Below are 1,153,433 nucleotides of genomic sequence, written 5' to 3'. Positions count from 1 at the left end.
TTCTGTAAATTGAGTTTGTATCTTTATATGCCCTGTTTGTGAACAGAATTCCCACTCACCTGAAGAAGGGGCTTAAGGCTCTGAAAGCTTGTGGCTTTTGCTACCAATAAACCTGTTGGACTTTAACCTGGTGTTGTTAAACTTCTTACTTTGAAATAAAAGCTACCATAAAATGGCTATTCCAAATTAACTTTCGATAACAACATCTACAATATGCAAAGCTCAGTTTTATTCATGCCCTTGGTACTTGTCTTCTGGGTACATTTCCCTGTCATAGTGCTCTTATGCAGCGTAAGGCTGTTGACTTTCAGATGGGGAGACTGCACTTGGTCCTGCTGGATGGTGTTGAGCAGATCTGGAACTTGAAACCCCAGCTTTAAACTGCACCCTCTCTACATAGGCAGCAGCAGTCAGGATTGTTTGACTGATGGACAACAGCAAGGACAGGCAATAGTGGAAGCACAATTGCTGGCGTCCTAAAAGAGGAGCACTGGTTGAGTCTGCAGCAATCCTTATGGAAGACAGATTACTGGACTACTGAGTCATTGTAAACCCCTTTGAGCATTGGTGTCTGTAACCATGGTGACCGGAATCTGATTCTGCATGGCAACAAGCTGACATTGCTTAACATCAGTTTGACATTGAGTGGCTTCTGCTTATGCTGTAATTGAAGCTGAGATGTCAGCCATCGGGTACTGTGTCATGGGGGCCTGCAAATATTCTTCACAGGGTTGACCATCACTCCCACTGGGAAGGATAGTGCAAGCTTTGCACAAAGCCCTGTAACAAGTGGTGCTGTGCTCCTTTATGCTCCTTGCCAGACTACAGGCTTTCTGACAGGCCTGTCAAAGAACCAACATCTCAGTGTGCATACCTTTCAGTCTTTGCCTATACACCCTGTTATGACCTTGGTGCAGACCAATAACTTTTAAAAATAAATTTGAACTACTAGACAACTAAAAAGACCACACAACAAGATTTCATGTTTTGAACAAAAAACATTACTGTACAAGAGCTAAAAAAACAAGTACTATTGATTTAACACTGTTTAGTAAACACTCATTCTTTAAACCTGAACACCTTACTGGACACTCCCCATTCTACTTTTATTTCCACCCAAGAGTTCCACTATACTTTGCAGCAGTGATTCTTTAGGTTAAGGAACCCTACAACATATCGTGAAATTCTGTGGAAACCAACATTCTCTCCCTCCTCCCCTCTTACTATATAAAACAAAAATGTAAACAAAATACTATTGAATGGTTATTTTTCATATCTTGACAATTTGAAACATTTGGTACAATTTTCAAATGATTTGAAAATTGCGTGGAACTCCTTAATGATGCAAGGGGAATTCCTGGATTCTGGGGAATCTTGATTGAAAAACATTTATACAGGGTCCTGAGGGTTCCTTCACTTCTCTTCGGATCAAACTAAAGTGTGTCACAGCTTTTGATCTCTCAATATTCCTGCTAATCCTCAAGGTTTGAGATTTTTTGGGTCCTTCCAATAGCATCTATTTTAGCTATGTGGTTGCACATTGCATTTGTTACCTTGCATTGTTTGGACTCATTGAGCAGAAATAATAGTAACTTCAATTGATTTAACCATCATCCTCTGACATTGTACATTCCTCACAGAATCACAGAACTGTTACAGTGTAGAAAGAGGCCATTTGTCTCATCATGTTTCCATCTGCTTTCTGAATGTGCAGTTCAACTACTGCCACTCTCCTGCCTTCTCCCCATAACCCTGCACGTTGTTCCTTTTCCAATAACTGTCTTATTCCATCTTGAATGCCTCGGTTGAACCGTCTCCACCACACTCACAGGCAGAACATTCCAGACACTAACGGCTCACTCTGCAAAAAGGTTTTTTTCCCGTATCGCTTTTGCTTCTTTTGCCAATTACTTCGAATCTGTGCCCTTTCATTCTTGATCCATTCACAACTGGACACAATTTCTCCTTAGTTTCTCCACCTAACCCCTTCATGATTTTGTATAGCTCTATGAAATCTCCTCTCAGCCTTCTTTTCTCCGAGGAAAACAGTCTCTACTTCTTCAGTCTATCTTCAGAACTGAAGTTTCTCACCCTTGGAACCATTTTCATAAATCTTTTCTGCACTCTCTCTAATGCCTTTGCCTCTTTCCTAAAGTGCAGCACCCAGAACTGGGCACAATAATTTAGCTGAGATCTAACGAGTGCCTTATACTAATTCAACATAACCTCTTACTCTTTTTCACTATGCCCCTCCACATAAATAGGATACTGTATGCTCTTTTAACCACTCTCTCAACCTGTATTGCAATGACTTCAATGGCTTATGCATATATACCCCCTGGTCTTCTGTTCCTGGGGTGGTACAGGGGGTGGACATGGTATGGTGTTGCTGGAGGATGGTGGAGTAATGAATGGACTTTTGTACTTATAGAAGAGAAGCCATAATGCTGTTGAGTGCACAAGGACTAGCGGTGGGGTGGCTAACCTTCTCATCCTAAGCAAATCTGAGATGGATACCTTTGAACTGGAGTGCAAGCAGGCACCAATCATAAGTTACAGAGAGGCAGGCGTCTTGGTGGAAGATAAGAGTCCAATGGACAGAAGTGGGACAGGTGGAGAGTGCAAACAATGTAGGGTAGTCTCATCACACATGAGGGCTTCTAAACAAGAGTCCCTCATTATTCAGCAATCATGAAACCACCATGATGCCATTGATATGAGTGTCACCCGGCTGCCTAGTATGTACATTGACTCAATGATGAGTGATAATACTGATCGATCGTCTTCCTTCCTCAGATAAGCCATCCTCCAGAGCCAGAATTGCAATATCGAATGATGCAATTGGAACGCACATCCAATCTCTTCTCATGCAATTTCACATTCTTCTGGGTCAGTCACACGCCCAAACATAATGTGTAATATTCTGGCCAGTGCCTTTGCAGTTGTAGCTGTTTGCTTTCCCTTTAAAAAAAAATCCAAGACAGTATATCAGCCAATGAGACTAACAATTAATATTCCACATTGCATATGACACATCATCGTGACACTTCACATAACAGTTTTAGCGAACAATACATCAAAAATAAATTTTAAAAATTTCATCCTTGTGCATCCCCTTAGTACCTGTCTTGCGGGTATCCTGATCTGATCTAGTATTCCTACTCAGTGCAATCCCAGTGGTTATAGCATGGTGGATGGGCAGCCTTTAAAGTAAATTTTATTTGAGTCACAAGTAGGCTTACATTAACACTGCAATGAAGTTACTGTGAAATTCCCCTAGTCGCTACACTCCGGTGCCTGTTTGGGTCAATGCACCTAACCAGCACATCACTCTGACTGGGAGGAGACCAGAGCACCCATAGGAAATCCACGCAGACACAGGGAGAACATGCAAACTCCACACAGACAGTGACCCAAGTCAGGAATCGAACCTGGGTCCCTGGCGCTGTGAGGCAGCAGTGCTAACAACTCTTCCCCCAGTGCCGCCTTGGAGACAACCTTGAGTAGCTCATGGCCTGGAGCACTCAGCTTTGGGCTGCAGGATCTCGACACGGGCAGCAGTCTGGGCTGGCTGGCTGAGAAGAAACAGCAAGGAAAATGGCAGCTTGACAGTGGTGGAAGCACAAATGCAGTCCTTCTGAGAAATGATTGTGGTGAACCATCGTTGGTTCCCACTGGATAGTACTGAGCCAGGGTCTGGCCAGTACTACAAGGATGTACATATGTTACTGTTGGGTTGTGCTACTTGTTGCTGTTGGGATTAGGGTGGGGTTGTTACACCTTTGTACTGTAGTGTTGTGGTACATCCCAGTCGGGCTCCGCCTCCTGGGAGAGGTATAAAAGTCCCTGCTCTGGCTGGGACCCCTCAGTCTGGGGTCATGTATATAATTATTGGCTGCTTCATTACAATAAATAAAAGCCTTTATTTCCCGAGCATCTAGCCTCGTGTTTGATAACACGCATCAATTTTATTTACTGTTGTTAAACTCTCGTCGAAAAAAAAAAGAGAGTACGGAGCAGATCCTGAAGCCGGAACGCCTTACATTAGATCCACGTGCGGTGGGCGCCTCTAACACCTTCGACCACTGGCTGAAGTGCTTCGAAGACTACCTGGCAGCCTCCACAGCGGTCACCACAGATGATGACAGACTCCAGGTCCTCCATGCAAGGGTAAGCGACACTGTCTACCTCGCAATCCGTGCGGCCACCGATTATACAAAGGCCCTCGAGCTTCTGAAGAAGCGTTATATCAAACCGCCCAATGAAATACACACTCGTTACCTCTTAGCCACTCGACGACGGCAGTCTGGCGAAACGATGGAGGAATATGCGAACGAGCTCCTACAGCTAGCCAGGGGCTGTAACTGCAAAGCTGTGTCGGCTGAGCAGAGCATGAACGACCTCGCCCGAGATGCGTTTGTGGCGGGAGTCGGATCGTCGTACATTCGACTTAAACTATTGGAGAAAGGTAACCTTGACCTTACCCAGGCAATCGAGCTAGCAGAGATGCTGGAGACGGCCTCCAAAAGCTTAGTATTGTATCCGGAAGACCACGTGGAGACAACGTGGCAGGAGCAGTCGCCAATCCCTCCTCGTCCCTCGGGTTCGAAATGCTGCGTAATGGCGTGCTCACACTCGGGCCAGACAACGGCAGCAGCTCTGGGCGGCCCGCAGTGTTACTTCTGTGGGGGAGCGGAGCATACTCGGCAACGGTGTCCCGCTAAGGCTGTGTTGTGCTCCGCCTGCGGTAAGAAAGGGCACTATTCGAAAGTGTGCCGATCTAAATCTAGGAACGGCAGTGCGGCCTGCGATTCTTCAGAGCTCGGCTCTTCGTCGTCGAAATCATCGAGGAGTTCGTCCACGTGCGAGGCCAGGACGACGCCATTACGGTCGACGGAGTTGGAGGTGTGTGACCACCAGGGGTCGCTGAGTTTGGCGCCATCACCCACGTGCGACTTATGGGAGCGGCCATGTTGGTCGGCACCGACCGCGAACGACCAGCAGGGGTCCTCCTCATCGATTTCAGCTGCCTGCAGTGGCGCTCAGGAACCAACAGTGGCGTCGATCATCCTGGACCAGGCCAAGCCTCATAGACTTGACAAATCTATGATGAATATCCAGGTAAATGACCACGTGATTTATTGTCTGTTTGACAGCGGGAGCACTGAGAGCTTTATCCACCCAGACACTGTGAAGCGGTGTGGACTCCGGATTCAACCTGCCAAACAGACAATCTCTATGGCATCGAGGTCCCGGTCTGTCACCGTGCTAGGGAGTTGCGTGGTAACTTTGACGGTGCAAGGCACAGTTTACGAGCGTTTCAAGCTCCTAGTGTTGCTGTACCTTTGCGCGCCAATACTTCTCGGACTAAACTTCATGGTCCACTTGAGGAGTGTAACCCTACAGTACGGTGGGCCACTCCCTTCACTGGCAGTGGGAGAACAGCAGCAGCCTCCAAATTGCCCAACGCACCCCGCCTGTAGTCTCTCGACGCTGAAGATCACCACACCCTCCCTGTTCCAGAATCTTGTGCCAGGCTGCAAGCCCATCGCGACTAAAAGTAGGCGTTACAGCGCTGAGGATCGGATCTTCATTAGATCTGAGGTTCAGTGGCTCCTCAAAGAAAGGATCATACAACCCAGCGCTAGTCCGTGGAGGGCGCAGGTCGTGGTGGTCAAGAGCGGGAACAAACTCCGGATGGTCATTGACTATAGTCAGACCATTAATCGATATACGCAGCTGGATGCGTATCCTCTCCCGCGCATATCTGATATGGTCAATCAGATTGTGCAGTACCGGGTGTTCTCCACCATAGACCTCAAGTCTGCCTACCACCAACTCCCCATTCGCCCAGAGGACCGACAATACACGGCTTTTGAGGCGGATGGTCGCTTGTATCACTTTCTCAGGGTTCCCTTTGGTGTCACCAATGGGGTCTCGGTCTTCCAGCATGCTATGGACCGAATGGTGGACCAGAACGGGCTGCGGGCTACCTTCCCGTACCTGGATAATGTCACCATCTGCGGCCATGACCAGCAGGACCACGACACGAATCTCCTGAATTTCCTACGCACTGCATCTCGCCTGAACTTGACCTACAACAGGGAGAAGTGTATGTTTCGTACGCGCCGTTTAGCCATCCTAGGATACGTGGTGGAAAACGGGGTCATTGGCCCTGATCCAGTCCGTATGCAGACCCTTTCTGAACTTCCCTTGCCTGCTAGTGCAAAAGCACTGAGAAGATGCTTAGGCTTCTTCTCTTTTTATGCGCAGTGGGTTCCCAATTACACGGACAAAGCCCGTCCGCTCATTAAGTCCACGACTTTTCCCCTAACGCCAGAGGCCCAGTTGGCCTTCGATAAATTAAAAGCCGACATCGCGAAAGCCACAATGCACGCTGTTGACGAGCCCATCCCCTTTCAGGTGGAGAGCGATGCATCTGATTTCGCCCTGGCCGCCACACTTAACCAGGCGGGCAGGCCCGTCGCATTTTTTTCCCGCACCCTCCAAGGCCCCGAAATCCGGCATTCAGCGGTGGAAAAGGAGGCCCAGGCCATTGTGGAGGCCGTCAGGCACTGGCGCCATTACTTGGCGGGAAAACGGTTCACCCTGATCACGGAAAAGCGGTCCGTGGCGTTCATGTTTAATAACATGCAGAGGGGCAAGATCAAGAATGACAAGATCTTGCGGTGGAGAATTGAACTCTCCACCTATAACTATGACATCATGTACCGTCCAGGGAAACTCAATGAGCCCTCGGATGCCCTCTCGCGTGGAACATGCGCCAGTATACAGGAGGACCGTTTGCAGGCTCTCCATAATGACCTATGCCATCCTGGGGTCACTCGGCTTTACCACTTTATAAAAGCCCGCAACCTGCCCTACTCGGTGGAGGACGTCAGGTCCGTAACAAGAAGCTGTCGGGTTTGCGCGGAATGCAAACCGCACTTTTACCGACCTGACCGGGCACAATTAGTCAAGGCCACTCGTCCCTTCGAGAGACTGAGTGTCGATTTTAAGGGCCCCCTTCCCTCAACAGATCGGAATGTGTACTTCCTCAATATCATTGACGAGTACTCTAGGTTTCCTTTTGTTGTTCCCTGCTCTGATACATCCGCTGCCACGGTTATCAAGGCATTCCGTGATCTCTTTACCCTGTTCGGGTACCCCAGCTACATCCATAGCGACAGGGGCTCGTCGTTCATGAGCGATGACTTGAGGCAATTCTTGCTCTCATACGGGATTGCCTCTAGTAGGACCACGAGCTACAACCCTAGGGGTAATGGACAGGTGGAACGTGAGAATGCTACAGTCTGGAAGGCTGTCTTACTGGCGTTGAAGTCAAAAAGTCTTCCAGTCTCCCGTTGGCAAGAGGTGCTCCCTGATGCCCTCCATTCTATTCGCTCCCTCCTGTGTACGGCAACCAATCCTACTTCCCATGAGAGGATGTTTTCATTCCCTCGGAAGTCTTCCTCAGGGACCTCATTACCGTCTTGGTTGACGCACTCAGGACCTGTCCTCCTGCGGCGACATGTAAGGGCCCGCAAGTCTGACCTGTTGGTCGAACAGGTCCATCTCCTCCACGCCAACCCTCAGTATGCCTATGTGGCATACCCTGACGGGCGAGAGGACACGGTCTCGATCCGAGACCTGGCGCCAGCAGGGGACGTAGCAACTCCTGTCGCTCCCATAACCCCTGTTACAAACCCCTTAACTCTTGTTTCTCCTCCGGACACGGCGCGGGCAGGATCGGGACCATTACTTAACCCTTTTACTCCCGTGTACAGCTTGCCTGAGTCCAGAGGATGGTCGCCACTTCAGGGCGTGTCAGGACTCCATGGACTACCGTCACCTCAGGGTCAACCAGCCTGTGAGTCCGTGGAAGAACAGCTGGACGCCGCCTTGGGGAGAACGCCACCGCAAGTGCCTACTCCGGTGTCACTGCCGGTATTGAGGAGGTCACAACGACGGTGCGGTCCCCCTGACCGTCTGAACTTATAGACTGATGACACTTTATTCTGTTTTTTGTACCCCGCCGGCCTTTGTTCTCAAAGGAGGGATGAATGTGGTGAACCATCGTTGGTTCCCACTGGATAGTACTGAGCCAGGGTCTGGCCAGTACTACAAGGATGTACATATGTTACTGTTGGGTTGTGCTACTTGTTGCTGTTGGGGTTAGGGTGGGGTTGTTACACCTTTGTACTGTAGTGTTGTGGTACATCCCAGTCGGGCTCCGCCTCCTGGGAGAGGTATAAAAGTCCCTGCTCTGGCTGGGACCCCTCAGTCTGGGGTCATGTATATAATTATTGGCTGCTTCATTACAGTAAATAAAAGCCTTTATTTCCCGAGCATCTAGCCTCGTGTTTGATAACGCGCATCAATGATAAGAGATTCATGTTCCACAAAGCCTCTGCCATACTCAGAGGATGCCACCTCTGCACTTCTCATAATCTGCTGGAGCACAGATTGCTGGACAGATGTAGGGGCTGGTACGTACCTTTGAAAACTGAGATATACGTCTATAATGACAGCAGTCAAAACTGATGGTAGCAGCCAGGGATTTTCTGATTCTGTCTGAACTTCTACTGAGACACTGGACATCAGCACAACTCTCTGCCTGTGCTGTGATGAAAGCTGAGACAGTGCTCATCACGCATATCATCACTGATCAGTCTGCCAGTGCTACCATTTTCACGATCAAAAGAATGGGCTCCAAGCTCTGCCCATTGTCCTTTGCCATGGTGCAGCCAGGCTTTGCATGCTGCTAGCCAGTGACTGTTATTATCTATCAGACCTGCCCAATCATCTCAGTCTGCATATTCATTTTATTTATGTCCTTGCTGTAGACTGTTTGTGCTTGGTAACTCACCGTTTGCAGATCCCAACTCTAAACTAGGCTGTAAGGTGATAGTACCAGTATCTGAACTGGTGGTTGCAAGTGTTGGATTGAGTGAAGGTGCTTCTCCCGCAGAGCTCTCTTCCTCTCCCCCCTTTCGACATGAGGTTGTAGGGGCTAAGCAGCTGGCAGTTCTTATCTAAAAGCATAAAGGGAGGGTAGTGGTGAGGGTTGGGGAGGAAAGCAGTAGGTTCATTTTCATAGCATGCACCTTTCAGAATGAGTGGACAAAGTGCATCATTCAACAATTTACCATCTTCCAGGTTGCCCTCAGCAGCGCAGGGTGCCATGATTGGCAGGTGTGTATGGGTGAGGTGCAATATATGGATATCAAGGGTCAGCACTGAGTGTCAGGATGTGATACTGGATGAGTGATAGGGCAGCAATGTGATGGGCAATGTGAAAGGCATATGATGTGGTGGGTGAGAGTTCTGCGGTTCCGATGCACTCACCCATCCTGACCACCAGAATAAGGTCACTAATTTTTTGTGGCATTGCTGCCAGATTTGTTGTGCGATACTTTGGCATTCATTACCCTCACCACCTGTGCCAATTCTTTCACAGAGGTTAGCCTGGAGGAATTTCTGTCTCATGTCAGAATCATAGCCTCCTTCGGTGTATGGACCTCTCAACAAAGTGTATTCAGGGTGATATCATAAATTCTGGGATCCCTCTCTTGATTTGCCAATGCTTCTCTCTCAGTGGCAAATAACTAGCAATCAAATGCCTGCAATCAGCTCCAGACATGACTGAGTATGGAAGCCCATGTTTAACAGAATGATCCCCCCCCCCCCCGCCGCTCGCTGATTGGTTCCCTGGGTCATGTGGCCCTTACTCTGCAGATTGATCCTTAAAAGGATAACCACCATTTTTTCATTAATCATTTGGCATTTCTGTGGAGTCCCAGTAACATTTGAGACATTTAACCCCCAAATTATAACACTTATTACATTTTATTGATAAATTATCATGAATATTTTTGTTGCTCTTTCTCAGAACTTCAATGTTCCATGTTCACAAATCTATTATTATTTTATGTCAGAAAGTAATGAATTAGCTTACACTTAGATTTGTTTTAATATAATTTGTGTAGTTCATGTAACACAGTTAATGGGAAATAATTTTCTTCTTAACCTACTGTTTGATTTTTGTGTCCTTATTGTAACATGGCGTTGGACTGACTGGATGGTGCAAGATATTCTGTTTTGTGAATGCTATGATTTTTTAAAAAGTGCAATGTAAAATGCTACTGCGGCTATGCTTTGATTTATAGCCAATCTGCATAAAACCAGTGGAGGGCCCTTTTTTGAGGAATGATATTAGGGGTTATCTGTTGCATTCCTTTTTATTCTTTGTTGTGTGTCACAGGCATTGATTGCTTTGTTGGAGGCTAAAAATCTGCAGCATTACAAGGGTTAATGTATGGTGACGTTACTGCATCCAATCACATTCGGTTGTTCAGCAGCTGGGTTAGAAAAAAAAGCATTCATGAAGCAGAGTGCAAAGAAATGCCCCAATCCCTGCAATTTACATTATTCATGAGAGGGGTAAAATCAATTTAGCTTATCATAGTAGCCCTACACAGCACCATAGTTTGGGCGTGGCAGATCATTTCATTAATTATAAGATGGACTCAAACATTTTGACACCATTTCAAAATGTATTGCAAATGAAATATTTTGCTTATTCTTATGAGCATACATTTAATAAAGAAACGTCCATAAATCTACCGTTTATGCTTTCTAATATGGTATTCTGACTGTGCAGAATATCCTTGTTATAAATACTGGAGAAGATATTTGAATGTGAACTACAAGATGTTGAAAGAAATTCAGTACTTAAATTGTTAATACTCCAGAAACGTGCACACAGACAGTGGCCACTGAGGGTACGGAAGAGGCGCTTAATATTTAATGAGCTGTCTGGGAGTGGTGGCACGGATGGGTGGGGAGGGAGGGGGAACTGGTAGGAGAGTATGCTGATCAGCAGCAGTTGACTGTGCAGCTGTCGGCAGTGCCTGTGTGAGCAAGAGAGGGAGTGAGAGACAGGGAGAGAAGGAGTGAGAGAGGAGCAAGAAAGAATAGGAAGAGAAAAGGAAAGGGATACAGGAATCATGTTGTGCTGCATTAGAAGAACTAAACAGGTACATTTTTTTTCAGTTCTTGAAACAATTCTGCAGTGATCTTTTCACAAGTTGAAATTGAAATACTTTGAGGAATATATAATTCAATATAGCATTTAAGCAAATGATTGACTTAAAATTTTGGGACTCCCAAGATATGAAATATTTGCATGAAAATATAGGGAGTTGACCATTACTTGACTGTAGAATAAAATGTGAAATGAAAGATATACAATGTTTTTATGTTATGATATTTTAAGCTTTGATAAAACCTATTCTAGATTAATGATTTAATACTTTAATGACTACAATGAACTGGAAGATTGTTATAATTCATGTTTGGCTCTGAATTCATGACTGATGAATTTTATTTCTACAGCTTAAAAGAGTTAAAATACCTGAAAGCATCAGGTTCAGTACAGCATTTGGATTCAGCCAGTGTTCCATTTGAGAATGCCTTTTCATTTGATATTCAACAAGCATAATTCTAAATCTATGGGAATTTAGCCAGTGCCCAGTTTAAATTACATTTTATTTGAAACAACTATACGATGGAGCAAATTAACCTAAAAACATTCACCTATTGATGCATAAAGGTCAGGGCTGCTGGATTTATAAAAAATAGAGTAATAGTTACAACAGTGAGTTAGTGTGTTGATAGGGATGAATAGCCATTTTAAAAAAATATGGCCAGTTGTCAGTTAATTAATCGAGTCTTACCCACTGGAATTTCAGCTTGTGATAATCGTATGATTTGGCTGCAGAGGTAGAGCTTTGGGAGTGGCACCTCCTATATAAGGCTAGCTAACACAGAACACTGGTCCTTGTGGTGGAGTCTTTCCGAACTCTCCTTTGTGTGCTGAATATATTTTTAAGATGGGGTAGTTTTCAATTAATAAAAGAAAAATGCTTTAAATTTGAACATGAAAATCTTGGAGGATAAATATAAATTGAACATTGCAAAAAACAATGTGGATAAAATCATTTTAAAAAGATGTTCCAACCTTTTCATGTGTTTTTGACACAGAAGGAAAAAAAACCTACAATAATTCTGTCATATTAAGTAACGATTTTTGCAGTAAATCTTATGGATAATAAGGTTTTGGAAAAATGCATCTGGTGGATAGGTAACCAATGCCAACTTTATAATGATTCGAATGGCTGATCACGGCATGAGCAACAACCTTATGTCTCAGCCTAGTTATTGGATTGGTGGATGTAATGGCCACATATGACATCCAATTATTGTATCTTGTTTACAGTAATTGTAAGGAAAGTGAAGAGAGATATTGCCGAAAAGCCCGACTTGCAATTTAAATGGTGTGGATATTCTGATTGTTTGGTTACAGATTACAACTGTTGTTTTCTGATTTCCCTTTTCAATAAATGTGCATTTATTAGAAAGCACAACAGAAGTTTCATTAATCAATGTAGCCATAATGGTATAATTGAGTTATAGTACAATTTATTTTAAACTGATGGATAAGATGAAATTAAATTTAGACTCTGATGCTGTCAATGTAGTTCAAGGTACATCCATTACCTCGCCCCTAAATTTGGATGTTATCTTTGAAATCAAATTTGCTGAGAGATGCATTACCGTACAGATATCAAACCTCCTAAATCTTTCCTTTCAAACCTGAATTGTAAATTGCTGGAGGAGCTTTTTCCTAAAGAAAATGAAAATTTACAACTGGATAACACAAATTTTAAAAAATGCATAATCCTATCTACTAATTAATGGATCTACCACTAAATGGGAACATAAACATTTTATTGTGCATTGACTTTGCATTCTACATAGATTAATAGAAATTATTTGAAAAGGTGTATTTTGCTAATCGTAGAGTATTCCCATAAAAAGGCTTCGACTGCAATAGGGAGTGTATGCTGGGTGGCTGGTCTATACTTCATGCCTGAATTAATCTCAGTATTTATTAATCATCAATAATGCACAACAGTGCGTTCATTAGTTTCTAATTCAATTCATCCCCTATGGTTTGGCCTGGACTCATTTCAGGTGGTTGAAATGTCCAACCAATACTTAACTGCCCTAAGCGTTGCCAATCCATCTTTCCAAGAAAGCTTTATTCTGAGTTGGAAAATTTCCTTTTGATTGTCTTTCTCTGTTTAGAGACAGCAATGTTAGGGCGGGGAGCTATATTAGTTTAAAGCACCCAAATAAAATGATGACTAGTGAATTTTTAAGCATTCCTAATATCTACAGTCCTCTACCAGCAATGAAACAAGAAGGTTTGATTAAGCAAAAAAAGGTTTAACAATTATTTATTACATAGTTGCAAAATGGGAGCACAAGCAGACAATAAAGGACTAACTTCTGGGCAGTCTTAATTATACTACAGGGTAATTGTTATTCCTGTTAAGACTGAGGATGGTGGGAGTGCTCTCTGTATCTGAAGAAAGTGGGTTGCCAGTCCTCTGGAGAATTTACATCATTTCTGAATCATGCTGATGATGTAAACCTTTGTGCTATGTGATGAGCTTTTGTTACACAATAGACCTAACATGTTTATTGTAGATACTATGTTAGAAACTAAAATGCAAGTGCTGCTTGTAAGAAAAAATAAATGAATTATTTTGTGTCAGTGCAAGCTGTATTCCAAGCCAATGAGAAGTGAAAAATATCTGGTTTCCAATATATCATAGTGTGGTGTTCTGTATGATAAGTCAGGATGGTATAGATACAATATTTATCATTGGAATCTTTACCTCAAGGCACTCAATTGCTTAAAGTCCATCAGGATTGGAATCGTTAAACACTTGCAAAGTTGTAAACCCATGTTGATCCTTAGTAGTTTTCTATGAAGCCTTGGTCCACTGGCAGACAGAAGTAACTGTCTCATTTTTTTGCCATTTAGCTGAATGGGAGAGGCAGTCTAATATGTCCCAGCACCGCGATTGAGTCAGACTTTCAACAATCTTAAAATAATTTCAAATTATTTCCTCTTGGTTACTTTTCTTGCAGTTATGTAGCTAACTATATCAGTGTTTACTTTTGTAATGTATTTCAGCTGCAATCTTCCAAAAATAAACCTATGAGACTTATTAGCCTTACAGAAAATATACAGATAATGCACACCCTATCATGCATCATTGGATGGCCATTCACAAGAGTTGACCTTTCACTAAAAAGGTAGTCATAAAAAGGAAAAGCTACGACTGCAATAAACTCTATTTTATGTCTCTGATTTCTAATTATATTGGAAGGCACATCCCTGTTGAGGGCAGACGCCTCCCTGTGGGAGGGCAAGAAAAGTTGGTTGTGTGCCTTCTGGCAGACAGCCAAGACGTACATTATTGGAGATCTGGAAGCATATTGCTTTTTAAGGTGTGTCCTCCAGGCAGTGCTAGTAAAGGAAAAATATTAGGAGGACAAAGAGTAATAAAGCTTTAAAATGGTGCGTACTCTTAATTGGGGGGAAAACGATGTGCATTTCAAAAATGGTTACATATTTATTGACATGTTTTTCTGCTATTAATGTTATTAAATAAATGGTGTATTTTGATACTGTTAATATTTTAAACTAATGAAATCCATCCTCATCCTTCAAAGCTGCCTGTTTCTTATTTCATAAATCTTTGATTTTTCTTAAATTCAAAATTCCTTGTCAAGGTAAGTTGCTTGAACTGGTATTTAAATGTTTGCAGAACAAGATGCACCTCGGTGATTGCAAAAGACTAAATTACTGCACAGTGTATTTGGAAGAAAGCATAATGCTGACATTTGTCTCTGTTAAATGAGACTAAGCAATTCTTAGCAGGGTTAAGATCAGGATTTGCTAAATAATTCGAGCTTGTGCCAGGATGAAAACTGTTCCTCTGCACTTCCCTACATTCATGATTAAGCAAGTTTTATTTCTTTATCACTATTGTAATACATTGAAGCTTCTAAATTTTTTTGATCTCAGACTCTGCAAATGATACCCTGAGCAGATGCTTCCTGCAATATTTAAAGCAAGCAAATTCTAAATTGCTCATGATGGACCCGACAGACCCCACTGTCATTGAGACTTTTTTCACTACTCTGGTCATGATTTAAATTGTGTAATACTTTTAAAACACCAGATCACTCATGATGTCACAGATATACCTGATGAACACTTGGCATCTTGTGACTTCCAACTTTAGAGTCCAGAAAGGTGCTAAACATCCACCTCTAGTCTATCCCATCTGACTTCAACTCAATCCAACTCCACTCTGCTGGAAGAACAGCCACTGCTCTTTTCTCCCCCATTTACTTGTGATGTGTGTCCTCAGTTAAAGCATGGACTGATCCTTTTTTGTTTTAGCTGCAAGGGGCTTCAAACTTGTTCTACACCCACTCAGCAGAATGTTGGAAGGAAACTACAACAAAGAAGAAATTTGGGACAGGCAGACAGTATCTAAAATAATAGAACACCCATTTCTAGTAAGCAGACACTCATTGGTATTCCAAAAGTAATCCAATTTCTTTCATGTATTTGTACAAGTGCAAGAACTCCTCACTGTCACTTTACCTATTCGCGTTCTGTTTTATGGTGAAAGTATCTTTTTTGCAAAAGATTTCCAGTATATAAACTATTGTCTTTTGTATTTTTAATTTTGGGGCCATGCCTGTTTTCTTTGTTTTTGCCCGCAAACTTGAATGCACTGCACTTGTTGCTTCATTCCATATTCTCAGCTGGTGATGAAAGAGAACAAAAATATACACATTACCTTCAGCATCAAGCAATGAAGGCCTGGTAACATTTGACACACTGGTCTTATCTTGCAGCAAAATCACCCTTGTACAGCTGAACAGTGAATGATGATGGTGTTGAAAATTACATAGAAACCCATGATCCATTCACACTTGTGCTCGCTAAAAATGGATATGTGACAAGAGTTGTAATGATGGAATGCAGAAATCCAATTTGTGAAAATGGTGCGAATATACTCAGTTTCTTAAATAAATGCTATTAGAAGAAAAATAATTTGATTCCAATTTTACCTGGGAACCAATTTTCAGTAAGTAAGTTGATATATGGATTAGGACCTCACCCACAGCTCCAGAAGTAAATCCCAAGGTCATAACTTCTAGGCCTCACATCCTACTCCAGTTGGGAAAATCATTAGCTGCATGTCAGCAACAAGTCATTGGCTGGATTGTTTGTGGATCATCCTGCAGGGCTGCCCATGATTGAGGAGGGTTGGGTCACAGCCGAGACCAGGTTGAAGACTCCAACTGCACCTTGCCTCAAAATAATAATTCATAAAATAATTAAAACCTTTCCTCTTCTAACCCAATCAACTTTGTGCAGGGAACACTATCACTTCCCATGTAGGCTACCAATTAAACATTACAGTCAGGTTCTGTTTACATTCAATATGCAAATTGCATCTGCCCGCTTTGGATGGGTATTCTTGCCATCTGCTCAGGAGACTAGGTGAGAATCTGAATCCAGCAGCTCCGGATGGCCTCTGGTCAGGTAAGTAACATGGAACCATTTTAACTTGAATGGTTTCTGTCAGGTGGGTAGGGTTTAAATCACTCTTTATCTTTGAGTACAGAATTAATTAATCGTATAAGTTGAGCATTACTTCTGTTTGACAACCTTCTCCGATTTGCAGCTACTCTTACCAGCAGATCTACAATCATTGTATATCACGATCATCTGTCTTGTGCATCCATTGTAACTTGTGATGTCTGTCATCCAACTACACTTAGGTTGACCCTGTTTTCTGCTGCTCTCCACTTTGCCCTAGCTTTTTAGCTCTGACCAAATGGCCAAAATGCTGACTTTTTTCAAGATGTCTCTTTTTGAATTCCTATTACTTTCGTAATTTCAAGCAGCTTTTAATTTGTCTTGTGATCTGTATATTAAATTTTAAGATTTTCCAACACTGAGGCAAAAATGTTTCAAATAACTTCCTGAGTGAAGTATTTTCATGTTAGATAACATGAGGACAAAAAAAATCTCATTCATTTTTGGAAAAATCTGACTTGAGCAAACCCAAGCCACCATTAATTCAGCATGAAAGATATGTAATGGGTAAAATCATTAATGACTATCAGCCCATTCCATCATCTGCCAGATAAGTATAGAAAGCATTAAAACTATTCAATCCTCAATCAAGACATCATTAAGATGCACTCTTTGTGAAAGTTAATCACTTCATAATCTTCCCCATGGACACTGCAAAGCATGAAGATAGACCCTCGACAGACCTGAGCCTTGCCAGAATTGTCGGCCTCATGGAGATGCAGGGTATGATTGACTACAAATTGTATGCTTCATTGGAAGAGTGTCGAGTCTGTATAAAAATAGAGGTTTTTAGTCACTGAATGTCCAGCTGTTGTGCTGACATGACTGTGCAACATGGAGGTTTCAACATATACCAGTTTTCAATTCCTCTTCTCCTTGCCACATCCTCTGCAACAGTTGATGTGAACTCCTGAAGCAATATCACTTTTGGGTGATAGTGTAAAACACTACATGAATCAATGTCATCTATTTTACTCATCTGCCAAAGTCAAAATTATCCATTGTCTGTTCGAGATGGTCACATTGCCTTGGCAGCTGATGAAAGTACATAAAAGTATGAAGTCCCTCCTCCAATGCAGGTTGTCTTCCTGGCATTATGAGCTGCTTTGTCCTGCAAAAGGAAGAGTCTGTTAGTAGTATACTGGAGAGTTCCGAACATCTGCGTATGAGGGTAGAAGAGTTTGTGTAGGTAGTACTTGGCAGACTTTGGAAGTGGCAGCTGCAGGTATCATTGAAGGTTGCTGCAATGAGTGGATGAGGAGAAAATGAAATGGGTTACATCAAGATTTTAATTGCAGTAAATTGATGGGAATGGAAGTCTTGCTTCAGATCATTCAACATGACATTCAAGTCCAAAGGGTTAAAGTACAGGGATTGGTAATGTGGTGGGGCAGCCTTCTCCCATTCTTCAGAAATAAAATATTCCTCTTCCTCATTTCCACTATTGAAGGCTCCAGGACATTGATGGAGAATCTGGGCACCCTCCCTGTCTTCAACACAGATATTAGTTTCAGCTGAGCTCCACAATAAGCACTCATCATCCCCTTTAAGAGAAGCCAGCAGTGAAGAGACATTCACCCAAAATCTTCCCCATAATGGACAAGTTGTCCAATAGCCAATGTGAGGCAGAGCCCTGAAAAAGGGTCATGGCTTGTGTTGACATCATCAGACAAGCATCAAGTAAGTTGAAAGCTAACTCCAATGTCTCTTTATATCATTTATTTTTTTGTATTTGTTGTTCCATGGAACTTGTGTTTGGATCCATTCTAATCGTCATGTTACTATCACATAATGATAGAACAAACCATTTAATCAAAATTAGATTAAAAGTGTAATCGTTGCCTGGAGACAATCTTTTGCAATAAGGCAGCTACGTTAAATACCAGTCCTGGAAATGAGCATATAGTCTAGGCTCACACTTCAGTTCAGTACTGAAGAGGCATTTTACAGGTGAGCTCTGCTTCATGAAGAGTAGGGAGCTTTCTGAAAATCCTGGCTACCATTCAGCCCTCCAGAAATGTGATTTTAAAGTACAAATAGGCTAACTATTCATCTCATACACTGAGACTGTGTGCAAATTGATTGTTTTATATTCATGGAATGCAGCTGTTGCTGGCAAGGCCTGTGTTTGTTGCTTCGTAATTACCCTGTATTTACCTACAAAACCTGTGACAGCATTTAAGTATCTTAAGTTGTCCTGAGGATGTGAAAAGCACAATATAAATCTTAATCCAATGATGAAGCCCTTTCTGGTGTGTGTGCACAGCTCTGGCATTTCCAGGGAAGCAATTTTCATTTTAATTTGCAGAGCTTCCAATTATTTGGTAAAATATTCGAAATGTAAATTAAACAAGTCAAAATTTTAGAATATAGTACCTGGGAGTTGAGCTTTGGTTTCAGGAAGATTTCTCAGACCATCAGGGGATTCTTACCAACTTGTAAGCATGTGGTAAGATTTGGTAACAACATTAAAGATGTGCCCATAAACACTAGTGTGTTAAAATGATGCACCAGAATATGGCATCTAGCCATGGTGTGGGGTATGATTTTCCCACCTCTCTGCACATGGTGCAGATTGCACCAATCCCAGAAAATAGCATGCGGGCCTAAAATGAGCAGCTTTGTACCCAGCGCCAATGTTCTGGCCTTTTTTCTAATGGCGCAAACTGGATTGTGTATATAAAGGGTGCGAGGCCTATTAGTATAAAGTAGTATTTAAATATGCGTAGCCCTTCAACTCCCAGTGCGTGGGATCTTCCAGCCTTGGGGCACGCCCGAGAACAGCAAAAATCACTGGCGTGATGTCTACTCTGGGGGCTCGGAGGCCATTGAAGCCCCTGGGTGGTTGGGGGAATGGTCAAATAGTGCTCACCTGGCAATGAGCACTGCCAGTGTACCAGAGACGGTACCAAGGGGTGGGAGCCTATCGTGCAGGGGCAGATCATGATTTGGGGGGTGGGGGGAAAAGGTGAGGGCATGTCAGGGGTCTGGTGGGGGACCCATCTGCAGGGCCCCAATGCTCCTGCCCCGATGCTGGCGACCCATGTAGGGGAACATGCCGCCGATGGGGGAGGGTGTCCCGATATTCGTGGGGGGGAGGGAAAGAGGGGAGAGAGAGAGGGGGGGGGGAGGGATAGAGGGGAGAGAGAGAGGGGGAAGGGTCTCCTCGTGCACTGAGATCAAGGCACCCTTGTGCAATGGCATCTGAGCGCTCTGAAGCCAGACACAATGGCGTGTTTAGTCCCAACCTTCCTCCCCCCCCCTCCCCCCCCCCCCCCCCCCCCCCCCCAATACCAGCGCAAACTCCGTAAAAGCGCAATGCAGGACGTGCCTGAGAGACTGGCATAGACCACTCCATTATTCTTGCTGTTATGACACTTCAGTTTTTTTGGGGGTGGGTGGGGGACTACGCCTGTGATTTTTCAACGGACTTTTTTATTTCTAGATATAAAAAATCTAAATAAGACAGAACAGGGATATTCCCAGAGAATCTTTTCAGTGAAACAGGAGGGAGAGTATCTGAATAATTCAGGAGACTGAAGTCTTTGTTTAATTTTGTGGTATTATTTAAGAGGGCAGTTTTTGACTTGCACCTAAAACCTGGGGGTGGCGGGGTGATGGCAGAACAGTGACACTACCCTCCTGAAACCAGCTTCTGGAGGCCTAAACCCCAAATTCCTTTCAATTGCTCAGCCCCCTTTTTTAAGTCGAGTGGGCCAAGTTGTGGCAGGGCTGGTTTCTGCTCAGCAGCAGTGCAAGAGTTGAGTTGTCATAGCAACTGCAGCAGTGTGGGGAGAGGGTGCAATCAGACAATAGGCATATGATCAGCTAGCAAACAGAATCAAAATCTCCAAAGTAAAGTTCATTTGCAGTGAGACCAGGGTGTATTTGTGATCTGGTTGCATGTAAACAGGCATTTAAAGGATCGGAAAGAGCACCATGGTTCATCTGTCTGGTCACAAACATGCCAACGAGTCGGTCAGGATTTCACCATGGTGACATCAAGATGCTTGGAATACATTTCATTAGTAGACATGGCCAGGTGTCGTCAGTCATGTAAAGAATCTGCTTGCAGGTAACTTGGGGGGAAAAAGCATACCCTTCACAAAAGTATGCATTATAGCAACAGGTGAGAGGAGCTTTGCCAAATCACTAAATAACCCTAGGATGGTGTCATAACATCAACCCTCTTTCCCCACCCAAATTGTCTTTGTGTTCTGAATCGATGTTCAAGTCCATTATGATTTGCAGTCTGTATCTGAAATTATTTGGGCATCTACGAGGCTCTGTGGACTATCAGCAGCAGCAGAATTGTAATCTATAACCTCATAGCCTAGCAAATCCCTCCACTTGGCAATCAGCATTATGTCAAGGGATCAAGTCTGGCACAATTAGCACGGCACAGTGGTTAGCACTGCTGCCTCACAGCGCCATGGTCCCAGGTTCGATTCCCGGATTGGGTCACTGTCTGTGGAGTTTACATGTTCTCCCAGTGTCTATGTGGGTTTCCTCTGGGTGCTCCGGTTTCCTCCCACAGTTTGAAAGACGTGCTGGTTAGGTGCATTGCTCCGAACAGGTGCCGGAGTGTGGCGACTAGGGGAATTTCACAGTAACTTCATTGCAGCGTTAATGTAAGCCTTACTTGTGACTAATAAATAAACCTTAAACATTAAATTAGCAGTGCAGAAGAGCATGCCAGGAGCAGCACCAGGTATAACCAACCTGATGAAGCTACAACAACAAAATTTGCATTTATCTACTGTCTTTAATGCAATTTTCCAAAGTACTTTCACAGGAGTGTCATAACTCAAAGTAAAACCATTTCAAAATTGTTAAAATCTGGTACCATTGGCATCAGTACTCCTGGAGTTTCATGTTCAGGTGTACAAGACCAGTTCAGCCAGTACCAGCCATTTCCCAGTTGGAGAAGCTGAGAGGTTTTGGGGGGCAATTCTAGAGCTTCAGGCCTATAAATTAAAATATGGCTGCCAAAGGTAGAGCAATTAAAATTGGGGATGGTCATGAAGCTAGAGTTAGTTGAGTGCAGATATGAGGGTTGTGGGGCTGACGCAGATTAGAGATAGGAAGTGGGGGGGAAAAACCATGGAGGAACTTGAAAACAAGGATGAGAGTTTTTAAATGGGGATGCTGCTTAACTGGGAGCTAAAGTTCATCAGTTGGCGATAAAGAAATGTGGTTTAAGTAAGAATGAGCAGCAGAGTTTTGGATGACCTCCAGTTAACAGAGGATAGAATTTGGGAGGTGAGCCAGGGAGGTGCATTGGAATAGTCACGCCTAGTTGAAAAAGGCATGCGTTAGAGTTTCAGCAGCAAATGACCTGAGGTAGAGAGGCAAAGTTGAAGGTAGTAATAGGTCTTACTGATAGAGAAGATGTGTGGTCGGAAGCTCAGCTCAGTGTCAAATATGACACCGAGGTTCAAACATTTTGGTTCAGCCACAGATATTTTGTCAGTGAGTGGACTAGAATCAATATCTGAAAAATAGAATGTGGAGCAGGGATTGAATCAATGGCTTCAACCTTTCCAATATTTAATAGGAGGAAATGTCTCATTATCCAATCCTGGATGTCAGCGAGGCAGTCAGATAATTTAGTCGAGAGATGTGGCGGTGAGGTTGAGCCGAATGTCCCTAATATTCATATGCAAATAGCATAGGAATACATTCGTGCTAATAAAACAAAAGCAGTATGCTATGGAAGGAGCTAAGTGACCCCACATCCAATAATTCAAAGCTTACACTTCTGTTGCATTCAGTTGTAAATAGTGGTGACAGGAAGCAATCACATCCCTTTAAATTAAGGTTCATGCAAAAGATAGTGGTTAAAAAATAAAATTAAGACTCTTTATCTGAATGCACAATGCATTTGTAACAAGATAACTGACCCAGTGGCACAAATACAGATAAATGGATTTGATATAATGGTCGTTTCAGAGTCATAATTGCAAGGTGACCAGAGTTGGCAAATATTCCAGGATACACAACATAGATTAAAAAATGAGGAAGAGTATCACTGATAAAGGTTAGCATAAGGACAGTAGTAAGAATCTCAACTCAACAGATTAGGAAATAGAATCACTCTGACTGGAGATTAGGAATAACAAGGGTGGAAAACAATGATTGGAGTGGTTAATAGGTCATTGAACAATTTTTTTTTGAGGTAGTCTGGAAGTTGAATTTGCTCAATGCTTTCACAACTTACCAAGAATCATTCTGGGATAAGCTATTTTAGATCTGGCATTGTATATGTGACAGGGTTAATTAATACATTCAAAATTGGTTTATATAGGTGTGAATCAGCCACGGTTGATTGGGCAGATAGACTAAAAGGTATGGTGGGAAATAATCAAACTTTTTAAAGAAATATTTCAATGTTCAATAAACCTACTTCCCATTTAAAAAGTAAATAAAAGTTCAGTGATAATCCAACTAATCTTGCTAGGGAAGGAAAAGCTTATGTTGTGAAGAATAGTAAGCCTGAGAATTGTGAAGCTTCAGCAAACGGCATATAAAAGATTGATAATGAAGAAAATAGAATATGGTGATAAAGTAGTCAAGGATATAAAAACAATTTGTAAGCATTTTTATAAACATTGGTCCCCATAAAGGAAAGACAGGAGAAAACATCAAGGGGAATGAAGAAATGCAGAGACATTGAACAAATATTTAGTGTCTGTCTTCACAGTAAAATACACAAGTCACATACCTGAAAGAGTGTAACCAAGAGGCTAACGAGTGAGAAACTTGGTCATTTAATATAATCAAGGGAAAAGTATTAAAGGAACTGAAGAAACTAAAAGCCAACAAATCTCAGTAGTAATTTTCATGTGTTTTCTGACCCTTGTTTCTAATCTCCACCCATGCTAATTCGACATCCTGACCTTGAGTCGAAGTCCTTTCTTACTATTGTAATGCCTACATCCTAGGATTCTAAATGAGGTAGCTGCAGGGATAGTGGATGTATTGGTTATGATTTTCCCAAATGCCGTGGTTCCAGAATGTGAGTTCAGAATTGTAATGCTGCTATTCAAGAAGCGGAAGAGAAAACAGCTTTTTTTTTTGAGGGTGTAATTGAAGGGCATTCAGTGGATGAAGTATACTTGGATTTCCAAAAGGCATTTGATAATTTGCCACATAAAAAGGTAACAATCAAGGTAAGAGTTTGTGGACTTGAAAGTAATATATTAGCTTGGATAGATAGTTGGTAATAGACAGGAAACAGGAGGAATAAACAGGACATTTTCAAGCTGGCAAAGTATAACTGCTGGTGGGCCACAGCTATTTATAATCTATATATAAATGACTCAGATGAAGACACTAAGATATATCTAAGCTTGCTGATATACAAAGCTAGGTTGGAAAGCAAGCTGTGAGAAGGATTCAAAAAGATATAGATAGTTACATGAGAGGGGAAAAAGGTGGTGGATGGAGTATAAAGTCAAGTGTGAAGTTGTTCACCTTGGCGTTAAGGATAGAATATTTTTCAAAAGGTGTGATTCATGGTCAGGGGAATTTGTGTGTCCTCATAAAAGGAACACAAAATTAGCATGCAGGTACAGAACTGGGAAGGCAAATGGGATGTTGGCCTTTAATGCAAGGGAGTGAGATTACAAGAATACTTTGCTAACATTGTATAGGGCTTTGATGAGAGTCCTGCGCACAATTGGGGCAGGATTTTCTGGCTGTGCTTGCCCCAAGACTGCAAAATCCCGCCCAAGGTCAACGGACCTCTGCATGTTCCTGTCCCGCCCACTAGATAGGCAGAACGGGAAAATTCCACTCTTGGTCTCTGTTTTTGAGGAAGGATCATAGAATTCACAGAATCCCTACAGTGCCATTTGGCCCGTTGGGTTTGCAGTGACCCGAGTCATACCCAGGCCCTATTCTTGTAACCCCACATATCCCTACTAAGGGGCAATTTAGCATGGCTAATCCACCTAACCTGCAGATCTTTGGACTGTGGGAGGAAACCGGGGCACCCACACAGACACGGGGAGAACATGCAAACTCTATACATCACCCAACGCTGGAATCAAATCTGGGTCCCTGATGCTGTGAAGGCAGCAGTGTTAACCACTGCCACCATTCTGCCCCTATATAGGATATACTTGCATTGGAGGTGGCACAGCAAAATTCTCTAGATTGGCTCTTGGAATGAAAAACTTAATATCCCAGGAGTTTACAAAGATGAGAATAGGTTTCATTGAAATATACCAAAGGGGTTTCACATCATAGACATAGAGAAGTTGTTTCCTCTGACTGGGTAATCTAGAACACAATGTCAGTCATATTAAGAGAACAATTCAGGATTGAAATGAGGAACAACTTCTTCACTCAGAGGGTTGTGAATCTTTAGAATTTTTGGAATTTCCTATCCCAGAGGGTTGTGGATGCTCCTTTGAGAATATCCAAGGCTGAGTTAGATTTTTGCTCTCCTGGGGAATCGAGATATGGGGAATGGGTGAGAAAATTGAGTTGGGGCAGAAGATTTGCCATGATCACATTGAATGTTGGAAGAAGTTCAATGGGCCAGCTCCTATTTATTTTGTCCTTGTGACAAGAGGAGGAGGTTGCATGAACTTGCCCATCCTCAATGATGGTGGAGCCCAATAAATTGAATGAGCTGCAACACTGGCATCTATCCAACAAAGCATAAAGTTATCCAGTGTTATCCTGCCTAGAAAAAGTGAGATAATTCCAATTTGAACAATGACCACATCAATGTAAAATGGATCATCATCAAAGGAAGAGAAGGTATTGTTGGTGTTGCTATCAAGTAGGGAATGGTGACATATTTCCAACCCAAAAACAGAAAATGCTGGAAAATCTCAGCAGTTCTGACAGCATCAGTGGAGAGAGAATAAAGCCAAATGTTTTGAGTCTGGATGACCCTTCATCAGAGCAAAGAAAATCAGACAAGATATATGCTGAGAGGTGGGGAGTTGCGGGTGGAGGGTAGTGCTGTGATCGGACAAAGGAATGTAAATGATGATGAAGGCAGCTGAGAAAGGTGTTAAAAGTGTCCATTAAGTGATCAGATTGTGTGAATGGTAGGACAGAGGTGCAGATTGTTAAGGGACTATCTGAGGAATGTGGCAGTTGCCCTGGGGTTGGGGTTGGGGGTGTGGGTTTGAATTCAAGATGGAGAGCGAGAACGGAGAAGTGGAAAACAAAAGTGAGAATGAAGGGTCATAAAAATGGATGAATGAGATGAAAAGAAGAAATGAAATAAAATAAATGGACATGGGGTGAAGGTAGAGGGGAGAGTTCGTGCTCTGAAGTTGTTGAACTCGACGTTCAGTCTGGAAGGCTGTACAGTAGGACCCAGACCTTCCTGTTGCTTGTCATGTCAACACAACACCCTGCTCTCCTATCCACAAGTCTTCCCTTGGCCTGTTGCAATGCTCCAGTGAACCCCAATGCAAACTGGAGGAATAGTACCTCATCTTGTGATTGGGCACTTTACAACCATTTCACTTCTATTTTCCACTTTTCCATTCTTGTCTCCAAACTCCCCACCCCGCTTCAGGGCAGCTGCAACATTCCTCAGGTAGTCTCTTGACAATCTGTACCTCTGATCTGCCATTCACACACACTGATCACTTAATGGACACACTCAGTCTTCATCATCATTTACATTCCCATTCTCCTATTGTAGTCCCTCCCCCTGCCGGCTCTCGTAGCATAAATCTTGTCTGATTTTCTTTGCTCTGACGATGGGTCATCCAGACTCAATGTTGGCTCTATTCTCTCTCCACAGATGCTGTCAGACCTGCTGAGATTTTCCAGCATTTCTATTTGTTTCAGATTCCAGCGCCCACAGTATTTTGCCTTTATCGACATATTTCCAAGTTAGAGTGGTGTGTGACTTTAAGGGGAAATTCCAGATGGTGGCGTTCCCACTGTCTGCTACAGTTGTCCTTCTGAATCATAGAATCCCTACGCACCTTGTAGTTGGTACACACTGCTGCCCCTGTGTGTTGGCGGAGTGGAGGGAATGGATGTTTGTGGATGGGATGCCAATTGAGTGGACTATTTTGTCCTGGATGATGTTGAGCTGCTTATGTTGGAGTTGCACTCATCCAGGCAAGTGGAAAGTATTCCATCACACTCCTGATTTTTGTCTTGTAGATGTTGGGCAAGCTTTGGGGAGTCAGGAGGTGAGTCATTTGCCACAGGATTCCTAGCCTTTGACCCCCCCCCCCCCCCCCCCCCCCCGGGCCAGGATATTAGTACTGGGGGTTCAGCGACGGTACTGCCAATGCATGTCTAGGGGAGGTGGCTGGATTCTCTCATTTTGGTGTTGGTCATTGCCTAGCACTTGTGTGGCACGAATGTTACTTTGATGAATGAATTAAAGAAAAACTTTCTGGTGTCTCGAGTTGAATGTTCCTGTTTTAATGCAATCTGAGATCACTTGCATTGATAAAACTCATTTCAAGTCCTCCAAGATGTCCCAAAGTGATTAACTGCCAAAATAAGTGCAATAGGCTCTACAAACAATCTTAAACATTGCAGTGACATTGTAATTACTTCGTGAGATTCTAAAGAGCATGTGTAAATGAACTCATAATTTTAAAATTATTTCTTCCACAGTATAGGTCTTTCATGCTTCAATAAAGTGTAGAATTGGGAACAATGGGAGTCAATAAGATCGTCATTATTTTGGTCTGCTCTATTGATACAGAAATTGACCTGGATGTTACATGTTTATTTCCTAGGCTGTCAGCCAGGTGATGAGGAATATATTTTATACCAGATCCTAACCACACCGGAGCTGAATAAATTACTTTGGACATTTGACATTTAAGTGGTGAACTTTTCATTTGTGTGCTGCTAATTTGCCATCCTAAAGACCTGCTCTTTTAAATCTGCCTTTAGGAGGTAAACCCTCTTAAAAAGAAATTCCATCGAGAGTGAATCATGGTGGCTGCTGCATGAATTAAACAAGTTCACAGTTTGGAAAGGTGGCTTTCAATTTCTTTTTATGCTGCGTTTTCTAAAGTTTGTCTCGAGGAAAAAAGAGTGGGTGTGTGGGGAGGTGTGAATGTTTGAATTGTGTTTGTGAACTTTGTTCATGTGTTTGTGGGTGTATGTTAATGTGTGTACACATGGGGTCATAACTTTCTCGGAGTGGTAATTAGCATTGGATTGCCACTTTGTGTCCAATTATTTATGTGAAGTTTCTTCTGCGCCTGCCCTTCCAACTCAGGCTGGGCATGATCCAGGCAGTGCAGCAGTCCAGCTCCATTTTACAGCACTAGCTGCCATAAACCAGGTAGTTTAGACATCCATTGAAATTGACAGACCAAGGAGTAGGTAAGTGGATAGGATTTGCAAGGTGGGGAGTATGAGGTCAGATGAGGTTGGGATGGGGTGTTGAGCGGGCTAGGATATCAGGAAGGTCAGACATTGGTGTCGGAAGGATGGGGAATGTCATGGGGTGGCAAGTGGGAGAAATCCCATGGGTGTGGGGGGCAGGGGGAGAAAGTAATTGGATGTGGGGGAACCCGGTGTGGGAGGATTCCCATTGGGAGAAGTGACCGGAAGGGTCAGGGATGGGGGCCGGTACTGAACAACAGTTACCCAGAAATTAGTGTTTTTCTTCTTTTCATGGTAACTGTGGATTACATCCAGAACCATCAGAAGTTTGTGATTTAAATCACATTTTCAGATACTTCTTAGTGCAGGGTAATTGCTCAAGGGAAGTTTGCACATCTGGGCAATCGCCTTGCAAATCCTTACCTTTGTTCCTCAGAGGTGATTCCCTAGTGCATCTTTTGAGGCATGTATTTTCATGTGTGGTCTGAACATATGCGTATCTGGGTGGGGAGGGGGGGGTGGATGCTGTGTATTTGTATGTGTGCAAGGATTGTGTGTATATTTGTGTGCCTGTATGTGCATTTGTGAACATGTCTAATATTATATTTGTGGGATATATATTTTCAATATACAGGAATGTATGTGAGACGACGAGTGTTGAGAAATCTCCCTCCCTCATATCTATGAGGACTGTTCAATAGGTCTGTTCATTACTGCCCTGCCTCCTAGACTGGGCTGTTAGTTGGGGTGAGGTATAGTAGGGATTGACTCTCAAATCATGCTATGAAGATTGAAATGGGGCACTCAATATTTTATGTTCAGGGAGAGTATAGTATACCAATAAGATGTAGTTTGGTCTTGGTGATGGATTTATTGGCGGAAGCCATTTGTTAAATATTTCATGGCAGGAAAATTGAAACGCAATAGGGACCCTCTGAAACTCCATTGAAGGGAAATTCCAAAGAGCTCAGCAGAAGTCTGCCTGCTCAAGGAAACATAAATGTTTCTTATCTTCATTCAAACAGGCTGCCTTCCTGTCAGACTGACTCAACCCCAACCCCCCTCTCCCAAATTCCAAAGAATAGCCTTTTAGTAATAAGTTAGTCTGCATATAAATACCTTTTGCTGGAATCTCTCTGAATCATTGCCATTTTCAATATATAAATGTAACAATCGTGAGTACTCGCCTTGAACCTTTAAGCACTGAATTCCACTTTCCACATTTGCAAAATTTGTTCATCTAGTAATGTAGCATAACTTCTATGGAATTATAATATTTTTAAAGTTTTCATTCCTAAATTTTTCAGACTTTTTTTATTTTGGGGACCATAAAGGAATTTGAACCCCCAAGATTAATAATTGTCACATTTTCCTGTGAAAAGGATGAAACATTCAAAAATCTGGAGCCTGGCCCTAATCCATCTCCAACAGTCCAACTTCCAGTTTAAGTGCAGGCCATTTGAGTGGGGGAGGGGTTGCAGGTGACTAATCCCCCACACATGATGGGATTCCTCTGCAATTGGACATCCCTTGCGATTGGATCATCCTTAGATTGAACTATTCAATGTTCAACTCCCTCCCCAATCTCATCCGAACCCACCCCTCCCTTGCTCACCAACTGTGGCCAATATCTGTCCATTTCCATCTTACCCCCTACTCTGGAACCTAGCTGCCTTCTCACCTGACAGTTAACTAGCCTCTCAGTCTGGCTGACTGTGACTGGGGAACCCGTATAAAAAGCTTGAAACAGGTTTTGTTAAATTTGATGGAATTTCCACAAAATTTGTATTTCCAGTTTTCTCAACCACTAAATCTAACACCCGACTGGTTCCTGCCTCGCAGGTGTTATCGGGGCCCATATAGCTGTCAACATCACTGCAGAAAGTAAGAAATGCTGTCAGAAAATGAGAAGATCAGATTTCAGCAACTGTCAAACACCTTCCCAAATGAAACATGAGCTTTTTGTGAATTGGTCTGTTTCCTTGAATATCTACAGTAAGAAGTCTCAACACCAGGTTAAAGTCCAACAGGTTTATTTGGAATCGCAAGCTTTCAGAGTGCTGCTCCTTCATCAGCTGATCACCTGATGAAGGAGCAGCACTCTGAAAGCTTGTGATTCCAAATAAACCTGTTGGACTTTAACTTGGTGTTGTGAGATGTCTTACTGTGCCCATCCCAATCCAATGCTTGCATCTCCACATCTAGAATATCTAGGCAGTCTGATCATATTTATATATAATATAGAGATTTGTATATCGACTAGAAGTTATTTGCAAGATGTAGAAGATGCGTGGCATAGTCCAAGCATTCTTAAACCATTGGTGGCTTTATGCCAGAAGTGCAAATCTCAACTCCACACACAATGTCAACCTTGTTACAAGGCTGGCTCGAAAAGGAGAAAAATGCTTCCCAATATGGTTGAGGTGTTTTATGAAGGTTCAGGTTGAAACCTTGAAGCATAGTAGAAGTTGGTTCACACTGCATCTGATCTACTTAGCCTGATCGTATTCGATGCTAACAGACAGAGAATGGCAAGCTCCGGTACTGAGATTTTTCATTCTGCACTTGTGGAAACAAATGACTAGTTGCTACACAATCTTTACTCGCACTAATTGTCACATTCTATTTCATCTAAATGACTGCCTAATTTGTTAATCCAGACACTAAGTGCTGGCAGTATATTTGACAGTGGGATTGGTTACAGCAAGGCTTGATCATCTATAATGTACTATGCCCAGAGTGATGTGCAGAAGTCTTGGCTGATTCTATTGTAGAAATTTCATGTTTATTCTGCAAATTAAGGAGATCTGCATCTTGCAACATATTCTAATAACTTGTAAACTGTAATGTTTGTGAAATCCTTTTATTTTGTACTTTATATATTTTAATATATAACTTATGAATTGTGATTACTTTGTCACCATGATGATTTTTCAATAAACCAGTTCTATCTCCAACTGGGGGAAAGTCCAGTGGCAGAAGTCAGCTAACTCGATACAGACATACTAGAAGTCATGGGTTGTATCTTGTTTTAGCACAGTGCACTTGCCAATTGAGCCATTGAAAAACCTGCTTCACACCTTTTTAAAATGAAATAAAACTTAACACTTTCTAATAATAATGGACAAACTATTTTCATTGACTTCAATGGGAAAGTGAACTCAGATGAGATGTAAAAGGGGGTTGGCCATGTTGCCTGTTTTAACTCCCTTGCCAAAGTTGGTTGTTTTGGTGGTATTCCAATTGAAATATGATGAGGGTAAGTATTATAAAACCATGAGGTTTAAATCTTCTCCCTTGCCTTGAGAAATCCTACTTCTTAGAATTCAATAGCCAATTTAAATATAGATCATAAGATAGCATAGGAAAAAGGGGCTGATGGGTATGGGGGTGTGGTGTAACTGAGTTGGAGCACATCTCCAGCCTATAATCTTTGTCGGATTATCTTTGGATGGAATGTAAGATAGGCTACTGATGCGCTAAAGTCAGACAAATTTCATCCCCAACAACTCTGCATAATTTCTTATCAATTTACTGCCTTCCAGTTACTGATTGTTGCGGTCACAGGCAGATTTCAGAAGCACCTCTCACATCAATATGTGGCTGAGAATGATAGACTAGAAACGCATAAGTAACTATGTCTACGAATTAGTCAGTTATCTGACACTGAATAGCACTTTAGCCTTTGAGTCAGAAGGTTGTGGTTCAAGTCCCAATCCAGAGACTTGAGCACAAAGATCTAGGTTAAGACTCCAATGCAGCACTGAGGAGAGCTCCACTGTCAGAAGTCCCATTTCAAATGAAATGTTAAACTAAGACCTTATTTGTGATGTCAAGTGGGGATAAGATATACCATGACACCATTTTGAAAAAGAGCATGGGAGTTATCTGGTCATTATCACACAGTAGTTTGTGGGAGCTCGCACTGTGCAAATGAGCTGTCATTCTTGATTGCACTTCAATATGTTCAAGCTGAAATGCACAGATTTTTAAGTACAGCACAGAATAATCATTCCACGCATACATACAGAAAAGGTCAGCAAATATGACAAATGGCTTGGATTATCAATTACATTGTAAGTGCCAGGGACCCAGATTCGATTCCCAGTTTGGATGACTGTGTGGAGTTCGTACGTTCTCCCTGTGTCTGCATGGGTTTCCTTCCACAGTCTGAAAGACGTGTTGGTTAGGTGCATTGGCCATGCTAAATTCTCCCTCTGTGTACCCGAACAGGCACCGGATCGTGGCGACTAGGGGATTTTCACTAACTTAATTGCAGTATTAATGTAAGCCTACTTGTGACACAAATAAATAAACATAAATCGTTGTAATTGGCACCTGCCTTTGCACGGATAATGAAAGAATATTACAATGAATGGGGAATAACAGGATTGTACCATGAGCACGTGACACTTTGGGGCAGACCCATGCCCACAGTACAGCAAGAGCCAACCTGCACAGTGTAAGGGAGGCCGTGTGGGGTCAAATACTACCAATCAGTGCCTAAAACAGCACTCCAAATCTTTCTCAAAATCAGGGGAGACCTCAAAAAGGGGTGCACCAAGAACTCCAAACACAAGACGTGGCATTACAGTGTACACTCTCACACAGGATAACAGAAGCAGAGCTATACAGCCTCACGGGAAAAGTGCAGATAAATCAGAGCCCAGGTATCTAAACTTACCCTCAGGCCTCCTTGGAAGAAGCAATGACAGTATGGTTGAATTTAAAATACAGATAGAGCATGAGAAGGTAAAATCCAATACCAGTGTCTTGTGCTTAAACAAAGGAAAATACAATGGGATGAGGGAGGAGTTGGCTAAGGTAGACTAGGAGCAAAAATTTTATGGGACAATTGAGGAACAGTGGCAGTCTTTCACAGTGCTCAACAAAAGTATATATCAGTGATAAGGAAGGACTGTAGAAAAAGAGATAATCAGCCATGGATATCTAAGCAAATAAAGGAGGGTATCAAATTGAAAGAAAATGCATACAAAGTGGGAAAGTAGAGGATTGGGAAATCTTTGAAGGTCAACAGAGAAAAAGCTATTGAAGTAAGATGGATTAAGAGAACAAACTAGCTCGGGTAGCAAAAGTTTCTACAAATATATATTAAACAAAAGAGTGGCTAAAGTAAACATTGCTCTTTTTGGAGGATGAGAAGGGGGACGTAATAACTGGAAATTAGGAAATGGCTGAGGCATTGAACAGCTATTTAATGTTGGTCTTCACAGTGGAAAACACGAATAACATGCCAAAAGAAGGCTATGGCGGGGAGGACCTAGAAACAATCATTATCACTAAAGAGGCAGTGTTGGGCAAATTAATGGGGCTGAAGGTAGACCAGTCTCCTGGTCCTGATGGAATGCATCCCAGGGTACTAAACGAAATGGCGGGGGAAATACCAAATGCACTAGTGGTAATTTACCAAAATTTGCTGGACTCTGGGGTGGTTCCCGCAGATTGGAAAACAGCAAATGTGACGCCACTGTTTGAAAAAGGAGGGAGACAAAAGGCAGGTAACTATAGGCCGGTGAGCTGTTTCTGTACTAGGGAAAATGCTTGAATCTGTCATCAAGGAAGAGATGGTGAGACATCTAGATATAAATTGTCCCATTGAGAAGACGCAGCATGGGTTCATGAAGGGCATGTCATGTTTGACTAATTTGGTGGAATTCTTTGAGAGCATTACATGTGCAGTGGACAATGGGGAACCTGTGGATGTGGTGTATCTGGATTTCCAGAAGGCATTTGACAAGGTGCCGCACCAAAGGCTGCTGCATAAGATAAAGGTGCACGGTGTTATGGATAATGTATTAGTTTGAATAGAGGATTGATTAACCAACAGAAAGCAGAGTGGGGGTAAATGGGTGTTTTTCTGGTTGGCGATCAGTGACTAGTGGTGTGCCTCAGGGATCAGTGTTGGGACCACAATTGTTTACGATTTACATCAATGATTTGGAGTTGGGGACCAAGTGTAGGGTGTCAAATTTCGCAGATGACACTAAGATGGGTGGAAGAGCAAAGTGTGCAGAGGACACTGAAAGTCTGCAAAGGGATATAGATAATCTAAGTGAGTGGGTGAGGGTCTGGCAGATGGAGTACAATGTTGGTAAATGTCATCCATTTTGGTAGGAATAACAGCAAAATGGACTATTATTTAAATGGTAAAAAATTGCAGCATTCTGCTGTGCAGAGGGACCTGGGTGTCCTTGTGCAGGAATCCCAAGGAGTTGGTTTGCAGGTGCAGCAGGTAATTAAGAAGGCAAATGGAATTTTGTCCTTCATTGCTAGAGGGATGGAGTTTAAAAAGAGCGAGGTTATGTTGCAGCGGTATAAGGTACTGGTGAGGCCACACCTGGAGTACTGTGTACAGTTTTGGTCTCCTTAATTGAGAAAGGATATACTGGCACTGGAGGGGGTACAGAGGAGATTCACTAGGTTGATTCTGGAGTTGAGAGGGTTGGCTTATGAGGAGAGACTGAGTAGACTGGAGCTATACTCATTGGAATTCAGAAGAATGAGGGGAAATCTTTTAGAAACATATATTATGAAGGGAATGGATAAGATAGAAGCAGGGAAGTTGTTTCCACTGGCAGGTGAAACTAGAACCAGGAGGCATGACTTCCAAAGAAGGGCAAGCAGATTTAGGACTGAGTTGAGGAGGAACTTCTTCACACACAGGGTTGTGAATCTGTGGAATTCTCTGCCCAGAGAAGCAGATGAGGCTACTTCATTGAATGCTTTTAAGGCAAGGATAGATCTATTTTTGAACAGTAAAGGAAATGAGGGTTATAGTGATCGGGCGGATAAGTGGAGCTAAGTCTGTGAAAAGATCAGCCATGATTTTATTGAATGGCGGACCTTCCACTAGGAGTTCCATCTCCATACCTTTCAAATATGAATTTGCAAAATAGCTGCTAGCCTTCCCTCCCTCAGAAAGGAAGAGATATTGAGACAGATAAAAGAGCCAAAAAGCCAAGGATGCTTGCATGTTTGGGCTTGCAATAAAACTAGCCTCACTCATTCATCTCCAGCCACACTGGAGGTGCCACTCAAACCCCACTATCAACTAGAAAATGTAATCCATTTTCAACCAAGGAGACCTCACCAACAAGAAGAAGAATCATCAAGACATGCACAAATGGAATATCTTGGAATATCGTCCTGACAAGGTAAACCCTGTAGGACTAAATACCAACAAGTAGGAGCCTATATCAGCACCTCACTAACCAAGAGAATGAAAGCAAGCCTTAGGGTTTCCAACTGGAGACCAACAAGGTTTCTTTAACCCCAAAATACCAAAGAAAAACCGAACACCATTAGTTCTAAAGGAGGTTTTCCTCACCCACTATGTCATACCCCACCACCTCCATGCCGAACTGCATGCCCACTATCCTTCTGTGGTGTTACTCGTATTATCCGTAGTTAAAGTAAAGGGTACTATACAATGTAAACCTCCATTCGAAATGCCACGATTATGACCCAAAATAACAGATAAATATTGCACAACCCTGATGCCATTCAGACATCCCAGCACGTGCCCCAGTAGAATGATGGAGACCCATTATCAGTCCACAAGCAAAGGAAATATCTCCATATTACAAACTTGGGACCCGAGGGATTTGAATGTTACACGGCCAGAAGCAGGGTGTGCAGACTCCCTTACTCTGCTCCTCCAGTACCACATGGAAAGACCACACTTGAATGTAAAGTAACACATCTTAAACTAAGGTCCCCTTTGTTCCACGGCCAGAGCATACCGATGGATGAATTCCATTATAAATAAATGGATATCCTGGCTTTGAAAGGATAATAGGTGACTTATGCCTCAGTACTCATGTCGGGATAAAAGACAGCATCGCAAAATCAGGATTATAATCGCAAGGGGAGTTCAGGACTAATGATGAACTGTGGGATAATATAGCCATCCACAGAGCTTGAATAGCCCTGATGGGATTGTCGAGCAACATCAAGGATCCATCCATAGTTTCATCGAGGTCTCCTCACCTCCATTGTGTTGTCACTAAGAAGCCCCAGCGGCCTGATGTCACATCGTGTCTGGCCAGTCTCAGCCTTTCTCGATGAACACTGAGGTCAAGACAAAAGAATTGTGATCGGGATGGATAACGAACCCCAGATCTTGAAGACTGGATACAACATGCCTGTTCAAACTTGAAACGCCCAGCCTTCAAATCGATTATGAAAGCAAGGCAGCTGGTTCTCAGATCCGACTGGGAATTTATCTTCAGCCACCCTCGGGTGTTTGGATGCACAGACACTCCTGCTGTGCCCCCCATCTTCCCAGATCAACCAGGATGTCCGACATACCATTCAGCAGGATTGAAGGTGAGCCCCCACCGAGGAAACTGTCCTCTCTCCTAACAAGATTATTTCTTCCGCTTCATCATTCTTCTTTTCGATATCTCGCAGCTCGTCAATGTAATTTGCCCAGGTGTCATCCACAACTTTGCTCACAATGGCAGAAATCCTCTCAATTCCTACAACATCACCAGAGCTTGATTCTGCTCGCCAGTTAAACTGCCATTCTGAACAACGTCCCAGCTGTCTCCGAACACCTTTAAACAAAGGAGGATTTTCTTGACTTTGCTTGGATCCCCATCACCCAACGTTAGCCAGGAATTTCCAGGGACATAGCACAGTGTATACACTCCAAGATTAGATTATTATGGGCTGTGCATCAAGATCACAAAGGATTAAAAGATGAGTAGCAGCCTTTCCCGTGCTTACATCGTGACAGATTTTTAATCTGTAAGGGAATCGAGGGTTATGTGGATGAGGCGGGAAAGTGGAGTTGAGAATTATAATATCAGTTCTGACTTGAATGATGGAAGAGACTTGATGGGCTGAATGGCCTACTTCTGAATGCCAAAATATCTTGAAATAATGTGAGTAGAATCAAAAGAACTTCTAAAATCAGCGAGCACTCCACTTTTTTTCTTGCACAAAAGACCAAGGAATAATCATGCTCTGTGGGCTCCCAATACTACTTCAAAAGCCATAAGATGATAAATGTGTTGCAGTCTATCCGTTAATCAAAGGATTAAAATTGATATTTACTACAGATATTCACCACATGTATTGTGTTCTATTCAGGTTTTCAACCATTTACTCCTGTAAACACCCTACCATCTGTTACTTCAGATCTATGAACTGGCTCGAACTGAATACATTGGGTTACCACTTTCGCTCTTGATGTCATTTAGTGACTTTGAGAATCGCATTATAGGGTCATGATTTGATAGACTAAAAGCTTTAGGTCATGTGGTAAAATAATTTCATTCTGTTCGACAGAAATTATTTCCTTTCTTAGATAGAACCAATGGGTTACAATTTCCATGCCTATTATTTCAAAATAAATTTACAGTTCAAGTTATAGCAGGTGCTATTTTCTTTGGGCTTTCATCATATTGACATGGGCTTATTTCTAGCTTTGTATATCTTTGATAGAATTTGGTGATCTTCAAGTCTTGCTAAAATCCAAGTGGCCTACAGTTGAAATGGCAACAGATTGTGAGGATGCAATATGCCGAAATCTACAAACAATATTCTATTTTACACTCCTGGATGTCAGTATTGTACTAGTGCTCAGATATAGTTCCCCAAGTGAGTGCAATTTTGCAAAAAGAAAATGTCAAAACGGAGTGATCTGTGCTGGTCCATCAGGCGCGTTCTGCACCGCAATTGTACCCCACAGTCAGTGGGGGTGGGGGGGGCGGGGCGGGCGGGGTGGTGAGGGGGAGCAGCTAAACACACCAGTGAGCCCAGTTGCAGAGCACGCAGGCACTGTTTCACGAGCAGACCAATCTCTCGGTGCTCTGGGAGAACCCCCCCCCCCCCTCCCATTGGCGGCATGTTCCCACACCGCCTCCCTGACACAGGTCGCAGGCATTGGGGCCCTCCAATGGGTCCCCCTTCATGACTCCATTCATGACCCACTCCCTTGATACTGCTTCATTACTGCGGGATGTGCCCGATGAGCAGTACCTGGCCATGGCCCCGCCACCCACAAGTTTCAACTATTTCCGTCCCCCCACCCCTCGGCATGGCCATCGTGCCTGATCTCCTCTCGTGGAGGCCTGCACTAATTCACACCATTCTTGTGCCACACCCAAAGGTTGGAAGATTCTGCTAGCTGGGAGAATCTGGGGTCAAACAGGTTATGCAATTTTATAACATAGAAAAAAAAAACCCAGCACACAAGTTGTGCCGGTCATGTCCCTACCTACCTAGGCTTATATATAGGCTTAGCTCTAACCCTCAATCCTATTAAGTCCCATGTACTCATCCAGAAGTCTCTTAAAAGACCCTATCGAGTTTGCCTCCACCACCACTGACGGCAGCCGATTCCACTCACCCACCACCCTCTGTGTGAAAAACTTACCCCTGACATCTCTGTACCTGCTCCCCAGCTCCTTAAACCTGTGTCCTCTCGTAGCAGACATTTCAGCCCTGGGAAAAAGCTTTCGAGAATCCACCCGATCTATACCTCTCAACATCTTGTACACCTCTATCAGGTCACCTCTCCTCCTTCGTCTCTCCAAGGAGAAAAGACCGAGCTCCTTCAGCATATCCTCATAAGGCATGCCAACCAATCCAGGCAACATCCTTGTAAATCTTTTCTGCACCCTTTCAATCATTTCCACATCCCTCCTGTAATGAGGCGACCAGAATTGAGCACAGTACTCCAAGTGGGGTCTGACGAGGGTCTTATAAAGCTGCATCATTATCTCCCGACTCCTAAACTCAATCCCTCGATTGAAGGCCAGCACACCATATGCCTTCTTAACCACCACCTCTACCTGCGAGGCCGATTTTGAGGGTCCTATGGACCGGACCCCAAGGTCCTTCTGATCTTCTACACTGCTAAGAGTCTTACCCTTGATATTATACTCCTTCATCCCATTTGACCTGCCAAAATGGACCACTACACATTTATCCGGGTTGAAGTCCATCTGCCACTTCTCTGCCCAGTCTTGCATCCTATCTATGTCACGCTGCAGCTTCTGACATCCCTCCAACCTATCCACAACACCACCAACCTTCGTGTCGTCGGTAAACTTACCAACCCATCCCTCCACTTCCTCGTCCAGGTCATTTTAAATGCAACTTTAAATATGTTAATCAGGCTTGCGTCCTTGTGCCATCCAGTTTGCACCATTAGAGAGACCAAGATGATTGCAAACTGATAAAAGCAAATTACTGTGGATGCTGGAATCTGAAACAAAAACAGAAAATGCTGGAAAATCTCAGTAGGTCTGACAGCATCTGGGGGGAGAGAATCCAGTCAATGTTTCGAATCTGGATGACCCTTTGTTGGAGCTCAGATGCAGCTCTGATGAAAGGTCATCCAGACTCTACGTTGGCTCTATTCTCTCTCCCCAGATGCTGTCACAATTGCAAACTTTGGCACCGGGTGCGGAACTAATATTTAGGCCCATATGCTATTTTGCGGATTGGAGCAATTCATGCCAGGCACAGTGAGATCAGAAAATTACCCCCTGTACCTGGAATGTATTTAGCCCCTAAATTTAGATTTAAAAATTCAAGGACTTTATCAAAGGCTTGAGGAAAAGGAGAGATTGAGAACTTTGGCCAAAGAGGGTTTTAAAAAATTTTATTTTAGTGTCACAAGTAGGCTTACATTAACACTGCAATGAAGTTACTGTGAAAATCCCCTAGTTGCCACACCCTGGCGCCTGTTTGGGTACACTGAGGGAGAATTTGGCATGGTCAATGCACCTAACCAGCATGTCTCTCTGATTGTGGGAAGAAACCAGACCACCTGGAGGAAACCCACACACAGTGACCCAAGCCAGGAATCAAGCCCAGGTCCCTGGCATTGAGGCAGCAATGCTAACCACGGAGCCATTGTGCTGCCCGGGTGGGGAGGTTTGCGGGGGTCCTGAGGTAGGAGCAAAAAATGGTTCAGGACGTTACTTCCAGAGACCACGCAATTGATAGATATGGTGCGGTTATAGGGCTAGAACATTGCAAAGACAGGAACAAGTGAGATGTTTTTATTTAGTACAATCATCGAGATTTATATGACTTAGCACTGATTAATGTCATGCTTGATTTCATTTCGCTAAACATGAAGGAATATAATGAGGCAGTTGTCATATATTCTTCCTCAATAAACAGTAAAAGTCCACCACTTTGTTTATTGACAAACAGATCAGGAATTTTCAAAAGTAATTACAGTCCTTCGTGTTGAATATTGTTTGAGTTTGCTGTCTTTAAGTTGGTGACTCTGATTTTAATTAGGGGGCCAGCTTGGGCCAGATATATTTTGTAAAGTTTATTTATTAGTGTCACAAGTAGGCTTACATTTAATACTGCAATGAAGTTACTGTGAAAAGATAAGCTGAGGTGTGAGTCAGAGCAGAGTTTTCACCCTCAGAATGGAGGCGAGTGGATGTGTAACTTCGCACTGTCTGCCATTGGCTGGTTTGTTGTCAGCATCCTGTCACACACATTTTTCCCCATGGTTGGGGATTAGGGCAGTAGGTCTAACCTTCTCGCAAGCAGTGGCAGCCAATTGAGGTAAGCCAAGGTCAATTAAGACCAATTATCAGAGGTTGACTGCACACTAGCTGTATGGAGGCAGTTCCAATGGCTGACTTGGGGTGGCCGGGGGTGGGGGGGGGAACCATTATTCCAGGCAGTCTCTCTGCCCCACCTTGCCGACCTGGTTACAGCTGCAGCATAAGGGTGCCTGAAAAAAGAGTTGCTGTTTACCGAGATCGTCCAGAAGCTGTGGTCATTTTTCATTTTGCTCTTTTTAAAAGTTGCTGAGAGGGCACCAAAAAAAAAATGGAGGCACCTTCTCTCTCCCCTACCCCCTGCACCAGCACCTGCAGTTCTTTCCATGGTGGAGAGCCTCCTATTAGACCTCCAGCTTTGAGAACTTGCCTGTCATCCTTAGTTGAATGGCAAGTGCACCCTTTGGCCACTAATTGATCAATGGAGGCAAAATCACTGCTGGGTGACTGCTCCTGATGCAGTGCAGAGTTGGATCCTCCGTGTGATCCTGACATCAGATCCCTAACCTGAAACACAAACTTGTGCTCTGAAATGCATTTGAGCAGATGATAAATCCAAACTGGCCTAGCTACTCACATCAGCTTCAAGGCAGGTATGTAACTATGACAATTTTAGTTACCCACCTGTCTGCTTTCCATTTACCTATGAGACCTGCTTTGTTAAGTGCGCTTGTAATTAAATCTTAATTGTTATACCAAAATAAACTGAGTAGGAATTTTTAGCCACAAGTCATGATTGTTTGAAACATCTGTCCAACTGTATAACAGCATGAATCATCTTTGAATATTTAGACCTTGAAGACTTTCAGAACATTTTTCAATCTTATTTGGTTAAGTTGGCTACTCAAATGAATCAATCACCAAACTCTTGTCATGAGTTAAATTTATTGATTTGGTGTGGTACAATTCTTCTTGAGTAAGCATGTTTCTGATTGGTCAGTCATTTATTTGGTCAGCTTAGATACCTGCTTAGCTAAGAGTTTCACTTCAGATGTCATTTTAACCAGTATAACTGTTACTTTTGACCTTATTCCAGGTTCTTTGCTTAATAAATTTATTCTGACGTGAGTTGAGAGTTCCTCAGTTTGCATATTCTTTCCTCTCCTCCGGGTGAGCCCTGCAACATGTCAGTCAGATTTAGGTGTTCAATGAGTGACCCTATACCAGACTAATGTTTGTCACCAGCTGATAACTGAAAACATTCTTTCCTTTAATGACTGAGAGAAAAGACTTCATTTTTGTTAGGCACTTCATATAGCTACAGGGATGAAATCAGGAATTCATACTTTGAGGTGAGGTTTTTTTGCCTCTTCCTTTACATTAGATAAAACTTAACAAAGTCACTCTGAACAGGCAAATTAAAACCTTTAACATATCTGAGCAGGGTTTCATGAGAGAGGGGAACTGAAGTTAATCAGTATTAGTAGGGAAATGGTGTTGGGGAAATTGAGATTTAAGGGTGATAAATCCTCCGGGCGTGATAATCTACATCCCAGCGTACTTAAGGAAGTGGCCCTAGAAATAGTAGATGCATTGGTCATCTTTCGAGATTCTATAGACTCCCTACAGATTAGAGGATAGCTAATGTAACCCCACTATTTAAAATGGAAGGTAGAGAGAAAACCAAATTACAGACAAGTAAGCCTGGTGTCGGTAGTGGGGAAGTCCATTATAAAAGATTTAATAGCAGGGCACTTAAACAGTGGCTGGATCGTACAGAGCATGGATTTACAAAAGGGAAATCATGCTCAAAATCTACTGGAATTCTTTGAGGATGTAACTAGTAGAGTTGATATGGGAGAACCAATGACAACAAACAAATACAGGAAGATTTCCTTTAAATAAATTTCTGATCTGATTGTGGTCTTTTTGAAAGTGCTTTTTACCACTGGTGGCCTTCTACCTGCCATCCAATTAAGATGGCGGGCAAGCTCTTGATGATCCCAGCCAAAGTAGAGGACTGACTGAGGTCTCACCAGTGCCACTGGGAGACATGGTCACTGCTGAAGAATACAAGGAATGTCAGGTCTACAGCAGGTTCGGAAAATAAATTAAGGGAGCCAAGTGCTGGAGGGTAAATTCCTCCAAGGGAAGTGTTGGGGTTGTGGAGGTTTCCTTCCCTGTCTGTGTCTCCCCTTTACTCCATAACCTTCCCAACCATCCACATGCACTCCCACTCCAGGCAGGCTGTCACTTGGAGGCTACTCCCATTTAGTTGGCAGCTTCTTCACACTGTGGGGAGTTGCAGCGTCATCAGCAAAATGCTCATAGCAACATAAAATTATCCTTAATTGGGCCTGTAAATGTGGAAATTGGCTGTCTCATTCCTTGGAGTGAACAACCTGTCCTTCTCCCGTCCCTTTGTCAGTAAAATGTTCTGATTTTATTGACCACATCTGTCGTCTCTCTTTTCTCCTCTTCCCCCCCCCGCCACCCCCCCCCCCACCTCCCCAAACCCATTATATGATGGATGAGTAGACTAAATCATTGCTTTAGATGATTAGCCTTCCACTTTTCCGTAATCAACTAAAGATAGGTAAAGGAGGTTGAATCCATGAGCTCGGTACCTTTTTACAGCACTTGTGGACCAGGAGAAGCAGCAGTGTTTCCTCTAGTTCAAACATGCTCTCCGGTAAACTGATGATCCCTCATAACACCCCCCCCCCCCCCCCCCCCCCCCTGCCCGTCATCTTCTCCCACTCCATTTTTTTTCCCCTCAACAATCATTACACACTCTTGTAAAATTGCCAAGCAATTGTGGGCTTGGGACCTGTTTTAGACCCTGAAATCAGGACCTCAAAACCAATCAGACTATTTAGCCCTTTGTACAGGGAGAGAGGTGACTCTTCACTTACAAGGAAGAATGAAAATTAGTGGATTTAACACCAGTCTACTATTTTCTATCTTCCAGTATCTAGGTCAAGTGTGGTGAAGACTTGTGAGCAAGTGGAAAGTTCAAAACCCGGAAAAGTACAACTCAGGATAAAAGTGTAGTGGTACAGCAACATGGGGACATTATCCTCCCTTCCACATACCCCACAAAAATGTTGTGAATTTTCATTTTGTATTATATAGATTTATTTGCAGTTTTAAGTCAATTATGTTTTATTAATATCTACTAGTGATGAAGCAAGTTTTGGATTTTCAGTTTTTTTTCAGTTTGGTAAAACCTTGCTTTTGTATGAAAAATAAAGTTAGCAGCTACTTTATCACGAATGAATGTTCTTTTTAAGGGTAATATTTTTCAGATAGTCACAAATACTGACTGATGCCAGAAAATAATGCACTTTCAAAGGAAAAGCATAAAATTGTTGTATTGTAGTTTGAAATATTGCCTAGCTTCTCTAAGAAGAAAACAAAACAAAAGGATACTTACTACCTTGGTTAGGTTTTAAGAATGCTGTCATGGCCCTGTAATAAGAATAAGCTTGATGTTGGGCGTATGTTAGCCTCCTGAAAGACAAAAGTAATTGCTTGATCCCCTGTGTATTTGGAAGATCATATTTAAGGTTGCTAGAACATTGGCCTGGGATTTTAGCCCAGAGGTGAGCTCCAAGCCAGGAGAGGCTGGTTTGAAATCGGGAAGAATGGGTTTCCTGAATGTCTTGTGATCTTTAATTGCAGGGTTTCTTTAAGAAATTTCAGTCAATTTCCTGCCCATATGTAGCTTGATAGGCTGGATGCCTCTCAAATTAGAAACCTGCAGTGCAATGCCGCAACCGTGAAGATGTGGGGCGGGGGGAAGGAAAAGAGTGCTGCGGGTTAAGGGTGCAGACGTGGTCTGAATGTCTGGTGGCCAGGGTGGCTCCACTATTGGTTGAAGGGTTGGAGTGGGAACAGATCGTTGATGGTGGAAGGGAGTATATGTGGTATTATGGAGGGTCTGATCTTGGAGTCAGAGCAGACAGCTCACAGAGGTTAGGGATTTACAAGAGAGCATGTTGGGCCTGGAGATGAACCATAGGAACTGCTATAAATCCACTATCTTTTGCTTCAGCCTTTTCACCTTCTCTCCCAATGCTGACATTCTGCTGTTTGTTTTTAAAAAAAAATACCAAAGGCGGAATTTTACGAGATTTCTTTTCTAAATGTCAAGCTAGTCGGAAAATAGCGAGAGTTCTAGATCCTTTTTTTTCCGGCGAGTTTTCACACCCAATCTTATGCACTCTGTCTCTGAAAAGATGGGCTAGTCAGATTCCAGCCAGAGAGGCTGTGGGTGGGGCTTAACTCACCAGACAGCCTGTAGAGGGAGAGTGTGCGCATGGCAGACCTCTGATGCTGCACATGCGCATTAACAGTAGCAGGGGTCTGACAGACAGAGAAAGCTGTCAGGCCCCTGCTGCTGTCAGGCCCCTGCTACTGCAGGCAGCCTCAGCTAGCACCCAGCCCTCCACAACCCCCGGGCCCATGGCCCAAGATGCAGCCCCTGCCACCCAGACTGATCGTGCCCCCCCCCCCCCCCAAATCTCCCACCAATCATATGCAGAGTGGCAGTGGACCCCCCTCTCCCAATTGGCCCTCTGCCCACAGGCCCTGGCACTGTCCAGTGGGCATTGCCCAAGTGCCAGGGTGGCACTGCCAGTCTAGCACTGCCCAAGGGGCACTCCTTGCACTTGGCCTCTCCGGGTGGCCTCAATGGCCTCTGGTTCCACTGGCGAGGCCAACACAACTGTTCCCTGGTCATGGTGTGCAGGTGTTTTCCTCGCCAGACAGAACCTCTCCCGGCAAGGCCATAAAGACGAGTGAGCCCAGATGATTGAGTGCCGGGCTCACTAAATTGAAATGAACATTTCCATAAATTAACCAGCCTCTCTCCCAGTTCTGACGAGAGGCTGACCATGTGGAAATCCGGGTGTCATAAAATCGCGACTGGCGCCATTGGCATTAGCCACTTCACACCCGTTTTTTTTACAATATTTTCCCACCGCAAAATGGCGTAAAGCAGCTGTAAAATTCCACCCCAAAGGTAAAATTTAGCTTTTGGAGAAGTCTGGTGGAGGATGGGAAAGTTGGCATCATTCCTGCAGAATGGCAGGGTGGGTGAGCACATGCAATCTTCTACTTTTTAGCTTATTAATTATACATCAGTGAGGAGCTTGGTGAATCTTGTGATGGGCATGAAGTCACCAGTCCCACCATTATCTCATGGGATCGAATGTTCTGGCACCATTTTTAAAGGGCACCCAGGCATGCATTCATTCTCTGCAAGACCGGAGCTCTGCGTTACTCCTCCCAGAGTCCTTGTGGCTGCAGCTTGTAGTGAAAAAGCTGGCAGATGTGAGCAATCCCAGGACATTTGAGGGAACCTCTGGCATCAACTTCTGCTCATTTCTAGATAAGAGCACATACAAACTGTGGCCAGGCCAGTGCTCATCATGGCAGCCTCTGGACCTTCTGGAGGCCTTGTTGTCTCTTGCTGCTCATGCCCTTGCTCCTCTTGACACTGACATTTGGTGATGGACCTCCCTCATCATCTGAAATGTGAGCCATTACCAAAGCAGAGTTGCCTGCACCATCAATGCCTCAGTTTGATGTGTGAATGATTGGAGAGAAACATTAACAGGGTTCCCTCCTTCTCAAAGCCAGCAGGCTGGTGCTAAGCCATTCACTTGGCCTCTGTCTAGACATGGCATCCTCAACCCAACCCTCCCAGGTGAAGGACATCCTGGAGGACCAGAAGTGGGTATTTTCTCCTGTTCATACACAAGTGTATGGAGACATTGCTCTTTGACCAGAGTAATCCGGGCCATGGGCTTGCCAGAATCGTGATTTTCCCCAACCAAATTAAGTGCCCCACCAGCAAATAATTAGAACGGTCTGTTTTGCAACTGTGTGGAAGTGGTGTGCATTTGATCAGCCTTACTTTATCTATGACTGGGAGGTCAGTTGGCACTGTATTTAACATTAACTGCTAAATATCACATGCCTATTGCACAAGCTGTGCTAACACTGGGCACAGGAGACACCACCACAGGAGAGGGGTAAGCAGAGGCATGACTAGAGGGAGGGGTGAGATGGAGACAGGAATTGGGGGGGGGGGGGGGGGGGGGCGGAAGAGACGGAGATGGGGCGGGGTCAACAAATAGAGCGAAAGACTGTCCAGAAGGCTCCGACACCGTTCTGGGTCTGAAGCCAAACTACTGGGGTCATATTTCACTGGGAGGAATAATTGGGGAGTTTGGAAGCTGGATCGTACTTACAAATGTGATGAACATTATGTTTGCTTTCAGTGATCAATGATGAAGTTGGAAAGCCAAGCTTGAAAAAAATCAATATTGGGGGGCTCTCGAGGCATGTGGAAGGAGTTCAGTGCAACAATTTTGGCTGATTGAAAGGGCACACTATTAATTTTCTGCTCAAACCATGGAGAATATGGTTCAGCTGAGTGTGCAGGACGCACAAGTCCATCAATGAACGAGCTTTGCTTCTTTACTAATGGTGCGCATTCAGATGAGAATCCATTATGTTTTGGTGCTGCAGTGCAGTTGGTCTTGATGACAACCTGATCTTCTTAAAGGAATGTGAAAAGAGGAATCAAAAAGAAAAGAGAAAAGAAAAGGCTGCAGCTCAGAAGCTAAATGGAAACTACAAGCCTCCGTGTTCAATGGCTTGAAAGACACCATGCTATAGTCATGACAGAAGTACAAGGATTGGTTATTGATAGTTGTCTAGGTTACTGTAGACGTATTGACAATCGCCTGACTGATCGTTATAGCACATTAGTCTATTGAGCCTAATGCAGACCCTCATTGTAAATGTGCAGTTACACCTGAATCACTCATTGCAGTCAGGAATGACTCGATTCCTGACTTTATGATGGAATGGAGGGACACCATTCAAGTGGAATGACCAATGATTGTACCTGTGAATTGAGCAAAGAGGAGTGAAGGCGGCAGGCAATGCTACCTTGTGAATAATGATGATTAGAGAGGAGAAAAAGAGCATGTTGTTGATTGACACAGCTTGGGAAGACCATCACCTTGAGGAGCAAAGCCAGCAAGGCCCCAGGAACACCCAGATGCTGGTGAAGAGGGGCAAAATCCATGATATTTGGCATGACTAAGGGTCTATGGAAGATGAGTCAGGGACAGTGCAGCAGATGCCTTTATTGTCCAGGGATGTGGTAACTTACATTGCCACATTCATGAAGAACACAAGCCACATAGGCTTGGAGGGCACCCAAATTCAGTTTCTTTGCAGGTGTTAACCACACTGAAATGTTTTGCCAGCAGATCATTCCAGTCCACTGGGGACTTCTGCAGAATCTCAATTGGCAATATATATGTATAGCGGAGGTGACATATGCCCTATTTGATAAAACTCACCATTGCATTCCACATGGATGACTTGACAGGCTGCCAATTGTGGTTTTGCTGTGATCTCGGGTTTCCCACGACTGCAAGGCCCCATTGATTGCACACACAAGGCCTTGAGAGCTCTTTGGCAGCAGATAGCAATTTACTAATAGAAAAGGAGTTTGCTCTTTGAACCTCCAACTAACTTGTGATCTCAGAAAGCAAATCATGCATAATTATGCTACGCACTTGGGCAGCTCACAGCTCTTACATTTTGACCCACTCACGGGTGTCTGAGATCTTTTGAGAAGTTAGCTGTCTCCTCAATGTCAACAAAATGAAGGAGATTGTCATTGATTTCGGGAAGCGTGGAGGAGAACATGCCCCTGTCTACATCAACAGGGAGAAGTAGAAAGGGTCAAGAGCTTCAAGTTTTTAGGTGTCCAGCTCACCAACAACCTGTCCTAGTCTCACCCCCCCCCCCCCCCCCCCCCAAACAAACACTATAGTTAAGAAAGCCCATCAATGCCTCTACTTTCTCAGACTAAGGAAATCTGGTATGTCAGCTACAACTCTCCAGCTTTTACAGATGGACCATAGAAAGCATTCTTTCTGGTTGTATCATAGCTTGGTATGGCTCCTCCTCTGCCCAAGATCGCAAAGAACTACAACAGGTCGTGAAAGTAGCTGAATCCATCTCGCAAACCAGCCTCCCATCCACTGACTCTGTCTACACTTCCCGCTGCCACGGCAAAGCAGCCAGCATAATCAAGGACTCCATGCACCCCGAGCATTCTCTCTTCCACCTTCTTCCGTCAGGAAAAAGATACAAAAGCCTGAGGTCACGTACCACCGACTCGAGAACAGCTTCTTCCCTGCTGCTGTCAGACTTTTGAATGGACCTACCCTGCATTGAGTTGATCTTTCTCTACACCCTAGCTATGACTGTAACACTACATTCTGCACTCTCTCCTTTCCTTCTCTGAACGGTATGTTTTGTCTGTATAGAGCGCAAGAAACAACACTTTTCACTATGTTAATACATGTGACAATAAATCAAATCAAAGATGAGGAACATGTTGAAGGAGATGTTTATGCAGAGGGTGAGGATTCAGATTAGCCAAATGAGGATGCAATTCTGCCAGATGTGCCTGTGACAATCTCCTATAAGACAAAGTTTCTCTCAATTCTCTTCAGTCTCCAGTGCAGGGGATGCACCAACACTTTCATTGTTAGCTTGGACGTCTTAGGAAAGGTCAGAAACCTCATCATGGATGTAGCATTTGTCATCTTCTGCGCCAATAGAATACTGGAAGACCTGGATAGAGTCAACGTGGGGAAGATGTTTCCATTAGTAGGAGAGACTAGAATTTGATGGCACAGCCTCAGAGTGAAGGGATGACCCTTTAGAACTGAGATGAGGAGGAATTGCTCCAGCCAGAGGGTTCATGGAATTCATTACCACAGAAGGCTGTGGAGGCCAGGTCACTGAGTGTATTTAAGACGGAGAGAGAGGTTTTTGATCAGTAAGGGGATCAAAGATTATGGGGAAAAGGCGGGAGAATGGGGTTGAGAAACCCATCAGCAAACGTTGAATGGTGGAGCAGACTTGGGCAGAATGGCTTAATTCTGCTCCGATATCTTGTGGACTTGTGATGGGATCATCCTTGGCAACATGTGGCTGCTGTGGAATATAATTAGACTGGAAACCATTCCCCCGCTCGGTGAAATTGACATCTCCTCTCTGTCAGAGGACAGACTGAAATGCTGCAATAATTTTAAAGCTTGTCAGGTGACTGGGGGGGGGGGGGGGAATGAAGATTAAAGCGACCTGAGCACTTCAGAATTTTCACAGCCAACAAGCAGGAATGCAGATGTTGATCACAGGACTGCCTGAAATCGCCAAGCCAGGGATGATCTTCAGAGCTAGAAGAGGCAGTCCAACCACAAGACCCAGACCCCCATCCTGGCAGAGTGGCAAGGTCAAACACCCCCCCCCCCCCCGCCACCTTGTTCCCAGTCTGAGCCCACCCAACCCCCAGGATCCTTGAGGGACCCTTCCTCTGCAGCCTGGCAACAGCAGAGGGACAAATAGCCACTGGACCTACCTCCTTGAGCCCCCTTGGAGCCTAAAGTTCCAGACCCGGATGCAGTGCATTATTGGCACTGCCAATGTGCATTGCCTGCAGGGAGGTTGAGTGGGGGTGGGTCTGAGGAGGGTTGAATGGGGTTTTTGAGGGGAAAGGGGGGAGGCTGAGTGGGGAAGGAGGGCTGAATGGAGATTGAGGGAAGGGGTACTAATTAGGGTTTCTGCATGAGTGGTGACCTGTGATTTGAGTTGTGGGGGCAAGATTGTCCCTCTTTTCTGAGGGGTTGGTGGTGCTCCCCTGGACCTTCTGGATCCCAGCACGTCATGTTCCCACTTGTGGGTAACACATGTAAAGCTCTGCCTGGTGCTGACTCAGCCTGCAGGAACAATGGCGGGAGGCTGGTGAACTGGCTGTCAAATCCACCAATGACATTCAAATTAGTGGATTTGCATAATTATCGGGTTGCCATCCGTTCTGGACAGGAACCCAATTTGGACTGGCAGGGCGGGATGGGTGAATCCCAAGAAACCTCGCGCACATTGGGAATCCCAATTTTTGGCGAACGTCCCATTCACTGGGACATCGGGATTCCTGTGGGCCATCTGAAGAGTTTGAAGAATCGGGCCCTTTGCCTCTACAATGGAAAATTCTACCCAGTATATAAGTAACTGGACTGCAGAGAGCAGAAGTTCCAGGTTTGATTTCTTAGCACACTTCCTGGTCTCATGGCTTTTTGATTTACAGAAGGGGGGGAAAAAAAATCAGTTACAGTTCTCACCTTTAATCATTTTTCACTGACCCCTACTCGAATACACTAGCACCTGGATATGAAGTGAAGATGTGACCAGCCTTGGTTATAATGCCCTTCACAGTTGAGTAAATTGCTGACATTCAAACTATTAAGCTATCATCTGAAGAATGGGATACTTAGACAAGATAGCAGCGAGTGTGTTTTGCACTGTGGAATTGTCCCACAGCAGGATTCACTGTCTCCAGGAGATGAAAAACTGTCTATGAACATTATTACTGTACTCGAGCCACAAAGAGCAGTTTGTTCATTTGACACTTGTCATAATGCAGGGACACGCATCCTGGGATGGGCACAATTTAGCAAGACACAAACTTGGATGCTTTTGGCCTTAAACACACACATTGTAATGGCTGGGCATGGGAAATGGGGCCGCAGATGGAGACATAGATGTTTTCTTTCTCTGTACATATACAGCATTGCTTTGATTTTGTCAGTTAACTTCCAATCCACACTGACCCTAATTAACCATCTTTGGGTCATGTAGAATCAAATTAAAATGCTTCAACTTAGGCCACATCTGGCCTCCGATTCAATCTGTTGCTCATTCTATTTCATTTGTTGTTTTATTTAATTGCATTGGAAGAAAAGCTTTTCACTTCGCAGCTAGAATTGTGGACCCTTCAATCTCCTGTCACTTGGGATTATATGTAGAGCAGCTGAGGAGTCCTCTTGGAATCAGAAAATACATGACAAAAAAATGTTTAAAAAGCAAGGAGTTGAAAGTTTCTGTATTGTATCCTGCTTTACCTGATTGTGGCTAAATTCAAACTGCAGCCAAATGATATTTTAACAAGTAAAATGACATGACAGTGCAAATGAGAGGAGATAGAAAGCAAATGTATACCTGTGAAAGAAAAATAACTTCCATTTAAAGAAAAATAACTTCCATTTATATGGTGCTTTGTCATAACCCCAAGACACTGCAGAGTACTTCATATTCAATTAAATACTTTTGAAGCCATGGATTTGATTTAGCAATGACGTCCTACTGTGTTGAAGTGAGTCTAAGGCAGGATTGGGGCGGCATGGCGGCAGAGTGCCTCACAGCACCAGGGACCCAGGTTCGATTCCCGGCTTGGGTCACTGTCTGTCTGTGCAGAGTTTGCACGTTCTCCCCGTGTCTGCGTGGATTTCCTCCGGGTACTCCAGTTCCCTCCCACAGTCCAAAGGTGTGTGGATTAGGTTGATTGGCCATGCTAAATTGACCCTAGTTTCGGGGGGCGGTGGGGGGGAATATATGGAATCACAGGGACAGGGTGGGGTTGTTGTTGATGTGGGCTTGATGGGCCAAATGGCCTCTTTCTGTACTGTAGGGATTCTATGATTTTATCTCCTCTCCATCCCCACTCCTCCCTTTCCCACCCCCCCCCCCCATCCAGTGGGATATTATGGTCCCGCTCAAGTTTTTGGCAATTTAAATGGCCTACTGCATCTGCTGGGGGAGACGCACTATGGGAGCCATAAAACCCTGGCCTAAGTATGGTCAATGGTGTAAATGAAGGCAACCACACCAAATAGTCATGACCCACAAATATTAAGCACTATCCATGACCAGTGAATCTGCTTTCAATGCTGTTGGTTGTGGGATATATATCCAGTGCAGGTTATTGGGAGAATTCTTCTTCCTGTAGTTGAATTATTTAACACCTACCTGCACTGGCAGGAGATTACTCAGTTTGATATCTCACCTGAAAGATGGATTGGTGTCCAGATACTGAATGCTGTGTCAAAAATGATTTTTAAAAAAATGTTTTATTCACCAGCTGATTTCTTAGTTTCGTTTCAGGGAGATTCCAGCAGCTCATAGGATTCTTTTATTATAAAGGCAAAATATTGCGGATGCTGGAATCTGAAACAAAAACACAAAATGCTGGAAAATCTGGAGAGATAAGGGTTATCCTGACTCAAAACGTTGGCTGTACTCTCTCCACAGATGCTGTCAGACCTGCTGGGATCTTCCAGCATTTTCAGGGTTCTTTTATTTCTCTCTCCCTCTCTCTCTCTCTCTCTCTCTCCCCGCCCCCCCCCCGAAATCTTTAAAAATAAGATTTTCAATAGGTTTGGTATTGCTAAACCAAATTTTGTTTGAATTGAAGGATCCTCTTGCTGCAACGGGAGATGAGGTATTAATGTGGTGGCTCCTGGTAAACCTCTGAAATAAGGATGCTAACCTCAGCAGAGTATTCTCATAAATATGTAGATACTCCTACAAAGTGTTTTGAGACAGGTGGCAGTTGAATTCATTACAGCAAAAATAAAACATTAAACAAAAAGTTTACAATCTGCACCCCGGACATCTTTTGAAGTGATTTACCTGGATATCGTCTTCTTTTAGTCAACACTGATTTATCCTTGTTAGTCTCAGTGAAGTGCTGGAAGGGATCCCTTCACTCTATCCTTGAGTATTCAGCCAGCAAAAATTAATCAATGCTGAGAAAAATGAAGATGTGTTGTTTCCACTACCTGTAGCTACATTGACATGAGTAAAGGGGCCAATTAGCTAAGTCAGGTTGCCAGTTTAAAAGGGATGAATCACCAGGAGATCCTGACTGGCAGTGCGAAACTTCTGTTTACACATACTTGCACACTGTGATGTTGATCGCGCTCTGGCTTCCAGTTGGGGCAGTTCAAAGACAAAGCAGCAATGGTGAGAACCCAAACTATCTGATAAGAACAGCCCAATGATCTGATCCCAATCTCACTCGCCAGCATGTGACCTTTCCTTGTCCGTAGGGTAACATGCTTACCCAGTGATTGTTGTTTTTGCCAGGAATTAAATACAACTCATTCTCTCCTCCTCCAACTGAATATTCACAGGAAACACAACATATGTTCTGCTATCAAACAGCTCGGAGCTGAGATTGGGTCCCTCCCTAGACTGGAAAAATGAATAAATTGTTCAGCTTCTGTCCCTTCAGTCACTAGTTTTTATAAATTATTCCAAAGAATGTGAGTGTCACTGGCAAAGCAAGCAATTTTTGCTCATCCCTAATTTCCCCCTGAGAAGGTGGTGAGAGCCACCTCCTTGAACCACAGCAGTCCATCTGATGAAAGCTGACGGCAAAAGCTTCTGGCAGATTTGTTTCAGCCCATATGCACAAAGAAGCTTCCTATACCTCTTCACATGCATGCTGTCTTTTTTGCATGGGGGGCGGTGGGGAAAAGCAACCTCAATTCAAATATTAATTTCTGCTCATTTTAGGGGCTGATGGATTACAAATTAAGGTTTGCTCTTTGCTTCTATTGATAACAAGGTTCTCACACAATGGCCCGTTCTATTCAAAATGCTTTTAACACATTCTCTTTTTTTATTTTATAAGGTAGTCCATCTCTGCTGTTGTGTCCAATTTTCTTGTACAGTATATGTGTTCATACTGAGAATCAAATTACCCTAAATACAATCACTACAATAGCAGCTGAGGTTTTCCCTGAAAAGTGCACTCCCTCCCCCACTGTGTCTTCAATAAGTCGCCAAGAACTCTGACAACCTGCAAATGAATAGAACTCCCAGCAGATCCTAGCCTTTTGCAAAGGTTTCAGTCTGTGATCCTGAAGATGTGCAGATATCTTTCTCTCGCAATTTGACCATTTTTCTCTAAGTTAATTCTCTTCTGACAATTTTGGATCCTTGGCCAAAGACAATCAATCAACAGCACCACAATTGAAGCGCCTGTCCTCAATCTTTGTTTAAAAATGCTTCAGGGAGATAGTCAAGCTTTCCTTTTATAGGTCAGATTTTATTCACGTCACATTCATTGATTTTCTTTAAATCTATGAGGGCATGACATTTTAAAATATCACCGTTCATACTATGGGTCTTTTAAAGGTTGTTTTGGTCACAATAAATGTCTGGGCATTTTAACATCCATGTTTATTATAATTCGGGTACTATTATGTACAAAATGCTCTTTCTATGCACTTCCTAGAAGCTTTACAAATTTTTTTTTCCTTTGAAGAAGCTGCCGCCTTTTGTTTGGCTTCTTTCAATTAATCTTTTATGAGGATCAATGATTTTGATTTTGCCTTTCGAGTTCTTCTCTCAATAGACTCGGTTGTGCTTTTTCTATAAACAGTGAAATACTTTTAGATTTAACATGCCTCTAATCATGTATTAGGATTGCATTTTGCACATGGACAAGCCATGAAACAAGACTCAATCAATTATTTCTATTGTATGGTTTGATATTTTTTGAGAAACAAACATGCAGCACATCAGTACTGTTAGGAGGAAAACACCATGACAAAGATTAGTTGGAAAAGTGGATTTATTACATTGGTTTACAGCTTGGAAACAGGCCCTTTGACTCAACTTGTTCATGCTGCCCAGTTTTTATCATTTTAAGCTAGTCCCAATTGCCTGCGTTTGGCCCATATCCCCCTATACCCATCTTACCCATGTTACTGTCTAAATGCTTTTTAAAAGACAAAATTGTACCCGCCTCCACTACTACCTCTGGCATCTTGTTCCAGACACACTTCACCCTCTGTGAAAATATTGCTCCTCTGGACTCTTTGTATCTCTCCCCTCTCTCCTTAAACCTATCCCTTCTAGTTTTAGACTCCCTGACCTTTTGGGAAGAGATGTTGACTATCTACCTTATCTATGCCCCTCATTTTATAGACCTTTAAGATCACCCCTAAGCCTCCTATGCTCCAGGGGGAAAAAAGTCCCTGGGTACAAAATAGGGAGGAAATAGAGGGATACAGACAGAGTAAGACCAGAAGGTTTTTTTAAGTTAGAGCATCGCAATCAGCACAGGCTTGGAAGGCCAAAGAGTCTGTTCCCATACTGTACTTTTCTTTGTTCTTTGCTGCCCAGCATCTCCTTATAACTCAAACCATCAAGCCCGGTAGCATCCTAGTAAATCTTTTCTGTACTCCTTTTCTCTAGTTTAATATCCTTTCTATAATAGGGTGACCTTAACTGTACACAGTATTCCAAGTGTGGTCTTACTAATGTCTTGTACAACTTCAACAAGACGTCCCAACTCCTGTATTCAATGTTCTGACCGAAGAAACCAAGCATGCTGAATGCCACCTTCGCCACTCTGTCCCCCTGTGATTCCACTTTCAAGGAGCTATGAACCTGTACCCCTAGAATTATAGAATCCTTTGTTCTATAACTCTCCCCAACACCCTACCATTAACTGAGTAAGTCTTGCCCTTGTTAGATCTACCAAATGCATCACCTCGCATTTATCTAAAACTCCATCTACCATTCATCAGCCCACTGGCCCAATTGATCAAGATCCTGTTGCAATCCTAGATAACCTTCTTCACTGTCCACTATGCCACCAATCTTGGTGTCATCTGCAAACTTACTAACAATGCCTACTATATTCTCATCCAAATCATTAATATAAACGACAAATAACAGTGGACCCAGCACCAATCCCGGAGGCATATCACTGGTCACAGGCTTCCAGTTTGAAAAACAACCCTCTACAGCCACCTTCTGTCATCAAGCCAATTTTGTATCCAATTGGCTACCTAACCGTGGATCCCATGAGATTTAACCTTATGCAACCTTCCATGCTGTACATGATTATATAATCTTTGACAATTACAAATGTTGTGTGCATATACTTTTGTACTATTTTACAGCATAAAAATGAAGTCCTTGGATACCATGAAAGTGAGTTTAGTTGCTTGCTATTTGTTTTTTTAAAAATATTTTTAAATTTCAAATTGAATCTTGTTGGTGAAGCTGAAACTGTCAGAATTCATGGTGACAGTTGCACAAATTTAGGAAACAGTTTGGAGATCCTCATAAATTTTACATTTTATGGCCTGTAAAATGCTGCACATTCCCACCATCATGAGGGAACAGCCATGTTGCCCCCAGCCTTATGGTGAGGAGAGTGTGCAGGAGCATGAGGAGGAAGGGAGTAGACCATCTGGACAGCCCTTTTCAAGCAAGACTATCCTTGACTAACTCGCTCGACTTCTACTGCAACATCAGTAACTACAACCTCTGTCACTGAACCTTGCAATGCATTGGATTTTACAGGCGCAGTATTCCCTGATTGGTTGTAATCTCTGTAGTCCCTGCAGTGCCAGGATTGTGTGGTGGCCACTGCTGGGACTACAGGCAGTTCCCAAAGAAGAAGTGGGGAGCCGGAACATCAAGGTAAGTCTAAGATTTTGGATGGATCTGGCTGGCCTCTAAGTGGCACGAGGACCCATGCAGTAAAAGTTGCCAGGCGACCCACATTGCCTCTACATTCCCCTACTGTGGGTAAAATAGCAGTGGAGGTGGAATGAGACCCTTAAATAGCCAAGAATCAGACAGGTAAAACCTCAATAGGCCCAAGGTAAGGTGGGCTACCCTTCATAATATGGGAAATAGGTTGAGGATGGATGGGAAGGCATTGAATACACAAGGTAAAATCCAGCCTAATGTTTCCTTGACCACGATGCAAAAAATAAAGCCGCTGCACAGTAAACATTTAAACCAAATTTATAAGTTCAATCTTGCCATGTTGCTCACAAGTCAGCTCATTGCCATAGTGCTTTGCTTTCGTCCCTTTGCATATCATAATTATAGCGCTACTCTGGCAGCTAGTGTGGCTGGTGCAACGCTGTTGACTCAGTGGAGGAGACTGCCGATGGCCTTGGAGCAGCACTAGAAGCCTAGCTGCTGACTACCATCTCACCTGGATGACAGCAATATGGGCTGGCTGAGAAGTGTATGGGCACTGGCAAAGTGATGGGGGTAGGAAGGTGGATGCTGACTTCCTGAGAGAGGACAGCAGATTCATGCCATATGGAGCCACTGCCATGGCCCATGGCGTTATCTCACAGTCCCATTATGTTTTGGAGGATAGATTGCTGGACTGCTGTGAAGTCCTGTTGCTCATTGTAATCCACAGCCATGATGACAGCAGCCTAAGCTTGCGTGGTACCAAGCTGACATTGTATGATGGTAGTCTGAGCCTCTGCTGCAACACAGATTTGGGTGACTGCTCCTTGTGCAGCAATGGAAGCTAACACATCAGCTACCATATGCTGCATGGTTGTTGGATCCACAAATGTGCAAACTTTCACACCAGAAATAATGAGTTCCAAGTCAGTTCTGGACTCCTCTATGCTCCTTGCGATTGATCACAGGTTTACTGGCAGGATTCCCAATGCACCAAACATTTTGGTATGAAGATCCACCCATAAGTGGTGTTCTGCTGGTTGCCCCATTGAAGTGCTCTGCAGCGAAAGTCATAGCTGACTTTGCCCTCTGCTCTGGCAACCTATTCCTAACCATTGTCTCACCACATCCAGATGCTACCTCTAATTTCTCCTCTAAGATATACGCAGTATCAACACCTGAGCTGGTGGCCGAGAGTGAAATCAAAAAAACGTTGCTACGTCTTCATCACTCTTGGTATTCCTCCACTTTCTGTGCAAGTTGGGAATCTAGGATAAATGAAAGGGAAAAGGCTCAAGAATATGTTTGTAGTGGCGAGGGGAAAGGGTAAATGCTTACATCATCTGCAACTTATAAATAGAACAGTAGAACACAGAACAGTACAGCACAGAACAGGCCCTTCAGCCCACGATGTTGTGCCGAGCTTTATCTGAAACCAAGATCAAGCTACCCCACTCCCTATCATCCTGTTGTGCTCCATGTGCCTATCCAATAACCGCTTAAATGTTCCTAAAGTGTCTGACTCCACTATCACTGCAGGCAGTCCATTCCACACCCCAACCACTCTCTGCGTAAAGAACCTACCTCTGATATCCTTCCTGTATCTCCCACCACGAACCCTATAGTTATGCCCCCTTGTAATAGCTCCATCCACCCGAGGAAATAGTCTTTGAACGTTCACTCTATCTATCCCCTTCATCATTTTATAAACCTCTATTAAGTCTCCCCTCAGCCTCCTCCGCTCCAGAGAGAACAGCCCTAGCTCCCTCAACCTTTCCTCATAAGACCTACCCTCCAAACCAGGCAGCATCCTGGTAAATCTCCTCTGCACTCTTTCCAGCGCTTCCACATCCTTCTTATAGTGAGGTGACCAGAACTGCACACAATATTCCAAATGTGGTCTCACCAAGGTCCTGTACAGTTGCAGCATAACCCCACGGCTCTTAAACTCCAACCCCCTGTTAATAAAAGCTAACACACTATAGGCCTTCTTCACAGCTCTCTCCACTTGAGTGGCAACCTTTAGCGATCTGTGGATATGAACCCCAAGATCTCTCTGTTCCTCCACAGTCTTCAGAACCCTACCTTTGACCCTGTAATCCACATTTAAATTAGTCCTACCAAAATGAATCACCTCACATTTATCAGGGTTAAACTCCATTTGCCATTTTTCAGCCCAGCTTTGCATCCTATCTATGTCTCTTTGCAGCCTACAACAGCCCTCCACCTCATCCACTACTCCATCAATCTTGGTGTCATCAGCAAATTTACTGATCCACCCTTCAGCCCCCTCCTCTAAGTCATTAATAAAAATCACAAAGAGCAGAGGACCAAGCACTGATCCCTGCGGCACTCCGCTAGCAACCTGCCTCCAATCCGAAAATTTTCCATCCACCACCACCCTCTGTCTTCGATCAGACAGCCAGTTACCTATCCAATCGGCCAACTTTCCCTCTATCCCACACCTCCTCACTTTCATCATAAGCCGACCATGGGGGACCTTATCAAACGCCTTACTAAAATCCATGTATATGACATCAACTGCCCTACCTTCATCAACACACTTAGTTACCTCCTCAAAAAATTCAATCAAATTTGTGAGGCACGACTTGCCCTTCACGAATCCGTGCTGACTATCCCGGATTAATCCGCATCTTTCTAAATGGTCGTAAATCCCATCTCTAAGGACCTTTTCCATCAATTTACCAACCACCGAAGTAAGACTAACCAGTCTATAATTACCAGGGTCATTTCTATTCCCTTTCTTAAACAGAGAAACAACATTCGCCATTCTCCAGTCCTCTGGCACCATCCCCGTGGATAGCGAGGACCCAAAGATCAAAGCCAAAGGCTCTGCAATCTCATCCCTTGCCTCCCAAAGAATCCTAGGATACATTTCATCAGGCCCAGGGGACTTATCGACCTTCAGTTTATTCAAATGAGGAAGATTGTCTCTACCTCCTGTTATAAATAACTTGAGCTCAATCCCTTCCATCAGGATTTCAAAGTAGAGATGCATGGCTTGCTGTTTCCCTCGAGGATGGTCGTTCATTATGTTGTTCCTCAAGTCAGCAAAACACTTTTTTTTTTCTATTTAATCTAAGCAGAGGGAATGACATGGATGACTGATTTAACCGGAGCTAGCAAGTTGCAGTATTGACACTACCTGTTTCACCCAACCTCCACCTACACTCAATTCTCCAGTGACGTATACAGTCAACAAATGATGCAGTTAGTGCTGGCTACACATTACAATCATTCAAATGAACAAGCAGAACAAAGTTGCTGTGTGGCCTGTAGCATTACATTGAAGAGGTGCGAGCTAATCACACATCAGAATCCTCATGTGTTTTTGGCCTTAATTAGTTTTGTCTCCCGCAAATACTATCACTCTAAAATTACTCGGGTCTGAATATTTCATAGAATCATAGAAATCCTACCATGCAGAAGGAGGCCATTTGGCCCATCGAGTCTACACTGACAACAATCCCACCTAGTCCTTATCCCTGTAACCCCACATTTAATCCCTCTAACCTATGCATCCTGGGGCACTAAGGGGCAATTTAGCATGGTCAGTGCACCTAACCTGCACATCTTTGGACTGTGGGAGGAAACTGGAGCACTCAGAGGAAACCGACGCAGACATGGGGAGAACATGCAAACTCCACATCGACAGTGGTTAACGTGCAGATTCAGTCGGCAGTTAGGAAAGCAAATGCAATGTCGAGAGGGCTAGAATACAAGAGCAGGGATGTACTTCTGAGGCTGTATAAGGCTCTGGTCAGACCCCATTTGTAGTAGTGTGAGCAGTTTTGGGCCCCATATCTAAGGAAGGATGTGCTGGCCTTGGAAAGGATCCGGAGGCGGTTCACAAGAATGATCCCTGGAACGAAGAGCTTGTCGTATGAGGTGCGGTTTAGGACTCTGGGTCTGTACTTGGAGTTTGGAAGGATGAGGGGGGGATCTTATTGAAACTTACAGAATCCTACGAGGCCTGGGTAGAGTGGACGTGGATAGGATGTTTCCACTAGTAGGAAAAAACTAGAACCAGGGGGCACAAGCTCAGGCTAAAGGGTCGATCCTTTAAAACAGAGATGAGGGTGGTGAATCTGTGGAACTCTGCCGCAGAAGGCTATGGAGGCCAGGTCATTGAGTGTCTTTAAGACATAGATAGGTTCTTGATTGATAAGGGGATCAGGGGTTATGGGGAAAAGGCAGGAGAATGGGGATGAGGAAAAAATTCCTTATGGTCTTATGGTGACCTGAGTTGGGAATCGAACCTAGATCCCTGGAGCTGTAAGGCAGCAGTGCTAACCACTGCCACCCATTTCTGCTGGCATCCTTCACAAATTCTGCTGAAGGCAATAAAATATTAAAATTACATGAACAAATCAAATGGATGTGGAAACCAGTCCAGTTTTCAGCAATCGGCTTCTTTTGTAGATGGATGGATTTTCTCGTTAGCATAACCTAACCCCTTACCCATTACTGCCTGCTACATATATTGATCTTTAGGTCCTGTGAATGGTTATAACTGCATGTTACCAGACAGATCTCTGCCCAACCATGCTCACAAGGAAAAGTAATCATAATTCTCTGTAGGAATCAAGCAATTGACGAGCATTTACACAGCATTCTGCTTCTGGCAGTATATCTGATATGTCAACTTTTAATCAGCCCCAGCTCTGAGAAATACTGAAGAAGCCCAAGGGCAGTAAAGTGAATCTCCATGAAATAATTCCTTTAATTTTAAGAGGGTTTGTGGCATATATGTCTGATTATTGATTGTCACAATAATCATTGAATTCTCTATATACCGAGTTAACATGAATAGGAATGACCATAATGCTTAAAGGTATAAGATGTGACAGCAACCTTTAGTCTTTCAATTTTATTTGGACTCCATGCTTTCTCTCTGATTCAGTGGCATTCTCTCCCTTGCCCAATGTGGTTAGGGGTACACCTTTCCTGCTCAATGTCAAACCAAATGATAATGTGATCCGAGTTGTAGCAGCGCCGTGCTCGAATATAGCATTTACCCAATCAACTGAGAGTCAGTTAACCATTGTATATGCTTACATGCACCCACTTAGATGAAATTGGAACAAAAGCATGTGTTACAGTAGATGGAAACCACTTTGCATTATTGTCATGAAGAATTTCATATTCTGCGGTGAGAATTGAAGACCGTCCATAACTCAATTTCTTCACATTGGCAATTTATGCCAGACAGTAAATTCCACTTGGGACTACCGTGGTTTATTGCCTCAGATAACCATTGATCCAACACATGTTCAAGGATAGTTAGAGATAAAATTGCTGAGATTTCTATATAATACCATATACATATATCCAAGTGGAAAATGATCATTTGGAAATGCAAAACCATTCTACCCACTGTCTGTGACATTTCTACTACACTAATTTCATGTCAGGCTCACAGCAGGTTAAGAGAGCTGGATGCTGCTGCATTTCCTTACCAGTTTAGTTATCCAGTGAGCTGTTCCTTAATAGCGTCTAAAGCTATAGTTAATGCAATGGTGTGGCACACATGACAATTCCTAAGAGCATTTGCCTAATTAAAAATGCAGTGTTATTCAAACTGCATAGCAGGTTAAACAATATGGACCAGAAAGACAAAGATGAGCAAAGTAGAACTAATCAAAATGGATGGATTGTATTTAGGAGAGACAGTGGTGTAGTGGTAATGTCACTAAACTAGTAATCCAGAGGTTCAGGCTAATGTTCTGGGGTCATGGGTGCACATCCTACAACAGCAGAAATTTAAATGAATAATTTTGGATCTAAAGCTAGTCTCAGTGTTGGTGACATTTTATTGTTGTAAAAACCCAGTCGGTTCACGAAGAGAGAAATCTGAAAATCTTACCTGGTCTGGTCTGTGTGACTCCAGGCCCACAACAACTTCTGCTGCCCTTGTCCTTCTCGATGGTAGTGGTCATAGGTTTGGGACGTGTTGTTTAAGGAGCCTTGGTGAGTTCCTGCAAAGCATCTTGTAATGGTACACATTGCCACTGTGTGTCATTGTTGGAGAGAGTGAATATTTGTGGAAGGCGTGCCAATCAAACGGGCTGCTTTTGCCCTGGATGGTTTCGGCTTTTTGAATGTTGTTGGAGTTGCACTCATCCAGGAAATTGGAGAGTACTCCATCACGCTCCTGAATTTTGCCTTGTAGCTGGTAAAAAGGCTTCAGAGACTCAGGAGATAAGTTACTTGCCGAAAGATTCCAAGAGATTTTCTGGTCCCATCCGCCACAGGAATTGTAACAGGTGGGACAGAATTTCTGTGGATCATTTAAAGCTCCATTGAGCTCAGGCAGGAATTCCCAGTCTTAGGACACACGACCTGAAAATCCCACCCTAAGCCTCTGACCCATCCTTGTAACCACAATATTTATATGCCTAGTTCAGTTTCTAGGCAATGGTAACACTCAGGATGTTGAGTGGGGATTCAGCAATATTAATGCCATGTCATTGCTTGGCACTTGTGTACCATGTATGTATGTTATATGCCCCCTGTCAGCCCAAGCTGGATATTGTCCAGGTCTTGCAGCATTTGGACATGGATTGCTTCAGTATGACAATCACAAGAATCACAAATGGGGCTGAACATTGTGCAATCATCAAATATTACCTCCATCAAAAGGTCAGAAGTGGCAATGTCATTGACTAAGCAGTTGAAGATGGTTAGTCATAGGACACTATCCTGAGGAACTCCTGCTGTGATGCCCTGGAACTGAGAAAACCACAAGCATCTTCCTTTTGTGCTAGGAATGACTCCAACCAGCAGTGGGCTTTCCTTCTCATTACCATTGACACCAGTTTTGCTGAGCACCAAATTCTTTATTACATAAAAACATACGAACTAGGAGCAGGAGTAGGCCATCTGGCTCCTTGAGCCTACTGCGTCATTCAATAAGATTATGGCTGATCTTTTTATGTACTCAGCTCCACTTACCCGCCCGCTCACCATAACCCCTAATTCCTTTACCGTTCAAAAATGTATCTATCCTTGCCTTAAAAACATTCAATGAGGTAGCCTCAACTTCTTCATTGGGTAGGGAAATCCACAAATTCACAACCCTTTTGTGTGAAGAAGTTCCTCCTCAACTCAATCCTAAATCTGCTCCCCTTTTAATTTGAGGCCATGCCCCCTAGTTCTAGTTTCACCCGCCAGTGGAAACAACTTCCCTGCTTCTATCTTATCTATTCCCTTCATAGTCTTGTGTTTCTATAAGATCTCCCCTCATTCTTCTGAATTCCAATGAGCATAGCCCCAGTCTACTCAGTCTCTCCTCATAAGCCAACCCTCTCAACTCTGGAATTCTCAGTGGCAGGCATGGATGTGATTGGAGAATCCTGCCCCGTGTTTTTCAGAGCTTCTTCAGGCCTAGAGCAATAACAATGATGGAAATCCTGTTTATTCAGATGTTTCTACCAAGGTTACAGCAGATCATAGAAACCCTACAGTGCAGAAGGAGGCCACTCGGCCCATCGCGTCCGCACCGACCACAATCCCACCCAGGCCCCATCCCCACATATTTTACCCACTAATCCCTCTAACCTACACATCTCAGGACACTAAGGGGCAATTTTAGCATGGCCAATCAACCTAACCCACACATTTTTGGACTGTGGGAGGAAACCGGAGCACCCGGAGGAAACCCACGCAGACACGAGGAGAATGTGCAAACTCCACACAGACAGTGACCCGAGCCGGGAATCGAACCCAGGTCCCTGGAGCTGTGAAGCAGCAGTGCTAACCACTGTGCTACCGTGCCGCCCAGAGAATTCCCAGTGTACGAGTCATCATGTTGCCCAGCATACTTCCTTCACTGTACACCACCTGCTGCATACATTTGCCTGGGTTTTAAAATTCTCATTTTTTTGAAAGCTGCCCGTGGTCTCGCCCCTCTATATTTCTGTAATCTCTTTCAGACAAAGCCCTCTGAGATTTCTGTCCTCCTTCTCCTCCTACTCTGGACTCTTGAACATTCCTGATTTTGAGCATTCCATCACTGTCAGCCATACTTTCAGCTGCTTGGGTCCCAAACCTCTTCACCTCTTCCTCGTCCTTTGAAACACACCTAAAAATGTCTCTCTCTGACCAAGCATTTGATGAAGTGCCTTGGGATATTTAAAATAGCTTGGTCTTTTATCTGTCCTGATTTGGGATGCCAAAGTGGCGTGGCCACATGTGCCATAGAGCAGTTAAGCAGTGTTCCCTTCCTCGAATCTGTGATATGCAAAATTAAAAATACTTTGTCGCATGACATAATGAGACGAATTTTCTCATTCTGCCCGCCACAAGAATCATAGCAGGCGAGGGGCAGACCATGGAAAGGTCCAGTGGGATTTTCGGGGTGAATGTGGCCAGAAAATCTCACCCAGCAGCTCCTAATATGGGGAAGTAGTTGACTTGAGACATGAGATTTTAGTGGAAATTTGCCAACCTAGTTATGTCAGTCCTTAATTCAGCATCTCCTGTTTGAGTTCCATGTGATTGCAGTCATTTTATAAATTTTTACTTCTCCTACAAGTGCTGCATGTTATGAAGAAAACCCTCCATAATGCCACAATGTGGCATGGAAATTGACTGCTATAATTTGCCCCAGCAATCAACTTTCAGAGGCATAAATAAGCTTAACATTGCATATTGAAGCACTAACATTGTTTAATTGCACTTATTTTCCCCATATCAGCCATTCTATTGATTTCATTGAATAAAGTTACCAGTTCAGATCAAATGATTGGTTATGTTGTGGAGTTGTGCCCTCCAGGATCTAACTTTACGTTGCCAAAACCCATTCTGTATAAAACTCGAACAGCTGACAGTGAGGCACATTTTCATCCCATTTGTCTGGATAGATTTGAATCTAGTCCCGGATGTGATAGGACTGTAGTGAAATTAACAGTAACAGCTGCAAAACGTTTTGTTAAACTGCCTTCACCTTCAGGAATAACAATGGTCATTTGACTGATCCTTGGTGTCACATCATTTTGAATAGCCAATTTAAATGCACAGTAATATGTTTAATGGCCTGGATTTTGTGATCAGTGCCAAGGTGGTGGCACTTGCAGTTGACCTCGAAGAAAGCTGCCATCAAAGATCTAACAGTCTGTACTGAGAGTTTCACCTTTGCAATGTTTATTTAATTCTGACATCTAACAATAGGGGATCTTTGATATTCAACAACAATGGCTGCTTAGCTTGTCTAATAACATCAATCATATTGAAGAATTTTCTCAGACTACAAACAAGGAGGTGTATCCTTTATTTTCAATTATTTAGCAGAGTGAAATATAGGTTGGGATATAACCATGGGATTTAAAATAGAAGCTGAAATATCAAACTATATAAAATTATTTTAATAATCGAAGTTTGACATTCCTCAAACATAATTAGTTTCCAGGAACAGTGAGGCTGTTCAGCGATAGTTATAACAGCATGCTGTGACCTATTTATTTATTAGTGTCACAAGTAGGCTTACATTAACACTGCAATGAAGTTACTGTGAAAATCCTCTAGTTGCCACACCCCGGCACCTGTTCGGGTACACTGAGGGAGAATTTAGCATGGCCAATGCGCCTAACCAGCACATCTTTCGGACTGTGGAAAGAAACCGGAGCACCCAGAGGGAACCTAGACTCCGCACAAACCGTGACCTAAGCCAGACGTTGAACCTAGATCCCTGGCGCTGTGAGGCAGCAGTGCTAACCACTGTGCCACCCAGTACACCTAAGGCAAAACTTTATCAAGCGTTTTTACAGCAAGATCGATCATGCAAAAGTGCAAGTTCACATCAATTCATGTGATATCCATGATTTCCACTAGTAGGGACTTCAACAGTATGTCCTGTGAAGCATAAGGGTCTGGCTTTCCATGTTTAACATATGCAGTCACCAGAGGTTGCTGTCAGTTATAAAGTGTAATGATGTTGAATCTTACCATCAAGGCCAGAGCAAATCAATACTACGTAACTACAAATTGTACATCATATAGTTTAGTTTCCAAAAAGCGCAACCATTTCCAATCAAATCCACATTGTATGTTTGAAAATCTTTAGCCGCAAGTCTGTTTTCATTACATATGAATTTAAAGGGTAATGAATGCGCAATCAATATTAAGGTTCTGCTTACTTAAGTGAAGTCAAACATTAAAATATTCTGATTTCTTTGGAGTCATTAATTAAAGCCTGAATGATCTGTTTGGGCTATAATTGGATTACACCCTTTGTTGGATTTGCGGATTATGAAACACTACCAGCCCACATTCATTGCCTTTGAGGTAGTTTGATGCCATCTCCTCATTTAACTGATTGTAGCATTCATCTGAGTGAGGGACCCATGCTGCTGACTGCCTGAGCATCTGTCTGGGTGACAAAGTTTAAATACGCTCGCTCTGGCTGACAGCTCTCCAAGACGGTACTTCCTTAGGGTGAACAGAAGTCCCAATTACTTCCAGACATAGAAACTAGAAGCAGGACTAGGCCATTCAGCCCTTTGGGCCTGCTCCGACTTTCATTTTGATCATGGCTGATCATCGAATTCAATATTTTGATCTCCCCCCTTCCCCTCCTATCCCTTGATCCCTTTAGCCCCAAGAGCTATATATAATTTTTTCTTGAAATCTGATAATGTTTTGGCCTCAACGACCTCTGTGGTAGTGAATTCCGCACATTCGCCACCCTCTGGGTGAAGAAATTTCTCCTCGCCTCCGTTCTAAAAGGTTTTCCCTTTATCCTCGAATGATGAACCCTAGTTCTGAACTCCCCCACCATTGGGAACATTCTTTCTGAACCTACCCTGTCTAACCCTGTTAGAATTTGGTAAGTTTCTCTGAGATCTCCTCTCTTCTAAACTCCAGTGAAAATAATCCTAACTGACTTGGGGTCTCCTCATATGACAGACCTGCCATCCAGGAATCAGCCTGCTAAACCTTCTTCGTTGCACTCCCTCTGTCGCAAGGACATCCTTCCTCAAATAAGGACACTAAAACTGTGGTCTCACCAATGCCCTGTACAATTGCAGCAAAACATCCCTATACTCAAATCCTTTCACTATGAAGACCAACATACCATTTGTCATCTTTACTGTCTGCTGTACCTGCGCACTTACTCTCAGCGACCAATGCGCGAGGACTCCAAGGTCTCAATCGAGTGTGAAATGGCAGTGAGCCCGCTGGAGTCGGCATTTACATGTTCGCACCAACTCAGGGTGGCGAGCACTCTGCTTGCCATCCTGAAAATTCAGGCCCCCCACTTACATCAGCAGTATTTCATACCCTTCACTGAGAGACTCCTGTCTTAACAATACTTAATCTATGCATCTTTGACGTATGCATTACACTTACCAAGTATTCATTACATAACAGGTGGCAAAAGGATCACTGCTTTCATTCTGCTAAATATTAGCTGGACTTTGGAAACAATCACTTTCTCCTACAATGCAACTTTCAGCTTTACTTCATTAATTGGAGTGCATCACCACCTTTTATTTCTGAGTGTAAGTTTGAGTGGCAAGTAAGCAGGTGCTAATTCATGATTGTCATTGATTTTAATGGCAGGGTGTGGAAAGATATGATCACTAACTTTTGTGTCTTGTCCAAGGGTAATAACAGTGCAGCACAAATAGCCCAAGAAATGTTGGTGTGGAGTAAAATGTAATGTAACTTATACTGTCATTTCCGGTCGCTTCAGCAATAGAAAAACATTGTCTGTGGTAGATATGTCAGTACAATACTGGAAGTTTTCAAGAAACTGCAGGCCATAGTTTGATGTCAATTCAATTTTACAAATGTATTCAAATGATCTCTTTATGGCTGAATATATTTTTGAATCCACTGGTCATTTGTCCAGTTTTGAACTTGGGATGCGGTTGCCAAATTCAGACTGTTGCCCCTGATGTTGACTGTCGACAGCACTGAGCACTGTTTTAATTGAGTTCTCCTTCAGGAGACCCGTCAGGAAGGATTTGATTCCAGAACATGAAGCTGCAATGTGAGCAATCCCATGTATGCAAAATGGTGCAAACTGCAAACTCTATGGCCCACTTTCACTTGTGTATTCACTCAGTGGTACTTGAGAGAGAAACATCCTGTTCTTGCAGAGTTCAGGATAATCCTGAAGCCAACTATTTTACCAAACACAGGATGTTACTGAATTCAAGTGTTTTTTGATATTAAGGACCTCCAACCTCATTGGAAGTTTGAAAACAAATAAAGCAGCTGCTGTTTGCATACCCATGATTAACCATAATTGTTGGCAGAATTATATAACTGTACATGCTAAGTGCCATTATGTCTAATTTGCTCTTCTCCCCCCTAGTGATCATTTTAGAAAATGCAAGTATTGCCACAGCTTTGGAGACCATCTTTCGTATCACAAGATTCACATCTTAAAATGAACAAACTAATTCTGAAAGCAAGGCACTTTGTTATAAAAATATAAAGGACAAAACAGGAAAAAACCATCCATATTAAAATTTTTCATCGGTAGAACACCGGTATCATTGCTTGGCCTGCCACAAATACAAGTTTAACAGCACGGTGCTGGTTATTGTCATAGTTATTGGCCTGGATTTTCACTGAGTTGCAATGACTCAGGAGCCCTTTTAAAAATGGTGGGTGGGTTTCAATTCTGGCATTCCTGACTCCTAATTATCAGGAGTGCCTTGAAAGAGTGGTTTCTGTCAAAAGCCCACATCTGGCACTTCCAATCTTGGCTGACTCCAATATGGGGAAAGGTATCTCTTACTCCCCTGCAATTTTCATGCAGTCAGGCCGGATTTTAAAGAGTTATCATTCATTGCCCCTCAGAGGAATTGTGAACGTTAATCTGCATGAGGAATCCTCTTAAAAGATGAGTTCAAAAGATCTTCCTTCTGCTCCCCTTGCCAAACTCTGTCCTTCATCCAATCCTTTATGTCCCCTCTGTTAAGCTAATGCACTTCTATGCCCAATGACCCATTATACACTGTCTGGATCCAATAAATCCTGTAGTGACAGTAGGATGTGTTTTTAAAAAACTTTGAAAAACTATTTCATTCAAAAGAGGAAGTTATGTTGAAAAAAGTCATTTTACTGCATGCTAACAAGTGACAATCATCCAAACCCTTTGAAATATCAACATCAAAAATCATAAACTCTTGAAACCACTTAACATTGTGTAAATAAATATTGTGAAATTCACGAGATCAGAGAGTCTGAGCTGTTTTCTCTGGGGCACAAGTGTTTCAGCAAGAGTACTGTTGTCTGGTCCCTCAGCCAAGCAGACATAATGATGATAGACACTCCAACTTTCTTTCCATTACATCTGACCATGAGTCATATTTTACACAGAGGGTCGTGGGGGCCTGGGATGTGTTGCCGGGCAAGGTGGTGGAGGCGGACACACTGGGAACGTTTAAGACTTATCTAGACAGCTATATGAACGGAGTGGGAATGGAGGGATACAAAAGAGTGGTCTAGTTTGGACCAGGGAGCGGCGCGGGCTAATTGTTCTTTGTTTCTCGTTTCAAGGCTTCATTCTATGATCATCTTGCTGGTGCCAGTACAGAGCGAGACTGCGGATAGTTGGGAACCTGTCTCGGGGGCAGGGAATTCAGATGGTGTTCGTAAAGCAGAAGTGGAAATGAATAGGGTTGGGAAGCATTTTCTGATCAGGGCCAGTGTGATCTCCTGGACTCGTTTCGATCGCCACAGGGGGTCGGAGAGGAATTTCCCAGATTTTTTTTTTCCCCATATTGGCCCTGGGGTTTTCACTCTGGTTTTTCGCCTCTCCCTGGAGATCACATGGTCTGGAATGGGGGGGTGGGGGTGAGTTAATAGGTTGTGATGAACAAAGCATCGTAGCTGTGAGGCACAGCTCGGTGGATAGGATATTAGGATGTAGATAGGCTGGAAAATTGGGCAGGGATCCTGGATTCAGGATTCAATCCTGGACCGGGGAGCGGCGTGGGCTTGGAGGGCCGAAGGGCCTGTTCCTGTGCTGTATTGTTCTTTGTTCTTTGTTTGTTTGAGTCCCTCACACTCTTACTGCCTGACATTGGCACGTGTTGGAAGGATTTACGGATTAGTAATTAACTTGTTTGGCCACACACAGATGTACCTTCCTTAGCCTTCAAATCCTGGGATAGGACTCAAAACCAGAATTTCTGGTTTGGAGACAGGGTAATGGTATTAATAGAGTGAGGGGTATGCCAAGTTCTAAGAGTTATAAATTGTGAATACATTTCTGCTGCTGACAGCCCCAAGACATCACAAATGCCCAGTTTGAGCTGTTCAATCTGCTCCTAAATCTATCCTGCTCAGCATGGTGGTTCTGCAACATTTTGTACAGCATGTCCTCGGTGTGAAGATGGAGTTCATCGCCACACGACTGCGTGATGGGCACTCTTACCAAAACTCTCATAGGCAGATATGTCTGATAGATCGGTTGGCGAGGGCATGGTCTTGGAATAGGCCGAGTCTAGCAGCTATGTTATATTGATAGACATTGATGTCACCCACCCAGAGGATATTCCGTGTTCTTGTCACTCTTGATGCTTCCATCAAATGGTGTTCAGCATGGCGTAATAATTCATCAATTAGGGAAGGTGGTAATCAGCAAGAGGTTTTCCTGCCCAGATTTGACCTGATGCCATGCGATGCCATGCAATGTCATGAGATCTGGAGGACACTCAGTGTCACTCGACTGTATATCCGCTCTGCCAGTGGCACAGGACATACTCTGTGATGTTGGCTGTAAGTTATGATTTGGTACGTCTGACTATATCAGATGTTGTTTTGGGACGAGATCTCTAAGGGCCAGTTCTCCAAACAATGGCACAAGTCTCCACATGTTATTTGCAGGATCGATGGGGATTTGTCATCTGAATCTGATGACTAGGTTCAAACTTTATTTACTCTATTTATTATAATTATACCTTGTCACAGCTGTTTGCTACCACTGAGTGGTTTTCTAGGTCATTAGGTCAAGAATCAGCTACATTACTGTGGATCTGCAGTCATATATAGACCAGAAGTGCATTAGTGTGTGTACCAGATGGATTTTTATGACAATCTGCTAGTTACATGTATAGCTTTTTATTCCACATTTATTTAATTAACTCAATTGAAATTCTCCAGCTGCCACAGTTAGATTTGAACTTGGATCTCCAGATGATTAACCCAGGCTTCTGGATTACTAATCCAGTAACATCAGCATTCCTGTTATTAGTAATGGTGAACCATTAATAGCAAAGGCAAAGAGAAGAATGAGTGTTTTCAGCATTAGCAAGCCAAGGGGTTGCTTGTTCTGCAATGTGCCAAAGCAGAGTGAAATCAAGGCAAGGACATGAAAATCATAAGAATCAGTGAGCAGACAATCATCTGTACTTTGAAAGCTGTGAATTTAATTTGGTACTCAAGGTTTTCCTATCAATCTGATTCTCTGTAATAATCTTTGCTTTAATTGTTTATTTAAGGTAATATTTTACAGGTGGTTTATTAGAATAATTTAATTCATTTGAATACGTCATTTATTTTGATTCTTCTCCCTTTCTCCGATGGCTTCATTCTAAGAAAAACAACATCAATTGATTTTGATTTACAAATTCTGGAGAGACCTCAGAAAACAGAAGTTGTTCAATTGAATTAGAATTAAGTAACTATAAAATGAATGGTTTTATTCATAGAAGGACAATGTACACTGTGCTCTTTCATAGAACATAGAAAAAATACAGCACAAACAGGCCCTTCGGCCCACAAGTTGCGTCGGTCATGTCCCTACCTACCTAGGCTTGTATATAGGCTCACCTATAACCCTCAATCCTATTAAGTCCCATGTACTCATCCAGAAGTCCCTTAAAATACCCTATCGAGTTTGCCCCCACCACCACTGACGGCAGCCGATTCCACTCACCCACCACCCTCTGTGAAAAACTTACCCCTGACATCTCCTCTGTACCTACTCACCAGCACCTTTAAACCTGTGTCCTCTTGTAGCAGCCATTTCAGCCCTGGGAAAAAGCCTCCGAGAATCCACCCGATCTATACCTCTCAACATCTTGTACACCTCTATCGGGTCACCTCTCATCCTTCGTCTCTCCAAGGAGAAAAGACCGAGTTCCCTCAGCCTATCCTCATAAGGCATGCCAATCAATCCAGGCAACATCTTTGTAAATCTTGTCTGCACCCTTTCAATCATTTCCACATCCCTTCTGTAATGAGGCGACCAGAACTGAGCACAGTACTCCAAGTGGGATCTGACGAGGGTCTTCTAAAGCTGCATCATTATCTGCCAACTCCTAAACTCAATCCCTCAATTGATGAAGGCCAGCACACCATACGCTGCCTTAACCACCTCTACCTGCGAGGCCGATTTTGAGGGTCCTATGGACCCGGATCCCAAGGTCTTTCTGATCCTCTACATTGCTAAGAGTCTTACCCTTGATATTATACTCCTTCATCCCATTTGACCTGCCAAAATGGACCACTACACATTTATCCGGGTTGAAGTCCATCTGCCACTTCTCCGTCCAGTCTTGCATCCTATCTATGTCACGCTGCAGCTTCTGATATCCCTCCAACCTATCCACAACACCACCAACCTTCGTGTCGTCGGCAAACTTATCAACCCATCCCTCCACTTCCTCATCCAGGTCATTTATGAAAATGACAAACAGCAAGGGTCCCAGAACAGATCCCTGGGACACTCCACTGGTGACTGGCCTCCATTCAGAAAAAGACCCATCGACAACCACTCTCTGCCTTCTGCAGGCAAGCCAGTTCTGGATCCACAAGACAACAGCCCCTTGGATCCCATGCCCTCTCACTTTCTCGAAGTCTTGCATGGGGGACCTTATCGAACGCCTTGCTGAAATCCATGTAAACCACATCTACCGCTTTTCCTTCGTCAATGTGTTTAGTCACATTTTCAAAGAACTCCACCAGGCTCGTAAGGCACGATTTGCCTTTGACAAAGTTTTCTAAACATTTGTTTCCATGTAATGCATGGCCACAGAAACTTCTGTGACCCTTTTCTGCTGTAATGGTTGGCAACGAGTAAGTATCTGCCATTCTGTGATTGGATTATAAATACAAATGACCATCTTTACTGATCAGCTGTACCATTGTGATAAAAGCTAACCTGAACTGTTGTAAATGCCACTTTTATGGTAAAACTGTTCACATATAAATGAACGGATTACCTATTACAACTTTGCTCACTGAACCATGCTTGTGGTATTGAACCTTATCCCCCCTCCCCAATTGTCCATTGGTTTGCCACAAGCTACCCTGTTAGACATTATCAAAGAGCATTTCAGTAACATATTTTAATTTTCAAAGACATCACTACATTTCAACCACTCAAATGTGCATTAAAAAAAGTCTAACTGATAGCTCTTTGTCAGTACCCTTTGTACTAGTTAAAATCATCTTGTTAATTTCAATAGTTTGTGAATTTTAACAATATTTCTTTACCACTTCTATTAAAATTCTGTCCTAATTAATAAATGCCATAAATAATATGAAGCTAATCTTATAGTTTTCTCTCCTATCTGAAATTATCCTTTGGAAATTACTCAATGTATCTAGGATTTCACATATCGTTCTCTTGTAATTTAAACATATTTCTGATAGTGCAAGCAGACAGAGTTGGTCAATAAAATACTTTGTGTGCTGTGCCTCGTGACTACATGCTATTTACCGAAGTACACATTCTGTAATCTAGATCTTTTTAGTTTTAATAATGTTTTATACGTTGTTTTGGCATGCTGATATGTTTTCCATTTATTTGTACATTGCTTTATCAGCAACAAGCAAGAGAAGAAAACAAAAATATATAGTTTCATTAATCTTAAAATTAGAGCAAGGAGATTCAGGAACTAAATCAGGAAGCAATTGTTTTACACAATGGGGCAATGTTGGATTTTTGGATGGATTCCAGTTCACTGGTAATTCATTTTAACTCTTCAGTATAGAACAAGACTTGAAACACTAGATAAGGCAATACTCTTCAGATAGTGAATTCAAGGAAGTTTTCTCTAAAGAAAAATAATACAGTTGTAATGTAGAATTATGAAATTATAATACACAACTGGTCAAGTCAAAATATATAAGAATCATAGATCAATACCATTAAGCATTCTCATGAGTATCATTCTTTGTCTTTCCACACAAAACTAATTTCAAGTACAGCACCCAAAGAACATAAGCACACTCATCTTGTGCAAAAGACCTCTATTGCTTTCCATGGATGATTATTTCCATGAAAATGTGCATCATCCTCTTCCTTTTGGATGAGTATCTTCAGTCAGATTATGGATAACTAATGGAGACCTGGAGGTGGGATTTTTAATCCTTGGAGAAGGTTCAAGATCCCTCTCCTCAATGGGAGCTTGTCACCCACTGGCTGACATTCTTTAATTTAACTTAATTGGTCTTGGCTGTTCATAATTAATCTTAAAAATCAAACAATGAGCTTGTCCAATATGTTCTTTTAATCTTACTTCAGACATGTGACTTTATATTTTGTCTTACCTTTTGGTTTCTATACTTATAATCAGACTCAGATGCATTCTTCTGTAGCCATTGTGTGTCTCCACTTTAACTTGTTTTGTAAGAAGACTTTGTATCAAATGTAAAACATCAAACACTGGAATTCTCCAGTCCCACCAGCAGCACACCGCCGTTCGTGAGTTTCCCGCTGGCGTGGGGCAATATTAGTGGGAATTTCCATTGACAATGGTGGGACCAAAGAATCTCGCTGCTAGCCAACAATGCCCCACCTCCCGCCGACGGGAAACACGCGGCTGGGAGGCCGGAGAATTCCAGCCCAAATCTCTTTAGGAACATACCTAACAGTAACCTGTCTAAGTTTAAAGACCAATCTTGGGATAAAACTATTAATAAATTATTTAATTATAACTGAGGCTCATTCTTAGTTTTATTTGGGCTGGAGTCCAATTATTCAATATGAGTTGATGGGTCAAGAGCTCAGTTGGCCTTATCTGTTGTTTCCATAGTTACATACATTCTAATAGTGCAGATTTGTCTTGTTTGTTTCCAAACTACAAAAGTGATTCTAGCGAGTTAAGCTAACTTTAAAGGCAACATCACATAGTTCACCTTTGATTGGTATATACGTTTAGCTATCAATGCCCGTTCTCTTAATGATCAAGGGTTAAATCTGATATTACAAGGCATACTGCTTGTAATTTTGATATTAATGGCTCACTTTTCAGTGCATTGTAAAACATTATATCATTGTAGGATATATGTAGTAATTATGCTGAAATTAAGGGAAGCTTTTCGATATTTGTTAAAAGACTTGGTGCAGAATTTTCCTGTTCTGCCCGCCAAGAGAACCATAGCGGGCAGGACACAGACTATGCAAAGGTCTGCTGACCTTGGGTGGAATTTTCTGTCTTTGGGGCAACTACGGCTGGAAAATCCCACCCTTTCTTAACAAAAAGGGGTATTAATGCCATCAGGCCTCTATCGACTCATCTAACATCAAATTTGGTTGAGGCTCACTATCTTAAAAATGATCTGTTGCCAGTTTGTTTAATTCATTATCAGTATAACAATGTTTAAACTGATTTACCATCAAGGAATCACACATTATTTTTAAGATGACTTCCTTTGGTCATGAAAGGTCAGGAACCCCATTACCATAATTTAAAGATGCTTTATAAATGCAAGTTGTTCTTGTTCCAGATCAGTCATGATCTAATCAAATGGGGGAAGAAGCTCAAGGAACTGAATGGTGGCAAACCATAGATGCTTAAATAGGCTGCCTCTTAGCGCTCACTTTAGGCCAATAAGACTTGCCCAATGCACATTAGGGTACAGCAGCAATGCTAAGCTCTTTATGCTACCTCGCTGCAAAGGACATGAAACATGATCTTATGTCCGATCGCTCCTTTATTTTATTTGTTGGCAGACTATTTGAATAATGTCCAAATAATATATAAAAGATCTCCCCATTCTGATTTGAGTTGTAAGTTAGACTTATTGATCTAGGATTACAAATCACACCAAATTGAAGTAAAGTATTTTAGAAAAGGAAAACTCCAACCAATGCAGACTGGATTTTTGTCTTGTCTAACCTTTATCCATTTCTGATGGCCAAAACTTGATCATTCTCTTGATTCTTTCTAGTTATCAGAAATTTATCAGCAGAGGTTCTTTTATGTGCACAGTGATTTAAGATCTTGATTCTTTCTTGGCACCTGTTGCTTCTAGAAGTGTAATATTTTATGGGAGTTAACTCTCCTTGTGCTATTATATATTTGGGGCCATTTAACTACTGCCTTGTAATCTATGCTGGATATTTCCTAACACTAGCAACCAGTATGTGTAGTATGCTGTGGATGTGGCTTTTTTAGAAAGTAAAATGTTTAATCATTCACTTGTAAACAATGTTTACCTCAGTCAAAAAATATAGTTACTGGAAGCTGCTCTTGTTCATAAGAAAAAAATAAAGGATATGAAGAAAGCCTTGACGGTGTTATCTTCGTTAAAGGGTTAGGTAGTGACACCGTTCTATTGTTAGCTTTGTAAAAATGACGTTGTCGGTCTCACCAATGAAATTAATTTGAATGTTGTGCATTTGCAGCATTTGTATGCTATGAAATGAAATCACAGATATTTAAGGATGGTAATTAGTAGTGTAAATAAACTTTTAACCCGATAATTATTAACTACCATGCAACCTTACTGACACTGAAAAGTAGCCAATACAAGTGTGGAGTCTCATTCTGTCAGCTCTTGAATTTTTTGTGGAAATTTAAAATTTGTTGAATTTTATTTTATTTCTATCTCATCTCTCTAACTTTTCTTTCTATCTGTTTATTTTTCCTTCCCTGATTTGACATTGAATTTGCCCCCTTTAATTTACCCTCCTACATTTTCTCTGTTTGTTTCCCAATCCTTAAATCTGGTGGCACAGTAGTTAGCACTACTGCCCCACAGCACCAGGGACCCGGGTTTGATTCCCGGCTTGGGTCACTATCTGTGCGGAGTTGCATGTTCTCCCTGTGTCTGTGTGGGTTTCCTCTGGGTACTTCGGTTTCCTCCCATGATCTGAAAGACGTGCTGGTTGGGTGCATTGGCCATGCTAAATTCTCCCTCCGTGTCCCGCACAGGTGTCAAAGTGTGGTGACTAGGGAATTTTCGCAGCAACTTCATTGCAATGTCAATGTAAGCCTACTTGTGACACTAAAAAATAAACTTTAAAAATCTCATTGATTACCTTGTTCTCTGAGGTCCAGGTGCTCTCTAGCCCTCGCTGTGTTATTTTCAGCTTAATACTTCCGGCAACTTTGAACAAATTGATTGAGGTGTAGGACAAACTGACTTCAGGGTAAGTCTAATGAATGGGAGTAGCCTCCCATTTTAGAGAAATTGGTCACTATTTACATCCTGAAACAACAATCAGAATGTACATTCAAATCTATTTTGCCCACAGAATACTTCCATTCAGAAGAGGAAACACCAGTTTAAATAGAAATGTTTCGCTATTGAGTTAATATTTCGAAATCAAATATTTTGCCACTTAATAAATTTTTCTACATAATAGTGCATTTAGACTAGTGCTAAAGCATTAAACTTTACTGTTAAAAATATTGCTCTGTTAAGATGGTAATTACTATTTTTGAGACTGAAGCAATAATGAGATTCTTGACGATGAGCATAAAATAGTTAATGTAATTACCAGTGCCTCTTGTACTGAAATGGAATAGTGGTACAAAATTGAAGTAAGTTGAGAAATGACACGAGGAATAATTGGAATGGAAAATAAAGGCAATGTGGGAAATACAGAAGAAAATAAGTGACTGCTATTCTGATATTTAATGAGGATGAGCAGTCTTGTATGGTAATGAAATGCATATGCTCTGTAATGCCCCTCTTGTGTTTATCGCTTCTTTAAAATTATAAATTAGGTATTATTAAATCTCATGTAAACTTTACTGTTGCAGCATGGCCTTCTGACAATAGACATTCTTGTAGTGTCACTTAATGATATAATCAAGTTAATACCAAGCCAGTTGACGCTTGTAACAAATGAGCACTTGGTTTTAAATGAGTTAACTACTACGTTAAGAATGCAGACAGGAAGTTGAGACAAATGCATTAAACTATGTGCACTACATTTATGGCAGAGGAAGAAAAAACACAAAGGGACATCAAGATGGGATTAGATTTGAAAGTCTGGTGTGAAAATTGAAATCATCACTCGAAATCAATAGCAGTGGTGGCACAATTATATTAGCACCACGTTACAGGTACAGTTGATGAAGTTTTGGAGAGGGATATATAGGTTGTAAAATTTGACTCCATAGCACAGGTAGTTTTGGCACTATGGGTTTAGTGGAAAGCTTGCAAAAGTGTTGTTTCTGCCCACTTCTGACATGGTTCACACTGAGCACCATCTTGCATTAGTTTGGGCATGAGTAGATGGAGTGGGCAGATTTTAATATCCGTCAATGTCTAATGCTGATTTGATGCCTAACTTGTCATTTTGGACCTTGCTGTTCTATTGCTCTCCGTTAACTATGCACAGCAGAATATGCATCAGCTGAAAAAGGCACCCAACCCTCACCAACAACCATTTTTGTTGTGGTGCTGTGTGTGGGGAAGGCATTGGTTGCTACTGCAACGGTTCTGGGCATACCACTTTCTCAGTCATTGGGCTATAGTAGCAGATCCCCTTGGGCTGCAGCATCAGAGGCAGCAAAGAAAATGAGCAGCTTTCCGATGGAGGAAGAGGGTGAGGATAGACTCGAAGCTTTGCACAAAGCCCTATCCCAAGTCTTTTTAGGCAGTAGTTTTTTTTTTGTATAATTGGTGAATGGCAGGCAGCTCCGGCCTCTTGCACGAATAACCTGTGCAATGTCAGAACATCAGAATGCTTCCCATGTGCTCGATAGCCATCTGTGCAGGGAGCATTCTGCGTTGCAGCAGCTTGAGCTCCATCCAGATTTCAGAGCATGGGCAGCATCTGGTATCACTGCATCGTGCAGTGGTCAAGGGTGCCATGGGCTGCAGAGCACTTGAAGGAGGGAGGGTGAATAGTCAGCAGTCATGGTCCACATCAATATCAATGACAGATAGAAAGAGAGATGTGGTCCTACAGTTGAACTTGAGGAGCTAGGTAAGAAATTAAAAACAAGAGCTGTAAAGTAGTAACCTCCAGATTACTTCCACTGCCATGTGCAAGTGAATATAGAAATAGAAGGATAAAGCGGATGAATACATGGCTGGAAAGATGGTGTAGGAGGGAGGGCTTTAGATTCCTGTGATGTTGGGACTAGGTCAATTAGCGATAAAGTCAGCGGGATTAAAATTAAATATAGCCAGGACCAATTACATCGTGGAGCAATTTGTTATTGCTATTGGGGACAGTTAAAACTAACTAGGCAAGGGTATGGGAACTAGGAGATAATACCAGAGAGGAACACCAAGGTGCACAGAATACTGGGAGGGACAGACCACACCAGAGTAGGAAATAGGTTGAACCCATCTATTACCTTACTAAGGGGGAAGGTTATCAGGAGCAAATATATGTGAATATATGGACTGTTGTGAATGAAGTTGGTGAGTTGCAGGTGCTGATAGCCACATTAAAAATAAGATGTTGTGGTGATAATGGAGACCTGCCTCAAAGGAGGAACGGGCTGGGTATTAAATACAAGTTGGATATGAGTTGTTCAGGAAGGATAGAAAATGAAGGCATTAAGAGGGGAGGCAGTATAGAAAGTTGAATGTTCTTTTTTTTCAGTTATCTAGGTGTTTGCTCAGGGGCAGGCAAATTCATTTGTTTTAGTGTAGACTGCTTCTCACTGGATTGACAGTCAACAGGAGATAATTTTTCATCAAGCCTGCATTTTAAGTTGGGAAAATATTAACATTATTGTTCACCACATGGAATGTGTGCATGGCTTAAGTTTGGTTTGGAATTCATGCGGGGAAAAGAAACCATAAATTTGCCTAGCTCCATGTTAGAAGAAGAAATTCACAATGATCTTCACAGAGTCTTTTGGCAGTAGGCAGGTTGTAGTTAGCTTGGAAGCAGTTGACTTGGCCAGTCAGCTTGGATCAGCCAATAAGAAATCATCTGCCAGGTACTAGAATAAGCTGTGGGGCCAACAACTGTATAGAAGCTGTGGGAGCATTAAGATCCATTCGGAATCGGCAGTGTTCCTGATGTTTAAATCCCTGGATATGAAGCTGAAGTTTGGGCTCAGAACATAATCATGAGGCTTAGAAGAGAATTAGAAGGAGTATCTAGGCAAAAACTAATGGAAGGATCTCCATGAAATTTCATGCCTCTGACAATAGCCGGGAAACTGAGGAGAAATCATAACTACTTGTGGAGGACTGTGGCATGCCATTGGGTTGGTCCCAGGAAAAGTGAATGAACTTTCAAGAATTTTGTGATGTATAAGAAAGCTGTTGGGGAGAAGGATGTGGTGGGGAGGGAGTAACAAGTGGAACTGAGTCTTTATAAAATAGTGCTGTTAGTGGTGCTTGCATTGTTTAATTTATTTTTGTGTACAATAAATTTTGCTTTTGTCTAAGTGTGAAATTTAGTGTTATAGTTCTGTCAGTCAATTACTGGATGCTTGGATTATTCTTTAAACATTAACGGTCATGAACAGGATTGTGACACCTGCATCATTCGGTGTGGGATAATCGCAATCCTGTACCTGATTGAGAGTTTCAAATCCCCCCCCCCCACTCTTATGCCAGGTTGCTACAATTGTAAGTATGATCTGAGTTTTGTAATCACTCTTACACTAATTTTATAAATGGATTTGAGTCTGATCTAGCAGAGCATTAAATCTTCCAATGTAATGATCCTACCGTGAAAACATAACTTTTCAGTTCATAACTTGCACATTGCTTTGAATATGAATCATAAAAAGGTATGGAACTGATATTGAAACCCCAACAGTGTTTTTAATCTCCGTGGAAGTGAAGATGCAAAACTACTGACTGCATCGCTGTTTAACCAATGCAACTGTCAGTGAATATAAAACTGAAGATCCTTTTGCAGCTACACAACAGGTCAACTGTGTCTCTAAAGCATACTGATTCCAATCTAAGAATAGCATAAAATAAACAGATTAATTATGTTACATTAAATGAGCATAAATAAGGCTGAAGTCTGTGACAATCACTTCCACATACGTACTTACCAGAAAAAGGCACCTCTTAATTTAGATCAGAAAAAAGCTTTAAAATTACATAGTCTGATAACTGATGAAGGTGATTGATTCTTAGTTTTGTGCTGGGCGGACGCAAATTAAAGCTTACAATGTCATCTGAATCAGACTTGACCAGATACACTGACAAGGAACTGAACTGAACCAGCCATATAAATACTGTGGCTACAAGGGCAGGTGAGAAGCTGGGAATGCTGCAGTGAGTAACTTGCCTCCTGACTCCCCAAAGTTTGTCCACCATCCACAAGGCACCAGTCGGGAGTGGGATGAAATGCTCTCCACTTGCCTGGATGAGTGCAACTCTAACAACACACGAAGCTTGACACCATCCAGCTCAAAGCAGCCCACATTGGCACCCCCCTGCCTTCTGGAAATCCAAGTACTGTACTTGAGTTTCCAGAACGCATTTGACAAAGGGCTGCATAGAAGACTATTGCACAAGTTTGGAGCTCATGGTGTAGGGGTAACATATTACCATGGATGGAAGATTGGCTGGCTGACAGAAAACAGAGAAAGCACAAAAGGGTATTTCTCTGATTGGCAGGATGTGACTAGTGGAGTCCCACAGGGGTCTATGCTGGGGCCTCGGCTTTTTACAATTTAAATTAATTACATAGATGAGGGAAGCCAAGGTAGCTAAATTTGCAGGTGACACAAAGATAGATAGGAAAGCATGTTGTGAAGAGGACATGAGGTTGCAGGCAAATATAGATAGGTCGAGTGAGTGAGCAAAAATCTGGCTGATGGAGTATAATTGGGGAAAAAGTGAAAATGTTCATTTTGACAAGATGAATTAAAGCAGAGTATTACTTAAATGAAGCACAGCTGCAGAATTCTGAGGTGCAGAGTAATCTGGAATTACAAGTCAAATGATGACTATGAAACAATTGTCCATGGTTATTAAAAACCCATCTGGTCTACTAATGTCCTTTTTGGAAGTAAATCTGCTATCCTTGGTCTGGCCTACATTTGACTGTAGACCCACAGCAATGTGATTAACTCTTAACTACCCTCTGAAATGGTCTAGAAAGCCATTCAGTTCAAGAGCAATTAGGGATGGGTAACAAATGCTGGCCTTGCCTGCAACGGCCAAATCCCATGAAAGAATAAAGAGTAATGCTTCAGCTATAGTTGGTGAAAACAGGAGCGGGATTTTCTGGTCGCGCTCACCCAAAACTGGAAAATCCCGCCAATGGACCTTTGCATGGTCCTCTCCCCTCCCGCTACGATTCCTGTGGCAGGCGGGACGTGAAAATTCCAGTGCACACTTCAAATACTGTGTGTGGCTTTGGTCTCCTTATTTAAGGAAGCATGTAAATGCAATAGAGGCAGTTCAGAGGAAATTTCCTAGATTGATAGCTGGAATGAGTGGGTGGGCTTATGAGGAAAGGTTGGACAGACTAGGTTTGTTACCATTGGAGTTTCAAAGAGTGAGGGGTGACTTAGCTGAAGTATATTACATCCTGAATGGTCTTGGAAAGGTGTACATGGAAAGGATGTGGGTGAGTCCAGAATGAGAGGGCACTGTTTTAAAATTAGGACTTGCCCTTTTAGGACAGCGATGAGGTGAATTTTTTGAGGATTCTGTGATTTTGGAACTTTCTGCCTCAGAAATGGGTGAAGGTGGGTTCATTGAATATTTTTAAGACCAAGGTAGGTGGATTCTTAGAAACACAGAATATAGGAGCAGGAGTTGGTCATTCGGCCCTTCAGGCCTGACCTGCCATTCAGTGGCTGATTCTCTCTCTGCATTATCCCTCCACCCACTCCCCATATTCCTTGATGCCTTGAGTCTGGAAATGCATCTATTTACTCCTTGAATATATTCAGTGAGTTGGCCTTCACAACCTTCTGTGGTAGAGAATTCCAAGTTCACCATCCACTGACAGAAGAAATCTCTCCTTTGCTCAACTCCTGTTTCCAGCTAGAGGAAACAATATCCCTACATCCAGTCTGTTCAACCCTGTAGGAGTTTTATATATTTCAATTGGATCGCCTCTCATTCTTCTAAATTCCAGTGAATACCTGCCTAGTTGACCATATTTCTTCTCTTGTATGAAAATCTTGCCATTCCAGCAATCAGTTTGGTGAACCTTCACTCTACTCTCTGTGGCAAGTATATCCTTTCTTAGGTAAGAAAACCAAAACTGTACACAGTATGCCAGATGTGATCTGACCAGGGCCCTGTACAGTCAGGCATCCTTGCTCTACTCAAGTCCTCTTGCAATGAAGACCAACAAACCATTTGCCTTCCTACCTGCGCGCTTGATTTCAGTGACTGGTGTACATGGACACTTGGGTCCCTTTGTACATCAACATTTGTCAATCTCTCACCACTTAAATAATATTCTGCCTTTCTATTTTTCCTACTGAAGTAGATAACTTCACATTTATCCACATTATACTGTTTCTGCCATGTATTTTGCCCACTCACTAAACTTGGCTAAATCACCTTGAAGCTTCTTAACATCCTGCTCACCATTCACATTCCCATCCATTCAGTTCTCTATTTGCTTGCTAAGCAAGGCAGCTAGAAAATGAAAGCATCTAACTATGAAAAAGCTGGGGGTTCAATGTACTTTACATTTGAAATGCCTTTTCTCAGCTCATTCTAAATAAAATGTAAAGGGATCTATTTATAACTTTATGAATAGAATTATACTGGAATTGATGCAATATGTAAGCACGTCTTGTTGTTTTTACTGTAAATACGGAGGCTAAGGGGAGGGATAGAGGTCTACAAAATTGAGAGTCATAGGGTGGATACTCGGGCTTTTTCCCAGGGTGGAAGTGTCAGGTGGGGCACAATTTCAAGGTGATTGGGGGAAAGTTTAAGGGAGATGTGCGGGGGAAGTTTTTCACGAGTGTGAAGGGTGCCTGGAATGAGCTGCCAGAAGAGGTGGTAGAAGCAGGTACATTAGCAACATTTAAGAGGCATCTGGATGGCTACATGAATAGAGGAATACAGATAAAGTAAAGGCAGAAGGGTTTTTTTAGTTTAGTGAAGGCATCACAATGGGCTTGGAAGGCCTGTTCCTGTCTGTACTTTTTTTTTCTTGATCTCCTACAACGGTCTTGGCATCTCATGGTTTTAGTGCCTCAGTCTCTTGAGTTATACTAACACACTTCTAGTGACTCACCAAATGTACATTGCATTGTGAAAATGGAAATAAATCTACAATCTATTTCTTTTCTGGCACTTTAGCTATTAATGCTTCCATTTACTGATTAAAAGAAATTGATAGTGACTTAAATCTTCTCGATGGGATTGCAAAGTAGGATAAACAGTGGCTTAAACAGACAAAATCTGAAGCATAAATATGTGTTGGGAACAATGGTAGGGGTATATAACACCAGTGACCCAAAGAATGTTTCTGCTATGACTTCATGGCTATGTTTTCCTGTGACTTTGATTTCTAGGCTGAGAAGAATGATGAGGCCAATGCGAAAGCTGAGCAAGAGACTACCAAACCCGAAGACAAGGCTCACAAGGCTGCCACCAAAATCCAGGCTAGCTTCCGTGGCCATATAACACGGAAAAAGCTCAAGGGGGAGAAGAAAGGAGAGTCCGCTGTGGCAGCGAAGGTGGAGGGTGCAGAAAAAAAGGACGACGCTAAAAAAACAGAGGCTATCAAGGAAGAGGAGGCAACGGCAACAGAACCAGCCGCATCTGGTTCTGAAGGGAAAACGGAAGAGGCAGCAAAGCCAGTAAGCAATCCTGAAGCAACCCCCTCCGATGCTGAGAAGGCCTCGGAGGCAAAGGAAGCTCCCACGGAAAACTTGGAAAAAGCAACGCCAGCAGCGAAAGATGAAAAGCCCGCAAATGGTGAAAAGGATGTCAAGGAAACAGGAAGCGCCGCAAGTACTGCCACTGAAAGTACCCCATCTTCAAATGTAACCTCTAGCCAGGAAAAGGAGAAGAAACCAGTGGAAGCACCTGCTGCAGAGGCCAGTGAAGCAGCAACAAAGGCCCAAACTGAGACAGCTGCGAGTAGCACAGCACCAGAGAAAACAGGTAAGGAACGTACATAGTTTTAAAAAAACAAACACCTTAATATGCAAACTGTTTCTGTAACTAGTGGTGAAATATAGGTCTTCTCGCCATGTTATCCTACTTATATTGGTTAACATTAAAATTCTAAATGATCCAGCAATTTTAAATGCCTTTGAGATTTTCAATGTAGAAACACACACAAGTATATTTCTTGTTGATTCTACTGTTAATGTTTTCATCAATAATTCTTCAAGAAGCCAATCATCAGAACTAAATAAATTATAAAATTATACAAAAACTGCTGACTGTTCAACATCGAATAATCATTATCAATTTAAATTGCCAACCCTGCATCATGGTAAGTGTATCCATTCAACAGCCTTATTGAATTTTTGAGTCCACCTCAACTGTGGAGTGCGAGAGGGAGGTGTGTATGTATATAAACTCCCATACTGTAACAACACTACTGGCTTTAATTAAGGATTCCTAGTCCTGTACCTCTTGCTTTCAGTCTACAATATAGAGCAAATCGGTATTGAAATGCAACAGCTGTCATTTATTTCAAAATGTTTTCACAAAATCTCCAATGCTAGTAAAAACAATGCAAAATCAGCTAAGGGACAAGCATTAGTATGTTATTATCAAGACCACCAACTTGTTTGAACAGTAAATGATGCCTTAAAGGTTGTCCATGAATCACTTATGATAGATACTTCAGAAGCTGGTTGAAATATGCTCCTATGAGAATCTGAAAATCTCCTGTAAATAAGGATCTCTAACATTACCCATTATGTTGTTTCTATTTCATGTGACCATACTATTAATCACAAAATACTTTCTCATTTCCTCATTCAATATCAGCCACGCTCCACCAGCTGAAGCATGGAAAACAAACTTGTGTATACAGTATTCCAGGAATAACAAGGATTCAGGGTATCCAATTAGATTGGGCCTTCGGCACATACATGAGTAAATACAGCAGAGTAAATTCAATGAGGAAAATCGACACTTGCAATTCACCCTGGCTGTTTGGCATTCTCCATGTAATTTGGTACCACTGAAATCCAAAACTGCTTTTGTAATTTTTGATACTGAGCTGGCAAATGACATTACTTCTAAAATCAGATACCATTTGTGGAATCCTATCATTTTAGCATGTATTTTATTTCTTAAAAATACATTGGGCTTGAGCAGCCTTCCTTACTTAAAATTGTCAGAAATTCCAAAGAACTCCACCTTGTTCAGACTGCGTTCTTGAATTAAGGAGACAGACAATTGCAAAAGGAACATCTCTGGCAGGAGATAGTAATACATTCTGATCTGAGGCCAGTAACCATCTAGTTGCGGATTGAGACTATAAATCTCTGCTATGGCAAAACATATTCTGCCAACTGTTAAACCAAGATGTGCACTTGCACATATTTTTGAAAAATGCAATTAATTCCCACATAGGGCGGCACGGTAGCACAGTGGTTAGCACTGCTGCTTCACAGCTCCAGGGACCTGGGTTCGATTCCCGGCTTGGGTCACTGTCTGTGTGGAGTTTGCACATTCTCCTCGTGTCTGCGTGGGTTTCCTCCCACAGTCCAAAGATGTGCAGGTTAGGTTGATTGGCCATGCTAAAATTGCCCCTTAGTGTCCTGGGATGCGTAGATTAGAGGGATTAGCGGGTAAAATATGTAGGGATATGGGGGTAGGGCCTGGGTGGGATTGTGGTCGGTGCAGACTCGATGGGCCGAATGACCTCTTTCTGTACTGTAGGGTTTCTATGATTTCTATGTGAGCAGGAAAGGAGGACAGTGGTGCTGTGGTGAATAAAATTATGGTAGATTTGATGAATTTTAGCATTGGCGCACTCAGTAAATGAACATTTAAGCATTTTGTTACATGGGTGGACAGTGGGAGATTTGTTTTTGATAACTGATTCTGTGCAGCTGGTTTTCTGAGTTGAGAATAATTGACCACCTGTTTTTTTTTAAAGGCTGTTACCAGCTGTCACTGAGAAATAGGTACTTTTGTTTGAATATTTTAGTGACATTGAACACAAGCATTTGAGGTTTTAGGGTTCTTATTTCTGAATAAAGCTGTTTTTTCAGAGCTACTTTGAGAGATCAGAAAGGTCTAACAGAATTACTCTATCAAATGATGATGGTTTTAAAATGAGTGGAAGTATATTATCAGAGCAAACAGCACAATGTAATGCAGCAATTCTTCAGTTAAAAAAGCTGTTCTACAAAGGCTGCAGTCCAAACTATCAATAGCCCTCTTCAAAGGCCATAGCGACAAAAGATAGCTTATTGCAAGCTCCACAGTATAAATTTATCACCGTTCCTTCACTGCTTCTGGGTTAAAATCCTGAAACTCCCGATAAGTACTGTTGATCCTGCACCTCGGACTGCAGTGGTTCAAGAAGGCAGCTCACCACCACCTTCTCAAGGGCAACTAGGGTTGGGTAATAAATGCTGCTCTAGACAGCGATGCTCACATCCTATGCATGTTACTTGCCAGGCAGGGTCAGTTAGCTCGGATGGTTCATTTTATGATGTGGAGATACACCACATGTGTGGTTTCTCCCATACTGACTGAGAGAGGGCCCCACGTTCTCAACTTTGTCTCTTCCCTGTGATGTAGTGACCCTCGGGTTAAATCGCCACCAGTCAGCTCTCTCTCTCTCTCTCTCTCTAAAAGGAGGAGAGCAGCCTATGGCCCTCTGCGACTTTGGTTATTTGTCAGGATCCTCTATTTATTTTCATAGAATCCCAACAGTGCAGAAGGAGGCCATTCAGCCCATTGAGCCTGCAACAACAACAATCCCATCCTATCCCCTAATCCCACATATTTACCCTGCTAATCCCCCCCGAAACTAGGGTCAACTTAGCATTGGCAATCAACCTAACCCACACATCTTTTGGATTGTGGGAGGAAACTGGAGCACCTGGAGGAAACCCACGCAGACACGGGGAGAATGTACAAACTCCACACAGACTGTGACCCAAGCCGGGAATTGAACCCGGGTCCCTGGCGTTGAGGCAGCAGTGCTTGCCACCGTGCCGCCCCCTCTAGTTTTGTAAAATTAGCTGTCCTTAAAACTCCCATCTGAGATACTGGGTAGAAGCTTCTGTGTCCACCAGGAGTGGGAAGAAAGGCGTGAGGGCAAAATTTAACTTCACAACATCGGGTGAACTTTAGCATTTAAATTCTCAGAATTTTAAAGGTGAGTCCAGCTTCCCAATGCCACGTGTTGCAAATACATACAAAAGGATTTCCCATGTCATGCATGCTCATTTACAGGCCAGCTCACCAGAATCAAGTTACCCCTCTGGATTCTGTGGCAGACTATGATTGAGTTTGGGTATCAGTTTTCCAAGGTGACCTAGGGAGGGAGGATGGAGTCTATTGGGCAAGGGTGAAGGAGGCTGAACATGGGAGGCAGGGTCAGCAGAGAAGGATGGAGCTCGGACCTGAAAAAGGTGCAAAGGTGAGCGGGGCAGAGTGAAGGGTACACGGGGAGGGAGATTGGCTGGAGTCAGGAAGAGAGGCAGGCTGTCAGGGGCAGGGTGGAAATGACGGAGGTAGAGAAGGACCTGACATGTTGGGTGGGAGGGAGTTTGGCAGGGATGGTGGGAGACGAGGTGGGTTTGGTGCTGTCTATGGTGGGTCCTGGGGGTTGAACTGAGCCTACTGAACAGTGGATGGAACAGTCACAATGAGAAGGGTATGTGGGATGCTGTAGGGTGGCAGGTCCAGAGTTATGATCAGGTAGCAGATTGTCCCCCGTGAGGCTAAGTAATGGACAAAACAGGTGGCATGGAGAACAGGAGGAGTCGGGATCGGGATAGGCATGGGTTAAGGATGATGGAGAAATTGATAAGTGACAGGGGAGTGTAGAACGTGGGAAGAAATTGATAAATGACAGGTGAGTGTGGAAGGTGGTGGAGTGGGTCTGGATAGTTAAATTTTAAAAATGTTTGTTAAAACCCAGTCATTCTGAAAGCACGATTCCTCAAGTGGGAGAAGGGATGTCTTTGAGGGTAGAGGTAAGGGTGAGCACAATTGGCTGAGTGTAAAGGGACACCCTATAATCATGAGTCAAATGAATGAGGACCATGTTCAGTTCTGTTCGCCTCTGTGGTGAAGTCTACACAGTAAGGAGTCTAACAACACCAGGTTAAAGTCCAACAGGTTTATTTGGTAGCAATAAACCAGTTGGACTTTAACCTGGTGTTGTTAGACTCCTTACTGTGTTTACCCCAGTCCAACGCCGGCATTTCCACATCGCGAAGTCTACATGGCAGCCTGATCTCATAATATTGAGATCCCAATAGGAACTGCAGTAAAATCTTTGCTAAAGGACAGCTTAAGTTGACCGAAGGTGAGTTGAAGGATGGGGGTGGCAAGGGATGCGGATAGAGGGAAGTGAGGTAGGGGTTAGCTCCTTTGTGCCTGGTGGGGTGGGGGCATGGGGCAGGGGTGGAGGGGGGTGGTGATGAGAATGTCCTAATTTATTTCCTAGACTGTCCCAGGTCTTTAGCTAGAAATTGATATACTAGTTGAGTATACTTAATGACAAAGCCTCCACTGCCCTATCGGATGGAGAAATCCAAACATTGACTACCTTCTGTGTGTAGAAATTCCTACACATCTCAGTCCTAGATAGCCTACCTCTTACTCTGAGATGGTGTCCCCTTGTTCTGGACATCCCAGCCATGGAAAACATCTAGGACTGAGATGTGTAGGAATTTCTACACACACACAAGATAGTCGGTGTTTGGAAGCCTCCATCCCATAGGGCAGTGGAGGCTTTGCCATTAACTATACTCAACTAGTAGATCCTGCAGAGCCCCTTCAAAATCTTTTTGCTTCATATAGATAGTCGGTCAGTCTTCTGCACTCGAGAATCTAGGGCCATTCTTCTCACTCTCATCTCATAAGAAAATCCCACAGTCTCTGAAATAAATCTGGTGAACCTTGTTTATAATCCCTTAATGGGAGGTCTATCCTTACCAAGCTAGTAAGACAAACAGGACACTTCTTAATTCCTATATTCAATCCCTCTTGCAATCAAGAGCGATTTGTTGCCTCCTTATTTGCTGTCTGCACCTACATGTTGGCTGTCCACACTTATTATCTTAACCCCTCGGACAGACGCTGGTTTTCTATTCCTCAGACCTCAGTGGCCAGCCTCATGATTTTAACCCTCGTACTCTATCAGTCCTGTTTCTGTCTAACTCTCCTTGAGGCGTCTTTGCATCCTCCTCAAATCTCGCATCAGGACACCAGCAGGACATGCAATGACATGGCTGTAAATGCTGAGGGGACAGCATTTTGAGGGCTCAAGACTGGGTGATCAATACCTGCTGGGTTGCCTGGTGCCACAAAGTCATAAATGATGGCCAATAGTTAAATATACTGCTGCGGGGATTCTCGATACTGACAGGACTGATGATGTGGGACGATAAATTGTGTATTGGTATTACCACATCATTGGAATCTGATGGGGAATGAAGTTTGATGCCTTTAAATCCCAAGACCAGTGCAGCAACTGGCAACATAATGAGAATACAACAAACTTAAACACTGCAATTAAACATGTGTGTAAATCATATGTACAACGATTGGAAGTTTCTTTGTAGCCCCATTATCCAGAGCTGAGGTGGAGGCAGCCAGCTGACTGCTATGCCTGTTGACTTTGATCCTGGAAGGCATCTCCTCATGGTGTGAGGCCTAGAGGGCTCCAGCCTGCTGAGGGTCACATGCACCGATGCAGGTCTACCTTCCTCGGGCTGACCTGCAGGAGGCAATGGTGTCACTGGTAGTGGGGAGGTGAAGCAGCAGGATTACGCCCTTTTGAGTTTTCTGGGATGATACCCCTAGGGTGCCTGGCTGGCACTTCTCCATATGGGTGCCCAAATGCACCTCTTCGACTCCTTCAGGAGAAGGGGCACCTGGAGGGACACGGAGGTACTTTGTGCCCTTCTTTCCTTGCCATTAATGCCCTGCACCCATGGTTGGAGAGAGGGAGTGCAAGTCCAAGCACACATCCGGCAGCCACGGTGTGTTCTGTTGACTTGGGCCTCCAAGGCAGTTGCCACACTTTCCATGGCCACAGCTCAGAGCTCATATGCTGGAGCCATGACAGCAGACAGATCATGGATGGACTCCTCCACCTAAACTAGGGACCAAGGGGCTTAACCTATCATACAGTAAGTAGTCTCACAACACCAGGTTGAATGCCTCACCTGATGAAGGAGCAGCGCTCCGAAAGCTTGTGCTACCAAATAAACCTGTTGGACTTTAACCTGATGTTGTGAGACTACTTACTGTGCCTACCTCAGTTCAATGCTGGCAACTCTACATCATGGCTACCATATAGCCCACAAGAAGTATTTGTGACAGCCGGTTGCAGACTTTAGCACACTATTTGAAAATGTATATTTGGTGAAAATAAATACTAAAAATGGACATTGAAAGATATGTGCAGCTTTGTTTATTTGAGGCATTCAGTGGCCCAGTATAACACATCTTACTGTTGACAACAGCTCAGTAACGTGATTTGGCAGTGCTTGTATCCTGTATATGACCTTTAACTTATCAATCTGATAAATCTGACAATATTATGTTGAAACTTTTTTGCTTTAAATTAATAATATATAGTAAACGATACCTTTAAAAGAAGAACAATTTACTCTTTAAAATTACATTTTGATACTTTATCATTAACAGAATGGTGAAATATACATCGCAGGTACTGAATTGCTGATGTTTAGTATGTTGTTTCTCATGTTAGTGTGACATTTCTTATTATTAAGGTTAACGAGCATAGGCATGTTTGAGTGTCTTAACCAACATGTTACAGAAGTCGTATTTGAATTCCGTCATATTTTATCCTTTCTTCGATTGGAATTTACTTTTTGCCTGTTTTAACCAGCCCACTAGAATTATTTAGTAGATACCAAAGAATGAAAAAGGACAAATTCATGCATTTGTTGAGAAAAATAGCAAGGATCTTGGTAGAAATTATTCACAGTTTTCTTTTAACACACAGCAGGCAGAATGTACTGGAGGAGTGCTATTTTTCTCAGAGTTGTGAATTTTATTCAAAGCAATACAATTTTAGTGATATTGAATTTCTATTTTAAATTGCAATTGTTCCCTTTGGTGACCAGTTCCATAACTTAAGATTCTGAATAATATAACAATATTTGCTTGTAAATTAAAAGTCCGAAGGAGACAAGATAAATATCATGTATTTTCATGGTGATAGTAAACCATTACATGTGAGCAATAGTTCATCTTGTGAATATTTGATGCTGATATTTTTGAATAGAAGCCAGACCTTTTTCTAACTTAAATATATTTTGTAATCTCTAATTCCCAGCAATGAGTTTAATCATTTTGTACTGACTAAGTTTCATGTTCAGATGTTTGAACATTGATATTGTTTGATGAAATATTTGTTTCTCTTTGAATATTGGAAATTGTTGCAAAGATATAATGTTGAAAGTAAAATATTGAGAATGATGAAAGTAAAATAAGAGGTTTTAAGGAAAATAATTAAACACTTGGGACCAGATTAAAAAAGGAGGCAAAGATGTCTGTCTGACCTTGAATCATGGTTCGTACTGGGACGGTCTGACTTGGAATTGCATAGTTATTCTTACCTGGTAAATTCCCAACCTACCCTGTAACAAAGGGATAGTGCAGAGGACTGGCAGACAGCAACTCTTCAAGAAGATGGAAGTCGTCCAAGGAACTAGAGGCCACATAGTCTATCATCAATGGGAACAAAGATACAAGAACCTTTCCTAAAAGACTGAGATTAACAAAAAACTAGAAATAAAAAATATAACAGATCAATCAGCATCTATTTTATAAAAGGAAGATTGTTTATCCAACCTATTTCAAGTAATAATAGAAGCAATAGACACCAACATTCAGATGTTTGAAATGTTGATGAAGAAACCCTTCAATATTTTGCCACCCAATATATCCATGACAGTTGTCAGAGGCTAGGGCACAGAATGGATTGAAAGAAGGCTACAAAACCAAAAACAAACAACAGAAGGTAAGGGAAATTCCTCTGACTGATGGAATTGGAGATCTATCTAAGAATCCAAGCTGGGATCATTGCTGCATTCATCAAAATGATTTGGATTCTGGATTAGAGGTATGGTGATTAAAAATTTGCAGATCTTACCAAATTAAGTGGCATAGCTAATCATAAAGACTCGAACAATATAAAGGAAGACATAAACAAGTTTGAAATTTTTCTCTGTGAAAGTTGCTTGTTCTGGATGCTATTCAATGGAAACAGGCTACAATTCCATTGAATGGACAAATGGACTTCTATTCACCATCCATTGGGCTCATCAAACACCATCACATTAGAAATGCACATAATTCTTTTCAAGTGGTAGTTATTGAAAGACCCATCATCATGGTTATTATCAGAAGTAGCACTATTCCAGAAATAGCAAAACACCTTGGCTCAAAACTAATTAAAGCTTTCCCTGAGATAATTGAAGGACTGTTTAAATACCTCCTGAAGCATATATTTAAGTACTTGTATTGCAGGGAGGGAGGGTATTAGCATAAATGTCTGAAGTGAGAATTAACACAAGCTTTTCCAAAGCTTTTAGTAGTTATAGAAATCTACAACTACTTCCAGAGTAAAAGACTGCAGTGACCAGGAATCCCTTGTTAGTTTCATTCCAGAGGTTTATGACTAATCTGTTTTGATGATCTTGGTTGAGGGATGAATGGGACCATGGGATCTTGTTTGTCCAGGTGAACAGGCAGACAGAACCTCTGTTGCATTCAAAAGCTATCGGCTCCAACATTGCAGCACTCTCTCAATTGTGCACAAAATGTTGGCCAAGATTACCTCTGATTCAAAGGTGTGAGTGCTACCAATTGCACCAAGTTCACATTTCTAAATTCTGTATGTTTTTGCATTTCCATATTTTTGCACTAATTTTCTTTGACAATATTCTGTCTTCTCTCATTCTTCAGGCATAGCAGTGTATAAAAATTATAACACAAACAGGTCATTCATCCCAATCAGTTTGTTTTGATGTTTATTCTCCACTTGAGCACAGTGTTAGTCCCATGTGCCCATCCTGTTCCCATGCCATTTGATCTAAATGCTAAATATTGACTATCTCTACTTCAAACACAAATTCTGTAACACATTGCAACATTACAACCCTTTCATCAAAGTGTTTGTCCTCTGTTTTGCTGGGTTTTTTTGTTCTGGTTATTGATAATGGTAATACCTATATCATTGGATCCATGGGATGTAGATGAATTTGATTTGATTTATTGTCACATGTATTAACACAGTGAAAAGTATTGTTTCTTGCACGCTATACAAACAAAACGTACTGTTCATAGACAAGTAAATGAGAGAGTGCAGAATGTGGTGTTACAGTCATAGCTAGGATGTAGAGAAAGATTAACTTAATGCAAGGTAAGTCCATTCAAAAGTCTGACAGCAGCAGGGAAGAAGCTGTTCTTGAGTCAGTTGGTACGTGACCTCAGACTTTTGTATCTTTTTCCCGATGGAAGAAGGTGGAAGAGAGAATGTCCTTAATTATGCTGGCTGCTTTGCCGAGGCAGTAGGAAGTGTAGACCGAGTCAATGGATGGGAGGCTGGTTTGCGTGATGGATTGGGCTACATTCACGACCTTTTGTAGTTCCTTGCGGTCTTGGGCAGAGCAGGAGCCATACCAAGAATGCTTTCTATGGTGCATCTGCAAAAGTTGGTGAGGGTTGTAGCTGAAATGTCAAATTTCCTTCGTCTTCTGAGAAAATAGAGGCATTGTAAAAGTAGAATGCATTTCATAGAAAGCAAGTTCAGCCATCCTTGGCCGAATCGGGTTGGAAAAAGGGAGCATTATTGGCCCTTGTGTTCCTAGGCTGAAACTGTTAATTACTTCCGATTCAAACTGGAGGGCAAAGACCTGTGTTTTAAAGGAGGATGCATCCTTCATTTTCATATCCCACAATAAGTGCGCGTTAGTTCATAGGCTCCTTTTATCATCTGAGATTATTCATTCAGCTGCCTCTGCTGCTTCACCTCTTCCCCTTGTCTACCAAGTCAAATCACTCCTCGGGCTTTTCTCTGAGCCATCCATTATTCTGTGTTCTTTTCCGGTCAGTGCAATCATCTCCTGTTGGTTCTCTTAATCCAATGAGATACAGTTTACAACTTGACCAATACTGTAATTGCCTGCTATGAGAGACACTCAGCTAATTTAAACAAAAGAACATTCTACCCCACAGCCCATTTCTATGACAACAGTGTTTTGGGATGGTCTCTCAAAGAGAAATATAAACAAATGTACATTTAATATTTTAACCTCCAACCTATATGTTGCATTCCCAAAACTAAAAGTTAATCTAAAACATATGAATTATGAACTATATTTTAACAATCCTAACCAGTGGAGAAAATTCTGACTTTCTGTATAAATTAAAATGAATAATATTTCAAATGCCTTCAACTTGGTGACCTCCGAATTCACTGGCGTTTTCATGTTCTTAAACTACCTGATTTTCATTTGTGCAAATATTAAGACAGTCATTACGACTTTAAGGAAATTCTGATTTGAAATATTACTGCAGGAAGTCAACGGGCTCTGACTTTTTAGAATAAAAGCAGATAAGCAATTCAAACTTTGATTTTGAAACAAAATAAATAGGAATTTTAATTCATAACTATCTGACTTTTTTTACAGCGAACCTAAGGATTGTTTTATGTTTATATGTAATATTTCATCAGGGCCACTTATCTATGGTGATCAAATAAGTCATGTCATCTTGAAACAAAATATACAGGAAGTTTAAATGCATATAATCCATACATAACTGATTTTAAAATAAATCTAAGGATTTTTTATGGTATATGCAATATATCATGGCTACTTAACTGTGGTGATTAAATAAATCAAATGTCATCACAACACATTGTAAGAGGGATATTTTTAGTCCTATTTTCAGACTCCACTGGCATGATGTGTATAATTGGGTGCGAGCTATATATCAATATCCTTGATTACTATCAAACTTTTGTTTTGAATTTTAACTTGCAGGATAGAGAAAATGGCATTGAACATCTACCAGCTCGATGGAGTGTGTTGCAGGTGGTACCTGTAGCAGGAGTTAGACTTTGGGGAGGTATGAGTTTGTAGTGATGGGTACATAGTACTGGGTTTAGGACTCGATGCCATGCAGTGTGGGAATAATAATCAAATGGTATTTAAGGTTAAGGAAAGTTAAGCATCTTCTGTAAAATAGGGAATACGTTTGAAACTTTTTAAAATTGATATTCAGTTTCCTTATTTAAAGGACATCAATGCTAGATAAACTATTTTCATATCATTCACCTAAAGCTTATGGCAAACACATTCTGGTCAGGTATAAGTTAAAGGCAAAGCTTCCCCTCTCGCTTTTACCAAAATCATGCCTTAAATTCAACCTCAAGCAATACACCCAGTGTGATTTTTTTTTTACACTCATGGGAATCGTTTTCTGACTATTTGAATGAACCCATTCTATTAAAAACTAAGTTTCTGAGCTGTAGTTTCATCTAATTTAAAATTTGCATCTGTCAGTTTGCAAATCCTTTCATTATCTTGGGCTGTGTTGAATTCAAACTCTCATCCCAAAGTGGTCAGGCAATGTTCTTGTCATCCAGTCTCTAAAGTTGTCTCAAATTTCAGATCAGCACATTCCAACCGCAACAACTTGTGGTGTGATTTATATTTAATTATCATTCCAGTATTGCAAATTCCATTTGAAGTGGCAGATGTAATTCTTTGTTTTTACTGGGTGCTTCTTCTAAATTGAGGTGAATGTTGACCCATGTTTCCGGATTTGCAGCATAAAACAAGCTATTGTATCTTTGGAATAAGTGATATCCTGCTGATTTACATCATTTCTAAATATAAACTTCAGAAACATTAATTCTGGGTTATGGGCTAATGTGACATGACACTAGAGATGGTCAGGTCGTTTTGTTTAACTTTGTATGTGGCTGTGAATGTCTGGTAACTAAGATCAATGGCAAATACTGTAAATGTCTGGTGCTACTGTATTCATACAAACCACTTTGCGAGTCCCATGTGTGGTTGGATGTTGCAGCTTTGACCTTGTAAATCCAATGCCTCCCAGACGATACAGTAAAAAGTCTCTCAACACCAGGTTAAAGTCCAACAGGTCCACCTCATCACTTCTAGGAAGGTATGTTGGCTAGTCTTTGCATAATTAGTTTTCCTTCTACAGTCCCCAAATATCTCCTTCCTTACTTGGTGTAACCTAAAATTATTCCAATGTTTAAAAGTTACTTGCAGTCCAAGAGATGTTGTCAATATGATTGGAAGTTTTCTTGGGAAAATTCTGAACAATGTTTACAGGTCAATGTTTCATTTTTAAACTTGGAAACTTTCTCTCCATCTTGAAGGTGTTTTCCTATAAATTCTTTAACAAGGAAATATTTAAACTGTGAAAAATATGATGAGAACAATACAGCACAGGAACAGGCCCTCTGGCCCACCAAGCCTGCATTGATACAGTTTCTCTCCTTCTGTTGACCACCTTATCCATCAGTGTTGCCACTTTCAGGGATCCATGGACCTGTATGTCCCTCTTTGCGTCAATGCTCCTAAGGGTTCTGCCATTTACTGTATAATTCATACCTGAATTTGATCTTCCAAAATGTATCACCTCGCATTTGTCTGGACTAAACTCCATCTGCCATTTCTCTGCCCAAGTCTGCAATCTATCTATATCCTGCTGCATCCTTTTACAATCCTTGTCACTATCTGCAACTCCGTCAACTTGTGTCATCCAAAAACGTACTAATCAGATCACCTACGTTAACCTCCAGATCCTAATATATATACAAACAACAAAGCAAACATACTTAGTCATAACTAACATTCTAATTATGTTCATGAGATTGTCAAGCTGTTTATAAGTGAAGAGAACCTCGTCTTTAAGTCATTGTACTGTAATTGAACCTTGCACATCCTATAAAATCATTTTTGTTTTATTTCCACGCAACTATTTTCCCTCCATTATGACTCCCCTTTGAAGTGCAATTCCATATGCAGCAGTTGCTCTTTGATATCCTTACAAAGTGACCATGATTCTTGTGTGGATTTTGACTGCAAGTAGCAGTGGATATTCAATTGAAGAGGCATTATAGCAGATCTTGTTTCTGTCGTCAACTTGTGTCCAAGCATGTTTTGGTCACTGAGTTCACACCTTCCCCAATCCTTTCAACTTCCCATTCTTCATTTAAGGCCATCCTTAAAACCTGACTCTTCAAAGGAACATACTTCACCCAATCTCTCCTTTGGTGTGGCATCTCCTGCTTCTGTACCCAACTCATACTTTTATGATGTATCTTGGGAACATTCTTTGTCATTAAAGCACTATATAAATATTTGTCTGAGGGTATCCAGATCAGCTGGATGGGCTAAAGTGTATTAAAATCATTTAATGCTGAATGTTAATGTATAATATGTATACACAGAATGAATGTCTGTTGGAAAGGGATTTGCACAGTAAGAAGTCTCACAACACCAGATTAAAGTCCAACTGGTTTATTTGGTAGCATGAGCTTTCGGAGCACTGCCCCTTCATCAGGTGAGTGCTTTGTTTCACAACCAGGGCATATATAGATACAAACACAAGTACAAGATAATGGTTGGAATGCCAGTGTCCCGAGGCATGATACATTGGCGGGACCATGCAGACGCTACGACAATGGATGAATGGACACCTCTCGACAATCACCAGGCAGGAGTGTTCCCTTCCTGTCGGGGAACACTCCAGTAGTCGAGGGCATTCAGCCTCTGATCGTGGGTAAGCATTCTCCAAGGCGGCCTTCATGACACATGACAACGCAGAATCGCAGAGCAAAAACTAATAGCCAAGTTCCGCACACAGGAAGATGGCCTCAATCGGGATCTTGGGTTCACGTCACACTATCTGTAACCCCCACAACTTGCCTGGGCTTGCAAAATCTCTCTAATTGTCCTGGCTGGAGACAACTCGCACCTCTTTTAACCTGTGCTTAACCCCCTCTCCACTCACATTGTCTGTACCTGTTAAGACTTGCATTCCAACCATTATCTTTAATTGAGTTTGTGTCTATATATGCCCTGTTTGTGAAACAAATACTACACTCACCCGATGAAGGGGAAGTTCTCCGAAAGCTTGTGCTATCAAATAAACCTGTTGGACTGTAACTTGATGATGTGAGACTACCTACTATACCTACTCCAGTCCAATGCTGGCAACTCCACATCAGGGAAAGGGATTTAAATTTGGGTTAAAATTCATCAAACATATCTGGTTAATACAAACTGTTATCACCAAGGCTAATCATGGACTGTTACAATTGTAGGGCATTTGGTTGCAAGTGAATGATTTTTATTTAAATAACACCTTCAGAGTTATGTTTTTGAGTCTGACATAGGCTATTAAACAATGAAGAAAAATAAGTTTTGCACTCATTAGCATGAGACAATTCTTCCTGCTGGAATACATGGATATTGGATGTGATGGAATTAAGTTGAATGTGATACCTTCTGCAGCTGAATAATTTGTCAGGATCAATCATTGAGGCAGATCCATGGTGGGCATGGTGTCAGAGGACTGCAAGTGCTCATGAACTTATACCCTAGCATGGGATAGTTATAGTGATCATGGGGGACTTCAATATGCAGGTGGACTGGGAAAATCAGGTTGATGATGGATGCCAAGAAAAGGAATTTGTGGAATGTCTATGAAATGGCTTTTTGCAGCAGCTTGTGGTAGATCCTATTAGGGAGCAGGCAATTCTGGATTTGGTTATGTGTAATGAGGCAGATTTGATAAGGGAGCTTAAGGTGAAGGAACCCGTGGGAGGCAGTGACTATTATGATCGAATTCACCCTGCAGTTTCGGAGGGAGAAGCTGGAATCAGATATAACAGTATTACAGTTGAATAAAGGCAACTACAGAGGCATGAGGGAGGAGCTAGGCAGAGTTTGATTGGGTAAGGAGCCTAGCAGGAAAGATGGTGGAACAACAATGGCAGAAGTTTCTAGGAGTAATTCCGGAGACGCAGCAAAATGTTATCCCAAGGAGAAAGAAGAAGCATGCTAAGGGGAGGATAAAGCAACCATGGCTGAAAAGGGAAGTCTGAGACAGCATTAAAGCAAAAGAAAAAGCATATAATGTAGTGAAGATTAGTGGGAAGCCAGGGGATTGGGAAGACTTTGAAAACCAACAGAAGATAACTAAAAAAGAAATAATGGGGGAGATGATGAAATATGAGGATAAGCTAGCCAGGGATATAAAAAGATTGCTGGAAAATGCCGCTGGAGAAGTCATAATGGGGAACAAAGAAATGAAGGAATTGAATAGGTACTTTGTGTCAGTCTTCACAGCGGAAGACACCAGCAATATACCAAAAATTCAAGAGATTCAGGGGACTGAGTTGAGTATGGTGGCCGTTACTAAGGAGAAGGTGCTAGGGAAACTGAAATGTCTGAAGGTGGATAAATCACCTGTACCAGATGGACCACACCCCAGAGTTCTGAAGGAGATAGCTGAAGCAATGGTGGCGGTATGAGTGGTGATCTTTCAGGAAACACTGAAGTGAGGGAGGGTCCCAGAGGACTGAAAAATCGCTAATGTAACACCCTTGTTTAAAAAGGAAGGGAGGCAAAAATGGGATATTACAGGCCAGTTAGCCTGACTTTGGTTGTTGGTAAGAATTTAGAGTCCATTATTAAGGATGAGATTTCGGATTACTTGCAAGTACATGGTAAAATAAAGCAAAGTCAGCATGGTTTCAAGGTGAGGTCATGCCTGAGAAATCTGTTAGAATTCTTTTGCGAAGGTAATGAGCAGGTTAGACAAAGGTGAGCCAGTGGATGTTGTCTCCTTAGATTTCTAGAAGGCCTTTGACAAGGTGCTACACAAGAGGCTGCTGAGTAAGATAAGAGCCCATGGTGTTAGAGGCAAGGGACTAGCATGGAAAGAAGATTGGCTGACTGGTAGAAGGCAAGGAGTGGGGATAAAGGGGTCCTTTTTAGGATGGCAGCTGGTGACTAGTGGAGTTCCGCAGGGGTCAGTGTTGGGGCCACAACTTTTCACTCTAAACATCAGTGACCTAGATGAAGGAACTGAGGGCATTGTGGCTAAGTTTGCAGATGATACAAAGATAGGCGGAGGGACAGTTAGTATTGAAGAGGCGGGGAGGCTGCAGAAGACTTGGACAAGTTAGGAGAGTGAGCAAAGAAGTGGCAGAATACAACATGGGAAAGTGCGAGGTTATGCACACTGGCAGGAAGGATAGAGGCATAGATTATTTTCTAAAATGGGGAGAGAATTCAGAAATAAGTGCAAAGGGACTTGGGAGTCCTAGTTTAGCATTCTCAAGGTTAACTTGCAGGTTGACTTGGCAGTTGGGAAAGCAAATTCAATGTTAGCATTCATTTTGAGAGGACTAGAATACAAAAACAAGGATATACTGCTGAGGCTTGAGAAGGCTCTGAGACCACATTTTGAATATTGTGAGCAATTTTGGGCCCCATATCTAAGGAAGGATGTGCTGACCTTGGAGAGGGTTCAGAGGAGGTTGACGAGAATGATCCCGGGAATGAAAAGCTTGACATATGAGGAGCGTCTGAGGACTCTGGGTCTGTACTCGATGGAGTTTAAAAGCTGAGGGGAGATCTTATTGAAACTTACAGAATAATGAAAGGCCTGGATAGTGGGGAAGATGTTTCCATTAGTAGGCAAGACTAGGATCTGAGGGCACAGCCTCAGAATAAAGGAATGACCCTTTGGAACTGAGATGAGGAATTTCTTCAGCCAGAGGGTGGTGAATCTGTGGAATTCATTGCCACAGAAGGCTGTGGAGGACGGGCCATTGAGTGTATTTAAGACAGAGGTAGCTAGTTCTTGATTGGTAAAGGGATCAAAGGTTATTGAGGAAAAAGTGGGAGAATGGGGTTGAGAAACTTATCAGCCATGATTGACTGTAGGAGCAGACTTAAGGGGCCAAATGGCTTAATACTGCTCCTGTATTTTAAGGTCTTATGGAAGGGTGAAAATATATAAAGGACATTGAAATGTTGATTATTCTGGAGTCTTATGCTCTAGGTTGTGAAGAGAGTCTCATTGAACGTCACTATTTATTGGATGACAGGATGTCGGAAGGAGATCAATCTTGATTTTTCACATTTGCAATCCCAGCAGGTACATCTATCAGGAGCACAATTTAAAAAATCAGTTTTCTGATCCAAGCTTTTACATGAAGGAAGAATGTTACCTAGAATATCTCATATGTGGTCTTGCATGTGGAGCCTTCAAAGGCACATGATGCATTTCCCCTGAAGTCATAATGGGCACAGGCACCAGTTAGTGTAGAATGAATACAGCATAAGAAGTACCAGACACACGCATTGAAATAGCAATGCAAAAACAAGTTATTTGCTTATTATCAACACAGAACTAGTGGACATGAATATAAAATTAAACAAACCTCTATGAAGAAAAGGTTAGGAGAAATCAATTGCCCTACTGAATAACTACTGTCTCTCAACAGGTTAAAGTCCAACAGATTTATTTGGTAGCATCAGGTGATGAAGGGGCAGTGCTCCGAAAGCTCGTGCTACCAAATAAACCTGTTGGATTTTAATCTGGTGTTGTGAGATTACTTACTGTGCCTACCCCAGTCCAACACCGGCAACTCCACATCATGAATAACTATTGAGTCTCCTGTGACATTGCCCGTGGTGATAGACTTTTGTATAATGACACGGGCATTCTACCAGCTATCAAACATATCAAAATATAGTTGATTTCATGTAACATTGTTAATGGACCAAAAATAAATCTGTCCTTTCCTATCATCATCTCTGCATCATTCCTACTCATTCATTCTTTTTGTATCACCCACTCTCTTCCAATCTTTTCTCTTTTTTCTGATTTATTTCTTGCTCTTAATTGCTGACATATATTTTTCTACTGTGGTAAAGGCAACATTCAGTGTGATTTCTTTTCTTATTGTTACAGTCTTATATTTTGTGTGTGTTACTTCCCTCTGTCTCTTTCTTTGCATCTATTTAATCACTTATACACATTGTTAATGCGGCCAACACACCAACACACTTGGTAAATCTTTTTTTTTTAAATCAAGAAAATGTTAAAAACTGGGAGGCAAAATGTACTGAGATAAAGGGAAATGAGAGACTATTGGAGAGATGCTGAGGGACTCCTCCATAACACCAGTCCTGGTTATGTGCTGTTCCACAGAGAGCACAGACTTACCAGAGGTGGTAGCACAGTAATACACAGTCAGGAGGAACAAGGGCACAAAATATATTCTGGGTGTGAAACTTCAATGTCCATCACTAAGAGTGGCTCATTAGGACCACTACTGACTGAACTGGCTGAGTCTGGTTCCACAGCAATTGATAAGGGAACAAATAAGAGGGAAAATCCTACTTGACCTCCTCCTCATTAATCACCCATTGCAGACGCACGAGTCCATGACGGTATCAGTAGGAGTGACCACTGCAAAGTCTTTGTGGAGATAAAGTACCATCTTCACATTGATACACTCCATGTTGTGTGGCACTACCAGCATGGTAAATGGGAGAGATTTTTAACAGATCTAACAACTCAAAACAGGGCAACTATGTGGCATTAGAGGCTGTCAGCAGTCTTGTATATAACCACAATATGTAACCTCCATGTCCCCCACTCTACCATTATCATCCAGCAGCACCATGTAGCTGACTGTCTGGGCCCGTTACTTAAAATGTACTTTAAGAAATACACTATGCTCTACGCACCTAGACTCTTCAGACTTTTGTATGTGTGAGAGAACTTGGATTGGAATGTCTGCATTATCTTCTACAAGGGGATCAACCTTGGTTCAATGAAGGACATGCCAGGAGCAGCACCTAAAAATGAGTAAACATGGTGAAGTTACAACAGACGGCTACTTGCATGCCAAAGAGCAAAAGCAGCGAAAGGTAGACAGCACTAAGAAATCCCACAACTGTTGGATCAGGTCTGCACTCTGCAATGCTGCCACAGCCCATTGTGGACAATTAAACAACTAAAAGGAGGATATCCCCATCCTCAATGATGGGGTAGCCTGCACATCAATGCGAAAGACAAATACTAGAATTCTCTGGCTGTTTATGCTGGTGGGATTCTTTTGGTCCCGCTGGCGACACATTCTGTGCTGCGGGTTTCCTGGTGGGATGTCATGATTTCAATGGGAATTCTCCGAGAAGAATAAGCCTGTATTTCTTTGGAACCCCGCAGACAGCTTTGTCAGGTTTGGCATAGAAATCTCCCAGGGTTTCATTGTTGACATCCAGAGCTGGGGCATATACACCAACCACGGTGGTGAACTGACTCCTTGTTTGTTTGGGATGAAAAATCATGAGGTGCTTATTTCCTCCAAGAGGAAACTCATGAAACTGGTTCACAAGTTCCTGCCTGATGGAAAATCCAACTCTGTGATCTTCTAATTTTCCTTTTCCAAAAGAAAGCTTTGGAATTCCTTAAACTGCCCCTCTCTGGCTTGTCTGGTCTCTCTTTAGAACAGCGAAGTTGATGGCAAGCTTGAGTGTTAGACGACCATCTTATAACTAACATCCCTGTGCCAGATCATGACTAGAAGCTTCCAAAACAACACACTTCTGCTCCTGTTGCCATTTCCTAGCCATTGAAGAGCTTGGGCGATGTACTCAAAGAAAGATTCCTGCACATGACATCTTTTAACCTGGAGAAACCATTGCACCCCAGCTTTAACGCATGTCTTGAGAGAACCAATGGCAATGAAACCAATACAACTGGAGATTTCATTTTTCTGCAGCATTCGTCTGCCAGAACAGTGGTTGAGATATTCCAGAAGGCACATCTTCCTCTAGCTGTTCTGTTGAGGACATATTTGGTATATTTCCTGTTAGTAGTTATTATAGGAAGTGTGGAAGCCAATTTGTGCTTCCCTTTTTCTTTTCGAACAACTTCAATGGAAAAGAAACTGAGTATTTACAATGAGCAGCCAATCTGCTGCACCCTTAAGTTTAACGTTATTTATTAATGTCTCAAGTAGGTTTACATTAACATTGTAATGAAGTTACTATGAAAATCCCGTAGTCGCCACACTCCCGTACCTATTCGGGTACATTGAGGGAGAATTTAGCATGGCCAATGCACCTAACCAGCACGTCTTTTGGACTGTGGGAGGAAACTGGAGCACCTGGAGGAAACCCACGCAGGCATGGGGAGAATGTGGAGACTCCACACAGACATTGACCCAAGCCGGCAATCGAACCCGGGTCCCTGATGCTGTGAGGCAGCAGTGCTAACCTGGTTTGATTATCTGGTGTGGTTGAAAGATTCTTCCATAATCTTTACTATTTTGACATGAAAAATAATAACCCTCTGCTCTCAGGATTTGAGAAGGCTAGAAATTATAAACTATGCTGAATTATTCTCAGTTGTATTGACAGGCATGATTTTTGATCAAGACTCAAGGACTCATTGAAAACATCAGTGATATGAATTGGTGTGTAACTGACTTGAATGGGCATTGATGACCTGTAGCAATTACCTCCTCCCCCTTGTCAGGTTGATGGAAGCACAGACAGCTGTAATGTTGCAGAATGTGCTAATTCTGTGATTGACAACAACAAAATTGACTAATTGTTGACTCAAAAAGTTAAGCTTTTGGGTTTCTGCAGCGGTAACTAAATTAACAGAAATAGATGTGCTGAAATACAGAAAGGTTAAAGTCATCTTCTGGCTCTTCTGGGATATACAGGGTTTCTTGATGAAATTTTGTAGAAGATAATGCAGACATTTCAATCCAAGGTCTCCCACACATACAAAAGCCTGAAGAGTCTAGGTGCGTAGAGCATAGTGTATTTCTTAAAGTACATTTTAAGTAATGGGCCCAGACAGTCAGCTACACGGTGCTGCTTTTGAGTGCTAAACCGTCTTCTAAACTCCAATATGGTGGACAGGAAGTGCATATTCATTATGAGCTGGAGGTGTGCTGTCCAATTTTTAAAAGCCCGTGCCAGAAACATGTCTTGGCCCTCTTATTTGCAAATTGCCTTGTGCATATTTCAGAACTCTACTGCAAAATTGGCTTGCCCTGATGCAGCTAACACTGCAGCAGATTGCACATCAGAAGACTGGGTCTGTATCTAGCCAATAGACATTTCCTTTTGGGCTTTAAGCAACAAAATAAGCTTTTAATGTATACTCCCCTGAAGTGGACTGATGGAGTAGGAATGTTCCTTCCAATCCACATTCAAAGAACATGTGCTGCTGCCAAAGGCCGTGAACCCCCTCCCCTTCCCTATCTGTCACTGTTAGTTGAGCAAGAGTTTTAATAACACCAGGTTAAAACCTGGTGTTGTTAAAACTCTTACTGTGTTTACCCCAGTCCAACACCAGCATCTCCACATCATGACTGTTAGTTGACCCATGATTCATTACCTCTACATCCCCTACAATCTGTATCCCTCAGTCGTCACTGATATCTGTCATCACTTCCTTCCTGACTCAATTGACACTGTTTCGCTCCCATGACATCACTGTGCCTGCTGACATCAGTGATTTGACCATCGATCCTACATCAAGCAGCTTGCCACTTCAATGGTAATAAAGCTTAAGGCCCACTTTTAGGTGCATGTCCAGCCTCGCCATTCTACAATTGGAGCAATCCCACTTTTGTGAAAGAAATACTGTTCTTTTATTTGTTCATAAGATGTGAGCATCACTGGCTAGGCCAGCAACATGTTTTATTGCTCTTGAGAAGGTGGTGGAGAGCTGCATTCTTGAACCACTGCAGTCCATGTGGTGTAGGCACACCCACAGTGCTGTTTGTATCATACTTGTGCTGTGCCATGAACTGAAAAATGTTATGAAATTAGAGGTGGAAAATCTGTTTAACAACCTGCTCTCAGATTTGAATTCACTTGGATATTAATAACCTGAAGGCCACAAATAACCATGATGAAATCCTTTAATGTTTTGCAATTCTGCCACAAGACTATGCACCCAGTGATCAAACTTCCAGCCAACAAGAACTAGAGTGAAAACACCAGCTGTGTTGAAGTAGCTCATCAACTGTCTTTTCACAGGTAGAGAGATATTTCAGATTGGGAGAAACATCAAGCCAGTGCTTCTGAACAATAACAACATGTAAAAGATAATGGTTCAGATTTTTGGCAAGGGCGAGTCTCTTTTCTACAATCTCACCAGCCATCTCTCACCCTCCAACTCCACAGGGCTCTCATATGACAGTTCAACAGCCACTTCACCACTTGCCCGCTGCGAGTGAAAGTCTTTGAGTTCTGTGATTTTTTTTCAATCTACTACCCACTGGCAGGAAATCTGATGCCAGGAGTTAAATGAGGTTGATTCTTGTATTGAACATCCGTATCCACCCGATACTGCCAGAGGAACTTCCATCATCAATTTATTGTTTACTCGAGAATTCAGACAAAACTCCAATAATGGGAAGAGGGAATGATCTCAGAAGACCAATGATATTCGAAAATAATTGTGCAGAAACACAGAAGAACTTCAAATGCAGAGTTGATTTGAAGTTGGTTTCTTGATGCCACTGATCCCTGCTCAACGGCCTAGTAACCAGTACCTAAACGTTGTTGAGGAGACTGAAAATATTTTTGTTGTTCCTGAGGAACAATCTGCCTGATGTGTGAAGAGCACACTGCTCTATGCTTTTGAGTGTGTTAGATGTTCTTCTTGCCAGATTACAAACTCAGACTTGAGCAGTTATTGTGAACCAGAAAAAAGTGTCACTCCAAGGACTCTGAATCTACATTCACATTTGGTTTTGTGTCATGCTGATACCAGCTCCTGATGCATGGGCCCTGCAAACCAGAGTGTGTGGAACGATGCTGGCTGTTTAAAAACCAGACTTTTCTGCTGTGTGAGCCAAGCCCAATACGCCTGCAGAAGCATTTCAAATCCTCCGCTATGTACTGGAACGCTGAACTCTAGAGTGGGTCTCGTGGCCCCATTAAAGAGCAGCCAAAAATTTTCAGTAATTCAGTAATGCCTGACATTGGAATGGAACCTGGATTTGCCAGATTGCTGCCCTGTTTATCCATTTATGTGGAAAAATAGAGCCAGTCACATGCTTAATCCGTAATCTTTGCATCTCAATTTCAATTGTACCTACTCAAAGTTGCTATGCCAAGTATTTCCAAAGACTGTCCCAATACTTTTGGAGTACAAACATTGTTTTTTTTAAAATGCGTCCACTTGTTCTTCAAAATTATTTTGGGAAAAGCTACTGGGCGATGTTCCAAGCACTGACTGAACAGAACTGAGGAATTCTGGGAAATTAGGCAAGCTGCACAAGCTCAGATTGTAGAACAGCTCTGAGCAAAAATATCAACCTTCTAGTAGCATTGACCTTCGAGTAAAGATTTTAAGGCAACATTGTTTTTATTCTTTCATGTGTTTAAGGTTTGAGTTTTAGTGTCACAAGTAGGCTTACATTGACACTGCAATGAAGTTACTGTGAACATTCCCTAGTCACCACATTCTGGCATCTGTTTGAGTACACTGAGGGAAAATTTAGCATGGCCAGTGCACCCAACCAACATGTCTTTCGGACTATGGGAGGAAACCAGAACACCCGGAGGAAACCCACACAGACACAGGAAGAACGTGCAGTCTCTGGACAGTAACCCAAACCGGGAATCGAGCCTGGGTCCTTGGTGCTGTGAGGCAGCAGTGCTTGCCACTGTGCCACCCACAATTAGCACTATCATTTAGATAGATGTTTGCGTGCGTTACTTCCACCTTTTAATCAGCCATTGTTCGGTCGGCACCTATTCTGCCTCTGAATTAGAAATTTGTGAATTTAAGTCCCACTCCAGGACTTGAACACAACAGTCTCGGCCAACGCTCCAGTGAAGTACAGAGGGAGTGTTGTAGAGGTGCCACCTTTTGAATGAAATGTGAAACTGAGGCTGCCTCCTTTGTCTTCTCAGCTGGTCCTGTGATGGATTGAAGGTGGTTGGGGCGGGAGTCAGTACTATAGTTAAACCAGGTGTTCAAAGTGAGCTAATTCGTCTAACTTTTCCTGGGTAACGAAACCTGTTATACAGTCGGAACCATCCAAACTTGGTGATTTAAATGGAGCTTTCGGATGATTCCGTTTACTCAGCAATTGCCCAATGGAAGTTTGGATTTCCAAAAGCTTGCATGGCAGACTTTTGGAAAGCCTGCCATGCAGGCTTTACTTGGGGACTTCCAAGGGAGGTTCCTCAGTGAATCTTTGGGATACACCCCTGTTCTGCTCCGCCCCTGGTTCATATACCCTGGAGGCTGGCAGTGACGTACCAAAATCTTACACAATCCAGTACAATCAGGCAATCTTTTCAGACATAATTTAAACATTGCTAGAGAAGCTTTTACTAATACAGGCATATTACTATTAATTTATCTAAAAGGTATTTTAATCAGTGTCTAGTCAGTCTGCTGTGTAACATGATTTTAAATAATTGAAAAATACTTTTAAAAAAAAACCAACACAGAACCATTTGAGTTTAAAGGGAAAATGCTGGAAAATCTCAGTAAAACCATTTACGAGTTTAATTTGCTTACAATGGTTTGTTCCTTTGTATTTTTTTGTAAATTGTGCCTAAACATGCTTATTTCTGTGTCTTTTCACAGTCCTGCAAATGAATGCAATTAGTAGAAAGTCACAATGGTATTTCATTGACCCTGAGACCGTGGTCAGTTTCGAGGGCAGGGCCAGCTTTCAGCAAATTGTTTTTTTTAAAATTAGTGCAAAAGATCATCAAATCTCTGTTTGTGCTGCATGTAATTCACGCTTCAACTTAGTTGATTGCACCAGTTTGACTGATCCCAGGGAAATAGTGTAATCTAGCAGAAACTCCAAATCATTATCTAAAGACAAAGTGTAGTGTTTTGAAAATTCTGGAAGTATTTTGAGGGTCGAAAATATCCCTTCGCTTTACTGCAACACTTCCCTTTAATTATCCTCACCCCTGCCAGTTTCACTTCTTATCAGCCTTTCGCTCACACGACTTGTTTGCTCCCTGTACCTGTCCAAGTCTGTTGCTGGAGTGTGAATCATTATGCAAGTGAACTGATCCACAAACTTGAGTGGTATGGCCACATCATTGTGCTGATGGGATTAGCAACTGCTCTTAAACATTCCTAGCTGATTTGCATCACTTGATGAAAATCAGGCCATAAGCATCAGAAGTGTTATCAGAAATGTGGGGCGTACTCTTTGACACGGAGTGAAATTGCTCTAGATGTTCCCAGTCATAATTAATAACAAATTTCTTTCATGGGTTCTTGTTTGTGTTATTTCTGCTGTGCCTTGGGGTTATGCCACCTTATATAAGTTTTATACAAATATTATGAACAGGTGACCGACTACAGGTCTCATTGTGTTCACTTCTTGTGATATATCTGCTAATTGCTGTACTGTTGCTGGCAGTAGTCGCTCTCCGAGAATTGTAGCCATTATGAGGGTGCACAAAGGAAAACGAGAACGATGTCACAAGTTCAAGTTAACTTGTGACAAAATGCAAACTTGGAGAGGTCAAAGACTGGGGAGATATTCTATATTTTGCACCTTTCATGGAGCAAATTACTTTGAGGCGCTTCATTGGCAGTCATTTGCATTAATGTATTCTGTTGAATCTGGGACACAACAATATGCTGGAGTGGAGCAGTCTTGTTTTTCCCACGTTTTATAATGAAAAATTTCTGGAGTTGATGGGCCCTATGGACTGTTCACTATATTTTCCATTGCGCAAAACAAGATTAATCATTCCCCCACTTAACACAGGTATGCTGCAAAAAATTCCACCAGTTCAGCCCTCCAGTGGAACATGGATCTTTCTACTGTGATGTGGATTACTTAACGTTAGGTTGACATCGCTGAGAAGAGAGTGTGTGTGTGTGTGTTTGTAGTCAGAAGAATAAAGGCCCAATTTTAAAATGGAGTATTAGTGTGGTTAATGGTGGCGATGTCGATGGCCAAGCATGTGGCCTAGAAGATTTTAACTCTTGAATCTAATTTAAATTTTCCAACACCGACTTGCACTAAAAACTGGTGCAAGTGGCATCGTGGTCTGTGGGCAAAAGTGTGAAATCCAGCAGGTCAGGTCTATACGGGTCATGAAGGAAATAATTCCCAGCAAGGTTTAATGACTTGGAGTTCAAACTATAGTCAGTGAGGAGAAGTTCAGAGCACACGTGGTTACCTTTGGGTCCGTAGGAATGCCCTGTAAGAGGCAGAGGGAGCAGTGTACACATTTGGAGGCATGGAAATAATTTTCACCTTCATTCTCCGGGCAGTGAGCTGGCGGAATGATTTATCTGCTCATCAGAGAACCAACCTGCTTTTCTTCTCATTGAGTTCAACAAATGGACAATCCAGTTCACCAGATTGCTATATAGGTGAAAATTTACCCACTAAGTAATTGAGGACCAACGTATTCTCTTTTTTTTTTCTTGTAGTGTTTTGCTGATTCATATGCTGATCCAATAAATATTTTGTGAACAGTCCCACACACGTAGTAACTAAGTGGCCGATTTGTGCAAGGTCTGCATGAGAACGTACAGGTTGCTGTGAGGTCTGCAGCTTAAGTGGAATGTTTCTGAGGGCAAGAGGAAACTGCAAGGGGGTATTGATTGGGCAATGAAATGGCAAGAAAGGGACAAATGCCCATAAATTTTTTTGGGGAAAAGTATAACTTTTTTTTTCTGGGTTTTGACAGCGAGACCAATAACATCCAAGTGTGTATCAGTTCAGCGATTTCTACTTGATTGCAGCTTACGAGGACTTTAACAATACTCCCTACACAGCAGCATGGAATCACTGACAAACGTTTGAAATTTTCTGCGATTTAACGGAGTATGTGGACTCCAGAAGTTGCTTCAGTTTCAGAGGAGTAATGAAAAACCAACAGTTTCAGACATCACTAGCACAAACTCCATGCCCACGCTTCTGTGATCTCCCAGGACACCAGAAAAATCCATGTATCATGCGGTGTCTGAATCCACCAGTGTAATCCCCATTGAAACATCAAAATACACCTAAGGTGCCTGGAATTATTTGGGTGGGAGGAGATGTTGTGTCAACATAGACTTCCTCAGGTTTCAATGATTGTTGTGCGTCATGCTGCTGCTTCACTCTTCTTAGAATCCTTACAGTGCAGAAGGAGACTATTCGGCCCATTGAGACTGTACCAACAAAGATTCCACTCCAGGCCCTATCACCATAATCCCACATATCTACCCTGTCAATCCCCCTAACACCAAGGGGCAATTTAACATGGCCAATCCACCTAACCCACACATCTTTGGACTGTGGGAGGAAACCGAAGCACCCGGAGAAAACTCACGCAGACACGAGGTGAACATGCAAACTCCACACAGCCAGTCCACCAAGGCCAGAATTAAACCTGGGTCCCTGGCCCTGTGAGGCAGCAGTGATAACCACTGTGTCATCACTTCAAAAAGATATCTGATCAGAGGTCTAAGTATTCAAGTAAAGAAGAACAGGAGGAGGAGGAACTAGAAATAGCTGCACTTTCGAACTTGATTCTGATTAGAATTTAGAAAGTTCTGATATAGGGTACTGCTCCTTAATTGAGAATACAGACACTTTATTAACGGCCCTATTCCAACAGAAATTGCCCTTCACCTGTAATGTCTTAAATCATATTAAATCCACAAATATCACATTCTTGCCACCTAATGAAATCTCTACAAGAACATTCTGCACTCACACCTATAGTACAATAAGATTTAATGTCAAATGGTGTGTGAATGACGAGTGTTTACTTCCACAGTACTTCTTGGTGACAACGTGTGATGAATACACTCTCTTAATTCTTGCCTTATGCTTCTTTCTTCTAGTTTGACAGGGTATGTGAGGTGGCTGGCAGTTACGTGCATATATGACCCTGTTGGAACTGAGACAACTCTCGAAAGATCAACCATAGGGGGCGGAGAGGATAAATGCTGGGAGGATATTTCCCCTTGAGGGAATCTAGAACTAGGGACCACTGTTTAAAAATAAGAGGTCGCTCATTTAAGGTAGAGATGAGAAGGCATTTCTTCTGAGGGTTGTTCATCTTTGGAATTCTCTTCCCCAGAGAACAGTAGAGGATGGGACATTGAGTACATTCAAGCTGAGTTAGACATATTTTTGACAGACTCCCTTGTCAATCTTATTGAATGGTGGAGCAGGCTCAAGAGGTCAAAAGATCTCTTGGCAGTTGAATCATAAAATGGACTAAATTCAGGATGAGCTACTCTGCTACTGCATGGATGAACAAGCCTTCTGTGCTTTCTGTCACATCGACAGGCATCAGGATCTAGAGTTGGATAGGGAAATATCTATATCCCTATGTGTGTCCACCTATTTTATAGAAATAATACCTCTTATTGATTCAAAGTTTGCATTTTGAATTATTGAGAGTACTTTTCCAGTATCCCAGCTGAAACCTGATATCTCCCCCTAAATGAAGCTTCACCACCTGGCTTTACCTTGCCCCCCTTTCCCACTAAGACCATTGTGGTGGCAGGGTGGCTCTTCAGTAAATTGCACCTTGATATTATGGTATTTTCTCTTCTCACCTGATTCCAGTCCTCTCACCCCTCATTTGAAATCATTATTCTCTACCAGCCACCCAAGCTCCTTAAACCTTTTCTCAACTAACTATTGCCACTAAATCCCCCTCTCGGCCTCTGCACCAAGTGACTTTTCAACCTCCCTTCTCAATTCTTCATGTTCTCTCTCCTATGAGTTTATTGTGATCTTATCCTCCCTTAATCATTCCCTTCATGTAAACTCCCCAGTCCATATTATTGGTCACATTCTTGACTTCACCATCTCGTGGATGCTACTCCCTTGATATCAACCACTGAATAAGGCTACTTGTAACCACTTTGTTGTATTGCTGTCCATCCCCATCCCCTTTCCCACTCCCATTGGACTTGCAACACAATTGGTTCCTGAAAACTGTGCCTGAAGTCAAAACGCCATAACTTGGAACCAATTTTCCCTTAAGAACCATTATAAACAGGGGGAGGGGTTTCTCCAAATTAGCCCAGAATTTTTACTGAATCAATGATAGACGTAGCAATGTTTTTTATATATATGTTGTAAATAGTAATCATACTGACATACAAAATTACAAAATAATTGAATAAATATAGAAATATAGTACCATACTGAGTTAGAGAGGTGGGTGGTGCAGAATGTTAATATCCAGATTTGAACTTATTCACCGGTGTGAGCATTGCGTCAGTGCGAGCATCGTAAAGTTGAAACCAGTATCAAAGCCAAAACAAGGTAAGTGCAGTTTGTCATAACTCAAGTGTTGTAAAGTTGCGAAGGACTGTTTGTTAATAAAGTTATGAATGACTGTCGTGGAATACCCCAGATATACTGAATTGGATACTGTTGTGGGAGATGCTTTACCTGGGACAAGCTGCGACAGCCGGAACTCTGACACGGAGTTTGGTTCTACAGCGCAAAAGGGTGGGATGAAGAAGAGGAGAGCAGTAGTGATAGGGGACTCAATGGTCAGAGGTACGGACAGGAGGTTCTGTGGTCAGGACAGAGACTCCCGCATGGTTTGTTGCCTCCCAGGTGCCAAGGTCAGCAATGTCTCTGATCGCATGCACAGCATTCTAAAGTGGGAAGGTGATCAGCCAGATGTCGTGGTGCACATTGGTACAAATGACGTGGGAAGCAAGAGTCAGGAGGTCCTAAAGAGTGAGTACAAAGAGCTTGGAAGGAAGTTAAAAAGCAGGACCCCGAGGGTAGTAATCTCAGGATTGCTACCTGAGCCACATGCCAGTGAGGGCGGGAGTAGGATGCTTGGGCGGATGAACACGTGGCTGAGGAACTGGTGCAGGGGGCAGGGTTTCCAATTCTTGGATCATTGGGACCTCTTCTGGGGCAGGTGGGACCTGTACAAGAGAGACTGGTTACACCTAAACTACAAGGGGACCAATATACTTGCAGGGAGATTTGCTCGTGTTATTGGGGAGCCTTTAAACTAGATTTGCAGGGGGATGGGAACCAGAGTGCCAGAGCAGATAGTGGAGCAGGGGTAAAAAGACAGGTTAGTTCAAGCAAAATCACAAATGGAAGGGTAGAGTGTGGTGGAAATAACCTTTTGAGGTGTGTCTATTTCAATGCCAGGAGTATTGTGGGGAAGGCAGATGAGCTGAAGGCGTCGATAGACACATGGAAATATGACATTATAGCTGTGGTGAACCATAGATGGTTACCACTATGGGTACTTGTACATATGTTACTCTTGTTACTGTTGGGGTTAGGGTTTGGGTGTTCCACCTGTTATTATTGTTTATGTGGTACACTCCGTTCGGCTCCGCCTTCTTACAGGAGTATAAAGGTCACTGCTACTTCCTAGCAGTCTTTAGTCTGGGATAATATTGTTAAGTAGTGTGCTCCTATTTGTCGTGAATAAAAGCCTTTATTCCCGGGTACGTTCTAGCCTCCCGTGTGAATTAATCGCGCATCAATAGCCATTAGTGAAACTTGGCTACAGGAGGGGCAGGACTGGCAGCTCAATGTTCCAGGGTTCCAATGTTTCAGGCGGGATAGAGGCAGAGGGATAAAAGGTGGGTGGGTGGCATTGTTGGTCAGGGAAAATGTTACAGTGGTACTCGGGCAGGATAGGTTAGGGAGCTTGTCTACAGAGGCCCTATGGGTGGAGCTGAGAAACAGGAAAGGTATGACCACATTAATGGGCTTGTATTATAGACCACCCAATAGTCAGCGAGAATTGGAGGAGGAAATCTGCAGAGATAGCTAACAACTGCAAGAAACACAAAGTTGTGATAGTAGGGGATTTTAATTTTCCACATATAGATTGGGACTCGCATATTGTTAAAGGTTTAGACGGGGTAGAGTTTGTAAAATGTGTTCAGGAGAATTTTCTACATCAGTATATAGAGGTGCCAACTAGAGAGGATGCGATATTGGATCTCCTATTGGGAAATGAGTTAGGGCAGGTGATGGATGCGAGTGTGAGGGAACACTTTGGATCCAGTGATCATAATGCCATTAGTTTCAACCTGATCGTGGATAAGGATAGATCTGGTCCTCGGGTTGAAGTTCTGAACTGGAAAAAGGCCAAATTTGATGAAATGAGAAGGGATCTGGGAAGTGTGGATTGGCACAGGCTGTTCTTTGGTAAGGATGTAAATGGAAAGTGGGAGGCCTTCAAAGGAGAAATTTTGAGAGTGCAGAGTTTGTATGTTCCTGTCAGGATTAAAGGCAAAGTAAATAGGAATAAGGAACCTTGGTTCTCGAGGGAGATTGTAACACTGATTAAGAGGAAGAGAGAGTTGTATGAAATGTACAGGCAGCAAGGAACAGATCAGATGCTCGAGGACTATAAAAAGTGCAAGAAGCTACTTAAGAGGGAAATCAGGAGGGCTAAAAGAAGACATGAGGTTGCTTTGGCAGACAGAGTGAAGGAAAATCCAAAGAGCTTCTATAGGTATGTTAGGAGCAAAAGGATAGTGAGGGATAAAATTGGTCCTCTTGAAGACCAGAGTGGTAGACTGTGTATGGAACCAAAAGAGATGGGGGAGATACTAAATGGTTTTTTTGCATCTGTATTTACTGAGGAAACGGGCATGGAGTCTACGGAAATAGGGCAAACAGGTAGAGAGGTCATAGAACCTTTACAGATTAAAGGGGGGGGGAGGTGCTCGCTGTCTTGAGGCAAATCAGAGTGGATAAATCCCCAGGACCGGACAGGGTATTCCCACGGACCTTGAGAGAAGCTAGTGTTGAACTTGCAGGGGCCCTGGCAGACATATTTAAAATGTCAGTATTCACGGGGGAGTTGCCGGATGATTGGAGGGTGGGTCATGTTGTTCCGTTGTTTAAAAAAGGTTCCAAAAGAAATCCGGGAAATTATCGGCCAGTAAGTTTGACGTCGGTGGTGGGCAAGTTATTGGAAGGTGTGATAAGGGATAGGATCTACAAATATTTGGATAGACAGGGACTTATTAGGGAGAGTCAACATGGCTTTGTGCATGGTAGGTCATGTTTGACCAATCTATTACAGTTTTTCGAGGAGGTTACCAGGAAAGTGGATGAAGGGAAGGCGGTGGATGTTGTCTACCTGGATTTCAGCAAGGCCTTTGACAAGGTCCCTCATGGGAGGTTAGTTAGGAAGGTTCAGTCGCTAGGTATACATGGGGAGGTAGTAAATTGGATTAGACACTGGCTCAATGGAAGAAGCCAGAGAGTGGTTGTGGAGGATTGCTTCTGAGTGGAGGCCTGTGACTAGTGGTGTGCCGCAGGGATCGGTGTTGGGTCCATTGTTGTTTGTCATCTATATCAATGATCTGGATGATAATGTGGTAAATTGGATCAGCAAGTTTGCTGATGATACAAAGATTGGAGGTGTAGTGGACAGTGAGGAAGGTTTTCAAAGCTTGCAGAGGGATTTGGACCAACTAGAAAAATGGGCTAAAAAATGGCAAATGGAATTTAACGCAGACAAGTGAGAGATATTGCACTTTGGAAGGACAAACCAAAGTAGAACGTACAGGGTAAATGGTAGGACTCTGAAGAGTGCAGTTGAACAGAGGGATCTGGGAATACAGGTACAGAATTCCCTAAGTGACGTCACAGGTGGATAGGGTCGTAAAGAGTGCCTTTGGTACATTGGCCTTTATAAATCGGAGTATCGAGTATAAAAGTTGGGAGTGTTATGGTAAGGTTATATAAGGCATTGGTGAGGCCAAATTTGGAGTATTGCGTACAGTTTTGGTCACCTAGTTACAGGAACGATGTAAATAAGGTTGAAAGAGTGCAGAGAAGGTTCACAAGGATGTTGCCGGGACTTGGGAAACTGAGTTACAGAGAGAGATTGAATAGGTTGGGACTTTATTCCCTGGAGCGTAGAAGATTGAGGGGAGATTTGATAGAGGTGTATAAGATTTTGATGGGTATAGATAGAGTGAATACAAGCAGGCCTTTTCCGCTGAGGCTAGGGGAGAAAAAAACCAGAGGGCATGGGTTAAGGGTGAAAGGAGAAAAGTTTAAAGGGAATATTAGTGGGGGCTTCTTCACGCAGAGAGTGGTGGGAGTGTGGAATGAGCTGCCGGATAAAGTGGTAAATGCTTTTAACATTTAAGAAAAACTTGGACGGGTTCATGGATGAGAGGAGTGTGGAGGGATATGGTCCAAGTGCAGGTCAGTGGGACTAGGCAAAAAATGGTTCGGCACAGACAAGAAGGGCCAGAAGGCCTGTGTCTGAGCTGTAATTTTCTATGGTTTCTATAGTTTCTATTGGTGTTGCGACCTTTGCTCTTCCTAATGTACACCATGTCTAGCTCTTTAGTATACATAGCACAATTATAAAATTTGAGGATGGTATCGGTCTTGGCAGCATTGTGAGCTGTGAGGAGGATAGCAAAGAACTTCAAAAGGATATGGGCAGATTACTGGAATGGGCAGACAAGTAGCAGATGAAATTCAATGCAGAGAAGTGTGAAGTGACTCTTTTTGAAAGAAAGAACATGGTGTGGCAACACAATATAAAGGGTACAATTGTAAAGGGGATGCAGGAGCAGAGGGACCTGGGGAAATAGGAAACCCACGCAGACACGAGGAGAATGTGCAAACTCCACACACAGTGACCCGAGCCGGGAATCGAACCCGGGACCCTGGAGCTGTGAAGCAGCAGTGCTAACCACTGTGCTACCGTGCCGCCCGTGCCGTCAGTCAAACTGGCATTGATAAATCATCACTTAAATCCTAGTATGTTTAGTGGGAATTCCTTCCCTTTTCTGGAGGAGAAATTTAATATTCATCAAGCTGAAGATGCTGCTACTGAAAATCTTTCCCCGATTTGCACTGATCACCAATATTTCAAAACACTGCCTAATTCTTGCTGGTGTAGGAGATTCAAGTATAGACTTCCATTTTGAAACCAAATTTTAAGTTTTTTGCTGCAATTCCACTTCTCTTTTATCTCTATCATTACTTTTTCCTCTCTAGGTGTCCCAATATGCTGTTGTCCCTCTCTACAGGCCCCAGTATGCAGTGTCACCTCCTCCCATCACAGGTCCTGATGTACCATACCCCGTTTTGCTGCTGTATATGACCCAGACTCCATTTTGCTGCCACTTCTCCACACTTCTTCCCTGATCTGGATTCAATGTGTTACATTTTTAATGTTTCCCATTTGACTTGTTCTTATTTTTGAAGTATTCTTCCATGCTGCTTTCATTCTGTTTCACCACTGAGGAACCCCACGGACTGCCACCACCTGTACTATAACCATGTCTGACCTTTCTCTCATGCATGCTAGTTCCCGAATCTCACCAACTTTGGAGGCCCAGTCAATTGAGGTGATCTGCATACATCGAATAGCCAACCCAGTGTTGCTCGCCGGTTAGCTCAACATCTGATAGTCCAGAGACTAACACATTCAGGTGGCAAGGAGAGTAGTATAAGGGGGTTAGTGTTAGAAATGTCATTTTCATGTGGAGCCCAGAGGAGTCATTCTGCACTTCTGGCCCCACAATTGTTATTCCACCAACTACCTTTCTAGACCGCATCTGCAGTGCACAGAGTTTACTAAGTTGACGTTCCTTGATGGATGCTCTTTCCTGTTGGGAGAATGGCAATGGGTTCATCAGTACTTAATTGGACCCTGGTTTATATGAAATCACAAAATTGTTGCTTCATTTAGGCCTTTGCTGCCTCTGAATATATCAGATGAAGTTTAGCAATAAACAGGAGGCGATCAGTCCCCCACCAGAATGTGAATATCACCTTCCCATCCAATTTTTGCTAAGTGGTTGGAGCTAAAATAAACTCCATAGTAAATGCCAATCCCAACCAGCATTTAAGTAGGGTACACCTTAAGAAACACAGACCATCTACAAAATCTGATTGCAATACAAAGATATTATCTTTGAGAACAAAGGCTAAATTCTGAAAATAAACATTTTTTTTTTACATTTCAAATACCATTTTGTGAGCTATTTGTTTCCAAACCAAAGGCTTGCAATTCTTTATAATATTTGATTGCAGTAACTCTCTTTTCTAAATGCTTCACATGGAGAATTATTAATAAACATAGTCTTGATTCAAATCAAAATGACAATATTGGGGTGATCTTGAGCCTGTGTTTGCTGTCCATGCGAATGCCAGCGGGGACTCAAGATCCTGAAGTCTGAGTTCTGGCTGGTGAGAATGGATTTTTGGATCTTCCCCACTCCCTGGCCAGTGACTGATTTAGAACATAGAACAGTACAGATATTTTACAATATTTAAATATTGACGACCCCACCCCCCCTATATTGACACAGTGCAGATGACATGACATTACGTCGGCATGGTTTACAACAGGTTCACACAGACCTGCCTGGGTGCACACCGGTAAGTATAGCCCCAAGGGGAGAAGGATGTGGCCAAACAGTTGCCTGGCAATGCCCCTTGGCACTGGCACTTCCACCAACCTGACAGTGCCAACCTGTGCCAAAGGGTGGGCCCCAGTGAGAGCCTCATGGGGGAGAGAGGGATTCATTTCGATGAGGTGGTGGCTGGGAGAGGACATTGGAGCTGGATATGCTGGCAATGGCCGTTGGGGGCGGGGGAGAGCGGTGGGTGCTGGCGCAGAGGGTGGGGTGGGGGAAGGGACCGATGATCGGAGGGGAGGGGCTGACTCCAATTGGGAAAGAGGAGAGCTCCATGATGTGCTGGGGGAGAGGGAGGGGGGAGATTTATATGGGTTCTGATTGGGGCAACCTTTAATAATGGCACCCCTGCAGCGGGATTTTGCCAGTGGGTTGACGCCCTATCCCTATGTATGACTGTGAAACACGCCCCTTGATTTCTTTTTTGGCAGTGTATCAAAAGATCTGGAGAGAAAACCATCCAGCTTCTCTGGAGAGAAACATGTTGATTTTTCTCGTCGGAAACAACACACTGCCATTTTTTGGTAACATTTTAGCCTTCTGACTTTCCCATTTTATACTTGAAAGTTATAATTTAATGGGGATGTCTGTCTGATTGATTACCTGATGCTACAGAATCAGTTTATATATCAGAGGTTGTCAGCTTCTCCTTTCTTCTAAATTAAGGCCTTTGCGAAGATCACAATAGGATAGTTTAATAATTATATGTTGTTGCGAGTCAAAATTTCAGTTGATTGCGTAAAAGCACAGAGATTGATGTTTACAGGGAGGGAACAGAGGAGTGATAGCACTGGGAAAACCCAGCAAGGCTAGGGATGCAAAGGGCCTGCCAAATCTGATGGTAGAACTTCATTTTTTCATCTGGTTCTAATCTATTAAATAGCCTGCTCGGTGGAACTCTCCCACAAGAAAGTATGTAAAACAGCACTTAAGAGCTGCTGTGCCTCTTAAGCCCATTGAAACCCTGCTGAAACTGAGTAAATTTTAATCAGGTTGCCAATTACACTGGGGAAGTCTGATTTAAATAAAGAAACCCCCCCCACTTGCATGGGCAGAACACTCTCACGCTGCCCCCACCGTCATGAAAAGCAAGAGGCTCATGTGAGGTGCAATTCCACTTCTCTTTTATCTCTATCACTACTTTTCCCTCTCTAGGGGTCCCAATAAGCTGTTGTCCCTCTCTACAGGCCCCAGTATGCAGTGTCACCTCCTCCCATCACAGGTCCTGGATTTGGAATGTGTTCCCAGGTTTTAAATTTTTATCCACCCCCTCCCTCCCCTTGACCCTCTCCTATGCCCCGACTGGTGGAAACTAATATCAAGTTTGCAAGTCTTAAACACAGGAATAGGCATTAGAGCCAACCATCCTATTCTTCTATCCTTCTCTTTAGAGGAAAGCTGTTCATAGGCATTGTTCATTTCCTGCAGTCAACCCTATCTCATGCTAAGATTATCCATTGCCTAAAGACACAACAAATAGATGTCTAACAGCACGATGCTATTTGGGCAATATTTTCTTTGCAAACTGACAGATCCTTAACCCTTGGATTTAGTAACTCATTCTGGATGCAATAACATTTTTGAAAGTGTTCCGCAAGAATGTTTTTCAATTGTTCGTATCGAATGAAGATTGTCAAATTATTGACTGTTATCATGGCACATAAGCAAAATGGAAATACTATAAACGTGTGCACTTTTTGACAAGATAAAATTTCTAACTGTTGAATACAATAGTTCACCTGTCAGTCAAGTAATATTTGTAAAGAAATTGCAGCTTTCAAGAGCAAGACTAAATGGATCGTTTACAACTCATGTCTGTTGTTAAAACAGTGGAAAGACATTAACAAGTGCATCTAGCAGAACCTGCAGCATCTTTTTTCCAATGCAAACCATACTGCACTAATTAGCCACATAACCATGGTGCAATCAAGGAATGATGTGGAGATGCCGGTGATGGACTGGAGTAAACACAGTAAGAAGTCTCACAACACCAGGTTGAAGTCCAACAGGTTTATTTGCTAGCACAAGCCACTAGCTTTGGGAGTGCTGTCCCTTCTTCAGGTAAGCGGGAGTTCTGTTCTCAAGCAGGGCATATAAAGACACAAACTCAATTTACAAAATAATGGTTGGAATGCAAGTCTTTACAGGTAAGATCAGATGCCTTCAAACAACTGCACAACCTCAAACAGACCATTGTCCGCAGCAAACTACCCAGCCTTCAGGAGGACAGTGACCACGACACCACACAACCCTGCCACAGCAACCTCTGCAAGACGTGTCGGATCATCAACCCGGATGCCATCATCTCACGTGAGAACACCATCCATCAGGTACATGGTACATACTCTTGCAACTTGGCCAACATTGTCTACCTGATACGCTGCAGGAAAGGATGTCCTGAGGCATGGTACATTGGGGAGATGCTACGACAACGAATGAATGAACACCGCTCGACAATCACCAGGCAGGGGTGTTCCTTTTCAGTCGGCGAACACTTCAGCAGTCATGGGCATTCAGCCTCTGATCTTCAGATAAGGGTTCTCCAAGGTGGCCTTCACAACACACGACTATGCAGAATCGCTGAGCAGAAACTGATAGCCAAGTTCTGCACACATGAGGCCGGCCTCAACCGGGATCTTGGGTTCATGTCACACTATCTGTAACCCCCACGACTTGCCTGGGCTTGCAAAATCTCACTAACTGTCCTGGCTGGAGACAATACACATCTCTTTAACCTGTGCTTAACCCTCTCTCCACTCTCATTGTCTGTACCTTTTAAGACTTGATTACCTGTAAAGACTCGCATTCCAACCATTATTTTGTAAATTGAGTTTGTGTCTTTATATGCCCTGTTCAAGAACAGAACTCCTATTCACTTGATGAAGGGGCAGCGCTCTGAAAGCTAGTGGCTTGTTGGACTTTAACCTGGTGTTGTGAGACTACTTGCAATCAAGGAAACCAGTGAAGGGCCACAGTTCCTATTTATAAACCACCTTTCAATAAAACGTCCCAGGGCACTTCTCCAGAGCATTCTTAAACAACATTTGATACTGAATCACATATGGAGATGTCACGAAAGATGACCAAAAGCTTAGACAAAAGTCGGTTTAAAGAATCCTCACAAAGGAGGAAAGTGTGTAAGAGGTCAACTTTAGGGAGGTGGTTCCAGAGCTTCAGGCCTTGGCACCTGAAGCCGCAGCTACCAACTGTGGGGAGATTGTAATTAGTCAAGAGGCCAGAATTTGATGAACACAGATATCTGGAAGTGGAGAAGATGACATACTTAATGAGGAACAAGGCCAAAAACGATCGAAGCATTGGTTCATGAGTTTCTGCAGGTTAGCAAGCACATAACTGCAGGTGAGTGTGATTGGTGTGAGTTAGGACATAGGCAACAGAGTTTTGAATAACTTCAGTTTCATGGAGGATAAAATGTGAGAGGCTGACCAGGAATGCATTGGAATGATCAAACCTACTGGGCATTAAGGCCCACATTAAATATGATGAGGTTTACTTGATTTCACTCTTTTGTTCATCAGTAGCCAGAATGACACTTTTTCTTTTCCTAGCTCGGCACTGTTAGTTGTGGAGTCCCCCAGGATTTATTCTTAACCTCCTGCTCTTCACTATATGGTGCCTCTTGGTGACATCATCTTCAGATATGAGATCAGCTTCCAATTGTGGATTAATGACTCACAGTTCTACCTCTCTAATACTTCTCTCAAACTTTCCATCTCTTTTCAGTTGTCAGGTTGTTTGTCTTGCATTCAGTCGTGGATGAATCTGCACCACAATCTCCACCACAAATCATGTCCTTCAGCTATTCCCCCTGCTCCTAAGTGTCTCAGCAAGATTATGAACAATTTGATTCGGGCTGTATAATTAGGCCCTGAACTTCAGAATCCCATTCCTCTTGATCACAAAGCCACCTACCTCTACCTCCAAAGCATTATCTATTTGCCCCTGAAGCAGCCTACATGCTGCTACAACCCTCTTGTCTCCAGCCTCAGCAATTCTACTGACTGCTCTCGTATTACCCACTGTCCATAAATATCAAATCACCCAAATCTCTGATACCTATCCCACATTACATCCTGCTCAGCCATAACTCCAGTCCTTGTTCACCTAATATTAGCCCTCAATTTCCAGTGCCTTCAATTTTAAATTCCCATTCAGTTGTTTAAATCCATCCATGACTTACAAGTCCCCTCATCTCCATAACTTCCAGCCCTACAAACCTGCTCCCTTGGCCTCCACATTCCTTGTTCCTGACACTGAATTCTAGTGCATTCCACCTTTCCTTCAACCAGCGATTTGTGCCGATAATGAGCCGAGATCCTGATCTCTGGAATTCTCACTTCGAGAAACTTTTGGTCATCCTTCCTAATATCTCTTTCCTTGACTTGATGTTCATTTAGCCTTTACCCTCCTTGAAATGTTGTAGGCAATATATAACTGCAGGCTGTGGTTGCTACCAGAGTTAAAATTACATAGCTCCACGATTAGTAATGGTGCCTGGATGTTGATAAATTAAGGCTATATTGTTTTAGACCGATCTGCAAGTCTCTGATTTGTATCTCTGGAATGCTGACCACTCACTCCCACCTAGTTGTCTTCCTTTTAAGGCGCTCTTTAAAACTTACCTGTTTGATCAAGCTTTTGGTCATCTGACCAGTAACTTCCAGAAGTGGCTTGGTGTCATGCTTTGTTTCTGTGAAGTGTGGAAATTAAGTTGTAATTCCAGCTATGGCCAAACATTTAATTCACTTTGTTCTGCAAGATTAAAGATGCTCATTTCAAATAAAGCACCATGAGGTTGCTGGAACCTGTGAAACTATAATTAAAAGCAGTTTGAAAACTGCGGATGCTGGCACGGAAAAATTAAGTTACAACAATTGTGGAAATTAAAGTTATGACAAACAACTCTGTCAAGTAATGGAAAACGCTTATTAGCAATCAAGTCCTTCAGTGAGGCCTGGGCTTGCATATTCGGGATAAGTGACTAATCTAAACCTTGTGTTAGTTTCATAAACTGTTTCCAGCCTTGGCCAAATGATGAAAATAAGACCCTTTCAATGACAAAATTCCAAAGAGCAAGATACAGTGAACTATAACTCTTACATTTTTTGTATGAATTGACAGTGAAATTCACGGTGTCTGTTCTCCTTGCTGGAGGGTAATAAAAGCTCAAAAGATTTGAGTACTCACTGCATTGCCCAGTTAATGCTCAACAGAAGCATGTTGGCCAGTACAAAATGTCATTGCAAGCATTTTCTGTTTTTCAACCATTAAATTGTTTCAGGCTGGCTGTGCCCATAACAAATAACAACAGAAAAGTTGACACAAGATATCGGATGAGATACTGTTGAAAAGAATAAAGCTGTCTGAACAATACACATCCTTATCCCATATTACATCCTGCTCCACCATCACTCCAGTCTTTGTTCACCTCTACGAACCCCAAGTTCCCAGAGTCTTCAATTTACAATTCTCATTCAGTTGTTCAAATCCATTCATGGCTTCCAAGTTCCCCAATCTCTCCTCCAGCCCCATAACCCCACTCCCCTGGCCTCCTGTGAATTGCAAATCATCACAAATTGGTGGCTGATTTGTGCCATGCCACAATTGGCGCCTCTTGCTCGGGATGAGTAGAATCAAGTGTGGAATCTCATCCCTTTAGATCGTGGATTGGCTTAGAAGATTTTTTAAAAGTTACATTTTTAATTTTTTCTCTTTCCTCCCTCTTCCTGAATCCAATTTTACTTTGTATTTATTTCTTTGTTGTACCTGATTTTGACTTTGAATTTACCCACTGTAATTCACTTTCCTGCTCAGTTTTTCTGTTTTATTTCTCAATCCTTAATTCTCATTTGGTTGAGGAGATACTGTTTGTCCCATCAAGGTCCCGGCTGTCTCCTTGTCAGTCCATTGTCACTTTGTACTTCCATCAACTTTGAGCAAAACATGTGTTAATGAGGCATGCCGCCTTGCTCTAGCAAGATCTGGCTCAATAATCTTATTCCTACAACATAATTGGAGTTAGTTTTATGATGCGCTCCATATTTATAGGTCAACCACCTGTATACATTTCAGATGAGTGTTTGTATCTTATGTGCAATAAAGAACAGATGAGCAGCAGATTTGCACCGGGCACAAATCGTTCGCTCGGTAATTTCATTTGTGTAGACATTAATTTCAACCCAGACATTTCATGCACTGGATTGTGGCTGAAAATTAAGTGTTTGTCATTTATTTTCAAAGTATTTGAAAATATTTATCTCAGTGGTCCAGAGAAATAATATTGTCTTATAATATTGGCACTTGTTCAAGAGGAAGTTGCATTAAGTCCCTCAGCCTTGTCAGCCGTTTTGACAGGCAAAAGAATACTCATACACTACCAACCAGTTTAAAAATACTGGTACTTGCAGCAAACAAAGCCGCTTTTATGTCCATTTGCACAGCAAGTTAATTTTTGCACCATGTTGCTAAAAAAAAGTACCAGAAAATTCAGGATGTTTCAGTGACAGCTTTGAATCATTTTATGCAGCATTGCTATTTTATTTAAATTCTTATTTTATTTTGACTTGATGAATAATTTATATTGTTTCATTTTCATTTTATGCAATTAATAACAGTTCTATAAATGATTTTATGGATGAAACTACAAAGCTGTTCTCGGGGGAAATACAATGTTCAGAGCCTTAAACTATCTGGCCTTGGGATTTATTTTTTTAAACAGATTTTTCAAGGCAATTAAAGAAAGCTTTTTTAATTCTACTGCTATTTGTGCTCATTCTACCATCTCTCCTTTTACAGAGCTACTACTCCCCTTTGGTAAATTAAAACAGCTTGTCAGAACAGTATAAACAAAAGTACATACAACACAACAAATGTTCCATTGCTACCTTAATAAAGTCAAGTATAAAGTACGTTATTACAAAAAACATCCAGCACAGAAGAAAGATTATTCCTAACAATGCTGATCACTGACCAAGTGATAGTACGCCAACTGAAATTTTGCAGAAAGCATGTCTGAGTCAAACCTACCCAATATCTCCCCATGAAACATTATGACCTCTAAATCGGAACCACAGCCTGGGGGCAAGGATTGATCTATACCACATGATGGGAAGGCTCGAAGCTCACATTATATTGGGGTTTAGCCCTTATTTTCCCCAAGTCCAGAGAGTTGCAGATATCTTCTGGGTATCCCCAGGTAGCTCGCCACCAAAGGTTATTTGCATTCTGGGGCACTGCAAGTGGTGCAGGCAGGTCTTGCGTGATGATCCTCAAAGAAACCGACTAACTTTTAACGGGAGATGAATTCCCCAGTAAACAACAGAAATGACTGAAGGACAAGATTTCACATGTTTTAAGACTTTTACTGTAACAAACTAAAATCGCACAGACTAAACATGAATTAACAGACACCTATGCAATAAATTAAACAAAAGCTACTTTCCCAATAACTAACTAAACAACCAAAATATTCTTTGATGATTTTTTTGTTACATCATGCTTCCAGCAATGTTGCCTTAAAGATATGCTCCCCCAGCTTTTCAGCAGGCTGCATTCTCTCTGCCACACTAGATCAATCTTCCTTTGAAAGTCATTCATCTGACTATCTCCAAATGGGCTTCTAGCACCAAGGCCCATTTTGTTCCTAAAATTGCCAGAAGTCCCATCTCTGCAAACAGAGAATCAATTCTCACTAGCATCTGACTTGATGGCTAACACAAAACAATTTGTTTTTTCAAAACAGTGCACAACCTGTCAGTTGATGTTCAATGGTTTTCAGTTACACATCACATAGGCCTGTCTCCAGGCAAAGTTAGTATGATCACTTCCCCCTATTGAGGACATTTAACTGAGTGACAAATATAAACATCACTGCCATGTAAAGACCCAGATTTGTAAATCTTGCAAGAGAGATAATCGTGAGGGGGTTATGATAGAGTTTGGGAAATTGGGTCAGCAATGGTTGGCAGTGGAGCATGGTTTTCATATGAATCTCTGAGGAAAATTTGCGTACCTCCTGCTCTATGTTCTGGTGAAAAGTTAAAACCCTTTTGGCAGCCTTCCACAATCTATTTAAAGACCTCTGGTTAGGCTGAATGTAGACCTGATTTTTTTTTTGAATGCAGCCTGCCTGATACTGGATGAAAACGATGTCTATTTCAGAGGCGAGCCCAGAAATGTTCCTTTTGGCAACGCCTTCCAGTTCAAAATGTACCTGTGTACACTGCCCACTTTATTGGACACTGTACACCTGTTTTATGCCTATAAAATTAATATGGCTTTATCCAATTTCTGAAGTTTGAGCCCACTCTTAATGAACAATTGCACCATTGTAGTATATGGTACATACATAAAATAGTTTTTAATGTTTGCATTTTCTAAAAGATTTGTTCACAGGCTATCAAATTCTAATTTAAGTTAATATCTCTTGGGTGTCCTCCGAGATGCATGATAATCCATTAAGTGTGTTCACATGGCTGTTGTATATATTAATGCAGTATTGTTGCATTCTTCATGATTAGTAAATGTCAGATGCAGTGGCCTAGTCTAGTACTTGAGTGTATATTTGAACAAGATTGAAGAGGTGTCGAAAGTATTTCAGTGAATTAGTCAACCCTGTAAGATTTTGTAACTGGCATTGGCCGAAGTGTTCAGATATTGCCCATTTATACATCTGCCCCCATTGTTAAAATCGTGCATCCTATGGAGTATCTGGGAAAGTGGATTATATAAATAAAAAGAATCAACAGTCACTTGAGGTATTAGTTTGTGTTAACCTCCCTGCTGCTTTGTGTGCAAGGGAGAATAACACTAAAACACTTAGGTAATTTCAAATGTACTGCAGACATACACCTTGCAAGACTTCTAACATGCTCTATGTAACTTTTTGTGGAAGATTAGTATTTTTATATTTGCAATCTGATATGCTTGTATAAAAGTAGGTCAACTGGTTGGGTTTAGTCTATAGAAATTTAAATTTAGCAGCTCATGCACTGCAGATTGTCAGAATATGAATTATAAGGTAAATAAAATAGCCTATTTTGTTTCATAAATCTCACTGCTTACTGAACAGGAAGCCTTTAAGCATAGTGCGACACAGCAGTTAGAAGTGGAAATCCAGATATTATTGTATTGTTAAGTTTATGACAAAGCTTGGTCTTTTTAGTTTTTCAAATGGTACACAGATGCCTTTTAAATCATTTCCTATAAAGGTTTTGGTAGGTCACTGTCCTGTTTCATAGTACTGCACATTGTCTTTCTTCTCCTTTTCAGTTTACATATTTTAATACATGTTGATTAAAATGTGCATTTTATATCACAGACTTGAACAACAGTGAGCAGTAAGCTATCTCCAAAATAATACGTAGCTTGGCTATAATTTTAAAATATTCATTCCATCATAATGAACCTTCCATCTATTTTCATTTACATCAATAGCTTACATTGATATACTTTTAAAATATATATTTTTTAATAAATGGAACAGTGCTCATCATTTAGGAGCAGGAGTAGGCCATTGAGCTTGTTGAACCTGCCCCAACATTCATTTAGATCATGGCTGATCATCTACCTCTCCACCATTTTCTCATGCTATTCCTTGATGTCTTTAGTATCCAAAAGTCTAACAATTTCAGTCTTGAACGTGCTCAATGATTATGTTTCCACACCCAGAATTCCAAAGATTCACCAGCCTCTGATTGAAGAAATTCCTCCTTACCTCAGTCCTAAATGGCCTACCCCTTATTCTGAGACACTGTCCCCTCATCAGCCAGGGGAATCATCCTGTCTGCATCTACACTGTCACGCCCTGTAAGCGGTTTTTAAGTTTCAATGAGATCACCTCTCCTTCTTCAAATCTCTTGAGTTTCCTCAGTATCCCCTTACACTCACAGGCATTAGTCTGGCAAACCTCTGTTGCACTCCCTCTATGGCAAATACATCCTTTAGATACATAGTAGCGGTCTCCCCAAGGCACTATACAATTACAGCAAGCCATCTTTATTGCTGTACTCCAATCCTCTCACAATGAAGGTCAGCATTCCATTTACCTTCCTAATTGCTTGCTGCACCTGCATGCTAGCTTTTAGTGATTCATCATCAAGGACATCCAGATCCCTTTGGACATCAACATTCCCCAACCTCTCTCCATTAAAGAAATACTCTGCTTTTCTGTTTTTTTTTCTACAAAGTGGATAATTTCATACATATTCACATAATATTCCACCTGCTCTTGCCCATTCGTTTAGCCTGTCCATGTCTCCTTGAAGCCTCCTTGCATCTCCCTTACAAGTTGCATTCCCATCTAGTTTATGGGGTTACCAAAGCTTTTCAACCACTTCAATTGATCTATTACAATCTTTAACTTATTTTGTTAGCCACAATTCCTGATGGGATTATGTGCTTTGAGGAATGTAGATTTGTTGTAGACCATGTAATACTTTAAATACTAATCATTGCCTGTCTATTGTCCAATTTGTGCAGGTGCCACCTGCCCCAATGCCTCAAATCTGATGCCCTCCCTCCCTCCTTCAATTCTCTAGCCATATGTTCAATTGCTCAGTCCATCTATTCCTGTGGTCACTGGTATGAGGTACTGGGAGTAATCCTGTGATTATCGTTTTTCACGTCATGCTTTTGAATTTCTTTCAAATCTGCTTTTGGACCTCATCTCTCTTCCTACCTGTGACATGGTTCATATAGGTAGGATATAGCATATATCCTACCTTTTATGAACCATGGCCTCTGGCTGTTCACCCTTCCGCAGAAGGATGTCCTGCCTTGACATCCTTGACCTGGTAAAGTACCATCTTGAAGTCACATCTTACTGTTGAAACACCTGTCTGTTCCCCAATGTAATACACTTTCACTATTCCTCTTCCACTCCTCTCTCTCTCCCTGTCTCTACAGCTGAATCACTTGTGGTGCCATGGATTCGGCTCTTGCTGCACTCCTCTGAGGCACCATCATCCTCATGAGTATCCAAAATGGAAAATCAGTTAGCAACTCAGGGGACTCTTGTACTACCTATCTGGTTCTCTTCGACTACTTGGCGGTTACCCATTCCTCCTTTGCCTGCATACTCCTAACCTGTAGCGTGACCCCTTTTTAATCGCAAAACACTTGGGAAAACAGTGACAGGATTAGACAGAGTCAGCATGGATTTATGAAAGGGAAATCATGTTTGACAAATCGACTGGAATTCTTCAAGGCTGTAACTAGTAGAGTTGATGAAGGGGAGCCAGTGAATGTGGTTTATTTGGACTTTCAGAAGGCTTCGACAAAGTCCCACATAAGAGATTAGTGTGCAAAATTAAAGCACATGGGATTTGGGGGTAGTGTATTGAAATGGATAGAAAACTGGTTGGCAGACAGGAAACAAAGTAGGAATAAACGGATCATTTTCCAAATGGCAGGTAGTGACTAGTGGGGGTACCGCAGGGATCAGTGCTGGGACATCAGCTAATCACTATGTATTAATGATTTAGATGAGGTAATTAAATGTAACATCTCAAAATCTGCAGATGGCACAAAGCTGGGTGGGAGGATGAGCTGTGAGGAGGATGCAGAGATGCTTCAGTGTGATTTGGACAAGTTGAGTGAGTGAGCAAATGATTGACAGATGCAGTATAATTTGGATAAATATGAGGTTATCCATTTTGGTAGCAAAAATTGGAAGCAGATTACTATCTGGTCATAAATTAGGAGAGGGGAATGTGCAAGAGACCTGGGCGTCCCCATGCATCAGTCACAAAGTAAGCATGCAGGTGCCGCAGGCAGTAACAAAGGCAAGTGGCATGTTGGCCTTCCTAGCGAGAGGATTTGAGTACAGGAACAAGGATATCTTGATGCAATTATACAGGGCCTTGGCGAGGTCACACCAAGAATAGTGTGCAGTTTTGGACTCCCTACCTGATGAAGAATGTTCTTGCTCTAGGAGTGCAGAGAAGGTTTACCAGACTAATTCCTGGGATGGCGAGACTGACATATGAGGAGAGATGGAGTTGGTTAGGAATGTATTCACTGGAGTTCAGGAGAATGAGAAGGGATCTCATTGAAACCTATAAAACCCTAACAGGACTAGGCAAGGTAGATGCAAAAAGGATGTTTCCAATGGTTGGGGTGTCCAAAACCAGGGGTCACAGTCTAAAGATACATGGTAGACAGTTTAGGACTGAGGTGAGGAGAAATATCTTCACCCACAGAGTGGTCAGCTTATGGAATTTGCAACTACAAAGTAGTAGAGGCAAAAGCATTGAATGTTTTCAAGAAGCAGTTAGATATAACACTTGAAGCAAAGGTGATCAAAGGATGTGGACGGAAAGCAGGATCAGACTCTTAGAATCTTAGAAACCCTACAGCACAGAAAGAGGCCATTCGGCCCATCGAGTCTGCACTGACCACAATCCCACCCAGGCCCTAACCCCATATCCCTACATATTTACCCACTAATCCCTCTAACCTACGCATCCCAGGACACTAAGGGCAATTTTAGCATGGCCAATCAACCTAACCCGCACGTCTTTGGACTGTGGGAGGAAACCGGAGCACCTGGAGGAAACCCACGCAGACACGAGGAGAATGTGCAAACTCCACACAGACAGTGACCCAAGCCGGGAATCGAACCCAGGTCCCTGGAGCTGTGAAGCAGCAGTGCTAACCACTGTGCTGCCCAATAAGTGGCAGAAGGTATGGAGGGGATCATCCAAACTATTGTTTGGATGATCAGCCATGATGATGAATGGTAGAGCAGGCTCAGAGAGCTGAATGGCCTCTGTCACCCTATTTTCTTTGTTTCCAGGTTTCTACCTCCCAAAACATGCTATTCACACAGTTTTCAGCTTCAAGGCTGCAACATAGCAACTCCAACTGCAGCTCCAGTCCAAAATCCAACTTCCTGCAGCCATGACACTTCCTGCAGATGTGTTTGTCTAAAACACATGGTTGCCCATGACTTCCCACGTGCCACAGGTTGCACAGTCCAATCAGCCAAGCTGCCCAGCCCTACCTTCACAAACTATTTATTCTAAGTGGAATAACCACTTATCCGCCAAACAGCTTCTTCCCCTGTATTGAAGTGAGAACCAAATACTGGAGGCTGAAAAAGGTAGAAAAAGAAAGGGACACCTCTTTTCCCCTCTTCACCAAACTCACTCCACTCACCAGAGTGTCAGCTATTCACTCTGTTAAGTCGCACTCAATGTATGTCACGCTGAGCACCCTGTAATTATAACAGCTAGAACTTGGATGATTAAGCTCTGCTAGAAACGTGCTCTGCTAGCCAGCGTGTTTCGCTTCAAAGATGCTGGGTTTTCTCTCCAGATGCTCTGACACTTTGTCAAAAAAAAACAGGTGGGGTGGGGCCTGAACATGCTGGTAAAGTCGGTTGCACTGACATCGAGGCACCCTTTTATATAGGGTGATCAGGGGGAAAAAAAATAACCCCTCCTGCCCACCCCACCATGGTGGTCTCGGGGCCCACCCCCTGCCCACGATCAAAACTGGCATCACTCCCCCCCCCCCCCCCCCCCCCCCCAACGATCAAAACTGGCATCACTTTCCACCCGGGCACTGTCCCTCTCCCAGGGACTATATTCACCTTGATCCCTCCTGGGGGATCCTCTTGGCAGGTTCACGTCTGGGTGAACCTGTTAAAAATATGTGAGTGGTCAATATATGGTGGGGGGGAGGGGTTCTTTAATATTGAAATTTCTTAACGTATTAAATCCAGGATCATACCAGTTATCTTCAGCTCCCACTGCTGTTCCCATGGATGGAGATCGCTTTCTCTCTCTCTCTCTCTCCTTTTCCAGCCCCCCATGATTTTTAGAAAGGGATGAATCCTTAAGGTTCCCTCACTTATCAAACTCTCAGCTGCTCTTTCTATCCAAGCAACACTCTGTTCTCAATGCATCACTTCTATGGTCCTGAGATATATTCAGATTTTGAGGTAGTTTAGAAATAGCCTCTTCGTACTCAGGATGAGAAAGGTCTAGATTGTTTTCCAATGAGTCATGCTGGAAAGTGCCCATAATTTGCCATAGAATAAGGATAGAACTGTCCTCGGATGAGTTGCCTGCACATTGGCTTAAACATGTGGATTAACCCCTTGGTATTAAACCATTGGGAATTTGCTGCGCAGAAAGAGGCCATTTGGCCCATCTTGTTCATGCCAGCCTGAAGACAACCAGCCACTTTCTAACCTCACCTTCCCGCACCTGACCCATTTCCCTGTAGCTTACAACACTTAAGGTGCAGATCCAGGCAGTTTTTAAGAGTTTAGTGCCTCTGCCTCCAACATCAACTCGGACAACGAACTCCAGACACCCACTACCCTCTGCGTAAAAAAGTACTTCCTCGCGTCCCCTCCATACCTTCTGCCACTTATCTTGAATCTCCATCTCCTAGTCCTAAAATTCTCCGCCAAGGGAAACCATTTTATCCTGTCCACTCTATCACTTCCCCTCATAATTTTGTACACCTCCATCAAGTCGTCTTTGCGCCCTGACATAACAGGTAGAGAAGGCCTGCAAGTGATCTCTCCCCACCACTCTCTCCAAAATGGCGATTCCAGTGCCCCTAAGCAGTGTATACCATAGAAGGTGCTGGCTGCCTGAGCGGTCACCTCCAAACACCTTCGGAGTTGAAGGCACCAGCTTCATGCTTGCGTAAACCTGGTGTAAACGGCACTGGCATGACATCACGCCAGCGCCCGCTGAATATCCAGTGAGGGTAGAAGTCCTGGAGAGAGTGCTCGATTTATTAAAATGAGCTCTCTGGGGTCCCATGGCATGTTTCACTCCACTCCACCCCTGAGGGGCTGGGAAGATTGGAACTCGGAAACTCGCTGCCGTGAATTTCAGATTTTGAACACGCCCCGCCATTCCCTCAGATGGAGAGCAAGCTCAATCATCCCCATTGTGTAGTACATGAGTAACTATACAGCTGACCCATCCACCCTGACTCTCTCTCGATCCTCCAACACCCACCCCCCTACTAATCCCCCTCCGACACCCTCAACCATCAACTCCCCCATGACCATCTGATGCATGACACAACAGTGCACTGTTCTGTCAGCTACATATGTCGAAGAGGAACAGTCAACTGGAATTTGAATTGTGCATTTTTCCACCCCACCCTACTATATTATTCCATTGCATTGGTATGAATTTGAAACTTTATTTCTTTCAGGGGAGATTTTTAATACAACTTGCAATTGCTGACCTAAACCATACAGCACTTCAATATGAAATACCCTTCAACCTAAAGGGCGTGGAATAATATATGCACAGCAGCAACAGTGAATTCTGTCTTATAACCTACCGTTAAACTCAAGGAGTTGGTTTGCAGGTGCAGTAGGTAATTAAGAAGGCAAATGGAATTTTGTCCTTCATTGCTAAAGGGATGGAGTTTAAAAGGAGCGAGGTTATGTTGCAGCGATATAAGGTGCTGGTGAGGCCACACCTGGAGTAGTGTACAGTTTTGGTCTCCTTACTTGAGAAAGGGTATACTGGCACTGGAGGGGGTGCAGAGGAGATTCACTAGGTTGATTCTGGAGTTGAGGGGGTTGGCTTATGAGGAGAGACTGAGTAGACTGGGGCTATACTCATTGGAATTCAGAAGAATGAGGGGAGATCCTATAGAAACATATAAGATTATGAAGGGAATAGATAAGATAGAAGCAGGGAAGTTGTTTCCACTGACGGGTGAAACTAGAACTAGGGGGGCATAGCCTCAAAATAAGGGGAAACAGATTTAGGACTGAGTTGAGGAGAAACTTCTTCACACACAGGGTTGTGAATCTGTGGAATTCCTTGCCCAGTGAAGCAGTTGAGGCTACCTCATTGAATGTTTTTAAGGCAAGGATAGATAAATGTTTGAACAGTAAAGGAATTAAGGGTTATGGTGAACGGGCGGGTAAGTGGAGCTGAGTCCATGAAAAGATCAGCCATGATCTTATTGAATGGCGGAGCAGGCTCAAGGGGCCAGATAGCCTACTCCTACTCCTAGTTCTCGTGTTATGTTTTCAACATAATTGTACTTAGCTGTGATAAGAACTTTGTGAAAATGTGTCATTCTTTTAGTGGTGCTTCCTGTAATCATTTAATGTCGGCTAACATTCGTAGCTTTTCTATCACTAAGTCACAAGCTTGAATCCCATTTCAGTCAGCCCTAGTGACTGGATACGACAGGTGTGGTCACTGAATGCTGGTGTTGCTCCAGTGGAGTATTTGGGCCAGATTTCCAATTGCTGACAGGATCAGGAATGTATGATTTAAAAATGATGTTCCTGGAGTGTGTCTCTGAATCTCAATGCCTCTGGGATGTGCTGTGATTTTCGATGAGCAGGGGTTGGGGAATGTGGAGTCTGCCCCTCTACAATTAATAGCCCATTAAACTGCTTGCGGACTGATTAATGGGCTGGGAAATTTTCAATTGTGCATGCGATAAATCTGAGCAGTATAGTGAATGTTAATACGGAGAGGAGTGCAAGTCATTTCTACGTGATGATATCTCAGGATCTGGGGCATTTTGGCTGGATTGTACACTTAACTTATTTATTTGGCCATATGGCCACTTCTGTATGTTTATGCTGCTGGCCTTCAGGGAGCTGAAATTTTTGAAATGCAAGTGCTGTATTTGGACCTGATTTAATGATGCCGAGCATCTCCAAGAGGGAGGAGCTTTTCAGCAAGGCAAGCATCATCATGACTACATTTGCCTTTGCCGCTTGTGCTCTACAGGCAACTCCCTTCCTTCCTGAAGATGCTTGGCACTACTAATTAGCCCAAATAGGGTATCTACATTTTAAAATAGCATTGCTGTCTACAGTGAGAACCCAGAAATTATGCAGGCATTGGGTTCCCAACCCCATTCTGAAAATCTAGCCCTGATGTTTAACGCTAGTGGAGTGGTGACTCTTTATTGCATCGAGCTCATTCTCCCAGTAGAGAATGAGAGTCTTGCCCACGTTTAAAAAGGTGATTTGCAAATTACTTGGAGCAGAATCTGCTGGATGTGACATAGCAGAAGAAGTCGATAGTCTTGTTTCCTCAGGTACAGAAGAATTAAAGTACGTAGGTTAACTCCACATAGAACTCCTTTTTTCCTTTCAGCAGGATATGATGATATGATTCCTCGAACAGGAACACTGAAGTCACAGCTATTTTTGAAAGCATCAACTAGTACTTATGTAGCCCCTTTAAAACCATCATAAAATATTCCAAAACTGGTCCATAGAAGTGTTACAAAGCAAACTTGACACTGAGCCACTCAAGGAGATGGTAGAGAAAATGACTAAGGGTGGGATTTTCTGGCCGCACTCGCCCCAAGACCAGAAATTCCCACCCAAAGTCAATGGACTTTTGCATGGTCCACCAAATTTTCTGTCCCGCCCGCTACCATTCCCATGGCCAGCAGGATGAGAAAATTCCAACCTAAAAGTTTTATTGTAAAGGTAAGTAGTTTTAAGGAAAATTTTAAAAGGAGGAAAGAGGTAGAAAATTTTGACAAGTGATTTCCAGAGCTTGGGTCCTTGGCAGCTGAAGGTATGGTCACCAATAGTGGAGCAATTAAAATTGATGTTCAAGAAGTCAGGATTGGTGAAATGCAGAAGGATTGTGGGGCTGGAGGAGGTAACAGAGATGGGAGGAGTTTGGCTGTGGAAGTACTGGAAAACAAGGATGAGAATTTTAGAATTGAGACATTACTTATTTGGGGACAAATGTAGATCACTGAACAAAGATGTTGATTGGTGAATGTGGTTTGTTGTGAGTTAGCACAGAGGCAGCAGTATGTTGGTTTTCCTCCAGCTTAAGGTAGGGTGGAATGTGAAATGCCAGCCATCGTTGCCTCTGGACTTAACGATTCTGATGGAACAAAGACACAAATTGGGGTTTCAGTAACCGTTGAGCTGAGATGGAGGAGAAGTCAGGTAATATTCCAGAAATGGAAATATTGTTTTACTGATGACACACTTATATGGTAGGGAGCTAATCCGAGATTTCAGTTTTACACCACAGTTGTGAACTGTTTGGTTCAACCTCCAAATCATTGCTCAAAAGCGGGATGGAGTTGTTGGATAGAAGTCCAAAGATGTGCAGGTTAGATGTGAATTGGCCATGCTAAATTGTCCCTTGGTGTCAGGGGGATTTGGCAGGGTAAATGTGTGGGGTTGTGGGGATGGGGCCTGGGTGAAATGGTTGTCGGTGCCGGCTCGAAGGGGCCGAATGGCCTCCTCCTGCATGGTAGAGATTCTGAGTTGGTCACCGAGATTGACGATAATGGTTTGGGGCCTGAAGAGGACCTTTCCTAATTTATTTATTTAAAGGTCCCCTCATGCTGACTATGGTTCATGAATCCTTTACTCATGGAGTCTTTAAAAATCTGGTTCAACTCCATGAAAATTGCAGAGCAATAGGAGCTGCCTATCTCCCCCCAATGGAGCCGGCCAGGTCAGGTGTGCCGTAAGCGGGCTTTTGACTGGGCCTAGCATGTATACTTCAAAGACCCTGCCAAAATTCTCGCAGCTCAGGATTGGGTGGGGAATCTAGCCAGCCACTTTTCAAGGGGTTCTAAGCTAACTTGACTTAGTGAAAGTCTAGGCCAGTGATGGGCAACCTAGACTAATCAGTAGGTTGCATGAATGGCCCTCCTTCATCTCCAGATTAAAATCAGGCATGTTCACTTGAATAAGATTGAATACATTTAATACATGCCAAATATTTCACCATTTATGGAAAATGCTTAATCATTCATATATTAATAGAACTGTCATCAATTTCAGCTGGTTTGGAAAAATACTTATGCAGAGGGAGCACATGGCTCTCTCGGTCAGTGCTGTATACAATGAGCGCACACCTCACTTCACTTGCCCTTGCTTTACATTTGTATCACTTCAGTCATACCGGTAGGAAAAATACTACGGGGATAGAAACCAGCAGAATGTGGCAATTCTACACGTGGGCAACAGTCAACAAAATGTCTTGTGGGTTGCACTCAGAACCTTGATGGGCTGCATGTGCCACCCCCGGGCTGCATGTGCCACCCCCAGGCTGCAGGTTGCCCATCATTGATCTAGGGTCAATAAGTCACCAGGCCTGAATCAGGTACATCCAAGGATACTGAAGAAAGTAAGGATGAAAATTGCAGTATCACTGGCTAAAACTTTCCAATCTTCCTTGGATACAGGCCTGGTGCCAAAGGACTGGAAATATTATATCCTGTTAAAAAGGGAGTGTAAGGATAAGCCAAGTAACTATGGGTCAGTCATTTTAACTTCAGTCCTGGGGAAGCTTTTAGAAATGATAATCCAGGACAAAATTAACAGTCGTTTGGGCAAATGTGAATCAATTGAGGAAAGTCAGCACAGATTTGTTAAAGGAAAATTATATTTAACTAAAGTAAGTAAAGTTGATGAGTGAGAGCAGGAAACGGCCTGGAGAAAGATGTGAAGGAATGGGTCTGAGTTGGACTAGAACAAAGAATGTTCCACATATCTCTCGGAATGGCAAATATAGCTAGGACCCGTGTGTGTACCCATAGCAACACCTTTTATTTGGAGGAAGTGAGTGGAGTTGACGAAGTTGTTCAATGTTGGGGGGGAAAAATGTTCAGCCAGGCAGAAGAGGGTGGTAAGCTGCCAGGATAGATGCTGTGCTGAGTTGACTGCAGGCTTTCAACTATGAATGCTGTCAGCAAATTACCCTACGAAAACATAAGGAAAGAGAACAGGCTTCTGGATTATCAAGCCCATTCCCAGCAGATCATTTAAAATCTATCCAGATTCAATATACAATCCTAGGCTACTTACTTCATCAGCTAAGGAAAAGGTCTGCAACATTTCTCCTCTCCAGCCTTCAAGACAGTGAAACAAAATCGTACAAAGGAAAAACAACCACTATTCAAACCTGGTTAGTTGCTTTCAGCAGATGTTAATGTGATGGTCCCAGTAGCACAGGAACTGCCACATTTCATCTTGCAGTATTCAAATGAACTGTTAATTGCATTCACGCACTTTGAATCTCACTGTGAAACTTGTGATATTATGTGCAAGCCATCAATGAAATACAAGTCGTATTTTTGAGGTAATTAATTACAGTTCAATTATGGATTTGAAGCGCACATTCCTGTGGAAACTATCAAACTAAAGCAATGAAAAAAATTCCAAATTTATGATTTTTTTTAAAACAAGTATTACATTTTCTAACCATCTAGTTTTGGCTGAATTTTTTAAGTAGCTATGCATTAAAATTACACAAGTTCAAGTGAGACTTTCTGATATGTTGGAGTCACTTCATCAATCTTGCAATTTCAGATGTGAGCCACGCTCAAAGGCAACATTGATCAAAGAATTGGCATTTTAGTATTGCAGCCCCATCTCTCCCATGCTTCTTTCAAGTTGGCTCCCAGTTGAATAGGATTTTAATTTGACATGAACGCTCTTGTCTCTGGGTTTATAGGTTGTTAGTTTAAACTCTACTGTGGGACTTGAGCAGGTAACTTAGACTAATGTGTCAGTGCAATATTAAGGGAGCAATGTATTGTTAAAGGCACTGTCTTTTCAATGAGATGTAAAACCTAAGAACAATCTGTCCATCTGGGTGGATGCAAAATAACTTGTCACTCTTTGGGAGTTTTCTCTGTGTCCTAGGAAGTATTCAGGCCTCAACGAACATTACTTTGGCAATTTTTTGCTCATTTGTTGACCTGTGGTTGCTTAAGTATATTGTGGAGCCTTTATACCGTTTAGGATAATGTACTCACATTGACTACTCCACCCACCATTATGCCCGAGGAAAGGATCTCTGTGTAATTGTGTTGTCCAAAAATTGGCTGCTCTGCCTACGAAACAAGACTAAATGAATTTATCAGTTTGTCTTAAATGGGACAGGAGCTTCAGTTTAACATTAAAACAATGAGTGCACTCACATTAGCCCTGAACGTTCATGCAGGATAGATGCAATCTAATTCGTTCTAAATTGGTTATTTTTCTGCTTGATTGTCACTGTAAAATAGTCACAATGATGTTGCATATAGACCCTAAGCAATTAATAGTTTTAACATATTCTGTGATCATAGAATCCCTACAGTACAGCAGGAGGCCATACGGCCCATTAAGCCTGCACCGACGACAATCCTATCCTATCCCTGTAACCCCACATATTTACCCTGCTAACCCCCCCATGAAATTATGCTCAATTTAGCATGGCCAATCAACCTAACCCGCACATCTTTGGACTGTGGGAGGAAACTGGAGCATCCGGAGGAAACTCACGGGGCGAATGTACAAACTCCACACAGGCAATGACCCAAGCTGGGAATCGAACTCGGGTCCTTGGTGCCACCGTGCCACCCAATCAGTTTCGAATTTGAAAAACCCTAACTGGAAATGAACAGGAAAATGAAAATTATCAATCGGAGCTAGAAGCCATAGTGTCCAATAAAATTCATTTTAAAGCCATGAGAATATGTATTATATTTTAATCAGTACAGATTAATTAAGATGAAAGTCATTGTTTAGCTCCTTTCCTCGAGCATTGTGGTGGGTGGAGTGGTCTATAGGTAGCTAAAGACCTACCAAACTATGCCCAACACTGCACAACACAAATTCAAAACCTCAGACAGAAATTAAAATCCTGGAAAACTAAAGGAGGAAAAAAAAAAATCAATGAAGCATTCTGACCGGAAGAAAATCTCCAAGTGAATGCGCGGAAGGAAATCACTAGAGAAAAGCTCCAAAGAAACTCTTGGGGGTTTAAAATATAAATTAAATGCCTCGCTGCAACAGAAGAATCTCTTGAATCCTGTAGAAGTCCAGTTTAAATACTCAGTGCGCGCAGGGTCAGTGGACCGAGCAAAGGTGAGCTAAAACATTTAAATTCCAGGACAACAAAAGTTCTGGGATAAGTTAAATATTACAGTGGTCAGAAATTGACATTTAAATCATAGCTAGGAAGCCTGATACCTGAGCCCTCGCCTGAACACGAGGCAGCCGAGCTCACTGAATAAGAGGAAAGGAAGTAATAAAAAATTGATCGCAACTGAGTAAGCAGTTTTAATAACCCAGAAAATGTCCAAACCCTTGAACATTGTGCTAAAATGGACAAGACTCTAACCAGTTGATTAAGGCAGCCAGTGTTGAAAAAGTTTAAATGCTGAGATCACAAATGCCCTCTGTGGGAGTCTGCCAAAACCAACAAGCACAGGAAAGTCTTTTGTGCAGAATCGTGCAGTGGTGTCATCTTGGATTTTCACAAATCTCTTAAAACTGCACGTGCAATTTGAAAATTTTAATTATGGATCAAAAATCCACTCTTCCAGATCAGTTTCGACTCGTGCAAAGGCCAACCCTGGCTCAAAATAGGGATGTTTTGCTAAAAAATATACAAGGCACTAACTAGACCACACCTGGAATACTGTGAATAGTTTTGGTCCCCATATCGAAGGAAAGATGTACTGGCATTGGAGGCAGTCCAGAGAAGGTTCACTGGATATGTAGGGATTATGATAAGAGAGGTTGAGTAGCTTAGATCTGCACTCATTGGAGTTTACAAGAGAGGTGACCTTTATTGAGATGCATAAGATTCTCAGCAGGCCTGACATGGTAAATGCTGAGAGGTTGTTTTCTCTTGTGGGAGAGTCCAGGACCAGACAGCATAATCGGAATAAGGGGTCACCCATTTAAGACGGAGATATGGAGCAATTTATCTTGAGGGTAGTGAGTCTGTGGAATGCTTTATCACAGAGGGCTGTAGAGGCTGAATTGTTAAGAATGTTCAAGGCTGAGATACAGATTTTTAATCAGTAAGGTAATCGAGGGTTATGGGAATAATTTGGGAAAGTGGAATTGAGGATTAGCATATCTGATCAGTCATGATGTTGTTGAATGGTGGCACAGACTCGATGCGCCAAATGGCCTACTTCTGCTCTTACTAATTGTGGTCTCCTGGGGAATTTTTTTTAAACTACTGGACTACATCAGGTAGAAGTAGGAATCGGAAGAGGGCTAGATTAATATATTGTTAAACTCTTTCGGTGAATTGGCTGATGAATTAATCCTAATGCAATGCCTTAATGAAATCTCAACATCTTCGATGAAATATTAAAAGTCTTTGAGCTTAAGAGGGCTGGAAAATCCCCTCAACCTACAAAAAGGCAAAATACACTACCCAAGCAAACCGCAGGATGACATCAGAGGTAGAGAAACTTCTAGAACTCGTGAAGATGTACATTTCTGAAAATGCTGTCACATTTCCCGAACTGAAACAGAGGTAGGAGTGCTGAGCCAGCTGATTATGGTCAAGGGGAAAGTGAAAGACCATTCCAATGCTACAAGCAGATAGATAATGATTCAACATGCAGCACCATTATAGAACTGGAACATGTTAAGACTTTACCGGAGGTGAAACCATAATGAATGACGAGGACAAAGTTCTGTGGCAGGTGGAGAAAGGAAAAAGCAGAAGATCGGAAAATATCTATATCATAGCTGAAGCAGAAGATTTGAAACACAAGGGCCAAGATCTTCCAAAAAAAACTAACTCACCAATGTGCAGGAAAATGGCTTTTTAAGCAGGATTTCCAGAATGAATCAGTGTCCTAGAGTGATTCACTCTGCAAATCAGGGGGTGGGGCCTATTCCATAGCATAGTGCTGACCAGGCCACTGAACACACGCTGATTTTGTCATAGCGGAGACTGGCACATGCGCAGTGGCCCCGCATTGCTGGCCAGCCTGATTGCTGGGCAGCACCACAACTCCTACCTCGGCCTACCGACCACCTCCCTCTCCAATTGTTGGCCCCTCAGACCTTCCCGGGCCAGCCACGATGTGCCTCCCCCCAACCTGGATGGCCAGCCTCGATCACCGCCTCTTCCCACCCCAATGCAGAGAGTGGCACACTGCCTGATGTTCACTGGGCAGTGCCAAGGTACCCCTTAGGCATTGCCAGTTTTCTCCTTGGGCAGTGCCAGTGTGCCTGGGGGGGCAGCCCCTCTGCCCCTGACCTCCCGGGCATGCCTCAATAGCCATGTGTTTCCTGTTAGCGGGGAGCAGGAGTAAACCCTGCTGGAGGGAACCACTCCTGGTGGGGGGGAGAGAAGCTAGCGGGTCTGGAGAATTCAGTCCCAGGCCCGCTAATGAAATGCAAATAGCGATTTCCGTATTGAAATCCGTTCTGTGCCGATTTCCGGCAAGGAGCTGATTAAGCTGGAAATCTTAGTCTTGGAGAGTCGCAGAGGTCATGATGCCCAGTGAGAAGCCCGCGAAACAGCCCCCACTGATATTTCCTGGCTCACTGCGCTACTTGAGAAACTCAGCGGGCTGGGAGAATTGCCCCTAAGATTCAAGCTGCTTTTTAACCTTTTCAAAACGCATAATGAACTAAACTGTTCAAGATATGAATAAATGTGAGGTGTCACAAAGACACAAGGAGGTGTTGAAAGCTGAGGAAGAATTACTTATGCATCAGAATAGTTGCTGGAAAGCAGAATTGATGACATTCTTGAACTTTAATCCAATCAGAACGACATGCAGGATTAGATGTGCAGTATGAAAGTACAAATCCAGACTTTAAAATGAGTTAAGGAAAATTCTCAAACGGATTGAAGATCTAATGAATGAATAAAATGAAAGATAGTAAGGAACAGTCAGTGATCAAAGAAGAAAGATTCCAAAAGGAACTGAACGTCCAGTTATTAAAGTTATTAAATTTATATTAGATATGCAAGGATTACTCTTAAATAAAGACAACTGAATTTAACAATAGTTGCAGAGCTGAATGAAAGGATTTGTAAGTCAAAGAAGCAACTGGAAAATACGAGAGTAATCAAAGATTTGGGCACAATCGTGAAACAAGTGGAAGTGAAGGTTCCATTTTTGAAATATCAGTCTCAATGTGCAGCTCACTGAGCCCCACAAAGGAAGGAAAAGAAAACGCACAATGTAAGAGTTGAGAATTTGTTATCTCCGTAAAGAACAGGATAATCCCACAACATCTTTTGCAATAAAAAACAAATCAAAAAGAGCAATTCAACTCCAAGGAATGGAAAAAGATGAAAAGATACCCAGATGCTAGAAGAACCATCAACTCAAAGTTTACCTGCAGTGAAAGAGCCAACCACTCCTCGGCAACAGTAATGCAAAATAGATACAGAAGGGTTACAAGGCCTCCAGACTCACTGAACTTATGAATTTGGAGACTTAGTGAGGAGAGGGGGGAGAATGGGATAATAATGTAATACGAGGGGTAAACTGGGATGACTTGCAAATATGTTGGATAAAGACTTGGGGGATGTGGAGTATGTAAGGATCTGGACCATAAAGGAGTGGTGTGGGACTGAGTGCAGTACCATCCATGCAAGTGATGCAAGAGAACACATGACCCACATCTAGGAGTCAGTCTAGTGTTGGCAGAGCCCTGTATAGAAGCAAATGTGGGGACAGCTCTTAGCTTGGACCTTTACTGTACCCATGTGTATAGTTTCTAGTACCTAATAAATATTTACTGTTGAACTACCTAAGATTATGAATATTTTACTAAGATCTACCAAACTATGTCATTCATACTACAGTGGAGAGGGGCATGCCTATGAATCTGAATGGACTTCTAAAAATTACTTGCAGACAAGATTATTAGCAATGATTGGAACATTTAGAATTGACATGGGTTGATGATTGGTGGAGAGGTAGGCGATAGCGATTAGGGGTATAGGGAATATTCTCTGAATGATGTGTGTGACAAGTAGTGTTCCCCTACTATAGTGGTGTTCCCAACTTGTAGTGGTGTCACAGCTTTTCACCATATTTGTTAATTGCTTTGATGAAGAAAGAGAGTTACATATCCAAGTTCCTGGATGGTACTAATTTAGGAGAAACAGTATAAATTGCGTGAATAAAAAATGCTTGCATTTAAGTAGAGAGTTTCATGATTCTGGGTCACAGAGTGCTTTACAGCTGGTGATGTACTTTATTCCCTTTTGTATTTCCTGTAATGTAGTAAATGTGGCAGCCAATCTGTCACAGCAAAATCTGAAAGGCAATGTGATAATGACTACACTTTTTTTTTAGCGCTGTCTTTGAGATAAATATTGTTCAGGACAGTGCAGAGAATTCCCCAGCTGTTCTTTGAAATAGTATCATGGGATCTATTATGTCCACCTGAAAGGGCAAATGGAGTCTCAATGCGCTGGAGTGTAGGTCTAGATTTTCTGCTCAAATCTCTGGAGTAGGGCTTCAGTGGTACAAAGATGTATAAGGCTGACAGACTGAGTGTACAAAATTCTCGAAGATGGAGTTCGATATAGGAAAGTCAAATGACATCTACTTAGGTTCTGAAAATGAGAACTCTGAATAGTTTCTTGATGCTGAAAGACTGTAAGCTGTAAAGAAGCAAGCCACTAAAAGCTAGTGCACAGATACAAAAAAGTATTAAAACAGTTGACTGGAATGTTGACATTTATCTCCAATTTAAAAGCAAGGATGTGAAGCTGTGCCCTGCTACATTGATCATACATTTTAATCCCATGAAATGGGAAAACCATGTTTAATTCTGATTCTGTAATCTTGTATGAATCTGTAATCTATATCCCTATGATTTATGGCCAAGTAAAGAGGAGCGTATTGGAGAAATCAATGCTGGAGTTGAGTAAAGCGTGGATAGAGTTTCAGCAGCAGGTTGAGGAGAATTTTTATCATGCAGACAGTAGAAGGGGTCTGGAACTTATTGTCTGAAAGGATGGTAGAGGTATAAACCCTCATCATATTTAAGAAATGGGTGATGTGCACTTTAAGTGATGTGCCCTTTAGGCTATGGGCTAAGTGCTGAACGTGGGATTAGGCTGAATAGCTCTTTTTCAATTGGCAAATATTACACAATGGGATAAATAGCCTCCTTGTGTGCTAATGTTTTCTGCATTGAAAGAGATGTAGCTGAGTAATACACAGGGTAAAGATCAGAGGAATCATCGACTGTTATTATTCACGTCATTTAAACGCTTCACTAGTTAAATCTATCACCAAGTATAGCACAAACATGGCAGAAATAATTTCTACAAATCAGCAAAAACTATATTTGGGAAAATTGTATAGGTGAATGTTTTCTAATGCTTTTCAAGAGAGAAAAATGATATTACCCGATCAATGTGGTAATAAATTGAATGTCAGGAGTACCCTTACAGGCTGGGGACTGTGTGCTGCTGACTAACTGCCAACCATGATGCTTCATGGGGAGGTTCCACTTTTATCTGCAACCTACAAGATCTGGAGTGACTCCAGAGATGTAATATGGAACAATATAGTCTAGCATTAACTGGCTTTCCCCAATTCATTACAGTTCATTTCCAACCACAATAATCAGCTGATTAATCAGCTAATGGAGACTCAGTGAAGCTATTAGAAGATTAACACAGTACGATGGCACATCATAGCAGAGATCACACTCAGTGGCACAAAGCAGTGGGATACCTATTCAAACTCTCTTTATTGCCAATGTCAGCTTGCTTGTATTGAATAGAACCATAGAATGTTTGCAATACAGTCTGTGCCAGCTCTCTGCAGTTTGTCCCACTCCTTGGCCTCCCCACATTGGCCTGGAATGTTTTCCCCTTCAGGTACTTATCCAATTCCCTTTTGAAAGCCACAATTGAATCTACCTCAACCACATTGTCAGGCAGTGCCTGAATCCAAACCATGGACTACCCTTTTGCCAAACATCTTGGATCTGGTTCTCTAGTTCCTTCCTCCAATGAGAAGAGCTGTATACTCTGTTTTGTCCTCTTATGATTTTGAATACCTCAATTAAAACTGTAAAATTAAACCTCTTCCTTAAGAAGAACAACCCGAGCTTCTCCAATCTATCCAAGTAATTTTAATCAGTCACCACAGCATCATTCTCCTGAATCTTTTCTGACCCTCTCTAAAGCCTTTATGTCCTTTGTAAAGTCCTGGGCCCAGTTGATATGCAACCAGTGTTTCGTTAAAATGCATCATAACTTATTAGCTTTTCTACTCTGTACCCCTACTTAGAAAGTCCAGGAGCCCATGTGCATTTTAACCACTTTTTCTACCTGCTCTTCAATGGTATTTGCCCATAGGGCTCCGTTTTCCTGTACACCTTTAGAATTCCCCCCTTTAATTTCTATTACCTATACTCATTATTCTGACCGAAATATATCACTTCACACACCTTTGCAGTAAATATCATCTGCCACTTGTCTGTCCATTGCTCTACTCTGTTTACTTCCTCTTGAAGTTTACCTCAATCTTCCACATAATTCACAATACTTCCAAGTTTGTGCCATCTGCAAATTTTGAAATTATGCTCTGGATACCCAAATCTAAGTCCTTAGTATATATCAAGAGAAGCATTGATCTTCGTACCAGCCCCACTCTGTACAATCCCCCAGTCCAAAAAACAACTGTTCACTTCCGATATCTGTTTCCTGTAACTGAGCCAACTTCCTACCCATTTGTCACTGTCCACATGTGCTACAAATTTCCTGCAAGCCTATTACATGGCAGTTTTTCATATACCCTTTAGTAGTCCATATACACCGCATTATTGTCATTAAATCTTTGTTACTTCAAGTGTCAGTGGCATTTCCAAGGCTATGATGTGGAGATGCTGGCACTGGACTGGGATGGGCACAGTAAGAAGTCTCTCAATGCCAGGTTCAAGACCAACAGGTTTATTTGGAATCACAAGCTTTCGGAGCTATGCTCCACTCACCTGAAGAAGTAGCAGCGCTCCGAAAGCTCGTGATTCCAAATAAGCCTGTTGGACTTTAACCTGGTGTTGAGACTTCTTACTATTTGAAGGCTAGTTGTGAAGAAGCTACTGAGGCTAGAATGCTTTGGTGGAGATTGTTTATAGCTTGTCACAGAACTCCACCGGTAACCCCAGATACTCAGTGCTAGCTCGTTCATGGACTCCTAGATTTTAAGTAGGGTGAAGAGTAGAAAAGCAAGGAAGTTATGATAAATTTTAATGAAACTGGTCACACCTCAGCTGGAATATTTATGTCTAAATTTTGGCCCAGCAGCTTATGAAAAATGTGAAGGCTTTGAGAAGTGCAGAAAAGATTCACAAGAATGGTGCTGGGGTGAGGGATTTCAATTATTTGGATAGATTGGAGAAGCTCAGGTTGTTGTTAAAAATTCACTGAGTCATCGAAAAACTCAATCTAGCTAGTTAAACACAAGTTGAATTTAATATATAGCTGCTGGATTTCCTTAATTAAACCATAGCTGTCCGGGTGGGTGCCTGTCAATTTTAGCCTGGATCATTGTTGCTGAAAGCTTTCCAACCACAAGTTTAAATTTACTGGCCTACAGTTAATAGGTTAATCTTTGCACTATTTTTTTGAACAAGGGTTTAACATTTGAAATTCTCCAGTTCTCCAGCTCCACTTTTGTTGTTAGTATCAAATAGGTCCTGTAGATGGACATTAAATATCTATTAGTTTAAGTGAACAAGTGTTAGGTATTATAGATCATTGAATCCTACAGTGCAGAAGGAGGCCATTTGGCCCATTGAGTCTGCACCAACCACAGTCCCACTCAGGCCCTGTCCCCATAACGACACGTATTTACCCTGTGAATCCCTCTGACACTAAGAGGCAATTTAGCATGGCCAATCAACCTAACCTACACATCTTTGGACCGTGGGAGGAAACCGGAGCACCCAGAGGAAACCCATGCAGACACGGAGAACATGCAAACTCTACATAGACAGTCATCCAAGGCTGGAACTGAACCCAAGTCTCTGGCGCTGTGAGGCAGCAGTGCGAACCACTGTGCCATCATGCTGCCCAGTTGATTAACTCATGCTAATTATGTGGGCAGCCACGGTGGCACAGTGGTTAGCACTGCTGCTTCACAACGCCAAGGACCTGAGTTCGATTCCCAGCTTGGGTCACTGTCTGTGTGGAGTTTGCACAGACAGTGAACCAAGCCAGGAATCGAACCTGGGTCCCTGGTGCTGTGAGGCAGCAGTGCTAACCACTGTGCCACCATGCTGCCCTAGTGACACCAAAGCTGGAGGATACAAAGCTACAAAAGTTTTGAGATCTTTCAAATATAGAGCCAAAGTCTCTGTACGAAAGAAGGATTTGAGGACAGAGACAATTATGGAAGGAGGATGAACCTCGGTCACAACAAAGAGCTGGTTAACAGGTACTTGTATCATTATGCATGATATTATTGCCCAAAAATGAAACACCGTGTCTTTGAGACAACACGTGACACGGAAGGGTAGGACAACACTGACTAATTAGAAGGAATTGTGTCGGTCACCAGAAGCTTCAGTCCAGTAATGAGTTACAGATTTATTCTTTTGTATGGGTGTTTAGAGTTGAAAGGTTAAAATGCTGCATGGATTCTTTAAGGCATACTGAAGTAAAGTCAGTTACAATCGGAGGGTTTATGGCACAAAAAGAGGCCACTTGGTTCATTGTCTGTCCTGGTCAAAAAGTGTGCCACCCCACCTAATCCCACATTTTTTTGACATCATAAGAAAACTTATTACAACTATGGATGGAAGTGTTGCCATTCCTACCATGAGATTTTAGGATCTTGCTTTCATATGGTAAATATAACAGGTTGCTGCACTTAATTATTTTCTACTTGTTTCAGTTTCAGTGGTAGTAACACGTTGAAATCTAAAGATGAACAATGCTGTGTAAAATAGCAGGGGTAAATCACTTTCTCAGTGATGTGGTATTGACTTAAACACCTTTCCTGCTAAGTAAGGCTTCAATGTAAAAAACCCAAATGAAGTTGGGACATGAACCATGATAAAGAGAGTGTTTTAGGTAAATCTGTTGATGTGCATTTTATACAGTTAGGGCATTATTGTGTTCCTTTTAAGGCCTATCATCTTGAGACAGAATGTTGGATAGGGATTTAAAGAAGAAGCAAATTATCAAACTACGTGGACAATTTGCACCTCATTTCAACCAATGACCAGAGGATTGTAGATTCTATTAAAGGATGCAGAGGTACTGGATGAGGAATACATAAGACTTGTTGAGGACACCAGTGAAGAATGTGATATTTGGTTACAGGAGGATGCCATCGGGACCAGTAATTAGTTTTCCATTGGTGAGAGACTGTAATGACACCATAGTGATTGACCTCAAAAGTATGGAATAAAGAAAAAAAAATACTTCTATATTTTGTAGACGTAACAACTAGATTAAGGGTAATGTTTAGTAAAGACAAAACAGTGATTATTAAGATAATGGAAAGATGGTTAGGGATGGGAGCACCAGCTTATTATTAATGGACAATGGAGGGGAATTTGTCACTGGATTCAGAAGTATGTGCAAAAATTTAAATATTTGTAGCAATGCACATAACAGCAGAAAGCCTTTTTAGCAATGGGATACGTGAGAAATCACACTGACAAAATTCTGTATAACCAAGGAAGGAGTGGATCAATTAAAGTGCTTAGTTGGGCAATTCAACTGGTTACGTACAGAAACTGGAATCCGAGCTCTTTGAATCTCCCCTCTGCTCTCAATTTATCTCTGGCCATTGATCTTCTGGCACGCTTTTTGAATGTTTGTTTTGCTTCCGCTCTTTTGTCTCCTGATGCTCTCTTTTTGCAATGGCTGTGTGCTAAATGAATTGCCCTTTTCAGGAAAAAGGCAAAGGGAACAAATTAGTGTGGGAGACTTTAACGAGTTGTTCTCATGATCTTCTTGGACACAGTTTGCCTAAGGTGTCCAAAGAGGGTGAGGCTAGTGATAGTGGGGGGAACCATGGAGATAAAAGAATAAGAGACAAAAATCCCTCCAATTTAAACACTGATCCAAATGACCTTATTTAATATTAAGCTTGCATAATTCTTGAATAGTTTCTGGTTTAGGAAAGCTGATGATTTCTGCATCATGATTCAATCTGTACAGTTATGGGAAATGGGCATCATTTACCAGTCAAGGTCAACAACTTTCTAACTTGACAGCACTCTATAGTCAATTATGGCTTCGGGTCTCTTTCTGTGAAACTGGATAGAGATGTTTATAGTTCAGCATTTGTCCTTCATTTCTTGCTTTCTCTCATTAACCTATTAACAAGAAGAATCTTTGGAGGGTAAATATTCAAACATGGGTTCTACAAGATGCATAAAGGAATAATTGAGAATTGTGGCTTCATAATCAATTAGCTCGATTTAAAGAAAAATAAAAATCACTGACATTTTGTTTTGAAATGCCAAATTTGGTTTAGACTTGACATTTATATATGTGACTCAATTTTGAAGTCATTACACAGGAAATAAAGTTTTCACGTGGATTTCATTTTTAGTTGCCCCCTTGTCAGAGCACAAACCTATCACTATTTTTCTCCCTCAAAATCAAGTTACTGCGACAGCTACACTTTGTCTATTCACTTAAAATAGAGTGCTTATCCTTTCCCCAAGGAACACATCCTTCTTAATGAGCGCACGAAGCTTTCATGCAGTTGGCAAATGCAAAACCTAGGGACCTCGAAGCACATTTATATCTTTCTAGAAGCAACATATTCTCCAATTGGGATGCTTTTTGAGCCAGCCATGTGATGAACAATAAAGCTGTTGACTGTTGCTTCTGCTACCACTTTCATGTCTGCCCCACCCCACAAGTCTCTTTCTTCCCAATCTGAAAACTCACTGAAGTTATTAAACATTGACTCCCTTCAAATCATTGGGATTACAACCCATTTCTGAAATGTGGTTGCAATCCTTATGACGGTATTCAGAAAACCTTAGGGATTGTTAATTTTTCTGGCAGATGTCAGTTGATTTGTGCATCAAAAATTTAAATAAGATGAACATTTAATTACGTAAAATCATGCAGATAAACTAGTATAGAAAACCCCCCATTGATTAACTAGCTTGGACTATTCCATCCATGAGGACATTGCCTTAGTGCGTTATTTCTTGTCTGATGGCAAGGACTCCAGCACCCCATAATAAGCCTCCATCTGCAGCATCCATTAGTAAACCAGGCTGGGCAGCTGTAATCAACATAGTGTGGGAGAGGAAGGGGCCCATAAGAGGTGGTTTAGCAAATTGTCGAGAAAGGGCAAGGCAATAGCGCAGGGTAGCGATGTAGGTAATGATGAGAGTGTGTTTGGAAGGGATGTGATAGGATCCATATAAAGAAATCGAGTGATAATGAGGGGATATTGGGTTAAAAGAAAGGATTCATTTTTTTTAAAAGGTAAAATATAATTCACATCCCATTGCCATGGGCCTCTGCATGAAAAAATTTGCCCCTCTCCACAGTAAGAGAACCCCCAATAAGAGAGATGCACATCCAAAGTCAGAGTAAAATACTTTTCTGCAAACTGTGAGGGAAGTTACCAAAGTGTAGTATATGATGCATTGACAGTACATTGATGGCCCCAAACCACAATTAACTGACATTTTATATAAAGCTAGCCCCAATGCAAACTACATTATAAATCTAAAGGACAGCCAGATGGCTGTTGAAAATTGGCCATCACGTGCCCTCTCAACCTGACTTCCTTTCGAATTCTTAGAATCTTAGAATCCCTACAGCACAGAACGAGGCCATTCGGCCCATCGAGTCTGCACCGACCACAATCCCACCCAGGCCCTACCCCCATATATTTACCCACTAACCTATGCATCCCAGGACACTAAGGGCAATTTTAGCATGGTCAATCAACCTAACCCGCACATCTTTGGACTGTGGGAGGAAACCAGAGCACCTGGAGGAAACTCATGCAGACACGAGGAGAATGTGCAAACTCCACACACACAGTGACCCAAGCCAGGAATCGAACCCAGGTCCCTGGAGCTGTGAAGCAGCAGTGCTAACCACTGTGCTACCGTGCCGCCCCATTGAGGAATTGAGGAGGAACAGACCTTTGCAGGAAATTAATAGATAAGCTTTGATAGAAATCAAAGAAGGCTGCATTTACTGAGCAATCAACAGTGATCCAAATTTACTTGGGACATGGAGGCTGAAATTAATTAGAATTAAGATATCAACCCCATTCTAAAAACTTAATTATGCAGCCTCAAGTTGCACTAAACATTGAGAACACACATGGGAATTTTAGATTCACTGAATTTGACTCAGAATCTCGGAATATAAATATTGGGACTTGGAGATGATAATTCTCTGCCTAACTTGGACAGAGTCACCTTGCTAATTCTGTGGTCTTTCCTGGGGGATTAAGGTAAATGCTACTTTAAAAATTGATATGCTATGTAAAATATTTTACTGTGACAATAATTGAATTTTAAAAGCTGGGTACATCACTCAAGATTATGGGTGCAATGTACTCGACTGGACTCTGAACTGCTCCCACCAGTGGGAAAATTGGAATGTTCCCCACTGGTGTTAGCAGCACCTGTCAGTTGGGATTCTCCCACATTTATCATTTTAAAATATGCATAACATGAAACACACCTGCCAGTCCGGCTTTACGGAGAATTGAGAGCCCCAATCTTAACGATTGGCTCTAATTAATGTCATAAACTCCAGGTGTTAAATAACCTCTTTAAAGTGGCCATGTAAAAAGGACCTGTCATTTCACCAAGGAGATCCGCTTGCTTTCTCTCATAGGGCCCAGGTACTCTGAAACCTCTTTTAAAATTGCTTTTATGGACAGCAGGCTCTTGGATTCGGAAGGGAGATTCCTTTTTAATATTGAAAGAGCTGCATCTGCTGCCTGGCTACTTTGGCAGCAGGGATTGAGTTTTGCCGCGGAGTTCCCCTTTTCCCTTGCAAACAGCATCCTCTGGTATCTCGTCCCTTCTGAAGTGCTTTGCTTGTTAAGTTAAATCAATTACCCACTAACCAGGAGCTTTGTTTTTCTTTCCCTTCACGGTTGAATGCACCTCAAGTGCTTTGTGAACATTGTGAATAGAAAAGAGGAAATGAAACCTCATGGCGAGTGGGTAATTGATCCAACCTGTCGATCAAAGCACTTCAAAGGGGCTCAACAACAGATGCTACTCTTTGCATACCCTAGTCAAATGCCTTGATGTCAATCAAGGGTAGTTACTCTTACCTCACCTGTAGGTTATAATGAAGTTAGGAGCTGAGTGCCTTGACAGAACCCAAATGGAGTGTTAGTGAACAGGTTATTGTTGAGTAAGTGTCTCTTTATAGTGCTGTTGAAGACCCCTTTCATCAATTTACTGATTATCGAGATTAGGCTGATAGGGCAATAATTGGCCAGGTTGGATTAGTCCTGTTTCTTGTGCATAGGACATACCTGGGCAGTTTTTGATATTGCCAGATACATGCCAGCGTTGTAGCTGTACTGGAACGGCTTGGCTAAAGGCATGGCAAGTTCTGGAGCACAAGTGTTCTGAACTAATACTGGGGATGAATTAGAAATGGTCAAGAGTTTCAGGTTTTTAGGTGTCCAGATCACCACCAACTTGTCCTGATCCCACTGTGCTGACATGAAAGTCAAGAAAGCCCACCAATGCCTCTAATTACTCAGGAGACTAAGGAAATATGGCATGTCTGTTACAACTCTCTCCAACTTCTACAGATGCACCATAGAAAGCATCCTTTCCGGATGTATTACAGCTTGGTATGGCTCCTGTTCTGCCCAAGACTGCAAGAAACTACAAAGGGTTGTGAATGAAGCCCAGTCCATCACACAAACCAGCCTCCTATCCACTGACACTGTTTACACTTCCTGCTGCCTCAGAAAAGCAGCCAGCATAATCAAGGACCCCATGCACCCTAGACATACACTCTTCCACTTTCTTCCATTGGGGAAAAAGATACAAAAGTCTGAGGACACATACCAACCAACTCAAGAACAGCTTCTTCCCTGCTGCCATCAAACTCTCGAATGGACCCACCTTGCATGAAGTTGATCTTTCTCTACACTCTAGCTATGACTGTAATGCTACAGTCTGCACTCTCTCCTTTCCTTCTCTAGGTACGATATGCTTTATCTGTATAGTCACAGAATCACAGAATACTACAGTGGAGAAGAGACCCTTCAGCCCATTGAGTCTGCACTAACGCATGAAATGCCCTGACCTGCACACATAATCCCACTTGCCAGCACTTGGCCCATAGCCTTGAATGTTATGGCGTGCCAAGTACTCATCCAGGTACTTTTTAAAGAATGTGAGGCATCCTGCCACCTCCACCCTCCCAGGCAATGCACCCTCTGAGTAAAAAGGTTTTTCCTCAAATCCCCCCCCCCCCCCCCCCCCCCCAAACCTCCCACCTCTCTCTTTTAACTTGTGTCCCCTCGTAACTGATCCTTCAACTAAGGGGAACAGCTGCTCCCTATTCACCTTGTCCATACCCCTCATAATCTTGAACACCTCGATCAGGTCACCCCTTAGTCTTCTGAGCTCCAGTGAAAACAACCCAAGCCAATCCAGCCTCTCTCCATAACTTAATTGTTCCATCCCAGGCAGCATCCCCTCCAGTGCATTCACATCCTTCCTATAATGTGGCGACCAGAACTGCACACAGTACTCCAGCTGTGGCCTCACCAAAGTTCTATACAACTCCATCATGACCTCTTTGCTTTTGTAATCTATACCCCGATTGATAAAGGCGCACATGCCATATGCCTTTTTCACCACCCTATTTTCCTGCCTTTCCGCCTTCAGAGATCTATGGACAAATGTGCTAAGGTCTCTTTGTTCTTTGGAACTTCCCAATGTCAGACCTTTCACAGTGTACTTCCTTGTCAAATTACTCCTTCCAAAGTGCATCACCTCACACTTTTCAGGGTTAAATTCCATCTGCCACTTATCTGCCCATTTGACCATCTCGTTTATATCTTCCTGTAACCCAGACACTCAACCTCACTGTTAACCACCTGGCCAATCTTTTCGTCATCGGCAAACTTACTGATCCTACCCCCCACATAGTCATCTATGTCATTTATATAAATGACGAACAATAGGGGGCCCAGCACAGATCCCCTGTGGTGTGCCACTGGTCACGGGTCTCCAGTCATTAAAGCAGCCATTTGTCACCCCCTCTGTCTCCTACTGCTAAGCCAATTATGAATCCACCTTGTCAGATCACCCTGTATCCCATGTGCATTAGCCTTCTTAATAAGTCTCCCATGTGGGACTTTGTCAAGGCTTTGCTGAAATCCATGTAAACTACATCATCCACACACTTCGTTACATGCTCAAAAAATTCAATCAAATTTGTTAGGCATGACCTCCCACTGACAAAACCATGCTGACTATCCCTGATCAAACCTTGCCTCTCCAAATGGAGATAAATTCTCTCCTTCAGAATCTTCTCCAGTAGTTTTCCAACTACAGACATGAGACTCACTGGTCTGTAGTTCCCTGGCTTGTCTCTACAACCTTTCTTAAATAGTGGGACCACATTAGCTGTTCTCCAGTCCTCTGGCACCTCCCCAGTGGCCAGGGAGGAATTAACAATTTGGGTCAGAGCCCTTGCAATTTCCTCCCTTGCCTCCCACAACAGCCTGGGACACAATTCATCTGGACCTGGAGATTTGTCAACTTTTAAGCCCGCCAATCCCTCTAATACCTTATCACCCCCTATGACAACCTTGTCACCCCCCCCCCCCATTGAATTCATGGGTTTATTAGATTGTTAGAGATGTTTTTCTCTCCATGCTTTGAAAATAAGTTCTATTGTTATCCTATGACTCCTGAGAACTGTACATAACCATGAGATGAATGGCTATGGAGGATAAATGAGGGACATAAATTTTGCCTAGGTAACTTGAAGGGGCATGGTGACATGGGAAATGTGAGGGAGCATGGAGTGGCAAGGGAAACATGAAGGATGTGGGCTGGCATGAGGGAATGTGAGAGGTAATGGTGTGTCATGGGGAAATAGAGGTTGGGTGAGGGTGTGGAGGATGAAGGTTGATATTTAGTGGGCTTTAAAACAGTGTTGGAATTTGGACTGTTGTGTTGGAGAACTGAAGTGGGCCTTCTGAAACTGGTCGTCCACACTTCTCGCGCAGTCCATCATGGTTTTGCAAAATACACTATAAACTAGACCAGTACATGAAAAGGCAAAAATCGCTCAAAGTCACAGATGAATTGGATGTGCATTTCGTGAGCTGTGAAGTATGCAGGTCAGGTTTTCCCAAGCCTCGGTGAAAATTTGGCCCCGAGTTCTTTGTTCTGTCACTTCATGCCTTTCTCATAAAATCACCTATCTTCGGTAACATCATGCCTTACCAAGTGAAATAACTTTGCTTGCAAAGAAAACTGCCAAAATTAAAGCAAAAGTTCCTATGAATTGGAAATTCCTCGAAGCTGCTCCCTCTCTGCTCTTGTTACTTTACATGTTGTAAATGGAGTAGCCAACACATGTCTATAATGTAGCCTTAGTGGAGCAGGAGCAGCTTGAAGACATGTCTGATTTATGACTAACCTATTCTCTCAAAATCTCCACATTCAGTTTTCAGTTTGCTTGACAAAATAAAACTTAGTGGAAAGGATTGAAGCAGTCCTGGGTTGAATAAAAGGTTATAGCTAAAATATCTAGTGCTAAACTTAATAATTCTCTTTCAGTGCAGAAAGCTGATTATTTGAACAGTCCTCAGTTGTCATTTTCATTTAGAATATCTCAATTATGTAATAATGGTGCAGCATCAAATTAGATATTAGAACGGTAAAGAGATACCAGAATGGTATTTAATAATACTATAGGAAGTATGTGAAATTTAAAATGGAGTTGCTATTTTATTAGTACCTTTCATAACCTTAAGATGTTCCAAAGCAGCTCATAGCCAATGAAGTAATTTTAAAGTGTAGTCACTGTTGTAGTGTAGGAACACAGCAACCAATTTGTGCACAGTGAAGCCCCACAAACAGCAGTATGATAACGGTTTACATTTTGCAGTAGCATGATATCTAATGGCATCTGCTGTTAGGTAGCTTGGTGCCTGCAACCTCTAGTTCAAAACATTTTTGTCCAGTAAGTTGCTGTATGTGAGCAAGTGCATAGCATTGAGGGAAACATGACTTCTGGGAGCCCCTGTAAGAGGGACAAGCAACTGTGTACCTCTTTAATCAAACCAGTTGAAGGATTGAGAAGTCAATTGTACATGGATTAAAGCGAGTGAATTCAACAGCAAGTCAGAGATTTTTTAAAAAGCGTTGTTAGTTAGAGGCAGAAATAAAAAGTAAAAGCAAATCTAAATATTTACAAAAATTTTAAATATCCCAACAATTAGTACTGTACCTGAAGGAATGTGACCCTGACACTGCTAGTCTTTAGAGCCAAAGGGATTGATTGTCAGTAATTAACAATTAACTAGTTAAAGGGTGCTTATGTTTGAAATGACAAGGCTTAACTTGTTGAAAACTTAGTTTGTATCCATTGCTCAAATCGAGGAACTTCATGACAGTCGATGCATGGTAATGGTGAGGGAAAAAGTGAAATGCTATTTTCGCAAAGCCAATAGTGCATCTTGCACAGCAACCATTGGATATTCACACTGAACATGTGCATCTGTTTCTCACTTGAAGTTGTACAGTTTACACACAAACAACAGAGCTCTGTTAGGCTCTCAAAGTAAAAAATTAATTAGAAAGACAACTTTCTGCAAAAAATTCTGAAGTAAACCATGCTGGTATCTCGGGTGCACCCCACATCCCAATCTTCAACTTCAGAGCATGAACTCTCCACTCAACCTTCACCCCATTTCCATGTATTTTCATCTGACTCATCTATTTTTTTCACTTTTTTTATTCTTATTTTTATTTTTCCACTTTGATAATCTTGCTCTCCATCTTGTCTCCAACCGCCCCCCAGGGCCAACTGCCACATTCCTTCAGTAGTCCCCCAACAATCTGTACCTTTGTTCACAAATTCCAATCTCTCAATGGATGTTTTTGGAACCTTTCTCAGCCTTTATCATCACCATTTACATTTCCTTTGTCCAATTACAGATCCCCAACCCAACCCTCATAGTATAAATCTTGTCTGATTTTCTTTGCCTTCAGTTCTAACGAAGGGTCATCCTGACTCGAAGCGTTGGCTCTATTCTCTTTCCACAGATGCAGTCAGACCTGCCGAGTTTCTCCAGCTTTTTCTGTTTTTGTTTCAGGTTCCAGCATCTGCAGTATTTTGCCTTTATCAAGAGATATGAAAGTCTTGCCTCTGAAAATAGCTAGAACTGAAGAAAATTAAAGTAGTCGCAAAAGGACTGGTATAATTTTGTCAGGTCCCAATAGAAGCACACAACTCTAAGATCATTGGGGGAAATAAAAAGTAAAACTGAGTGCATAGCATGTGTTGTTAGAAAAATGTTAATGGTTGTTTGTTAAGTCTTTTACATACTGGTCCCCCCCCCCATGCTGACACTATAGTTAAGAAAGTCCACCAAAGCCTCTACTTTCTCAAACTAAGAAAATTTGGCATGTCAGCTACGACCCTCACCAACTTTTACAGATGCACCATAGAAAGCAATCTTTCTGGTTGTATCACAGCTTGGTACGGCTCCTGCTCTGCCCAGGACTGCAAGAAACTACAAAAAGTCGTGAATGTGGTCCAATCCATCACGCAAACCAGCCTCCCCAATCCATTGACTCTGTCTACACTTCCTGCTGCCTCGGAAAGGCAGCCAACACAATTAAGGACCCCACACACCCCGGACATTCTCTCTTCCACCACCTTCCTTCGGGAGAAAGATACAAAAATCTGAAGTCACGTACCAACCGACACAAGAACAGCTTCTTCCCTATGGCTGTCAGACTTTTGAATGGATCTGCCTTGCATTAAGTTGATCTTTCTCTACACCCTAGCTATGACTGTAACATTACATTCTGCACTCTCTCGTTTCCTTCTCTATGAACGGTATGCTCTGTCTGTATAGCGTGCAAGACACAATACTTTTCACTGTATGCCAATACATGTGACAATAGTAAATCAAATTAGAATAAAGTTTGCTTTGGTTTAAAAATGTGAAATCTTATGACGTAGTTATAGTAGATAAAATTAGCTGTTCAGATTTCTCTAAATTTGAAAGATCCCTAATTGGATCGTAACAGTGAACACAGAACTTTTATATTAATAAAAAGAATGGTTAAGTAGTTAAAGGCTATTTAAAAACTGATATTATAAATGAAAATAAGGAAATGTTAAATAGGTACTTTGCATCAATATTTATTGTAGAGAAAGAGGATAGCATGTCAAACATCCAAGGAAACTAATACTGAATCAGGGGCACAGCCTCACTTGAATTAACAGTCAAATTGACAGTATTGGCATATGAAATACAAAACATCCCTCAATTCCCTTCAGTGTCAATAATTCTGAATATCGAAGATTCAAATTTCTTAGAAGAAAATTCTCCTTATTGCAGTCCAAAATGGCTGACCCCTTATCCTAAGCCAAGTTCTGCAGCCCGGGGAAACAGCCCATCAGCATCATGTTTCATTTGAGGCACCCCCTCATTCTTCGTAACTCCAAAGAACACAGGACCATCTACCTAATCTTTCCCCAAAGAATAGCCCTTTTCATCCCAGGAATCAATTCACTGAATTTTCATTGTAGCCCCTCAGACCATTTCTTTCCTCGGGTAAAGAGACCAAAACTGTGCACAGTACTCCAGATGTGGGGCAGGATTCTCCAGCCGTTGATGCCAGTGGGATTCTCTGGTCCTGCTAGCAATGTACCCCTGCCCACATATTCCCGGCGCCATGCTTCAATGGGAAATCCCAAATGTCAATCTGGATCTTTTTAAAAGATGATTGAATAACATTGGCAAAATTTATGGGCACCAATTTGCTAAATTGACGACAAAATACCATATTGATGGAACAAAAGTCAAGAATGAGTTGCTGACTGTATGCTGAATTGGTGCAGACGTTGCACACAAGTAGCTATTCTTATCTAAAGGGAATGCATTTTTGACTCGCACTGTGATGCTGATTGATTCAATAGAAGATAATTAAGAATTAACCAAGCCTTATTTCCTTAATTACAAACAATTTGCCATGACCCACTTGCAGTAGAAAAGCTACTGAGAATGCAGACATGATGCTGACGCATTAATGCATTAGTATGAACTATAAGAATTCTCAAAGTAATTAACAAGATTTTAGTTTACATTTCTCCAGCCACACCCTAGAAAATGTTTTTAATGTGTCAGTTAGACTGCAGAGGCCCTTTTGGAAGCAAATCTGTAGCTATTCGCTCCTGCGGGAAGAACAGAGCTGCTTTCACCTACAGAGGTGAGAAGTGGATTCCATCAACCATCTTGCCTCCTGCCAAATATAATCTCTCTCTTCTATGCCATCATAAAAGTGCGTTAAAGTTCATTTGCCAGTACTTTTCCAAATCCACTTAACGGCTGAGTTAAAGTTTGCTTGTTAAAATAGTTTGCTTGTTAAAATTTTAATTAAAATCTGTACATACTAACTGAAGTGCAAATGCATTTTGTGATTATTTTTAAAAATCTGATTTTAGCTATTATTTCGAATAGTATTAGGGAATGAATTACATAATGCTTCTAAAGTTATTTAGTAGCAAGAAAAGGAGGAGCTTAAATTAAGTGGACTAATAGCACCTTGCTATTTGTCACCAAAATTTCTCTCTTCGTCCCTAGTCTATTTAGAGCAGTGGGAAATAAAGTCAAACTTCACATCGCCGGGCAGAGACTTTTGGAATAAAAACTTCACAGAAATGTTTATTCGTAAATTCTGGTCAGGCCCAAGGATGGGGAGTGATCAACCTCTGGCAATAACTTATTTCCTTGGATTTCCCCATACTTCCCCGAAGGCCTCATTCCACTGGGGTTTGTACTGGGAGTGATCCTGGTCAAATGAGAAAAATTTTCAAACATGCTGGTTTAAGACTTCAGCAAAACGTGCAGCCAACAGCTTGCGTGATTCTTATTGTGGCATTCTGAAGGGCGAGTCCAACTGCTCAGATCAGTAAATAATGTGAAATGTGGTCATATCCTGCTCCTCATCAATCTTGGCATGAGTGTAGAATCTGCCCAACAGGATACAACTATCACTTAATTGACAAGTGTATCCAAGGTCAGGTGAAGTTCCTTATTTTAAATCTTCATGGCAATGCCCAAATGAGCATATCTTGGATGCCAACCTTGTAAATGGGTTGATTCCTCAAAGATGCCAGCCTTTATCTTTGCTGGGGAGAAGTCCAAAACAAGCCAGGGCTGGACTCCAGATGGGCTCCACTACTTCTGATCAGGAAACCAGTATATCTCCTTTCATTCAGAATATCAGCTGCCTGGTGAACCCTGTGACATGGGAGACCATTTTTTTGGTAACATCAAATAGAAACACTCTGATACCAGGGTATATCTGGATTCCAGCCTGATTCACATCCATCTGTATTTTGCCTAACTTGCAATCGGAGACATTTTTAGATGTTCAGGGCCAACATATGTAGGTAAGTATGTGATGCGCTATTCAGACACGAGGCTTGAAGCTCAGTAAATGAAAGGCTTTTATTTACTGTTAACGAAGCTACCAGAACTTATATACACTATCCCAGACTGAAGGGGTCCCGGCCAGAGCAGGGACTCTTATACCTCTCCCAGGAGGCGGAGCCCGACTGGGATGTGCCACAACACTACAGTACAAAGGTGTAACAACCCCACCCTAACCCCAACAGCAACAATAGCACAACCCAACAGTAACATATGTACATCCTTGTAGTACTGGCCAGCCCCTGGCTCAGCACTATCCAGTGGGAACCAACGATGGTTCACCACAGTATGTTAGACTAGTTTTCTTTTGAAATTTGACATACTCATTCGGAAATGCCTGGAAAACAGGAGACATACTGCACGTACTCCCTTATGAGGATGGCCAAAACATCCAATTGTATGACTTCAGTGTGAGCAAATTGTGCATAAAGGCATTGGAGTTAGAAACAGATCATGCATCGCTTCTGCTCTCGTTTGCCACTGTAAACAAGATATTAGCTCATTAGAGTTTTTGAGAAATAATTTTAAAATGTCCATATTGTTGAGACTGGAGTAAGACTAATGCCCTTTGGCCCTGGAATGAATTTCTGCCAGTTTTATTTTATTAGAGGAAAGAAATGGCTGATCAACAATAGCCTCATTCCAAGACCTGATGCAAAGGGAAGCAATTATATTCAAATTAATTAGCATTTCTACCATGTCGAATAAAATAACTGAAGAACTGGCATCAAATCAGCCACAAACTAATGTCTTTCTTTGTTAAATTTACAATTTGTCATGTGGATTCGAGTACAACATATTCATGTTACTTCAAACATCAAAAGAGCACCTGAGGGCAGAATTTTCCCAGATATTGGCAAAGGCTGGTAGCAGGTGGGAAAAACACCATTGAAGCCACCGGCAGCAATGGCAACTTTATCCGGTGTGATGCAGGTAGGGCAAGCTCTGATCCCAGCCCATCAGCAACTTAGTCCCTCAAAGATCAGAGCACCATTTTTAAAGGCTGCCCCAGCACGTCTGTTTACCAGGAACAGCTGCCATGCACCTCCCCACCTGCCAATGCCAGGGGCAGTGCCTGGACAGTGCCCAAGCATGGTGGTCTTCTTGATGCACTCACCTGAACTCCTCTGGGAGGTCTCCTCACCAGTGAAATGCGCTATGTTACTGACCGAGGGAGGGGGAAATCACCCATATGTTTACATTGGCTTGAAATGTGATTTGGATTTTTGTGAGAATTTTTTACTCCTGCTGCCAAACCCACCTGACAACAGGACTGGAAAATCAAAGTGTGTAACAGAAATTCAGCACAGCAAATGGTCACTGGTTTAGAGAGGCTTGGAGTATAATCAAATGATGATTAAAAGTGAAAAGATAAAGGTAATTAATATCAGAAGAGAAAAAGTATTGGAAAAACTTAATGGAATAAAAGCTGACAAATCCCTAGGGCCTGATGGCCTACATCCTAGGGCTTCTTAAAGAGGTGGTTGCAGATATAGTAGGTGCACCGGTTATGGATTTTCCAAAATTTGCTAGATTCTACAACAGTCCCAGCAGGTTGGAAGCTACCAAACATAACATAACTGCTCAAGAAAGGAGGGAGAGAGAAAACGGTGAATTTCAAACAAGTTAGCTTGACATCAGTCATAAGGAAAATGTTGGAAGCTGAAACTGGTATCCTCCTCCTCCTCCTCTGCTCTCCATACTTGTTCCATCCTTTAATGTCCCATTATGCCAGCTTCTTTCTATCTCTGATTACTGACTTTGAATGCCGATACATACTTTGGAAGGATATTCCTGACTTCACAAGCATTTCACCCTCCTATATATAGAAGTGTTGACTCTCTGAAGGAGCAGCATGAATAGGTAAGAACTAGGGAGTAGTGCATGCATCTCTCAAAGAAATCCCAAAAGCTTACTACATTTTGCACCCTTTTTGGACAGTATTGTCAGTCTATCTATTAGCCAGAATACCTTTCAACCTCACAGACTGCATTAAGATGCATTTATATTATAAATACAGCTACAGATTGCTGTTGTGGGAAGAATGAAGCATGACAGTGATATGCACTTACTGATGCAGCAAATAAAGAAGGATTGGCGTTCAACATTCTGAAATGTAACACAGCTGTGATTTTCGAAGATGTCCAGCTCTCTCTCTTATTTGTTTCCCAATTGTACTCAAAAATCATTTTCACTTGGGGGTATTGTTGAGAAATGATGTGCTTTCTTGTGGCACCGAAGACCACCACTACCTCTTTGAAGCACTGAAACAGTCATTATCAAAAGCATCAACATTGCCATTTTACAATCTAGAAAGACAACCACCCTGGAGATAGATGCCTCATAGGCTGCAAGTACGCATACTACAAAAAGGCAAACTTATTGCATTTGCCTCAGAATCTAATACAATCCAACCACAACATTGAGCAGGAAACATTAGCTTTAGTGTTTCGAATCGTGCATTTTCATACCTTTCTATTTGGTAATAGATCTGCGGTAGAGACCGACCACAAGCCACTAGAGATCATTTGGCAAAAAACCATTGTCGAGTGCACCACCAAGATAGAGATTTGAGTTTTGACTGAGATTAGGTACAAGCCAGGTAACTTGAGCATCACATTGGATGCTCTCAACAGATTGCTTAACCCAGTGAAGACAGAAGATATATTCTGAGAACTACAAGTTAACTTCTTTGACATTGAGTTTGAAAATGTTCTCCAAATTAATCTGGTACGTTTTTGTACAACAGAAATGCCAGCAGCTACAAGAAAAAATGGCAAATGATTCTACACAACAGAAACTGGAAAACCATCATCAAAGGATGGTCTAATCCAGCATGCCCATGAACATGGGAGACTATTTGTCCTTATTGGGATAAGATGGACATCTCCTAGGAAGCCTGATGTTCTTCAGTAACTTCATCACTCTTGCAAGGGCATAGATCAGATGAGAAGACTCCCAAGACTCTATTGGCTGGATATAAACAAAGATATTCAAGTCGCCATTAAAAAGTGCAAGGCATGTCGAGAACATATACCCAGTCAGAACAAAGCATCACTGATTCCATATGAATTTTTTATCCATCCTTGGTCAAAAGTCACATCCAACCTCTTTCATGTCCATGTCACTGACTTCATCATTGTTGACTAATTTACCAAGTGCCCCATCATTTGACGATTGCACAATACGTCAAGCACAACTGTCATGCACACTCCCAAGTGCTATTTTCCATTTATTTGATGTGCCTATTGGTAAGTCACTTCATGATATGAGAGAGAAGTGGAATATTACATTATCTCTTCTCCTCATTGCCCCAGATCTAACACCTAGCTGAAGGAATAATTCACATGTGAAATCCCCAATCTCAAATGTAGATAGACCAAGCAAGATTTATATATTACAATGAGCGTGATACCTTCAAATGCAACTATTCTATCACCAGCAGAGATTATGTTTAGCAGACCTGCAGGCACTGATTTACCTACTCTTAACCATTCAATTCACAAAAAATAGAGAATAACTTGTTAGAGAAAGCTTGGTTTGAGCCCAGACTGGCAGTTTGACTGTTTTGGGTTTTTTTTTGTTTTTCGTCATTGGTGTTGTTTGTTTTAGAGTAGAACTAACATTGGGGAAAAAATAGTTTGGCAAAAATTCCTTTTGTGAATCCCGAACAAGTGACCAGTTGCACAGAAAGCAATCAATTGTTGTGTAATTGAACTTGACCAATATACATGATAGAAATGCAGGTACATAATTGCCAAGCATACCATATGGGACAACATATTCATATCAGGATCCCACAGAAGACACGTGACAACCAGCCGCAGTGACAAAGATTTGTTCAAAACGGAGGTCCATTGAAGTCATGACACACACACGGGCATAACAGTAATGTGTAACCAAGCGCAAATCGGATCCATTCCAGATCCTCAACCACCATACAGTACTATTGCATGTAGGACAAGATCCCAAATGCAATCAGAAACAACATCCAATAATGAAAATCCCACTGATCACTGAGCAATTGAAGAAACCTCAAGGTAAAGTTACCATGTCAAGATCTGGGCATATTAGCAGATTAGCTTTACACTTTAGAGGCTCCCATAGTTTCATCAGTTGTGCACTAGTAAATTGAACATGTATTGTAAATAATTATTTGGAACAGGGGAATGTGCCTTTAAAAAGAAAGAGTGATGCCTTTAAGGGCTATCAGGATACCAGCATAAAATGACTAAAATGGAAATGTCATCTGATCCAGGCTTTGTTTCGCTTTTGCTTTAAGCAGCAGAGAAAACAACAGCTCCTAGTGCTTCAGGCTTTACAACAATGTAAGACTGTGGGTGAATTTATTATGACTAGGTCAAAGTGAACAATGTATTTACCGAGTCTTTATAAGTGATTAGTGCTTTGTGTATTACAACGCAAATAAACTCAAGGACTTGAATCATTATAAGAACATGACAGGTTTTGGTCATTTGTTTTTATTAAATATGTTACATAAGTCTGCCCATCTTTTAATTCCTCATTGCAGTCTCTGCCTGTTATCAACCATGAGGATGGGATGGTCTCGGTCAAAAAAATTGTTTCAAGGTCCGTATCAGTGGAAATTATAGTCAGCTTATATAAATTGCATATCTTTGATTAGCTTTTCTGCATCTTTCTTCCAACAAAGGTCTGATGTGGTAAAGTGGCTTCCTCCATTCAATAGTCTATCTGAGAACGGTCAAAACTCAGCCTATAATGAAATAGAATGATTCCCCAGATTAAGAGGCTGCTTTTGGAATCAAACTCTGTGTTTATTTAGCTGTGATTCCCTTATAAATATTCTCCTTGCAGATTGTGATGCAAATATTGAAAGCTTTGCTTTGCACAAGTGCAAAATATCAACGTAGGTTTAAGGTTAATGCAGTCCTTGAGGCATTGCACAAATCTGTTTGTACTCTTTATGATGTGGAGATTCTGGTGTTGGACTGGGATAAACATGGTAAGAAGTCTCACAACACCAGGTTAAAGTCCATCAGGTTTATTTGGTAGCAAAAGCCACTAGCTTATTAAATAATTATTTTGTAAATTGAGTTTGTCTTTATATGCCCTGTTTGTGAACAGAACTCCCACTTACCTGACGAAGGAGCAGCGCTCCGAAAGCTAGTGGCTTTTGCTACCAAATAAATCTGTTGGACTTTAACCTGGTGTTGTGAGACTTCTTACTGTACTCTTTATGTCAATGATGATGATTAAGCTAACTCGGAGCTACAGGATAACAGCAAGATCCCAGATGCATTTGATCTCTTGCTCACATTTCAAGAAACCTTGTTGGCTCTAACTGCTTCCTGAGGTATTCCCCAGTGTTCTTTTACAGATTGAGCCACAAATTCAGAGCATGTCAAATATATAAAATCATTTAGGAAGAACCGAGTAGTGCAGTGAAAGCAAGAGAAATGTTTTTTATTGCGGAGGCAGTGATTTGTTTTCTGAAGCTTTCTTGCATTGCTCTCTGATGTTTTAACTCCAAAGGCTCCAGTTACAACAAATGCTTTTTAGGTAACTCAGCATGATGGAGGTTAATAAACTCTTCACTATTATTCGCCAGATGCATGTGAATCTCAGTGGAGTCATACATACATATTCATATGAGCTGAGAAGTTACCAGATGGTTGTCATAATAAATATACAATATATACAGATGAAGGTCCAAGATGATATGAGCCTTATTACTAGTATAAGTAAACTGAATATTAGAATAGCTGCAGGGCAAAAATTCTAAGTACTAAATCTGGCATACAAGATGAAGCATCAAAACTGCTACATTGGCATTTTGACCCAAATCGCTGATGTTTCTGGAGACGCATCTCAAAATATTTGAATTGTTCCTTAGGCAAAATATCATTACCTGTGTATTCTTGTGTGACATAGATATATATAATATATACTGATGTGCTGAAAATGAAAGCACATTTTTGTTTCAAAATCAGAATTAGGTCTGTACTTTTGTTACTTGTTCCAATCAAACGTAATGTTACACAGTTCCGTCAAACTGCCAGAAAAATTCTCCCATTTATTGAATTACTTCAACTATTCATTTAAATATTTTACGAAACAAATATTTTATTGTAGTGTATTTAGATGAAATCGATGGGGCTAGAGATCAAATGTGGGAAGTTATGGTATATCAAAGAGTAGAGACAAGGGGTATGGAGCATGGAGATTAAAGTGACCTGGCCACTTCAGAATTTGCACAGCTGATGGGCAGGAATGCAGAAATTGATTTCAGGGCTGCCTGAAATCACCATAAGTAAGAGTTTTAACAACACCAGGTTAAAGTCCAACAGGTTTATTTGGTAGCAAATACCATTAGCTTTCGGAGCGCTGCTCCTTCGTCAGATGGAGTGGAAATGTGCTCTCAAACATCACCATGCCAGGGGTGATCTTCAAGTCTGCTAGGAAGAGTGGTAAGGTCAGTCCCTGAGCCCACCCAACCCCAGGACTCTGAGGGACACTTCCTCTGCAGCCTGGTGGCAACAAAGGGGCAAATGACCACTGGACCGAACTTCTTGAGCTCCTGGGGGCCCAAGACACCAGGCCAGTGTCAGTGCCAGGGGGCAGTGCACTGTGGGCACTGCCAGGGCACATGGACTGAATAGGGGGTCTGAGGGGGAAGGAGGGGCTCAAAGGGCTCAGGTCAGGTCACACTCGTGCCTACATAATGTGGGTGAGGGGTTGATCCATTATTTGTGAGTGGGGGTGAGGATGCCCTCTTTGAGGGGTTAGTGGTGCTCCCCTGATCAGTGGAGGGGGTCTGGGACACAATTTCATTTTTTGGGTGGAGGGGGATTGGTCACCAAGCGTGGAGATCAGGTGCCTGGTCTTGGAACAGCATGGTTGGCCAGTGGGTTGCTCAAAATGAGCTCACGTGCATCGTACAGGTGGGTGAATCCCATCTGAAAGATGCTGCCAGCACCAGTGGAAAGCACTCCTGTTTCTCGCCGACGTGGGCATTTAGCCTTAAGATGGGAGAGACGGGCCCAAGATATTCATTTTGGCAGGATGAATAAAAAATGGTGAGAGATTGCAAAGCTCTTGAGATGTAGAGGGATCTGGGTATTCTAGTGCATGAATCATGGAAGGTTAGAATGCAGATGCAACAATTTTAAAAAAACAAATTAACAATATTATTGTAATATATTGCAAAGGGAATTGAATGCAAGAGTAGAGAGGTTATGCTTCAGTTATACAGGGCACTGGTGAGGTCACAAAAGAAGTATTGTGCACGGTATTGGTCTCATTTAAGGAAATATGTAAATACATAGGAAGCCGATCAGAGAAGGTTTACTAGATTAATACCTGGAATGGATGGGTTAAAAGAGTAAGAGGCAACTTGACTGAAACAAGAAAGATCCTGATGGGACTCGACAGGGTGGTAGTGAGAGAGATGTTTTCTCTGTGGGAGAATCTAGAACCAGGAGTCACTGTTTAAAAACAAGGGGTCGCTTATTTAAGACCACAATGAAGTAAAAGAAAATCTCTGAGGGTTAAGTGACTTTGGAATTCTCTTCCTCAAAAGATGGTTGAGGTAGAGTCTTTGAGTATATTTAAAGCAGAGGTAGATAGATTCTTGATAAGCAAGGGGGTGAAAGGTTATCGGGCATAGGCAGGAATGTGGGTTGAGGTTAAAATTAGATCATCCATGATCTTATTGCATGGCAGAGCAGGTTCAAGTGGTCTACTGCTGTTCCTAAATTGTATGCTTGTATGAAATATACCCACAGTTGAGCCACTTGTTCTCAGGTAACAGTTGTGCATTGACTCGGCTCTATGTAATTGCATATTAGTTAGTGTGAGTTCAGTTTCTCTGGAATCAGCTCTGTAGTGGGTTCAACTAGTCTCCTTTTTTTAATTCATTCGTGGGACATGGGTGTCGTTGGCTGCACCAGCATTTATTGCCCATCCATAGTTACCTTGGGAGGGCAATTGAGAGTCAACCACATTGCTGTGGCTCTGGAGTCACATATAGGCCAGACCAGGTAAGGACAGCAGATTTCCTTCCCTGAAGGACATTAGTGAGCCGGATGGGCTTTTCTCACAATCGACAATGGTCTCATGGTCATCAGTAGATTCTTAATTCCAGATTTTTTTTTATTGAATTTGCCGTGGTGGGATTCGAACCCTGGTACTCAGACCATTAGCTGAGTTTCTGGATTTACAGTCTGGTGGTGATACCACTAGGTCATCACTTCCCCTACTACAAAGCAAACAGAAAGCCAATTGCAGTAGGCTCTTGGCTTTTTCTGGGAGTTCCCTATTTGCCTTATAAGGGTGTCACCTCTGTCTGCCCACTGATGTCAAATGGTCAGAGCCAGGGTGGAGTGTACACGCCAGAAGTTCCTGTTCCTACTTAGTCAATATCTGACATGTCAGCTGTCAGCATGATGGATGGAGCCCCATCTGTGGGTTTCAGAAAATGACCTTGGGCACCCAAAAACACTTGTTTAATTTTATCTTTTGTTAAGGATCAGACTAGAAACTACAAGGTATATTACGCAGTTAGCCTAAACCCCAACTGTTGCATTTGATTTTGGTATTAGGATGTGCATAAGGTGTTTTGTTCCAGGTATGATTCAAATGATCCACTAGGAAGACTTCATCACAACAAATTTTCTGAACATTTACCAATCAAAATACTTAGACTTGGCAAAGTGTGACAGCTAACTATCATTGTTGTTCCAATTTAAAGCAATACCCCATGGACAAACACCCTTCTTCAGAATTAGCTGGCACAAAAACCAAAGATACTTACATGATGCTAGATTTCCAGCCTTTTAACACTTTTGGATAGAGATCCAGACAGCAGTTTCCAGAGAAGGATATATCCTCAAAACAGTAAAACTTCAGAGAAGTAAACCTAGTCTCTGGCAGCTCCCAATCTCCAGACTTCAGAGACAGAAAGGAGAAACACTGTTCTCAATTCAAAAGCAGCATCTAAAAATGGCAACAGAACTGGAATTCTCCAGGTAAGCCTAGCTTCACCCTGTCAGATGGCCATACCTGTCTATCATCCCAAATCAAGCCCTACTCTGCAAAATCCCAGGGGAAAAGACTCAACAGCAGAACAGCATTAGTTCAGTTTAAAGCAAACATTCTACCAGTTGGCAGCAATTATGCTACTGCATTAACAATACAGGATGCCAGTTGTAGAAAAAACAGCTCCAACTGCATAGAACTGTTCAAAAAAGATCCTGAACGAAAAAATGACTCAAATACATTTCTTACAGGCTTTAAAGTACACACTTTCAAGTACAGCTTACTCAGGGGTCTAAGGGGAAAGTGGCCAGGATCTGGATTTGCACCGTTGCTAATGGCATACAGGCATTGAAATTTCTGGCTACATGGGGCTGTGGGACATTAATTTATTGCATATTAATTAATATCCCCCCACTGATTCTGAAATTCTGGTGGGTGAGCACTGAAGTTGCAATTCCAGTATAACTGCTGGGGTGAGAATATTCACCTCTGTAAAGTCTAAAAATGAGGAGGCTCCTCTGAAAGTGACAGAGTTAACAGGTCAAATAATCTTAACAAAACCAAATTGTGTCAAAATGCAAATTATTGCTGATCCCAAATGTTACGACTTCCATTTTAAAATATGAAACAGTAAAGCCTATTTTCGGGAAATTCAGCAAATTCCTTGAATGTTGGACTGAAGTACTGAGCCTGACAAATGTCCATTTTGCTGCTGAACAGCTGTTATGTGTTGTGAGTTATGACTGAGCTCAAGTCCTCAATGTTATCTTTCAAATCATAAGAACACCAAAATCCATGTGTGTTGTGAACAAAAATATATCATGGTAATGCCTCAAAATTGAAACCATCTTTGACAAGTGTGCAATGACAAAATGCACTGTTTTTATAGGGCTACAAGAACTACAGAAATGCCCTATGTTTGATTATAAAAGCATACACAGTTATCTAAATAGAAATGCTAAAATCAACAGTGTATTATGGCAATCACCTCCACTTCTGTTAGCTGGCATATTTATGGGGAGATGGTAGCATAGTGCTAACGTCACTCGACTACTGATCCGGGGTAATGCTCTGGGAACCTGGGTTTGAATCCCATCACGGCAGATGGTGAAATTCAAATTCATCAAAAGCATCTGGATGATGACCATGAAACCATTGTCGATTGTCGTAAAATCCCACCTGGGTCATTAATGTTCTTTAGGGAAGAAAATCTGCTGCCTATGTCTGACCTGGCCTACATGTGACTCCAGGTCCACAATAATGTGGTTGTCTCTTACAATGTCCTCTGAAATGGGCTGACAACCACTCAGCTGGAGAGCAAATAGCAATGGGCAATACATGCTGAACTAGCCAGCGACACCCACATCCCATAAATGAATAAAATAATTTGGGACACAGCAGACAACTTTTTAAAAATTAACTTATGGGACTTGGGTGTCGCTGGCTGAGCCAGCATTTATTTCTCACCCTTAGTTGCCCCAAAGAAGGTGGTGGTGGAACGCTTTCTTGAACCTCTGTAGTCCCTGAGGTGTACCAACAGTCAGCATCTCAGGCGTTTAATATTATCATAGCGGTTGTTGGGACCTATAAAGGAATTAAAGAAATATACAAGAAAACAAGGCATTAACCAGCGACCACTGTTTTAAATACTTGAAATATATACCAGAACCCTAGTTCAGCATGTGATCATTTGCAATGAAATTGAAGTGAACAAAGGATTACATTCAAGGTAGTCACCCCTGGAACAGTGTTCGAACAACTGAAGATGCAGCAGATGCAAGTACATGGCTGCTGTGTTGTGCAGATATTTTTACACTGTAAATGCTACATCAGTCTATCACACATTAAGAGAACCATCAACTCATGAAAGTAAAGCATTAGATATGGCCTTATGACCTGAGCTGATTCAAGGAATTAAGTGTTGTGTTTTCTGGAGATTTCTACAACTATATCATCAGGTGAAGAGAAATTAGAAACAAAAACAGAAAATGCTGGAAAATCTCCAAGTCAGATCGCATCTGTGGGGAGAGAATAGAGCCAACGTTTTGAGTCTAGATGACCCTTCGTCAGAGCTGCTCTGACGAAGGGTCATCTAAACTCAACATTGGCTCTATTCTCTCTCCACCAATGCTGTCAGATCTGCTGAGATTTTCCAGCATTTAGTTTTTTTTTTCAGATTCCAGCATCTGCAGTGTTTTGCTTTTATCGAAGGGAAATTAGAATTTGCTATTTTTCTCTCTGAGACTGTGATGGGGGTCGGAGTGGAATTGCACATTCAGGCTTTTTATAGTATTTGAATTAAGTACTGGTGGCTAGAAAAACTATAATTCTGGAAGACTACTTTTTCTACCACCTTCCTTTAGCAATCTGCAATTAGCAATCTGTTCCAAAATAAATCTGCTTTCATTACAAGTCACAGTGCTTCCATAGAATTGATAAACAGCTCCTTCCTCCCCACAAAGCTGCAAGGAAAAAATACTTGATGTACGTTTCTCAATAGTTTGCTTAGTAGATTTGTTTGGCACTAGATTTTTGGGTTTCTCAGCACAAACAAAAGCTGGAAAATCAGCAGAAATGAAAAGCACAGCAAAATGGAATGCATCACTAAAGCAGGACAGGCCAAGAAATAATTGCAAGTTAAAATGTTCTCACCATTTTTAATGTCATTCCTTGGCCAATGAGACAAACTTTTCCAGTGGTAGAAATAACATCATACACTGAAAGGACATTTTTCCACATGTATTTATTTCCTTATCGTTTTAAAGGAATCTTTACTTATGAATATTGTGTGCCATTGCTACAGTCTGTTGATCAATGCTTATCTTTATCTTCCTGTAGATCTGCGTTCTCTTTGAACTCTCTAGCTATAGAGTTTTCAGGGTGAGAAATTGGTATCAATGGTGCCCAATTTTTTGGGCTCTATAATTGACCTTGAGAGTTCCAAAGTGCCATCTGTGGCATGTCCATATGCTTCTGGGGCACATTGTGCAGGATGCCATATTACTGAAGGTGGTAATGCATGCTTACTTAATTGCCACTGAAAGCAGTCAAAGCAGACAGACCATGATGTCCATCAAAGCGCAACACTGACATAAGTCGGCCATTATGAAACTCAGAGCTTCAGCTGATGCTCTCTTATAATCTTGCAGAGCTGAACACCATGTTTAGCAGCAGGTTGGACCAGGTTTATAGAGTTATAGTCGTACAGCACAGAAAAGGCCCTTCGGCCCATCAAATCTACACTGACAACTACCACAAAAGTCGGGCTAATCCCATTTTCACTTGTCCCATATCCTTGAATGCTATGATGTTTAAAGTGCTCGTCCAAATCCTTTTTAAAGGTTGTAAGATTTCGGTCTCCACTATTTTCCCAGGCAGAACATTCCAGATTCTCAACACCCTCTGTGAAAATTGTTTTTCTCAAATCCCCTCTGAATCTCCTGTCCCTTAACCTAAAACTCTGACCTCTTGTGAGTGACCTCTCATCCAAGGAGAACAGCTGCCTCCTATTCACCCTGATTATACCCCTCATAATTTACACATCACATTCATGACCCACCCTCCACCCCCCAGCCTTCTCTGCTCTAAAGAAGACAATCAAAGTCTATCCAGTCTCTCCTTTATAGCTCAAATGCTGAAACCCAGGCAACTTCATAGAAATCATAGAAACCCTACAGTGCAGAAGGAGGCCATTCGGCCCATCAAGTCTGCACCGACCACAATCCCACCCAGGCCCTACCCCCACATATTTTACCCGCTAATCCCTCTAACGTACACACCCCAGGACTCTAAGGGGCAATTTTTAACCTGGCCAATCAACCTAACCCGCACATCTTTGGACTGTGGGAGGAAACCGGAGCACCCGGAGGAAACCCACGCAGACACGAGGAGAATGTGCAAACTCCTGGTGAATGCCCTCTGTACTACCTGTAGTGCAATCCTATCCTTTCTATAATGAGATGACCAGAACTACACACAATACTCCAGCTGTGGCCTAATCAATGTTCTGTACAGCTCCAACATAGCCTCCTTGCTCTTATACACTATGCCACATCTGATAAAAGCAAGTGTCCCATATGCTGCCTTAACAACCCTATTCACCTACTCGTCTGCCTTCAGGGATCTGTGATTAAATACTCCAAGATCCATTTGTTCCTCTGGAGCCTCCTTGTGTCCTGATATTCATTAAATACTCTCTTGTCTTGTTACTACTTCCAACATGCATCACCTGGCATTTATCAGGGTTAAATACCATCTGCCACTGCTCTGCTCATCTGACCAACCCATCTATATCTTCCTATGACCTTCTTCACTATTAACCACCCTACCAATATTGGTGTCATCTGCAAACTTACTTATCATTCCCCCACAGTATCATCAACAACATTTATGTATATAACAAACAATAAGGGTCCCAGTACTGAACCTCACGGTACGCCACAAGATACTGGCCTCAAGCTGCTCGACCAGCCTTCTACCACTGCCAAGGCAGTTTCGGATCTTTCTCACCAAGTTTCCCTGAATTCCATCTGCTTCAACCTGCTCTGTCAGTCTCCCATGTGGGACCTTGCATGCTTTCCCAAAATGCATGTAAACTACATCAACTGCACTTAATCACTTTTTTGAAACATTCTTTCAAATTTGTGAGGCATGACCTCCCTCTGACTATCTCTAGTTAGTCCATGCCTTTCCAAGTGGAGATTAACTCTCTCCTTCAGATTTTTCTCCAATAGTTTCCCTACCACTGACATGAGACTCACCGGTCTATAATTTCCTCGTTCATTTCTACCACCCTTTGTGAAAAGTGGAACCATATTAACTGTCCAGCCTGTCGCCAAGCTGACATTGGATGACAACAGTCTGAAATGGTTAGCACTCTGCCTCACGGCGCCAGCGACCTGTGTTCAATTCCAGTTTTGGATGACTGTGTGGAGCTTGTACGTTCTGTGTCTGCGTGGGTTTCCTCTGAGTGCTCTAGTTTCCTCCCACAGTCCAGAGATTTGCAGGTTAACTGGGTTGGCCATACTAAATTGTCCCTTGGTGTTCAACAATGTATAGGTTAGGGGGATCAGCAGGATAAATGTGTGGGGTTACGGGGATAGGGAAAGGTTTTGGGCCTGGCCTGAATAAGATGGGGGAGATGCTCTGTCGCAGAGTCAATAGGCAGAAGGACCACCTTCTGCATTGTTTCTGTGATTCAACACTGCAGCACTCTGACATTGGGTAACAGCTACTTGTGCTGCAATGATAGGTAGGACATTGACAACCCGGCGGCATTGAGTTTGTAAGTGTTGTGAATTACTTGCATGCTGGGAAGAATGGGCGTCAAGCTGCTTAAAACCTTGTAACAAATTTGTGCTGGATTCCTCTGTGCTATTTGATATTGACTGCATATTTTTAACGCACAAAGAATTTTCTTGCACAAATCCATCAGCTTGCCCCTAAAGGCTGCCTCATTGAAGTACACATCTAAGTCCTTGAGATGGAACTCTCATGTAAGACATCATCTTAAGCTGGTCCCTGCATTATCCTTGTTGTATGCCTTGGTTGCAGCTCACCAATAGCTGGTGTCTCACCGTGTGCCGATCCTGTCTCTGACTACCCTTTAAATCGTGTGTAGTCATTACCTGAGCTGATGGCGGAGTGTGAGTGATGGTATTTTTTCTTCAGCGCTGTCTTCTTGCTGTTCAATTAGTGCCTGGCCAGGTTGCAACTTTTGAGATACATAAAAAGAGAAAGGATCAAGGGAGGTTTGTAGTGTAGGGAGGGGATGATAAGATGTGCATACTTGCAACTTTGCAGCTGATAAATCTGAAGAGTGTGGGATGAGGGGGAGGTGATGTGTGAGAAGGAGGATTAGATGTGATTTAACTTCAATGATTTTTGCTCCATTTAAGTTTGGGAGATCTCCTTCACTAAAGGATATTAATGATCCAGATGGGTTTTTAACAACAATCGATGATGGTTGTCAATTCTAGATTATTAGGTATTGAATTTAAATTCCTTCAGCTGCTGTGATAGGATTTAAACCCATGTCCCCAGAGCATTAGTCTGGGCCCCTGGATTACTCATCCTGTGACATTATCACTACGTCACCATCTCCTCTTCCTTGATGTACTTGATTGATTTTTACCATAGGTCCTGATTAATACACTGACACAATAATTGTATAAATTCAGATTAAATTCATAGTGTTATCAAGGATTGAAAGTGTGTGGGGAAATTAAGATCAACTTGCCACTCACCTATGGACATTGCATGAGAGAGGGCAGAAAGTCAGTGATTGCACTGTGTTTGTGATGAGCCTGTCAAAGCTGACTAGCTGGAGGTATGTGGTTGCAATGAAAGCTATAAGCAGCCGTCATTTGGAATGTACACGATGGATTATCTAGATATCAGGGTGCCATTGGGTAAGAGGTGGGGGTGTGGTGCATTGACAAGAATGAGATGCTGTTGATGTGAAGAGTTGAAGATGTCAAGTCAAGATGAATTCACAGATTGACTATCTGCATGAGTCATTAGACTTCTTGTGCTGCCAGATCCTAGGATCTCGACCAATCCAGCTTTGTAACCAGATAGCACCCCAAAGGTTCCCATGTAGGCTGTGTAAACATTTTTTTTTCCAAGTTGTATCACATGTGCAATAGTACAAAAAATTTAAAGAGACTGTATGTTTAAACTAATTCCCCAAGCACTCTGTTATGATCCTGTTAGAGACCCTGAATGTTTTTTTTAGAATATCTTTGCACACTGTTTTTCCCCATTGGGGAATAGTGGGGAAGTGGTGGAAGAATTCCCCAGCTGATTATCAGCCCATTGAACCATGTTGTGAATGAACACACCTTCTGTGGCCAACAAAGCCTGCCATTGGACTTGAAGTCCGAGCTTCTGGACTAGAGGTAGGGGCATTACCGCTGTGCCACATGGCCTTCTGGTGTCCTAGTGAATGAATCTCCCAAGATTAGTATGTAGGTACACCAATAATTGGGAAAGCTAATATGTTATCAATCAATGTTAGGGGAATTGAATACAAAAGTCAGGAGGTTATGCTTCAGTTGTACAACACGCTAGCAAGTCCACATTGGGAATACTGTACAGCATTGGTCACCTTATTTAAGGAAGAATGTAAATGTGTTGGAAGCAGTTTCGAGAAGGTTTACTAGAGTAATACCTGGAATGGGTATGTTGTCTTATGAGGAAAGGTTGGGCAAGTTAGACCTGTATCCGTTGGAGTTTAGAAGACTAAAAGGTAACTTGTTCGAAGGGTCTTGACGGTTGATATAGAGATGTTTTTTCTTGTGAAAGAATCTAAAACTAGGGATAACCTTTTTAAAAATAAGGGGTCGCCTATTTAAAACGGAGATGAGGCAAAATCATTTCTTTTGGAGGGTTGAGAATCTTCAGATCTGTCTTCTGAAAAAGTGGTGGAAGCAGAGTTTTTAAACATTTTTAAAGCAGAGCTGAATAGATTCTTGGTAAAGAAGGGGATGATAAGGTTTTTGAAATATGCAGGATACAGATTTGAGGTTACAATCAGATCAGCCATGATCTTATGGAACGGCGGGGCAAGCTCAGGGGGCCGAATGGTCTAATCCTGCTCCTTGTCCATATGTTTGTAAATCTGCAACTGCCTCTGTCTGTTCCCAAGCTGAACTGCTCACTTCTATCAGTGAACATACACGGATAAATTAAGCAAGTGAACCTTCTAACCCCAGCAGTCAACCTCTATAGCTTTGGGTTGTTCCAGAACAGAAATGCAAACCAATTATGTTTTACTGGATATAATTGCTCCCACTTCACACTCCAACTCTACCAAGAGTTTCAGAGATGGGTTGTGCAGTCTTTTCACGTTTCCAACTTTCGCAATTCCAATGCTGACCTTCTAAGATAGCAAGTTAATTGTCCATTTCTCTTGCATTTTCCCCTTTAATTCCTAAACCTAAAAGTTGTATTCTAAAATATACAAATTATGGACTGGAGATTCACAATAACTCCAGTAGAAAATTAGAGGCTGCATTGGTCGAGACACGAGGAAGTGACTTTACTGGCCACTTGTTCCTTATCGCTTTTGAGTTGTCTTTGCATGCCTGCTGTCTCGACCCCCTTCTGTTATACATTAGTAGGGTCACAAGATCCTGCCCATCTTCACCACTAAGCACTTCAGCACCATATATCTGACCCCAAATTCCCCTCTCTTCCTTGGTATTTCATTTTTATTGTTTAGAATTGCAGCAACCCCCTGACGTTGAATACAGGTCCCGTTTTAAAGGGACAAACCACCTGTAAGAACAGGAGGCTGGCTACAATACTTGCCAGCAGCTCAACGCCACCAGGTTCTCTACCAAATGCAAAGGCACTTCACAGCATGGAAGCTCTTCGGCCCAATGCTACAATCATGTAAATAATTTGGCAGTCATCAAATCTGTGTGCTGCCCACCTTCACTGGAGCCAGTGGGGGCAGGACCCAAATTGTGACCCTTGCACTCAAATAATGGTATGATTCAGGTTTTAACCCCATTTCTTACAGAAAGAGAATTCGGAGAAGGGTGCATAATAAAATTAGAACAAAGCCATTTGCTGCGACTAACTGAGGCGGCTGCATAGAAGGGAAGCCAGAAGACTTTCAGAAAATGCTGGACAATTTCAGCAAATTTGGCAGCAGCTGTGGAGAGAGAAACACAGTTAATGTTTCAAGGCCACCTGACCTTTCTACAGAACTGAAAAGAGATAGAAATGTGATGAATTATATACTTGGAGAGGGGTGGGGGCGTGAGGCAGAATGGTAAGTCAGTGATGGTTTGGAGTTGAGGAGAGATTGATAAAGATGTCAGGGGGCATGAGACAAAGGGTCTGTTACTGGTGCTCCTACTCATCCAATTGTAACCAGCTGATTGCAACAGAAAAACAAGGTGATTACCTCTACCCAATGATGGCACTGGCAGCTGTTAATCTTTGTTGCGAATAATACTGTGCTCCAGCAATGCCAGAAAAATATTATTTTTCAAGTGGCACTTCGTATTGCCTGAGGCAACAGTGCCACACTTACATTCCTGCTGTTGTTGGGGTTGTGTCAATGCTGTAATGTAAAAGAAGATTAATATATTAAATAAATAGCTGTGGTTTCCACCCCCTTTTTAAATTGATTACACAAAATACTGTAGTTGCCCAGTACAGTTTTTCACATATATAGTGAGTGACAATATTTAAACAACAATATGCTTTAAGAGAATTGTGTAACTAGTTTAGATATTATGCTTTTGGCCAGACATTGTACTGTACCGTTTATAAATTTTAGCTCCTTGTTTGGTTACTGTCAGCCAATTTAATAGCATTAGAGCCTTATTAATTCGGCTATAGTCATGAAAAAATGCATTAAACACGGGTGAATATTACAGCCTCCCGATGTATTTTAATGCAGGGGGCCAACCAACCGTCTCACTGCCCACCTTTAACTTGTCTCTCATGTTACAGTGGGCGGATAAGGTATCAAGCAGCCCTTCTCATAGACCCATTGAGGCCTTTAAGTGGACAATTAACTGAATTAATGGCTTAATTCTGCCTCAACTGTAAGTTTTCAGTCTATGGGGAAGGCGAAAATAAGGCAGGCAGTCCGACAGCTTGGGTTACTGTCAGGCAGGAAGTGAGGTACCTCTTTTGAGCAGTTCACTCTGCCCATCAAGAACAGCCCTCCCCAAGATGGTTACCCCCCCCCCCCCCCCCCCCCCCAACCCCAGCAATCAACGGGCCTTTTTAACCAGGCCACCAACCTATCACTTTCCCCTTTGCTGGGGTCTCCAAGTGGTGCCTGTCGAAAATTCCCAGACCTACCTGAAGTCTAGCAGCCATTTTCACTTCACGGGCTGGTTGTAGTCCCACCTGATTTGGTCAATAGCCATCTAGGCTGGGTTTCCTGTCCCTGAAGAGCTGAAGTCCCACTCTACACTCATTAATGCTGTCTCACCGTAATATCACTTTTGAGCAACTCCTGGAATCGGGGATGGGCAGAGTAGATAATCCATCCCTTCATAACCATGTCCTCCAGGCCATGATTTATATCCTAATGACACAGCTGAACCTGATAAATGCATATATGATGGAAGATTGAAGGAAAGTGCATTTTCTGATCATTTGGTTTCCAGCTCATGCAATAAGTGGCAATTGTGACTCCAAAGATGTGCGGGTTAGGTTGATTGGCCATGCTATAAACTGCCCTTAGCGTCCTGAGATGCGTAGGTTAGAGGGATTAGCGGGTAAATATGTAGGGATATGGGGGTAGGGCCTGGGTGGAATTGTGGTCGGTGCAGACTCGATGGGCCGAATGGCCTCCTTCTGCACTGTAGGGTTTCTATGGTTTCTATGATGATCCAATTACACAGTCCCTCCCACTCCTATGACGAATAGGTAAATCAATTGCAAATAAATTTTGTGATCAGTATTATAATTGACTTGGAGCTTGTATGTTGTGAGAAATAAATAGGAACCATACCTTGGAATTTGGATTCGATATGCGCTTAAGTAGACTCTGCCATCTGTCATTGAATAATAGCCCCACTATAAGCTTTGTTGTAGGTAGTTAGAATATTTGTAATACAGGACCACATCAGTTCATTTCTTCAGTCCAACAACTCAAACTGCAGAATAAATCCATTTCCATCTGATATGAAACAACAGTCATTTGATATACATTTCTAGATTTTATGTTTTAATATTGTGGGGTGGTACAGTGGTTTGTATTGCTGCTTCGCAGCGCCAGGGACCCGGATTCAATTCCAGTCTTAGGTGACTGTCTGTCTGGAGTTTGCACATTCTCCCTGTGCCTACTTGGATTTTCTCCGGATGTTCCAATTTCCTCCCACAGTCCAAAGATGTGCAGGTTAAGTAGATTGGCCATGCTAAATTACTCCTTAGTGTCCAAAAATGTGTAGGTTAGGGAAATTAGTCGGGTAAATACGTGGGGTTACAAGGATAGGGCATGGGTAAGATGCTCTGTCGGAGAGACAGTGCAGACTCAATGAGCTGAATGGTCTTTTTCTGCATTGGAGGGATTCTATATTCATGTTTGATCAAAGCTTCCAAATCTTTTGAACCTCTTATCAAGTTAGAATACTCAGCCGATCTCCAACATAGACCTTATGTTAATCAAAGTACTATTTCTGAACCTTGCATATCAAAAGACTTAAAAGCATAAAAAATTACGTGGAGTTGAGAATTAGGAATGTCATTTCAGAATTTGTTAAAGATGCAGTATCCTGGTTTTGCACCAAGATTTGGCAAACAGCTATTAGGATAGAATATGTTACCAGAATAGCAGAGGGATTTTAATACATTTTAATGTAGATGTGATGAATTTGTGGAACTCACTGCCCCATAACGCGCTGGAGTCTGAATCATTAAATGGTTTCCAGAAGGAGATAAATATATTTTTGATTAAAAAATGGATTAAAGGGATATGGGGAAAAGGTGGGGAGGTGGATTTGAGACCATGGCGAGATCAGCCATGATTTTATTAAATTACAGAGCAGGCTCGAAGGGCTGAATTGCCTACCCCTGTTCTTAATTCCAATGTTCCTATGCGCAATAGTGTGAGGGACAAAAACAATCAAGGAATGAATGTGGCTAAACAGAAAGGTTGGGGATCATCTATATATCTTATTCAATTTGCAAGTGCAGGTAGATAAAGCAATAAGAAAAGACACAGGACTTTGGATTTTATGAACTATATCAAAGAATGTACAAGTTTAAAAACTGATACCCATTATCAAAAGGACATTAAAGCCATCACTAATACATGATCTGGGGCTTCCAGTTCCCTGTCATTTCAATTTTTCCACGTGCTCCTGCTCTGACCTTTCTGTCCCTGACCTGCTACAGTGTTCCAGTGAAGATTAACGCAAAGCTGGTGGAACAGTACCTTAGCTTTTGACTTGGCACTAAGTCCTTCTGGATTCAACACTTGAGTTCAACAATGTGGGGTCATAACCTTTGCCTCAGTTTTGTTTATTTTATTACTGGTTTGACTTTGTCAAGTTTCTTTCTTCAATCACATTGATTTGGATAGCTGTTGTACCATGAATGATGAATTGATAGCACAAATAGAAGTGAATGAGTCTGATATGATAGTCATTTCAGAGACATGGTTGCAATGTCACTACAGCTGGGACCTGAATATTCGAGGAGAATTTGGAAGGACGAGAAGAAGGGAAAAAGAGGTGGGATAACTCTGTTAATAAAGAATGTGATCAGGACAGTAGTAAGAAAAGATCTTGGTTTAGAGGATCAAAATGTGGAATCAGTTTCATGGAGATAAATAACAAAGTCCCTGGTGGGAGTGGTTTATAGTCCCTGACAATTGCACTGTAGGACAGTGTATATAAATCAGGAAATAATGAAGACTATAAGAAAGATGCTGTATAAATTGGACAAATCAAATTGGTAAAGGCAGCCTGGAAAATTAGTTTTTTGATTTGATTTATTATTGTCACATGTATTAACATAGTGAAAAGTATTGCTTCTTGCGCGCTATACAGACAAAGCATACTGTTCATAGAGAAGGAAATGAGAGAGTGCAGAATGTAGTGTTAGTCATTTTTGGAGTGTTTTCAGGACGTTTTCTTTGAACTATGAACCAATCAGGGAACAGTGTATTAATCACTTGATACTAAAGGAACATCTAGGTAAGAGTGATAATAAAATGATAGAATTCCACATTCAGTTTAAGGATGAGAAATGTGGATCTGAAACCACTCAAGGTTATGAAGTTGGTTAAAGTGTGATGGGGAAAAGATGGAAAAATAGTGGTGGACGTTCGAGGAGATATTTCATAACTTTCAACAAAAATATATTTCATTGAGAATGAGTGACTCTAAGGGAAAGAAGAGCCATCCGTGGATTACTAAGGAATTTATAGATGTTATCAAATCAAAAGCAAAGACTGGCAGTAGACCAGAAGATTGGGCAAGTTTTAGAAACCAGTAAAGGATAACCCCCAAAAAAAACAAGGTATTGGAGTATTAGAAACAACTAGCAAGAAGTATAAAAATAGTAAAAGCTTCACAAGTATATAAAAAGAAAAGAGTAATGACATTGAGTGTTGGTCCCTTACAGGGTGAGACTGGGAACTAATATGGGAAACAAGGCTATGGCAGAGATTTTGAACAAGTAATTTTTTTATTTGTCTTCACAGTGGAAGGCACAAAAAGCATCTCAACAATGGCAGAAAAGCAAGTGACAGAAGGTGGGAGGAGTATAAAATCTCAATCACAAGAAAAAAGTTAGAGGAGAACTAATGAGACTCGAGGCTGACAGCCTCCCTAGACCTGTTGGCCTGCAAGTTGAGGTCTTAATCGGAATGTGGCTGCAGGGATGGTGGATGTAATTGTTGCAATCTTTTGAAATTTCTTAGGTTCCGGAAAGGTCCCCGCAGATTGGAAAGCACTAAGTGTAATATCAAGAAGAGAGGCAGACGGGAAGCAGGAGACTATAGGCCAGTTCGGCTAACATCTGTAATTGGGGAAATGCTCAAACCTATTACTAGAGAGACTGTAGCAGGACATTTAGAAGTACATGTTATAAGCAGGCAGAGTCAACACGGCTTTGTGAAAAGGAAATTGTGATTGATAAATGTATTGGAGTTCTTTTGAGGAAGTAACAAGCAGGGTGGATAAAGAGGTACCAGAAAATGGATTTCCAGAAGGCAAACGTGGCACATTAAAAGTGCACAAGATAAGAGTTCATAATGTTCGGGGTAATATGTTAGCATGGACAGGAAGCAGTGTGTAGATAGGGTATTTTCAAGTTATCAGGCTGTGACTAGTGGAGTTCTACAAGGACCAGTGCTGGGGCCTCAGCAATTTACAATCTTTATTAGTGACTTGGATAAAAAGACAGCCACTGGCCCAGATCATCCAATGTCCAGATGGTCAGAGATCGGATGTTTGCTGGAAAACATGCTACAGTCCCCTTGGAGGTCACGATGCAAGCACTCTTTTGGAAATTTTCTTGGGAAATTTGAACTTTGGGCAATTTCCCTGTTCTCTGCGAGCTTTTGGAAAAGTCTCCAACTCTGAGTTAGAGGTTTTGGACAGTTCCAATTTAATTACCTGGCTAATTACCCAGGATATGTTGGACAGGATCCCTCAACAACTCACTGATCCATGCCATTGAATGCTCTTAGCCACTTACTTCTTCTCTGTAGCTTTTCGAGAAAGCTTTGGGACATTTTATTTGCAGAATAAGGTAGCGTGTGTGGTAAAAGAGGGTGTGACTTGTCTTCTGATGCTCCAGTGTTACAAAGAAGCCCTTTGAGGCACGCATGTTCTGCATTTTTGGAGAAACCAGGATCTGAAAAGCCGGAGCTTCAGTGTGGAGAACAAAAGTCGGAGCAGAATGGAAATCTGACTCTGCCACTCATCAGAAGATTCAGGTCAATGTATCCAGGTTTTCTGATGATACAAAGCTGGGTGGAAATGGAAGCTGTGTAGAAGCTGCAAAAATAATTAGATAGGTTAACTGAGTGGGATAAATTTGCAGATGGAGTATAATGTACTAAGTGAGAGGTTGATAATATTGAACGCTGTCTCAATGGCCCTGTGGCCTTTGCCTGCTCCCGCTTCTTATGCTGTTAATTCCAACAGTTTCTGTTTTCATTTCAGATTTTCAGCATCTGCAGTATTTGCTTTTGTATTATTATTCAGAAGCCAATAAGGTTCATGTAATAGAGGGTTTGAACAATATAAATGAACTTCCTAGTAAATGGGGAGGAATATTTCCTCTGATTATAAGTCAGTGTTGAGAGGTTATTCATTTAAAATTGTCAATGTGAGGGAGGTTAAGAGAAATTTGTTTGCACAGTGAACTTTTGGGAATGTGAAATGTCTTGCAACAGGGAATTGTTGAAGAGGAGACGATTCCATCTTTTAAGGGAAATATGGATATATATTTGAACCATATGCAGATATACAGCTTTGAGAAGAGTTTTAAATTGCTTTAGCACATAGCCAACACAGATATAATGGCCGCCACCTATCCTACAAGTATTTGTGGTAATCTCAAATCATAGCAGCGCAAGTGTAGTTGGCGTAGAAAATAGCATTTAATAAAAACAGCAAATTCGACCCATTCAATCCAAGCACCCTCGGCTACTTTTTCATGAAGGGAAATAAGAAATCATTGCTCCCTGTTCTGGTCAGTGGCTGAGAAGCACATTTTCCCTGACCATCAATGAGCTAGCATTAATGCCATAGTTAGAATTTCACATGACCACCACAGAGATTAGCATGTGGGTGTTTTAGCGCTGTGCATTGTCTGACCTGTAAGTAGTGTTAACACTGCCCATTGACTGAACTGTGGGGTGTGTTTCTGTGCATTGTCTGAACTCAGGAATCCTGCCTGCAGTGCCACTCTACGTTAATAATTATCTTAACAGAGCTTGAAGGCTACACTCCCAGCCAGCAGCCCAACTGACATTGACTGGAGCAAATTATATATTCCTGGCAGAATCCTGGGTGATTGATGTTTAATTATGCCTTCCACTTCCTTGAGTTGTCGATATCTGTGCACGAGAAGAACGACATTGCCCAGGGACACATTCTTTTTCAAATAGCTCTTAACATGGCAACTGTGGAAAGGCTGTTTATTTTCAAAATCAACAACACATCTTGGTTTGATATAGCTTGAAGCATAGAGTTTCATGACCTTCTTGCGTCCTAATTATTTTTTTGTTGCTTCCGTACTGCCTTCTGATTGAAACATTCAACACAATGAGAGAAACTTTAACACCCTATGTCAGGTCGGTTAGAGTTGGGTGGGAAAGAAATTTAGAATATCTTTAAGCTTTGGATCTGCCACCAACCGCCCACTCTCACACACACTCTCTCTCTCTCTTCCCCCCCCCCCCCCCCCCCAACACCACTGCCCCAATTTTCATTTGAGCCAATTCTGCCCCGTCCATGATTTCTGCCCCACAAACTGTCTAAACCCCTGAAATCAGGCCAAAACATTTTGCAAGTAGCCCCCTTGTAATCCTTATCTTCAAGCACAGGAAATCCATGTGTTCCTGGAAGGCTGTCTCCACTGCAGTGTTCCCAATCCAGGCAATCAGGCTGGCTTCCAAGTGGAAATATCAGTGAGAAAAACTATACATACTGTGGAGTTAAAATTCTACAGCATGACCAGAACTCTTCCCTGCTTCTTAAAAAATTGGGGCTAATGTTTCACTGCTGAAGGGACTGCTCCACAATTTTAGGTCGCACTTCAATCCAATATTATGCTCTTCAGCCTCAATGTGGGAGTGGAGATGAGAGGGCAGTTTGGGTCTCCAACTGGGCCTGGCCAAGTTAATCATCCACACATCTGGTTGGACATGCTGTGGATGTCTGCCATTTCCATGGCACATGCCCGAAAAAGAGCACCCATTCAGGACACTTTAGTCCCACCAATCCCATCGGTTGCTGAAGGTCTCGAATGCAGTCAAAAATATTCTGATTTAATTTGCTTTTTTTTTGTTCTGCTTATTATTTGGATGTTGTTGCTTCCTGCTGAGAAGGGGGACACTTGTTAAATTATTTTTGATTTGGGTTGATGACATTCTAGCCAGCTTGACTTGACAATTAAGACTTGTAGACACAATGCATGGGCTTTTGGGAAAACATTCCCTTTCGGGAAAACAGTCACTAACAAAAATAAATTTCAACTAACTATAAATAGAGCAGATTTACAGGATATGTGCATTAAAATACAGATCTGGGCTGTATGATATAAAGAGATAACATCAATATAAATAACTTGACGGCCAAATGGCTGGTATTTAGTGTTACCTTGGTAACAGAGCCTATGAATATGTCAGCAACACCTCATGGCAGATGCTTCTACTGTATCTTTAAGATTAAATTTGAAAACTAAATGAAGCACCCAGTCTCTAGAGACTCCTTAGCTGCCAACCAATGGTGTCGTGTCACCATGGCAACTGCACTGTCTAGCCAGTATGAGACATAGACTGCAATTAAACTACAGTTTCATTCCCTTGCTGCCTTGCTTTCTGATTTATTGCTAAGATGTGCAGTATAATGGTGTTTCCAGACGAGGATTATAGAGTACTTCATTTCAATTCACAAATTACACCTCCGGGTTTCCCCAAAATCAAACTGGTTTCTGGAAATATACTCGGGAATTCTTTCATGCTATTTGAACGTACATTCCAAAGATGAGATGAAATGCTGTCGACTTAAAATAATGTTTTGCAGTCAGACATACATTTCTTACTGGGCATGGTAGGATGATAACGGCATTTATCAAACTCCCATTTCCTGATGTAATTAGCTTGCAGTCTGATTAATGGCATGATCTTTGAGATTTGAATTTAATAGTGCTAAATCATCAACTTTACCTTCGTTTTTTAACTGACTGTCATTTCCAATGTGATCACAATGGATTGTTTGGTCCTTAAAGTCTTAGGATCACAAAGGTTCAATAAAAATAAATGGTATTTAATACGAAAGCAATTTTAATCCCAAAATACTGTCAAGAAGATCATGACTAATTGGAAGAAAACACAATCAATTGACCCATTTAGATCAATAATAATTATTAAAGATTAAGATGGACTTCATGATGTCACTTGGATGGGTTACTCTTCTCGAGTTCATGCATCTTGATTCACCCATAAACTCTAACTCTTGCCTGATCTCTCAACCCTCTTGTTTAAATCCTCAAATATGGCAGCCTCACAACTGTTTACAGCTCCCATAGGTAATCTTGCCTATAACACCAAGACCAACCTGATCAGAGTCATCAGTGATATCCTCTGTGGGTGTGGCCAAGCCACTTGGTTCCTCCTTGACCTATCTTGCAGTATTCAACATGATTCATCAAGCAGTCTGTGCCCTCCAACTCGGATTGGGAAGAAAAAAAACAGGGAGGGGATAAGATAGATGTATTAGTTAAAGATGATACAATGGCAGTTAAAGAAAAGGATGTAATTGACATTAAGATACAAACCACATGCAATGAGATAAAGGATAAGAAGGATTGATTAGGTTAATAGGGTTAATTTACAAACCACTCAGTAGTGGAAATAAATTGGAATAAACAAGAGAAATCTATGAGATGAATAAAAGAGATAATAAGTATGGGAGATTTTAACTACCTCAAATTAACTGGCAAGACATAGGGAAAAGGGGGAAATGGTGGAATCTTTAGAATGCATTCAGGATGCCTTCTTTATCTAGAATGTCAGAAGCCCAAGAAGAGAGGACTCAATGCTGTGTCCAGTAACTGGAGAGCAGTAAAAGCTAGCAAATGCACTATTACAGGTGTATAAAATTACAAAAGGGAATTGTGCCTGAGGACTGGCAGACAACTAATGTTAATCCTAAATTTAAAAATGGAAATAGAACAAGTCAGTGCTTGAAAAGTTAGTGGAATCTTCACTCAAAGATGACATTGAAAAACTTTAGAAATCGAAAATAAAATAAAACCAGCTAGCATGATTTCTAAAGGGAGTGCTAGATTTGACAAACACTACTGAATTATTTGAAGGAGTAACAGTTATAGTGGACAATAGTAGGTATAATATATTTGGATTTTTGAAAACCTTTGATAAGGTATCACATTGTCAAATTGTCTAAGTTGGAATCAGGGGACTGGAAGCAAAATGGACAACAATCTGTATTGTAACAAAACAGAAAACCAGTGCAGGGATGAGGGGAAAACAGAAAATGCTGGAAAATCTCAGCAGGTCTGACAGCATCCGTGGAGAGAGAATAGAGCCAACATTTCGAATCAGGATGAGCTTTGTGCTCTGACAAAGGGTCAGCATTTTCAGTTTTCCTGTTTCAGATTCCAGCATCCACAGTATTTTGCCTTTTATCTTGGGGATGAAGGGTATTTAATCTGACTAGTAAAAAGTGAGAAGTGTTGTTCCAGGGATTGGTGCTTGGACAACTGTTCACAATTTATATTAATGATTTCAACCCAGGAATTAGGAAGTGATTTCAAAATTTTCAGATGACACTGAATTGGGAGAGATAGTTAATACAATGCAGTAATGCAGCACCATAGAGGAAGAAATTAACCAGCTCAGAGTAGCACATAATTGGCAAATTAATTTCAATACAGATAAGTGTGCATTTTGATGGGAAAAATAAGGAGAAAATTTAGAAGTTGGATAATAATTGTCTGAATGCAGTAGAGGAGCGAAGAGACCTTGGAGGTACAGCTACATAAATCATGAAAAGTAGCAACCCAAGTTAATAAGTTCATCAAAAGAAAGCAAACCAAGCACTTGGGTTCCTTTGTAATGGGATAGAACTATAAAGCAGAGAAGCTGTGTTAAACTTGTATTGAAATTTGGTTAGAATACATTTGGAGTATTGTGCATAATTCTGGTGCCCATATTATACAAAAGATTCAGGGGTATTTGGTGCAAAAATGATTTACAGGGAAGGTGCCAAAAATCAGAAGATTTACTTTTTAAGGTTTGTTTAAGAAGATGGTTCTCTAGAAAAGAGAAGGCTGAATGATGACCTAAGAGATATTGAAGGCAACGGAAGGGTTTAATAGGATAAATGTTATTTGATAAATCAAATTTGGAAATTCAGGAGAAATATTACCTCTGGAATGGTAATCTAGAACTCATTACCATGAAAATAGCAAATGGATACATTAGAGGGGAAATTAGAGTACATGAGGGGGAAAGGAATAGAAGTACACAGAACTGGGGTCGGGTTAAAATGGGTGAGAGGGGACGTGTATGGAGTAAATGTGCCAATATGGACCAGGTGAGATGAGTGGCTGGTTTGTGTGTCCTCTCTTGTCGTCCTCTGATGCAGGTCATCCAGACTAGAAATGTTAGCTCTATTGTCTCTCAGCAGATGTTGTCAGACCTGCTGAGATTTTCCAGCATTTTTGCTTTGGGCTGGTTTCTGTGCTGTACATTTAATGGCACCTTACTCCTGTAGTCAAACCTAGTATACTGTTGTTCTATGGTTCCAATCCCAAATTACCAGTGCATTTCCAGCAATTCTTGCATCTGCTGAAGGATCAACATTTGGAATTCCTCAAAGATCTATCCTTGGCACTCCCTTCTTCCTCATTTATGTGCTTTCCCCTTTGTGCCAATACCTGTAGGCATTGGCTTAGTTGCTACAGCTGATGCTATCCAGCTCTATTTCTTTATGGCAATCATATCCATGACCACCTGTCTGACATTAGATTGTGAGTGAACCAATATTTACTGGATCATGTAGGCTCTTGTGTCGACTCAAATTTCTGCACCATTGCCATCAATTCCACCCCCTCCAAGTCTGTTCTCTCAAAATGAACAAGACTATATTCAATCTTGGTCTATTTGCTGTTCAACGTAGAACTAAGCTTCAGAACTTGTGTCCTATCTGGTACAATGATCAATTATTTCCTTATTTGCATTATGTCTTGCCTCCTCCCCTATCATTCATCCACTAACCTCCTGCATTCCCAATATCCACATACTCCAAATCTCTTAAAACATAGCCACCTACATCTACCCCACAGTAAGTCTCAAACCTATTTTCCACATGCTTGATAACTAGATTAGTTTCTTGGTGGATTGAATTTAAAATTCTGGGCCTCAACTAAAGATTCCTTGGCCATAATGTTACGGCCATTCACGCAGGTGGGATTTTTCCATCCCGCTGCAGTGAACGGAGATTTGGCTGGGTGTCAAATTCTCTGACCTCACTGCAGTGGGAGCCTGGAGTGGATGGCCAGTAAGATCATGCCCCTCCAGGGTATTACTGTATGTATTTGAAATATTTTCTAACTATATGTCCACTTTTGCGCTCTCCAGTTCTCTGGCCTACACTTTCTATAAATTGACACCCTCTGTTTTGAAGCATAGGAACATAGGGATAGGAGCAGGAGTAGGCCATTTTGCTCCTCGAACCTGCCCCACCATTCAACTAGATCATGCCTGATCTAAATCAAAGCCATTTTCCTGCAGTATCCCCATCTCCCCTTTGGTGTCTTTACCATTTAAAGATCTATCAACCATTGTCTTGAACATACTCAATGACTGAGCCTCTACAGCCATCTAGGGTATAGAATTCCAAAGATTCACAACCCTCTGAGCAAATCAATTCTTCCTCAGCTTAGTCTGAAATGACTCCCCCCCCCCCCCCCCCCTTATTCTGAGCCTTGGTGATAGACCCCCAAGCACGGGCAAAAATATTTTCTGCATCTACTCTGTCGAGCCCTGTAAGAATTTATGTTTCAATGAGATCACTTCTCGTTCTTCCGAGCCATGAACAATTACACCAAGGTCCTCCTGGACTTCAAGACTTCCCCAATTTTCAACATTTAAGAAATACTCTGTGGGCCCGATTCTACCAAAATTGCTAAATTGGCGAGAAAACTGGTGTAAATCATGACTCTTCTTTCAGTGCAACTTCAGACCCGAATCTCCCACACTCTGTGCAATGCAGAGGTCACAATCGTGAATATCATTAAAAGCTCAGGGGCGGAGCCTATTCAGACCAGAGTTTGACAGTCAGATCTGTCAGATCGCAGTTTGCTGGCCAGCTCAATTACTAGCCAGCCTGGGACCCTCACTGGGTGCTCCTCCCCCCCCCCCCCCCCCCCCCCCCCACCCACCCACCCACCACCACCAACCTTCCCAATGGCCCAATCGTGGCCCACACAAGCATCCCCTGGGCCGCACCCGACCCCTCTACTCCCCCAGCAGTGGCAACTCCCCACCCAGCAGAGCTCCATCACCACTGGAGGCAGAACACCCCCACCCCCCTTGCCAGACCATACCCTGCCAGCCCGCTCTGATTGCAAGCCTCCCTCCAGCCCTGACCAATCTCAATGCAGAGTATCAGCAGGACTGATCGTCCCCTTGACACCACCCCTTTGGCACTGCCCAATGCCTGATGGACAGTGCCAATGTGCCCCTGGGCATGGGCACTTTGCCCCTTGGGCAGTGCCAGGAGGCACAGGCTGGCACTGCCAGAGTGCCCATGCCTGGAGCCCCCCCCCCTCCACTTCCTGACCCCCTGGGGGGTGGGGGCGGGGGTGCTCTGATTGACCCCCCCCCCCCCTCACTTCGGCAGGGTCTCCCGCCAGTTCCCCGCAAGTGAGGAGCTACTCTAAACCCCGCTGGAGTGAAATACTCCTGGTGTGGTGAGAGATGCTATCAGGCCTGGAGAATTCCGTACCAGGCCCGATAATTACTTTTAAAATACATGAAAAACAGATTTAAATTGCTTGCGTTTCTCAATCGCTGGCCAGCACCACGATCCCGCATCGCTGGGTGTGTGACCGCATTAGCTGGGAAACCACTTGTCTCTCCTTAGGATTGTGGATATGTATTTAAATAAAACCGCAAGCACTCCAAGTAAAATGATTGATTTCTCCCATTGAATACACCTTCTGGGAAATATATTTATATGATTGACGGACCTCAAGTTATGCATCCAGTGAGGATAAGTGATGTGAATGGGGTACGCTTTTGTGATTTTGAGCAAAAAGAATTAAATTGGGGTCCCAAGCTGTGGTAACTGAGTAATATTTACTCTCCTGCTAAGTAATACACGTGCAGAATATGAATGATTTGGCACTGGTCCTAGATTCTGCTTCATTCCCATCTGACCTGACAACTGACATGGGTTTCAGAGGCTGCAAAATTCAATCATTTATCGTATATAAAATGTTAGAGGTATTCAGTCTAATTTTAATGGAAAAGGCATGTTTAATTAACACTTCAAGATCACTCTGTTGTCATATTTTTGTTTTTATAAAGCTAGTGTTTATTGAAATGAAGGATACTGTGGAATCTGCTTTTCTTTAAAGCATCTGGTTGTCACTTCCAGATGCAGCATAGTGAGTCAAAAGTAGTGTGAAAACTACACTATGATACCAGGCAATCTCAGAAAGATACTCCTACACCACTAGTAAGATAATTACATGTCCCACACAAACCTGATTGTCTCCGAGTGAAATTACCAATTAGTGATAAATGATTGGCAGTTTTGTATTTTGGATGCATGTGTATGGGAAGGTATGTTGAGACTACCCAAGCTTATTTTGCTTAACAGTTATTGCTGACAGGAGAAGAGAATTTCATCCCATCAGGCTTGGTTAGATTTAAACTCTTGCTCTCAGGATTGATAGAAAGGTGCTATGACCAACAGGACCACTCAATCCCATTACCACTGTAAATGCTTTAGTCCACTAATTTTACATCAACTACATGAACAAGGTATGTTTGTGAATTCTGTGCTAGCACTGTTAGAACCCTAAAGCGTGAATCCAACATAGCTGCAAACCAAATGTAAAACTCACCAGTCAGGAGCAAGATGGTTTTATTATCTGTTTGCTGAAACATGTAGGGAAGTGGTTCCACAAGGCTGGTAATAGGACCACGGCTGCACAGAGCACATCAGATAGTTGCTTCATGGCAAATTGGGCATAGAAGCCTAACGTCTTCAGCAATCCTGGAAGCATTCATCATGCTTCAATGAAGGCAGTAAACTCAGACATCTGAAAATCTGCACACCAGTTATACACAAGGCTCATTAGGCAGTCAGTAGCCCTTGACTAGCTGCTAGGACCCAACATGATGCCTTGGTTCATAAAATGTATGCTCAGGAATTTCCCAATCAGTGATTTTTAATGATATGAATGTATTTCATCTCAAAACCTAGACATGTAAGGCAGCTGAATTAAAACAAAATGACAGAACTGCTGAAGTTTACTGAGTTACCAGCTATATCTATATAAATATTTACTGCACAAAAATCTTGTCCCTGAGAGAAAAGGGAATGTGCATGGACCGTGGATTCCAAAGGGAGGTAACTCAGCTCGGGTAACCTCTGACCCACGCTATTTTATCATGTTGACTGAATAATCCAATTTTTTCAAATTTCACCATGAAATTTTCACCACAATAACTTGGATTGGTTTAGATACTAACTGATGTAGGAAGATGTTTCTGCATGGGCAGCTTTACTTTGTTTTAGCTTGCCTTTGGCATGTGGGAGATCCTTCAGAAATGGGTGTGGTCTAACTCAATACAATCCATTCAGATTGTCTTTGGAGTGATCTAAAAGGCAGAAAATTCTCTCCAATAAATCGACATCATAGAGGAATAAGACATTTTTTGGGGAAGGTTCGTTATAGTTACTTTCATTTTGATAACATTTGTATATTCTGCTGTTTATTTAAAGTACAGACTAGTTTGAATTTTGGTTACTTTAACCCTCCGTAATAGGAATTCCATCATTTAATGTTAGGATTGCACTCATATTGGTACCAAATAGATCAAATACCATTAGAATAATCAATTTTATGCAAACTGCATATTCTACTTCTACCATAAATAAATTGCTGCATTCACAGAGGAGATTCGATTGGTAATTTCCAGGCCAAACATGAATAGCAATAGAGATCTTTAAAAAAAAAAGTGTAAGTGATGTAAATTGGTGTCACAAGAAAAATAAAGCAATAAATTAGATTATAATATTTTTATTAGACTTCAGTTTCTGGAACAACAGTGAATGTAAAAGGACCTTTTGATAAAAGACAATATTCTGATGTATCTTATTGCGTAATTATATTGTTGGCATAGAACACCAGTAATATTTTGAATCATTGTGAATGGCTAGTGTAGAAAGAACCATGAGGGTGAATTTTACAGTTCCAGGTACAAAGTGTCATTTGACAGGAAAGAAGAATCAAACATGAAGAGCAGTATGTCAGATTGGAGATGCTCTAGATTTTCCAGCCATGAAAATTAATCCTGAAAGATTGGCAGCACTGTAACAAAGTGGTTAGCACTACTGTCTCACAGCACCAGGGTCCCGGGTTCAATTCCAGCCTCGGGTGACTGCCTGTGTGGAGTTTGCATGTTCCTTCCTTGTCTGCGTGGGTTTCCTCTGGGTGCTCCGGTTTCCTCCCATGGTCTAAAGATGTGTGGGTTGGGTTGATTGGCCATGTTAAATTGTCAAGTGTCAGGGAGATTAGCAGAATAAATATGAGGAGGTAGAGATGAGGCCTGGGTGAGATTATTGCCGGTGCAGGCTCGATGGGCCAAATGGCTCCCTTCTGCACTGTAGGGATTCTGAGAGTTCAGGAGCAATGAGCATTGGATGTGTTGATGTTTGTGCTTGATTCTCTAGTCTACAATAACATCAAGGAAGACTTTAAATTAAGAACAGATCCCCAAAAATTGTATTTGGTATATCCTGGTTTGCACTCTTGAAATAGCGGACAGAACATTCCTAAATAGTTTATCAAATATTTTCCAGTATTTTATTGGAACCTGAAATTATGACATATGATATTATATGCAAAGGCTTTTCTCTCAAATTTCTCTCTTCACTGCTCTAACAAGAGGCATCTATTTCAAATGTGTTAATATTTTGCTAATATAGCAGAGAAAATGAGACTATTAAACATTTATAGTAATGTTTCATGCTGGGAATTCAAGGCATTGAAGTTAATAAACCGTCTGAAAAATTCTCACTAGATTGGCTAAGACAGGAGCATGCATTTAGGAAAAGATATTTTTGTAGAACGGCTATCCCTTCACTATTGTGTCATCTATATGATAATGCAACATTATTTTGTATATAATTTGATCAAATAGTATGGGCATTCCAGAAAACTGAACCCATGTAAAATACAAAACAACTTGGTTTTCAAGAATCATATTATACATGTGTCATACTGACCTAGTTTGTCGTCTTATTGTATTTCTTGTAGCCAATGCATATTACAGAACTGCTCTCTGAAATTGTTCTCCTGTGCTGGCTCCCTGCCCTGCTGCTGTGGGAACCACTTATTTATATTTCATGTAGACTTTATAATAGCTGAGGTGGAAGAGATGGCTCAAAAAATATGCACAGCCGTTCCCACTAATGTTGGTTTCTCGTTTCTCTAATGCCTTTTCCAATGGTTGAGAGAAATCCATTATAAGCCTTGGCAAATCTGTTTTGAGGAGAATAAATACTTTAGCATCTCAAATCTGTATGAGTACTTGTACGCATTGGATGCAAAGCTGGCAATAATATTGTTGTATATAAATCAGGAATTTACTGTAAATAACAGTAATGCTACTGGTGGTATTTTCCTGGTATAAATGTGGTATCTCATTCCAAAGAATGAAACAAATACATGCCTATGTAATTTATCTCCAATGGTCTGTAGAACAGAAAAGGATGGAGAGCAATGTCATCAGCTTTATTTCTCTCTATACTTGGTTACTTTGACTCAATTGCATTATAAAACATGAGTTCAAGTTTTTAATGTGTTATGATCGCTGTAGAGGCTGAACTTATCATAGAATAGATCATAGAAACCCTACAGTACAGAAAGAGGCCATTCGGCCCATCGAGTCTGCACCGACCACAATCCCACCCAGGCCCTACCCCCATATCTATCCACTAATCTCTCCAACTTACGCATCTCAGGACACTAAGGGCAATTTGTAGCATGGCCAATGAACCTAACCCGCACATCTTTGGACTGTGGGAGGAAACCGGAGCACCCGGAGGAAACCCACGCAGACACGGGGAGAATGTGCAAACTCCACACAGACAGTGACCCGAGCCGGGAATCGAACCCAGGTCCCTGGAGCTGTGAAGCAGCAGTGCTAACCACTGTGCTACCGTGCCGCCCTTGTAAAAATATATTTGAACGTCTGGTGACTGACTGGAAGGATCACACAAAATTTCAAGTCTTAAGACTTTAATAAGCAAGCTCACTATTTTTGTCAAGAACTTTTACTTCAAACTGCAGAATAGATCCCACATATGACTTTTAACATGATGGACAATGCTGTGGGAACTTTGTCCCTTGAGCGGGCAGTTGATTCTGCTGGATCCAATACAAAGGTATTCTCAGCTCCTGGTAGCCTACTTCATTTTGCCTTTCCCAGCCAGCTACCTTCTAATCCCAGGACTGACTTTCATGGTATGGGTTACCCTGAAAATTTCTCCTTTTAGCCAAAGCTAGGCGTACATTTCAACCTTGTTCCTTCAATCTGGACGAGTTCCCACCCACCTACTTTCCATGTGGTGAATAATAAAGACATAATTCTCTCTGTTTCAGATCGTGCAGGACTGGCTGTCTCAATCTGTATTCTCTCTCTCTCTGTCTGTCTTCTGTCTCCATTCCCTTCCCTCCCCCCACCCTCAGATTCTTGCATACTCCCTTGTCTCTGAATTTTGGGGATATTTTAGAAATACACTGTAATCCAGTGCATTTCTGTAGACCCTTCCCGTCTTAAAGCCCATCTCCATGGCAGCATTAATCACATGGGCCTTATATCAAAGTAGAAATTATAATTACTCTGGATACCTCTGCTCCATTCTATCTTGGAATTAAATGGACCGTTTAAAGCATAACCACTTGCATGTCTTGACTTTTGACTTTGGTATCCATCTGCTCAGATGTATGCCTCTTCTGTATTGAACATTGTCTGTTGTGGCTATGAGGTCAATTCATGAGTGGCAGTCCCTTCCATTGCTGGCACAAATGAATAGCATTGTCCCAAGGTCAACTGATTTTTTTTTTCCATCTGGTGGCATTTCTTTTCTGCCACCTGGGCATTTCTTTGGTCCCCTGCTTTTTCCATGCTCTTCCTGACTGCTTGTCGCTGGGCACTGAAGTCTGGGCTTCCCATGCTATATTCCCAATCCAGTCAGCTTGAAGTCTTAGTTGCAGAAATCCTGGTTTTGCAGACGTGGCCAATCTAACCTGTTGATCTTGTTCCAATAGCAAGTTCTCCATACAGCATGTCTTTGGGAATGCAGCCATTATACATTTGACTCTCATGACCCAGCCAACAAAATCAGTGCTGATTCAAGAGGGAAAACAAGGTGGAGATCCTTGCATGCCAATATACTTTCATATTTGGCACTGTCTTGCCAGGGACTGCTCTTGTGCCTGAGGCAGCAGAGGTGGAAGCTGTTCAGCCTCATTTCCTGCGTATGTTATATTTGTTTCACGACTGTAAAAGAGGGAGCTGAGAACACAAGCCCTGGTATACACGAGGAGCATTGGATTTTCCATTAGTTTGCTGTTGGTCAACATTTGGCTTCTCAACTTTGACACATGGCTGCAGCCTGGGCAATTGTGGTGCTGATTTCAACATCAAGGGAGAGGTTGTCGGTAATTGTTGATCCAAGATTTGTGAAGCTGTCAACGACTGGCAGAGTGAGGTTGTCAGTCGATTGATTGCCTGTTGACTGCACTTTTCCTGTAACTGTCAAAGTGAGAAAATCATGTCAACTGTGGATCTGTCAGCTCTGAAGATGCACTGTGACCCTGGGTAGATGCATGACGGCAAGATCTGCAATATAGTCTGAGCAATATAAGCAATGACATTCTCAACAATACTTAACAAGGACATGCTTCAGTCACTGCGGTCCCTTGTTTTTGTACAGGGTGACTATTTCTTCATCTTGAGACACAGGGCTTTCCTTTGAGCAGAGGTACATAAGTCCACTGAGATACTGCAGCAGTGTTTTTGATTATTGCAGAGTTTCAACCAGTATTGATTGCCGAGCAGTCTATTGAGACTTGATTCAGGCAGCTCTGAGAGCATCTAGATTTTGTTTGCTGGATCTTGCTTGTAGTTCATAAGGGCTCTCCTCTTGGTTGTAGTAACTGGTTCCATTTCAGTCCAATAAACCTCAAACCAGTCAGCATGCCTCTGATTTCTTTTCCCATATGCAGTGATTCCAGAGTTAGCGATGGTGTTGTATAGATTATCCCACTTTGACACTGCATTCTGCCTTGAATGTTGTTATCTGGAGGAACCTGTTTGAGGATGTTGGAGAATTCCTGGGTCCTTTTCTGGGTCAGTGGTGAAGCAAGTGTTGATCCGAGGATGACCTTGGAGTAGTATAGTTTCCTTTGCTGAAGCCAGACTTTGCCACACACTGGGAAGTGGTCAGTGTCACTGTCAGTGCTGTGATAGCTATGTGATGAGAACACCTTTTTGAGGGTGGTACATCTGGTGGTGATAAGGTCTAGCTGATGCCAGTGGATTGATCTCCGATGCCTCCAAGACAACTTGTGGCACAGATTGATTTGAAAGTAGCTATTCCTTACACTGAAACTATGTTCACAGCATAACACCAGCAACCTCTGTCCATTTTCATTCGCCTTCTCAATTCCTTGCTTTACATGTTGGCCAAACTGTGTAGTCGATGCCCACCTTTGCACTGAAGTTCCCTAGAAGGTACAGTCCCTTGGTCCTGGGAATTTTGCTGATGGCAATGTCAAGTGTCTCCTAGAATTGACCCCTGACATCTATGGTGGAGTTGAGTGTTGGGGTGCAGATGCATAGGAGGTCAACTGGCCCCCATGCTTGAGGATGAACAAAGTGTGGGAAGTGTCTTTAAGCTTTCCGTAGTGCACAGAACATCCTCTGTCCACAGCCTCTGCTCCATTTCCCCGCAGTGCTGCAGACCCAGAGTGTGCCTCTAAAGCCCACATATTGGTTGCAGCCTTTGTGTGGACAGCTCACTAAATTCTCTGCCCTTCCTATGAGGATGCAGTAACAGTCTGCCAAATCCAGCAACTCACCACAACACCTTGAAAATCACTGCAAATTGCTTCCAGAATCTTTGCAATATGATAATTTAATCTAATTTACCTTACCTGCAAGTTGGATGCCTGGCCCTTTAAATAATGCTAGTGACAGGTCCCTCTTGCATCTGTGTGAATCTTCTTTGGTGAGTGACAAGTGAATGCATTGAATGGACTTGCATAGCTCTTGCTTGTATGTAATGCATCAGATCAGCTGAACAGCTGTTTGACTTCACAATCTGGGAGGTTTCTGGTGCATTTCTTGCTGTGTGCCCTTCCCAGCATAGTCTGCAGTGGAAGCACTGTGCACCCCAATCAGAGGGTCTCTAACATCTGGAGTACTGGCCACAGTGGCATTATAGAGCTGAATATTTCAGCCAGTAATTCCTATCTGGCAAGTTGATTGCTGATTATTCATAAAGTAGCCATACAGAAAATGAGAGAAGTCCAGAGTCAACAAAACTCGGTGAAATGCAAAACCAAAGCTCAACTGTAAAAGAATCAGTCCTCATTTCAATTTTGATCATAGAATCCTTGCAGTGCAGAAGGAGGCCAGTTGCCCATTGAGTCTACACTGACTCTTACCCAGATTTACGCCATAATCCCATGTATTTACCCCACTAATCCCTCTAACCTATACATCTTGGGACACTAAGGGGCAATTTAGCATCATCAATCCACCTAACCTGCACATCTTTGGACTGTGGGAGGAAACTGGAGTACCCGGGCAACACCCACTCAGACATGGAGAGAACGTGCAAACTCCACACAGTCACCCAAGGCTGGAATCAAACCTGGTGCTGTGAGGCCACCGTAACACCCTGTTTATGTTTCCAAGTTTTATGGTTTTGATCCTCATTTGTGTTTTGAGCTGTACTTTTTTAATGTACTCATTCAAGTGATGTGTGAGTCGCAGGCTTGGTCAGCATTTATTGCCCATCGCTAATTGCCCTTGAAAAGGTGGTGATGAACTGCTCAGTCCATGTGGTATAGCTACACCTGCAGTGCTATTAGGGAGGGAGTTCCAGGATTTTATCCCAAAGAGACTAAGGGATTTGCCATAAAATCTCATAACAGGTAGAACACAATATGCCCCATTCCTGTAAAATTGGTGGCAGATACCAATAATTGCTATGGTGAATTCCAAACTGCTAATCCATGGCTTCGGACTGTGGAACCACAATGAGATGGATGGGATTTTCCAACCACCTTGTGGCATGTTTTCCGGTGGCGGAGGCAGCTTGCCATATGCCACCAGCGGGATCTTCTGGCAATGTCTACGGCATTTTGTGTTGCTCACCAGCCATGCCGGGGTGGGGGTCACCTTGGGCATGACCACAAGATCCCGCCGGTGGGAAGGGCAGGAATATCCTGCCTGATTTGTATAAATGTACCTCCCTCAGAACAAAAAAAAGCTGCTGCTAAAAGCATAATTTAGTTACTGAGCAGACTGACATGTTTAAAAAAAACTCTTTCAGATTTTTGATAAGATAGTATAAAGAATTTTTTAAAGCCATTGGTCTTGATTCCATTCTCGCATACATCTTGAAGCAACTACAATGATGGAGGTTGATCTTCATTAGACATGAAATGAATGCCAATTTTTGTACAGCACACATCCACTCATGAATAGACTGCGAATATCGCAACAGTGTGATCAGCATTGTTCAGTTCCCATAGCATTTTACATTCTTCCCACATCCCAGGATACAGTGATTTATCTATCTCGGATAAATGAAAGCTTGACTGAATTCTTCTGGGATTCAAATCCAAGATTTTCACGTACTAATCATGATCCATAAGTACCTGAGCTATCTAACCTCTGAAATGTTCATGACCTCACCCGTCATTGTTCGTGGGAATGGAGTGACGTTCCACTTTCCTTCCTACCATCAGATGTGCTACAAGAATCAAAGTACTAAATGGCTATTTTGATCTTTTTTTTGGATGACATGTATTTCTGCCTTATAACAGAAAACAACTCTCTTTGAGGAAAAGCATGTGCATTGGTACACAGCCAGGGAAGACAGATACACCTTCCTGTCTCTCCCCTAGACCACCAAAGTTCAGACGTATATTTATTTTTAACACCACTTTAAGATTCAATATATAGTCATCACTGCACTAGTACAGACACGGTAAGAAATCTCACAACATCAGATTAAAGTCCAACAGGTTTATTTGGAATCTTGAGCTTTCGGAGCACTGTTCCTTCATCAGGTGAGTGTAAGGGATGGTGTAGGGGGATATCTGATCAGAAACAATTGGGATCAAGACTTCCTCACCTGATGAAAGAGCAGTGCTTCGCAAGCTCATGATTCCAAATAAACTTGTTGGATTTTAACCTGGTGTTGAGAGACTTCTTACTGTGCTCACCCCAGTCCAATGCCGGCATCTCCACATCACTAGTACAGACATAATCACTCCGCCTTTACCTATATTCAGCACTAAACTACCAAGAGATTAGATTCATTGTTGCTTATAAACCACTTGATGTACTTGTTACTATGAAGCTTGACCACTGCCTTGTACCATTCATACAAATCCCCCAAAATAATGCCATGCACCACCACACTGTACTTACTAAACAACCGAGTATCAGATGCACACCCATCTCTAAATCACCAGGAATTGAACGTTTATAACTTAGTGCTGCTGGGTAACAGAGACACAACCTTGAACATCGCAATCTCCCAAAATACTACTGAGGATTGATACATTGGCATACCATATCCAGGGAGGGTGTGGGAAAAGGCGTAAACAGCCAAAAAACCTGGCAAGGCTGGGGCCCTCCATAGCAGGGCATCAATATTAGTTTTTATTGTTCTATTTCTGACTGGCTGCCAGATAAATTGTTAGCCCGATAATGGAGCAGGGCCTGAAGGCCACAGACTTCAGCAACCATGGTAGATGTGAGTGAAGGTGTGGGATGGTGTAGGGGGATATCTGATCCAAAACAAGTGGGATCAAGCCTTCCTTAAGGAACTCGAGAGCGCTCCTGCCAATCCTGACCCACTGGAGGTATTGGAGAAGACACTTATTTCATGGCGCAGGCAGCTCCCACCTCCCTTTCACCACAGGTTTTCCTGAGCCCTGGAAATTCCCCACAATTTTAAATGGACCCCCACATGCAATGTGGAAGCGTGATTTAAGTATCTTAATAAAGTGACCCACCTCCTCTTGTTGTGACACTTGGGCACCCTAATCTCTGCTGCTGTAAAAAAGCATATGAATGGGGCTGCATTCAAATACACAATATCCTTTTATTCCCTGTATCCTTCTAGTATTCCAATTGCAAGATCACTTCCAGGCCAGAAAATTACTCATTCTGATGATACAGTTGGAGAGGCCATACATGTAATTGACCTGAACAATGTCTCCCACCTATGTGTCAGTGATGTGTTACATCACTAGTCTGAGATTACCAGCATGTATGCTCAGCTGACACCTCAAATTCAGTACTGAAGGAGTGCTGCATTATCAAAGGTACTGTCTCTCTAACCAAGACTCTACTTGCCTATTAGAATCCATACAATGCAGTAAGAGGCCATTCGGTACATCGAGCCTGCATCAACAACGATCCCACCCAGGCCCTATCCTCGCAAACCCATATATTTACCCTGCTAATACCCCTGACAAGGGGCAATTTTGCGTGGCCAATCAACCTAACCTGCACTTCCTTAGACTGTGGGAGGAAATCGGAGCACCCAGAGGAAACCCATGCAGACACTGGGAGAACAATCAAACTCCACGCAGTGACCCGAGGCTGGGATTGCACCCGGGTGAGGCAGTAGTGCTAACCACTGTGCCACCCTTATTCAAATAAACAAAACAGATCCTATTTGAGGTTTTTTTCCATAATCTGGGCTCACATTCATCCCTCAATGTCACAAAAAATTGATTAACAAGAATAAGTTGAATTATTTAGCGAGTTTAAAATACAGAAGGTTCTTGACGGAAGTGCAATTGGACAAAGATTAACACGGAGTCAAAGAAGGAAAGACGCATGTATATTGCATTTATATAGCACCTTTCAGACCTCAGGATGTCTCAATGCACTTTCAAGCTGATGAAGAACTTCTGATGTATTGATGTTGTTGTACTGCAGGAAACCTGGCAGCCAGTTTGTGCACAGTAAGCTCCTACAAATAACAGTGTGATGGTCACCATATAGGCTATTTTTATAATGTTGATTAATGGCTAAATATTGGGCAGGGCAGCTGGGATAATTCCCCAGCTCTGTTCCAGAATAATGCCATGCGGTCGTTTATGTCTACCTGACAGGACTGACTTGGTAAAACATTGATTTACTCTTCTGAAAGATGGTACTTCCAACAGTGCAGCACTTTGTCAGGAGTACATTGGGATGACAAACCTAGATTTGTTAGCTCAAGTGGGCCTGGATAAGATGCTCTTTCAGACAGTGTGTGCAGACTCGATGGGCCAAATGGCCGCTTTCTGCACTGTCAAGATGCTATGGTTCTAACACAGATTTATGAAAAGGAATAATGCCTGGAATCTCATGAAGTTGATGACAACCTTGACTACTGGCTGGAGAGCTGGTGAGATCCTTGTGTCACTTTTTTTTCTGGAAGTACCTACTGGATCATGTGCCACTGAGGCACTTGACAGGCCAGTGCTGGCCTTTTCCCTTTGATTAAGGATCCCGATGAGCATGGAAATCCCACCCACTGAGTTACCAGTTAATCAAAGGCCAGCATCTGTATTGAATGGCAGTACCATGAGGGAGCCAGTGGCTGTTGCTGGTATGACACGAACACAAGGACTAGTAGGATCGTTTACTGGATCCCACGCCGTAGGTGGGTGATGGTGGGGGAGGGAATTGTGGGATAGCAGTCACAGGAGAGCTAGGAAGGAGACTAGCAGCAAGGACATGGGGCTGATTATCAGCCGGCTGGGTCCCTCAATCAGACATTGAGTGCCTTTGAATGGGGGACACCCACCTGCCCCCCAGGAACCCATAAGCAACCTTGAATGGGCTTCCTTGTCAGGTTCCCCACATGGGCAGACCCCCACCAGTGGTGGTAGGGTGTGACCTTAAAATAGCCATTAAATGGCCACTTAAAGACCTCTGATGGCAGGTGGGAAGGCCTGCTCTGTTGCCATGGGCCCTCCCACCAGGGACCTAATGAAGGTGGCAGTACCCACCCAAAAGCCTCCACCCCCACCAAACATACCATGGAGCACAGTAGATGATTCCAGCTACTGTTTCACAAACCTGTCAAGCTTTTGAGGATCAATCATGGAAAACTAGGTCGCGCCCTTGGTCCCAAATCGTGATAATCTTATAAATAAATGATATGGTCCTAAGATGTAATAATCATCATCTCAACTGTCTGACTATCTCCTGCACCATTGCTCCCACCCACACCCCTCCGTCCCAAGTTCAGGACAAGGTCCTCCTTGTCCTCACTTTTCACCCCACCAGCCTCCATATTCAAAGGATCATCATTCGCCATTTCTACGAACTCCCGCATGATGCCACCACTAAACATATCCTCCACCCATTCCTCCATCTGCATTCTGCAAGGACTGTTCTGTCTGGGACACCCTGGTCCACTTCCTCCATCTCGCCCAATACCGCACCCACAACACCTTTCCATGCAATTGTAGAAGGTGCAAAACCTACCCCTTTACCTGCACCTTGCTCATCATCCAAGGGCCCAAGCATTCTTTTCAGATGAAGCAATGCTTCATGTGCATCTCCTCTAATCTGGTCTATATGGTGAGGTGATTCATTTTGGTAGGACTAATTTAAATGGGGATTACAGGGTCAAAGGTAGGGTTCTGAAGATTGTGGAGCAACAGAGCGATCTTGGGGTCCATATCCACAGATCTCTAAAGGTTGCCACTCAAGTGGAGAGAGCTGTGAAGAAGGCCTATAGTGTGTTAGCTTTTATTAACAGGGGGTTTGAGTTTAAGAGCCGTGGGGTTATGCTGCAACTGTACAGGACCTTGGTGAGACCACATTTGGAATATTGTGTGCAGTTCTGGTCACCTCACTATAAGAAGGATGTGGAAGCGCTGGAAAGAGTGCAGAGGAGATTTACCAGGATGCTGCCTGGTTTGGAGGGTAGGTCTTATGAGGAAAGGTTGAGGGAGCTAGGGCTGTTCTCTCTGGAGTGGAGGAGGCTGAGGGGAGACTTAATAGAGGTTTATAAAATGATGAAGGGGATAGATAGAGTGAACGTTCAAGGACTATTTCCTCGGGTGGGTGAAGCTATTACAAGGGGGCATAACTATAGGGTTCATGGTGGGAGATACAGGAAGGATATCAGAGGTAGGTTCTTTATGCAGAGAGTGGTTGGGGTGTGGAATGGACTGCCTGCAGTGATAGTGGAGTCAGACACTTTAGGAACATTTAAGCGGTTATTGGATAGGCACATGGAGCACACCAGGATGATAGGGAGTGGGATAGCTTGATCTTGGTTTCAGATAAAGCTCGGCACAACATTGTGGGCCGAAGGGCCTGTTCTGTGCTGTACTGTTCTATGTTCTATATCATTTGCTGCTGCCAATGTGGTCTACTCTACACTGGAGAGACCAAACACAGACCGGATGACCGCTTTGCAGAACGCACTCTGCAACTGGACATTAACCTTCCTGTCACTTGCCATTTCAACGCACCATCCTGCTCTTGTATCCATCCTTGGCGTATTGCAATGTTTCGGTGAAGCCCAACCCAAACTGGAGGAACAGCACCTGAACTTCTGATTAGGCATTTTACAGCCTTCTGGACTGAAAGTTGAGTTCATCAACTACAGACACATACTCTCTCCTTCTAGGGGGTTTTCACAGTAACTTCATTGCAGTGTTAATGTAAGCTTACTTGTGACATTACCTCCATTCCATTTTATTTATTTCATTTTTTTCTTGTTTTATATTATTTTCAATTTCAATTTCTTCCATCATTTCATTTGTCCACTTCTTAAAAAGCTCGCTTTCTATCTTGTTTTCCACCTTGTTTTCCCACCCCCACCCTACTCTGGCCATCTGTCACTTGCCTCAGGTTGTCCTTTGACATGCTGCACTTTTGTTCTGCCATTAACACAATCTCTTAATGAGCTGCTGTCAACACCCTTCTTGATGTGGAGATGCCGGCGTTGGACTGGGGTAAACACAGTAAGAAGTTTAACAACACCAGGTTAAAGTCCAACAGGTTTATTTGGTAGCAAAAGCCACAAGCTTTCGGAGCCTTAAGCTCCTTCAGGTGAGTTGGAATGCGAATACTTAGTATTCGCATTTCAACCATTATTCTGTAAATTGAGTTTGTGTCTTTATATGCCCTGTTTGTGAACAGAATTTCCACTCACCTGAAGAAGGAGCTTAAGGCTCCGAAAGCTTGTGGCTTTTGCTACCAAATCAACCTGTTGGACTTTAACCTGGTGTTGTTAAACTTCTTACTGTGAATACCCTTCTTAGCCATGATCACAACTATTTCCATTCCCTTTGTCCTTTTGTCAATGACACATTTGTCAGTTACATCCCCCCTCCAATCCTTAGAGTATAAATCTTGTCCTATTTTCTTTGTCTTCAACTTTCATAAAGGGTCATCCAGACTCAAATGTTAGCTCTGTTATCTCTCGAGAGGTGGTGTCAGACATGTTAAGACTTTCCAGCATTTTTTGTTTGTCTCTCCACACCTACTTTGTCAATCCCTCTTATCATCTCGTACACCTCAATTACATCTCCTCATTCTTCTAAACTCCAGGAAGTATGGGCCTAAACTGTCCAATTTCTTCAAACGGTCAAACCCCTTGGCCGGAATTTTACTACCCCGTCTGCCACAGGAATCGGAGCGGGCGAGGGGCGACAGTGGGAAGGTCCGTTGACCTCGGACAGGATTTTACGGTTTTGGGACGAGCGAGGCTGTAAAATCCCACCCCTCATCTCTGGAATCAATCTAGTGAACCTCCTCTGAACTGCATCCCTCATCAAGTAAAGGGGGCAAAACTGTGCACAATAATCTAAGTGCGGTCTCACTAATGCTTTGTATAGTAGCAGCAACACTTCACTACTTTTATATTCTATTCCTTTAGCAATAAATTCCATTTGCCTTTCTTATTACCTGCTGTCCTTGCATACTAGTTTTCTGCGATTCATGCACGAGGACCCCCTCTGCACCGAAGCACTCCGAAGTTTTTCTCTATTTAGATGAATTTGCCTTTGTATTTTTCCAACCAAAATGGATAAACCTCACACTTGTCCATGTTAAAACTCCATCTGCCAAATTTTGCCCCATTCACTTAACATATTCATATCCATTTGTAAATTTCTTATTTCATTATCGCAATGTACTATCCCACCTATTTTGGTGTCATCCGCAAATTTGGCTGTGGTACCTACTATCCCTGCAGTGCCCAAGCACTGAACCCTGTTTCACCCCACTAGTTACATATAACCTTCACAACCATAATACACCAAAGTGTTAAATGGCTGCATATCTTTAAATCCCAGCAACTGCCTTCTCAGGGCTGCCGACATGTTGTACATTCATGTACTCCAGTTTCAGCAAGCCCTAAATGTGAGGCCTAATCCACAAACTCACCTTGAATATTAAATGAAGATACAGCAAGTCTCGCATTTCCATAATGAGTGTACAAACACCCACCCTGCATTCTTCCTCCAGCCTCAATGAGCGGAAAATGTACTCGTATGTGGTGCCTTTGAGAAAAAGTGTACCAAATTATTTTCTGGAAAGTTTAACTAATATTAATGAACCTGTCAAGTAAGGAATATTAAAATTGTTTATTTGGAATGGAAAATTATTTGTTTATAAACCAAAGATGATGAGAATCTATGTTGCAATTGTTTTTTTAGAGATGAAGAAGGAACTAAAGTGGTTCATTCAAGGACTTTAAATATTATTGATGAGGGATTGGATCGTTTCATTTTTAAGAATAAGATTTGTATGGGAAATTTGAAATGAACATGGTCCAATTCTACAGACGTATCGGACACATACCAGGAATAAATCTTTTAGACATACCAACGTTCTGGAATGGTAACCATACACCATGCCAAAAAAAGGTACATTGTATCTGGCTCCTCTAAGAAACTATAGGCTGTCACATCCAGACTCCAAGGCATCATATTCATGAGCTGGAGAATCCCTCTCGAATGTTCAGAGGAATTGCTGAGGTGCAAACTTTCCCAGGGTAATTGCCCTGTGCTGAGAACAATTCGAAAATGATATTTAAATCACAAACTTCAGATGGTTCAGGATGTTTCATAAATAGTTACCCACAAAAAGTTAGAAGGATTAAACCCAATTCTAACTTCTGGACAGTTATGGCACAGACTCGCCCTCTTTTTCCCTCTCTTCCCCCACCCCCCCAAACACTCCTCATCCCATTTCTTCTCTTTCCCCCCCCCCCCCCCCAGAACTCTCCCTACCCTCAAGACACAACAATGCCCAACAGGAACTCCCAATCCATCGCATTTTCCACATCCCAACTTAAATACTTGCCTACCTGACCCCCCTCCCAACCACCTCCACTGGCCAAGATCAGTTCTCTCAAACCCCACGGTTCACCCCCTCCTCCCCAAAGGTCCAACCTGACCTGACTGCACACCACGGTTCGCCCCCTTCTTCACACCTCTCCACCACCTCCCCAGCCACCCCATAGAATCCACATCACCAAATCCCACCCACTTACCTCCTCCCTGACCTCTTAAGGACTTTTAAACTTGGCTGGACCTTTTAAATGTCCTTGGTTTATGGCCGCTGGTGATATACAAAAGGAGGCATGGCCTCCTTGCCTTCGACAGTTACACATGATGCTGCACTGCCTGGATCTCATCAGGCCTGAGTCGGAAGGTTGGACCAGACAGGATGGAAAAATAATTCCAGTTGAGAAAAGTAGGAGTGGAGTGGCAATCTGACAGATTTCCATTCCAGGGAAGTTCTGGCCTGATATTTATTACCTCCTTCATACCAAATATGCTATAGTATTCTAATAAAATTGCATTAGAAGGCAGTATTTTTATAAGGATGTTGCGAATGACAAATTCTATCTGGTTAACATTATCCAGGTCCTGTGTAATCAATACTGCTTGCTGGACTAATTGTACTAATATAGCTTATTATTAATCAAACTAAATGGCCAAACTAATTAAAGTACAGATCTATGAAACACAATAAAATTTTATAGTGACAGATTAAAGGATCTCAACAATTTATTGCCTGTCATTTTTCCCCAGGTTTTACTTGCTCTTGCAGGCCTTCTCAAGTCTGAAATAGTTTTTTTTCTAACATTTCTGCTGTGATTGGTTGCCTAGTGTTGCAGTTCCTGTTAAATATCATTTATGTAATCCATCTCTCTACCACCTCTTGCGCTGAGGTTTGCTGAAAAAATAATTAATCCTCACATGCTTTGCTGTTGAACAAATTCCCCTTAGATTAGATTCTGCACAAAATATGTATGCAGTCTAATTTCAGTGATCTCATTCTTGATACATTAGCAAACAGGGAGTTAGTAGTGAGTACATTGCTATACACCTTTATAGTTAGAGACATTTAAGCCCTGAAGGACTATTAAAATGCTGTCTATGGCCATGGAACGCTTGATTCCATCATTTGATGTCAGGAAGACTCTCTTTTTTTGCAATAATTAGCATACTGCCTCAAAACATTTGGATTGCAGAGGTTCCTGCGTCACTTCTGACAAAGAAACTTCATTTCAACCACATAAGAATACCATCCGCTGCATCAGCTATTCTCATTAATCGTGTAAAAGTAACCATATGAGCAAGGCGATATCACTAGTGCCTTGGGATGTTTCATGAGGCAGCTTGCGGTGTTTGCAAAACATAGCTTTTTAAAAAAAATAAAAAGTGCCAATTTTCTCCCCTCCTTCCCTTCCTCTCCTCTCCTGCTGACTCCTTGCTCGCATATGGCACATAAACATCAATCGCATCTTCACTCTAGTCACTATTATTTGTGTCTGACCATTGACAAGGAAAGTGGGCAGGTTGTTCAACAAAGGGGAATAGAGAGGTCTCAAAAGCAAATCTAACAAGTGAAGAGGACACTAGTACAACATGTTCTTATGCCACACTCTGTTAACTCAACATGATTACAATTACGTAGCCCTTCCTTGAAGTATTTCCCTACCTGTTTGATGCTCTGTAACTACAAAACTGAATAAATAAATACTTTTATTAAGAGTTTCCTTCTTGCTGAGGAGGCTTTAGGCCAATCCATGTCTAACAACCATCTCTGAAAACTCTGCTCACGTTTTGATAGCTGTGACAAATTCTACCAGAGACACTGAGATAAACCTCAACATTCTAAAATCGTCAGTGAAAAACATTCAACAACAATTTTGGGTGGGGGGGGGGACTTTCGTGTGTCTGTGTCTGTCCCAACCTCAGCATTTCCAGTCCTGCGCTGCCGGTGTGAGTCACGCTTGCAGTATTGTTATGCTCAAAGTGCTGCACAAGTGCATCTGGCCTGGTTTCTCAGCTCAGCCTCCACTCTGTGCAAACAAGGGAAAATTCTGCCCGTTATGTGTGGCCAAACCGACTAAAGGGATGACAACATTACTTCTACCCATCTTTAGTGGGTGGAAGTAATTATCAGGACCCACTGTATAGTAATGATTGGCAATTTTGGCTGAGTTTCCCCTCCTTAACCCAAGGACCCTGGGACCGAAACTAAAATCTGTCACTCTTGCTTATGATACCAATTTAGCATACACTGTGTGGATCATGTCTGGAAACGTCTTGGTTTTTATGGTTCTGCTATTGACGAGGTAAATTCATTGAGCACATCAAAGATGGTGCTGACAGCTCAGTCTGGTCCTGATCACTTTGCAAACGTGAGTAGGATGCAAGTACTTTAAATCAGAAAAACTCTTCAAAAGATGTAGCATGTGTACTGAGAATTCTCACTACTTTGTAATAGCACAAAATTACAGGGTAGGGGTTCTGCTTCTGGCACAATCTGTGTTTTTGCTGAAAACTGCATCCGTTTTGAGAATTCGTTTTTCTCAATTTATTGCTAGAAATTTGAATATCATCTGACAGAAAATCTGCCGTGAACCAGCACAGTCACAGTTCCTTGATATATTGAAGAGTGGTGACCTGTGAAGGTTTAATTAATACAGCTGAAAATGGGTTTAATCACAAAAAAGCATTTTGAATAGCCCTTAATTCACCACCTATCACTAATATATTTTAAATTGTACAAAATTGCTTGTTTTAAAAAAAAAAATTCACGCCTATTTTCCAGTTAGATTGGGGCAGAGTATTCAGATACATGGGCTAGAATTTTCCAGCTGTGCTGCATGGCAGGGCTGGAAAATGCACCACGCCAACCAAAACTCCATTGACTTTGGTGAGACCAGAAAATCCTGTCAGCATCGAGGATATGAAAATCCCGCTCATTATAATATTTCTTCAATTCATATCATACAAAATGTACACAGTTGGCAGGATTTTCCGAGTTTTAGGCAGAACAGCACAAGTGGGAAAAAGCAGCGTGGAAACCAATGGCGACTTGGACTGGACCTTTCCTGCCATGGGTAAAATAGAGGTGGAGTGTGGAATGGGACAATTAGGTGGCCTCCTTAAGGCCTCAATGGGCCCCAAGGGTCAATAGGCCACCTGACACCTCCACTTCAGCCCGTAAAATAGGAGACAGGTCAGAATGGCATTGAAGGAGGTGGGCAGACCACTCGCTGCATTTTACGAGCTCCCACTTTCAATTACGCAGGTGAAGAGCCAAAAGATCCAGCTCCTTTCCACACGCCAGAATTCCCACATTGTTTGGGGGTAGGTGCATATTACATTGGTCTGCAAATGGACAGGTAGATTATGATCTACTTCAATTAAACTCATTGCATCCGATGACAAATTTCCCAGGATCAGCACTCGCTCAATGCTGGCTATAAGAGACCCCTGACATTTCTTGACATGGATATTCCATAGCCTACTTTTTCCAAATGCAGAGGATCACACAGCAATTGATTCAATCCAGATCTGACTAGGTTTAATACAACACTTTTTTAAAAAGCAGCACAATGGGCAGCCTTGTGCTGTGTCAAGGCATAGCAATGTCATTCCACTTGGAAAGTGGAGTGCCCCAACCTCCTCCACACACACTCCTGGATTTTCATGCTTCCATCTGTGTTAGACAGGTGGGATATCAAATGGTGGATGGAATCCCTGTCCCATTTCCATCATATGGGATTTATTGCCACTGGGATAACAGTGCAGGAATTAATCCTACCCTTGTTTGTTCCATTGAAGGCATGAGAATTTTAGGCCATGCAGTCAAGCATTTTGTCAGGAGACATGATTTGTAACACCTCAGAGGAGTTGTGTGCTATGGGGCAACCCAAGTCTGAAATTGGGATCCTCTTGACAATTAAGTTGAAAAGGTGTTGGCAACTTCATATGTCATAATGTAATGGTGTATGGTAAATTAAATGTTTTTTACTTATGATTAATGATATGGTTTTGTTTAGAATTATAAGTGACCATTAAATTGAATAGTATTATGAAAGTGCATTAGAGTATTGTGTCTGCTTGATAAAATGCTCTTTTGCATTTGAGCATTGAGATTAAAATTTTAATAGATCAATTCCCTCTGTGATTTAATATTTTATTGACAGTCCAGTCATTTGCTTAGCCTTTTGAAGCAACAGAGTAGATAACAATCTGCTTCACTGCTTCAAAATGTTTTCATGTATTTGGCTCTGGAGGCTTTGATGTGCTTTGGATTCTAATTATGAATGTTTGGCAGAGTTCCAAACTTTACTAATGGATTCAGCTCAACAGGGCTTGTTGATGCAGCTGATTGGGCAACTCTAATATTGACCCAGTATAAAAGATGGAGAAAATGCAAAACAAGTGGTTTGGAGTATAACAAAATTACATTGAAATTTATTTAATATTTCATACTGGTTTGATTGATTGCACTGAAAACTGCACCAATCCAATGGAAAGAAGCAAAAACTCTATGGCTGGTATTGCTTCCCTTCCCCACCCTCCGTGTATGTGGCGAGCCATTGGCTGCCAGTGGGATCTTCTGCTTACACTAAAATCTGAGATTTTGTGTTACTTGCCCACCCCACTCCCAGGGAACCCTAGCAAGGGTCAATTTCAGTGGAACTGGAAGATTCCACCAGTGGGAGGGGCTGGAAAATCTGTCACACAAAGGATAGCCCAGATTAAGAGGCTTCAAGGGCAAAACATAAATTTTGGGAATGTAATTATTATCTATTTTTGTGAAATTGAAATCACCTTTTGCTCCATGAAATTTGCCATATCCAATCGTTTAAAGTTTATTTAAATAATTTGGCACAGGGAGAGATTCTGCATGATGTTAATTTGAATTAACAGATTATTTAAATTGAGCAACTTTGAATTAAGAGTAGACTTATCATTTGTTAATCTTGTGTTGTGTGAAAAAACTAATATTCCAAATCTCTACTCTGAAGGGAGTTTCAGGCAGGAAGGTGGTCTCATTTATTTCTTTTTACAACATTTCTTAAATGAATTATTAATGCTTTATTGTGTTCTGGTGGTTGATAATGTAAGATTTAAACTGTCATTGCAAAATATAGACTGCTTTAATTTCTTAAATTTCAAAATGACAGTAAGGAGAAGAGATGGTCAGTAAACAAGGGTAGCTTGCTAATTTATACATTATACTGGATATGGAGATTTTGTTCCTGATATATACTAATTTATGTATGTTCATGACATCAACAGATAGTCTGAACTCGTGTTAACTTTTTTGATTTATTATTGTCACATATATTGGTATACAGTAAAAAGTATTGTTTCTTGGCCTCTATATAGACAAAGCATAGAATACTTGGGGGAGTAGGAAAGGAGAGGGTGCAGAATGTAGTGTAACAATCATAGCTTGAGTTTAGGGAAAGATCAATATGGTCATTGCTGGCAAGGCCAGTTTTTGTTGCCCATCCCTAATTGCACTTGAACTGAATACAGTCAGAAGTCTCAATACCAGGTTACAGTACAACAAGTTTATTTGGTATCATGAGCTTTCAGAGCGCTGCTCCTTCACTCGGGTGTGTCGGGTGGGGGTGGGGGAGCACTCACCTGATGAAGGAGCAGCGCTCCAAATGCTCTTGATTCCAAATAAACCTATTGGACTTTAACCTGGTGTTGTGAGATTTCTTACTAGTCCAATGCCAGCATCTCCACATCTAAAACTAAATAGCTTGCTTGGCCATTTCAGAGAGCAGTTCAGAGTCAACCATATGGCTGTGGGTCTGGAGTGACATGTAGGCAGATCAGGTAAAGATGGCAGATTGCCATTAACATTGACCAATGCAATTGCCACAATGCCACCATCTCCTCCCACCACTCCTTTTCTGCTGGTATTAATTGATATTTGTGAAATAAGTGTACCGTAATCGATCAATGATTTGGACATTCATGAAAATAGATGATGGTGTTTTTCTCATTGTAAATAATAAAATTGTATTGTTTCATATTTTCAGTTCTCAATGACGTGTTTTTAGTCATTATAAATTTGTCCTTTTCAGATTCTGCAGATGAAAGTAAACCTTCCGAAAGTGCCCAAAACGAAGAGGTTAAAGATGATGAAAAGAAGGCCACCGAGGAAAATGCCTGAAGATGTAAGGTCCCCAGCCCCAGCTATTCTCTCCCCTTTGATGTGTGGACCATTCCCCATATGGCTAAAGGCGGGAAAGTTTTCCAGTCAAACCGTGTGGCTTAATTTAAATGTTCTTGGTGTTGTTCTGGCAGTTTGATGACCATCATTTGGAATTCTTGCACTGTACAAAATTTCTCTGGCTCTCTGTTTCACTGTATGCAATGTTATTTTAAGAAGTAAAAATGTAAGTGAAAATGGTATCCTTTAAATGTGATGGGAATGAATATACATTTGTTTTGAGAATAAAGCAACGTGCCAATTATTGGTGGGTAAGGCCTCATTGTGACCCCAACCTTGGGGTTGTTCTTTATCTTAAACACTATCTCCATTGAATTGATTCAAATATCTAATATTTAATTGCAGTCTAACTAATTAAACCTTATTTTAGTTTATCCAATGATTCATGTATATTTGATGATTATGTCATTGTCTCATAACCTTAAACAGAATTGTACTGATGACATATGTTGCATGACCTTTGGCAAAATTACATTATGCATTAGGGAGAGAAATGCATTGATCATTTATTACTAACCAACTATATTCTGCAGCTATAAAATTTTATGACCAGCTGACTTGTATATTCCTCTTTCTGTGGTGTTTTCTGTGCTGCCCTATGTTCTGCTGCAATCTTCTTGTTGGTCCATCAGAAAATTTTCACAATTGATCTTCACTATTTAGATCTGAATTAGAAAAACAATATATCCTAATGTTAATGGCAAAGGCTAACATTCCCCGCACTCGTGTTTATCAAGAGAAAATGTCACACTAAAAGTAGAGGTTCCTATGAATTTTATGGGAGCAGATTTTTTAAAAAGTAGAAAAAATGGCAGCTAACAGGACAGGACAGAATTCAAGTACATTGGATAATTCGACTATTTTACATTGTTGTGATTGATGTATTATGGGATTTTTGCATGGGTTGTACCTCATTTTACATATACTTATTGCCTCTGTGCATCAAATGCCAGTCAAACTGCATGTTTTTCCAGAGTAGTGCATTTCATTTATTAATTGGGATTCACACTTAATAAAAGATCGCACTTTATTGTGTGATGCTTGATTTCCAGTGTCAACAAGGCTATAAATTCATAAAAGTATTGTTCTTTGCCATTAGATCTCATGTGATTCCTAAATAGGTTTCCAATTCCAGATATTCCAATACTTAAATTTACTCCACATTCCAGAAGATAAAATGTGCATTTTCTTATAACAGTGCTAACTTGCTTGGAAACTGTCTCTTGTAATATATTGCAAGGAAGCTGATTCACAATGCTGCCTTAACTCCAGGTCCTCACATCATTCCAAAGACACATCCATCATCACATGCAGCATGTATGAATGAATTAGTAGGAGCACTAATCTGAACAATGGGAAAGAGGCTGCTCTTCCTTTCACAGACAGGTCAACCATTTACTGAGTTAAGTTGCCCACCCATATGAAACTATCAGAAGTCAATGTGAGGCCTAAAATCTAAAGTTATGTCTGTGCCTAAGAGAAAGCTAGTCACAAGTGAATTCATTTTGTTTCACCAGCCATTACCCTTCATTATCTCTGAAACCACCTGCACTTACTGACATGTAAGATTGGAACTGCCTGGCAGGGCTGCTAGTGATGAATGAACCAGTGCATGTTTTTACTATAATATTTGTTGTCGCACTTGCAATAGTATTCATTACATTATAGAAATGTTGTAGTTACAACCTTCATTCACAGCTCTCTCATATTGAATTTTTGCACTTTTTCTTCAAATTTGGTCTACACTGCCATCTGCAAATATTTTGGCACAATTGTGTTCGGCAGCTGAGAATTGCTGACAATGATTAGAAAACAAAATGTTACAGTTAGGCTTGATAGAACACTTAGGTTTTCTTTAATATAGGGTTGTTTTTGTGGTTTGAGCATGTTGGGAAAATGTACTAAAGCAGTCACATGACCAAACATTGTTAGCACATTTGGGTCTTTCCACTAACTCAAAGATGTCCTTAAGTAATTCCTTTCACTTTTATTCACACCAAAAAATTGGCATTGAAATGCAAAGTGACAGAGAGCGTAAGCCCCGCGTTAAAGTGATCAAACAAATTAACTTAGATGTCAGTAAAACTAAACAATTCAAATTCCTAAGGATTTAATCTGTTATGTTACATGAGAAAACATTTTTTAAAAAATACACATTGATTATATTCACAATAGATGCTTTTGCGATGGAAAGTTAATTTCAAATTCAATCATTTTGCCAAAAGAAATAGTTTAGTTGCAATACCTTCACATGGCTCTTACTATGCAATTGTGAATGTAATTGTAACATTAATCTGGCTGCAATTTCACTTTAAAAATGTAAAGACCACAAAGTACAAAAGTTTTTTTTTAAAATGAAGTGCAGTGGGATAACAGCATTTAGCTAATGTGTGCAGCTTCTGAAATAATGGTTACTCTTGATTGTAACTTTTGCGTGCAGACCTAATTAGGGATCCTTATATTACCTCAAATGAACTTTTAATCTAAATGAGCATCTTTGTATAATGTGCCTTTCCACTTCACTGAAGTAAGCTCGATCTCTTGTGTGCCATTTTTTGACAGCTGCTGCCATTGAAATCTCAAATTGTAGCAAAGTGCGTCAGAAAAAGCTACCATGTCATCTTCACAATTTACGCTAATTACACATTATAAAAATTAGTGATTTTCTAACCATATTTCAAAATGCATAAACATTAAACAAAGAGCATGCTGTGTAAGATAGTTTGTTACTCACAACCAATATGTACATTGTGTAAATCTGTATTTTGATGACCATTCATCTTAAGCATCATTATTACAGATCCAAAGGTGGTCTCATTATATATTGATATCATACAGAAAGAATTTTAAATTATCAATGCATTAAAATAGGCAGGAACTAGCAGTCCACTTTAAATTCTGATCTATTTATCACCACTTAACAGAAGCAAAAAACTCACTTGGCTTAGATTGAATACTTTCCCGAAAGTGTGAACTTTACTTTGATGAAAAATAATAATTGAGGCGAGCAGTTTGGTTACAGTGATCTTAACTGTTGATGAATAAAAGGAAAATCAAAGCACAACTCGCATAAAGGAAATTGAGAAGTAACTTTTTTTTATTCATTGGTGACATCAGTGCAAAAAAGACAATTGCTAAAAGATACCCCCATTTCTACTCCATGCTAAACCATTGCCTGTTGGTATTTGAATTTGCTGACCAATAATGCCAAGTCAACTTATTCAGAAAGTGACATTAAATAGTCAGAAATGCTCACTACATTATATAGAAATGACCTTCTAAAGCAAATTCTTGATGGCTAGATCCTTTAATCTGAGAAGTGTTCCTCCTTTGACAACACCAAAAGATTGTGGTGCAGTTCCTGCAAAGCTGTGTAAATTACCTTAATGCCTACATTTTCAACTAGCAATCAGCAAATAGCAGCCAAGGGATAATTTTTTTTTTCGGATTCACACAGGACCACATTCATTCACTTTTAGTTTAGAACAACAAAAGCAGAAAATAAGCTTCACTGCACAGGATGGATTTTTTTTTCAATAATGAGCAGCTGTTAAGTTTTTGTATTAAGCACAAAACAGTCAATCTATTTTTGACTTTGTAAACTATGGGATGGAGATGACATCTGCAGAGGACTTCACAAAATATTGCATTAAATTGAAAACTAATTGAAAATAAATAGTGATTAATTTTGTGCTAAGGTTGACCATACAGATAAATGCAACTCTCAGCAACTTTGGAAGTACTGTTGATTGGGATTACTTCATCAGACATCATGGGGTAAATGTTCTGATAACTTTGTACTGTGATCTTCAATCTCCACATTTTTATCAGGGCTGTGAGATAATGAAGCGAGAAAAATCACATTTAATAAAAGTGCAGCATAAAAACATAAAGATAGATCCTTATCCCGACCAAGTGATTTAAAAAAAAATGGATATTTAATTGGAACATTGAAAAGCTGAAAAATGTCTGTCTAAAATTCTCCTTAACACTATTTGGCTAAAAGTTATTAAATTTAGTGCCCTTTAATATGTTTACCATCATACTCTGAAATCATGCATTGTCTATGATGCACATTGGCAACCAATAGTTACTGTCTGACATAGTAGTTGGATTTCTTGTAATTGTATGTTTCTAGTTTGTATTGACAACAAAAAGTTGTGAAATTATTTTTTGTTACCAGTCCATTCTTTAAGCAAGATTGAACATAGATAATTCTTAATTAGTTAATGTCCTCCATGTTGACTGTAATTGTGTGCCATGATTACAACCAAAGCTGTTGCCATATTGTCCAGTTGCAAAACTGGAAAACTAGCCTGTCACTTTGAACATATTGTCAAACTTTTTGAAACTGTTCCACTTTTCTATTGCATCTATAACTAAACATGATTGTTTTATGTAGTACTTGTCACCATTTTGAACCACGTGTATTAAAATGCAATGAGCCCTCTGGAAAGAAAAACCCTATGTAGGCCAGCAAAGGGTTACTGTCTAATTAACTTTCTATAAGAAATGTAGAAATTTAAGTTAAAAGTCTTGAAGGCACAACACAGTCTGCTTTTCTTATATTGGTAACATAGGTAAGTATTGAAAGCTTTGTTGAGCTTAGCACAGATAGGTTTTTTTGATATAATGGCAAGCTTATTGTACTTCAGCATGTAGGCAGACATCACTAAATCACCAGATCTGTTTTATACATACCACCAAAAGCTTTCACTTTAAGCAATCACTTGTATTTCAGTATGTGTCAGACCTTCAGTAAGATGGCATTTATTTTATTGTGTCCTTGGTGAAATAATGTCATCTACTTGAATATTTTCAATGCTTACTGTTATTCAGTCTTGCCTCAGAGAGGATGGTTGTTCCTAATATCAGAAGTGAATAGCTTTTTGCTTGATTGTTCTGCAAGGTCTCTTGCTGAAGACTGTTGTTTACTAATTAGATTTGATAGGGGATTGAATTAGCGGGAATTTCAGCTTGTTTTAATAATGATTCTTGCCCGAAAGTAAAAGCATTTAATACATACACTGGTACAGTGTGATTTCATATATCACACCAAGCAACAACATGGCTATTTAAAAAGGATGTTTTTAACCTACCGTTTTTAAGATGAACACAAACCACAGGAAACATTTAATATTGTTCTTGAAGTGACTTTTTATAATGCTGTATCAATATTCTCCTAATTATCAATGTGAGCATGTTATGCCTTGCCATTTGACAGACCGCAAGCTTTTGCCATACCAAAAACTACTGCATTTGATGTCTTCTTAGAATGATATAGTTACAGAGCTAGCAAGAACTAAATACAAAAGAAACCTGTATTATTAAGTGACTACTTTCCAATTTTAATCATGTGGTCTCTTAATCCTCACCAAGACTGAATCTTTTCCATGGTTAGATGACTAGAAGTGGGTGTATTTTGTAGCACATATATTTCTATTAGTCTAAGTAGCAATTTTCAGGTTTTACTCATCAAAACAGAGCAAAGGGGACCACTACAGTTATAATAGTGTGCAGCCATTAACCATATTAGTATGTGATTGCTTAATAAAGGCTTCACTCGCCATACATGTGGAAAAAGTAGTGGGATTGGTGAAACAGGCCATTGAATGCAGGTGACTGCTTAACAGAAAAAACTGCTTGTCGGGGAGGGGGGTTTTAAAATGGGGACACATGCAGGCCTGTTTTAACTGAGTTTAGAACTCTTGGTCACTATCTTTTTTAACTGTGCTAAGGGAGTGTCCAGATTCTTTATGCATGCTGGTCATAGGTTTCAAATTGTACTAATGTTGTATTTGCTGGAGCTGTACTTTTGACTTGGAACTAATTGATGCTTAGGCTAAAATAATTTTTAAAGGCTGCATGTATATTTCCAACTATCTTGCCAGAAAATGAAACTCCAGCAGATAAAACCTGTTGGCAGTGCAATTGCAATGGTTCATTTTTCAACATGTTGCCCTTCTTATAGATATGACAGGTCTGAAGCAATTAAATGACAGGTGGAAGCCATCATTAGCCACCTTATATGTCAAATAGTCAATTTTACCTTCTTGTCTCTGTAATTGTGTTTCATAGGATGTCATTATATTGCACTGGAACCCTTGGTTGGTATTTCAAATCCACTGCAATATGGTGCCAATTAGGCTTCAAAGATATGCAAATCGAAGTACAGTGAATGGTAATTCATGAATATAATAAAAAGAAAGTCTGAGTGCCCTGGGTTTTGGTAAATCTAATTGAGCATCATGAATATCAATCCCAATCATGCACAAGCATGAAATCGCAGACAAAGTACAACTCTGTGTTTTAAATGTTGACCATCCTCCGAGCACGAAGTTTGTAGTTGGAAGCATACATTTCTTTCAGCCTTACAATGCATTTTTTGATTGCCTTCCTGCCTACTTGATTGGCCACTGCCTTACGCAATCCTGATCTACTTGCTTGGTGCTGTTGAGTCCTTGTGATGTTCTGTAGTGCTTGATTGCTGGTATTTTTGTACTGGTAAATTATTTTTACTCAGCAGTAATGATATTCTGAATTTGTGAGTGTGTGTAATTGGTGTGGCATCTAAGATGGCTGATGCAGAATGTGGCCTGCCTTTTTTCACAAAATGTCAGAGAGACAGTGGGGAGAATGAAAAAAAAAATAAAAGTCACCAGTCTTCACAAAACTCAAGTCTTTGGTGTTTCCTTTTCATTATGACTCCTTGGTATTTTATAACGCATTTAAGGGTACCTGATTGCTATAAGAGTATATGTTTATCAGCAAAAAGATAGATCTGTGTCAGTAAAATCCATTTAACTTCTGTTTAACTTACCCTTTATTTCTGTCGCGTGATGAAAAGCTGAGCAGAAAAACTAGGGAGTTGATTATGGGACTATCGGCAATAGCAGATGCACAAAGCTAAACTTTGTATAATGGAAACTAAACTTGTACAAGACTCTTTGCCCCTTGCCCTTTCAACTAAATTAACATTCTTCCTGCCAGAGTTTCAGATACAAGTCAACTGATCTTGTGTCAGTTTGTCAACATTTCAAAAGAAAAGCAAAAGTTATCAATATGCCATAATTAAATCAGTTGGAGCATAGGTTTATTAGAAAAAAATAAGTCAAATGCTGCTGTTCGTGCATCAATGTTAGGGGGAAAAAAAAGCTTGAGTTGATGGTTTTTGAGACTTCCAGAAAGTGCATTTTTGTTCAACATTTATACTCCCACTCAGAAATATATCAAACAAGCTGCTGATGTAAAGCTTAAAAACATTTTCTCCTCAAAGGAACAAAGAAAATTACAGCACAGGAACAGGCCCTTCGGCCCTCCAAGCCTGCACCGACCATGCTGCCCGACTTAACTAAAACCCCCTACCCTTCTGGGGACCATATCCCTCTATTCCCATCCTATTCATGTATTTGTCAAGACACTAAGTCACTACCGTATCCACTTACACGATCTCCCCTGGCAACGAGTTCCAGGCACCCACTACTCTGCTTTAAAAAAAATCTGCCTCGTACATCTCCTTTAAACCTTGCCCCTCGCACCTTAAACCTGTGCGCCCTAATAATTGACTCTTCCACCCTGGGAAAAAGCTTCTGACTATCCACTCTGTCCATGCCTCTCATAATCTTGTAGACTTCTAGCAGGTCGCCCCGCACTCTCCATCGTTCCAGTGAGAACTTTCTGGAACATCCAAACTGCTGTATGTAAATGTTCTGTCACTACGTGTGTGGGATTGCTAATGATTATTTAGAATAAGGAGAGGGATTGCAGTGACGATGAATGTAAGTGCCATTGCATCTGAAAATAAATCTGATAAAATGACTCCTTCAGAGCAGCATAGGTGTCAGCCAAAGTCTTTGAGACGCTTATAAAGTTGCCTTGAAGTACAACTGTTCAGGAATTTCAAACTTGAAATGCCAGACAACAAACGTTAGCACAAGATGGGCATTAGAAATCGAAACGCTCAGCCAAATATAGTGCCAAACCAATCCTTTTCAAGTATTATATTTTGATTATCAATCACAGCAAAACACTCATTGCTTGAATGAATTGGTTCTCCCTTGATTATGTACGCCTCACTGTGGCATAGCTATGGGTAAGTTAATGCTTTGGCATACTCAATGGGAGAACTTATCAATCTAATCAATAAACATCACAATTCATGCTCTTTGTAGCTTACATTACAGAAATAATCAATTTTTTTGAATCACATTGGGAGGAAGTGACACATTTGAGTGTTTGAATGTTATGGCTGGGATTCTCCTTGACACATTCTAAGTCCCCAATTTGTGGGAAAATGGGAGTAACTCCCACTGTTTTGATTTTTCAGCATGATTTCCAGAGCGAATCTCTGACACTGCATCATAGAGTGCCCTAGAAGCATTCTCTCTGAAAATCTATGGGCGGGGTCTATTCTCACCTGAGATGCTGGCAATGTCACGTTGAGTGGGCCACTGCGCATGCGCCAATCAGTCAGCGCAGAGATTGGCACATGCGCAGTGGCCCCACATTGCCGGCCGATCACTGGCCAGCCTCGCAACCCCCCCATTGCTGGACTTGCAGAGCCCCTCATCCCCAGATTGCTGACCCACCCCAGGCCAGCCCCTGATCTCCACAATTTCTCCACCTCCCCCCCGGCCCCCACCTAGATGGCCGCTCCCCTCCCTCTACCTACAATCCCGATTGCAGAGTGGCAGCAGGACCCTACCCCCACTGATCGCCCACCCAATTGGCCCTGCCTCCAATAACCCCACCTCCCTGACCCCAACCCCTTGGCACTGCCTGATGGGCAGTGCCAAGGTGCCCTTTGGGCAGTGCCAGGGGGCTAAGCTAACACTGCCCAAGGGGTATCTCTCCTAACCCCCTGGGAGCCTCAGTGGCCATTGTCCCCTCCAGCGGGGTCACCACCTCTTCCCCATTAATGGGGTGCAGTTGTAGATGCTGTTGGAGTGAACCACTCCTGGCAGGGCTGGGGGCACGAGCAGGCCTGGTTAGTCCTGGGCCCGCTAATGAAATTTAAATCCCAATTTCCATATGGTAATCAGTTCCAATTTATGGCACGGAGCTGATTACTCTGGAAATGTTAGCCCCAAAACTCACGGAGGCCATGGCACCCAGCGGGAAGCCTGTGAAACGGCCTCAGCTGATGTCTCCCAACCCACAGCAGGCAGGGAGAATCACCCCTATCTACATGGGAACTGAGGAAACTACCTACAGCTTCATAAAAATTGACACAACCCAAAAGGATGACAACTCATAAACTTCCCTCATAGTTTCCCAGACACATCATGAAAAAAAGGGATTGAATTTCTGTGGGGATTCTGTCCTTCTCCACTGTCATAAGTTCGTTAGGTGAAAATCCTAGAGAAATGCGATAAATAAGAACACAACAGATTAAGGAACAGGAGCACAGTTGGCCATTTTGTCCACTCAGTCATTCAATTTGATCACGTGAACATTTACATTAACTCCACTTTTCTGCTCTATCCCCATATCCCATGACATCCTTAATATTTGAACCCAAACTTGAAAGTACTCAATAAGTGGAATTCTCTGCCCCAGGGAATGGATGCTCAAAGATGCACAACCCCATGAACTTTCCCCTTATCTCATTCCTAAATGTTCAACAATTATCCTGAGGCAATGGCCAGAATTTTACCGCCCTGCACACCACGGGAATCAGAGCGTGTGGGGTGGGGGGGCTGCTGTGGAACATGGAAAGATCCATTGACCTCGGGTGGGACTTTTGCGACCAGCAAGGCTGCTGTCCTATGTCTATGTTATTTAGTGAGTCATAGAGGTTTACAGCATGGAAATAGGCCCTTCAGCCCAACTCGTTCATGTCGCCCTTTTTTTTTAAACCACTAAATTCGCCCCAATTGTCGCATTTGGTCCATATCCCTCTATACCCATCTTATCCATGTAACTATCTAAATGCTTTTTAAAAGACAAAATGTACCCGCTTCTACTACTACATCTGGCAGCTTGTTCCAGCCACTCTCCACCTTCTGTGTGAAAACATTGCCCCACTGGACCTTTAATATAATAATAACCTTTAATAAAGACGGGTGGCACTTGAATCCCAGGGGGACCAATATCCTGGCGGGAAGGTTGGCTAAGGCTACTGGAGAGACTTTAAACTAGAAAGGTTGGGGGGAGGGAATCGAAATGAGGGGACTGAGAGCGAGGAGGTTAGCTCGCAAATAGATAAGGAATGTAGACAGGGTAAGAGGGAGGTTAGACGAGTGATGGAGAAGGGAAGTGCTCAGGCTGAAGGTCTGAGATGTGTCTATTTTAATGCCAGGAGTGTAGTGAATAAAGTGGATGAGCTTAGAGCGTGGATTGCTGCTTCGAATTGTGATGTGGTGGCCATTACGGAGACTTGGATGTCTCAGGGACAGGACTGGGTGCTTCAGGTGCCGGGTTTTAGATGTTTCAGGAAGGACAGGGAGGGAGGCAAGAGAGGGGGGGGAGTGGCACTGTTGATCAGGGATAGTGTCACGGCTGTAGAGAAGGTGGACGCCGTGGAGGGATTGACTACGGAGTCTCTGTGGGTGGAGGTTAGGAACAGGAAGGGGTCGGTAACTTTGCTGGGTGTTTTCTATAGGCCGCCCAATAGTAACAGAGATGTTGAGGAGCAGATGGGGAAACAGATCCTGGAGAGATGTAGGAATAACAGAGTTGTTGTGATGGGAGATTTTAATTTCCCAAACATAGATTGGAATATCCCTAGGGCTAGGGGTTTGGATGGAGAGGAGTTTGTTAGGTGTGTCCAGGAGAGTTTCCTGACACAGTATGTGGATAAGCCTACTAGAGGAGAGGCTGTACTTGATCTGGTGCTGGCTAATGAACCTGGACAGGTGGAGGATCTCTCGGTGGGTGAGCATCTTGGGGATAGCGATCATAATTCTATCTCCTTCACGATAGCATTGGAAAGAGATAGGATCAGGCAGGCTAGGAAAGTGTTTCTCTGGAGTAAAGGGAAATACAGTGTCATCAGGGAGGAAATTAGACGGGTAAATTGGAAGGAGGCATTCTTGGGGAAAAGTACCGAAGGAAAGTGGAGGATTTTCAAGGAATGTTTGTCTGGAGCTCTGCATGACAACGTTCCGATCAGACAGGGGGGTGTTGGTAGGGTACGGGAACCGTGGTGCACGAAGGTTGTGATGAACCTGGTGAATAAGAAAAGAGAGGCGTACAGAAGGTTCAGAGAGCTAGGAGGTGTTAAGGATTTAGAGGAGTATACGGGATGTAGGAAGGAGCTTAAGAAGGAAATTAGGAGAGCGAGAAGGGGTCATGAGAAGACCTTGGCGGGTAAGATTAAGGAGAATCCCAAGGCTTTCTACAAATATGTCAAGAGTAAAAGGATGAGATGTGAAGGCATAGGACCCTTAAAAGGTGAAGGGGGAAAAGTTTGTGCGGAACCGTTAGAAATGGCGGAGCTGCTTAATGAATACTTTACCTCGGTATTCACAGTGGAAAGGGATCTGGGTGGTTGTACTGCTGGTTTGCGGTGGACAGAAAGGATCGAGCATGTGGACATAAAGAAAGAGGATGTGTTGGAACTATTGAATGGCATCAAGGTTGGTAAGTCGCCGGGACCGGATGGGATGTACCCCAGGTTACTGTGGGAGGCGAGGGAGGAGATTGCGGAGCCTTTGGCGATGATCTTTGCATCGTCGATGGAGACGGGAGAGGTTCCGGAGGATTGGAGGATTGCAGATGTGGTCCCTATATTCAAGAAAGGGAACAGGGACAGCCCGGGAAATTACCGACCGGTGAGTCTAACCTCAGTGGTTGGTAAGTTGATGGAGAGGATCCTGAGAGACAGGATTTATGATCATCTAGAGAAGTTTAGTATGATCAAAAGTAGTCAGCACGGCTTTGTCAAGGGCAGGTCGTGCCTTACGAGCCTGGTTGAGTTCTTTGAAAATGTGACCAAACACATTGACGAAGGAAGAGCGGTGGATGTGGTCTATATGGACTTCAGCAAGGCGTTCGATAAGGTCCCCCATGCAAGACTTCTTGAGAAAGTGAGAGGGCATGGGATCCAAGGGGCTGTTGCCTTGTGGATCCAGAACTGGCTTGCCTGCAGAAGGCAGAGAGTGGCTGTGGAGGGGTCTTTCTCTGCATGGAGGTCAGTGACCAGTGGAGTGCCCCAGGGATCTGTTCTGGGACCCTTGCTGTTTGTCATTTTCATAAATGACCTGGATGAGGAAGTGGAGGGATGGGTTGGTAAGTTTGCTGACGACACCAAGGTAGGTGGTGTTGTGGATAGTTTGGAGGGATGTCAGAAGTTGCAGCGAGACATAGATAGAATGCAAGACTGGGCGGAGAAGTGGCAGATGGACTTCAACCCGGATAAGTGTGTAGTGATCCATTTTGGCAGATCCAATGGGATGAAGCAGCAGTATAATATGAAGGGTACCATTCTTAGCAGTGTAGAGGATCAGAAGGACCTTGGGGTCCGGGTCCATAGGACTCTTAAATCGGCCTCGCAGGTGGAGGATGCGGTCAAGAAGGCGTACGGCGTACTAGCCTTCATTAATCGAGGGATTGAGTTTAGGAGTCGGGAGATAATGCTGCAGCTTTATAGGACCCTGGTTAGACCCCACTTGGAGTACTGCGCGCAGTTCTGGTCACCTCATTACAGGAAAGATGTTGAAGCCATTGAAAGGGTGCAGAGGAGATTTACAAGGATGTTGCCTGGATTGGGGGGGCATGCCTTATGAGGATAGGTTGAGGGAGCTTGGTCTCTTCTCCCTGGAGAGACGAAGGATGAGAGGTGACCTGATAGAGGTTTACAAGATGTTGAGAGGTCTGGATAGGGTAGACTCTCAGAGGCTATTTCCAAGGGCTGAAATGGTTGCTACGAGAGGACACAGGTTTAAGGTGCTGGGGGGTAGGTACAGAGGAGATGTCAGGGGTAAGTTTTTCACTCAGAGGGTGGTGGGTGAGTGGAATCGGCTGACGTCGGTGGTGGTGGAGGCAAACTCGTTGGGGTCTTTTAAGAGACTTCTGGATGAGTACATGGGATTTAATGGGATTGAGGGCTATAGATAGGCCTAGAGGTAGGGATATGATCAGCGCAACTTGTGGGCCGAAGGGCCTGTTTGTGCTGTGGCTTTCTATGTTCTATGTTCTAATATCCTTTCTATAATAGGGTGACCAGAACTGTACACAGTATTCCAAGTGTGGCCTGACCAACGTCTTGTACAACTTCAACAAGACGTCCCAACTCCTGTATTCAATGCTCTGACCAATGAAACCAAGCATGCTGAATACCTTCTTCACCACTCTGTCCACCTGTGACTCCACTTTCAAGGAGCTGTGAACTTGTACCCCTAGATCTTTGTTCTATAACTCTCCCCATCACCCTACCATTAACTGAGTGTGTCCTGCCCTGGTTCGATTTACCAAAATGCATCACCTTGCACTTACCTAAATTAAACTCCATCTACCATTCATCAGCCCACCGGCCCAGTTGATCAGGATCCTGTTGCAATCCTAAATAACCTTCTCCATTGTTCACTATGTCACCAATCTTGGTGTCATCTACAAACTTACTAACCTTGCCTCCTAAATTCTCATCCAAATCATTAACATAAATGACAAATAACAATGGACCCAGCACCAATCCCTGAGGCACATCGCTGGTCACAGGCCTCGACAACCACTCTGTCTCTTGTCATCAAGCCAATTTTGTATCCATTTGGCTACCTCACCCTGGATCCTGTGAGATTTAACCTTATACAACAATCTACCTTGTCAAGTCCTGGACTCTACGGTCAGGAAAATAGCTTTTCCGCACCCAGCCTGCCAAACTCATTATCATAGGAGTGTTTCTCTGCTGCAGCCGGGATTGCTGCTGGGCTGTTGAATCGGGCGTGTGGGCCAAAACTGGATTCTTGCTGGGCATCAAACCCATTGCATGTCTCCTTGCCTGCTGTGCAGGTCCTGACCAGATTCCTGCCCAGAGCAGGCACGACCCTGTCATTTCAATACAATTATCAGGTTTGAGGCTGGCTTCTCGAGCCTCTAGTTATGCTTCTGCCTCTGTAACAGGAAGTCCGGTAGGCACCAAATAGTGCAGTCCTAATAACTGTTGACCTGTCGCCTTGGACTCACAGGGCGGTGACAAGGAAAGTTATGTGCTGTCCTCCTCCACTGTTGCAAGGCTGCAGAGTGACGGTACCCCAAGGGACCTGGGGGTTGGGTGGGCTTGGGCTGAGGGGGAGGTGGTAGACCTCAGAACATTCCCGGCATGGGCAACCTGTGGCTGGATTGCTCTTTCAAGCCCTGGGAAATGTACAGGTGACTCTTAGCTTGGTGATCTCAGGCAGCTTTCAGTTAAAAATCTTCACTCATGTCTGCATACAGTGAAACCTTTGAAGTGGTCTGGTCAATTTAATATCCATGCCCTCTAGACACCTGGAAGCCTTAAAAAGCACTGTGAGGCAGCAGTGCTAACCACTGTGCTACTGTGCCACCCATTTAGCAATGCTCTCACCTACCATAGCATGGAAACAGCTTGTGCAACTCCACTTTCCACATCATCTGAAGGTCAAGAACAGAGGCCACACCATCCCCAACTAGGGAAAAACCATTTTAGGTTTAGTATTGTGTAAGACGACAGGACGAATTAGTCATCTCATGATGAACGATCGTCTGGAAAATATTGATCATAACACAGTTGAATTCCATGTGAAGTTTGAGAGTGACATACGTGAGTTCAAAACACAAATCTTAAACTTAAGGAAAGCCAATTGCACAGGTATGAGGTGGGAGCTAGTTATGTTTGACTGGGTAAAGTGAACAAAATTTATGGTGATAAACAATACGTAGAAAACATTTAAAACATAATTCAATATTTTCAAAAACATATGTTCCATTAAAAATAAACACTTCACAAGAAATATATATCTGTGGCTTTCTGGGGAAATCAAACATCAAATTACTTTTTTTTACACTTATTCAGTCATGGGAAGTGGCATGCTGGCTCGGCCAGCATTTTTTGCCATCCCTAATTGCTCTTGAGAGGTAGGTGGTGGTGAGCTGCTTTCTTGAACCACTGCAATCCATATGTTGTAGGTACTTCCACAGTGCTGTTGGGGAGGAAGTTCCAGGATTTTAACCCAGAGACCCTTGGAGAGGAACTTGCAGGTGGTGATGATGTTCCCATACATCTTCTGCCCTTGTCCTTCCCAGTGGTAGAGGTCGTAGGTTGGGAAGGTGCTGTCGAAGGAGCCTTGGTGGGTTCTTGCAGTACATCTTGTAGATGATACACACTGCTCCTACTGTGTGTCAGCAGTGGAGACAAATAGCCGAAAGCTTGAGAATTGGGAGTGTTAATTTTCTGGTTCCATCAGCAGCAGACATCATGGCAGGTGGGACAGAAAAATACAGATTATAACTAAAAGTCAGTATCCCGCTGACGTAAAAATGGAACAAAATTTTCCATTCCCAGGTTTCATGTCAGGGACCACATTTGCATTCATTTGAATATCATGAATACTTATTAAAAAGATCACCAGAATTACGCCTGAACTCCAGATCAAATGGCTACACTGGCAGCAAATTAGACTGGCTGATTCACAACCGGATATGAATGACGTGCACCTGGCAACCATGACTTCACTCCTGTCCTTGAGAGATGTTCTCCCACCTTTCATTGCACTGAATTCACTGTGCTCTGCACCAAGACTGCTCAGGCAAGCCCAGCAGGAACTCAATTAGGGGTCAGAGCCAAGGCTAACCCTGCCAGACAAGGGGGAAAACAGGTTGGGTGGAAGGTGCTGGAGACAAAGGCTTGACTGGGAATGGGGGTGGGTGTGTTCTGAGAGAAGACAGAGGCAGGGAAGGGCGAGAGAATGAAGGCTTGGTGAGGGCAGGGGTGCTGTGTCTAGACATGTCTAAACAGAGGCAAGGGAAGAGTCTGGAGGGTAAAGTCTTGACTGGGGATGATCAACAGAAGAAGGGAGCACAGAGACACATGATTGGGGGCAGGGGTGAAATAAATTGGCTCCAGAAAGCAAAGGCATCCCTTGGCAATAGAGCAATGGATAGTCGGGGTCAGAAAATGTAGACAGTCCTGTGGATCTGCACCATAATTTATCAGTCTATGCTTGGCTCATCTTTCCCGGCCCCAGTCCAGGGAGGGCGAGACCCTGTCAGACCTCTGCCAGCCGTCCCCAGCCTGGTGGGCAGGGTAAGACCAGTTCCTCATACGCATTGGTCCTGGGGGTTGATGGCTTGATATTGGGCTACTGATGGCACAATCATAGTCAAGGGAGTTACCTGCAGCGTAGATGGGGAACTGATAATGTGGACAGGATCTTGTGCACATAGTCTCTGTGCGCGAGATCGCTGCAGAAGGCTCAAACTCTGCTGAAAACTGGAAATTGCAAATCTCACCTGTGACATTGTGAACACTGGCGCACACCCATAATGGGAATGAACCTGATTTTAATATATTTCAATGAATTTAAATACACCTCCACCAAATTACCCCCTTCACTAAATTTTCATAGCTCACATAGAATCTCTCCTGTGCCATTTGGCTCATCGAGTCTGCGCGACTCTTCAAAAGAACATTTTAACCAGGCCTCACCTCCCTGCCCAATTTCCATAACCCTGTGCATCAACGTAACCTACATGTCATTTGATGCTAAGGGGCAATTAAGTATGGCCAATACACCTAACCTGCACATCTTTGGCATGTGGGAGGAAACGAGCACCTGGAGGAAACCCACACAGACTCGGGGAGAAGGTGCATCTCAACATAGACAGCCAACCAAGGCCAGAATTGAACTGGGTCCCTGGCGCTGTGAGGCAGCAGCCCAAATGTTACCCTGTCGAGGGATCCCTCTTGGGGTGCAAAGGTCAGTATAGCTCCCAGGGAGAGGGAAATAGCCAGGTCGTGCTCTGACACTGCCTCTTGGCACAGTCTGCCACAGCTAGGTTGCCTATGACAACCTGGCAGTGTCAATTTGTACCGGGGACAGTGCCATGGGGTAGGGCCTAAGGGGAGCCTCATGTGCAGGGAATCATCTTAGAATCATAACCGGAATTGAACCCAGGTCCCTGGCACTGTGAGGCAGCAATATTAACCACTGTGCCACCGTGTCACCCATTGGAGTTTGCACATTCCCTCCGGGTTTCCTCTGGGTCTGCTGGTTTCTCCTACAGTCCAAAGATGTGCGGGTTAGGTTGATTGGCCATGCTAAAAATTGCCCTTAGTGTCCTGAGATTTGTAGGTTAGAGGGATTAGTGGATAAATATATAGGCATATGGGGGTAGGGCCTGGATGGGATTGTGGTCGGTGCAGACTCGATGGGCCAAATGGCCTCTTTCTGTACTGTAGGGTTTCTGTGATTCTATGATAAAATCCCTACAGTGCAGAAAGAGATCATTTGGCTCATTGTGTCCACACCGACTCTTACCCAGGCTTACCCCATAACCCCATGTATTTACCCCACTAACCTATAAACCTTGGGACACTAAGGGCAACTTAGCATGGCCAATTAACCTAACCCGCACATCTTTGGACTGTAGGAGAAACCGGCAGACCCAGAGGAAACCCGGAGGGAATGTGCAAACTCCAATGGGTGACACGGTGGCACAGTGGTTAACATTGCTGCCTCACAGTGCCAGGGACCTGGGTTCAATTCCGGTCTCAGGTCAATGTCTGTGTAGAGTTTGCATGTTCTCCTTGTGTCTGCGTGGGTTTTTCCAGGGGCTCCCGTTTCCTCTCAGACTCCAAAGATATGCGGATTAGGTTGATTGGCCATGCTAAATTGACCTTTAGTTTCAGAGGGATTATCAGGGTAAATATGTGGGGTTACGGGGATAGGGCCTGGGTGGGATTTTGGTCGGTGCAGACTCGATGGGCCAAATTGCTCCCTTCTACACTGTAGGGATTCTATGATTCTCCACACAGACAATCACCCAAGGTCAGAATTGAACCCGCTCCCTGGCGCTGTGAGACAGCAGTGCTAACCACTGTGCCACAATGCTGCCCCATTTATGATGGAGGAGGAGCGGACACTAAGGATGATGGGAATGATTGAGTGGTGTGGGATGGGGGGGGGAGGGAGGGGGGGGTGGGGATGGATACCTCCATGGTGACTGAGAAGTCACCTGAGAAGGGGCGCAGGGGGAATTTATTTTTATTTGTGATCGGGGCATCCTTTGGTGATGGTGTTCTGATCTCAGTGGAGCCTGTTCTCAACTCTAAGAATCCCCACCCCACCATAGTGATAGCGCAAGCCATGCCCACTCTTATTTTTTAGATCTTAAAGAGTTACGGTCTGGCGAGAAAGCGGACGAGAGAGTTTCACACCAGTTTTCTCACCAGAATGACAGTTTGACAAATTCTGGTAAGATCACCCCATGCATGCATGCGCGCGTGTGTGTTTGGGCAGTGTGGGGAAACACTCGATGGTCTCATGGGGGCCCTTAATAAGTCACAGCACAATGGGCTTTAAGGTAAGATGGGGAGCAGTCAGATCCATGTGGAGCATCAGGACATCAACATCAAACAGTTCAGAGGGCAAGAGAGAGATTTCCAGGATGATAGCGATCAAGTATTAGAAGGGGAGGAAGAAACTGATTGGAGGGATGGAAACCTGTACATGACAGGATTAATGGTGAGGCAGTAAAACCTCAGCACCACCATTTGTTAAGCTGATCCCATGATGCAGTTCAAAAGAAGCCAAGAACGAAAGTGTCAGGGGAGGGCTGTCAGGTCTTGTGGGAGGAGTCGACTCCTGCACTTGTGGGCCAATTGAGGGGGTACCCTTCACATTCCTGTTTTACCAAATGGAGAGGAAGGCACAGCTGAGACATATTAGGGAATGTAACATGCCAATTTAGGGAATGTGGCGCCTTAACTCATGAAGCACATTCTTGCAAGAGTACAAAGTCGACTGGGATTGGAGGATTGACTTCCAAAGACCTTTTGTCCCCCCAGTGGGAAAGTGTCAGAAGAAACCACCTGAAAAGGGGCTAGTTGCGCAAATGCAGATGCCTAATGGCCTGAGCAACTCTAAACATTGCAGCAGGCAGTTCAAGATTTTTAAGGCTCCCTCCCCCAGAAAGCTCTCATGAGGTGAATGAAAGTTGGGACCGTTCTGTCATCCAATAGATATCATCTGGCAGTGCCCTGCCTGAGGTTTCTCTCAGCTGGCAAAGCTCAGTCACATCAAGCTCCTGTTTTAAAGCCCTCTCTTGCCTGTGTCATTAAGGGTGGGGGGTCATGGTGGGGATTGGGAAGTTGTGTGTCCTTGCAATGGTCTAAAAAGCTGTAATAGTCCTCGAAGGGACTCGGTGGTGAAATAATAGTTGCGATGAAAGTGACCTATGGGCTCCACAATGACTCCAGTCACATGGATAGACTGGAGAAGCTGGGCTTGTTCTCCTTAGAAAATAGAAGGTTAAGAGAAGACTTGATAGAGGCATTCAAAACCATGGCGGGTTTTAATAATAGTAATTAGAAAGTTGAAGAACCATAGGATGCCGATTTAAAGTAATTGGGGCAAGAGCCAATGGTGACATGAGGAAAAAAACTTTTACACATCAGGTGATTTGGACCTGGGATGCACGACTTGGGAGGATTGTGGAAGAAGATGCAATCACTGCTTTTAAAAGAGAATTGGATGAATGGCTGAAGAGAAAAAATTGCAGGACTGTGAGGCAGAGGAATTGAGACTCGCTGAATCACTGTTGCAGAGAACTGGCAGAGATAGAACAGGCTGGCAGGCTGCCTGCTGTGCTGTAACCATTCTACAAGTTTGTCAGTCCACTGGCACCATTTCCATATTTTAGGAGGATTATGGCCACTGCTTATTTCCTTATTCACCCTTATTTCCTTCAGCAACCTAGGATGCATCTTATCTGGATCTGGTGGCCTATTTACTTTAAACCTGTTTCTTAGATTCGCAATGGAACGTACACCTTCTCTTCTGTTCAATGGAGGGCATAAGGGTAGGAATTCTCAGGGGAGCCTGGTTATATCTTTAGTCATCCCTGCCAAAGTTGGCTGTAGACCTAAGGAGGGTTGAGGGAAGAATTACCCCCAAACTCCTAAAACACATTACTCGCCACAGCTTGTTTGGGGATTGAAACCTTTTCCATGGATTGCCACCTTGACATGGTGGAGAGGCTTGTGTGCTGTTGATGATCCCTTGAGGGACTTGCTTGATGGTAGGGTAACCCATAGAGAAAAAGTTGGTGGGGGGTGTGGGGTGAGGCGTGCAGACAAAGTGTGGTGAAAATGTGTTCAGCAGCAGACCAGGCAAAGGAAGATTGTGACTCTCACCGGTTGCAATGTGGGGCACAATTCTCCCACTCCACCTGCGACAAGTTTAGTGGTGAGCGACAGCAGTGAATTGAACAGGAGCCTGAAAGTCAGAAAGCAGAAACCCCCCGATGTAAAAACAGTTTGAATTTCTCCCAATGGTGGATTACTGACAGCTTGGTTTTCCTGCTGCACAGTAACATGAACACTATTTGCACTCACTTGCACCTCATGAATGTTCACTAAAACAGCTGCCTGCCAAAATCTCCCCATACCTTCCAATCCTTTCCAACCAGCAGGAAATTACATTGGCATCAAACCTTTTTGCACGAGTGGCATGCACAAGACGGACCTCAGTTCACTTATGACTTTGAGGTGAGTGCAATATACAGAGCCTGCCTGATCTATACACATTTCAGTATTCTACATGAGATTGTATTTCTGCTTCCCCACCAGATCTCAGTTATAGAGTCATAGAGATTTACAGCATAGAAACAGGCCCTTCGGCCCAACTTGTCCATGCTGCCTTTTTATTTAAACCCCTAAGCTAGTTCCAATTGCCCGCATTTGGCCCATATCCTTCTATACCCATCGTACCCACGTAACTAAACACTTTTTAAAAGAGAAAATTGTAGCCCCCTCTGACAGCTTGTTCCAGACACTCACCACCCTCTGTGTGAAAAAATTGCCCCTCTGGACCCTTTTGTATCTCTCCCCTCTCACCTTAAACCTATGCCCTCTAGTTTTAGACTCCCCTACCTTCGGGAAAAGATATTGACTGTCTAGCTGATCTATGCCCCTCAATATTTTATAGACCTCTATAAGATCACCCCTAAGCCTCCTACGCTCCAGAGAAAAAAGTCCCAGTCCATCCAGCCTCTCCTTAAAACTCAAACCATCAAATCCCGGTAGCATCCCAGTAAATCTTTTCTGCACTCTTTCTAGTTTAATAATATCCTTTCGATAATAGGGTGACCAGAACTGTATACAGTATTCCAAGTGTGGCCTTACCAATGTCTTGTACAACTTCAACAAGAGACATCCCAACTCCTGTGTTCAATGTTCTGACCAATGAAGTAAGGAGTCTAACAACACCAGGTTAAAGTCCAACAGGTTTATTTGGTAGCAAACACCACTAGCCAAACGCCACTACCAAATAAAACTGTTGGACTTTAACCTGGTGTTGTTAGACTCCTTACAGTGTTTACCCCAGTCCAACGCCGGCATTTCCATATCCTGACCAATGAAACCAAGCATGCTGAATACTTTGTTCAGCACTCTGTCCTTCTGCGACTCCATTTTCAAGGAGCTATGAACATGTACCCCTAGATCTCTTTATTCTGTAGCGCTCCCCAACGCCCTACCATTAACTAAGTAAGTCTTGCCCTGATTCAATCTACCAAAATGCATCACCTCGCATTTATCCAAATGAAACTCCATCTGCCATTCGTCACCCCAGTGGTCCAATTGATCAAGATCCCATTGCAATCGGAGATAACCTTCTTCACAATCCACTATGCCACCAGTCTTGGTGTAATCTGCAAAGTTCCTAACCATGCCTCCTATATTCTCATCCAAATCATTAATATAAATGACAAATAACAGTGGACCCAGCACCAATCCCTGAGACACACCGCTGGTCACAGGTCTCCAGTTTGAAAAATACCATCTGGCTTCTGTCATCCAGCCAATTTTGTATCCATTTAGCTCCCTCACCATGGATCCCGTGAGATTTAAACTTATGCAACAACCTACCATGCTGTACCCTGTCAAAGTCGAAGTAGGCACATCGACTGCACTGTCCTCATTTACCTTCTTGGTTACCCCTTCAAAAAACTCAATCAAATTTGTGAGAAATGATTTTCCACTCACAAGCCATGCTGACTGTTCCTAATCAGTCCTTGCATCTTTAAATGCCTGTAGATCCTGTCTCTCAAAATACCTTCCAACAACTTACCCACCACAGATGTGAGGCTCACCGGCCTGTAGTTCCCAGTTTCATAGCAATGTGATCGCGTCATAGTTACATCAGTAATTATATCAGCATCAGATGCTCCTGATGTTAACCCTTTACTCTACACCTCTCCCCAAGTCTTTTTCCAAGCTTTATACATTCTCCTACATCTCCCCACAAAGTCTCAGATTTCACATGGTGGGTGGGATTTTCCAGTCGCGCTAATTCCAAAACTGGAAAATCCCACCCAAGGTCAATGGACCTTTGCATGTTCCAGCAGTCCCCGCCCGCTACAATTCCTGTGGCATGTGGTACAGAGAAAACTCCCTGCTGTGAGTCTCTCTGGCGCCTTGACCTCCCTGATCTCGTCATGATTCCACTTTGAGGCTGAGAATAAACTGCACTCTCTCGTCATTCAATAAGAGTGCATACAATCTGGGCAGTTGTAGTCTTTCTACTCGTTCCTGGCTCCGTGTCTCCATCTGGATCTAAATGGTATGTCTGAGGTTCGATTGGTTTTCTTCCTAATGGCATCAAGGTTCTTCAGTTCCTTCTTATATTTCTCTGGCCTGTCTCAATTCTATAAGATCTCAGCTGTGGAGTTTCTTCTATTACTGTGCCTTTGAACTCTGTCCCTGGGCTGTAGCACTTTCAGGTCTTGGGCTCTGTGCCTGAAGTTGAAATTACGAGCATGACTGTTTCTTTGTTGCTCTTCTTACTTCCTAACTTTCTCTTGAATCTGAGATAACGTCAGGTTGTAGTGTTTGTTGTTCAGCTGGAAGCTATGTTCACAGCTGTCCTCCCATCAATAGTTCTGATGGTGAGAACGTGTTTTTCAGCAGTCAAGTTCTGTAGTTAAGAAGAGCTGAGTTATCTTTGTTTTTTTTCATCAATTCCTGGATTGTTTGAGCTCTTTCTGAATTGGAGACAAACATGTTGCCATGTGGGCGTCACCATAGAGGCGAGAACAGAACTTAGTGCAGTTGATATCCAGTTGTCTCATAATTATTTGGGTTCACTCTATTTGTCCACTTTTGTTGACCTTGAACTCCATCCAACTGAAAAACTCTCCTTCAAGAGATTTCACTTACTGACAAACTGCATGATCAAGGTCAGATTTTAAAAATGGGGTTGTGCATCACCTTCCAGACTTCATCCACCGTCTTCTACCCTCACCCTGTCACCTACTAACTCCCGCCCTTGACCCATCCAATATCACCATTCCTCTCCCCTCTGTCACCTTTGAATCTCTCCCCCATCATGATGGACATTGCTACAATATTCAGGAAATCCAAGTATACTACATCTATTTTATCTAAGCTACTGTTACATGCTCAAAAAAAACTCCAATAAATCTGCCAAACAGGATTTCCCTTGCGTAATACCATGCTAACTTGTTATAATTATACTATGTTTTTACAAATGCATTGTTAAGACTTCCTTAATAATAGATTCCAGTACTTTCCTAGTTACTGATGTCAGATTAAGTGGCATGTAAATGCATTCAAATTAGGTTCCCAAATGTCAGGAAATATGACCCGATACTGACATGGGGAGGGAACAATCACGTCATGTTTTCATGCTGGTGTAAAATGCAACTTTGCACTTTTTTTGATTTGATTTATTATTTGATTTGATTTATTATTGTCACATGTATTAACATACATGAAAAGTATTGTTTCTTGCACGCTATACAGACAAAACATACTGTTCATAGAGAAGGAAACGAGAGAGCGCAGAATGCAGTGTTACAGTCATAGCTAGGGTGCAGAGAAAGATCAACTTAATGCAAGGTAAGTCCATTCAAAAGTCTGACAGCAGCAGGGAAGAAGCTGTTCTTGAGTCGGTTGGTACGTGACCTGAGACTTTTGTATCTTTTTCATGACAGAAGCAGATGGACGAGAGAATGTCCGGGGTGCGTGGGATCCTTAATTATGCTGGCTGCTTTGCCGAGGCAGTGAGAAGTGTAGACAGAATCAATGGATGGGAGGCTGGTTTGTGTGATGGTTTGGGCTACATTCACGACGTTTTGTAGTTCCTTGCAGTCTTGGGCAGAGCAGGAGCCATACCAAGCTGTCATACAATCAGAAAGAATGCTTTCTATGGTGCATCTGTAAAAGTTGGTGAGAGTTGTAGCTAATATGCCAAATTTCCTTAGTCTTCTGAGAAAATAGAGGCGTTGGTGGACTTTCTTAAAAATAGTGTCGGCATGGGGATACCAGGACAGGTTGTTGGCGATCTGGACACCTAAAACTTGAAGCTCTCAATCCTTTCTACTTCATCCCCGTTGATACAGGCAGGGGCATGTTCTCCTTTACGCTTCCTGAAGTCGATGACAATCTCCTTCATTTTGTGGACATTGAGGAAGAGATTATTGTTGCCGCACCAGTTCACCAGATTCTCTATCTTATTCCTGTACTCTGTCTCGTCATTGTTTGAGATCCGACCCACTACGGTGGTGTCATCAGCTAACTTGAAAATCGAATTGGAGGGGAATTTGGCCATAGGTGTATAAGTCATAGGTGTATAAGGAGTATAGTAGGGGGCTGAGAACACAGCCTTGTGGGGCACCGGTGTTGAAGATGACCGTGGAGGAGGCGTTGTTGCCTATCCTTACTGATTGTGGTCTATGAGTTAGGAAGTTCAGGATCCAGTTGCAGAGGGAGGTGCCGAGGTCCAGGCCATGGAGTTTGGAGATGGGTTTTGTGGGAATAATGGTGTTGAAGGCTGAGCTGTAGTCAATAAATAGGAGTCTGACATAGGTGTCCTTGTTACCTAGGTATTCCAGGGTTGAGTGCAGGGCCAGAGAGATGGCATCTGCTGTGGATCTGTTGTGGTGATACGCAAACTGTAGTGGATCCAGGTAGTCTAGAAGGCTGGAAAAGATTTGTGCCATAACTAGCCTTTCGAAGCACTTCATAATGATGGATGTCAGAGCCAACGGCCGATAGTCATTGTGGCACGCTGCTTGGTTTTTCTTAGGAACTGGGATGATGGTCATCTTCTTGAAGCAGATAGGGACCTCAGATTGTTGTAAAGAGAGGTTGAAGATGTCTGCGAATACTCCCGCCATCTGGTCCGCACAGGATCTGAGTTCTCGTCCGGGCACCCCACCCGGGCCAGTCGCTTTCCGTGGGTTGACCTTCAAGAAAGCTGCTCTGACATCTGCAATGGTGACCCCAGATACAGGTTCATCCAGAGCTGCCAGGGTGGGGGGAATGCTCTCGCTGACCTCTGGCTCAAAACAGGCATAGAATGCATTGAGCTTATCAGGGAGGGGCAAGTTGGAGCTGGCGATTTTACATACCTTCATCTTGTAGCCTGTTAAGTCTTGCAGACCTTGCCATTATCGCTGGGGGTCAGTGTGGCTAACCTCGGACTCTAGCTTGGTCTGGTACTGTTTTTTGGCATCTTTGATGGATCTCCTTAGATTGTATCTGGCTTTCTTGTATAGGTCAGTATCACCTGACTTGAACGCCTCAGACCTGGGCTTCAGTAAGCAGTGGATATCCCTGTTCATCCATGGTTTCCGGTTGGGGAACACACGGATTTGCTTCGTTGGCATACAGTCTTCTACACACTACTAGTGGAGTCTGTTACTGGAGTGGCATACTCGTTCAGGCTGGTCGCAGAGTTTTTAAATACTGACCAGTCCACTAATTCCAAGCAGCCCCATGGGAGATCATTCAATTCCTCAGACCAACATTGCATGACTCTCTTTGATGGATTCTCCCGCTTCAGTTTTTGCTTGTAAGCACAGCCCTGGTGGTCTGATTTGCCAAAGTGTGGGCGGGTGATAGAGCGGCAGGCATGTTTGATATTTGTGTAGCAGTGGTCTAGGATATTTGCACCTCTGATGGAACAGGAGATGTGTTGGTGGTAACTTGGTAGTATGCTCTTGGGCTTGGCCGAATTGAAGTTCCCGGCCATGATGAACAAGGCCTCGGGATGTTTAGTCTCAAGGCTATTTGTAGTGGTGTATATTTCGTCCAGCACGATCTTCATGTCCGCATGGGGTGGGATGTAAGCTGCCATCAGGATAACAGAGGTGAACTCCCGCGGAAGGTAGTAGGGGCAGCATATCACTTCTCGTGATATGTTCTGCTCCATTGGTGACGTGAATGGCAGTGGAAAATTTCAGCCAATGTGATGACAACAGAAGTGAACTATGCCTCCCCATTCTTCTCAACATAGCCATTGTGATAATGAACCATCCACACAATGACTTCACACTGTCATCCTGGTTTTATTCTTCGTCAGCTAATCATAGCCAGAGTACCACTTGCAGTGATTTCTCCTTCAGCTTTGTTCATAGGTTTGTTAGAGAATATAATAGGTTTGTTAGAGAATATAAAGACTGACAAATCCCCAGGGCCTGATGGAATCTATCCAAGGCTGCTCAGGGAGACGAGAGGTGAAATCGTTGGGCCTCTGACGCAAATCTTTGTCTCGTCACTGGACACAGGTGAGGTCCCAGAGGATTGGAGGATAGCCAATGTGGTCCCGTTATTTAAGAAGGGTAGGAAGGATAACCCGGGTAATTATAGGCCGGTGAGCTTGACGTCCGTGGTGGGGAAGTTGTTGGAGAAGATTCTTAGAGATAGGATGTATGCGCATTTAGAAAGGAATAAACTCATTAACGATAGTCAACATGGTTTTGTGAGAGGGAGGTCATGCCTCACTAACCTGGTGGAGTTTTTTGAAGAAGTGACCAAAATGGTTGACGAAGGAAGGGCCGTGGATGTCGTCTATATGGACTTTAGTAAAGCGTTTGACAAAGTCCCTCATGGTAGGCTAGTGAAAAAGGTTGGATCCCATGGGATAACGGGGGAGGTGGCTAGATGGGTGGAGAACTGGCTTGGTCATAGAAGACAGAGGGTGGTAGTGGAAGGGTCTTTTTCCGGCTGGAGGCCTGTGACTAGTGGTGTACCGCAGGGCTCTGTATTGGGACCTCTGCTGTTTGTGATTTATATAAATGATCTGGAAGAAGGAGTAACTGGGGTGATCAGTAAGTTTGCGGACGACACAAAACTGGCAGGACTTGCAGATAGTGAGGAACATTGTCAGAGGCTACAGAAGGATATAGATAGGCTGGAAATTTGGGCAAGGAAATGGCAGATGGAGTTCAATCCTGATAAATGCGAAGTGATGCATTTTGGTGGGAATAATGTAGGGAGGAGCTACACGATAAATGGAAGAACCATAAAGGGTGTAGAGACGCAGAGGGACCTGGGTGTGCAAGTCCACAGATCTTTGAAGGTGACGTCACAGGTGGAGAAGGTGGTGAAGAAGGCATATGGCATGCTTGCCTTTATAGGACGGGGCATAGAGTATAAGAGTTGGGGTCTGATGTTGCAGATGTATAGAACGTTGGTTCGGCCGCATTTGGAATACTGCGTCCAGTTCTGGTCGCCACACTACCAGAAGGACGTGGAGGCTTTGGAGAGAGTACAGAGGAGGTTTACCAGGATGTTGCCTGGTATGGAGGGGCTTGGTTATGAGGAGAGATTGGGGAAACTGGGGTTGTTCTCCTTGGAAAGACGGAGGATGAGGGGAGACTTAATAGAGGTGTATAAAATTATGAAAGGCATAGATAGGGTGAACGATGGGAAGCTTTTCCCCGGGTCGGTGGTGACGTTCACGAGGGGTCATATGTTCAAGGTGAAGGGGGGGAGGTTTAACACAGATATCAGAAGGACATATTTCACACAGAGGGTCGTGGGGGCCTGGAATGTGTTGCCGGGCAAGGTGGTGGAGGCGGACACACTGGGAACGTTTAAGACTTATCTAGACAGCTATATGAACGGAGTGGGAATGGAGGGATACAAAGGAGTGGTCTAGTTTGGACCAGGGAGCGGCGCGGGCTAATTGTTCCTTGTTTCTCATTTCAAGGCTTCATTCTATGATCATCTTGCTGGTGCCAGTACAGAGCGAGCCTGCGGATAGTTGGGAACCTGTCTCGGGGGCAGGGAATTCATATGGTGTTCGTGGAAGTGGAAATGACTAGGGTTGGGAAGCATTTTCCGATCAGGGCCATTGTGATCTCCTGGACTCGTTTCGATCGCCTCAGGGGGTCGGAGAGGAATTTCCCTGATTTTCTTTCCCCATATTGGCCCTGGGGTTTTCACTCTGGGTTTTCGCCTCTCCCTGGAGATCACATGGTCTGGAATGGCGGGGTGGGGGTGAGTTAATAGGTTGTGATGAACAAAGCATCGTAGCTGTGAGGGACAGCTCGGTGGATAGGATATTGGTATGTCGATAGGCTGGAAAATTGGGCGGGGATCCTGGATTCAGGATTCAATCCTGGACCGGGGAGCGGCGCGGGCTTGGAGGGCCGAAGGGCCTGTTCCTGTGCTGTATTGTTCTTTGTTCTTTGTTCTTTGTTCTAGCTCTCACACCTGGTAACTCCCATGATCTATCCTTGACTCCCATACTATTTCGCATGTACGTGTTGCCCTACCTCACCATCAAATCTTCTACTAGTGCTAAATTATCTGACTGCTCATCCATCATCCAGTACTGCATCAACAGAATTTTTTCCAACAAAATATTGATTAGATTAGAATCATTGCTTTTTAGCTACCATTATAAATATTCTTCCCTAACTACCCATTCCCCTTGGCAACGACCTAGACTAAACCAGTCTGTTTACAATCTTTTCATCTTATTTTGACCCTGAGATGAGGTTCTGACAACATATCCTTACCATCATTAAGACAGCCTATTTCCAACTCTGCAACATTGTCCAACTTCACCCCTGTCTCAGCTCATCTGCTGCTGAGCCCTCCTTTATTATCTCTAGATTTGACTACTCCAACATACTCCTTGCTGGTCTCCATATTCTTATCTCACACCAGGACCCACTCATCTCCTTCACTTCCAATACCTCACCTCTTCCTATCTTTCCTATCTCAGTAATCTCCTCCAGCCCCGCAACCTTCTGAGATATCAGCACTCTTCTTGTTCTACCCTGTCGAGCCACCTGATTTTAATCACAGCTCCACTGGGGGCTGTGCCTTCAGCTCCTTAGGCTCTGTGCTCTGGAATTCCCTCCCTAAAACCCTCTGCCTCCCTCCCTTGCTTTCCTCTTCTTAAGTCATTCATTAAAACCTACCTGTTTCCGCCAAGCTTCCAGTCATCTGATTATCATGTACTATTTGCTCATGTTTCTTGGTGTGTTATTTTATTTTATAATACTCCTGTGAAGTAACTCAGTGTGTTTTATTATATTCTGTCAGCTCTGATGAAGGGTCATCCAGATTCGAAACATTGGCTCAATCCTCTTTCCACAGATGCTGTCAGACCTGCTGAGATTTCCCAGCAGATTCAGATTCCAGCATCCACAGTAATTTGCTTTTATGTTTTATTATATTGTTGTTCACATTGGTTGTCCTGGTCCCTCACCACCACCTCTCCCTGCACCCCCCCCCCCCCTCCCCCCACCACCCCCCCCACCTTAAATAATGGAGCGGCATTTGCAATTTTCTAATCCATTTTCCAAACCTTGAGAGCTTTAAAAAATATGGCCACCATATATCCTATTTCCCTTAGAGTGAAAACCTTCAGGTCCTGTTGATTTATCTATCTTAATTCCAATTATTTTCTCCATTATCATTTGCTTTACTTATTTTAACTCTATTAAGATCCTCTCCTTGACTTAATGGACTGCTGGGATTTTGTCTTCATCCACTGTGAAAATGGATACAAAGTTATTCATTTAACAAGACTACAATTTTCTTATTAGCCATTATAGTGCAATCTGCACCTGCTTTTAAAGATCCAAGTTCCTCTTACCATTCCCTTTCTCTAACATTTATATTTAAAAAAGGACTGTTATCTTTAATGTTGGTGGGGAGGTTTTTTTCCACTCTCTTATGCCCAGTGTTGTTTTTTTTTATCCCTTTCTTATTTTATATTGCTCTCCCAATAGCCTGGATTTCCTATTTATCTTGCATTTGCATGTGACTTTACTTTTAGCTTGATATTGTGTCTTATTTTGTTTGTTGACCATGGTTAATTAAATAGATAAATTGAGCTTTTCCCTTTCCTGGATTTGTATTGTGCCCAAAACGTATTTGTATACGTCTAATTTTTATGTGGATTTATCTAGTAATGGGTCGATCCAGCTCATTACAGTCAATGGCCAATTAATTTCACATCACCTTAAAGTTTGCTTTCCTTAAACTTAAAACCTTAGTTTATGACTCTTAATTCACCCAACAAACTGTACATCAAGCTTAATTGTATTATGGTCGTTATTGGGCGGCACGGTAGCACAGTGGTTAGCACTGTTGCTTCACAGCTCCAGGGACCTGGGTTCGATTCCTGGCTTGGGTCACTGTCTGTGTGGAGTTTGCACATTCTCCTCGTGTCTGCGTGGGTTTCCTCCGGGTGCTCCGGTTTCCTCCCACAGCCAAAGATGTGCAGGTTAGGTTGATTGGCCATGCTAAAAATTGCCCTTAGTGACCTGAGATGCATAGGTTAGAGGGATCAGTGGCAAATATGTAGGGATATGAGGGTAGAGCCTGGGTGGGATTGTGGTCGGTGCAGACTTGATGGGCCGAATGGCCTCTTTCTGTACTGTAGGGTTTCTATGATTCACAATTGATTGACCTGTGAGACAGAAGTCTAGAGCAGATCCTGAAGACTAATTCACACAGATGATTTCCAGCATTTTCTGTTTTTACTTCAGATTTCCAATATCCACAATAAACTGCTTTTCAAACAGATGATTGCTTGACTTCTGGAAAAAGAGGTAACACATCAAATGAAAGGGATGTCTAATATCATCCTGGATATTAATTAATGGCTTTAGGACTTGATTATCCATGACTAGTGGATTTTTTTTAAAGGGTCTGAAGTAGTTAATGGCTGCTGTTTTGCTGTATTTTCCAGGAGCTGGGTGAGGGAGGGTTGGTACATAAGGATGAAATCAGATGAAGTTTGGTGTGGGTGGATGAGCATGGGTGAATCTGATGACCTCACCTTATTCTGGATACACAAGCACACATATTAACTGTGACTAGTAGTAACACAGCTAAGTTTTATTGAAAATGTTTTTTTTGGATATAGATGTTATTATTGCTCATCCCTAGTTGTCCTTAAGAAGATGGTTCTATAACCAGATCTTAGGGCGGCACGGTAGCACAGTGGTTAGCACTGCTGCTTCACAGCTCCAGGGTCCTGGGTTCGATTCCTGGCTCGGGTCACTGTCTGTGTGGAGTTTGCACATTCTCCTCGTGTCTGCGTGGGTTTCCTCCGGGTACTCCGGTTTCCTCCCACAGTCCAAAGATGTGCGGGTTAGGTTGATTGGTCAGGTTAAAAATTGTCCCTGAGATGTGTAGTTAGCGGGTAAATATGTGGGGGTAGGGCCTGGGTGGGGTTGTGGTCAGTGCAGACTCGATGGGCCGAATGGCCTCCTTCTGCATTGTAGGGTTTCTATGTTTCCTGACCAGGAGCCTGTGAGGAGGTTCTTCTGGGTTATTGTGCCTGGATCTGCTGATGCAATTAGTTCCATTGTGGCAGATCCAAACAATTCCAGTTCTAGTGCCACCTGATTTCCCTGGCATGTGGTCTTTGGCCTCTTTAGTGAAACCCTATCTCACAAAAGTATGTTTAATTGAAATCATAGTGTACCTTTAACAATTTACATCCTGACAACCCATATTAAAGTATCAGCCGTCTTTAATGTCCTCTTGAATGCAGCATAGAAACTTACAGGGAATTTAAAGCTAATCTAATGCTCTTGTTTGCTTGTCTTAGCATCTGTACAAAAGCAAATAATAGCAGTAGGAGACTCAGAATGGTGCTGCATTTCACATCTGTACATTCACGCCAGCCTGGAATGTTTTCTTAGCTGTCATTTCATTAGAAATCAAGATCAGAATTCTTTTGAGGAGGAGTGACCTTAGATCCACCAATGTTTGGTCCCATAACCTTCACTATCCACAAATAAAAGCAAAATACTGTGGATCTAAAATAAAAACATTAAGTACTGGGAAAACTCAGCAGGCATGGAGCATTTGTGGAGAGAAAAGCAAAGTGAATGTTTCGAGTCCAATAGGAGTCTTCTTTGTAGTAGAGACATATTGGATTCAAAACGTTAACTCTCTCCACTGATGGTGTACCAGGAAAACCCACTTCTTTCATGCGCTACCACTGGGCCCAAGGGAAATAATTTTTTGGTGCAGCCTGTACAAAACTGCAGCTATTTAAAAGGTACCATCACTTCTCAACAGAAAGGCTAGAAAGCTGCCTCAGACATCAGCAGCTGGAAGGAACCTAGAATTTCCAGTGCATCAGTAGGGAAGGCCCTCTGTCCCTCGCTAATGCTTCCGACACATGAAAGGTTGTTAGGCTTTGTCTGAGGATGCACAGAGTGCATTCTCCATCACCGCAAGACATGTCACTGTCAGGAAAACTAATGTAGTTTCAAGGAATTTATATTTTTATCGGTAAATATTAGAAACAAGGCATAGTTTTAAGTGGGTTTAATTTAGTGTTTTTGTGTAAGGAAAGGTAAACCTATAGTTAGATTTCTGCTGGACAAAGGTGTTTGTAAGTGTGGTGGTTTTGGTTTCCATTCAAACCATGCTTCTATTGTGCAAAGAGAGGTTATGGTGTGAAGAGTAGATAAAAGTTGGCAGAAGCATGAAGTAATTTCTTATCAACTGGGGGCCCTTTTAAGGTAGGAAAACTTTTGAGTTTAGTTTTAGCTGAATTGATTTGCAGTTGGAGAAAGAACACCGGGGAGTGAACATCTCTCAACTCTGCCAGAAGAAAGACTGGAAGGACAAAGAGGCTGGAAAAAAGTAGACTTCTAAAAGAACCAGATAAAGTCCTGAAAACTAGGGAATTTGGACAGAAAGAATATCTTAGGAAAACTGAAATTAAGAGAACAGAGATCAAGAGGCTGAATAGTTGAGGAGAATTCAAGGGAAAATCAGGTAACATGTTCTGAGTTAAAGAGACGTCTACAGTACCCAGATTTAAAGTGAGAAAGCAGACTTCAGAGGTAAATCAAACATTTGGTGCCATCTTAATACATTCTGGGAATCGATAGTTAAAGTAATTGTGAAGAATTTGTGTAACAGTCAAGAGAAATAAATCCTGAAGGAGGAGATGCAAAACCTGGATGCTGGCTTCCTTGTTAAAAGTGGAGAAGAAGCTTTGTTTGAAAGAGTAATTTGGAAAATTTGAAGTGATTTTTCTTGTACAACCAACTGAGGGAAAACATTGTTTAAAATAAAATTTGAAAGGGCGGCACGGTGGTTAGCATTGCTGCCTCACGTCGCCAGGGACCCAAGTTCAATTCCAGCCTTGGGTCACTGTCTGTGTGGAGTTTGCACTTTCTCCCCGTATCTGTGTGGGTTTCCTCTGGGTGCTCCGGTTTCCTCCCACAGCCCAAAAATGTGTGGGTTAGGTGGATTGGCCATGCTAAATTGACCCTAGTGTCAGGGGGATTAGCAGGGTAAATGTGTGGGGTTATGGGGATAGGGCCTGGGTGGGACTGTTGTTGGTGCAGACTCGATGGGCTGAACGGCCTCCTTCTGTACTGTAGTGATTCTATGATTCTAAGTGTGTGAATTTGAAATCGCTTGTGTGGAATGTGACTGTGACTGTGCCATACCATCGTTTCTCACCTTTCTCAGCTTCTCTGCAACCAGACCCTCCTCCAGTGGCTCCCCTCCAATGCAGCGACTCACTTGATTCTGTTCTTAGCATTGGTGACCTTTCTTTGGCAATCTGTGCCATCTTCCCACATTGCCGGCATTTTTTCGATGATGGAGTGAACCTGCGCCACAAAGGGATGGAGGTGGGGATGGAGGCTAGGTCCTTCAGAGCTGAGAGCTTGGCCCTGGCAGCAAAATGAGGTGTCTCCCTTCCCCTAAGAAGGCAGCTCTCATTACTCGTTACTTGTTGCTTCAGCCATTAAGGTCTCTCCCAGAGGCTTCTGAGCCTCCGAGCTGGCAACATGGGGCACCTGTTCGCTGTCCTTCATCAGATGGCAGGCCGGAAGCCTGTCTGTGGGCTAGGCCCCCCATCCCCTTGCACACATCCCCTCCCCGCCAACTACCCTCCCCCCCCCCCCCCCCCCCCCGCCAACACCCCTCCCCCCCTCCCGCCAACCACCAACCCCGCATTCCCCCCCCCCCCCTTTCCTCCTCAGCCTCCTATTTAGTCCCAAAGTCATAACTTACCCACTTCTGGCAAAGTCCTCCCCCAATTAGTCTCTCCACCTTTCTATCCTCCTTTAAGCCTCTGTTTATAAACACCTGTTTGGCCAAATGAGCTGTTTTTGCACTGTAAATTCTGCTGTATGACTAAGCAAGCTTCTAATCACCTTTTCTTTTTTGGCTCGGTGTCAGTTGTTGTCATTAATTTTCCATGAAGAGGATGTTTTTCTCTGTTAAACATGCTTTTTAAATGTACCCGGGGAATTGGATGATCAGCCATGATCAAAATGAATGGCGGAGCAGGCTCAAAGGGCCGAAGGGCCTTCTCCTACTTCTATGCTTTTATGGTTCTATGTTTCTATGAAAGCCAGAGTTCAGTTAGACAATGGGACTCATCTGGGGGGATTCTAAGGAGAAATCCACAGACATGTAAGTGAGGCCAATATAGCCTAAGATATACTTTGTAACCCGCATTAACCTTAAACTTTGTGTATATTTGTGAAGCTAAGGGGGGAATAAAGGTGTATTGTATCATAATCAATCTTTTCATGTTCAATAAATGTTTTTTCTTGTCATTAAACCTAATAATCCTGTGATTCTGTTCCTCCACGTTTTCTAAAAAAAGTAAAAGATATAATCTTTTGAGCCAGGACTCCATTCTGGGAACTTCTCATGCAGTTATAACTCCAAATGGGATCATAACACCACACAATGCAGATAGAAGTTTAATGGTCTCACAAGAGTTGTCAAAATAAATCAAGACTGTGCTGCCAATCCACTATTCATATAATGCACTCATGAATGGAGACTGGGGGTAAAAGTTGAGAAATGGCAATTTTCATTGGTATAGCATTATCATGACTTCTAGAGTATGACTGTTTTGGGTACAGTTCAAAATCACTTCAAAGACAAAGAAGAGGGAAATCGCCTGTGCTGACAACACCAAGATTTCTTGGGATCAGGATGTGTACCATGTCCTGTCATTCAGACAGCTTCACCCAATGATTCTCTATCAGAATCTGTGTAGAAGGCAAATTCATTTCTGCTGTGGGAAATCTCTCCAAAAACCCGGACCATAGCTTCAAGATATAGTAGGATAATGGAAAGGGGGACCTATCAGGGAGGACAGATATAAAGAGGAACTAGGAACTCAAAGGCTCATCGCATATAGTTCTTGTGCTCTCTTAAAGTACTCTGTAAGGTTTTGAGAGTTGTATTGATTTTTAGAATCTGTAGTATCTGTGGATTGTATTCTGTCAGCACAGTTTAAAATGAAGTGGTTCACTTTTGACCTGTTTTTGGACAATTAACAATTAATTGGGAAACAGGAAAAACAGGGGGGGCACAGCGGGGCTGGGAGACATATGCGGAGGCAGCTTCCCACTGGCCTCCACGGCCTCCGCACATCTCTGGCCGCCGGAATTCCGGCATCGTTAGCTCTGTGCTGGAAATCGGCATGGAGCTGATTAAAATATTTAAATTTGAATTTAAATCTTATTAGCGGGCCAGGGACTGAAGTCTCTGGGCCCGCTAGCCTCCCCCAACCAGGAATGTTTCACTCCAGTAGGATCAGGCTGCCAGCTCCCCTTTAGTGGGGAGCTGTTATAAACCCTGCTGGAGTGAAAGGGGGGGAGGGCATGGAGGTCCATCCAAGAGGTCAGGGTTAAGGGGGTGCCCCCTGGGCATTGCCAGTCTGGCAGTGCCAGCCTGGCCCCCTGGCACTACCCAAGGGGCAAAGTGGCGATGCCTAGGGGTACCTTGGCACTGTCCACCGGGCATTGGGCAATGCCAAGAGGGCAGGGCCAGAGGGGGTGGGGCCTAATGGGGCAGGACCTCTTGGGGGGAGATTGATGGGGTTGGGGGGGGTCCCATTGCCACTCTGCAGACAGGATCGTGAGCAGAGGGAAGGAAGGGCTGATCAAGACTGGCCATCGGGGTGTTGGGAGGGGGCGTTGGGACTGCGGGGGGGGGGGGGGGGGGTATGTTGGGACTGTGGGGGCCGGGGCTGCCAGTGGGTGGGGATGGATCGGGAAATCGGGTCTGCCGGGGAGTGTGGGGTTAGATCAAGGCAGGCCGGGGGGGCGGGGGTTGTGGCTGGCTCGGAGACATCCGGAAGGACATCCGGAAGGGGGTGAGGGTGGTCGCAAGGCCAATGATGCAGGGTTGTGGGGCTGGCCAGTGATCGGGAGGCTGGCAGTGCTGGTCTACTGCGCATGCGCTGATCTCCGCTATGACAGATCGGCGCATGTGCAGTGGCCCATTCAGCGCTATGCTGCCGGCCTCTCCAGCGGGAATAGGCTTCACCCCCAGCTTTTCATTGAGATTCACACTAGGGCACTCGGTGATGCACAGAGTGTGGGAAATTCACTTTGAAAGTCCCGCTGAAACAAACAGCGTGATTTACTCCAGTTTTTACACAAATTCGGCACTTAGAATTTTTTTAGGAGAATTCCATACCAGATGCTTGATATGAAACAAATTCATTATTATTTTATGTTGGAGTTGACTTGAGTTGAACTGAAGATGTCTCAATGGCCAAAAGATAATTAGGTGTTTGTTTTTACGTCAGTTTGAAGGAATGGCTTAAAGAATGTGAACTTAGGATGACTCTGTTTAAAAAAGTCATTCATTTCTTTAATGGATCTATACCAGAGAGGAGAGCTTTACTCTCTGATATTATGATAAGAAGTTGTCTAAACCATTAATTTTAATAGCTTTGGTGTGGGGCTTAGTTGACAAGAAAATATAACTATTTGTGACTTTTCTGTAGGTAGAAGGAAACGCACATTTGTTTGTGATGGAATGTAAACTTCTGGAGTTGTTGCAAAGGTGGAGTGAAGTGAGATGAATTGCATCGTGTAGCCATGAGGAGGAGTGAATTTGAACCATCACCAACAAAGGAAGGAGAAACGGGAGACTGGAGGATAAAAGTTGAGAAATCGTAATTTTCGTTGGCACAGCATTACCATGGCTTCTGGGGTATGACTCTTGAGAGATGAGAAACTTCTGTTTTCTTCACTGCTTCTTGTTAAGTATATGTAAAATCTTGCTCAGTAAATTCCACTTGATTCATAAATACTAGTTATTTACCTTGTAGGTCAAGCACAACTGAGGACCCTAGTGTTATAAATTAAAAATTCAGCTCTTTGAGTTTGTTTTAATTAGTAGGGTTTTATAATTCAAGATCCTAAACCTTACAACTGCACTGCCCTTAGACTCAGTTGTCAAATGATCAATGTGCCCATGTGCTCAGCTAAACAAAGTCTTCTGTCTTTTATATTGTAGGAGCATTTTGGAAGAAGAGGCTGGCCATTCCAATGATCACCTCGGCACTCCTAGGAAAACTGCTGCAGCCACTTCTTCATTATTTCCAACCTAGCAGCTAACCTGCCAAACACCAGTGCAGCGAAATGAGTTCGACAGTTAGGAACATTGTCAGCAGGAGTCATTGAGCACTAATAAAAATTAGGGGCCAAAATATCTCAATCCAAATGTCTAATCCTAAACTAGCTTGCTATTAGGATATCATGAGCCAGAAATATGCCAGGCCCCGTTACACTACATTCTGCACCCTCTCCTTTCCTTCTCTATGTACGGTATGCTTTGCATAGCGTGCAAGAAACAATACATTTCATTGTATACATGTGACAATAATAAATCAAATCAAATGATAAATAATGCATGCTTGCAGGTGTTGGTTGCCTCGCATTAGACTACAACTCCCAGAGTTCTCAGGTGCCAATGAAATCCATGTTCCAGTGAAAATGAAATATGTCGTTGAAAGATCTTTGCTAGCCTGTTTGTAATGAAGTAAACACCAGTAGTTGTTACCTGTCTGATATTCTGCGGGCCTTCTGCTATCCTATTCACATATGTATGTGGCAGATTGTTGCTATAGTCTGTCTTTGATGAAGTGGATCCCTGTTGACATATTTGTTTAGTGAAACTGCTGCCATTGCCAGATTGTCACAATGGCACATCTACACTAATCTGTTTAATTTCTGTCAGCTGAAGTTTTTGTACCCTTAATTCCACAAAGAATTTATGCAATGTTTGCTTAAAGATGAGAAAAGTTATATTGCTGCATCTAAAATTACTGAAGCTTAAAGTTCAACATATTAAATTATATGTGCCTTCAAAACATGTCAAGCTCTTTGCTTATTTCAAATGTCAAATGGCTATTTTACCATTTATGTAAGATTTTGCCATCCTTTATCCGAGTAATGTTAAACCCGCATAAACATGGGTGAGCTTTATCTCTTTCAGCTATTATAAAATAGATTATATTGATAATCTTCTAAAGTAATGCATAAATAATAATTTGGTATCAAAGAACCTTACAGCTAATAAGGAATCCAGTTGGCTTATTGTATTTTCGCTGGCTCTTTAATAGAACTATTTCATAAATATCACTCCCCTGTTCTTTCCCCATATCCCTTCAAACCTTTGCTTTTTAATTATAGCCAATCCCCTTTTGAAGCTGCGTATACTAATTGTTTGTTCTTTCTGTCTCGTGCTTAGAGTCTTCAGGAGCAACTCTCCCAAAAAAATTCTAAGTGTCAAATTCGCGTAAGAACTGGAGTAAACCACGCTGTTTTTTTCAGCGGGAGTTTCAAACTGAATCTCCCCACACTCTGTGCACTGCAGAGTGCCTCAGCGTAAATCACTCAAAAAATCAGTGGGCAGGGCCTTTTCCCACTGGAGAGGCCGGCAGCATAGCGCTGAGTGGGCCACTGCGCACGCGCCGATCTGTCATAGCAGAGATCAGCGCATGCACAGTAGCCTGCACTGCCGGCCTTCCGTTTGCTGGCTAGCTCAATCGCTGGCCAGCTCTGCGACCTCCACATTGTCGGCCTTGCAATCCACCCCCCCCCAAAACATGCCTGGGCCAGTCTCGACGTGCCCCCCCCCCCCCCACCCCCAGTCTGCCTCAATGCTCCCACCGCAGCCCTGATCTCCTCCACCCACTTCCCTCCACCAACAGCTCTGACCCCTCCCACAGTCCTGACCCCGCCCCCAAGCAGGCTGAACCCCACCCTCCCACCCCAATGGTCAGCCCCGATCGCTGGCCCCCCCTCCCTCTGTCACTCAGCCTGGTTGCAGCGTAGCAGTGGGACCCTCACCCCCACCAATCACTCCCGAGGCCCCGTCCCATCAGGCCCTGCCCCCATTTGGCCATGCCCCGTTGGCACTGCCTGATGCCCAATGGGCATGTAGAATAATTACAAAGCAATTAAAGACAAAGTCAGTTTTCCATATTTTCATCATATCACAAAGCGACCTTGTTCCAGTACATCTAATATTTTATTGGAGCAAGTATCTCTCTTCGTTAAACAATTTGACAATTGGTGATTTGCATCCACCCATTTTCTTTGGAAATCTCTCATCTTCCCAACATTTCCTTTATGCTAGCAAGATCAATCCTCAGCTTTTTTTTCTGTGTCACCCTTGGTCAATTGACCAATCTCTGAAAGAGAGCAGTTATCCACATGGCATTCAATGAGCAAACCTACCTGAGATTGCTCTTGTCTGGATTTCCTTCAGTATATTAGATAAGTACACCCCATATTGATTGCTTCTACGAACACCAGTGTTTCAGCAGCTAAGGGGCTTTTAACTACCCTTTCTATTTTCTTTTCTTCCCTGGTCCATGGACAACATTTATTATTCTTTCCCAGCAATAATATGATAAACCATATTGTACTAGAATATCCATCAGGAAGATTGGCATGTGAAGCACCGCTACAAATGACTAACCTCATTTTCTGGATCACCCAAGGCTGGGAACTTGAGTGCACATTTCTCTGAATTTAATTTATTCACTGTTCTATTTGTTCTCAGAACTTCCTAACTGTAATACGTTTCATCATAATAGTCAGTTCCAAAACATCATAACTAGCATCAGGTTTAGTCTAACTGCCCAATCAAACTTCTTAGTTGGTCTGTTTCTTCCATGGATGGAGGATCCTCTTTTTATGAGGACCTGGCCTTATTTATTGGAATGCAAATGACATTTTCTGAGGAAGGCTGTTGATTCAAAGTTACTCCCGACTTATTCTACTTATGATTAACCTTGCACCCCGAAGCCTAACTTTCAACTTCAAATTATTTTCTTCTTTAATCGATCACCCATTGCTCAAATTGTGCAGAACCATCAATATGCATTCGAAAGATGTCTGCCAGTATCTCCTTGTGATAGCAGTAGAACATTTCTGGGTCTGCCTTTAGCTGAATAGCACCTGCTTTCAACAGAACGGACCTAACAGAGAAATATTACATATTTGATGCATCATTCAATCCATAAACACTCTTGTTCAATTTCCAGTCTCCCTTCAATGTCACCAGCTTTTTTAGGTGGTTTGAAAGTCATTTCCATGAAAATTCTCGCCCTGCAAAAATGCAGCTTTTATATCAATTAAATTACACCCCCAGGAAGATGTTGCTGAGAGCTAAGAAAGTCTTCAAGGTCACTTTTCCTGCACTTGGAGAGCCCACCCTGACATCTTGATCATCAAGTTTTTCTTTGAAACGCTGAGCTACTAGTTTAGCTTCAGCCTTATACGTTCCATCAGGAAGAAACTTTTCTGTGTGAAAGCACTTGTGTGATAAGGCTGGCTGTCCTCTACTGGTATTTCAGTGTATACACCAAATTCTTCCCATCTTTTGTTTTTGGCATCTTTTAGCAACCAATATTTTAATTTGTTGGTGGTCACTGAAACTTCTCAAACTTCCTGAGAGTGTGGTGGAGGTAGATCCGATCAAGGTATTCAAAGTGGAATTGGACTGCTATCTGAAAAGGGAGAATGTGCAAGGTTATGGGGATAAGGCAGGGGAGTGGGACTTGGTAGAATGCTCTTTCAGAGAGCTTGTACAGCCCTGATGGGCCTTTGTAGGAGTTTTTCAGAGACCTATGTATTATGCTGGCTTCAATGTGAGAGATTTCTCTTTATTAAGTACAGCTCAGCAAACACAAAGAACTCACGAAGACAGTAATTCTGGTTGAAGGCGTACTTTATCGCCCAGGCCTGGTCCATGTGCATAGGAGAATGATTTGGGGAAGCCCAAATTATTGTAAATTGCAGTTATCAGTAGTACAATTATAATTTTGACTTGAGAACTCTGCACTAATGGGGTACGAGCTGTTGCACATGGGTGGTCTGCAGGCACCCCACCCTGACCAACTTCCTCTTCTACCTAGTCTCTGGCCATGTCTTCTAGCTGTCCCTGGACAATCCCACTCTGACCCTGATGCTGCAAACTATCATCCTGTACCCTCCTTCAGTCACCTTTGACCTTCCCTCTGTTACCTTCAATCCTCCCTCCATCAACCTTGCTCTGTATTCAGTGATCCTTGAACCTCCCACCATCACCCTTGTTCAACTGCTCTGTCAACCAACCACCCGTCATGCCTGACCAGCTTCCCCTGCATCCCTATCACCCTCGACCTGCCTACCATCAAACATCACCCTCAACCCTCCCTCCACCCTTGATCTGTCCTCAGTTACCCTTGAATCTTCCAACTTCACCATGACTCCAATCACTCCAGATCTCCCCTCTACAATGCATGATCTGCCATTGGTAGAGATTAACCTTCCATGTGTTGGCAAGTTCCCTCCCTCTGTCCTCCACAACCCTTCTGAGGGCCACTACAACCCACCCTCCCTTCAATGAACAGCCATGCTCGACCTCCCTGGAAAAGGACCACCCATCCTCTCTCAGACAGCAATGCCCTGACCGCCATGGACAGTCCTTATCCCCATTTCCATGGACAGCAATACCTTGACCTCTCTGGACAGCTGATACTGGAACTCAACAGAACAGTTCAGCCTCCTTTTGCTTGATTCAGCAAAGTTCTCCATACGAATAAAGCAGCTCTTACTCAATCAAAATTCACCATGAGGACTACTTCATCTGCTGCACACACCCCTGCACTCCCCCCCCCCCCCCCCCCCGCCCCCCACCTTTGCCAGTCATCTATCTCAAGGCATGAATTTCTCATTCATTTCCAACTTAATAGTAAGGGTACAATTTAACCTGATGAGCATGTTTTAATAGTATGCAAGACATGCTCGTCCATTACAAAGAGGTTCCCACTGCTGGCCATCTGGGAACCCAATCCACCTTCAATCCAACACTGACTTAGTAGTCACCTTTATTGCAGCTGTTGGGAAGCTGTGTTTTGACTATCCACACCATTAAGATCGTCTGCCTTGTTTCCCACTCCTGGAAGCAATATTAAATTCTGCACAATGTGTCAGATGTTTTTAATAGAATTTATATGCAGAAGTAGATTCTAAGAAATCTGAGAACATGTACAGTGGATAAAAGATCACACTTTTTCAAAATCCTTGCATTTGGCTCCTGTCATCCTCGCAAAATAACATATACTAGATATGACTGAACAATACGATTTAATGGACTGACTCAGATTAGATGGGGGAGGGGGAAATTGTCAAGATGGATTGCAGACGATGAGGGCCTCGCTTCATTTCACTCACACATCATGCTTCACTAATGGGAGCGTCATTAATGAATGTTTTACATTGTGCCATTTCCACTCAAGGTTTTGAAAGCATCCTGCTGTATTGGTCCCTGGAGTCATTTAAGAAGAAACTTGTCTCATGGAGCATATGCTGGCCCAGATAATAAACGCTTTCTCTGGCCACTTGGTGCATTGCCAACAGACTTTTGTCCTAAATCCATGAACTGTAAGTGTTTTGTGTACTAAGTGATGTTACGCAGCACTTATAGTGTGGTATGGAACAATGGACAACACGGGGGAATGCCATTCATTCTAATGATTTTTCACTGAAGTTTGCTGATAGCTTTTATGTTGTATGGAAATCCATGGCATACAAAAAGTAAGTTTTGTGTTAATGGAGTAGGTTTTGAATTGTTTAAGCACGTTAATGGAATTATACAATGAATATACGACTCCTTCATTGTTTAGGATTGGTCAATGAATTCTTTTTAAAAATACAATTGATTTTTGAAACAAAGATTAATCTGCACTGCAGTTTGACATTTTTGGAATAGATTGAAGTCTAAAGGCAGTGACCTTGTGACTTCTGGCTGTAATGTCACCTTGTGCTTTAGTCGGTTCATCGTTCCACAATCCAATCAAAAGCATGCTGGACCGTTCATCACAGTTTCATTATTGGCCCTTGATAAATCTTACTTTCTATATTTGCCGCTCATACGCTTATATGTGTTGTTGAAGTGCAATTATTTTCACTTACTTTAGACCAATATCATTGATCTTCATCAACTGCAGTAAAATGCCACTGTCAGGTCAATAGTAAACATGATTTGTACTTTGTTGCATTTCTGGCAATTTGGAGTTAATCCCTTGATTGAAAGGCGGAGGTTACTCATTTGTTTCATGGGTTTTATGTAAGTCATCCCTCAGTTATTCAACGCTTAAATCCAGAGTACACCTTCCATTCAATGATTGGAAAAACTAGCCAGATCAATGGATGTGTGTATATTGAGCATGAGGCATCATTTTTAGGCCAAATTATTAGTGAATTGGTTGCTGTGCTTGAAGTATTTTTGTCTTTCCCAAGCCATGTTGGTTTATTTTCCATACACAGATGTAAATAAAAGCAAATCAAGTCTTCAATGGTAAGTCAAGGGGGAAAGATTCAGTGGAGGTGTGCGGGGGAAGTTTTTTTACACAGAGAGTGTTGGGGGCCTGGAATGCACTGCCCAGTGAGGTGGTTGAGGCAGACACGTTAGCGACATTTAAGACTTATCTGGATAGACATATGAACAGACGGAATAGAGGGATACAGGCAGTTGGCCTAGATAGGACAATGTGATCGGCACAGGCTTGGAGGGCTGAAGGGCTTGTATTGTACTGTTCTTTGTTCAATATTTGTAAAACTGGGAGTGGAGATCAGAAGGGTGATTATTAGGAGGAAAATATTTTGATTTGATTTTGATTTGATTTATTATTGTCACATGTCTTAGCATACAGTGAAAAGTATTGTTTCTCACATGCCATACAGACAGAGCATACCATTCATCGAGAAGGAAACAAGAGAGTGCAGAATGTAGTGTTAAAGTCAAGCTAAGGAGTAGAGAAAGATCAACTTAATGTGAGCTAGGTCCATTCAAAAGCCTGATTGCAGCAGGGAAGAAGTTGTTCTTGAGTCGGTTGGTATGTGACCTCAGACTTTTGTATCTTTTTCCTGATGGGAGAACATGGAAGATAGAATGTCTGGGGTGCGTGGGATCCTTAATTATGCTGGCTGCTTTGCCAAGGCAGTGGGAAGTGTAGACAGAGTCAATGGATGGGAGGCTGGTTTGCGTGATGAATTGGGCTACTTTCACGACCTTTTGTAGTTTCTTGCGGTCTTGGGCAGAGCAGGAGCTTTACCAAGCTGTGATACAACCAGAAAGAATGCTTTCTGTGGTGCATCTGTTGGTGAGAGTCATAGCTGACATGCCAAATCTCCTTAGTCTTCTAAGAAAGTAGAGGCGTTGGTGGGCTTTCTTAACTATAGTGTTGGCATGGGGGGGGGGGGGACCAGGACAGGTTGTTGGTGATCTGGACACCTAAAACTTGAAGCTGTCAACCCTTTTCACTTTGTCCTCATTGATGTAGACAGGAGCATGTTCTCATCTACGTTTCCTGAAGTCAATGACAATCTCCTTCGTTTTGTTGACATTGAGGGAGAGATTATTGTCGCCGCACCAGTTCACCAGATTCTCCATCGAACTGAAGTGTCCAGAGTACAACGTCCTGTCAGAAGATATTAAGGAAACTAAAATACTGGTATTAAATAGGAGGGACATTAAGAGAAATTTTCAGTGGGCCATTAGAAACAAGAAAGATAAAACATCGGAGCCTTCATTAGTTTCCAACATCAGTTAGGTGAAATGATATTGAAAATTAACACAATCAGGAGAGGTTGTGAAGAAATTGTAAAAATAAAACAAAACCTCCTCTCCACAAAGGTGAACAACAAAATGTGCCAGAAATCCAAAGCAGGAACATGAACATCCCAAAATAATAGAAAATATAGGTTAACCTTTTCATAGAGACTCTCTCCGGTCTCATACCTGCCGCTGTTGCTGCCAGTGAGAATGCAGCATTTGGTGCTCAGCCAAGCCGCTGTTCACAACAGCGGGACTGGATAATCCCAGCCATGGGCGAGGTCAGGGAATTCCGGCCTGCAGGTCCTCCTGGTCTTATTTGTGTGGAAATGCTGGAGAAATGGTGTCAATCGGTATTTATGTTATTTTCCTGGCATTTCTGCCAATCTTTTTCTCAATTTGAAGCTTGAGGTCAGGGACAGTCTTTAAAGATTTTACAATTATTTCCAAAATGTTGATGAAAGAAAGCTACCCAAAAAACATAAAACCTTTTTTTCATTTAGGGGCATTCCCTAAGGGCCATGTGGTCAGGCTGGACCCTATGGAATGTCAATGCAGGAAGCTGAACCAATCAAGTGTGAGGGGGCATCTCCCAGGCCGGTGGAGGATTGGCAATTGAAACAAGGGCGGATTAGTGTTGAGTCACATTGTTATTCTGCCTGACCCTGTTGTAGATATAGGGTGGGATTTTCCGGCTGCGTTCGCCCCAAAACTGGAAAATCCCAAGGTTAAATCCCAAGGATAACAGACCTTTCCACAGTCCACCCCTCGCCCACTAGGATTCCTGTGGCGGATCTTCATAATTCGCCCCATAGTTATTTGTTCATAAACCTTTTGTTCTTTAGCTTCATTGAGTCACCCTGGATTTATCATAGAATCATCATAGAAATCATAGAAACCCTACAGTACAGAAAGAGGCCATTTGGCCCATCGAGTCTGCACCGACCACAATCCCACCCAGGCCCTACCCCCATATCCCCACATATTTTACCCACTAATCCCTCTAACCTACATATCGCAGGACACTAAGGGGCAATTTAAGCATGGCCAATCAACCTAACCCGAATTCTTTGGAATGTGGGAGGAAACCGGAGCACCCGGAGGAAACCCATGCAGACACGAGGAGAATGTGCAAACTCCACACAGACAGTGACCTAAACTGGGAATCGAACCCAGGTCCCTGGAGCTGTGAAGCAGCAGTGCTGCCGTGCCGCCCCATACTACTAGGCCATCGCCTCCCCTGCATATTTACCCTGTTAGTCCCCCTGACACTAAGGGGCAACTTAGAATGGCCAATCAACCTAACCCACACATCTTTGGACTGTGCGAGGAAACCGGAGCACCCAGAGGAAACCCACGCAAACACGGGGAGAACGTGCAAACTCCACACAGACAGTGACCCGAGGCTGGAATTGAACCCGGGTCCCTGCGCTGTGAGGCATACACTGTGCCACCATACACTTGGTGATGAGGAAATACATTCCAAGCCCCTTGGGGGTCTCAAGAGACTGGAGCATTAAAAATAATAAGAAGCAAGTTGCAGGCGCATGGTAAAATGCTTTTGATTGGGAAATTAGAACAATTGACCCTGAAGTAAAAAACTAGGGGGCAGTATATTGAAAGGCTACTTTACTTTTTTGTAGCAAATGAGATAACAACTGAAGAAAAGTGAAAGGTTTTACTGCTCACAATTTGTGACCTACAGACTTACAGTTCAATCAGAAATTTAACATCATTTGATGCTCCAAACACCAAGGATGTGATCCTAAACCTTGTCCCGCCCATTGTTCAGCAAGACGAGCTGGCAAGACGAGCTGGTAAGATTGAGTGAAAGGTGAAAAATCAGGTTCGCTCTCAGTCTATCGCCTCTCCCAATCAATGAGGCCCAGTTCTGCCAATGGGTGCGAAGTTGATTTGAATATTTATGAGATGTCTAACATGTCATTAGTGAGTCCTGGATGTTGTCGTCTGGGCTCATTTGTGTTAACCACCTAGCCAGTCAAGTTTCCAACCTTCCAGAATCGCGGCTGGTCTCCACCAACAGAGACTAGATATGATTGCCTCACCAGGGGGATCAGAGGCCATTGAAGCCCCTGGCTGGTCAGGGGCAGTGTTGGGCTGTGTTCATGGGGCAGTGCCAGCCTGGAAGTGCCCACCTGGCATCCTGGAAGTGCCCACTGGGCCCAATGGCACGGCCCACTGGGCACCCTGGCACTGCCCAGTGGGCCCCCTGGCATGCCCATTGGGCCCAATGACACTGCCCACCGGGTCCAATGGCACTGCCCACTAGGCACCATAACTGTGTCGGGGCAGTACAAAGGAGGTGGGGCCTGATTGGGGGTCGAGCAATGACAGGGGAGGCAAGGGGGAGCTCCACAGGGAGTGAGGGAAATGGGATTTCTGCAGGGGGGGTGATTGGGGAGGAAAGGGGAATTCTGCAGGAGTGGTGAACAGGGAGGGAAGGGGACTCTAAGGAGTGGTAATCAGGGAGGAAAGATGTGGGTGATTGTGATTGGGGAGCTCTGCAGATGGGGGGGGGTGATTGGGGGTGGACCCTGCAGATGGGGGTGATTTGGGGAAGCACAGGGAGCAAGCAGCCAGTGGGGGGAGACTGGTGTCTGTGCTGGGGGGTGGGGTGGAGGCATGGGTGTGGGGGAGGAGAATGGCAGGAGAAACCCTCCCTGCCTGTCTGGGTATAGAACACAGTAAGAGTTTTAACAACACCAGGTTAAAGTCCAACAGGTTTATTTGGTAGCAAATGCCATTAGCTTTCGGAACGCTGCTCCTTCGTCAGATGGAGTGGATATCTGCTCTCAAACAGGGCATACAGAGACACAAAATTAAGTTACAGGATACTGATTAGAATGCGAATCTCTATAGCTAATCAGGTCTTAAAGATACAGACAATGTGAGTGGAGGGAGCATTAGGCACAGGTTAAAGAAATGTGTATTGTCTCCAGACAGGACTTGCAGAATCTCACTGGCTGTCCAGTCTGGAGACTATACACATTTATTTAACCTGTGCCTAATGCTCCCTCCACTCACATTGTCTGTATCTTTAAGACCAGATCAGCTGTAAAGATTCACATTCTAATCAGTATCCTGTAACTTGATTTTGTGTCTTTGTATGCCCTGTTTGAGAACAGATATCCACTCCATCCGACGAAGGAGCAGCGCTCCGAAAGCTAATGGCATTTGCTACCAAATAAACCTGTTGGACTTTAACCTGGTGTTGTTAAATCTCTTACTGTGTTTACCCCAGTCCAACGCCAGCATCTCCACATCATGAGTATAGAACAGCCATGGTTCCCTGGAGAGGTCATCCCCTGAGACTGGTGGCTTGGCAGCAGAATCTAATTTTTGGTTGAATATTTTTTTAAAATTGAAGAGAAGGCATCTCCATGTTAAAGCAGTCTTGCAATCCAGTCCGTTCTGCACCTTTCAAGATGAAAGGGCTGATTGGCACTTCAGCTTTGGGATCCTTAAGTGGACAATTAACATCTTGTGGGTTACCATTGACCAGAAACCCAACTGGATTAGACATATAAATACTATAAGAATGAGTCATTGTTTCTGTGGCAAATAACACCTCCTGACTTCCCAAAGCCTGTCCACCATCTACAAGGCACAAGTCAGGAGTGTGATGGAATACTCCCCACTTGCCTGTATGGCTGCAGCTCCAAAAACACTTAAGAAGCTTAAAACCATCCAGGACAAAGCAGCCCGCTTGATTGGCACCCCATCCACAAACATTCACCTCCTCCACCACCGATGCACCGTGGCAGCAGTGCGCACTAACTACAAGATGCACTGCAAGAACTCACCAAGACGCCTTAGACAGCACCTTCCAAGCCCACAACCACTACCGTCTGGAAGAACAAGGGCAGCAGATACATGGGAACACCACCACCTGGAAGTTTCCTTCCAAGTCACTCACCATCCTGACTTCGAAATAAATCACCATTCCTTCACTGTCAATGAGTCAAAATCCTGGAACATCCTCGCTCACAGCACGGTGGGTGTATCTACTCCACAGAGACTGCAGCAGTTTAAAAAGGCAGCTGACCACCAGCTTCTCAAGGGCAGTTAGGAATGGCCAATAAATGCTGGCCTAGCCAATGAAGCCCACAAACCCATAAATGAAGATAAATATGTTAAAAAAACAAAGCTGCCCTATGGCCAATAATTGGCTGCTCCAGGGAAAATCACTTGTGAATGACTATTTCCCTCTGGGGGTCTGTTCAGGACTTGCAAACCAGGTCTGACCACTGCGTCCTGCCTCTGGAGGGAAGATCTGGCCCTTGAGCACATCATTGAAGGTGACATGTCAATGCAGTACGAATATCGTGTTGCAATACCAGGGGTGCCATCTTTAAGATGAAATGCTATACCAAACCCCAATTTGTTCACCCAGGTAAAACATTTTTGAAGAAGAGCAGGGAGTTCTCTTGGTGTCCTGGTCAATATTTTTTCCTCAACCAATATCACTAAATAGATTCTCTGGTCATGTATCTAATTTACTTGCTGTGCACAATTTGTTACTGAGTTTCCCCACATTGCAACGATGACTACTCTTCAAAAGTACTTCATTAGCTGTAAAGCACTTTGGGACATCCTGAGGTCAGGAAAAGCACTTTCAAGAAAGTGCTTTCTTTTCACCAATGTTTAATGTTTTATTATTTCCAATGCCAGGAATACCATTACATAACAACAACAGGCTCAAATCTTCTCGTCTCTGGATCATCAGAGACTGACCGTAGAACCCAAGATGTGTGTTGGCACCTCTCGGAAGTCCTGACATGTTGCTGATAAATGCTTTTTTTTTGCCCCAACTGCTCCAATAACAGATTTACTTGGGTGTTCTGTTAAAACATTACTTTGAATATTGATGGATATTCTTAATTTGATATTCACTGTGGCATTGTATTTTCAACATTTTATTGGATTCTGTATTAGAGCTAAGACCTTGCTTTTTGTACCTTTTATAATCATGAATGATGCAATGTACTTTTTTAAGTTTAAAGTTTATTTATTAGTGTCACAAGTAGGCTTACATTAACACTGCAATGCAGTTACTGTGAAAATCCCCTGTTGCCACACTCCGGCATCTGTTCGGGTACACCGAGGGAGAATTTAGCATGGCCAATGCACCTAACCAGCATGTCTTTCGGATTGTGGGAGGAAACTGGAGCACCCGGAGGAAACTCATGCAGACACAGGGAGAACGTGCAAACTCCATACAGTCACCCAAGGCTGGAATTGAACCCGGGTCCTTGGTACTGTGAGGCAGCAGTGCTAACCACTGTGCCACCGTATTCATTGACTTTAAAGTGTATTGCATGTTACATAGTTCTGGAATAAATTTGTAAATAAACTGGTAAAGTATAGCATCTTTGGTGGTTTTCTGCATGCATTATAAGAACTCACCTCTCTTGTATTTTTAAAAAGTGACAAGATATAGGGGGCAATTCTCCCAAAAAAACTCAAAAGTGTAAAATTTGTGCGAAAACTGGAGTAAATCACAATGGATTTTCAGCAGGAGTTTAAAAGTGAATCTCCCACACTCTGTGCACTGTAGAGTGCCTCAGCGTAAATCCCGTTGAAAATCAGTGGGTGGGGTCTATCCCCACAGAAGGGGCCGGCAGCATAGCGCTGAGCGGGCCACTCGGCATGCGCCAATCTGTCAGCACCGAGATCGGTGCATGTGCAGTGGCCCCTGTCTGCCGGCCTCCCAATTGCTGGCCAGTTCGATCGCTGGCCAGCCTCGCAACCCCTGCATCACCGGCCTTCCAACCCCCCCACGGCCCAGTCGCTGGCCCCACAAACATGCCCTGGCCCAGCCTTGACCTCCCCCAGCCCTCTGGCAGACACTATTTCCCACCCCTCCCCCCAAACCCCCCACTGCAGTGCTGACCCCACCCTGTGGCCCCAACTCTCCCAGCAGGCTGCCCCCCCCACCCCGATGGCCAGCTCTGATTGCTGGCCTCCCTCCCTCCCTCACTGATCCCAGGTGCAGAGTGGTAACGGGACTCCGCACCTCCACCAATCGCCCTCCCAGAGGCCCCGCCCCCTTGGTAGTAACCCCACTGCACCGATTTCTGGCACAGAGCTGATGGCGCTGGAAATCCGACACTGGGAGACGCACTCAGGGCCAGATACCCAACGCGAATTGCACAATTTGGCTGACACGTTAATCTCCAGCCCACTGAACTAAAAAATCAATGCAGCGGGATGGAAGAATTGCGGCCACAATTTTTGAAGAGTGACCATTGGACCCTAAGTTATCACGACCTGTATCCAGGTCGTCATAACTTAGTCAACAAATTATTTAACAGGCTATCTGCAAAAGATAATGGGTGCAATTTTCCCCCCAAAAAATGGAAGTGCCCAACGGGCAGGGAAACTGGAGGTTCCCCACCTGTTTTTTGTGTGATCTTAGTTAAGTGAAGTTACAGCACTCTGTGCAGCACAGAGGCCAGCAGCAGATTTACACTTGTGGGGGGTGGGTTTGCGAAGTCTAATTCTGCCTGAGGGACTGGCATCAGAGTACTGAGGGAGCTAGTGCTCAGACTGAGCGCCTCCCCACGCTCTTCCCCTCAACCCGGTTACCAGCCTACCAATCGCTGGCCCCGGCCCCACCCCCGGACATCACCGGCCTCAGCCCACCCCCCAAGCTTCGGACATCGATCGCCAACCCTGATTCTACCCCGCACTCCCACACATTGCCAGCCCTGATCCCTCCCCCCCCCCCCCCCCACCCCACCCCACGCCCGGATATCACCAACCCTGACCCCTCCCCCACCCAATGGCCAGGCCTGGTCTCCGAATGCCGGCACAGATCAGCCTCCATGCAGAGTTCCCCCTTTCCCTCCTCTCCTTCTTCCTCTGCCCTGTCTGACCCCGCCCTCTATTAAGCCAGACTCTCTGGCCCAGCCCCCTTGGCACTGCACAGTGCCTGCTGTGTGCTGCTAGTGTTTCAGGCTGGCAGTGCCAGGGTGCTCAATGGGCAGTATTAGGGTGCCCCGTGGGCAGTGCCTGGGTGCCAGGCTGGCACTGCCAGGGTGTCAGGCTGGCTCTACCCAAGGGGCACCCACTTCCCCTGACCTGCCGGGGGGCCTCAATGGCACCCAGTCCCACCAGTGACACCATCACACCTGCTGAGGACCAAATGTGATCCCCGCTTATGTGCATCTCCACAGGCAGGGTCAGAAGCATTAGCGAGCCTGGCAATACCACCCTCGCTAAAGAGATGTTAATCAGTATTTGCATATTGTAATCGGCCTCGCGCTATTCCCCGGCGCGAGGCTGGTTTTGTTAAAAGAAGTGGCTTAGGAGATTCACAACCAGCATCCGGCTGGTTATGATTCATATTTTTAGCCACCTGTTGACATTTCCCAGCCTGGGAAAATTGCACCCAATGTCTCCTAATAGTCGCTCACCTTGGGAGAAATGTGGTTCACTTTCTCAGAGCTAAGATAAGTGTGTATTAATGCTGATCTGCTCAACCTGTGTAGGCCTTCATCCCCAATTGCTAGCTAAATTTTTCTGGCTTACTCCTCTGGTTCAGGCACACCCAAACCTGGAAGCCATTGCTCTGTATGTTGGTTAAACTTTTTAAATTTGCAGAGTAGGTCAGCTACATCCTAATTCAAATTGGAAAATTTTGTGGACATTCTGACAATATCCCTTTGAAGTTCCTCCTTGTTTCATTCAATTTATTGTCAGTAATACCCATAACCATCTTGAAGGGGATTCTGATCCGAGCTCCTTGGATGATCATTCTCACTTAAGAACGTGGTTGGAACAATTTTGCAAGTTGCTCAAATGACAGACACAGAGGATTTCATCACATACATTTAAAATGTGTCTGAAGAACTTACTTAACTTTCCCCAAAGGACGGGAACCACCAGAGAATATTTCTGTCCTCCAGGTAGATTTTTAAACATGTTTTAGCTGGATTATAATTATGCAGATATTGTAAGGATCGAGATATTTCTTCAGTGATGTGCCTCTCTACTGAAGAATGTATCTTCAATACAGAAGACTGGATGAGACAATATACTTTGTAAATTAATAATTTATTAAAGAACCAAACATTCAATTCACTTTTAATGTAATTCAATCACACCATTGACAGTTTGAGGAAAAGTAAGTCAAATCTTATTTTGAAAATAGAATCAGGTCTTATTAATATACAGAGATATATTTATGATATCTGTCAATATTTTAAGTAGTTTTTACCTAAATCCTTGAGGAGAAAGGTACAGAGTCTAGCAAGTTCTACCCCAATTATAATAACTCCACAGAGGAGAAGGTCCCAGCACCAAGTTGCTTTATTTACATCATACATCTGTACACAGCCAGCTCTCCAGTTGCTTCCTGCTGAATGCAGGCTGGGAGACTGACGCACCTGCTTTAAATAGTGAGCATGAGGCTCCCTGATTTAACCATCAATGAAGACTCATCAGGTATTTCTTTTGAATACCAAACAAATAAACGAACTCAAATTAACTTCGGGGTTCATACTCTAGCAAGCCAACCTCATTAGCCTGGCTGAAATCATCACACCAATTAAGGGGAGAACAATCATAATTACACTACAGCAGCTACCTTAGCTTGAAAGACACTGAAATGAATCCAACAAATCTAAAAAGTCATATCATGTAGTTCCAATATTTATACCCTAACAAAACTAAAGATGGATAAAGCATGTTGAGCACTTATGTTGGAGAAAATCCATCAACATTCTTCAATCAAACAGAATACCGAGAGGACAGACAGTTGTCACTTTCTTTCAATGCCTAGTTTCCAAGATTCAGTTAACTTTAGGGCATAGAAACATAGAAACTAGAAGCAGGAGTAGGCCATTCTGCCCTTTGAGCCTGCTCCACCATTCAATATGATCATGGCTGATCATCAATTTCAATATCCTGATTCCCCCATATCCCTTGATCCCTTTAGCCCTGTGGTGAACCATTGTTGGTTCCCACCAGGTAGTGCTGAGCCATGGTCTGGCCAGTACTATGAGTCTGTAGATATGTTACTGTTGGGGTTAGGGTTGGGCTGTTCTACCTGTTAATATAGTCCTATGGTACACCCCAGTTGGCTCCGCCTCCTGGGAGAGGTATAAAGGTCACTGCTCTGCCTGGTGACCCTTTAGTCTGGGATCGTATACTGTATATAGTAGCTCTGTTATTGTTGGCAATAAAAGCCTTTATTTCCCGAGTACATCCAGCCTCTCGTGTGTTATATCGCGCATCAATTTTATTGCCAACAAAAAAAACGACAAAAGAAAACATGGAGCAAATGCTTAAACCCGAACGGCTTACGTTGGACCCACGTGCGGCGGGAGCATCAAACACTTTCGACCACTGGTTGAAGTGTTTCCAAGATTACCTCGATGCCTCCACAGCGGTCACCGACGACGCTGACAGACTCCGGGTCCTCCACGCGAGGGTAAGCGACGCTGTATACTTAGCGATCCGTGGGGCCACCGACTACAAAGGGGCCCTCGAGCTTCTCAAGAAGCGATACAACAAACCGCCGAATGAGATCCATGCTCGATACCTTCTAGCCACTCGACGGCGGCAGCCCGGCGAAACGACGGAACAGTACGCGTGCGAGCTTCAGCAGCTAGCCAGAGCCTGCAACTGCAAGTCAGTGTCGGCAGACCAGTACATGAACGACCTCGCTCGAGATGCGTTCGTGGCGGGAATCGGCTCGTCGTACATCCGCCTTCGGCTGTTGGAGCAAGGTAACCTCGATCTCACTAAAACCATAGAGTTAGCTGATGCTCTAGAAACGGCCTCCAAAAGTCTGGCGATGTACCCCGACGACCACGTGGAGACAGTGTGGCAGGGGCAGTCGCAGACTCCACTTCATTCAGCGGGACCGAAAAACTGCACGATTGCGTTCCCAGCCTCGGACCTGACGACGGCAGCAGCTCCAGGTGGCCCGCGGTGTTACTTCTGTGGGGGGGTGAAACACCCTCGGCAGCGATGTCCAGCTAAAGCGGTGCTGTGCTCCACCTGCGGCAAGAAGGGGCATTATTCCAAAGTATGCTGGTCCAAACCTCTATCCAAGAACAGCAGGGCGGCGTGTGACTCCCCGGAGCCGGCCTCCTTGTCTTCTGTGTCTTCAAGGTCTTCTACCACGTGCGATTCCAGGACGTCGCCATTCCGAACGACGGAGTCGCAAGACATGTGCGACCTGCAGGGGCCGCAGGTTTTGGCACCATCGTCCACGTGCGACCTATGGGGGCAGCCATTTTGGTCGGCACCGACCGCGAATGACCAGCAGGTGTCGTCATCAACCATCTCAACTGCCTGCAGTTGCACCCACGAACCAACGGTGGCGTCAATCATCCTGGACCAGGCCAAGCCTCACAGACTCGACAAGTCCATGATGAACATACAGGTAAACAGACGCCCGATTTATTGTTTGTTTGACAGCGGGAGCACGGAGAGCTTCATTCACCCGGACACCGTGAAGCGGTGTGGTCTCCAGATTCGGACTGTCAAGCAGACAATTTCGATGGCGTCAAGGTCCCGGTCTGTCACCGTGCTGGGGAGCTGCGTGGTAACTCTGACGGTGCAGGGCACGGTTTACGAGAACTTCAGGCTCCTTGTGTTACCGCACCTTTGCGCGCCAATACTCCTAGAACTAGATTTTATGGTCCACTTGAAGAGTGTAACCCTGCAGTACGATGGGCCACTCCCTCCGTTTTCAGTGGGAGACCCGCAGCCTCTAAATTGCCCAACGCGCTCCACATGTAGTCTCTCAACACTTAGGATTACCACACCCTCCCTATTCCAGAATCTCGTGCCAGGCTGCAAGCCCATCGCAACAAAGAGCAGGCGTTACAGCGCTGAGGATCGGATCTTCATTCGATCTGAAGTTCAGCGGCTCCTCAAGGAAGGGATCATCCAACCTAGCGCTAGTCCTTGGAGAGCGCAAGTCATGGTGGTTAAGAATGGGAACAAACCCCGGATGGTCATAGACTATAGTCAGACCATTAACAGATACACGCAGCTGGATGCGTATCCCCTCCCGTGCATATCTGACATGGTCAACCAGATTGCGCAGTACCGGGTGTTCTCCACCATCGACTTAAAATCTGCTTATCACCAGCTCCCCATTCGCCCAGAGGACCGACAATTAACGGCCTTTGAGGCGGATGGTTGACTGTACCACTTTTTAAGGGTTTATTTTGGTGTTACAAATGGGGTCTCGGTCTTCCAGCGTGCTATGGACCGAATGGTGGACCAGAACAGGCTGCGGGCTACCTTCCCGTACCTGGATAACGTCACCATCTGCGGCCATGACCAGCAGGACCACAATGCCAACCTTCTTAGATTCTTACGCACTGCATCTCGCCTGAATCTGACCTACAACAGGGAGAAGTGTGTATTTTGCACGCGCCGCCTAGCTATCCTCGGATACGTGGTGGAAAATGGGGTCCTTGGCCCTGATCCAGACCGTATGCGTCCTCTCCTCGAACTTCCCCTGCCCACTAGTGTCAAAGCACTGAGAAGATGTTTAGGCTTCTTCTCATACTATGCACAGTGGGTTCCCAATTACGCGGACAAAGCCCGTCCGCTCATCAAGTCTACCTCTTTTCCCCTAGCAACAGAGGCTCGCTTAGCCTTTGCAAGAATAAAAGCCGACATCGCGAAAGCCACGATGCACGCTATCGATGAGTCCATCCCCTTCCAGGTGGAGAGTGATGCATCTGATTTCGCCCTGGCCGCCACACTTAACCAGGCGGGCAGGCCCGTCGCCTTTTTCTCTCGCACCCTCCAAGGCCCTGAAATTCGACATTCGGCGGTGGAAAAGGAGGCCCAGACCATTGTGGAGGCCGTTCGGCATTGGCGCCATTACTTGGCGGGAAAACGGTTCACTCTACTCACGGACCAGCGGTCCGTGGCGTTCATGTTCAACAACACGTTACGGGGTAAGATCAAGAATGATAAAATCTTGAGGTGGAGAATCGAACTCTCCACCTACAATTATGATATCATGTACCGTCCAGGGAAGCTCAATGAGCCCTCGGATGCCCTGTCGCATGGAACATGCGCTAGTATGCAGGAGAATCGATTGCAGGCTCTCCACAATGACCTCTGCCATCCGGGGGTCACTCGGCTCTTCCACTTCATAAAGGCCCGGAATCTACCTTACTCGGTGGAGGATGTCAGGTCCATAACCAGAAGCTGCCGGGTATGCGCGGAATGCAAACCGCACTTCTACCGACCTGACAGGGCACACCTCGTTAAGGCCACTCATCCCTTCGAAAGACTGAGTGTGGACTTTAAGGGCCCCCTTCCCTCGACAGATCGGAACATGTACTTCCTCAATGTGGTTGATGAGTACTCACGATTCCCTTTTGTCATTCCCTGTTCTGATATGACCACTGCCACAGTTATCAAGGCATTTCGTGATCTTTTCACCCTGTTCGGTTACCCCTGTTATATCCACAGCGATAGGGGCTCGTCGTTCATGAGCGACAATAGGGCAATCACTCTTTTTAACCTTATAACTCCTTATTATTAGCTGGATTCAATCACAACTCTGTCTTGATCATTATATTCCTTCACACCCACATCTTGACCAGCACGAGTGCAGGCAGTGAGGGTAGGAGATTTTAAGTAAGTGATGTTCACAAGCGAGAGGTTCAACAGAGTACAAATGCCTATCAAAAAAGGTCTTAAGAGTACAATAAAGAATTTCAATATGGCACCGTCGACAGTAAGTTAAGCATGCACTACAGCAGTGCTCCTCTAAACCACCTCTAGGCTAATCTTTAGATTCAATGCAAATCAAACAAATCTTTCCACAATGTTGAGTGGGATGAAATGTCATGAGTCTGAGACAGCAAGGTGAATCAAGGTCAAGTCTCAATGTCTGATGAACTCAGAAATGCATCTACAAAGGTTAACAAACAACAGTTGAATGCAGGTGATGAAGTGGATGATTCAGATGAGTCTTGAATGCCTATTGGTAGGCTAACAACAGACTGTTCAAAGCTGTAATTAGATGCCATTCTCAAATTTGAAGAAATCTATATTTTCAAAAAGAAAAATGTGCTAAATATAATGACACTCATTTAACTGTTGAAGAGAAGTTGCTGCTTAATAACCAAAGTGAGGATCATGATCCCAATCACAGTGAGTACTGGAATTATCTATGAGAAGACACCAAAAATATTTCCAAATGCTGCTGAGACAGCATCAGTGATCCATTCAATTGCAGGTTTAGTAGCAGGAGCTGATATTGTCATTGCCTCTGTAACACGTTGACCAAAAGCCTGAAGTCTATCTTGAAGCTGCCAAATATTATTGAACCTAATTTGTGACAGTAAGTGTCGTGCTCTTCTAACAGCAACCTCGAATGAATAATTGGTATAGGTAGGAATTAGTTACAGGCCCTGCAACTGGCTAAGAACTGTATTCAGCTTGCTAACTTTAATAGGTGTATGAATGAAAATATCTGAAAATAAGAATCTACTGATGACCATGAAACCATTGTCAATTGTCAGAAAAACACATCTGGCTCACTAATGTCCTTTAGAGAAAAAAGAAAGAGCCCAGTTGTGATTCTCGCCAGCAGGGGGAGGGGGCGGAGTCCATTCCCACTGAGAAGCTAGCTGCTGAGCTCTGGGGACACCATTGCACAGGTGCCCTGATTTCCCAGTGCACTGTGTATACAGTGCATTGGGAGATGTCAACCCCCACCCCCAGCCCTCATGGACATCGCACCTCCCCCACCCCGCTCGGCGCCCGGGACATTGTTCTCCCCCCCCCCCGATATCGCTGCCCAGAACATCACACCCCCACCCAACTGCCGCCCTGGATATTACCCCCATATGATTGCTGCCCTTGACATCACACCCCGAGTGCCACCTCGGCTGATGCCGATCTCACCGATTCCAATCCCCACCCATGCCCGATGCAATGTACCACCTTCTTCTCCCCATTCCCTTCAGGCGCCACCCCCTTGGCACTGCTTGGTGCCCGGTGGGCAGTGTCAGTGCTAGGCTGGCAGTGCCAGTGTGCCCAGTTGGCAGTGCCAGGCTGGCATCACCCAAGGAGGCACTGCCCAGCCCTATCCCCAATCACTCAGAGGGCTTCAATGGCCTCTGGTCCCACCGATGAAGCCATCACATCAGGTCCCCGTTGGTGCGGACCATATGTGATCCTCGCTGGTGAGAATCTCAACCGACGCACAGGTAAGTGTAAGTGAGTCCGAACGATAGCGTCCGAGACTCACTAATGATATTTAAATAAGCTCATAAATATTGAAATCAGCTTCCTGCCCTTTATAGGTGTCAAGCTGATTTCACTGACAATTCAATGCCAGTAACATCGTGAGAGGCGACAAACCGGACACAAACCTGAGTTTTCGTCTCTCGTTTGATTTTACCGGCTTGCCACACTCATCGACCGGCAGGGTGAGCTGGTAAGATCACCCCCTACTTTTTTTTACTCCATAGATAAGAGCTAAAATGTTTACCATAATTATGATTTCATGCTCTTCTGCTAAATTTATGCAAAGACATTAAGTTTTATATCCCAATTGTGATTATGTAATGGAAAAGCTGTGAATTGTCTCTAATTATAAAAAGACTGAATATTCCTAGAAACTGGATTGTCTGTTTATTTCTGGCATCGTAAACATACTGGTGCCCTCGCCCTTAAAGCCATGAGTCTTACAATAGAAGCAACACATGGTGCCATCCCACTGAGCTCAAACTTAATGAATGCCAAAAATGGCCAGCTGGCAGCATGATTGCGTTCATACTTTAATTATATGGCAATTTACCTTGCTTAGACTGGAAAGAGAAAAATCCAACCAAAGTTAATATGGATTGGTTCAGCAAACAATTAACATGTCCAATCCTGTCTGGTTTAGTCTAGACTGCTGGATTCTATAAAACTGCAAAAATCGGATAGAGTGAATGAGCAGCATGATGAATATTTGCAACAGGTTTCACTAGTTGCTAGGTTACATAATCACAATACAGTGATTGCTTAAAACAGCGCTGACACATTTCCAGCAACATACGTCACAATTTCAATTTAATCCCTGCTATCTCCGTGCACACGAATTAATTTAGAAATGGGATTTTGCTAAATGCAATACCCCAAATAAAAATCAATGAATAGACAAACAATCAAAGCATAACTCTGGCAGGCCCAATAAAAGACATGTGCTGAAGCATTAAAATTTGCCTTATTATGCAAAGAATGGTAACAATTTATCAGCGGGATATTTTTTTCTCTGCACCAATAAACATCAATGATAGTTTGTGCTCCCTGGTTCATTATTTCCTCACTGGCCATCTAAAGCTGCACCAATGCACATTGCTGTTCATTATTGTACTGTAGGATCCTTCCTCAAGGTAGAGACGAGATTAAATCATTTCACAATTTCATGGTCAAGATTATAATAAAATACATTAAAAACATATTTAATTTTAATTTGTTATCTTAATTATATAGCATGTTAGACCTATATTTATTTACATGTTAGTTGCGTTTTCTTGCGTTAGGTCTTATTATTCATGTTTAGCATCACTAGACATTCTCAGGATTGGAGGAAGCACGAGGTAGAGTGGTATATTTGTCTTTACTCATTTACAGGATATGGACATCACTGGCTACACCAGCAATTTTGCCCATTCCAAGTTGCCTTCAGAAGGTAGTGATGAGTTGGCTTCTTGAACCGCTGCAGTCCCTGAGATGTAGGTACACCCACAGTGCTGTTAGGGAGGGAGTCCAGGAATGTGACCCAGCGACACTGAAGGAACAGCGATATATTTTAAAGTCAGGATGGTGAGTGAGTTGGAAGAGAACCTCGAGGTGGTGGTGTTCTAAAGTATTTGCTGCTCTTGTCTTTCTAGATGGTAATGGTTGTGGGATTATAAGATGCTGCCTAACGAACCTTGGTAAGTTCTTGCAGTGCACTTTGTAGATCCATTGATTGTGGGACTACTTAGCTCTGTCTATTACTTGTTGCTTGTGCTGCTTGACATGCAAGTAATCCTGTCTTGTAGTTTGACCAGTTTGACACCTCATTTTTAGGTATGCCTGGTGTTGCTTCTGGAGTGCCCTCCTGCACTCTACATTGAACCAAGGTTGATCCCCTGGTTTGATGGCAATGATAGAGTGGGGATATGCCAGGGCAGGAGATTACAGATTGTAGCGGAGTACAATTCTGCTGCTGTTGATGGCCCACAATGCTTCTTGGATGCCCAGTTTTGAACTGCTAGAACTGTTCGAAGTTCATCCCATTTAGCATGGTGGTAGTACCAACAACACAATGGAGGATATCCTCAATGTGAAGAGGGGGCGATAGTCAAAATATTTCTGAGGCAGCCAACAGCAGATAATCGCCAACAACATTAAGCTCTGAGCAGACAAACTGAACTGTGCAGTGTGAAAAGGCAATCAATACCACTGGTGAAATTCCGCCATGTTGGGTGATCTCAGTACATGGTCAGTCAGCTGATTAAATTTACCAAAGCCACAAGAAGCAGAGGACCCTAATTTAAATAAGTTATTCACCATTTTAAATGCTTCTACTGAGTACTTCCGATGCCACCAGAGAAACCCATTCCAATATGGTAGGTGTTGGATTTCTAGGTCTTCCCTCTTGCTGGCCACCTAAAACATTTGGATGTCATTTAGTGACCAAAAAACGTACTCTGCACAATCTGGTTTCTAGGTTCTCATGGTCTTTTCATTCTTTTCACATGTAATAATAATCTAGCAGCATTTGTGTACTTTAAGAAGTGCACCAGTGGCATCTACTGGTATAACACAATATTACACCATAATTCTTTGGTAATGCTTATATTGTAACATAACAGTCATAAATGCACAGAATATGTAATTCATAAGATTTGAACACATTTAAACACAATTTTAGACTGTTTAATTTACATAAATCTATATTATTATTTCATTGATCAAATGCATCAAAACTACTGGAATTATAGTGCATTATTCATTAGAATTTAATGCAATTTATTGAGCTGTAATGAAAAATAAGTGGCCAATAAACTCAGTCATTTTTTCAAATATGGTATAGAAACCTTTAGACATCGATAGCTAAATTGATCTATACAACTCCCTTTTTTCTGCTGTGTACCAAATAAGACCTGAAATTGGGTCTGAGATCTGTCTATTCACTTCTGAAGGAGACACTACCTTGGAAAATTGGATAATGCAAGCACATTGGCAGCATACAGAGTAGCAAAGTGATGGTGTGAAGCAGTCTGGAAAGCTGATTTGAAGCCGCCACTGTCATTTTTTAACTGCACACTTCAACCAATGATGTATATTAATTTCATATGACTGAACACATGTTCAACTCTCAATAATGCTATTTAAGGGATCATAAATGATTCATGGATTAGTGGCTGGATTATTTCTTCTGATTCCTGGTGCAAGTGCACCCATTTTTAGAGGTTTCCGGTGCTTGGTTGAAGTTTGAATACTCTACACTTGACTATTTGGGTAATTAGTTTTCCGTTGTGCAAAGCATTGAGTTGAAAGAAGTTGCTTCCAGGTGGATGGACAAGTGGCTTTGTAGGGCTTCCTCTGGGCATGACTGGGAGATTGAAGAGAGGTCATACAGAGCAGGATAAGCTGCTGGAAGATGAGGAGAAAGGTGCCCAGTGTGGTACTCTGATCCTGCTGGTCAGTTGGAGAACTGACTGATGAATGCAATGCCTTGGAAGCCTCTTTGAAAAGTAGTATCCACATCCATGAATGTAGCATCTGAGCTCAGAAAGCAATAGTCCACTACAGTGCTCATACCTCTGATAGATGCTGGGAGAGCTGCAGTGGAAGCTATTGGTGCTGCAATGGAACTGTGGCATCAACCATCAAATGCCATGTCGTGTTAGGTTGCATGGATGTGCTGATGGAAGCGATTACCGATTCCATGTTGGATAGGATGGGCTTCAATCTCTGCCCAGTTGGAAATGGAACCCTCCATTTTCCATGCTATTCTGGATGGGTTTCCAGTGCATCAAACTTCTGCTGTATATCCATCAGACTTTTTTTGAAATGTGGCCCATCAAAATCCTCATCTTACTTCTCTGCAGCAGAACCGGTGTTCAACCCTACGCTCCCACAAGCTGCCATTTTCATTATCCTTTCTCCTCTGCCTGGCTCCAGTACACTGTGCCCAGTGCGTCATCTCTCATTTATCCTACCTGCTAAAGTACATGCTTTACCAGCATGTGCTTTAGGGTGGAGTGCAAAATCGAGTGGTGGTGTCTCTCTTCATCCTCACTCCCTTCTTCCTTTTCCAACTGAGAATGTTCATAGAATCCCTACAATGCAGAAGGAGGCCATTCAGCCCATCGAGCCTGCACCAACAACAATCCCACCAAGGCCCTATCCCCGTAACCTCATGTGTTTACCCCCCCTAATCCTCCCTGACACTTAGGAGCAATTTTGCATGGCCAATCCACCTGACCTGCACATCTTTGAAGTGTGGGAGGAAACCGGAGCCCCCGGAGAAAACCCACGTGGAGAACGGGGAGAATGTTCCAGTTTCTGGGTATCTGAAATGAAAAAGGGACTAGAGAGGAGAAAGGGAGAAGTGCATGCTTACGCAATCTGCAACTCTTGAATCAGAAAAGATAGTGGATGAAGGCAAAATGAGAAGCAACAGGGAGGATTAGGTCTGCAGGTAATTTCAGTATTGATACTTCCAGCACCACCAATGGCCACAGTTTCAACAGTGCCCTTCCCATGACGGCCTGTCCTTTGTTCTCTGTGGGAATTAAAGTATGTGGACAAAATTGTCCTTCTCCAACTCTTTGCTGCTGATTGTTAACATCCTTCTCCTGCAAAAAAAAGGAAGAACAGCATCAGTACTTGTCATGCAATATGATTGGGTGATATGGCTGTCATGGTTGAATAGCTGCCATTACGTGTGAGCTGTGAGTGTGAGGCTTGTAACAATACTAATTGTGTGAGGATGAAGTAGACCATATGAATTGAAAGGTGAATAATAATTGTTGACAAAAAGGTAATGGGGATAAGGCTAGCTGTATATGAAATGCCATTTGAAGATTGAACTCAATTCCGCTGAAAACCTGCATAAAATCATTAAACTTCCTCCTGCACTGTATCCATTTTTTTGGAGCTGCACTCCTGTCTTGACCTCTGCCATTACTTCTTCCCACTGCCTCCTGAGTAATGCCTGAAGGACTTCGGTCCTTCTTGAAGAAACAGGATGTCTCTCCTTTCTACCAAGACCTCTATGCATTATCAGAAAACCTTGGTGTACAATCTCTTTCAACTGTAATGTTTGACAGCACAAGTTCAGTTTCCAAAGGTCACTTTTCACAGCCACAATGCACTTAAAGAAATACAGACTATATTTAACTAACTCGAGATGTCTACAAAATGGGTTAAGCTGCAGAGCCAGTGAACAGCACAGGGAGTGATGGCTTCATGCAGTTAAGATCCAAAACACAGCACAGCTGTGTGCAACACAATGAGTTAATTATCTATATTGATTATCTATGCAAGTTCCCTAAACTTAGGTGTTTTTTATTCATTTACCAGATGTGGGCAAACCTGTGGTTAGGCCAGCATTTATTGTCCATCCTTAATTGCCTCTGATAAGGTGATGGTGATCTGCTTTGTTGAACCACTGCTGTTGTTGTGGTGTAGGTCCACCCACAGTGCTGAAGGAACAACAAAAGTGGGATGGAGGCGATGGTGTTCTGGTGTTGTCATTGGACTAGTAATCCAGAGACCTAGGATAATGCTTTTGGGACCCAGGTTTGAAAATACAACAGATGGTGAAATTTGAATTCTATAAAATTCTGATGACCATGAAATCATTATCAATTGTTGTATAAAACCATCTGGTTCACGAATGTCCTTTAGGGAAGGAAATCTGTCATCTTCACTCCTGATCAGGCCTACACGTGAAGTCAAACCCACAGCAATGTGGTTGACAAGCTGATCAGTTCAAGAGTATTAGGGATGGGTAATAAATGTTGGCCAAGCCAGTGTGTGCCCACATGCCATGAATGAATAAAGTAAAATATATTTCCAAGTTAAGAGGATGAGAGACTTGGAAGGGAACATTTTATGTGTCGGGTGACCATGTCCTTATAAATGGTAGCAGTCATGGGTTTGAAGTTAGTCTAAATACAGTTATTGGAAAAATATTAGAATTAGTTATTATGGCGAGAATAGCAATGCATTTGGAAAGTCACAATCTGATCAGAGTCAGCTTGGTTTCATGAAGGGGAAATCATGTCTGACAAATTTACGAGAGTTCCTTGAGGTGATATCAGTCAGAGTAGATAGAGGAGAACCAGTCAATGTTGTATATTTGGATTTTCAAAAGGCATTTGATAAGGTGCCACACAATAGGCTAGTTCGTAAGATAGGAGCTCCTGGTGTTGGAAGTAATATTCTGGCATGGATTGGTTAACTAGTAGAAAGCAGCAAGTAATGATAAGGGGTCTTTCTCAAGTTGGAGGGCAGTAACCAGTGGAATGCCACAGGAATCAGTGCTGGGACTGCAGTTCTTCATATTATATATTAATGATGTGGAGGATGGAACAGTGCACTGTGGCCAAATTTGCGGATGATGCAAAAGTGGGAGGGAAGATAGGTTGTAAGGAGGATATAAATAGCTTGGAGAGAGAGATTGACAGATTAAATAAGTGGGCAGAAAATTGAAAATGGAATTCAACTTGGGAAAATGTGAGATGTTTTTCATTTTGGAAGAAAGAATGAGAAGGTGGATTATTATTTAAATGGAGATAAACTATAGAAAGCTGTAGCATAAAGGTACCTGGAGGTCCTTGTACATGAAACCCTGAAATCTAGCATACAGATTAAAAGCTTAAAGTTAAAGTTTATTTATTAGTGTCACAAATAGGCTTACATTGACACTGCAATGAAGTGACTGTGAAAACCCCGAAGTCACCACGCTCCGGCACCTGTTCGGGCCCACTGAGGAAGAATTTAGCATGACCAATGCAACTAACCTACATGTCTTTTGGACTGTGGGAGGAAACCGGAGCACCCAGAAGAAACCCATGCAGACATGGGGAGAACGTGCAGACTCCATACAGACAGTGACCCAAGCCGGGAATGGAACCCAGGTCCCCGGCGCTGTGAGGCAACAGTGCTAACCACTGTGTCACCATGCTGCCCTATATAAATAGCTTAGAGAGAGATGTTGACAGATTAAATGAGTGGGCAGAAAATTAGCAAATGGAATTCAACATGAGAAACTGTGAGATTTTCCTTTTGGAAGAAAGAATGAGAAGGTGGGTAATTATTTAATAAGAGATAGACTACAGGAAGCTGTAGCATAAAGGTACCTGGGGGTCCTTGTACATGAAATGCAGAATGAGATGCAGAAAGGCAAATGGAATGCTGGCATTTATTTCAAGGGGGTGGGAGTATAAAAGTAAAGAGGTGTTGCTGCAACAGTACAAGGTTCTAGTGAGGCCACATTTAGAATACTATGTACAGTTTTGGTCCTCTTACTTAAGGAAGGATACATTATCATTGAGGGCAGCACAGAGAAGGTTTACTAGGATGATCCTGAGTATGAGGGAGGATGAGTTATTTGCTTCAGGATTCCCTGCCTCTGACCTGCTCTTATAACCATAGCATTTATATGGCTAGCCCAGTTCAGTTTTTAGTCAATGGTAACCTCCAGGGTTTCGATAGTGGGGGATTCAGCGATGGTAATGTAATTTAAAGTCATGGGGCGATGTTTAAATTCTCTCTTGTTGGAGATGGTCATTGCCTGGCACTTGTGTGGCATGAATGTTACTGGCCCCTTGTCAGCCCAAGGTCCTTCATGTTTTCCAGGCCTAGCTGCATTTGGACATGGCCTGCTTCAATATTGGAGGAATCGTGAATGGTGTTTGAACATCGTGCAGACATCAGCAAACATCCCCACTTCTGACATGATGTTGGAAAGAGGTCATTTCTGAGGCAACTGAAGATGGTTGGGCCCATAACAGTGCCCAAAGGGACTCTTCTAGTGATGTCTTGGAACGGAGATGATTGACCTCCAACCACAACAACAACTTTATTTTCTGCCAAGCATTACGCCAACCAGGACACGATATTCTCTTTGATTCCCATTGATTCTAGTTTTGCTAGGGCTCCTTGATCCCATACTCAAGCGAAATGCTGCCTTGATGTCAAGGACAGTCACTCTCAGTTCACCTCTGGCATTCATTTCTTTTGTCCATGTTTGAACCAAAGCTGTAATGAGGTCAGGAGCTGAGCGACCCTGGCGGAACCCAAACTGAGTGTCAGTAGACAGGTTATTGCTAAGCAAGTGTCACATGAGAGCCTGTCAATGACCATTTCCATCACTTTTCTGATAATCAAGTGAACTGAGGAAAGGTAATTGGCCAGGTTGGATTTATCCTGCTTTTTGTGTATAGGATATACCTGGGGAATTTTTCACATTGCTGGGTAAATGCCAGTATTGTAGCTGTTCTGGAATAGATTGGCCATGGGCACGGCAAGTTCTGGAGTACAAGTCTTCAGCATTATGGCCAGAATATTGTCAGCGCCCAAAGCCTTTGCAATGTCCAGTGTCTTCAGTGGTTTCTTGATATCACAAGCAGTCAATCAAATTTACTAAAGACCAGTATCTGTGATGCTGGAGGCCTCTGGAAGAGGCTGAGATGAATTATTTGATTTGACTTGATTTGATTTATTACTGTCACATGTATGAACATACAGTGAAAAGTGTTGTTTCTTGCACGCTATACAGACAAAGCATACCGTTCATAGAGAAGGAAACGAGAGAGTGCAGAATGTAGTGTTACAGTTATAGCTAGGGTGTAGAGAAAGATCAACTTAATGCAAGGTAAGTCCATTCAAAAGTCTGACAGCAGCAGGGAAGAAGCTGTTCTTGAGTCAGTTGGTGTGTGACCTCAGACTTTTGTATCTTTTTCCCGATAGAAGAAGGTGGAAGAGAGAATGTCCGGGGTGCGTGGGGTCCTTAATTTTGCTGTCTGCTTTGCCGAGGCAGCAGGAAGTGTAGACAGAATCAATGGATGGGAGGCTGGTTTGCGTGATGGATTGGGCTACATCCACGACCTTTTGTAGTTCCTTGCGGTCTTGGGCAGAGCAGGAGCCATGCCAAGCTGTGATACAACCAGAAAAAATGCTTTTATGGTGCATCTGTAAAAGTTGGTGAGAGTCGTAGTTCACATGCCAAATTTCTTTAGTCTTCTGAGAAAGTAGAGGCATTGGTGGGCTTCCTTAACTATGGTATCAGCATGGGGGGACCAGGACAGGTTGTTGGTGGCCTGGACACCTAAAAACCTGAAGCTCTTGAATATTTCTACTTCGTCCCTGTTGATGTAGGCAGATGTTCTCCTTTACACTTCCTGAAGTCGATGACAATCTCCTTTGTTTTGTTGACATTGAGGGAGAGATTATTGTTGCCACACCAGTTCACCAGGTTCTCTATCTCATTCCCGTACTCTGTCTCATCATTGTTTGAGATCTGACCCACTACGGTGGTGTCATCAGCAAACTTGAAAATCGAATTGGAGGGGAATTTGGCCACACAGTCATAGGTGTATAAGGAGTATAGTAGGGAGCTGAGAACACAGCCTTGTGGGGCACCGGTGTTGAGGATGATCATGGAGGAGGTGTTGTTGCCTACCCTTACTGATTGTGGTCTGTGAGTTAGGAAGTTCAGGATCCAGTCGCCGAGGGAGGTGCCAAGGCCACAGAGATTGGAGATGAGTTTCGTGGGAATAATGGTGTTGAAGGCTGAGCTGTAGTCAATAAATAGGAGTCTGACATAAGTGTCCTTGTTATCTAGGTGTTTCAGGGTTATCCTCTCTGCACTTCTGGCTGAAGATTCCTGTGAATGCTTCAGCCTTATCTTTTGCACTGAAGTGCTGGGCTCTCCATAATTAAGGATGGGGATATCTGTGGAATCTCCTTCTCCAGTGAGTGGTTTAATTGTGCACCCCCATTGGATGTGCAGAACTGCAGTGCTTAGATCTGATCTGTTAGTTGTGGGACACAATATCAAAATCTTCAGATGTATGATAGACATCATGTGGTCATAGATAGCTGGAGGAATGGATGGACATGCAGCAGATGAAATTCAATGCAGAGAAGTGTGAAGCAATAGAATTTGGTCGGAAGAACAAGGAGAGGCAATATAAAGGGATATAATTGTAAAGAAGTTGCATGAGCAGAGGGACCTGGGAGTGGGTACCTGCACACAAATCATTGAAGGCAACAGAACAGGTTGAGGAAGTGATGTAAAAACTTATGGATTCCCGAGCCTTAAAAAATAAAGGTATCAAGGATATTGTGAACTTTTATAAAACACTGGCTGAGTCTCAACTGGAGTATTTTTGTTCAATTCTGTGCAAGATACTTCGGGGAGGATGTGAAGATATTTCAGAGTGCGCAGAAAAAATTTGTGAGAAATGAGAGACTTCAGCTGCATGGATAGATTGGTGAAGCTGTTATTGTTCTCCTCAGGCTAGGGAAGTTTGGGAGGAGATTTGATATAATGGGCAGAATTTTACAGCTCTTCCACTAGCAGGATTTTCCAGTCCCACTGAAGTCAATGGATTTTTGAATGGTTTGCCAGATTTTAGGCATCATCCCCACAGCCACAGGGCCATAAAATACCACCCTGTGAAAATATGAGGGGTCTGGACAAAGTAGATAAAAAGAAACTGTTTTCATTGCAGGAACGGCCAAGAATCAGAGGGCACTGATTTACAAAAGGTTGGCAAAAGAGCCAGAGGTGGCATGAGGAAAAACCTTGCACAAGAGTGGTTAGGAGATGGAATGCACTACTTGAGTGTGGTGAAGGTTTTCAAAAAGAAATTGGATAATTGTTTGAAGAGAAAAGATTTGCAAAGCTATGGACAAAAGGCAAAGGAGTGGAACCAGTTGAATTGCTTTCACAGAGAGCTGCATGGGCATGATGGGCCAAATAGCCTCCATTCTATAATTCTATGAGTGTACACTGTGATCTTCATGCCCATATTTGGGTTATCTAATTTAATGTGCTTTTTTTTTAGTTATTGTTTCATTTGTGTTACAGGGTTTCAATCTACAATACAATCTCACTGAAGTATGAAAGAAAATAATTATAGATAATGTCTCAGTGTTCAAGAAGAAGTCTCCAAATGACGTCCCTTCATATGTTATACTGAATTTAACTGGTTGAAAATATAAATGCATTAACTATTCAATTCTTGATCTCAAGCTGATTCCCCTCAAAGAAATAATAAGATTAACAATTTATTAATAGTTTCCTGAATCAAATTAAACTTGTTGTAACAAATCAGAATTGTCAAAATAGAGTGGGGTTAAAAGGAATCAAAATTCAAGTCCTGCCTTACATGCACTGCTTATATAATTAGCAGTTTTTGAAGAGAACATTTCTATAAACATTTTCCTTGCTTGTAAAGAGGAGTGTGGGTGTTCCAAAGGCCAACTGTCTTTTCAAGCACTGTATTGCTATACAAACTTATTCATTGACTGAGTCCTCTGTTATTCACAATGAATAAACGCATTACTTTCATTACCCATGCTTCTTGGTTCATGGTCATACGTCTGATACATGGAGGTAATGTGTTATTAACCTGCAGATGGGTTTGAAATAATGAATGGAGGACTTCAAGGATACGACATAAACTACAGGAATAATTATGTACGTGGACTGTGAAAAAGAATGAGAGCTAACTATACAGTAAAATTATTCTGATGCAATGGCAGATAAAGCACAAAGTGGAGCTTTACCTGACCACAACTGTGGTTAGCTGTACTTTCTTTTACATTATTCATTTCAGGAGCTGTTCAGTTTCAGAAACTTGGCAACAATGACTAATGGAAGGCAATTTTAAAAGGCATTGTGTCACTTCATCAGACAATTATTAAACTTTAATTGATAGGCTCCAAGTTTAAAGACTGTCAGGAATGGTCATTGTATCATTTAGATCTCTTGTCAGTATTTTTTATGCGATCCAGAGAGATGGCTCCCAGTTCCATGGAGGCCTGAATTAACATATTAGTATGGTTTAATGAACACTAAGGCTGATGCAAACCTCGGTAGATAAGGTGAACCTGGCATCTGGGCAAATATTTGGATTGAGTAAAAGGAACATAGGAACAGAAGTTGGCTGGTTAGTCATTCAAGCCTGTTCTTCAACGAGGACATGGCCGATCTTCAACCTAACGCACCACATTCCTTAACATCTTTAAATCTATCATTTGCAGATTTAAAATTAACAATTGATCATCGATCACAAAAAAGAGCTCCAAATCCTCTGTCACCCTATTTCTAACTTTCCTCCTTAAAGATCTGTCTCTAACTTTTATATTTAGCGAAGTGGTATTAGATTAGCAAATAGTTTCTCTCTATTTACTCTATCAGTTCCCTTTAACAGCTTGAAAACTTCGACCAAATCATCCCTTCACCTTCTAAATTCCAGGAAGTACACCACTGGCTTCTGTAATCTCTTTTTGTAATTTAAGCTGGGAGTCCAGGTATCCTTCTAGTAAATCGACACGGGTGGCATGGTGGTTAGCATGGCTGTCTCACAGCGCCAAGGACCTGGGTTTAATTCCCGGCTTGGGTCACTGTCTGTGTGAGTTTGCACGTTCTCCCTGTGTCTGCGTGGGTTTCCTCCTGCACTCCAAAAATGTGTGGGTTTGGTGTGTTGGGCATGTTAAATTGTCCTTTAGTGTCAAGGAATGGTAGAGTAAATATGTTGGATTATGGGGATAGGGCCTGGGTGGGATCATTGTCGGTGCAGGCTTGATGGGCTGAATGGCCTCCTTCTGCACTGTAGGGATTCTACGATTCTATGACACTGCATTCCGTCCAAGCCCAATATATCGTTCCTAAGGTGTGCTGGCCAGAATTGCTTCCTGTACTCCAGGCCTAAACTAAGTTTGGCCCTTTAAAAATGCAAATGTGGGATCTCATACCTTTCTGAGGCTCCTTCTCCAAAATTGTGCCCTTGAAAAATTTGGCACAGCTTGCACTGTGATGGCTGTGCTAATGGAAACATTGAAATATAGAAAATAGGAGTTGGAATGGTCCATTTGGCTCTTTGAGACTGCTCCGCCATTCATTATGATCATGTGTAATCATTCAACACAGTAACCTGTTCCCTCTTTCCCCCTTTGACCCCCTTTCACCCCAAGAGCTAGACCCAACACCTTCTCGAAAGCACACAATGCTTCGGTCGCAACTGCTTTCTGTGGTAGAGAATTCCACAGGTGAAGAAATTTCTCCTCATCTCAGTCTGAAATGGTTTACCCAGAATCCTCAAACTGTGACCTGCAGTTCTGGACTCCCCCGCTAAGGGTAACATCCTTCCTGCATCTACCCTGTCTAGTACTGTTAGAGTTTTACAGGTTTCAGTGAGATACTTGCCCATTCTTCTAAACTCCAGCGAATATAATCCTACCTGATTCAATCTCTCATCATACAATAGTCCCACTATCCCAGGAATCAGGTTAGTGAACATTTTCTGCACTCTGTCCATGGCACGAACATCCATCCTCAGATAAGGAGACCATAATTGCACACAATATTCCAGGTGTGCTTTCAACAAGGCCCTGTATAACTACAGCAAGATATCCTTGCTCCTGTACTTGAATCATCTTGATATGAAGGTGAACTACCATTTGCCTTCTTCGTCTCCTGCTGCACCTGCATGCTACCTTTCAGTGACTGGTGTACATTGTCATCTCTCAATCTATAGCCATTCAGATAATAACCTGCCTTTCGGTTATTGTTACCAAAGTGGATAACCTCACATTTATCCACATTATACTGCATCTTCCATGCATTTCCCACTTACCCAATTTGTCCAAATTACACTATAGCATCAATGCATCCTCCTCATAGCTCACCTGGCTTGATGCCATCTACAAATTTGAAGATATCACATTTAATTCCCTCATCTAAAACGTTAATGTACAGTGTGAATAACTGGGGATCTATCTATGATTCCTGCATTACCCCACTAATCACTTGGAAAAAGACCCATTTATTCTTACTTTTTGTTTCCTGTTTGCCAATTCCATCTCAATACACTACCATGCACTTTAATGTTACACGCTAATCTCTTATGTAGGACTTTGTTGAAAGCCTTCTGAAAGCCAAAATAAGCCCCTCATCAACTCTATGATTTATATCCTTGAGGAATTACAGTAGATTTGTCAAGAATGATTTTCCTTTCGTAATTCCAAGCTGACTCTGTCCAATCCTGCCATTATTTCTCTCCTATTAAATCTTTATAATGGATTCTATATTTCCCCACTACTGATGTCAGGCTGACCGGTCTATAATTCTGTTTTCTCTCTCCCGTACTTTTTAAATAGTGGTGTTACATTAGCTGTCCTCCAATCTGTAAGAACTGTTCCAGAATCTTGCAAGTTGACCACCAATGCATCCATCATTTCTCGGGCCACTTTCATAAGCACTCTGGGATGCAGATTATCAGGCCCTTGGGATTTAATCAGCCTTCAATTTCATCAATTTCCCCAACACCATTTTCCTAGTCACACTTATTTCCATCAGTTGCTCTCTCTCACTAAACCAGGTGTTCCCCAACATTTCTGGTACATTATTTGTGCCCTCCTTTGTGAAGACAGAACAAAACAGAACAAAATTAATAGTTAGTTGGTCAATTATTTCTTTCTTCCCCATTACAAATTCCCGTTTCTGGCTGCAAGGAACCTACATTTGTCTTCACCAATCTTTTGCTCTTCACATTCCCTTTTACTGTCAATTTTTATGTTTCCTGCAAGCTTACTCTTGCATTCTATTTTCCCCTTCTTAATCAATCGCTTTGTACTCATTTGCTGAATTCTAAACTGTTTCCAGTCCTCAGACCTGCTGTTTTATCTAGCCAATTTGTCTGCCTCTTCCTTACATCTAATACTATCACTAATTTTCTTTGTGAGCCACGGTTTGGTAACCTTACCCATTTTATTTTTGCGCCCGACAATTGTTGCAGTTCACCCTTTGAATGTTTGCCATTGCCGAGCCACCATTATCCCTTTAATTAATATTCCCCAATCCATCAAAGCAAACTTGTGCCTCAGACCATTCCTTTATTGAGATTCAGGATCACAGTCTCAGAATCAATGTTACTTTCCATCTTGATAAAAAATTCTATCATGTTATGGTCATCATCGCCAAGGGGTCTCGCACAACTTGATTGTCAATTATTCCTTTCTCATTGCACAATACCCAGTCTAGGGTGGCCTGTTCTCTAGGTTTGTTCCTCAATGTATGGTCTAGAAAACTACCCTGCACACACACCAAGATTTCCTCCTCCACGGTATTGTGACTAACTTGATTTCTCCAATCTACATGCAGATTAATGTTATTAAAGGCATCCTTTATCACATGCATCTAATTTCCTGTTTAATGCCATCCTGAACATCACCACCACAGTTTGGGGAGTCCATATGGAACCCCCATTACTTTTCTTGCCCCTTAGTTTTTCCTCAGCTTTACCTACAGATTAAATATCATCAGAGCTAATATCCCTCCTCACTATTGCATTAATTTCTTCTTTAACCAGTAATGCAACACCACCACCTTTTCTTTGTGGTCTGTTCATCCTAAATATTGAATACCCCTGGATAGTCTGTTCCCATCCCTGGTCACCTTGCAGCCCTGTCTCCATAATTGTGACTATATCATACCCGTTTACATCTCTTGTGCAATTTATTCATCCACTTTATTGCGAATGCCCCATGCATTAAGGCACAAAGACCTTAGGGGTGATCTTATGAAAAAGGTTTGAAGTCCCGAATGAGCTTAAAAACAGGAACATTTCAGGTGCGCGTTTTTGGCAAGGCCACAAGTCCAATCTTATGTCACTCTGCAAAATATAATGCTCAATCTGTTTTCTGCCAGAGGGCAGGGCCACAAAGCTGGCAGCTCACAGTAGAGGGCACAATTGTACATGTGCAGATCTCTGTTCTGTGCAACAGAACCCCCTGTCAGTCACCACAACCCCCTGGATATCATGCACCTCCCCCCTGTGACCACTGGCCTCCACGGCCGATCGTCTCCCCCCCGCCCCCCGCCCCCCCCCCCCCCCCCCTTCCCCAACCACTGGCATCTGCGATTGATCGCCCTCCCACCCACGGCCCAGCCAATCACCCCTCCAGCTTGGTCGATCGCCATTCTCCCTCCAGTCGATCAGTGGTTGCAGAGTATGCAGTGCTTCTCTCTCCCCCACCCACCTCCCCACCCCCAGCCATCCAGTCCTAGTTACAGTGTGCGCAGCTTCCCTGCCTGCCTCCTCTTAGGCTCTGCCTCATCCATGCCCCATCCTCCTCAGGCACCGCCCGCTCCCATTAAGCCTTCTACCTTGGTACTGCCCAGTGGGCACTGTCAGTGTGCCAGGGTGTGAGGCTGGCAATGCCTGGTAGAATACCAGCATTTTACTGCCCTCTCTGGCTACCCCTGAATAGGTGATGGTGAACTGCCTTCTTGAAACACTGCAGGTTCTTGAATCCGATAGTGCCTGCATTGTCCATCGTTACAGCATCAGCTAACTTTGCCCATACTAGCTGGTTTACGTATTTTACTCACTGACTTGTGATGGGGACCCATACTGTTATGAACTCTGTAGAGATCCATGACATTTATTAAATACTTAAACATCTAGTTAATAGCTGAAAAAATGGCACATCAAGATTTCACATGTTAAACATTTACTGTAACAAATGACTATCAGCATTATTGACAAAACACATTTTTTGTAGACAACCTATACTTTAAACTACAGAGAGGAACATTTCTCTTTTATAATAATTATATATCACACTGTCCATGAAATTGCAGCTCTTATAGCAAACAGTCCAAATTTGCTCCCAAATTCCAATGGATTCCCATATCCCCACTTCGCTGAGTAATAACTTTAAGTGAATGTTTCGAGGTGTTTTCCCTCAGTTTTCGGAAAGTTTCTTACATCCATTACCAGCAGTAAAGCCTGTTCCAATGATTCTTCTTCCCCTGACCATACCACAACAAATCTTTTGCAATACATAGAAGGCATCTCTTCGACTAGAGATTGTCTCCCTCCTGTATCCCATTATGAAAGCTCAGAAAATCAAACAGCCTTTCCTAATGACATGGAACATACACTGCCATCTATCTATGATATTCATTGATTTGCAGGGAAGCCTGTAACCTGATCTCAAAATGGCTTCCTCTGCCCCCTTTTCAATGGCAATGTGAAACAATTAGCCATGTCTCTGGGTAGAAATGCTAATTAACTAGACTTGGCCTGAATTGCCTTTCACTTTAGAAGTAAATGGATAGTTTACAGCATAACTGTTTACACCTAGTATCTGTAACACCTTCCTGTGACTTTGGAAGACTCAGACTTTGCTCATTGCAAACTTACAAGACTGTTGCCACTGTCTCCAAACAATAATGCTTTGCACATCCTCATCTGTAAGGTAAACTAAGCTTTCATTTGATCGATAACTATCAAACCATCTAGATTCATTGTCGGACAGACTTAAAAACAGGTCACAAGACCATTTTATTTCCACTACAGTCCCAAAATATTATAAACTTTCAAACCTCATAATTGAGAATGTGAAAAGATTTTTAAGCCTGAACCAAATACCAAATACAATCGATGGTGCAGCACAATTACATTAACAGTATCGCAAATCAATTAAATTCCTTCATATGGTTGTTCTCAGTAACTAAAGCCAAAGCCCCAAAAATATCATTGGCAATCATGGGTTATAAAAAAATCCAATTATTAATAGAATATGAGGCAAAGTAAAAACAAACACTAATGTTGATTCTTTGTTATTATTTAATTTGTTGAATGATGAGGCATTTACTTGTGGCTGCAATGTAAATTGAAAATTATTCCACTGGCTGCTTTTTTGCTAGCATATGTAACATACATGTCTCATAAGAATGTCTTACCTTATTGCCAGCATCGTTACAGGCAGATTACCCTTACAGCAATTTACCCAGCCAAAAGATTGCACAATTAACTTGTTAGTATCAAGTAGTAACTTCAGATAATTCAACTGAAAGTTAAAATGCAATCAAAATCATTTTACCAGGCAGATGCAGCTGAAAGAAATGCAATCAAATAACCTTTTAAGTTCCTATATGTCAGTGGTTAATGAGACACATTGACCAGAATCGTATTTGTCGTGTACAAAGTGAGCAGGGACATTACAATTGGTCTCAGCACTCAAGCTACAGAGGAGGAATTTAACAGGGTTATGACTGCTAACCACAAACCTGCTACAGCTGCTGGACGTGTTTTTGTGTGGCCACTGACAGAGGACATGATTAGGCTAAACTGTAAAATGCACTTATGGCACTTATAACTGTTTATGCTCTCACATGGAAAACAGTCATTTAGGTATAATACTGGAGGATGCTGAGAGACATAATAAGGCTTTGGAACAACAAGGGGTTAACTGGGGTTCAGGGGGGGTAGTTGTTGTAGATGGAAATCTCCAAAATAAGGGTTACCCTGGATCCACTGAAGCACGGTTTTTAATTTATTTCTATAGGAGGCAAGTTCTTGTGGGAGGGCTAGATCATGAATGTCATGGTTAAATCATAAAGTCTGGGTAAATCACAGGGAGGTGTGGAGGCAGTGATTGATCAGAGGGTTCGTGAAGCAGTTTACCTGTCGGACTTGAAGGAAAATGTCCTGCTTCTCCTGGTCCATAAGCAGTGCTGTCACTGTACTAACCTTATGGATTTGGCCCTTTTCATCACCTTTTACCTGCAGATTTCCTGAACCTGGCTGGCATTAGTTGAAAATAGAAATGAAAACAAAGGCCCAGGAAGGTGTTACAGATATTAGGTTGTAAATAGAAATTAAAGCTGAAATCGTAAAGATTTAACATGCAATATTAAAAGATTTCAGTAACTGACTCAGTTACTGGGTGTGGATTTGGTTTGTGCTGCCTGTCTTTGCATTGTCAGCAAATTTGGCTGCAATACATTCAGTCCTTTCATCCAAGCAATTAAAACAGATTGAAATTAGTTGTGGTTCAGCACTGATCCCTGTGCACTTTACTAGTTACATTTTTCCATCCTGGAAATTACCCATTTCTTGGCTCTCTGTATTCTGTTAATTAGCCAATCCTCTATTTACCCCAACACCATAGGCTCTTATCTTGAATAGTAACTTGTACAATATGTAGCACACTATTGAATACCTTTTGAAATCCAAATGTACCATGTACTGGCTCCCTTTTAGCCAACCTACTTGTTACTTCCTCAAAGAACTCTGATAAATTTATCAAACACAATTTCCCTTACACAAAACCATATTGACTCTGTCCACTAGTTTTATGATTTTAAAAACTTCCTGTTGTTGCTACTTTAATAATGGTTTCTAGCATTTTATCAATGACAGATGTTAGGCTAACTGGCCTATAATTTCCTGCTTTCTATCTCCCTCCTTTCTTGAATAGAGGTATTGCATTTGTGGTTTTCCAAATTACTGGGACCTTTCCAGCTTCTCGGCATTTTGAAAGATTGCAACAAATGCACCCACTGGTTGCGATCTTTCTGCCCCGCTACACTGATCCATTAGCGTGACGAGGCCGGAAAATAGGGCAGGAGCCAAAAACCAGATTCGCACTTGGCGTCAAGCAGTTTGTTATCTTCCCAGCTACATTTTCCTGGTGTGAAATGCTTCATACTCAAAATGGATTTCAATATTGAATGGGTTTCATTTGAATGTATTTCAATATTGTTAGCGAGTTCGGTACGGCTGGTTCCCCCCTCCTGTACCTTTCTCACCACTCCGGCGTGATGTTATGTCGGTGCAACTCATAGAAGGCCAACAAAAGTGTGAGCCAAGCACAGCAGTAATGAAGGGAGCGAGGAGGGAGTACCACTGAGCACCAATCTCTGGAGTGTGGTGGGGGTCAGGGGGTGGGGGAGGGAAGTGGATTCTCAGCTGCTGCCATGTTGTAGGGTGGGGGGCTTGCATGAGTGGGGTTTGGGGGTGCTCGTGTTGGTCTGGGGGTTCTCAGGTCACGGTTTGCTGGTGGCCCAGGGCTTGTGTTGAATGTGTTCCCTCTAGCAGCTGACCAATCCCCAAGGGGTTTCACAATGAGGTTGACGACCAAGGCCACGAATATCGCTCTGGTTGTCCTGCCAGCTGTCCGCTGGACAGGCTCCATGGTTTCTCATGGATATTCTTCAACAGGCCCTACTCTTAGTGACAAGCAGCAGCTCTGTCAGCTGTTGCCCCAATCAAGGGAACTCGGCAGGTGTTAGCACGGCTCCTCACATTGCACAGACTCTGCAGCGCTATCTTCGATGGTAACCCATCCTGTGCAAGTCATGAAGGTGCCAATTCCCCCATCTGTCTGAACTGCTAGCCATTCCCAGAAGCCACTACACCATACATTCAGGTGGGTGTATCCATGTCTGCACTTCAAGGGTTCTCAATGAAGATGTCCACACAGCCACTCATATGCTGTCCGTGCCCACCGTGGCAAGGATATGTCAACAGTAGGCAACCCATTGAGGTGACGCATGGCACCAGGGATGGTGTCGAGTTGCCAGCGCCCAGACTCATGTGGTCATTGGTTGCTGGGAGCAGGGTGAGTGAGAGGCCTGGGATGGATAACCTTATTACCAATGTTACTCCGCCACCCAATCACAAGTATAAATTTCGGATTGGGAGCAATAGAGATGGTGATCATTGTAGCAGCCATTGAGGAGGAGGAGGAGGAGGAAGATGTCTGGCCACTACAAGGACAGCCCAGGTCACAGGTGGCAACAGGAAGACAGGGGCCGCCAGATGGGGCCAGGACGTGGCTGCGCATCTGCCTTCAGAGGGGGGGATGGAGGGAAGGGTGGGGGGGGTGTTCAGGGATGGGAAGGCAGAGATCCAAGGTCTACAGGATGGGCTGGTGGAAGCTGTGTGCCGCCACAGGCTCTGCCTCAGTAAGGAGACATCTGGGGCATCTGTGCCAGGCACCTCATGGAACAGAAAGACACCTGCTCCCGGTGGTAGTGAAGGACACGGTGGCTTTAAATTTTTACACCACTGGGTACTTCCAGGCCTCCAGTGGAGGCATCTGCAGCATCTCTCAGATCTCCATGCACAAGTGCATCTGTGAGGTGATGAATGCCCTGTTCGCCCAGGCAGACAATTACATCCACCTCGACCTTAGCCAGGCCCAACAGGAAGCCTGGACTGCAGGCTTTGGCACCATTGCTTGCATGCCCCATGTGCAGGAGGCTGTAGATGGCATGCATGTCACACTGCATTCCCCGCACAATTCGGAACTGCGCTTCATCAACAGGAAGGGGTTCCACATTGTCTGTAACCAGAGTGCAGAAAAGATTTACTAAGATGCTACCAAGACTTGATGGTTTGAGTTATAAGGAGAGGCTCGATAGACTGGGACTTTTTTCTCTGGAGCATAGGGGCTGAGGGATGATCTTATAGAGGTCTATAAAATAATGAGGGGCATAGATCAGTTAGATAGTCAATATCTTTTCCCAAAGGTAGGGGAGTCTAAAACTAGGGGCATAGGTTTAAGGTGAGAGGAGAGAGATACAAAAGGGTCCAGATTTTCATACAGAGGGTTGTGAGTGGAACAAGCTGCCAGAGATAGTAGAGGAGGTTACAATTTTGTCTTTTAAAAAGCATTTAGACAGTTACATGGGTAAAATGGGTATAGAGGGATATGGGCCAAACGTGGGCAATTGGGATTAGCTTAGTGGTTAAAAACAATGGGGTGGCATGGACAAGTTGGGCTGAAGGGCCTGTTTCCATGCTATAAACCTCTATGACTTTATGACCACAGGATGAACATCATGCACGTGTGTGCATGGCACCCAGGAATCATTATGACATATCCTCTGTAGTTCAGACATCCCTGGCCTCTTTGAGGACCACTCCAGGCTGCCGAGATGGTTCATGGGGGAGAAGGACTTGGATGAGGACTTGGCTGATGGCATGTGTGGAGGCCTGAGACTGATGCAGAGACCTGTTATAATGAGGCTCATGCGGCCACCCGGCCCATCGTCGAGCGGTGCTTCGGGCTCCTGAAGATACGGTTCCGCTGCCTGGGCCACTCTGGAAAATCACTTTTCAATTCACTGAATTTAGCCACTTTCCAGTTAAGTATCTGCACATTTGATTTCTTCTTCTCCCTTTTCCATCACTATGCTAAATCTAATGACACTGCAGCCATTCTTTATTTTCTAGACACTAAAAATAATTCTGTTTATCAGTGTCCCTTTTCTTTTGCTTGTTCAAGTTTATCTATATAACTCACTAAATTTGTTAAGGTTGATTTTACACACATATCTTCTGGAAAATATTTTGAGTGTGGTCTTTTAGTTTGGGAAGTGCCACTATCCAATCAATTGCAGGTAAATTGTTCTATGTTATTGACTTACATTCCATTACTCACTACCTTTATTTGTTTTCAATAGCATCATCAGTATGGGACATTAGAAGACAGTTGGGTAAATGTTTCCTTTATTCTAAAGAGAAACAGTACAGGCAGAATTCTCCGATCTCATCTGTTCCAGCCCCGCCATTGCTAGTGAGAATGGAGAATGTGGCGTTCAGCCAAAACTCCATTAACTGCAAAGGCATTGAAGAATCCCAGCAGCGGATGAGGTCAAAGGTTTTCAGCCAACATCCTGATTGGAGAGGCGGGGGAAGGGTGCTTGGTGATCATGCTGAACCTCTGCCTGGAATCAGGTCTGTGTGATCTTGTTGTCATGTGGAAAGAAACTTAGATTAAAACCTATTGAAATTCAAGTGAAAATTTTCATATCTTGATTAAAAGAGGGACAACTGTTTTTAGGACAAACAGGGTGGGATTTTCTGACCCTCCCCCACAGTGAATTCCCCAGCTGTGGGACGGGCGAGCCATGCCAAACACCGCCAACATCGGTGTATCTGGCAGATCCTGGTGGCGGCCAATGGCAAGCTGTCTCTGCCATCAGGAAACATGCCGTGGTGGAGCCGGAAAATCTCAGGAGATAGGAATTATTCTTGTGAGGAGAAGCAGCAGCTGGAAAGGAAAGGGACTGGACTAATGGCACTTATAGAGATTTAAGGAACAAGGCGTCACTGAGGTGGCCCTTAATGCTAAGAGTTGCTGCTGGAGTACTCTGACAGAGGGAAATTATTTTCAAGAGATTTCAGAATATTAGACAGGGCATTGCAAGGAGAAATGAGTCTGCTGGAAGCTGCGAGCTTAATCTTGCAGTGCTACCCATCTGCCAGAAGTGTGGTGCACAGCAAAAGGAGTTAAGAGAAGAATCTTGATTGAGTTAATTAGTTAATACAGAAGTCCCTTTTCTTCAGTTTGGTATATCAGCTAGCTGTTAATTAATATTTGATCTGTGCTGATTTTAGTTTGTTTGTTACAGTAAGACTTAAATGTGAAATCTTGTCCTTCAACAATTTGTATTGGTTGTTGGGAAATTCATCTGAAAGTTATTGGTCTCCATAAGAATCATAACAGTAGACATCTGTGAAAAAAAATCATTCCCTTTATTAAAGATAGCACAGCTTCACAAACCAACTAAAATACTCCAGCACTGACAGCCAAGGATGACTATAGGAAGTTAATATTTCCAATAATTCTTGTCTGACAATTTTGTAGTGGAAATATTACCCAATCACAACACGAGTGATGCTGCTGAAATGCAGGACCTGATCCATGACAATACATGACAGATACTGAAGTTACTTTCCAGCAGCAAGTAACTGGGAATGGCCGCGATTCTCCCAAGAGTGCTGAATTGGCGGGAAAACTGTTTTAGATCCCGACTGTTTTGTCAGTTCAGCTTCTCACCCGAATCTCCCCATTCTGTGCACTGCAGAGGTCCCAATCGTGAATCTCATTAAAAACCTGGAGGGGTGGCGCCTATTCGCGCCGGAGTTTGACAGTTCTGGAACACTGCCCTGGCGCAGTGGCCCCAATCTGTCAGATTCCCCATTTGCTGGCCAACTTGATCGCTGGCCAACTCAGGACCCCTGCAGTGCTGCCCCTCCAGCCTCCCCCACAGCCCAATCGTGGCCCCCACAACAATTCCCGGGCCAACCCTGACCCACGCCCCCCCCCGTCCTGGAGCGCCCTGATGTACAGCCCATCCCCCCAGCAGTGGTGATCCGCTTCACCCCAGAAGACCCCCCCCTCTGCTGACCCCCCGGGGTCAGACCTCCCTCCACCCCCAGGAGGCAGGCCCCCCCCGGCAGACCACCCCCCCAGCCCGCCCCAATCGCTGCCCTCCCTCCATTCCAGACCGATAGCCGTGCAGAGTGGCAGCAGGACACCCCACTCCCACCGATTGCCCCTAGGCCCTGTCCACAATAGGCCTCTCCCCCTTGGCACTGCCAGGATGCCCATGCCCAGGGGGCACCACCCCCCACCGCATGACACCCTGGGTGTCCTGGTTGCCCCCCCCCTCATTCCAGCGGGGTCTCCCACTAGTTTCCTGAATGTGGAGAGGTACTCTAAACCCTGCTGGAATGAAGTACTCCTGGCAGAGTGGGAGATTCAATTGGGACCGGTAAGTTCCCAATAATTACATTGAAAACATATTTAAAATACATTTAAAACAGATTCAAATGGCTTACCTGCCTTCCCGCCGGTTTCCAGCGTGGTCTGACCAGCGACTGTTCACCGGCTCTGGGAGATGTGCATGCGCAAATCCCGGAACAAGGCTGGCGATGCGCATCTCCCACCCCGACCTACCAGAAAAGTTACAGGTCGGGAGAATCGCAGCCTATATTGCATACTAATGTACTTCATCATGATTATAATCTTATAAATTTGCTCCAACAATATTCTTTAAAAAGCGGCATACATTTTATTAGAATTAATTCCATATTTCATGGATCATTTATTTGCAATTATAACCAGAATAATTGTACACTATTGGTACGTGCAACACTCTTTTTAAAAGAGCAAATAGCATATTTTGCATTTGTCTCGGGCACAGATTACATTACATCAAGTGCCAGACAGTATTGTGCATTTGATTCAGTTACAATGAGTTGTCAGAATAAAATATGAGACAGATATTTTCACTTAAAACAGGTTTTATTCATGTTAGCAAACCCAAAGCAACACAAACTAGTGGAAAGCAGTAAAAGTAGAAAAAGTCACTCACTGGAATATGTTTATAATCACACACAAAATATACATAGGATTCATCAACACAATTTTACAAGTGGTGCAGCAGTACAGAGTGGGTCACAGCAACATAGAGCTAGGAGTAAGTTTGGCAGGAATTGGGTAAAACAGCAATGAGCTTGTTTTTCTCATTGCTCAGAATAAAAATTAAGCACATCATGAACCTGAATACATAGCCAGAGTTTTCTTTAGCTTGTGTGTGTGTGCATGTGTTTGCGTTTATCATTACTGCTGCTGGAACTTGGTGACCAACTTGTCAAAGGGTAAAGACACAATCAATTAGGGATGGCACAATTCAACATATTTCAATGTATTTCATCCACAACAACTATAGATATACTGCACCCTCTGCCAATAAGGGGGATAGGTAATGTTGAAAGTTTTCAGGCACCAGGTTTACTTTATTTATTTGATTCTTCTTTAACATAATGGGACAGTTATTGAACATCCAAATACTTGCAATCTAACAAACATTGTTATTTCTATTCATGTTTCTTCAACTGTAACTTATCTAAAACATGAACATTTCAGCATAATGTATTGCAGATTCAAAAGTATTAGATGACTGAATGTTCCTAACAGTTTAGAGGTCACAGTATTTGCAATATAAATGATCATGTTTACAATATATTACATACCTTGACTTTAGGCCTCAAATCAGATGTATATATAGCTTTGCAGAATTTCAGCCAAATGCCCAGTCTTAACTATTCTAACACACTTCCTGGCCCACCACCCATTTTCTATCTTCCTTAAACAACTTTGCTGTCTGTGTCTTAATTTTCCCATTCAACCTGTGCTCATATTGACTACCAGTTAAGCAACACCTCAATTTTAAAATTCTCATTACTGTTTCCAAATTCCTACCTGGCTTTGTCCTTCCCTTTCTCTGTAACCTCCTCTAGTCCTACAACCCTCCTAGCTATCTGTATTCCTCCAATTCTAAAACCCTGAGCATCTTTAATTTTAATTGCTCCGTCAATTGTCAAGTGTGCCACTAACTGCCAAGTCCCTAAGCTCTGGAAATCCCTCTCTAAATCTCACTGCTTCTCTACCTCTTTGTTCTCCTTTAAGGCACTCCATAAAACTTCTGTCTTCAACTGATCCATTGGTAATGCACCACAATATGTGGCTCAATATCAAACCTTGTTTGGTAACATTCCTGTGAAGCATCTTGGGAATATTTCTCTGTTAAAGATGCTATATCAATGCAAGTCGTTGTTAAATGGGACGTTCAAAATTTCACTGTTGTAAATAACGGTGAAGGGCTTGTCTCTTTGATAATTACAATTAGTTATGGGCGATTTATAAGTGCAGAATATTTTGCGTATAGAACTGGCACAGGCGAAGGCAAATGGAGGCTTAGTACAATCATTTTCAACACCTTTTTTGTCTTCTGCAGGCTTTTTTTTAAACCACCTTGCTTTATAAAAGTACCCAGCAGGGAGATAATTATAGAGTTTCAGACATTACCTTAAAGAGGAGATCCTGACACCACAGGGCTCCATTAAAGGTCTACTGATTCCTGGTGTAATGGGTTTTGCTAGCTAGAAAACTACTGTTATTCATGTTTAGAACATCCACTGTGTTTAGAGTAAAACATTTAATGTAGCAAACTAATTACAATGGGAAGGTGAAGAGGTGCTTTACTACAACTAAATTCTCCAAAATCTATACCACATTCTTGATTTTTGTCTTGTCTCATAGGAATAAAAATAAAATTATGAATACTCACATTTGGTTGTAATTTTGGTAAATTTGAGGGCAATTCTGGATTAATCATAGTAAAAAGAGCAATAGTCCATAAATCACAGTGAACATAATTGTTTTTAAAAACCACAGGCTTTGTGGAGTTGTTCTCACTGCCATTGTAGGGCTTACATTTGGGGAAGAGTGCGCTGCTTTGGTTTGAATTGGGAACTGTGTAGTGCATGATGAGTGGGACTACTAATAATTTTTTTGTGCATTGGGGTATGACGGTCTTACTTTTGTCCTGGTTGCTGGCCGTCAGACAGAAAGTATGGAATTTTGAACAGGTTTGAGGAGACTACTAGGCTTTGGTATAGCAATCTGTGAACCTTGAAGGATTACTCTGGAGTTGGGAGAAAGGGGTATAAATAAATTGTCCATAAATTTTACAAATATCCCAGGCATTTCTAGTTGAAGAAAAAGGATAATAATGGGTGTTATGGATTTACAATCCTATTGTAAGTGGTTCTCCTTGTTATAGCTGAAGTAATCTCTTTATAAGGGTTACACTAATCTGACAGGGATTTGGACTAGAACTTGAAGTAAATTGTTTGGGATGCATTTAAAATTTGGATCCAATTTTTAATATTTTCTGTATTTAATCAAGTTACTCTGTTCTTGCAGCCCCTCTCTTCTGCTTTTTAAATCAATTGGCAGGAAATACATAATGTGGTAGAAATATCAGGTACAAAACGAGCAAATATAAAATGGTTTCCACAGGAATTATTTTGATTAATGCTCAACGTCAACTCTATTTGCGTAGTTACCTTTCACAAAGGTTTTATCTTGGATATACATAACACTCAAAATATTTTCATGAGAGTTGACACTAAATATCATATTTCTGTCAACAGTAAAGCAGATCCAATTAATAGAAAATTTAAAATGATTTGCAATCTGGCATATATTATTTATCCAAATGTTAATATTCTGCACTAGCTGATATTTTAATGGAATAGGGATGTCATTGGAGTTTCACATCAGTCCAATTACAAATCCTAGATCTCAAATGGACACTTACTTATATAATCACAGTACTTGGTCATTATTGTGAGCATCAGAAAATATAGCATAGACATTTTGTTGAGATCGATTATATTTGCTGGTATCAGTCACAAAACATTTAAGGGGTAATTCCCTGTCTCCATTTTATGTCAGTGAGGAAATAAAGCCAATATAGAAAAAAATGCGGCACCTCTCATGCTGAAACACGTCAAAGCACTCTTCATAATGTATTATTTTTTGAAGTGCTGTGACTCATGTCACATAAGACATTTGATTGTAACAGTGAAAGCAAGGTTATCTAAAAGTGTAAGAGTATGAAATTTCATCAACTTGAATGGATGGAATACATTCATATGTGCTTCACCATAATTATGCCATTCCTAATATTTATAGATTAACATCAATATAAAGACAATGATGGGGCAGTGTTTTTTAAACATTAGCACAGTTGACTACAACATATTTAAATGTGTATTTTGTTATTTGCCTGAAGATGTTTTTGTTACATAGATCTCAACTGTGTAACACTAGAATCATCTATTTGTTCTCAGTCACAAAAATATTTGGAAAAGTCTCAGAATCTCATAATTATTGTGTATTGTAATATCTGCACTTTTAGTATTTTCCCAAAGCAGCAGCATATTTTTCACTGCATTATAAAATGTGTATTCACCTATAGCAATATCTGGTTACTTTTTGAATGAGAAGTAATATGGTGATAGTATGATGATAATACATTTTGTATACTATGCTCATCTTTTGAAACCTACAGATTCTTTCTTCAGGGGTCAAACATTGGGGTTGATTCTCCGGCCCTGTGCACCCAAGCGTAAATTTTGCTAAGGCTGGAGGGGCCACATCGCAGCCTGTGCTGGCAAGAACCCCTTTTGGGATTCTCCCAGTCCCTGTGCCCCAACGTAATCTGCTTCACACCCAATGAAACATCCATTTAAATATGCAGGATCGGTTTGGAGCCGGATTCTCCCAGCTCCTGCAGATTTCGAACCTCGGTCACAGCAGTAACCCAGCGCAAATCACTAGTGGTCTCCACAAATGGAGATCAGTCATGATGGCTACACCAGGGTGGCAGGGGGGAGGAGGGGAAGGGGGTCTCATAGGCCATTGAGGCAGTGCCAAAAGGGAGTCGTGAAGGAGGGCATGGGGGGAGGACTCCTGAAGGGGTTGCTCTCCAGGGTGGGGGGCTTAGGCAATCCCATAGCAAGGTGTCGCTCACTTGTGGGTTGATGGGGATTGCTCTTAGCTGGAGAGTAGTGGGGTTGTCTGAAGGTCAAGGCACCCTTTAAAAATTACGTCCTGATCTCTGAGGAGCCAATCTCATCTTTAGGTCCACACTCCAAAAACAATTCTAAGTGTTGGTGAATTCATTGTTCACAATTTCCCCAGACTCCAAAAAATATTCCAAATGTGGGTGAATTGCGAACGGAATTGCACCAAACCATCAAATGGCAATCTCACTGGTTTTCCCGCTAGGGACAACACTTAGTAATTTTTTGGTAGAATTCTGCCCACTATAAATAATAATGCGATCTGCATATAATAATTGCATTAACTTGATATAAAAGCAAATTACTGCCGATGCTGGAATCTGAAACAGAAACAGAAAATGGTGGAAAATTTCAGCAGGTCTGACAGCATCTACGGAGTCAGAACAGAACTATTGTTTTGAGTCTGGGTGATGATCCAGACTCAAAACATTAACTCTATTCTCTCTCCACAGATGCTGTCAGACCTGCTGAGATTTTCCAGCATTTTCTGTTTTTGGCACAAGTATCTTTACTTGTCTTTACGATGTAATTGACTGAAAGTAATAAAGGATGGGGTATTTCTCCTTGCATCTGGTGACAAGTATTCAAAACTTTTAAGGTAGACCATGTCCCAGTCAGTAAATTAGACCTACTGTTGCACAATGCAGACCAATTAAGTCCCCACATTTTAAATGTATCTGATCTTTAAATTAGGGAAACTAAATTTTGAAGTACTACCCAGCAAAACAGATAAAACTGAAAAGTAACTAGATAATAAAAGGGAATAAATAAGTAAAAAGATCAAAAAAGTGACGAAGGAAAAAAAGTAAGAATTTACAACATTAAACTTTTCTGCCATGTTGGACTAAGTTGGACATTAGAACGAGGTTACAGTTGCCGTTACTGAACAGCCTTAGCAGACAAATAACTTTAAGTTTTGAATTTCTAAGCAACTGCGCCTAATGATTGACGTGATACTGAGCAGAAATGATATGCAGATAGTGAGTGCTGTGAAGGGAGAAAATTGGTAGGTCAATCAATGGACTGCAAAACTATCATTACTATAATGCAAAGGTGCATTTGAGATGATTAACACTCAATGCAGAGGATAAATGTAGTCTCCAACATTCACTTCTTTAAATCTGTGGTCTTGGCTGTTCTCCATTTGTACATACCTAGAAAATAGCTTTCAGCATCTGTGGTCCCTCAATTCCTAACATGGATTCTGACTTGGCTCTTCAGAATGGCAGAGACAAATTTCTTCATTGAGCTTGCTTATGTACAGGTGGGAACAATGTGTAGGGACGTAGCGTAAATTGGAGCAGAAATAGGCTATTCATCCCCGTGAGTCTGTTCTGTCATTTAATTAGATCATGGCTGATCTTCCACCTCAATGTCATTTTCCCGCACTATCTCCATATCCCTTGATGTCTTTACGATCTAGAAAATTACTGTCAGTTAACAAAATATTTTGTAACTGGAAAATGAAAAAAAAAAATCAATGTACCCAAAATGATGGATTACACTAAGCAAACTTATATAATAAAACTACACTGTGGCACAGCTATCCAGTAACAGGCCATTTAATCAACCCCTATTTATCAAATACTCAGATAGTTCATAATTCACAGAACCGCAGAATCCCTACAGTGCAGGAGGAGGCCATTTGGCCCATCAAGTCTGCACCAACTCTCCAAAAGAGCATCCCATCAATGCCTTTCCCTCCACCTTACCACCGTAACCCCACACATTTACCATGGCTAATACATCTAACCTACACATCTTTGGATAATAGGAAAAATTTAACATGGCTAATCCATCTAACCTGCACATCTTTGGACTGAGAGGAAACCGGAGCAAAACTGATGTCAGTGAGGATCAAGAGAGAATTCTCCAATGGCTGGAATCAAATTTACCAAGAATGAAGATGATTGTGGTTGTTGAAGGCCAGTCATCTGCCCCAAGGATACGATAGCAGAGTTCCTCAGAGCATTGTCCTTGGGCCAACTTCAGCTGTTTCATCTCTCCATCATAAGGTCAGAAGTGGGTCTGTTGCTGATGATTGAACAGTGCTCAGCACCTTTCACAATTCATCAAATAATGATGTAAACCATGCCCATATGCCACAGGACTTGAACATCATCAGGCTTGAACCGATTAATGGCAAGTAAGATTAGCAGCACACAATTGCCAATCAATAGTCATCTACAAGAAGAAAGAGTGTAACCACATCCCTGTGATCATAGAATCCATATGGTGCAGAAAGAGGCTATTCGGCCTATTGAGTGTGCACCGACTCTCTGAAAGAGTATCCCACCCAGACCCTCCTCTCTGCCCTATCCCCGTAATGCCATTTACCATGGCTAATCCCCCTAACCTACACATTTTTGGACACGAAAGGGCAATTTCCCATGGCCAATCCACCTAACCTGCACATCTTTGGAATGTGGGAGGAAACTAGAGCACCTGGAGGAAACCCACGTTGACATGGGGAGAACATGCAAAGTTCACACAGTCACCCAAGGCTGGAATTGAACCTGGGATCCTGGCACCTTGAGGCTGCAGTGCTAACCACTGTGCCGAACCCATGAGTGGATTTGTTTATAAATTAGAGTTTGCAGACCGAACATATCAGATAAAATTCTTTAAATCAGTCAGTATTTCGTAGTCAATAAGAATTCACCTTCCTCTGTGTCTCTTGTCCTTTCCAAAGTGCTGCTCAATTAATTGGAGATGTTTAAGTGGAATGAGCTTTAGCAATTTCATCTTCCACCAATGCGTGCACTGATATAATTGGTTGAATGGGACATTGCTGCCTGATTCTTGTTGGTGATGCCCATCATTTGTATTGGATTATTTGCCACCTTTCTTTGGAATTTCTATTACTGTTATCAGATGCAAGAGAAATTTTCACTGTCCACCTTTACATTTTATGAGCAACCTAATACAAAAAAATGCAATCCTTATATTGATACTGTCCTGCTGGCACAAAACATTGGGCGGAATCTTACCAAATTTTTTCAGTGTCAGGCTCAGACTGAAAACTGGCCTGATGCACTCCAGTTACACAGACCATTTTTGATTCCAGATCTTCAGCCTCCGAGAATAAAAAAATAAGTGGGCGGGGTAGGGGCTAGTCAAGCTGGCAAGGCCAACTTCCTAGAGGTTGGGAAGCCAGCTTTAAAGGGTGCCCTGATCAGAACTAAAATTAAACTCTCCCCCCTGCCCCCATCACGGAACTATCTGGGGTACTCCCCAATCACCCCCCTGACAATCATCGGAGTCTCCCTGTTCCCCCACACCCTGAAAAATCATCGCTGTCACTCCCTCCCTCCACCATCCCCCCAACAATTATCACTTTCATTCCACCCCCCACCGCACTTATAAACGAACCTCACTCCCATGGAGCTCCCATTAGGACCTGCCCTCGGCATAGGCTGGCACTGCCTAGGTATGTTCTTCTCCCCTCTGGGATTATACTTACCTCTACATCCCGGAGAGACGTGATGTGATGTCACGTTGGCAAGGTATGAATATTTATTGAATATTTATTCATACCTCACCGGGGGCCCGTGACTAATATTTAAATTCATTGAAATCTAATTAAATGAGGTTCCCACCCTTTGTGGATGTGAACCTTGTGATATTGCTGGCAAGGAGTCGGGGAAATCGGGAAATGAGGTCTCTCTGGAGAGAATTGCATTTCCTGAATCTCTCCGGATTCACCCGCTCGCTCGCCTCCACCCATAATTTCTGGCTGGGATTTTCTGCCCATTCTCACCCCACCACTGCTGCAAGCCAAATTTCTGTTCACTGCAGTGGGACCACAGAATCCCACCGGCACGAACGGCCGTTTGTCTTTGAAACTCTCATTGGTCAGAAAAATGTCACTTGTCGGAACTAAATAGCAATACTCACAAATTTGTTTAGTTAAATCATGGTCTCTAATTCAGTGTTAAGCAGTTACGAGCCCATATTTGATTTGTTACTGTCAAAAAGTGAACATTTGTTTCAATGATCAGGTAATGCGAAAATCTAATTTTATTCATCTGTATCATGACTATGTCAAATAAATAATACTATTACATATCACGGAATTTGAATGGCACCATAAATCAATTAAAATTAATTTCAATTAGAAATTGTTTAGCATATTACTATTCTCAAACTTTTCAAGCAGCCGGATGGTCACAACAGTTTTACTGAAGTAGTGATGTAGGTAATTGCTTAAAAGTTTTGAGAAACAACCCATCCCTGCCAGCCTTACTGAAATTCCTCAACATGTGACATTAGCAGGATTCAATCAGCCATGGCATGCTTCAAACAGCTTTCTGCATTTTACAGGCCTGCTTAATCCTTGTTGCACAGAAATATTTACAATACAATCCTTCAATCACAATACTTTACAGAGACTCCACAGTTCAAGCAGAGCATCATGGGATTGCTGACCATCAGAAACAACATTGCCACAACACAGTTGTTGGAAAGAACCAGATCATTTGCTTTATGAATGGGAATAAATCATGTTAATTCAGTAACTTTTTGTTATTGTCCTGTTCACAACCAGGGAGGAAAAAAGTTATAAACATGGTACTTAACAATAATAGGGTGATAATGAAAATGTTTTGAATTAATTATATTCCGGTCATAATGTTAATAGGCAATCAGACATAGTTGTTCGCTAGTATCTCAGAACATTGTCTGCTTGGGCACTCATCATGCTTGGAAGTCTCATCCAGTATTTATTGAAATAATACATAAAACATTTAGCACCCTAGCCTCTTGGTTCAAAGAAGCAATAAAGCAAGTAAAGTAAAATCCTCAACTTTTGGGTTTTGCACATTGTAACATTCTTAATAATACTTGCAATGGTCAATATTTTAGCTCTAAAATGCAATTAATATTAGTTTTAAGAAGTCGTTGTTATAATTTATCTGACATATTGGTATAGATCTCATTCCATGCAAAGTTTAAAAAAAACTTTTCATTGAACAGGTTATTAGTAGGATAAAGTGGTAAAAGGTGCCAGTAATTATCATAGTTAGTTGTCTCCTTTAGTACAAGCCTGATAACTGTTTGACCATCAACAAGCACTGATATCTATAGATATTTTGGGCTTGTTTTATGATAAATTGTTTGGTATAATTTTCAGGCAGAAAGATCTCAGCTATTTGTAGATGACAAAAGGCTATTGTTGCCCAAGAAATGGGCAATCATTAAAACATATAACATTTTACCATTTAGTTTTCAACCTATCTGGACACAGTATTATTGAGGGTGAAATTAGTCCACATAAGGAGCGTAACACGAGTTCATAGAGAATTGGTTGCTCATTTTACATCATGCCCAAAGAAAGTCAGACAGTTCCCATTGCCCAATTTCATTCCTATTTGCTTTAGCAAATGATAGCTTTTCTATATTCTAATTTGCACCATTGTGACCTAGTACAGTGGTGTGGAATTATGTGCATAATGGATGGAGTTATTAAATCTGAGGTTGTGGTAATGTTGGAAACCATGTGGCAGCTTCAAGCAGTTGTGCAACCGACTCCTAACCATGGAGTCACCACAAGAACATGTCCAAGAGCTCCCATTATGTCAACTTGTTTTCCTTGGGTTAACATTTGTCAGACAGGCTTCTAGGTGTGAGGCCTTTTATTTTTGGATGAGTGGAGAAAAGATTTGGCAGATTCTCATACCACACATCAGACAATCAGCAGTGCCAGTTCTGGCCATGAGTAAAGTCCTCCCAACAGGAAGATGATGCTTGCAGCAATGGTATCCAAGGAGAATGAGAAAAGGGAAAAAAGGGTTTAAAGTCACCGTGGTAAAGTTGCTTCTGTGGAGTTTCTGTGCTAATCCCATCTTTAATGAAAGCTGTACAGAAATCATATTGAGTACCCATCGCCTAATCAAGAAACTTGCAAAATATTAGACTTAACCGACTACCACAGTATTAAAAACAGGAACCACTTTGGAATTAAATCAAACTATAGAACTCAAATTAGAGCCACACACCATTTTAATTTTTTTAAGCTTTTTTGTACAGTTATGCCATATAAGTTATTTGCATCCAGTTTTGGGCAACCATTAAAGAAATAATGTATTAAAATGATTTTTCCATGTTTCATTGCGATTTAAATCAGCTTCACAATAACAAATTGAAATGCTTGAGGAATGTAAATTTGTTGCATGTTGGAGGTGGTGACTCCTATTTGGAGTGCTCCTCCACACATAGATTTATAATGGTATTACAGCAGTGGTTTATTGAGCCAAACTTTGTTAATACAGATTTTATGTGATCACCATTGTACATAATATTCATCTTATTTCAAGCAAGTTAATCTATTCTTTTCCATACCGCTTTATTATTCCAGTAAAATCTGCTTTTGTTGAACACAGCAAAGAATTACGATCAATGAATAATGTATTTTCTTTCACCTTTTACCTTAGAAACATCCATCTATAGAACTGCAATGCTGAATATAGTTTTATAAAGATAAATGCAAAAAAATACAGTGCACCACAGTATGTTATAGGACTGTTATTAACTGAGAAATCAATTAGCTTGATAAAGTGGAGCAAAATCCTACCACTGTTCCCATGCCTTCTCTTCTGTATGTACACAGCACTTAACTGTCACAAGGAAACCTAGCATGGTTTAAAGCTAGCGACATATGTAAATCCATTCATGGGCACTGGTCTCATATATACAATGAGAAATGAAGAACATGTTTAGCGTCTGAACTGCAATCTTGCTTTATAACTCTTATAAGATAAGCAATTATTATGACCCATTGAACTGGTGCTGTGTAGACTCATTCTAAGAACTTTTCACAAGTGAGTGAACTTGGAGTGACATGACTCACTGTATGCCCCAGGGGTTGCAGTAGTTATTAGAAACTCTTGTTAGTTGTGATCTATAGCATCTCATGTATTATATTTAAAATTAGTATGTCACACCCAAAGCTTAGCGAACAGTGGTTTATGACCAATGATGTATCAGTCCCTCGGACCACAAACCTCAGGCCCAATGCTCCTATAATAACCATTCAAATTTGATTTAATATATCTACCTTCTCTTGTGAAACCTATAATTCTCAGAAAGGACCCCTCTTTGAACCCTATGAAGGGAATGATCGCTTGGACTTCCCCTCAGTAACAAGCAGATTCTCACAAAAAAAGGTGTTTTGCAAGGGAACATTTTTTAGTTGCTTAAGACTAATACATATTTAATAAATAAACAAGAAATGTACGTTATCAATAGAACACAATCATTGAGCATTGTGCAACAAAATATCCCATAAATGACACAGGGCATGTAATATCATCAGCTTTGTAATCTGTTGGATGAGCCATTTTCAAAAACCACTGCAGATTGATATATATCTTGTAATTTGCTAATGATGTCCCCTTATATTCACTAGAACAGTATAACAGGCCAGATCATCCAAAGCTTCAATTAACTGAAGTTACTCCCTTTTGAGATCCCTGTTTTAAAAAATAAATGACAAGTCGCATGTTCTCCCAGTAATAAATGGAAATGAGTAGGTTTTTAAAAATTACACCTTTTTTCCCCAACGGATTATCCGTTTCATTAATTAAGCTAGAGTATCATTAATTTAGATAGAGTAATATTGACATTGTTTTGTGATCTGGTCAGATATATTGGATAGATACACTGATAATGGCATCTTAAGTTCTACTAATAATTTAAAGAAAGTGTTCAGTAGGCTTTACAATTTTTTTTCTGAACCTGTTTGTTGAAGAAGAGGGCATCATCTAATTCACATTTTTGAGCAAATCAATTAAATTGGTCAAGAATTTACCCTTTGATCCAGGCTGCTGCACATCAGTCCGTGTGCCTAAATATTGTGGGTGATTCATTAAGTCATTATCAATCCATTTATCAATGAGCTCCAGCCTCACTCATCACCCCCAATATTACTTCAGTGATGTATAATTTTTATATGGTGAATGGGTCACTTGGCACCAACAAATACAGGGTTGTGTTTTGCGTTGATTAAATGTCATCATTCAGACCCAAAACAAAGGGTTAGATCCGTGTGAATGTAAACATTAGCAAATATGACAGGAGAAAGAATTTCTTTTTACACAACATTTGAAATTCATGAGCAAACGTTGATCATTTTGTATCTAATACACCCTCGATCTTTTGTTTTGTTTCTATTCTAAAAGCTTTTCTAGCAATACTTTTGTGCGATGTCACGCACTGTGTTGAAATACAAATAGTCTCCTCTTCCTTACGGTCAGTTTTCGTATTATTAACATTTGTAAATTAGACAGACTAGAGTTGCCGCTAGCAGCCACAGTGATATGGTGACACCTGCTAATCCGGTGCCTGAGTCTCGCATGGAACCTGGCCCTGTATGAATGAAAAAGAGAAACATTATTAATATTTAAGCAATGACTTAAGTTGAACATAAGCAGCTGTCACTTTCACACATTTTTGTTTTTTTCATCATTAATGGCTCTGTTTATTTTCTCTGAGTATTTTATTACAATTAATGGAACAGAACCCATTTCCAACAAGCCGGGCCCCAAGAGTAACTCTCTTTTGCCTCTGAAATGTCCCCATGTAGGACATGCCTTACTGTAAAGTTGAAATGTTATGAAAGGTGCTGACAGAGCAAAGCAAAATGAATGTGGCATCCTTTGCCATCACTGGCAGTTCTAACTCAAGTTAATTGTGTGCCAATATCATGAAGTATGCGCTCTTCCAGGAGATTCTAGTTACTGAAAAGAATAATACATCAAGATAGTACGAATTAAATTCTGGGTTGTTTTGCAGATAAGAACAATCAAACCTGAATATAATAAAGAATAACTCATGAACAGCATCCACAGTGATTAATGGTCAACTTTTCATTAGTTAAACAAACTTTTGACAATAATTGACAAAGGAAAATTTACAGATAAGGTATTGGAACAATGTGTAAATTATTTAACATATAATGACCTTCAAATATATAGTTATAATAGTGCACGTTGAATGTAAACTTTTTTGTTGGAAGCAAACAGAAGATATTAATCATATGGGGTAAAGTTCCTCTGATTGTTGCTTCCAGTACAAACTTATTGACTGGTTTTGATAGAAATAAAGAATAGTATGAATCTCTCTGCGTTGTTTACACTGGCACGAACATATCTGGAGGAGATAATCTCTAGTAATCAGCACATTATTTTCATGATTGCGTAGACAATGAAGTAACAAGGTGTCCACTGCACTGTACACAGTTAAGTACAACTATTATACATGTGTGAATTAATCACAGCATTTTCTTTGCTCTGAATAAGCTAAGGGATGGAGCATGGACAGGGTCAGCCAATACATTAAATAATCAGACTGTAGTTCAAGGAGCAAGTAAAAATTCATTATCTGAACTACAAGATGCTTTCTGCCCTTTTTATAGGAAGTGCAAAGCAAACACTGGGCTCATCAATCCCATTTGAAGGCCAAAATACTTTCTGACCTTGAAACAACTGCTGGTACAAGGTATCATCCTCTAGAGTGACAAACACATGTAATCTGAATTTATGTGTTATCACATCATATTACTTGAACTACAGTGATTCTATATTTTATTTCACTGCACATTCAGTAAAAGTAGCATGAAGTAGTATAATCAACAAGAGAAATCAAGAGGGTTTAAAATCAATATCAAGTCAGTTATCGCAGAAACCCTACAGTGCAGAAGGAGGCTGTTCAGCCCATCGAGGCTGCACCAACAATAATCCCACCCAGGCCCTATCCCCATAACCCAAAGTATTTACCCTGCTAATCCCCCTGACACTGAGTGCCAATTTAGCATGGCCAATCAACCTAACCCGCACATCTTTGGGGTATGGGAAGAAACTGGAGCACCCGGAGGAAACCCACGCAGACACGGGGAGAACGTGCAAACTTCACACCAAGGCCGGAATTGAACCCGGGTCCCTAGTGCTGTGAGGTTAACCACTGTGCCACCGTGCTGCCCCTTGAAAATTAAGAGATTTTGGAGCTACAGGAGATCTTACTACTAACTGTCATTAAAATTGAAACTGTTTTTCTGTTCAACTTTACAATATAAATTTAGATCAATTATTTGAACTATGAGGTATTTCAGTCACACTTATAAAAACACATCGGAATATATCCATAAAAAAAACAAAAAACGATGCACTAAATGTTTCTTTCATTCTGGCCTATAACATTTAACATTTCAATTCACTCATATCAGTTTTGTAGATGCTATACAGTGGAAAGTATGCACATATTTTAAACTGTCAGGTTCATTTAGTACTCAAAAGCTTACACCAAATCCTTCAGTATCACAGTGAATATCACAGTATCCCACACACCCCGGACATACTCTCTTCCACTTTCCTCCAGTGGGAAAAAGATACAAAACCTGAGGACATGTATCAACTGACTCAAAAACAGCTTCTTCCCTGCTACCATCAGACTTTTGAATGGACCTACCTCGCATTAAGTTGATCTTTCTCTATACCCTAGCTATGACTGTAACACTACATTCTGCGCTCTCTCCTGTCCTTCCTGATGTATGGTATTGTTTTGTCTGTTTAGTGCACAAGAAACAATACTTTTCATTGTCCTCCCTTATCATCATCATTTCAGATGGTTAAGATGTTATTAGACAATGGAGTTCAGGTATCACTTATCCACATGTAATTTGATAATATGTGACAATAATAAATCAAATCAAAGGGAAAACTTTCCCCACCCTCCTTGATTTATGGAAATCAACAAATATTGAAGTTACTATCTGAAGATGTCTAACTCTAAACTTCCAAAGCCAAGCTGGTTTGGTCTTTTCCAGCATATCCTAACTGCTGCAAAAATATAGATCACTGTTTCGGAGAAGGAAAGGCTGCAAGAATGAAAACGTTCATCTCGAATTTAGTTAATGATACAGGAGCTTTGTCCACTAAGTTGTCAATCCTTAAGTAATCTTAATGTCAAGAACCTACTTTTTCATATGTGAGCAGGATGTCTGCTCAGTCAAGTCATCTGCTTTGCTATTATAGAATGACACCCAGATCCTCAGGTGATGCAAGAAGCCATCTTCTCATAAGGGTACTTGGTAAGTTTGAAATTGCATACGTCAGTGCTGTACTATCCCTGCATAACTACTTCACATGTGAATCACCATTTCGCATCAGAAATGAGTTTTAAAGCAGCGGGTTTATTGTTGAGAAGAAGTATTGAATCGAGCTTTTTAGAATATAATGCATTAAAAAATAAAGCTCAAGAACACAGGTGAAATTCAATTTGACACAGAAGTTTTGCAAATCTACATGAGGAATAACCTCAACCAACAGCTGCAACATTATTCTTCATCCTTTATTGGTTTGGATCATAGTTCCATTCAAAACTGAAACATGTTGCATTTATTCAGGTAATTTATCTATCAATAAATTTCATTCATTGTTCATGATAGATTACCATATAGATATTGAATGTCACTTGTACATTTCTATGTTTATCTGATGTGAATTTCCCACCTGTTTTTGGGCGTACTTACCTGAATGAATCTCCGATACTCTGTGCAGCTCAGAGTGTCTCAGACTGATTCACACTGAAAAGTGATGGGTGGGGCCTATTCCTGCCCCAGAGTCTGGCAGCATACTGCTCAGCGGGCCACTGCATGTGTGCCAATCTGTCAGTGCGGAGATCATGCATGCGCACACTGCCTGCCCGCACCCCCTCCCCACCATCATCGGCCTCCTGATCACTGACCTTCCCTGGAACTCCCCTGATACCCATCGCATCGCTGGCCTACTGGACACCCCTCAGGCCAGCCCCAATCTCTCTCTCCCCACCCCGTGACCAGCCTTGACCACCGCCCCCCCACCCCTCCCCGGTAGCCAGACCCGACCCCCTCCACCCCCACGCATGGCCAGCTCAGACTCCCCCCTCCCCCCCACCCCCACGACCAGGCCTGAAACCCCCTCCTAATGGCCACCCTCCTCCCTCCCTTTTCCACCGATCCCAGTGCAAATTGGCTGCAGGTCCCCCCACCTGGCACCACCCTCCTCCACCCCTCACCTCCCCCCCCCCCCTCCACCCCCCAACACCGATCGCTCCCCCAATAGGCCAGCCCGATCGCTGGCTAGTGCCGCGACCCCACATCACTATCCCTCCAATCCCCCCCCCCCCCCCCCCTCACCCTTCGATCACTGTCCTCCTGGACCTCTCTGGGCCAGCCTCAATGTCTCCCCGCTCTTCCCCCCTCCCATGTGTCCACTCCGATTGCCCCCCCCCACCCCCCCCCCCCCCCCCCGCCGCCACAGTTCCAACCCCTGCCCCCAGCAGTCTTGGCCCCACCCTCTACCAGGCTGGCTTTCCCCAACCCAGATGGCTAGCCCCGATCACCCGCTACCCTCCCTCTGCTTGCGATCCCTATGCAAAATGGCAGCAGGACATCCCATCCCCACTGATATGCCTCCTATACCTGTGGCCCTGCCCCCTCTGGCCCTGCCCACTTGGCACTGCCCAATGCCTGCTGGCACTGCCCAGGGGGCACCCTCCTTGCCCCCAACCTCCTGGGGGTGCCTCCATGGCCTCTGCTCTCTCCAGTGAGATTGGCCGCCTGTTCCCCATTAGTGGAGAACAGGAGTAAACTCCACTGGAGTGAACCACTTCTGGCGGGTGGGGAGATGCAAGCAGGCCCAGAGATTTCAGTCCTGGGCCCACTGATATGATTTAAATTGAAACTTAAATATTGAAATCAGCTCCATGCCAATTTCCAGCATGGAACTGATGACTCTAAAAAACTTGGAGCTGGAGACGCGCGGAGGCCGTGGTGCCCAATGGGGGGCCCCGCTAAACTTCCTCCACTGATGTCTCCCAGTCCGCTTCTCTGCTCTGGGAGAATCGCCCCCACATGAATTTATGGAAAAAATGTGAACTCTCTCAAAGGATAGATAAGGTCTGCTTAAATATCATGATCAGAAGTCATTTAAATCCATTGTCCTTTTCAAATGAGATAAAAAACAGACTGCAACTTCCCATTGGAATAAAAAAGGTACCCACAGACTATCTAGTTAGCTTCAAAAAAAATTGTTAGCCACCTGTTCTTGCAGTTTCAATGGGCTTCTTTGTTGACATTTCTCAAGAGCATTTTATTTTAAACAGCCAAGCCTATTACGAATGCTTGGCTGAATTTCAAAAGCTCGAGAACCATCTATCTCATTAGGAGACTGAGCTCCTGATTGAAAATTTTAAAAGGATTTTGAATGATTAGCTGCCTTTGATGTAGCAAATAGAAGATTGTTTGTTTTTAACAGATTGACCACTTGAGGGGATTTAAAATCTTTAAGTGAGATTCATAAGTGCAAGTTTTTTTACTATCAAGTATATTTGAGTGAGAGTTCATTTTGATGGTTATGTCTTTTTTTTCTTCTCCTCCGAGCTCCTGTGGCCTGCCCATAGTGGATAATGGGCAAAGGTTCTGGAGGTGTCATGGGGTTCGTGGTAGGCAGATAGGTAAGGAATGAAGGCTAAATGACCTAAAAGCTTTTTATAAAACTGTGCAAGGTCTCATAAAACACGGGTTTGCCTTTTAATCAGACTACCTTGGCACTTGCCAGCCTCCACGGCAACCTTGAAATTGACTCCGGAAATTTCAGGGCAAACTCGATCACGCCCTCGCCCCCATCCCCAGAGTAAAAATCATGCATACAGAAGTTACTTCCACAAGACTGCCCACTCAAGCTTCATACATTGATGGTGAGAATCCAGTCCTGGTGTATGCTGGAACTCAGACTTTCTGATAGACTGACCAGCGCCAAGTGCCAAGAGTGCTACCATTATCAGAAGAAAAAGAACTGAGGGTAAACAGGAAAAGCTTCTGTATCCACTGAGGATACAAGATGTCAAATTCTACAGGGGATGCAAAAAACCTTTCCTTGCGAACTTGGCAAGCTATCCTTTTACAAAAACAGAAAATGCTGGAAAATCTCAGCAGGTCTGACAGCATCTGTGGAGAGAGAATAGAGCCAACGTTTCGAGTCAGGATGACACTTCCAGCATCCTGATTCCAGCGTCCGCAGTATTTTGCATTTGCCAAGTTATTCTTTTGGTAGATAGATACTGACAAAAGAGTAACTAATCTTATTACAGAAAATAATAAGCTGGTCTTATTAAAGAAAAACATCCATGTTATGGTATAGATGAGGCTAATTGCAATGCATAGGTTGCTTCTGGAATAAAATAGATACCATGTACATCTAAGTAGTTTGATACTTTGTCACATTATCCTAGAAAATAAACTCAAGGAAGGCATATTCAGATACTGAAAAAAGTCCTGATTGTTTTAGATGTCAATAATCCGTGAAACTTTTTTCCTTTATTCCCCCAATTAAGATCTCCTTATTTTGCATTCCTTGGGAAAAATTAAAGTCAAACAGACAGGTAGTAAATAACGAATTATTTGCTTTACATGAACAAACTTAGTCATCCAAGAAGACCTAATAGGTGAATGAGGTATTTTTTTCTTTTCACACTCAGTCATGTGACAGAGCAGATCATCTGCCCATTTTAGAAACAGCGTGGTTCTCATTCTATTCAAAATAATTTACCCAAATGCCACAATTACTCCAGCAAAAAAAGGAAATGATCAGAATGACAACATTTTTGCAAGGCATGCACGGTTGACCTGAAAGAGAATAATCATAGAATCACAGGATCCCTTCAGTGCAGAAGGAGGCCAGTCGGCCCATCGGCCCATCGAACCTGCACCAATAACAATCCCATCCAGGCCCTATCCCTGTAACCCCACTTATTTACCTTGCTAATCCCCCTGACACTAAGGGGCAATTTAACATGGCCAATCAACCTAACCTGCACATCTTTGGACTATGGGAGGAAACCGGAGCACCCGGAGGAAACCCTTGCAGACACGGGGAGGACGTGCAAACTCCACACAGACAGTCACCGAAGACTGGAATCGAATCCGGGTCCCTGGTGTTGTGAGGCAGCAATGCTAACCACTGTGCCACCATGTTGCCCACAATAATGTAATCAACCCACTTTGTTTGATGACTTTCATTTTCATTGTGCCTCTGTTACAACATGAATGTTATTATGGCTAACATGCCACAACATTTTTAGAAAAGGCTGCTGCATATGTTACAGGAACTGCGTCAACACTGAAAACTCTCTCAAGCAATGGTATTTTCTATTTAAATGAACTGTACACTTTGTAACAGAACAACTAAAATTCATCATTAATTTGATGATGTAAACTGCATCCAGGCAAATATTTTACTTTTCGGTAACAGCTTAGTATATCAAATAATCAATACGGTTTCACTTAATGAATTATAACGATGCACAGGACTTGATACAGGCAACAGGTGTTCCTCTTTCTGCCAAAATAATATACTACATTTGATTCTAAAAAACGAAAGAAAAGGCATATTTTTCAGAAAATAGGTGATCTTTAAAAAAATGAATAATGCAATTTGTTGCAGCATAATCTGAGTGTTCCATCTGAAGAAAGAAATAAGGAAACATTATCTGTGGAACAGTGAAAAAGATTGATCCACATTAGTTGTAAAATGGATGCGCTAATTCCAGGAGCATAAAGCTTCAAAGAATTTGGAGCTTGAATCTCCAGGAACATACCTTGAATTTTAAGAGCTTCAGAGTCTATAACTTGGGGCCAGCAAATTATATTCATGCAAACTAGATCAAATTTCCACAGATCCTAACATTATTAATTTCTCAGATCCAAATGCAGAACACAAACTTAAATTGCCTTGGCCAAAATTTAAGACTTTCTTTTAATCATTTTTACATGGTGGGCGGACACCTCGGCATAGAAATAGGTGGAAATTTGACCCTCAATTGGCTGGCTCACCCTGCGGCCATTTGACAGCCGTCACCAGGCTGTTGATTGGCTTGAAGCAAAACCTCTGCACTACCAGGAAGAAGTCCTGCCTTCAAGCACTGATGGCTAATCAGTGATCCAGCAGTTCTCTGGTTCCAGAGTGGTAGTCACTGCTGGCACTGTAGCAATCCCAGAGGGAAGCGTGCTGCACTGGAGTCAGACTTAAAGGTAATTCTGAGGATTCTCTGGAGCCGGGCTAACAGGCACAAGGGAGATGGGAACCGTGGAACGTGAATACCTTGAGAGGGGGTGAGGGGGCCAAAATGGAGGCACCGCCTCCTTGCCTAGCTACCATTCTACCAGGTTTCACTTAGCTGGGTGGACAGTTGGTGCCAGCTTCCCCCTTGCGGCTAAAATCCCAATGATAGCAGAGGGTGGCCATGAATAAGTGGACTGCCGCTGGTAAAATTCAAGCAAATTTGGACAAAATATTGGAGAGCAACCCACACACAATGAACCAGCCACAGCATGAATGGTGAAACCACATCTGCAAACTTTATACTTCACTGTTAGACGTGCCCAGTATGAATTGGTTAACCGAATGATGAGTAGCAGGAGACACCCTGACAATACCAAAGGAATGGTGCCTTGCACTTAGGGAAGTTTTGGAGAAAGACTTATATTTGGGAACAAGGAGAGCATGAGGCAGGGGAGACCTGAATACTTGCTCTTCCAGACTATACAAAGTAAGTAGTAAAGAAAAAGCACTGATCTGGGCATCTCGTGGGTCTTGCTTCTCTTTCTCTTTCTTTCACCTTGATCTTTCCTCCATGATCCAAAGTCGTCAAAGTGACTGCGAAACAGCCTAGACATCAATGTGCTGCACCTTGATGTTTCAAATATAAATCTTGAAATAAATCTTCAATGGCAAGTTCCCTCCAACTAACACTTTTTAGATCTAATATTTTAAGAACATTCCTCATTTTCTCAGTTGCACAAAAATAAGAAAAAAAGTCTTTGGGTTACATGTATACAATTTCTTTTGCGAATGGCTAGAGGCCGGCTAAAATTTGATGTTGCTCTGTCAGCCTGCAGCCAGCATATCTTGTTTCAGCTCAGCACACAGTGACATGTTTCAGAAACATCTGTGCCTTACACATCCCCCTCCTCACTAAAAGAGGCTCCATTGGGAAAATCAGTTTGGCCCTTTGCTCTTTAGCATGCTTTATTAAAAAAAAACACAGCTGTTGTGAGGACTGAGTGGCTTTTTACCTCCGGGACTGATTCCAGCCTGGACTGATAGGATATAAGTATACACGTTCCAGTATTTGTGAGAGTTTGAAATAAATTCATGTTGGCAGCCTTAACTCAATTCCTATTGAACACAATTTCACCAAAACAAAATTCACAGGAAATCCGCACCCAATGTTACAAACCTGCCAGTCTTTTTTTACATTGGCCACCGTGGTAGTTGGCTTGGGTAATGGAAGTGCCACATGGGTAAGTACAGTAAGAGCTGGCAAGGAGTAAAGGCTCTTTGGACGTTAGGATGTGGCTCATCAGTGGTGAATCTCCACTCTGTATCGAACCAATAATATATTCAGCTATTTGCATTTGATACTGAATGAAAGTACAAATCCAGAGAGATCCACTCCCAGAGTTGACACCGATCATGTGGATAAGCACGGTTAAGAAAAGCTACTGAGAAACTAATTCTTACAGAAAAGCAGCAGATCAGAACATTGTTTAGGTATCATTAAGTTCACTCTTCCTCTGAAATGTTTTAAGCTATGAAAAGTTCAGCAGGATGCAAAGCTGCTGCAGAATGCAAATGTAACGATCTCAGAATCACCAGAATCCTCCAATGCAGAAGAGGCCCTTCAGCTCATCGAGTCTGCACCGCACATGAAATGCCCTGCCCTGCCCACCTAATCCCACTTGCCAGCACTTGGCCCATAGCCTTGCATGTTGTAGCGTGCCAAGTACTCATCCAGGTACTTTTTAAAGGATGTGAGGCATTCCACCTCCACCACCCTCCCCAGGTAGTGCATTCCAGACTGTCACCACCCTCTGAGTAAAAATGTTTTTCCTCACTCCTCGCTAAACCTCCCACCCCTCACTTCTAACTTGTGTCCCCTCATAACTGATCCTTCAACAAAGGGGAATAGCTGCTCCCTATCTTTCCTGTCCATGCCCCTCATAATCTTGAATACCTCAATCAGGTCGCCTCTCAGTCTTCTCTGCTCCAGAGAAAACAACCCAAGCCTATCCAACCTCTCTTCATAACTTAAATGTTCTATCCCAGGCAGCATCCTGGTAAATCTCCTCTGCACCCCTTCCCGTGCGTTCTTTCTTATAATGTGGCGACCAGAACTGCACACAGTACTCCAGCTGTGGCCTGACCAAAGTTCTATACAACTCCACCATGACCTCTCTGTTTTTGTAATCTATACCCCGATTGATAAAGGTGAGTGTCCTATATGCCTTTTTCACCACCTTATTAACCTGCCTTTCCACCTTCAGAGATCTGTGGACAAACACGCCAAGATCCCTTTGTTCTTTGGAACTTCCCAGTGTCAGACCTTTCATAGTGTACTTCATTGTCAAATTACTCGCTCCAAAGTGCATCACCTCACACTTTTCAGGATTAAATTCCATCTGCCACTTATCTGCCCATTTGACTATCTCGTCCATATCTTCCTGTAACCCAAGACACTCAATCTCACTGTAAACCACCCAGCCACTTGTCCAGCTTATATGAATTCTAAAGTTAATTAAGGATTTTTATTCCATATTGCTTGGACTATCCCTTAGCTGTTTCATTTTTACAAAGTGTCTAACTGATATGAAGGGCTTTGTTGCTTTAGCGAAACTGATTGCACCCAAAGCACCAAAATCATATCCTGTATTACAGTGAATATTACAATGTGCCATTTAGGGAGATTCGTAGTCAATGCAAGCTGACGTATATTCAAATATTTTCATTATTTTCCAGTGAAATTCTGTTTCATGTTTGTGCCACATTTTTCAATTGGTAGGAGCGAGTGAAACAAGGCATCAAATGAATGTGATCATTCACCAGTCTCAGGAATAAACCCACAAAATGTCAATCACGATCGGATTGCCACTTCAATTGTATGTTTACCTCCACTCCAATATCGCTCTGCATTTCTGGTCGAGCCTTCCGATCCTGTCTTCTCTAAATGTGCAAAGCGTACAGTCACTAAACTCTATCACAGTAGATTGGTGTTAGGGGAAGACAGGAAACCCAACCATTTCATGACACCAGCTGTTATTCCAATTCCAATTCTCTTCACCCACCTAGTGGTGCACTAAGGCAGACTTTCCTCTGCTTCCATAGCTAGTAATTCCCAGAACAGGTCACTAGTCTGTTGCCAGAGGCTTAAAGCTTGATGGGCCCCATTCCACATCAAGTGTGGCTGACTAGGAGTCTCTCTCGCTCTTACTGCGAGCCAATGGTGTGTTGGAAGGATTTGCAGGTTGACACACTCAATCTGTTTGGCCGCGTTATGAACACACATCTTTGGCCATCAGGTCCTGGGCAGGGAGTCGAACCCAGAGCTTTTGGATCAGAGGCGGGGAGGCCACACACTGCACCATAAGATTTCCTAGCTGTTGTTAAGTAAGTTTGAATATCCAGTCTGAATGTTAGTAAATGGGTGAGTGGATGGATAGAGTGGTAGGTTGGGTAAGTGGGTAAGGAAAGTGAGTAAATCGTAAGGTGGGTGATGTAAATGGGTAGGCTGCCAGATGGGTGAGCTTGGAGAGGTGGCAGGTGGGAGAGGTGGCAGGTGGGAGAGGTGGCAGGTGGGTAGGGTGGCAGGTGGGTAGGGTGGCAGGTGGGTAGGGTGGCAGGTGGGTAGGGTGGCAGGTGGGTTGGGTGGCAGGTGGGTAGGGTGGCAAGTGGGAAGGGTGGCAGGTGGGAAGGGTGGCAGGTGGGTAAGTGGCAGGTAAGTGGCAGGTCGGTAAGTGGCAGGTGGGTAAGTGGAAGGTGGGTAAGTGGAAGGTGGGTAAGTGGAAGGTGGGTAAGTGGAAGGTGGGTAGGTGGCAGGTGGGTAGGTGGCAGGTGGGTAGGTGGCAGGTGGGTAGGTGGCAGGTGGGTAGGTGGCAGGTGGGTAGAACGATAGTTTGGTGAGGTGGGTAGGCAGGTGAGGGGAATTTGGGTTGTATTCAGAAGTATAGTCAGGTCAGGGGGTAATCAGGTCAGTCTGGGGAGGGGGTCAGTCAGGTGGTGGGCGGTAGTTGTATCTAGTTGAGGGTAGCTGGGTCAAGTCATGAGGGTAACTGTGTGGTTGAGGGTTAACTTGGTTGAGATAGTTGGATGAGATGGGGTTAGTGAGATGTCGGAGTGGTGGTCAGACTGTTGAGGAGGAGGTCGGGGGTTGGGGCGGTCAATGTAAATGATTGGGGGGAGGGGCAGAGGTGTGGGGTGGGGTTATTTCTGTAGATACCCAAGAGTTAGACTAGGATTTTTCTGTCTATTTTTCTGGGTACCTTCCCAGGTAAATACATTTGTCCAAAGTCTCTGTCACGAACTCAGAGTCAGAGGCTTTTCTGGAGGGTCTTGGGGAACAGAGGAACTGCCCATTGAAAGTTCAAACTTCCCAGGTAATTCCTTGGTAACTCAGTACTCAGGATTTCTGCAGGGTCTCAATACACATCTTGGCTTGTACATCTGGAGGTCGGAAGATCTGGGCTCAAGATTTATGCAAAATAATGGGCCTCAATTTCAAAATATGATACTTCAAATGCGCATAATCACTATGTTAGTTCCATTAAACAGAATTCAGGGGGATCCACTTAGAAGCGGTGATGGAATGATATTACAGTATCATTGGCATCCAGTGAGATGTTTTATATAAAATTCATCAACAAAAATTTTTTTTTGTTACATAAGAGAAACAACTGTACTCTTCTTTCAGCTTCTCCCATTTTATTGGGGTCACCACAATTCTGGCTGATCATCTACTCCTGTCAGTCACTCATTCTTCGTTCAACCCTTCTGTGTTTAAGACTCAAAGCATGGCAACTTTCCATCAGGTCTTAGGCCTTCCTCTTCTGCTTGTTCTTCGTAGTTCCATTGTTGACCCACCACATTTCCTCTCTTATCTCAGCAGGAGATGACTTTCCCATTTCAATCTCTTCTCGGCTACTTTCTTCAATGCTTCCACAACCTTCACTGCCTCACTGATGTACTGATGCTTGATTTTATCTTTTCCCATCATGCCACACGTCCATCTCAACATCTGCATCTCATTAATATCCAGTCATCGTTCCTCTCTCCTTGATGTTGCCCAAGCTTCTGCTCTTTATAACAAGGTTGGTCTCACAATTGTCTTGTAGTTTCTTCCTTTCAGTTTCAGAGATGCTTTTCTGTCGCATAACCCTCCGCTGAACTTCTCCCAATTACTCCAGCCTGAGCTAATCTGTTGCTTAATTTCCCTTTCCGTATTTCCATCTTCCACCACCACTGACCCCAGGCACATGAAACTATTCATTTTCTTCAAGCCTTCACTCATTATTTTTTTTTACACTTCACATGTGGTTGAACATCTGTGGAAGGTCTTTCATCTCCTGCCATGATAGAAACTAACAGAAACCTTAGAGAAAAGGATATAAATAAAAACCTATTTCGGAGTTCCAGCATCTGCAGAATTTTGATTCTGTATTGGTGTAAATGGTCCTATTGATGTTATGGTGGGAGCTTGGAAGAGTCCCCATGGGAATTCTAACCCCGGTGAGCAAGGGTTGGACTTTTGCTCCTGGGACCTGACTCTGGCATTGAGTTGAAATGTAGCTCGGAGAACGAGGAAATACCAGCAGCACAATCCTGTGGGAATTTTGGAAGATGCACCTCTAATTAAGAGGGCACCTCAAAGTAAAACTAAAATAAAAAGTGATCGCATTGTCATGCCACCTTTGTGAAGGAGGAACCCTGCCATAGGATGGCCTGGAGCCTAGAGACTGCCCTCAACATGTACTCCAGTTGGTCTAATTGGCCCCTTGCCTCTGCTGGCTAGGAGGTCCTCACCATCACCAGCAGCAAATCCCCGCACCTCCTTCACACTGTGGCAACTGCCATGACAAAACACAATATGGCGACAGAGTGGCATGTTAGCCAGCAGCAAACAATTGCCGGCACACCTGCTTCACGTCCCACATCCTCAGCACAATGAAAATTCAGCCCTTAGTGTATGATTGATTGCTTTTTTAAAAAAGATCAATTGCAGATGCCAGTGACAAGCAATTCTGCCAATAACAGCACATGGTTTCTCAGAGACAGAGGTCGTCATGTTCAATATTCTAAGAGGGTTGATAATGATTTTATGTGGCCATAATTACAATGCAGAACTAGAACAGAGTGTGCTAAGTAATACAGCAATTCCTAGAGGGCATGTTCAGACAGCACCCAGGGCTAATCAAATTAAGGGAGCACAGGACTGGGTCAATATTCCTGTCTCCAGTCACCATTAGTTCAGCTTAGCGTTTTATGATTTGTGTACCCATGTGGTCTTTAGTCTGCTGCTCGTAACTATCGAGAGATCGACATTTTCTCACTGCTCAGTTCAATGAATCAGTTAGATCAAATCCACCTATTCTGGAGCATGAGTAACCCATTTACCTCCAGTGTCAGAATTCAGGACTGCAATTTTCCAAAAATAAAACAAAGGGCGCAATCTTACAAAAATAATTCCAAGTGCCAAATGAGTGAGAAATGGGAGAGAATGGCCCCTTTTTTTCAGTGAGCCATGAGTCACAGTCTCATGGCACTCTGTGTAAAAAGGAGCCCCAATACAACTCTCACCAGTAGAGGGGCGGAGCCTAAGCTCGCTGGTGAGCCTGGCTGCAAAGCAATTGGGTGTCGATTTAGGAGGGCACACTGATATTACATTGCACAGTGAGACCCCCTCCCTCACCCATGAACATTAGGATTCCCCCCTTACTGGTGGCATGTTTCACCACCTCCTCTCTGACACTGATCGAGGGGAATTGGGGCCCCTTCAATGGGTCCCCTTCATGAACGCTGACATGCCCCCCCATCATGACCCCCAACATGTCTCCTTTCATGACCCCTGACATGTCCCCCTTTGTAACCCCTGACATACCCTCTTCATGCTCCACCCCTGCACAACACTCTCCCCACAACCCCGCTCCGAAATCCCCAGCTAGGTGTATGTATCTGAGCCTTTGTAGGGTATACTGAAGTCATATGACTGTGCTTCCTCAAAGTGAATGAAATCCTCTGAGGGGCCTTTGCTTATCTCTTGCACCTATTCTTTGTGATGCATGAAGGTCCTGGGGCCTGCAAAGGCCTGTTGATTTTACAAGCGGTGGGAGAGACCTCAAGCACGCTGCTCACCCACAGCCCAGATAAGACCCTTAATTGGGCAATTAATACCACTGAAGGTCCTTATCCCATTGTCACTTGGATTTAACATGCAGCGGGAGAAGCCTGTGTCCAACATGCAATCCGACGGGTTTGACTCCGGGGGGCTGCTGGACATTGAAGGCAATTGCCTTTTTTCTGAGTCCCCAGTGCCAATTTGAGGCCCTCTACCCAACAGTTTCCTTCCTTGAGTCCACCATCCCTTTCCTCTCTGCCCAACGTGTAACCTCCTCAACCATCTCCGATTCCCGAGGTCCTGATCCATTGCTCAGCAATAGCTAGTTGGCCTAGCTGCAGTACTACCAGTAGCCACCGCTTTGAATGGTGCTGCTGAGCTGCAGGCCTCCGAATGGCTGGCCACTCTCTGGGGCAGAACGTTCACCTCACAATAACTGAAGGCCCGCTTCCACATGGCTAACCCCTGACATTGTCTCTGGAGTGCGTGGAGCAGCCCTCAGCATATAATACAGTCCCGTTGTTCAATCACTTCAATATGTTTTTGCTTGTGATCCTCCCTACAAACAAATGGGCACATTTGTCCCACCAGGCTCAAAGTCCAGAAAAGGGAGAATTGACAGAGATGCAATGGAGCTTATCCCCAAGCTCTGCCTCCCATTATCTGCCCTGGATTCAGAACCAAGTGTGTCATTTAGTTTATCTGCAGTAACAAATGGACAATTGGCCAATTTCAAGATAATTTCTGCTTCTGTCTTTAATTGATTATTTTATCAATGCAGTCTTTGAATTTTTTACAAAGGGAATTATTTTCAAAAAGCAATACGCTGAAATATTTGCGAGTTTTGAGAATTAACATTTCATTTCCTCACTTACGATCGAAAAGCCAGCTTTTCACCTGATTAGATGAATAGCTGAGAACCTGTGAAATAATTTAAATGTACCTAAAACATGCACAGTCTCAATCTATCATCAGGCTTCCTTTCCAGTGGTAGTGCAGAGCCATTTTAATAGCCTTGACGTACAGCCCAAACAAACTAACAGAAGAAAGGATTCTCATCTCTTTAGGTGTATTGAAATTCCAGTCACTAAAAACTGTCTCTTAGAGTCCAGACACCATCTCCCTCTGGGATCATTAATCACTACAATCTAATCAATAAAACACAGAACCAGTCACCACTCTGATCATTTACTCAGGGGATTGAATTAATCATGTATTCTGTAATAGGGGTCCACGATACCTTGCCATTTACTTGGTAAATCAGGAAATGTTTTCACATTGCAACAGCTTTCAACAACACAAGCCTGCGTTGAGGAGAAACAGAACCCATGCTCAAAATAAATTAATGCATTTATATTTGGTTTATCCTCAGTTCCTTTTCAAAAAATGTTTTTTCCTCGTAAAACTTATGGAAGCACTATCATTTTTAGAAGGGAACTTTAAATAATTAGTAAGATTTGTGTGCGTATTTTAATGAAGACACACACAGTATCTACCATCTAACATAGGGAGGGCATCATCTTTTAATGTAAGATGTCATTTTGTAAAGAACTGCTGGAGTCCCACTACAATACAGTTGGTCCCACTTTCCGGATAACAAGGGTAAATTATAGGTGGGGTATGCAGTGACAGATCTGCCCTCATTCAGACAGGCAACCCTGGTAATCAGGGTAGCAGCTTGGTGATAAATACTTCGTAAAACTTTCAAAGAGCAAACTATTCTGATTTCTTAAACTAATGATGCTGAAATATTGGCCGGAAATTTCCAGGCATTCATATCAGCAGGATCTTCCAGTCCCGCCGATGGTGCACCCTTGCCGTCGGTGTTTCCCGATGACAAGGGGTACATTTAACAGGAAACCCCGTTGACAGGGGGGGGAACCAGAAGATCCTGCCGCCGGCCAATGGCGGCCCATCTTCACCACCATGAAACACGTGACAGGTTGCACAGAAAATCCCACCCATCATGTTGATTAAATGCAAAGCATTGAGACCACACTTGGCAAATAGGAAAAGTTGCCAATCAACAGTAACCAGGCACAGCAAAACCAGGCAGTCAATTCAACTATCTTTTCAAATCTAGTAGCCAAAAGTCCTCATCTCCCTTTAGCTGCTAGCTTTTCCAAGGCCCAGGAAATCTGGCCAGCCAGTCCAGGTGAAATTTAACATGGAGATAAAATATGGGACATATCGCTTGGTTACCTACATACTGTCTTGCCTGCATTAAAATGGGACATGGGAATGTTCCAGGTGAGTTAGGTTTGGGTTTGAGATTTTAAAAGTTTTCATCCTGCCTAAACACATTCCATCTATGTGGTTAGATTTTGTGTGTGAGGGGGAATGCAATGTCATGGAATCATAGTTCACATCTTATTACTCAGGAATAACAACATCCTGAGTGCCCCATGACAACATGTGTCCCGTGACAACCAGACAATAAAACTTACACCCATAAGATACAAACAGCAAGAAAAGAAATCATAATTTTATATAATGCCAATCAACGAAATAAATGAATCGTTCAGACAACCAAGTTGTTGATGCCTTACAGATTGAAAAGTTAAAGTAACGGTCATGAATCACCAGTGCCAGTGTTTTTAAAATATACTAATGGGCTCCACTTCCCTGACTTGAGGAAACTCCATGAATAATGTTGAAAACAAAATCTTTCTGAGCTCTTGCACTGATTTGGGGGAAGAATAGCAAAGATTGGCTCCTGTCGGTTGCAGTGGTATGTGGTCAACATGTTGCTAAGCAAGTGATGGGGCTTGCTGGGCTTTTACTATCAGATTTGAGAGTTCTGCACCAGTGAGGTGAATATTCAAACTGACCAGAGCTGAAAGGGTTGGACAGGTTTCAGGGCTACAATGTATCTAGCTGGATGATGAAATGGAATAACCTTCCACTTTGTCAAATTGACAACCTCTGGAATGGAAGTGGCTACACTGACAGTAAATAAGTTAAGATTATTTATGCTATGTTGATGTTTTAGGAATCGTTGCAGCTTTAATTGGCAACATTTCAATTAAAACACAACAGTTGATTATTTTTGTCAATGTTTGTGGCTTTGCTACAAAGATACATAAGCAGGAAAGCAGGGAATTCATACTGACACAGCATGTTGTGTCTATTAAACATTGTCACACCATTCATTACAAGATGTCTGCATCTGTGAAGCTCCATTCAATGAATTCTCTGTCTCACAGGAAGGAAGGAAAGAATGCCAAGATTGGCACTCAGTGCAGTGCGATTCTTGTGTAACTTGTTGTACACGTATATATATATAAAATCTCTCTTTTCATTTCCTTCTTCTGCCCTCTTACCTTCCTCATTTGTTCTATTTCCTTTCTTCCACCCTTGCATTCTGCTCTCTGCCACACTATCTCCCCTCATTTCCATGTTGCCTCTCTCATTCTTCCTCTCACTCCCCTCAAGCCTGACCTTTCTGGCTGTGCTTACTATGCCTTCCATTGATATTACTGTGACTGCTGCACAGAGACTGATGTTCTATGGCAGCCTACAATTTCCTTTTTCCTTCCTGACCTCCATCTCTCATTTCATCCCCTCCTCCACTCTATCACCGTCCTTCCTTCATCAGCTTCTGACCATTCAATACCTTTCCTCATCCCCCAGCCTATCATTCTCCTCTCCCCAGTCTCTAACCTTGTTCTATCTTCTTCCTTTTCTTCTTTCTTCAACATCTCCTGGTCTTTAGTCTTTAACATTTTTCTTCCTTTGGCCTTTAATCCTTTCTCAGTTTAATCTGGCTCCAACTTCTAGCTGGGCCCCATCCTGTCCCATCTTTAAACTCCTTTCACTCTTAATTGGTTAGAAATGGGCTTAATGGTCAGAAATCATGAGTTACCTGAAGCAATATGGGTATACCATATCGAAACCTTTCAATGTCTTTATAGTGATATCAGCGAGATGATGATTAGAAGTTCTGTACAGTAAAATCTTGGAAGAGATAATCTTCTGGGATGTTCTGAGAAAAAGTATTGAGATGTTATCAAAGAATAATATCAGTAAATAAAGTGGATGCCCCAGGGGAGCAACAGGTACTGAGGGGAGATGTGATAAGGTGGACAAAATAAAACTGCTCCCATCAGCTGAAGATTGAGGATGAAGGGACACACATTAAAGGTTTTGGACAAGAGAGACAGGTGAGAATATGAGGAAGAACCTTTTCATGCAGCAGGTGATGATGAGCTGGAACTTGCTGACTACGAGGGTGCTGGAAGTGAAGACCATCAATGATTTCAAAAGGGAATTGGAAGGACTCTTGAGGGAAATAAACATATTGGGAAATAATACAAAAGTCTGAGGTCACGTATCAACCGACTCAAGAACAGCGTCTCCCTGCTGCCATCAGACTTTTGAATGGACCTACCTCATATTAAGTTGATCTTTCTCTAAACCCTAGCTATGACGGTAACACTACATTCTGCACTCTCTCTCCTTCTCTATGTACGGTATGCTTTATCTGTACAGTGTGCAACAAAAAACACTTTTCACTGTATACTAATACATTAAATCAAATCAAATCCATCTGGAAATTGCTGGTGACGTGGAAGTTGCCTGTAAGTTGCCTGTAAGTTGCCTGTAAGTTGCCTGTAATACACAGTGGGGCACAAGCAGCCTAGCTGATTACATAGTGATTACATATCTTATAAATGGAACATTCCCATTGACTGAAGCGCCTGTAAAACATGGAGCGTTTTTTAGTCCTTGCACTGCGAGGCTTTTACTTCTGTCCAGTAGTGCACAGGTTAACACACAGTGAGCTCATTTGTTTCAAACATTGGTTCAATGACTACATTCGAATGCTGTACGTATATATTTTACTTCAAGATGTTAACCATTGCACTCGTGGGGTAAATTCCACCCCTAAATATTAATGAAGAGAGAAAATAAAAGTTACGTTAGTTGGTGTTTGTAAAAAGATATTAAAGCAGGCTCCAAGAGTTGGTGATGATGCATTTTCCCTTATCCAATCTCAAAATATTGTTTCATCTTATTATGCACACGAACAGTCAATCACATCATTCACATACGGCTAGACTTTAAAGGCAAATTAAATGCAAAATCTTGCAGCACAAAAATAAATAAAATAAACTGGACAGCATACAAGCTCCTGAATCCAATTAGTTGGCCCAGTGGTCTGGCATTCAGCCAACCTGCTGCATTTTTAACTGTCACATCGAGATCACACTGGTTTGCACATTCTTCTTTGTTTTGGAGGCACGACCAATGAAGAAATTAAAACATGAAGTCCAACTTCAACAAAACCAAAAGAAGAAACATGTGACACAAAAGTCATATTGGCATTTTGTGCGTCGATAAGACAAGTTTCCCTTCTGTACCCACTGCTCACATGAGAAACCTCAAACATAACAAGTGAACACAGTATGCCTCCTTCTCCAGGGTCACTGGGGCAATGACCATACTGTGGAACAGAGGCAGGCAGGAGGCCAGGGTAATCCCTCTCACTCCCTGACGTGCCCTTTCCCTCCTTGAACTTGCGAATTGGCATCTTATCAGACCCACAGGGGACAGACCCACAGGAAGGCGATCCAACTGCCGCATTCCCTCCCCTTTCAGGAAACCTAAACCCTTAAATGTTGTTTCAGGCTGATGAATTTTTCATTCAGCCTTTCCGATGTTTTATTTCAGTGGAAAGAACATTTCGAGATGATGTCCAAACATTGAAAACACGGGAATATTACTTGCAGCTGCCCCAGTGATGCATGTGATTTGAGTAATAGTCAACGGGAGTGCAGCCACATCAGCCACAATATCCACAGGAATCAGATACTGTCCGCCTTCTGCACCAGACCAGTCATACATTCAGATTAGGTAAAAGAAGAAACCTCAATGCTACTAAATTAATTGGAGCTGCAGTCTATACAAGATGCCGAGAGGACAGTTGCACATTCACTTTTGCTCTCCACACGTCAATGAACAACAATCCCAACTTTAAGCTATGCATTTATGCTTCAAAGGCACAGGCCCTTTGATGCAGCTCTGCTGCTAATCTTTCCAGCCAGTTTCACCAAATTTGAAGCACTGTGGTTTCCATGGACACAGCACTACTTCCTGGGATTTTCAATCGATTTCTTTCTTCACTGAGGTCTGAGGTGAAGTGATTCAAACATTTCAATGGGACTGTCTTAAAGCAGCACCTTCCATTTCAAGCGGCAAGTTCATCCACACTGCTTATCATTTACGTAAATAACATGACACCAAGTGCAATCTGTACAGTCAGTGCTCTCATTAAAACAGCATGAAGGACACTCAATTCTAAACATTCCCGATAGGATATCTTGTTTGGCAGAGAAAAGTGCCCAAATACTGACCTCTTTTTTTTGAATGCACAGTGGTTTCAATTTGCTCTAAAGGAAGAAACATAAAGATTACATTTGTGTGGAAAAAATGTTTTCAGAATAAAAATCACAGCTTGCGCTGCAACAACCCACTTGTCAGCAAGTGGTAGGGATACACTGCCATCTGCTGGGTAATGGCTGATACTACCCAACAGAAGACAAAGTTAAAGCGATAATACATAATTCAGGCAAACCTGTTTATTCTCTCCCCTTGTTATACACCGTTTTCATATTAGCTGCAAAAAATTAGATCGTCGAATCTGAAATCGTTTGAAACATCTTATGATCCTGCCAAATTCACAAATATAGGTCTGCTATTGGGAAGTCACACAATGAAACGGATGTGATTTCAAGTAAAATGGTCAAAATAAACAAGCATCCAGAAAAAGGAAATGGGGCTCCATCACGGCTCTGACCTTCCTTTATCTATTGCAATGGCTCGTTCCACTTGCTGTCATGGCTTTTTGGTTGTGTATTTCACTATTTTGTTTCCTTTCTTTCTTTGATGCACCATTTCCCATCATTTGCTTCCCCGTTTAAGTTTCTCTGCTTCTTATTCTTGCCTCCATTACATTTTCTCATTATCTCTGTTGCTTAATTTCTCACTTTCATTATTAATACTGTCCTTGTTAATTATTGCCTTTTTACTTGTTTTCTGAAATCTCTTTCCTTTACTCCCCCGACTGCTGTGGTCTTTTCTGTTAAGTTGAATGGTACCTTTGAAATGTCTTGAAGCTTTTTCCTTCTCCTCAAATGGACATCCAAACTTTGGAATTGCCCGCTCTTGTCACCTGCATCTTTCACCTCCAGCTCTAGAACTGACCAAGTCACTGTTAACACGACAGAGCTGTCACTTAACGAAGAGAAGTACTCAGTAAAACCAACTGAGAAGGAGTAGAGCAAGTCAATGGAAAAATCAGAAAGACTTATTGCCTGAGCAAGATTTTGAAATGATAGAGAGGGAAAAAAAATCATATTTGGTAACACCCGAGAGAAAAAAAACCCTGGTTCTACAGTTCCACCGGTGAAAGCTCGTGATCCAGTCAGCAGCTCGTTCACCCAGTGCAAGGGCAGTGCAGCATAGGGAGTTTGATAAATAATTAAAATGGAACAAGGGAGTTGTTTTGCTAAATGCTGGGAATACGTGATGATTTGGTGAGCGGTGCTTTTCATTAACGGGGTAGCCAAGGTAACTGGATGCATATTTCTGCCATCAACATAGGCAGCCATTGATTATATTACGATAGCAATTCAGGAATTCATACGACTGATTTCATTGGTAAAGCTAATCTTGTGACGTACAATACTGTGCAAAGTTTAGAGATAAGCAGGGAACAGTGATAAGCAATTCCTTGTGAACGGCTGCAATGAGTCAAGTCAGGAACTAGGGTAGAATGTTGGGGTAAATTAGCAAAGTGCATTATCAACAGCACCATTCATTAGCACTGGGAAGGGATCAAATGTTGTTTGTTCCATTCTTCAATCCCACACGTGAATATAATTATGGCATGATTGAAGGATGAGCACATCCCTGCAGGAAAGCGGGAGAACTCAGGGGAATCATCTGATAAAGGTCGGTAACCTCCCTATGGTCAGTTTTACAGCTGACTTGGAAGAGACCCAGATGCACATCTCTTGCCCAATTTCAGATGAGGAATAATGATTGTCACAGAGGCCATCACAAGGCAACAGGGGCAAAATAAAGTCAAAATACTGTTCTAAATTCAGTGTAAAGATATTGGCCAGTGATTCAGTACATTTCAGCACTAAGCCTTTGTTTCATGAAATTGTGAGATGAGGTCTTATGACTTTGAACCTCTTCAGTACTGAACTCCTATTCTGCTCGCAGCTCTGTTTAAAAACATTAAGTGAAGAGGCAACCACTTTTCTAATGGCATGGAGGTTAGGGAAATTGTCTAGGCAACCATCATGATTTTGCTTTTTCACTCTCGGCAATGGCTGGTTCAATGGAAGTCTGGCTGTGGGTCAGCCTGTGTGCAGAGAGCAGTTAGGCGAAGGAACAGAAAATAAAAAAAGTAGGAGATGAAGAGAAATAATGCATTAAAAAAAGAGAACACATACTGAACACGCTCGGTATGTAGAAAGCCAGTCAAATCGTACTGTCTGCCACCTTTCAGGCAATGATAAAACGCACCAGCCAGTGCAGCTTTCGAGCATATCAAACTGCTATAGTTTCTTTGTAGATTTTATTTCACTCAGTTTCACAACTGAGCAGCAAGTGACAAAAGTGATTCTTATTTAATGAAGAACTGAACTGGAGAAAGAAATGTGGGAAAATCAAGGCTGCAACGAGTACACTGTGTTGCAGGCTGTGCAGTTTTAGTGTGTACTGGTCAGAATGAGTTGTTTGGCAAGTTGCACGAAACATAGCTTTTTCAAATAGGGTTCCATGAAGGGAAGGATTCCAATGGACTGTCAAAGTGACATTTTGTCACTTGGGAGAAGGAGAATGTTGGTACAGCATTTGGGAGAGGGACTGTGAGGTTCTCGAACAGTTTGGCATCGGGAGTGAGGAGGTATTACATAGAAACATAGAAGCCAGAAGCAGGAGTAGGCCATTCAGCCCTTCGAGTCTGCTCCTCCATTCATTTTGATCATGGCTGATCATCAAATTCAATATCTTGATCCCCTCTCCCCCCAATATCCCTTGATCCCTTTAGCCCCAAGAGCCATATCTAATTTCTTCTTGAAATCAGACAACATTTGGCCTCAACTATATTCTGTGGCAGTGAATTCCACACATTTGCCACCCTTTGGGTGAAGAAATTTCTCCTCGCCTCAGTTCTAAATGGTTTACTCCTTATCCTCAAACTATGACCCCTAGTTCTGGAATCCCCTGCTATTGGGAACATTCTTTTTGAATCTACCCTGTCTAACCCTGTTAGAATTTTATAAATTTCTATGAGATCCCCTCTCACTCTTCTAAACTCCAGTGAATATAATCCTAATCGATTTACACTCTCATTGTGTGACAGACCTGACATCCCAGGAATCAGCCTGGTAAACCTTTGCTATACTTCCTCTACAGCAACGACATCCTTCCTCAGATAAGGGCACCAAAACTGCACACAATACCCCAGGTGTGGCCTCACCAATGCCCTATACAATTGCAGCAAAACATCCCCATCCCTACACTCAAGTCCTCTCACTATGAAGGCCAACATGCCACTTGCCTTCTTTAGTGCCCGCTGTACCTCCGTGCTTACTTTCAGCAACTGATGCACAGGGCACCAAGGTCTCGCTGAGTATCCACCTCTCTCAATTTACATCCATTCAAGTAATGATCTGTCTTCTTATTATTGCTACCAAAGTGGATAACCTCACATATATCCACATTGAAGGTTTTGAAGATGTTGAAAGATTGGACTCTAAAGTGGACAAATGACCAGGTCCAGATAAGTTGTATCCCAGGCTGCTGTGGGAGGCAAGAGAGGAAATTACAGGAGCTCTAATCCAAATTTTTAATTCCTCTTTGGCCACAGGGGAAGTGCCAGAGGATTGAAGGACAGTTAATGTGGTTTCACTTTCCAAGAAGGGTGGTAGAGATAAACCAGGGAATTACAGACCAGTGAGTCTCACATCAGTGGCGGGTAAACTACGAGAGAAAATTCTGAAGGAGAAAATTAATTTCCACTTGAAGAGGCACAGTTTGATCTGGGATAGTCAGCATGGCTTTACCAGAGGAGGTTATGCCTAACAAATTTGATTGCATTTTTTGAGGAGAGGACCAGGTGTGTAGATGAGGGTAGTGTAGTTGATGTAGTTTATACAGTCTGAGTGGACTGGGGCTATACTAATTGGAATTCATTGGAATTCAGAAGAATGAGGGGAGATCTTATAGAAACATGTAAGATTATGAAGGGAATAAATAAGATAGAAGCAGAGAAGTTGTTTCCACTGGTGGGTGAAACTAGAATTAGGGAGCATAGCCTCAAAATAAGAGGAAGCAGATTTAGGACTGAGTTGAGGAGAACCTTCTTCACACAAATCTGTGGAATTCCCTGCCCAGTGAAGCAGTTGAGGCTACCTCATTGAATGTTTTTAAGGCAAGGATAGATTAATTTTTGAACAGTAAAGGAATTAAGGGTTATGGTGAGCAGGCGGTAAGTGGAGCTGAGTCCACAATAAGATCAGCCATGATCTTATTGAATGGCGGAGCAGGCTCGAGGGGCCAGATGGCCTACTCCTGCTGCTAGTTCTTATGCTCTTATGTTCTTATGTTATATGGATTTCAGCAAAGCCTTTGACAAAGTCCCACATGGAGGACAGATAAAGAAGATAAAAGTACGTTGGATCCAGGGAAACTTGGCAAGATCGATCCAAAATTGGCTTAGTGGTAGGACCTTAGTGGTAGGATACAGAGGGGTTGTCTGTCATGTGGTAGAAGGCTGTTTGTGTGATTGGAGGCTGGTGTCCAGTGACATAATAAGAACATAAGAATTAGGAGCAGGAGAAGGCCATCTGGCTCCTCCAGCCTGCTCCACTATTCAATACATACCACAGGGACAAGTGCTAGGTTCCTTCTTGGCATGATATATACAAATAAAATAAATGAGAATGTGGGGAGATGATAAGTAAGTTTGGCAGGGCGGTTAATAGGAAGAAGGTCTGAGGTTGCAGGAAGATATAGTTGGGTTGGTTAGATGGGCAGATCAGTTGCAGATGGAATTTAACCCTGAAGCGAGAGGTGATGCATTTTGGAAGGAGTAATAAGACGAGGGAGTATTCAATGAATGGCAGGACACTTGGAAGTTGAGAGGAACAGCAGGATCTGGGGCTGCTTGTCCACATATCCCTGAAAATGATTACTAGGGTAGTTAAGGCGGCATATGGGACACTTGCCTTTATCAATCGTGACATAATTATTAGAGCAGGGAGGTACTGTGTGTAGTGCTGGAGCTGTGGGTAGTACTGAAAGCTGGACTACTGTGTGCAATTCTGGTCATCTCACTGTAGGAAGAATGTGATCGCACTGGAGAAGGTGCAGAGATTCATCAGGATGTTGCTTGAGATGGAACATTTGAGCTATTAAGGGAGGCTGGATAGGCTCGGATTGTTTCCTTTAGAGCAGAGGAGACTGAGGGGTGATCTGTTTGAGATGTAACAGATTATGAAGGGTATGGACAGGGGGATAGGAAGCAGCTGTTGGCCTCAGTTGAAGGGTTAATAATGAGGGGCATAGTTTGAAGGTGAGGGCCAAGAGGTTTAGAGGGTTTTTAAGGAAACTTTATTTTTACCCAGAGGGTGGTGGGAGTCTGGAATGCACTGCCTGGGGAAGTTAACAGAGACAGGAAACCTCACAAACTTTTAAAAACTATGCAGATGAGCACTTGAAATGTCATAACATTCAAGGCTATGGGCCAAGTGCTGGAAAGCGGGAGTAAGTGTAGTTTTGTTGGTGCAGACTCTATGGGCTGAAGGGCTTCTTCTGCATTGTATAACTCTTATTTTGATTTGCATTTCTCTCATTATATCTTACTAAGCAGAGATCCCACTTCAGATTAACAATCACACAATTGGATTTGAGGTTCAGGTCCAGGATGTTTCTAACAGTGTCAGCCTCTCTGGGAAACCACACTTGTCTCTTTGAATATAATTACACAGCCCAAAGACCCACGCTGCCAGCTGTCTGCATAATCCAAACAGGGACATCATTGTTTAGAAACAACAAGTCAGAACTTAAATTTCCTGTTTTCAAACAAGAAAAATGGGTTGGAAATAAATCATTTAAGGTAGGATGAAGGAATTAAACAACTTGTTCAATTTGTCTTCAATATCAAACAATTAGCAAAGGACCATTGCTATATCTTAATTCTTTAATATCAAGAAGATAAAATCTGTACTATCGAGTGGCACCGTGAGCTAATTTTCCCAACCTGGAGCTCTCACTGAGGAATCTCACTCAGGGAGATTTGAGATCCATGACTCTGGCTGGAACTCAGAATTATAGCTGAAAAACCACGAGCAGTACCCATCTGAATGTCAGGAATGCTCTGCAAGTGAGTCCACTCGATACCATTTCATAACCACAATTGGGATTGACTGCATGATTCATGACCAATGCCATTGTTACATTTATGACTAGACATGCCATGGAAGTGCTACAGCTTCCCCAACCCTACAGGCATGTTGAACGTTTTAAGGAAGACCTTTGTTTTTTTAAAGAAATAAGTCAAGACACTGACCTGAAGATGGCTGATATTGCAGTGGCCACTTTCTGGAGAATTCCTAAGTGGGTTATACTGACAGACGTCACAGGAGGACATGGAATTTCACACCTGAAAAGGTGTCAAGGCCAACTTCATACGCTGTCACTTGAAAGAAAAGTATGGAAAATGGAAAAGGCTGGACTAATCTCCTAGATTTGCGGGGACAATGGAGACTGTTACACACATCTCATTGGACATTCAAGAGCACTCGTCTCTTTTGATTTATCTCTCAGAATGTGTAAAAGGTTTTGAGGTGAATATGCAGGGAAAATGGGTTAAAAACTGGCTGACGACCAGTGAGAGTGGAAGAACAGGGAAGCAGGAAAGACCTCGCTCTCTCGCTCTCTCTGTCTCACTGGAGACTAGTTGTCTTGCAGGCACAAGCAGAGAGAAACAGGACAGCCTCTTCAATTAACCTTGCAGAGGCAACCAAGTCATCTCTCCCCATGGGACAAGCCAACAAGTGTCTCCAACAAACTGAGAATCTGCCGAGGTCAGATCTACTGAAATCACCCAACTTATCATCCACAATGTATCACCATCTACACCTCACGGACAAGTGTAGGGCAGATGTAGATGTTTATTTGGATTGTTAATGTGCGTGTTTGTGTGCGTGTGCGTTTTACACTATTAGTCATTTGAAACAGATTTGAGCTAAGCAAAATGCTCATTAGCACAAACAGAATTTAATGTTTCCCTTTTTTCTCTACCCTGATTGTAAATTTGGAGGTGGGGCATTTAATCTGGTGGGAAGATGCAGATGGGAACCTGCTGCCTTCCTTCCTCCACTCAATTAATTCTGGACAGGAAAGTCTGTGAATGTCTTTCTCCACTGGATGCTAATTGAGGAAATTGGAGAAATTAAGGCCACTGCAGGGCCTCCTCCTGTTCCCCTGATAAAATCAACCAGAGGTGGTCGAAGAATTGCCATGTCTGAAACCCAGACATGGATCATGGGTACTGCTCATGGTTTTTCAGCTATAATTCTGTAGTTGCAGTCAGAGCCATGGATCTTTAATCTCCCTGAGTGAGGTTCCTCAGTGAGAGCTCCAGGTTGGAAAAATTAGCTCACGGTGCCACTCCATAGTACAGGTTTTATCTTCTTGATATTAAAGAATCAAAACATATCGTGACTTTGCGACTTCCAGGAAGGTCTCACATTCAAAGTCATTCAGTGCCTGATTGAGGGACCTAGCATCAGGAAGTGGGGGGAGGGACACACTGATAGCCACCAATCTTTCTCTTTCTTCTGAACCCAACCTCCCGCTAGCCGGCAACACGCTCCCCACAACTGATCTGGTTCCCACCCGTACTGGGCGGGAACCAGATTACATCCTGGAGCGGTGGGTGGGAAGATATCGACGAAAGCGTTAGGCCACTGATCCGCGGTTCTCTGGCCCCTCTCTGCCTGAACGCATTCTGCGCCAGGCGTGACACAGCTGGAAAATCGCGGCCCTTAACCCATGTGGACTTAAGTCTATGTAAGCATGGATTTCTGTTATCGATTTGTATGTGTTAAATGATTTATTATTTAATTTACAATATCAGTGGGACAGACTAAAATGTGACCTGTGACAACAGTGACAATTTCAACTATTTCGTGAAGGCTTCTGTGAATACTCCTCAGGAGTCAGGGAGTTACACAACCATCTGTGTCTCCAGACAATGTTGAAAAGGCAGTCAAGCATCTGATGAATGTGGCAAACCCATTTTTTGCATTGACAACCATGAGCAGTTGCCTCTTTGCTAGTTCAGGCACATAGTCACCTGTGATGCAAAGCAGATTGTACTGAGTTTGCAAAGTTTTGTTAAGAGGCTTTGGATCATTCCCTTTGCTCACAACCACCACATAACTGACCCATTGGGACACTGACCAGGGCAAGAGTGACATTCCCGGCTGGCTTCATCAACCGTGCCGTTGGGCAGCGGAGAGGGCCGCTGCCCCGGCAGCCGCGATTCCCCTCCCAACCACTGACAGTCCTAAACTGCCCCCCGCCACCTCTGTGCTCCTGACACCTCCAGCAGGCTGCCCCCCACCTGGATGGCTAGTTCCGATCACTGGCTTCCCTTCCTCCCCCACTGAACCTGACTGCAGAGTGACAACAGAACCCCCCCACCCTCATTGATCGCCCCTCCCCAAAAGGCCCCAACCCCCATCAGGCCCCGCCCCCTCATTCGACCCTGCTGCCATTAGGCTCCACCCCCTTGGCACTGCCCTATGCCCTATGGGCAGTGCCAAGGTGCCTTGGTGCATTGGCACTTTGCCCCTTGGGCAGTGCCAGAGGCTCTGGCTGGCACTGCAAAAGTGCCAATGCTAAGGGGCCATACCCCTGGTGCTCGACCCTCTGGTGGACCTCACTTGCCTCCCCTTCACTCCAGTGGGTCTGGCCATCAGCTGGAGTGCAGGGGAGAACCCTGCTGGAGTGAACCACTCCTGGTGGGGTGGGGGGCCTACAGGGTCCTAAGACTTCAGTCCCGGGCCCGCTAATGATGTTCAAAATATATTTAAATTAGGCTCGGCATGGATTAGGCAGTTCTGCATCGATTTCCAGCATAAAGCTGATGGCGCCGGAAATCTGGCGCTGGGAGACATGCGGAGACCCATACGCCCACTGCGGTTTGTGCGAATTGGACACTGCTCAAGTTTTCCGCTCTGCAGGGCAGTGGGATAGGAGAATGGCCCCCAATTGTTCCTCTTGGAGATTTTTTTAAAAAAGGACGGAATGTTACCGGCTTGTCCCGCCCATCCATGGGGGGGGCACGAGCGTCGAGAAATCAAGATCACGCTCAATTCCTTGGCTCTTGCGATCTTAGGGGAGCTGGGTTTCCAGCAAGGTTAACCTCTCGCTGGAAATGGGCGATAGGCTGAATAAATTATTCAAATTTATTGTAATACTTCCGCTGCACATCTGTAATGTTTGGTAACTTTGGTGAAAATTGCATGGACTGAAGGAACTGTCTTTTTGTACTTTAAACATTCCTTCTCATCGAACCATTCTGGTCAAATCACCGTACTTGCATTTTTAACAGCATGTAGTGATTGTTCCGATGATCAGTAATATAGGCAATATTTTCAGACTGAAATTCTTATGCTCTTTACAACTCATAATTCTACACTGCAGCAGTCAATTGTAGTTTGGGAATTTTCTATGAACTACTGATACACACTTTGAATTCGTTATCAAAAGAGATAATACGGAGCATGAAGATTCCAGTCGGAATGTATTTAGCTGCTCTTATTTAACTATCCACCATTTTAATTAATTATAATTAGTGTAAAATGGAGTCAGTGATCTCTGCGGAAAGACGAGAAGCTATGTGGTATCAGCACTCAGCCAACTGACGGTCTATGAAGTATTATTTTCTGTTATCTCGCATACTTGAAGTCCTCTCTGCATGTCGGGAGGGAAATGATTCCTTTAAAATGAGGCTGCCATCATGGAGATGAATGGAGTAGGACTCCTTAAAAATAGACAGAGCATTTTTAATCTTCACACAAAGTAGAGGGGAGATCATGGAGTGTCATTAACCTGTGATGGGGAACTCGCAAGATCAGATCCATCATTGAAATCAAAATCTACTCAAGCCCTAAGATATTATGCAGCAAAATGGAGTAGGGAAGTGCCAGTTTCAGGAAAATTAATAACTGAATGTCACAGAAAAGAAAGGTTCTCTTCTGTCAAGCGAATATTTTAGGAGACAGTTAAAAATGATTGACTTGTGAAAAATATTAATCTGTCCAACACAGACAGAAAGAAAGAAGCTTAAAAGGAACTATTGGGTGCTGCACTTCTGTCTTAAGTCAGATTCAACAATGTCAGAAAGTTCATTATTTTTTGAAGAGCTTTAAGTACAGACTAAAAATAAACTTTGCCGTTGGTAAGTATCAGATATCCATCAGTTCAGATACAGAAGAACAATGATGAAAGGTAAAGAAACTAGACAAAAATGAACTGGCAAAGGAATAACTAACCCATAACAGCTAAAGGTATGGCACAGGAAGATAATTAGAGCTGAATTATTTGTGAAATTCTTCAGAGCAATTCACCAGTAAGATTAATTTCCTTATTCAAAAGCAAAATATTGGATGTTGCAAATCTGAAAAAAAATTGGAAAATGCTGGAAATACTCAACATGTCATGAAGAATCTGTGCAAAGAGAAACAGAGTTGACTTTTCAGATTGATGGAAAGACATGGGCCTAAGACATGGTTCTTTCTCCATAGATTCTGAATCTTTTCTCTAAAAAAGTGGCCAATCTTTGGAATTATTTTTTCCAGGAAGCTGTGGAGGTCGAGTCCTTGAACATTGTCTAGACTGAGTTCGATAGGTTTTTAATCAGTTGGGGAATTGAGGGTTACAGACTTAAGGCAGGAAAGTGGACTTGGATCAACTAAATGGCAGAGCAGGCTCAAAGGGCAAAATGGCCTATTCCTGTTCTTACTTCTTATGGATCTGTTTCCAACATTTTCTGATTTTGTTCCTTACAGAAGGATTTCACCAGTACCGACCTGAGAAATGGATTTAAGGTTTTCACTTGATAGTTGTAATTTTAAAAATGTAATTTTGCTGATGAGCGTATCTGTTGTGTTTTTTTTTTAAAACACTCATCAGGCAAGTTAAAAGGATTCACAGATTTTTTTTAAGGAGATTATGTCGGAAGTTATACTTCAAAATAAATCTAGACAAAACAGCAGATTGATCAGCATCTGTAAATATAAAATATCGGGTAATAAATCAGATAGAGATCTCTTATCAGAACTCATCCTTTTTAGCTGAAGGGCCTGCTCATGTTGCAAGCATTTTTATGTTTATTTCAAATATTTAGCATTTGTATCTCTGGCTTGTATTCTCAGATTTGCTGAGAGTGCCATCCAGTGATGTCACCTTGTCACAGCAAGCTAGATATTTCTGTTCCACTTGGCAATTTGGAGTTGCTGTAAACACTTCAATTTTCTATTTTAATTGGTGCAAGAAATCACCTGCTTTAGCATTCAGCAAGTTAAAGGTCATTGGCAATAATGAACTGTCAGCTCCTCTCTTTCCTATGTGATATGATCCGTTGTCAAATGAATGTGACTGCCACTAATAACTGTGCCACAATATCTTTGAAGCAAGCAGCTTGCATCCTGTTTCTATTGCTGTGCAGCCAGGGAACAGTAAATTGTGCACATTATAGTTTGAACAGTGATATCATTGGAGATGCAAAGTTATTTTGCTCAAACCTGGTGTCCAGATATACATTAAACATTAGTTAGGATCATTTATCAATTCCAGAACCTCTGCTGTGCAACGTAAGCTGAGAATTGATTTAATAATCCTTTCCATTGTGTATTCAATTGGCAATGATTGTGGAAGTGTAAATCCTCCTGTTGACTTCTCTTTTGGTCTCTTTTAGTTATGTAGCTCGCTCTCGGGTCACAGTCAACTTAATATTACTGTGTGTTGGCCATTTTAGAAGGTAGCTGCTCAATAGCATCCCAAGGATGGCTTTGATGCATATTTACTCTTTCTGATGTAGAGAGATATCAGGCATCTGCTTTGTGTCTCTGCAGTGAAGTTGAGCAGTCAGCAGACTAAGGAATGCAACCAAAATCTTCCAATATTTTACATGCTGGTTTTTAAAAAAATTGCAGTTTGTTTTCCTTCACAAATTTTCTTCATAGAATCCCTACAGAGCAAAAGGAGGCCATTTGGCCCAATGAGTCTGCACCAACAACAATCCCACCCAGGCCCGATCCCTGTCACCTCACGTATTCACCCTGCTAATCCTCTTGGTCAATTTAGCATGGCCAATCAATCTAACCTGCACATCTTTGGACTGTAGGAGGAAACCGGAGCACCCGGAGGAAACGCACGCAGACAAGAGGAGAATGTGCAGACTCCGCAAAGACAGTGATCCAAGCCGGGAATCAAACCCAGGTCCCTCGTGCTGTGAGGCATCAGTGCTAACCACTATGCCACCCATGTTTCCTTTAAGATTCCCCATTAATACGAGACATCATCATGGTCCAATAGGATAAGGTAGGACAGCTTTGTCCAAACTTCTTGGTACATTGCTTTTGAGGTGAATGCTAGCTTGTGAGTGGCAGCATTGCCAATACTTGTGATATATCTGCACATCATGCAAATTCAAATGCTTGTACTACATAAGGGAAGTTTAAGTACATAGAAAGCTCAGTTTAAGTATCAGCTTGAAAAAAAGTGAATCATGAGCGTATGGAAAGCCAGAAAGGTGAAAGAGATTTCCATGCCGATTGTTCTCTTTGTCCTTGTGATGCGTTGATTGAGTTCTACTGACCCTCCCTACTGCCACGTGAAGCAGTGAAGATTAGGAACTCATTGGGAGGAAAACCGCAGAGAAGAACTGGCACCTGCAGCACAGAGTATTCCCAGGCTGCCAGTATAATTCTGTTTAATGCCATTTTGAAAGCTGTTTTTGAATGGTAGTCATGATGTGGAGATGCCGGCGTTGGACTGGGGTAAACACAGTAAGAGTTTTAACAACACCAGGTTAAAGTCCAACAGGCTTATTTGGTAGCAAATGCCATTAGCTTTCGGACCGCTGCTCCTTCGTCAGATGGAGTGGATATCTGCTCTCAAACAGGGAATACAGAGACAAAAAATCAAGTTACAGAATACTGATTAGAATGCGAATCTTTACAGCTAATCAGGTCTTAAAGATACAGACAATGTGAGTGGAGGGAGCATTAGGATGGCCTAAACCGGGATCTTGGGTTCATGTCACACTATCAGTAACCCCCACAGCTTGCCTCCTGGACTTGCAGAATCTCACTGGCTGTCCTGTCTGAAGACAATACACATTTCTTTAACCTGTGCCTAATGCTCCCTCCACTCACATTGTTTGTATCTTTAAGACCTGATTAGCTGTAAAGATTCACATTCTAATCAGTATTCTGTAACTTGATTTTTTGTCTCTGTATGCCCTGTTTGAGAGCAGATATCCACTCCATCTGACGAAGGAAAACTAATGGCATTTGCGACCAAATAAACCTGTTGGACTTTAACCTGGTGTTGTTAAAACTCTTACTTTGAATGGTAGGACAACAGTTTCAATTCTGTGCATAGAGGGATAGAATCACTGTGTTACTCTCATAAGCTTTTCAGCTAAAGAGCAGGACTGGTAAAAAAAACACACGAACAGATAAAATGCATACCCTCTTGATTATGAAATAATTTAGGTGAATGGAGTTGTCTATTAGAAAATAACTTGAAAAATAGAACAAGAGAAAATAGTTTTCACATCTGACCAAAGTTGTGGTCACATGTGCAGGACACCTTCCAGGTGATTTGTCGGGATGCAAGAAATTCAACTGGAACCTTACCAGTTCAGAGTTGTAAAAAAATCACAGAACAAGAATTAATAAGGAATACTTACTTCCCGCCCAGCTTTATGCATATACCCGGAATGCAGTAACTTTAAAACATATTGGTTCAATTCAAATTTCTGCAAGTTGGCAAATATTCCAGAAACCGCAAGTTTTAGAGTTCGTGATCTGAACGATTATTTATCGGCTTGGATGCAGATTTGCTCATCTGTAAGTATCATGTTTGAGTTGGAGTCAGTGTTCATCTAGTTAATGAAGCCACTCTTCCAACAAAGCCATGCAGAAAGTAATTATCATTTTCTTCATCAGTAAATCTTATTTTTTATTCAGCTCCTTCTGGCGTTTAATTTCCCTGTTTTGTTTTGTTTAGTTTTCATAGTACATACTGTGCAGAAAATGCCGTGGAAAAATGTATCTGTCCTACAGCACACACTCGGCCACTTGTGGAGGAGGTGTAGACCTCTAATATTAGATTATGCATTACTAATGAGGCTGCTGCGCATATCTGAGCTGGTTGATCCATAAATATTCCCTCATTTATCACCAACAAAACTTGAAGTTTTTTTTAAATTTTGAAACAAATTTATAATTTTCTTATATATCCATCGTTCTCTTATTTAGCCATGACTGATTGATCTTCTATAGTATATGTTCCAGAAGTCCGCATCAAGATATTATGAACATATAAGTAAAAGAATAACTAAAGGATGGATCTGAAGGGGGCATCTTGTGCTCGAGTGTGAAACAACATTGGAGGTGCTTACTAAATATCGTACCTCTGATTTTATACAGGAAGGCAAAAATAGACTAATGCAATATCTAAGAAAAATGTTGAAGGCCCAATGCTGGAGACTCAAAAAGGGAATTAGAACATTTCATTAGACTAAAAATAGAAAAGTCAGCTGAATACTGAATGAGTTCAGTGAGGAAAACGGAAAACTGTGTCAGCAGACTGGGAGGTGCCACACGCCTCTGTTTAAAAAAAGGGGTAATGTATAGAGGAGGAAATTATGAATTAGTTACTCTTAACTTGGCTGTCTACAGGGGAAGTGGTGGGGTAGTAGCATTGACAATGGACTAATAATGCCATGAGGACCTGGGTTCAAATGCTCTCTGATATGGCCTAGCAAACCTCTCAGGGCAATTAGGGATGGGCAATAAATGCTCACTCAGCCAGTGACACCCACATCCCCGAACGAATAAAAAAAATGTAAACACCAAGAGGTGTGGAGTATGCAGCAAATTTAAAAACACGCAATAATATTCAATTTGTTTTGTGATGCAGTAACAAAACTAGAACAGGTCTCGGTGATGATAAAATCTAAAATTCTGTGCTTATTTTTACACACATTTTGAACCACTTGCTGGAAATTTGTGAATATGCCTTTCTAGACTGGAGGTTGGGCCATTTTACTGAGACAAAGTTCATTCAGGGGAAGAGATGGACAGATTCGAAGGCTGGAGAAAGTGGGGAAATTTCAGTGTTGTGTCATTCCTCAGTCTTTATCACAAAACACGTGTAATTGCTTTATGCTTTACCACACATAGAGTCATAGAGGTTTACAGCATGAAAACAGGCCCTTCGGCCCAACTTGTCCATGCCGCCCTTTTTTTTAAAACCCCTAAACTAATCCCAATTGCACGCATTTGGCCCATATCCCTCTATACCCATCGTACCCATGTAACTATCTAAATGCTTTTTAAAAGATAAAATTGTACCCGTCTCTACTACTACCTCTGGCAGCTTGTTCCAGACACTCACCACCCTCTGTGTGAAAAAATTGCCCCTCTGGACACTTTTGTATCTCTCCCCTCTCACTTTAAACCTATGCCCTCTAGTTTTAGACTCCCCTACCTTTGGGAAAAGATATTGACTATCTACCTTGTCTATGCCCCTCATTATTTTATAGACCTCTATAAGGTCAATCCTCAGCCTCCTACGCTCCAGAGAAAAAAGTCCCAGTCTATCCAGCCTCTCCTTATAACTCAATCCATCAAGTCCCGGTAGCATCCTAGTAAATCTTTTCTGCACTCTTTCTAATTTAATAACATCCTTTCTATAATAGGGTTACCAGAATTGCACACAGTATTCCAAGTGTGGCCTTACCAATGTCTTGTACAACTTTAACAAGACGTCCCAACTCCTGTATTCAATGTTCTGACCGATGAAACCAAGCATGCCGAATGCCTTCTTCACCACTCTGTCCACCTGTGACTCCACTTTCAAGGAGCTATGAACATGTACCCCTAGATCTCTTTGTTCTGTAACTCTCCCCAATGCCCTACCATTAACTGAGTAAGTCCTGCCCTGGTTCAATCTATCAAAATGCATCACCTCGCATTTGTCTAAATTAAACTCCATCTGCCATTCGTCAGCCCACTGGCCCAATTGATCAAGATCCCGTTGCAATTGGAGATAACTTTCTTCACTGTCCACTATGCCACCAATCTTGGTGTCACCTGCAAACTTACTAACCATGGCCCCTATCTTCTCATCCATTGCTGGGCACAAATTCTCAGCAGATTCTCCCGACTCCAGTCCATAATATGAGATGAAATTAATAAACACATTGAAGTAGGCTAATCACAAATAGTGGGGATAGACTTATAAAAGGACAAATTATGATTGCTATAGACCGAGTGATCACATGGCCACTGGGATGATGTGGGTGCCAAAGGAGTCACATGTCTGTTGTGTGAAAGTTCTCACCCTCGCTCACCACGAAACCGGAAAATCCCGCCCGAGGTCAACGGACCTTTCCATGGTCCGCCCTTCGCCTGCTACAATTCCCGTGGCTGGTGGAACAGGAAAATTCGCCCCATCGTATGTAAGAATTGCTCAGTATATTTGCCAAAGAGAGCGAACTAGTGTTAATGTCTCATTCAAATGGCGATAGATACCTCTGATAGTGCAGCGCTCCCCAAGTACTGCACCGAGGATGTCAGTCTGGGATAAATTCTGAGGTAGGGCTTGAACTGACTCAAAGGTGACCATGAGCCAAGGTCATAAATAAAGATGCTTAACAAACTGGATGAAGAAAATTACATAGGAATCTGGGTACAAATGTAAAAGAATGGAGTTTTGTAGAAGGAGTGATCAATTATAGACAATAGTGAACCCCCGGTTGATAAAGTTTATTGATTAGTGTCACGCTCAGGCACCTGTTTGGGTACACTGAGGGAGAATTTAGCATGGCCAATGCATCGAACCAGCACGCCATTTGGACTGTGGGAAGAAACTGGAGCACCCAGAGGAAACCCATGCAGACACGGGGAGAACGTGCAGACACCGCACAGACAGTGACCCAAGCTAGGAATCGAACCCAGGTCCCTGGCTCTGTGAGGCAGCAGTGCTAACCACTGTGCCACCCCATAGTTGCATGTAATTCTGGAATCATGGAAAGATTACAATGAAGATGCCATAGAATGAGTCCACGAATGAGACAAAGTGGCTATGAAGAAAGGCTTGCAAAATTGGGACAGTTTTCATGTAACCAGAGAAGATTAAGGAGATTTTCAAAATTATAAAAGGTTTTGAGAGAGTTAATAGTGAAACATAATTTCTATTGTTTAGCAAATCAGTAACAAAGGAGCATAAATGCACTGATAAAATGAAAGATACTTTGGAACACAGGATATGGAATGCTGTGCCACATGTAGTTTCTTTAAGTCAATACAGTGGCATCATTTAAAACAGAATTGGATGCATATCTGAAATATGGAAAGACATTGAGAAAAGTTCAGGGAAATGGATTGGAATAGATAACTCCAGTTGTAGAACTGGCACTGACACCAGCTTAATTTAGTCAATCCTTCTGTACGGTAATTTACTTGATATTATGCAGGTACTATACAGTCACAAATGCGAAATAGCAGTTTTTACTCTATCTTCTTTCTGATGCAATAAATGTGGTCCCCCTCCCACTGGATAACAGAACATCCGTTTTAAATGGAAGTGATTGATAAACATTTCTTATTTGTTTTCAAAGGTAAGAAATAGTGTTGAACAGGTGACATGAAGATATTTTTGGTGCAAATTACATTATTGCATAATGTGTTTGCAAACAAGCAAAAAAAGTGTAAAATGTTTGCGCACATGTCAGGCAAGCAACGCGATCCAATGTGGCTGTGATGTCTTTTGAAATGGAGTAGTTTGCCAACACTAACTGCCTGCACAATGAACTGAAAGGTGACAAGCAGCCTTGAAACCGTATTTTAGCAATAGTTAGGACTCTAGGATTCCTTGCCTTTTTCAAGCAAGTCAGTACATGGATTCTGACAGTCGGTGGCAGTGTTTGCCATTACACAGCTAACAAGATGACTGAATGGGGAAACAGGTTTGAGGTGCTCAGCCGGTGATTAAACAAATGCAAAGTGTTACTTGGCTGAATCTGAGATTGGTTTGCTGTTTGAATTCACAGATAGACATCATAAATGATACCCTATGAGTTTGACAAACCTAAATTTTCCCTCCTCATCCTTCTCAACCTGCCTGGAATAAATTCTGAGGTAGGGTTTGAACTGACTCAAAGGTGACCGTGAGCCAAGGTCATAAATAAAGATGCTTAACAAACTGGAAGAAGAAAATTACATAGGAATCTGGGTACAAATGTAAAAGAATGGAGTTTGTGTAGAAGAGGCGATCAATTATAGACAATAGTGAGCCCCTGGTTGATAAAGTTTATTGATTAGTTTCACACTTAGGCACCTGTTTGGGTACACTGAGGGAGAATTTAGCATGGCCAATGCATCAACATGGTTAACCATACCATCCTCCTTCAACCCTTTTGGATGGCACAGTGGTTAGCACTGCTGCCTCACAGTGCCAGGGACCCGGGTTCAATGATGGCTTCGGGTCACTGTCTGCGTGGGTTTCCTCCAGGTGTTCCGGTTTACCCCCACACTCCAAAGACGCGCAGGTTAGGTGAATTGTCCCTTAGTGCCAGGGGAATTAGCGGGGTAAATGTGTGGGGCTACGGAGATAGAGCCTGGTGGGATAGTTGTCGGTGCAGTCTTGACGGGCCGAATGGCCTCCTTCTGCAATGTAGGGATTCTATGATTCTTTTATGAACCCCTCCCTATAATTGTCCAGCAAAATGGGATTTCTCTCATGCAGTTTCATTCATATCTATCTAGTTGTAGGCAGAGAATCGCTTGCATAGCTGGTCTTCCTGTTCCTGCATGATTACCTCTGGTGTCCCCCAAGGATCAATTCATGGCCTCCTCTTATTATTAATCCACATGCTGCCCTTGGCCGCATCATCCTTAGGTATAGAGTTAGTTTTCACATGTATGATGACAAAACACAGCTTTCCCTCACCATCACTTCTCTCAAATCCTTCTATTGCTAAATTATCAGACTGCTTATCTGACATCCAGTGCTAGATGAGCAGAATTCCTGCAATTAAACACTGGGAAGGCAGACACTGTTGTTTTTAGGCTTCATTCCAGATTCTATTCCCTAACTAACGACTCCATCCCGCTTCCTGGCAAAAATTGGAGATTATGGCAGTCTGCTTACAATCTTATTGCTGCATTTGATCTTGAGATGAGCTTCAGACATCCAGGTTTATACCATCTCTAAGACCACCGATTTTCATCTTGGTAACATTGCTTGACTTTAGCCATGTATCAACTCATCTGCTGCTGAAACTTTGATCCACACTTCCCTTACCTCTAGTCTTGACCACTTCTGTACATTCCTGGCTGCTCTCTCACATTCTGTAAACTTGAGGTCATCCAAACCCTGTCTTAACTTGCAGCAAGTCCCATTATGCCACTATCCCTTTGCTCCCTGACCAACATCGATTGCCAGTCAAATAACTTACTGATTTTAAAATTCTCATCTTTATTTTCAAGTCCTTCCTTGGTCGTGGCCCTCCCTCTCTCTGCAAACTCCTCCAACTGCACAATCCTCTGAGGTATCTGTGCTCCTTTTGGCTTCTTGTGCATTCCCAATCATGGCTGGTCCACCTTTGGTGACTGTGCCTTCAGTTGTCTGTGCCCCAGGTTCTGGAATTACCTCTACACTGCTCTCTGCCTCTCGAATTCACTTTTCTGCTTTAAGACACTTCCTAAAGCCTACCTCTTTGATCACGCTTTTGACCATCAGAACTAATTTCTCCTTCCATGGCCGGTTGTCATACTTTGTTTTATCATGTTCCTGTGATGTGCCATAGGATATTTCATTACCTTAAGGGTGCTATATAAATACAGGTTGTTGATGCTGATTAACTATAAAGTTTGATTGGGAGTAAGCAGTGGAATTGAAAAAATAACACTCGAAAGGTTTACTTTGAGTAACGAAACTGTAAATGTCCTTTTTCTGAAGAGATTTTGATTTTACACCTAGGACAGAGGTAATTTAACAACCCCTGTGAGTTTTTCTGGGTCTACGTTGATGATGTAGATACTGTTGTCACATTACACAGGTGTTGCAGAATGTGTTGTTCTTTGTAATATATATCTCAGTTTATAATTAACTAATGTTAATGAGCTGAATGCTGAGCCCACCTGCAGCTAGAACAATTGGTTTCTGGCAACAGCCTGTGCTGGCAGCATATATGTGAGCAACGGGAATAAAACAGATGTTGAGGTGCCTTGCTTTGTTACTAGTGACAGCGGGACTTACATTTACCTATTTACCTTATAGCGTGAACTCTAAAGTCCTGGCTAATGGCAGCAGCACTGCTCAGGTTAAACACAGCATTAAATGACTCATTGAAGATGTCAAAGGAAGTTAATGTTGCAATTGTGATTAAAGTGCTGTCACCTGTATCGGATACATTAGTTGTTGGAATGAACAAGTACCCTGTTATAGGAAGCAATGGGCTATATACTTCTCCTTCCCAAATAACTTATTCTATACATATTCGCTGCATTTGAGCCATACTGTGAGCCATGAGGAATATAAGTAGATATATTGATTGTTCCCCATGTAAATTCATTTGCCTATTGCATTTACATTCTCCCGTATCCCCCAGCCCCCAGAATCTCAGACTTTGCCACGTTAATCACTGAGGTGCCTTGACCATTCTCCCGATCTTGTTCTGATCTCTTTGTGAGCTCGAGGATATTCAAGTGTTCTTTTCCTGGATGGCTGTAGAGCTTGTAGTAAGTCTTCCTTTTCCTTCATCAGGATCTGAGTAGTAAGCCCACATTTTTGTTGGCTTTTACTCCAAGGATATTAAGGCACTGCGGTTTCTCCTTATTACACCCTGGTCTCTTTCAATGATCTTGGTTGTGGAGTTTTTTTTCATTTCATTATGCTTTCCTTCTGCTGGGCTCGAACCCATCCTCTCTCCCTGGGCTTCAGCAGCAATAACTCACGTGTCCAATGTCTGTGATCAAAATTCCGAGAGTGGTTGATTCTGTGTTCATCCTTATGTTGTTTTACCCAATTATGGTCATTCATGTAATATTGGTTTAGGTTTTTGTTCCCGGTTGCTTTCGACACAAGAAAGACAGTTAGAAATCATTTCTTCTTTGGAGTGAGTGGTGCTTATTCTCCAGATTGATTGCTATACTCTTGCACAATATTTTGCTATTCGTAGACGACCTTGGTAAAGTCTCTGAGGACTGTCAAGCAGAAGGAGGAGATGGTGGTGTAGTGGAATTGTCACTACTGGATTAGTAATCCAGAGACCTAGGGTTCAAATCCCATCATGGCAGGTGGTGAAATTTGAATTCAATAAAAAAAATCTGGAATTAAAAGTCCAGCGATGGCCATGAAACCATTGCCAATTGTCATAAAAATCCACCTGGTTCACTAATGTCCTTTAGGGAAGGAAACCTGCCACCATCTGTCCATAGGTGACTCCAGACCCACAGCAATGTGGATGACTCTTAAATGCTCTCTGAAATGGCCTAGTTCATGGGCAATAAATGCTGGCCCAGCCACATCGCTTCAATGAATAAAAAAAGGTATGATTATTCTCTTGTCAAAGACTAGTAAGACATCAATGATTGTGAGGTGTCTGTACTGCTTATAGTCTGGATTTGGGACATTCTTCATCTTATTGCTGGGCTTGCTTTATTTTCTGCTACTTTTTTGCAGTTGCTGATAAATGCCGAGTGATTAAGGATGTATATGCTTCAACCTCCTCGAAGTGTAAATCCTCTTGCTTGCTTCCTTCTGATGGTATTTGTGACAATTTGTATGCTGTTATTCGATACACATCCCTTTTGCATACTCTGTTATGGAGTCATATCTCATCAATCTGACTCTGAGCCATTATTAGATTCTGGGCAGCATCTCACAATTTCTTTCATGTTCAGAAGGGTTACTAATGGTTTATGAGTCTGTCTCAATAATTCTGGCTGGTAATTCTGGGTCGTAATGGGATGAGATTACAGAAGAGGTTAACAGTTGTTTAATCCCTTTGAAAGCATTTTTCTGGTCCACATTCCAGCACCACTGTTGGCCTGTCTCAACAGTTGTCTCAAGGACTCATTAACCTCTGCTAAATTTGGGAGGAATTTGCCTACTTGGTTGAAAATTCCAAGGAATCTTTGAAGCTCAGTTATGTTCCTGGATTGGGGAAATTGTGTGATGGCTTTTGTATTTTTGTGTATTAACTGAGATTCCAATGGCTTGTACTCTGTGATGCAGGAGGTGCTCAGGGAGAGGTGGTATCTCTGTGGAAAGATTAGTCATGCTCTGAGTAGTTCACCTGCTTTGGTTCCCAACTGACACCTAACTTTCATCTGTGGCTCTTAGAAGTTGCTAGCAATGGCCACAACATGGGCAACTGCTTCAACAGGCGGGCTAAACCAGGTGAGGGTAGGTGACGGGTCTCAAACCATGAGTGAGATTGGGAATTGCCTATCTCCAGCGTGCGGAGACTATTCTGGGAGTCTGGGCAGAAGAAATCGCTGGATTGATTCAAAGGTCAAGAAGGCGCCCCAGCAGAGCACGGTGGCGTGTAAAGATCATGATAAGGCAAAATATACATCACTGCATCCAAACAAGTCTTCAGTATTAATGTTTCTCTATGCCACTGAACCTAGGTTTCTGTGACCGAGAGAGTGGGATTGCTCCTGTTCAATGGTTCTCCAACATTAAAAACATTCTTACACAAGCTTTTTTGCAAACTCATCTTTGTTTCTTTCTTCTTCTGTAGCGATCGGGGTGTGGCAAAGCGCCGTGTGGAGGTGACCACTAATAGTCGTAGTCAGAAACCTGCACTGACTGGTGGTCGCTTGATTCTGTCCCTGGGGTAGCAGAGCTGTTCAACAATATCCAGGGTGACTGAGCAGCCCCTTTTAGGGCAGCACTTCCCACCCTTTGTGAAGGAGGGAGTTAGAAAAGATGCTCCAAACATTGCTTGCCCTACTAATGTATGGCTCGTTTACCGCAGCTGGCAGATCATCCAGTAATGCGGTCAAATAACATCAAAATCAAAGAAGCAAACACAATTTATCATTGGTTCCTGGAATGTCCAGACTGGATAGAAATACAAAGAAAGAAGAACAAATAAAAGTACAGTACAGGAAGAGTTCCTTTGGCCCTCCAAGCCCATACCAACAATGATGCCCTAGCTAAACTGAAAGAAACCTTCTGCCCTTATCCCTCTATTCGCTCCCTATTCATGTACCCATCCAGATGCCTCTTAAATGTCGCTAATGTGCCTACTTCCACCACCTCCTCTGGCAGCGCATTCCAGGCACCCAGCACTCTCTGCATGTAAAACCTCCCCCGAACAGCTCCCTTAAACTTTCCCCTTCTCACCTTGAATCTGTGCCCCTTTATAATCGATACTTTCACATTGGGAAAAAGCCTCTGACTCTCCACCCTGTCTATGCTTCTCATAATTTTATAAACCTCTATCAGGTCTTCCCTGAGCCTCCATCTTTCCAGTGAAAACAACCCTAGTTTATTCAACCTCTCCTCATAGCCAATGCCTCGAGACCTTCTTTGCACTCTCTCCAAAGCTTCCACATTCTTCTGGCAGTGTGGCAACCAGAACTGCATGTAATACTCCAAATGCAGCCCAGCCAAGGTTTTATATAGCTGCAACATGATTTGCTAACTCTTGTATTCAATGCCCCTATCAATAAAGGCAAGCATGCCATTTACCTTCTTAATATCTTGGCCACCTGTGTTACCACTTTTAGGGAACTGTGGACCTGCACACCCAGATCCCTCTGTATGTTAATGTTTCTAAAGGTGTTGCCATTCACAGTATAATTCATATCTAAATTTGATCCTCCAAAATGCATCACCTAGCATTTGTCTGGATTAAACTTCATCTACCATTTCTGTGTCCAAGTCTCCAATCTATCTATATCCTGTTGTATCCTGACAATCCTCTGCACTATCAGCAACTCCACCAAACTTTGTGTCATCCACAAACTTGCTAATCAGGCCATCCATATTTTTCTCCAAATCAGTTATATATACTACAAACAGCAGAGGTCCCAGTACTGATCCCTGTGGAACACCACTAGCTATAGATCTCAATTCTGAAAAACACCCTTCCACCGCTACTCTTTGTCTTCTATGACCAAGCCAATTCAGTATCCATCTCGCCAGCCCACTCCAAATCCCATGTGATTTTATTTTTTGTACCAGTCTGTCATGCGGGACTAACTAAAATCCATATAAACTACATCCACAGCCCTTCTCACATCAAATGTGCATATATCCTGCCCCTCAATATCTTCTCTAAAAGCTTCCCCAAAGCCTCACCGGTCTATAATTTCCTGGATTATCCCAGCTTCCTGTCTTAAACAAGGGAACAACACTGGCTATTCTCCATTCCTCTGGAATCTTGCCTGTGGTCAAAGTGGATGTGAAGACATCTATTCAGGTCCCAGCTATTTATTCCCTTTCCTCCCACAGTAACCCGGGATAGATTCCATCCAGCCCCGGGGACTTGTCTACCTTAATGCAATTTAGGATACCCAACACTTCCTCCTGACACAACCAGATCTGAAAGGAGAATAGCTCTTATATCCAAAGTACTAACATGCTACCTCATCAACATTGTGGCACTGAGTGAGATGAGAGCTCAGTAAAGGAAGATGGGGGTAACTACACTTTTTTCTGAAAGGGTAAACTGGAAAGTGAGGACAGTATACTTAGTGTAGGATTCTTGATCAAATCACTTTTGATAAAAGAGATACTGCATTTCCTGTTGGGATCAACGGGTGCCTCATAAAATTATGTTTTCTACTTGATCGAACACACCATGTGACCATCATCAGTGCCTGTGCACCAACTTTCAACAGCCCTGAGGACATGAAAGAACAGTCTTATAAGGATCTGGATTAACCCCACTAAATCCACATCTGTCACTGAGAAGCTCATGGTCCTGGAGAACTTCAATTCCCTGTGTGAGGAAAGTCAGAGATAACTGGAAGGAGTTCTGGGTAATAACAGGGTTGGAAAATAGCCTGTTAATCCAGAGTGAATGTGCTAAGCACAATCTTTTCATTTCCAATACAATTTTCAGACAAGCTGGTGAATATAAGACTACTTGGATGCATCCATGGTCAAAACAATGGTACGTGGTCAACTGTGTCAAAAGGATCTCCAAGATGTGTGAACTACCCATGTAATCTGAGCTGCAGAATGTTGGACAGGTCACACACTTATCAGAGCAATTCTCAATTTGTGAATTGCTCTAACCAAAAGCCTTCATAGCTCCTTTCAATACGGCTGCACTGAATATGGTCGCTGCAACCAGTTTCAGAACAAAGTTGATCAAAACTCAAAGCTGGAATACCTGCAGTTGGAGACTGTGTCGAGAAGTGGAGCACATTTAAAGATATTGTCACTGAAACAGCAAACACTGTTCTTGGACTTGAGAAGTAAGTGCATCATGATTGGTTTGATGAAAATGACAAAAACATCTCTCAAACCCTACAGACCATAAACAGAGCGTATATGGAGTGGGAGAACAATGCAACCTCTACCTCCAAATGAGACAAGTTTCAACGCCTGAACAGCCAAATTCCAAGAGAGCTGCATGTGACGTATGGCAGATGGTGGGAAAGGAATGCTGAAGAATTACAACAATGTGCAATCTCCCACAACAAGTTCTTCAGTTCTATCAAAACTGTATATGGACCTTTTAGGACACATTCCATAACATTGCTCTGGGCCGATGCGTCATCCTTGACCAAAAGTCAGACAGAAACAAGAGGCAGATGAGTGGAACACTTCAGCAGCCAGCTGAACGGACCATCTCCCATCATTCCCACCATCCTCAGCATCCACTAGCAAGATCGGATCATAATCATTGAAATCTTAGACTGAGTTCAGACCACAAGTACTGAGGCAATGCTCCTGAAAGCCCAACTGCACTGAGTAACTCATTTCATTAGAGTGAAGGATCAGCACATTCAGAGACAGCTGCTGTATGGGGAGCTAGTGTCTGGCAAAAGACATCAAGGTTGGCCATGCAAGCACTACAAAGTCATGCTTCAGGGAAATCTGAAGCGATGTGGCATCAAAACGAAGGAGCTGAATAATCAGCACGAGAAGGAACTGGCTGGAGAGTCCTGATCTGCAAAACTTCTGTCAATTTTGAAAAAGATTGATGCCTGTGAGGTTTATCATTGATGAGTTTGCACACACAACGCCTTCTTTGAAGGACAACCATCATCATCATCATATTGTGTGACCTAGATACTTGATTATAGGTTTGGCAAACTCATTTTTTCATTCAATGTTAGGCCTGCATCCTGAAGGATCCTGTAAGACTCTCGAGACTGTTCTGACTCTGTGATAATGCTCTTCTCTCCTGGATCCATGCACAAATATGTTGTATGTATGGCATAATACTCCATTCATGCCTTCAATTTTCTAGACCCGTCACTACTCCAGAGGGCAATCCAGTGAAACAATAACAACTGGATGGCATTACAAATGTAGTTAGTAATCTTGATTCTTTGTCCAGAGGCAAATGCCACAATCTACTGTTTGCATCCAATTTGATAAATAGCTGGCTGTGTGGCCACTGAGGCCATCGGGTGGATCTTACATTTCACTGTTTGTTTATTTGAGTTAATCCACACAGATTCTTGCACAGCCTTTTGGCTTTGGGACCGTAACCATACCTGAACACAATTTTGTCGGCATGGTGAGCAGTGAGATAATCCATTGCTGTTGTATCATTCAAAGTTTACCCTTGACTTTATCCAACCCTTGACTTTATCCAAGATGGCGGGGGCGGGGGTGGGGGGGATTTTCTTCGGTGTAAGGATACAAGTTGGTTTAACATTAGCTCATCAGGTGCTATGGTACTCTGCTTTTAACTTCCCTCGGCCTATAAACAACTTCAGAAATTCATTTGAAAATGTCTACTGTAGTTCTCATCAGCAACTTCATTCACTTCATGGATTACTTTCAGTCTCGAATAAGCTTCTGCTTATTTGAAAGCACTGTTTATTTGGATTAATTTATACCCCAGATGGGATTAACACTAAGAGACACAAGGATTTCTCAGTCTTTATCATTCAGCTTTGTCTTTCACTTTTAAAGTTGTCCCGCCAGTACCTTGTAATTTAATAAATGAGGGTTGCAATGGAATCTGTTTGTATCATCTGACTTCATTTGATAATGTGGAGATGCCGGTGTTGGACTGGGGTGAACACAGTAAGAGTTTTAACAACACCAGGTTAAAGTCCAACAGGTTTATTTGGTAGCAAACACCATTAGCTTTTGGAGCGCTGCATGTATTCTAATCAGTAACTTGATTTCTGTGTCTCTGTGCCCTGTTTGAGAGCACATTTCCACTCCATCTGACGAAGGAGCAGCGCTCCGAAAGCTAATGGTGTTTGCTACCAAATAAATCTGTTGGACTTTAACCTGGTGTTGTTAAAACTCTTACTGTGTTCATTTGTGTGGCTTTTGCTACCAAATAAATCTGTTGGACTTTAACCTGGTGTTGTTAAACTTCTTACTGTGTTTACCCCAGTCCAACGCCGGCATCTCCACTTCATTTGATAACACAGAATCCCCTGCTCCTGTGTTTCGTTTTAAACGCTGTGGAGCGTCCATCCAGTTTAATATCCCAGTACTTGTTTTCAGTATCATTTAGCTCCTCCAGGTAGGTTAGTTCCTTGTAAAGATGTCTCTGTAGGTGTCATAACAAAGGCATGTTCATCTTCTCTTAAGTAATGAGGAAAAATATTTATATTTGAATAAATGAAAGAAAATCAACTGGCACCGGAAGTTTTATTTTGAACTGATGTGGGCTCCCACTGAGGAATGGGCCTTCTGGAATAAAAGAGGTAAGATTTTGGCTGAGTGCTGGTACATACATCATTTGGGTGACACGGTAGCACAGTGGTTAGCACTGCTGCTTCACAGCTCCAGCGACCTGGGTTCGATTCCCGGCTTGGGTCACTGTCTGTGTGGGGTTTGCACATTCTCCTCGTGTCTGCGTGGGTTTCCTCCGGGTGCTCCGGTTTCCTCCCACAGTCCAAAGATGTGCAGGTTAGATTGATTGGCCATGCTAAAGTTGCCCCTTAGTGTCCTGAGATGTGCAGCTTAGAGGAATTAGTGGGTAAATATGTAGGGATATGGGGGTAGGGCCTAGGAGGGATTGTGGTCGGTACAGACTCGATGGGCCAAATGGCCTCTTTCTGTACTGTAGGGTTTCTATGATTTTCTATGATTTGCTTCTCTGTTCCTAAGTTTTCAGTTTGAGAAAGCAGACATGCCAATGTATAAAATTAGCAAAATCGGACGTCAAAAGAGTAGACAACTCAAGAACAACCCTATTACAGACCTATGACACATGAAGAACTAATTACTTTTGACATGCGGTCGGGAACCCAATGCCCAGATCATGTTCCGACAATGCTCCGCATCTGTGTCACTCACTTGATACTATCTTCAAATGTAAATGTCCTAATTGGACTGGTGGCAAGCTTCGTGCCCAGTTAGTGCTGCTGAATGCTGCCAGGAGGCGGGAACTGACTGCTGAGCACAATTCTGAAAGTGTCAAGCCAATTTGACCACATTTGTATTGTGGACAACAGGAAGTACACAGAAGTGATTTGTAATATTGGTGTTCACCAATATTACTGTGTACGGCTGACAATAAATGCTGGGGCTTGGCTTTCAATTGCTCGTGGGGTGAGGATGAGTGCAGCCGTGCTTTGAAGATAACATTCCCAGATGGCGTGTCTGTGTCTCAACAGCCTTGGGCCATGCTGCTATTTTTAGTGTGTGGACTGGTGAGTGGGCTGGACTGTTGGAAAGCTACTGGCCTCCAATTAACCGCCCATCAAGTTCCTCGAAGAGCTTATTAATGGGCTGCGGAGGACCAGAAGGCAATTTTCATATTGCAGATCAGCAAAATAATCTGGGGTCATTAGTACACAGCTGAAAGATGCAATGCAGAGAGCCATCAAATAATGTTCAATCTGAAAAAAAAGGCAATAAAGGGTACGGTGACAGATCAGCTGCATTTATCATTGGCTGTTTGGTAATTTTTCTGCATTGTGCTGCTGGCCCTCTGATGTCCTGCTTCCTCTCTTCTGCAAGGTAGCAGCAGATTGTATCATGACTGTCAACTGTCTTTGATGAATGTGCTCAGCAGTCAGTTCCCGCCTCCTGGCAGCATTCAGCAGCACTAACTGGGCACCAAGCTTGCCACCAGTCCAATTAGGACATTTACATTTGAAGATGGCATCAAGTGAGTGACACAGATGCGGAGCATTGTCGGAACCTGATCTGGGCATTGGGTTCCCGACCGCATGTCAAAAGTCAAGCCCCTGGTGTCAATGCATACACATTTAAATTCAGAATTCTAAGGTTATATCAGTTATATCCTGCTCCACCACAGGACGCACTGTTGTAGTCATCGCAGATGAAATCATTAGCACTCAACTGATTTGTTACGAACCTGAACTATTTACACCGCATTCTGGCTGTAAAAATTGAAAATGTTAAGCCATGTTTAATCATGATTAACTGAATTTTTGATCAGTGTACCTTGTTATAATTACTGGTGAACAACCCTTCTAGCCTCAATAAAATAATTTTACAAGTGTTGAATCTCATTCTCTTGGAAGAACATTAAAAATTTGATCAAACAAGTTAAAACATGGATTTCAAAAAAAGGTTTAGGTTTCTCTTTTAATCCCACATATGTAATGCTTATGTTGTTTGTACCATACTTTAAATGTAATTCATAAACTTTTTTTACTTCCTGTTTTGCCACCTGTTCTGAGAATTTTCAATTCTAATTGGCTGACCCACTGCCTACTGTCTGACTGGGTTGCAGGACACTACAAATGGAATTCTCCCTTTCTACCCACAGTGGGTTTGGTGGCGGGTGGAAGCGGATAATCTAACGGGAGCCATAATGTCGGAAACCAGCCGGCATAAAATCACGCTGCAAGTCTCAAAGTGTTGGCCTGAAGAAACACAGAAACTAGAAACAGGAATAGGCCATTCAGCCCTTCGAGCCTGCTCTGCCATTTTCTTTGATCATGGCTGATCATCAAATTCAAAATCCTGATCCTCTCCGCTCCTCCCCATATCCCTTGGTCCCTTTAGCCCCAAGAGCTATACCTAATTTCTTTTCGAAATCTGACAATGTTTTGGCCTCAACTAGATTCTGTGGTAGTGAATTCCACACATTCGCCACCCTCTGGGTGAAGAAATTTCTTCTCACCTCAGTTCTAAAAGATTTATTCCTTATCCTCAAACTATGACCCCTAGTTCTAGACTCCCCCACCAGTGGGAACATTCTTTCTGAATCTACCCTGTCTAACCCTGTTAGAATTCTATAAGTTTCTACAAGATCCCCTCTAACTCTTCTAAACTCCAGTGAATATAACCCTAACTGACTTACTCTTTCCTAATATGACAAATCTGCCATCCCAGGAGTCAGCCTGGTAAACTTCGCTGTGCTCCCTCTCTCGCAAGGACATTCCTCCTCAGATAAGGACACTAAAATTACACACAATACCCCAGGTGTGGCCTCACCAATGCCCTGTACAATTGCAGCAAAACATTGCATGCTCAAATCCTCTCGCTATAAAGGCCAACATACCATTTGCCTTCTCTACTGCCTGCTCTACCTGCGTGCTTACTTTCAGCGACTGATGCACGAGGACACGAAGGTCTCACTGAGTATCCACCTCTCTCAATTTACACCCATTGAAGTAATAATCTGTCTTCCAAATTATTGCTAACAAAGTGGATAACCTCACATTTATCCACATTATACTGTATCTGCCATGCACATGCCCACACACTCAGCCTGGCCAAATCATGCTGAAACATCTCTGCATCCTCCTCACAGCTCACCCTCCCATCCAACTTTGTATCATCTGCAAATTTGGAGATAATACATTCAGTTCCCTCTTCCAAATCATTAATATGTAGTGTGAACAGTTGGGGTCCTAGCACAGATCCCTACAGAAACCCACTAGTCACTCACTGCCAATCAGAAAAATACTATTTATGCCAACTCTTTGCTGCCGATCTGCTAATCAGCTTTCTATCCATCTCAAGACATTACCTGCAATCCCATGTGCTTGAAGACAAGGATAGCAATGTGGAAGGAAGGCTGTGCAAGGTGGTGGGGGAGGAGAAGGATAAGTGCACATGATGGTAAGCAGAAGGGCAAGGAGGTGGAAGTTGAAGATGAAGAATGGAAAGCAGAGGGAAGACCAAGGCAAGGGAAGCCGCAGCCCAACAAGGCTGCATGAAAAGCTCACAAGCAAGGGGGTCAAAGTTTACTGGAGGGGGATACACAAAGACTCCAGATGTTGTTATACATGGTCCATGTGGAGCAGGTAATGGGCTCAGGGGAAGGATGGTTGAATGTAGGAACAGATTTCTTCTTGAGGCTGCTAGCCTTTTTCCTCTGGGTTGCTGACATTCTGCATAGTCTGATGAAGACAGGTGAGCTGGAGAGAGTGATATGAGTGTACTGGACTGATATTTATATATGGTGCTAGGACCTTTGAACCCACCAGCTAACAATGGGTGGACAAATCAGATGCCAGCCTGCCTTGTGACTCGGAGGGGAACTCGCCTGTGCATAGTTAATCGGGTTTCAAGTGCAGAACCTGGTGCAGGATCCTGCCATTCTGGCCAGCAGGAAAGTTGCCACCGGAGCTACCCACCACTTCACTTAGTCCCAGAAACGGAGAATTCCACCGGACGGGCCATCTGTAGAAAACATCAAATTGAAACTGACTTCGGAAAAGAAGACACCTATGCTTTTGAGCCTGCTAAATTTTACGGATCAATTATTCAAGGTAAACGGTGGCCTTTTGCTGCTGGTAACAAACTTTGGTCCAAATATTTATTTATAGGGGCATACACATGGAAAATTGAATATTATCTGGTACTTTTTGTTTGGTACATTTACCAGCTTAATCAGTTCAGTCAAGTTCAATGGGATTGCATCAGCTGCACTCAAAGCCCAGTTGAATTTCCTATCCCAATTGGCCTCTCCACCAATGAATAGAATTCAGTCTTTACTTATTGCCTGCAGCTCAGACAGCAGCAGAACTGAAAATAACTCGATGCTTTTGTGGAAATTGAAAAAAAAACATGACGTTGGTTGTCCATGTTGTCTTCTCTGGAAATGTGACCAAGGCTCACCACCTGTAAAATGTTAGGGTGGCACGGTGGCACAGTGGTTAGCACTGCTGCCCCACATTGCACAGGGACCAAGGTTCAATTCCCAGCTTGGGTCACTGTCTGTGCGGAGTCTGCATGTTCTCCCCATGTCTGCGTGGGTTTCTTCCAGGTGCTCCAGTTTCCTCTCACAAGTCCGGAAGATGTGCTGGTTAGATGCACTGGCCATGCTAAATTCTCCCTCAATGTACCCGAACAGGTGCTGGAGTGTGGTGACAAGGTGATTTTCACAGTAACTTCACTGCAGTGTTAATGTAAGCCTACTTGTGACACTAATAATTAATAAATTAATTATTAATATTGATTGGATGTGTAAATTTTGAATGTATAAGTTCATAAGATATAGGAGCAGAATTAGGTCATTCGGCCCATCGAGTCCACTTTGTCATTCGATCATGGCTGATATGCTCCTCATCCCCACTTTCCTGCCTTCTCCCCATAACCCTTCAACCCATTACCAATTAAAAATCTGTCTAACTCCTCCTTAAATTTACTCACTGTCCCAGCATCCACCGCACTTTGGGGTAGCGAGGGAATTTTCTGTATGCCTCAGTTTTCAATCCAGGCCAGAGGTTTGTTGTTGAGTATTTAAAAGTTTGAAGACCCGCTGAGATTTTCACATGAAAATGGTGACAACTGATTTATTTTGGGAGTTACTTTTTCTGAAATGCAAGTATCAAACTTTAAATGGCAGAAGATTGGTTTAATTTAGTTAATTGTGTCCTATTTTATCTTCTGTACTACATTGTTCTTCTCTCTCCCTCCCCCCCACCCTAATACAGCTTCAGTCACTGTACTCCTAAAAGGATTGTGTGGTGTTAGACCTATTTCAGTTGGCTAGTAAGCAAGTTGATTCAATAAAACATATCCAAGGTGTTTATTTTCCAAAATGGTAAAACATGAAGATACACCAGCCCTCGCCTGCCACGTAATGTCCACACATAGGGGAAATTTTAATCCCAAAGAACAGGTGGGTTTGGGTCAGGAAGGTAGATAGTTTTTAAAATCTGAACCTCGACGATGCTTCCAATTTTTAATGAGGATGGGATATGAGGATGGGTGAACAACCTGCTCCCAGGAAGTGAGTCGGCAACTTAAATATTAAAATAAGGCTACTCACCTCATATTTAACTACTAATTCTAACTTAATTCCAGACCACCATGTTTCCTAAATCTTGAGAAATCTCACAGTTATAAAGAGGTGAGAACTGCTGCACAGGCAAGTGCCTGTTCACTTATCTGCTCAATCCAAAGTATCTGCTTTGACAATATTCCTCCTGCGCCCCTCTTCTCCTGGAGAATCATGCCTCGCCCTTCTGATCTCCCTCCAATGCCAACAAAGCCCATGAGGCCACTGACCTTTCCCCTCGCCTCCCTGAAGGTGTCCAATCTACGTGCCTCCACCTTGCCCCAATATTGCCCCTATGCCCCCAAAAACAACCTGGATATGGTTCCTCCCACCATATCCCTGAGCTCCCCACCAACGTCCCCCCCCCCCCCCCAGCCCCCCCCCCCCCCCCCCCCCCCCGCCCCTACCCCCGCTGGGTTGGGACTCAGACCTAGCTGGTCAGAGATCCGTTCGCCATCATTCCCTGCCTGATTGGAAGCCAAATTTATCAATCAGGCTGACTTGTGGATGAGGGAACTGTCAGAGAATGCAGGAAATGTCATCTCCACCTCCGCCCATTCCCCACATCCAAAAGGTTAACCCCCCCCCACATGTCTTCATAGCAGCATGGTGGCACAGTGGTTAGCACTGCTGCTTCACAGCACGGGGACACAGGTTCAATTCCGGCTTTGGTGACTGTGTGGAGTTTGCACAATCTTCACCTGTCTGCATGGGTTTCCCCGGGGTGCTCTGGTTTCCTCCCACCGTCCAAAGATGTGCGGGTTAGGTTGATTGGCCATGCTAAATGGCCCCTTAGTGTCAGGAGGACTATCAGGGTAAAGATATGGGGTTACGAAGATAAGGCCTGGGTTGGATTGTTGTCAGTGCAGGCTCAATGGGCCAAATATCCTCCTTCTGCACTGTAGGAATTCTAAATTTTAGGTCTCAGGCAGAATCCCAATGCTGAGCTGTATTGACTTTCAGTACACTACAAACCAGCATTGTGCTGTGGATAAAATCATAATTTCTGCTCAGTACGAATATATGCAATCCCTTGCCGAGATTTCTGTTTTTCTAGCAGAATATAAGAAGCAGGTAAAGATCAAACAACATGTTAAGAATAATCATGACAGAGAATTAATTTGAGAATTAATTTAAGTGGAGAATTAAATGAAGTAGAAAATTAATTTGACAGAGCAGAAAGTCGACTCATTCAATTAAAAAAGGAAAAGAGGAGGACAGCTTTGGTCAGGCCTGACACTGAATGACAGCAGTAACGCATTCTGTTTATACGAATATATGATAGAATAGAAGGAGTAGGTCACTCAACCCCTTGAGCCTGCACCACCATTCAATAAGATCATAGCAAATCTAAATTTAACCTCAACTTCACATTCCCGCCTATCCGATAATCTTGCACCCTCTTCTCAAGAATCTATCTATTTCTGCCTTAAAGATATTCAAAGACTCTACTCTCAATCCTTTTGAAGAAGAGAATTCCAAAGTCTCACAACCTTCAGATTTTTTTTCACCATTTCTGTCTTAAATAGACGCCCCCTTATTTTTAAACAATGTCCCCTAGTTCTAAATTTTCCCAATACAGGAAACATGCTTTTCACACCCAATCTGTTAGATCCCCTCAGGATCTGACATGTTTCAACCAAGTCGCCGCTTACTATTTGAATTCATATTCAACTATCGGGAGGCTTACTGTACCTGTAGCAAAGATGCAGTAGCATGATGCACCATTTGGTAGAACTCCGCTAAATTTAGTGAAAGCACTCTATTATCTTGCCATTATCAGCTTGAGCATTTGTGAATACTGTACAGGCTATTTTTGTGTCCAACAAACCACAGATATCACCATGCAGAGTGCCTTTTCACTGTCTTCATCTTCAGTAAGGAGAGTACACTTATTTTTTAAGTGGAAAACTGCTGGTGGGCAGCTATGCATCTTTTAAGTGTTAAAGACATTGAATTATACTTTGTTGCAGAAGTTGAATTCAAAAGATATCTGCAGGCAGAAGTAGCAGTGTGCTTAGCTCCTGTTCGGAGGCCAGGACAGCACATTCACCTCAGTCTGGTGAATTGATGAATTGCTCTCCAGACTTGGGATCTAGAACTTCTCATGGAAATGCGATACTTCATCAGAAGAGGAAAACAATGATCAACAAGCATAATAAGCATGAAGTTGGGGGCCAGATCATGCAACCTCTTCGTTAGAGGATATGCTGCTGTGACGTATCTCTGTGAGGAAAAGGGAAAAAGAGGAGCACAGTGATAATTTCCACAGAAAATTCTGTCCACCAGGAAAAACTCGAGGGCAAGTCGAGGTTCTTGCCCTGCATTTCATTATGTGCTTAAGGTACAAGGTGCGTTTCTGAATGCTGACAAGTTGAGCTTTGGGCATACTGAAACCTTACCTCACTTTCTTTCATGTGATTAACATAGAAAGTAAATCTGAGGGAATATACTTGTGTTAATTTAGGCAGTGGACTCCTGTTAATATTTCTACTCTCTTCTGTGTCTTCCTCTCACTCTGACAGCTCACCATAAGGTAAAATAAGTCTCGCTAATTATGGTAAAATGGTCGATAGATGTAGCATTGATTTTTCGAAGGAAAACGTCTGAAATTCTTAGAAAGGCAACACTACAGACCAAGGTTAAAAACAAAAATATAAAATGTTGGAAATACTCAGCAGATCAGGCAACACTCATGGAGAGAGAAACAGGGCCAAAGTTTTAAATCAAAGGCCATTCAACAAAACAAAGATTGAGACGGTTCACTTCTAAGTAAGCAAATCATTCAAGTGTTTGTGGGATGCATGGATGTCAATTCTCATCTTCATGGTGTTGCAGCCACATTTAACAATTGGGATATGTTTTTAACAACAGATAAAATCTAAGGATTGAAGTGTACCAATAAGAATTAATTTAAATTTTGTTTCTAAACTATAGGGGTTATCTAAATAAGAGATTTAAAGACATTCACGGTAACCCACCTGTGAATAGACTACTAACAGTGGTTTCAGTGAATGACCTAGGTCTTTATTACACCCTTGGGCTAGAATTTCAATGAAAGACTGACTAAGTCTACTCTACTAAAGCTTTCACAATCACTTGCTCCAGGCATCAATTTTGACTCAGTAGGATTTGTAGGTTCGGACAACAAAGTAGAATTGTTCGAATCTAATCTCTCCTATGACATAGATCTGCAGCGAGGTGAGAAGGATACCATATTTGGTTGATGATTTAGAAGCATGGGGACATGTGATTACTTTGTATAATAAATCTTCACATCTATGCATGAGGACATGAATAAAGATCATGCAAAATTCTGCGTTTGGACGGAAAGAGTTCAGTCAATTGGAGGCACTGACCTGATTTCATTGTATGCTCTCTGCATGATGTTCTCGATATTTTGTGAAACTAGATTTGGGATTTCTTATCATTTATTTAATGGCAAGACCTATGAACAGCAAAAGTTTGATGCCATTTAAATGTTTTAAAGCAGCAGTGATAATGCCAACTTTGGAAGACTTCCTTCTGATTTTCTGAACAGTTTTGGTGGGTGCAAATGAGTAAAGTTTAAGATAAGATAAAATGTAAATAGTGACCCCAAAATTAATACTTTTTTTAACAAAAGTTCCTTCTAATATTAAGAAAGGTACAATGAGAATGGAAATTATTCTTTCCAATTTTGCATACTTCTGGCGTTTTCAAGCAAAGTGCAAGATAGGAAGAGTTTTTTTTTCAATATATAGGTGAGAGAGAGGCAAAAGTAGACATTGGACCACTGGAAAATGAGGCTGGAGAAGTAATGATAGGAAACAAAGAAATGGCAGAGGAACTGAATAGTTACTTTGCATCCGTCTTCATGGTGGGAGATACCAGTGGGATACCAGAGTTCCAGGAGAATCGGGGGCACAGGTGAGTGTAGTGGCCATAATTAAGGAGAAGGTTCTGGGGAAACTGAAAGTTCTGAAGGTGGATAAATCACCTGGGCCGGATGGACTACACCCCAGGGTTCTAAAAGAGATAGCTGAGGAAATTGTGCAGGCATTGGTGGTGATCTTTCAGGAATCATTGGAGGCAGGGAGGGTACCAGGGGACTGGAAATTAACTAATGTAACACCGCTGTTTAAGAAGGAAGGGAAGCAGCAGACAGGAAATTATAGGCTGGTTCGCCTGACTTCGGTCATTGGCAAGATTTTAGAGTCCATTATTAAAGATGAGATTGTGGAGTACTTGGAAGTGCATGATAAAGTAGGACTGAGTCGGCACTGCTTCATCAAGGGGAGGTCATGTCTGACAAATCTGTTAGAGTTCTTTGAGGAGGTAACAAGGAAGTTAGACAAAGGAGTGGACATGATTTCTTTAGTTTTCCAAAAGGCCTTTGACAAGGTGCCACATAGGAGTATGCCACATATTAAGGGTAAGATCCTGGCAATGGATAGAGGATTGGCTGACTGGCAGAAGGCATAGAGTGGGGATTAAGGGGTCTTCTTCAGAATGGCAACCGGTGACTACTGGTGTGCCTCAGGGGTCGGTGCTGGGACCACAACTTTTCACAATATACGGTAACGATTTGGAAGAAGGAACTGAAGGCATTGTTGCTAAGTTTGCAGATGATACAAAGATATGTAGAGGGACAGGTAGTATTAAGCAGGGGGGCTGCAGAAGGACTTGGACAGGACAGGAGAGTGGGCAAAGAAGTGGCAGATGAAATACAATGTGGAAAAGTGTGAGGTTATGCACTTTGGAAGGAGGGTTGGAGGCATAGACTATTTTCGAAATGGGAAAATGCTGAGGAAATCAGAAACACAAAGGGACTTGGGAGTCATTGTTCAAGATTCTCTTAAGGTTAACGTGCAGGTTCAGTCAGCAGTTAGGAAGGCAAATGCAATGTTAGCATTCATGTCGAGAGAGCTAGAATACAAGAGCAGGGATGTACCTCTGGGGTTGTATAAGGCTCTAGTCAGACCCCATTTGGAGTATTGTGAGCAGTTTTGGGCTCCTTATCTAAGGAAGGATGTGCCAGCCTTGGAAAGGGTCCAGAGGAGGTTCACAAGAATGATCACTGGAATGAAGAGCTTGTCATCTGGAATGGTTGAGGACTCTGGGTCTATATTTATTGAAGTTGAGAAGGATGAAGGGGGATCTTATTGAAACTTATTGATACTGCGAGGCCTAGATAGAGTGGACGTGGAGAGGATGTTTCCACTAGCAGGAAAAACTGGAACCAGAGGGCACAACCTCAGGCGAAAGAGCTGATGCTTTAAAACAGAGATGAGGAAGAATTTCTTCAGCCAGAGAGTGGTGAATTTGTGGAACTCTGTCACAGAAGGCTGTGGAGGCCAGGTCATTGAGTGTCTTTAAGACAGAGATAGATAGGTTCTTGATTAATAAGGGGATCAGGATTTATGGGGAAAAGGCAGGAGAATAGGGATGAGAAAAATATCAGCCATGATTGAATGGTGGAGCAGACTCGATGGGCCAAGTGGCCTAATTCTGCTCTGATGTCTTATGGTCTAAGATGGTTGGATATATTATCTGCTTCTTTTCCTTATCTTGACAATCTGGTTGCTCCCTGAGGACAGGCGGAAGAAACTTCCAATCATGATGAAACTGTCCAACCATTAGCTGAAACTGACTTCCAAACATACCGATTGAAACCTCAGAATGTTTTGACTGAGTCCACTTCCCAACAGGATGACCTGAACTAAAGGAAGAGGATAGTCCTGCTTTAACAGGTAAACATCACCGCAGTACTCCCAGGTCCAGATTACCCATGAGCAATGCCACAAGAAAGCAGCTAGTGACTTAGAATATTGGGGATGCACCAGATGGCATCGTTATTGATACTTGCAAGGAACAGCTGTGACGCACAGCAAGTGGCATCACACTATGGCTCATAGGATTCATAAATGAGATAGTACATGATTTGTATGTACAGAACATCATAAGTTTATACTCCACTGAAAATGTGTTGGCAAATACAAAATAGCAGTGAAGGTTTTCAATATTCACTTTGGACTGCCTTCTTAATATGCAAGTACCTAATTTTCTAGCCCAAGAGTATAATAAATCAAATATTGATTGCTGTTAAAGAAAACAAGGTTAAACACCATGCCCTTGTATAACAAGAGCTCTGTTAATTATAATCCACAAATGCTCCTCCTTGTATTCCAAGTGCAATGCCTCATTCCATCAACAGAAATCAGTATTTGTCAAAATACATCTTTGGTATGTTAATAGTCTACGACACAAAGCCTGCTAAAAGATATTTTTAGTGCCATCTAGTCTACCAAAAATGACTAGAATCATGACTAATCCATACTGACCTTGAATGGGGTTTGGAATAGTTGGCAGGATACTTTCTATGGAAGGAAACGTTAAAAAAAAATTGGGAAAAGGATATTTACACATACAGTATGCTGCTATGATGAAACACCGAACACAAATAAACAAAGAAGGGCCTAGTTTTACACAATGCTTTTAATTTGTGCAATTTGCCAGTTCATAGAATCCATGGAATCATAGAATCCTTACAGTGCAGAAGGAGGCCACTTGGCCCCATCAAGTCTTCACCGACCATGAGCCCACGCAGACCCCAGCTCCAAAACCCTACATATCTACCCTGCTAATCCCCCTGACACTAAAGGTCAATTTAGCATGACCAATCCACAGAACCTTCCCATCTTTGGAGGGTGGGAATAAACCGGAGCACCCGAGGGAAACTCACGCAGACACAGGGAGAACGTGCAAACTCCACACAAACAGTCACCCGAGGCCAAAGTCGAACCCGGGTCCCTGGTGCTGTGAGGCAACTAACCACTGTGCCACAGTTATTGTGCTCAAGTTCTTCTTGCCCCATTTGCTGCTGTTATGTTGTTTTATAGTTCAACCTGGCACAAAGTAAACATGACAACTAAACACTGGTGTCGCTTCTGCTGGAGTTAAGTGCCAAAATCACTTTGGTATGCCATGCAGAATAAATAGCCTCTGAGCTACGAAGTGATTACAGGTCTGTACACATGGTTTAAATGGTTATGTTCCTCTAAATTTAAAATATCTTTATGGAGGGAAGGGTGGACTACAAATTGGTGATGTCGCACCTTGATTTGATCCTGAGAACTGGTCAGGGAAACCCAGTAAACAGCATGAAAGGTTAAAACAAAAGTCTTGCGATGCTGTCAGTGACAATTATGAAAAGCTTGTACTCCACCTTACTCCATAATTCTCTATTGGTTATAAAGATAATTTTTTTTCGTGCTCTGCAGATGGACTACATTCGTGCTTCAATCGACAACCTATTGCAGCTGAACAACAGTGCAAACAATATTAAACCAGGCCCAGGTTTCTTTATACACAATCAGAGGGTGGTGGGTGCCAGGAACTCGCTACCGGTGGAGATAGTGTAAGCACATGTAATAGTGACTTTTAAGGGGCATCTGGACAAATACATGAATAGGATGGGAATAAAGGGATATGATCCCTGGAAGAGTAGGGGGTTTTAGTTCAGTCGAGCAGCATGGTTGGTGCAGGCTTGAACGGCCTGTCCCTGTGCTGTAATTTTTTTGGTTCTTTATTTAGTCAAACTTCTGATCCCTGAAACTTATGAAACCTCCTCCGTGAAAGTCCATATCATAATTTTGTTTTTAACTGGTAAAAAATCTGCCACATTTTCCAGTGGGAAGATTGCCTAAGATATTCTGCAATGAGGTCATGAACAGTTTGCAAAGTAATTAATCGCCATTCAGGAAAATGGAAGATGCAAAGTGCCAGACTGTCTTTAATTGAACCCAAATATTTAAGTTTTACAGACCCTCAAAAATACATCCAAATTGTTCTGTTTAAAGTCATTGAGATTTTCCTAAAATTGATTGTTCTGTGCATACCAGAGAGTGTATTTTAATATTACACTAATAGTGTCATCACTTGGTTCCCTTTTAGAAACAAAACATTTTTTCATCTTTTTAGGCTATCCCTTGTTGCACTTCAAAGTGCACAGCAACCAGTTAACTAGGTCAAATAATTGTGCATCTTAATCAAAAGATGGCAGAGGTCTGTTTGATCAAGACAAACAGCAGATAATACATCAGTACATTGCACAGTGACACAATAATGGAACAATCACCCGTTAATTCGACTCAACAGCCACTTAATATTTTAATATTATATTAAGTTATTAATGATAATGAAGCCATGAGCTCAGGCTGAATGCAAACTCAGCATATCGGTGTCTTACACGAGTCGCACTTGCCCTCCTTTATGGAGCCCTGGGTCACCCCTGCGAACAGTCTGCAGACGGGCAAGATGACAGCCAAGAGTATTTCCAGTTGCTGTCTGCATGTTCTACATCAGTGCTGTGAGTGGAACTGAGCACGTTATAAAGGATCATCATGCTTGATTTGACCCAGCAATATCCAGACACCGTTCTGTGTGAAATGGAGCCCTGCCAATAGAATATTCTGAAAAATCATTGTTACTTAAAGAAAACCCCGAAAGATAATGTATGGTTAATTACTAGTCATCACTAATACTGAGCCACTGAGTTATTTCATTTAACACTGCTGAAATAAACTCTTCCATGTCTGTAAAATTGTAAGTCAGAAAAGTCAACCTGTGCTCCAAATGTATCAATAATATAGACACTTTCAGTGGAGTAACTATCTGTTATAAATGAATATTTGTGTTAAGTGAATTGAAATTGAGAATCTCAATACATTTTCTATCATCAGCATTCTTGTTAGATGAATCATTATAGCTCTAATTTACCAGTAAGTGAATATCATTTCTTCCAAAATACATACTACAGCATGTTCACAGCCAAAATGATTTACACAATTACATTTCAGCATATCTGTTGCATGACTTTAATTATTTGTCCGATGTGCTGATTTGTAGAAAGTTAAATGCAATTAATTTACTTGGGCAACCCTTACACGACAATTAAAAGTATGAAAAATGAGGGCCTCATCTCTACAAACCTCTCATCTCATTTGTAGAGATGAGGGCTATTGCCCTCAATGCTCCATAGCGAGAGAGGGGGCTTGGGGGGGGGGGGGGGGGGGGGAGCAACCAAGGTTCTAATCCCTGATTCAAGTTTATTTATGAAGAACACTATAAAAACATAATAACATAATTTATTGCCAATGACTCTGGCTGGAATGTATGTGTGGTGACTGCAGGGTCAAGCTTAGCTGTGACACTCTGACAGCTGAACAGCTTTGGCCACTCCCCTTCATTGCCTCGGGCTACATCCATGGTAAAGGAAGGGAACTAATACCAATTATCCCATATTTCAACATAGGTCAACACTGAGAGCAGAAAAGATGCGAAACTATCTATTTATATTCAGTGGGTGGAATTTTGAACCAGCATCTGCCGTCAGCATAAACGTCGACATGGGCCCAAAATCTCGTGAGAGTTGGCAAATGAGATTCTCACCGGCGAGATCTCATTTCCCGATTTTCCATGCCTCTCGCCAGTGACGTAATGAAGTTCCTGCCCAAAAAGGATGGGAACCTAATTTTAATACATTAGCATATAATTAGCAATCCACTCCACTGGGACTTCCAACCTCTTTGAATATTCATCCCACGTAGCTCTATCAAAACATGAATCTGGCGGATATCGCAGATCATCATTACCCACAAGGAAGTCAAATGGAGAAGGACACTGGAGAAAATGAGAAGGACCAACTAAGTCACTGTCAGGGCTTGGGGGGGCGGGGGGTTTGGGTCTGGGTGGGGGGGGGGTGGAGTTTGCTGCTCACAGACTTTCATTATTGTGGTGCTCTAGGGTCTTCAAGGAGTGTGCCGCGAGGTGTGGACTTTGTGTTTCTTGGATCCCCCTTGCTGGAAGCAGGTAAATTCTCAGGGGCGACTGTGAGGTCCCAGCTGAGGTCCGGTGAAATACCAGGCTGCATGGGCAGTGTGGGGCGCTTTGAAATGGGGTGGTGATTAACTCCATGAGGGCAAGAGGACCCTAACGCAGAGGGGATGAAAAGGCCAGGCACAGCTATTTCCCCCAAGCACTGAACTTCATGGTTTGCACTCACCTCCCAATAAGAAAGCGGTGACGCAGGTTTAACCCCCAAAACAGGGGGCAAAACTAACAGAGCTCAGCAGGCAGACCTGAAACGAGAAGTGTTGTGGCAGTATTTCAGCCCACCCAGGAAGTCAGCACACAGGTCAAGACATTGAACGCAAGTGCCCTCAGTCCTCACCCTTGGGGGTTCTGCAGACCAATAAGGCTATCGTAGGTAGAGGCTCATCGTCCAGACAGAGTTGGGAGAGGTTCATATGGGGACCTGGCCATTGCGTTAGAGGGTAAGGGAGCATAGCTCATTGGAAAGGGGCAAATCTAGGAGAATGTGCATGGGTGAATGTCCCGTGTGTTGATAGGGTGATGGGTCAGGGCTTTGACAGGACTCCTCATTGCTCAGATATCTGTTTCCTCCCTTTCAGTTCTTGGAGTATGAGGATGATGGAAGCAGTGGAGCTGGCTGTGACTTTGATCACAGTGGAGTAGGAACGAGGACATCAGCATGAAAAATGTTTGTTTTCAAAGTGGCTGAAGATACAGCGATATTTCTTGTTGACAAGGCTGGCAGGATTCTCTCCATTTGTCTCACTGAAATCGACATTTTGAAAAAGTATTGTAAAATTCTGCCCAGTGTATGCAGTGACGATTGTTGTGTAACTAAATATAACATTTATTTTGTGCAAAACAAGCTCTCACAAGCAGTACTTGATGAATAAATCTTCTGTTGTAGTGTTGAGGAAAGGTTGTAGGCCAGAAAACCAAAGAAACTCCTGCTGTTATTAGAATCATAATAGGGGATATTTAATGTTCATAGAAGTTCATAGAATCCCTACAGTGCAGAAGGAGGCCATTCGGCCCGTCGAGTCTGCACCGACCACAATCCCACCCAGGCCCTACACCCACATATTTTAGCCGCTAATCCCTCTAACCTACGCATCTCAGGAGTCTAAGGGGCAATTTTTAACCTGGCCAATCAACCTAACCCGCACATCTTTGGACTGTGGGAGGAAACCGGAGCACCCGGAGGAAACCCACGCAGACACGAGGAGAATGTGCAAACTCCACACAAACAGTGACCCGAGCCGGGAATCGAACCCAGGACCCTGGAGCTGTGAAGCAGCAGTGCTAACCACTGCAGCTCAATTTTGAGATTAACATTTAATATCAAATGAGTTCTTTCTGATATTGAAACACCCATTGGAGGGTGGCAAATGTTGTGCCCTTGTTTAAAAAGGGCTGCAGGGAAAAGCCTGGGAACTACAGGCTGGTGAGCCTCACATCTGTGGTGGGTAAGTTGTTGGAAGGTATTTTGAGAGACAGGATCTACAGGCATTTAGAGATGCAAGGACCGATTAGGGACAGTCAGCATGGCTTTGTGAATGGAAAATCATGTCTCACAAATTTGATTGAGTTTTTTGAAGGGGTAACCAAGAAGGTAGATGAGGGCAGTACAGTTGATGTTTCCTACATGGACTTTAGTAAGGCCTTTGACAAGGTACTGCATGGTAGGTTGTTGCATAAGGTTAAATCTCACGGGAACCTGGGTGAAATAGCTAAATGGATACAAAATTGGCTTGAAGACAAAAGCCAGAGGGTGGTTGTAGAGGGTTGTTTTTCAAACTGGAGGCCTGTGACCAGCGGTGTGCCTCAGGGATCAGTGCTGGGTCCACTGTGATTTGTCATTTATATTAATGATTTGGATGAGAATATAGGAGGCATGGTTAGTAAGTTTGCAGATGACACCAAGATTGGTGGCATAGTGGACAGTGAAGAAAGTTATCTCAGATTGCAACGGAATTTTGATCAATTGGGCCAGTGGGCTAACGAATGGCAGAAGGAGTTTAATTTAGACAAATGCGAGGTGATGCATTTTGGTAGATTGAACCAGGGCAGGACTTACTCATTTAATGGTAAGGCATTGGGCAGAGTTACAGAACAAAGAGATCGAGGGGTACAGGTTCATAGCTCCTTGAAAGTGGTGTCACTGGTGGACAGAGTGGTAAAGGAGGCATTCAGCATGCTTGGATTCATTGGTCCAGAACATTGAATACAGGAGTTGGGACGTCTTGTTGAAGTTTATAAGACATTAGTAAGGCCACACTTGGAATACTGTGTACAGTTCTGGTCACCCTATTAGAGAAAGGATATTATTAAACTAGAAAGAGTGCAGAAAAGATTTACTAGCATGCTACCGGGACTTGTTGGTTTGAGTTATAAGGAGAGGCTGGGTAGACTGGGACTTTTTTCTCTGGAGCATAGAAGGCTGAGGGGTGATCTTCCAGAGGTCTATAAAATAATGAGGGGCACAGATCAGCTAGATAGTCAATATCTTTTCCCAAAGGTAGGGGAGTCTAAAACTAGGGGGCATAGGTTTACGGTGAGAGGGGAGAGATATAATAGTGTTCAGAGGGGCAACTTTTTCACAGAGGGTGGTGAGTGTCTGGAACAAGCCAGAGGTAGTAGTAGAGGCGGGTACAATTTTGTCTTTTAAAAAGTATTTAGATAGTTACATGGTAAGATGGGTGTAGAGGGATATGGGCCAAATGCAGGCAATTCAGATTAGCTTAGGGGTTTAAAAAAAAGGGCGGCATGGACAAGTTGGGCTGAATGGCCTGTTTCCATGCTGTAAACCTCTTTGACTCTATGACACTCTTGCTCTCCATGGAATAGCAGTCTAGATTAGGTATCCATACGTTGGATAGGGAGTTGAACCCAAAGCCTACAGACTCAGAGATATGAGTGATACCAACTGAAGCAAATTGGTATAGTGTTAGTTCGTTCACCATTCATGGTAATTCCAAAAAATGTTACAGACTGATACGCTATTCAGACACGAGGCTTGAAGCTCAGTAAATGAAAGGCTTTTATTTACTGTTAACGAAGCTTCCAGAACTTATGTACACTATCCCAGACTGAAGGGGTCCCGGCCAGAGCAGGGACTCTAATACCTCTCCCAGGAGGCGGAGCCCGACTGGGATGTGCCACAACACTACAGTACAAAGGTGTAACAACCCCACCCTAACCCCAACAGCAACAATAGCACAACCCAACAGTAACATATGTACATCCTTGTAGTACTGGCCAGCCCCTGGCTCAGCACTATCCAGTGGGAACCAACGATGGTTCACCACATTCACCCCTCCTTTGAGAACAAAGGCCGGCGGGATACAAAAAACAGAATAAAGTGTCAGCAGTCCATAAGTTCAGACGGTCAGGGGGACTGCACCGTCGTTGTGACCTCCTCAATACCGGCGGTGACACCGGAGTAGGCACTTGCGGTGGCGTTCTCCCCAAGGCGGCGTCCAGCTGTTCTTCCACGGGCTCACAGGCCGGTTGACCCTGAGGTGACGGTAGTCCAGGGGATCCTGACATGCCCTGCGGTGGCGACCATCTTCTGGGCTCAGGCAAGCTGTACATGGGAGTAAAATGGTTAAGCAATGGTCCCAATGCTGCCCGCGCCGTGTCCGGGGAAGAAACAAGAGATAAAGGGTTTGTTACGGGGGTATGGGAGCGACAGGGGTTGCTGCGTCCCCTGCTGGCGCCAGGTCTCGGATCGAGACCGTGCCCTCTCGCCCGTCAGGGTATGCCACATAGGCATACTGAGGGTTGGCGTGGAGGAGATGGACCTGTTCGACCAACGGGTCGGACTTGCGGGCCCTTACATGTCGCCGCAGGAGGACGGGTCCTGAGTACGTCAACCAAGACGGTAATGAGGTCCCCGAGGAAGACTTCAGAGGGAATGAGAACATCCTCTCGTGGGGAGTAGCATTGGTTGCCGTACACAGGAGGGAGCGAATAGAATGGAGCGCATCAGGGAGCACCTCTTGCCAACGGGAGACTGGAAGACCTTTTGACTTCAACGCCAGTAAGACAGCCTTCCAGACAGTAGCATTCTCGCGTTCCACCTGTCCATTACCCCTAGGGTTGTAGCTCGTGGTCCTACTAGAGGCAATCCCGTATGAGAGCAGGAATTGCCTCAAGTCATCGCTCATGAATGACGAGCCCCTGTCGCTATGGATGTAGCCGGGGTACCCGAACAGGGTAAAGAGATCACGGAATGCCTTGATAACCGTGGCAGTGGATGTATCAGAGCAGGGAACAACAAAAGGGAACCGAGAGTACTCGTCAATGATATTGAGGAAGTACACATTCCGATCTGTTGAGGGAAGGGGGCCCTTAAAATCGACACTCAGTCTCTCGAAGGGACGAGTGGCCTTGACTAAATGTGCCCGGTCAGGTCGGTAAAAGTGCGGTTTGCATTCCGCGCAAACCCGACAGCTCCTTGTTACTGACCTGACGTCCTCCACCGAGTAAGGCAGGTTGCGGGCTTTTATAAAGTGGTAGAGCCGAGTGACCCCAGGATGGCACAGGTCATTATGGAGGGCGTGCAAACGGTCCTCCTGTATACTCGCGCATGTTACACGCGAGAGGGCATCCGAGGGCTCATTGAGTTTCCCTGGACGGTACATGATGTCGTAGTTATAGGTGGAGAGTTCAATTCTCCACCGCAAGATCTTGTCATTCTTGATCTTGCCCCTCTGCGTGTTGTTAAACGTGAACGCCACGGACCGCTGGTCCGTGATCAGGGTGAACCGTTTTCCCGCCAAGTAATGGCGCCAGTGCCTGACGGCCTCCACAATGGCCTGGGCCTCCGTTTCCACCGCTGAATGCCGAATTTCGGGGCCTTGGAGCGTGCGGGAAAAAAATGCGATGGGCCTGCCCGCCTGGATAAGTGTGGCGGCCAGGGCGAAATCAGATGCATCGCTCTCCACCTGAAAAGGGATGGACTCGTCTACAGCGTGCATCGTAGCTTTCGCGATGTCGGCTTTCAATTTATCGAAGGCCAATCGGGCCTCTGGCGTGAAGGGAAAAGTCGTGGACTTAATGAGCGGACGGGCTTTGTCCGCGTAGTTAGGAATCCACTGCGCATAATAGGAGAAGAAGCCTAAGCATCTTCTCAGTGCTTTTGCACTAGCAGGTAAGGGAAGTTCAGAAAGGGGGCGCATACGGTCTGGATCAGGGCCAATGACCCCGTTTTCCACCACGTATCCTAGGATGGCTAAACGGCGCGTACGAAACACACACTTCTCCCTGTTGTAGGTCAAGTTCAGGCGAGATGCAGTGCGTAGGAAGTTCAGGAGGTTCGTGTCGTGGTCCTGCTGGTCATGGCCGCAGATGGTGACATTATCCAGGTACGGGAAGGTAGCCCGCAGCCCGTTCTGGTCCACCATTCGGTCCATAGCACGTTGGAAGACCGAGACCCCATTGGTGACACCAAAGGGAACCCTGAGAAAGTGATACAAGCGACCATCCGCCTCAAAAGCCGTGTATTGTCGGTCCTCTGGGCGAATGGGGAGTTGGTGGTAGGCAGACTTGAGGTCTATGGTGGAGAACACCCGGTACTGCGCAATCTGATTGACCATATCAGATATGCGCGGGAGGGGGTACGCATCCAGCTGCGTATATCGGTTAATGGTCTGACTTTATCAATGACCATCCGGGGTTTGTTCCCGCTCTTGACCACCACGACCTGCGCTCTCCACGGACTAGCACTGGGTTGTATGATCCTTTCCTTGAGGAGCCGCTGAACCTCAGATCTAATGAAGATCCGATCCTCAGTGCTGTAACGCCTTCTTTTAGTCGCGATGGGCTTGCAGCCTGGCACAAGATTCTAGAACAAGGAGGGTGTGGTGATCTTCAGCGTCGAGAGGCTGCAGGCGGGGCGCGTTGGGCAATTTGGAGGCTGCTGCTGTTTTCCCACTGCCAGTGAAGGGAGTGGCCCACCGTACTGTAGGATTACACTCCTCAAGTGGACCATGAAGTTTAGTCTGAGAAGTATTGGCGCGCAAAGATACGGCAACACAAGGAGCTTGAAACGCTCGTAAACTGTGCCTTGCACCTTCAAGGTTACCACGCAACTCCCTAGCACGGCAACAGACCGGGACCTTGATGCCATAGAGATTGTCTGTTTGGCAGGTTGAATCTGGAGTCCACACCGCTTCACAGTGTCTGGGTGGATAAAGCTCTCAGTGCTCCCGCTGTCAAACAGACAATAAATCACGTGGTCATTTACCTGGATATTCATCATAGATTTGTCAAGTCTATGAGGCTTGGCCTGGTCCAGTATGATCGACGCCACCGTTGGTTCATGAGAACCACTGCAGGCAGCTGAAGTCAATGAGGAGGACCCCTGCTGGTCGTTCGTGGTCAGTGTCGACCAACATGGCTGCCCCCATGAGTCGCACGTGGGTGAGGGCGCCAAACTCAGCGACCCCTGGTGGTCATACTCCTCCGACTCCATCGACCGTAATGGCGTCGTCCTGGTCTCGCACGTGGACGTACCCCGCGACGACTTCGACGACGAAGACCCGAGCTCTGAAGAATCGCAGGCCGCACTGCCGTTCCTGGGTTTAGATCGGCACACTTTTGAATAATGCCCTTTTCTACCGCATGCGGTGCACAACACAGCTTTAGCGGGACACTTTTGCCGAGTATGCTTCGCTCCTCCACAGAAATAGCACCGCGGGCCGCCCGGGGCTGCTGCCATCGTCTGGCCCGAATGGGAGCACGCCATTACACAGCATTTCGAACCCGAGGGACGAGGAGGGATTTGCGACTGCTCCTGCCACGTTGTCTCCACATGGTCCTCCGGATATAATACTAAGCTTTTGGAGGCCGACTCGAGCATCTCTGCTAACTCGATGGCCTGGGTAAGATTAAGGTTACCCTTCTCCAACAGTTTAAGTCGAATGTACGATGATCCGACCCCGGCCGCAAACGCATCTCGGGCGAGGTCGTACATGCTCTGCTCAGCCGACACAGCTTTGCAGTCACAGCCCCTGGCTAGCTGTAGGAGCTCGTTCGCATAGTCCTCCATCGTTTCGCCAGACTGCCGTCGTCGCGTGGCTAGGAGGTAACGAGCGTGTATCTCATTAGGTGGTTTGGTATAGCGCTTCTTCAGAAGCTCGAGGGCCTTAGGATAATCAGTGGCCGCACGGATCGCGAGGTAGACAGTGTCGCTTACCCTCGCATGGAGGACCCGGAGTCTGTCATCATCTGTGGTGACCGCTGCGGAGGCTGCCAGGTAGTCTTCGAAACACTTCAGCCAGTGGTTGAAGGTGTTAGAAGCGCCCACCGCACGTGGATCTAGCGTAAGGCGTTCCGGCTTCAGAATTTGCTCCATACTCTCTCTCTTTATTTTTCTCGACGAGAGTTTAACGACAGTAAATAAAATTGATGCGCTATTCAGACACGAGGCTTGAAGCTCAGTAAATGAAAGGCTTTTATTTACTGTAACGAAGCTACCAGAACTTATGTACACTATTCCAGACTGAAGGGGTCCCGGCCAGAGCAGGGACTCTTATACCTCTCCCAGGAGGCGGAGCCCGACTGGGATGTGCCACAACACTACAGTACAAAGGTGTAACAACCCCATCCTAACCCTAACAGCAACAATAGCACAACCCAACAGTAACATGTGTATATCCTTGTAGTACTGGCCAGCCCCTGGCTCAGCACTATCCAGTGGGAACCAACGATGGTTCACCACACAGACACACGAGTTATTCACTTCTCAACAAACATTTGCACAATACTGATTGGTTTGTTGTGCAGTTTAATCTCCAGTGTACTTCACTGAAATGGACAGTGAGCATTGTCAAAAGCCATATGTGAATTGATCAATTGATTATCCTCAACGTCAGTGTCCCACAAGGCTGTGTCCTCACCCCCTTACTATACTCCTCATACACTTATGACTGCGTGGCCAAATTCCACTCCAACTCGATCTTCAAGTTTGCTGATGATACCACCATAGTGGATTGGATCTCAAAAAATGATGAGGCGGAGTACAGGAAAGAGATAGAGAATCTGGTGAAAAAGTGCGATGACCATAATCTCTCCCTCAATGTCAGCAAAACAAATGAGATAGTCATCATCTTCAGGAAGCGTAGTGGAGGACATTTCCCTGTCTACCTCAATGTGATGAAGTGGAGATGGTTGAGAGCTTCAAATTTCTAGGTGTCCAGATCACCAACAACCTGTCCTGGTCCCTCCACGCTGATGCTATAGTTAAGAAAGCCAACCAACACCTCTACTCAGGAGGCTAATGAAATTTGGCATGTCTGCTACAACTGTCACCATTTTTTGCAGATGCACATAGAAAGCATCCTTTCCAGATGTACCACAGCTTGGTATGGCTCCTGCTCTGACCAAGACCACAAGAAACTACTAAGGGTTGTGAACATAGCCCAGTCCATCACGCAAACCAGCCTCCCATCCATTGACTCCATCTGCCTCAGAAAAGCAGCCAGCATAATCAAGGACCCCACGCACCTGAGACAAACTCTCTTCCACCTTCTTTCATCAGGAAAACGATACAAAAGTCTGAAAACACGTACCAACTAACTCAAGAACAGCTTCTTCCCTGCTGCCATCAGACTTTTGAATGGTCCTTCTCTATACCCTAGCTATGACTGTAACACTATATCCTGCACTCTCTCCTTTCCTTCTCCCTACATCTATGTACTCTATGAACTGTATGTTTTGTCTGTACAGCGCGTAAGAAACAATATTTTTCATTGTATCCCAATACATGTGACAATAATAAATCAAATCAGGATGTTTTAAAGGAAAGGTACAGTAACAGTGAGGCACCTTTGACTTCATATCTTCATGATGGTAAAACAAAACGCTGTAACTGACGTGACATCTCAGTAAATCAACAATCCAGCCCCCAGACAGAGCTCTCTAAGTGAAGTGCACAATTTGGTGGGGGGGTTGGGGGCAACCTGGCAGGATGTAAACATTGTAACGTTCCACTCCGGAGGAGTCAGACAAAATCCTTGCTCTTTTGATTGTTATACAGAAGATGGGGAGACTTTTAAATTTCATCCAATACCACAGTTACCTCTCTTGTATTATCCATCCAGACATTTAGGAGGATATGCAGATGTAATCAAATATCAGCAGTCTTTTTCTGATTGTTGCAATTGTGATAGTCTGTACTCAACAGGAATCAGTGAATTACATTTTCATTAACATTGGTGAACACCTGAGGAAATGTACTTCGATCCATCATATCCTTTACCAAAGTTCAATGCTCAATCCTTGAATCTGGAACAATATAGATGTTTCTGTTTCCATTTTCCAGCTCCCTTCTGTGATCGAAGAGAACCAGCAGTCTGGCGTGCAAGCTGTTGCAATCTGCAAGCATGGCACAAAATCCAAAACTGCCATTCAATGAAAGAAACATTTTAGCATCTTTTATATGAAATGTGCAAAGCCTATGCTTTGCAGAATTTTTGTTTTATCTTGTCTTTTATTGGCACATTAAATATTAATTGAGCTAAAGCTGATTACAACTGGCTATTAGCTGACTAGAAATCTCAGGCATCTCCAGATTTTTTCCTTTACAGCTCTGCCTGAAGGTACAGTATCAGAACAGTGAAGAATATATTTCACGAGAAACTGTCAAAGTTTAAACATTTCACAGAAGTATCAGAGAACATATTTTATTTCATGAGTGTTTTCCTTCCATTTTCAAGAGCTATCAGTGGCCCAGTATAAATCATTTATATCAATTCTCAACTTCAATTATCCGGCAGTAGCCCTCACTCTGCAGAATTGGCAAGTCAGTAAGATTTTAGTGCTACTTTCTGTATTTGTTGAGGCCCTACCCATTATAAATTGAGCCCCCGACCCGATTAGAATTTGAGTTATGAAGTAGGAATGCTCATTTTCAGGCGGATAACCAATGTTGCACTTTCAGCAACTGATCCTGAAGCTCAACAGAAAGTGGGCCTCAGCCTCATTCCGATAATTGCATTAAGGTGTCAGTGCTGGTCACATTTCCTGAGGCAGGTTGCCATTTTGCTGCATGTGCTCCAACTTATGCCTCCACTTCACTGGAAGAGGTCTGCAGTTAAGTCTGAGAGAAGCATGGACTGGCAAAGGCAGTATTGATGACTCCTGCAGTTCCTTTAAACCTGGGAAATAAAGTAGCTGGAGTTTATGCAGCACATCCACCGATTGGACTTGGCTACTTTCACAAACAGGTCGAGAAATGAACGCTCAATATTAAAATGAGGCCTTGGGTTCATGTCAGACAGCTGCTGGGATATAAATAAAGATGCTGACAAATTCAGCAATGGCCTGAAATTGTGCACAGACTTTGCTGTTGCACTGCTAAATTACAACCGTATAATGTGCAATGTTGCTGATTTTCTCCTCCAACGTATCAGGTCTTTTATAATTTACTCAAAAACAACTCTCCAATACAAATCTTTTCATGGGTAATAATCAGAATAGAATGGATGGTTAAAGTGTGTTTGATACTCCCCTCAGTTCAAATTAAGTTGGTTTCAGGATCTATTGCAGCCAGATTTATAAAAACATATACATCACTAGCAAGAGTAGGAGTAGGCCATTTGACTCTTTGAGTCTGCTGTAGCATTCAAATAGGGTCCTGGCCAATCTTCAACTGCAAATCCATATTCCCACACAATCTCCATGTTGAAATCATAGAAATCATAGAAACCCTACAGTGCAGAAGGAGGCCATTCGGCCCTTCGAGTCTGCACCGACCACAATCCCACCCAGGCCCTACCCCCACATATTTACCCACTAATCCACGCATCTCAGGACTCTAAGGGGCAATTTTTAACCTGGCCAATCAACCTAACCTGCACATCTTTGGACTGTGGGAGGAAACCGGAGCACCCGGAGGAAACCCACGCAAACACGAGGAGAATGTGCAAACTCCACACAGACAGTGACCCGAGCCAGGAATCGAACCCGGGACCCTGGAGCTGTGAAGTAGCAGTGCTAACCACTGTGCTACCGTGCCGCCCCTAAGTGAGTCCAGAAACAAGGGGTGGGATTCTCTCATTTTTAGGCAGACTGACACAGCAGACAGGAAAAATAATGTTCCTTAATTCTCTTAATACCTAAAGGCCTATTGGTCTCAACTTGATTAATCTCTACTTAATAACAAAATATCCAAAGATTCACAATCCCCAGTGAAGAAATTTTTCCGTCAACTCAATTCTAAATTACTCTTTGAGTGAGTCCGGGGGGAGGGGCCGGGGGGGCGGGGGGGGGAGTGATGTCACGGGGGATGGTGGGAGGGGTTGGGGGGGTAATATTTCCCATACACTGTGTACACAGTGTAATGGGAGATTGGGTGCCTGCACAATGGTGCCTCCAGAGCTCAACAGCTCGCTTCCTGGCGAGAATAGGTTCTGTCCCCTCCCCCTGCTGGCGAGAATCACATCCGGGCTCTGTTTTTTCTAAGTGCTGTATGATTGTGTCTGGGAACTCGTTCAAAAAATGGGTGCAATTCTCTCCCGTTTTCACACTCGCTCGGCACTTAGAATCTTTTTTGTCAGATCGCCCCCATCCCTCAGAGCTTTTAAGGCACACCTTGTCAATATGATAGCAACATTTGGGACTTCAAAGATTTTGAAGAATTGAAATTTCATAGACTTCATAGGACATATTTCACACAGAGGGTCGTGGGGGCCTGGAATGTGTTGCCGGGCAAGGTGGTGGAGGCGGACACACTGGGAACGTTTAAGACTTATCTAGACAGCTATATGACCGGAGTGGGAATGGAGGGATACAAAAGAGTGGTCTAGTTTGGACCAGGGAGCGGCGCGGGCTAATTGTTCCTTGTTTCTCGTTTCAAGGCTTCATTCTATGATCATCTTGCTGGTGCCAGTACAGAGCGAGCCTGCGGATAGTTGGGAACCTGTCTCGGGGGCAGGGAATTCATATGGTGTTCATGGAAGTGGAAATGACTAGGGTTGGGAAGCATTTTCCGATCAGGGCCATTGTGATCTCCTGGACTCGTTTCGATCGCCTCAGGGGGTCGGAGAGGAATTTCCCAGATTTTTTTTTTTCCCCATATTGGCCCTGGGGTTTTTCACTCTGGGTTTTCGCCTCTCCCTGGGGATCACATGGTCTGGAATAGGGGGGTGGGGGTGAGTTAATAGGTTGTAATGAACAAAGCATCGTAGCTGTGAGGGACAGCTCGGTGGATAGGATATTGGTATGTAGATAGGCTGGAAAATTGGGCGGGGATCCTGGATTCAGGATTCAATCCTGGACCGGGGAGCGGCGCGGGCTTGGAGGGCCGAAGGGCCTGTTCCTGTGCTGTATTGTTCTTTGTTCTTTGTTCTCAAAATTCTAGTTTGAAGACTACCATGTGTAGCACAATAGCAATATTTCAAGTGTAAGAAATAAATCCCCCAGCTTTTTGAAGGAAGGACCATCAGGGGATTATCAGATTCAACTTGGGACTATACCAGCAGTCTACATGGGAAGCAGAAGCTGGCAACAGAACTCTGAGAGATGAAGTACAATCTGCAGCCAGTACTGCACTGGATACAGTGAGTAACTATACAAAGGGGTTTCTGGATCAATAGCAAAAGGGTGCAATCAGTTGATTTGGATCAGGCCAGTGGAGGTTGATTGAAAAGCAGGCTTTAAAAAAAGCTGAAAAAAACCATTGCAGCCATTACAGCTAGCTGGGGCATTAAGGTGCCATTCACATGAAAAACACTGCATTATGGGTAGGGCCTGAAAAAGGTCAAAGTGGAGCCACAGCACCACAGACTCCCAGTGCCACTGAGTCCAGAAACAAGGGGTGGGATTCTCTCATTTTTAGGCAGACTGACACAGCAGACAGGAAAAATAATGAATTCTAACTTTTCAAACAAAGAATAGGGTTGTGGTTCTTTGATTTGGCTGTAGGAGCACCAGACAAACAAGCAGTCAAAATGAAGATAGCTATCAGAAACAATGAGTTACACGGACTGAATAACTCAGGCTCACCTGAACAGGATCAGAAAAACCCAATGACAATATTGGCAAAGGAGAAGACCAAGTACGCATGTAACTCTATTTTGGGATACATCAATGGAATTTATGTCATATAGGCAGCAACCAAAAGAGACAATCAACAAGTTGTCAGTTGCTGCAGGAGGGGGAGGCGATGGCCTGGTGGTTTTATCACTAGACTATTCATCCAGAATCTCAGCTAATGTTCTGGGGACCCGGGTTCGAATCCCACCATGACAGATGGTGGAATTTGAATTCAATTAAAAACAATATCTGGAATTAAGAATATATCGATGACCATGAAACCATTGTCGATTGTCGGAAAAACCCATCCAGTTCACTAATGTCTTTAGGGAAGGAAATCTGCTACCTTAACCCGGTCTAGTATGTGACTGCAGAGCCACAGCAATATGGTTGACTCTCAATTGCCCTCCAATGGCAACTAAGGATGGGCAATAAATGCTGGCCAGCCAGTGATGCCTATGTCCCATGAATGAATTTTAAAAAGTTACAAAGGCAGGGACTGCAACTTTCCTGAAGCCACGTTACCTGAAATAGCTCAGAGTGTTGACAGTTACTGAAGCTTCTGGAAGAATCAAAGGTCATGACATTGAAGTTTTATTACAAGATGGGTGTAATTACAAAGCTATCCTTGCAGGCTGACAGAGTTGCAAGCACTATGTGGCTACAACTGTTGACAATATCAAACAAGTCACGAGGAAGATATGGACTTCTTCTTTCATCAAGAAGCTGTCCAGCATACCAGGAAAATAAGTGACAGCCAATCACTGACACATTCCTCAGGTCAATGCCTTCACCAATCAGGGTCAGGCTGTCTGGTAAAATTTCAAACAATGCTTGGCAATTAACTATCAGTCACCATCAACTGGTGCAAATTTCAGGGTAACACCTCTACCAGAGTCCACTTGCCAACCAGTCAGCATTCTTAAGACCGTTGCGATAACAGCCAGAGATCACAAAGAAGTTACACTGTGACCAGATCATGTCATATTAACAGACCACAAACCACGTTTAAGTTCTAGAGACTTGTAAACTCGTAAAGATGTAAACTCACAAGGCATGAAAGTTTTGCTGCAATGTAAATTGGGTTACGATAAATAAACAAATAATAAAGATGTCATAAGTGCATCATCTGAATTTCAGTAAGAAGGGGATGTTGTACTATATCTTTAAGTGGGTATGTACGTCCGTAATCTGCATACAACATCAGAAAGGATATAATGTCATCTGACACATGCCATTGTAGATGAAATGTAATAGTTGATCAAGCAAAACAGACTAATAAGAGTTCTCCATTAATGTGTATATGCTACTGTAACATTTCAATAAAGAACTCAATATATTTTATCAGTCCTGCTTGAGTGATTGGTGAGTTTGTGTTTGAAAGATAGAAGGAAATAAAACAACTATTACAAGATATAACCGTGTGATTTGATTTTCAACACTCAGGGGTTGAAAACAAAGAAGAGGAACCAGTTGAATGTGCATGACATGAGACTGGAGCTGTCCAGCTTGGAATTAAACATCACCTCATTGACATTTCAGCAAAAGCAACACCATTCTTCCTATGATTTCTGATAAGGTTTTTTGAGCTGACGAATGCAGGTAGTACAGGACCAGTCGGTGGTCTGTGGGGTCTTTTGACCCACCTAATATTTGGACCACTACTTACAATTCCAGTCAACATATTATGAATAAAAAGAGAGTGTGGAACTATACTGGCTGCAATAAATATTTAGAAAGATGATGGAAGAAATGCAGGGGCATATCTCACGGGAAAGGATGTATAGGCTGGGTCTCTTTACTCCAGAAAAGAGAGGGTTGAGGGGTGACTTAAGCGAGTCTTTAAAATGAAGGATTTTCATTTAAATATGGAATGTTTTAACTTGTGACCAAGAGCAAAACTAAAGGCCATCAATATAAGACCATCACCAAAAATCAATCAGAGAATTCAGAAGAAATTTCTTTACCCAGTGAGTGGTGAGAATGTGGAACTTGCTATCATAGAGAGAGGTTGAAGTGAACAGTATGTTCACATTTATGAAAGGTTCAATAAGCATATGAGGGAGAAAGGAATAGAGGTTTATGCTATTAAAGTTAAATGATGAAAGGCGGGAGGAGGCTTGAATAGAGCATAAATGCCAGCTGGACTGTTTGGGTCAAATGGCTCATTTCTGTGAGCTGTATATGCTTTGTAATTATTTATAAAGAAATAGTGCCTGTAGCAGAAAGCTATTGGCCAGCGTGGAAATGCCACAGGAAATAGTGGCTTCTCGAAAGACGGGGGTGGGGGGGAATGAAAAATAGAAGGAATAAATCTATAACACAGCTTGAGGTTAAAAATAAACATTTGTGTTTTGCTCATCAAAACTATGAGAATGTTTCCACTCCATAAAATGAACAGAACGTTTATTCTGGTATCTTTTTTGGATCACAAGGTACAACATTACAGTTCAAACTATGGGTGTCAATTGTGAAATCTTTCTGCTAGGATCAATACAGGTGAATTGCAACAATGTGCAGTCATGGAATGATACAGAGTAGAGTCTGCTTGAAGGAAAGAACACATCTCAACTTGACATTACATTGATAAAGTACTCCAGCATTTCTCTCTCAGTTCCTGACATCATATAACACCTTCAGTGTGAACGCTTTACTGCCTCATAACTCAGTTTCAACATGCACTGGAGCGCTGCTTTGGGCTGCATTAGAGTTCTTAAGTTGGAGTTTGGTAAGTGAGGAAATTCAGTGAAGTGAGGAAGAAGGTGCTTCTTTCATTTTCTTCCCTTCCTCACAAAAAGGGGTGATGGCCTTGGTAAATAGGACTTGTTGAGTATTTCTACTGTCCTTAATGTTTTCTTTTACTTCCTCTAGTTTAAAACAGGGAGTAAGTTGAGGGTAAGTCATGGAAGGGCAGGTTAGCAATGTGGAATGCTTCTCTTGTGCGATGTGGAAAATCAGGGACAGTATCCAGGGCGACCACATGCGCAGGAAGTCTCTCCAGCGGCAGATACTCAAAATCCACATTTTGGAGTTGGAGCTGCAGCTGGAGTCACTGTGGAGCATCCACAATAACGAGATCTTCATGGATAGCATATGCAGTGAGGTAGTCACACTGCAGTTAAAGAATGCACAGGCAGAAAGGGAATGGGTGAGTGCCAGACAGAGTATACACACTAAGCAGATAGTGTAGAAGTCCCCTGGGTCCATCTCTCTGACAGATTCTTCATTTTGGATACTGCTGCGAAAGTTGGTTTCTCAGGAGAATGCAGCAAGAGCCAAGACCTCCCCCTGCTCCTATTCCCTATGTTTCTATGTCAAATGTTATCTCAAAACATATAATTCATGATCTGCGATAGTGGTATAACAGTAACTGAACTAGTAAATTTACTTAGCATACTACCAAACCCAATGGGTAAAAACCCCATGGACTTTTGTAAATCTACAATAAAAAGCAACATGCATTTCTTCAATTTCTACAGTATCTAAATCCGTCATCAACAGCAAATCTAGACCTCCATCAAGATTGAATCACTTTCTTTCAGATAACTATTGTTCTTTGGTAAATATTATTTTCTGCTATAAGTGCCCAGTATCCTTATCTCTCAATTCAGTTGCCGAATGAGTAAACATAGGTTCAAGCTTGCTATTCTCAACTCCAAGAATGTGTGTAATCTGAATCTCAGTGGAATATCCTCTATTACACATGTGTCAATTTGCCATTTCCAGCAACAGCTATCCTATGGCCTCTGTGACTGAAGCCACAAATTTAGTAACAAATTGCACTGAATTGGGGGCATATTTTTCAAGGAGACTTTTTTGCCCGTTAATCCAGATTACAGGTTGCATAGGCAAAAGATGTTTTTTTTCTTTGTGGTATCCTGGAAATGATACTGGTGCAGAGCTTTACTGGACCCAAGTGTGGGTCAGAAGCCTTATAGCTCCAATTTTCTGATTAATGCTTGCTGCTGGTGAGACTCCTGAGGGCCTGTAGAACCTTGTGAAATCGCCTATCAGTTTAAGAAAACATTATAAAAATTTCACCATGAGGCAGAGAACCTGCTCCATTAGTAACAGATGGTGTGATTTAGTTTGAAGAATAATAAAAAGTTTATGATATAGCTGCCAGATGTTTATGGCATCATATGTCTAGTGCCAGGACATTATTGATTTACTTGTTTCAGCAGAACACAGAAAAATACACAATGCACTAAAAACATATTAAGTAAGTGACTTACTTATTTCTTAAATCAAGGTCTCATAAAATGGCTCAGAGATTTTCGTTACCAATAAGCATAGAACATGTTCACATGACATTTTTGGTCTGCTATTTTAGTGCAGGAGTTAGCCCAATTATTATAAACTGCTTAATAACCTCCATTAATGAAAAGGACAGATAAATGTAAACATGCTATGAGTTTGCCTATTCATATTGCCAAAAATAATTTCTGGGCTAATGTCTTAGCCTCATAATTATTTTATTGAATCAAAGCAAGTCGGTATTACTTGAGATGCAACATATCCTTTTATGAACTCACGACACTGGTCTGTTTATAATACATTAATTAAGGCATAATTGACCAGTTTAGTAGCAAATTTCTGTCTAAGAATCTCACCCAAACTTGAAAATCAGTGCAGGACCTGAATGTTTTCCCAAACCCACAGCGTGAAGATACACAGTGCTGTATTAATAACTAATGTCTTCAATCCTTAGTCCAGTTAGAGTGAATAGATTAACACATTTGCTAAGGAAAGAGGAATTTCATACAAATGAGTCCATTGGAGGAATTTTAACACTAGGTTAGTTGGGGGTCAGGTGAGTGGTAAAAAATTTATAATCACTCAAACCCACCATCAACCCATTCACTTCTGGGTTTAATGGAATTGGATAGTGCTGGGTTGGGTGGGGAGTGGGGGGGGGGGGTGCGGCGAAGGGGGAAGTGTGCGGAACAGACAGCCAACCCACTGCCAGAAGGCAGGTTAGTCCTTTAAATGCTACATTGAGGCTGTGTGCCAAGTTTAATCTTGGCCACAGGGTTTCCCAAGAAATAAGAGGAGGCAAGAACTGTTGCATAGGAAAGATAAATGCCTTTCCGGCACGGCATCTGGGCCAGAAAGAAACAGAATTTTCCTCAGCACCCAAGCTTATCATCTTCACTGGCCCTCCACTGGATCGGAGATGGAACCCCATCTCCCACCTGTTCCTCCCCCCATAATCAGAAACCTCACCCGCCCAAGGATCAGTGAACATCCCGGCACCTGTCCACGCTACCACTATCCAAACTGCAGGCTTGCTACCAGTTCCTGGAGCTTTGGCCTTCTCCAGAGAGTTTCCTGCCCAGTGGGGAAACTAACCTGCCGTTCAGGTTAGTGAACATACTGGGGGGGAAAAGATGTAAACTGCCATGTTAAAACTGTGTGATGATGACTAAATTTCTTCCCCTCCACTCAAAGCCCACGGCAGTAGACATCGGGGTCAATATGTCTGCTGTTAATATTATACCTCGTAACTTTAACCTACATGTCTGTTGCAGACTGAGGCACTGTTTTGCAATTTCAGTGGCTGCAAATGAGTCATGTGGAATCAACCAATTAAAATTACTCAGAACATGCACTGATCCCCATGACGCCAACAATACTGAAATGAATGAAAACTGACTGTATTTATAATGTGCTGACTCATAAAACTATCTTTCTTTGCACTCTGATTGAATTGCTTATCTTGCTTCTCCTGGACTTGCCAACAGCCCTCCAGTACGGTTCCTCAGCCAAGTGTCAAATCTGCATTAGTGCGCTTGGATATCAGTGATATCAGTTGACTGATCAATTACAGAGAGATACCACATTCAAGCCTGACTTTCTTATCAATCAGGCACCCAGTCAGCCAATCTTTTGCAATTAATTTTTTTTCATCAATTTCAGAACAGCTCCACTATGATCAAAATATGGAGGTGACTTGATAAAATATAAATTTTGAAAGACATTAAAGTTTTCAGAGGGCATTTTTTCACACCATGCCAACTTTGAAAAAAGTGAAAGTGACATTGATTCAAATGTTCAAGTTATAGGCTGTTATTGCTACAAAAATATTTCAAATAACAAAATGCAGCAATAACAAACTCAGTATAATAATGAGCAGCAACTCTGTATCTCTTATGCACCAAATATAAAACCAGGCTGCTGTTTTTCACTTTGGAACACTTGATAATCAGGCATTAGTGCTTAATATCATTATCATATTTAGCTGAAATCAGTATCGTGTGCATCAAAATTGGTCACAGCCACCAGCAAGCAAATCAAATTAATCCAAAAGATTTAAAAAAACATGCAAAGTAATTGAAGAAGAAATATCTGTGAGAACCTTAAAAGCTATTTTACAGAGCTGTTTTTGAAGCAAATAACGTAGTTTGTTTTAGAAAATGAGTTCTTGTTATATCATACGGTTACTATTTCCTATGAGTGGAAGTGAGTGGCAAGCTGCCAGCAATCCAATCACTAAAAGCTGTTCAGGTATGACCATTTCAACCACCAGTACCTCATCATGTATTCACCAGAGGACTGCCTGTCACTGAGCAAGTGCATATGTTGATAAAATGCTAGATCGAAATGCGACAATTAGTGGTCAGGTTGGGTGTCTGCAACTGCTTAAATCAAAAGACTCAAATCTGCCCTTTGCTGCGAGTGTATCAGCTGTAGAAAAACATGCTCTCGCAGTTAGAGTCAAGTGAAAAGGGGGTTTGTGTCAGCCTAATCCAAAATACAAGTTGCTCCTACTATCAGATAAACAGACTCCTTGGGTCAGATAAACATGCAAAAAAGTGTCACTGAAAGTATGTCAATTTTGTCTTCAACATTCCTGAGAGAAAGGATTAAAGTAGACATGTGTAAATGTTTTGAGTGGCTACAGGTCTTAACCCAGAGTTGTAGCACCCTAGCACTGCCTAACATGGAATTACATTGAATGTACAATACAGAAATAAACCATTCAAAGCTGGTCAGTGACAATAGGCCGAATTTTCCATCGAGTAGAAATCACTGTCACCACTCTGGTCCTAATTTTTTTCCCAATGCCAGACCTCCACATCCCTGGCCCAGACTTCTGAACCAAACTTTTTCTGAAATTTAGAGCCTATCTATTCTGGGAGTCCTTCGCAGGGCAGAATCATCAGGGGAAGAGCCATGCCCCATGTTACAGCACTAGCTTCTGTACTTTGGTAAGTCTTCATTCAATAACACATTGAAAAACTTGGGGATATTAAAAGAGTTTCTCAGTTTGTTAGTGAATGAGTGTGAGTGAGGCAAGTGGGCAAGATGGGTAGGGTAGAAGGTGGGAAGGCTGGCAGATTGGGTAGTGTCAGGGTGGTGGGTGAATATGGTAGTTAAATTGGATCGGGTGAGGGGTGAATTGGAGGGTGGGGGGGGTCAGACGTAGAGGGTCGGAGGTGTTGCAGTGTCTGAAGGGCTGAGCTGGAGCATTGGGGGGGTGGGGGGGTCTGAACTTCGGGGGGCAGAAGGTCAGAAGGGAAGTCGGAGGATCAGGGTCAATGGAAAGTCGGAGGGTCAGGTGGATTTGCAAGGTCGGGGAGGAGCTGGAGGGCTTGTGGGAAGTGGGAGGGTTGGGTGGGAGAGTCAGAGGATCGAGGGGAGTTGGAGAGTCGGAGGTTCAGGAGGGGAGTTCAGTGGAGATGTGCTGGGGAAGTTTTTTTACACAGAGGGTGATGGGGACCTGGAATGCACTGCCAAGTGAGGTGGTTGAGGCAGTTACATTAGCCACATTTGAGACTTATCTTGACAGGCATATGAACAAATGGAGAATAGAGGGATACAAGCGGTTGGTTAGATAGTTAAACAAGATGAGGCAGGTTTGGAGGGCTGAAGGGCCTGTTCCTGTGCTGTACTATTCTTTGTTCTTTGAGATGGAGGAACAGGAGCAAAGTTGGAAAGTGGGTTGGGGGGGGTGGGGTTGGTGTCGTAGGGGTTGGAGGGACAGCAGGCATGGGGGTATTGCAGCTACATAGTTACCCAGGAGTTAGACATTGTTTTTTTCCTGTCTTAACATTTTTTGGGTAATGATCCATGAAATCCAATCATAGAATCCCTACAGTGCAGAAGGAGGCCATTCGTCCCATTGAGTCTGGACCAATCACAATCCCACCCAGGTCCCATTCCCATAACCCCACCTATTTACCCTGCTAATTTCCCTAACACTAGGGTCAATTTAGTATGGCCAATCAACCTAACCCGCACATTTTTGAACTGTGGGAGGAAACCGGAGCACCCGGAGGAAACTCACGCAGACACGGGGAGAATGTGTAAACTCCACACAGACAGTGACCCGAGGCCGGAATTGAACGTGGGACCCTGGTGCTGTGAGGCAGCAGTGCTAACCACTGTGCCACCGTGCCATATGTGGGCATGGTCTACATCATCATTTGATGAATTGTGAATGGTGCTGAGCACTGTTCAATCATCAGCAATAGACCCACTTCTGACCTTATGATGGAGAAATGAAGCAGCTAAGTGGGCCCCAGGACAATGCTCTGAGGAGCTCTGTAATCATATCCTAGGGGCTGATGACTGGCCTCCAACAACCACAATCATCTTCATTTTTGGCAGGTTTGATTCCAGCCATTGGAGATTTCTCTCTCGAGCCTCACTGACTCCAGTATGATAAGTGCTTAATGTCACTCTCACTACGCCTCTGGAAATTAGCTCCTTTGTCCTCATTTGGGCTAAGCTGCAATGAGGTCTGGAGCAGAGTGGTCCTGAAGGAGCCCAAACTGGCCATCAATTACAGGCTGTTAGTGAGTAAGTGCTTCTTGATAGCACTGTTGACAACTCCTTCCTTCACTTTGCTGATGATTGAGAGTAGGCTGATGGAGCAGTAATTGGCTGGGTTCAATATTGCCCAAAACCTGACAATTATTTGCATTAAAGTCAGCTCCAAAGTTGTCAATTATAGTGAATTAAGTATTCCATCTCTTTCCAGGAGAAACAGCTGTGTTTACTACTTTGTACCATGTTAAGATGCACTGAATGTAAAAGCAAATGTAAGTAATTAAATACGTTCATAATACCTAGTTAATATCTCCTTCCCAAATCTTGGCTTTTTGGTTAAAATCAGATTAAGCCCTTTTGCGGCCGGGTGTCCCTGGAGAGGGAGCATGTGGTGTCTGAGGGCACCATTAACTTCTTCCATCTACGCTGAGCACCGCAGGGACTGGGGTGCATTATTGACCCGTTTAATCACATTTTGATTTGATGTTTTAAGTTTCCTTTCCACTTTGTCTTTTGTTTCAGGCGGTTCCCTTCCTTTTGGGAGATGCCCCTTTTAGTTTGTCCCCTTGTTAATTTGAGTTAGTTTATTTGGTTGGCTCAAAAAGATTGATCAGATTAAGCCCAAGATAAAGTGTAATGTTTTATCTTGTCAGCTTGGATCTTGTTTGTCTTTCTTGTGGGGACCACGAATTGGATTCAATTTGAATTTGTGTTTTGGAGCAAGCAAGGACCTGGCTTTAGGTCTGCCCAGTCTACTCTGAGCATTGACTTTGTAATGCAGTAAAAATGTAAACAACAAACTATCTATACATGGTCCCCTTGATAGTTCAGGGGTTCTCAACCACTTTGGTTCTGAAGACCTCCTTCCATGTTATTAACATTCAACTGGTCCCTGGTTACAGAAGTATATTTTCCTGCATAAAAATAAGTTAAACAATTCAATATATACACATATTACTTTTTTTTCTACTTACTGTGAAACATGTAGCTGATACTGAGTCGCTCCTATCACATGGTAATACTCACAGCAAATACATGCACAGCAAGATCCCACAATAGTGAATCAGATAGATCACCATAAATGATGTGCACCTAGTTCAGTCAATTCTCCTACTGCAAAATGGTGTGTTTTATTTATAATAATGGTCATGCTTGGATCTTTAAACAGATGCCATGAAGAAACTAAAAGTGAAATCAGCCACACATTTGCCGACACTCTTTGGTCAATTATCTGCTTATTATCCCACAAATAGATATTAAATTCTCAAATAGCAGTGATCCACAAGACGATGATTCTCTTACATTGTCTCCGAGTAAAAGACCAGGGAGTATTTGAGCAGCTCACACAAGACATGTCAATGTTTGACGTGGCAATAAATGCTTTCGGAAAATATTTCTGCCCAAAGAAAAGTGTGATGATTGAATGATGTACATTCTGCCAGAGATACTAGGGAACCTATCACAGTCAGACACCACCAAACATGTGCCCAAATTGTGGAAGTGCTCATCGATTCACATCATCATGTCTGGTTCGATGATAAAAGTGTAGCTCATGCTTAAAGTGGAACCATTTTGCAAAGGTATGTGGGTCAGAGGAGAGGATGATTTCATCAGTTCAACACATAGAGGAGTCTCTTCCTGAGAGTGAGGTACACTATGTGTACACCATCACGAATGGTAAAGCATCAGATCATTTTAAGGAATGCTCAGTCAAGATTGTGGAGCTCTCAGGGTTGCTTCTCATCAATGTTGGTGTGCATGGATCTACATTGAGCAACACACTGTACCATCAACATTTTACTCAACATTTTCCTCAGCCCTACATAATTCTTCAAGCTTATTAAAACTCAGTTATTTTGGTCTTGGGATGATTACAGATCCCATATGCGACAAAAATATCGGCCTAGATAGGGTCATCTTCAATGTGGCCAATTAAGGCAGAAATCTTTGTATGTCTTTTGGATAGGCTTGAATTCCAACTTGAAGACCACTGGAACAAAAGATGATACTGACTATATCTAGCAGTATCCTTATTTACTGGATTTAGGTAAATGAAGGGATACTGTCATCCTCCTCGCATCAACATGTCAATTCGGCCAGTTTCATACAATTTCAGAAAATTGCCATTTATAATCTGCATTGAAATATCAGAAGTGCAGAAGGAGGCCATTTGACCCATCGAGACTGCACTGACCACAATCCCACCCAAACTCTATCCACATAATCCCACATATTTACCTTCGCTCGTCCCCCTGACACTAAGTGGCAATTTATCATGGCCAATTAACCTAACTTGTACATCTTTGGACTGTGGGAGGAAACTGGAGCATCTGGAGGAAACCCACGCAGATATGGGGAGAAAGTGCAGATTCCACACAGTCACCCGAGGCCAGAATTGAACCCAGGTCCCTGATGCTGTGAGGCAGCAGTGCTAACCACTGTGCCATCGTGCCGCCCTTAAGTAGGTTAAGGCTGTGTTTATCTGGGTCAGGTGGAAGGTATGTTGCGAGGGAGAGTAGGTCACCCTTCCCTGAGATGTGCCCTTTTGGAGGCTTCTGGACTATTCTCCTGCTTGAGACCTGGTTCTCCTGGGAATGTAGAATTCAGTTGCCTGCAGGGCCTGAGTGCAAGTGTAAGTGCGTCAGTTCAGTGTTATTGGAGTCTTTCTTTGGTTGAACATTAGGCTGGATGGAGTAGTAGGTCGCTCTCCTCCAAGTGATCTTATATAGGGACTTCCAGACCGTCCTCCTTTTCAAGGCTTGGGCTCCCATGGGGCGCAATATCCTGTTTCTTATGAGATTATGCTGTTCTGTTTCTGGTATTCTTTTTGCAAAAGTATACACTGCTAGACCATGTCTGTATTTATTGGCTAATTGTGGTGATCTTATCTCTATGGGGTTTCCTTTCTTTATCTGGGTGGGTGTAGTGCTGATACAGGCTCTGATGTGTTATATTTAATTCAAAAGGATTTTTCTTATCTTATCGGGAGAAGGAGAATTGTATCTCTCCCTGAGATTTCCTATTGATGGGTGTCTTGACGACTTTTCTTCTCCTTGTTTGTAGGGATACCTTGGTGGAAGATGGTTTAAGTTTTCCAGTGATGATGGGGTCTGAACGGTGCCCCTGATGTGTCTGGAAAGGAGTGAGGTTTGTTGTGTTGCGAATCTCGACGTGGTGCAAGACTCCTTGGCTTCCTGGTTCCTAAGGGCAGCACGATGGTACAGTGGTTAGCACTGCTGCCTCACAGCACCAGGGAGTCGGGTTCAATTCCTGCCTCGGGTCACTGTCTATGTGGAGTTTGCACACTCTCCCCTTGTCTGCGTGGGTTTCCTCCCAGTGTTCCGGTTTCCTCCCACAGTCCAAAAATGTGCGGATTAGGTTGATTGGCCTTGTTAAATTGACCCCAATGTCAGGGGGATTAGTAGGGTAAATATGTGGGGTTACGGGAATAGGGCCTGGGTGGGATTGTGGTCGGGCAGACTCGATAGGCCGAATAGCCTCCTCCTGCACTGTAAGGATTCTATGATGCTATATATGAGAATGTACAATACCACGCCACATCTTGTACCAATGGTGGTATCCTGATGTTTCCCTTTTTCTGTGGTATCCTTTCATTGCTTGGGGGTCTTGAGATGCTGAGTTAGGTCCCGATTGGTCATATTTTATCCCATAAGGGATCCTGTATATTATGTAGCTCTATCTTTGTTATTCTGTGGAGGAGGGCATGCATCATGGTGCCATGGCTTTATCCTGTTATCCTGAGACCCCCACTCTTTCTGGCATCTTTTCAGTATCTGTACAAAAGGACACACTGACTATGATTGATAATTTGCACCATTTGGGTGAGCATTTGCTGGTCTTTTGTGAATATATGTGCAACAATAATCACTCTGTACTGTATGAGGCTTTGGGGGTTTGTTGCATCTTGTGGTAAAATGTAAGATGAAAAACCCTCGGTAAAAACATTCAATAAAAAAAACTATCATTCCAGACAAATATCCACTTTCTATAATCCAAGAACTATCAGCATCATTTCATGATTCCATCATCAAGTTCATCTAATTCGAGAGAATGAGAAGTATATAGACAGTAGCTTTAGGGAGGTAGGTACACCTAAGCAGCAGAGCACAGGAAATTGGGTTACTGTAAGGAGAGGAAATGGAAATGTGAAAGGACAGGCAGAGCAGGGTTCCCCTGTGGCCATACCCCTCCACAACAGGTATACTAAATTGGATACTGTTGTGGGAGATGCTTTACCTGGGACAAGCTGCGACAGCCAGAACTCTGATACTGAGTCTGGTTCTACAGCGCAAAAGGGTGGGAGGAAGAAGAGGAGAGCAGTAGTGATAGGGGACTCAATGGTCAGAGGTACGGACAGGAGGTTCTGTGGTCGGGACAGAGACTCCCGCATGGTTTGTTGCCTCCCGGGTGCCAAGGTCAGGGATGTCTCTGATCACGTGAACAGCGTTCTAAAGTGGGAAGGTGATCAGCCAGATGTTGTGGTACACATCGGTACAAATGACGTAGGTAGGAAGAGTGAGGAGGTCCTAAAGAGTGAGTACAAAGAGCTTTGAAGGAAGTTAAAAAGCAGGACCCCAAGGGTAGTAATCTCAGGATTGCTACCTGTACCACGTGCCAGTGAGGGTAGGAGTAGGATGCTTGGGCGGATGAACACGTGGCTGAGGAACTGGTGTAGGGGGCAGGGTTTCCGATTCTTGGATCATTGGGACCTCTTCTGGGGCAGATGGGACCTGTACAAGAGAGACGGGTTACACCTAAACTACAAGGGGACCAATATACTTGCAGGGAAGTTTGCTAGTGTTATTGGGGAGCATTTAAACTAGATTTACAGGGGGATGGGAACCAGAGTGCCACAGCAGATAGTGGAGCAGGGGTAAAAAGACAGGTTAGTTCAAGCAAAATCACAAATGGAAGGGTTGAGTGTGGTGGAAATAACCTTTTGAGGTGTGTCTATTTCAATGCCAGGAGTATTGTGGGGAAGGCAGATGAGCTGAAGGTGTGGATAGACACATGACATTATAGCCATTAGTGAAACTTGGCTACAGGAGGGGCAGGACTGGCAGCTCAATGTTCCAGGGTTCCAATGTTTCAGGCGGGATAGAGGCAGAGGGTTAAAAGGTGGGGGGGGTGGCATTGTTGGTCAGGGAAAATGTTACAGCGGTACTCAGGCAGGATAGATTAGGGAGCTTGTCTACAGAGGCCTGATGGGTGGAGCTGGGAAACAGGAAAGGTATGACCACATTAATGGGGTTGTATTATAGACCACCCAATAGTCAGCGAGAATTGGAGGAGCAAATCAGCAGAGAGATTGCTGACAACTGCAAGCAACACAAAGTTGTGATAGTAGGGGATTTTAATTTTCCACATATAGATTGGGACTCGCATACTGTTAAAGGTTTAGACGGGGTAGAGTTTGTAAAATGTGTTCAGGAAAATTTTCTACATCAGTATATAGAGGTGCCAACTAGAGAGGATGCGATATTGGATCTCCTATTGGGAAATGAGTTAGGGCAGGTGATGGATGGGAGTGTGAGGGAACACTTTGGATCCAGTGATCATAATGCCATTAGTTTCAACCTGATCATGGATAAGGATAGATCTGGTCCTCGGTTTAAGTTCTGAACTGGAAAAAGGCCAAATTTGATGAAATGAGAAGGGATCTGGGAAGTGTGGATTGGCACAGGTTGTTCTCTGGTAAGGATGTAAATGGAAAGTGGGAGGCCTTCAAGGAGAAATTTTGAGAGTGCAGAGTTTGTATGTTCCTATCAGGATTAAATGCAAAGTAAATAGGAATCAGGAACCTTGGTTCTCGAGGGAGATTGTAACACTGATTAAGAGGAAGAGAGAGTTGTATGAAATGTACAGGCAGCAAGGAACAGATCAGATGCTCGAGGACTATAAAAAGTGCAAGAAGCTACTTAAGAGGGAAATCAGGAGGGCTAAAAGAAGACATGAGGTTGCTTTGGCAGACAGAGTGAAGGAAAATCCAAAGAGCTTCTATAGGTATGTTAGGAGCAAAAGGATAGTGAGGGATAAAATTGGTCCTCTTGAAGACCAGAGTGGTAGACTGTGTATGGAACCAAAAGAGATGGGGGAGATACTAAATGTTTTTTTTGCATCTGTATTTACTGAGGAAACGGGCATGGAGTCTACGGAAATAGGGCAAACAGGTAGGGAGGTCATGGAACTTTTACAGATTAAAGGGGAGGAGGTGCTTGCTGTCTTGAGGCAAATCAGAGTGGATACATCCCCAGGATCGGACAGGGTATTCCCACGGACCTTGAGGGAAGCTAGTGTTGAACTTGCAGGGGCCCTGGCAGACATATTTAAAATGTCAGTATTCACGGGGGAGTGCCGGATGGTTGGAGGGTGGCTCATGTTGTTCCGTTGTTTAAAAAAGATTCCAAAAGAAATCCAGGAAATTATATGCCAGTAAGTTTGACGTCGGTGGTGGGCAAGTTATTGGAAGGTGTGATAAGGGATAGGATCTACAAATATTTGGATAGACAGGGACTTATTAGGGAGAGTCAACATGGCTTTGTGCGTGGTAGGTCATGTTTGACCAATCTATTAGAGTTTTTTGAGGAGGTTACCAGGAAAGTGGATGAAGGGAAGGCAGTGGATGTTGTCTACCTGGATTTCAGCAAGGCCTTTGACAAGGTCCCTCATGGGAGGTTAGTTAGGAAGTTTCAGTCGCTGGGTATACATGGGGAGGTAGTAAATTTGATTAGACACTGGCTCAATGGAAGAACACAGTAAGAAGTTTAACAACACCAGGTTAAAGTCCAACAGGTTTATTTGGTAGCAAAAGCCACACAAGCTTTCAGAGCTCCAAGCCCCTTCTTCAGGTGAGACTCACTGTGTTTACCCCAGTCCAACGCCGGCATCTCCACATCAATGGAAGAAGCCAGAGAGTGGTTGTGGAGGATTGCTTCTCTGAGTGGAGGCCTGTGACTAGCGGTGTGCCGCAGGGTCGTGTTGGGTCCATTGTTGTTTGTCATCTAAATCAATTATCTGGATGCTAATGTGGTAAATTGGATCAGCAAATTTGCTGATGATACAAAGATTGGAGGTGTAGTGGACAGTGAGGAAGGTTTTCAAAGCTTGCAGAGGGATTTGGACCAACTAGAAAAATGGGCTGAAAAATGGCAAATGGAATTTAACGGAGACAAGTGTGAGATATTGCACTTTGGAAGGACAAACCAAAGTAGAACGTACAGAGTAAATGGTAGGACTCTGAAGAGTGCAGTTGAACAGAGGGATCTGGGAATACAGGTACAGAATTCCCTAAAAGTGACGTCACAGGTTGATAGGGTCGTAAAGAGTGCTTTGGAACATTGGCCTTTATAAATCGGAGTATCGAGTATAAAAGTTGGAGTGTTATGGTAAGGTTATATAAGGCATTGGTGAGGCCGAATTTGGAGTATTGTGTACAGTTTTGGTCACCTAGTTACAGGAAGGATGTAAATAAGGTTGAAAGAGTGCAGAGAAGGTTCACAAGGATGTTGCCGGGACTTGAGAAGCTGAGTTACAGAGAGAGATTGAATAGGTTGGGACTTTATTCCCTGGAGCGAAGAAGAATGAGGGGAGATTTGATCGAGGTGTATAAGATTTTGATGGGTATAGATAGAGTGAATGCAAGCAGGCTTTTTCCAATGAGGCTAGGGGAGAAAAAAAACAGAGGGCATGGGTTAAGGGTGAAAGGAGAAAAGTTTCTTCACGCAGAGAGTGGTGGGAGTGTGGAATGAGCTGCTGGATAAAGTGGTAAATGCGCTGTCACTTTTAACATTTAAGAAAAACTTGGGTGGGTTCATGGATGAGAGGGGTGTGGAGGGATATGGTCCAAGTGCAGGCAAGTGGGACTAGGCAAAGAATGGTTCAGCACAACCAAAAGGGCCAAAAGGCCTGTTTCTGAGCTGTAATTTTCTATGGTTCTATGGTAATATGTGGCAGAACTGTCTCCAGATACTACCAGCAGAACAAAGCTGATATCTTATAGTTTTGTTACTTAAAAAGGTGTGTTTCAGTAACCCAGAACACAATGTAATCTAAGTTTCATTCCAGTGGATCAGTTCTTGTCAGACATTAAGGGGACGATAACATATTTGATAATGTTGTTGTCGAGGGAAGGGTTGAAGCAGAACATGATCAATGGTTATTACTGGTGCTCACTCCACTCATACAACACAATTTGACATTCAACATGGGCAAGTGCACATTTGCAGCATCCAACATTGACTTTCAAGGGTATAGGGTGACAACAGCGAGAGTAAAACCTCCACATGATAACATCAAAGACATTCATATGTTTCCGAACCAGTCTAACATGAAAGAGTCGCTGTTGTTTCTTGGTACTACCAACTTTTATCACAAATTCATTCTGAACTGTGTAGAGATCACTTTGAAAGTTCCTGCACAAGGATGCACAATGGGAATGGACAATTGCACAGCAAGTCATATTTGACATATTAAAGGCGAAGATAACATTTCCACCAGTTCTCACACATTTCAACTCACACATAGAAATGTATGTCACAACAGATTCATCAGGAAAATTGGAACCTTATGATACATTGAAGGAAGCGAACAAACAATCACTTATATGTCACACCCGTTACTGGAAACTTGAACGCAAATACTTTGCTGGAGAGCGGGAAGCACTAGCCTGTATCTACGCTTGTGAACATGGGCACATGTATCTCCACGCTAGAAAGTTAACTCTCTGCATCGATTATCAAGCATTGATTACATTGTTAGCCACATCAGGGTCTGGTCATTTACAGGTGATCAGATTGTCCTCATCAATACAACTTTGAATTGAGCATCTCGCAGGTTTACACAGTCAGGTAGTTGCCATACTCAGCTGTCCTACTATCTCAGACAGCGCTAGCGATATCGAAGCCAATTGCAATGTCAAAGGCTACATGATCATAGTGATCTCGCATGTGACTGCAAACCTTGTTATGAGGATGGAGTTGAAGACAGAATCGAGGACAGTGTGATGCAGAAAGTAAGTCAGTACCTAAGTGGCCTCACCAAATAGAGGAAGAACTGGTACCAATCTGCAGAGTATACAATGAACTAAAATTGTTTGATGACAACTGTATTGTATGTAGAACTGGAGCAGTTATCCCAAAAGTGTTAAAGCAACATAGAGTCATAGAGGTCTACAGCATGGAAACAGGCCCTTCAGCCCAACTTGTCCATGCCGCCCTTTTTTAAAAAAACCCCTAAGTTAATCCCAATCGCCCGCATTTGGCCCATATCCCTCTATACCCATCGTACCCATGTAGCTATCTAAATGCTTTTTAAAAGACAAAATTGTACCCGCCTCTCCTACTTCCACCTCTGGCAGCTTGTTCCAGACACTCACCACCCTCTGTGTGAAAAAATTGTCCCTCTGGACACTTTTGTATCTCTCCCCTCTCACCTTAAACCTATGCCCTCTAGTTTTAGACTCCCTTACCTTTGGGAAAAGACATTGACTATCTAGTTGATCTATGCCACTCATTATTTTATAGACATCTCTAAGATCACCCCTCAGCCTTCCAGCCTCTCCTTATAACTCAATCCATCAAGTCCCGATTGCATCTTAGTAAATCTTTTTTGCACTCTTTCTAGTTTAATAATATCCTTTCTATAATAGGGTGACCATGTATTACAGTTTGCCCATGAAGGACATTTGGGTGTTGTTAAGATAAAACAATGAGGGTGGGATTTTCTGGCTGCGCTCACCCTGAAACTGGAAAATCCCGCCTGAAGTCAACGGATCTTTCCATGGTCTGCCCCTCGCCCGCTCTGATTTCCATGGTGGACGGGAGGGTAAAATTCACCGCTGATCCTGTGAAGCAATCTGCTAGCCAGCAATAGGACACCATCACCAGAGACCTTCACATTTCAAAGACTATTTCTGCACTTGAGAGTTCAGTTTGTCTGTTCTCACCCAGAAATTACTCGATTTACATATGTTTGGTGTTTAGGATGTTTTAATTTAAAATAAGGCCTTTTAGTTTTATTTGGGGGCAAAGATGTAGGCCATGATTTCCACTGTGATGAAGAACCTTGGCATGTTCCACTTTCATGGGGGCCAGAGTGAAACTGGGCTGGAATTCATGCATGTGTGGGGTATGGAGGCAACTGGCCTCTCAATTACCAGCTGCCTCCACTGAAGTGCGAATTTGGTAGGCCAGGAGTGTGAAATTTGGACTTTGCAGATTGGAACAGTCAAAAGCTTGTGTGAACTTGGTGGATTTGGAGAGGTATGGATCTGTTCCTGGGACACTATTGCAGAGGTAAGGCACCTTTGGGAGAGGTAAGGCACCATTTGGGATTGTTAAAAGTGAAGATGATTGTGTGTAAAAATGTATAAACTCATTGGAACTGTCAAGCTATCAAGTAATTGTCAAGCTGTTAAAAATTTGCTGAAGGACTGTCAGGCTATGAAAAAACTGTGAAAGGACTGTTAAGTTTTCAAGGAACTGTTAAGCTATCAAAGAATCAAATAATAGTCAAACTGTCAAAGAACTGTCAAGGTATCAAGGAACTATTAACAAATGTAAGCTGTCAAGGAACTGCCAAACTGTGAAGGAATTGCCAAGCTGTCAAGGAACTGCCAAGCTGTCAAAGAACTGTTAAGCTGTCAAAGAACTGTCAAGGAATGTCAATGAACTGTCAAGCTGTCAGAGAACTGTCAAAGGATACTGGGTGAATTGGCATGGAGGGGGTAAGGGCAAAAGGTGGTGGGTGAGGGGCATGGGTTGGCATGAGTTGATACAAAGCTGTCATAGATAGGGCCATGAGGATGTGGGCACATTGGAAGTATAAGGGCATATGGGTGGTGTTTGGAAGTCAGATGTTGGCACAGGGCTATGAAGGGCCATGGTGAGAGTGGAAGTGGGTGGGAGTCATGAAGTGGCATAGGTTGGCATGGATGCGGAACAGAACATGTGTAAGGTAGTTTAATTCAACACAGTGGTGGAGCATAGGGGCAGACCTTTCGCCTAGCCTGTCTCTGCACCCAGCCTTTGCACTCATTCCAGGGGTGGTGGCCCCAACCTCCAACCCAGTCCGCACCTCCCTCCTCCCATCCAGAACAAAATTCTGATTTGCGCGCTGCCATTTTTAAAGGCCAGGTTTGAAGAGCTAGGAATTCTCCGAGTTCTGTACACCAGGAATGAAAATCTGGGCCCTCATGTTCAAATGTCTGGTGTTTGATTGAGTGTGTCTGGTATAAAGGCAGCACGGTGGCACAGTGGTTAGCACTGCTGCCTCACAGTGCCAGGGCCCCAGGTTTGATTCCGGCCTCGGGTCACTGTCTGTGTGGAGTTTGCATGTTCTCCCGTGTCTGCGTGTGTTTCCTCCGGGTGCTCCGGTTTCCTCCCACTGTCCAAAAATGTGTGGGTTAGGTTGATTGGCCATGCTAAATTGCCCCTTAGTGTCAGGGGAATTAGCAGGGTAAATATGTGGAGTTATGGGGATAAGGTCTGGGCGGGACTGTGGTTGGTGTAGACTCGATGGGCCAAATGACCTTCTTCTGCACTGTAGGGATTCTATGATTCTATAAGTTCTGTGTGTGTGATTAGTTAAGCCTGGATGTGGTTACTGAGAAGTAAAACTGAACTGAAGCAAGCAGTGAAAGCATGAGAAGTCTTTTTAAAGCATTGAACAAAACTCCTGGTCAGACATATAACCTGGAGTGAATCATTTCTGCATATCTCCAAGACATAAAACACCATGGATTCTGTGTTTACCTTGCCGACAGCACCAGATGGTCACAGAACAATAATGGTCTACCACAGGGGTTGGAGCTTGCACTGGCTTTTTTCAATATCTTTACAGCGGCTAATATTTATTTAGCTGATATTAACCCATTATCCAGTGGATGGAATCCTGGAAGGCATGCAGCTTAAAGAACCAACACTCCACCAGCGACCCAGTAGCTGAGGTTCCTGACTCCAACCTCCCTCAAAGACAGTGGGCAACACTCAAATAAATCCACACCGGGCGTGGATGATGCAGCCAACTGTTCCATAAATGGAAGATGAGGGGAAAGCAGAAGTGCGATAATGATCATGAACCCAAGACAAAGGAACACATCACATCAAACCTTTCCATTAAGAGCTATTGTGGGAGGCAGCTCATTTCTTCACTCAGCATCTCAGGAAGCCAGTGGTTAAACTCAGCGCCCAGCGTAAGCTTTCCACATCGTCAAAAATAATGGTGGTGTGTAAATGTTCAATTACCTTTTGTGTACTTAAATCTAAATGGCTTTGGGTCACAGTTTGTAGTAAACACTGATTGTCAATTAAATAAACATGTGGGTCAAACTGAGCTAAAAATAATTGGGGAAAAGATCAGTACCAGGAAGAAACATGCATATGGTAATAGTGCTACCATCTTAAACAGGCCAACATGCATAGCAGGCTAATCACATTTGCACAAATACATCCACTCTAAGTGGTGCGGACTGTGATGAAAATAGGAAATGCCCAGTGCTTTTTGACCAAATTAAGCAATTGCTTAATTTAAACATGGGCATTTTAAGCAGTGGGCAATATAACAGATTTAATTGGAGCAACCAAGCCTGGGGGATCATGTGGAACACATTAAGCTTCAGTATTATTCATCCCTAACTCTCAGCTCAAATGCAAACTGAAAGAAAAAAAACTGCACTCCCCCAGCACTGTCAGTTTTCAACAACCAAACAAACATGACTGCTCACCATGCTGGGAGAAAATGCTGTGATTCTGGAATCATTTGACAGAAAAAAAACCTCTCATTATTTCTAGTTCCCTTTCCTTTTTTTTTGCTGATGCTACTTTAATTGCTGCTTTGAACTTAATGTAATCCATCCAATTAAAAACACTTGCATCCCCATACAACCAGAACTTGGAACCTGACTGACAGAAACGTCTGAAATACTCCTGCTTCACAACAGGAGATATGATGGGAAAAAAAATATCTGTAATTCTACAAAAAAACATTTGTGCAAAATAGTTTAATTAGGAGCATATTATGGAGAGTGAGTAATCATTTACATATCTTTCGATGACAACAGTCAGTCAGAGAGATTTTGAACTCGGTGTCAGATATATTATTATAAATTGATGTTGCTTAGGTAACCATGCATATCTGAAACAGGCACATCTGAACATCACAGGGAAATGAAAAAAATATTGCAGTAGAATACGAATAGTGTAAGTTACATGGAATTATGTCTTAAAACGTTTAACCACTTGACTCGCAGATTTTTGAGTCTTTGGCTTATTTTATTTATTTTCCCAGATTTCTCCTCTTGACTCCTGCTGGATGAATATTCCCATGTTACCTTGTTCAAATGATCAACCCTGATGTTTGACTCTCAGAGTGTCAGGAAGGTAGAGGGAGATAGAAGGCTCAAAAACAGAAAATGCTGGAAAGTCTCAGCAGGTCTGACAGCATCTGCTGAGTAGAGAGAATAGAGCCAACGTTTCGAGTCTGGATGACCCTTCATCAGATCTCTGCTGCTCTGACAAAGGGTCATCCAGACTCGAAACGTTGGCTCTACTCTCTCTCCACAGATGCTGTCAGGTCTGCTGAGATTTTCCTGCATTTTCTGTTTTCGTTTCAGATTCCAGCATCCGCAACATTTTGCTTTCATCTATGGAGACAGAAGGCCACTCTATTCCCAATCTAAACCTGCCCTCATTCGAAAATGGAAACAGAGTCTGAACCTTCAAACTCAGGAGCACGAAAAGCCAAATGTAACTGATGCGCGTTATCAAACACGAGGCTAGATGCTCGGGAAATAAAGGCTTTTATTTACTGTAATGAAGCAGCCAATAATTATAAACACAATCCCAGACTGAGGGGTCCCAGCCAGAGCAGGGACCTTTATACCTCTCCCAGGAGGCGGAGCCCGACTGGGATGTACCACAACACTACAGTACAAAGGTGTAACAACCCCACCCTAACCCCAACAGCAACAAGTAGCACAACCCAACAGTAACATGTGTACATCCTTGTAGTACTGGCCAGACCCTGGCTCAGTACTATCCAGTGGGAACCAACGATGGTTCACCACAGTAACCCCAATTGCTGCACCAAATCAGTCAGGCGACCAAGTGGTTTTGAGGTCTCCGGGCATTTATCCACTAAGCAGTTTAGAGCTGTTACAAACTGAGATTCTTGCTTCAGATATTCTTTTGTAGATACAGTAGTTCTAGTCATTCCCATAAAAAATCTCTTCCAATTAAAAATTTGTTTAAATATTCAATATCTAACCACATGACAGTATAACCCAGGGAGGTACCCTCATCATTCATGGCACATTCTTTGACCAGTCTGAAATAGTCCTAGATATAGCAGTGACCAGCAAATTTTGCATTAAAATGGACCTACAGCCTGAAACAGACAAGACTTCAGCCACCAAGCAATTGACCCCAGTGGACCAATCATCAGGGTTAACGTGGCAATAGAGTGGCTGACCTGATTTTGAAGGCCTTACCACCCCATTAACTCTGATTTCTACAGGTAGGTGTCAAACCCCCAGAATCTGAAATTAATTGTCTTTCCACATTAAGTGACAAAGATCTTCGTAATCTGTCAGACCTTCACTTGCCTGCCACATATATTTGAGCTGACTAATCATTTCTTCGTGAATACTGTCTGGATTTTTTCTCAGTTCTTTCAAGTTTTGCCAGTACACTTCAGGTGTTAAATTGTAAGTCTGGACTGAGAATAGCAAGCCCTGCAATATTATAATTCATCCTACCGGCAGGATCGACATGAAAAAACAGGCAGGAGCTCTTTTTCATCAGTGATGTTGTGAATTGGCAAATTAATTCAGCTGTGTCCCACTTGCAGTGACCAGCTAACATTTCAAATGCCTGCAGAAAACTATCAATTTCATCTGCTTTAACATTTGGAATGAGATTTGATTTAATAAAATAATGGGCCTTGACATCTGTGACTTCCCTTACTAGGCTTGGGATTGGTGCACGTTTCTCTGACAATTTCAAAGCTGGGAGATAGCTGTCCATTTGGCTTCTCTCTGGTCTCAGCATTCCTCTCTCCTTTCTGTGCCTTGCTCATCTTCCTGGCTAGGTTCCACAAACTCTAATTGAAATTCTCTTCCCCTTTCTCTTGGGTCAATCTCAAATTCTGATTCTTTTAGGATGATTGCAATTGTAAGATCATTTTTCTTTCATTCAATTTTAAATTTTAACAAATTTTAATAACCATCATCACAACAGTTATAGTATCCATGCCATCAACTGCTCAAAAGGGAAAGTCTTGCTTGATATTATTGTGCTGTTAATGCCTAAAAGTAGTTTGAATGCCTTATAGTTAGGAAAATGCCTGTTCTGCCCAATGACTAAATATAAAGATGTAACAATATTATTATACTCTTTTGATTTCATCTGCAAGTTTGCATCAAAGTTGGATTGCAATTCCGCTCCTATACCTGAAAATACAATCCTTTCTTGCTGACTTTCCAAATCAGGCCAGGCAAGAATTGAGCCGGGCAGCACATTCCTGGGTTCTTTTATCGACGGTTTGGAGTTGGATGCATAGAGGCCATGCCCCCTTTTTTTACATCAACAGCTGCGGTAAATCAGGTAGGTTTAAAGACCCAGCCATTTTCAAGCTGGTGAGAACGTGGGTTTGGAAGGTAAGGGATTAGAGTAGAAAGGTTTGGGGAAACAGAGTGTGGGACTGTCAGGGAAACAGGGAGTGCGGTGTTGGGGAATCAGAGAGTAGATTGGAGAAACAGGGAGCGGGAGGGTCGGGGAAACAGGGAGCGGGAGGGTCAGGGAAACAGGGAGCGGGAGGGTCGGGGAAACAGGGAGCGGGAGGGTCGGGGAAACAGGGAGCGGGGGGGTCGGGGAAACAGGGAGCGGGGGGGTCGGGGAAACAGGGAGCGGGGGGGTCGGGGAAACAGGGAGCGGGGGGGTCGGGAAAACAGAGTGGGAGGGTCGGGAAAACAGGGAGTGGGAGGGTCGGGAAAACAGGGAGTGGGAGGGTCGGGAAAATGGAGTGGGAGGGTCGGGAAAATGGAGTGGGAGGGTCGGGAAAATGGAGTGGGAGGGTCGGGAAAATGGAGTGGGAGGGTCGGGAAAATGGAGTGGGAGGGTCGGGAAAATGGAGTGGGAGGGTCTGGAAAATGGAGTGGGAGGGTCGGGAAAACAGGGAGTGGGAGGGTCGGGAAAACAGAGTGGGAGGGTCGGGAAAACAGGGAGTGGGAGGGTCGGAAAACAGGGAGTGGGAGGGTCGGGAAACAGGGAGTGGGAGGGTCGGGAAAACAGGCAGTGGGAGGGTCAGAAAACAGGGAATGGGAAGGTCGGGAAAACAGGGAATGGGAGGGTCGGGAAAACAGGGAATGGGGGGGTGGGGGGGAGGGGGGCTGGGGTGGGGGGGAGGGGGGCTGGGGTGGGGGGGAGGGGGCTGATGTGGGGGGGAGGGGGGTGGGGTGGGAGGGAGGGGAGGTGGGGTGGGAGGGAGGGGGGGTGGGGTGGGAGGGAGGGGGGGTGGGGTGGGAGGGAGGGGGGGTGGGGTGGGAGGGAGGGGGGGTGGGGTGGGAGGGAGGGGGGGTGGGAGGGAGGGGGGGTGGGGTGGGAGGGAGGGGGGGTGGGGTGGGAGGGAGGGGGGTGGGGTGGGAGGGAGGGGGGGTGGGGTGGGGGGATAGAGTGGGGGGTTGGGGATGGGAGGGTGGGGGTGGTGGGGGGGTGGTGGGGGGGTGGTGGGGGGGTGGTGGAGGGTGGTGGGGGTGGTGGGGGGGTGGTGGAGGGTGGTGGGGGGGTGGTGGGTGGGTGGTGGGGGGGTGGGGTGGATGGGGGGGTGGGGAGGGGCGATGGGAGGGGGTGGGGGTGGGGAGGGGCGATGGGAGGGTGGGGGTGGGCGGGTGGGGGGGTGGTGGTGGGGGGTGGGGGGGATGGGGGGTGGGAGGGGTAGGGTGGGGGGAGTGGTGGGGGAGTGGTGGGGGGTTGGTGGTGGGGGGTAGGGGGGGTGGGGTGGTGGTGGTGGGCGGTGTGGGGGGTTGGGAGGGGGGTGAGGGGGGTTGGGGGGGCAGGGGGGTGGGGGGGTAGTGGGTGTGGGGGGGATAGGGGGGTTTGGGGGGTGGTTAGGAGGGGTGGTGGTGGTGGTGGTTAGTGGTAAGCGGGATCCAATGGTGGGGGGGATTGTGGGTGGGTGGTGTTTTGAGAGGGTTCCATGGATGGGGGGGGGGGATGTGTGGCCGTGCGGCCCTCAGTCTGGGTGTTTAGGAGTTACTCTGGAGATGGAAATGCTTTTCTCTCTTTTAACTCTTTCAGAATAACTATCAGAGTAAAACTAGCAGAACCATCCGAATTTCATGATTTATATTGCTTTGTCGGATGGTTCCCAGCCCAGCGCAAATTCCAGGAAAAGTTTGCACTTCCAGACACTGCTGGGTAAAACCTTGCATGGGAACATCCAAGAGGGATTCCCCAGCACATCACTGAGGTATCCCCCCCTTCTCCCAGATCTGAAACTGAAGGACCCAGGAGGTTATGGCCCAAAGTTTCGAGTCTGGATGACTCTTCTTCAGAGCAATCTCCTTTGAGCTTGGCTGAAGCTATGGCTTGTAATTTCTGTTTTAAAATCTGGCTAATTTGTCACCTTTCTGGATCAGTCTGCCGTTGCTAGTATTTCTCTCTGTTCATCCTCGCAGTCATAAAATAAGGCTTGGATGGTCACCTCTGCCAAGAATGAGTCATCCCAACACAATGGGCGTAAGGTGTTAATTGATTGCTGAGATAGACCAGTGAATAGTTTATTTAGAGTCAATTGGGACACAGCATCCAGCTCATTAGCACTTTAACCACTTCTGCTATTGTGTAAACCTGTGCGCATACAGTTTGCTTTCCAAACACAACTTTGAATCAGTCCTCTCCCCTGCCAGCTCTTTTCTGTGAAAGATGATCAAACAATGTGATGAGTTATTCCTTATTTTAGCGCAATTTGTGATTTCCTGGCAATCTTTCCACAGACACCAGCCATAATAATCTTATTAAGAGTGGGAACTTGGTTAAGTTTGTTCAATTCAGCTAAAAAATGGGTTTAATCACAAATAGTCAGCATTTCATATTGCAGTGTCACTCCACACCATCTGCAAATACTTGAATTTGAACGGCTGAAATTCACTTTAGAACAAATGTACAGAGCTACTTCCCAGTTAGAGGTTCGGTAGAATGTTTCTTAGTCATTAAAAAAAAACAATTATTCAAAACCTGACATAGACCAGTGAATAGTCTATCTCAGATTGTGCCCACTCAAGGTTTGGAGCCTCCCTAAAGGCAAGCGCAGTAAGCAGAAATTCTCAATGGTCATCACTTCATTCAGTGAGTGTGGCAAAGTTTGTGAATGGGGTCCAGCTTCCAGTGCAACATTTTAAAAACCAGCACAAAGGATTACAACAGCCCACAGAAGTACAGAAGTGCAAATTTGCACTTAAAATTCTGCAATATTTTGCACCAATTGAACTGATGTCAGCTTAATTGCACTGAGAAGACCAATGCAGTCAAGCAGAAACTCCAGGCCGCTGTTCTCGGAGGATAAGCTTCCTTTGCTCCAACCTTTCAAGAGATATCTCAAAATAATCTGCCAACCAAAATTGAGGAGGTTTGCCAATTCTAAACAGCTTAAACAAGGAACAGGATTAAACTCAAGTAGCCATTTATAAAGGCATGGGTGTAGAGGTTCACCTTGGGCAGTAACATAATAAGAGCAGTATTGCACTGACCATCTGTTACATTCTCCTCTAGGTAAATGGTTTTGAAAGTGTTGATTATTGGGGGTAGATAAGAGGTGGACAATACAATACCACATGTTTTATACTACAAGGCAGATTTGTACTCCATTGTTACGAAGAGGTATGCTATTGGATGGATAATTCCTTAAGACTTATTTCTCCAATTCGGTGAGATAGGAGTTCACTCATTGTCAGCATTTACTTGACCTTTTTTAAGTTTTGTCAAATTTCGGTAATAACAATTCTTAACTAAAAGTTCCAAACCAATTAACATTAATTTAACTACCAATGTCTTTGCAGGGCAATCAGGACGCAGTCTCGGAGCTTGCCAATGAAGGGATCCTTGGGAAAAGTATTAAGTTGTGTGGCTGTCTAACCAGAAATTATTTGCTAAGAATCCAAAAACTCAATGATTTTATTCTCATCGTGTTTTCCATCTCCCATTTATCCTGCTTCTCCAAAGACACAGCAAGTTGCTTTCACTAAATTACAAATACTGCCTCCCTCAAGCAGGAGACACAGAGCAAACTGGATCATTATCTCCCCCATGACCACAGTCAAGATTTTAAAAAAATTGACCAACGAAATGGTGAACCTGCTATAAGGGAAAGAGAGTACATCAAAAGATTTTCACCCCTGTCAGCTGGAATAATCTGCCATAATTTCCAGCATGAAGAAAAGGCTAAAGGAGACAAGGTATCATTGTTTCAAAATGGCACTTGAACAAGACTAGCCAGGTATAATTTTCACAAAAGGAAATAAAATATTTCAGTTGCTGATTATTCAGGAGAGGTCTTACTGTATAGAAATATGCTTGCATTGGTGATCCCAAGCTTGTTGCCTGCCACGCAGGTGTAGTTGCCATAGTGATCCTCCGTGGCATTGGTGACAATGAGACTAGACCGACTGTCCAAGTTTTGGATCTGGATGCCTTGTGAGCTGTTATATATCCTGACGAGAGTGAAAAGAGAGAACAGTCACAAGTTACTCATCCAAGACTATTGGGAAAGTATTTTAGTTCTTCATGGCATCTCAAGCACTTTATATTCTAGAGTCCCATTTCTAGTTGTCCACAACATTCAGAATGTTATCGTGTTTTCCTATATAAATCATGCGTAGAAAAAGAATAAAATATGTTTGCCTGTGATAGTATATTCCACAGAAGTGGGTGAGTATGGAGCGCACAACTTTCAGCAGTCCTTTTTCACATATTTCCCTATCACATTCAAACAATTCAGATAATTTGTAAAATTAATTATTTTATGAAACATGGTGACTTTGCCATATGGACAAATGTTCTCATTGTAATTCTGCATTATGTTAAGGCAGAGGAAAGAGTCAAACAGCTAATTTAAATTTAAAGACTAGTGGAAGCTGAAAACATAAGGAAGGTAGCTGTTAGAATACACAGCAAGGGTTGATAGATGACAGTTCAAGTGCCAGGATGATACACGAGGAAATAATGGAAAAATAAACAAACACATCAGTCGATAGAGTCAGAGAAATTAATGCTTCAGGGATCAGTAACTAAATACTTATCAATGAAATTGAAAACTTGGATGTCCTTGGTGGAGAGTGTACCTCTGATATTATAAGCATTAGAGAAACCCAGTTCAACAATACCAGGGGTTGGGTAAACATAATGAGAAACAGATTGATTTATGGAGATAGAAATTACAAACTGGGAAGCAGGTTTTTTTTATGTGAGAGAGATTTTGATTACAGTGGATACAGATCTATGTTGTCCATTATGTGGACATAGTGTAAATACTGTGAATAGAGATAAGAGATATAACAAAATTAACTTAAGGCAGCTATTAATTTACAGGTCAGGAGAGACTGGAGCATGAATTATAATCAAATTAGGAAGCCATATACAGGATCAAATGCAATTTTTAATAATGATTTAATTATATCAGAGATAAACTGGGAAATTCCTGGAAGGTACACCAAATTTGGTGCTGGACAAAATATAGAGTGTTACACTGAAATAATTGGTTAAGCAAGCATGGGAGTCAGGGTACTATTGAGCTGATATTAAGTCAAAACAAGCAAAGGTGGAGTAAGTCAGGGGATATCTTGATAGCATAGAAAGTCCACCATTTTCCTCTTGTATTTGTGAAGTTATTTCTATTACAAATTGGTGAAGGTTGTTGACAAACATGACACTCTTACTGAATGCTGTTAGGATAAGTTGCTGAGTCAGGATAATTTACTTGAGCAAACATTCACTCACTAAGTTTGTTATTGTTTCTTCAGTTCTTGTTCTTGGCAAGGGGTATAAGATAATTTCAAAGTAGGTTTACACTCTAATGTTCATCTCTAGTGTATTGTGTACATGAGCTTGTCTTCAATTCCATGCACCATAACTTTAGCTAGTCATCTCCCTGTGTGGAACTTCTCTGAGTTGATCTTTAAATTCTATTTCAACACTCACCGCTTGTCTTCCTTATACCATTCGAAATCTGCTGGTGGGACAGCCGAAACCTCACAGTGCAGCATCCCAGTACGGCCCACTGCAACATCTGCACTCTGAGCATACTTAATAGTGGGAGCATCTGCAAAGCAATACAAATTCACATATGGAGACCAGCACTGAGAAAATTGATTGCTACATTGTAATGCAACATTTGCCACACATTGCCAAATAATAGTGAGTTTAGTCAATAATAATGTGCTAAAAGTTAACGCATTCAGGTGCTACTAATGTATCCAATTTAATCCTGAACATTAGTCAGTTTAATTGAAATGTCTTATCACCTCCACTAAACTGGCAGAAAGAAGGATGTCATATAAATGTTCCAAGCCTTCATCCATTGACATCAACAATGGAAATAATATCTCGGTTTAAGAGGGAGATCTTACTCGTGTTCTTGGTGGAAGACCATGATCACCAGCAATATATGTTTGTAAATTGGGTATTCCCAGGGCATGATTTTCTGAACATTTGAATGATAAATCACAGGCTGGAGGTGGCACAATTCCCTGATGTAAACTATAGCAAGCAGATGTTCATGTGGGGAGCCTTGAATTGGATAACCTCCCCTCCAATCTTCAATGGATATGAAAGGGCACTTGAACACAAATTGCTCTACAATTTTATAGAATAACTTTTGCTGCACTGGCTGGAGATAGAATTTCCTGACCTCCATCACTATGAGCCAGAAGGGGACTTACTATTCTTCTCAGAAATTCCACTCAGCTAATGGAATCAGAGATGAATTCCAAAGGTTCTCCTAATCTTCCGGCACCTTTGCCAGGAGGTTGGTTGAATTATTAGGAACATGGAGCAGATGACTGAAAAGGGCTACTTATGTCACTTCTCTGAGAAATTCACTGATCTCTATTCAGTGGGATATCAAGAGAAGTTTGTACTGTATGCAATAATGCAGCACGTTGGAGTAGAATATACTTCTTTACAAGTTCCCATACTCATCTATCCTGCTAGGAAATGTACTGAGTAGAAGACACATACTTCTATACAGAGAAAGAGTGAAGGTCAGAAAATTGTCTCCTTCCAATGGCAAGTTACTGAGATGCAATGGCAGAGCCATTAAACTAGTTATGTCATGTTTTTGAGATTGATACAGCATTTTATTCCTCACATTCAGTGCCTACGCAAACCCCTCAGTAAGCCTTCCACCCTGATAACTGTCTAAGCAGTGATCCCAAAGATTAAGGAGGAACTCATCACCATATTTAGCTTATTTATGTCTCTCGACTTCCTGAATCAGGGTTTGATGACAATATAGTCACTGCAAATGCAACATCGAAGACTGCAAAATAGAGGCATTCCTCCTTGAAGACAAAATTATTTCAACCATTTTTTTCATTAATATTGGACACGGGATAGAATCCCATAATATAACTTTGCAATCAGGTTTTTTGTGTACTTCACAGTACAATTTCTTCTAACAAACTCAACTGACGAATTTGGGTTGGGATAGAGAAAGTAAAGGAAGCTATTTTTATGGGTACATCCACTTGCAAAACAGGCAGAGCACCTGGAAGACACTTGCACATAATTAAGTCATAGAGTCATAGAGCAATACAGTACAGAAACAGGCCTTTGCCGACCATCGTGCCCTCCCAGCTAGACCATAGAGTACTAGCCCTTCCGCAGGCTGGATCGACCAAGAGAAAAGAGACAAAGGATACATGAGCTGTTAGATTTTAAACAAAGAAACTCAGGGGTGAGAGCTGTAAACCTAAAATGCAAGAGGTCAATATTTGCATTGAGTTAAAGTTAATTTATTAGTCACAAGGAGGCTTCCATTAACACCGCAATGAAATTACTGTGAAAATCCCCTAGTCGCCACACTCTGGCACCTGTTCAGGTACACTGGGGGAGAATTTAGCATGGTCAATGCACCTAACCAACATGTCTTTCAGACTGTGGGAGGAAACCAGAGCACCCGGAAGACACCCACGCAGACACGAGGAGAACGTGCAAACTTCACACAGACAGTGACCCAAGCTGGGAATCGAACCCAGGTCCCTGACGTGAGGCAGCAGGGCTAAACACTGTGCCGCCATGCCGCCAGATGGTGTCTAGAAAGAATGGGGTACCAAAAATTTAAATAAATATGCTCATACACCAGCACATGGTTTACTATTTCCCACCCCTTGCCTTTCAGGAGAGGAACATGATTGAGTGAAGTAATTGGTACTTTCTTTAACTGTTGACCTATTTGTTCACTTGATTTATCTTGTCCTATTTAAAATGCCTTCCCTGTATCATTGTCCTTCTGTATTCAATTGGCTATACAATGTATGTATTCTTCAGCTGCCTAAGTGAGCTGCTCACTAGTCAGTGAAGCACATCACACCTACAAAATAATAAGTTTCATTTATAAAAGAAAGAGCTTGCATTTATATTATGTCGTGAACACTGACCCGATGTTGGACTGTGAGCAACATTCAACTCCACCTTGAACATACTGAACTGTTTAAAGCATTACAAGATACGGATCAAAAGATGGCTGATACCACTTTCTGGAAAATTCCTATGTGGATTATCCTGACAAGAGAGGACATGGAATTTCACACATGGAGAGGTGTCAAGGCCCACTACAAACAAAGAGTTTTAAAAGGAAGACATGAAAAATGCAAAAGGCCGGATTTAATCTCCTGTGTTTGTTACGTCATGGAAACTGTATCCCTCCCACCCCTGCCTGCTCATCCCAGCCAGCTACATCCCACTAGACACCCCAAAAAATATCTCCTGTTGTTTTATAGCTCAGAATGTGTTCAGGGGGAACTGGAGGCATTTGAGAGCTGCTGGTCAATCTGATTAGCTGGTAGCTCCCCAGCTCTTTATCTTTAGAGTTGGGGGGAATGCAAGACTTGCCTTACAACAATCAATGCTCATTTAAGTGTAATACGGCAGTGGGACTGTCGGAGTTGGGGGCGATGTTGACGGCACAAATCATCGCAAATAAGTATGATTTAGTGGACATTACAGAGACATGGTTGCAGAGTGGCCATGACTGGGAGTTAAATATCCAGGGGTATCAGACTGTTCGGAAGTATAGACAGGAAGGTAAGGGAGGTGGTGTAGCTCTGATAATTAAGGATGACCCTAGGGTGGTAATGAGAGATGATATAGATTATTTGGAGAAAAAGGTTGAAAACATTTGGGTGGAAATTAGAAATAGTAAGGAAAAAAAGTCACTGATAGGCATGGTCTATAGGCCACCAAATAACATCACGGTGGGGCAGGCAATAAACAAAGAAATAATTGATGCTTGTAAAAATGACAGGGCAATTATCATGGGGGACTTTAATCTACATGTCGATTGATCAAACCAGGTCGAGCAAGGCAGCCTTGAGGAAGAGCTCATAGAATGTATCCGCAATAGTTTCCTCGAACAGTATGTAATGGAACCTACGAGGAAGCAAGCTATCTTAGATCTGGTCTCATGTAATGAGACAAGAATAATTAATGATCTCACAGTTAGAGATCCTCTCAGAAGGAGCGATCACAGTAAGGTTGAATTTAAAATAAGATGGAGCGTGAGAAGGTAAAATCCAATACCAGCGTCTTGTGCTTAAACAAAGGAGACTACAATGGGATGAGGGAGGGGTTGGCTAAGGTAGACTGGGAGCAAAAGCTGTATGGTGAGATTATTGAGGACTAGTTGAGGACTTTCATAAGGGAAAGTTTCATAACTTTCGATTTTTCACAAGTGCTCAGGAAAAGTTTTTACCCGTAATAAGGACTGTAGAAAAAGAGATAATCAGCCATGGATATCTAAGGAAATAAAGGAAGGTATCAAATTGAAAGAAAATGCATACAGAATGGCAAGTTTTAGTGGGAAACTAGAGGATTGGGAAATCTTTAAAGGTCAACAGAAAGCCACAAGAAAAGCTATAAACAAAAGTAAAATAGATCATGAGAGTAAACTAGCTCAGAATATAAAAATAAGTAGCAAAAGTTTCTACAAATATATAAAACAAAAAAGAGTGGCTAAGCTAAATTGGTCCTTTAGAGGATGAAAAGGGGGATTTAATAACGGGAAATGTGGAAATGGCCGAGGCATTGAATTGATATTTTATGTCGGTCTTCACTTTGGAAGGCACAAATAACATGCTAAAAATTGATGACAAGAAGGCAATGGCAGGTGAGGACCCAGAAACGAGCATTATCACTAAAGAAGTAGTGTTGGGCAAGCTAATGGGGCTAAAGGTAGACGGGCCTCCTGGCCCTGATGGAATGCATCCCAGGATACTAAAAGAGAAGGCGGGGGAAGTAGCAAATGAACTCGTGGCAATTTACCAAAATTTGCTGGACTCCAGGGCAGTTCCAGCAGATTGGAAAACAGCAAATGTGATGCCACTATTTAAAAAAGGAGGGAGACAAAAGGCAGATAACTATAGGCTGGTTAGCTTAACTTATGTATTGGGGAAAATGCTTGAATCTGTCATCAAGAAAGAAATAGCGAGACATCTGGATAGAAATTGTCCCATTGGGAAGACGCAGCATCGTTTCATGAAAGGCTGGTCATGTTTAACTAATTTACTGGAATTCTTTGAAGACATCATGAGCGCGGTAGACAACGGGGAATGGTGGATGTGGTGTATCTGGATTTCCTGGAGGCATTCGACAAGGTGCCGCACAAAAGACTGCTGCATAAGATAAAGGTGCATGGTGTTACGGGTAATGTATTAGCATGGATAGAAGATTGGTTAACCAACAGAAAGCAAAGAGTGGGGGTAAATGGGTGTTTTTCTGGTTGGCAATCAGTGACTAGTGGTGTGCCTCAGGGATCAGTGTTGGGACCACAATTGTTAACATTTTTGGTAGAGCAAAGTGTACAGAGGACACCGGACGTCTGCAAAGGGACATAGATAGTTTAAGTGAGTGGGCAAGGGTCAGACAGATGGAATACAATGTTGGTGAATGTGAGGTCATCCATTTTGTTAGGAATAACAACAAATTGGACTATTATTTAAATGGTAAAAAATTGCAGCATGCTGCTGTGCAGAGGGACCTGGGTGCCCTTGTGCATGAATCGCAAGGAATTGGTTTGCAGGTGCAGCAGGTAATTAAGAAGGCAAATGGAATTTTGACCTTCATTGCCAGAGGGATGGAGTTTAAAAACAGGGAGGTTATGTTGCAGCTGTATAAGGTACTGGTGAGGCAACACCTGGATTACTGTGTACAGGTTTGGTCTCCTTACTTGAGAAAGGATATACTGGCACTGGAGGGGGTGCAGAGGAGATTCACTAGGTTGATTCCGGAGTTGAGAGGGTTTGCTTATGAGGAGAGAGTGAGTTGACTGGGACTATACTCATTGGAATTTAAAAGAATGAGGGGGGATCTTATAGAAATATATAAAATTATGAAAGGAATAGATAAGATAGAAGCAGGGAGTTTGTTTCTACTGGTGGGTGAAACTAGAACTAGAGGGCATTGACTCAAAATAAGGGGGAACAGATTTAGGACTGAGTTGAGAAGGAACTTCTTCACCCAAAGAAGGGTTACGAATCTGAGGAATTCCCTTCCCAGTGAAGCAGTTGAGGCTACCTAATTGAATATTTTTAAGGCAAAGATAGATAGATTTTTGAACAGTAAAGGAATTAAGGGTTATGGTGAGCGGGTGGGTAAGTGGAGCTGAGTCCATAAAAAGATCTTATTGAATGGCGGAGCAGGTTCGAGGGGCCAGATGGCCTACTCCTGATCCTAGTTCTTATGTTCTTATGTGGTCCTGATTTCATCAGTAATAGCAGTCTTGAAATTTCTAACTAGCTCATAGATTAATCCAATATACATCAGGCAAATCAATATAAACTCTTCGTTTGGGAATATCATTATTTCAGGAGAGGTCTAAATCTTTAGCTGTGGGAGGAATTAAGTGAAGCCACTGGCTGATGAAGGGATAGAAAACTAATTGCTAATTAGTAAAATTAATTACTAATTAACAGCACTCCAGTGCATCAGGTTGAGAGAATGGCAGAGATAGTTAATGGTTTTTACAGAAGTGATAGTTGTAATGTAGAAGCACCTAAAAATGTTAAAAATACACAATTGGGAATGAATATTAAAGAGAAAAATGAACTAAACCAATTAATACAACTATAAACAGAAAAGTCACCTAGCCTATTTGATATGTCCCAGAACAAATCAAAATCATTAACAATAATTTTACCAAAAATCTTTGGATATGGGAATGCAGCCAATGCACTGTAAAGTGTTGCAAAACCTCTCCTCAAATGCAATATGGTATAAGCCAGGAAATTATAAGAGTTATTCTCAACTTGACTGTGTGTAAATAGCTATGGGTGAAATTTCCTGTGGGGTGATAATTGGGAAGCTACACCCAAATATACACCAATTGTCGGTACACCTTACTGATCTATATTTACACCCAAGTTTCATGCCAATCTCATTAACATACACGGGAACACAGAAGTGAGAGTAAACAGCAGAGTTTTAAATGTGAGGCTGGGAGACCAGGAGGCAGACAGACAATATAAATCAGCGTGCACTCATCAATCCCTTGTATTGAGGATGATGATTCTTTGCAAATGGCTGGTTTCAAGTGAGATGTCAGTGGCTGGAGATTCACAGATGGTTCATGAGCCCCATCTTAGCATTACAGCTTCTCCTACCATGCAGATATCAGTTGCTGGTCAGCAAAGGTGGTGGCGGAGTGTTGGTTCAAGCAGCACCCCCACATTCTCTTGTCTCATGGTTCTCTCTCAATGGCTGCTCATGTTATTTGGAAGGTTTTGATGATAGATCAGCAAGCGATTGGGCATCTGCATCGAGGCTTTAAGATTGTCTTTGGAACATTTCCTTTGGTCCCAGTGTGAATGGGCTTTCTATCATAGCCCCAAGTAGAGTATCTGTACGGGCAGTCTTCACTCATGCATTCTGAGGTTATGTCCCAACCATCTCAACTGATGTGAGATTATCATGGCCTCTGTACTTGACAGGTCGGTGTTTTGGAGGTCACTTTTGTTTGTTCTTTTGTCCTTCCACTTGGTTTGCAAGATCCTTCTCAGATGGTGTTGATGATGTTGTTCGAGGGCCTTGACATGGTGTCTATAATTTGTCCAAGCCTCAGTGCCATAATGAAACAGGTGTTGGGCCTGATACTGTGACTTTTGAAAACTCAAGTATGGTATTAACCATAGATTATGCCAGCAGATTGGATTATGTGATGTACCTCTTCATCAATCTCATATTTTTGGGACAGGTAACTTCTAAAATATGGGAAGTGAGGGACATGTTCCAACAATTCAACATGACTCTCAATTGAAGACATTGGATTTGATACATTTGGTGTGGGTTCGTAGAGGATTTGGTCTTCAGGACGTGTCCAATGCTCTTTAGACTTTAGTGAATATAGGAATCTATCTGTTGTCGTTCTTCTTTAGAGTGGGACTTATGCATCATTAGCATGTTGTAGTTCTAATAGAGATGGTTGTTGTATTGGTTTTGTTTTCAGTTAGAGAGTTGACCATTAGTGTGAGAGGCTGTTACCTCTGGAGGGGGGGCCTGCCAATGGACCGTTGCAACTTTGCTGCTCGAAAGATTGAGGATAGTGTTGATGTAATGAAGCATCCTTGTTGACAAAAGACATTTTGATATTTTGTGTATTTCTATGATGTTATAAGGTCCTCCTTTGTTTCTTTTTAATGTTTCTTTTAATGTGTCAAAATGTAACCAATCATGGGATGGACCAACATCCTGAGCTCAGAACTGAGTGGTAGGAACATGGAGTACAAAGGGGCATTGGATGAAGATTTTTGACCAAAATCATCAATGCTGAGCCTTATATGGAACTTAAAAAGGATTGGGCAAGAATATATACACATACACAGACAGAGATATGTCAGAATATGCCACTGGGGTGGTGGCTAGCCACCGGACACCCTGATTACAGAAACAGACAAAGGCCTCTCGGGTATGTGTGGCTTTCTTCCTGCCTTAACAAGGTACAGAAATCACATCCATTGCTGGCAGGTACCAGGAGGCACTCCCGGCTGACAGCAGAAACTAATCACAAGCAGGTTGTCTTTGCGTGACCAAGGTGGGATTGATAACCCGATCGGATGACTCGATTTAAGACATTATCTTACATGCTGAGAGACCAGGTCAGAAAAGGCTATAAAGCCACAGCTTTGAAGGACGTTGGGGCTGCAACCAGGAAGTGTGATTTAGTCAGTCACTGGAAACCATGTGGAAGAATTTGTTCAATGGACTGACCACCTGGGAATGAGCTCCTGCACGTGAGTCTTACTAAGCGACTGGTGTTGTAAATATATACCATTGTTTGTTGGGTTCATAATTGTTTTCCACATAAAGTTGGCATTGCATCCATGGTTTGCTTCATGTCATTGACACTAAAGTACAGGGTGAGGATATTATAGGGTAGTGAGACTCCTTGGTTAAGAGTCCTACACATCTGTTTTGAAAGGGAACAGTTTTGTGTTGCAGTGCTGTACTATTATTGACATATTGTAATTTAGAGGATGGATGAAGTTTGTCAACTTAGGGCATGCACGTAGATATTCTTCTTTTTCAATTCTCTGCCTGAAGGCAGATCCAACCCACAGTATCACAACCTTCACCACAGGTAGGGCAAGGAAACAGGTTCCAAATCCATCTAAGCTGGAAAGGAGATCAAACCCCAACACTGTTGGCATCAATGTGATCCACACTGGCCGTCCACCAACTATCAACATCACCACCTCTCCACCACAAGTCCAAGCTGTTGTGGCAACCTACACTTTCACATGTATGTTATAACTTGGAGTTATGGATAATGATGGCCTTTCCATCAAGTGGGTGACTAAGAAACTGTCCCACTTTTCCCGCATGCCATTGGCATATTTTGGAAGGATTTACAAGTTGATAGTCAACCTTCCATGACCATAAAGTCCTGGGGTGGGACTTGAACCCAGATCTTCTGTTTCAGAGGCAGGGAGCTTCTGTGACAATACTGTGCCTGTAAGAAATGTATTTGTGTCCTGTTTCTAGTGAAGTAGATGTTAAGATTCAATTCTGTTTAAACTGAGCTGATTTATCTGCAACCAGTATCTCGCTGTATCTCTTTCCAGAGGTGTTAAAAGGCTCGAAGACTAGCAACCCACGTAAGCTTGTGTTTTTGCTAACTGATTCTGAAAAGAAGTTTATGTCTATGGGGAATATTGCTTAAATTGAAACTAATAGAGGTAGCTAGCAGTTAAGAATTATACCTTTTCATGTTTAAGTATTTCAACTGGTAAAAGTTATACTAATTCCTTTTGTTATCGTCAAACTGTATTGTTAAATAAAGTTGTTTTAATAAAAACTTCCTTGTGGGTTAAGAGAATCACACCTGGAGTGAAACAATTTATGCTTACATTAATGCCAAAATCAAAATAGTTTGGGTCTAGGCTGACTTCATAATATACATTTGAGTTTCTAATCTGTTCCCTAATACTACTCACTGCACCTCAAGACCTCCCCGCATAACTGCAGTACCTTCCAATGACAGTTCAAATTATTAAATTAAAGGCTTTGTGAGAGAGAAGAAAGACATGTGCAAAGGGAAGTTCTTGTCTTGGCACTTCTCCTGAACTTGATGTGAAGATTATGTTGGTTGTTCCTCTGACTGGTTTAAATTCACACTGGAACTCGAGAAAGACCTCCTTTACAATTGGTGAGTGGCAAGAAAGAAGTGACCTAGCTTGGACTTTGCCAACATTTGAGAGCAATGTACTTTCTTCAGTTCAACTAGTTTCCTTTCTTGAAAGTTGTGATCATCATGGTGTCTCTAAGATCATTTGGAATTTCTTCATTCTGCTAGAGCTTCACAAATAGGGCATATGTTCGACAGATCAGTATGTCTTGTTGACAGCAATAATCACTGTGTTGAGTATTGAATCAGGATCTAGCACACTATTGATTATTGGAGGTTCTCCTGCAGGTGCGCGTATACTGTGGAGTTCTGATGGAGTAATTCAACAAAGTGCTTTATCCAGCAAGTGATGACACTAGCACTGTCTTTGAAAATAGTCTTGCCACCTTTAGATATTGCTGGTGTTGGCTTGTGTGTTGATAGATAGATTTATTTGGGTGCCTTAAAAAAGGCACCTATGTCATGCATATCATCAAGGAGTTGAATTTCCTTAGCCTTCTCTGTCCACCATTTGTTCTTAAAATGGTGAGTTGTTTGAATTTTAATTTTGGTTGTCTGGTGGATGAGCTTTTTTTCTGTGGAGCTTGGGCTCTGTTAACAAATTTGAAATACAACTTGTTTAAAACCAATGAGCTTGCTTTTTTCTACATCACTTTCAACTAACCAGACTTGGGTGCTTTTTAGTCATGTGTCCAAGGATTTCCTGGTATGTATGAGTGTGATAGACTTCAATGGTTGTCAGTCACCTTGGCTGTTGCTTGACAGCAGAGCCATTTGTTCCAATAGATTCCAAAAACTTTGCTTTTAAAATTTCTTGGGCTTGGTTGTCTTTTGACGGGCCAAAGGCCTTGAATTTTCCCTGTAATTGTCGTGGCTGTCTGTTTGTTTTGCGGGCTGCCTCAAGTGCTAATAGCAAATGATTGTTTCGGTGATCTGTCCAGCAATTGGCAGCCGTGATACGTGTAATATGTACATCTTTTCGATACCTAGTCCTGACTATCACGTAGTGAATTAAATGCCAGTGCTTCAATCTCAAATGGTACCAGGATATCTTGAAACATTTTTCTTGGGTGGAAAAGGGTGCTAGTGATCCCGATGTCAGAATAACCTGAGAGACAGACAGCAATAGTAGACTGTGAACTCGAATGCCCAGACATTGACATCATAGCTCTTAGTGAGACCCATCAAACAGATCAGGGAGAAATGATAGATCATGGTCGTGGCTGTACTTTCTTCTGTAATGTGTAATTCCAAACACATAGGAGATGTAAACAGTTATGATTGGACTTCCTTAATCTGTGCTTTCTAGTAATTGTCGGCCAAAGGGTGTGTCTGTCCCCCACCCTCGAATTGTAATCACTGAGAAGAATGATCTTTGACTGATGGTACAGCTGCATCGAAGTTGAAATAAAAGGTTTTTTTTCACTTGGTCTTTGAAGTCCAAGGTAGACACATAAGCACTCAAGAGGGTGACAGACCGATTGTCCCTGAGCTTATGATTGAGTGTCAGAATTTGGTTCAAGCATTTTTGTTTTTACACTTATAGTAATCTAGCATAAATTTACACATCATAAAATCCCTACAGTGCAGAGAGAGACCATTCTTCGAGTCTGTACCGACCACAATCCCACCCAGGCCCTATTCCCGTAACCCCACTATTTATCCTACTAATCCACCTGACACTAAGTAGCAATTTATCATGGCCAATCAACATAACCTGCACATTTTTGGACTGTGGGAGGAAACCAGAGCACCTGGAGGAAACCCACGTGGACACGGGGAGAATGTGCAAACTCCACACAGACAGTGACCCGAGGCCGGAATTGAACCTGGGTCCCTGGTGCTGTGAGGCAGCGGTGCTAACCGCTATGCCACCCCAGTGGATTAGCTGAGTAGATAGATAAATATGAAACAAAATTCCACTGACCTGACCCACAAGGGATTGACCCACACATCAGTGATCAATTCTCTGCATGAAGGCTCGGCTGGATTGACAGTGGAGTCTCTAGTCTGGTGGAAAGTCACTGCAACTGGTTCAGCCTGTGCTGTGGCTGGGGTGGGTGCGGGGTTATGGAGGGATCAGTTACACGGTCAAGAGGATGGGAATAACAAAGTGTGCTACTGAGGCTGGGTCCTGAGGAACATGACTCAGGTCCCAGTGGTGTTGTTGGGGAGATTGGAACGTGGTGGTAGGAAGGGATGGTAGTCTGATTGGGGGATGTGGGGAATGGAAACCTCCAGGGGAGGCTATTGGGGGATTCATTACTCAGGCAGATATGCGGATCTAGAGAGGGTAGTGTAAAGGTACTTAACTCCTTAATCCACAAAACCCTTCAAATCCTTGTCTGGTGGAATTCACCACCATAGAAAACATTTTTTCTGGTTGTATCACAACTTGGTATGGCTCCTGCTCTGTCCAAGAACCCAATAAACTACAGAGGGTCGTGAACGAAGCCCAGTCCATCACACAAACCAGCCTCCCATCCATTGACACTGTCTACACTTCCCACTGCCTCAGAAAAGCAGTCAGCATAATCAAGGATCCCACGTATCTTTGGAATACTCTTTTTCACCTTCTTCCGTCGGGAAAAAGATACAAATGTCTGAGGTCACGTACCAACTGATTCAAGAACAGCTTCTTCCCTGCTGCCATCAGACTTTTGAATGGACCTACCTTGCATTAAGTTGATCTTTCTCTACACCCTCGCTACGACTGTAACACTACATTCTGCACTCTCTCCTTTCCTTCTCTATGTATGGTATGCTTTGCCTGTATCGCTCGCAAGAAATAATAATTTTCACTGTATGTTAATACATGTGACAAAAATAAATCAAATCAAAATCAAATCATCCTCCCCAATCCACAAGAAACCCAGCTCGAAACTTAAATTCTAAAGGTTGCAAGAAAATGAAGCTTGCAGCCTGATTACCACATTTAAGGTTCCAACGCAGATCCTTGAATCAGGTTAATCATCCACTGATATTCCTGCCTCAGTTAAAACCAGAAATGAATGGTTTGGAGATGGGTTTGGGTCGAGAAACTGATCCCTGACACTTTAAACCCCAGAAAACCCAACCATACCTGCTGCTTTTGGCTAAAATTCAGTCCCACGTGACAAACCAAGAGTGAGTTCAAATGAAATATTGATTGTTGTTCATATTGATAAAAATGGGAATGAGCAATATTTTTAACTAACCTAGGAAATTATATACTCAAGGAAGTGATATACTTAAATTAATGATCACTTGGTGATTGTAATCTGCATAATTCAACAATATTCAATACAATGAAAAATTATGTATTATGTCAATAAAAGATTTGTGAAACCTAATACATGACAAGACAATTTAACTTAATTCATAATATTAGATTCTATAATTTCAATTTACAAATTTGTTTGATTGCCTTTTTATCGCAAATGTTTTTGTCAATTGGTGCAATTATCAACGTATTGATTGGGAGCTATTTAAAACTTCCTTGCAAAATGCCTTGTTAATTGTGATTAAATTGATTCTATATTTGAAAATGTGAAACATATGTAATTCAACAACGTGTTGAATCATTTGACACCTGATTAATCACTGCACTCTTTCTCCTTTGGGAAGACAAGAGGAATGAAAGCAAAAAGTTTGTAAACAACTTACAGTTAACAGTGATATGGACCATTTTCTCATCGGCAGAGGAAACCTCATTGGCGGCTTTGCACTGGTAAACACCTGCTTGGTACCTGCTGATCATGAAGATTTCCAGGTATTCCTCTTCCTCTTCAATTTCCCTGGCTAAGATAGAATAATGTACTATTTACAACAATGGTATTGCACAGTCATTTTTTCTCTTTCGTGAAATTGAATAAAATTGCCGGTGATATGGATCACAATTTACATTTCCTAAGTTATTTATATGTGAGAACCAAATTTGATTCCAGAGATGGTTCTGAGCGAGTCAACTCAAAATAAAGCATTAGAATTCAGCCATCAACATTGGCTGAATACAATATAATCAGAGCACAACTTAAAAATATCAAATATTGGAGAGGACAAAATTGACATACTATCAGTGACTGAATTACATTTACCTGACTCCAGTTGAATCATTATAAGGTTCACATTCACATAGTAGATACGCTACTAAAAGAATATCTTGTGTAGTACTCCTCATCTCTAGAGAAGGAACTTGGAGAGGGTGGAAAGAACCAAGAAGATAAGGAGTTGCAGGACAGTGGAAGGATTTGATGTAACATTTGAGGGATTTGGCAAAATTGAGGATCTTTGGGCCCATCAAGAACTGGAATAATGGGCAAATTGGTCTTGGCAAGGTTGGGGACAAGAGTATTATACTAGGGATGTTAATAGAATTGAGACCAGTGTTGTAGAGCGGTTTGTGAGAAACATAGGGTATTGCATCAGTTTACTCATGTTGGGCTGCAGAAAGTTATAGATCACCAAGTTGTTAATGTCAAAGCAAATAGAAAGAATGTGGGAAGAGAGACACGAGTCCTGCTTTCTGAAAGCCATCTTATCTGGAAGATGTTGTCAAGAAACAGCAGGTAAATAATGGTGGAATGGGTAAGGATGGGGCTGAACCTCACATGACAGGTGACTGTACCAGCATGAGGATAGAAGCCATTTGAAAGGATAAAGTAGTGATTCAACAAATTAGATAGAGCCAGGAGGGAGCAGTGCCACATGGAGCCACCTTGGAGAGAAATATTCATGAATGATAATCCCCTCAAAATCATATATTGATCTAAAAAGGTGAGTGACATTTAGCATTGAAGAATGGAATAAATTACAATTATTACCTTATTACACAGTATTACTGGGTAGGATTTTCCAGTCATGCCCACTCCAAGACTGGAAATTCCAGCCCGATGTCAATGGACCTATAAATGGTCTGTCAAATTTTCTGTCCCGCCCACAATGATTCCCACAGCAGGACCGGTAAATTTACTCCACTGCGTTTAACTCAGGAATTACAGCATTGCAAACTTCTTGGAGTGCATCTTAAAAACATGACAACAAAAGAAGAGCCTTGGATAAGGAAATGCAATTCAGTGCATTGAATAGTATCTTTCTGGTTGTCCTAACCTAGAACGTAACTACATTTTGAATGTCCCAAATGTTGTCATGTGAGGTGCAGGTCTTGTCTCTATAGCAGGTCCATTGACAGTACTGCTTATATTGACAAATGCCTAAATGTTCAGTCAACTGTATCATTACTCATATCCTTAATCTCGTTTAAACGCAAAAAGAAAAGTGAGTACATGTTGTGAATTCTGATTTAAGATTTTATGACCGTTCTCTGTCATTTTTAAGATTTGTCTTACACAACATCGTTTCACTGGAAAATGCAAGAAAAACTTGAAAATATTCCTTTCACATTATGTCAGAATTTTACAAATAAAAAGGTGGGAAATAAAAACAAGCAATGAAAACATGTACTTGATTTTTACTGGGACAACACGACAATAGTTATTAGTACAGCCCTGTGGCAATAACCCAACACCACATTCTTCCTTTGAGAATGGATTTCACTTTCAGAATATGTGTTTGTACAAAGAACACAAACTTCAGCAACAATTCCCTTTCCTTTCTTTGCTTGTGGCTAAAGTAGAAATACTGACTTTTGTACCAAATATTTTCTATGATCTGTTCTGATACAAATTAAAGGAGTTGACTTTTGCCATTATCTGAAAAGAAAAAATATTTGGAAAAATATAAAATGACAAATTGTGCTGCATAATATTTCTTGCACTTGATAGCTTGACAGTTTCAGCATATTATGTCAATACCTTTAGGATCTCAACAGTATGTGTAATTATAACAGTTATTATATATTATGCATGGTGTGCTACCCTCAGCCCTCTCTTCCATGGTTGAAAATTTTAATATTGACAGAGTAGATTTGGCAATGGAACAGGGCTCATCATTTAGAGGACATACATTTACTGGAACAAAATGAGAATGAAAAGACAGTGAATCATTTAGCATTGAGAAGATATGATTTTTTATATTGTGGTCTAATTTCAATTAGAGAATATTCATGTAACTACACCTATGCACATAATTACTTAATATAGCTGTATATAAAGTGCATTAAAATTGATAAAATAAGTCATATTCGTGATGCTCGCTATGTGGCATACTGACCCGAGTATTCAAATCCCACTCCGACTGATGTGGTTTAACAATGCCACAACATGCGTACGCTAAGTAAATCCGATGAACCTATTTCTGGTATTATGAAAATAGTAATAAGTATGGCAACATGAATCAGGGGACAGGAACTCAGACGAGGGATTTCACTTTGTAGCCAATGTGATTTAACCTTTGTTGGAAATGTATTTGGTGGTGTTAGCATTTTTGCAGTGATTACCATTGCAACAAAGGGCTATTAGCCTGGTAACAATAAATTCAGTTATGATTCATTTTTGATAATAATAAGATTTATTAAACTAACCAATTTGGTCTTCCAACAAATAATACAACCTCTTCCCAGCCTCCGCCTGCCTCAAGTGTGCACTCTGACACAAGTATAATGTAAGCCCAGTTTTGCACCTATGTGGTACCTGACCTCATGAACACTCTGCCAAAAGGAGAATCAGGTTTTCTTCTACCATCAGAGAACCTTAGCCAGTGCTTTTGTAAGAAGCAGGAAAAACATAGTTTGCGTGTTTACCTGAGGCTGTATTTGTAGGTGTTTATTCTTTTTCCAATCTTTCCAATCTTCCCATTCAACAAGCTCTGTTTGCTGTGCAGTAAGTGTCTAAGCTCAAAATCTTTACCTATCGTGGTGTCTTGGCAATGAGAATCTTGGTAAGAAGTTTAACAACACCAGGTTAAAGTCCAACAGGTTTATTTGGTAGCAAAAGCCACACAAGCTTTCGGAGCTCTAAGCCCCTTCTTCAGGTGAGTGGGAATTCTGTTCACAAACAGAGCTTATAAAGACACAGACTCAATTTACATGAATAATGGTTGGAATGCGAATACTTACAACTAATCAAGTCTTTAAGAAACGAAACAATGTGAGTGGAGAGAGCATCAAGACAGGCTAAAAAGATGTGTATTGTCTCCAGACAAGACAGCCAGTGAAACTCTGCAGGTCCACGCAACTGTGGGAGTTACAAATAGTGTGACATGAACCCAATATCCCGGTTGAGGCCGTCCTCGTGCGTGCGGAATTTGGCTATCAGTTTCTGCTCAGCGACTGCGCTGTCGTGTGTCGCGAAGGCCGCCTTGGAGAACGCTTACCCGAATATCAGAGGCCGAATGCCCGTGACCGCTGAAGTGCTCCCCAACAGGAAGAGAACAGTCTTGCCTGGTGATTGTCGAGCGGTGTTCATTCATCCGTTGTCGCAGCGTCTGCATAGTTTCCCCAATGTACCATGCCTCGGGACATCCTTTCTTGCAGCGTATCAGGTAGACAACGTTGGCCGAATTGCAAGAGTATGTACTGTGTACCTGGTGGATGGTGTTCTCACGTGAGATGATGGCATCTGTGTCGATGATCCGGCACGTCTTGCAGAGGTTGCTGTGGCACGGTTGTGTGGTGTCATGGTCACTGTTCTCCTGAAGGCTGGGTAGTTTGCTGCGGACAATGGTCTGTTTGAGGTTGTGCGATTGTTTGAAGGCAAGAAGTGGGGGTGTGGGGATGGCCTTGGCGAGATGTTCGTCTTCATCAATGACATGTTGAAGGCTCCGGAGGAGATGCCGTAGCTTCTCCGCTCCCTTCGTTGAGTACCCTTTGAAGAGTACCCTTCGTTGTCCAGTACTTCCCCGGAGCGGAGAAGCTACGGCATCTCCTCCGGAGCCTTCAACATGTCATTGATGAAGACGAACATCTCGCCAAGGCCATCCCCACACCCCCACTTCTTGCCTTCAAACAATCGCACAACCTCAAACAGACCATTGTCCGCAGCAAACTACCCAGCCTTCAGGAGAACAGTGACCATGACACCACACAACCCTGCCACAGCAACCTCTGCAAGACGTGCCGGATCATCGACACAGATGCCATCATCTCACGTGAGAACACCATCCACCAGGTACACGGTACATACTCTTGCAATTCGGCCAACGTTGTCTACCTGATACGCTGCAAGAAAGGATGTCCCGAGGCATGGTACATTGGGGAAACTATGCAGACGCTGCGACAACGGATGAATGAACACCGCTCGACAATCACCAGGCAAGACTGTTCTCTTCCTGTTGGGGAGCACTTCAGCGGTCACGGGCATTCGGCCTCTGATATTCGGGTAAGCGTTCTCCAAGGCGGCCTTCGCGACACACGACAGCGCAGAGTCGCTGAGCAGAAACTGATAGTCAAGTTCCGCACACACGAGGACGGCCTCAACCGGGATATTGGGTTCATGTCACACTACTTGTAACTCCCACAGTTGCGTGGACCTGCAGAGTTTCACTGGCTGTCTTGTCTGGAGACAATACACATCTTTTTAGCCTGTCTTGATGCTCTCTCCACTCACATTGTTTCGTTTCTTAAAGACTTGATTAGTTGTAAGTATTCGCATTCCAACCATTATTCATGTAAATTGAGTCTGTGTCTTTATAAGCTCTGTTTGTGAACAGAATTCCCACTCACCTGAAGAAGGGGCTTAGAGCTCCGAAAGCTTGTGTGGCTTTTGCTACCAAATAAACCTGTTGGACTTTAACCTGGTGTTGTTAAACTTCTTATTGTGTTTACCCCAGTCCAACGCCGGCATCTCCACATAATGAGAATCTTATCAGAGTATGGGCGTTTGTGTTGACCTGGGATTTTCCAATCTCTAACGCATTTCCTATTTATTTGTTGCTTATATATAGAACCAAGATTAAGATTTATTGTTCTCCCATATTTGCTGCCCGACTAAATATATTAACAGAAAAGAAAACTGGGAAATCTTAAAACATTGTAACAGGATGTATTTTAAAACATATAAATTTCTTTCCTTTTTATAAATAATGATGCTTAGAGTCCAAGCTGATTGTTTGAAGTGAATGTCACCAGAAGGTCAAAGCAATGCCACATAATGTAGGACCCAAAGGTGTAATGATTTATATCAAAGGACCCAAAAGTACATAGAATCCTTACAGTGCAGAAGGAGGCTACTTGGCCCATCGAGTCTGCAGTGACTCTCCGACAGGGCAGCTTAACCAGGCCCAACTCTTGCCCCATTCCCATAACCCCACACACATTTACCCCACTAATTTACCCCCCTAACCTGCACATCCTGGGGCAGTTTAAATATCTGAGCGCCTCCGAATATATTTCTCCAACAACGAGTAGGATTTTAAATGATGGAAGCTGGCTTGGTACAGAATTAACCAAAATTACTGTCAGTATAAAAGCAATCATATATCCTATAGTGTTATGTGAAAAAGTGCAAAGATTTCTCAGCATTTACCCTTTAAAGGTCAGGTTTGCTGGTCCATCATCTCACTGTGGTACGTGGGACATTGCTGGCACAAGATGGCTGCTGCAAATTACTACATGATCATAATTAATGCACTTGAAAAGTAATTCATTGTGTGAAGTGCTTTAAACCATAATGAGGCAATGTACAAGGATTAGTAATTCAAATAGGCAATTTTAGTTATGTCACAAACCATGACAGCAAAGCTTGAATATTTTATGAATGCCAAAATAATTACAACAATTAAATATTGGGTGGGATCTTGAGCTGGGACTTTCCATTGCTGGAGGGGGCTCAAAATCCAGTGAAACCCAAAAATCACAAATCTTACGGCGAAATAGCGATTTCCAATTTTCCCTGCCCCTTACTGGTGACATAATTTTAACAGATTTCAATAAATTTGCATCTGTTTATCCACCTACTTCTCCAAATTATCCCCCCCTCAATAAATTAGATGGGGGAAATATTGGTGCCGGCGATGATTGCGGGGGGGGGGGGTGATGGTTGGTGCCTATGATGATAATGGGGGGAGGTTGGGGTAAGACTTGTGTTCTGATCATGGTGCGCCTCTTAAAGGTGGCACTCCAATCTCAGTGGAACCGCTTCCCTGCTCTAAGAGTTCCCGCCTTGCTAGAGTGATGGCGTAAACCACACCCATTCTTTTTTTCAGATTAAGAGGCTCAAAATCTGGACAGAAAACTGGTCAGTCTATCTGGAGTGCTTCATGTCAGGTTTCTCAACAGAGGTGACACTTTGCCAATTTTCTGATAAGATCGCCCCCTTTGTCTTAACGTACTGTCACACATCTATTATTCTTCATATTGGCTTGGATCTTGCAGTAGTAATGATGATGAAACTGTTAGTGCTCACCAACATTGCAGCTCAGAAATCAACAACAACCTCTAGATTCCACATGTCCAGAAGTTTCTGTCAGTAATTCTGGGCTTCCCCATGGGAAATCATATAAATTTACAGCACAGAAGGAGGCCATTCTGCCCACTGTGTCTGCATCAGCTGGCAAGTAGCCATCCTGCCGAATCACAGGGTACTTATTAGTCCCCACAGACAGCAATCAATTAGGAATCAGTGGACTTCAGATTACCATGGTTTACTCTCAGCAAGACCACTTTAGGTTGGTCTAAAATGCTTGCTGTGAAACAGAACACCTTGTTAAAGTACGTTAAATTATATAATATAAATCCTAAGCAGATTTTATGGTTCTTTTGCACCCATTTCACCAACACCATCAACCTTAGGATCAAGAAAATTTTCCCTATAGACATCATGACGACAGGACCGGATGATTCCAGCCACAGGCAGGGCCAGAAAATTCCACATCATATATTTTACACTCACCAATTTTTACAGATGCACTATAGAAAGCTGTATTTCTGGTTGTATCACAGCTTGGCATGGCTCCTGCTCTGCCCAAGACAGCAAAAAACTGTCACGCAAACCAGCTTCCCATCCATTGACTCTGTCTACACTTGCCACTGCCTTGGAAAAACAGCCAGCATAATCAAGGACCCCACGCACCCTGGACATACTCTCTTCCACCTTCTTCCGTCGGGAAAAAGTTTGAGGACACATACCAACCGACTCAAGATCAGCTTCTTCCCTGCTAACCGACTCAAGATCAGCTTCTTCCCTGCTGTCATCAGACTTTTGAATGGACCTCCCTTGTGTTAAGTTAATCTTTCTCTACACCTTAGCTATGACTGTAACATTACATTCTGCACTCTCACCTTTCCTTCCCTATGTACAGTATGCTTTGTCTGTATAGTGCGCAAGAAACAATACTTTTCACTGTATACATGTGACAATAATAAATTAAATCAAATCAAATCAAATATGGTTTTGCTGTTCATTTTTGCTTTATCTGGATGTTTTACTGAATTTTTTTGTTTGGATTGATTTTGATTATACTGGATTTTCATAGAAAATCTGTTTGCATCGAATGCTCCCATTACATATTACCATCTGTGCAGAATACTCAGTTAACCCGTTGCTTACTTCACTACCTGAACCTCTGACATCAAACGTAATGAAGTCCCTGCAGTTATTTAAGAGCACATCATTGGAAATTTAACTAAGTCATTGCAGTATGAGTTAAATGCACGTACTAACAATTATTATTCTGGGTCTGCCTCCCAATTTCTGGTGTCACAAAACATATTTCTAGCATTTCCTGTTTTTATTTTCTGCATTTTCTGTTTCTATATTTTTTGTTTTCATTTGCAGCATCTGCAGTATTTTGCTTTGCTTTTCATAGCAGGATTGAGAATTAAAACCACTTCTAACTCCTGACTACAGTACTAATGGAAGGAGCATCTGCAGTTGGACCTTCCAGGTTCAGTGTCCTGGAGAGGGTGCAGCTTACAGCTTTGGAATGTTCCTGGAGTTCCATTTTCCTTCTCAAGAGGTCCATCTTCCAGTCTCAGAGTGCTCCCGGAGATCTACCCTCATTTTCAAGAGGTCCACCTTCTTTCTTCAACAGTAGGTCGGTGATGCAAAACACATTTTCAATATGCCACCCGGATAGGATGGCAGACTATGAATGCAGTGCAAAATACCCAGTTGCAAAACTAATGAGGTCAGTGCCGGAAGACTCTGTAATGGAAACACTCCACGTTCCAGCACCAACCACGAGACTTAGTCCCCAGATGGGAGAATTCTGCCCAAGAGTGGCTCAGAGAGAGACAGAGGAAAATGTATTTGCTGTATCACAACAAGTCAAACATTTCAGGAACAATGTACAACTGGATCTTATCACACTTAAGTAACTCCACATAATAAAAGCATAGCAAGCTGGGTCTAATAATGGCTCCTCAGATTTTGGAGAATCAATCATTGGAGAAAATGAGGTATAAGTGTCACCCTAAGGAGCTGTTAAGTGGGAGCTCTCCTGAACAATACATATGAGATAGTTCATGCATTCATGGACAGCAATTTGATATTACACATAATGCCTATGATGGGCCTCATGTAGGTGCAGATATAATAGTTGTGAAAGGTGACCTTAACTGATGACAATGCCACTCTGTGCAGAATGCTTGCAGGTGTCCTTCCAGCAAATGGATAGTTTGACAATTGCCTCAATGGTGATTCAGCGTCTCTAGGACTCGGCCCTCAATTGCCTTGTAGGTTTGTGCGGTCTATAGGTCGCAGTGTCAGCACAGAGATGGCATTCATGCTCATTTCCTAACGTGCTTGCTTTCACTTTCCAACATTTTAGGCATTACAAACTGTTTCTGGGGCACAATGACGACTGAAAACTTGGCGTGAACAAAAACATCTCATCACCATTAGTGTTCCCTTCCCCATAGCTAAGCATTAAGTGTGCCTTGAATGGGCAAGGTCATTGGATGGGACACTGCTGAAAACTCAGAAAATACCTGTTGGAATACATAACCAACCAGTTACAGATTTAATTCAGGTACACCAAATGCCAGTAGGAAAGAAGAGACAGAAAATTATGCAGTATGCAATCAAAGCAGACACACAGCAAAGTATCAGAAAGATAATTTTCTGGTTCCCTATTCATATTTTTGATACTGGAGTAATTATTCTTCCATGTCAGAAAATCCAGCATCACATCCACATCGAGATCTCATTTCTGAGGGTGACCTCCCAGAATTTACATTCTAGATTTAGGTTTTTGAAATTAGCATGACAAGTGTGGAGTTCTATGCAATGAGGTGCATATTGGAAATTTAGATATAAAAATCAGCTCATCATCTGTGATTTTTAAAATCCAGAATAAAATTTGTAAAATCTACCTACAGCTACCTCAACTGAGAATTTTTTTCTCTTGAACTATAGGGACTTGTGGGTGCGCAGGTTAATAAGAGAATATAATGAAAATCTCCTGTTTAGGATTCAAGGCTAATCTCAAAGCAGAGAGTGATTCTCCCAAAAAATTTAGAAGTATCGAATTTGCCTGAAAACTGGGGTAAAATACACTGTTTATTTTTCAGTGGGAGTCAGAGAAAAATCTCCCACAATCTATGCACTGCTGAATGTCTCAGCGCGAATCACGTAAATAAGTTGCGGGTAGAGCCTATTCACACTGGAGAGGCCGGCAGCAAAGCGCTGAGCCGGCCACTGCACATGCTCCGATCTGTCAGTACCGAGATCAGCGCATGCACAGTGGCCCATCTGCTGATCGCTGGCCAGCCCTGTGACCCCCACATCGCTGGTCCTCTCACCCTCCACGGCCTGACCACTTGCCCCCCAAGTATGCTCGGGCCAGCCACAACCACCCCCCCACTCACCCCCAGCCCGCCTCGATGTCCTGCCTCCCCCACAGCCCAATCTCCCACCCCTCTCCCCAATTCCACCCCCCAAACTCCCCCCCCCCCAACAGTGCTGATCACCTCCACCCCTCCCCATCAACTCCGATGACCAGCCCCATTCGCTGGCCTCCCTTTCCCACTGATCCCGACTGCAGAGTGACAGCGGGACCCCGCCACCCCCACCGATCACCCCTGGAGGTTCCGCCCCATCAGGCTCCACCCTCTTGACACTGTCCTACGCCCAGTGGGCAGTGCCAAAGTTTCCCCTAGGCATTGGCACTTTGCCCCTGTGACAGTACCAGGGGGCCCAGGCTGGCACTGCCAAGATGGCAATGCCCAGGAATACCCCCCCCCCCCCCCCCACCACCACCCGACCCTCCGGGGGCCCCAATTTTCTCCCCTTACTCCAGCGGGTTCAGGCGCTGGAGTGAAATACTCCTGGCCAGGGGAGTCCGGCGCTGGGAGAAGCACTCGGGGCTGGACGTCTAGCATGGATCTCAAGAGTCGGCCAGTGCGAGAGTCTGTCATCCTGCTGCACTGAAAAATCAGTGCAGCGGAATGGGAGAATTGCCTCTGGTGGTTTTATTTCAATCTACGGTTGCAAATAACATAATATTATTCATTCTTAAAGCAGAAGTGTTAGCGTCAGCAACCAATTGTTGATAAGTGAAATTAGAAATGTTAATGAAAATTCAGGAAATTTCCGTGTTGCTCATTGGCCAGGATGCATTTGGCTGTTCTCCAAGCTAGCAGGGCAGCAAGAAGATTGGTAAATTAGGCACAGACCTAGTTATGGTTAAAATTCCAGCCTTCCAATGCGCTAAAGAACAAACTAATGCTTGTCACTTGACTAAGTACTGAGAGAGTAATTCAACCAACTCACCCTTTGGCATATATCGCTGTAGTGACTTCAATCAAGGCACTGAGGTTGGCCTTGTGGAATATGCACTCCCTGATTAAGGAGCCAATTGATGGATGAATCAGGGAATCTTTTCCTTGTATTTAACCGGGAGTGTCAGTTCCTCTGACACTCCCGAAGGTAGATTGCTGACTGGTAGCACTCTGTGTATTGCTGCTGGAATTGTAAATAATGGGATTTTGGTAAAAGGAATTCTACCTTTGAAGACTTATTACAATCACTTATTTTATTTCTGTGTTGATTCAGCACTCTCATATGTCAGATCACAAGATGGGTTTGGTTGAAGAAGGCTCTTCAACCCATTTGATCTCAACTTTTCAGGATTAACAATCCTAGTATCTTCACATTGCAACTTCTGCTTTTTTTTCTTAAATTATTTTTGGGTTCATCCAATTTTTCTGCCAACATTTTCCAGCCGTTGATGAAATAATTTAGATTTTATATTCTTAGACCAGTGCTTTCTGATCAATATATTTTTATTTGGATTCCTTCGTGCAAACCATTTAGTTTCTAGTAATTTGGATTACTTTTTGGGATTTAAAAAAACGCAGGTTTGGCATCATCATGGAGCAGAAATACTTGACAAACATAGTAAACAAAGGTTGACCTTATTAAAAAGAAATGCACTATCTATTTTGAAGAAAAGAGCAAAAGATCAAAGCAGCCATATCACAGTGCATCGCATTCTATCATGGTTTAATCAGGACTGAAAAGGGAAGAAGCATCATTGCTATCCAAACTGAAATGGTGAGGTTATAAAGGTACAACAATGTTGGATATAACACTGCTCAATGCAAAGATAAATAGAAATAGTACAATATATTCACTGCTGAACCTTGGCAAATTGGATGGTGATACTTGTCAATGGTACCTATTGAAAGTTTAGCAGTGGTCTATTGGGATAGGCATACTGATTACTTGCTGTAACTGTTGAATTTCATTGTACTTACACACACCAGCTTTGTGGTTATACTAACGGTAAGCCAATGAGCATTTGTCATCATTATAACTGTGAAACTGACAGCAATTTCTGGAATCCCCCACATGCCCAATTAAACTAGGAAATCCAGAAGTTGCTGTCCCTGATTCCTTGCTTCTTATAGGATGTTCTATGGATGTCCCACAGATGGAAATCTTTAGAAATCATTAAAGTTAATGCGAAATTCCACTTCTACACTAATACGAGTAACATTTCTGCAACTGCAAGGCTGCTTGGAGGAGTCCCACAGTCTTCAGGTACAGGAGATAGTGCCGGTATTGCGTGGCACCCAGACCAACACTGCAGGGTAGTGTCTGAAATGGAAAACCTGGGGCAGGAAATGATAGCCATGGGTGGCAGAGTCCAAGACATGGCCGAGCCTCAGAAGACCATGGCCGAGGGCTTCAGAAGCATGCTCGAAACATAGGTGGTTGGGGGCTGGTGATGGTTGGAGCTGTTTGACCCCAAGCATCCTAGTGAGAGAACCTTGCGGTGGTGAGGGCCTCCCTCAGGACCATTGCTGCTGCTTCTCCTCCATCTTATGACTCCTGCTCAGCCTCATCCTCCCCACCCACATCCTCCTGGGCCTCCTCCTCAGGGGCATCTGCCCGGTCCTCCTCCTCCTCCTCCTTCAGGATGTCTTCCCACTGCTGCGGCAGGTTGTGGAGAACACAGCAGACTATCACAATGCGGGAGACCCTCAGCGGGCTGTACTGGAGGGCCCCACCAGAGCAGTCCAGGCAGCGGAACCGCATCTTCAGCAGCCAATGCACTGCTCGACGATGGACTGGGTGGCAGCATGGGTCTTATTGTAGCGGATCTCCGTCTCAGTCTCAGGCCTCTGGATTGACGTCTTCAGCCATAACTGGAAGGTAGCTCTTGTCCCCCACAAGCCATCCTGGCAGCATGGGATGATCCTCAAAGACCTTGGGATATCTGAGCTGTGCAAGATGCAGTTATTGTGCACGTTCCCTATGTGGCGTGCACACGTGCATGATATTCATCCGGTGGTCACAGAGCATTTGGATGTTCAGGGAGCGAAAGCCCTTCTGAATAATAAAGGGAACCCCTTGATCCCACAGGGCCTCCAGGATAATGTGCCCCCTGTTCAATAGCCCTCTGCACATGGGGCTACCTGCAATGGCGGCAAAGCCTGCAGCACAGGAATCCTGTTGGGCCTGACCCATGTCAAAGCAGATGTAGTGGCTTGCCCGGGTGTACAGGCTATCCGAGATCTCACGGATGCATTTGGAGGTAGAGGACTGAGAGGTGCCACAGATGGCTCCGCTGAAAACCTGGAAAGACCCAGTGGCGTAGAAGTTGAGGGCCACCATGACCTTCACTGCCAAAGGGAATGGGTGACCTCCTACCCCACGAGGTTCTGGTGACAGAGGTGCCCTACCGTCTCCCTACTGAGCCGGAGTCTGTGGCGGCACACAGTAACATATTAAAGAACATGTGGGACATATAGAGCTGGGGTCCTCTAACCCCCCCCCACCTTCGGGCTGATGGGCAGCTGTGACCTCCAGCAACCCTTGTCCCCATGAGTCCAGATGCTGGCAACTCAACACCATCCCTGGTGCCATGCACCACCTCAATTGGCTGCTGACCATTGTCATATTCTCTCGTGCCAGTCAAAATGGGCCGGGAAGACAGCAAACATTTTTGCGCCAGGTGCGCGTTGAACTTGTAGCTTCGCATGCTATTTTCGCAGCTCCCCACACTGGGTGCTGCAAAGTGATAAAATCCCGGCCCACATTTCTCCATTATGATAAAAAATCAATAGGTTTTTAAATAATAACTTTGTTCAGAACTTTGTTTATTATATTCCATCTTCTATCTTAGCCATATGCACATGTCCCAACCTCAATTCTTGTTATAGAGGGACTGCAACAAAAGTTTACCAGTCTGCTTCCTGGGACGGCTGGACTGATACGTGAGGAGAAAGTGAGCCGGTTAGGATTATATTCGCTGGAGTTTTTAAAAAATGAGGTGGTGGGGGGGAATCTCATAGAAACCTATAAAATTCTAACAGGAGGAGACAGGGTAGATGCAAGGAGGATGTTTCTGTTGGTGGGGGAGTCCAGTATACGGGCAAATGAGACGAGGAGAAATTTCTTCACCCAGAGAGTGGTGAGCCTGTGGAATGTGCTACCACAAAAAGCAGTTGAGGCCAAAACATGTACATTTTCGGGAAGGAGCTAAATATAGCTCTTGGGGGTGAAAGGAATCAAAGGATATGGAAGGGAAAGCGGGATCAGGCTATTGAGTTGGATGATCAGCCATGATCACAATGAAATATGGAGCAGGCTCAAAGGGCTGAATAGTCTACTCTTGCTCCTATTTTCTGTGTTTCCACATTTATTTTAGTCGATGTAAAATGATTCAGTGAAGGATAATCAGTACATTTTACTGACTGGTTTATTGGCTGTGGGAATTTTTCAACATGACTGGCTGCTTAGCCTGCTTAATGACAGCACAAGTTTTGCACACCAGAAATCCCCTCTGATTGGTGGCAAAATGAAACTACCATCAGGAAAGGTGAAATCCATGCCACAGAGATTGCTCTCTCTTAATGTGAAGCTTTATTTAGGATCAATGGTGATCATCATCACTTTGCCACTGATGGAAAATCTGGACCAATTTATGATTGAAAGATCACTGAACTCTGATGAAATAAACATGGTGGATGATGATAGCTTTTCCTTCTGCATCTCTCCTCTTCTTCCCTCTTGGTAGGAGGTAGTTCTCTTATAAATGACTGTTCAATTTCACACTTCAATTATTTTTGGAAAAAATTTGGTTGCTCCCTTGGCCAATGTCAGTCATGGGCCATCGTTTAATGCAAACAAGCACTTTGTGTATTATTTGGTTTCCAAGCCACAGATCTTAAACTGAAAGTTGTACTTTAGTGTGAAGCTAAGCTGCGAACCTTTATGAAAAGATCTAATTAACATCATGGGATCATATTGGACCGGAGAAGCAGCTGCTAAATCCACCCGCCGCCCCCTTTCAATCCCTTTTAATGAATGCGACATCATTTCACACTAAAAATCAAATGATATTTCTTTTCACATATTTTAGTGTAACACATTGGATTAATAAATGTTTCATCGACCTCTATCTTTCTATCATGCAGTATTCATCAATGTAAAATTAAAGACACAATTTCTTGTGATAAAGTTGAAGGAACCATTTGCATATCCTGATAGTTGATGTTCACAAGGTTAATGCAGAGGCGTCAAGGAAAAACATGATTGCCAGAGAGAGCTGGGGAAAATAAGTTGTGATCTGAAGTGAATGCAATTTCTTAATTCCTGAATGTTGACCATCTTGTTATACATATTTCCTCTGCATACTGGAATTGTACAAGGGGCTCAGGTATTAATCAATGTTTGTGTTCATACTGTGCCTTCTGGTAGGGGTATACCTCAAATGCCGATTGAGGAATGGAATGGAATCGGGAAAGTGAGCCACTTTTTTTTACTCCCGAACTTCACATTTTCCAATATCCATCAGTGTGGGCATGGGGGACACTGAAATGGGTGGAGTTAAAATTGCCTCTTTAAAGGTGAGTTGAGGAAAAGTTCCTCCACACATGATGGCTATTTAGACAAGGGATGTAATGTCAGAAATTGTTGTCGGTGCAGAGTTCATTTTTGCAAAAGGAATCAACTTAGAGAGTTCTTTGAAAAAGAGGACTATTAAAAGGTATTTTTAAAAATGAATTTATGGGATGTGGGCATCACTGGCTAGGCCACCATTTATTGCCCATACCCATTTGCCCTTTGGAAGGTGATGGTGAACTGCCTACTTGAACCTCTACAGTACCTGAAATGTAGGTACACCCACAGTGCTATGAAGGAGGAAATGCCAAGATTTTAACCCAGCGACAATGATGGAACGGTGATATATTTCCAAGTCAAGATGGTGAGTGACTTGGAATGGAACCTCCAGGTTGGTGATGTTTCCAGTTATCTGCTGCTCTTGTCCTCCTAGATGGTAACGGTCATGAGTTTGGAAGGTGCTGCCGAAGGAACTTTGGTGAGTTCCTGCAGTGCATCTTAAAGATGGTATACACAGCTACCACTATTCATCAGTGGTGGAGGGAGAAATTGCTTGTAGAAAGGGTAGCAATCCAGTGGGCTGCTTTTTCCTGGATGGTGTCAAGCTTCTTGAGTGTTGCAGGAGCTGCACTTACCAAGTGGAGAATATTCCACTCCTTACTTGTGCTTTGTGGATGGTGGACAGCTTTCGGGGGTTAGGAGGTGAGTTACTCAGTGCAGGATTCCCAGCTTTTGACCTGCTCTTGTAGCCACAATATTTATATAGGTAGTCCAGTTCAGTTCCTGGTCAATGGTAACCTACACAAACACGGGGAGAATTTGCAAACTCCACATAAGCAGTCATCTAAGGCCAGAATTGGAGTCTCGAATGGTCCTGAACATTATGCAGTCATCAGCGAATATCCCCATTTCTGACCTAATGATGGAAGGAAGGTCATTGATGAACCAGCTGAAGTTGGTTGGGCCTAGACCATTATCCTGAGAAACTCCTGCAGTAATGTCCTGGAGCTGAAATGATTGACCCCAATCACCACAACCATCTTCCTTGGTGATGGGTATGACTCCAATCAGCAGAGAGTTTTGCCGCTGATTCCCTTTGACTCCAGTTTCACTCGTGCTCCTTGACGACAGATTCATTCAAATGCTGCCATGATCTCAACTCACCTCTGGCCTTTGGCTCTTTTGTCCACGTTTGAACCAAGGTTGTTATGAAATCTGGAACTGAGTGACCTTGGTGAAATCCAAACTGAACATCCATGAACAGGTTATAGCTAAGTGTCATTTGATAATGCTATTGATGACCCCTTCTATCACTTTACTGATGATCAAGAGTAGACTGATGGGGTGGTAACTGGTTGGGTTGGATTTGTCCTGTTTCTTGTGTACAGAATATACCTGGACAATTTTCCACATTGACAGGTAGATGGCAGTGTTGTAGCTGTACTGGAACAGTTTAGCTCAGTGCGCAACAAGTTCTAGGGTACAAGACATAAGTACCATTGCAGGAATTTTGTCACGGCCCATAGCCTTTGCAGTATCCAGTGCCTTCAGTCTTGATATCAAGTGGAATGAATCAAAATTGTTGAAGACTGACATCTGTGATGCTGGGGATCTGCAGAGGAGGCTGAGGTGGATCATCCATTTGGCACTTCTGGTTGAAGATTGTTGCGAATGCTTCAGCCTTATCTTTTACACTGATGTGCTGGCCTCGCCCATCATTGAGGATGGAGACATTTATAGATCCTCTTTCTCTGTTGAGTTGTTTAATTGTCCACCACCATTCATGGCTGGATGGTGCAAGGCTGCAAAGCTTAGATCTGATCGTCGGTTGTGGAATTGCTTGACTCTGTCTACTACTTGTTGCTTATACTATTCGGCACACTAGTCCGTGTTGTAGCTTCACTAGGTTGACACCTCATTTATAGGTTTTGTTGGATGCCTGGCATGCCTTCCTGCATGCTTCATTGAACTAGGGTTGATCCCCTGGCTCGGTAATAATGGTGGAGTGGGGGATATGCCATGCAGTGAAGTTACAGAATGTGGTTGAGTACAATCTGCTGTTGCTGATGGCTCACAGTGCCTCATGGATGTTCGGACTTGAGTTGCTAGATCTGTTCAAAGTCTATGTCATTTAGCATAGTGGTAGTGCCACACAACACAATGGGTAGTATCTTCAATGTTGTAGAAAGCAGCCAAGCAATCATAAAGATCATTGAGGATAATATCAACAAACAGTTGTTGTAATTGCTAGAGCATAGCTTATCTTTTTCCTCTCCCTGTCACGTCCAAGCTGTTTTTTTTTATATTTAAAGGGCTGAGGATTTAAATAACTTCACAGTTCTACACACCTTCTCTGTCCTTCAAGAGCATTTACATCTGCTCCAAAAATTCATAATTCCCACACTACATAATAAGGCCCTTGCTATAGAGAACATGAGGTCTGTTTGAACACAACACTGAATTCAAATGGCCCTACTCAGCTTAGGTTTCCCTTACAGAATCATAGAAACCCTGCAGTGCAGAAGAAGGCCATTTAGCCATCAAGTCTACATCGGCCGCAATCCCACCCAGGCCCTATCCTCTTAACCACACATATTTACCTTGCTAATTCCCCTGACACTAAGGGGCAATTTAGCATGTCCAATTAACCTTACCGACACATCTGTGGACTGTGGGAGGAAACCAGAGCACCTGGAGGAAACCCATGCAGACATGGGGAAAATGTGCAGACTCCACACCGTCACCCAAGCCAGGAATTGAACCTGAGCCCCTGGAACTGTGAGGCAGCAGTGCTAACGACTGTACCACCGTGTCGCCACTGTGTTTGTACCATTCCACGCTCCCTTTTCCCTACTGGCAAAAATGAGGTCTGCAAGGAGGGGGCGAGCCTTCCAAATCCAGGGCTCACCTGCCATTTTTGAAGATGCAAATCCCTGCCTCAGCATCGGCTCGTGATATTATCGGAGACTGCATTCATTGGCTTCAAATTTTAATACCTTGTACCTTCCTCTCAGCAAAACAATCTGATTCCTTCTCTAATCCCTAACAATCAAGCATCCCAGGATCACTGACAGACACACAGCAAAATGGGCCACATGCCCGTATCATTTACTTTCAGTTTAAAGACAAGGTCCCAAAATATAGGGGGCGATTCTCCCAACCTGTTGCACTGCATATGCACTGCAATGGGCCAGAAGACATTAGCAGCAGCCGTTTGGTGGGATTCCCGCTGGCTGCCAAGGCCTCCACACGTCTCCAGGGGTAAGATTTTGGGCATCATCAGCTCGGCGCCAGAAATCGACATTTCCTTATGAGTAGCGGGCCCGGGACAGAAATCTCCGGGCTCGCTAGTGTCCCCCCCACTTCCTGCTGTGAGTGGTTCCCTCCAGCGGCGTTTACGACTGCTCCCCAGGGAACAGGCATCCTGACCCTGCTGGAGGGAACAGAGGCCATTGAGGCCCCCGCGGGGAGGTTGGGGTTAAGGGGGGCCTCAATGTCTCAAGCCTGGCACCCTGGCAAAGCCAAGGGGCAAACTGGCATAGCCCAAGTGGCACCTTGGCACTTTCCACCAGGCAGTGCCAAGGGGGTGGGGCCAGAGAGAGTGGGGCCTACTGGGGGGGTCAATTGGTGGAAGGGGGGGGAACCTGCTGCCACTCTGCAAAAAGATCTTTGGGGGAGGGAGGGGGTGGGGGCGATCGGGCCTGGCCATTCGGGTGGGGTTGGGGATGGCCATTGGGGGTGGAGTCAGGATTGTTGGGGTGGGGAGAATCAGGGCTGGCCTGGTGGGGGGAGGGGGGTTTGCTGTCAGGGGGGAGATCTGGGCTGGCATGGGGAGGGGGAACACCAAGGCTGGCCCGGTGAAGTCCGGGAGGCCAGCGATTGGGGTGGGGGGGGGGGGGGGGAGAGGATGCGGTCGGAAGGCCAGTGATGGGGGGGTTGTGGGACCAGCCAGCAATTGGGCTGGCCAGCAATCTGGAGGCTGGCAATGGGGGGGCCATTGCGCATTGCCGATCTCCGCGCTGACAGATCAGCGTATGCATAGTGGCTCGCTCAGCGCTATGCTGCTGGCCTCTTGGGTGGGAATAGGTCCCGTTCCCTACTTACCTGAGGGAATCACGCTAGTGCCCTCTGTGATGTACAGAGTGTCGGAGGTTCACTCTGGGAACTTAGAATTTTTTCTTGGGAGAATCCCGGCCCTTGACTTGTAATTCCTTGTGAATTGAGATTGAGATAGAGAGTGCTACAAATAGACCCACTAGTTGGCATTCAACTTCCTGGCTCCATTCTGGTCCCAAACTAGATTTGAGAAGGTGGGATAGGGAGGGGGCAGGGTTACCCACCCACAAGCAGCAGGTCGCCAACACAACTCATTAAGAGTCTACTGGGGCCAATTAAAACTGTCTACGTTTTCCAGGTCTCTGCAGATGCTAACAAGGGCTGTATTTATTGACATCATAACCCTGGGAGGAGCATCTACACATGTGCGGATGCAGTCAGTGTCATCATGGACAGCGACTTCCTGGGCAACTGATTGCATCAAACATGGCCTCCACCTTCACAGTTCTCCAGACCAGAAGACAGGAGCTGAAAGGACTGGGAGGGCATCTCTTGATGCATCCTCTTTGGTCAATGAATGCTGCTTCCCACTCCTAATCCCTTGCAACTCCTTCCCAGCTCCTGCTAACTGTCCCTCTCACAGTCCCTTCCTGCTCCATTCATCGTCCCTTTGCTGCCTCTTGTTTAATGGCCTTCTCTTACCTCCTCAACATCTCGTATGGGGTGATCAAGACAAGGTGAGTGATAAGAGGCGGGGTTGGGACCGGAGCAGGAGAGGTTTGTTGTGAGTGTGGCATTACTATGTATGAAGAAAAGAGTTAGGAAAATTTACACAAAGGGTTGCGGGTGCGTGGAATGCGTTGTCACATAGGATAAGTAGAGACAAAGAAGATCAAATTTCATAAAAGAAAATTGGACAAATATCTAAAGAAGTTGACAACACAGCCTGTGGAAAAAGCACAGGACACAATGGACTGAATGATCTTTTTTCTGAGCTGTAAATCTGTGGTACTATCAAAGTTATATACATTTCTGCATCTTCCATCGTCTGAATTTGTTTCTGTGTAGCTGAAGATCAGCATTCACATCATCAATAAGCCCTGACAAACACTCCCTCCAATTACACAGCAGATCCCATTCACTCCAAATCAGCTCACTTAAACTGAATTCATCTTCTCTGTGGTTAAGCATCACCTCGAATGCAAAGCAAGCTTTCCTAAAACTTCACACAAAGTTGGATGATGATGCAAGAGAACAGCAGGACTTTGACTTGGCTGCTTTGCATGAGCTTCGTTCAAATCTTTCTGATTCCCAGTCTTGTTTCAAACCAACAAAGGGAGTTGTTTCCTTCAATTCTTATCAATCATATCATTTACATCAACCAGCAGGGAATTCAAGCTAGTACCAGAATACAAACTCCTGTGTAATTCTGCTAGGAGAATATGTTGATGGCGTCACACCCATGTGTTGTACTTTTAATATTCGTTTAGAAAATAATTTTAATGCATTCATATTGTGGAAATGTGACTTTTGGTTCACAAGACTGTAAAGAGCTTTTTCAAAATTCAATGAGATTCATTGAATAAATTAGATGTTTGTCAGCTGGGACTTGATCAGCAGCACTCTCTCACCTCTGAGTCAAAAGATGATGCATTGAAAATCTATTTCAGGCTTAAGCACAGAAATCAAGCCTGATGCTTCAGTGCAGTAGCGAAGGAGTGCTGCATTATTAGAAGTGCTGTCTTTTGGATGAGATGTTAAAATAAGGTCTCCCTCTCAGATAGTTGCAAGGACACAATGAATAAGAGATGTAGGCCATTCAGCTCCTCCAGCCTGCTCTACCATATATGTGGTCTCACCAATGTGATATACACGTTTACATGGTACTATTTCAATGAAGAATGGGGGAGTTATTCCAGATGTCCTGGACAATAGTTATCCCTCAATCAATGTTATTTTTCATATGTTACAACAGTAACTATGCTTCAAAAGTACTTCACTTACATAGAACACAGAAAAAATACAGCACAAACAGGCCCTTCAGCCCACAAGTTGCGCCGGTCATGTCCCTACCTACCTAGGCTTATATATAGGCTTACCTATAACCCTCAATCCTATTAACTCCCATGTACTCATCCAGAAGTCTCTTAAGAGACCCTATCAAGTTTGCCTCCACCACCACTGACAGCAGCAGATTCCACTCACCCACCACCCTCTGAGTGAAAAACTTACCCCTGACATCTCCTCTGTACCTACTCCCCAGCACCTTAAACCTGCAGCCATTTCAGCCCTGGGAAAAAGCCTCCAAGAATCCACTCGATCTATACCTCTCAACATCTTGTACACCTCTATCAGGTCACCTCTCATCCTTCGTCTCTCCAAGGAGAAAAGACCGAGCTCCCTCAACCTATCCTCATAAGGCATGCCAACCAATCCAGGCAACATCCTTGTAAATCTTCTCTGCACCCTTTCAATCATTTCCACATCCCTCCTTTAATGAGGCGACCAGAACTGAGCACAGTACTCCAGGTGGGGTCTGACAAGGGTCTTATAAAGCTGCATCATTATCTCCCGACTCCTAAACTCAATCCCTCGATTGATGAAGGCCAGCACACCATACGCCTTCTTAACCACCTCCTCTACCGGCGAGGCCGATTTAAGAGTCCTATGGACCCGGACCCCAAGGTCCTTCTGATCCTCTACACTGCTAAGAGTCTTACCCTTGATATTATACTCCTTCATCCCATTTGACCTGCCAAAATGGACCACTACACATTTATCCGGGTTGAAGTCCATCTGCCACTTCTCCGCCCAGTCTTGCATCCTATCTATGTCATCCCTCCAACCTATCCACAACACTACCAACCTTCGTGTCGTCGGCAAACTTACCAACCCATCCCTCCACTTCCTCATCCAGGTCATTTATGAAAATGACAAACAGCAAGGGTCCCAGAACAGATCCCTGGGGCACTCCACTGGTGACCAACCTCCATTCAGAAAAAGACCCATCTACAACCACTCTCTGCCTTCTGCAGGCAAGCCAGTTCTGGATCCACAAGACAACAGCCTCTTGGATCCCATGCCCTCTCACTTTCGCGAGAAGTCTTGCATGGGGGACCTTATCGAACGCCTTGCTGAAGTCCATGTAAACCACATCTACCGCTTTTCCTTCGTCAATGTGTTTAGTCACATTTTCAAAGAACTCCACCAGGCTCGTAAGGCACGATTTGCCTTTGACAAAGCCGTGCTGACTACTTTTGAGCATACTAAACTTCTCTAAATGTTCATAAATCCTGTCCCTCAGGATCTTCTCCATCAACTTACCAACCACTGAGGTTAGACTCACCGGTCGGTAATTTCCTGGGCTATCCCTTTCTTGAATATAGGAACCACATCCGCAATCTTCCAATCCTCCGGAACCTCTCCCATCTCCATCGACGATGCAAAGATCATCGCCAGAGGCTCTGCAATCTCTTCCCTCACCTCCCACAGTAACCTGGGGTACATCCCATCCGGTCCCGGCGACTTATCTATCTTGATGCTATTCAAAATTTCCAACACATCCTCTTTCTTAATGTCCACTTACTCAATCTTTTCAGTCCGCCTCAATCCTGTAGTACAACCACCCAGGTCTTTTTCCACCATGAATACCGAGGTAAAATATTCATTAAGCACCTCTGCTATTTCTTCTGGTTCTGTACAGACTTTCTCACCTTCACATTTTATAGGTCCTATTCCTTCACATCTCATCCTTTTACTCTTCACATATTTATAGAATGCCTTAGGGTTCTCCTTAATCTTACCTGCCAAGGCTTTCTCGTGACCCCTTCTGGCTCTCCTAATTTCTTTCTTAAGTCCCTTCCTACAAGCCGTATACTCATCTAGATCCCTATCATCGCCTAGCTCTCTGAACATTTTGTACGCTTTCCTTTTCTTTTTGACTAGGTTCAACACAGCTTTTGTGCACCACGGTTCCCGTAACCTACCAAAACCTCCCTGTCTCATTGGAACATTGTATGCAGAACTCCAGACAAACATTCCTTGAAAATCTGCCACCTTACTTCGATACTTTTCCTCGAGAATGTCTCCTTCCAATTTACGCCTCTAATCTCCTGCCTGATGGCTTCATATTTCCCCTTACTCCAGATAAACACTTTCCTAGCTTGCCTGATCCTATCTCTTTCCAATGCTAGCGTAAAGGAGATAGAGTTATGATCACTATCCCCAAGATGCTCCCCCACTGAGAGATCCAACACCTGTCCAGGCTCAGTAGCCAGTACCAGATCGAGTACAGCCTCTCCTCTTGTAGGCTTATCCACATGCTGTGTCAGGAAACCCTCATGAACCTCTTTAGGGGCAGGTGTGACCTGTACAAAAAAGACGGGTGGCACTTGAACCCAGGGGGACCAATATCCTAGCAGGAAGGTTGGCTAAGGCTACTGGGGAGACTTTAAACTAGAAAGGTTGGGGGGAGGGAATCGTGATGAGGTGACTGAGAGCGAGGAGGTTAGCCCGCAAATAGAGATGGATTGTAGACAGTGTAAGAGGGAGAATAGAAGGGTGATGGAGAAGGGGAGAGCTCAAACCAAAGGTTTGAGATGTGTCTATTTTAATGCCAGGAGTGTAGTGAATAAAGTGGATGAGCTTAGAATGTGGATCGATGCTTGGAAGTGTGATGTGGTGGCCATTACGGAGACTTGGGGACAGGGACAGGACTGGATACTTCAGGTGCCGGGTTTCAGAAAGGACAGAGAGGGAGGCAAAAGAGGGAGGGGGAGTGGCAGTGCTGATCAGGGATAGTGTCACAGCTGTAGAGAAGGTGGAAGCCATGGAGGGATTGTCTACGGAGTCTCTGTGGGTGGAAATTCCTAACAAACTCCTCCCCATCCAAACCCCTTACCCTAGGGATATTCCAATCGATGTTTGGGAAATTAAAGTCTCCCATCACGACAACCCTGTTATTACTACATCTCTCCAGGATCTGTTTCCCTATCTGCTCCTCAACATCCCTGTTACTATTGGGCGGCCTGTAAAAAACACCCAGCAAAGTTATCGACCCCTTCCCGCTCCGAATTTCCACCCACAGAGACTCCGTAGACAATCCCTCCATGGCTTCCACCTTCTCTACAGCTGTGACACTATCCCTGATCAGCACTGCCACTCCCCCTCCCTCTTTTGCCTCCCTCTCTGTCCTTTCTGAAACCCAGCACCTGAAGTATCCAGTCCTGTCCCTGTCCCCAAGTCTCCGTAATGGCCACCACATCACACTTCCAAGCATCGATCCACACTCTAAGCTCATCCACTTTATTCACTCCACTCCTGGCATTAAAATAGACACATCTCAAACCTTTGGTCTGAGCTCTCCCCTTCTCCATCACCCGTCTATTCTCCCTCGTACACTGTCTACAATCCTTCTCTATTTGCGGGCTAACCTCCTCGCTCTCAGTCACCTCATCACGATTCCCTCCCCCCAACCTTTCTAGTTTAAAGTCTCCCCAGTAGCCTTAGCCAACCTTCCTGCCAGGATATTGGTCCCCCTGGGTTCAAGTGCCACCCGTCTTTTTTGTACAGGTCACACCTGCCCCTAAAGAGGTCCCAATGATCCAGGAACCTGAATCCCTGCCCCCTGCTCCAGTCCCTCAGCCACGCATTCATCCTCCACCTCACTCCATTCCTGCTCTCACTTTCCCGTGGCACAGGCAGCAAACCTGAGATTACGACCTTTGCGTTCCTCCTTCCCAACTGTCTACCTAACTCCCTATATTCTCTTTTCATGACCCCTTCCCTCTTCCTACCTATGTCAGCGGTACCAATATGCACCACGACCTCTGTGGTACTGTGAAGCACTTTGAAATGTCCAGTGATGATGAAAGATGCTGTATAAATGCCAGTCATTATCAGCTTTAATAATATGCGAGTCCTTCAGAAACCCCTCAATCATTTCTTGGCTTTCTTGGTAGGTTCACATATTCGCTATGGAACGAAGCGGCCAATGTTTAAGCCTTATCAAGCATTCTCTAATTTAGGTTCATTTTTAAAAAAACTTTTATTATGCCTATTCAAGAATTCTGATTTGACTTCGATGAAAAATAATATGAACAGCATTTTTGAACTAAGTTAGATTGAAACAAAATTCCAGCAGATGAGCAGTGTGTTCCCACAGCTACAAATATCTGCAAAATCTAATGAGGGATCAGAAACCTCTAATGAATACTCCATGGGTTGCCAATTGTGATAGACTCCAGTATTGATTAGGGAGTTTAGAATCTCATTTAAAAAAGTATGAAGACACATAAGGAGAATAGACTATCTGGTCCTTCAAATCACTTCTTCCACCTACTGTGTACAACAGTACTGTTTACTGTGGACTATAATGGGCCCAACCCACCTAAAAAAAATCTTCCTGCGTTGAAGCACTGTTCAAATTATTCCCTGAACTTCAAAGATAATCAAGAAGAACTCCAGAATTTTCATCAATTATTACATCTCCAAAGCTTGATCCTGCTCATTACCTCCTGCAGGCAACACTTCTCCCTGCCTCCTCCCCTACAGTTCATTCAGGAGCTCCGATTGATTTGGGATAATAATGCAGGTAAACTTGAGTGTTCAGATTTCCAGCATCCATTGTATTGTGCTTTGTATTTCTCCTCAGTCCACATAGAAGAACTCATTAATGTTAACAATTTGCAAACATTACCAAGCTAATAGGTAAAGTGGTCTGTGAACATAAGAACAGAAATTTCAAAAGGAAATGGATGGATTCGAAAAACAAAATTATGGCTGATGCAGTTTAATGTAACAAAGTCAGAAGCAGCTTACTTTAGACATAAAATTAACAGATGAGAATAAACTGCTGTCTACATACAATGGAGGTAGGATTGCTGACTGAACATTGCATCCACACATGTTGTTGTGAGCTGACCTTATGCTATAACGAAAGGTGAGGTCATTTAACATGACCTTGCAACACTTCTATCATAGATTATATGATGTGCTGCAAGTACACTGATACCTGGTGAAAAGCTCTCTGCCACCTGCAGTTGACAATGGACAGGAGGAGGTTAGTTTAAAGTTAATTTCAACTTTCACCACCTGTCTGTAAACAGAAAGGTGCTTTTGATTTGTTTCCCTTTATATAATTGATGGCATATTTCCCAACACCTCAGTTTTGGTGTGATCCATCTTCTATTAATAACCCCACATCTAACTTGAGATAGAATGAACTCAAATTGTTAGTTTATTTGCATACACTCACAATATGAAAAGAGGGTTCGCAAATCCCCGTCCACACTCAGACAATAAAGAGAGGGGTAGAGAAAATAAATATTTTACAGTGGCGAGACTAAAGAGAAACTAAATATGAGTTTTGAGCCCAGAATCAAAGTCTGCTGAGATATTCAGTCATAGAGGTCGGCAGGCTGAAAACAGATGCTGTAGAATTCACTTCCAGTGTGGTGGACTTCACAAGTGAGATAGGCATGCAGAGATGAATCAGTCTTGGTGATGGTATAGAACTTTCAGCAGAAACAGGATAGATGGGTCCAGGTGTCTATCTGGGCCAGAGCTTCTGTGATGTGGCCTGCTAGTCAGATGTTAAATAGCAGACTAAGCATTATAGTTCTGCAAGACATACTTGTTCCACAAGGCAGAGGCCCATGGTCAAATGACTCCCACCTCGCCACCGCCTTTGAGGAAGGATGTGTATCCTTTGTCTCGAATTCAGCTTGGTCTTCAGGGGTGCTATTATGGCTTAAAGTGAATGTTTAAGAGGGCATTGTCTTGGATTTTCTAGCCCTTCCTACCAGCGGGAGTTTCTGGTCCTGCCAAAAGCAACCCCGTCTTCTGCCCTTGCCCCGGTAGCAGGTTTCCTGGTGGCACAGCCAGCAAGCAACACAAATGGCCACTGACTGGTGAAATGTGAAGACTCCACTGGTGGCCAATGACGAGCCACCTCTGCTATTAGAAAATCCCAGCTATTGTCTTAGTAGACATTCCATCTCCATTGGCAAGCCAGAGTTATCAAGTACAAAAGGCCTTCGATCAACTCCCTTTGAAGTCAGGCTGTGCATTTCCCAAGCGATCATTAGCAGCTCCTCAGAGATAACAAGTTCTGAGATTTCTGAAACTGCAAAGTATCTTCTTTTGTTCTGGTGTCACAGACAGATACAGTTTCAGCCATTATAAGGATCTTTGTTCAGGTTTTTAACATTTTAGGAATAGCCATAAAGGTTTCTATATAAAGTCATAAAAATATACAGTCTGAGGTCTTAGTTCCTCACAAGCTCTTAAATACATAATGATTATCCTTGAAGATATTCTGAAATAGCAGAGGAGGAATGACTAGGACAAGCTGATGAGCAGATGGCACATTTCACAATGCTGTTTTGATGTTTTGCTAGAGGAAGGTTCTGCATAGAAGGATGCTTTTGGAGCTAAATGACAACCTCTGGTGAAGAGTTGCACCAGATAAGACTGGATTAAGGTAGTTCAAAGAGTAAATGCAGTCCTACCTGAACACTGGCCCTGGGAGGAGGTGGAATACATTTGCTAGTCTCTGAGAGATTGCTAATATAAGTGCGCTTGTTATTTTGCTTGCTCGCCCTACAATGCATCTTGGCAATATTTCAGTGTGTGCTTCATGTAGCATTACAGAGGGTGAATGCATCATGCTGTCAAATGTTTAACTACATACAAACAGACTGGCATTTGTTGTTTTAGCAAGAAGTTGTGGTATTGCCCTGTGACACACTATATATGGCAACCAAAAAATACCCTGCCAACTGTCAATGTGTTATACCCAAACTCTACAGATTGGACACCTGGATGGCACATCTTGTATATTCCTTTTTTTCAACATAAGACCTGGTTGTATCCATTTGATATCCACATCAAGCAATGATTGCTGATGACACAAAGAAAAGTAGGAAAGTAAGCTGTGAAGAAGAAATAATACCCTTGCAAAGGGATGTCGATAGGTTATGTGAGGGAACAAAAATTTGTTAGATTGAGTATAGTGTGGGGAAATGTGAACTTGTCCACTTTGGCAGGAAAAATAAATAAGTATGTTATCTAAATGGAGAAAGATTGCAGAACTCGGAGGGAAAGGGCTGTCCTGGCATATAAATCATAAAAGGTTGATATGCAGATATAGTAAGTGATTAGGAAGGCAAATAGAGCATGTTGATTTATTGCAAGGGGAATGGAATATAAAAGGATGTTTTGCTACAGTTGTACAAGGCATTGGTGAGACAAGGCATTGGCTGGCATGGTGGCACTGTAGTTAGCACTGCTGCCTCAAAGCATCAGGGACCCAGGTTCGATTCTGGCCTTGAGTGACTGTGTGGAGTTTGTACATTCTGCCCATGTCTGTTTCCTCTGGATGCTCCGGTTTCATCCCACAGTCCAAAGATGCGCAAGTTAGGTGGATTGGCCATGCTAAATCGCCTCTTAGTGTCCAAAGTTGTGTAGGTTAGGTACATTAGCCATGGTAAATGCACAGGGTTACAGGGCGAAGGCCAGGGTTGTGACTGGGTCAGATGCTCTTTCAGAGAGTTGGTGCAGGCTCGATGAGGCGAATGTCCTCTTTCTGCACTGGTGGGATTCTATGTTCCATGGACACATCTCAAGTACATTATACAGTTTTGGTGTCTTCATTAAAAAAAGGATATAAATATGTAAGAAGTTCAGAGAAGGTTGAGTCGATTGATACCTCAGATTGGGGGTGGGGGGGGAGAGGGATATTTAATGAGGAAAGGTTCGACAGGCTGGGCTGTATCCATGGGAGTATATATGAAAGAGAAGTGATCTTATTAAAGCAAAGAGGATCCTGAGGGGGCTTGACAAGATGGAAACTGCAAGGAAGTTTTCCCTTGTGGGAGTGACTATAACTAGAGACACAGTTTAAAATTAAGGGGTGTCTCATTTAAAACAGGGATGAGGAGAAATGTTTTCTCTCAGTGGGTCATGAGTCTTAGAAATTTTCTTTCCTAGAAAGCAGTGGAGGCAGGATCGTTGAATATTTTCAAGGTAGAGGTAAATAGATTCTTGGCTAACAAGGCAGTCAAAGGATATCGGAGCAGGTGGGAAAGTGAAATTGAGGCCACAAACAGATCAGCCATAACTTTATTGAATGATGAAGCAGGTTTGAGAGACATATTCCTGTTGCCAATTTGTATGTGTATATGTTCATATGTATCAATAAATACCTTATCAATGACCTTTGGTTACTTATGAAGAGAAGGTCCTGTTGAAGGTCTAGGAGTTAATAAGAGGGACCGGGGAAGAAAAAGATCAGGACTTCCCAGACTCATCTCTACTTCCTTTTTTCTTTAATCAAATTTACTATTTACTTCATTGCACACACAAGCCGACACTGCAGCATCACAATATAATGTGTTGGAAAGTGTTGTTATGCAAGTTCTGTCTTCCTACGGTTAACAATAAAAATATTTCATTTTCCTGCTTCGAATGCCCATTCTCAGTCAAGCATTTTACAGCACTCTGTGCCATTCACAGTGGCAAACATTAGTACATGTATATTTACTCTAGGAGCAGTTCATAAGTTGTAAGATGAGATATGTTGTGAAGCAAAGTGCACAACTGAGCAACAGCTAGTGCAGGTGGAATTGGAGGATCTGCTGGCAAGATGTTCTACTTGAGTTTCCTACAAATATTGTGCATTCAGTTTGGAGCGTGCAAAGCAGCATGCAAGCTTCAAAAGCATCTATGGCAGAAGCTATAACATGGCATCTGTGCAGTGTTGCATGACCAAGCTGCAGGTGGTAGGGTGAGGTGGTAGGGAATCTGTATCCCACTTCTCTACATGTCGAGATCACTGCCTTTCAGGTACATCACAGGGGAAGTATCAAGAGCAGACAGCAAAACAGAGAAAATCAATTTCATCGCAATAGGATGTTTTTGTACATTACTTTGTGTAATCACAGAGGTATACACAGCTTTCAGAGTGGGTAGCATACATACTCTTCAGGTGAGAACTGCATCTGGCACAGTAAACTAAACTACCAACACTCCATTTCCATTGAATAGCTTTCAATTAGGAGCGATTCTCTTCATGCTCCTGATTGCAGGTACTCTGCCATTTACAGTTTGGGTTTCAGACTATGAATGACAGCTGCTGTGTTGTTCAGGATTGCAACTGTGATATTATTTATTTTTATATTCGTACTGCTGACTTACAGATCTTAGCTCATTCAGGGGAAAAAATAAAGTTCTAATATGGGAGTGCATCTGCTGGTAAACATTGTGGCGGCATGTTCAATATAAAGGAGTACTTCAAAATTTTAAGTGGGAAACGAAGGATTGAGGAATGGATCAATAACAAGTTCTACATTAGACTGTTCCATGCTCTTCTGCATTACTAGTCTAAAATTTATGATACAATGATCACTGTTACCAAACCATTCCCCCACAGCCAGTTGGTTCACTTGCCCCATCTGAATCCTCAATAGAGCAAGTAATGCCTCCATTCTAGCTAGGCTGCAAACATACTGAACAAGGAAGTTCTGATGAACACATTTCAAAAATTCCTACCCCTCCTTATCTTTTACTTTAATACTATCTCAATCAATATTTGGGTAATTAGAGCTCCACAATGTCACACTCTACAATTTGTTCATCTTGGATTTCCCTACAGATCTGTTCCTCTATCACTCTCATTATTTGAAGCCCCCTAGAATATCTCAGAGCATGATCACATTATTTCTGCTTTTTAACACTAACCACATGAGTTTTGTCCTTGTTTCTCCAAGGGCATCTACTCTTTCCAACACTGCAATGTATTCGCTAATCACTACTGCTTTCCCAGCTTCAACAAGGCACATGAGATTGGCCTCTTGGAGTCTGTGTTCCCTGCTTGAGGTCATAATTGCCTGCCCAATCAGGAAGCCTCATCTGTGTATAAAAATGGGTGTGTCAGGTCTTCTCACACTCCAGATTCTGACTTTGTACTTGAAGCATTCCTGGAGAGGAATAGAGTTGGTAAATAAAGGGAATATGATGAAGAGCCACCGACCTCTGAGGAGTTATTTTACCAACTGCCCTTTGTTCTTTCCTATTTATCCTGACCACATTATATCATCCAATATCAAGAACCCTGTTCTCACCATTATTAAGCCACATTTCCACTACATCATATTTCCATACCACTTTTTGTGCTTGTAACTCAACAATCTATTTGGCACACTTTTGTGTATTTACATATATGCATTGTGATCCTATGTTTGATTTCATGTCATCCTTCCTAGTCCACTCCTATCTAACAGGGAACAATTCCTTCTTCTAGTACTATCCAACACTCTTACTTTATGCACTTCATTCATCTTTTGCACTTCTATATGCTGCTGTCCATCTCCTTGCCAATTTAATTTAAACACCTGCCCTCTTGAACCATGCTAATAAACCTTCCTGTTTCTTATATTCTTAGTAAGAGTTTTAACAACACCAGGTTAAAGTCCAACAGGTTTAATTGGTAGCAAATGCCATTAGCTTTCGGAGCGCTGCTCCTTCGTCAGATGGAGTGGATATCTGCTCTCAAACAGGGCATACAGAGACACAAAATCAAGTTACAAAATCAAGCGCTCCGAAAGCTAATGGCATTTGCTACCAAATAAACCTGTTGGCCTTTAACCTGGTGTTGTTAAAACTCTTTCTGTGTTTACCCCAGTCCAATGCCGGCATCTCCACATCTTATATTCTTAGCATGTTTCCAATTCAAATGTTCTTGTCTCCTATTTAAGATGATGTTATAATATTTCCAATTTGCTGTTCGATTTCTTCTTTGCTCTCTATGCTGGTTTTCTTCATTGAGTTTTCTTTTCTTCTCTGTTTCTTGACATAATATTGTTTTTTGCTGCCTTTCTGTTTTATTCCTAACCTCTGGTATTTTGCTGAGGGGTATATGCCTTTAAATGTTCAACATGTTCATTTGAAATTCCTCTATTTTAGTTATTTTAAGACATATACAAAATTTTAGAAAACTTTGCTATAGCACTATAAAGAATTGCACCTGGCCTTGCATAATAATGTAACTATGGAAGCTTGGAATCTCAAACTATCTTTACAAACTTTTGCAGATGGAAGCTGAATGAAATGGACCAAAGGCAACATGGGTGGATTGAGTTTGCCATGGAGTCTGACCAAAGCTATGTGTGATAGAGGCATTAAAGGTCAGGGAGTTATCAACCAATTCTCCAATACTCATAACCAGGAGATAAATGGAGTGAATCTGCATTAAGACAATATTAACAGAAGAGAGCACTAGAATCATTGGATGATCTCAGGAATTCCTTACCTATATCCATATTTTCATTGGAATCCAATGTAAAAGGTAATACTATTAAATTTAGAGCACAAATATTACCAATCTCATTATCATCTAACATGAAAGACAAATTCAGAGCAAGTGGAGAGGCACTAATCCTCTGCCATGCTGTGTTAAATGAACATTGTTACAGTTACACAGTCCTTGAGGCTATTCCCTGCCTAGTTGCTGCTCTGTAATGACAAAAGTGAAAAAAACATATTCAGAGCTTCCAACAACCTGCCATGAAAACTCTGCTCACATTTTGACTGCTGTGATAAATTCCACCACAACAGCTGAGACAATCCACAGCATTCTGAAACAACCAACAGCATTCTAAACTAAACCACCCATGACATTCTAAAAGAAAAAGTAAATTTGCCCTACCTCCCAATGTTAACAGAGGAATCATGTAAAAAAAAATCTAGGACCTGCATCTTCACCAGAAACTATTCAGTTATTCCTTGTGCTATACCCTGTCTGAAATCTATTAGCTTTTGAGATAAATTGTTTACAAACAGGGGCAGAAGTATGACCTCTACTGAACTTCAATGGCAGAGGTAAAAACAGTGAAGGTAATGATCAGATTCTTGGGGCACATTGTGCAAGCTTTGGAAATTATGGCTGATCCACAGAAAACCAAGGTCATTAGAGAGCCTAAAAACATCACAGAATTACAAAGATATCTTGGGATAGTCAATCAAGTTGACCAGTTCCCACCAAACTTGGCAGAAATCAACAGTGATGCTAGAATGTGGGCCAGCAAAATGCTTTTGACAAGATAAAATATTTCCTAATTTCACTAGAATTTTGAGCACACAATGAACATAAGAACATAAGAACATAAGAAATAGGAGCAGGAGTAGGCCATCTAGCCCCTCGAGCCTGCCCCGCCATTCAATAAGATCATGGCTGATCTGACGTGGATCAGTACCGCTTACCCGCCTGATCCCCATAACCCTTAATTCCCTTACCGATCAGGAATCCATCCATCCGCGCTTTAAACATATTCAGCGAGGTAGCCTCCACCACCTCAGTGGGCAGAGAATTCCAGAGATTCACCACCCTCTGGGAGAAGAAGTTCCTCCTCAACTCTGTCTTAAACCGACCCCCCTTTATTTTGAGGCTGTGTCCTCTAGTTTTAACTTCCTTACTAAGTGGAAAGAATCTCTCCGCCTCCACCCTATCCAGCCCCCGCATTATCTTATAAGTCTCCATAAGATCCCCCCTCATCCTTCTAAACTCCAACGAGTACAAACCCAATCTCCTCAGCCTCTCCTCATAATCCAAACCCCTCATCTCCGGTATCAACCTGGTGAACCTTCTCTGCACTCCCTCCAATGCCAATATATCCTTCCTCATATAAGGGGACCAATACTGCACACAGTATTCCAGCTGCGGCCTCACCAATGCCCCGTACAGGTGCATCAAGACATCCCTGCTTTTATATTCTATCCCCTTCGCAATATAGGCCAACATCCCATTTGCCTTCTTGATCACCTGTTGTACCTGCAGACTGGGCTTTTGCGTCTCATGCACAAGGACCCCCAGGTCCCTTTGCACGGTAGCATGTTTTAATTTGTTTCCATTGAGATAGTAATCCCATTTGTTATTATTTCCTCCAAAGTGTATAACCTCGCATTTATCAACGTTATACTCCATTTGCCATATCCTCGCCCACTCACTCAGCCTGTCCAAATCTCTCTGCAGATCTTCTCCGTCCTCCACACGATTCACTTTTCCACTTATCTTTGTGTCGTCTGCAAACTTCGTTACCCTACACTCCGTCCCCTCCTCCAGATCATCTATATAAATGGTAAATAGTTGCGGCCCGAGTACCGATCCCTGCGGCACGCCACTAGTTACCATCCTCCAACCGGAAAAACACCCATTTATTCCGACGCTTTGCTTCCTGTCGGATAGCCAGTCCCCAATCCACTTTAACACACTACCCCCAACTCCGTGTGCCCTAATCTTCTTCAGAAGCCTTTTATGGGGCACCTTATCAAACGCCTTTTGGAAATCCAAAAACACCGCATCCACCGGTTCTCCTCCATCAACCGCCCTAGTCACATCTTCATAAAAATCCAACATGTTCGTCAAGCACGACTTTCCCCTCATGAATCCATGCTGCGTCTGATTGATCGAACCATTTCTATCCAGATGCCCTGCTATCTCCTCTTTAATAATGGATTCCAGCATTTTCCCTACTACAGATGTTAAGCTGACCGGCCTATAGTTACCCGCCTTTTGTCTCCTTCCTTTTTTAAACAGCGGCGTAACATTAGCCGTTTTCCAATCAACCGGCACTACCCCAGAATGCAACGAGTTTTGATAAATAATCACTAACGCATCCACTATTACCTCTGACATTTCTTTCAATACCCTGGGATGCATTCCATCCGGACCCGGGGACTTGTCCACCTTCAGTCCCATTAGTCTACCCAGCACTGCCTCTCTGGTAACATTAATTGTATTAAGTATTTCTCCTGCTGCCAACCCTCTATCGTTAATATTTGGCAAACTATTTGTGTCCTCCACCGTGAAGACCGACACAAAAAACTTATTTAAAGACTCAGCCATATCCTCATTTCCCACTATTAACTCCCCCCTCTCGTCCTCCAAGGGTCCAACATTCACTCTCGCCACTCTATTCCTTTTTATATATTTATAAAAACTTTTACTATCATTTTTTATATTAATTGCTAGCCTAGCTTCATAGTCTATCCTTCCTTTCTTTATCGCTTTCTTAGTCTCTCTTTGTTGTTTCTTAAATTTTTCCCAATCACTTGTTTCTCCACTATTTTTGGCCACTCTGTACGCAGCTGTTTTTATTTTAATACTCTCCTTTATTTCCTTCGTTATCCACGGCTGGTTCTCCCTTTTCTTACAATCCTTGTTTTTTTCTGGAATATATTTTTGCTGAGAACTGAAAAGGATCTCCTTAAAAATCCTCCACTGTTCCTCAGCTATCCTACCTGCTCCAGAGTTGCCAACAATGTAGCAGTGGATGCATCATCTTTTGCCTTGGGTGCAGTGCTGTTTCAAGTTCAAAAGATGGACAATGATGATCAGTTCATTATGAATCAAAATCTCTCAACGATACAGAGAAGAGATACGCAACCATTGAGAAAGAAGCATGAGCAGCCACATGGGCCTGCGAGAAGTCCTCTGATTATGTCATGAGATTAAGGCTTAAAATTGAAATCAACCATGAACGTTTCGACACTCTCCCTAACCTAAAGGAAATTGCAAAAATGCTGCCTAGAATTCAAAATCATGACAGAGTCATGAGATATAATTCAGTTACTGAGTACATTAGGGGAAGAACAGCGGATACATTATCAAGAATACTAGTGGAAGAAGTTAAACTGGAAGATTTAAATTTCATTGACTATGGAAGCATATAATTCACTCATTACTGAACGCTTATCAGCCACAGAAAAGAAAATAAGCAAGCACAACAGCCGGATGACAAATGCATCTAATTAAAAGAGTATTGCCGGTATATATGGCTCGAATTTATTCCTCATAACCTAGTGCTTTGCCAATACTTTGAACAGAGAAAATATTTCACAATCATTGACTATTTCTTGGGTCAGAATTTTATGTTGATTGCGTGGGATCACGCCCGACCTGGGAGCACCTTGTGTCAGAAGGTGTTGGGCATGTGTCTCGATGTCATTGTGCTTGCACACAACATTACAGTTAGCAGGTACAGGCAAGAGTCTGAAATACTGACAACTAAGTAGGCAAATAAGCTGATTAAGGAGGCAATTGGTAGCAATTTTATGTGGCTCGTGCACTTTTGGGACAGCATGGTGGCACAGTGATTAGCACTGCTGCCTCACAGTGCCAGGTACTGAGTTTGATTCCTGGCTTGGGTCACTGTCTGTGCGGAGTCTGCACGTTCTCCCCATGTCTGCTTGGGTTTCCTCCGGGTGCTCAGATTTCCTCCCACAGTCTGAAAGATGTGCTGGTTAGGTGCATTGGCCATGCTAAATTCTCCCTCAGTGTACCCGAACAGGCGCCGGAGTGTGGCAACTCGGGGATTTTCACAGTAGCTTCATTGCAGTGTTAATGTAAGCCTGCTTGTGACTAATAAATAAACTTAAAATTTTTATGGTTGGGGATGGGCCAATCAGCCAGGCAACCTTCAGGTTTTCAGAACAAATATGTTTCAGAGCGGGTTAAAATGTCCGGGCTGTAAAAAGAGGCTTTTGAGGGCTGAGGTCGATGTGGTCTGCTGTCAGGTGCTTGAATTTACAGTGTAGGCACAGTTTGCAGCATTTCTTTGAGCTCATCTCATTGATACCGTGCTGCAGTTCCCTGAGGCAGCTCCACAGTAGCTATAATAGTTATGAAACAGACCCTTTGGCTCAATTCTTCCACGGCAACTAAGTTTCCTAAACTGGACTAATCCCATTTGCCTGCGTTTGGCCCATATCCTTCTAAACCTTTCCTATCCATGTACCTATACATACCAGCCTTCAAAGAGTTTACTGGAAATACCCACCTTCACCATCACTTCACTTGGTGTCCACCCTCTTTCCAACGCCCCTGCCCGAGCAGCGCTGAGCCTTTCTCAGAGCACGTTTCACACTGGCTGCCAGTTAATTGGCTGGCCAGAGTGAAATCGCAGTTGGGGTCTAATTGTGGCCAGGAGTGCTTATCGTGGCCGTTTTTGGGCCCACCAATGTTCAATGAGGCAAAGATTCATGTCTTAGTTTTTAACAATGGACTAGTCTTCCCGAAAACTCTTTGAATCAACATTGTCCAGGAACTCCACCAAAGTCAGTTGAGAATAATGTAATTCTGAGCAAGAGCCCAGCAGTCAGTCTGCCAGCCAGGCACTCCATTGAAGAGTTAATCACAAATAGCCAGCAGCAAAGTGAACCACTGGTACCCTTCACTTTTCCTTTGAGGCCATGGCAACAGCTGGGGATGGATTTATTTGCATTTCAAGGCAGAGTTTTCATCATCATTATCAGTGCCTACTACTCCAGATGGGTTAAAGTGAGTAGAATGCATAGCACCATAGCAGAGGCAGTCATTACACCACTAAGGTTAATCTTTCTGACACATAGTATCCTTGATGTTGTGGTGTCAGATAACATACCTCAGTTTGCTAATGAGCTGTTCCATAACTTTATGCAGGAATATGGTTTCAGCTTTGTAACTCGTTCACCTAGGTATTTTCAGTCAAATGGAGAAGCAGAAAGAGGAGCTTGTAAAAATCATGGAATTGATGAAAAAGAATAAGGGTAACTTTGCTCTTAACTAGAGAGCCTCACTGCTGAAAAAAAAGGTTCTCGCCATCGGAACTATTGTTGGGAAGACAACTGTGAACACAGCTTCCAGCTCAACAACAAACAGTACAACCTAACATTGTCTCAGATAGTCATGAGAAAGTTAGGAAGTATGAGGAGTAAGAAAGAGACAGTCAAGCTCCTAACTTTAATTTCAGGCAGCGAGCACGAGGCCTGTAAGTGCTACAGCCCAGGGACAGAGTCTGGATATGAAGGCATAGTAATCGAAAGAACTCCTCAGCTGAGATCTTATAGAATTGTGACAGACCAGTGAAATATAAGAAAGAACTGAAAAGCCTTGATATTAGGAAGGAAACCATTTGAACCTTGGGTATATTATCCAGATCCGGAAACAGGTAGGGAACCAGAAACAAGTAGAAACTCTGCAACCACCCAGGTGGAAGACACTCTTATCGAATGTCAAGAGAGTGCAATTGTGGGCAGCATGGTGGCACAATTGTTAGCAGTGCTGCCTCACAGCGCCAAGGACCTGGGTTCAATTCCAGCCTCAGGTGACTGTGTGTGTGGAGTTTGCATGTTCTCCCTGTGTCCTCCGGGTGCTCCAGTTTCCTCCCACAGTCCAAAGATGTGCGGGTTAGGTTGATTGACCATGCTAAATTGCCCCTTAATGTCAGGAGGGACTAGCAGAGTAAATACATAAGGCGATGGGGATAGGGTCTGGGTGGGATTGTTGTTGGTGCCGACTCAATGGACCGAATGGCCCCTTCTGCACTGTTGGGATTGTATAAAATTACAGTGCCTATGCATATACAGTAATTCCTCAGGGTCCGATGGTCAGCAGCAATTGGCATTCAATGCATTGTCACTCCTGATACTGGAAGATCTAGCCCAAAGACTTTTGATTGCAATGCCCAACAAAGTACTTGCAACATAGAATAGCTGAATCTAAGAATATTTGACATGGTTTACAAATGTTTTTAACTGCTCCATTTACACACAAAATTGTGAGCTGAATCCAGCCAGCTACTCTTTGCCAGCCAAAATACATCTGATGCCGAGTTATCAGAAAAGAAACAGCTTGTACTTGAGTAAAATGGCATAACCATCTCTAAGCATAATCCAAATACACTGCCCTTCCTCTTTAGAGGCAGATATTATAATCCAGTATGTAGTAAACATGAAATAGAATGTTTAATGGCAATCGTTAAGAGCTGACTAAATTCTTGCCGACTGCAGGTTTGCTTATCAGGACTTTGGTGCCAAATATATCAGCTCTGATGTGGTGTCCTCAGATCTTAGAAACCTAAAGTTGACACCACCCAGTACTAATGTATTGTAATGTCTTACTAATGTAATGTATTCTGTGTTGCAGTCTTGTATGAAACATTTTAGAATTCTGCAACCATGTTATCAATTGTTCTTAATCATCTCCAATCTCTTCATCAAACCTGTATCTCCTTCTCTTCTCATAGATCTGCACAAGATATTTGTCCATCATCATTTTATATTTATCTTCATTTAACCTTTCACTCCTATTTAGCAAGCTTTCAATGGACAGAGTGGATAAGGAGCAGCTGCTCCCCTTAGTTGAGGGGTCAGTCACGAGAAGACATAGGTTCAAGGTGAGGGACAGGAGGTTTAGGGGGGATGTGAGAAAAAACATTTTTAGCCAGAGGGTGGTGACGGTCTGGAATGCGCTGCCTGGGAGGGTGGTAGAGGCAAGTTGTTTCACATCCTTTAAAAAGTACCTGGATGAGCACTTCGCACATCAGAAAATTCAAGGCTACGGGTGAAGTGCAGACAGATGGAATTAGGTGGGAGTTCAGGTGTTTCTCGCGTGTCAGTGCAGATTCCACAGAAGGGCCTCTTCTGCACTGTATGATTCTATGATTCTAATTTTATTATTTCTGTAATTTTTCTTTTAAATTTCACATTTGTCCCATTTGATGTGTCGTTGTTCTGCTCTGTTGTCTAAATCTGCTTTATAATATTGTACCTATCCGAAACCTTCTCTTGTGATTATTCTGCAGTAGGAAATGTCAAACATACTTTCTCACTGTGAGGTCCAGCTGATGTAAGAGGACAGGTAGAGCAGTTTCAATAAAGAAAAGTTTTAAAGCTGTAGGTGTGCCATCTTTGGTGGTTCCCATGATTGTGCTTCACAAGGTATTGACTAATGAAGAAGGATATTAGTTCCACCTAGATCACCATGAAGAAACAACTGACAATCCATAAATGCCTTAAATTATTCTTATGCCTCTACTTTGAAATCCATTTGACATTTTGATTATTCTTTGTGTCAAGAAGAACTTGTTGTCATTATTGTGTCCTGAGGATATTTCTTTACTTTAAGCTGTAGTGTCATTTCATTTGCAAAAAGGTAGAACAAGGTATTTGTGAGAAATATTGTGCCAGTTTGTGTATGTTGTTATAAGACTGGGGCAATCGGGATAGTCCTTTGGTGTAGGCACTTCAGTAAAGGTGAAGTCTCTTTTTCAGTTCTTTCCTACTGTAACAGGGTAAGGGCATGGCCCTTTTCAGGGTGAGGCTGTGCAACCCATATTGGGTTGCATACCTGGACCAGCCTGGAGTATAAATTTCCTTTGATCAGGTACCTTCCTCCATCAGATCCGAACATTACTTGCCTCCAATATTTCCATGTTTGTACTGATAGGAGATCCTTGGGATTTCCACATGAGCTTCTGGTTGCAAGTGCAAAATATAACAAAACTAATCCCTGGTCTATGCAATTTAAGTCGTACATTCCAGGGGGTTGACTTTCAATTTGGATTTGGGAACCCAATGCCCACGTCCTGATCCTGCTGATGCAATACCATTTTAATGACAGATCCTCTTATTGGGCTGGAGGTGAGCTTGGTGTCTAATTAGTCATGCTGGTGCTGCCAGGAGATGGGACTGACAGCTGAGCACAATCCGCAAAGGAAAATAGCAGCCATTTGTTGCCTTGCAGAATAGAGCAGGCCGGATATCAGAGGGCTAGCAGCCTCATAGTGCAGACAAATGGCCAACTCACCTTGCTCTGTTTGAATTAACACTATTTTCCCAACAATTTTACTTGAGCAAAAACATTATTTAGTTCATGCCTGCCTTGCTCCTGCCAGCTGTGCACTAATGTACATCAGGCTGCTTGCTTTTCCCAATGCGTGATTTGAAAATTGCCTTCTTACCTGCCCTAGCTTATTAAAAAGTCCTTCAAGGAACGTAACAGGCAGCTAATTGGATGTGAGTGTGATGCTGGCTGCAACCTCCAATTCCCCACCCTCACTTTGAAAATAGAAGTACATTCCGGAGGCATCAAATGACTGTCAAGCCATTTAGATGAGCTATTTTCAAAGTGCACACGTACTCACCTTTCCCCAATGGGCAACTGAAAATAAAGCCCCAGTACGCTGAGCATTAACTTGTGCAAGAGTACTATGATACCACAATTGAAAAGGAAAATTATGGATATATTTAATGTAGACAACAGAGATTTTGCCAACTAGTTGGAAAGCCATCAAGAGCTGGGCACCATGTCTTTTTGAGAAGTCATCTCAATTAAGTGTAAATTAGGCATTTAACTGGATACTGATTTGCTTGCTGTGCATAGCTCAGCAATACCAATGGGAACAATGGCTGTTGCCAGCAATGCACCACCCAAGGCCCAGAATTTCCAAGGGACACAGACCACTGGCGGTTGATGAAAGAACAGGGGTTGCTGGGGGAGAGGAGATGGCAGCAAGGGCAGGGGCATTGCTCTCAACAGGCGTCCCCACCCCCTCCTCCTCACCGCCCCCCCCCCCCCCCCCCCCCCGCAACCCCAGGGCCTCAATTAGCAGTGGCGGGGGACCAGGTTCGATTCCTGGCTTGGGTCACTGTCTGTGTGGAGTTTGCACATTCTCCCTGCGTCTGCGTGGGTTTCCTCCGGTTGCTCCAGTTTCCGCCCACAGTCCAAAGATGTGCGGGTTAGGTGGATTGGCCATGTTAAAATTGCCCCTTAGTGACAGGGGGATTAGCTAGGATAAATGCATGGGGTTATGGGGATAGGGCCTGGGTGGGATTGTGGTCAGTGCAGACTCGATGGGCCGAATGACCTCCTTCTGCACTGTAGGATTCTATGATTCTATATGTTGGGTCCTCACTGTCCACAGGGATGGTGCCAGAGGACTGGAGAGTGGTGAATGTTGTTCCTCTGTTTAAGAAAGGGAATAGAAATGACCCTGGTAATTATAGACCGGTTAGTCTTACTTTGGTGGTTGGTAAATTGATGGAAAAGGTCCTTAGGGATGGGATTTACGACCATTTAGAAAGATGTGGATTAATCCGGGATAGTCAGCATGGATTCGTGAAGGGCAAGTCGTGCCTCACAAATTTGATTGAATTTTTTGAGGAGGTAACTAAGTGTGTTGATGAAGGTAGAGCAGTTGATGACATATATATGGATTTTAGTAAGGCGTTTGATAAGGTCCCCCATGGTCGGCTTATGATGAAAGTAAGGAGGTGTGGGATAGAGGGAAAGTTGGCCGATTGGATAGGTAACTGGCTAGCTGATCGAAGACAGAGGGTGGTGATGGATGGAAAATTTTCGGACTGGAGGCAGGTTGCTAGCGGAGTGCCACAGGGATCAGTGCTTGGTCCTCTGCTCTTTGTGATTTTTATTAATGACTTAGAGGAGGGGGCTGAAGGGTGGATCAGTAAATTTGCTGATGACACCAAGATTGGTGGAGTAGTGGATGAGGTGGAGGGCTGTTGTAGGCTGCAAAGAGACATAGATAGGATGCAAAGCTGGGCTGAAAAATGGCAAATGGAGTTTAACCCTGATAAATGTGAGGTGATTCATTTTGGTAGGACTAATTTAACTGTGGATTACAGGGTCAAAGGTAGGGTTCTGAAGACTGTGGAGGAACAGAGAGATCTTGGGGTCCATATCCACAGATCTCTAAAGGTTGCCACTCAAGTGGAGAGAGCTGTGAAGAAGGGCTATAGTGTGTTAGCTTTTATTAACAGGGGGTTGGAGTTTAAGAGCCGTGGGGTTATGCTGCAACTATACAGGACCTTGGTGAGACCACATTTGGAATATTGTGTGCAGTTCTGGTCACCTCACTATAAGAAGGATTTGGAAGCGCTGGAAAGAGTGCAGAGGAGATTTACCAGGATGCTGCCTGGTTTGGAGGGTAGGTCTTATGAAGAAAGGTTGAGGGAGCTAGGGCTGTTCTCTCTGGAGCGGAGGAGGCTGAGGGGAGACTTAATAGAGGTTTATAAAATGATGAAGGGGATAGATAGAGTGAACGTTCAAAGACTATTTCCTCGGGTGGATGGAGCTATTACAAGGGGGCATAACAATAGGGTTCATGGTGGGAGATATAGGAAGGATATCAGAGGTAGGTTCTTTACGCAGAGAGTGGTTGGGGTGTGGAATGGACTGCCTGCAGTGATAGTGGAGTCAGACACTTTAGGAACATTTAAGCGGTTATTGGATAGGCACATGGAGCACACCAGGATGATAGGGAGTGGGATAGCTTGATCTTGGTTTCAGATAAAGCTCGGCACAACATCGTGGGCCGAAGGGCCTGTTCTGTGCTGTACTGTTCTATGTTCTATGTTCTATGTTGTTCTCAGTGTCGGATGTGGGAGGCCCTGGAGTCAGCTAGCCTCCTGGACGTCCATATCTGCGCCAGGTGCGTCGAGCTACAGCTCCTAAGGGACCACGTTAGGGAACTGGAACTGCAGCTCAATGAACTTCGTCTGGTTAGGGAGAATGAGGAGGTGATAGATAGGAGTTACAGGCAGGTGGTCACACCGGGGCCATGGGAGACAGACAAGTGGGTCACGGTTAGGAAGGGGAAGGGGAAAGGTCAGGAACTAGAGAGTACCACAGTGGCTGTGCCCCTTAAAAATAAGTACTCCTGTTTGAGTGCTGTTGGGGGGAGCAACAGTGGCCGTGCCTCCGGCGCAGAGTCCGGCCCGGCAGCTCAGAAGGGGAGGGAAAGGGAGGATGAGCAAACTGACCACAGCACCAAGGTACAGGGAGCCGTCCAAGTGAGGGGAGAAACAAGAAATGTAGTAGAAATTGGGGATAGTACACTTTTGGATGCTGTTGGGGGGGGCGGGGACTTAGCAGGGGTAAGCCATGGTGTACAGGTCACTGGCTCAGAGTCTGTCCTTGTGGCTCAGAAGGGAAGGGGGGAGAGGAGTAGAGGATTAGTCATTGGGGACACCATAGTTAGGGGGATGGATAGGAGATTCTGTGGGAACGAGAGAGACTCGCGGTTGGTGTGTTGTCTCCCAGGAGCCAGAGTCCATGATGTCTCAGATCGTGTTTTCGAAATCCTTAAGGGGAAGGGGGACCAGCCCCAAGTTGTGGTTCACATAGGCACTCAAGACATAGGTAGGAAAAGGGATGGGGATGTAAGGCAGAAATTCAGGGAGTTAGGGTGGAAGCTTAGGGCTAGAACAAACAAAGTTGTTATCTCTGGTTTGTTACCCGTGCCACGTGATAGTGAGGAGAGGAATAGGGAGAGAGAGAGCAGTTGAACACGTGGTTAAGGGATGGTGCAGGAGGGAGGGTTTCAGGTACCTGGACAATTGGGGCTCATTCTGGGGTAGGTGGGACCTCTACAAACAGGATGGACTGCACCTGAACCAGAGGGGTACCAATATCTTGGGGGGGAAATTTGCTAATGCTCTTCGGGAGGGTTTAAACTAATTCAGCAGGGGGGTGGGTACCTGAATTGTAGCTCCGGTGTACAGGAGTTTGAGAGTAGTGAGGTCATGGATGAGGTTTCAGGGTCACAGGAGTGTACTGACGGGCAGGAAGGTGGTTTGAAGTGTGTATACTTCAACGCCAGGAGCATCCGGAATAAGGTGGGTGAACTTGCAGCATGGGTTGGTACCTGGGATTTCGATGTTGTGGCCATCTCGGAGACATGGATAGAGCAGGGACAGGAATGGTTGTTGCAGGTTCCGGGGTTTAGATGTTTCAGTAAGTGCAGGGAAGGTGGTAAAAGAGGTGGAGGTGTGGCATTGTTGGTCAAGGACAGTATTACGGTGGCAGAAAGGACATTTGATGAGGACTCGTCTACTGAGGTAGTTTGGGCTGAGATTAGAAACAGGAAAGGAGAAGTCACCCTGTTGGGAGTTTTTTATAGACCTCCGAAAAGTTCCAGAGATGTAGAGGAAAAGATTGCAAAGATGATTCTGGAAATGAGCGAAAGTAACAGGGTAGTTGTTCTGGGGGACTTTAACTTTACAAATATTGACAGGAAAAGCTATAGTTCGAGTACTTTGGAGGGGTCAGTTTTTGTCCAATGTGTGCAGGAAGGCTTCCTGACACAGTATGTAGATAGACCAACAAGAGGCGAGGCCACATTGGATTTGGTACTGGGTAATGAACCAGGCCAGGTGTTAGATTTGGAGGTAGGTGAGCACTTTGGTGACAGTGAGCACAATTCAGATTATGTTTACCTCAGCAATGGAAAGGGATAGGTATATATCAAAGGGCAAGAGTTATAGCTGGGGAAAGGAAATTATGATGCGATTAGGCGAGATTTAGCTGGCATAGGTTGGGGAAGGAAACTGCAGGGGATGGGCACAATTGTAATGTGGAACTTGTTCAAGGAACAGCTACTACGCGTCCTTGATAAATATGTACCTGTCAGGCAGGGAGGAAGCAGACGTGTGAGGGAACCATGGTTTACTAAGGAGGTTGAATCTCTTGTGAAGAGGAAGAGGGAGACCTATGTTAAGATGAGACGTGAAGGCTCAGTTAGGGCACTTGAGAGTTACAAGTTAGCCAGGAAGGACCTAAAGAAAGAGTTAAGAAGAGCCAGGAGGGGACATGAGAAGTCTTTGGCAGGTAGGATCAAGGAAAACCCTAAAGCTTTCTATAGGTATGTCAGGAGTAAAAGAATGACCAGGGTAAGATTAGGGCCAGTCAAGGACAGTAGTGGGAAGTTGTGCGTGGAGTCTGAAGAGATAGGAGATGCACTAAATGAATATTTTTCGTCGGTATTCACACAGGAGAGGGACAGTGTTGTCGAGGGGAGTACTGAGATGCAGGCTGTTGGACTGGACGGGATTGAGGTTCATATGGAGGAGGTGTTAGCAATTCTGGAAAGGGTAAAAATAGATAAGTCCCTTGGGCCGGATGGGATTTATCCTAGGATTCTCTGGGATGCTAGAGAGGAGATTGCAGAGCCTTTGGCTCTGATCTTTGGGTCGTCATTGTCTACAGGAACAGTGCCAGAAGACCGGAGGATAGCAAATGTTGTCCCCTTGTTCAAGAAGGGGAGTAGGGACAACCCTGGTAATTATAGACCGGTGAGTCTTACTTCTGTTGTGGGCAAAGTATTGGAAAGGATTATAAGAGATAGGATTTATAATCACCTAGAAAGGAATAATTTAATTAGGGATAGTCAGCACGGTTTTGTGAAGGGTAGGTCGTGCCTCACAAACCTTATTGAGTTCTTTGAGAAGGTGACCAAAGAGGTGGATGATGGCAAAGCGGTTGATGTGGTGTATATGGATTTCAGCAAAGCATTTGATATGGTTCCCCATGGTAAGCTTTTGCAGAAAATACGGACACATGGGATTGAGGTGATTTAGTGATTTGGATCAGGAATTGGCTAGCTGTAAGAAAACAGAGGGTGGTGGTTGATGGGAAATATTCATCCTGGAGTTCAGTTACTAGTGGTGTATTGCAAGGGTCTGTTTTGGGGCCACTGCTGTTTGTCATTTTTATTAATGACCTGGATGAGGGCGTAGAAGGATAGATTAGTAAATTTGCGGATGACACTAAAGTCGGGTGGAGTTGTAGACAGTGCGGAGGGAAGTGGCAGGTTACAGAGGGACATAGATAAGCTGCAGAGCTGGGCTGAGAGGTGGCAAATGGAGATTAATGCGGAAAAGTGTGAGGTGATTCACTTTGGAAGGAGTAACAGGAATTCAGAGTACTGGGCTAATGGTAAGATACTTGGTAGTGTAGATGAACAGAGGGATCTGGGTGTCCATGTGCATAGATCCCTGAAAGTTGGCACCCAGGTTGATAGGGTTGTTAAGAAGGCGTACGGTGTGTTAGCTTTTATTGGTAGAGGGATTGAGTTTTGGAGCCAGGAGGTCATGCTGCAACTGTACAAGACTCTGGTGCGGCTGCACTTGGGGAGTATTGCGTACAGTTCTGGTCGCCGCATTATAGGAAAGATGTGGAAGCATTGGAAAGGGTGCAGAGGAGATTTACCAGGATGTTGCCTGGTATGGTGGGAAGATCGTATGAGGAAAGGCTGAGGGACTTGAGGTTGTTTTCGTTAGAGAGAAGAAGGTCAAGAGGTGACTTAATAGAGGCATACAAGATGATCAGAGGATTAGATAGGGTGGATAGTGAGAGCCTTTTTCCTCGGATGGTGATGGCTAACACGAGGGGACATAGCTTTAAATTGAGGGGTGATAGATATAGGACAGATGTTCGAGGTAGGTTCTTTACTCAGAGAGTAGTAAGGGCGTGGAATGCCCTGCCTGCAGCAGTAGTGGACTCGTCAACATTAAGAGCATTCAAATGGTTATTGGATAAACATATGGATGATATTGGAATAGTGTAGATTAGAGGGGCTTTAGATTGGTTTCACTGGTCAGTGCAACATCGAGGGCCGAAGGGCCTGTACTGCACTGTAATGTTCTATATTCTATGTTCTAAGTTCTATATGCAGTGAAATGGTTATAGGAAAATGATAGACGAAATGAGAAACAGATTTCTAAAAAAACCCTTCAATGAAATATCTAACCATCTTCACTAAAAAGATTCTTTTAAATTCTATAAGACAATTTATGACTCTGTAAGTTCAGAAATAGGTTCCTCGAGCACAACCATCATTCTGGTGACTATCTTTGGCCAGAGTTCTCTGATGTTGTAAGTCCTGCCACCGCTGCCAGTGAGAATTTGATGCTTAGCCAAATCTTCATTCAATGTAGTGGGAACAGAGAATCCCAGCCTTGGATGAGGTCAGAGAATACCGGCCCTAATGTCTGATGAACGCTGTTATCAGATTGTAATAAGTGGAAGCAGCACAGGCTCCTTTTTGTCAAGTTTTAGGTAACTTGAATATGAAAAACAATCCTCTGGCCAACAGTTCAGCTAGTCAATTAATTAATGACTGTTTTTGTGACCTTGCTATGTATAATTTGGCTGCCTAGTTGCTCAATCTCCAAGTCATTTATTGGATGTGAAGCACTTTGGGGTGTCTTGAGGATATGAAGGCTTGAAACTTCGTCTTGAGAAATGAAACATTTCCTTGATATATTTATTTATCCGTTATTCTATTTCTCATTCTTGCCAGTTCAGTTCTCCACAATCACAAACGTCATTAGGCTCTTGTCAAACATACATATTGGAACCATTAATATAATGGCATATGGGGAGATTGTGGTACAGTGGTAATGTCATGTTGGACCAGTAATCCAGAGGCGCAGTCTAATGCTCTGGGGACAAGGATTCAAATGTCAGAACAGCTGAAGGAATTTAAAATTCAATTAATAAATCTGGAATTGAAAGCTAGTTTCAGTAATGGTGCTATGGTTCTTTGGAAACCTTATATACTTGATCAATACCCTCCTATTTTGAACAACTCAATTGAATCTTCTTTCCTCGAAGAATAATTATATTCAACATCTAATCTAGAGAAACATTATTGACTGTACACAGCTTCTACCTTCATGCAACCCTCTCACAATATTTTAACATTGGCATGGGGTACAGATTGATCTGCAATACCGCATTATCTGGAGAATCTGGTGAACTGGTGCGACAACAATAATTTCTCCCTCAACGTCAACAAAATAAAGGAGATAATCATCAACTTCAGGAAACGTAGTGGAGGGCATGCCCCTGTCTACATCAATGGGGACAAGGTAGAAATGGTCGACAGCTTCAGGTTTTTAGTTGTCCCAGATCACCAATAACCTCTCTTGGTCCCTCCATGCGGATGCTATAGTTAAGAAAGCCCACCAACACCTCTATTATCTCAGGAGATTAAGGAAATTTGGCATGTCCGCTACAACTCTCACCAATGTCTACAGATGCATCATAGAAAGCATTCTTTCTGGTTGTATCACTGTTTAGTGTGGCTCCTGCTCTGTCCAAGACTGCAAGAAACTACAAAGGGGTTGTGAATGAAGCCCAGTCCATTCAATGAATGAAGCCCACTCAAACCAGCATCCCATCCATTGACACTGTCTACACTTCCCGCTGCCACAGAAAAGCAGCCAGCATAATCAAGAACCCCATGCACCCTGGACATACTCTCTTCCACATTCTTCTGTCGGGAAAAAGACACAAAAGACTGAGATCACGTACCAACTGACTCAAAAACAGCTTCTTTCCTGCTGCCATCTGACTTTTGAATGGACCTACCGCGCATTAAGTTGATCTTTCTCCACACCCTAGCTATGACTGTAACACTATATTCTGCACTCTCTCCTTTCTTTCTCTATGTACGGTATGCTTTGTCTGTATAGTGTGCAAGAAACAATACTTTTTACTGTATACTAATGCATGTGACAATAATAAATCAAATCAAATGATTATGCATTCCTAATTTTAATGATACAATTCATAGAAGCACATTAATAATCATTTTGCTTTTTGTCATTGGCTTTTTGGAATTCAAATACATTTTCATTGTCAGCTGTGACTCAATTGGTAGCACTCTCATTCCGGAAACAAGGTTCAAGTTCAGGAGGGTTGGCAAGATAGGAGCTCTGCAAGAGGGAATTTTGCAGGGGAAGCATGCAGGGGTGGGCCACAGACGGAATCGTGAAGGGGAGGGGGACATTTTGGGGTCCACCAGATAACTCATTGAGAGCGTCCTGATGCCCCAGCGCATGTTGGTGTGCAGGGGTAGTGATGCCATTGATGATGGGGGATGGGGGGGAATGGGAGGAGATCTCCTGGTTCACTGTTAGATCGGGGCACCCTGCACACTGGTGCCTGAGCGCTCTGAAGCCGGCTTCCCCAGCGTACTTAGGCTCCGCCCCCCACCAGCGCAAAGCTCTCAGCTGTCTAAAAAATGTAATTGTCAGAAGATTGCAGTGCCAAGTTCACCCAAAAGGCTGGCGTAGAGGACTCTCATCTTCATATTGTAATGACACTGAGAACTTTTTTAGGAAAATTGCACCCGCTGTCTTTCAAATACCAAGCTGAGGCAAAAGATCCCATGGCACTATTTTGACAAAGAGCAAAAAGTTATAACTTGGGGCCCTGGCCAATATTTATCTCTCAATAAACAGATTATCTAGTCATTGTTACATTGTTGTTAGTAGTAGTTTGCTAGTCATACATTAGCCACTGCATTTCCTATACTGGAACGGTGACTACCATTCAAAAGTTGCCACTGGCTGTAAAAATGCGTTGAGTTGTCTGGCGGTGTTGAAAAATGATATACACAAGCCTTTCTTTTTCTTACGCCAAATTCAAATCCAGACCAGAATGACGGGATGCAATTCTCCTTTGTTTGCTGGCCGACACAAAAAGCGTGTACTTGGAATTCAGTTCCAGCTTGAATATATCATAGGATGGGTCATTTTAGTCAAAGGATGATGCAATATTAGTATAATGGCATCGAGCCATGCTGTATCTAACGTGGGAATGTTTGCTGCCGACACTTGCCTTGATGAGTGCTAAATCCTACATGTTTATACAATATTTTTCCCATAGGATCACATGATCATGGCTCCAAAGCACACTGACTTCAGACGTCAGACTGGAAATGGTCCAACTTGATATTTACTATAAAATCAAGAATACGTAGGTGTAAAAAGGGATGATTTGAAGCACATCTCATTATAGATAATTGCTTTAGCACTCTAATACTTAGACATGACTCTTAATCATTTTGAAAAATTCTCCAAGCATTAGAATTATACTATAAATCAAATCAAGCACAGCAATTACTTGAAATTTTAAAAAATGAAAGAAATATATTCCACTTAAATATTCCTTTCCTACATCTTCTTCAACCAAAATTTGTAATTCTAATGACAAAGATAATTTCTCTGTAGTACTGAGTTGGAATATTATCCTTTCCTCAGTATAATGCTTCTGTCAATCTTGGAAAATTTTGAGTCAACGTTAAGAGATCTCCCAAGATGCCCGACTAGCACAAAATTCAATACAGGTTCAACACACAGACCAAGACCTAAATTCAATTCTTGGTGAGTGCTACTTTAGCTGATTTAAGCTGAGGTGTGCAAATTCTGTCTCTTTGGAAAAGAGAAACTGAAGAAAATCATTAATTGTTTCCTGCATCTACTTACTTATTGTCATAAAAGAGCACAGTAAGGGTTAATGTGGGACGAGGAAAACAGTATCACGCATAGTATGATGTAAAGAGTAATGTGATGGTAGACCGTCTGCATAGTAATCTGGAAGAAGTCAGCATGGAGACAGCACCCATCCAGCCATCTTGGATATGTTTATAGTTATATGTTACCAATGGATGGTTTATGTTCAACACTACAAGCCTCCAGACTTCTCAGTGAGGCACCAAACCTTTTAGGTGTCCAGATCACCAACAACCTGTCCTGATCCCCCCATGCCGACACTATAGTTAAGAAAGCCCACCAATGCTCTACTTTCGCAGAAGATGAAGGAAATTTGGCATGTCAGCTACGACTCTCACCAACTTTTACAGATGCAATATAGAAAGCATTCTTTCTGGTTGTATCACAGCTTGGTATGGCTCCTGCTCTGCCCAAGAGCGCAAGGAACTACAAAAGGTCTTGAATGTAGCCCAATCAATCACACAAACCAGCCTCTCATCCATTGACTCTGTCTACACTTACTGCTGCCTCAGCAAAACAGCCAGCACAATTTAGAACCCCACGCACCCCGGACATTCTCTCTTCCACCTTCTTCCTTCGGGAAAAAGATACAAAAGTCTGAGGTCACGTACCAACCGACTCAAGAACAGCTTCTTCCCTGCTGCTGTCAGACTTTTGAATGGACTTACCTAGTATTAAATTGATCTTTCTCTACACCCTAGCTCTGACTGTAACATTACATTCTGCACTCTCTCATTTCCTTCTCTATGAACGGTATGCTTTGTCTGTACGCGCAAGAAACAATCCTTTTCACTGTATGTTAATCCATGTGACAATAATAAATCAAATCAAATCAAAACAACTTTACAACATGGTGGCAGTGAAGGATGAATCCCAAAATCCCAGAAGAGACTGGAGAAGGAACGCAGAATCAGAAAAAAAACGATGAAGCCTGACCTTAGTGAAGTGCACCGAAAATAAAGCCACAGTTGGAGATTGCCTAAAAAGAAACTCTTTCACAAACAGGAAGGCTGAAGTACTCCATCAGGGCATGTGAAGTTCCAGTGCCAGACCTGATCAAATACAGAGTCAAGGGACCTTGCTCGATCATGAAAGGCTAAGCAAAATTTTTAAAAAGCGAAAATGCAGAATGATCAACCATGCAGATGAAAAGGAGAACCTGAGTGAACACAGAATCAAGAGACCTAGTCAAATAACAAGAAGGGTGAGCAGAATACAATAAAAAGGCTGACATTATGTAAGTTTTTCGGGCAACACCAACGCATATAAGGACTGTAAAACGCACATTGGCCATTTAAATGGTAGAAGTGGCCACGTTTGGCTGCAGAAACTGGCTGTTTTCTCCCAGCAGGCTCAGCCCTGCCTGTGCAGAAAGGGTGCCTCCAGTCGAATTCACAAATGGTCAGCGTCCAGACAGGCTGCTGATTAGGTTAACTGAATCACAAAGGGAGCAGATGACGTCACCAGACCAGACCCGCATCGAGGTTGGAAGATCAATACCAGCCACAATGTACCTGGATAAGATACAATAGATACGATAATGGGGCTATCCAGCAGTAAGGAGAAACCCATCTCCATGATGGGAAAACAATCTGTAAGCCCCGGTAAAGTGATTAAGAACATCAATGGGCCATTCATACTGGACAAGGCAGTCTCAGCCATTTGTGATTTCAATAGACTGTGCTATCACTGAAGCTGATAACGATCTAAGACCATTGTTCTTGCAATTACCGGTAGGAGCAGAGCTCACGGGACTTTTGAAATCTGAACTTTAAAAAGTGTGGCTTCACAGCCATTCTCTCTCTTTTCTCTTCGGACCCGCATGGCAACTCTCTCACCCTCCTGAACCGCGTTGCAGACAGCAGTTTTCCAGCACACAGACAGCCCAGAAGGTCAAGGTCGGCTCAACTGAGTATTTCCTAGTAAGTCGTGAAGTCCCCGAGGGTAACATAGCAGTGGAGGCTTTTGTGGGAATGGTGGGTGCATGAACCTTTTCATAGTATAAGATATTGCTAACACTGTTTAAAGTTAGAATTTACGTTGTGCCCGTTTAGTTTTGTTCTCATAGTCATAGTTATAGAGTATAAGATACCTATATGTTGTTTTCTGATGTTGATGAGGTTTAATTTTGGTGTTTAATAAAAGATATATGATTTGAACTCGATTGGAGCCCATCTTGCTCTTTCATTTTCTCATCAGCTATCTCTGGTCAGGTCACATTTTAATATCCCTTACCATAATTCCGGAGTCGAGAACCGAGGGTACTCCGGGCGATTCGAACCCGCCCACTCAGGAAAGGCTGCCAGGTAGTGGATAGGCAGCAGTTTCCTTTTCTCTCTCTTGGGAGCGCTACTCTAGTGAAGTAGGCGCAAGGTGGCCGTTGTTCCATCGGCGAGAGAGAGAATCACTCGGGCATTGGTGGGGTTTGGGTAACAGAGAACCAAACCTAAAACAAGCCCAAGAGTGGAGTTAAAAAGAGGGAGCCCGCTACAATTACTTTGATTTGATTTATTGTCACATCTATTAGTATGCAGTGAAAAGTATTGTTTCTTGCACACTATACAGACAAAGCATGCCATTCATAGAGAAGGAAATGAGAGAGTGCAGAATGTACCTATTAAAATAGACAACAATCACGATCAGCACGAGCACTGCAGAGCACAACTGGAAGAAAGCTGCAACAACTGGTCCTCAGCTGGCATCAGAACTTGTGAAGGCCAAGCTCATTTGAATGAAAAGAACATTTTTTAAATAGCAGGCAGAGCAAACAGATTGCCTTCCATTTGATTCCCAGACTTAAAACAAAAGAGGAAACTGGCCCAAACCACTTGTTTTAAAGATTTCCTGCAGAGAGAATATGTTTTAAAAATGATTCTGTCAGTGCCATGGGAGCCTTCTGAAACTCAGCAAGCCTGGGAAGAACAAATAGGAAAAAAAGGCAGCTGCAGAGCCATCTTGAAGAAGAAAGAAAATTTAAAGAAGTACTCACCTATTTAAAAAAAACAGCCATGAATTGTAAACTACAACTATCAAACCAATTTAGGCTAAATCAAGGGCCAAACCAAACTCAAAATTGGCTCCATGGAGAAGAGATTTTTTTTTGAGTATATCAGGATTAAGCAAGAAATCAGAAAAAATATGAGTTAATACACTTTTATACTTGTTTTGTATATTTGCGGAGGGAAGGCGATGACCCAATGGCATTATTGTTAGACTATTAATCCAGAAACTCAGCTAATGTTCTGGGGACCCGGGTTCGAATCCCACCACAGCAGATGGTGGAATTTGAATTCAATAAAAAATATCTGGAATTAAGATTCTACTGATGACCATGAAACCACTGTTGATTGTCAGAACAACCCATCTGGTTCACTAATGTCCTTTCGGGAAGGAAATCTGCCGTCCTTACCTGGTTTGGCCTACATGTGACTCCAGAGCCACAGCAATGTAGTTGACTCTCAACTGCCTTCCAAGGGCAACTAGGGATAGACAACAAATGCTGACCAGCCAGCGACACACGTGTCCCATGAATGAATAATAAAGTAATACCAAGACAAGTTATAGACCAATCCTAAACAAATTTAGTGAAACATTAAATGTCTTTGACAAACATTTGAAACCGGAAGCCATGAAAAGTGCGAACCTTAAAAAAAGGTCTCGGCACTGCAATAGAACACTGAACGGGCAAGGCAACTCCAGGGCAAGGGAGATGGGAGACCCCAGAAAGAGGGAGACAATATGAAGCAACAAGATGGTCACAGACCACATCAATGCAATGATTTTAAATAAGCCAAAGAGTTCAATGAAGAAAAAGAAGAGGCTGAGAAGCAACTGAATGCTTAAAAAGAGCTTTTTGAAAATGCTGACGCATTACCCACTGTGTCGTTATCCACTACAAAAGCAGATGGCAGTGTGGAATGAGCAGCTGGCTGTTACTGAAGGAAAGTGATCCAACGTAACCCAAAGGAAACAAAGCCTACAGAAGGAAAATGAAATTGTTCCATAGGAAAATATTTTGATTAAAATTGAGTTGGAACATTCCATGTAAAAGTACAATCAGACATAAGAGCAAGTAGAATCTACAGCACACAAAGAAGTCGCTATCCTGAGAACCAATACATGGCCTGCAAAAACATGAGGAGTTAAAAGGTTGTTGAATTCTAATCAAAGGACAATCAGTAGTGACAAAGCAAAGCACTGAAATTCAGGGTGAGAAGGTAACAACTGAACAAGAAAATAAACAGTTGAAAGAATAGCTGATTGTTCTTCCAGATCAAATGAAAAAGGAGTACATTACCCTTCAGCAACATGAAGAATTGAAAACTATTTTGCACTGCAGAATATAACAGCCGCAGAAAACAGTTGAGAAGACTTTGTTGAATTAAAAGAAAACTCAAGACAAAGCAATTGAGCTTCTTAAAGAAAAACAAAACCTTCACATGCAACAAGGATCCTCTTCAGGTCAAAGTTTGTTCCACTGAAAAATCACAAAGTGAAGCAAAATGAACTTAATGTGACTGAATGAACTGAAGAATCTGTTGGCAGAGAAGACTCAGCAATATCAATCTTCCAAAGAAAGCCAAGAGGTACAAGAAAGAAACTGTAGAAAAATCTGTAGGATTTTCCAAGCTGTGAGTAGATAATGAAGCCATGAGTAGCTCAATTACAGAAACAAGTAAATATTTTGCTGGGGACAGACCTGGCAAACATTGGAACCAAAATTAAGGATAAGAACAAAACTTTGCTGCAGGTGGAGTAAGGAAAGACAGAAAGAAGATCAGAAAATCTAAATCCGACTCTGAAGCTCAAGGAACTTGATAAAAAAGCACTAGATGCCTCAGATGTACGAAGAACCATTGAGTTGTTTAAAAAAAAAGTGGCTGAAATGAAAATAAAGAACCTAAAACATCAAGAAAAAGTTGAATGTTTGCAAATGAAAGTAAAAGTTCACACAAAGGAGCATGAAGCTTCTCAGAAACAGCTAAAGAAAGTAAAATAAAAGAATAAGCTTGTTGAATAGCACACAGGAATTAAGTACTGCTCAGGGAAGAATATTCAGTGTAGAGAACCAATGTTCATGGATGAAAGATGGGTTTGCTAATGAGAAAAATAGAAAAATAGAACTTGAGGAACTTAAAGTACCAGGGGTATCGGTTAAGAATTGTGAAAAATGCCTGGAACCAGAAAAGGAATTACTGATGATAGAACATTAGGATGCAGAATTAGCAAGCAAAACTGATGAAATTCTTCAACTTTGATCCAATCTGAAGAACATAAAAGATGTAATGCACAGTATGGAAGAGCAAACCCAGACTTTAAAGGCAGATAACGCGGAAACAAAGATAACTGAACTCACCAGAGTAATTGGTGACCTGAATGTAAGGATTCATAAACTTGTAAGTAAAATATTTGACAATAATAAAGTAAACTAATCTTTGGGTGAAATTGTGAAACAAGTGGAAGTGAATGTTCCATTTTTGAAGTGTCAGTTTTGAAGAAGAACATGGATCCTATGGAAAAGGAAAATCTGAGACAACTCTCGGAATGAACAGTGAACATTCCCTCTGGAAGTTAATGGGACAAACCCATAATGTCCAAACTGAGCAGACACATTGTTAATAGAAATCATCATAGAAATCATAGAAACCCCAGAGTGCAGGAAGAGGCCATTCGGCCCATCGAGTCTGCACCGACCACAATCCCACCCAGGCCCTACCCCCATATCCCTACATATTTTTACCCGCTAATCCCTCTAACCTACACACCTCAGGACACTCAGGGGCAATTTTACAATGGCCAATCAACCTAACCCGCACATCTTTGGACTGTGGGAGGAAACCGGAGCACCCAGAGGAAACCCACGCAGACACGAGGAGAATGCGCAAATTCCACACAGACAGTGACCCGAGCCGGGAATCGAACTCAGGTCCCTGGAGCTGTGAAGCAGCAGTGCTAACCACTGTGCTACCGTGCCACCCAGGAGGAAGACAACTTGAAGGACTGTGAAAGTGAATGAAATGGAGACCACAAGAGTGTCAGAAATACAAAGTGCAACAATTTCAAAATTCCAAACTTACAGAATCAAACAAAAACAACTGGGACTACCATTCCTCCAAACATGACAGAATGATATCTAGAAGAATAATCAAGTCTCCAGACCATCTGGATTTAAAGTCAGAAACTTGAAGGTTGGGGTTGGGTGGGTGGGATTTTCTCCGATATTGGCAAAGGCTGATGTTGGGTGGTAAAAAGAGCATTGAAGCTGCTATGGCAATGCTGACTTTGTCCGTCATATAGTGCGGCATGTAGGAAAAACAGGTTCCACGACACATCGCTAGCAGGGCGGCCTCTGATTCACTCATCTTGCCAGCAACTCAGGCACTCAATGATCCGGAGCGCTATTTTTAAAGGCCACAGCTAGTGAACCAGTTCACCTAAGTGCACCCCCCTGGCACTACCGTGGCACCATATGGCACTACACTGACATCAAGAGGACACTCACCAGGCATCAAGCAGGCACTACCCAGAAATGGCCCTCTCCCCCCTGAGCTCGCCTGGGTGTACTGCTTGCCAGGTGTATGCTTTCAGAGACCAGTCAGACTTCACACCGTTCTGATAACACACCACCATGGGTGGATTTTTTGATGTTGTGTGGTGATTCCAGTGTATGGGACTTATTATTATTACTTATGACGTTCCCAACATTCAACGTCAGGAAAACCGGCCCATCACTGACGGGGGGAGAGGACAATCACTTCCTGGGTTGATGTCATTGTGAAACACAATTTCTGCCCTCTTGCGATATTTTCCATTCCCATTGCCAAATCTGCTCGATGCAAGCAGGAGCAGAAAGTCCCAACTAAGAAATATATTTTGGTTATGGCTAGGGTTCATGAACAGAGCAAGCGTTGATGCAAGACAGGGGAAACAATGTCACCCACCGTATGATGTAGAGAGTCAGATGATGGTAGACTGTGTGTGTCGTGAAGTCTGAAAGGAGCAAGCATGGAGACAGTACCTATGCTGGGCTCTATCATTGATAAGTATATAGTTGTGGGCCACCAATACATGGTTTATGCTCAACCATACAAGTTTCCACCTTCTTAGTGAGAAAACAAACAACTCTGCAACACTAACCAGCAAAAGTGTGTAGGTGTGTTCAAGGTGGGGAGCATGTTGAGCTGAGTCATGATGCCCATGCTATTTAATAATCATACTCACAATGTCCTGACTCATACATAATGAGTAAATATATTCACAAGGTACTGGAAGGCTCCCAAAGTGGAACCTAGCTGTCAGCATCTTTGGGAGAGAAGGGCAGAAAGAAGGCGGAGGGGAAAAAAATCCAGGTCTGTGCCAAGAAAGTGGTAAACAATTATTAGCTAAAGCAAGTTAGCTGCAAACTAACATCTTGAAGCTCACAATTTTTCTAGTGGGATTTTGTGATAATCTGGCACAAAGGTGCCTCAAGCTAAACCTTGTAGCATCCTGCAAGCTTACATTTTTGAGATGTTGTGCCATAGTTCTATGTGCTTGTCACAAGTTAACATGCCCGAGGGTTTGAAAATAATCATAAGGGTAGTAGGCTTGCTTATGGGTGACCTAGATAGAGTATGCACCTTAAATGATTTCCGCCTATCAGTAACTGTTGTAACCCTGCGGTATGGTTCATGCAGCACTGTCAATGGAGGGAAAAATCATTTCCCTTGTAGCCACTGTACTGTAGCAATCTTAAACTCAGGGGCAAAACTGTCTAATCATATATCAAAATGCTAGCAAGGGTAATTCTGCATTTTGACAACCTACTGACACTCCAGTGATGTGAGACTTTGGATATTCTGACTGCTAATGCAAGTTCCAGAGCAACATGAAAAATTTACAGGCACTTATCTCAGCTTTCTTTTTGGCTTTCATTCTGCTTTTCCTTTAGGAGCAAAACAGTTTTTGCATTTATCTAGGCTGAATATTTGACTTGTATGATCCATTTCCATTAAAGCAAAATTATTTTTGGTTTCCTGGGTTTAGCCCATGCATGTCTCATTTTCAATTAACATTTCTTTAGCCATCATTGTTTATAACAATGATGTAATGATAATCTGCTGTGACAGATAAAATGTAAGAGCATGCCACTTTTCACAGCATGAATCAGGCTCTTTTTGGGATTTTGATTTAAAAGGCTAAAATGCAGCATTTCCTGCAGACAACTGCAGTAACCCCCACAAAAGGTACAGGTTCAATTTTAGTACTAACGTTTTAACTCAAGACTTTTCTGAGCCACCATTTATCAGGATCTCTTGCTCACATTTCAGGTGGAAACAGAATTTCTGATAACGGGTTGCCCAACACAATGTTCCCTAAATTATCAGAGGAAAATGTCAATGTCGCTCATTGTGCCCTTTGCTGGAATGTACTTGGAATGTATGATGACATATTCATGTTTGTGTGTGTGTGTGTGCATATGTAAATACCTCACTATACCCTACCTGTCAATCTGGTTTAGTATAGAACATAGAACATTACAGCACAGAACAGGCCCTTCGGCCCACGATGTTGTGCCGACCTTCATCTGAAACCAAGATCAAGCTATCCCACTCCCTACCATCCTGGTGTGCTCCATGTGCCTATCCAATAACCGCTTAAATGTTCCTAAAGTGTCTGACTCCACTATCACTGCAGGCAGTCCATTCCACACCCCAACCACTCTCTGCGTGAAGAACCTACCTCTGATATCCTTCCTATATCTCCCACCATGAACCCTATAGTTATGCCCCCTTGTAATAGCTCCATCCACCCGAGGAAATAGTCTTTGAACGTTCACTCGATCTATCCCCTTCATCATTTTATAAACCTCTATTAAGTCTCCCCTCAATCTCCTCCGCTCCAGAGAGAACAGCCCCAGCTCCCTCAACCTTTCCTCATAAGACCGACACTCCAAACCAGGCAGCATCCTGGTAAATCTCCTCTGCACTCTTTCCAGCGCTTCCACATCCTTCTTATAGTGAGGTGACCAGAACTGCACGCAATATTCCAAATGCGGTCTCACCAAGGTCCTGTACAGTTGCAGCATAACCCCACGGCTCTTAAACTCCAACCCCCTGTTAATAAAAGCTAACACACTACATGCCTTCTTCACAGCTCTATCCACTTGAGTGGCAACCTTTAGAGATCTGTGGATATGGACCCCAAGATCTCTCTGTTCCTCCACAGTCTTCAGAACCCTACCTTTGACCCTGTAATCCACATTTAAATTAGTCCTACCAAAATGAATCACCTCACATTTATCAGGGTTAAACTCCATTTGCCATTTTTCAGCCCAGCTTTGCATCCTATCTATGTCTCTTTGCAGCCTACAACAGCCCTCCACCTCATCCACTACTCCACCAATCTTGGTGTCATCAGCAAATTTACTGATCCACCCTTCAGCCCCCTCCTCTAAGTCATTAATAAAAATCACAAAGAGCAGAGGACCAAGCACCGATCCCTGCGGCACTCCGCTAGCAACCTGCCTCCAGTCCGAAAATTTTCCATCCACCACCACCCTCTGTCTTCGATCAGATAGCCAGTTACCTATCCAATCGGCCAACTTTCCCTCTATCCCACACCTCCTTACTTTCATCATAAGCCGACCATGGGGGACCTTATCAAAAGCCTTACTAAAATCCATGTATATGACATCAACCGCCCTACCTTCATCAACACACCTAGTTACCTCCTCAAAAAATTCTATCAAATTTGTGAGGCACGATTTGCCCTTCACAAATCCGTGCTGACTATCCCGGATTAATCCGCATCTTTCTAAATGGTCGTAAATCCCATCCCTAAGGACCTTTTCCATCAATTTACCAACCACCGAAGTCAGACTAACCGGTCTATAATTACCAGGGTCATTTCTATTCCCTTTCTTAAACAGAGGAACAACATTTGCCACTCTCCAGTCCTCTGGCACCATCCCCGTGGACAGCGAGGACCCAAAGATCAAAGCCAAAGGCTCTGCAATCTCATCCCTTGCCTCCCAAAGAATCCTAGGATACATTTCATCAGGCCCAGGGGACTTATCGACCTTCAGTTTATTCAAAACTGCCAAGACATCCTCCCTCCGAACATCTATTTCCTCCAGCCTATTAGCCTGTAACACCTTCTCTTCCTGAAAAACATGGCCCCTCTCCTTGGTGAACACTGAAGAAAAGTATTCATTCATCACCTCGCCTATCTCTACTGATTCCATACACAAGTTCCCACCACTGTCCTTGACCGGCCCTAACCTCACCCTGGTCATTATTTTATTCCTCACATAAGAGTAAAAAGCCTTGGGGTTTTCCTTGATCCGACCCGCCAAGGACTTCTCATGTCCCCTCCTAGCTCTCCTGAGCCCCTTTTTCAGCTCATTCCTTGCTAACTTGTAACCCTCAATCGAGCCATCTGAACCTTGTTTCCTCATCCCTACATAAGCTTCCCTCTTCCTTTTCACAAGACATTCCACCTCTTTTGTGAACCACGGTTCCCTCACTCGGCCATTTCCTCCCTGCCTGACAGGGACATACCTATCAAGGACACCCAGTATTTGTTCCTTGAAAAAGTTCCACTTTTCATCAGTGCCTTTCCCTGACAGTTTCTGTTCCCATCTTATGCCCCCTAATTCTTGCCTAATCGCATCATAATTACCTCTCCCCCAATTGTAAGCCTTGCCCTGCCGTCCGGCCCTATCCCTCTCCTTTGCAATAACAAAAGACACCGAATTGTGGTCACTATCTCCAAAGTTCTCTCCCACAACCAAATCTAACACTTGGCCCGGTTCATTTCCCAGTACCAAATCCAATGTGGCCTCACCCCTTGTCGGCCTATCCACATATTGTGTCAGGAAACCCTCCTGCACACACTGCACAAAAAGTGCCCCATCCAAACTATTTGACCTACAAAGGTTCCAATCAATATTTGGAAAGTTAAAGTCCCCCATGACAACTACCCTGTGACCCCCACACGTATCCATAATCTGCTTTGCAATTTCTTCCTCCACATCTCTATTACTATTTGGGGGCCTATAGTAAACTCCTAGCAACGTGACCGCTCCTTTCCTATTTCTAACTGCAGCCCATATTACCTCAGTGTGCATATCCCCCTCAAAGTGCTTTTCCGCAGCCGTTAAACTATCCTTGATTAACAATGCTACTCATCCACCTCTTTTACCAGCTTCCCTACACTTACTGAAACATCTATACCCCGGAACGTCCAACAACCATTCCTGTCCTTGTTCTACCCACGTCTCCGTAATGGCCACAACATCGTAGTCCCAAGTAGCAATCCACGCCCCAAGTTCATCCACCTTGTTCCGGATGCTCCTTGCATTGAAGTAGACACACTTCAACCCATCTTCCTGTCTACCGGTACCCACCCTTGACCTTGATACCTTCCCCAATATCTCACCACCCTCAACACTGACTTCCGGACTACAACTCCTTTTCCCACTCCCCTGACAAATTAGTTTAAATCCCCCTGAAGAGCCGTAGCAAATTTCCCTCCCAGGATATTGGTGCCCCTCTGGTTCAGGTGCACCCCGTCCTGTTTGTAGAGGTCCCACCTTCCCCAGAACGTGTTCCAATTATCCACGTATCTGAAACCCTCCCTCCTGCACCATCCCTGCAACCACATGTTTAAGTGCACTCTCTCCCTGTTCCTCAACTCGCTATCACGTGGCACCGGTAGCGTACCAGAGATGACCACATGTTTTGTCTTTGCTCTCAGCTTCCAGCCCAGCTCCCGAAATTCCTGTTTTAAATCCCCGTCCCTTCTCTTACCTATGTCGTTGGTACCAATGTGTACCACGACTTGTGACTGTTTCCCCTCCCTCTTAAGAATCCGGAAAACACGGTCCGAGACGTCACGGACCCTGCCATCCGCTAGGCAACAAACCATCCTCGAGTCTCTTTTGCTGCCACAGAACCTCCTATCTATCCCTCTAACTAATGAGTCCCCAATAACTATTGCCCTCCCGCTCTCCTCCTTACCCTCCTGAGCCACAGGGACGGACTCTCACTGCGGCTCACCACTGGTATGTCGTCCCCCTCAACCGTATCCAAAGCGGAATACTTATTGCTAAGGGGAACGACCACAGGGGATCCCTGCACCGACTGCTTCTTCCCAGCCCCTCTCACCGTCACCCATCTATTTTCATTCCTCGGAGTAACTGTATCCCTGAAGCTTCTGTCTATGGCCATCTCTGCATCCCTAATGATCCTAAGTTCCTCCAACTCCAGCTCCAGTTCCCTTACACGGTTTTGGAGGAGCTGCAGATGGATGCACTTCTCACAGATGTAATCAGCAGGGACACTGACGTCGTCCCTCACCTCGAACATAGTGCAAGAGGAACATTGCACTGCCTTCACACCCATCCCCTCTAGATACCTTGCCAGTACCAGGTAGAAACAGCAAAAAATGAATTAACTCACCCCTGCTCGCCCTTTCTGCCTAAGCCCTGTGAGCCAAAGCCCTACAGCATTCACTCTGCCTCCTGCTCACTCTGCTGCCCGCTAACGACGCTGCCCGCTCAAAAGTGCGGCCTACTTTTAAACCCTCCAAAAACCTTCCCAGACTCCTGCTGGGCCCACTTCCTGTTTTAAAAAAAACCTCCGATTTTTTTACACAAATTTAACTTAAAATAAATAAATAAATGTAGTGAACAAACCAACTGCCTTCTCCTCAGCCTGGTCCTGTGGAACAATGAATGCTGTACGTGAAGATAATGGACACAGAATGACTTTCTGCTATACGGCATGCAAAGAATTCCTGGCCTCAAGTTTCTGCTCAATGCCACTGTTTTATTTTGGCTCATGTGCTCAAATCACATATCCAGTGCTGAAAATCAAGGAATCTTAAGCACAATTTGTAACCCGGGTTCCCACGATCTATCGAGGTAGTTTTAAAAACACGGCCCTGAAAGCTGGCCCTGCCCACACACTCGGGATGAACTGATCTCCTTTGCAGATCTTCATGTCGGCTTTAAAAATCAAACTGCCTCTTTTGGGTGCAAGAGCAGTAGAAGGAACATTTTGTAAGGTTTTGAATATAATTTTTATTTTAATTCACTAAGAAAGTGACTACTGTACCTCGACGTAACTGCAAAATTATTACATATATTGGCTAAAACTGAACTTTCAGGAATTTAAAATTGTGAATTGGGACTCTGAGTATTCCAATATAGACGATGAACTCCTTTTGAGCTGTTTTAATCAAACTTCAACAAATGACCACTTTTAACTATATGAAGGATTTTTTCTTAAAAAGCCCCCCCAAAACTTTTAGAGAAGTATTACATAATGGTTCATGGCTGATTTTGCACTTGGCAATATGCAACTGAGCGGAAACTCGGGCAAAATCCGGCACTATTTAGGACTTACCATGCAAATGCATTTAAAGAACACACTTTACCCCAGGAATTTAACAAAGTAATCATGCAGCTGCCCCTTTCATGACTTGATTTGGCACAAGCTGTCATGAAATAAATCCTACCCGTTTGGATATTATAAATCTAAAAGAGTCAATTAAGGGAACGAAAACGCAACAGTTGAACTGGACAAATGAAATTCAATAGAGAAGATTTTCATGTCAGATCAAGCTATTAAATGGTAAACAGGTCAAGGAAAAATGCTTTCTTTGTGTAGCTTAGTGGAATAGCAGCTGCAATGTTCCATTCATACTACAGCAGGCACAGTTCAAGGCCCAGTAGATAGCATGCTCAATACACTGAACTCATATTATTGCAGTTCTCTTAGTACTGGGTGGTGCATTTCACTAGGATAATGGCTGCTGAGATCTTGACAAAAAATAATTTGTTTATGCCCTTTTTTCCTATTTAGTCAAGGTTTTTATTAAATAAATGCTTGAGTTGCTGGAATTGTTAAATGGAAATTTCAATTTTTTAAATAAACAAATCAAACGCAAATATATAAAAATCCAAAAATTAATGTTGACATATGATGAAGCCAAAATGTAAAATGTAGCCTTATACATTGATAAAAAGAACACGTATTATGTGATGGGAAAGCAGCAGATGTTGGAAAAAATTTAGCACCTGTATAGAGAGAGAAACATTTACCGTTTCTAGCTAACCTGCGCATTACGTGACCTCAGATACCTAGACATTTTGGAATAGTAGAAGATAGATGAATGAGTAAGCTCTTGTCTGATCCAAATTAAACCTAGATCAGAATTCACCCATTTGAAATTGCTAGTCTCGGGTTCAGTGGGAAAGCAACATCTTGGGTGAATATCAACTTTTCTTCCAGAAAAAATAATGAAACCAATTAATCCAAGCCTCTGGTTTGGCTCAGCTGTCCTCAAGTTAAATACTTCTGTGGGTCTTGTCATTGGAGCCAAATTTGCTTTGATGCTTTGAGGCATTGGGCCAAATTTTACTTCAAAAATAGCATCAAATTCACATCGTACACCATTATTATTGCACAAATTAGCCAGCAAGTTCATGGGTCACTTTATGCTACTTTGTTATTTGCCTCAATTGCACAAATGGCATCTCACCCTTAACCTCCCTGTTATGTTTCAAAATTTAATGGATTCACACAATAATTGCATATCTTTAAGGCACAGGCCAGATACATTCCAGCAAAGGAAAAAGGCAGGATAACCAAAGCTAGAGATCCATGAATGAATGGAGCGGATAGACAATATGATGGTACAAAAAAAAGAGAATGCATGATACATGTCAGGTGAATTATTCAAGCGATAACCAGACCAATTGCAATAAGTTGAGAGGGAAAGTAAAGAGGATAGTAAGACTAGCAAAGAGGGAATATAATGAGGGAACCGGAAAACCTTCTATAGGCATATACTGGTAATGGACAGTAAGAAGCAGAGAGGGCCCTATTAGGGACAAAGAGGGTGATATATAGTTAGAGGTACAGGGCAATCTTTATGACTAATATTTAGTAAGTACTTTGCATCGAGGTTTATTAAGGAAGAAGGTACTGAAGAGACTGTTTATGCTTAGACTGTAGAAGTCACCTGGTCCGGATGGCTCACATCCAAGATTATTGTGGTGTCTGGCCCCTTTCAGGGGTGATCTTCTGAAAGAGTCACATGACCTGGGCTGACCAAGCAGGAACCAAGTTGGGGCTTCATTCCAACTTGTCTGGGCATGTCCCATCAGTTAGATCTTAGAGTCATGTCCGGAAGAATTGAATCTACACCACGCCATTATTAGTTGTTGTTTGTTCTTAACTGATGGAGACAAGTTACTACAATTACTGAAGAAAGTGGGAGTGGATAGACGGAAAGGGTTGCCATTAGGGGCGGCACGGTAGTACAGTGGTTAGCATTGCTGCTTCACAGCTCCAGGGACCTGGGTTCGATTCCCGGCTTGGGTCACTGTCTGTGTGGCGTTTGCACATTCTCCTCATGTCTGCGTGGGTTTCCTCCGGGTGCTCCGGTTTCCTCCCACAGTCCAAAGATGTGCGGGTTAGGTTAATTGGCCATGCTAAAATTGCCCCTTAGTGTCCTGAGGTGCGTAGGTTAGAGGGATTAGTGGGTAAATATGTAGGGTTATGGGAGTAGGGCCTGGATGGGATTGTGGTCGGTGCAGACTCGATGGGCCGAATGGCCTCTTTCTGCACTGTAGGATTTCTATGATTCTATTCTATAAATCTTCCGTCGATATGGAAAAGATGCCAAAGGATTAGAAAGTGGGAAACGTGAAACCCCTACTCAAGAAAAGGTGTAAGGACATTCCTAGCGATTACAGGCCAGTCAGTTTAACACCAGTGGTGGATAAGGTTTTAGAAACAATAATCGGGGGAAAAAATGAACAGACAGTTGAAAGAGGATTGAGTTAATTAAGGAGAGCCAACGTGGATTTGTAAACAGCAGATTCCTTCTGAAGTAACAGAGAAGTTGATGGGAAAATGCGGTAAATGTTGTTCATATTTTAAAAATGCGTTTAACAAAGTGCATTATGAAAGACTGTTTAACAAAATTGAGGCTTACAGAATACAGAGATCAGTGTCAGCTTAGATTTGAGGCCATTTTCAGACTGAAAGATAGCAGGCAGGAATGTTTCCCAAGGGCCATTGCTAGGACCACCATTTTTAAAAATAACTACAAATAACTTGCACATTGGAATACAGTTTAAAATTTTGAAATTTGCTGATGATATGAAACTCAGCAAACAGCAAGCATAATACCAAATGTTGATAGCAACTGAACATAGGTAGACTAGCACATTGGGCAGAAAACTGGCAGATGGAATTTATGATGTGGAGATGCCGGTGTTGGACTGGGGTAAGCACAGTAAGAAATCTCACAACACCAGATTAAAGTCCAACAGGTTTATTTGGTAGCACGAGCTTTCGGAGCAATGCCCCTTCATCAGGTGAGTGGAGAATTCGGTCCACAAACAGGGCATATATAGACACAAACTTAATTACAAGATAATGGTTGGAATGTAAGTCTCAATAGGTAATCAAGTCTTTACAGGTGCAGACAATGCGAGTGGAGAGAGGGTTAAGCACAGGTCAAAGAGGTGTGAATTGTCTCAAGCCAGGGCAGTTAGTAAGATTTTGCAAGCCCAGGCAAGTCTTGGGGGTTACAGGTAGTGTCATATGAACCCAAGACACCGGTTGAGGCCGTCCTCATGTGTGCAGAACTTGGCAATCATTTTCTGCTCGGTGGTTCTGCATTGTCGTGTGTCTTGAAGGCCACCTTGGAGAACGCTTACCCGAAGATCAGAGGCTGAATGCCCTTGACTGCTGAAGTGTTCCTCGACAGGAAGGGAACACTCCTGCCTGGTGATTGTTGAGCGGTGTCAATTCATCCGTTGTCATAGCATCTGCAAGGTCTCACCAATGTACCATGCTTGGGACATCCTTTCCTGCAGCGTATCAAGTCATGATATGGAGATGCCGGCGTTGGACTGGGGTAAGCACAGTAAGAAGTCTCACAACACCAGGTTAAACCTGAAATTTTACCCTGGTGTTGTGAGACTTCTTACTGTGCTTACCCCAGTCCAACGTCGGCATCTCCACATTTAACCTAGTGTTGTGAGGCTTCTTACTGTGCGTATCAAGTAGACAGCGTTGGCTGAGTTGCAAGAGTATGTACTGTGTACCTGGTGGATGGTGTTCTCATGTGAGATGATGGCATCCATGTCGATGATCTGGCACATCTTGCAGAGGTTGCTGTGGCAGGATTGTGTAGTGTGGTGGTCACTGTTCTCCTGAAGACTGGGTAGTTTGCTTCAAACAATGGTCTGTTTGAGGTTGCGCAGTTGTTTGAAGGCAAGTAATGGGGGTGTAGGGGATGGCCTTGGCAAGATGTTCGTCTTCATTGGTGACCTGTTAAAGTTTCTGAAGAAGATGTCGTAGCTTCTCCACTCTGGGGAAGTACTGGACGATGGAGGGTACTCTGTCCGCCGTGTCCCGTGTTTGTCTTCTGAGGAGGTCGATGTGGCTTTTCGCTGTGGCGTGTCGGAACTGTCGATCGATGAGTCGAGCACCATATCCTGTTCTTACGAGGGCGTCTTTCAGCGTCTGTAGGTATCTGTTGCGTTCCTCCTCATCTGATCAGATCCTGTGTTTATGGAAGGCTTGTCCGTAGGGGATGGCTTCTTTAACGTGTTTAGGGTGGAAGCTGGAGAAGTGGAGCATCGTGAGGTTATCTGTGGGCTTGCGGTACGGTGAAGTGTTGAGGTGACTGTCCTTGATGGAGATGCGTGTGTCCAAGAATGCAACCGATTCCGGAGAGTAGTCCATGGTGAGCCTGATGGTGGGATGGAACTTGTTGATATCATCATGTAGTTGTTTCAGTGATTGTTCGTCGTGAGTCCAAAGGAAGAAAATGTCATCGATGTACCTAGCATATAGCGTCGGTTGAAGTTCTTGTGTGGTGAAGAGGTCTTGTTCGAACCTGTGCATGTTGGCATATGTTGGCATATTGAGGTGTGAATTTGGTCCTCATGGCAGTTCCATGTGTCTGGAAGAAGAACTAGTTGTAGAAGGTGAAGACGTTGTGGTCCAGGATGAAGTGGATGAGTTGTAGAATTGCATCTGGAGATTGGCAGTTATCGGCGTTGAGTACAGAGGCAGTTGCAGCAATGCCATTATCATGGGGGATGCAGGTGTAGAGTGCCGAGACATTTATTTTGACGAGGAGTGTTCCTGGTTCAACTGCTCCATGGGTGCTCAGTTTCTGTAAGAAGTTCGTAGTGTCACGATAGAAGCTGGGGGTTCTTTGTACAATGGGTTTCAGGATGCCCTCAACATAGCTGGAGAGGTTCTCACACAGGGTCCCATTGCCCAATACGATGGGACAGCCGGGTGTGTTGGCCTTGTGTATCTTTGGGAGGCAGGAGAGATCTCCAACGCGGGGAGTACGTGGGATGAGAGCACAGAGGGTGCTCTGAAGATCCAGATCAAAGGTCTTGATCAGTCTGTTGAGTTGGCGGGTGTGTTCTTTGGTCAGATCTGCGGGTAATTGTCTGTAGTGTTCCTCGTTGGAATTTAATACAGGTAAGTGTGAGATGATGCAATTTGACAAAAGGATAGGGAGAGGCACTTCAGACTCAATGACATAGTTCGAAAGACAGAGGGACCAGAGGGTTCATTCACATAGATCTTTGAAGATGGCAGGACATATTGAGAATATAATCATCAATGCACATGGGATCTTGTGTTTCATTAATAAACGAGTTGAGTACAAAAGCTGGAAACTGATGCTGAATAGTAGGGCAGGATTTTCCAGCCCACTTGTGGCTTGTGTTCTGGCAATGGAGGCAGTTCATCATTAGCTGCCGGCAGGATCTTGCAGTGCGGCCAATGTTTATGGCATTTTGTATTGCCACCTGTCCTGCTGCTGGGGAACACGTCACGAGGGTTGCCTTTGGCGGGACAGGAAGATCCCGCCAGTCTGAAGGGCCAGAAAATCCCTCCTTTTATAAAGTTCTGGTTAGGTCAAAAGAGAGTATTGTTCCCAATTGTGGTCATCACACTTTAGAAAGGTGATGGAAGAGGAGATGATCTACGATTTTAAAAATAAACTAGATTGTCACTTCAGTGAATTAAATTTACAGGGTCATGGGAATAGAGTGGATGAACGGGACTGACAGGATTGCTCTACAGAGAGCTGGCATGAGCCTTTTCCAGCAAAGCACATACACACGCATCTTGATGGGTCCAATTTCTCAAACCAATAAGGTGGTAATGGCGAGATACACATCACATGTGAGCAAGAGCAGGTGTTGGAGATAGAGACAGCAGTGGAGAGTTTCCGCTGGATGGTGCAAAACATTTTAACCTCTGTTCAGCCAGTACACAGATGCTGAGCCTCGGAGGGATTATAATTTTAAATTGTTTTTGTGGAGCAGCAGCAGCAGATGTGTGCACCTGTCAGAATTTCAAGAACAGTGCACACTGTTTCATAGCAAATGGAGGAGTTCATCTCCATGACGAGTGCCATTGTGTCTCAGACATTTGCGCTGATGACCAGCTTTACAGAAAGAGTGACCAGCCCACATGGAGAATCGAATGCAGCAAGCCCCAGAATGCATTCTGGTCCACACCTGTAGCCGACATCATGTAGCCACAGGTTTAATGCAGCCAAGTGCCCTCCCACTCTCGGTTCGTAGGGGAGTACAAGTGGATCCTGCGAGCAAAGATGAGGAAAGGCTAAAGGCAGTGGGAACTCTTCTCAAGGTGACTCCTTCCTTTCTTACCTCCTTCTTGGAGGCTCAAACAACTGCTGAATGTGTAGACTTAATGTCACAGGGAGGCTTCACAGGCAATAAGGTAAAATCGCTTTCTGTGTTCTCCAAGGCATTTGACATAAATTGCAGAAAGTTGCTGTCCCCCCAAAAAATCCGTGACTTTGAGGCTGAATTAATTGCTCCTGGCACTGCAAGTCTTTCATTGTGGCTGACAACAGACACCCTTTGTATGTTTCAGATTAGGTTGGTTTCATTCTATGATAAACTCCTGCTGCACACTCAACCTCTCCAGCTGAGTGAATTGAAGACATGGGGCCAGATTTTCACAACAATGGTGTGGTTCTGTCTTCTCAAAAAGTGTGAAAATATTTGAAAATCAGAAGTCTCATCCCTGGATCCAGCACTTCCCATTTCTTGGGGGTGGGATATTTCATGCATGTGCAGTTTATAGAGGCAGCTGGCCATTGAAATTATCAGCTGCCTCCACTGAAGTGGGATTTTGGTGAGCTGGGAGCGTGAAGCCCGATGTGTGCAGATTATACCAATTAAGAGCTCTGAACTTGGTGGATTATTTTGGACAGCAAAGGCATCCCTTTGGATCCCCCTTAGATATTGTCTTGAGGTGCCTTTTGGTGCAGACCAAGTACCTTTTGGGATAGGTCAGGTGCCCTTTGGAAGTGTCAAAAGTAGGCATAAATGTGAAAAACACGTACTTAAACTCATTACTGTCAAACTTATTGGAACTGACAACAAACCTGTCAAAATCAACTCTCAAAATGGCCAGGAATTCCTTTCAATGGGAGCAATCAAGCTGTCAAAGCATTTACAAGTCCAGCCCTTTAAAGCTTTGAAGAAAATCTCCAGAGTGTTTAAAAAACGATCGAGTCACTCTCGTCAGTTGACATAGGTTTGAAGGTTTCCATGACTGGATTACTGGTACATGATTGATTTCACAATCATTCATTATCACAGTAGGGTGCCTGTCATTTCACAGTGAAATTGATAGCTACAAGCAGTTACAGACTCTTTGATGTAGGACAGAATTAAATGTTTGTTTTATAGGGACTGTACACTTGTTATAAGGAATGTAAATGTAGTAAATGCGTTTTTCATGAGTCAGAGTGTTTTTTTCCAATATGGTGAAGTTTGTAATATACTCTGAGAACTTTAATTTATGTCATATCTGCCTCAGACCTGAGGTCTGCACATATTGAATACTGGGTGAGTTGGCATGGCAGTTGTAAGGGCAAAGAGTGATGGGTGGGGGTATGGGCTGGCATGAGTCGGCAGTAAGTTCGCAAAAGTGTTACAAAGGGTCATGGATTCGGATAAAGGGTGCAGAGGCTGGAATGGATGGTATGAGGATCCATTGAGGTTGGGTACAGTGGCATCAATTAGATGGGGGATATGAAGGGCCACATGGGATGAGTACTGGGGCATAGGTTAACATAGGTGCTATAAATGACTGTGGAGCTGAGTACTGGGCATGAGGTGGTATGGGTGGGGCTTGGGGAGTGTGTGGGGGGGGAGGGGGAGGAAAGATAAGGGATGTGTAATGTTTAAATCTTATTTTTTTCCCCTCATTTTAGGAGAGTTCAGGAGCGCAGCCTACCTCTGTACCAGGCAGCCTCCTCATTTCATCTCATCTTGCTCACCCCAACTCCTAATTTAGCCTGTCCCTTCCCAGACTGAAAATCCAATATTCCAGTAGCCATTTTTAAAGGTTGGGTTTGCAGAGCTTGCAATTCTGCCATCCCTGCGCATCTTATCCGGAGTGGAAACCTGGGCCACAATGCGGAACCTGATTCAACATCAATCTCCATGACTTTCCCACCCTCACACGCTCCAAAAACTGCTTCCACCCAACTGGAAAGATTCTGCCCATGAAGTTAACAGTATACGCCAAAGCCATTAAAGATGATGTTACATCGGAGAAATTTGATTTGCACTAGATTCCCTGACTTTTGTGTGGCTCATGATGATTTTGGAAAACTGCGCCAAAAAGAACAATGCAAACCAGCAGAAACTTTACACCAATAATGGTTCTGGGGTAGGTAGGCAGAATTGAAAGGTGTATTTTCAGAATGTAGTTTGTTGAATCCTGGGATGGACAAGAGGTGAAAACTGCAACCTTTAAATATTTGCTCTAACCCACACAAAGATCAGGGAATTTATTAGGGGCAAATCAAATTTCTCCCATCTTTTGCGTACCAGCTCAATGGAATGTTTCCCAGGTGATGGCTAAACTCCACAATTGCGATGTTATCCTGTACATGCATTTCCATGCAAATGCTGCTTTATTGCTCTCTGCCATGTTGATCAATATGCTGATAAATGTGTCACAGGGAAATTGATTTTTGCCCGTATTGTAAATACATGTACCACTCACTCTCAATTTAACCTTCTTGCTTAATTTCAGCAATTTAATATTCAAAATGTTGAAGTGATTTTCAACATCCCAAACTGGGAAAGTAGATGTATTGTTTATTAACCGCCAATGACATAGCAAAGAACAAGTCTATCATGCAGAATTTACACATTGGAGGTAATTTGATCCAGTGCCATAGTCTAAAGTGGGAATTATCAGATCAGCCATCAATTTGACATCGCTCCCAATTTTTATTTCCATTGGAAATCAGGAAAGGCGTGTAGCTGGTAATTGGATTCAGAATCTCCCATTTTGCACTAACAGCCAATTACCCCCATTATGTGCCTGACAACCCAGGTTGACAGCTATTAATTAGCATATAGTGTAGGTTTTTTGGAGCTGGTACAAGAATACAACTTCTTACAAGTGTCAGATTGGTGTAAAGATCATAGCCAGAGCCATTGAATCTTGTTCTGTTTCAGTCACGCCAGCCTGGGTTTTTGCTCTGGGTCAGGGGTGCAAAGTTGGGACAGATGCAATGGGCGTTCTTTTCTGTGCTGTAGAACTCTATGACTCTATTTCTGGATCCGCAAATCCAACCAGGAAATAAATGTTGGGAATTTCATTCTGGGGTGTGGTTGCTCCGAGTGTTGGGTCCACAAAGTCACAAGATCCGGAGAGGGAATTAACCAGTGAAGCTGGAGAGTTCCGCACAGGTTTACTCAGCAGAACTGACACTCTGCCAAATTCTTGTAAGATTCTGCCCCTTGTTTAACACATCTGAGTCATCAGCTCAGACATGAGTGGAGGCAGCTGTTGTTTTACATGTGTAATTGATCTGCAAAACACACATGCGCATCCCAGCCAAGGCCCATTCTTGTCCCTGTGAAAATGGGTTGATGCAGTATCCAGTGGCTGGACTCCTGAATTTCAGCCTCTTTCGCCATTTTGCAGTGACAGAGAGGCTCTCTGTGTTGCAAAAATCTCAGGCACTGTCTTCTATTACATTTCCAAGGTGGCAGTGTTTAAGTGGAGCAATGTGCTCATTCTTGTACAATAGCTAATGTTAAAAAGCTTAGTATTCCCCTCTTTAAATACACTTATAGAACACAGATTTGTGATTAAAAATATATAGATTTCAAACATGTAATGCACTTCTATCAGCAAGAAACGTAGGCATTCTTGGTTAAGATGGCATCACTTTATCAAATAACATCCAAAAAGGATGAGTGGAAGATCTCAACAATGAACTGCAATTTGTCATTGTGTTCATCATCAAGAAGAACAATTTATTTTATAGTAAGTTAATATAACAATTCTGATCTCATCAGTAATCCTTTCTGCATGTGGAAAATAATGATAATAGGTGGGTATTTCATTTCTTTTGTTGGAATATCAGTAAATGGCGCTAAACTTCTTTCAAATTTGCCCAAGCATGATTACATTTCAATTCAGGCTACAACTTCCTAAGGCTAACTAATGGTCTAATGAAGCTAGCACACACTTTGGCAATAATTAGGTATTCATTTGCAGCAGTGGTTGGACATATTCTAACCTTCTGAAAAAGATTTGAAACAATTTCTTGGCTTCTGTTCTGGATTTGGATTTCGGCCATGGTCCAGACCATAAGAGTGAGTTTCATGAATTTGGCAAGATTTGGAACTTGTACAGTAGCTCATGGATCAGAAGAAAGGCAAGCGATCCCTTATAGCCAATGATTTGTGATCATTGTGAGCCAGTGAGACAACAGTATCTTACCTGCCTTCAGGACTTGCTACACAAATTTTTGTAAAGCTCTGCAGCAAATCACGATATAGAAACCTGCAGGACATCATGCCAAACTAAAGCACTTCTTCTAACAACAGGTACTGATATTAGCTGATGGGCTGTGCCACGCTTTCCTTTGGTAATTGCATTCATTTCATTTATCTCTTTTATTTGAGGGTTTGTACATCTTTATTGATAATTTTGGCTCTCTGCCAGTTTACTCAACTTTTAATGGTTTCATTTGACTATCCAGTTGCACAGATGCCAGTCACCATCTGTTACCTCACCCTTGCCCACTCTTCACTTTACTGAGATAGTGCCACCAAAATATTTGAGGGGGTGGAAGGGTATCACATCTAAGCGTGAATCATACCTAATAGCCATAAACCAGTTTACCAGCAAAGAGGGTCACTGGATATTAACGAGGAGCAAGAATCATGATTTTCATCCTGGCAGCCTATGAAGACTGAGACCTATCATATTGTTCCACAAATGCTAGTCTAAGATCTTCCAATTTAGAACAGACGAACGACTTGATGGGGGTCTATTTGGTCTATAAGGCATTGTGTAATTATTCACTAAGCTACCACCAAGAGCTGTGGCAAATGTATATACCCTGCTGCATTCAACAGGATCAATCCTTCGGTGCGTTGTACCCTGAAAGGTAACTTTTTGATTCAAGTCTCAATGGAGACTTTCATCTGTCAAGAGCATAAATTAAGAAATAAGCCACACCTGCCCCCTGACTTGCCAAATCAAATGGTCAGAACAAGCAGCGCACATTGCGTTGCTATTTTTGGGCAGAGTTGTGATTGTGTGAGATGAACTTGGATTTTCCTGTTTGAGCATGTGTTCTGTACCTAATTTCCTAAGATGTAACAGTATAATTTAGTCAGCTCTTTCAAAAGCAAGAGAGCAAATTCCACTTTTTTTGAGATACAATGAAATAATGTGCAACATCGGAGGTTGAAATCTCACAGGAACTATGTCAGACCCTCTCCAATCTCAACTTTCCCATGGAGGTACATTGCAAAACAAAGGGTGATGTAGGCAGAAGCCTATAATAAACTGAATGAAATGTGAATTGAAATAACGTTGATTTTTCTTTTCATTAATAAAGAGGCAATTGCAGTTGAGTACACTGGTTAATTATGTCGTCCAACTGATCTGGATTGCCAGTCTCCATATGGAACAAGTTTTGAATTTTAATCTTAGTATTTTGCACAAATGGACAAAGAAAGTGAGGAATTCTGCTTTCGCTACAGGGCAATTTAAATCATTTTATACAGAAAATGCTGCTAAACTGCACACATCAGCCGAATAGGAACCTGTTCAATTCTGTTCCTGGAGCTCTGCAGATATAATTCCTGTCTATACCAACAGTATGGTTTCAATGATTCATTGCTCTCGAGAAGCAATGGCAGCCCCCTGGTGTTCTACATCTGGAGTGATTTTCTGAATCTGTCCATATATCTGTGAAGCTATAGGTGGGTGGGATTCCTTTGTTTTTGAAGTCTTGATAGTGTGATGTTTATTTTTCACTTTAATCATGTAACTGTGCAGGAAACACAGAACAGTGCTTTTACACTCTGCAAATGCTTTATGAATTATTTAGTCCCAATGACTGCTATGTTATTTAACCCTCTTGGCCTAAGGAAGGAAAAACAACTATTTTCCTTTCAACTCCATCTATTGATTTTCCAACACTGGTTGCCTGGTTCCCAGAATACACAGTAAGTACCACACATTATGACTGGCAACATGTAGAGAATCTTAATAGTCAATGAGAAACAGAGCAATTGATATACAGAGTTACAATGTTGAAATCCAGTTCATGTTGATTTTCATGCCCTCAGAAATGTTAAGGTGAAAACTAGCACTAGTTTTGCAAATAAACACTTCAACAGTGAATATAAACATCTCTATATGCTGGAATGTGTCTGTAATGTTGCACATTTTAAATTTGAATGCCTCCCTTATCATCGGCAGATTAAGACTGGATTATTTCCAGATTTAACAGTGAACCAAAAACATAGTTGTAAATGCAATTCAAATCACCCCTTTGTTTAGTTATGGACAAGGGTACTCTTCTAAACCAATTACATTGCACAGCGGAGGTCAAGATTAAGACCATAGGTATATATCCTAATACGTACAATCAATAAATGTTTATAAATTAGACATTTTATGTACATTCAGCCATTTAGCACTTACATTACCTACAGATGTCTGGGTTTACCTCTGCTTTACATTATATCGTCCACATACTAATGTAAAGGGAGTAAAGAACTTAGGGACAATGGGCATTAATTACCTTCACTTTGTTTATTCAAAGGTTTAAATCCATATTGAGTCTTGTGCTGGGGATTCACCAAAATGGAGAGAACAGTGGAAAATGATACACTGTCAATTCTTAATGAGCTCCTGACATCATTTAAAGAGATCGGGCAGTACCGATAAATGGCCACATATGGGGTAAGATTTGTTGAAGCACTTATAAAAGGCTGAAATGTTTATGGAAGCATTTATTGCAGCCACATTAATTCTTGCATAGGACAATAAAGTTACAGACAAAAAACAGTGGTAGTCAGATTAATATCGAGGCAGGAATTAAAATCTGAGGGCAAGTATGGGAAGAACATGGAATCCAGCCCTTCATTTGAAGGCTGTCAAAGTAGATACTGCTGCATGAGGCTAGTGCATTGATGCTCGTCCTATTTGGTATTGCATAGTGTCCAACAATGCAATATATAAGATTCACTGGACATGGGAATGCATGTGTAAATAAAATAGAAAACGTAAGAAAAATGTCGAGGTAAGATTATCCCAAAAGTATTACTGAGTAGAAATTCCAGATAAGCATGCCACAAAATGCTACTATTGCAGAACATACTTTCAAGCAACAACTTACAGACGACGAAAACTTTTTCTATACTCATCTTCAAGCAATTTCATAAATAGAATAGTTGCAATACAGCCTATTTGCACAATATGTGGTTACTTTCTGGCATAGATGTCTACCATCAGTGCACACCCTCCCACCCCAAACTGAGAGATGCAGAAACATAAAGTGACTATGCCACGTTGATGATTACATTTAATGGGGGAGGAGATGAAAGTGCTGGCAATATTGACATACTTTAATCATTTGTATGTATCATTTACAAGCTTGGAGTTAAAATGATTGGTGTTTGAGATGGCATTGGATGTCACTGGCAGTTCTATCCCTAAGGGGTAGATAAAATGTAGGTGCCTTTGCAACAGATTGCACTGATCTAGATAATCAGAAAAAAACAAAATACTGAGGATGCTGGAATCTGAAAAATGTTGCACAGATCTGTGACTGGCTCCATACTGAGTTAACTCACGATTTACTGAGCCCTTGGAAAAATAATATTTTGAGAAAATTGTACATACCCGCTGAAGGCTCAGGAAAGTCCTTTTTATACCAATCCTGTCATGAAATGCATAGGGCAATTCTGCAATTCGGTGCTTCCAATTGAGTGCTGCTTCCTAATTAAAGCACCAGATTAGAGAATCATTCCTCACTGCACTTGTTGTGTTTCAAAATGAACTGTATTCTTTCTTCTAACTTAACTTGAAAACTACCTTGGGGCTCCCAATTTAGATATCTTGTCACTACTTGAGCTCCAATGGTATTTTAAGTTGGAATGTAAGAGTTGCTTCACTTGTGTGCCTTTTTTTAGTCTCTTCCTGCTCTCCTAAAATATTAGACATTCTGCAATTATAAACAGCTTCTCCTTGATGTAGCAGATAATTATTTGGCTACTTTAGTATCATTGAAATTTGAGATAATATCTTAGAAGAAAGAAATCTTAGAAACCCTACAGCACAGAAAGAGGCCATTCGGCCCATCGAGTCTGCACCGACCACAATCCCACCCAGGCCCTACCCCCATATCCCTACATATTTACCCACTAATCCCTCTAACCTACGCATCCCAGGACACGAAGGGCAATTTTAGCATGGCCAATCAACCTAACCCGCACATCTTTGGGAGAAGGAAAACATTTTTTCCCCATAAAGAAATAAGCAAGATGATTTTCCTCCTACGTATAAAGCCAATGTTGATAATAAAAATCAGTACTAAAAATGTATTCAAATTTAAAATAAAAAAAACATACTGTAAACCTCTGGGTCTATCCCTCATAGAGCTACTCTTAAAACCATTCCAATGAGCAAAAGGAGCTCCCAACCCAATCTTGTCCTAAGCAGGTGGAAAGCGGTTCATTCCATGCATATTGTTTAAATGAAGCTATGATTTTTCTTTGATGAGATCACTTCAGACCAGCCAAAAAGGCAAGTTGGGAATTTGCACTCAGAATGAAATTGACATGGATCCAATTATTTTTCTTATCTAAGACAGCTTTTCCAGTCTCCCAGTGCTGTTTCTCTCCTGCACTAATGACTTTCGCAACTGGAAAATATATCCTATGGAATAATTATGTTCTAATCTGCGCTCAGCAGGTGAATTTGCACAGTCGAACATGAACACGACTTACTAAGGATAGTTACATACAGAACTAAATGGCTTGTTTCAAATTTTAAGATTATGCCCCTTTTTTCTAGATTCTTGAACTAGTGGAAATAGTTCCTCTGTTTTTAAGTTATAAAAATCCCTAATTTTCACCCCTCAGCAATAGAAACTCAGGGGAATACAGACCATGTTCGTACAATTTATCCCCATAATTTAATACTTTAAGCCCTGATATAATCCTGGTGAATTTGCACTGAAACCACTCCAAGGTTAATCTATCTTTCTTGAAGTTAATGTCTAATACTGAATAAAATGCTTGAGGTGGGATTCTAGCAGATTGCTGGACAACTGATGCATCATTTCCTCTTTTTAGCAGTCTTGAGATAAAGACCAACTCTTTATTAGATCTTTTCTTTTTTTTTAACCTGTGCACATGGACATCTAAATCCCTTTGATCCTCCACACTGCTATTCAGAAAATATTGAGATATAACTTTCTCAGATTCAAAATAAATAACCTCATACTTCTCCATATTGGCCTGTATTTGTCAAAATTTCATAAACTCATTTAACCTTTGTCATTTCTTGCTCTTCTGTCCATAACCTACTATGCCTCTGAATTTAATATCATCTGGAAACTACAATGTACCATTCTATCTTTCTTCAATCAAGTCATATGGTGAAATCCCATAAAACAGAATGTGTTCCCATGTTACCTGTGGTAGGGTGGCCCCTTTTCTCTGAGGGCCACGTGATCGGGCTGGACCCGAGGGAGTGTCGAGGCAGGAAGCTGAGCCAACTGGGAGCAAGGGTGCATATCCTGGATCTGCCCTAATCTATCTCCCATTTTACAGGAGGGCTGAATGCATTGAGCAACCCATCTGCCCCTCAGACCAAGTGAGGCCACTTAATTGCCTCATGCCACACCTGCTGCAATGTTACCTGCAGTGTGGGAGACCCACAACAGGTGGGTAGTGAAGCAGCTTTTACTAGATAAGCTGATGTTGGGCAAGGGATGGCAGGAATGTGAGGGGTGGGGGTAACTTGTGCCAATTGGAGGCACAACCCCCCCCCCAAAAGATCATACCCTCTCGAACACTCCCCGGCAGCATCTCAAATCCAGGCCTCACTCCCATTACTGAGGCCTGTCAATCAGGTCTCACCTAATCCTTGCACCTACCTGAGGTCTGGCCTCCATTAGTTACTCTTCGTCAGGGACTACACTGGTAACTGCTTGAACCTTACTATGCTGGGATTATGGAGATGCCAGCTAATCGGAGTGGCTGGTAGACTAAGGCAGATGTCTTCCCCAGGTGGAAGTCTCACCTTTTGCTAATCAACACCTTGCTGAGTATTAAATGGCTGCAAGGCAGCCAGTACCAGTAGGGGTGTGTTCCCCAATGACTCAGCCAAAAATTCTGGTCATTCTGCTACTGAAAGGGAGTTGTCAAATTACCCAAAGTCTCCAAAAATCCAGATGGTGTTATTGGTATCATATCATAAATAATTTTGAAGGAATCTACTCCTTTGCTTCTAGGATAAAAGGCAGCGGTAATTAAGAGTTGGCTGATCATCATTTCTACTTGGATACAGAGCTAGTGTGTTTCCAGTTGTCATGGAGAGGCGGGTGTAGGAAGAATGAAAGACTTCCTTATAAATCCAGAGATATCACAAACAGAAGGGCATTTGCAGTTATGACCTTGAGAGATCTGTGAAGAACTTAGAGAAGAGAACAACAGATAGATGTTGTCCATGCCTACACCTCAAGTGGAGACAATGCTGAATCTATCGTTCTCCAAGCAGAATGTGGTGGAAGCTCATGCTCAGTTTGAGAAGTAAGTTTGCAAAGAGTTACAATAAACTTAGAAAGTTCGCAAAGCTGAAGCTATAGCCAAAGCAAATCTCTCACAGCAGAAGATAGCATTGGAAAGGAAAAGAACAGAATTAAAACCTTTGGGAATTATGAAACACTTTTAGTTGGCTCCAGAAGAAATGAATGTCTACCAGAGATTGAGTAACATAATAATATTGGGACTTTTGGTTAACAGTAAACGTAGAAAGGGGAAAACTTTGTCCAATTGTTCAAAGTATATACTACCGACAAAAAACTAACAGTGTTTACTTAACAGTGTCATTTCTTTAGTCATTGATAGAATAAAGGTTCTTTTCAAACATGAAATCATGATGCATCATCCTTTTAGCTAGTAACTAGAAGTTTGAATTTCTCTTTAAATGTTATTGGTTTCTATGGAGATTGTAACAAGATCCACGGCAGAAACACACGACCCTGAGTAGATGTCATCCTCAAATCAAGGAGCAGGCAATGACAATGAATGTAGCATTTGCAATTTTCTTATCCTAAGGTATAATTCTTGAATCTAGAGTGCTTTAAGAAATTATAACCAAGACACTACAACATCTATCCTCATTTCTTTTAAAATCTCAAGGGTGGAATCCATCAGGTGCTGGGGACTTGTCTATCTTAAGTCCCAATATCATCTTCATTACCATTTTTACTTACACTGATCTCACTAACTTCAATTTACTTATTTCTATGTTCCCTTGTGTCATTCTGTTTTGTCCTTCAATTCTCTTCTTCATATCTCTAAGAGCTTTTACTGTTAGATTTGATGTCCCTTTTAAGTCGTTCTTTTTCAGATTCTCATCTTGAACTTCCTACTGCTTCTTTGTATCTTGCCTCCATTTTCTGCTAGAACCTGCAGATACAGACAGATGCCTAATGGGACAGCCATAGGGTGGTCTCTGTACAAATCTAATTAACTCTATAAATACATACAGATGCGAAAAGGACCATAGTTTAAAAAGGCATTCACAGCTTTTGTAAAAAGTGAGGTAAAAAAGCTTTAAAGGAAAAAAAAGCACCAATTTGGTTAAAACACAAGCCGCAAATGCACTCTCGTTTGAGAGAGAACCCAGCATAGTTTACTTTCCGTTTTACCATTCAGCACTAGTTACCAATGGTTGCTCCTGACTACAGCATCATTTGGACAGACTAAGGCCAGAATTCTCCAATGTTGTTGGACACACCACCACTGCCAGCAACAACAGAGAAATTGGCATGCAGCCAAATCACCAATCACAGCAGTGGGGCTGGAGAATCCTAGCGGCGGGCAAGGTCAGAGAATTCTGGCCTGTATCATGGGGGTCTAATTATAGATATCAATGCACCCAGTGAATATCTGGCACGCAGGCCTTCTTGCCACTGACATTTCCGCCGTTCATTATGATGTGCTATTTGTAAACACGCCTCACCATCAATCAGAAACTCAACTAGACTAGCCACATAAATACTGGGGCTACAAGAGCAGGTCAGAGGATTGGAATTCTTCAGTAAGTGACTCAACTCCCAATTCGCCAGAGCCTTTTCACCATCTACAAGAAACAAGTCAGAAGTGTGACAGAATATTCCCCATTTGCCTGGATGAGCTGATCTCCAGCAACACTCAAGGAACTTGACTTCATCCAAGACAAAGCAACCCATTATCAACTAATCCATTGCACTGCCTTAAACATTCACTCCTTCCAGCATCAGCACAAGATGGACGCAGTGTTTACAATCAGTTTACAATTACTGCCTGTTATCAAGGGTAACAGGCAGATGTGAACACCATCGCTTCCAAGTTCCTCACCAAGTTACACACCACCCTTACTTGGAATCATTCCCTCCCTAACAGCACTGTGAGAGTATCTTCACCATACAGTTTTCAGTGGTTCAAGAAAGAGTTTCACAACCAGCTTCTCAAGGGAGTTCGGAATGGAAAATAAATGATGCCTTTGTCAGCAACACCCACATACCATGAATGAATGATTAAAAAAGAACAGGGTATGTAATAATAATACAATGTCTAAATAGATGTGTTTTAAGTTACAATAATGTATAACAAGCTTTTGTTCAGAACAAAGAAGTCCTAATTACCATCAGTGTACCAACATCAACCATCAGAGAATAAAGTTTCTGAAGCTGAGTCATTTAAGAGAGGGAGATAACTGTGGTTTTCAAGAAAGGAGAGACATGATCAGAGAAAGAGATATGTTGACATTGTTTGTGAGCGTGGGGTTGAAGAATTAATGATTGTATGGTCATGAATTGAGATGGACGGAGAATAAGATACATCCACAACCAACATGATGCAGTTAATAACACAGGGAAGAAGTGGTAGCAAAACATACACACCCCCCAACACTGTGGAACTTCATAAAATTAATTCACTTTTAATATACCTTAGAAGAAGTTTTATTTTATTGAGCAGAAAATAAATCACTGACTGTCTGAAAGCTATGTAAACAAAGCAGCTCAAACAATAGAGTCAACCAAAGGATTCAGAACAGCTATGGTGACATTAAAGTTGAGGGCACATTGCTGACCTTCGCCATCAATGGCCATGCATTGCAGTTGACTATTTGGTCTTGCAGATCCTTGACAGCAATTGGCACAGCTCAGTCGTAGCCTGTTTGTTGTCAAGAGCCTCCATGATGCCTCCATGGCATGTAAACTCTGCAATTACATTTTGAAATAACTTATTTTTCTACTTCTTCTCCAGCACAATCAATCCACCCAGTGCAGCATGATGGCACAGTGGTTGGCACTGCTGCCTCACTGCGCCAGGGACCCAGGTTCGATTCTTGGCTTGGGTCGCTGTCTCTGCGGAGTCTGCACGTTCACCCCGTATCTGTGTGGGTTTCCTCCGGATGCTCCGGTTTTCTCCCACAGTCTGAAAGACATGCTGGTTAGGTGCATTGGCCATGCTAAATTCTCCCTCAATGTACCCAAACAGGCACCAGAGTGAGGTGACTAGGAGATTTTCACAGTAGCTTCACTGCAGTGTTAATGTAAGCCTGCTGGTGACTAATAAATAAACTTTAAAAATAATCAACAATGCCTTTGGATACACAATTCCAAAATCTCATCTTTTGTCAAAACCACTAAGTGAGGCTTTGACTGGGAGTACATTGTGCAATCTCTCTGTGGCTGCTGCTGCAAAATGTCTCCTTGGTTCATTGTTAATAGTCATAATATGTTCAATTGGCCTTTATCTTTATTTTGATTTGGAAGTGGTCAGAATCCTCAGAGTGGCACGAAGAATGGACAATGCATTCATTGTTGCTTTTTCCTCAGATTGCTGTTCTGTCATGTGGTTCCCAGAAGTTCAAAATAATCACCTTTATAAACTCAAACGCTGGAGCTACATCAAATGTATTTCTCAGGTCAGAGCATATGTTGCAGACTAATACACTGCTTGTGTGATACAAAGGCCAGCATTTTCCATTCTCTTTCTTATCGGAAGGGTTTGGTGGCAGGAGCGGAAAATCTCATGAGAGGCCCAAATCGCATTTTATGTTGGCACAAAGTCTCGCTACGATTGACCCGCCACCACCGCTCCTGCCCGCCCCCTCCCCCCCACAATCACTTTCATAATGGGAATTCCCAAACATTGGGAACACTATTATAATAAATTTGAGTCTAATTATCAGGCCTCTGCGCCTGACTATGCCCCCACTTTAGATTATCCATTCATGTCAGCGTGAGGGCACGCTGGCGTGAATTACAATTGGTCTCCCATAGTGTTCACCTGGCAAGCAGGTCTACTGGAGGAGCTCAGGTGAATGCAGCGTTTGGTGGGAGGGAGGGGTGGGGTCAGTCATGCCCAGGCAATACCCCCTAGGCAGCGTTGGAGGCAGGGTGTGGTGAACCATAGATGGTTACCACTATGGGTACTGAACCATAGATGGTCAGCACTATGGGTACTTGTACATATGTTACTGTTGTCACTGTTGGGGTTAGGGTTGGGCTGTTCTACCTGTTGATATTGTTCTGTGGTACACTCCAGTTGGCTCCGCCTACCTGGAGGAGTATAAAGGTCACTGCACTGCCTGGTGACCCTTTAGTCTGGGATTGTATTGTTATATAGTGTGCTCCATTCTTGTTACTAATAAAAGCCTTTATTTCCCGGGTACGATCGAGCCTCCCGAGTGATTTAATCGCGCATCACAGGGCAAGGGGATTGTTGTGCGTGAGTGTGATGGGGGCGGGGGGTGGAGTGGGAATGGTAAAGGGTTGGGTGTGGGGTCCAGCGTCCATTCTAACTTTTGTGTACTGGAGCAGCCTTTAAAAATGCTACCCCAATCTTTAAAAACTAAGCTGCTGGCGGGGCGGACTTGCCAACGTGACAACATGGGACCAGTCGATTCAAGGGTTTTTAAATAAGTTTCGAGCAACACGGCAGAGAAAGCAGCCATTGGAGCCGGCAACTACAATATTGATTTTCCCAACTGCTGTCCCACTCTGCATTTAAAATAGGAAATTCCACAGTCTGTAGTACAGAAGTGAGTGATGTGGCACTCTGAATGCTTATGTACACATACATGTAAAAATATGGCTCCTAAATCACATTGGAATAATATAATAATATGACAATTTCAAAGCTCTTTGCCCACATTTATTTTTTCAATGGGGAAGAATCTTGGTGGCAATGGGAGCTCGAGTCCTGAATCATTTACTGCCACTGTGCCCTTCAATGTATCTGAAAACTATATAATTAGACAATTATTTATGTCTTTCAAGCTACTGCACTGTTTAAACTGTGTTTAATTACTGACTGCTGCTTATTTCTGTGAATGGCTACCTGTGAATAGACTTGGTATTACCTGTCTTCTGAAGTGATCTGAGTATGTGGTCAGATACTCAGATCACTGAGTATCTGAGTATCTCAGTGATACTGAGCATCACTGATGGGATGAGGGAGGTGGAACGGGAAACATATGGTTCGCTTGCACCCACCCCCACCATCTCAACACAGCGAATGGCCAAGTAGTGGCTGGCTGGCGGGAAGGTGGTTAATTGGCCTTGGGAAGGGGGCTCCTTATTCACTTGGATGGCTAGTCAGGATTGTTAAGCGGGAGACAGGTTCTGTCGAGAACCAGAAGTCAGTTATGACCTCGGATTTAAAGGTTCCTGCCCTCTTTCTCTCTCCTTATTTGTAATGGCAGCCTAAACACAGTAAATATGTAAAGTCTAATAACATCCAAGTGCTGTCACCTTCACCAGCAGACTCTGCTGCTACAACAGCCTTGGCCCCACTTTCAGGTCTTTTCATCCAACCTTGCTTCGTCATAACGGGCATGAATCACTCCCAAACGTTCAACCACACAAACACTGAAAAATTGAGTTGGCAATGAAAAATTGCAGTCAATTGGGTTTTAATAAACTCAATGGCTTTTAATTGTCTGTTCTAAAACAGCAGATGAGCTTCTGATTTTGGCATCCACTCGCCTTCTTGGCATGAAGGCATCGGATTGCCGACCCAACATCATCTTGCCATATTCTGTGCAGGCATAGGGGTGGCGGTGACCCACTTAATTTATGGCCATAAAATCCAGCCCCATGTTACTATACAGAAAACAATACAGCCAGGATTTTCCACCCTCCCCCGTGATGGGTTTTCCCATACTGGATGTGGCAAGTCTTTGGCCGCTGGTGGGATTTCCCAATCCCAGCAAAGTCTATGGACTTTTGCGTGTCTCGCCCGCCCTGCCACTGGGGAATCCATTGCAAGACGTTGACTTCGGTGGGACTGAAAGATCCTGCTGGTGAGAGGGACTGGAAGACCCTGCCAGTTCAGTTCAGAGGAAGCAAAGGACTGCCTATGGGAACATCTGCTTGAAACAAAGGAAAAGCATTTGAAGATGACTAAAACTGCAATGGTATATTATATCAGTAGAATAACAATATACACGCCTGGCTATGGTGGAGATGAAATTCGTGATGAGAGAAGGATCATCTGAAAGGTAAATACGGATAAGAAAAATTATTCAGGTCATCTTAGCTCCATCTATGTGAAAATCATTTGATTATATCCTCCCAGCAGTACAGAAGAAGAGCTCAAAACATGTGAGCAGCAGTCATTTATTTTATTTTCCACTATATATATGTTATATCCATGAGCATTTGTATACAGTGGAAAATGCAATAAATTCCATGGATATTCTGAACAGGTAGCATATTTAGTAATAACCCTCTGACAGACCTCTCAATAATTAGTGGGTTAACAGAACAACCTTTTACCAAAATATTCCAGCAACGGTTATATGATCCGCTGAGCTATTTTGATAACACTGGCAACATCCTGTTAAATACACCCCATTAAATTTATGAATTACAATTACATAGAAATTGCTGCATCGACCTCTAAAAAATAAAAAATAAGAGACAACCTCTAAAAAATAAAATTAGGGTGAAAGTTTTGGACTGCAATTTTCATTGGCGTCTGTGGAAGGCAACCATTTCAAATTACTCGACATTTTAGGAAAGCAGAATCTTCTGGACTGCAAAATGAGTAACATGGTCAACTTCAATAACAAATGGAACATTAGCTTTGAAATATCTAATAAAGTCAAATGAATAAAAATTACAGATCTTGCCAATGGCTTGTGTACTGAAGCTTTTCAGCCAATGCTCTGTACACTCCAACTGATCAATTATTATTATAATCAGATACATGGACGTTAATTTCCATTGTGGAAATATTATCCTAACGTATTATTATGTGCATCCGCCAGTGTTGTGCAACAAACAAAAATGTGTCTGTCAAAACATTTTTTTTTAGCAGTTAATGAAATACTTTGATCCTCTCTCATGTGGAGTAATTAGAACTTAAGCTCCTCCATCAGATTGCTCCTTTAGACTGGGAAATACAGTGCAAGAATAAATTCTTACCCTTTTCTTTCTTCCAAGTGAGCGAGTTTCACCAGCCTCAGTTTGAATGTTTGATTGCAAATAATCTCTGTACTGGGTAAAGCATGGAGTATTATTCATATATCCTGGGAGAACTCTACCTACCAGACTGATGTTCTCTCCCTTTCAAGTAAGAGTGTGTAACTGAGGACAGCTGGAGGAAATTTAAAAAATATACATGCTTAGCATGGTTGTTGGTGGAGCCACCTGAATGCTTTCATGAGCCTTTCCCATTTTATTCTATAGTTTGGTTTACATTTCTGATTTATTTTACAACCTGTCATTCAGGCAACTAACTATGTCTCATGCAGAGTTTTCATTGAGATCTCTTCTTTTGACATTGAACATCCGACCATTTTGCTTCACTTCCCCATACCTCTTGGTAACTGGATTCACATTTGTGGCTTAGTTCTTTGTAAGAATGCTCTCTTCTTAGATTATTATTGTCCAGACTCTTCAGTTGGCCTATACCAATTCTTCCTTTACTCCTCTCTTCATTATCATACTGGCTCTCAGAACATGTCAGATTTCTGGCACTTCGACGTCTCTTACTTTAATGTGCCTATCTGGGGCACTCTTCCCATACTTTCCCCATCCTTTTGCCCTTATTATGTCCCCTACCCCTTCACCTTCCCAGAACTGATTCTCACTTCTATCTGCATCATTTCCCCTACTATTCCTATTTATTCCCCATTGAACACCCCACTCAATCCTACATCTCCCCTACTTCCTTGTTCTGCTGCCACTCACCTCACTTCTAAACGTGCATCAGTTTCCCTCAACTCCACCATTCTCCACAAGGATAAGGGATAAAAAATCAGAGGTATCTTTACATTCAAATAATTTCTGTGTTTCACATCACCGCCTATTCTCACTTCCTTTATGGTTCCCTCAAAGCATTTTTGGTTTCAAAATTCAACTTAAAAAATAGTTACAGTAACTGCTTTTCTATCTACATGTATCTAGCTCTCTCCATATTTTTCTTTCTCCTGTCTCACAAATTCATCAGTTATAAGAAAACTAAAGTTGTTATTACATCAGCTAAAAGGTTAATGGAAAAGAGGATAGTGGATGATTACAGAAGTAATGGTAAAAGCTTTTTCAGCTACATTAAGAGTCAGAGGACCATCAAATATTACACTGAGCCACTGCAACATTCTCATAGACTTGTTCAAATGGGCTCTCGGTGTAAGGTAAGGTTACCAAGTGCATACTTCACAACGGTCTTTACTCTTGAATGTGGTTCCAACTCTTAAAAGTAACCAAATTAAATAACATTGTTATCAATAAAAATATTGATATTAATATGGAATGAGGATAGTATCTCAAATAGAATAAGGAATCTTAAAATCAATCAGGCTGCCAGCCCAAGATTGTATTCACTGGAAATAGGATGGGTGTGATGTATGCCTATTGGCTGGGGGTTGGTTTAGCTCAGTTGGAGGGGAGGCAGTGGTGTATTGGCATTGTCACTGGACTAGTAGTCCAGAGACCCAGGGTAATGCTCTGGGGACCCGGGTTTGAATCGCACCATGGTAGATGGTGAAATTTGAATTCAATAACGATCTGGAATTAAAAGTCTAATGATGACCATGAAACCATTGTAAATTGTCGTAAAAGCCTTTCTGGTTCACTAACGCCCTTTAGGGAAGGAAATATGTTGTCCTTACATGGTCTGGCCTACATGTGACACCAGGCCCACAGCAATGTGGTTGACTCTCAAATGCACTCAGGGATGGGCAATAAATGCTAGCCCAGCCAGCAACACCCACATCCCATGAACAAATAAAAAAAGTTGGCTGGACAACTAGCTTGGGATGCAGAATGATGCCATCAGAATGAGTTCAGTTCCCCTACCAGCTGAGGTGATTCATGAAGGCCTGCCTTTTCAACCTTGCCCCTCGCCTTGGGTGTGTTGATCCTCAGGTTAAATCACCACTAGTCAGCTCTCCCCCTCAAAGGCGGAGCAGTTTATGGTAATCTGGGACTATGGCGACTTTACCTTACATTAATAGTCAGCTCGAGTCAGGGGTTGTTCCCCAGACTGGAAGGATCCTGTTAAACAGGTGTTAAGGCAAAAGTGGTAACTTTAGGCCAATTAGCTCAACTTAAGTAATACATGGGACAAACATAAGTATCATCAGAGATAGCGTGTATGATTACTCAGCAAGAGAAAGCTCTATCAGTGATACTGAGCATATTGGAGAAAATAAGGTCATGTCTTAAAATTGTGAAAGAATGTTTTGAAGAAATCACCGGATTTGAGGATGCATATTATTTACTTGGACTTTCAGAAGGATTTTGATAAGGTATGCACAAGGACTGGCAAATTTGCTTCGACCTATCCTTGGAGATTTGATCATGTGAGATTTGATCACAAGACATTTGCCAACTGCAAGGATTATTGCACTTCTGGCAAATTGAGTGATCAGTACTCCAAGCATCAAATACAATATTTGATTTTTTTTTAGTGAGTTGAATAGCATAACGTATGCATCAAAGGAGGAACACAAATAAAGGGAGATTTAAGGATAATTGAGATTTAAATAAAAACTTATTCTGTGATGTTTCCATGATGCTGACTGCAATGAAAGACAGTATTCAATACAAAATCCTCATAAATATAAACAACCTAAAACTAATTTTCATACAATTTTATGACTTCTTACACAATTTATAAAAACAATAAATAAGAGAAAAAGTAAATTTAATTCAATTGATTGACTTCTACACACCGCTGCAGCCCAGCTTCAGGGAATAAGCAGCACCAAAGCTGCCTCACTCCCAGAAGAAACCACATTATATAATAAAGCACATCATACGCCAACACAAACCCTTCTTCCCTCCAGTTAGTGCTGCTGTCTCTCCCCATTTCCAGCTTACGTTGCTCTGCCTCACCATTCCCAGTTTGTGCTGCTCTCTCTCATCTTCCCCATTTCACCCATCTCTTCTCACTATTTTGCCAATATCTTGATCCCTCCTTTGTTTTCATTTTGCTCTCGCTCTCAGTCTACCAGTTTTTATGTTTTTATCTCCCTTCCAGTTTATGTTTCTCTCTCCGTCCCTCTCTCAGGATCCACATAATCTCCAGGTGATTTTTGTTGGTCTCGATGCCATCATGCTCACAACCAGCAATGAAGCGGTGTTTCCAAACAACTAGGGTTCAGCAGGCCTTAGGGAATGTGGCTTGGTCATAAGCTACAGGACACCATGTATGCACAAATCATGCACACATGACCCGTTGCTTCCCATTCACCAGCAAAGTAAAGTAAAAGTTTATTTATTTGTCACAAGTAAGGCTTACATTAACACTGCATAGGAGTTACTGTGATGCAGTGATTTCCGAAATCAATTGCCCATTCTGACAATTGGGCCACCAAAAAAACAGGGAGAATGGGACTCTGACAGAAGAACTTTCTGTACCAAGACAGAAGATTACAGAACTAGTGGTCATTGCTGCGGACAATTGAAAATTGACTAAACTCCTGTAGGTAACAAGCTGCTGTCAGTTAATTGGAATGTTCGGGTACCTGTTATTACTGGTACCTCACACGGGTTAATATTAGGGCCTTTGTTACGTAGAACTTTCATGAATGACCAAGGTGTAGGTGTTTGGTTCAGTGCAATGGCACACAGCTACAGTGTAGCTCAGGCAAATGGGGTTCTAGATTATATTCAAAGGACAATGCATTACAATTCAATGCACATCAACATATCCTTTTATAAGACTTTGGTTGGGTATCAGTTAGAATAGTGTTCAGTTTTGGCTTCCTCACAGACTAAGGGGATATTGAGGCTTTGGATAAGTTCAGAGGAGAGCCACTAGATGAATTCACAATTTAAATACCTTTGATACCCAGATAGATCAAAAAGCTGGGTTCAAATATTTTAGAAAAGTGTAGACTCAGGGAAGATTTGATCGCGGTTGATCATGGCTTGAATGGGTTAGTGTGTTCATATAGACTAATTCTCTCAGCTGGTTAAGGACGGTCAGACTTAGAAGTTGTCTAAGGACAGAACTAGGTTCAATATTAGGCAGCTTTTTGCTTCCCAAAAATAGAGGACGTGTGAAATAGGGTGTTGGCAGTGTACACAGTTGGACTTGTCTCTTGCTGGGCAGAGATAACCTCATACGAGGGGTAGGTATGGTGTTAATATGATGTCCTGAACTGATAATGATCCAATATGACAACTGCGAACCACATGTGCATTACAAGCTAGACGTGGAATGCCACTCAATTGGCACAGGCAAAACAATAGATGTCCAAGGTCTACATATCTTTTCTGAGTCCCCTGTATAAAATTCGGATTTCCTGGATGCAACAAATTGGGCCAACTGTATTCAGGAAAATCAAATCTTCTTCCAGTCCTTAAATGAATTGTTACAGGATGCCATCTGTGAAGGTAAGTTTGGAAAAAGTTATCCTACCTGAATGTGGAGTCAGGCTATCCAGCTGTGCTCCTCCCAATGATATATCAGTAGGTTTGGAGTAATTGGATAGATTTGGGATAGTCGGGTGAATGGGAGATAATCAAGTGGGTTGGGGGGTAATTGTATGTGGAGAGGGGTTTGATTGTTGAGCGTTGATTGGGGGGTTGGTTGTGCAGTTATCCAGTCATTAGACCAGATTTTAAACAGTCTAACATTTCATGGGTAAGTATACAGGTAAGTCGTGCATATCTGGTCCATGTGTCTGCCCTGGGTCTGGGGTCAAGGAGATTGTAGAGGGTCTCGGGCAGCAACGAATTATCCCATCTGAACTTCAAACTTCTGGGGCAATTCCCACATATGTCCATGTGTCAGGACTCCCACAGGGTCCTAATGTGCACCTTCTGTTGTATGTCCTGTTTCTAACGATCCAGGAGCAGGAAGATGTGGGGTATCCTTTTTAACGTAATTCAAATCCATTTACAATCAAGAAAGGACATCAACCTACTAAAACATTAATGGCAAGCACCTTTAAAACCTGATGTTGATTGAGAAGATTAATGGCCTGATGATTAGAAAAATTATTCTTGCAAAATCTTATTTTACACTTTAATATTAAGCTGCAAGGTTTGCCAGAAGACTATCGGCTCAAGATAAATAGACAATGTACAAAAAAAATTGCTTGGATGCTGATCATAAATAAATCTGTTTCACTTCACCCATTTTATCAAATTCATTTTAATTGTAGTATTGAAAGTTTTATATTAAAACGTTGCCGGAAGGTCTGACTGACTACATTTGGACAAATTGCCAGTTCTGATTCTGAGCAAAATTGAGTTTAGTGCTTTGATTCTTTAGGAACATTTCTGCATAAACCCATTTGATTGTTTTTTGTAAATATGCATTTTACATCAACAATTAAGAGGTAGAAATTGGATATACTTGTGCCTGAGTTATGGAAGTAAAACAGGTGCAGTATAGCTCAATTCCAGCCACCAATGTCCTCCACTCAAAGAGAGAACTAACCTCAAAGCAGATCAAAGCATTTTTCAGGTGACTTGCCGGGCAAGGCACTAAGGGTGCTAGAGATGGCCAGACATCATGGCTTACAACGCCACAGGAAATTGGTGACACAGGGTACAAAGAAGGTACCAACTTCACCTGGCATGGGTGTAGCCTAGGAGCTACGTGCCATGGCAAAAGCTAACTACAATTAGCTCTCTTTCCTGCTCTCCTCCCCCTTTCCCCGTACTTACTTACCTGAGGGGCATTTACATTGAGTAAGGTGCCTAAAACCAGTCAGGCCAGAGGATACACAATATCTGTTGGCAGTTCATCAGGCATATTTAGATGAGGCCTAATCTCCAATTTTAGACTGAGCAAAGGTTGCTTATGCCATAAGTTTCCAGGACAATAAATCCTACAAGACAAGAAATTCTGGATGGTGGTGTTGCTAACCATGACAAACCACTGAGTTTCACTTATATTGATATGTCACCAGCACCATTCAGTTGAATCACAGCCTCACATTCAGCATTTATGCGTGTGTATATTTATTATCTAGTGATGACTTGCATTGTTCAATCACTTAATTTCTACACTAATGTTAGCAATTAGTTTTTAATTTGCTTTTATTTGCCTCCCTCACTTTTATTGTTGCTCTGGGCAATAAATTAATCCACAGCCAAGAAAAAAGTTGGCAAATTTCTCTCAGGCCTTTCACATTGTGACTCTTTAACCCTTGCCATACAATAAGCAGCACAATGGGCATTCATGACTGCAATTTCTCATATTATAAATCCCAATATTATCCCTGTTGCCTGGATCAAATGTAAACAGAGGGCAGAAACGTCCCCACATACTGGAATGGCAAAATCATCTGTGTGTGTGCTATTCTATTCTCTGTTTTCCTCTCTTGCTCCAGTCCCACCTTCCCCAATCATTTTCTCCCTTGCTCCTTCATTCTATGTTAATATTTTTCTTTTTGTATTCTCATGCTTTCCCTTTCTCTTCTATTCCATGTACTTCCTGCTCTCCTTTATATTCTGTCTCCATCACAGTTGCCCCATTTTTTATCTCACGGCATTTCTTTATTTCTCTCCATCCCATCCTTTCCTTGAGGCTTTGTTCCTTTGTTCTCCATTTCCTTAAGGTCATTGATTTCTCTCTTTCTGTATCTAGCCCCTTTGCTTTATCCATCTTATATTTCTTTCACATCGGTCATTACCCCTGTTTGTTTCAGTTTTCTCTTTTCCATTCACTATTTGACTTGCCAATGATCCTTTCTTCTCTTTGCTTTTGCTCTCTCTCTTTATCTTCTCTTTCTCCTTGTACGAGGCCAATTCTCATTTTGCACGAACATCATGCACATTCTGCCTGTTGCCCTTTTGATGACACTACGTTGCTGAAAGGCTGATCCAATTCTCATGGTTGGGCTTCATTAGCATGCTATCACCAAGTTGTTCATACATGACGAGTGCAAGTAGTTATCTGGTCAATGATGGGGGCAAGAAATTGGGCAGCTCCTACATGAAGCAAGACTGGACGAATTCCATAAGAGGGGGAGGAAATAGTTGGTGGGACCTGTGAATGGATGGATGAGTTGATGGATCAGCCTCCTGTACATCAGATCTTTAACTACCCGCTCAAAGAATTTGATCTTTGCGATGCTTTCACCAGAAGTTGTATTCTACCCAAGGTTTCTGGATACAGTCAACACCCAAATAGCACATCCCTGCAGAACCTCTTTAGCTAGGATCACAACAGTCCTGATGGCACAGAATCCCCAGAGACTCCTTCCTCATAATTCTTAAAAAGGTCTGGTTGATTCTGGCAAAATGCAAACAATAACAGTGTTCTTGTCCAATCCATATTTCCTGCTCTCCATGCCTTCACCTTTCTGTCCTCTCTGGAACTGTATTGTGCATATGGTTCCTTAAAGTGCTCCCTTTTGTCCCCTCAACTGCAGGTTGTGTTTGACAAATAGGTATTTGTCTTTCTGGGTTTTGAGATCAATTGTAAGTCAACATGAAATTAATTTTGTATTTACCCATTGCTTTTTATCTTTCATCCCCATAGTAACCGCAAATTACATGGGCATTTCTTTGCTTGCTTGCTAGGAAGTCCCATTACACCCCTTTTTGAATACTCCCCAGTTTCACTGTGGAATTGAAAAGATATTCACTAAAGAAAATACAGGCCTTCCCCAAAGTGCAAGGATGCTCACACAGAGGATTGTGATTTGAATGGACTAATGACATTTCTTTTTTGCTAATGCCTGAGCTACCAATATAAAGGGCATGCCAAAATGGCGATAGTCTGGATTTCAATAGGAATGGAGTGCTCTGTGCTATGCTGTGATTTTCAGAGTAGTACTGATCTGATCCAACCCAAAATCAATGACAAAAAATTGGCCTTCATTTTTGTTTCTTTCTATTGTTACAAGGATTATTTTGTCAGTGTGGTAATGCCCATAATTTCAGCATAAAATGGGTGATGGGCATTGAAAATCACTTCCTATGAGTCTGTATCAGCTTCAAACGGTGGTACAGTGGTTAGCACTGCTGCCTGACAGCGCCAGGGACCCGGTTCAATTCCCGATTTGGGTCACTGTCTGTGCGGAGTCTGTACTTTCTCTCCGTGTCTGCATTGGTTTCCTCCGGGTGCTCCGGTTTCCTCCCACAATCCGAAAGATGTGCTGATTGGGTGCATTGACCCGAACAGGCGCCGGAATGTGGCAACTAGAGGAATTTCACAGTAACTTCATTGCAATGTTAATATAAGCCTTACTTGTGACTAATAAATAAATAAACTTTAATGTGTAGATCAAGTGCCTGAACAACCTTAAAGAGAAGTGAAGAAATGAATAAAACAATAACTAAGGATTACTGATTTAAAAGAACAGAAGAAAGGTTACATTCCCAAAATTCTATCTTTTTTTCAAAACAAAATCAAATTCTCAGCTTGTATTTTACTTGTAAGCCCTAATTATTGAGCCAGATTGACAGCTGGTATTTGAGATGTTCACAAAGGTGACAGTTCTTTCACTCAGTGAACATCACTCACACACTGATCAAAGACATCCTTGAAGTTTGCTTGTTAATACTTAATATATTTGTAATTTAAAACTGAAAGAAAATTAATGTTGTTGCTTGCAATCTGCATTCTTTTTATAAATCCTTCTATTGTTTCCTTTCTTGGTTGTTTTAAATAATCTTAAACAATTGCATTTTATTTCATTTAGAAGCCATTACCAAGAGAAAAGATGAAAATGCTAACAAATAGCATATGTGATGGGCTACATGGAACATGAATTTATATTCTGTACTGGGTAAGTTATTTTCCATAAATGCATTCTTGCCAGTTAAACCCAGTGGAACCCAGATCTGGTGTCATGCCATATCTATCTTTCTGGCTTGCGATGTGAAATCATTCGAAGCAACTTAGCATCTATAATGATGACAGCTTCAAATGATTCCAATAATGCAGAGCAGAAATAAATACTGTGAATAAATACTGTGAATTATCAACAAGAAATAAACAATTTCCACATATGTTGTATAAAAACAAAGCGTATTTGAGAATATGTTATCATGCATTCTTAGGGCATGGAAATCTCTTAAACTAATCATTACTTCACAAAAGTGAATAGCTGATAAATGTGTTGTGATCTTGTCACAGTTATTGATCCTCTGCATGGTAGTATTGCATCCCACTTCGCACACTGACTGAGAGTGTATGCCAAAGTACAAAGTGCTAGCAAAATAGAGATTCAAAACTAAATCCAACCATTATCATACATTTTGCAGAATTTAAAAAAGACTTGCATTTGTGAATCATGAGGCGTGTCTAGTGTGAAACTTCAAAAGAACGTAGACTTCTCTCCTGAGTAGGCCCTACGCTTAATATTTTTCCTTCATTTTCCATGTGTAACTAGGAGCCTTTGTTCCTGCCACTTTGTGAGATGGCCTCCAGAGCTTGTGATTTACCATCGTACTCCACCCAGAAATGCAGGCAGAAAAGTAACTCACCAGCGTGGTTTTCCAGAAACCAGGTGACAGGTAGCATCCCAGCCACATCGTCAATCAAGCAAGATTTATTTCTCTCATCCATCTCTTCCCTCTCTGTGGCAATGTGTCTCCACCAAACTCAGAATAACATCTTTCACTGATGCTGACATTTCCAATTTCCAGATATCCTCACATTACTGTCTCTTGGAGCATAATTGGAAACTTGATCCCAATCAATTCCAATTCAGCAACACTTTGTTCTTCCAATCAACAGATATCTTTCTAGCCCAGCATTGGTATGGGAATTGTTCTAAGGCTTGTGATCATTGACATGCAGATGAAACAAAAATATTTATTGATTTTGAAAAGACTTAATTGCAATGCTGCTCATGCACCCTATGGATTTTAATGAAGGAGAAAAGACAATGAGAGTGAAGGCATGATTTTGCAAACGTGGAAGTGAAAATAACACACAAGAAACTGAAGTTTGCCTTGTCACCGAATCCCTCTGTACTTGACCTCAATATACGTTCTTACAAATCCCATTCCTACAGTAGGCATTTCCCTACAGAGCATAAATCTTCCAAACCTTTCATCTTTCATCTTTTTTTAATAAACAAATTATTATTTCATGAACATTTTCTTTTATGCATGCATGTTAACATAAGCTTTTTTCATTGTGCAACTTGAAACTTCTGCTGAATTCAAAAATCTCAGCGTATGATTAACGTCGTATTGTTAGAGCTCAATTATGGTGGTACAGTGGTTAGCACTGCTGCCTCACAGTGCCAGGGACCTGGGTTCGATTCCCGGCTTGGGTCACTGTCTGTGCGGAGTCTGCATGTTCTCCCCATGTCTGCGTGGGTTGCTTCCGGGTGCTGCGGTTTCCTCCCACAGTCTGAAAGACATGCTAGTTATGTGGTCATGCTATACTTTCCCTCAGTGTACCTGAACAGTGTACCCGAACATGTGCCGGACTGTGGTGATTAGGGGATTTTCACAGTGACTTCATTGCAGTGTTAATGTAAGCCAACTTGTGACACTAATAAATAAACCTTAAACTTAAATTTTAATTCTTCGTATTTCCTGTTTAATTGACTACACTTTATGGATAATCAATATTAAATATTTCAGTGGCTGGCAAGATCTGGTATCATCACAAATTTCCATCAGACACCATAAATATGAAGAGATTAATATGATTGATATAACTTCAGCAGCGAGACTCATCTATGTGATCCACTGAAATGTGTAAATTACAAAGTCGGCACTTAATATTTGCATTCCATTAGTGGGATAGCTGGACACAATACAACAGATGGTGTGACATCATAAAAACAGTATAAAGTATGTAGATGCAGATGAAATAGAAACCTGGGCAAAAATATGTACTGCTTTTTTAACCCTTTCTCATTTTTATTTTGTACTGAGTTTACTGAGAAATAAACAACTCTTTTTAGAAACCAAATGGAGATTACAAACACATGAACATATAAAATAGGAACAGCAGTAGCCTGTAAGGCCCCCCCAATCCTGCTCCAGCACTCAAATAAGATCATAGCTGATTTGATCTTGGCCTCTACGCCAAATTCCCATCTGTTTCCCCCACCCTTGGGCTCCCCAATATTTCAAGATGTTTGATCAAAGCCATAAATATATTAGGAGGCATTTTCCCAAAATATTTCATAACGGCGTGAGGTCTCTTCGACATGCTCCACCGTACATTCCTTCAACACTCGTGCGATGAAAGAGCCTCAATGCGAATCATGCCAAAATGGAGAGTTCAGGCACCTGACTCACCCAAAGTGGCTGCAGCTGTGTGCCGCTGATAAGGAAGAGCTGCATATAAGCGCTAACAATGCATTCACAGTCAGTCACGCCAGGAAGGTGGTACTGCGTAGAGTAGCTCCACACTTTACGGAGGGAGAACTGGGACGGCTGCTGGAGGCCATTGAGGAGGGCCATCTTCTTCCCGTGAGACAGTCAACGGCCCAGGCTGGCAATACGGCCTGGGAAGCGGTGGCAGCGGCGTTGGGAGTCAGTGCCTATGCACTGACATGGAGGAGAGGCAGCCAGTGCAGAAAGAAAATTAATGACTTCCTTTGGGCAGCAAGGGTGAGTGTCCATCCCATCCTGGCATCAGTCCTGCCTGTCGCACCTGGAATATCCATGTTGATCCACCCCCTGACACTCCACGGCCTTCCAGCACCCAACCCTAGCACCTTCCTCCAGCCTATCTGGCACCCCTGTCATAAATCTTGCCTGTCGAGACACAGTACTGGCATACACCACCCGATTGTCCTGAGCCCACACACCCGCCCAGCCATCAGGCTTTCAAAACCCTCTTTAGTTCCGTAGGAGAAGATGGCCCATAACAGGATGGAGCAGGAGAAAATCGGAGGTGGGGTCCACAAGCCGCATCTCCTCCCTCCCTTCGAGAAACGAATGGAACTGTCAAGGGAGGCGGCGCAGAGAGCTGTGACCGACAGCCAAGTCAGCACGTGCCACAGAAGTGAGGACCCACAAAACCTTCATTCATGACCGACCTCAAGTAAGTTGCAATCTGCCCAGATACTTGTCCCTTGCTTGCCATGAACCATGTGTCTTGTGCTGCAGGAGATGACCCTGATGAGGTCGAACTGTCAGAAGCCATTGCCCCCGCCCCCCGTGCCCCCCCCTCCCCGCCCACGGCCCAACTGAGACCCCTGTCGACACTTCAGAGGAAAGCTCCAAGGAAACCTCGAAGGAATGTACCTACCACTCAACACAGGCATCACCCACAACATCCACCAGTGTCAATACACGGTGAGGCTTCTGAGTCACTTTATGATGATCATAACACAGCCATACATGCACATCAGCTGGAGGCAGAAATGTCTGCGAGCTCGGGAGCTGGAGGTTTGCTGGAGCCGAGGAAACAGCTGGCCCCCAGCCAGGTGCCAAGCTGCTGGAGTCAGTTCTCCCAAAGCTGCTGGAGATGTAGAGGCAAAGCCGGGCATTGTAGGAGAGGATGTCAGCAACGTTTTTGCAACTGCGAGGCTATTTGGAGGAGTCCCACAGCCTTCAGATGCAGGAGATAGTGCCAGCATTGCATGGCACCCAGACCAACAATGCAACGGTGGCATCCGCAGTAGAAAGCCTAGGACAGGAAATGGTTGCATTGGAGGCAGGGTAGAAGGCCAAGTTGCGGAAGACTATGGCTGAGGGCACTGGGAGCATGCTGGAGACACAGAGTGTCATGGCTGCAGGCTTTGAAGCTTAGCCCAGTCACTGAGGGGCTCCAGAGCTTGGTCCAGACTCAGAGAGCCGTCACTAAGGGCTCTCACACCATGGTGCAGACAATGTTGGGCCTCCTGGACTGGCAGAGCAGGTGATCCTGCTCACCCTAGCTGCCCCATTCCATGGAGTATTCTGGGGGCTGACGGGTACCCCGAGGGAGGAGAAAGGACTGGAACCCATGCCTTACACCCGGGAGACCCCGACTGTTCCCTGACCTTCCAAATCACCCCCGCCAGACACCGGTGCATCCCACAGGCAGCAGGCTGAACAGGGTGCAACAGCTACATCCATGACACCTCATCCTGCGCCATGGCAGCAGCTGCAAAACCCCCCACATCCGCAACTCCATCCAGGGGTTGATGCTCAATGGTACTAACTTCCTCGCTCTCCTTTTGCTCTTGCTGTGCCTGAGCCACATCTTTATAGAGCAGCAGTGATTCGCACCAGCGTGACGTCTTGCCGGAGAGGTGGAAAGCATCTGGGGGGGGGGGAAAGCATGTGTGCCGAACTCGTTAATGATAATAAAATCAGTCAAATTCATGCTAAAGGAGCTGGCAAGACAGCAAATCATTTGGCGCTGACGCAAATTGGATTGTTAGCTTTGCATGCTATATTCCCAGCTCGCTGCGCTGATTGTCGGGTGCAGCAAGGTGGTAAAATTGTGCCCATTCAATGGCTCAGTCTCCACAGCTCTTTGTTAACATAAGTCTGAGTGAACAAAAATAGATTTGCCTGTAGGCAAGGTACGTGTCAGAAATTCTCATTCCCTTAACTGAATCATTTAGTTAAACAGAACTGTTAGCATTGTGCTTCAAGATGATGGCCACTGATCCAGTTTAATTGTGCTGTCAGTAATCTAAGATGAATGGACCTTATGTTCACTGGTTGTTTTGTAAACCCCACACATGGGATTTGACTGTTCAAGGAAATTAATTAAGAGAAGGTTTTTAATGAATTGAGCCCCATTAGTTCCAAGAGCTTTTGTATACTCTGCATGATGTAAAGCTGCTTGAGTGTTACTGATGCTGCAACTATCTAGCAAGTGGTGAGTATTCCATCACAGCCTTGCATCTTTTAAATGCTGTGAGGACTCAAGGGGTAAGCCACTTATTGTGGGTTACTCCGTCTCTGGCTTGCTCTTGTAGCCATGGTCTTGATATAGTTGGTTTATTTAACTTCTGACTAGACATGAGGTTATTTAAGGTTATCCAAGGCAGCCCTCCCTTGTGGTGGGTTTGGTGGTATTTAATCTGGCAGGAGAATGGTGGATAGGGACATAGTAAGAGGTTTAACAACACCAGGTTAAAGTCCAACAGGTTTATTTGGTAGCAAAAGCCACACAAGCTTTCGGAGCTCCAAGCCCCTTCTTCAGGTGAGTGGGAATTCTGTTCACAAACAGGGCATATAAAGACACAGACTCAATTTACATGAATAATGGTTGGAATGCAAATACTTACAGCTAATCAAGTCTTTAAGAAACAAAACAACGTGAGTGGAGAGAGCATCAAGACAAGCTAAAAAGATGTGTATTGTCTCCAGACAAGACAGCCAGGGACATCACAGTCTTCCCAGCTCTAATTCAATTAAGTCTCTAGTGGAAGTCCTTGCTGCCTTGTCGCCAACTGAAGCCCTTCATTGAGCAATTAGCTCCCACTTAAGGGCCTCATTCCACTGCTGGTAATGGATGACAGATTTGCCTTGCGGAAAGGGCAAAGAGCAAACCCAGGATTGCTTGCAAGCTTCTGGGGGGGTCCATCCTGTCAGTGCCTGATCGAGGGGCTCAGTATTGGCAAGGGGGGTGTCTGCTGAGAACCATACCTCTGCCCTCATTGCCAATGCCTTCACCACCTTCCCCCACAACTCCCACCCACCAAAGTCCACCTATGGCCTGGGTTCATTGGCGATTCCGGGTCTCAGGCAGGTGCATAACCAGCAGTAGCCACCATCTCCTCAGTGTTGCTGACAATCTTCATAGAATGCTGATGGGCAGAAGGAGGCCATTCGGCCCATCAAGTCTGCACCGACTCTCCGACAGAGCTTCTTACCCAGGCTCACCCTGCCCTCTCCCGGTGACCCCATGTATTTACCTCGCTAATCCCCCTAACCTACACATCTTGGGACACTAAGGTGCAATTTAGCATGGCCAATCCACCTAACCTACATATCTTTGGACGGTGGGAGGAAAGCAATGCACTCAGAGGAAACCCACACAGGCACGGGGAGAATGTGCAAACTCTACACAGACAGTCACCCAAGGCTGGAATCGAACCCGGGTCCCTGGCGCTGGGAGATAGCAGTGCTAACCACTGTGCTGCGCATGCCCAATCTCTGATTGGCTGGCCCTATCCCCAGGCAGAACATCTGTCCTGGGGTCGGTGATCCAGGAAAAGGTCCGTCGCTGCCTAATTAAGCACCCAATTCGCACTTAACGTGGTTGGAATTCCTCAAAAGAGGCAAAGTGGGCTCTCACCAGTATATGAGACTCCTGTTGCCTATGTTAAATACTACCCCAGGTTGGGCTGTAAGTTGATGTGGGGAACTTCAGACTGTGAAAGGAGTTGAACCCCATGCAATGATCTGAAATGCCCCTCTTCTGATTATCTGATCACACAAAGGTCATGAATGAAGCAGCTGGAGATGTTTGGGCTGAGGACACACCTGTGTGTGCATGTGCATGTACTAGTTTGCACCTGTCCCTTTGCCTTGGAGAAGCGTTACATAAGCAAAATAATTTTAACATTTATAGATGACATAATCTCACTGGACTATTATATAAAATTTGCGTCAAGTGTAAGATTTGGGATTCAGAGTTATTAAACCCTTCTAATTAAAATCTCCAAGATCCAAATTCTTAATTTTGAACGTTAGGATCCTCAATTGTGTCTGACCTAACCAGGTACAAATAACTAGTATCAATTAATCAGGTAGATTTTATTAAGAAAGATTTTACATACACTTAACAAAAACAGTGAAGACAGCATGCAAGTTCCTTATTCCTCAAATTCCTTGGATTCTTTAAGCGTTGCCAACTTAGGCGATGCACTTCTCTTCTAGATTCTGAAGTGATGTTGAACTGTGTTGCAGAAGAGTCATACCACAGAAGCCATAGTACAATGTGTCAACAAAGACTCAATTTTTCCAACTTTCATCCCCATTATTTTTATTCCACAATCCCTTATTTGGGATTAAATCCCTTATTTAAATTCACCACTTCTATTGGTTTAGGGTGTGAATCATCTTGTGTCACCCCATCCCTGTAACTAGAATCTTATCAGCTAAAGACAAGTGCACATATCTTGTTCCCCAGGCCCAAAGAGTGTGCATCTCCATTCTGAACAAACAACATGTGTCCTTTAGATACAGAGTCATTAAGGACAAATATTAATAACACTTTGTATCATAATGTCAAAACAGAAAAGGCACTTTTCAATGTTCCCTCGGGTACAGATGTTTTGTTTTACAAATATAGTTAATTAGTTAATCAATTCATGAGTCACTCTAAGTAACCTAACTTCTTAGTCATTCCCTCAAAGCTGATAATAGACTCTAAACTATACACAATGAAATTAAGACAACATAGAACTGCTGAATCCAGACTCTCAGGCAACTTTAAGGTCATAAATCCATGAAGTGTAGTTTCTCACAAACAACAGCTGCCATCCTGTTCCTAAGTATGTGTAAACTGAACCATTAAAAATGGTTAATGATAAAATCTATAAATGTTACAAACCAACAATGAACTCTATAAGTTAGTAGTATCACCAAAGTCTTACACATGTCATTGGCTATATTGGTGTTATTAAATGTGGGTAACCAGCATGTTAAGAAATGGCACCTTTCATAAAGATTCAAGTACCCCTTTCTGCCGGCTCATTTGGCACTTAGAATTTTATGGCAAGATTGCCTCTTTAGTATTTTTTTGTTAAGATTGTGCCCACTGTGTTGACATCCAGCAGGATACTTGCATTCAGGCAGAGTGACCATTGATTCAGTGAATCAGAGGTTTAGAGATTGGTTCCCACTTCAGACAGGCTTGCTGAGATCTTAATATTGAAGAACTGTTAAGGAGTTCATAGAAAAATCCTGGGTAGCTTTGAACATGGTTACCTTTCATTGTAAAGACCTTCTAGCAGCCCAGCAATGAGAAAGTACTCTGAAGACGAAACCCTCAAAGAAGGCAACATGAAGCCATGGCAGCTATAATTCCTTCCTGACTGGCTCATGAATCTCATGCACTGACTTGAGTTAGGACACAATGGATGGGCCCCAAGTCAGAAAATAGGAAATGAAGTATGCCATGCTGTCATTTGAACCTTTAAAGAAGGTCATAGCTGACATACATTCCAACTCAATTTACTAATCTTTGCTCCATATTCCTTGATAACCTTGCCTAACAAAAATCTATTGGTCTCAATCTTGAAAATTTTAATGGACATTCTTTTGGTGACCAAAACTGACTGCAGTACTTCAGGTGTTGTCTGATCAAGGTTCTGTGCAGCTGATGCATCACTTGTTGCCTTTTTCATTCCATCAACCTTGAGATAAAGACCAGAGTCCCATTCAATTTTGGGATTACTTTTTGTACCTGGATACTAGCCAATGTTCAGGTGTGAGCCCAGACAGTCAGCGTCAACAAGTTACTCAATCATTCAAAACATTACAGTCGTGTTCATTCATGCCCTGACTGAGTACTACTGCAAGTTAATTTTTGAACATAAGTCAGTACAATACTGATCAAGAACAGAAACCAGAGTTGATTTCAAGAGTACTTAAACCAACTATAGAGCTCCTACCACTGTTCCAGCTGAGATCAACTATCTCAGCACATGGCAGGAATCAAATGTATTTATTCTGAAAAGGGCTGAATTCTAATGCTTTTACTTTGTTCTCATTGCAAATGAGAGCTTCCACAGGTGGATTCAATCCAAAACTTAACTTCAGGCATATAATAAATGGGATACAAAATGTCACAAAAATCCACTCTTTATTATATACCTGTAGTTGGGTACAATGCAAGATTCCATTATGGCATTTCAAAAGACAGATCCTTTCAGCCACATAGATAACCTTGATAATAGGCTAAATTATTGAATAGGTTTAGTTACAAATAGAATGTTTTTGAAGGCAAACAAAAGAATATGGTATTGAAGTTAACATGCAGAAGACGAACACTCAGGAGGAAGGCTTCAAAAGGTAAAACTGTGTCGCATGGCAAACGGGAGGTCATGCACAACCTTGACCCAAGAAAGATATGAAAAGATACTTTATAAATCAGGGCCAATGGGATTTGTAAGTTCAGGCATGGAGATCGTTAAAGTGCTATGAACAGGCACAGAAAGAAATAGAAGGGGCAAATAAAATGTTAGCCTTTATATTTAGAGAACTAGAATATGTGGGGGTAGAAGTCACGTTTCAACTATACAAGATCCTGGTGTGACCACATCTGGTGGACTATGAGCGGTCTGTGCATCAATTCATCAACATATTAGTCTTGGAAAGACTGTTGTGTACGTTTACTGGAATTAAACCTGGAATCCAAGGGTGAAATTGTAAGGCGAAATTATAGAAACTATAGTTATATTCCTGGAATTTAGAAAACAAAAAGGTGATTTGATCAACACTTTCAAAATTTAAGGGAGAAGAGTAGTTGGAGAGACATTATGGGTGGAATTTTCCATTCTCTGCACAGTTTGCTGGCTGAGGTGAGAAAACCACCATGCAGCTTGCAGAATGCATAGCTGGCTTTTCTCTCCAGATAATCGTACTCTGTTGAAAAAGTCTAGAGGTGTGGCCCACGCCATCACACTGGTGGGGGAGGGCCAACAGCAGGGAATCCAATTTAAAATACAGAACCCCCCACCCCAACCCCCTCAAACACAACAAACGAAATGTGTCTGTTAGGGACCATATCCAAAACACTAAAGTATATTGTGAAGTTAGCCTGGACCCTAACTTTTTTTGATTTTAGCATTAGTGCGAGCATAAGGTGTTTCCCTCCAGGTGTGATTCTATCAACCCACTAGGAAGCTTTCATTTAAACACATTTTATTTAAGAACACAGTTAGAATATAACAAAAAGAATTAGCATAACCTTTACCAACTTAAATACTCCATGACAAGTTATAATTCTTAATAGCTAGTTATCTCTATAGTTTCAATTTAAGCAATATCCCCAAAGACATACATCCTTCTTCAGAACTAGTTAGCACAAAAAACAGATATGCCCCCGTGGATGCTAGATTTCCAGCCTTTTAACACTTCTGGACAGACATCCAGAAAGACACCAGCTTCTGACTCCCATACAGCAGTTTCCAGAGAAGGATCTACCTTCATACAGCAACTTCAGGGAAAGACCTATTTTCTGGCAGATCCCAGTTTCCAAATCCAGAGAGAGAAGGGGACAGACCGAGAGTTATTTCTTCTCCCGACAGCTCCCAAACAGCAACTGAACTGGGTTTCTCTCTGCGAGCCTGGCCCTGCCCAGGCACGCAACTTTACTTGTCAATTGACCTAATCAAGTCCCACTCCGAAAAACCCCAGGAGAAAACACAAAAATAACAACCCTGCATTAGTCCTGATTAAAACAAACATTCTAGCAATTAAGATCAATTATGCTACTGCAGTAACAATAGAAGATGCCGGTTATCGACAAAACAGCACCGATAAATAGAAGTGACTGCCAAAAAAGAATCCTGCACAACATGACACAAATACATAGTATCGTCGCAGTGCCCCCCCCCCCCCCCCCACCCCCCCAGCAGTTTACCTTTACTTGGTTCTCATTTATGAAAAGCAGTTTTAAATCTTGCTGATGTGACATCATGTTGATGAAGAGGGAAGTCCAAATGTGGGGGAATGACATGGCGGGGAAGCTTGTTAATTATATTAAATTATATTAAAATTTATTGAAATGAGGTTTCCGAACTTCCTGGACTGATACACAGTGTTAGGCGACATATCGTCCATGATCTCACTGAATGTTGGCACAGGCTTAAGGCACATGGCTGAGCCCTCTTGCTACGTTGATCAAATATATAATTTCCAGGATCACATAAGCAATATTATTGCTTACTTGATCTCTTATTTGATTGCTTATTTGATCCCACCTCTGACAAAGGGTCATTCCGACTCAAAACGTTGGCTCTATTCTCTCTTCACTGATGCTGTCAGATCTGCTGAAATTTTCCAGCATATTCTGTTGTTGTTGTTGAAGCAATATTATTCTTCAGAAAGCAAGCAGAAGAATAAGCTCTTGCTTTGGAAACTGGTTGAACACCGCCACAAATCTGTATAACCTAAAAATTGTAAGGATTATCAATTGGGGCTATTGGCATGGATCATGTAGATACATCATTTGGGTTTGGGCACTTCCATACAATTTCAGTCCATTTTATAAGGCAGACACATTCCAGTCACACTCGGTAGTCAACAAGTATTTTTGCTTGTGGTACATGAGCACTTAACAACACTTCAATTAAGACTCATATCAAACATGTCAAAATATTTTCTCACTTTCAAAGTAGTACAGCGATAGTAAATCAGGCACTTTGTGAATAATGTTTGACTACCACCCAGATGTCAATCCAAAAGCATGAATTGCCAGTCCATTGTTGAGGCCACCTGATTTTCTTCCCAGTGAAATCAATGGGATGAAAACTAAACAGATTCTACAAAGGGTAGATAATCAGTTTGCTGCATAAGTGTAGTGCCATGGTATTAATCAAAAAATACTCCTCACCCCTCATTCTGAGTAAATAAGCTGACTGCAAAGAAGATATAAACTCCATTTTAAATATGGTGCTTAACATTACTATGTCAGATGAAATGAAAACAAGAGAATCCATTTTTCCAAAATGTCATTCTTCTGTGGGACTCAGTTGCAAGTCAATCAGTGTTTTAACAACTGCCCCTTCAGGGAAGCTAGAAAAATTGTGAACTGCACTTCATAGGGGATTTTATGGTCTAAGTGCCTGTGGCTATGACTTGAATTAATTTCACCAGCCAGCAAAGCACAGCATCAAACTTTGACCAGACATAGAACTTGTGGATCAAGGATATCCAATTAGCAAGAATTTTACGAATGAACATGAAGTTATATATATTAATTTCAAGCTTAATAATTTCATGTTCATTTGTAACACTTGCTGATACATATAAAATAGACATCTCTTATTTAAACCCTCATTATTGAAGCTTAATATTGGGGGATGATTTGTGTGCTTGTTGTAGTTTTAAACTGCTGTCTACCACAGGGATGCTGAATAAAAAGTGCTTCTGTCTGTTTCATGCAATTATTTATCTACAGGAATAATTGGTTCATTGAAATTCAAACAGACAATATTGCTGACCTGCTTATCATAAATTATGAGAAAGGATTAGAATAAATAAATTAATGGAGTGCTCAGTTCTCAAAGGATTAAGATTTGTAGACTAATTGAATAAAATACAATAAACTACAGTCCATTTTTTTCTGTTCTAGAATGCAATAAGTTATCCTCTCTCTCATGAGCCTGGTTTTCATTATTTATATAGTCACATCTCTTAAAACCAGATGTACAAATTGATTCTATATTATCTGGAGCCGTATCGTGTCTCACTTAAAACATTCTGCAAACACCCGCTGGTTAAGTGAAATGATGGAAAGACTCCTCTTAGGTATTTTAAAATTAATAAAGTGAGCATCACTCTTGCTTTGTTTATAGATTACAAAAGGGCACAGTGGGATTTGTCCACCAGACAAAACAGCTCACTATAATGCATTACAGTGACCATTTTAATCAATTGTCCAGACTAGCTACATTAGTTTTAAGCATATCTCAATATCAGTCAGCTTAAATCTGCAGGGTAAAATAAAAGTTATTTTATTTGGTCTATGCAATTACATTTAAAGTGACACCATCAATTTCCTCGCCCATTCTATAAGCAGAGCATAATAATTTGGTTCCATAGTAAATACAGCATCTAATTTCCATGTTTGCTGCATCTGTAAACTGACACAAATGAAACATTTGTAGCTTAGAGGGCAAGATTGTAGAATTAATAATGGGAAACCAGGAAATGGCAGAGACTTAGAGCAAATATTTTGTATCTGTCTTCACAGAAGATGACAGAGAAAACATCCCAAGAATAACAAAAAATCAAAAGGTAAAAGTGTCGTCGGCTTTGGCTATAAACAACACTGAAACTGTAGTCGACTTAGGTACAGACAACAGTTAAACCCAGAGTATTCAAATATTTAAGCTTTAATAACTTGTGCACAAGTGAGAGCACGAGGCAAGCAAAGTATTGCCGGGCGTTTTGTTGATTCATACAGAAAATTTAGCAGTTATCATTAATTACAGCAAATGAGAAACGAGCAAGTTTTCTAATCCTTCATTTGCATACATATTCACCAATCATATCATAGCCTTTTGCCCTTTCTTATCCAATAGAAAACCAATCCTTCATTAGCATAATATGTCCCCACATCTTGCTATTTGGTAATTGTCATGGTAACTTGTTCTTTGTTTTCATTCTGTTATCCTAGTCTGGAATACAGTGTATATGGAACAAGGTTTTAGATATACTCACATATCCTGAGTACGTAAGCGTTGGCCTTACTGAAGGCCTGATTGAAGGCCTTGTTTGGCTAATAATTATTTTCCATTACTTGACAGTTTTTTTTGACAATTATGTAACTTTAATTTTCACAATTGTTTGTAACCTAACTTCCACAAAAGGAAGGAATTGAAAACAATCACATTCACCATAGATAAAGTACTAGGAAAAGTAATGGGACTAAAGGATGACAGGTCCTCTGGACCTGATGGGCCTCAAAGGAAGTGGCTGCAGAAAGAATGGATGCATTGGTTGTAACATTCCAAAATTCCCTGTATTCTGGAAAGGTCCCATCGGCTTGGAAAACCGCAAATGTAACACCACAATCCAAGGAAGTGGGGAGACAGAAACCAGGAGTGGAATTTTATGGCGCTGGGCCAGAAAATGAGGCAAGCTATTCAAAAGTCCATTGGCTTTGGCGGGACTGGAAGACCTTAGCGACAGGAAGGGCAATACAATCCCATCCCAGAAAATTGTGGACTAATTAGTCTGACATCTGTCATTGGGAAAATGCTAGAATCCATTATTAAGGGGATAATAGCAGGCCATTTAGAAAATCAGAATACAATCAGGCAGAGTCAACATGGTTCTCTGAAAAGGAAACGATGCCTTACAAATTGATTAGAGTTCTTTGGGGATTTCATCAGCAGGGTGGATAAAGGTGAACCAGTAGATGCAGAGTGTTTGAAATAGCAAAGGGCATTTGATAAGGTGCCACTTAAAGGATTACTGCACAAATTAAAAGCAAATTAATTTGAATGTGATTTTTTTTGTTCATTTTTGTGATATGGGATTCACAGATAGGCTGGAATCTATTGCCTATTCACAATTGCCCTTGAAATGGTGGTGATGAGCTGCCTTCTTGAACCACTTCCATAGAATCATAGAAGCCCTACAATGCAGAAGGAGGCCATTCGGCCCATTGAGCCCACACTGACAACAATCCCACCTTGGCCTTATCCCCATAACCTCAAGTATTTATCCTGCTACACTAAGGGGCAATTTAGCATGGCCAATTAACCTAATCTGTACACCTTTGGACTGTAGTCCATGTAGTGTAGGTACACCAAGAATGTTGTTCGGAAAGGAATTCCAGGATTTTGACTCAGCGACAGAAAAGAAACAGCCATGGGTGGGGGTGATTTTCAGCCCATTTTGTTGTCAGAAAGAACAGCGAGACAAGCAGAAAATCCTATAAGAATTAGAAAATGGGATTCTCAGCAGCAATTTCCAATTTTCCACGCCCCTGACTGGCGATGCAACATGGTTTACACCCAGAAAGGGTGGGCACCTCATTTTAATATACTCACCGAGCCCCCACCACATGATACCCGCCCACTGAATATTCAAACTTTGTTGACGTAATATCACAACAGCTTTTTAAAAATTAGATTCAGTCAAAGGGATCCCTCCAAGGGCGCAAAGTTAACTATAGCCCCTCTGGTGGTGAGGGACATGCCCAGGTAGTGCCCTTGCACTACCCCGGCACAGCTTGGCACCATTTTCAACATGTACCAAGGTGAGGTGCCAGGAGACAGTGCTGGAGTGGGCCCTCATGGGAGTCCCATGGAGGGAGTTCCAGTTATGTGTGGTTGGGACGTGGGGAGAGTGAACTTAGAGGGGGGAATCACTGGCGCTATTTCTGTGGTGGTATTGAGGGGCACTCAATAATTGTGCGAGGGTGCGGGAGAGCCTGAGTGACGGCATAAACCCCGCCCACTCATTTTCTTTAGTTAGAGAGTCTTGAGATCTGGGGAGAAAACTGGTATGTTTAGTTGGAGAGCTGCACACCTGTTTTCAGTCTGAGCTTGATACTTGGAAACAAACCAGGTAAGATTCCTCCGATAGATTCAAGTCAAGTGTGTGGGCATCTGTATGGTAGTTGCAGTATAATGTGGATAAATGTGAGGTTATTCACTTTGGTAGCAATAATAGGAAGACAGATTATTACTTGAATGAGTGTAAATTGAGAGAGGTGGATGCTCAACGAGACCTTGGAGTCCTCGTGCATCAGTCGCTGAAAGTAAACGCGCAGGTACAGCTGGCAGGAAAGAAGGCAAATGGTATTCTGGCCTTCATATCGAGACGAATTGAGTATAGGAATAGGGATGTTTTGCTGCACTTGTTTAGGATGGTGGTGAGGTCACACCTGGAATATTGTGCTTTGGTGTCCTTGCTACAGGATGCCCTTGCTATAGAGGGAGTACAGCAAAGGTTTACCAGGCTGATACCTGGGTATCTGTCATATGAGGAAAGAATAAATCGGTTAGGATTATATTCAGAGTGAGAGGGGATCTCATAGAAACTCATAAAATTCTAAATGGGTTAGACAGGGTAGATTCAGAAAGAATATTCCCAATTGTGGGGGAGTCCAAAACTAGGGGTCATAGTTTGAGGGTAAGGGGTAAACCTTTTCAAACTGAGGTGAGGAGAAATGTCTTCGCCCAGAGGGTGACAAATGTGTGGAATTCACTACCACAGAATGTAGTTGAGACCAAAACGTTGTTTGATTTCAAGAAGAAATTAGATATAGCTCTTGGGACTAAAGGGATATGGGGTTGAGAGGGATCAGGATATTGAATTTGATCCAACAACCACATGATCAAAATGAATGGTGGAGCAGGCTCAAAGGGCCGAATGGCCTACTCCTGCTTCTAGTTTATATGTTTCTATGTAAGTCACAATGGCATGTGGCTTGGAGGAGGACTTTCTGAAGTTGTAACTTGCTGAGCTGTTACTCTCAGGCAAATGCTGCCCTTGTCCTTCTAGATGGCAGAGGTCTCAAGTTTGGAAAATGCTGTTGCAGGATCCTAAGTGAGTTCCTGCAGTGCATCTTGAAGAGGTACATATGGCTGCCACTATGTGTCGATGGTGGAGGAATTTAATGTTTAAGTTGGTGTGTGGGGTGCCAGTCTAAGGGCTGCTTTCTCCTGGATGGTATCGAGCTTCTAGTATACTGTTGGATCTGCACTCATCCAGGTTAGTGGAGAACATTCCATCAAACATCTGACTCAGTGCCATGTAGATGGTTGGCAGGCTTTTAGGTGACAGAAGGTGAGTTACTCACTGCAGATTTTCCAGTTTCTGACCTGCACTTGCGGTTACAGTAGTTATATGACTGGTCCAGTTCAATTTCTGGTCCCGAAGGATGTTAATAGTGGGGGATTCAACAATGGTAATACTATTCAGTGTCAAGGGTGATGTTTAGATTCTCTCTTATTGATGATGGCATTGCCAAGCACTTAGTGTGACACTTATAAGTCAAGCCTGCGTGTTGTCCTGGTCCTGCTGCATATGGACAGGGACTGCTTCAGTATCTGAGGAGTTGCGAATGGTGCTTAAAATTGTGCATTCATCAGAAAACCTTCCCACTTCTGACCTGATAATGGAGGGAAGGTCACTGATGAAGTAGCCAAAGGTGGTTGGGCCTAGGACATTACCGTGAGGAACTGCTACAGTAAAGTCCTGGTACCTAGATAATTGGCTTCCAACAACCACAATCTTCTCCCTTTGTGCTAGATCCACTCCAACTAGTAGATAATATTCCCCATGATTCCCAATTACTTCAGTTTTGTGAGGACTCCTTGATGACACAATCAGTCAAATGCTGCATTGGTGTCAAGGCAGTCACTCTCCCCTCACCTCACCTCTTGAGTTCTGCTCTTTTGTTCATGTTTTGACCAAGGCCCTAATGACATCAGGAGCTAAGTGGTTCTGGAAGAACCTAAAATAAGCACTCAACCATCAATGACCCATTCCATCACTTTGCTGATGATCAAGATGAGACTAATGGGGCAGTAATGACTGGGTTAGATTTGTCTTGCTTTTTGTAGACAGGACATACCTGGGCAATTTTCCACATTACAGGGTAGATGCCAGTGTTACAGATGTAGTGGAACAGCTTGGCTCGGGGAGCAGCTGGTTCTTAGGCACGTGTCCAATTGCCAGAACGTTGTCAGGCTCATAGCCTATACATATAAAATGCATTCAACAATTTCTTGATATCATATGGAATGAATCAAATTGGCTCAAGACTGACATCTGTGATGCTAAAGACCCCAGTAAGAGGTCAAGGTGTACCAGCCACTCAGCACTTCCGGCTGAAGATGGTTGCAAATGCTACAGTCTTGTTTTTTAAAGGATGCATTTCGCTCCCCCATCATTGAGCAAGAAGATATTTATGAAGCTCGTTGTCTAGTTGTTTGTTTACTTGTCCACCATAATTCAGAGCTGGATGTGGCAGGACTGCAGATCTTAGATCTCATCATTTGTTTGTGGAATCACTTAGGTCTGTCTAGTTTAAGATACGCACATCATCCAACAGGTCACTTGTCTGCACAGTAGATTCACACAGCAGGTTCACTTTCTCTTGATATTTACTGAGCATTTCATAGTCCTTTATCCCTTGTGCTTTTCCAAAGGCAATAAGAAAATTGGTTCCTATTTTTGCCATTTCGTTATCATTGTTCACATCGCTATCTCAATTCCAACCACTTGTCAGTTTTCTGCAAATATCCAAATCCGCATCCAGAGCCTTGAATGCTTATGCAAATAGATTAACCTGGAAAAGATTAGCTAATGCTACTTAGTACATTAGGATTTTATTTTTCTACACCACATGTGGAATTTTCCCAAAAAATGACTAAGTGTCATCACGGGGAGAAAACCGGAGCGATCTGCACCAGTCTGGCACAGACTGGATCGCAATTATCCCACACCTATTGCACCGGATTTCTGTTGGGGTGGGCGGATGGGAGTGGAGCTGCCAGATACCACAGTTCCTGATTAGAGAACCATGCAGCAATGAGAGCCTCCCTGGTCTTTCTGGCATGCCGGAGCCTTGCCATCATCGGTCCTCCATCATTCGGGTCCTCTTCGGGCTTATCCTCCATTCCTTTCTGGTCCGCCTCCTCCTTAGAAGAATCCACCTGGCTCTCCTCCATTAAAATGTTGCCCCGCTGCTGCACCAGGTTGTGGAGTTCCTAGCGTTCACCACGATGCGGGAGAGTCTCTGGGGGCTGGACTGCAGAGCACTGCCGGATTGGTCCAGGCAGCGAAACCGCGTTTTGAACATGCCAATGCAGGGCTCAATGAAGGATCAGGTGGCAGCGTGGGCCTCATTATAGTGTGTTGCTGCCTTGGTCCCAGGCCTCTGCACTGGCATTATCAACCATGACCCTAGCGGGTAGCCCTTGTCCTCCACGAGCCAATCCGGTAGCCTGGGGTGGCCCTCGAAGACCCTGAGAGTAGCCAGGTGCCCCAGGATATAGCTGTCATGCACAATTCCTGAATAGCGTGCTCACACATGCAGGATGTTGTCCAGTTGGTAGCACTCAATTTGGACATTCAGGGAGTGGAATCGCTTGCAGTTGATGAAGGGAGCTCCCTGATACCATAGAGTTTGCAAAGCGACATGCGTATCGTCTATATCTCCCTCCACCTGAGGCACACCGGTGATGATGATGAAGCCTGAAGCCCAGGCATCTTGTTGGGCCTGGCAAAGGTCAGAATGGATGTAGTCGGATGCCCGAGTGTACAGGACATCCGTGACCTCCTGGATGTGTTTGTGGACTGATGTCTGGGAGATGCCACACAAGTCCCCACTTGTGCCTTGGAATGATGCAGTGGCGAAGAAGTTCAGGGCTGCTGTGTCTTCAAGGCCATCAGAAGCAGGTATCCTCCTCCCCAACAAGGTGCCAAGTCCGCGAGAATGTGGCACAGGTGCCACACTGTCTCCTTGCTCAAGCAGAGACTCCGATGGCACATGGTGTCTGGAGGCTCACTGTACGACTTGCGAGTGCTGTAAGGCCAAAGTCTCCTTCGCCACTGTCTTCTGCCGCCCCCCTCGGGCTGAGGGTGGTCAAGTCCTGACCCTGGCCATGGCCCCTTGCTGGTCTGGTGTGGCTTCCAGCCTGGGTTGGCCTTGCTGCAGGCGGTGACATTGGTCAGCCACCACAGCAGCAATGACAATTACTGCCAGCTCTGCTGGCTCAATCCCAACATTCATGGTTCCTCTGTGGGGGGAGAAAGAGAGAGGGAGAAATAGTCCATAAGTTATCCATCCCTCAATTCTTCCCAGCACCTCATGTCCTCATGATTCTGGAAGCTGACAACCCTACACCACCATTCAACACCTCAACTGACTGCCGACGATTATCACATCATCAGCTGAGTGGCCACGGGCATTGCCCATGCCCCCTCATGATCACCAATGGTCTCAGCACAGCTGTATCCTCCCTTGACATGATGTGGCATGATGCCTTCTGCACCCCCAGTACAGTTGCCTAGTCGCTGGTGTGAGATGCAAAGCTGCCCCTCCAGATGGTCAGCACCCCTAGATATGGACCGCTGATAACACAGGCCATTAGCAGCAGCTTGCAAATGAGATCATTGCATTAACATATCAAAATTTCCTCTCCTAATCAGTTCCTGCTTAAGATGATGTCAGGTGTTTGTTATGATTTATCTGTGATTACAGCCAATACTATAACAAATAAAAGTAGCTCAAAAATTTTGTTGAAGTAAATATCATAGCATTAATATTCCAATTAAGGTACAATATAAATGGGTGAAGAACATTGCTGTAGACTTAGAGCGGCATTGCAGGTCGGTTAATTGGCCAGCAAATGTGACTTTTACAAATTTATTGAAATGTGCAATTACATTACAGTGAACAGAAAATACTGGAAAATCTCAGCAGGTCTGACAGCACCTGTGGAGAGAGAATAGAGCCAATGTTTCGAGTCTGGATGACCCTTTGTCAGAGCACAACTTGAGCAGGAGTAGTACTGAGGGATGGTTGTACCATCAGACTTGCCGTTTTTTGATGAGATGTGAAAACATCAAGGGAATATTTGGAAGAAGAACTGGAAGTTAACCTGGAGTACTGGTTTATATATGTGTGTGTATATATATATATATATATATATCAACCAATGTTGCAAATTCAGATTAGCTGGTAATTATCGCATTGCTATTTGTGAGAACTTGATGTGTGTAAATTGGCTGCTTTATTTCTTAAACTACAACGGTGTTGTGTTTCAAAAGTATTTAATTGGCTCTACACTAATCAGTTTTTATTAAATTAAATATTTTTGATAAGAGAAACCTTTACAATGTGCATGCTTTAGAAAATCAATGCAATCTGAAGTGCTTTCCTAAATCAACACAGTCAACGGAATCTTGAAATTTTGACCTGGGACAGATATGATCTGGGTGAATTGAATCTTAAATGAACATTAAAAATCATGGAAAATGGCTTTGAATGCAACTCACTTACACCTAAAAGTTTCCGATCTTTTGTGCTGTTTTACTCCAGATTGTGCTGATATACCCTCTATATGAGTAATGAATCTATAATGCCTCTGCTAGCAGATTGAAAGTCCAAATGCTAGGGTGGAGGTGGCTTAAAAACATTGCCTATCATTCCAAACCATTCAAATGATTACCATTGTAGTAGTGAATGAATGAATGCTTTGAAGACCCTTCTTCATTGGATTATGAACATACAACGCAATGAGGTAAATTGTGACTTTAAAAAAAGCATTGGAGAAGATTTGAATTACTTGTATTAGTATACAGTGGAAAGTATTGTTTCTTGCACACTATACAGACAAAGCATACTGTGCATAGAGAAGGAAACGAGAGAGTGCAGAATGTAGTGTTACAGTCATAGCTAGGGTGGAAAGAAAGATCAACTTGATACAAGGTAGATCCATTCAAAAGTCTGATGGAAGAAGCTGTTCTTGAGATGGTTGGTACGTGTCCGCAGACTTTTGTAGCTTTTTTCCGAAGGAAGAAGGTGGAAGAGAGTATGCCCGGGGTGCATAGGGTCCTTGATTATGCTGACTGATTTTCCGAAGCAGCGAGAAGTGTAGACAGAGTCAATGGATGGGAGGCTGGTTTGTATGATGGAGTGGGCTTGCGGTCTTGGACAGAGCAGGAGCCATACCAAGCTGTGATACAACCAGAAAGAATGTTTTCTATGGTGCATCTGTAAAAGCTGGTGAGAGTTACAGTGGATGTGCTAAATTTCCTTAGCTTCCTGAGAAAGTAGAGGCATTGGATTTAAATAAATTGTTATGATGATAAGAATGAGTATGGTATTCAGGGTCTCCTGACTGAGAAAATCAAAGATATTTGGCAACTTCTTGCTCATTTGGGTTGTGCTGATTCATATGATTCTTTATCATAAAGTCCTCATGATAGGCCTATTAAATATTTACACAGAATCACAAAAAACACTGTGGATTAATGTAAAGAAGCTGGAGTATTGGAGTTGATTTTAAACACGTATTACATTCTGCAGACCACAAATAATGCCTTTCTAATGATTTTCATTTAATAGATGAAAATTAATACAATAAAACATTTAACTTAAAGCAAGACTGTCATGGTCAATTAGATATTTGGATTAAGACATTCATAGCAATTGACAACTGGTCAAATTACACTCCTATCTAGCTTTACTCAGCCACTGAATAGAAATCATAGAATCCCTCCAGTACAGAAGGAGGCCATTCGGCAAATCAAAGTTCCACCAATACCAATCCCATCCAAGCCCTATCCCCATAACCCAACATATTTACCCTGCTAGTTCCTCTGATATTAAGGGGTAATTTTGCATGGCCAATCCACTTAACCCGCATATCTTTGGAGTGTGGGAAGAAACCGGAGCACCTGCAGGAAACCCACACAGACACAGGTAGAATATGCAAACTCCACACAGACAGTCTCCCGAGGCCAGAATTGAACTCGGGTCTCTGGCGCTGTGAGACAGCGGTGCTAACCACCATGCCGCCCCAACTTCTTAAGTCAGGAACTATATGCTACATCAGGAAAATTGGTAAAATCTGCCCTCTTTGCTTCAGGATTTTTTGAATTTGTAAATGAAGTTCATGGCAAAATGCAACACAGTGATGATGAAGCAGAAATACATAAAATGAGAATCAAGATTTTTTTTTCCAAATGGTTGTCATTGCATTGTCACTTGTGTCAGATGTAAACTGATCGTAAATGCACAACACATATGCATCAATGTAACTCAGGAGTTGGGTTCTGATTTGTCTCCAAAATTCAATGAAGCTGAAAGGAGCAAAACTATTTCCAATCGATTGTATCATACCACTCAGCATTCACACCAGGGGTCAGCAGAGCTTTGTGCATCCATGCCCATAGATCACTTTAAAACTGTTAGTTTCCACAGCTTTAAAACAGGCATTGGTTGTGGCCGAGGTAACCAACCCACAGTAGCATTATAAGTATACAGTCTCTCTCTCAACGTTTAACATAGGTCAGACCTTCGTCACCCAGTTTTGAAACTGCCCAGTGGTCCACTGAAAGCAGCTGACAACTTAGTTAGTGGTCTGAAAGACATAACACTCCTGCTGGCCCATTAATTGCAAATCCCAGTCCAAGAGCAGATATGTAAATCGAGTTAACCGTAACTAAGTAGCATTGCTTTGTCATTATGAGGCAAAACAATATACAATTCACAAGATAAGAGTTATTCATTGTACCATATAGACACTAGTCTGAGACCTGTATCTGGAGCAGAACAGCAGCATTCATAGTGTTCCACCAATTCAAAAGCAGCAAGTGGGATATGGAGCTCAGACTCTTCATGTGTGGGATCGCCAGCGGGGGCGCAAAATCCAGAGAAAACCCGGAATCACTCGTCGGCGAGATTGTGATTTCCGATTGTCCCACCCCTCATCAGCAACTGATGCGCTATTCAGACACGAGGCTTGAAGCTCAGTAAATGAAAGGCTTTTATTTACTGTTAACGAAGCTACCAGAACTTATGTACACTATCCCAGACTGAAGGGGTCCCGGCCAGAGCAGGGACTCTAATACCTCTCCCAGGAGGCGGAGCCCGACTGGGATGTGCCACAACACTACAGTACAAAGGTGTAACAACCCCACCCTAACCCCAACAGCAACAATAGCACAACCCAACAGTAACATATGTACATCCTTGTAGTACTGGCCAGCCCCTGGCTCAGCACTATCCAGTGGGAACCAACGATGGTTCACCACATTCACCCCTCCTTTGAGAACAAAGGCCGGCGGGGTACAAAAAACAGAATAAAGTGTCAGCAGTCTATAAGTTCAGACGGTCAGGGGGACCGCACTGTCGTTGTGACCTCCTCAATACCGGCGGTGACACCGGAGTAGGCACTTGCGGTGGCGTTCTCCCCAAGGCGGCATCCAGCTGTTCTTCCACGGACTCACAGGCCGGTTGACCCTGAGGTGACGGTAGTCCAGGGGATCCTGACACGCCCTGCGGTGGCGACCATCTTCCGGGCTCAGGCAAGCTGTACATGGGAGTAAAATGGTTAAGCAATGGTCCCGATGCTGCCCGCGCCGTGTCCGGGGAAGAAACAAGAGATAAAGGGTTTGTTACAGGGGGTATGGGAGCGACAGGGGTTGCTACGTCCCCTGCTGGCGCCAGGTCTCGGATCGAGACCGTGTCCTCTCGCCCGTCAGGGTATGCCACATAGGCATACTGAGGGTTGGCGTGGAGGAGATGGACCTGTTCGACCAACGGGTCGGACTTGCGGGCCCTTACATGTTGCCGCAGGAGGACGGGTCCTGGCTATGTCAACCAAGACGGTAATGAGGTCCCCGAGGAAGACTTCCGAGGGAATGAGAACATCCTCTCGTGGGGAGTAGCATTGGTTGCCGTACACAGGAGGGAGCGAATAGAATGGAGCGCATCAGGGAGCACCTCTTGCCAATGGGAGACTGGAAGACCTTTTGACTTCAACGCCAGTAAGATAGCCTTCCAGACTGTAGCATTCTCGCTTTCCACCTGTCCATTACCCTTAGAGTTGTAGCTCGTGGTTCTACTAGAGGCAATCCCGTAGGAGAGCAGGAATTGCCTCAAGTCATCGCTCATGAACGACGAGCCCCTGTCGCTATGGATGTAGCCGGGGTACCCGAACAGGGTAAAGAGATCACGGAATGCCTTGATAACCGTGGCAGCGGATGTATCAGAGCAGGGAACAACAAAAGGGAACCGAGAGTACTCGTCAATGATATTGAGGAAGTACACATTCCGATCTGTTGAGGGAAGGAGGCCCTTAAAATCGACACTCAGTCTCTCGAAGGGACGAGTGGCCTTGACTAAATGTGCCCGGTCAGGTCGGTAAAGTGCGGTTTGCATTCCGCGCAAACCCGACAGCTCCTTGTTACTGACCTGACGTCCTCCACCGAGTAAGGCAGGATGCGGGCTTTTATAAAGTGGTAGAGCCGAGTGACCTTGAATGGCACAGGTCATTATGGAGAGCATGCAAACGGTCTTCCTGTATACTAGCGCATGTTCCACGCGAGAGGGCATCCGAGGGCTCATTGAGTTTCCCTGGACGATACATGATGTCGTAGTTATAGGTGGAGAGTTCAATTCTCCACCGCAAGATCTTGTCATTCTTGATCTTGCCCCTCTGCGTGTTGTTAAACATGAACGCCACGGACCGCTGGTCCGTGATCAGGGTGAACCGTTTTCCCACCAAGTAATGGCGCCAGTGCCTGACGGCCTCCACAATGGCCTGGGCCTCCTTTTCCACCGAATGCCGAATTCCGGGGCCTTGGAGGGTGTGGGAAAAAAATGCGACGGGCCTGCCCGCCTGGTTAAGTGTGGCGGCCAGGGCGAAATCAGATGCATCGCTCTCCACCTGAAAGGGGATGGACTCGTCTACAGTGTGCATCGTGGCTTTCGCGATGTCGGCTTTCAATTTATCGAAGGCCAATCGGGCCTCTGGCGTTAAGGGAAAAGTCGTGGACTTAATGAGCGGACGGGCTTTGTCCGCGTAGTTAGGAACCCACTGCGCATAATAGTAGAAGAAGCCTAAGCATCTTCTCAGTGCTTTTGCACTAGCAGGTAAGGGAAGTTCAGAAAGGGGGCGCATACGGTCTGGATCAGGGCCAATGACCCCGTTTTCCACCACGTATCCTAGGATGGCTAAACGGCGCGTACGAAACACACACTTCTCCCTGTTGTAGGTCAAGTCCAGGCGAGATTCAGTGCGTAGGAAGTTCAGGAGGTTTGTGTCGTGGTCCTGCTGGTCATGGCCGCAGATGGTGACATTATCCAGGTACGGGAAGGTAGCCCGCAGCCTGTTCTGGTCCACCATTCGGTCCATAGCACGCTGGAAGACCGAGACCCCATTGGTGACACCAAAGGGAACCCCGAGAAAGTGATACAAGCGACCATCCGCCTCAAAAGCCGTGTATTGTCGGTCCTCTGGGCGAATGGGGAGTTGGTGGTAGGCAGACTTGAGGTCTATGGTGGAGAACACCCGGTACTGCACAATCTGATTGACCATATCAGATATGCGCGGGAGGGGGTACGCATCCAGCTGCGTATATCGATTAATGGTCTGACTGTAGTCAATTACCATCCGGGGTTTGTTCCCGCTCTTGACCACCACGACCTGCGCTCTCCACGGACTAGCACTGGGTTGTATGATCCTTTCTTTGAGGAGTCGCTGAACCTCAGATCTAATGAAGATCCGATCCTCAGTGCTGTAACGCCTACTTTTAGTCACGATGGGCTTGCAGCCTGGCACAAGATTCTGGAACAAGGAGGGTGTGGTGATCTTCAGCGTCGAGAGGCTGCAGGTGGGGCGCGTTGGGCAATTTGGAGGCTGCTGCTGTTTTCCCACTGCCAGTGAAGGGAGTGGCCCACCGTACTGTAGGATCACACTCCTCAAGTGGACCATGAAGTTTAGTCCGAGAAGTATTGGCGTGCAAAGATACGGCAATTCAAGGAGCTTGAAACGCTCGTAAACTGTGCCTTGCACCTTCAAGGTTACCACGCAACTCCCTAGCACGGCAACAGACCGGGACCTTGATGCCATAGAGATTGTCTGTTTGGCAGGTTGAATCTGGAGTCCACACCGCTTCACAGTGTCTGGGTGGATAAAGCTCTCAGTGCTCCCGCTGTCAAACAGACAATAAATCATGTGGTCATTTACCTGGATATTCATCATAGATTTGTCAAGTCTATGAGGCTTGGCCTGGTCCAGGATGATCGACACCACCGTTGGTTCATGAGCGCCACTGCAGGCAGCTGAAGTCGATGAGGAGGACCCCTGCTGGTCGTTCGTGGTCAGTGTCGACCAACATGGCCGCCCCATGAGTCGCACGTGGGTGAGGGCGCCAAACTCAGCGACCCCTGGTGGTCATACTCCTCCGACTCCGTCGACCGTAATGGCGTCGTCCTGGTCTCGCACGTGGACGAACCCCGCGACGACTTCGACGACGAAGACCCGAGCTCTGAAGAATCGCAGGCCACACTGCCGTTCCTGGGTTTAGATCGGCACACTTTTTAATAATGCCCTTTTTTACCGCATGCGGTGCACAACACAGCTTTAGCGGGACACTTTTGCCGAGTATGCTTCGCTTCTCCACAGAAATAGCACTGCGGGCCGCCCGGGGCTGCTGCCGTCGTCTTGCCCGAATGGGAGCACGCCATTACACAGCATTTCGAACCCGAGGGACGAGGAGGGATTTGCGACTGCTCCTGCCACGTTGTCTCCACATGGTCCTCCGGATATAATACTAAGCTTTTGGAGGCCGACTCGAGCATCTCTGCTAACTCGATGGCCTGGGTAAGATTAAGGTTACCCTTCTCCAACAGTTCAAGTCGAATGTACGACAATCCGACCCCGGCCACAAACGCATCTCGGGCGAGGTCGTACATGCTCTGCTCAGCCGACACAGCTTTGCAGTCACAGCCCCTGGCTAGCTGTAGGAGCTCGTTCGCATAGTCCTCCATCGTTTCGCCAGACTGCCCTCGTCGAGTGGCTAGGAGGGAACGAGCGTGTATCTCATTAGGTGGTTTGGTATAGCGCTTCTTCAGAAGCTCGAGGGCCTTAGGATAATCGGTGGCCGCACGGATCGCGAGGTAGACAGTGTCGCTTACCCTCGCATGGAGGACCCGGAGTCTGTCATCATCTGTGGTGACCGCTGCGGAGGCTGCCAGGTAGTCTTCGAAACACTTCAGCCAGTGGTCGAAGGTGTTAGAAGCGCCCACCGCACGTGGATCTAGCGTAAGGCATTCCGGCTTCAGAATTTGCTCCATACTCTCTCTTTTTTTTTCTCGACGAGAGTTTAACGACAGTAAATAAAATTGATGCGCTATTCAGACACGAGGCTCGAAGCTCAGTAAATGAAAGGCTTTTATTTACTGTTTACGAAGCTACCAGAACTTATATACACTATCCCAGACTGAAGGGGTCCCGGCCAGAGCAGGGATTCTTATACCTCTCCCAGGAGGCGGAGCCCGACTGGGATGTGCCACAACACTACAGTACAAAGGTGTAACAACCCCACCCTAACCCCAACAGCAACAATAGCACAACCCAACAGTAACATATGTACATCCTTGTAGTACTGGCCAGCCCCTGGCTCAGCACTATCTAGTGAGAACCAACGATGGTTCACCACAGCAACATAATCAGTTTCATAATGGGCATGAACATGAGTTTAAAACATTTTAATAAATTTACGTGTAATTATGTCGTTACCTCGCCGCCTGATCCCCCTCACGGTATATTCATAGCTTGCCAACGTGATTGTTTTCAACAGGTTTTGCCAGACATAAACCTGCTGAGAGCATCCCTCCAGTGGCTATACTGACCTGTGTACAACCTGGCAATGCCCCTGGCACTGCCAGGCTGCCACTGCCAACCTGTGCCTCGGGGCAGTGCCAGAGCTGGACATGAGTCACAGCTCCATGGAGTGGAGTGGGGGGATGTTCATTTATATGTGGTGGGGAGAGAGCAATTATTGTGCGTGGGGGAAATGCTGGTGATCATTTTGCAGAGAGGGGAGTATTGGGGGAAATGTGGGCAATAATTGTGTGTGGAGGGGCTTAGGGGAAATGCCAGCCATCATTGTGCCAGTGGGGGTGGGGAGAGGTGGAGGAAATGTCAGCAATCATCTTGCGGAGGGAAATGATGGAAATCATTGTGAGAGGATGGGGCATGGAGGGATAGATCCGATACCTTTTCAAGATGGCACCCAAATCTGTGTGGAGCCTGTTGTTAGCTCTCAGAGACCCCCACCCCACCCACTCATTATTTTTCTTTAAAGAGGCTTAAAATCTGGAGAGAAAACTGGTCAGTGCAACTGGAGAGCTACGTGCCAGTTTTCTCACCGAGACTGACACATAAGATCGCCCCCAGCTTCTTGTCTCAATGACAACAGAAAACCAGTTTGAAAAAGTTATGACATTGTGTTTGCAATCCAATTCTTTCTTGCATGATGTCTCTTGTGAATGAGACAGTGCTTAGTCAATTCTAGGGCAGAGATTCAACTCGTAGATTGCTTGACATTTCATCACATGATGCACAAAGAGGCTGTCTAAGCAATGCTGCCCATCCTGAAGCAACCTGCAGCTCCCCAAGTGGGCCTCACACCCCCTTCTGAATTTTCACCCAAACCGCTGACATGTGACTAACAAGTCTGCAATCCTCTGGTCCGCCCCCCTTGGAGCATTGCACTGCACGCTGGTGCCCTGAACCCTCTCTCAGACATGGGCTCAGGTGTCTGTCTGCAGTCAGGACATGCAGGAGTCAGACTTTGGCAGAACCAGGGCAGCATCACAGCTTGCCTCATGGTGACACCGGTAGGGTGGTGAGAGATGTGCTGCTCTGTTGGGGATTGTGGATGTGTGTTCTGGAGGGATGGTTGGATGTTGGAGCTGCTGGACACCACACATCCTAGTTTGTGAACCTTGCAGTGATGAGGGCCTCCTGGCATGCCAGACACTTGCAGCCGCCAGTCCTCCATTCTCAAGGTCCTCCTCAGCCTTGTCCTCCGCACTCTCCTTGTCCGCTGCCTCCTCAGGAGCATCTGCCTGGTCCTCCTCATCTAGGATGTCATCCCTCTGCTGCAGCAGGTTGTGGAGCACACAGCAGACCACCACAATGCAGGTGACCCTCTGGGGTCTGTACTGCAGAGCACAACTAGAGCAGTCCAGGCAGCGGAACAGCATCTTGAGCAGGCCGATGCACCACTCAGTGACAAATCGGGTAGCAGTGTGGGCCTCATTACAGTGGGTCTCAGGCCTCTGCACTGGCATCATCAGTCACGACTGCAACGGGTAGCCCTTGCCCCCCACAAGACATCCCAGCAACCTGGGATGGTCCTTGAAGACCCCAGAGATATCTGAAAGCTCCAGGATGAAGGTGTCATGCATGCTCTCTGGATGGCGTGCATACACCTGCTTGATGTTGAGCAGGATTTGACACAATTTGGACATTTCGGTAATGGAACTCTTTGCGGTTGATAAAGGGCACTCCCTAATTCCATGGAGCCCGCAGGGTTACATGTGTGGCATTTATAGCCCTCTGCACCTGTGGCATACTGGCGATGGTGGCAAAGTCTGCGGCCCAGGGGTCTTGTTGGGCCTAGTCTGGGTCAAAATGGATGTACTGGGATGCCCGGATGGACAGGGCATCTGTGACCGCCCGGATGCACCTGTGAGCCCATGACTGGGAGAGGCCACATGGGTCCCAGCTTGAGCCCTGGAATGACCTGGTGGCATAGATGTTCATTTCTGCCGCCACCTTCCCTGCCAATGGAAGCGGGTTTCCCCCTTCTCCAGGTCTGCAAGGGCGTGGCACAGATGTCACACTGTCTCCGCGCGCGGGCAGAGCCTTCAGTGGCATATAGCATCCAGCAGCTCATGGAAGGGCATGCGGCCAGAGTCTTCTCCTCCACCGTCTTCTGCCCTCCCATCCCTCCAACTTGGGCCAATGGACGGTTGGGACCTGACACACACCAGCGGCCTGCAGTTGTCTTGGAGTGGCCTCCAGCCTGGGTTGGCCTTGACATGGGCGGTAATGTCTGTCGACCGCTATGGCAGCAACGATGATTGCTGCCAGCTCTCCTGGCTCAATAACAAAATTCATTGTTGCTCTGGGATGGGGATAGGGGTGGGGTGGTGGGGAGGGAGGGGGTTTGACTGGGGCAACAGCTGCCAGACCTGATGCTTGTAACTGTTTGTTCAGCTTGGGATGGGATGTCCGTGGTAACCAACTCAGCCTGTCCAGCTGACCGGTGGCAGAGTGGAGGGTGCGACATGAGTGGGATTTGAACTCGACCTTACATGTCACCCCTCAGGGGTCTTTCAGCAGACACAGAAAATGTTCACTACACGAGCCCTAACCCAGCAGTGACTCCTGAGCTGAGGATCCCTGACCCAGCCTGGGCTCTCCCAAGCTCCTGCGTCCAGGCCCCCTCCCCACCCCCACCGCAGCATGGCAGCGGCTGACCATCCTCTTGCACTCTGGAGGTTGGCGAAGCGGTACTCACTTCTCTGATCAGCCTCGCAACTGTTGCACCTGCTGAATCAGATTTTATAGGACCCGTATTGATTTGCGCCCATGTGGCATCTCGCCAGAGAGATGGGTGCATTCCGGGACGGAGGAGGATCACGTGCTGAACCCGTTAATAAGATTGAAATGTGGTCAATCTCATGCTAATCAGCCTTATTCTGGACACGAACTGGTTCGAGCCATTAGAAAGAGGCCAGGAGAATTGCAAACTGCTTGTCGTCGGGCGCAAAATGGATTTTTAGGCTTGCATGCTATTCTCCAGGATTGGCGCAATCTCTGCCAGGCGTGGTGAGGTTAGGGAATTGCCCCCATTGTTTCGAGTTCTGAACTGATGAAGAGGCAGATGGACTCAAAACATTAACTCTGTTTTCTGCCCTTACAGACGCTGTCAGATTACTGGTCCAAGGACATTACCAATACTTCACCACCTCCTCATAATGGCATTAATACTAATCATGACTAAGATTTTTCACAATAAATGTCAGGATTTCATAATGTGGCAAATGTCATGTGAGCTGCAGCATTTCCCTTGAAATATTTTGAAGTGACAGTCATAGGTCAGTCATACGTCACATCTGGTGTCAATTTGTCATGAAAAACACACAAAATGACTGAAAGCACACAATCACATTGATCTCCCCTCATCACTTTTCAACACCAAACAGAGGGCTTTCAGATTCTTACATACAAAGCTGCGAGGGCAAAAGACCTGAGAAACAAATCTAGTTGTTTTTGTAAACCATTTTATGTTACTCCACATCTCATCTTCCTGTCATTCCAACGGTACATGCCATCCACTGGCCATGAGGAAAAACAAGCAATTTGCACTGGCCCTGTGCATTGTTAACCAAATTCACAAAGAAGAAAGCACACAAGAGCCATGATGATTATTTTCTAACTTTCCAGCTTTCCTACCACAAAGCACCTGACGTGAATTCTTTCCAAACTCTTCCTGGTGTTACAGCTGAAATCTGGGACTTTCTATCTTACAGCAACTGTTGACCAAACATGAGACACTAACCAACATATTGGAAATCCTAAATCTGAATGTAAATAAACTGCAAGATAATAAGGAGTCCCAAGTGGCTACTATTGTGATAGGTTCTTTCTGATTTACTGTGAAGCTGTGATTGAAATGACTGTGCGGTTGAAATTTGGGGTGATGTATAACACTTGGCAGTGAAATATTTCATTACAAGCAGTCTCAAATTATGGCCTTTCAACAAGCCAGTAAATAAAGATGTTCTTGTTTTCCAATTGTTCTGATTTATACAAGAGCACAAGTGCAGTTATTTGTCATGTTTCACAGCTCCCAAGAAGAGCTAAATCGATTTGTCCTTTTTTGGCCAAGGAAAAGTATTTTAAGAGACGTTTTTTCAATGTTTGTAGCCATTCCTGCGTGCTTCAAAAATGATCAGAAATGCAATCCCAATACCATTTTGCTGCTAAATAGTAACTGAGCAAATCGAAAATGTGTTTATACCAAGGCATCAGGAGGAGATTTGCAACAAATTGCCATATGGAGAGCTACGATCTGAAAACTAAAACGGACAGCTAAAATTAAATAACAAAACACTAAATAGTTTCATATCCCTAGCATGACCATGGGCTATCATGAGGCCATGACAGTGTGATTTTGAGATGTCCCAAAGGTCGAACTTGGTTTCATATGTAAGATCTGGCAGCCAAATATTTCATTTTGCATCCTCTTGAATTACTCCTGTTAAGCTGAGCCAATAAACGAGTGTATTACTCTTCTTACGTTATTCTGATATATGTTGGAATGTTGGGTAAGCCATTTTTAGTTGTTTGTCTTAACCACATTTCTGCAATAATGTATTCCAAAATTCTTTTAATTTATTCTGTGCTAAACACATTTTATTCACACTTCCACTACAGTTCCAGGATCCAGGAAGTTCGCTCTTACACAGAATGTAAAGGTCACTGATGATGCTATTAGAATTCAACATGCCAATGACACACAAGGCAACATCATGTGCTTTCCAGCCATAGGAATAAAGTTTTAAAATTTGTGTTTAGCTCTTTAACATAAGGAAAAGTTGAGCAGACTGACCAATCAGTGATGATCACACTCATGATGGCTGGTGCTTAATGATTAGACATCCTCAAAAACCAATCATCATATACTCCCCACCCACCCAACCCCTTCCTCACCTCCGCACAGTCATGCAATTTTGTGGGAGAGGCAAAAACAAAGGGCCAATAAAGAAAATGTATGAAAGTCGCAAGCTGCCAGGGAGATACTGATCACGTTAGCTTGGACCAGCACCTTGAAATGTTTATACTAACTGCATTTATATATGGGAAAAGAAGACTTTAAATATGAACTAGAATCTGGGAAGCTATGTTTCCTTTATGTGACAAATTTGACAGTTGGCATCATACCAACTTCTTTACACCACAATTTATATGATCTTAACAGGAATGTCTTTCCTGCAATCAAAATATTAGATTTGAAGGCTGATTTAAAAAATAAAACTAATAGAAAGGGAAAAAATTGTATACCATCATCTTGTCACATCTCTTAGAACTATCTCCAAGCACTCTGTGCATATCCAATGAGTTTCTTAAATACGCATTGTCCGCTCTTATGTAGGTGAATATAGCAACGATTGAAAGATCCCAAATGGCATCCATTAAAGTCTCACCCAAAGGCTAGTGCCGGCGAACTTTTTCCATAATGCTCCAGGATATTAAAATAGCCTTGCTCATGCTCTGGACTGGGTTTGACCTCACAGGAAAGATAAACTTGTCTTTGTATTGTAACTTTCACAACACAGTACATCTAAAAATGCCTAACAACCAATGAAGTACTTTTGAAGTGTTGTCACTGTAGTAATGTAGCAAAGAGCTGATGCAGAGTCAAGACTGTTCCCAGTTCCTTCTAGATGGCCTTCATACTGTACATTGAGACACCAATAGTCCTTTGACCCAGAAAACATAGTTATTACAATCTTGAAAAGTAAAGGTGGGTTGTAGCAAATCAGAACATTTTACTATTAATGCGTATGCCAGCTTTAACAGTCTCTTAAATTCATCATTTTTTTACAATCTGTATTGGGGAACTCTTGTTGTTAATATTATTGGATAAATAATAACTCGTTTGAATAATATTGTTCTGTCTGCTGTTTTAGTGGCATAGATAATCTGTTTGAAATAAGAGTTATGCCTTTATGAAACTAGTGTACTTATAAATGTCATTAAAAATCTAGGTAAATGTAAATCCACAAATATCAGCAGTACAAAGTCAAAAAAGAAATTAGGGAACGGCCCATATTTTTGCATCAAACAACTCTTCTAGAACTACTTTGTAAGGACTCAAATCAAAGTTCAGAGTACCTCTAAAGTACCTTCAGGCCTATACATAAACAAAAAAAAATTAGCTAATTTGACCATACTATCCACTTGAAGCAAGTCACAATGGAAGATTTTTTTTCTGACAGAGAATGTATTGAAAGCCAATACATACCTACAATTGGTGCATCACACAAACACTCACTGTACTATATTGGAGAAGTTTCAACCTTCTGTTGCAATAAGGAACAAACTTGTATTTCTAACTGTTATTATAGTCGAGATGATTCTATTTTAGTCATTAAGTCATAGAGATTTACAGAACAGAAAGAGTCCCTTCTGCTCATCGTGTCTGCACCAGCCACCAAGCACCTATCAATTCTAATCCCATTTTAGAGCACTTGGACCGTCACCTTGTCTCATGGGCTCCAGGCAAAAATTCAAAATTACATGGAATTTAAGGAAACAAAATCTGAATAACATCAACTTCGAACTTCATCATAGAGATAGAACATAGAACATAGAACAGCACAGAACAGGCCCTTCGGCCCACGATGTTGTGCAGAGCTTTATCTGAAACCAAGATCAAGCTATCCCACTCCCTATCATCCTGGTGTGCTCCATGTGCCTATCCAATAACCGCTTAAATGTTCCTAAAGTGTCTGACTCCACTATCACTGCAGGCAGTCCATTCCACACCCCAACCACTCTCTGCGTAAAGAACCTACCTCTGATATCCTTCCTGTATCTCCCACCACGAACCCTATAGTTATGCCCCCTTGTAATAGCTCCATCCATCCGAGGAAATAGTCTTTGATACAGTGTAATTGGCAGAAAACAAGTCAGCATTTATCCTTGTGAAGAGACTTGGGACAGGATTTTCCCAGCAGCAGCAATGTCAGGCTCAAATGGCAGTCAGAAGCATGTATTGTTTGGAAAACAGTCACTCAATGTGATTTTCCCTGGAGCAGCCAAGCAAGCCAGTGAATAGGTCTACTGCCTAATTAAGGATTACTGGTAGGCTCCCGAAACTGGAGAGCTCTTAAGAGACTTCTCAGCTTGAAAGTGGCAGAAGAATGTAATGGAAAGTAACTGAGGGAGAGAACTTTTAAAAAGGAAGCTCCTTCTCTTCATTTTTTAAAAAGTTCCTATGACAAATGGCTTTTGGAGCCAAGTTGACACTGTACTGATTTGTGTCAACTTCAGTTTTGCTCAGGTTCCTGAAACCAGATTTAGTCAATTTATGTCTTGTTGTCAAAGGCAGTCATTCTCCCCACATCACTGGAGTTCAGCTCTCTTGCTCATGTTTAAACAAGACCCGAATGAGGTCAGGAAATGTGTAGCCTTGGTGGAACACAAACTGAGTGACCAGGTTTTTGTTGAGTAAATGCCATTTGTGTGTGCACTTTTGACGCTTCCTTCCATCACTTTGCTGATGATGGAGAGTAGATGATAAGAGTAGTAATTAGCTTAATTGGACTTGTTTTCCTTTCTGTGGACAGATCATACCCACGCAATTTTCTACATTGCCAGGCAGCTGCCAGTGTTATAACTGTACTGGAACAGCTTGACTAAGGGCATGACTAGTTCTGGAGCACAAGTGTTCAATACTATTGCCAGAATTTTGTCAGGACCCATGGCCTTTGCAGTATCCAATGCCTTCAGCCAATTCTTGACATCATATGGAATGAATCGATTTGGCTGAAAACTGGCAGCTGTGATCTGGGCACCTCAGCAGGAGACTGAAATGAATCATATACTCAGCATTTCTGGCTGAAGATGGCTGCAGATGCCTTGTATTTTGCACTGATATACTGTGCTCCCCTATCATCGAGGATGGGGATATCAGCGGAGCTTCCTCCTTCTGTTAGCTGCTTAATTGTCCTCCCCATTCACCAACTGGATGCGACAGGGCTGCAGAGCTTAGATCTAATCTGTTGGTTCTGGAACTGTTGAGTTCTATCCATCGCAGGCTGCTTTGAGTGTTTAGTGTGCAAATGGTCCTGTATTGTAGTTTCACTGGATTGACAGCTCATTTTTAGGTATGCCTGGCCTGGTGCTAATCCTGGCATACCCCATTGTACTCTCCTTTGAACCAAGGTTGATCATCTGACTTGATGGTGATGACAGAATGGGGGATGCGCCAGGCCATGAGGTTACAGGATATGATTGAATAAACAACTGCTGCTGATGGCCCACAATGCCTCATGGATACCCTATTTTTAGCTGCTTGAACTGATCAAAGTTTATTCCATTTAGCACAGTGGGAGTGTCACAAAATACGATGGATGATATTCTCAGTGTGAAGGTGGGACCTCTTCCGCACAAAGACTGTGAGGGGGTCACTCTAATCAATATTGTCATGAACAGATGCACCTGTAGATAAATGAGGATGAGGTCAAGTAGGTTTTACTCTCTTGTTATTTCCCTCAGCATCTACTGCTGATCCAGTTTAGCAGCTAAGTCCTTTAGGACTTGACCAGCTCAGTCAGTAGTGATGTTATTGAGCCACATTTGGGTGATGGACATTGAAGTCCCCAATCCAGAGTACATTCTGTACCCTTACCACCCTCAGTGTTTCCTTCAAGTGGTGTCCAATATGGAGGAGTACTGATTAATCAGCTGAGAGGGGGTGGTAGAAGGTTATCAGTAGGAGATTTCCTTGCCCATGTTTGATCTGATGCCATGAGTCTCCAATGTTGTGGACTCCCAGGGCTACTTCCTACTGATTGTATGCCATCATGCAGCCATCTCTGGTGGGTATGTCCTGCCAATGGGATATAGATGGTGATGATGGTGCCCAGATATTGTATGACTCATTGAATAAGACCATATCAGGTTGTTTCTTGACCACTCTGTGGGACAGCCTTCTCAAGTTTTGGCACAAGCCTTCAGTTGTTAGTCAGGGGGACTTTGCAAGGTTGGAAGGGCTGGGATTGCTGTTGTCATTTCTGGTGCCTAGGTTGACGTCGGTGGTCTTTCTGGTTACATTCCTATGAATGCGCCCCCCCAGGCATGAGAGATATATCCTCAATCTCTCTAGTGTACTTTACCTTGGCCATATGGGTCTCCCTATAGTGATGCTTGATTCTTCTCCTTGAAAAGTGCACATGCTGGGACTGTGGTGATAGTCTTGCTCTTCAAAGTTCCACCTACAGACTTACTTTACTGTGACCAGGTATGGTGGAACTCTGCAACATTCTGTGAAGTGAGTGTACACTTGCAAGACAATGTGTTATCTGTTACAGGAAGCTGCAACTTGAGAAAGCCTGAAATTGTAAATTGAGCTTGAATAACACTCCTGAAGGAGTGATGCACTTTCAAAGGTGCTGACTACCAGATGAGACATTAAACTGATGCTCAATCAATCTGTATAAGTAGTTGTAAAAAATCCAGGCAAGATACAAACTGGATGTCGCTACCTCTCTACATGTCTGGCCAACTGGATTCATGCTCCTTCCTTCCGCTTACGCTGCCGGTTTCCTCTGTGGTCAGTTGGGGAGCCCAATAACATTATTCAGAAAACACATGGTGCAGCCGGTCTGTTCATCTTATAGATTCACTCTCTGTGAAAGGGAGACTGCACACCAGAGCTGAATACTGCTGGGATATTATTTGAGAAGACTGCAGGTGAAGGAACATGGTACAGGGAGAGGGCTTGCAGGATTAGTGACAGTAAGAAGTCTCACAACACCAGGTTAAAGTCCAACAGGTTTATTTGGTAGCACAAGCTTTCGGAACGCTGCCCCTTCATCACCTTATTTGGTAGCTCGTGCTACCAAATAAACCTGTTGGACTTTAACCTGGTGTTGTGAGATTTCTTACTGTGCCTACCCCAGTCCAACGCCGGCATCTCCACATCAGGATTAGTGATGGTACCTTGGAGGCTCTGGTGACCCAGGTGGAGTCCAGGAAGAAGGACACGTTTCCTGGGAGGGAGGGTGGGGGGGGGGGGGTGGTGGTGGTGGTGGTGTGTGTGTGTTAAACTCACGCATACCAACCTCAGAAGGGAATGGGAGCACATTACCAGAGAGTCAACATCCAGGGACTGGCCCCAAAGACATGGCAGCAGTGCCAAAAAAGTACAATGATCTCACCAGAGAGGTGAAGCTGAGTGAATACATTCTCACATCACACGTCATACTCACCATACTTCCCATCCCACCTCCCACCCTACTCCATCTACCACATCCTTATTACTCACATAGCAGCACTCCCTGCCGAGCACTCCATCTCATCCACACACTTACCAATGCTGCCAGCATCACACCCACTTCTCACCGCCTCCACAGAGCTCCAGCTATTCGGTGATGGCAGGTGCGCTAACAAAGCACAGTGTTACAGAATTACTGAAAGTCTGCCTTCTCTCGTCGGGAGGGAATGCAGTAAGAAAGCTACCCCTCTAGGTGCAGAGTTACTCTAAGGAGCACTGAGGGGCCTTCTGCAGTCTCCCCCACTGAAAGTCAGAAGCCTTACAACTAGCTATGCTGCAGCCACTGGATAACATGGCATAGGAGCATTAAGACAGTCAAAGACAGCTGAAAGACAGGTACTAAGGGAATGCACAAGGGTGAATACTTTGTTGTTGTTAGTGCAATTGGACCTCATGCTGGAAAAGCATTGCTGCAGAGGCTGATTACCTCCACAATGTTACGAGCAGCTTCATGGTTTTCTTTACTCTCCTGCTCTGCTCACGTGGTGGCTTGGGAGAGGGGTGTTTTAAGCCTTGTGCAAAGCAGGCAGCAATTGTCCCTAATCTGTGGTTCTTCTTGGAGGCCCATGATGGTGGATAGCCTAGACTATCACAGATGGAGGACAAACGGTTACTGCCAGGATTGTGACCATCCATTCAGATAAACCTCTGGACTGGCAGACTTTATGGTTTCTCTCTCCATTGACGTGGTGGCACATAGGGCCATGAGGGAGCAGTTGATGGCACCCTGCAACATCAAGAAGCCTGCTATCCTGGTGAAGTCATGTTGCCAATTCATCTTGCTTGCTGATGTAGATGATGATGAAATCCACAGACTTGGCATATGACCTCCAGGACTTTCTGGATAGAAAAAAGATGATGTTGGTGGGGGTATCCTTCGACTGTCGTGCGACTCCTGATCAGACTGAAGGTTGTAGCATTACACAGTTGCCATGCCCCTGGTAAATCTGAGTCTCCTTAGACATTGCTGCTCCCTCATTTGAACATAGGAGTGGTCCTGAAATATTGACAGTGGGGAGGGCCTTCGATAATGAATCCTCCTTCTCATCTCTTCTCACAGAGTTTCCCCTCTCTGTCTCCTCCGTTTCATTTTCTGGTTATGTTGCAGCCCATGCAGTAACTGCAACCTGGGTCAAGTACGCCTATCGCATTCCTGATTTTTTCCAGAAAATTCCATGTAACAACTCCTGGAACTCACCAGAAGGTTTCCACAAACACTGTCCGAGCAAAACAAACCCAAACCACTTCACCTGCAACTAGTGCTTTTACGGGGCCCATCGTGCATTCCTGCGCTGCCTTTTCCAAGAGTGAGGCACAAACTTATTGCCAGGACTAGCAATGCCCTAAGTTGGAATCCTGGCATAATAACAGTGGGTTACTATGTTTGACATCAGAAATGTGCCAAATAAAAGCCTCAAGTTGCACCCTTCTCCTGTAACGCTGTGCCAGCCATATAAGGAAGAGGCTGACAGTTTAGTACACACCACAAAAATGATGCTTAGAGGCAGCACTGTGTGAAGTAATTTGTACCCCTATTCCGCTACTCAAAGAAGAGCAAGGGATCTCTCTTGGTGCCATGGCTATAATTTAGCCCTCATCCAGTATCAAACAGATTAACTGATGATCATTCATCTCATTACTGTTTGTGGGACTTTGCCGTCTCTGAATTAATTGCTATGTTTAGTTACGTACTTTCCTACTTAACCGTGGCTGCACTTCAGAATTAGTTCATTGATTGTGAAGCGCTATTGAAAAGCCTGAAAGTGCGAAAAGATGCTTACACAAATGTAAGTTCTTCCTTTCTTCGTATATAAGAATGCTAGGTTGATTGGGGTAGAGAGATCCATTCAAATAAAATAGGAGGAAATCTATCTGAATTGTTGTACAAAGAGGTGTACTTAATGTACAGAGATTTTTATCTAAAGGGCTCTTCTCGAGAAATCACAAGAATTGCAGCTGTGAATCTTACCTCAGTGATCCCACAAAATGTGTCAGGATTGTCTGTTGGAAGGCAATATATTATTTTCTTTGAGCTCACTTCCCCACTCACGGTTGAAATCAGAGCAGTGGAAGCTCAATGCCTCGTTACACCTTGTCACTTTGAACCTCAACTGTTTGGCAATGAAACTTAACAGTAACTGAATAATGCTCAAACATCCATTTTTTTCAGTGCCTTGCATAGATTTTCTTCTGTAATTCATGCAGTAAGAGATTAGTTTTACATTTGTGTGCTAAGTAATTTATTGTTGCATTAGTCACCTGCAATGAGAGCTATCTCAGTTAGCGTAGCAGAACATCTGATTACATTTACCAAGAAAGATATAGATGGTGGTTTTGGCAGTTAAAGGGGTTGTTGGGGGTCATGGAGGAAATTAAACAGGACATTCTAATTAGCACCTTATTTATATGCAGCATCTGCACCACTCTGCACTATACACTGCTTTAGCTTAACAAATTACCACCAGGATGAAAGCCGAGCACAATTAGATCTGACTTTACTCTCGTGGCAGACATTAATAAGCGAGGCTCACATTGTCAGTTCCAATTGTCACAGAATCCTTGTCACAGATTTCAAAATAGATCATCTTCAGTTTTAATTTACAATTACCAAACCTTATGTAATAAAGAAACTTGATTAAAATTAATGCACTATAAGGAGAAGGACGTTGATGCATTATCTTCTTAGATGATACTGTGTTTAAATGGGCTGCTCTCTGTTTATTCTCCAAACTCACTGCAGTTTTCCTGAAGGCGATAATTCCTGTTGGCTTGTGAACCACAGGAACAATATGTAATTTTAAAGTTGAATATATATATATATAAATATATTATATACACATACATATATATATACACACACGTTGGTGTGTTAAATAATGTTAAATGGTTTCAGTTACATTTAGGTTATTTGTGAACCTTAGTGCCTGGGAGTCTGGATAGACGCCTGACTAAAGGTCAGGGCTTTTGGGTTTGATTGTATATGCACATTTTTAATGAGCTTTCACAACCCCTCAAGTTAGAGAGATGGTGAAAGGAGTTAAAATGTTAGTGATTGTGGGCAGACAAACACAAAGTAGAAGAAGTTTATTTAGTAACAGTGGTCAAGTGACACAGACACAGAGAAAAGACAGGAAGGAAAGGGAGAGTTTAGTGTGTCGCAAAGTGGGGGTGGGATCTTACTAAAATTTCTCTAAGTGTCAGGCTCAGACTGAAAATTGGCGTGAAGATCTCCAACTCCACAGACCAGTTTTCTTCCTCGAAGTCAAAAAAAAGCACGGGCATGGTTTATGCCATCACCCTGGCAGGATGGGGCTTCATAGAGCTGGCAAGCTCTGCAGAAATTGGGGTGCCATTTTTAAAGGGTGCCCCAACCAGAACAAAAGGTTAACAACCTCCCACCACAGAGGTTTCAGATGCTCGCCCCCTCCTTCACTCAATAATCACCAGCATTTCCCTCCACTCCATGCACACACAATCATTGTGGTATTCCTATTCCCCCTCCCCCCCATAATCATCACTGCCATTTCCATTCCCTTCATCGCCCATGCTTTGCCCCCCCACCCCCCCATTGGACCTCCCAATAGGGCCCATCATGACACTGCTCCCAGCACAGGTTGGCACTGCCAACCTGGCACTGCCAGCCTATGACAAGGGGCAGTGCCAGGACAGTGAATGGCCATGGCCTTCTCCCCCTGGGGGCTATACTTCCCTCTGCATCCCCAGAGAGAGCCACTCGACTGTCTCTCATTTGGCCAAACCTGTTGCGAACCTCACCGATGTGGGGACAGTAGTTGACAGAAAAGTCAGTCATAGAACGAAGTAAAGTGATTAGTTTAGCTGAGGTGCTGCTGGAAGACTGACTGATGGAATTAATTTGTTCTGCAATTGAAGAAACAGTGAGTTTAGAATGCAGTTTTTGGGCGTTACAGGGAGAGATACAATTTGGGTGAATGCTCAGGAATTCATCAGAAGAAAACCATCTGCAACTGTGCCAGTCTCAAGTGAGAAGCCTTCATGTGATTGGTTTATTTGTCTATAAAGATATTATTGCCAGGGTAAAGGAATAGTGTGAAATTTGAAGTGTAATCTTGTGTTTGTACTGAAATCTTTTGTAATATAGTCCATTTCCTTCTGTAATAAATATTTATCTTCCATGTTAAAAGTTCATCAGCAGATTCCTGCTAATTTGCTTTGGAGATTTTCTCCATGGTTTCTGAAACAAAAAGTTAAAATTAATCAAGCCAGGTTTCAGTCTGACATGTAGACCACAACTTGTCCAGTTCTATCATCAGCTGGGGTGTGCGGCAGCAGGCCATTTGAGTTGGAAAGATAGCAGGGTGAGATTTTGTTCTTTGCTCATATAACGTGCACATAGGTATGTTAGAATGTAACCGGTGACAACTTTGTATTGGATATAATGTGACGAATGGTGACAAGCTGTAAGGATCAGCTGACCCAGTAAACCATAGAACCAATTACAGAATGATGTGATGGTCAGCTGACCAGCCGACTCACTTTAAATAAGAACCTGTTTGGAATTGTGGGGAGCTTGGATTGGCCCAGGACGAGGCCCCAAGTTTGGAGTAATGAAGTTTCTTTATTAAGCCCTTTCTTTGATTTATAAGTTGGAGTAAGTTTTATTATATTTTTATTGATTTTCTTCCGAGGAAACAAGGTAGACTTCTCCCAATTGAGTGTAATCATTAACATTCACAGCAGAGATGATGGACATTTTGCCTAAATTTCTCTGCCAGCTGGAACATGTAAAATTAAACACACTGATTTGCCCTCTCCCTGATCAGCAACAAGAACCTACACTGCTGGACCCAGTTATACCACCAGCATTGAATTTATCGAGGGAAATATTTAAAACAAAATACAAATACGCCACTTTCCTCTCCAGCCGTAGGTAGCTTTAAAAACCCCACAACTGTTTCATTAGAAGTGCTTTGATGGTAAGACTTGTTCTTTTACCCAGCTGTGCTCAACTACATAAAAGCAAAACAAAAACATCACTTGCAAAATCAATAGCAAGACAACTCAATGATATTTTGTTTTGATTGTAGGTCTACATGTAGGACTACCCAGGATTGAAGAAATTCGCTTCAAACATTTAGGCCCACAACAGATGTTTCCATCCAGCCTTCAGCAATCTGGCAATTTATTTTCTGTTGTAAAAGGATTATTCATCAAATCACTGGTCTAGAATTGTGAAAACAAATGAATGAACGAACACAAATAGCTCAACATGTGTATATATTTTCAATTAAAAGTATCACATGCCCCTTCCACGGCATTAAGATACAGCAAGTAAAGGTTTTCAACAACTGTCGACCTCATGGCTTGGATTTTCTGTGGTAACAATGTCAAAACTGGGGTGTTTGTCATCATTATTTCACAGAAACTGCCAACTACATCAGGAGTTTGGACATACGAAGACTAATGCAGAAATCCAGAAGTAGCTGTCAGTAAGCCTACCCTCCTCCATGGGGTGCAATGTAGAGGTCCCCATGGACTGCAATCTCCCTTGCAATTATGAATTCAAAATAATTTCCCTCTAACACTGAAAAGAAAACCTGGAGAAGGTTACATCTTTATGACTCAATGAATTGTAACTGGGGGCACAATTTTCCAGCCTTGCTGCACCTGGCATAGATCCCAGAAAATAGCGTGCGGGCCTAAAAACAGGTTTTGCGCCCAGCACCAAATGGTTTGCAATCGTCCCAGTCCCTTTCCACTGGCGCAAACTGGATTGTGCTCGAGGCCAATAAGCATGTTTAAATAATGTTTAAATATGCAAAGCCAGCTCGATGCTGGATTTTTCCAGCTCACGGGATCTTTTGACCCTCGAGTATGGCGTAAGCCTGACGAGAATCAGTACTGGTCTAGCGGAGACAGGCATGATGGCTCCACTGGGGGGCTTGGAGGTCCAGAAGGGATCATGAAGGGGGAAACATGGCTCGGTAATACCCATTAGCAGCAGTGCCAAGGTTGTGGGGCCTGAGTGGGGGCTATGATGTGGGGGGTTATGCCGGGGGGGGGGGGGGGGGGGGGGGGGGGACTGTGACAGGGGGTCATGTGGAGGAGGGGGTGTCATGTCTGTTTCACTCCAAAAATAACTATTTGCAATTCGTCTATCTCATGGCCTATCGCAAAAGATTTCACTTTAACATTAATCTGTTACACTTAGGTATGGATTGTTCAATAATATTAAAATAATGCAACTCCCTTTCTACAGTTGTTTCTAACATCATCTAAACCTTTCTGTAGATGGCTGTCTTGGTAACAAACAGCTGCCATCAAAACTGTTGCAGTCACAGAATATCCATACGTTAGTATGCAGTGAAGATTTCACTCCCTGCACCACCTAATATGCCATTAAGTTGTGTAGGCTGGGAGGTCCGAGCTTCCATTCCTTATCTGTAATGAGTTGACTGATTCTTGTCTGGAGCACCAGTTATGAAACTACTATTGGTGGATTCTGTGGCCCTGGATTCAGCAGGGAAATAAAGCCAGTCAGGTTTGACATTCTTGCCCATTATTTAGTGTACCTGCAGGAAAGTGCATATTTGTGAATATTAGCTTGAGCTTGTGAAAGTGAGGGTTGCCAACTCTGCAGGATTGGCCTGGAGTCACCAGAAAGATAATGCTAATTTCCAGGACACTGTTGTGTACAACCCTGGAGAAAAATCATGGAGACATTAAAAAAGGAGAGAATATTAGAGTAATACCAGGGCACATAAAATACTGGAAGAAGCAGATAGCACTAGAATAGAAAATAATAGGCAGAGTCAGAGTAAGGGCAAAATTAATAAAATCTAAGTTAGGGTTATATTGAATATATGTGAATGCACGGAATATAGTAAATAAATTAGTGAGGTACTGGCACAGATTGCGATGTGGAATTATAACATTGTGGAGATAATGGAGACCTGGCTCAAGGAAGGGCTGGACTGAGTGTTAAATATCTCTGGGTACAAGGTGTTCAGAAAATATAGGAAAGGAAGAAAAGGAGGAGGGATAACGTTGTTGGTTAAGGAGAGCATTACAATGCTGGGGAAAGAAGATGTCTAGAGGGTTCAAGGATAGAAAATTTGGCTGGAGGTAAGGAGCAAAAAGGCTGCAATCACATTAATTAGTGGTCCATAGACTACACCAAGCAGTGGGAAGGATATCGAGAAACAAATCTGCAGGGGAAATTACAGAGAGATGCAAACATTATAGAATAGTTAGAATGGGGGACTTTAATTAGCCAAAGGTAGATTGAGACAGCGGTAGTGTGAAGGACAAAGAGGGGCAAATGTTCCTAAAGGGTGTTCAGGAGAATTCTCTGCAGCAGTATGTATCCAGTCCAACAAGAAAGGAGGCACTGTTGAACCTGGTTCTTGGAAATTAGGTGGGCCAGGTATATTGAGTGTAAATGTGAAAACATTTAGAAGATAATTATTGTATCATAAAGTTTAAGATGACTGTAAAAAAAGGACAATAGGCAATCCACAGCAAAATAATTAAGTGGGGAAGAATCAACTTCAATGGGGTGAGAACGGAGCTGGGCTGGATATTGATTAAGGAAAGCATTATAGTGCAGTAAAGTACAGATTACCACGGACTGGAACCACATGTGGTGGGAAAAATTATGGGGCGAATATTCCCATTCCACCTGCTATGGAAATCGGAGCAGGTAAATAGCGGACCATGGAAAGGTCCGTTGACCTCAGGCAGGATTTTCCGGTTTCGGGGCGAGTGTGGCCGAAAAATCCCACCCTATAGCTCAATGATGGATTACCTTCAAAAAAGATATGTTCAGGCACAGTCAAGGTATATTCCCTCAAAAGGCAAAAGTAGAACAAACAAATCCAAAATTCCCAGGATGAGAAAAGGGATAGAAATTAACATAAAAAAGGAAAAATGTGCTTATGACAGGCATCAGGTAGAAAACACAATTAAGAAGCAGACTGAATGCAGAAGATTCAAAAGGGACATGAAAAATCAAGTAAGAGCAGCAACGAGGAATTATGAGAACAGTCAACATAAAGGGGAATCCCAAAGCTTTTTATAAGCGCCAAAAAGAGTATAAGGTTGGTAAAAGGTGCAATAAAGCCAATTAGGGACCTAAAAGGGAATTTACACATGCAGGTAGGAGGCATGGCTGAGGTGTTAAATGAATACTTTGCATCAGTCTTTATCAAAGAAGCAGATGCTACCCATGCCATGGTGACAGAGTAGGAAACTCTATTACTAGAAGGGTTCAAAAGAGAAGAGGAGATATTGGATAAACTACTTAAAAGCACTGGGACAAGGCACTGGGACTGGATGAGGTGCATCCAAGGGTATTGAAGGGAGTGGGTGTGCAAATTGCCAGGGATCTGGCCATAATTGTTCAGTTATCTCTATATTCAGCGTAGATGCTAGAGGACTGGAAAATTGCAAACATTCATTATGCCTTTGTTCAAAAAAGGTTGAAAGGATAAGCCCAGCAATTGCAGACCAGTTAGTTTAATTTTAGTGGTGGGAAACTTCTAAAAACCATTACTCGGGCTAGAATTAATAATCACCTGAAGAAAATGTGGCTTTGTTAGGAAGAGCCAGCACAGATTTCTTAAGGGAAAATTATACCTTTCTAACTTGCTAGAGTTTTTTGAAGAGATAACAGAGGATTGATGAGAGTAATGCTTTTGATGTGATGTATAAAGGCTTCCAAAAGACATTCGATACAGTGCCACACCATAGACTTGTGAGAAAATTTACAGTTGATGGAATAAAAGGGACAGTAGAAACCAGGACATAGAATTGGTTGAGTCACAGGAAACAGCGAGTAATAGTTAAAGGATATTTTTTGGGCTGGAGGGAACTTTGTAATGGAGTTCACTTGGGGTCAGTACTGGACCCTTGCTTTTCATGATATATATTAATGATCTAGGTCTTGGTGTGCAGAGGACAATTTCAATGTTTGCAAATGATACAAAACAATAACAAAAATCTAAATATAGGATTCCTTTTGGATGTTTCTATTTTGTGTTTGTTTGCAAGTGGAAGGAGATATTGAAAGAAGGGATGTAATACAGACTACAAGAGATTGCACTAAGCATTGCCCACATAGTTAATTTTAAGGATGAAGACCATAATACAATTTTCTTGTGCATTGCCACTCTAAGTAAATAGACATTTATGCTGGAATTCTACTGCCCTGTCCGCCATGGGAATTGATGCGGGCAAGGGACAGACAATGGGAAGTTCCATTGACTTTGGACGGGGGATTTCCCAGTCTCGGGTCAAGTGAGGCCATTAAATCCCACCCTTAAGGACGATACCTCATCATGGAAGCAGTGAAAGAGTTACGCTGTTTGCAGAAATCTGACCGGCAAATAAACTTTAGAATGGCTCTGACCTGTCACGAACAGTGCCATTCTGCAGTTGACATTATCTGGATGTCAGAACCTTCATACTTTCGGCTGATGCTGAGCAATCAGAGGGCACAGCAGAAAAATTACTCACGTTCCAGTGCACAGGTACAAAGATATATTAATTACCATGCAAAGTGTCTCAGCACCTTCCCCTGGAAAATCTGGAATGTGACTCCAGGAATTCTTGTACATCACATAATTTTTCATATTGCGGATGCCATTATGTATTCATCTGTGTCCACATACCTAATTCATGGGGAACTGCATTTTCTTTGGGCTGTTCCCACACTGCTGCAGTAACTGTGGAGAAGTTTGGTGAAAACACTATGTTAATTCTTTCAAGTACAAATATCTTTTGAGAGGAATGAATGTGCACCACCCTGTAGTTGGCAGAATCTGGCCTTTCATTGGTAGACTCAATATTAGAAGATTTTTCATTTTTAATTCCACATTAAAAAGCCATCATAACTCCTGTCAGATTAGTATGCAGGTACAGCAAGTGATTAGGAACGTAAATGGAATACAGTCATTTATTGCAAGTTTAAATCAAGTATAAAAGGAGGGAGGTTCTACTACAGTTATAAAGGATCTTGTGAGATTACAACTGAAGCACTGTGTACAGTTTTTGGTCTCCCTGCTTAAGAAAGGATATAATTGATTTAGAAGCAGCTTAGAGAAGGTTCATTCGACTGATCCCTGGGACGAGGCCTTCATCTTATGAAGAGAGGTTGGACAGATTGGACTTGTATCCATTAAAGTTTAGAAGAATGAGAGTTGACCTTATTGAAACATAATTCCCCCCTGCAAGACAGAACAGAACGAGGGAACACAGTTTAAAAATAAGGGGATGAGAATTATTTTCTCTCAGAGGATCATTAGTCTGTGGAATTCTCTTCCCCAGAGAGCAGTGGACGCAGGGTTATTGAATATTTTTAAGGCTCAAGTCGACAGATTCTTGTTGACAAGGGACAGAAAGGAAAGTAGAGTTGTGAAGTACAGATCAACCATGACCTTGTGAAATGATGAAGCAGACTCAAGGGGCAGATTGGCATATCCCAGCCCACAGTTGTGTAAGTGTCATGAAGGCACTGTGGCATCACTACCTGTATGTAAAGTGCAAATGATTGGTGAAGACAAATGTAGGTCCCTTACAGTCAGAAACAGGGGAATTGAGAATGGAGAACAAAGAAATGGCTGACCAACTCAATACATACTTTGGTTTTGTCTTCACAATGGAGGACACAAATAACATATCAGAAATGTTGGGGAACACAGGGTTCAGTGAGAGGATGGAATTAAAGGAAATCAGTATTAGTAAAAAAATGGTATTCCGGAAATTGATGGGATTGAAGGCCAATAAATCCCCAGAATTTGATCATCCACATCCCAGAGTACTTAAGGAAGTGGCCCGAGAAATAATGGATGCATTGGTGTCATCTTCCAAGATTCTATGGACTCTGATGTGGAGATGCCGGCGTTGGACTGGGGTTGGCACAGTAAGAAGTCTCACAGCACCAGGTTAAAGTCCAACAGGTTTATTTGGTACTGCCTGCTTTCGGAGCACTGCCCCTTCATCAGCTGAGTGGAGCTGCCGGCTCAAAGTGGCCCACTCACCTGATGAAGGGGCAGCACTCCAAAAGCTCGTGCTACCAAATAAACCTGTTGAAATTTAACCTGGTGTTGTGAGACTTCTTACTTTGTCTATGGACTCTGGAACAGTTACTACAGATTGGAGGGTAGCTAATGTAACCCCACTCTTTAAAAGGGGAGGCAGAGAAAAAACAGGGAATTCAGTCAGCCTGAAGTCGGTAGTGGGAAAATTCTCGAGTTCATTATCAAAGATTTTAAAGCAGTGAGCTTGGTAAACAGTGGCAGAATTGGTCAGAGTCAGCATGGATTTACGAAAAGGAAATCATGCTTGACAAATCTACTAGAATTATTTGAGAATATAACTGGTAGACTTGATGAGGGGGAGCCAATGGGTGTGGTTTATTTGGCTTTCAGAAGGCTTTCAACAAAGTTCCACATGAGAGACTGTGTAAAATTAAAGTGCATGGGATTGGGTGTGGTGTATTGAGATGGATAGAAAACTGGTTGGCAGACAGGAAACAAAGAGCAGGAATAAATGGATGATTTTCCGAATGGCAAGCAGTGGCTAGTGGGGTACCACATCAGATTGGTGTTTGGACCCCAGCTATTCACAATAAATATTAACAATTTAGATGAGGGAACAAAATGTAATATCTCCAAATTTGCAGATGGTACAAAGCTGGGTGGGAGGGTGAGTTATGAGGAGGATGCAGAAATGCTTCTGTGTGATTTGGACAGGTTGAGTGAGTGGGGGAATGCATGGCAGATGCAGCATAGTGTGGATAAGGATGAGGTTATCCACTTTGGTAGCAAAAACAGGAAGACAGATTATTATCTGAGTTGCTATATGTTAAGAGAGGGAAATGCGCAATGAGACCTGGTGCAGAGAAGGTTTCCCAGACTGATTCTTGGGATGGTTGGACTTATGTACAAGGAGACATTTGGTCAGTTAGGATTATATTCACTGAAGTTTAGAAAAAATGAGGGGGAATCTCATAGGAACCTATAAAATTCTACGAGACAGGGTAATGCAGGAAGGATGTTCCTGATGGTAGGGGTGTTCAGAACCAGGGGTCATAATCTAAGGATGCAGGGCAAACCTTTTAGGATTGAGATGAGGAGAGTGGAAAGCCTTCGAATGCATGATCAGAGAAAGCAGTTGAGACCAAAACATTGTATGTTTTCAAGGCGTTAGCTATAGCTCTAGGAGTGAAGAGAATCAAAGGAAATTGGGGGGGAGGGGGAGGGGGGGCGCGAAGCAGGATCAGGCCATTGAGTTGGATGATCAGCCACGATCATAATGAATGGTGGACCAGACTCTAAGGAATGAAAGGCCTACTCCTGCTCCTATTTTCTGTGTTTCTACGTTACTATGCATTTAAATCATAAGAAAAATCAGAAAGTTGAACTCTTCCAGACATTTGCTGGAATTCTACCGCCCTGCCCGCCATGGGAATCGGAACAGACAAGGGACGGACAATGGGAAGGTCCGTTGACCTTGGGCAGGATTTTCCGTTCTCGGGTTGAGCCAGGTCGTAAAACCCCGCCCATTCTTTCTTCTGCTAAAAAGGTGATTATTCTCTTTTAAAGAAATATATTTCCCAGTGACTTGGGATGAATTCTCCCAAGTGGAGAGTCTATCTCACACAAGCTGGGACACAATCTGTCCTTACAGTCGTATTTTTCTTCCTACTTTCTCATTCCAAATTGGCCGTTCAGCATAGGCTCACTTATACTCCTGTGACAACAGTTTGCATTGGGCAACTTATCCTCCGTCTAATTCAAAGTACTAATCATTTGTATTGTTCACAACATTCCAGCGATATTTGTGTTACCTATTTTCTTATCATTAAGATGCTAACACAGAAAATTTCAGTTGTGACATGTGGATTTTCACTTCTGACTACACAAGGGACTAGGCCTGAGGAAGACACCCAAGCAACAGAGCATCACCCTTCCAATTTAATGCCTTGATTCACATTATCCTTGAGCAGGATTTTCACCCACCCCAATCTCCACCTATCTTAGCGCCTACCATCATGATTGACTTGTATTGGACTAAAAGATCAAAACAATACAGCAGGTTAGCATATCTTAAGCGTAAATACATGTTAACCGTTCCATTTTGTGTGTGAACAACAGAACTGGATTCAACACGATTGTCCCTGCCAATGCTGAAAGTTGTATTTCAATTAATTCAACTTCCAGAAGCAGTGTAAATCATGAGCACGTACAATGCCTGCTGCTTTGTTGGCTGTAATTGAGAATTTTACTACGAACTCTGCTTCACTGCATCTCAACAAGCAGTGATAAAAAAAAAATCTGGATGGAGCATCCGTTGTTCCAAATGTTTATGAAGATGAATAACTCCACGGTGCTTAAATAGGCCAAATTCGTATTTTTGGTGTTGATGGTGAGGATGAAGCTCTGTCAGATGATGTTTGAAGGTAATGTGTTCACTCATTAATTACCGAGTAATTCGAAATAGACCATGGCTCATAAAAGAAATTATTTGAGCTGTGCATATTTAATTCTGTGCCAATTACGAATAAGTGCAACAGTTTCCCATTGATTTGATATTCTGAATGAGTGAAATGCATTATAGGCACAATCATTTCTGTTGAGGTAGAGTCACCTTTGTGAGAAGTGGCAGCCTGGAGAGTGGAACAAATTAGCTGAATCTGACCTGCACAAGCAAAGAAGCTGTTTGTACCATGGATTGAATATACTGCCCTTTCCACACTCAAATGTCAAGTAATAACTCAGCTATATCAAACAAGATTTATTCCTACAAGGCTCGTTATTTTCCTGGCAGAGTGGTAGCCTTTATTTTTCCTTACAGATCCTGATATGAACTTACATCACTCTCATTGTAAAAATGTACATGTTAAATTAATTTTTAACAATTTTAGCAATATCATTCGGTTGCTTATTTATTTGTTAGCATCCCTGTGTGACAGGCTGACAAAAGAATCGATAGTATCAGACAGTTTCAAAGTGGACAGAGAGCACAGCTTGTTTTTGATTGTTGATTCTAGTTAAGAAGAAAGTTCTAATCTCACCCAGCATAATGCATAAATAAAATATATCCTATATTTGGCAGCACAATGCAGAATGAATTCATTAATAAATCTACATACACTTTGGGAACATTTACCCTGCATCTTCTCCACCATTTTGAAATCAGAGCAATAGACAGCCCAGTGATACTTCCTCCACTTTTTACCCTCATGGTGAAAATAACATCACATGCAAAGTGGTAATGATATAATTGCATTAATGGATTTAGAATGTGAATAAGAGGGAACTGGTGTGGAGAGGAGGCAGGAATTCTTGCTTTCTCTTTATAGGAGGGAAGAAGAAATGGAGTAGTAGCCTGTGCCTCAACTGGGACATCAGGGCCGGAATTCTCCAGCCTTTCATGCCGGCGGGGTTCTCCGGTCCCACTAGCAGCACACCCCCACCCGTAGGTTTCCTGCCGGCATGGGGTGATTTCAATGGGAATTCCCATTGACAGTGGCGGGATCAGAGAATCCTGCTGCTAGTCAACAATGCGCCATCCTTCTGTCAGCGGGAAACACTCGGCTGGGAGGCCAGAGAATCCCGATCCAGATGTCCTGAGTACCTGTGGGGCAAAGTTACCCATTCAGTGAAACATGAACAGAATACTACTGGTAACAACTGATGGTCCACATGAGTGTATATTTGTTTGCCGATTGATTGCTTCATTTGTAGTGACATCTCAAAACAGGAGGGCAATCAAAATGCTTTTATTTCTGGCAGTGGTGGCACCAGTGACTTATCAGAATCCTCATTCTAATTTTTTTTGTGACTGACTTACACTTGGCAAAATATGGTTTACTTATTATTTGATGGCAAGACTAATTTGCCCATTGTATAAAAACCACAATGTGGCTATTGTTTCACAGGAGAAGTGAACTGGGGAAATGCTTAATGAAGAGAGACTCGACGGCCTCTTTTGTTTCAAGACGCAACTCATTCCCAGAATAATTTCCATGAAGATAAAAATGATCAAACAATCTTAAAACATGACAAACTGTGAAAATTCTTAATGAAGTGAGACTCTGCGGCTTCTTTTGTTTTAAGACATGTCTCAATCCCAGAATAATTTCCGTGAAGATAAAAATGATCAAACGATCTTAAAACATGACAAATGAACAACAATCCACAGTGTACAGAGTAAATTCACCAAGATGACGGCAGGCATAAGTAATTATAATTATGAGGCAAGACACTAGAATTTTTTCCAGTGAACTAGAGAAGGTAAACAAGAAAAGGCTGATTTCCCAATTGGGAAGTCTGGAGATGAAGTGAAAGTTTGAAAGATTATTGGTCAGGAAATTACAGGCCTGCAGCTCCTGACGATTTTAATATAGTTATTTAGTAAAGAACATTTTTAAAATTGTGAAGGAGTTTGAAAGGGGGAAGAGCAAGCAAGTATTTCTTCTGATTGGGGAGTCAATCTTGACAGTCATCAATTTAAAACTGACATTTGGAGAGTGAGCAGAGTGACTAGAAAATGTTTCCTTATGCAAAGTGTTGTTGGAGCAACCAATGTTTTCCTGGTTGAGGCTAAGAAAATTGCGTCTAATGTGGGAAGAATGAATAATTAACTTTGCGGAAGGTACAGGAATTAGAGGGAGAGTGGGGCAATGTGAGTGAAATGTCAGAATGGGACAAAATATTACCTTCCATTATGTAACTATGGATGGTTCTTTCATCTTTAGATAAATGTCCAAGATAGCATTTTGAAATTTTTCTCAGACAGTGAAAGATTATATCAAAAAACAAATCAATTTAACATTTTAACATTAAAGCACAACAAGACTTGAGAGTGTTATAAAGGAGTGGCCTGGGAGAGATGTTGGGCGAGCTGGGCAGATCATCTTCCAAGAATCAGAAAACGAGATTTGCGCTGATAAGAACTTGTTTTCTGATTTTCCCTGCCCCTCACCGCTGATGTAATAAGGTTCCCATCCCGAAAGAGCAGGTACCTCATATTGATACATTTTAATAACTTTAAATATGATTAGGCTTTGATTTGACTTCTCTGCCATATCGTCCCTCCATGTTTAGTCACTTCAGCAAAGTTTACAACTGCTCTTCAAACACATGCGCAGTCGAAGGGAACCCGGTAAGTATGGAGAGGGAGAAGGACATGCCAGGGCAGTGCCAGGGCAACCTGACACTTGCTTCTGGTGCTGCCAAAGTGACACTGGGAGCAGTGTCAGGGGTAGGCTTTCTGGAGAGCTCCATTGTAGGGGGGATCACATTCTGGAGTAATACCGGGGAAAGCAATTTTCAGTGCATGCCCACATCCCTTCTGTTACTGAAAATTCAACTGCTTGAGACCCAATTGAATTCAAATCATTTTTTTATTCTTTGTATTCCATTCTTCATTTAATATTGATTAATACTGATAGATTTCAATGTTTGTGAGCATGGTTTCCACAACTATCTGTCGGAGGGGTAACAAATATATATTTCCATTTATTTAAATTATTTATGACTTGTTAGTTTTTTCATTTCAGTACTCAGATTCCTGGCAAACACCTGGCTTCCTTTTATGTTACCTTCTCCTCTCAGCGATTTACTGACCAGGATCGTGTCATCGCTCACATTTCTTCTCTCCAATGGTCACAAAGTTAATTGTGTTTGATTAAAAGATTGGTGATCTAGAATGAATGATGCCACTCCTCCCTGTATCAGTTCCAAGACACCAACATGTTTTAGTCCTTCTTTCCCAAACCTAAATTGTCAAATTTCTCATATTCCACATGAATCATAGAATCCCTACAGTGCAGAAGGAAGCCCTTCTGTCCATCGAGTCTGCACCGACTACAATCCCACCCAAGTCCTATTCCCATAACCCCACCTGCTAATTCCCTGATACTAAGGATCAATTTAGTCTGGCCAATCAACCTAACCTACACATCTTTGGATTGTGGGAGGAAACCAGAACACCCAGAGGAAACCCACGCAGACACGGGATGTGCAAACTCCACAAAGACAGTCACCCGAGGCCGGAATTGAACCCATGTCCCTGGCACTGTGAGGCCGCAGTGGTAACCACTGTGCCACCATGTCACCCTGATTTGGGTGCACTGTCCTTATTCTGCACACTGATTTGTCACAATGCATCTGTTTGCAACAGCGATTCACCTCAGTCCCGATGTGTCCTCCAAACATTCATGACATTGCAGTGAATGGAAAGGGGAATCGGGTGGGCTGTATAATGGATAGCTCATCACCAACTGCTAGTTTTATATTCAAACCCAAATTGAAAAAGACACTCCCACCACCCAAATCCCCTGCCCCCCCATTCCCTGCTCCCTCCCTCCCCTACACCCCCTGCCCCCTCCCACCGTGTCCCCTCCTTACCATTCCACACACAACTATATGTATTTGAGCTGAGCAGAAACAAAAGCAAAATGTCCGCAGGAGCACTGGAAATAGTGGCCCAGATAAAATGAGGAAGAAGGGGTGAAACCGGGAATGCATTTGAAGCATATATGTGGAATAATTGCCTTTCAAGTGTTTCCCTTCAGGCTCTCCAGGACTATGAGGAAGTTGGTACAAGACATCAACACTTGATAGTGTTTAGGAGGATGAGGGGGATCTAACTGAAACTTACAGAATACTGAAATACCTGGGTAGAGTGGACATGGAAAGGATGTTTCCACTAGTGGCAGAGACGAGAACCCGAGGGCACAAGCTCAGAGTGAAGGGACATTCCTTTTAAACTGAGATGAGGAAGAATTTCTCCAATCAGAGGACGGTGAATCTGTGGAACTCATTGCCACAGAAGGCTGTGGAGGCCAGGTCATTGAGTGTATTTAAAACAGAGATAGATAGGTTCTTGGTCAATAACGGGATCAAGGGTTATGGGGATGAGAATCATATCCACCATGATTGAATGGCAGAGCAGACTCAATAGGCCGAATAGCCTAATTCTGCTCCTATATCTTAAGGTCTTATGGTCATCCCGGATAAAGCAGCAATATTCAGAGAAAGTTAACAGATGTTGAATGGAAAATAAATGATTGGCATGAATGAGGAAATGGAGTTTCTTGATAGTGAAGGTGTCGTTTTTCTTCCATAACGCTAAGTACAAAATAACCAGTCATAGCAGAGGCAGAATGTAAAGTATACTGGATTTCTTCAGATTTAATCCTAGTTCCACATTGATGTGACTATTTTTTGTCTAATTTCAAAGGCAAAAACCGGAAGTATAATTCGGCTTAAATGCCTTCTGAGCTGCAGATAGTTTTTAAAGAAAACTCTAGTGCCTGTTGGAAAAGCATGAGGACAAATGCCAGGTGAGGATAAGAAGGCCTGTGATACCCATAAATCCACAGTCTGCGGCTGAACAGGTTCACAAATGATAGACACCACTGAAGTGAAATACAGAAAGGTTAGCAGCATCTATGCAATTGTCTCCTTGTGCGAATCATGAATGACTATTTTCAAGCAAACGGGAGAGAAAAAAAGAGAAGAGGAGGGGGATGAATAGGAAGGAGAATGACAGTGCTTATTTTTTATTCATTCGTGGGACATGGGCATTGCTGGCTGGCCAGCATTTATTGCCCATCTCTAGTTGCCCTTGGATGGCAGTTGAGAGTCAACCACGTTGCTGTGGCCCTCGAGTCACATGTAGGCCAGTCCAGGTAAGGATGGCAGATTTCCTTCCCGAAAGGACATTAGTGAACCAGATTGTTTTTTCCGGCAATTGACAATGGTTTCATGGTCATCAATAGATTCTTAATTCCAGATTTTTTAAATTGAATTCAAATTCCACCATCTGCCATGGCAGGATTCGAACCCAGGTCCCCAGAACATTAGCTGAGTTTCTGGATTAATAGTCCAGCAATACTACCACTGGATCATCGCCTCCCCTACTTCATGTAAAAATCAATTTTTTTCATGGAAAAATGAAGATGCAGTTACTGACGAGGATTGGTGACTTTGTGTTTTTAACTTTTCACCCATGTCAGAAACCAAGCTGCATCTGAAGCAGATCTCCCACTTTCCGATAATGGTATTGTATGGAACAAAATGAATGCTATTTGGCAGATGCTAAAATGAAACGTAAATCAAGGGTTCCGGGAGAGGAGTGAATGGAGTTTGGGTCTTGGGAAAGGAATAGGTGGGGTTCAGACCTCAGGAGAGGAGTGGCACAGTTCGGGCCTCAGGAACGGATTGGGAGAGGTTTTGGGCTTCGAGAAAGGAGTGGGGGATGGGAGGAGGATTTCTGTGTTTGCACCTATTTTGCAGCAAAAAAGGACATCAACATTCTGCTTGGGGTTTCCTGATGTTCTTGGGAGGTCAAGAGGGGTTCTGCGGTTCAAGATGTTTGGGAAGACCAATGTAAATGATTGAAGGCAAGAGTGTAAACAGACACAGGAAATGATGTTTGTCTCTAGAAAATAGGGAATGAAATATTTAAAGGACTTGATCATTCTCTGGTGTGGGTAAAGACCACTACTGTCCATGATAGCCTGGAATGGAATCTACCACTCTACTTTCTATCTCCCTTCAAAATAAAAGTCGACCTCACAACTACGATCTGAATGAATATAATTATTTTATGGGGATCTTAAGTTACTTGAGTGTCATAAAGCTTCATAAAAGAAGAAATACCAAGCCCCAGAAAGCTGTGACTGCAATTGAGAAAACACGGTTGTTAATTTCAGCAAATGAAAGTACAACACTCTGATCTAACAATCCTTGGTCCAGCATTTTAACTCAGGCTTAAACCCAGTCCTTAAAGTGACAGACAGTAGAGGTAATGAGTATAGCATTTGTCTGCTGATATAATCACAAAAATGTTTAGGTTTTGATCTGCACATTACTTATTCTAATGAGCCACATCACTTGTGATTCTCATGCCCACATCTAAGATCAAAGTAAAAGAAAAGCCATTCCAAAAGTTTGAGTTTTTCTCTCCACATCAACTGCACATTCCCATTTCAGAATTTCTTACCATCAAAATTTTATCGTGGTTGAAAAAAATGCAGGGGGAGCAATTCTCCCAAAAGATTTCTAAGTGCTGTCCTCGGTGGGAAAACCAGTGTGATTCCCACAATGAGGGTTGGTATGATTCAGTTCACAATTCAACCACACATAGAAATTGTTTTGGAGTCTGAGGATGTTCTCGCAATATTCTTCCTCATTTAGAAATTTTTTTGGAGTGGGGACCTAAAGATGCCAGCAAGGCTGGCTCCTCAAAGATCAGGCACCCCTTCAGGCACCTCCCCATCTTCAGGCCACACCCCTGCTTAAGACCTCCATCCCATCCATTGGCACTGCCAGCATGTCAGGGGGGAATGCCAGGGCACTACCCATTTCCACAACCACTTTCAATGGCCTCTGAACCCTCCGGCATGACTACCACAATGGATTCCATGATTAAAGCTGGGTTCCCACTGCCCCCGAGTGTGGCCAAGGTGAGGCAGAAGTGGGCAGGAGACAAATTGATCAGAAGCTGAGTGGCGGCAGTGAGGAGAGACTGTGCATGGCCTACAGGCAACGGCAGGTCCCGGGAGCAGGGAGAATCTGGTTTAAAGCCAACATAGTGTATTTAAATGATGATTTAAACATGCTAAAATGATTCCCGCCCTCACTGGGCAGGAATTAGATTACGTCGGCGCTTGGGGTTGGCGAGAATCCCAAAGGGGGTTCTCCCCAGTACTGAATGCACTATGGTCCCTTCCCCATGATTCTGTGGCCCTGCATGGCCAAAGCGCGAACTACGCATGAGTGCACAGGGCCAGAGAATCGCTCTCACAGGATATTTCAGATTGATGTGGATTTGTGATGATTCCTAGGTGATCAGTTAGTCATCTCAGCTGTTGCAAAAATTCAAATGTGAAGTATAAACCAGATTGCTTCCCAATCATAGGAAATTCATTTTTATAAATATTGGTGGCAAATCTCCCAAGGCCACAATTCCCAGTGCCACATGAAGGAAAGTGTTGGCAGAAAAGGTGCATCTTTCTGCCAATTGTGCTGCGAAATAATGTATGAATGTAGAAATACAGAGATGAGAAATATTGATGGAAATTAACCCCGAAAAGCTCCCGGGGGAAGTCATTTGCTTATGTATTGTTCAGCATAATATTTTCTCAGTTTATTAGAATATAATCATGAACCTTTTATTGTATAATTGGGATAGGAGCCTGCATATACATTTCCTCATGAGATAAGATGTACCTGATTGTATGTTGGTCTATCATGTTTCTGAATGTCTGATAATCTATTTGTGGCCTTGTGGGTGAAATTTAATGCCCCCTCCCTCCCCCAGCAACAGGCTGGGAGGTGGGGAAGGGTGAGTGCATATGGGCAGGAAGACTTGGAGTGGGGAGCTCATTACCTTCCCTATTCTCTCCAATTAAGTCCAAGGTGAGGATAGCCAAGGACGGTCATCCTTAATGAAGGCTACGCCATATGAGCAAGCTGTCTGCTGAACCCTGACAGCCTGTTGGGGAGAAGTGGATAGAGTTTCTTCCCATTCAGGCACCCTGTCCCTAATGGAAGGTCCTTGTGGCAACATGGGCCGCCCTCATAATAAGAGCCAATCCCACCTTTTAAACTGATCCCCTTCCCCCACCTCATCTATCTGGCCCTGGTACCTTGCCCCGCTCACCTATATCGCTGGGCTTCCAGTGTTACCAGCAGTGGCCACCAATCACACCAGTACTACTGGTACTGAAAAGCCTATGATTGGCTAGCAACCAGAATCTGTCGCAGGCCCAAGAACCCTGATGCCAACTAGGCTGTTGGCTGATTTACTTTTAATTATGTCAGGGCAGCTGGGAATGTCCTCAGCAGGGTTGTCACTTGCTCCCTAGCCAGTGGACAGGCCCTCTGCTACAATCATTAAATCCGGCCTCAGGTATGCTGATCAGTTGCATGATGCTCTGTCCTTTTCTTAGTGAACAATGGTCTAATGTTCAAGTTGTTGTTGTTAAAGGTAATGCCTCTTCCAATCTGCAGTCTTCACTCCTCTTCATAAACTCGAGCCTTGAACTGTTACATCCTTACATCGTATATCTAGCCTCCCTTTTCTCTCCAAAGTTGTTGAAAGTGGTGTCAACTCCCAAATCTGCGCCCATTTTCCCCATAATTTGAACCCTCCAGTCAGCTTTTTGTTCCGCCACATTACTGAAACAACCCGATCCAATGTCCCCGAGTTTTCAAATCCCACCATGGCTTACTCCCTCCCTATCTCTGCAATGTCCTCCAGTCCCATAAGCTTTGAAAATTTGTGTTCCTCCAATTCTGGTCTCCTGGGTGACACCAACTTTAATCATGCTTTCAGTTGTCTTGACCGAGGTCCGGAATTGCTTTTTTAAACATCTCCACTTCTCTATCTTCCTCTAATGTTTCTCTTTGATCAAGCACTTTGATATTTGCTCTGACAGCTACTCTGTGGCTCAGTGTAAAAATGCTTTGTTATTAACACATTTTCCAAGTAACTTGGACCCTTTGCTACGTTAATGGCACAATATAAATACAAGATGTTATTTGTTATAAATGGCCTTGATAAATTGTTGTTCTGAATTTTAAAGGCTGAACAATATGAACTGAAATCTCCAGTAAAAGTAGGGTCACCCTTCCCCTTTCACTGCTGGTCAGCAGCAATTTAAGTGCAGCACACATTGAAGTGTGTTGAATGTGAAGCACAACTACAGCACCCAAACATAGGGGGGAATTTTACCATTTTGAGTCTAAGTGCTGAATCTGGGCATCAACTAGATCCGGGCCTGGAATCCTCTTTCCAGCACGCCCATACACGTTTTGCCGCATGCGCAGTTCAAAAAAAATCTGACAGAGCGCGGGTGTGAAACAAAAAGCAGAAAGCGGAGAGAGCGGCTCTCTGACGTTCATCCTCTGGTGGTGGTGGGGGGGGGGGGGGCGCGGTGTGACCGATCATCCCTGGGGGGGGGGGGGGTGTAACATATCATCCCCTGGGGGGGGGGGGGCGGGGGGGGAGGAGAGGGGGTGTGACATCTCATCCTCTGGTCGGGGGGGGTCGGCTGCCACTCTGCGGCCGATGCCTCCTGCCGGAGTGAACGTGCGGCCATGCCATCCCACGAAACCTTCAGGATGAAGCGATTCCTCACTAAGAAGATGAAGCAGAACCGGCCGATTCCACAGTGGGTCCGCATGAAAACCGGCTACAAGATCAGTACAAGTCCAAGAGGAGACACTGGAGAAGGACCAGGCTGGGCCTGTAAAGGGATACACCATCACTGGTACACTACCAGCCACAGACATCTCTCCTGCTCTCTTGCCCCTGCAGGGAAGAGTAATCTGTGGCTGGTAGTGTACCAGTGATGGTGTATCCCTTTACAGGCCCAGCTTGGTCCTTCTCCAGTAGCCGGTTTTCATGCGGATCCACTGTGGAATCGGCCAGTTCCGCTTCATCTTCTTAGCGAGGAATCACTTCATCCTGAAAGTTTTGTGGGATGGCATGGCCGCACGTCCACTCCAGCAGGGGGATTCGGCCGCAGGCTGGCAGCCGACCCCCCCCCCCCGCACCCCCCCCCCCCACCAGAGGATGAGACGTCACACACCCTCTCCTTTCCCCACCCCCCCAAGGGGATGATACGTCACACCCCCTTTCCTCCCCACCCTCGCCCGCAGAGGATGAGACGTCACACCCCCTCCCACCCCCCCAGGGGATGATACATCATACCCCCTCTCCAACCCCCCCCCCCCCCCGCCCCACCCCCAGGGGATGATCGGTCACACGCCCTCCCCCCTCAAGGGATGAGGCGTCACACCCCCTCTCCTCCTCCCACCTCCCTCCCGCCCCGACCAGAGGATGACCTGGGTCAGAGAGCCGTTGCAGTCTCTGACCCCACTCTTCGGAGGCTGCAGCGGCGACTTCAGACTTTTATTTTGCAGGTCGGTTACAGCGCGGATGTGGATCGGGCCAGAAGACGGTAAAGTGGGATTTGGCGGTAGAGTTGGGTACCCGGTTCATTAAGTCAATTTAAATGCATGCAAATGCATGTAAGTTTTCGGGCCGCCCGATTCAGGCGCGGGCCGGACCCGCGCCCGAATCGGGTGTCGGTAAAGGCGCGATCTGCTCGGATTCGGGTGCAGATCGCGTTAAAGGCCCGACGCCCAACTTTACCGCGATTTCACGCTCAAAAACGGGCGCAAAGTTTTGGTAAAAGCAGGCCCATAGAGTTGGGCAGAACTTAAATCACTGGAATATTCTTTAAATTTGCTTATTTATCAGTGTCACAAATCGGTTTACATTAACATTGCAATGAAGTTACTGTGAAAATCCCCTCGTCGCCACACTCCAGCGCCTGTTTGGGTACGTTGACGGAGAACTTAGCATTGTCAATGCACCTAACCAGCACATCTTTTGGACTGTGGGAGGAAACTCACACAGACAAAGAGAGAATATGCAAACTTCACAGAGACAGTGACCCAAGCCAGGAATCGAACCTGGATCCATGGGGTTGTGAGGCAGTAGTGCTAACCATTGTGCCATTCTAGGAATGCCCTAGGTAAAGGCCATAGATAAAAAGGTAAACTGGTGTTCTGGCCTCCTAATTTAGAGCTGGCCAGAACAAATGCGTTAGAAATTGATATAAATGTGTTAAATATTCTGAGCACAGTTGCAGTGAAAATGACATGAAAGATTTTGAAAATACCTTTCACTTACACAAGCTCTGAACTAATAACAGCTCAACAATGATGAGCAATAAGGCAGGGTATCATAGAATCATAGAAACCCTACAGTGCAGAAGGAGGCCATTCGGCCCATCGAGTCTGCACCGACCACAATCCCACCCAGGCCCTACCCCCACATATTTTACCCGCTAATCTCTCTAACCTACGCATCTCAGGGGCAATTTTAACCTGGCCAATCAACCTAACCCGCACATCTTTGGACTGTGGGAGGAAACCGGAGCACCCGGAGGAAACCCACGCAAACACGAGGAGGGTAGTTTCCTCAAAGGTAGCTATGGTCAGAAAACAGCAGCAGAATTCAACCAAATTAGAGACTTGCGTATAGAGACCTTCAGGTGATATAGTTATATAAAAGAAACATATTTCACTGAGCATTGTCATTAATATTATTGCTCCACTGATGTTGGCTGATTGGATCCTTGGTACTTATCTATTGATCAATATATTGCTTTCTTTGAAATTAATTTATGGGACATGGGCATCGTTGGCTTAGCCAGCATTTATTGCCCATCCCTCGTTGCCATGGAGAAGATGGTGGTGAGCTGGCTTTTGCTGGCTCTGCAGGCCTTGATATGTAGGTACATCCACAGTCATGTTAGGGAGGGTGTTCCAGGATTTTGACCCAGTGACAGTGAAGGAATGACGATATATTTCCAAGTCAGGATAGTGAGTGACTTGGAGGGTAATCTCCAGGTTGTGTTATTCTCAGGTATCAGCTGGCCTTAACCTTCTGGATGATAGTGATGGTGGGTTCAGAAAATACTGTCTAAGGAACATTCTTGAGTTCCTGCAGTGCATCTTGTAAACTGTACACGCTGTTGCTACTGTTCCTTGGTGGTCGAGGGATCGAATGTTTATGGAAGGGGTACCAATCAAGCAGGCTGCTTTGTCCTGGATGGTATTGAGTTTCTTCAGTGTTATTGGAGCTGCACTCATTCAGGTAAGGAGAATATTGCATCACACTCCTGTTTTGTGCCGCGTAGATGGTGGACAGGCTTTGAGGAGTCAGAGGTGACTCGCCACAGGATTCCGAGCCTGTTTCCTTTTTGCCAATCAAAGGGATGGAACAAAAATGAGGACAGCCAGACATTCACATTTGCTTGTTTCTGTTCCTTTTGTGTACGATGTTCAAGCTGCTATACTAGAGTTCTATTGTAGCAGAACCTTAAATAAGAGTCTGGTTTGTCTTGAAGGTTGTCTTGGATAGAACATAGTGGCTACCAAAATGGGAGAGAAACGGAAGAAACAAGTTTCTGTTTGGAAAATGATCACACCGGAGGAGGAGGAAGGATTTTTTGCATTGTAAGGCTTGCTTTACATTCCAGATAGTGTGGAGGAGGTATTTCATCAGGGGAGGGAGCGATTCCCACTCTGGGGAGGAAAATATGGGCGGCAAGGTGGCACAGTGGTTCGCACTGCTGCCTCAGTGCCAGGGATCTGGGTTCGATTCCCGACTTGGGTCACTGTGTTTGCACCTTCTCCCCGTGTCTGCGTGGGTTTCCCCTGGATGCTCCGATTTCCTCCCACAGTCTGAAAGACGTGCTGGTTAGGTGCACTGACCCGAACAGGTGCCGGAGTGTGGCGACTAGGGGAATTTCACAGTAATTTCATTGCAGTGTTAATGTAAGCCTTGTGACTAATAAACTTTATTTTAAAATGTTGGCTGGAATTCTTCGATGTCATACACCCTGCCACCATTGCCAGTGAGAACGGAGGATTTGGTATTCAGCCAAATCTTCATTACAGCAGCGGAACCGGAGAATCCCGGTTGATTGTATGGTTGGAAGCTGTATTTACATGCCGCCCTTTGGCAATGTCATTCACAAGCACAATGTCATACTTCGCATGTTGATGCGCGACAATCAAGCACGAGGTACAAGGCTTCAGCTATTGAAGGCTTTTATTAGCAAACAATGGAACTAACTAACACGAGTACACCAGTTCAGACTGGAGGGGTCCCGCCTGAGCAGAGGGTCTTATACCTCTCCCCAGGAGGCGGGGCCTGACCGGGATGTGCCATAACAACATCTACCACAGGTAAACACCCTAACCCAACAACATTATACAACCCCCACAGTGGCAACACCCTAACCCAACAGTAACATAGGAATAACCCCACAGTGGTAACCAACGATGGTTCACCACATTCACCCCTCCTTTAAAAACAAAGGCCGGCGGGGTGCGAAAACAGGTCACATATATACAAAATTCACAAGTCCAGACGGTCTGGAGGACCGCACCGTCGCTGTGATCTCCTCAACACCGGTTGCGACACCGGAGCAGGTGCTTGCGGTGGCGTTCGCTCCAAAACAGCGTCCGGCTGTCCCCTCGAGGACTCCCGGGCCGGTTGACCCTGGTGAGGCGATGGTGCAGGGGATCCTGGAACCTTCTGTGGTGGCGCCGATCTCCGAGTCTCAGGCAAGCTGTACATGGGAGTATAACTGTTATGCACTGGTCCCGGTGCTGACCGCGCCACGTCTGGGGTAGAAATAAGTGATAGGGGATTCGTGACAGGGGGTATGGGAGCGACAGGAGTTGCTACGTCCCCTGCGGGCGCCAGGTCTCGAATCGAGACTGTGTCCTCTCGCCCGTCAGGATATGCCACATAGGCATACTGAGGGTTGGCGTGGAGGAGTTGGACCGGTTCGACCAAGGGGTCGGACTTGCGGGCCCTCACATGTCGCCGCAGAAGGACGGGTCCTGGATACGTCAACCAGGCTGGTAAGGAGATCCCCGAGGACGACTTCCGAGGGAATGAGAACATCCTCTCGTGGGGAGTAGCATTGGTTGCCGAACACAGGAGGGAGCGAATGGAATGAAGCGCATTTGGAAGGACCTCCTGCCAACGGGAGACTGGAAGGCCCCTGGATTTCAGCGCCAGTAGGACAGCCTTCCAGACTGTAGCATTCTCCCTCTCCACCTGTCCGTTACCCCTAGGGTTGTAGCTCGTGGTTCTACTAGAGGCAATCCCGTATGAGAGCAGAAATTGCCTCAAGTCGTTACTCATGAACGACGAGCCCCTGTCGCTATGTATGTAGCAGGGGTACCCGAACAGGGTAAAAAGATCACTGAATGCCTTAATCACTGTGGCAGTCGACGTGTCCGCACAGGGGACAACAAACGGGAACCGGGAGTATTCATCTATTATATTGAGAAAATAGACATTCCGGTCCGTTGAGGGAAGGGGGCCCTTAAAATCCACACTCAGCCTCTCAAAGGGGCGAGTGGCCTTGACCAATTGTGCCCGGTCCGGTCGATAAAAGTGCGGTTTGCATTCCGCGCAAATCCGACAGCTTCTTGTCACTGACCTGACATCCTCCACCGAGTAGGGCAGGTTGCGGGCTTTTACGAAGTGGTAGAGTCGGGTGACTCCAGGATGGCACAGGTCATTGTGGAGGGCCTTCAAGCGGTCCTCCTGCATGATGGCGCATGTTCCGCGCGAGAGGGCATCCGAGGGCTCATTGAGCTTCCCTGGACGATACATAATATTGTAATTATAGGTGGAGAGCTCAATTCTCCACCGCAAGATCTTATCATTCTTGATCTTGCCCCTCTGCGTGTTACTGAACATAAACGCCACGGATCGTTGATCCGTGATCAGGGTGAACCGCTTCCCCGCCAGGTAATGGCGCCAGTGTCTGATGGCCTCCACAATGGCCTGAGCCTCCTTCTCCACCGCTGACTGCCGAATTTCGGGGCCTTGAAGGGTGCGGGAAAAAAACGCGACGGGCCTGCCTGCCTGGTTTAGTGTGGCGGCCAGGGCGAAATCAGATGCATCACTTTCCACCTGAAAAGGGATGGATTCATCCACCGCGTGCATCGTGGCTTTCGCAATGTCGCTTTTCAAAGCCTTGAAGGCCAATTGGGCCTCCGGCGTGAGTGGGAAGGTCGTGGACTTGATGAGCGGACGGGCTTTGTCCGCGTAGTTGGGGACCCACTGCGCATAATACGAAAAGAACCCGAGGCATCTCCTCAGTGCTTTTGTGCTAGTGGGCAAGGGAAGTTCAGTAAGGGGGCGCATACGATCTGGATCAGGGCCGATGACCCCGTTTTCCACCACGTATCCAAGGATAGCTAACCTGCGCGTACGGAATACGCACTTCTCCCTGTTATAGGTCAGATTCAGGCGAGATGCAGTGCGCAGAAAGTTTTGGAGATTCGTGTCATGGTCCTGCTGGTCATGGCCGCAGATGGTGACGTTATCCAGGTACGGGAAGGTAGCCCGCAACCCGTTCTGGTCCACCATTTGGTCCATAGCACGCTGGAAGACCGAGACCCCATTGGTGACACCAAATGGAACCCTAAGAAACTGGTATAGACGACCATCCGCCTCAAAAGCCGTGTATTGTCGGTCCTCTGGGCGGATGGGGAGTTGATGGTAGGCGGACTTAAGGTCTATGGTAGAGAACACCCGGTACTGCGCAATCTGATTGACCATATCAGATATGCGCGGGAGAGGATACGCATCCAGCTGCGTATAACGGTTAATGGTCTGACTGTAGTCGATGACCATCCGAGGTTTGTTCCCGCTTTTAACCACCACGACCTGCGCTCTCCACGGACTAGCACTGGCCTGTATGATCCCTTCTTTGAGGAGCCGCTGAACCTCAGATCTGATAAAGATCCGGTCTTCAGCGCTGTAACGCCTACTCTTAGTAGCGATGGGCTTGCAGCCTGGTACCAGATTCTTAAATAAAGAAGGTGTGGTGATCTTTAGTGTGGAGAGATTGCATGCGGGGCACTTTGGGCAATTTGGAGGCTGCGGCTGATTCCCTACTGCCAGTGAAGGGAGTGGCCCACCGTACTGTAGGATCACACTCTTCATGTGGACCATAAAGTTTAGTCCGAGGAGAATTGGCGCGCAAAGGTGCGGTAACACAAGGAGCCTGTATCGCTCGTACATTGTGCCCTGCACCTCTAGGGTTACCATACAACGTCCTTGGATCGGTACAGACCGGGACCGTGATGCCATGGAAATTGTCTGTTTGGCAGGTAGAACCCAGAGTCCACACCTTTTTGCAGTGTCAGGGTGAATAAAACTCTCGGTGCTCCCACTGTCAAACAGACAATACACAGTAGGACTATTTACCTTGATGTTCATCATGGAACTGTCAAGCCTGTGATGCTTTGTCTGGTCCAGAGAGATCGACGCCACCGTTGGCCCCTGGGCGTCACTGCATGCAGCCGAGGTTGATACTGAGGACCCCTGCTGGTCGCTCCTAGTCGTCGTCGACCATGATGGCCGCCCCCATGAATCGCACGTGGGTGAGGGCGCCAAGCGTAGCGACTCCTGGTGGTCTTCCTCCTCCTCCGTCAGCCACAATGGCGTCGTCCTGGGTTCGCACGTGGTCGGACCTCGTGGGTACTGCGACGCCGAAGGAGATTGTCTCCGCTCTGGAGGGTCACAGGCTGCACTGCCGTTCTTGGGCTTCGACCTGCAAACTTTAGCATAGTGCCCCTTTTTACCACACTGACTGCAGATCGCCGTTTTTGCAGGACACTGTTGCCGTGGATGCTTGGCTCCGCCGCAAAAATAGCATCGCTGGCCGCCTGGAGCTGCCGCCGTCGTCGGATCGATATGGGAGCGCGAGCCCGTGGGGCAAGGAGGTATTTGTGCTTGCTCCTGCCACGTTGTCTCCACGTGGTCTTCGGGGTACAGAGCCAAGCTTTTCGACGCTGCCTCCAGCATCTCAGCCATCTCCATCGCTTGGGTCAAGTTGAGGTTCCCTTTCTCTAATAGCTTAAGCCGGATGTACGAGGACCCTACCCCTGCTACGAACGCATCTCGGGCGAGGTCGTACATATATTGCTCTGCGGACACATCTTTGCAGTCGCAGCCCCTGGCAAGCTGCAAGAGCTCATTGGCGTAGTCCTCCATGGTTTCGCCCGACTGCCGACGTCGTGTAGCGAGGAGGTAACGAGCGTGGATCTCGTTGGGTGGTCTCGTGTATCGTTTCTTCAAGAGCTCGATGGCCCTTGGGTAAGTGGTGGCCGCACGAATCGCAAGATAGACCGTGTCGCTTACCCTCGCGTGGAGGACCTGGAGTTTGTCGTCGTCCGTAGTAACAGCTGCAGAGGCTGCCAGGTAGTCTTCGAAACACTTCCACCAGTGGTCGAAGGTGTTAGCGGCACCGACCGCACGTGGGTCCAGCGTCAGACGCTCTGGTTTTAGTATTTGTTCCACACTCCCTTTACTGTCGAGAGTTTTATGTTTGCTAATAAAATTGATGCGCGACAATCAAGCACGAGGTACAAGGCTTCAGGTATTGAAGGCTTTTATTAGCAAACAATGGAACTAACTAACACGAGTACACCAATTCAGACTGGAGGGGTCCCGTCTGAGCAGAGGGTCTTATACCTCTCCTCAGGAGGCGGGGCCCGACCGGGATGTGCCATAACAACATCTACCACAGGTAAACACCCTAACCCAACAACATTATACAACCCCCACAGTGGCAACGCCCTAACCCAACAGTAACATAGGAATAACCCCACAGTGGTAACCAACGATGGTTCACCACACATGTACACTGATAACACTCAGCTTGACCTCACCACCATATGGCTCTTGGGGCTAAAGGGATCAAGGGATAAAGGGGGGGAAGGCAGGATCAGGATATTGAATTTGATGATCAGTCTTACTTCCAGTACTGAATGAGCAGAATTTTTCTCCTTAAATATTTGGAAGACTGAAGCCATTGCCTTTGATCCCTGCTTGTTTGCCCCGCTATTGATTCCATTACTGCCCCGGCAACAGTCTGAGACTAAGCCAGATTGTTCACAGTCATGTTGAAAGTCAATCCCTCAAGGGGAGCTTTCAACTATGTATCTGGGCCTTCATTGGCACCAGATCTTCCTTGCATCTGATTGGAGGGGGCTTTTGCGTGAGTGAGCTCTCTTCAACCCTCAGTGTCGCTACCTTTATCCCTTGGTTTACTGAATGTGATGACTTCAGCCAGGCTAATGTGGTTGGCTTGCTAGAGTATGAACTACCTGATGAGTCTTAATTGATGGTTAAATCAGGGAGCCTCATGTGTCAGACTCCCAGCCTGCATTCAGCAGGGAGCAACTGGAGAGCTGGCTGTATACAGATGTATGGTGTAAATAAAGTAATTTGATGATGGGACTTTCGCCTCCGTGGAGTTATTACACTGAGATAATCTGCAGCTCTTCAAAACTGTTCAGCACCAGAATAGCAGAACCATCTCTTTCAGTGATATAGAACCTACAGTTAAAATCTTTTCCTTCGTGTGTCCCTCTGATCTGGGTTGTTCCTGTCAGGTCACAGTCCCCCTGTTTACTGTTAAACATGACATGACTCGACTTCCGAACACCTTTCTTTGGATAACTGATCTTGTCAAAGTTTTGGGAATAATCTTTAGGTATATTCTGAGTGACGTGTTGTTACTCTGCAATCTGCTATCAATTTTAGCTTCCAGATTTATCGTGGACGTTTTTTTCACCCTCTCCCTTATCTCAATGGTTCTATGAATTTATTTTCTCTAGGAACTGTCTTATCCAGTCTTTTTGTGTAGTTGTATGCTTCGATTGTACGGTCTATTGTGTTCTCAAATTCAACATCATTTTCTAAGGCGTGGATGTTTTGATTTATTTTCCTGTCCATTTGCCTTGTTGCTCTGTCTCTGGTGGCTCGTCTACCACTTACTCCTTTTGTTCTGAGCATCTTTACTTCACGATTGGCCTTTCCACAAATTCTTCAGATTGATCCACATCCAGGACATTTCCTTCCGTCTGTGAATGCATATGGTCATCTATATTTCCTGCACAGTTTTCTCTCGTTTTGTGCACATTCTTTTATTGCTGTTTCACTGCATCAACCTGACTGTCGTTTTCTCTTGATTTAGCCAAAAGCTAGCCATTTGGGTAGTCAGTGCTTTCATCTGTCTGTTCATGGCTTTGTGTGCGCTCTGTCAGTGTCTACAGCCCGCAATATTGTGAGTTTGCCCTTCTCAATTAGCATTTTCTGTACTTTAGGGTGTGAAGACACCAAAATTAGTTGATTTATCAGCCTTGTTTACATTTTCTAGCTGCGTTTTTGAATCTTGTTGCAAAGCTATCAATAGGCTTGCCTAATTCCTATCTGAGGGCTTACAATGCAGACCAGTAAATCTGATGATTTGCTTCTGGCTGAAGATACGTGCTGGTTTTTTACATCTGGGTTTTTAACTGTCTTCTTCAGTAAGCTCAGAGCTGGTAAATAAACATAACCCTCAACTCCTGTCCATTGAAACGTATAACTTACCCTCTCTTCATTGCCAGTGCTTTTTATGAAACTACTGAATGCTAATCTTTGCTGTTATTTAAACTTCACAAATGCCTCCACAACACCATCAGCTTCCCAATTCATTGTGGGCTGCAACTGTGTAATTGATAGCTGTGTCGGTTGACATTTAGCCTACCATTTGCACATGATTCTCGAAGTTTCTCTTCTGGCACGAATGTAGGTCAATTTTCCAAACCCGCACTGAATTAATTGAAAAATGTGTTAGGTGTACTAATGGGCACTTGCTGCCAGCATACTACGGCTGGAATTTTCTGGCTCTGCCACGGCACGACTGGAAATATGCAGCGAGCCAGCCCAAAATCCATTGACTTCAGTGGGACCAGAAGGTCAGGAAATCTCACCCTCTGGGCAGGATTTCACAGCCTTACTCGTCCCGAAACTGTAAATTCCCGCCCGAGGTCAACGGACCTTTCCATGCTCCACCGCTCACCTGATCTGATTCCCGGGGCGGGTGAGGTAAAATTCTGGCCTATGTGTTCTTGTTGTCTTTTGGTACCCAGATATTGTTAACAATTACACTTTAAGCTTGGAAAAATCAGAAATTCTCTCGGTTTAATTTTGCCATGCTGTCTGGAAGGACTGGCTTGGACTGACTCTATACACATCACATCAGTCTCCAGTGCAGCTGTAAAATATACCCCCTGGAACACTTTCATATCACACATTGTTAATACCAATTTGCAACAATATATAACAATTATCTCTATCCTTGACGGTTCAAATATAGTCCTGCCTGGCTTCCCACATTCTAGCCTCCATAAACTGCTTTCTGTGTCCTTCACCCCTTTGCTAATCGGCTCCCGGTGGCTACGCCTCAATTTTAAAATTCCCATCCTTGTTTCAAAATCGTTCTACAGCTTCACCCCTCTGACGTGGCTTGGGGTAAACATTGCTATAGAACACTGCTGGGAAAGAACTTAAATGTTTAATTACATTAAAGGTGCTATATAAATACAAGATGTTGTTGTTACCTTTAACAATAAAGGTATGAAGGATGCTACACAATCAGAGGATTTTTTAAAAATGCTTCTATTTAACAGCTGCTGAGATTCATCAATTACCAAATGTATCAAGACCTCAGTTTCACACCTTTTTGACAGCTTTTAGCGACAGGTACAATTTACCCTTCCATTATTCTCGATGACAAGCCAGTCAGCTTGAGGCAGCCATTGCTTCTATTCTGAGGCAGATACCTCCTTCAGTGAAGATAATTAAACAACATTTTTTTTCCCCAGCAAAGGAAGCTTTTTGTGAAATGTTACCTTACTTTTGTAAGTTCTAAACACACTGAATACAATAGAGTGAAGACAGATACAATGTAGGGGAGCCAAACAAAACTGATGTGGAGGAGATTTGTTACAAAATAACTTCTCCAGCAATAAATCTGCACTGAGACATGCAATGCTGACACATGGGTTCTACGTGTGAAGGAGTTTTATCTGCAGTGTTTTTAAAATGTCTGCCACACAAGCTTCCAGCTTACTTTTAGATTCTCTTTCTTTGTAACTACACCCAGGCTTGGTTAATAGTACACAGCACAAATGTGAGTTAACAGGCACATTTAAGCAAGCACTGAACAGCAGAACAATTGAACATTACAATAAACACTGCAATTAATGAATTTCTATTTTATTAAAGAAAGGCAAAATGCAAGGAAATATTATGTTTAAAAAATCCAAATGATCTATATTCAGTGAGGAGCCCTTAACCACACAATAAAATTCAACACAAGTTAATCAGCCTTTAGTGCATGATATTTTCCTTTTTGTGTCTTGGCAATTGAATACAGACTGCTATCAGTAGTAGCTCACTGGTGCCTAAAAATCTATATTGTGTAATCTGTGCTGTCTTATTGTTTGCTGAATAGGCTTGCTCAGCCACAAATTACCCTCACCACAAACACTGACTTGACAAGATAAATTACTGATAACAGCATATGGGTGGCCTTGAACATTTTGTTGATGTACTTTGAGAGTCTGGAAATCTGTTACATTCCACCTACTCCTGTGTTTAAATAAAGGTCTCCACTGTCCACTCAGTGGTTCCCAGCATCATTAAACTCATTCCCTGGAATTCTACCACCTCACCCACCACGGAAGTAGAACATAGAACATAGAACATTACAGCGCAGTACAGGCCCTTCGGCCCTCGATGTTGCACCGACCAGTGAAACCAATCTAAAGCCCCTCTAATCTACACTATTCCAATATCATCCATGTGTTTATCCAATAACCATTTGAATGCTCTTAATGTTGATGAGTCCACTACTGCTGCAGGCAGGGCATTCCACGCCCTTACTACTCTCTGAGTAAAGAACCTACCTCTAACATCTGTCCTATATCTACCACCCCTCAATTTAAAGCTATGTCCCCTCATGTTAGCCATCACCATCCGAGGAAAAAGGCTCTCACTATCCACCCTATCTAATCCTCTTATCATCTTGTATGCCTCTATTAAGTCACCTCTTAACCTTCTTCTCTCTAATGAAAACAACCTCAAGTCCCTCAGCCTTTCCTCATACGATTTTCCCACCATACCAGGCAACATCCTGGTAAATCTCCTCTGCACCCTTTCCAACACTTCCACATCTTTCCTATAATGCGGCGACCAGAACTGTACGCAATACTCCAAGTGCGGCCGTACCAGAGTTTTGTACAGTTGCAGCATGACCTCCTGGCTCCGAAACTCAATCCCTCTACCAATAAAAGCTAACACACCGTAAGCCTTCTTAACAACCCTATCAACCTGGGTGCCAACTTTCAGGGATCTATGCACATGGACACCCAGATCCCTCTGTTCATCCACACTACCAAGTATCTTACCATTAGCCCAGTACTCTGTATTCCTGTTACTCCTTCCAAAGTGAATCACCTCACACTTTTCCGCATTAAACTCTGGTGTAAATTCCCACAAAGTGCCCTGAAGTCCTTTGTCCACCCCTTGCCCTGAAGTCAACAGTGCATATATCTGGCCTTCCACTAATAACAATGATATATGTAAGTTGCTTCTTTAGGGTGTCATAACAAACCTATTACAGCATAGTAAAGGACTAGTTCCAATGGTTGGGGAGCCAATGACAAGCGTCGTCATTTAAAATTGTCACTAAAAGAATAAGGAGTGATGGTAAGAGAACTTTCTTTATGCCAAAGGTTGTTAGAGCATGGATTGAGTGTAGTTGAAATAAAGACCATTGTAACTTTCAAGGGAGGATTGATAAACCATTTGAAACAAAGGAAGATATAGGGCTAAAAATTCATCTGTCCTGATTTCTGTGTGGGGGTCAGTGAGGAGTATGGGGGGTGGGGGTGGGGGGGAGAACCAGCAAACCTCAAAGAACATTCTTACAAGAGAGTTTGAGCAGGTGGCTACAAAGGTCAATTCTCACAATCTGGATCCAAAGACTTGGCAGCAGTACCACAAGTAGTGATCAAAGTCAGCAATGCATCTGCATATCTCAGCTCCTATCCTGTCACAATCCCAACCTCCCATGCTGCCCAATGCACCACCACTCACACAGAAGCAATTTCTGGCACTCAAGACTCATGCATAACATTCAGATACTTTACCCACCCTCTCACACACACCCATCAATGATACATGTTACTGACCAGCTTCTGTTAGCTCCGCATATTTCCAACTATTAAGCTATGGTGGACACTTTACCCAAATATGGTGTTAGATAACTACAATGTGCCCTCCCTCTTACAGAATACAGTGGCACATGATGGAAGGAGGCAGAGGAAATCCCTTGGGGAGTAACAATGCCTGCATTTAACCCCCCTCGAGGAGCTGGCTCTCAGCATTCTAGCATTCAATGTCATGAGAACATGGAAATATGGTCCTACCTTCTGACCTTCTCAACTGACCTCCTCGAGCATACCCTCAAAATGCTATATGGCATGAAACACAGGTTGTTGATGGTTGACAATGGATCTCCTCCTTCCCATCCCATTCCACTTCCTTCACTCCAACCTTTTGAGTCCCTGCTTTCAGACTGTCACTGCATGTAACTTGGATAATAATAGTGCTGGATTCAAAACAAATTGAGTGGTCTAGGCATAAGAGAGGATTGGCCAGATGAGCGTGTAAAGGATGATTCTTTGGTCAGCTCTCTGAATTCTGCTATAAAAGACTCAGGTGAGGACTTCGATGGGATGGTTTTCAGGACAGCACTGATGGGAATGCACACAAAGATACTGGGTGCTTTGGCTAGCCTGCCAGATAGTCTCCTGTCACTGTCAAGGAGAATGGAGGAATGCATCTCCAAATTAGCAAATTGCGCAGAACCTGCCCTCCTTTTAGCTTCTGCTCCATCTCCTTATGGTGCTGCAGACCCAAATGCAGTATAATTGTTGCCCCCATATCCATTTCAGACTTTGGATGTAATTCTCCCACTTTGAGATGAGGTGCAATGGTGGGGGCTCTGGCGGCGATTGCCCTGCTAACCAGAATGGCAAGACGATAAGACCACAAGGTATGAGGGCAGAATTAGGCCATTCAGCCCTTTGATTCTGCTCTGCCATTCAATAATGGCTGCTAAGACCTATTCTTCCGCCTTTTCCCTGTAATTGTAATCCCACCTCAGAATCTGTGCTGGTAACCTCTTCAGTTATCCACAAGCGAGTTCCCCTCCAACTCTCCTGGCAGCTGATTTGTCCACCTGCCCTGGCGGTTTTGAGGGTCCCAATATCATATTTAAATACCAGTGCACCATATTAATATCACCTTCTCCAGCCCAACTGTCTTCATCAAACCAGGCAGATGTCAGCAACCCAGAGGGGAAAGGACAGCAGTCTCAAGAAGAATTCTGTTCCTTAATTCAACTACCTACCACCATGCCCCCCACCCCCAAAGGCCCATCACCTCCAAGGAGTGTCCGGGGGGGGGGGTGTAGGAGCCCCTGAAATCCCCTGCCTCAAACACTCTGCTGAGTCAACTCATTGACACAAGAGAGTCCATGAGTCCACCAACAAGGTGTTGTCCATGAAGACCAGCTCAAAATGGAGATGGAGGACAGGAACTGGTCTGCCCCTGGAGAGTGGGGGAAATCGCATTAGGAGCAGGGCAGCACTACGGCAGAAAGCTTTGTTGCACTAATCTCGAAGTCCCTTGCCAACTGATGACCGCCTTGTGCAAGCCACTCTTTACCAATCGGGTTTTAGACTGATGTAATTTCACTCTGGTGTGAGGCAAGATTGGGATACCAACAGACAGTTTTTTTTAATGACCATTCATGGATGCAAATGGCATTTATGCCACCAGCCAGCAGAAAGACCGACCTGTCATTCACCTGCCATTTGGAGAGTTGCAGTTGCAATTTTACATCGGCCAGGTTTCTGGCTTTTTGGCTTCTGCTACATTGTCCGATTCTACCTGCCACCAAACCCATCGCAGGCAGGATGGGAGAATTCCACCATGTGTGTGGATAGGTCACTTACTCCTCTGTTATTCTTGTAAGGAGTCAGCAGCACTCTTCAGCAAATACATCAAAATATCTCCAACAACACTCCCAAATGCGTTCAGAAAGTCGGCAGTGGAGTAAGTTCAATACATTTTACTTTCCTATAACAGGGTGCCTCGCCCTTTAAATAAGGCCTATCTTGCTTCCTAGCATTTTTCTTCTCAAGTGTGGACAATATGGATGTTGCTTGGACCTATATTGTCTTAATTATGATATCCTGGCATCATATCAGCTGGTTAGTTTGTGTGACACCAAGTTGTCACCATTTTCACGTGTTTGAGTGCAAGGAACAATGTGCACCAATATCCACCATGGATGTCCATGGAGCTAGTGATCCATAGCACTGTCTTCCCCTGAACAATGGAGGTAAGTTGGCATACATTGCAGAAACAGTGCTATTCAGACAAGCAGACTAAATTTCGTGTCATTGGCTACAGAAAAAGAATGAGGCTTCACATTTAGGTTGCCCTATAAAGAACTGACATAGGCACATAAGTTGCATGACCGACTTCTATGGAAATACTTGGGGAAAACCAGGGATTTTATCTAGAAAATATATTCTAGTTTGAAGGCCCATGTGAGGGCAGATAAGAAATAGACAGAACTCATCAATCTCAAAAGAGGAATGAGGGAAGATTACCTGGTTTCACTCATCAATATTTGATGTCTTCCTCACTGACATCAGAAAGCATTCTGTTGCTGTGCCAGTTTTTGACATTTCTGAATTGCGCTCGGTTTTGTAGATATTATATTATTGACAGACTCAACTGGATATCTAATGAATTCCACTCGGTCTCTTTTTTGACTTCAAAACCAGAATGCTAGAAGATGCACAAAAAATGGCAAACATTAAAATATTTTCAGCAGTCCCATGCCCTTAGCTCCTTGAGAAAATACTTACTGCACCTCTCTCGATCACATTCCTTTCTCATAAACGTCTGAATTCACTGTAGAAATGCAACTCATTCTTTTCTTCTCATGTAAGGTTATACCTGCACCTTAAACCATGAAAAGCTCAAATCCTGCATACGCTGCTATAGCACCCACAATTTCAGTTTTCAAACAGAAACAAACTGAACTGTGGCAATGAATCCAAAACACTAATAGAAATTCTGAAATTCCACACGATGGATGGTCAGGAATTTAAAGCATGATGGAGCACTGGCCTTGACCAAATGCTTTATTTGGAACTGTTCTTAAGTTGTCTCTTATAATAGAGCTATCAGCTATATGGCGGGGTGGGGTGGGGGGCTTTTGCCACTTTGTTTGAAACCATCATCGCATCAACTTTTCTGAGTTTTGTAAGTTGGCATTTTACATGATATTACCAGCCCAGCATATTGCTGATACATTACTGAGGATTAGGGTTCAGCCATTATGACATTTCTTGTTTTAATGACAGACCACCAGCAAAATGTCAGATTTATGAATTAATCCTGGCACCATGTGAAATGTATTTCCTTTATTAAAGTTACCAGGTATGGATCCTTATTCATGATCCTTCGGAGAGACTTGTAAAGAAGGAAATATCTTGCGACCTTTGTCTTGTCAAGCAAGCTATAGGTTTCTTTACCACACAAACTGTTCACTTAAACATAATGAAAAGCATTCAAATATTTGATCAATTTGATTATTGCCTTAACTGAATCAATAGTGTAACATATAGATCAAAATAAAAAACAGCTCCTATTTTTGCGCAAACTGCTCCTGTGCTGATGAAAGCAGACTTGAAAATAAATAGATGAGACATCTTGAAAGATCGCAAAATGAGATAGGTGCAGGAGAGAGACATTTCAGGTCTGCTTGCTCCTCACTAATTTGACAGGGGTTGCTGTTATTTACCTGAGAAATAATTTTAAATGGTTCTGGTTTCTCTTCTGCTTGTGGTTTGATTTCCTTTCCTTCGTATTTTGTTGTTAACAAAACAGAGTTTGCTACAGATTGCCCTGACTTATTGTTCATATCATTAAAAAAGTCACAAACCTGAAGGGCTATGTGAATACAATGGCCATAATTATTGGGAGTAATGCTAATTCAAGGCATTTGTATCCACTTTTTCTCTCTTGTTACTTAAATTGAAATTTTAACCTCTGTTTTAAACGGGTCATTTTTTGAGCTTCCTGAGAGAGGAGTTTGATATGAGCATATTAGGAATTTTAAAATAATATTGCTGACAATAATTAGTATTCTATGATGGCCAACCAAAATTATGGATAGAACCAATGAGGAAACAAATTTGTGTTGAATAAACAATGCAACAGTCACCTGTTGATTTTATTGTCTGGTTTGTGATGCATCTTGGAATGTTTTCTATGTTAAAAACATTGCACAAATGAAAGTGCTGTTGCAAAATTTCTTTGTTATTTGAAGGAAATGTTAACAATTAGACAAAGCAACCTAGGAACATCGGATGTGTTCAGCATTTTTCACACACTAGAATATTTAAAGATCCTGATTGGTATCGAATGACTGACCCCCTTATGAAGTGTCTTCTGCTGCCATGTGTCTCCTAAGTCAGAATGTCTAATACATTTCTCCATCTTTGGTCATGTAGGCGCTGGATGGCTATGAGCCCCGTGTCTGTGGGGCTGCACTCAAGCAAGAAACATTTCCATCAGAAGAAAAAAGGAGGGAAACAAAGGACAAGAGAGCGCGATAAAAGAAAAAAATTCCAATGCACTGTAGGTTCGTCAGCATCTTATGGAGAAAAATGGGTTGACATTTCGCTTTATTCATTTTATTAGTACACTTGTGTCCTTGATAGCTCTCAGAAATATAGATGCTTCTGACTGACATTGATTAGATCAAGACTCCAAACAGAAGATGCAAATAAGCAGGTGCAACTCAATCCGAAGGCAGAATTTCATATGCAAACACACATTTTATGCAAGTCTATTTGATTAATAATGTTACTGTTGCAAGGGAAATGAGATAAAAATTAGAGACTTCAGACTCTTATGCAATTAAGCAGGTATACAATTGACTGCTGTAGAATTAAGTGGGAGGTGCTGTCCTGGAATAGCAATTTCATTACCAGTGGGTGCCATGCTGCTTATAGTGCTCCACTTATTAAAGGGTTGTCGAATGGAAACAGAGGGAGCTAAGCTAATGCAATGGATTACGTGCAACGGAAAGAGGGAAAAGCTAACTGTGATTTTATATTTGAATTGTGTTAATTGAGTAATACCTGAGTACCAAGGAACTTTTTGCTGGGCTGAATTGCATTTCGCGCTTCTTAATGACAGAAAAATCAGCAAAAATTATTTTGAGAATAAGTAATTAAGACAGTTAACATTAAAACAAAAAGTACCGTGGGCGGCACGGTAGCACAGTGGTCTGGGCGGCACGGTAGCACAGTGGTCTGGGCGGCACGGTAGCACAGTGGTCTGGGCGGCACGGTAGCACAGTGGTTAGCACTGCTGCTTCACAGCTCCAGGGTCCCGGGTTCGATTCCCGGCTCGGGTCACTGTCTGTGTGGAGTTTGCACATTCTCCTCGTGTCTGCGTGGGTTTACTCCGGGTGCTCCGGTTTCCTCCCACAGTCCAAAGATGTGCGGGTTAGGTTGATTGGCCAGGTTAAAAATTGCTCCTTAGAGTCCTGGGATGTGTAGGTTAGAGGGATTAGCGGGTAAATATGTGGGGGTAGGGCTTGGGTGGGATTGTGGTCGGTGCAGACTCGATGGGCCGAATGGCCTCCTTCTGCACTGTAGGGTTTCTATGATTATACCAAGCCTGTACTTTTCATTGGTTTTTGTTAGATAAGGGTAGATAAGGGTATTAAGAGATATGAAGCCCAGGGGAGTAAATAGAGTTAAGCTACAGGTCAGCCATGATTTAACTGCATGTTGGCACAGGTTTAAGGGCCTGTTCCTGTTCTCAGGCAGGTACTGAACCTCAGCATTATGTTTTGTTGTGGAAACGATCTTTCCTTCTTGTTCATTTTTATATACTTACAGTGCACAACATTGATTATAATGCCCTTAGTGATAATAAACTGATTAGTTGCATAGTACATCAGAAGACAGGTCATTGCAATATTGGCAATGGCTTCTCAAGTGTATACAAACTGTCCATTTCACCTCAGAATACACATATACCGATTAAAGTTGTATCACCTGTAATCATTTGCTGTTTTAGCTTGGCTAGCATGATTGTGGCACACAATTTGACATTGGAGGTGAAGGGGTGGGGGGGACAGGGCTTCATAACCAATCAATTCAATCTTGCACATACAACAACAACCACCATCACCACCCAGGAACATGACAAACTAGTAACAACACCGATGTCAGGTAAAATAAGATAAAATTGACATGGTTAATGTCGTTTACGACCATTTAGAAAGATGCGGATTAATCCGGGATAGCCAGCATGGATTCGTGAAGGGCAAGTCGTGCCTCACAAATTTGATAGAATTTTTTGAGGAGGTAACTAAGTGTGTTGATGAAGGTAGGGCAGTTGATGTCATATACATGGATTTTAGTAAGGCGTTTGATAAGGTCCCCCATGGTCGGCTTATGATGAAAGTGAGGAGGTGTGGGATAGAGGGAAAGTTGGCCGATTGGATAGGTAACTGGCTGTCTGATCGAAGACAGAGGGTGGTGGTCGATGGAAAATTTTCGGATTGGAGGCAGGTTGCTAGCGGAGTGCCACAGGGATCAGTGCTTGGTACTCTGCTCTTTGTGATTTTTATTAATGACTTAGAGGAGGGGACTGAAGGGTGGATCAGTAAATTTGCTGATGACACCAAGATTGGTGGAGTAGTGGATGAGGTGGAGGGCTGTTGTAGGCTACAAAGAGACATAGATAGGATGCAAAGCTGGGCTGAAAAATGGCAAATGGAGTTTAACCCTGATAAATGTGAGGTGATTCATTTTGGTAGGACTAATTTAAATGTGGATTACAGGGTCAAAGGTAGGGTTCTGAAGACTGTGGAGGAACAGAGAGATCTTGGGGTTCATATCCACAGATCTCTAAAGGTTGCCACTCAAGTGGATAGAGCTGTGAAGAAGGCCTATAGTGTGTTAGCTTTTATTAACAGGGGGTTGGAGTTTAAGAGCCGTGGGGTTATGCTGCAACTGTACAGGACCTTGGTGAGACCACATTTGGAGTATTGTGAGCAGTTCTGGTCACCTCACTATAGGAAGGATGTGGAAGCGCTGGAAAGAGTGCAGAGGAGATTTACCAGGATGCTGCCTGGTTTGGAGGGTAGGTCTTATGAGGAAAGGTTGCGGGAGCTAGGGCTGTTCTCTCTGGAGCGGAGGAGGCCGAGGGGAGACTTAATAGAGGTTTATAAAATGATGAAGGGGATAGATAGAGTGAACGTTCAAAGACTATTTCCTCGGGTGGATGGAGCTGTTACAAAGGGGCATAACTATAGGGTTCGTGGTGGGAGATACAGGAAGGATATCAGAGGTAGGTTCTTTACGCAGAGAGTGGTTGGGGTGTGGAATGGACTGCCTGCAGTGATAGTGGAGTCAGACACTTTAGGAACATTTAAGCGGTTATTGGATAGGCACATGGAGCACACCAGGATGATAGGGAGTGGGATAGCTTGATCTTGGTTTCAGATAAAGCTCGGCACAACATCGTGGGCCGAAGGGCCTGTTCTGTGCTGTACTGTTCTATGTTCTATGTCTTCATCTCATCATTTGAAGATAGGGTGAGATGAAGCAGGGTGGCACAGACTATCATAGAATAGAAAATCATAGAAACCCTACAGTGCAGAAAGAGGCAATTTGGCCCATCGAGTCTGCACCGACCACAATCCCACCCAGGCCCTACCCCCATATCCCTCCACATTTACCCACTAATCCCTCTAACCTACGCATCTCAGGACACTAAGGGGCAATTTTAGCATGGCCAATCAACCTAACCCGCACATCTTTGGACTGTGGGAGGAAACCGGAGCACCCGGAGGAAACCCACGCAAACACGAGGAGAATGTGCAAACTCCACACAGACAGTGACCCAAGCCGGGAATCGAACCCAGGTCCCTGGCGCTGTGAAGCAGCAGTGCTAATCACTGTGCTACCGTGCCGCCCCTAGTTGCAGCCTGTTTCTGTGCTGTGAGTGCTGTGTAATTCTGGAGTTAATTGCTTTCACTAATGGGCTTCTAAGTGCTTTCCTATGATTAGCTAGTCTTTTTATGATCTGCAGCATGAACTGATATTTTTGCGTCAGCCAAGCTTAGATATTGGTGGGAATATCACAGCATTCCTGTCACTTTTTCTTCACAAGTCAGAGGTGAGGTTTGCAGACTCAGTTTTCACCCTGAACTGAAATGGATTAATTTTACTGAGTTCATCAATTCAACAATTCTGGATTCAATTACATTTTAAAAATTTTGGTAAGAACAAAAATAGGTTGCAGCGAGGTTGCACCTCAGAATTACACAAACTGAACAAAGAAACAAAAGTAGTGGGGACAGTGCATTCATTTTTCATCCCATTCCTTCCTGGAACACAATTATGAGTTTATCACCAACAATGTATTTGCTCTATACTTTCACAAAGTAGGAAGTAATTTGTATTTATGCACAGGATTTAATACAGCAATCTTCAAACATACATGAGTGAACTAGTCAACAAAAATGGAATGGCTGAAAGCACAATGGATTTTTTGAAGGTGTTTAAAGCTAGGAAAGAAAGTGATAGGGCAAGGAGGTTTAAGGATGAAGAACCGAGAACGAGATCTAGATGGCTGGAAGCTCTACAAGTTAGGAATACCAGGAGGGAAGGATGCACAGTCAGGCCAAAATTGGAGGACTGCGATGAAAATTCTAGGAAGCAAGACTGGAAAATAGTTACAGAGATAAGTGGGGCAGGGGCAAGAAGGAATGTGTAGGTGTGTACAATAATCTTGAATTTAGTGTATTGGTGGACAAGGGCTAATGGGGGTAATGAATGAAGGATCTTGGTGATAGATGTGTATTGTGAAGTTTTAGACAAATTTAAAGTTTGTTTATTAGTATCACAATTAGTATCACAGTAGGCTTACATTAACACTGCAATGAAGTTACTGTGAAAATCCCCTTGTCACCACACTCCGGTACCTGTTCAGGTACACTGAGGGAGAATTTAGCATGGCCAATGCACCTAACCAGCACATCTTTCGGGTTGTGGGAGGAAACTGGAGCACCCGGAGGCAAGCACACAGACATGGGGAGAACGTGCAGACTCTGCATAGTCAGTGACCCGAGCCAGGAATTGAACGCAGGTCCCTGGCACTGTGAGGCAGCAGTGCTAAACCACTGTGCTACCGTGTCACCCCAGGTTTGAGGTTTGAATAAACAAGGTCTTGGGTTGCCAGCAGGGCACTTAGCAACTCAACATATGAGGAAGGAAAGCATGGATGATGCTTTCAGTGGTGCTACAAATAAAGTATGCACATGAAATGGTATTTGAAGTTTAGCTCTACATTCAACAGGTTACTGAGATTGTGTATCTATTTGAGTCTTTAGTGTTCATCCCACCACCAATTGCTGAACTTCACAGTTGGAGTTCAGTGCTGGCTTCTCAGATTTACTTTGCTGTGGTATTGCATGCTGGACAAGAGTTTGTTTTTGCCTGGGTTGAAATCTTCTCCATCAAATTCTGAGCTTTACTGGGATATCACTCATTTTTTCAACTGAGACTCAGCTCTCTGCGGAACATCCTCTATTCTCATACTAAGTCGGCATTGTCAATGTATTATTAATCACAGTGTGTGGAAATTGCCTTATTAAGAGAATTGCTAGTTAAACATGTCACAGTGATTGTACTTTAAATGGGGACAGCTGGAACACTTTGTGCTGGTGCTTTTTGTAGGTTATATGCTATACAATAAACCTGCTTAAACCTGAAAGACCTGGCTGGATTGATTCTTCCACCACAGCCCGTTATTGTGAGTAACATGCATCTCCGAATCAGTTCCTTGCTCCTCCACCCCAAACATTCTCCTAATGAGATACTTTTACTTTACACAGAACAACCTCAAAGCTGTACCTGCTGCTTCTACTCTGTTCCTTTTCTAAAGGATGGTCCTTTCGTTTTCAGTTCATTTCCTATGGTCACAGACTCCACTCACATCCTTCACAACTCCTCCATCATAATTTTTTGGACTGAGTTAAACTGACTTCACAAGATGGTATTTCTGCTCCTGATCTTGTATAGCCCACACTTCCCGATACCGGCTGCTCAGTTCAACTGCACTGGTCCTGTAGATTTACATCTCCCTCCCCTGGTTTTCCTGGAAATGATCCTCTGGTTTCATTCCCTTACTCTTCCTCACTCCTTTACCAGTACATTGGATCTGCAGACAGGTACCACAAACACCCAAGGTCAGCTTTCAACATCCAAACATAATCTTCTCCTCTAACACATCCTGAATTCACTTTTTTTCCATAACTGACTATGAAACTGTACATTAATATATTGATGTCCCAAGTTGGCCCTACTCTATTTATAAAGCCAACTTCATCCCACCATGGGACATCAGGTCTACATGGAGTTATCTCACCATCTCTTTCCTATCCTCTATTGATGACCAGACACTCCTCCCTTAATCTTTACCACTCTTGGCTGCTAAAATATCAAAGTATACTTTATGAATTGGCTTTCATGTTTACATTTAGCAATGGAATTCACAAACACCAATGTAGGTGCCAGTGTGCATTACAGAATTATGTTCACAATATTAAACATGTCCATGCTTACTTGCAGTCCCTTAATAGTTGCCAAACTGCATGAATAGCCACCACTAATTTGTGCCTGAATTAATGACTTGAGTCGAATCACTGGGTGAGATTTTCTCTGGCCTCCCCTCAGCGTTTTTCTCTGCGGCGGGAGCCAGCATGATGTTTCTGGCAGTGAGATCTTCTGGTCCCGCTGTTGCCAATGGGACTTCCCATTGAAGCCACCCCATGCCACTGGGAAATCTGTGGTAGGGGTTGGGCCACCGGTGGGACCAAAGAATCCCATCGGCATGCACGCCTGGAGAATTCCATCCCGTTTTCTTTCTCGAAATGGAGGGCAATCATAGGCTCTTGGTAATCCAGCCACCAGCACAGCATTATGAAACAAAGTATAATACTGAGCCACATAAGGAGATATTAGATCAGACGATTAAACCAAAATAGAAAATGCTGGAAAACCTCAGCAGGTCTAGTAGCATCTGTAAGGAGAGAAAAGAGCAGATGTTTCGAGTCTAGATGACCCTTTGTCAAAGATCAGATGATTAGTTGTTTATAACAGCTCAGTAACACAGTATACACAGTAACACTATGTATTTCTGGTAACCATTTTTAGCAACATATGATTGTGCTAAATTTGGTGTTGCAAACTCATTGTTACAGACATGGCAAAGAAAACCCTAGAGGGATGAAAACCTAATAACATGGCATTTAACTCTTCTCGTTTTCAAAATGGGAAAAATCCTATTATTTAATTTAATTTATAATTGCTGACAAAATTGTGGGAACATGCATTTTTGAAATATAAATCTTTCCACAATGTCATTCTGTTAGTGATAATGGAAATCTAGCAGGCAATTACCAGAGATCTGTGAAGAAGACCCTTTAATATTTCCCCAGCTGCTAACAGGCTACTCATGAATAAATGTACAAAAGTTTGCTAATGGAGCTGTGGAGTCTGCAATGTTTGTGGATAATGACTCCATGGCATTTGAGAAAAGCTTCTGGAGCAACCAGACCAGCATATAAAAATATGTTTTGTAATGGAGCGAGGCAATCAAATTTTTGGTGGGTGAATATGACTCTAAATACGTTAATTTGTTACTGAAAGAATAAAGTTCTGAACTGATTTTGAGAGCTAGACTGTGTTCAGACATGTACCGTAGATATTGATGTATAAATGGACCTTTGAAGCCTCCAAAAATCATTCTAAAAATTTTTCCAAAAATGGGGGTCAAATCATACAGAATATATAATGTGAACTGCCACTGTAGATGTTGGTTGTCACCATTTTGAAATGTGAAAAAAAAACACGGGTATGTCATAGTAAATTAATGTGACACAGTTTATTGAATAAAATAATTGTACAAAGAGACCTTTAACCACAATTAAGACATCTTAAAACCTGTCAAATTCATTGTCTTTGGCATCCAATGCAAAGATTCACTTAATTAATTCTGAGTCACTTTGTCTGTGGCATCATCACAATGATGCCACTCTGGATCAGATTTGATGATTTCAGTTTCTGAATCACCCTCTGCAACAAATCAACTTCCTCTCCATTCACTGAATTGGATATTCTACATTTTTGAACAATCTGATGACAGTTTGAGCATTAATAACATCCAAAGATCTTATAGCAAAACCACACAAAACATCAAGTCAGCAAATTTCCACTATTTGTAAAGGCACTTGTTTCCTTTAACCATCCATCTATTCTATTCAGTGTGAGCATGATCCATGAATAACTTGTTGAAGCACATATCCGAGGATTGAACAATGGAAATGAGACACCCTGGTGACTCCAATTTGGATGTTATTTCTTCACAGGCACCTTTTGATCTAATTAGTTTTATGGGACCTGAACATGCTCCACATTAATAAATTGCATTCTACCTCTAGACCACGAGGAAGGCTAATCAATATGTTACCAATCCATAAATTCACACTATCACTCCATCCTCATCTGGCCAACAAAAACAACAAGCCCTGCATGGGAATTTGATTTTCAGCACAGTTTTACATTTGAAAATTACTGCAGGGATTAATTTTGTTCCATTGGCCACGCAGGCTAGTACCACCATGAATCTTGTCTTCTAATGTCCTGTGGTTTTCACTAATTTTAAACCTTTTCACTCCACAGTTCAGCTGCTGGATATACCAATGTTTGTGGATGTTTTATCTACGCTGCTGATGTGCATAACAGGTACACATATTTTGCTGCTGTCTAATGATGAATCACTGGAAACTGGCAATTTTGGCATCAATGTATTTTGGTAGTCTCTTTCAATCTTGGTCTGCTGCCACAACATTAGCTTTTCTGTAAAGTGGCCAGACCAATTGTCTGTTGCTCTGAAATCTTTGCTGGACTCAGGGTTTGATTCGGCCCACTAAAGAGCACATTGCATTTCTAGTGATGTAACTGTTCTGTTGATTTTCAAGGTTCTATTCTAATACATGCTTCTCAGGATAAGGTCGATGGCTGCTCTCCATTCACATGAAACGTTTGGTATTGGGCACCATTCTCAGGGCAGATTCCATCTTCCAATTTGCACCAGTTTTTCAACAATGTCAAAGCTGCAGCAACAATTATTTGATGAGTTTGCAAATGTTATGACTTTTAGCTTGAAACCAGCTACACACCTCATTCATTTACTTGGAAGATTCATTTTGTTTTGATGTTTGCCGGGATGGGGCGGGAGCATTCTATGAACATGTGTCTTATCTCCCACATCTTGGCAACACAGTCCATGTTGCCTGCTTGATCCCTTCCTTGTGCCCAGTTGTTGTGCATACAGCATGTCATAGATGATGTGTGTTGTTTTGTGTGTGTGTGTAGGAGTGGATGCATGTGTCCATGTTGGGGTGTATGAGTGTGCGTTGTGCAAGTGTGGTGGAGGGTTGACAGAAACAAAGTATGAAAACATGTTTCTTGAGGCAAAAGATGGGGTTGTCTTTTACGTTGCAATCTATAAGAATCAATACTGTTCACTTTGATGCTTTAAAGTATCAGGAAGAATAGCAAAAGATGTTGTCACAATTTGAGGCTTAAGGCCACACTGAATTTGTGGGTGATTTAGTTACATAGTTACACACATATATGTGGCCTAACTTGGACATAGCCTATGTGGGAACTTTCAGGTTCCTCCATGTATCCAAGAATCTCACAGAGAAAATTACCTAGGTTACGCATTCCTGTCTGCAATTGATTCAAAAATATGTCAATATGAGGTAATGTAAAAAGGCAAATGACGTCCTCACTTTTGCCCATGTTTCTTGTGGGAACAATGAATTAAGACACGAACCTATGTTCAAAATTGTAATACCTTTTTGCACAACCATTACTCTTCAGCACATGATATTTTATTCTGCGCAAGATGAGTGTTACATTGTCTGGAAGGCAAAAGGTGCAGGTAAAGAAAGCACAAAGGGTGAGGTATTGAGGGAATTTTTTTTGCTGTTAGGGTTTCTTAATAAATATAGTTGTCAGGAAGGCAGAGCCTTTCTCTGTTTTCCTAAAATCCTCCCGTGTTTCTTCTCTTTCAAGTAATGCTGGCACTGGGGATTGCTGAACAATGAAAATATCCTGGTTGCTACCTGAATCCAGCTACAAGCCAAGATGCATGATACTCCTGTAAGACTTCCACTACGTGAACATTAACTGAGTACAATTTTTTTCTGTTCATAAAACCTTTGCACAAAAAAGCCAGCTGCACACATGGATACCATGTGCTCTCCTTGGTGCTTCGGATAATTCTGCTGCATAGTGACATCTTGGCTACTATCATCATCACCTCCGTGTATGTACCCCAGCCGCAACCGTGGATAGTAAATAATATTTTGAATAAAAAAAACAGATAAAGGAGGGCTAACCAGCAAAGGTTTGATGTGAGAGGCTAGGCCTGTGCCCAATGAATCAGATTCAAAGCCCATTTCATGATCCATGCCCAATGCTGTCAAAGCTGACAACACTGTGGCATTTGAACTGGAAGTGGTACAGTTTAGAAAAAAAGTAACTTCCTTAAAATGTCCACAGAATCTGTGACGGTTTTTAAAGAATTTTTGAAAAGGACTTTTAAGAGTTTGCATCAATTGTAAAGGGATGAAATGTAATCTTGTTGGTCAATAGGGAATACTGGTGCATTCACTTGGTGACCCTTGATCTGGAAGCAGCACTAACAGGAAGGAATTTGACATTCAAAATGTCATATGGCCAAACACAGAGAAGACACTAAGAGGAGCTACAGGGAGGTGAGCTGGAGGGTGAAGGCGATCATCAGCACCCAGATGCAAACAGAAAGAGAAAGCCAGAAGAAACGGAAATTACAGAATTAAAGTGAGGTGAAGTCAAGAACAAAGAACAGTACAGCACAGGAAACAGGCCCTTCGGCCCTCCAAGCCTGTGCCGCTCCTTGGTCCAACTAGACCAATCGTTTGTATCCCTCCATTCCCAGGCTGCTCATGTGACTATCCAGGTAAGTCTTAAACGATGTCAGCGTGCCTGCCTCCACCACCCTACTTGGCAGCGCATTCCAGGTCCCCACCACCCTCTGTGTAAAAAACATCCCTCTAATATCTGAGTTATACTTCGCCCCTCTCACCTTGAGCCCGTGACCCCTCGTGAATGTCACTTCTGATCTGGGAAAAAGCTTCCCACCATTCACCCTATCTATCCCCTTCATAATCTTGTACACCTCTATTAGATCTCCCCTCATTTTCCGTCTTTCCAGGGAGAACAACCCCAGTTTACCCAATCTCTCCCAGGCAACATCCTGGTAAACCTTCTCTGCACTCTCTCTAACGTCTCCACGTCCTTCTGGTAGTGCGGCGACCAGAACTGGACGCAGTACTCCAAATGTGGCCTAACCAGCGTTCTATACAGCTGCATCATCAGACTCCAGCTTTTATACTCTATACCCCGTCCTATAAAGGCAAGCATACCATATGCCTTCTTCACCACCTTCTCCACCTGTGCTGCCACCTTCAAGGATTTGTGGACTTGCACACCTAGGTCCCTCTGTGTTTCTATACTCCTGATGACTCTGCCATTTATTGTATAACTCCTCCCTACATTATTTCTTCCAAAATGCATCACTTCGCATTTATCCGGATTAAACTCCATCTGCCACCTCTCCGCCCAATTTTCCAGCCTATCTATATCCTGCTGTATTGCCCGACAATGCTCTTCGCTATCCGCAAGTCCAGCCATCTTCGTGTCATCCGCAAACTTGCTGATTACACCAGTTACACCTTCTTCCAAATCATTTATATATATCACAAATAGCAGAGGTCCCAGTACAGAGCCCTGCGGAACACCACTGGTCACAGACCTCCAGCCGGAAAAAGACCCTTCGACCACTACCCTCTGTCTCCTATGGCCAAGCCAGTTCTCCACCCATCTAGCCACTTCTCCTTGTATCCCATGAGCCTTAACCTTCTTAACCAACCTGCCATGTGGGACTTTGTCAAATGCCTTACTGAAATCTATATAGACGACATCAACCGTTTTTGTCACTTCCTCAAAAAACTCCACCAAATTTGTAAGGCACGACCTCCCTCTTACAAAACCATGCTGTCTGTCACTAATGAGATTGTTCCGTTCTAAATGCACATACATCCTGTCTCTAAGAATCCTCTCCAACAACTTCCCTACCACGGACGTCAAGTCACCGGCCTATAATTTCCTGGGTTATCCCTGCTACCCTATTGACCAGAATTTGTAAAATGCATACTGGAAGGTTCTTTGGAACAGTATGTAGATAGTCCGACTAGAGAGGGGGCTATACTGGACCTAGTTCTGGGAAATGAGCCCGGTCAGGTCGTCAAAGTTTCGGTAGGGGAACATGTGGCAAATAGTGACCACAACTCTGTTAATTTTAGGATAGTAATGGACAAGGATGAGTGCTGTCCTACGGGCAGGGTGCTAAATTGGGGGAAGGCTAACTATAGCCGGATTAGGCAGGAATTGGTGGATGTTGATTGGGAGAGGATGTTCGAGGGTAAGTCCGCGTCTGGCATGTGTGAGTCTTTTAAGGAACTATTGATAAGGCTGCAGGATAGGCATGTGCCTGTAAAAAGGAAAGATAGGAAAGGTAGGATTCAAGAGCCGTGGATTAGGACAAGTCAGCATGGATTTAGTAAGGGGAGGTCGTGCCTGACAAACCTGTTAGAGTTCTTTGAAGAGATAACAAATAGGTTAGACCAAGGAGAGCCAATGGATGTTATCTATCTTGACTTCCAAAAGGCCTTTGACAAGGTGCCTCACGGGAGACTGCTGAGTAAAATAAGGGCCCATGGTATTCGAGGCAAGGTACTAACATGGATTGACGATTGGCTGTCAGACAGAAGGCAGAGAGTTGGGATAAAAGGTTCTTTCTCAGAATGGCAACCGGTGACAAGTGGTGTCCCGCAGGGTTCAGTGTTGGGGCCACAGCTGTTCTCTTTATATATTAACGATCTAGATGACGGGACTGGGGGCATTCTGGCCAAGTTTGCCGATGATACAAAGATAGGTGGAGGGGCAGGTAGTATTGAGGAGGTGGGGAGGCTGCAGAAAGATTTAGACAATTTAGGAGAGTGGTCCAAGAAGTGGCTGATGAAATTCAACGTGGGCAAGTGCGAGGTCTTGCACTTTGGAAAAAAGAATAGAGGCATGGACTATTTTCTAAACGGTGACAAAATTCATAATGCTAAAGTGCAAAGGGACTTGGGAGTCCTAGTCCAGGATTCTCTAAAGGTAAACTTGCAGGTTGAGTCCGTAATTAAGAAAGCAAATGTAATGTTGTCATTTATCTCAAGAGGCTTGGAATACAAAAGCAGGGATGTACTTCTGAGGCTTTATAAAGCACTGGTTAGGCCCCATTTGGAGTACTGTGAGCAATTTTGGGCCCCACACCTCAGGAAGGACATACTGGCACTGGAGCGGGTCCAGCGGAGATTCACACAGATGATCCCAGGAATGGTAGGCCTGACATACGATGAACGTCTGAGGATCGTGGGATTATATTCATTGGAGTTTAGGAGGTTGAGGGGAGATCTAATAGAAACTTACAAGATAATGAACGGCTCAGATAGGATGGACGTAGGGAAGTTGTTTCCATTAGCAGGGGAGACTAGGACGCGGGGGCACAGCCTTAGAATAAAAGGGAGTCACTTTAGAACAGAGATGAGGAGAAATTTCTTCAGCCAGAGAGTGGTAGGTCTGTGGAATTCATTGCCACAGAGGGCTGTGGAGGCCGAGACGTTGAGCGTCTTCGAGACAGAAATTGATAAATTCTTGATTTCTCGAGGAATTAAGGGCTATGGGGAGAGAGCGGGTAAATGGAGTTGAAATCAACCATGATTGAATGGTGGAGTGGACTCGATGGGCCGAATGGCCTTACTTCCGCTCCTATGTCTTATGGTCTTATGATAACCAGGGAAATTGAGGATCTGATTAAAATGAAAAGGGAGGCGTACGTTAAGTCCAGGCAACAGAAAACAGATGGAGCTCTGGAGGAATACAGAGAGAGTAGGAAAGAACTCAAACGGGGAGTTAGAAGGGCAAAAAGAGTTCACGAGATGTTCTTGGCAGGCAGGATTAAGGAGAATCCTAAGTCAGCTGAGCTCTCTACAGAAAGGTTGCCTTTCTGTTTGGTAGTAAAATGAAAAGTAGAGTTCCAGGACATCTGGAAGATGAATTGATGGCGCAAATTGAGGTAAATGATCTCATAGCTATTACAGAGACATGATTAAATGGAGATCAAAACTGGGAACTTAATATCCCAAGATATTTGACCTTTTGGAAAGACAAGGGCAGGGAAAGGTGGTGGGGTAACACTCTTAATAAGAGATGGAATGAGGTCAGTTGTGAGAGATGATCTGGGGTCGAATGATGAAGGGCATGATCTTACCAGCTCGCCGCACCCATTGAGCCAAGAACATAGCATGAGAGGCCAAAAATTGCTACCTTCCCGGCCCTGTTTTCCTGGCGAGAACAGCTTTTCACCATTTCATTAGCAACAGAGTGTCTAGTTCTCCATATCATTAGCGAGTCTGGCACGGCTGCTCCCCCCTCCCAGACGCTTCCCACCACATTGATGAGATGGCACTCTGGGCGCAGTTCACTCCTGGTCTCCATCAGCGGGGCCAGGCACCATGGCCAATCTGGGGGGTGAAATCGGAGGTCATTGAAACTCTTGGGTGGTTGGGGACAAGGTTAGACACTGTCCTGCTCGCCTGGCAGTGGCCACCTGGCACACTGGCATTGTCAGTTGGGCACTAAGTTTGCCAGATGCAGTACTAAGGGGGTGGGGCTGTGATGGGGGGACTATGCACTTTGGGGTCATGCAGCGAGGGTCATGCAATGGAGATGTGCAGGGAGGGCTCGGGCAGGGGGCCATGCAAGAATGGGTTCAGAGTGGTTATTGATGGGAGGATATGTCAGGGATCCACCAGTGGACCCATCAGGAGGGCCCTGATGCCCCAATGCTGGTGACCTGTGTCAATGTGGGTGGTGACAATGCTGCCAATGGAGAGGGGCGGTCTGATGTCCGTGGGGAGTGTAGGAGGAGGTCTCCCAAAGATTTTTTGATAGATTTTTGATTAGTAAGGGAATTAAGGGTTACAGGGAATGGGCAGGAAAATGGAAGTAAAGAACTTTGGATCAGCCATGATCCTATTGAATGGTGGAGCAGCCTTGAGGGGCCAAATGGCCTACTACTGTTCTTATTCCTCCTGGTTTCATGGTCTTACGTACAAGCGAGCTAAAAGTGGCTAAATCTTAAAAAGTAGTGTGAAAAGCTCATGCTTGCAAAAAAGATGAGAGTTTGTAACAGAGGATGAGATCATTAGTCAGGCATTGTTGGTTTGTTTGGTTGGAAAGGAACAGTGGAAAGTTACGCCATCAAGAGTGTCATGACCCAGATGAGAGCAGGATTCATAGATGTTCTCCTTTTCAGGCCATTGGCTGGCAGTGGGATCCTCGGGTCCCGCTGACGCAACCTCCTGCCGTGGATTTCCCAGCAAGTGGGCGGGGTGGAGTGTGGGGTGGTGGATGCGTTAGGAAATCAAATAATCACATTGACAGCAGCAAGACCAGAAGTTCCGCGGCAGACATGCCGCCTCCCGCCACCGAGAATCGGACCTTGGCGGGGGGGGGGGGGGGAGGGGGGGGGGGGTGTGCTGAGTATCTGGGGACCTCTGATGGAAATCACCTCTCGCAGAAGGTGACCTGAGAACTGAGTTTATCAAAGTTGTAAAGACTGAGTCATTGCACATGGTGTCACATTCATCTGTGGTGTGAATGCCCTTGCACAAGGGACAGCATGATGGCACAATGGTTAGCACTGCTGCCTCACAGCGCCAGGGATCCGGGTTTGATTCCCGGCTTGGGTCACTGTCTGTGTGGAGTTTGCATGTTCTTTCCGTGTCTGCGTGGGTTTCCTCCGGCTACGCCATAGGACCATAAGACATAGGAGCAGAATTAGGCCACTCAGCCCATCGAGTCTGCTCCGCCATTCAATCATGGCTGATATTTTTCTCATCCCCATTCCCTCACCCCCTTTTCCCCATAAGCCCTGATCCCCTTATTGATTTTCTCCAATTTCCTCCCACACTCCAAAGATGTGCGGGTTAGGTGGACTGGCCATGCTAAATCGCCCCTAAGTGTCAGAGGAATTAGCTAAGGTAAATATATGGGGTTATGCAGATAGGGCCTGGGTGGGACTGTGATCGGTGCAGACCCGATTGGGCCAAATGGCCTCCTTCTGCACTGTAGGATTCTATGTATCTTTGTTGTTCTGACTATTTAAAATTAAATTTAACTTTCTTTTGAAGTATCTTTTGCTTGTTAATTCACACTTACTTTGCATTGGTTCTAAACTGTGTTAAAATAAAGGCTACAAAAAGTGGAATCTTGTGAGTAATTTCTTCATTCGGGGGGTGGGGGGGGTAGCGTTATTCACTAACTTTGGTTTACGATTTCTCCACGGGGATTGTAACAACACCAGAAAAGCCTGCAAAAGACCAAGGATGTTTGGAAGAAGTTGCAATGATTTAAATAAAATCAGAACAATAAATTAGGAATATCAGCACTAAATAGCAGGAAATGGCATGCATGATCACAAATGAGAGCAGCAGTTGGTAAAGATACATGTAAAAAGGAAATGTTATCATGGATAAGGTAAAAGTGAAAACAGCAGGATAATGAGAATGACATTATACATGTCATGATGCAACGCAGAGTACAATCTGCAAAATATATTTTTTTATGGTGCTACGCCACCAGATTGTTCATTCTTGGGTCTCTATGGGAAATGAATTCTGATTAGAATATCAATCAGCTTTCATCTGACTTCACAACCTGATTCTGCAGTCCTTAAAGGCTAACTACGTTAACGCAAGCTTCAATTGAAAATATATTTTCAAATAACTCGTATTGAAATCCCTCCATGGAAAATGCCCAAAGAATCTGAAAAATGATACTTGTCTTTCTGGGCAAACTCAATTCTTGGAACAATCAGGAACAGCTGGCTCTGAGCATTCTATTCAGAAGCTCCAGTTATAACCACTAGCAAGATTTGTACTGCTGCAAATGTAATATCTGCTGCAGAAGAGTCCTTTGTGGTACACCCTTTGCTGAGAAGCAATGTTAATTTTCTGAGATATTTCATTCTGCAGAGAAATTATTGCAATGTGAATGACGCTGGACAACATAATTCATGACAGATGCCTGCAAACACTACTGAAAACATTTCTAATAGTCCCTTCAAATATTCTAGGCTACAAAGAATCCCACATATCAATACCACAAACCTGAACACTAAGCCCTCAAATCACATGGAAAGAATTTTAAAAGTTGCACACACATATACATTGTAAAGAGTGCACTGCTGCAGAGGTGTGTATACTCTTCTGAGTTTTGTGTCCATTTATACTCCTTTGGGAAAAGGTGTGTCCAGGCAAGCAAGACCTCATCAAATTAAAGGGCGGTATTTTCCCGGCCACACTTGCCCCAAGACCGGAAAATCCCGTCTGAGGTCAATGGACTTCTGCATGGTCTATTCCCCACTCCCCCCCCCCCCCCCCCCCCCCCCCCCCGCCCCCACCCTGCTACGAGTCCCGTGGTGGTTGGGATGGGAAAATTCCATCCAAAGTGTTTAAACTGATTGAAGGATTTACCAGGGAAGAGAGAAACCATTTCCCGTGGAGCTCAGGACCAGAAACAGGAAGCATCACCTTAAAATTACAGCTGGGTTGTTCAATGGTAAAATTAAGATGCATTTCTTCACACAAAGCAATGTTGAAATCTGGAACTCTCTCCCAAAAAAGCCACTGAGGTTAGTTCAACAGAAAATTTCAAAATTAAAATTAACAGATTTTTTGAGGCAAGGTCTTTGAGAAATATGGAACCAAGGTAGGTAAATGGAGTTAATAGGCATATTGGAAATCAATGGTGGTATTGCCTTGTGGGGCTGAATGTGTTGATCCTGTTCCGATGTAATGGCAGTGAAATCCCACAGGTGTTTTATCAGCCTCCTCCAACAATTCTGATACACTCCTCGTGGAATTTCAGTTCCAATAATATTAACTTATCTTTTTGTTGGTGTACAGAGGCTTCACTGACAGCACCTTTCCCATGATCAAATAAGCAGATTCTGCACTTACATGTCAAGCAAGTGCAAAGATATTAGCCATGTTTGTTGGCCAACTTACAACCAGAAGTGGTATATGGGTGGGCATGATTTCCACAGGGGAATGGGATGGCTGATCACATACAATCTTGTGCCATTCAGCTCATTACATGTGCACTGCCAGGAGCTCACCAACTCTCATGGCGGGGCCACACAGAAAATCGCCATCCCAGCTGTTACTTCATTGGGTTGACGGTCCCGGCACTATATTTAAAAGGCACCTGCACGTCCTGCACTATCCATTCCAGCTTTCCCTAGCCACCACTCCACACTTCCCTGTTAATCCTTCCTCCCTTCTGTTAAGGTGCTGGACCAGAACCCCAAGTTATATTATAAAGCCAGACTAGACCCCAACAATTTTTCTATAAATGTGAGGACAAGATGTTTGACTTCAGGAGTGATTTCATTGACAAAGTAGGGATATTTTATCATAAAACAAATTTTATTTAATAACACAGTTCAAATATAAATCTAACCAATGAATTGACTTAACCATGAACACCTGAACAATATTTAAAAATGAAAGGAAGCAACTTTACTTTCTTTATGGCTGTCCCAGTTTCAAATAATCAACATTCATGCATAAATCAAATCCATTTTTAAATAAATATGGCTATCAAACCCAGACATACTTTTGGAGAGAGATAGAGGTCTATAAGCCTGCAAAATCCTTCTACCTTTATCTAAGCTTCAGCTGCAACTGACTACTTTTTGAAAAAGCTTTCATTTTTTGCTACAGACCTAACTCTGCACATAAGCCACATCATCACATGACCCTGTCAATCTCTTTAATTAGAAATCCCAGGGGAACTTAAATAAACAAAAGTCCATAGCTGTACTTAACACAAGCACTTGCAAGGGTGAATTAAGTAATTATCCTGTTCCCCCAAAATCTAAGCTGCATTCTGCCAGACATACCGACTACCTGCAAATAAAGCTGAATTTTTAAATATTCACCTGAAACATAAATATATCTGTATATCAATTGCATTACTATCATCACATTTTCTTGGTAATCCTCCACATAATTACATCGCCGCCATCCAACATAAAGTAGCATTTACGGACACTCCCCAAGAGGGCAATGCTGTGGCAAATTAGGGCTAATCATGGAAGAAGTGAAGCTGGGCAGCTGCACACCATTTATGTGCAGTCGTGAAAGTGAATGTTTGAATTTCTCGCTGGTCAGGAACTTAATTTGGTGGGGGAACTTAATTCCGGCAAGGTTGCCTTTTAATGAACATTCATAACTTGCTAATGCAATGCAAAAGGGCTTCCCAACATTTATTCATCCGGAAACTCGACCTGCCTTTAACCAAGGCCCCAGGTCTTAATTGCTAAAGTCCATCCCACCATCAGGAAACTGATCTTTGGCCTCCTGTCAAATTAGGTTCCCTTCCTTGCCAAGCTTCCCGCTGCTGGTGAAACTGGAATATTCAATCCAACAGCACATGCTCAGCACTGCTTTCTCAAATACAGTTAGGAATGGATAATAAATCGCCTTGCCAGCGATGCCTTAACACCAGGAAGAAAAAGGTAGGATTTGTTTTTTGAGAGCCATGTGACATGCTGAATTGTGACACAAAGGTTGTCACCAGGGTCAACCAGTGAACTGCAATGGTTCATATAAAGTGGAGAGAAATAAAAACATTACCATTCATTGATGGACTTAGACTCAGAACAGACGGGCTTGGTTGTTCTGCCATGAAGAAAATGTTGCACTTCTCTGCAACACTTTGGTAATGTCAAATATTGTTTAAAATTATCCTTACATAGGTGAATTAGCCTACAGAATATAAAGATAAACAAGGGAAAATCAACATGAACTGATATGAATTGTACCGGAATAGTCCCTTGTACAAAGTACTTAGCTATCTCTGTCTTTATGTGTAACACAAATAGCTTACTCTTTAAGTTAAACAAGTGGAATAATATCAATTCACCCAGGCATTAATTCTGATTATAAATTACCTTTAAACCTCCTGTGGGATTGTTCATGGCTAATCTGAGCATGGTTATGATGTTTAGCCTCTTACCTGTTCTATATCTTTAGTACTATTCCTAAGGGAATCCCTATGGGAAATTGGTCATATCGGCAAATCCAGGTAACTGGAGATGCTTTTAAAATCTTTGGACTAACCACAGAACATCAGTAATCACTTTTATATCTCCAGGTCAGAAGACCTCCATATGAAATTATTAATTTAATCCATTTTCTAAAATTTCTGTTTAACTATAACATCATTTACAATATGATAAGGTATTTTACAGAAATCTGCTAAATGGAAGGGCTTTTTAAAGACAGATATACCACAGTAGCAAACATCTCGGCACTACTCATGGGAGTTGCAACATATTATTTTATAAACATTTTTACAGTTGGGGTGCTCCCAATTGGCTCTTAAAAAATGTCTACAGGAAACATTAATACACCTTTCCATTTTACAGATGATAACAGGTTGATTCGCATTAGATGTTATTGCTTGAAATTTCCAGTACTTCCCCTATTTAGCTGAACGACATTATTGAACCCGATGAGAAAATAAAGACAGTTCCATCTTTCAGCTCATAATCTTAATAGAGAAGTAGGTAATAGGCTCAGTTATGCTTTTAAAAAAAGGATTCGCAAAGACCCATTGCCTGCAAATAAAAGGAGTATGTTCAAACCTCGTGCCTTTTTTGAATTACCCATGAGCATAAGGAGCCGAGCATTCCCTATTTCTCCATAGCAATGCCTCACCCAATCAGAGTTGATGTGCCAACTGATCAGCACCCCTTTTCTCCTGCAGTATAAATTGTTGTGATCATTCTTGCGTTTGTCCTGGTGAGTGCAAAATGAAAAGTTTCGGCAACATAGCCCTCTTTTCAGCAAAATTCAAGCTCTACCTAACATGTACCGTTAATTTACCAAATGTCATTGATTAAAACACCAAACCTGGATATTAATTGTTTAAGAAATTGCATTTAATGCAATGCAGTGCAATGCAATAGAATCTGACACATCATCTGGTTACTCAGAACTGAAATCATACCTCTTTCATCTTGGCACATTAAGAGTCAGACTAAAGATAATTAGATATTTTAATGATCTTGTGCAACTGTGTGATGCAAAGCAACATAAAATACTGCTTTGTATCTCAGCATTAGTGTCATAATCACAGACATGAATAAAATCAGGTTCAGTAAACCAGTTTTGATTCAGGAATGTACCCAAGGACAAATAAAGACAATTTTAAAGAAAGGGTTTTTATTGGCACAACCCAAGTGAAGCTGTTATATTCAAACACCATTTATTTGCTCTATATGTCACCTCATGTTGTTTCGTTCAATAAATATTTAGTGGTTGGTTTTAATGATATGTTTTCAGTCCAAAGATCAGCTTATTTCTTTCAATGAGTGAATGGTGATTGTGTTTTCCTTTGTGAATCTGGAATGCCTATCTTTATCTCAGCCACAAAATTGTGACATCAATTACATTCAAGGATATATGAAGACAACTTGCAGAAGCTTCATTTTAACTCATTCATAAGGTTGTGAAACAGATATTGGATACATTATGCGTAACACTTTATTAAAAGGATCGCCATTATTATTTCCTCTGCTGAACACAATAACCCTAACCTTGAAACGGAAGAAAAGATGACATTTAAATGGATAACGAATCACTTATTTCAATAAATCTATGAGGAGGTGAAATAGAACATCACTCAGTAATACCTATCCCATTCTTCCCTTTTAGACTTTTCAAACCCATTCCAGATTTCTATAGCTGTCAATCTATACCACCGATTTCAGGAGATTGCAGAGCTGGAGGTATCAGTCCTTTTTTTCCTCTAACTGCATACTCCATTCAAGTATGGTCCATTCGAGCATCTCGATGATCAGACAGAGGTTTAAGCTCAACACCTGGAGAATCATTGGCACAGAGTATATCACACTGTGTCACAGAAAGTTGGAACACCAATGTATTGTACCATCTTGCCACCCATCAATACATTAATTTCAAGCAATGAAAGAACCATACGGAATTCATTACTATTTTTGAGTCAAAGGATGCAAGTTTACAGCCCTGGTTGGGAAGCGGGAAAGATTGAAAAATAGCAGGAAGTCATGCCAGAATGGCACCTCAACTCAGCCTGCTGCTGGCAAAGTTTCCACTGGCGAGAGCAGCTATAGCTCAGCTGCTTGCCAAAGAGAAGAGGGCAACCAGTTTGAATTATCCAAGGCCCAAGTAAGAGTGATTTTACTGGGTTACCAACATTTAGATAGTGGTATACTGCACCAGCCAATGCCACATAAGGAGGCAGTCTCTCTGTGGTTTACTGGGAAGGCAATTGGAGCCAGAGGTTCCATGGCCCAGTGAAGGAGTGTCAGCAGCAAAGGCTGCCCTTGCAGCCCTCAATGCCACTGCTGAACGTGTTCCCCTCTGTTTGGCAGGGCTTGCCCACTCAGCTCATCAAATATTTACCCCCTGAGGCTGCCTTCAGCTTTAAGTGACACAGCTGATGTTTCAGATTGGGTCAGCAGTGCGCAAGGCCCACCAACCACCCTCAACAGGCTGATTCCCTCACTTAACAGGAAGGCAATGGCCTAGTGGTATTATCGCTGAACTATTAATCCAGAAACTCAGCTAATGTTCTGGGGACCTGGGTTCGAATGCCAACGGGGAAATTTAAATTCAATAAAACATATCTGGAATTAAGAATCTACTGATGACCATGAAACCATTGTCAATTGTCAGAAAAACCCATCTGGTTCACTAATGTCCTTTAGGAAAGGAAATCTGCCGTCCTTACCTAGTCTGGCCTACATGTGACTCCAGAACCACAACAATGTGGTTGACTCTCAATTGCTTTCTGAACAAGGGCAGTTAGGGATGGGCAATAAAAGCTGGCCAGCCAGCGATGCCGATGTCCCAAGAATGAAGAAAAAAAAGTTGCGGGCTCTTAATTGCTTTCCCCTGACAATATTGGTGGCACAGTGGTTAGCACTGCTGCCTCACAGTGGCAGGGACCCGGGTTCAATTCCCGGCTTGGGTCACTGTCTGTGTGGACTCGGCACATTCTCCCCATGTCTGCATGGGTTTCCTCCGGTTTCCTTCCACAGTCCAAAAGATGTGCTGGTTAGGTGGATTGGCCAGGCGCCAGAGCATGGCTATTGGGGGATTTTCCCAGTAACTTCATTGCAGTGTTAATGTAAGCCTACTTGTGTCACGAATAAATAAACTTAAACCACTCTGATGATGTGAACTCCGGCTTTTGCAAAAATTTTGCCTGGGTAGTATTCACTAACAATAAAATATAAATCAGATCCTCTATACTCTAAACTATGTTTATACAATTTGGATATGCCTTTTACACAATTGTCATTGGCACAATTGGGAGATTTAACAGGAAGTATTACACCTGGAAATGCTCACAAGATGAAAATTCTGACTTACAGATTTTGGCAGAGAATTTAATTATCTCTGGCAATATTTCTCTTCATGAAATGACACATTTGTGAAGGTCACCATGTAGGTTTACCTTTATAAATATCTTTATATCTTTACCTGGGTGGGTTTTTAGCGCAATAAAAACTCACTGCTTTGTATTTAATTTGCTAAAGCCTGTCATACTGAGTTCTTTGTAATCAGCACATAAATGGGTAAGTACAGAAGTTAATATCTCCACCTCTATAAATTTCAAAAACTCTGTTACGATCAATTGATGGGTGAGAAAGGAAGGTCATAACACATTTTAGCGAACTTAGTGTCATCAGCAACCTGAGATATATAGTTCTCTATTTCTTTATCCAAGTCATTTGTAATTATAATGAAAAGCTGAATTCATGTCTACTTAAGGGCATCACCCTGCTGCCATTGGGCTTGCCTTGCAGGAAGCACAACAAGCAAACCCATGCGGTGTCCCTTTATCAAATCAGTGTCTGATTGTGGGACCCAGCATTGGGAAGGTTGTACTTTGCACATCCATGGTTCATGGATGCAGCTGCACATGTAAAAGAGTAGCGGCCTTCAAACAGAAGTAACGTTTGTTACTGGGATTTCCAAAGCACAACTCTTTGACCGGGACACAGTGCCTGTGGCAAATGGTAACGTGGGCGCAAAAATGAGAAATTCGCCAACAAGATCTCATGATGCAATCGTCCCCACCATTATCCTAATGAAATCCCAACCGAGGAAGGTCAGAAACCTTGATTAAATAATTCCCCTAAGTGTGCTTCCCCCCACATTGGGATTTTCCCCCTCTCCTTGAGAGAACTCATTGGGGTGGGGTGGGGTGGGGGTTCCCCATGTCTATTCGGGTGGCGGGATGGTTTCCTCGTATCCATGGGGGGTTGTGTGTGTTAATTTTCAGTGCCAGATATTGGGGGACCTTTCCAATTTCTAGAAAGCCAAAAGTGCCCTCCCTACCAGAATGATAACGAAGGAACACCACCAGCACTTTTTATGTCCAAGTGCTGGAAATTATGAAGAGAAAAGCCAGGTACACAGCCAGCATATTGCACACCAAATTTCTCGCTTGAACCAACACTCAGACAAAAAGATACAAAATTCCACCCATAGGCTTTGGACACTTGTGGAGAGGTGGTGATATTCCTTTGGAGAGACAATGTACCCCTTTGGGAGAGGTCAGCTGCCTTTTTGGGATTGTTAAGAATAGATATTAATCTGTGTACAAAGTGGATAAACTCTGTCCAACTGTAGAGCTGTCATTTAAATCCCCAAGTTCTTCAATTTTTTGAAAAAAAATCCAGCCAGCAGTTGAGAAGAATATGTGCTTTCCATTTTCCTATCAGTTGACATAATCCTTCTAATACTTCTAAATATTTAAAGGGGGAAAAAATACAATGAGTTAGCAAGGGTGGAGCAGGGGGAATGTGTGGAGGTGAGGGCTAGGTGGCAGTTGAAAGATGAATGATCTTCTTTGCTCAGCCAGGGTAAGTGAACCATCTCCAGTCTCCCACTGGACCCCCACGCACCCCCAACTCCTACTCACACTCAGTAACCTTGGCCCCAGACACCAGGTCTTCCCTCTTCCCCCACTCCCCACCCCCTTCCCCCCATGCCTGCCACATCTCATCACTATATTAAATGTCCACACTGCCACTCTTCCTCTCTATGTTGTTGCAGGACAAACTAAAGCACAATAGGCGTCAATGGCACAGCCAGCTGGAGTCATGTCCAAGTTGTGAATCCTCACATGCTTTGAGAGAAGGGAAAGAGGAAGGCGCAAGAGCGTGTCTGCACTGCCAATGAAATGGGGGCAGCAGAGAAATGTGAGAATCCTCAACACAAATGCTGTCATTCCTCAATGTTGTTCCTTTCGTATCCCATGTAATGCATCGATGCCATGTGCCTTCTCTTGCAGGCCAACTGCCAGAACAGGCTGGACCATCTTTGTGCCCAAGGAACCTCCAGACTCCAGCAGTTGAAAGGAGGACTTCTCCCACTCATCGTGAAAGATGCATCACAGCTATCATCCATACTCGCATCAATGCACCTCGTTGGGTCACTTACTGGTAAGCACCTCACAGCTGATGATCCACAGCAGGCGGAGGCAGGGACAGCCCAAGGAACTGGCACTCAGAGGGATGATGTGGAGATGCCGGCGTTGGACTGGGGTAAACACAGTATGAAGTTTAACAACACCAGGTTAAAGTCCAACAGGTTTATTTGGTAGCAAAAGCCACACAAGCTTTCAGAGCTCTAAGCCCCTTCTTCAGGTGAGTGGGAATTCTGTTCACAAACAGGGCATATAAAGACACAAACTCAATTTACATGAATAATGGTTGGAATGCGAATACTTACAGCTAATCAAGTCTTTAAGAAACAAACTACGTGAGTGGAGAGAGGATCAAGACAGGCTAAAAAGATGTGTATTGTCTCCAGACAAGACAGCCAGTGAAACTCTGCAGGTCCAGGCAGGCTGTGGGGGTTACAAATAGTGTGACATGAACCCAATATCCCGGTTGAGGCCGTCCTCGTGCGTGCGGAACTTGGCTATCAGTTTCTGCTCAGCGACTCTGCGCCATCGTGTATTGTGAAGGCCGCCTTGGAGAACGCTTACCCGAATATCAGAGGCCAAATGCCCGTGACCGCTGAAGTTCTCCCCAACAGGAAGAGAACAGTCTTGCCTGGTGATTGTCGAGCGGTGTTCATTCATCCGTTGTCGCAGCGTCTGCATGGTTTCCCCAATGTACCATGCCTCGGGACATCCTTTCCTGCACTTCTTACTCAGAGGGATGCCAGAGCCCAAGACACTGCTGAACCCCAGCTGATGATGTGCCCCTTGGCCCAATTGTTCCACAGCTGCTGGAGCTGCAAAGGCAAAGTTCAAAGCACAGGGAGGAATGACAGCATCCCTCTTCAATCTGCAAGGCTGATTGAAGGAGTCCCATTGCCTTCTATCCGATGAGGTGGTGCCATCACTTCAGTGCAACGCCAACACTTTGAGGGTGGCATCCACAGTGGAGACCTTGGTGTAGGAGTTGTCTACACCATGGTGCAGGGCTTTGACTGCATGGTGCAGACACTGGTGGGAATCCACGAATGTCAGTGCAGAAGACGGCAGCACTTTTGGATCTCAGTCCAGTTACCCTCCAACCCATGGAGGAAACAGGGGACCCCAGACACCCGAAGGGAGGAGGATCACCAAGAACATAGCCCATGGCTCTACAGCCAACTGGACGTCTGTGACCCATCTGACACCTCCTCCCTGTGAGTGACACACCTCCAGCTCCTGATAGCAAGGAGGGTAGCAGTCCAATATCGGCACTGGCCTAAAGCGGGCCTGGACCTTCAACGTCCCCCCAGGGAATGCCCTCCAAAGTTATCTTAGGCCCAAGGGTGTGGAAGTCAGCAGGTCATCTCAACCTCAGTTGTGAATCCTGGGGAGACACCTAGAGGTAGTGGCAGTGGGAGGAAGATTAAGAAACAGTCGGCACTTAGTATTGCAGTATGGTCATTATTTTGTTCCTAATGTTTGTCAATAAATTTTACTTTGTGCACCTGCAGAGCCTTCACCCTGCCTGTTCATGCCTCCAAGCTTGAGGATACCACCGTGTTCACCCTGCACCTTATCTCTGTGGAGTGTGAGAATACAGTAAGAGTTTTAACTCCATCTGACGAAGGAGCAGCACTCTGAAAGCTAATGGCATTTGCTACCAAATAAACCTGTTGGACTTTAACCTGGTGTTGTTAAAACTCTTACTGTGTTTACCCCAGTCCAACGCCGGCATCTCCACATCATGACTACCATCGAGTGTGAGAATGGCAGATATACGTGCCTCCCATCCTCTTACCAGTCCCCAATAAAGAAGGGTACCCCCTCAGCTGTGATATGGACAGGAACCCAGGAAGGAGGACACGGGAAGCGCTGCCTGCATACCAGCCTTCACAATCCCTTTGAAGCAAGGACCGCCCCAACATGAAGGGAAGGTAAGGCCTGCAAGTGACCCCTCCCGACCCTTCTCCCCAAAATCGCAAATGTCGGATCCCCATCCTTGGCTCCAAGTTGAACATCTGTGTCACACAAGCTCTCTCTGGTGCCCCCTGAGCAGGGGACACCACGGAGGGTGTTGGCTGCCTGAGTGCTCACCTCCGAAAGCCTCCTCAGAGGCGAAGGCGCCAATTTCACGGTTCTGTAGACCATCTCCTCATTTATAACAACACCAGCACCGTTGTAAACGGTGCTGGTGTTGTTATAAATGAGGAGATGGGCCGGGGAGTCTTGCAAAGAGTGTTCGCTAATGAAATTCTAATATAGTAAAATGAGCTTTTTGTGGTCCTGCGGCTTGTTTCAGGTCATTCCACTGGTGAGGTGCCAGTAAGATTGGAACTTGGAAACTCGCTGGTGCAAATCACGCCCTCCCGATTTTGAACACATGCCACCATCCCCGCCTACTCATCAAGTCTACGCCACCAGTTACTGTGACAATGGCTGATCCTCTATCTCAATGCCATACATGTGCTCTCCCCATATCCCTTGACACCTTTAGTGTCTAGAAACCTCTCTCTTTCTTTCTTAATACATTCAATGACTTGGCCTACACAGTTTTATGCTGCAGAGAATTCCACAGGTTCACTATCCTCCGAGTGAAGAAATTTCTCCTCATCTCAGTTTTATTTGGCCTATCCCATATTCTGAGACTGTGACCCCTTGTTTTAGATCTCCCGACTAGGGGAAGTAACATGCCTATATCCGGTCTGTCCAGTCCAGTCAGAATTTTATATATTTAAATTAGATTCACTCTCATTCTTCTAAACTCCAGTGAATATAGGCTTGGTTAACCCAATCTCTCCTATACGACAATCCTGTCCTCCCAGGTATCAGTCTGATTAACTTTCACTGCACTACCTAAATAGCAAGTGGATCTTTATTTAGCTAAGGAGACCAAAACTGCACACAATACTCCATGTGTGGGCTCACCAAGGCCCCGTACAGCTGCAGTAAACCGTCCTTGCTCTTACACTCAAATTCTCTTGAGTGAAGGACAACATTTCATTTGCCTTCTTACCTTTTTGCTGCACCTGCATATCTGCTTTCAATAAGCATGTTAATTCTGTTTGTATTTGGAAATGTTAGCTGTCTTATTGACACATCTATCTAGCTTTCCATAGTCATGTGACTATGCCATGCTGCTGCTTCTGGAGGCAGATACCTTAAGACTAGTTTAATAAAGATCTCTCACTGAATATATGCTACATAATTTTGTTAGTCACATCCTCAAAAAACACCAGGTGTATCAAACATTATTTCCCATTCACAAATCCATGTTGACTATGCCAAATCAGATTATTATTATCAGTGTGTCCATTTATCACATCCTCTATTACAGATTCTAGTATTTACCTCATTCATGATATAAAGCTAACTGGTCTGGTTTTTCAGTTTTTTCTCTTCCTCCCTTAGTGGGGTTACATTTTGCTACCTTCCAAACTGCAGGAACCATTCCACAATCTATAGAATTTTGGAAGATGACCCCCAATGTACCCATTATCCTCATAGCTATCTCTTCCAACACTCTGCGATGTAGATTATCAGGTCCCAAGGATTTGACAATCTTCAGTCCCATTAATTTCTCCAACACAACCTTTGCACTGATACTAATTTCCTTCAATTCTCATTCTCCCAAGTCCCTTGGATCTCTAATTCTGGGAGATTTCTTGTATGATCCTCAGTGAAGACAGACACCAAGCAATCATTTAATTTCTCTGCCATTTCCCTATTCCACATTATAAATTCTCCTCAACCACATTTGTCTGAGCCAAACATTTTCTTTTTACATACCTAAAGAAGCTTTTACAGTTCATTATTATGTATTTTGCCAGTTTACATTCAGATTCTGTTCTCCCTTTTATCAGTTTCTTGGTCCTCCTTTGCTGTATTTTAAAATGCTCCCAATCCTCAGGTTTTCTATGATTTCTGGCAACTTTAAGGGTGTTACGGACAGGAGAGCCAATTAATTTAAACAGCCCTGATTTCTTCTTTCCCCACCCGTCCGTAAACTGAAACATGATTTGCTTTTGATTTCCCCCTTTATAAGCAGTGATATATTTTCCCCAACCCCTCATCTTGCTGTGATCCAATTTTTATCAACACCTCCACAGCAAACTCAAGACAGGGAAAAATCACAGGGTTAATTTGTCTGCACATAGTCAAAGGGAGGTTGGGGGAGTGGTGGTGTCGCTACGTAGCCTCCAGTGCATTCGTACAATAAAAGGATAAGGAAAGGAAGAGTTACAGGCCAAAGGCCACAGAATAAAACGTGAGTCTCCAATCAAAAATCCAATATATTCATTCACAAAATCAGCAGGTTGAAGACTTATGCTAGATAATTCACTTTTCCAATAGAGATGACTTCCAGGATGAGATAGGCAGGTAGTGATAAATTGGTCTTGTAGGCACCGGTACAGAAGTTCAACAGTTCCAGGAGAAACATTATTGTTGGGAGCCAAGCATTCACCTGGACTGAGACCTGGTTCTGAGTTGCTGCTTGGTTGATAGAAGAAAGATGTGTGAACTTTGCAGCTCCACATGACAGCAGCTTGTAGGAGTGTAACTCCCACCCCATCACTTTGATTTAGACAAAGCGTGTATATTTCTTAGTCTGGTTGCTTGGCCTTGTTTTGACCACTCAGAGGTTCAAAACCAGTTTGAGAGTCCTTTCTCCTTGCAGACTGGCCATCTCCATTAGTCAAGTCTTGGCCTGACAAATGTAAATGGTCTTTGTACAATTCCCGTGGATTTGATCCATGTAATCACAAGGATCATTCACATCTCTTTAGAGATAATAAACTGGTAGCTGTTCTGAATGTCAGGAAGTTCCTGTTGTTTGAATCATGGTAAGAAGTTTAACAACACCAGGTTAAAGTCCAACAGGTTTATTTGGTAGCAAAAGCCACACAAGCTTTCGGAGCTCTAAGCCCCTTCTTCAGGTGAGTGGGAATTCTACCAACACCACAGTTTGAATCATAGTCAAGTCTTTGGCTTCAGTCAGTTTCACGCCTTTGTCCAGTGTTTAATATTCTATGCATGTCCCCCTCCAATACCAATTCTCCAGCCACATGTTCAATTGCTCAATCCTCCTATTACTATGCAGGTTATTGTTGATTAAGGTCAATAACCCAGTTATTGCTGAGTAAGTGCCAATTGATTGCATTGTTGTTCACACATTCTATCACTTTGCTTATGATCGAGAGTACACCAATGGGCAGTAATTGGCCTATTTGAATTTGTCCTACTTTTTTTGGACAGTACATAGCAGGGAAATTTTCACATTGCTGGGTAAATGCCTGTGTTGTAGCTGTAGTGGAACATCTTGGCTAAGGGCACAACTAGTTCAGGAGCACAGATCTTCAGTACTGTTGCTGTCAAGGCCCACATTCAGTCCCTTCATCCATTTCTTGATATCACTTGGAGTGAACTGAATTGGTTGAAGGCTGGCATTTGTGATGCTGGGGACCTCTGGAGGAGGCCAAGATGGATCATCCACCTGGCACTTCCAGCTGAGGATTGTTGCAAATGTTTCAGACTTGTCTGATGTGCTGGGCTCCCCCACCATTGAGGATGGGGATATTTGTGCAGCTGCCTCCTCCTGTTAGTTGTTTAACTGCCCATCAGCAATCATATCTAGCATCTTTCAATTTTTTGAGGACAGTCAGGGAGGAGAGGGTTGTGGACAAGAAGCTTCCAGTACATAATTATAAACCATGGTTAAAGCTTACATAAATTAGGTCAAGAACAAAAACTAATTCTAGCTCATCGTCTAGTTTGTGATTCAGTGCTGCATTTCAACTGCATAGCTCTCTTCTTTCTAAAGTTCAAGTATACTCACAGGGTTTTTACTCTTCAAAACTTAACTAACATCTAAGTTACACCTGGAGAAATTTTACACTATATTCTGTCTGAAGATCAAGTATTTCAGATGAGTCAATATAATCGCAATTTTGCTAACATAAGCTCTTGCTTTTGGCCAATTGAGCTCAAAAATGATGAACTTTACTCCTACCTGAAGGGGAAATGTGTCTCCAATTTATGACAGGTTCTGGTCTTCCATTAGCCAAGCACACGAGAGTCACGTTGCTACCTTCATTGACTGTGATGCTAGATGAAATATTGTAGATCTTTGGTGGAACTATGGAGAAAAGCATATTGCAATCAGAAAATAGCTTTATATGTCTCTTATTGCCTCATATTAGTTTTACTGTCAACCAGCATTTGATGGTAACATAAGTAGACACAGCAATTCGGCTATCTGATTGTTTCCAAACCGAATCTTAATATAAATGACGTTTGTGTCTTGCAACCATATTATTGTGGAATATATAAATTGTACTAAGAACAAGTTGTGTAATCTATATTAAATTCTACCATCCATTTAACATTAAAGAGACACAATCAGGCAGTAGATTGCTCAATTATTTTAACCAGGGGGTGGCACAGTGGTTAGCACTGCTGCCTCACAGCACCAGGACTCGTGAGTTTCCTTTGGGTGCTCTGGTTTCCTCTCATAGTCCAAAAATGTGCAGATTAGGTGGATTTGACATGGTAAATGCACAGGGTTAAGAGGTTTGGGCAGAGGGGAGAGCCTGTGTGGGATGCTCTTTCAGAGAGTCGATGTGCAGACTCAGTGGCTTAGATGGCCTCTTTCTGCACTGCAGGGATTCTATGGATCTATGGTTAACAGTGTACATGAGCCATTATCCTTCTGTCCTCCAGTATTCAGCATTCGAATCTTGGACAAATAGATAGAAACAAAGAGTGTATCAATCCAAATTTAAATAGTCCTGAAGAAGTCTATATTATGAATTTGCTGGGTTGTTGTATATTTTATTTATCTCAAAGCAATGCAGAGATGCCTTGAGTTCCAAATCCAACAGTTTGTTACAGAACTTTCAGAACATCTCAGAACTCAGTATTTCCTGCACACTGGCGATCTGTGCTCTTTACTCAGAGCCCAGATCCTTTCTGGAACTTACTCAGATTTCCTACCTCCACGAACAGGTTTAAGCAAACAAGCATACAAGGGTCAGTTGCCAGACTAGCATAACCAAACACTGATGAAACAAACTATTGATCATGACAGTCTGCAATTTGAATGAGTCAGACAACACTGCCCTAAATGCATATTTATTTCAGTGCAAGGCAGCTAAGACACCGATTTAAGAAAAAATCGAATATTATTTTGGTCTGGCAGAGTTATCATGAAATTTGGACAATGTACAGTGCCAGCACAGTGTGTGGGAAACTAATATCCCCAGTGAAATTATCTTTGTAAAAACTGAATTTTTTTTTGCATAAATAATTATTATGACATTTCCCAACTCAAGTAATTAGTCTGATTAGAGTGCTCAATAGATTATAAACCTCAGTACAGTTTCGACTATTTTTTTGTAGCCCATTGTTTCATATTTCCATTGAAGCCTACTGCATTTCCTCGCACACCTTACAAATTGTACAAAGGAAATAATTTCACAAAAAATGAAGTTCTTAACTTTGAACAGATCTGTTGGGCATTCTGAAAAACAGGAATACATGTAAATTATTTCCATTTCAGGCCACAATAAGCCATTCCGTTTTGTTGGAAAATTTAATGATGCGTGGCCACAGTAGATGCAGTTACACTTATGCTACGGCAGCAATATCGGTTTTAGCATGATTCTGTGTGCCTTATTTGTGTATAGCTTACTTTGTCCACACTGATCTGATGAGGTACTTCTGAATAGCATATCTGGTCAGCAACAATGAGCCATAGTTTATCAGGAACACCCTGGTACCAAGGGCATTCAATTGAACTAAATGCGGGTCCACAAGTCTCAGCCAGTATTTTAATGTAACAGTATGAACAGCAGAGGTTCACAGTGCCTGGACAGGAGTAAAGAATCATCTATACAACTTTTTGGTCTCCATATACACTCCAAATGGAGAATTAGATTTTAAGGATGTGTGGATTTTCCAATTTCTTGCCAAAACAACAGAACTCTGCAGAACACAGCTCTGCAAATTGTACCTTTAGGTATATTTTCCAAATCTATAAATTGTGGATGACAGCTGCATTTAGGGACAGCATTACCCACCCCTTACAAATTCAACCCCAATACTGTATGTAATATATCTTTTTGCAGCTATTTCTCATGAGTGCAGAAAGACTTGGAATAACTCGTCTCTGATTAAACTGTATGATGCACCTGAACGATAAATCATCATGACAGGGGGAGGAATTAATTCTGGCAGATTAAATATACCGGATTAAAATTGAAAGAGTGAGAAACTAAAGGACTGAAATAAAATGTCAGGAACTTGGTTGATTGATTCATTCATCCGAGTTCTAGTATCACCATTACTTTGAAGTTTAGTATTGGAAGAGTTCTTTCCTAGTTATCAAAAGGGCCTTCAATTTTACCTACCATAATTATTGGTTATCACTCTCCCACGAATTGATAAATAAATATCAAATCTCAAAGTGAATTCATTTTCGTAGTACAGCACAATTATAGTGCAATTGTTCTTTAGTTTGTCAATCTATGGTTTGTCTTGGTGCCTATTTTATTTAAGAATTCCAGAGCACGGCACATACAGAAGATTACTAAGAGATCATTGATTGGAATGAATTATAATTTCAGTTTACTGTTGCAGTGAATCATGTCAGAGGAGATGAAGGTTATTACCAATGCCTATACGACAAATTACATGATACCATATGATATTGCATCTTCAGTGATTAAATCTGATATTTTCTCTGAATTTTACCTTCAATAAAATACGAGACAATTGAGACAGAATGACTTGAGCATACATTCAGACACATTTGCGATATTTGTTTAAGAAGATTGACAGTTGCGGCTTATGGAATAATGGAAATGAGGCATTCTTTGAGGGAAGACTAGATGTTTACTGTATTAAATGTTTAGTGATGTGTTCACACACCTGTACATCAGCATTTGCTCCCTCAAAGGGCGGAGATAGCATTATTGGAGGGGGATGCAACAAGGACAAACATCTAGCCTCTCTCTGCAGCCCCCAGCCCCCAATTCAAAATAAAATTACAAAACTAACATAATTAAACTCTGCTGCAAAATGGCAGCACACAATTCGCAAAAGCTAAAAGGATGCAGAAGAAAACAGAGACCCAAAAGAGATCCATTATAGACTCCTTGCAATATACTTTTGTGCTCTTTTCTTCTGTCAGGAAAAAAATATATTTTAGCCTTTACCTAATTTTACCTCTTTCCCCACCCACTCAATCCATCAATTTAATAAGTGCTGCTGACTCAAAGGTGACATTACAAATTCAACATTCATATTACCTCAGATTTGAGAAAGCTGTACTGGGATTTAGTTCAATTTCAGAAGAAATACAAACATCAGTACAGTTCCACTTAATCCAGCATAATGACCACCTGATCTGAACTTGCCTGCATTTCCATGTTCCTGTTGTTACCCCACATCTTGACCAGAATTTTCCAGCCCAATCAGCCACTGGGGTCTTCCGGTCCCATCGAAAGTCAAGGACTTATGGCTGGACTGCCACATCTACTGTAGCGGGGCCAGAAAATCTGGCCCTTGTGTTCACCCAGGACAGGCCTACCTCTCTGGCAGAGGGGGCTGCAACAGTGCCAAGGACCACCAGCTGAAAGGCTGCCCAAAAGAAGAAAATAGGTCTGCAGCCCTAAAAACCTTGGTCCACCTTTCATAATGATGGGCACTTATTTGTTGTTTGTTCTGAGTGAATCTGGTTTCAAGGACATATAACAACATGCATTTACACAGTGGCTGTAATATAGTATAACACCAAAAGTGCCTAACAAGTGCATAGTCCCAAGAATTGACACAGAACCAAAGAAGGAGGCATTAGGTCAAGCAAGTAGACTTTAAAGAACATGTCAAAGGAGGAGAGAAAGTAGAAAGCATATAGTTTTAGGGTGAGAATTCCCACAGAAATTCACTGGTGGTCTCTGTTGCTCCACTTGGGTTTCTGCCAGATGAAAGCTTAGGCAAATGAGGCAGAAGGTATGGAGATGTCACTCTGCCTCCTTTGTACAGCCTTTGATCCTGGTGCCTAGTAAAGATAATTTAGTGAGTCTTTGCAAAATTGCAGGGAACAAAACAGCAAAGCTGAAGGGACAAAAATTATCTCTTCATTCATCACTCTTCGCCACTTTTGCTCCTGGAAAATACATACTCCATAGCACAAAGTGGAAGAAAATCAGCCACCTTAAAGCTGAATCTGAGTCCTGATTGTCACTCACACTTGAGATTTCACTAGAGTGAGAGTTCTGGCAAACCAAACAGGCCGAGAACAGACCTGTCTTGCGCCAATCAATTCTAAGTTACCAGCTGGCTGGAGTGGTCAAAGGAACCATCAGATAAACCTATGATAGTAAGCAGGCAGAAGCAGGAGGACATATAAATCAATAAAAAAGTGAAACCTGAGAAGCACTTCCTTAGTGATAAATGGGCCACTGGTTACATAATTCCTTAAGTTCTCGATAGTAGGAGTAGATTCAGGTTGATTTGGTTTTGATATTGGGGGTTGGATTCTCCCCAAAAAAATTCTAAGTGCTGAATTCCAGTAAAAACTGGAGTAAAATCTCATTTTTTTCAGCGGGATTTTCAAAATGAATCTCCCATGCTCTGTGCATCACCGAGAGCCCTTGAGTCAATCACACTGAAAAGTGATGGGCAGGGCCCATTCCCACTGAAGAGGCTGGTGGCATAATGCTGAGCGGGCCATTACACATGCACTGATCTATCAGTGCCAAGATTAGCGCATGCGCAGTAGCCCTGCACTGCCATGCGACCGATCATTGGCCAGCTGGCCGTATGACCCCACCCCCCCCCGCCCCCTCACGCCCCGATTGCTGGTCTCCCAAGTGTCTGGGCCAACACCGACCTCCCCCAGGCCCACCTCAATCTCCACCCCCCCCCCCTCACCTCCCCAGCAGTCTCAATCTCCCGCTTCACCCCCTCCAGCAGCTCTGACCACCCCTACCCCCTACAGTCCCAACCCCCCTCTCCACAGTCCCGACTCCCCCTCCAGCTGACCGAACCCCCCCCCCCCCCCCCCACCCCAATGGCCAGCCCCAATCGCTGATCACAGTACAAAGTGAGAGTGGGACCCCTCCCAGCCCATCGATCTAGAGCAGCGCAGTGGGCTGGGAGAATCACCTTAATATTTAGACTTTGATAAGTTTATAAACTGCCAGAAAAAACTAAATATGTTAACAATCGCTTCAAGGACAGTAGCAATATGAGCAGAAACATGCAGCTGCAAGGTTAGATATCGACAATAGAGAAGATGGCATTGTCCACATTTATTGTTGAGAAAATGTTCATATTTCAGAAGCTTATGGGGAATGTTTGATTGGAGAAATTATGGTCAGAGATCCAGCCTGAGTTCAAAACGTTACAAAAAAAGGGTAGAGAAACTATCATTTTGAGGGCCATCGGTGAGTTTTGAATGAGAAATCTGTTGGTTTCTCAGAATAATCAATCTGGATGGCAGAACAAATCAATAGGAATGGTCACAGAAGTCATTAAAGAAAGACTGGCAAGTATTTAGGGAAATCAATTGTGGGTTTAGCTGATCAATAAATTCAGACTTTTCAGTAATTTATACATTACACTAAAAGCTGAAGGCAGATAGTTCATTCTAGGAGGGTATTAAGTCCAAGAATTGATAATATTTGGATTATTCTTAAGTATGTTGATGTGTTTTTTACTGTCAGCTATAAGTGTTTTAGATGCTTCTTGGGAACCCATCGTGCACCTATTTCAAGTCCTTCTCTGGCTCCTAGATTATCAGACTGTGGTAGCGAAGCTACTGAGGAGGTTCTCAATCCGCCCAGATTCATTACTCACTGATAGTACCAAACTGAGTCATTCCTCCAGGATCCGGAAGTCTCCTGAACGACTGAACTCGTGATGAGTTTTTCCTGGGGTGTCCCTGATGTCTTGTCGTGCCATTCATGCCGATGTTTAATCATGTTCCTTTTGCTTCATTCATACCTTAACTCTAGGGTTGGGGGTGGGGGCATGGGTTGGAGTGTGGTAAGCCAAGGCAATGAGGTGCAAGTGTGTGCTTCTTGGGTAGGGGAGGAACTCCAGTTGGAGCCAAGGAGGAGAGGGGAGTAGACGTGTATTGCAGTCATGTTAGACCCTCGCTTGTACATATATAAATATTGTTGGTAATTAGCCTTTTATAACGTGAAGCCACAACTAGTCGCCTTCAAAGTCATTACACAGACATTACCTAGTTCAAGTTGCAATATATCAGATGTAAAAACTTTATCATATTTTGAACTCTAAATGTGCTAAATAGAATTTTTGCAGTTCACTTAAAAGCCATTTGTTTGGCATTTGAGGCAGTCACATGTAAAAGATTAACAATTATGTTGAATGCTCATTCAGAAAAACAATTTACCTGTTACACATGGTTCTCTACAGCACCATCCCACATTTCCCTTTGTTGGCATAAAATGTCCAACTTTGACACTAATATTTGATTTTCAAAAATGTGTTATTTTTCAAGTTTCATATTAAAAGGCATTGTCTTTGGCGACTCTTCAAAACTCTGCCCTAATTTTGCCACACAATTTCCAGTAAATTCTTTATCCTTTCCAATACCTTTTGTTCTGCGTTGGTAGGCATAGCACACTTTTATGAAACAAACTTCCTCTGAATGAATTTGTCAATTTGTAGTGTATATTCAGGTAATTTTGGCTGGATTTTTGGTGCCAGATGTTCTCTTCTCCCAGAGCCACATGCAGACTTGCAGTTCCAATACATTTGTAGCTCTGGGAAGCCAAGGAAGTGAGCATTCGCATGTCACTTAACAACAGGGAATACTTCTCTTGCTTGACATCCACAGAATTGCATGTCCAGATGGAGCCACCGGATGGCAATGAGGAGAGTAACGGATGATTTTTACCCTTTCCCAGCACAGACACTGGGGTTGATTTTGACTTTTGGGCAGCCAACCAGGAGGAGCCCATTCTGGCGGAGAAAAGGGTGTTGTTTGTTTCAGACCTTTGCCATGTGAATTTGACGAGCGAACCGTGGATGCCAAATGTACATCTCAGTGCAACTTCCTGCTCTTCACCCAAAGGAATATTGATTGGGATCTACTTCAGTAAAATCCTACGAGTTGGGTGTGCGGACAGTGGGGGGCAGGAGTTTGGATGATGGGGTAAGAATGAGGTGGGGTGAAATCACAAGATATTGGGCCCGATTTTCGGGTGCGAAAACTTGGTAAAGTCGGGCGCAAGATGATTAGCGCGATTCGTGCCCATCTCCATGCCAGTTCCCCCTTTACCAAGGCCCGAAAATGGCCACGATTGGGACCGTGCCCGAAATGGGCGCAATGGCCATTTAAAAGCATCTGCATGCATTTAAATTGACTCAATGGGCTGCATGCGCAACCTTACTGGCCCTTCCCCTTTACCACTGCATTCAACCATTCAAATTCGGGGCGAAACAGACATGCTCTATAAAAGTCCAATTTGGGCGCTCCAGCTAATGAGGAGGTAAGTGCCGAGCGTCCGACAGCTCTCTGCTTGAGATCAGTGGGGGGTGGGGGGGAGGGGGAGGTCTGCTGCCACTCTGCCTGTGATCAGTGAGGGGGAAGGGGGGGTCCGCTGCCACTCTGCCTGTGATCAGTGGGAGGGAAGGGGGGGGGGCCCACGGTCACTCTCGGTAGCGGGTGGGTGGGGGCATAAGGGGGTCATTAATGTTGTGGGGGTGGGGCAATGTCTGTAGGGACCAGGAAGCGGCATTATCCAACCCGGGAGGGATGTGGCAGGGGAGCCATGTTCTATCTTTTTTTTCTGCGCATGCGCAGTTGGAGGCGCTGATCGAAGCTGCAGAAATTCGGGCACGTTAAGCCCCATCCACATACCTGTGCAGCGCGATTCGGAATCGCTGATATTTTCTCAGGCAGAGTGCATATGGGCGGCGCCTGAGAACGAGTCTAAAAATCAGATCTAAAACACTCCCAGTTTCAAGTCCGCCCAACGCTTCGAATCAAAATGGTAAAATAGGGCCCATTATCTTTGTGCAGGACAGACTGGAGGACCAGAAGGCCACTTCCTGTCAGATATGTTTGTATTTGCTTTAGAACTGCTCCATTAAAAATTTTGACGCCTAGAACTATTAATGGGTAGGTAAGGCAAGAAACTACATTTTGAGAATTTTGCTGCTTTTTTAATAGGGTTGTTTACCTCAGAGGGCAAGATGGCCAGAACATGGACCAGATTAACACCAACAGCATGGGGTTTGATCCCTGTTCTGGCTGAGGTAGGTTTGGGGCCTGCCTCCTTGCCCCAGCCATAGTTAAAAAATAATCACAGCACTTTGCTGTGATTCAGCAAATAATTGCCAAGGACTTGCAACAGAACTCTTGCAGAGGACTCATGAATATGAAGATGACTGTTAGTTAACACAAATTTTCCCAAATGCAAGCCACTCACACTAAAGTTCTTTCCAGTGCCCCACTACTGACTCATATAGTCACTGAGATCATCTGGCAGCACAGTACATGGACCTTGGACTTTGCTGATTGTATGACTCAGTTCCACATTATATAATAGACATTAGAGTTTTCAAACACAAATGCTTTATTCAACAGTAGAGAATGATGGGCTGCTTGTTCAGGACTGAAAATTATCAAGAAATAGAGGGGCTATTTAAAGGAAGTAAATCTACTTCACCACACAATATAGCTTGGTCACAGATTCTTCACTAAGTGGAAATTATTTCACTATTCACCGACCAGTTCCTCTTCCTATCCTGAAAACTTTCATCAAATTACCCCTTAAACTTCTAAATTCTCGGGAATACAATTCTATCTTGTGTAATCAATCGCTCCTTGTAATTTAACCCTTGGAATCCAAATATTATTCTAATTTGTATTCCATGAATGCAGTGGATACAGCAAAATGCCCTGACACCATCCCAACAGTAGTATTGCACTCCATAAGCTGCTTCTACATAGCTACAGCACTAGCAACGAGCTGCCAAAGTGAAAAATTGTTCAAGTAATCCTGTCCAGATAAAACAGGATGAACACAATCTGACCAATTTAATGCCCCATTAGTCTACTCTCAATCATCAAAAAAGTGATAGAAGGTGTTTTTCACAGTGCTATCAAATAGCACTTGCTCAGAAACGACCAGAGTTCATTATAGCCTTCGTCCAAACATGGACAAAGGAGGTGAATTTAAGAGGTGAGATGGGAATGACTGCCTTTGACATCAAGGGAGCATTTGACTGATTGTTGCATTAAGAATCCCGAGCAAAATTCAAGTTAATGGCAAGCAAGAGAAAAACTCTCTACTGGTTGGAGTCATGCCTAGTGCAAAGGAAGAAGGTTGAGGGCATTGGAAGCCAGGATATTTCTGTAGGAATTCTTCATGCTGTTGTTCTAGGCCCAAACATGGTCAACTGCTTCATCAAATACCTTCTCTCAGACCTAAGGTCAGAAGTGGGAATGTTTGCTAATGATTACACAGTGTTAGTACCATTTCCAATTCACCAGATATTGCAACAGACCGTGTCCATATGCAGCAAGATCTGGACAGCATTCAGGCTTGGGTGATAAGTAGCACGCAACCTTCATGCTTGAAAAATAGGGTTGTTGGAGTGTGAGATTTTAATTTCCCTCGCATAGACTGGAAATCGCTTAGGACTGGAGGCCTGGACAGGGAAGAATTTATAAAATGCGTACAGGAAGGTTCTTTGGAACAATATGTTGACAGTCCAACTAGAGAGGGGGCTATACTGGACCTAGTTCTGGGGAATGAGCCCGGTCAGGTCATCAAAGTTGCAGTGGGGGAACATGTGGCAAATAGTGACTACAATTCTTTAAACTTCAGGATAGTCATGGAAAAAGATGAGTGTTGTCCTATGGGTAAGGTACTGAATTGGGGGAAGGCTAACTACAGTTGGATTAGGCAGGATTTGGTGGCTGTTGATTGGGAGAGGCTGTTTGAGGGTAAATCCACATCTGGCATGTGGGAGTCTTCTAAGGAGCAGTTGATAGGACTGCAGGACAGGCATGTGCCTGTAAAGAGGAAAGATAAGAAAGGTAGGATTTGAGAGCCGTGGATAACCAGTGAAATTGTGGGTCTAATCAAAAAGAAAAAAGAGGCATACATGAGGTCCAGGCAGCTAAAAACAGATGGAGCACTGGAGGAATACAGAGAAAGTAGAAAAGAACTCAAACAGGGACTTAGAAGGGCAAAAAGGGTCACGAAATGTCCTTGGCAGACAGGATTAAGGAGAATCCTAAGGCATTTTATACATACGTTAGGAACAAGAGGGTTGTTAGGGAAAGAATCGGACCTCTCAGGGACAAAGGTGGGGAATTATGCTTGGAACCAAAGGAAGTAGGTGAGATCCTAAACGAATACTTTGCATTAGTATTCACAAAGGAGAGGGACATGTTGACTGGTATTATCTCAGAGAGATGTGTTGACCCGTTAGAAAAAATCTCAATTACAAGGGAGGAAGTGTTAGGTTTTTTAGGAAACATTAAGACAGACAAATCCCCAGGGCCAGATGGCATCTATCTTAGACTCCAAGAGATGCAATTGCTGGGCCTCTAACAGAAATCTTTGGCTCTTCACTGGACGCAGGTGAGGTCCCAGAGGATTGGAAGATAGCAAATGTGGTCCCGTTATTTAAGAAGGGTAGCAAGGATAACCCGGGTAATTATAGGCCGGTGAGCTTGACGTCCATGGTAGGGAAGTTGTTGGAGAAGATTCTTAGAGATAGGATATATGCGCATTTAGAACTGAATAATCTCATTAGCGATAGACAGCATGGTTTTATACGAGGGAGGTCATGCCTCACAAATTTGGTTGAGTTTTTTGAGGAGGTGACAAAAACGATTGACAAGGGAAGGGCCGTGGATGTCGTCTACATGGATTTTAGTAAAGCGTTTGACAAGGTCCCTCATGGCAAGCTGGTGCAAAAGGTTAAATCTCACGGGATAAAAGGTGAGCTAGCTAGGTGGGTGGAGAACTGGCTTAGCCATAGAAAGAAGTTTAACAACACCAGGTTAAAGTCCAACAGGTTTATTTGGTAGCAAAAGCCACACAAGCTTTCGGAGCTCCAAGCCCCTTCTTCAGAACAGGTGACTCACCTGAAGAAGGGCTTGGAGCTCCGAAAGCTTGTGTGGCTTTTGCTACCAAATAAACCTGTTGGACTTTAACCTGGTGTTGTTAAACTTCTTACTGTGTTTACCCCAGTCCAACGCCGGCATCTCCACATCATGATTAGCCTTAGAACACAGAGGGTAGCAGGGGTCTTTTTCCGGTTGGAGGTCTGTGACTAGTGGTGTTCCGCAGGGCTCTGTACTGGGACCTCTGCTGTTTGTGATATATATAAATGATTTGGAGGAAGATGTAACTGGTGTGATCAGTAAGTTTGCGGACGACACGAAGATTGCTGGAGTTGCGGATAGTGATGAACATTGTCAGAGAATACTGCAGGATACAGATAGGCTGGAACATTGGGCAGAGAAATGGCAGATGGAATTTAATCCAGATAAATGCGAAGTGATGCATTTCGGTAGATCTAATGTAAGGGGGAGCTATACAACAAATGGCAGAACCATCAGGAGTATAGACACACAGAGGGACCTGGGTGTACAAGTCCACAGATCCTTAAAGGTGGCAGCACAGGTGGAGAGGGTGGTGAAGAAGGCATATGGCATGCTTGCCTTTATTGGATGGGGCATGAATATAAAAGTTGGCATATGATGTTGCGGCTGTATAGAACGATGGTTAGGCCATATTTGGAATACTGCGTCCAGTTCTGGTCGCCACACTACCAGAAGGATGTGGAGGCTTTGGAGAGAATACAGAGAAGGTTTACCAGGGTGTTGTCTGGTATGGAGGGTCTTAGCTATGAGGAGAGATTGGGTAAACTGGGGTTGTTCTCCCTGGAAAGACGGAGGATGAGGGCCGACCTAATAGAGGTGTATAAAATTATGAAGGGCATAGATAGGGTGAACAGTGGGAAGGTTTTTCCCAGGTCGGAGGTGACGAACACAAGGGGTCACAAGTTCAAGGTGAGGGGGGCAAGGTTCAACACAGATGTCAGGGGGACGTATTTTACACAAAGGGTGGTGGGGGCCTGGAATGCACTGCCAAGCAAGGTGATTGAGGCGGACACGCTGGAATCGTTTAAGACTTATCTAGATAGCCACATGAACAGACTGGGAATAGAGGGATACAAAAGAATGGTCGAGTGGGCACATGAGCGGCACAGGCTTGGAGGGCCGAAGGGCCTGTTCCTGTGCTGTATTGTTCTTTGTTCGCCACAGAAGTGTCAGTCAATGACCATCTTCAACCACTGAGAATCTAACCATCTCCCCTTGACAATGGCACCACTGAATCCCCCAATATCAATATCATGGGTCTATGAGCTACAAGAATAGGTCAGAACTGGGAATTCTGCAGGGCACAATCACCTCTTTATTCTCCAAAGCCTGTCCACCACCTGCAAGGCACAAGCCAGGTGTCTGATAGAATACTCGCCACATGAAGCACAAAACCATCCAGGACAAAGCAACCCGCTTGATCAGCATCCCATCCAATATCTTAAACACTCAGTCCCTTCATTCCCAGCACCCAGTAGCAACAGTATGTACCATTTGTAAGATGTACTGCAAAATAAATTACCAGGGGTCCTTCAACAGCATTTTCTTTCCCCTTGACTTTTATCATGTAGAAGAACAAGGGCAGCAGGTACATGGGAACATCACCACCTGCGAGTTCTCCTCCAACCCATCCTGATTTGGAACTATATCCTTCACTATTGCTGGGTTAAAATCCTGGGACTCCCTTTCAGCAGCACCTTTGGGGTTCCTAAAGATATGGAGTCAGTGATTCAAGATGGCAGTTCACCACCACCTTCTCAAGGGAAATTAAGGATGGGCAACAAGTTCTGGCCTTGTCAGTGACACTCACATCCCATGAATGACATTAGAAGAGCAGTCACAGGAGGTCATCACTTGGCCCATTGTGCCAGTTTCTGCCCTTCGAAAAAGTTATCCAATTTTTCCCATTCACCTGCCCTTCCTGCCTAACTCTGCAATTGTTTCAATTGTTTATCTAATTGCTCGTTAAAGTTAGCAGATCTGCTTCAGCCATCCTTTCAGATAGCATTTTCAAGATAAAGGCTCGATGTGTAAAATAATTCCTCAATGCACATTTTGATTATTTTGCCAACTCCCTTAAATGTCTGTCCTTTGAGCACATTCTCTTTTGCCACTGGTAACAGTTTCTCCTTATTTACTTTTTTCAAATGGCAGTCATGACTTCATTGCCCAGTCCAGAAACATTGTTGCAATGACTGTTCTTACAATCGTAAAAGAAAATCAAAATTTGATTGAGGAGTGCTTTTGAAATTGTACACCTAACTATGCTTCCATAAAAGATGATTCTCATGAGTCTTAAATAGGTTATCAATGTGCAGAAGCCCACTTATACAATTCTAAAGTTTTCTCAATGGATCAAACAGTAGTGATGGCAGTATTGAGTTGAGACCAGGCCATCCTGGTCCCTTGACTATGTTGGATAGTGTAAACAAGAAGGGAGAAAATGGAAGAGAAGCAGATATCAAACCAAGAATGACTATATTCAAATTGTGGACAAGCTGGAAACCTCTTTGCAAAAAAGATTTCAACTGGGTTTCAAAACTAATCCTTTGCTATTGAGAATATGTTGAAAGTAAAAATGGGGAATCCCCACAAATAATGCTCTTCCTCGAAGAGTGGCATCAGCACAATAATTTCATGTAATGATAGGTATCAGGATAATGCTGAAAGTTCTCAGAAAGGTTCTTTGCAAGAGCTGGAATCTGTTGGTTGGTCAAAGACAAAATTGGAAGTCAAAACTTCATCATCGGACATCACTCGCATGCATGCAACCGTTGCCAAACATTTATACAGTAGTATTAGCAAGAGTGGCAAGATAATATAAGAGAAATTAAGTAAGAAAATTATAGTTTGTATTGAGTGCTTACAGTAAACTAAGTGCATTGAATCCAAAGCCTTGGATTTTTTGGCCCTGTTGTTGTGGGACCCGCCATGGGGCATGCAGCAGCCCAGCCAAAAGTCCATTGACTTTTAGCTGGACTGGACGATCATGTGGGTGGGTTTGGAAAATCCCACCCAATACTTTTCAGGGAAAGAATAAAACGGTGACAGTCAGAGGCCAACTTACAATGATAAAACTTTTGGCTGAGCCTCAGAGTTTTACAATAGCAGAAGTCATCTTGATGAAAAGGGATAGTTTGTTTTTAATTATAATCTAAAGACTGACAGTTGGTCTCATTGTATTTGGTATCTCTCGGGCCGTTCACGCCAGTTGGATTCTCCGATCCCGTTGGCAGCACACCCCAGCCCGTAGGTTTCCCACTGACATGAGGTGATGTCAATGGGAATTCCCACTGACAGTGGCAGGACCAGAGAATCCCGCTGCTAGCAAATGATGTGCCACCACCCGCCAGCAGGAAACACGTGGCTGGGAGGCTGGAGAATCTCACCCGTTATGTTACTCTCCTTTTAATAAGTGGAAAGAGGAGCCACTTTAAAAAAAAGTGACTTTAGACGACAAAGACAAATGAAACACTCCATCGTAAATGCAACTTCTACTTTCCTAAAAGGCATCAAGTCACATTACACTTGCTTGCCAATTAATCTGCATCACCTGAGACATTTTTTACATATTAGAATCTGTGCAATGAAATTGTTTAATTAGTCCCACCAAATGACCAGAAAGCTTTAAGTTCAGGGAATAAGATAACAGACAGTTCTGAACAAACATTTAATGACTTGGCGTAGCATTGGTCATATTCACAGTGCAGAGCACCCTTTGTGAGGCATGACTGATGAGCTAAACTAAAAATGCACTCATTTTGATAGCTAACATGTTGCTGTCTGTATTTCAGTATACTGCTGATGCAAAATCTGGAATGCAACAACTGAAGAATCAGCATTGATCAGTAAATGCTGTTATTTCCATAACAATCAATTGACACCAGCACAGGAATTCCAAACACTTTTGCACCCGAGGCTCCGCTCACATGGGCCCAGGACTTCTAATGGAGTGGCAATTACCATCGGATTGCCACTCCCTCGCATGAGGGAGGAACTGACAAAAATCGACTGGAAGCAGAGCCTAGTGGGAAAGACAGTAGAACAGCAATGGCAGGAGTTTCTGGGAGTAATTGAGGACACAGTGCAGAGGTTCATCCCAAACAAAAGAAAGGTTATCAGAGGGGGGATTAGGCAGCCATGGCTGACAAAGGAAGTCAGGGAATGCATCAAGGCAAGAGAGAGAGCCTATAATGTGGCAAAGAGTAGTGGGATGTCAGAAGATTGGGAAGGCTATAAAAACAAACAGAGGATAACAAAGAGAGAAATAAGGAAGGAGAGGATCAAATATGAAGGTAGGCTAGCCAGTAACATTAGGAATGATAGTAAAAGTTTCTTTAAATACATTAAAAACAAACGGGAGGCAAAAGTAGACATTGGGCCGCTCCAAAATGACGCTGGTAATCTAGTGATGGGAGACAAGGAAATGGCTGAGGAACTTAATAGGTACTTTGCGTCAGTCTTCACAGTAGAAGACATGAGTAATATCCCAACAATTCAGGAAAGTCAGGGGGCAGAGTTGAATATGGTTGCCATCACAAAGGAGAAAGTGCTAGAGAAACTAAAAGGTCTGAAAATTGATAAATCTCCGGGCCCAGATGGGCTACATCCTAGAGTTCTAAAGGAGATAGCTGAAGAAATAGTGGAGGCGTTAGTTATGATCTTTCAAAAGTCACTGGAGTCAGGGAAAGTCCCAGAGGATTGGAAAATCGCTGTTGTAACCCCACTGTTCAAGAAGGGAACAAGAAAAAAGATGGAAAATTATAGGCCAATTAGCCTAACCTCAGTTGTTGGCAAAATTCTAGAATCCATCGTTAAGGATGAGATTTCTAAATTCTTGGAAGTGCAGGGTCGGATTAGGACAAGTCAGCATGGATTTAGTAAGGGGAGGTCGTGCCTGACAAACCTGTTAGAGTTCTTTGAAGAGATAACAAATAGGTTAGACCAAGGAGAGCCAATGGATGTTATCTATCTTGACTTCCAAAAGGCCTTTGACAAGGTGCCTCACGGGAGACTGCTGAGTAAAATAAGGGCCCATGGTATTCGAGGCAAGGTACTAACATGGATTGACGATTGGCTGTCAGACAGAAGGCAGAGAGTTGGGATAAAAGGTTCTTTCTCAGAATGGCAACCGGTGACAAGTGGTGTCCCGCAGGGTTCAGTGTTGGGGCCACAGCTGTTCTCTTTATATATTAACGATCTAGATGACGGGACTGGGGGCATTCTGGCCAAGTTTGCCGATGATACAAAGATGGGTGGAGGGGCAGGTAGTATTGAGGAGGTGGGGAGGCTGCAGAAAGATTTAGACAGTTTAGGAGAGTGGTCCAAGAAGTGGCTGATGAAATTCAACGTGGGCAAGTGCGAGGTCGTGCACTTTGGAAAAAAGAATAGAGGCATGGACTATTTTCTAAACGGTGACAAAATTCATAATGCTAAAGTGCAAAGGGACTTGGGAGTCCTAGTCCAGGATTCTCTAAAGGTAAACTTGCAGGTTGAGTCCGTAATTAAGAAAGCAAATGTAATGTTGTCATTTATCTCAAGAGGCTTGGAATACAAAAGCAGGGATGTACTTCTGAGGCTTTATAAAGCACTGGTTAGGCCCCATTTGGAGTACTGTGAGCAATTTTGGGCCCCACACCTCAGGAAGGACATACTGGCACTGGAGCGGGTCCAGCGGAGATTCACACGGATGATCCCAGGAATGGTAGGCCTGACATACGATGAACGTCTGAGGATCGTGGGATTATATTCATTGGAGTTTAGGAGGTTGAGGGGAGATCTGATAGAAACTTACAAGATAATGAACGGCTTAGATAGGATGGACGTAGGGAAGTTGTTTCCATTAACAGGGGAGACTAGGACGCGGGGGCACAGCCTTAGAATAAAAGGGAGTCACTTTAGAACAGAGATGAGGAGAAATTTCTTCAGCCAGAGAGTGGTGGGTCTGTGGAATTCATTGCCACAGAGGGCTGTGGAGGCCGAGACGTTGAACGTCTTCAAGACAGAAATTGATAAATTCTTGATTTCTCGAGGAATTAAGGGCTATGGGGAGAGAGCGGGTAAATGGAGTTGAAATCAACCATGATTGAATGGTGGAGTGGACTCGATGGGCCGAATGGCCTTACTTCCGCTCCTATGTCTTATGGTCTTATGGTCTTATTTACTTGCCCTAGGCTGGAGCTGCACATTTGTTGCCCAGATCTCTGAACCAGGCCGGCTGGAAAATGTACAATGCAGCTACTCCTGGAGTCCCTTCAGTGAAAGACAGCAGGGTCAGGGCAAGTGAAGCTATGCCCCCTTTCTACAGCACTATCTGGCATAAACTGGGTCCCAGTTAAAGGTGCCACCCTGTATGACAGGAGAGAAGGAAATCATGTAAGTCATGTGGATAAGATGGATTCAAGGGAGCAGGTTTGGGGTGTTGAGGAAGGATTCGGGGGTTTGGGTGATGATCAGTAGTTGGGAGGTTAAGGTGGTAGTAGGGGATGTGACGATAGTCAGGAGTGGAGGGTTTGGAGTTAGTCTTGGGAGTCAGGAGTGGGGTAATTTGGGGGTTCATCAGGAACTCAGGTGGGGAGTTGGGGGTGAGGGCAGTTGGGGAGTCTAGGGTGGTAGGAAGTAATAAGGGGATGGGGGGTAGTCAGGGATGGGGAAGGTTGGGGATTCAACATGGTGGGGGTTTGGTGGTATTTGGAAGGCGGGGCTTAGTCAGAAGGTGGAGCAGTCAGTGTGTGGGAGTGTTTTTGGGGGGTCAGAAGGATAGTCAAGCTGGGGGGTGTAGTCACAAATTAGATGGATGTTGGGGGTGGTGGGGATAATCGGAGGTCAGGAGGGTAGTCTGGGGATCCAGAACGGGGCAGTTAATGGGGTGGAGAGAGATGGGGTAGGCAATTAGTCCTATTATTACCTGAGAATTAGAGGTGGTTTTAATCCTTCTAACTTTCTCTCGGTCACTATTCTGCGAAGAGAATCATAATTATTGGAATATCGGATGGTTCCAGGTGCAGGGTATTTTTCCATCAGAAGTTTGAACTGCTCAGAGCCATTCCTGTACAGTCCTTACTTGGGGGCCTCTGGGAGGGTGGGGGTGGGAAAGGAGGGGATGGTGAGGGGGGGAATGGTGTAACCCCAAGTGCATCTTCTGGGGTACGATCACCCAGAAAACAGCAGATCCGGGCCATGATATTAAAAAATCACCACAGAATCCTGTAACAGAACACAAGCATTGTTTTTTGCATATTTTTTCAAACAACAGATATAATGATTATTTTTATTTGACTTAATGGTCTACAATTCTCAATTCTTGAGGCAACATTCAAACCAAATGTTGCATGGCTTTCCTCCCCAATTAAAGAGCATTTTGTTTCAATTTTTAAGCATGCAACAGTGCACAGTGAAGAAATGTTTAATGTTTTCACTCTGTGTGGAGTTTGCACGTTCTCTCCGTGTCTGCGTCGGTTTCCTCCCACAGTCCAAAGATGTGCGGGTAAGGTTGATTGGCCATAGTAAATCGCGCCTTAGTGTCAGGGGGATTAGCAAGTTAAAATACATAGCGTCACAGGGATAGGGCCTGGGTGGGATTGTTGTCAATGCAGGCTCGATGGGCCGAATGGCCTCTTTCTGCTCTGTAGGGCTTCTATGATTCTATGAAATGTTTCATGTTCTCACTTTATTAATCAAATCATTTAAATCATTCCCCTTTCTCAAACAGCATTCCTCCTCACAGCTGACTAGAACAGGGGTCTCCAAACTTTTCAGTACGAGGGCCACATCGTATATTTTACACATTTTCGGGGGCCAAAGAAAAAAAATTAGTTTTCTAAATGAACTGGCGATGATTAAGCCCCTGAGATCGAATGAAATTCATTGTTGAAACAACAGGTTTCAGAACGCAAGACATATCCACATATTTTCCACACAATGCTAGTTGATGGATAATGCAATGCAGAAACATGGGCTTGAGAATCCACCAACCTCACAAGCTTTTGTGATTTGTCCAACCAAACCTTTCTTCACCCCAGACATGTTCTTTCCTCCATCAATTGTCACGCATTGCAGTTTATTCCACTCCAGGTTATATTCTAACACAGTTTTTTGCAATTCTTTGAAGATGTCTTCTCCAATTACTGTGCTGTGCATGCTATGCACTGATGCTAATTCTTGTGTCACATTAAATTCACTGTCGACGCCACAGATGAATACTAGGAGTTGTGATGTGTCACACATATCAGTCGATTCGTCAAGTGCGAGAGAATACAACTGGAAATTTCTTGCTTTGTCTGCAATTTGATGAAACATATTGCTTCCTATATCCTCAATTCTACAAGCAACAGTATTTGGCGCAAGACTGATGATTTTGAACAGATTTGCTTTTTCTGGGCATAACTCTACCACTGCTTCCATTATACACTCTTTGATGAGATCTCCATCGGTGAATGGCTTTCCTCTTTTAGCCAACACATAAGCTAGTTTGTAACTGGCCCTGGTTAAAGCTTCATTTTCAGTTATCTTCTGCGTAAAAAAAGCTTGTTGGGAAAGCAACCTGCGTTGCATTGATTCAAATTTTTCCGAACACTGTGTTCCTGTGAATTGGGAATAACTTGGTTCATGTTTGGTCTCATAGTGCCGACGTACATTGTACTCCTTCAAAACTGCAACAGTTTCGTTGCATATGACACACAAGGCTTTATCACCTGCTTGTACAAAGAAGTACTTTACACGCCATTCTTCATTAAACAGGCGGCATTCACTGTCCACTTTTCTTTTCTTTTTTTCTTCCATAACTGAATTGGTCTGAATTGCCGCCATCATTGTCATTGTTCTCGCTCATTTCAGACAGATGGAGCTTACGGATTGGATAAAGCAGCTGTCACTCAGTCAATGCAGAGCGGCAATTGGATAACAGATGTCTCAATTGCTGATTTGTTTAATGAACTGTCAGTCACAGGACAGCAGCTCTGATTGGACAATAGGCCGGTAAAGAGGGTGGGGATTCCTATGGGTCCATCAGACACCACGCGGAGCGGCAGAAAATGTCCGGCCTGTGGCTTCCGTCCCCGCGTCCGGATCCCGAGTCAGCGGGGTTCCGGACGCGGGAGTGTTTTCGGCAGCGGGAATCCCGTCCCGCCCCACTGGCTGCGGGCCAGATGTAGCCCGCTGCGGCCGTAGTTTGGAGACCCCTGGACTAGAACCCTGAGGCAGTACCAGGTCTTGGAAACTGTTAAATAATTGCAACCCTTATGGCTGGGACCTCTACCTCCCTCCACAACGGCTGATTGGCCACATGATGGGCTCTGTTCAGTTGGACTCATATTAAGACATAAATATCTTTAACTGTTTTATTTTTGATGGATCCCTTAAAAATTGCTCATGGGTCTGTAGAAAGATGCAGAACACGGGGTGAGAACCCTTGTATTAGTGCACAATGTTCATCAACTGGAACTGCAAAGAAGCAATGAAACATACACCAGACAGCCCTTTTTTTCTGTTATTAATCCAAAAGTAGCATAAAATAATTTGCTGTCAAAATAAATATGGAGCTAAAGTGTTCATCATTATCAATTTGCAAATTGTATAGCAACTTCAGGCATGGGCCTGAAAATGTAGATAAACATTAATATCCAAAAGTTTCATTAAAATGACATCTCACCGTTTGCCCCACCATTTGCTGTATTTCCATGTTACAATGTTTCCATTTCCATGTAACATCATTTTATCTATGTAATATCCTTTAGTTACTGCCAGTCAATCTCCCTACCACTGAGAATTAGCAAGTGTGGAGTCGCATTCCTTCCTTTCATTAGTAATTGTTGCTGGAGATCTAAAAATATAGGCCTGTCCCACTGATGGCAAACTCCCTCCATGGTGAGCTGTCTCCACTGCTGTGAAACATGCCAAGGGGGCGCAGAAAATCTTGCCCATAACATTTCTAATTGAAAAGTATATTTATTTTTCCTTTTTTTTCTCTTAATGCATTCTTTCTTTCCACCTCTTTATTTTCTTTCTCTACATGATTTGGCATTGAATTCATTCAGTTTAGCCAATATCTCCTTCTCAGACTTTACTCTGTTAATTTCACAATCTCTCAATCTGATTAGTTAAGGAGAGAAACAGTTGCTTGGCATGTTCATTCAGGTCCCAGATGCTCAATTCCTCTCACTGCCCCATTAGCAACTCACAGTTTCAACAACCTGCCAGAGACATATTTAAAATTGGCAAGAGCAAGTTGAATGGTAGTTGCCTTTAAATTCACTCTTCCTGCAAATTATGGCCCACAGCCTTCTTTTACTATGGTTATGACCAGTTAAGAAGGGGTCTTCCCTCTAATAAACTTCCTTGGTTGATGAAAACAAATGTTTTAAGTTTCTTTTTCCCAAGGATATGCCTTTTCTGATTTAACCATTTAGCTGTTGACAATAAAGACCACACACACGCACGCATGCACGCACATACACACACAGCTAGAGTCCAATAAAAAATGTAAAAGAATATATGGTTGTGTCCTTTGATTGAACTTGAGGCGTAGATTTTAAACATTGTTGTTGATTTAGGTCAGTTAGTTTCTCAGTCAGATGTAGAGGATGTCACTGTTTTACGAAATCTCTGTTCACCAGTGAGTTTCTGGTAACATTGACTTCTTAAATTGGTTGATTTACTTGTTCCAAAAGGAAAAGAGAGTGAGAGACCATTTCAGCATGTCTCTTATGCTGAAAGCTTTCAGCTAAAGTGCAAAATTTGAGAATTTCTTGAAAAAGTTAAAGGACATGAAATACCCTCGCAGACATTCATGAGGAACATGCAAGCTTGTTTTATGTTTTGGGCAAGTGATAAAGTGATGGTAAACCAAACTAAAAATGAATTTCACTGATTATGGCAAAAGGCCAGAGCCACAAAGCGTATGAAGGAATAGTTTGTTAGATCCCAAGGTGCAAAGCCCAGGAGAAAAGAAGAAGACCATCTTTAACTGGATACAGAAATATACAGCACTGCAGTTGATTGAAACCCCGCTCACCAGTATGCAACTGAACTGAACAACACCAGTGCCTTTGTTAAGTATCACATTTTGTACTTACTGTGAATTATTTTAATAAATCTGTTGGACTTGTTTCAATTCAGCTGTACCCAGTGGTGTGTGCTTAGACACTAACGGGTCTTTAATCTGGAATTAACCAAAAATGTACACTGATTTATATGGAATACCACAGTGATATTTCATGTGTTTTGGGGGGAAAACCTATATTTTATACTGGAGTGATGGTCCCTTTAAGAACATCTGGGAGATGATTTCTGGGTAAACCACTTTGCTTCCAGGAATTAACCATGTGAAGAAGTTGCCTGAGAGATAAAGAATAGAAAAAGAGTCGACAGGAAATCAATTATAGGGATGAGTAGATTGTCAGTGTAGGTCTGGTCTCAAGTAGGGCCTGCATTAAACTGAGAGTCCATAACCATGGGATATTTGCAGAAGTTTTGAAGGGACAATCTTGCCAGAAGTAAATGGAAGGTCCAAGAAATCTCAGTCCTTTAATGAATCTTTGAAACAGTAATTAGATCAATTTTGGATAAGTATCTGATTTGAGTTGTCAGGGATGTAAGTCAAATGGATGTCGAAGGAAAATTAAAGAAAGAAATTTAGATTACAGAATAAGCATCTGTGTTCATTCTACTTTAGATATATTTTATATAACTGACAAATTAAGATAGAGTGTTAGCATTACTATTCATGCTCTTTGATTTTTTGCATCATAAAATTATTTTGATTGAAACCATGAACCTTATAGCTTCATTGCTTGAGTTTTTGGATTCTGAAAAAATAAATAAAACTGATCTTGACCTGTACCAAGATCATAACATGACGAGTAAGTGAAAGATTCTCTCCACATCATAATGGTATCACTCCATATTACTTACAAGTACTGAGAACTCAACTATTGCACACCATAGAAAAGGACAATATAGCATTTTGCAAATTAAACACCTGGAGAGAAGACAAAATCAACTTTTAATGAGCAGTTTACAAAAAAATAATCTAATAATTTGTTCAATGGTGCAATTAGACATTATTATAAATTGACATATGATCATCAAGGTGCTTTGATTTAACACAATATATTTCAGAACATTCTTTATACTTCACTGAATACTTCATTAGTTGGCAAATATCTATAAATTCGCGATGGAAAATACCGCAGCAGATATATTTGGATGAGAGTTTGAATATTCTCCCAACCAAGGAAAAACATCTTGTCGAACTACAGCTACACATTAACAATATTCCAATTATTTCTACCAGAAACATTCTATTAATTTGTTTGGCTGTCAGTGGAATCCTTGGCTAAACACAATAGTCATGATGTGGAGATGCCGGCGTTGGACTGGGGTAAACACAGTAAGAAGTTTAACAACACCAGGTTAAAGTCCATCAGGTTTATTTGGTAGCAAAAGCCACACAAGCTTTCAGAGCTCTAAGCCCCTTCTTCAGGTGAGTGGGAATTCTGTTCACAAACAGAGCATATAAAGACACAAACTCAATTTACATGAATAATTATTCATGTAAATTGAGTCTGTCTTTATATGCTCTGTTTGTGAACAGAATTCCCACTCACCTGAAGGGGCTTAGAGCTCCGAAAGCTTGTGTGGCTTTTGCTACCAAATAAACCTGTTGGACTTTAACCTGGTGTTGTTAAACTTCTTACTGTGTAAACACAATAGACCAGTGCTTACATAAAAAAGTAATGAGACAACTAGCAATAATGCATTTTTTGCTGCTTGCAGTATATGAAATGCTATTTCTTTTACAAGGTGTGTACCAAATTCAACAAGTATTTCTCTTAGTCTGACAGCCAAGTCTCCTACTGATCATTCTTCACTTTCGTTTCAATTTGTCTAATGTGGATATCCATCAACCATGTTTTTATTTATTCATTTGTGATTCACAGGTGTCACTGGCTGGCCAGCATTTATTGCCCATCCCCAGTTGCCCTTGAACTGAGTGGTTTGCTTGGCCATTTCAGAGGGCAGTTGAGAGTCAACCACATTGCTGTGGATCTGGAGTAGGCCAGACCGGCAAGGACGGCAGATTTCCTTCCCTAAAGGACATTAATGAACCAGATGGGCTTTTCTGACAATGGTTTCATGGTCACCAGTAAATTATTAATTCCAGATAATTTTTTTAATTGAATTCAAATTCCATCATCTGCCAAGGTGGGATTTGAACTTGGTCTCCAGAACATCAGCTGAGTTTCTGGATTAATAGCCTGGCGCCAATACCACTAGGCCATCACCTCCCCTAGTGTCTGTTTCACAAAGAATCTAAGGTGGTATGTATCTGAGATATTGTGCTGAATTTTCTGCAGGAAGTAGAATTCCCACCAGTGGAGTGAAAGTGAGCCTGCTTTATGGATAGCGGTAGGACTCTGTGGAAGCTTCCTTCTGATGGTGGATGCCCCTATTAAAGACTGTGCAAGTGGTTGCAGCTGGGAGGAGAGCGTGCTTCATTTGCCAAGGCAACCAATGAAGATGGCTATGTGGGGGTGGAGCCACTGGAGCCAGAAAGCAGACCCCTTTGATCTGTGTGGTGTGATCTTCACCAAGAGCAGGTGATGCCATTGCTGCAGGGCCCTCTCACCATTGAATCCCTAGAGTGTAGAAAGAGGCCGTCTGGCCCATTGAGTCTGCACTGACTCTCCGAAAGAGCATCGCACCCAGGTCCTCCCTCCTGCCCTACCCCCGTAACCCCATGCATTTACCATGGCTAATCCACCTAATTTACATATTTTTGGACGCTAAGGGGAAATTGAGCATGGCCCATCCATCTGAACTGCAACATCATTGGACTGTGGGAGGAAACCAGAGAACCTGGAGAAACCCCCATGCAATGATGGGAAGAATGTGCAAACTGCACACAGCCAGTCACCCAAGGCTAGTATCAAATCTGGGTGTCTGGTGCTGTGAGGCAGCAATATTAACCACTATGCCACTGTGCCACCCTACGTGCCTTGGACTGCCCAAAAAAAAGAGATTACCCCCTGTTGCTGGAGCCAACTGGAAGGACTCCAGTTTTCACTGCCCCCCACCCCCCACCCCATGCTGGCAAAATGGCACGGCTGCACGAAAATGTTGGACATATTGGCTGTCTCCTTCCTGCCCCGTTTTCCAAACCTTCCCATTCCCCAGTGCCAAGGAGCTGGTAAAATTCCTGCTACTGATTTTACTCGTGCTATGAAGATATTAGCACCACTCCACCTACTCAGCTATCCTTCCTCATGAATTGTTCTTAGTTGGATTCCTAAGGATACGAATGTATTTTATTGCCTGACTTCTCATGTAAGGCTTCTGTTCCAGAGTGGTATCAGGATTCTATTCCTCTATGGTGTCCATATCCTAGATGCTCTAATGGGACAAGCATATGAGCAACTAAACTGATTTTACTTGCTATCACTGTCCGTGTGATGTCTATAATGCATGAAGAAAAAATTACAAATGCATGTCACCTGAATTTCGACAATTTTATGACCTTTAGGCAAAAGCTTACAACATCATGCTTACAATCCATTAAGTACTTAGCATTGTGCAAAAGCAAGAATTAGAAAATTGCAGCCCAGCCTGACCTGATTGTCTTCCGTAATACACATTAATGTGGCACAACAGCTTTATTTTCAAGATATGTTCATTTTCATTTTAATTTCAGCTCCGTTAGCCAACATGTAAATTTCTTATTTTCCCACCCAAGTTCCTTCCCAGCACTGCTCTCTCACATTACAAAGCGAGTGTTAAAGCCTAGCAAGAACAATGTCAAGAGGAAAACTATTCTTGAAAGCTACAAGATAAATTTAATTTTGCTGCTATTCAATTGCAAACTATGGCAATTGCTTTCAGTTCTCTCTGTCATGGTCTTTCACAGTCTGCTGCCACCATATATGTAGAGGATCTCAATGTGGATCTCAAGGGATCTGTCCCTGTGCAATCGATGCCAAGCAAGGTATGGAGAATGAAGAAGTTTCTGGCTGAACAAAATTACATGAACTTTATTACTAGCAAGGACTATATACAGCTCCGCAGAGGCCTTGATCTAGCTTGGATCCTAACATTAACATAGCTTAATACTTGACTATGTGGCTGACTCATAAGGTATACATGAAGCCTTACTGACACATAGTCACAGACAGTCATGAGTAGCTGCAGTAGGGATCACAGGGAATAGCGAACATCCAACATGGAGGCTGTACCTTTTATCCTCCAGCCTTATATACCGTAACGTCATTTTATGCAACAAAGAATGTAAGCCAATGATTTCATATAACCACAGCTGGACAGTATATTCTTACTATTAAGTTACCGACCAGTTTAGCAGGCCCCAAACAGATACCAGACAATGACAGAACTGAACTACCACGACATGTTACCGCATGAGGGAACAAGTTGCAATTTTCTTCCATCCCTTGCAGTGAGAACTGCTACCAAAATGCACTATATGGACAGCACTATCAGTCATAGTCAAGGTCATCCACACCCTTAATTTTACATATGCCTCTCATCCAGCCTGTCACTGCAGACTTAGTCAAAGAGGCCTCACAGCAAAAGGCCTTTCGGCCCATCTTGTCTTTGCCGGTCAAAGACAAACCACCTATTATAATCCCAATTTCCAGCTCCTGACTCATAACCTTGTATGCCTTGACACTGCAACTGCACATCTAAATACTATTGCAATAATTGCTCATTTCCTCTCTGCAGATAAATCAAACACGTCATGCTGCATCACTCAGGAAAACAGATAGTTTAGTCTGCTTTCTCACTGAACAGCAATGGAAGCATGGCAGAGTTGTCCAATCTTTCCACACTATCAGTTTTGCTGAAGCTGAGGGTCACTGATGACCCCAGTGTGACCATCTAGCATAATAACCAGAAGGGGCTTCTATTCTACAACTGTAAGCTTATCAGCAGTTAGCACCACGTCATGCAAGTGATGGCTTGCTTCCCAGGCAAAAGTCACATTTCAAAAAATTTTAAGATCATTACCTGCAGGAAGTTATTTTTTGAGAACAACCCAATGGATATTTTCACTCAACCTGAAAGCACTTACATTTGTACTACTATGAACAGCATACTGTAAGAAACCTTCCATCTACCTGCATTCATATTGCTCATATTGATAACCAAGGTCTGATTTTCAATTAGATATTTAATGTACCACTTTTATAAGCTACATGGAATTGCAAGGTTTTCTTTCCAGACTCTGGATAAAAGCACAAGCAATAGTGGTAAAACCATAAGAGCAAGTTTAGCAAGTTTAATGGACACAGATGTTGAAATCTGCGAGCCTGTATTAGTGCCTTATAGATTACAATGACTAATTTAGCATTGAAACTTACTTATTGCAGCTTACTCATTCAAGTCTATTCAAAGGCAGTGGTGGCCAACTGATCTTACTCTTGACTTCCTTTCTGTCACCAATTATTAGACCAGACAGTATTGTCTCTCATAACCCTGCTGTGCTGATTAGTCTTCCCTACTAACATTTGACGCATAGCACAGTGATATTATTACCTGTAAGGGATGAGCTGCAATGGCTATTTTGTAGTCTTGGTCAATTTGACCTAGAACATGCAGAATATTAAACACGTCCATATATTATTTTTGTGGGGCTTACAGACTTTTGAAACAATTCACGTGACAGCTCTTTGGACACATGGGTAAGTGTCTCATGAGGGAGTGGAATCCGGAATTCAAGATGGTCTTCTTTTCCTTTCCTTCTCTGCCACATCATTAAGATGCTGTGATTCAAAGTGTGATGCAGTTTGATGAAAAAGTTGTCGCCATTCTGAAAGGTTGGTAGTAAGCTCCCACTTAGTCATTAATGTCAAGACTGTTGTGATTCAAGAAGGGTATCTTTGAAGCATTTTCTTTGTCCTCTTCTGGATATAGGCCATTTTAGAGTTGAGAAGCCTGGTAGGGGATCTGATTTTCATCCATTCGGACTCAATGTCCAGTCCACAGGGGTTGATTTTGCAGGAGTGTTGCCTGACTGCTTGTAGAGCTGGCTTCAAGAGACATTAACATTTGTCTGATGGTCCTTTCATTGAATCTGGAGTATGCAGCAGAGATATTGTTGATGGAATTTCTCTGGCACTCTTAGGTGTCACTGATACACAGTCCAAGTGTCACTACAATACAGAACCATAGTGATGGTTGTTTGGGTTTTGAAATGCAACATTACTACATGTTCTATCTGGCTTGTTGTATTCATGGGGGAATCTCTCTGTAATTTGCTATTATAGATCAGTTCAATAAAGACCTCACATCGAGAAAGACATGAAGAAGCACTGCTGTTTTTGAACTCATGATGATCAGAAGTGGGACTAAAATAGAGTTTTGAAATTCTGGAACTACTGCAGAGAAGCCACAGTTCCGAAAGGCACACAGAAATGGTCAAATCTGTGAAAAAGCTACTGAAAAAGGACAAAGAAAAGCAAACATCCAAACAAAAGGCTTCAGGTAAAATACTGGGTGAATTAATATGACCAGAAACTTTCCCCAACCGACTCCAGTAGAAATGAAAGGTGCTACATTGCAACTGACAGTTCTTCCATATGTACTATCAAAACTACAAGCTTATAAGAGATTGAATTAATAAAGCAGAACTGAGATGAGTAGCTACACTTCTTACACTACAGAGGAGAAAATATGACAAATTGTGTACCACCCAAATCTAATTGATACACAAAGAAAATAAACTGCAGACATTTTGAAAGCTTTAAACACATGCTTCAAACTTGAGTAAACATTACTTATGATTGCTATGTATTCAACATTAGAGTTCAAGGTGAAAATAAACCCATTAATCAATATGCAATCACAGAAAAAGCTTGCAGAAATCATGTGAATTCAGGAAACTTAAGGATGATATAATTAAAGATCAAATAATCTTAGGGCTACAAGACCCACCCATCAGTGGGAACAAGACTACTGAAAGAGGAGTAACGTACGCTCAAGAAGGCAATAGACGTGTCGAAATGTGGAAGTTGTAAACAGTCAGCACAAACATATGTATGGCAGAGCAAACCAAAAGATACATTTGGGTGGGATTTTCTGGCCATGCTCGCCCCAAATCCAAAAAATCCCGCCCGAGGATGAAAATCCCCGACCCTTGCATGGTTCGCCCCACCCCACCCCCAGGAAGAAAAACTGTGGAAGAAATCATACAAAGGAAAAGAAGAATTTCCCAGTGTGTGGAAAGCAATGTTTTAACTGCAAGATGTCAAATAATTTTGCACACAAGTACCTGGCAAGAAAGAAGCAAAGAAAACCTATACAGATGGTCACTGGGGAGATATCAGCAGAATAGTCTGATGAAGCAGCATAGACAACACAGCAGGTTAGTTCTGTCAAGTCGATGGGTAATAACTCTGCGAGCCCATTGTAATGGCAACAGGAAGATCCAAAGCTCCAGATCATAGGTGGGATGTAATAGTCATTCATCTCAGCTGAAGCATGTCTAAGGCGTGAACTGGTAACTCTGCACATGCCAACAGAAGTTTACAATGTGTCGCAGTACACAAAAGCATTAACCGCCAAACAAACCTAAGGGGAGTACAAAGATGTGTTTACAAAGTGGTGATGTTTACTGGGAAAATATCATCCAGAAGTACATGAAAGGGAAAGACCAATTCCGTTCCAGCTGCCCTTAGTCAAGCCTAACAGGTGAGTCATCAGACTCACCCGATGAAGGAGCAGCACTCCGAAAGCTTGTGATACCAAATAAACCTGTTGGACTTTAACCTGGTGTTGTGAGACTTCTTACTGTGCCCAGAAGAGTATAATACAGACAGCATGCGATAGTCAGTGATCTTCTCGGAATGGAAGCCATAATGAATGATCTGCTAGTCTGTGGATGTGGAGACTTAATTGAAGAAGCTACAACTGACCATGACCTAAATTTAATATGACTAATAGAGAGAGCTCTCTCGAGGAACTTGAAGCTGAACATGAAAAAATATTGCAGTTGTAGATTCCTTAAGTCGTGTACATGGGTCATGTATTGACAGAATTACGTCCTCACCTGGATCCTGACAAGGTCAGAGCTATAACTGCATTGCAGCAACAACAGTGTGAAAGTAGTGCAATGATTTGTTGGATTTGTGAATCATTTATCAAATTTTTTTGTCCCATTGTTATCAGAGTGTGAACTATGACACAAACTCACTGTCAAGAAGGTGCACTGGTATTGGGGCACACAATCAGAAGCAGCATTCACTAAAATCAAACAACAAGTGACGACAATGCCAGTGTTAAAGTGCTATGATATCAAAGGTTAAGTCATCTTGCAGTGTGACGCAAGTGAGACAGCTCTGGGAGCTATCTGAATGTAGCAAGGACAATTTTTGAAATGCAGCATTACCACATGTCTTATAAAAGCAAATACTGAGGATGCTAGAATCTGAAACAAAACAGAAAATGCTGGAAAATCTCAGCAGGTCTGGCAACATCTGTGGGGAGTGAATAGAGCCAATGTTTTGAAATGTTGGCTCTATTCTCTCTCCACAGATGCTGTCAGGCCTGCTGAGATTTTCCATTTTCTGTTTTTGTTACTACCTATCTTATCTGACTTGCTGTAGTCATGTGACCCTGGCCATGATGGAACCTTTTGTATGCTCACATTTTAGATCAAATCAACATTGAGAAAGACACCAAGAAGCACTGCTGGTGTTGAACTGGAAACAACAACTACTGCTCTATACACTAGGTATGCAGAAGTCTTTGTTGTCAAAGGCTCAGTCCCATAGGTTGTAGAATGCTGAGCTGGCCCAGCTGATCTGATTTTGCATCTCATCAATGAATGGCCTCACAATAAACAACTACTCTGACACAAGGAGCATTCTCCAGGAATTTGTTCATAAATTGCACATTGCATGGAGGGTAAATGATGTGCTCTGCTTTCTTCAGTATGAAAATCAACATTATGACCTATTAAAGGCAGATTTTAATCTTTTGCTCAATTAAACATTTGTGAAAAAATGTATCACTTTCCGAAGCAACATATGTGCCTGCTGGAGAAAACATGAATGGAAATTCTTGTCCAAATATTCCAGGCTCCAGACTATCTTATCATAGAATAGAATCTCTACAGTGCAGAAAGAGACCATTTGGCCCATCGAGTCTGCACCAACAACAATCCTACCCAAGCCCTATCCCTGTAACCCCACATATTTACCCCGCTAATCCCTCTAACCTACACATCCCAGGACACCAAGGGGCAATTTAGCATGGCCAATGCACCCAACCCTGCACATCTTTGGACTGTGGGAGGAAATCTGAGCACCTGGAAGAAACCCATGCAAACATGGGGAGAACATACAGACTCCACACAGACAGTGACCCAAGCCGGGAATCTAACACGGATCCCTGGCGCTGTGAGGCAACAGTGCTAACCACTATGCCAACGCACCGCCCACTACTTATAACCTCTTGTTGAAATTTGGACTCAAGCTCTTCCTACTCAGCAAAAGAAAATTTACATTTATTACATTATACACTTAAGAAATAAGGGACGAGGGTAATTCTTGATCCGCGTATAGTAATTTTCTTGATTTACATATATTGTTACTCTTTAAAGTGAACAATAAAATCTCCATTTTTAATTTACTTTGTTATAATTGTAAGAATTCAGTGTCATGCAACACGTGTTAAGGTTAGAATGTTGAAGAGTTCAAAAATTATTCAAGAGGGTAGGTGCTTAAATAAATATCTGAGACATTTCTAACAATCAAAGAATTATAGAATCCCTACAGTACAGAAGGAGGCCATTCGGCCCATCAAGTCTGTACCGACCACAATCCCACCCAGGCCCTATTCCCGTAACCCCAAACATTTACCCTGCTAATCCCGCTGACACTAAGGTCAATTTAGCATGGCCAATTAACCTAATCTACACATCTTAAAACTGTGGGAGGAAACCAGAGCACCCGGAGGAAACCCACGCAGACACAGGGAGAAAGTGTAAACTCCACACAGACAGTGACCCAAGGCCAGAATTGAACCGAGGTCCCTGGCACTGTGAGGCAGCAGTGCTAACCATTGTGCCACCATGCCGCTCAAAACTTCAGTAAGGTTCTTATTTTATGTGTTGAGAATCAATAGACATTTCATCGATATCACTGATGATTTTTGCCATCTTTGATACTTTGTTTATTTTAGTTGGAACTGGTGCAATCAATTAGCTTCGAGAATTGTTGCAGTCACATGAGGGTATACTGCACTCCTTGGGACATGCACAATCAGTGAAGTGTACGAACAACAAAGGAATGGATCATGATCCAATGAAGGAATCCCAAAGTGCAGATATACTGTGATCCTGTTATGTAAGAGGAACACAGAAAAGCCATAAAACCTCGGGAAGCAAAGAGCATTATAAGTCAATTACAAATTAAGCAACCATTACTGATCTTACAAACAAACTAGTTCTTACATAAGAGATCGTATGCAATATTCAGGATTTGGTCCACTGTTTATTTAAGAGGATATAATTTGACCTTTGCATGATACTGTATCTTTGTGAGGATATAAGATTTGTAATAATGAGCAGTGCAGTGAAGGGCAAATGAGGTTTGGCACCAAGAGCTATAAGGACCATCAATTTCTAATCAATCTACCTCAATCTGTTCCAGTAAAATATTCAGTTGGCTCCAGTCCACAATATGTTATTAAATATCACCAAATGAATACAATAAAGGGACTAAAATATGGGCACAAGTGTTCAGGATAAACAGAATTTCTAACATATTAAAACTTAAGATTTAATTAATGTACAATTGAAATCACTTGGACAATTGATCCTTTTGTTTACATTTTTGAACATGCAATATCTGTAAAGTTACCAGATTTTTCCAAGAAAAAATCCAAAGAAAAATGTCTCCATTTGTTCAGCCTCTCACAGACCCTTAATGATTTTCTAAAAGCAATTCTTCTGTTCATTAAATGCAAATTTGTACTTGGAGCTTTGCACTATTAGAACATTTGTTTTAATGACACTTACAGTACATACAGCTGCAGAACATTGTGCTCTTGCAGTTCCATATTGTAAGAAGACACTGTCTGCTGAACAACACAGTAAAATATATTTTCTCAGCAGTCTCGAAATGCTAATGTTGTTCACTGATGATTCTCTACAATAGGTACAATGAGAAAATGATATCCCTGTGGAAAATATTAAGCTGACATTAAAAAAAATCTATTCTAAATTGCATATTTAAGAGTCAGCTCCATGAGAATAATGCACCAAAAGCCCAAAAAGTACTTTGACAATCACTTACTATACCATGTGCACTTTCTTGCTGTGGTGCGGCCTGGATAGATATTCCTTTTAAAATTCCCTGCCATTCTTCTTCCAATACTTAATGCAATTTTAATAAAATTTTAAATAAATCTGCACTTGAAAACAATTGACGAGGCTCCTGTAATTATGAGTGGATGGATAAGCAACTATTATGTACTCATTTCTGTCCTCCTTATAGTAGTTTTGTGTTATCTTTAATAAATACATTCCTTTATTTTAAGAAACACATATTTAACTACATTATTTTTACAAGTCAATTTTTAATCATTGAACCAACCAACCATAAGGGGGAAATAAATCACATTAACAGACTCTAATCTGTTGAAACTCTTCTATACCTTCCCTTTTGAGATGAATTATTTAAAAGGGTAATTTTAAATGAAAAACTCATTCCAAAACAATCAAAAGTTTTAGTCTGCAATTCAAACAGACATTCTTGTCTAAGTTGAGGTTTTAAGAGTAGTTTCCTGAGCACTGGGAATGGCAGATCTCACCACTTAACAGCACGTCAGGAGAATCAACAGGCAGTTCAGTTAATGAACACCAGCAGTCTCTCCATTAGCACAGACTTGGAAAATGATCTTCATTTTTCCTGTGATCTGTCTGTCTAACTGTTCCTTATGAAAGATTTGGCTGTTTCAGTATTCTTTGCAGTAAGGATAACAGTATTCCTTGAAATAAATGAGTTTGGTATTCCCTACAGTAATCTCATTATTCCCCACAATAAATTACATGTGTTCTCTGCAGTAAATATAAATAATGCTTTGTCCATTAAGTGCCAAAGATATTTCTTGAAATATCAATGTTCTCCACATTAAGTGATATCAGTATTTTCCACATCACTTTGATGTGGCATTACCTGCAATTGTTCCCATCATACACCCTACAATCAGTGCTTTGTTATTTCTTGATATCATTTTTTATTCCTTGAAGAAAATGGAATTATATCATTTGGGATATCTGGTATTAGCAAGGCTAGCAGTAAGTCACTGTAGTTTTTCATATTGCAAGGGATCTCAGTATTTCCTAATTTATTTTAATATAATCTTAATATTTATTGAATAGCAATCTTAATATTCTCTGTGGCACATGGTATCAGTAAATAATGTGATGGGGATCTCAGTATTCCCCAAGGGAAGTGTTATTAAATATCTACTATAACAAGGATCTCAGTATTTCCCAAGGTAAATGGTAATTATACTGTTATGAGGGCTATGAAGGCCATGGGGATCATTGATAGATCGTCCCGTGGGCTTCGTAGAACATGAGCTTCTTTACTGAGTAAGCGGAGGCACACCCAATGAGAACTGGACAGCAAGGGCTTATCAACCCAGACCAGCATTGTAGGTCCCAAGCTGTAAGCCATGGGTGCAGCCTTTCTCTTTGGTACATAATAAAAGACTTTTGGTGATGAGAAACTGGCATCTGGCTGAATTACTGCAAGTACTTACAGTAATAACAATCTCAGTACTTGCCATAGAAAGTGGCACCTTTTTTTTATTCATTCGTGGGACATTGGTGTCACTGGCTGGCCAGCATTTATTGCCCATCCCTAGTTTCCCTTGAGAAGGTGGTGGTGAGCTGCCTTCTTGAATCGCTGCAGGCAATGTTCTGTGGGTTGATCCACAATGCCGTTGGGGAGAGAATTCCAGGATTTTGACAGAGCAACTGTGAAGGAACGGCAATATATTTCCAAGTCAGGATGGTGAGTGACTTGGAGGGGAACTTGCAGGTGGTGGTGTACCTCTATTAAGTGTGTACTCATCTCAGTATTCCCCAGGGTAAATGTTATCAGTATGTATTGTAAGACAGTTAGTTCTTTATATTCCCATTGTTCCACTGATAAATGGTAACAGTCCTGACTGTCATCGGGAATGATATTCTCTGTAAGTTGTATCAATATTTTCTGTAATAGGGATCTCACCATTCCTTATGGTAAGTATCTCAATTAGTAAATGGTCTCAGCACTCCATGCAGGAAATGGTATCAGTATTTCTGGCTTTGAGGGTTTTTTTTAATGCCTTTGAATTAACTTGACAGAATTACTCAAGTTCCTTTTCTGCCTGTCTCTTCATAATTCAACAGATTTGAATAATGTTCACTTGAATTTTCTTATTATAATGAAAATAGTTTATGCAGCATCATGTTTCCATGTACTGGTCACAGTATTCCTGCAGAGTTTGAATAATTTTATATTACTTGTTGGACTTGTACTCTATGCTTCAATCTATAAATTAGTGTTTGTGTGCCTTGGTAATTGCCATTTTATATTCAAAGATTTCTTAACTGTTAGAATTATACTCCTCATTTACTGTTACATGATTTCATTCTGTAATGTTTGCTTTTATTTTATACATATATTTCCTCATGTAATGACATGCTAGCTGCAGCATTTCACTGTAATTAATTGTGAAATCAAACATCGCTGAAGTTCAAGTTATGTAACATGATCTTAGTTTTGCCTGCATTTCATCACGGTTTAATATGGCACTTGGCAGGTCATAGTGAGGTGGGACATCTGTCTGCCGCTGTGACTTTGAGCCATTTTTCTGGATCAGGACATTTTTGGTAATCGATTACCTGCCATCTCTGAAGAGGAAACTTCTGCTGGTGCTCCAGTAGGATCATCAGTGCAGAGTCAGGAAAGTTAAATGATTCTTTACCAGAAATTTCAGAGTCAGAAGAGGAGGAAGTAACTTTTTTATGCCTTGATCAAAGCCTAAAATAATAGATTTTTTGCTCCATTCTGAAGGGAGTCACTAACTGGTCATTGCTCTCTGCTGAACTACTTAGGTGATTGCTACTGCTATCCCACGGTGCGATGTTATAATTATCTTGGCAGTTGCTGAGGTTGGCAAAGATGGCAGCAGCAAGAAGAAAAATTTGCCAAGGTGCCATGCTCTGCCTTCCTTACCAGCATTTTCCAGCAGTTCAGGAAGGGTTAGTTGGTAGCAGTGAGGACATAGGGAGGAAAATCAAGGTCAGGCTGCTAAAGAAACATTAGGCCTCACCACCCAGTTTTACCTTCTGTTCTGCTACGATCGGGCAGGATAATGGAATGAAGAAACATCCCCAGCAAACAGCAGAAAACAAAGAAAGTAAATATGGAACAAATCTATGTGTTCACAATAAAAATAACAGGGATTGAAACAATGTTTCAAGGGTGAGTTCTAGTTTTGATTCTTATGAATAACGTACCAATTCATGATGATTTGCAATCTTACAACTTACTTTGTTCTATGATCTATTCTATGATATATATTTGCAGCACATTTACAACTTACTTCCACTGTGCTTTGTCTCAACAAATCAACTTTTGATACTTGATTGAAAAAAAACTTGCCCCATTTTCATACGATTTCGATTGACTGCCTTGCCACCCAGTTGAATGGGCGGAAAAGCAATCTGCTTTCAGATCCCTGCTGTGCCAAGGTGAGCTTAGGTATTATGAACAGCAGCACCTGGTTTAGAGGCTAAACATGTAAAATAGCTTTTATTAGCCACTCCAGAGTTGGTTGTAGTATTTAAACAAGCTGTTTGAAATGAACTTGGTTGGAGAGACAGCACCACTGATCATGTAAAAAACAGGAACGATATCCTCACCAAGTTGGAAAATTACCTTATGGTATAACAATAAACCTTTCAAGTCACATTAAATTCCCCAGTTGACTATTTCTGCTTTGCAACTACTCAGAACAAACGTTAGCAATTATACAATGAAGCCCACTTTATATCAATATTTCAGGTCGCAATCCACTATAATATTATTATGAAATGATAAATTGTTCATATTAATTTCTGCGTAGAGAATCATGGTTTTCTGTAAGGAAAGTAATTTAATTCTAAATAATTCTTCAAGTTGAAGAGCCATCATAGCCTTAGTGGCCGAACTTTAATATGGTAATAATATAAAAAGGTGTTCATACTCAGCCCAACTCAAGAGTAACAATCTTGGTAAACTAAAAGAGCTCTTTCAGCATTATTCAAGCTGTGCTGTGTTAACTCAGATTGCACACTCACAGAATGATGAGCTGGTCTTTTTGGAGTTGAGAGGACAGCTCACAAATATCATTTAGCAACCTACCCTGCGCAGTTTAAATACAATATGTAGGGCAATATAAAATGATCCAGCATGATGGTGTGAACATTCAACCCTTGAAGGGATGTTACTAAACTTCAAAGGCTTAAAAGGTTGTAGCCTTGTTCCAAACCAGAACCCCAAGAGGGTGGGGGGCAAGGACTGGATATTAAAGACTGGGGACAGAATAGTAAAACTAGCATGGCAGCACCAAAATAGAGCCTGTGCATAAATGTTGGAAAAACTTTGATGGTGACCAAAGGTGCTGCATGTGGTAAATACAAAAAAAGTTGCCCTGTTTAAAATTCCAGTGTTCCTCTCTCCACTCCCATCCCCAAAGGATGCTCAGTAAAAACTACCAGTTAGATTCAATGCTATCTATAGTTCCTAGTTTTTGAGGTGGGGGCTTGATGGTGGTGCAGCTGGACTAGTAATCCAGGCACCCAAGACTATGCTCTGGGGACCCGGGTTCAAATTCCAATACAGCAGGAGGTGAAATCTGAATTAAATAAAAAATCTGGAATTAAAAGTCTCATGATGACCATGAAACCTTCGTCAAATTTCATACCTGACTCTAGACCCCACAGCAATGTGGACTCTTAAATAAAATGGTCCAGCAAACCACTCAGTTGTATTCAACCACTATGAAGCCTACAAAAAGGAATGAAACCAAACAGGCCACCTGGCATTGACCCAGACACTGGAAATGATAATGTTTCTAGCCCTGTCAATACTAAAAAGTCCTTCTTACTAACATCTGGGGGGCTTGTGCCAAAATTGAGAGAGCTGTCTCACAGATTAGTCATGCTGACATAGTTATACAGACAGAATCATACCTGACAATGTCCCAGCCACCACCATCACTGGGTATGTCCTGTCTCACCACAGGACAGAGGTGATGGCACAATGGTATACAATCGGCAGGGTGTTACTCTGGAAGTCCGCAACATCAACTGAGAATCCCATGAAGTTCATGGCATCAGGTCAAACATGTGAAGGATATCTCCTGCTGATTATCATGATCTGTTGCCCTTCAATTGATGAATCTGTACTCCTCCATGTCAATACTAAAAGTCCTTCTTACTAACATCTGGGGGGCTTGTGCCAAAATTGAGAGAGCTGTCTCGCAGATTAGTCATGCTGACATAGTTATACAGACAGAACACAATTTGGAGCAAGAACTGAGGTGGCAATGCCACAGAATGTACTCTGGGTAAGAACTTTAATGTCCAGCACCAAGAATGGTGCAGTGGCGCCACTACTGATTGAGCTAGCTGAGCCCTAAAGGACATAGCTGCTAGACTGGGTCTGTGGCAGATAGTGAGGGAACTAACAAGAGGAGAAACATCCTTGACCTCATCCTCACCAACCTGCCTGCTGTAAGTTCATCTTTCCAGGAGGAATGACCACCACACAGTTCTTGTGGAGATGAAGTCCCATCTTGACATTGAGGCTATCCTTCATCATGTTGTGTGGCACTAACACTGTGCTAAATGGGAGATTTTGAACAGATCTAGCAACTGAACACCAGGCAACCATGAGGGACTATAGGTCATCAACAGCAGCAGCAGTATACAACTACAATCTGTAACCTCATGGCCTGGCATATCTCTCATTCTACCATTATCACTAAACCAGGGGGTTAATCCTAGTTCAATGAAAAATGCAGGAGGATGTGGCAGGAGCAGTACCAGGCATACATAAAAATGAGGTGTCAACCTGGTGAAGTTACAACACAAGACTACTTGTATGCCAAACAACATAAGCAGCAAGTGATAGACAGAGCCAAACAATCCTACATATCAGAGGTAAGCTCTATAGTCCTGCCACATCCAGACATGGATGATGATGTACAATTAACCAACTCATTGGAGGAGGAGGCTCCACAAATATTCCATCCTCAATGATAGGTGAGCCAAACACATCAGTGCAAACTATAAGGCTGAAACATCCACAACAATCATCAGCCAGATGTGCCGAGTGGATTATCCATCTTGATCTCCTCTGGAGGTGGCTAGGATCCCAGATGCCAGTATTCACTCCATGTCATATCAAGAAAAGGCTGAAGACACTGGATACTGCAAAGGCTATAGACCCGGACATGTACCCCGCCAGCTGTTTCAGTACAACAACAACACTGGCATCTAACCAGTAATATGAAAAATAGCACAGGTATGTCCTGTGAACTAAAAGCAGGATAAATCCAACCCACCAAATTACCTCCCCATCAATCAACTCTCTATCATCAGTAAGGAGATGGAAGGGGTCATCAATAGTGCAATCAAACAACACTTGCTTCGCAATAACCTACTCAGTGACACTCAGTTTGGGTTCTGCCAGGACCAGTCGGCTTCTGCCCTCATTGCAGCTTTGGTTCAAACATGGACAAAAGAGCTGAACTCCAGAGGTGAGGTGAGGTGAGAGTAACTGCCCTCGATATGAAGGCTGCATTTGATCGAGTGTGGCATCAAGAAGCCCGAGCAAAACTGGAGTCAATGGGAATGGGGGGAAAACTCTTTGCTGGAGTCATACTTAGCACAAAGGAAGGTGAGAGCATCACTGCAGGTGTTCCTCATGGGAGTGTTTTAGGTGAAACCATCTTCAGCTGCTACACCAAGGATCTCCCTTCCATCATAAAGTCCGAAGTGGGGATGATCACTAATGATTGCATACTGTTCAGCTCCATTTGTGACTCCTCAGATACTGAAGCTGTATCCAGGCTAAGGCTCACAAGTGACAAGTAACATGTGCCAGATAATGACCATCTCCAACAAGAGACAATCGAACCAATACTCTTTGATATTCAATGGCATTGCCAAATCCTCCATTATAAACACCCTGAGAAATTCCATTGACCAGAAACTCCATTGGATTAGCCATATAAATACTCTGACCAAAAGAGCAGGTCAGAGGCTAGGAATCCTATGATGAATAATTCACGATCCAAGATAAAGCAGCCCACTTGAATGGCCCTTCCACAAATGCTTATTCCCTCCACCACCAATGCAGTGTTTATTATCTACAAGATGCACTGCAGGAACTCACCAAGGCTCCTTAGATAGCACTTTCCAAACCCTTGACCACTACCATCTAGATGGACAAGGGAAGTAGTTGTATAGGAACACCACCAATTGCAAGCTTCCGTCCAAGTCACTTGCCATCCTGACTTGAAACTATGTCACCATTCCTTCATGGTCGCTGGGTCAAAATCCTGGAACTTCCTCCCTAACAGCACTGTGGGTGTACCTATACCATATGGACTGCAGCGGTTCAAGGAGGCAGCGCACCACCATCTTCTCAAGGGCAATTAGGAATGGACAGTGAATTCTGGCCTCGCCAATGAAGCCCATATCCGTTGAATGAAAAAGAAATCTCAAGGTAACCCAGAGGCCTAACAGTTCAGGGTAGTTGATGACTGGCAACCATTTTGTAAGTTGGCTATAATATTTTTGCCCCAGATGGTGAAGGTTTGTCCCAATGACAAAGAACAAACTGTAATGGTTGCCCTGTCAAGATGTGTAGATACAATTTGTGAACCATTGATTTCTGAACAAGTTTCAATTCATCCTCTCCCGCCTCAAACATAAAAAACTATATTTCAGAAACACAAAGAAAACTATCTTTGAGAGTAATAGTCAAAATATCTTTGAAAAGTAGTTCAAATTTCAGAACTGTGGAAACACTTTTGTTGCTAACAAGGTACTAAAGTATATTGGAAACAGTAGAAAGACAAAATAACCGTCATCCTTCCTATGCTCTGATTACAAATATACACCGAAAGAAAATAGGCAAACTCAAAGATGTGCCTCTGAATTGTGCTTTCAATACACTTAAATATTTTGGTATGAAACATTTCCTTGACTTTTACAAATGCTGCCCCTCAAACTTCCAATCAACATAGATCTACCCTTTAATCCTTTGTTTCAGGTCTGTGCTTTGCAGATTGTCTCCCACACTTTCCCTCCACACCCACCCTCTGAAAACATCAAACTGGCTATCAGTGTTCGGAGCACACTGCAAGCACACTGGGTGAATACAAATGAGGCCCGACCATCAAAATGGTTTGAGCCCTTTCGAGTTTGTTCCACCACCACTCATCCAATGTTCACTGCAGCTGAATTAGGTCTGACCCTGTTTCAGCGACCAATTCTTTATTTTATCAAACATACAGCCGGTCAAAGCATTTACATTCACTTAAAGATCAGACCTTACATGATTAAAAGGGTACATTTTAAGTCTGCCAGAGTGCAAATTTGAGTTCTCGTTCCACTGATTTCTTGCAAGCCACAGCGTCCAGAGGCACCAGGCAAAGATTCAATAGGAGGAAAAAATACCAGTCAGGCGGCCTTGCCGGAATACACTATGCAGCTCCTGGTGACTGGTTACAAGCGGCAATGCCAATGACAGTAACCTGGGGCAGATTTTTGTCAGCTCATGGGGCTGGGAACTGAAGCAGTAGATATCTAATTTTTCATCACTGGCCAGGTAGCCAGTTTGCCAGCACCATCCTGTCCCTGAGCCATTTTTGGGAAGGCTGGATCAGTGGTGGAACAGTTCTGAGGTAACTAAAGTTTCAATTAAGGCCCCTCTCCGCCGATTGTAACAAATACAAAATGCTGGTGAATGGAAGGGTCAAACTAGCTTTGAAGAACAGATGCCTATCATGAATCACGACATTAAAAATTCTACATTACAACACAGCATCTAATGGTGACCCTTGAAGGTCTGAAAGCACTTTGCACTTATCTTTCAGAATGCTCCAGACTCCTTAGCAGGCTTTTCATTTCCTTCGCCTAATGTGATTTAAATGGGCTTCCAAAACCCGACACCACCAGGTGAAAATTGTGCTTGGGAGGAAATCTATTTTGGTCCCCTATTTGAAATGGGGAACCTCATCTCAACATTGATTTGCACACTAGGCATTCCCAATGCACAAACAGGCCAGAGGAAATGGCACGGCATCGGGAATGCAGATTTCCTCAAAACTCACGAAGTGTGACTACTACAAGTATCTTAAACAATATTGTCATGACTGAGCAGCTTAAGTAAAAACCAACCATTTTGAACCATACTGGCATTAATTAGTTTGCAAGACAGAAATTAGAAGTTACTGAACAAAAAGATGCTTTAAACTCAAATAAATCCGGTTTGTTTTTATCATTTATTGTTAATTTATTCAGAATACTGGTGACAATATAAAACCAATATAGACATCACTATCATAATGTGACATATAAACACTCTCATATAAGTATTTATATTGCAAGGGGAGTGAGGAGAACTTGAAGAACTATTAGTGAAGAAATTATTAGTGAATGTTAATGTCAAACTCAACAAACATGCTTGCAATCAAATTTTCAGATGCGTTTTCACGAAATATCAAGCATTAAAAATGGAGCAATTAAACTTTATTATGTTAAGTGCCAAGCTATTTGTAAAGACTTCCAAGTCCTGTCCCATGATTTTATTGTTTTCATTATCAATAAAACAGTTTGAAATGTTGCTTTGCTTCATTCATTAGAATGTTGATGACCATGGCATCTGTGACTATTAAATCTATTGGATTAAAAACTGTTCTGGAAGATGTAAAGTTACCTATTACCCATTAATTATATGGAAGAAACAGTGAATTTTCAACATGGGGTTGGGAAGCCGACACCCGGATAATTTCTGGATCCTGAACACTAACCTTTGCTCGTGTAATATGATCTTGAAATGTAAATGCCCCAGTTGGACCAGTGAAGAGCTCTGCTAAGAGATGGAGCTATCTGCAGAGCATGAGCAGCATGGGCAGCCAATATGGGCCTGCTGCTGCCTTGCAGAGGAGAGCAGGAAGTACCTCGGTGGGCCAGCAACTTCACTCAGCCAAATGATCATCTCCAAAGTAAAGTACAGCATCCTCCAGCTCCTGAAATTTTTCAACATCTAAAAAAACCTTCTGTCTTTGAGCCTTGATGCAGAGATGCCGGTGCTGTACTGGGGTAAACACAGTTAAGAAGTCTCACAACACCAGGTTAAAGTCCAACAGGTTTATTGGCAGAGTTTCGCAGCTGGTCTGCGTCCTGAGCGCAAGTTGAGAATATGGACTCTATCTTGGTCTATCTTGATCTAACAGGTCATAAATCTGTTGGATTTTAACCTGGTGTTGTGAGACTCCTTACTGCTTTGAGCTTGACAGCTGACAGCTGAGGGTGGGGAGGGGGTCTGAAGATTGGGTGGAGGTAGGGGGGGCTCGGGGCTGACCCGTGAATGGACAGGTGGCCGCGATCAGGCCGCGGGGGGTGTGGAGAGACAGCACTGTGAGGGTCCCGGGCTGGCCAGCGATCGAGCTGGCCAGCAGACTGCAGGCTGACAGATAGGGGCCACTGCCAGCTATCTGGAACTGTCAGCTTCCAGCATGAATAGGCCCCGCCCCAAGCTTTTAATGATATTCTCGATTGTGACCTCTGCATTGCACAGGGTGTGGGAGATTCTTGTCTGAAGCCGCAGTGAAAAAACCAGTGTGATTTACACCACTTTTCCCACAAATTCGATGTTTAGAACTTTTTTGGGAGAATTGTGGCCAAAATTCACACTTCAGGGCAATGATTTGTTTTTTGTCACCTCCCATGATCAAAATTTTCAAATCACATCTTCCCAACCCAAATGGCAATTGTCCTGTCCAATCTGCATTTCAAGTATTATGCATCATTCCAAGGAATTTCTAGTTTCAAGCCAGCTGACGGAAAGAGGAAACTTCCCAGTGACAAGATCAGGATCACTAGACAGAGGTTGCAGCAGAGGTCAGCTGTCTTGAGGTCATCCAGCCAACTTGGCTGCAACATTGCAAAAAGCTCAAAGAACTTCTGAGATCTGCAATGGTGGATGTGTCACCATTCTGGAGATGGACATATATAGAAGGGTGTGATGTGAGACCATTATGAGAGTATTTTTTGCATTGCCCAAGTGCATAAACTAACATGATGCACATGTGCCACTCTACCTGGCAATGGGGATTAAGAAGGTGGAAGAACTGCAACACCTATTAGCTGCCAAAGAGCCGAGAATAAATAGTGCTGCTGACAAAGTACACAAAAGCCACACCTCCGAAGGCAGATTGTGGCACAGCATCAGCATTACAATCTCCCACTGTGTTTGCAGGAGAAGAGGGCACACAATAACCAAGCAAGAAACAGGACTAGAGGCAGTATGCCCAACATTGTCATCCTGACAGCCATCAACGAAGAGGTCCTGGAGTTGGCTGATGACCAAAGGAGTGTGGCCACAGGTCAAAACTAGGTAGGCAAAATTGCTTGAAGCTGGGCTAGCTGGCAGGAAGATAGCATGGTTGGTGTCTGATTTTTTAAGGCTTAAGGACATCGTGCAGAAGGTTTGCTCTATGTTGAATACTATAAAGTTCTAGTACTGATTCACATCTCCCAATGGCTCGTGTTTGCAATGACAAAATGTGTCTCACCAAATTTAGCTGACAAGGAGGCTGGAGTCAAATCCAAATCCTGGTTTGTCTCAGCGGAAAGGATGTCACGTGGACCTCAATGGAGCAGCCACCCATGCATCAGGGGACACCTCCCAGGGTGCTTCTGATAGCCATGTCCTCTCCTCTGACACAAATGCTTCCATGTGTTACAGCAACTGCTGAGTTACCTGCCACTGTGCAGGAGACGCCCAGAGTGCTAGGGCCTCACAGTCTTAGGCGACCATAATTCAGAAGATGACCGCCAAAGTCATCCCAGGCAAGGAGACATAGCAATCAATCGGCTGTCTCCACAGCTGGCAGCGAAGAGCACCCAGAAAAAAAATCAAGAAAACTCCACATTAATCGCCCTTGGATGCATATAGGTGCCATTCTTACTTGTGACATTTGAACACTGATATGAATTTAAAGTTAGAGTTAAAGTCGCGATAGGCTGCTGTCCCCTTTGAGGTGGTGGGTCAGGTAGGGAGCGTAAAACTGCATGAACAGGATTCCCTCCAGGATCCCACCCACCCGGCCCAAACGCAATTTCACAGTGGGACAGGCAAGGTCTCAAACAGGAAGCCCTTACCCCTATTTAGGTGCTTAACGGTACCAAATTGAAAAAATTAACAATCTCAATCTCGGGCTAGATGGGCAGGGAGGAGGGTTGGTGGGAGAGAGGGTGGGGGGGGGGTGCATCTCAGATTTGGGGTGCCCTCCCTTAAGGGACTTGGGAAGTCTAGCTCTCCCTCTTCCATTGGCTTATCACCCAACACACACCAAGATCACTTCTCTCCCAACCACCAGGGTATCTCCTACCCTCCCGTCCCAGGGATCATATTCATATTCATTCATGCAACATGGGGGTCGCTAGCTGGCCAGCATTTATTGCCCACCCCAGTACTTACATGAAATGCAGTCCCAGGCACAGCACTGCAGTGCCCCTTCTGACCACTTCAGCCTCGTGCCTAGAGGGGCTACAGATCTGTCAGTCAATCAGATTGACCAACAACTCTCAAGAGCAGGATTTCCATTCAAGTGTGGACAAAAAGCCTGCCTGCTACCAATCATTGCTAGTTTAGCATAAAATGGCAGCAGGCCTGTCAGGGTCAATGGGGGTGCATTCACTGCCAACTTTCCAGATGGCAGGCACTGAGTGCTCATCATCCCAAAGTTTCAAGCCAGTGGATCAAACATGGGCCCTTCCTGTTTTGAATGGTTCATCTACTTGTTGCAGAAACTCATGGAGAATTTGGAGGATCAAATCTCATTGCAACATTTGAATTTGTTAGCCAAACTTTTTTCCTGCTAAATTTTTTTTTTGATTATGCACTTTTCCATTGGTAATTACACTTGTCATTCTCAGCACTGATTTGAATGAACCTTACATTTCTTAATATTGCATTCCATCTCTTTTGCAAGTCACTAAGTATTTGTAGGTCTTTGTAGATCTCCACAAGCATATCCTGCTTTCCAGCACAACGTAATGGCATACATTGACTTAAACATTCTGCTCCTAATATTTTCGTTGAGGTCATTAGCAAATATTATAAACATCAAGGTCCAAGAACCATTCCCTTTGTGACTTCACTGTCCAAAGTTGCCCAATTAGTACTTGGATGATTGACAACTACCCAGAGCTCCCTTAGATCTAGCCAATTAATAATTACATTTACATTTTAAGCATGGATCCCATGAGGTTTTACTTTAGCCATTAGTCTCCGAAGAATTATCTTATCAAATGCTTAATGAAACTCAAAGATTACAGCATCCATTGTTATACCCTTTTTCACCAATGTTATATCCATAGAGATTTGCAATACTGTACATTTGTTAAACATGACCTTCCTTTCATAAACCCATGTTAGATTGAATTTCTTGTCATTGTTCTCATTAGATACAGCACATGGGTTGTAACACTAACTCCTGTTCCAGTTCTATTTAAGTTTTCACAGTAAGTGTTTACAAATGCTTTGAAATAAACCAAAACAGTTCTGTAACACTTCAGCATGTTTCCATCTTCAGAAAAGGATAGGAAACTTTAAAACAAAAGGGAGACATTTCCTCTTCCTTGACCCATTTCCCACACTAGTTGTTAGCACAGTGACAGCATATATATAAAAAACAAATAGACTTTAAAGATTTCATAACATAGTCACAGATGTCTGCAGCAACTAACCCAGTGGAACAAAGTAAAGGCAGTGTGAGAGGTTACGAAATGAACTGGAAACTCCTCTGTCAGTTTAAGAAGTTTGTTACATCAAGAAGCGCATGAATCATCAGTCAACAGAGAAATGCAAAAATCTGGCACAAACCACTTATACAAATTGGACGTGCAGTGTCTTTCAAGGTGTATATTTTATCATAAAATCTAAATAATAAAATGTTCAGAGTTTGTTATGAATAACATGACAATCAATTGTTATTAAATTCTTTGAACATCCAGAATTTTCTGTTCCTCCCTCACTGGAATTGTCATTTCTTCTCTCCAAATGGCAAAATATGTTTCCTATTTTAAATTGATCAACAATAACAAAATCTGACTGTTTTCCCATAAAACAAATTATGTTCAATCACATGGTAAGAAGTCTCACAACACCAGGTTAAAGTCCAACAGGTTTATTTGGTAGCAAATACCATAAGCTTTCGGAGCACTGCTCCTTCGTCAGATGGAGTGGAAATGTGCTCTCAAACAGTGCAAACAGACACAAAATCAAGTTACAGAATTCTGCAACTTGATTTTGTGTCTGTTTGCACTGTTTGAGAGCACATTTCCACTCCATCTGACGAAGGAGCAGTGCTCCGAAAGCTTATGGTATTTGCTACCAAATAAACCTGTTGGACTTTAACCTGGTGTTGTGAGACTTCTTACTGTGTTCATCCCAGTCCAACGCCGGCATCTCCACATCAATCACATGGAAACAGACAACACATCTGCTCTAAATACGGACAGCAAAACAAACCTCCAATATAGCTGCCTTGAAAAGTTCTCATTCAGTCCACTGTACATATTTCCAAAATGCAGAAAAGCAAAACTTTAAACACAGGAAAAACTTTGAAAAATTTCTCATTCTACAATAACTCGCTCAATGGCCCAACATAACACCTTGCCACAACTGGCCTCACGTACTTTGGGTCAGTGTAATGTGCTCTTGGACAAAGGTTACAATGCTTCTCTTAGTCAATCGGACCCAAAATAGATTTAATGGAACATTGCTATAATATCACTTACTCTCCAATGGGTTGGGACATAACCTATCAAACATAAAAGTTCAGGAATGTGTCTCTCAAAAGATTTTTTTAAAATGGGCACTGACACATATTTTAATTCCTGCAAGAAAGTGGATGAGATGGGTAATCTCTGCTTCAGTCAAATCCATTCAGAGGATGAAAGAAGAGAATATGAGAGAAGTTTTGTTTGAAGAGGCAAATTGCCTATACTCACTATTACCCGTGCAGCTGTGTTTACAGACCCAAGCATAATTATCTGGCAATGTCTGAACAGAACTGATTCAGCAGTCTGATGCTCACCAGATAATTAGTCAATACACTGCAATCCTGCAAACAGCCTCCACTGTGGAAATGGTAAGTCACAGCAGTAGCATCATTGCCGTGGACTTGTACGTCCATGGCTTCTTCTAAGCCAGTTCCCTGGACATCTGCGCCATCAGACAATTTGTAACATGCAGAAACATGGTCACTGATGTTCTGTTCCCCAAGACAAACAAGACTCTCCATTGGGAAAATAAGTAGTGAAATGAGAGTGTATTTAGTTTCTTCTTCTGGCAGCATTTCCCAAAGTAAGAAGTCTCACAACACCAGGTTAAAGTCCAACAGGTTTATTTGGTAACACAAGCCACAAGCTTTCAGAGCGCTGCCCCTTCATCAGGTGAGTGGGAGTTCTGTTCACAAACAGGGCATATAAAGACACAAACTCAATTTACAAAGTAATGGTTAGAATGCAAGTCTTTACAGGTAATCAAGTCTTAAAGGTACAGACAATGTGAGTGGAGAGAGGGTTAAGCACAGTTTAAAGAGATGTGTATTGTCTCCAGTCAGGACAGTTAGTGAGATTTTGCAAGCCCAGGCAAGTCGTGGTGGTTACAGATAGTGTGACATGAACCTAAGATCCCAGTTGAGGCTGTCCTCAAGTGTGCGGAACTTGGCTATCAGTTTCTGCTCAGCGACTCTGGGTTATCATGTGTCGTGAAGGCCGCCTTGGAGAACGCTTACCCGAAGACCAGAGGCCGAATGCCCGTGACCGCTGAAGTGTTCCCCAACAGGAAGAGAACACTCTTGCTTGGTGATTGTCGAGCGGTGTTCATTCATCTGTTGTCGTAGCATCTGCATGGTCTCCCCAATGTACCATGCCTCGGGACATCCTTTCCTGCAGCGTATCAGGTAGACAACGTTGGCCGAGTTGCAAGTGTGTGCACCGCGTACCTGGTGAATGGTGTTCTCATGTGAGATGATGGCATCCGTGTCGATGATCCGGCACATCTTGCAGAGGTTCTTGGGTTCCAACCATTATTTTGTAAATTGAGTTTGTGTCTTTATATGCCCTGTTTGTGAACAGAACTCCCACTCACCTGATGAAGGGGCAGCGCTCCGAAAGCATGTGGCTTGTGCTCCCAAATAAACCCGTTGGACTTTAACCTGGTGTTGTGAGACTTCTTACTGTGCTTACCCCAGTCCAACACCGGCATCTCCACATCATAGCATTTCCCAAAGTCCAGGGACCTCTGTAGCCTGCGAGACTCCGAGCCAAAATATTTTGGCCCATAACTTCTGAGCAGTGGGGCTTTGTAACGGGAGGGACCACCCAAATGTTGTGTTGGGAAACTCCCCCAACCCCAGAAGTCCTGAGGGTAATGACTGTCCGGTAACGGGAATCATTTGAAAGTACAATTAAATAGTAAATCTGGGATGGTTCCAACTGCCTTACAGTAATAACTATCCAGATAAAAGTTCAAAGAATTAAAAACACTTCTAACTTCTGAGTAACTTTCACACTGACCTCCTCCCCCACTCCACTCTAGAACCCCCAAGGGACTCTCCCCATCCTCCTCTCAATTACACCCCCCACCACCCAGAGGACTCCTCAAACAACTTTGGCACCACCCACAGGATCCTCCATAGGACTCCCTCCCTGATAGCCCTCCCCTCCCCTCCCCTCACTGCCCTCCCCACTTTCCGACTGCAAATCACTTGATTATCTGACTCCCCTGAACAATACCCACTGATTACCTAACGCTCCCACACTCACCAGCCCCCTAATGACCATCTCCTCACTGCCCCACTTACCCCCCCATTACCACCCCAAAACACCCTCATCATCCCCACAGATCACCTGACACCCCTGCACTGACCATCCACCCAATGATCATCCAAACTCACCCCACCACTGACCACCCAGCACCGTGCCATTGACCACCCAACCTTCCCATCATCCAAAAGCCCCAACTACCTGACCCCCATGCCTGCTGTCCACCCAACCACTGCCTCCACCGACCAACTACCTCTCCCTCCCAACTGTCCCTTGTGCCAACCACCTGCCTCCCGCCCATTGACCACCCCACCACCCAACCCCACCGTCTGACCCTCCCCACCCCGAATGCCCACCCTAATCTCACTCATTTATCTTACAAGCTTACTTTCTACCTGGCTCCTCAAGGTGGCTGGGATCTTTAATCCTACCTGTTTTATGGAAGCTACTGCTAGTTCCACTGACTCTCCTGACCTTGACACCAGGGGAATCGGATGCACTATACTGTTCACACCCAGCCTGAGTCAGAAGATCGGGCGGGAAAGGGGTGACTTCGTAAGTAACTCAAAGCAGAGTGACAATCTGACTCTGATTTCCACTCCACGGATGTTACGGCCCTTTCTGTCTATGAACGCCAAAGTGTTCCATTTCATGAATGCCCAACAATCAGTCACCAGTAAATTATAATTATGTAGGTTAATATTGGCGACTCAAAGGTAAAAATAGTTCTCTTTCTACTATAGCAAATGCAGGTGTGGAGTAAAATTAGGCAGAGTGAACACAACATCACAAAATCATCAAAGAAAATATTTTTAAAAATCAACATTTTCTCTTCAATAGACTTATTTCGGTTACTGGAACTGTTGCAAGAGTGGGGGTCCACATTACTGGTTGTAATGTGGACCAAAGTAGCAAATTTCAGAGACTGACAAATTGATACCAGATTTATATGCTTTAATGAGGCTGGGCAAGTCACTCATGGAACTTCATCATTTCAACACAATTCAGACCTTGTGAAAGTCGAAGGAATAACCAATGTGCTCCCAATTTACAAGTATTTTATAGAGCCTCATAAAGTCTAACCTTTCTGGTTCAACTCATCCAAAGAATGGCCAATTATCCATGAGCCTGTGCCTGTGAAACAAAAATCTAAGATGTTCAAGAGAAAAGTAAGAATTGTGGAACGATTACATTGCCCTATCCACCATTTTGAATGCAATTAGTTTCAGAGCAAAAATTTATATGAGCTCACTATAATAAGAGAAGAGTGAATGTTCTGTTTCAGAGAGACTTTAAGCAGTGCGCATAAAACTCATCATATCAGAGAGGAAAAAAATCACAGCATTTTTCAAAATTTATCGCATCAGTTCAGAAAATGCTACAGATACAGGGCTCATCCTAACTCGAGAAGTTTGCTAACTGTCCAGGGGGGTGGCATGCAGTTGCAACTCGAAAAGACTTCAGCTGTCATTTAAAGGGCACATTACTCTTTGAACTGTAAAATCTGACAAAATAACTGGAGCCAGAAGCTTACATCAGCGTTCTTTTCCATCAGCCTATTTGAAGCCCCACCAAGAGGAAACTGGTCAAGGAGAGTTACCCAATTTAGGATTCAAGAATACTGTAATGTCCCAACTATGCTTGGAGTTGTGGGTTTTAAACAAAATGTAACAGCTGCGGTTTGCACACCTAAGGTAAAGTTGCCATAGTCCCAAACAGCCATAGGCTGGTGGTGATTTAACCCGAGGATCACCACATTTCAGACGAGGGACAAGGTTGAGAAGGTGGGGCCTTTATTAATAACCTCAGCCAGAATGGGAATTGAACCCGCGTGGCTGGCATCGCTCTGCATCACAAACCAGCTGCCCAGCCAACTGAGCTAATCAACCTCATTCAAAGTAACACACAACAGGTTTCTTCTATAAGACCATAAGACATAGGAGCAGAATCAGACCACTCGGCCCATCGAATCATGGCTGATATTTTTCTCATCCTCATTCTCCTGCCTTTTCCCCATAACCCCTGATCCCCTTATTAATCAAGAACCTATCTATCTCTGTCTTAAAGACAATCAATAACCACAGCCTTCTGCGGCAAAGAATTCCACAGATTCACCACTCTCTGGCTGAAGAAATTCCTCCTCATCTCTGTTTTAAAGGATCGTCCCTTTAGCCTGAGGTTGTGCCCTCTGGTTCTAGTTTTTCCGACTAGTGGAAACATCCTCTCCACATCCACTTCATCCAGGCCTCACAGTACCCTGTAAGTTTCAATAAGGTCCCCCCTCATCCTTCTAAACTCCGAGTACAGAGTCCTCAACCATTCCTCATACGACAAGCTCTTCATTCCAGGGATCATTCTTGTGAACCTCCTCTGGACCCTTTCCAAGGCAGCATATCCTTCCTTAGATATGGGGTCCAAAACTGCTCACAATACTACAAATGGGGTCTGATCAGAGCCTTATACAGCCTCAGAAGTACATCCCTGCTCTTGTATTCTAGCCCTCTTGACATGAATGCTGACATTGCATTTACCTTCCTAATTGCCAACAGAACCTGCACGTTAACCTTAAGAGATTCTTGAACAAGGACTCCCAAGTCCCTTTGTGTTTCTGATTTCCTAAGCATTTTCCCATTTAGAAAATAGTCTCTGCCTCCATTCCTCCTTCCAAAGTGCATAACCTCACACTTTTCCACATTGTATTCCATCTGCCATTTCTTTGCCCACTCTCCTAACCTGTCCAAATCCTTCTGCAGCCCCCCTGCTTCTTCAATACTACCTGTCCCTCTACATATCATTGTAACATCTGCAAACTTAGCAACAGTGCCTTCAGTTCCTTCTTCCAAATCTTTAACGTATATTGTGAAAAGTTGTGGTCCCAGCACCGACCCCTGAGGCACACCAAAACCTTCTCCTTAGTGATGGCCATTACACTCACCTGTGCCCCTGACTCTCCTGGAGCTCTGGCATCCCACCAGTGTCTTCCACCGTGAAGACTGATGCAAAGTAACTATTCAGTTCCTCTGCCATTGCTTTGTTTCCTGTTATTACTTCTCCAGCCTCATTTTCCAGTGGTCCAATGGCTATTTTTGCCTCTCTCTTACCTTTTATATATTGAAAAAACTCTTCCTATCTTTTTTTATACTACTAGCTAGCTTACACTCATATCTCATCTTCTCCCCCCTTATTACTTTTTTAGTTGTTCTCTGCTCAGTTTTAAAGGCTTCCCAATCCTCTGGCTTCCCACTAATCCCTGCCACTTTGTCTGCTTTTTCTTTTGCTTTTTCTTTTGCTTTTATGCTGTCCTTGACTTCCCTCATCAGCCATGGATGCCTCCTCCTCCTTGGGATGAATTTCTGTTGTGCCTCCTGAATAACTCTCAAAAACTCCTGCCATTGCTGTTCCACTGTCTTCCCTGCTAGGCTCCCTTTCCTATCAACTCTGGCCAGCTCCTCCTTCATGTCTTCGTAGTTACCTTTATTTAATTGTAATACCGTTACATCTGATTCCAGCTTCTTCTTCTCAAACTGCAGGGTAAATTCTATTGTGGTCACTGCTCCCTAAGGGTTCCTTCACCTAAAGTTCCCTAATCAAGTCAGCCTCATTACACATCACCAAATCCAGAATTACCTGTTCCCTAGTAGGCTCTGTCACAAGTTGCTCCAAAAAAATCAACTCTTAGACATTCCACAAATTCCTTTTCTTGGGATCCACCTGATTTTCCCAGTCCACCTGCATATTGAATTCCCCCATGATTATTGTAATATTCCCTTTTTTATATGCCTTTTCTATCTCCTGATTTATTTTCTGCCCCACATCCTGACTACTGCTAGAGGACCTGTACATAACTCCCATCAGGGTCTTTTTACCTTCCTCAACTCTACTCACAGAGATTCTATGCCTTCTGATCCTATATCACTTCTTGCTATCGATTTAACTTCATTCCTTACTAACAATGAAACCCCACCCCCTTTGCCTATCTGCCTGTCCTTCTGATAGAACACATATCCTTGGATATTTAGATCCGAACCCTGATCCCCTTGCAGCCACTTCTCTATGATGCTCACAACATCGTATCAGCCACTTTCAATGTGTGCAACAAGCTCATTTACCTTGTTCCGCATACTGCACGTATTTAGGCGCAACACCCTCAGTCCTGCATTGACCATCTCACACAGGCTCTTGCCTGTACAGAGAACAAACTGAAACTAAAACAGAAGCTTGTGCAACACCCTAATGACATCACCATCCAATCAAGTGACTGGCTCTTAAAGCAATATGCAACCAGTTAAATATATAACAGGTACCCTCTGGGAAAAGAACTTTGCAGGGATCTTCATGGGAGATTGCTGACTGAGTGAATGTGGTTGCAAATATCCATGGGAGCAAATTTTTAAAAACTTGCCACGGGAATTCCATCAAGGTAAAGTTGGCCAAGAATTGCATCAAATACAATGGATAAGAAAAGTATCCTTTTCACCCAATTATGCCTTCTCATGCTTTTACACCTTAGCCAAGACTTTTTGCTAAGTCCTCAGAAAGCAGATTTTCCAAGACTTGACATGTGATCCAGCTGCAGTATTGCGCACTTGGTGCATTGCCTGGCCGTGTAGAGGTGTGACTCTATAATGGAAGCTTCCCACACAAGTAATCTATACAATCATGATACAGGTGTACTCTTGTTCTTATTTACATTTAGGTTATTCAAACATCTTGGTACTATTCAATTTTCAGGAAAAAGCAGACACAACCATGAAGATGGCACGAGGACAAAATTCACAAAGTTGTGCAAGAACAGAGGAACTAGGGCTATATGTGCACAAGTCATTGAAGAGGGCAGGTCAAGATGAGAAGGCACACAAGAAAACATATGGGATCCAGGGCTTTATGTATGGGAGTAGAGTACAAGAACAAGGGATGGAATTTTCCAGTCCTCCCACTACCGGACCTTCTGCTCCCGCCAAAAGTCAATCCATTTTGGCTTGCCCACTGCGCCCCCCGACCCCCCCCCACCCCCCTCCCGCCCCCCCCCCACCCCCCCGCCACCCCCTCCCCCCCCCTCCCGCCCCCCCCCCCCCCGCCACCCCCCTCCCGCCCCCCCCCCCCCCCCCCCCCCCGCCACCCCCCTCCCCAACCCTGTCACTCCCGCAGCAGGTCCTGCCACGGCAGGGCTGGAAGATCCTAGCTAAGGAAGTTATGATAAAACTATTTAAAACATTGGTTCAGCCTTAACTGATGTATTCTGTCCAATTCTTGGCACCACACCTAAGAAAGTTGTTAAGACATTAGAGATGGTGCATAAAATATTCACAAGATTGATTCCAGAGACGTGGATAGATTGGAGAAGCTGGGGCTGTTCTCCTGGGGGAAGACTTGGTTCAGAAGAGATTTAATTGAGGTATTCAAATTCATGAGGGATCTGGGCAGAGTGGATTGGGAGAAACTGTTCCCTTTGATGGAAGGAATGAGAATCAGAAGACGCCGATTTAAGGAGATTGGCAGAAGGAGGAACAGTGACCTGATGAAAAACATACTTACGGTTAGGATCTGGACTGTATTGCCTCAGGGCATGATTGAGCCAATTCAACTACAGCTTCCAGAAGTGAATTGGACATTCATCAAATGTGAATAAAGTTGCAGGGCTACGGATATAGATAGGGGATTTGGACGAGGTTTGTTCTTTCTAATGCCTCTGTGGACACGACAGACTGAATGGCTTCCTTCGGCACTGTAACCACTCAATAATTCAATAATTCTGTGGTTTCCTTTGTGAAAACCCTGCACACAGGTTGAGAAGGTTTTGTTGGACTGAGAACGCACTCAAGGCCTCAGTGAAGTTCAGGGCAGCAGCATTCCTTTCTTGCTATTCTTCCACTCAGTCATTCATTGTAACACAACACAAACAACATTAGATATACAAACAAAATACTGTGCCTGCAGGAAATGTGAATTAAGAACAGAGAATGCTGCCTGACTTGATACTTTCAGCATTTTCTGTTATTTTTAAGTTATATAAGCCCTGTTCATTTCTGTCCTTCTCAGCCACCATTGGAACATATAGCTTTTCTGTTTACATGGAAAAGATTTCTTTTTGCCTTTACACCCATTTTCGCAGGCATTAGGATCGGCAGCTGCACAAAGTGAATTGGAGATCGGGTTACCACTTATGAATGCGCCAGATTTCTCTGATTCAGCCAGATGCTGGAAACTACGACACAAATATGAATGGGCACATTCAAGTCAGCCTATAATAATGCAATAACATCATGCTCTATATTTTCCATCCTAAACACCTTAAGGGTGGCAGAAGCTGGAAATACCTGCATTCAATAGGCATCCAGCGTTGCTATGGGAGACAAATTGGCATAAAATATTTAAACAGATAAGAGAAGAGCTTCAGTCAATAGTGGCATAATGACTGTCTGTTTTACATGAATAGATTCTGTTACTTAAAAGGTATAAGGATTTTTTTCTTCAGGATGACAGTTTGTTTTGCAGTGGTTGTTAACTCAAGAGCCATTATCTCAGTCTATAAAAAGCCACCACTCTTCTCCAGTGTGATTGAGGGGCTGGACATTGAGTGCCAATGCACAGGGTTTCAAAGCTGCTTCCCCTTTGAACATCTCCCTGTGTTGGGATCCTGCAGCAACAACCATTTAGGTTTACTTTCAGAGTGAAGCGAACATTGAACTCGCTGCCACAAGGTATAGTTAAGGTGGCTGGCATAGATGCACTTAAGGAAAAGTAAACACAAAGTAGACAATGTCACTAAGGGAAGCATGAGAGTAAAAAGAAACACAGTCACATTTATTAATCACAAACAAAAACAGAAAATGCTGGAAAATCTCAGTGGGTCTGACAGCATCAGAGAATAGAGCCAACGATTGGATCCTGAACTTTCTAACCCACAGAACGCAATCAGTAAGAATAGGCAACAACACCTCCTCCAAGATCATCCTCAACACTGGTGCCCCACAAGGCTGTGTCCTCAGCCCCTCTACTATACTCATTATACACCTATGACTGTGGCCAAATTCCCCTCTAACTTGATTTTCAAGTTTGCTGATGACACCACCATAGTGGGTTGGATCTCAAACAATGACAAGACAGAGTACAGGAATGAGACGGAGAATCTGGTGAACTAGTGCGACGACAATAATCTCTCCCTCAATGTCAACAAAACAAGGAGAAGGAAATAGTCATCGACTTCAGGAAGCGCAGTGGAGAACATGCCCCTGCCTACATGAATGTGGACAAAGTAGAAATGGTCGAGAGCTTCAGCTTTTTCGGTGTCCAGATCATCAACAACCTGTCCTGGTCCCCCCATGCTGACACTATAGTTAAGAAAGCCCACCAACACCTCTACTTTCTCAGAAGACTAAGAAAATTTGGCATGTCAACTATGACTCTCATCAACTTTGACAGATGCACCATAGAAAGCATTCTTTCTGGTTGTATCACGGCTTGGTATGGCTCCTGCTCTGCCAAGACCACAAGAAACCACAAAAGGTCATGAATGAAGCTCAGTTCATCACGCAAACCAGCCTCCCATCCATTGGCTCTGTCTATATTTCCTGCTGCCTCGGAAAAGCACCCAGCATAATTAAGGACCCCCCGCACTCCAGACATACTCTCTTCCAATTTTTTAAGTCGGGAAAAAGATACAGAAGTCTGAGGTCATGTACCAACTGACTCAAGAACAGCTTCTTCCCTGCTGCCATCAGACTTTTGAATGAACCTACCTTCTCTACACCCTAGCTATGGCTGTAACACTACATTCTGTACTCTCTCCTTTCCTTCTCTATGAATGGTATGCTTTGTCTGTATCGCATGCAAGAAACAATACTTTTCACTGTATACTAATACATGTGACAATAATAAATCAAATCAAATCGAAACATTTCAAGTCTGGATGACCCTTCGTCAGAGCTTTTTGCTTTGTTTCATTTTCCAGCATCCACAGTATTTTGCCTTTATCTTACCTATATTAATCCTTTTCTTTAGTTGTAGTACATGTCAACAATATTGCAAGAACTTTTTGAATTGCTGCAGAATAGAAGTTTAGCAAATTAATGGCATTCAATTTTTTGCCAAGTACCAATGAGCGTAATCATGTATTTTGTCACTACATGATCCAGATGTTCAGAGGACTGATGAGCAAATGGAAAATGTAGAATGAATGTCTTACTGATGTCAGCTTACCACAGAGCTTAGCTGCTCCACTTCCTTTTATCATCCCAGACTCCTGTCTTTCCCCTTGAAGTTTAGCTCTTGGGATTACAAAATATTAGAGAATGGAACACATTATAACTATCTTGAGAAGGCTGGTGGCTAGACATCTGAAGCCCTGCATCCAGATGCTCATGATGAATTCAGCAATAGTCCTAATGATTTTACAAACCCAACTGCATCTGCTGTTTTAGGTGAAGTAATTAGCTGTAGTCCATGAGGAACCATCAGCAATTCTCTCTGATGGGGAAAGACCAGTGGTTATGTAGTTTGAGGGACATCATATCAAGCATGGGGCAAGGCAAGGAGGCAGGCCACCATAAATTACCACAGCTGGTACACTGATAGAACTAACACTATTGGCATCATACTGCACAGCGCTCTAGCCATCAAGCCAATCAAGGTAACCAACTCCCCATTCAGTTCTAAATATATAGTTTTACAGGAGAACCATAAGCCAGAGTTCCAGAGGAAAGATAAAGCATTCCATGAGTCGAACTTGTGCTTTTCCTCATGCTTTAAATAATTCTAACACCGATACAGGTTACTTTAAAATGGCCTAACTGCTGTCAGTGAAGTGAGCATTCAACTGTAGGATTTTTGTTTTGATTGTTACTGACTGGACATTTATGGAGGGTAAACATTTGAGATTCCTCAGGGTAATGGGATTGCCGGAGCCTATGGGACTGTATGGATGTTATTATCACAGTCTTGCTTTAGAGGAATTGGAGCATACTGAGTCTTCTCATTCTGTAGCCAGTTGTCTATGGGAGACAATCACTCAACAGTTTGCTCTTGTAAATAATGTTTGACGTGACTATGAGCTGTAGATTGATTGATATTGCTGATGCTCCATGTGATAGCTTGGAATGAACCCATAGTGACCTTAACAGCCAGTGACAATGCCATTCATGCAGTACAGCATTGTTTTCAACTCTATCACTGAGTTAAAATTATTCAGGCCTTCCGGTGAAAATGTCATGAGGGATTGGCACAAAACCCACAACCCCACCACCTTCCAACCCGATTCCATCCCAAGTCTGATGATGTTAAGAAAAGGCTCAGGAAAAGGTGGATTTATGAGTCATTAATGCGCAGAGGTGTGCTGCATTTAAGTTTTAAGAAAAAAAAGGGCTTCACATTAGTCTTTCAGAGCAAGTAAAGCATGCAGAATAATTTTATATAATACTTATTTAGTTTAATGTATATTTTAACTGATCTGGAAATCTGCAATTGCACTTGTTGGCCAGACTTTTCCTAATGGAAATAAATCATTTTGAATCTCATTCCTGGTGGCATTTTGCGATGGAAACCAACTTTCTCTATTGAAGGAATAACTACAAAAGAAAACTGGTTCTGAATGCTATGAAAAGTATTGCTGCAGAAAGAAAAAAGAAATCAATGATGTGCTGTAATTTAAAGCAGAATTACTCCTGCCTAGTGGAGTTTATAGGCTTTAGATGAACTAATGTTTCAACATGCATTTTATTGTGTTGTATTATGCATTGTTACATTATATTATGTCATTATACTGAATGCCTTTATCGTTACTGTTCAGTGTACTTGAACCCTGGTCATAATGAGATAAACAAGTTGTCCAATACATCTCTCCAAGGACAAAAGAAATTTAATGGTTACCATGCATAATTTATAGTTAAATTCCCATTATGTCATAATTTATAATAATAAGATGGATATGAATAAATCAGCTTAAGCCATGCTCAGACTAATGGAGCAATCTTTGTACCCATGAAGACTTGCCACACTGCTTTTCTCATGCCTGTCACCTTGGGTTAGTTATAACATTTGTCAAAATTGTTCTGCCGAATTTATAGTGGATGCAATTGAGAGGATCAGGCATTCACTAGAGCTGTTAAATTACTTTGTAAGTACTAATTCTGTAAGATGTAATATATTGTCAAGACAACAAACAGATTCTTAATGCAGCAAAGATTTACTGAATATGTAGTGATTCTAATCCATATACCTACCTTAGTAATAGACAAAATAAATGAGGTATGCATGGCAACTATATTGGCGACAACATCCAAGTTTCTTTATATTGCAGTTTGATTGTGTGATCAACTAGTGTGTTAATAACAAAGCAAGTGAAGTGACACTCTGCTTCCAGACTCTTACAATACCCCCTCGCTTTATTCTTAATTAATGGCATCTGTTCGGTCAGTTAAGTAGCGGAAGAAAGGGCTTTCCATTAATTTATTTTTCACAGAAAAACAACCATCTTAAGGTTCAATTGAGTGAAGAGTCCCTCAAAATTGTCTTGGAAGAATGATGAGTTGGACTTGGGGAGTTCCAGAACATGTGCTCCAAAGGATCAATCATTTCTTTGAACGTTCAGCACTTGAACGTTGAACCATCACAGCCTTCATCTTGGTCACAGGTTTCTACTCTATGAGCTTCCCACACAGTACAATGAAATCTGGTCAGTACAGGAGGTCAGATTAACTTTAACCTCGCACTGCAAGAGGCCAATTTTATATCTCAAAACCTTCAAGCAATTTTTGTATCATGGTTTTCAGCCAGGAAATAATGGAGGCTGATAATCTCAAGTGTTGCTTTGAATGTTCTTTTTCTAAGTTGGGTTAACAAGCAGAAGATAATGTCTGCCCCAAAGCTTTGTTTGCAACCTTTTGAAGTTGATGTAGCAAAATGCACTGTACTTAATGATTCTCTTTGCGTTACTGAAAACATTGAAATATAGTATCCCAAATAAGATTGTCACATTTAAGATTTCCTGGGTGCCAGTATATCTCCATTCCAGCCACTTATTGACAGCCCTATGGACAGCAACACACCATGGGAACCATAGAAATTACTTCATGACATTTTTATTACAGCTTCTAAGTTCCATCAAGCCTGTGGCTAAGCTAGATAGACTGTCACTGCATTAACACAAATCTTGTTGCAGTACAGAAGAAAATAGCAAATTAGGGCTCATGTACCCTGAAACTCAAAGCAAAAATGGAACATTTCCATTTCAGTTTATTTGGTGGAATAGTTCAGTTAGTATTCAGTGCACATGCTCTGAAACTCCCCAAGTCCAACTTCATCATTCTTCCAAGACAATTTTGAGGGACTCTTCACTCAATTGAAACTTAAGATGGTTGTTTTTCTGTGAAAAATAAATTAATGGAAAGCCCTTTCTTCCGCTACTTAACTGCCATTAATTAAGAGTAAAGCGAGGGGGTATTGTCAGAGTCTGGAAGCAGAGTGTCACTTCACCTGCTTTGTTATGAACACACTACTCAGAGTATTGAACATTTAACACAGAGACAGTTTTTTTACGGATGTTTTTAAAATTAGTTGTTATGTAGATTTAGAGTGTAAGATCGATATATGCTCCAATTTGCTCTCTACACTAGTCTGTGTTTTGTGTCCTGTGGAGATATCCAATCTGTAAAACTTGTCAAACTATACAGAAAGATGATGTATTATATGTCTATTATGTATCCAATTTATTAAAATCTCAGTAAAAGTTAGTGCTAAGTTCACAGATTTGAGGTGACAGCCATACTTCCAACATAGTAATGATGGTAACAGCATGAGCCAAAAACAAGAGAAAATACAGAGCATCCCAATAATCTACATTAATTTGGTGACACCAGTGTAAAGGTAGAAAACCCGGAGGTAGGATTTTCCTTTTGGGGCAAGAAATGAATGTCAGGACAGATTCCAGATCCTGATCCCGATTGGTAGGGGTAATCACAGCCTCTGATCTGATTTTGATGGAAGTGGACTGCTAATTAGCTGGACTGTGGCTTGGGTACTTAGGCAGCCAATTGATGTCCATGGGAGTGGAAACAGAGATAGGACTGAGAGTGGACCTGTTTTTAACCCTCCACAGCAGCTACTTCACAGAATTGTTTGTGGAAATCAAGATGTAGCAGAAAATGCCAGGATAGTGCCTGCCTCTTCCCAAGGGGAAGCAGTGGCCAAGTGGTATTGTCTCTGAATTGGTAACCAGAGACGCTGGGGACCTGGATTCAAATCCCACCATGTCAGATGGTGAAAATTCAATTTTTCTATCATGGAGCGTAATAGGACGGAGGGTTATAGGTAGGTCTAGAAGGTAGGGATGTGTTCGGCACAACTTGTGGGCCAAAGGGCCTGTTTGTGTTGTAGTTTTTCTATGTTTCTTGCTGTGTTTGATTTGATTTGATTTATTATTGTCGCATGTATTAGTATTGAGTGAAAAGTATTGTTTCTTGCACGCTATACAGACAAAGCATACCGTACGTAGGGAAGGAAAGGAGAGAGTGCAGAATGTAATGTTACCGTCATAAATAGGGTGTAGAGAAAGATCAGCTTAGTGCAAGGTAGGTCCATTCAAAAGTCTGATGGCAGCAGGGAAGAAGCTGTTCTTGAGTCAGTTGGTACGTGACCTCAGACTTTTGTATCTTTTTTCCGACAGAAGAAGGTGGAAGAGAGAATGTCTGGAGTGTGTAGGATCCTTAATTATGCTGGCTGCTTTTCTGAGGCAGCGGGAAGTGTAGACAGAGTCAATGGATGGGAGGCTGGTTTGTGTGATGGGCTGGACTTCAGTCATGACCCTTTGTAGTTTCTTGCAGTCTTGCATGCCGATCCAAAGATCCTCCGTAAGTGAGGGAGAGGAGAGTGGTTTTGCTTTCTGGAGGCCAAAAGGAGGGAACCATCCTTCCTGATCAAGCAGGCTTGACAGAGGTAGTTGACAAAGTCAGCAAATGGAGTGTGAATCTTGGTATCAATCTCCAGCAGACACATCCGCTGAGAAGCCTGAGGGTGGATGCTGCTCTGGAACATGAGAGGAGTGTGTGACCAAGGTATTTACTTGGGTAAATTGGGCGTGGGTCACAGAGAGAGGGGTGCAGAGGGGTGGGCAACAAGGGCACAGTGTGGTTCTCAGTGGGCCCCCATTCCCTGATGTTGAGTCCTATGACTTGGCACTGAGCACAACATGCTCAAAATGGATCGGAGCCATCGTGTGTTTGAGGACCTGCCAGCATTAATACATGTAGATTCTTAGAATCATAGAATCATAGAAACCCTACAGTACAGAAAGAGGCCGCTGGCCCATCGAGTCTGCACCGACCACAATCCCACCCAGGCCCTACCCCCATATCCCTGCATATTTACCCGCTAATCCCTCTAACCTACGCATCCCTGGATACCAAGGGGCAACTTTAGCATGGCCAATCAACCTAACCCGCACATCTTTGGACTGTGGGAGGAAACCGGAGCACCCGGAGGAAACCCACGCAGACATGAGGAGAATGTGCAAACTCCGCACAGACAGTGATCCAAGCCGGGAATCGAACCCAGGACCCTGGAGCTGTGAAGCAGCAGTGCTAACCACAGTGCTACCGTGCCGCCCTTGTATAGATGCGTCATTGGCATTAGCCATAGAGGCCAGCAGTGCCTGATTTCTCTACTTTTTGTCCTCGTACAAGATGAAGGCACTCAATACCTATGAGAAGATCTGGATGGGAAAATGGATTTTCTAACCTATGTGCCTGGTGAGGGAGCTACCCCTCAGGCATCACTGACATCATTCTCTACCTCTTTAGCCCTTCCAACTCAAGAACCATCCATATCGCAAGGCTCTATGACAGAGGCTGCCCCACAATGACGCAGGAATAGCAGCTTGAGGAGGAGCCCCCACTGGCATCTCCAGGATGAGGACAGAAGCCACAGACATCTCGGATGTGAGCAAAGACAATGGAGCAGGCTGCCAGCTCCTCAGCCAGACGACAAGTACCTCATTGAAGTGGGCATGAACACAAACCACCCAAGCCATTAGTTGTAATTTTTGACTCACCCGGATGAAGCGTTCTCAATTTGTTTGGCCATTTATTTTTCTTGTAATAATAATTGCTTCTGTTCTCAATCAGACTTGTTTGTCATTAATGCTTGAAGTGAAATTGAGTATTGGGGCAGTATGGGCAAGATTGGGTCTGGTGCGCTTCCACTGTCCTTTTGTGGGACAATATTGGTGGAGGAGATCCCATTGTTATCATTTTTGGGTGACACGGGGATTCTTCAGAAATGTGTATTTGCTGAATGACTTAGAATCTTGGGGCGGAATATTTTGCTCTTGCTGGTAGCGTGCTTTGAGGTGTAGAGGGCATGTAATTAGATGGAATCCCATCACCTTTCCGTCTCCATCAGAATTAAGTTCTTGGCAGGAAGGCCCATGGTTGACTTTCCCATCCTGCTGCCTATTGACGCCCTTAAGTGGCCAATTAATGACGACTTAAGGGCCTCATCCTGCCGCCTCAGCTATTAATCCAGCTGTGGGCAGGCCTGCCGCTATGGGGCCCTGTATGACAGCTAAAACCATGTGGCCATTTCGTCACTTCTGGGGTTGGGGAGCTGGTGGTCCCTCAATCAAAGATGCTCAATGCCAAATCATAGGACTCAGCATCAGGGAATGAGGGCCCACTGAGAACCACACTGTGCCCTTGTTGCTCACCCCTCTGCACCCCTCTCTCTGTGACCCATGCCCGATGAACCCATCCCCACCCCCACACCCCGCCTTATTTACTTGTGGCTCAGGTTGCTCCACAACCTCTGGTAGGTGTTCTTCCTTCAGCAGTCAGTGCCTCCCTGTAACACTGCTGAGCACAAGAGGTGCCAAATTCTGATTGGCCAGCAGCTGTCAGTAGGCTCTGCCCCAGGGTCTTAATTCCAGGAACTGGCTGGCTGCTGTCCTTGCCACTGCCCGATTGGCAGGCCGTTCTGAAAAGATGCAGCATGGGCCTCTCGCTGGTACTCTAGCTTGCAGGCGAACCCCCCAACATGTCAACAAGGTTTTGCCCATAGAATCATTAAGTGAAGTTGGCGGACAGAAAAAGACCATTCAGCTCATCAAGTATGTGCTGGCTCTCCGCGGGGCAATCCCATCTATCCCACTCCCGCACATGAACCCCTTAGTACTGCAAAGTTTATTTGCTTCAAGTAGCCATCCAATTGCCTTTTGAATTAATTGATTGTTTCCATATCTACCACCTCAGCAAGTATCAGGTCATTCTATCATAGGACTGAGAGTTGCTGAAGTGAAAAATTGCTGAATCAATGTTGCCCTTGCGGTTAGGCCAGCTTGCTGACTGTCATGAGGCCTGGGACAGCCTTGGTGATGTCTGGGTGCCATGCACATCTGCAATGTCCCCTTTGTCCTCTTGTTCCTATTCCTCTTCCTCCTTGTCCTCCTCCAAGAATGAGTAGCTTTCTAGATCCTCCTCTTCAACCAACTCCAATCCTCTGTGTATTGCCATGTTGTGCAGTAAATGGTCAAAAAATTAGACATCCTGGCTGGCTCACACTGGAGGGGACCACCCAGCCAGCCAAGGCAATGGAAGCGCATCTTCCATAGTCTGTTTAATACAGGTTACTCTGAGGAGATAGCTTTCGCTGTACTACTTCTCTCCATCTGTGTCTTGGTAACAGATGGGTATTGGGAGTTACCTCTTCAGAGCATAATCCTTAGTCACCAGCAGCCACCCATTGAGTTTAGATGTTAGCCTGAAGAGGAGCAGCCCCTGGACTCTCACTGGATGAAGGAACCATGACAGCTGCAACCTAGAAACTGAGTGCACTCATGCAATGTTTGCTTCCTGTGGTCACACACCAGATGGACATTGCAAGTGGAAGCCATTACTATTTAGGAATCTGACTGGCTAATCTGTTGATGATTTAAATAGGTATGTGGGTGCAATCAATAACCCCCTGTAACTGAGGAAATCCATTGATGATGGCAAAACCCAGTGCCTTCAGTGCCTGCCTCCATCCCCTGGAATAGATATCCATGTCCTGCCCAATGGTGTGAGGAGCTGCTGATTGCCATCCAGGTCACAGCTGATCCTTGGAATGACACGTAAGTATTAATATTCAAAATTCCAATGACCTTGGCGACTACAGGTAGGTGACTGACATGGGCTCCACAAGGCCCCATTATGGCCCGAGCATAGCCATCTGGGTAGGCACAGCCACCAATGGCATTGGCAGGTTGTTGATTCTTGAGCAGTACACCCAATGTCCTGGGTACTGTGTTCTTCCCCTTGTAGCCCCACCCCTGAGCTTCTCTGGACTCATCTTGACCAGGAGGATGCATCTTCTGAAGCTCTTCTTTCTTACTCTGTCCAATGGCTTGTGGTTGAAAACCAGCTCCTATTTCAACTCCTTCAGCTGCCGCTCATTCATCAGGGTTTCCTCTGATAACCTCTATTAGTTGTTATGTATGTTGGGGCATAGTCCCTTTAAGGGAATGGGTCAGGTGACCCTTGGTGTGGGGCAATCTGCCTGGGGAACCGCCCTGAGAGGGCAGTTGTAGTTTGGAGTGTGGAGCCAGTAAGACCTGCAATAAATACCTATGTTTCCTGACACCTGTCTGTAGAGTGAGTTATTAAGGAAACCCCTCAGTATAATTTAACATAAGTGATGCCAACATATCCTCTCAGGGGCCCTGCCTATCACTGCTCACACAAATGCAAGGGTCTTAGCTCCAGCAGTGGTAAATCTGTGCCACTGGATGAGCAGCCAAACATTATTCTCCACTTCTATGATTCTATGATTCTTGAATATATTGACTATAATTCCTCGTGGCTACCTGCTGTGTTCACTACAGCTGGACCCCGTCATGTCCCAGGCACTTGTTCCAGTATTTTATGACCTCACTCGGGCAAGGTTTGCAAAATCCCCCAAGGCCAATGGGGAATTCCACTCTGCGAGTCTTGTCTGCCCTGATAAAATTCTGGCCTTGGTTTTCCCCATGCCTCCTGAGTGAAAATGCAAAACTGCTCCAGTCAGGCCATTTCATGAACTCATCAATGAGATCAGCAACAACTAAGAAGGTGATATCCAGGTTCCGGTTCCCCACCGCCCCATCCTGCTTTCCCCTTGAAAATTGTGTAGGCATCAGGACCGAGTGACGCATTCTAGGAATGCAATTTGTAATGAGTATCTGCATCTATGCAGCAAATAGAAATTCAGCCTCAGGTTTCAGGTCTGTGACTTTTCATCAGAATCTTTCATCTGTTCTGCTGAATATTACATGCATTTTCTGTTTTGATTTCAGATTTCCAGTATCTGTAATATTTTGCTTTGGTGTTATGATGAAATTGTGTAATATAGATACTAGATTGGCAAGTGGGAGTATATATAATCTAAATTGAGAATCTCATGAAGAGTACACGAACAAAGGAATTTAAGATAACAGGTCCACAAGTCAATAAAAGCTAACTCACAAGTACTCCAAAACAGGTAAAAAGCATATTAGGAGAACATAGACTAAAGCAATTCGATTAAAGTTGCAAAGGGAATTGATCAAAATTCTCTTGCAAATGGTGTCCAATTTCAGACTCAATTTTCTAATAATTAAAATCTGATACTGGGAAAGCAGGAGCACCACCAATCGAACAGATTGGCCTCTGGGCCGGATTCCCTGATGCATGAACCCATCAGATGAGGCTATTCCATTGAGAAAAGGCAGGAGTTAAGTTAGAAATGAAAGAGCCGCCATGACTAACAAAAATTGCAGTGTACTTTCAATAGACAAAATGGCCTACTCCTACTTAGATACTAAGAACATAAGAACATAAGAAATAGGAGCAGGAGTAGGCCATCTAGCCCCTCAAGCCTGCCCCGCCATTCAATAAGATCATGGTTGATCTGAAGTGGATCAGTTCCACTTACCCGCCTGATCCCCATAACCCCTAATTCCCTGACCGATCAGGAATCCATCTATCCGTGATTTAAACATATTCAACGAGGTAGCCTCGTACTAATCTGTTCCTGATAAGGTTTAGCTTTTATTTAGTTTTTAAAAAACAAATTATTCAATAATTCAAATTAAGCTGCAGTGTGCAATAAAACTTGAATGCTAAAACTTTTCAAATGACTTGTGTATTATTGCATGGTTATGTGGGAATGATGACATGGGTGATAACTTCAACAGCTTTTTACAGAGGGGTCGTTGACTGCTGTTACATGCCATACTGTGCCTGTAGTCACGTGGTAACAACTTCTGGCACCACCCTCTCCCCCCGCCCCCTCACCTCCCCCACATTGCATATCAGTACCAGTGTGCACAGATTATATGGCAACATGTGAATGGATGTACATTCTACATCATCCCCATTTCTGGTTGGGACAATCTGTAATGGCATATGAAGAGCAGTGCCGAGATGGCAGCAGAAACAATGGAGAACTTGAATACGCAGAACATGAACTAAAAACAAAACTGGCCCAAAGTCCAAACACATCCTTCCACCCCCCACCCCCGCCTTTTCAGAAAGGGAACACACACACACATATATATATGAAGTTGGTACATATTCCTTAAACTTGGAGTTTCGTCTGTTCAGCTGTCCAAGTCAGACACGTTGGCGATCTCAGGGAAGCAATCGGGTTGTTGCGCACATTGGGGACAGCAGAAGGTAAGCCTGGAACGGGCATGGTGGCTGCATTGTTAGCAGGATGAGCTTCCTTCTCAGCTGGTGTGGGAGGTACAGACTGTAAACTCAGTGCGTCGGCCTCTGTGAGAGTTGGTGGGGCTGATGGTATCTGTAACAGATGAGACTAATTTCTGTCATATATGGCACCATCTGAGGCTACCATGTAGCAATTGGGTTGAGGAGTATGGCTGTGCACAATAAGCACTTTGCCATAACCTGACATACTTTGCATTCTGACTGTCGGGCCCGGCTCCTGACTCTGGAGTTTGCAGGCGTTACAATCATATTCGCTCTTTCCTCTTTGCCATCGTTTCCTGAGGGCTTCCTTTACATTTGTTTCAATTTTAGGCTGCAGCAGGGTTTTGGCAGTAGGGATCATGGCCCTGGTGCATTTGGATAACATTATATGTTCTGGCGAGGGCAGACCTTCCCTTGGCAGGTTACACAGACTAAAGCAATGCAGCAAAAATATCTGAGTTGATTTGGAAGCATTTTTCAAGGAAGTGTTTTGCTGGACGCACTGCATGCTCTGTCAAACCATTCGATTGTGGATAAAGTGGGCTGCTTGTAACATGGGGAGTCTCTTCTGTCATTGCAGGCCATCCCATTATGATGATGTTGTGGAGTTGCTTGCATGCATGGTCCATTTGCAGGGCAGCTTTGAGTTCAGTAGTTCCCCATGATGACAGCACTTGGTTTGTCATAACATCGATGACCTCCTCATGCTCAGTGATGGGTAGGTGAGCCATGAAAAGGACATCGTTCCTCACCACACTTGTAGATCACACTGAGGTTGTAGCATTGGAGCCTGAGCATTATCCACTGCAGGCGTGGTGATGCAGTATGGAGGGCTTTTTTAAGGATGGTAATGAGCGGCTGGTGTTCAGTTTTAAAGGTGGCTGCATGGTTGCAAATGAAGTCATGAAATTTCTGACAGGCAAAACCAAAGGTGAGGATTCTCGATCTGGGCATATCGAATTTCAGTGTCAGGGAGCGCTGTCGATGCAAGAACACTGGTCTGCCATTCTGGAAGCACACTGCTCCAAACCCCTACCCAGATGCACCTCCTGATAACACAACAGGTATTCAGACATCAAAGTACTATAACACTGGAGGAGCTGAAAGCAGGCGTTTAGTCACTTCAATGTAGCAAGGAGTGAATTCGAATTTATCATGCTGATGAAACACTACAGCACATGTTTATTATCAGGAGGGGCATCTGCTGTGTAGCCTTTGTCTTATCTGGATCTGGCTTCACACCATTTGCAGTCAGCACTTGGCCCTGTAGGGGACCTCACTGACTCTGACTTTTCATTTGGCTAGGTTGAGCTTCAACTATATGGCCCTGATTCTGTTGAGGACCAAACACAGTCTTCACCGTACTCCTCCACTGTGTGACTCCAAATTAGGATATCATCAATGATGATTTCACACAGTTGCCCTGTAAAGAGGTTTAAGGGATCAGTTTAGCTCAGTTGCCCGGATGGCTGGTTAGTGATACAGAGCGACACCAAGAGCGCAAGTTCAATTCTCGTTCTGACTGAGGTTATCCATGAAGGCCCATCTTCTCAACCTTGCCACTCGCCTGAGGTGTGGTGAACCTCAGGTTAAATCACCACCAGTCAGCTCTCCCTCTCAAAGTGAGAGCAGCCTATGGAATTATGGTAACTTTTGTCAACCTGCAAAGAGCTGTTCCATGGACCTTTTGAAAACCTCACTACCAGTGGAAATACCATAGGGCATGTATAAGAATGTATATCTGCCCACTACAAGCATGAATGTTGCGAGCTTTGAGGATTCTCCATCAAGTGGGATTTGCCAAAATCTGCATTTTGCATTCCAGTCCTAAAGACCTTGGCTTTGGGTATGTCTGCTACGACCTATTCAACTGTCTTCATTGGATGGTGGGGTCTCAGATGTGCTTTGTTAAAGTGAACTGCATTGATACAAACTCTGACTCTGCCATCTTTCTTCACTGCAACTGCAATCACGGAAATCCGTGACTTTATCTGTGAAGCTGATGACGTCCAGTCTTGTCATTCTGTTCAGTTTGTCTATTACCTTCTGTTTCATGGCAGGGGGCACTCTGCTTGGAGCACAGGCAGCGGGTAGTACTGAGTCATCCAGCCTCATGTTATAAATAACAGGCAGCTTCCCAATAATATCACAGCTAAACAGGTCTCTGCATTCAAAACAGGTCTTTATGCTCCCACATCTCTGGTGTTTGCTGCTGTAAAGACCTGCATGCTTAGCTTAAGGTGGATCAGTCCGAGTGCAATGCTGCCATGGAGACCCAGCAGTGTTTTAACAATCCTGGCCAACTATGTGGAATTGAAACTTGCCCTGCGTGCAGTTCAGGGTGACTTTGCCTTGGATGCTATGGTCTGCCCACCATATGCAACAAGGTTTCCTTTTTTGGTGGAATTGAGTGCAGCGCATGGTTCGATTTTCTGCAGCAGCGGCTTTGATAAAACAGTGCATTTTGCCCCAGTATCAGTTTTGACTTTCACTTTGGCATCGTTGTGAGCAATGTTGAGTGTTGTGAATATTTCACCCATTTCAGTGATGAGGTCAACACTTTCACAGTAGAATGGGTTCATGGTTTTGATTTATCTCCAGCTCATTCACTGTGTTTATATGCTGAGCTTCGGAGAGGTAGCTGGCTGCAGCATGTGTTGTGGCAGTAGCTGGGTGAGATGGCCTACAGCTGCTGGTCTGCTTTGATCTGCAACACTTGGCAAAGTGATTCCATTTACCACAGTTGTTACAGCGCTTGTTAAATAGAGAGCATGTGCTTCTTTTCTGAGAGTGCTGGCCATTGTTTGAGCAGGTTGTGTTTTCTACTGAAAAGACTTCAGCTTCTCTTAATTATTTAGTGCTCCTCTTGGAGTGTTCATTCAACATGCATATATTAATGGTGTCGGATTTCAATGCTAGGTTTTTCTCACACTGTGTCGCTATGTGGCGCTTGCCACATAAACCTGTTGGACTTTAACCTGGTGTTGTTAGACTCCTTACTGTGTTTACCCCAGTCCAACACCGGCATTTCCACATCATCGCTGTGTATTGCACAGACTATGTGGTTCCTTACAAGTTCATTAGTGAGAGCACCAAATTCGCACTTTTTTGCCAGAATTTTCAGTACTGAGACATACAATGGTATCGATTCATCGGGTTTCTGATTCGCAGTTTTGAAAGCCTGATTACATTTTTTTTTACAGGCGAGTAGATTTGTTCGAATTTCTTTAGGAGTACTTCAGGGTCTTCTTTGTCTTGCCCCTCCTGGAATGCCAAAGACTCCAATTTCTCCATAGCCTCCGTGCCCAATAGGTTCAGCAACATGTAGGCCTGGACTTTCTTCAACTTGACAGACAGACGGGCTTAGCTGTATACAGCCATTCCATCTCGAACTTTTTCAGTTGTTTGCTGTGTTCTCGTCAAAAGTGAAAGGTTTGATGCATCGGAGTCCATGTGCCATCTCAGCCAACTTCTGATACCGTGTATTATTGTGTGGTTGCGCAGGCACAGGTGATAACTTCAAATGTTTATTACAGAGGTTGACAACTAACCTTACATGCAGTGCCTGTGGCCACATGTGAGCAACTTCTGGCACCCTCCCCCACATCATACATCAGTAATGGTGCACAGGTTATATGGCAACATGTGAATGTCTGCACATTCCACAAGTGTAATGGACAATTTTAAGGTGTTAGCATTAATTGCGCATAGAGTCATAGAAGTTTACAGCATAGAAACAGGCCCTTTGGTCCAACTTGTCCATGCTGCCCTTTTTTTTAAACCCCTAAGCTAGTCCCAATTGCCTGCATTTGGCCCATATCTCTCTATACCAATCTTACCCATGTAACTGTCTAAACACTTTTAAAAGACAAGATTGTATCCACCTCTACTATTACCTCTGGCAGTTTGTTCCAGACACGCACCATCCTGTGTGTGAAAAAATTGCCTCTCTGGACCCTTTTGTATTTCTCCCCTCTCACCTTAAACCTATGCCCTCTAGTTTTAGACTTCCCTATCTTTGGGAAAAGAAATTGACTATCCAACTGACCTATGCTCCCCATTATTTTACAGACCTCTTATAAGATCACCCCTTAGGTTTCTACGCTCCAGAGAAAAAAGTCCCTGTCTATCCAGCCTCTCCTTATAACTCAAAGCATCAACTCCCCGTAGCATCCTAGTAAATCTTTTCTGCACTCTTTCTAGTTTAATAATATCCTTTCTATAATAGGGTGACCAGAACTGTACACAGTATTCCAAGTCAGGCCTTACCAATGTCTTGTACAACTTCAAGAAGATGTCCCAACTCCTGTATTCATGATCAAATATATTTGTATATGGATGTGTGTACTTCTTCCCCACAGAGTGATTGAGTCAATTTTCAATAACCCAGCAGCAAGCTTTCATAAGAACATAAACATAAGAACTAGGAGCAGGAGTAGGCCATCTGGCCCCTCGAGCCTGCTCCGCCATTCAATAAGATCATGGCTGATCTTTTCGTGGACTCAGCTCCACTTACCCGCCTACTCACCATAATCCTTAATTCCTTTACTCTTCAAAAATTTATCAATTCTTGTCTTAAATCCTTATCCTTCATCTGACAAAAGGGAATGGGGTTAGTTTATTTTCCCACAGCCTTTGCCCTAGAGGTTAGTATAATAATAACATCCCCCTCAGGCTCTCACTCACACATACACAAAGTTATTTACAGATAAAGATAAAAAACAGTAATTATAAAAATGGAATGTAACTCTGTCTCTATTTTGGTACAGACCTGTTGCTTCATAGTCATGTTGTTACGTTGTCTGAAGTAAATGCTTTGAAATTGCAGCAATATCTTAGCAGCTGTGAGATCTTCTAAAGCTGGCTCTGCCGAAGCCTGGTTTCTCAGGTAGGTTTGGAGATTGCAACAGGATAGAGGAAAGAGGGTCCTGGTTTCTCTTTTAAGTGTGGCCCTTTAACTCCCTAGTCGATTATAGAGTCTGATGGCATTTTGTGCAGCACCTCTCTGGTGATATTCAGTCACACTCTGAAGATGGCTATGAAAAACAGTTTAAATTTTCTGCTCTATCTTTTACAGGGAGCCAAACTGGTCACTATATCATGTGACCTCACATCAGTGTCGAGTCATGGTCCAAATATTCTTTATACTCTGTGCATTCACATACATGCACAATAACCCTGATTTAGATGCAATTACTTTCTCTCTCACTCCGACTCCATCTATTAAATTAATATTCTCTATACTAGTCTCTCTTGGTGTTTTGTTCAATCTAGTATTATTCCCTAATATTTCCTCTTGGTTCCTACACCCATGCCAAGTTAGTTTAAAGCCTTCCCAACAGCACTCGCAAAATGCACACAAGGCTCAGTCCTAGTTCTGTTTAGTTGCAACCCATTTGGCTTGTACAGGTGCCATCTTTCCCAGATGTGGAGATGCCGGCATTGGACTGGGATAAACACAGTAAGAAGTCTCACAACACCAGGTTAAAGTCCAACAGGTTTATTTGGTAGCAAAAGTCACTCGCTTTCGGAGCGCTGCTCCTTCATCAGGTAAGTGGGAGTTCAGAACTGGTGTTGTGAGACTTCTTACGATCTTTCCCAGAGCCAGGAATCAAAAGCCCTTCCCCCTGCACCATCTTTCCAGCCATGCATTCATTTGCCTTATCCTCCTATTTCTGTATTCACTTGCACACCGCACTGTCAGTATTCTAGAGATCACTACATTTCAGGTCCTGCTTGCTAATCTTTTAACTAGGTTCCTAAATTCTGATTACAGGGCCACATCTCTGTTTCGACCTAAGTCATTGGTACCAATGTGGTACCAATGACCTCTGGGTGTTCACCCTCCCCAGAAGCATGAACTTTAGCTGCTCGGTGACATATTTATCCTGGCAACAGGGAGACAACATATCATGGAGTCATGTCTGCAGCCACAAACCACTTGTCTGTTCCTCTAACTGAAAAAAAGTCACTTATCACTATTGCTCTTCCTTACTTTTTCCTTCCCTCCTGTACATCTTGTGGCATCATAAACTTGGCTCTGACTGCACCCCTCTGAGGAACCTGTGTTCTCATCAGCTTCCAAAATATAAAAAAAACAATTTGTGAGTGGGACCCCTCAGGGACCTCTGTACTCCCTGCTTGTTCTCTTGGACTGCCTGGTGATCACCTATCCCATCTCTGCCTCAAGGCTCTCTGAATGTGCTATTGACATAGGTCTCAGCCTGGCTAATGTGCCAAAGTGCTCAACTTCTTAAAGCTGAAGCTCAAGTTTCCGCAGCGAGCAGCACTTCCTGTGCATGTGGTTATCTGGGACACTGGCAGTGTCCATGACTTCCCACATATTATAGAACATGCATTCCACTTTATCAAGATGCCCTGCCATGTCTTAACTTCATTTTCCTTACATTAATTTTATTTTACTTTGAATTACTGAAGTTTATTATACTTCATTTTATCATAATTGAAAATAGGAACTTGAAATTTTGAGTATGCTATAAATTGCCTCTACTTTATTTTTCTTATCCTGAATCCATGTCTGCAGATATAAAATTCTACACACATAGGAATTTTGGTTCACTAGTATGTATAAAATATGCTGGATTATTTTCCTTTTTGGAACAAATTACAAAATTACGAACTCATTGTTTACAATGAGGTTTACGATTTCACTCTACACAATGCACAAAGCAAATCATACTCCAAAATATTTACTTCTTTTTATCCTGACAACAGTTATATTTTCATGAACAGATCTCTTCACACAAACTGAACTAATTAAACTGCTACAACTTTACACCTTATGGATGTTACATTTTCTCTTTGTTCTTGGCTTTACTGTTCTCTTCACCCCCTTTTTCCCCAATTGACATGAATTTTCTGAAATAGTCAATTAAATCAGCAAATTATGCACATGTAATTACATTCATGTCTGTCAATCACCATAAGATAAGAATGACCAATGCAAGGGATATGAATCATTCTGTGACTCAGGTTCTCTATGGAGATAGACAATGTGAAGAAGCAGAAGAGGGACCAGATGGCTGAGTGAGGGTACATGGCCATGAAATGGTTGAAAACATTCCCAAGTCATGCCTTTGTTCATGCCACTAAAGAGTTTTGGATCATATTTTCCACTATATAAAAAGTAGCACGTTTCTCAGGGAGACAGAGAAAGCTCTGAGAATAAGAGTTTGCTCTTAGGCTCGACCTTGTAATTAGCACTTCAGAGTACACTCAAACTCTTTACATATTCCAGTAGCAGATGTGCCATTCCAAACAGCATTAAACATGCTGCATATTCTGAAAGCTATGAATGTTTGCACTGTAAAGTGCGGGAAAGTATCTTTTCTGATTGTGTACTGAGCCCTCGGAGACATTATAAAGTTTAGAGAAATCTATAGCCTAGGTAATTAAGTGCAGAAATAATTTTTTTTCTATATAATGCTGACATAATTGTGTCACCACATTTAAAATAAATCTGTCTGCTCTATTAAAATTACACATCTGTGAATAGACCTATGTTGATGTTTTGATAATTGAAGTGCTTTTCAAAGTCTTGACAATTTTTTGTTTTTCATCATAGTTTTCACTCAGTGGCATTTTAATGGTCAGGATAATTAGGTCACAAAGGCACACTTAACAGGATGTTTCCTCCCACTATAAACAATGAAGCCCATGAATTTGCACCATGGTATAACAGGAGATAAGGGCGCCAGGAACCTGGGTTCAAATCAACCTTGGGTGACTGTGTGGAGTTTGCACATTCTCCCCAATTCTGTGTGGGTTTCCTCCCACACTCCAAAGATGTGCGGGTAGGTTGATTGATCATGATAAATTTCTCCTTAGTGTCAGGAGGATTAGCAAGGTAAATATGTGGAGCTACAGGGATAGGGCCTGGGTGGGATTGTTGTTGGTGCAGGCTTAATGGGCCAAATGGCCTCCTTCTGCACTGTAGGGATTCTATGATTGTGTTGCCTGAACATCTAAAGTTCCTTTTCTGTTAGTAAATTACACCTTAAACAATTAATGCCTCTTAAAGAAGAATTTTAGATTAGTGTAATTAAGTGTCTGTCCATTTCTTAACAATGGGCAGAGTTTCCCACCCCCACTGTAGCGTGTTTTGCAGCAGCAGAGGCAGCCTGTCATTGGTCAGCAGCGGGACGTTCTGGTACTGCCACCATCAATGGGTTTTGCCATTATTCGCACCCTCCATTGCTGGGGAACCCACAGTAGGGGTCGCTGTCGGCGGGACCAGAAGATGCAGTCGGTGAGAACAACTGGGAAATTCCATGGCATGGTCAATGGCATAGGTTTATGTTCTTAAAGTTTATGCTCTTAAAGTTTATGCATATTTTATTATTTCTGGGATAAAATGTATTTTGCTGATTATTAACAAATAGCATAAACTGAATGAGTCACAAACCTTCTGTTCACATAAATGTTTACATGTTAACTAATTATGCCATACAGATGTTTTTTGTCTTTGTGACATGTTCAATTCCATTTTTTACGACATTAAGAATCAACAGCCATTTCCGAATGAACATTTGCTTTCATTAAATCCCCATTGCCATGTAGTGAGGCCTAGAAGAGTGCCTCGCAATGTGGGCACAATGACTCATATACAAAATAGCGTTCTCCATCACTGGGAGAAAGGTACCAGTCTGAGCTCTCTTGTTTACTTGAACAAATATATTAATTGCTCTCCAAATGGCCACAAGGGAATTAACATCCAAAATATAGAAATCATTTACCTGACGACATGTTATTGAAGAATCATAAAAATGAAATATAATTCTTTTCAGATATGGGTGGTAACAAAGGATTTTAATGCTTATGTTCATGATTTACACTCAACTGCAGAACAACAGCTTATTCACAAATATATCATTTTGTGTAAAACAAACTATTGATCAGTTCAGAATGTAGAAGGGGTGGTACAGTGACACACGGGGACAGCACAGTGGCATAGTGGTTAGCACTGCTGCCTCACATCACCAGGGACCCGGGTTCAATTCCAGCCAGGGATGACTGTGTGTGTGGAGTTTGCACATTCTCCCAGTGTCTGCATGGGTTTCCTCCCACAATCCAATGATGTGCAGACTAGGTTGAATAGCCATGCTAAATTGCCCCAAGATGTGCAGGTTAGGGGGATTGGCAGGCTAAATAAGTGCGGTTACGGGGATAGGGTGGGGGGTTGCTCCTGTGTAAAGATGCTGTCGATGGGCCAATTGGCCTCCTTCTGCATAGTAGGAATTCTATAAAGCAAAGCACACTATTCCCCACCCCGTCCTGCCCATCCAACCCCACATTCTCAAGAGATAAATTATCAAACTACAGGCGATTCATATCTAATAAACTTTTGTCAACCAACTTTAAAATTGGAGAGCAGACTGAATTAATTTACTCTTTCACTTTATGTTTGTTAGATCTATTCATTACATTCATTTTACTTGCATTATTAGAGTAATATTAAAGTGACAGTTTTGCCAAAAGAAAAAAAAGATTAATATAAGTTTCCAAATGAAATATTTTTTTATCTGCCACAATATCTTACTAATGGATCAGTACAGTGCAATGCATCTGCCATGCTCCATATGGCTCATTAAATCTCCCTTCTTCCCCTGTAATAATGACAGTGAAAGTTTTAGCAGATTTACTCATGTTTGCTGATTCTGAGATATACCAAGATCAGTGCCTGGAAACTAAAATTCCAACCCTGAAATAATTCATATTATAAATTAATTTCAGCACTTGGACCATTGAACGAGGAATCTATACACAATGTAAACCATCTGCACCAAATATCCCAGTTTTTTTTGATTCACACAAGCCTATTTCCCTTTACGTATTTTTCAACTTCTAGGAATGTGAAGAAAATATAGCACTTTGTCACTTCTCCTCTGCAATTCTATTTTCTCCCACTGCCAATGAAGCGTGCATACATGGAGGCCATGATTCTCCCAAAAGAAATCTAAGTGCTGCTGCCAGCTGGAAAACCAGAATGTTTTCCACTGGCAGCACCAACCAGGTGGGATTCAACCACACCTTGGTTGCAAAAAAATCCCCAACATGAAACACTTTGGCAAGACCGACTTCACAGGGATCAAGGGTGTTTCTTTCAAAGGGTGTTCCAATCTCAGAGTACAGTGACAGGCCCTACTCTTCCAGGGTGCCACTGCTAGGGTGACATTGGCAGGCTGGCAGGTAGTAGAGCCAGGGCTATGTACCTGACTGCCCAGTGGCTCCAATTACCTCTGACATTGTCAGAACGTCTATCCAGAGAATAAATGATGGCCACTAGAAAGTCCTCACTGAAGACCCCATTAAGGATAATCTCTGAGTTGTGCCAGCTTCTTCTACGGCTGAAAACAACCTCCAATACAGGCATGCTTTTCCGGCATAAAAGGTTGAAAAAGACCCGCTATGAAAAAAAGCAGCCAGACTCTGCACCTGCAGATTAAAAGAGGAAGCGCTTCAGGATAAATGGAGCATGAACTGATTGTATTAACAATGAACTGTTTGATCTGCCCTGGAGCTGTCAATTAGTAAAAAGGTTTATCAGCTAATGGTACATCAGTTCCTTATGCAAACAAACCTGGCTAATTCCTCTTTAACTTCCACCAAAGTTGTCAATGAAAGCAGTTTTAGGAGCTTTCAGAGTGGCTAGGGCTCATTCAAACTAGAAAGGGAGATCCCAAATGCAGACAGAGTGACTGCTTTGCAGAACACCTGTCTGTCTGCCAGCAAGACCCAGTCCTTCCTGTTGCTTGCCATTTCAACACACCATCTGCTCTCATTTCCACGTCTGTCCTTGGCCTGTTGCAATGTTCCAGCGAAGCCTGGTGCAAACTGAAGGAACAGCACTTCCTCTTCCAATTAGGCAATTTACAGCCTTCCAGACCTAACTCTGAGTTTCAACAACTTCAAAGCTTGACCTTTCTCCTCCACCTTCACCCCATTTTTTTTTTACCATTTCATTTTACGACTGAAGGTGAACGCCCACTCTGGACTATAAGCAATTCAGGGAGAGAACGTGGAGCAATCTTCCTTCACAGTTTTCTCTCAAGACACACAATGAGTTCAAATAAATGTTCAGCCACATTGTTTCCCAGGCCAGGAGCATTTCAGCCAATCAGCAGGAACCCACAGCCTGGCAGCAACAGTGTTTTAAAAAAAAATAAACTCAAAGTAAACAAAATAAATCTTATCTCCCCAGGATCTAGCTGGTCATTTCGCTGAAGTAATGTAATTTCTTGGAAAAAGTGGTTTGCTCACAGACCAAAGTGAACATGCAACGTTTAAAAAAAATCTCAGGGGTATGTCCAAATTTTCCAATTTTTTAAAGAGCATGTAGTTCTTGAAAATATGGATTCCTAACATAAGTAAAATTTGTACCACACAAATGCCAGGCATCGACCATCTCTAACAAGAGATGGTGGCTGGAATTTACCGGCTGTTCATGCCAGCAGAATTCTCTGATCCTGCACATTCTCCCCATGTCTGTGTGGGTTTCCTCCCACAATCCAAAGATGTGCAGGTGAGGTGAAATTGGCTGTTTTAAATTGCTCCTTAGTGTCCAAAGATGTGTAGGTTGGGGGGATTAGTGGGTTAATGTGTAAGGTTACAGAGATAGGATGTGGGGTGGGCCCTACCCTTTCACAGAGTTGGTGCAAACTGGATGGGCCAAATGGCTTCCTGCCTAATGCTAAGCGTTCTGCGGATTTCCTGATGGCCTGGGGTGGTTTCAATGGGAATTCCCCATTGACAGTGGCAGAGCCAGAGGATTCTGCCACCAGTGAATGGCACGCCGCCAAGAAAAACACAGAGAGGAGGCAAGATATTCTTGTCCCATCCAACCATCTCCACCCAATGTTAAATGGCATTTCCATCACTGAACCAACCCTCAACATCCTGGGAGTTAACATTGACCAGAAACTGAAGGATAAATAAAGTGAACCACAGCACCATCCAAGGTGAGTTCAACTAACTCAACACTACCAGGCACCACCCAGATCTTTATGGTGTTAGACTAAATTGGCCACCATCCCTACTTGCTTAGCCTTTCCTTTGCTAAGTCTGATGTCAATGGGGTACTTTGTTGTTCAACATTAAAAGATTGCAGAGCACATGCATTCCCGAAGTGCCAGTTAAACTAACAAATGCTAAACGCTGCATTGTTCAATAGCAGTGTCACTGTATTGGTTTCGACAAGTTGACATCTACCGGATGAGTGTTACAATGTCCTCCTAATCTTGGTTACATTAAACAAGCTTATCCATGATTACAGACAGCTGCATTTCAGGGATTTTAAGCAAGTTGCCAACTGTGACATATTTATATTTTCTCCACGTTTCATCTACAAAGGTGAATTCTTAATAAGTTCCTAAGCACCATTCTTAATCAAAAGCAGACAGATAATTTAGTCCCAAGCAGCTAAGAATGGAACTTCATGATCTGCTGCTCAGTGCTGGATTGGAACAACGGATGGTTATTGGCCCTCCTATTTCAACTTGGCTCTATTGGGAAATCACTTAGATGTATTCAGTGCCTTGATTTATTCTCAGTTGTCCAAAAGGCTCAAAATCAAATTTAAGAACCGTCATGAACATGGAAAACAAAATAAGCAAAATGCTGAAAAGATTGTTGAGAAATGTATGGTCACAAAGCTGAAAGATATTCTGCTGGACACCTCCACAAACTTTTCAAATAATTCAGCAACAAATCTGTGATTTTTACAGGTTATCATCTATCAGATTCAAGTTTATAGTACTCTCCTGATCTCAGTTACAGTAGACAGGTCCAATCGTGACTATTTATTTTCCATAATCTTTGAACTCAGGTAACTGTTTTTCATCTTCTTTTTATTATGGATAACTCTTCCACATTGCAAAACTTCCAGAAGGAACAGAGTAAGGAACTACAGAAGTGTTATGCTTCAAATAGTCCTCTGACTGCATTTTCTGCATTCAAAAATAGGAATCTGAAGTCCAACAGAATTTTTATTTTGACAAAATAAAATGGGGAGTTCACTTTGGTTTCACAAGTAAAATTTATGGAAACAATTTTGGGATGGCTAATTTGGGATGGCACAATGGCACAGAGGTTAGCACTGCTGCCTCTCAGTGCCAGGGGCTAGGTTCAATTCTGGCCTTGGGTGAGTATCTTTGTGGAGTTTGCACATTCTCCCCGTGTCTGTGTGGGTTTTCTCCCACAATCCAAAGATATGCAGGTTAGGTGAAATTGGCTGTTTTAAATTGCTCCTTAGTGTCCAAAGATATGTAGGTTAGGGGGATTAGTGGGGTAAATGTGTAGGGTCACAGAGATAGGGCGTGGGGTGGGCCTGGGTAAGATACACTTTCAGAGAGTTGGTGCAAATTCAATGGGCCGAATGGCTTCCTTCTGCATGGTAGGGATTCTATAAAGTCTATAAATGTTGCCACTGTTAACGCTAAAATTCTAATTCTCTGCAATAATCCAATTTTAAAGCGCTTAATAGGAACTTAATTGCTGGAAATAACAAGCCAGCCTACATGCTAAATTGTACAATTTCAAGGGAATTATGTTTCAAGCACAGAATAATATTTTTTCAGAAAGGTGTTTGATCATTTGATTGGTGCTATGCAGTAAGGAGAATTGTCCTTTCTAACCAGCATTGGTCATCAGATGTGTCAAAAAGGAGAGAGAGACACAAACCTGATAAATTCGTTTAGAACTGTCATATGCAATTTGGAAGAGAAACACAACTTTTATGATTCAAAAAATAAAAAAGCAAGTCTATTAAGAATATAACGGAAAGGCTCAAGAAAATATGAATAGGTTGACTATCAAGATTTAATGAATAGAAGGACATTGCTGTCAATTCAGCTGACATTCTTAAAAAGTGGGGAGCATAGTTGGAATCTATCGGTAAACTGCTTTCTGTTGCAATATTGTTTATCCAAAATGATGTTCTGACCAAGGAATAAAGGGTTGACAATAATATACACAATAATAATGGTAAGTGAATATATATTATGTGGGACCAAAGTATCAATTTTTCAAGCCAGTCAAAAAGTATCACAATTAATTTTTCTTCATGATACATTACTCTGAAATAGTGAATGAATGTTAGAAGTACATATCAAAAGGAGAGCAATGTCTTTCTTCTGCCTGCAGGAAAAAAAACTTCTCAGAACAGCACTTTCAAACTTCTAATCACCTAGCTTTTTATCTTTCATTCATCAAGATACATCTGCAGCTTTTGATCTGCTTAACAACCTTTTTGCTTCTATCTTAGATGCCCTTATCCCCAGCACAACCCTTATCGTTCTCTCTCCCTCTGGTCTGGACACAGTCATCTCTTAAGTTCAAGGAGTGTATTTTTAATCATACATACCTGGTAGAGAATTGGTGCTCCACTGGTGATGATATCTAGCACAAGATTTGGCTGTGGTCACAACATGGTCCACTGAGTCTCATTCAAGCACCTTTCAAGGATCACCCTGGAAAGCAAAGCTAACACATTTTCTACTAACTCCACTCTCCTGTCTCTTGGTCCTCATTTCTAACAAGTCAACAAGTGCAAAGAGCTCACACATGTCTTTTATTCATGCAATTATTAATTCAACTGTCTCTAGTATTTTCCGCTTACTCACCATGTCAATTATCATCCCTAGTCCGTTTCCCACCCTGTCCCTTTGGCTCATCCTCCCACTTCCACACTAACATCTGGCCAGGTATCTATGAATCCACAGTCAGTTTCTTGCTCTTATTCACTTAAATGTTGTCTCTTAACAACATCATACAGACATCAGGACAGCTTCCACATATATGCTGATGACATCCAACAGGATCTTTACAAAAAAAATCACTCTATCTGCCCACTGATTTGTACTCTCATTCTGTTTATACAGCATCCAGTCCTGGATGAATCACAATCCCCTCCAGCAAAACATTGCCAAAACCAAAGATGTCACCTAGTGTTCCACCAAGAAACACCGTACCCAGGTCACAACTTGTGAACAACCTCAACTTGGCATTTGGTGACAAACTGAGCTTCTAAACCCATCACATCTCTATTACAAACGCTGTCATCTCTGTAACGTCACAAAACTCCACCTCTTCAATCTTGAGACTCCAATGTTCTACATCACCAATTCAAAACTTTAGTGCTGTACCCTGCCCTTACTGACTGATATTGGTTCCTGGTGTAGCAAATTTAATGTTTTCAATCTTGCATTTAAATTTCTCCATGGTTTTTATCACACCCTGTATCAGCAAACAGCTTCAACCTGAAAGCATCAGCTCTGAGCTCGCCAATCTTACGAATCACCCCACCCAAGCCTACACCTGTCACCTCCACTACCACAGCCTCTCTTTTTAAAATCCACTTCTTTGAAGAAGTTTAAAGTTTATTTATTAGTGTCACAAGTAGGCTTACACTAACACTGCAATGAAGTTATTGTGAAAATCCCCTACTCGCTACACTCTGAAGCTTGTTTGGGTACACTGAGGAAGAATTTAGCGTGGCCAATGCACCTAACCAGTACATCTTTCTGATTGTGGAGGAAACTGGAGCACCTGGAGGAAACTCAAGCAGACATGAGGAGAACGTGCAGACTCAGCACAGACAGTGACCCAAGCTGGGAATGTTCATGGCTTAACCGAAATGGAAGTCATTAATGTTGTTATGGATGGTTCTAAAATTAACAGACAGGTTTCAGCCTCACCAATCCACCAATCATCGATGGAAGCGTCCATGACAGTATTGGTAGGGGTGACTACTACATGGGCCTAATGGAAACAAAGCACCCTCCCCCCCACCACCACCACCACCCCATTGTACTGAGAACTTGCTTCATTGTGTTGTGTAGCAATACCACAGTAAATGGGACCGTTACAATCCCCATAGTAACCAGTAACTATTTTGAAAGAAAGGATTCCCCACGACATGAATGGAAAGTAAATCGCTGGACAAGATTTCTTGATTTAAAACGTTCACTGTAACAAACCAACTAAAATCAACATAATTCAAACATTAATTATTAGGCAAAGGATATTTAAAATTAAAAGATAAGTTTCACTACAAATAGTTGATACAACAAAGGTAAATCTCAAGCAGTTAAGACCACTCACATTATTTCCCACACAAATTTGGGAGCATGTGCAATCACAATTTTTCCAACTTGGCTTCTGCTAGTTGGGATGTCTCATTTAATTGCCACTCCACCATTTTGGCCCTTGAGTTGCATTCACCAGCAGCTGTATTCCATGCACAGTCCATGGACATGGTCAACACCAACAAAGTGAACATCTGTCAAACCTCTTTCCTTCAGGTCATGACAGTTCTGATCGATCCCTGGAGACTCCTTTTCCATTCCTTTGAGGCAGTTTGGTAGTCTCTGGTGACACTGAAACAGCAGCAATGAGTCTTCACTAATCCCTAATCTATTGTCCTTCTCGTCTTCAGTGTTCTGTCCTTTCCAGCTACACACACATATATGAATAGTTCCTGCTTCAACAGCAAGATCTATTCTAAAACTGTTAAGCTGAAAACTGTGCTATTCAGAGAGAAACTTGCCTGTCTTCTGTTGGGCGAACTGCCAAACAGAAAATACAGACTGCAGTGCAACTCCATTGCAACTAGTTTTCTATTTATCATTGTTTCTTAGCTGTTCATCCCCACGTCAATCTGTGGTCACATGGCCATTCCTTGGAACACAATCATGTCATAATCAGGAAACCAATCAATCCCCTTTCAGAATACTTCCCAGTCCACTTTGGTTTTATAGGGAACATCACATAAAAAGAGAATACAGACTTTTTCCAGCAAATGGGTCATCAGAAGGACTGATTGATCAAGGACTTCACAGCTCAAAACTGAACATGCATTAGACATGTGCAGCAGCAGCAGAATGAGATTCCATCACAATCTGTAAATCGATGTGCATGCATATTCCTCATTTTCCCATTACCACTTAGCCAGGGAATCAAACCTGATTCAATGAGTGTAAACGAGCATGCCATGGGCACCAGGCATTTCTAAAAAATAAGGTGCCAAACTGCTTCAGTTAAAATGTAGGGTTACACGTTTGTAATCATCCACAGGATGTGGGCATTGCTGTCAAGGCCTGTATTTATTTCCCATCTCTAATTGCCTTTGGGCAGGTGATGATGAGCCACCTTGACAACTGAATGGTTTACTTGACCATTTCAGAAGGCAGTTAAGTGTTAGCCACATTCCTAGGGGCCTAGAACCACATGCAGATCAGATCAGAATGGCAGATTTCCTTCTTTGGAGGAGGTTAGTGAACAATATGCGTTTTTCAAGCAATTCATTAGTTTAATGGCCATCATCATGGAGACATGCTTTATATTCCAGATCTGTATTCCAGAACCAGCCTCACTTCTAGCAAAGTTGTTCTAATACAGCTGCAACACTGGCATCTACCCAACAAAGTATAAAATTCCCAAGATATGTACTTAAAGATATACTTCCAAGATATATATTTAAACCCATTAGCATAATCTCACTTATCAACAAAATGATAGAAAGCATCATCACCAATGCTGTCAAGCAGCATTTACTCAGCAACAAGTCACTAACTGAGGTTCAGTTTGGGTTCCACCAGAGTCACTCACTTCCTGATCTCATTACAGCCTTGGTCCAAGCCTTGGTCAAAAGAGTTGAATTCCAGAGTGAGTTGGGAGTAACTGCCCTCAACATCAAGGCAGCAGTTGCCTAGTTTGGCACCAAGCAGTCCTACCAAAATTAAATGTAATGGGAATCAAAAGGAACGCTGACTTGAGTCCTAGCACAAAGGAAGTTGGTTGTAGTTGTTACAGGTCAATCATGCTAACTCCAGGACATTGGTGTACATTTTCCTCAAGGAATGTCCTAGGCCTAACCGTATTCAGCTGCTTCACCATTAACCTTCTCCCCATCATAAGGTTAGAAGTACAGATGTTCACAGATGGTTGCAGTGTTCAATTTCATCTGTAACTCCTCATAATGAAGTTCTCCATGTCCACTGCAACAAAATCTGGACAGCAGTCAGGGTTGATGGATAAGTGGGAGATAACATTTGCCGGTGTGTTACCATGTGCAGCAACAACAAAGAGCCTAAACACCTCCCGTGATATTCAGTGACATTAACATCACTGAATCCTTCATCATCTACAACCTGTTGGTCATCTTGACCAGAAACTTAACTGGCCCAGCCTTATGAACAGTGAGGCTACATGAGCCGCTCAGAAGCTGGATATAATGTGGCAAGAGATTCACCTCCTGATTTAGCAAAGTATTTTCATCACCTGCAAGACACAAGTCAAGAGTACAGTGGAATGCCCTCCATCAGCCTGGATGAGCACAGTTCCAACAACACTGAAGAAGTTTCTCACAATCCAGGATAAAGCAGTCCACTTGATTGGCACCATCTTAAATATCCACCGCAGGAGCTGTATTGATTCAAGAAGGTGGCGCACCATCATCTTCTCAAGGACAATTAAAAATGTGTAATAAACACTGGCCTTGAAAATGGTGCCTATATCCTGTCAATATATTTTTTAAAGAAAATAGTATCTTTTCTTACTATGACAAAGGGTCCCATTTGATGTAATATCTCTTCAGAAAAGAATATAACAGGGTAAGTAGAAAAGCTTATGGAAAGGGAGGGTAATGAGCCAGCGTACTGATTTATGCCATAACCAACAATGTAGAAATAGAGTACAGATGTTGCAGAGGGAGGCATGAATTCAAAGGGAAAAACATTAACTTGTTTAATCACAGTTTTTATTTCTGTATTGTATAAAAAATTAAAATGAAAGGCATTGGTGTGTGCCTTAAGAGGGAGCAGTGTACACATCTGTGTGAATAAGGTAAATTCCAAAAAAGATGAAAACTGTACAGAAGGAAGTAAGATTAAAGTGACATCATTGTTCTTACAGTGATGTCAAATTAGATGGAGGAAGAGAATTTAAATCTAAGTGAAAGACAGGCAGGCAGACCAAAACCTAGTAAAGTTGATGTTAATGCTTCAAGATACTAACTGCCAATTAAAGAAATACAAAGATAGTAAGGGAAAGGGAAAATAATGCAATCAGATAACATTAGACAGTTAAAGAGAAAAAGGTAGACTTATTGAAGATAGAATGTAAAGGTGATCAAATGAATTATAAAGTAATATCAAGAGTGAAGGAGTTCAAGCTTACCAATAACAAGGAAATCAGGCTAAAATGCATAAACAGTAATGCGAGCAGCATAAGAAATAATATTAGAAACTGGAAACAATAACCACAATGGATAAAAAAAACTCATCATTGCTTTATCTGAAATTTGGCTTCTTCTGAAGCATGCAAAACTTTCTGAGGTGGACCATTGCTTTTGAAGAAATTAGAAGAACAAAAACTTATGAAAATATGGATGTCAGCATTAGGAAGGAAAAATATTATAGCTAATAAAGAACAAATAAAAGCAAAAGTTTTCATCTTCTGTGTTCATTGTCCAGAAATTCACTTTAAGAGGTTAAAAACCATGGATTTGCAGGCACAGAAATAACAAACTCTGACCAGGGATCACTGAGTTGAGTGAGAACCAAAAAAAAAGACCAGTTTTGATGTCGATTGTCCTTTACCATACCAAAATTGGAGGGTTATCCCACAGATTAGTCCTGCAACAGCTTAACAAAATCACCTTCACAGTATTATGCCTTTTAGCCAGTGTCCCAGACTCCTATGTCCTGTCCTAATGGCAATACAAACCCAGAGGTGGTGCCACAGTGGTATACAATTGGGAGATAGTGGTGGTGAGAGTACTCAATACTGATTTCAGATTCCATGACATCTCAAGGCATCAGGTCAAACATGGGCAAGGAAACCGCCTGCCGATTACCATCTATTGCCCTGCCTCAGCTGATGAATCAGTATTTCATGTTGTATACAACCTCTCTTTCAGGCACGGAAGATAGCAAAGCACAGAATGTTCTCTCAGGGAGTGCAATGTTTATAATTACGAGTAGCTCAGTAGCACAACCGTTGACCAAGCTGGCCAAATACTGAAGCACATATTTACCACACTGTGCTTGCAGGGAATCAACTTGCTTGATCAACCTGCTTGATCAAGTCTCCAATAATTTACCTGTTGAAAATGCACCTGTCCATGACAATACTGACAGGAGTGGTCACCAGTGATTTTGGAATATTTTAAGTCCCGACAAATGCTGACTTGCAACTACTAATGACAAGTAGCCTGCTGTAACAGAAATACAGTTCAATGTGCACAGCTGGATTGTGCTTATGCCGTGAATTGAGGGACAGTTACAGAGCCAGACATAGTCGTGTATTTTATGACATTTAAAGATGCATTGAAAGTTACTATACGTGGTCTTATGCAAGTCAATGTTATGTTTCTGAAGGAAATAAATTTGATTGACTTTTCAGGTAATAGGAAGTCAAAACTTCTTTATTTAAGCATCTTAGCAGCACTAAAACATTACAGTAAAATGTTGATTTTTGTTGAGATTTGGCAATTAGACTTGGAGCAAATATGCATACTTGATATGCAGGATCTTTCATTGAAGGTGGGTGCTGTCCAACCACTTTGTTTTCCTTAAAACTCAAATGAGGCAGAAGACCCTCAGTTATTGCGCAAATGTCCAACAGTAAGCTACATATCCCACAGAGTTTATTGGAAAATGCTCTCACTCAACTCCTCATGCATCTGTTTCCCCACTTAACTGGTAGTGGCTGTTTTTTTATGGCTTTTGGTTTGCCTCATTTAAGCCTATGATGATGCATCATCCAAGTTCATGACACTATTGTACAGCATGCAACATATGGTCAATATATTCACTATCAATTCTGGAGCACTGCTCAAACACATCAAACATCTGCCCATTGAATACCCTTGGTTGTACATGCGAGTTGCTCTATTTGTTCATTGATATGCTGCAGAAGCTGCATACAGGTGCTTCAAGTCTTGGCAGCAACATTGGCCCATAATACCACAGAGTCTTCCAAGCTTATGTTTTTTGTTCTTTAATGGTCTCAAAGATGTTGGGTTGCTTCAGAATGCAAGTTTTATGTTCGTTTCCTCAGAAGCACAATACTTGCTGATGGTTCCATAGGTATAGATATTCAACTTGGACACAATCAGTGACCCACATGAAAAAAATTGCACTAGTATTGAAAAGTATTTCTCATTTCTCATATTTTCACTGAAATTTAGGTTTCATACTGCCCAAATGTAAAATCAATCATGAACTACTTCAATCAGTTAATGTTTTACAACAAAATTTTTCTTGAATTTTTTTTTCCTTGACTTCATAAAAATTATTCTATGTCATATTTAAGAGTGGTAATTTGGAGCAGTTTAATTAATACTGCTGAAAATGGATTTATCACAAAAGAATTCTGAATCACGATGTTAATCCATCACTTGTTATTAACCAAGCATTAAATTTATGAAAATGACTTTATAAAACTAAACAGTTGCTGTTATATCATAAGACCATAAGATAGAGGAGCAGAATTAGGCCATTCGGCCCATCGGGTCTGCTGCGCTATTCAAGCATGGCTGATAAGTTTCTCAACCCCATTCTCCTGCTTTTTTCCTATTGCCCTTGATCCCTTTACCAATTAAGAACCTATCTATCTCTGTCTTAAATGCACTCAATGACCTGGCATCCACAGCCTTCAGCGGCAATGAATTCCACAGATTCACTACCCTCTGGCTGAAGAAATTCCTCCTCATCTCAGTTCTAAAGGGTCCCTTTATTCTGAGGCTGTGCCCTCGGGTCCTAGTCTCTACTGTGTCCACTCTATCCAGACCTTTTATTATTCTGTAAGTTTCAATGAAATCCCCCCTCATCCTTCTCTACTCCATTGAGTACAGACCCAGAATCCTCTGACGCTCTTCATATGTCAAGCTTTTCATTCCCGGGATCATTCTCATGAACCTCCTCTGCACCCTCTCCAAGGCCAGCACATCCCTCTTTAGATATGGGGCCCAAAATTGCTCGCAATATTCTAAATGTGGCCTCACCAGAGCCTTATGAAGCCTCAACAGTACATCCCTGCTTTTTTATTCCAGTCCTCTCGAAATGAATGCTAACATTGCATTTGCATTCCTAACTACCAAGTCAATCTGCTAGTTAACCTTATCCAATTTCTGAATTCTCTCCCCATTGAGAAAATATCTCTACTCTTCCTACCAAAATGCATAACCTCACACTTTCCCATGTTGTATTCTGCCACTTCTTTGCCCACTCTTCTAACCTGTCCAAGTCCTTCTGCAGCTTCCCCTGCATGACTTCACTAATCACCGGTTGCTATCCTGAAAAGGACCCCTTCATCCCCACTCTCTGCCTTCTACCAGTCAACCAATCTTCCATCCATGCTAGTACCTTGCCTCTAACACCATGGGCTCATATCTTACTCAGCAGCCTTCTGTGCGGCACCTTGTCAAAGGCCTTCTGGAAATCCAAATTGATAACAGCCACTGGCTCTCCTTTGTCTAATTGTATATCAATATATAGCAGCCAGTTTTTTAGTAAATAAAAAATATATTGTGATCTTAGTATGCCTTTAAAAGATGTGTTCATTAAAATCATGTTCTCTGCAGTTATAAGCAGCTGTGTTTTTTTTTCCACTGTTGCTGAGCTGTACGATTAAAAGTCATTTTATTGCTGCTTAAATGGTTTAAAAGGGGTTTTGTTCATTTTTACTCTGGGCCTCAGGTACTTTCTGGGATTTTTATGACCTTGAATTGTAAGGGGGAAGAATGATTGACAGGACAGGTGACAGTAGTTCTTTCATTTTCAGTTTTGAGCTGCTGTTTTTAGTTTAGAAGGTGTTTCGACATCAGACTGTAAAGCAGTGTTTCTTTTTCTCTCCCTGGTGTTGTAAATTCTGCTGGCTAGCTGGAAGCATGTCTCCTGGCCTTCCTGGGGTGAATATTCTGCTGTTGGTGATTTACGAGCTAGTACCTAGAGTCTCTCTCTCCCTGGTGTTTTGGGAAGCTGTTCCGACTTCAAGCTTCTCTGTGTGTGTATATCAAGAGGACTGATGGAAGTTACAAGGCTGGGAAGTCAGAGTTTCAATTCTCCAACCGAAGGACGAAGCTCCAGCATCACGTGAACATTTGTATTTTCTGAGCAAAACCTGTGGCAAGGGTTTTGTTAATGGGATTTGTTTGGTTGGAACAGTATTTAGCTGTTAAGGTTTATACAATATCATGGTTGTTTTTTCTTGTTTGTAATTGGTAAAAGCTATTGCTAATTTTCATTCTATACATCTTAACTGTATTCTTAAATAAACTTTGTTTGATAAAAGCTCCCTGGAGGGTCAGTTGAATCATACCCGAAGTGAAACACCTCGTGCTCACTCCAGCCAAATCCAAATTGCAAAACTGATGATCCAGGCAGAGTTCATAAAACGCTTTGGAGTTTCTGACCTGAATTATAACAATATATTTTTTAAAAACTTTGAAAGCATGCCTTGCACACTGATGCGCGACAATCAAGCACGTGGAACAAGGCTTCAGCTATTGAAGGCTTTTATTAGCAAACAATGGAACTAACTAACACGAGTACACCAGTTCAGACTGGAGGGGTCCTGCCGGAGCAGAGGGTCTTATACCTCTCCTCCGGAGGCGGGGCCCCACCAGGATGTGCCATAATAACATTTACCACAGGTAAACACCCTAACCCAACAACATTATACAACCCCCACAGTGACAACACCCTAACCCAACAGTAACATAATAACAACCCCCAGTGGTAACCAACGATGGTTCACCACATTCACCCCTCCTTTAAAAACAAAGGCCGGCGGGGTGCAAAAAAAACAGGTCATATATGTACAAAATTCACAAGTCCAGACGGTCTGGAGGACCGCACCGTCGCTGTGATCTCCTCAACACCGGTTGCGACACCGGAGCAGGTGCTTGCGGTGGCGTTCTCTCCAAAACAGCGTCCGGCTGTCCCCTCAAGGACTCCCGGGCCGGTTGACCCTGGTGAGGCGATGGTGCAGGGGATCCTGGAACCTTCTGTGGTGGCGCCGATCTCCGAGTCTCAGGCAAGCTGTACATGGGAGTATAACTGTTATGCACTGGTCCCGGTGCTGACCGCGCCACGTCTGGGGAAGAAATAAGTAATAGGGGATTCGTGACAGGGGGTATGGGAGCGACAGGAGTTGCTACGTCCCCTGCGGGCGCCAGGTCTCGAATGGAGACTGTGTCCTCTCGCCCGTCAGGATATGCCACATAGGCATACTGAGGGTTGGCGTGGAGGAGTTGGACCGGTTCGACCAAGGGGTCGGACCTGCGGGCCCTCACATGTCGCCGCAGAAGGACGGGTCCTGGGTACGTCAACCAGGCTGGTAATGAGATCCCCGAGGACGACTTCCGAGGGAATGAGAACATCCTCTCGTGGGGAGTAGCATTGGTTGCCGTACACAGGAGGGAGCGGATAGAATGGAGCGCATTTGGAAGGACCTCCTGCCAACGGGAGACTGGAAGGCCCCTGGATTTCAGCGCCAGTAGGACAGCCTTCCAGACTGTAGCATTCTCCCTTTCCACCTGTCCGTTACCCCTAGGGTTGTAGCTCGTGGTTCTACTAGAGGCAATCCCGTATGAGAGCAGGAATTGCCTCAAGTCGTTGCTCATGAACGACGAGCCCCTGTCGCTATGTATGTAGCAGGGGTACCCGAACAGGGTAAAAAGCTCACTGAATGCCTTAATCACGGTGGCAGTCGACGTGTCCGCACAGGGGACAACAAACGGGAACCGGGAGTACTCATCTATTATATTGAGGAGATAGACGTTCCGGTCCGTTGAGGGAAGGGGGCCCTTAAAATCCACACTCAGCCTCTCGAAAGGGCGAGTGGCCTTGACCAATTGTGCCCGGTCCGGTCGATAAAAGTGCGGTTTGCATTCCGCGCAAATCCGACAGCTTCTCGTCACTGACCTGACATCCTCCACCGAGTAGGGCAGGTTGCGGGCTTTTACGAAGTGGTAGAGTCGGGTGACTCCAGGATGACACAGGTCATTGTGGAGGGCCTTCAAGCGGTCCTCCTGCATGATGGCGCATGTTCCGCGCGAGAGGGCATCCGAGGGCTCATTGAGCTTCCCTGGACGATACATAATATCGTAATTATAGGTGGAGAGCTCAATTCTCCACCGCAAGATCTTATCGTTCTTGCTCTTGCCCCTCTGCGTGTTGCTGAACATAAACGCCACGGATCGTTGATCCGTGATCAGAGTGAATCGCTTCCCCGCCAGGTAATGGCGCCAGTGTCTGACTGCCTCCACAATGGCCTGAGCCTCCTTCTCCACCGCTGAGTGCCGAATTTCGGGGCCTTGAAGGGTGCGGGAAAAGAACGCGACGGGCCTGCCTGCCTGGTTTAGTGTGGCGGCTAGGGCGAAATCAGATGCATCACTCTCCACCTGGAAAGGGATGGATTCATCCACCGCGTGCATCGTGGCTTTCGCAATATCGCTTTTCAAAGCCTTGAAGGCCAATTGGGCCTCCGGCGTGAGTGGGAAGGTCGTGGACTTGATGAGCGGACGGGCTTTGTCCGCGTAGTTGGGGACCCACTGCGCATAATACGAAAAGAACCCGAGGCATCTCCTCAGTGCTTTCGTGCTAGCGGGCAAGGGAAGTTCAGTAAGGGGGCGCATACGGTCTGGATCAGGGCCAATGACCCCGTTTTCCACCACGTATCCAAGGATAGCTAACCTGCGCGTACGGAATACGCACTTCTCCCTGTTATAGGTCAGATTCAGGCGAGATGCAGTGCGCAGAAAGTGTTGGAGATTCGTGTCATGGTCCTGCTGGTCATGGCCGCAGATGGTGACGTTATCCAGGTACGGGAAGGTAGCCCGCAACCCGTTCTGGTCCACCATTCGGTCCATAGCACGCTGGAAGACCGAGACCCCATTGGTGACACCAAATGGAACCCTGAGAAAATGGTATAGCCGACCATCCGCCTCAAAAGCCGTGTATTGTCGGTCCTCTGGGCGGATGGGGAGTTGATGGTAGGCGGACTTAAGGTCTATGGTAGAGAACACTCGGTACTGCGCAATCTGATTGACCATATCAGAAATGCGCGGGAGAGGATACGCATCCAGCTGCGTATAACGGTTAATGGTCTGACTGTAGTCGATGACCATCCGAGGTTTGTTCCCGCTTTTGACTACCACGACCTGCGCTCTCCACGGACTAGCACTGGCCTGTATGATCCCTTCCTTGAGGAGCCGCTGAACCTCAGATCTAATAAAGATCCGGTCTTCAGCGCTGTAACGCCTACTCTTAGTAGCGATGGGCTTGCAGCCTGGTACCAGATTCTTAAATAAAGAAGGTGTGGTGATTTTTAGAGTGGAAAGATTGCATGCGGGGCGCTTTGGGCAATTTGGAGGCTGCGGCTGATTCCCTACTGCCAGTGAAGGGAGTGGCCCACCGTACTGTAGGATCACACTCTTCATGTGGACCATAAAATTTAGTCCGAGGAGAATTGGCGCACAAAGGTGAGGTAACACAAGGAGCCTGTATTGCTCGTAAATTGTGCCCTGTACCTCTAGGGTTACCATACACCGTCCTTGGATCGGTACAGACCGGGACCGTGATGCCATGGAAATTGTCTGCTTGGCAGGTAGAACCCGGAGTCCACACCTTTTTGCAGTGTCAGGGTGTATGAAACTCTCGGTGCTCCCACTGTCAAACAGACAATACACAGTACGACCATTTACCTTGATGTTCATCATGGAATTATCAAGCCTGTGGTGCTTTGTCTGGTCCAGGAAGATCGACGCCACCGTTGGCCCCTGGGCGTCACTGCATGCAGCCGATGTTGATGCTGAGGACCCCTGCTGGTCGCTCCTAGTCGTCGTGGACCATGATGGCCGCCCCCATGAATCGCACGTGGGTGAGGGCGCCAAACGTAGCGACTCCTGGTGGTCTTCCTCCTCCTCCGTCAGCCACGATGGCGCCGTCCTGGATTCGCACGTGGTCGGACCTCGTGGGTACTGCGACGCCGAAGGAGATTGTCTCCGCTCTGGAGGGTTACAAGCTGCACTGCCGTTTTTGGACTTCGACCTGCAAACTTTAGCATAGTGGCCCTTTTTACCACACTGGCTGCAGATTGCCGTTTTTGCAGGACACTGTTGCCGTGGATGCTTGGCTCCACCGCAAAAATAGCATCGCTGGCCGCCTGGAGCTGCCGCCGTCGTCGGATCGATATGGGAGCGCGAGCCCACGGGGCGAGGAGGGATTTGAGCTTGCTCTTGCCACGTTGTCTCCACGTGGTCTTCGGGGTACAGAGCCAAGCTTTTCGACGCTGCTTCCAGCATCTCAGCCATCTCCATCGCTTGGGTCAAGTTGAGGTTCCCTTTCTCCAGTAACTTAAGCCGGATGTACGAGGACCCTACCCCTGCTACGAACGCGTCTCGGGCGAGGTCGTACATGTATTGTTCGGCTGATACGTCTTTACAATCGCAACCCCTGGCAAGCTGCAGGAGCTCATTGGCATAGTCCTCCATGGTTTCGCCCGACTGCCGACGTCGTGTAGCGAGGAGGTAACGAGCGTGTATCTCGTTGGGTGGTCTCGTGTATCGTTTCTTCAAGAGCTCGATGGCCCTCGGGTAAGTGGTGGCCGCACGAATCGCAAGATAAATCGTGTCGCTTACCCTTGCGTGGAGGACCTGGAGTTTGTCGCTGTCTGTAGTCACAGCTACAGAGGCTGCCAGGTAGTCTTCGAAACACTTCCACCAGTGGTCGAAGGTGTTAGCGGCACCGACCGCACGTGGGTCCAACGCCAGACGTTCTGGTTTTAATATTTGTTCCATACTCCCTTTTTACTGTTGAGAGTTTTATGTTTGCTAATAAAATTGATGCGCGACAATCAAGCACGTGGAACAAGGCTTCAGCTATTGAAGGCTTTTATTAGCAAACAATGGAACTAACTAACACGAGTACACCAGTTCAGACTGGAGGGGTCCTGCCGCAGCAGAGGGTCTTATACCTCTCCTCCGGAGGCGGGGCCCCACCGGGATGTGCCATAATAACATTTACCACAGGTAAACACCCTAACCCAACAACATTATACAACCCCCACAGTGACAACACCCCAACCCAACAGTAACATAAGAACAACCCCCAGTGGTAACCAACGATGGTTCACCACACACATGAAAAGGACAAACTTATTTTCAAGAAAAACACAAATAAGATACTGTGGATTTTGGAAATTTGAAATAAAAACAATAAGTGACGAAATACATAGCAGCATCTGTGAAGAGAGGAACAGGTAAATGGGCTACATTTTCATCCTCGAGTTAGGGAGTGGGAGTCAGAAAATTTCCAGCTTAGCCCGCTCACCTCGGGAGAAAGGGCCAGAGAGGACCGGGTTTTCATTTTGGGGGGACAGGTGTGAGCTGCAGTCGGGCCGGCTGACTCAGGAAAAGAACAAGAAGCAGCCAGGGGACTGCTGGGTATGGAGGTACTTTGCTTAAAAAACCTGTCCTGGGGCTGTAGGACTTTACTCTAATTATAAAAAAAACAGGATGTGTCTCCGGCCCTCACCCCTCACTGCCTCTCATATCTCACACTTAGAATCATAGAGTCATAGAAACCCTACAGTGCAGAAAGAGGCCATTTGGCCCTTCGAGTCTGCACCGACCCACAATCCAACCCAGGCCCTACTCCCATATCCCTACATATTTACCCACTAATCCCTCTAACCTACGCATCTCAGGACACTAAGGGGCAATTTTAACATGGCCAATCAACCTAACCCGCGCATCTTTGGACTGTGGGAGGAAACTGGAGCACCCGGAGGAAACACACGCAGACATGAGGAGAATGTGCAAACTCCACACAGACAGTGACCCAATCCGGGAATCGAACCCAGGTCCCTGGAGCTGTGAAGCAGCAGTGCTAACCACTGTGCTACCGTGCCGCCCCTTGACAGCCTCATCCATACCATCTCATGCCCCCTACCTATCCCCTATGGCTACACGTGCCCCCATGCCAATGGATGTCCCCAAGCATCTGGCCCTTCATGACCCCATGTCAAGCTGTGGTAATTCGTGCCCATTCAACCATTGAAATCATAGAATCATAGAAACCCTACAGTGCAAAAGGAGGCCATTCGGCCCATCGAGTCCGCACCGACCACAATCCCACCCAGGCCCTACCCCCATATATTTTACCCGCTAATCCCTCTAACCTACGCATCCCAGGACTCTAAGGGGCAATTTTTTTTTAACCTGGCCAATCAACCTAACCCGCACATCTTTGGACTGTCGGAGGAAACCGGAGCACCCGGAGGAAACCCACGCAGACACGAGGAGAATGTGCAAACTCCACACAGACAGTGACCCGAGCCGGGAATCGAACCCAGGACCCTGGAGCTGTGAAGCAGCAGTGCTAACCACTGTGCTACCGTGCCACCCTTGCATATGATATAGAAGCACTGAACCCAAAAGTGACAACAGAATATGTTAAACATGCCTTAAAAACAGTCATTCATTGGTAACTTTCCACTTTCTTAAACATTCCTTTGTATTACAGCCCAATAAAAGTGTCAATCGTCAGATCCTTTAAAGTATCAATTACAGAAGCTACAAGCATTTGAAGCTTCAATATTAGGTGCAAATAAATACCGTGCAATTGACAGCTTAGATAAGAGAGCCAAAGCTATCAAGCAAGCAATGTTCTCCCTGGAGCTCAGCTGTTTCAACTAATGGATTTAATGGATTCCTGGGCACTCAGCCAAGAATCATTATGTTTTTTTGACTGGGAGTTGACCAATTGTCACCATATTCATTGGTTCTATGCATTGTATTGTGTGTGAATGGGCATGGAAGTGCCATAGCTTGCCATGGGGGCATGAGCGACTATGGTTTGGGGGGGGGGGCGTTGAGGAGGAAGAGGGGAAAGAGAGAGCTTGGAATGGGGAGTATGAGGGGCCAATAGTCTACGTGGCTAGGGGTAGACTTCAGCATAAGGGGGCATGAGGTTTTGAGCTTACCTTTCAAAAGGTTCTTTCATGCACACTAAGATTCATTGCAGCTCTGAGGTCCCACGAGCCACAACTATTTGAAAAGGTAGCCTGACTCTATGAAAGTTACGGAAGACAGGGACATGTCTACCTCTGCAATTGAGCTAGCCAGGTCAGGAATTCAGTATGTGGGGTTACAGCCCAAACCAGCCCGCAGCCTTCAAAGGCCCTTTTTTAAAAATTGGAAACTCTGGGAATGGGATATGGAATCCCAAAACTCCTCCCCAGGCCCAGCCACCATTTTTAACCATTCATAGAGTCTCCCCAATTCCATGAAAATCCAGCCCAATATTTCAGATCTGCAACATTCCATCCGAATCTCGCCTTTTCTGCTTTTAATTTCTGGAGTTTTCTCAAAGGCTCACAAATAGCCTAATCAGTGGAAACGCCTAATGGTGATTAATTTAGTCTTGGGATGTGGTCAGATTTGTGAGCATGGACAGCTTCTACTGCAATATTTTTTAATTATGTGCAAAAGATTGCCAAAAAATTCCATAATCTTTTGTGCTGGTTTGGCTGAACTTGGGCAAATTGTGCTAAAAACAGTGGGAACACCAGGCCCCAACATATGCACGTTGATAAAGAATATGGTCTTTCTATCCCAGTATACCACAAGATTATTTAAAGGCATTCAGATGGTATACTAGGTCCTCCTTGCGACATTCAACACTTGGGTAAGCTAGCAAGATTTTTAAAATGCTTATGCTGCCTATCGAACTGATAACTTTCATTACTCTAAAGCTGATGTACCTATGTGCATGAGAAAACATGTACCAATTATATCCTTAACACAGTCAATGTCATAATGATTCATGTGATACCTTTGTGACTACCTGCAATTTGTACATTGTCCCACCATCTTTATTGACACAGGAAGTGAAATGTAAATGGTCCATTTGGCCCTGTAGGTATTGGTGCACCAAGTCACAGAACTCAATCACAGCTACCATTGTGATACTATGCTTTAGAAAAAGTTCTCCTCATGGGGGCAAGGCATTTGCATCTCTCCCAGTGAATTTGCTCCCTGGAGATGTTTGTATTCTCTATAATTATTCTACTTGGTGGTTTTATTGAGGAACTTGGCTCACTTTCCAAAATGCCACCACTAATTCTCTGGAGATATCTGGCACTGTTGTTGTCCCATCATTAATCTGACTCAGCTCAGCTTCTATACTAAGTTGAACCAAGTTGTTACTCTTTTACAAAGCAAATAACTGTGTCACTTGCTTAAGGCATGTCATCAGCAAGGTCTTAAAAGCAAATACTTATTTTTACTTAAAATTTTTAAGTAAGAAGTACTTAAGTGACTTACAGCAAAATGTAACTATCTCTGCAAATTTTAGGATTTTCAATCATTTTCCCATGGCAGGAACTTGGATAAGCTTTCGATTGAAGTGTTTATTTTCAATTTAGGAGTGTTCACAAAAGAATAAAACCACCTGGGACAAAAAGAGGATTGCCAATGTGTAGCCATTTGAAGGAGTTGCTGTGACAACAGTGGAATTGTCCACTTTCACATTCACAGTTGGGATATACTGTTCTCTTCAGCTTTGCATTATGTTAACTTTGGGTTTTGCAAAATTATCAAACTTGATTCGTGACTCATCTGATGAACTCCAGACAGAGTAAGGAAATCAAGCGCTGAACTTTAAGGCCCTTGTGGGCTTGGAGGCAAAGGGCCAGAAAATAGAACTGCAACTGGATGACTACATGATGCAATCCTGCCTCCAGGGGGCTTTACCAGGGTTGGACTGTGAATTAGGTTGGTTCTCCACTTCAAATGAGCAGACAGACAATTAGTCCAATTAATGCCCCACTTGGAGGCCATTTGTGACAACATCAGGGGGGTCCACAACTGTGTGTGAAAGTCACCAGCTCAATTGAGGGGACTTTATGATGACAAACCAAGGGGCCATTTTAACCAGAGGCTCCATTCTCCAATGACAAGGTCGCTGGAATGAAAGGTTGCAGTCCCATCTGTTAATGGCCACGTGTGCCTCTTTACCTGGTCACTTCTGGACAGGCAGCTAGGAGTGCCTTTCATGTTGAGGTGACCTCATACAGACTTATCTGCCACAGCAGCGGTCATCTCTCCCAGTGGGATTGCTGGTCTGATATTACCACAGGTCCTCTGAGTGGGCCCGCAGCCATGGCCACCATCTCTAATAGGATGGCAAATGCAAAGGCAGCCATTTAGGATGCTGCCTTCTGGAAAGATTCACCAGCTGGTGCTCTAATGACGTGGGTGGCCTTTGGATCTCCATGACATTGTCATCTTGACATCTGCCAGGAAATCCAGCCAAAGTCTCTAAACGTCCTATGGAAATGTGTGAAGTATACATCATGTTTGTATCCTTTATTCATTAATTCTCAGGATATGGGCATCACTGATAATATCAGCACTCAATGCCCATCCCAAACTACCCTTGGCCAAGATGGTGGGCCAAGTTCTTGAATACAACTGGGTGGCTTGCTAGACTAATTCAGAGGACAATTAAGAGTCAACCACCATGTTATGGGTCTGGTGTCAAATATGAGCCAGACAGGCTTATAGTTGCTTATATTTCCTTCCCTGAAGGACATCAGTGAACTTCTCTGATGGTCTAGCAGTTTTATTGTCATTACTGATACAAGATTTTTAATTCCAGATTTATTTAATTAACTGAATTTAAATACCCCTGGTATCTATAATGTGTTAAGGAAGAATTTGGATGCATTAATAATCGGAATTATGTTGCTTAAACAGCAGAAGAATGTTGACCTTGAGGAGCACCTAACTATATATTGCAAGGAAACGTTTCTGGAATTCATGTCCTGAAAAGGATCACCCCACAAATAGAGAGAAATATTGAAGCAGAGGAAGTGAATTGGATAATTCCATACAGGAAGGAAAGGAGGAGGAGGAGACAGCAGGAATCAAGAGAGAAAAATTCTTTTGGTCTGGGCTTGTTGAACAAATACCCAGCACTCAATGCAACGAGGGCTGGACTCTCAGACAGTCGGTGGGTAAATATGGTAACCATAACAATACAGGAACAAAGGGAGAAAAAAAGAAACATTATTCTGAGAGGGATAATAAATATCTATAATCACAGAGGATATCATGACAAGTTTCCCCAGAGGTAAACTGGGATAGAGAGAGGTGGTGGTGGTGGGGTGGAATGGTTGTGAATTGGAAATTGAGGATCTATTAAAAGTAATAGGGCTGAAATTTCCAGGCTTTCCCGCTGGTGGGATCTCCCAGTGGCATGATGCTGAACAACGCAAAAAGCCGTGGACATTGGCAGGATTGGAAATCACACCACAAGGGGGGCAGAAAATCCCACCCATAGAATTTTCAGGCACATTTGTTATTGGTAGGCTGAGGGACTTCAAAGGATGACCCATGGAAGGATTTTTTAAGAAGTGATTACTGAATTCAATCATGTCCTTGTCACTCTTTGTGGAATAATTACAATTCAAAATAATGTTTAATGATTGAAAAGTAGCCAAAATAATACCAATCTTGAAGAATGGGAAAGAGACAACTCAGAAACTTTCAGACCAGGGAGATGAACATTTGTTGCAAATGTAGTATTAGAAATAGAAGAATTAAGTATCTAGTTGGTTAAATATAGTCTGATATAAGAAAGTTAACATTAGCTTTTGGGTTAGGAGTTAAGATTAAAGTTTGACCAAACCAGAGAAATTAGAAGGTGGCAATGATTAGAGCTGCATCAACATGGCCAGGGATTGCTACTGAGATGTCACAATAATCAGTAGCAGTCCCATTGCTGTTTGCAGATATATAAATACAGAAAACAGAGAGAAAGCTGTCTCAGTTGGCAATTGACATAAAATTTGTGTTGTAAATGGGTAGGGGGTGCAGTGGTGGTGAAACGTTCAAAGAATAGGGAAGAGACACAATAAGCACAAAGAGATCCAAATAGTTTATGAGACATTGAATACCAAATGGCATTTGATGAGGAAAAATACAATATACTCAAGCTAAGGAAGAGAATTAAACACTGAGAATATAAAGTTAACTAATGGATCTCCTTTGGTGTTTGTTTTGTCTTAGGTTCAGTGTCTGGATGCGGTTTTTAGAGTTTTCCTATGACTCGAAGTATGCTCTCAAAGATTGCTTTTTTTAACAAAAACATTCTTGTTTATTTACAAAGCTATATACATCTCAGTATTCTACATGAGGTTGTACTTCTGATTCCCAGACCTCAGTGGGAATTGGGGTGGCACGGTGGCACAGTGGTTAGCACTGCTGTCTCATAGTGCCAGGGACCCGGGTTCAATTCCCAGCTTGAGTGTCTGCCGTGTCTGCCTGGATTTCCTCTGGGTGCTCCAGTTTCCTCCCACAGTCCAAAGATGTGCGAGTTAGGTGGATTGCCCCTTAGTGTCAGAGAGACTAGCCAGGATAAATGCATGGCGTTATGGGGATAGGGTTTGGGTGGGATTGTGGTCGGTTCAAACTCAATGAGCCAAATGGCCTCCCTCTTCATTGTAGAATTCTATGATTCTTAATTATGTGACATTGCATCATCTAACATCAGCATCAGGTGTTCCTGATGTTAACCCTTTACTCTATTGTGTTATCTCTACAATGTCCATACAAAACAAATATCCTTGAGAAGGTATCAGTGATCTTGCAGGTGTAACTGCAGAGATTTGCCATTTCTGAAGCCATATCCATAGTAGAATTATGTAGCTGTAGGTGTGAGAGAAAGTACAATGAATTGAATGCCCTGCAGAATCAATCTCGAAAGAGAGAAAAATGTGTTGCACTGTCAAAAAATAGTCTGGGAAAGCTTAAAACAGATAAACAAGACAGGAACAGCATTTTAAAAGGCATTCAAGTGGGAGGATGATAAATGAGGCAGAGGTATGTTGGATACATCCTACAGAATCAAATTCTTGGAGAGAAAAATACCTAGAAAGGCTTAATGAACCACTTATTTAAATACAGGAAGGGAGACATTAACTAATAGTGGATCTTTTGACATACTGAGAATATATTATAGACATGCAGACAATTTCAAGTTGTGTAGGGCCAGAATGAGGTTAGATATTAGAAGGCAGTTCTTTCCCAGAGAGAAGTGCAACTCAGCAACAGGCCACTGGATTGTGTACTCACGACACTGAGTCCCTTCAAACAAGAACTGGACCTGTGTCTGGCTGGGGTAGTGACCACGTCTTATAAAAGGATATACCACAAGGAACAAAAGGGCCAAAGAGAATTGCTCAGTGTTTTTCAAAATTAGCCTAAGATTTTATTCTGTTCACTCTTTTTGCCCCTCCTAGGTGATCACATGTCTTTTTGTCCAGTGGAGAGTGACACAAGGTATCACAATTGGATAGCACAGGTTGTACGAATCATGGAGTCTTTTCCAGTCCATAATTTTCCTTATGCCCCTGTGTAACTTGTCATGTGCTGTAGAAGTGTGAATTTTAGATTTTGGTGTCATTTAAGTTTTGAGATGATGGCAGGTCTATCATATGACGAGAGACTAAGTCGGTTAGGATTATATTCAGTGGATTCCAGAAGAGTGAGAGGGGATCTCATAGAAACTTATAAAATTCTAACAGGGTTAGACAGGGTAGATTCAGAAAGAATGTTCCCAATGGTGGGGTCATCCAGAACTAGGGGTCATAGTTTGAGGATAAGGGATAAACCTTTTTGAACTGAGGTGAGGAGACATTTCTTCATCCAGCAGGTGGTGAATATGTGGAATTCACTACCACAGAAAGTAGTTGAGGCCAAAACGGTGTCTGATTTCAACAAGAAAATAGATATAGCTCTTGGGACTAAAGAGATCAAGGGAAAAGGTCGGGGGGGGGGGGGGGGGGGGGGGGGGAGGGGGGGGGGGGGAGAGGGAGGGAGGGGGGAGAGGGAGGGAGGGGGGAGAGGGAGGGGGATGGGGGGGCATCAGGATATTGAATTCAGTGATCAGGTGGAGCAGGCTCAAAAGGCCAAATGGCCTACACCTGCTTCAAGTTTCCATGTTTCTATGAGTTGTGTTTTCCCAAACAAGCATCTTTGCAGAAGGTAAACTTGAAAAACCTGGATTACCCTTTTGTTGTGACAGAGAAGGTTGTCTGGGTCAAACTGATCAATGTCTTCAAGATTCTAAAAGGTTTAGAAGGGTAAATGATGAAAGATTGTTTCTACTGGTTAGGTAACCAATAATAAAGGAGCACAGTCTGAAGTATCTCACTACAGTAATAAACTGGGAAGTTAAAACAATCGTTATGGGTAGAGATAAGGAATAGTAGGGGGAGAAAGACACTAGTAGGCGTGGTCTATAGGTCCCCAAGTAATAATGTTGAGGTGGGGAGGGCTATAAACAAGCAAATAATGGATGCGTGCAAAAACGGAACGGCAATAATCATGGGGGACTTCAAGCTGCATATTGATTGGCTGACTCAAGTTGGAAGGGATGGGATGGAGGAAGAGTTCTTAGAATGCTGTCAGGATAGTTACCTTGAACAGTATGTTACAGAACCGACGAGGGAACGAGTTATCTTAGATCTGGTAATGTGTAATGAGGTAAGTAGAATTAAGGATGTTCTTGTGAAGGACCCTCTTGGGTCAAGTGATCACAATATGGTCGAATTTCTGATACAAATGGAAGAGGAGAAAGTAGGGTCCCATGCCACTGTCCTCTGTTTGAACAGAGGGAAGTACGATAGGATAAGGGCTGAATTGGCTAAGGTGGACTGGGAGAGCAGACTGGTAGGTAGGACAGCTGAGGAACAGTGGAGGATTTTTAAGGAGATCCTTTTCAGTACTCAATGTGGTAAACCACTGTTATCTGTTATCTGTAGTGGTTAACCACTGTAGTTAGTATTTCTCAGTACCTCTATATGTGGCACATCCCTGTCGGTTCCGCCCAAGTCTCCTCCCCCTGGTCTGGATATAAAGACGGTGGCTCCACCCCCCTTGCTCTCAGTTCAGACCCGATCACCGACAGAGATGGCTCCAAGTTCTTGCCAATAAAAGCCTGTTTGATTTGCTCTCAACTAGTCATGGCTCGATTGATAGTGCATCACTCAGCAACAATATATTCCGGTGATAAAGAAGGGTTGTTAGAAAAGGGATAACCAGCCGTGGATAACGAAGGAAATTAAGGAGAGTATTAAATTAAAGACCGATGTGTACAGAGTGGCCAAAAATAGTGGAGAATCGGAAGATTGGGAAAACTTTAAGAAACAACAAAGAACGACTAAGAAAGCGATAAAGAAAGGAAAGATAGGTTATGAAGCTAGGCTAGCTCTAAATATAAAAAATGATAGTAAAAGTTTTTCCAAATATATAAAAAGGAATAGAGTGGCAAGAGTGAATGTTGGACCCTTGGAGGACGAGAGGGGGGATTTAATAGTGGGAAATGAGGAAATGGCTGAAACTTTAAATAAGGTTTTTGTGTCGGTCTTCACGGTGGAAGACACAAATAGTTTACCGAATATTGACGATAGAGGGTTGGTAGGAGGAGAGGTTCTCAATACAATTAATGTTACCAGGGAGGCAGTGCTTGGTAGACTAACGGGACTAAAGGTGGACAAGTCCCCGGGCCCGGATGGAATGCATCCCAGGGTACTGAAAGAAATGTCAGAGGTAATAGCGGATGCGTTAGTGGTTATTTATCAAAATTTGTTGGATTCTGGGGTAGTGCCGGCGGATTGGAAAACGGCTAATGTTACGCCGCTGTTTAAAAAAGGAAATAGACAAAAGGCGGGTAACTACAGGCCGGTTAGCTTAACATCTGTAGTTGGGAAAATGCTGGAATCCATCATTAAAGAAGAAATAGCAGGCCATCTGGATAAGAATGGTTCGGTTAAGCAGACACAGCATGGATTCATGAGGGGAAAGTCGTGCTTGACGAACTTGTTGGATTTTTATGAAGATGTGACTAGTGCGGTTGACGGAGGGGAACCGGTGGATGTGGTGTTTTTGGATTTCCAAAAGGCGTTTGATAAGGTGCCTCACAAAAGGTTGCTGAAGAAGATTGGGTCACACGGAGTTGGGGGTAGGGTGTTAGCGTGGATTGGGGATTGGCTATCCGACGAAAATAAATTGGTTTAGGTTGGAGGGTCACAGTTTTTTTTTAACTGGTCGGTGCAACATCGTGGGCCGAAGGGCCTGTTCTGCGCTGTAATGTTCTATGTTCTATGTTCTATGACAGGAAGCAGAGAGTCGGAATAAATGGGTGCTTTTCTGGTTGGCAGATGGTAACTAGTGGCGTGCCGCAGGGATTGGTACTGGGGCCTCAACTATTTACCATTTATATTGACGATCTGGAGGAGGGGACTGAGTGTAGGGTAACAAAGTTTGCAGACGGCACAAAGATAAGTGGAAAAGTGAATCGTGTGGAGGGCACGATTAATCGGATTATTATCTAAATGGAAAGAAATTACAACATGCTGCTGTGCAGAGGGACCTGGGGGTCCTTGTGCATGAGACGCAAAAATCCAGTCTGCAGGTGCAACAGGTGATCAAGAAGGCAAATGGGATGTTGGCCTATATCGCACGGGGGATAGAATATAAAAGCAGAGATGTCTTGCTGCATCTGTACAGGGCATTGGTGAGGCCACAGCTGGAATACTGTGTGCAGTATTGGTCCCCTTATTTGCGGAAGGATATATTGGCCTTGGAGGGAGTGCAGAGAAGGTTCACCAGGTTAATACCAGAGATGAGGGGTGTTGATTATGAGGAGAGACTGAGCAGATTGGGTTTGTACTCGTTGGAATTTAGACGGCTGAGGAGGGATCTTATAGAGACCTATAAGATAATGAAGGGGCTGGATAGGGTAGAGGTGGAGAGATTCTTTCCACTTAGAAAGGAAACTAGAACTAGAGGGCACAGCCTCAAAATAAAGGGGGGTCAGTTTAGGACAGAGTTGAGGAGGAACTTCTTCTCTCAGAGGGTGGTGAATCTCTGGAATTCTCTGCCCACTGAAGTGGTGGAGGCTACCTCGTTGAATATGTTTAAATCATGGATAGATGGATTCCTGATCGGTAAGGGAATTAGGGGTTATAGGGATCAGGCGGGTAAGTGGAACTGATCCACTTCAGATCAGCCATGATCTTATTGAATGGCGGGGCAGGCTCGAGGGGCTAGATGGCCTACTCCTGCTCCTATTTCTTATGTCCTTATTTAAAAAGTTTTGCCTATTGAGGCCTGTTAGAGAAAATAGTACAGTATACCACCCATGGCTTTTGATGCATAGGGACGAGAATTCTGCAGGGATTTCCACTGGTGTCCCATTTCAGTGGGTGACTGGTGGGCCTCCTGTGTAATTTCAGTCCCTAGATCATAACATCATTTAAAAAGAAACACTGCAAGTATTTATAAAATAATCAAAACGTTGCTAGTAAAGAGACATGGAAATGGCATCAGAGTAGATAGCTTTAGTTGAAGAGCTATCCCCATGGCCATGCTAAAAATTGCCCTTAGTGTCCTGAGATGTGTAGGTTAGAGGGATTAGTGGGTAAATACGAAGGGATGTGGGGGTAGGGCCTGGGTGGGATTGTGGTCGGTACAGACTCGATGGGCTGAATGGCCTCTTTCTGTACTGTAGGGTTTCTATGATCTTTCTATGATCCAGCACAGGCCTGATTTGCCAAATTATCTCCTACTAGGCTGCTATTTCTAGGATCATATGTAGAATATTGTTAATAAATAAGGAAAGCCATCATACTCTGTATTTTTCCTGACCCTAGGGAGGAGCAGGTATTTCCAAGCAATTGATTTCCAAAATGTTCCTGTTTACTGTAGTAAGATCTTGCAGCATAAAGGAGCTAGCCAATTACACACTTCATTTTAGCAACTGAAAAATAAATTCTTTATTTTGTGCAAAATGTCACTTTCCTTCAAAAACAGCACACCCTCCAATTTAACTGTGAGCCGCACAGATAGGTAGTTCATCTATTCGTATTGCAATAAAAATTAGCCTCGGTAAATTGGCCAATGACTGAAAATTAGACAGAAACAGAAATTGTTCATCATGCCTCATAACAGAAGCTGTCCATAAAGCATGAGACACTGATAGAAATTATATTTAAATCCGCAACTACCCCATTCTTCTGGCAAAAGAATACAATTGACCTCAAATGTTAAAAAATTAGGGATAAAGAACAAAATGATGGTTAAAAGGAAAATATATTTAGAATTTAAACATAAATAGCACTCTTTAGTGCAGTGCTTACATGCACAAATGGGAAAATAAACAATTATTTCAGTGAATTATAGATTGCTACATTTTGTTAAAAAAATAAGTACCAAATATGTTTTCCAAGGAAACAAGTACTCTTAGCATGAGTAGCTTGAAAGTCATGTCTGAACAGAAATCTTACTGTCATAGAAAGAAAAATGAGCAATATTTTGGCTTTTCCAGCATAACTCCAAGTGCATTTATCAAACAAAAGTCTCCCAGAAGCGCATAAAGGCAACATTATGATTGATACAGTTTAACAGTGCATTTGCCAAAGGGGTAAAACATTGAGTGTAGGTCCTGTGGAAGATTATGAATAAAACAAGTTAGCAACCATCTGAGTTGAAATGGTCACACATTTATTTGTTTAGGAACAGAGAAAATAAATCTGTAATGGTGTGCTTCATCTTTTAAAAGTGAGGGTTAGAGAAGCAATTGTTAGTCAACATTTTGATGGGGAATGAGCTTTCAGATATGTTTTGAGTTGTTTAAATAGAACAGTAATTTTAAAAATTGTACTGTATTAAGAAATGCATCACCTTAAGAACTGACAGACACCATATTTTTACTAGAACACAAAAATGCATTTAACAGTGAATATGTAAAATGTTTAAAAACACAGTCTGAATAATGTGATGACAATGACTTCACTTATGCTTTCTTAACATAAAGGTAACCAATTTTCTATGTGCATTTGGCTGCCAATGACTCATGCGCTTCAGTCAATTCTCCTTGGTTAAAATGGAACTGTACAAGACTGATTTGTTACAAAGTGAATTATCTATATACTTATTAATGACACTAAGTCAGTATTGAACAATGCTTTAATACTGTTGGTGATAATGTGACAGCACTCATTATGAATGGAGAGTGCTGCTCACATTCCCACTTTCCCCGCCCATTAGAACTTCACAATGTCACATCAAAGGAGTTATATGTAAAACACTACTAAACTACTTTCAACAAACACCTTTGAGTAAAAATATCATGCCTGACACAACTTAGTATTACATGATTGTTGAGAACTGAACTGCAAACTTTGTCAACTCTTTGAAGACACAAGTACCGGATTTGGCTTTGGAAGAGTTAATATGATTTCTGCCGCTGTGACATGTGAGGGGAAGGAAGGTAATGCGGGTAAAACTACTGGCTGAGACTTGTGATAAAAAATAAAGCTGTTGTCAGTCTGCTCGGCCATAATCCTGCTACAGAGGGTCGGGTAAGCCTCATCACACAGCAGGAATACAGTGAATGCTCTTTCAGCAAACCACATAAATGGGATGAATAAGACAAGTTGGACAGCAACTTATGAGAGCAGACAACCATCACTGACCCAGTTAAGATGTCCGCATTGTGATTATATGATGCTTGTAACTTGCAAAGGATCAGATAAAATGATCAGTCAACAACTAGCACCCTGCTAAGCTTCCAGGATGAAACTAAACTTTGTGAGACCAAAAGAGAAAATGCTGGAAAATCTCAGCAGATCTGGCAGCATTTGTAAGGAGAGAAAAGAGCTCTCCTTACAGATGGTGCCAGACCTGCTGAGATTTTTCAGCATTTTTTCTTTTGATTTCAGATTCCAGCATCTGCAGTAATTTGCTTTTATCCAGTGTCTATGTGAGATCCCACTCTAACCTGCAGTAGACTTATCCCAGTCAACAATGATCAATCACAAGCATAGTTTCAGTGTTTTACCAAGATTCTCTGAGTTTTTAGTTCGAACAGAAAAAGTTTTAAGCATCTATTACTTATAAGCAAATAGTTTATTTCAACATGTAAGAAATATTGGGCTCTCATACTACTTATTCAAGGTTTGCTCTCACTAGGTCAGTATCTGCCAGAATCAGGGGCATTTGAGTCCTGTCCACTATCCAAACGATCAATTGCTATTGCTTTCTCTAATGCTCATTAAGAATAATACTGCAATATATAGAATCCTCACTTTAACATTTACATTCAGTGAGTAAAGATAGTATCAAAAGTCTGAAATTAGATTTGGAAAATGTGCCATGATTGACCAGATTTACAATTGGAGGTGATGTTAATGACGTCATAGCACAGTTTAGAGATGTGCAGATAACATGAAATTTGGAAGAGTAGTAAATACTGAGGCAGATCATGAAGTAAAGTAAAAGTAAAGTTTATTTATTAGTCACAAGTAAGGCTTACATTAACACTACAGTGAAGTTACTGTGAAAATTCTCCAAGTTGTCACAGTCCGGCACCTTTTTGGGTCAATGCACCTAACCAGCACATCTTTTAGAATGTGGGAGGAAATTGGGGCACCCGGAGGAACCCCACACAGACACGGGGAGAATGTGCAAACTCCACACAGACAGTGACCTGAAGCCGGAATTGAACTCAGATCCCTGGTATTATGAGGCAACACTGTCAATGACTGTGCCACCATGCTGCCCTCTATCTCCTGTCACTGCACTGGAACAGGAAGTCGGTGCCACTGATGTCATTGTTGTGTGTCTGTTGATCTCTTGCCGCCCTACTCGTCGCCCGTTTCCTCGCCTTTGGGTGCTTCACATGCTTCACAATTCACCAACCCCTTCCCCTCATGATCCCCAACCTTGGCCCACCACTCCACTTGTTGCCTGTGGACAACAAGGGAGCAGAGCAATGAGTTAGAGGGAGGCAGTGAGAGGTCGGGTGTGGCAATGGGCAAGACAGTGAACAAATCACAATTGTGATTCCAGAATTTTTAACGGGTGTTTTGAGGTTCATTATTCTGTGAAAACTGCAATCCTTAACCAAGTTTTAAAAAAACACATTTTATTGATGCTGCACTTCTTAAGATATATTAACATTGCTCAATATTACAGATAGTCCTATTCTTTGACCCAGACAGCTACCTGTGAAGTTGCTGGCAGTGGTATTGCAGACAGTATGACTGCTGCCCAGTAAATGCGCCCCCTGCAGTTTTGGTAGCGCAAAACATGACCAAACATTAACAACATTAAACCTGCTGTGTGCGTGTATTGTCAATATTTTATGTGTAAAGGTCTGGGGATCAGCATTGTAGGTTTCCTGTCATAATGTACGTGGTGTACTGTAAAATTGCATTGCGCATTTTGTCCACCTAAGGCTACCAGACATCCCTGTACCAGTAGAGAGAGTCTTGAGAAACTAAATGACTTTAACAGCATGTGCTGTTCTGATTCTGAATGTTTCTTACTGTTTCTTTCCAAAGACCTCTCAATGCACACCACACTGTCAGCATTTCCATTATTGCCCAGTTATTGGGGATTTTAGGGGAGAGGTAGAGAATAGGGAAGAGCTTGGTGGAATTTTATCATTCTTCACATCACCGCACCCCCGCCCCCCTCCCCCCACCCCACCCCCGAATGTCAACCCAGGTGGGAAAGCGACCCACTGGCTGCAATGCTGCACTTTCGGCTTTTCCAACTGAATTTTCACACATTGTGAAAACTAAAATCCTGGAGGTGGGTGCCATGATGAAATGCTGGTCTGGCAGGCTCTGAATCAGTATCCCCCACCCCCCAACTTCACCACCCCACCATCATTTTTACCTTCACCCCTCCATCAGTTTTCCCTCTCCAATGCCCTTTTCACATACTCAATGAGGCCTATTAGAACCTTCATGAAACCTATCCCACAACAGTTGCTGGTGCAAAACCACAAGGAAAAATAATGGAGATGCTAATTATAGAAAATGAACGCAATAACGTGTGTGAAAATAATGTAATCAGATGTCATCTGATCAGCGCTACATGGTCAGATGTCATATGGTTTGAATGCCACATAACAATGGGCAGCATGGTGGCACAGTGGTTAAAACTGCTGCCTCACAATGCCAGGGTTCGTTTCCCGGCTTGGGTCACTGTTTGTGTGGAGTTTGCACGTTCTCCCTGTGTCACCATGGGTTTCTTTCGGATGCTCTAGTTTCCTCCCACAGTCCAAAGATGTGCGGGTTAGGTGAGTTGGCCATACTAAATTGCCCCTTAGTGTCAGGGGGACTAGCTAGGGTAAATGCATGGGGTTATGGGGATAGGGCCTGGGTGGGATTGTGGTCAGCGCAGACTTAATGGACCAAAAGCCTCTTTCTGCACTGTAGGATTCTATGATCACACCTCTAGCAATCCCTCCCATCCAAACACATTCTCTATTTTGTCAACACTTGACTGGTCATACTCAGGTGCACCTCAAAGTTAACTCTAACCCTATAAGCTCCTGCTAAATGCAAATGACTACTCCTGGAGGTAGAAATGCTCATAAACATAGACATAATATTCAGAAGAAAATCACTCAATTGAATATTTATGCAGCTCAAAATGGTTGCAGCTAAATCATATCCTGCAATGTTACTGTTGCTTCAGGCATTTTGGAAATGTTGATATTTATAAGCCTTCTCACAAAAATATCAGATTCAAAATTATTTTTCAATTAAAATTACTATTTTATTCTGACAGAGAAAGATAATTTTATCATTTTGAATGGATTGTTAAAATCCATGAGCACTGAAATAAAAATGCATCATTTGGGGCACTGCAGCCACATTGCCTGTGATAAGTCTTTGAATCCACTTTTATTGTAAACGGACTACTTCTAAGTGTATGGGAATATATATAAAATAATGGAAAATCAGGTGTGCATTTAAAAGGAGTGCACTGTAACAGCCTGCACAATTGAATTGCACTCAATGCATTGAAAGCTTTTACTTTCTGTGTAACCTGAATGACTTCCAGCAGTCTCTCCACACACAAATGTAGAGCCAGTTCATTGTGTGAATTACAATGGAAAATGAGTGCTGACCGATTTGCGGTTTAAAGGAGTCAAGAAGAATGTTCATGCTTTTAGAGAATAGTGCATTCCTATTTTTCACATCAAATCCATAATGCATTAAAAAAATCTCTCAGTTAGCATGTGCAGGGGTTATTCAGTGATTTAGATCTGTCATTTGCTGTATGCTATGGACAGCACGAAATAATCCCACAACCAACGGGTCAGACCAGAGATCAGCAGTCTTGCCACATCGAGTCATGAATGGTGGCAGTGATTAGAACATAGAACAGTACAGCACAGTACAGGCCCTTTGGCCCATGATGTTGTGCCGAACCTTTTTCGAAACCAAGATCAAGCTATCCCACTCCCTATCATTCTAGTGTGCTCCATGTATCTATCCAATAACCGCTTGAAAGTTCCTAAAGTGTCCGACTCCACTATCACAGCAGGCAGTCCATTCCACACCCCAACCACTCTCTGAGTAAAGAATCTACCTCGTACATCCCTCCTATATCTTCCACCACGAACCTTATGATTATCGTAGATCACAGTGTATAAATCAGCCTGACATATACGACGTCCCAGTTTTTGGTGCCACAAATTAGGCGTAGACCCATAATCATGCAAACCAGTCTCCCATCCATTGACTCTGTCTGCACTTCCTGCTGCCTTGGCAAAGCAGCCAGACTGCTTAAACACCCCATGCAACCCGGACATTTTCTCTTCCATCGGGAAAAAGATTACAGAAGTCTGAGGTCACGTGCCAACTGACTCAAGAACAGCTTCACCCCTGCTGCCATCAGACTTTTGAATGGACCTACCTTGCATTAAGTTGATCTTTCATTACACCCTAGCCATGACTGTAACATTACATTCTGCACTCTCGTGTTTTCTTCTCTATGAGCGGTATGCTTTGTTTGTAAAACGTGCAAGAAACAATACTTTTCACTGTATGCTAATACATGTGACAATAATAAATCAAGTCAGCATATAAGTCAATCCCCCTTTTATGCTAAAGATTGCTATTCTCACATTCGGAGTTGGGCTCAGTAATATATGTTTCATTCACCCATAAGTCACGCATCGAATCAAGCAGGTGCTATGGGCTATGCTGCCAAGATGATGCGCAAGTGTTCAGACATGCCAAAACAGAACAGACCACAGGTCTGCAAAAAGAATGAAGTACGAAGCTCGTTTCAAACTAAAGGACGTAAAATTTGCCAACTCAGCAAATAACTGTGCTGCAGTGAGAGAATTTGGTGGGGAAGGAAATAGAAGATACCCAAGACCAAGTGGGCCATGAGAACAGGGAGCAGCCACTCCACCGACTTTGAGAAGCACGTATCAGAATGGATCCTTACAAATTGTCAGAATGGCTACATCACCAGAAATGCAATGCATATATAAGTGGGCTTAATTAAACCCCAATGACTTGTTGACAGTTTGCCACTACTTGCACCCATGATTTCATTATTAAGCCATTCAACAAAATTAGCAGAGCACCATGCATATTTCTAGAATTTATGAACATTTTTCTCCATGAACCATCCATCTATTCCATCTGATATGACCATGATCCTTATATGGTTTGATAAGGTACACATCCCAAGGTTGAGCTATGGACATTCAACCCTTGCTTTGATTGCAATTTCGGTATTATTTCTTTGCAGGTGGCTTTTAGTCTCATCGATTATATACGATTGGAAGATGTCCCACATCAATAAGCTGTGTTCTTTGTGTAGGTCACTGGGATGCCTATTTCATACACTGATCCAATCCAACAAAGATGTCAGACCAACAGCTAATTGGTATAACCACTCTATGGAACAAAAAAATTCTCCTGTTATGGCAGCAGACCAAATTGCTTATAAATTTCCAAATGACATCGTTGCCAAAATGAACTGTTTCCTGTGATTCACCATCAGACAGCAGCAAAGACATGGGTGCAAGTAGTGCACAAACTGTCATCAGATCGTTCAGGAATGTGGATATCCATTATATCACATTGGCAACCTGGGTAAAACATCGATATATTTTTATGCCCAGTCGCTGAACTGTGGAGTGGAAAGATTTGAAACAGTTGGAGTGAAAACCACCACAAGACGCGATTCATGAGGGAAGCTAGCCAACATGGCTGATGGAAGAAAATGAAAGCCTGTGGCAGTTTTCATTTGTATAACAATAACTGAAAATCAAGTTCCCTGCAGGACCTTTTGTGCATGTCCTTCACAACAATTGGATGGAGTAAAGTTGTGGATCAATATGTTCAATATTAATCAATATTTTGCATATAGGCATTCCAATGACCTAAGCAAAGAATACAGCTTATTAATGTCGGGCATGTTCAAGTCAAATATAATGGATGAGATTAAGTGCCATCTGCAAAGAAATAAGACCCTGCTGTTAAAGCAGGGGTTGAATGTCCATAGCTCAACCTTTGAATGTGTACCTTATCAAACCATACAAGAGTCATGTTCGTGTCAAAGAGAAAGATGGATGGTTCATAGAGAAACGTGTTCTAAGCTGTAGAAATATGCATGTTGCTCTGCTTTGAGTGGCTTCATTATCAAACTATGGGTGCAAGTAGTGCACAGGCTGTCATCAGATCATTCAGATATGTGGAATATCCAATTAAATATGTGGAGAGGAAGGTGATTTTTTGTGCAGGGTTAAACCTGAAACCAAAAGTACCAAATCTTGATTCAAAATGGGGTTCTCAGGATGATGCCTTAGCCAAAGTGACTCAAATGAATTCGATGAACTATTTGCATTGGATGCCAAAGACATGGGGCGCCCTTTCATGCCATGTGCCTGCTGCAAAGAAGATGGAGAATTTAGCAACAAGCCAAATCTCCCTTCACTGCAGCAGTCAGAAAATTCCAGCCATGGAATTCGGCAGTGTTTTAATATTTTGACTGTTCAAAGGAATTCTTGAAGAATTCATTCATTCAATAAAACGTGTCATATTGATTTGTGTTTTGTCATTTCTTTTCAAATTTCAAAATGGCAATGGGCGGCATGGTGGCACAGTGGTCAGGTGGCACGGTGGCACAGTGGTTAGCACTGCTGCATCACAGTGCCGGGGACCTGGGTTCGATTCCCGGCTTGGGTCACTGTCTGTGTGGAGTTTGCATGTTCTCCCCGTGTCTGCGTGGGTTTCCTCCGGGTGCTCCCGTTTCCTCCCACATTCTGAAAGACGTGCTAGTTAGGTATATTGACCCGAACAGGCGTGGAATGTGGCGACGAGGGAAATTTCACAGTAACTTCACTGCAATGTTAATGTAAGCCTTACTTGCGACTAATAAATAAACTTCAACTTTGAAGAGTCAATTACAGTTCCGAAGGGGGATGGTAGACTGAACGAATCATATGGGTTGAATTCAGAAATAAAAAAAGGGGCAGCCACACTGCTAGGAGTGTAATATGGACCCCTAAAAAGTGGAAGGTAGTTAGAAGAGCAAATAGATGGGGGCGGGCGTCTTGAGCCCACGCTCTCCATCTGCGGGAATGGCGGCAGGGGCTCAAGATTGGCGAATTTCGGCAGCGAGATAGTGATTTCTGATTTTCGCAGCCGCTCACCAACAATGTAATCAGATTCACATTCAGAAACTTAAAAAAATAAATTTAATATCATTTACAGGGCCCGCCGCCATATATTGACCCCTCGCCAGCAGGACGTCACGTCGGCGAGCTATACAACAGGCTCACCCTGGCGACAGCCTATTGTGGGGATCTCTCCAGGGGCATAAAGATGACCCAAGTGTGACATTGAGGAATCCTAGTTGAGAAGTCAATGGAAAAGGTCCCTCGTGGCTGGAGTCATAACTAGCACAAAGGGAGATGGCTGTAGTAATTAGAGGCCAATCATTTCAGCCCCAGGACATACTAGAGAAGAACACCAGCTGTTACTCAATATCACAAATTAGTTGTCAGTTTGCTTTTGCTTTAACAAACACTCATTTCCATAGCAACCTAGATCACATGGGCACTTCTCAGAAGTCTACTGACAACATTGCCAGGAGATGGTAGCAGAGTGGTAATATCACTGAACTATTAATCCAGAGGCTCAGGCTAATGCCTCAGAAAACATGGTTTTGAATTCCACGATGGAAGGTGGTGGAATTTAAATTCAATGAATAAATCTGGAAAATAAAACTAGTCTCAGTAACTGTAACCATGAAAGTATTATTGTAAAAACCCATCTGGCTCACTAATGTCCTTGAAGGAAGGAAACATACAGGGGGATAAGGGGATTCACCAACTTTGTCAGATAGTTGGCAGGAATCCCGATGCCCTAAAAGGGGGTTGGCTAGAAATCGGGATTCCCACCAGGCATGAGGGTCATCGGGATCTACTTGACCCGTCTCACCGGTCCTGATTGGGTTCCTGACCATAACTGGCAGCAAACTGTTTATTATGCAAACTTGCTTGAAAACCTATTCACCTGCCCCCTGCCATTTACCTGCCTCTCCAGCAGGAAATGCACTCGACAGGCTTTGGTGCTGATCATGACCTGCATGGACCTGCCATGCTGGACCATGGAGGGGCTTAAAGGAGATAGGTCCAGGTGCCATTTGTCCCTCTGCCGCTGCCAGGCTGCAGAGGAAATGCCCCCCTCAAAGGTTTTGGGGGTTGGGTGGACTTGGGCTTGGCCCAAGGGATTGACCTCATCACTCTCCCCCAGGATGGGGATCTCTTGGCCGCACTGCCCCTTCTAGCCCTGTCAGACTTGAAGATCACCCCGGCGTAGTAATTTCAGGCACCCCTGTGATTAATATCTTCATTTCTGCTTGACAGCTGTGAAAATTTGAAGTGGACTAGTCACTTTAATCTTCATGTCCCCTCGACACCTGGCAGGCTTTTAAGTCACAGCAGCACTCCATTCTGCAGCAGGGATTTCCCTTTCTCTCAGTCAGAAGCTGCATGTGTGAGCAGATGCCTTTGAAGTTCTCTGACAGAGAGGAGATTTCAATTTCACGAGGGGTTGGGGGGGAGGGGGGGCGTAATTCCCTTCTCCACAGCTGTTCACTCTGCCACAATGTATTCACACAGCTTTTATTTCATGTCTCTGAGCCTTCCTATAAAGCTGAAATCTTTGAAATCTGCTCTATTCCATTAAAAACCTTTGATTTCTTTCAATTTCACAGTGCAGTGCTTTGAAATAGGCTTTGACTGACAGCTCTATGGATTTCTCCTCAGCCTCCAGATAGTTGTATTTATTTACCTTTCCATTCAAATACCCCATTGTTCCTAACCGTAATGTTTACAAAGACTCCAAGCCTGATTGCCAGTTTTTGATTGTCAGTCTGATTTGTAAGAAGAGAATAACAGACAATAATCAGACAATGCAGGTATGGGGTGGTGGGGGTGGGGGGTGGCGAGGGGGGAAGAGTAACCCTCATGGCTGCATGGTGTGTGGAGGGGGGGATGACCTGTTATTTGAGTGGTAGGGGGGAGAATGCCCCTCTTTGCTGATTAGTTAGTGGTGCTTCCCTAGTCAATGGGGGGGGGGGGGCATTTCAGGTTTTTAGGGGGAAGGGGACCTGTCCACAAACATGGAAATCAGGGTGCCCTTATCTCTGAACAGTGGGGTTGAATCACAGGGTGCATAAATTTGGATCCGTTAAGTGGGTGAATCTGACCTGACAGATGCTCCCAGCACCAGCATGCTGATAGAAATCATAGAAACCCTACAGTACAGAAAGAATCTGGCCTACATGTGAATCTAGAGCCACAGCAATGTGGTTGACTCATTATTGTTCTCTTAAATGGCCCAGCCAAGCCACTGAGTTCAAGGACAAGTAGGGATGGGCAACAAATGCTGGTCTTGCCAGCAACGCCCACATTCCAAGAAAGAATATAAATAAAAATTCTTCTCCCAGATGACAACTTCATTTCACTTTGGATTTAAAAAAGCATGGATTTAAAAAACATAAATCATGGCTGTTGTGCAAAGTGCAAGATTATTTACAGCAGAATCTGCTTGAACGCAATTCTGCTGCTGATGCCCATATTGTTTCATGAATGCCTGCCACATTTCTTGGCTGCAAGGTCTGTGCAGAATCTATCCCATTTACTGCAGTGGTAGTGTCACGCAACAGCATGGAGGGAATCCTGAGTGTGAACATGGTTTTCTTCTTCAAAAGGACTATGCGGTGGTTGCCCCTATTCAGACTATCATGGCTGATAGATTGGTGAGGGTGAGGTGAAGCAGGTGTTTTCCTCTTGTTGGTTTTCTCACTACCGACCACAAGCCCAATGTGGCAGATATATCCTTCAGTACTAAGCCAGCTCAGACAGTCGTAGTACTACTGAACCACTCTTAGTGATGGACATTGAAGACCCCCACCCAGGGTATTTTCCGTGCCTTTCTGATCATCAGTGCTTCTTCCGAAAGGTGTTCAACATGGAAGACTAGCAATTCATCAGCTGAAGGAGGGTGGTAGCTGATGATCAGCAGGAGGTTTCCTTGTCCATGTTTTACCTGATGCCATGAGACTTCAAGGAGTTCAGAGTCAGTGTACTGCCAAAGCCACTTATTCCTGACTGTAAACCATTGTGCCACCACATCTGGTGGGCCTGTTCTGCTCGTAACAGGGCACACCAAGGAATTGTGATGGAGAAACCAGGGATATTGTCTGTCAGGAATGATTCGGTGAGTATTACTGTGTCAACTGCCTGACTAGTCTGTGGGACAGCTCTCTCAAATTTTGGCACAATTCCCAGATGTTAGTGAGGAGGACTTTGCAGGTTGACTGGACAGGGCGTGTCTTTATCATTTCTGCTGGCGATGCTGGGAGGTCCATCTAGTTTTATTCTTTTCAACTTTTCTATTGTCATATCAAACTCAATGGTTTGCTGAACTGGGCATTTCAGAAGGCAATTCAAAGTCAACCATAATTGCTGTAGGTCAGGAGCCACACGCGGGCAAGACCAGGTGAAGACAGCAGATTTCCTTCCCTGAAGAACAATAGGAAACCAGATGGGTTTTTAGGCCAATCGAGTAGCTTTATGGTCATCAGTACAGAGACTAAATTTTTATTCCCGATTTATTCATTAATTGAATTTAAATTCCACCAGCTATTGTTGTGGATTTTGAACTGTGTCTCCGGTGCATTAGTACAGGTCACTAATTATCATGATGTTGTTGTTCCTGATTATGCTGCAGCAGTTCAAGAAGGTGACTCACAACCACCTTCTCAAGGTTAATTAGGGATGGACAATAAATGCTGGCCTAATGCCCACATGCCACGAATGAATAAAATAAATAAAAGAATGATAGCTAATAATGTGTTTCATTTGTACATTGGTGGCAGAAGGCTGTCCTGTAGGCCACAATTGATCTGCAGTCTACTTAAATATTTACAGATTGCCCTGACCTTAATTGAGATAATCAGATAAATGCTCTGATTTTATTTTGGTTCATACGTTCCCAAATAGCAGGTTTCAAATGTTCACAGCTCTGCATCAACTCAAATGTCAAAATGCTGATAAAGAGTTAAAAGTAAACAGAGAGAAAAAAAATGTTTATGTTCTCAAAATGTAGCAATGTGTGATGTCGTGTAGACAAATTACCGCTGTGTATCTGCAGAGATCTGCAGATTTCCTGCCTCAAGCAGCAAGCTCATTGCGTATGTCAGAGGAAGTCATGCATTCTCCGCCTAGAGGAAGGGAATAAACTTTCTTATGATGGGATGTGAAACATAATAAGCAGAAAGCTTAAGAATCAAAGCACACTTCAAACCCCTCACATTTTGCAAGTTGTGGCCCAAAAGATATCCCACACTGATGGTCTTCCTGTTGCTTTTATGCAAAAATTACATTGAATTAATTTTAATTATGTGCATTGAGTTTGCACCATTTTACAAGGGACATTGAACGTCCCTTGTAAAGGCTGCCTTTTAATTTTGAGAATTTCAGATCAGATGAACACCCCTTTCTCACGAACAAATGCACCCATAAACACATTCGGCAGTCTCCTGTTTCAACTGCACATAAGCCCCCAGTGACAAAACTGGCATAAAACAGAGCTAATTACATTGGTGCATTGAATAGAATTGTCACAACACTTTTAAAAATGACATAACTGATTAAGATAGAGGAACAGTGCTGATTTCCAGGTTTAAAAGTTTCAGCCTAAATAACAATGCAGCAGATTTTATATAGGCAATGTGCTTAGCCCAATAGCAGGAGGTAACCATCTGAACATCACTTCCTGCAGGGCATGAACACAGCTTAATGATCCTTTGGACATTCCATAAATTAAGGATAGCTTGACAGTTATTGCATCCACTCCTGATTCTCCACATTAATTCAAGACACTGTATTGAAGCCAAACCTAAGTTGGTTTTATCTCTCGACTGAATGCAAAAAAAACAGGCTACAAAAAGAACCAGCTGGAGTCCACCCCTAACACCACAGGGTTCTGGGTGTCTGCTTGCCCTCACTATTGTTGTCAGGATTCTTTCAAATTAAATGTGGCTACTTAATCTTAATCATAAATAGGAACCACAATTTTAGAAGCAAAATACATGATTATGCACAGCCATAATTCAAAATATTGAAACATATAACCATACTATCAAGCAGGAAACAATCAAAGAATCAGGGGGAAATTCTTCATGAGATGGAATCATACCTAGCACAAAGGAAGATGGTTGTGGTTGTTGGAGGCTAATCAGCTCAGCACTAAGATATCTGCAGGATTTCCTCAGGGCCAACCATTGTTATCTGCTTCACCTTTCCATCATAAAGTCATCATAGTGGTGCTGTTTGCTGATGAATGCACAGTGTTCAGTACCATTCTAAACCATTCAGAGAATGAAGCAGTGCATGTCCGCATGCACCTGGACAATATTCAGGTTTAGACTGATAAGAAGCAAGTAACATTCACACCACACAAGTGTCAGGTAATGACCATCACCAACAAGAGAGAATCCAACCATCTTTCCTTGAAAATCAACTGAAACCCCCACCATCAGTATCCTGGGAGTTACCATTGGCCAGAAACGTAACTGGATTAGTCATATAAACACTGTAGTGACAAGAGCAGGCCAGAGGCTGAGAATTCTGTGGTGAGTAACTCACTTTCTGACTCCCCAAAGCCTGTTCACAATCTACAATACAGAACTCAGGAGTGTGATGAAATGCTCTCCACTCGCCTGGATGAGTGCAGCTCCAACAACACTCCGAAGCTCAATACCATCCAGGACAAAGTAGTCTTCTTGATTGACATGCAATGCACCACCTTAAACATTTATTGCCTCTATCATTAGCATGTAGTTATAGCAGTATGTGCCACCTGCAAGATGCACTGCATTAACTCGCTAAGGCTCCTTCAATAGCAAACCACAACCTCTACAACCTAGAAAAGCAGCAGATACATGGGTATACCACCCACTGCAAGTTTCTCGCCAAGCCACACATCATCCTGACTTGTAACCATATTGCTATCCCTTCATACCCATAAAATCTGGAACCCCTTCCCTAGCAGCACTGTTGTTGTACCTACAGAACAACATTAGTCTTCATTAGAACTTCATTAGTTTCACCTGATGAAGAAGCAGCACTTCGAAAGCTAGTGGCTTTTGCTACCAAATAAACCTGCTGGACTTTAACTTGGTGTTGTGAGACTTCTTACTGTGTTGTGCCTACAGCACATGAACTGCAGCTGATCAAGAAGGCATCTCACTACCACCTTCAAGAGCCAACAGGACTGGCCAATACATGCTGACCTTACCAGCAATGTTCACATCCCATGAACAATCAAAAAAAACTGAGACTGTTTATTTTCCTGGATGGTTATCCCTTGCCTATAGTTCAAATAAAGTGCTCTAAATTTACTCTCATTTCAAGTTGGTGGATTCTTGATCCATTTTATCATTTTTGCTTGAGGATAGCGTCCACTGTGGAACTTATTGGAGAAAAGACCAGCAAGGATATTCAAATCATTTCTAAAGGTAAAACAAAATGCTGTGGATGCTGAAAATCTGAAATATAAACAGGAAATTTTGAAAATAGGTCAGGCAGCATCAAGGGAGCAAAAAACAGAGTTAACATTTCAGATTGGCGACCTCACATCAGATTTTGTGAACTCTTCCTCTCTCCACAGATGCTGCCTGATGTGCTGAGTATTTCCAGAACTTCCTGTTTTTTTAAAAATCCGGTTGTGCAAGATCTCTGAAGAATACATTTTGGCATTGTGAATTGAGTTCAGGAATTAATAAGCAAAAAGTGAAACAAGGAATCAAATAGGACAAGAGGACTGCAATGTTGTGCATGTCTTTTTCAATTCCTGAATGCTATAACTCATGGTGGTATATGTTTTCATGGCTCCTGGTAGTTTCCTGGCATTCCTCATATGTGAGACTAGATAGCAAGTACAATCAGATTCCTCTCTCAGCTGGTACACTACAGTTGAGGTCAAGCTACCTTGATTAGCACTCACACATGCAATCTTCCAGCTGGATTCACTAGAAAGAGATTGAGTGGGAATCCTGACCTATAATTTTGAAGGCACTCAGGTGAATGGGGGCACTTCCATCATCTTTCAAAATGGAATTAATTCATAAAACACAGAGAAGGATACAATCTGAGACCTTCCTGACCTGTGTGGCTCAGTATTCACATCAGGAAATGCATTTATTTACAAGAGTTCACACTGCCAAGAAACAAGAGATATATTGCATGAAGCCAGGCAGTGAATTAACAAAACACAAAACAATCACACAAATGTCAAATTAGTTGAACTAAAATTAACAACTGAAAATCAATAAAGCAATAAAAAGATTATTTGTATATTGTTACAAGAGTGACCCAGAAGCACTAGCATTGTATGCTGAGCAGAGTAAAGACTTCAATTTATTTTTTCTTGTTGGCTTGTCCCAAATTGTGTCCCTTTCAGCATGAAGTATGTCAAATGTTGTCATCTGTTGTAAAAGCAAAGATATCTTTCATCCCTAGAATAATCACTTTGAGGAATGTTTCTCATTGGTGCTTCACATCATTCTGAGTTATTAGTTTTGATTAAAAGGTCGGATTCCCTAACATGACAGTATTTAGCCTTCATGACAATCTTTTGCTTTTGTAGGCAAAGCAACCCAAGACCAGGAAAGAGTTGGACCTTCACTAAGAATACTGCAGCAAGCTCAAAACACAGTCAGCACGCATTCTCAGCTTAGCTGAAAACAAGTTCTATAGAAAATAACACAGATGATGGGTAAACATCAGGACAGTGAATCTAAGAATGGATTTGTATTCTACCTTAGACCACTTCAAAGAAGCTTCAAATATGATTACACTTACTTTACACTAAAGCTTTGCCAATTCAAAGACAGCACCAAAAGGTCAAGAGAATTAATATTACGACTGGGTTTGTTCCTATTTCATGGTTATACTGAGTTTTTCCCATCCTTTGTGGATTTGTGAGTAGAGCTCTACTTCCGTAATGCCAGCCTGCAGGATATAGTTTGGTTCAAGATTTAAGATGCACGGGAATTATTAGTACTATGCTACTTAAGTGGTGGGTATAATAGCAGATCTTTATTGATGTGTGTTGAGTATTTTTCCTAATGATGTACATTGCTCTTCAATGGATCACATTATTTCATTGCTCTTTGCTACTTATACTGAACAAGAATTCAATTATCCCGTGATTATGTAATTTATCTTTTGTGGATTTGGCCTTTGTAACACAAACAATGTTTTATGAGGAATAATTCAATAGATTAATTAGCCTTCCAAAAGCATGTTCTTGTATTTAAGAGGAGAGCGAGAAGACCTGCTCAATCCAAGAATTCAAGTCTCTCCAGAATCAAGTGCGGGATTGTGTCAGACAAGCCAATCTTGAAAACAGAACATAGGTGGCCATGGGGACAGGCGAGTGCTGGGGCGGGGTGGCTACAAGGCTCATCTCAGTTCTTGGGGTCTGTGTTCCAGTTGTTTTGCAAGTTGTTTGGCCCTCTAGCCCTCATATCCCCTAACCCCTCACCCACCTCCATGGCCCATTATATCCTCCATGCCAACTCCTGCCCTCCATCCATCTCCATGTCCACTCTTTCCCCCATGCAACCTCCATAGCCACTCATCCAGTATTCCCTATGGGCCGACCTCAGGAGTCATATGGAGATGAAAAAAATAAACTTGTAACTATCTAATACAGCTCTCACTCCAACACACCTGATATTGGGACTAAAAAAATCCATTCATAAAACCCATTCAAAGAGCTTAAATCTCTTTAAGTGGTTATTCCCTAATAAATGCAAACTTATTTCCAGACCCCACATCATCATCATTTAATAGGTCCATTAAACTGCAAATTAAGCTGTGAACTCAGAATCTCAGAGATAATTGTAGCTTTGGAAATTCAGCCAAGCATTCATAATGATAGAATGACAGCTCTTGGGGCAATGTCAACAAAGATTTCTATTGAAATTGCATGATCAGATGTTACTTTTATTTCTAAACTATGCTTGCCAATTCAGCAGAGGATATTTTTTTATTCCCACTGACAGCTGCAGCCTGTGCGTTTAAGTTTAAAATATGTAGCATTTAAATAGCTGTAGATCATGAAAGTTATATAGACATTCTCCGCTCTTCAAGAGAATTTACTCTATATTGTGACCCTCACACAAAACCCATGCAAAAGCCAAATGGGAAACTGTTGATTTCAGGTTTCTTACCCGTGTGAATCATGGCCCACCCTCTTTCTTCTGTAAGCAAGATATTTGATCTTTTAGAAATGGGGGTGGCACTTCCACTGTGGGACCTGTCCACCACTTTTAAAAGTTAACAGAATCTTCTCAATTCTGTGAAACTCCGGCCCATTAACTCTGTTTCTCTCTCCACAGATGCTGCCTGACCTGCTCACTGTAATGCATTTTACTTCAAGTTTATTATTGCTGGTGGCTGGCATTTACCTGTGACAAATTTATACCTTAATTACTTATTCTTGTGATGTTTTTATTCTGCGTAATGATAATCATCCTTCCTTTAAATTTGTTTTTTTCTTATTTGCTTTGTTCTGGTATTGTTTAGTCTTGTATTCCAAAACAATTATTTTTCAAAGAAAATAATTTATCAACTAAAAGGTTATTTCCTTCTTTATTATTAATCATAAAGCATAGAATCATAGAACTCCTACAATGCAGAAGGAGGCCATTTGGCTCATCGAGTCTGAACTGATTCTTTGACAGAGTACCTTACCCCAGCCTTTGCCCCACCCTGACCCCATACATATACTATGGCTAATCCATCTAATTGGCATACCTTTGGATATTAAGGCACAATTTAGCATGGCCAATCCACCTAAGCCACACATCTTCGGACTGTGGGAAGAAACCGGAGCTCCTGGAGGAAGCCCACACAGACACGGAGAGAACATGCATACTCCACACAGTCACCCAAAGCCAGAATTGATCTTGGGTGCCTGGCCTTATGAGGCAGCAATGCTGACCACTGTGCCATCCTACCACTGTGCCACCATGCCGCATGTGTGCAAAGTGAATCGTTAAACTGAAGTTTATGTAAGTGTGAAATCTGTATTTATTCTGAAATAAATTTGGGTGGATTTACTAGAATCTACAATAAATCCTATGTTGGTTGGTTCTGTACTTTGACTGTCTTTTCTTATGGTATTGTTTTGGTTCATCTGGGAAACTTTGTTTAAAGTTTTTCATCTTACAGGATGGAAATAATGCCCTTGGAACAATGAGGAACTTTCAGTTCATTTTGTGCAAGCCTGTGAAACTGGTACTGGTACACCACTTAATATTACTTCTCCTTTCAGTTTTCCCATGTTATAATGGGGATCACCATATTGCTGGTTGATTATCTTGATATCAAATACCTTTCCTTTTGGATTTGGTGGATGCTTTTACAGTTGGATGGTCTTCCTGCCCTTCCCAGGTGATTGTACAGCACACAAAACTGTCTGTTCTGACAGATGGAGGAGAGGCACATTTTACTCAGGGTTTTTGAGTGACTCTTGCACATATTCCAAATTGCTGTAGTTGCACAATTTCAAAAAAATATTGTTTAATATGACTGTGTTGTTGGAATCCAAGATTAAGAATCCACATATTGGGAGTGCATAAAAACAGAAAACATGGCATTCAAGGGTAAAATTAATTAGGCAGGATGCAGAATTTGGATTTCCCAGTGGTGGGTTGAGGTGCGGACATGAAATCAGCAGTGTGTTTGTTGTGAGTCAAGCATTACAGTGGCCTGTGTGATTTGATACTTGGAACATAGTTGCATCCCTGAACATTCATTAGTACGATATAGTTTTTTAATACAGTCGTACCCTCGCGATAAAGTTAGTGGCACCCAGTTCACAATTGTTTAAAGGTGTGCGCCATGTTGTGCAATTGTGGTTAAGGTAAGCAGTTGTCCATGTTGAACTCTGTGGCACAAGGTGGTTGCATGTGGTGAGGCAGACTGGTTAGGGTGCTGGCATGTGAAAAGGAAGGAAGTGAGGGAGGACGGAGAGGGATGGTTTTGTGCTGGCAGGTCTAGAGGGGGAAAAGGGCCTAGCATCCTGTGTGTGGTGTTCCTGTACAGAAGGGAAGGTAAAATGGATAATGCACCTAAATGGCAGGGTTGGTGCTGTCAATGTAGAGATCCTGAGTCAAGCATTATAGTGGCCTGTGGTGATTTGATATGTGTAACGTAGTTGCATCCCTGAACATTCATTAGTGCGATACAGTTTTTAATAAAGACCTACCCTCTCGTGATTTGATACTTGTAACACAGTTGCATCATAGAATTAAGGGTGCTGGGTAGCAGAGGGAACAGTCATAGTTAAACAGGGGACATGGATTCAGTATGGGGGGGGAGCCAGAGTCAGGGTCAGGTATTTGACTGCCGCGTGGTGGGTCACAGGTGTAAATGAAAGGGTTCAGGAGGGTAACAGGTGAGGATTTAGGTCAGAGTGGTAATTGAGATGGTCACTGCTATAAGCACAGGGGACGAGATGGGATGTTCAGGGAAATGGTGTTTGGATCTAGGGTAATGAGGAGGTTGAAGGGTAACAGAGGGAAGATGAAAGATTATGTGGGGTGATCGAGGGTGATGGAGCAACTGTAAGGGTGATAGGAAGTGGGGTAGAACGTATAGGAATGGGTCTCATATGTCACACAGACCACAGTTGAGGTCTCTTTTAAAACAGAGCATATCTCAATTGAAGTGGGAGGAGGTTTGTTTTGGGTGGGCACATGTTCAGGTTATGCACAGTCGGCCAATTAAAGAATCTCCCTCATAATTAGTTAAATGGACATGAACTATGGGCGAGCGTGCTCTCACATGTACAAGGCCTGGATAAAATAGATGGGTAGGACCAATTTCCTTTAGCAAAGAGGCCAGTGACCAGGGGGCATAGATTTAAAATGATTGGTAGAAGGATTAGAAGATGGGGGTGGGGGGGGGGGGGAATCTATTTCATCCAGAGTGTGGTAGGGGTCTGAAATTCATTGTCTGGAAGGCAAGGATAGAAGAAACTATCAACTCATTTAAAAGGTGTCCAAATGTGCACCTGAAGTCTCCAGGGCTATGGACCAAGTGCTGGAAATTAGGATTCGGCTGGGTGGTTCATTTTTTGGCATGCCGTCTCCTTCTGAACTATAAAATTTGCTACATTTTGTAAGTTTTCTAAACATCTGAAAAGGAGGAATGTGCAGGAGTGTGGAGAGAGAATGAGGGAGTAGCAGAACGTGAATTATTCCTGAGGAAATCCAGCACTGATACAATAAGCCAACTAGCCTTCTTCCATGCTTTAACAATCCTATGATTCTGCATGTAAGTCTTTACACAGTGTAACTTCTGTAATAACCATGGCTCTCATTCACCTGCTGTTCCTGCAATCTCAGGAGCAGCGAAGAGGACATGAGGAAGAGCTCTTACTGTTCAACAACAGAGGACTCAAGACCAACAGCAGGCAGCATCAGAGGAAGAGGTTGGGTTGGATGCAGACATCCAGGGAAAACATTGGCAAAGATACAGTAGGAAGTCTCACAACACCAGATTAAAATCCAACAGGTATATTTGGAATCACGAGCTGTTGTGAGACTTCTTACTGTGCCCAACCCAGTCCACCACCGGCATCTCCACATCATCAGCAAAGATAGGCACTGGAACATATAGGTAGAGTTGGGAGAAGATTACCTTTGTCTTCAGTGGGAATAGGATTGGGATGGGATTTCAGGTTTGTTCTCTTAGAAATTGAGGGTTGGTGAGACTTCCTTGACCCCATATTGTGAGGAACGTTTTTCACTTTTGAAGTAGATGATTTGGTGGTATTTCTGCTAAATGAGAGAGTTAATGACTGAATTCCTATTCAGTGTGGATATGTTGGTTCATTGAGTGAGGGGGAAGATGTGAGACTTCTTTGTTGTTTTGGTTTATCTATTGATTTCTGTTCAGTTGGATTGTCCTAATTTCAGGTCAGTGGCTGTGACCACCATTTCAGGATCAGATATGTATATGCAAGAAAGCATCCTGTTAGCTTTGACCAGATGCCCTTGTCACTTGCAGATAAAATTTATGGATTTGTAGGGCAGGTAACAATGGGCAATTTAACTATGTAGCTGTCTGGTTTTCGTCAAGCAGGTGAAAAGGAAAATAACTGCAATTATACTGCTCTATTTTTATACTTTTCATGTTCTTAGGGCATCCAAAAGTGCTTTTCGGTTGATGAATGACTTTTTGAAGTATGGTCAGTGTTGTAATACTGGCAGCATGGCAGCCAATATGGACACAGCAAAGCCCCACAAACAGCAATGAATAATTAATGACAATACGATAAACTGTTTTGTTAAATTGGTTGAGGGATAAATATTTGCTGCAACACTGGAGACAGATCCACTGATCTTTGCAAAGTGCATTGGGATCTTTAACATTCATCTGAAAAGGCAGACAGGTCCTCAGTTTAATAACTCATCCCCAAGATGGCAACTCTGACAGTGCCCCACTCCTTCCATATTGGACTGGAATGTGAGCCTAGATTTTGTGTTGAAGTCCCTGGAGATAAGGTTAAAATTCCCCATGTTATTTTAACAGCCTGCTTCAGATTGTTTCCTTTCACTGGTGCGTAAGCTTCATGTCCAGCATTGACAGTCATTAAAGAGATTGCTTACTTACACATTGACATCCAATGAATGCCTGTCAGACCTTTTAGGTTTGTCATTGAAAGCCCTGTGTTCACTACATTGCAATTGTGAATGGATTTGTTACACTCAATTACACTTATCAAGGGATTTGGTAACATAAGCTTATCCAGAAGGGAACGATTTTACCTTTGTGAGGGATCAGTGAAGATATGTGAAATAAAATTGGATGCCATAACTTATTAATTAGCCTGATAACATGACAATTAAAATGAAAAACAAAATCCATCCATCTTCCTCTACCCAAGCCTGAACCCACAAGATAGGTGGGTTAGTTAAGCACTGTTGCTGAAAACAACTGTGATTTGATATGCCACATCCGAACTAAGAGTCGAGGAGCAGGAATTTGTGACACATGGAGATCCACTAACACCTCCATTTCCAGAAAACAAAATAATTATTCAGTACCTTTGCTACATCCAAAATCTCCACTCGAAGCTTATTTTCAACATTCCTCAGTGGCCCTAATCCAACCATTTCAATCTTCCTATGACAAATGGTCTACTTCCTATTTTTTAAATTACATTTCTTCCTTGTACCCTCTTAGTTTTCGTCATAACTATATTGTCTTTACATTTAACCTGGCTTTCACTTTTATTTGCCATGTAAGTGATAATCTCTTCATAATCCATGGAATACTAGTATACAAGATACTTCCCTAAGCAAGAATACATTTCATTTGTACCCTTTCCACCTCCTGTTCAAATATTTTCTACTCTATTTAAACACAGAAATGAATGGATTCTCACTATTAGGCCTTTTTAAAATAATCACATATTCTTGCCTTACAAGCTTGACTTGACATTTGCCTTGTGGCAGGAGAGGGGACTCGTATGTTTTACTGATTTGATTGTTGATGGGACTTTTGCCAGTTTCAATGAACTTGCAGCCAAATTTAACTTGTCTCAGTCTAGCCTTTACTTTTATTTTCAAGCCCATAGTTTTGTTCGCTCAATCTTTCCTCAACTGCCTCCAAACACATTATTGGAAGGGATTTTGTCACTGCCTCAATCCCACAGCAGTTTTATTTCAGGATTGTATGATCTCATGCAATCCTCTGAATCCTCTCCTCTCCACAAGATAAGAAATGACTGGGAGACTAAATTTGGGCTTTATTTCACAGACGACTGGTGGGAGGAGGCCCAACCTCGGGTCAACTCCACATCCTCCTGTGCTCAGTTAATCTTAATTCAATTTAAAGTTCTGCACAGCGTTCACTTCACCAAGGCCAGAATGAGCAATTTTTTTCCCAACACAAACAACAAATGTGATAAGTGTTCACTTGCCTCTGCTGACCATACCCGCATGTTCTCATCAGGTTCGAAACTGCCAGCCTGGCACTGCCAGCCTGGCACTGCCAGCCTGGCAGTGCCAAGGGGATGGGTGTTCTGTCTGGGTGGCGGGGAGGGAGGAAACTCAGTGATTGGGTGGTGGTGGGGATTGGCTGGGCAGTGATCGGGGAGATGGGGATTGACCGGGTGTTGATTGGGGGGGAGGGTAGGGGAGGGTAATGTCCAAGGGGGTTGGGGAGACTAACACAGTGAGTGATCAGCGGCACATCCTAATGTCTGGTTATAGCAACACCTCAACAGCCATGTAGTTGGCACAGCACAACAAATGGATTAGCTTCCCTGTGGTAAAGCCCATATAGGATAGGGTCAGAATTCATAAAATTTTACAATAATTATGCATGCTAAGCTATATCTTTTAAACAATGCTGTGCTGGGTGTGAATTACTTTGAAAGCTTTTCTGCAGAAATTTCCATGTGATAAGTGATAAATTTGCTGAGTATAATTCATATAATTCTCTGTTTATCCTGCTTGAGTTGCCATGGAGTTGTGGCACTGGGGGAAGTTGACTCTAAAAACCTTGTGGTAGCTTTGGTCCTGTTCTCCTGGCATATTTTTTTCCCCAAAGAATTAGTATTTCATTTTAGTAATGAGTAAAAGAATGAGATATTTTTATGTAATTGCTTGACAAAATCAATATCACCACTGTCAGATATTCTTGGTTCAGATGAATATAAACACTTTGGGGGTGATTTTATCTTTTTTTTCCTAATTGCTGGGCAGACTTGAAATGGAATCCGTCTTTTGGGTGTGTTTTCAGGCCCCCCCTTTTACACTCTGCCTGCAAAAACATCAGCAACCCTGTTGCTTGCTTCAGAAGCCTGTGGGCAGGGCTTAACTCAGCTGAAAGCCTACAGAGGTGGGTAGTGCGCAAATGCAAGCCTCTGATGCTGCACATGTGCATTAGCAGTAGCAGGGGTCTGACAAAACAGAGAGAGCTGTCAGGACCCTGCTAGTGCGGGCTGTCTGAAGCAGCTCCCCCCCACCCCCCCCAGCAATTGTGGGGGCCCATGGCCCGAGATATAGCCCCCGCTGCTGCCCAGACTAATTATGGACACCCTCTCCCCTACCAATTGCAGACCTGTCGCCCTCCCCCGACTGATCGCGGACCTGCCACCCTCTTCCCACCCATTGTTGCAGAATGGCAGCGGGCCCCCGCTCCCTCCCCGCCCTACCTGCCATCGATTGCTGCAGAGTGGCAGCGGGCCTCCTCTCCCACATTAGACCCCACCCCACCGTTAGCCCCTCCCCCATTGGCCCAGCCCCCATTAGCCCTGTCCCCATTAGCCCCACCCCCTGACACTGCCCAGTGTGCATTGCCCAGGTGCCAGGATGGCACTGCCAGTCTTGCACTGCCCAAGGGGCACCCTCCCCCTTACCCTCAGCCTCCCTGGGGAGCCTCAATGGTCTCCGGTTTCACCAGCGAGGCCAAATCGACTGCTCTCTGTTCCAGGGGAGCATGTCTATTCTTTGCCGGCGTGAACCTTTCTCGACAAGGTCATAAAGGGGAGCTGGCCCGGACGATTGAGCCCCGGGCTCACTAAGCAGATCTAAAATAGCATTATAATAAATTTCCATATATTAACCTGCCTCCCGCCCATTTCCAGCGAGAGGCTGACCTATCGTAAAATGGCGCCGGTCGTGAAAACCGGTGCCAATCATGCCAAGCGCTTTACGCCTGACTTTACCACCATGACGTGCCCAAAAGCAGACACAACACAATGGTAAAATCGCCCCCTTTGGGTTTCAGTCAGCAATGGTTATTTTGACCAGGGTTGAAATACCATTTACAAGGCTTAATATTAGATTTACTTTTCATGACACTGTTCTGCTGGTTACAAACAAATTAGATGGTGAAAGAGTACTACCCTTTATAGATAGACGGATTAATAAATAGAGCATGAATGACCATGTAAATGCACTCTATGACTCTTGTTACTGAGGGGAGTCCTGTCAATCAGCAAGATTGCTGTGCCCCATCATACTGTTGCTGCCTATCCATGGGGAAGGTGTTCAGCTAGTTTCTCTCAAAAAAATATTACTTTGATCATGTTTCAGTGCACTTGTCTAATGTTACTGATGAAGTGTCTCCTAAAGCAGTGTGCAGTGATCCAATTAAATAAAAAAATCAGGGCAAATGTATCTGACTGGCAGCCTATGATTCAGGGTGGGGTTGTGTATCAGGATGTAGCATTGAAGACTCATGATTTTCCTAATTAAAAAGAGCCTCTATCAGCATTACTACTGAATCCAGTGCTCTCTATATGTATGGTTACTTTATCACTGGGTGCCTTAGACCTCCTCTGGTGTCTGACACGCCTGGTCTCTAATATTCTTTTTCTTCCAGTTTCAAGAAATATAGGCGCAGGGCTCAAACTAAAGAAACTCTGATTGAGGTCACCTTGGATTGGGGAAACGGGCAAAAATAAAAAACCACAGCGCAAAGGTAGGCAGGACAGCCACTGGTGAAATAAACCAAAAATCTTCAGGTTATGAAATTAATTTTTGACTATATTTATGAAGTACATGCTTTGAAAGTACTTCCAACTTCTCAATTGCACCAGCTGGATGTCAGTTTTATGCATTCAGTAAAAATAGGAGAGTAATGATGAAAAATGGAAAATATAACTTCACCAGCTCCATAAGACCATAAGAAGTAGGAACAGGAGTCGGCCACTCAACCCTCTGTGCCGACTCCATCATTTAATAACATCATGGCTGATCAAACATAAGAACACAAGAACATAAGAACTAGGTGCAGGTGTAGGCCATCTGGCCCCTCGAGCCTGCTCTGCCATTCAATAAGATCATGGCTGATCTTTTCATGGACTCAGCTCCACTTACCCGCCCGCTCACCATAACCCTTAATTCCTTTACTGTTCAAAGATTTACCTCTCCTTGCCTTAAAAACATCAATGAGGTAGCCACAACTGCTTCACTGGGCAGGGAATTCCACAGATTCATAACCCTTTGCGTGAAGAAGTTCCTCCTCAACTCAGTCCTAAATCTGCTTCCTTTTCTTTTGAGGCTATGCCTCCTAGTTCTAGTTTCACCCACCAGTGGAAACAAGTTCCTTGCTTCTACCTTATCTATTCCCTTCATAATCTTATATGTTTCTATAAGATCTCCTCTCATTCTTCTGAATTCCAATGAGTACAGCCTCAGTCTACTCAGTCTTTCCTCAGAAGCCAACTCTCTCAACTCCGGAATCAACCTAGTGAATCTCCTCTGCACCCCCTCCAGTGCCAGTATATCCTTCCTCAAGTAAGGAAACCAAAACTGTACATAGTACTCCAGGTATGGCCTCACCAGCACCTTATACAGCTGCAACATAACCTCGCTGTTTTTAAACTCCATCCCTCTAGCAATGAAGGACAAAATTCCATTTGCCTTCTTAATTACCTGCTGCACCTACAAACCAACTCCTTGAGATTCCTGCACGAGGACACCCAGGCCCCTCTGCACAGCAGCATGCTGCAATTTTTTACCATTTAAATTATAATCCATTTTGCTGTTATTCCTACCAAAATGGATGACCTCACATTTACCAACATTGTACTCCATCTGCCAGACCCTCGCCCACTCACTTAGACTATCTATATCCCTTTGCAGACTTTCAGCGTCCTCTGCACACTTTGCTCTGCCATTCATCTCAGCATCATCTGTGAATTTTGACACACTGCACTTGGTCCCCAACTCCAAATCATCTATGTAAATCGTAAACAATTGCAGTCCCAACACTGATCCCTGAGGCACAACACTAGTCACTGATCGCTAACCAGTAAAACACCCATTTACCCCCACTCTTTGCTTTCTGTTAGTTAACCAATCCTCTATCCATGCTAATACATTACCGTAACACCGTGCACCTTTATCTTATGCAGCAGTCTTTGGTGCGGCACTTGTCAAATGCCTTCTGGAAATCCAGATACACCACATCCACAGGTGTGGTGTATCTGGAACACTCACTTTCCTGCATTATCTCCATAACACTTAATTCCCTGACTGATTATTAATCTCAGCTTTACAATTTATGGGATGCTTGTAGCGAACTCTGCAGTAAAGACCAATGCAAAATATCTATTTAATTCCTCTGCCATTTCCTTATTCCCCATAATTACTTCCCCAGTTTCATTCTCTGTGGGGCCAATACTTTCTTTGATTTCTATCTGCCTGTCAATGTAATTTAAAAGCTCTTAATGTCTGTTTTTATGTTGCTCGCTGGCTTGCCCTCATTCTCCTTCCAGATTTTTTTTAGTCTACCTTTGCTGTATTCTGAATCTATTCCACTCATCTGGTCTACCGCTAATCTTTGCCATCTTACATATTTCTGCTTTCAACTTAATAGCTTCCGAACTTCCTTGGTTATCCAGGGTAGATTATTTCTCCCCTTGGAGTTTTTTCCTCCTCACTGAGATGTATTTTTGCTGGGAATCATGAATTATCTCCCTTTTTGTCTGCCTCTGCTCATCTACTGTCTTAACTATTCAGTTAATTGGGGTTCACAGAAGTGTGTCAGAGCCCAGATAAAAATAGGGTTGGCATTCAGTGTAAAGGTCCTTGTTGCGTTTTCTACACTTGTTGGTCAGAGCTTTTGGTAAATCTCGTTTCATGGCTCTAGAACATAAGGAAACACCTCACAAAACAAAGGGTGTAAAAAAATGAAGGCATTGCCACAGAAGGCAAAGAGTGGTTGCAGATGGGTCTTTTTCAGCATGGAGGTCGGTCACCAGTGGAGTGCCCCAGGGATCTGTTCTGGGACCCTTGCTCTTTGTGATTTTTATAAATGACCTGGATGAGGACGTGGAAGGATGGGTTGGCAAGTTTGCTGATGACACAAAGGTTGGTGAGGTTGTGGATAGTGTAGAGGAATGTCAGCAGTTGCAACGAGACATAGATAAGATGCAAGACTGGGCGGAGAAGTGATAGATGGACTTCAACCCAGATAAGTGTGCGGTGGTTCATTTTGGCAGGTCGAATAGGATGAAAGAATATAATATTAAGGGTAAGACGCTTGGCAGTGTGGAAGATCAGAAGGATCTTGGGGTCCGGGTTCATAGGACGCTCAAAGCAGCGTCGCAGGTGGAGGCTGTGAAATTCTTCATTCATCAATGAAGAATTGATGAATCCTTCATCAATTCCTCTATTGATGAAGGAATACTGGCCTTCATCAATAGAGGAATTGAGTTTAGAAATCGGGAGATAATGCTGCAGCTGTATAGGACCCTGGTCAGACCCCACCTGGAGTACTGTACCCAGTTCTGGTCGCCTCATTACAGAAAGGATGTGGAAGCCATAGAAAGGGTGCAGAGGAGATTTACAAGGATGTTGCCTGGATTAGGTGGCATGCCTTATGAGGATAGGTTGAGAGAGCTAGGTCTTTTCTCCTTGGAGAGGCGAAGGATGAGAGGTGACCTGATAGAGGTGTATAAGATGTTGAGGGGTATTGATAGAGAGGATTCTCAGAGGCTTTTACCCAGGGCTGAAATGGTTGCCACAAGAGGTCACAGGTTCAGGGTGCTGGGGAGTAGGTACAGAGGATATGTTAGGAGTAAGTTTTTCACTCAGAGGGTGGTGGGTGCGTGGAATCGGCTGCCGGTAGTGGTGGAGGAAGCGGATTCGATAGGGTCTTTTAAGAGACTTTTGGATAAGTTCATGGAAGTTAGTAAGATAGAGGGTTATAGGTAAGCCTGGTAGGTAGGGACATGTTCGGTGCACCTTGTGGGCCGAAGGGCCTGCTTGTGCTGTAGCTTTTCTATGTTCTATCTCCTGTACATTCTCCCACAAATAGTCTACAAATTCACAGAATCCTGAGATAATTGGAAGGCATCAAGAATACTTCCAAGGGAAAGGAGAGAGGGAGAGACAGTCTGTAAGGTTATCCGTTAAGCCCCTGCGCCCATTGGAGCCCCTGCGCCCATTGGAGCCCCCACCTTATCCTGCACCATGGCAGTGGTTGACCTGCCCTCATGCACCCTGGAGGTTGGTGAAGCAGTACTCACCTCCTCGCTCACCCTCACAACTGTTGCACCTGAACCACACTTGTAGGGACCAGTATTGACTCGCGCCCATGTGACATCCTGCTCAAGAGGGGAGGTGCGTTCCAGGAGGGGGTGGGGTTACGTGCCGAACTCGCTAATGAGATTGAAATACAGCGAATCTCATACAAATCGGCCTTGCGCCCTTTCTGGACGTGAACTGGTTTGCTCCATTAGAGAGCGAGCTGGAGAATTGCAAATTGCTTGGCGCTGGGTGCAAAACTGATTTTTAGGCCCACACACTATTATCCGGATCAGCACGATCTATTAACAGCACGGCGAGATCGAAGAATCGCCCCCTGTAAGTCTCCTATTCTTGCTCACACTCAGTCACAGAAATTATGGCCACCATCTCCAACAATTCTTTCCTTATATACTTCATTTCTCATCTCAGGAATGAGCTACCACTTTTTCCGTCAGCATTATGGTAAATTATTATTAATTTACATTTTTGACAATAATTGTACAACAGTACCCCAAATGTTCACACATTTCTCAACAGAGGAATATAAAGGGCATGAGGACGATTTTCACCTTCCAAAACAATGTAAATTTGTTTTGCAAGCTTTGTTTCATGACTCTTTGTCTGAAGGTGAGCTATTCCAAAATTGTTGAATTTTTCCATTTTAAGATGGAACATCTTTTGAAACAGAAAGTTGCAAGAGAAATTCTTGTACACACGAAGGCTCCAGTAAATGGCATCAGGTTGAAGAAAAATTTACTCTGAGAAAAAAAGAAAGTAATACGGATGGCTTCTTTTCAGTTGCTAAGTAATCTCAGGAGGCTGTTGGTGCAAATGGTTTAGGACTCAACTTCCAACCAGACCTACAAATCCAAGGGATGCTTGTCACTTGAATTTAATTCTTTCTGCTGGGTGATTTCCATCAGCTTGTTGCCAGGATGTGATGAGGTACCACATGAAAACAAAGCTTTCTATTTCTGGAATAAAATATCTTCTGACTTAGCTCACTTGACTTCCATCTATCAGCCATTGTGAAGCGAATTGGAATTTGGTAGCAGAAAGGCTTATGGGTCAGGCAGTTCTATCATCCAGTGATCTATATTGCAATATAAACATCTTAGCTCTGCATGCGCATCCTGTTAACATCTTGCATCATAAAGTTCGATATCTTCCATTTATAATAGAAGCTACCAACATAAATTTGTCATGTTATAATTACACCCTCTCTCCGTGGAGGCACTTTCAGCATGAACACTGGGTGAGTTGGCATGGGAACGGTTGTAATTGCAATATGACAACTTACATTTGCAATTATTGTAATTAATGTGGACATCAAGAATTTATAATGGCAATATAAATGTAGGGACAAAATGTGCCAGGGAGGTTTTAACCCAGATTGTCTGACGGGAACCAGAGGGCAGTTAAATTCAACTGGGAAAACCTTTGGCTCAATAACATGCTTTGTTTCTGTTGTCTGTAATTTTAACCTGCTCTTTCGGGTAATAACATCTGGTTGAAGTCACTGGGGTCCAACTTTAAATACAGGGATTGGACCATTTCTGAAGCTCAATACCAATTTTTACCAGTGACCTGAGCAGGAAAATCACTCACTCCAGGTTATGCCATTTCAGAATGATTACAAACCCTTAAAGCCAGAGCTCCTCAAGATCAACTACTATGGCCACTACCACTACGGTCTTCTAAATAGAAGCTCCATAACCTTCAATTTGGTGTAGCCACTGGGGAAATATTTCATAGGTGCAGTTGGATAAGTAAACAAGCACACACAACAGGCACTAAAGGTTTGCACAATGAACAATTCATAAGAATTTTGGTTAACCACTGGCTACAGTTGGAATATGGTAGTTTGATAAGTTAATTTGTGTTCCAGAATAGCTGTTGGTCTTTATATTTATTGAAGAGTAGACCCATAATTTTAGGCGGAAGGGAGTCAATTCATGGTAGTAGTAGTAAGGATGATGGTGATAAGGATGGAATGGGAGGGATGGCTCAGGTGCACCACTCTTCAATGTCTTTGAACATTCTGGCAACCAGGAGCAGTGGTGAACCTTGCCACTCACGGGCATCGTCCTCTTCTTGTTTCCCAGGTTTCATGACAGAAAAGTGGATATCCCTTGTAGTCAGGTGGCCAGCCTGTAACTGGATGACCTGCTGGAACAATGGTGGCACCAAAGAGTTGCTCAGGACCAAGGAAAGATAGCAGTTGCCTGGAAACTGGGCACAAATCGACAGCCTGTAGTCACAAAAGAATGGAACATTGTACAAGTGGAATCCTATCTATCGAGAAAGATGACAGGCTGTGATGGGCTGCAAGCAAGGTAATGATAGTATAGGCGATGGCACTTTGGATCTTAATGAAGTCTGCATTGCATGAAAGGCAAGTGTTGTTTCATTCTACTTTTCTCTGTCGAAGTGATACATGTATTCCCCCTCATGCTGTGTGTCTTGGTGACTTCCTTATAGAGGAGCCTTCCTAGACCAGTCATGACTACAGTATAAATATTGAGAAGGCAGTGAAAATTAGACCAACACCAGCAATACCTTCTTCTCAGCAGTCAGAATTATTTTTCATGGTCAGGAAACACCCACATGTTGACCAGTGGCCTCAAAAGATAAACTAGCAACTGACCATTACGCAGTAGATGTGTTCTTTAAAAATTGCTGGTCAAGGTACTTCTGGCCAATAGGCACATGTCACTGGACAAGTTTGTTGCACGGTGAGTTAGATGTGAGGACAGCCCAATATCCAAAGGGGTCCATATGTAAAACAAATTTTAATAGTTGTTAGTGATTTAAGTAATTCTGGTGTGTACCGTGGATGCCTACAGAACAGCCTGATTCAATAAGTGGGCAGTGCACTTCCAAAATTAAGCTTCCAATGAGCACATGCTCATTGGAAGCTTAATTTTCTGCTTTCCATCTGAAAAACGGCTGAGGCACCAATGAATTTCTGGAGTCCCATGTCCAATGTCACAGGATAGGGGCTTACCCTGGATGCAGCAGGCGTCAGTTCTGCTCTGCTGTGAATTACCAAGAAAACATATGGTCTAAACATTGGTCCTTGATGAATTTTTAAAGATACTTATCGGAATGTGGAACTGAGAGGAGGAGGTGCACTCCAAGCTAAAACTGAGAGAAACTGCCAGCTACTGTTCACTACTCTTGTGATTGCCTCCTCCTTTTCCCAGACTCACTGAAAGTTGTGTCCCAGCACCCGGGATAATATCACTATCCTCATGATTGGAAAGCTGCTTCGAGGACTGTCACTGGTGGCCGTAGCTCACAAGTAAAATCCTAATTAGGCTTGCAGACAAATCTGCTGTGGACCTACTGTCAAAGTCGTTGGTGTGTGTTGCACCAGGAGAGTGTGCCAATTTGGGCAGGGGGTGGGGGAGGGGGGGGATGAACATGGAGACATGATCTAATTTCCAGGCACACAAATTAGCTTTCACATTTTAAATTATACTCCAACCAACTCTTTGCCTTCTTATGTGACATATATGTGATTTATGGTATATCGGACTTCGAAGTCAAACAGAAATTAAGCCTTGTAAAATAACCTCCCATGAAGACAATTGGATTAACTACTGTTCACCAAACTCAACATTGCGCCTTTATGAATGGCTGCTGAATATTGAGACAATATCGATCCTTCCTGCAGGAACATTCATATCTTGCGATGGCAAACACATTAAGAAATAAATGACACAAATAGCTTACCTTGTACTATCAAATGCACTTGATAGGTCTTAGGGTGATGCTGGGTCTGCACTGAGCATGTGTAAGGACCTTCATCAGATACATCCACCTGCTGAATCTGAAGGCTATACTCTAAGTGAGCACTGGTCAATAAAGTCACTCGAGAGTCCAGGGACCATTTATCATTTCCAGCAAAAATGATATTGGATCGGTTCAGCCAGGCAACCTTTGAGACCCTGTCATCAACATAGCACCTTGAAAGAAAGAACAAAACTTCCAATCAATTTCTCAAACAATAGCAACTAAAAGAAATAGCCAAAATATCGGGACGTTCTGATTCAAACATCTTAAACATTTTTATGCTGTTCATTCTGAAGGCTAATATATAGGAACATACTGCGTCTACACTATTTATCTGTGAGATAATGGATGATTGCACACAGAATATTAAATGGACAAAAGTGTATTTCAATCATTTAGCATAAGCTGAGAACAGTCATCTGAACTCAAAACTGGAATACTGGCACAAATCCTCAACCAGACACCCAGCATGCTTTTTTCACATATTTGCATGCATGCAGACAATTTTGATACAAGGTTAATGGAGATTACTTTTATTGTCGTAGGGCAATTAGAATAGTTCTGAGTGATGTGAAGCCAGACTAATTATTCAACCATGAAATATGAACCCACAAAATATAAGAGAGTTAGATATTTGACCTGATGAGTGCCTGACTGTCGTGCATTGCAGGGCATTTGCAATCTCCACGTAAGATAGAAGTATATTTTGTTCCCAACTGTTCTTTGATAGTGCACAAACAAGTCCCAAATCAGCAAGGAACAGATGTCAAATTCATAAACTGAGCCCTCAAATATAAAATTATTAGAACAATATATTTTTTAATTTCTTCCAGAAACTAGTTTTTCACAAAATAGTTATAACAGACCAGTGATTCCAAAACATAAGACAATTAAAGCCAGAATGTACAAAAATAAGTTATATTTTGGAAATACCACATCATATGTAGTATTTCAAAATGCATTTAAATGAACCACAGAGGATTGTTTTATACTTGGGATCTGTTTAAATGGAATATTGAATATGGTTTTATTTGTTATTGTTAGTTATGAATGAACACTGTAACATGTACAGAGCATGTAAGAGAATAATACAATGAAGAACTGCTAAATTATAAAGGTTTTGGTCGTCTTGCTTTTACAGGCCAGTTTATAAATGTGGGTTTGAATCTGCAAAATCAATTTATGACAAAATAATTTGTATCGGCTGAAGTTTTGTATTATTGGGCATCATGCACAGTGCTCACAGGTTTACTCTGGATGGAATTACACATTATTGTTGTTAAATACGTGACTATGGCTGTTATTAGTTCCAAGTTGAACATTCACATCCATCATGAGGAATATGTTGTCTGGCAGCACCAGCTTGGAGAAAATATTTATTTCGGTCACAATTCTAAACATCCAGAATTTCTCAACTTTGAAAATATATATCAGCTGAAATGTAGAATAATTTGGCATTTTTCAATATGCAACATTACAAATCGGTTGTTTATTTTCAACCGGGTTGGCACAGGGACTATGCATTTTTAGCACACAGCCTCCAAAATACGGCTTGTGAAAAGCTGTCATTTTATAAATGGATACAAGCTGCTTCAAGGCACTATGCAATAACAAATAATGAAGCATGCACCATGCAGTGATGAATAATGCACCTCAGAATCTGATTTAAGACACTGATTTTGGCTACCTCGCCAAATGAATTTTGATGCAGCCTCCCAAAGCACTTTCTCCAATGCATTTTTTCATGGTTCTATCATTTTTCAATTTAGCAATAAAACTGCATACTTTGCCTCTTCTAATAAAAGTGTAACTGGGGTTAAACAGAATTAATTTTAGTGACCTTGAAAAGCACAGAATTCAATAAGACACATTAGACCTTTTCATACATTTATAACAGACTACTAGTCAAACATTAATAAAGGAAGCCAGGAATTAATGTGCAACCATTTGTGTCATTGATAGCGACTTTGTGAAAGGAGCTTTCACAATTTCTCTCCCGTCCCCAAGTCTATCCTTCCTTTGCTTACACAAGGAAACTCAATTTTGTGATTTAGAAAGCAAAAATAAGATGCAAAACGTTGAATAAAATGCGAGCTATCTCCCATAGTGTTGCTCATAGTCAAAACTATGTTAAATAACCCTTCCTATGAATAAATCTCCGGGTAATGTTGACTTGGGATAAATCATATGGGTGATAGCAATTTTCCACCTCTTATATATTTCTCAAATTGAACTAAGAATTGGGAGAGATGAATATTGAGTGGCTGAATTGAAAGTCTTACGACGGTCCTTATCAAATGCTTTCTGGAGGTCCATACAAATAAAATCCATAGATAGTCCCCTGTCTCTTAAAGAAGTTTTATTTTTGCATGTGAAACTAAAATAAGATTGTAATAATTATACTTTCCTCTACATTTGATATGCATGTGTTGATACCATTTCCAAAGTCAAAATTGCGTTTCTTTGACTCCAGATTTCTTGTCCCTTCTGTTTTTGTATTTCTGTCCATTCTATTTCAATTCCGTTCTTTATGTTTCATGCTTTTTCTCTTTCTTCCTTTCAGACATTTTTCTCATGTATTTTCTCAACATATGTTTTCATATGCAATGAAGTAAATGAAAACAAAAATCAGGAGAGGTGTTCAACCGGCTGCTGACTTACTGTTACCTATCTTACGCATGAGTGCAGATATAAAAGATTCCATTAGCTTCCTAACCTTGAGCATATCTCTCTCCTGTGGTATTGCTTGTACCTGGAGAGACCAAACAATAAAACTCAAGCTTCTCTTTAACTGGCCTATAGTGCTCAGTTCTAGGCAACGCACTTTCAGAAAGATGTCTAGGTCTTGGAGAGAGTGCAAAAGGGATTTACTAGAATACCAGGAGTGAGAATTCAGTTGCCTGGAGAGGTGTGGAAAGAAGCCGGCATTATTCTTCTAAGAGCAGGGAAAATTAAAAGGAGATTTGACAGGTGTTCAAAATCATGAATGGTTTTGATAGGATAAACCACTTCCATTTGGAAGGTCATTAACTTGGAGATATGGATTTAAGGTGCTTGGTGAAAGAACCGAATGATACACGAGGAAACTTTTATTTTTAGAGAGCAAGTAGTTGCGATCTGGAATACACTGCCTAAAAGAGTGGTGGAAACAGATTTATAGTAACATTCAAAATAGATAAATACATTGAAGGAATAAAATCATGGGATAATGGGGAAAAAGCAAGTGAATGGGGTTACTTGGATGGCTTTACAAATGTGATACATCATAAGAACATAAGAAATAGCAGCAGGAGTAAGCTATATAGACCCTCATGTCTGTTTTGCCAATTAATCAGGTCAGGGCTGACCTTTGACATTAGCTCCAGTTTTCCAGATTAATAATTTGCCTTCAATTCCTTGAACTTCAGCTTTAGCTGACAATCTCTTGTGCCAACTGCCTTGATACAAATAATATCCATAGATATCATTTCCCCCATCTCTTCTGTCTCTTAAAGAAATTTCATTTTTGTGTATGATATAAATGCATAAATTAAATAATTATACTTTCCTCTGCATTTTACATGCCTGTGTTAATCACTCCTTCGTTTTTCTTTGTTTCAAAGAACAAGGAAAATTACAGCACAGGAACAGGCCCTTTGGTCCTCCAAGCCTACACCGACCATGCTGCCCGATTAAACTAAAACACCCTACCATTCCGGGGACCATATCCCCCTATTCCCATCCTATTCATGTATTTGTCCAGATGCCCCTTAAAACTCACTATCATGTCTGCTTCCATTACTTCCCCCAGCAGCGAGTTCCAGGCACCCACCACCCTCTGGGTGAAAAACTTCCCTGGTACATCTCCTTTGAACTTTGCCCCTCGCACCTTAAACCTATGCCTCCAAGTAATTGACTCTTCCACCCTGGGAAAAAGCTTCTGACTATCCATTCTGTCCATGCCCCTCATAATCTTGTAGACTTTTATCAGGTCGCCCCTCAACCTCCGTCATTCCAGTGAGAACAAACCAAGTTTCTCCAACCTCTCCTCAGAGCTAATGCCCTCCATACCAGGCAACATCCTGGTAAATCTTTTCTGTACCCTCTCCAAAGCCTCCACATCTTTCTGGTAATGTATTGACCAGAATTAAACACTATATTCCAAGTGCGGCCTAACTTAGGTTCTCTCAAGCTGCAACATGACTTGCCAATTTTTAAACTCAATGCCCCAGCCGATGAAGCATGCCACATGCCTTCTTGACTACCTTCTCCACCTGCATTGCCACTTTCAGTGACCTGTGCACCTGTACACCCAGATCCCTCTGCCGATCAATACTCTTAAGGGTTCTGCCATTTACTGTATATTTCCCATCTGTATTAGACCTTCCAAAATGCATTACCTCACATTTGTCCGGATTAAACTCCATCTGCTATCTCTCCGCCCAAACTTCCAATCGATCTATATCCTGCTGTATCCTCTGATGGTCCTCATCGCTATCCGAAAATCCATCAACCTTTGTGTCAGCCGCAAACTTACTAATCAAACCAGTTACATTTTCCTTAAAATCATTTATATATATTACAAACAGCAAAGGTCCCAACACTGATCCCTGAGGAACACTACTTGTCACAGCCCTCCATTCAGAAATGCACCCTTCCACTGTTACCCTCTGTCTTCTATGAACGAGCGAGTTCTGTATCCACCTTGCCAGCTCACCTCTGATCCCGTGCGACTTCACCTTCTGTATCAGTCTGCCATGAGGGACCTTGTCAAAGGCCTTACTGAAGTCAATGTAGACAACATCCACTGCCTTACCCTCATCAATCATCTTCGTCATTTCCTCGAAAAACTCAATCAAGTTAGTGAGACATGACCTCCCCTTCATAAAACCATGTTGCCTCTCACTAATACATCCACTTATTTCCAAATGGGAATAAATCCTGTCTCGAAGAATCCTCTCCAATAATTTCCATACCACTGACATAAGGCTCACCGGCCTGTAATTACCTGGATTATTCTTGCTACTTTTCTTAAACAAAGGAACAACATTGGCTATTCTCCAATCCTCTGGGACCTCCCCTGTAAGAGTTTTAACAACACCAGGTTAAAGTCCAACAGGTTTATTTGGTAGCAAACACCATTAGCTTTCGGAGTGCTGCTCCTTCGTCAGATGGAGTGGAAATGTGCTCTCAAACAGGGCACAGAGACAAAAATCAAGTTACAGAATACTGATTAGAATGCGAATCCCTAGGGATTCGTATTCTAATCAGTATTCTGTAACTTGATCCCCAGGGATTCGCATTCTAATCAGTATTCTGTAACTTGATTTTTGATTATTAGAGTGAACGTTCAAAGACTATTTCCTCGGGTGGATGGAGCTATTACAAGGGGGCATAACTATAGGGTTCATGGTGGGAGATATAGGAAGGACATCAGAGGTAGGTTCTTTACGCAGAGAGTGGTTGGGGTGTGGAATGGACTGCCTGCAGTGATAGTGGAGTCAGACACTTTAGGAACATTTAAGCGGTTATTGGATAGGCACATGGAGCACACCAGGATGATAGGGAGTGGGATAGCTTGATCTTGGTTTCAGATAAAGCTCGGCACAACATTGTGGGCTGAAGGGCCTGTTCTGTGCTGTACCGTTCTATGTTCTATGTCTCTGTGCCCTGTTTGAGAGCACATTTCCACTCCATCTGACGAAGGAGCAGCGCTCCGAAAGCTAATGGTGTTTGCTACCAAATAAACCTGTTGGACTTTAACCTGGTGTTGTTAAAACTCTTACTGTGTTCACCCCAGTCCAACGCCGGCACCTCCACATCATGACCTCCCCTGTAGCCAGTGAGGATACAAAGATTTCTCTCAAGGCCCCAGCAATTTCCTCCCTTGCCTCTCTCAGTATTCTGGGGTATATCCCATCAGGTCCTGGGGACTTGTCTACCTTAATATTTCTCAAGAACCCCAATACCTCCTCCTTTTTGATCTCAACATGACTCAAACTATCTACACTGCAAAGTACTCATTTAATACCTCGCCCATTTCCTGTGGCTCCACGCATAGATTCCCTCTCCTGTCCTGCAGTGGGCCAACCCTCGCCCTGGCTACCCTCTTGCTCTTAATATGTGTATAAAAATCCTTGGGACTTTCCTTAATCCTGCTGGCCAATGATTTTTTGTGACCCCTTTTAGCCCTTCTTACTCCTTGCTTAAGTTTCTTTCTACTTTCCTTGCATTCCACACTTGCTTCGTGTGTTCCCAGCCTCCTAGCCTTGACAAATGCTTCCTTTTTCTCTTTGACTTGGCTCACAATATCTCTCATTATCCAAGATTCCCAAAACTTGCCATACTTATCCTTCATCCTTACGGGAATGTGCCAGTCCTGAATCCCGATTAACTTACACTTGAAAGCCTTCCACATGCCAGATATTGATTTGCCCTCAAACATCTGCCCCTAATCTACATTCTTCAGTTCCTGTCTAGTATTCTTGTAATTAGCCTCCCCCCAGTTTAGCACCTAAACTTGAGGACTATACTTTTCTTTATCCATCAGTAACTTAAAGCTTACTGAATTGTGGTCACTGTTTCCGAACTGCTCCCCTACTGAAACGTCAACCACCTGGGCTCATTCCCCAATACCAGGTCCAGTATGGCCCCATCCCTAATTGGACTATCTACATACTGTTTCAAGAAGCCCTCCTGGATGTTCCTTACAAAATCTGTCCCATCCACACGCCTAGCATTAAGTTTCTCAACAGGATGATTGAAATAAGGGATTTCCTCATCCTCCAACTCCCATACGTCACATTGAGGCTGTGGAAGTATCAATATCGCAGTAGTATGTACTGCAGTATTGTATCATAAGACATTTCCTGTCTCAAAACCTTGGCTTATGCTCCTACTTAAAGCCAGGTAAAAAAAGCTATAATTGTTCTAATGCTGATCCATTGAATTTAATTTAATCCATTGAAAGCTCAACCACCATATTATGACTTTGTTTTTCCTATCATTTATTTTTTAGTTAGTTCACTGTCATTTAAATTTTGTGACAACATATCATATGACCAATTTAGAACTACAACTAATGTAAGTTTTGGGGTGTGCATATTATTCCTTCTTTAAGGTTGCCATTAATTTGCCAGGGCTCAGGTCAAAGAAATAATACTTATTTCATCCTATCCCCAGACATAAAAATATTAATTTTGACAGCATCGTTAAACTTACTTTTAAAAACGGGGAGGCAATGATATGGTGGTATTGTCATTGGACTAGTAATCCAGAGACCCAGAGTAATGCTCTGGGGACCCAGGTTCGAATCCCACCATGACAGATAGTGAAATTTGAATTCATTAAAAATCTGGAATTAAGTCTAATGATGACCATGAAACCACTGTCAAATTGTCATAAAAACCCATCTGGTTCATGAATGTCCTTGAGGGAAAGAAATCTGCCGTCCTTACCTGGTCTGGCCTACATGTGATTCCAGATCCACAGCAATGTGGTTGGCTCTTAAATGCCCTCAGGGATAGGCAATAAACGCTGGCTCAAACAGCAATGTCCACATCCCATGAATGAATTTTTAAAAATTGAATGCAGTGGAGATCAGTATACCAGGGGTTAACAGCTAACATTATCCAGCCTATGGTTAGATTGGATTAGCTACCATTGGAAAATGGATAATGCTTTGAATCTAATTTTCTTTGCTGTACAGTTAGGGTAGAGATCCTCTTCCCCTGTCCTTGTTGATGATAATATTTGACTGAACCAAATACAATCAAAACTACATTTCATTAACAAAGTGTACTTTTTTCTGATAAACATTTAAAAAATTCAATATGAAGCAGCATTCTAATGATTCACTGATTCCCGCTGCACAGTTATATCGTTGTGATTAAACTAAACAGTGACATAGTGCAGGAAAGCACTGAGAAAGGGTAATTGCCTGAATAGGTTTCATATATTTTATTCTTTTTTAGCACATGCTCATTTTCTTTACTTCCCACGCTTGTCTATAGCTGTCATATCTTTCTTTTTCCCGGTCTGTTTGATGGATGCACAGTGGCAGATTCTGCAAGGACTTGCCTAGGGATAGCCTAACGTGGCTCACCCAGCTTCATTTAGAGGATAATGACAAGGCAGAGGGTTTGGAAGTGCTGCTGTGCATCTATTTTCAATGTCACTCACTGTTTAAACTGTAGTCTTGGGCTGACATGTCATCACATGAAGCTGATATACCCCAAAGAGCAGTATGAAACTAACGATGTACCTCTCTATCAAAGATACTACATAAAACAACACAAACATAAAGCTTGCTGATACGTATACATATGTGAACAAATATGTATGCACCAGTCAAGTTTGAACAAAAGTCATTCTCAAACTTTTTTCTAATCATTACTGCTTATAAGCAAGGCAGCAGGAGTTTGTTAAAAATGATGCGTGCCAGTGTGCTGTTAAATTATGCATGGTGTACATGTATTGAAATATGCCTGCATGGACATTGCATTGAAAATGACGCAGACCTTCTAGATTTGTCTTAGAATATGGCACAGAAGTAACTGGAGTAAATTACTGGCACACAAACACATTGCGCCATAGACTTGTATCTGACTTAAGCGGCGGGATTTTACAGCCTTGCTCGGGCGAGACTCTAAGATCCCGCCCGAGGCCACAGAGATTTCTGCTGGCGGACCCTCGCCCGCGCTAATTCCAGGGCAGGCAAGGTGGTAGAGTTCGGGCCAAGAACTTTACTGGATCAAATTTCTTCAAGTCGGTGAGAATTGTAAAGACTTTTATCTAGTCCCTCCTTGTCATCTTGTCAAGAGCATAAAGTTCCTGCATAGTCTATAGTCAATGAAACTGTAAAGTCCCGAAGTCGACGGACCTTTCCATTGTCTGCCCCTCGCCCGCTCCAATTCCCGTGGTGGGCAGGGCGGTAAAATTCCAGCCTAATTTTTCTTCATAAATTGATCCTCCAAAGTTCTAGGTTAAGTCATGTAGTCCTTTTTTGAACAGCATGGAATAACTCGGTGTCTATGCTGCTATATGGAACACCGAACTCCAAATATGATCTCAACTTCAAAAAATGATTTCTCCATTTACAATTTAGCACGACTAGATATGCATCCAACAGGTGGATGCTTCATTAAGATAATAATCAGATTATGTTTGCCACACACACAGGCCGGGATTCTCCCAAAAAATTCTAAATGCCGAATTTGCGTAAAAACTGGAATAACTCAAGTCGATTTTCCAGTGGCATTTTCAGAATGAATCTCCGACACTCTGAGCACTGCAGAGTGCCCCAAATGGATTCACTCTGAAAATAAGGGGGTGGGCCTATTTCTCCTATAGAGGCTGGCAGCATAGTGTTGAGTGGGCCACTGTGCATGCGCTGATCTGTCAGCACCGAGATCAGCATATACACATTGGCTCCACACTGCCAGCCTCCCGATCGCTGGCTAGCCCAGTGTCCTTGCATTGCTGCCCCTTCGACCCCGCAACCCCTCGATCGCTGGCCTCCCAGACATCTCTCGACCAGCCACAATGTCCCCCTCCAGCTTGGCCAGCCCTGATGGCCTCATCTCACCCCCGCCAGCCCCAACGTTCCTGACATCCCCCACCCCAGCGCTCCAGACTGGCAATGCCCAGGGTGCACCCCCCTTACCCCCAACATCCTGGGGGGGCATCCATGGCCTCACTTCACTCCAGAGGGGTCAGGCTGCCCCCGGGGGGGGGGGGGGGGGGGGGGGGGGGGTGCTAGCGGCCCGGAAACTTCAGTCCTGGGCTGCTAATCGGAATTTAAATATTGTAATCAGCTCTGCGCCGATTTCCAGCATGGAGCTTATGACTCAAAAAATCTTAGCCCTGGAAATGCGCGAAGGCCGTGGCACCCAGTAGGGAGCCTGCTAAACAACCTCCGCTGATGTTACCCCCACAATTTTCCATTATTCTGATGTGCAAGATATGCAAAGTGAAACATGTCCAAATGAAATGGGCACCCAGAGTTGTTAAGTGGCAGCAACGTTATGCCAAATTTACTTCAGTAATTTTACAAGGACTTTGCTTCATCACTTTCTCACTGGCATTCAGACTTTTCAAACAGATATTATATTTATTTTTCACCTTATATGTCATTACTCATTCTTGATACTACCTAATCTGCTCAGTATTTTCAGCAATTTCTGTTTTTTTATCTTCGATTTCTGACGATCACAGTATTTTGCTATTCTACTGAGTTAATATATGTTCATGGGCCACTCTACAATGATGCCAACCAGTTCTGCAGGTTCTAATACACCCAATCAGTAATTGCAGATGGCCAGCAGAGAGGTAAATTTTGAGCTTTGCTACCTGCTGTCAGGTAACCTGTTGGTATAATAGAACATCAAGCTGACATATAACCTCAGTGTCAGCAATGGTTAGCCATGGCTTGAAATTTGATTCTTCCTCCTTGTGTTGAAGTTGAAACTTTTCTGCTTCTGACTGTGGAAGAGAGACTCAACAAACTTATACTGACAAAACAACAAGTCCTTATTAATTAACAAAATTACTGCGTGCCGTATTGGCACAGACTTATAGTCAGAGAGCAGTTGGTGCAACTGTTAGTTCCTTCCTAAGTCTGCCCATTTCATCAGAAATCAGTCCAATACTTATACAAAAACCTTATCAATTTTCATCACCAGATCTTAGTCAGGAATTCACTTAACAGTACAAACATAGGCAGTGTCATAAATTGTGGTACATTAAGGTACACTCAGTTAATCCCTTCGGACCCTGTGTAACATTGCTCACACCATTATTTTGTTCTTTGATACTGCAGAAAGAGTATGTGACTCTTTTCATCCCTGACCTTATCTTGCTTGATTCATCCAGCCAGAGGTAATGAGGGGGCACTTTTATCAATATTTACGGGGGTTAGGCATAGCCAGATCTCCTCGGGCCTTACTCATTCCTTAAGTTAAGTGGAGTCAGATTTATCAGATTCCACAGGGGTCAAGCTTCTTGGAAGATCTAACAGAGATCAAGCGTCTCCCAGGCTTCTTGGAGACTGTAGTACCAGGTCCAACAGGGGTCTGGCTTCCTGAATTAGTTACCTTAGTTTTTTTCACAATGTACCACTTAGTTGACTATTTTTCCCATCATGCTATAATGCTTCATCTAGTTGCTCATTTGTCTCCTTATACTACTGCAGAATTAATACATTCATCTCCTTATACTACTGCAGAATTAATACAATTCTACATTCCCTCCTTTTGTCATATCATGACAACTAATTAAATGGGTACATCGGTAAAACAATTAATAATGTATTTACACAAGCAACCAAGTAATCCTATCCCTAGTAGAAGTAGGAATAGGAGGAGGAAGACCTTAAAAATCCAATTAAACAATCCGTGATTTAGCCATCCCAACCACCCTGGTGGATCATAATCGTGAAATTCACTGCCAATCTCTTGGATTTGATCAGCGTGGTTCTTGATATGATCGGACAGGCGAGTAATATTTTCGGAGGAATCTGGGATATAAGTACAGCACTCCTGACCCACAATGGCACACGTCCCTCCCTGCGAAGCCAACAGGTAATCCAAAGCCAGTCGATTCTGTAATGACATGGTCCGGACAGCCACCAGCTCAGCCGAGACCTCGGCTAGTGCCTGTCCAGTTGCCCTGGCTGCTGATGCTGTTTTGTTTGCCAGTTGTTCCAATGCTGAGGCCATATGGATTAGTCTGTTGCAATGCTGACCTGTATAGATGCCATTGTCAGGTGCTGCAGAAGACTATTGCTCTCAAAGGTACTCTTCCACCTTTCTTGCAGATTTCATTAAAGAACTTCAACAGGAGGTCCAAACATTGATCACTACCCAATTGTCAGGCATCTATTGCACGGAATACTTTATTTCTGTCAGGAAGTGACAATGCCAAGTCCATACTGTTCTGTTTGGAAGTGAGGTAACACACATCCACATATACATCTCATTCTTCCACTGGTCGTGTGGTCCTGGCACAGAGAATATTGGAGGGTAATCATACCATGACAATTTACTCTTGCTTTCGAACATTTTCCACAATTGTCAGTAGGATTTTAGTTTTGAGTCCAAATTTTTTTCTTATTTTCCTGCTTTCGCCTTCGGCAACCATCCTCCCAGTGGTGAAGGTGGAGCCAATTTTTTCAAACCTTGACAAAATTTTCATTGATGGAGGTGTACATTTAAGCATGCAACTTGTAACACAGCCATCGCAGTTTCAGTCTGTTCCAATTATGGAAGCACAAGTGAATCCCCAGTAAAAATGTCCACTACTCACATGTAATTAATATACAATTAACAATATGCTCCCTACACTCATCCAAATCTGAAGTTATAGCTTGCTAATGAGCTACTTTGGGAATTGTGTTGAAAACAATGCACTTATATCTGGGTATGCCTAAAAGTCTGCCAGTAACAATTCAGATCTAAACTTCACTCAGCATGGAAAATCTAGGCTAATGTGTCGTGTCATACTCCTTTTATAAAGCCATTACTGTCAGACTTAAATCTCATTTCAGAAAGCCAACTCACTCATTTTGTTCACAGAATATCTGCTGTCATTTTCCAGGTGTTGCTCCATCAGAAATTCAATAAATGTTTAAAGAATATTTCCCTCCAATTAGGTTTGTTTTCAGAGTTTTAAATATTTTACAAAAAAAATCAGTTTGTTTACATTATAAAGTAGAAAGGTTTGCCTTCCCCAACAGTGGTGATAATTATGTGCATAATAGTTTAATTTATGAGCACACACACACACACACACACACACGTACGTCCTTAAGGCATAGATTTAAAATGCTGTGGCTGATACAGTCAGATTGTGGCAGCATGGTGGCACAGTGGTTAGCACTGCTGCCTCACAGCGTCAGGGACCCAGGTTCGATTCCCAGCTTGGGTCACTGTCTGCGGAATCTGCACGTTCTCCCCGTGTCTGCATGGGTATCCTCCGGGTGCTCTGGTTTCCTCCCACAGTCTGAACCATGTGCTGGTTAGGTGCATTGGCCATGCTAAATTCTCCCTTAGTGTACCCAAACAGGTGCTGGAGTGTGGCGACTAGGGGATTTTCATAGTAACTTCATTGCACTGTTAATGTGACTAATAAATAAAAGATGGAGAAGATGTTGCAACCATTATGAGGTCTCAGTTGGCTGGTAGGTTGGTGGTAGAGTTGGTTTCTTGAACTGGATGACACCCAAATAAGAGAAAGCAGTCTTCAAGTGGTTTCCTCTGTTCATGGCTTTCCTAACACCACCCATGTCATTTTTAATCTTTCCCAGTGGCTGGGCAGCTTCGATTTGAAATACTTCATCTATTGTGAAGTTCCAAGAGGTTTTGGGTGTATCTGTCTGTGGCTCCCATTATTTCAATATCCAGTACTTTGCATTTTTAATGTCTCATCCTTGGACAGTTACGAGTTTTGATGGATGTCTGGAGTTTAGGAAATGTCTCCCTTTTAACACTGACAGTGATTCGTTTCTTTCTCGCCTTCACCTTGGGATGTGGCCTTGCATTTTTAAGCAGTTTTCTCTGCCTCAAATCAAATTGCAAACTTACCACTCAATTGAAAGTTGAAAAATCATATTTCCAAAACTGAAAAGTTACAACAGCATATGGTAAAATTGCAGAAACAAAATAAAGTTGCTGAGTTACATCAACTATAGATAACATTTGATCCATCTGATTTCCTGGACTGGTTTTGATCACCTGAGTGAGATGGAGTGCAACATGCAGAAGAATATTTATTTCTCTTGCTGGACATTGTTGATTTTCTTTTTTTTTGCTTGTTCCAGTAGATCACCTGGCTATGGTGGGGAAAGGGGAAGTGTTTCATTATGATGCTCAGGTTATCTTGAGTGTGGGGCAGGTTTGACGGACCAGCTGGTCATTTACTGTCCTTCAATTTTACATGAGTGTATGTTCATAACTGAATAAATGAATACGGTAGCACAGTGGTTAGCACTGCTGCTTCACAGCTCCAGGGTCCCGGGTTCGATTCCCGGCTCGGGTCACTGTCTGTGTGGAGTTTGCACATTCTCCTCGTGTCTGCGTGGGTTTCCTCCGGGTGCTCCGGTTTCCTCCCACAGTCCAAAGATGTGTGGGTTAGGTTGATTGGCCAGGTTAAAAATTGCCCCTTAGAGTCCTGGGATGTGTAGGTTAGAGGAATTAGCGGATAAATATGTGGAGGTAGGGCCTGGGTGGGATTGTGGTCGGTGCAGACTCGGTGGGCCGAATGGCCTCCTTCTGCACTGTAGGGTTTCTATGATTTCTATGAAAAGGAACAGGACAGTACCTGTAGATATGCCAGTTTATAATGTGTCCTTACATATTAGGGTAAATTTACTAGTCTTATACTCCCACTAGGAGCTTCAATGAAAGGGTTTTTGATCATAGATGGAGGTACAATTACAGAAGAATGTAGAATCCCTGCATACTTTATGTATGGGCAGCATGGGGGCACAGTGGTTAGCACTGCTGCCTCACAGCGCCAGGTGTTCGATTTCTGGCTTGGGTCACTGTCTATATGAAGTGTGCATGTTTTCCCTGTATCTGCGCGGGTTTCCTCCGGGTGCTCTGGCTTCCTCCCACAGTCCAAAAGGTGTGTGGATTAGATCAACTGGCCATGCTAAATTGCCCCTTAGTATTAGGGGGACTAGCTAGGGAAAATGCATGGGGTAATGAGGATTGGGCCTGGGTGGGATTGTGGTCAGTGCAGATTCGATGGGCCGAATGGCCTCCTTCTGCACTGTAGGATTCTATGATTATGGTGCAATCTATTGACCCAAGTTCCAAGTTTATTGCATTAATGCACTGTGTAAGGACTCGAGCTGTCCCCCCACCCCCCCCCCCCCCCCCCCCCCATCCCCAGCACCATAATAACATTATCAATTAAGGCAAGGGACTTTAGAATTCAAGTACACTATAAAGATTGCATTGTACATTATTTAGAACTTGCACATTTTTGTTTCTGTTGATGTTGCTCAATAATACACACAACTGTTTGACTAGAAGCTATGTTGTCATTCAGTAATACCTTGGTGAGTTGCCAATTTATAAACATAGCACACTGAATTATATCACAACTCATTAAGTATTTTATTTTGAAGTGAAGGTGTGTTGCATAATTACAACAATGTAATGTAATCCAGAGAACCAGGACTGTTAATAATACTTTCCACAATCCAGATGAAGTGTCTTTAAGAAAAGATAGCTCAAGAAAGCTCAATCCATCAAACTCTTTTGTACACAAGCATCAGTGAAACAATTCATTTAACTTCTTTCGGCTCTCAATTTTCATTCCTTGGTGCTCATGGCCACCTGTCTTGTAGTGTACATAACTCAATTATATATACGCAAGATATCAAAAGTCTCATGAAAACCAAAACAGTATTTCAATACAATGAATGAGTATCAAACTATGTGCACAGTGCAGCAAATGTCTGCAAAAGTGTTCCAAATATACAAGTTTCAATTATGAATTTCAGTCTGTGATTAAGCGGGAAGGAAATCACTATTCAGTGATTTTTTTTTCAACAACTTCATTTATGCTTCATTGGATGTTGCGATCACTGACAAAGTCCACACTGTTTGTCCATAATTAAAATTGAATCATAGAATCATAGAAACACTACAGCGCAGAAGGACTCACCGAGTCTGCACCGACAACAATCTCACCCAGGCCCAATCCCCGTAACCCCACATATTTACCCCGCTAATCCCGCTAACCTTTGTATCCCGAGACACTAAAGGGCAATTTAGCATGGCCAATCAACCTAACCCACACATCTTTAGAACGTGGGAGGAAACCAGAGCACCCAGAGGAAACCCACGCAGACACGAGGAGAATGTGAAAACTGCAAATGATCCAAGCCAGAATTGTGTAATAGTTTGGATAGTCACATGAGCAGTCTGGGAATGGAGGGATACAAACGAATGGTCTAGTTGGACCAATGAGCGGCACAGGCTTGGAGGGCCAAAGGGCCTGTTTCCTGTGCTGTACTGTTTTTTATATCGCCACAGTGATGTTAGATATGAAGTCCTAGGATTCGGATCCAATGATGATGAGGGAACATTGATTTATTTCCAAGTCACTTGGTGAGGAACTTGCAGGTGATGGTACTCACACATGTCTGCCACTTTTGTCCTTCTTAGTGGCAGATGTTCTGAGCTTGGGAGATGCTATTGAAGAAAACGTGACAAGTTCCTGCAGCGTATCTTGCTGAAAGTAAACAGTGCAGCCACAGTGTACAGACAGTGGAGAGATGCAGGTCAAATGGATTGCATTGTTTTGGATAGTGTTCAGCTTCTTGGAGCTGCATTAATCCAGGAAAGAGAACAGCATTTCGTCACACTGATGACTTGTGACTTACGGATAGTGGAGAATCTTTGATGAGACAGGAGCTTAGTCAGGAGTTGCAAAATACCAAGCCTGTGACCAGTTCTTGTATCCACACTATGTATTTAACTGGTGCAGTTAAATATCTGGTAAATGGTGGCCCCAGAAGGTGATCATTGGGGAATCAATGATGATACTGTCATAGGGAGGTGGTCTGACTCTCTCTTATTGGAGATGGCGATTGCCTGGCGGTTGCCAGACTTGAACAAAATTAGCCAGTTCTCTTTCATTTCTGCTAACAGTTTTGCACTGCTCAAAATACTCACTGAATTACACACTCCTGCTATTTTGATTTTAGTCCTTAAAAGCGTATCCAGCTTTATATTCAAAAAGTGAAAATATAACTTGCACAATTGGCATCATTTTGCATTGCGAAATACATTTGGTATTTTTGCTGCAATTTGGTTGCAAGCAACAACTCACATTTCAAATCCCATAAAACATAAAATATTAGTTCTCATCACCTTTCAAAATTTGTTTTGAAATTAAAATTTTGCTCACTTAAAAGTCGGTATCCATATGTTCATTTACATATCTAACGGCAGCCTGGAAATGTCACAGTATAATGAAGCATACAAAGCAGACTTCAGCAGACAGGATTAACATTGCAGTGAAAGCTGCTGTACCTGCCAGCTATTGTTAATTGCTACAACAGTGGACAAAAATGACTTTTGTGCAATACTATCTTTCCACAAGGTTTTTAAACTGGGATTTGCCTGAAGTAAACGTAGATTGTCAAGTTGCCTTAAAAATAATTAGCTCCTGACATCTAGGTTATAAGAGAATGGGTTGCTTGATGGATAGTTGTTGTGTAATGAGTCCTCAACTAATTGACCACCAAGCACAGCTACAGTCAATTAAGATTATTATCAATCAAGTTAAATTAATCAGTTATAGAAACATGATTAAAATTGCCATAGGTGATTGTTTATTCAAACAAGTATTGTTCATCTTCCAATAGTCCCTTGAAACTTTAGTGCCAGGAAGTGCATTTTGTTATAAAGTTGGTACCAGCTAAATTTTCAAAAAAGTTTAGATAGAGTTTAGAAGCATGAGAGGGGATCTGATCGAGATACATAAAATTTTAAAAGGTATTGATAAAGTAAATGTAGACCAAATGTTTCCTCTAATTGGGCAATCTAGAACAAGAGGTCACAGTTTCGGCTGAGAGGCAGTAGATTTGAAACTGAGATGAGGAGGAAGTACTTCTTGCAGAGGGCGGTGAATTTGTGGAACTTGCTGCCCCATAATGCAGTGGAGTCTGAATTGTTGAATGTTTTCAAGAGGTTGATTGACATGTATCTAATAAAAAAAGGGAAAGAGGGATATGGGGAACAGGTTGGGAGGTGGATTTGAGACAAGGGAGAAATTAGTCATGGCCAGATTGAATGGCGGAGCAGGCTCAAGGGCTGAATTTGCCTACTGCTGCTCTTAGTTCCTATGTTTCTATGACTGGCGCATGGAGGTAGAGGAAGGAATGTTCCATGTACAAAGTATGGAAGTAAATAACCAATCTTCATAATCTTTGCAGTGTATCTTTTGTGAAGAGCCAATTGGAAGAGTTCTCTTGGGATCCATAATATGGCCTGTGTGTCTGGGCATAAATGAGTTGAAGTTGATCGAGATAATTGAGTCAATCTCTGCGCATAGTTAAAAGCAAATTACTGCGGATGCTGGAATCTGAAACCAAAAGAGAAAATGCTGGAAAATCTCAGCAGGTCTGGCAGCATCAGTAAGGAGAGAAAATAGTTGACGTTTCCAGTCTAGATGACCCTTTGTCAAAGTTTTGACTCTGGACTCGAAATGTCAGCTCTTTTCTCTCCTTACAGATGCTACCAGACCTGCTGAGATTCTCCAGCATTTTCTCTTTTGGCCTCTGCGCATAGTTTCCTGGCACTCATCTTTCATGAAATACCAGGAGCACAATGACTGCATTGTTAGACATTTATGAGGCAGGAGGCATGAGGGTCACTCGTCAAGAGAGAAAGAGTACCAAAAAACAACAAGGGGCAAAGAGACTCACAGGCTGGAATTTTATTGCCATGCCTGCCACGGGAATTGGAGAGGGTGAGGGGCGGAATATGGAAAGGTCCGTTGATCTCAGGCGGGATTTGCAGTTGATCTTGGGCGGGATTTGCAAGCCCGTATAGTCTTGCCGACAGTATCAGTTCCAAACAGGCAGCTCAGCTGCTTCAGCACAGCTGCTCATTGCGCTGAAGTTGTTGACCTAATTGCAAGCTTGTGCACAGTTTCAAAATCCCTTTACATGCAACCCATATTGGGACATGCTCACCATGTTGGCACATTGTAGGACATGGATGCATCCATGTCTAAACTTCCAGAGTGACCATCTCATACATGCTTTTAATTCCATTCTTATTAATTTTAAGTTAAGCCTAAATCAGGGTTAATGTGCATGTATGTGAATGCATGGAGTTTAATTAATAAGATTGGTGAACTAAAGGCACAGGTTGACAAATGGAATTATGATATTATTGCCAGCTCAAGAAGGGAAGAACTGAATGGTACCAATGTTCCTGGATAATAGGTGTTTAGTGTTTAGAAGAGACAAGAATGGAAGAAAATGGTGAGGATAGGTGGGGGTTGCAATATTGATTAAAGATGGCATTACAGTTCTGGAGAGAGAGGATGTCCCAGAGAATGCAAGGACAGAATATTTCTGGCTAGAGGTATGGTATGTAAAAGGTGCAATGACATTGACTGGTGTAGTAAGTGGACCACCAACCAGTGGAAGGAATATAGAAAAATAAACCTGCAAAAAAATTACAGAGAGGTGGAGTTACAGAGTAATTATAATGTGGGACTTCAATTATCCAAATACAGATTGGGATAGGAATAGTGCAAAGGGACAAGAGGGGTGAGAATGTGTTCAAGCTAATTTTCTGCAGCAATATGTTCCTGGTCCATCGAGAGGGCAGCCACTCTTGGAACTCATTCTGGGGAATGATTTGTCCCAAATAGATCAAATATCAATGGAAGAGCATTTAGGGGACAGTGAGCATTGTACCTTAAGGTTTAGGTTGGCCATAGAAAAGGACAAGGAACAAACCAGATTAGAGATAAATTGGGAGAAAGCCAATTTTGATGGCATGCAAATGAGTTGATATCAAATGTTGGCTGAAAAGATGGTGGCTGAACAATGAGCCACCTTCAAAGAAAAAGTACTGCAGGCAATGTCAACACATATTCCTTTGAAGGGGAAAGGTAGGAAAACTAAATACAGAGTCCTCAAGATGGCAAGAGAGATAGAAGAGAAAATGAAAATGAAGAAGTACGCATACAATAGATTGTCAAACAGAAAATAAAATGGAGAATCAAGCTGAATATAGAAGGACTAGAGGGGAAGTGAAATAAACAAAGAGAATAGCAAGGAGAGGACATAAACAATTAGAGATAAAAAGGGGGGCGTACATGTGGAAGGAGGAGAAATAGTGAAGATGTAAAACAAGTACTTTGCATCTGTGTTTACAAAGGAAGAGGAAGCTTACATCACTGGAGATAGAGGCTGAAGTGAGAGATGTGGTAATTGATACACTAGAAGAATTTACAAATGAGAAGGAGGAGGTGTTAGAAAAGCTATCTTTACTTAAAATTAGTCCAGATGATATTAATCCAAAGATAGAGAAAAGTCAGAGTGTAAATTGCAGAGGCACCAGTGGTAATCGTCCAGTCTCCCTTAGGCACAGAAGTGGTGCCAGAGGATTGGAGATTTGCAAATGTTACATCCTTGTTCAAAAAGGGTTGGAGGGAATTCTGGCCTTGGGTAACTGTGTGGAGTTTGCACATTTTCTCAGTATCTGGGTTTCATGGGTTTCCTCCGGGTGCTCCAATTTCCTCCCAAAGTCCAAAGATGTGCATGTTAGGTGGATTGGCGATGCTAAATTGCTCCTTAGTGTCCCAACATGTGTAGGTTTGATGGATCAGCCATGGTGAATGTGCAGGGCTACAGGGATTGTGCCGGGGAGAGGGCCTGGGTATGATACTCATTTAGAGAGTTGGTGCAGATTTGATGGCCGAATGGCCTCTTTCTGCTCTGTAGAGATGCTATGATAAAGCCAATAACTACTGAGCAGTCAGTTTGACTTCAGTGGTAGGGAAACTTCTGGAAGCTATAGTTTGGGACTAAATCAATACTCATTTAGACAAGTGCAAGATAATTAAGGAAAGCCAGCATAGATTCATTGAGGAAAACCATGTTTAACTAACTTGCTGAAGTTTTTGAGGAGGTTACACTGAAAGTTGATAAGGGCAATGTGGTGTAAATGGATTTTGAAAAGGCATTTGATACAGCACCCCACAAGAGACTGGTGAGCAAAATTCTAGCTCATGGAATAAAAGGGAAAGTAGGCACTTGGAGAAGAAACTGTCTGAGTGACAGGGTGTGGAGATGCTGGCACTGGACTGGGGTAAGCACAGTAAGAAGTCTCACAACACCAGGTTAAAGTCCAACAGGTGTATTTGGTAGCACAAGCCACTAGCTTTCGGAGCGTTGCTCCTTCGTTAGGTGAGTGAGAGTTCTGTTCACAAACAGGGCATATAAAGACACAAACTCAATTTACAAAATAATGACTGGAATGTGAGTCTTTACAGGTAATCAAGTCTTAAAGGTACAGACAATGTGAGTGGAGAGAAGGTTAGGCACAGGTTAAAGAGATGTGTATTGTCTCCAGCCAGGACAGTTAGTGAGATTTTGCAAGCCCAGGCAAGTCGTGGGGGTTACAGATAGTGTGACATGAACCCAAGATCCCGGTTGAGGCCATCCTCATGTGTGCGGAACTTGGCTATCAGTCTCTGCTCAGCGACTCTGCATTGTCGTGTGTCGTGAAGGCCGCCTTGGAGAACGCTTACCTGAAGATCAGAGGCCGAATGCCCATGACCACTGAAGTGTTTCCCAACGGGAAGAGAACACTCTTGTCTCGTGATTGTCTTGCGGTGTTCATTCATCTGACGCTACGAAAATGAACAGGGCATGATTTCAAAACTGACAGATGACACAAAGATTGGAAACGTTGTCATCTGTGCTGAGGATGGTCTTGAACTTCAGAGGGACACAGACATGTTGGTGGATTGGGCAGACAAGTGACAGATGGAGTTCAATGTAGAGAAGTGTGAAGTGATTCATTTTGGCAGGAAGAACATGGAGTGACAGTGTAAAGGGAGAAGCTCTAAAGGAGGTGCAGGAACAGAAGGACTTCGGTATATGTGTACAGAAGACACTGAAGATGGCAGGCCATGCTGAGAGAGCAGTTAATAAAGTATTTTAGACTTTCTTCATGGAGCAATGAGTATAAGTAAGCCCATTTGGTGTACTGCATCCAGGTCTGGGCATCCTTGAGGAAGGATGTGAAGGCATTGGAGTGTAGAGAGGGGAGCCACAAGCATGATTCTAGGAATAAAGAACCGCAGCTACAAGGAGAGATTGGAGAGATTGGGGATGCTTTCCTTGAAGAAAAGAAAGTTATGAAACTTAATAGAGTGTTCAAGCTCCTGAGCAGTACTGGCAGGGTAAAGACTGATAAATTGCTCCAACTCAAGGAAACATCAAGAACAAGAGGGTGCAGATTCAAAATAATTGGCAAGAAGTGTACAAGTGATATGAGGAAAAATATTTCTCCCAGAGAGTGGCTGGAGTCTGGAACAAACCTCCCGAGAGCTTGGTGGAGGCATGGTGGATCGAGATATTCAAAAGGGAATTGGATTGCTGTCTGTAAAGAAAGAATGTGCAGGGTTACGAGGATAGGGCAGGGAGGTGGGGCTAGGAAGAATGCTCTTTCAGAGAGCCAATGCAGACTCAATGGGCCAAATGGCCTCCTATTGCACTGTAAAGTTTCTGTGAAGTTTTTGTTTAAAAATCCTTCTTTTCCTGCTGTATTCCCATCCTCCAAATAGTCCAATGACCTACAATATTCACCACACAATAGAGAGCACAAAAAAGTAAAAAAACTCAGTTGCAAGAGCTCAATAAAATGCATAACAGCAGAAGAATTTGGAGCTTAATTTCACCAGGAGTGACTAAACTCTAAGTGTTGAATATCTCTTGAATACAAAAGTAAAGCACTACAAATCTGATATAAAAAGAGAAACGTTGGAAATAGTCAGCAGGTCTGGCAGCATATGTGGAGAGAGAGGGAAACAGAATTAATACCTCAGGCTGGTCCTGATGAAAGATCACATTTTTCCCTCTCCATATGACCTTTGTCAGCATGAGAGACTTGTTGGGTATTTCCAGCATTTATGGTTTTACCTTATATTTGAAATATTAATTCACATGTTTTCATATATTTTGAGTTCCTTTTTATTCACTTCAGCTGCTCAACAGCAGCAGTATTTTTAAAAGTTTATTTGGTGCTCGAGTTATAAGTTAGTTTGAAGTGGGATTTACTTAATTGATTACAAAAAGCTGTGATCAGCAGTTCTCTGTCATTTTGTTTTCCCTGTGGTAGTTGAGCCATTATGTAAGTTAATACAGCATAGTTTGAGCTGAGTCTACAGAGCTCAATCCAAGAGATGGATGAAGTGAGAAAGGACAGAAGAGTCTGGAGTTTAGCCTCAGAGGTAATTCAGCCTCGAGATGTTGTTGGAGGGCTGCAAGTACAATAGGAGGAAGAGCTAGGAGTTTGATTCCTGTGAGAGATTAAGTTCATATGAACCGTGCCTACATTTTTTGAAGTTAAATATGAAAGGACGGCAATGCAAAGAACAATTGTGATGTTGGTACAGAATGGTACATGAGCCATCTTGGATTTGTCAGTATATTTTTTCTATTAGTTCATGGGATGTGGGCATTGTTGGCTAGACCAGTATTTATTGCCCATTCCTAAATGCCCTTGCAAAGGTGGTGGTGTGCTAGCTTCTTGAGCTGCTACAGTCCTTGTTTTACAAGAACATGCACAGTGCTGTTTGAAAGGAAGTTCCAGGATTTTGACCCAGCCACAGTGAAGGAACATTGATGTCATTCTGAGTCCCGATGATGTGTGACTGGGAGGGAACTTGCAGATGGTGATGCGCCCTTGCATCTGTTGTCCATGCCTTTCTCAGTGGTTGAGGTCATGGATTTGGAAGGTGCTGTCGAAGGAGCCTTGGTGAGTTGCTGCAGTGCATCTTGTAGATGGTACACACTGTAGTCACTGTGCATTGGTAATGGAGGGAGTGAATGTTGAAGATGGTCGATAGGATGCCAATGAAGCATTCTGCTCTTTCCTGAATGGTGTCAAGCTTCTATTATTGGGCCTGCTCTCGTCCAAGCATGTGTAGAGTATTCCTGAATTGTGCCTTGTAGATGGTGGACAGTCTTTGGGGTGTGAGGAGGTGAGCTACTCACCGCAGAATTCCCAGCCTCTGACCTGCTTTTGTAGCCACAATATTTATATGACTGGTCCGGTTCAGTTTTTGGTCAATGGCAATCCCTAGGATATTGGTAGTGGGGGAATTCAGCGATGGTAATATAACTGAATGTCAGGGGAGATGGTTAGATTCTCTCCTGTTGGAGATGGTCATGGCTTGGCACTTGTGTGGCGTGACTGTTGCTTGCAACTTATCAACCCAAGCCTGAATATTGTCCAGGCCTTGCTGCATTTGGACATGGACTGCTTCTGTACCTGAGGAGTTGCGAATGCTGCTGAGCATTGTGCAATCATCTGCGAACAAAAGATTATTGTAGAGGATCTGTTAATACACTAACAGAATTAATCACCACCACCTGCTGTCTGACAGAGCAGTGATTATGATTTGAAATTGTGGAACATAATGTCCATCCCATAATAAATACTGAATAAAAAGAGTACCGTACTGTTAGCAGGATCACGAAAGAAAGGGTAAGATATTCTCCATCTGTGAATGGGGACTAACATCCTTCCCATGGTATGCAATTACATGTGAATTGGGGAGACAGTCAATTACACAGTTCTGTGCAACAAGGATGGAGCAACACCATTTTTGACCTAGAAAAGGTTACATTTTTAAAATGAGAAACAATTAATTCCTCATTTATATATATTTCAATTTAATCACATTCAGTTTCCTCCAGGAATGGTAATTAACTGCAATAAAATAAAATGTCTGCAAAGAATGGTAGATTTTTTTTTCTCCTTTACACTTTCACTCCAGGATAAATGCAACTAAATCAGCAGTATTTTTTTGTCAACTGAGCCACTCTGAAGAAGTCGGCAGCTTCAGTGATGAAAAGGTGAATTTTGGTAGGTCTGTTGCTTAACATTGCAAATATTCAGAGAAAAGGACTAAAACCAAACAATGTGTAGTCACTGAAACAAAATGCATTCTCATCATTTTGGATGAATATGCAATGGAACGGTTGAGAAATGAAATTCTTTTTCTTCAGCATATCTCACATTTCATCAGGGGATTGATTTGACATTTCTGGACTTCTGCAGTTAATGAGATAGCTTACATGAAGTACAAATTGTGCCTCTGATAACTATGGTTTCAAGTAGTGGGGCAATGTTGTTACTGTATAAATAAATTAATGGCTGTAGGGTTTGGGGGATTATCAATGGTGCTGTTTAATAGGATTACTCAGAAGATCACAGTCTTCTAGAATGAATAACACAGTGTCTGCCTGTGAAATCACTTGGTTAAATGTTCCGTTGTTAGGCAGAACAAATAGATTTAGCCCTGGGCACTTCAGCACACAGCTTCCTTTAGTGCCAGTGTTATTTATGCAATGTCAGGGAGTGTGCTAATTAGTGGAAAGTTTGTCAGCCTCCTTTCACCTGGGACTGCTCATTTCATGGTAGCATCACAACTTCTTGTGTAAGCATACAGTTCAATTATTAGCACTGACTAGGGCTAACAAATAAAACAAAACATGTTTGACACTGATGGCAAAAATGCTTCATTCTATTTGTAAATCAATGGTGTAAATATTAAGACGGAGTGGCAAGTAAAGACGATACTTTCCCAAGCAAAGGCAACATGACCACCAGAGTGGAGCAAAGATAATGAGTTTAATAACCTTGGAAATTCCCACTAATGATTCTAGGCCTGGCCAACCGGAACCTATTCATCTGCTAGGATAAAGGGTCCTGTAACCTTCCTTTCAAGTCATAATGGATGGAACATTTAACCATCTCTGGAACCCAGATGGCAGATACTCACCCATTATCAAAGGCACTGTGAAGAGGTAGGAGCCATTTGACATGGAATCCTCTAGCTTGTGTACCAGTAATACTACCTTGTGGAATTGAGAAGCTCAGTCTGACATTTTACCGTTTGCGAGCAGCAGCACAGAAAGGGGGCTCTTCCCAGATTGGACCCTGGCCCCATCTACACTGAGCGGAATCCCAGTGGGATCATTAGCAGGCAGTGCCAATCAGTCAACGCCGAGATCGGCACATGCGCAGTGGCCCCTGTCTGCCAGCCTCCCAATTGCTGACCAGCTCGATCACTGGCCAGCCCTGTAATCCCCGCATCAGCTGCACTCTCAGCCCCCCATAGCCCAATCGCTGGCCTCCCGAACATGCCTGGGCCCAGTCCCGACCAACGCCCCCCCCGCTCCCCACCCCCCCCGCTCCCCCCCCTCCGCCCCCCCCTCTCCGCTCCCCCCCACCCCGCTCGCCCCCCCCCCCCCCACCCCCACCACTTCCTGGCCCGCCTCGATCTCCCACCTCCCCCCGCACCAGCAGTCCCGACTGCCCTCCCGTCCCTCCCCCCACAGCCCTGACCCACCCAGCAGGTAGCCCCCCCCACTCTGATGGCCAGACCGGTTGCTGGCCTCCCACCCTCCACCACCAATCTCGAGTGGCAGAGGAACCCCACACCCCCATCAAATGCACCATCAGAGGTCCTGGCCCCCATCAGGTCCCACCCCCTTGACACTGCCCTATGCCTTGTGGGCAGTGCCAAGATGCCTCCTGGAGATTGGCACTTTGCCCCATGGGCAGTGCCAGGATACCCAGGTTGGCACTGTCAAGGTGGTAATGCTGAGGGGGCACCTCTCCCCCACCGCCGACCCTCCGAGGGCCTTGATTGCCCCCCCCTTCACTCCTGTAGGGTCGGCCGTCAGCTCCACGCAAATGGGGAATTATAGTAATCCCTGCTGGAATGAAGTACTCTTGCCAGAGGAGGGAGGGAAGAGTATAGCGAGCCCAGAGATTTCAATCCCAGCCTGCTAATGCTATTTGAAATACATTGAGATGAGCATTTGAATAATTTATTCAGCTCTCTGCCAGAAATTGGTGCAGAGTTGATGCCTCCAGAAATACGGCGCTGGGAGACGAACAGAGGCTCGAGCGTCCAGCGGGAAGCCCACGAAACAGCCCCACTAGAGTCTCCCAACCTAAAAAAGCAGCGCAGCAGGATGGGAGAATCACCTCCATAAAATCAAATCTCCAGAGGAACAGACAACGGGTGATATTTTTTGGTCTTGTTCATTTCAAAACCGTAAAATCCCGCCTGAAATTAACGGGCCTTCCCATGCTCCACCTCTCACCAGCTCCGATTCCCATGGCGGGCAGGCCGTTAGAATTCCAGCCAACATTTCTCTTTCTGCAGATTCTGTCAGACCTGCTAAGTTTTTCCAGCATTTTCTGTTTCCATTCAGACTTCTTCACATGAACCACCTACCCTGATACTACCCTCCTGCATGTTCCCATACAGTTTAATATTCCTATTTTCCAAGCAATTATCCCCTTTAAAAAATAGAGTTTGCTTCAAGAATAATTCACGTTCTGACAACCCATTGTGTATAAAGCCCTTGATGTAATACATGAACAGAGGCTTTGCTTAATAATCCACAATACATAGATTCAAATCCTGTCACGGTACTTATGGAAATTCAAATACAGTTTTAAAAAGTTTGAAAATAATGAGTTTTCAGGGTGTTCTGCTGAAATTAACCATGACACATCTTCAAAAAATTTTCAGTGGCTATTTCACATGACATCCAGGCAGATTAATGGGCTGATTGCTTGCTGGATGGGCAAGTCATTGGAGAGCAGATAGATGCCAAGTCAGTGGAAGATTGCCCGTACAGTGTGTGCAATTTAAGGCATGTCAGACATAGGAAGGAGGCAGTGGGCAGTTGGCGATCATTGACGATTTTAGGGAGTGGAAGATCACATGGGATTTGGGAATCAAAGATCATGGGGGAGTTGGATACAACCTTGGAGTTGGGATGTCAGATACCATGGGGGAGTTTGGAGTCGGAGATCATGTTGGAAGGGGGAGCATGGGTTGGGGGCTGGTGAATGGACATCACAGAATCCAATAAAGGTCTGAAAACAGGTTAATTGGAGCAGCTGAAGGATTACTTCTGTTCCTGCTTCACCACCCCCCAGCACCATTATAAATGAGCATTTATCTTATGATCCTGGCTCTCCTTATCTCCTTTGGCCTGCCAGGATTTCCAAGCCCCAAGAATACAAGCCTCCATAGGCAAAAACTAATAATGAAGATAATATGGAGGCACACAGCCTCTTTAAAATAATTTACTAGCCTAACTACAAGAGGATTGTTTGCCTGCCTTGAACAACCTCCATTGAAACTATTGTATCAACTGGATGGATTGAAGGTGGATTGAGGTTGGGTTTCAGAATTTCAAAATTTTAATTCCGTTCACCCATCCTTAAAGGTTAAAATTTCACCAGGTCATTTCCTGCCCAAGTACCAGAAAAAATACAATAAAGCTGTTGGATTTTCATCAATGCTCAATCAAAGAACAAAGAACAAAGAACAATACAGCACAGGAACAGGCCCTTCGGCCCTCCAAGCCCGCGCCGCTCCCCAGTCCAGGATTGATTCCTGAATCCAGGATCCCCGCCCAATTTTCCAGCCTATCTACATACCAATATCCTATCCACCAAGCTGTCCCTCACAGCTACGATGCTTTGTTCATTACAACCTATTAACTTACCCCCACCCCCCCATTCCAGACCATGTGATCTCCAGGGAGAGGCGAAAACCCAGAGTGAAAAACCCCAGGGCCAATATGGGGAAAAAAAATCTGGGAAATTCCTCTCCGACCCCCTGAGGCAATCGAAACGAGTCCAGGAGATCACAATGGCCCCGATCGGAAAATGCTTCCCAACCCTAGTCATTTCCACTTCCACGAACACCATATGAATTCCCTGCCCCCGAGACAGGTTCCCAACTATCCGCAGTCTCACTCTGTACTGGCACCAGCAAGATGATCATAGAATGAAGCCTTGAAACGAGAAACCAGGAACAATTAGCCCGCGCCGCTCCCTGGTCCAAACTAGACCACTCTTTTGTATCCCTCCATTCCCACTCCGTTCATATAGCTGTCTAGATAAGTCTTAAACGTTCCCAGTGTGTCCGCCTCCACCACCTTGCCCGGCAACACATTCCAGGCCCCCACGACCCTCTGTGTGAAATATGTCCTTCTGATATCTGTGTTAAACCTCCCCCCCTTCACCTTGAACCTATGACCCCTCGTGAACGTCACCACCGACCCGGGGAAAAGCTTCCCACCGTTCACCCTATCTATGCCTTTCATAATTTTATACACCTCTATTAAGTCTCCCCTCATCCTCCATCTTTCCAGGGAGAACAACCGCAGTTTACCCAATCTCTCCTCATAACTAAGCCCCTCCATACCAGACAACATCCCTGGTAAACTTCCTCTGTATTCTCTCCAAAGCCTCCACGTCCTTCTGGTAGTGTGGCGACCAGAACTGGACGCAGTATTCCAAATGCGGCCGAACCAACGTTCTATACATCTGCAACATCAGACCCCAACTTTTATACTCTATGCCCCGTCCTATAAAGGCAAGCATGCCATATGCCTTCTTCACCACCTTCTCCACCTGTGACGTCACCTTCAAAGATCTGTGGACTTGCACACCCAGGTCCCTCTGCGTCTCTACACCCTTTATGGTTCTTCCATTTATCGTGTAGCTCCTCCCTACATTATTCCCACCAAAATGCATCACTTCGCATTTATCAGGATTGAACTCCATCTGCCATTTCCTTGCCCAAATTTCCAGCCTATCTATATCCTTCTGTAGCCTCTGACAATGTTCCTCACTATCTGCAAGTCCTGCCAGTTTTGTGTCGTCCGCAAACTTACTGATCACCCCAGTTACTCCTTCTTCCAGATCATTTATATAAATCACAAACAGCAGAGGTCCCAATACAGAGCCCTGCGGTACACCACTAGTCACAGGCCTCCAGCCGGAAAAAGACCCTTCCACTACCACCCTCTGTCTTCTATGACCAAGCCAGTTCTCCACCCATCTAGCCACCTCCCCCTTTATCCCATGGGATCCAACCTTTTTCACTAGCCTACCATGAGGGACTTTGTCAAATGCTTTACTAAAGTCCATATAGACAACATCCACGGCCCTTCCTTCGTCAACCATTTTGGTCACTTCTTCAAAAAACACCACCAGGTTCGTGAGGCATGACCTCCCTCTCACAAAACCATGTTGACTATCGTTAATGAGTTTATTCCTTTCTAAATGCGCATACATCCTATCTTTAAGAATCTTCTCCAACAACTTCCCCACCACGGACGTCAAGCTCACCGGCCTATAATTACCCGGGTTATCCTTTCTACCCTTCTTAAATAACGGGACCACATTGGCTATCCTCCAATCCTCTGGGACCTCACCTGTGTCCAGTGACGAGACAAAGATTTGCGTCAGAGGCCCAACGATTTCACCTCTCGTCTCCCTGAGCAGCCTTGGATAGATTCCATCAGGCCCTGGGGATTTGTCAGTCTTTATATTCTCTAACAAACCTAACACTTCCTCCTTTGTAATGGAGATTTTCTCCAACGGTTCAACACTCCCCTCCGAGACACTCCCAGTCAACACATCCCTCTCCTTAGTGAATACCGACGCAAAGTATTCATTTAGGATCTCCCCTACCTCTTTGGGCTCCAAGCATTAGTCCCCACTTTTGTCCCTGAGAGGTCTGATTTTTTCCCTAACAACCCTTTTGTTCCTAACGTATGAATAAAATGCCTTGGGATTCTCCTTAATCCTGTCTGCCAAGAACATTTCGTGACCCCTTTTTGCTCTTCTAATTCCCCGTTTGAGTATTTTCCTACTTTCATTACACTCCTCCAGAGCTCCCTCCGTTTTTAGCTGCTTGGACCTAACATACGCCTCTCTTTTCCTTTTGACCAGTCCCTCAATTTCCCTGGTTATCCACGGTTCTCTAATCCTACCCTTCCTATCCTTCTTTTTTACAGGCACATGCTTGTCCTGTAGCCCTAACAACCGTTCCTTAAAAGACTGCCACATACCAGATGTGGATTTACCCTCAAACAGCCTCTCCCAATCAAGAGCTGCCAATTTCTGCCTGATCCCAATAAAGTTAGCCTTCCCCCAATCCAACACCTTACCCTTGGGACACCACTCATCCTTTTCCATCACTATCCTAAAGCTAACAGAATTGTGGTCACTATTTGCCACATGTTCCCCAACCAAAACTTTGAAGACCTGACCGGGCTCATTCCCCAGCACCAGGTCCAGTATAGCCCCCTCTCTAGTTGGGCTGTCCACATATTGTTCCAACGAACCCTCCTGTACACATTTTACAAATGCCTCACCATCCAGAGTCCCTGCCCTCAGCGATTTCCAGTCTATACCAGGGAAATTGAAGTCTCCCACTACAACAACCCTATATTTCCTGCACCTATCCAGTATCTCCTGACATATCCATTCTTCCACTTCCCTTGGGCTGTTGGGGGGCCTGTAGTACACCCCCAACATAGTGACTGCGCCTTTCCTGTTTCTAAGCTCCACCCAGAGTGACTCGCTACACGACCCCTCCGAATTGTCCTCCCTCTGCACCGCTGTAATATGCTCTCCAACCAATACCGCTACTCCCCCACCTCTTTTGGCCCCTCCTCTGTCTCGCCTAAAACACTTGTACCCTGGAATATTCAGCTGCCAGTCCTGTCCCTCTTTCAACCAAGTCTCTGTCACCGCAACCACATCCAAATTCCTCGTGCGCATTAAGGCCCCAAGTTCGTCTGTTTTACCTGCTACGCTCCTTGCATTGAAGTATAAGCACTCCAGACCCCCAGGCTCAGTGAGGTCGTCCTCCCCCAGAGTGCTCTTCTTCTTTGCCAGCCTTGTCCCAGCCCCAAGCTCGTCCCCAGCCACCACACTTATAGACCTAATAGTTTGATCCCCACCCCCCTGCCATACTAGTTTAAACCCCCCCGAACTGCATTAGCAAAGCTCCCAGCCAGGATATTTGTGCCCTTCCAACTTAGTTGTGACCCCTCCCTCTTGTACAGGTGCCATCCTCTCCTGAAAACCTCCCATTGGTCTATGAAAATAAAGCCCTCCCTCCTGGACCAGTCCTTTAGCCAGGCATTCATTTGAACCAACTCCCTATTCTTATCCTCACTGGCACGAGGCATTGGGAGCAGCCCAGAGATGGCCACCCTAGTGACCCTACTTTTTAACCTATTTCCCAACTCCCTGAATTGCTCTCTTAGGACCCCCCTACTCTTCCTATCTACGTCATTTCCACCAATCAGTTCACCTGTCATCCTTATCTTATGTGGCATATATATGATTCCAGTCTAACACTGACATGCCTCTTAATTGTATTCTGAAGTGACCATGAGGGCCACCAATTGAAATACAAGTTTATTTTGCGAAGACACAAGTTTGATAATGTCATGCCCCTTTGTTAATATAATGCAGAGCAACCCTACACATTTTTTACTGTTTTGGCATTTTATATTGCTGCCGACTTCTATTATCATATGTTGGATTAACACATTAGGCAGGATCTTCCTTATCATCAGGAGATGCCGAAGACAATTATACTATTAATTAATGATCAACTGAGTATGACTGAAATTAATTAAAAATGTACACTATTCTTAATTATCCCCTTTCAAAATCTTTCACTCCTGGTTACTTCACATTAATACAAGTTACTTTATGGCATCTGTAATTGGTAAAAATGAAGTACGCAAGAAGCTATTGGGCAGGATTTTGCCTTTTGGATCTGGGCCACTAAATCAGGTCAAATAGGGCTTGCGAGCCTACATTGGGAATGAATAGTCACCTGAATTGGCCCATTAGTGGCCAGAGAGTCGGCTCATCATCCAATTAAAGATGTTGGGTAGATTCTCAAAGCTGTAAAGCTAAGAGGAAGCCCTCCAGCTGGGGAGCAGATGAAGCTTGCACCTCGAGTAAGAGAGAGTGTGGGGGCTCCTTCATTTTGAGGCACCCCCTCTGCACATTTTAAAATTTTAATATTAAAAAATGGCCTCAGCAGCAGGGACAAAATTGTGGAGGCAACATCCCTCCACAGCGTGGCATGTGGCTGTAGCTCAGACCAGCTGGTGCGGAGGGCTTGCCTGCAGTGCCGACTGTAATATATTGTAACAGCCGATCATTTTGTTGTACTGCTTCTTTGTTGATCTCACTGTTTGGGAGGTGCAAATAAAATTAATTCAATAATGGCTGCCTGCAACTGAGCATGTCTTAGTCTTATTCAGTACAACACATAACAGAATGATGATGACGGAACTGGGACGGAATTTTGCTTTACATTTCATTTGAGAAATTAAAGACTGAAGAACATTGTGACATGTTTTTGGACCTCCTAAAGTTGATCTTGAAAATGTTTGGGTGACTTGAAATATTCCTCCGTGCGCACATTGTATTAAGGTATACAGTGAAGTCAGCACTGTATGTAATTGATAGAAAATGACACTGAAAACATACTTAACCCTAATTCAGGGGGCTCGTATAATTATGAACAGAGGTTTCACATTTGGCTGAAAGCAAACAGAAGACAAGGATAAAATGACGTGACCAGACACTTTTCATGTAATTTTTAACAAGTATTGCCCACAAGACCCAAGTACAATGGACTATTTTGAAATTAATAAGATTCTGGATTCATATTAGAGCACGACGAAGGATTAAATTGCATTGAGAGTTCCATTCTGGGAAAGGAAGCATTTGCCAAGTGAGACTGTCGCAGATTACATTCTTGAATTAAAGAAACTCCCTCGTCACTGTGGGCATGGCATGAACTTAGAAATCAACCTAAGAGACACGTTTGAATAAAGCCGATAGAACAGTAAAATCCAGGCTAAACTTTTGAATAAAGGCAATAAGCTGATGGGGAAGGAGGTCTGTGATGAGGCCATAGCCATGGAAGTGGCAAAAAGGGAAAGTTAGAAATTGCAAGGATTTTTTTTCCTGAGCCATCAGGGGAACTGCACTGGATTTCAGTGAGATTCGGACACAGCAATCAAACTCACAGCCTCAGAGCCAGATATGTAGATGCTGCTATTGCCTTGGTAGCCATCAGCTATTTAATTACCCCCATTTCCAGTCATTGCTGTGCCTGTGTGAGAACTTATGTTCACATGCAGGTGTGGAAGAAATAGTAATGCTCCAGGTCATGGTAAAGGTCCAGCTCACAGCCTTGCATTGGTTCAAGATCATGATAGATGTAAAACTAGTTCATGAGTCTGGAAATCCTCGAATGTGCACATTATAGATGGGGAAACATAAGGAAGTTGATGTTGATGGCAGGATGATCAATATTTTTACCAAGTCACAAAGCAAGATAAACAGAACATGGAAGATGAGAGTAATAGGACTGAAGATAGAATTGCATTGTCAACAGTAGAAACAAAGGCTGGATATTCACATTGCTGCAGCTGGATAATGTAATTGGAAGAGAACATGATGTATTTAAGTCATATTTCATTGCCTTATGCAAAACTGGTGTAAAACTCATTGGTTAGTCTCGTGTTAGGTGAAGTTAGTGTTGGAGTGGAATATGATGATGCATGTAGAAGGGAACAAAGTCTCCCTGATGGGAATGAATTGGCTGATGAAGATAAGGTTAAATCAGGCTGAGTTATTTACATTAGGGACCACTAAGAGTACATCTATCATTGAGGAATTGCTCAGAGAGCACAAAGTAGTCTTTGAAAAAAATGGACTAGATGATAAATTTTAGTGTGTAAATTATTCGTTTTTGGTTATGATTACAGTAAAAATAAATAAGCAACCTGACCTGTCAAATTGAAGTATTGTTGATGTTACTTTGTTGAAATAGTATTTCGGGAAATTATGTACATATACCATTTCACATTTTAATGTAGAAATTTTTAAAGTGAGGAGGGAGTGTAACATATTGTTGCAGCTAGGCATTGCTGCCCTCTAAGTTTGGGGAGGTCTAAATAAAGATGTTCAAAAATGGCCAGTTTTAGTTGGATGTGCTTAATGCAATGCACAACAGTGTGCCTCCTCAAGGCAGATGACCGAGTCACTGACACTTCGTGGGGCCCACCTGCCAATTGGAAAATTCTACTCAGCTGTTGATAAAAGGCACTAATAGGCCATTAGCTTACCTCAGTTCGCTATCTGCCCCTTGTGAGTGGGTGACACTTTGGCCATTGATTGAACTGTCTGGAAAATGGCCTGGGATTGTGGTGTGGTGCCGACCTACCTCTGCTGTTTGGCAGCAAAAATCCTGTCCATCGTTTCTGTTATGATGCACTTTCACAGACTTCATTGGAAACTCAAAAGGTGTTTTTTTTAATAAGAAAAACTATACAGAGGCCAGGAGCCTTCATGTCTTCTGCCAAGAGAGGACTCTGCCTCCTGGGGTGATTACCCACTCTCAGTCCCAATTAGTCTCCCAAGCCAGGTAACCCCCTTAGAACATAGAACATAGAAAAACTACAGCACAAACAGGCCCGTCGGCCCACAAGTTGGGCCGAACACATCCCTCCCTTCTAGACCTACCTATAACCCTCCATCCTATTAAGCTCCATGTACTCATCCAGGAGTCTCTTAAAAGACTCTATTGAGTTCACCTCCACCACTTAAAGGTACAAATCACCACAGTTTCTCAGTGTAGATGGCAAGCATTTTGAAACCAAAGAAGTATTTTTTCCACAAATTACATGTTACCATTAAGTAAAGCTATTTAAATTTTAGTGAGAAATGTGCAATAAGTAAAGATTTTGAACAGCTTCCTAAATGGTACTTTTCATTGAAGCACACCAACTCAAGAGAGTCCCAGATTTGATCCCTTATCTCTGCTGAAATAGTTGATCTGAAGCAGAGTAGGCTTTGAAACACTATTCTGCACTAGGTAGGGAGAAGGTTGATCAGAGTCTCCAATCTGTCATTGAGATCTAATGTTTCATGCTGGAAAGTTTGCACATGTGGACATCAGACAAGATCAGACACAGCATCAATATCCCCCCAAGATAAATTGCTTCATGCAGTCATTGTCTACACTTGCACATTAAATATCGCACTTTGCTGAAATATCAAAGGACAGGTGCATTCACAAAACTGCATCCTAATACGATGAGAATTTTAGGATTAAATGAGATAATTGGAGGATTGTATGTGTGGGTATGGAGGGAGAGATGGTAGGAAATAATTTTAAATGAAAAAACAGAGTGACATCCAACATTAGTAATTTCTGGCAAACAATTTTTACTGGAACACTTATGAGACTCATCCTCTTATTTAAACATTTGTTTGTAAGCAGTATTGTTGCCTGGAACGTGTCTTACCAAGTCTTTTCCAGGTTAATAAACAATCCTTATGTGTACAATTAATAAAATGAGAACATGATGAAATTTTCCACAAAAATATCATCCATAAATTAAAAGAAATCAAAAATGCAACCAAAAAAAGAATGGAGCACTCTAATCGTTGGTAGTGGAGCAGTACAATTTCCCCCAAAATTTAGCAGTAGCAATTAAGTTTATTTCCCACCTCATTCCAATTTGTTGCCCTGATTCTTATGGAGCGGAAGCTGATGTAACAAGGTTGAGTCTCTCACAAAATTTACTATAACGGCAACTGATACCTTATAAAGCATTTTGTAATAAAGTGCTATAGTGCCACTCACAAATTAGACGGATTTTCCACCCCCTCACCAGTAATGTGATCAGGTTCCCACTTGGGAACTTCATTTAAATGTATTTAAATAAATTAACATGAAAAGGACTTCCCCATCATATGCTCCCCCCAAGTAAGGTATTCCCCTTTCACCAACGTGATGTCACGTCGGCAAGGTTTACAACAAGTCTTTAAAAAATGGGAAGTAGTCGAGAGGGATCCACCAGGCATGCAAAAGTTAAGTCTAGCCCCCAGGAGAGTCTTACTGGAGAAAAGAGAAGAGGAGGGGTTTAAGAAGAGAATTATGTACTTTAGGGCGTAGGTGGCTGAAAGCATGGCTGACAATGGTGGTGGGAAGAAATTAGAAAATGCTTAAGAGATCAAAATTGGAGGAATTCAAAGTTGTCAAATGATTGTAGGGCTAGAAAGGTTACAGTGTTAGAGAGGAATGAGACCATTAATGGATTTGAATTTGGAGAATTTATGCCAAGCTTTTTTTCCCTTCTTTTTTCGCAAATCGGACTCTGAGTGTACATTGACCGGGTGGGGGAGTTAATTTCCTTCATTGTTTATGACAAAAAAGTACAGCTGCCAAACCCAGTAAGTCAGCGGAGGAGAGCGGCAGGGAGATGAGGAAAGTGGAGGGGGACATTGAAAATGAAGATGAAACATTTTACTTGGAGTTTGTGGGGACTGAGAGCCAGTATAGGTCAGTGAACAAAGGAGTGCTGGATGAGCGGGACTTAGTTTGGTTTAGGATTGTGGCAGTTTTGGATCTGTTACTATTTATCAAAGCCAGCCCAGCTTAGGATCAAGTAAGGCCATAAGGTTTCAAACAGTCTGGTTCAGCCTGAGACAATGACCAGAGTTGTGTTATGAAATTGAGAAATTACTATGAGGAGCCAAAGATCTTGGCTCACTCTTCCTGGGACTCGGTTGGAAAAAATTGAGGTTCATCCAGGACTGGATCTTTGATAAACCCTCTACAAAGAAATACCCTGAAGATGTCCAGCAATATGTGGTGAGGTGGAGCTGGTTGGGTACATGTGGAACTGGATACCATATCTTCAGATGAAGTCACTGATAAGCAACATGAAAGATAGTAGGGATTGTATGACTAGATTCTGGAGGATTACAGAAATAACTGTGCAAGGGCAGTAAGAGAAACCAGTGCTGGAGATGTCTTTTTTTTTATACTTCTCCAATTCAATCAAATCAAATCCAATTCAGAGTCTCAACAAGTTGAGACATTTCCGATCCAGGCTGACAAGACAGGGCGGGCGACTAAACCACCCTGTCCTGGGCCTGATCTACATGAGTCAAGCTGATTGGAGAAGGGGGAGGATCCTCCTCCAAGACTTGAGCTCATTTGCATCTTAGCCAAAAGGCCGAGATGCCGCTTTTAAAAATTGCTTCATATGAAACATATGAAGCCTCAGCGTAACCTCATGACCTCAACCAAGTGCAGATCCGATACTACACTTGATCTTAGCCAAAAGGCCGAGAAGCGATGTCTTGGTTAGGATTAGAAACTGTGTGTGGATTCAAGCAAGAGCATTCCCACTCAACTGGGCAATGGAGATGAGACAACACAACTCAAGTCCTTACCATGTGCTTGATGCCTCTGAATTTGTTGTAAAATTAGCATTAAAAAAGGCTCCTAACTTGCATGGGTCTTTCTCTTTAGTTTGATTACTCTATCATTGGGTTGATAGAGATTACGGAACACCTACGTTGCTGATGGAAATAAGTAGAGAGGGAGATTGTTTTGAGGATTACCTTTTTTAGTAGCACCTGGCTAGGTCCAACAAAATTCTGCAGTAAGGCGATAAACAAAATTGCTCCATCAGTACTCATTATTATTCCTCCTCCATTGTCACTGTCCATTCGAGAAGGCACATCTGCTTTGCCTGAAAATTGGTGATGGATTCCTCTCGCTGAGAGGCAACATACTTTTAAGATTCAGTAAGCTTATCATTTAAAATGCAATATTTAATTATTATTTCTGATGGAATAAAAACAAAGTAAATGGTGCCCAAATATGCTGAATAATCAAAGTGTAAACTTAAATTGATATTTCTGCACAGCTAGAAGTTTTGTAAGAAAGCATGCTCTCTGCACTGCAGAGTTTCAGAAAAAAAACCCAAAGAGAATTGTATGATGTTTTATTAAGCTGTGGTTCTAAATGTGATAAACCTGTTGAAATGGTGAGACTGGGAGGATAATTGATGAGTCAATTTGTTTGTGAAAACAACTTTAGAATAAACAACCATTTTTGAAAAGAGATCAAAGTCAGGAGAATGGCCCTGCAGCTGTAGTAAGTTGCTAAGAGTTTTGTAGAGCCATTGAACTGACCAGATGTCTGCCTTTCATCAAGATGCCCGATCACCATTTCTGACACATCTTTCTTCAGGCACATGAGAAAGGAACAGGATCTAAATGGTTTACAAAGATTGTTGACTTTCTTCCAGAAAGGATAGAGTCCAAAACTATAGGTCGTAAATAGAAAATAGTAATAAATCCAATAAGGAATTCAGGAAAATGGCTAAAATGTGAAACTTGCCACCACATGGTGTAGTTCAGGGAATATATATATATATATATATATTTATTAGTCACAAGTAGACTTATATCAACGCTGCAATGAAGTTACTGTGAAAATCCCCTGCTCACACCTCTGAAAGGAAAGTCGAAACACTGGAAAGAAGCTGCTCGACAGCCAGGAGCAGACTAAACCAGGTGAGCGTGGGACTTCAACCCCTCAGTGGGAGGTACTGGCCTATCTGAATGACCGGCATCTCTCTCAGTTCTGGAGCTCAGTAGTGGGTGGAATCTGGGCTGCAAGGAGAGCAACGGCTGCCACACAATTGCAAGTCCCTGGCTCTAAGGATGGGGTGGGATCTGAGAGCCCAGGGAGGGGAGAAGAGGGGTGAGGAGGAGGGCATGTTATGGAGAACAGATGTTGAGAGAGAAGGGTGACATACTGGGCATGGTTGCCCCTGATGCTCACAGGTCACCTTCCTCCCTCCCCCACTGAAGTGCCCTCCCTGCTGATTTTCATCTAGGCCACAAAAAAAATACTGTCCACACCAACCATATTATAATCATGGGTCACATATTATCCTGGTTAATAGGCTTGCTAACAAGCCTAATTGACCATTAATTATTCATTTAAATATGGTGTGTGGGCTGTTGATTTCAGAACCTGCCCATCTAGCATATTATGGAGGTCAGCTTCATGGTGGGAAGGTGGTGGGCTAGCAACCCAATGTATTTTACAGATTCCCTGTCACCTCACCCCACTAGGGCACTGTAAAATCCAGCCCACTGTTACATCTTTCCACTACCTATAGAGGAACTTGCTGACAATTGACAGCAGAAAATCAATGCTGCATTTCTCCAATAAGGGTCTTATATCAGGATTTTCCAGCTCTTCCCGCTGACAGGATTTTTCAGTCCCACCAAAGTTGATCCCTGCTATGGGTTCCCCAGTGGTGGAACGGGTGAGCCATGCAAATTATTATTGACTTTGATGGGTCCGGAATATCCCGCCAGTGGCCAGTAACAAGCTGCCACCATGTAGGGAAAACCCCCATGGCCATAACGTCTATGAATGAGAACTCATTCGCCATTCAAATTTGTGGTGGTATCTGTCATTATACCTTTTTCTGATTGAAAAAAACTCATAGCAGCTCACTGTTTCACTCACACTACAAAAGCAAAAGAAAGGCAGATTCTAAGACTTGAATATTTAGGTGCAAGCTTGTCATGGCCAAGTGTGTGCAGGTACTGACACTGTATCAGGCAAGTAATGATTTTGTCTGGTGACTTTACAATTATAACTCATCCATTGGGCAAAAAGAGGTGTTCGTAGACTGCCAGGATGTGTTCCCATGGGAGAAAAATCAGGTGATTAGGCAACCAAGTCATGGCAATTTAAGAGTCTGGCACATGCAGGGTTAATGTGGGACTGAGTACAGACTGCACAGTAATGTAAGAACAATGATCTGTACCTCGGGGTCAGTATAGTTGGACTGAGCCATATGTAGAAGCAAGCATGGAGACAGCTGCTAGCTTGGGCCTTTACTGTACTTATGTATATAGTTTCTAGTAGTTAATAAATACTAACTATTGAGCTACGCATAATTCTGAATACCTTAATAACACCTATGCCCAACATCTTACAACAATGTATACAGAAATTTTCTCGTTGACAGCACAAAAATAGCACTGTGCAGGCTTGGAAATAGCTTATAGACTAACACTCTCAGCTATATTACCTGTGAGGGAAGTCTAAAAGGTAGAAAGGAGAATAAGCAAACCAAATTCCAAAAACTGGAAGAAAAGAAACATCAAGCACTACCTTCCCTTCAGTTCAGCAATGAATATTATTACATTATATGATAATATTGTTTCATTTAATGAGTGCTTCATAGCAATCTCACATTTTCCAAACTAGAACCAGCTCACGATGAACCATCCACAACCAAGACGATCGACAAGTAATGTACTCCCTGGACTTCCTCCAGAGCTGATTTCTAATGAGTCACTGGAAGATGTGCAGTCAGCTTATGCGTTATTCTCTCACTTTGTCTCTGCTTTGAAATAGGTTCCTGATTTATGTTTACCCTTTATCAAAGTAGGCAGGATCTGAATTGTGTGGAATTTTGCATTATTCAGTAGATTTAAGTGAGCTCAGCAGGCAAGGATAACCATATACATTTGGCATCAGGCAGCTTCTTAAATCCAGACAGCAGATGCACATTATAAACTACACCTAGTTTATAACACCACTACAAGTCAATAAAACTCAACCACATTATTTAATTTCCAATATATTATAATAGAAACGACGAGGGCGATTCTCCCAGAAAAATTCTAAGTTTCGAATTCGTGTAAAAACTGGAATAAATCATATTGGTTTTTTTCAATGGGTGTTTCAAGATGAATCTCCCACACTCTATGCACTGCAGAGTGCACTAGCGTGAATCACTCCAGAAATCAAGGGGCCGGGCCTATTTCCGCTGGAGAAGCCAGCAGCATAGCGCTGAGCAGGCCACTGTGCATGCACTGATCTGTCAGCACAGAGATCGGCGTGTGCGCAGTGGCCCCTGTCTGCTGGCCTCCCGATCGCTGGCCAGTGATCTCCGGCCATGCGATCGCCCCCCCCAACCCCACGTCTCTGGCCATGCGACCCCCTCCCCTCCCCGCCACCCCGGCCATGCGACCCCCCCCCAACCCCCCCCCAACCCCCCCCAACATCTCCCCCCAACCCCCTCCCCCCCCACCCCCTCCCCCCAACACCCACCCCCCCTCCCCCTCCCCCCACCCCCTCCCCCCCTCCCCCCCTCCCCCCACCCACTCCGCCCCACCCCCCTCCCCCCCAACCCCCCTCCCCCCCAACCCCCACTCCCCCAACCCCCTCCCCCCCACCAACCCCCACTCCCCCAACCCCCTCCCCCCACCCACTCCGCCCCACCCCCCTCCCCCCCAACCCCCCTCCCCCCCAACCCCCACTCCCCCAACCCCCACTCCCCCAACCCCCTCCCCCCCACCAACCCCCACTCCCCCAACCCCCTCCCCCCCACCAACCCCTTCCCCCCCCAACACCCACCCCCCCACCCCTCTCCCCCCCACCAACCCCCTCCCCCCCCAACCCCCACCCCCTCCCCCCCCACCCCCCCCCCCAACCCCCACATCGCCGGCCATGTGACCCTCTCCCCGCCACCCTCCATCTCCGGCCATGTGACCCCCCCCACCCCCACATCTCCGGCCATGCGACCCCCTCCCCTCCCCGCCACCCTAGCCATGCGACCCCCCCTCCAACCCCCCCCCCCCCCGCCCACATCTCCGGCCATGCGACCCCCTCCCCTCCCCGCCACCCTGCATCTCCAGCCATGTGACCCCCCCAACCCCGCCCACATCTCCGGCCATGCGACCCCCTCCCCTCCCCGCCACCCCGCATCTCCGGCCATGCGACCCCCCCCGCAACCTCCCCCCCCGCCCACATCTCCGGCCATGCGACCCCCTCCCCTCCCTGTCACCCTGCATCTCCGGCCATGCGACCCTCCGTCCCCCCCATCCCCACCGCACGATCACTGACCCTCAGCATTTAAGAAATTTAGCTGTAAGGTGGCAATGACACGAATGAGAATTTATCAGCAGAAGAGACAATATGGGGAGGAACACAAAGAGATGATGTTGTGGAGGTGAGAAAAAGCAACCTTGCTGATGGGTGACTATGGGGTTAAACCTAACTGAAGGTTTAACAGGATAATTAGGTTGGTTCCCATAAGGAACAGTCAGGAAGAAGCTTTGAAAGGAATGGAATAAGGTGTGTTTTACCTCAACCAATGTTGAATTGGAGAACTCATTGGGCCATTCAGGGCTTGATATCTGACAGAGTAGTGGAGGAAGGGCCATGCAGTCATGTAACAAAATGTTCAATTGCCCTAATGATTAGAGTAAACGTACATTCAGAGTGTACATTACATCCAACAAGAAAGCCACTTTTGTACCAACTCACCTGATCTTAAGCATGATGTGCTGTCAAACACTTACATTATAAGTACTCTGGAAAGAACAGTATGGCTACAATGAAATTAATGCAACTGCTTTATTTGTATTGTTTCTGACAGGTTACTAAAGAGATTTGAATTATATTTTAATTCTTTCATTTATTATAACTCAGATATATTAACAGTGAAGTGTGATAGCTGGAATGAAAATTAGTGCAGCATATGGGTAGTGCTCAGTTCTTCATATGCTATCCATCAAATTAAAGAACCTGCAACATGCTTGGCAGATAAAGGCCAAATACTAATGCAGCTTCAGCGAACTCCAATCTCCAATTTTTTGAGCAATAATTTATTGTGACATCAGCAGCAAATTAAGAATCAATCATTTTGCAATTACGATTTCAAAATAAAAGAGCATTTTTAATTGAAATTGTTCATTAAAATGTTGTTGACAGAACTTTAAGTCTATGATCTGCTAAGCCATGAGTTTTGTGTCATTCAAGTATACTTTTCACACACATTTTTAACTGTATTTGCTAATTTGCCACATTATGTTTCCTTGTGATCTACTAGAGAAAACGATAATTATGAAACAAAAGCATCAGTAATTTAATACATATTATCCCTAGTAATATTGGTCCATAATTTGCTGTCAAAACAATATCAAGGCTAATGGTACTCACTCCTTTGTGTAAACAAACACTACAACATTTACAGACAAGGGGCAAACGTGCAAGCTAAATTTGCTGTCTAAGTCGCAGTCCTCCACTGTTAACTTTGCAAAAAACAGTGTGGTCTGTCTCACTATTGAAATGCATTGAACAGAATGATTTTGCTGTATTTGCATGGCCGATATAAATTAAACTTGCTGCAGGAAGGTAGGGCTGGTCTGAAGTGACACAAAGCTTGTCTTGCAGCCATTTAAGGTCAAAGCATTTTAATTAAGCCTGGCTTAGCTGTTAGAGATCCTTATAATGATGTGCTAAGTGCTATGTATTGCCGATAAAAATGAACTGTTACAAGTATAGAGTCTATTCCTTCAGGTTTTAATCATTGTTGGCTATTCTACGAATATAGAATCTAAAATTATTTTTACTTTATCTTTCTGTCACCTTATTCTCCCTCTCATCTTCAAATCTTTCATTCCCTTTCTTTTTCTTTCATCTGATTTGGCATTGACTTCAGCTACCATAATTTATAGTTTCTTCATAGTCCTTGCACTGCTAATTTCACTATCCTTCAGTCTGAATAGTTAAGGAAATACACAGCCTGCTGTCTTCCACACTCAAGATTTCAAAAGCCCAGTTTCCTTTGCTGCACCATTCATGCACACATTGTTGAGATTGAATATGCAAGGGCAAGTCTAACTAATGGCAGATGCCCTTTGTTGCCCCAATTATGGCAAATATGGTAGATTATCTTTTTAAAAAAAACTTATTCATCAAAGTCATGTCATTCTCTGCTCAGTATCCCTGTTTCACCCAATATATTTTCAGCAGCTTCTTCCAGCTGTGATGTGCTATGATCCATTTTTCCTCTACTTCACTGGCAGTGACAGAACCTTTAAACTTCCATCTGTGAATCTCGCCCCCATCTTCAAAAACTTCTTCAGAATCTACCTTTTCAATCACCTCTCAAAGTCTCTCAAACTTCTGCTCAGTGTTTGATGCCAATTGTGAAGTGCCTTGAGGCATTTCATTACATTAAACGCAATCTGTAATTGCAAGTTATTGAAAATCAAGCTAGAAGTTATATTTTTGTGTGGACAAAATGTTTGAGAAGTGCCTTCAAGTCAATTGAAACCAGAATTCTGCTAATGTTCACCAACAATTACCACTTTACACTGTGTGATGAACCTTGTGCTTTGGGAAAAGATTTTTTGCTCTTGTGAATATCCCTTTATATTCAAAGTGAAATGAAGATGCTTCTGGCAATGTCTCTTTTGAGAAGTGCTCATATGATCAAGGTTGCTATGCAGCTGAGGCAAAGGATTAATAGTTAACTTATTTGTTATTGGATTACAACTGATCGCAACCTAGTCGGACAGAAATCTTGAAGTAAAACCGAACCTACAGTTGAGGGGACCACCTAACCTACATATCTTTGGACACTAAGGGGCAATTTAGCATGGCCAGTCCACTCAATCTGCACATCTTTGGACTCTGGGGGGAAACTGGAGCACCCAGAGACATGGAGAAAATGTGCAAACTCCACACAGTCACCCAAGGCCAGAATCAAACCCAGGTCCCTGGCACTGTGAGGCAGCAGTGTGAACCACTGTGTCACTATGCCAGACAGAGGAGACACTTTTACAAGGAGCTGTGTATGTAATGCAGTTTAAGACTAGGAGAGCAGTAATTGTGGATTGAACAAGACCACTGTTGCTGTGTCATTTTACCAGAGACCGCCAGACTGTTTAAAGTAATAGAATGTGACTCTGGGGATTCTGTACCACCAAAAATATCATGAACCCACCTAAAGAGGTTCTGCAGTGTAAGCTGTTTGGTTGTCAACTGTATCCAGGAACTTTGGGCAGAATATGGCTACTAGTGAAAGTGACTGGAGGGTCAAATTGATTAAGTAGGAAGTGAGAGATCCTATATACCAAAGGCTGAATTCGAGGACTTTAGAGCTGCTTGTGGTGCCACATGTGCGGGGTCTGACGTGGGTGTTGTGGTCCTATAAGTCATATCTGTGTTGTATTGATCAATTAACGTAAAATTTACCTTTTTGTTTGAAATATGATCTGCCTGCTAATTAATGTTTGGGTCATGTTGATTTTAATTCATTTGTTAGAGTGAAAGTTTTACCAAGTTTTGTCCGTCGGTTATTTCCGTTGGCTCATGGGCATTCCTTTCTTTTTAAAGACTTCCTGGTCCCTGCAGGGATCATCACAATAGTTCATGACAAACCACTCAACCAAATAATTCTCTGGCAACTATTAATTTTCTCACCTCTTGTTTTACAGTATTGCTGGTCAGTCTCACCCTAGAGCCTCTCCCACCTACCATTATGCAGCAGCATTAAGGAAAATTTACTTTGTTCTGTTTCGTTGATCGATAATGAGACTTTACTAGCATTATTTAATCATGGGACTGTGCTGATGAAATGAAGACAATGTTACTAAAACATCATTATTCTCCCATCAACAACAAAGCCAAGTGTGTGAAGATTTCTATTAAATGTCATAATATGTATGGACCATTAATTCTTTGTAGCAATATATAGAGATATATATTTTTTGAAAGTATGGAAAATCTGCAAGCTACTGTTGCTGTCCAGAGCTATTATAGAACCTCTGCTTTGTAGGAATATATTTGTCATTTTCACTGGAATCAGGAAAATCTGTTATAAAGGATCATTATCATGTCAGAAAGACATTTCAGTGCTGATTAGACAATGAATGGTAACATTTTCCGACAACTCACCTCGATTCTAGTGGTTCAAAGATAAAGCTTCATATCAGAAATCATTACTACTGTTAGGATGAGTCAAAATCTATGACCCAAGTGCTTGATTGTTCAAATATTTAAATTCCAGTTACTTCAGTGGTTTGTCTTTGGAGGGATATATATGATAATCATAGTTTGTGTTATCTGTAGATTCAATCAATAGAAATATGAAAATCCTTTGAGATCTGCAGTGGGGTCAAACAGGGTTGTATTCTGGCACTGCACCATTTGGCACATTCCTCTCTTAGCTGCTGGCATATGCCTTCATGCCATCTACAGAGCACATCTACTTTTTTTTAAAAACCAGAACTGAGATCCAAGACAATGGTGCACAAAGTCATAGAATCACGGAATCTAGAATCCCTACAGTGCAGAAGGAGGCCATTCAGCTCATTAAGTCTGCACAATCCCACCCAGGCTTTATTCCCATAATCCCTCATGTTTACCCTGCTAAGCCCCCTGACACTAGGGTTAATTTAGCCTGGCCAATCAACCTAACCCGAACATCATTGGATTGTGGGAGGGAACCGCAGCACTCGAGGAAATGCATGCAGACACGAGGAGAATATGCAAACTCCATACAGACAGTGACCCGAGGAATTGAACTCGAGTCCCTGCCACTGTGAAGCAGCAGTGTTACCTACTGTGCCACTGTGCCATGGTCCTCAAAACTTCTCACCTCACCACCTGGATGAATTTCCCATTGTACTAAAATAGATCCATTCCCAGACATTCCCGCATTCTGGTAGGAAAGCAAATGGGGATAAAGGAAGGGGCACTCTTTTCTCTGGTTTGTGCGCCACATATGCCTGATACTGTGAAATCATCTCGTCTAGCGATCTCGATAGTCCCGACCACCACACTGCAGACTGTGCTTGTGCTCTACATTTTGTGATGCCCATGTGGCCCTGGTAGATTGTTTCCAGAAGCTCTGGTCGGAGTTTGTTCCTTTAGCTTATCTACGTAAGCATGGCCACATGCCTATAGCTTTTCCCCTTTTGGAGAATAGTGGTAAAGTGGTGGAAAGATTCCCAAGCTTATCATCAGCCCATTGAGCTGTGTTATGAATGCACCTTCCATGGCCAACAAATCCTGGTATTAGTCTAAAAACCAATGCTCCTGGTCCAGAGGTATGAGTATTACCACTGTGCCATAAGACCACTATCTCAGGTCGCTGTAAGATGGGAATTACCAACTGCTCATGAACACCAGCAGATCAATTATGGTAAGAGTCTCCATTGTTTCAAGTATATTTTTATTACCATTCCACAAGGATGTTGCTGTGGCTAACCTTGCATGCAGTACTGGCGAATGTAAATGCAGTCCTCATCCTGCTTTTTTGAGCTTACTGGCAATTGTGTTGCCATGAACTGGGAATATGACTTTAAATCATTGATGAGATTAATGTCCTGTGTCGCCAGATGGTCAACTGTGGCCCTGGACAATGTGTCTGCAGACATTTGTAACTTGCCTTGGACATACACTGTGTCATAGGCAAATCACAGTCGTCAAAAGTGAAATCTCTGGATTCATGGGGCAGTTTGAGAAGTCCTTTTTTATCCGGCGAAGAATCCAATGGTTTTTATGGTCTATCAGATGCACCATAGAAAGCATCCTTTCTGGTTGTATCACAGCTTGGTATGGCTCCTGCTCTGCCCAAGACTGCAAGAAACTACAAAAGGTCGTGAATGTAGCCCAATCCATCACACAATCCAGCCTCCCATCCATTAACTCTGTCTACACTTCCCGCTGCCTTGGCAAAGCAGCCAGCATAATTAAGGACCCCACGCACCTCGGGCATTCTCTCTTCCACCTTCTTCCATCAGGAAAAAGATACAAAAGTCTGAGGTCACGTACCAACCGACTCAAGAACAGCTTCTTCCCTGCTGCCGTCAGACCTTTGAATGGACCTACCTTGCATTAAATTGATCTTTCTCTACACCCTAGCTATAATTGTAACACTACATTCTGCACTCTCTCGTTTCCTTCTCTATGAGTGGAATGCTTTGTCTGTATAGCGTGCAGGAAATAATAGTTTTCACTGTATGCTAATACATGTCACAATAATAAATCAAATCGATGACTATTTGTAGCCTGATGATATAATCAGTGAATTTCTCACACTTCCACGTGACTGTGGGAGCCTCCTTCTCTATGACCACATACCTAATTTCTGTGTATGATAAGTGTTAGAGACAATACACATTTCTTTAACCTGTGTTTAATGTTCCCTCCACCCACATTGTCCGTACCTTTAAGACCTGGCTGGCTGTAGGATTCGCATTCTAATCAGTATTCTGCAACTTGATTTTGTCTGTTTGCACTGTTTGAGAGCACATTTCCACTCCATCTGACGAAGGAGCAGTGCTCCGAAAGCTTATGTTATTTGCTACCAAATAAACCTGTTGGACTTTAACCTGGTGTTGTGAGACTTCTTATCGTGTTCACCCCAGTCCAACGCCGGCATCTCCACATTATGATAAGTGTAACAGACTGATCGATGGCACCCATTCAGTTGCTCTTGCAACAAGACTTCTCGTCCTGCAGATGAGGCATCAGCTACTATTGTGGTTGATAGTAAGTCAGGGTATCTGGTGAGAGCAGCATGTTTTTAAACTGATAAATGCTCGCTTTTGGTGTGCATCCTAACAGCATGCTTCAGCCTTCATAGGGGAGTCTTCATAGCGGAGGCAGTAGGAGAGGGGTGAGGGGAGTCTTGTGGGGAGGTCAGTGTGGGTCTATACAGTATTATTTCTGGGTAACTATTGTTGTTTCACAGTAGGAACCATCCAAATTTGACATTTGGGCTTCTTGGCACCACTGTGCTGCCATGGTTCAATGGCATCTTGAGCTTTTGTTCGATAAGGTATCTTTTTCCCGGGGATGTCTGTAACATTCTTTTGTTCAATAACCTGTACTGTCATGGGGGGTTTTCTGAACATATCTGCCCCTCTTAGTATGGCGCAATTTTGTTTATGGACCTCTGATTGCCACACGAATTGTATCAACTTTTCCAATGTTAACTCTTCTTTGGATTGCAGTAGATCAGATCGAGTGTCATCTGTCACATTGACTATGATAAGGTCTCAGCTGGGGTTTAAGCTCACCATATTTGCGACCTTCAGCCAGTCAATGCAGGTCACTGATAAAGGAGTCTACTGGTTCACTTGACCTCTGAACTCTTTTGTTAAACTTGACTCTTTCTAATATCTTGTTACTCCATACATTAACGTAATCAAAGGCTTTTAAGGCTTCTTTGAATTTTTCTGATGTTCCCTGAATGCCTTGTCTTGTTATAATGCCATCAGCAATTGCTGCAATAGAGAACAGTAATATATTGACTTGTTCAGCCTCAGATTAGTTGTTCAAGCTGGGTGAGATTCATTAAAAATCTCTTCCTCCATCATGCCTAATCCTGCCTTTGATCTGTCCATTCCATATGTCTACATTGGGCTGGCAAATTGAATTTGGGATCCATTGCTGTTTTAAGCTTTTAGGAGGTTTGCTTTGATTGTTTAAGCTTCTATTGCAGGAATGGAGTTTTCCCGCACTGATCAGCCTCTCCCTGATGTCCGCTGTGGTCACTGACACTTTATGCTAATTGTTTCTAAACTCTGCAGAATTTTTTAAATGATTGCTGGAAGTTACTATGAAGCTTTGTTGGTCAGTACTTTCTTCCCTTTGGGGAATTGTGTTTAAGCAGCCAAAAATATATTTTCCAATTGCAGCCTTGTGATCGCTATGTGTAAGGGTGCTGACTTTGAACTCAGACTGCAGGGTGTATTGAAACCCATGCTCACTAAAAGTGAAATTTTCCAGTGCTACCTGCTTACCGTGATGTTACTTTGATGATTTTGAACTTTTTTTAAGGTTTGCTCACCCTTCATCGATCATTGCTCAGTTCTTTAATTCTGCTGTTGGATTGGGATGTTTCATCAACAACCACATGCTATGGTGTAGCCCCTAGTAAGCTGAACAGTTGATTTTTATTACTGCCTCTCAGCCTTCATATCTTCCACAGAGCTCTTTTGGAGATTATCCACTTCAGTTTTGGTGCCTTTCTTCAGATCAAACTTTCAAGAAGACCAAGTCCAGAACACTTTGATGAAATGATAGAATGTCATCATCCTGTGACTGTCTGTAACATTACCATGTTCAACTAATGCCTTAAAACTTGCATAGCTTGGCTAATGTCCTTTTAAACACAAATCACAGAGTCACAGAATTGTTACGACTGAGGAGAAGGCCATTCGGCCCATCATGGCTGCACTAGAAATGGCAAATGGAAGGCAGACTTTAGCATATTACATGCCACATTTAAACTGCTGTTTTTCATAAAACCCTAAATGTAACATGTTTTCTATCAAAATTCATACAATTGTTTTAAGGTTGACAAGTGTGCAAGTCAACATCACCACTGGTTTCAGCTGCATTGTGAACACGTGGCAATCACGTGAAAGTTCTGAACAGGGTGGTATTGATCACACGATGCATGTAATATTACAGTTCTTGTAATAATTATCAGACTCCCCTGGTGACTTTCTGACTAAAACCTGTAAAAATATCAGTGAGCATTTGCTTGTCAATATCAAGTTTTCAAATATTGACCAGAAACCCACTTTTAACAGCACTAACCTGTACCTGCGTGCATTTTAACTAATGTCCTGCTTCTCTTCATTTAGTCTCCCAGTATGGCTATTGACAATGTACTATGCATTTTCTTGTTGAAGACAGCAGTGGTATTAGGAATACATACACAATTTTGTTTGACAGGCGCATTGTAAGGAGCATATAAGTGGAAGGGACGTTTTTAAAATTACCTGCTGATTTCCACACCCGAGGAGCTAGTATGGCATTTAGCAAACTATGTGGAGTTTGTCATTTCATTTATTTGTTTAAAGATAAGACACCTTACTGTGGAAAAAAGAATGCATTTACATATTTACATACCATCATTCCATATTAAAATGTTCAGAGACCAACAGAGAGAAAAAAACTACATACAGTAAATGGGAGTGGCTATAAGATTAAAACCAACAAATGCAAAACAAAAGAGAAAAGATCATTTGTACCATCAGAAAAAAATGAGAAAGAAAATTCCCAAGGAGGGCCTACCATCAGTGGTGGACTAAAAGATTTATGACATTATCAAACTTAAAGAAAAAGCATATAATTACGCAAAGATGGTGATAAGTCAGAAGATTGGACAGAATACGAAGAACAGCAACGATTGACAAAAAGATTAATAAAGAGAACAAGTTAGAGACAAGAGAAAGGTAGCTTGGAATATAAAGATGGATGGTAAGAATTTCGATAGACATACAAACAACAAAAGAGTCAGTAAAGTGAGTGTTGATCCTATAGAAAGTGCATCTGGGGAATTGATAATGAAAAGTAGGGAGATAGCAAATGAATTGAACAGATATTTTGCAGCAGTCTTCTCTATAGAGAATGCAAGTAAAATCACAGGAATAGCTGTAAATCAGGAAATAGAAGGGAGGGACAGAGGGAGGGAGGAACTCAGAAAAATTATTAATTATGATCACCAGTGAAGTGGTATTGAGCAAATTGCTGGGGCTGTAGGCTGACAAATCCCTGGATCCAGGTGGACTTCATCTTAGGGTCTTAAAAGAAATGGCTGATGATTGCTGATGCATTGGTTTTAATTTTCCAACATTCCATAGATTCGGAGAAGGTTCAATTATATTGGAAAATAGCTAATGTAACTCCGTTATTCAAAAAAGAAGGGTGACAGAAAGCAGGAACCTACAGACTGTCGAAGACAAAATGTTAGAAGCTATCATTAAATATGTTGTATAGCAGGGCACCTCAAAGGATCATCCTCTGCTATTTCTGCTAACTCCAGCATGATGCCATTATGAAACACATCATCACCTTAACCCTAAGTCAGCATCCCACAGGGACCATTCCCTCAACGACGCCCTGATCAACTCCTCATCCCTTCCCACAGCACCCTCCCTTGCAATCTCAGAAGGTGCATCATCTGCCCCTTTATCTCCTCTCTCCTCACTGTTCAAAGCCTGTCGGGGGAAGTTATTAATCAGCGACTGAGGTTTAAGACAGACTAACAAGGTACTGACAATACTCCCAGTAAAGAGTTAAATGATTCTTGAAATAAAGTTAATAAGCTAATGAGATAAATGCTTTACACATGTATAAATGCAGTAAGAAATCAAACAAGTAATTAATGATTTTAAACTATTACTGAAATGTATTTTAGGTATTGTATGAATCGTTGTTTATGTTAGCCAAGAGCAGGTTACCATAAGGGATGATGGTAAATGTGAAGAGTTCAAAACCAAAGGCCTGGGAACCTTAGCAGTTCGCAGAATTATCAGAAGTTCGTGGGCGCAGGATCACATGCCTATTCAACTTGGCAGTGAGCCGGTGGGAATGTTCACTTTGACCTCTATGATGAGCGTCTATAGTTACTTAGTAACAGGGAAGTGAGTTCAGCCAAGATGGGAGTTAGTGTCTGGGTTGAATGGACAAATTAAATATCGTTATGCTGAATAGCAAAATGCAATTGGCTGAGGTCAGGGATTATTATTGATGTATATATACTGAATTTAATTGACTTTAAATTAATACGAGGCAGGAATGATTAATAAGAAAATTTATAATTGGTCGGTTTTTGATTGTACATGTCAGATTCATCGGAGAGGTTCTGCCGTTCTATTCCAGAGTTGGTTAATCCTTTTGGTGATCTCCAAGCAGCTATTTGTTGTGTTTTTGTTTTAAATAATGCAGAGACACTTGCCTTGTGAAAGTTAAACATAATTAGCCATCTCAAATTACTCCACAACAAACCCCCAAACACTGGTTTCAGATGAAGCAACATTTCACTTGCACCTCCTTCAATTTGGTTTACTCTATGTGTTTCTCTCAATGTGGTCTCCCCCACTTTGAGGAGACTAAATGCAGACTGGGTGACTGCTTTGTTGAACACCTTCACTCAGCCCACAAGCATAACCCCAACCTTCCTGTTGCTTGCCATTTCTGCCCACATGCCCATCCTTGACCTCCTGCAATGCTCCAGTGAAACCCAATGGAAACTGGAGGAGCAGGACCTCATCTTCCAATGAGATGCATTACAGCCCCCAGGACTCAAGATTGAGTTCACTAACGTTAGACATGATCTTTCTCCTCCATATCTATTTTTTTGTTAATATCCCAAACTACAGTTTGTCTACTGCCGCAACAGGTCCACAGCAGACGCCATTTTCCTGGCCCTGGACTCAACTCTGGAACACCTGGATAACAAGGATACCTATGTCAGACTCCTATTTATTTACTCCCGCTCAGCCTTCAACACTATTATTCCCATGAAACTCATCTCCAAACTCTGTGGCCTGGGCCTCGGCATCTCCCTCTGCAACTGGATCCTGAACTTCCTAACTCACAGATCACAATCAGTAAGGGTAGGCAACAACACCTCCTCCATGATCATCCTGAACACCGGTGCCCCACAAGGCTGTGTTCTCAGCCCCCTATTATACTCCTTATATATCTATGACTGTGTGGCCAAATTCCCCATCAATTCGATTTTCAAGTTAGCTGGCGACACCACCATAGTGGGTCAGATCTCAAACAATGACGAGTACAGGAATGAGATAGAGAATCTGGTGAACTGATGGGGCAACAATAATCTCTCCCTCAATGTCAACAAAATGAAGGAGATTGTCATTGACTTCAGGAAGCATAAAGGAGAACATGCCCCTGTCTACATCAATGGGGACGAAGTAGAAAGGGTCAAGAGCTTCAAATGTTTTGGTGTCCAGATCACCAACAACTTATCCTGGTCCCCCCCATGCAGACACTATAGTTAAGAAAACCCACCAACGCCTCTACTTTCTCAGAAGATTAAGGAAGTTTGGCATGTCAGTTACGACTCTCACCAACTTTTACAGATGCACCATAGAAAGCATTCTTTCTGGTTGTATCGCAGCTTGGTAAGGCTCCTGCCCTGCCCAAGGCCGCAAGGAACTCCAAAAGGTCGTGAATGTAGCTCAATCCATCATGCAAACCAGCCTCCCATCATTGACTCCGTCTACACTTCCCGCTGCCTCGGCAAAGCAGCCAGCATAATTAAGGACCCCACGCACCCTGGGCATTCTCTCTTCCACCTTCTTCCTTTGGGATAAAGATACAAAAGTCTGAGGTCACGTACCAACTGACTCAAGAACAGCTTCTTCCCTGCTGCTGTCAGACTTTTGAATGGACTTACCTTGCATTACGTTGATCTTTCTCCACACCCTCGCTGTGACTGTAACACTACATTCTGCACTCTCTCATTTCCTTCTCTATGAATGGTATGCTTTGTCTGTACAGCGCACAAGAAACAATACTTTTCACTGTATGTTAATACATGTGACAATAATAAATCAAATCAAATCAAACATTTCTCTTGTTCCCATGCAAAAATCCTCCCCCCCCCCCAACACCACCACACACACACACACACACACGCAGGACCATCTGTCACTTGTTCGTAAATATTGGTACATTTTTGTTGCAATCTCTCACAGCTCCCACTAATCTCTGTTCCAGCTGTTCCACCCCTTCTTATATTTAATCTTTGGGTCGAAAGAAGGGTCATAAGGACTCAAAACGTAAACTCTGTTTCCTTTCCCTACGAATGTTTCCAGACCTGCTGAGCTTTTACACCTTTCTTGTTTGGATTGCAGCATTCAGAGTATTTTGCTATTTTAGAGGGTTGGCATAAATGTGTCTTTTTCTGGTTGGCAGACTATAATGAGTGGTGTGCCACAGGGATCATTGCTGTGCCTCAACATTTTACAATTTATATTGGAATGAAGGAATCATGTGTATGGTTGTGAAATTTGCTGATGACACAAAGATGAGTAGCAAAGCAAGAGGACATAAGGAAGCTACAAAGAGACAGAGATAGATTAAGTGAATGGACAAGAATGTGGCAAATGGAATAGAATGCAGGAAAATGTGAAATGGTCCATTTTGGCTGGAAGAATAATATAAGATTATCTAAATGGTGAAGGATTGAAGAGCTCTGAGATTCAGAGGTATCAGTGTGTTCTAATGCATGAATCACAAAAGGCTAGGACAGCAAGTAATTAGGAAAACTAATACTGTCGAATGTCATTGTTTATTACAAGGGGAATTGAAGACAAAAATAGGGACATTATGGGCAAGATTTTACGGCCTTGCTTGGGTGAGGCCGGAAATCCCGTCCGAGGTCAAGGGAGATTTCCATTGTCCGACCTTCGCTCATGCCGATTCTGTGGCGGGTGAGGTAGTAGAGTTCCAGCTAATGTTTCAAATGTACAGGGCACTGTTGAGACCCTGGCTGAAGTTTTCTGGCCAGTCTCACCAATGGCGACCCCCTGCCAAAGGTTCTCCAGTGGAAAAGTGTGCGAACGCCAAGGAAATCTGTTGATAGCAGCAGGACTGGAAGATCCCATTATTGGCCAGTGACAGGTTACTTCCACTGCCTCAAAACACACCATAGCGAGGGCAGACAATCCCTTCCCATATCTGGAGCAAGGTGTACAATATTGGTCACCTTATTTAAGGAAATGTGTTAGGAGCAGTTCAGAGAAGACTTCACCAATGTCTGGAATGGGCGGATTGTCTTAAGGGGAAGGATTGGACAGATTAGGCTTGTATTCACTGTAGTTTAGAAGAGTAAGAAGCAACTTGATTGAAACCTTTAAGATCCAGAATGATCTTTACAGGGTGGATGTGAAGAGGTTGTTTCCTTTTGTGACAGAATCTAGAACAAGAAGTGTCTCTTTAAAAATAAGGGGTTGTTCATTTTAAGACACAGATGAGGAGGTATCTTTTCCCTCAGAGGGTTGTGATCTTCACACTCTTTTTATTTATAGTCTCACTTGAGATTTAATCATTCTGTATTCATTTCTTCTAACTCTATACTCTGTGTATACCTGTGTTATCTCTGCCTTTTGTTTTTTGTCTCCTCTCAATCTTTTCTCACAATGAACATATTCAATTCTGAGTCAACCTTGATAATTCAGAGTCCTAAATTCTTGAATTATCAAAGTCCCTAGATTGCAGCATTAATGAATGTGACTGTGAAGAAAAGAAATTCAGCAGATAATTGTGCCTACATCATTTTACTAATTTATTATAATTTATTAATATATTTTAACTATATTAAGGACAATGGAATCCTTTTGTGACCATCATCACATAAAGATCCTAATGTTAGCCATTACCACCAGTGAAGCTGTAGCTCAGAGGTGGACAAAGAAAACTTGCAAACTGAATTATACGAGCAATTTATCCCCTAAATCGCAAAGCAAGAGAACAATCAGGCCTTCAATGCTGTTAAGAGTAATAGGTAAAAAAGATAAAAGCTGCAAGTACTGGAAATCTAAATGAATAACAGAAAATGTTAGAAATAGAAAGTGATCAGTATCTGAAAGCAAACTCAAGTTTTGCGCTTATCAGTTTATATATTGGTCCTTTGACACTGATCTTGGTCAATCTATTGGCTGCATGTTGGTGAGGTCAATAGCTTTGTGAGACATGCAGTCCAGAAACCGAGGTTCAAGCAGCCCAATGATACAAATATAAAATCAGCTAAAGGCAACCCAAGGAATCCATTCTATTCTTAGGCAAAGCAACAGCGATGAGAGGCTGGAAGAGCAACTAAAGGCTGTGAGTCAACCACGTTAACTGAGCAAGAAGAAATTGCTCGTAGCCTCAGTAGTGTTTGAACAAATTCTTTTAGAAGCTCAAAAGCTGGGGGGAGAAAAGTGATATCTAAAGGTTGGCAAGGTTGTGAAGTGCTGTAGGAATGTCAAAAGAGAGCTCAGGAAAAAATCAGAAAGAGAACAGAGAGTGAATTTTACACAGGGGAAGGGATCCCCATGTAAATATTAAGGGCAAGCCCCCCCCCCCCCCCCCCCCCGTGCTTGGCAACCATTTAACGGTTATTGGGCCATTAATTAGTTTGAGGCATGCCTTCCGTCTCCATGGAGCCTGATTAACATCCTTAGTGACTGTCTTGCCTCAGAAGAAGCACCAGATGGATTATATTTGAGCTTGTATTGAGCTTTAGTGGAGTGATCTGGAATGCCAGACATGGAAATCTCAAAGTGGCAATGAAGGGGAGCTGGAACTCTCTCTTAGTCTTGTGGAAACAAGAAATCATGTCTGATGTTACATTTAGATGTCATAAATGTTTAAGGCGGTGCTGTAATTCAATTATATTAATGCAGTTTATCACAATAAAGGGAGAAGAGGTAGTGACAAAATTAGCATTTCCTTGGTGGGGGACAGAAATGGATGGCAAAATTAGACAAAAATCAACCAACACCATTCAACCTTTTCTCTCTGTTACTTAACTGCGACTCCAAAATGACTACTTTTTTGTAGCATGCTTTGAGATTTCAATAAAAAATTAAATTTTATTACATATTAAAAGCACAACAGCATATGTGTGAATTGAAGAAGGTCTCTTAATGACATCCTTGATAGTTAAGGGTACAACTATCCTTGATAGTTAAAGATCCTTGAGGGTACAATAAGAAAATTAGTTTGAAAATATAAATAAATCTATAAGAATGTAACATATATTAGAATAATATTATTGCTTATATGAATTTAGTGTGTTCTCTACTTCCTCTCAAGGTGGCTAATGAATACTAATGAAGATTATTTATTGCAGTCATTGCAGAATATTTCAGCAGATCTGCCTGTATAACAACATTTGAAATGGATGCTCTGTTGACCAATAATGGCAGTGATATCAGCTGCACAATATGATCATTATTTAAAATTTCTTATTGGTTCCAGAATTCATCACAAGGCCTTGAACATTTTAACAACTATTCTCCTCTATAAGATAATGAGGGTGTTCCAAGCCTTCAGTTGTACAAAATATCTAAATGGTTCACTCAAACAGCGAAATGGAATAACAGAAATTCACTGTCATCATTAGGATTTTCTCAAATATTTGTCTGTCACTCACCATCACTTCTATTACTCATGACAAATTAATAATAATGACAAGGGACATAGGTCTCTCTAAGTTAATATACATTACGATGGTAAATATTTTTATCAATATAATTTTGGAGAAATTTTCTCTTGTATAAATGTGGATTGAAATGACAATGTGACTGATCATTTTTGGTTGAATATTATGGCTATAATTATGTGTGTCATGCTATGAGATTATACATAAATCATGACATATTAAGTCGGATTAGCCACTGTTCAATTTGCTGGTTTGATCTTTGTGGGAACACGAGGGTTAAGTGCTGGAAAATAGTAATGTTGAATTCACCTCTACAAGCAAGCAGTGAAACAGAATTCAATATGAAATGTTTTGTGTCCTGTGTGTGCTGCATTCTTAAGGCAGGATATAGGTAATAAAATGATCAAAAGCCTGTAATTATAAGAGTCAGGAAACATTCCAATAGTGCAAATCCCTATGATTATCAAGATACTGACAGGAAGAATCCTATTAAGGAAATCTTGAAACTTCTTCTGGTTTCAAGGTTTGTCACTGTGGTCAGGGGAATGAGAAACCTTGAAACAGTGTGAAGATATGTACACCCAGATGATGCTGATCAACCATGTGGAATGCTAAGCTTTTTTGGGGGTCTTGTTACTGTCAAAAGGGCATTTTAAACCAGTTCATCAGGATTCTGTCCATTGGGGTGACATTGCTTTTGACCACTCATAGAGTTGACCATGGAAGGAGTAACCAATCCCTGATTGCTGCAGGTACTGATTACATGTACAGTGGTCTAAGAAAGGTGTACCTTTCCTTTGTTCATTGCTGTACAGCCCGATGTTGGCCAATGTAGTTTCATCTTTTCCCCGTAGCATCTGATCAGCGCTCCAGCTGTGAACAGGGACTAGAAGGTACCAGCTCGGGTGGGTCAGAGGAAAGTTTTATGGATATCATCCAGACTTGATGTGTAAACTTTTGATGTCAGAATTTAAAATAAAACAAGAGTTCTGGACGAAAGAGTCTAATTGTCCGGCAGTTTAAAAGATAAAACACAAACTGGATTGGGAAGATTCAGCTTCTGTGGAGCAGTTATAAAATAAGGACATAACTAAACTGAAAGAGGTCAGTCATAAGATTTTGCTTTTCATTAATTGGCCCTGCCTAATGTTATTCACCTATTCATCAGCTATCAATGTGTCATTCATATCCTTGTGACTTTGAATCATAGTTCAATAGAATTAGTTCAAGAATTTTATAATCCTATACCTTTTACCAATGACTCTTTCACATCTGAACCCTCATAACAGTTCAAATGTTACGGCTGTTAATAATGCAAGTCAGTCAAATCAAATGATATTACTCAAAACAAATATTGCACTGATAATTAAAAGAGGTGCAAGAACAGAGAAATCTGGAGTTTCACAGACACAATGGGTGGTATTTTATGGTCTTGCTCGTCCCAAAACCGTACAATCCTGCCCGAGGTCAATGGACCTTTCCATGGTCCACCCCTCACCTGCTCCGTTTCCCATGGTGCGCAGGGCGGTAAAATTCTAGCCAATCTTTGAAAGTAGTAGGACAAGCTGGAAGCCCATTGGAAAATATATGGGGTCCTGTCCTTACAAATAGAAAAAAAGAGGACAAAGGCAAGAATGTTATTGTAAACTTTTATAACTCACTGGTTAGGTATCAACTATGGTAGTGTGTATAATATTGGGCACCACATTTTAGGAAGAATCTCAAGACATTGGAGTGACTGTAATGGTGATTTGCAGAAATGGTACCAGGGAAGATGCACTTCAGATATGTGGAAAGACAAGAAAAACTGGGGTTCTTGTTCTCCTTGGAACAGAGAGGTTATGGGGTGATTTAATAGTTGCATTGAAAATTCTCAGGGATTTTTGATATTATATATAAGGAAATCAGTTTCCACTGATAGAAGTGCAAGTAACTAAAATTAGGATAATTGGCAAAAGAACCAAAGAGGAGGTGAGGGATTTTTTTTTTACAGAAGTTTGTTAAGATCCAGAATGCATTGCCTGAAAGAGTGGGGTAGTCAATTAAATAATAACTTTTAAAAGGGAGTTTTGATGGGAAAGCAAAATATTTGCCCTGAAACTTCTCCTGTCAGTAATTTTAATTGAAAAATAATGTAATTGTGAATGCAAAGCAGGATTTTTTCTTTTGTGCTCATTCAAGAGTAAAATTATCGGGAGAAATTTCACCAGTATCTAATTTGAAAAAAAGAACTTTAACTTTGCATAGTTATTCCCAGAAATCTTTCCTGCAAATATGATATTTTGCAACTGTGCATAATACTTATCAATAAGGCAGCTGTAAACAATCAAGTTTGCAAAAATCAAGGAGGCTCTTTGATGATTGGTGCTATCCCTTGAATTAATTCTCATCCAAAATATTGGACACAGGCCAGTTCTTGGGTTTGCCAGTATAGCTCTGTCACAGATTTATAGAGGTTTTTGATAGTGACCTGGATTAACTCACAAATTCATCAATATCCCATTCTGTGGGCACGTTCGCGCAATACATTTGACAGACTGAGAACAGGAATTTGCTGTTTGTTTGTCTGTGGACAGAAATTAATCCCATACTACTGGAGAATAGCTGGTTATATCATATATAGTTGTCATCATATATCAGCCTGCTCTCATTTTGTTTACAAAAAAACATCAAATTCAATTAGCTACATTGTTGCTCCCCAGCTACGTCTTAAAACCCAGAAACAAGTGGCAATAAAAACAATGGCAATAATATGAAGAGGTGTGACTCAGATGATCAAACAGGAATACAATGTTCCAGCTACCCCCTGGATTCTGCCAGAAGTGGAAATGCCGGTGTTGGACTGGGGTAAACACAGTAAGGAGTCTAACAACACCAGGTTAAAGTCCAACAGGTTTATTTGGTAGCAAACGCCACTAGCTTTCGGAGCGCTGCTCCTTCGTCAGATGGAGTGGAAATCTGGGAGAGCAGATTTTTTTTTACAGAAGTTTGTTAAGATCCAGAATGCATTGCCTGAAAGAGTGGGGTAGTCAATTAAATAATAACTTTTAAAAGGGAGTTTTGATGGGAAAGCAAAATATTTGCCCTGAAACTTCTCCTGTCAGTAATTTTAATTGAAAAATAATGTAATTATTTTGCTACCAAATAAACCTGTTGGACTTTAACCTGGTGTTGTTAGACTCCTTACTGTGTTCTGCCAGAAGGCCAGTCTCCCCAAGCACGAGCAGAACCTTCCCCCACTGGCCAAATGGCAGCAGCGGTGGGAACAGATCATTAACTGTTTATTTTAGTGGCTTAGTCAGGCAGTGAGCAAGAGGGCCATCCACCACCTTACTCATTGCTGGAATGATGGCATGGGGGCAGGAAGATTCAGGCCATGCCACCTGCCATATTGCACCACCATCTTGCCAGCCTTCCTGTCTCCCCGCTTCTCCACATGTCTTAATTGCAGAGTATAATTGGGTAGGGTGTAAAACTGAAAGCCAGCCTGATTCAATCAGTTTCCCTTTCAAAGAATTAGGTTAAAATTCAGCCCAAATGCTTTTGTATGCGGCACAGAGTACCGTTTGATACCTCAATGAAATGTTCCTATATACTTGGTGTATACTGCTTGGTGTCCAGTGAGTTTCATTGGTCAGAGTGACAATGGCAGCTGTTTCAAGCTGTCTGAGCAGTGGGATCCTTATATTGCATATTAATAAGGCACTGCCAGTTAAATGGTTGCCTCAAACATGCTGCTTTAGAACTGCTCTGGACCAGAATCAGAACAGCAAAAGGAATTGCCTTGTTTTAGCCCTTGCTCCATCGAATGGAGATAAAATCCTCCACTTCAGCTTTCTCCAATTAAAGCAGGTCCAATTAAACTGCACACATCTTAAGCTCTTCTTACCTTTTCCAAAGTTTCAACACGCACAAGAAAATATTATGTAATCCCAGGTCAGGTGCATAGAGAGAGGAGAATTCCGAGCTCCAGAAACCTGACCACTAAAAACTTCTCATTTTCAGTTTGAGAGGGGGGAGGGGTGGTGGGTGGGGGGGGGGGGGTGGTGGTGGTGGTGGAGGATTGTTAGCTGACCCTAGAATGGATAGCTCATCTTGGGCTTTCCCGTGGGAGTGATGTCATTGTTGCTGCTTAATCAACCTGTACTCTATTGACCCACAGAATGCATGAAGCGGATTATGATCGTGGCATCGTATTGCTACCATGACCGAGTAAAAATATTATGTAATCATGTATTTAGCAGCCAAGACTCAGTGGGTGGATGAAAGATGATCAGTACTATGCTTATTATCCCAACCACTTGCCTTCTTGCCACTCATCTGTCAGGATTCACCCACATTGTTAGGCCTTGACAGCTCTCATCTCTGCACATGGCATGGCATATCACTGTGACTATGAGGGAGGTAACTCGTAAGGTTTGCAGTGTTCATGGAACACAGTATGCTATGGCACCAAGCATTTGTGTAGATCCATTTTCTCCACAAAACCTTAACACTAATCATTGATCATATGATGAAAATGGTGGACTATATGTAAGCACACAGAAGTGAGTGAAAGCATTGTAATCTGAAGGTGAAATGGCTACATTTTTAATCAGAGATTGTCACACAGAGGAGAAGCAGGAGACGGAGTAGGTCCAGCTGCTCCGTGATTTTTTTCAGCTTGGCTCATCCACACAGAGCTCCAAGGGAAGTGTTGTATCTGCATATTGCAGCTAAGATGTAAGAGCTTGCACATATCTCTGCTTCAGCATTGAGGCTTATATGTGTACACAGCTCATGTTTGGTGTGCACAGAATACATGTGAATGAGCACTGTGATGCCCAAACGCTGTGAAGAGCAATATCCCTCAGTGCGCTCTACATCAGGCTAATATAAATTCATGTCAAAACACCATGGAGTTGACCCAGATTAGGGATGGGTCAGCCTGGCTGACATGTATCCGACACATGGAACAGATGGCAATGGAGATTGTCAGAATGCCTGAACAGTGGTCTGCTGGTGATGGTGAATCACCGTAAGCAAGGTGTTGAAAACATCTTGGCACACAGAGATGGTAATGTCACTTTACTGAGCACAATGGAATATTGACAGAAGATCAATTAAGAAATGTGCAGCTCCCATCTAAGCTAAGTGAAAAGGGGTAGAATGGCGATCGGACTGTGATTGCCACTCAACAGTTCTGACCCAATTAACTCATTATCATGAAGTTAAAAACAAAGAACATGCATATACGTTCTTATTTTCTCAGACAATACTGTAAATAAAGCATTGGTTCTATTCCTTTCTTAACTGCTAAGGTATACAACATAATATGACAATCTCATGATATTGAATTGATGTTGGTAAAATACAAGGGAGCATGCAGAGGCTAGCTACAGTCTAATCTCTGGCAGTGCCTATAATATCTGCAATTAACTAAGCTATTATTCCATTTACACAGTATCTTAAAAGTCCTTTTGTTACAATTATGCTTTTGGTTTGAACTGTGATCTTAGTCATCAACCACTGTAAAGGACCACATTATGTGTACACAATTAAGTCCTGTAAGTGCACTATGACTGTCAGCTTGCTAGCTAAAAAAGTTTAGCCTTATTGTAGTTCTCATTGCACATTATTGAAAAAAGACAGCAAATCAAATCAATTTCTTCAGATAATGCAAAAATAAAAGGGAAATATCATCATTCCAGCAAGGAAATTGGTGCAAAGCTAAAACAAAATGGATAATATCTGAAATTAATTTCTTTAAGGAACAGTTTCATCACCTTTAGTCAAGAGTAATCTGTACAGAAAAGCTGTCAGTGAAGTAGGAGTACTGTTCCTTGATAATTGTTCAAGCTAGTGGCAGAATGAAACAATGTTTATCAGACACCAGTGTTAACTCTACATATTACACCACAAATTCATATGAATATGAAAGAGCTCTTATGGAGGGATATTATTCTTGAGTTGTCTACCCTAAGGCAAGTCTGACCCATAGCACCATGACTTTACTCACGTGTAGACAAAGCAGCCAGGTCCCTAATACACTCCAAATGGAACAGGGATCGAAACCCATATTGTTAGCATCAATCTTATCTACACCAGCCATCTAGCCAACTGAGCCAACAAGATGTCCAAGTTGTGGCAACACACACTTTTACGTGCATGTTGCAGCCTGGGACTATGGATAGTGATGTCAGAGATCCCAATTTCTTTCCATGACTAACCAGCAACCATTTCTGTTCTTACTGCCTGCTATTGGCATATGTTGGAACGACTTCCAAGTTGATATCTATCCCAGAGAGACATTTGAATCCAGAGCTTCTGGCTCAAAGGCAGGGAAGCTACTCTTTCTGCTACAAGACCTCCTCTTGGGGGTATATTTTAGGCCAATAAGAGTTTGGACATACCACAGTGTAAATGATTCAAGACATTGTCATTTCCTGTTTATAACATTTCTTTGCAGGTGATTTTCTTTGATTTTTAACAATGATAAAAAATCCATGGCAGTTGGATTTCTAGTAAAATAAAACCTTTAATGCAGTGAAATGCTCTTCCTTGCGGTAACAATGGTAACATTGATGGATATCTTAAATTGTGCAATACTCCTCCCCACAAATATTTTGAATCGATTAAATGCTTTGAAATTATAAAAAGAACTAGCGTTCTTAAACCTAATCTTATATCTGAACATTATTAATCACAAAGAGCACCTTGACCCTGATTACTCTTAGAGGTAGAATTTTCTGTTTTTTTTCAAAGTGCTGTCTCAGGCAGGAAAAGCAGCGCTGGCTTTTCCCGCTAAATTTTCAAACCTTTTAAAACAAAATGCTGGAATATGCTCGCCCCACCAGCAACCTCAGCTTTCAGGAGGTCAGCATGCCTGTTCAAAAGAGCACCTTGATTTTAAAAAATTAAACAATGTAAAAGGTAAAGGTTAAGTTGCCATAGTCCCAGATGACCATAGGTTGCTCTTCCCTTTGATGGGGAGAGCTGACTTGTGGCAATTTTAATCTGAGGGTCACCATACCTCAGATGAGGGACAAGGTTGAGAAGGCCTTATTAAACAAGATTGCCCACCATGGACACCCCTCCCATCAGTGATTCCCCCCAAACCACAAACCTCCCCAACGGACACCTCATTGGGTACTGACAATTCTTTTGGCACTGCCAGGGCCCAGGAAATGCCAGGGGCAGTGCCAGGGTACTGCTCAGGTATGACCCTCTTCCCCTTGGGTTCTGTACATACCTGTTCGTCCCCGCCAGGTTCTTTCACCAGGGTCCTGTTTTACAAAACAGTTGTAAACCCCACCAACATAGGAGGCAAGGAGGCGGGTTTAGAATCCTAATGTGGAGGATAATAGATTGGGGAAGCCCACTAATGATATTAAAATGAATTTAACTAGTGTTCCTATTATTTATGCTGGGAACCCCATTGCATTATTGGCAGTGGCAGGTTAATCCAAGAAGGAAGTCACACCAACGTGAAAGCTGTTGTGGAACTCCCACCCTCTGAAAACACAGGGGTCCCTATCTAAAGCAACAACATTTTGCAAACAAGTCAAAACTAAAAATAATAAGTCTCCAGTAATTTTATGCTTTTACATCATTTTGTCCACATTAAAAGGACATTTAGGAACTGTAACGTATTTTCCTCACTACATCTCAATGACTCTGGATTTCAGGTTTATGCTCAGCCCTTGGTAAGAGTCAAAAAGCCTGAAGCATTGAAGTTCAGGCATCCCCAAAGTTTTCACACAGTGAGCCCATCAGCAATATTAAAACCACTAACATTGGTCAGTATTTGTTCCAGCTGTATTCTTAAGAATGAGAAGAACGTACACAGACCTGCAGATCCATCTTGTCAGGTTATGATCCTGATTTATTGAACAAGTTATTGACTTACAATTGGTGGGGGAGGGGGCAAGCAGTAAATGCAGAATTGCACAATAGCTAACCACTGTGGCATCCCTAACATAATCTCAGGCAATACATTCCAGACCCTAACCAGTGACTGCATAAAAATGTTTTTCCTCATGTTGATTCTTTTGCTATTCATCTTAAATTGGTGTCTTCTGGTTCTTGGCCCTTCCACCAATGGGAACGCCTTCTACTCTGTCTAGATTGTCATTATTTTGAGCGCCTCTCTCGAATCTCCTCTCAACTTTTTCTTCTCTAAGGAATCATAGAGGCATAGTCATAGAGCTTTACAGCACAGAAAGAGCCCATTTGGCCCATCATGTTTGAGCCGGCCATCAAGCATCTATTTATTCCAATCCCATTTTCCTTAGTCTTGTATGCTATGGCATTTCAAATGCTCATCTAAATGCTTCTTAAATGCTGTGAGGGATATCGCCCCTACCATCCTTTCATGCTGTGAGTTCCAGATTCCCAAAACCCTGGGTGAAAAATGTTTTGCCCAACTACCCTCTAAATCTCTTCCCATTACATTAAATCTATGCCTCCTGGTTATTTACCTCTCTACTAAGGGGAAAGGTTCTTCCCATTTACCTCATCTATGTCCATCATAATTTTGTACACCTCAATCAGATCCCCCATCAGCTTTTTCTGCCCTAAGGAGAACAACCTCAGCCGAACCAGCCTCTCTTCACAGCGGCAATGCTCCAGCCCAGGCACCATCCTTGTGGTAGCATGGCCCTTTTAAGGGGCGATCCCTGTGAGCCACATGATTGGGCCCGACCCTATGGAGAGGCAGTACGAGGAACTGAACCAATGATTGCCAAGGCACTCAACCGGGGCCATGGAGGAACCTCAGATGGAGCCGAGGGGCCAAATACTGTCGAAGTGTATTGTAGTTTTGTCAGACTATCACTTGTGCATACGTATATAGTTGTTTATAAACCTTCTTAACTTGAAGTCACAAGAAGTCAACCCTGAAGTTATTACAATCCTGATGAATCACCTCTGTACACGTTCTAGTGCAATCACAACCTTCGTATATTTTGGCAACTAGAACTGTGCACAATATTCGAGCCATGGCGTAACAACCATTTTATATAGCTCCATTAAAATCCCCTTGCTCTTTTATTTTATGCCTCAGCTAAGAAAGTGTCCCATATGCCTTTTTAACAACCTTACCTATCTATCCTGCTGCCTTCAGGGACCTATGGACATACACTCCAAGGTCCCTCTGGTCCTATGTAGCTTCCCCTATTAACCTAACTGAAGTGCCTCCTCCCTGGATCCATTCTCAAACCTTGTGGTACATATACAAAGAGTAATGCAGCTTCACATAAATTTGACAACTGTAGATAATTTAATATCATTGAAAATATGCTTGGTCAATGATGCAATAAGATACTGCTTAAATATGTTGTATGATAGCTATTGACAAATATGAATGTTTTATCCTTTGTTATTTCAATTGTTTTAAAATCAACAACTTTGTCAAGAAAGTGGCAGCTTTGTATTGGTTGCAGGAAAATGGTTGATTACCTTTGGTCATTGTCAAGTTGCATTGAAACAAATGTGAATTGAATGTAATCAACATCCAGTGGGAGTTGAATTGAACTAAATGCACAAACCCAAACAATACACATTTAGGGTCTTCATGATCCAAATGTGTACAAAATTTTTAATTTTGAAAATATAATATTCAGCTGATCACCTTAATTTGAAAGAGTTATTTACATGGATAATATCTATTCTTCAATGGTTTTATTAATATTCAAAACAATAAATACAGAACTATAAATTCAGAACAGGGAGTTTCTCTTAATTAAGAAAATACTATATTGCGAATCACTTCTGATTCCGCCCTGTACAGTTCTCGGTGACCAATATCTGGAGACCCCTTGGGTTGTAAATCCATCTTGGGCAGCAGTGTAGAATAGATAAGAATAAGTCATCATCCAGTTTTGCACTCTGCTTTGATTGATTTCAATGAAAAAAAATCAGACAGAAAGTGAAATGTGCCATTTTATTCTATTGCCCAAAGTGAATTTATACCCACAGGGGCACACTGTTTTGAGCCATTTACTGATTTGATGCTTTTTGACATGGTCTTATAGGGCAATGAGAATATGATCTCAGATGGGGATGAGAGATTGGCCCTTCATTTGAAAGTGGCAGGTAAGAAGTGAGGCATTGTGTCAAAAGAAGATGGTGTTAAATATAACAGAAAACTTTAATGATCAGTTATGTCTGATGCCCCTTGCAGCTGTTCTCATCCCATGTAATTTTTGACATAAAGATGTGAAAGCCCCTCCTTCAGATTAAGTTGAAACAACAGTTGGTCACTTTGGTTGGAGGGAAGACTGCTTGAAATATTGCTGATGTGGAGATGCCGGCGTTGGACTGGGGTAAACACAGTAAGAAGTTTCACAACACCAGGTTAAAGTCCAACAGGTTTATTTGGTAGCAAAAGCCACACAAGCTTTCGGAGCTGCAAGCCCCTTCTTCAGGTGAGTGGGAATTCTGTTCACAAACAGAGCATATAAAGACACAAACTCAATTTACATGAATAATGGTTGGAATGCGAATACTTACAACTAATCAAGTCTTTAAGAAACAAAACTCATGTTGTTTTGTTTCTTAAAGACTTGATTAGTTGTAAGTATTCGCATTCCAACCATTATTCATGTAATTTGAGTTTGTGTCTTTATATGCTCTGTTTGTGAACAGAATTCCCACTCACCTGAAGAAGGGGCTTGCAGTTCCGAAAGCTTGTGTGGCTTTTGCTACCAAATAAACCTGTTGGACTTTAACCTGGTGTTGTTAAACTTCTTACTGTGAAATATTGCTGCCAGATTGTATGGAAATAAAGTAATAATTGTAAGCAAAGTGAAAGGGCTTTGTAATGAACACAAAAGATGCCAACTAATAGAGAAGTACCACATCATATCACTGCAGAGCCAGATTTCACTTCTATTGATGTCTAAGAAATATCAATGTCTATTGTTTGCGCTAGAGCCAAAATTTGATTATCTTAAAATTAAAATTAAAACTGCATCCCGAATGTTTCAACTGAGCCTACATTGACTGTGCTGCATGGCTGTCTCTTCTATTGAGAAGTTGAAACGGTGCTGTGAATGAGAAGTTGAAACGGTGCTGTGAATTTACTGTTGGTATATTTTAAAATAATAGACAAAGGAAATTGAAAGAACATCACGAATCTCAAACACAGTGATTTTAACACCTATGTTTGAAGTCCTCACTTCAAACATGTGCTGGAATTTCCTGACCCTCTTCCAAAAGGCATAAAACATGATTTTCATCCAATGTCCTTCGAGGTCATGCGCTAACATTTGGCAGGTGGTAACTGTGCCACCACTTGTGACTCCAACAGGGATGAGTCAGGGAAACTGAAGTTAAGGTAATGAGGTCCAATAATTTCTTTGCCCAATTTAGGCCCTGTTTCTCTTTGCAATTCTGATTAATTTTGACAAATTCATCCATCATGTTGTTTAGTTCTATTCTGGTGAAAACAAGAAACTTTTCCATAGATAACTTACTGATGCCTTTCATGACCTAAAATTCTTAACAGCAGTTTTTTTCCCCAATAAAATTGGTTTTTGTTCTCATTTCCCATTCTAAAAAGTTCATTAATTAAATACTAGACCAATATTGGTTGGCTTCTTTGAAATCTTTCCAATTCTACTTGCAGGTATGATGTCAAAACCTAAATACTACATATGTCATCATTATTCCTTTTCTGAGACTATAATTCACTGGCTAGAAATAAAAATGGAAATAAGCAACATCGAAATTGCAGTTTGCGGATGCAGTATTCTTGCTGAGGGCATGAAGAGAAGAAAAATTCCTATTGGCAAGCCAAGAAATTAATGTGTATCAAATATTAATAATTAGAGCACCATGAAGACTAGATTACATTGTATGTTGAAAAAGCAGTCAAAGACCAAGGACTGCAATGCTTATGAGGCAGCATAATTCCTAAGAGGCAATTCTCTTAAACTACTGTAGCTTCTCAAACCTGAACATTATTGATCAGAAAATTGGGTAAGATATCTGTGGAGCATATATCAACACTCAATTAATTACCAGGTTTTTATTTCCAAAGAGTTCCATGAAACTGTTTAAATGTATTGACTTGCAATAAACTAAATGCTCCCTCTTTGCAGATTAGTGAATTGAATTTCTGCACAGTTACTTTTTGGTAATGAGTAAGTACTATTTATGCATTAATTAACTAGTATAGATCCACTCCAACTCCAATTAATCAATAGGTTGATGGCTGCTTCAATGTGATTATTAACAGGTAAGGCTATTCTAATATTCCAATAAAAGGGACAAAATGACATCCTCCAGTCTAATTTTCCATTATGTGTAATATATCACAGTTAAACACAGTAACAATATGCACAGTTCATCATCTTGCTCCTGCAATGATCTCCCTATTGCCTATGCAAAATGTCATGGCCTAATTTTTATCCTATTGTCCCAATGATAAAAACTGTTAACTCATGAGGCAAAACTATGGGGTGAACATTCAAATTAATGGAATGAAAATCAGGCAACTTCAATAAAAAGAAGGGGATTTGCCCTGCCAAATTAAGTTTTAAAGTTTAAAGCTTATTTATTAGTGTCACAAGTAGGCTTACATTAACACTGCAATGAAGTTACTGTGAAAATCCCCTAGTTGCCACACTCCGGTGCCTGTTCAGGTACACTGAGGGAGAATTTAGCATGGCCAATGCACCTAACCAGCACGTCTTTCAGACCAAATTACCATGCAAACAATGAAGATGAACATTAAGCACTTGTCCCAGACCCCAAATACTCCTTCAAGGTGAAACTAAGCAAGGAATTGAAAAGAAAAAGTTATGCTTGACCAACCAGATTTTTTTAAAGAGTAAGTGGAGAAAGTAACGAAGGATAATATTGCGCATATAATTGATCTAGATTTTCAAACAGCCTTTGATAAGGTCCCACGGAATTGACTCATGCAGAGCTAGAAAATGCAGAGTCATAGGAAAAATAGCCAACTGGAGTGAGCTGGCTTCAAGTCTGAAAGCAGAGCATGGTGCAAAGTATAGTCATTCAAAGTGACAAAAGGTGGGAAGTGATACTCCACAAGGATCCGTCCTGGGACCACTGTTGTTCACAATTTACATCAACATTTTGGATACTGGAATTAAAAACACATTTTCTAAGTTTGGGGTGACAAGTAATAAATTACAAATTATAGGAAAGTATTAATAAATGTATAGAATAAGTAAATAATCAGTAAATTAAGTTCAATGCAGATAAATGTATCGTGTTATGTACTGATAGGTAGAATAGGGAGGTCACATATTTTAAAAGGTACAAGGCTCAATGGAGTGGAGGAACAAAGGAATCTCAAAATAGAAATGCACACATCACTAAAGGTAGTAACACAGGCTAACAAGGCTACAGATAAAACTAACCAACACAAAAGTTTATTTCTGAAGCGGAGAATTGAAAAAACCAAGAAGTTATGCAAATCTTGTATTGAACATAACCAGACCAAATTAAAGTACTGACTATAGTTCTGGCCATATAAAAAAAGATGCAGAGGCAGTGCAGATGGTGCCAAAAAGATTTATAAAGACGAGGATGGAAACAGAAGGCAAAACATATCCATAGAACTCTAGAATTCTTACAGTGCAGAAAGAGGGCACCACCCCAAAGATACTATCCCCCCTTCCATTTGCCCTGCTCAGCACTGCCCACAACCCCCTGGCACCCACAATGCCAAATGTGCCCAATCCTTCTCTGCCCAATGCCCCGGCTTTCCTTCAACCTGGGACTGCTTGCCAATCATTTTGGAGATGCTGGCCAATCCCAAGGGCAGGACTTCCTCCTAATGAGGGGTGGAAGCCCCACACTTACCTAGTTGTTGCCACCTACAGCATATTATTGCTTTGGGGCAGACCTTATCTTCATCAGTCAGTTTCCAACTTTTATTTGGGGATTGAAGAGTACAAATCCAGCCCATTCTTTCTCCCTCCAATGTTGCTGCCTGACCTGTTGAGTATTTCCAACATTTTCAGTTTTTATTTCACATTTACTTCTCCCACAATATTCTGTTTTTGTAACTGAGAGTAGAATTATGATCAGTAAGTGAGGAAAAAAATAACTTAATGAGAGAGAAAGAACAATGGTAATTACGTCAAAGGAATACAGTGAATCTATGGAATTAATCCCAGAAAGACAATGAAAGTGAAATCACATGTTGTTCTGCTTTGCATTGGAGCACTTACTGATTAGATTTTTTAAACGCACCAGCTTTTTAACTCCCCCATCTCATCACTGTGTAGTGTAGCTGGGCAATTACAAGTTACTAGAGGGTTTTCGCAAGATAATTATAAAAATAAAACACTTGACAAGCCTTTTTCAAGTATGCTTGCTTTGTATGTTTCTTTAATCAAACTGTGGATGGAGATTTAAGAGGCATCCCATTATATTGTACGACAGTGATTGTTTTTATTCATTCATGGTACGTGGGCATTGCTGGCAAGCGAAACATTCATTTTTTCAAAAAGATTCATGTGATATGGGCATCACTGGCTCGGCCAACATTTATTGCCCATCCCTAGATGCCCTTTGGAAGATGGTGGTGAGCTGTCTTTTCCAACTGCTGCAGTCCCAGAGGTGTAGATATACCCACAGTGCTGTTAGGGAGGAATTTCCAGGATTTTGACCCAGCAACAGTGAAGCAATAACAATATATTTCCAAATCAGGATGGTGACGACAGATCCAGGTGGTGATGTTCTCAGGTATCTGCTGCTCTTGTCCTTCTAAATGATAGTACTCCTGTGTTTGGAGCTCCTCGTGAGCTACCAGGCAGAGTTCAGTTTGAACAATGGACCCTGGTTCAAGAGATGCCTCCGATGGCATTCTAAAACCTCCAGAAGATTTATCCTGATGAGGCTGGGATGAGAAATTGCCAGACAAAATCCTATTGCTGGTAGTTGGTTTGGAAATTCTCATAAAAACCGAGGGAGGTGCATTTCGATGGTCACCAGATATTACAAAGAGGAAACATCAATCCATTGGAACTGGCAGAGACTGTTTCTTACAAAGACTGTAATCCTGTGGAGACCATGTTGTACTGTATATGAATGCAGTATGGGGTTATTAGTCATGTGAAAGCATGAATAAGGATAGGCTTTTCTGTAAACGTCCTGGAAAAGCTCAATGGGTCAGGCAGCATCCATGAAGAGAGTCCATTATAACTCTTATCCTGAACTGAATGGAGTTCGAAAGGATATGAGTTTTGTATAAGGTACAATTAGTAAGTTTACAGATGACACAAAAATTGTTGATGTTGTTGACAGTGAGGAGACAGTCTTAGGCTACAGACTGATACTGATCACTGCTAATATGGGCAGAGCAATGATAGATGAAAATTAATCCTGGTAAATGTGAGGTGATGCATTTTGGGAGGTCCAATAAGGGTAGGATATACACAATGAATGGAGATCCCTCTGGCATATGGAGGAGCAAAAGGACCTTGGCGTACAAATCCATAGAACACTGAAGGTGGCAGCACAGGAAGATAGGGTGGTGAAGAAGGCATACAGAATGCTTTCTTGGCTGGAGCATAGAATACAGGAGCAAGGAGGTCTTGGTACAACTTTATAAAATATCAGTTAGGCTACAAATGGACTATTATGTGCAGTTCTGGTCGCCAAACTATCAGAAGGATGTGATTGCACTAGAGAGGGTGCAAAGGAGATACACCAGGATGTTGTCTGGGTTGGAAAGATTCAGCCAAAAGAGACTGGATAGGCTGGGTTTGTTTTCCCCGAAGCAGAGGAGGTTGAGGAGGGATCTGATAGAGGAATAAAAAATTATAAGAGGCATAGATAAGAGTAGATTGTAAGAATCCTTTCCCTATGGCAGACGTGACGAAGCATAGGTTTACGGTGAGGAGTAAGTAGTTTAGAGGGGATCTGAGGAAACATGTTGTCACCAGAGGGTGGGAGAAATATGGAATGCGCTGCCTGAGCAGGTGGTGGAGGCAGGTACTCTTGCAGCATTTAAGAAGCATCCGGATGAGCACTTAGATCGTCAACACATAGTTGGCTGTGGACCAAATACTGGTAAATGGGATTAGTATAGATTGGTTTTTGATGGTCAACATAGACATGGTGATCCGAAGGGCCTGTTTCTCTGCTGTATGACTCTATGAGAATGAATAAATTGATAGTTTTCAGGTTGGCAGGCTATGACTAGCAGGATGCTGATAAACAAGATAATGATGAGCAGTGCTTGGGCCTCAGCTATTTATAACCTGTATCAATGACTTTAATAAAGGAATTGAGTGCAATGTATTGACGTTGGCTGATGGTTAGATGCAAGTAATCTGAGAGGAGGATATAAAAAAGCTGCAAAAGTATATAAACAAATTAAGTGAATGTACAAGGACATGGAATGTAATCGAGAGAAGATGTGAAGTCATCCACTTTGAAGGGAGATTTTTTTTAAAATGTGAGAGACTGCAAAATTTTGGTATTCAGAGGATGTCCTTGTCTTTGAATCACAGGAAGTTAATATGCAGGTGCAGCAGGGAATTAGGAAAGCAAATTGTATGTTAACTATTTTACTGAAGACATTGGAGCATTAGAGTGATAAGTCTGACTGAAATTGTATAGTGCCATGGTGACAATATACTTATAGTACTGTGTGCAGTTTTGGCCTCTTTACCAAAAAACGGCCACAGTTTTACCACCCGCCTGCCACGGAAATTGGAGCAAGCGAGGGGCGGACAATGGGAACGTCCATTGACATCGGGCAGGATTTTACGGTTTTGGGATGAGTGAGGCAGTAAAATTCCACCCAACATGTACACTTTCCTTAGAAGGAAGGCAACACATGCTCACTAGATGAATTCCCGGAATGAGGGGATGCACTATGAGGAGAAATTGGGTTGACTAGGCATGTATTCCCTACAATTTAGAGGAATAAGAGGTGATCTTGTTGAGACAATTCCTAAAGGGCTTGACAAGGTAGATGTGGGAGGGTGTTTCCCTTGTTTGGGTACCCAGGACACACAGTCTCAGATTAAGCGGGTTGTTACTTTGGACAGAGATAAGGAGAAATCTTGTCACTCAAATGGTTGTGAATCTTTGAAATTCTCCGTCCCAAGGAGCTGTGGATGCTAAGTCATTCAGTCGCTCCAAAACAGAGGTTGATGGACTTTTGGGTGCTGGTGAAATCAAAGGATATAAAGTGTGGAAAGGTGGAGCTCAGGGAGAAGATCAGTAATGCTCTTATTAAATGGTGGAGTAAGCTTCAACAGCCAAATGGCCTATGCCAACTTCTATTTCTTATGTTCCAATGAATCCATAGTCAAATTGCTGCTTTCAACTCAATGATATGCTCTATGTTTCATGTGGAAATTATGCTGATACCAGCAGAATTTGATGCCAACCACATTGGATAACAACAAGACCGATGTAAGGTTGGTGCTTAACAATCCAGCAACCAGAAGTCCCTCTATTAACATATATTAACACTATTTAACCATGCAGGTAATCAGGGAGTATCATGAAAGCAACATTAATAATCCATGATGCAAATATAGAAAATTAAAACACATTGGGGTACACTTATTAAAAAACAAAGACTTGCATTTATATAGTGCTGTTCACAAACTCAGGTGATTCCAAAACACTTTATTGCTAATGAATACTTTGGAGTGCAGTCACCATTGTAATGTTGGACTATTTCATGTTCCACAAATGACCATGTGATAATGGTAAGAAGTTTAACAACACCAGGTTAAAGTCCAACAGGTTTATTTGGTAGCAAAAGCCACACAAGCTTTCGGAGCTCTAAGCCCCTTCTTCAGGTGAGACAACGTTTATAAATTGCTACTGTGGAAACAAATTAAAACATGCTACCGTGCAAAGGGACCTGGGGGTCCTTGTGCATGAGACGCAAAAGCCCAGTCTGCAGGTACAACAGGTGATCAAGAAGGCAAATGGGATGTTGGCCTATATTGCGAGGGGGATAGAATATAAAAGCAGGGATGTCTTGATGCACCTGTACAGGGCATTGGTGAGGCCGCAGCTGGAATACTGTGTGCAGTATTGGTCCCCTTATATGAGGAAGGATATATTGGCATTGGAGGGAGTGCAGAGAAGGTTCACCAGGTTGATACCGGAGATGAGGGGTTTGGATTATGAGGAGAGGCTGAGGAGATTGGGTTTGTACTCGTTGGAGTTTAGAAGGATGAGGGGGGATCTTATGGAGACTTATAAGATAATGCGGGGGCTGGATAGGGTGGAGGCGGAGAGATTCTTTCCACTTAGTAAGGAAGTTAAAACTAGAGGACACAGCCTCAAAATAAAGGGGGGTCGGTTTAAGACAGAGTTGAGGAGGAACTTCTTCTCCCAGAGGGTGGTGAATCTCTGGAATTCTCTGCCCACTGAGGTGGTGGAGGCTACCTCGCTGAATATGTTTAAAGCGCGGATGGATGGATTCCTGATCGGTAAGGGAATTAAGGGTTATGGGGATCAGGCGGGTAAGTGGTACTGATCCACGTCAGATCAGCCATGATCTTATTGAATGGCGGGGCAGGCTCGAGGGGCTAGATGGCCTACTCCTGCTCCTATTTCTTATGTTCTTATGTTCTTTATGACACCACATTAGCAAAGTGTTGGTTTTTACCAGCTGTTATGTTCCTTTCTGTTCCACCTGTCACAACCTCAGGAAGAGCAAATTGCTTCTCAATTACAGGACAGCAGTGTTTTTGAAAGTACAGGCACTATCATTATGGAAAATGCACTGTGGTAATGAAATTATACCGAAGCAAGATCTCAAAAACTTTTCACTACTCAGTGAATTACACCTTGGTTCAGGATTTATAACATTGTACCTATCAGAAAACTGATCCCGACTTACAACATTTCAACTTTTACCAGGCAGTTTTTGGGAACCAATTGTGTCACAAATCCAAGGACTGCCTGTACTCAAATTCCAGCCAGATGGATTGAGTAAATGTGGTGAACCATTGTTGGTTACCACCAGGAGTGCTGAGCCATGGTTTGGCCAGCACTATGAGTCTGTAGATATGTTACTGTTGGGGTTAGGGTTGGGCTGTTCTACCTGGTAATATAGTCCTATGGTACACTCCAGTTGGCTCCGCCTTCCGGGAGAGGTATAAAGGTCACTGCTCTGCCTGGTGACCCTTTAGTCTGGGATTGTATATTGTATATAGTAGCTCCGTTATTGTTGGTAATAATAAAAGCCTTTATTTCCCGGGTACATCCAGCCTCCCGTGTGATTTATCGCGCATCAGTAAAAAAATCTTCTGACTTAGAGGTGAGAATGTTATGACTGAGGTACCTTAAATATATTCATAGGAAGCAACTGATGAGAGAACGTGAGAAAGCAACTGATGAGAGAATGTGAAAAGCTCGCCAACTATGGGGTCAAAGGGATACCACATCATTTACTGGAAAGACTCAAGATATGGTGGGTAAAGGTCCAAGTGGAGTATGCATGCCTCACAGATAATGAGTTCCAAGGGAGGGTGGTTGAATCAAGGAACAGGTATCTTCTTGAGGCTGCAAGCCTTTTTCCTCTGAGTAGCTGGAATCCTGCGTGGTCTGGTGAAGATGGGTACGTAGGAGGGACTGGTATTTAAATATGGCAGCAAGACCTTTGAACCTGCCAGCTGACAGCAGAGATGGGGGAGTGGGGGGAATCAGCTACTGGCTCACCGGAGGTTTTGGAGGGGAAGTCACCTGTGCATAATTAATAAGCTTCCAGGCACAGAACCTGTTGTGGGATCCTGCCATTCTGGCCAGTGGGAAAGGTGCCGCAACAGTACTTAGTCTCCAAAATAAAGAGTTCCACCATAAGCACCATCCTGGTGCGGAAGTTGAAGTTCTTTCAAGGGCAGCACGATGGAGCGAGGAATGAAAAATCACTACAAGTAGAAATTTCAGAGGAGGTGGTTATTGGTAGTTTGAGATCTGGAGGCTAGGCTCCTCTGTAATGCTTCTGGTTCTTAGTGGTTTGTCTCTGTATTCCGTCAACATTGTTTCTACATTTCTGAGATCATCTGCTATGATATGTAATGCTAATCCATAGGTATTTCTTTGCAAAGAAATTGTGTACTCCAGAGCTATACTGATTTAGCCCTGGTGAAATATGATCACACGCCATACAAAACATTTAAGAAAAGGAGGAATGTCTTTCAGACTCTTTATTTTAGGTTTGGATATAGCTGTTAACATTCACAAATGGATGTCTAAATCAATCTCAAAGTGCTGGAAATTCAAAGAAGGCAGTTGTGAATAAGATGGTACATTTCCAGCATTTTGAGCATAACTCACAAACCTGCATTCACCTGAGAGGATAACCGAGTCCTCGTTTTAACGCTTGATCTGAAAAACGCCAGCTCCAAAAGTGTAGCAATGAACTATCAGTTGCGATTATGTGCTTAAGTCTCTGGAGTGGGTCTTGAACCCAAAATCTTCTAACTCAGAGATGAGGGTGCTACCACTGAGGCACAGTGAATACTACTAGAGACACTAATTAGAATGAACACAGTAATTTCACTCCTTAAAAAATAGTGAAAGAGAATCATGCATTTATCTAGTGCCTTCCATAACTATCGGTCATCCCAAATTGCTTTACAATCAGTTAAGTACATTTGGACTGCAGTCACTGTTGTAATGCAGCCAATGTGACAGCCAATTTACACAAAACAAACTCCCACAATATTAAAGATCGGATGACCTGTGTTTGTGATATTGAGAGATAGATATTGGCCAGGACATTGGGAATAGCTCTCCTGTTCATCTTTGAATGAATGCGATGGGATGTTTACATTCACCTGAGAAGGCAGGTGAGGTCCTGTTTTAATGTCTTACCCCAAAGACAGCAGCTCTGATATCACAGCACTCCTTCAGTATTTTACCTGGAGTATCAGCCTTGATTTTTGTGCTCAGGCATTGCAGTGAACTTAACCCACAATCTTCTGGTTCAGAAGAGCGACCAAATTGAGCCATAATTGACCTTTCCTTTCCCCTGTTAAGGATGTTTTAGTGTCTCTATTTTTGCCTTAGGGAGGTTTCAATTACTAATGGCTGAAGCAGACTCGTTCCTTCTGGACATCCGTGATCTAAGGCCTTTAACTCCTTGAATTTATTTGCATGATACAACACCAACTACTCCAAAACTGTTAGGAATGGCTTACAAGCTGGCAGATATTCAAGGGTAGAGGAGTGGACAATAGCAGCCAGGGAGCCAACTTAAGTAACAAAGGAAAGGATTGTAAAAATTTGCAGTTGGAGCAAGGGAGGTCTAAGGTATCCTTCAGTGCCAAGAGAAGGAAAAGTGTTCCCTCTGGCTGAGATGTGGCTGAGTGTTCCCTCTGGCTGAAAAGTGTTCCCGGGTAACCTGTAAAAGAACTTGTGTGTGTCTCCTGTACGCACAGAGCAGCCTGTAACTAATTTTTGCTGTCAGGTTCAAGATTGCGCTGCCATTAATTGATTTGTAACTAAAATGGCACGCACGTCATCAGTATTTGACTTGCCACCAAAATTTTGCCTCCGTTGCTTTTGGACAAGAAGCCTTTCTACATGTGATTTAATTTATGGGTGTGGATGGGACAAGAGTTGAGTTCAGAATATGTGCATTTCCCCAGTACCTTGCCATCGGAGCCCACCTATCCTCAGCAGTACTGATCTGTGGGGAGGGGGGACTTAAAATACTCTTTTAAAATTTATTTAACAAAATCGGATTAAGTTTGGAAAGAGATGGGTTAGCTCCATCTGCACAACGAAAATTAGCTTTCCATATGGCCCAGCCTTAATAATGGCAGATCTGCACTACCTGTTCCCTGCTTGTTTCATCATGGACCAAATATTTTATTCATCAGACGTAAAGAAAATTGATGGTTGGACATCTAAGAGTCTGAAACTCTGAAGTTTTCAGGAAAGAGCATATGGACTATATTCTTAGCTTATAATTTAAAATAAGCAGGAATTGCAAATGAAGACATCTTAAAAGATAACAATACATCCACCAAATTGAATGCAAACCATTTTTATCACCAATTTAGCAAATCAACCTGTTTAGAGAAGTACGTGATATTTGAAATATTGAATAAGCACCACCACTTTCCTGAATAGGTTGATGGTGAATATTAAACAGCTTTTCATCACTGGACTCTGAGATGTGAAAGGTGGCAGAAAACACATGGTTGAATCTCAGTGACCCTGTCAGTGAGATCTGCATATCAGTCCAAAGTTGAGTGCTCCCTCAAGACTTGTCCAGCTCATCTTGGTAACTATTAGTAGCTGATCCTGAAGGAGAAGAATTAAGTCTTGCTCAAATTGTCCACTCCTGTCCATCAGTGTTGGAGCAACACTGATGTTATGGATAAGTTCATGATCCAGAATGAGTTCATATTTTCCTGTTTGAGGAGTATGAACAATGACTTAAAATGGGTTCTGGATAGAGAATGGGGACTTTTCATTGACTGTAAACCATTTAATTACTGAACAGCTGGTTAGATTCAATGCATTTTTAAATCATTTGTAGCAGAACTAAATCAAGTGAAAAAAATCAATCAAATTAAATATATTAAATTTAATAGAGTTAAAAAGAACCATTTTTGGAACAAGTACTTGATTAATTATCAAAAGCTGACCAATGGTTTAGGTTCAATAATAAGTAAATGATACCGAACAAAATGACGTTGTGATTTTACACAGGGGTGGTATCGTACAATGTGCTTGATATGGATCACATCAAAGTACACAAAGAGGCTTAAATGTAACTGCATTCTAAGATCAAGATGACAGGGCAGTTAATGAGCCATAAAATTGCTTTCTTTAGAGTGTAAAATGATCTTGGAGACAGAGGCACGTTTAAAGCTGCAATATATTAAAATGACATGTTTCTGAAAAATGTAGTGCATAGGGAAAACAATCGTAAAAAAATATTATCCTAACATCCCCCTCCTGATAACTTTATATATGTGGCCTCCCTGCTTGGTTTAGTGTTCCAATGTCTCTCGATAATGAATCGTTCTAACATTTCCTCAAATGTTTTTTAACAGAAATCCATATTTCACAAGCAGTTGCAATTAAAGCAGACCAAACATCCCTGAGTCTGAAAAAAGATGTCTTCGAATATAATGTCAACTGGAGTGTTTTGCTCTATATGAAATGAACTCTCACAGTAAATATCTTTGATATTCACATGGCAGGTTATTTCTATTCTCCTGCCAATTTATTCTCCAGAAAATGCTGCAATCTATCTTTATAATATCATTCAGACTGTGTTTTCAGGTGATTTCTGGTCAAATATCAGGACTTTTGTAGTCAGGAAAGGTGCATTACATGGTTATGCACAGATGAATAAAAAATAACTTTGCATTCACATAAAAGCATGTATAGAAACATACATAGAAAATAGAAGCAGGAGTAGGCCATTCAGTCCTTCGATCCTGCTCTACAATTCATTATGATCATGGGTGATCAACAAATTCAATACCCTGCTCCCGCCTTTCCCCCATATCCCTTGATCCCTTTTCCCCAAGAGCTATAGCTAATTCCTTCTTGAAATCACACAATGTTTTGGCCTCAACTACTTTCTGTGATAGTGAATTCCACACATTCACCACTCTCTGGGTAAAAAAAAATTCTCTTCACCTCAGTCCCAGAAGGATTACCCCTTATCCTCAACTATGACCTCTAGTTCTGGACTCCCCACCATCGGGAACATTCTTTCTGAATCTACTCTGTCTAATCCTGTTAGAATGTTATAAGTTTCTATGGGTCCCCCTCTCACTCTTCTAAAGTCCAATGAATATAATCCTAACCAACTTAGTCTCTCCTCATAAGACAGACCTGCCATCCCAGGAATCAGCCTGGCAAACCTTTGCTATGCTCCCTTAATGACAAGAACATCTTTCCTCAGATAAGGACACAAAAACTGCACACAATACTCCGGCGCCCTGAACAATTTCAGTAAAACATCCCTATTTCTGTGCTCAAATCCTCTCGCTATGAAGGCCAACATACCATTTGCCTTCTTCACCGCCTGCTGTACCTGCACACTTACTTTCAGTGACAGATACCAAGGTCTCACTGAGTATCCACCTCTCTTAATTTACACCCAATCAAATAGAAATCTGCCTTTCTATTTCTGCTACCTCACATACATCCAATCATTAGTATATAATGTGAACAGGTGGGGTCCTAGCACAGATCCCAGTGGTACCCCACTAGTCACTGCCTGCCAATTGGAAAAATACCTATTTATTCCAACTCTTTGCTTCCTGTGTGCTAACCAGCTTTCTATCCATCTCAAGTCATTACACACAATCCCATACCCTTTACCTTTACATAGTAATCTGCTTTGTGAGACGTTGTCAAAAGCTTTCTGAAAGTCTAAATAAACCAGTTCCACCCCGGTTCACCCTGGTCAACTCTCCTAGTTACATCCTCAAATAATTCCAGTAGATTTGTCAAGCATGATTTCCTTTTTGTAAATCCATGCTGACTTTGTCTGATCGTATCACTGCTTTCCAAATGCTGTGCTATGAAATCCTTGATAATGGACTCTAGCAACTTTCCTACTGCTGACATTAGGCTCATTAGTCTCTATCTCCTTTTTAAATAGTGGGCTTACATCTCTCCAATCTATAGGAATTATTCCAGAGTCCAAAGAATTTTGGAAACTGACCACCAATGAATCTACTATTTCTAAGGCCTCTTTCCTTAAGTACTCTGGGATGAAGATCAGCAGGCCCTGGAGATTCATCTGCCTTCAATCCCATTAATTTCCCCAAAACTATTTCTCGACTAATACTGATTTCCCGCAGCTTCTCACTAAAACTTGTGCTTCTTAGAATTTCCAGTACATTATTCATGTCTTCCTTTTTAAAGACATTTTGTTCCTCAACCATTTCTTTGTTCACCAATATGAATTCTCCTGTTTTTGACTACAAGAGGCTTATATTTGTTTTTGTCAATCTTTTTTTCTTTTTACATACCTACAGAAACCTTTAGTCAGTTTTCATGATTCCCACTAGCTTATTTTATACTCTATTTTCCCCTTCTTAATCAATCCCTTGGTCCTCCTTTGCTGAATTTTAAACAGCTCTCAATCCTCAGGTCTATTGCTTTCTCTTGCCAATTTGTATGCTTTTTCTTTGTATCAATTACTATCTCTCATTTTCTTTGCAAGCCTAGTTTGGTCACAGTTTCCTTTCCACTTTTATGCCAATTGGAATAAACAATTTTTGGAGTTCACCTATTCATTCCTTGAAGCCTACAATTGCATGTCTACCTTTCTTCCTTTCAGTAATGTTTCCAAGTCCATCATAGCCAATCATGCCTCATACCATCATAATAACCTTCATCAAGTTTCAGGACCCTGGTCTTAAAATTAACTACCTCACCATCCACCTTGTTAAAGAATTCTATTATATTATGGTCACTCATTCCCAAGGGTTCTCTCACAACTACACTGCCAACTAATCCTTTCTCATTGCGTCATAAGAGATAAGCTGTTTTTATTTTGTTTTAATGTAGTGAATAACTTAATACTTCAAAATAAATAGGGACATTTTCACTTTTTGTACTTTTCTAGTCCTGTTCCTTCTTTTGCTATAAATGCAAGTTTTTGTCTTCAAACCAGCTTTGGGAATTCTTCAAAAAGTTTGGTAATATTCCCTAATCAATTTTGAATTAAATTTCAAATCCTGTAAAGGACTCATGTTTTAAATTATGTGTGAGATATGATAATGCACACGCAGGTTAGTTCGGAGGTCACAGTTCAGGAGTCAATCATGATGCTGCAGATTGAGTTTTGGCAGGGTTAAATGATACACTCCTGGTAATTTTAGCAGTGAGTAGGTTATTCACCAATTGAGGAAACAGACAAGTGGCCATGTTTCCAAACAAGTGCAAAAATCTAACATGCGCTGACAACCTCACCATCATTGCAGAAACTGGATCATTATTTGATAACTTTTTTCATTGCTGTTTGTGAGACCGTGCCTTGTGGAGATCAGTTGACAAATCCCTTCCATTGGAACAGTCCTCAACTTCAAAGTGCCAACTCTTTTGGCACTTTGGCTCATTGTAAGGCTATGAAATTTGCTTCTTTGAAAGAAGGCAAGTTCTTCCTTTCTGTGTGAAGTCAAAGGGGTAATATTTGCAATCAGAGCATGGAGTGACAGAAATGTTGCAAAATGAATATTGTGCCTGTCCAAATCATGCACAGCTGACCCTATACATGTTTCAGGATCAAGCCTCATAGGCAATGGAAAACAAGGTTTCAGCATTAATCTGTCAGAGAATGGGAGATCATAGTTTCAGAGCTAAGATATCAATTTTTGCTGCAGGCTTTTAAAGGGCTACAGCACCCATTTCAATGGGAAATTATTTTTCAAAAAAATCAAAGCATATTTGGTACTATTAAGTGTAATAACGAGTCAGCAAAGTGACGGAGCACCAAAGCTCCCTGCCCCAGAGGTGAATTTGCTGCGAGGAAAATTGAGCAAGAGGAGAGTTATTCCATTTGACATTCCAAGTTTGTGGATATTGGGTTGGATGATTATCACATTTGTAACAATTGTTTTCCTTTCTGTAATACATTTTGCAAAATATGCCATTTTAATATATTGCATCTTTAAAATATGTCTCCATCACTGAGGTCATGTTACACCCTAAAGAAAATAATTTTCTGGTTCATGTGAAACATTGACAGCTATCCTGAACAAAGCGTTCCAAGTTACCTTCCAGTCCTTTTAACATTAACCATGCATGACTGTACAGCAGTCTGAAATTCTTGATACATGGATGTTATAATGGACAACAAAAGTAATTTTTTTTCAAACCTAGCCGTTTGTTGCACATTCATGTCCTCACAAAACAAATATGAGTTGATTTTTGGGCGTCATTTTATCTATTTCTGGAACTTCTAACATCTTAAAATTGCCTGTACACTTGCAGAAGGTGACAGAAAATAAAAGTGGACAGACAGGAATAGAAGGACTGCCTCATAACAGAAGCCTTTGAGTGTGTTCAAAATAAATGAATACAGTGAAATTAATGGAAGGGAGGAAAATAAAAATCTTCCTTAACACCCTTCTCGTTTGCCCATTTACTTTCCCCCAAGCATGCACCATAGCATACAGTCAAAGATACCTTCCTTTTGGTTTGTGTAGGCATTTGCAATAAACAGCTGCGGAAATTATGATATAAATGGAGATCAGGGTAAAATTCTTCTGTGCCTGGAGTTACACCTGGTACAACATAAGATACATATGCTTATTGGAGGCTAATCGTCTCCACCCCAGGAAATCAGTGCAGGAGCTCCTGGGCAGCATAGTAGGCCAAACTATCATCAGCTGGTTCATCAATGACCTTCCTTCCATATAAAGGTCAGAACTAGTTTATTATGGTAACAATCACATGTCTCTATTTGCATGCTCCTAGCAGCAAGCCCTGGATAATATCACGACTTAGGTTATTAAGTGGCAAGTAACAACTTGATACTGTGCAAGTGCAAGACAATCATCATTTCCAACAATAAAGAGCCAGACCACCTGCCCTTGATAATCAAAGGCATTACAATCACTAAGACCCCATTAACAAAAACTTTGTTTTTAATTGTTTGTGAGATGGGAGCTTCACTGGGCCAGCATTTCTTGTTTAATCCGAAATTGCCCTTAGTGATGGTGCGTCATCTTTTAAACTATGGCACCGGAACGAGGTGACTTCTTGCAAGCTGTGCCCAGCGTATCTTCTAATTCTATCTTTTACTCTCATTCTATGTATCCAAAACTTCATTCTAACTCTTTTAAACTCTCTAACAATGCTTTAATTCAATTTCTTACCTTGCATTAAGTTGATCTTTCTCCAAACCTTAGCTATGACTGTAACACTACATTCTGCACTCTCTCATTTCCTTGTCTATGAACGGTATTTTTTGCAAGAAACAATACTTTCCACTGTTAATACATGTGACAAAAATAAATCAAATCAAAATGTAGGTAGATCTGCAATGCTATGAGGGAGGGAGTTCCAGGATTCTAAGCCAGTAACAGTGAAGGAACAGTAATTAAGTTCCAGGTCAGGATCATGTGTGACTTAGAGAGGAACTTGTGGCTTGCTGTGTTTCCATATGCCTTCAAAGAAAACAAAAAGTCTCAAGGTGTTTTATTGTGTAGTCTGACAAAAACTGAAACAGAGCCAAAGAAGGATTTAAGAGGATGGGTGATCAAAAGTTATCTTAATGAGGTGGGCTTTAAGGAGATTTGAAATGAGAAGTGAAAGGTGGAAAGGTAGGAAGAGTACTTCAGAGCAAACAGCCAATACAACTAAAGGCACAGCTGTCAATAGTAAGTCAAAAAAAAGCATAAGAAGCCAGCATTGGAAAAATGCAGACTTGTCAGAATGAGAATGGTTCCCAGGATGAGGAACCGCAGTTATGAAGATAATTAAGGACTGTTTTCCTTTGAGAAGAGAAGGCTGAGATGAGATTTGTTAGGGATATTCTAAATCACGGCAGGACAGAGTGGTTAAGGATAAACTGTTCCCATTCAGGATAGGATCAAGAGTGAGGGGATTCAGATTGAGAGTAATTGGTAATAGAAGCAAAAGCAACATGATGAAAATCTTTTTCACATAGTGAGTAGTTTAGGTCTGGAATTCAGTGCCTGAGAGTGCGGTGAAGACAAGTTTAACTGAAACATTCAAATGGGAATTAGACATTTATCTAATGAAGGGAAAACGTGAGATTCACATAGAGAAGGCAGAAGAATGGCACTAAGCAAATTGCTATTTCAGAAAACTGATGCAGATATGATGGGTCAAATAGTCTCCTCCTGCTGTGTGATATTTCTGTGTGATTTTACACCCAGAGTAGGTTACAGAGATAAGGAGGGTGAGGCCATGAAGGAATTTTAACATGAGAATGTGAATTTTAAGGTCAAAGTATTGGTGGACCAAAAGCCACTGTAGGTCAATAATAATGGGAGGACAGGATATGATGCAAGTTAGGAAATGCAAAGCAGAGTTATGAATGATCTTGTGGAGGCTGAAAGTTGAGAAGCCAACCAGAGAAGCAGTTGAATGGTTGAGTCTTGAGTCAACATTCTGGCGCCCACCAGGGAACCAAAAATTGAACTGCATCAGCCAATAAATGCTGTGGTCATTAGAACACATGATTCTAAAGTAAAATGGCTTATTTGCTGATTCCCCTTAACCTCTCTGCCATCTACAAGGCGCAGCTGAGGATTATGATCAAATACTGTTTGATTGTCTAAGTAGCTGCAACTACAGTATGTGGTGAACCATCGTTGGTTACCACTGTGGGTTGTTTCTATGTTACTGTTGGGTTAGGGTGTTGCCACTGTGGGGGTTGTATAATGTTGTTGGGTTAGGGTGTTTACCTGTGGTAAATGTTGTTATGGCACATCCCGGTCGGACCCCGCCTCCTGGGGAGAGGTATAAGACCCTCTGCTCCGGCGGGACCCCTCCAGTCTGAACTGGTGTACTCGTGTTAGTTAGTTCCATTGTTTGCTAATAAAAGCCTTCAATAGCTGAAGCCTTGTTCCACGTGCTTGATTGTCGCGCATCACAGTAACACAAGCGGCTCAATTTCAACCAAGGCAAACCAGTCCGCTTGATCGGGACTTCATCTACTGGCTTAAACATTCAGCCACCCCACAACTGCAGCGTCCCCCACCCCCAACACGCACACAAAACCGTCAGTGTAACATAGCTGCAGTATGCGCAATCTAAAGGATGCACTGTGGCTATTCATCAAATCGCCCTGATCTACATTGCTTAGTTACCCACTGATTTATCTGTATGAGTCATTGGGGAATGGTGAATGATTTTTCATGTTTATTTAGCTGAATTGTTTTCAAATCAGCTTTTGGGTATTTTCCCATCAACTTCAATAAATTCCAACATTGGCTTTCTCCTCACTGAGCCCAGCAGTGCAACCCACATAAGTGGATACAATTGGAATGTAGCTCCACACACACTGTTGGTTGAGGCACTATTGAAGATTATTTAGTCTGAAAAGTACTCAGTGAGACAGTGCCAGTAGAAAATCTTGGTGATTTGTGATCTCCTTTGCTGGCCTACTGCCAATAATTGTAAACCACATGAATAATATTCCTCATATAAGTATAAGCACAGAAGTGATAAAGGTTCACAAGAAACTACCGAACTTCCCAGCAACCTTTCTGAATGTAAAATTAAGAATAACTTGCTTTTCTCGAGTGCTGTTGAGGTAGAAAAACATTCCAAGGTGCTTTACAGAAGTGTGAAGATATACAAAGTTATACAAAGAAATACGAGTGTGTGGTGAACCATCGTTGGTTCCTACCAGGTAGTACTGAGCCAGGGTCTGGCCAGTACTACGAGTCTGTACATATGTTACTGTTGGGGTTAGGGTTGGGCTGTTACACCTGTATTATAGTTATTATGGTACATCCCAGTCGGGCTCCGCCTCCTGGGAGAGGTATAAAGGTCACTGCTCTGTCTGGGACCCCTCAGTCTGGGATCGTGTATTATATATGGTAGCTCTATTGTAGTAGTTAATAAAAGCCTTTATTTCCTCGAGCATCTCCAGCCTCGTGAGTTATATCGCGCATCAGAGTGCAAGTTGTTAATCAAAAGCAAGAACACAATCACACCACTTGAAGTTCCAGATGAAATATGGAGGGACACTATAATAATGTCTGTACAGTATGAAACATGCCATAGAATTGTGGAATTTTTGAAAATAAAAAAAATCAAGGTTAATAATTCTATTCAAAGTGAAGCCCAGGCTTAAAAGGTACCTTGTGACTGACTGTCAGGTAGGAACCCCTGTACCTATTAACATTCACAAATTCCTAATTACTTGGATGTGTAATTTTATTGTTCTAGGAATTGCTCAAGCAATAAGCAAGTGGAAAGATTACAGTTCATCATGCCTTTGTTCATCTGCAGCTCTGGGTAGAAGCTAGGGATTGGAACAAACTGCATCTAGTTTGCCAACGATTTACATTTTCCTCTGTACTATTACTAGCCTCTGTTCATTCTGCAGTATCTGATTGTCATTTGGAGGTCTGTAAATGAAGCGCAAAGCATACAATGAAAACTTGAACTTTATGCAAATAAGAAGCTATGTTATCGGCACTCCCAAGCTTGCAAGCCAGAAACTCATTTTTGTATTCATACAAGTAAGATGATTCTGTTTTCGTTCCCCTAGCCCTCTAAAGAAATGAAGCAAAATGTTGGGATAGTTATCGATTCCTTGAATCTCCATTATTCAATTGAGGTGGTTCCTTTCCATAAACAGAATTTCTGCCAGAAGCATTAAAGAACATTAAGTTGCACGAAGAATCTTATCATTTTTATCCAAACTTCTTCCTGTAAAATCCCATTTCATTCCTCACCAGTTACTTATCCAACTCATTTCAAAAAGGTTAGCCAACACAACAAACCTAGCATCAGAGTACTGAGCTTTGAAACAAGAGTGAAGAGATTTCCAGTTTACAGCCTTGAAAATATGCAACTGAAAAATGACATTGTACAAACTTTGTTCCTAGAATCTCTACAGTGCAGAAGGAGGCCATTCAGCCCACTGAGTCTGCACCCATTCTCCAAAAGAACATCTTATCCAGGTCCTCGATATATGTATCACGAACGACTAGTATGCAAGTACAAAAAGTAATGAGGAAAGCTGACAGAATGCTTTCATTTATTGCGAGGGGAATTGAACACAAAGTGGGGAAATTATGCTTCAGTTGTAAAGGGCATTGGTGAGACCACATTTGGAGTACTGTCTACAATTTTGGTCACTTTATTCATAGAAGGATATAAATGCGTTGGAAGCAGTTCAGAGAAGGTATACCAGATTAATAGCTGGAATGGGTGGGTTGACACATGAGGAAAGGTTGGACAGGCTGGACATATATCTGCTGGAGTTCAGAAGAGTAAGAAGCAGTTTGATTGAAACATATAAGATCCTGAGGGGATCTAGACAGGGTAGATGTGGAGAGGATGTTTCCTCTTGTGGGGGAATCTGAAACTAGAGGTTACTGTTTAAAAAAATAAAGGGATAATGCATAGAGTTACAGAATCATAGAGTTTTACAGCACAGCGAGGCTCTTCGGCCCATTGTGTCTGCACCAGCCATCAAGCACCGGTCTATTCTAATCCCATTTTCCAGCACCTGGTCCATAGCCTTGTATACTTTCAAGTGCTCATCTAAATGCTTCTTAAATGTTGTGAGCACATAAAATGGAAATTTAAAATGGAACCATAGAACCCTACAGTGCAGAAGGAGGCCATTTGGCCCATCAAGTCCATGCCGACCACTATCCCACCCAAGGCCAATCCCCATAACCTCATGCATTTACCCTAGCCAGTCCCCCTGACACTAAGGGGCAATTTAGCATGGCCAATCCACTTAACCTGCACATCTTTGGACTGTGGGAGGAAACTGGAGAACCCAGAGGAGAGCCACGCAGACACGGGGAGAACATGCAAACTCCACACAGACAGTGACCCAAGCCGGAAATCGAACCCGGGTCCCTCGTGCTGTGAGACAGCAGTGCTAACCACTGTGCCTCACAGCACCAGGAAAATGGAAATGAGATGAGTTTTTCTCTCTCAGAAGGTTGTAAGTCTTTGGAATTCTCTTCCTGCAAGGACAGGGGAAACATAGTCTTTGAATATTTTTAAGACACAGGTGAGTCGATTCTTTGTAAGCCTGGGGGTGCTGAATTATTGGAAATAGGCGGGATACAGATTTGAGGTTACTATCAGATCAGCCATGATCTTATTAATTGCTGAAGCAGACTTGAGATACTGAATGGTTAATCTTGCTCTTTCTTCATGTGAGTCTTTTCCACGCTTGAAATGTGGTTTAGATGAGTTCAAAAAGTAGGAAATCAGATATCAGGATTATTACAAGATTCCCTCGAAGAGATGAATATTTAGCTAGTCACGAAGTTAGTGGTTTGTGGTTTTCATATGAGGAGGTCAAATTACTGTTCAGGTGGACTTGGATTTAGGGATCAGGCTGTGAGCCTTTTTAAGATGAGGCAGCCTCCAAGTTTAAAAATACATTGGTGTCACTCCCTTGGTCTGCAGCTGATATTCTGCAAGGTGTTCCTGGCAGACTGTCCAGATCTCTCTGTATCTTTGGATAATAAAAGATTTGGGATAATGAGCCACTTTTGTCCATCCAGAATGGCTTAAAGCTGAGACCCATTACTGTACAATGAAGATAGATTATGGTTCTTCACACCCACTTGTGGTTAACTGTTTTTCTGCAGTTCTCTTTTATTAAATTGCAAACTTAAAGATGTGGGCTGGGATTCTCCCAGCTACTCGAGCAGTGCAGCGGGTCAGGAGACATCAGTGGCGGCTATTTTGCAGGATTCACGCTGGGTGCCCGGGCCTCCATGCGTCACCCAGGCTAAGTTTTTTGAGCGTAATCAGCTCTGGAAATCGGCATGGAGCTGATTATCATATTGAGATCAGCATTTCAATATGATTATCAGGCACAGGGCAGTATTCTCTGGGCCTACTAGCATCTCCCCCACCCCCTCGGCCGGGAGTGGTTCCCTCCAATGGCGTTTACAACTACTCCCCATTAATGGGGAACAGATGCCTGACCTGCTGGAGAATACGGAGGCCATTGAGGCCCCCCAGGGTGGTCGGGAGAAAGTGGGAAGGTGCCCCTTGGGAAGTGCCAGCCTGGCACCTTGGCACTGCCCAAGGGGGAAGTGGGCACTGCCCACTGGGCACCTTGGTACTGCCCACTGGGCACCAGGCAGTGCCAAGGGTGTGAGGCCTACTGGGGGAGGGTGATTAGTGGGGGGATGGGAGACCCAGTACTGCTCTGCAAGAGGATCAGTGGGGGGAGGGAGGGAGTGAGGCCTGCTGGGGCTGGCCATCGGGCTGGGAGGGCGTGTCGGAGCTGCCAGAAAGGGTGAGGGGTGGACGACATCGGGGCTGGCATGGGAAGGTCCAGGAGGCCAGCAATTGGGGGTGCGGGGTCAGATGCCAGTGATCGGAGGGGGTTGCAGGACTGGCCAGCGAGTGACAAGGACAGCAACTGGGAGGCCAGCAATGGGGCACCACTGCACATGTGCCGATCTCCGTGCCAATCTCCACTCTGACAGATCAGCACATGTGCAGTGGCCCGCTAGGCGCTATGCTGCCGGCCTCTCAGGCGGGAATAGGTCCTGCCCCCTACTTTCCAGAGTGAATCCTGCTGCAGTGCTCAGAATGTCGGAGATTTATTCTGGTAAGTAAGCTGAAGAAACCGACGGAAATTACTCCCGTTTTCCCACACGTTGGGAACTTAGATTACTTTTGGGAGAATCCCGGCTGTGAAATCTGGAAGAGCAATGATTTTTTTTAAGTTTAGAGTGGACATTGACAGGTGTGAATTCAACAGGGGGTGATGTCTGGGCTCGTCCATTCAAGGAGGAGGCTTCCACCCAAGGTGATTCAATTATGAACTTTCCAGAAGCTTGAGATAGTCTGCATTGAAGTTGTAAAGGACAAACATCCGAGGAATTAGTATAATAATCATGTTGAGCGTGGATGGGGAATTATAGTGCAATATGGGGAATTATAGTTTTTTTTAAAGTTAGCTAAAATGTATCGAAAAGCCTTCCTCCACCATATCTGTCTTGTGATATTTTCTCTGAATCTTCCCCATTGAAAACAATTTCAGTTCAATGAGTGTCTCCTCATAAGCTGGATCCGTAAACCACGATTGATCTTTCTTTTTCTTCCCTGAAGCTTCTCCATCGTACTAATATCTTTGAAGGTAGAATGAACAAAACTGCATTTAAAAAATCCATATTTTGGCTTACTATTTTTAGAAGTAAAAAAACAGATTTGTTCCAAGAAAAAAACTTTCAAGGTATATTTCCACATGGAATCTTTATAATTGCCATATCTAAAATACACAAGGTGCAAGCAAAATACACCTTTTCCCATCACAATAAACCTTAATGCTTGCAAGTAAAGTTTAACCATTTACTTGGCAGAGAAATGGCTGCCTTGTCAGAAAGTGCTGTCTCATTGTTCAGAACACAAACTGTGGCCCCATCTGCTCATCTCTGGCAGATACAAAAGATCTCGCACCACTATACGAAGAGAAGTTCATCGAGTTTTCCTGCTGTTCAAGTCAATAAACTGTGTACATAAACCGCCTCAGCTACAAAGACCCGATAACCAGTTACTTTCCCAAGTCATACGGTTATCACCGTAAGGGACTGCTCATGAGTCAGTAGCTTTTTAGGAGCCGTCCCAATTTTTGTGAAGTTTATGGTCAGCATTTGCTAGACAGGCTAATTATTTGAGCTAATTATTACCGATGCCTGCATGCCGCTGAAAATACAAATACAATAATTTACAAAATACACTGCGATAGAGTTAATATTTTACAATATTGTATAAACTTGAAATATTAGAGAACAGATAGGATTGGCACAATGATCCACTCACTAAGTGCAGTACCTATAGGATCAAGATAAATCCTTTGTTTGACAGGGATAGTCTGTTTGCACTAATAACAAGAATCAAATCTAATGCACTTCAATTCTCTGGATTTAGAGTCACTGTCTGTGATGACTTTGGACATTGTGATTGATCATTTGTATGCAATAAACACAAGCCGACACTACAAATTGAGGCTTGCTAAATATCATCAATAATGTCACAAATGCTGAACTTTGCAAGAGCAAGTTTTAAAACATACTTCTAATGCAAAGTAAAACAGAGAGCTTTGAAAAGGAAGGGTTGCTGTGCTGAATTCCTGCCAAACACCTCAATTTGGAGAAGTGGCCATGTGACTTCAGGTTGCCATGGGGCTGGGAGTTGAAAGGGAAGAAAATCTCAAAAGAGAAACCCATTAAGGTGTTAGTTGCAGTTTATAGCACCACTGACAGAAACCTACAATACAAAAGAAAAGCTGCTGCTCAGAAACAGGAAATAAAGAATTAGAAGTCCCCCAGAAAAACATTTTCCTGGTTCTGTTGGAAATGATGAGGAGCAAAAGGAAAACTAATATATGGGGAAAACAGGTTAATAAATGAAAATAGCCAACTAAATGATTTAAAGGCGTTGGTTATAAGAATCTCTGGAATTCTGGATCATCAGGATCATAGTACTGTGAAAGAGATGGGGACACATCCACGTGTACCTCGCTGGTGCCGATCAGAAGGGGAAAACCCAGGCAGAGCGGTGCAATTGTTGGACTTGGGAAGTTTTGGCCCAGGTGTGGCAGGATGTGTAAACCTCTGCTGGAGAACAAGGAGGAACTTTGACACTCTCTCTTTAATGTTACAAATCTGCACCAGGAAACCAGGGTGCAGAGTGGTTTGGGTAGAGATGAGAAGTGATAAACGTAAGAAATTACTTGCAGGAGCAGTGTGCTAGCCTTCCAACAGTTATAGGTTGGACGATCTCTGCCTGTCCTGCCTCGAGATTTGTTGAGATCCGAGCTAATGTATAATTAATAAGCTGAAAAGCAGATGGTTGTCCATGTCCAGCCATCCTGCCACCCAGCGGGAATCATCCCAAATTTCCCGCCTGCCCCCAGACTTGGGTAAAATTTTACGCTCCTCTGAGGCAGGTTCTGAGGCAGGAAGCATAACAGTAAATGATGGAATTTCTCCCTGCTCAAACTTAGATGCAATTTCAAACTTGGGTGGGCAATACATCTGGCAAGAGTCCCACCCTTTCACCTATTAAGGCCTTTAAGTGGCCACTTAAAGCCACAAGGGTCTTATCCCATCCAGCCTCAAGTTTCAGGTAGGGTGGGAAAGTGTCGATCAAATTATTCTCTATCTTGGGCAGCAATGGAGTGGACCGAACCTCCAGGACATGTGGTATTATCCCATCCCCGGGACTCCCGGGATTTACCTTATCTGGAGCTTCGCTGCAGGCAGAGTGCTTCCAGCCACTGCAGTGCTATGCCTGATGTGGAGATGCCGGCGTTGGACTGGGGTGAACACAGTAAGAGTTTTAACAACACCAGGTTAAAGTCCAACAGGTTTAACACCTGTTGGACTTTAACCTGGTGTTGTTAAAACTCTTACTGTGCTATGCCTGGCCAGGTTGAAGAGCTGTTGGCCAATCAGATTGGCTGACAACTCCCACAGGTGGCACTTCCTTGCAAGGGTGGACTCTCAAGTGCAGTGGAACTTTGAGAGTCAGCGGGTGTGCGTTACGCTGGCACACTCAGGATGGTGAGTGCCAATTGCTTGCCATCCTTAAAATCCTACATTTCATCTCCAGATTGGAAACTGCTGCCCATTCTGATTGAGGGCAATTTAAAAAAATTGACACTGGTTAGTTTTTAAAGACTTGTTCACGTGAAAAGAACACTGTACACTACATTTGCAAGTTGTGGAGAGTTTATCCCATGCATATCAAGCTATGGTTGTATTTTTTTGCCACACAGAGAATAAAACCCCCAAAAATAATTAGAGTAAAAGACCTGGATAACTGGAGTTGTATGTTAGCACGCTCCACACATTTGCTGCTGTTTGAATGTGTAAAAATATAATTGCATAAAAATTGTCAAAATCATCAAAATAATCTGACTCACAAGATAGAAAAATGAAACTGATTCAGCTCGAGAATTTTTATTGCGGTAACTTATTTTAAAATCTAATACTTGAAGGCTGTCATGAACTAGTGATGACATTTTGAATTTATTATCTGCAACTCTAAAAACGAAATACCTTTCATTTGACTGGAGATGATTTTAGCAAAAGAAAACAAAGTGACATTTTCATTGTTATCCAACACTAAATTCTACCAGAACTCCAAAATGGGTACTGCATATTATTAATGCACAATTACACCTGCAATGAAGAATTTGTGACTATAGTATAATCATGATGTGGAGATGCTGGTGTTGGACTGGGGTAAACACAGTAAGACATCTCACAAAACCAGGTTAAAGTCTAACAGATTTATTTGGAATCACGAGCTTTCAGAGCGCTGCTCCTTCCTCAGGTGAGGAAGGAGCAGCGCTCCTTAGATGAGGAAGGAGCAGCGCTCCAAAAGCTCGTGATTCCAAATAAACCCGTTAGACTTTAACCTGGTGTTGTGAGACTTCTTACTGTCGTATAATCACTTCAATTTCACTGAGGAACAGCCAGATGGTATAATTTATGCCCTCTTTATTACTAAATTTATGATTCAGTAGATGGGCATGCAAAAGCTTTGCAACCAGCAAAAGACACCATATTTATCTGCCAATTTGTTTATTCGTTTTTCTTTAGTGGCTTCCCCTCACAGCTTACTTTTAATTTGCTAAATTCACTAATCCACGTGGTATCACTGCAACATGTTACTAATAACATCACATCACGGTATCACCATACAGATACCTCTAATTTGTCACCTGATTGGGAGGATGACTACCAATTCTACCTATCTGACCATTCAGGGACCAATGCAGCATCCCACAGTCTTCAGCAGAGAGGATATTATTTGCAAATGATAAAATTAGTTGCTGCCATGTTTTCAAGGAGTATTGTCTTGAAAGAATCATGGTTGTCCATTTACCAGGGTAAAACGATTTATAATGTTAATGCAACAAAACATAATGAATATCTATTCCAAACTTTTCTTGTGATCCCACACAATCTTTTGTTTCTCCCATGAAAGAGCAAAGAACATCATGTAATCAAGAACAAAATCAAACAGAGAAGAAGAATATTCAAGCAATGGCTCCATCTGTTGAAATGCATTATGATTCAGCAAAAGGAAAGAACCAAAGTACCCCTCAAATCTTCAGAACAAAACAGCATTTTACAACCAATGGAGTGAAGTATAGTCACAGCAACCAATGTGCAGATGGTAAAGTCACAGAGACAGTTAATTTCCAGTTAACCCATTTTTATTGGTGGTGTAACTAAAGGAAGAATGATGGCCTGGGAGCTTTTATATCCACCTGAGCATGCAGACAGGGTTAACATCTCATTTGAAAGATGCCACCTGCAACAATCAAAGAATTTTACAGCATATAAATTGACAATTTGGTCCATCACACTTGTGCCAGCTGTCTGGAAAGCTACGCAATTAGTTTAATTCCCACCTGCAATAATATAGCACTTCCTCTTAGCACTTCAGTGAAGTACCAGCCTAGAACACGTGCTCAAGTCTATAATGGGACCTGGTATTTTCAACTTCTGAATCGGAGGCAAATTGCTACCAACTTACACTTCCATATCTTATTGCTCTTGTACACTGTGCAGAAGACTTAAGGGCACAGAAATCCCTACCATGAGCAACAGTAGAGCACAATGTGTAACAAGTTGTAAAAAGAAAGCGGGTAAATGTTACAATTAAGAACAACAACAACAACAAAGAAGAAGAAGAACAACAAAGAAGAACAAAGAAAAAAGAAGGAAATTACAGCACAGGAACAGGCCCTTCGGCCCTCCAAGCCTGCACCGACCATGCTGACTAAACTAAAACCCCCTACCCTTCCAGGGACCACATCCCTCTATTCCCATTCTATTCATGTATTTGTCAACACACCCCTTAAAAGTCATTATCGTATCTGCTTCCACTACCTCCCCAGCAGCGAGTTCCAAGCACCCACCACCCTCTGTGTAAAAAAAACTTGCCTTGTACATCTCCTTTAAACCTTGCCCCTCATAACTTAAACCTATGCACCCAGTAATTGACTCTCCCACCCTAGGAAAAAGCTTCTGACTATCCACTCTGTCCATGCCCCTCATAATCTTGTAGACTTCTGTCAAGTCACCCCTCAACCTCTGTCGTTCCAATGAAAACAAACCAAGTTCCTCCAAACTCTCCTCATAGCTAATGCCCTCCATGCCAGGCAACATCCTGGTAAATATTTTTTGTACCCTCTCCAAAGCCTCCACATCCTTCTGGTAGTGTAGTGACCAGAATTGAACACTATATTCCAACTGCGGCCTAACTAAGGTTCTATAAAGTTGCAACATGACTTTCCAATTTTTAAACTCAATGCCCCGGCCGATAAAGGCAAGCATGCCGTATGCCTTCTTGACTACCTTCTCCATCTGCGTTGCCGTTTTCAATGGCCCAGATCTGCCTATCAATACTGTATAGGGTTCTGCCATTTACTGTATATTTCCTATCTTTATTAAACCTTCCAAAATGCATATTTGTCCGGATTAAACTCCATCTCTCCGCCCAAGTCTCCAACCGATCTATATCCTGCTGTATCCTCTGATGGTTCTCATCACTATCTGCAAATCCACCAACCTTTGTGTCATCTGCAAACTTCCTAATCAAACCAGTTACATTTTCCTCCAAATCATTTGTATATATATTACAAACAGCAAAGGTCCCAAGCACTGATCCCTGAGGAATGCCACTTGAGTCACAGCCCTCCATTCAGAAATGCACCCTTTCACTGCTACCCTCTGTCTTCTATGACCGAGCCAGTTCTGTATCCGCCTTGCCAGCTCACCTCTGATCCCATGCGACTTCACCTTCTGCACCTGTCTGCCATGAGGGACTTTGTCAAAGGCCTTACTGAAGTCCATGTAGACAACATCCACTGCCTTACCCTCATCAATCAGCTTCATCACTTCCTCGAAAAACTTGATCAAGTTAGTGAGACACGACCTCCTTTTCACAAAACCATGTTGTCTCTCGCTAATACATCCACAAATCCTGTCTCAAAGAATCCTCTGGAATAATTTCCCTACCACTGACATAAGGCTCACTGGCCTGTAACTACCTGGATTATCCTTGCTACCCTTTTTAAACAAAGAAACAACATTGGCTATTCTCCAATCCTCTGGAACCTCCCCTGTCAGAAGTTTAACAACACCAGGTTAAAGTCCAACAGGTTTATTTGGTAGCAAAAGCCACACAAGCTTTCGGAGCTGCAAGCCCCTTCTTCAGGTGAGTGGGAATTCTGTTCACAAACAGAGCATATAAAGACACAAACTCAATTTACATGAATAATGGTTGGAATGCGAATACTTACAACTAATCAAGTCTTTAAGAAACAAAACAATGTGAGTGGAGAGAGCATCAAGACAGGCTAAAAAGATGTGTATTGTCTCCAGACAAGACAGCCAGTGAAACTCTGTGGGGGTTACAAATAGTGTGCCATGAACCCAATATCCCGGTTGAGGCCGTCCTCGTGTGTGCGGAACTTGGCTATCAGTTTCTGTTCAGCGACTCTGCGCCGTCGTGTGTCGCAAAGGCCGCCTTGGAGAACGCTTACCCGAATATCAGAGGCCGAATGCCCGTGACCGCTGAAGTGCTCCCCAACAGGAAGAGAACAGTCTTGCCTGGTGATTGTCGAGCGGTGTTCATTCATCCGTTGTCGCAGCGTCTGCATAGTTTCCCCAATGTACCATGCCTCGGAACATCCTTTCCTGCAGCGTATCAGGTAGACAACGTTGGCCGAGTTGCAAGAGTATGTACCGTGTACCTGGTGGATGGTGTTCTCACGCTGAGCAGAAACTGATAGCCAAGTTCCGCACACACGAGGACGGCCTCAACCGGGATATTGGGTTCATGGCACACTATTTGTAACCCCCACAGAGTTTCACTGGCTGTCTTGTCTGGAGACAATACACATCTTTTTAAGCCTGTCTTGATACTCTCTCCACTCACATTGTTTTGTTTCTTAAAGACTTGATTAGTTGTAAGTATTCGCATTCCAACCATTATTCATGTAAATTGAGTTTGTGTCTTTATATGCTCTGTTTGTGAACAGAATTCCCACTCACCTGAAGAAGGGGCTTGCAGCTCCGAAAGCTTGTGTGGCTTTTGCTACCAAATAAACCTGTTGGACTTTAACCTGGTGTTGTTAAACTTCTTACTGTGTTTACCCCAGTCCAACGCCGGCATCTCCACATCATGACCTCCCCTGTCGCCAGTGAGGATACAAAGATTTCTCTCAAGGCCCCAGCAATTTCCTCTCTTGCCTCTATCAGTATTCTGGGGTATGTTCCATCAGGCACTGGGGACTTGTCTACCTTAATGTTTCTCAAGAACCCCAATATCTCCTCCTTTTTGATCTCAATATGGCTCAAACTATCTACACACCCTTTCCCAGACTCATCATCCAACAAGTCCTTCTCTTTGGTAAATATTGACACAAAGTATTCCTTTAATACCTCACCCATTTCCTCTGGCTCCACGCATAGATTCCCTCCCCTGTCCTTCAGTGGGCCAACCCTCTCCCTGATTACCCTCTTGCTCTTTATATACGTATAAAAAGCCTTGGGATTTTCCTTAATCCTGCTGGCCAATAATATTTCGTGACCCCTTTTAACCCTCCTTACTCCTTGCTTAAGTCTCTTTCTATTTTCCTTGTATTCATAGAATCCTACAGTGCAGAAAGAGGCCATTCGGCCCATCGGGTCTGCACCAACCACAATCCCACCCAGGCCCTATCCACATATCCCTACATATTTACCCACTAACCCCTCTAACCTATGCATCCCGGGACACTAAGGGGCAATTTAGAATGGCCAATCAACCTGGCCAGCACATCTTTGGATTTTGGGAGGAAACTGGAGCACCCGGAGGAAACCCACGCAGACACAGGGAGAATGTGCAAACTCCACACAGACAGCGACCCAAGCCGGGATTCGAACCCAGGTTCCTGGAGCTGTGAAGCAGCAGTGCTAACCACTGTGCTACCGTGCCGCCACACTTGTTTCATGTGTTCCCAGCCTCCGAGCCTTGTCAAATGCTTCCTTTTTCTCTTTGACTAGGCTCACAATATCTCTCGTTAACCAAGTTCCAAAAACTTGCCAAACTCATCCTTCATTCCTACAGGAATTGACGGTCCTGAATCCCTATCAACTTGCACTTGAAAGCCTCCCACATGCCAGATGTTGATTTGCCCTCAAACATCTGCATTCTACATTCTTCAGTTCCTGGCTAATATTGTTGTAATTAGCCTTCCCCCAATTTAGCACCTTCACTTGAGGACTACACTTCTCTTTATCAATCAGTACCTTAAAGCTTACTGAATTGTGGTCACTGATCCCAAACTGCTCCCCTACTGAAACGTCAAACACCTGGCCAGGCTCACTCCCCAATACCAGGAACAGTACGGCCCCTTCCCTAGTTGGACTACTTACATACTGTTTCAAGAAGCCCTCCTGGATGCTCCTTACAAACTCTGCCACATCCATGCCCCGAGCACTAAGTGAGTCCCAGTCAATATAGTGGAAGTTAAAATCTCCCACCACTATAACCCTGTTACTTTTACACCTTGCCAAAACCTGTCTACATATCTGTTCCTCTATCTCCTGCTGGCAGTTGGGTGGCCTATAGTAAACCCCCAATGCCCTTCCTATTCCTGAGCTCTATCCATATTGTCTCACTGTATGAGACCTCCGAGGTGTTCTCCTGCTGTGATATTCTCCTTAACCAGTAGTGCAACTCCCACACTCCTTTTACATCCCCCTCTATCCCGCCTGAAACATCTGTATCCTGACAAGTTAAGCTGTCAATTCTGTCCTTCCCTTAACCAAGTCTCTGCAATAGCAACAACATCACACTTCCAAGTACTAATCCAAGCTCTAAGTTCATCTGCCTTACCTGTCACACTTTTCGCATTGAAACAAATGCACTTCAGTCCACCAGACCTTCTTTGATTAGCAACCACACCCTGCCTGCTCTTCCTCTAGGTCTTACTGGCCCTACTCTCTGGTTCTCTGGTGAATAGGATATGGGGAAAGAAAATTCGGAAGTAAACTAATTGGATAGCTTTTCAGATAGCTGGCACATGTGTGATGCATCAAATGGTCAACTTATATACTGTAAAAATTCTTTGATTTTATAATAATATAAAATAACGACCTTGAGATGGTAGAGTCAGAGAAGAACAGCGACTCGAATAAAAGCAATCCACAGGTAAAGGGCTTGAGGGGTAAGCTCATGAAATTTGATAGAAAAGTGCTGTTGGACAGAGGAACGATGGAAGACAAGTGAATCATATTTAAAAATACAACACAGAGAAAACAGGACAGATAGTTCATTTGTGGGATGTGGATGTTACTGGCAAGGTCAGCATTTATTGCCCAACCCTAATTACTCTTGAGAAAGTACTGATGAGAAATTCTTGAACTGCCGCAGTCCATGTATTGTAGGTGTAGGAATAGGGCCTGCTTCGCCATTCAACCAACTAGATCGTGGCTGATCGTCTAGCCCAATTTCCCATACTACCCACCAATCCCCTGATAGCTTTAATATATGGAAATCTACTGATCTCTGTCTTGAGCATACTCAATGACCGAACCTCGACAACCCTCTGGAGGAGAGAATTCCAAAGATTTACCACCCTCAGTGAAGAAATTCCTCCTCATCTAAGTCCTAAATGGCTTGCCCCTCATTCTGAGACTGTGCCTCCTGGTTCTACACCCTCCCAGCCAGGGGAAATATTCTTTCTGTCACTATCCTGTTTCGTCCCTTCGAAAATTTCTAAGTTTCAATGAGATCACCTCTCATTCTTCTAAACTCTCGCCCAGCCTCCTCAATCTCTCCTCATGGGATAGTCCTGCCATTCCTGGAATTAGTCTTGTAAATCTCCACTGCATGCTCTCACTTGCAAGTATATTTTTCTGAGCTAAGAGGACCAAAACTGTACACAATATTCCACGTGGTTGAACGTGGTTCTATATAAACGCAGCAATAAATTTTTACTCCTGTATTTAAATCCTCCTGTGTTAAACTCCAACATACCATTTGCCGTTTTTAATTACTTGCTGTACCCACATGTTAGCTTTTTAGTGACTTATGACTAGGCTGATACTGAAGTTGGCATGGTGGGACTGTCTTATAAGGAGAGGTTGGTTTAACTGGGCCTGTATTCACCAGAGTTTAGAAGGATTAGAGGAGATCTGATTGAAACATATAAAATTCTAACAGAGCTGGTCAGACTAAATACAGGGAGGATGTTTTCCCTGGTTGGAGTCCAGAACCAGGGGACAGAGTCTCAGATTACAGGGTATTTAGGACTGAGATGAGGAAAGATTTATTCAAAAGGTAATGAACTTGTGGAATTCTCTATCACAGAAGGCTGTGGAGACCAAAGGTGAAATTCTCCAGCTGGTCAAGCCAACGGGATTGTCTCGTCCCGCCTGCAGTGCATCCCCACCCGCAGGTTTCCCGGAAGCATGGGGTGGCTTCACTGGGAAATCCCATTGACAGCAGCAGAATCAGAGAATCCTGCTGCCAGCGAAAGGCACGCTGCCTTCTGCTGCCAAGAAACACACGGCTGGGAGGCTGGAGAATCCCTCCCCAAGTCACTGAATAAATTCATGAAAGAGATAGATTTTTTTTTTAGATTTCAATAGCATCAAAAGATATGGGGAGAAAGCTGTAATATAGAAATGAGACAGAGGATCAGCCGCAGTCATACTGAATGGCGGAGCAGGCTCGAAGGTCCAAATTGCCTACTCCTGCACCTAGTTTCTATGCTTGTCATTCATAAAAGACTATGTTGACTATGCCCAATTAGATAATTATTTTCTGAGCATCCAGTTATCAAATCATTTATAATAGATTCTAGCATTTTTCCTGTGACTGATGTCAGGTTAACAGGTCCGTTGAGGCCTGTTTTCTGTCTCCTGCTTTCTTAAATAGTGGGTTACATTTGCAATCTGTCAATCTGCAGGCAGAGTTTCAGAATCTATATAATTTTGAAATATGACCACCAATATATCCACAATCTCTTTGGCCACCTCTTTCAACATGGGTTGTGGGTCATCATGTCCCAGGGATTTATTAACTTTCAATCCCATTAATTGCCCCAGTACCATTTTTTGGTACAAACACAGTGCTCTTTGGTCAGAAGTTCCATGATTTTGACCCAGGGACAACAAAGTAAAGATGATATATTTCCAAATCAGCATGGTGTATAAATTGGAGGGGGCTTTGAGGTAGTGGTCTTCACATATACCTGATTCCCTTGTTCTTCTCAACATCAAGGATGCTGTCCAAGAGCAAAGAATAAAGAAAATTACAGCACAGGAACAGCCCTTCGTCCCTCCAAGCCTGCACCGACCATGCTGCCCGACTTAACTAAAACCCCCTACTTTTCCGGAAAGAACAAACAAAATTACAGCAATTAAAGAAGTTTGGCAAATTGTTGTAGTGCATAAATCTGATTAGGGGTACATTCTGCAGCAACGGTGACACTCACAGTGGAGGGAGTGAATGGCTAAGGTGGTGAATGGGGTGCCAATCAAGTGAACTGCTTTGTTCTGGATGGTGTCGAGCTCCTTGAGTGTTGGTGGGAGCTGCATTCATCCAGTAAGTGCAGAGTACGTCATTAATTCAGCAGCTGAAGATGGTTGGGTCTTGGACACTGCTCTGAGGAACTCTGAAGTGATGACTTGTGGCTGAGATGATCAACCTTCAACAACCACAGCCATCTTCTTTAGGACTACAAACTACTGAAGATGAAGGGTAATGATCAAAATACCAATGTGGAGTAATGCAGAACTAATGCAGGGAATAAGAGGGGGAAAAAGATTTTTCCTCTGAACTGACATAGACTTTATGACATAACTTAGGTCAGCAGGGGAAGAAAGTTGGCCAGGACACAACTCAGCAGCACACTTCTTACATTGATCTGCATTTATCTTTTGGAGATAACAAAAGTGGCAAGCATAACAAACAATATAGTGTCGATGAAGTTGCTTCATTTGTCACATTTTCCATCATTCAAACATTGGGATAAGAGGAATGACATAGATAAGAAACATACATATGGAATAGTTGTCCAGAATTGATAGGCCAAATAGCTTCCTTTTGCATAGTAACAATGCTAAGATTCTGTGATTCTTAGAGCCACCAGAGCCGTTTCAAAACTAAACCTCACAAACATGTGGTAATATAAACAGGGCCTAGTTTTAAGGCTGATAAAATTGGATATCCTAAATTAAAGAATTGGGCATTTTAAAATCAAACACAGTCAAACCTTGGGCAGGCCAATTGTACAAATACACAAACATGTCTGGGCCTGACCCATCAACCACCCATCAAAGATCGTTGCACCCTACTGATACTTAGCAGGAGATCATTGCACCTCATTGAAATGCACCGGCCTATTGTTAGAAGCCCAGATCGGGCCAGACTTTCTGTCACCGAGAATTCCTGCAGTTACATGTAAGCAATAGCATGGAGATGGACACCTGGGGGTGGACCCTGGTTTCCTGTCAGGCAGACATCAAGAAACCCACTGGGAATTGAAACCCCCTCCTGGGACCTCATTGGCTGGAAGCCAGAGAAGTTTCTGGAAAGGCAAGCAGTCGGGGGATAAAGGAACACATTTTCAGACAGACCAGCAGCGAAGACTCGATGAGGGAGGCGGCCTTGACCATTCGGCAGACTGACCAGAGAAGGAAGGAAGGAAGAAGCTGTCATCGAGACTCACCTTCATGACAACGGACCAGAGGGACTTAGAGAATCAAGCCTGTAGTTTAACCAAAACATCTTGCAGGTAGTATACTTGAATCTGGGGTATCTTCTTGTGTTATGTGGGTAATTTAAGGGTTAATAGTGTTGTTATTAATAAACTTGTTGAACCTTTACTTGTGTTTGTCCTTTGTCCACCTTACAAATAAGGGCACCGGGGTAAAACCTTGTAGTAAGCAAACTGGTCAAAAGTATCTGAGAATTAACAGGTACAACAAACAGGAATGAATTCAATCACAAGACAATCGAATTACATATCCCAACCTTCACTTTGCATGATCCATCAGAGGTATGAAGAATTTGTCCACAAAGATTGGCACCACAAACTGCTGCAGCCACCAATGTTCTTGAGAGTAGTTACATTCTGCTCCCTGTTGCATGTAGTAAGCCCCCGAGCACAGATGCAGTCCCACCTGACCCCAATTCTCCCAGCGCCTGGCAAGAAACTCAATTAGGAAGACACTAGGAAATTCACTGGGGTCAGTAGCACAACAATCAAGCAGTTAAAAGCTCCCACCAAACTATGGATACTGATGAGGAAAGTCTTGGCTATATTCCCTAAAGTATAAAATGCTAAGTAACATGGCAGTTTGAAACTGGCAAGGAGAAAAAGGAAAAGGAATAGAAATTTCAGAGAAGGTGGTTATTGATGGTCTGAAAGCTGGAGGCTAGGATCCACTGTAATGCTTCTGTTTATTGGTAGTTTGTCTTGTCACTCCATAGACAGTACTTTGCTGTGTCCTTACATCATTGGCTATGATCTGAAAATGCATGAATATTGTTTCTGCAATGTCGCTCAATTTCGGACAGATATTGTACATTTCATGGGTGGAATTTAACCATGGTACACTATTCCTGCTGGCAGAACAGAAAGTCATTTCTGCTACATGTTTTTTTGCTGGTTCCCATGTGATTACAATTAAAATTTAAAGTGCCAGTGGCATGTACGGAAATTACATGCGATCAGTGATGAAACCCACCATCAAGGCACCAGGTATGAGTGAACTATAAAAGAGCCTCTTGGACAAGCAGTGTTGACTTGAAACACAACTGCAACTTTCTTGCCCAAATCCATTAACATAAGACTTATTGAGGCGATATGTGTGCTGTAAATATATACTAAACCTGCTGTTGATATGTTGTGCCAGTAAGTAGTAGCTTAATTATTGCAGTAGTACCAGTTAATCAATATCTCTGGCAGCATGATTAACTTTTACAAGTGTGGAGTTCCATTCCTTCATGTTTTGAAGTTTCAGGAAGATTTTCAAAATGTCAAACTTTAGATGTAATTTTTCTATTTTTACTTTTTCTCAATCCCTTTTTCCATTTCCCTTATCTCCTTTACTTTTCCTTCCGTACCTGCTTTGACATTGAATTCCACCCTTTCAGTCCATTTGTGAATACTTGTTTCTTATTGGTTAAGAGATAGTCTCTTGCTTGCCCTTCAACTTGCCCCATTGCCCTCCAACTTGCCCCATTGCCCTCATGATGCTGCTATCGGTTTGGACCTCCAGCAATTTTGTGTGCAAAACCATTTTGAGTTGAAGGCTGTGGGGGAAAATATAACTCATGGCACACACCATTATATGTCCTGCCACAGTAGATTCTGGCCCAATGATGCCGACCAAGCAACAACAGTAAGTGTTGGTACTTATTACAAATTTGTCTGTACGGTTAATGGAAGGGATACTAAGGCACTTTTCAAAGAAAAGCAGAGCAGTCTCCTGGTTACTGGGCCTGCATATTCATCTCTCAACTGATGCCATTGATGCAGATTAAGTAGTCACGCTGTTTGAGAGGTTTTGCTCCTGCATAAATTAGCTGTTTTGTTTGCCTGCAAACCAAGAGCAACCACACTACATTTCAGAAGTAATTTGCTGATTTTGAAGTGCTTTGGGAATTAGACGAAAGCTCTTATTTTGTTTCTTTGCTAAATTTTAGGTTGAATCTGCAGGAAAATTGGCCATGTTCAAAATTGAAGGGTCTTGCTAATACCAATTTTTAATCTACTTTGCTTATCATTTACATTTAATCAGCATATTTCACCGTGCCAAGACTCAGGATGTAACTTCAATCAGCTTTAAGTAGACGAGTCATTCTGTGAAGCATTAGTCAATCAAATACATATAGCTGTTTTACTGTTGTACTTTAATCCATCAGAGGGAGAGAGCAACTCTTCAATTCTCCTCTTAAACTCATTGCAAATATTAATATAATTCAGAGAGCATTCAGAGGAATTATAAGGTGTTTTGGAACCCAAAGTACCACAAATACAAGTATAGTTTCCACTTCATCAATCTTTCCTTTCTGACATTGTTGGCAGATTCATGTACTTATGTTCCATAAATGGAAACAGACCAACAAAATAATTCTCGTAGTGAATTCATGACACATGGACTGAACAAAAGCTACCAAGGATTATCAAAACCTCTGCTAACCCCTGTTTCTCAGGCCTGGAACTCCTATGGTAAAACATATTCACATCATCTGCTTGATCATTCCCCCATATCTTTGAACTACCTTAAAGGCTGACAGCCTTGTGTCAACACTTCAGGGTTACATGAAGAGGTTTGGGTGGAGGCTTGTGTTCAACGTAAACTCTACATGGACTATTAATTCAAACTGTCTGTTTCTGTGCTGGACGCCTATGTAATTCCATGAGGCATGAGTCACTTACGAACTTTATGAGTCACGTTAGTGATAGACAACTGCACATAATCCAATCAGACAAATTATTATTCCCTGAAAATACTGTATATGCCGAAAAGATTTGAAGGAGATGCCTCAGCATAGATTAGCAATTTCAAAGCTCATTATTTTAGTCTCTCAGAGGCTTATTTTGTCAGATGGTGCTTGTGGTGCTGTTGGTTTTACTGATGTCACATTGACGAAATTGCACAAAATAAAATCTCTTGTGCTGTGATCTATTAGCTGTCATGTGTGGTCTAACTTTGCCATTATCTTGAGCTTAGGCTATTTGAATTCTCCCAGACATAAAGCATGACAGGCACAACTGGGTCAAAAAATGTGGTTGCACAGCTGATATTATGCCCCATGTCAAAACCTATTGGCCAAGGTGAGCAATATAGCATCACAATATAAGAAAGCCAGAGGAACAAACAAAAATAATGGGCTTGCTTCCAGACAGATCAATCTCTGACACCAATCCACATTGCAGCCCAACAGATTGCTTAAAAAATATATAAAATACCACATAATATATTTACTCTTAGTTTTTGAGCCCTAGTCATTTCAGCACATCTAAACTATATTCACACTGCTGTTCAAATATAGTAGGGTCAGCACTGCGTTCCCAGAATCCAAAATCTAAATAGAAAGGATAGCTGAGCTTCTTCACAATCCCAAAACAGTATCAAGGAAAATGATACAGAAAAGTGGATGTTTTCTGATACAACGTTTGCTACGAATTAAGAAAAGGAGACATCTTTCCTGGCTTCAGTATCCCATTAATTTGGGGGCAGAATCTTGACTGTAATTGTTGTTGGACAATAGAGATATTCTGACCCTTCCTCAATAATTGTCCCAACTATTTACAATTTATATCAATGACTTGGATGAAGGGACTGAATGTATCATTGCTAAATTTGCTAATGACACAAAGATAGATAGGAAAGTAAGTTCCGCAGAGGATATAAGGAGTTTGCAAAGGGACACAAATAGATGAAGTGAGTGGACAAAAAATTGGCACATTGAGTATAATGTGGGGAAATGTAATTTGGTCACTTTGGAAGGAAGAATAGAAAAGTGGAATATTATTTAAAGGAAGAGAGACTAACACAAGGGACGGAATTTTCCCATAATGCCCGCCAAAGGAATCGTAGCGGGCAGAAAGACCATGCAAAGGTCCGTTGACCTTGGGCAGGAAAGGGTAGGTCCACTCAAGGACAGTGAAGGGAATTTGTGTGTGGAGCCGGGTGAGGTCCTTAACAATTACTTTGCATCAGTATTCTTCACAAAAGAGAAGGATGTGGTGGATGGTGAGTGTAGAAAGGAGGATGTTGACATTCTAAGACATGTTGAGATAAAATGGGAGGAGGTATTGGAGGTTTTGAAAAACATTAAGGTGGACAAGTCCCCAGGGCCAGATAGGGTCTATCCCAGAATACTGAGAGAGGCGAGGGAAGAAATTTCTGAGGCCTTGGCCAAAATCTTTTTATGCTCTTTAGTCACGGGTGAGGTACCAGAGGATTGGAGAGTAGCTAACATTGTTCCTCTGTTTAAGAAGGACAGAAGAGACAACGCGTGAAATTACAGGCCTGTGAGCCTTACATCAATGGTGGGGAAATTATTGGAGAAGATTCTTAAGGACTGAATGTACTCACATCTGGAAGAGAATAGGTTTATTAGTGACAGGCAGCATGGTTTTGTGAAGGGAAGGTTGTGTCACACAAACTTGATTGCGTTCTTTGAGGAAGTGACAAGAAAAATTGACCAGGGCAGGGCCGTGGATGTTGTATACATGGACTTTAGTAAAGCCTTCAATAAGGTTCCTCATGGCAGGCTGATACAGAAGGTGAAGTGATATGGGATCCGAGGTGAGCTAGCAAGATGGATACAAAACTGGCTCGGGCATAGAAAGCAGAGACTAGCTGTGGAAGGGTACTTTTCTAACTGGAGGCCTGTGACAAGCAGTGTTCCACAAAGATCGGCGCTGAGGCCTCTGTTGTTTGGAATATATATACATAAATGATTTGGAGGAAAATGTCAGTAGTTTGATTCGTAAATTTGCAGATGATACAAAAACTGGGGGAGTAACAGATAGTGAGGACGATTGTCAGAGGATGCAGCAGGATATAAATTGGCTGGAGACCTGGGCCAAAAGATGGCAGATGGAATTTAACCTGGACAAATGTAAGGTGATGCAATTTGGAAGGTCTACTGCAGAAGGAAAGTATACAGTAAATGGTAGAGTCCTTAGAAATATTAGCATGCAGAGGCATGCAAAGGTCCGTTGACCTTGGGCAGGAAAGGGTAGGTCCACTCAAGGACAGTGAAGGGAATTTGTGTGTGGAGCCGGGTGAGGTCCTTAACAATTACTTTGCATCAGTATTCTTCACAAAAGAGAAGGATGTGGTGGATGGTGAGTGTAGAAAGGAGGATGTTGACATTCTAAGACATGTTGAGATAAAATGGGAGGAGGTATTGGAGGTTTTGAAAAACATTAAGGTGGACAAGTCCCCAGGGCCAGATAGGGTCTATCCCAGAATACTGAGAGAGGCGAGGGAAGAAATTTCTGAGGCCTTGGCCAAAATCTTTTTATGCTCTTTAGTCACGGGTGAGGTACCAGAGGATTGGAGAGTAGCTAACATTGTTCCTCTGTTTAAGAAGGACAGAAGAGACAACGCGTGAAATTACAGGCCTGTGAGCCTTACATCAATGGTGGGGAAATTATTGGAGAAGATTCTTAAGGACTGAATGTACTCACATCTGGAAGAGAATAGGTTTATTAGTGACAGGCAGCATGGTTTTGTGAAGGGAAGGTTGTGTCACACAAACTTGATTGCGTTCTTTGAGGAAGTGACAAGAAAAATTGACCAGGGCAGGGCCGTGGATGTTGTATACATGGACTTTAGTAAAGCCTTCAATAAGGTTCCTCATGGCAGGCTGATACAGAAGGTGAAGTGATATGGGATCCGAGGTGAGCTAGCAAGATGGATACAAAACTGGCTCGGGCATAGAAAGCAGAGACTAGCTGTGGAAGGGTACTTTTCTAACTGGAGGCCTGTGACAAGCAGTGTTCCACAAAGATCGGCGCTGAGGCCTCTGTTGTTTGGAATATATATACATAAATGATTTGGAGGAAAATGTCAGTAGTTTGATTCGTAAATTTGCAGATGATACAAAAACTGGGGGAGTAACAGATAGTGAGGACGATTGTCAGAGGATGCAGCAGGATATAAATTGGCTGGAGACCTGGGCCAAAAGATGGCAGATGGAATTTAACCTGGACAAATGTAAGGTGATGCAATTTGGAAGGTCTACTGCAGAAGGAAAGTATACAGTAAATGGTAGAGTCCTTAGAAATATTAGCATGCAGAGGCATGCAGATCCACAGTGCCCTGAAGGTGGCAACTCAGGTGAACAAGGTGGTCAAGAAGGCATATGGCATGCTGGCCTTCATTGGTCAGGGCGTTGAGTATAGGAATTGGAAAATCATGTTGCAGCTGTATAAGACTTTGGTTAGGCCGCATTTGGAGTATTGTGCACAATTCTGGTCGCCACACTACCGGAAGTGTGTCGATGCATTGGAAAGGGTGCAGAAGAGATTTACCAGGATGTTGCCTGGTTTGGGGGATATGGATTATGAAGAAAGGTTGTACAAATGTGGATTGTTTTCATTGGAGGATGAGGGGGAGACCTGATAGAGGTTTAAAAGATTATGACAGGCTTGGATAGAGTGGATAGTCAGAGTCTTTTTCCCAGGGTTGAAGGGTTAATTACTCGGGGGCATAGGTTGAGAGTGAGAGAAGGAAAGCTTATAAGAGATGTAAGGGGCAAGTTTTTCACACAGAGGGTGATGAATGCCTGGAACGCGCTGCTGGAGGAGGTGGTGGAAGCAGATTCTAGAACAACGTTCGAGAGGCATCTGAATAGATACATGAATAGGCAGGGAACAGAGAAATATGGACCACGTCGAGGCAAAAGAGTATTAGATTTGAGAGGCATCTGTGTCGGCACAGACTTAGTGGGCTGAAGGGCCTGTTCCTGTGCTGTTGGATCATTAACTCGATGAATGATGCTCTTTGGTCTGCCCAAAATCGGTTGATCTTTCAGTGCAAAGAGTTGTGCCCGACCGAGAGTTGCAGACTGGTACATTCCAAACCCCAGGACTACATGGTGAGGGATGCACTAAAGCTTGGGGCACCCACCTTTGAGGTGCAATGGGGGAAGGTCCGTGTCTAAGACCTTTCAGTGAACTGAGGGGAGTAGAATGGTGCTGAATCCCCTTGGGTTGTATGACTCACACTGAATGTACACAGTGAATATTACAATGCATCGCAATTGTATGGAAGCACCTCAGAGTGCAACTTCATCTACATAGCCAACTTAGTTACCTTTGTGTGGTTTGTACTGACCATTTTAAAATGTCTGTAATGTTTCTTTGGCTGTATTCAGAGTGCAACATGATGTATGTAGAGAACCTGAATATTATCACAGTATGTGTGAACATCATTTAGAAATATTTGTAATGTCCTTTCAGATATTTTATGAATAAAGTATATTCTTGTGAAAAAAATTCAAAGTACAGAGGAATTTTTGTCCTGATGCATAAATGACAAGTACAACAAGTGATTAAGGAGGCAAATGAAATGTTGCTGTTTATTGCAAAGGAAATAGAATATAAAGGAAGGAATGTTTTGTTACGGTTGCTTAAGGTGTTGGTGAGATCACATCTGGAGTACTGTGCACTATTTTGACCTATTTAAGAAAAAGGACATAAAGGTGTTGGAAACAGTTTGAAGAAGATTCACTTGTCTGCTGCCTGGGATGGGGGCGCAGGGGTGTGTTATCTTATGAGGAAGGGTTGGACAGTGTGATCATGTAACCGTTGAAGTTTAAAACATTGAGAAATGCTCTTACTGAAACATATAAGATCCTGACGGGTCTTATTGCACCTGAACAGAGCTGGGACTGAGTTCTTTGTGGAGTATTTTGCTTGCGCTGTTGGGAGGGCTTTTAACTAACTTGACATGAGTATGGGAATCATGGGGAAATATTAGACAGGAATATCGGGATGCACAAAATACTTGGAAGTTCAGAAAGCACCAGTACACAGAAGTCGGAGTAAGGGAGAAAGTAATGATGTTTCAATCAGGGTCACTGTGCATGTATGCGAATGCACAAAGTATAGTGAATAAGGTTGGGGAGTTACAAGTCCAGATTACATTGTGGAAATATGAAGTTGTAGTGATAACAGAGACCTGGATCAGGGAAGGACACAAGGTGTTCAGAAAAGATAGGAAAGGATGGAAAGGGGGAGGGGTGGTTGCATTGTTTAGGGAAAGCTGGAGAAAGAGGATGTCCCAGAAAATTCAAGGACAGAATCAAGTTGGCTAGAGCTAACACTTTGGGACAATAAGTGTGCAGTTATGTTGCTTGGTGTAGTGCAGAGACTACCAACTAGTGAGAAAGATGTAGAAGAATAAATCTGCAGGGAAATTTCAGAGAGATGGAAAAATTATAGAAGATTTTATGGAAGGCTTTAATTACCAGAATATAGACTGAGACCTCCCTCCCGGAATTGTTGGTCAAACCACAGCATGTGGACTGCAGCGATTCAAGACAGCAGCTCACTACCTCCTTCTCAAGGGCAATTAGGGATGGGCAATAAATGCTGGCCAGCCAGCGACACCCATGTCCCATGAATTAATAAACAAAACAGTTGGAGTGAAAAGGATAGAGAGAGGCAAAAAATTCTAGACTGTGTTCAGGAAAATTTTCTACAGCAGCATGTGTCTAGTCCAACAAGAAAAAAATGCACTGTTAGACCTGGTTCTTGAAAGTGAGGTGGGCCAAGTAGATCAAGTGTTAGTGGGGTAACATTTAGGAGACAGTAATCCTTGTATTGTAAGATTTAGGATGAAGATACAAAAGAAAAATAGGTAGTGTAAGTAATTAACAGGGGAAGAGCCAATTCCAATGGGGCAAGAATGGAGCTGGACAGGTTAGACTGGTGAAAGGTGCAGGAAAAACTATGGCTGAACAATTCCTTGAAAGGAAAAGATAGGGCAAACAAATCCAGTTTAAACAAAGGGTCTCTCATTTAGGGTGGAGATTGAAATTTTTTTTCTGCTCTTGGAGGATAGTGACTCTTTGGAGTTCTTCCCCAGAAAGAGGTCAGTCTGCACCAGGAGGCGAGCTTAATGAATATTTTTAAGGCGTGGTAGATAGATTTTTGAGTAATAAGGGAGTCAGAGGTTATCAGGCATAGGTGGAATGTAGAAATGAAGCCACAACAGATCAGCCATGAATAGCGGAGTATGCTTGAGGGGCCAAATGATCTACTACTGCTCCTAATTCGTACGTTCATATATTCTCTTCTTTGATGGAAAGATAAAGCCAACTTGTTCACATTATACTTTCGTAGGGACGTGCTGCTCATCTCTCCCTGTGTAACATGTTGTGATTGGCAGCTCTGTGCATATCAACAGAAACAAATTAGCAAGAAAATTTCAACAGGAAGCAGATCTGCCAGGATTTTCAATGTATGGTTCACTGAAGACTACAAGGGGACAAGCTATAACGCCATTATCCCAATAGCTTCCTAATTAATTTTCATTCTAAGAATAGCTAAACTAAGAATGAAAATTTAAATGATAAAACATTAGACATGGTAGAACAGCTATTTAAAAAAAAAATAAAAACAAGAATTGGCTCTTACTACATTGAGTGCATTGCAAACAATGGAATTCAGCTAAATCAAGAGAAGCCTGCTTAAAGTTTGTTTCATTACTAAATTTAATTAAAAATCAAAACCCATATCCGATAAATTACATGTGAATGTTGAACATTAATTATAGTTTTATCCATTAATTAATTTTATCCATTTTGTGTGGGAACAACAACTACATTCAAATTAACAATAATTATGAAATTAGAATATATCCGAAGCTTCATAACTCATATCAGACAAATTCAAACACGGGCTGAGTTTTTGCACCCAATACAGATCTATTTGAAAGTTGGGTATGAAGGCAATTTCCCTACCCAGTGTCTGTCTCCAAACGAAAAGCAGAATAAACCCCCACTCCCACACCACCCCCCCCCCCCCCCCCCTCCATTTCCCTCTCTCTCTCATATGGTCCCAAAATCATGGAAGCAACATGAACTGAACAATCCTGTCCGGAAACAAACTGCTTTGGGAACAACACTGTTGCTACATACCTCACAATTTCACTCTTCATTGAATATTGGGTGGGACGCAAAAGCAACATTTCAACTCGGGCAGTGAGGGCATGAACATGGTATCAAACTGTAGGCAAGTGTGAATTTGGATCAGCAGCCTTCAGAGATCAATTTGAAAATACACTCAATTCAGACATTTTGCCAGGAGCCAAAAGACCCTGTCACATCAGTCTGCACCAGTTCGAAAGCCAGGGTAGCATTAGAATTTACCATCCAGATCTTATTTTGAGTATTATTTTAAAAGATTTTATTTATTGTATACAACTGTCTGAGGCCCCTAGAGGCACAAGGATTTGCTCAAAATATGTAATGCAGTATGGATAACCCATTCACAGGTTGAGCTCCAGAATTCAGGGTTCTGTCTAAGCCATAGACTTCCACTGATAGAGATTAACTGGATGCATTTGCATTCTAGGTTTCAGTTTGGGCCCTGATTTTGAATTTAGGCCACATTTGTAAATGTAACAATTAAGGTTTGCATTTTTTTAGGTCAATAATTTAATTGAAACAGCAGGAATAGTACATTTTGCTAAATTCCTTTCTTATCCATCAATAAAAGCTTCTGGAGTATGAATTTCTGAGAACTGCTGATTCTCCTACTCTTTATTCAAATGGCCCTTCATCAGATAAGAGCTTGGAAAGTTTCGGCGTCTTAACTAATCCTGTGGGCTAACGCTGCACAGACTGATTCGTTCTTCACTCACATGCAGCAGACTCAGTGTCATACCACATAATAAATTATCCACTGAGTCAACATGGTCAGGATTGGAAACAGAATTTTCTGAGTAAGATTAGATGGCCCAGTCCACTGATCTGTCACCGAGTTACATTATGAAGCGAGAAGATACAGCTCAGTGTTCATAACGAGGAAAAAAAGAGAAATACACTGAATGAAGAAGGCAAGACACTTCCGTACTGCGAGGATGCAGTGGTGGTTGGGATGGGTGGGGAATTTTCTGGGGAATTAAAGGATAGACTATCCGGTGCCACTCACCTGTATGTGTATTTTTGCTCTAACTTGAAAAGGAGGGAAAGAAAAATGATAAGGAACCTAAATTTAAAAATAAAGCTCAAACTGCTGTGTGTGTTCCAAAATATTTGGTCACAACACCCCATCTATGGAAACAGTAAGTTAGTGATTTGTGGTTCCCGATTCCCCATTCCTTCAGGAAATCTTTGCTTTTCACACACTGGTAATACTACATGGCCAGCAGTAATCACCATGAACTATTTTTGTAACCAAGTAGCCTGCTAGCCACTGAAGAGGCATTAAGGAGATGGTGGCTTAATGGTAATGTTACTGAACCAGAAATCAGGAGGGTAAAGTTAATGGTCTGGGGATATGGGTTTGAATCCCACCATTGCAGCTGGTGGAATTTAAATTCAATTAATAAAATCTGGATTATAAAGTTAGTCACAGTAGTGGTGACTAGGAGATTATCATCAATTGTTGTAAAAACCCATCTGGTTCACTACTGCCTTTTAGGGAAGAAAATCTGCCATCCTTATCTGGTGTCTGGTCCACATGTGATTCCAGATCCACAACAATTTGGTTGACGCTTAACTTAAGGTGGACCTTAACTAGGGATGGGCAACATACGCTGGCCTTGCCAATGACACCAACATCCCATGTATAATGCAGACCAGATTTATGGCAGGTAATCAAATCATTAGCCAAACAACTTGGGTTTTTATGACAATACAGTAGCTTTCAGGATAACTCCTAAATTCCCATATTTCTTTCATATTTACAGGCAACCATCTAGTACTGAAACTTAACTCCTGGGTGGCTAGCAATGTTCCCTTGAAGCTGCTTAGCTTCACAACAAACGAGAGGGTCCTGTGCAGACTAAGCACAAATTGGCCCTTATAAATTACTATGCACTGTGCAAATAGATGTAAATGTTCTGTACATTTAAATGACTAAACTGCAAGTAACTAAAAGAAAAGAAAGGTGATGGCTGCTCGGCCAGTATAACTACCAGATTACAATCCTTTAATGAACAGATGATGCCATGATTTTAACATTAACCATCAAGAAGATTAAAAGTTTTAACGTTTCTATGGTGATGGAGTGTTTCATTTCTTACTCAGACAGAACCAATATACCAATGCAATAACACTTCAACAGCAAAATACATTTTATCATATTTCAATCTCTCAGAGAGTAGTGAATCTGTGGAATTCTTTACCAGGGAGAGCTGTTGAGTTTAGGTCTTTAAGTATGTTCAAGTCTGAGATGGACAGAATTTTAATCAGTCAGGGAATCAAGGGTTATGAGATAAAGCGGGTAGGTGGAGTTGAGCATTATATCAGAACAGTCTCACGGAATGGCAGAGCAGACTCAATGGGTTGAATGGCCTACTTCTGCTCCTATGTCTTATGGTCCTATGATAGCACATGCCCAGTTTTAGAAAATCATGGCATTGTTGGAGAGCTTGATCTGCTGGGAATACATTTTGAAAAAAATTGGCTATACTTGCTACGATTTTATAAAATTGACCTTGACATTCAAAGTGAAATTGACTCCATCAATATAAACTAACATGATTCCAAAAGCATGGTTAGTGATTCTATTCATTGTGATTGTGCAGGAGAGAGATAGCAAGCTCTGTATATTTGTTTATAATATTTTCCTAGAAATGGTGCTGGGTGAGTAATTTGCCTATACTTGGCAATTCCTTAGGTTTCCTCTTGCTATTCCTGTTCATGAGGGCAATCTCAATACCATAGTTCAAGCAAAATAGTTACAGAAAAGTCCTATTATAATCAATACATTTATTTTTTAAAAAGTTGATATTCTCAGGGGAGATGCTATCTCAAATTCAATAATATTATCTCCAGACTCCTTCCGTTGGAGTTTTAAACCATGGAAGGGAACTCACAAAGACAGTACTACAATGGAGCTAAGTCAAAGAGAAATCTGCAATGCAGATGATAAGCATATCAAAAGAGACAATGGTAAAAGAAACCTTGTTGATGGTGAGCTCTTTGTTTTCATCCCCTGTTGTAATATGCAGTTTGAACTTATGCTTCTAGAAATGGTAACTGATGTAAAACCAGCTGCCAGTGATATAAAATATCTGAGTTTATGCTTTGACAACTGGAATTATTTTGTTCTTGCAGAATGGGCACAGTTAGTACAAAGCAAAATCTCAACTTTCATTCCCTTAGATTTTACTTACAGAAATTGGAACCACAGCGTATTTCCCAAATTGCATCAATCCCTAAATAACCACAGAGAATAATTATGTATCGATTTGGAAGCTGTGTTCAAAGGCTTTCATTTTGAATGCTTTGCTTTTTTTTCCTCCTTTAACAGCAATGGATCTTTGCATTATTAAAGTTATTACATTCAAGTAAATGCATTTCAAGTATCATACAATGAACGTGATATCACAAGAAAAGCACGATATTAAATAAGGTTAACCCATTGGATACTGAATGTCCCTTGTGATATGCCAAATCTAATTTTCATTAGAGCATCAACAGAAATAGTTATTTGTAGCTTTCAATCATGGTTTAATTTAAATTGGAATTAAAAATAAAATGTAAGCAGCAAGCAACAGTGTTGGTTAAATCTTATCTTTTTAAAAATAGATTTGAACAAGTTGAAACTTGTTTCAAAAAAATTACTTAAAATACGATAATTGTCTGGAATTTCTCAAAGGATAATACAAGGTACATGTCAAAGAATTAGGCGGTCCGACTTACATCGGTGTCTACTTGTAACGTCACAACAAGCACATTTAAGACATGTTATGATTTGGCAAGAAATACCAAGCTGGGAAAATCTTAAATTTACAGACAACTTCACACAAAGACCAGAGGAAATTTTCACAAACACACTTTTAATGAAATTCCAGACAGAGAGATTCTGCAGTGCAATTTGTTTTCCATCCTGCTCTTGTCACAGTCGTGATATTGTAAGTTCAGTTATGTTTCTGGTCAGTGGTAATTTCCAAACAGCTGGTGGTGATGAACTCATTGCTAGTGTGTTGTTGATGGTTTAAGGCAGGTTGCTGGGCTTTGTCTTGTTGAAGATAGTCATTGCATGGCACCCGAGTGGCATGGAAGTTAACTACCACTTTGCTAAGGTCCTACAATAGGCCTCAATATTTGAAGGAGCTGTGAATGGAGTTGAACATTGTGGAGTCCTTTGCGAACAGGATTTGCTCCTGACACTATAATGATTGATGAAACTACTGAAGTTAGCTGAGTCTAAAACACTGCCATGAAAATCTTCATGTGGAGATGCCGGCGTTGGACTGGGGTAAACACAGTAAGAAGTTTAACAACACCAGGTTAAAGTCCAACAGGTTTATTTGGTAGCAAAAGGCACACAAGCTTTCGGAGCTCCAAGCCCCTTCTTCAGGTGAAGAAAGGGCTTGGAGCTCCGAAAGCTTGTGTGGCTTTTGCTACCAAATAAACCTGTTGGACTTTAACCTGGTGTTGTTAAACTTCTTACAATGAAAATCTTCTGCAGTGTCACCCTGAGACTGCTAAATGTAGCCAACTTCCTGTGGGTCAAAAACTACCCCATTAATTAATAGTTCTCTAAGTTGTGCAAATGCACAACCTTGCAGCAATCCAGAATGTACTGCGCAGCACAACAAACAGATTGCGCACAATCAACATTCCCTGAAAGATGCCAGTGTGCTCAGTCACACAAGTTCAAAGAATGACAAACAAGCCTGCATGCACGAAAGAAAAAATGGAGAAAACATTATCTGTAAGAGAAAGAATTTCCCCCAGACTTTTAGTTTGACAAGAGCTCCTGGTTCTTGGATAGTTAATTTTGTTGCAGTGATGCCAATGGCAGCTACTCTCACTTCTCTTTCACTGTTCAGTTGAATTACCATTATCCCAAAATACACAGAAGAGTGAGCTAATAGTGAGTATTCAATGATTCCCAATGGGCGTTGATCCTGTTCCAACCCATAGTGGGTGAGAACCCAATCACCCAAATTAATTTAAATGTAATTAGAGGGCTTGAAGCCCGAATCAATAGGCTTTTGCATTTCTTCCTCCTGCAGCTATAAGTCCCAAGGGCACTGATTACACCTAGTCCACAGAGCGGTGCTGTGGACACCGTCGAGGGATAAGGAGTGAACTGTAACCTCCAACTGTGCCTCTGTCCCTTTGCCACTGCCAAGCTGCGGGGTGGAAGGGGGGGCGGGGGGGGGGGGGGCAGAGGTCCAAGCAACAAGGACAAGTGCAGCCAATAGAAAACCATCCCAGGGGAGATTCCTGAAGTCAACCCCGTTCCCCCAGCCTGAGCCCACCCCACCCCCAGGTCCTTTGGCGGACCCTCCCTCTGTAGCCTGGCAGTGGCAGAGGGGCACATGGGCACAAAACCCTCCTCCCTGCATCCCCTCCTCAGAGTTCAAGATGCTAAGTAAGGGTGTCACTACTAGGGTGCCGGGGGCAGAGCAAGGTTAGCACTGCCAAGGGGTGGGCCCTCAAGGGGGCTTGTTCCAAGGGGACCTCATCTCAGAGTGTCTGTCTTATGGAGGGGAGGGAATGGAGGAGCTGGAGGGTCAGGTCACCCTCATGACTATATTGTGGGGAGTGACCCATCATTTCAGTGGGGGGAAGGGGGGGCAAGAATGTTCTTCTGCACTGAGGGGCTGGGGTGCTCCCCTTGCCAGTGGGGTCAGCATGTCTGATGTTGGGTGGTGGCAGGGATGAGGCGTTCTGTCTCTCGCTGAGATCAGGTGCCCATTAATAAAGCAGACCTGATATCTGCTAAACTGAGCTGGTCCCACTCTGAATATTTTTAAATGCTAAGGGTGGGAGAATACCACCTGACAGGTGCTGCGGTTTTCACATTGGCGGAAGCACAGAGTGCAGTCGGGTGACTCGTGTCCCAGATCATTCTCTTTTTGTTGGTGTTGATTATATGTTATGCAAAGCACCAGGAGATTTGCGTGAATCATTTTCAACTCCTGCAACCCGGTTTTACAGTCATCCAAAAGAGAATTTCTCACTTGGAAGACAAGCCCTCCAACAAACAGTATGGCCCTCCATCAATACTTCACTCAAGTGTCATCCTGGATTATGTACTCAATTCTCTGGAGAGAGGCTTGAACCCACAATCTTCTGAATCAAAGGTGAAAACACTACCACTGAGCTAACCACAGCTAACACCTGATGAAGTACTTGTGTGCATTTATTATTGGAATTAACAAGAGCTTGGCAGGCTTGACAATTTTAACCTGATTATTTGATTTCCCATAGTGAAAATCTGCCGAATCTCATTTCGAATGCTCATTAAATAGGTCTTAATTGGCCTCAACAAGGAATCACGTGTTTTCCCTAAAAATGTGCAGGAGTTTCACAACTCCGCTCCCATTTTGGGAAGCACACAATGAAAGGAAATTTCTAACAGTAATGTTAGAAAAAAGCTGGGTCATTCAACTTACCTTGCAGTTTTCAAACCCAATTCTGGCAACAATGAATTGAACATCCCTCACTACAGCTAACCATCCAAAGGAAACGATGTAGTGTTAAGTGGCACTGTCAGCTGCAATGAAATCAGGGCTCTAGTGATTTTGCAGCTACATTTGTAAGATTCTTCAGCTTTTAAAAGGATATCTGATCCTCCTTCTTAAAACAGACACAGTTCAGGAATTATTTGTCCCTGGTTAAAGCATAGCATTGAAGTTTTTCCTCCTTATCGTTCCATTTCACAGCCCTCCCTGAATGTGAACAATATGGGCTGCGTTTTTGCAACATCCGGATGACTCCGATGCACCTTTAAAAATGGCAGGTGGGGCGCTGATGCAGAGGTCCCGCTTCCATTTTCGACAGCTCCAAGGCAGAAGCGCACCCACCCTGCCATCCCTGCGGTGTGTTTTCGGTCAGCAGAGGCTATATTCAGCTGTCTGTGAGAGTTTAACAAGCACATGTGCTGGACAGCTTTGATCGAGAAGCAATCTGGTGTAATTTGGGGAAGAGAAACATGACCACCTGTCCAACAGTATCAGTAGAAATTGTTGCTTGTTAGTACGGAACTGAATATTGCTGAATAAGAAAGGGCCATTTTGTCGATGCTTGTCATCTTGCACACACCATCACAAGAATACCAAGGGTGAAATTCCGCCCTTTCCCTTTCTGCCGCGAGATCTTCCGGTCCTGCCAAAGTCGATTCCCTCAACCGGTTTCATAATCGCGGCCCAGGTGGAGAATGTAAATCATCACTGACTTTGGCAGGACTGGAAGATCCTGTTGGTGGCTGATGGTGAGTCACCCCTGCTACAAGAAAACCCATTGTGGGGGGCGCTGGAGAATTCTACCCCAAATCTTAAGCAGAACAACAACTTATACCACATGAAAAAAGTGTTAATCAGTTAGAAAGTCGACTCTTCATTGGTAGAGGCAGTTGTCATGGAACAATTAACTACTAAAATTTTGTTAAAAAAATTCAAAGCAGGGTAGTCAACTCTGCCACGGTAATTGATCCAGGGGATGGCTGTCCCCCAAGCTATTAGTTGAAAAAGGCACAATGCGTGAACATGTTCTTTCTGTCTGCAAAGGACAGGGCCCTATGTGTGAATGTCTGTAGCTTTTAGCACGCATTAGTCAGCCACACTGAGAAGATGACTGATAACCTTAAATTGGTTGTTAGTATAATTCTTAGCACAATCGGGATTGTTCAGGAAGTGTTGTCCAATCATAGAATCACATTTAATATTGGACACTATTTTCTGAGTTTTGCCTGTTATGAAGGGAAGTACTGTTCGATGCGATTTATCAGTTATTACGACATTAGGGCTACATGCCTGGCTTCACACCACCACTGAAATTCACATACCACCATACTTATTTGTGTGGTAGGAAGAATGTCTTTTTGGCTTGACATCAGCACCCTGTTAATGATGACTACTCTTGTGTTGCGACTGCATCGTCGCAGTATGAAATGGCTAGCTTCACCTGTTGCTCAAATTTTTGAGACACCGTACTCTTCCACGGGAACCTAAGGTAAACTGGGCAAGTTTCAGGACTAAAAATGGCGGTCTTAGCCACCTCTTGAGTTTCCGCTACATACACTGAGAAATGATCTAATCAGGGTGGCCATTAGCTTGCAGGATAGCTTTGATATGCCCTATTTTGGCATCAAGCTTGCACAATGAGCAAATGGCTCAGGTCCTATTTACGGGTTGCTGACAAGGCCAATCTTATAGCGTGGGAAACTAAGAATCCCAATATGTATATTGACCAGTGAAAATGGGTTTACAGTCGACAGTGGAAAAGAACCCATTGGAAGATATCTCCACTATCAGGGGAAGGTGGGACCTGCACAAACAGGACGGGGTGCACCTGAACAAGAGGGGCACCAATATCCTAGGAGGGAAATTTGCTACGGCTCTTCAGGGGGGTTTAAACTAATTTGTCAGGGGAATGGGAAAAGGAGTTGTAGTCCAGAAGTCAGTGAGGGTGGTGAGGTATTGGGGAAGGTATCAGGGTCAAGGGTGGGTACCGGTAGACAGGAAGGTGGGTTGAAGTGTGTCTACTTCAATGCAAGGAGCATCCGGAACAAGGTAGATGAACTTGGGGCGTGGATTGGTACTTGGGACTACGATGTTGTGGCCATTACGGAGACGTGGGTAGAACAAGGACAGGAATGGTTGTTGGACGTTCCGGGGTATAGATGTTTCACTAAGTGTAGGGAAGCTGGTAAAAGAGGTGGAGGAGTGGCATTGTTAATCAAGGATAGTTTAACGGCTGCGGAAAGGCACTTCAAGGGGGATCTGCACACTGAGGTAATATGGGCTGAGGTTAGAAATAGGAAAGGAGCGGTCACGTTGTTAGGACTTTACTATAGGCCCCCAAATAGCAATAGAGATATGGAGGAAGAAATTGCTAAGCAGATTATGGATATGTGTGGGGGTCACAGGGTAGTTGTCATGGGGGACTTTAACTTTCCAAATATTGATTGGAGCCTTTGTAGGTCAAATAGTTTGGATGGGGCAGTTTTTGTGCAGTGTGTGCAGGAGGGTTTCCTGACACAATATGTGGATAGGCCGACAAGTGGTCTGGCCACATTGGATTTGGTACTGGGAAATGAACCGGGCCAAGTGTTAGATTTGGTTGTGGGAGAGCACTTTGGAGATAGTGACCACAATTCGGTGTCTTTTGCTATTGCAATGGAGAGGGATAGGGCCGTACGGCAGGGCAAGGTTTACAATTGGGGGAGAGGTAATTATGATGCGATTAGGCAAGAATTAGGAGGCATAAGTTGGGAACAGAAACTGTCAGAGAAAGGAACTAATGAAAAGTGGAACTTTTTCAAGGAACAAATACTGGATGTCCTTGATAGGTATGTCCCTGTCAGGCAGGGAGGAAATGGTTGAGTGAGGGAACCATGGTTCACGAAAGAGGTGGAATGTCTTGTGGAAAGGAAGAGGGAAGCTTATGTAGGGATGAGGAAACAAGGTTCAGATGGGTCGATTGAGGGTTACAAGTTAGCAAGGAATGAGCTGAAAAAGGGGCTTAGGAGAGCTAGGAGGGGACACGAGAAGTCCTGGGCGGGTTGGATCAAGGAAAACCCCAAGGCTTTTTACTCTTATGTGAGGAATAAAAGAATGACCAGGGTGAGGTTAGGGCCGGTCAAGGACAGTAGTAGGAACTTGTGTATGGAGTCAGTAGAGATAGGCGAGGTGATGAATGAATACTTTTCTTCAGTGTTCACCAAGGAGAGGGGCCATGTTTTTGAGGAAGAGAAGGTGTACAGGCTAATAGGCTGGAGGAAATAGATGTTCGGAGGGAGGATGTCCTGGCAGTTTTGAATAAACTGAAGGTCGATAAGTCCCCTGGGCCTGATGAAATGTATCCTAGGATTCTTTGGGAGGCAAGGGATGAGATTGCAGAGCCTTTGGCTTTGATCTTTGGGTCCTCGCTGTCCACAGGGATGGTGCCAGAAGACTGGAGAATGGCGAATGTTGTTCCTCTGTTTAAGAAAGGGAATAGAAATGACCCTGGTAATTATAGACCGGTTAGTCTTACTTCGGTGGTTGGTAAATTGATGGAAAAGGTCCTTAGAGATGGGATTTACGACCATTTAGAAAGATGCGGATTAATCCGGGATAGTCAGCACGGATTTGTGAAGGGCAAGTAGTGCCTCACAAATTTGATAGAATTTTTTGAGGAGGTAACTAAGTGTGTTGATGAAGGTAGGGCAGTTGATGTCATATACATGGATTTTAGTAAGGCGTTTGATAAGGTCCCCCATGGTTGGCTTATGATGAAACTGAGGAGGTGTGGGATAGAGGGAAAGTTGGCTGATTGGATAGGTAACTGGCTGTCTGATCGAAGACAGAGGGTGGTGGTCGATGGAAAATTTTCGGATTGGAGGCAGGTTGCTAGCGGAGTGCCGCAGGGATCAGTGCTTGATCCTCTGCTCTTTGTGATTTTTATTAATGACTTAGAGGAGGGGGCTGAAGGGTGGATCAGTAAATTTGCTGATGACACCAAGATTGGTGGAGTAGTGGATGAGGTGGAGGGCTGTTGTAGGCTGCAAAGAGACATAGATAGGATGCAAAGCTGGGCTGAAAAATGGCAAATGGAGTTTAACCCTGATAAATGTGAGGTGATTCATTTTGGTAGGACTAATTTAAATGTGGATTACAAGGTCAAAGGTAGGGTTCTGAAGTCTGTGGAGGAACAGAGAGATCTTGGGGTCCATATCCACAGATCTCTAAAGGTTGCCACTCAAGTGGATAGAGCTGTGAAGAAGGCCTATAGTGTGTTAGCTTTTATTAACAGGGGGTTGGAGTTTAAGAGCCGTGGGGTTATGCTGCAACTGTACAGGACCTTGGTGAGATCACATTTGGAATATTGTGTGCAGTTCTGGTCACCTCACTATAAGAAGGATGTGGAAGTGCTGGAAAGAGTGCAAAGGAGATTTACCAGGATGCTGCCTGGTTTGGAGGGTAGGTTTTATGAGGAAAGGTTGAGGGAGCTAGGGCTGTTCTCTCTGGAGTGGAGGAGGCTGAGGGGAGACTTAATAGAGGTTTATAAAATGATGAAGGGGATAGATAGAGTGAACGTTCAAAGACTATTTCCTCGGGTGGATGGAGCTATTACAAGGGGGCATAACTATAGGGTTCGTGGTAGGAGATACAGGAAGGATATCAGAGGTAGGTTCTTTACGCAGAGAGTGGTTGGGGTGTGGAATGGACTGCCTGCAGTGATAGTGGAGTCAGACACTTTAGGAACATTTAAGCGGTTATTGGATAGGCACATGGAGCACACCAGGATGATAGGGAGTGGGATAGCTTGATCTTGGTTTCAGATAAAGCTCGGCACAACATCGTGGGCCGAAGGGCCTGTTCTGTGCTGTACTGTTCTATGTTCTACCAATTCGAGGAAAATGGAACTTGTCTGACTGCTCCATTTCTAAGGTGAATTTGAGTGCAGGATGCCTCTACCAGAGTCCATATACCAATCAATCAGCATTCTTCTCATGTCGCATAAGTTTTGTTCCCTTTGCAATTTGGTACCTTGTAATTCTGTCCTGATGAATGCAAGACAAAACATGTATCTTCCACAACATGTATCTTTTTTTCAAAAATATTTAAGTTTCTTCTTGACATTTCCCAAGGGCGATTATTACACCATTGTGAATGCTTGGCTGAATTTCAAAAGGTACAATTATCTCAGCAGGACATTTGAAATTCATAGTTTGATTAAAAATTCAGAGGTGCTATTAAATAATTAGCTCTCTTTGAGGTGGCTGCTGAATAGAAATGTGTTTACTTCTATAACAGATTATCACTTGAGGAGATTTAAAAGCTTTGAATAGGTTTCATGAATGGCAGATTTTTCACAATCGTGTATATGAGTGAGAGCTGTGTTAGATATTAGAAGTTCATTTTTTTCATTTCAATATGGCTCGTGATGTTTGCCCAAGGTGGATTCTGGGTCAATGGATAGGAAGGTTAAATGAGGGGGTATAAGAGAGCATGCGGGGGTTGTTGGGGGTGGGGGGTAGGATAGAGGGTCTTAAATAAAACAAGCAGAAAACCGAGGCAAGCCCATTAAATAGCCTGTCTTGGCACTCCCACATCTCAGTGTCACCTCTATTCCAGTCTTGCCTCTCTGGAATGAAAATTGGGTGAATTGGGACCCTTTAAAATCAAGACAGATCCAAGCTGCCTACTTTGATAGTGAAAATCTGGCTCTATGGATCTATGTAAAAATACGTTTGCAGTTCAATAGTAAAGTAAAAGTAAAGTTTATTTAAGAGTCACAAGTAGGCTTACATTAACACTGCAATGAAGTTACTGTGAAAATCCCCCAGTAGCCAATTAGGTTATCTAATCTCATGGTTATTTTCACTACCGAGTGCAAAATATGTGCATTGAAGTTAAGATGTGGAGATGCCGGCGTTGGACTGGGGTAAACACAGTAAGAGTTTTAACAACACCAGGTTAAAGTCCAACAGGTTTATTTGGTAGCAAATGGCATTAGCTTTCGGAGTCCTGCTCCTTCGTCAGATGGAGTGGATATCCACTCCAACTGATGAAGGAGCAGGGCTCAGAAAGCTAATGGCAATTGCTACCAAATAAACCTGTTGGACTTTAACCTGGTGTTGTTAAAACTCTTACATTGAAGTTAAAACAGAGCATTCCTTTAGGATATGTAATGGAATATACATACAATATGGGAGCATTTGAAAGCAAAACAAATGGGGGAAGGGGACAGTGCAGAAATATTTCAAGCTCCCACTGGTTTCAATGGGGGAGGGGAAGAAATTGGTGGGAGGCCCCATAATCGGTTATAGGTTGGGGTGAATTTACAGCAGGATCTTCCACTGATGCCCGCCATGGTGGACTGGGAAACCTGCTGGAGGTTGGTGTGAAATTCACTTACATCTTGCTCATGGGATGCAGATGGAGGCCCAACCACCCATGCCTGATTCTCCGTGATGTCAGCGGGCAAACACACTGATGTGAAACACATCTGGAACAACTTGGCACTCAAATGTCAGAGCACACCTTAACAACTGCCCTCAGAGTTCTGGATGGAGGCCGGTGGCAACCTTGGACCCCGGAACCCCACATCAGTGGGGGCAGAGAATATCTCGAAGTGGACCTTCCAGATTTGGTGTCCTGGAGGGGGGCCATCTTTCAGCATCAGAATGTCCCTGGCAATCCATTCCTTTTTCAGAGGTGCTTCTTCATTTTCAGTGGGTCAGTGATGACTTTTTCAATATGGCACCCAGATAGGACGGCAGACTATGCGCCTACCACTGAATACGGTGCAAAACAACTGGGTGCATAATTAATGAAGTTGAAGCTGGAAGGTGTGGCATGTTTTCCTTCTAGTTTCCACAGCAAGAAACACTGCACGTTCCCACAACAGGACTTAGTCTCCAGATGGGAGAACGCCAACCACAGTTTACAATACCTTGCATTTATATAACACTGTTCTTACAGAAAAACTACACAAAATGTTTTACAAAGAGTTAATCATAACAACCAATCAGCCAAAGGAACTATGAGGAGGGATGATCGGAAGTTTTGTCGCTGATATGGATTTTAAGGAGACAAGGAGGCTTCTGTCCACTAAAGGTGAGATGAAAGGAACCAAAGTGCTCATGAGACAAGAAGAAGAAGAATGGAGAGTGTCTTGCTCTGTAAAGGCATAACTTTAAATATGTACAGAATTTCTGGAATCATCTATTCTTTTCAAAATGGACGGTAAAAGGCTGTTAACATGGCTGCCAAGGTGCCTTTTGCAATTTCTGCGTAAACTCTAAAATATCACTACATGCAAAGTTTCTTATTCAATGAGCATGGATGAGGTTTCCCCCCATGAATAGATGTATCACAAAAAATCTTATGTGAAATTTACACCGACTGTTCTTTGTGCAACTCACAAATCTAATACACTTTGGCCTGAATCTTGCACTCATTGGATGCGTGAAATTGGTGGGCCCAGAAGCAGATGCAAAATGCACTTTTGTCTGTGATCGTGCCCCGAATGCAATTTCACATTGACTATCCAAATAATGGACAGCCGGCAAGAAATGCACGCTGAGAGAAGTTTAGTGCTGCCAGGGGGGCCAGGAAGAGGGTGGACACACAGAAAATTGAGGCTGCAGGCAGACACTTGTAATCAGCGACTGACAACCACTGTGGAGCTACAGACCTGAACAAATTAAATGACTTTTAAAAATGCAGTAAACTGTATCTATGCAGCATATTCAAGCACCTGACAGCAGAATTCAAAAAACCTCAGTCCCCAGGTATAGTTTTTAAATTATGTTTCACGCTGGACATTTCATCCCACCCTGGATCAAGGTTGTCGTGAAAACGTGAAAGCCACCTGGCCGATTGGCCCATCCATCAACCATAAAAGTGAACGGGCCATGCAAAAGTGCTTTCAAGTGACTCCTTAATTGGCGGCTTAATTGTCAATGGGCATGCTTTCAAGTGCCACATGCACCCGCCGGGTAAAATATCGTGTGAGCGAGTGTTGATGTCAGGACACCTGATATCTTCTCATGCAATTTCATGTGTTGTTGGTTGGGTGCGTACCCACTCAAACAACATTAAATTCTGGCTCTAGACTCATTGTCTCCAACCTTGAAACTTAGAAACAGCTATAGAAAAATCACAAGTAGGTGTCAATGGCTACCATCGATGGTTCGCTGTAGCAATGCTTTGAAGTTCAGAACGTTCTGGGTGGACAAGTATTGATTATGTGTTCACATGAACAAAACTGATCACAGATAAGCAACCTTATTACCCCAAGGATCAGGGAGAAAGCAGTCTTTAAACACAGTAAGAAACAGTAGCAGCAGTTGAAGCAGGAACACTTCGGTCTGAAGATTAGATTCTGCAGCTTTGCAAGATTTCCAAGCATGTTCTTATTCAAGTTCACCACCGCAGAAAATTGATCGCCTAGTTATAAGAAAACAAGTAATTAATTTGTGACTTCTTGAAAATCCAAACCAGTTTCAAAAAGGTAAGGTGGTCTATTTGATGCCTTATAGAAACATAATAGGATGTACACAACACAGAAGGGTTCCATTTAGGCTGTCATGTCCATGCTGACTCTCTGCAAAAGTAGTTCAAGTTCATTCCACTCCTCCACTCTTTCCCCATAACTTAGCAATTATTTTCTCATCAAATAACTCGTCAATTTTCACTTCAAAACCACAATTGAGTCTGTCTCTCCGGTCGTACAATCACGATAAATACTATGCATAAAAATGTTTTGCCTCATGATGCTTTTGGTTCTTTCAAAATGCACCTCAACTCAGTGACCCCTGTTCCAAAAGCTTTTCCCAACTGGGGCAGTTTATCCCTATCTATCATATCCAGATCCCCCATGATGTTACACGTCTTTCAAATATTCTCTCAACCTTCTCTTGTCAATTGAAAACAACCCTAGTTTCTCCACTCTATCCATGTAACTGAAATCCCTCATCCTTGATTGCCTGTTTATCCTTCCTGAAGTGTGGTGTCCAGAATTGAATACACAGTTCTCCAGCTGAGATGAAACTGGTGTTTTATATGGGTTCACCATAACTTTCTTGCTTTTGTACTTTATGTCCCTGATGCGCGATTAATTCACTCGGGAGGCTGGATCGTACCCGGGAAATAAAGGCTTTTATTAGCAATAAGAATGGAGCATACTGCTTAACAATACAATCCCAGACTAAAGGGTCACTAGGAAGTGCAGTGACCTTTATACTCCTATAGGAAGGCGGAGCCAACCGGAGTGTACCACAGAACAATACCAACAGGTGGAACACCCCAACCCTAACCCCAACAGTAACAAGAGTAACATATGTACAAGTACCCATAGTGATAACCATCTATGGTTCAGTACCCATAGTGGTAACCATCTATGGTTCACCATAGTCCCTTTTTTATAAACGCTAGGATACCATCTGCCTCACTATTCATTTTCTGAACATGCCCTTCCACTTTTAATGATTTGTGCACATGTACTCCCAGGACCCCCATTATATTATGTCCTTTATTCTTCCCTTGTTCTTCCTACAGAACTGAATCAATTCACACACCTTTTGGTTACCTCTCCCACTAGGCTTACACTCCTGAACTACTAGTCTTAACAAGGGAAGCATCTAAAGGGCAGCCCACATTTAATGCTCCTGTCTGCTTCGAGAAGGTCAGGCAGCTTGGAGGCACGGTTGCCTTGGTATTTCTCTGAACCTTGAACCCTTCAACCCCTTTATCTGTTCCCTTAATCCATAGGGGGAGATGGTGATGTAGTGGTAATGTCACTAGACCGGGTAATCCAGAAGCCCAGGCTAATGCTCTGGGGATAGAGCCCATCAAACTGGAGTGGAAACAAGTCATCCTCAATCCAATGTGACTGCCTAAGAAGGATAGAAATATATACCGTAATTGCATTATGACAGTTTTGCAAAGCCTAAGCGAGTCTTTCAAAAGATATTGATTGGGACATGTGCTGGTCATTTGTGCTAACAAGTCTTCCAGAACACATGGACAATGTTGTTGAAAAACACCATCAGTCGGAAACAATCCTTCAGGACCACGAGAAAGAGCATAGGGTACTTTGATCTTTCTTGGTTTATTTAATGAAGCAACCCTACTTAAGATTGTTTCCTATCAAATACATAACCAAAGAGTTCGCCTGAACTGAATGCTTCAAAGCATGGGAGGGCACCTGCCTACACAAACATTTCACTGAACACCCTGGAGGGGAAGCCATCAATAAATGGGAAATTCTCTTTGACAGCAATCCTTGTGTGAAGGCTTGGATTAAGCAGCTGATGATAAGTAAACCTGATACAGCACAGCAAATTTGGATAACTCAGAATCAAGGTGATTGCCATGTAAATCAGCCACCATGCATTGATGCTTGCAATGTGCTGAAGGCTAACAGCTGCTGGAAGGCACAAGAACATACTTTTGTACAACCAGTGTTCAGTGCCAACCATGACTGGATTATATACAAGTCTGCAGTTGATACTGAAGTTCCCTATCTCTAACCAATAGAATCATGATTCCATGAGAATTATAGAACCACAGAATCCTTACAGCGCAGAAAGAGGCCATTCGGCTCATCAAGTCTGCACCAACTCTCCAAAGGAGCCCCTGTGCCCAATCCCTGTTATGCTGCAAATTTACCTTGGCCAATCCACCTAACTTACACATCTTTGGACACTTTAGGGCAATTTAGCATGACCAATCCATCTAACTAGTTTGCTTGTGGTCTGAAGGATTACAGCCGCGTGCTTTCACAATTTTTGTTGAGATTTGCTGCCAACATTGTGATTTTGAGCAGCATCTGACAAAGCAGGAGTTGTTTTAGATGTTCAATCCTGCTGTAAAGCCAATCGACATAATTCAATGCATGAATACTGTCTATGCCATCTGCTGAATAAAATGTTGCTGTGATCTGTAAAATCAAAACTGGCACAATAGAAACTCATTAAAGTTGTCCTGGACGAAGACTATATTCAAAGTACCAGTGGACAAATTTGCTTTTTAAAGCACAAAATATTAAGTGGAAAATTAATAGCTTAATGATTCAAAGTTTTTGAGTTTGTTTTGCCATATTAAGTAATGGATTATATCCATAGCTTGCACCAGAAAGGACCTGATGTATTATTACTTTAGTAAAAATCAAATGAACAAATATGTGCTAAAGCAAAAAAGATTGATCCAACTGTTTCCAGGATCTTTTAAACACAATTTCTGTTCAATATTGTTGCCATGATCCCCTTATTTGGACCTTTTAAGATAGATTTTTAAAAATTAATTCATTATGATTAACAACATTTTTCATGTACAAAAATGCAAATGGTTTAATCGATCATTTTTACCAATAAACTCCATATTGATTTTAGCGCAATTAGTTTCCATTTTCAGAACATTAAAATTTTCCTTCACATGAATAAAAAGCATTATTCACGATCAAAGTACTCGGTGAAAAATGGCATTATTAGTCTAAACAGGCTTATATCAATTACAAAGTGCACTGCTTCAGAAAGATAATTTGTAACAATAAGATGACCTGATTAAGCATCGTGTCAATCAGCAAGGGCAAACAATGAGGGAGGTGGGAAGGACTTCAATTCAAGAAGCGTGCAAAAGTGCTTATCCATTTATAATTTTAAAGTGCAAGGAACTGATTTGTTTTCAAACCCAATGCTGCAGTTTGGAAGAGATATGAAACAGATTTAATTGTTTTTTCCAATGCAGGGTAATTTACAAAATACAAAAAAGATAAAATAACTACTCTGTCAAGTCCTGATTATCAGATAAAATGTAAGACAACTGTTCATCCCAAATGATTTGTTCAGTCAGGTGCAAAAGAAGCTAATGACAGGCCTTTTTCAATCTTGCCATAATTCTGAATCAAGTGATATATCAAGTTGAAGGTACTGGACAACTCATAGGTGTGACTAGCTACAATCTGTCATTGACTTACACCAAAAAAATGTGGCAATCTGCACCATCACATTGGCTACATGGGACAGCTCCAAAACAAATCTTTTCTTCTCTTCCATCTCTCTCTGGACTTCGCCCAGTTTGAACCTCATTTTCCTCTTGCACTGTTTCTGTTTACCTATCTTATCCTCTCTTCACTGTCAACATGGCTGTGGCTTTTATATCTGCTTTCTCTTGTTTTCTATCATCAGGCACAAAAAAACCCCAGTATGCAGTAGGTGCCTCACCTTTGATCCTTGGTATCATCACATCTTGGATGGAGATAAAAAAAATTCGAACACTCAACTGTTTCATTTTCCTTAGGATTACAGTGATCATCAAATGCTCATGTTACTTCGGCAGCAGTGCATTCTCCTGGAGTTATATCAAACAGAATAGCATACTGGACAGCTTTCTATATTCAGTGCCTATTGAGTACAAAAACATTTTAAACTTAATTTTCTGAATCTTCCAGTAATTGTAAATTCCATTTATAACTGCACTTGGTCTTCACAGTAGTCCCAGAACTGGATACAATCCTTCCATGATTTTGAATGGTTCTGAAGCTTTAAAATGTTGCTTCTTTAACTCTTTTTCCCTAATTGTATACACAAATTTTATCTGTACTTCTACAGAATGTCTCAGCAGTGCTAACAATGGTTAGCACTGCTGCCTCACAGGGCCGGGGACCCAGGTTCGATTCCCGGCTCGGGGCACTGTCTGTGTGGAGTTTGCACGTTCTGCCCGTCTGCATGGCTTTCCTCGGGTGCTCCAGTTTCCTCCCACAGCCTGAAAGATGTGCTCGTTAGGTGCATTGGCCCGAACAGGCGCCGCCAGTGTGTGGTGACTAGGGGAATTTCACAGTAACTTCATTGCAGTGTTAATGTAAGCCTTACTTGTGACTAATAAATAAAGTTTAACTTTGACTTATATAATTAGTTCAAAGCATTATGATGTATTTTTCAGCACTGAGGCGCAAGAAGGATCACATTTGCTTGACCTTGTCCTGAATCTCATTTCACACATGGACAGAATTTTCCTGTGGGCTTCTGAATGCTTTAATTGATAAACCATATCTGTGGGACAGAACATCAATATCTTAAAAGAAAAACATTCCTCTTCTGACGTCATGGGAGGAATTTTCCACATCCCCCATGATTGGAATTATTATTAATATTTGTTTTTAATTGTCTTGGTATCTATGGTAAAATGCTGCTATGAATTGTTTATAAGAGAATGTAGCATTGTTTGTACAATTGCTCGACCTATAAGGATGTGTCATTTGTTCACAACACACTGTAACTTGGGTGGCCCAGGGATGAAGGGATGGACATTTGTCTTCAGTCTACATGACTCAAGTTACAGAGGTGGGATGACAACAGATGACAACAGATGACCCTCACCTTAAGCCAATGAAAGAAACTAATTTGGACTATTTCTAAATCAGGAAGAGGAACAGTCAAAATTAGGGATTAAAGTTCAAAGATCGGAATTTTTGTTGGTACAATTTTACCATCGCTTCAGTGGTATAATTCTTATGAGCGACAGCTCAATGTAACATCACTTCACTTGTAGCAATGTAATGTCACTTTTTAGTACCTTCTTAGCCTTCTGTATCCTCATTTACATTCCCTTTGCCCCATTTCTCTCCGCCCCCTTTGAAGATAAATCTCTGCTGATTCTCTTTGCTCTCAGCTCTGACAGAGTCATCCAGACTCAAAACATTAACTCTATTCTCTTCCCACAGATGCTGTCAGACATGCTGAGATTTTCTAGCATTTTCTGTTTTTGTCTCAAATTCCAGCATCTGTAGTATTTTACTTTTATGGAACTTCACTTCAGATGTTTTCCATATTTAGTTTCTTTCCTCAAATAAAGAAAATGCCATAGAAACAAAAACAAATATTAAAAGCAGTATTTGTCTTAATAGTCTTGGATGAAAAATTCACAGTGACCTGTATATGTCTTGCACACAAACCTGATCTCTGGCCTTTGTTTTGCCAACCAAAGAATCAGGAACTGAAGCCGAGAAGTGGAGGTCAATGTTTTTGCACAACACCTGAGCACACTCCATTTACTTGGAGCGCTACTAAGAAACAAACTAACTCAAATATATTGGGGGTGATTCTCCCATTCCACTGCGCTGCTTTTGTAGTCATGATGTGGAGATGTCGGCGTTGGACTGGGGTAAACACAGTAAGAAGTTTAACAACACCAGGTTAAAGTCCAACAGGTTTATTTGGTAGCAAAAGCCACACAAGCTTTCGGAGCTCTTAGCCCCTTCTTCAGGTGAGGGGGAATTCTGTTCACAAACAGAGCTTATAAAGACACAGACTCAATTTACATGAATAATGGTTGGAATGCAAATACTTACAACTAATCAAGTCTTTAAGAGACGAAACAATGTGAGTGGAGAGAGCATCAAGACAGGCTAAAAAGATGTGTATTGTCTCCAGACAAGACAGCCAGTGAAACTCTGCAGGTCCACGCAGCTGTGGGAGTTACAAATAGTGTGACATGAACCCAATATCCCGGTTGAGGCCGTCCTCGTGTGTGCGGAACTTGGCTATCAGTTTCTGCTCAGCGACTCTGCGCTGTTGTGTGTCGCGAAGGCCGCCTTGGAGAATGCTTACCCGAATATCAGAGGCCGAATGCCCGTGACCGCTGAAGTGCTCCCCAACAGGAAGAGAACAGTCTTGCCTGGTGATTGTCGAGCGGTGTTCATTCATCCGTTGTCGCAGCGTCTGCGGGGGGGGGGAGGGGGTTAGCGGGGGGGGGAGGGGGTTAGCGGGGGGGGGGGGGGGAGTGGAGGGAAAATTGGAAGATTGGTGCTGCGGGGGGGGGGGGAATGGGACATCGAAGCAGGCTGGAGGTGGGGGTAGAGAGTGGAGGGAAATGTGTGTTTCAGTGCAGCATGGCTTGTGGGTGATATGTTTCTGGTGTAATTAAATTGCACATTTACTTTTTTCCATTATTCGGTGAAATTTTGTTTTATCCCATATCCAGTACTATCTTTTGCACAATGCTCCTTCACAATCCTTCCAAAATTACAAAAAATACAAGCAAGTTATTTAGAAAATTAGGTGAATGGTGCCCTTGAACATAACATGTAACATCTACTAGCTTATCACCTGATTTGATTGGAACTTTTAATTTCCTTTGTGCCTCACGTTCAAATACTTTCACTGCCTCTCATCATGGAATGCCTGATTAATTTTCCTAAAAACGATGTTGATCTCAGTAATTTGTCGAGCAGAAACACAAATAGGATAACGCTTTCATCTAAGAAGGGAAAATTAATTACTGAATTACAAGTCATTTTGGTGCTCTGCCAGAGCTGTTTGAAAGTCCAATTATCTAGAACAATGAGTTGTAATTTTGCTTTTTTTTAAACCCCATTCTAAGCAGTTTACACTGTTAATTTTTGGGAGACTATAATCAGGCAGTAGTGGTGCAATGGTTAGTCAATCAATCGACCATCAATTGTCTACAGCTGTAGTTCATTAAAATATTCATGCCTGATCAAATGGATTGCATTCCTTCTTTAAAATCTTAGAATCTGCAACATATTTTGTAGCTTATGCAGTCTTCGGCTAATGATACCCATTGCATCACATCTATAATGTGTATGTTACCATTTTCAAGGTGAAAAGGAAAATAAGTCCCAATTAACACACTGTGGGGGAAACAAGTGTCTGTATTAATATTGCGGTCAGCTTCAGTTTTATCCTATCCCTCTAGCTCTGTCAATACCAAATGCTGTACAAGCTGTTTAGTTTTTGTTTGCTTGACTCAAGGACTGACCAGTACTGTGTGTGGAGCATGTTTACGTTTGGAGGTGAGATTTATGGTTAAGAACGAACAAAATAAAACAAATCACCTTGTGCACTTAGGAACAACATAAAAAAAATCAAGACCAGTAGGCTTCCACCTGGCCAGTCTAAAGCACAATCACTTTCTTTAATAATCCAATTCTCCTGCAAATGTTTCAACTCTCTGCTTCCACAAGTTAGCCAGTTTTACACATTCACCGTACTGTACAAAACAGTCTGTATACTGTTTAATCACTTTGAAACCATGCCCCATACTTGAGAATTTCTGATAACTCAAAATACATGGTACCATCCACAAGATGCATTGCAGGACTCACCAAGGTTCCTTGGACAGCACCTTCCAAACCCACAACCACTATCATCTAGGACACAGGCAGCAGATACATGGGAACACCACCACCTGGATGCTCCCCTCGAAGCCACTCATCATTCTAACTCTAATTCACCATTCCTTCACCGTCACTTGGGAGGCAATGATGCAGCTGTATTTTCACTGGATTAGTAATCTAAACATCAGCGTAATGCTCTGTGGGTCGAGTTCGAATCCCACCATGGCAGATGGTGAAATTTGAATTCAAGAAAAATCTGTAGTTAAAAAAAGACAGCTGCTGATCAAACCATTGTTGATTGTTGTAAAACCCATCTGTTTACTAATGTCCTTTAGGAAAAGAAATCTGATGTCCTTACCTGGTCTGGCCTGCATGTGATTCCAGATCTATAGCAATGCAGTTGACAATTAAATGCCCTCTGAAATGGCCTAGCAAGCACTCAGTTCATGGGAAAGTTAGGGATGGACAATAAATGCTGACCAAGCTCGCGACATGCTCATCCCATGAATGAATTTTTAGCTGGTGTACCTAAACCACATGGACTGCAATGGTTCAAGAACGTAGCTAACTACCACCTTCTCAAGGACAATGAATGCTGGCCAAGCCAGCAAAGCCCACATTCCTTGAATGATTAAAACATGTATCTATGAATTCTCTTTGGTGCCCTGCAGCTCCTCTGATTCTACCAACCTTGCTGGGAGTCACCTTAAATCTAGCCTGGAGGTTTACTTACTTTATTGCGTCTTTTCTGCTTCCAAAATTCAAAAGCTCGTGTCCTTACTTTCCCTTTTTAACTCATTTGTCCTCACTCCCTTTCCTCTCCTTTTCTGTGTCCATCTCCTGTCAAGTTCTGAGGTGACCCCCATGTTAGGAACACCATTAAATGCAAACTGCTATAATTGGCTGGAATTGGTCAGGGAACAATGCCAGAGTGCCAGGTGGCAGTGTCAGGGGGAAAATGCCAAGTTATTGCCCAAGGAATGTCCCCCCTTCCCAAGGGCTATATTTACCTGTGCACCCCTGGCGGGGGGATGGAGGGGTGATGATTTGGTGGCAGGCCCAAAAATCGGTCTTACAGCAGCATGAATTTCCCACAGGATCTTCCACTGCTGCCCACCATGGCGAGCTGTGAAACCCACTTGTGGCTGGCATAACAGATTTGCATCCCACAAATGTGATGCAGATGAAGGCCCGACCAGTATCTTTTCCCCCATGCCCGATTCTCCATGACACCAGCCCAGAACACTCGGTCCAGAATATATCCGGAGCAATGTGGCATGCAGAAGTCAGGACTCATCTCAACAATACCTGGGGCTGCCTCTGGTGTTTGGGATGGTTGGCTGCTGCAGCGCTCCTGGATCACCACAGCTGTGGGTGAGGGGAATATATCCACAGGTGGATTTTCCAGCTTCAGCGTGATCGAGGAGATCCATTTCCAGCTTCAGAGATCCATCATTTTCAGGAGGTCCCTCTTCATCTTCTTTCTTCAGGAGGTCGTCTTCTTTTTTCAATGGTGGGTCAGTGATGTTGCGTGTCTTTTAATTATGGAACCTTGATATGGTAGCAATCAAGCCTGCCCTGCCACAGAAGTGCTAAACCCCCAAATGCACAATTAATATGGTCAGAGCCAGAAGATATGGCTTTGTTTCCCATTGGCGTCTGCAGAGAGAATCATTCCCTGTCTCCGCCCCTGACCTCGCCATAGGACTTAGTCTCCGATGGAAGAATTCCATCCTAAAGTTTCCAGACTTTAAATTAATTTCACAAGGTCCAGTTCTTTCCATCAAAACTAGTTTTGCTTCTTTGTGGTTGTCAATAAAAATTAACATGGATTTAAATTTCCTCTGCTTCTTTAAGCCACCTGCATGGCCTCTGTGCATGACGGAACAGATTACTCACCATTGGGTGGAGAGGGAGCAAACCAAATGAGCAATTCCACTGGATTGTACCTGCAACATAAGATTTTACAAGGCAAATCTCCGAACAGCTATTTTTATTTCTCATATTACATGATTCACACTGCGGTGATTTACTGATTTTCCTCACATTACAATTAATACTTATATTCACACTACAATTACTTCTATTCCGTTCAATTAATTTTTAATTGTAATGCAACAATTAGCAGCTACGCTCAATTAATTGTTTTACTTTGCAAAAGATCCAGCCACAATTAGAATGCAGCTGGCTCTCTCCTTCTCCACCTACAACCAGTAATCTGTCCCACTAAACCTGAAAACAGTGTAGACCAGAATAACCTGACTTGTCACTCCACTGAAAACCACCCCCGTCCCTCCTCTACCGCTTTGCAAGGCCCAGAATGCCTGCCTGGGTGAACCAGAATAAATTACTCAAATAAGTTGCATTTCCGTCAGAAATCTGATATGTTTGGGGCATTTTATTTAATCTCCTACATGATAAGGAAAACTGACAAAATTCTTACCATGGATGGATTGCGTAAACTCATAAATATTAACCATGGACTTTGGGGTAGCATGACAGTGAGACTAAAAGCACTCACAGTCCTTGCGGAATATATCAGACTTGTAGCAATAAATAAACATGAAACAATGGTGCTCTCCATATTTTCTGGAACCTCCTGAAACCTAAGTACACTGGTACCTCAGCAAGAAATTCATCATTCAAATACAGGAAGGGTAGACAGTTGTGATTCTTATCTGTTAAAAATGCCAGAAGAAGTTAGGGCTTGTGCATTCAAGTGAAAGTAAACTTTTAACAGCGTTAAGTCTTACTGTTACTGCACAACTTCTTTGGAACTGAAAATTTGCATTGATAAGTATGGAGTCTCATTTCTTCACATTTTAATTATTGTTGGAGATTTTTTATAAAAATTCACTTCTTTTTGTCTTTTATCTCTCTTATCTAATTTCGATTATTTTACATGGCTCTGCATTGAATTAAATATTTCAGACTCTGCTTGCCTTATTAAGGATTCTTCAATCTGAATAGCTGAAGAGGCACACTCAGCTTGCTGTGTTTATGCAGAGCCCATATGCCCTATAGAGGACAGCAATAGACTTAAGTCAACCACAGGTTGCCAAACAGAGGTCCACAAAATGTCTCTGAACAGCTGTTAAGTGACCAGAGAACCTCCTTCATTTGCCACTGACAGCAAAATGTAGGCCAATATCTATTTCAAAACCTTAATGACCAAATAAAATCTTTTTGTACCTTAAAAGATTCGAGGTATTTTGTCTTGTGAATTCTAATTGCATATATAAAATAATGATGTATTGCAACAAGCCAAGCATGTGTGAATGAATAATTAGCTTCTGCTACATTGACTACAACTTAAATTAGTCATTAAGAAATGAAAGGAAATTAAAGTGATCAGTGATGTAAAAGAAAATCACTTTCAGTTCACTTTTAAGAAGGTCCTCTAAGCACATTTTTTAACCAATATTGCAACCTGATATAATTTCTATTCAATCAGGTCCATTCTTTAGTTCCAGCAACAGTTTATCATCGGTGGTTCCATGCTGACTTTATGCAGCCTAAAACCATTGGTAATGTGTATGTTGTACTGAAGCAGCTGTCTGTTTATAAATTGCCACTTAAGACCTTGAGAGCGTGCTGAGACGAGCACCAGAAGGACACAGCACTGCAGTATACAACTCAGCCCAATGGTGACCAGACTGAAAGGTGACCTTTTCATTCAACAGTGTTTAAAATTTGCCAATGGGATACTGTTGCCAAAGAGTTTAAAGTTTACTTATTAGTATCACAAGTAAGCTTACATTAACACTGCAATGAGGTTACTGTGAAAAGCCCCTAGTCACCACACTCCGGCGCCTGTTCGGGTACATTGAGGGAGAATTTAGCATGGCCAATGCACCTAACCAGCACCTCTTTCGGACTGTTGGAGGAAACCGGAGCACCCGGAAGAAACCTACTAAGACACAGGGAGAACGTACCAACTCCACACAGACAATGACCCAAGCTGGGAATCGAATCCAGGTCCCTGGCACTAACCACTGTGCCAACCTGCACAGCAACCAGCAAAAGCACATTTTAACATAGGTTATCAGGCCAAAGACAGCAGTGCTGCCTTATTTATCTTATATCACCAGTACCAAAGTTAGAGTTGCCATAATATAAAGGATACATGGATTTTAAAAAAATTCAAATGTTTAATTACTGGGTTCCTAGCTAATTTAATGATTATACAAAAATATACTACTCAACTTGATTTTGTGCAACCAACTTTAAGGTTCAGTTGTTTCAAGGTATACATTAGATAAATTAGATCATTTTAGCCACAAAAGGGAAATTCTCTCGTTGCTGAATATATTGGTTCTCTTCAGCTTTTCCCAGCACAGTACCTTACATGGTGGAGTATTTCAGCAGGGTAAGAGAATTGATGTTGTGATTTTTATCTTGCCAGCAATTAAAAATACACACACAATCTGCCAGATACTGAGTATTATTTGTGGTCACCATAGAAAAGTGTATGCTGAAAAAATATTGAGTTCTGTGTGCAGAACATTCTCCTGATAACTTTCCTGCTGGCAGGCAAACCCCAATGGAAGCCAAAAAACTGCAAATCCCTTCAGTACAAGATAGGTAGTGCATGTCTCTGGTGCTCCTTTTAAATGGAGACTGAATGACAGCTGACTCATGAAAATGCATCTCTGCCGGTGACGGGTGTCCATGGTTTCTCTGCTTTATGTTACAGTGCTACTGACTGTGGAAGTACAAAACTAATGTTGCCAGGACTCATCGAGCAGAACAATGTCAAAAGTGCTGGAACCTCTCCTTAACCTACAGAGTAACAACGATGCTTCTCGTGACCCTAGAATCCCTGTCCAATATCTTCTTAACTGGAGAACAGTTGGGAGAGATGGATAAATTATGTCTATTGATAGAGGAACTGAATGGCTTGGAGAAAACTAAGGTTCTTCAATTCCATCCAAATACCACTGTATACAAAACAGCATTAAAGCTAATTGAGAAGTACTTCCTTGATGATGAGGAGGAGGACGTTCCAAACATGCAGCCTGAAGTGGCAAATGGAGAACCTACATTTGAAGTGCATCCTACTGAAAAAAAAATTAGCTTTTAAATTACGACAGGCATAGACAGGGTGGATCGTCAGAGGCTTTTTCCCAGGGTGGAAGTGTCAATTACAAGGGGGCAGAGGTTCAAGGTGAGAGGGGAAATGTTTAAGGGCAATGTGCAGGGGATGTTTTTCATGCAGAGTGTGCCTGGGTGCCTGGAATGCGCTGCCACAGGAGGTGGTGGAAGCAGGCACATTAGAAACATTTAAGAGGCATGTGGATGGGTACGTGAATAGGGAGGGAATAGAGGGATATAGACCAAGTAAGGGCAGAAGGTTTTTTTAAAAGTTTAGTTAGGGCATCATGATCGGCACGGGCTTGGAGGGCGGAAGGGCCTGTTCCTATGCTGTCCTTTTCTTTGTTCTTTTTTGTTTTATTTTATCTCTGCCTGCTGCAATGCTGTCTCAATGTTCTTTTTAATCAGCATGAGAGCCCAAGAATGGCTAGTGTGGGGAAATGAAGAAAATCATGCTCATACAGCAGAGATGTCCTTCTCAGGCGGTTGTTCATACATATGTTTGGACAGAGGAGACAAAACTGAAAAGACTGCTAAAGCTAATGCTGAGATCAAAAAATATTTCATTTCTCAACTCAAACATCCCTTTACCTTCATGAACACTAAATTAATTTGAAAAGAAAATAGCTGATTTCCTGCTGGCAGACCAGACAATTAATTGTGATGCTTTGCAAACCTAGAGAGAAACCATTGGTAATTGCAATTTTTTATTGCAAGGTTAAAAGCAATGCTGTCAAGAGAAAATTTAAACACAGGACTGTTGGCACCAAGAAGAGAAAGGATTGGGAATTATTAAAGTACAAGGTAGTTAAACAAAACTGCTGTTTTTAACCCACATACTGAATAGCCTTCTGCCTCAGTCAGAGATGCTCTGTACAATCAAGTGTCCAGTGCAGTTAGTCCAATGTTATTGAACTTTAATTGACAGTGATTTAACTAATATTTAATTGTTATAATTAGCTCTTACTCTTCAAAATAAGGTTTGGAAAGCTCATGACACAGCTAAAAGCCATTTTAATTGAAGAAAACGTTTGACTGTAAAATATTGTCAGCATAACCAGAAAACCAATAGCTTACTGGCACATGGTGAAGCCCTAATGATCTAAGAAAAGCCTAATTAATGACTCTTTGGAATGATAAAAGAAGATTTATTTCACTAGCACAATTAGGTTTTAAATCCCAACTGCCTACTTTGAGCCCTTGTGATGTTACAATACTTCAACAGCAAAATCATCTGAAGTATTTCCTTTCATCCAATCTTAATACCTTCTCTCCCAACATCTCCCTTACTCTCCACAATGCCACTCAATCCTTTGGTATGGCCCCTATCTTCACTAACTTTAATCCAAGAGCTGTAGACCTGAGGATATTTGACCGATAATTAATTGAGCCCTCAACAAACCTGGATATACCATGTAGTCATGCTTCATAACCAAATCTGTCATCTACTCCAGAATCATCTTTAGGAACCAAATTACCCCTATACCCAACATGTTTTTCTCCATTCCAAATCATCTCCATAAATTGCCCTTCCCTGCCCAAACAAACTCACCTCTAACACAAACGCAATGGCTTATCTACTTTGCCACTCAGTTTTTAACCTAATGTTCTGCTACTTCAATCTTGCTCATGAGACCAAGGCAAGCTTTCTGTGCCAAGGTTTTTGAGCATGTTGTTGCCTCATAAATCCATACCCAGCTTGCCTTCAGCTCCATATTTGAATAGTTCCAGGTTTCTGGCACTGCTGAGTTAAACTTGTTACTGCCAGTTGGTGAAGGAGGAGATCAGAAGTCAATCTTTTCTAAGTTTTCAATTGATTCACTGGGTGAGACTTTATAAATGTGTAATTCCTAGCTCTGCAACCCACCTCCAGTTTGAATACGTTATCTCTTTGTACCCTTTTGAGCAAACAGGTCAACAAATAATGAAATAATCAACCCTTTAAAGAGGCACTGTGACAAAAACAAGTCTAGAGTTATGGATGTTGGTAGATGCTGCAATTTCTTTCCATCAGATGGTTGACCAGGAATCTCTTCCACTCTTCCCGCCTGCCATTAGATATGTTGGAAGGATTTACACATTGATACTTAACCTATTTGGCTGCATTATGAACACAGCTTCCTTGCCATTAAGACTTGGGCCAAGATTTTCCAGATGCATGATGGCAGGACTTGCCACAGGAGACTTGAGAGCCCAGCCAAAAGTCCATTGACCTTTGGCAGGAGCAGTGGGTGGGGCAAGGAAATCCCACTACTAGAGTGGGACTTGAATCAAAAACCTCTGACTCAGAGGCCAGAGTGCTACCCAATAAACCACATTGCAAACATAAAAATATCTTGATACTCTTTTGCATAACAACCAAACAAATAAACTAATTAACTTAAAGAGGTAGTAACACCTGAAACTCTTTTGGGACTATAAATTAAACAAATGAATGAACAAATTAATTAATTGACAGCGCCTTAAAGGGGAAGTATCTCTTGAAATGTGCACAAGAATGAACCTCACTCCCCATCTGTAGATTCTTCAGCTTGATTTTTACAATACGCATGCTACAGTGTTAAAATTGGCCAAAAGAGATCTCCTCTAATGTGGTGTGTTTCTTTTTTTGTCTTCTTTTATAGCCTTTGACATCCTTTAATGCATTTACTCTATTGCCCAGCACAGTGGGATGGCCCTTATTTGGCTCAACTGATCAAAGCCAGTGCATTTCTTGAAATGTCTACTTTTTCTGACTCCATGTCATTATCTCCATAGTGCCTCCATAATTTATCTCTGGCCTCTTTCTCATCTATGTACCTAGACGACTTAATCTAAAAGCATGGGGTCAGCTTCCATATAACCAGTGATACAAGCGAGTACAATTTCTCCCAGCCGCTCCATTGTATGTGTTGTCAGATTGCTTCTCTAATATTCAGTCTTTGATAAACCATTATTAAACAGTGGGAAGACATGCTTCACTCCCTCACACCAATGTGGTTCCCTCACACCAATTCTAACTCCTTCCCAGCAATGTCAGCATCCTATCCAACTCTGAGATGGGCCTCCAACTTCAAATCCTCTCTATCGTAAACACATCCACCCCTACAACATCACTTGCCCCAGCAATACTAACTTTTCAGTGAGATCTTCATTAATGCCTTGCCACCTCCAGGGTCAAATATTTCAATGTTCTCCAGCTTGCCTTCCATTCTCCACTATTTAAACTTTATCTAAAATTTGCTCATTGTATCCTATCCCAAACTAAATTCTGCCATTGTACCATCCCTCAACTTGCTTATCAACGCACAATTACCCCACGTCTTAAAACTTAAAATTCTCAATCTTATTTTATATACCTTCATGGATTTGTCCCTCATCACTAATCTGCTGCAACTTAAAACCTGCACAAATTCTCCATTTCTCTTACTCTGACATTGTTTTCATCCATCCTCCCATGATCCTATTGATAATAGCTGTGCCTTCAGGTGCATGGACACCATGCACTATAATCCGCCCCCCCCCCCTTAAATCTCTCCACTCCTCATTGCTCCTTTAAGGCCCCTGTTGCCACTCTGAGGTTTTGTTCACCATCCATAACATCTTTGGCTAGGTATCCAGATTTGGCTGGTGATACCTCTGGGGCTATATAAATGCAAGGTGTTGTTAATACCAGGAAGTGCTGGCAGTAGCTTGACCAACATTCTTCCTTCAACCAATGCCATGTAAATAAAACATTCATCTTATTGCTATTTCTGACTCTTACTGTGCAAAATGGCCATTGTGTTTGCTTACATATTGCACAGCAATATATGAAGCACTTTGGGATGTTCTTGACTATTATGGGCCTTATATAAATACACATTCTTGTTTTCTCACTTTAATGCTAGCTTGACAGCACAAATATTTAAGGATTGATAATTGGAATTTAACCACTTAATTTTTTTCAAATGATCCATAGTTGCTTAATGGGGAATTATGTGGCTGGTATGTAAAACTATTTAATCAGCTGAATCCTAATCCAATCGATTTGCATATATGTTGTCTTCATAATTCCACACCAGGATGGTTAATGTGCCATATTTCCAAAATAGACTAAGATGCAGTTATTTCCACAGTTGGTCCAGCTATGTACAAATCATCCTTCTGTTTTAATTTTACTCATCCACCCTCGTTCACTCAGCTTCACTTGCATTTTTAGGGACTAGAGTTTGAATGAATTTAGGCTATATATATATATGTTGCATTAGAAGTTCTACATTAATATTGCTAAACTGTTTAGCACAACTCTGATTCCAGCATGACTATATCGTTTTAAAGAAGCATTGCTTTAAAACCAGTAAAAAACTACATCAACAGACCACACAGGCAGTTTTAAAATATTATTTATAGACCTTTGTCTGCAGCATCCTCTGCTCAAAGCATGTTATAATGATGTTAAAGCTCCTGAACAAAATTGCCTAAAGTCCTACATCTGCTTCAGAAAGTTGAAGTATTATCAAAGATTTAACTGATGAAAAGGATTTCCTGGCTCAGATGGATCAAAGTGGGCAATGTGCTGGCCTATGTACAATCATTAAAATTATTAACTGAAATGAAGCACTTAACGCTGCACACAGTAAACACCAGGTCAAATATAGGTAGAATGTCACCGAATCATAATGAACAATTCTATTCATCTAATGATAATCTCCATGCAAAGGTCAATTCTTTCAGTCTGTGCAGGTGTGATCAGCATGCCCTCAGCGCACCACAGGAAACAATATAATTTTTTTAAGAATGGGATCCGGTCAGAACACAGAAAGTAGATGAAATGTATTTTATGATAATACATTGCTGCATTTTGCTCCGTGTGATTCTGTGATCAGTAGGAGTACAAATCTCTTTTCATGTGATAATTCCATCTGAGAATAAGACTGCTTTAAATAACATTCATGCATTTTCCATTTTGCAATGTATATGATATCCTTGCTTATTATTAGGAAATAATAATTACTTTATCAATGACTGCCACAACAATTGCAAGTTTAGAGAGTTATTGCAAGTTTAGAGAGCACGATGTCACCAGATGACCACTGCATTAGAATTAAAATAACACAGAGAAACAACAGTATATGATTTGGAAATTTGGTATCATGGTACATGAATGGATGTACATAAGTTAATCAGAAACTTTCATGGGACCTTCACTGAAATACTCATAAAGCCCAATCTGTTAACAACGTTAATATATATGTATTGGTATATCACTGTAAAAGATATTTTATGTACCTTGCCAAGGTCTGGGCTGGTTCCCTTATTTTAATTTAAAATTTACAAAGTTCTACGGTGCTGAAAACATGTTTGAGTTGCTAATATTGTCCTTTCTTTGATGCTGTTTGAAGAGATCAAAGATATGTTGATTTTTGCAGTTATGACTGGAAATAGTTCTTCGATTTTGCTAGTGTGACAATATTTAACACACTTAATTTTTCAAATTATGGAGCTGTTTGACATAAACAGCCAAGTGCCAGACAATGACTGTCTCGAACAAGAGGAAACCTAACCATCACCCCTTGATATCCAATGGTATTACCATCACTGAATGGCCTATCAACATTCTGGAGTTACCATTGACCTGGAACTCGACTGAACTAAATACTGTGGCTACAAGAGCAGGTCAGAGATGAGGAATCCTACAGTGAATAACTCACCTCCTGACTCCTCAAAGCCTGTCCACAATCTGTAAGTCTCGAGGCACATGAGATGGAATATTCTCCACTTGTCTGAAAGAGTGCAGCTCCAACAACAGCCAAGATGTTTGAAAACATCCAGAAATCATAGAATCCCTACAGTGCAGAAGGAGGCCATTCGGCCCATCGAGTCTGCACTGACTCTCCAACGGAGCATCTGACCACTACCCCGCCCCCCCAAGCCCTATCCCCATAACCCCATGCATTTATCCTGCTAATCCCCCTTACCTACATATTTTGGGACACAAAGAGGCAATTTAGCATTGCCAATCCACCTAACCTGCACATCCTTGGACTGTGGGAGGAAACTGGAGCACCTGGGGAAATCCACACAGACATGGGGAGAATGTGCAAACTCTACACAGAGATACCCAAGGCCAAATCTGAACCTGGGTCCCTGGCGCTGTGGGGCAGAAGTGCTAACCATTGTGCCACCATGCTGCCCCACAGTCCACTTGATTGGTATCCCTTCCACAAATATTCACTCCCTCCACCACTGACACACAGTAGCAACAGTGTGTACCATGTACAAGATACATTGCAGGAACTCACCAAGGCTCCTTAGGCAGCATCTTTTAAAGCCACAACCATTGCCATTTAGAAGCACAAAAACACAAACACTTCAACATCACCATCTCGAAGTTTCACTCCATGCCACTCACCATCCTAACATGGAAATAGATCACCATTCCTTCACTGTGACTGGGTTCAAAATCTTAACCTCCCTCCCTAACTGCAATTTGGGTGTACCTGCACCACATAGACTTCAGCTGTTCAAGAAGACATTTCAGCACTACCTTCTCAAAGGTAAATAGAGATGGGCGGTGAATGCTGACCTAGCCAGCAAAGATCACTTGAATAAAAAAAATCCTTCTCTACCCACTACTGAGGTTTCTGCCATCATGGATGTCAGTCTCCAGATGATTCAAATGATTTTACGTTATATCAAGAGCTGTTTGAAGGCACTGGAATTACCAATGCTCAGTTTGGGTTCTGCCAAGTCCGCTACAAACCTCATGACAACCTTCATCCAAACATGGACCTGAGGTTTCAGGATGGCATTCCCGCAGCCCAGATGTCATATCATGCTCTAATGAGCACTGACTTGCATACGGCAGGCCTGCATCCCTCACCAATCGTGTTGGCCAGAAGCTCTCCAGTCCGCCAGCCACAGGATGCAGTGACAGAAGAGACATTGCAAGGATAGGTACTTGGCACTTAAGTCCCAGGAACTGGAGTTTAGATAAGATGCAGGCAAAAGTGCCAGAATGAGGAGAGTAGGGAATCTCTGGAAGGGCCGGTGGAAAGGGGGGTGTGTTAATGGGGGTGGGTGGGTGAGGTCACCCCAATTGGGGTCTTTGACAACAGGCTGGGGAGCATGGGGGTAGGGTTAGAAGATCACCAGGTCTTAAGTGGAGAGCATTCGCAGTCAGAAGGAAGCAGCTAATTGAGGCACCCACCCACCTTCACTGTTTTCCCAACTGAAGATCAACCTAAAAATTGAGACTAGGGAGGGAAAGGCACTTAAGTGGCCGATAAGTAGCCACTGAAAGGCCTTAATTGGGGCAAGGGCGAGTTTCCACTCCGAAGCCCTGCCCACCCTAGCGTTAAATCACTCCCAGGTTAGGGAGGCCAGGAACCAGGAGGGAAATTCCCACATGCAATTTCACACTCCCCCACTGCCTCAGAATCCACCAGGGTTATGTGGCAGTGGGGGGAGCGGATACGCACAACACATAGGGAGTGCAAAATTCTGTCCATGAACAAAATAACTCAATTTTAGAGAATAAGTGAGAATGACTGCATTTAGAATCAAGGCAGCATTTGACTAATTGTGGAATCAAGGAGTCTTGTCAAAATCAGGGGAAAATTTTGCACTGGGTGCCAAGAACAAACATAACCGTTGGAAGACAATCATCTCAGCTTTAGGATACCAATACAGGATTTCATAAAGGCAGTATCCTCGGCCCAACGATCTTAAGGTTGCTTCATCAATGATCTTCCCTCCAACATAAATTTAGTTGTGGGGATGTTTGCTGATCATTGCACAGTGCTCAGTATCATTTGTAACTCCTCAAATACTAACGTAATCCCTGCCCACATACAGCAACATCTGGACAACAAGTACTTGATATCCAATGGAATTACCACCACTATATCCCCCAACATCCAACATCAAAGTTCTGGGGTGGGGTGGGTTGGTAGGTGGGGACAGCTACCATTGACCAGAAACTTAACTCACCCAGACACACAAATACTTCGGCTACAGGAGTAACTCAGAGACTGTGAATTATGCAGCAAGTAACTCACCTCATGATTGTCCAAAGCCTGTCCGCTATCTGCAAGGCACTAATCAGGCGTATAATGGAATATTCTTCATTTGTATGGGTGAGTGCAGGTCTAAAAACACTCAGGAATTTCAACACCATTGAGGACAAAGTAGCCCATTAGATAACGACACCATCTAGCATCTTAAGCATCCACTCTCTCCACCACTGACACACGGTGGCAGCAGTTATCATTTACAAGATGAACTGCAGCAACTTGCCAAGGCTATTTTAAAAGCACCTTCCAAATCCACAACCTCTACCATCTAGAAGGACAGAAGCAGGATACACATGAGAACGTTGCCAAGTGCAAGTACCCTTTAAAGTCATACATCATCCTGACTTGGCATACCATTGTCCCATCATTGTTGCCATGCCAAAATCCTGGAATTCACATCCAAACTGCAGTTGAGTTGTGCCCACACCAATTGGACTGCAGCTCACCACCACCCTCTGAAGGACAATTAGGAATTGGCAATAAATGCTAAAGTAATGCTCACATCTCAAGAATGAATTTTTAAAATTAACAAACTTATGCACCATCTAGGTTTAAATTACAGTTCTGCTGCACCCTACCTTAATATTTCTAATGTAAGTCATGTCTTTATTTTTTAAAATGTCAGGACTTTCCCTTTGTGCTCTGGAATGTCACCAACTTGGACAAACGGGGATCAGAAGCCTGCATGGTGAGGAACAGTCGCCCGACTGTACTTCACCCAAATTGGCCAATCAGTTGCCAGACAATCAGCTCTCTCTTCTTAAGAACGGTGGAGCCGTGCTCAAAGCTCAAGGGCCTGCAGGAGTTCATCCAGCACAGAAGAAACAACAAGCTTTCCTTGCAGATCAGTGATAGAGGGGGTACTGAAGAAGGAGGCAGCACCATTCAAACATTTTTATATTAACTTAAAATATGGCCTTTTCAGCTAGTCACCACTGTACTCCAAAAGTGGGCTAAGCTGCTCCAGTAGAGCTACATCTGCTTGACAATTTAGAAAATTGCCCAAGTCTTTCCTGTCCACAAAAGCACAATAAATGCAATTTGGCCAATTACTGTTCCAGTGGTCTTCTCTCAATCATCAGCAAGTGATGGAAGATGTTATTGACAGTTATATCAAGTGGCACTTATTTAAGTTCTGCCAAGGCCACACAGTTCCAGATCTCATTACAGTTTTGACCCAAAGATGGAGAAAAGAGTTGCATGGTAGGTGAGGTCCTAACTCTCAAGGTCCATAAATTACAGGTGGCCTGGGAGCGCATGAACCAACTTAACCTAAGTTTGCATGAGACTGCTGTGTGCAGCCCACTCCACACAAACTCCAGTGGAAAAGTGGTGGACTCCCATAGAGCCAACCTTCCACTGGAGGCCTCCACTGACTCCAGACAGCAGGACAAAAGGCCATAGTGTGTCTGGATGGCTGACAAGGACACAGAAATGAAGAATGTGGCTTTGGTGTGGCAACCAAAGTTCAAAGATGTGTGGGTTAAGTGGATTGGCCATGCTAAATTGCCCCTTAGTGTCAGGGGCACTAGCTAGGGTAAATGCATGGGGTTATGGGGATAGAGTCTGGGTGGGATTGTGGTCAGTGCGGATTCGATGGGCCAAATTGCCTCCTTTTGCACTGTAGGATTCTATGAATGATGTGGAGATGCCAGCGTTGGACTGGGGTAAACACAGTAAGAAGTTTAACAACACCAGGTTAAAGTCCAACAGGTTTATTTGGTAGCAAAAGCCACACAAGCTTTCGGAGCTCTAAGCCCCTTCTTCAGGTGAGTGGGAATTCTGTTCACAAACAGAGCTTATAAAGACACAGACTCAATTTACATGAATAATGGTTGGAATGCGAATAGCCTGTCTTGATGCTCTCTCCACTCACATTGTTTTGTTTCTTAAAGACTTGATTAGTTGTAAGTATTCGCATTCCAACCATTATTCATGTAAATTGAGTCTGTGTCTTTATAAGCTCTGTTTGTGAACAGAATTCCCACTCACCTGAAGAAGGGGCTTAGAGCTCCGAAAGCTTGTGTGGCTTTTGCTACCAAATAAACCTGTTGGACTTTAACCTGGTGTTGTTAAACTTCTTACTGCGGATTCTATGAACCCATACAGGCAATCCCTCCATGCAGAGGGAATGGCACAAAGGGGATTTCCACAAGGCAACTCAAATTGGGGGCGAGTGTTCCCAAGGGAGGTTTTGGGACCTGGAGCCAATGAGAAATTCCATCCAAATGGGGGTTAATTTGGCCAGAATGCTCCGCACGTTTCAGCCGACTCAATACTACGAGAGCCCTTGGGGCTGAGCATCAGTTTTTTAAGGTTATGGATAGCTTGGGTTGTTTGTTGGATATCCAGCCCACGCCTCCACCATTCAGTTCACCACCACCTAGTCAAATGTAACTAAGAATCATAGAATCCTTACAGTGCAGAAGGAGGCCATTTGGCCGAATGAGTCTGCTTCGATTCATACCCAGGCTTACCCCATATTTACCCCACTAATCCCCCTATATGTCTTGGGATACTGAGGGACAATTTTTCATGGCCAATCCACCTAACTTGCACAACTATACACTTTGGGAGGAAACCCGCGCAGACACAGGGAGAGTTTGCAAACTCCACATAGACAGAGACCCAAGGCTGGAATTGAACCCAGGTGAGGCAGCAGTGCTAACCAGAGTAAGTTCTAGCTCTGCCAGTGATGCTCACATCCCAAGAATGAATAATTTAGAAAAAATACTGGATTTGCTAGCAACCTAACAAGCAATTCACTAATTGCTCTTTGCTTCAAGGTAATAAGGGCCTATATTAAAAACATTTCTCTTTTCAGACACTGACTAGCCTGCTGTGTTTTCTACGGTTCCCTACATAGTTCTAACATTACAGATCTTTCTGGTCTAATTATTTTAAAATGAAAGGACAGCACAGATCAATCATTAGCCGGTTATGAATACACATTGGGAGGTTATCTAATAACCACATTGCTCTTGAAAATTTGATCACTCAGAAGTTCTAGAGAAGCTTCCAAGCCCCTTCAATGCTCAGGAGCTTAGGACCCCCTTCGAATCACGCATCATTTTCAAAGAGAAACACTGGAATTCTGCCAAAAGGCAAGTGAGAATCTAGATAATTACTTCTGCTATGCTATTAAAGGACTTCCTGAGACTGTTTCATGTTTTGAGATATTACAGCAAAAATGAGCTGATAATTTACAGAGTTTGTACAGGAGTATTGTTGACCTGCTGGGAAACTTGAGGAGGTGAATAATTATGGTAACAACTTAGAGCAACATTATCTGTTCCCAAGTGAAACATTGACCATGTCGCCTTAATGCAAAATTGCGAGGATCTATTAGCACTCTTTCCATAATTTAGTGGATGAAATTATGTTTTTTCATACAGAAAAATATTGAAACAGAGATTTTAGCCACAATATCAGGATGTGTAACACCTGTTTTTTGAGTGCTGCAGATGGCCTTAGAGGCACAAAATGCAATCAATGGCACACATGCACAATTCTTTTGTGGGTCGTATCAGGTGTAAGAATATAGAATAGACAGATCCGTACACAGTTCATGCTGAATTGACAACAACAGTATCAATCTGGAGCTCAATAGCCCAACAAACACAGTCCCTTAATTACAGATGGTCGACCACATGTTCAGCAGCAGGACCACCCCAATAGCACTATCCAAAGGGATCATCAACTGCTTTCAGCTTCATTGCTGATTAATTTTGAGTGGCTGCTGCTGCAATTGGGCAAATGATTGGTGATTTCTAGAGATCTTTAAATTTGCTAAAGTCAGCATGAATTGGTGTGATATGTGCAGAAATAATTTATCTTAACTTCAAAGATTCTGCACAAGTCACATTCTCTTAACCATGGGTGCTGTAGCATGCATTCCCCTTGAATTACAGCATGACAGGGAGAATTAACACAGATAAAGCAGAGCAGGACAAACTGATGGAAGAAAGAGGAAGATGAGGGGAGAAGGACCCTCAGGAGGTGGCCATGTCTGCCCAGGGTGTTCAGGTAGCATTTCAATGAGGAGTATTCATCAATCATCTGTGATTCATTCAGGACATCCTCTCCGAAAACTGCCACCTTCTGCAATCACAACCACAATTTTAGAGCAGAGCAAAGACAACATTTGACAGTGGCTAGAAAAGTGATGATTGCCATGAAGTTTTATGCATTGAGCTTCTACCATGCTGGAGCAGGGAATGTTATAACATCTACAAGTTTGCCATCCACTGTTACGTAACAAAGGTCACTGAGGCTCTATCTTTCAAGAGAGGTGAATCCATTTTGTTCTACCAAAGAGCAGTGGGGGGGGGGGGGGGGGGGGGGAGGAGAATGCAGCTTCAAAGGGTTACTAGCTTTCCCATGATGCGGGGTGCAATTAACTGCACACACATTGCTTTGCAAGCACCATATATCAGCATTGAGGTATACTATAGCTAGAAAGGATACACTTGCTCAACATCCAGTTGTTGCATAACCATGAGTAGCATACCATGCAGGTCAAGATTTGATATCCTGGCAGCAATCTTGATGCCTTCATTCTGCAGCAGTCCACTGTGCCAACTGCTTCTGAGCCATCATAATAAACCAAATGGTGGCTATTGGATGGCGGGAACTATCCAGTGATAGCATGGCTTGAGAGTCCAGTGCATAGCCTGGAACTCCCTTCCTAACAGCAACATGGGTATGCTATACCACTTGCACGATAGCGATTTAAGGAGGCAGTTCACCACCACGTTCTCAAGGGTAATTAAAGATGGATAATAAATGCTGACCTTGTCAGCAACATCCAGACCCATGAAAGAATAAAAAATGATACACACACACACACAGAAGGACAACATGCAATAAAAAACATGCAGCACATGTAATCTAACGGACTATTTCAATGCACTCCTTTTTGGCATTCCACATTTTGTTCTCAATAAACTTGACATTATCCAAAATTCTACTGCCCGTGGCTTTACTTGCATCAAGTCCCATTCAACCATTACCCCTGACATTAGCTCCCAGTCAAGCAATGCCCCAATTTAAAAATTCTCACCCTTGCCTTTAAGCCCCTTAATTTGGGCCTCAAACCTCCCTACCTCTGCAGCCTCTTTCAGACTAGCTTTAACTTGTCTCTCGTGATAATGAGCCCCTTGCTGGGACATCCACTACATTCGGTACCAGCTGCACACTGCAAACATTTAAATTTGAAGGCAGGCCAATGTCTGTGTGCGGTCGGCATCAGAGGTAAGCAGCATGGGGTAAGCAGGCATTGTGACACCACCCTAAATTTGTTTTCAGATAATGTATGATGAAATCCTTCTCACGCACACACTGATGACAGGCTGTGCTCAGCTGCAGTTTTTTTATCTCTAGGATGTTGGCTTGTAATCTAAATGTGACGAATCAGATGATACCAACCTATAAATCATGATAACAGACCCCCATGGATTGGCACTGCTCTGGCACAGCTGAGACATGGAATTGTATGTTGAGCAAAGAGTTCCAACCTTGATGTTTTCTGCATTTGGCAGCGTCTTGAAGGCAAAATGTCAAATAGAAATTCAACAGTTCCCAACAGGAAACAGGGAAACGAACTTCAGCAGCTCGGTCGGTTGTAGCCTTCAAAACATTCGCAAAAATATTTATTTCATGCATAAAGTTGTAATACCTTATCATACTTTTCTTTTGTGGTTCTACAGCTTTCTTGAGATCAGAAACACATAAAAATAAGCTTCCACTGGCTTTTGTGTGTGTGATGTGATAACAATTACAGTGTTTGTATTACGTCACACTACTTGTATATTCAGAAATAAAGCCGAAAGGAGATATATGAGCTGCTACAGACTTGAAGAATTCTAACCATGTCATTTGGATAGTTTTGTGTTGATTACCTGAGGAATGTTTCCATTTGAAACTCATCCGTGAAATGTCAATCTTGTATTACTGTTTTCCAATTTCGCCACATATGACAGGATGGATTTACAAGATCTTGACATCATGGGAATATTGGAGTAATGCAACAAGGAGAGTACATTCCTGAGAAATGATGCACTCTTGTCTTGGACAGCTCTAACATTATTTTGCAGCTACACAATTAATAATTCACCACTACTTCTGCCCTGATTTCAACCGATCTATTGCTGAAGCTTTCAACCATGCCTTAGTCACCTCCATGTTGTCTCCAGTTCATACAAAATGTTTTTGCTTGCACCCTACCTGGCGCCAAATTCCTCTCACCCATCATCCCAGTCCTTGATGATCTACATTGGCTCTCAATCCCTCAAATTTTAAATACCGACCCTTGTGTTTAAATGTTTTCTGAACACAAATCGCCCCATCTACGCAATCGTCTCAGCCTCTGTAAACCCCTCTTTCACCCCCCAACTTCAGCCTTTTGTGTTGCCTTATCCCTATTTTTGACCTACCATTGGATTTCTTTTCCTACACATCTCTGCCATGACACTTCTCAATCCTCATTTAGGACCCTCCTCAAAATCCATCTCTTGGTGCAGTGACTAGAAGTTTGAACTAAATATCATCTGCTTTTATCTGGCTTCTGTTTTTCCTCTGATCATGGCTTTGTTAATAATTTTCATTGGTATTTATTGTTGTTGTATATATTTTAGTGTACCTCAATAAAGTACAGTGCATAATGTCAGTGAAAGCCCTTACTCTCTGTTAGCTATGCTTGTAGTTTCACACCATAATATTATCAAATGTGTCTTCTTTCTATTGTATAAAACAAAGGTTTGCCAAATATATGCTCAGTGTAAGCCAAAGAAATAAATGTGACCTGTAGAACCACAAAGGAAAAGTATAACAAAACTTTATGCATTAAATAAAGTACTTTTGTGAGCGTTTTCAAGGCTACAACAGATTCACAGTTTATGGATCCTATCGTAAACCACTCGAGGTTTCAATTTAGGGATTAATAACGGATAAGAACAGCCTTAAAACACACTTTTAGAGACATGGATGGCAGGCATAGAGTTAACATGTTTAGTACACCTAATCTTCATATGTACCAGAACCACAGGAATACTCAATTTATACCAAATGTTTCCTAGTGGAAATTTACCTTTGAGCATGTTACATATTTCAGCATCTCACTTTGTGGCCTGACAGGTGGGTTAATGGCCCGATTCACGGCCAGTCAGACAAAGTAGCACCATGTAGGCTGTCAGTAATGGACCTAATTACGCTATTCTTCACTGCTGTCATATGTGCCACATAATGTCATTTTTCATACTCCACCCATATTAACAAAAAACAGTGTTGACAGGATTATTCCTACTTCATCTTAGTTGTGCTCAGCATCAAAAACAAATAAAAATAAGGTTTGAGTGAATTTTTTTAAATCGATAAATTCTCTTTCACTTTCTCCCATTTTCTTTATTCTTCCATCCTTACAGGCCACTTATCACAACACCTCCCCCCCCCCCCTCCCTTTCTGCAGGGTTGCTGGGGGGAAGGGGTGATGGCAGTGCAGAGAGACAGAAGGGGTTGAATTTAATTCAGGCAGTGGGAGTTTTACCGTCATAGGAAACTACAAAGGATCATAAATGAAATACAGTCCATCACGCAAACCAGCCTCCCATCCATTGACTCTGTCTACTCTTCCTGCTGCCTCGGAAAAGCAGCCAGCATAATTAAGGACCCCGCGCACCCCGGACATTCTCTCTTCCACCTTTTGCTGTTGGGAAAAAGATACAAAAGCCTGAGGTCACGTACCAACTGACTCAAGAACAGCTTCTTCCCTGCTGCCATCAGACTTTTGAATGGATCTACCTTGCATTAAGTTGATCTTTCTCTACACCTTAGCCATGATCGTAACAGTACATTCTGCACTCTCTCCTTTCCTTCTCTATGAACGGTATGCTTTGTCTTTATGGAGTGCAAGAAACAATACTTTTCACTGTATGCTAATATATGTGACAATAACAAATCAAATCAAGTCAAATCAAAACCTAGTGTTGCCAACCCACCAGGATTGGCCTGGAGTCTCCAAGAATTGAAGATCAATCTGCAGGATAGTACTGTGTGCAACTCTGGAGAAAATTCAGATTGAAATTAGCAAAGATAGATTTTAAAAATTTTCTTTGAACATTTTTGTTTACCAGAGATAGGAATATTGAAAATGGGGGAAAAAAATAGGTTGTTTGGCTTACGTCAAGCATCATCCAATTGGATAATGAGTCCTTTTTTTGCTTTCAAAGTGGCATAGGAAGGTGGTGTGTCACAAATGTGGACGTGTTGGCTGGTGACTGGAGTAAATCATAGAATCATAGAAACCCTACAGTGCAGAAGGAGGCCATTCGGCCCATCGAGTCTGCACCGACCACAATCCCACCCAGGCCATACCCCCACATATTTACCCGCTAATCCCTCTAACCTACACATCCCAGGACTCTAAGGGGCAATTTCTAACCTGGCCAATCAACCTAACCCGCACATCTTTGGACTGTGGGAGGAAACCAGAGCACCCGGAGGAAACCCACGCAGACATGAGGAGAATGTGCAAACTCCACACAGACAGTGACCCGAGCCGGGAATCGAACCCGGGACCCTGGAGCTGTGAAGCAACAGTGCTAACCACTGTGCTACCGTGTATGGGCGCAAGTCATGTGATGAAACAGCAAGAGTACATTTCATCACTGTTGGTAACCCTACTGTCAGCTGAAGAGCCGATGAGAGCTCTGTGTCACATTCTTTGGAGATGGCCCATCATATTAAGTGCTTAAGTTGTCAACAGCAGGCATTCCCGGGGATCAATAAACTTGAGAGCAGAGTCCTGTCTCCAAAGAGCTGAGAGGTAATAAGAAGCTGACAACTTTCAATCCCAGGCAACATCAATGGGAGTTATGGAAACTGCTAGCAATGCACCTAACAGAAAGGAGGGAGGCAGGGTCACCAGCAAGGACAGGGACATGGTTCTCATTGGCTCCCCCACTTCCTGATGCCAGGTCCCTTGATCAGGCACTGAATGCCTGAAAGAAAGGACCTCCCTCTCTGTTGTGCACTGAAGGGTCTTAATTGGTGTCACTATGGGGATTCCCCTCCTGAGCCTTCCCTCCTGGACTTATTGCAACCACTTAATCATGGTTGAGTCCCCACCTGACACACACCTGCCTGATTAAATATTCCCACCCCCACCTCAAAACATGCATCAGGAAGGAGCATTAAATTCCCTCATGATCTGCAAAGTAGTCAAGTCCACTTTTCCTGCCACTCTATGATTGGCGAATAGGATGTATAGCTTACACAGATAGGAGTTCTCAGCTCTGAATTGACAATCAAAAATTACTTTCTGAAGTCGAAGCCACAGCTCAATGAATCTGGATGCAGGTTTTGAACACTTCTGGAGAGAGATACAGAGAGACTCCTGTCTTCTGACACTCAAACAGCAGCCTCCAGAGAGAGAGGGAGAGAAACACCTCTTGCTTCTTTCAGGATTTAGCAGAAACTAAACTGATTTTCCCTGTAAACTGATTTTCCCTGTAAAGGGGCAACACGGTAGCACAGTGGTTAGCACTGCTGCTTCACAGCTCCAGGGACCTGGGTTCGATTCCCGGCTTGGGTCACTGTCTGTGTGGAGTTTGCACATTCTCCTCGTGTCTGCGTGGGTTTCCTCTGGGTGCTCCAGTTTCCTCCCACAGTCCAAAGATGTGCGGGTTAGGTTGATTGGCCATGCTAAAATTGCCCTTAGTGTCCTGTAGGTTAGAGGGATTACTGGGTAAATATGTAGGGATATGGAGGTAGGGCCTGGGTGGGATTGTGGTCGGTGCAGACTCGATGGGCCGAATGGCCTATTTCTGTACTGTAGGGTTTCTTCTTAGCTTTGCCCATTCACATGACTCTGTCTCTTGTCAACCAACTAATTAAATCTACTCTGAAACCCCAGGGAAAAAAAACAAAAATGCTCAGATTAAAATAAACACCCTATTATCTAGGATCAATTATTCTCCTGCATTCTCAGCATGAAACTGCCTGGTTTGCAGACAGATTGGCACCAGGTAAGCCAGAGCTGAATTTTAAACATTTCTCTCCAAAGAAACATGATGGGGGGAATTCTCCAGCCATTCTCCCCAGAGGGATTCTCTGGCCCCACTCGCAGTGCAGCCACTCCCACGGGTTTTGAGGCAGCATGGGGAGACATCAATGGGAAATCCCATTGACAGCAACGGGACCAGGGAATCCTGCCATCAGCGAACAGCGCGCCACCTCCCACTGCCGAGAAACATGCAGCTGGGAGGCCGGAGAATTCCTCCAATATAAATATATTTCTTAAAGGTATAGTATCATCACACTTACTAATACCCTTGGGAGACCATCTGACTGCATTTAAATGTGATCAAGCTGGTGATAATGACATGATAAAAATGACAGCACCAGATACATAGTACAAACTCCACAAGAGAAGCCACATTAAGCAGACCATTTTTTGTGGGGAGGGAATGGAGCCAACATTTCGAGACAGGATGACCCTTTGTCAGAGCAGCTCTGACGAAGGGTCATCCTGACTCAAAATGTTGGCTCTATTGTTTCCCCACAGATACTGTCAGACCTGAGATTTTCCAGCATTTTCTGTTTTTGTTTCAGATTTCAGCATCCGCAGTATTTTGCTTTTCTTTAAGGAGACCATTTTGTTTGCTGGAACTCAAGGTTTGTTACACTTGGCATGATTTTGAATTAGCACTTTCATCGCCTGACTATATACTCCTGCTGAAAGTACAGTCATGAACTGGGCATAATAGATTTTCCAACAGAATTCCTGTATCTGGACGTTCAGATGAGGACATGGAAGAGGCAAGATTGGATACGCTTGGGCTAAGAAACTGAAAAGAATATATTTCTCCATGTGCAGACACCACCTCTATTGAATGTACAGATCTAGATGTCAGTTCTTAGATTTCTTTACGCGTCAATGCCTCAGAAAGCTTGATGTATAGCAACTGGATCCTTCCAGGAAACATTTGGTGACATTTGCCACATTAATTAGGCAGCAGCACGCTATTGCATTAAGATAGTGACTGATGTTCCCTTTAGGTGGGACTTGCATTAAATTTTCCTCCCAGTGGAACTGGGGAAAGAAAGAATTATATAATTCTTAAATAAAACAAATGCCATAAATAATTTTTAACTTTAAAATATTTAGTCCTGTAGTCATCAAGGAAAGGCATTTGATCTTTTATTCTTGGATAAATGTGTGCTCATAAAAGCAGCAGATGTTACTTCTTTGCACTCACTGAGAGTATAAAGCAATTTGAATCATGAAGAGCACACATTAGATGCAGGATTAAACTAACTCTGTTCTCTTTCAACAATTTAACCGAGCAACAGAAGTCGCCTTTGATTTCACCATGGTGAAAGTTTTCTATTTCCCAGATCTAATGTCCTGGCAGTCCTTTCAAAGGAAAATACAATTTCCACAATAAGCATTCTGTACTTTAGGCCTACAGCTATTTAAAGTCAAGAAAACAGATCACAAACTATTTCCTCAAGAGTGAAAGACATTGCCACATGTCATCCAATTGTTTTGAATAATAAGCTCATGCTTCGATTCCAGGTGTTATTTTCTGGAACCTGAAGAATCTTTAACAGATAGAAATCATTCATAGTCCATCTTGGCACCTATTTGCCATGAGAAACGATTTTGAGAACAAGTTAGCCAGCATTTACATTACAGCTATAATCTATAGCAAGGAGTAATCAATATAAAGTTTATAATTATTAGACGGTGCATTTTTTGATTGCAGATTTTGGCCTTACGCATTGGCCTTACACATTAGTCTGCAATTATTTAACCCAGTTGCACATACACAAAACTTGACCTATCATACCCTTGATATAGGATATTCTACATCAAGAATATAGGGTATTCAAGCCTATCCTTGAATATTGCCGAAACAAAATGGTATCAACCCACACTTCGTCAGCCAAATATTCAATCTCCCATATATATTGAAGAAGAGAATGTGGAATCTGTCGAGCGTTCCCATACCTTGGCAGCCACATCTGTAAAGGTTGAGGAGATCCAACACTGGAGGAGCTGCATCAGGTCTTTCTTCTCAAAACAGTAGCAGCCAATGTTTGACAACAACTGTGCATGTGAACAAGTGTCCTCGGATAGAATTTTCACTGTATTTGGCAGAATGAGACAACAAGCAGGGAAAAGTGGCATTTAAGCTGCTGGCACCAACAATGGCTTCAATGATGACTGCTATATTGTTGGGAACATTGAAAAAATATGGCAATCGGTGGATGCCACTATATCATGCTGAAAGGGTGGTCTCTGATTGTGCCTGCCCTGCTGCCAACTTGGATTTTTAAATATCGGGGCACCATTTTTAAAGAACACCCCAGTGCACAGGAGTTCATATGGACCCTTCCCACCCATCCACTCCCCTGATGCAAACCCCCCCACCTCCCTGGCACTGCCAGGGGTAGTGCCAAGTGGCAGAGGATGAGCATGACCCTCTTCTCCGAAAGTGATGCGTTCACCTGAGCTCTTCTGGAATATCTGTCTGCTCGGTGCATGCCATAGGAGACCATTCATAATTCATGGCAGAACGTGAGTAGATGTCATCCTTTATTCAAGGGACAGCTGAAAATAATAGCCAACAAACTGGGTGCATGACTTTATAGAACCATCCTTAATAACTGCGTCTGTCTACAGGTTACCATCCTAATTGTTTGGAAAGTTGCAAGCATATTTTGGGAAAAGATAAGGTAAACATTAGACATGGTTATTCAGCATATTTGTCTTAATGTATTGTTTAGTTCCATGTAAAAAGCGCTCTTAGGTTATTCTGAGTGTCAGAGATTCTGCTAAGCACTGTAAATCTCAAGCAGCCATTTGACACAAGTAGTTTTAGTCCCTGACTACTTTAAGGAATGAATTGAATCATTCACATGATGATTTTCAACTGCCTCATTGAGTTGAGTTACCATGCTGGCCTTTTGCTTCTGAGCCCTTTACTTGAATTGAGTTCATTTTTCCAAATAATTTAGCATTTTCCTTCAGGTGCTATTTGAGGGTTCCTGCCATAAGCCGAGTTTATCCAATTAATTAATGACTATTTTTCCAAATCATAAAAAATCTCTTTGCTTTTGGCATTATTTCTATACTCTTAGCCGCAGAATGAATGTTGGAAAGCGAATGTGAAACTTTGCCCAATCTGAATACTTGGCAGTGGAACCAGAGTCTAAATAGAAAAGAAATTCCAACATTGTCACCTTTCACTTTGATGACCATTAGTCATCAAAAAGACCATTATAAAATTCAATTGATAGTTTCGAATAAAAAGCGACGGTAGCAGAAAATACTGCAAGAGGGCAAACTCGTGTTTCACGACAACATGAAAGCAGGAAGCAATTGTCTCCCCACCCCCGATCAGTGGTGGGCCATGTTCGTAATAAATTAGCACATAATTATCAGGACCATATGCCTGAATCACAGCCTCATGTCAAAAAATCCATCCGTGGCACTGTGCTGTCAGAATAGTGTGAAGCTTGACTGATCTCAGAATGCATGCATATAGTGAGCAGTACTCACAGGGAGCTCAGAGATGTAAGCAGTGCTCAGGAGAGGGGGCACAGGGAAGAGGGTAATGCCAGGGTAGTGCCAGAGGATGCCAGGTGAGTGCCAGCTTGATGCTAGGGGTGCCGGGGGGGTGCACCTGGGTGAAGACTTTTTCCTGATTTGGTAGATGTCATAGGTTGTGGAAATGGAGACTGCAATTTCTTTCTCTAAATCCTGGACTATATGGCGAAAAATTCCACCACTGCCATTGGTGACCTCAAAGGTGTTTTTCCCACTCAACCTTGGCCTTTGCTGATACAAGAGAAACTCTCACCCAGAATTAATGTTCTGAGTCCAAAATGGTTCTTCTTCAGAACCCAGTTTCTTGATTTCTCACTCCACAATGCTGCCAGGCCTGCTGAGCTTCCCAGCATTTTCTGGGTTTTTTTCAGCATTTGCAGTATTTTGCTTTTATTTTAGTATATTTTTATTTCAGTATTGTAAACTGTGAAGAGGGCAGTGTAGAACTTCGAAAGGACATGGACAAGTTGTTGGAGTGGGCAGGTAGGTGGCGAATGAAGTTATGTGCAAAGAAGCGTGAGGTGAAGCTTTTTGGTAGGAAGAACATGGAGAGACAATATAAAATAATGAGTAAAATTCTTAAAGGGGTTCAAGAGCAGAGGGACCTGGGTGTATATGTGCATAGATCATTGAAGGTATCAGGACAGGTGGAGAAAGCAGTTAAAAAAACATTTGGTATTCTGTGCTTTATCAATAGGGGCATAGAGTACAAGAGCAAGGAGGTTATGCTGAACATATACAAGATGCTAGTTAGATTTCAGCTGGAATACTGTTTACAGTTCTGGGTGCCACATTATAGGAAGCAGGTGTACACATTGGAGATAGTGCAGAAGAGTTTTACAGGAATGTTTCCTGAGGTGAGAAACTTCAGTTATGAGGATAGATTGGAGTGGTTGGGACTGTTCTCCTTGAAAAGAAGGCGGCTAACTGCAGATTTGATAGAGATAATCAAAATCATGAGGGGGCTAGTCAGTGTAAATTGGATCCTGCCGGTAAAAAGATGAAGACTGAGAGGACACAGATTTAAGAGATTTGCGAAAGAAGCAAATGTGATGTGAGAAAAAGCTTTTTCACACAATGAATGGTTCAGGTCTGGAATGCACTGCCTGGAAGTGTTGTGGAGGCAGGTTCAATTGAGGTATTCAAGAGGGCATTAGATGATTATTCAAAGAGAAATAATGTGCAGGGGTATGTGGAAAAGGCAGGGGAATGGCACGAAGTAATAATGCTTGTTTGGAGAGCTGCTGCAGGCAAGGTGGGCCAAATGGCCTCCTTCTGCGCCACAATAATTCTGTGAATTCTGTGACAGTTTCTTGAAAAAATCCAATATTATTCCTATTTTCTGCAGCATCGTTATTTAGAACTGACTCTTTTTGAAATGTTTAAAGAAATTATTTTGAGATGGTTAACCATATTCTGTCGTTTCTCTCTTAAACTGTCATACAGTCATTTTGTTTTAATTTCACTTAAGAAATCAGAATTTTATCGATTTTGCACCATTCCAGTTTGCTCTATTCATAATTAGGTTGTCAAAATAGTTGAATCATATAAGTTCTATAGAGGTGAGATGCTTCTCATAGTTTTTTTGTGGGAATGATGTATTGGACAAGTTTACAAACTTATTGCTTGCTCAGGTCACTCACGAGGAATGATCCCATTCCACAATAAAATCACGGATATTGTGTCAGAATTTCACAGTTGTCATATTTACTGAGACAAATCTTTTTTCACCTGCCCTCATAAATGGCGCTCTGCTTTCAGAAGATTACAGTAGCAAATTCTTTTAGAGTCCTCGAGAATGAACAAGATCTTTCTCTCACTATGTTTTGACAGGTGCTACAATTCTGATCAAAGATGTGCTTGAGGTCCACTCTCACAGATATATATTATAAGGAATACCTGGAGTGGCTTTAAGAAAAAGTACTTCATTTTCTGTTTTGACCTCTCCGTCCATCCCTGCCATCCAGGAATCTTGGCTGCAGAACATCCTTGAGCTGCCAACTGACAGCTGAAGTGTAATTTTCAGCGAAGCAGCCCTGATATGACCTAATATTTTGATGGTGCTTCCTGAATTCTGCTACAGTTTTTCACTGGACTCTCAACTGAATGAACTGCTGGCAATGCGAATAGGTTACGTTTATCAAAGGTTACTCTGCACTAATTATGCTGCTCTTAATTTTTCAGGTTAGAAATTGGTACAACAATTAAAATCACTTGCAGCCAGGATTCTAGGCAAATTCTTGGGTCAAAATCTTGGAATTCCCTCCCAAACAGCATTGTGGGTCAACGCACAGCACGCTGGCTGCAGCATTTCAAGAAGCTCATCACCACCTTCTCAAGGGTAACTATAGATGGACAATAAATTCTGGCAGCGACACCCATATCTCACGAATGAATAAGAAAAGAATTTCACCTGGTACACGATAACACTTTTCAGGCATAAAAGGTTCTGATTAACACTGAGGTTGAATTCCATCACAGTATTCACCCGCAGCATTGGACAAAGACTGTGGCACTGAACATAACCAAATCACAATATCAAATCCAATCACAAAGTGACCCAAAAATTTCACCAGTGATACCCTTGGTATTTTATCTGTGTAATAGTCATTTACACTACTATGTTTTGTGATTAACCTAATCTAAATATGTGAACAATATTCTAATCAATGCTTTCCCAATGGGAGAATAACTATAGCCTTCAAATTTAATAAAATAAAGATTTTGATTTATAGTGGGAAATCTATTTTCTAATTAACCTAATTTTCATATGTAAATATGACCTAATTACCATAATTAATGTTTTGTCATTAATAGCATAATGAATACAGAATCTGTATTTCGTAAAGATAGAATTTTCCTGAGTTATGGGAAAAGCCTATTTGTAATTAACCAAGTGTGTATATGTAAATTATATATAATTAACATATTTAACAGTTTTCTCATATTTACTATTTTTGCTCTGTTCATTCGGACACAATTCATATGTAAAATTTGAAAGAGATAAATTTCACTAGTTTCCTCACTTACACAATTCTTTTCCTAGTGCAAGCTTCCTCTTTCTATTCTGTCGGCATGGAGAAGATTGATTTAGTGACTCAAAGGCTTTGTGCACCAGTCTATGTTGGCCAAGGGCTCTGGCCTTATTTAAATGCTGCCAGCAAGCAAGCTACATGTCTGAAGCAGGTGTTCCACTGCTGGGAAGTACAGGCAACTGGTTGGCTCTGAGATTGAGGAGGTAGAAAGGTGGGTCGGGGCTGTTAGGGAGGAGGCGAGGAGGGAGTCAGCAAATCACAAGGCGATTCCGACATAATAACAACTGACCAGCATTTCTTTGTAAGCCTGAGGTCGCATGGTGGCACAGGAGCGGCACAGTGGCAGTGATTAGCACTGCTGCCTCACAGCACCAGGGACCTGGGTTCAATTCCCGGCCTGGGTCACTGTCCGTGTGGCGTTTGCACATTCTCCCCGTGTCTGCTTGGGTTTCCTCCAGGTGCTCCAGTTTCCTCCCACAGTCCAAAGATGTGCGGGTTAGGTGGATTGGCCATGCTAAATTGCCCCTTAATGTCAGGAGGACTAGCTAGAGTAAATGCATGGGGTTATGAGGATAGGGCCGGGGTGGGATTGTGATCAGTGCAGACTCGATAGGCTGAATGGCCTCCTTCTGCACTGTAGGGCTCTATGATTCTGAGCCTACTTCTCCAGCCGCAAAAATAGGACTGAAAACTCCTGGGCTATTTGGTTCCTTGAAGATAAATCTAACCAACATCACTATTTGCAGAATATTTGCAAACTTGAATAACACACTACATTCCTTTGTATTATATTTCTTGAGGGTAAATCAGAATACAGAGAGACCACTGTTGCAGAGAGTTGATGATCAAGCTGTGGGGGGATTCTCTGGCCTCCCTGCAGTGTATTTCACATTAAGAAGTTTAACAACACCAGGTTAAAGTCCAACAGGTTTATTTGGTAGCAAAAGCCACACAAGCTTTCGGAGCTCCAAGCCCCTTCTTCAGGTGAGTGGGAATTCTGTTCACAAACAGGGCATATAAAGACACAGACTCAATTTACATGAATAATGGTTGGAATGCGAATACTTACAACTAATCAAGTCTTTAAGAAACAAAACAACGTGAGTGGAGAGAGCATCAAGACAGGCTAAAAAGATGTGTATTTTCTCCAGACAGTGTTTCACACGGCAGGAGATGTTGAGATGTTCACCAGCGGTGGGATATTCTGGTCCCACCGCAATCAATAGGATTTCCTAATGAATCCACCCCACACTGCCGGTAAAACCTGTGGCGGGGGTGTGCCATTGGTGGGACCGGAAGATTCCATTGGCATGAACAGCCGGAGAGTTCTAGCCATAGAAACAAAATCTTTTTAATAAAGACTGAAAATAATAATTCAATATTTCCTACCATCCATCTATTAACAAAAAATTGAAAGCAGCAGCCAAACAATCAATTTCTAAAAATGTCCATATGTTAGCCCAAAATTTAAAGTTTACCTCAAGCCTACATTGATGAAAATATTTTAAAAACCATAAAGATTTGCAATCAATTATATTTATAGCCTTGCTTTGAGTGGCTTTATAGTTAAATTGGCCGTTACGAGGGCTTAGAGAATAACTTGAAAATCATGAGTTCAACATCTGCATTTCAAAAGACTAGACAACTATTAACTACAAGACAAGTACAAGAGGCTCAATGGCAAATGCCAAAACTGGATCTAACCTATGAATGAGAAACACTTGAAGTCATGACTGAAATATATTTCTAGTGAAACAAATTCTGTCCACGATTCCCAGTTGATGATTCTATTTTCACGTCTTATATCAGTAAACATTCAAAATACATCTTTCACACATTATGCAAATTATGTAATGTGTGATATGTTACTTATTATGCATATACTATGATAACATAAACAATTTTATGTATCAGATGCTACTGGGTAACTTTTTATTCAGTGAGTGCTTATTATATCCCTCTTCAGCAGCTTTGAATAAATTGCATTGATACAGTGTCCTTAATTTGGAAAAAAAATGACCTTCGGCACTTAACAGATAAAAAGTAAATGCTGAGCAAAACAAAAAGAAAATATTTCATTAAGTGGCAGGTTTGAAGGAGGAGGAAGAGGTTGAAGGGTACTAAAATAGGGGTCCGACCTGCCCACTCAGAATTCTTCAGGTGACCTACAGTGGCTGCCAGCCATAGTTACAGTTTATCTCCTTAAAAAAATTGTTGGAGCCAGGAGGAACAGAAGTATTCCACTTCCCTCACCCTTGACAGCGCAGTCCTGATAATTATGTTTCTTCACCAGAACTTAGCTCTAAACTCCATCCCAAAACTTAGCTGAGGGCTGTTTCTGGTGAGGTAAACTGTCGGAATTGAATTTTATCTAATGAAAATAGGCTACCTGGAGATAAAACTCAGTAATTTCCGACAACAATATATGTTTACCAATCAACATTGAGTCAGCCAGCATGCTATTAATTCCACTTCTAAAATTGAGGTGAATAACCCACAGATAAAACTTTAATTTCCTTTCGTTTGTGATTCACAAGCTGTGGACCTCATCTCATAGAAATATTTTTTTAAATGGCTTTCTTTAATTTAATTATGCATCCTGAAGAGGGCAATTTTCAAAGTAGTAGATGGCAAGTTCCAGGTGATGACAAAATAATGGAATACGTGCATTTTTAAAACAGGATTTTGTTAAAGTGTTTTTTTTTTCTGTTCTTATCAGTGATTCACTTAAAATGAAAATAAATTGGCATCACTAGCAGCAACAAGCAATTTTCGCACTCTCAGGCCAGGAGAAATTAGGTTAAATATATCCAGAAAAGTAAGCTATTCTGACATACCTATGCTACTCAATAATATGCCTGAACCGAGACATCTCTTGCACCATCCTAATGTTTCTGAGTGAGAACAACAGTTGTGACACTTACTGAAGAACGTCGGAAGGTTTCTGCTGTGGCCCCATAGCAACAATTGCCCCAGGGTATTACACATTGAATTCCTTCAGTTGTCAGAGGGAAGATACTTTCATCTCATCCATCTAAATCGATTCCAGGTGGTCGGATGGAAGGAAGTGGGAAGACTTCCCACACCGCCGTTCAGCAACCAATTTGGTTTGAGTCAACAGCAGGTCATTTATTAAACCTAACATAACTTGCTTTAATCAGAGTGACCAAATGCTTAGGCTGAGGAATAAAAAGGAAACCAGCGAACATTCGGAATGTGTGAATAATATTGCTTTATAACTTCTGTAGGTCACAGACTAATAGCAGTCCAATTAGGTGTTCAGAGATTGATAACTCTGTTCCAGATTAAACCAGCCCAGGTCAGCGGTGGGGTATAAATATAATGGTTGCTGCCAGCATAGTGCAATTACCCCTATCATTGCTACAAAGGTCCATCTGAAGTTGGGGGAAAATTCCTGTTTGTTTAGGTGCCAAATCATGTACACACAGATTTTTTTTTTAAACACTTTTCTTCAATCAGTTTCTAATATGGTAAGAAAATACTGTTTTCAGGCAATACAAACCCACTTAATCCATTCCTTTGGTACATTTTGCAGCACCTTCAAAATTAGCTCCATTTCCATATCTTTGGCCACATCTGGGGTGGCATGGTGGCACAGTGGTTAGCACTGCTGCCTCACAGCACCAGGGACCCGGGTTCAATTCTCAGCTTGGGTCACTGTCTGTGTGGTGTCTGCACATTCTCTCCATGTCTGCATGGGTTTCCTCTGGGTGCTCTGGTTTCCTCCCACAGTCTGAAAGACATGCTGGTTAGGTGCATTGGCCATGCTAAATTCTCCCGCAGTGTACCCGAACAAGCGCCAGAGTGTGGTGACGAGGGGATTTTCACAGCAACTTCATTGCAGCCTACTTGTGACAATAAATAAACTTTATTTTTACTTTATCTTGTAATCTCCTCCCAAATCAGAGCATGGTGTTATTTCATAATGACAGCATGCACTTTAAGAAACAAGAACACTTCTGCCACGGGAATGCCATTGAAAAGCCCAGTGATTTAACTCTTGCGTTAGATCAGTTAGACTCTTCAACCCCTTCTAAAATACCTCCAGGTCAGCTTTATCATTCTTTTTTGGTGCTGTGCAAAAGAGCAAGTCGGCTGCAATGAAATTAAGTGGGGAATTAAAAATTAGTTCTGTGCTGTCTCCATGCCCAAGCTTCTGCTGATCATAACAGCTGACATAGTTACATTTTTAATTCACTGTAGCAATGAGATGGTGAGGACATTACATTTCAAACGAGCAACCATGGCAAATTAAAAGGGACAGCATGGGAGTGACCTTCGACCTGCTGCTGGCTTTTGCAGGGCTGTCACTCTTGAGTACATGAGCACATTTTCACTCCAGAATGATTGAATGCACACAATGAAAGCCAACCCATATAATGTGTCACGTTTTGAGCAGGGATTAAAATGATTGTTGTAATTTTAAAAAGAAAGGCAACATTGTTTTGGAATAATGAACAGCAGCAGTAATGGAATACTGTCAGACATAAGAGAGACAAGATCTGGCTCTGTCTCTATCAGAAACAGTAGCATCCATCACTTTATGCAGGGCTATTGCGTAACTCAGAAATTGGTTGTGGTTCTGCAGTAATAGTGCAATAGTAGCCACATTTCATCCAGTACAAATAATGGCATCAACTTAAAAATTGAGTGCCACTGTGGCTGACAGTGCAAAATAAAAGGAGGGTAAGCTTTCAAAGTGTAGGTGAACAGCAGCAGAAAAGCAGGTGCCGAAACAAAATGTTGGCATGAGCATAGCATCCAAAGACCATGAGCAATTATTATTTCAAATTATTTTAAAGTTATAATGGCTTTCCTCCTCCCACCACCACAAACTTGTGTTGCCAAGGGACAGCAATATGAGACTTAGCAGAAATAGGAGGTTCTCATCAAAACTTTAGAAGGGAAGTGAGAGAGCCTTGGTTCAATCCAGGTACCAGTATCAAACAGCAAGGCTGAGTCTCAATTTATGTCATTTATTATGTCTCTCATCTTTTCAAGTATAGCCTGAGACCAACCTAGACAGCCACCTCATAAGAGTTAAGGCATGCACGACAGAGTGAACTTATAAATATGCTAAATATGGAAAGAGTTTCAGAGAGCCAAGAGACTCTTGACACACCACAGAATTACTAATTTTGTCAATTAATAACATCTGTTTAGACGTCTTCCATACTCCTTAACATCAAGTATTACGATCATGTTCATTGCATTGTGTTCAGAAGGAAATGTTAGTTCATTATTTGTCTTACTTCATCTGTATTGATTGGGCAAAAATAAATTAACTCACAAAGTCATGATCGATTTGTGCAATTTGGACTAAGAATTAATGCAAGACCGTTTTGCAAGATGAAAGTTAGTCAGCAAATAATTCCTGGATGTGCACAGGAAACAATCAAATAGCTGTTTACTGAGGAATTACACAAATAAATACATTTTCTTTTTGGGCCTTCTGATTTCTTTTTTTACAAGATGCATGAGTTTATTGAACTCACAGAAATTTGAAGAATACAAAATATAGTTACATATTGAAGAACATTTAATCTAGTGGCATTAAGTTAATTTTGAAAACTGTTTTGTCCAAATAACACTGCCCAAAACTCACCCGATAGCTACTTTTTGCCTTTAGTTCCATAATGTATTGAATTTTTACAACTCTGTTAATGAGGAAAGACAGCAAATCAAACAGTGTGCCTGATTTTACCATTTTGAGTCTAAGTGCCGAATCCGGGCGTCAAATAGATCCGCGCCTGGAATCCTCTTTCCAGCGCGCCCATACGTGTTTTGCTGGCTCCGACCTGATCTGCGCTGTGGGTGGGGCTTAGCACTGGCGGACCGATCGTAGCTCTGAACTGCGCATGCGCAGTTCGAAAAAAATCTGACAGAGCGCGCCCGGGCGCGAAAGAAAAAAAAAAGCAGAAAGCGGAGAGAGCGGCTCTCTGACGGTCATCCTCTGGTTGGGGGAGAGGGGGGAGGGGGGGGGGTGGGACCCAGATCATCCTCTGGTCAGCGGGGGGGGGGGGTCCGCTGCCAGTCTGCGGCCGATCGGTGGGGAGGGAGGGGGCAGGGGGCCCGCCGCCACTCTGCGGGCGATCTCTCCTCCCCACCGGAGGAACGAATCCCTCCTGCCGCAGTGGACTTGCGGCCATGCCATCCCGCAAAACCTTCAGGATGAATCGATTCCTCGCTAAGAAGATGAAGCAGAACCGGCCGATTCCACAGTGGATCCGCATGAAAACTGGCTACAAGATCAGTACAAGTCCAAGAGGAGACACTGGAGAAGGACCAAGCTGGGCCTGTAAAGGGATACACCATCACTGGTACACTACCAGCCACAGATTACTCTTCCCTGCAGGGGCAAGAGAGTGGGAGAGATGGCTGTGGCTGGTAGTGTACCAGTGATGGTGTATCCCTTTACAGGCCCAGCTTGGTCCTTCTCCAGTGTCTCCTCTTGGACTTGTACTGATCTTGTAGCCAGTTTTCATGCGGATCCACCGTGGAATCGGCCGGTTCTGCTTCATCTTCTTAGCGAGGAATCGCTTCATCCTGAAGGTTTTGTGGGATGCATGGCCACACGTTCACTCCGGCAGGAGGGATTCGTTCCTCCGGTGGGGAGGAGGGATCGCTTGCAGAGTGGCGGCAGACCCCCCTGCCCCCTCCCTCCCCACCATTCGGCCGTAGACTGGCAGCGGACCCCCCCCCCCCCCCCCCGGCTCCCCCGACCAGAGGGTGATCTGGGTCCCACCCCCCCCCCCCCCCCCGACCCCCGACCAGAGGATGATCTGGTCCCAACCCCCCCTCTCCCACTGCCCACTGCCCACCTCCCCCCCCCCCCCAAACAGAGGATGACCTGGGTCAGAGAGCCGTTGAAGGCTCTGACCCTGCTCTTCGGAAGCTGCAGCGATGACTTCAGACTTTTATTTTGCAGGTTGCTTATGCAAATGCATTTAAATCGTCGGGCCGCCCGATTCAGGCGCCGGCCGGACCCGCGCCCGAATCAGGTGTCCGTAAAGCTGCGATCTGCTCGGAATCGGGTGCAGATCGCGGTATAGGCCCGAAAACGGGCGCAAAGTTTTGGTAAAATCGGGCCCAGTATCTATTAATACAGACGTCTCAAATTCTCTAATAACTTTCAAAATGCTCATTTTAACTTCTGGTGAAAAATTCTCTTTGGGAGCCAAAACAGTCACCTTTTGGAATTTTGACCAATTTCATTTGCATAGAAGCAGGTTTCCTGTCAAAAAAAAGGTGGCAAACAAGTTCTCAAAACTGGAGGACCAGTTAGTGGCTTTCCAGCTTCAGAGGAATCGATTACTGTTGGGCTATCTTGGGAGACGGTGGTTTTCTTACTCGAGAAGAGACCTTGCTGGACGCAATGGTGTTCCTTTCAAAACACTTTTATTTTACATAACTAACTATATACAAGGTTAAAATACATCGGGAGCTACAGCTCCTCCCTGAAGTGTTTTTCATTCATATTTCCAACTGAGTGACATCAATATGACACAGTTCATTATGAACACGTTCAGTAGCTATTAATAGAGTTAACTGTTTGCTCCACAAGGAGCAGCCAACCACATTGAATGGCAAGTAACTGAGAGGATACTTCAAGATAAAATTGCCCTCTCAGGAACCTTTATAAAAATGTAATTAAAAAATAGAAAAAAAAACAGCCAGGGCCAACACTGTGGGGGTGTTGAGGGGAATCCCACCATAGGATGACCTTTGGTTGCACCTGCATGAAGGCTGACAAAAAAGACCTGTAGGCCTGCCTGGAGCATTGGCATCTCAACTTGTCACTGAGTGCCCACCTCCAAAAAGTTAAGCTGTTGGGAAGTTTGAGACCAACTGGAAAATTCCAGTTTGGCTTCATTATTTACAGTTAACAAGACCCTTAACGAGGCTAATTGGCTGCATCACTCCTGGGGGCAGCATCCCTGCAAACCGCAATCCCACCTCAGCAAAAATGGCTGATGCCAGATACAAGATCAGAAAGCGATACAGTGTCCTGTGCTGGCATTTTCAGGCCTGGCTCTATCTGCCTCCATTCTCAGCCTTAAGCAGAACCTGAGAACCCTGCTCTCAGAATGCATAATTGGAGATTAAATTAGTGAGCACTGAGAAATGCACGGGCTAAGTAAAGAGCGTCAGTGTGGATTTGTTAAAAAGGCAAGTGTGCCTGAAAAATGTAAGGAGGTTCTCTGAAGAGGTGATCAATTGGATAGATAAAGGAAATGCAACAGATGTAATGCTTTAAGATTTTAAGAAGTGGTTTTAAAAGTTGTCTGATATGTATATATATATAGAATTAGCATACTCGTTGTACTGGTAAGTAGGGCACAGAAAGTCATATCCCAATATCAATTGATTTCAGAGATTAATTGCATTTAGTAGAGCAGCAAAATAACAGAAAAATAGTTTGAACATGAAATCTTTTGAAATGAAGACATGGGATGGACAGAATCTACTGCCTTTTGCGTACGGCAAGATACCTCAAAATCTGTGCCCTCATGATTTGGGTTCTTTTTTATTCATTTCCCAGATGTGTGAATCACTGGCTAAGCTAGCATTTATAGCCCATTCCTAGTTGCCCTTCAAAAGGTGGTGATGACCTGCCTTCTTCAACCGCTGCAGTCTCTCTGGTGTAGGTGCATCCAGTGCAGTTAGGAAGGAAATTCCAGAATTTTAATCCAGTGACAATGAAGGAACGGCAATATATTTCTAGGTCAGGATGGTGAGTGACTTGGCTGGGAACCTCCAGGTGGTGGAGTTCCCAGGTATCTGCTGCTTTTGTTCTTCTAGATGGTAGATTTGGTAGGTGCTATCTAAGGATCATTGTTGAGTTCCTGCGGTGCATCTTGTAAACTGTACACAGTTGTTTTTTGTCAGCGGTGGAGGGATTTAATGTTTGTGGAAAGGTTAGCAATCAAGCAAGCTGCTTTGTCCTGGATGATGTCAAGCTTCTTCAGTGTTGATGGAGCTACACTCATCCAGGCAGGTGGAGAGTATTCCATTATACTCCTGACTTATGCTTTGTAGATTGTGGACAGGCTTTAGGGGGGCATTTGTATGGCATGAATGTTACATTCTACTTGTCAGCCCAAGCCTGGATACTGTACAGGTCTTGCTGCTTTTGGACATGAACCACTTTAGCGTCTGAGGAGTCGCAAATAGCGCTGAACATTTAAACTTTTTATTTACCAGAAAACGGCAGCTAGTGTTGTAAAAAGGGGATGTGGCTTGTCTTCTCCTGATGATCCAGTGCTATGCAGAAGCAGTTTGGTTTAAAGTACACGCAGCATTTCTGGAGAAGCAGGGATCAGAAATCCCAACCAGAAATGAAAAACTCCACCAGGGTGCAGAAAGATAAGAGCAAAGTGGCAAATCCAGTGGTGATTGCCACTCCTCGGAAGATTCGGACTATTGCGTTTGCCAGTTAAGCTCTGGTAAATAGAGTAATGATAGATTCTGTTCTTAAAAACCAGATTGCATTTGGGCATCAAATTATTGCCAAGAACTTATCCCGGCAATTTAGGAGCTTGTTGCCTTGCTTTCTGTTTTCCTTCTATGCTGCCATGCAAAAGCTACCTTCAAAACTGTCATATCAGTTTGATGCTTCCAGATCCCAATAATCTCTCTCTAATTTTCTGATTTATTCGCTAATTTCTGGAATCCTTTCAGAACATCGAAGCTTTGCCTTAGCAGGTACCAAGAACCTCATTCCCTTCTCAACACCAGCAAAGACTGTTGTTCTCATTCACTGCTGTCTAAATCTAGACCCATCCATCCTGGTGTATCACAAACCCTTTGATTTCTCAGTGATAACTAACCAAGTATCTCATCCCACTGTTTTCAAAGCATAGAGCTCCCACTCTCCATTATTGCTGTACCCAAGGATTCCAGAAATTAGCGAATAAACCTGTTTTGATGGTCACAATGGATCGTCAATAGATCTTCCCATTGGCCTCGTAGAGTACAAGCTCCCCTATGAAGCAAGGAGGTTTTCCTGTAGGGAAATGGCAGCGAGGAGTTTAAAACCAGCTGGCTCCACTCAGGCCGGCAGTCGAAAGACTCCGGGGCTTGACATGTACTGTAGCCTCAGAAGCGGTACTTTATGCACATTGTACGTAAAAGGTGTTGGCGACAGAAGACTGGCCTTAGTGAGATTATTACAAAGCTAAACACCAGATTCCACCCAATAGTTCCATGGTGTCCACATTGGCAATCCACAGAACTGCCACGTGCCAATAACAGTTCCCAATATTACTAAAGTTTATCTGTATAACTGCTGCTCAACCAAGGCATTGAATGACTTACTCATTTTTTTATGTTCTGAAGCCTTCCTGGCTGCTAATACTAAACCAAAAATCCCAATATCCATGCTCATCATGGATACCATCAATCTTGATCCCTGGAGTTTAAAAATGTAAGAGGGAAAAAATAATTATTATATGTAACGGATCATCTACTAACAATCAAGGACATGCATTTATAACAATCGAGGAAAAGATAAACAAAATTAGGATCAACTAAAACATTGATTTTGAAAAACACTAAATTATCATTTCATGAAAATTGCATTTGACTTATTAGTCATTATAAATCAGTGGTCCTGACAATACAATGCAATTAATATAGCATAATATCTTGGTCATCATAAAATAGTGCATCTTCTAACTCATTCCAAGTACTGCAGGAGATTCATGATTTGTGCGTATGTCTGTCTATATGTTGTATTCCCCTGTTTCTTTTTTATATCCTCGAGTGTCTACTTGATCAAATGGTGCTCTGGCAGCTAATGCAAAGCTCCTAGGTTCTGGAAACACTGAGCTGATGTGATAAGTTTTGAAAGAAACTTGCAGCATGGCAGCATTGAAGGGAGCTGGCTTCTGAGAAAGTAGTCCATCAAGCTCCCAAATTACCTGGGCCAGCTTTTGATGATAAGTTGGTGCTGAGTCTGACACAGTTTTTAAAGAACAGTATCCATTATTACTCTATTTGTTAGCATATAATTGGCAAATATCAGAGCTAATTTGAATCCTGTCACCATCATGTCTTCTCTCTTTTTAATTTTCAGTCCCTTTTACTCATCTCCCACTCAATTGTCTGCCTATCACATCCCTGTGTGATCTAAGCAGTTCAGTTGGATTGTATATTCTCTCATTTCTGATCGTTGATATCACTGCACAATTAAGATGATGAATTAGAGAACAAAGATAAAAAAGTGAGGAGGTGCCAATTAGTGAAATAAGCATTTGATATATATTGTTTTTTTGACAGTAGCATACTGTAAAAGTACATTCATGTAACCTGGCTAGTGGAAACGATAAAGGGAAAAAAAGCAAAGCTAATCAAAACAGAAAAATGGAAGGTTTGGAGGGACTAACATTATGCAGATTATAAGGCTCTGGTGAAGCATGTCCAACGCCAGCATCTCCACATCGTGAAGCATTAGGCTAGGTCAGTCACCTCACAGAGTCAGGCACTGTGCCCTCCAGACAGCAGGGAATTAGAAGAAGCAGGCATGACATTGTACGTGCGCTCACTTGTTTGTTGCTTCACTTGTCTGATTAAAAGAACACACGTCAAAATAAGTCAGTGCTCCAATGTGACTACCACATAATCAGTTCCAGATTTGTTGAGGTGAGGCACAACTGTAGCTCTCAAATTTGAGGCTGAGAAAAAAAAAATACAAATACAGATCCTGTCATCCCATTCATGTGCACCTTCTGGTGGCTAGGTCAAGAGCAATTTTGGGCGAAGCCAGGAAATGGGTCATCTGTTTGTCCACTTATCTCGGAAATGATGTGCGGCATGGGATGGCAGGTGAGGGGGAAGAGGTTGATGGATTGTTGGGGAGAGCGGTGAAGGCTGGAGTGATTGGGAGATCAAACTTTTTCTCCAAATCTTTCAACGAGATCCCTGTTGTTAAATGTATCACTGGCCTTTTGTCACAGTTGACCACACCACCCTGTTCCAATGCCTTTCCACTGTCTTCCAGCTGGGTGGGACTGCAGTCACCTGCTTCCATTCTTATTTACCTAATTGTAGCCGAGATCATGTGCAATAGCTTGCCTCTGCTATTACTGCTAATGACATCCAAGGATCTATCACTTGACTCTTTCCTACTTCACTTCACATCTGCATGCTACCACTCAGTGATGTCAACTGAAGCAATGTCAATTTCCACATGTACCCTAGTAAAACCCAGTTTGACCTTGTCACTGTGTCTCTTGACCCCTCCACTGTCTCTAAATTGTCAGACTGTTTATCTGACATCCCATAGCAGACAAGCAGTAGTTCACTCCAACAAATATTTGGGAAAGCAAAGCCATTTGGCACGATTCACTTGGATCAGTTCTGAGTGCCCACGTCAGCGGGAAAACTGGAGTTTTTTCTGCTGGCATTAGCAACGGCTGTGAAGTGGGATTCATCTACCTGAACCATTAAATTTATGCAGAGTGTGAAACACCTCGGCCAGCCCGCTGTGAAGAGATCAGGGCACCATTTTTAAAGGGCACCCCATCTCTGCGTTCAGAGTGGTCCCCCCCCCACATTGGAAGTGATGACTCCCCCCATTGACCAACATTCAACCCCCAAAGGAGGGAGGAAGGCAACTGTTAACATTTCCCTCACCCTTACTCCATACCATCCTCTTCCCACAGCTCGTAGTCTCAATAGCAATTTGAAGAGATTCCTGGGCTCCCCTAAAAAATTTATAAGATGCACTTCTCACAGACCTGTGTCTGCAGAGATCAGACATTTATGCTACTCTAGGCCAATTTTGGGCCCAGGAAAGGACTCAAAGCCTGTCAACATGGGATCAAAACTCTGAGCTTCCAGTGTGGAAAAGCCTGGCTGGCAAGACTCCCCTCGCACTCTGATAGTCTGGTGGTAAAACTGGATGGGTGGAACTGTTGCAAATTACAGGTATGGATTATCTGCCTGTCATATTCAAAAGACTCCATCCCTGGCATTTAAGATAGACTCATGGGGTGGAATTTTGTGCTGGTGGACTCCACGGTCCCACCAAAGTCAATGGACTTTGGAACGGCTCACCACATTTTACTGCCCTGCTCCCACTGCCACGGGGCTGAAACATTCCTCCCATGGTCAAATCAAAGTGGTAGGACAATGATAAATCTTAGCACCAGAGTGCAGAAAAGGTTTACACTATTTCGTTGTGGATTGTGTATGAACTAGAAGCCAAGATATCCAGTTGGAAAATCAAATTGTCCGTCCAAAATTGAAGAAAGATTTGCCATTGAGTAGGCGGCACTAAGCAGAACAGTTGAGTATAAATGGCCTTTCAATAACACAAATAGGAAAAGACAATAAAAACAAGTCATTAATGTCAAAACAAACGTTCTAATAAATGACACTCAGTTGTAGGAAGATCATTTTATTTCTGTGTATTGCTTCTGCCATTTCTGATTTTTGTAAAATCTACACACAAGCACATAGATGCTCAATGATATCTCATTGAGAGTGTTCTCATGAAGTGTAGCCTGACAATGATATCACTCATAACACTTGAAAACAATCTCTTATTTACGGGATCTCTGTGCAGAATGATTATAAATGCACGCAGCTTTTGTGTTGAGACAAATTGAGGTGATCATCTGATAAGACGTTGAGAGGAAATTGCTGAACTTCCTGAAAGTGACAGCAATGCTGTCAATTTTTTGAAAAAACATAATTTCAGGCGTTTTTGAGGCTAATATTCTCCAGAGTATTGAAGATTAAGCGACTGATCTAATTGAGGTGCTTAAAATGATTAAAGGATTTCATAGGGTAGGTGGAGAGAAACAATCTTGGTTTGGTGAGTAAGTGAAGAAACAAGGTCGGATCTTGAATGTAGATCCATGCCAGTCAGGGATGTAATCAGAAAGCACTTCTTCACACAAAGTGAAAATCCAGAATGTTTTCTCCAAAAAGCTGCTGTAGCCAATCTATGTGGATATTTCAAAATGGAGATTTATCCTGCATCATTAGATAGGAATATTAAGCATTATGGAATCAAAGTGGGTGGATGGAGTTAAGATGCACATTAACTACAAATGACGAAATGTCAAAACAGGCTCAAGGGGCTAAATGGCTCACCCATGTTCCTATGAGTAAAAGACCATAAAGGAGAGTCATCAGCCCAGATCTTCTAGTTGCGGAGCCAGGGAGGTGGGTGAAGGGAGGGATTTTTGTTGAAGTGAGGCATGACAGTAGCTTTCAAATTTGAGGCTGAGAAAAAAAATACAAATACAGATCCTGTCATCCCATTCATGTGCACCTTCTGGTGGCTATGTCAAGAGCAATTTTGGGTGAAGCCAGGAAATGGGTCACCTGCTTGTCCGCTTATCTAGGAAATGAACAGATTCAGCTTAACAACCTGGAGGAGGGCATCCGGTTAAAGACTGTGGCAGGGACGGCAGGTGAGGGGGAAGAGGTTGATGGACTGTCGGGGAGAGCGGTGTAGGCTGGAGTGATTGGGAGATCAAACTTTTTCTCCAAATCTTTCAACGAGATCCCTGTTGTTAAATGTATCACTGGCCTTTTGTCACAGTTGACCACACCACCCTGTTCCAATGCCTTTCCACTGTCTTCCAGCTGGGTGGGACTGCAGTCACCTGCTTCCATTCTTATTTACCTAATTGTAGCCGAGATCATGTGCAATAGCTGGGGGAAAACCTCTATTTTGGCAGTACCACACCCAGGCAGGCATGGAAGGCCTCTAAGCCTAGCCTACCTGGCGGGCTGCTCCCCACCCTTCCCCCCGGCCACAGTCTTTAACCGGATGCCCTCCTCCAGGTTGTTAAGCTGATCCTGTTGAGACAGGAAACGAGAGGTCAGCTGGAAAATCTCAGTGGGCTTTCTTTAACTTCTCTGAATAATGTTCTTAACAACGCTTAACTGGCTGTCTGTTTTGTGGGGCTGGATGGACCTGCCAGGCCCTGAACCTGCCAGGCCCTGAACCTGCCTTCCCAATCATGGCCAAAGCTGGGAATGATATCAGGAAACTGGCATGATGGCCAATGCTGGTACTTCCGAGTCCCAACTTCCTCTGGTCCTGATCTCACTCAGACCATAAAACTCTGCCCATATTTCACTCGTGAGTGCATCTACTTTCTCTTTAAATGTGTTTTTTTATAAACTATAAAAGCTTTTACTTTAAATCTTTTTAATTTCCCTTTTCACCTCCCCAATTAAATTAGCTTCTACATTCCTTATGATCTTTTGATTATTAAATTTATCATATATATATCATTTATCATATATATCCCTCTTTTGAATTGCAGTTCAGTTTTAATCCATTTATTTCAATGAAATCTATTCTTCAATGCGTTCTCTTTTGCCTTACGGGAACTCATTAATTTTGTCTATCAATCTGATACTTGAAGAGTTCTCACTGCTGATCCATTAACCTGTTTGTTAACTTTTCCACAGTTATCTGAATCAGATTCCTTCCTATTTCAGTAAACATTTGCCCTTTTCTGCACCAGCACCAATGGTACAAGTCTGTAAGCAAATGGACTGCCTGATTACATTTGTGACCTTCCTCTTCGAAAATGTTTTAATTTATTTTCATATATTTTCGGTGTGCTCCTTTATTCCCCAGCCACTTCCTCTATTTAATCCATTCTGCTTCTGCTTATTAATAATAGTCAATTCAGATTTTCCCTCGTGTTCAACTGACAGGACATCAAAGAGAAAAAGACATGTGACTGAATTGGGAAAGATGAAATACAGGTCAACTCGACGCTTAAAAGACAAATGCTACAATTCTGCAGAATTATATCTAGGTTATAGCAATTCTGGTATTTGGCTCCAGTTATATCATTCTGATGTCAAAGGTCTCAAATAGAAAATTAGAGGCAAAATTAATTGTGTGTTCAATTTGAACATTATAACTATTTGAACACTTATGAGAACTTAACATTGATGCATGTTTAGGTTGCCAAAGGGAGTCCCTATTCAACATTGAAATAACTCCACGGAGGCTAAAGTCCCGTCACCAGACTACTTTATTAACAACTATAATATATATATATATATTATATATATATATATATACAGAGCTAGCACTTTCGGTAGCTCCCTGCTATGGCAGCTGAGAGACTGACACTCCTGCTTTAAATAGGGAGCATGAGACTCCCTGATTTAACCATCAATGAGGACTCATCAGGAAGTTCATACTCTAGCAAGCCAACCTCATTAGCCTGGCTGAAGTCATCACCTTCCTCCCACCCCCAAAGTCCAAGGAATCCCCTCGGTTAGCTTTCCTCAGGGGTCGTTTCCTCCACTTGAGTGCCGGGTCAGGATACTCCAATTCGGCCTCTGATGTCGGCGGGGTGTAACAGTTTGGTGCTCGTCTCTTCCGCAGCGAATGCCAGAGGTCTGGTTCCTCGTCCACTTCTGGTGATAGGGGAATCGCTGCAGCTTCGTCCCGTGTCCATTTCAGACTCTGAGGTCCCCATCAAGGGTGATGGAGAGACGGTACTGGCCCGTTGAGGGGGACTCTGCTTGTCCCTAGGGCTGCAGGGCGGTCTCAGCTCAGGAACGGGTGGAGTGCTTGAGGCCCGGACCTGGTCCAGGTGTTTCCTTACCACTGCCTCGCTCACGCGTACTTGGTAGGATACTGGTCCCATCCTGGACTCGACTGTACCTGTTACCCAGGCAGGTCCATTTGCATAATTTTTGACCCAAACTTTCTCCCCGGCATCAAAGTGCCTCTCTTGGTGAGTGTTGTTATGGCCCCTGCATTGGGCTTCCTGGTGTCTTTCCACCATCCCTCACAGGTTTGGAAACAACAGGCTCAGTCTGGTGGGGGGTCGTCTGCCCATCAGTAACTCTGCTGGTGCGGTTCCTGTGGTGGCGTGTGGAGTTATCCAATAGTCAAATAACCATTGTGAGAGTTTAGTCTCTACTGAGGCTGTTGGCTGTTTTTTTAACTCGACCTTTAAGGTCTGGACTGCCCTCTCTGCTAGCCCATTTGATGTCTTGATGTGTCGAATCCCATTTGACTTTATAAATTTTGTGAACTCTAGGCTGGTGAATATTGAACCATTATCGGAAACTCATACCTCTGGAATCCCATGCGTTGCAAGCGAGGTGTGCAGTTTCTCAATGGTTGCTCTTGTGTTTGCCAAGTTTAGTTTATAGGTGTCTAGCCACTTGGAATGGGCATCTATTATCACCAAAAACATGGACCCCATAAACGGGCCTGCAAAATCGACATGGAGTCACGACCATGGTCTACCTGGCCATTCCCATGGGTGCAGCGGGGCTGCCGGTGGCACCTTCTGCCCCTGTTGGCACTTCTGGCACTGTCGTACCAGTTCCACTATGTCTGCGTCCAGACCAGGCCACCAGACGTAGTTCCTTACCAGCATCTTCATTTTTGATGCTCCGGGGTGCCAATGCTGTAGTTCGGCCAGTAATGCCCAATGGCCCTGCTTTGGGACTATGACCCGTGCTCCCCAGAGCAGTATCCCGTCTTCCACCATGATCTGCTCCCTTCTGCTCCAGTATGGGTGGAACTGTGTTTGGACCGGTCTTTCCAGCTGCCCTGTTAGCACCAGATGCTTTACTTTCGCTAATATAGGGCATTTTCAAGATTATTCCCAGAACTTTGAGGATATATTGAACAGACCTGACTGGACTCTGAGATATAGGTTGCAATGGTTCCGAACGATGAAACTCAAAGCCCGTGTCACTTTCTTGCTCCTAATTTTTGCCGGTTCCCACATGATTGCAATTAAAATTTTAAGTGCCAGTGGTATACACAGGAGGCATCACACACATTGGAAGCTTCACAATGTGAAACCTGATTTCAGCTGACTATGCAGCAGGTATGGGTTGTTGGAATATGCCTTTAAGGGTTAGTAGCATGGCATCACTCGAAGGGTAATGTGTCATGTGATCCAGTATCAGTTTCACTTTGCTTAAAATACATGTATCTACAGATGTGGGAGATCATGGAGAAATCTACTAATGCTGTGAAATGTTTGGCATAAAACAGTTCATTAATTCCATGCACAGGATCCATAGTCTTGGAGTGCAAGTACAATTAATCCTCCTGAGTATCACAGATGTTCTACTTTTGGAGATCCACCAATTGGAAGACTACTGACACACCATGGCCTCTTACCAGTGACAGTTCATGGAATCAGTCCAATCTCATATAGATCAACCTCAGAAACAACTCTTATTATTTCATTTCATGACCTAACATTGAAATAGCCAGAGTGTTTTGCCAAAATTGGCAATTTCAAAGGAGTTGCAACATTACACTTGCAGGAGAATGAAAGCCTGTCAACTGATCTGGGACATCTTGTGCAATGTGAATGCCAGTAGTACAAGAAGAATGGTGAAAACTCCACATTACAGAAACTGCAGAAAACCATCATAATAATCTCTAGATTCTCTGAATAAGATTAGAGAAATGAATGTGTGGCTCAAAGACTGGTGTGGGAGAAGTGGGTTTCAGTTCATGGGCACTGGCGTTAGTATTGGGGAAAGTGGAGGTTATACCGTTGGTATGGTATACACCTCAAACTTGCTGGCGCCAGTGTTCTAGTGAGCTACATAACAAGGGAAGTAGAGAGGGCTTTAAAATAAACAAGGGGGAGGCGGGGGAGGCAAATTGAGCGGTAGAGCCAACACAGAAGAGCAAAATTGTATTTTGGGAAATGAGGGTCAGAAATTGCCAGGAAGAAAGAGAGAGAAAAAACCTAAGAATACATCAGCAGTCAAGAATATATGCTACAAAGGTAACAAAAAGGACCAAACTGAAGATTCTGTATCAGAATCTGCAGAGCATTCATATCAAATTAAATAAATTGATAGCACAGTGAAGTTAAATAATTGTGGTCTCATAGCCATTATGGAGATGTGGCTGCAGATGACAAGGATTGGGTCCTGAATACTGAGGGGCATATGACCTTCAAGAAGAATAGGAAACTAGCTAATGGCGGAGGATTAGCATTGTTAATCAAGGAAGGCATTGGTGCAATAGTTAGAGATTACCTTGGTTCATGAGATCAGGATTTAGAATCAATTGGTTTGGGCAGAAATGAGAAATAATAGGCGAAAGAAGACATTAGTCTTCTAGGGACTAGTCTACATGAACCCTAATAGTAACCACAATGTAGAAGAAATTATGCAAGAAGAAATATTGGGTGCTTGTGATCAAGGGACAGCAATCACCATGGATGATTTTAATCCACAAATAAACTGGAAAAATCTGATGGGCATTAACAGCCTGGATGAGGAGTTCATAGAATTTTTTTGAGATAGTTTCTTCGAGCAGCATCTTCTGGAACCAACCAGAGAGCAGGTTATATTAAAACTTGGCATTGTGTAATGTGACAGAATTAATTAATGACCTAAGAGTTAAAGCACACCCAAGTTGCAGCAACCATATTTTGATTGAATTTTGTATCCGGTTTAAAAAAGGGCAACTATATGGATATGAAAGCTGAGCTAGCTGATGTGAATTGGGATACTAGGCAAGAGGATCGATTATTAGGGAAGCAATGGCAGTCATTTAAGAATACTCAAGATAAGTATGTTCCTAGTGAAAAGAAAAATTCTAAAGGGAGGACTCGCCACTTGTGATTAATTAAAGTTAAGGAAAGCATTAAAATTAAGAAAAGAACATATAACTGTGCAAAGATGAGTGGCAGGTCAGAATATAAAGAATGGAACAGAATGACTGAAAGGTTAATCAGGAGAAAGAAATTGGAGTGTGAAAGGAAGCTGGCTAGAAATGTAAAAATGGATAGTAAGGGTTTCAACAGATATTTAAAAAGGAAATGTGCAAGTAAAGTGAGTGTTGGTCCTCCAGAGAATGACACTCGAGAGTTAATAGCAGACAATAAGGAAATGGCAGATGAAAAGAACATATTTTTTGCGACTGTCTTTATGATAGAAAATACAAATAACATTCCAGCGATAGCTGTAAATCAAGAGATGGAAGGGAGAGAGAAATTTTGTGAAAATACAATCACACATAAAAAAGCACTGAACAAACTGATTCAGCTGTGGGCTGAAAAATCTTGGTGTCCTGATGGACTTCATTCTAGGGTCTTAAAAGAGTGGCTAATAGGGTAATAGATTTGTTGGTGTCAATTTGCCAAAATTCACTAGATTATGGAAAGGTTCCACCAGACTGGAAAGCAGCAAATATAACTCCTCTATTCAGGAAGGGAGCGAGGCAGGAAACTATAGGCAGTTAACTTGATGCCTGTCTTGGGTAAGATGTTAGAATTGATCAGTGAGGAGATTATTGTTGGACACTTGACACTTAGAAAAAAACCAAGGTAATCAGGAAATCATATTTAAACAACTTATTTGACTTCTTTGAAGGAGTAACATGCACTTGGGATAAAGGGAACCCTGTTGATGTACTGTACTTGGATTTCTAGAAGGTAATTGATAAGGTGTCACATCATAAACATGGGGTATATGTGGGAAAATGTGAAGCTGTCCACTTTGGCAAAAAGAATATAAAAGCAGGGCATTACTTAAATTAAGTATGGCTGCAGAGGGATCTAGGTGTTCCAGTGCATGAGTCACGAGTTGGCATGCAAGTGCAGCTAGTAAGAAGTCTAATGTGAAACTATCCTCCATTGAAAGGTATTCAACATAAAGTGAGGATGATAGGCTTCAGTTATACAGGACATTGGTGAGGCCACATCTTGAATCCTGGCTGTGATTTTGTGCCCATATTCACCGCAAGTGCAAATGGTGACGTGGGAGCAAAATATTGCGAGAGTCAGAAAACACAGATCAGCTAGATAGTCAACATCCTTTCCCAAAGGTAGGGGAGTCTAAAACTAGAGGGCATAGGTTTAAGGGGAGAGATACAAAGTGTCCAGAGGGGCAATTTTTTCACACAGAGGGTGGTGAGTGCGTGGAACAAGCTGCCAGAAGTAGTAGTAGAGATGGGTACAATTTCGTCCTTTAAAAAGCATTTAGACAGTTACATGGGTAAGATGGGTATCGAGGGATATGGGCCAAATGCGGGCAATTGGGATTAGCTTAGGGGTTTAAAAAAAAAGGGCGGCGTAGACAAGTTGGGCTGAAGGGCCTGTTTCTATGCTGTAAACCTCTATGACTATGACAAGAATCTTGCTGCTGAGATCTTACTTTCCGATTTCCCTGCCCCTCAACAGTGATGTAATGAGGCTCCTGCCCAGAAATGTAGGGTACCTTATTTCAATAAATTACAACTGATTTTTAAAAATGGGAACACACAGTTATTGTGTGAGATGTGGAATATTCTAGTTCATCTGTTTAGGCAGCTAAAATTCAAAATGACGCAGTTTCAGAACAAGGCAAAGGGAACCTGCTGGATGCACACAGGTAAGTATAGCCCCTGGGGGGGAGAGGGACATGCCCATGCACCCCAGCACTGTCCTGGCACTTTGGCACTGCCACCCATTTCCATGGGGGTGGTTTCCTAGTCCACATGTGGGGGAGGTTCTTTCTTCTTTAAATAAGGGTGCCCCGATTTATGGATTCTCAGCATTTCTGGTTTTTTTCCAGCCCCACTCCGCCAATGTGATGGTGTGGGCTATCAATATGGAAAATTATCCACAATTTACTGGTAACCCATTTCAGGATACATGTGAGAAGTGGAATGTCGAGGATACTACTTCTTCTCATTAACCTAAATCTCATGACCTCGCTGAATGAATGATTTGCACAATAAAATTCCGAATTCAAGCGAAATCTACATTATGCAGAGTTACATCTGAAAGTGGCACCAGTCTCACCAGTTTGTCAGACTGGTGAGTCCCGATTTATCCACTCTTAACCATTCTATGCTCCCAGAAATGAGACAGCAACTTTTAAAACTACAGGAAAGATAACCATTGTGTCCAATATAAATACAGGTACAAAATTGCCAAGTTTACAGTTGGGACAATGAATTTGCAATCAGGATTCCACAGAAGGTACTTTGTAACCAGCCGAGATGACAAGGATTTGTTTGGAATCATGGCTTTATGAAATCATTGCACCAGTAAGGCAAAACCAAGGATACATCAGATCCATTCCAGATCCTCATCTAGGACAAGATCCCAAAGGCAACCAGGGACAACAATCCCACAGATTACTCAGCAATTAAAGAAACCTCCATCAAGGTTACCATTACAAGATCTGGGCATCATAGCAGATTAGTTCTATGCTTTAGAGGCTCATGTATTCATCAGTTCTGTACACTTATGTAATTAAACACAAGCATGTATTGTAAATAGTTCTGTTTCTTTGGAAGGGGGAAAGTGTCTTTCAAAAAAGGGAGGATGTTGCAGTATGTCTTTAAGGGATAGCAGCACGCTAACAATAGAAAGGAAGTGTGTCATGTGATCCAACCTCAGTTTCATTTTGGCCTGTGAGCAGAACACAGCACACACTGCCCTGCTGCTGATGCCTTCAAGCTTTCTATCCATGTATAGTTTCTCTTATATGCCTCGTCTAAATAAACAAACCTACAATGTGTTTACACAATCCCTTATGAGTGATTAGACCCACCTAGGGATATTATGAGACTCAATCCACCACAGAAATATATGAACCCACCGTCAGACAAGCAAAATTCAATTTCTACTTAATTGAGTCACCTAACCTCTCTGTTCCTACTCTTGCAAGCGTCATAAATACCTCCCTCCACCACTGCTTTTTGTGTGAACCCTCTGTTTTTGGAGTTTTGGGTTTTACTTCTATTCATACTTGGCCACAATTTTGTTGCTATATATTTTTAAACCCCTGCCTAACTATTTGAATTCAAGTGCCCACTCTGTTGAACTTAACAGCTCTAAGTAAAACAAATTTGTGTACTGTTCTCACAGTTCTCAGTGACTATGGCAAAAGAAAATGTGGATTAATCTGCATGAAATTGACAATTTCACTTAGACAGTCTCACTTATCATTGCTGTGACTAATTAAAATCTCACACTGGTACAGTAGGAAGTGCTTTTGTAGAACTAGAGTTGAAGTCTATTTTTGGTGCCAAAGTAGAGAGAGCTAAATTCATGAGAATATGCAGCGAGGGCACACATCCTCTGCGGAGCCTTGTCATCGGCGAAAGCATCTTGTCAATGAAACCCACCTCCTGCTCTCTTGACCCTGTTCCCACTGAACTGCTGACAACTCAATTTCCCTTCCAGACTTGTATGCTAGCTGGTAATGTTTCTCTCTCCTCAGATGCTGAGCTGCTCTCCTTTTGATGTGCCTTCATCACCCACTCCTCAAAAAGAAATCAAGATCTCACCCTGAAACAGTTCTTATTAGTCACAGAAAACATCGTAAGGGACTGTGATAAAGGTGACCTGTTCCTCTTAATTCTTGTCCATCTCTCCGATGTTGCCCAGCTGAGTGGAAAGCACTCACCTGGTCCCATTTTATCCATGCAGTCATGACCAGAGAATCACCTGCAATGACTTCTCTTGCCACTCTCTTACTGGTATGATGGGGAGCCATGATGTGGAGATGCTGGCATTGGACTGGGTTGGGCACAGTAAGGAGCAGCACTCTGAAAGCTCATGATTCCAAATAAACCTGTTGGAATTTAACCTGGTGTTGTGAGACTTCTTACTGCACTCTCTTACTGTTAGCTCTATTGTTTTCCAAAGATATATCCTTGACTCCCTCATATTTTTCAACTACATCGTGCCCCTCAGCAACATCATCTGAAAACACATAATTAGTTTTCACATGTATCTTGACAACACCAAACTCTTTGGGTGAGATTCTCCAATCTCATCCATAGCTGCCCTGCTGCAAATGAGAATGGAGAATTAGTCATTCCAAAGAAAACTCCATTCACTTTCAGCGGCACCGAAGAATCCTAGCCGCGAAGGAGGATGGAAATATTCAGTGTATGTCTCCACCATTGCTCTTGACATCTCCACTGTCTCTAAATTGTCAAATTTCTTCCCAACATCCAGTACCAGAGGGGCAGAAATTTCCTCCAATCAACTTGGACCCACAAAAGGCACTGTTCCCTAACATGACACCATCTTTCTCCCCAGCAAATGTTTGGGGGCAAATAGATTGTTTGCACTTGTCTTGTACTTGATCCTGAGACAAGCTTCCAATCACGTATTTGTGCCATTGTTAAAATTCCCTATATCCACCTTCAGCTCGTCTGCTGCTGAAATCCTCACTGATGTCTTTATTACTTCTGCATTGCACTATTCCTATACATTCCTGGCTGGTCTCGCACATTCTAACCCTCCTCCATGTGTACTTGAGATTATCTAACTCTGCTGCCCATGTCTCAAGTCTGTTCGCCCATCACCCCTTTTCTCAATGACCCACATTGATTCCCAGTTGAGCAACACCTGTATTTTAAAATCCTCACCTCATTTTAAAATCTATTTAGGGTATAGCCCTTCTCCATCAGTGTCACCTCCTCCAGTTCTATAACCCTCCGAGATATCTGGGTTCTTCTAATTCTGACCTCTTGAGAATCCCCAACTTTACTCACTCCACCATTGGCGGCAGTGCCTTCAGCTCTGTGTTGTAAAATTCCCTCTCTAAATCTCTCTTCTCTCCTTTACTATGCTCCTCAAAACCGACCTCATTTACCAAGCTTTTTGTCATCTACCCTAATATCTCTTCATGCATGCTACATGTGGCTTGAGTTTTGTTAGTTAATGGTCCTAATCAGTACCTTGGAACATTTTACTAACGTAAACACAAGTTGTGTTGTTGTCATAGACTGTTTTTGTTTGGTGTACCTTTACTTCTGATTTATTCTTACAAGACAACACAAGCGCAACACTTCAACAATCTTTCTTCCCCAAACTGCCTTGAAGTGGTTCTTAGCTGAATAAGGCTGATCAGATCAGCAGCTGGTGAGGATGTGTTAATCTGGATCATAATTATTTCCATTCTTGCATGATGCAAATATCTTCTTTCAGAAAACAGCAAAATCTGCTGAACAGGAGTTTTTGTTTGCTTGCAGTTTTTTTCCCTCCCTGACACAGTTTGTCCACAAAACGAGCACAAATTGAATTTCTCGGTTCTAATGCATTTGTTTAAAAAGATCATGCTGGAAACTGGCTGCACTTACTAAACTGGCCAAGCTTCTGTGTCAAAATAATCATCATGGTGTGTTTCCACTAACTCTGCCTATTTGTGAGTATTTGAGGAGGCTCTTAAAGTAGGTGCAAAGACACAAAGAGGCACGTTTTAAACTACTTTAAAAATCTTTTTAATTTACTCAAGGGACTGACAACCGTGAAGTGATGTAACTAACAGTTTTGTTTCAATTTTAGAAGTAATTTTCTGCTATCGATAATTAAAAATAGAATGATAGGTCATTGACCTGAAATGTTAACTTTATTATTCTCTCCGCAGATGCTGCCTGACCTGCTGAATATTTCCAGCATTTTCTGTTTTGGTGTATTGAGGTGTTGCTTTCTTCCTTTCTGTCTCTTAATCTTCCAATTTGAAGTAAAATAATTATTTAAACTGCACTTGTTCCATGGCTACCTGACTGATGGGCACCAATTCTTATCCTGTGGTTGCTTCTTTTCAGAAAATTGGTAGTAAATCAATTCACTTCCAGTCAGTTTGAGTTTAGGGCAGCACTGTTGCCTCACAGTGCCAGGGCCCTGGGTTCAATTCCTGGCTTGGGTCAGTGTCTGTGCGGAGTCTGCACATTTTCCCCATGTCTGTGTGGGTTTCCTCCAGGTGCTCCAGTTGCCTCCCACAGTCCATGCTAAATTCTCCCTCAGTGTACCTGAACAGGCGCCGGAGTGTGGCAGCTAGGGGATTTTCATAGTAACTTCATTGCAGTGTTAATGTAAGCCTACTTGTGACTAATAAATAAACTTTTAACTTTTTCTTTTTTTTGACGATTCTTGCAAGAGAGCTTTTTTTTGGGTTGTCCCTTTCTGTCTGTCTGATTATTGCTGGGCTGCTTCATCAGAGATGGGTCATTCAGCTGTTCTTCCCAGCTACCTTAAGTTTGATGCCTGGTTCTATAACTCTCTTTGTCACACTGACTCCAAATGAAGCAGTAACATAAATCAGTGGGGCTCATTCAGCTCAGCAAAATCACAAATACCTGCAAGTACAGTAACATGGTGAGCAATTAATTTTCCATTCACTTAATTTCTTGAATTGGAAATAGAACTCCTTTCCTGTCAAAATAGTGAAATTTCTCAGGTGCTTTCTACATTTACTGCTCATCATCTACAACCCACAAAAACATGCTACACACATCAGTAGCTTCAACATTCACCACAGTAAAAACAATCGCATCCCTTATGTCTTCTCCTTCCTCGAGCTATCAACACTTCTAACTAGCCCATGAACACACCTTTGCTTAAACTTCTATTTTTGCACTCAGTTTCCACTGGGGAGCTCCACAAGTTTAGGTAGTGGCAAGTCCCACCTATTTATTTCAGTCAGCAATTGATGACACTTTTAACCTGGAAAGGAGCCATTTGAAAGGTGTGAGATGGAAGGCATGGAAAAATTTAATCTGGAATACAACTTTAAATTAAACGGAGAGAGGAGGACAAGGTGATACAGGGCCAAACTACCGGAAGTTCATAAAGTGATGTCAGGCAGTTCTTCTTAACACTGACATTAATTTTCTACTCTCTACTCCAGGTTAAGCCTGATATGGCCAGGCTCTCAGAGATGTTACTTAACTCAAGGGGAAATAAATTTCTCCACATCTGCCGCTATCTTTTCACAGTAACTTCATTGCAATGTTAATGTAAGCCTATTTGTGCCACTAATAATAAATAAACTTTAAAACTGTCACAAAGTGGTATCTCGTATCTCATAGAACTAGCTCTATGCTTACTAAGTATGTGGCTGGTTTATGGAGCAGCTGGACAGGCTATAACAATTCCAGAAATATTGGCTCCAAAAATGCGTGGATCTTTGGTCTCAGTGTAAGCGCTGTAGTTAGCTTACCAGGAACCTCCACTGTTGATCTCACTTGAGGATCTTAGGCAGCTATAGCACTGAGGGTAAATCTCAGATGCTTGGTGTAGCAGGATGGTAAGTAATGAAGCATTGAGCAATCATTGGGGATACCATGTGTTCCCAGCTATTTAGATATTTATAGATAATACAATATGTAACAATGTGTTTTTGCTGGCATTCTAAAGATGATTTTTTAATGGCCTAGAAAAGATAATGCCAATATTGTTATTCCTGATTACCTGCACCTTATGCACAGTTATGGAGAACAGGCATTCTATTTAATAAACAAACCCACACAGACATACGGAGCAATGGCCTACAACCGAGGACCCGGCTTGGCTCATCTTGAATATTTATCAAAGCCAAGTAAAGGAAAGTAACTTTTCATAAGTTGACTTGGGGGAAGAATCATTCTGGCTGCTGTGCACATTCAAGAGGAATGCCTTCATGTAGCAAGTTCATCAAATCATCTCCCATCTTCAAATGAAAGTACAACTGTCAATAACTCAGTTGGTAAATGCACTATCTAGTGTTTCACAACCTTGAATTAAGTCCCAGATTCAATCCCTTGTCAATAAGGGAATTAAGGGTTATGGTGAGCGGGCGGGTAAGCGGAACTACACCACTATCAGATCAGCCATGATCTTATTGAATGGCGGGGCAGGCTCGAGGGGCTAGATGGCCTACTCCTGCTCCTATTTCTTATGTTCTTATGTTCTAATGTTGTCTCAGTTGGACAGACTTAGGGCCATTACAATTGGTTTCTGTGCTTCTTGGCGAGGATAGAAAGCAATCAGCAAAGCCCTATAGCTCCCTATTTGTATCCAATGGGTCCTCCAGAAAGTGTGTTTGGACATCAGGTCAGAAATAAACCAAGATTAGCTGTGATAACTCATATTGATTAATTACATGCCAACCTTCATTGCCGAGACTCATGCATGAACAATGGTCACTTGGGAAAGATACCAGCAAGCTGCTCGCACTTATAAAACTGTCCTGCAGTTACAGTCAACATGCTGAAGGGAAGAGAGAAAGATATAAATTTGGAAAATGAAAGTACAGACAAAGGTAAACCAAGTTGATGTTACAAAAGGAACAATGGGAAAAAGAGATAGAATTTTCAATTTAATTTCAGAACAACAAAGTGACTGTGAAATGTCTTCTCTTTTACAAATGCCTTTCATAAACATTAATTACATTGTTTCAATAAATCAAAATATCATCCTTTAGTTTCTGAAATTCTTCCAGAAACAATGACAAGCTTCAGTGAATATATTCATTCTTGCAATCAAGGTAAAAATAATGCTTTGAACTTTTGAATTAGCTTATTAAATTATAAAGATTGTCAAGTGTGCTCTTGGTACAACCTAAGCTTCTGGCACATTCTTTAAATACTACAGAACAATGTGTTGTTGCTGAGCATTGAATGATTTTAGACAATGTGAATTATTGATTTTCGCTGGGTGGAATATTTTAAAGCTTCTCGTGGCGGACAAGAAGGCGGGCAGGGGCAATTAACCGAGTGGAGGCCAAAATATCAGCTTTCCGATGACAGAACGAAAGTTGGTTATCAAGCTGATGGCAGCTTGAGGGTGGATTGTGCTTCCTGATAGCCAATGATGGAAACATAATTTTAATACATTAGCATTCCATGTGTGCTCATTAAAACACAACTTTGCCAGGTTAAAGTGTACCTTTGGCATTAAGAATGCAGCAAATGAGAAATATGGACCTTCAGATTTATGCCTGGTTAAAGATGGTGTGCAGCAGACGAGTTATTCTTCCTCATGGCTTTAGACTGAGTGGAAGTTGCTTTTCTTGCTTGAGGAGATTTGTTGAACTAAGGAGAGGATGCATTGATGTCAGCTGGCACTTGTGAAAAGGAGATGAGGAGGGAAGTGGCAGCCCTATGAAGGTTCATGAGGGATAGCCAGGCTTCATATGGAAGATCAATGACTACAGAAGATGGATCAAGCATGACTGTTGGAAGATCAAGGATTATACAGGGTTGGTGTTTAAATATGAGACGCAGACCTTCGACTCCATGAAGTAACAACAGTGCTGGTGACTCCTGCTGCTCCCTTGTCTCTGCATATTTAACTGACAAGACAATATATGATTGCATATGGCCTGCCTCTCTGACTCCAAGCAGAACATGTTGTGTACTTCTGGTCCCACTGAAGAGAGATACCATATTTTTCCCCAAGTGTTCTTCTTCAAGAATTTTAACTCTCAAACTTCCAGTGAGAATGCATTGAACCTGGGCTCCCAGGAACACATGAAAACAACCAAAAATGACTTACCACAAAAACCTTTCCGATTATTTAGCTCAGTGCCTCTGTGTAGTGGCAGTACTGAAATCAGGTACTAGACATGCATAATGGTTGATCGATACTGGGTGACATCATGTTTATTGCATTTTATGACAGCAAGGTGGCACAGTGGTTCACACTGCTGCCTCACAGCACCAGGGATCTAGGTTCAATTCCAGCCTTCGATGACTGTGTGGAGTTTGCACATTCTCCCTGTGTCTGCCTGGGTTTCCTCCAGGTGCTCCAGTTTACTCCCACAGTCCAAACATGTGCAGGTTAGGTAGATTGGTCATGAAGTTATGGAGATAGGGTGGGGGAGAGGGCCTGGGTAAAATACTGTGGCAGTTGGTGTAGACTCGATGGGCCAAATGGCCTCCTTCCACACTGTAGGCATTCAACGATACACCCATTCATTCCTAAGCTTTTCAGGGGGTCAGTAAATGATGTTTAAAGGGTACCCAGTCTAAACACCTCAACAATTCAGTCATGTAACAACTGTCTACTTTCAACCTTCATTCAGCATTATGATCAGCCATGAAGTCTGCCACAGCCAGTTAGGTTGTGGATAAGGTAGATGGATCAGGGTTTACATGAACTGCAATGTCACCTGCCAACTGTGACATCACACATACTGTTCAGCAGAGAAAAGCTGCATGCGTTTGTTGAAAAAAAATCAATGACCATGTGAGCAAGTCAAGGGTGACGTGGCTCCAATCCCTTCAGAAGTACGGAACTGGAAAGTGTGGATAATAAGTGTGGTTCTGCAGTGAAAAATAATTGGCAACCCTCCGTTCTTTACAGTCTCGATTGCATTCCTGAACATGGAGGTGGTGGCTGGTGAACAAAGATATGAGGAGCTGGAGGGAAAGTTTTGAACTGGAATTCCCTGCGAATTAGTGAACATCCAGGACTAGTAAGAAACAGTTGATCTTGCAGCAGCAGTCACAATGCAAAGGTTGAGCTAAGTTTCTACTTTTTCATATTTTGCAGTCAGTGTGCTGATAAGAAGATGCCAAAGATGGGGGAGTCACCTTAAACTCTGAAACAAATTGTGACTGTGATGGATATATTCAAAATATTTATTGAAACATCCTTCGACATTGTGATGACAATTCCAGCTGTCCTGAAGAAGAGGGCAGCTTTTTAATTAAAAACTAAGTATGGAAAGGCGGCACAGTGGTGAGCACTGCTGCCTCACAGCACCAACGACCCGGGTTCAATTCCAGCCTTAGATGACTGCGTGATTTTTGCACATTCGCCTTGTGTCTGCGCGTGTTTCCTCTGGGTGTTCCGGTTTCCTCCTACAGTCCAAAAATATGCAGGTTCGGTGGATTGGCCATGCTAAATTGCCCCTTAGTGTCCCAAGATGTGTAGATTAGATAAATGTGTGGGGTTATGGGGATAGGGCAGCGGAGAGATCCTGGGTAAGACACTCAATTAGAGAGTTGGTGCAGACTCAATGAGACAATTGGTGTACTTCTGCACTGTAAGGATTCTATAAGTGGTACATTTGCCCTAATTTATCAGCAGAACATCCAGATACACATATCTTAGCAGCCAATGCCTAATGGATGTTCTTGGACTCCTGAAAATATAGACAGCAGAAACTCAAAGCTGTGTCAATAAGTGTCACAAAAGAATATACCAACATTTTGTTCTTCTCAAGGCCATGTCTCCTATCTCAGGTGGAGCCCAAAGATCCCATCATAATATTTGAAGAACTCTTAACTGCCTTGGGCATTACTTTTCCCTAAACTAACTTTACTAATGCACATTACCTAATCATGTATCTTATTGGTGTTTGTGGACCTTGCTGTGTACAGATTGTGTCCTATGTTTTCTATCTTACACAAAATTACACAATAAAAGCATTTCATTTCCTGCAAAGTGATTTTGGATATCCTGATGGCACCATATAAATGCAAGTCCTTTCTTATTCTTTATTTATTTAAATTAAGATCGAGAAGGATTACTGTACAGATAAGAATACTTTAATTGCAGTGTGACTTCACTGCTATCAGCTTTCCAGCATGTCTAGTATTGCATGCATTGGTATAGGTTTTTTTTCAGCCTCCACACCAGATGTCTGTGCTTTAGGAATTCACATCTAAAGTAGCAATTAGTTGCTTTAATAAGATAATTCACTTCATTGCCCAGACTGAAGACACAGGAAAACTGGATAGACCCTGCAGGCACGACTATACCACACAGTTGTCTCCTTTTCGGCACTCCCTCAGGATCAAGAATGGTTTGCCACTCTGATTCAATGGGTTCTGAGATGTTGATCAATCCAATTTCTGATCTACAGACTCTGCCACATGCACGGCAGGTGGTGCTTGAAAGGTTGGGTAGATGGGTTATTTGGAGCATGATACACTCCCTCTGACACCTTGGCTTCTGCCTCAGCACACTACACAGTAAGAAAGCTTTGGAATGTACAGGTGTTTGTTAGTAAGAACAATAAAGGATATGGCTTTTAATTAAGAAAAAAAGAACAATGTAACAACATTTAATAGGTCATATTGGAAATTTCTGACTTGGGAAAATGATAATTCAAGATAATGTGAAGAAACCTGGCCTAAGGGTGTAACCACAAGATTTCATATTAATCACTAAGTGAACATCATTGAACATAAATGGTTACCACTGCGGGCATAACCTGAAGACAAGAGCTCAAAACAAAATGCATGCAACAGCTACAGATCCTGAACCTGCAGAAAACATGTGAAACCTTGACAACAGAGGAAAAAAAGATTTCAAACTCTTGATCAAGGAACAGAATTTATCAGAAGATGAACTGACATTTGACCTGATACAAAATAAATTGTATAAAAATTGATACAGAATAAATCCATGAATAAAAAAAACTGCAGGAAAGCATGGAAAAACTGAAAGCAATTTACTTGTATATCTTCCAACCTAGAACACCATATTTACTATTCACAATGCATTCTTTAAAAATAAAATCATGGGACGTGGGCATCGCCAGCTTGGTCAGCATTTATTGCCCATCCCTAATTCCCCTCGAACTGAGAGGCTTGCTAGGCCTAGAGCACTTAAAAGTCAATCACATTGCTGTGGATCTGGAGTCACACGCAGGCCAGACCAGGTAAGGATGGCAGATTTCCTTTCCTGCAGGACATTAATGAACCAGATAGTTTGAAAATGACAATTGATGATAGTTTCATAATTTCATAGTTGGTGGAAGGCATGGGTTGGCAGAATTGGCATTAAGTTGGAATGCAGTCATGGATGACTAGGAATTGTCATTAAGTTGGCATGGGGGCATGGAGGTGGCATGGGGAGTGAGTGGGGTATTAGAGGGAGAGCCAGAACACCTAAAATATAATGAAACAATTAACATAAAGTCCCAGAGAATCAAGATAAAAGCAAAATACTGTGGATGCTGAAATCTGGATGACACTTGGGGATGACATTCGGGGATGACCCTCGATCAGGCTCGAAACATTGGCTCTATTCTCTCTCCACAGATGCTGTCAGAACTGCTGAGATTTTCCAGCATTTTCTGTTTTTTGTTCCAGAGGACCAAGATGGGCTTTTCAACCAGCCCATGTGGCTGCCTCCAATCTGCATCCAGGGGCAATGAGACTTAATATGTCCTGCACCTGCTCTCCTGGAGCAAAGATTGCTCCATTTAGGGTAGTTTCTCCTGAGGTGGTTGTGTTGAGTTGGGGAATTTCCCTACCCAAGCTACTACATCGGGAGTGAAAATCTGTAACTCTTGGAAAACATCACAAAAAAATCTCCTGGACGGATATGACATTAGAAGTGCTTTGGGAGAAATGAAAGAAGGCGAGTGTTGAGGTTATCCTTCTCATGGAAGAAATGTGCACACAAGGGGCTGAATTTAATGGCCGTGGCAGTTGCCTTGTTCAGTGGCTAGAAAGCTGGGTCAACACCACCACAGCAATTTTTGGAAACACTCACAGGTTTGCATTGCTAATCAGGCAGTCAAACGTCCAACCCAGCCCACTGGCTTCCATGCCCTGAAAGGCAAAGAGTTCACCTCCAAGAGCTGCGAGCCAATTAGATGACCCAGCAGGGTCAATGGGAGTGGTGGCTGATGCAGTTAATATGGTCAGCCCAGATCAGCAATCATGGAGCAGGCACCACAATTAAGGTAAGAGGAGTTTGGGCAGCGAGACAAAACCCAGGGAGAGAAGGGGTGTCATTAGTGAATTTGGCAGGAGGGAGGTTCATTCAGCTGGAGGGAAGCAGATCTCATTCAGTGGGGCATTGAGGCCCTTCGTAAGCTACAGGATGCCAGATTAGGATAGCTACCTCAACACTGCAGGAAGGCCAGCAGCATTTTCTGGGTGGCATGTACACCATCACCCCACCATCATTTGTACAATACCAGTGATGTGGGGATGGATGAAGCTCTTAAATGTGGGACTTAAATTCTGCCCAGGCTTTAGAGAAGGCTGTCCAATAAGCTAATGCTGTGTTCGAATAGTCTGTTAAGTCTGTTAAGGTAACATCAATATTTCACTGTTTTGAATCAATGGACAAACATGTATATCACAAAGCGAATCCTCAAAGTAAGTCACACAATGATGATATACTAAGACTTCAGAAACCAGCTGACATTTTTTTCAAAGGTTCCTAATAGGACAGCTTTCTTACTACCATTTAAAACTGAAACCATCGTCATATCTGGATTTGCAAATGTAAACCTGCATATCAAGCTTATAGCAAAATATGGTTTGATGCTTATTGTCCATTTACTAATAAAAGTACCTATTTCTGGTGGAAATATCACTGTGTCATCAGATGACTCATAACCTCCAAGATTATTACAGAAATATTAATATTTTTCATGAACATGATAAAAATTCAAAATGTGGAATCCAAGTTTAAACCTAGTAGGAATCTGCAATTTGCAAATTGTAGAGCTGGAACAGGCAGTGCTCTTGTAGCCCGGCCTTGGACAATCAACTTCCTGTCGCAACCAGACAGGCCAAAACTGCCTGGCCAGGCGCTAATGACCTCATTGTTTCAGAGCGAACCATTGTTTACACCTTCAGTGAATCTGCTTTGTTAGAAAAATTCTACGCAGACTTGGTGGCTACCCAGCTCAGTAGGACACCAGAGGCATAGCGTGACACGGGCAGCACTTGACAGTTGAAGGTTCAAAATCATGTTCTGTAACTTCCAATTCATTGGATCTCCCCAGGCCACGTTCCATGCTCATATTGGACACAGGCTACAGAATCTTCGAAAAGGGCGAGAAGAGGTGGATAAAAGGGGCAACCTGGAGCACAGCTCTCTCTGCTTTTTCTCCTTTCTCCAACACCATCTCCAGAGAGCACCTTTGACTGGCAGCTGAGCAGCACAGCATCTCCAGCACCTTGTACCTTGGGGCAAGCATCATCAGACTGACCGGAAAGCCACCGGGTGAGATGATCAAAAGACCAGAACCAACCTACATGAGAGGGGATGCGCAAATCGATGACTGCAGATCCTGAAATATCAGCCAACCCTCAAAGACAGAGGAAATACCTGCCCAGCTTAATTGAATGGGCGTTACCAGTCTTTTCAGACAAACTGTTCAAATACAGTGATAGGGACCTGTGGATAGGGTGTAGCGAATCCTAGGAAGTGTGTGTCAGAAATAGATAGCTAGTGTAGATTCAAGACTGTTTACTTAGAGATTTAGGACTGTTTACTGAATATTCCTGTGAAGAGATTGATAGATTTTGATAGACTTTAATTAAAGGACAATAATAGAGTCTGATAAATATTGCTTTTCCTTGATAAAGTATTCAGTAAAGTTGGTGTTGGACCTTCACCTGACTCTTGTCCTTTTTGTCCATCTCACTGTATAACGTGCCTGAGTTAATAACTGCAAACTGGTCAGGGTTAGTCAGGGTACATTTATCCACCTTTCACTTTATAGCAGCTGTATTTTCAAAATCTCAGAATAACTTCTCTGCATACATAATAGAATCTGGAGAGTCCTTTAATTTTAAAGTCCTATATTTACTTTAACAGACAACCCTGGATATCTTGGGGACAAAAGAATGTTGTGGGTGTAGTCGCAGGTGAAGTTAGAAAGTTCTCCAAAGCTCAGAGCCAGTTGTATCCTTTTCCAGTTATTCTTTCTACTTTTATTCACTGGCATACACTCCACTGTACAACCATGACAAGCCAATGCCATATTTGCGTGGAACATTTCAGACTAGCAGAATGTATATCGCATGCCACAATTAGGAATCTGGCAATATTAAACCCAGTCAATCTTCCAACCATTGTTCATCAAGTGGGGCACACCAGCAATGTTACAGAGCTAAAAGTCTATTCCTCTGTTGCATTTTTCCTCAGCTGTGGAGAGAAATCTTAATTGCAATTTAAAGTAAATCAAAAATTACATGACCAACCAGTAAAGAAGCACCAACCTAATGTTCTCCTATTTTAGATTAGTAGAGGGAAGTACAAGTACCAAGGCAAGGACAGAAATAGCAGGGTGAGTGAAACATTAACAATTGTGCAGAGGCAGAGAAATATCAACATGTGAGAGAGAAATATCTACAAAGAAACAGAGCAAGAGAAACATCAGCAAACAAAGATAGAATTGTCAGCACTGCGAAAGAAATGTCATCCCAGGAAAGCAGAGACAGAAACAATGGCAAAATAAATGTCAGTGGAAAGAAAGAAATATCAAAATAGAAATGGACAAAGACAATTTTACAGAGAGAGAGAGAATGCCAGAATGGAAACTTGTTAATACGTGACTATTTAATGTACTGCTGTCAAATTATTCTCTCCATTCAAAAATCACAGCCAAACCCAAACCCATCTCTAAGCGATGTTCTCATGCCCTTCTGGTAGGTGTTCCTCTTTGGTGATTGTTGTGTTGCTGTACTGATATAAAAGGCAGCAATCACTCATAAGGGATTGTGCAAATATATTACGGGTTCATTTATTTAAACTTGGCACATGAGAACATTTACACAAAGGTAAAGAGCATGAAAACATCAGCAGCAGAGTTGTGCGTTAATGCTCTGCTCAAAAGCAAAAGCAAAACTCAGACCGGATCGCACGATACAGTTCGCTTCTCATCAGCTAACGTTGCACAGACCAGGTCTCCAATTTAGGAATGAGGGATGGCAAATATTAAAAATAAAATTTACAGTATGTTTTGTTAAAACAGCCACATGGGGTAGGGTCATCTATGCAATGGGACATGCAGATCAGAAGTTTCCAAGTTTAATTCTTCATTTGTACAGCATTCACAAATAGCCATGCAGCAATTGGGATGATACAATTGATACCAAGGCATTTTGATGTCAGTTATTAGAGAGTTGGTGGGGGGGGGCGGGGAGGCATCAGTTGATGTTCCAGTTCCTATTTATCATGCGGCAATAGTTACAACTGGAAAAGGTGATTGATGCTGGATACCAGACAAGGTCAGGATCAGCTGTAATGCTCCTGCAGTTCAACATTGTGGCTATGCAGGCCTTTGGAACTATATCTCAATGTTCATTAGCACCTTTGCAGATAAAGGAATATAGTAGGGAATAAATTGGAAAAATAATTATTAAAACTTCTAAATCAATTTTACATGGGTACAAAATTAATGCAAAATTTTTGTCTGTTATCAATATATATATATCTCATAAGTTAATGCCAGCTACACTAAGGCCTGTAATAATAGGAAGCCAACAGAGCATGGTAAAATTTTCTTGGTACTTCTCTCAATTGGCATCAGAGCAGAGAATATTTTGCAGCGCTCAGGGGACAACATTGCTATTAAATGAGAACTTAAACATAGCTTGAACCACAAGAATTCCCATATCGAGAACAAAGCTGCTTCCAAATGCTTGTGCTCCATCTTAGACGGCTTTGTGAGTAAAACTCTGACAAATGCAATGCCTTCATCTGACACAACAATTGTTCATTTTGCACCTGTCTGCATATTATTACCATTTTTTTGGTCCCAGTTCAGAACAGAATTACAATCTCTTGTTTCATGCAAAGATTACTACCTGGAAAGAAATGTTTTCACTGCACAACACAGCTCTATAGACTCCAGCCCCCATTTCCTTTGCCTCGCCCCACTGGTAGCCTTGCTGTCAACCATCCAGTCCCTAAGTTCTTGAATATCCATATTTAAGTCACTCCACCTTCCACCCAGCTCTCTCTCCCTTCAAGTCTCTTCTTAAAACCTACCTTTCTGACCATATTTGAATCCACTGCCTAATGTCTGCTTCGTAAGCTTGGTGTCAATTTTTGTCTCCTGTGGAGAGCATGGGCAGGATTTTACGGCCTTGCTCGTGCCAAAACCAGAAAATCCTGCCCGAGGTCAACGGACCTTTCCATGGTTCGCCCCTTGCCTGCTCCGATTCCTGTGGTAAGCGGGCGGTACAATTCCCGTCCATGCTCCTGTGAAGTGACTTCGTTGTTTTCCTACACTGAAGGGGGTGATAAAAATCGTAGTTGTTGTTGTACTTCAGTGTCAATCATTCAGAATGTCCTTTGTGAATATCAATTTTCCTGGTTCCATCACATTTGCACCTGCAGAACTTTTAGCTCTTCTATTGCAGTGTGATCCAAACTGCATATTTTGGCAAAGCGCAGCGTCCCCAGCAATGGGACCAGGCGTGATGGCCTCACTGGTGAGACCGGAGGCCATTGAAGCCCCCAGGGAGTTTAGGGGCTGCTGGGATGCCCGTTGGGCAATGCCAACTTGGCACTGCCAGTTTGGCACACTGGAAGTGCCCACTGGAAAGTGCCAAGGGGGTGAGGCCTGAGGGGGAGTGGCTTCACAGAGGTGGGGAGTCGGGGGAGGAGAGTAGGGAAACGGAGAACTCTGCATAGGGTAGGGGGGGTTGGGTTGGGGCCAACGATTTCCGGGGGTAGGGGGGGGGAGGTGTTCGGGCCAGAGATGTCTTGGTGGTGGTGCGTTCGCTAATTAGGTGGGAGAGGCATGCGAGGTGTCCCCCTCAGCAGCCCGATGCTAGCTTCTAAAGCGGGATTAGGCACTGTTTCTCCCCACCGACATAAATCGCCTGATGGCCTCCATACCTCTTAAGAATTGAAATACTCTGAGAAAGGGCTGGTGCAGACTCGAAGAGCTGAACAGATTGTTCTATGTGTTCTTGATTCTATAAACCAGTTTGTCAGTTGTGCCAAAAAAGTCAGGCCATGCAAACAATAAACAGACAATTAAACTTCTACCAGTAATTTGACTAACAGCTAACTGGTCAGTATTTATCGCATTAACTCCAATTCAGGCCAAACTGCCAATGAATTTATTCTTAGAAAGTTGATGACTGGAAAATATATTGTTGCTATAACTGGAAAATTGATAGATATAGTACAATATTCTCAATAGTCTACGTTCTTTTTCACATTATCAGCCTTAGTTTAACAAGAAACCACAATTTAATTGCCTCCAGTCTCTCCTCCCTGCTACTCTTATCTTGCCCTCCATTGGAGATGTCAGCCTCACACTGGATTACTTCTATCTATGATCCCTTCATCTATATCTCAGTTTAATTCAACCATTTGGGATTGTACCTCCTCATAGTTGCTTCAGCTGCACGGTGTTTTCCAGTCTGTTCTGGTAACTGGCCCTTGCAGTTAGCTCCTTCCAATGCTTCAGATAACAATAGTAATGTTTTTAGAAAGAAGATGCTCTGCAGTAAGCTCAGGTTTCAGCAATTTCACAGGTATTCTTTTCTTAGACACACCTTAACTTTAAAATTACAAGACACCTACTACATAATAAGTTGCATGATTAAGCTATCAAATGTTAGCCTTTTCCTTTTAAATGCTGACTGATCTGCTGTGCACTCTGAACACATTCCATTTCTGTTTCTGTTTGAGGTAGTCAGGTGTTGCTGGTTGATACTTCAAATGGTTGCCTCAAGTCAGCAACAACTTTCATTTTAATTAACAGTGAAATATTAATTCACTGGCCTTTAAGTATGGTAACTGATAAGTAGAATTGCATTTAGAGTTTCTCTAAATAACACTCAAACATGCTCATGATGTCAGTGTACGTAATGCCAATTTCAAGTCCTGAAACCTCCCTGACCCACAGAAATACGTATGGTCATGCAAACGTAAGCCTAATCTTACAAATCAAAAAGGTGCTTTGACCATTCAGGGATCTGGCTCAGCTGGCAAGGCCAGCATTTATTTACTGCTCATCCCTAATTGTTATTGAGACGGTTGTGGTGCACTGCATTATCTAAACTACCACAGCCCATGTGGTGTAGGGCAGTGGTTCCCAACCTTGCATATGTCATGGTACATGTCTATATTATATTTTTAAAATTGAGCCACACCTCCTAATTTCTTTGTGTTCTTCTCACCCATTGACACTTCCTGTTGCCTGGGAAAAGCAGCCAACATAATTAAGAACCCCATGCATACTCTCTTCCACCTTCTTCCATCGGGGAAAACACAAAGGTCTGAGGACACGTACCACCTGACTCAAGAACAGCTTCTTCCCTGCTACCATCAGACTTTTGAATGGACCTACCTCGCATTAAGTTGATCTTTCTCTTCACCCTAGCTATGACTGGAACACTACATTCTCCACTCTCTCCTTTCCTTCTCTATGAATGGTACACTTTGTGTGAATCATGCACAAGAAACGATACTTTTCACTGTACACCAATATATGTGACAATGATAAATCAAATCAAATCAAAAACCTTACTGGGAACTTCGCCCTGTCCTCACAGCACAGTGGCACAGTGGTTAGCACTGCTGCCTCACAGCGCCAAGGACCTGGGTTCGATTCTTGGCCTTGGGTCACTGTCTCTCCCCGTATCTGCATGGGTTTCCTCTGGGTGCTCTGGTTTCCTCTCACAGTCCGAATGACATGCTGGTCCGGTGAATTGGCCATGCTAAATTCTCCCTCAGTGTAGCTAAGCAGGCGCCGGAGTGTGGTGGCTTGGGGATTTTCACAGTAACTTTGTTGCTGTGTCAATGTAAGCCTAATAAATAAACTTAAATTTAGAACTTTTTTTTTAACCTTTCCATATCTCTAGCTTCTGCAAAGTTCTTTGCACCCTTTTTGAGTTTTTGGTTTTTGTGCAGGCACATGGGACCTTTGTCTTCAGCTTCAAGTCCCATTGGTCACATGCATGGGCCTGACCAACATAAAAAATCAAAACCATGCATGTGCAGTTCTTTCCCAGCCGAGGCATGCGTGGGAGGCCCAAGATTCACCGGGTTTTAGAAATGCAACCACAGAACTGAAGAAGAAGATTAGTTGTAGTTTGATTACATGAATTTTGAATCATTTTGGCATCTTTTTTCATGTCACACTTGAAGGGTCTTCATGACACAGCAGGAACCCTTCTTTAGCAGGGTCGAGGATGACTTGCTTCCACTCTGTGGTGGTAGGTTCTGTAGTGGCTGAATCATCCAATGCTGGAGCCGCAGACTCTGCCATAGTTTTGACAGGTTTGATGAGGTGGGTGTGTGGGAAACTCTGGATTCTGCACTCTCTTTCCGCTGATTTTCCAAGCATGATGTATTTTTCCTCCCTTTCTCATGCCTTGTAGTCTTGCCCCCGCTTGCGCTGCTCCTTTCACCTCATTGCTGTTCTTGCTGCTCCTTTCACCACTCCTCTTGCCCTGCTGCTGTTCTCAAGAATGTCACCCTTAATTTTTGAGTTCAGGTGGGATTTCATAGAATCCCTAAAGTACAAAAGGAGGCCATTCAGCCCATCAAGCCTGACTGACAACAATCCCACTCTATCCCAGTAACCCTACATATTTACCCTGCTAATCCCCCCAAAATTAGGGTCAATTTAGCATGGCCAATCAACCTAAACCATACATCTTTGGACTGTGGGAGGAAACTGGAGCACCGGGAGGAAACACACGCAGACATGGGGAGAACGTGCAAACTCCACACAAACAGTGACCCAAGGCGGGAATCAAACTTGGGTCCCTGGTGCTGTGAGGCAGCAATGCTAACCATTGTGCCTCCATGCCAACTTGGATTTGAATCCACAACCTTTTGACTCAGGAGGTAGTCTCACAATACCAGGTTAAAGTCCAACAGGTGAGTCCTGATGGGGCAATGCTCTGAAAGCTCGTGCTACTAAATAAACCTGTTGGCCTTTAACCTGGTGTTGTGAGACTAGTACTGTGCTTACCTCAGTCCAACGCCGGCAACTCCACATCATGACTCAGGAAGTAACTGAGCCACAGCTCAAATGAACTTGGTCCTGTTTCAGGGAACATTACCCATCTACCCAATATTGTTAATGTGGTTAATCAATTATGGCTGGTTGGGTAATCCAGGATTTCTAGTTTCATCATCGTGAAAAATCCAAATTTCTTCAAAAGCAGCATGGTTTTTAAATAATAAATTAAGATGACCATATTGGGTGGGTAAACCCAAATTCATTCTGTATTGAACTGCAGCTGGCTGCAAATGCATCTCTGCCGACACACTCTATGGCCTAAAAAAACCCCCCAGGAAACACTGATGTAGGGACACACACAGTAATGTTAAGGAGTCAGCACCAGAATTTTAACCTAGTGGCAGTGAAGTAACAGTGATATATTTCTTGTTGGGAGTGGATGTTGTAAGGAAAGTTAACAACTGGTTATGCGTTCAGAACAGTTATTTGTTATGGGGAAACTGGATAAGTGCGATACTTGCTTATTACATCAATACTTGCTAATTTCAGTCATACTGCTGAATTGAATAGAAAAGTTTGTATTGAATAGACTTGTTGACTGCAGCAAACTAGTTGAAATCAGTGGAAGGTGATTGAAATCAAACAAGGAGCAGCACAGTGGCACAACGGTTAGCACTGCTGCCTCACAGCGCCAGGGACCCGGGTTCGATTCCCGGCTTTTTAACGTTTATTTATTAGTCACAAGTAAGGCCTACATTAATACTGCAATGAAGTTACTGTGAAATTTCCCTAGTCGTCACAGTCCGGCACCTGTTCGAGTCAATGCATCTAACCAATACATCTTTCAGGCTGTGGGAGGAAACTGGAGCACCTGGAGGAAACCCATGCAGACACGGGGAGAACGCGCAATTTCCACACAGACAGTGACCCAAACACAAGTCCCTGGTGGTGTGAAGCAGCAGTGCTAACCACTGTGCTACCACGCCGGCTTGGGTCACTGGCTGTGTGGAGTTTGCATATTCTCATTGTGCCTGCGTGGGTTTCCTCCAGGTGCTCCAGTTTCCTCCCATAGTCCAAAGATGTGCGGGTTATGTTGATTGGCCATGGTAAATTGCCCCTTAATGTCAGCGGGACTAGCAGGGTAAATATGTGGGGCTACGGGGGTAGGGGCTGGGTGGGATCATGATCAGTGCGAACTTGATGGACCAAATGGCCTCCTTCTGCACTGTAGAGATTCTAGGTTTCTATGAGGTAATCAATCACAGGGAGACAGGAAGAAGTCTTTATATGTTAAGCCAATGGAAGACAACATGGGAACATGTTACTTAGTGATTTAAATGTTGTAATGTATGATTTAATTGAAACTGTTTTGTTTAAAATTCTCAATAAAGGTGCTGAATTTAGTGAGAGATTGTGTCACCACAATTCTCAGTCTTCAAACTTAAGAGGTAAAATAACCAATAAAGTCATGTGTTTGGAGGGTGCTTTTGAAGAAAGAGCTGCTGCATTGCAGCTTGTACATGGTACACATTGCAGCCATGGTACACCTCAAGTGGAGGAAACAAATGTTTAAGGTGGTGGATGAGGTTACAATCCTGCAGGCTGTTTTGTTTTGGATGGTGTTGATGTTCTGGAGTAATTTTAGAGCTGAATTCATCCAGGCAAATGGAATGTATTCCATCACAATCCTGACTAGTAGATGTTGGATATGCTTTGGGGCATCAAGGAGTGAAATACTAACTGCAGAATTCTCAACCGTTGACCTGCTCTTGTAATCACCATATTCAAATGACTGGACTAGTTAAACTTTTGGTCAATGATAAGCTCCAGGATGTTGATGGAGAGGCATTCAGCAATGGTAAAACCAATGCGAAGGAGACAGAGTGAGGTTCTCACTTGTTGAAGATGTTCATTCTCTGACAATTAAGTGAACCAAATGGTTCGTTAGCACTATTCAACCCCAAGCCTAAATATTGTACAGGTCTTGTTGCATACAGGCACAAAGTACTTAATTATCTGAGAAGTTGAGAATGGAATGGAATATTTGCAATCATTAGGGAACACCCCCATTTCTGACCAATTGAGAAGTTCCTTGATGAAACAGCTGAGGGTGATTGGGTCCAGAACACTGGGCTGGGTGCACAGCTAGTTCTGGAACACAAGCCTTCAGCACTATAGTCAGGATGTTGTCAGTCCCTGTAGTATTTGCTTTAAGAAGTCTCACAACACCAGGTTAAAGTCCAAAAGGTTTATTTAGCAGCACAAGCTTTCGGAGTGCTGCTCCTTCATCAGGTGAGTGAGGACTAGGGCATATACAGACACAAACTCAATTTACAAGATAATGGTTGGAATGAGAGTCTTTACAGGTAATCAAGTCTTAAAGACATGAAGCTGGTGTTGTAAGACTTGATTACCTGTAAAGATGCGCATTCCAACCATCGCTAGATATATTCATTCCTAATCCCTAATTGCCCACGGTAAGGTGGTGGTGAGATGCCTATTCATGAATCGCTGCAGTCTATGGAGTGTAGGTACACCGTGCTGATAGAAGCAAGTTCCAAAATTTTAAACCAGTGACATAGTTCCATGTCAAGATGATGTGTAGCCTCCAGTGGATAATGCATGTGGTGGTATTCCCAGGCATCCAATGCCTTTTTCCTTTTCAGTGTTAAAAGCACAGATTTGGAAGTTACTTTTGTAGGAGGCTCGTTGAGTTGCTGCAGCCCATCTTACAGGCGGTATTTTTATTACCCTTGGGGCTTTCTTGAGCTATTGGACCACCCCAACCACAATGTTGAGGCTTGTGCTTTTTGTAAAATGCAATCAGAGGTTTACAAGGATGCAGTCCCTATTTCATGAGACTGATTCATGATTTCCCTGAAAGTCCTGCCTTTTGTTACTTTGAACAAAAACACAACAATAATTTACAGTCATTATTTAGATTATAACCCTGTTTTCGATAGCACATTTTCATGATTTTAGCATTTGCTGTTGTTCCATTTCTTAATGTATTGTTTTCTGCATCATGGGGCATTCCTCAGCTAAGAGAAATATGGATAGACTGCATCCAGGCCTTTGTGAATGCTAGTCTGAAACTGCTTATAACGAGAATCTGTGTCTCTGCCCCTGTTTGTCGAAACCTCTTTGAATTTCAAACCTATCCATTGCACCTTGTGGAAAACTGCAAACAACTGGAGCAACTTGTCAAGTCTTCTTTGACCTGACCTCCTAAACCCATGACATCTGCCGTCTAAAAGGACAAGGGCAGCAACCACATGAAGACACCATTACCTCTAACATGCCCTCCAAGTCACGCAGCTCCCTGACTTAAAAATCTATCAGTATTTCATCATGTCATTGGGTCAAAATCCTGGAACTCCCAACCTCACAACACAGTGGGAGTACCTGCACCACAAAATGCAACAGTTCAAGATGGTGGCTTACCAACATTTCTCAGGTGTAATTAGGATGAGTAATAAATGCTGGTCTTCACAAAAAGACTCACAATCCCATGATGAATTAAAGAAAAACGATGTACTATACTTTTGAATGTTTTGAGAAGTGGTTTAACTCTCATTTTGCTTTCTGCTGAAATTCTGTTTACTGTTTGAATAGAATTTCAAAAGAAATTCCACCATGAGATTGATTTCAGTGCAATCAATCCCAAATATTTCTTACACGCGTTATAAAAACTGCCTTCTAAATAACAAAACAAGTTTAACTCTATCAAATTAGCACCATAATATAGCTGTGTATGTATTATCCTAAATTAGTATATATAGTCATCTATATAACAGGTAAACATTGATATAATAATACGTTATTACGTTGCTAATGCTGTTTTTTTGACTAGTCAGAAACCAATAATTTTCCAGCAGCTGTGGTTTTTGCCATGGCACTCCATTCACTTGAAGTGTGGTGACATTCTCAGTGCGAGATTAACTTTGTACAATGATCACTGTGAAGACCACTGGAACTTAATCTGCAATGTATCACTTGTAAAGTGGCAATGCTGTATATGTTTTGAATTATTTGTAAAGGAAGTTAAACATATCATAGTGAATGATAAAGCTTCAGACTTGGAGTTTAGAAGTGGTTGTAAATTCTGCAGTTCAGCAGCTTAATAGTAACTGCAAGATTAAATTTCAACATTGCATCAACTTTCTGCTTATATATTTTTATGATAGATGCTACCATCTCAGTATGAAAACTATGGTAATGTTTTTCAATGGCATGGATGAAAGTACAGTGGTTGAGACTATTGTGACCTTAAGACCTGAGATGTCATCTGGGCCTGTTTCAGCATCAAAGGGTGTGACTTTCAAACACTATCCTAGTTTCATAATGACTTGGACCCATGTTCCTGATTAAATATGTGCGAGACCATGACTACGTTGCTACTGCCTGGGAAAATGTGGCAGTGCTTATCTAGCGATGCTTACAAGCTGTGAGAGAATTAAAATACTGCAAGGGGCTGTTAAGCTTTGATGAAGCTTGCTCTAAGATCATCACAGCAGCATTAGTGGAGGTCTGAGAAAGAACCTCACAATATGGAGCTTGCAACTTAACTTTTTCATAATTCTTTCTTAGCATATGGGCGACTTTGGTCAGGTTACCAGTCGTTGCTATTAAGGTGGTGTTGGGCTTGCTTTTTAAACCACAGCAGTCTGTACAGGAGAAACTAAAATAACTATTGACACAGTCGTTTTTATTTTAAATAAGTTGCATGGCAATACATGTGGGGTGGAATTTAGTGCCATTGCCCTTGGTGAGTTGGAGATCAGGGGCGTTTAATTAGGTGGGCGGGTGGTAGGCCTCAATTAAATATGGGGCAGGAAGGCTCATGGGTAGCCTTTTCCTGCTGCCAATTGAGGCCCTCAAGTGGGCAATTAATACGGTGAGCTGGGCAGTCACCACACAAAGGTAGGGACAAGGCAGATAGTTGCTGAGAGCCATCACTTGCCCTTGCTGGTTGAGTTCATTTCCTGGTTTGGAAGTGTATCAGTTGGAACCATTGACTTGCAAGCGAGATGCTCTTGAGTTTGAGTATCACAATCATTTGAAAAAAAACAGTCAGAGCTGTAATTTGTTTTGACAGGCTGGGGCCTGATCAATTGATGGAATTCCCTTTTCTTTCAGGAGTTGGGAATCTGAGAAGATTTTCCATCATCGCCTGCCTTGTATTGGACTTATATCAATTAGTTACAAAGCAGTGTTGAGGGCTGCCTTACATAGGAACATAGAAAGATAAAAGCAGGAGGAGGCCATTTGGCCCTTTGAGCCTGCTCTGCCATTCATCATGATCATGGCTGCTTGTCCAACTCAATAGCCTCATCCTGCTTTCTCCCCATAACCTTTGATCCCATTCACCCCAAGTGCTATAGAAACATAGAATATAGGAGCAGGAGGAGGCCATTTGGCCCTTGGACTAATATGCCACCTCAGTTGATCCAGTTAAAGGAATTTGCCTGGAGTTGAGAAGCTTTCTGAAGATAAAAATAGGAATTAAATTAGGAATGGTGAAAGGAGAAGAATATCCTGACATTCAGAAAGTAAGTGAACATATTGCTCAGAATCAAATATGTAAATGTTTCTTTGGTATCACTGATATTCTTGGAAAATATTCTTTCAAACAATCCTCATACCTTTATTTGGTAATAATAAATGAGAATAATGCCATCAAAAATCAGGAAATAAATGAACACCTCTATCATCTAAAATTATGGCTGAGGTAAAAACAAGAAACAGAATTGAGTCACAGAGAAGTAGATAGCACCACAAAAATCTCAGTGAAACACTGCATTAAGTCAATAAAAGGTATTACTTTATGTTAACTTGAAATTCCTGAAGGAAATAATACATAACTCCAAATTCACAAAAAGGTTCCCTATGAAGTGAAAAAATAGTGGCTTTTAAAGTATGTTGTTGTGTTGGAAGTGGGAAAGGCTAGATGGGTGGGTAAATCTTGTAAGGGTTTAAATCGCCAAAGATGTACCTTACCATGAGCAATGATATTCTCCCAGCTGATTCTCAGAGAACGAGTTAGGTTGATTGGCCATGCTAAATTGCCCTTTCGTGTCAAGGGGACTAGCAGGGTAAATATGTGGCATTATGGGGATAGGGCCTGGGTGGAATTGTTGCTGGTGCAGGCTCGATGGGCTGAATGGCCTCCTTCTGCACTGTTGGGATTCTGTGATTCTCTGAACATCTTACAGGTCTGTTGCAATCTTTAGCACTGGATTTAAAGAGATTAATCAGTACAATCCAAAAATATCTTTTCCAAAGGCATGTTGATTATTTTTTTTTAAATCCAGCACAATTGACATATTCAAACAGATCAAAAGTATTGTGGAAACCGGAAATCTGAAATAAAAACAGAAAATGCTAGAAACACTCAGCAAAGCAGGCATTTTATTGTTGACTTAGTTGCCTGGACGTGAGCATAGCCCACTGTTTTACATTCCACAGTATGTATTTGCTCTAATATGACATCTATATGAATCATGTAAAATGCTGAACTATGCATCCAAGACAGTGGAGTACAAATTGGGAAGAAACAGATTAATCTTCACAGTGCGCTGGTGAGAACATGTCTCAAGCTTCACGTCTAGTTTTAGTTAATGAGACATATGGGAAATATTCAAGCACTGTAGGCACTGCAATGATGAACCACCAAATGGATGAGAAACATCAGAAGAATGAGATTCCGACAGTTTATTTCAAGGAATTTTCTTGTAAGAAAGCCTCAAAGGCACTTAAGATAGTAAATTGTATGAAATAGTAAATCTGAAATATTACTTTAACATTAACTCCAGCTCTAACAGTAGGAGAAAGGGGCATGAATTTCATCAGTGGCAATAAAAATCTTGGAATAATTTAAGAAACAGCTGTGAACTGTGATGGCTGTTTCAGGATGTTTGAATGAATATCAGAAGAATGGCCTTCTTCATTCATCCCCATCTTCTAACCTTGTGATGCTGCACCTTTGAGAATAGGTAATACAATTCATGAGATTTTCTTCTCAAAAGGGAAAATAGAAGAACATACTTAAATGTCAATGAAATACATTATATTTTCAGTGGCACTACCATGCACCAAATTGATTAAGAGGTGGGAGTTTTACCTATTGACCTCTTCCCCATCACTCCATGCCACCCCCCACCCCCCTTCACAGCACTAACATCAAAGCTCTTAATTCTAAAAGAATAGTCCTTGAAATGATCAGATACTCTGGTCAGAATTTTCTTATATTTTTAACAGAGGGCAGAATTTTCAATTTCTTGCAGAAGAGTGCTGGCTGGGCTGAGAAAACTGGTGTGCAGATTGCAGGCTGCGTAGCCGGCTTCCCTCAACAGATAATCAAGTACATTTAGTGCAGAAAATATCTGCAGGCACTGATGGGCCAGGGCTGGAAAAAGCTAGCAGCCAGGAATCCTGAGATCCGGGTGCCCTTTTTGAAGGTTGGCCCAATCTCCAATAGAAAACACAGCAACTCCTCCATACAGAGACCACACCCCCCACACACACCTCGGGCACAGAGATCCCCCACCCACAGACATGTCCCCCCTACCGCCCGCCGAACCACATGCACAAGGGGAGTCCCCCTAAACACACAAGAGAAAATCCCACCAACCAAGAAGGGGAAGCCTGGAAGACTCACCCCATGGAGATCCCCAGTGGGGGCCCCATTGGCACTGTCCCATGTAACTGCTTAAATACCAGCCTAGAATATATGCTTAAATCCCAGAATAGGACACTCTGCTTCATAGCATTCCAACCTTTTTGTTCTCCATTAATCCCATTCTAAATGAGTCTGCTTGGTCTGACAACTGAAGCATCACTAGGACAGAGGGCTAACCTGAGCTCCCTGTATTGCAAAATAGTCTGCTCTTACTATAAATGAAAGTAGAAATGTGCAGATACATTTACAGAAGCATTTAGGGCAAAAAAGTGTTTGGTGTGACACCTAGACAACTCCATCTGATGCATGATATTTGCAAAGATCCTACACCAACAAATAGAAAGAGATGTTATGGATTACAGATGGAGGGGTGATTCTCCAGCCCCGCTCACTAGCACAAATCCCGTTGTGGATGGAACTTCCCGCGAGAGGGGCCATAGTCCAATTTGCAATGGGGCAATTTCATTTTGAGACTCCCCAGCTCCCGGTCAATGACGTAATGTGGTTCATGCCCTCACTGCAGACATAAATATTAATTTGAATATTCAAAATCGGCTTTAAGCCGAATTCTCCAGCCTTCTTAAATTCTTCCACCCACCGATGTGACTAACAACTGGTCTCCAGAAACGGAGCGCAGACATGATGACCATTCCGAGAGGCTAGGAGGCCATTGTAGCCCGCAGGTGGTCAAGGTGCCAGGTTGGCATTGCCAGGGAGCCTTTGATGCCAGCGATGAGAGGGGTCCTGATGATGCTGGTGAAGAAGTGGGAGAGTTTTGATGCCAGTGATGGCGAAGGGAAGCCTTAAAGGTTAATCTAAGATTGTGGCGCCCTTTCTGATACCTGAGGAGTAGACCTGGCTGGTGTTTTTAGGCCTTTCCTCTCTCATTCATGGTGCAGCCCTCTTTGAAATCACCCCCTTTGAAAACAATGACAAAGTGGAAGAGGATTGCAATTGGGATCACGCCAATCGACCCAGTATTTTGCACTATGTTTCCCATCGTAGATGACACTTAGTCATTTTTTTGGTGAATTTTGCCCATCGTCCCTATCATGTTCTTGCAATAATACTGCTAGAATTGTGCAAAATAACACTTCCCTTTTGAAACAAAATAGAGAATGGATAATCTACTTTGAAACAAATGGAATTAAGAGGTCAGGTGGTCTCTCTTCTTCTCTGCCAATATAAATGGAACCACAGAAGGCGATAAATTAGACAACTACTCTGGTCATGATATTAAAATGAAAATAACCTCTCAGAACATTTCATCAAGATATTAAAATGCAACATATCTCCTTTGCGGATTTAATGGCTACCATTATCCAAGGGCAGGATTTTCAACCCCTCCACCTCCAACGTGTCATGGGTTTGTAGCATAATTAGAGACAATCAGAGGTGGATCACCAGTAGTGTGGTCCCGCTGATGTCACTGGCATTTTGTGTTGGTGGCCAGCCGTGTCGCCGCTGAACCCACTATGGTGGAGGTCACCATTGGTGGGACTGGAAGATCCTGCTGGCCTGAAAATGCAGCCCAAATCTCTGCAGAATTCTAGAGCACAATTGGCAGACTTCTTGGCTGTGGAATGGAACTCCACAAAATGGATGTGAGGAGAAACAATTAATCACAAGGAAATGTAAATGGATGGAACTCAAACATAACTGTGTGTCACTGCTCAAGAGTGGACAATGCAAAAACAGATCCTAGGGTCACCTGCCTTAAACATGATTGTGATAAGGAAAATTTATTAACACATTTTTAGAGCAGCCTCAGTGGGGCAATGTGGGCAGATGAAGAGAAACCAGCAAAGGAAGGACACTGCCTAAAATCCACCAGCAGTTGGAGAATTGGGACTAGCTTGAAATAACCAAACTAGATCTTCACTGCAGGAATTAGACTGCACCCCAACTGGAGTGAAGCCAGAAACTTGCTGCTGCAAGAAGTAAGCCATTGTAAATCCATCCCCACAAACTACCAGCCTCCATTTCTTTAGTGAACCAAAAGGTTTGCAATGTTTCAAGCTTCCATCTCGTGAGACTCAAGTATAAGAGTGAATTTCTGGACTTTTTTAAGAACTAAGCACATGCCACCTCTTTTGCAATCACCTATTCTTGGGTGCAAGTGTGAATAGATGCTGTTGCAAATACATTTGGTTGTTGAGAAACAGACATCTATTTCCTTCCTTAAACGTACAAGAGAAATGTGTTCTTTCTTCATTCTTGAGAGTCACAGCACACAAGGGCATAAAATAGTCCACAGAGTGCCTCATGGGGATTCACATTGGTAAGTAGGGGGGGGGGGCAGGTCCTCATCCCACTGGAGAGGCCGGAATCAGCATCCTGAGCGGGCAACTGCGTATGTGCTCATCTGTCAGTGGGAAGATTGGCGCATGTGCACTGCAACCGCCCCCCCGCCACCCCTCCACTGCTAGCCTCCTGATCATCGACTTCCCAAACTCCACCCCCACCGATTGCCAGCCTTCCCAACACCTCTCCCCCTCAACCTGATCGCCACTCCCTGCTCCCCTCCAGGCCAACCCCAATTGCTGGCCCTCCATGGCCAGCACCAACTCCCCCCATGTGCAGCCCCAATCTCCCCCCATGTGCCGCCCCGATCTCCCGCCCCACATGTGCAGTCCCGATCGCCTCCTCCCTTTCTCTCCCATCGATCCCTATGCAGAGTGTGCAGGGGGTGCCCCCACCCCCTCCACCACCGATCGTCTCCTCCAGTCCATCCCGCTTCCCCAGTAGGCCCCAACCCTCTGGCCCCACCACCTTGGCACTGCCCAGTGGGCAGTGCCAGGGTGCCTGGCTGGCACTGCACAAGAGCCACCCCCCCAGCCTCCAACCTCCCAAGGGGGCCTCAATGGTCTCTTTCCCTAACAGCAGGGTGATCACGCCTGGTCCCCATTGACGGGGACCAGTTGTAATCCCCACTGGTGGGACCTCTCCTGGCCGGTGGGGGGGGGGGGGCGGGAGAGACACGACTGTCCCAGGTTCGCTAATCATATTGAAATTGGAATTTCAATATGGTAATCAGCACCGCGCCAATTTCTGGTGTGGGGCTGATTACATTCAAAAGCATTGCCTGGGAGACTCGCGATCGGCAGCACAGCGGGCCAGGAGAATCATCCCTTTTCTCTTTAAAATCCATTTATCTGTGGTCAGAGGTGGAAAGGGGAGGAGAGTGGGCAAGCCATCTATCATCTTTCTCCTATTTATAACATCCCACTATTAATATATATTTTAAAAGATCAGTAAGAAATACATCAAATGCCATTTCCTTTTTGCACAATGCATAACAAAATCACAAATTTACTTCAACAGAATATATTTATGATTTGACTGCACATAATTCACTATCACTATTGATGGATAGATACATCATTAGTGCAGGATTTCAGTCTCCCTGCTATGACATTTCAATGCCTTGTACTGATGGGTTCAAAATTCTCCAATTCTGCCAATGTAGACTTGCCACTTATCTGGTTTTGGTCGCAGCAACCTGTTTTTTCACTTAGTTGTCTCGACAATTTTAAAATTAAAAACAGCTGCCAAAAGCACAGTTTAAAAAAAAACTTGTCAAAGTGAACTTTCATTATCAGCGACAATAACACCAAGGGCACTACTCAAAAGCAGGGCAGCGGGCTGGGAGACATCAGCAGAGGCAGTTTCGTGAGTCTCCCAGCTGAAGATTTCCAGTGTAATCAGCTCCGTGCTGATTTCCATATTCATTTCCATTTCATTAGCAGGCCCAGGACTGAAGTCTCCAGGCCTGATAGTGTTTCCTCTCCCCCCGCGCCCCCCCCCCCCCCCCAACCCCCCGCACAACCCCAGCACCCTGGCACTCCCCAGGGGCAAACTTGGCCCTGGAAATTTCCAGAGTGAATCACACTAGGGCACTCTGTGAAGCACACACAGTAGCCATGATGTGGAGATGCCGGCGTTGGACTGGAGTAAACACAGTTAGAAGTCTCACAACGCCAGGTTAAAGTCCAACAGGTTTATTTGGTAGCAAAAGCCACTAGCTTTCGAAGCGACTCACCTGATGAAGGAGCAGCACTTCGAAAGCTAGTGGCTTTTGCTACCAAATTAGCCTGTTGGACTTTAACCTGGTGTTGTGAGACTACTTACTGTGCACACACAGTGTCAGAGATTCATTCTGGAAGTCACCCTTAAAAATCCTTCGCTGCAAATTCAGGACTTAGAATTTCTTTGGGAGAATCGTGGCCTAAAAGTCAGATTACTGTTCAACCATCTAACTGCAATGTTCTTGTCCATTCCTCGACAAAAGATGGCGGATCGACTCGAACTATGAGATCGATACTCGATGCAAAATCATATCTGTTGGAAAGAAAATAACAAAGCTCAACACAAATCTTTGTAATACTTAGTTTTCAGCATGATGTCAAAGTGGCTTCTTTAAAATAGACAAAGAAATATCCCATGTAAATAATTATTAAGCATCAAGAAATATGGATACTACTTCAGTGAGTTAATGAAGAAACATAACTCCGCCCTCTCTTTTCACACTTGTCCAGCTTCATGCATGGCTGGTTTTTTCGATGTGACACCACAGTGGCAGGTGCTCTGACAAGATGTCACAGCCCATGTAATCAACAACTACTGCCATGCCTGTTTAACTTCAGCTGCATTGAAAACCTGTCGACTCTCATACAATACCTATTGTGCCTCCTGATATTATTACACATCGCGTCCAGTGCCAGATGTCTACCAAATGTCAAAGTAAGTTAATGTCACAGAATGAGAGACATTTCAGCTTGCATTATGTTTTTCACCTCTCCTCCAAAAAAAAGAAAATGACTGTCTTGAAAGAACTCATTTCCTTGGATTGCCTCAAAAGAACTTTTCCACTCTATGAATTTTATTTTTTGGTCAGAAACAAACGGAAAAATCCTTGTCACAGTATCAAACTGACGATGGGCCCTCAAAAAAAAACATGGGCTTTCACAGAAGTATCTACAAACAAAAGAGAGGGAAATAAACAGAATTAGAAGCTATATAGAGCTTCCTCTCTCAGAAGCATCCCAAAGAGTTTTTCATACATTTAATTACTTGAAGTATGATCATTGTCGTTATGCAGTCTAACACAGTGGCCATTTTAGACACAGCAAGTTACTACAAACCACACCGAGATGAATCATCAGTTGAGCTATTTATTTTGATAACGATGACTGCTTGCCTCTTTACAACCCCATCAATGTAGCCATTGAACCCTGGATAAGATTTTACGTGATTGCATACTCTATCTTCATGGAACATCTTTTCACTGCTGGCCCTCACACCCGAAGTCTCAAACCGTTATGGACAGATACCCTCAGCATGATGAAAGCAATTGACAGTACAGGGTGCCAACCGTTCAGATATTCTAATTCTTTATGTCGATTTCTGCAGTATTAATAGCAGCAATTGCTTAATCCAAATATTATGCAAGTACTCAGTATGAAGCTCCCACAGGGTACAGAGTGGCTAGTTGGGGAATGCTGGACCTTTGTTTCCTGAACTATTTCCCCTTTTCACCACATAAGCGTTGTCTACTCTTGGATTTCAGACATTCTGCATGTGCAGAAGATCCAAGAAATGAAGAATAGTTTGAACGCATGTCTTATATGCTACAAGTTTAACTTATGCAAGGACGTTGATTTCATTGGAGAGAGATGAGTAAAGTAAACTACCTTATCCCTTCTCAGCATGATCTCTAAGAATAGAATCCAAAGTAATAATGCCAACTACGAGAAGCCCAGAACTGATAGGAATCAATAGTCAGGATGAAAAGAGCCTTTTCAGATGCAGATCCTCTCTTGACCATTCCAATACCATTGTATCATATGTGAGCGTCAGCATTGGGGCGGTACGGTGGCATAGTGGTTGGCACTTCTGCCTCATAGCGCCAGGAACCCAGGTTCAATTCCAGCCTCGGGCCACTGTCTGTGTGGAGTTTGCACATTCTCCCCATTCTATGTGGGTTCCCTCCGGGTGCTCTGGTTTCCGCCCGCAGTCCAAAGATGTGTGGGTTAGGGCGATTGGCCATGCTAAGTTGACCCTAGTGTCAGGGATTAGCGGGGTAAATATGTGGGGTTACGGAGATAGGGCCTGGGTGGGATTGTGGTCGGTGCAGACTCAATGGGCCAAATGGCATCCTTCAGCACTGTAGGGAGTCTATGATTCTAATTATCAAAAATATTTTGCTAGATTGCAATTAGAAAAGACTGGAGGATAAATTGCGAAATCACATGTTACTATTCGGGAGCTTCAATCAAAAGAAGCACAAAGCATCGAATCAATGCAGCAGTATTTGTAGCCCCATGATCTTTTCAATGGAGTATCATCAAGATATATCATTTGCAAAAAGAAAACATGCAATTAGGGAACACTTGTACAAACAAAGAGTGGTAGAAATTTAGAATTCTCATTCACAAATGGCAATTGATACTAGGTCAATTGTTAATTTTAAGTCTAAGATTGATAGATTTTTCTTAACTCAAGGTACTGAGGAATATGGGGAAAATATGGGTCTATAGAGTTAAGCCACAGATCAGCCATGCCTTTAATGAAAGCGGAAGAGGCTTGAAGAACTAAATCACCTACTCCTGTACTACGTCCTAATTCTTTCAGAAACGCCTAGAATGACACTCTGAGACCTTCCTGTCACCAACTGAGGTTGCTAAATTGCAAAATCAATTATTTAATTATGGTAACATTCACAGTAAGGAGTCTAACAACACCAGGTTAAAGTCCAACAGGTTTATTTGGTAGCAAACGCCACTAGCTTTCGGAACGCTGCTCCTTCATCAGGTGAGTGGGAGATCTCCTGGACATCATGACGAACATTCACAGTGCCATTCATGAGAAGTTTCTGGTTCAAATCTGCACTTGCCAATCTTCTACTGTAGTTAGAATCCATTGGATTGAGATTTTCAGGGTCAAACTTGGCTTATCATAAAATCATAGAATCCTACAGTGCAGAAGGAGGCCATTTGGCCCATCGAGTCTGCACCTACCACAATCCCACCAAGGCCCTATGCCCGTAACTCCATGTATTTCCCTATCTAGTCCCCCTGACACTAATAGCACGGCCAATCCACCTAACCCACACTCTTTGGAGCATGGGAGGAAACCAGAGCACCAGGAGGAAACCCACGCAGACACGGGAAGAGTGTGCAAACTCCACACAGACAGTGACCTAAGCCGGGAATCGAACCTGGGTCACTGGCGCTGTGAGGCAGCAGTGCTAACCATTGTGCCACTGTGCCGTGCTTTAATAAAACAAGGATAGTAATGGAAGAATCATGGCCCATTCCAGAGTCCCCGAGAAACTAAATATTAGGGGCTCATTGACACTTTATAAAGAGATAAAAATAAAACCTTACCTCAAAACCTTTGCAGTGAGGCCTGGACAACCATGGTGGATCCTATGTTTAGCAATACTGAGGCAGATACATTTCTTCTTTTTTCACTTACCGCCTTCAAAGATGTAAAATTGAGGTCACATGGACTCCCATTGTCAGCAATGCCCATAACAGATCTGTCCGTGACCCAATCCATTCCATATCACTGGCCTTTCTAAGGAGAGGCTGAGCTTCTGCTCCTCACTAGACCCAAGAGGATCCAATTATCCGGTGCAAGCACTCTGAAGTTACAAGTATGTGACTCAAAAATCATGAAGTTTTGCCCCTTTATGTCTGTCACAACAGGGAGAATGTATGAACTCCATTTGATACAAATAGAAACGCTATAATAAATCTCACAGCTACTTGTTTTTTTATATAATTCTAAAGCATGGTGATGGGATTGTGTGTCAGACAGCCAGCTGACAAAGAAAAATAATTCATTGAACTTGCTAAGTAGCAGTTTGAATAGTAGGATTTAGAAAGGAGAAAGTATGAATACAGTTACATCACTATTAGTTGTCAGTGTTCATTCATTCACTGAAATCAATTCATTGAAGCTGATTGATAACAGGTCTTCCACTGAATAGCAGACATAACCAGACATGATTTTTTTTTTAACTGGAAGGAATCTTTTCAGGCCTGCTCTTTCAAGATGTCACTGTTTTGATGATGAGATTAGGAATCAATTCTTACACTACTGATTTACAGGACACCTCATTTTCCAACAGGCAATTTGGACACTCAAAATGAGGCCACTCTGGCTCCACGTGGAACAAAAGCTGAAGCAGTTGAGCTGACCCCAGTGCCTTTGGAGACTCATATTTATAGACAACTTTGCCTGTAAATGTCATTGTTGACTTAAGATTTGTTTTTGCCACCTTTGTTTCACAGGAGTAGTTGCCATAGAGATTAATCATCTGCTGCAGGGTGACCTGCCCATAGTATCCAAATTGGGGACAGCTCTCCCTTAGAAGATAAAATTGCCATCGTACAGATATGTCATGCTACTGCATCCTTTCCCATCCACCACATGGAATACATGTCAGTCTACAGTACACCTGTGCATCACACAACTGAGAAAGATGGCAACTGAATTTCTCCAAGGGGTTCTCCAGTTTACCTGCCAGAAAACATGCAGAAGCCGAGGATATCGTGCAGGTTTTCTTGGGGCTTCCTTGACTCATTTGCTATGTTTTGGTAGATTAGCAAGCGAGTCCCCTGTGGAAATTTACACTCTATGTTTGTAAGCATCAACACTTTAATTACTTATCCTGTGGAAAGGGGCACATGGTTTTCAGGCGGGTAGCAGACTTCTGCTGTGTGCAGGAGGTTATGGAAGGCACCTATGTGGGCTTCAGAGCTTTTCATATCAACCACAGACACTAAATGAACTCATTAGTTACTGGGATAATTGCACTGATTCAGTCAACAGCCTTTGTCTGTGTTATTGCTACGTGTGCTTTTATTGTAGGGTTACCATCAGTGCCAAATAGTCACTATTCTTTGGTGCATCGCCTGCAGCAGGACTTCCAACTTTTTAGCATACAGTGCAATATTGGTGCTCACATTTATGTACTGTAACATTGTAAGCAATTAGTCAACTTTTCTGTCTGCTTGCCTTGAAAGTGTTAGTGTCACCATGGGCACATGGGTATAATCCCAGTGATGATGTGGAGATGCCGGCGTTGGACTGGGGTAAACACAGTAAGAAGTCTCACAATATCAGGTTAAAGTCCAACAGGTTTATTTGGTAGCAAATGCCACTAGCTTCTTCATCAGGTGAATGGGAGATCTGTTCACAAACAGCAAACAGGGCATATAAAGACACAAACTCAATTTACAGAATAACGATTGGAATGCGAGTCCTTACCGCTAATCAAGTCTTAAAGGTACAGACAATGTGAGTGGAGAGAGCATTAAACACAGGTTAAAGAGATGTGTATTGTCTCCAGACAGAACAGTTAGAGAGATTTTGCAAGTCCAGGCAAGTCGTGGGGGTTACAGATAGTGTGACATGAACCAAGATCCCGGTTGAGGCCATCCTCATGTGTGCGGAACTTGGCTATCAGTCTCTGCTCAGCGACTCTGCGCTGTCGTGTGTCGTGAAGGCCGCCTTGGAGAACGCTTACCTGAAGATCAGAGGCCGCTGAAGTGTTCCCCAAAAGGAAGAGGACACTCTTGCCTGGTGATTGTCGAGCGGTGTTCATTCATCCGTTGTCGTAACGTCTGCATGGTTTCCCCAATGTACCATGCATGTCACACTATCTGTAACTCCCACGACTTGCCTGGACTTGCAAAATCTCACTAACTGTCCTGTCTGAAAACAATACACATCTCTTTAACCTGTGCTTAATGCTCTCTCCACTCACATTGTCTGTACCTTTAAGACTTGATTAGCTGTAAAGGCTCGCATTCCAATCATTATTCTGTAAATTGAGTTTGTGTCTTTATATGTCCTGTTTGCTGTTTGTGAACAAATCTCCCACTAACCTGACGAAGGAGCAATGCTCCGAAAGCTAGTGATGTTTGCTACCAACTAAACCTGTTGGACTTTAACCTGGTGTTGTGAGACTTCTTACTGTGATAATCCCAGTGGACAGGTTTACATATGCAGTTACCGTATAAGTGTGGCTTGGAATTTATAATAGGAATTTTGACACTTATTAGAACAAACCTTCACAAACTCAGCTATTATTTAGTTTTTTTCTTTGAGGATTTATTATTTATTAAGGAAGTTCATGGTTGACTTCATTATCAAAAACAGATTGACCCCAGTATGTGGTATCTATTTATCTAGTTATAGTGGGTAAAGAAAACAGTAATTATTTGTCTTCCAGAAACATATCAAAAAGACTGTCTCTGGTCAAAAGCCTTACTGACTAAAAGCTTCACTTTTAGCACCAAAAATAAAAACATTTCCCTCACCTCCCAGTTCCATTTCACAATCACAAATTATTCTGAAATCAATTTTTACACAGGTCTAAAGTAGGTGGTTGTCAAGGGCCAATTTGGGGCAATTCAATTTTTAACGGAATTGTATCTTCCTGGAGTATCACTGCAATTAACCTGGAATAGGAAATGTTTAGTGTCGTCCAGATCTCCTGTTGTTTTTAAAGAAAGCAACAAATTATATACAGTTATATTTAATTCCACATCCCCAAGTGTTACACACAATCTTTCACAAAAGGTATGCTGATTATGCACCTACAATAAATGAAATCGCCCCACCTCCCCACCAACAGCTCCCACACTAATCAGGTTATTTTATCTCCCTTTTCAATTCTCCTTGGGCAAAACTCAACAGCTGAGATATCAGCAACATTCTCATGCTTATTGCAATGCTATTCCTCAGTCAAAGGCCAACAAATCCCCAATAACAGCTCAGGTTATCTTGTGCTTTCTCAAGCTCATTGTGAAGAAATACCCAACATCAGCGCACTCTCTAAAATCATCTTCTTGATTCACTGTTTCACCTTCACTTTTAATTTTGGGCTGTCTTTCGCCAAGGCCAATAGAACTTTATTTTTCCGAAATTAAAAATAAAACAACATTGTGTTAATATTGGCCCAGAATTTGCCTTGAAGTTTTGCGAAAATGATGACGCCAATTTTTTTCTGAGAAAATGTGATTTATGCTAAACCATAATTGTGTGTGAAATTCTTTGACTGTTTGTGCAGCTCTTGAATTACATGTGCCAAAACTCCACTTAGCTCATTAACAACGACACACCATCATGTAAAAGAGCAGAGAACCTGCATGTATGCCCATTCTGAATGAGCACAAATTTACACCTAATATTTTCAGCACAACAGGACAGAAAGTCACTACTGACTTTTTACAGCATTTAAAAAAATCTCCTTACAAGCTCCGCGTATTTTCTATGCAACTGAATTATCTTGTATAGAATTAAAATCTGTTCCATTAAAGAAAGGCTAGTTCCACAACAATTGTATTTTCTGAAACATGCTGTATGTAATAAGCATAAATGATGGTTTGACCACTTCAAACTCAAGCTTTAACTTTCATAACATTAATAAGATAAGACAGATTAAAAGATTAATAGCAACTTAGGAGCAAGAGTAGGCTATGTTGCCCCTTGAGCCTGCTCCACCATCACTATGATCTGATTATTTTCTCAGCCCAACTTTCCTGGCTGCTCTTTATAACCTTTGACTCCCTTACCTAACAAAAGTGTCTATCCGTGCCTCAAATGAATTCAAAGATCCAGTTTCCACTATTTGCTGGGGAAGAGAATTCCACACATCAATGACCCTTTGGGAGAAAAAGTTACTCCTTACCTGTGTCTCAAAAGGGATACATCTTATTTTTTAAACAATGCCCCCAGCTTTAGTCTCCCCCACACAAGAGAAAACATCCTTCAGGTATCCACCCTATCAAATCCCTACAGGGTATTACAGGCCAGGAGTTCCAAAACTGGGTTCCGCAAAACCCTTTCATGGTAGACTCGACCCTGAGAAGTGGAGGGGGTGAAGGGTGGGGGGGCAAGAGAAGCCAGGGCCATGGAACCTTCATTGGACTGCCAGCCACCCAGCAGGAATTCCAATGTAGCCCTCACGCCTGACTCAATGAACCATCAGAATTCCCAACTGCAATTGGTGGCTCTGGAGAATTTAGATCTACATCTCCAATAGTATGCACAGTTTTGATCTACTTATTTGAGGAAGCATGTAAATATGTTGGAAGCGGTTCAGGGAAGGTTTACTAGATTGATACCTGGAATGAGAAGATTGTCTTATGAGGATAGTTTGGTCGTGCTGGGCTTGTTTCCATTGGACAGTGAACGGTGACTTGTTTGTAGCATATAATATCCTGAACAGTCTTGACAAGATGCATTTGGAAAGAATGTTTCTTCTTGTGCGTGAGTCCAGAACTAGGGGGTGCTGTTTTTTTCCGCCTGCAACTTTGGAACTCTTCTTCAAAAGGTAATGGAAGAGGGGTAACTCAATATTTTTAATACAGAGGTAGACATATTCTTGTTAGGCAAGGGTATCAAAGGTTATCGGGGGTAGATGCGAATGTGGAACTCAATACAAACAGATCAGCCATAATCTTATTGAATAGCAGAGCAAATCTGAGGGGAAGAATGGCCTACTTCTGCTTCTTTTTTGTATGTTTGAATCTAATATTAAAAGAAATCTTAGCAAGAAAAAGTGACAGGAACTAACAGGTGGAAGTGCAATCCCAGTGCAGTTTTGACGGTAAACTCACTATCAAGTGTAGACTAACACCTCATGCAAATTCTTCAGTGGTGCATATGCAATCTTAAAATTGTTGCTTTTTAGGACAAAGGTCCTCCTGTACTCAGTTACACATAAGTACCTGCATATGCATTTGTTTCTTACAATATTATCTTATGAACAATATAAACAAGCTCATTTTTAAATATTAATACGAGACTCTATTGAAATCTCAAGGAAGTTTTGGGATCAAATGTTTTCAATGATCAGAGGAAAAGGCCAGAAACCTTCATTATGCAAAAAGTATGGGAAGCAAAGGCAAATAACAAAATCTAGGAGGTTTACTGGGAGGAGGTAAGGTTGATGAGTGGTGGGGGTATAGGAGAAAAGGTCTTGGATTCAACAGGAATAATGTGTGAAATGCAATGAATATAATGAGACAGTGGCAATGGGCATGAAGCAGACAGAAGAAGCGTCAATAGGAATAGATAAGGCTCAGGATGTGGTAATGAGGACAAAGCGACAAAAGCCAAGAGATTCAACAAAGCTGAATAACTCAGCCCATCGCCATCATTATAGAGCTCTACATCCCTAACGGCCATTGGAATGCAGGGCGAAGTAGCTCCAATTCAGTGATTCCTTCAACAATAACCAGATTTTAAAAACTTCTTTTTTTTTTAAGTATCCCACAACGGGAACAATTTAATTTGCACTTATTCGGCTGAAAATCAGCAAAAGTGCCTGTGGTAGCAAAACTGAACAATAGTCACCAAAGCTCCTGTTGTTGACTCTGCTTAAACAGAAATGTTAGTGGTGCCTCTGCAGGCCAGTGACCCAATGGTTCCAATGGTTTCTCACTCAACAAATTAATGGGAACTGCTGAAGGACCTCAAGTGAAGACAGCACGGTGGTACAGTGGTTAGCACTGCTGCCTCACAGCGCCAGGGACCCAGGTTCGATTCCCAGCTTGGGTCACTTTCGGTGCAGAGTCCGCACGTTCTCTCTGTGTCTGCATCAGTTTCCTTTGGGTGCTCTGGTTTCCTCCCACAGTCTGAAAGATGTGCTGGTTAGATGCATTGGCCATGCTAAATTCTCTCTCAGTGTACCTGAACAGGCGCTGGAGTGTGGCGACCGGAGGATTTTCACAGTAACTTCATTGCAGTGTTAATGTAAACTTACTTATGACACTAATAAAATAAACTTAAACTTAAACAATTTGAGTGTAGACAATAGGTGCAGCATTGTGCATTTCCTTGGACCACAACATAACAGGAAGACTGAGCAGAGGTGGTACAGAGCAGGACAAGAGAGAAGGGGCAGCATAAGGACTATCAGCAGAAGGCCACATCCACCCCAATGGGTTCAGGGAAATGCAATTTACCTACCTTAACCTCAGCAAGGACTAACGTTCCAGACATTTCAGGCATGATTTTACCACCTTGCCATGCCCAGCAATCAATGTGGTGAGCTGGGAAAATAGGGTGCAAAGCTAAAAATCTGATTTGCGCCTGACGCGAAACGATTTATGATCTTCTTGGCCCCTTTCGAATGGCACGAATCACTTTGCGAGGATGATTAGCATATTTAAAGTAGTATTTAAATATGCATAGCTCATTCAAATCCCTGCATACGGAATCTTCCAGCATTTGAGTGCGGTCTCATAATGGCGAGAATCACTACTGGTCTCCACTAGCGCAGACCTGGTCACGCTGGGGAGGGCTCGGAGGCCATTAAAGCCCCCTGGGTGGTTGAGACCATGGCCGTGCAGTGCCCATCAGATAGTGCCCACCAAGTATCCCAACAGTGGCTATCATGCACACAACTTGTAATGGCTTGTAAAAGTGCCACTGGTCACTGCCAGTGCGCCATTTGGCACCATAGATGTGGCAGGAGCAGTTCCAGGTGGGTGAGGCCTGGGTGGCGGCTATGATGGAGTGACTATGTGAGGGGGTCCTGCAGCTGTGGATCATGGAGGTGGCCATGATGGGGGAGAGGCGGGGGTCACACAGGGGCACGCATCAGGAGATCCCTGATGGCTCGATGCAGGCAACTCATGTCAAAAGGGGAAAGCATGCTGCTGATGATGGGAAGAGTCTCAACGTCCATGGGAGGAAGGAGGGGGTCTCCCAGGGCACTGTGAGATCGGGGCATCCTTGCAAAACGGCACCCATGATCTCTGCAGCCAGCTCACTGGCATGTTTAGGTCCCACCCCCCTCAGTACCAGGATATAACTCACCATTCTCCAAAAAATTGACTGAGTTTCGAAAGATTGTGATGCAGAGCGTGCCCGAGAGATTGGTGCGGTTCATTCCATTTTTCTCATTGTTATGACACTTCAAAACTTTTTGGGAAACTTCCGCCCCTCAGCTTTATCAGTCTCATCACTGAAATCTTCCAGCTGTTAAAGCAAAAACTGCAACCTCAGAGTAGGTCACAATTGGACAATGGGTATGAGGGGAACCATGGACATAAACTTTTATGTTAAAAGCAAATGACTGTGGATGCTGGAATCAGAAACAAAAACAAAAAAAGTACTGGAAAATCTCAACTTGTGTGTGTCTGGTTCCTTCTCCACTGAAACAAGCGATATTTGAAACATCTCCTAGCTTGCTGTCTATTACTGCATAAAAGAGGTCCCTGAGGCACAGTATTCCAAGAGACTTAAATGCATTTTATTCTCTCATGCCAGCAACAATTGCAGAGACTTCCCTGTTGTACAGGGAGTCACTGAATGTGCAGGGAGTCACTGACTGCACGTGTATCACTTTGTGGCCCCACATATCAACTCTGAGATGGAACACAACTGATAGTGATTCCACTCCCTCGACAGACAGCTGGTGTGTGACAATGTGCAGCAAGTCAATGGTCAGTGCCCAGTATCCTGGCATGATGTCTTCATTCTGCAGCAGTCAACTGTGCCATCTGTATTTGAGCCATTAGGACAAACCAGAAGGTGGTTTCTAGACAACAAGGGCTACCCTTTAATAGCACTGCTCATGGCTCTGATGTGCAACCCAAGCACCCTTGGCAGCAATGCATACAACAAAAGCCATTTTGTTACAAGAAATGTGATAGAGCGTGTTACTGGCAAGCGGAGACAACAGTCTTGTGCATGTATACCCATCTCCCTGCTGCTAGTTTTGTCTTGTTGTGGTCACAGGAAAATCCAACAAATTGGAAACAGTTCCGCAAAAGTAACTTCAGCACGTTATAGACAATAATCACTTTTTGTAGATTAAAGGAATGCTATCTTCATGACAAAATGTTTTAACAACTTTAGGTAGGAAAGAGATAGCAGAGAACCATGTACATTTTATCACAGTAACATTATCTGTGACATGATGATGTGCAAAAGCTCTCAGATTTGCACGACTACATATTTTTGTTCTTGTAATTCTTACCTAAGTGTAGTGAGTGTACTTATGTATTAAATCTTCAGCAGAGGAGATGCTATTAATAGAATCATAGAATCCCTACAGTACAGGAGGAGGTCATTCGGCCCATCGAGTCTGTACCGACCACAATTCCACCGAGACCCTATTCCCGTAACCCCATACATTTACCCTGGTATTAGCCCTGACACTAGGGTCAATTTTAGCATGTCCAATCAACCTAACTCGCACATCTTTGGACTTTTTATTCTTTTATATTTTACACCATCTTGCTGGAACGTCCACAACTTTACCAGATAAGAAGTCACAGACCAACAATGTTAGCTCTGTTTTACTCTCCCAGATGCTGCCAGATCTGCTGATATGTTTTCAGCATTTTCTCTCTTCAATGAATTAGATTGGTATCCCAGCTGGCATGCCTCTTCTTGGATGGCATCATTGAGTAACATTGGCCTAAATTATTCTTCTTTTGTTGGATTTACAGTGAGGCCACCACAATACCCACTAATGCAGAGGCAGAATTTTAATGAAACACATCATGCCTACCAATGCTGGGGGGGCATGCAACCTGAGCCAACAGCAAGGTCGTGTGCTTACTGTGGGGGATATGGGCCTGTGAGGGTCAAATGAGGAGGGCAGGCACTGGCATTGAGGAGAGCAGCAAGGTGACTCTCAACCCCCATGCCAGGGCTGAGGAGGATGGGCAGGCAACCAGATCTGCTGATAGGGTAGCACGGTAGCACAGTGGTTAGCACTGCTGCTTCACAGCTCCAGGGACCTGGGTTCGATTCCCAGCTTGGGTCACTGTCTGTGTGGAGTTTGCACATTCTCCTCGTGTCTGCGTGGGTTTCCTCCGGGTGCTCCGGTTTCCTCCGACAGTCCAAAGATGTGCGGGTTAGGTTGATTGGCCATGCTAAAATTGCCCTTAGTGTCCTGGGATGCGTAGGTTAGAGGGATTAGTGGGTAAATATGTAGGGATATGGGGGTAGGGCCTGGGTGGGATTGTGGTTGGCGCAGACTCGATGGGCCGAATGGCCTCTTTTTGTGTTGTAGGGTTTCTAAGATTTCTAAGGTTTCTAAGAACCAAAGTATTAAAAAAGCTAAGACAGTTTCTGATCAGGGTCAGGCTGAGACAACAGTGAGCTTGCCTCGGATGAGAGGACCAATGAGGAGGCACCAGTGGTCATCGAGAGGAGCAGCCGGGTGACTTGACCAGGCCAGCAGGACTGAAGAGGGCTTGTGGACCACGAACCGTGGGTGAAGGTGAGGCAAAGTGTGGCCAGGCAGCAGGTGAAGCAGCCAGTGAGTGAGCCAGCACATTTCCTGAGGTCGTGGTCGAGCAGAGGTGAGGGCCTGGCGGTTATCAAGGGAGCACGGGGTTATTCGTCCAGGCCAGCAGCAAGGCCGACAGGGCTGGTGGGTAACAAATCGAGGGCGAGGTGAGGAGGCCAGCCAGGCAGCAGGTGAGGCAGAGTGAGTGAGTGAGTGAGCCAGCACATTTGGAAAAACGAGCAGTACATTGGAGATGTAACCAGCTTGAAAAGCTCTCCCATTTTCCAGTGGAGCTGCTGCTGGCATGAGGAGGGGGGGGAGGACCCTTTCAGGGTAAACTCTGTTTAAAGTTTATTTATTAGTCACAAGTAGGCTTACATTAACATTGCAATGAAGTTACTGTGAAAATCCCCTAGTTGCCACACCCCGGCACCTGTTCGGGTACACTGAGGGAGAATTTAGCATAGCCAATGCACCTAACCAGCATGTCTTTCGGACTGTGGGAAGAAACCAGAGCACCCGGAAGAAACCCATGCAGACACGGGGAGAACGTGCAGACTCCACACTGACAGTGACCCAAGCTGAGAATTGAACCGGGGTCCCCTGCTGCTGTGAGGCAGCAGTGCTAACTATTGTGCCACCTTGCAGCCCTGCCCAGGCAATCAGTAATTCAGAGGAGAAACCAGACCAATGAATTTTACCTCCAGCCCTCTTCGCATTGCAAACATGCATTCAATGGCTTCTCATTGAATCAGTTAAAGACTGCAAAGAAAGTACAGCAGAAAAACAGGCAATTCAGCCCAGATGGTCACCCCATTTTTGATTCACACAAGCCTCCTCCCACCCTTTCCCATGCAATCCAAACAGCACTTCCTTCAATTCCTTTCTCTCTCAATTATTTACTGCAACAAATGCATGTCAATGGCAGGGCGGATTTTCTGATATAATTAACCACTTCTGTCTGTGAAAATGGTTGGCTCTCACTTGCCAGGAGCATGCATTTCTGTCTTCAGTGTGCACAAATTCTCATTGTGCATTCCTGATATCGGAATCTGCACCAGGATACCTAAAGGCAAATATTTATACCATGGAAACGCAGATATTCTTGGACTGCAATTGTATATTTTTCCCACAAAGAAATCTTAAGGATACAGATAACTGAATCTATTACAAAATTAATGACATCTTCAAGTGATATAAAAAGTACAGAAACTCAATATAAAGTTTTAATTATTCCTGCAGGCTTCAGTACATCAATAGAAATGTCCACCAATTATTTATTTTTTGAGGGTGGGTTACAGAAGTTAGTCAGTTATATAAAAAAAAGCAAGTCTGTTTATTAATGAAAATTATAGTTTTATCGAATAAACTATCTCTGTTGCTTAAAAGTGAGTTGGAGAGGTCCAATCGTTCCATGCGACATTGAATATTAACGTTTGCCTGATCTGCTTGTACTGAGAAAAATTCCTGGGGAAAATTGCTTCTTGTTCCCGAAGTTAGCTGGATGTCAGCCAAAAACAGCACTGACTTTCAATGATACAGACACCAGAATATGAAATGGTCTCATTTAGAAACCAGTTTCCAGGGATATTGTGGAGCAGGAGCAAAATGCCACAAGGTCACCAGGAAGGTTGCTGTGATTAAAAGCAATAAACGTCAGCACTTGATAGCTCTATAAAGCTAACACACTTCCCAATCAGATAAATATAGGAGGAGTTAATAGATTACCGCACAGACATTTGGTTAAAACATAACAGCCTTGCAGTAAATGCTTCCCATTCAATTATCTATTAACCACATAGATACCACAACCAGATAATTTTGCTTTTGTATATTAAATTCATTTTTAAAATTCTGATTTTTTTATTGTTACAACCTCTTCAAATAAAATAGGTTTTTATTGTCAGCTTTGGGTGGGGTTTTCCATCCCTTCCTGCTGGTGGGATCTTCCAGTCCCACTGAGGATGACCCCCTGCAGTGTGTTCCCAGGTAGCCAATGGCAAGCCGCCTCCACTGCCAGAACACATACCACGGCGGGGCTGGAAAATCCCACCCTTTTTACTTCTTCAAAAGATAAAATAAATAATTCAGGGTACCAGTTATATATCACCCAGGAATTAGCTTGGCAATTTGACAGAGACCACAAAGTCAAGAGGTGTGAGTGAAGTCAACTTGAGAAAATTCACACATCTTTTTGGAATAACTCCAGTCTGGTGCAAATCCAATTTTGAAAAATTGCCAGTCAGTTCTATATAAAGAGACTTTTCGATTTTATTTTCTGTGTTTTGACATCAGACAGCAGCTGTGTTCACTAGATCTATCTTTAACATAAAAATTCAATGAGTACTTAAAAACCAATAATCCCTATCTAGAATGTTTGACATCATTTGCGTACAACAGCATTCATTTGCATTCATTTGATCCCAGTTATGCTCAGAAGCAATCCTTTAGCTATCATTTAAGATCAATCACATTCAAATGCAATCATTTAGCTATCATTTAACATTAAAACTATCATAACTGACAACAATGCCAGTTGCACCAAAACACAGCACTCAAACATTTGCGATCAGCAATATCACTTAACAGCATTCAGACACCAAAAAGATCAGAGTTAATATTCCATATTTCAGAATTTCTATAGCTTTAAACATCCTAAAACTGAGCTAGTTTTAGACAAAGTAATCTCATTTGTTACATTCATTTTATATATTAGTTTTTTGTATTTCTTTACAACTTATAGTATAGTACATCGCTGCCAGGCCCTAACAACCCCCTGCACTCCACCCAACTCCACCTTCTCCCAAAGATTGTGGGCTTTTCCCCATCACCACTACTCCTCGAGGAATGTTCTTCTGCCTCCGAACCCCATCCATCAAATTTGCACTAGGCCACACTCTCTCACTCTCTCCTTCCAGCTCATTCCCCAACCCTCTCTCCATCCCTCAACTTCTCCCTTTCCCACTCCAACCCTTTTTACACCCTACCTCTCCCCTCCCATTACCATCTCCACCACCCTCCCCTCTCTCCAACCCCTCCTCCCCCTCCACCCAGCACTCCATCTCCAAATCCTCCCCCTCTCCGAACAAACCCCCTATCTACTTCCTTGCCACACGCCCACTTTTATTTGGTATTCGTTCATGCAATGTGGGCATTACTAGCTAGGCCTGCATTTCTTGCCTATCCCTAATTGCCATTTTCAGAGTCAACCATGTGGTTGTGGGCCTGGAGCCATATGTAGGCCAGACCAGGTAAGAGGGGCAGGTTTCTCCCGAAAGGATATTAGTGAACCAGATGGGTTTTTACAACAATCAACAGTGTTTTCATGGCTAAACTTTTAATTCTAGACTTTATATTGAATTTCAATTTCACTATCTGCCATGGTGTGATTTGAACCCAGGTCCCCAAAGGATCACCCTAGGTCTCCAGGTTACTAATCGAATGATATTACCACTTTGCCACATTCTTCCTCCCCCACTCTCAATCACATTCTTCCCCCTCCATCCCTCTTCCTCCCTTTCCTTCCTCCGGCTCTCTCCATCACCTGCCCCTCCATCACCCTTCCCTTTTCTCTCTCCCAACCCCTCTCTCTTTCCCCCCACATCCCAAAGCCAGAGCTCAGTTTGCAGGGCTTACCAAAACTGGAAGTGCTTGTGGTACTAATGTAGTTTTGAGCTGGTGTGGGAGACGCAATGGCACTGACAACAAGGTGATTATTTCAGGCAGATGTGGAATTGAGTCAGGGGAGGGGGGGTAAATGCACGGAGCTGAGGTTTGGATGGATCAAGTCCGGGGTGGGGAGGGCAGGGGTGAGTGCGGTGTAAATAGATTGAATCCGAGGGTGGATGAATCAAATCAGGAGGTGAACATACTGAATTGGGGTGTGGATGGATGTTTTTGAGGGGTGCATGGATCATGTTGGTGGGGGGAGAATGGATTGAGTTAGGGGGGATGGATTAAGTCAAGTGGGTGGATGGATCGAGTCAGATGGATGGATGGATTGAGTCGGTGGGTGGTAAGAGGATAGATGGATTGAATCGGGGGGTTGGATGGATCGAGTCGGGGGGTTGGCTAGATTGAGTCGGGGTGAATGGGTAGCTTTAAGCACACTGAATAGACTTGAGCATACTGGATAGCTTTGAGCACACTTGATGCCTTTGAGCATCTTTTCCCACTTGATGTCAAAGATAGCAAGGCTGCTGATCTGTTCTCAAACTCATTCCAAATGAGAACATTTGATGTCAAATAATTGCTGCTAATTTTTTTTAATGCAGTGAATGCAAAAATTAGTCCAAATTTTTGGATAGAGATTTGAGCTTTATTGTCACTGAACAAAGAGCAACTTATTCCCCTATTGCTCAACAGCCTCAAAATGAGAAGAACATCTTACATCAGCCTTTACAATTACATATCACCTTCCTATTTTGCACACTAGCCACCCAGTAACTGAGATTGTCCATCTAGTGTGCAGTAGTGTCAAGACGTATTTACACAGAGAAAGGGCTGGAACTGATAATGGAAAAGTGATTTGTCATTTCTCTTTTCAGCCGCTGAAGGACCTCAATGAATTGGACAAAAAGTAGAAATGACCAGAACAATTAAATATTAAGTTTAACAGAGATAAATGTGAAGCCCTGCATGATAACAGGAAAAAAAAACATACGTACTCCATGAATATTGTTGAAATTGCCAATGATACTGTTGAAAGGGCCTTTTTGAGTATTAACAGACTCAACGGGGTAGGATTTTCACTTTGGGTGCAATCACCAACCTAGGTGCAAATTATCCTGAAATTGTGTTAGTTTTCCCAAGTGAAATTATTGATCAAGTTTCTATCCGAATTCATTTATATTATCAGTGTGAAACTCTTCCATATACTGACACAATCATTTCAGCAGCTATTTATATTTTCTCTTGCATTAAAATATTTCCTGATATATTTAGTAGGAGTAAATAAGTGTAGCTTTATCAGGAGCTGAAATTGTTCTAATTAGAAAAATGCATTTTAATCAAAGTACCACTAGTAGGTCACTTGATGTTAAACAACTAAAAATGACTTACAGAACCATCCACGAGATGCACTGGTGTATACGTGAAACACTTCTTAGTAAAATGATTAGTGTCTATCTGCACCGCTACCCCCCTACAAGCAGACACAATTGGAGGAAAATCACCATGCCAATTCATTTTATCTGAGGGTGTGACCATCAGAGATCATAGAATCCCTACAGTGCAGAAAGAGGTCATTCGGCCCATTGAGTCTGCACCGACCATAATCCCACCCAGGGCCTATTCCCGTAATCTCACCTATTTACCCTCCTAATCCCCCTGATACTAGGGTCAATTTAGCATGGCCAATCAACCTAATCTGCACATCTTTGGACTGTGGGAGGAAACCAGAGCACCCAGAGGAAACCCATGCAGACACGGGGAGAATGTGCAAACTCCACACAAACAGTGACCCAAGGCTGGAATTGAACTCGGGTCCCTGGCGCTGAGGCAACAGTACGAGCCACTGTGCCACTGTACCGCATGACCAGTTTAACGGGAGGTTCTGTTTTCCAGCATGGTGCTGTTTAAAACAATGTATTCAATTGCAGAAATTTGATTTGAACTGGACATTGCATACCTATTTGAAATTTATTGCTCTTTGACATTGGTTACACTGATTTCAGTTTTCAATTCTGTGCTTAACCAATTCAGAGTGACAAATCAGCAAAGCAAACAGAAAGTTGAACGGAACAGTGCAAACAGGAGAAAAAAGTCAGATAAAGCTATGGGCAATCTGGAGAAGAAACATGTCTGATTTCCGGGTCACACTTAGGAAGAAAGAAAGATTAGAAAAACTTGGGCTTTTGAATGCTGGGAGCGAAGTGTCTGAGAAACAACTTGATAGGCATTTGTAAAACAGTAAACCACATCAAAATAAGTAATCGGATTTTAAAAATTCAAACTTAATTGCGAGAGTAGGATAAAGGAATAGTGCATAAAATAGACTTCCAGATAGAGTGGTAGAGATTAAAATCTTTGAATCATTTAAGAGTTGATTGGACGCTGCAAATGGGGAAAGGGTGGTGGTGGATCAAATGAACTTCTTTACCTACTTAACCTGCACGATTGCTGCATTTTTCAGTTTATTTCAGAATTTCACAATTTATGGCTCTTCTGTTTATGAATGTCAAATTATGGGCTCTCATCTGCTGTGTTTTCATGCCCACGAGGAACTGATTTAAGACTGCCCAAATCTACCTCCCACAGAAACCTTACAATCAGTGGATTAATGAGCAGTCTGTCCTGCATTTGTAAAAAGTGCTACATTTGTGACCTATCACATCTGTCTTTCTACTCCATATTGTAGTTGGGAAAGAGGCTGACCTGTTGGTAGCTCGGAATTGTACATCTTTCATCTGTTCAGCCACCTCCAATCAAAATGGCAGCTTTGGTGGGGCAGCACGAAGGATTTTTAAGGATGCATTTTTGGCAGTTTTTTCTTAAGTGAATAATAAAGATGCTGCCTGTACATTTATTGTGTAAATTTTAGATGTTAGAACCATAGAAAATTACAGCTCAGAAACAGGCCTTTTGGCCCTTCTTGTCTGTGCCGAACCATTTTATGCCTAGTCCCACTGACCTGCACTTGGACCATATCCCTCCACACCCCTCTCATCCATGAACCCGTCCAAGTTTTTCTTAAATGTTAAAAGCATTTACCACTTTATCCGGCAGCTCATTCCACACTCCCACCACTCTCTCCGTGAAGAAGCCCCCCCTGATATTCCCTTTAAACTTTTCTCCTTTCACCCTTAACCCATGCCCTCTGGTTTTTTTCTCCCCTAGCCTCAGTGGAAAAAGCCTGCTTGCATTCACTCTATCTATACCCATCAAAATCTTATACACCTCTATCAAATCTCCCCTCAATCTTCTACGCTCCAGGGAATAAAGTCCCAACCTATTCAATCTCTCTCTCTAACTCAGCTTCTCAAGTCCCGGCAACATCCTTGTGAACCTTCTCTGCACTCTTTCAACCTTATTTACATCCTTCCTGTAACTAGGTGACCAAAACTGTACACAATACTCCAAATTCGGCCTCACCAATGCCTTATATAACCTTAGCATAACACTCCAACTTTTATACTCGATACTCCGATTTATAAAGACCAATGTACCAAAGGAACTCTTTACGACCCTATCCACCTGTGACGTCACTTTTAGGGAATTCTGTACCTGTATTCCCAGATCCCTCTGTTCAACTGCACTCTTCAGAGTCCTACCATTTACCCTGTACGTTCTACTTTGGTTTGTCCTTCCAATGTGCAATATCTCACACTTGTCTGCGTTAAATTCCATTTGCCATTTTTCAGCCCATTTTTCTAGTTGGTCCAAATCCCTCTGCAAGCTTTGAAAACCTTCCTCACTGTCCACTACACCTCCAATCTTTGTATCATCAGCAAACTTGCTGATCCAATTGACCACATTATCATCCAGATCATTGATATAGATGACAAACAACAATGGACCCAACACCGATCCCTGCGGCACACCACTAGTCACAGGCCTCCACTCAGAGAAGCAATCCTCCACAACCACTCTCTGGCTTCTTCCATTGAGCCAGTGTCTTATCCAATTTACTACCTCCCCATGTATACCTAGCGACTGAACCTTCCTAACTAACCTCCCATGAGGGACCTTGTCAAAGGTGATGTTGTCATCACATTTGTCAATTGGGCTTTGTGACATTAGAGTCAGGCTGAATTGAAACCTTCCACTGCACCTTATCCTGGCAGAATACTACACAGGTTATGCAGGAAGCAGTTGATGGCATGGGGGAACACAATGCAAGGGCTCCATACAAGTGGCCCAACACCAATCAAGGTTTGTAGTTGCTGCACAATTTTATGTTGGTCAGACTCCATACATTTTAAACCATGCCCACCCAGCATCTATGGTGACAATATAGGGAGAGAAAATCTTGGATGCATGATCTTGAAAAGTAAGCATGTACATGCACATACGTATACTATCATTTCTTAGATGAACCTTCACCCAAATCTATTTCACATGGAGATTAATTTTATGTATATATGTGACAATATTGTGCTTTTAAGAAATGTATTTGTGACATCTTTCTCATGAAGGGACTGTTTTATACTTCAGCTTTGATTACCGTGCTGATTGTCTGCAACCAGCAGCCCACCCGCTGAGCATGCAGAAGAATGATTGCTCCTAGTTAATGAGGTATTTGTGTTAATCGGAGCTAATGCATTTTTGTTATTTTTAGGGTTTCCCCATGGGGTTTCAGAGTAAGGCTTAATTAAATTGATTGACATGTGTGTATCGTGCTAATGGGAGGTGCTAGTTTTACAGAGGCTTACAGACAGACAAGCAGTTGCTGTTTGAATTCGAAAAGGAGCGGCTGCTCTTTCTCTCTTCGGAAAGTCTGGGACCTGCTAGAAAATAGGTATCTCTCTCTGGAGTTCTGCTGTGTGAAGACAGGTCTTTCACTGGAAAGACTGCTGTCTGAGAGTAGAAGTTAGGTGTCTCTCTGTATCTCTGTCTAGAGGTGTTAAAAGGCTAGAGGAATAGCAACCCACATAAGCCTATGATTCTGAGGAGGATTTTATAGTTATGAGGAATATTGCTTTAATTGGAAGACAGCGAACAGTTTAGAATTAGACCTGGTCATGTTTTAAGTATTTCAATTGGTAAATGTTATGCTAATTTGTTTTGTTATAGTTAAACCGTATTGTTAAATAAAGTTTGTTTTAATAAAGAGTTCCTCATAGGGTTTGATCTAACTTCATAACATACTTTGGAGTTTCTGATCTGGTCCCGAACACATGACTTTTTAAAAAAACTCAATTTTAAAAGATGTGATCTTTCTGAAAATATTTTTGTTGAATGATTTTTGATATTTTGAGAGAGAAACATCAGAAAATTTGTCTATCAAATGAGCTGATGTAAGTAATCCAATGATGCATTTTAGTGTGATGTAAATCTGTCTCTGCAACTTCTGCAATGTAGAGAGACTCTCAGAAATGAATTCAATTTTTTGCTAGAGAAAAAGATTGAGAGGAAATATGACCTACTTATTTAAAAATACTGCTCAGAGGAATGGATAATGTGGAATCAAGTACATTATTTAGTTGAATAAGGAGGACAAAACTAGAAGGAAAGAACATAAAATTAATGAACCTCAAGCAACATTATTCTTCCAGTAAGTAGTGAATATGTGGAAAAGACTCCCAATGAAGCTGGACTGGTGACTAGACATATGTCACATCAGTTTCTGAGGAGAATATGTCAGATTGTGATTCACCCCACAATCACTGCCTCATATGTGGAAAATACAACAATACAACACAGAAAGAGGCCAGCATGTCTGTACCAGCTCTTTGAAAGATCTAATTAGTTCAATTCCCCTGCTCTTTCCAATAGAACTGTGTCATGTGGCAGTACGTTATGAATCTTCCATCAAAACCAAATATTTTTTAAAAACACAAAAGCCTTTCAAAAGATGGCCACCCAAGGATCAGCTGACTTCTCCTGTAAGTTGAAACACTCCCCCGTCTCAAAAGGAACTTCCCAGACTGACGTGACTGAATGCTTCTTCCTGAATCTAATTCAGAAAGGTAATTTCAAATTGAATGGGTTACTCAGATACAAAAGCACTGGTTGTCTCAAACTCTTGAAGTATAAAGGTCATCACACAGGATGCATATTCAACCTAGCCACTCACCTTATTTGAAAACTGATGTAGGACTTTGAACAGGTCACATAGTGAGATGGCCATGTTTATTTCCTGTTTTCAAAACAGCAAGAAGTAGTTCTGGAGAGATTCCGATGAAAACCATCAACCAGCTGCAAGATATCCAAGCAGCTAAGGTCATAAACAGCAATATATCGAAAGTTAAAGATTCCTAATAAAGAGAAGAAATTTCTCCAAACTATTCCGATTTTAATTTCACCTGAGAGCCAACCTCAATGGAAAGTTGAATCCAAGAGACTTTGTATCTTCTAAATATCCTCTGTTTTACAATATCTTCACTTCAACAAAAGCATCAACTCATCTCAGAAACTACAGGCATGCCATGAAAGAGACAAACATAAATTGTATTTTTATTACTTTACCTTCATCACTATCTAAACATTGTGCAAGCGTTAGTCTGGATGAGTTGAGTGGGTAAGACTTTTAAAAAAAGAACCCTGATCTCGGAATTCCCTATGTTGCCAACTTTTACCCCACCCTTCCCCCGCCAATGTGATGGTGTAGGCCATGCCTCCATTTTTTGCACCAAGTGCTGGATTATCTGGCGAGAAATGCCAGCTCTGCAGCTGGCGAACTGCACACTGGTTTTCTTGCCTGAGCCAGCACATAGTGCAAAATGTATTATATTCCACCCATAAATTTTGTCCGTGACATCTGTCCTTTTTCCTGTCCAAGTATATATCCAATTTATTTTTGTATGACTTAAAAAAGACATGCAGTTGAAGCTTTTTGTCTTACATTGATCAGATTCACAAGAATGTCAAATCTCAAAGTGGAACGGCAATTAATACAGCATGAGCAGAGCATGCCAATTGGCTGGAAAGTGGTTCAGCACCATATGCTCATACAGAATAAATTGTTGGTCTGCTTTGAGATTTGTTATTCTTGTAAATCTTTCCTGATAAGTGCAAGATGAAAAGCTTCAATGGTATGTCTTTTTTTTCAACAATACTCAAGTTTTGCACTACCTAGTGAAAATTTACTTTTGCATGTTACTGTTGAATCTGCTTCCAACACCCTTTGGCAGTGCATTCCAGATTATAACATCTCGCGGTGTAAAATACATTCTCCTTAGCATCCCTCGGTTCATTTTGTTATTTGCCTTTACCAATCCTTCTGCCAGTGGCAACAGGTTTCTCCATCAAAACCCGTCACTTGCACAAGTTACCAGAGAGGTGTTTAATACACACCTGAAAATGAATCACAGAAGAATGGGGTACAAAATGCAAAGATAATCACTAAGAGTCAGTACTTTACTTTGTGACTTGTATTTTGTTTTTTTACATTGTTTTGAAAGAGATGGGTCAAGCTGAACTCAGCAAAATGCAGAAGGGCCAACTGCAAGAAAAATGTACACTACAGCTGAAAAGACTGCATCTTAGCATTTTCTCAAGCACACAATTATAGTGGTGGAGTTGCAGTGAGGGGAAAGGGCCAGTTTATGTAAAAGCCAATGCTCCATAACCAGTATCTAGACTTAAGATTTAAGCTCTTCACTGTAAAAGATTTGGAAATGCGGTACTATCAGCAGAAGCAGCCATCTTGTAAATCCAATCATTTCGTTGTTGCCAGTGAGTAAACTGATATTTGAAGATGGTGAAATTCTCCTTGAAGTTAAAGTCAGAAAAGACCTTGGCAGCTTTTAAAATAATCCTAAAATAGGAAACAGTTAGCGGAACTTTTTTCTGCTGTGTGCCGACTCCACTTGTTCATGGGGGCAAATATCGGAGGTTTTGTGGTGCGGTGGTAGGATCTCTACCTCAAGGCCCAGAAACTCTGGGTTCAAGTCCTCGGCCAGGACTCATTGCCCACGGAAGAAACATCCATGACGTGGTTCAACAAGGCTAACAATCAGCCTGGGAATCCTTACATTATTCTCCAAAGGGCAAAAGGTGTGTGAAGATGCACTTTAAAAAAAAACCCGGAGGAAATGTTTGTCTTCAGCACATGGATCTTTGGCCCATTATAGAATCCTCCTAATATTTGTTCAACTGAAATAAAAGCCTGAATTTAACTGGTTAGGCAAGTGACACCATTCAGAAGGAAATACGGTCACTGGCATGGACGGGTGGCTGGCAATTAAGCATATTAAATGACTGCTGCCCGAGTTGCCATCAGCCCACTCCCAAAAGTAATCTCCGTAGCACCAATGGTGTCTCTGCTAAAGCAGGCAGAGAGGCCCTGCAGTCTAGCAGGTCGGCAAGATTTTTAAAAAAAGAAAACGCCAGCACCGAGAACTGGAGGGGAAACCCTTTTGGGGGAAATCATTATGTCACAGAGGCTGCCTTCCCTGTCTCCATCCCCTCTCGGCTTAAAACATCCTCCTCCCTTCCCGGGTTTTCAGCAGGAAACCACTTCAATTTAGCTGGCAGCCTCCTCACACGACAGGGGCTCAATCCACTGTTGCCAAAATGCCAATGGTCTGGAATTTTGCTTTTAATAGAGCCTTTGCTTATTTAAATCAGTAGCACTCCTCCTTAACGCTGGCAGCCTGCCTGATTCTGGTGCCACTGCTGGTGAAATTGATGACAAGACAAGGCTGGGGAGCCAATGCATCAACGCACTCTGTGATTTTACAGTCCTCCCACCTCCATTCCAGCTCCCTGGGTGGAGGGAGAGGGGGAGGGGGAGGGGGGGGAGGGGGAGGGGGAGGGGGAGGGGGGGGGGGATGCAGTTAAATCCTGCCGAAAGTGTACATTTTTCTTTCAATTTTCTCTCATAATCCTCTTCTAAAGTTTAGGGGATATACAAATACAGAGTGAATGTCCTCCTTTCGAGCTATATTTTTCAATCAATGGGAAGAATTTGAGATATGTTTAACATCAGTAATCTAGCAAGACTATACTTGAGAAAAAGTAAAAACTAAACACATGTATTTATGAGACACCTCACAACAGGTGCCAGAGTGTGGCAACTAGGAGAGTTTCACAGCAACTTCATTGCAGTGTTAATGTCAGGCTACTTGTTGCTACTAATAAAAAAATTATTAAATTCTGGTGTTTGCAGTTATGCAGGTACACCGCAACAAATTGGTGACAAATAGATACCACAGGCATCATTACATGAATTACAGGTCAATATATTTTTGGTTAATCTATCATGTTCTGGTGAATGACCATCAGCCTGAAACGTTAACCCTTTTTTTCTCCATAGGTTCTGTCTGACCTGCTGAGCAATTCCAGCATTCAATATTTTTATTTCAGTTTTTGGTGGCATTGGCGGGAAAAGGAATATTGGCCAGACACTGAAAGAACGCCCTGCTCCTTCCTGCCAAGAGATCTTGAAAGATGACTGGAAGTGGTACATCAAGCCTCGATTTAACAACCCATCTGGATGATTACATGTCTCAATGTCCAACTTAAGAAGGTGCTGAAGTCTTTTGGTGTAAATTAAAAGCACAGGGCGGGATTTTCCAGCTCTTCCAGCCGGCAGGATCTTATGCACCCTCACCCTGATAGGTTTCCTGGCACCGGGATGTGTGTGTCATGGAAAACACCATGGACATCGATGGGACTGGAAGATCCCACCAGCAACCAATGACTAGTCCCCTCCATTACCGGAAAACACGTCGCAAGGGGAGGCCCAGAAAATCTCACCTGCAATCTTCTACTAACACACGAAAAGAAAGTCTTCTTCATTATTGAAGCATACAAATATTGAACAGCATTCATTATGGGAGAAGGAAAATAGGATTCATTGTTGGTGTGCAATGAAATTGTTTGCAGTGTAGGACACAGCGAGTGCAAGAACAATTTTACAGTGGAAGAATGGAAAAAATGTAACTGTTGCCTTCCATCTGGTGAAGGCTTAAGAGCTCCCATTGTTTGAGTGACCAATGTTGTTCCAAGTCTGCAGTGACAAGCTGAACACCTCTTATGCCTCTTCAAGTTGCATCATATGCCCCAATTATATATGGCAGGGTCATAGACAGGACTCAATTTTGGATGGAAGCCCTGTCCCAAAATTGCCACTTAAGCGTTATGGAATTTCAAGATTGCATTCTCATGTGGAAAAATACATGGCAGTAGTAATTTAGAGTGCATTTTCAATACATCTTTAGCGTGGAATCCTGGATGAGATAGGGATGGGATGCCTGGTTAAAGATAATGGGGCCCTGGGTTTATAAATAGAGGCATGTAGCACAAAAGCAAGGAAGTTACGATGAATATTTATAAAACACTTGTATGGCCTGAGCTGGAGTATTGTGTCCAGCTCTGGGCATCATGCATTAGGAAGAATGTGAAGGCTTTTGAAAAGCTGCGGAAAAGGTTTTCAAGAATGCTTTCCAGAAGAGAGAAACTTCAGTTATGTGGATAGATTGAAGAAGCTGGTGTTGCTCTCTTTAGAACAGAGAAGGCTGAGAGGAGATTTGATAGAGGAATTCAAACCATGATGGATCTGGACAAGTAGATAGAGAAAAACTGTTCCTATTGATGGAAAGGTCAAGGAATGTGGAACACTGATTTAAAGTGAGTGGTGAACAAACCAACTACGACAAGAGAAAAATATTTTTTATGCAGTGAGTGATTAGGATCCAAAATGCATGACATGAGCCTGGTGGGGGAAGATACAATTGGGCTTTTCAAAAGAGAATTGGATAATTATCTGAAGAAGAATAAATTGGCAGATGTATTGGGAAAGGGTGGGGGAATGTGACCAGCTGAGCTTACCTTGCAAAAAACCAGCATGGACATCACAGACCGTTTTCTGTGCTGTTTCTATGATTTGAAAAGAGGAGCGACTAGAAGGTAATACCTGAAAGCAGATTAGTTACCTGCTTCGAAATGGGATACACCTACGTTGCTAAGGCTAGAAACTGTGGAGGTGCTGGCCATAATATTCCAGTCCTACATGGAAACAGGAATGGTGCCAAAGCACTGGAAGATTGCAAATGTTGTACCCATGTTCAGAAAAGGGGAGGAGAGTAAAAGCTGGTAATTACAGGCCAGTCAATTTAATGCCATATTGGGGAAGCATTTAGATACAGTAATCTGGGAAAATATTAACAGACATTAAAGGACAAGCATGGAGCAATAAAACAGAATCAATATTTGTGGAGGACAAATCAAATTTGACTAACTGGATTTAGTTTCTTGATAGGCTAACACAGAGAGTGGATGAGTGCAGTATAACTGGTCTTGTGTACCAGGACTTCAAAATATATTTAATAAATTGTGGCACATTAAGCTTGCTTACAAAACTGAACCCCTTGGGATAAAAGGAACAGAAGTAGCATCCATATTAAATTGGCTATTAGAGAGTAAACAGAGAGTTGGAGTGAATTATTGTATTTCAGACTGGAGGGAGATATACAGAATGGTTCCCAAAGTTGAATACCAGGAATCACAGCTGCTTTTGACCCACATTAATGACTTGGACTTGGGGATACAAGGACATAAACAGATTGGTGGAATTTGGTGGAGACATGGCAAATATAATTCAATGCAAAAATGTATGAAGTGATGATTTGGTAGGGGGAATGAAGAGAGATGATACATACAAGTAGGTACAAGTTTAAAGAGTGTGGAAGAACAGAGAAAGCTGGTGGTGTTAGTGCGCAAATTGTAGTCGAAAACCGGCTGGGTTAACAAAGCAGCTGCTAAAACATATGGAATCCTTGGATTTAGAAACAGAGGCATCGGGCTGAATTTTCCAGTCTACATGTCAGCACCCTGCTGAGGGATGGAAGCAGCCTCCTGGTGACACTCAATTTTCCGCATCCTGCAAGATCGGTTCTGGGTTCCTGCTGCCTTCATCTCCAAAGCCCCGAACCAGAATTTATCCACGTGTCAGAACTGGGATCCCAGAACGAAAATTCAGCCTAGAGAGTACAAAATTCAGGAAGTTTTGCTAAACCTATATAAAATATGGGTTCAGCCTCAGTTGGAATATTTAATCCAATTCTGGGCATCAAACTTTAAGAAGGATATGAAGCTTTTGGAGAGAGTGCAGAGGAGACTAACCAGAAATGGTGGCAGCGATGAAGGATTACAGTTATGTGGACAGGCTGGAGACGCTAGGTTGCTCTCCTCAAAGCAGAGAAGGCTAGGAGGCGATTGGATGGAGTTATTTAAAATCATAAAACGTTTACGTAAAGTAAATAAAGAGAATTGTTTCCTGTGGCTGAAGGGTCAACAATAGGGCACAAATTTAAAGTGATTGGCCAAAGAAACAAGTAACTTGAGGAAGTGCTTAATGGGTTGGATTTTACAACCCCCAGGCAGGTGTGTTTTTGGAGGACAGACATGTAAAATGTGACACTGCTTCCATCCATCCCCAACCCAGTCTCCATAAAATGGAGGTGGGCATTGAAATCGAAAGTTGAAGGGCAGAAGTCTCACTCTGCTCTTTTAGCCCACCCCCAGCATGTTATTTTTGTGGGGTATGCTTTTTTAAGTTCATCATCTGGCAATATGCCGCTGTGAAATGCAGCCCTGACAATTGACTGTGATCTGGAATGCATTGTATGGTAGAGCAGTGGAGATTGCAGTCATCTTCAAAATAGAGCTGGAAAAATACTTACAAGAGATAAAAGGACAGTGATATGGAGAAAGAACAGAGTAGTGAAGCTAAGGGTTTGCTTTTTTGAAAGAACCATTGCAGACTCAAAATACTGAATGTTACCTTTCAGTACTGTACTATTCTATGATGAGGTAAAAGAGGTTTCCACTTGGCACCCACACAAAAGTTATCGCGAAAATGAATCCTTATGCAGGTTTCTGAGCTTCCATCTATGCAACAGGTCACACGCCATTAAATAATCACAGGCACTGAGCTGCTTTAAAGGATATTCACTTCTGATTGAGCAACCAGTTTCATACATCATCTGGAACTATTTCCTGAAATCTCCCCGAGAGCATAGCAATGACAACAGTCCTTAATGTTTGTCACAGATTTTATTCTCTAGATATATTTGCTGGCATACTTTCTCGCCTAATAGCCATTCCTCCAGATATACTGTTTGGACTCTTCCTGACTAAATTCTGGTGTTGAAGCAGAAGCACCAAAAATAGTTTTATAATATCATAATTCACCTTGATTGCCACAAGAAAGTTTTGCAAGTTCTTTATCGCATGTTGAAGCTAGTAACAGGTCACGCACCAACTGACTCAAGAACAGCTTCTTCCCTGCTGCAATCAGACTTTTGAATTGACCTACCTTGCATTAAGTCGATCTTTCTCTCCTAGCTATGACTGTAACACTACATTCTGCACTGTCTCCTTTCCTTCTCTATGCATGGTATGCTTTGTCTGTATAGTGCGCAAGGAACAATACTTTTCACTGTATACTAATACATGTGACAATAATAAATCAAATCAAAGCTAGAGATATTGGCCTATTCATTTTTATCCCAATTACATCGATTAACAGACAACACAACACAGACAAAGCTATTAATATTACCATGGTAGTATTGCCCCTTTAAGAGGGCATTCCCTCAGTGCCACATAGCTGATCCTATGGAGTGTTGAGGTGGGAAGCTGGGCCAATCGAGTGCAAGAGCGTGTATCCTGGGTTGGGAAGGATTTGCAGTTGAAACCAGGGAGTGGTGGTGGGCAATCGCATGTTTATTCTGTCTGACCCTGCTGTGACGGCAATACAATATTTTTGTTCTGAAGCCTCCTCGTGTTACCCTTGATTTATTACATAACTATAAAATTTAAAATCAGATTCAATTCAACAAAATGTTGGATCCAGCGTTCTGTAGTCTCTCACTGGACTCACTTTTTATGGTGTGTTTCTCCTCCAGTTTGGAATGTATTTAGTGATCTTCCTCCTTTTCGTCAGCCTCTTATATTTTTCCATCTTCTTGGCCTTGAATTCTAGTTTCTGCTGTTCTTCTTCTCATTGCTGTTACTCCAACTGTCAAAACTATACTCTTTTAGCTGAAATTTATTTCCTTCGCAATTTCATCTCTTGCAGTCAAGATAATCTAAGTTCTGCCACTTTGTATTTGGACATTTTAAAATATCACTGTTGCTTTCAGTTCACCAACCATTCACAGAGTGTGACTGTTGCTGGAAAGTCTGTCAGCTATTGCCCATCCCCATATAATGGATATTTTTATTATTGTTTGATACGACCGAATGGTTTGCCCGGCCACATTAGAGGGCAGTTAAGAGTCAATATCATCGGTGCAGGACTGGAGCCAGGTAATCATCAGGTTGGGGAAGGGAAGCAAGTTGCGCTCCATAAAGGACATTACTGAACGACCTGCGTTTTATCGACAATCTGATAACTTCATGGTTACCAATATAAGATACTGATAGAAAAATAATTTTAGCATGTTGTGCCTTACATTGTGTCTTACACGCATTGCTCCAATCACAGCCCAATTTGAGAAGGAAGCCAGATGTAGATGTTAGATCACCTTCCCTCTGCCTTCTCCACCATCCTGTTCCCCCACTTGCACAGGCAATGAGCTTAATGTCATTTTCAGAAAGGTGTCCTCGATGGCTACAGGGTTAATCAACACAATGCTACACTGCACACTTCAGTGCCCATCCTTGTCTAAAGACTGTGTATTTGTATTCCCCACAACAAACTCTGGTTTGTAGGGAATGTGAGATCAAGTGAAATATCCAAGTTAAGCCATGTGTTATGTGCAACTATAATATGGCACTCGACATCGATCAAAAAACAATCACAAATGCTAAGATATGCCATCAATATTGTATGTTTGAATGGTCAAATTAGTGTTAGGGGATCATTTACCAATTATCAAGTAGAGTTAGGAACCTCTTCACAACCTTTTTTAGCCCTTACTTGGGAATGGCACAAATGACACAACAGTGACACTTCATTGTAAAGAAGGGATTCCCAAAAGAGAATCAAGATTGGACTATCAAAGCTCTTCTGCCTTGTATATATGGTCAAGTAAGAAAGCCAAGGACAAACTAAAGAATGATTATTTATTTGCCAAGACATGGATATTAAATAGAAATCAGACACTGTGATAATAAGAAATTGTGAAATTAGGTGATTTTTCAACCTAGAAGCGAAAGTTCTGGTGAATAATTATGATGGAGCTAGAAGATGTAATAAAGGTTTCAGCCCCACCTCTCACTGCTTATGCACAGGTTGTTCTGATTTTTTCCTATTCTGGTAACAACAGCATTAAGTGCAAGTGCTGAATCCAATATAAATTCAGTCTCATTACCAAACATGTCCCAATTAAACAGGCGACGGCTTTGCATTGTTATTCACTGGATACAGTGCGCTGCTAGACTTCCGAGTCCCTCACTGCTTTCCTCAACCTCGCATGACATGTAACTGAAGATTAATTTTGTCCATCCTAATGCTTAACGTATCCACTGATAACACTCATGACAGACAGCTTCTTAAATGAAATAGCCTCATGTACTGGGATTTCAGCTGGCAACCAAGCACCAAGTGCTGATGTGGAATGATATCGACAGATGAGGATATGAAATGCTTCATTAAAAAGTGTTGCTTGGTGGCAAACCAGGAAAAAATTATTTGTAGCCAGAGATGAATGACACACTGTACAGTAAAAAAAATGCCGTTTTTATTTTTTGGTTTGGACCGACCATTAGAGCCTGTTATTTACAGTGGCAGCTGTGATGCACTGCTTTTATTTATTGGCTGTGCTCCCTGGTTAGTGCAGCTGTCATCAGATCAGGGGGCTATTTCAAATTTATTACATTTACTTAGTCCCTTTCAAATGGCATCTTTATGACAGACCATAATTCAGAAAATCTTGCAGAATAAAAGATCCCCATTGTTCTGCCAGGGAGGGTGCGCTGATAATTGTTAACCTTTCACCTCCAAAATGGGTGGACTGTGGAGGTTATTGGAAGCAAATTGATTAATCATCTTGTCACAGTGCATGTTTTTTTTTAAGATTTGTTATTTAGCCTCTGTGAAATAGACTGAGAGAATTGATTGTGTGGTTTAGGATGCACTGCAATCAGAGCTTTTATTGTGGAGGGCTTCCAGTTTTACTCCAGTGATGGAGATGTTTTCTCTTACCATCTTATGCCATGCATGTTGAGGCACCGAAGAAATAAAGTCTACGCTTAATGCGTGCACACACCAAGAAGTTTTACCCACATTGTCAGTTATTACTTTCTCATAAAAAACAATAAAACATAAAATATACCACGTGTACATTGTTGACAGGTTTAGATGTTGATTCTCTCAGTGTCAGCATTTCTCTGCGTCAGAGTAGCAGCATCATGTTTGTAAGGTCTAACCTGGAATTGGCTTTGTCTTAGAGTTTCAGTACTAAACAAATATTTATTTGTCAGAAACTCTTCATTGAGCTTTGAGAGGAACTTATCCTTATTCAATGTTCCCATAGTATGCTTCTCTCAGTGAGAAGCATCCATTTACAACACTTTACAGGGGTATTATTTTTACAAGAAAAAAAATTGTTTGCTAAACTAAACTATATTCTTTGTTGGTGGGTTGAAGCAGAAAAGAGAACCATCAAAAGAATCAATGGATGATCTTTATAATGATGTCACACTCTGCCAGTATCATAATGGTAGCATTGATTTTAATTCTAAGCAGCAATCAGGCTGGCAGGGCCAATGGGGTGAACAGGGCAGGCAGGGTGAACAAGGGGGGGGGGGGAAGAGGCGAGCAGGGTGGGCAAGGTACCCCCATTATTTTTCCAAAATGAGGCCTGGCTACTTTGAGATATCAGTGTTGTTTTAATATGCCTGACTGACTGCCTGTCCCTTCTGTCCTCACAAATTTAAATTGAAAACATAATTAATGCACAATTGTTTTCCTTGAGGCCAGATTTCTTGAGAATGGTGTGGAGACAATTTATCTCACAGCTGTATGTAGTAGGTCTGTCTCCAGAATTTCAGGTGGCTCCCATGGGGAGGTTTCACTATGGAATGGGTGATAGCTCTCTAGCACCTGGAGGAGGAAAATCCCCTGGGTCACCTTCCGACAAGGCTGAACAGAGATGAGTGACAAGAATAGCAAGGGTGAATGCAGTCTTTCAACAATATCTGACAACAGTCCTTTGCCCCACCACTCTACCCTCATCACATTCTTCAATCTATAATTTCACCATAACACCTCTATTTCTCATTCCAAAAATACTCACCCCTTCCTTTAAACACTTCACAGTAGACATATAAGAATGTTCTCTTCTCACATCCTAGCACTTACACAATCAACAACACCTCTCAACACTTTTTCCTCACTTCACAAGCCACACACTTGGCTTTACATTCATCACCTCTTCATCCACATTCTGTCTTGCTTTTTCTCCAGATAACTGCTTTTATGCGCAAGCTCTGTACTTTTCAACAGCCACTCACTCTCTCCAATTCTCTCTCTATTCGGACAAGGCAGCATATAACACCAGCAAGAGTAAGACCGAGGAGAAGAACGAAGCCAAGTAGAGAATGAAAAACTGCTGACCCGTACAAAACAGTCAGCATCAGGGAAGGTGAGTTACTTGCTGCAAAATTCAGCCTCTGACCTGATCTTGTAAGAAGTCTCACAGCACCAGGTTAAAGTCCAACAGGTTTATTTGGTAGCAAAAGCCACTAGCATTTGGAGCGCTTGCTGCTTCTTCATCAAGTGAGTGGGAGTTCTGTTCACAAACGGGGCATATAAAGACACAAACTCAATTTACAAAATAATGGTTGGAATGCGAATCTTTACAGGTAATCAAGTCTCAAAGGTACAGACAATGTGAGTGGAGAGAGCATTAAACACAGGTTAAAGAGATGTGTATTGTCTCCAGACAGGACAGTTAGTGAGATTTTGCAAGCCCAGGCAAGTCATGGGGGTTACAGATAGTGTGACATGAACCCTAGATCCTGGTTGAGGCCATCCTCATGTGTGCGGAACTTGGCTATCAGTCTCCGCTCTGCGACTCTGTGCTGTCGTGTGTCGTGAAGGCCCCCTTGGAGAACGCTTACCCGAAGATCAGAGGCCGAATGCCCGTGACCGCTGAAGTGCTCCCCAACAGGAAGAGAACACTCTTGCCTGGTGATTGTCGAGCAGTGTTCATTCATCCACTGTCGTAGCATCTGCATGGTCTCCCCAATGTACCATGCCTTGGGACATCCTTTCCTGCAGCGTATCAGGTAGACAACGTTGGCCGAGTTGCAGGACTATGTACCGTGTACCTGGTGGATGGTGTCCTCACGTGAGATGATGGCATCCGTGTCGATGATCCGGCACGTCTTGCAGAGGTTGATGTGGCAGGATTGTGTGGTCTCGTGGTCACTATTCTCCTGAAGGCTGGGTAGCTTGCTACGGACAATAGTCTGTTTGAGGTTGTGCGGTTGTTTGAAGGCAAGAAGTGGGGGTGTGGGGATGGCCTTGGCAAGAAGTTCGTCTCCATCAATGACATGCTGAAGGCTCCGGAGAAGATGTCGTAGCTTCTCCGCTCCGGGGAAGTACTGGACGACGAAGGGTACTTTGTCCACCGTCTCCCGTGTTTGTCTTCTGAGGAGGTCGGTGCGGTTTTCGCTGTGGCGCATCGGAAGTGTCAATTGATGAGTCGAGCGCCATATCCTGTTCTTATGAGGGCACCTTTCAGCATCTGCAGGTGTCCGTTGCGATCCTCCTCATCCGAGCAGATTCTGTGTATACTGAAGGAGGAAATTTTCCAGAAAACCATATTTGTATCATCAAACATATTTTTATTGGACTAATTGGCACCACTCATAACGGGCCAACAATGCAGAGGGGCACCCCCGGATGGATATTCGATCGGGTCTCCCCCTGCACAGCTGAGAGACTCACGAATTTCAGAAACTACGGAAGATCCCTAATCTGCCTAGCAACAGCGCATAGCTGCATTTTAAACTGGCCAAGGAAGATCAAGATCCCTATGAAACGAGACAGAGAGTGGGTTATCAAAACCAAGCTATCACTGAAATATTACCAATTCGGCCAAGGCAGACATAAAAATCTGATAAACTAAGAGATAAGGATAAAAGGTTAAGAATGAAATACCCCAGACACCCAACAGGACAGGAGGACATTAACACTCAATCTCACAAGCAGGAAACACAGACACGGAACAATAGGACCAATTTAAATAAGAGGACACATAGAGATAGTAATGGGAAACGCATTTAGACACCGGGGCAGGACCAAGTAATCCCATTAACACGAACACACACCATACAAATGCTAATCCATGAAACTTCCTAGGGACTTTTGAAACTGACAGACCACTTTATACATTGTGTAAAAAAAGGCATAATCAAATGTTCCCGCGCGAATTTTGGATCCCTATAAAGATCCAGAGCTGATGTGATTTAATTGAGATCAACGTGGCCAAGCCACTGTTTCTGAGCTGGCTACGGGGGTCTCCCTGGGATCCCAGTAATTGTACAATAAAGACACGCTTTGAACCTTGATTTGCGACTCAACTTCTATTCTGCACTGGTAAGGGATATTTCCCTACAACAAAATGGCGTAGTCACGGCAGGATTTGATATCTGACTTCTGACTGATGGCCACAGTTTGAAAGTCGGGATCAAATTTAAACGAATCTGATACAAATCCAGAGCAGTCAAAGGCGAGTGCAGGTCTCCGTTCAAAGTGAGGTACCTTTAAGGGTTAGGGTTTGTCTGTTTTAAGTATTGTTGTCTTGTAGAACTGTATAATCTTGCCTAAGTTTTTAAATTGAAACAGAAGTCCGCACTAAAGAGGTACAGGTCAGAACGACCGCGTGGAAAAAGGTAAGTAACTTTTAACTTTAATAGGAGTAAAGGACCAGAGGTAAAGATAACAGGTTTTGGGCTATTTGATAACAGGAATTAAGACTAATATAAAGATAAGTACCGCATGCAGAACTAATTGGTGTAACTAACCCAGGATTGTAAATGAAACCACTGTCTGTGCCAAGGCAATAGGACAAGGGAGTGCTTGACTCAAGGTGCCCTACCCTAAACTGGACGTTAAGAGGAGAAATCTCCCACGCTAAGGTTGGGTTTTGAAGCGGGCGCTAAGAGACACAGGCACTCAGGGTGCAAGGCACGGACAGTGTAAATCGGGTAACAACACTGACTCTGAAGGGACGAACAACCTCAGAGTCGATACAGTTACTAACTATAACAAGGGCTTTGATAACAGAATACATGTGTGTAAGTGTTGAGGAAAAGGGGACCCGATCCATCCTGACCAAGAGACACGACGACGGAGGATCCATTAGGGACCCGGGCGGAGTTTGATAACCTTGTTCGTCTGTAGGGAACACCACAGCCCATAGCAGGATACCCGGTTTTGGGGGGTAACGGATCAACCCTGCTAGTGGGGGTGGTGGCCGAGCGGGAGGCGTTGTACTTAGAGGGGCTGGGAACAGGGGCGGACAAACCCACTAAACAACCAGCACACATCCCAATAAGACAACACAAAATAGTCCAAGCGTGAGGTGTCAGGAATAGTTGGGGGAGCCCAGGGGAAAGAGACCCACTGGAACCTCACTACGAGAACCTACAGCAATACAGACGGTGCTGGGGCAGTATCAGTGACAGGAGATAAGGGAGAGAGTTGAGGCACTTTTACTGTAGCAGCCAGCATACGGGGGTTGCAGGACTGCTAGACAGAAAAATGGCAGACCACGTTGTTAAGGGAGAAACTGCAGTAGCTCTCATTTTGAAGTATCTGTTAGCCAGAGAAGCGATTGTTGCAAAGATGAAACGGAACGGGTGGAACGCATCACAAACTTTAGAAGATCAAAGAAAGTGGGTAGACGGAGTTAAATGGGACAAAACAAAAGTAATGGGAGTAATATTAGTGACCCAGTTAGCTGGACTAATTGAGGAAGTAAATGCCTCAATGGAGGAGAGACACAAAGAGACAGAACAAATTAAAGTATTACAGGAGAGAGTGAGGGAATTAGAACACAGAAGACACACTGCGGAGATAACGCAGAGATCAGAGGAAACGGACCCTCGGCGCCCATACGAGTCAGTGCAGAAACATACAGCCACTCCAGCATCAGAAGAAAACGTAGAAAATTATAATCTAGCGCCAGTCACGAGAGGAGGGACGTTAGCACAACCAAAGGCAACCTATAAGCCTTTTACGCCAGGGGAAAGGCAGCAGATGGATAGGAGAGATCTTAGTTTTTGTATTTCAGTGTGTTTGTGAGATCTGGTAGCTTGTCGAATGTAGGTGGTTGTTGTTGTAATTAGATTGAGAGCAGGGAGCTCTTTGTTCCTGTGGAATGTTTGCTACAGGCAGTAGGTGCAGTACATTGCACCTTGGTTTAGCCTCAGGGGGGCTGGGAGAGTGTTAAAACTGTAAAGATTCAAGTGATAGGATTTCTTGAATTTACTTCTGCTTTGAGTCAATTACAGTTTGGAAGAAAGAAGAATAAAAGCGATTGTCTTAATCAATGTTCAGTATTCTCTTTGAATGTTTTACACTCATCCCAGTCTGAAATGATAAGTTTGAATGAAAAAGGATGTACTGTGGAATGACTTTTGGAAGCTTCCATGTGTGTGTCTGTGTGTGTTTAAACAAAGTGGTTGCGTGGATGCTTTGTTGTTGTTTGTTTTAATGTTAAGAAAGGATTTAAACCTTGGAAGGAAGCATGTGCTCTTTCCTTTGTCTTGAAGTAGAAATTATAAGAGTTAGTTGAGGAGTTAAGAGAAGAAAATAAGTTATTTTGTGGAAAGGTAGAAAAGCAGGAACAAAAGACTGAGGTCTATGAATCAGTTTAAAGTGTATCAAGTCAGTGAAATACAGTATTAATCGCAGAATATCGCGATTTGCGAACGTCAGATAGTTTAGTATTCTGAACTAGTTAAAATTATGTACTGCCGTCGGAATTTCATGAGCCATCAAGGTTCAAGGTTTGCCAAATATAAAAGCACTGCAAAGCTTAAAACCTAGCCAGTTAAGAAACCAAAATGTTCCTAATCAAATAACTGGTATGTATTGTACCTGCTTTGATTTTGATTCGGCGCCTGTTACTTTTCCTAGGGTGCGGGGGTTTCGATCTGGAGCTCAGTTTAAAAAAAAGAAACGGCTTAAATTAAAAGGGTTTGGATATCACGGGTACGATGTGTAAAGTGGTATGATACAACTGCCGCTTGATTATTTTTATTATACAGTATAGCACTGCCATATAGACACAAGAATAACATCAAATCCTGAAAAGCCTTAACCAACTTTGTATGATATATTCATATACTATATTGAATATTGATAAAGACATAATTATTTTGTGAAGTACTGTGGTGCGGCACTTGCACGCAAACAAATGATCAAATTAGAGATAGTGTAAGAGTACATCATATAAAGATCGGAGCTGTATGGCATGTGATTTTAATGGGGAAAGCGATGTCTTTTGATAAGATTACATACAAATGAATGGATGTCCAATTGCAGCCAAAAAAGGCCAGTACAAAGTGTTATTTAATTCACACTAAGCTTGCTATGGATGGGGGATGCCAATTCCAAGTTGATTCGGACCAGGGAACACATTTCACAGGAAAGGTTCTGAAAAACATTTGCCAACTATTAGGAATAAAACAAAAATTTCACATCCCCTATCACCCACAAAGTTCCGGGATGGTGGAGAGGATGAATCGGACTCTAAAAACAACAATGGCAAAAGCAATGCAATCCTCAGGTAGAAATTGGACAGAAGTCCTACCTGCAGTTCTGATGAGGCTTAGGGCGACCACAAATCGAACTACCGGCTTGACTCCATACGAGCTGATGACCGGGCGAGCAATGCACTTACCCGAAAACATTATTACAGGCGGGACAGATGTGGGTCCGATAAAAGATAGGATCCGACAATACATCCGAGACCTTAGCACCCAATTGAAGGGGATGCGCCGGTCCGTAATTTCTAATCAGGCACAGGTCGACGCAGAGGGGGACTCAGAAATATTACCAGAAGTCCCAAAAGCCGGGAGCCGGGTATTAACAAAAGTGCTTCCTGCAAAACCAGGATTTGCCCCAAGATGGCATGGACCTTACGAGGTCATTATTAGCGGAGATACCTGTGCCTGTATAGATATAAGGGGACAAGGGGTCTGGAAACACTGGACCCAATTGAAACTATATGAGGACAAATGAACTAAAAAATACCGTTTTGCTCATTCAACTTCCACAGGAACCAGGACCAGATCTACTATCAAGACGTCGGAACCAACTACTTTTAATTTAATTGCCTGTTTATTTTCTGTATATACTGTAATTGTAAAATACTGTTGAAAAAAAAAAGAGCGATATGGGAACAGGGACATATCTGATAATAACCCTGACCATTGTAAATACACTCCAACATATGGGGGTTAGGGGAGCAGAACCACCAATCATGGAAGGAAACCTATTCCTGAAAACACACATCCAGATCTATGGGAATAGGACCGCTTGTTACCCCTCAGCGCGATCAGTAAACTCCCTATTCATCGCAACACCAGGGTGGCTCCCACAAGAGTTATTCACTATTGACACATCGGGGGCACCCTGCAAAGAACATATTGGGTACTTTAAGCAAGGGATACAAGGAAGGTGTGTAGAGCTCACTGAGCCGGGAATTCTAAGGGGGACGGGACCCCAACCGGAGGAGACACATGGGAACTACCCACAATGTTTTAAGGGAGAGGGATGGGGGTGCGTGCATGCCTTTGTCCCTAAAAATGATTCGTGCGCTGAGGCACATTGTGCTCTCCAGGAGTGCCGGGTCCGGGAAGGACACTTCACTTGTGACTGCAAGCAACAAAAATGCATTGCAGTCACCGCGGGTAGGCAGCTTATGTGTGGCAAGTGCAACAGCACCCACGTAAGCTCAGCCTCAGGGACATATCCATTTGATTCTCACCAAGAGGTACAATCAAGTGGACAGTCCAGGGGGAGGGAAGGTTCCACAAGATGGGGCCATGCGGTCAAACGACCCCGGGGTAATGCATGTTATCGGGTTAAAGACGGGTACGTGTTTTTATTTAAAAATGTATATATGACGGCCACAGACAGGCCTCCAAGGTTCTTTTCCGTAGGGACAATCAGACCTCTCACGGTTCCATGCCCAAGTGAAGGGCATGTCCAGAAACGCATAGTGACCAGGGCCATCAGCGCAGAATTTTGCTCCGACTGGCAGGCCCCTGTCACACTAGGGTCTTCTTTAGGATATGGATTTCTGGGGACACTATCCCTGGGAGGCGCCGCAGGGGTGATCAGTGCCAGTAATAGGAACTTCTTCATATGTGGACTGACCATTTTAGGAAACAACACCCTACAAGCATTAGGCGCAATTGACCAAGAACTCGCAGAACTCAGACTATACACACAACAAACGAGATATGCGGTGGACTATCAGCTAGCCAGACAAGGGGGGGTATGCACCATCATCAAGGAAAAATGCATCACATACGTACACGACGAGACACTAAACATAACAGCAGCCATGTCCGGGATACAAAAGCAATTGGATAACTTTAAACAGGGGTTAACAGGGACTGATGGGTGGTTAGGATGGCTGTTTAACACAGTTTGGGGAGCATATATTATGAAGGGATTGATCCTAGTAGTAGCCATCCTGTTCACACTCTGCCTTGGCCTAACCTGTATTAAAGTGATATGTGCAAATATTACATCAAGAATGCTACCCACTGCCAGTATCCAGATGCAAGAACTTAACAACGACCCAGAAGAGGAGGAACAACGGCAAGGACAACAGCTGTACAAATCACTGTTCCTCTGAAGGTCGTCCATGGGGGGTCAGCCATGAATGGCACCCCCTGGACGAGAGGAGGGACTGAAGGAGGAAATTTTCCAGAAAACCATATTTGTATCATCAAACATATTTTTATTGGACTAATTGGCACCACTCATAACGGGCCAACAATGCAGAGGGGCACCCCCGGATGGATATTCGATCGGGTCTCCCCCTGCACAGCTGAGAGACTCACGAATTTCAGAAACTACGGAAGATCCCTAATCTGCCTAGCAACAGCGCATAGCTGCATTTTAAACTGGCCAAGGAAGATCAAGATCCCTATGAAACGAGACAGAGAGTGGGTTATCAAAACCAAGCTATCACTGAAATATTACCAATTCGGCCAAGGCAGACATAAAAATCTGATAAACTAAGAGATAAGGATAAAAGGTTAAGAATGAAATACCCCAGACACCCAACAGGACAGGAGGACATTAACACTCAATCTCACAAGCAGGAAACACAGACACGGAACAATAGGACCAATTTAAATAAGAGGACACATAGAGATAGTAATGGGAAACGCATTTAGACACCGGGGCAGGACCAAGTAATCCCATTAACACGAACACACACCATACAAATGCTAATCCATGAAACTTCCTAGGGACTTTTGAAACTGACAGACCACTTTATACATTGTGTAAAAAAAGGCATAATCAAATGTTCCCGCGCGAATTTTGGATCCCTATAAAGATCCAGAGCTGATGTGATTTAATTGAGATCAACGTGGCCAAGCCACTGTTTCTGAGCTGGCTACGGGGGTCTCCCTGGGATCCCAGTAATTGTACAATAAAGACACGCTTTGAACCTTGATTTGCGACTCAACTTCTATTCTGCACTGGTAAGGGATATTTCCCTACAACAATACGGAGGGCTTGTCCGTAGGGGATGGCTTCTTTAACGTGTTTACGATGGAAGCTGGAAAAGTGGAGCATCGTGAGGTTATCCGTGGGCTTGCGGTACAGTGAAGTGCTGAGGTGACCGTCCTTGATGGAGATGCATGTGACCAAGAATGCAACCGATTCCAGAGAGTAGTCCATGGTGAGTCTGATGGTGGGATGGAACTTGTTGATGTCATCATACAGTTGTTTCAATGATTGTTCACCATGAGTCCAAAGGAAGAAAATGTCATCGATGTATCTCGTGTATAGCATCGGTTGAAGGTCCTGTGCGGTGAAGAGGTCTTGTTTGAACCTGTGCATGAAGATGTTGGCATATTGAGGTGCGAATTTGGTCCCCATGGCTGTTCTGTGTATCTGGATGAAGAACTGGTTGCTGAAGGTGAAGACATTGTGGTCCAGGATGAAGCGGATGAGTTGTAAAATTGCATCTGGAGACTGGCAGTTGTCGGCGTTGAGTACAGATGCAGTTGCAGCAATGCCATCGTCGTGGGGGATGCTGGTGTAGAATGCCGAGACATCCATTGTGACCAGGAGTGCTCCTGGTTCAACTGCTCCATGTATGCTGAGTTTCTGTTGGAAGTCCATAGTGTTGCGACAAAGAAGTGTTTACCCCAGTCCAACGCTGGCATCTCCACATCTGTTCTTGTAACCACAGTATTTACATGGCTGCTTAAGTTTAATTCTAGTCAGATATACCCCCAGGATGTTAATGGTGGGGGATTCAATGACGGTAATGCAATTTAATGTCAAGGGGAGATGTTCATTGGCTGACACTTGTGTGGTGTGAATATTACTTGTCATTTAGCGGCCTAAGCTTGAATGTTGCCCAGGTCTTGTTGCATTTGGTCAAAGACAGCTTCAGTATCCCAGGAGTCACCAGTGATACTGAATATTGTGCAATCATCCACAAAAAATCCCACTTTTGACCTTATGTTGGAGGAAAGATCACTGATGAAGCAGCTGAAGATGGTTGGGTCGAGGGCACTACCCTGAGGAACTCCTGCAGCTATATCCTAGGGGCTGAGATGATTGGTCTCCAACAACCACAATCACCTTCTTATGAGCTGTGTATGACTCCAACCAGCAGAGAGCTTTCTCCCTAATTCCAATTGATTTCAATTTTCCTAGAGTTCCATGATGCCCCACACAGTCAAATGCTGACTTGATGTCAAGGGCAGTCACTTTCACCCCACCTGTAAATCTCTGAACTTGCAATATTGATTGTTAAGGTCAATTTGGGGAGGGGGTGGGGTTAGCTCTGGTATTAGTAGCCTGCTTAAGGGAGCTGTACCTTCAGGTTGCTATATCCGGATGATGTTCCATGTAGCAGACTGGAGGTATTGAAGCAAACAGCTGAGGTGATATTATCACCATTGATGAAGCATAACCCCCTGAGACCAGGTCTTGCTGCAGGAGATTACAGTGATCTGTAACAACATTACAGAAGAAGCACAACTTCTTGATACATTCTTAAATCAAAGAAATCATGGCTTGTCCACCCTGAACGTTTGGATGACTTCTCCCCACCTGTTATCTTATAGGCCTAGTTGTTTGTGATGGTTGCTGAGGCTATTGCTCCTGTTCCTTGAACTGTTCTTCTATTCATATTAAACTGTAATAATAGCACCCATTCTAAGAGTTGACAGGGGAAAGACAGGAAGTATAGAAGTTAGAAACCTTCCTGGCAATCCAAACAGCATGAAAGTGCACATATCCTGTGATTCAATTGCCTGCTGGTGACTGTCAATTTAAACACTGCTACAGTGACTCTAATACCAATCCTATTTGGTTTTTTCTGGTGGCTTGACAGCTGGGTGAGAGTCCTGTAATTTTACATTAAAATGGCATTGGAATTCTAATTTTATAGAGGACCCGGATTTAACTGTATTCATGAAACACAACCTGCTTCTGGCAGATGTCATGATCAACTCAAAAAATGTGGTTAAAATGGCAATTGGTGGAAAAGCAATAAGCACTCAGCTGTCCTTGGAAGTTTAAATATTGGTTTGGCCAAATTTAAACTCATTTGAAAAATATATTCGCATGCAACAAAGGTTGAATCCTTCCTAAAATTAAAACACATTAGTCCCCACATCAGAAACAGTAAAATGCCTTTATGGGCAGAGGAAAAATAAACCAGGACCCTCTTGGACTCACTCAATCAATACCAAGAATGTAAAAGTATAAATAAGCGATGTGGAAAATACAAGTTAGAAGTTCTTCCTATCAGTCAAATTACATGGCTCAATATATTGTAATTTATAAATAGCCAAAGAAAAATAAAGATTTTATGAAAACATTTGAACATTAACAATTTTGCGAAGCTATTTGCAGGTTTCTCATTTCCAATAGAATATCAAATCAGCAAGACAATGAGTAAATGAATTTACAAGTGTTACAATGTAAACAAAGACTATTGTGTGTAATTCAGTATGGAGAGCAAGTAGACTTAGGATTGTGTCTTACAACTCCAAGTGAATAAATCAAGCAGTTGCTGCTCGAAGTCTCCCATGTGTCGTTAACACAACACAGGTCGCAATGGGTCAACAGTTCTACACAAGCCAAATGCACTCAGTCACGTAGAAAGGCCCCAGAACAACTCCTTTTTACTGAGGCTGCTCTGAAGGTCAAAGTCTGCAGCTCTTAAAGGGGAATATTTGGCATATATTCTGTGGCAATGTCAGGCAGGAAAGACACAGAATTCCAAAGAGAGAAAAAGAATAAAGGAAATGAACTAAAATGTCAACAGAAAAGCAAGACAATAAAAAGAGTCAGAAGGTAAAGTAAAATACATCAAAAGAAATGTCAAAATCCAAGAAGAGACGATACGAGAACATAAGTGATGAGGAAAGGATATGAAACGTTTTTCGAAGGTTATATACTTTGAGCAACATTGTTAGTTTTAGTGTTACAATACTGTACAATGTATTATGTTTAGGCAAATATATTTTGTGGAATGTGAGGTCATGTATTAATCATTGTAAGGAATTCACCTTTCATTAGTTAAATGTTTCCTTGTGGTTTAGGCTTGTGTGTGTTGTCCAGAAGGAAGTTTATCAATCGGACACAAAAATACAGATTCTCCAGGCCTGGGAACGATGTTGGGCAGGAGAATCGGGTGTAGGACAAAAATGGGCTTTCTGCCGGGCGCCAAAACTATTGCAATGATACCTGCCCACCCTGATCGGATTCCCGGCCTGTGGGGGTGGGAATCAGATAATTATTCAAATTGCCTCACAGCAGTTGCAGGCAGCTTCAAAATAACTAAGTGCTTTTCAGTCCTCTTCTGTGTGAACATTGCGGTTAGGAACAGTTGGGGCACTTGAGATGCATTCAAGTGTGACGGGAAAGGTAAATAAGCATAGTTGACTGCGTGCTGAGTAAAAAATATTAAGCCGTCAATCAAACTGGAGTTAAAAGACTGAAATTGAATGAAAACAAAGGTTTTCAAAGGTTTGGAAAGTATTTCAAAGAGGAACCATAAAGACTCAGACACTTCAACTAAATTCCGTATTAAAACAATGAGGCTCAGTTAACAGATGGGAATCCCCTGCCTTGTGAAAGTGAGTGACTTCTGTCAGTCAGAGGACTTGAAAGGGAGCTTCTCATACCTGCAGCTTCCTCGAGAGAGAAAGGGGAATCCCTTCTGCTGAATGGAGTGCCGAGGTGATATGGAAGCATTTCAGATGAGGCAGATGAACTTAGAGCTTGGATTAGTATTAGAAACTATGATGTAGTTGCCATTACAGAGACTTGGTTAAGGGAAGGACAGGATTGGCAGCTTAACATTCCAGGATATAGATGTTTCAGGCGTGATAGAGAGGGATGTAAAAGGGGTGGGGGAGTTGCACTACTAGTTAAGGAGAATATCACAGCTCTACTCCGGGAGGACACCTCGGAGGGCTCATACAGCGAGGCAATATGGGTAGAGCTCAGGAATAGGAAAGGTGTAGTCACAATGTTGGGGGCTTACTATAGACCACCCAACTGCCAGGGGGAGATTGAGGAACAGGTGTGTAGGCAGATTTTGGCAAGGTGTAAAAGTAACAGGGTTGTTGTGGTGGGAGATTTTAATTTCCCCTATATTGACTGGGACTCACTTAGTGCTAGGGGCGCGGATGGGGCAGAGTTTGTAAGGAGCATCCAGGAGGGCTTCCTGAAACAGTATGTAGATAGTCCAACTAGGGAAGGGGCCATACTGGACCTGGTATTGGGGAATGAGCCCGGCCAGGTGGTTGATGTTTCAGTAGGGGAGCAGTTTGGGAACAGTGACCACAATTCAGTAAGCTTTGAGGTACTGATGGATAAAGATAAGTGTAGTCCTCAAGTTAAGGTGCTAAATTGGGGGAAGGCTAATTACAACAACATTAGGCAAGAACTGAAGAATGTAGATGGGGCAGACGTTTGAGGGCAAATCAACATCTGGCATGTGGGAGGCTTTCAAGTGTAAGTTGATAGGGATTCACGACCGGCACATTCCTGTAAGGTTGAAGGATAAGTATGGCAAGTTTTGGGAACCTTGGATAACGAGAGATATTGTGAGCCTAGTCAAAGGGAAAAAGGAAGCATTTGTCAAAGCTAGGAGGCTGGGAACACACAAAGCAAGTGTGGAATACAAGGAAAGTAGAAAGAAACTTAAGCAAGGAGTAAGAAGAGCTAAAAGGGGTCAAGAAAAAGCATTGGCCAGCAGGATTAAGGAAAATCCCAAGGCTTTTTACACATATATAAAGAGCAAGAGGGTAGCCAGGGAGAAGGTTGGCCGACTCAAGGACAAGGGAGGGAATCTATGTGTGGAGCCAGAGGAAATGGGTGAGGTATTAAATGTGCACTTTGCGACAGTATTCAGCAAAGAGAAGAACTTGGTGGATGATGAATCTGCGAAAAGATGAGTAGATAATTTGAGTCATGTTGAGATCAAAAAGGAGGAGGTATTGGGGTTCTTGAGAAACATCAAGGTAGACAAGTCTCCAGGGCCTGATGGGATATACCTCAGAATACTGAGAGAGGCAAGAGAGGAAATTGCAGGGGCTTTGAGAGAAATCTTTGTGTCCTCACTGGCTACAGGGGAGGTCCCAGAGGATTGGAGAATAGCCAATGTTGTTCCTTTGTTTAAGAAGGGTAGCAAAAATAATCCAGGTAATTACAGGCCGGTGAGCCTTTTGTCAGTGGTAAGGAAATTATTGTAGAGGATTTTTCGAGACAGGATTTATTCCCACTTGGAAATAAGTGGACGTATTAGTGAGAGGCAACATGGTTTTGTGAAGGGGAGGGTCATGTCTCATGAACTTGATCGAGTTTTTCGAGGAAGTGATGAAGATGATTGATGAGGGTAGGGCAGTGGATGTTGTCTACATGGACTTCAGTAAGGCATTTGACAAGGTCCCTCATGGCAGACTGGTGCAGAAGGTGAAGTCGCATGGGATCAGAGGTGAGCTGGCAAGGTGGATACAAAACTGGCTCGGTCAAAGAAGACAGAGGGTAGCAGTGGAAGGATGCATTTCTGAATGGAGGGCTGTGACAAGTGGTGTTCCTCAGGGATCAGTGCTGGGACCTTTACTGTTTGTAATATATATAAATGATTTGGAGGAAAATGTAACTGGATTGATTAATAAGTTTGCGGACGACACAAAGGTTGGGGGATTTGCGGATAGCGATGAGGACCATCAGAGGATACAGCAGGATATAGATCAGTTGGAGGCTTGGGCGGAGAGATGGCAGATGGAGTTTAATCCGGACAAATGTGAGGTAATGCATTTTGGAAGGTCTAATACAGATAGGAAATATACAGTAAATGGCAGAATCCTTCGGAGTATTGATAGGCAAAGGGATTTGGGTGTACAGGTACACAGGTCACTGAAAGTGGCAATGCAGGTGGAGAAGGTAGTCAAAAAGACATACGGCATGCTTGCCTTCATCGGCCGGGGTATTGAGTTTAAAAATTGGCAAGTCATGTTACAGCTTTATAGAACCTTCGTTAGGCCGCACTTGGAATATAGTGTTCAATTCTGGTTGCCACACTACCAGAAGGATGTGGAGGCTTTGGAGAGGGTACAGAAAAGATTTACCAGGATGTTGCCTCGTATGAAGGGCATTAGCTATGAGGAGAGGTTGGAGAAACTTGGTTTGTTCTCACTGGAGCGACGGAGGTTGAGGGGAGACCTGATGATAGAAGTCTACAAGATTATGAAGGCAATGGACATGGATTATGAAGGCAATGGCAAGGCATGGACAGAGTGGATAGTCAGATGCTTTTTCCCAGGGTGGAAGAGTCAATTACTCGGGGGCTTAGGTTTAAAGTGCGAGGGGTAGGTTTTAACAGAGATGTATGAGGCAGATTTTTTACACAGAGAGTGGTGAGTGCCTGGAACTCGTTGCCGGGGGAGGTAGTGGAAGCGGATACGGTAGTGACTTTTAAGGGGCGTCTTGACAAGTACATGAATGAGATAGGAATACAGGGATATGGTCCCTGGAAGCGTAGAGGGGTTTAGTTAAGTCAGGCAGCATGGTCGGTGCAGGCTTGGAGGGCCGAAGGGCCTGTTCCTGTGCTGTAATTTTCTTTGTCCTTTGTCCATTTCAGCTGCTAAGGTGGCATGGAGATTAAAGTGACCAGGTCACTTCAAAGTTCTCACAAATGAAATTGCCATGCCAGGAGTGATCTTCAGGTCTGCCAGAGCTAGGAGGGGCAGTCCAGCCCTGGGACCCCCACCACAGGGGACAGTGCCGAGATCTATCGCTTGTCCCTAACCCGAGCCCACCCAACCCCCCCTAGGATCCTTGGGGATGCTTCCTCTGCAGCTTAGCAGAGGCCGAGGGCACATGGACACTGGACCTACCTCCTCATCCCTCCACCCCCCACCAGGGACCAAGGCACCAGGTAAAGGAGTCAGTGCCAGGGGGCAGTGCATGACTGGCATTGCCAAGGCATGGAGACTGAAGGGGGACCTGAGGGAGGAGGGATTTTAGTGGGGTTGGGTCAGGACATCCTAATGTCTGTGTGGTGTGGGGGTGTGGGGTGTGGGGGGGAGGAGGAGTAACCCATTATTTGACTGGTGGGGTTGAGGATGGCCCTCTTTGCTGAGGGGTTGGTGATGCTCCCTTGTCAGCGGGGGGGGAGGCTTTTTGTTTTTGAGGGGAGGGAGGGCCTGTCTGCAACTGTAGAGATTGGGGAGATTTTAAAAACAGCAATCTCAGAAAAGCCAGCATGAATCGTGGAATGCATACATTTGTATCCAGCAGGTGGGAGACATAGAGTCATAGAGGTTTACAGCATGGAAACAGGCCCTTCGGCCCAACTTGTCCATGCCGCCCTTTTTTTTTAAACCCCTAAACTGATCTCAATTGCCCGCATTTGGCCCATGTGCCTCTATACCCATTGTACCCATGTAACTATCTAAATGCTTCTTAAAAGACAAAATTGTACCCGCCTCTACTACTACCTCTGGCAGCTTGTTCCAGACACTCATCACCCTCTGTGTGAAAAAAATTGCCCCTCTGGACACTTTTGTATCTCTCCCCTCTCACCTTAAACCTATGCCCTCTAGTTTTAGACTCCCCTACCTTTGGGAAAAGATATTGACTCTCTACCTTGTCTATGCCCCTCATTATTTTATAGACCTCTATAAGGTCACCCCTCAGCCTCCTACACTCCAGAGAAAAAAGTCCCAGTCTATTCAGCCTCTCCTTATAACTCAATCCATCAAGTCCCGGTAGCATCCTAGTAAAGCTTTTCTGCACTCTTTCTAGTTTGATAATATCCTTTCTATAATAGGGTGAACAGAATTGCACACAGTATTCCAAGTATGGCCTTACCAATGTCTTGTACAACTTTAACAAGACGTCCCAACTCCAGTATTCAATGTTCTGACCGATGAAACCAAGCATGCCGAATGCCTTCTTCACCACTCCGTCCACCCGTGACTCCACTTTCAAGGAGCTATGAACATGTACCATTAGATCTCTTTGTTCTGTAACTCTCCCCAATGCCCAACCATTAACTGAGTAAGTCCTGCCCTGGTTCAATCTACCAAAATGCATTACCTTGCATTTGTCTAAATTAAACTCCATCTGCCATTTGTCAGCCCACTGGCCCAATTGATCAAGGTCCCGCTGCAATTGGAGATAACCTTCCTAACTGTCCACCATGCCACCAAGCTTGGTGTCATCTGCAAACTTACTAACCATGCCCCCTATATTCTCATCCAAATCATTAATATAAATGACAAATAACAGTGGGCCCAGCACTGATCCCTGAGGCACACCGCTGGTCACAGGCCTCCAGTTTGAAAAACACCCCTCTACAACCACCCTCTGGCTTCTGTCAAGAAGCCAATTTTGTATCCATTTAGATACCTCACCCTGGATCTCGTGAGATTTAACTTTATGCAACAACCTACCATGTGCTACCTTTTCAAAGGCCTTGCTAAAGTCCATGTAGACAACATCAGCTGCACTGCCCTCATTTACCTTCTTGGTTACCCCTTCAAAAAACTCAATCAAATTTGTGAGACATGATTTTCCACTCACAAAGCCACGCTGACTGTCCCTAATCAGTCCTTGCATCTCTAAATGCCTGTAGATCCTGTCTCTCAAAATATCTTCCAACAACTTACCCACCACAGATGTGAGGCTCACTGGGTTGTAGTTCCCAGGCTTTTCCCTGCAGTCCTTTTTAAACAAAGGCACAACATTTTTGCCACCCTCCAATCTTCAGGCACCTCACCCATGACTATCGACGATTCAAATATCTCGGCTAGGGGAGCCGCAATTTCCTTCCTAGCCTCCCACAATGTCCTGGGATACACTTCATCAGGTCCTTGATGTGCTTTAAGACTTCCAGCACCTCTTTCTCTGTAATATGTACACTCCTCTAGACATCACTATTTATTTCCCCAAGTTCCCTAACGTCCATGCTTTTCTCAACAGTAAATACTGATGAGAAATATTCATTTAGGATCTCACCCATCTCTTGTGGATCCGCACATAGATTACCTTGTTGATCCTTAAGAGGCCCTACATGGCCAGCACCAATGAGAAACACACAGTTTTCCCACTGGTCTGGGCACTTAGTGCCAATTTGTGAGAATCACACTCAATCTTTCTAATGGTTACATGATAAACTTATGCCACCTGTCTCTTGCAGAGCTGACGTGATCAAGCTAAAGATGTGTCGGTTAAGTGGATTAGCCGTGGGTGTGGGGTTACAGGGATAGGGCAGGGTAAGATGCTCTTTTGGAGAGTCGGTGCTGACATAATGGGCTGAATGGCCTCTTTCTGCATTGTAGGGATTCTATGAGACACGGGGAGAACATGCAAACTCCACACAGACAGTCACCCAAGGCCAGAATTGAACCCAAGTCCCTAGCGCTATGAGACAGCAGTGCTAACCACTGTTTCTGTTGGTGTTTTACTTCTGACTGTGAGCTTGCTCCCTGAAGGTTTGCTGTTCTAGGGAAATCCTACTTATCGCTCCCAATAAGTCCAGAAGGTTCTCCTTTGATATCAACTCATGTCATCTGATGCTCAGCTACATGTAATGAAAATAAATTCCCCTGTACACACCTCCAGGCTATGATATAATGACTACTGCTATGATACAAAAGAACAGGAGACACACTGGCTATTTCTCAACTAGACATCCTGCTGCCACCACACCCCCCTCTTCCCCCCCCCCCCCTTTCCCCCACTGTCGCCCCCTCAAGATTGTTACAGCTAAAGCTTAATATTCACACCCATTCTAGCTTGTCAATGTCTCAGGATGTGGATGACTTGTCGCACACCTGAGAATGATATGATTAGGAAGAATAACAAAGCAGATTCAAACAATCATGCAAATTTATTTCCTGCTCTCACATCACAGTATGCCATTAATCTAATAAATGAAAGGAATCATTTGTCAATTAACTCCTCTTAATGATTCTGACAACTATATCACGGCATCAACTATTCACCAAAGTCAGTATTTGCAAGAGACAAAAACAATGTTGTCAACCAGCGGATCAACTTCAGCCAATATCATCTTGCTGGAGGTTTGGGATGTGGCATAATAGGTGCACTGTATCAACTGTATCTTGCAATACTGACTGAACTGAAAAACAATTAAAGAGTTTGGGATTCGATCCCATGCAAATTCCCATTCAACTCCTGCACAACTTCTTGTTTATTTCCACTCTTTGCATATTTTCCAATGCAGTGATCTGAAAATTCTTCAATCTCTGCGGCACAGTGGTTAGCACTGCTGCCTCACAGCTCCAGGGACCTCAGTTCGATTCCCAGCTTGAGTCACTGTCAGTGTGGAGTTTGCACATCCTCCACGTGTCTGTGCGGGTTTCCTCCAGGTGCTCCGATTTCTTCCCACAGTTCAAAGATGTGTGGGTTAGGTGCATTGGCCATGCTAAATTACCCCTTAGTGTCCTGGGATGTGTGGGTTAGTGGGATTAGTGGGGTAAATATACGAGGTTACAGGGATAGGGCCTAGGTGAGATTATGGTCGGTGCAGACTTGATGGGCCAAATGGCCTCCTTCTGCTCTGTAGAGATTCTATGAACCTTTTCAATCATATTTCAGATCTCACCGTCCATTCATTTGTGTCCAGGCGACTGTCTGCCACCCCTATTACACTATCGGTGGCAGAGCCTTCAGCTATCACAGCCCTGTTCACGGGTTTAATGGTGCATTAACCATTTCACAATAAACTGATAACACCTCAGTTGAGATAGTGGGTAGAGAAATGTCACAACAAGACAAAAATGGGTGGAAATTTCCTCTCTTGCCAGTGGCGGGAATCGTGGGAGGCTGGGCACTAAATTGGCATGATTGTAAAAGTCAGTTTGCCAGTGGGAAATTAGTTCGGAATTCTGATCTCCTAACTTTGATGGCAGGTTAAAAGAGGATTAAGTTTCCCACTGATCAATGTGGGGAACCACATTTGCATTCATTTCCATCTCTTGAATGCTCATTTAAAGATCATCTCACCAGAATTACGATCCCCCACCAAATTAATTGTCCCACCAGCAGATAATTAGAATGGTTGTTTTATGACTGTATAGAAATGGCATGCACCTTGTGAACTTCACACCTTCCATGATTTGCAGCTTTGTAGATGTTGCATTCTCCTTCATGGAGACCTTGCACGACTTTACTCGAATGCGGTTAGCAAACACTGCCCGAAGGCTGGACACTGCCTTCCGGGGCAAGGTGCCTGGGGAAAGGGGGTATGTCTTAGAGAGCGGGATCGGTGGTGTCAATGGTGGAGTAATCAGGATACTGTGGATAGGAGGAAACAATCACAGTCAGAGATGGGAGTGGGATAAACTTGGTGAAGGCCTCATTGGGTGGGTCACGGAAGGGATAAGACAGGTGGCTAAACTAACAGAAGTGGGCAGGGTCAGGGTGGGCATGGAGGTGCTAACAGATGTTTGCTCCAAGGGGTTGATGTGGATTGTGATAGAGTCCTGCGTAACATGGGGAGGTCCAAGGGTAACAGAGAGGAGAGGAATTGTGATTTTGGGTGGTCTATGGTGATGGGAAGCGGTTCGTGGATGACATGACATGTGGTTGAGTGAGTTTGAAAGGTGGGGCACACCATTTTACCAAACTAACATTGATCACACAGTTAGTCGGTCAGTAAGATCCCTCAAGGTGGGAGTTCAGTCATTTCAGGTGGGTGATGTACAAAGTCAGTGGACGATTGAAGGGATCCCCGAATAATTATGAGACAACTGGATGTCAAAAATGCTCATTTGTATTCTTTCCTTTGTGAAGCCCACATTGCAGCAGGTTTGTTCTCAATTCATTGGGTCTCATAATAATGAGATTCCAGTAAGACGTGGAACCGTTATTCATCCTGTGGCATTTGCCATTGGCTGCAGTCAGAAGCAGGGATGAAGAGAGAGTGAGAGGTGGTTGCTTCTGAGGGGCTTGACTGGTGTAGGGTAGCCAAATTGTGACTTCAAACATCTAGCCTCCCGGGTGAATGGCCATGGCTGATAAGTGATCATGTGGTTAGTTTTTCTGTGCTGGCAAGGCAATAGTCATGCGACAGAGTTTCAGGGTAGTGGAGACAAGTGGAAAAGTGTCTGTGTGAGGCTTCTTGCCTATGGTTCTCATCACACTGCTCCCGTCTCCATATGTATTCAGATATGAACAAGAGGAACACCCATTTCTGGTCTCCCAGAGTGTCCTTTACTTGAAAGGGGTGGGGATGCCACATCTAGACAAAGATCAGATGAAGGCCTTAGTGCTGGCCTGCTGGCCATCCACGGAGACATCAATGATGCAGGCAACCCTGGGTAATAGCTCTCATTCAGAAGAGGAGGAGGAGGAACCATCAGCAGTTGGCACAGGGCCAGGAAGAGCAAGAGTCTGAGCAGCAAGAGGCAGTGGTGCCTCTATAAGGTCAAGAAGCTGGTGAACATGGACGACTGCAACTGCAAGCATTGGTCCGATCATGGGTGTATTGTCCGTCGGCAGTGCTCTCATCTATAGATGAATGAAAGGCAAAGCCAGAGTCACCCTTATATGTCCTGGTATGTGATTGTGGTCACGTGCACTCTAAATATGGTGCTCCTGGCCTGCAGTGAGTGAATGTTTCCAGGTGTCATTTAATATGGTGTCAAGACCTTCAACCCCATGAGATAATGGTGAGCTGGGCGACTTTCTGCCTGCCTCGCCACAAAATTTGCCAAGCTCCTCACAGATGCATAATGCACAATGCCATTGGACTTAGTCTTCACAATTGAAAGTTCTGTCCATTGTATTCTTCATCTGTTATCATCAACAGTAATTTCATTATCTCTCAACGCGCTCTTCCACAATTGCTTCCAGAACTAAAAGAAAATTCTCCACAAATTGCACTAATATGTAGTAAACTTTCTTTGCTGTCTTGTATTATAGCCTGTTGGAGGTAACTTACTTCCATAAACTTGAAGGACTCCCACTCACCATTTACTCACCTCTAGCCTGGGATCCAGTGAAAATCCGCAATTTCAGCTGGATTCCATATCAGCAATAACCATTGCCTCCTGGGTCGTGTTGCCGTTTAATAGAGCTGTGGGCCTTGGATTAGCAGACAGCTCTAGGTAGACTGAACTTCCACTCCCAGGGTCCTTGATCCTGGGAGAAGAGCTATCCTAGGCCTGGCAAACCCTTGAGTGGAATGACGTGAAGTGGGCTTTCCTGGAATGAGGCCCCTATGTACTCCACAAGGTTCCGACAGAATGAAAAATGAGGATAGATCTAGTTGTTAAGTAATATTCATTATACCAAATCATTATTGTGGTCAGGTGATCCATGGCCTCCAGGCTTGTTACAGAAATATTGATATTTTTCATGAGCATGGATAAAGACTCAAAACGTAGAAGCCAAGTTTAAAGCTAGTCGGACTCTGCAATTTGCAAATTGCAGGGCTGGAACAGACAGTACTCATGCAGCCCGGCCTTGGACAATCAACTTCCTGTCAAACCAGACAGGCTTGGAACTGCCTGGCCAGGTACTAATGGCCACATTGTTTCAGAGTGAATCATTGTTTACACCTCCAGTGAACTTGCTTTGTTAGAAGAATGCTACACAAACTTGGTGGCACCCAGCGCAATAGGAGGCCAGAGGCATAGCATGACAAGAACAGCAATTGACAGTTAAAGGTTCAAAACCATGTTCAGTAACCTCCAAAAATGGAAAGTAGCCACCTCTTTGATCTTCCTTGGAGAATGCTTACCCGGCCTCTGATATTCGGGTAAGCATTTTCCAAGGCGGCCTTCACAACACACGACAATGCAGAGTCGCTGAGCAGAGACTGATAGCCAGGTTCCGCACACATGAGGACGGCCTCAACCAGGATCTTGGGTTCATGTCACACAATCTGTAACCCCCACAACTTGCCTGGACTTGCAGAGTCTCACTGGCTGTCCTGTCTGGAGACAATACACATCTCTTTAACCTGTGCTAATGCTCTCGCCACTCACATTGTCTGTACCTTTAAAACTTGATTAGCTGTAAAGACTCGCATTCCAATCATTATTCATTATTCTGTAAATTGAGTTCGTGTCTTTATATGCCCTGTTTGCTGTTTATGAGCAGATCTCCCACTCACCTGACGAAGGAGCAGCGCTCTGAAAGCTAGTGGCGTTTGCTACCAAATAAACCTGTTGGACTTTAACCTGGTGTTGTTAGACTCCTTACAGATCCAGAAGACCAGACTAGTGAGACAACCTGAAGACCAGAACCAGCCCTTGTCAAGAGGGGATGCCCAAATCAATGACTGCAGATCCTGAAACATCAGCCAACCCTCAAATGCCAAGGAAGAGCCTGTCCCAGCCTTATGGAATGGGTATTAGCAGTCTTTTCAGACAAACATTTCAAATACAGTGATAGGGATCTGTGGATAGGGTGTACTGAATCCTCAGAAGCGCCCGTCAGAAGGAGATAGCTAGTGTAGATTCGAGACCGTTTACTTAGAGATTTAAGACAGTTGAAGATTTGAGAGTCCTGTGAGGAGATTGATAGAGTAGAGTCTGATAAATATTGTTTTTCCTTGATAAAGTGCTCAATAAAGCTGTGTTGGACCTTCGTCTCACTCATGTCCCCTTTGTCATAGAATCATAGAATCATAGAAACCCTACAGTGCAGAAGGAGGCCATTCGGCCCATCGAGTCTGCACCGACCACAATCCCACCCAGGCCCTACCCCCACATATTTACCCGCTAATCCCTCTAACCTACGCATTTTAGGATTCTAAGGGGCAATTTTTAACCTGGCCAATCAACCTAACCCGCACATCTTTGGACTGTGGGAGGAAACCGGAGCACCCGGAGGAAACCCACGCAGACACGAGGAGAATGTGCAAACTCCACACAGACAGTGACCGTTTAGTGTCCATCTCACTGCGTAACGCGCCTGAGTTAACAACTACAAACTGGTCAAGGTTGGTCAGGGCACATTTACCCACCTTTTACTTTACAACATTACGCTTACAAAAGAAATAAATACAGCCACCCAATGAAGTAGATGTCAGTTAGAGTGTATTGCATCAATAGTAGTTAATATGTCGCTCTTTTTCTCAATTGGCTTTAGTATTTTTCTGTGGAATCACAGGAAGCAGGTAGAACACTACAATTTCCTGAGTAATAGATTCATGATTTTACTTGTCCTTTCAAGTATTTCCCTACAGGAAGACAGGACAATTTGTAAATAAGCCTCCATAAAGCTCCCTATGTACTACTGTGCCTATTGTGAGAGTCACCAAGGAGTTGAGGGGTTGGGAAATTAAGTAAGACAACAACCGCTACCCATGATCAAAGTTTGTATGTATTGCTTATTATTTTGATAATAATATATTTGTATAAATGCATCCTTGTCCTAAAACCAATTTTCAAAAAATAACAAAATCTTCTGCAAATATAAGGATGCAGTTTTACTGAAGACACATCTTCAGTTGTGCACTGATGCAAAATAGCCTTGAACCCAAACAAACTTTCGGGAGAATTTACAACCTTGAATGAATGGACTTCAGTTTAAAGTTTATTTATTATTTGATTTATTATTGTCACATGTATTAACATATGGTGAAAAGTATTGTTTCTTGCATGCTATACAGACAAAGCATACCATTCATAGAGAAGGAAACGAGTGTCACAAGTAGGCTTACATTCACACTGCAATGAAGTTACTTTGAAAATCCCCTAGACGCTACACTCCGGTGCCTATTCGGGTACACTGAGGGAGAATTTAGCATGGCCAATGCACCTAACCAGTACATCTTTCGGACTTGTGGGAGGAAATCAGAGCACTCGGAGGAAACCCATGCAGACACAGGGAGAACGTGCGGACTCCACACAGACAATGACCCAAGCCGGGTCCACTGCTAACCACTGTGCCACCATGCCTGATCAAGTAAAAAGTAACACCAGTCACATACCATAGATGCTTAGAAGTCCCATTGGGGCTCTTAGGGAAATTAGCAAGCAGACTTTTGCTTTTACGTTATGAGAAAAACTTACTGTCATAAACACCCATTAAAAAAGCAGAGATCAGAGTAAAGTATCAGCAACAATATATTTCAGAACTTCTGGCTGCAAATCATATTTTACAAATAACCACCACTAGGTTGTCACACCCACTATAAAAATCCAGAATGAAATGAAGTACAAATACATTTGTCACATTAAAATAAATGATAATGACGATGATGTGAATGCATTTTTGAATGAATATGAAATATAGCCAGTAGCTTATGCTAATTTTAAATCCATTTTTCGTGTGCGCTCATTAATTGGAATCCCCAAGCAAGTGGTTAAAAACTAGACTCCTTTTTTTATTTTTACAACTAATGGTTTTCCTTTCAGGACCATCAAGCACCCGTGGTGTCTTAACGTTATCTTGAATCAAGCTCAGTCGAGCCTATTAAATCAGAGCACAACCTAACCCAATAATAGATGGAAGGGTTACAATGATCTATTATTGACAAGGCTCCTTCAGTGTAAAAGTGTCTGTTTTGTGACAAATTCAATAATTTAAATGCTGTGTGGAACATCATGAAGTTATACCTATTTCAGTACCCAATACTTCTGGACTGTTGATACCGTGAAAATAGGAAAAGGAAAGTAAGTAGAGGAATTCACTGGGCCTTTTTTCTCTTTAAGAAAAAAGCTAGCTTTTTAAAAAATTGATTACTGGCTTTTGTTTCACCTGATCTCAACATTACCTATCTTAGTGATGTTACCTGGCAACATGCATCTGGAATAACTAAACAGGCAAAGGATGATTCCTGGAAATGCAGTGGGTTTTATTTTGCTTTTATGAACTGACATTGATTATAAGCCACTTAAAGCAAAAACTCCATAGATTTACTTAACGGGAGGGGGTGTGATATTATCTTTGCTGTATTTGGTTCAAGTCTGAATTGATTTTTTGGAAAGACGTCTCAGTTGTAGGCTTTCCCTTCTCTGGCTTACTTTCAGCTCTTAAATTAAGTCCTAGTTTACAAAGATAGATATTCATTTGAAGGCTCTGGAGATATTGCAAAATGAAGATATTGAAAATGATCCCGCAGGGAGCACAAAAGATCACAGGTGCCTTGACAGCCCCTCAATTGTTCTGCTACATTTGTCCTCTACCCCAAGATCTGTACCTGGACATAACAGAAGAGGTTTGCATTTGCTGCCAACATTTCACAAGACAGGCTGCCAAAGACTTATGCATTTGTTGTACAATGATCTATGCTCAACCCCTGATCAAGGAACAGCTCTTCCTGTACAACTCAAGATTACCACAGCATGAAGTTTCCAGGCTATTAGATTCTTCCTAACCACCTCAGGATGTATCAGCAAAATCAGGTCATCGCCAGAAGATTCATCTCATCAGAGAACTGACATCCACTATTTTTCAAACAGCCAACACTTGCATTATTTTATCTATGGAAAAGAGGCATAGCACAGCCTCCCCCAACTAAATAGGAGCACTGGAGCACCTTTGATACCTCGCCAGTTGGCGGCACGGTGGCACAGTGGTTAGCACTACTGCCTCACAGCGCCAGGGTCCCGTGTTCATTTCTGGCTTCGGGTCACTGTCTGTTTGGAGTTTGCACTTTCTCCCCTTGTCTGTGTGGGTTTCCCCCGGGTGGGCAGTTTTCTCCCACACTCCAAAGATGTGTGCATTAGGTTGATAGGCAATGCTAAGTTGCTCTTTAGTGTCAGCAGACTGGCAGGATAAATATGTAGGGTTACGGAGATAGGGCCTGGGTGGGATTGTTGTTGGTGCAGCCTCGATGGGCCAAATAGCCTTCTTCTGTACTGTAAGGATTCGATGATTCTAGTTACTTGCCATTCCCCAGCCAACACCTGCACCTTCAGGAAAAGAGTCCCCTGCAGTTTTGACACATGAGGATACACAAAAGGACAATGATTATGAAAATTATTAGAAATGGTAACTCCAAGAGAGGGCAAGAATATTCAGTTTATTTTTATGCTACAGTTGATAAGCCTACAAGAAAATGTCAGCAAAATGGGGAAGCACATCCCATAGTCAATAAAATTCTTCCTTATTTGTGTCCTAGTATTTTGGAATGAGGTGAGAACTTTGACCCAATTGACAATATCCCTTTATGCAACTTACAACTCACATGGGGAGGTGGTGACATTGGAAAAATAGCAAATTGGAGTGATTGTACACAAAGGATATGGACCTCTGTTTGAGTGTAGCTCCCTCCAAAACCACATCAGATAAAATATAAAGATGCCATCTGTCCAGTTCTGATCATCACTGATGGCATTAAAAGCTTCCAAAAATATCCTCTTTTTGTTTTAGTCAAGGACCTATTTTCAACATGGTAGGCAAGGCCCGCAGAAGCCATTTCCTCCAAGCTAATATTCTGTATTTGCTGCTCACAATGTGATCTTCCTGACATGAAGGAGACCAAGCATAAATTGGGTGACCATTTTGCCGAACTCCATCCAACAACCATGATCTCTCAGTGATGGCTCATTGCCATTCTGTACTTGGCACTCTACACTGCTACTGATGGAAACACAATACACTTCCATTGAAAGAGTTTTGGAAAATCCTGAGATGGTCAAGGTCAATACGTCTACTGTGAACATCCTGTGGATACCACTGACCAGAAACTTAACCGGACAAGCCACATAAATACTCAGCTACGAGAACAAGTTAAGGACCAGACATTCTGCAGGAATAACTAACCCATCCTCTGACTACTCAAAGTAAAAGTAAAGTAAAAAGTAAAATAAAGTAAAGTTTATTTATTAGTCACAAGTAAGGCTTACATTAACACTGCAATGAAGTTACTGTGAAATTCCTCTAGTCGCCACACGCTGGCGCCTGTTCAGGTCAATGCACTAACCAGCACGTTTTTCAGATTGTGGGAGGAAACCGGAGCACCTGGAGAAAACCCATGCAGACACAGGGAGAACGTGCAAACTCCACACAGACAGTGACCCAAGCTGGGAATCAAACCCATGTCCCTGGCACTGTGAGGCAGCAGTGCTCACCACTGTGCTACCGTGCCACCCCATCAAACCCTGTTCACCAATTGAGTACAATATAAAGGGAAAGACTCTTAGTACGGTAGAGGATCAGAAGGACCTTGGGGTCCGGGTCCATAGGACTCTAAAATCGGCCCCGCAGGTGGAGGAGGTGGTTAAGAAGGCGTATGGTGTGCTGGCCTTTATCAATCAAGGGATTGAGTTTAGGAGTCCGGGGATAATGATGCAGCTATATAAGACCCTCGTCAGACCCCACTTGGAGTACTGTGCTCAGTTCTGGTCGCCTCACGATAGGAAGGGTGTGGAAAAGATTGAAAGGGTGCAGAGGAGATTTACAAGGATGTTGCCTGGATCGAGTGGCATGCCTTATGGGGATAGGCTGAGGGAGCTCGGTCTTTTCTCCTTGGAGAGACGAAGGATGAGAGGAGACCTAATAGAGGTGTATAAGATGTTGAGAGGCATAGATTGGGTGGACTCTCAGAGGCTTTTTCCCAGGGTGGAAATGTCTGCTACGAGAGGACACAGGTTTAAGGTGCTGGGGGGTAGGTACAGGGGAGATGTTAGGGGTAAGTTTTTCACACAGAGGGTGTTGGGTGAGTGGAATCGGCTGCCGTCAGTGGTGGTGGAGGCGAACTCAATAGGGTCTTTTAAGAGACTCCTGGATGAGTACATGGAGCTTAATAGGATGGAGGGTTATAGGTAGGTCTATAAGGTAGGAATGTGTCGGCACAACTTGTGGGCCGAAGGGCCTGTTTGTGCTGTAGTTTTTCTATGTTTCTAATTACAAGGTACTAGTCAGGAGTGCAATGAAATACTCTCCACATTCCTGGATGAGTGCAGTTCCAACAGAGGTCAAGAAGCTTGACACCATCCAAGACAAAGAGGTCCACTTTATCTGCACTCCATCCATCTCCTTAAACAGTCACATCCTCCAATATTGGCAAACAATGCCAGTCATGTGAAGTGCACTCTAATCCTACCCCTTTTGGGGACTATTGCAGATCAGGCATACTTCTCAGATGATCACTCTCACTTAAGGTTATGAAAGACAGGCCCAACAGATATTTAAGTGGGTCTGAAGAACTGATCTAATTCTTTCCAAAGGAAGGAACCACCAGAGAATGTTATTGTCCTCCAGATGACCTTTATAACATAGTTTTGCGAGAGTATAACAAACGAAACAGAGAAAGGTCAGGGTATCTTTCCTCAATAATGTACCTCTCCACTGAAGAGTGTATGGAGATGGTTTTTTTAGTTTTGGATACAAAAAAACTACCTGAGGCAAAATACTTTCTAAATTATGTAAATGTTTAGAAAGAACCAAAAATGCAATTCACTTTTGATGACAATCACAACATTGATAATTCTAGGAAAATAAAGTATAATGTTGTTCCAATCTAAGTCTTACTAATGTTACAGAGAAATATTTAAGATATTCATCAAATAATTAAAGTGTTATCTACCTAAATCCTTGAATGGAATCAAGTCTAACAAGATACCTCTATCCCAATTAAAGGAAACACTATCATCACTACACAACAGCAGCCTTGACAAACGCTGTCGTGAATCCAACAAATCTTAAAATCCGAAAGTTCCAATATTTATATGATAAAAGAGCAAAACCAGCAAGAAGCAGGTTGAACACTCATGCTGCACAACATCCTTTGTTTTCAGTTTAGTCAACACCTTTCAAACAAACAGGATGTTGAGAGGTGCAGACAGTGGTCACTACACTCAGTTTCCAGGATTCAATTGACAAGTTGTTTAAGCTCATTCTTTAGGTTATACATTGTCAGGCTATATTTTCTGACATTTTTACAAATGCCTTGCTGAGATGATGTAGAGGCCAGTTTCTGTGTATTTTTCAGAACTGCCTTGTGTTAGAGAATGTACCATGTCCTCTGCCATAGGATACTGTTGTCCTTCAGCACACAATTATGCCCAGGCATGTTCATAAACTTTTAAAGATTTGTCCGACAGATGAATTCTGCTTTTAATTTTTAATCCCTACTTCAAAGAGGAATCACTATTTTAATCTATACCTGCATTTTTATCTGGATTTTCTTTTACCTCTGCATTTATAGATGCATTTCTTCACAGGTGAACAGCATCTAAATGAGCAGAAGCTGATACCCAACTTCCGCACACAAGGACGGCCTCAATCGGGATCGTGGGTTCATGTCACACCACATGTAACCTCCACCATTTGGCCTGAGCTTGCAAAATCCTACTAACTGTCCTGGCTTGAGACAATTCACACCTCCTTAACCTGTCATTATCCCTCTCTCCCCTTGCATTGTCTACCTGCAAAGACTTGATTTACCTGTTAAGACTTGCAATTGAGTCGTGTCTATATAGCCCTGTTTGTGAACCCAACTCTGCACTCACCTGATGAAGGAGCAGTGCTCCAAAAGCTTGTGCTACCAAATAAATCTGTTGGACTTTAACTTCTTACTGCGCCCACCCCTGTCCAACGCCAACATCTCCACATTGTAGCATCTAAATGACACACTACAAAAACTCACGAAACTCACTCAACAACAACTTCCAAACCAGCAACCTCCACCACCTAGAAAAACTTGTGCAGCATATGCATGGGAACACCACCATCTTCAATTTCTCCTCCAAGTCACAAATCTTCTTGACTTGGAACTGTGTCATCATTCCTTCATTGCTGTTATGTCAAAAAGCTGGAACTCGCTCGCTAACAATACTTTACATGTATCTACAGCAGATGGACTGCAGCTGATCAAGAAGGTAGCTCACCATCACCTTCTCAAGGGCAGGTAGGGATGCCTTTGCTAGCAATACTCATACTCTATGAATGAATAAAAAGTCTTTGGGGGCGTTCTGTCCCATTGTCCGATGGGCAGGGCGAGCCCAGTAAGATCGTGCGAGAGCCAAGAAATAGGGTTTGCGCCTGAGTTCTCATCTCTTGCGATCTTACTGGCACCAGATATACGGTGAAGTCAGCCAGCCTCATGCCCATTTCCCGCGCAGGGATGAATAAATTATTTAAATATACTGAAATGCTGATTTACATGTAATTGACAAGCTCGGGATGCAATCAACCTGGCTCACTTGCCTCTGTGGCTTTGCCGGGTGGATATTTCTGGGTGGGGTGAGGCGAGGCTTGCGATCGGTCGCGTGTTCCCATGATAGCTGGGGGGGGTGGTCTTGCTGTGTCAAGGCCGGCTGCAGCAGCAGGGGCCTGACAGGTCTACATTGCCTTTCCCATCCCTGTATCTGCAACTTTCTCTGACCCGACAACCCTTTGAAAACGTTGCATTCCTCCAACTCTAGTTTCTTGTATGTTGCCCATTTATTATGTTCCACCATTGATGCTCATTACCTAAACAAAAAGCTCTGGAACTTCTTCCCCTCACATCTTCAACACGCTTGCCTCCTTTAAGACACTAATTAAAACCTACCACTTTGAATAAGCATTTAGATACCTGTCTTCATGTCTTTTTTGTTGACTCTGTCATATTTGTATGATTGCAGTCCTGCAAAATGGGTTAGGACATTTTATTTTATTAAAGGCACTATATAAATGCATGTTAATCATGTTGCTCCCTGTAAACCATTTATCTCTCATACCTTTCAGATCTGATGGATAGTTATGTCTGTGACATTAATCATTTATAAGAAATAGCAACAGAATTCAGTCCACCCAGCTCATTGTTCTTTGAATAGTGGAGCAGGTTCAAAGAACAAAGAAAATTACAGTACAGGAGCAGGCCCTTTGGCCCTCCAAGCCTGCACTGAACATGCTGTCCATCTGAACTAAAACCCCCCACCCTTCCGGAGACCATAACCCTCTATTCCCATCCTATTCATGCATTTGTCAAGACGCCCCTCAAAAGTCACTATCGTAAGTGCTTCCACTACTTCCCCCGGCAGTGAGTTCCAGGCACTCATCACCCTCTGTGTAAAACACTTGCATCGTACATCTCCTTTAAACCTTGACCCTCGCACCTTAAACCTATGCCTCCTAGTAATTGATCTTCCACACTGGGAAAATGTTTCTGACTATCCACTTTGTCCATGCTCCTCATAATCTTGTAGGCTTCTATCAGGTCACCCGTCATCCTCCATCGTTCCAGTGAGAACAAACCAGGTTTCGCCAACCTCCACATCTTTCTGGTAGTGTGGCAACCAGAATTGAACACTATATTCCAATTGTGGCCGAACTAAAGTTCTATAAAGCTGCAACATGACTTGCCAATTTTTAAACTCAATGCCCCGGCCAATGAAAGCAAGCATGCCGAATGCCTTCTTGACTACCTTCTCCATCTGTGTTGCCACTTTCAGTGACATGTGTATCTTTCCACCTAGATCCCTCTGCCTAAAAATAATCTTAAGGGTTCTGTCTTTTACTGTATATTTCCCATCTGTATTAGATCTTCCAAAATGCATTACCTCACATTCGTCTAGTTTAAACTCCATCTGCCATCTCGCTGCCTAAGTCTCCAACCAATCGATACCCTGTTGTATCCTCTGACGGCCCTCATTGCTATCCGCAATTCCACCAACCTTTGTGTCGTCTGCAAACTTACTAATCAAACCAGTTACATTTTCCTCCAAATCATTTATATATATTACAAACAGTAAAGGTCCCAGCACTGATCTCTGAGCAACACCACTAGTCACAGCCCTCCATTCAGAAACGCACCCTTCCACTGCTACCCTCTGTCTTCTATGACCCAGTAAGAAGTTTAACAACACCTATGACTGAGCCAGTTCTGTACCCATCTCACCTTCTGTACCAGTCTGCCATGAGGGATCTTGTCAAAGGCCTTACTGAAGTCCATGTAGACACCATCCACTGCCCTACCCTCATCAATCATCTTCGTCACTTCCTCAAAAAACACGATGAAGTTAGTGAGACATGACTTCCCCTTCACAAAACCATGTTGCCTCTCACTAATACGTCCACTTATTTATCCACTTCCGTCCGCCATTCAAAAAGATCATGACTGATCCAAGATTGTGGTCTTAACTCCAATTTCCTGCCTGTCCCCCTTAACCTCTTCTCCCTTGTTGACCACGAATTTCCTATGCACCCCAGACATACTCGCTTCCACTTTCATCTGTCGGGATAAAGATACAGAAGTCTGAGATCACATACCAACCAACTCAAGTACAGCTTCTTCCTTGCTGCCATCAGACTTTTGAATGGACCTACCATATATTAAGCTGATCTTTCTCTACACCCTGGCTATGACTGTAACACTATATTCTATGCCCTCTCCTTTCCTTCTTCCCTATGAACTCCATGAACTGTATGTTTAGACTGTATAGCGCACAATATTTTTCACTGTACCTCATTACACGCGACGAAAATAAATTAAATCAAATTAAATACAATTTATTATGCAATTTTGTTATCGTAGATACAGCCCAGCAATTAACTTAACCTGATCTCATTTAATATTCAACTTGTCAATCTAGTCATGACAACATTCTCAAATCGAATTACAATCTGACATCTTAAATAATGATTTGTCATTTGTCCGTTCAACTATCGGAAGTATACTCAACAAAAATGCCTTCCTTGTTGCTTAGCAATACAAAACTATACTTTTAACTTATTCAGCACTTTGCAAGGAGGTTAGGACCAGTTTTTCCCACTGGATGCGGGCCCATACATCTGGCACAATTCCCAGCCCAAACTCCTTGTTCTCCAATATAAACTTAGATAATTTTGTTCTTTTAAACAATGGATGGTTTCATCCTGTACCATGTTTGTGAGTGGAAAATCATGTCTCACAAATTTGATTGAGGTTTTTGAAGGGGTAACCAAGAAGGTAGATGAGGGCAGTGCAGTTGATGTTGTCTACATGGACTTTAGCAAGGCCTTTGACAAGGTACCGCATGGTAGGTTGTTGCATAAGGTTAAATCTCACGGGATTCAGGGTGAGGTATCTAAATGGATACAAAATTGGCTTCTTGACAGAAGCCAGAAGGTGGTTGTAAAGGGTTGTTTTTCAAACTGGAGGCCTGTGACCAGCAGTGTGCCTCAGGGATCAGTGCTGGGTCCACTGTTATTTGTCATTTATATTAATGATTTGGATGAGAATATAGGAGGCATAGTTAGTAAGTTTGCAGATGACACCAAGATTGGTGGCATAGTGGACAGTGAAGAAAGTTATCTCCAATTGCAACGGGATCTTGATCAATTGGGCCAGTGGGCTGACGAATGGCAGATGGAGTTTAATTTCGATAAATGCGAGGTGATTGAACCAAGGCAGGACTTACTCAGTTAATGGTAGAGCATTGGGGAGAGTTACAGAACAAAGAGATCTAGGGGTACATGTTCATAGCTCCTCGAAAGTGGAGTAACAGGTGGACAGAGTGGTGAAGAAAGCATTCGGCAGGCTTGGTTTCATCGGTCAGAATCTTGAATACAGGAGTTGGGACATTTTGTTGAAGTTGTACAAGACATTGGTAAGGCCACACTTGGAATACTGTGTGCAGTTCTGGTCACCCTATTATAGAAAGGATATTATTAAACTAGAAAGAGTGCAGAAAAGATTTACTCAGATGCCACCAGGACTTGATGGTTTGAGTTATAAGGAGAGGCTGGATAGACTGGGACTTTTTTCTCTGGAACGTAGGAGGCTGAGGGGTGATTTTATAGAGGTCTATAAAATAATGACGGGCATAGATCAGCTAGATAGTCAATATCTTTTCCCAAAGGTAGGGGAGTCTAAAACTAGAGGTATACGTTTAAGGTGAGAGATACAAAAGTGTCCAGAGGGGCAATTTTTTCACAGAGGATGGTGAGTGTCTGGAACAAGCTGCCAGAGGCAGTAGCAGAGGCGGGTACAATTTTGTCTTTTAAAAAGCATTTAGATAGTTACATGGGTAAGATGGGTATCGAGGGATATGGGCCAAATGTGGGCAATTGGGATTAGCTTAGGGGTTTTAAAAAAAGGCGGCATGGACAAGTTGGGCCGAAGGGCCTGTTTCCATTCTGTAAACCTCTAAGATTCTATAAATACCTTTCTCCACAAAAGCTACCTGTGGTGAACCATCGTTGGTTACCACTGTGGGGTTATTCCAATGTTGCTGTTGGGTTAGGGTGTTGACACTGTGGGGTTGTTATAATGTTGTTGTTGGGCTAGGGTGTTTACACTGTGGGATTAATATACCTGTGGTGGATGCTGTTATGGCACATCCCGGTCGGGCCCCGCCTCCTGGGAGAGGTATAAGACCCTCTGCTCAGGCGGGACCCCTCCAGTCTGGAATGGTATACTCGTGTTTAAATAGTTCCATTGTTTGTCAATAAAAGCCTTCAATCGCTGAAGCCTTGTACCTCGTGCTTGATTGTCGTGCATCAATTTTATTGACAAACACAAAACTCTCGACAGTAAAGAGAGTATGGAGCATGCTGAAACCAGAGCGTCTGACGCTGGACCCACGTGCGGTCGGCGCCTCTAACACCTTCGACCACTGGCTGAAGTGTGTCGAGGACTACCTGGCAGCCTCTGCAGCAGTTACCACGGACAACGACAGACTCCAGGTCCTCCATGCGAGGGTAAGCGACACGGTCTATCTCGCGATTTGTGCGGCCACCACTTACCCGAGGGCCATCGAGCTCTTGAAAAAGCGATACACGAGACCACCCAACGAGATTCACGCTCGTTACCTCCTCGCTACACGACGTCGGCAGTCGGGCGAAACCATGGAGGACTACGCCAATGAGCTCTTGCAGCTTGCCAGGGGCTGCGACTGCAAAGCTGTGTCGGCTGAGCAGTACATGTACGACCTCGCCCGAGATGCGTATGTAGCAGGGGTAGGATCTTCGTACATCCGGCTCAAGCTGTTGGAGAAAGGGAATGTCAACCTGACCCAAGCGATGGAGATGGCTGAGATGCTGGAGGCAGCGTCGAAAAGCTTGGCTCTGTACCCCGAAGACCACGTGGAGACAACGTGGCAGGAGCAGGCACAAATCCCTCCTCGCCCCACGGGCTCGCGCTCCCATATCGACCCGACGACGGCGGCAGCTCCAGGCGGCCCGCGGTGCTATTTTTGCGGAGGAGCCAAGCATCCACGGCAACAGTGTCCAGCTAAAACGGTGATCTGCAGTCAGTGCGGCAAAAAGGGGCACTACGCGAAAGTCTGCAGATCGAAGCCCAAGAACGGCAGTGCAGCCTGTGACCCTCCAGAACGGAGACAATCTCCATCGGCGTCGCAGTACCCACGAGGTCCGACCACGTGCGAACCCAGGACGACGCCATTGTGGCTGGTGGAGGAGGATGACCACCAGGAGTCGCTACGCTTGGCGCCCTCACCCACGTGCGATTCATGGGGCGGCCATCTTGGTCGACGACGACCAGGAGCGACCAGCAGGGGTCCTCAGTATCAACCTCGGCTGCCTGCAGTGACGTCCAAGGGCCAACGGTGGCGTCAATCACTCTGGACCAGGCGAAGCATCACAGGCTTGACTGTTCGATGATGAACATCAAGGTAAATGGTCGTACTGTGTATTGTCTGTTTGACAGTGGGAGCACCGAGAGTTTTATTCACCCTGACACTGCAAAGAGGTGTGGACTCCGGGTTCTACCTGCCAAACAGACAATTTCTATGGCATCACGGTCCCGGTCTGTACCGATCCAAGGACGTTGTGTGGTAACCCTGGAGGTGCAGGGCACAATTTACGAGCGATACAGGCTCCTTCTGTTGCCGCATCTTTGCGCGCCAATTCTCCTCGGACTAAACTTTATGGTCCACATGAAGAGTGTGATCCTACAGTACGGTGGGCCACTCCCTTCGCTGGCAGTAGGGAATCAGCCGCAGCCTCCAAATCGTCCAAAGCGCCCCGCATGCAATCTTTCCACACTAAAGATCACCACACCCTCTTTATCTAAGAATCTGGTACCAGGCTGCAAGCCCATCGCTACTAAAAGTAGGCATTACAGCGCTGAAGACCGGATCTTCATCAGATCTGAGGTTCAGCGGCTCCTCAAAGAAGGGATCATACAGCCCAGTGCTAGTCCGTGGAGAGCGCAGGTCGTGGTGGTTAAAAGCGGGAACAAACCCCGGATGGTCATCGACTACAGTCAGACCATTAATCGTTATACGCAGCTGGATGCGTATCCTCTCCCGCGCATATCTGACATGGTCAATCAGATTGCGCAGTACCGGGTGTTCTCCACCATAGACCTTAAGTCCGCCTACCACCAACTCCCCATCCGCCCAGAGGACCGACAATACACAGCTTTTGAGGCGGATGGTCGTCTGTATCAGTTTCTTAGGGTTCCATTTGGTGTCACCAATGGGGTCTCGGTCTTCCAGCGTGCTATGGACCGAATGGTGGACCAGAACGGGTTGCGGGCTACCTTCCCGTACCTGGATAATGTCACCATCTGCGGCCATGACCAGCAGGACCATGACACAAACCTCCAGAACTTTTTGCGCACTGTGTCTCGCCTGAATCTGACCTATAACAGGGAGAAGTGTGTATTCCGTACGCGCAGGTTAGCTATCCTGGGATACGTGGTGGAAAACGGGGTCATCGGCCCTGATCCAGACCATATGCGCCCCCTTACTGAACTTCCCTTGCCCGCTAGCGCAAAAGCACTGAGGAGATGCCTCGGCTTCTTCTCTTATTATGCGCAGTGGGTCCCCAACTACACGGACAAAGCCCGTCCGCTCATCAAGTCCACGACTTTCCCACTCACGCCGGAGGCCCAATTGGCCTTCAAGGCTTTGAAAAGCGACATTGCGAAAGCCACGATGCACGCGGTGGATGAATCCATCCCTTTTCAGGTGGAAAGTGATGCATCGGATTTCGCCCTGGCCGCCACACTAAACCAGGCAGGCAGGCCCGTCGCGTTTTTTTCCCGCACCCTTCAGGGTCCTGAAATTCAGCATTCAGCGGTGGAGAAGGAGGCCCAGGCTATTGTGGAGGCCATCAGACACTGGCGCCATTACCTGGCGGGGAAGCGGTTCACCCTGATCACGGATCAGCGATCCGTGGCGTTTATGTTCAGTAATACGCAGAGGGGCAAGATCAAGAATGACAAGATCTTGCGGTGGAGAATCGAGCTCTCCACCTATAATTACGATATTATGTATCGTCCAGGGAAACTCAATGAGCCCTCGGATGCCCTCTCGCGCGGAACATGCGCTATCATGCAGGAGGACCGCTTGAACGCCCTCCATAATGACCTGTGCCATCCTGGGGTCACTCAGCTCTACCACTTCATAAAAGCCCGCAACCTGCCCTACTCGGTGGAGGATGTCAGGTCAGTAACGAGAAGCTGTCGGATTTGCGCGGAATGCAAACCGCACTTTTATCGACCTGACCGGGCACAATTGGTCAAGGCCACTCGCCCCTTCGAGAGGCTGAGTGTGGATTTTAAGGGCCCCCTTCCCTCAACGGACCGGAATGTGTACTTTCTCAATATCATAGATGAATACTCCCGGTTCCCGTTTGTTGTCCCCTGTGCGGACACGTCGACTGCCACGGTGATCAAGGCATTCCGTGATCTTTTTACCCTGTTCGGGTACCCCTGCTACATACATAGCGACAGGGGCTCGTCGTTCATGAGTAACGACTTGAGGCAATTCCTGCTCTCATACGGGATTGCCTCTAGTAGAACCACGAGTTACAACCCTAGGGGCAATGGACAGGTGGAGAGAGAGAATGCTACAGTCTGGAAGGCTGTCCTATTGGCGCTGAAGTCCAGGGGCCTTCCAGTCTCCCGTTGGCAGGAGGTCCTTCCAAATGCGCTTCATTCCATTCGCTCCCTCCTGTGTACGGCAACCAATGCTACTCCCCACGAGAGGATGTTCTCATTCCCTCGGAAGTCGTCCTTGGGGATATCTTTACCAGACTGGTTGACGTACCCAGGACCCGTCCTTCTGCGGCGACATGTAAGGGCCCGCAAGTCCGACCCCTTGGTCGAACCGGTCCAACTCCTCCACGCCAACCCTCAGTATGCCTATGTGGCATATCCTGACGGGCGAGAGGACACAGTCTCGATTCGAGACCTGGCGCCCGCAGGGGACGTAGCAACTCCTGTCGCTCCCATACCCCCTGTCACGAATCCCCTCTCACTTATTTCTTCCCCGGACGTGGCGCGGTCAGCACTGGGACCAGTGCATAACAGTTATACTCCCATGTACAGCTTGCCTGAGACTCGGAGATCGGCGCCACCACAGAAGGTACCGGGATCCCCTGCACCACCGCTTCACCAGGGTCAACCGGCCCGTGAGTCCTCGAGGGGACAGCCGGACGCTGTTTTGGAGAGAACACCACCGCAAGCACCTGCTCCGGTGTCACAACCGGTGTTGAGGAGATCACAGCGACGGTGCGGTCCTCCAGACCGTCTGGACTTGTAGATTTTTTGTATATATGTAATCTGTTTTCGCACCCCGCCGGCCTTTGTTTTCAAAGGAGGGGTGAATGTGGTGAACCATCGTTGGTTACCACTGTGGGGTTATTCCAATGTTGCTGTTGGGTTAGGGTGTTGACACTGTGGGGTTGTTATAATGTTGTTGTTGGGCTAGGGTGTTTACACTGTGGGATTAATATACCTGTGGTGGATGCTGTTATGGCACATCCCGGTCGGGCCCCGCCTCCTGGGAGAGGTATAAGACCCTCTGCTCAGGCGGGACCCCTCCAGTCTGGAATGGTATACTCGTGTTTAGATAGTTCCATTGTTTGTCAATAAAAGCCTTCAATCGCTGAAGCCTTGTACCTCGTGCTTGATTGTCGCGCATCACTACCTGACCCGCTGAGTGTTGTTGCATTTTCTGTTTTTGTTTCAGCTACTCAGTTCTGTCTGTTTCTTTCTTGGACCTTTTAAAAATAACGTGCCGCAAATGTTTTTATTTTTGTTTCATGTTAAGCTGTCTGACATGCTGACAATTAATGCAGGCAGTAAGTGTGCCATGTGACTGGCAAATGTTAACAATAAACACTGGTGCCAAATACCATTAAAATGAAAATTCAGTGATAAATGCTGAGCTTCGCAAATACAGATTTTGAAAAAAAATAAAACACTGCAAGTTAGGTCCGTTCCTTCGTCCAGTTTATTGTTGAAGTAATTCTGAAACTGCTCTTCCACCCATCAGTATCATGCAGCAGAGATTATACATTTTTTTTTCTCAATGTGTTTTCATTCAATAGCCTCTAAGTTACATTGCTGGTCTCTGCGGGAAATCTGCCTCATGAGGCAGGCAGGTTTAGTATTACAGCAGCAGAAAGGAGCTGGGAAGCCATTTTGTATCAGTCACAACTGGCTTCCTGTAACCTCTGAAATGTTTCGTCAGCACACAAAACCCACAAGATTGAAAGATACCATCGTTAGCACGTTATGTCTATAATCTATGATCCATGCTGAGGGAAGGATTAGATTAAGTGGAACAATGTGATTTTGATAGTAAATACAATTTCCAACAGCCTTAATATGGTTATTTAGTGTTAGAAAAAGTCAGCTGACTACAATAGGCCATCATAATAGAAAACAGTCATACCTTTAACAATGTACTTTAAAAATCATGTTTCTGGAGTGCAGTGCCTTTGCCACAACACATTGATGTAAATGCAGAGATCTATTTAAGCGATTAAGGCTTGAAGGATACCTATGATACCAGACCAACCTGTATTCCCACACCGTGTTCTTCTTGATCTTCCTCCTCCGCCTGCTCAGACAGAATCAAGGGGAAGTCTAAAACAATTTCCTGAAACTCTTAGATCTGCAGTGTTGTCCAGGGGGCAATTCTCCCAGCCCGTTGCATTGCTCTAGCAGCGCAACGGGCCAGGAGACATCAAAGGAGGCCGATTTGTGGGCTCCCCACTGGGCTCCACGGCCTCCGCATGTCTCCAGGGCCTGGATTTCCAGCACATCAGCTTCACTCTGGAAATCGGTGCAGAGCTGATTTAAATATTGTAATAGCCATTTTAATATCATGAGCAGGACCACCAGACTCTCCACCCCCCTCTTCACCCCCCCCTCGCCAGGAGTGGTTCACCACAGTGAGGTTTACAACAACTCCCCACTAACAGGGAGCAGGTGGCCCAACCCCACTGGAGTGAAGAGAGGCCATGGAGGTCCTCCTGGAGGTCGAGGGCAAGGGGGTGCTCCCTGGTCAGTGCCAGCCTGGCCCTCCAGGCATTGAGCGGGGCCGATTATGGATGGGGGGAGACCGATGGGGGGGGGTCCCACTGTTACTCTGCAATCGGGATCGCGGGCAGAGGGAGAGAAGGGCTGGCCATCTGAGTTGGGGGGGGAAGGGAGGGGGGAAAGAGAGGGGGGGAAAGAGAGGGGGGGAAAGAGAGGGGGGGAAAGGGAGGGGAGGGGAGGGGGCAGGACTGCCGAGGTGGGTGTCAAGGGGGCCGGTTTGGTTGGGGCTGCCGGGGGTGATTGGGGGGGTGGGGGGCGGGGGGGGGGGGGGGGGGGGGGGGGGGGCGGGTGGCCCACAGATGCCCAGGAGGCCAGCGATCGGGTGATTGGGGGGGAGGGGGAGTTTGTGTTGCAGCGATGCGGGATCACAGGTCTGGCCAACGATTGAGCTGGCCAGCAATCGTGAGGCTGGCAGTGTGGGGCTACTGTGCGTGCACCGATCTCTGCTACAATAGATCAGCGCATGCGCAATGGACCGCTCAGCGTTATGCTGTCAGCTTCTCCAGCGAGAATAGGCCCCACCCACTGATTTGCAGCGTGAATCCACCTGAGACACTCTGTGATACACAGACTGGGATATTCAGTTTGAAAATCCTGCTAAATAAACCAACAGGAATAACTTTCGAATTCGGCACTTAGAATTTTTTTGGGAGAATCCAGGCCCTTGTGCGAAAATATCTGCAGTTCTTGAAACTCTTAGCAAGTGGCACAAAGGCTCTTAGAGTCAGCTCTGAGTCCCTTGTGGTCTTCAAAGATTTCAATGCCATATCTTTCTAGTAGTTTATTTTCTCAGGAGGCCAACGTGTGTCAATCAGGGTCATAAATGGAATGGGGATTCATAAGGATGATAGGAGCAAAGTAACAGATTTCATGGGTAGGCACGGCAACAACTTTTAGTGGTTTTAATCAATGAGCAAAAAACACATTCTGCAAAGAAAAGCAATGCAATCAAAAAGAACAAAATCCTTGGTGAGAAGATTTTCCCAATTTGCTACTTGCAGCAATATATACTTTAAGCATGCATTTCTAAATTTATTTCAAAGTCACTAGAAGGAAGCTACCTCCACATTTGTTTTACAGAAATTCCTAACAACTTCTTTGCAATTGCCGACTTTATGTTGTGTTGTGAGGACTACAGCGTGCCATAGTAGGAGTTTGTCAGGGTAGTATCTGAGGCCCCACCTTTTGCAGCTGATTCATCAATTACCTTTGCTTCACCTTATGTCAGAGGTGGGGATTTTCACTGATGTCTAAACAGTGTTGAGAGTTATCTGCGACTCCTTACATGCTTAAACTGTCCACATGCACAAAACCTGGACAACATTCAGGCTGGACTGATAAGTAGCAAGAAACATTTGTGTCACACTAGTGCCAGGCAATGGCCATTTCTAGCAACAGAGAATCTAATTACTTCCCTCTGATGTTCAATGGCAATACCATTGTTGAATCTACTACCATTAGCATCCAGTGGTTGCTACTGACCAGATGTTTAATTGGACCAGCCACATAAATGCTGTGGCTACAAGAACAGGTCAATGATTTTGTAATCTGCAACCAGTAACTCACCTCCTGGCTCCCCAAAGCCCATCTACAAAACACAAGTCAGGAGAGTTATGGAATACTCTCCACATACCTGAATGAGTGCAGCTGCAACAACACAAGAAACTTGACATCATCCAGGGCAAAACAGTCCATTTAGTTGGCACCCCATCAATGACCGTAAACATTCACATCCTCCACCACTGGTATATAGTGACAGCAGTGTGTTGCACTGCAACAACTTGTCAAGGCTCCTTCAACAGCACCTTCCAAACCATAACCTCTGGCACCTAAATGCATGGGAACATCCCCTGCAAGACCTCTCTCCAAGTCATGCACTGTTCTACTACTGTTGCTGAATGAAAATCCTGGAACTCCCTCCCAATACTGTGTACCTACATAATGTGGACTGCAGTTGTTCAAGAAGTGCAGGTCACCACGACCTTCTGAACGGCAATTAGGGATGGACAATAAAGACTGGCTTTGCCAATGGTGCTCACATCCCATGAATGGATAAAATAAAAAGATCAATTTTATATTGCTGACATATAATTTAAATCCCATCAAACTAAAGTTCACCCAACCTATTGATTTATATTCTCAAACAGAAGGTGGTAGGAAGCAGAACTTTGCGGTACTTAGAAAATAGGCGCAGGAGTAGGCCATTCGGCCCTTTGAGCCTGCACCACCATTAAATATGATCATGGCTGACCATGCACTTTCAGTATCCCCTCCCACTTTCTCTCCAAAATGTTAGTTGCAGAAGTGAATGCTGATGTGATTAAATATTGAGCAGGTTAAAATAAATGGCAATATTTCTCTGGTCTCATCGCATGATAGATGGGCAACTTTGAATTGCACTAACATGGTACACAAGTTTTTAACATTGAGAACAAAAATCCTGGGAAGAAGGATCATCATGAACAGTTTATATTTCTACAATCTGTTGAAGGGAGGACCTGCTTGTGAAGATTTCTTCTCAACAAATGTTTTAAATATTCAAATCTTACATTCCACAACCTCAAAATACTCAAAATGGCCTCAGCATTGCAATAGCTAAGATTTGCCGAAAATATCTCCAGTCTTTACGTTAGAAATGTTAAGAAATAGCTGTCCCTTAAAGATATAATTCAATACTGGATTCTGTTTTGTTCATCTAGTTTATGATGCTATCAAAATAGTTTAATAGAATTATCTGTCTTGCTACTCACCACCAGCCACATATTATTTTTATAGCAATACAATGAATTGAAATTAATGTCATTTTTAGATTAGGAAGACATACAATGGTTCATAAAATAAGCCAATGTACAGACTTAATGTTACTTATGATGATTACAGTACTTGGATTCCTGTTGCATATTGCATAGAATGTTAAGCACAGAAGGAAGCAATTGGACTTAACTGGACTAATGTGTTTATGCACCACAAAACCTCCTCTCACCTCTTTTCATTCAATCTTTGCAGCATTATCTTCTATTCTTCTCTCCATCATATACCCATCTAGCTTATCCTCGATGCATCTGTGTCTATTCAGCTCAACGACTGCTTGTGACAGCAAGTGCCACATTCAAACTCTCTCTGCATTCATGATTTTCTCCTCAATTCTCTTTATTTTTATGATCTAGAGTTTTAGCCTCCCCCCATGAGTAAACTCATCTTGTACACAACTGTCCTAATTAAAGCCTTTCATAACTTCTATCAAGTTGTCAAGTCTTCTCTTCAAATTTAGCAAGCCCCAGTTTGACCAAACTTTCCTGAAAGGTATAACCTCTCAGTTCTGACATTATCGTTGTCAATTGTTTTGTTACAATGTATTAGGATTCTGGAATCTTGTGTTACGCTTCAGGGTATTGAAATCAAAGGGATCTTCATGTTATTATTTAGTTTCCTGAATCCAATTATGTTCAATACAGACTAATGCATGGGATTATATAAAGATTTTCAACAGGGAGTGCCAAACCTGTTCCTGCTCTGATTGGCCAACTTGGAAAGGAAAGAAAAATAAATTGTAGGTATTTTGGGACATGCAAGTCTATCTTGCCTATTGATGTTGGGTAGACGAGCGGAGCTTTCACATAAAACATGGATCATCTTAATTTTGTTGAGTGATCCATTTTCAACCTCCAGTAATAAAATCATTTAAAATATTTCCTTAAATTACAAAGGGGTCTGGACCTTCGGACTTTATGAAAATTTAAATACTTGCCATTTCAGGTTTGCCCATTAACCCTCAAATCATGAGGCTGTTTGCAATTTATTACTGCTTAATTTGCCTGGATCAATGTTGGGTTTTAACATGTCACAAACCAATTATACCTGATAGGCAGAAAGGTGATGGAAATCAAAATAAATCAAAAGGGTCCTATCCAAGACATTAAATTAGCTTTTACTTTTTGACATTTACTTATCTCTTATGCTATTCCCACAATTCTTTTTTACAAAGACACAAATCACAACACTCTTAATAAATTTAATTTTATGTGTAGAATAGAAACAGTTGGCAACCATATCATTTCCATTTTTCATGCAGAAACTGAATCTAGTAAAAAGATAATGCCAATTATCCAAAACCCCAGTAGTTTTGGTACCATTGTCTATTTTATCTCCAGTGTCGTTGTTCATAGATGTGAGTCAGGGACCACCCTGTGTCTGAAAAGAAGTGCAATATACTGCAGGCAGCGAGACAAAAATGGGGATAACTTTTAGAATTAAGGTTCACAGACAGCACCTGAAGTATTTGAAAGCAGTGTTATCGAATTTGCAGTTCGCTTTGGTGGAGTGGGAAACCCTATCTATGTGCCCCTTGCTGATAATGGTAATAATGTTTCTACTCTAATCTTACAAAGTAAAATTTAAATTAAAGTCTAAACTGTTCAACAACTTTGACAGAATACTTTTCAATCAAAATAAGTGAACAATAATCAAGAACAATCCAGAATTCCACACAAGTATATCATACAATCAGTACCATTTAATGCTGTCTCACTGAATTGTTAGGCAAAATGTTTAATTTGCATTGGGGGCATTGGAAAACTGGCATCAGTAAGCAGCATGCCAGTTTTCAGCATGTTCCCACTTCTTAGCCATTTTAAATGTGGACAGTTGTGGCGAGAGGATGGGTGATGGCAACCCATAAGACCATAAAACATTGGGACAGAATTAGGCCACTTGGCCCATCGAGTCTGCTCCACCATTCAACCATGGCTGATATTTTTCTCATCCCCATTCTCCTTCCTTTTCCCCATAACCCCTGATCCCCTTATTAATCAAGAACCTATCTATCGCTGTCTTAAAGACACTCAAAGGCCTCCACAGCCTTCTGTGGCAAAGAGTTCCACAGATTCACCATTCTCTGGCTGAAGAAATTCCACCTCATCGCTGTTTTGAAGGATCGTCCCTTTAGCCTGAGGTTGTGCCCTCTGGTTTTAGTTTTTCCTTTTTGTAGAAACATCCTCTCCACGTCCACTTTATCCAGGCCTCACAGTATCCTGTAAGTTTCAATAAGATCCCCCCCCCTCATCCTTCTAAACTCTAACGAGTACAGATCTAGAGTCCTCAACCATTCCTCATACGACAAGCTCTTCACTCCAGAGATCATTCTTGTGAACCTCCTCTGGATCCTTTCCAAAGGCAGCACATTCTTCCTTTGTATCATCTGCAAACTTAGCAACAGTGCCTTCAGCTCCTTCCTCCAAATTGTTAATGTGTATTATGAAACATTGTGGTCCCAGCACTGACCCATGAGGCACACCACTAGTCACAGGCTGCCATCCTGAAAAAGACCCCTTTATCCCCACTCTCTGCCTTCTGCCAGTCAGCCAATCCTCTATCCATGCCAGGATCTTACCCTTAACACCATGGGCTCTTAACTTATTTAACAGTCTCCTGTGCGGCACCTTGTCAAAGACCTTCTGGAAATCTAAATAAATCACCTCCACTAGTTCTCCTTTATCTAACTTCCTTGTTACCTCCTCAAAGAACTCTAACAGATTTGTAAGACATGACCCCCCTTTGACAAAGCCATGCTGACTCAGTCCTACTTTAGAATGCACTTCCAAGTACTCTGCGATCTCATCTTTAATAATGGACTCTAAAATCTTGCCAATGACTGAAGTCAGGTTAACCGGCCTATAATTTCCTGTCTGCTGCCTCCCTCCCTTCTTAAACAGCAGTGTTACATTAGCTACTTTCCAGTCCTCTGGTACCCTCCCTGCCTGCAGTGATTCCTGAAAGATCACCACCAATGCCTCCACAATTTCCTCAGCTATCTCTTTTAGAACTCTGGGGTGTAGTCCATCCGGTCCAGGTGATTTATCCACCTTCAGACCTTGCAGTTTCCCCAGAACCTTCTCCTTAGTGATGGCCATTACACTCACCTGTGCCCCCTGACTCTCCTGGAGCTCTGGCATCCCACTGGTGTCTTCCATAGTGAAGACGGATGCAAAGTTAACTATTCAGTTCCTCTGTCATTGCTTTATTTCCTATTATTACTTCTCCAGCCTAATTTTCCAGTGGTCCAATGGCTACTTTTGCCTCTCTTTTACCTTTTATATATTGAAAAAAACTCTTCCTATCTTCTTTTATATTACTAGCTAGCTAGCTATTTCACCTTCTTCACCCTTATTGCTTTTTTAGTTGTCCTCTGCTCACTTTTAAAGGCTTTCCAATCCTCTGGCTTCCCATTAATCCTTGCCATTTTGTCTGCTTTTTCTTTTGCTTTTATGCTCTCCTTGACTTCCCTCATCAGCCATGGATGCCTCGTCTTCCCCTTAGCGTGTTTCCTCCTCCTTGGGATGAATTTCTGTTGTGCCTCCCGGATAACACTCAAAAACTCCTGCCATTGCTGTTCCACTGTCTTCCCTGCTAGGCTCCCTTTCCAATCAACTGTGGCCAGCTCATCCCTCATGTCTTTGTAGTTACCTTTATTTAATTGTAATACCATTACATCTGACTCCAGCTTCTCCCTCTCAAACTGCAGGGTAAATTCTATCATATTGTGGTCACTGCTCCCTCAGGGTTCCTTCACCTTAAGTACCCTAATCAAGTCTGCCTCATTACACATCAACAAATCCAGAATTGCCTGTTCTCTGGTATACTCTGTCACAAGCTGCTCCAAAAAAAACATTTCTTAGACATTCCACAAATTCCTTTTCTTGAGATCCACTACCTACCTGATTTTCCCAGTCCACCTGCATATTGAATTCCCCCATGATTATTGTAATATTGCCTTTTTTATATGCCTTTTCTATCTCCTGATTTATTTTCTGCCCCACATCCTGACCACTGCTAGGGGGCCTGTGCATAACTCCCTTCAGGGTCTTTTTACCTTTGCAATTCCTCAACTCTACCCACAGAGATTCTATGCCTTCTGATCCTATATCACTTCTTGCTATTGATTTAACTTCATTCCTTACTAACAATGCAACCCTGCCCCCTTTGCCCATCTGCCTGTCCTTCCAATAGGACACATATCCTTGGATATTTAGATCCCAGCCCTGATCCCCTTGCAGCCACGTCTCTGTGATGCCCACAACATCATACCGGCCAATTTCAATGTGCACAACAAGCTCATTTACCTTGTTCCGTATACTGCATGCATTTAGGTACAACACCCTCAGTCCTGCATTGACCACCTCCCTTCTCATACTGGTCACCTTTTTTGCTCTGCCTGAGGTTAGATTCCTGCCACCTTCTGTTCTATGTTCTATTCTATTATTCTGTTCTATTATGTGGTCTGGAAACTTTACTAACCTCTCCTGAGCCCTCAGTTCCATTAACCTGCACTTTTACCCTCTCTTTTAACTTTGATTTTCTAATTCTCCATATAACTGAACCCTCCCCCCCACTATTTGTTTAAAGCCCTATCTACAGCCCTAGTTATACGATTTGCCAGGACTCTGGTCCCAGCACGATTCAGATGATCCCCAATACAGGTGCCAATGTCTCATGAATTCAAACCCATTCCTCCCACACCAATCTTTGAGCCACACATTTACCTCCTTAATCTTATTGACCCTGTGCCAATTAGCTTGTGGTTCAGGGAGTAATCCAGAGATTATTACCTTTTTGGTACTGCTTTTTAATTTAGCTCCTAGCTGTTCGTACTCCCTTAGCAGAACCTTTCTTCCCTGTTCTACCTATGTCACTGGTATCTATGTGGACCACGACAACTGGGTCTTTACCCTCCCACTCAAGTTCCTCTGCAGCCCAGATGAGATATCCTGAATCCAAGCACCAGGTAGGCAAATAGTGCCTGAATAGTGTCAATGCCCCGAACTATGCTATCCCCAATTACGACTATATTTCTTTTGTCTCTCCCCACTTGAACGGCTCCCTGTACCACGGTGCTGTGGTCAGTTTGCTCATCCTCCCTGCAATGTCCATTCCCGTCCACATAGGGAGCACGAATCTCAAACCTGTTGGACAATTTCAGGGACTGAGGCTCCTGCAACCCTACCTCCTGGATCCCTCTACCTGCCTCACTCATAGCCACACCCTCCTGTCCCTGGCCACTGGCCGAATTCAAGGTATTTAATCTAAGGGGTGTGACTGCCTTCTGGAACACAGTGTCCAGGTATCTCTCCCCCTCCTTGATGTGTCACAGTGTCCAAAGTTGAGAATCCAGCTCATCTGCTCTGAGCTGGAGTTCCTCAAGCAACCAACACTTACTACAGACATGCTCACTGGGAACCAAAATGGGGTCCACCAACTTCCACATCATGCATGAACAGTACATCACCCTCCATCTCTGTTTTATTTAATTAGTTTTTAATTTGGGTTTTAAACTTTTTTTTTAATTTAAAAAAAAATTATATATATCCTTATTACCTCAGGCTCAACACAATGTCTAACCAGTAATTTAAATGGATTTTCAAATTTAGTACAGCTCCCTGTTAGTCAATCAAATACAGTAAGAGTTTTAACAACACCAGGTTAAAGTCCAGCAGATTTATTTGGTAGCAAACATCATTAGCTTTCAGAGCGCTGCTCCTTCGTCAGATGGAGTGGAAATCTGCTCTCAAACAGGGCACAGAGACACAAAAATCAAGTTACAGAATACTGATTAGAATGCGAATCCCTACAGCCAGCCAGATCTTAAAGATACAGACAATGTGGGTGGAGGGAGCATTAAGCACAGGTTAAAGAGATGCGTATTGTCTCCTGATGTTGTTAAAACTCTTACTGTGTTCACCCCAGTCCAACGCCGGCATCTCCACATCATGACAGCCAATCAAATCACAGCCCTCCTGTAATGTCACTTCTAAGTTTTTTTTCATCCAAACTTACTGTCAGTTTCAGAGAATCAAGAGTAACACTTACTGGCCAATCAGCACTCTCCCTTGTAGCCTCTGCTGCCTGTGTCACCTAACTCCCTGTTTTCACCCAACTCCAAAAGCACTCCTCTCAGTCAAACAGCACTCACCGTGCAGTCAGGCCTTTGTTTTTATAGGCACAACTTACAAAGCCCTGAAACTGGTTTTAACTAATTGTATAAACAACCAGCCAAGTTCAGTTGAGAGCTGACTCAGCTGATTCCTGTTACAGGAATGCACTAAAGAGGAGCTTTTAACTTCCCAAATAAGAACTAATTTAGCTCACCCTGAAAGCAAGCAAACAACATGTAACCAAGTTTGGTTTTTAAAGATTATAGCAAAGGCACTGTGGAGACACCAACTGGAAAATTCCAATTCCAGTTGGGTTCCCTGTACTGGCTGTATCCCAGTCGTCGGTTGGAAGTGGTCTCCCAGAAAACAGACCGGATAAGTCAGTGCTCCAGATTATTTTTGTAACATCCACAGCTGTGATTGCAGGTCACTGTGTGGGAAGGTTCCCCTCCCCAAAGTAGAGATCCAGCAGCTGTGGACAGTATGAATTTAATCTTTATTAAAAAGTCTTCAGAGGGCACTCCAGCTTGATGTGCCCTCCATCTCATACCTGAATCGATAACTCTCAATACTGACAACGGGGCTGTCGTTCATTCAGGGTTACATGATCTCCAAGTGACCTCCTTGGGATCCCACCCTCCACCTGCAATTAGATAGTCAGCATGCACACTGATTGGTGATCAATTCAAATATCGAGTCAAAACAAAAATCCTCCCTTGCGTTTTAAATAAAGTCTTACAACCCTTCAACGTAAAACAAATAATGAAGTAACAGTTCTGAAGAAAGATCACCAAGCTGAAAAGTTAATTCTGTTTCTCTCTCCATAGAAGGTGCCCTAACTGCTCAATGTTTCTAGATTTCAGTTTCTGCTTTTATTTCAGGTCCCTAGTATTTTGCCTTTGTTTTACTGTTTCATTCACTGCCATTTGTCTTTCAGGAGCACCCACCATGAAGAATTTCTACGCTTCTTTTTGATGGTATTTTCATTCACCTCTTTTACCTTGTTAACCTTCCTTGCTATCTGTGTTTGATCTTATGGTTGCTAAAACCTACTTTCTCAGCCACGTCTCTTTTCTCATCAACCATATGGCTTTGGCTCTGACTTATGCCATGTGAATTCCAATTCAAGCCTTTCAGGTTCATGTCTTCCCACGAAGAAAAAAAGGAAATGGATGGTCATGTGAGGGAAACTAACGTACAAGACTTTTGGGAAAGAGCAGGGGAATGGGACAGACTGGATTGCTCCACAGACAGACAGTTAGGACTTGATGGATCATTGGCCTGCTTCTGTGCCATTCTGATTCTATGTTCACAGATCTTTGTGATGCTCAGTGTTCCTCGAAACACTGTGTACAGTTCTGGTCACCCTATTATAGAAAGGATATTATTAAACTAGAAAGAATGCAGAAAAGATTTACTAGGATGCTACCTAGTATGGTTTGAGTTATAAGGAGAGGCTGGATAGACTGGGACTCTTTTCCCCTGAGTGTAGGAGACTTAGGGGTGATCTGATAGAGGTCTATAAAATAATGAGGGGCACAGATCCGTTCGATAGTCAACATATTTTCCCAAAGGTAGGGGAGTCTAAAACTAGTGGGCACAAGTTTAAGGTCAGAGGAGAGAGATACAAAAGGGTCCAGAGGGGCAATTGTTTCACACAGAGGATGGTGAATGTCTAGAACAAACTGCCAGAGGTAGTAGGAGAGGCAGGTACAATTTTCTCTTTTTATAAGCATTTAGACAGCTACATGGGTAGGATGGGTATAGAGGGATATGGGCCAAATGCGGGTGATTGGAACTAGCTTAGTGGTTTAAAAAAAAGGTGGCATGAACAAGTTGAGCTGAAGGGCCTGTTTCCATGCTGTAAACCTCTATGACTCGCTCTCACCACTTCCCAAGATTCACACTTCACATCACACAAGCATGTTAATGACTTTTCTCATTTGCAGTACTAACTCACTGTATTTCCGAGTTGCCCTGACCCTCAACACAAATTCATACTTCATCTCAACAACAAACAATTATTTTTTTCAGGTGCCTAGGATTGGGAGCCTCAACACCACATGGGTACCAAGGCCTGACTCTACTTAGTCTTCCTCATCCCACCTTTCAATCTAATATTTCACAACCTTCCCCACAAAACTTTCCTCTCTTTGAGTCTGAAGGACCAGTTCAGATGAAAGATCATTAAACACAGACGCTGCCTGCCCTCATTAATGTTTTCACATTCTATGGTCTGTTGTTGTAATGAAGCAGGGCTGGTTTGTGTGGCTGTGACTGTGTGAAATAGGCTGGAAGTGAATCACAGTTTTGGCATTCTCTCTGAATCTAAGGCTGGAAGCAATTGTTGTTAATATGCCTTATATTCCGCACAAATGTCTGTCACACAAATCAACTCAGTAAAAATCAAGTCCACACTATGCCACTGGGGGATGGAGAGGTTTTATCTGTAGCAAGTAAAGAGACTGGCTGGAATATAAAAGCAGAGGTAAGAGTAAGTCTAGCAAAGGCAGTGAAAAAGACAAAAAAAGAGTGGATAAAGGCAGGGATAGTTGAATTACAGTCATAAAGGGAATAACATAATTAATCCCTGATTGTAATAAAATGGTCTCATTGTTGCCGCAGACCAGTAAATTCACAACAGATACTCAGATGATGAACAAATCATTTCAATGAAGGCGTATCATGATAACGTTTTTAAAAAATGCTTTTATAAGTGTGGAGTCAAATTTCTTCATATTTTGATTGTTAGAAATTTTAGGGAAGCATCTTTATTAAATTTTATTTTCTCTCTTTTCTTTTGCTTAATCTAACTAATTCTTTAATTTAAGTGTACATATAACAGAAAAGGAGGTACTGGAAGTCCTAAAGCGCATCAAGGTAGATAAATCCCCGGGACATGATGAAGTGTATCCCAGGATGTTGTGGGAGGCTAGGGAGGAAATTGCGGGTCCCCTAGCAAAGATATTTGAATCATTGATAGCCACAGGTAAAGTGCCTGAAGATTGGAGGGTGGTAAATGTTGTGCCTTTGTTTAAGAAGGGCTGCAGGGAAAAGCCTGGGAACTACAGGCCGCTGAGTCTCACATCTGTAGTGGATAAGTTGTCAGAAGGCATCCTGAGAGACAGGATCTACAGGCATTTAGAGATGCAAGGACTGATTAGGGACAATCAGCATGGCTTTGTGAGTGGAAAATCATGTCTCACAAATTTGATTGAGTTTTTTGAAGGGGTAACCAAGAAGGTAAATGAGGACAGTGCAATTGATGTTGTCCATATGGACTTTAGCAAGGCCTTTGACAAGACACCACATGGTAGGTTGTTGCATAAGGTTAAAACTCACGGATCTAGGGTGAGATAGCGAAATGGGTACAAAACCGGCTTGATGACAGAAGCCAGAGGGTGGTTGTCGAGGGTTATTTTTCAAACTGGAGGCCTGTGACTAGTGGTGCGCCTCAGGGATCGGTGCTGAGTCCACTGCTATTTGTCATTTATATTAATAATTTGGATGAGAATTTAGGAGGCACGGTTAGTAAGTTTACAGTTGACCCCAAGATTGGTGGCATAGTGGACAGTGAAGAAGATTAGATAGGATTGCAATGGGATCTTGATCAATTGGGCCAGTGGGCTGATGAAAGGCAGATGGAGTTTAATTTAGATAAATGCGAGGTGATGCATTTTGGTAGATTGAACCAGGGCAGGACTTACTCAGTTAATGGTAGAGCGTTGGGGAGACTTAGAGAACAAAGAGATCTTGGGGTACAGGTTCATAGCCCCTTGAAAGTGGAGTCACAGGTGGACAGAGTGGTGAAGAAGGCATTCAGCATGCTTGGTTTCATTGGTCAGAACATTGAATACAGGAGTTAGGACGTCTTGTTGAAGTCGTACAAGGCATTGGTAAGGCCACATTTTGAATTGTGTACAGTTCTGGTCACCCTATGATAGAAAGGATATTATTAAACTAGAAACAGTGCAAAAAAGATTTGCTAGGATGCTACTAGGACTTGATGGTTTGAGTTATAAGGTGAGGCTGGATCGATTGGGACTTTTAGCTTAGGAGGCTTAGAGGTGATCATCTAGAGGTCTATAAAATAATGAGGGACATAGATCAGCTAGATAGTCAATATATTTTCCCAAAGATAGGGGAGTCTAAAACTAGACGGCATAGGTTTAAGGTAAGAGGGGAGAGATATAAAAGGGTCCAGAGGGGCAATTTTTTCACGCAGAGGGTGGGGTGAGTGTCTGGAACAAGCTGCCAGAGGTAGTAGTAGTGGCGGGTATAATTTCATCTTTTAAAAAGTGTTTAGACAGTTACATGGGTAAGATGGGTATAGAGGAATATGGGCCAAATGCGGGCAATTGGGACTAGTTTTGTGGTTAAAAAAGGGCGGCATTGACAAGATGGGCCGAAGGGCCTGTTTCTATGCTGTAAACCTCTATGACTCTAATCACACCTTATTTAACATTCTCTCACTAATTTGACTTTTAATTCAATACTCTAACTTACACCTTTTGGTTCAGAGTGTACACTATTAATTACTTAATCAAACAACAACATATAATGCCTTAAATGTAATAACATGTCACAAAGCGCTTAACAGGAGCAATATAAAACAAAATATGACACTGTGCCACATATTAGGTCAGACACCAAAGGCTTCATTAAACAGGTAGTTTTCAAGGAGTGCTTTAAAAGAGAAAAACAAGGTTGAATTATAGGGATAGACTTCCAGAGCTTAGGGCCTAAATAACTGAAAGCATGGCCATTGATGGTGGAGGGATTAAAACTAGGGGTGTTCAAGAGACCAGAACTAGATTAGCTTAGATATCATGCAAGGTCATAGGGATGAAATAGGATACCAAAATAAAAAAGGGACTAAGCCATGGGTGGATTTGAAAGCAAGATGATAATTTAAAAATCCAGCCACTCCTTGGTCAGGAACGAATGTAGTTCAGCAAGCACAGGGAGGTGAACAGGATTTGGTTCAAAATGGGACCTGGGCAACAGCATTTTGGATGACCAAAGTATGTAGAGGGTACCGAGATAAAGTGGTTCAGAAGCATATGGGATACTTGCCTTTATTAGCCAATGCATAGAACATAAGGGCAGGGAGGTTTTGATGGAGCTATATAAAATGCTCATGAGGCCACAGCTGGAATACCGCATGCAGTTCTGGTCACCACATTATAGAAAACATGTGATTGCACTAGAGAGGGTGCAAAGGAGATTCACTGGGATGTTACCTGGGTTGAAACGTTTCAGCTATGAAAAAAAGCTGGTTAACCTGGGGTTGTTTTTGTTAGGGCAGAGAAGACTAAGGGGCGACCTGATCAAGATGTACAAAATTATGAAGGACAGGGATGGGGTAGATCAGAAGAAAACCTTTGCCCCTAACAGAAGGAATCAATAAACAGGGGGCATAGATTTAAAAATCAGGAGCTGGAGATTTAAAGGGGATTTGAGGGAAAACTTTTTCACCCAGAGATGGTGGGCACCTGAACTCACTGCCTGAAAAGGTGGTGGAAGCGGAAACCCTCACAACATTTAAGAAGCATTTAGATGAGCATTTCAAAAGCCATAGCTTACAAGGCTATGGCCCAAGTGTCAGAAAATGAGATTAAAATAGATAGGTGATTGATAGCTGGCACAGACACAATGGGCTGAACGGCCTCTTTTTGTGCTATCAAACTCTATTAGGGAGGAGGGGAGCGATCTTACCAAAAAAAATTCTAAGTCCAGGACGGGTGTGAAAATGGGAGAGTTTCACATCTGTTTTCTGGGGGGAGTTCAAATCTGCTATCTTATCCACTCAGTGGTTTCTCGCCTGTAGGGGGAGAGGGGTAGGGCTTAAGTCACCTAAATGCTGGCTGAGAGCAGCTGAGGGTGTCATTGCGCAAGTTCAGGTCTCTAGCAGCAAAGACCTGTCACTCAGCCTCTGCTGATCTCAGCTTGCCTCCCAGCCTAAAGCAGAGCAACCCTTCCACAGTTACCACAGGAGCCCACACCCTATCGCGAACGCCCCACCCACATGGACCGACCCTGATCTCCCTTCCCCCCTCTGCGACTGGTCGTCCGCCCTCCTCCCCCCCCACCCCGGATATCGACTGCCCGATACTCCCGTGATTGCCGGTCCAAACCCCCACCACCCCACCATGGCCAGCCTGATCACCCCAAATGGTCAGTCCGATCATCCCCCTCCCTCCCCACACAATGCAGAGTGGCAGCGAGTCCCCCCTCCCACTCTTCCCAATGCAGAATGCAAAAAGGGTCCGCGTCCTCCCCCCCCCCCCCCCTTGCCCTGACCTCCCCGGGGGGCCTCAGTGGCCTCTGGTTCTAATGGCGAGACCATCATGACTTGCTGGAACCTCTCCCAACAAGGCCACAGAGGCAAGAGAGCCTGGACAATAACTTGCCTCTGTGGCTCTCTCATGATCCTACCGGTCCGCCCTGCCCATTGGCCAGCAATGTGCAATGGTATGATCTACGATGTGTGAGACCATTAGTGTATTAGCAAAGGTATAAAGGAGGATTTCTGTGCCAGATGAACTAAAGCAGGTATAATGTTCGGCATTATTATGGTCATGTAAATGGGCAGTCTTAGTGATGGCGCAAATATATATTTCAATGCTCATTTTGGGATTAAATGACACCAAGATTATGATCAAGCCTCCAATCTAGTTAAGGATAATCTGCAGAGGCCAGTGTACCATTTGGATCTCTAACTTCCAGTGTAAAGGAGCAAAGAAATTAATTGGATAAAGGCCAATCTAATATTTACTTTGCTCACTACAGTAAAATATGGCCCTATGTCAAGATAAATTGTTTCTCATTTCATGTGATGTGGGTTCGAGTCTTAGACCAACATTTGGGGTTGATCCCAATTTAATTTGAGTCCTGGCATTTAATCGCATTCAGCAAGTTTAGTGAACCAAATGGACAAATTGGCATCGATAAAAGTAGGAGAAAGATTGTGTCAAAACTGATTCATCATCAGCATTATGGCACGCAGCAGGAAGTTAACTGTAGATGTTGGCATCTCAGATTTTTCAAGGCTTCCTTTGAAGCCTTGAAAAATCCCTCCAAAACTGACTTGTATCTCAAGTATAGAAGTGAACCATGGGTGTGAGTGGTCATCATTTCTGTTATTCGCTATGCGCGTTCTGCTCTGTGGGCATGTCTTATATCCCCACACATTGTCACAACACAGCCCATATCACTTGCTTGATTCCTCATTCCCAGATGTAAGGTACCTTTAACTAAAAGATCCACTTGTGGAAAATTGAGGTTGACTGCTCACGTGAATATAGCATGCATTGGCTGAAAAGGAGTGTCTATTTATATGGCAAGTAGAAGCAGAAGTATGATTTTTGGGGCAGGGAAAATGGATGTCGTTTTATAAGCCAGGTCAACTTATAAACTGTGGCCCAAAGCGGCTCTTGGTATCATGATGGTGTAATTTTCGCAAAGTTACCATGACAGTAATTACTGAGTAGTACCCTTACAGATCATTATAAGAACATTAACAAACCATTAATGGGAATTGGCTATCTTTCACACATTGACTACAGGCCATTATAAAGTTGTTTGTTTATCGCTAACTGCTTCTCTACATAACCTTCACTGTCTACATTTCTTTGCAGATCCTTAATGTTTGCTCTTCCTTTTGTTTATTTTACTTTGTTGCTTAGATAATGGGGGAATTTTCCACTCCAATATTTGGGGAATGGCAGGGAAGGAGGTGGGGGAGGGGTGCAGGGGTGGAGAATGGCGCATAAGGTCCAAAGCAGCTTTTACACCGGTGGGACTTCCCCAATCAATTGTCACTGTCCCATGCCAATAAAGTAACAGGAATCCCATTTTAAAAGTCGGGATTCTCATTTGTGTATATTTACGTTTCATCATCATCAGATCTTCACATCTGATAGTCCTCCCACATTAAATTGTCCGATCACTTTGGCGCATGAATCATGACATGTCCCTCGTGATATGCACCTGGCGAGCACAATCCGCCAGCGCTGCACAGGCATGTACAACAAGGAGAGGATGCCCAAGCACCGACCCCAACACAACTCCCAGGCAAGTGCCAGGGGGCAGTGTCATGGGGGCATGTTTCAGTGACGGCTGGGGGCTGGGGTTGGGGTTGGGGTTTGGGGGGGGGGAACGACATATAGTGCAATAGTGCAATTCCTTGGTTTAGGCGGTGGGCTGTAGTTTTTTCTCATTTACATCACGGCATCCTTCCCAATCATATAAAAACCAGCTGTTGGAAGGGCGATCTCAATCAGAACTCACCCCACCAGCAAGATATTGCGGGGCTTCCCCTATCGTTTATTTTTGTCAAATTGTTTAAAAATATAGCAGGAAAACCCGGCAGCGCAGCCATTGGGCTACCTTCGTTTTTCCCAACCGAGGTGACACTTTGCCAAAAAATACCAAAATTCGACCCAAAATTGTTGCTGCTGTGGTGTTGCCTTTGTGCAATACTAATGCCACAGAATCCAGATTTGTAGCTGGTGACAACTCCAAGATAAGCTTACTGGAATTTTAAAAGTTAATGGCTGCGAAGACCTGTCCTCAGTAAGTGTGATAAGTTCAATTTTGGGTTACTCTGATTAGGCTCACATGTCAGGAATCAGCATAATTAGCCTGGCACAAACTTATAACAGAATCGTGAGGAATTGCAGTACAGCGTACAAATTGGCTGTTCTTTCCTACATTACAACAATCAATAACTACACTTCAAAAGTGCTTCATTGGCTATAAGTGCCTTCAAAGGTTCTGAGATCATGAAATGTACAATATAAATGCAAGTCTTCCATTCTTTTTTAAAGAAAGCTCTTTCTTTTGTTCCCCTCTAAACAATGATAACAGAAACTCCCGAGCCAAAGCCAGGCAAAATCGGATGATTCCACATTCACTTCATGATGCTGCACCATCTCCACTTCAAGAGAGTATCTGTCATCCTTTGCCTTAACCAGGAAGCTCTTTCCATTCCCTGCTCACTCCCTTTTAAAGGCAAAGTGAGCCCAAAGAAGTGGCTTTTGCAGAGTTTTAGGTTAATTTTCTAATCTAATTTTTACTAGCACTGAATGCATGGTTCATGAATCTTACTTGGTCAAATTTACTCTAAGGCCATTATCCACATTCAGCAGCTGAATGCTCTTGGTAATGATTTTTCAGACAACTGAACACGGATTCTTTTACTTCCCAAATCCTCCCACAAAATCCTGAACTAACAGTTGTTTCTTTACAAGAAAATATATACATGTATACAAATATCATCCCTTATATTGTCATCAACCGCATACAATTCTGTTCTCAAATTTTAAGATCTCAGCTTAAACATAGTGATTTTAAAGGTAACTGTAATAATTCTTTATGTGGTTGGATTGGGTTTATTACTGTTTTGGAGTAAATACTTAAAATGTTCTGAAATAAAGGACTTAAAAAACCTCTGCTCTCCTTCGTTATTCTGTAATTCTTCTCTTTTTACTACAAAATTATTCCTGTTTTCTGTAAACTTTACATTTACTGGCTTTCCTCTGCTCCTGCGGGTCCCACCACTAATTTTAGAACCAGGCTACAAAATATTAGCTTCATCCCTCTCATTTGCTGAAAACTGACACTAAAGTTTGGTTTGTCTCCTAATCAAGGTTCAGAACATGGCAATTTGAATTAACTGTGTAATCAGAGTGATGTGTCTTGAATATATTACTAATCATTCAATAAATTGTCTCACTGACAGCCCAGTACTATCTCAGTGAGATAGCTTGAGGTATGCCAGGGGTTAAGAAAATTCTGTATGTGCTGATCTACTTCTAAGTTGTATCCCTTTGGCCTTATGTTGATTTCAAACTAGGGTAATTGGGTCTGATTACAGCAACAAACTAAGAACCAAGCTGGGATAAATCCAACCTTCTTTTGCAACTATAAAGAAGGTATTAAGGTCCTTTAGCAACCATCAGATGTCCAGTTTACACTGAATGCTTTATTCTGAGATAAAACTTGGCACAGATTCAACTCTGCAGTACCGTTGGCTGTATAAACACAGTCATCAATGTAAAAGCATCATTGAATACAGATATCAAAGTTATAGATTGAATCCCTAGTGCACCGCAAAATGTGAATAATTTAAATCTCAGCCTGATATTATACTCGAATCAGATTTTGGCAACATAGCTGCTAACTAGGTGATGTTGGCAAATTAGATCACAATACAAAATCCCAGCATTTGAGTTGTTCGCTCGGTGCTGTGATGTTACTGCTGATTGCAGTTGCATCAATGCAACTGCAGTGTAAATAGGACAGCTCTGTTCTCTTACTTGGCAGAACCCAATGGCTAGTGCATGTTATATCAGTTACTCTGGATACCTGATTTGTGCTATATTGTGTCATTCAGCACTGTTCCACTCAGTGCCACCAGTCTGTTGAAAAGCCAGAAATAAAATGTTGACTCCTGATGGACGATGTAGAAACGTTTATATTTCCTACATGTTAAATCCAACAAGCAGTTTATACACGACTAAGACTGGGAATGTATTTTGACCATTTGATGAAGGTGAATGTGTTGCATCATAAGTGGCTACATTCCCTCATGCAGGTGGTACAAATTATCCATTAAATAAAGTAATTCTGCACAGGGTGACACGGCACAACCACCCTTTAAAAAATTATGTTTTATTTGCCAATTGGAACAGGAAAATAAATCCAGAGTAAACAGCAAGAATATCACAGGATATATTTTCCTCTTTTTTTAGAAGCAGAGTTAAAAATCCTTTACCATATAACAACCCACAATCAAAACACCATTTTGCTACGACTGATTTTGTTTTGGGTGGTTTCATGTGACACAATTCTGTTCGCAGGAATGACAGAAAAGTGCTCAGTCATGCTATATCCGGCAATAATGTTCTTTTAACACTTCTGAGGCAGCTAACTGGCCACTTAGCTGGTACAATTGATGAGAACTCTACAGATCCAGCTGTGGAGCGTACAGAACATTTAAGAAATAGCTCAGAGGCTCTTGCAGAGTACAGTTTGGAGGATTGGTTGACCTTTTCCGTTAGAAAAGACAGCTCACAAGCTTTCACTGGAGGCAATCTGTGTGACTATCCATTGATGGATAATGTGAACTCAACGTTGACTACTGTGAGAGATTGGAGAGAGTTCAGAAGAAGCTTTATGACGGGTAAAGAACAACAAAGTAAAGCACTGTAGTAAAGTGGCTGCAAAATCTCACTAACTGTCCTGGCTGGAGACAATACACATCTCTTTAACCTGTGCTTAACCCTCTCTCCACTGACATTGTCTGTATCTTTAAGACTTGATTACCTGTAAAGACTCGCATTCCAACCATTATTTTGTAAATTGAGTTTGTGTCTATATATGCCCTGTTTGTGAACACAACTCCCACTCACCTGATGAAGGGGCAGTGCTCCGAAAGCTTGTGGCTTGTGCTATCAAATAAACCTTTTGGACTTTAACCTGGTGTTGTGAGACTTCTTACTATGCTTACCCCAGTCCAACGTCGGCATCTCCACATCGCAAAGTGGCTGCTCATAGCAGATTTATGGATAAATTTGAAGTTGTATGTGAAAATGGCTCTACTTAAATAGAACAATGTAATAAAGAAAGTAATGCAATTTTATGGAAAATCCACTGATCAAATTTGTCCTTCCACTAAGATTCACCAAATGCAGCTCATAGTCATTCTGCATTTGGTGCTGATGGTAGAGTAGAAATAAGTGTTAATGGGTGTGAAATGAAGCAGGACTTAAGTTATATTCTCAATGGGCTTCAATGCAGTTAACCACTTTTCAGTGGTAGCCCCGATATTACGCCGGAGGCTTCATTTAAATACTATGAAACATTAAGGGCGGGATTTTACGGCCTCACTCGTCCCAAAACCGTAAAATCACGCCTGAGGTCAACGGACCTTTCCATTATCTGCCCCTCGCCCACTCCGATTCTCAATGTGAGCGGGCCAGTAAAATTCCGCCCTAAATCTGCCGCTCCCCCCTCAGATTCTGCTTGACCTGCTGAGTATTTGCAGCATTTTCTGTTTTCATCACAGTGGCAAACACATGCTGGACATGTCTGATGCACTATCAATAAGGCGAAAGACTACCGATATGCCAATATAAGTGTAGGCTTTTATTCACAACAGAATCAGGAGCAGATCCCAACAATTAACCGACCTGGACTGAACAAGGGGGAGGAGACAGCCACCTTTATACTAGGTGCTGAGGGGAGGAACCAAACTGGAAGGGGATGTGTCCAGGTATGACAAACACGCACAATGGTGGTCCATATAGGACAAAGGCACAACTGAGGTCCACCACATTCACCCCTTCCTTTTAAAAAACAACACGGGGGTGAAGCGGAAACAATATCACAAGTCCAGACGAACCGGTGGCTTGATCCGTCGTCGCGATCGTCGTAGTGCAGGTCGCAGAGTCGTCCGAGCAGGGAGCGATGTCGGCCCAGGCTCCGTACAGTGAGCGTCGAGAGAAGGCGCTGGGTGGTGTGAAGCGGACCGATCCGTCGTCCCGTCCAGTCGTCGGGTACTGCGTGGCGACGGCTCCGGCGACTCAAGCGAGCTGTACATAGGGGCGAGAGGAATGGGCTGTGGCCCTGGTGGCGTATGGGGAACAGTGGGAACCGGAGCTGGGGGGTGGGGGGCTGCAACAGGCTCTGGGCACACTACATTGGGGACAGGGACTGAGGGAGGAAGAGGCGTAGCAGTCTCCGAATGGACGACACCAGGGACCGTGGGGCGGAAGGACGTGGTGACCTCCGGGGCACCCGCGGGTGCCAAGTCACGGACAGAAACCGTGTCCTCCCGCCCATCAGGGTACGCTACATAAGCATATTGGGGATTAGCATGGAGCAGTTGGACCTCCTCGACCAAGGGATCTGCCTTATGGGTCCGGACATGCTTCCGAAGCAGGACGGGTCCCGGGGACATCAGCCAATCCGGGAGCGAAGTACCCGAGGAGGACTTCCTGGGAAATGAAAACATCCGCTCGTGAGGGGTCGTATTGGTCGCTGTGCACAAGAGTGACCTAATGGAATGTAATGCGTCCGGAAGGACGTCTTGCCAACGGCTGACTGGAAGGCCCCTAGACCGTAACGCTAATAGAACGGCCTTCCAGACGGTTGCGTTCTCCCGCTCTACTTGACCATTGCCCCTGGGGTTATAGCTAGTGGTGCGGCTGGAGGCAACGCCTTTGGCGAGCAGGTACTGCCTCAGCTCATCACTCATGAAAGAGGACCCACGGTCGCTATGAATATAGGCTGGGAAGCCGAACAGGGTGAAGAGCTTGTTCAGGGTCCGAATCACTGTAGCCGTGGTCATGTCCGAGCAGGGGAAGGCAAAAGGGAAACGTGAGTATTCGTCAATGATATTCAGGAAATAAACATTGCGGTTAGAGGAGGGGAGGGGGCCTTTAAAATCAACGCTAAGGCGCTCGAACGCGCGAGTGGCCTTCACAAGGTGCGCCCTACCTGGCCGGTAGAACTGCGGTTTGCACTCAGCGCAGACCCTGCATTGCCTGGTAATCGTCCGGACTTCCTCAAGGGAGAAGGGCAGGTTACGGGACTTGACAAAATGGAAAAATCTGGTGACACCCGGGTGACAGAGGTCGTTATGGAGGGACTGTAGCTGGTCTAGTTGGGCACTGGCACATGATCCACGGGACAGGGCGTCTGGGGGCTCATTGAGCTTCCCAGGCCGGTACATGATGTCATATCTGTAGGTGGAGAGCTCAATCCTCCACCGCAAGATCTTGTCATTCTTAATCTTGCCCTTTTGCCTGGTGTTAAACAGGAAGGCAACTGACCGCTGGTCCGTAATTAAGGTGAATCGTTGGCCCGCGAGATAATGGCGCCAGTGCCGGACGGCTTCCACGATGGCCTGGGCCTCCTTCTCGACCGAGGAGTGTCGAATCTCAGGGCCTTGTAAGGTCCGGGAAAAGAAGGCCACCGGACGGCCCCTCTGGTTAAGGGTGGCAGCTAGGGCAAAGTCAGACGCATCACTTTCCACTTGGAATGGGATGGATTCGTCCACAGCGTGCATCGCGGCCTTCGCGATGTCCGCTTTGATGTCATCGAAGGCCCGACAGGCCTCCTCCGCCAGGGGAAAAGAGGTCGATTTTAGGAGCGGACGGGCTTTATCTGCGTAACGGGGAACCCACTGGGCATAATAGGAGAAGAAGCCCAGGCATCTCCTCAGTGCTTTGAGGGTAGTAGGGAGGGGAAGCTGCATAAGGGGACGCATACGGGCTGGGTCGGGGCCAAGGACACCATTTTCTATCACGTACCCAAGGATGGCGAGGCGGCGTGTCCGGAAAACACACTTCGCCTCATTGTATGTGAGGTTCAGGAGAGTGGCCGTACGAAGGAATTTTTGTAGGTTGGCATCATGGTCCTGCAGGTCATGGCCGCAGATGGTGACGTTATCCAGATACGGGAAAGTGGCCCGTAGTCCGTGCTGGTCCACCATTTGATCCATGGCCCGTTGGAAGACTGAGACCCCATTGGTGACACCAAAGGGGACTCGGAGGAACTGGTAGAGGCGGCCATCCGCCTCAAAGGCAGTGTATGGGCGATCCTCCGAGCGGATAGGGAGCTGGTGGTAAGCCGATTTCAAATCGATCGTTGAAAAAACCCTATAGTGCGCGATGTGGTTGACTATGTCCGCGATACGGGGAAGAGGATATGCATCTAGTTGGGTATACCTGTTTATGGTCTGGCTGTAGTCAATCACCATGCGGTGTTTCTCCCCCGATTTAACTACGACCACTTGCGCCCTCCAGGGGCTGGTGCTGGCCTGGATAATCCCTTCCTGGAGCAAACGTTGTACCTCGGACCGAATGAAGGCCCGGTCATCCGCACTATAGCGCCTACTCTTGGTGGCTATAGGCCTACAATCCGGGGTGAGGTTATCAAATAACGGGGGGGGGGTGATCTTGAGGGTCGAGAGACTGCAGGTGGTGCGCGAGGGGCGCTGCCGTGACGGAGCCTGGCAGACGGAGAGCGGGGGATAAGGGCCATCGTACTGCAGGATGACGCTTCTATGATGGCTGAGGAAATCTAACCCCAGCAGTACAGCTGCGCAGAGTCGCGGCAGCACGAGGAGCCGAAAACGCTCGTAGACTGTGCCCTGTACCGTCAGCGTCACCAAGCAGCACCCGAGGACCTCCACTGAGTGAGAATTCGAGGCCATGGAGATGGTCTGGCTCCAGGGTCGCACGGGAAGGGCATATTGACGCACTGTGCGAGGGTGTATAAAACTTTCCGTGCTCCCACAGTCAAACAGGCAGTTTTCTGCATAACCATTTACCTTGATCTCCATTATGGACTTGGAGAGTTGATGTGGCTGCGACTGGTCCAGGCAAATCGATGCCACTGTTGAATTAAAGAAGAATCCATCTTCGTCGCCGTCTGATGACGTCACGGATGAAGCTTCCTGCTCAGCTTGCCTTGATGCCAGTCTCAAAGATGGCGACTCCCGCACTTCCGGTGACCGCATCAAAGATGGCGACTCCCGCACTTCCGGTGACCGCATCAAAGATGGCGATTCCCGCACTTCCGGTGACCGCATCCAAGATGGCGATTCGCGCGCAGCCGCCGCCTGCATCAAAGATGGCCGCGCCCTCGGAGCACACATGGCTCCACGAGTCTTCAGAAGCGGCTTTGCTCTGCAGACTTTGACAAAGTGGCCTAGCTTACCGCATCCGGAGCAAATCGCGTCCTTTGCCGGGCAGTGACGCCGAGGGTGCTTAGGGAGGCCACAAAAGTAACATTTGGGCCCTGCTGGAGCAGCCGTCGCAGTGGAGCCGTCGGTGGAACGGGATCCAAGGTAAGACCCGAGATTATGGGAGGCTGCTTCTAACGTTTCAGCCATCGTGGCCGTTTTCCGGAGGTCTAGGTCATCTTGTTCCAGCAGACGCTGCTGGATGTATGTAGACTCAATGCCCGCAACGTAGGCGTCGCGGATCAGATCCTCCGTGTTCTGAGCTGCTGAAACAGCCTTACAGTTGCATGCTCGGGCGAGGACTCGCAGGGCGCGCAGAAATTGGGCGCACGATTCTCCTGGCTGCTGTTTGCGGGTAGTTAGGAGGTGTCTGGCGTAAACCACGTTAGGGCTCTTTCGGAACTGCCCTTTTAGGAGTTCGATAGCGTCCGCGTAAGTAGCAGCGTCCCGGAAGATTCCATAGACAGTTTCGCTTACCCGGGCGCGGAGCACGTGGAGTTTAGCAGCGTCGGTGTCGATGGCCGTAGCGGTGTCGACGAATGCTTCGAAGCAGTCCAACCAATGATCAAATTTATCAGAGGCTCCAACCTCTTGAGGGTCTAAAGCTAACTTGTCGGGTTTTAGAAACTGCTCCATACTAGTAACTGTTGTGAATAAAATTGATGCACTATCAATAAGGCGAAAGACTACCGATATGCCAATATAAGTGTAGGCTTTTATTCACAACAGAATCAGGAGCAGATCCCAACAATTAACCGACCTGGACTGAACAAGGGGGAGGAGACAGCCACCTTTATACTAGGTGCTGAGGGGAGGAACCAAACTGGAAGGGGATGTGTCCAGGTATGACAAACACGCACAATGGTGGTCCATATAGGACAAAGGCACAACTGAGGTCCACCACAATGTCCAAGCTATTCACTGGTGAATCAGCAATGGACTTTGGATGACAGCCTTTATTCTGGGAGAGGGTGGAAGTGATCAACAGTGGAGGAAGCAATCACAAAAGTGGGGTGCCATAGGGAGACATGGATCAGGAGGAGAGAGGGGCTGGGATGATTGGGAAAGAAACTCTTGCATTGCAATGTAGCCCGGAGGAGCCGCTGAAGGAGAAACTGAACTGCACCTGTCATCTAAATACTTTGGCTACAAGAGCAGGTTAAAGGCTGGGAATTTTGCAATGAATAACTCACCTCCTGACTCCCGAAAGCCTATCCACCATCTAGGTGACACAAGTCAGGAGTGTGGTGGAATACTCTCCACTTGCCTGCATGAGTGCAGTCCAACAACACTTTTCTTGAGGATAGTACCGTAAACTTTGTGTTATCCAGCACTAACCATCAGAATTTCTGATTTTCCTCAAACACGAATCATTTTTTTACCAACTGGAAACAAATTGCAAAGTTATCTGGAACCCAAGATTTCCCGGGTCATCTCAGTACAAACAGACAAGCTTCCAAAACAGGCATTGGTAGTCCTTCTTATTTGTAAATGCCATTATAATTTTAACTTTTGCTATTGCATGAATCGTAAACCTCTTTCTCATCTCTTTTCCAGAAAAAAAACAGCAAAAGCTGAGGTGAGAAGCACAGAGGGTTGCGCTGACACTGCAGCAGGAAGTGGACATTTGTAGATGAATTGAAAAAGGTGAGAATCGTAAAGTCTGAAGGAAAGAATATGATATTGACTCATCCACAATATATGATATCAAGGGTCAAAAACAAAAAACTGCTGAGGTTTTCACTTGTTCTGAATTAAATAAAGCCGTTGAAGGACGCCTCATTCTATATGTGCCATAGTTAAAGGCAGTGAATGGTTTTCATTGAAACAAATGTTTAAGCATTCAAGGCCATTTAAATGTGTTGAACAGTTAACTGTAATTCACAATGCACAAAGTAATGCATGGGTGGGCAAAGACACTTTTCAAGAATGGTTTCATCATGTTTCTGCACCCGCAGTAAAGGAACATGCTAGAAAAATAGCCAAGCCCGAAGACAGCAAAGCTGTTCTATCGCTAGACAACTGTCGAGCTCCACCTTATGAATCTGAGTTAGTGAATGGTAACATTTTTACCAATTTCCTGCCTCCCAATGTAACCTCATTAATTCAACCTATGGACCAGGGTGTCATCCAAAACATGAAATGTTATTACAGAAGAGATTTCATGAGAAAGTCAATTAATCATGAAAGCACTGTGCAGAACTTTCAATCTGTTTATAGCATAAAAGATAGGATTTTCAATGTGGCCTGTGCCTACAAATCAGTGAAAAGCACAACATTGAGGAGGACTTGAATAAAATTGTTGCCCAGTGCTATTTTGTAGAAGACTCTTCAGCTGAAGAACCTTTTAAAGGATTTAATGTAAGGCCGAGGACAAATACATTATCCAAAATTCTGGAAACACTGATTGATACTCCTTCTACACACCCAATCAAGAAAATTCACAAAAGTGAGACAGAAGACGGGTTGAAGCTGGTGAGGAGACTGGAGTGACACATGCTGTTAGTGATGCAGAAATTATGGGGTGTGTTGTGAATACTCAAAATCTGAAGTATACCGAAAAAGAAGATTTCAGTGAAGAGGGCTGAAATAACTTGGGCTAAGGTTGCTTCAGCTTTTGATACATTGATTAAATTTGCTGAAAGGCAGACTCATAACTCTGCACAAAAGGCTCTGCAATTCCACATTCTGCACTCAACTTCCATATAGAAAAGGCAGAAAGCAAATGGCAAGTCGATATCAGGCATTTGTCCAATAAAGTATCCAGAGTTGGTACTAGGGCTCAAACTCCTATATCTTCAAAATTTTCAGGAACACTTTTAAGGGATACTGGGGATTAGTTCTCGAGTACCTTAATCCAGTATTATTTTATGCTTTAATTTAAATTTCAGAACACTACTGAAGATTAGAAGTAAAGTAATACTGTTCTTTACTTCCTGAGTACTTGCGTATTATTTCATACTTTATTCTTTGAAAGTTCATGCTACAGATATTGTGCTGTATTTCTTCAACAATCCATTAACCAACATTTTTGATTAACTGGCACCACCCATTCCCTGCACGTGCAGAGGATTTTCTAATTATTTACATGATACTTGCAATCAGTTGGTGTTAATAAATGAATGCCGTAAAATCATGCTGTGCAGATTTTAGTACATCCACTTTCTTTGTCTGCTATTTATGGTTCACATAGTAAAATTTCATGACTGTAGTTTCTTCATGATATTGCCATGAAGACTGGGCAGGCTTCTCTGATCTTGTCAGTGGCCAACCTGCTGCAAATGAGAATGGAAAATTTGATGTTCCAGCCAAAATTCTATTCACTTTCAGCAACACCAGAGAATCCCAGCCGCGAATGAGGATGGAGATTTTCGGCAACTGTCACAAAATCAGCTTGAATTATTTCATTTCCATGTTGTTTACCTTGTCATACTGCCCTCACTGCTGTCAATCAGCAGATTGGTAGAATGAAAGAACATTGCCCCATCTATCTCTTGATATATTAATGTTCCTGCCACTGGGCAGATGTGCTATGTCATTTTTAGACTGTTTGATAAGCTACAAATGGCAGTACTATCAAGAGGATATAGGAGCAAAAATGAAAATGGGTTTTGTTACAGTCGGGTGAAGGAATAGGAGACCAAATCCAACTTGTTAGTTAGATCACAAAACAAGTGAAACCCAATCTGGACTGCAATATGGCAGTTGTCCACCAATACAAGAACTATTTTACTTGAATCCCCTTAACCATCTTGTATTGATTGGCAGTCCTGTCACCAACATACCCTGAAGCTGGTGACTCATCAACGTACATTTTCTCTCAACATCTGGCTTGGATTGGGTAGGCCGCATGGACTGCTCCTGTGCCATATATCTATATCCTCCCTGCCTTGACATTTCACAATCTCAAACTAACTTGTAAAAAGTACCTCATCTCCCTTTCAAGACATGTCAGCAATTTAGGACAGAAACCATGGATAAATCTTACCAAACAATTGCAGTGTTATTTTCAGCGAGAAAACCGGCATGTTTCTCTCCAGAGAAAATGGTTGGATTTCTCTCCAAATTTTACAACACTCTGCCAAAGAAAATTAAGGGTGTGCATTTCGTGCCATCATAGGGAGTGGGGCCTCAACACAGCAACAATACTCTGCTGCTCAGAGATCAGGACGCCATCTTTAAAGAGAGCCTCAATCAGAACCTGAGTAAACCTTCACACCCCAGCTCACCACAGAAGTCTCAGGGGCCCCCCTCCCCAATCTGGATCGGAGTCAACACATCTCTACTCCCCCATCAATCATCAGCCCCTTCTCACCATCCCCACATTCATCAGCACCTTCCCACCTTTTCCCCTCCACACAGTTTGAGCTGGCAGCCACCTCTGCCACCCCACCACCCACAACAGCCATTGCTCCCAGCCACCACCACATCTAAATGAATGCCCCCCCCCCATGAGGTTCACACTGGGAGGGGTGGGGGGCATCCTTTGGCACAAGATGGCACTGCAAGGTTGGAACTTCCAGGTTGGCACCATGCCAACTTGGCAGTACCAATCTATACTGGGGGACATTGCCAACGACTGCCTGGTCATGTCCCTCTCCCCCGGGAGCTATACTCAGCTTTAGCCCCTGCCCCGCCCCCTCCCCCCGGGGTGACCCCTATGACAGGTTCATGTCCAGGTGAACTTGTTGTAAATGGCATTGGCATGACAGCACACCGGTGCCTGCTGAATATCCAGTTCAGAGGGGAAATCCCGGGGAGAGTGCTTGTGAATGATATGCTAATGTATCAAAATGAGCTTTCTGAGGTCCCGATGTATTTTGCCCCTACACCGGTGAGGGGCAGTAAGATTAGAACTCAGAAACTTGCCAGCGCAAATCACACCCTCTGGAATTTGGGCACATGCTGCCATTTCCGCAGACGGAGAGTGCAGGCTCAAAATCAGCCCCTATGGAATCACTGCTGAAGGAAACCTAAATACCATGATCTTTAATTAAAGTCGTAGGGGGCAATCTTACCAAAAATATTCTAAGTGCCAAATTAGCATGAAAATGGAGAGAATCATGTCAATTCTTTTCAATGAGCTTTCAGACACGATCTTATGCCACTTAGTACAAAAAAAGGCAAAATGTAATTCACACCAGTAGGGGGAGTGGACGGATTCTATTCTCACTGGAAGGCTGGCTGATGACAGCTCGAGGGCAGAATTGCACATGCACGATCTCTCAGTGTTCTGTGCTTGAAGATATATCACTCCCCCATCTCCCTGAGATATCGCACCCCTTGCATCCCTGGGAACACTGCCCCCCCCAGCCACTGGCCTCCCTGGCTGATCGCCACCCTGATACCACCACCCCGGGCTGATTGGAACCATGATACATTGGTGGGGTCCATACGTGACCCTCGCCGATGATGACCTCCACCAGCGAGGCCGTTAAGGCAAGTGAACCCCGACGTTTCTGTCCTGGGTTCACTAATCACATTAAAAAATTGATTTAAATATTTTAATCAGCCTCACGCCCTCTCTGTCAGCAGTCCAGGGCTGGGAAGAACGTGAGAGGCGAAAAACTGGATTGTGCCATCTTACCGTCATGACGAGCCAGTAAGATCACCGTGCCCTAGAGTCAGGAGCAGATACCTCTAATGTTATCATCCATTCTTCACTTTGCAGAATTCTGCTGCTCTCCCATCAATTTTCTTTGGTATCTCTGTCATGACAGACTTCAGTTTTGGGACTGTTAAGATGGAGTCTTTTTCACATACGGTACCTGATGCAAAATTTTCAATGCTGAATATCACATTGGCCTTGTGCAACTCGTGTGGTGAGGTGAAGTGGACCCTTTCAATTACAGGCAGGATTCATCCATACCCTTCAAGTTAAGCATTGTAAGAAGGAAAGATAAATCTGCACAATAGGATTGTGCCTTTTATACATTTAATAGGTAGAAATTAAATTCAATAAAAGCAAAAATAAGTAAGGCAAGAAGCAAAAAGGATTATTTAAAACAATAGTTTCAGGGACAAAACAAACAGAAATCCACTTATCCTGATTTCCTAGTCATTGGTTCAGATCTGCAATCCCAAGAAAAACTCCAAATATAAAAATAAATATTCTTCTTCTTGGTCAGTCTGTCAGGACTAAAGACGACTTTCTTCTACTCTGAAGTTGTGGGTTCTGAGGTGACAACAAAATCCAATGTTTGATTCAAGCAGTCTGCCACAGGTCGGACAGGTAGTGTTTGACGATGTGGATGGGTGGGATGCTCAGATTTTGGCATGCTTCTTCCACTGTCTGTGCTTGGCCTCCACCTGGGCCTATCGGAGACGTTCCGAATGGTTGGCATCTTCATAGATGCTTCATCTCCAGTTTAGGCGGCATCGAGCAGCAGATTCCCACCAATGTGTGGGGATATTGTATTTTTTCAGAGAAGCTTTGAGGACCTCCCTAAAATGGTTCCTTTGCCCTCCTTGTAACTGCTAGTCATGAAAAAGCTCAAAGTAGAGAGTCTGTTTTGGGAGTTTTGTGTCAGTCATGTGAATGATGTGGCCCACCCAATGTAGCTAATTGACCATAACCAGTGCCTCAATTCTGGGAATGTGGTCTGAGAGAGGATACTGGTATCGCAGTGCCTCTCCTGACATTAAATCTGCAGAATTTTTCAGGAAGTTAATTTATTAGTCACAAGTAGGCATACATTAACACTGCAATAAAGTTATTGTGAAAATCCCCTACTCGCCACAGTCCGGCACCTGTTCGGGTGCACTGAGGGAGAATTTAGCATGACCAATCATAAGACCATAAGACATAGGAGCGGAAGTAAGGCCATTCGGCCCATCGAGTCCACTCCACCATTCAATCATGGTTGATTTCAACTCCATTTACCCGCTCTCAATCCACCTAACGTGCACATCTTTGGACTGTGGGAGGAACACAGTAAGAAGTTTAACAACACCAGGTTAAAGTCCAACAGGTTTATTTGGTAGCAAAAGCCACACAAGCTTTCGAGGCTCTAAGCCCCTTCTTCACTCACCTGAAGAAGGGGCTTAGAGCCTCGAAACCTTGTGTGGCTTTTGCTACCAAATAAACCTGTTGGACTTTAACCTGGTGTTGTTAAACTTCTTACTGTGTTTACCCCAGTCCAACACCGGCATCTCCACATCATGACTGTGGGAGGAAACCAGAGCATCCAGAGGAAATCCACACAGACACAGGGGATATGCTGTGCAAACTCCACAGAGACTGTGACCCAAGCCGGGAATCGAACCTGGGTCCCTGGCGCTGAGAGGCAGCACTGTTAGCTCGGGTGTTCCAGTGTTTTCATAGAAATCATAGAATCCCTACAGTACAGAAGGAGGCCATTCGGCCCATCGAGTCTGCACCGACCACAATCCCACCCAGGCCCTACCCCCACATATTTACCCGCTAATCCCTCTAACCTACACATCCCAGGACTCTAAGGGGCAATTTTTAACCTGGCCAATCAACCTAACCCGCACATTTTTGGACTGTGGGAGGAAACCGGAGCACCCGGAGGAAACCCACGCATGCTGACCACTGTGCCACTGTTAAACATTACTGGTGATATTTCTGCAGAGATTAAAGGTGTTGGCTGTATGTTTTCCATGTTTCTGGTGCATGCAGGCGGCAGGTAGCAGTGCAGCCCTGTAGACCATGAGCTTGGTGCCAGGTTTGGGGTCTTTGTCATCAAACATTTTTGTGCTCAGATGGCACGCTGGTGGTGATTTTGAGTTTCACCATTGATGTCTGCCCTCACTGAGAAGATGCTCTCAAGATATGATTAAGTTTGCAAAGCACTTTATCAATCCCTCAGAAATATCCTGAAGGGCTGCAAAATGAATTAAATTTTATAAATAATTTTCAGCAACTATAATGCACCATCAAAACAACGTTAATAAAAATTCAATTCATCACCACAGATGCCTCAGAAGGATCCATAGGATACACGGCCAAATACCATTAATAATATTAGGCAATGGGAGGAGACAAAACAGGAACAATGGTTGTCTGCAAATTTCCCAATTGTGCCCCTTACATTCACGTCCAAATTGTCAACTCATAATACAAATTGTAAGGGTCCTAACACTGAACCCTGTGGAACGCCGCTTGAAACAACTTCCCATTCGCAAGGGCATCCATTGACCATTACCCTTTTGTTTCCAGTTACTTTGCCAGCTTTTTATTCAGTTTGCCACATTATCCTTTATTCCATGGGCTTTTACTCTTTTGACCAATCTGCCATGGGGACCTTGTCAAACATCTGGCTAAAATCCATGTACAGAACATCCATTGTGCTAATTTCATCCTTCCCTCCTGTCACTTCCTCAAAAAATTCAATCAAACTTGTGAGGCAATACCTTCCTTTACCAAATCCATGCTCACCATTCCTGACTAGTACATGCTTTTCTACATGACAGTTAATCTCATCTCTCAGAATTGATTCCAATAATTCCAAATAGTCTTACCTATGTAAGACTATTTGGCCTAAAATTGTTTGGCATTTCCTTAGATCCCTTCTAAAACAATGGAACTATATTTGCATTTCTCCAGTCCTCCAGTATCTCCCCTGTATCTAGTGAGGATTGGAAAATCATTCTCAGAACATCTGCTATCTCCACCCTGACCTCCTTCAGCAGCCTTGGAAACAATCCATTTGGCACTGGCGACTTATTAACTTTCAAGGATTCCAACTCTTCGAGTACTTCCTCTCTCTTTATGATTATCCTGTCCAATATCTCATAGTGTTCCTCCTGGTCTACTACATCTGCATCATCCCTTCCCTTTGTAATATAACTCAGGAGTCAATTGTAAAGGAATAGTGCTTTTATTGCACAAAATGAAATAAAACAAAAAACACAAGCCTGTGGTGAACACAACTGGTCCCAACTGGGACAAAAAGGGATAAGGACCCACTCAGGGGCCTGCTTTAAAAAGGGCTCAGTTTATGAGCTCCATCTGGTTGGTTAATTACAAATCTCCAGGAAGCTCATTTTCAACAAGTCCTATAGGGAGGTCTCCCCATGTAAGTCATTGGGGTTTTCACACTTCGTAACAGAGACAAAATATTCATATAAAACCCTTCTCACAGCCTCTGCATTTACACAAAAGTCCCTTTCTTCATCTATGATAGGATGCATTTCTTCCATTAACTAACCTTTTACCATTAATATACCGGTAAAATATTTTTGGATTTTCTTTAATTTTACTTGCTAATCTTTTTTCATGCCCTCTCTTTGATTTCCTTATTTTCTTTTTTATTTTGTCCCTGCACTTCCTATATTAGTCTAGGCTATCTGGAGTGCTTAGCTAGTTGTGACTATCATTCACTTTCTTTTTCTGTTTGATCTTCCCCTGTATTCCTCTAGACAACTGATGGTGCAGTTTCCTGAAACTAATTCAGTTAATGTCTGCTTCTTGACCCAATGTATAAAGGAAGCCATAACACACAGAACACATCTTAATTCATAAATGATCCAGAAGATGTACAAGAAATGTTGTCAGTGGGAAAACCAACCACTGAAGGATAAACAATTAACATGATCTGGCAGTCAGAAATATCTAAGACCAGAAACAAGGCATATACTTTTAAAAAGGATTAAATGCAATAAAATAAGGGAACAACAAATACATTCCAGAAAGTTGTCAAGAACACTTCAGTCATGGTTAATGGATTGCCTCTCAAGATGAAGTGCTGTGAATGCAGCAAGAATACATTCTTAAAACCAACAAGTTCCGATTAAACAAACGTTTCCCAAAATGAATCGACAAAGCAATGCCTGTTGAAGCAGGAAACCTGCAGCGAGATAGGAGAAAGGGCCCATTGGGGATGAATACAAGAAATTGCAGAAACAGATTTGATCTGAGAGGCATGACTTGGGCAAAAATACAGCAGAAGCAACTAAGGATACCAGCAAAAATTTGTGCATTACCTTAAGGTGATGAGAGGGTAGTGACAGAAGAGGTGAAAACCAAAGGAAATGAGGCTTGATTTTGTGGATGAGCATTAATACCAAATATTCTGGATGAATACTTTCACCAAATTTTCACAAGGAAAGGATGAGCAGCATACACAGTCCAAACAAAGTTTTTCCAATAAAAATATGGGTAATAATGACTGTGATATATCAGGACCTCAGTCCTGATATATTCTGCTGTTTCTAATTTACAAATAACTTCAGAAACTCAATGTGAAATGGAGCAAACTTGGAAAGAATACCTCATTAGAAGGGGCAGTACTTACTCAGAAATTATGGACAAATTAGACAAGATATGTAAGTCAGAAGAACAATGGTAAATTTAATTCAGTACAGGCAAGGATCTAAAGTACCACACACAGGGAAGAAAAACAGATAACACGCTTACTCCATCAATGGTGTTGAGATAGCAAAAATTGAAGCAAAAAAAATCTTGGAACAGTTAACCTTCAATAATCAACATCTGTAGAGCAGCAATCAGCAATGTCAAGTAGATGTTGGATTACACAACTAAAAAAATTGTACAGCATAAATTTGAGGTAATGAACAAATTTCAAAATTATCTAGTCAGGCCAAATCCTAAATTTTCTGACCATTTCTGACCATCAAGAAATGAGAGAGACATTCAAGCACAGGAGGCAGTACAGAGAAACGCCATGAGGGCAAGTCCCAAATGTCAGGGGTATAAGTTACGAGAAAGAAATTGAAGAAATTTGAGTGATGAATTTTCATTTTTATGGCTGGGCCATACCAAATAGACTGTCATTTTTCATTTTCATTGATTTCAGGCCTGCATTTTCAACTTGACTGACAGTATGGCAAAATAGGGTAAATACATTTTGTTTGCATTCCCCATGATTTGAACATTTTTTTTGCTGGGAATAAATAGTGAGCATCGAGGCAGACATCCAGTTTTCAAATAAACTCTACTCACCTCAAGTGTTTAATTCCAATTCAAAATAATTACCAATTCATAAAATTACCTCAAGAATACGCAGCAGCAAATGTGCCAAGTTAAGCAGCAAACGTGTAAAGCTAATGTCACTTGCATTATACACTACAATATCTTCTGTAAATAAAATGTTTATAGAGTCATAGGGGTTTACAGCATGGAAACAGGCCCTTCGGCCCAACTTGTTCATGCATCTTCTTTTTACCACAAACCTAGTCTCAATTGCCCGCATTTGGCCCACATCCCTCTATGCTAATCTTACCCATGTACCTGTCTAAATGCTTTTTAAAGGACAAAATTGTACCCACCTCTACTACTACCTCTGGCAGCTTGTTCCAGACACTCACCAGCCTCTGTGAAAAAATTGTTCCACTGGACCCTCTTGTATCTCTCCCTTCGCACCTTAAATCTATGCCCTCTAGATTTAGACTCCCCTACCTTCGGGAAAGGATGTTGATTATCTAACTGATCTGTGCCCCTCATTATTTTGTAGACCTCGATTTGATCACCCCTAAGCCAGAGGAAAAAGTCCCGTTCTATCCAGCCTTTCCTTATAACTCAAACCATCAAGTCCCAGTAGCATCCTAGTAAATCCTTTCCGTACTCTTCCTAGTTTAATAATATCCTTTCTATAACAGGATGACCAGAAATGTACACAGTATTCCAAGTGTGGCCTTACCAATGTCTTGTACAACTTCAACAAGATGTCCCAACTCCTGTATTCAATGTTCTGACCAATGAAACCAAGCATATCGAATGCCTTCTGCACCACCGTGTCCACCTGTGACTTCACTTTCAAGGAGCTATGAATCTGTACCCCTAGATCTCTTTGTTCTATAACTCTCCCCAAATGCCCTATCATTAACTGAGTAAGTCCTGCCCTGGTTCGATCTACCAAAATGCATCACCTTGCAATTATCTAAATTAAACTCCATCTGCCATTTATCAGCCCTTTGGCCCAATTGATCAAAATCCCATTGCAATCATAGATAACCTTCTTCATTATCCACCAATCTTGCGGTTATCTGCAAACTTACTAACCATCCCAAATTCTCATCCAAATCATTAATCATATCATAGAAAATTTCACAATTATTCATTGCAAGCATTGATTTACTCAACTGCCTGTATTCCATCAATAGTGTGTTGAAACACATCTGCAAACTTTCATATATTTCAGTCTGTCCCGGTTGCTTTGCTGGTTAGAGGCCCCCGAGTAGCAAACATTTTGCAGAGATCATCACAGCATTTCACTACGTGACATGATGAATAGGAAGTGCTGCATGTACTTACAGACCATATAGATAATATTTTACCACAACCAAATTGTCAGTTTATACTTGCAAAATTCCCAAGAAAAGACAAAGAGGGCAACAAAAATTCCCTTAGATACAGCAAATATATGTATGTATTTCACTGTATAACAGTTAACATTATGCACAGTTCAATCATATGTGTCTCCCTCCACACCTTTACAATAATTCATTTACTTAAGACAATAGGTACCTTAAACATACAAACCAAAATATCTTAATTTTTGTTTCATTAATTTACTTCAGCTGTAATTGCAGTTGTAACATCCACATTTGGCTTGGTGATCCTGTGCTAAGATGGGTAAATCAGTCAGTTTCCAATACTGATTACTTAACTGGCTCTTCCCACAATTCAATGGAAGATAGTATTGAGTTCAATTGTGCCCCACCCGCCTAGTGGAACAAACTCTCAACTGCGACAAAGTCAAGCTGAAATATAATGGTCATTTTTATCAAGAAATAAAAGGGCAAGGGATGTCAGGAATCCAAGCAGCCATTTCAGAAAGAGTCAGCACTTCCAAGAGACAAGGTAGAAAAATTGAGAAGTGGCGGAAGAGGTAGGGGAATGGGATGAGGGAGAAGGATCTGCTTCCATGTTTCATCTTTCCACTTTGGGCAACATTTTGATATTCACATTTTAATCCAAAAATAGTTAAATTTGCCACATCCTTCCAAGAATGGATGTTGTTGGGAGTGTCAACAGTTCCAAAAAAATACAATTTCCAAATTGAAAGAGGAAAGACTTGTCATGGCATTTATCAACACAGACAGTGCCCCCCCCCCCGCCCCGCCCCCCCCCCCGCCCGCCCCCCCCCCCCCCCCCCCCCCCACCCCCCCTTATCCCTCTGGAGTACAATTTTGCGATAAATGTTTGTAATCAAAATCTTTTATCTGGCTTCTTGATCAAAGTGAATGAAGATTTTGTTGATTAAGACTAAATCTGGCCACTAAATCCATATTACTGTCCAATAAAGCAGAAGAGTGCATTTAGTAGTTCGAAGCTTTTTATTGGCCATGCTCTCTTGTCTCTGCCAAACACCAACATTACAGTTAGTCAAGGGATGAATTGGCTTGAACAAGGCTTGCTAATTTATGGAAAAGAAAATCACAAGTACGACAGCACAACTCACATTAGTGTCCCCAATCTGTTTTGATCTTACATCTGGAAGCTTCTGACAAGTTAAAGTTTGCTGAGTCACTGAGTTGCCACTGTCTGTTATGCACAACTAATCAGATTAGACCAATGTTTCTCTTTTGAAGGTATCAGAGTGATAACAGTCCTCATATAGTCGCAGCCAGATTAAAATCTAGACTATTTATCTATTGCTTTTCTTTTTCGTATTTTAGTCAGATGAGGCCCACCCCATTTTCTTTGTGCTTATGTATGTCTCCTGCCCAATTTCTGTAGCAAGGCAGGTACCTGGGGAGATCATTGGTTTTCAGATAAATTTTCACACTTTGCCTTTTTATAGGCAGCAAGCTACTCCCGAGCTGAACTAGCAGGCAGCAAGGAACCTACAAGCTAACAGCTGCAGTCACCTCTTCTCCACTGGTGGCCCACCTGGAGAGGTACATCCAAATAATCTACAAATCTTCCCTCTCCCCCAGACAAAGCACATCTAAGATGCTGCCTTTGTCAGTGCAATTAAGATTCAATATTGGGGCATGCAACAATTAATATCCTATCCTATGTGCATGTGCCAGTGTAACATTCCCAACACAATTTTTGAATGGATTCTGAAGAAAATTGAACAGAAGGCATGATTCTTTGCAGCATGGAGCTATATTATTTCAACCACGAATCACCTCGATCTGAGCTTATCAATGAATACAGTAAGAGTTTTAACAACACCAGGTTAAAGTCCAACAGGTTTATTTGGTAGCAAATACCATTAGCTTTTGGAGCGCTGCTCCTTCGTCAGATGGAGTGGAAATCTGCTCTCAAACAGGGCACAGAGACACAAAATCAAGTTACAGAATACTGATTAGAATGTGAATCGCATTCTAATCAGTATTCTGTAACTTGATTTTGTATCTCTGTGCCCTGTTTGAGAGCAGATTTCCACTCCATCTGACGAAGGAGCAGCGCTCCGAAAGCTAATGGTATTTGCTACCAAATAAACCTGTTGGACTTTAACCTGGTGTTGTTAAAACTCTTACTGTGTTCACCCCAGTCCAACGCCGGCATCTCCACATCATGCTTATCAATGAATGGCAGCATTAACTCCATAACCTGCAAACTCTCTTGAATGGATGCATGATTACACAAGATAATCTTAAATAGTATACTGCAATTCCTCAATTATCCTTGAAGGCTGTGGTACATGTTGGAGTACATTTGTGCAGATAAGGAGGCTTTCCAGTCACTCCCAAAGTAAGTGCTTGTTTTTAATGGGTGAAGTGGGGGTAATATACTCAAGACTTGACATTTTGTTTGATCTTTACAATAGGAGTCAATGATAATGAACAGGACCAAAACACCCAGGTAATATCCTGCTTGGCTCAAGAATAAATCCCAAGAATAGCAAGACCACTATCACTCTGGATGTAATCAGCTGATTTACCACTGCCAAAATTGAACTTAGGGTCCCAATGATGATGTGACTTAGTACCAAAAGTTTATCGTTTTACACTTTCATTTTGATCTGACCAATAATTCACATAAAAGATGTAAAGATTAATATTTTAAAAACCATCATAGCCTGAATTTTTAAGATGGTGGGGATGTGTTTTCCACCATTTGGAAAGTTGACGGGGATGCCAACTCCAGCCGCACTGTCGCCAATTTATGCTTGAATAAGTCTTGATTCACAGTAGGCGGGACTCCTGGCCCTCACTTAGGAGGAAGAGTTAACAGCCATTCAGAATAACCAGTAATGTTCCAGTTCCTGCAGCAACAGTGCTGTAGTGGCACAAAGAGGAACTGCACAGGGCTGTCTGAGACCAGTTCCTGGGAACCTGAAACCCAGGTGAGGGTCAGGGGTCCTAAGTTGGGGAGGGTAGGGAAGACCTGGGGGAGGGGGATCAGAGTCACAGGGGATAGACTGAAGTGGGAGGAGAGGGAGATCCCGAGGAAAACAGACATTATGGGGGGGAGCTCTTAATGGGTGCACCTCCATACCATCCCTGCAGCCAACTTCCTACCCAAGATCCAATCCTTTTTATTTTTAGGTTTCCCTCATGGAGCTTCAATCTGCTCACCAGCCTAAATATTGCAGCTGGGTGATAAACAGTCCTTAAGTGGCCACTTAAGGGCCACAAGTGGGGCAAGGACAGGCTTCCAATCTGAGGCCTTGCTCTGAGCCCCCACACCCAACTGCCCCCTTCCCCCCCCAATCCCCCCACCTCACCGTAAAATCATTGTGAGGTTGGGGCAGGCCGGATATGGGACAGGCCGGATTCCAGAGGGGATTCCCCCCCGGCCATGCTGCCGCCCACAGTGGAGAATTCTGGTGCATAGCCCTGTAAAAACTCCTCTGGACTAAAACAACATTTCTGTTTTGTCAGCCAGCCCACTCCTCTTGACCAACTCCCCACCCGGCTTCACCCAACCATTTGAGCAAACAACACCCTTTTCAACATCGGAGGTGATTTTGAGTCCGCACTCTCTGTCTGCGGGAATGGCAGCATGTGCTCAAAATCGGGGGGGCGCGATTCACATCAGCGAGTTTCTGAGTTCCAACCTTAGCGACCCTCACTGATGGAGTCGCGTGAAACACACTGCGGGACTAGAGAAGCTCATTTTAATGTACTAGCATGTCATTAGTGAGCGTTCTCTCAGGGAATTCCCCCCCACCAGATTTTCAGCGGGTGCCGATGTGCCATCACACCGGCACCACTTACAACAGATTCACCTGGACTTGACCTCTCATGGAGGCCTCCCCGGGGTGCAAAGGTGAGTTTAACCCCGGAGAAGAGGGACATGGCCGGAAATGTCCCGACAATGCCCCCTGGCAATCCCAATCTTGCAGTGGCAACCTGTGCCAAGGGATGGGCCCCAATGGGAGTCTGATGGGGATTGGGGGGGTGAGAATTCATTCTGAAGTGGAGGTGGCCGGGAGCAGACCGAAGAGATGGGGATGCCAGCAATGGCTGCTGGGGAGGAGGCGGGGGATGGAGATAGATGCCAGCTCAGCCTGGTGGGGGGGAAGAAGGTGGGAAGGTGCCGATGATCAGGGAAGGGGGGGGGGGGGGTAAGAAGGGGCTGATGATTGGTGGAGGGGAACAGAGGGGCTGATGCTTGTGGCGAGGGTAGAGAAGTGGTCAATGATCAGAGTGGGCGGAGGGGAAGAGATTGATGATTGGGGGCTGGTGGTTAGAGTAGTGCTGACTCCGATCGGGGGTGGGGAGGATGTCCCCTCAGACCTCCGTGGTGGCCTGGAGGTGGTGGTAGGGCCAGGTTGTCTCAGTTCTGATAGGTGTGCTCTCTAAAAATTGTGCTCAGATCTCTGAGCAGCAAGGTTTTGTCAGCATGTTTAGGCCCTGCTCCCCTGTATGACGGTGTGAATCATACCACCTTGATTTTTTTTGGCAGTGTCATAAGATCTGGAGAGAAAACTGGCTGGTTTCTTTGGAGAGAAACATGCTGGTATGCTCACTGGAAACAACACTGCCATTTTTTGGTAAGATTCCCCCCACAGTTTTTGAAATATTACAGGGATACTGAATGAATCAAAGTATAAACTCTAAAAACAAATATATGATACATGTCCAGTACACAACTAAACCACACAGGCTAAGCAAATATTAGGTTTAAACCATGGTCTGTTTGGTATTATAACTTTAACTGGGTGGAGGAGGTTCAATTACAATTAAAATTAAACTAAGTGTCCTTGATTTAGAGAAGGAGAAAAAAAAATCTCAGAGGTGCCATACTTGATGAGCAACTATTGATCCTTCCAGCATCCATGGATAGGTGTGGTTGTAATACCCCACACAGCTGAATAGCTGGCACTCAACGTAGGCATATACATAAAGAATGGATCCTTGCACAAGGTAATGGAGGGTGACCACCAGTCATGAAACCTACAATCTTGTATGAATCAGAAGAAAAGGAGAAAATGGAGCAGCATCTATGTGTCTGAAGCCTCAAGTGGCACATCCGCTTACCACAAAGAGGAGGTCAGATGGACTTGCCAGCTAGTGCCACACCTATTAACTCTCTAGATTCAGGTTGGAAACTCCCAAGTTTTAAATCTGTTCACCTGCCAGCTCATGTACAACTATCCTCCAGTGCAACAAATATAGGTTTGAACAACTGAGATGAAGAATTCAGCAAATGAGAATAGGAAGGTAAAAATAATCTGAGTCAAAAGAGAAAACATGCACAACAGAAAGGGGAAGAAAAGGGAATGAAAGGGTTAATATCCTAATAAAAACTTTGTATAGACTCTCTCCTCCCCCTCAACACCTGCTCAGTGGCAAGACAGTGCCATGATAGTACATTCAATCCTCCCCCACAGTATCCTGTTTTGGATATGTTTTAACCTTAACAATGGATTTTGTTCAATCTTTAATAGTGGATTGTATTGAGGAGAATTACACAATAAGTGGACATTCAGTGCACAAGACTATACAGGACCTATATGTACACAAAAGTATGATTACTATACAGAAACATTTTTGAGCCACATCCCCACAAGGAGAAGGGAAATCCAAGCAAAAATGATTCATTTCTTCACTAAATTCAAACAAATATCATTGTGATCTGTTTCTATTCCTCTCTGTCTCTGCCAGAAGCGCAGTCTGTTTCACACATGCAATATGTGTTGACATTGTACTAGTCTCAGTGTATAAGTTATCATTTTAAATGAGATGTGCTGCAAGAATGGCTGTATTTTTGAATCTGTTATTTCAGCAGTGAAATGCATCAAAGCTCGCTGCTGCCAAGAGGTGCAAGTGTGCAGGAATTACTCTTTATTTTTAAAAAAAGCACTTGGATAAGAAAGTGTTACTTTGATCCCATTGTTCATGCTTTTTGATCATCCTAGCACTTACGTGGAAGAGGATTTTCACAAAAGATTTCTGAAAAGGACATACGAACGAAAACAATCTCTCAATGTTTCCTCCAAAGCATTCACAGCTTTGCGCTATGTATTCTGTGCTTCCAGGCTCTCAATAAGCAGTTATTATGTAACCCTTTGAATGCCTGAGTATGCCTCAAACTCACACCACATGGATCCTCTTTTTACATCTTTACATATTAAAGAGTAGTGTTCCGACTGCCACACCAACATTTTAAAACAGGGCTGCAAGCAAGCTGCAGAACAGGAAAAAAACATGACCTGCTTAAGAGTGGAGATGATTGGAACCCTATCAGATCATAAGCCTGTGATTATTATTTTAAACACAACCAAATAAATAAATTCCCTCAGAACATTTGAAAAAGCAACAGGATATTAATGAGCCACTGTTTATACTTTGTTCCACACAATTAACTTGCGTTTCCTACCTGAGGATAGCCGTGTCTCCCTGCCTGATAGTGATGTTGTCCGTCCCCCTGGAGAAGTCCACGCTTCTAACCGGCAGTCCTGTTGGAAGAAGGCAGAGAAATCTCAGAAGGATTACGGGGAGTGGGCGCTGATAAAAAGGACCCCGAGATACCATTGTCAGTACAGGATGAGCAGGCCGGACTAAAAGAAAAAGCTCTCCCAAACACTGTGGCAACACTAAAGCTGTCTTCACTAATCGCAAGCTTTGCAATTCCAAGCCCCAGCTGAGTTCCCACTAATCTGACAGCAGAGGCATCACTTGTAAGAGATATGTGAAGCGATGCTCTGAGCGTGAATTGACTGCTTTCCCTCCTCACGCTTCTTTACTTCACCTCCCCCCTCCACCATCCGCACCCCCCCCTCCTCCACCACCACCACAGCCACCCCTTTGGCAGCAAGCTTGATGAAGGTCTGATACCACTCCATCACCATGGCAACAGCTCCATCTGAGGCAACTCAACCCAGAGAACAGAATTGTGCTTTGAGGCAGAAACTTACCAAGCTGTTAAAGTGAGGAATAAAGTTAAATCCCTTTTTTTGGCAAAAGTAATATTTTTTGTGAATTGAGCTTGCAAAACACCGAATGTTCAGCAGTGAATGACTGATGCAGACAAAATCCAGCAGTCATTATCTGTTGCACTTCGTTCTTGCTAAAAGAAGCCTGACTAAAGCAGCTGATAATATTGCTCTATGGATTGAACGCACTCATTTTGCACTGGGTAACAGAAAATCAATTAAAGCACTTAATAAAAGGTAAGCAGAAGTTCCCCATTTTAAAACAGTGCAGGTACACTCAAACACTGCACCCATTAGTAAACGGTTGCATTTGAGTTCTTCGAGCATGCGGACTCTGTTACAGAAACATCCTGTGACTCTGCAGGAGTTTGAGCCTGTGTTCAATCAATAGGATCACTGGATTCTATTAACTTATCTACTGAAATGTTAACAGTTACATCAGGGGATAGAAACTGGTTCTGTCCTATTTCTGGGACCCAAGTAACAATGTGCACAGTGCTGTGGACAGAAGGACCAAGGTTGGCCCAAAATCTCATTTTAATAATTTAAGCAAGCTGACAGTGCCCATCATGCCCCAGAGACAACTTTCCCATTTCAAGTAGCAGAAGTTAGGGCAGTGATCATTAGTGACAGACAGCATGGTTTTGTAAGGGGGCGGTCGTGCCTTACGAATTTGGTGGAGTTTTTTGAGGAAGTGACAAAAACGGTTGACGAAGGAAGGGCCGTGGATGTCGTCTATATGGATTTCAGTAAGGCATTTGACAAAGTCCCTCATGGCAGGTTGGTTAAGAAGGTTAAGGCTCATGGGATACAAGGAGAGGTGGCTAGATGGGTAGAGAACTGGCTTGGCCACAGGAGACAGAGGGTAGCAGTCGAAGGGTCTTTTTCCGGCTGGAGGTCTGTGACCAGTGGTGTTCCGCAGGACTCTGTACTGGGACCTCTGCTATTTGTGATATATATAAATGATTTGGAAGAAGGTGTAACTGGTGTAATCAGCAAGTTTGCGGATGACACGAAGATGGCTGGACTTGCGGATAGCGATGAACATTGTCGGACAATACAGCAGGATATAGATAGGCTGGAAAATTGGGCGGAGAAATGGCAGATGGAATTTAGTCCAGATAAATATGAAGTGATGCATTTTGGAAGAACTAATGTAAGGGGGAGTTATACAATAAATGGCAGAGCCATCAAGAATATAGAAACACAGAGGGACCTAGGTGTGCAAGTCCACAAATCCTTGAAGGTGGCAGCACAGGTGGAGAAGGTGGTGAAGAAGGCATATGGTATGCTTGCCTTTATAGGACGGGGTATGGAGTACAAAAGCTGGAGTCTGATGTTGCAGCTGTATAGAACGCTGGTTACGCCACATTTGGAGAAATGCGTCCAGTTCTGGTCACCGCACTACCAGAAGGACGTGGAGGCTTTGGAGGGAGTGCAGAGAACGTTTACCAGGATGTTGCCTTGTATGGAGGGTCTTAGCTATGAGGAGAGATTGGGTAAACTGGGATTGTTCTCCCTGGAAAGACGGAGAATGAGGGGAGACCTAATAGAGGTGTACAAAATTATGAAGGCTATAGATAGGGTGAACAGTGGGAAGCTTTTTCCCTGGTCGGAGGTGACGATCACGAGAGGTCACGGGCTCAAGGTCAGAGGGGCGAGGTATAACTCAGATATCAGAGGGACGTTTTTTACACAGAGAGTGGTGGGGGCCTGGAATGCGCTGCCAAGTAGGGTGGTGGAGGCAGACACGCTGGCATAGTTTAAGACTTACCTGGATAGTCACATGAGCAGTCTGGGAATGGAGGGATACAAATGAATGGTCTAGTTGGACCAATGAGCGGCACAGGCTTGGAGGGCCGAAGGGCCTGTTTCCTGTGCTGTTCTTTGTTGAGCTAGCTTTTGCCAGCAGAGGGGAGAGTGGGTACCAGGGCATGGGAGAGGGGGTGGGCCTAGTAGGTGATGGAAGGGGGAAAGGAAATCAGAAATTAGTTGCAGCTCTCAAGAGAGCTGTAGAGCTGGGAATGGTAGTAACAAAGGCCACTGGTTTGTCTACACCACATTTGAAAACATGAGTGGCGCATGTCCAAGGCATGTTCCACTCAAGACAGCCCAATTTCATTGGGGGTACCTAAAACAGACATCAGGGCCAGAATCTTACCTCTGTTCATGCCGACAGGATTTTCCCATCCTGCTGTTGGTGAACAGAGATTTGGCTGGCCGCCAAATTCTCCATCCTCGCTGCAGTGGGAGCGGGGCATGAATGGGCAGTAAGATCAGATAAGATTAATATAAACAAGAAACCTCATGGCTGCTTTAAAATGGATATTTCTGCCAGATGGCTTAACTTGAAAATAAATACATCTCAATAAAGCATAGTGAGCATCATTTGCCAAGTTCTAACATGACAGCAGCACTATTGCTTATTTACATTATTTAAATGATTGTCAGGACATGGCAGGGAGATCGTGGGAAAGGTAAAACTATGAATGCAAAATCAGACACATTTAATTTGGAGCATAAAGCCCAACAAGACTGGCCCTGTTCCAGTTTCCAAGCCAAATGAATGGTATGTCAACTGCAAGTCTCAGGTATATTGAAAACAGTAAGCAAATAAGAAGTCATCTTTGGGTCAGTGGTGAGATCCGTGCTTGTGGCAGGAAAATATGAGTTCAAATCTCACTTCAGTGAGCTGAGCCCATAATCTAAGCTGACACATCAGTGCAATAATGAGTACATGCTGGTTTTGGTGCCATCTTTCAAATGAGGTACTCAGCTTAGACTCAATCTATCCTCTCAGTTGAATTCAAATGCTCCCTTTCGCATTATTTGAAGCAGGGGAGGGGAGTGAACTTCAACCATCAATCAAAGAGATTTTGTGGCAATTCATCTCATCACTGTTTGTGGGATTCTGCAGTGCACAAATTGGCTACCACTTTTCCCATCATTATAACTCTAATTACACTTCAGAAATGCTTTATTGGCTGTAAATCAGTTTGGGGCATCCTAAAGGTGCTTTATCAATGCAAATTCTTTCTTGCAATCAAGCTCATAACTTATAGACAATTTAAAAACTGAATTAAAAAGCATGATTTTAAATTTGCCTATCTCAGTTTTATTAGCCTGGAACATTTGTCGAGAAATTGTGTTTGTTTTGCAATCGGGCTAATCCATTGGTCACAAATTAATTTTTTCACTCTCCTTTTTATTAAAAAAATTAATTTAATTTCTTTCTTATTTTGGTCACTTCAAGATAGAAAGTGAAGCTGCCACGGGCCCTCACTGCATCACTATCAATGGACAGAAGGAGGTGTTAAAAATAACCTGACCTATTCTCTGAATGAAATTCCTGATCTCCTCTGCATGGTTGGGAGTCAATGGATTCAAGCAAAATCTGCCCATCTGTAACATACTGCTACTGGAACTCCAATCAGCTGGCTTTCACATCATTACTTCACATCCTTTTTAACCCAAAAGCTTGCACAATATTTACAAATGGGCGGGTTATTTTCTTCACCTGTTCCTTCTTACTTCTCTTTCTGCCTATTGGAGAAAAATCTTCTTTCGACTCCATTGAGGCAATCTTACCATCGCGTCCACTGGCCAATCGTGAGAGTGCTGAGAAGTCAGCTTCACGCTCAATTTCTCACCTCTTACAATTTACCAGCACCAGATATCTGGCAAGGTCAGCCATTTCTGGCGCAAGGCTGAATACATTATTTAGTTTTATTGTAATGTGCATTTAATTGTGATTAGCAAGCCTGGGACTCAATCGTCTGGGTTCACTTGCCTGTGTGGCCTCGCCGGGGGAGGTTCTCTCTGGCGAGGATCACATATGGTCTCCCATCAATTGGGACCATGACTTCACTGGTAGAACTGGAGGCCAGGAAGTCGGAGGCAAGGGGGGGGGGGTGGCCCTTGGGCAGTGCCAGCTTGGCACCCTGGCACTGCCCACTGAGCAGTGCTCGGGGCCGGGCCTGAGGGGGGCAGGGCCAGACCAGGAGCAAGCCAATCGGGGTGGGGGGGGGGGGAGGGGAGAAGAAGGGGATTGCTATGCACTCTGCAGTTGCGATCGGGGAAGAGGGGCGCCGCAGTCACTTTGCATTGGTGTTATTGGGAGGGTGGCTGGTCTGGCCAGGGTGGGGGCGGGGTTTCTCTCGATCGGCCATGGGACCCTGCGGTAGCACGCGGGGGTTGGTTTTAGGCCATGGAGACCTGCCAGCTATATGCAGCAGAGGCAATGTGACAGGTCTCTGTTGCTCTCAGCCAACTTTCTGGCAATTTATGGCCTGCCCCCTCCCTCTACTAGTGAGAAACGGATTTCAGGATTTTTTTCATGCACCGAGTGCTTAAGATTCAACAGGTAGACTTGCCTAAAAAAATGGATCTGAAACTCTCCTGTCTTCATGCTCGTTCCAGATTTAGAATTTTTTTCATAAGACCGTCCCCCCCAATGCCTTTTCTGAACAGTAAAGTTAAGATTGAGAAGTCTCTGTGCTGTGTTGTACCTTGGAGAAAAGCAGAGATGACACCAGATCTTATTTGTATAGCAGGAGTTTTATTTACAATATTTTAAGATGTCTGCTGTCACAAGCTTATAGCTTCTTGCTTCAGTTTGGTATCTATTTCTCGAACCATACCCAGGTTTGATAAATAGCATGTCGTGAAAAGTTAACAAAGACAAACAATCAAACAATGAACAACTGAGCACAACTTTATTTCCCCCCCGTGTAAAAGTAAAAGACTATGGCAGGATTTTACAGCCTCACTTGACCCGAGACTGGAAAATCCCGCCCGAGGTCAGCGGACATTTCCATTGTCTGCCCCTTGCCTGCTCCAATTCTGTGGCAGGCAGGGAAGTCATGATGTGGAGATGCCGGCGTTGGACTGGGGTAAGCACAGTAAGAAGTCTCACAACACCAGGTTAAAGTCCAACAGGTTTATTTGGTAGCAAATACCATAAGCTTTTGGAGCAATGCTCCTTCGTCACATGGAGTGGTCTCTGTTCTCAAACAGGGCACAGACACAGAAATCAAATTACAGAATACTGATTAGAATGCAAATCGCTGGACTTGCACAATTTCACAAGCTGTACTGTCTGGAGACAATACACATCTCTTTAACCTGTGTTGAATGCTCCCTCCACCCACATTGTCTGTGCATTTAAGACCTGACTGGCTGTAGAGATTTGCATTCTAATCAGTATTCTGTAATTTGATTTCTGTGTCTGTGCCCTGTTTGAGAACAGAGACCACTCCATCTGACGAAGGAGCATTGCTCCGAAAGCTTATGGTATTTGCTACCAAATAAACCTGTTGGACTTTAACCTGGTGTTGTGAGACTTCTTACAGGCAGGGAAGGACAGTAGAATTCCGGCTCTTAAACTAAACCAACCAAAATAAATATATACGTCAAGTTTTTTTGGCACGGTGTCCATTTTCTTCAAGAACAGTAAGTTGCAGCGTTAATGTAAGCCCACTTGTGACACTAATAAATAAAAATAAAAGTTTCAGCTTGAAGGTTGTCGAGGCACTGAGTGAACCGGAGGTTGTGGCTCTGCGTGTTCAGCTTCTCAAGACAGATGATCAACATCACAGTTGCTCATTATAAAAACAAATGTATCCTTATAATTGTTGTCCTCAAAATAACTTGGTCTGCTTGCTACCAATCATCTCATATTCAACTTGGTATTGTCATCCAACAGGTAAGCATTGGTACCAAGCAACTACTTGGTCCTGATACAGATGATGTGAGTTTGTGTTCGCAATTTGGCCATTTGATGCAAAGCCAATCTCCAATTGCAGATTGTAGCTCTCTTGTGATTGTTCGTAGTGGTTGGCACTGCTGCCTCACAGTGCCAGAGACCCGGGTTAAAGGTGCTATATTAATCAGGTTAGTGCTGAATATCAGCAGATGATTCCACACTGCCCTAAACTCAGCAATGCAGGATAATCAAGGCCCAAAGCAATCTTGTTCCTGGTAAACTTTAACTGCTACTATTGGCCACAGTTACAGAATCATAAAACATTTATAATACTCAGGTAATCACTCAGCCCATCTTGTCTGCGCCAGCGCTTTGCAAAACCAATTCACTTATTGTCAATTCCCTGTCTTTTCCCACAACTCTGCAAAATTTTCCTATTCGGATAATGGGCAGCACGGTAGCACTGTGGTTAGCACTATTGCACCACAGTGTCGGGGCGCTAGGTTCAATTCTGGCCTTGGGTGACTGTGTGTGGAGTTTGCACATTCTCCCTGTGTCTGCGTGGGTTTCTCTGGGTGCTCCGGTTTACTCCCACGGTCCAAAGATGTGTAGGTTTGGTGTGTTGGCCATGCTAAATTGCCCCTTAGTGTTCAAAGATGTGTTAGGTTTGGTGAATTAGCCATGGTAAATGCGTGGGGTTATGGGGATAGGTCAGGGGGGGAAGATGGACTGGGTCGGTGTAGACTCAATGGGCTAAATGGCCTCCTCACAACTGCAGGGATTCCATGGTTTTATGGTCAATGTATGGTTTTGTAATTTATTCTCATCGAATAGTCATAACATCTTAAGAATGGTCAATGACATGCAAAGGTTATGACCAGTTCTAAGTTTGGCTGATGTCTTTCAGGTCAGAGAATGTGGGATGGATCAATAGGTGCAAAAGTAGAATATGAGTGCACTGATCTCCCCCTCCAGAATATTAGCACTCAGACTGCCCTTGATCATCCAGTTTAGTCGCTCTATGCCACCATTTGATTTTTTTTATTCATTCGTGGGACATGGGCATCATTGGCTGGCCAGCATTTATTACCCATCCCTAGTTGCCTGAGGGCAGTTAAGAGTCAACCACATTTGCTGTGGCTCTGGAGTCACATACATGACCAGGTAAGGATGGCAGATTCCCTTCCCTAAAGTGAACCAGTTGGGTTTTTCCAACAATCGACAATGATTTCACGGTCATCAGTAGATTCCTAATTCCAGATATTTTGTATTGAATTCAAATTTCACCAGCTGCAATGATGGGATTTGAACATATGTCTCCCGAACATTAGTTGAGTTTTTGGATTAAAGTCGAGCGATAATACTACTAGCTCATTGCCTCCCTTCGTAGATCTTCAACCTTGAAATCTGTCAATCCCATGGCAGGAAAGGGAAGTGCAGGCGCTGTTCAATTTAAACTATTCTTTATCTTGTCACCAATTGTTGCATTTTATACCTCGGAGATATGCAAGGGTAACACAGCAGATATTATTTGTTTCACAGGAACTTTATTTACAATGCTTTAAAATGTCTGCAGTCACAAGCTTACAGTTTCTTGCTTCAGTTTAGTTTCTGTTTCTCAAAGCACACCCTGGCTTCACTAACAGCGCACAATGAATGGTTAACAGACATATAATCCAACACCAAACAACTGAATACTACACACTGCATGGGATATCATGTGGCATGGTAAAAAAAAGTGGCAAAGATTTAAAATAATTATTACAAAAGTAGAGAAAAATAAAATTATATCTTCTATTTAATGTTAAAAAATGTCTGTGGCATTAGAGCTACAATCTAAAACCACAACCTGGTGATCAGAGGTTCAAGTGTTGCCCCATATCTTGGTCAGAAGAAGAGTTAGTAGTTTTTGATCAGTCTGCTCGAGTAAAGTGCAACATCTCATTAAAACAAAGCAACCATCCAAGAAAGGAGAAGCCAATTCCATCCATCACATCCTGTAACAAAGCTGCTTCTTTGAGCTAAGAACGAAGCTCAGTGGCAGCTGTCCAGGGATCAATGGCCTTCACAAATTCCCCTTTTAGCTAAAGGAACAAGAGGCATCATTGGGGATGGGGGTGGGAGTGGTGGTGGGAGCTGGGGAGGGGGATAAATTAGAACTAAACTGAAGAAAATATATGGGTTTTTTTAAAAATCAGTGTTTTTCTTTTAGATAACTTTATTTTAACTAGTTTAACATTGTGATGATTTCTACCTCCAAACATTACTTGCATAAAGTGTATTTGCACAATGCACTTACAGAATAATTTTCAAGTGTCACAGGTTCTTGAAAAAGAATTTTAACAAAAACTTCTAGTTTGTTTGGGGAAGGTCATGTAAACAAACTGGTAGTTTGCAGTATCTGATGTGGCAGCAGTCTTCAAATATGCCACATTATATTTTCTATGAACAGAACACTGAGGAGCCTCAATCATGTATACTCCAATCTGAGTTCTTCAAAAATAACATTGACGAAAGGATTGTGCGATTACATATTGCGTTGAATGGTATTATTGCCATTAACAATTAAAATGCAAACACCACAGTGCTATCATTCCTTCTTTGATGGCCATTAACTCAAGACTGGAGAACGTTCCTTTGACACAGTCAGCAATCTGGTATCTCCCCCAAGTTCATGTCTGAGCCTGCAATGCATTTCAATGAGCTGTTTAACAGGAAGGATGCCACAGTTGAATTCAGTCCTTTCTCACCCAATGGTCACACGTGCATATTTTCCTGCAGGCATTAATGGGTAGCAACACCCCAGATGCTTTTTGTAAAATTCCCTTCTCCATAGCCCCGGATATTGGTACCTATTGTAGCATGCCCATTGACACATAAGCTGGGATGAACTAAATCTAAGAACCTAGGACATGCCTGGACAATATAACCAGTACCATACTGAGCAATGCATTGCTCTCTGCACCATTTATGAACCAAAGAAGTCATTTCTGAATCTAATCCCTAACTGGGATGAATTTAAACAGATGCCTGCTTTACAATTCTGATGAAAGGTCACCACACTGAAATGTTAATTCTGTTTCACTCTCCACAGATTCTGTCTGATCTACTGAATATTTCCTGCATTTTCTGTTTTTATTTCAGATAGAAGTTTCAAGTCAGTTCAACAAACTGATCTGAAGTGGTCATCACTGATTTGTAGTAGGACCTCCTTTGTGGGTGCCAGCATCCTTTTAATCTGTCTCATAAACTAATGTGCTTTTGCTGGCACTGTCGTTGTAGTAGTTGCTTTCAATCCTGGTTGCCTTGACAAAACTTTGAAGTAGTTTGTAAGCCAATGCGATCCTGAGCAAAGGAGTTCAGTAAACAGTAAGATTGCAAGATTGCAAAACAGTTACAGATGGTTCTCAGATTCTAATTCTGAACTTGCTTCCAGTTCAAAAGTCATACTACTATGCAATGAATTCTTTATGAAAGGTTTTTAATTGCACAGGGGAGGCGATGGCTGAGTGGTATTATCGCTAGTCTATTAATCTGGAAATTCAGCTAATGTTCTGGGGATCGAGTTCGAATCCCGCCACGGCAGGTGGTGGAATTTGAATTCAATAAAAATAGCTGGACTTAAGATTCTACTGATGACTATGTAACCATTGTTGATTGTCGGAAAAACCCATTTGGTTCATTACTGTTGTCTAGGGAAGGAAATCTTCCATACTTACCTGGTCTGACCGACATGTGACTCCCGAGCTACAACAATGTCATTGACTCTCAACTGCCCTTGTCAACTGGGCTTGGGCAACAAATGTGGCCAGCCAGTGACACCCATGTCTCACGAATGAACAAAATAAAAGCAAAGTTATTGCAGCTATGTTTTATTATACAGTTACATGAGTAATATTTTGTTAAATCATAACTGGCACTATCAGACCTAACCACTTTGGGGGCTGAGCAGACACGTGTATAATGGGTTGTGCTGCTGCATACTGGCATTCAGTTCTGACAAGAGGTGGCCTAAAGAGTGACTTCTTAAATTCTGCTAGAAAGGACAAAAACATTGAAAGAGAAAAGGAGAAAAAAATAATTTGCTGATTCCACTCACTTGTGCCCCCTAATGGCCAAATCTGCTGCTTCATTCAGAACAACTCTGCTAGAGGGGAGCATTGACAAGCCCCAGCCTCTTTCAACCTCTGAGCAAATAATCAAGACAGTAATCTTAGACCAAAATCAGGGATATTTATTTCCCATTGTGTGTACAACCATAAACTTTGAGCTGCAAGTTGTGTAGCACAGTGACCAACTTCTTAAACCCAAAGCTTCCACAAAGGATCTATTACATCTAATTTTTGGTCTTCGTGTGGCATCTTAGAAACCAATTTCACACAAAAGTGCAGAAGTATTCTAGTTGAATGGTGTAAGGCTACTGACATCAATTGCAATACAAACGGACCTACTGAGAAGCTCTGCCAGAAGAAAAGGTTTAAAGATAAAGTTTAATGGGACGCTGCATTGCCATTTACATTTATTGTTGAAACGAACCATATATTCAACTCCCTTCAGTTATTTTAAATCAAGAGAAATCTGCTACTTACATGTGTACACATTTTTGTATTGACCAGAAACAGACAAAACAACTTTCTTATTTGTACGGCGACTGAAGATTCCTGTTATATCTCTAAGTTGCATATCACAATTGTGATCCCCAAACCACCAAAAAGTCACCTTTGTTTTTTAGTTGGTCCTAAGTTTTCTTTTTCGAAGTTGCAATGAATGGGAGGAATTCAGTAAGTCTGGAATATGCACAATTTCTTTGCACACTTCTTTTTGATGGCGCATGTTTAAACTTTAGGCACTATAGCATCAAAACATAATAGGCTATTAACTGTAGAGTGCAAAGAAAGCAAAATACATTGTAGACAGAAAGTCACTGAAATTAATGAGAAAAGCTTATGATGAATCTTGCACTTCATGCTTTTTTATGAGGGTCCCTTTGAATCCAAAGTAAAACAAAGTTCTGGGAAAGGATGATTTGGATAACTAGCTGAGGATCACTTCTGAGAAGTGCATAAAAATGAAAATGTGAGTTGGCTAAAGCCAAAGGTGAGGATCTGAGTTTTGGGTTACAGTTAGTATTCTCAGTGGCAGGATAGTTGAAGGAAACAATAATCACACTGGGTGATGGCCCACTGGTATTATCGCTAGACTATTAATCCAGAAACTCAGCTAATGTTCTGGGGACCCACAGAAAATGGTGGAATTTGAATTCAATAAAAAATATCTGGAATTAAGAACCCATTGTCGATTGTCGCAAAAACCTATCTGGTTCATTAATGTCTTTAAAGGGAAGAAAATCTGCTGTCCTTACCTGGTCTAGCCTACATGTGACTCCACGTACAATGTGGTTGATTCTCAACTGCCCTCAGGCAACTAGGGATGGGCAATAAATGCTGGCCAGCTAGCGACACCCATGTCCCACAAGTGAATTTTAAAAATCCCTTAGTAGCAGAAAACAATGGGTGAAATCTTATCAAAATATGGCAGAGTGTTGGTTTATGGTGAGAAAGCTGCCGTGTTTCTCTCCAGAGAAACATTTTCTTCAATCTTTTCTGCATCCTCTCCTATGCCTTTACATCCTTCCTAAAGTGCGTTGCCAAGAATTAGACTCAATGCTGAAGTTGATGTCAAACCAGAATGTCTAAAGATTTATCATAACATACACAAAAGTAAGCAAGTTATTTCAAAAAAAATTCCTCCATTCTTAAAGTTACAAAGACAGCGCTCAGAGTGGACCGGATGGACCAGAATCCATGTCTATGCTTCCAAATTCAAGTTGAATCCAATTAATCCCACAAGAGAGACAAACAAGATCCAAGCTGACAAGAAAAGGCATTACACCCCATCTTGGGTTAGAACCGACGATGCTTGATCTATGCTTTTTCTCTTATCCTGCACTGCCACTTTGAATGATTTTGCAATATTTCCAGGTTTTGTGCTATCCGCAAATTACGAAGCTGTGCCCTATACACCAACAATACACATCAAGAAGACCAGCATCCCAAAACCAACCCCGGGGGAACCCCAATAAAAACATTCTTCCCATTTAAAAGCAACTGCTCACCACTACTTTGTTACTTGAGATCCAGCCAATTTTGTATCCATGTTGCTGCTGTCCCTTTTATTCCATGAGCTCTAACTTTTCTCACAAGTCAAATATCTTTTGGAAATTCATGTACAACAAACACATCAACTACATGACCCTCATCTACCCTTTATGTTACTCCAACAAAAACTCCAGCCGGCTAATTAAACATGATGGGGAAGCCGTTTAGTGGGCTCCCTGCTGGGCACCATGGCCTCTACCCATCTCCAGGGCCACGATTTCTGGAGTCACCAGAATTTGGTGCAGAGCTGATTTAAATATTAAAATTCAAATTTAAATCCTAACCCCCCCCCCGCCCGCCCCCCGCCAGAAGTAAGTTCATTTCAGGTGGTTTATAACAGCTCCCCATTAATGGGGAGCTGGTGGCCCGAATCTGCTGGAGTGAAGGGAGGCTATGGAGGCACCCCCCCAGGTGATTGGGAGTAAAGTGGGGGGTGCCCTTGAGCACTGCCAGCCTGGCAGTGCCAGTCTGACCCCCCAGTACTGCCCAAGGAACAAAGTGGCATTGCCCACCAGGCATCAGGCAGTGTTAAGAGGGGGTGAGGCCAAAGAAGGGGTAGGGTCTATTGGGGGCATGGCTTATTGAGGGCAGGCCTAAGGCGGTGGAAGATCAGTGGGAGTAGTGGGTTCCTGCTGCCACTCTGCAGTTGGGATCAGTGGCAGCGGGATCCACCCCCCCCCCCCCAACTGATTAGTGGGGGTGGGAGGGTCAGAGAGGCAGCAATGCGGGGTTGTGGGACTGGCCAGCGATCGGACTGGCCAGCGACCAGGAAGCAGGCAGTGCAGGGCCACATGCATCGGCATGTTCCGATCTTCGCGCTGACAGATCAGTGCACGTGCAGTGGCCCGCTCAGAGCTATGCTGGCGGCCTCTCAGGTGGGAATAGGCCCCGCCCTCAGATTTTCAGTTTGAATCTCCCCGAGGCACTTTGCAGTGCCTGATCCTCAATTGTATTATCCACCTGACATCTGTCGTATGCATCATTTCTTGCTTCATCTTGCTTTCTATCACTTTTGCCATCCAGGCAGCTCTAAATTTGTTTGTTCTAGGTTTGCACTCTCATGGGAACGTAGCTTGACCATACCTGAGCTATCTGCTCTTTAAAGACTGCCAGTTATTTAGTTCCAGCTTTCCTGTCGATCATTGATTCCAAACTGCCTGGTTCTCACCCCCCCCCACCATCGAAGCTTATATCTCCCAATTAATTAGTCATCCTCTGGATTGCTCCTTGCCATTCTCCACAGCCAATCCATGTTAATTATGTTGTTATGATACACAGGTGAAGGGCATTGTTTACTTCAGTAGCTACAGCACCTTTAAACAGAAACCCCAAACATAAATGTTTGCTCCTCTTTTGTGGCTGTTTGTGGCTGTGTGTCCTTGGAAAGGAGTACATGACGTCCACTGGCACAGAGCACTGTGGGGGCTGGAATGCATCAGTGGGCCCCAAAATGAAATTATATTTTGACTTAATAAGGATTAACTTTTTTTTCTTTTTCTTATAGCTCCCCTTTAAGGGCATCTTTTTGAAATCTTATGGAGTCCGTGGATCATGTCTACGTTAAATGTGATAAGCTGCACCCCCTTTTCGGTTTTCTCAAAAACATTTTGTTGACGTTTTGTTTGCACTTCCGCCCCACGCTTCTGATCTACAGGCATCTGATTTGGAGGGGGCTGGGGAAGGAGGAGAACCTCCTTGTGAACCTGCTCCTGGGCCTGGCAAGGCGTGCCATCGACAGGTCCAGGCAGCGGGCGACTGAGGGAGTCGTCCAATCTGACTGTCTGCCCCTCTACTGCGGCTATATTCGTAGCCGGGTGTCCATGACGGAGCATATGGTGTCCACGGGCACTATCAACACCATCTGTGCACGCTGGGCACCATAGGGGCTGGGGTGAATTATTGACTCCTTTAATCACATTTTGATTTGATGTTTTAAGTTTCCTTCACGCTTTGTCTTTTCTTTCGGGCGATACCCCTCCTTTTGGGAGCTGCCCTTTTTAAGTTGGCCCTGAGTTAGTTTGAATTGATTTATTTGATTGGACAATAAAAGATGTTCCCTTTAAGGGTATACCATTTTAAATTGATTTAATCTGTTTATTTAATTTGATCTCTTTACCTGTTAATTTACCAAATTACTTATGTGTACTCCAAAGAATATAAAGAGAAACCCTGGCATGATTGTCTGCCCCTCTTCCATGGCTGGATGTCACAGAGGTTTACAGCATAGAAACAGGCCCTTCGGCTCAACTTGTCTATGCCACCCTTTTTTTTTATACCCCTAAGCTAGTCCCAATTGCCTGCATTTGGCACATTTCCCTCTATACCCATCTTACCCATGGAACTATCTAAATGCTTTTTAATAGAGTCATTGGAAAGGGAAGCACAAAATACCAGTTGGCAGACTTGAGGCCTTCCATTGGCATTGGGCACTATGGGCGGACTGGGGTGCATCACTGGGCCTCAAAATAACATTTGAATTTGGTTTAATAAGTTTCCTTTTTATTTTTGTCTTTTATTACAGCATCTCTTTAAATGGCTGTCACTAATTTGTTTTGTCAATTTGCCGACCTGTTTAATGTTTTACCTTAAAAATAGGGTACAAAAAGAAATGTCACTCAACTGTCTGCTCCTCTTCCACAGCAATGTTCACGACTGGCTGACGTTGGGGAGGGAGCGTGCAGTGTCGATTGGCGCACTTCAGGCCTCATGCAATTGATGGCTACGACACAGGCTGGAGTGCTCCCTTGCATCACAAAATGACATTCTAACTTAATTGAGTAATGGTTCCTTTAATTATTTTCCTTCATTACAGTGCCCCTCAAGGATTATCAGTTCAGTTATTGCCTAAAGCGGCTTTTTAATGACCTCTTTAAAAGAGAATCCCCAATTCAACTGCCCCACCACCACCACTCTCCCAGAGCAATGTCCATTGTTGACTGCCCTTAGAGGGAGCATGCAATGTCCACTGGCATGTTTGAGACCTTACATGCCTGTTGGGCACCACGGGAGGTTGGAGTGCTTCCTCAGTTACCAAAATGCCATCTTAAGTTGGCAAGGTTCCTTAAATTCTTACCTTAGTTAGATGTCCCTTAGAGACCATCAATTGTTTAGTTGGTTTCAATTTTGAATTGGTTTATTTCGTAAATTCATATTACACAGGAGAGTATAAATAAAAGACCCTGACCAGATTGACTACCCTTCTTCCATGACTACATTCATGACTGAGTGTTCCAAGTATCTACTGGCGTCATTGAGGCCTTCTGTGACAGGTGGGCACTGCATCATTTGTTCCCAAAACCACATTTTAATTCAAGTTTCCTTTAGGATCGTCTTTGTTGCAGTGACCTTTTAAGCGGTTGTCAGTTTGATTTGATTTGTAAATTTGCCCATCTGGTTTTACCTCAAAAACATATGAAGAGAAATCCTGGGTCCAACTGTCTGCCTCACTTCTGTAGCCATGTTCATGGCCAGGGTGTGGTGAACCATCGTTGGTTCCCACTGGATAGTACTGAGCCAGGGTCTGGCCAGTACTACAAGGATGTACATATGTTACTGTTGGGTTGTGCTACTTGTTGCTGTTGGGGTTAGGGTGGGGTTGTTACACCTTTGTACTGTAGTGTTGTGGTACATCCCAGTCGGGCTCCGCCTCCTGGGAGAGGTATAAAAGTCCCTGCTCTGGCTGGGGCCCCTCAGTCTGGGATCGTGTATCTAATTATTGGCTGCTTCGTTACAGTAAATAAAAGCCTTTATTTCCCGAGCATCTAGCCTCGTGTTTGATAACGCGCATCAATTTTATTTACTGTTGTTAAACTCTCGTCGAAAAACAAAAAGAGAGAATGGAGAAGATCCTGAAGCCGGAACGCCTTACATTAGATCCACGTGCGGTGGGCGCCTCTAACACCTTCGACCACTGGCTGAAGTGCTTCGAAGACTACCTGGCAACCTCCGCAGCGGTCACCACAGATGATGACAGACTCCGGGTCCTCCATGCGAGGGTAAGCGACACTGTCTACCTCGCGATCCATGCGGCCACCGATTATACAAAGGCCCTCGAGCTTCTGAAGAAGCGTTATATCAAACCGCCTAATGAAATACACGCTCGTTACCTCTTAGCCACTCGACGACGGCAGTCTGGCGAAACGATGGAGGAATATGCGAACGAGCTCCTACAGCTAGCCAGGGGCTGTAACTGCAAAGCTGTGTCGGCTGAGCAGAGCATGAACGACCTCGCCTGAGATGCGTTTGCGGCGGGAGTCGGATCGTCGTACATTCGACTTAAACTATTGGAGAAAGGTAACCTTGACCTTACCCAGGCAATCGAGCAAGCGGAGATGCTGGAGATGGCCTCCAAAAGCTTAGTATTGTATCCGGAAGACCACGTGGAGACAACGTGGCAGGAGCAGTCGCCAATCCCTCCTCGTCCCTCGGGTTCGAAATGCTGCGTAATGGCGTGCTCACACTCGGGCCAGACGACGGCAGCAGCTCCGGGCAGCCCGCGGTGTTACTTCTGTGGGGGAGCGAAGCATACTCGGCAACGATGTCCCGCTAAGGCTGTGTTGTGCTCCGCCTGCGGTAAGAAAGGGCACTATTCGAAAGTGTGCCGATCTAAATCTAGGAACGGCAGTGCGGCCTGCGATCCTTCAGAGCTCGGCTCTTCGTCGTCGAAATCATCAAGGGGTTCGTCCACGTGCGAGGCCAGGACGACGCCATTACGGTCGACGGAGTCGGAGGTGTGTGACCACCAGGGGTCGCTGAGTTTGGCGCCATCACCCACGTGCGACTTATGGGAGCGGCCGTGTTGGTCGGCACCGACCGCGAACGACCAGCAGGGGTCCTCCTCGTCGATTTCAGCTGCCTGCAGTGGCGCTCAGGAACCAACGGTGGCGTCGATCATCCTGGACCAGGCCGAGCCTCATAGACTTGACAAATCTATGATGAATATCCAGGTAAATGACCACGTGATTTATTGTCTGTTTGACAGCGGGAGCACTGAGAGCTTTATCCACCCAGACACTGTGAAGCGGTGTGGACTCCGGATTCAACCTGCCAAACAGACAATCTCTATGGCTTCGAGGTCCCGGTCTGTCACCGTGCTAGGGAGTTGCGTGGTAACTTTGACGGTGCAAGGCACAGTTTACGAGCGTTTCAAGCTTTGCGCGCCAATACTTCTCGGACTAAACTTCATGGTCCACTTGAGGAGTGTAACCCTACAGTACGGTGGGCCACTCCCTTCACTGGCAGTGGGAGAACAGCAGCAGCCTCCAAATCGATGCTGAAGCTCACCACACCCTCCCTGTTCCAGAATCTTGTGCCAGGCTGCAAGCCCATCGCGACTAAAAGTAGGCGTTACAGTGCTGAGGATCGGGTCTTCATTAGATCTGAGGTTCAGCGGCTCCTCAAAGAAAGGATCATACAACCCAGCGCTAGTCCGTGGTGGGCGCAGGTCGTGCTGGTCAAGAGCGGGAACAAACCCCGAATAGTCATTGACTATAGTCAGACCATTAATCGATATACGCAGCTGGATGCGTATCCTCTCCCACGCATATCTGATATGGTCAATCAGATTGCGCAGTACCGGGTGTTCTCCACCATAGACCTCAAGTCTGCCTACCACCAACTCCCCATTCACCCAGAGGACCGACAATACATGGCTTTTGAGGTGGATGGTCGCTTGTATCACTTTCTCAGGGTTCCCTTTGGTGTCACCAATGGGGTCTCGGTCTTCCAGCGTGCTATGGACCGAATGGTGGACCAGAACGGGCTGCGGGCTACCTTCCCGTACCTCGATAATGTCACCATCTGCGGCCATGACCAGCAGGACCACGACACGAATCTCCTGAATTTCCTACGCACTGCATCTCGCCTGAACTTGACCTACAACAGGGAGGAGTGTGTGTTTCGTACACGCCATTTAGCCATCCTAGGATACGTGGTGGAAAACGGGGTCATTGGCCCTGATCCAGACCGTATGTGCCCCCTTTCTGAACTTCCCTTGCCTGCTAGTGCAAAAGCACTGAGAAGATGCTTAGGCTTCTTCTTTTATTATGCACAGTGGGTTCCCAATTACGCGGACAAAGCCCGTCCGCTCATTAAGTCCACGACTTTTCCCCTAAGGCCAGAGGCCCGGTTGGCCTTCGATAAATTAAAAGCCGACATCGCAAAAGCCACGATGCACACTGTTGACGAGTCCATCCCCTTTCAGGTGGAGAGTGATGCATCTGATTTCGCCCTGGCCGCCACACTTAACCAGGCGGGCAGGCCCGTCGCATTTTTTTCCCCGCACCCTCCAAGGCCCCGAAATCCGGCATTCAGCGGTGGAAAAGGAGGCCCAGGCCATTGTGGAGGCCGTCAGGCACTGGCGCCATTACTTGGCGGGAAAACGGTTCACCCTGATCACGGACCAGCGGTCCGTGGCGTTCATGTTTAATAACACACAGAGGGGTAAGATCAAGAATGACAAGATCTTGCGGTGGAGAATTGAACTCTCCACCTATAACTACGACATCATGTACCGTCCAGGGAAACTCAATGAGCCCTCGGATGCCCTCTCGCGTGGAACATGCGCCAGTATACAGGAGGACCGTTTGCAGGCTCTCCATAATGACCTATGCCATCCTGGGGTCACTCGGCTCTACCACTTTATAAAAGCCCGCAATCTGCCTTACTCGGTGGAGGACGTCAGGTCCGTAACAAGAAGCCGTCGGGTTTGCGCGGAATGCAAACCGCACTTTTACCGACCTGACCGGGCACATTTAGTCAAGGCCACTCGTCCCTTCGAGAGACTGAGTGTCAATTTTAAGGGCCCCCTTCCCTCAACAGATCGGAATGTGTACTTCCTCAATGTTATTGACGAGTACTCTAGATTCCCTTTTGTTGTTCCCTGCTCTGATACATCCGCTGCCACGGTTATCAAGGCATTCCGTGATCTCTTTACCCTGTTCGGGTACCCCGGCTACATCCATAGCGACAGGGGCTCGTCGTTCATGAGCGATGACTTGAGGCAATTCCTGCTCTCATACGGGATTGCCTCTAGTAGGACCACGAGCTACAACCCTAAGGCTAACGGACAGGTGGAACGTGAGAATGCTACAGTCTGGAAGGCTGTCTTACTGGCGTTGAAGTCAAAAAGTCTTCCAGTCTCCCGTTGGCAAGAGGTGCTCCCTGATGCGCTCCATTCTATTCGCTCCCTCCTGTGTACGGCAACCAATGCTACAATGGGAATCAAGTAGATAAGGTTGTTAAGAAGGCATATGGTGTCTTGGCGTTTATTGGTAGGGGGATTGAATTTAGGAGTCGTAGCGTTATGTTGCAACTGTACACAACTCTGGTGCGGCCGCACTTGGAGTACTGTGTGCAGTTCTGGTCCCCACATTACAGGAAGGATGTGGAGGCTTTGGAGAGGGTGCAGAGGAGGTTTACCAGGATGTTGCCTGGTATGGAGGGGAGATCCTATGAGGAGAGGCTGAGGGATTTGGGATTGTTTTCGCTGGAAAGGCGGCGGCTAAGAGGGGATCTTATTGAAACATATAAGATGATTAGAGGTTTAGATAGGGTGGATAGTGATAGCCTTTTTCCTCTGATGGAGAAATCCAGCACGAGGGGGCATGGCTTTAAATTGAGGGGGGGTAGTTATAGAACCGATGTCAGGGGTAGGTTCTTTACCCAGAGGGTGGTGAGGGATTGGAATGCCCTGCCAGCATCAGTAGTAAATGCGCCTAGTTTGGGGGCGTTTAAGAGATCCGTAGATAGGTTCATGGACGAAAAGAAATTGGTTTAGGTTGGAGGGTCACAGTTTTTTTTTTTTTAACTGGTCGGTGCAACATCGTGGGCCGAAGGGCCTGTTCTGCGCTGTAATGTTCTATGTTCTATGTTCTATGTTCTACTCCCCATGAGAGGATGTTTTCATTCCCTCTGAAGTCTTCCTCGGGGACCTCATTACCATCTTGGTTGACGTACTCAGGACCCGTCCTCCTGCGGCAACATGTAAGGGCCCGCAAGTCCGACCCGTTGGTCGAACAGGTCCATCTCCTCCACGCCAACCCTTAGTATGCCTATGTGGCATACCCTGACGGGCGAGAGGACACGGTCTCGATCCGAGACCTGGCGCCAACAGGGGACGTAGCAACTCCTGTCGCTCCCATACCCCCTGTTACAAACCCCTTAACTCTTGTTTCTCCCCCGGACATGGCGCGGGCAGCATCGGGACCATTGCTTAACCCTTTTACTCCCGTGTACAGCTTGCCTGAGTCCAGAGGATGGTCGCCACTGCAGGGCGTGTCAGGACCCCATGGACTACCGTCACCTCAGGGTCAACCGGCCTGTGAGTCTGTGGAAGAACAGCTGGATGCCGCCTTGGGGAGAATGCCACCGCAAGTGCCTACTCCGGTGTCACTGCCGGTATTGAGGAGGTCACAACGACGGTGCGGTCCCCCTGACCGTCTGAACTTATAGACTGATTACACTTTATTCTGTTTTTTGTACCCCGCTGGCCTTTGTTCTCAAAGGAGGGGTGAATGTGGTGGACCATCGTTGGTTCCCACTGGATAGTACTGAGCCAGGGGCTGGCCAGTACTACGAGGATGTACATATGTTACTGTTGGGTTGTGCTACTTGTTGCTGTTGGGGTTAGGGTGGGGTTGTTACACCTTTGTACTGTAGTGTTGTGGTACATCCCAGTCGGGCTCTCCTCCTGGGAGAGGTATAAAAGTCTCTGCTCTGGCTGGGACCCCTCAGTCTGGGATCGTGTATATAATTATTGGCTGCTTCATTACAGTAAATAAAAACCTTTATTTCCCAAGCATCTAGCCTCGTGTTTGATAACGCGCATCACAGGGGTCCTTGGAGAGGGAGCATGCAGTGTCCACTGGCACACTTGAGGCCTTCTGCAACTGGACTGCATCACTGGCCCCCAAAATGATATTTTGTTTAATTTGGAATATATTTGTTCCTTAGATATAGTGCCTCTAGTAGGAAAAACTAGAACCAGAGGGCACAACCTCAGGCTAAAGGAATGATCCTTTAAAACAGATGAGGAGGAATTTCTTCAGCCAGAGAGTGGTGAATTGTGGAACTCTTTGCCGCAGAAGGCTGTGAGGCCAGGTCATTGAGTGTCTTTAAGATAGAGATGGATAGGTTCTTGATTAATAAGGGGATCAGGGGTTATGGAGAAAAGGCAGGAGAATGGAGATGAGAAAAAAAATCAACCATGATTGATGGCGGAGCAGACTCGATGGGCCAAGTGATCTAATTCTGCTCCTAAGTCTTATGGTCTTTAAGGACCTGTCAATCAGTTCCTTTATCCATTTAATTCATATACTGAACAGTATAAAGAGAAACCCTGATCCAACAGTCTGCCCCTCTTCTGTGGCTACATTTGCAACCAGGACTTTAACCACACTTGGGCACTGCAGAGGCTGGAGTGCTTCATTGGGCTGTAAAACCACATTTTGATTGAGTGAGACAAGTATTCTTTGGAGTTTCTGTTCAGTCAGTGTCCCTTTAAGGGCTATCACTTTAATTTGATTTGTTTATTTGCCATTTTTTTAAAGGTGTACTCAATTTAATAGAGAGAAACTGGTGCTCCTTCAAGGGGGTACAAATTCATGCATTTGGTTATCAGATCATTTGCTTATTTTATTTGATATACTCAGAGTACAAGAAGGAACTGTGCCCCTTTTAATGGGTGTTTCTTTAGTTAATTGATGATTTAGGGTGGGATTTTCTGCATTGAGGGTGTTAGAATAGGTATTATACTGTAACATTTCCAGGGTGTGTTTTAAACTGTAACACTTCCAGGATAAGCATTCAGGTAAGTCTGGCATATTTGGCCCAAGTCGATGTTCTGAGCTCAGTGTTGGAACATTTGCAGAGGGTCCCACGTAATTGCTGCCTATATTTAATGTCAGGACTTCTGCCGGATTCTGATGTGCATTGCCCAAAATGTCCCATCTACAACAATCCAGGGACAGGAAGATTTGGGCCTCTGTTTAAATAAGAGCAGTTTCTCCTCATGCAAGTGTCTATACAAAGCATTGCTGGTTGCAAGCATGCTGCTATTTTAAAATTCCGTCTTAAATCCCTTGTCCTGGTTTTAAATCTTTCCATTTCCTCATTGCTCCCTAAGCCTGTAATCTCTAATCCCACGACCCTCTGAAATGTCCGCACTCTTCTAGTTCTGGCTTCTCGCACATCCGAGTTGGTTACTGTCCGTTCAGTTGTCTCCGTCTTAAGCTCTGGAATTCCCTCCCTAAGTCTCTCTGCCACTCTACCGATGCTCTTTAAACTTACCTCTCTGACCAAGCTTTTGGTCCTTTTGGCCAAAACTCCTCATTTGTCTTTCAATTTTTATGTCAAAGGTGTGACATAAATGCAAGCTGTTGTTTTAATTTCATATTAATTTTATTGCATTAATGTTAATGTTAAATGAAAATGTTTAATAACATGTATCTTGTATATGCATTTCAAACACCCAGAATAGGACCAAATATTTTGGAATTCATGCTACTTGCTAGCTCCATGCATTTTAATGAGTGGCAAATTGTGAGAGTGGTTTCCCAGTATCCAAAGTCTGCAGGTTATAGGATCCTTTTCAGCAACAAGCACTCAGAAAAATGCCAGACTATATCAAGCTATATTTGTTTATTTTGGAATTCTGGGACAAAAGGCAATAGTTTTTAGCTGTGAGACGAAACAATCTTCATGATGGACGGGAACATCTCTATGAAATCATAAGTTTAACTCCATTATTTTTTGCTGCAGATCTGTCTAGGGCATGTGGTTGTCACCCGCAGCTAAAGATTCTATTAAAATAAGACCCAAGATCCAATAACAGCAAGGACTCTAGTCTACCTGTTCAACTGCAGGGACCATTTTCTGTCAAGTTTATGTCAACTTTCTTGCAGCAATCAATTTTCATGCCAAATCTATTTAAAAAAAGGTTCAATGATAAATGACAAAATGCTTTCTTAATCCAGAAAGAACCAGCAACAATGCTTGAATCCTCTATTTTAAGTGCCAAATTAAATATTGGAGGGATGAAATTCCATGAAAAAGACAATGCGATGGGGTATAAAATGGCTGCTGATTAATTTTGGACTATCAAGAGTTTATCAATTTGCCTCCCCATATTTTTAACTCTTCTCATACAGGTTTATAACTCCCCAAGCTGAAACAGAATGGTGTCCAGCTTTGCAAGCTGGATAACTTCATGCAATACATGAACCAAATCAAACATGTTGCTCAAAAATTCACTGCCATAAAATTTTGGACAGCTTGACAGCATTTATCCAGCTTGCCCTCCCAGCTAATAGAGGAGACAGTTGAATGTGTATTCAGCAATTCAAATCTCTCATGTCAATCTTTCAATTCATTTCTGCCTTTGTACTTCTGACCACCAGTTCATATTGAAGTATGTTCTTCACAATTGCTTAGATTTTATGGTAACATTTTCTTTCCTGCTTCGGAGTCTAATTTTGGAGACCTCCGATCATATTCCAATGCAAAAATTATATCATCAAAAGTGTTGCTTCCCAAATAGTCTAGCCAATAGAAACATTGGAACTGATTGTGTGCTAAACATCAGGAGGGGAACTTTGGTGAGGGTGGAGAACAGCAGGTAGATCTTTTCAGGATGGAAAATAAATCTTTCAGACATTGTTTTAGTTTATAGATCATTCCAACTTTGAATAAAAATTATGGTCGTAATTCTCCAGACGTTCACGCCAGCGGGACTCTCCAGTCCTGCCAGCAGTGCACCCCCGCCCATGGGTTTCCTGCCGGCGTGGGTAACATCAATGGGAATTCCCATTGACAGGGACGGGTCCAGAGAATCCCACCACTCGCAAACAACATGCCACCTCAAACATGCTGCTGGGAGGCAGGAGAATCTTGACCTAAATCTTTTATTTTGTAGCCTTTTCTGTGAATTAGGAAAGCATGGCTTTAAGAGGTATGTAAAAGATTTCAAGGAGTAAAGGCATGGAAAGCAAACAAAGGTGCGGGTGGAGGTGGGCAGAAAGATCCAAAAATGAATTTTACTAACTGAAAAATCAAAAAACTTAAAATATTCTAAATCATTTATAGCATGGCTGGTTTGATATTGGCTCTTCGAAATAATTCAAGGCATGGATGTAAACTATGTGAGACTTTTTAAAAAAAAACCGTTCTATGTTATCCTATCTCACTGTTAAGTACCTGAATTACGATCTCCAGCACCATGAAAAAAGATTTATCAAATTCAATCCACTTAATCTGCCAAATGCACTGAATGGTTTTCTATGAAGCTCTGCTGAAATTTTAATATGCAAAGGTATGAGGGTGGGAGCATGAATTGGCAGTGAAGTTCACCTTTAGACGATAGTGCAAAGCGAGTGAAAGCAAATTTGTAAGCAATTTTACCCTTCCAATTTTCAAAATTTGGACAGTAAAAAAGGCTGCCAATTCAAGATTGTCCATTTTAAGCTATTGCCTAAGACATATTCACCGTCATGAATTTCTTTCAAGGGTCAACCTTGAACATGAATATATAATGTTCAGAGCCAGTATGACTCATAATGTGTGGACAATAGGCTTTCTGCACATTATGCACGTCTCTTGAGCACTGATTTCTGACTCCCATTCAAAGGCACAATTGAATTGATCCCATGCTTGGACCATTTTGATCCAATATATCATAGAATCCCTACAGTGCAGAAGGAGGCCATTCAGCCCATCAGGTCTACACCAAATCTCTGACAGTGTGTCTTACCCAGGCCCTCTCCCTTGCCCTATCCCCATAACCCTGCACATTTACGCTGTTAGTTCATTTAACCTACACATCTTTGTCCACTAAGTGGCAATTTACCATGGCCAATCCAGCTAATCTGCACATATTATTTTGCTGCGTTTTTAAAATAATTATTTAAAATCTTTGTTTTTACTCCTTTACCACAGATTGTACAATGAGTGCAATGACGTTCGTTCACATTTTATTCCCAGGGGATTTGTTGTGCATTCCGAACACAATGCCCTTTTACCTCTGGGGCTTGTACTGAATTCAGCCTAGATCATTAATGTTAAAGTATCTTCACTCTGGTGCTTGTAAGGATCGTACATGAAATTAATTTGGTTAGCCTTAACTCAGCATGTATGGATTCACAGAGCAAAACTGTTTGTACTATGGTACTGAAATTGAAAACATCATTCAAAAGCTAAGAAATATCACATTTGGGGTGCTCTGTAGAGATCAGACTACTCAGCTGAGTCAAGGTGGTTTTGTTTGCCCCTGTACGTGCATCGCCTGGCACTTGATTGCTCAATTCTGATGTTGGCTCTGTGAAATAGCAAAAGGCCTCCTGCTGCGCAACATAATTCACTGAAATAATTTATTTTGAAACCACATGAGAATGTTTTGTCAACTTTAAAATCATCTGAATTCGATATGGAATCTTAAAAATATAGCTTTTTAAAATTTGTGCTAACTCATGAATGTAGGCAATCCCTCTGAGAGATGCCACTGTTTATGCTTATCTGGTGTAGCATCACACATATTACCAGTCAGCATTCTTGATGTATTATGCAAATACCAAAAGTTACTAATGATCCAAGAACAAAAATGTTCAGAGCTCTGGCGAAGGGTCATCCTAACGTTGGCTCTATTCTTTCTCCACAGATGCTGTCAGACCCGCTGGGATTTTCCTGCTTTTTCTGTTTCTGTTTCAGATTCCAGCATCTGCAGTATTTTATCTTTATTTTAATGACACAAGAATGCGGTGCCCACTTCTCACCGAAGGTCACTTACAAGTTCCAGAAATGTAATAGATCGTTCCTGTTCTCCCCCTCATCTCTGATGTGGGAAATGTACCCTATTACTGTCAATCCTTGCCCACTTAACTGTAGGGAGGATCCCGCATGGACACGTTTTGGACAGGTTCATGTCAATTCAAATTGCCGAGTGTTCCAGCAATATAAAAGCACGAGTTTTTCAGATTCATCACTGAGAGTCATCATGCACTGGGCCTGGAATGTAATCAAGCACAAATTATTTCCTGGAAAAATCACACTATTTATGTGTGAACTTGCTCTCCCTGTTTTTGATCTCATCCAGTTCATACAACAGAAATCTCCTGAAGACCAGCAGTAGATTATTTCTCAATAAATGTACATCATAGATCACAACAAGCATTCAGCCACTCTTGTATTACCATGCCCCAAATATATGGAGAAAAAAAGTGTGTTCCTGCTCACATTCGCAGTCACTGCTGCAAAAATACCTGTCAAGAGCCAAAGCAATATTACAATGTAATATTGAGAAAGGATACCAGTGTCATGTAAAATGCAAGAACTGATTTCAAGACTGCCGTCTAATCTAGAGATTTGGGTGATCAGTATGAACTGCTTGAGCACTGATTTCATAATATTACCTTAAACCTTTGGTTG

At 42.9% G+C, this 1,153,433-nt stretch overlaps 2 protein-coding genes and 1 pseudogene across 2 annotated transcripts; 1 reads left to right on the top strand and 2 right to left on the bottom strand.

Annotated features, from left to right (window-relative positions):
- Positions 1-10,865: 10,865 nt before the first annotated feature.
- On the top strand, positions 10,866-221,500 carry gap43 (growth associated protein 43). The gene is made up of 3 exons (XM_078232539.1): positions 10,866-11,039; positions 85,440-86,034; positions 219,132-221,500. The coding sequence occupies exons 1-3, from the start codon at positions 11,010-11,012 to the stop codon at positions 219,218-219,220; spliced, it is 714 nt and encodes a 237-aa protein (XP_078088665.1). The 5' UTR covers positions 10,866-11,009; the 3' UTR covers positions 219,221-221,500.
- Positions 221,501-315,416: 93,916 nt separating this feature from the next.
- On the bottom strand, positions 315,417-1,126,755 carry lsamp (limbic system associated membrane protein). Its single transcript, XM_078231994.1, has 7 exons — positions 1,126,601-1,126,755; positions 787,329-787,561; positions 645,110-645,235; positions 436,986-437,120; positions 423,644-423,764; positions 422,006-422,157; positions 315,417-316,219 (listed from the first exon to the last, which is right to left on the bottom strand). Exons 1-7 carry the CDS (start codon positions 1,126,753-1,126,755, stop codon positions 316,119-316,121), a joined length of 1,023 nt encoding a protein of 340 aa, XP_078088120.1. The 3' UTR covers positions 315,417-316,118.
- LOC144506693 (U2 spliceosomal RNA) lies at positions 825,031-825,160 on the bottom strand (annotated as a pseudogene).
- Positions 1,126,756-1,153,433: the final 26,678 nt, after the last annotated feature.

Source organism: Mustelus asterias, chromosome 17 (assembly GCF_964213995.1).
Source record: "Mustelus asterias chromosome 17, sMusAst1.hap1.1, whole genome shotgun sequence".
Lineage (NCBI taxonomy): Eukaryota > Metazoa > Chordata > Chondrichthyes > Carcharhiniformes > Triakidae > Mustelus > Mustelus asterias.
This window is presented reverse-complemented; position numbering and strand designations above follow the sequence as displayed.

What these genes read in the sequence shown, in the direction of transcription:
- lsamp (XM_078231994.1), bottom strand. Translation starts at nt 1,126,755, where the DNA reads ATGGTATCTCGGGGTCCTTTTTATCAGCGCCCACTCCCCGTAATCCTT. An exon ending in GAGACACATTTCCCCTTCAG is followed by an intron (nt 437,121 to 645,109) that starts GTAGGAGTAAAG and finishes ATTCTATCTTAG; the next exon opens with CCAGGGAAATTGAAGAGGAA. An exon ending in GGTCCATATCACTGTTAACT is followed by an intron (nt 423,765 to 436,985) that starts GTAAGTTGTTTA and finishes ATTGCTTTGCAG; the next exon opens with ATGCTCCCACTATTAAGTAT.
- gap43 (XM_078232539.1), top strand. Translation starts at nt 11,010, where the DNA reads ATGTTGTGCTGCATTAGAAGAACTAAACAG. An exon ending in GCATTAGAAGAACTAAACAG is followed by an intron (nt 11,040 to 85,439) that starts GTACATTTTTTT and finishes TTTGATTTCTAG; the next exon opens with GCTGAGAAGAATGATGAGGC. An exon ending in CACAGCACCAGAGAAAACAG is followed by an intron (nt 86,035 to 219,131) that starts GTAAGGAACGTA and finishes TGTCCTTTTCAG; the next exon opens with ATTCTGCAGATGAAAGTAAA.